The following is a 1153433-nucleotide window of genomic DNA, read 5'->3' as shown; positions in this document are numbered from 1 at the left end:
GGGTATTGTGCCACAATGTCAGTGATGATATATTTTGCATTGCAGACTACCTGTATGTTTAGCGAATTAAAGCATTTCCGATTCATAAATATATATTCATTGTCTGCCAGAGGACATATTGCTACATGTGTACAATCAATGCAACCTAATACATGTGGGAAGTGGGCTAGCAGATAGAATTTCTGTTAGGTCTTATTCAGTTCATGTGTGGTTGTGGGGACACTAATGTGGTAGTTGATCCTTGACATCATGGCATGGAGGAATTACGTGACAAAATGTGAAAGGGAACTTTGTGACACACCTTCGGCTACGGCTACTACCCCCTGAAAACTGCCTGACGCAAGTAGGTGCAGGCAACATAGAACCTGCACATGAGTGGGTATTGCATTGGTCCTAATAGTCTGACGCCGCAATATCAGATCCAATTCTTGTATTAAGTCAAGGATCATGGCACCATTAAGCCTATACTTGTCGTATATTTCCTCCTCTGTTTGTCCTAGCATTGTAATGCGGACTCTGAAGATGCACTCATGTATTCTCCTCCTTCTGTGTGCTGTTTCCTGGAGCATCCTCCTCCTCACCATCAGCTAAAGTGCTGCCATTGTGAATGGTTCTGAGGCATTCTGGGTGTGTTTAAGTAGTTTCCTGTTGAATTTCAGATGTATGGTATTTATTTTCTGTAAAAAAGGTATTTGCGATTTTTATTGCATATGATTGTGATTCTTTATTTGGGAATCGCTATTTGGGATTCGCTAGTAATGAAATCGCTAATAAGGATTCGCAAATTAATTCTCAGATATATTTGCGACTGCTTATTTTGTGATTCGCAATTTGTGCGTGCTGATTTTTGCTTGAGGCATGTGCCTGATTGAGATGGGCCCAATCTGGGAGCACCAAAGTCATATAGGCCTAGATGTATCAAGCCATTTGCGATTCGCAAAGGCAGGAATTCGCAGAATTCCGGCGTTTGCGTATCGCAAACGGTCTTTTTGCATGTTTTGGCATGCATCAAAAAATCGCAAAATAAGGAATCAAAAAAATGTGTGATTCCTTATTTTGCTCTAGCATTTACGGAATCGCAATTTTGCGATTCCTTAAATGCTATGTATGTAGCATTTTCTAATTGCGAATTTTGGTTAAGAAATCGTAAATTACCACCAACTTGTAGTTGATGGTAAGTTGCAAATTCTTTTAAAAATGCACAATTTGGCATTTTTGAAGATGGCATGTGACGCACATACATGCCCATAGGGCATATATGTGCGCCATATGCTCACACATGTTAATTTCAGGGGTGCAGCAGGGTGTCCTTGAGACACCCCTGCACCCTTGAAATTATTCTCATTTTGAGATTAGCAAATTGTGAATCGCAAATTGTGATGTATTTCACAATCATTCCTATGGGCCTCCTGGCCCATAGGAATGAATGGGAAATTATTCCTTATTTGCGAATTTGCAAATTGCGAATTCGCAAAAAAGGAATATTAAGAAATCGCTAAAAAATAGCGATTTTTTACATACATCCCATTTTGCGATTTCTAATTAGCATTCCTTAAAACTCCCTATTTGGAAATCGCAAAGGGGAATGTTGATACATCTACCCCATAGGGACTACACCACGCAAGGTTTGAGCCATTGGAGCACACAGTGTTAGTTAATTAGGTACAGATTTGGGCACCGACAGAACTCGGGACACTGCACAACCAATGCTAGAGTGCTATTCTTAGGAGGGCGTATATTGGTTGTGTGTGTGGTGTTTTACTTTGTGTTCATATATAAATACTACCTCTGTCTGGCCTAATATTTATTCATTAGCATTTCTGAATTTATTTTGAGTGCCAAACCTATGTTCACTTACACCTACCTCCCCGCAGGAAGCCATGGACTTTTCAAACTCATGCTACCACTTAGAGTCAAATGCTGAAGGGGTGGTATTGGACCAAGTTGGCCAGGACCCACAGTAGTTTGGGCCCTGGAGCATCAGTAGTAAAACACCTCAACCCCACGATCAGGGTCCAGTAGCTCCTGCTTCCCCCGTGGCACTCAGAACACGTTTCTGACATCGAGATAAAAACATTTACAGAGAAAAACAAAGTCAATTGTACGATGGATATATACCAAATGTCACATAGGGCATGATTTAGATTTGGACTAAGCTGTATCTCTGAGTGGGTTGCCACTCTGTCCAACCCAAAAAGTCCACACCTGGATGTAGTGAATGTATGAATATCGAGGTCAGTTTTACCAGCCACCAAAGGTACTCAGCAAAATAAATTGCCCATTAAGCAGAATTTGTGATCACTTAAACTGCCCCGCTTCCCACCTGCCCCTTCTGCCGCACGACGGTGGCTTGATAGCCTTCCCCTTGTCTTGCTCCAGCATCCTCTGCCCTAGAGACACCTTGCCCCACAAACCACAGCCATCAACTTTCTCCCATTTACCAGCAGATCTATGCAGGTAGTAAACAAGAACTTAAAAGTGCATGTTATTCCGCACCAAAAGGGATCAGATAGTAGACTATTCCCCTATAAAAAAGAGTTCGCATAACATTTCCTGTTCCAAGAAGAATATCTTGTAAGGTGCCAATTATTAACTCTGGCCCACGGTAATTTCAGCCCCCTGCACTGTCGAACTCGAATTCAGTCCCAGAGTGTCAGTAAAGACACATCACTCCTTGCCTTAACTAAAATGTCAGAAATCCAGCCTTTTGTTGGATATTCCTATAGCTAAATATAAAACCGAAGTGGCATTAAAAGGCTACCCTAATTTCACAAATAATGTAAAATTAGAACCGACGAAGTATCCCCCATGCAGAATACCTTCACTTTAATGTTCCTCATTATATGTTGGTGTCCTTGTTCAGCCTGCAGCATCCTTCTTTCATTTACATTTTTGCAGCGCGTGCAGTTTTCGTGTCACTAAGGCCAGTCGAAGAAGAGCAGAGCGTGCCAACAGAACAGACTCAGTTTCAGTAACTGCAAGACTAGAGACGCCATTTCCAGCTCAATGTCTTTTTTGTTCAAACGATTTCTATCTAACAAAGCATTTATGGAAAGCAGAGTCGAATAGCTTTCTCGAGGGATAATTAGACTTAATGACAGTTCGAAAGGTTAAAAGTTACTTTTAAATTAAATGGGTTTCATTACTCACCAGAAATTAATTCTTAATTAAATTTACTCTGCACTTAGAGAATGATTAAGGAAAAACGTGTAATAGTTTGTGAATTCGAGATTGCAGCTTTGTATTCTTCTAAATTTTGAGTTGTTTTTATGAAAGTCATATCTATGGTTTGATTGACAATGTCTGTACTATAGAAAAAGAAGACAAAAAAACAAGAATTGCGGCTAAAAGACCATGATTTTTTTCCTGGACAGGATGTATTCATCCAATCCGGTACACAGGACTGCTCAAAGGTATTTGGGCGCCTTATAGGTGGTGTGCGATTTGTGTAACTCTCCTCAGCTGCCCTCCAAATACATGTATTTTTGCATGTGCAAAGCTTAAGCAGTTAGCCGCCCTTCTCTTTGTTACACTCTATGTTGAGCTAGGTAATTGCAGCTGATGAGTAGATGAATGCATACATGAATGAAGAGTTTAAGAAGCGCCACGTGCCAAGTATTGAGATATTGTAAAATGAATAGCTTCATAGCATACGCAAATGTTTTGCTATGATCCACATAAGGTTGACAGACAGCAGGATGTGAATGGATAGATGAGATAGTATTAATTGATTTTGAAATTATTCATATTGATAAAATTGACCGAAAGCGTCTTGGCACCAAAATGTATCAGATATAAAGTGCCCAAAGGTTTAGACAGGAGAGGATAAAAGCCAGGACTGAGCAATTTTCTAAAATTGTAAGATTCTGTTGGTTCTTAAGTTCCCATGGGCGTCCGCAGGGGGGGGGGGGGGGGGGGGGGGGCAAGGAGGGGCGCTTGCCCCCCCTGGAGCGACCCTCCTTGCCCCCCTGCGGACGCCCATGAACACCGTGACTTCAAGACGGGGTTCTCATTCTCTTTCCTCTCCTTTCTTTTCTTTGCTTCCCTGTGAAATGGATCCAAAAAAGAAAGACGCTTTTGCTGGAAATGTCGTATTTTTCTGACATTTTAATTCCAAGTGCAGCATTGGGAATAAAAGGCTAAAAATATGAAAAATCGATAAATAACTAAATAAAGACAGAGTGGTAGCAAACTGGCCAAACTGATCTTATTCACACTGGAACACATTAGCACCACTTTTACAGAGTTTGCCAATGAAGCGCTATTTTTGTTTTCTTTTCTTTGTTTTCCCTGGACTTGGAACTAGTGCACCAATCCTGGAGGTACTGCAATGTGTGGATTGGAAAACAAAATGTGTGCTGCGGGTCTGCGTCCAGGGATGTGGTCTTTTTACTATACTGCTTACATTTTGTAAGGATATAAGAAATAGCCATTGAAATGGGTCCATTCAGGGCCCTGTAGTCATGTGCTTAACTTTTCAGGCAAAAGCACTCACTGATTTCTGAATAGTGAGTGTAAAAGCATTAAGGTAACCATGTTGTTCCTGCTTACATTTCCCATGGTTTGCTAAATTTTGCATTCCCTATAAGTGTTTGCTTTTTCCAGGATGTTGTTACTTTTTCTTTTTCTTTTGTAGGCCGCATATTGCTCTTGTCTAGTGTGTAATTTAAATAGAGCCGCATCCAGGTGTTTATAGCGGGCAACAATTGGGTTATAGTTGAAGACAGTGGGAGTTTTTCTCAGTGGGGCAGTACGGTGTTCAGTGGGGGAGAGGATGTGGCACTATGGACAGAGCTTCTAAATTTGGAACTGGGCACCAGGTTCAGACTTAATAACCAGTCCACCAGACCACTCTCCTGCGAGAGCACAATCACATGCTAGACCTTAGAAGGCTCTGCAAGACCTTAGAAGTCCTGGTGTCTTCGCACCAGCAGGTGGACCCTACATGACAAGTGTAGGTTAACCTTCAAGGCTTGTCCACCACTATCCATACTGAAGTTCACCTCCAGTCTTGCGGGCAGGCCTATGAAGCAGCACACCCTAGAACAACAGTCACTGAGGTCACAGGACCCTTGAGAAGGGCCAGCTATAGGGCGGTGCAACCAGTATGAATGCACTGGGTGCTGACTTTAGGTGAAGGCATCATGTTTGCTAGTATATTATGGTTTTAAAAACGCTGGCTGCCTCCTTTCTGGCCTCCAGCAATTTTCGGCAACAATAAAAATGTCATGATGACTCTGGTGATTAATGCTCTTCCGACAGAGAGATCAGAATTTTGTCCAGTGGAAGTTTTGACTCATGGAAAGGTAGCTCAGAGGGTTAATGTATTGGCTGCAAAGAACATGCGCCATGCAGATCACAAAGTGCACATAATGTAAATAGGGCAGTGGGCTGCTGCTTTTATTATTTATTTTTTATTTATTTTGGAGATTTATAGAGCGCATGGCTGCCCGAGAGCGTCCCAGCGCTGACAGAATCCACTAAGATCTCCAAGGGAGGGGCCGGAGGGAAAATCAGAGAGATCCTTTTGTTACTTTTATCAGAGAGATCCTTTTGTTACTTGCAGATACTTGCAGTTTATAAGTTAAAATCCTAACTTAGAACAGTGAGCTATTCACTGTCATCTAAGACCTGCATACAAACTGCAAGGTATAAATTAGAGCGTTATGTCCCCCCCCCTCCTCCAGTCTTTGTTGATTATCCTACCCAAAAAGTGTTCTTTTAGACAGAAATCAATTTTGACTATTAAGGAGAACCCCAACCATGGTATTACGTTTTAAATTCTGGGTATTGTGTTTCTCCAAACCAGTCAAAACTATATGGGCTACGAGTATGGTTGTCATGTGACTCTTACACCTTGTAGTCCTTAGTCTTATGTAACATTTTCTATACAGTGATTTACACACATATTGATTGTCTCTGTGTAATGTGTGTGATGTAAAGTGCTCTGACACCCTACAATGGTATGAGTGACGCTGTAAATCAATTTAAATGCATCTGAGAGAGAGTGGTTATGGAGACTTGGGGGGCACGGTTAAAAAGTGGTAGTGAGGGAATCCATGGCAGAGGTGGTCATTTGGGGGCACTAACAAACATTAATGCCCAGGATACCACCAGTGCTATGGCTGGCCCTGCCCTTGAGGCCAGTCTGCCTCACCCATAGGTACCTCCATTGGCCTTGTAGTAGCTGCAACTCACCAGGGATTGGCAATGCAGGATTTGCACGCACACCAAACTAACTTCGCAAACTTCACAGTCTCCCTGCTTCATTCACAAGCACTTTTAACATGTGCTGCCTGCTGTGGGGCAACTGGAATTAATTATGCTGCAAAGGATGACAACATTATGCCGTAGTGTTGACTAAATTATGCATTAAAAAAAAGGCTGCAGCGTAATGCAGTATATTTTCAGATATTTTATTATTTTGATGTGTGTACACATGCTAACAGTCTCTGGAAAGATTTTGCCTTATTAGTACCAGTGTAACATACAAACACAGCAGTGAGAAAGGTGACCAGTCAACCTTTGCAAAAGGCCATCCACTCCGCAGCAACACAAGTCACATTTTATATTACCTTTTGATATGTTTGAGCTACAAACAATTTATTAGTTTAAATGGTCAGATCATGCAGCAGATCCTGCATTATGAGGCAAATATGGCAGAGCCATAATTTTTGAGAAAACATTTGCAAACTAGGATATTTTGCCATTCATGTTTGAACTGCTGTTGTGGAAAAAGGGAGAAGTGCTGATGACAGAAACTCCATAGCTCGGAGACAAATGGCTTGTGTTTCCACATGTTATCGTATTTTGGTACATTCTGTGATTAGGAGCATATCCCACTTTGTGAATATATTTTAATGTCAATAACTCATTATAACCTTAAATAAACATGTGTATCCATTGATTGAATAAACTGGGCAGTGAAATGCCCAAAAAATACTAAAAATTGAGAAGTCTGCGCATTCTGGCCACACGTCTGACTACACCCACAGATCCAATCCTTAGGTTATTCCCGCCCACTTCGACCACTGTGTAAGACTCAGCGTCCCTGGACCTGTGATGTGCCACTTATTTACGGTGCCGGGTTTCCGCATAAGGGAGCTGGTCATTATTGTATCCCTAAACTTGCGCACGTTTTCAGTTTGACATTGACTATACGCAGAGGGACTTTAAGTTTCTTTTAAAAAATATAGCTAACATTTGGACCTATACATTTTATTTGTATAAAATAATTGAATGTGCGTAAAATTTAGCAATGCCTGGTGAATTCTAATAAAGGGAGCACCCATTGGTGAATCACTAGCGTGTGTGATTGCTGCATTATTTATTACTAACTTTGACGTTGTGCTTTAACTTTGGATAAAAGTTATCATGAATTCTAGCACCAAGAAGCCAATATTGGTAAATATGTGTGCTACAAATAATCCCTAACATACACTGTGCATACAGTATATTTAATCTGCACACCTAGCAGACAGAGATAAAGCAGCTTGTCAGAAAGTTTAGTGTTTTCCCTACAGGCGGTGTTTGTTGGCCTATGGCAGGGTCAGTCAAATGTCATGGATTCCTGTCATTCAATTGTGTCTATCCCAGTTCTGCGCCCCAGTGTTTCTTGTGCCCCACCTGGCACACATCATGTCGGAGGATGGTGATGACCTTAACATTTTGCCCGCCCGCCCCTGGAAAAATGTCTGCAGACGCCTGTTTTTTCCAGAATTTACATGTGGAGCAAATGAGTCCGGAGTGGAAAGAGGGCCAAAAGACTGACGCCACAAGGACGGTTTCCAAAATGTGAGGTCTTTTACAAAAAAAAAGAAGGACCTCCGTTTTCACAGAGTTCAGCTTCAAACTATTACATTTTATCTATTTCATTATTTCACGCAAGCAACTGTTGAAGCAGTAGAAAGCTTCCTCCACGTTGCTAGAAAAAGGACAAAATAATCTGAGTGTCGTCAGAATATGAAATTGATGAAAAAACAAACAATTGAATCAATTTGGCTACCAGGGCCACATAAACATTAAATAGTGTGGGGCTCAGTGACGTCCCTTTGCAGAACCACACAGGGCAGTGAGAAGGGTTTTGATCTAAATTCCCTAAGAGAGACTGGCTGCTCTCTATTCATGAGGAGGGATTAAAGGAGATTTATTGCAGAGTCACGTAACCCTTTATTGGCTCTCTAAAATGACCACATGACGCACAGTTTCAAAAGCTGCAGGCAGATCTAAAAGAATTACAGCAGCCTTCCATCCATTGTCCATAATTGATCTTATCTCCTCTGTGGCAACTACCAGCACAGTTTCAGTGCTGTGATTTGTTCTAAAGCCATGTTGGGCTTCATCAAGACATTCGTGTTTATTAAAAAATGTCAAAAAGGTTGATGCAGCGTAAGAGCTGATCATTCTTTCCACAACATAAAAATCGAATTCTGGCAACAATACTCTAATGTGCATTTTCCTCATGTCTAGAAAAACAACACTGAACCTGAAAAAAGTTGAAGTACCAATAATAAAAGTGAGCTTGGATTTGTAGAAATAGAAGAGTTATAAGACCAATGTGGTTGTCATGTTATTAACTGATTACCAATTTTTTTTTCTCAAGGTCGTTATGAAAGAATATTGATGAAAATGCTTTATATGATGCAAAAAATAACACAAATTATTAATATGAAATAGTATATCTAAGTATCAAATGATTGTTGCATACAATTGTGCAAATATTAATGATGAGACTTAGCATCTCTATTGTTTTCATTGTGATGCACCATAAAGATTGAAAGGTCGGTGCTATAAATTCATGCTCTATTTCATATGGCTGAAACTTTCAGCATAAATGCTTGACATTATTAGAGTCTTAGATTTCCTAGAACAATTTTATTATAATGATTTTTAAGAATCTTTGCATTTATGTACTTTTAAAATTGTGGCATTAGGCCATAATTAGAATTGAACATCTTTATGCAATAATCATTGACAAACGTTACAAGTCTTTCCAAATATGATATGTTTGTTTTATTTCATTATGCTTGAACTTAATTATGAGTTTGCTTTGCTAAATAGGAAGTGTTGACTTGAAATCCATTGAATTGCCTTTTTCCAGTAGGCTGCATTATTTCACAGTGTGGTGTAATGGACATTAGTTTTGTTTCCTTAAACGTTGTTATATCTGTTCTGTTTAAGCAACACTCATTAATCAATAGACACCTTTTCCAGTACTTTGTTCTGAGTGAATTGATGGGAACTTGAACCTTCGGCTTAATACATGAAGAGCAACAAATAGGCTCTTTGTCAACTAACCTGTGAGGACGGAAGGGACAGCTGTTCCTCATGAGCAACATGGGGAAATATGTTGGAGTATCAGTTCCTGGTGAGCCGTAGAATGATCACATGACGATCAGACCAATGTATGGTGACAACTGATGTCACAGGAGGACTATAAAAAGTGATTTTCCAAGGTGGAGGGAGGCTCCTTCCTCCATTGCCTCCAGCTTGCTAGAACACACAGCCTGTTGCCCTCTCATGCCCTTGAAGTGTGGGTGGTCATGTCCTTTCCTCAGGATCCATTGCAAAGCCCTTTGCCTTCTTCTTAAGCTGATTAACTTACCTACTGCACGATTTGGAGCAGAGTAGTAAGAGACCAGACCTGAACTTTCCTAATTATTGCTCCAATTCCTTTGCCCATGCCCATTGACTTCTCCTTAGTGGACTCTAACTTGACCTTCTGCACATGCTAAGGGAAATCTTTTGAACCATTCTCCTGCATTTGTGGTGTTAGGAAACCCTAACCTTAACCATTCCTCTTTATGGATTCTTTTATTTAGAAATAGAAATACTTTGACTAAATGTTTGGTTTTATACTACATGCTGTAAGACACATGACTGAACTGCTTAAAATGTTAAATATATGCATTGATTGTAGATATTTTATACAATAACCAAATAATATAAATGTTGTCTAAGTATTTTATTATTTGTGTCTTAAAGTTCTTTCCACAGAAACTGTGCTTACAAAAATATTTGATTTCTAATGCATGATGGAGAGAGTCATATATCCTTTTCCGAACATCAGTTGATTTTGGTCTTGTTCAGTATATCCACAGCAGAACTGCTGGGTTGTTTGATTCTTGTTAGATTGAACTTCTTTAGGAAGTTTTGATTTCCAATTGCAATGCTCTATATCTATAGCATGGTTCTGAGAGTAGTGTACTTAAACTTGATCACTAATTTGTGAGTTCTAAACCCATTATTGGTCCTCATTGGGTGGCCTAGAATTCAACACCATGATTTCTCACCCCTCTCTGCGACAAAGGTCCCTCGGAAGACCAGTGTCTGTGTGTAAAGTATAGAATGTGAGTGAAGTGATTAAGTTGTAAAGCCATTGTTGGGCCCAGAGTGGAAAAAAACAACTTCTGCTCCAATAGGGCAGTGTTAAGGTTTTTCCCAGAGAATGTTCACTGGCATTGGCAGATGACAGATGGGGCAATAATTATTTTCCTCTACGGGATTAAGAGATTTTTTTTAACAGTGGAAATATTGCAACTTTTTTCCATTTTGTCGGAAACTGTCCTGATGCAATGACATTATTTACTAGAGAAGTGAGAGGGGCTGATACCGTCTCAACTAACACATGTAGGATGTTTGGAGGGAAGGGGTCAGATGGAGCTCCAGATTTAGCATTGCTATTAAGCTCCAACACTCCTTTTTTAGTAAAAGAGGGAACTCATTGAGCTCTTGTTTACTTGATCCTACTACTTCTTTTCCTGCAACAGCAATGTTAGTAAAGTGTTTCAAGTCAAAGTCACTGTATTGCTTCGACCTTATCCCTGATAAAGTTGGCTAGATTGTCGTACAGTTACTGGCTAGGTGTCAATGTACTAATTGGTCTGAAACTAGAGAGCAAATTGATAGTTTTAAAAAGTTCTCTTGGATCTCATCATTAAAATACTTTGTTTTCTCAGAAACTATTAACTTTTTATAATCCTGATTCATTTATTTGTATTTAGGGTTTTCAGACAAATTATAGTTTCTTCTCCATATCTTTTCTTGCTGGCGTCATTTCTGTCAAAGTTCCCTAAGCTCCTGGAAAAACCAAACCTCCGTTGGCTTAGATCAATGGCTTTTGCTGGATCCTAATGGAGTCAACCTTGATACAGGTGAACTAATCTAACTAGTATGCTTAGGTGTATCTGTATTTGGGACATTGGGCAGAGTAGGTTGAGTGGCAGGCAGGATATCCTTGAGTTCTGGTATATACATTTTATACCATGTTCTTGTTTTTATGGCTTGAACTGTTTTATTTGATGAAACAATGGAGGCAACAATGTTTAAGCCAAAATAATGCAGCTTTATAGTCTGTCCGAATTAATGGTAATATGGCCTCAAGCTGAAGATCTAGGTGGCTTGAAAAAATACCATGTAAGTCATGGCCAGCATGGTGAGTGTCATACTTCACCACCTGGCTAAGATTAAAACAGCTAAGATTGCCCATAAGTTGTTCTGTATCTTTGTTAGTTAAACTTTCAAATGGAAGTTGAAGTCGCCTAAGATAGTATAATTTGCATATTGCTGGCTAGTTTTGGTGAATTCACTTAAAGACCTTAAAAAATGTAGTTTAGTTCCGGGGGACCTGAATATCAGGAGGCCAATGAAGGTTCAGTTATTTGACAGTTTACAACTAAAGGAGAGTGCTTCACTATCTGTGATGCTTATTGGTTGCTTGACATCTCTAAAAGATCACGGTAGATGACCGCTAAGCCGCCTCTGGTAATGGCATACCCCCATAGGGTGGCAGCAACTAACCGGATGTGATGCCTCATCCGCCCAAATCTCAGTTTAAAAAGCAACATCTGGGGCATAAGTATCTAAGTGATTAATACATTCATATTTGTGCTTAATAACAGATATAATATTAATCAGCACACATTTCAGCACTTGTATATCAGTGGCTTGGGGGGAGACTAGATGGTTTTCTGTGTTGCTGTCAGAGGCCAGCAATGGCCCAGTTTGACACATAAAATGACAGCGCACACAATGACAGCTCTCTGAGCCCTAACTAAAATTTGTAATGTTACATAGCATATGCCTGCCTTGGATATTTAGCTGTAATAATTGATCTTTAGAGTACTTCTTGGGAGAAAATTGACCAGGGGCTCCGGCACAGAGCACAATCAAGGCGTGGATGGGCGCAGACAGACACAGAAGGGCTTGCCTCTGGCATGCCTGTGGCATAGCCATGCATCAGCCCTGTTTTTATGGTGGGTTGGGCACACAGCAGGATCACCACTAAAACGCTAACCTGCTTTACTGGCCCGCTCAAAATGGCCCCCAGAAAAGAAGTCTTGTTCCCACCCTGCAACCATCTAGAATGTAGACGCTAGCTGGTAGGTATGATTTCTAACAGGCTCAAATCTCAATTCCCATAAAAACAAACTTAAAATTCCACTGTTAAAAACAAAGTCTAAAATCGCCAGTTTGCAACACAGTCTAAAATTCCCACATTAGCAGCAAGTTCTACATACAGTACAGTCAATTTCCTACGTTGCCTGCAAACAGCTCAAAATCATTAGAAACGATATAAAGTGCAATTAAAGAGCTTAACAGGCGCTCAGAAAGTGTTCATAATAATTGTCACTTCTTGTGTTTGCATGTTATACTACAAGTGAAAATTATTCTTTGCTTATGGTTGTTGCGAATGGTCCCATGTTATGGTTGAGTAGAACATGGCATGTTGTAAAATTGCCACATCCTCTATCGCCATGGTACATTGAAATGTTTGCATATTCTTACATGTTGTATCAGCTGAAGTATCTCAGCAGTCGAAAATGTCTTTCAGTTGCAGTTTTCAATTTTTATTGGTCTCAAAAAGTGGCCAATTCTCGTTTTTGTACTTCCAAACGTCACTTGGTTCAACACGTACCAAAAGAAACTTCAATGTGCATAAATGTTTCTATGTTATGGAATTCTCATTGAAACTTGTGTGGTAGTGAAGTGATCACCTTTTATAGTATCCTATTCTCAAATTTTAGTAAGGTGAGGAGTTTCCTGATGTGATCTTCTGAAATATTCAAGGAATGCAAATTAAATTTTAACAGCAAGCGTAGATCTCACCAATTTGTGTATACAGTCACAAACTTACGTAGGTCTGAAGTGACCTCACGTCCTCTTGTTTGTAATAAAATTGACAATTTCTTGACATTACCCCACAAAAATCTTACTCAAACTAAATGTAATTCAACTGTAAATTCAAGCAGGTTCAGGGATTCATTTTCAGTACTTAATTTACATTATCAGACTTGACCCAAAGCAAGAGAAAGCAACCCAAAAAAAGAGGAAAAAAGATGGAATATAAGGAGGGGAGAACAGTGTCAATGAGAGAAAGTAAAGATGAAATAGAACCTGCATGAGCAAGAGAATGAGAAAGAGAGTGTATGGCCGTGGAGGAAAGATGGTTTCAAGCATAGGCAGTTCCAGTATTCGGAAACTCCAACATTCGCAGTATTATCGGCAGGCCTCTTAGAAAAAACTTGGGCCGTAGCATGTATTCTCTTTTTACAAATTGGGCACTGGCAGTACTGCCAATTCAACTGCATGAGATGCTCATTAAGACTTTGATAGGAGGTGGCCTGTTACTTTGACAAGCTGGGAATGATGTAATATTCCCCGCACGTGCCAGCTACTCTTAAACACATCAGAGACAGCGGTGGAGCCAAGAAACACATCCACTTGCTTCCTTCAAGCTGCTACCAGTAGTTAATCGCACAAAGGGATTATTGGAGTTCACTCCATATCTTCCCTTGGTACTAACAATTTAATTATATTGGGGAGGGGCAACAGCTGTAGGCCTTCAGCATGTAGGGCAGAGGGGGTGGTGAGCTCTCCTCCTACTGCCATTAACATTATTCATCTCTGGCTGGGAAGGGGTCCTCATAGTACTACTGATCTAGGTGGCAGGTTCTCAGTGGGGTGAATAACCTGCCCCTACACCTTTATCCCTGAGGGTTCATATGCAGAAGTGTGGTTGGCCTGAGGAGTGTGAGTCCGTCTATGTTTGTCACACCTGGGCCACACCTCCAGGCCTCTGAAAAAGTAAGGTTTCTGACTTCTGGTGCAGAAGGCTTCTACACAGGAGTTGCAAGGAAGGATGACTCTGCAGCACGTGCATGCTGTTATGAGACTTTGAGTACCCGTTCGTTCAAATAACTTTTTTCGATTCATTAGACTAATAAAAGTTTACACAATATAACATCTACAAACAATTACAAAATTCACACATATTCCATTCCATAGATCTTAATAAACCAGCAAAGTTAATCCATTTTAAAATCATCATAGCTATCCTCACCTCATTTTGAACAATTGACTAAATAGACAATTCTTAGAAAAATTAATAAAATTAGATTCATTTTCCCGCTTCATAACGTTTCCTGATTATAATTGCAGTTCTAATAAAACGTAGTACTGCACTAGAAATTACGGCCGTCAATAGTGCCCTTAAATAGGCATAGCCCTCTTGATAAGAGCAAGGCCTAATAACTTTCAATATAGGCTTAATGAATCGTGCTCTAGGGTATTTGTACAGGGAAAAGAACAAAATAAATGCATTGTACTCTGTTTGGCCACATTATTACAAGGACAGGGGGTTAGTCTCTCACACCAGCCAGCCTGTTTGGAATAGGCCACTAAAAAATGCAGTGTTCCCAATTGAAATCTGGTCAACAGAAAACCTGATTGTACATGCAAAGTAAAAGACAAATAAAATTGCTGGGGACCTAATGCCCAAACATTTAACCTTCCCCTGCCCTGGTCAGACATCCTTAATTCAGTGCGGTATGTATTTTTTATAATCATTTTCATATTAGACTCAATAGTAATTGGGTTAATATAACATTCCTCTAGGCCAATCTTATAAAAAGTATCCCTAACATAACACAGCCAAGGGAGTGACATTGCATTATCCAGATTCATGCAATCTTTAAGGATACTCCTAGTGAATGTCAATGTCTCTGAAGACAAGACTTTCGACCATAGGATAAGGGGTGTAATGTTTATCCTATCTTTCACATATTCCAGGCCCACCTCTGAGTGACAAAATGAGGTTGAAGGACTACTCTGATTCATTAAAAGTTTTTTTTAATTTGTTCTCCAAAACCTGAATCTGATAACTCTTATGATAACCCCATACTCCGGCCCCAAAAGTAGCTACAGATAAGCATTTGGATTTATATAAAATTATCATTTCTGTAACCGGTTTATGTCCCAATTTACAGCCCCAGTGCTATTCTACTGGTCTGTTGGGCTCTTGTCATAATTAGTTTATCCCAACTTAATTTATTGTTAAAAACATTACCTTAATAGGTAAAATTGGACACCTACTCAATGATTTTTCCATTCACAATGACCTTCCTGGTCTTAGTTTTTTCCAGACCTCAAACCATAAATAAAGGTTTACCAAAATTTACTTTGAGGTCCAGACCTAACATAAAGTCAGTGAAGGCGGTCAGGGCCTTTTGTAAACTATTGGCCGTCAGGGTCATTAATACTGTATCATCAGCAAAGGACAACAGAGGGACCGGTCTACCTCCTACTCTTGGAAAATCTACTTGCTGTTTAGTCAAGAATGACTCTAGACAGGGTATATACAAGAAATAGGAAGGGGGCAAGGATACAACCCTGGCGTACCCCTTCTGTGGAGGCAATGGGACTGGTCTTCTCACCTCCTGGTCCAAAGCGCACAGCCACAGTGGTGGATTCATATAGCCTGCATTATAAGGTAATAAGGGGTTCTTCAAAGCCCATTTCCCTCATCATTGTCCATAGCTTTCCCCCTACAAACAGTGTCAAATGTGCTGGACAGGTCCATGAAGGCCATGTGAATTGAGACCCCCCTGGCCTTCATGTACTTGCCTATAATCAGGGACAGGTTAAGACGCTGTTCATTTGTGCGCATCCCCTTTCTAAAACCATATTGGGTATCGGCCAATAATCTGGAAGCATTAGCCCATGACTCCAAACGTGCTAGAATCACCCTCCTCAAAACCTTACATGTAGCATCTATTAAGGAAATTGGCCGGAAACATGTGGGGTCTAAGCATGGGCGAATTTTGTGAATCTGGCGTTTGCGAATTTGCGTATTTGCGAACTCGCAATCCGCAAAATCCGCGAAATTCTCGCGAATTTGCGGATTTTTTTTGTTTTTATAGTGTTCGCAAGGGTTTCTGCCAGTTCGCGAGGATTTTGTACCAGTTCGCAATTGCGAACTTACTTGTCGGCACGCAACTGTCGCGACTATGTTGTTTCTACGTCTGGTTCATCATCACAGGTTCACAGCACCCTCTGTTTCAACACTGCCACCCTCTGTTTCACCCCTGCCACCCTCTGGTACATCAATGCCACCCTCTGGTTCATCATCATCACTGTAGATTATGGGGGGGAAAAGCAAGCACACCTGCCCTGCTTCAACTGACATTAATTAATTTGGGGTTGATTTAATAATGTGTCACTGTTTTAAAATTCCAGTCTGGCACCTGCTTCCTTATCTGTCATTTGCTTTCTGTTGCAGTGCAATTTTTTTTTCCAGGACCTTTGTGGCCTACTTGTAGCTATTCTATGATCCGGCTGTGAGGGTCAGAGCAGGGTCATACAATTGTTGCAACTAGCAACTGAACTCTGGAGGGGCCCCAGTCAGGAAGCACTACAGGGAATGGTTACTAATGATGAATTTGAACTTTTGCACCTGCTGAGTGCTTTCATTTTAGCAAAACTCGTTTTTCTGCAGAACAGCTAATGTAATGCCCCAAACAAACTTACTTGTGAAAGTTGATTTCTAATCCAAAAGTGATCCAAAGAAAGTCAAAATGCCTCAAATCCAAAAAAGTGCAGGCAAATGTCAACCTGAGGAGTTATTCTGATAAAAATCATCATTTTCAGAAGGTCTATGCTGCTTGCTAGTGGATTTCTTGTGCAGAATTGCAGATTTTGTAATTTCGCGAGTGCGAGATTGTTGCTGCCCGCCGCACCTACATGTTCGCAATTGCGAACTTACGCCGTACGCCGCAAAATTGTATCACCAAGAAAAAAAAATCCGCTTCATGCGAATTTGCGGATTTTCTGTAAATTCTCGAGCGTTCGCGGATCGCGAATTTACCGAAAATCCGCAAAATCCGCAAGCGGTACGGATTTTCCGCCCATGCTTAGTGGGGTCATTCCTATTTCCTTTTTTCAAAATAGGTACCACAACTGCTTCCGTCCATGAAGATGGAATTTGACCGAGTATTGCCCCTTTAAAAACATTCAATAGCAAGGGTGCCCAAAGGTGAAGTTTACTTTTGATCAAATCTAAGGGTACCCAATCTAGACCGGGCACTTTCAGAGATATACCCTTATGTTTTGCATCTTCCACCTCACTCACGGAAATACTTTGGCTTAATTCATGAGCAGTTTTAAAATGAATAACTGTCTCATCCCTTCACTCTTGTATTGTTATTCCCCATGGATTAAATATTTTTAAGAAATGGGCTTCCCAAACCTCGCCTGTTCCTCGCCTGTTATGGTTTCTGACTCCTGGTGCAAAAGGCTTCTACACAGGAGTTGCAAGGAAGGATGACTCTGCAGCACGATCATGCTGTTCTGAGACTTTGAGTACTTATTCTTCTTCCTTGGTCTGCTATAGCTTTGGCGGGCACAGTTCCTCTTTCTATGTTTGAGAAAAATAAACTCTTGTGTTAAAATAACAAATGAAAGCTTAATTTTGTCCACTCTACCACTCTAGGCCAGATGCAGTGATGCCGCCTAAGGGCAGTCATAGGAATGACACTTCGGTGACACTCCTAAGATAGGTTCCTAATTAGGCAACTGCATGTACTGATCTCACAGATCCTCCTCTTGTTTATTGGTTACCAAAAACCTGAAGAACTCTTTTTATGGTCATTGTGGAAGGAAATATTATGATGATTGGGAATATTGGGACTCAAACAATGGGATGTACTTGCTAGGTGCAGTGGCATAACGAAAGCCAATCAGGCTCCTCTCTGAATAAAGTTGAGGGGCCCCCCTACAGGCAATATAAATAAAGTAAATGCAGCCATCGCAGAACGTAGACATAAGTCGGCTGCCCCTCTAGCCCTATCAAGGAGACTGAGCACCCCTGCACTGTGACAAATGCATTACAAGTGTTACACTCGTGTTATCACCTGTCTATCTTTATCTTTCTATCTCATTCAGTCTCCCACTTTCTTTCACTCCCTCTATACCTTTTCATCCCTCTCTTACATCTCTGTCCCTCTTGTTTTCTCTTTCCCTCTCTTTGTTTTCCGCATGTCTGTGTCGAGCCCTCCTCTTCTTCTCTCCCACCCTCGCTCGTTCCTTGTTCTCTATTTTCTTTTTCCTCTCCCCACTTAATCTTTCCCTTTCTCATTCTCTGTTTGCTCTGGTTCTCATACTATCCTCTATTTTGACTTACTCCTTCGTCCGGTCCCTTTTGTCAAGCCTCCATGCCTCCACCTCTGTCTCAACTCAGTAACTCAGTGATAGTGGGAGGCACTAAGGTACCTACTCAAAGAAAGTGGCCTCTCGGCAACAACTAAACTTTAATTTGCAAGCTTCTATATTTATTTGTTTTGTCTTTACCTGGTGGAAATGATAAGAGACTTCCCTGCCTTGAAAATTGTTTTCCAAGTCATGACATTGCACTAAATGCAGAGGCGGCTAGTATCCCTCTCCAGAGTAGGTAATCCTGGGGCCAGAGTCAGCTGCTTCTCAAGGGCTCAGGGACTCTGCCCTACCACTTGTGACTGACACTAATGAATAGACAACAAAACCTTCATGCACAGAAAAAACTCCTTTGCTATGCTGTGTGGGTTCCTGAACCCAACTTCATCGACTTCATTGGTTTCAATATTTTCTTACCTGATTGTGACAATGCGCATGTGCTGGGTGGCACACCACTGTTGACCACCCATCTTCACCTGCACAGAGCAGTGGCGACCCTTGCCGTCATTCACTGTAATAATGCTGCACCCAGTGCACCCATATTAATCATAAGGGCACAACTCCACACCCCAAGGATACAGCAAAAGCCCAATAATAAAAAACGGGTTTGTTTTACTCCTCCTCTAGTCCATTAATTTCCGTCTCGTCACGGATTGGGGTGGGATTAAAAAATCCCAGCAACCTCATCCACCCAGTGACAAGAGATGGAAGCAAACAATTTGAGAAATCTTTGGTAACTTAATTTTCCTTTCCTGTGGCTTAAGCTGTGCAAGTAGTGGAAAGTAAGGCAAACGTCAAGCCAGGCCAGTAGTGGGGCAACTTGTAAACGTTCCCTTCTCTAGCAATCTAGTTGTAATCTAATTGTTACCTGGCGAGAACCTATAGCAGGATAAGTGGTCTTTGTGGTACAGTTTAAGAACAATACCGAATATGACTTTTCCTTTTAAATTGTGTCGAATGAAATGCTAAGGGTTCCCTTTGCATCATTCATATAAGAGAATTAATTTGCGCAGTGGTATCGTGTAGTGTTCTTGAAAGATAACCTTAGCATTAGAAATAGGCAATCACCTTATAAACGTAGTATGATGAGACCCTCTGGGTGAGTAGTGCGCTATATAAATGCTCTGATTGATTGATTGATTGATTGATGAGGGGGTGAAAGAGACCTAAGAGGCCAAAATAAGGTATAGTTTACTCTAAGGGGAAGGCCAGTTGGAGGGCATGCCAGATCTTCAACATATAGCCCACAAAAGATCAGAAAAAATACATAACGAGTCCTTTAAACAGTCTCTTTAAACTCTGGACCCGTCTTCGGGGGAGGGGGGTGATCTTGATAAACATGTCTAAGGGTTGGATTTAAGAAAGCGTGGGGTGGGCTCGTTATACGCAACTCGAGTTTGCACTGTGCTGGTGGACTTTCATAACATTTGGAAAACTGCAGATACATTTTGCGTTGAGTTAAGCCACGTGAGAGCCCAGGCAGACCAGCTTAAGTCAATCTACACCGTAGATTTACATTACAGTTTCATGTTCGTTAATATTATTCTCGGTATTCATTTAGTGCACCTGACAACTGCCCTGCCTTGATAATGCGACTTTGGATTGCAGACGCATGACATCAACTGTTCCGCGAGTATTAAATGCGCCTTACATAAAAACAATAGGAACCATGGCATCAATTGCTCGTTTCTAATAGTTCGGCATCTCGGGCGCACTAAAAATAACTCATCGCTGTGACTTGTGTCCCAGATCTCAAATCGGTCACTGTGAAGACTGCTGCGCTGCCATCCCGCCAATCAACGGGGGTCCAAACACGAGAGCGATGGGAAGGTAGGCAGCGCTATTTGTAGATTAGGGGCTTTTACAAAAACAGGACAGCAAATGTGCGAAAATAAATCTAGGTAAAATCAGCCATTGTGGAATAAATGGTCATTTTTTCCTGCAACTATGAGGTTAAATGTTGGCACAGCCTGAAACTGTCACTCAAGCTCCAGGTTTGCAGCACAGTAGAGTACAGTATTTAGGACAACTAACAGTGTGCTAACGAGTAGATCTTCGCAGTACGGCCCTCATAAACCCCCACATGCATCAAGCACTTTTTCATTCGCAAACGGTGCGATTCCTTAAAATCGGCCGTTTGCGAATGCAAAAGTGCTTTTTGGGATGCATGAAGCAATTTTAGAATTCGCAACATTGTTGCGAGTTCTAAAATTGCGGGTGCTTTTAAGAAGTCGCAGATGTGCGACTTCTTAAAAGCAATGCATCATCACTTTGACAAGTGAAAATTCCCACTTAGGGTTCCAAATTTACCGAGTGGTTGAACCACTCGGTAAATTTGGAAAAAGTGTTTTAAATGCTTTAAATGTTTTTTTTTCAACATTCATGTTACGGACACACATGTCCTTAGGACATGTGTGTGTGCAACATGATGCGAAAAATACATTTCAGGGGTGCAGGGGGGGGTCCTTTGGACCCCCCCCCTGCACCCATGAAATTTTCTAAGTGCCACTCGCAATTTGCATTGACTCCTATGGGCCTTTTGGCCCATAGGAATCAATGGAAATTGCGAAAATTAACTTAAGAATTCGGTATTTCTTTGGGATTCGGTAAAAAATGCGATTTTTACCGAATCACAAAGAAATACCGAAAAAAATGATGCATAGCATTTTGCATTTCCTAAATAGCGATTCCTTAATTTTCGCTATTTAAGAAATGCAAAATCCTAGATTGATGCATGTGGGGGTATGAGTGGGCTGTTAATTCCAAAGTTACCGAGCCCATCAGATTTAAAAATTAACAGCTAGATTCATCAAAGTGAAATCGGCTCGCAACGGGCCAGATTCTGAGAATCTGGCCCTTTGCGACCGCAATTTTTGCATTTGGGATTAATCATCCCAAAAGCAAAAATCGCAATTAAAGAATTCGCAAATTTGCGAGGAATTGCATTTAAGGAATCTCTATTTGAGATTCCTTAATTGCAATTCATGAAACATTAAAAAATTGCGACTTCGCAATTTTGGCCCGCTATTTACCGGGAAGTCAAACCTCGTGGTAAATAGCGGAAACTTAGAAAAATGCACTTAAGTGCATTTTTCTAAGTTGTATGTTACACACACACATGTCCTTGGGACATGTATGCAGAATTGCGATTCCTACACAATCCTTATTTGCGATTAGCAAATTGCTAATCGCAAATAAGGAATAACTCCCCATTCATTCCTATGGGCCAAAAGGCCCATAGGAATGAATGGGGAGTATTCCTTATTTGCGATTAGCAATTAGCTAATCGCAAATAAGATAGCGATTTAAAGGGTGCAAGGGGTGTCCAAAGGACACCCTGTAGCACCCCTTAAATGCAAATTGAAACAGGTGTTGCGCACACACATGTCCAAAGGACATGTGTGTGTGCAACATGCAACTTAGAACAATGCTTTTAAAAGCATTTTTCTAAGTTTTCGCTATTTACCACGAGGTTTGACCTCGCGGTAAATAGCGGGCCGAAATTGCGAATTCGCAATTTTTAAATGGATGATGAATTGCATTTAAGGAATCTCAAATAGAGATTCCTTAAATGTAATTCCTCGCAAAATAGCGAAATCGCTATTACCGATTTTTGCATTTGGGATGATGAATCCCAAATGCAAAAATAGCGCTCGCAAAGGGCTAGATTCTCAGAATCTGGCCCTTTGCGAGCCGATTTCGGCTTGATGAATCAGGCTGTATATGTTAGATCTGTGTTATACATAGGACGCATCCAACGCTTATGCAGTGTCCCGCCTCTTCGAGATGTCGCAACAACCTAATATGATTACTATGAATCTAAGCATCCTTTCCCAAAATATTAAGTGGAACATAATTCTACACTATCCCAGGGCACCAAGCAGGGGGACATAGCCCTCCTCCTAGAACCTCATCTCTCTCGGACGCTGAAACGTGAGTGGGTGGGCACAGTTATTAGCAGGCCTATCATAGTACTGTTGAGGCTTCTCCATCAAAAGACTGTTACAGAAAATGTGGGGTGGCCACCCTCCTTGGGAAGAGACTACCATATAAGGTACTTCGGACTAACATTGACAGTGAGGGTCGTTATGCCATTTCCAAACTGTGCATAGTTGTAAAAAAAAAGTAACATTTTAAACTCTAAAAACCATAAAAATTCACCAGTTATAATTACAGTTATGTCAAGTAACTACAACTTGTGTCCTTAGGTAACTATAACTCGTTCCCCCGCCATTCACAGTTTTCTCATCAATAATTTAATTGCAAATGCTGCAGTGATATTATCACGGTACCAATGGACAGGAAACTTGTATTTCAGTTAAGATCAGGATCTATCCCCCTCAAGAAACTGACATCTGGCTGGCACAGACCCACCAATAACTTATGTCCAGCATGCGAAAATGCCGAGGAGAGCATAGGCCATTTTCTTTTCGTATGCCACGCTTATGCAAATCCGAGGAGAAAATGGCTCTCGCCGGTATGTAAAAACTTGGGGACACGAGACAGCGCAGTGGCTCTAAGAATCCTACGTACAACAACTCAGGATTCGATAGTCATAGGGGTAGCTAAATACCTGGGTTGGGCATGGGCAATTAGACGACGGTCCCTGGGGGGAAGCAGGTAATCTGGTATTCCTTTCAACAATGATTAATGTAATACTATTTGTTAATATGGTTTTTATATGCAAATATTGTATGAGCTGTACTCCATGTTTAATGACTTTTTAATCTGTAATAATGTATTATTGTATAACTGTTTTGATTTAATGTGCTTTTATGAGAATTGTCTCGAATAAAGCTTATACAAACTATTATCAATCAATCAATCAATCAATCAAAAAAATTTGTAGAGCGCGCTACTCACCCGCTACTCACCCGTTAGGGTCTCAAGGCGCTGGGAGATGATGTCATTGAACATGTCAAGAGTGATGTAATTTATGGTGTCATTATGAGTGTATGGCAAGGGTGCGAGTTAAGGTTAACTTAGGACACAAGTTATAGTTACTTGATATAGCTGTAACTATAACTGGTGAATTTCTGTGGTTGTTAGAGTTTAAAACATTACGTTGCTACTGAACATTTTACCTACCTGTAACTTTACTTTAACCTAGTTTTTTTTTTTTTTTTCGTGTTTTTTTATGTAAAGTAATATTTTTTTGCCACACATAAAGCCAACACTCTGCCACGCACCCTAAGGCCAGGCACTATGCCCAACCCACCCATCCACCTACCCAACACTCTTTATATAAAGCTGATCTATCATCTTTTTCCAAAAATAAGCAATCATTTTATTCAAATGTATTTTTCAATATTACACACAATACAATTCTAATGATTATTGATTACTTAAAAAATAATTAATTACGTTTTATTAAACTACATTTTTGTGACTCCTTTTTATATAGTTTTGATTATTTAATTTTTGGGGTGAAAATGTGAAAATAAATAGTCAGAGATATATTATTTTTTCCATGAGAAAAAACAAACAAACAACGTCTCTTACTTCTACTTTTTAACATATTTTCCCCTAAAAAATGCTATCATTAAAACAACTAACACATAAAGGACTGGTAGTTTATGGGATACACTGTGTCACATAAACTGCAACCATACAACCAGCCCTTGGATGGCACTGCAATCTTAGCAGTAGAGCAAAAGCTCGAGCCTCAGAACTGCCTTTTAACCCCTTCGCTGTGGGGGTTAATCCCCTGCTGTGCTGGGGGGGAGGGGGGCGCGCACAGCGCCCCCATGCTCATGACGAGCTCAGCTCGTCACAGGTGTATTGCCTCCCGTGGAACGCTCAGAACAGCGGGGGAATTCTCCCCGCACCTGAGCGTTCCACGGGCCATGACGAGCTCAGCTCGTCATGAGCACCGGAGTGCCGTGGCTCATGACGAGCTCAGCTCGTCATGAGGATCCAACGAGTTAAAAAGTATGGTAAGTTCTTCTTGGGTTAAAGTTTCAATGACCCAAGAGACTTATGTTTTTTATAGTGTTGTTTGGAGACTGTAATAATCTCTACAGCCCCTCACCAAAAAAAAATTGTTGATGTCCCTGCCCTTCTAGGGTCATCATCAACATAAAAATGTATCTAAATAGCCCTCCCATGGCATCATGGGGCATCTTGAAGAAGTAGTGAATGATGAATGAGCTGCTGTGGCCGCTCATACATTATTCTCTTTTTTTTATGTTCTTTGGGGTTGTCCCAGTCCCACCCGAGACACCCATTTATTTATTTTTCATAAGGGGCAGGGAGTGAACCCCCGGGCCCCTGTGGCCCCACTCGCTTTCTGCAGGAGGTGGTATATTTTTCTTTAAAGTGGCATGCTCCAGTGCCCTCCCTTTGTTTCTTTTTTTAAAAATGGGGCGTCCCAGTGCCCACTCGGGGCAACCGAGACCATTATTTATTTTGGGGGGACACGGAGGAGCTCCAGGACTCCCGCGGCCGAACTGGCATTTTCTTTAAAAACAAAAAAAAGTGTCATGCCCCAGTGCCCACCGGGGGGCACGTCACAATGTCCCATTTCTCTTTTTTTTAAAGTGGTGGGCCCCAGTGCCCACCCAAGGCACCCCACAGCTAGTCCATTATTGGGTGCTATTGGGTAGGCAAAGGGCCCCCGCAGTCCCACCCACTCTACTGTTTTCACACATCGTGAGTGCAGCAGAAGCTGTTATTTTCTTTTGCTCCCGCAGCCACTGTCAATGACCATGTTATGAGTGATGTAATATGTGAGGTCATAAGCAGTGCATTGCGGGACGCACGCCATATTTAGCTCAGCTAAGGATAACTGCTGAATTTTTCTGGTTTTGTATGCGTGAAACCTAAGCCTAACTATAACATCCATGTAACTTTAGTTTTTATCAGTGAATTTTGAAGTTTTTTAAATTCCATTTCCTAACTATAACGCCCCTGTAACCTTTGTTTTGTTTTCAGCGAATTTCATGTTTTTCTTATGAATAGTCAACATTGCAGAGTAGTGGAGCATGGCTTCCAAACCAGCTCTCAACAAACCTACTGTCTGGGACTTACTGGAGGTAACAGAAGGGTTTCTTGGCCCCCAAGGACCCTTAGCATCTAAGGGTACAACTTTATCGGAGTGCATTGGTGCCCATTCTGGCACTCCTTGGCTAATCCTACATTGGGGGCTGTGCAGGGAGGCCCTAGGCCCCCGCAGCTTTGCTGGCTTCCCTGCTTGCACCCATTGTGGGTGCAGTGGGGGCCAACATTGTTCCAACCCAGCGGAAGCAGTTTTCCTTTGCTCCTGCAAGGCTGGATCAATTCAAATCACTCACAGGTAGAGAAATGCTTTGTTGTTCCACTAGGCAGGAGCAGCCTTGTGCTCCCACCTGGAGGGACAGGAAACAGAAGGTGTGTCTGGGTTGAAGACTCAGGGTAACCTTCACTGATCTTGTCTCTGGGGATGAGTTTCCCAGGATCATTATTTGGCTCAGGGAGGGGAGCCCCCTTCTTCATTTTACCTACTGGTCCCGGGTCCTCTCCTAGCCCGGGAAGGGAGTCTGTGTGGCCCACCTCCTCTTCTTACTACCCAGCCCCATGGATTGGGTCTCTCGGCCCCCCTTTAATTTTACCCAATCAATCAGGGATTTCTATAGCTCGGCTACTCACCGTGAAGGTTTCAAGACACTGAAGGGGGAAAAGGGGGCTGGTAATCTGTCTGGGTGCTGGGGTTCAGTTGAAGAGCCAGGTCTTGAAATCCTTCCTGAATTGGGTCAGTGACAAGGATTGCCTGAGGTGGAGAGGCAGGGCGTTCGAGGTCTTGGTGGGTAGGTAGGAGAAGGATCTTCCTCTGGCTCTAGCGTTGTGGATCCATGGAATGGTGGCCAGGGCCAGTTGTGCATGGTGGAGGTGTCTGATGGGTAAGTGGAATGAGATGCGGTGGTTCAGATATGCTGATCCTGCATCGTGGAGGGCATTGTAGGCATCTGAGAGGAGCTTGACAGTGATCTTTTGTTGACGAGGAGCCAGTGGATTTCTTAAACGTGTTCAGTGGCTGCGGTGGGAGATGTTGAGGATCAGTCTGGCTGCGGCATTTTGAACATTCTGTAGTGTCCTGAGGAGTTTCTAGGTGACACCGGTGTAGAGTGTGTTGGCGTAGTCAAGTCTGCTGCTAAATAGTGTGTGAGTGACCGTCTTTCTGGATTCTGTGGGGATCCATCTGAATGCCTTTCAAAGCAGGCGGAGGATGTGATAGCATGATGAGTATACAGAGTTGATCTGGCAGTTAATTGTGAGTGAAGAGTCCAGTATGATGCCGAGGTTTTGTGTGTGGTCCGTGGGGGGTTCTTAATGGAGAGGTCCACCAGGAGTTGTCCCAAGCTGAGGGGGTGAGTCCCAGGATGAGGACTTCTTTCGTGTCTGAGTTAAGTTGGAGACAACTGTCTTTCATCCAGGTGGCAACGGCCTTCACCCGGCTATGGAAGTTGTTTCTGGTGGTTGTGGGCTCATTGGTGAGGGAGAGGATCAGCTGGGTGTCATTGGCATAGGAGACAATGTTGAGTCTGTGGTTCCTGATGATGGCTGTGAGTGGGGCCATTTATATGTTGAGGGTGGGACTTAGGGAGGAGCCCTGGGGCACTCCGCAGCTGATCTCTTTGGGTTCAGAGAGGAACAGAGGTAGTCTGTGTTCGACCAGTGAGGAAGGAGTGGATCTAGCCCAGGGCCTTGTCGTGGGTGCCAGTGTCAAGGAATCTTGTGATTAGGGTGCGGTGGGAGACGGTGTCAAAGGCAGCCGAGAGGTCCAGAAGGATGAGGGCTGTGATTTTGCCTCAGTCGAGGAGGTAGCGAATGTCATTGGTGGCTGTGAGGAGTGTGGTCTTAGTGCTGTGGTTGCTTCGGAAGCCGGATTGGGAGATGTTCAGGGCATGGTTTGCTTCGATGAATTCAAAGAGGTGGGCGATGTTGACCTTCTAGATGGCCTTGGCTAGAAAGGGGAGCAGGGAGATGGGTCTGAAGTTCGTGAGGTCTTTTGGGTCTGTCGGGTCGGTGGATGGCTTCTTAAGTAGGGAGTTGATCTCATTGTGTTTCCAGTCATCTGGGAAGGTGGCGGTCTCAATGGAGCAGTTTATGGTGTGGTGAAGCTCGCGGCAATGGAGGTGACTGTTGTATGAAAGATGTGTTGTGGGCATGGGTCCAAGGGGACTCAGGCGTGGATGCTCTTCATGGTCTTGAGTGTGTTGTCTCTGGTGAGCAGGGTCCAGTTGAGCAGGACCTGCTGAGGTGCAGCGTAGTTGGGTGTGGTGGTGTCAGGCATAGTAGGAGGATCTTGGGTGTCGAAGCTGTTGTAGATATGCCGATCTTCTGGTAGAGGAAGGTGCCAAGTTAGGTCTTGGGAGGGTGGTATGTCTGTGGTCTTGTTGTTGGGCTGGCAACCTCCTTGACAATGACAATGGTGAAGAGTTCTTTGCTGCTCTGTGCATTGGATTTTATTCTGTCAAGGAGGGCCATTTTCTCTGTGACTTTGAGGAGGAGGTGGTGAGGGGTGACGGCGGCTTTGGAGGTTGCATGGGTTTCCGTGGTTTTGTTGTTCCTCCTTCTCTTCTTGAGTCGTCTACAGGTGCGTCTGAACTAGTGGAGGGCGAGAATGAACCAGCTGGCTTTCTTTGAGTGTTGGTTGCTGTGTGCCTTTTTGAGGGGTGCCAGCTTGGGAGTAGTTGGAGATCCATTCTTGGAGGTTGCATGCTGTGGTATTAACATTGGCAGATGTCGGCGGTGTGGTAGTGCTGAGAGAGGCAGTGAGATGTTCTTCAGTGACCTTATTTCAGGTATGGTGGATGGTGGTGAGGGTGGTGGTGTATGGTGGGTTTGGTGAAGATGAATTGCATGCAGTGGTGATTGATCCAGAGAAGTACGGTGGTGTGGCTGTAGGTGATGTTTTCACTGGTAGAGAAGATGGTGTCAAGCGTGTGTCCTTTTGTGTGGGTTTGGGAGGTGATTATCTGCTTGAGTCTTACATTGGCGAGGTTCTACATAAAAAGATGCGTGTTCTGGTAATGGGGGTTGTCTAGGTGAGAATTGAGGTCGCCGAGTAGGAAGCAATTGGTGGATACGAGAGCCAGAGGTGCAGTGAAATCGATGATGGAGTTGGCGAAGGGCGGGTGGGGGCCAGGAAGTCTGTAGATGAGGGTGTCATGGAGGGTTGCATTGGGGTTGGTCTGGATCTGGATCTGGAAGTGGAGGAGTTCAGTGGTTGTTGGGTTATCTGAGTTGGTGCTCAGGTGAAGGGTGTTTTTGTGGACATTGGCGATGCCTCCTCCTGGTCTGTTGGGGCGGGCCTTGTGGGTGATCTTATAGCCATCGGAGATGGCGGTGGCAATGTCCAGGTCAGAGCAAGGATTTGTCCAGGTTTCCATGAGAAAGGCCATGTTAGATGGAGTCAAGGATCCCAGATTTCTGTGGTATGTTTGTGGAGGGAGAGCATGTTGAAGAGGATGCAGCTGAGCCAGTCAAGTGTGCTGTTGGTTGGCAGGGCAGCAGGAGGAGTTGGAATGTGGTGGTGAGCAAGGGTGCAGCTGCAGTTTAGGTAGGAGAAAGGTCCTTGGGTGTCCTTCTGTGACGTGAGGTGGGGTCCGGGGTTGAGGGCAAAAAGGATGCTGGCATCATATCGTTGAAAGGTCCGAGGACCAAGGTCCGTGGTGCTGGGTGCGGTCTGGCACAGACGGGCTTGCCATTGCTGCTCTTTCGGCTCACCCGCTGGTGCCGCATACAGCGGCTGCCATTAGGAATTGTGTGGGAGGGACTGGACATTTGGGAGGTAGGAAACACAGAGAGTGGGAAAGTGTCACTGGAGGGTGGTCGGGCAGCAGGGAATACAGCAGCAAGGGCAAAAAGCACCAAAAAAGCAAAAGGAAAAAAAAAATAAGTGCGAAAGGGTGAAAGAGACAGAAAAGAATCAAAGAAAAAGGCAGAAAAAGCAGAAAAAAGCAGAAAAAGAGAGACAGAGGACAGCCCAGTAGCAGAGCTGGGACACTTTATCACAAAACCACCAGGGATGAGGCACTGGCAGGTGCCTGCAGGTGGAGAAGGGCCTCATGCCACTGACCCGTGGGTCAGATGGTCAGTAGGAGGGAGCTCTGGGGCAGCACCTACCAGGTGGAGCTGTGCAAGCAAGGGAACAGTCCACTGATAAGGTCAGTGGCCTGCCACTTACAAACCCAAATTTTGGCCCCGGGGACACCATCTCCCCTGGCCCAGCCATATTGTACATGGGAAAGGGACATGCAGCCCCCTCCCTGGGGCCATTTCTGGCACCAGAAACCCCAACTCCTGGGCCTAGCCATATTCTAAAGGGAGAAGTGGGCATGCAGCCCCCCTCTCCAGGTCAATATCGGCCCAGGAACCCTTTCCCTGGGCCCATCGCTTAATTTATGGTGGATAGGGCATGCATCCCACCTGGGTGAATTTTGGCCCCAGGGACCCCCTCTCCCACATCCGCCCATATTGTACATGGGAAGGGGGACACGCACACCCTTCCCCGGCTCGAAATTGGCCCTACGGACCCCATTTCCCATGGCTTGGCCATACATAAAATAAAGGGAGAACGGGGCAAGTAATGTTCTTGTAATTTTTGGTTGTTTTTTGTGACTTTCTAAGTTTAAAAAAAATTCAATTTCCTAACTATAATTTCCCCCTAACCTTTATTTTTTTGTGAAGTTCTTCATTTTTAAATGCTTATCCTAATTATATTTTCCTTGTAACCTTCGGTTGCTACAGTGAATTTCTAGTTTTTTTTTCGTTTAAAGTTATATTTAATGACTGTACGTTAATCCAACTGCTGGCATGCATAGCTATTGGCCTTGTGCGGTGGAAGTTGGTTGGCCAGGCCCTGGTGCTGACAGCCTACATGCAATCAATGCCATGCTGTGTGAACCTTTGGTCATGCACAGTAGGGGGTTGATCACACAGCCCAAATGCGGTTGTGTGAGTGGGTGTGTGAGTACCTTTGTGGGTCTGTGAGTGGGTGTATGAGTAGTTCTCTGGGTCTCTGAGTGGATGTATTAGTGACCATATGGGTGTGTGAGAGGGTGTGCAAGTGATTTCATGGGTGTATGAGTGCGTGTTTGGATGTGTGAGTGGGTGTGTGAGTAGTTGTCGGGTGTGAGAAAGTGTAGTGCGTGATTGGTGGCTGTAAAGTTGTTTTAGTGGATGTGTCCATGGTTTTGCTGTATAAATGTGTGAGTGGGTATATAAGTAGCTGTGCTGGTCTATGAGTGGGTGTGTAAGTGGCTGTATGGGCGTGTATGCTGCTGTGTGAGAGAGTGTGTGAATGCTTGTGTGGTTCTGTGAGTGGGTATGTGAGTTGTTTTATAGGACTGTGAGTGGGTGTGTGAGTAGCTGTATGAGTGTGTGAGGGGATGGATGAGTGGTTGTGTGGGCGAGTAACTGGTGGTGTGAGTGAGTGAATAGGTATGTGAGTGCCTGTGTGGGTCTGTGAGTGGGTGTATGAGTGGTTCTCCAGGTCTCTGAGTGGGTATATCAGTAAATGTATGGGTGTGGGAGAGGGTGTGTGAGTGATTGCTGGGGAGTGTGAGCAGGTGCTTGAGTAGGTCTGTGGGGGTGTTAGAGAGTATATGAGTGGGTCTGTGAATGTCTGTACATTTTATTAAATTGGGGCCTGTGGATCTGTCACAGATTCCCACAGAGGTCTGTGCTGAAAGGTGCAGTGTATCTGCGGATTCTCATGTGTGCAAAATAAAATTTCCACAATTTTCTTCCCCATGTGTGGCCCCTCACAGACACCTCAATCAGTCCCATGGGGTCACGTTACCTCTATACTAACCTCATATGTACTATTTCAACTTTCCCCCCCCCCCTAAAATCCATGTCCTGATTGCAAAATGGCAGCTACAACTTTTCTCTCAAGTTACGGCCAACATTCGCGGCATTGCTGATGGCACTTTGATCTGTGGATTTACTGTGGTGGATCCATGTCTCTAAATATACATAAATACTTTTTCTTAAATAACTCCAAAACTATTGAGCAGGTGTACACCAACTTACAAAAAGCACTCTTTCTGGACCAAGATCTAGCTTTTTGCCAAATCTAGTGCAATTACTTTCAGTAGTTGTACTTGTGTCTAATATTTCCATAGGAAATTGCATGGGGAAAACGTGTCTTAAGAGCCCCTCTTTTACCGGCCCCTGCTTGACGAATCACCCTCAAACCTACTGAACAGCAGCTGAAGTGAGCAACTAACCACTTTGCAAATCATAGAGGTGCTAGGTGTAACACTTACTCTATTCATAACAAAGTTAAAGGATACCTATTCTGCTTACACTGATCTGTAAACGTAATGTATTTTCTAATTCAACTAAAGCTTTTGAACCATGTTAAGTATTCAAACATATTTGTTTTAAATTTCTTTGCAAATACTGAATTATTATTATTATGTTTCTTATATAGCGCCTGAATCAACCCCCGAAGGGGTATCTCCGCGCTTGCCTTGGGAACCCGTCCTGGCTTTTCCCTGTGAGATAGCCCCTACAGGGCATCCCCAAGGTGAAAGCCAGGCATCCCGCCATGGGGGGCCCTTGTGAAGATTAAGCAAGCTTAATGCCCAGAGTTGCAGAGTGTGAACCCATGATTAGGTCAGGCACCAAAGCGAGAATTATCGAGTCCATGGACATTTGAGCTCAAGACCCTGCCGCGTCAGGAATTGAACCCTGGTCCCGGGTCTGACCTCTGCTTCAGGGTCTGCCTGCTCTAACCAGTGAGCCACACTTCTCCACCTTCTGAATTTTTATTGCTATTCCAAATGTATATACATTACTAATATAATACAAAATAGTATCCCTTTTTATTATCTATCTTCCCTTTTATCTTTTTCTTCTTTTCTACTCAGTCATCATATATTCTATTTCCACTGCATTTATATGTTTAGCTCTTCTCTCTTTTTCTGAGAATTATATATTTTAATGCATATGTGTGAATGAGTGTGTTTGAGTTTTGCATATTTATAATTATTTGATTGTCAATCAATTTCAAGCTTTATTCGACTATTAAAAACAATCACAAAAGCGAACAATAAAACACAATACAAACATTGTAATAAAACAATAGCTCAGAAATGAAGAATTTAGGAAGATTTAAAACACCAGACTTTTCCTATGAGAAATGGCTTTAAGTAAAAAAGTAGCAGTAAAAAAACAGGTGTCTGCAGAGTCAAGTGCAAATAATAATTCCATGGCTTGGGTAATAGTATACACTGATAATCTTAAAAACATAGGTCTGAGATAGAGACTGCGAAGATGCATATAGAGTGGACAAATAAGCATAAAGTGCCGAGTACTTTGCCTAGTCTGGCCATCGCAAGGACAGGGGGAATGGCTAGGAACTTTCATCTCAGGGAAGGCAACTAAATTATGTACTATACCAAGTCTGAGACGTGTCAGAACAAACTGATGAGACATCTTGGTTATGAATTTTAAGTACATAGGCATGCCCCTTCCTTCAAGTTGAGTGGTGTGATAAAATACATAGGTAGACATGGTAGAGCACTTTAACCTACGCATATCAGACTTAGTTTGGATGAAGACATCTTTAAGTTCCTTTTTCGATACAGTAACGGCACAATAGGGGTCCTTAATGATGTCAAAATTAAATACCTTGTCATAAGTATAAGAGACATATCTTAGCCAGGGAATCTTAAGGACTTTGTCCAACTTCAAACAATCAGTGATAATCTTCCTAGAAAAAGTAGTCTCTGATTGTCATAAATATACAATATGTTAGGTTCCATGATGTTTATGATAACATTTATTCAAGTTTTATTTTACAAATAAATGCATGTACATGGATATGCATATATTTTTATATACATTCTCCTGGTGGTCACCTGTAGGAAGTTATAGTAAGAACCTAGATGCCATAGGAAAAGAGTTTGTTTCCTTGACTGACCCTGATGCATTTCAGCTCTCCCTCGAGCCTTGGTCACAGGTGTTGGTGACTGCTGGAATGCACAACCACCAAATTTAAATGGCGGCAACTGTTTGCCTCCATAGTCTGTGCAAACTGCAACATCCAGCATGCACTGCACATTTAATTAGTGTCACCGTCCACGCACAGTGTAGGTTGTCCAGGTTAAATATCACCATTGTACTGCTGTTGCTTTAAATTCATTATTAGCATTGCTGGAAAAATAAAGTGACTCAGTGCATTTAAAATGTCAATTCACTTCATCACACATGCCATATAAAATGCTTAGTGAAACAGAGGAATCCGAGGCCAGAATGAAGAAGTGCAAAACTCCACCTATCCCCCTTTCTCACCCTCGCAGATCATAATCCCAGGAAATCCTTTCTTTGAAAGTGAAGGTGACAGGATCTTGCTCCCCGATTAATGTCCACTGGACTCCATGTGAATCCTCCATTCGCTGGAGCCATAGACCCTTTAGGGTGGCTTCAAAAGGGAAATGGAGCACCCGTTGTAAATCCAAAAACAGAAAGAGTTCTTGTAGCCAGATCTCGTGATTTTCTGTTTTATTAAAAAAATAAAAGTGGAATGGTGCTGTCCTTGACTGACCCTGAAATGTTTCAGCTCTCCCTCGAGCCTTCTTCATATATATATACTACCTACTCCAGGTGGATTCGCAGATCCAGATTTCAATAGCAATGCCATGATTGGCTGGCAGCAACCTGAGCAGAAAGTTGCAGCCACCGTTTTGTGTATGGGGACATGGTTTCCAGCCGGGCAAATAAAATGTAAAAACAGTGGTCAGTATAGAGGTACTCTGACCCTATGGGACAGATGGAGGGGTCTGAGAGGGACCCCTTATGGTTCACAAAGTACCTGAAAATATTTTTTTAGCACACTAGTATCCGCAGTTTCACCCAGATCCACCTGGATCCTCACAGATTTGGGCAGATGTGCAGATACAGACCCCCAACTAAAAAAAAACATACACCCACTCCCCTAACACACACCTACTCACACACTCACTCACACACAGGCCCACTTACACATCCGTACACCCACTCACATACCCATACAGCCATTCACACACTCACTCACTAAGCCCTACAACCACTCACACACCTACCCGTGACCCACACAGCCACTTAAACACCCACTCACACACACCCACTTACACACTCACATGACCACTAACATACCCATACAGCCACTCACACATCCACTCACATACCCACAAAACCACTCACACATATACTCTCATATGCACACAGCCACTCCCACACACACTTACACATCTATAGGTGTGGGGTCTTATTTGTGGTGTTTTCACTGTTTTACTGTTTTTAGGTGTTGCACAAATGCTTTACACATTGCCTTCTGGTTAAGCCTGTCTGCTCTGTGCCAGGGTAGTAGAAAGTGAGCATAGGTTATGTTGGGGTTTGCTTGTACCTTACCCTGACTAGGATTGTGGTTGCTGCTTGACCAGCACTCACACCCTAGTTAACTAACAACCCAATTTCTAACACTGGTGATCAGCGGTAAGGATAGAACTTGTGTTTGTTCAAAGACGTACAGTAATTTGGTTAGAGCAATACGAGTAAATTCTCCATGATTCACCATTTTGTGTTTTCCCATATTTATTCACTCTCTCTACTTGGCTGTTGTGTCTGTAACCTCACCTATAAAGATGGAATTTGAGTTGGTCAAACTGGAAAGCAACTCTGTGGCCAAGCTCAAGGAGTTTTGTCAGTAGATGGGTGTTAGAAATAGCTCTCACTAGTTGGCAATGGTTGGCACCGTTGTCCAAGTAGGGACCCTTCTTTCTAGCCAGGGTGAGGGGGAAACACTTCTAAAATAACCCCTGATCATCCCCTTGGTAGCTTGGCACGAGCAGGCAGGCTTATCTCAGAGGCAGTGTGTTAAGCATTTGTGAACAAATACAGTAATACAGTGAAAACACTACAAATGGACACCACAAAGGTTTAGAAAAATAAATTGGGGCAGATTTATGTCGGACTTGCGCCACATTTACGCCGCCGTTGCGTCACGCAATGGTGCGGAAACGTGGCGCATCCCTGCGACCTATTTACAACGTGACGCATCTAGGCAGATGCGTCACGTTGTAAAGCCCTGCGCCACATGAAACCTGCGTCAGGTTTCATGTTGGCGTTCTGTCGCAGGGTGGGCGTTCCATCGTAGGAAAGCCCCGTAAAACTGAGGCAGTGAAATCTACAAGATTTCACGGAGTCAGTTTTACGACGCTGCTGGGTCAAATCCTTACGCCTGCTTGAAGCAGGCATAAGGAGTGACGCACCACGTTATGTATGGGTGGCCTCTGTACATTGCAGGAGTTGCGTCGTACTTGCGACGCTACTCCAGCAATGCGCCGCCCGTACACCACAAGATGCGTCACGCATCTGCTCTTCCTTGCACCATGGTGCGCCGCATTGTAAATGCGGCGCATCTGTGGTGCCGCAAGGAAGGAATTGCGTGACGCATCAGTTCTGGCGCATCCCTGCTGATTTGCAGAGATGCGCCAGAACTCATAAATCTGCCCGGTAATCTTTATTTAAACCAAACAAGACCAAAACAACAAAAATCCACAATACAGAAATCTAGATATGACTTTTAAATCATAAAATATTTCTCTTCAAACCAAATTGCAGATGTGACACTTTTTACACAAAGTACCTTGGATGCTTCTCACACATAAACATAAACTGTTGCAGGGAAGGTGACGCATTGGTTCCTTACTTCAGGGGAGGTGATATGTTGGTGCCTTACTGCCACGCAGGGGTGGTGATGCATCGGTTACTTACTGTGCGGGGAGGTGATGCAACAGTTTCTTACTACGACCCGAGTGTTCTTGCCAGCGAGTTGCCCAGATGCGATGCGCGAGGATCGGGGATGCATTGATTCTCGATGCAGCAAGCGACAATACTGCGTGGCTCTCTCCAGTTGTGGTCCCGCGATGCGTTGGTTCTTGTAGCCGCACAGCAGGGTCTGTGTCGAGATTGGTGCGGTGATCTCGGCATGCATCGATTTCTCGAGCTGTGGCAGGCATTGTGACGGTTCTTCTGCGATGCATCAGAAACAGGTACGGATGTGTCGCGCTTCTCAAAGTTGCGTTACTTTTCCAGCTTCCAGGGACAATCAGCCTCCAGAGGTCCAAAACAGCAGCAGGCACCTCTTAGCAGATCAGAACTCCCAGCAAGGAAGTTCAGGGGAGCTGGTAGTGAAGTATTTGTGTCCCTGAGACTTCAGAATAGGAGGTAAGCTCTTCTTTCAAGCCCTTGGAGATCTTCTTTAAGCAGGGGACACAGCAAACAGCAAAGTCCTTTCTACTTTCCTTGGCAGAAACAGCCACTGCAGGCCAACCCGAGACAGCAGAGAGCAAAGGGGCATTACTTATCTTCAGTTTCTCCAGCTCTTCTCCTTGGCAAAGGTTCCTCTTGATTCCCAGAATTATCTAAAAGTCTGGGGTCCTGGCACCACTTTTTTTTTACAGTAAATCTCTTAGTTCTCTTGTGTAGAGCAGCTCTTTGCCCAGCCAAAACCAGTTCTGTCCTCTCTGGTGCAGCTTTCTGGCACGAGGTGGAGACAGCATTGTCCATGGTAAACCAGGCCCATTCAGGTGTGAAAGAAATCTCCTCCCCCCTACTCTGAATGCAGCCCAGGTCTATTCGGCCCAGACCTGACTCACCCTAAAAAGGCAGGTCACACCTAACTCCCCCCCTCTGTGGCTGTCTGAACAGAATGCACATTCCCATCCCCTGTCACTCCAAAGCCAGGCAGTCAATACACAACCTAGCACAGGCACACTGGATTGTTGGGCAAGAAAATACCTACTTTCTAAGAGTGGTATTTTCAGACCCTGAGTGTAAAAATCACCCTCACTAAAAGATGCATATTTTATTTCTTTTAATGTTTTTATTGTCCTCATTAGTGCAACAATCAACCAGAAAGGGAGTAAAAGGGTTTTCACATTTCCCTCTGGTCTGTGGCTTGGTGAAGCACAAATTCTTAAGCTTCCTGGCCTTTGGAATCCAGATGGAGGGCAGACTGAGGGGGACTCTGAGGGCTTCAACCCCAAGCCCTGGTCCCAGGAATCATTACAATGTTGCTTTATCATTGGACATTTTTGGATCTGATCATATACAATTATATATCTTAACACACCCGTGGAAATTAACTAAACTGAAAAATTCTGATCACAAATGCCCCAAAAAACAAGCCTCTTTAATCCCTCCCTGTTTTTATCTAACATTCGCACCCTACGTATCGAGTCCAGCCATTCCCTCTTAGATGGAGGGTGCAAAGTTATCCACTTAATACAAATCTCACGCCTAGCTAATAATATCAACATAAACAACAAGTTTTTCTGTTTACTTTCCAAGCTGACCCCTACTTCCTCCTCCTCATTTAATACCCCAAAGATACATAAAGGCACGCTCAACTCCAGGTTTACACCCAAAGTTGTTGCAAGAACCAGACTTACATCGCGCCAGAATATCTGGAGGCCAGGGCAGCGGAAAAACATGTGGAGATCGTCTGCTTCTTCCCCCCACACCTAGGGCAACCCTTGACCGCCTGCCTGTTCATCTTTGTCAGATTTTTCGGCAACAAATAGGCCCTATGTGTCGTAAACAGATGCTTTTTTTTCTGAGAGAGGCAGCACTAACAACATACCACAACATAGCCATCAATACTTGCCAGAGATTCTGTATGTCTCCAGACGGTAGATCTTTCTTCCAGATTTCTGTGGGGAGAACAAACTCTCCCTCTCCGGCCTCTGTGAACAGCCAATACCACTCCAACACCTTCTTCTTTTGCCCAGCGTTCTTTAAAAATGTCCTCTCAAGGTCACCATTTCCTGCCTTATCCTTTGACAGCGATTTTGACCAGCTGACCAGCTGACCAGTTGATAGTACTTCAATCTAGAGATGTTCCCATTCGACAAGGATGATATTTGTCCTCAAACCACTACAGTCTGCCCTTAAAGTAGCTGGTTCCGTTTTGTTAACCCAGCTTCTACTAGAGAAGCTGAGAGCTTGTCCTTTAGACACTCAGGGGTACCTAGAGAAGCCCAGATTGGAGCGTAACTGCTATAGTACGGAATCTGTGCTGCCCTTCTAATTTGAAACCATAGCTTAAAGCTGTTTGTAGTATCTTTAGTTTTCGTTTTTTGAAGTATTTTGGGTGCCCGAATTTGAACAAGAACTCATCCCCCTCTGACTTAGTCATAGCTTGTAGGTACATAGGAAATTTCCAATGATCTTGCATTAAGATTATCATTGTTTTAAATTGGAAGGCCTTACAATACTGAAACATGTCAGGACTGGTGATTACTCCCTGGAGTTTCCCCCTGCGAAGCTTCTTCCATGCAATTCTGGGGGCCTTAGAGGCCCAGATAAAACTGGTCAACGCTTCCTGTAATTTGTCAAACCAGGCCTTCTTAAATTCTAGGGGTATTGACGTGAAACACAAGGTAAACTTAGGCAATATTGCCACCTTCAGGATGTTTGACCTATCTAAGAAGGAGACCGGAAGACCTGCCTAAGACCTTAGTTATGTCTTGGTCTCGCTTGCTGCCTTCTCAAAATTCAGACGTGTCACCTCCTCTAGGATTTTGTACACCATAATGCCTAGGTAATTAATTGAGTTTCTTACCAGGAGGGGTTATTATTCCAAGAGTTCCATTCCATCACCTCTGATTTCTGCCAGTTTATCTGGTAGCCGGAGATCTCTCTTAATTTACCCATATTGTCTGATATTGGTAAGGAAAGTGCCAAATTAGTTGTAAATATCATCAGGTCATCGGCAAATAGAGCTACCCTCTACACCCATCCCTGAAACACAAATGGGAAGATTGTTTAGCTAGCTCTAAGTGTTTTTGCAAGAGGCTCAATATAGATGTTGAAAAGCGGGGGGGAAAGGACACACCCCTGCATAGGTCCTCTTGATATAATTACCTTTTGGGTGAGGGTCCCGTTCACCAGTATCCTGACAGAAGGGTTTTTATGGATTGTTTCCAGGACCCTACAAAAGGCTGTTCCCAGGACTCACCTCTCTGTAGCTCTATGCAGGAAGGACCAACTCACCCTATCAAAGGCCTTTGCTGCGTCAAAGGTTATGATTTCCAGAGGGAGCATATTTTGTGTTGCGATATCAATGGTCCCAAATAGCCCATGCGTTAACTCGTGTATCTGCCTACCCCTGATAAACCCCTTCAGGTCATGATGTATTAAACCCCCTACGACTTCCCCTAATCTCGCTGCCAGAATCTGAGTAAAGATTTTATAGTCCGTGTTCATTAACTAGATAGGTTTATAGAATTCGCAGAGTTCGAGGTCCTTCCCTGCTTTATGTAAAAGGCAAATAGTGGCTTTCTCTCAGGATGTTGGTATATTCTCGCCTCCCCCCCAAAAAATCAGGTTGAACAGGCCTGTTAAGAAGTGGGACCATCTCCTCTTTAAGGGACAAATAGATCTCGTTTGGGATTGGATCCTTTGACACACCCTCCTCCTCTGTGTATAGGGTCTGAAAGAACTCCATAAAAGCTCCCTCTATATCCCCTTCCTCACACTTAGGCACCCCTTGTCCTTCCACCCTAATGGCTGGAATTGTATTATGGCTCTGCTCTGTTTTTAATTTCCAAGCCAAAAGCTTGCCACAACCCTCCCCATATTCATAGTGCACAAGCTTGCTTGACTACCACCGCCTTCTGACTATTCCCTCCAGCAGACAGGACAGCTCTTCCTTTTTCACCTTCATTTCCTCCTGCTTGAGAGCAAAATAGCCATCTGGGCCAAGATGCTGCTATCATTAGCCAGCAGAATTGCAATTGCAAAAATGGTAATACTGCCTAAGCTCCTGTACCTGTTCGTCCATATCCCCCTCCCTCTCACACAGGCTTTTTTCAGACAACTGCGCTCTCTCCTTATAACTCATGTCTGGGCGGGTAAACAACTGCGTATTTCCTGGGAAGTACTGACACTGCCGCTAGAGCAAGGAGGACTTGGGGCACCAGACCTCAAGCTTTATGCGCTAAGTGCACAGGCGAAATATCTATACATTTTTGGTTGCACCCCACTCTATCCCAACCCATGTTGCGGGGGAGATGGACATTGCTTCCTCAGCCCCACTACCTGCGGCACTTTACTATACCTATAAAAGGACGAAAGAAGAAATCAATACGGTGGAGACGTTGAGATGGCCATGGGAGGGTCTTGAACGCCGCGCACAGCTGCCACTGTTATATGCTCCATCGACACCTCTAGCACATCATCCTAGGTTCCCTTCCCTGCAAGACACTAGCTCTATCCAGCGTGCAAGCCAGATGGGACGGGTCACCTTCAACAACCTTTACCCATATAACAAATTCATAGGCCACACAGCCCTGACGGTGCCCAGACCCCCATCTTGGAACTTTTCCTATACTCCAGCTTAGAGCCACTCCACCTTCCCCTCAGTGCTAAAACTCCTAGCTGCACTAAAGAACATCTTAGCCAGCCCATCACCCAAGAAACTCATCACATGCATTTACAACACCACACAATGTACCTCACTGATTACGACAGCTACGGCACTAGAACAGTAGAGTGGTGACATCGCTCCACCCCCCACTGAGAAACAGTGGGCCTTTTGCTGGGCCCAGCTTGGACGTCTTTCACCTAACTATAAGTTGAGGCTCATTCACTTTAAATACCTGCACAGAATATATTGCACGCCTATACAATTACACAAAATGGGCCTGAGACCGGACGATACATGCTGGAGATTTGCTACCACGCAGGCATCCTTCCTCCATCTTGCATGGACATGCCAGCCCATAATACAATTCTGGGATAAAGTATTTGATATTATTCACGATGTGACAGGCTTCCAACCAGTTTGCACTCCACTCACAGCTGTATTGGGTCATGTGGCAGAGGCTCCTCCGGACACTGGCCGCCTGTCGGCCATGATGCATCTCCTGGCCATATGACGCATTGCGATACACTCGGGTTCAACGACGCACCCAGAGTAAACACGTGGATACAAGATATCACTTATTGCCAGGAGATGCTGACAGCGTACTGGGACTTAATGCCCAGGGCATCCAGGCCCAATGATATTTGGGCTCAGTTTGTAACATGGGCCAAGACATGCAACGAGCCAACAATCACTGCACCCCGCAAGTACAACTCTACACACCCTCGTACTTCCACGTCACCTATGCCGACGGCCTATTCCAACCTCACTAGTTAACTGTGAGACATGCACCGTTCCCCTATTGCAACACAGCACGGATGCTGGGATTAGGCTAAATGCACTATCTATGCAGAGTTGGGAGAGAGTAATCTTTTGTGAATGGGCAAGCCTACCTTTCTCCTGCTGTTCATTACGTATGGCCATGCTGAACTGTTCAAATGTTTTTACTGCCCAACTCGTATATTTAAAGATGATGTGTACTGCTGCCATCCACTGTATGTGAATATGCCTGCCTATTATCAATATTGGACCCTGTGTTGCTGAGAAGTAAGCCAATTTATTTTGAATGATGTTAATAAAATGCAAAATGAATAAATACATTTTTTTAAACAACGTATTCCTAGTCAGTGTAAGCAGAATAGGTCTCCATTAACTTTGTTAGTAATAGAGTAAGTGTTACACCTACCACCTCTATGATTTGCACATATACGATTCCACCAAGATGAAATATGACTTTCTTCATTGGGCTCAACCTCTACTACAAGCCTTCTTTGTACCCTCCAGGCCTGGCCTTATCCCTATATCTTGTCCCACTGAAGATTTCCATTCTAAAACGTGGATATTTTCTTTCATATTTATGACTACTTTAAACTTAAATAGTCCCCCATTGGACTCCGCTCTCTCTGAAGGGTCACCCCCAAACTTATTGCCTTCAACCCTTCTATTGTGCTGACTTTGTATTTGTTGCCTTTGGGACTCTGTGTACTTTATCACTGTACCTACTGATAAATGCTTGTGCTCTCTCCCTAACACTTGGTACAATTGGCTTACACCTGATTGGCACATTTAATTTTCCTGTAAGTCTCTAGTAAACTGGCACTACATGTACCCAGGACCTGTAAATTAAAAGCTACTAGTGGGCCTACAACACTTATTGTGGCATCAACTTAAGTAGTCTGTGCAGTTTCAAATTGCCATTTGACCTAGAAAATAACCCGTTGGCCAGGCCTCAGCCTTTCTTTTTAATACATATGTCACCCTCGAGGTAGGCCCTAAACAGCCCTAAGGGTATAGTGCAGTGTATTTAAAATGTAACATGTACGTTTAAGTTTTACATGTCCTGGTAGTGAAAAACTCTTAAATGTGTTTTTTACTACTGCTTTTTTACTAATCCCTCTCATAACATAGCATTGTATTACCCTATTACATTGAATACATCATAACTTTTGATTGGAAGTAGGTAGGAATGTAAAGTTTGGTCCTAAATTAATTGTAGATTAAAACCCTCTTTAATAGAAAGATTAGATTTTGAGTCAAAATTCAGAAAATGACTATCGGAAAGTTGCTATTTTCTTGTCATAACCATTTGGTGCCTGCAGCCTGTATCTTGGGTCACATGCCATGACTAGGTGTAGCTGGCACTTGGCATTTATGTATTCCTCCCAGACAGCATCACAAAAGGAGATTGGGTGTTGGCAGAATGGGCCATCCTGACCTCATGGGAGGGGCGGAGCTGTCACCTACCACACTTGCAGCTCAAAGGGACTGCCTCTGCATGTTCACTTAGGAATTCATTCTAATCTGTTGTCACCACTGATTGCTCCGAGCCAGGGCAGGAGAAGGAAACAAATTTCAGAACCAGATATGGGTGGGAGTCTAGACGTTTCTCCGACTTCAAAGCTGGAAACATTTTGGACCTCGTCAGTAAATTGCTTCCCTCATCACACAGCTCCTCCTGTTAGCTGTTGCCCCCTGATTCTAGGTCCTGTGTTTGAGCCCCCTGATACTTGATGGTCCCATGGGGGGCATCTCTACTCCGCTGCCCTGTTCTCTGCTTAATGCCTTTTTGTGCCTATGGTCTTTTTTCCTTTTTATCTTTTATTGCTTTTCCGATCAATGTTCTTTTTTTTCACTTCTCTTACTTCTCCTCTTTTTGTGCCTTTTCCCTTCCATCCTCTTGCAGCTGCTCATCACCCGCGTCCCTCCTCCCAGCTGTCTAGCCCTCCCAAAATACTAATTAATGGCAGCCACTGCATGGTGAAGGAGCAATCTTACTGACCTTGTCAGTAAAGTGCTTCCGTCCCTGCACAGCTCCGCCTGATAGCTGTTGCCCCAGACCATTCCAGGTGTCCTGTTTGAGTCCCCTGATTCCTTGTGGCCCAGTGGGGAGCATCTCTGCTATGCTGTTGCACTATTCCCTGTTCTCTGCTGTCTGCCTTTGTGTGCCTCTGCTATTTTTCCTTTTTATCTTTTATTGCTGTTCAAATCGATTTTTCATTTTTTTTCACTTCTCCTGTTCTTCCTCTTTTTGCACCTTTTCCCTTCCGTGCCCTTGCCGCTGCTCATCCCCCATAGCCCACCCCTCTCTAGCACTGTTTTCCCACCTCCCAGCTGTCCAGCCCTCCCCAAAACTCCTTAATGGTGGCCTCTGCGTGATAAAGGAGTGATCTTACTGACCTTGTCTGTAAATTGCTTCCCTTGCCACACAGCTCCGCTTGGTAGCTGTTGCCCCCGACCCTTCCAGGTCCTGTGTTCGCGCCCCCTGATCCCTGGTGGTCCGGTGGAAAGCTGCTGCTCCTCTCTACCCTGTTCTCTGCTTTCTGCCTTTTTGCTCCCTTGCTCTTTCTTCCGGTTTATCTTTTATTGTTTTTCTGATCTATTTTTCTTTTTCACTTCTCTTATTTCTCACCTTTTTATGCTTTTTCCCTTCCATGCCCTTACCACTGTTTGACCCCCACGGTACTGCCCCCCTCCAGTGCTGTTTTCCTGCTACCTGCCTTCCAGATGTCCAGCCCTCCCCAACAATGCTTAATGGTGACCGTGCCAAAGACAAGCCAATCTGCGCTTGGATCATGCCCAGTTCCAAGGACCCTTTTCCTCGGACCACCCATCGCTGACTCTGGTGCCCTCCACACCCTCAACACTGTCACCTCACGTCACTGAAGAAAACCCAAGGCCCATTCACCTGCTGCAACTGCACTTTTGCATGCCTCCGCACATCAGACCCACCAATCCCACGACCCTCCAGAACTGGACCCGATCACCTCAGATGCATCCTACTCAACACCTGTTCCCTCAAAAGACACACCCTGGATATATGTGACAAGCTCAACTCTATCTCCCCTGACACTGCTTTCTTTACGGAAACCTGGACGCACCCCACCTCAGCCCCGGACATTGCAACCACCATCCCCAACACCTACAAAATCATCCACAAGGACCACGTCCACTTCTCCTTCACCAAGCCCACTGTATGCCACACTTCCCACCTCCATCCTTGTAGAAGCTGGAACAAGGTCATCAAAGACTAGCTCACCACCGCCCTCAGCAAAACCCCACCACAGACATCCATGGATATCTATACCTTGGCTTGCAACCTCCACCGCTGAATCTCTGACTGTGCCAACACACTGGCTTCCTTCAGGCAACCCTCAAGCAAGCAGCCCCTCCACCACCCAGAGAGCCAGCTGATTCTTCCCACCCTCCAAGAGAACAGGCACACCTGCAGACAGCTCGAGAAAAGGTTGAGCAGCAGCAAGATTATGGCAGACCATGTAACCATCAAAACTGCTGTCACCGCACACCACCACCTCAACGCCAACGCACACAACAGCAAAGAACTCTTCATCGTGATCCAAGAATTAGCCATACTCGGCACAGAGACATCAGATATTCCCCACACTCAAGAGCTCTTCAAAAACCTTGCCACCTTCTTCCATTGCAAGATAAAGGAGCTCTATGACAGCTTCGCAACCCAAGACCCAGACCCCAGCAGCTCTTGCCCAACTGGACCACCCTCACTTCGGACGAAATTCTCAGCATCATGAAGAGCATCCACTTCGGTGCCTCTTCAGATCCCTGCCCTCGCCACATCTTAAACAGAGCCAGCACCTCCATCGCACCCAAACTCTGCCGCACCATCAACTGCTCCATCGAGTGCGCCACCTTCCCAGAAGATTGGAGGCACACAGAGCTTAACCCCTTGCTGAAGAAACCCTCTGCTGACCTGACGGATCTCAAGAACTAGAGACCCATCTCTTTGCTGTCTTTCCCAGCTAAAGTCATCAAGAAATCCATCAATGCCCAACTCTCCGAGTTCATCGAAATGAACCACATCCTGGACCTTTCCCAATCGGGCTTCAGAAGCAACCACAGTATTGAGACCACTCTCCTTGCCACTACAGACTACATCCATACTCTCCTCGACTAAGGCAAAATGATGCACTCATCCTCCTGGACCTCTTGGGTGCCTTCAACACCGTCTCCCACCACATCTTCTGCGCCAGTCTCTACAACTACAGCATATGTGACAAAGCCCTGGAATGGATCTGCTCCTTCCTCACCGGATGAACACAGAGTCAGACTCCCACCGTTCAACTCAGAATGTTATGTTATTTTATTTTTATATAGCGCAAATTACCACTGGTCTCTAAGCGCTTAAGAGAAGGATCAGGGCACTGCAAGACTGCAGGACGGCGGGCTAAACAGATGTCAGTGTTGCTCTGAACATGTGTTTTTAGCAGCTTTCTAAAGGGGAGCAAGGCTGGTTCCCTCCGTAAGGACTCTGGTAAATCATTCCAGATCCATGGCAGGAGAAACGAAACCGCTCTGCCCCCTTTGGTCTTGAGGTTGTATCTGGAAGAGGCTAATCTGCAGGTCTCTGAAGAATGCAGAGTCCGTCCCGGCACGTACTTTTGTACTCTGTCTTTTATATATTTTGGCGCATCTCCGTGTATAGCCTTGTGGGCTATACACAGGCTCTTAAAGTGCACCCGCTGTTCTATAGGCAGCAAGTGCAATTTATGCAACAGGGGGGTGGCTCTCGTGCGCCTAGGGAGGCTAAAGATTAACCTAGTTGCGTCATTTTGAACAACCTGCAGCCTCCTTAGTAGCTTCTGTGGGATGCCTAAATAAAGGGCATTCCCATAGTCTAGCTGGGAGATGACCGTAGCTGAAACAATTGATTGTAGGACAGAGGTGGAAAGGAGAGGGAAAAGTTTCTCTAGTTATCTGAGTAGGCCCATACATATATCCACCACTGTCAATACCTGACTAGACATCGACAGCTCAGAGTCGATCTTCAGACCCAGGCTCTTTACTACTGGTACTGGGGTTGGTGCCCCACCTAACTCTGAAGACCAGAACAGTTCGCACCAAGGGCTATTTTGAACTGGGATGATAAGCACCTCGGTTTTATCCGGGTTGATTTTTAGTGAGTTAGATGCCATCCAGTTAACAGTATACCTGAGAAGATTTCTCACAGATTCTTGAGCCTGGCTGGTGTGGTCAAGACGGACTAGGAATTGAGTGTCATCAGCGTAGTTAAAAACCTGGCAATCCCTGCCTGTGAGCGCCTCCACCAAGGGCTGCAGATAGATGTTAAAGAGGATTGGAGACAACGCAGCACCCTGGGGGACTCCACAGGTCAGGGAGCCCTCAGTCGACACCTGGTCCCCCATTTGGACTCTCTGGGTACGGTTAGTCAGGAAGGATCATAGCCACTGGAGTGCTTGTCCTTTTATGCCCAGATTTGACAACCGGCACAGCAAGATGTCATAGCTGACCGTGTCGAATGCCACTGACAGATCTAATAAAATCAGGGCACTCAGATGTTTGTTGTCGTCCCTACATTTGACAATACTCTATCATGTAAAACCTGTATCAAAAAAGTCACTGCAACCTGCTTCGGCAAACTTCGCATGATCAGGAAAATCTTTCCTTATCTTCCTCTTGATTCACGCAGGACCGTCATACGTGCATTAATCACCACGCATCTCGACTATTCAAATAGTCTGTTTGTCGAGGCCCCTGCCTACCTGATCAATCCACTGCAGATCGTGCAGAATGCGGCTGCTAGGCTGATTGGTAACATCCCTTACCGCCATTCGATCACTCCATACCTGAGGAAGCTGCACTGGCTGCCAGTGACTCGGCGTATTCAATTTAAAGCACTGGTCATTGCATTTAGGGCCCTTTAGGGCCTTGGCCCTGCCTATCTGAGAAATAGGCTTAAACCTGTCCGCTCCACTAGAGCTCTCAGATCTAATAACCTTTACCTCCTTGTCACTCCGCGTTTTCGCCGGTCCAGAATGGGGGGCAGAGCGTTTGCAGTAGGGACCGCTAAACTCTGGAACAGCCTCCCATTAGATCTTAGGCTCTCTCCATCAGAGTAACTGTTCCGGAGTATATTGAAAACCTGGTTGTTTTCCAGTCTCTAGCCGCTATCGTCCCTCTCTAGCCTGCTGTCTGTTGAGGGTAACCGTGCGCTTTATAAGCTTCAAAATAAATAATAAATAAATAAATACATCTAAGCTCATCCAGACCCGACACCATCACCAGCTCAGTGCTATGATGTGTCCTGAAACCCGCTTGTATAGAGTGGATCCACAGTAATCAGCTGCAGGGTACCTCAGGGATTCTCCCTGAGCCCCACCCTCTTCAACATCTACATGGCCTCACTGACAGCCATCGTCAGAAACCATGGACTAAACATTGTCTCCTATGCCGACAACACCCAGCTGATCCTCTCACTCACAGATAAACCCAAAGCTGCAGTCGCCTCCTGGATAAAGGACAGCTGTACCAAGCTCAACACAGACAAGACTGAAACTTTCATCCTGGGCTGCACCCCCTCTGCCTGGGACCACTTCTGGTGGCCCGCATCACTTTGAACCCCCCCCCCCCCCCCCACACCCACGGATCATGCAGGAAACCTCTGCATCATCCTGGACTCCTCGCTCTCAATTAACTGCCAAATCAGCATTGTTTCGTCCTCCTGCTTCCACATGCTCTGCCTGCTTTGTAAGATATTCAAGTGGATCCCCACCGAGTCCAGGAAAATGGTCACCGATGTGATCGTCAACAGCAGACTCGACTACAGGAGTGCACTCTATGCCAGCACAACCCAGAAGCTCCAAAAGAAACTGCTGAACATCCAGAACACCTCCGCCAGAGTCATCCTGAAAATCACACGCCACAGTCACCTCCCCCGCCACGTGAGAGACTTTCAATGGCTACCTATCAACCAAAGAACCTACCTAGCAACCAAAGAATTTCCTTCAAGCTCCTTGCACACACCTACATAGTTCTCCGCCACACCCAACCTGCATACCTCAACCACCGCCTCTCCTTCTACACTCCTACCAGACATCTCCACTCTGCCCAACTGGCCCTCGCTTCATAAGATCTTCAAGTGGATCCCCACTGAGTCCAGGAAAATGGTCACCCATGTGATCGTCAACAGCAGACTTGACTACAGGAGTGCACTCTATGCCAGCACCACCCAGAAGCTCCAAAAGAAACTGCAGGACATCCAGAACACCTCCGCCAGAGTTATCCTGAAAATCCCACACCACAGTCACCTCACCGGCCACGTGAGAGACCTTCAATGGCTGCCTATCAACCAAAGAACCTACCTAGCAACCAAGGAATATTTCCTTCATGCTCCTTACACACACCTACATAGCTCTCCACCACACCCAACCTGCATACCTCAACCACCGCCTCTCCTTCTACACTCCCACCAGACATCTCCACTCCGCCCAACTGGCCCTGGCTACCATCACACAGATCTGCAAGACCTCGCTGGAGGAAGATCCTTCTCCTACCACGCTGCAAAGACCTGGAACTCTCTGCCTCTGTGCATCAGGCAATCACCATCACTGCCACAATTCAGGAAGGACCTAAAGACCTAGATCTTCGACTGAACTGAAGATCCACCCCCCCACTCAGCACCTTGAGACCCTCATGGGTGAGTAGTTGCGCTTTATAAGAATCATAATTGATGGATTGACCCTCAGTTCACTTCTGAACTTGTGAAAGACAAAATAACGACTGCTCTGCTCCCTACCGCTAAAAGGACAGCCCTACTGCAAGAAGGTCTACCATTTTGCCTAAGGAAGACTAGGCCTACTCCTATAACCCAGAACCACCAGAGTTACTCCAAGGGCTAGCTGACTGGTGTCCTTTTCTGACCTGCAAGGACATACCAAAGCTCCAGAGACCTGTTCTGCATCTGTTTTGCTGCACAGACTCAACTGGACCTGCTTGTGCCCTGCTGCTGGTCTTTGCTGAAGTATGTGCTGATCGTCTAGAGGTGCCACGCAGGTCCTGGATCCTTGGCTGGCATCAGAGTGTGCCCCATTGTGGGCTCACTCAGAACGAACACACATTGATGCATCCTGATAAAGCATGACACTGAACCTCACATCCCAGTACCTCATAGCTTCTGATCGGCAGCCTCACAGGAACCTACACAGCACAACGGATGTTGACGCAGGACCTCACATCACAGCATCTCACAACTCCTGATTAGTGACCTCATCTGAACCGACACAGCGTGATGCAACTCAACACAGCAACTAGCAGCTTCTGATCGCCGGCTCCATTGGACCCGACCCAACTTGACTTAGCATGACCAGGACCTCACATCTCAGTCCATGCACAACTAGATAGATTGCTCAGTGGGCCAACCTCAGTCATGTACCCGGCCCGTGCTCCAAAGCAGTTTGCTTGAACTTGTGACTTTGACCCAGTCCAGCAAGATCAGCTAACTCAATTAGGTGCTTTGCATTTTTTGCGTGAGTTTAACCTATGACTTTGAAATTGACTATCTTGAGTTCTACTGATTGGATTTTTTTCATTCCGGTATCATTTTCTTTCTTTTTTTCCCCCCTCCCTGTTCATGGGAAGCTCCTTCTCTAGTGCTGCCAAGCGCTCCTCATGCTGGCGTAGGTCTCGCTCCAGTACTTTCTTAACCCCACCTCCGTGGACATACATACCCCCCCCGTATCACCACCTTCATTGTGTCCCATTTGATTGACTGTGTGCTGGCCATGCCACAGTTCACCTCAAAATAGGCATCAAACCCGTTTGTTATGGCGTCTTTGTAAGTTGGGTCCCCAAAGGCTTTGTTGTTGAGCATCCATAGCGGTATCTTAGATCTCGGCCGGCCTAGAGAGTATGTTATCAATAGCGGGGAGTGAGCGAACCAATAGCGGGCCAGATATTGTGTCTCCGCTATCTGATGCGACCTCGTCTGTTGGATAAAGAAATAGTCTAGTCTACTATAGGTATTGGCAGCAGGTATGTAGCATGAGTACAGTCAACGATCAGGGTTGCGGTGTCGCCAGATAGCCAGAAAGCCATAGTTTTGAAGCATCTGGCCCACAGCCTCTCTCATTTTAGGTTTGGCATCCAGCTTTGGGGGGTGTCTATCTAGCTCCCCATCTAAGGCACAATTAAAATCTCCTGCAACAATCAATTCCGTGTCTGGATCCAGATATAGTTGCCCCAAGACTCAGCTCACAAACCAACCATCATCACTATTAGGGGCATACATTCTTACCAAGCATAAACTGCGCCCATCCACCGTCCCCTCCACCGTCACAAACCTCCCATCAGGGTCACTTCTAGTGTGTAGAACCTTAAAGGGAACTCCTGGTGCCACCCATATATGCGCTCCCTAGCAAACCCCTAGTAGGATGTAGCAAGAAATTGACCCCTCCATCTGCGTTGGACGTGTTTAAGACAGTCTCCCCATAGGTACGTTTCTTGGAGTAGGGCTATACTTATCCCATACCTCCTAAGGTATGTTGCCACATGGATGAGTTTGACCATATTATTGAGCCCACGGACATTCCACGTGATGAGTTTATACTTCTGCGCGTCACCTGGCATCGGTCAGTATCTGTGAGCGCAGCTGCACCTGACTGTCGTGCGGGGTCCTCCAATAGTGTTATTGCATGACCCCTCTTGATATGATCTTCCCCAATCTCTAATAAAGCAGCAAGGACCCGACCCAGCAGTGAGCCAAACAAAACAACGTTGTGAAACGCCAGCTCCCCCCACCCACAAGCAGTAGTATTTCATTCTCACAACCCAACCTTGGTCTGAGGACTCAGAACCCCGCCCCAAAGCTCCACCCACCCTCTAAATCACCACCCCCCACCTTGGAATAATGACTATAAATGAACTTACTTTCCCAAGTCAGACCGCCCCCTCCTAAAGGCTGAAATTCAACCGACTGACTGGCACCGCGCGGCCCTGCCCGACTGGTGGTCTAGCCAGGCCGCCTCAGCACTCTACAGCCGGCGAGTCAAAAAGGGTTTATTGGCTAAGTAATGCAACCTACTTGAAAACGTTTCCCCCTGCCCCCCCTTCGTAAAGTCTCTGGGCCTGTGACCCTCTCTTATGAGCCCCTTATTCGAATTAGGTGCCCCTCGGGTCAAGGCAAATACTCACAGTGTCCATGACCCAGGACCCCAAGGTCTCAATGCAGGGTCTGCCCCTCTTGTGTCTCATGGACTCCATCCACCAGGCGGGTGGCCCCTCCCACCTCCGATTGTGTCGCCTGCACCAGGCAAAGTGAAGAGAACTGGTTCTGCATTGGGATTGTCTCTAGTTCCATCCGTAGAGTGCGGCCAGGTCCCACCATGGTGCGTCCGCCAGATCTCGTACCCTGTGTTGCTGCTCCTCAGTGCGACGTTGCTGGTTCCATTGCCGACTACTCTGTGACCTCCCTTCTGCGTCATCCGCCCTATCTTCCAGGCCGGGCTGTATGGTCCTGGAGGGCTGTTACCGTCTCCCGCAGTTGACGAACCTCAGTCTGTAAAGCATTTAGGCCTCCTTCAGTGGTGGTAACCCTATCAGCCACCTTCCTGAGATCCAGGTGCAAATGGTTGATGTCCATGGCCATCCCATCCATTTTGGGTTCCAGTGCCACTCGGGAGTCACGTATAGCTTCCAGAATGTCTGCTTTGTCACGGGCCGCCGAACCCTGGTGGGTCCCCTGTTCAGGTTCCACTATAAGGCGGTCAGCCGAAGTCGGGCCTGGAATTGTGTATTGCATAATTTTATTTGTTTGGCCGCCTCTGAGGGGTTTATCTTTCCCCATGGCCAGTGCAAATATCTTCGGTTGTTTCCTGGTGACCCCTCTGTCAGGTAAACAATGATGCAGGAGCCAGACCAGAGGGTATTCCCCATGTGTTCTGCTTTACTCCCAGACTGGAGCCACGGGCCCCAGTGTCGCTGGTATTGTGCACGTTACCCCTGCCGGAGTCAAGGGCAGCTATTTGGCACCACTGTCCGCTCATCCAGCGCTACCACTCTTTGCCATCACTGGTCCCCTTCCCAGGTCCACAGCCTGCCCGGCCCTCCGCCGAGTTGCGTAGCGTGTTTCCTGGGCCCACTCATGCGCCGCACAGCCTCTCCAGCACCAGGGAAGTCTTGTTGTATGTGGGGGGAGGTATCCTTACACCTCCAGCGGGAGCCTCATTCCCCAGCCACTGTTTATTACATCCTCCGCGCGGGCATCACATCGACCCCCGCGCTACATCTGGGCTCCACCCGCCGGAGGAAAAGCAAGCCAGTCGTGCCCGCCCCACCGCACCGGGCTCGCGTAGGTCTCTATCCATGTCTCTAGGGTCATGCCGGCCGGTCCTTCTGTGGCGGTCTCATTCTCCTTTCATCCCCTCCTGGGGGCTCACAACAGTCCCGCCTGGGCGGCGGGCCTCGCCAAGAACCAAGGGCTTCTACAGAGCCCATCAGTATGTCCGGCATCTTAGATAGCAGGATTCCGACAGGTCTCCGGAGGCCCGTTGCCACGTATTCCAGTCTATTTCAGTCTTGAGCTGACTTTCTTTGCAGCAACCGGGATCCTCGGAGGCAAGGGGTTGTCCGCTGCTAATCTGTGTTGTCGGCGATCACAATAACACCAGGATTGTGCAGGATTTCTCTTGTTGGGGCAGGTGCAGCGCAGATACGCATCTAGCCGGCCTTCTTGTCAGGCCACGCCCCTGGTATCATTTTCTTTATTAACATTTACTCTATTTTTTTAGATTGGTGTGGATTTAGCCAATGTTATTCACTTTGTTTGCTTTTGTGGGAAGCTACCAGAGGGCTACGCACAGGTTAATATAGTGACTTTTTGTGGTTCACCCTGACAAGAATTGTGGTTGTTGCTAGAGTAGGTCCACCTCCACCTCCCTCAACCAATAACCCAATTTCATGCATCCCTTAACCCTTTCGCTGCGGGGGTTTAGGATTTAGGCCCAGATCTCTGTACTGGGGTGAATGTATGACATTGTTCTGCATTCTGTCCATCAACTGTTGTTTTTGAATAAACACTGATGGCAAAACATCTGGCTGGTTGTATGGCATTAAAACACGGGCTTTTACCATGCGTGCCATTACTACGCTGTGATAGTTTAATTTTCTATTCCAACTTCAGCCCATGTTACAGTAGGGAAGGTGTTGGAATAGAAAATTAAACTATTCCCTATCCAACAGTGCCCTCCAGCGCAAGTGGTTGTAATGACTTGCGTTGTAATAGCACCGTTGTAATGGTAGCGCGTGGTAATACCCGCGTTGTAAAGGTTGTTCCTCCCCATCTGACTTATCAGTTCATATTCTATTTCAAATACGTTTTGAATCTTGAAAGTGTTTCACTGTCAACATTTCAAATCCAGGCAATGCTCCCAACCCGACTGAATGGTCTGCTAGCCCTTTTTTTCCAACTTGTTGATTTTTTTTGTTTTGCCTCTTGGACACACCTTATGCGGTTGTGCGGTGTGCAAGCATGAAATAATCTATTTCTAATGGACTGCATATTCCACTGATGGTATGCATGCATGTGCAGCCCCATTATTTTGCCACACTGCCAAATTCATATTTAGAGCAGGGGCGTAACAAAGGCCCCCGCAGCCCACGCGGTGCGGGGGGGCCCCAGGCTTACCCATCCTCGAGGGAGCCCCCCTCAGCCTCAACTGATGTGCAGGCCCCCTTCCGCACATCTTGCATTTTCCTCCAGTGTTTCTTAGAGATTGTAATGTCACCGTAGTAGGAACATGTTCACCCTCATTGCAGACGTGCCCATTGCTTTGTATGTGCAGGCAGTGATTGAGAATAAAAAGTGCCAGTCACAAGGATGCTTTTTATCTGAGCAGCGTTCGGGCCAGCAGCTATCTCAAAGGCTGCGCTGCCTGAAGAAATCCCAGGCTATGAATCCTGTTAGAGGATACTTCACACCGCCAACGATCCAAACCCTTCCTTCCACCCGGCAGAAGAGCGTCTGTGGAGGCATGTGTGCGCGCGAGAGAGCTCATAGAGATGCGAATTTGAATGCAGTTCTGAGAGGGCATGCTGTGAAAGCTGTGTGAAAGGCCAGGCTGTGAATGCAGTGTGAGGGGACTGGCCGTGAATGCAGTGTGGGGGGCCTGGCTGTGAATGCAGTGTGAGGGGTCTGGCTGTGAATGCAGTGCGAGAGGCCTGGCTGTGAATGCAGTGTGAGGGGTCTGGCTGTGAATGCAGTGCGAAGGGCCTGGCAGTGAATGCAGTGCGAGGGGTCTGGCTGTGAATGCAGTGCGAAGGGCCTGGCAGTGAATGCAGTGCAAGGGGCCTGGCTGTGAATGCAGTGCGAGGGGTCTGGCTGTAAATGCAGTGCGAGACAGTGCAAGGGGTCTGGCTGTGAATGCAGTGTGAGACGCCTGGCTGTGAATGCAGTGTGAGAGGTCTGGCTGTGAATGCAGTGCGAGAGGCCTGGCTGTGAATGCAGTGCGAGGGGCCTGGCTGTGAATGCAGTGTGAGGGGTCTGGCTGTGAATGCAGTGTGAGGGGTCTGGCTGTGAATGCAGTGCGAGAGGCATGACTGTGAATGCAGTGCGAGAGGCCTGGCTGTGAATGCAGTGCGAGAGGCCTGAATGTGAATGCAGTGTGAGGGGCCTGGCTGTGAATGCAGGGCGATGGGTCTGGCTGTAAATGCAGTGCGAGACAGTGCAAGGGGTCTGGCTGTGAATGCAGTGTGAGAGGTCTGGCTGTGAATGTAGTGTGAGAGGTCTGGCTGTGAATGCAGTGTGAGGGGTCTGGCTGTGAATGCAGTGTGAGAGGTCTGGCTGTGAATGCAGTATGAGAATTGTGACTGTGAATACAGTGTGAGAGGTGTGACTAAGAGTGCAGATTGAGATATGTGGCGCTGTGAGTGTACAGTGAGAGCTGAAGTTTTGACTCCAGCCTGAGAGGCGAGCCAGTCTGAGCGGAGGGTGAATGATGCACCCGTTTGAGTGCTGAGTGAAGTTGACCCCATGTGAGTGCAGAGTGACAGCTGATCCGTGTGAATGCAGTGTGAAAGGGGGGCCTCTGTGAATGCACTTCAGACCTTGTGAATGCCGGGTGTGCCTCTGTGAGTGCCGGTTGAGAGGTTTAGACGTGAGCTGATGTTCATGCAGGGTGAGTGGTATGCCTATGTGAGAGTGGAGTCTGTGTGGATGGAGGGTAAGAGGTGCACCTATGTTAGTGCATGGTGAAAGGTGAGTGTGCGACAGTGCATGGTGAGAGGTGAGCCTATGTGAGTGCATGGTGAGATCTGAGCTCTTGTAAATACATGGGAGTCAAGGAGAATGCAGGGGGATATTTGAGCCCTTGTAAATGCACAATGAGAGATAAACCGTGGTGAGTGCATCGGGGTGGCTGTCCCATGTGAGTGCACAAGGAGTGGTGAACCTCTATGAGTGAGTAGTGGTCTACCCATGTGAGTGCAGGGTGAGAGAGGTGCCTATGTGAGCAGACAGTGAGTGATACCAGTGGGTGTATGCAGGGTGAGTACTGGGTGAGTGGTGTGCCCACATGAGTGCAAAGTGGGAGGCATGCTCGCTCCCACTTTGCACTCATGTGGGCACACCACTCACCCAGTACTCACCCTGCATACACCCACTGGTATCACTTACTGTCTGCTCACATAGGCACCTCTCTCACCCTGCACTCACATGGGTAGACCGCTACTCACTCATAGAGGTACACCACTCCTTGTGCACTCACATGGGACAGCCACCCCGATGCACTCACCCCGGTTTATCTCTCATTGTGCATTTGCAAGGACTCAAGTTCAGAGGGAGTGTGTGACTGCTTGAATGCAGGGTGAAAGGCACGTCTGTCTGAATGCATGGGAAGAGGAGGGGATGGGTGAATGCAAAGTGAGAGACATTCCTGTGTGTAACAGAGTAGCCAGAAAATTAGAATATCCTACCACTTCGAACCAAAGCTCTGATGACACCAAGCAAGCGCAGCAAGTGAGTCCAAAACACCCTAGAAGTGCTCCTCTGTCTCTTCCATCCAAGCATCTATTCATTCATCCTTTCAACCTCCCATCCACTTTCTGCTATCAATCATTTCATGTTTACATTCTGTTATCCATTCATTATTTCATATAACTTTCAATCGTTCACCATTCCATCCATTGGCCATTTTATCCATCCATCCATCCTCTAATATTTTCATTTACTCTACCATCCTTTCACCCTTCCTCAGATTTCCATTTACTCTGTCATCCATCCATCCTCTGAAATTTCCCTTTACTCTGTCATCCTTTCATCCACCCATGTATCTATCCTCTCACCTACTTATCCTCTCACATAGCATAACATATGTATTTGTAAAGCACACATATCTTGGCGTTCAATAACAGATGTTTATTGTTGCCCAACTCAATGGTATTCATTTTATCGACCCCAGAATTATGAAAGGGTGAGTGGACCCGCCGGGATTTGAATCTGAGACTATGAGGTCAAACACAAGCCCCTACAGTTGACACATTAGTCCAATGAGCCACCAGACCCACTCATTCAACTATCCTTTCACCAGTGACATTACAATAGCCCTGGCACACCCAGCAGTGCAGGGAGGCCCAAGCTCCAGAGGGCCACCTCCAGCACGGTGCATGAGTGGCTGGCCCCTGCCCTGAGAGCTCCTGAATGGGTACAGAGCACAGAGGCCCCTCCATGTACTTTGCAGTTTCGTTACGCCACTAGTCAAACCTTTGATAGTGTTTGCACAATGGGCTTTATAGGGCTGGATATGGGAAAACACACATAGGAGTCAACACACATCCATACCTTCTGAAACCATGCAAAGTAGCACGACTTTTCAATGCTTGAAATGCTAAGGCCAAATGAAACAAGGAGGAAACAATAGAGGAAAGACTGACTGTGTGAACTGACTGTGTTACACTTCATGATTTATCAACCGGTATTATGTGGAAATCACAAAAGGTACATCTATTATGTCAAGTCAATAATCCCAGTTGTCTACAAAAAATTAATTGTATTCAAGATTAGAAAATTGGAATCACGAGAGCTCCACTGAAGCCAATGGAGTGGCTAAGGGCCAATAATGAATGTTTTAGGCCGTCTGCTGCAACATTCCAAGATGAGTATTTCTTTTTCTTCCTTTTTTAATTTAGAAAATGTTACACTCTGTGGGTAGAATGTTGTAATATCCTTATAGCCCTCCTTCCGAGGTCTATACCGGTTGATAAATGCCCGCTTCCTCCTTACAGACCCCCGCCTGCTGCTCGGGCACATAGCTCAGGTTCACGGACTTTAACAACGTTAATGGCTCTCCTCAGTGGGCTAAAACGCTATATGAATCCTCTAGCCCAATAGGCATGCAATTTAGTCCCTGTGTCCCGACATAATGCCAAGACATGTTTTGATTCATATTTGCCCGATTTAATTGCATCGCCGCCGGCAGGGTCCACATTCAGCATTGTACATTGTAAATATGAAACCGCGCTAAATTAGCCTGTTTGCACAACGTGATGCAGCTGTCTTTTACACAGGTTTACGGAAATCTTAGTAAATCTGCCTCTGAGTGTCCGGATCCATCCTTTCTGTGGCATTCTAAAGTACAAAGAACACTCGCGCAAACTGTAGTAAATGTCTTAGGGTCATATTTACAAGCCCCTTGCGCCCCATATTAAAAATTACGCAAAAGTGGCGCAAGTGCTTTTAAATAAGCCCCTTAGTACTTAGGTGCCTGGGGCCTCATTTATGAGAAATGACGCATCGCTGCGTGAAAGCAGCAATGCGTCACTTCTCAGTGCGCACTCCTTGCGACATTCCTGATGCGTCATATTTACAGTATGACGCATCATGTCGCAAGGAGTTACAGATACGTCAGTATTTCTGACGTACCGGTAAGCGCAAAAGTGACGCATTGCTGGAGTGTGTCACAAAAGTGACGCAACTCCAGCAATGCGTCCTTTCACATGGGGCAAGCCCCATGTGAAAGGGCCTGCGTCAGTCTTACACCTGCTGTGAGGCAGGCGCAAGGTTTTGACGCAACGGCATCCTAAAAGTGACGCAGTGAAATCTCATAGATTTCTCTGAGTCACTTCTACGACCCTTTCTTGCGTCAATACGCCCCCTTGCATACATTATACCTGGCGCAGGTATAATGTGGCGCAGGGGTTTACAAAGTGACGCATCTACCTAGATGCGTCACTTTGTAAATATGGTGCAACATGGCGCATTTTTTACGCCACTGATGCATCACAAAATGGCGTAAAAGTGACCCACAACCTCATAAATGAGGCCCCATGATTCGGCGATGCAGTGCGGAAAGAAAAGAGTGAAAAATAATTGCTTTATCTAATACCATCAAGGTTGGCTTCTTTCGCTTGGGTACCATTGTAGAACAGCTGTCCATTTAATTTTAATTTACAATATGATGAACTAGGACATCTCTGAAAATATTCTTAACTGAAGCTGACCCGGAAAGCCAAAAGCTTTCACCTTGTCTGACTCGCCTTCTGGTGCAGTGGAATATGTTTGCAGATGCCATCCCTACATTTTACAATTAAATATCGTCCTGCGGAGTTAACACACAGAGCAGCTGCAGGTTTATTCAGATGAAAACATTAATGAGCAGGAAGCCATGGTGAAGGAGTGTCTTGTGGTTCCACTGTAAATTGGAATTTGTTTGGTTGCATAGTACGCACGTGGCTCGAGAGCATCAGAGCAATTTACACGAAGGACTGATAATGTAACACACTTTCAACATATGAAGATTGAGTGATTTGACCAGGATCACAGGAGGTTGGGTCGAGATCGGGACTCGAAAGTTATTCGCCATTTCCTGACTTCAACAGCTGGCAGCTAGGCCGCATCTCGTCCCCGGACCGTGGGGCTTTGATACTTAATCGTGATCAGATTTCAACTAGATGCCAATTAGAGAATATGATGTGACAAACGAAAACACAATTGAATGTTCTACAGAGACAAAGTGGGTCATTGGCAGGAAGGTAAAAAATAAATTGCTCATAAGAATATCACTTCTGACGCATGTGATGTGTGTTCCTCTGAGGGAAAAACCCTTTCAACACGGTCGTTATCACACAATACCTTTACCACACATTCTATCCAATACCATGCATTTCCCTTTACAACACATATTTTTACCGCATGCCTTTACAAAGAAAATGTAAGTATTTTGCACTTAACTGTGTGCGTAGATATATATATCTCTATATTTACTGAAAAAAACATAGGTTTCAGGGACGTTATAGTTAGTTGGACATTTGACTCATATAAAACCAGAGAAATTCGCCAGTTATAGCTAGTTGAGCTAACTGTAACTTGCGCGCCCGCAATGAACTGCTGATGACGTCACATAATACATCACTCATCACATGGTCAGTATCATCACTGATGACATCACTGATGACATCTCAAATGACGTCACTAATGACATTACTGATAACATCATCCAGTGAATGTGTGTTTCTGTAAAGTTTAAATATTTTTCATATATATCTATGCCAAGGTGTATTGAAGAATGAGTGGATTTTCAAGTGCCTGAATGGATTATTTAGTAGGTGCATGACTGACTGTATAAGTGAGTGATTGAACGTGTCTTACTGAATGCATGGGTTAGTGACTAAACTGTGTGAAAGTCTGTATTAGTCTCTCAGTAGGTGTGTAAGCGGCTGCATGGGTTGGTGAGTAGCTACATGAGTGTCTATATAGGTTATTAATTTGTTGTCTGAGTATCTGTATGGGTGCCTGAGTCTCTGTGTGGGTGGGTGGGGGTGTGTGTGACTCTGTGCATAGATGTCTGAGTGGGTGATTCACTAGTTGTATGTATTCAAAAGTGCATCTGTAAAGGGCTGTATGGGTGAGTTAGTGTGTGTATGGGTGTGTTGGTGAATGAATGAAAGTCTCAGTGGAATATGTGTAAGTAACTACATATTTATAAGGCAGTATATGTCAGTGTTGGAGTATATAAATGAGTAAGCATGGGCAAAATTTGCGAATTCGTGTTCCGCGTATTCGCGTATTTCCCTGTGAAATCGCAAAAAATTTTGCGAATTTGCGAATTTTCCTATGAATTTGCGGATTTTTTTGCAATTTGCCCTGGAGTACTTTCTACTGGCTAATCCAGTAAGTGCTCCCTCATTGGGTAAATGTATAGTGTTTTTACTACACTGCAGCTGCATAAAGGGTCAGAAGATGTGTCTCCAGTAACAAAGGCACATGCACACATGGTCACTGGAGACACATCTTCTGGCCCTTTATGCAGCTACAGTGTAGTAAAAGCACTATGGGGCAGATTTACAAGCCGCTTGCGCCTCTTTAGCGCCGCAGTTGCTTTACTTTTGTAACGCAGCGGCAGCACAAAAGATGCGCCATGGTGCTGGGAATTAACAATGTGACGCATCTGAGAGATGCGTCATGTTGTAAAGCCCTGCGCCATCAGGAGGCGTTCGGGCGCAGGGGAGAGCGTTCATCCACAGGAACGCCTCCTAAAAGTGGCTGAGTGAAATCTACAAGATTTCACTCAGTCACTTTTAGGCCAATACTGCGTCAAAACCCTGCGCCTGCTTGAAGCAGGCGCAAGGCTTGACGCAGCATTGGGGAGATAGGGCGCCCCAGAGCATTGCTGGAGCTGCGTCGCGCTTGCAACGCAGCTCCAGCAAAGCGCTGCTTTAACGGCACAGATGCGTGATGCATCTGTGCCGTTTTTGCCACATGGTGCGCCGCATTGTAAATACAAATGCGGCGCACCATGGGTGGCGGAGCTGCGGCGCACGCGCCAGTTATTGTAAATCTGCCCCAATACATTTAGCCAACGAGGGAGCACTTACTGATTAGACAGTAGAAAGTACTCCAGTTGATCTTCGTGGACAAACACGCAGGGCGGGATTCATTTTGCCCCCTGTTAGACTCATTTTTTGCGCCCTACTGCCCTCTGTTAGACTCGTTTTTCCCTCGTTTTTCTGCGCTTCTGCCCTCTGTTAGACTCGTTTTTCCCTTATTTTTCTGCCCTTCTGCCCCCTGTTAGACTCGTTTTTTGTGCCCTTCTGCCCTCTGTTAGACTAATTTTTCATGCCCTTCTGCCCTCTGTTAGACTCGTTTTTCGTGCCCTTCTGCCCTCTGTTATTCCCTTGTTTTTGTGCCCTTCTGCCCTCTGTTAGACTAGTTTTTTGGGGCCTTCTGCCCTCTGTTAGACTTGTTTTTGTGCCTTTCTGCCCCCTATTAGACTCGTTTTTTGTGCCCTTCTGCCCTCTGTTGGACTCGTTTTTCTCTTGTTTTCCTGTCCTTCTGTCCTCTATTAGACTGTTTTTTGTGCCCTTCTGCCCTCTGTTAGACTCGTTTTTCCCTTGTTATTCTGCCCTTCTGCCCTTTGTTAGACTGCTTTTCGTGCCTTTCTGCCCTCTGCATCACCACATCATCACTCAGCGCTACCCCAGCATCACTCAGTACCACCACATTATCACTCAGCACCACCACATTATCACTCAGCACCACCACAGCACCACCCAGTACCACCACAGCTTCACTCAGCACCACAACAGCATCACTCAGCACCACCACATTATCACTCAGCACCACCACAGCACCACTCAGCAGCACCACAGCATCAATCAGCACCACCATCGCATCACTCAGCACCACCAGAGCACCACTCAGCACCACCACAGCATCACTCAGCACCACCACAGCACCACTCAGCACCAACACAGCACCACTCAGCACCATCACAGCACCACTCAGCGCCACCACATTATCACTCAGCACCACCACAGCACCACTCAGCACCACCACAGCATCACTCAGCATGGCCACAGCATCACTCAGCACCACCACAGCAACACTCAGCACCACCACAGCATCACTCTGCACCACTACAGCATCACTCAGCGCCACCACATTATCACTCAGCAGCACCACTCAGCACCACCACAGCATCACTCAGCACCACCTCAGCACCACTCAGCACCACCCCAGCATCACTCAGCACCATCCCAGTATCACTCAGCACCACCACAGCACCACTCAGCATCACCACAGCACCACTCAGCACCACCACAGCACCACTGAGCGCCACCCCAGCATCAATCTGCGCAACCATTCAACAACAACTGGTTCAAATATGTTCTCTCAATGTTTCAAGCTTTATTACAAATGTCACAAAAAGATGTTAATATTTCACTTCTGTTCTTGGATTTTCATCACAATAAAATACACTGAACATAATCTTAGCAAAAGTTATTTACAAAAGTTTAAGCTATTGCCATTATAAATTAAAAACACTTTTATTTAAGTATTAATTATTTAAAAAAATTAAAAGCCATTGTAATATGTAATATCAATACGTCTAAGTCACGTAAATACAAAACATGTTGCATTAAAAATGCTATAGGTGTCACATTTGCGAAAGTTATAACTATGGCATTGTAAATGACAAAGCTATTATTTTAGCTATTTTCAAAACCAACACATAAATTTAAAAAAAATTAATTAACAAGACCAATAGCTCAAACTTTCCTAATGCGAGACCTATTGCATTGCAAATGCTTGTTTTTATATCTGTCAGTGGTTCCTGTTGAGGTTTAATTTTCGTGACAGGCGCCTCATTGCCTACTTGTAACTATTCTCTGACCCTGCTTCAAGGGTCAGAGCAGGGTCAGAAAATAGTTGCAAGTAGGCAACGAGGCGCCAGGAAGCACTTACAGGCTTACAGCAGCAGGTGCCCAAGTTGGAGTTAATTTCTTTGTAACCCTTTTGTAAAAGGTTACAAAAAATTAGCATCATATAAAGTAAAGGAGGCCCCCTTTTATAGTAGGTCCGGGACAGGGGTATAATATTAAGGAAGAAAAGAGAGTCCCCTTAGCTAACCATAAAGATGGTAATTGTTAATCTGGTGGTGCCCCCAACCTGTTTTTAAGAATACCAATCTCACAATGGATCAAAACCTCACGGCTCAATATATGACCACACAGTAAAGCAATTAATACATATCACATAGAATTACTAAATATTACTAAAATTTAAGACACGACAGGCAGAAGTGTTATCAAAAAATACATATATCTGTTTATTCAAAAGAGGAATATTCTCACAATAATTTTGAAAACATTTTCAATGAATTAAAACCATATAAAATCAAAGCATATATACAAAAAAAGACAATTTTGGTTAAAATGTTCACAAGAACAGGGGTCGACGCAGCGTTTCGGTTTGGAAAGATTAATGAACAACCTTCTTCCGGACCAGTTCTAAAAGAAAACACACAATTACCATTTCATCACAGAATTGCATTAATCTACAGCTCATTTAAAAACAACTCTTCTTTGCTTTTTTAGTTCAGTATTAACCTGTCCACTTTAGTTACACTAGTGTCCTATCTACTCATAGGTGGGGTCTTTGGTGGGTTTTGTATATTGGTATCTTCAAAAACAAGCATTTATACTAAGGGGCACATATCGTGAATTCCAGATTAAGTAATTCTAATAATAAATCTCCATAGTGTTGTCACTCAGCTATATTGTGACGTATATCAGTTACATTTTTACCTGAGATTATATGTTTCCTCCACAAAAAATTAGCTTCACCTTTTGCACCTGCTGCTGTAACTCTGTAAGTGCTTGGCTGAAAATTCGTCCCTGCTGATTCGCTGATTTTACCGCGATTTCGCGGATCCCGAAATCGTGGAAAATCCGCAAATTCCGCAAGCAGGAACACATTTTCAGCCCATGCTTATAAATGAGTATATATGAGAGTAAGCTATTTGAAGAGTGGGTGTATAAATCACTGTCTGCTTGTACCAGTGATTGTATAAGACACTAATTATGACTTAGTATCTGCATAAATAAGTGATGTGGTGTGTGTATAAATAACTCAGTTGGTGCATATAACTGTATACATGAGTAAATGAGTATGTAATTCATTCTTTGCATGACTGACTAGGTATGTGACTAACTCTATGGATGAGTGGTAGAGTGTGACTGTATGTATAGGTGTATCAGTACATATTATAGTATTGTATTGATGAGTAACTGTGTGTATAAGACACTGGATGTGTGTATAGACCTAGGAAATAGTTGGTGGTATGTAGTATCTGGCATTCTTGTGTGTATGGTTTCAAAAATAGTAGTCTGTATTTTATGGTGGTTGTATCATAGTTTATATTAGAGCATCAGTATGTGCATCAGATTATCATGCAGATGATGTCATCAGTGATAACATCAGTGATGTCACTTGAGATGTCATCAGTGATGTCACTGACCATGTCATGAGTGATGTAATATGTGACGTCATCAGCAGTGCATTGCGGGCACAAGAGTTATAGTTAGCTCAACTAAATATAACTGGCAAATTTCTCTGGTTTTATATGAGTCAAATGTCCAACTAAATATAACGTCCCTGAAACCTATGTTTTTTTTAGTGAATTTCTAAGGTTTTTCAAATGCTAATTCCTAGCTAACGTCTGTAAAACCTATGGTTTTTTCAGTGAATTTCAATTTTTTTAAATGTTTATTTCATATTTTAATATTTATAAAACCTATATTTTTTCTAATTGTTTTTTATTATTTTGCAACTCTATTATCTTTTTTTCTAACGTTTAAAATGATGTACTGTTTTATATCTTCCCCAAAAAGTTTGCATATCAAACTTTTTTTTTTTTTAAACTACAGTCCCATACTGGTAGTCTACCAACCTCGATCAGCTAGTGAATCCTATCCACCACATTTAAATGATGCGCATTTCGTATCCAACGGGTTTGTGACACCGCGTCCCACGTAACAACATGTACGTATGAGGGCGCGCCTGCTGCTACTGTGGTATGTGACCGTAATGCACTACCAAGTGGCGCGTTACGTCATGTACGTAGGGAGTGGCACCCGCTGCGCGTTCCGAATGCGTTCAATGCATGCTGCCAAGCCCTGTGCTACGTCATAGATGTACGATATCACGCCGCATACGCCATTCCCTCTTTTTTTTGTCTCAAAACTATATCTAGACAACTTCAAAGTGTATGAGAGCAAGGGATAATATTTTAAACAGTTACATATTTCTAACTGTAATAAACCTATAGTATAGTAAATATATTTTTTCAAACACACATCGGGTGCGATCTCATTCCGCACTGGCTGCGCGATTGCCATGTGACCATAAAAAAAATGTAATTAGTTCATAACATTTACCATTGTAACAGTTCGAAAACGCCACCCATTTTAGTCAATATCTGTAACGCATTTCATGAGACACACCTCTTCTGCTTACAGAGCTTTGTTCTAAACGTTTTACAATATACACATATCTTACACTACACACAATTCATGAGATACACCTCTTCTGCTTAGAGAGCTTTGTTCTAAACATTTTGCAATATACACATATCTTACACTAAACACAACATGCAACCATCATTTTCATCAATATTTATGCTCTGTAAAGCAGCCTTCCACCTGTGATAGCCGTACATCTAAAAGTTACATTGCCAACATTTTCTTCAAAACCAGAGGTAACATGGTTGCATATGCTGTCCACAGGACAACTTAATATAGTACGGCCCAGAGACAGTATAATGCATAGATAATGAACAGACGGACACAGATAGATAGTGGAAGTGGGTATGGGCACATGTGCTCGACTCCTTTTTTTACCAGGGTGGCATATCCAGTGACGTCTGTGCTAGATGCGTGCAGGTTGAGTGTAAACCAGCCTTCAGGGAATGGTTGCTGCTAGCATCAACTAAAACTGTTATCATTGGATCACACACAGAGATTCAATATTAAAAGAATAAGTAATTTATGCTACAGTAAGGTAGGGACAGTAGATGTGAAATAATACAGAAATAATTCTATCGTAAAAGAACCACAACTTGTGGTATACTGACATACAATCAATAGATCTGAAATAATACACAAAAAAATTATATCATAAATGCTCCATCAGTTTTAGTGCACTCACATAGCCACATCAAAAGCATTCAGCATGTGCACAGCCAGCGATAATGCGTGCTGTAGACAGGCCGTACTAGGAGCAATATCTGTTGCCATCAACACTGCATCATTTGCCAGAGGGACTCAATCTGAAATGTGAACACTGCTATCTGCAGTGTTGGCCACAGAGAGTGGTCAGCAACGACCCACAGCCATGTGGCATTGACTTGAGCTCCACAGTTTGGAATATGCGAAGCAAAAAAAATGTGTGCAGAGCCTGCAATGATGCCTATGAGTGGTACAGATGGTACGCACTGGAGCAATGTATTTTCCTACAGTACTACCTCATCTACAAAAGAGACTCAATCTCAATTGTGAACACTGCTGTCTGCAGTGTAGGCCAGGGAGAACGTTCAGCAAGGGCCCACAGCCATGTGGCATTGACTTGAGCTCTACAGTTTGCAATACGCAAAGCAAAAAAAGTGTGCAGAGCCTGCAATGATCCATATGAGTGGTGCAGACAGTACGCACTGGAGCAATGTCTTTTCCTACAGGACAACCTCATCTACAATAGCAACTCGATCTCAATTGTGAACACTGCTATCTGCATTGTACGCCAGAGAGAGCAGTCAGCAAGGGTCCACATATGAGTGGTGCAGACAGTACACACTGGAGCAATGTCTTTTCCTACAGGACTACCTCATCTACAATAGCAAATCAATCTCATTTGTGAACACTGCTATCTGCAGTGTAGGCCAGAGAGAGCAGTCAGCAATGGCCCACTGCCACGTTGCATTGACTTGAGCTCTACAGTTTGCAATATGCAAAGCAAAACAAATGTGTGCAGAGCCTGCAATGATGTGTATGAGTGGTGCAGACAGAGCGCACTGGAGCAATGTTTTTTCCTACAGCACTTCATCATCTTCAATACAGACTCAATGTCAAATGTGAACACTGAAGTCTGCAGTATAGGCCAGAGAGAGCATTCAGCAAGGGCCCCCAGCCACATGGCATTGACTTGAGCTCTACAGTTTGCAATACGCAAATAAAATAAAAGTGTGCGGAGCCTGCAATGATGCGTATGAGTGGTGCAGACAGTAGACACCAGACCAATGTCTTTTCCTACAGGACTACGTAATCTACAATAGAAACTCGATCTCAATTGTGAACACTGCTATCTGCAGTGTAGGCCAGAGAGAGCATTCAGCAAGGGCCCAGAGCCACATTGCACTGACTTGAGCTCCACAGTTTTCAATAAACGAAGCAAAAAAAAGTGTGCAGAGCTTGCAATGATGCGTATGAGTGGTGCAGATAGTACGCACTGGAGCAATGTCTTTTCCTACAGGACTACCTCATCCACAATAGCAACGCGATCTCAATTGTGAACACTGCTATCTGCAGTGTAGGACAGAGAGAGCAGTCAGCAAGGGCCCATATGTGAGTGGTGCAGACAGTACGCACTGGAGTAATGTCTTTTCCTACAGGACTATCTCATCTACAATAGCAACTCAATCTCATTTGTGAACACTGCTATCTGCAGTGTAGGCCAGAGAGAGCAGTCAGCAAGGGCCCACAGCCACATTGCATTGACTTGAGCTCCACAGTTTGCAATGCGCGAAGCAAAAAAAAACATGTGCAGAACCTGCAATGATGCATATGAGTGGTACAGACTGTACTCACTGGAGCAATGTCTTTTCCTACAGTACTACCTCATCTACAATAGCGACTCAATCTCAATTGTGAACACTGCTGTCTGCAGTGTAGGCCAGAGAGAATGGTCAGCAAGAGCCCACAGCCACGTGGCATGGACTTGAGCTCTACAGTTTGCAATTAGCAATGCAAAAAAAATGTGTGCAGAGCCTGCAATGATGCGTATGAGTGGTGCAGACAGAGCGCACTGGAGCAATGTCTTTTCCTACAGGACTGCATAATCTACGATACTGACTCAATGTCAAATGTTAACACTGAAGTCTGCAGTGTAGGCCAGAGAGATCAGTCAGCAAGGGCCCACCGCCACGTGGCGTTGACTTGAGTTCTTCAGTTTGCAATACGCGAAGTAAAACAAATGTGTGCAGAGCCTGCAATGATGCGTATGAGTGGTGCAGACAGAGCGCACTGGAGCAATATTTTCTCCTACAGGACTGCATCACCTACAATACCGACTCAATGTCAAATGTTAACACTGAAGTCTGCAGTATAGGCCAGAGAGAGCATTCAGCAAGGGCCCACAGCCACGTGGCATTGACTTGAGCTCTACAGTTTGCAATACGCAAAGCAAAAAAAATTGTGCAGAGCCTGCAATGATGCGTAAGAGTGGTGCAGACAGTACGCACCGGAGCAATGTCTTTTCCTACAGGACTACGTCATCTACAATAGCAACTCGATCTCAATTGTGAACACTGCTATCTGCAGTGTAGGCCAGAGAGAGCAGTCAGCAGGGGCCCACAGCCACATGGCATTGACTTGAACTCTACAGTTTGCAGTACACGAAGCAAAGAAAACATGTGCAGAGCCTGCAATGATGCATATGAGTGGTGCAGACAGCAGGCACTGGAGCAATGTCTTTTCCTACAGCACTACCTCATCTACAATAACGACTCGATCTCAATTATGAACACTGCTGTCTGCAGTGCAGGACAGAGAGAACAGTCAGCAAGAGCCCACAGACACATGGCATTGACTTGAGCTCCACAGTTTGCAAGATGTGAAGCAAAAATATTGTGTGCAGAGCCTGCAATGATGAAAATGAGTGGTACAGATGGTACTCACTGGAGCAGTCTTTTCCTACCGTACTACCTCATCTACAGTAGCGACTCGATCTCAATTTGTGAAGACTGCTGTCTGCAGTGTAGGCCAGAGAGAGCATTCAGCAAGGGCCCACATCCACGTGGCATTGACTTGAGCTCTACAGTTTGCAATACGCAAAGCAAAAAAAAGTGTGCAGAGCCTGCAACGATGCGTATGAGTGGTGCAGACAGTACGCACTGGAGAAATGTCTTTTCCTACAGGACTACGTCATCTACAATAGGAACTCAATCTCAATTGTGAACACTGCTATCTGCAGTGTAGGCCAGAGAGAGCAGTCAGCAAGGGCTCACAGCCACATGGCATTGACTTGAACTCTACAGTTTGCAGTTCACGAAGCAAAAAAAACTCATGCTGAACCTGCAATGATGCATATGAGTGGTGCAGACAGTAGGCACTGGAGCAATGTCTTTTCCTACAGGACTACCTCATCTACAATAACGACTCGATGTCAATTTTGAACACTGCTGTCTGCAGTGTAGGCCAGAGAGAGCAGTCAGCGAGGGCACACAGCCAAGTGGCATTGACTTGAGCTCCACAGTTTGCAATACGCGAAGCAAAAAAAACGTGTGCAGAGCCTCTAATGATGCATATGAGTGGTACAGATGGTACTCATTGGAGCACTGTCTTTTCCTACGGTACTACCCCATCTACAATAGCGGCTCGATCTGAATTGTGAACACTGCTGTCTGCAGTGTAGGCCAGAGAGAGCGGTCAGCAAAAGCCCACAGCCATGTGGCATTGACTTGAGCTCTAGATTTTGCAATTAGTGACAAACAAAACGTGTGCAAAGCCTGCAATGATGCGTATGAGTGGTGCAGACAGAGCGCACTGGAGCAATGTTTTTTCCAACAGGACTGCAGCATCTACAATATCGATTCAATGTCAAATGTTAAAACTGAAGTCTGCAATACAGGCCAGAGAGAGCCTTCAGCAAGGGCCCACAGCCATGTGGCATTGACTTGAGCTCTACAGTTTGCAATACGCAAAGCAAAAAAAAGCGTGCAGAGCCTGCAATGATGCGTATGAATGGTGAAGACAGTACGCACTGGAGCAATGTCTTTTCCTACAGGACTACGTCACCTACAATAGCAACTCGATCTCAATTGTGAACACTGCTATCTGCTGTGTAGGCCAGAGGGAGCAGTCAGCAATGGCCCACAGACACATGGCATTGCCTTGAGCTCTACAGTTTGTAGTACACAAAGCAAAAAAAAACATGTGCAGAGCCTGCATTGATGCATATGAGTGGTGCAGACAGTATGCACTGGAGCAATGTATTTTTCTACAGGACTACCTCATCTACAATAACGACTCGATCTCAATTGTGAACACTGCTGTCTGCAGTGTAGGCCAGAGAGAACGTTCAGCAAGGGCCCACAGCCATGTGGCATTGACTTGAGCTCTACAGTTTGCAAAACGTGTAGCAAAAAAAAGTGTGCAAAGCCTGCATTGATGCATATGAGTGGTGCAGACAGAGCCCACTGGAGCAATGTTTTTTCCTACAGGACTGCATCATCTACAATACCGATTCAATGTAAAATGTAAAACTGAAGTCTGCAGTACAGGCCAGAGAGAGCCTTCAGCAGGGGCCCACAGCCACGTGGCATTGACTTGAGCTCTACAGTTTGGAATATGCGAAGCAAAGAAAATGTGTGCGGAGCCTGCAATGATGCGTATAAGTGGTGCAGATTGAGCACACTACAGCAATCTCTTCTCTTACAGGACTGCATCATCTACAATATCTCAATCTGAATTCTGAACACTACAGTCTGCATTGTTAAATGAAGGCAGTACTCACACACACAACCATCAATACTTTTCTCACTCCCTCTTCAAAAAATACAACAACATGAATTACATAAAACTCTACAATAAATAAATCAAAACAATTCGAATTGGGATTTCATCTGTCCACAGTCTACACTATTTACTGCTCCTTTGGACTTGCAAGATGAATTTGGTCATTTTACTAAACATATAACTCACCTAAAAAAACTTCTTCAAGCAAGTATACTGTAGTCTTATAGCCTGCGTAGAAGGCTTTACCGTCTTTTAAAAGCCCTCTTCAGCATTAAAGGCCCAAGCCGAAGGCGAGGGCATTTAACAACAGAGAGGGACTTTAATAGCCACTATAGCCCAGCTACGAAGGGCTATAAGGCTATTTGAACATTCTGCTACTAGAGCGTAGAATGTTCTAACAAATAAAGCAAAGCCTTAAGAGAGCGCAAGGGGATTGGAATCTCTTCATGCTCTGTGAAGCCTTTGTTCACAGCCAGAGCTGTGAACAAAAAAACTTTGCCATTTTGGAGCTCCAGGCTTATACAAGCCATTATAAGAACGGAGCTACTCCACTGTTTTCAATGGAGCTCCCAACATTCCAATGTTCTAATAAAACAATATTGTGTATTTTTCAATAGACGTTCTAATTAGTTAAGTACTGGATTCTGTAATCAAACAATCACCACTAAATCTAAATTGTGAACCCTGCGAACCCCAGTATAGACCAGATGCAGTGGTCATTAACACCTCACAGCCACCTACCTTTGAATTCTAAAGCACGGAGTTGGTTGCACCTGATCAGAGGGGGTACACAGAAACCATCACAGACTTTAACTTATGACATCCTCAATCATACAATAAAGACCCCATTTCACTGTTCGCACCTGCTGTACCACAGTATACTCCACCGTCTAGTGTCAACCAAGCCCAATAATCACGTGCAGCAGTTAGCTATGGAAGCACAGAGTGTGATGCACCTCAGCACATGAACTTCTGAGAAAAGCAAGCAGGAGGTAATATCGGACATCGTCCATTGTGGGATCAAGACACCGTTCTACTGTTGAGACCTAGAGTTGGTTGCACCTGATCGAAGAGAGTACCTTCATCTCCACTCTCAAATGCAGTTCTAACATCATCCATTGTGTAATCAACACACTGTTCCACTGTTGGGACCTAGAGTTGGTTGCAGCTGGCCAAAGGGAGTACCTCCAGCTCCACTCTCAGATACAGTTCTAACATAGTCCATTATGGGATCAAGACACCGTTCCACTGTTGGTACCTAAAGTTGCTTGCACCTCATCGGAGGTGGTACCCAGAAATCATCACAAACTTTAGCTTCTGACATCCTCAATCATAGAATTCAGAACCCATTTTAATGTTTGGACCTGCTGTACCGCGGTGTATTCCAGCGATAGCAGTAAACTAAGCACAACAACCATGTGCAGCAGTTAACTACAGAAGCACAGAGTCTGATGCACCTCAACAGAGGGAGTTCTGTGAAAAAAACAGCAACAGGTAATATCAGACATCGTCCATTGTGTGATCAACACACCGTTCCACTGTTGAGGCCTGGAGTTTCTTACACCTAGTTGAATGGAGTACCTTCATCTCCACTCTCAGATCCAGTTCTAACATCGTCCATTGAGGGATCAAAGCACTGTTCCACTATTGGTACCGAGAGTTGGTTGTGCCTTATCAGAGGGTGTACACAAAAATCATCACACACTTTAACTTCTGACATCCTCTATCATAGAATTAAGACCTAATTTCACTGTTCTGACCTGCTGTACCACTGTGTACTCCAGCAACTGCAGTAAACCATGCCTGAAAATCATTTGCAGCATTTAACTACGGAAGCACAGAGTCTAATGCACCTCAACGGAAGGAGTTCTGTAAAAACCAAGCAGAATGTAATATCAGACATCTTCCATTGTGGAATCAAGACACAGTTCCACTGTTGGAACTTAGAGTTGGTTGCACCTGGTTGAAAGGAGTACCTTCATCTCCACTCTCAGATACAGTTCTAGCATCGCCAACTATGGTATCCAAAACACCGTTCCACTGTTGGTACCTGTCAGACTACTGTGTTAGTAGTATACAGAGCACTCCACAGTGCTGGGCCTCAGGCTGGGTGCTGTGTGCCTGTGTCGCTGTACCCAGCGTTAATCTCAAGAGCCTTCCGAGCTCGCAGTCCTCGGTCCAGGAGCTTCCGCCGGCACGTGGTGGGCACTCTTTCACATAAGGCGGTGTCAAAAGGTGAACTGTGGAGCACATATGGGTCGCAGCGGCCATTACGCTTTCTATATACCAGCACGCTGAAAGCATCATTCACGCAGCCACCTTCATTCACGGCGTCAGGCTCGTGGCGGTGTAAGCTGTGCAGACCTGGCAGACACGTTCGCTAATCCGCAAGAGAACCACACCCAGAGAAACGTGCCTCTCCTTCAAACCCCTACGCTAGCCTTGCATACGCCGAGCCAGCCCACTACCCTTAAACTTTAGGGGGGGCACATACGCACTACCATTCGGTAATCTTCCTTAGTGACTGTACTATCATGGTTGCGTCCACTGTCCACTTCACTCAATAGACCATCATTGTATGTTGACATGTACATGTCTGTGCTCTGCATACTCAACTCTGTCCGGCACATCCCCTCAAGACTTTGCATTATATACTTTTATAATCGATAATTACTTACCACCTTCACACATACTTTGCTCCCATCTCTCCCCACATTCTGCATTGTGAGGTAGAGGTGCCATGCCATGTTTAGTTTGTGTACATGGCTAGTCAGGTTTCCCACAGTATGTAGTGTTGCTGTGTCTGCTAGGTGCACATGTTGTTTGTCATGTTGTATGTGATTATATAAGGTAGCGCATTTATTCACGAGCAGTGGTTTCGCCCATTTACACATTGTTGTCTTAAAGAGCATACAGAAGTTTTTCTCGCAGGTAAAAAGTGCTACCACAATGACAGTCATGCATTACTATCCAAAAATGTCCAACTACACGGCACTTCTAAGCTTACAGCCCCCAACCTTGCGTCCTTTCCTAAAAGAACGCCTACTCCCACTATCAGACCAACATTCACAGAGCTTTCTTAAGGCAGTTATCTGCTTCTCAATAACATGCACTCCTACGAAATGAGAGCTTGCACACTGCATGTCCTTACTGTTTAAAACACATTAAATTCCAGTGGCAATGTATATTCCCACCCACTCAAACTAACTCCCAAACTTCAACTTGGCCTTCAATTCCTAGTTTGAAAATAGATTTCAAGAAACAAACCAAACTAAAAGCACTTTTGTTCAGAACAGAAGTCTTCCTCACTTCTGCAAAATAAATTTATTAACTGCAGATACCACGAACTTCAAGTAAAATACACTCCCTTTTAAATACGAACCGCCAATTACACTTTGTGAATTGTTACACAATTTTCAACACATGTCATACTCAAGGTCTGGCACACTTTTTTTGTCAAACTTCTGTTTATTAGAAATTCTTTGCATGGTACAACAATCGTAGCATCACCATATTCGGATGTATGACGTTACAACCCGTTATTTTACAACGCAAACCGTTACATCGCAATTTTTACAACGCAGCAACATTTACAACGCATACCATTACAACGCAAGACATTACATAGCAGATGCTATTACAACGCATGCCATTACAACGTAAGTATAGGTAAGTATATTATTTTACTTAAAAATGAAATTTAGTTACATATAATTAATTAAATAAATTAAAATATTTAAAAATAATTAATTTGTACTTATACATATTTTTAAAACTAGTTTATTTTTAAAAGAACTATTATTATTATTATTATTAAAGAACTATAATAATAAATAAAATTAATCAATTTTTTTTAAATTTATTTTAAATTATTTATTTAAAAACTGAACCCTAAAAATACCCCTGTACCCCAAAACCCAACCCCAGCCCTGAACCCTAAAAATACCCCTGTACCCCAAAACCCAAACCCAGCCCTAAAACCTAAAAATACCCCTGTACCCCAAAACATATACCACAGTACCCCAAAACATATACTCCTATACTCATACTTATTTTTTAAAATTACTTAAATTAATATATTTGATTTTTAAAATAAAAAAAACATAAATTAATATATTTAATTATTAATATTATTATTTAAATTAATTAAATAATATTAAATGAAATTAAAAAAAATGATATACTTACCTATACTTACATTGTAATAACATGCGTTGTAATAGCATCTGCTATGTAATGTCATGCGTTGTAAAGGCATGCGATGTAATGGATCCAGCATTGTAAAAGTTGCGTTGTAATAGAAGTGCGTTGTAAAAGTTGCCATGTAACGGTGCAATACCCCATATTCATCACACATAAATGACTATGAAGAATAGAAGAACTGTACGGCACATCAAGTCATGAACTACACAGAGAACATGTCCCAGCCCGCACACAGCGGAATGCACATTTAGGGGGAACAGCTTTAAAAAAAAATTGGACTCAGGACTAGTCGTACAAAATGGTAAAGAATGCTGTGAGTGTCCCAACAAGCTATAAAGCAGCTATATTGTGTGATTGTCTACAACAATGGGGTATGCAAGACGTACCAAGGCAGTGAGTTAACGGCTCCCAACCATGGAGCACTGAACCAAAATAGAAACGGTCAACCCTCCCCCCCATACAAGGTGGCGGCCTAAAAGAAAAGAAGAAAAAGTAAAAATACAAAGGTGCAAGCTACAGGTCGTTTGAGGAGTCGCACTTCACAGATGGAATAGATGGAGTGCCCTGCTGAGGCCAGGAAAAAAGCGGACGGGAGACCTCGCGAGAGGAAGGTGACTAGTGACCCCAGGTGAATTCAAAATTATTAAAATCGTCCTTGAAAATATCCGACATCTGCTCCATACTAAGAAGCCTCAATAATCTGGCATAATTGGTAATTTCTTTACTGGGTGCATCGTATTTCAGCGCAAAGGTCAGGATGCGCCCTGATCTGTAGTCTTCTTCGTCCAGCTGGAATTTTGTTTGTTTGCGCCCACGTATTCCCTTTTCATATTCTTTAAGTCTAATGACCATGGCTGCTCTTAATTCATCACTGTGCTTAGTGTCCTTCTCTTTACCGATCTGCTCTTCCAGATTTTTGATATCTTCGAGCAATTTCTTTTGGTCGCTGGTCAAGTGTAATGAGCAACATGTCAGGCTCCCATTTCATTCCCTCAAGTAATCTTAAAAAATCTTGTATGTCCCCAACATAAAATTCGAGATTCCTCACCCATGGTGCAAAAAAGAAATTCAAATACCTAGAGCAGTTCTCAAATAGACTATTTATAGATGCTACAATTGTTCTACCAGGGGGCCATAGTGGATTTTTATGAACCCTGGGGAGGTGTTAAAATGTGGGTAAGGTGGGAAATTCACACATTAGGAAATCAAATTCATCAATGTCCAACGTTCCATCATCTCTCCATTCTCGAAGGCTCTGATTGAAAGTTTCCACACAGTCCGAGTATTCATTCCTGGTAGTGGGTATGTAACAATCGCGATACTCCAACTGATTGAGAGCCTCCTCGATGTATTGGTCTTTAGGAAAGATCACGATGTTACCCCCCTTGTCCGAAGGTTTTATCACGATTAAATCATCCTGTTTAGGATTCTGAATTGCTAGCCACTGTTTGGCAGTGATGTTAAAATGTCTCTTCTTGTTTTCTTTTTGTTGAAGTTTCTTCACATCTGCTATCACAGCATTGTTAAATACATCTATGGCATCCAGAGGTGTCAGTGGACACATTCTTGATTTCCGTTTGAGTCCACTTTTGCCGCTGGTCTGCTCTATTCTAGCGTATGGCGTCGCTGATTCCATACCCCCACAAGTCATAGACATCATATCCATGACTCAATATCGCAAGACTTTGGAGTACTTCTAGTGCCTCTAGGTCTTTGCCAGTGAGGGAATCCATTTGTGCTCCATGTGATGTGTCAGTGTCGTTAGGTTTCATTGGATGTAGTAGGTGGATTTTTTGAAGCTTCAATTTTCAAATAAACTTAAACAGGTCTATCCTGATGTCAACATAGTTAAAATCTGATGTCGGACAAAAAGAAAGTACCTTTGGGGCCATATGTATCAAGCAAATTAGCATTCGCAAAGGGCGAATGCTAATTTGCTAAATGGAATGTATGAAACATTTTGGCAGCAAAATAAGGAGTCGCAAAATTTGCAATTCCTTATTTTGTGATTGCACTTAAGGAATCGCAAATTGTGCGATTCCCTAAATGCAATGTATCAAAGGAAAATTGATTCAAAAATGCCCATAAGAATTGGCAAATTACCACCAACTTCTAGTTGGTGGTAAGTGGCAAATTCTTTTAAAAAAGCAATTTATTTAAAATCCAAAGGTGCCATATGACGCTCATACATGCCCTTAGGGCATGTATGCGCGCCATATGCCCACACATGTCATTTTCAGGGGTGCAGCAGGGTGTTCCTGTGACACCCCTGCACCCTTGAAAATATTCCTAAATTGCGATTAGCAAATTGCTAATCGCAAATTTCCCCTTCATTCCTATGGGCCTCCTGGCCCATAGAAATGAATGGGAAATTTGCGATTAGCAATTTGCTAATCGCAATTTAGGAATGTTTAGGAATCGCTAAAAAGAAGCGATTTTCTACATACATACCATTTTGCGATTTCTAAATAGCGATTCCTTAAAAATCACTATTTAGAAATCGCAAATTGGCATGATGATACATATGGCCCTTAGTTCTTCCATACTCAAAGGATGGTCTGATAGATTAATAACATTCTTCTCTATCATGTCCTATTTTTGTTGCCTTTGCTGCAGGTTACCCTGGAAGTTGGTACCTCCTCGCCCTTTTTTGCCGCGTCTTGTTTTGTGTTTTGTTTTGCTCTTGGAGGGTGTGTCCGTGGGGCCGGTCTTTGGCGGCTTTCACGAATCAGCTTGAATTCTTATAAAAAGGTAGTGGATTCCACTTCCACCTCCCTTGTTTCTTCATTATTTAGTTCTTCTGCTCCCGATGTTTCCAAGTCAGATTCAGAAGTTTCTCCGCTGAAAGACACGAGTGCCCTTTTCTTGGTAATTTCTTTCCTGGGTGCATCGTATTTGCGCGCAAAGGTCAGGATGCGCCCTGATCTGTAGTCTTCTTCGTCCAGCTGGAATTCTGTTTGTTTGCAACCACGTATTTCTTTTTAATATTCTTTAAGTCTAATGACCATGGATGCTCCTAATTCATCACTGTGCTTAGTGTCCTTCTCTTTACCAATCTGCTGTTCCAGATTTTTGATTTCTTCGAGCAATTTCTTTTGGTATTACATGCTAAGATGGCTGACTGAGTAACAATGTATTTAACACTCACTAGCCTTCTTCCATATTTGCTATTGTTTTTAACATTCACGAGCACTTTTTCGCTTGATAATGGTGTAACTTTATCAAAGTCATTGACATGACAAAGCCAGAGTGGTGAAACGCGTCTGTCATAAATAAAACACATTTTGTATGGACTTGCGGTATGCTCCTGTTTGTGTCAGCTGACTCGATCTCAGTGGACTGTATTGGGATATATATATATTGGGATATATATATATATATATATATATATATATATATATATATATATATATATATATATATATATATATATATATATATATCAATGAAAAAACCATAGGTTATAGACCATATATAGTTAGGGATTTGCATTTACAAAACCTTATTTTACTCGCATAAAACCATTGAAATTCCATATATAGTTAGTTGCGCTAACTATATATCGCGCACCCGCAATCCACTGCTGATGATGTCACATATTACATCATTCATGACATGGTCAGTGACATCACTGATGACATCACTGATGACAACTCAAATGACATCCCTGACAACATCACAGATGACATCATTCATGTGTTAATACGATGAACCTCTACAGACTCTGATATAACCTTAGATACACTCAGTGAAAACAGACACTCACAGATTGTCACTCATCCATGGAGTTACTCATACACCTAGACAGTCATGCAAAGAATCAATCACACCTCCAATTCCTCAACTATACAGTTATACACACCTTACTTATTCAAACATATACTAACACATATTTACTCTCTTATACAATCCCTGATACAAGTTCACAATGATCAATACAGCCACTCACACATTCACTGGCTCTTATGCACAGTTATTTATATATGTCAACTCTCACATGTACTGTGTTTTAAATATGTACTTACTTTGACATGTAGCACTGAGATATCCATTCACTCACCAATACACTCATGCACACAGTCAACCGCCCATACAGCTGTTTCCACATGCACTTTTGAACCCATACATCTAGTGTATCAACTGCTCACACATCTATGCACAGAGTCATACACCTCCCAGCCACCCACACACACACTCAGTCTCCCATACAAATACTTGGGCAACCAATCAATAATCCATATAGTTACTCATATAGCTACTGATCAACACATGCAGCAGTTTACAGAACAACAGACATAATGATGCACAAATTAAGACAGTTTAGTCACTAACCCATGCACTCAGTGAGACACATTTAATCACTCACTCATACAGTCAGTCATGCACCTACTAAATCCTTCATCCAGACACTTATACATCCACTCATTCTTCAATATGTAAGACATATTTTAACTTCACAGAAACATACAGTCACTGGATGTTGTCATCAGTGATGTTATCAGTGATGTCACTGACCATGTCATGAATGATGTAATATGTGACATCATCAGCAGTGGATTGCGGGTGCGCGATATATAGTTAGCGCAACTAACTATATATGGAATTTCAATGGTTTTATGCGAGTAAAATAAGGTTTTGTAAATGCAAATCCCTAACTATATATGGTCTATAACCTATGGTTTTTTCATTGAATTTCAATGGTTTTTTAAATGCAAATTTCTAACTATATATGGTCTATAACCTATGGTTTTTTCTGTGAATTTCATTGGTTTTTTAAAAGCTAACATCTGTAGCTGTAAAATGTATTCTTCTTTAAATCCCAAAATATATTTAGATGTTTATTGATAATTTTTTTTTTAATATTTTTTTTCTTCGCTTCTAGTTCGCGAACCGGGAAGCTTTCCGTTAGCTCATCTTGATGCCGCGATCTAGTCCGCGAACCGGTCAACGTTACGTTAGCGGAACTGTGACGCGTCGCGGAAGCGCGACGTATCACGTTATCGCGTAATGCGTCTAATGACGCGCCGCGTTAGCGCTCCCGGAAGTGCTCCGGACCGCGAACCGGAAGCGATCTGGGACGCGGCGCGCGCCGCGTAACGTAAGCGGAACAGGTCATGTGACTTGTTTATCAAACTTTTCATTGGTTCATTTCACTTTTGGTTTCCAAATGATGTATGACTAGGTCATGTGACCTAAAAATAACACTTTTCATTGGTTCAGAACTTTTGCTTTCCCCAAATCATGTAAACCCCTCCTTATTTCCTCACTCTGACTTTCATCTTGGTGAGAGAAAGACCATTTAGCTAGAATTGAACAATGGCTTCTGTACTTGCTGCAGCTGGTGGAACCCCACCACCACCTCCACCTCCTCATAAGAAGAGAGGACCACCTAGTCAATTTATCACTAACAGAGAGGAGGAAGAGGAGGAAGAAGAAGAAGAGGACAGAGAGGAACAACAATTTGTCCAAGAGTTGCCCCGGGTTTCAAAGCGAAAAACAAGTTTCATCTGGCAGTTTTTATCCATCCCTCCTGGATCAAAGAAGGTGAATGCTAAATATGCCACCTGCCTCATCTGTGATTACAGATTGTCGAGAGGCACAGAGAAGAAATACAGTATGGGCAACTATACGATGCATCGACACATGAGCAGGTGGCATCCCTTAAACTACAGCCGGGCTGAGTTAAGGGATCTTCAAGACAATCCCACGACAACTCCTGTGGCCAGATCTACCTCCACAATGTCTTTGACGGGAAGAGAGGCACAAGAAACTGTGCCAAACATTCAACCCAACTTCCAGCATATGAAGTTAACTTGTATATACTGTGGTGGTATGCTGTCGTATGGCAACATGAGCGTCAACCTGATGAACATGGCGTTCGAAAATCATAAATGCCCTAATGCACCCAAGAAGTAATTTTTTTTTTTGCTCCAGTTGAGCCGTTTTCAATGCCTGTTTTTTGTTGTCTCCCCTCCATAAAAAACACAAAAAAAACATAAAACAGTTCTAAAAATACAAAAAAATCAAAAAATGTTCAAAAAAAAAAAAAAAAAAAAAACAGTTCTTTTCAGAACTACCTCCCCTTTCAAACAAAATTGCTAGAATGTTTATCACTCTGGCAAGCTCTATTTCTTTTGGTTCGCTTCAAGTTCGCTGACCGGTTCGCGAACTTTAAGCGAACTAAAAAAATATTTTTTTTAAAAAAAGAAGAGTTAGTATAAGGGAAGTAAACAGAGAATAATGTAAAAAGAAAGACAGCTATAGAGAGTAAATGAGAGATACTGTCAATGACATCATCAGCAGTGCATTGCGGGTAAAAAGAGTAGAACACATTTACCTTATAATTCTTGTTACCTTTTTTAAATATTTTTTCATACTTTCAATCTGTAAAACAAAGAACAAACATTTCCAAAAATATTAAAACATGTATTTAAAAATTAGAAAAGACAAGGGAAAAGGTTCAAAAACAAACAGTTTTTCAACAACTTTGACATTTACAGAAGTCTCTGCTTCTCTACGTCCCCTACACAATCCTAAAGATATATATTCTAAAGAAACTGTATCTTGATGTTGATGAACTGAGGCCTATTTTGGAACATGATGTTTTTCTTGCACTGCTAATGTCTCACAATAGTGATGCAATAGCAGCGCAAAAAAGATGTAAAGCCATCATAAAATTGTGTCTAACATTGTAAATGCTTGATTTAGGATGCAAATAAGATGTGTGCTTTCAAGAGCTTTCTTTGAGGTGAGGCCTCTTTTCTTTTTTTAAAAAAAACACTACCCAGAAGTACAGCACTGAAAGCATTAAAATTGATATTTACAGAACTCAGCTTACCCATATGTACCTCACATTTCTAAATGTATATCATAAGGACAAAAAGCATAACATTAATTATACATGTTAAATGGTTTCTTTTTGCTGTTCTCAGAATGTATCAAATTTCACTTAAATCAGTGACTTGAAGGTATTCATCATGTAACAGCGGGGAAAAAAAAACACAATCAAAATGACTGTGTTTAAAAAACCCATACAACCTAAGAAATCTGATTTCAAAACTCCTTAAAATTAACTTACTTTCAATGACGTCGAACGATCTCCTATGAACAGCATCCACTCTGTTGTGCTACAAATATTTTCAGCCCGCCACTTTCTGAAAGAAAACCTCCATCGATACGTAAAATATGTTACATAGAAAAAAAGACTTCTCTCATTATATCACATGTTTCCACTAGGCCAAATCATGTTGCCGCGATTCGCAAGTCTTGTTATTCTTCCAATCAAATCCCGACATTTTCTATTTTCGCAACTTTCAAAAATAAAATATTTGAGATTATTTTCACAATCCTGGACTACTAATAACTTACTCTTCTTTGTCACTCATGTTCTCCTTTTCCTATGACACTGATACTGCTTACTATGAAGCAGACTTACTTGCATCAGGTTTATATAGTTGGATTTTTAATCTAGACAGCATTGCAGACTTACATTCCCTCTACTTAAAATTTTGGTTTTAAAAACACCAGGTAAGAATTTTTAAGGTCAAACGGCAATTTTTTTTTTAACGTTACAACGGAATCATTACAGAATGACCAGCCGTTTCCAGACTTTAAGTAAGCTGTATAATGTCCTGATGTTGTTGATGGACCATCGTGATAGATAATTGCTACAGTAACAAAAGTCCTCCCTGATATTGACAGCTGAGAAGCCACAAAATTTTTTATTAAAGTTGACAATTTTGATCCATCAGGCCTACAACGTTGGATCATTAAAATGACATACTGGCCATATCTACGTATAAATAATGTTGACATCATATCACATTTACATTGGCTACACTCCATGTTGTGATCCGCTGCATTTACTAGCTTATTAAAGGACACTGATTTACTGTCTGGCAAAGTTAAATATATAAATCTTTCTGAGTCTACACTAGTAGTACTTGATACCATACAGTTCTCGCAGTCATGCTGCCATTGATAAGAAAGCCCAAACAGGTGATCTACATCTACACCCTCATCTTGCAATACATCAAGCATATACATTAAAAACTCCTGACAATCTTGCTGATTATTTTCAGAGAAGTCTGTTTGACCTGAACATTCATCTAACAGATAACGAACTTCAGACACACTTTCTACTTTTGTTCGATCAGTGCTACATTTCTCTAACACAGAATTCAACAAGCAGCATAAACTTTGTTCTGAATTGAACACAATCTGTTCTTTTAAACTCTCTAGTGAAAAGAGAACATTAACAACTACATTTGCATAGCAGTTGACACCAGAACTGTTTTCAAATTGAAAACCAACAATATCTTCAACAGAATCCACTTTCTTTCTGCTAACAACTTTCGGTTCATTGACTTTTAGTCTTTTTGCAACAACCTCCCTACTGTTACTGATATTTCTACGTTTCTGGCCTACCACACGTTTCTCAAACAAAGGATATTGAGGCAAATGTGGCGCATACTCTCTTCTTAACCTATTGTATTCCTTAACACAATCTAGATCCGCACAAATGTTTGTGACATCACAGTCAATCAAGTACAATCCCGATAAAGTTCTAACTCGTGACAATGCCACATATGCCATACCCTCCTTGAACACAGAACTGCCAATATTCACCAATGCACAGTCTACACTTAAACCTTGCGATTTATGGATTGTCACCGCATATGCCAAGCAAACAGGAAACTGTTTACGGCGAACATATAAGTCTTTAACAAGCAAAAACCTAGCAGAACAACGACCAATTTGCTGTACTTCCTCAATGCCATCAAATTTAATTCTTAAAAATTCTATTCCATCTCTATTTTTGTATTTCTCAAAATCAACAACATTACCCATTGATCCATTTACCAGACCTCTTTCTACATGTAAATTCCTTCTCAAAATGATTCGGCAATTTAAACACACATTCAAAGTCTTTTCAAAACCCGCTGTCTTAGATATAGTCTTCTCTAATGAATCCAATTTTGATTTCAAATTGTCTGACAAAATAATTGTTGATCCCATATGCTCTAATTTGTCGATAGCTTCAAGTTTCACAATCTCTTGCTTTTCTAAATTCAACATTTTGTTGTTGAAGATGGCACATTCTGCAAGAGTTGGCATGAGACATATCCCAGATTTCTTCTCAGTAATTTTCTGAAAAATATTCTCAGGCTCAATCTCTTGTTTGGGATATAAATTTGACAGTAATCGTGCATTTAAAGCTTCTTTCCCATACTCGGTCACTTTTCCAATTCTAATATCTTGTAGAATATTCTTGTAATCTTCATCCTTTGCCTGACGCATATTTTGATGCAGTTCAGCATAATTGAAGTTTAACCATATATTGACGTTGCCAATGCTCCCTAGGCACTTCCTGGTATCTTCATGCGTGAGTATTTTGAACACAGGTTGACCTTTTACTGGTGTCAGCTGCAGAAGATCTCCGAAAACAATGATGTGTTTCCCACCAAATAACACATCATATTCAGTTTTAAGTACTTCTTGCATTCTCAAATGCACAAAGGCAAGCATGACATTTGAAACCATGCTTACTTCGTCAATGATAAGTAGTTTCATTTTCCTCAAGACTCTTGAAACTTCACAGCATGCATCTCCAGATAACTTGTTGTATTGTAATTTGTTGTCATGCTCCACCGGCAGCATCAGTAGACGATGCAAAGTAATACCTTTAATGTTATGTGCTGCCAGTCCAGTAGGAGCGGTGACAACACAAGACAGCGATGACTCAGTCCTTTCCTGCAAATAACAAGAGATTGCTTTAATGAGGAAACTTTTTCCAGTTCCCGCTTCTCCACTCACGTACAGTCGGACAGGCTTCAACGATGTACATGAGCACTTGTTCTTCTCATGACTTAATCCGTGCTCAATTTCCTTGGTAACTTCATCATATATTTTCCTCTGCTCAACGTTGAGTTGTTTTTCCAAGTCTTCTAAGTTAACTGAATCCTCCTGAGCATATGCCATGGCTCTTTCTACTTCATTCATAGCAGTGGCAGCTTCATTTTCGATAATAGGTCCTCCAAGTGGATCTTGACTCAATGAAACAGAACTCTGACTGTCCTGAGAACTGTCTCTGGCAATCTCGACTGCAATCGTTGCTTCCTGCTCAATTTCCAAAGTTAGCATTTCTTGATATTTAGAAAAAGCAGGACATTCTATGGACTCCTTGGCTGCATTGAAAGAGTCTTCGTAACAGAGGAAATCTCCAAGCAGTTCCTCTTCTGCACGCCAAGGCTTGAAAAGTTGCAAAAGTGCTAAATAGAAAAACTCCTTTTTTTCTGGAGATTCACCACTCAATTTTCGATGATTTACTAATTGGCATTTTCTTTGCTTGACCAGGCATCCTTCACTTCCAATTACAGCATACACTCCTTTCTCAATATCTTCTTTGATGTTCCTCTTGAATATATAATTTTGGAGAACCTCATATAAACAAACATTCTCAAGGTGACTGCTTCGATTTGGATAATATGTATCCAACATGTTGGTCTTCAAAATGTCGGTACTGTTTGGTTCCTTTTCTGCCAAATACTCAATTTCCCGGACAGGTTTTAGAACTCGATTTCGCGTTGCAGCAAGACCAAGACTCGCCCAAACGAGACTCCTGGATTTGGCATAGAGACTTGCTGAAGACAATCGATCAGAACATTCGTAAGCTCCGATTTCTCGATGCGACAACATCTTCAGACTGAAACTGTACAACTTCTTGCTGAGGCTCTTTTCATGGGAAATGTCCTCCCACATATCCTTCAGTTCGGTCTTTTCTTTTTTGGTGATGTAAGATGTCACATACCGAGCCACAGCCATACAGTTGTCAGCCACAAACTGTATATCCATGTTGGCATTCCACATGGACAAAATCACTGGGTTGTAGTCATTGATGTACTTGGACTCTTCATTCCTTTTCAAATTGTATGTATTCTTGGGTGATTTCCTCGTCACATTATGTCGCAGCGAAGACATCAAACTGTTCACTCTTCCTTTAGAAATCACCGGTTGTGGAAAGTTGAAACGACATTTGGTGTAGAACTTGTCCTTGTTTCTGAATTTACGACGACAGTACTTTCCACAACGATGGCTTTGGAAACGTAGAACTTGTTCTCTTAGACTTTTCTTCTCCGTTGCGTTTGGAACAGCACACGTAGAATACTGTTCTATGAAATTCATCACTAAGTCATCCGGATCTGTTCCAAATTTAGGTGCATCCTTGATCCACAACAACATATGTATATGAGGGGCACCTCTTGCTTGGTACTCCTTTCTCCAGAAGAAATCCAACACCTCTCCAAGAGGTGGATTCTTTTTATTTGTGATGAAAGACATCATAGCTTCAAATCTATGATTGAAGTACCTGCATACATTCACTGGATCCAAAGAACACAGTTCTCCAGGTGTCTTGAATTCAATGTTTTCAATATTTCCATTTGCCTCTCGTAGAAATTCAAGTAAGTCTTCCCAGCCATACTCGGCACAGCTCAGAGTGAGGAACCATGTTGGAGTTCCTAAGTTCCTCAGCATACATTTTAAATCACCATGACGACGGTACCAGTACTCATTAGTACCACGCTGACACGCCATGAGATTAATTAAGTGAGAATCCAAAATACTGTCTTGGACATTGACTTTATGCATAAAGTCACTTGCCGAGATGTTTCGCATCTGTATACCACTTTTTAAGATGTGGTTCACTGCATATGACAGTCCAGACAGATCGCTTTCAAACAGGAGATGAAACAAATAGGGAATGCATTGCCGAAACCTAGGATCTTCTGCATACAATCGTAAAGTCCGGTATTCAGACGCAGGAATTTGATGAGGTCGCTCATCATATCTTCCTCCTTGACCTGTGGGAAATAGCTGTGGGAAACACCGAGCTTCCAAACTTTCCTCCCAAACACTAATGGGACTCCCTTTGGCTTGTTTCATTTGAAACAACTCAATAGCATTCCCCATGACTTCCTTGGAATGCAAAGGATGAACACTATAATGTTCATATATTTCTTCACTTTTAGAGGCCTCTACTTTCTCAATTTGGCCAGCACACAAATCGCTATCCTCTTCATCACTTACTTCCTCTTCTGCAACATATACATTCTTATAGTACTTATTATTTTTCTTCAAATACACTGTTGCCTTTTTGACTTTCCTAACATCCACTAAATCTTGCCATATTTTCTTATTCTTTGTCGGAACCCCATTAACCAAGATAACCAGAGGTTCCTCTTCCACTTTTTCTATTCCAATTGTGTTAATGTTTTTCTTCAAATCTAGAGGCAAATAAACAACTCTTCCCTTTAATCCTCTCTGTAAATCTGTTGGAGGCAACTTCCCTGTCTTTGGCTCCATTCTTACAATAGCCTGAAAGGGATGGATACTTTGAATCAAAATATATTCATAAGTATTTAAATCCTTCAATTCAGAAGGAATCTCAACCAATTCCAGATTATTTTGAACTGCCCTAGCAGGCATCTGGTTTTGGTTTAATTTATTACAACAATAAGTACACACACGTTGATCCGATCCCAAATCAAAATAATTTTCTACCATCAAGTATGTGGCAAAATCCTTCCATTCACTATTATTTTCCCTTTCACTTTTTGCATATAAATCCACTACCTTAGTCTGATTCTTATAATAAGTGCGTCGACAACATACACAAGTGAAATTAGGCCTCTCACTTGATTTCATCTGAAACGTGGCAATTTCCTTCTGAAAATTATCTGTACTGGAAACCTGTACATTATCTTCCACATTACCCTCTACTTCAGGGTCAATTTGAACATTCTCATCTTTACTACCAAAGTAACAAAACTCAATTTCTTCACAAATATTTTTCACATCTATTTCAGAACCATGCAAAAGAGCAGCACATAATTGTTTAAGCATAATTGCTGGACTCTTAGCATAATACAACATTCTCACTAATTTTCTCACTTTATTATGATGCACTGCTAGCATCCTGAAATGATGAAAAACACTCTGGCATACTCTCCTGGAAAGACAAGCCAGTGAATGACCACGCAAACCTGTCATTTGTCTCACTCTGCAAGGATCTAAATCTTGCAACAACTTCATTTTCTGCTTCAAACTTTTCTTATTAAATGTCCGTATAAAATCACAAAACAAATTGATGGAAACCTGTCGCACACTGCAAATAGAACTACACTTCCAAATGTACACAGGACCCTTAGGACGTCTTCCTAAAACCTCATCACTTAGCGCCTCTTCTGTCTCTGTTGTCACAAGTTGTTCTTTTTCAACTGGACAACCATCCTTCACTTCATAAGCTCGACCACTGATGTCAACTGCATGCACCAAATCATTATCCTGAAAATAAGTCTCCTCATTAAAAAATGCCTCAGAACTTGAACTATGCATCCATTCTCCGGAAAAAACTTCACAAAAGTTAGTACGATTTACTACTCTCTTCCGTCTACTTTTTGTTTTGAAATCAGAAATTACCTTGCTTAGTTTCCTAATTCTATTGATTACCAAAATAAACAACTTTCGCTTAATTTCAAAAGCATGATCAATAATTTTCTCTACATTTTTCTTCTTCTTATAAAATGCCGCTTTCTGTTGGCCTTTCTTTTTAATACTTTTCAATAAATTAACTAATATCCTATTACGGAACATTCGATTTCGAATGTCCCTAAACTGTTGTTTCCCTCTACTATCATGCACAGAGTTATCTCTTCCTCTACCAGTAACATTTGTGATGGGTCTCTCCTTTCCATTTAAATTACTTTTCTTTTTGTGAACTGAAACATTTTTTTGAGCAAAACTTTTTTTACTACAAATATTTCTTAAGAATGATTTCGTGCTCTTACCCGGACCTTTCTTGGTGTTTTGACAAGTATTTGGGGAAGAGGACTGCTGCAATGAAACATCATCCTGCTGTCTTTGACGTTTTCTAGCCTTTCGTATTCGACTTTTGGAAGGCATTTTCCAAACTATGAAAGAATCTGCAGTTGAATCTGTGGAAAAATATAATATAAAATGTTATTAACCACTATTACCAAACAGTAAATAAATAACAGTCATCTAAAACTTAATGCCGTACTAATTATTTAACATAGCAAATGTTTTCCACCAGCACTGCATCACAAAAATGACACTCAATGGTACAAAAAAGGCATACAACACTCATAAATCACTCCCTAATATTTTAAATCATTAATTCAGGATGACGATAAGATGTAGCCTATCTAAAGATTTGTTTAGGCCCTGATCTTTAGACTGGGGTAAATGTGTGTCATTGATCCACATTCAGTCCATCACCTGTTTTGTTTATTTGAGGTGAGGCCAACACATGGTTGCAGATAAGATTTTCACTGAAAAATATCAAAATAAAAAAACATGTGAAGGCCTACCAATGAAGTAAATCATTAAATGAAAACCAATACATTTCTGGAAATATGCACTACTAGTGCTTCATAAGATGTTTTGGGTCATATTTATAAGGCATTTGAGTATCTAGTATGCTATTTTACGTTCTTCCTGGTGCAAATTTATTGTAAATATGCTCCCACCTGCGGTTGGCAAATTTAGATTTTGATTATGGGAGTTAGATAGGCATGTTACTAATTTCCCAAAAATGGTGTATAACCCCAAACAACCTTTGAAGCAAATGCTCTTAGCCATGTTATCCACCTCCCATTGGATAACATGGCTAAGAAGTGCTTGCAAATGTGAAAAAAAACGGCCGCAATGCATGAATATCGCAGAAAAATCAGCGATATTCATACATTTTCCAGCAAATGCTCTTAGCCATGTTATCCACTTCCTATTAAATAACATGGCTAAGAACTGCTCTGGGCCTCATGAGGAACGCTTTCCATTTAAAAAGGGAAAAATAACATCAAAAACACTAAAATGCCTTCTAAATATGACCCCAAACAACCTATGAAGCTCTAACAGTACATATCCTGAAATTTAATTGATTTCAAAATTCGTTTTTAAACACAGCATATAAATCAATTGTATACCTGCATTCATGAAGAAATGACAAAAAATGTCCTTGAGACACATGATTGTGTTTTCTGGAATGCCCTAGCACCATTTTTGAGACACTATTAACATGGCTAGGTAACTCCCATAATCAAAATTTAAATTTGCCAAGCGCAAGTGGGAGCGTATTTACAAGACACTTGCCCCAAGAGGAACGCTTTCCATTTAGAAAGGTAAACATAACATCAAAGACACTAAAATGCCTTCTAAATATAGCCCCAAACAACCTATAAAGCTCTAAAAGTACATATCAAGAAATGTAATTGTTTATCACAAATGCGATTAAAAACAGCCGCAATGCATGAATATCGCTGAAAAGTCAACGATATTCATGCATTATCCAGCAAATGCTCTTAGCCATGTTATCCACCTCCCATTGGATAACATAGCTAAGAACTGCTCGCAAATGTGAAAAAAAACGGCCGCAATGCATGAATATCGCAGAAAAGTCAGCGATATTCATGCATTTTCCAGCACATGCTCTTAGCCATGTTATCCACTTCCTATTAAATAACATGGCTAAGAACTGCTCAGGGCCCCATGAGGAACGCTTTCCATTTAAAAAGGGAAAAATAACATCAAAGACACTAAAATGCCTTCTAAATATGACCCAAAACAACCTATGAAGCTCTAACAGTACATATCCTGAAATGTAATTGATTTCAAAATTCGTTTTTAAACACAGCATATAAATCAATTGTATACCTGCATTCATGGAGAAATGACTAAAAATGTCCTTGAGACACATGAAAGTGTTTTCTGGAATGCCCTAGCACCATTTTTGGGACACTATTAACATGGCTACGTAACTCCCATAATCAAAATCTAAATTTGCCAAGCCCAAGTGGGAGCGTATTTACAAGACACTTGCCCCAAGAGGAACACTTTCCATTTAAAAAGGGAAAAATAACATCGCAGAAAAGTCAGCAATATTCATGCACTTTCCAGCAAATGCTCTTAGCCATGTTATCCACTTCCTATTAAATAACATGGCTAAGAACTGCTCAGGGCCCCATGAGGAACGCTTTCCATTTAAAAAGGGAAAAATAACATCAAAGACACTAAAATGCCTTCTAAATATGACCCCAAACAACCTATAAAGCTCTAACAGTACATATCCTGAAATGTAATTGATTTCAAAATTCGTTTTTAAACACAGCATATAAATCAATTGTATACCTGCATTCATGAAGAAATGACTAAAAATGTCCTTGAGACACATGAAAGTGTTTTCTGCAATTCCCTAGCACCATTTTTGGGACACTATTAACATGGCTAGGTAACTCCCATAATCAAAATCTAAATTTGCCAAGCACAAGTGGGAGCGTATTTACAAGACACTTGCCCCATGAGGAACACTTTACATTTTAAAAGGAAAACATAACATCTTAGACACTCAAATACCTTATAAATATGGCTCAAAACAACCTATGAAGCTCTAGCAGTACATATCCAGAAATGAAATTGATTTCTTAAATCGTTTTTAAAAGCAACATCTCTGTTTCAGCTTACATAACAGACCATAAAATGGGCTCCATGTACCACAATAACTTGTGTTACTGCATGCCAGAATGTTACACCAAATATGCAATTACAATTTCTCTATGAAACTAATTCTATTAGTATATCACTAGAGACAAAACCACATTTTAAAAACACAGCTTTCTTCATCATTTTCTCCTTAAATCATACTATTCTCTATCTAAATTAAATAAATCTTTTCTCACCTTAGCAAATATTTTTTGAGTTTTGAAAACAGTCTAAGAAATACACCAAATTGTCTTCAGCAGAAGAAAAAGGATGCACTCCAAAGGCTGCAGCTATTGAAAGCACAGAAATACAGATATTCTTTTCACATATCTCTCATATTAGCCAATCATACCTCTTCCCTCACTTTTTTCAAATCAAAACCCTTCCCCCCTCTGCCCTGTCTGCCTTGTTTCCATAGCAACCACCTCCTGGAAGACCTCTCATGTTTGCAAATTCACACAACAATGTTTCAATTGAACTCTGAACTCTCAGTGCACCTGCGTATCCAGTGCAATCTTTCATTAAATGTTTCTTCCTTGACCATTCAAATTACATCTTTCAAAGAACACATCCATGCACCCTAACTTTCTGTTTTCAGAAATGGAAATGCACCAATCACTGCTAATGAATCATTAGCATTGTAAATCCACAGTTTTTTTTCTTTAGAAACTCCTACTGTTTCAACTGCCCTTTCATTACCACACTTCATCTGACTGCAGAACAACCTTCTCCCACCATGTTTAAGGTCTGGATTGTTGGACATAGTTACATCCACTGGGCTCAAAGGTATGCTGAGAGCAGAAATTTACCTAACCTCAATTTACAAGATGTGGAAATTAAGTGGTTGGGCCAAAGAGGATTAAAATGTCACCAATTTATACCATTGGTGAAAACCTTTATGCATTTGCCAAAACCTGACCTGTTAATAGTGCACTGTGGAGGTAATGATTTGGGCACTTTGACAGGGGTAGGTCTGGAAATGCTTTTAAAGGACACCTTTGAGCAATTAATGGCACTTTTTCCTCAAACTGCCTTGGTATATTCCAATATATGCCAAAGACAGAAATGGAGGTGGTCCAACCAATTTTGTCCACAAATTGAGAAAGCGAGGAAGCATGTAAACAAATCTGTTTCAGCTTACATGAGAGACCATGGAATGGGCTCTCTGTACAACAATAACTTGCGTTACTACATGCAAGATATCTACAGAGGAGATGGAGTTCACTTCTCAGATGAGGGCAACAGAATTTTCATTCTGAATTTAAGACTGTGCATTGGTACCTACTTATAAGTACCTAAATGTACCATAAACCCAAAAGCTCTTCTCAGAGCTACCCTACATCTGATCACTCACAATTATTATTTTTCTCTAACTTTTTTCACTAATTTTCCACAAAATTCGCTCCCCGGAGCGCTACCCGGTTCGCTAACCGAAAGCTAACCTCGCGGAATTTTTTTTTTCCGCACATATAAGCCTCCTCAGCCACGCTCAGAAAACCTAGGGGGTCAAGATAAGTCTACCATGACCCCTTCTACCCATTCTAAACATTATTTGCCCTCCATCTTGTATCTTAATGCGACCGAAACACAAAATGGTGGACTCCCGTGACGCTTAAGGTTCGCTAACCGGGCCGCTTCCCGGAAAGCGGTCCTAAAAAAAGGCGGGAAAGTAATTTACAGAAAAACGACTAGAGACACTCTCACCAAATATAGATTAGCTCATACTACATAACAATCCCTTCCATTCTCACAAATTTCTTTGAAATTCCATTTAGCCATTTAGCCTGTAGACCTCTCCAAATACCGTGAGGTAAATTACTTCACAAAACACATCTGAATTGTTGGAATTGACAACCAATGAAAATTTTACTTTCATTTTCTACTTTTATTACCTGACATTTGATTGGTTATATACCTGTATATATATAAAGGGAGAGAAGGAAACACAGCCATTTTGACTACTACTTGTTGTTGTATATATCATTTAGAATATCACTAATAACATCAACTTGTTTCTAAAGGTAAGTTGTTATTTTTAAAACTGAAGTATATTGTGCACTATAAGTAAATATGGTAAACTTTTTTCAGATAGTTATATACTATCCCTCTGTAAGAGTTAGACATTGAGAAAGGCTTCTTTATTATAATTATGGACTGATTTAGGTTTCTGTGGTATAATTATGAATTTACTTAGGCTTCTTCACAGGCACTTTTTAATAGTACTACTTCACGCCTGAAACCATACAGTGCCCATAGATTACTTCTCTGTTATAAACTCACAAGTGCCTGTCTGAACTTAAACCCAACAGTGCCCTATCTCTACTGATATATTTATTTTTTATGCAAATTACAGCAATAAAATGGAAGGTGAGCAGAATGTTTCCTTCAAAATTGTTCTGGAGACCAACACAGAAAAAGTTATTGCGGACAATGATGACTCAGATTTCATGGATGAATCACGGGACCATGAATTAGTTCAATGTGTAGAATCAGTGGATCATTTACTTCATTATGATGACGGTCAAATGTTTGAACTTATGTTCACTGAACAAGAACACATATCAGACAGTGAAATGCTAGACGTTGTATTAAATTTCGAAAAACAATCCGAAAAATAAAATTGTATGTAATATTAAAAAATTGTTTGAGTCTTTAATCATTTTTATATGTAATTCATAAACTAGTTAAATGTTAGAAATGTTATTAAATTTTGAAACACAATCACAACAATAAAAAATTGCTTAAAAAATAAAAAAATTAAAAAATAATCAACAAAACCAACAAATAATTAACATACAGTATTAGAAAAGTCTTTCATTCTTTTATCCATAAAGTTTTTTTTTTTTTTGGACCCTCCTAGGCCCTTTTAAAACCTCCACATAAAACCTAGGGGGTCAACGAGGATCTACTATGCCCCCTTATGGTAATTTCCCCCTTTGTTTTGGCCTCCTCTTGTCTCTCGATCCTACCGAGAGACAAGATGGCGGCCGCTCCGGACTGTTTAGAATGTTGACAGACACCGGAGGGCCAATCAGCTTCGCATCGCAAAGTTCCGATACGCGAAAGGTTCGCTAACCGGATCGCTGCCCGGAGCGCTGTTACAGATATATATCTTGATTTAAACGTTAATTTCTCAAAATCCACTGAAGCACATATATTGAGACCTAGCAAAGGCACATCGGGCTAACAGTCCCTACAATTTTGCCAAGTTTCGTGAAAATCCATTCAGCCGTTCGGGCTAAAAGTGAGTCCAACCGCCCTATGGAAAACTCAATGCAAAAAACGCGTTTTGGGACCCCCCTTTTTTCTCAGCCCCCCCTTGACGAAACCCCACCAAATTTTCAGGGGCTGCTCAGAAACAAAATGTGCCATTTTCCTGAAAATTTCAGCCAATTCCGTCCACAAACGCAAAAGTTATTAGGCATAGAATTTTCAGAAATCCCATAGGGAAAAAATCCTAACTATATATACCTACTGGCGACCGCCAGTAGGTAATATATATATATATATATATATATATATATATATATATATATATATATATATATATATATATTCACAGAAAAAACCATAGGTTATAGACCATATATAGTTAGGAATTTGCATTTACAAAACCTTGAAAATTCACTGAAAAAACCATAGGTTATAGACCATATATAGTTAGGGATTAGCATTTAAAAAACCTTATTTTATTTGCACAAAACCATTGAAATTCCATATATAGTTAGTTGCACTAACTATATATCGCGGACCCGCAATCCACTGCTAATGATGTCACATATTACATCATTCATGACATGGTCAGTGACATCACTGATGACATCTCAAATGACATCACTGATGACATCACTGATGACAACACCCAGTGACTGTATGTTTCTGTAAAGTTAAAATATGTCTTACATATTGAAGAATGAGTGGATGTATAAGTGTCTGGATGAAGGATTTAGTAGGTGCATGACTGACTGTATGAGAGAATGATTAAATGTGTCTCACTGAGTGCATGGGTTAGTGATTAAAGTGTCTTAATTTGGCAATCATTATTTATGTTCTTCTGTAAACTGCTGCATGTTTAAATCAGTAGCTATATCAGTAACTATATGGGTTATTGAATGGTTGCCCAAGTATTTGTATGGGAGACTGAGTATGTGTGTGGGTGGCTGGGAGGTGTATAACTCTGTGCATAGATGTGTGAGCAGTTGATTCCCTAGGTGTATGGCTTCAAAAGTGCATGTAGAAACAGCTGTATGGACAGTTGACTGTGTGCATGAGTATATTGGTTAGTGAATGGATATCTCAGTTCTACATGTCAAAGTAAGTACATATGTAAAACACACTCCATGTGAGAGTTGACATATATAAATAACTGAACATAAGACCCAGTGAATGTGAGAGTGGCTGTATGAATCATTGTGAACTTGTATCAAGGATTGTATAAGAGAGTAAATATGTGTTAGTATATGTTTGAATAAGTAAGGTGTGTATAACTGTATAGTTGAGGAAATGGAGGTGTGATTGATTCTTTGCATGACTGACTAGGTGTGTGAGTAACTCCATGGATGTGTGACAGTCTGTGAGTGCCTGTTTACACTGAGTGTATCTAAGGTTATATTAGAGTCTGAAGATGTATTATCACATAAATGATATCATCAGTGATGTAATCAGTAATGTCAAATGAGATGTCAGTGATGTCATCAGTGATGTCATTTGAGATGTCATCAGTGATGTCATCAGTGATGTCATTTGAGATGTCATCAGTGATGTCATCAGTGATGTCACTGACCATGTCATGAATGATGTAATATGTGACATCATTAGCAGTGGATTGCGGGTCCGCGATATATAGTTAGTGCAACTAACTATATATGGAATTTCAATGGTTTTGTGCAAATAAAATAAGGTTTTTTAAATGCTAATCCCTAACTATATATGGTCTATAACCTATGGTTTTTTCAGTGAATTTTCAAGGTTTTGTAAATGCAAATTCCTAACTATATATGGTCTATAACCTATGGTTTTTTCTGTGAATTTCATTGGTTTTTTAAAAGCTAATATCTATAGCTGTAAAATATATTCTTTATTAAGTGACGTATCACGTAGCCCGTGAGACGCCTCATGATGCATCGCATAACCGTGACGTATCGTCTCTGCAGCGCAAACCAAACCCAAAACGTAAGCGCGCCAAAACACTCTTAAAGTTATATATATATTTTTTTAACCTTAATTAGACAAAATCCACACGTGCACATATCACAAACGTTCAAAAAACACAATATGTCGGACTCCCGTTACGCTGCCGGTTAGCTGCCCGGTTAACGTACCAGGAAGCACCTTTACCGCGAAAAATCACATTTTTTTTTTCACCCCCCAGGGAACTTTAATAGCCCCCTCATCAATCCTAGGGGTTCAGGAGGGGTCTGCCTTACCCCTTTCATTCATTTACACCTTTTTTCCACCTCTTGTCTCTCGATCCCACAGAGAGACAAGATGGCGGCCGCTCCAGACTGTTTACAATGATAACAGCCAATCAGCTTCTCCTCAGACTCCCGTTACACTGCCGGTTAGCTGCCCGGTTCGCGTACCAAGACGCGTCTCTACGGCGAAAAAATCAGATTTTTTTTTTTGGGCCCAGCGTGGCTCTATAATATCCCCTCATCAATCCTAGGGGGTCAGAAGGGGTCTACCTTGCCCCTTTCCTTCATTTCCCCCTTTGTTTTGGCCTCCTCTTGTCTCTCGATCCTACCAAGAGACAAGATGGCGGCCGCTCCGAACTGTTTACAATGTTGACAGCCAATCAGCTACTCGTCAGACTCCCGTTACACTGCCGGTTAGCTTCCCGGTTAGCTGCCCGGTTCGCGTACCAAGACGCGTCTCTACGGCGAAAAAAACGGATTTTTTTTTTTTGGGCCCAGCGTGGCTCTATAATATCCCCTCATCAATCCTAGGGGGTCAGAAGGGGTCTACCTTGCCCCCTTTCCTTCATTTCCTCCTTTGTTTTGGCCTCCTCTTGTCTCTCGATCCTACCGAGAGACAAGATGGCGGCCGCACCGGACTGTTTAGAATGTTGACAGACACCGGAGAGCCAATCAGCTTCGCTTCGCAAAGTTCCGATAAGCGAAAAGTACGCGAACCGGATCGCTGCCCGGAGCGCTGTTACAGATATATATCTTGATTTAAACGTTAATTTCTCAAAATCCACTGAAGCACATATATTGAGACCTAGCAAAGGCACATCGGGCTAACAGTCCCTACAATTTTGCCAAGTTTCGTGCAAATCCATTCAGCCGTTCGAGCTAAAAGTGAGTCCAACCGCCCTATGGAAAACTCAATGTTAAAAACGCGTTTTGGGACCCCCCTTTTTTCTCAGCCCCCCCTTGACGAACCCCCCCCAAATTTCCAGGAGCTGCTCAGAAACAAAATGTGCCATTTTCCTGAAAATTTCAGCCGATTCCGTCCAAAAACGCCAAAGTTATTAGACATAGAATTTTCAGAAATCCCATAGGGAAAAAATCCTAACTATATATACCTACTGGCGACCGCCAGTAGGTAATATATATATATACACCAACCTCCGTTCTCCTGTCGCAATCGCCTTAGCTCTCGATCGCGCTGGAAACAGACACGGACCCAACATGAGATGCTGGTTTTCAGAGTTTATTCAGCTGTCGCCATAACGTTTCGGCACAAAGCCTTGATCACATGACAGCGTAACCACATTTTCAAAGCGTATTTAAAGTGCACAGTGCTGTTTAGTGATTGGTTCATTTGAAATTACCAACATTAGACATTGACATAGTAGGCGGACTATACTTTTGAAATAGTACGATATTTACAACCATTCACAGCAACATTTGTAATTATTGCATTTTGCCGACCATTCTATATTATCGGGATAAATCCCTAAATATTAACATAAAATACTGGGTTAAATCCCTGTATGTAAACAATGAAGCATTGATACATCCCTTAATGTAAACATGAAATCCTGGGTTAAATCCCTGAATGTAAACATTGGACCATTTATCACATTGTCAGCAACAGTATATAATTTGTGAATGTGTCCTATTTAGTACTGCTTTATTTCCTACTGATTATACACCAACCCGTGTAAAGTGCTCCTGTGTGTAATAAAAAAGTGAATTAAAAACAATATGCAAGGACTGAGCTGTTTTTGCATAATTCCTTTTAAATTATTTCTTATTCATTATTTTCTAGGCTGTACCCAGTTTCTAAATTTTCTCCCTCGATTTAACACTGTATGGTTGTATCAATTCACTCAAAACCTGTTTTCTTGCTACGTCTTTTATGTACATAGATAAAAGGTTCTCCCATTCTCTTTCTTTTTACTCAGGTTATCAAAGAAGGTACTTAGTATACATGATGTATTCCTACTACATATACTCCTGTATGTGTTCCGATTTGTACCACCAACGATTAGGTCACATCTTACATGCCAAATTCCTTCTTTCTATTTACAATATTATACACCATTTTTATATACAAAAATATATATATATATGTATGTACATGTGTGTACAAAACAATCCTTAAAATTCTCATATGAGACCATTTTCTCATCACATTTCATATATATACATCCTATTTACACAGTATCCACTATTTTCAATTTAAAACAGCATTTACTCCATTCCTTTCTTGTTGGTTTTATTTATGTAAGCATGTGTACAAATCTTCAGTCACATTGAGCCCTATTGGCTGTTTGCTATTAAATTTGAGTATGTAGTTGGTCTCCATTTTACGCAGTTTATTTTCCCTATTGCCTCCCCTCCTACTTGCAGTCACAACATCTACCACATAGTATTTTAACTCTTTGTTGTTGCTTTGGTGGTGTCTTTTAAAATGCCTCGCCACGGGATAGGTATTATCCTGCGTGGTTACGGCCCTCAAATGTTGCAAGATTCTTGTATGAACGGGGAGCTTTGTGCTCCCCACTTATTGCAATTTACAAGGGCACTCCAGGACGTAAACGGCGTAATCCGTTTTGCATGTTAAGACCTTAGTGATACGATGTTCTTGTTCACTAAATCCGTCCTTGTAAGTTTTCTTATTGACAGCATGAACACAGGCCTTGCAGGTCTTACATTTGAAAAAAACATGATTATTTTGGTACCATGAGCTGCTGTCAAGAATTTCTGGACAAGTAACCACCACTCTTTGCCTCATGTTTGGTGCTTTGCTGAAAGTTAGGGAAGCTTTTTTAGGGAGACTCTGACCTATTATGGGATCACTACTGACTATGGGCCAGTTTTTGTTTATGATTTTACGCACTTCCTGGTGCTGGTTACAGTACCCCATTATTATTCGAAATGGTTCTGCTTGTTTGGTGCAGGTGGTGTTTGCAGTGGGTCGAGTATCTGATGCCTCAGCCGAGACATCTTTGATACCCAATAACTCCATACGGTCCTTGACCATGGATTTTTGGATCGCTTGTTTGATGGTCCCTTTACTATACCCTCGTTCCAGAAATCGCTGAGTGCAAGCATCTTGAGCTTTTTGTAGCTCATCCGGTTCACTACATAACCTGCGGATTCTTAGCATCTCACCATACGGAATACTCCGTATAAGATGGGCTGGGTGAGTGCTGCTGGCATGTAGGATTGTGTTTCCTGCAGTTGTTTTACGGAACAATCTGCTCGCTAACTTGTTCTCTTGGGTATATATTTCTATATCCAAAAAGGGGACATTTGTCTGGCTCATTGTACATGTGAACTTGATATTTAAGTCGTTCATGTTTAAGCTTTCAATAAATTTTTCAGCCTCCCCTTGTGACCCTCTCCACACCACAAACAAATCGTCAATGAAACGATACCATGCCACAACATTTTCTGTCATTTCTCTCTCAAAGTTGGCCCTGAGGACCAGTTCCTCCCAAGCCCCCATGTGTAAACATGCTACACTTGGTGAAAAACTGGCCCCCATCGCCACACCCTGACATTGACAATATATCAGATTGTTAAATATGAAAACATTGTGTTCCAAACAATAGGTCAACATTGTTATTAACATTTCAGTGTGTTCTTTAAACTCATCAGATCTCCTGGATAAATAGTACTTTACCGCATTTATACAATCCAAGTGTATTATACTTGTATATAAGGCACTTACATCTAGTGCTAACAACCAATCTCCCGGTTGCCAGTCAATGTCGCGCATTTTGCAAAGGAAATCACTCGAGTCCCGGACATAAGACCCCAAGTTCTTCACAAAGGTCTGTAGAAATTGGTCGATATAAACCGACGTATTCTCCAGCAACCCCCCTATTGCATTGATGATGCGTCTGCCCGGGGGATTTATTTGGTCTTTGTGCACCTTTGGGATGAAATATATACATGGCATTATGGGATGGTCCACCTTTAAGTACTGGTATTCAGCTTCAAATATAAGTTTTTTTCTCTTCCATCGTGTTAGCCAGCTGTGATATTCAGTCTGCCATCCCTTTACTGTTGTCATATTGACCCTCTCATAGTGTTCACGGTTGTTAAGTTGCATGAATGCCTCTTTTCATACATTTCCTTTGTAAGCAAGACCACATTGCCTCCCTTATCACTGGGTCGTACTACAATGTTTTTGTCTTTGTTCAATTTAGTTACAAGTTTCTCATAGTCCTTTGTTTGTTCGTTGTTTCTGTAATGGCCTTTGCTTATGCGCTTTTGTAATTCTTTCAGGTCATTAGTTACATTTTCATGAAAAATATCTATTCCATCACGAGGCAGAATAGGGCAAAAGGTCGATGACGGTTTCAACGTTGTCAATCCTGTAACCCCCTGTGTTTTGTTTGTTCCTCCAAATATGTTTGGCATGGGTGGTCGTGCTTCCTCACCCTCCGTGTCCCACAACTCAGCTAATTCCTGCGAGAGCGTACCTTGCTCCTCCTCCTGATCGGATTCCACAGCAGTTTTCTTTTGCTTGTGATATTTTTTAAGCTTGAGTTTTCTTACCGCTTTATAAATGTCCGTTCGTGCTTTAGCATAGTTAAGGTTTGTTCTCGGAGCAAAGGATAGCCCAAGTTGTAGAATTTTTTCCTCTTTCTGTGTCAGTTCCATTTTGGTCAGATTAATTATAGTATTACTTTGCGGGGTTACTGCTTTTTGGTCCATTTCCCCCGACCTTTCCATGATGTCTGATTTGAGTTTCCTCCGTTGCCTTGCCCTCCACCTTTTCCTTGCGTTGTAGTTCTTCCTCCTTCGTTGTAGTTTTTTCGCGTCCCAGGTCTTAGTGATTGCAGTCTGTCCTGGCATAAAAAAACAATTTCTTCTCCCAGGGAAGGTCTTTTCTTTTGTATTTCCCCGCTCACCTCTCTTTGTTCTGACTCTGACCCACTTCCACCTTCAGAACTGAAATCCGACATTGTTGAGTCCGTCTGATCTTTTCGCATTTTTGATTGAGGTGCCTTGTTTTGTTTAGTCGCCTGTGCTTTGCCTGATAACGCACTACGCAAGGAATCATACCATTTTGAAAATGTAAAAATTTGTTCTAACTCGTAGTCCCTACGGTCTCTTTGGAATTTGTAAGTTTTGCGGTCAATGATTTTTTCTTCCTCTTTCTTTAACCTGATTTTCATTTCCTTCAATAGTTTTTCTTTTTCCTCCTCCGGTCCCATTCCCTCTAGTTCATCGTATATGCTCGATATCTCCTCCAATAATTGCGCTCTGTCGATATCAGCATACTTAATTAGGACAAGGACCTGTTGCCTCGATGCTTCAAGATTTATTTCGGCCCACTCCTTCATTAGGTCCGGATTCGGATTTTCGTAGCTGGGAGCTGTTAATATGCGTAGTCCACGCAGTATTCTTTTAACCTCTATATATCTTTGTAAGGACTTCGACTCCCACCATTTACTTTGTTCCTGGCGGGATTTCTTTTCCAAGATTTTGATTTTATCATGCAGGGAGACTTTTTTAGATCCACTGGCAGCTTCTGACTGATTACGGGTAGTCGTTGTTACAGGCTGACTGTCCGAAAACATTGTGCTCGCCCTAGCAAAAAACCGTAGGTTTTACACACGTTATAGTTACATATTTAATTTTCAGAAAAACACCCATTCACTGGATGATTTCATCAGTGATGTCATTTGAGATGTCATCAGTGATGTCATGAGTGATGTCACTGACCATGTCATGAGTGATGTAATATGTGACGTCATCAGCAGTGCATTGCGGGAGCGCGAGTTATAGTTAGCTGAACTAACTATAACGGGGGAATTTCAATGGTTTTATATGAGTGAAATGTCCAGCTAACTATAACATGTGTGAAACCTATGTTTTTTTCAGTGAATATCAAAGGTTTTGTAAATGCTACTTCCTAACTATAACGTGTGTAAAACATACGTTTTTTTCAGTGAATTTGCAAGGTTTGTTAAATGCTAATTCCTAACTATAACATGAGTTAAACCTATGGTTTTTTTAGTAAATTTCAAAGGTTTTTTAAATGCTAATTCCTAACTATACCGTGTATTGTACAATTGTGGTCAAATGTGTGCATGGTTTCATCTCTCTTGATATACGATGGACGTCGACTGTTTGATGTACAACAATCCTTTAACCCCTCCCACGCTTATGACGGAACCGCTCCGTCATAGTCTCGAGTGGGCTGCGCTGATGACGGAGCGGTTCCGTAATGGCCCGCCCGGCACCCCTGCGCAGTGCTGATTTCGCGCCTGCGCTGATGTTCTGAAGAACGGGCGGGGCCATGACGGAACCAAATGCGTCACGTTGTAAATAGCCCGAACCATGGCGCATCTTTTGCACTGCCGCTGCGTCACAAAAGTGACGCAACGGAGGCGCAAAACAGGTGTAAGGGCTTGTAAATCTGCCCCAAGGTGTTTAAAGGTAGGGTAGTGAGTTAAGGGAAATTAAAAATTATGGGAAGAGCAGTATGGAAAAGAAAGTATAGGAGGAGGAGTGACAGAAGGGGAGTGAGGATGGACATTTGGAAGGAGTATAAGGGACAAAGAGATTTGCGCCTGTGCTGACGATCTGAAGAACGGGCGGGGCCCTGACGAAACCAGATGCAACATGTTGTAAATAGCCCGCACCATAGCACATCTTTTTAACCGCCGCTACGTCACAAAAGTGACGCAACGGCGGCGCAAAACAGGTGTAAGGGGCTTGTAAATCTGCCCCAAGGTGTCTAAAGGTAGGGTAGTGAGTTAAGGGAAATTAAAAATTATGGGATGAGCAGTATGGAAAAGAAAGTAAAGGAGGAGGAGTGACATAAGGAGAGTGAGGATGGACATATGTAAGGAGAGTAAGGGACAAAGAGAGATACATAGATTAGGGTAAGGAGAGTGAAGGTAAAAGAAATGGAAAGATGGTGAGGGAAGGGGATTTGAGGATGATAAAAGGGAGGTAAGTGACCTCCAAGGCAAAAACAAATTTCCACCAGATATGGTTTATTGTTAGGGAAAAGGTTTACCTGTTTACAGCTTTTACTGTATTTGCAAGCTTTGCATTTTTGACAGGTGAAAAATCCACAGACAGGATTAATCATTTTAGGTGTTTGTGGGATGGTACTCGGACACATGATTTTATTTAAATTACTGTTGACATACAGCCCGTTACTCGTGAACAAGGGAACTGTGTGTTTCCGAAAAGCGTAGAGGGTTGCCATCTCAATACATCTTTTTGAAAGCAGTTGTGGTGTCGTGGACCGTGGTTTTGTTCAAGGGAACGTGTGAAACTATGGAGTGTGTGGAATACTGTGCGTCGCTGACCTCCACAGCCCGCCGTCTCAAGTGGCTTGAGTTGAGGCGGAAATAATTTGGTGGAATATATATATATATATATATATATATATATATATATATATATATATATATATATATATATATTCACTGAAAAAACCATAGGTTTCACACCAGTTATAGTTAGCTGGAAATTTTACTGATATAAAACCATTGAAATTCCCACGTTATAGTTAGTCGGACTCACTATAACTTGCGCGTGCAATGCACTGCTGATGACATCACATATTACATCACTCATGACATGGTCAGTGACATCACTCATGACATCACTGATGACACCATCCTTGTGACACAGTGACAGACCTCCTTTCACTGTAAAGTAACCTTTGAAACACATATTCAAAAATAGAAACTAACATTAACAAAAAAGTGGATATACCCATACCAGTTACAACAACCAATTCAGTAATTTCACCATCTATATACAAATTCACACATTCACCAACAGTTTTATGTATTCACTCATACACATACTCACTCATCATATGTAGTGATACCCCTATTCATTCTGTTACACACCGACAGTCATCAAAAACTTACTCATACATATACTCACACATGCAAATAAACTAATAAACATCCATTTATTTGCATATACAACTATACACACATTAGCACATTACTTCTAAGGAAACTTACACATACTTACTCTCTTAAACAATCACTTATAGAAACACATACTTATTTAAACAGGAACTCTTTCAATCTCTCACTCTCACATATACTTACTTATATACATCAATGCTCATATATACAAGATTAAAACATATGTAGTTACTCATAAAGACACTAGTGAGAGAGGCATTCACTCTCTAACACACACATATACACACTCATCCACCCATACAATCCTACACAAATGCTGTCTTCAAAACACATACAAACAGTGAGTCAGTCATTGATGCATCTATGTGCTAAGTAACAGCCCCACCAAACCATACAGACACTCATACTGATACTAAAAAAACATCTAATAACCCATATACACACACATGTAGCTACTCACCAACCCATGCAGCCACTTATACACAAAGTAAAACACTGATACATATATTTAAATATTTAAACATTACTCGCTAATATATGTATTCACTAAGATACACTTAATAAGCCAGTTAACCAATCAATTTTTTTAAAAAAAACATCCATTTAGACACTTATTTAAACATTTATTCTTCCATCGACCTTAACATATACATATATAAAATATATTTATTTTTCAGAAAGACACACATTCACTGGACGATGTCATGAGTGATGTCACTGACCATGTCATGAGTGATGTAATATGTGATGTCATCAGCAGTGCATTGCACGCGCAAGTTATAGTGAGTCCGACTAACTATAACGTGGGAATTTCAATGGTTTTATATCAGTAAAATTTCCAGCTAACTATAACTGGTGTGAAACCTATGGTTTTTTCAGTGAATTTAATAGGTTTTTAAATGCTAATTCCTAACTATAACTGGTGTGAAACCTATGGTTTTTTCAGTGAATTTCATAGGTTTTTTAAATGCTAATTCCTTTCTATATCGAGTTTCTAACCTTTTTTTTTTTTTTACAATTTGCTGTTTTTTTGTAAGTATTCATTTTTTTTATATAATTTTTTTTTTTTTGCGCTCTGGGTGCGCGCTCAGGGAAGCTTTCAGCTAAGCTCTCCGGTAAGCTTTCCGGTGAGCTCACCTGAAAGCGCACCCAGAGCGCTACTGTCGTTCGTGAAAAAAAATATGAATGAAAAGTTAATAATAATGCAAAACATTTCGTACCATACAAATAAAATCAGTTTTTTTTATAAGGAAAATGATTATGCATTTCTGTAAAAGTTTGATGACGTCACTTCGGCGCGCAATGTAAGTGCCCTCGGAAGCGCCTACGTTCGCGCCGCGTAAAAGCACCCAGAAGCGCCTTCGATCGCGCCACGTTTGCGCCCCGGAAGCGCCTACGATCGCGCTGCGTAAACGCACCGGGAGGTGCTCCAGAGCGCGCAGCGTAAACGCGTCGGGTCATGTGACCCTAAAATAACACTTTTCATTGGTTGCTAACAGTTTTTTTTACAATGAATGAAATCCCCACCCATTTCCTTCACTTCTTCTTTCACTTTTGTGACTGAAAGACCTGTTTTTTGCACCTGGATCTTTCGTGATTTACCATGGCTGCCAGAGAATCCAGCAGTGAGGATGAACCTGAGTTCATCAATGAAGAGCCTCCTACCCCAAAGGTGAAGGAACATTTCATATGGAATTTTTTTAAGATTCCAGCTGACCAGAAGAAGGTGAATGCACCAAAAGTGGAGTGCAGGATCTGCAAACAGGTCCTGTCACGGGGTGACCCCAAAAAAAAGTACTCTTTTGGTAACTTTACGATGATCCGACATGTGGAGAGGAGGCACCCCCAGAATTTTGCCCGGGAAAGTGTCAGGGCTCTGGCACAAGAGGTTCCCAGAGATGGGGCCTCTACATCAACCGGAGGAGCAACTTCTTCTGGGAGAGGGCAATCGCAGGAGCAGGTGCCAAACATACAACCTGCTTTTAACCATGGTGTCCTCAGATGCAGATACTGCAATCAACTGCTTACCTTTGGAGAACAAAGTGTCCAGCTCATGGTTCGAGCATTAGAAAACCATCGCTGCCCTTTCCACCCCTAATTTTTTTTGTTCTTTTTGCTCCTGTTGAGCAGTTTCCATTCCCTGTTTTTGTTCCTGTTCAGTTAAAAGAAGAAAACCAAAAGTTCTTTTCAGAACTACCTCCAATTCTCATCAAAGAGCTATATTCTTAAAAAAATGAAGAGTAAGTGAAATATAGTGCATTGATAATTGAAAGGAGAATGAGTAAGAAAGAACAGAAAGGTATGAGAGGAAAAAAGAAGTGAAGTAGGAGGACTGAAAGAAGGTGAGTGTTAGAAAAGAAAGTTATGAGAAGAAGAATGAATATGGGGAATGTTGATATTCAAAGAAAATGTTGAAAAGGAGGGGTGTGGAAGGGTAAGAAAAGATGCATTGCTGGAGTTGAAAGTAGAAGGCCTCATTTATGAAGCCAAGCGTCACTTTAACGCCACCAAAGCATCACTTTTTGTGACACAACATTCCAATAAAAAATGCACCTTATTTATTCATATTTACAAAGTGGTGTTCCTTGGTAAATACATCTCTTTGTAAACCCCTGTGCCACATTATTCCTACGTCAGGTGTAATGTATGCAAAAGGGACGTATTGACGCAAGAAAGGGTCGTAGAGGTGACACAGTGAATAAACTGGAGGCCTCATTTCTGAAAAGTGACGCATCGCTACGTGAAAACAGCGATGCGTCACTTTTCTGGACGCACTCCTTATGACATTCCAGATATGTCATATTTAATATATGACTAATCAATTCGCAAGGAGTTACAGATATGTCAGTATTTCTGATATATCTGTAAACACAAAAGTAACGCATTGCTGGAGTGCGTCACAAAAGTGACGCAACTCCAGTAATGTGTCCTTTCACATGGAAAAAGCACCATGTGAAAGGTCTGCTGTGAAGCAGGCGCAAGATTTTGACGCAACAGCATCCTAAAAGTGACGCACTGAAATCTCAAAGATTTCACTGTGTCGCTATTACAAAGCTTTTTGCGGGGGAACACCCCCTCTGCATGCATTATACCTGACGAAGATATAATGTGGCGCAGGATTGAAATTTTCAGTGAATTTTCAAGGTTTTGTAAATGCAAATTCCTAACTATATATGGTCTATAACCTATGGTTTTTTCTGTGAATTTCATTGGTTTTTTAAAAGCTAATATCTATAGCTGTAAAATATATTCTTTATTAAGTGACGTATCACGTAGCCCGTGAGACGCCTCATGATGCATCGCATAACCGTGACGTATCGTCTCTGCAGCGCAAACCAAACCCAAAACGTAAGCGCGCCAAAACACGCTTAAAGATATATATATATTTTTTTAACCTTAATTAGACAAAATCCACACGTGCACATATCACAAACGTTTAAAAAACACAATATGTCGGACTCCCGTTACGCTGCCGGTTAGCTGCCCGGTTAACGTACCAGGAAGCACCTTTACCGCGAAAAATCGCATTTTTTTTGTTTCACCCCCCAGGGAACTTTAATAGCCCCCTCATCAATCCTAGGGGTTCAGGAGGGGTCTGCCTTACCCCTTTCATTCATTTACACCTTTTTTCCACCTCTTGTCTCTCGATCCCACAGAGAGACAAGATGGCGGCCGCTCCAGACTGTTTACAATGATAACAGCCAATCAGCTTCTCCTCAGACTCCCGTTACACTGCCGGTTAGCTGCCCGGTTCGCGTACCAAGACGCGTCTCTACGGCGAAAAAATTGGAATTTTTTTTTTGGGCCCAGCGTGGCTTTATAATATCCCCTCATCAATCCTAGGGGGTCAGAAGGGGTCTACCTTGCCCCTTTCCTTCATTTCCCCCTTTGTTTTGGCCTCCTCTTGTCTCTCGATCCTACCGAGAGACAAGATGGCGGCCGCTCCGAACTGTTTACAATGTTGACAGCCAATCAGCTACTCGTCAGACTCCCGTTACACTGCCGGTTAGCTTCCCGGTTAGCTGCCCGGTTCGCGTACCAAGACGCGTCTCTACGGCGAAAAAATCGGAAATATTTTTTTGGGGCCCAGCGTGGCTCTATAATATCCCCTCATCAATCCTAGGGGGTCAGAAGGGGTCTACCTTGCCCCTTTCCTTCATTTCCCCCTTTGTTTTGGCCTCCTCTTGTCTCTCGATCCTACCGAGAGACAAGATGGCGGCTGCTCCGAACTGTTTACAATGTTGACAGCCAATCAGCTACTCGTCAGACTCCCGTTACACTGCCGGTTAGCTTCCCGGTTAGCTGCCCGGTTCGCGTACCAAGACGCGTCTCTACGGCGAAAAAAACGGAATTTATATATTTTTTTTTGGGGGGCCCAGCATGGCTCTATAATATCCCCTCATCAATCCTAGGGGGTCAGAAGGGGTCTACCTTGCCCCCTTTCCTTCATTTCCTCCTTTGTTTTGGCCTCCTCTTGTCTCTCGATCCTACCGAGAGACAAGATGGCGGCCGCACCGGACTGTTTAGAATGTTGACAGACACCGGAGAGCCAATCAGCTTCGCTTCGCAAAGTTCCGATAAGCGAAAAGTACGCGAACCGGATCGCTGCCCGGAGCGCTGTTACAGATATATATCTTGATTTAAACGTTAATTTCTCAAAATCCACTGAAGCACATATATTGAGACCTAGCAAAGGCACATCGGGCTAACAGTCCCTACAATTTTGCCAAGTTTCGTGCAAATCCATTCAGCCGTTCGAGCTAAAAGTGAGTCCAACCGCCCTATGGAAAACTCAATGTTAAAAACGCGTTTTGGGACCCCCCTTTTTTCTCAGCCCCCCTTGACGAAACCCCCCCAAATTTCCAGGAGCTGCTCAGAAACAAAATGTGCCATTTTCCTGAAAATTTCAGCCGATTCCGTCCACAAACACCAAAGTTATTAGACATAGAATTTTCAGAAATCCCATAGGGAAAAAATCCTAACTATATATACCTACTGGCGACCGCCAGTAGGTAATATATATATATATATATATATATATATATATATATATATATATATATATATATATATATATATATATATATATATATATATATATACATATATAGCTGTAAGTCATATTTAGCTCAGGTAACTATAGTTTAGGTTATTATAACTGCTGGTAACTATAACTGATTTCAGTGGCTTTGTACAAATGAAATCTGAGCCTAACTATAACATCCCTGTAACCTTGAAATTCAGCAGTTATAGTTATATGAGATATACCTTACACCCCCGCAATGTACTGCTTATGACCTTACATATACATAACTCATGACATGGTCGTCAGTGACCTCACTGATGACATCACTCTCAAATGACATCACTGATGACATCATCCAGTGATTGTGTTTTTTAAGTGTTTCTGAGACTTAAAGATATATACTAAGCTACTACATAAGCTAAATCACTATTCTTTTTGTACTACTAATGAGTGATACAATTTCTAACATATGTCATTTCAGTGGTTGTGTGACTCTATCAGTGTGGGAGTGGGTTTTTGAGTGGCTGTAAGGATGTATAAGCAGGTGTGTAAGTGGCTGTACGTGTGAATAAATGTGTGTGTGTGTAGCTGTATGGGTGAGTAAGTGACTGCGTAAGTGGCTGTACCGGTGAGCGAGTGGGTGTTTGTGTGGATCTATTGGTAGGTGAGTGTGTATATGAGTGGTTCTATGAGTGGGTGAGTGTGTGTGTGAGTGGCTGTATTACCGACTGAGTGGCTGTTCGAGCGGCTCTATGGGTGGGTGAGTGTGTGTGTGAGTGGTTGTATGGATGACTGAGTGGCTTTGTGAAACACTATGGGTGAGTGACTGAGTGTGTATGTGGGTGCATGGTAAGTGAGTGGTTATTTTAGTTGGTGTATGGGTAAATGAGTGGATATGTGAGTGGCTGTTTTACACAGTTAGGGCCTCATTAGGATGGAGGATTTTCCGCATTCTCTGGGCCGGCGGAAGCCACCGCCGGCCTGGAAGATGCGGAAAATCCTCTGCGGACCCACCAAGACCCACCGCCACATTAGGATGGCTGGTGGGTCCTGGTTTCCGTCCGCAGCTTTTCCTCCGCGGTTGGCCTACAACCGCGGCGGAAAAGCACTAATATGGTGACGGTGTCTCTCAGACACCGTCAGCCAGATTAGGATGTGCATGGAAACATGCTTTTCCACGGCGGGTTTTCCGCCGTGGAAAAGCATGTGTAACTTCACTGCGGGGGCCCGTTGCGGGCCCCCTAGGTGAAGGGGGGGTGGGGGGTGCACATGGGAGGTACCTATGGTACCCCCCTGCATTTGTATGCAGTAAGCGGCAGGCACCGCGCGGTGCCTGCCACTTTCTACATACAAATGCAATGCGTGCGTTTTTAACATTGCTGCGGGTGCAGCTTGAAGCTCCACCCGCAGCAATGTTAAAAATAGAGGATGTGACCACAACCCTTGCGGTCACATCCTAATTGCACAGGAGGGAACTCTGCATGCCATGCAGAGGTTCCCTCCTGCTCTGGAGTCGCGGACGGACGCAAGTCCGTCCGCGATCCTAATGACCCCGTAAGTATTTGTGTGCAAGGCTGCATTGAAGATTGAATGGGCATGTGATTGTTTGTATCAATGTGTGAATGGCTATGTAAGTGGTTTTGTGAATGAGTGGATGGATGTGTGAGCGGCTGTATGGGTGAGTGAGTGGTTGTGTGAGTGGCCGTGTGAATGAGTGAGTGGGCGTGTGTCAGTTGTATTGATCTGTGAATGGATATGTGAGTGGTTGTGTGGGTATGTGAGTGGGTGTTTGAGAGGTTGTGTGGGGGTGTGAGTGGGTGTGTGAGTGGTTCTGTGGATGATGTCATCAGTTATGCCATCAGCGATGTCATCAGTGATGCCATAAACAATGTCATAAGTGATACAATATGTGAGCTCATAAGCAGTGCATTGCAGTGGTGAAAGTTATAGTTAGCTCAGGTAACTATAACTGCCACATGTCTCTGGTTTCATACAAGTGAAATGTAAACCTAACTATAATATCCCTGTAACCTTTGTTTTTTTTAGTGCATTTCGAAGGTTTTAAAAAATTCTATTTCCTAACTATAACGTCCCTGTAACCTTTGGTTTTTTCAGTGAAATTCATAGGTTTTTACATTTTATTACCTAAGTTTAACATCTTTTATTCTTATTTTATTTTCAGAAACTTTGAACGATTTCATATTTTTTACTGTCTGATTGTAACTAGTTAAAATTTAATGTATGCATAATGAGCATTGTATTTAAATGAATGCTGCTTCTGTATGTATTGAAGAACCGCCAACGCTTTTGTGCAACTCCTCCATCGAACTAGAGTAATTTTTAATGGCTAATTAGTACGTGCTACCCAGTTCACTTAATGGATAGTGTATCTTCTACAGTACAATGGTGTTGAGAACACTAATGAAATGTGTCCATTGACCTTGTGTGTCTGAAAGTGTGCGTTTGCGATTGCTTCTCAAGCGTGTTTAATTAATAGCTGTAGAAAATGGTAATGCAGTGGAATTACACATCATGATTTCTGATTTGCTGAAATGACTGCTTGTTTGTGTGGCACAGATGTGACTGTATTCCCAGGTATCAACAATCCCAAACAAACATTTTTAGAAATGTGATGGAGAAGTCTTTTTTAGAAAAGTATACATTTTTTTAAATTTCAGAAGTTTAATAATTGTGTTTAAAATATTTTTCGATTTGTGACGTCACAGCAAATAGATCGTGTTTTTCAGGAAGTCTGAAACACATACATATATATATTTTAATCTATGTTTGCCACTTGTTGTTTATTAATATACTCTTTAAAGTTGTCTCTCTGTAAAGATATTTCAATAAAATCCCTGTTACTTGGTGTTTTCCTCTGTTCGCTGCGACACCGGAAGTCTGGATGACATCAGTAATCGCTCCGATCAGGCCCTTTTCCTAAAGTGTAAAACATATATATATATATACACATTTTACAGTGTTTTAGACACTAATAGTTTATTACTGTACTGTTTAAACTCATTTTTTTTATGGCTTTCTAGAAAAAACATCTTCCAAATCTACTTTCCATTTTCGTGGTTACACCAGGTGTCGTAATGACGTCTGTGACTGCGACCATCACAACTACATTGCAAAAACACGAAGCAAAATCAGGACACCAATAGCCACCATCCCATTCCAAATGTTTAACTTTACAATTCATTCTAATCATTACACTAGATACATCAATATCTCAATTATTCTATACAAATGTCTCTGAAACAGTGTGTATGAACGATTGACTCTGTTATGTGACTGGCTATGTGATCCTGTCACTGAGTTTCTCAGCGGGTGTATAAGGGTCTAAGTGGTTCTGTAACTGGATGCATGAGTGTTTGAGTGGATCTGTCAGTGGAAGACCCAGCTTGCATGTGTTTAACCTTTTACACGGTCCCAAAGCAACCGCAAACTATTTGCCACAACTGTAAGGTATGTTTACCTAAGATTGATTATTTAGGAATCAAGCTCCATACTCCTACCAAATCTGTTAGTTGTGTTAAGCTAAATATCAAACCATTGCGATGCACCCTCTTAAACGCCAGATCCATAGTCCATAGTAAGACACAGTATGGAGTGCGCTGAATTTATTGAGAGCCATAAAATAAAGCTGGCTTTCGTTCCTGAATATTGGACTGATGGAGCAACGGGACCTGATCTGCGCAAAGACCTCAGGCCGGTTTCATTTGTCAGACTCTGAATAGGCCCATCAAGAGGGGGGCACTTGCAGTCATCTATCTTAGCTGGGTGTCTGTTGTATTTGAAACAATCTCTACTACCACTTGCAAAGCACTGTCTTTCTGTTTTCAACATTCCCACAATCATTCCTTTAATGGAATAGTACTTTACAGACCTCCAGGCCCACAAAATGCATTACTGGCAAGGCAAACATAGGCACCCTGCTAGAGGATGGTCTCTACACAGACAACTTCAACATACAAGATGATTTCACTTTTCACCTGGAATCCTCTAGGGATACAGACACAGCTGGCCTGCTGGATGTCATGAGCAGTACAGGATTAATACAATTAGGACAAGGCACTACCAACGATGCAGGCCACACTCTGGACGCCATATTTTCTAATCATCAGTACTTAGCCTATACAGGTTCACTGCCCCTTTCATGGACTGACCATTCTGCAATCCTATTTAAACTGTCTTTTCCAGATCAGCAGCATGACCATGATGCCCCTAAAAGTGCATTCATGTTGCAGGCCTACAAAAAAAAAATGAATGGGCCTCTACATGAGGACACATTCAACTTTTGTTTGTTAGGCACGGGGAGATTAAGTGATTTGCCCAGAATCACAGGATGTTCTACGTCATTGCTGAGACTCGAACCCAGTTCCCCAGATTCAAGGTTGACCACCCTAGTAGTTAAGCCAACTCCTCTCCCCATTATGACTTGAGCACCACCATAGACATTGTATTCAACTCAGTAGCCACACTACATCAACTATAACTCACCACATAGCATTTATAAAATCACTTATGACATCTGAAATAAAATAATTTCTGAGAACACTGGGGCATATTACCAAGGGGGGCGATAGGCAATTATCACAGATTTAGCGGCCGTTTTCGGCCGCTAAGCGGCAATAATTCAATCGCCCAATTAGCAAGCTGTCGCTAACTGATGTTAGCGACAGCTTTTAGGCTATAGCGAGCGGTTTGGGGCCCACTTTGCATGTCAGCGATGTTTATCGCTAATGACATGCAAAGTGGGCGTACCCAACCAGTTAGCGACTGAAAGCAGTCGCTAACGTCGCTATCGCCTATTAGCAAGGCAGGCGTAGCGTTGGAAATATTCGCGCTAAGCGCGAATATCTCCAAATACTAACACCTGCCCAGACCAGTTCTTAGCCATGTTATCCAATGGGAGATGGATAACATGGCTAAGGGCATTTTGTCTCTAATGCGTGAATATAGCTGTATTCACAGCGATATTCACGCATTTCGCCGCTTTCGCTGGATATTTTAGCACAATGGAGAAAAACGTTGCTAATAGCATGTTTTCTCCGCTAACATATCCAGTGATAGGCAGCGATAAAGAAATCATTGCTAGGCCTATTTAGCGATAAATATCACTACTTGTTGGTAATATGCCCCACAGTGTGAGGTAGAGAGGCAAGTTATAGTTAATATAGTGTGGCTACTGCGTATATATATATATTGTACCACAGTATACCAGGGTAACTTCGCTCTATACTGTGGTACATGCCAATGACCAGGCAGTTTATAATTGGCTAATGCCTGCCTTTACAAAATTAAAAAGCAGGCATATGTTTTAATACCCTTTGCCTGTGTTCTGGAATAGGGCCTTAATTATAGGTAAGCAGTAGGTTTTATTATTGTTCCCTACCTAGTACTTCTTTATCAAAGTGTCAATAGGAAGGGAAATCAATTTATATTTTTAAAAACATTTATAGACTACACGCTAGTACCAAGGAAGTGCCATTTTTTAAATTGAATACACCTTTTTTTATTTGTTTTCAATGACTGTGCTCATTTCTCGGTATTTCTGTGGTACTCTGTACATGTTTTTATAAAGAATTAAATATATAAAGAATACACTGTAGTGCACTATGAAATGTAGTGTATTAAAGTGCATTTTTTAATTTTTATGCATATTATTATTTTTTTAAGTACCACGGTACCTCCTTGGAAGTACTGCTGTACTCTGTGACATTTTTTTTAATACATAAAAACTATATATAATTTTTCCCTACCTAATTCCACCTTAATTAAGTTTTAATACGTAGGGCAAAATAATAAATCCTAATGCTTACCTTTATCTAAGCCCCTTTCCCAGAACACATAGAAAGTGGTCTTAAAACATCATGGCTGCCTTTAACGTAAAGGCACTTATTAGCCAATCCCACAATGCCTTCTTATTACTATGCAATGTAGCACTTCCTAAAATACCATGCAATTTCACAAACATACAGAAACAACAGAAATAACTAAGGGGCATATTATAAAATTATCTCCCTATTACCTAGCTATCGCTAACACCAGTTAGCGACAGCTAGTAGGAGATAGCGACCATCTTGGGCCCTGCTTTGCATGTCAGTGATATTTATCACTAATGACATGCAAAGTGGGCGTGCCAAGATGTTAGCGACTGGAAACAGTCGCTAACATCTCTATCTCCGATTACCAACTTTGGAGATATTTGCGCTAAGCGCGAATATCTCCAAAAGCTAACACCTGCCCCTGAGCAGTTCTTGTTATCCAATGGTAGTTGCATAACATGGCTAAGAGCATTAGCTCGGTAATGCATGAAAATTGCTGACTTTTCAGCGATATTCATGCATTTCGGCCGATTTTTATCACTTAGGAGATAAACCTTGATAATAGCAAGGTTCCTAAGCAATAAAAATTGCCGCAGCTCGGCGATAAAAATATCGCCGCTAAACCAACATAGCGATAATTATCACTAGTTGTTGGTAATATGTCCCTAAGTTAAAATGCCTTATAACTTACAACAAAACTTACCCTACTTCCCCAAAATGATCATCTGCACATCATAATGTGTAATCCTGCCAAATTTTATTAAAATCCGCCACGTTGTTTTGGTGCTTCCCCTTTACAAATCACAGGGACACTTTGCATTGTTCAGCAAAGCAGAAAGTGCAAAAGGTTCTGCAAGTTTCATGGTGATGCGTCAAATGGGTTACAAAGTTATTAGTGAGAAAAATCTGAGGAATTCCATTATTGACAAACATCACTTTGACTGCAAAGTGACTATGGCCACTCCGACATATATTTACTGTTTTTTTTTGCTAATAACTTTGACGCTTTTTGACAAATTTTCTCCAACTTTTCAAAACTAGAACGGAATTTCGTTGAGCTGCGGTCTGGAAAGTTTAGGGGTGATTCTTCAAGTGGGGGCCAAGAAAAAGAAAAAAGAGGGCACCAAAGGGCTTTTTCCTCATGCAATGTCTGTGGGGATTTTTTTCTTTTTAGACACGGCTATAGCTCAAAAAGTTGAAAGGAATTACATCAAATTTGGCAGAAAGGTTCATGGGTGCAGAAAGTGACTATTTTGTAATTTGTTGTAAATCAATTCAGTAGTTTGGGAGTTATTAAAGAAATGTATAGATATCTAGGAACGCTGATCCAGCCACGAGGATTTGCAGGTACCCACGGATCCAGAGGGGGTACCAAAGCTCTGATTGGCTTGTCGCAACCAGAAAAGAAAGTTGCAGGCACCATTTTGCTTGTCGCTTGGACCAGGGGAGGGAAAACTAAAGTGTAAAAATACATGAGGGGTCGAGATACAGGTATCCTGACCCCATGGGACACATGAAGGGAGCCCTGGGGGACCGCTTTTGGGCATAAAGTGCACTTTTTCTATTGACACAGATCGAGGATCTGCAGGTACCCAATCCAAAGTCCATTGGAAAAATAACACACTCACACACCAAACCCCTGGCCATGTACAGTTAAGGTTGTAATGCTCAAACTGATGACAACCGGAGCAAGGCAGGAGGCTGATTAGTCCCGGCATTTGGCTTCATGTCTAAGCAAAGTGGGTGCCACAATAAGGACTGTAAAAAACTCTTGGAAATTGTCCTCATTTATGTTTCAAGACTGATTCATCGTTACCTACATATCATTGGCCTAAACTAAGGACATCAGTGAGGTTTTCTCGCCTTTAATTCTCCACACATTGTGGGAGAAATGATAAAGAAGATTTCTCAGCTTGGAGGAGTTATTTTCCCCCCCCCCCCCCCCCCTCAGAGCCTACTAGAAGGATCTTTTCATCCTTATCTTTGATGAAAGTGTTGGGAGACACCGTATTATTAAGCCTGAAGAAGGTGGTTGGATCAGCCTAATCCACCGAAACGCGTCACTACTTTTTTTGACCAAATCTAATTGGTTCACATTTATAAAACATCAATAATATATTATGAAATATTGAACCTGTAATGACCATCAGTTTGGTACTTTGTGTGCTGTAAATTATAAATTGCATTTTTAACTGCTTTCTCCTGTGATTTTCTTTAAATATTTTGAGGATGATTTTATAAATGTTATGCTCATAATTGACTTATGCCTATTGTTGGACTTGGCCCTTTGTGGCTATAGTTCCTTAGACTTTTTGCCTTCCTCCTAGACATTTTTCTGACATGATGTTGCCAACTTAGATACTTTGGGCTCTTTACCACTGCTGATCAGTGTCAAAGTGCAAGTGCGCCCTGTATAAAGTGTTATGGTAATTGGTTGTCCATAATTGGTATGTTTGCCTTACTAGTGAAGTCCCTAGTAATGTGCACCTGTGTGCCAGGGCTGGTAATGCAAATGCTACTAGTGGGCCTGCAGCACTAATTGTGCCACCAGGACAAGTAGCCCTAAAGAGAGAACTCAGGCCTGCCACTTCAGTGCCTGCACGGAGTTTGCTAACTGCTATGTTGTCCTTACCCTTCCCTTTTCATGCACATCAGATACAACTTTTGGTAGGCGCAAGGTACCCCCCTGGGCAGGGTGCAGTGTCTGTGAAAGGTAGGACATGTACTGATGTGTGTACCATGTCCTAACAGTGAAATACTCGCCATTTCATTTTCACTGTTGCAAGTCCATCTTGCCCATAGCACAGAATAGGGAAGGCTGTGTAATATGTTTCCAGCCTATCTTCCCATAGGCTTAAGATGGATAGGTGAAGTTTAATTTGCCTGAACTCACAATTTAATAACATATCTTTTTGTGAAGGTGGTTTTTGAATTGTGTGTTTAGAAACCACGCTTTTAGAAGTGGCTGTTTTTATGTTCTAACAATTCTGTGCGTCTCTGCCTGGTTGTGGATTGACTGTCTGGATTTGAATGTGATAGGATCTTGGAAATGTCTTGACCCAGGGGAGGAGTATGGAAGACAGCTAAAGGCTGACCTCCATCGAGAGCAGGGGGGAGAAGTAGCCACCTGCATGTGAAGAGGCCTGGGCTGCTGCCATAAAAGAATGGCTCCGGCTCCTGCTGAGTGATTGAGGACCCAGACCCCCACTATCAAACGAAAAATATGTCACTGGCAGGGATACAGCAAGAACTGGTTTGGACAGGGGTCAGTGCGTCCTGAACACAAATACTTCAATGACATTTAGGGGTATAACTATGAGAGCTGAAACCCCTGAACAATGGACTGATCAAGACTGAAAAAGATTGAAATTACTTTGTGGTCAAGGGGAACCTCTGACAAGGAAGAAAAGCTGAAGAGACTGAAGAGAAGGACTGACCCTTGCTGTGTTTTCTGAGGCTGGCCAGCAGTGTGCTGATTTAACTAAGGAAGAGGTTAAGGGATGTTGTTGTGTGCTGTGTCCCCCTGCGTGAAAGGACTTTGCTGTGTGCTGTGTGCTGTGTCCCAAAGTAACTTGTCTCCAAGGGCCCGAGGAGAGCTGGCTCTTGTTGTGGACACTCAGGAACATCAAAGTTTCCAGGTGTGTCTCAGCGACGCTGTGTGCGCTTGCTTTTTGCAGCGTGAGGCCTTCGTAAGCATTGTCCCGGGACTGTGTGGCCCGAAACCCAACCGAGTCTTAGCAACGTTTTGTGTGTGTGCAGCCTGAGACTGCATGGGGTTTGTGGTGCTGATTGGAAAGTGCCCCATTACCACGGTGCCCCCACAGCGTAAATCATTGCCCACACTGCTGTGTAGCTGTTTGTGGCCCAAGTTGTTATCATAACGGAGGCTGCGGGTCAAGGTTGCAGCCACCAGCCTGAGCCGCAATGTACTGAAGGATTTCGTAAAGCTAAAGAAGTCTGAGGTTATCGTGATCGATATTTGCAAGAAGAATCTGCCCAAGATCATCAGCAATGGAGAAGGCAGCGCCGTAACCTGTCTGGCTACAGTGTTGCCTTGCATCAGAGCTGCGTCACCATCAGGAGCGCCCATCAGGACGTCCGACGAGTGGGGAGAGAGAGAGAGGGAGAAACAGCGCATCCCCCAGGTAAGGCTTGGACTCTGGTCAGAAACTGCAAGCGTGTGTGGCCTGGGGAGGCATGCTGGAGGAGTACTGGAGTGCTCCTGTCTCTCTCCCGCTGTATCAGGTTAGACGCGTTGAGTCCTTGAGCGGCCCGGACCTGCCTGGCAGAAGCAGGGCCACACTAGGAAGTCCAGGACTGTTGTCTCTGGTTGGGGCCTAGTGGTGCCCTTGCTAATCACGTCAATTGGCCTGGTATTATTTCTGCATTACGAACTGCCTTATTACTTGCAGTAGGGATTGTATTATTCCTGCATTACACACTGCCTGTTTATGTGTATTGAGGATTGAATTATTCTCGCATTGCGACCTGCCTTATTACTCACATTAAGGAGTGCATTATCCTTGCAGTACGAATGGCCTGATTACGTGCATTGAGGACTGCATTATTCTTGCATCACAAACTGCCTTATTATATACATTGAGTATTGAGTTATTCTCGCATTATGAACTGCCTTATTGCTTGCATTAAGAAGTGCCTTATATTTGCATTACGAACTGCCCGATTATGTGCATTGACGATTACCGCAAGGTGAAATATTACGAATACGCATATGTTGGATTCTTATCGTTTGATCTTACCGTATTTTTCTTCTTGATAAAGATACCACTATTTTCATACATGAGTGTGGTGTCTATGTGTGGTGTTATCACTGTGTCACTGGGAGTGTGGTTGCAAATACTTTACACATTTCCTTGAAGATAAGCCTGGCTGCTCGTGCCAAAGTACCAGGGGTGAGCAGGGGTTATCAAAGAGGGTGTCCCTCCTTTTCCTGACTGGAAGCAAGGGTCCCTATTTGGACTAAGGTAACTGCCTGAGCCAACTAGAGACCCCCAGTTCTATCATCTATATTGTACTTTTATCTTTTTATTCAAACAAAGGATCCATTTAATAAAACAATTCTTTATGTTAACTTTTTGGCTTCTGTTATACTCGTTGGTGATTTTTGGATGTGTATTAATGTGCACTGTATCCATGATGGTAAGCTCTTAAACAACCCAAAGGGAAGTTTTTTCTGACTTTGTGTACAGTTAAGGGCCATGCAGGGTAGAGTTGTAAAAATGTACCCTAATTATATATTACTTTATGTTAAAGAGACATATAAATTTGCTGAAAAAAATAAGTTACAGGGATGTTATAGTTAGGTTAACGTTGTACCTACTCAAAACCATAGAATTTCAGCAGTTATAGTTCTACTTATAGGTATACTTATCTGAAGAAATTATAACTTGTGCTGTTAAGTAACTTTGGGCCACGAGATTTAGGGGCATACGCACAAGGGCATTGCGCCACCGTAACATCACTGTTAGTGACATTCTGGTTGTGCAATGCCCTGCTCCATATTTACAAAGTGGCATCAAGCTACCTTTGTGGCTTAACACCGCTTTGTAAATATGGTATCCCTTCACGTAGGTATCTGCATGAAAGGGGGGTGCAATGGGTGTTGCTATGGGCGCTCCACTGCAACATCCATTGCTTTTCTGACGCTGCCCCAAGGCTGCCCCAAGGATCTGTAAATCTGAGACAGTGCTGAAAACTAACGCCATGCAAAAGCATACATTAGATTGGGGCAACGAGGAGAAATACTTTTATTTCTCCTGATGTTTTCTTTTTCTATGTGTGCTGCATTCTGCAACACACATAGAAAGAGCAAATAGCCATTATGTATTGTTTTTGTGCATGAAGGTGTCCCTTCATGTACAAAACAATCATTACATAATGCCTAATTGCTACTTCTATGTGAGGTGCAGAATGCAGCACACAGAGAAAAAGCAAATTGTCACTATTGATTGTGTATGTGCCGGAAGGGACACCTTCCTGCACATAATGGAGTGGAGAAGTGTGGCTCACGGTGTAGAGCAGGCAGACCCAGAAGCTGAGGTCGGACCCGGGACCAGGGTTCAATTCCCGACGCGGCAGGGTCTTGAGCTCAAATGTCCATGGACTCGATAATTCTCGCTTCGGTGCCTGCTCTAATCATGGGTTCTCACTCTGCAACTCTGGGCATTAAGCTTGCTTAATCTCCACAACGGCCCCCCTGCGGCGGGATGCCTGGCTTTCACCTTGGGGATGCCCTGTAGGGGCTATCTCACAGGGAAAAGCCAGGACGGGTTCCCAAGGCAAGCGCCGGGAAACCTCCGGGTAGCTGTGCGCTCAATAAATGCAATAATAATAATAATATTAATAATAATCAATCCTCCCCTCAGGCACCCTGAACTATGGCACAAGGGTGTCTGTATTGGCGCTAGGTAGGGGTGTTACCTGGCGCATGCCTGCATTTTGGAAATGGTGCAACGCGGCGCTGCAAAATTGGCCACAGCACCGCACTGCACCATTTCATTGTACATATGCCCTTTCGTTTCTTAACATAATTGCTTCCACTTAACTGTAAGGTCCCGTAACCTTTGTTTTTTTCAGTGAATATACATAGATTTAGATACATATCATAAAAGAGAAAACATTTAAAGATGTTTAGAATTAAAACTTTAATAGTGCTACTTGAAATATATCTCAACTCTTAATAAAAAGAACATGATTCAGACGAGTGAGATGTGCATCGTTTTTGTTTTCTTTGCTTCCAGGATTTATTGGGCACCATATATATTCATGCTAAAGTGGAAATATTTTGGCTGATGTCTGAGGAGAGGGCTTTGAAATTGAGGCACATGAGAGATAAATTGTAATTTCCATAAGGAACCATTGAAGCACTCGCAGTACTGAAATTATACTGTCATGTTTGTTTGGATTGAGCGATTTTTCTGGCAGCTGAATGAAGTTGGGGGTAGATGTATCAACATACCCTTTTGCGATTTTTAAGGAATCGCTATTTAGAAATCGCAAAATGGTATGTATGTAGAAAATTGCTATTTTTTAGCGATTTCTTAATCTTCCTTATTTGCGAATTCGCAATTTGCAAATTCTCAATTAAGGAATAATTTCCCATTCATTCCTATGGGCCCGGAGGCCCATAGGAATGATTGTGAAATAATTCTCAATTTGCGATTCGCAATTTGCTAATCGCAAATTGAGAATAATTTCAAAGGTGCAGGGGTGTCTCAAGGACACCCTGCTGCACCCTTGAAATTTACATGTTTGTGCATATGGCGCACATACATGCCCTATGGGCATGTATGTGCGTAACATGCCACCTTCACAAATGCCAAATTGTGCATTTTTAAAGGAATTTGCAAATTACCACCAACTACAAGTTGGTGGTAATTTGCGATTTCTTAACCTAAATTCGCAATTCCAAAATGCTACATACATAGCATTTAAGGAATCGCAAAATTGTGATTCCTTAAATGCTTAAGCAAAATAAGGAATCGCACATTTTTGCGATTCCTTATTTTAAGAATTTTTGTTACATGCCAAAACATGCAAAAAGACCGTTTGCGATTCGCCAACGGCTTGATACATCTAGCCCTTGACCTTTAATCAGCAAAAGTGAATTCTGAACATCTTCAGAGAGGAGCGCATTTTACTAGTCATTTTTTTAGTTCTTGAAAGCTTTAATCATAACGGGAAAATGCATTTGTTTTAGTAAACGTTTTAAATGTTTTATGGAATACGTCTCTGGTTGCATTACATGTGGGCTTGACTTATGTTTTTTATGCGCCCATCCTTATCTAAATGGAGAGGCCAGGGTTTTTTTCAGTTTTGTCCTTTTTAAGACAATTTCTTATTTCAAGCTTTATTTCTTATGTAATGAGTCACTCTACTCCTACCAAGTGACAGTAGGGCTGTATCGCGATACAGAGCACACTTTCCCTGTTTGCGTCACAGTGCACCTTAAGACAGGTGCGTCGAGCGCAAATAAGGACAGCGCACCGTATTGTGGTGAGTTTTATGCCCTCAGAACATGCTGTGAACTCGCATCGACCTGAGTGCCGTGTATTCAAGTAAATGGCTTCTCAAACCTGCTCCTTGTTTCACTGGTCAGGTAGAACCTGGCAGCACTTTTACAAGGGATTAGAGATTCCCTTGCATGTGGGTGCAGTGACTGAATGCACCTGCCTGCAAGGTGATGTCTGGGGGGGCCCATGGGACCCCCTTTCTCTCCAGCTGAGGGCTGACTTTAGGAAGCACACTAAAAGCGCACCACCTTATTGTGGCACACTTTCAATGCGCCTCCTAAAGGCACATTTCAATCTGCGCTCTCCCCCATGCAAATGAGGAAATGTCCTCTTGAGATAGTGCAGTCTCTACATGCGTTCCAGCGCTATTTGTATAACAATGGGGCCGCACAAGCATCTGTAGCCCCTTCTGTAATACCAAAGTGCCCCGGGGGTTACACTAAGCAGGCGACATGCCCATTACACCCTGGGACACGTTTTTGTAATATGGCCCCAACATGTTGCATGCAAGCCACTTCAGTGTGCCACAAATCAATGCGATAGATACATAGAAAAGCCAATAGGTCTGGCTTTAATGTGGCAATGCATGTATATAATGAGATTCACAAATGTTGTTTACCTGTCTTGTATGTTGAAAGTCTGTTTTTCAAATGAACGCTTGCCCTATTGGCTTTGCTAATGATGAGGAATAAGTAGCAAAAAAGAATTGTTTTTTCTATAGAGCGCTTAAAGGAGATGAAGACTTGCATGTGGTATTCAGTGTGATGATTGAATGTGCTTTTCAGATGTAAAATAGTTCCTGTGCATTCCTAAGAACTTTCTGAAAGGCTGAATAATAGATCAGATAGCATAAAATGAAAGAAAAATACTCGTCTGGGTGGGGTTAAAATCCAGTATGTGCCTATTTATTCGAAATGATAACAATAGGTATTGAGGCAGCTGTATTTTCAAGCCAAGCCTAAAAATGTGGAGGATAATAATGGGTAGTTTGTGACATTCTTTATATTTTATCGGTCCTTGACCTCTGTTGAGACTGGTGTTGCGTCGTTAATGATATTTTATATTCGTTTGATTACAATGGTTTCCTCACGGTACTTTGTAAGGAGCTGCCAAGTTGTCCTGATGTACAAGGCGCTAACACCTTCCCGCTAATGTGAAATAAGTAAACATGCAGAAGGTGGATACTGGTTAAAATTAGAAGGAAAAACACACACAGTTACTCCTTATAAACCAGTGATGAATGCATTAGAAGGAAGTTCTCTTAACCTAATAAATTGAAGCGGTCACAAAATAATTGACAGAAGTAACGGTTTTGCAAAAATCAGGCAGCTTTACGCTCTGAGCCAATAACCGCTGCAGAATTAAGTGTCAACAGAAGTATTATTTGTCTAACAGCAGCCCGGCGCTGAGAGCCAGCACGCGCATCCAGGTAAAGTCGAGTAATTGCATGCCTCCCTTCAGGGATGGCAGCTGCTCGGCAGGTGCGCTGTTTTCGGTCCCATCCCTGACAGTTAATTAGTCCTAAGAGAGTAGGAGCACGAGTCGTAGCTGCTCTAACGAGAGATATCATTTCAAACGGGTGGGAATGCCTTTTTGCTACGGCATGTCTAACACCTGATGTCAAGGGTGTGCTGGTACTTCGAGCTCTCCCGCCAAGCCCCGTATCATCACTGTAAAGAAGCATTTAATGAGGTGATAAACATGGAAGGCAGCTTTCCGTCGACGCCACACCTTCTCGAAGATACGCTTCAGATCTTTCGCTTCCTGTAATGCACTCTACTTTCTACCTATTTTAAAGGGACTCAAAGTGAACTCTGAGCAAGGAACTATTAGGCATTTTCCTGCAATTATAGAGGAAGCGTAGGTGTGAAACAGCTTGTACCATCGCATTCCCTATTTATTTATTTTTCTCTGCAGAAAATCAGTTCGGATTCCTAACACAATTAGATAAAGCCTTCTTTCTTTTATATCTTAATGTTTGTAAACGCATGCACAATTAGAGGCAAATGCAGCATCTAAGGACAGTTCTAGTTGCTGTGACATTTACCTAAGAATTATTTTTATGTACCAAGAGCTTTAAAAAGCTCTGATACCCGGATCTGCCCTATTCTTACATCCTCCTTATAGTGACACATATTGACAAGACTGGAAACTGCTTGTGTCGTGAGGTTTAACCAGGTCCATGCACAAATGCACAAAAGTTTTCATTTTACATGTTCACGTTTAAACTTGACATCTTTTTAGGGCATTACCTTTTTGCCGGCTTTCCTTGTACATGCCCTTGCATCTTGTTGTCTGTTCAGAGACAGCTCTGAGTCAGAAATACAAACAATGAATAGCTAAGGACTTCAGGCACAGTGTGAATGGGACCAGTTTTCTTATATACACAGCCATTTAGCTCATCAGAGGAGCACTTCCATGCCCTGCTGACTTCTATCACCATACGGCAAAGGACAGAGGCCTGCCACACACCAGGCTGGTTTCCTGGTACATCGCTCATACCGGTAAATGAGGAGTTAAGCTACTCCAAGAGATTTGGCAGAATGTGTACCATATTATGCACTCTAGCTTAGTTAGGGTTGGGTAGGATTAACAGTGTAATATATATTCATATATTCATATAATCATTGCAACGTCATAATGGTTGAACTATTTATCTTTTAACCATTCTTGTAACGATGGTGACAATGCTTTGTTTCTTTCTGTTAATATTTACAGCTCATGTTCTTTTCCACAAGAATCCAATTGCTTCAATGAAAATTTAAAATGCCGATTTGTATATTTCTTGTGTCTCTCTTTGGGCATGCCTATGGTAATAACAAAAAGGTAGATCTGTTTCCACGAGTACCCTGGGAGGGGGGATCAGAGTGGCCATGTTATGAGGTAGCAAATACCATCAGGTACCTTGTCAGATTTAGGGGTCCGGGTGGCACACTGTGGGCTAGCAAGGATTTGGGCAATGTATTCTGATGGTATGCGTAGACTCAGCCCCCTTACCCCATTGCATATGCTGCCAGAATACACAGTCTTACTTACTTAGTAGCAACCGTATGCCACTTGTGCCATTGATCATACACCATGCGCCAACATGACCCCATCTTCTGCCATAATGGGCTAAAATCAGACGGTGTCAAGCCATTTGCCCTTAGCAGCACCTCAACTACATACCGTTTATGTTTAGAGAATAGTCATCCAATGCACGACTGCATATTGTCTATTGACATCAGCAGAAGGTCATCTGACATACATATTGAGTAAATGCGACCCTACCTCAAAGAAGTAAGCATTAAGTGTCAAACTCCAGTTGAGGGATTAAGTATTCTTCCTGTTCCAGAATTGTGGTCACTATGACTGGAATCATGCAGAAGTTGCCAGTTACCCAAGTAAGGGTGAAAGCAACAAATATTGTGACCTTTTTTCCTTCATTAGCTGACACCGTTTTTCAGTCAAAGCCAGTTGTCAAGTTACACAGATGAGACGCCAAGCAGCTGGGAGGCGAGAGCCCTCTGGTAACCAAACCCACATCTGCTCTAGAAACTCAATTGTACTAGTGGTTCAAGTCCCACTATATTCCTGTGCGTAGAGGTCACAAGTTGCAGTCCCCTTTCAGATTTTATATTTTTTCCTTCTTGGTGCAGAGTTCGGACCAAATGCTTTTCAGTATTTTTATTATTTTTATGCTTTTTAATTGCTCACTTTTTATTTCTGTTTACTTTGCTTTACCAGTATGACCCAGGGAAGCCTGTCCTTTGAGTCGGAAGTTGCTGGATCCTGTTAAAAAGCCCATTTTTTTTGCCCAATTTGATTATTGCCTCGCTCTGTGGGACATGCCCACCTGGCCAGACTAGCCTCACAATGGGGCTTATTTAAATCATGCTAAAGTCTGTCTGCGCAACTTATATGGACAGAAGCAGTTTACTGAACTGCTTGTCATAGCATCTTTCTTTTCCTTGGACAGCACATTGTGCGCTTAGGAGGTGCCTGGCTACTACCACACTGATTAGAGCAGCAGACCCTGATGCAGAGGTCTGGCCCGGGACCATGGTTCAATTCCCGACGCGGCAGGGTCCTGAGCCCAATAATGTCCACGGACTCGATAATTCTCGCCTCGGTGCCTACTCTAATCATGGGGTCCCACGCTGCAACTCTGGGCAATAGCTTGCTTAATCTCCACTACGGCGGCCCACCCGCTGCGGGATGCCTGGCTTTCCCCTTGGGGATGCCCAGTAGGGGTTATCTCACACGGAAAAAGCCAGGACAGGTTCCCTAGGCAAGCGCCTTGATGCCTTCGGGTGATACGTGCGCTATATAAGTCGCAATACATTTACATTTACATTTACATATTGGAAAGGGTCACTTTCCAGTATATTTATTATTTTTATGTGTTTTAATTGCTCACTTTTTATTTCTGTTTACTTTGCTTTACCAGTATGACACAGGGAGCGGGAGCAGGGAAGCCTGTCCTCTGAGTCCGGGGTTGCTGGACCCTGGTTAGTATCCCGTTTGGTTTGCCCAATTCGATAATTGCCTCATGCTGTCAGCCCACTGAGGCTCGCCCACCCGGGCTGACTACCCTCGCATGGGGGTCTATTTAAAGATTGCTAGAGCACGTCAGTGGAGCGGGCGCGCTTCTGGCGTGCCAAAGGCAAGCCCATCGGGGTTCATCCGTGCTCGAACCATGCTCAGCACCAACCGCCCCTGCATCTTTTAAGATCAAAACAAGGCTCACTAGAAGCTACACTAGGCCCGAGCTACGCACCTTAAAAACAGGAGGTAAAGACCCAGCTTGCCTGTGTTTAACCTTCTACACCATCCCAAAGCAACTGCAAACTATTTGCCACAACTGTAAGATATGTTCACCTAAGATTGATCATTAAGAATCAAGCTTCATTCTCCTGCCAAATCTGTTAGTTGCGTTAAGCTGAATAACAAACCATCGGCATGCACACTCTTAAACGCCAGATCCCTAGTAACACACAGTATGGATTGTGCTGAATTTATTGAGAACCATAAAATAAAGCTGGCTTTGGTTACTGAATATTGGACTGATGAGGCAACATGACCTGACCTACGCAAAGCCACTCAGGCCAGTTTCATTTGTCAGACTCTGAATAGGCCTATCAGTGGGATGGGGGGGGGCTCGCAGCCATCTATCTTAGCTCGGTGTCTGTCGTATTTGAAACATTCTCTACTACCACCTGCAGAGCCCTGTCCTTCTGTTTTCAACATTCTCACAATCATTCCTTTAAAGGAATACTACTTTACTGACCTCCAGGCCCCAAAAATGCATTTCTCGCAAGGCAAACTCAGTCACCCTGCTAGAGGATGGTCTTTACATAGACAACTTCAACATAGTTGGTGATTTCAATTTTCACCTGGAATCCTCTAGGGATAAAGACACAGCTGGCCTGCTTGATGTCATAAGCGGTACCGGATTAATACAATTAGGACAAGGCACTGTCAACAATGCAGGCCACACTCTGGACGCCATATTTTCTAATCATCCATACTTAGCCTATACAGGTTCACTGCCCCTTTCATGGACTGACAATTCTGTGATCCTATTTGAACTATCTTTTCCAGATCGGCCGCGTGACCATGATGCCCCTAAAAGTGCATTCACGTTGCAGGCCTACAACAAAATGAATGACACTCAATGAGGAGACTATCTCTCTTCACAATGTCGCCTTTTCCCTTTGACTTAGAGGCAGCCACAACATGGTATACAGACTGGATCGAGGCAGCATGCAGGATTTTGGCACCTGAAAAAACAATGAATCCCAAACGCTCCCATCCCACGGCACCTTGGTACTCGAACTAACTCTGGGAACAACATCTCATTTGTAAGTGCCTACAACGTAATTAGAGAAAGAGCTTTAATTGCTCAGAAAAAGAGAAATATAAACAAAGCCTCATCTCATATAAGACTTTGTTAATCAAAACGAAAAAAGAGTTTTTTGCCAATCAGAACATGAATGGCCAAACACTCAGCTAAAGAACTTTTCCGAATGGTATCCAGACTAGCCTCCCCCTGCATGCCAAAGATTGTAAGCAGGTAGGTTTTATGCAATGAAATCGCATCTTTCTTTCTACATAAAGTTGAACAAATTCTACTTTCAACCTTTCCTCGCAGACCGAAAGAGAGGCCCTACCCTCCTGCTGTAATAAACATACTATCTCAGGTTCCTCACAACCTCTGGCTGTTTTAACACAATTTGCCCCGCTTTCTCAAAAACAAACAATGGATTTACTTCTAGTCGTTAGATCATGCTCTCCTTTTGATCCTTGTCCGGTTTCAGTGATCAAACTGGATCCTGAATCTATAGAAATTCTTACCTCACTATTCAGTGCCATGTTTAACTCTGGGCATTTCCCTAAAGCATGGAAGGAGGCGTTGATTCTCCCTCTGCTGAAAAAACTAAATCTTGACCCAAAAGATCCCAACAACTTTTGGCCTATCTCTTGGCTACCCCTCCCAGCAATACTGATAGAAATGGCCATGAACTTGCAACTTAACATGCAGGGAGACAGGAGCACTGATCACTGTCTCATGCAGGGAGACAGGGACACTGCTCAAGTGTTTTGTGCAGACCTGTACCCTTGTCGAATGTGTGTCTACAGAGACGGTCCATCCCTGAAACTCCTTATGATGTCAGTAAACTTACTTAGACATCTTTGACCATAAAGGGAAAAGGTCCTTCAAGTATGGTCTGTATTTGAATGTGCATGTCTTTTGGATTTTGAATATAATACAATTGAACAAAGCTAATAGGCTGCTCACTATAATTAGTAGGTTAAACTAAGGTCCTGGTGAAAGCCATATGACCTCTCAAGGCAGTCAAATTGGCTGAAACATGTCAACCGAATAGACACCTAGGATCAGTAAAATCTAGGAGTTTCGACATTAACATTTTTTAATGTAACCCCTCAACATATACCATTACAAAATATTTTAGGTTCAGTTGGTTATTTTAACACACCCTCACTTACTGCCTACACTCACAGTTACCATAGTACTCTGCTTACAAAAGCGTGGAGTCCATTCACACATTTTATATGTGTGCGTGAGGTTCCGATGGTGAAGCATGTAATGGGTGGTACCTGTGCGTGAGGACCCTAATAAAATATATATATATTCATAAAAACTATTTTCTATATCTAAAAACAGATAGGTCACATTAATAAGTCAGGGATAAAGGTAAGGTGAGCACCGATTTACCTGTGTGCCATTACTTTCTGGTCTCGAACACACTATAAAAAAGCACTTTCTAAAAAAACTCAGGGTATCTCCACTCTTAGTGTGTTGTAATAAAAAAAATACTATAAGTGTTACCCCAGGAAAGCCAACGAATAGTGATAACTTCCCTCATCTTATAAAAACTCGATGAAAACAACGGTTTATATCTGAATATCCAACAACAACATATCAACAAACTGCAATGATTGAAAAATTAGTCAGCTTGGTTGATAACCGGTACTCCTAAATTTACATCTGTACAAAAAGAAATCAGAAAGCCCCACTAGCTACCAATTAGGCAAAGGGTGAGGTTCAAATTGCTTTTTACGGCCTCCAAGGCTCTGCACGATTGTGGACCAGCCCATCTTAGGCAGTGCTTCCGTTGATACACCTTCAACAGAACCCTTCGCTCCATAGGAGCAAAAAAAGTAGTAGTGCCTACATTCCATCGAGCCAATTGGGGTGACAGAAGTTTCATTACCTGCACCGCTAGGGCATGGAATGAACTTCCTTTCCACATTAGGACCTCCCTCGACCTGCTGTCATTTGGAAATGTGCTGAAAACTTGGCTATTCAGCAATTCATTTTTACCTGGGTCTCCATGTTACTCTGCTATCACGGCTGTTTGAGCTAAGAAGCATTACACCTTTGGGTAACTGTTGCGCTTTATACATTTATATAACAAAACATTTATCATCACCACCTTCATCTAGCAGTTCAACTTCCTCACCAGCAGCTAGCATGGGCTTCTTCTACTATAAGTGTTGCCAGAAAATAGAATAAAATGATGAATATTCAGAAACATCCACTTGCTCAACAAAATGGTGATTGCTCACCACATGACATGGAGCAGCGAGGATGCAGGCATAGAAACAACATTAAAAAATGTCCCTTGCTGCATGGCCAGCAAAGAAGGAGTCAAGAAGAAAAAAGACCAAATGGCCATCTATGACACTCACAAACACACACTGGCTTCCCAAAATAGGACACACTGGGTCTACAAAATGGCCTTTACCACATGGAGCATGTAACATAAAGAGAACATGGCTTCAATGCCCTGTCAAAAGCCCTTCCTCTGCCGCCTTCATAAAAAAACTTGCAGGATTGCAGGGAAAAGAATTGCAACAGTATACACCCAAAATATGACTGACCCTTTCCGTTGAACTAGTAATCCATCAGTAAAGCGGCCACAATAAATTCAACAAAGACACAAATGATGGACTTAGGCCCACAGCTCTGCACTGGGGTGAATGTTTGACATTGTTCAACATTCTATCAATCAATTGTTATTTTGCATTTGTCATCCCAAGTGAGACGGGTATGCCCAGATATAGGTCCTGTGCTCTCCATGCCACTGGAGTCAAGCTAACCTGGCTGATGAGGGGTGACATCTCGATACCGGCCCCAGGATGCTTGTTTCTGGTCCAGGGAGCACCTGGCCTGGCAGTTCGGGCTGGACTGTTCCCATGGGGAGCAGGGTCTAGACTGATTTGCCTATGGCTGGGTTTAAACTGGAATGACTTGGTGAGTAGAAAAATAATGGATTTAGGCCCGGCTGGGGTGGATGTTTGACATTGTTTAGCATTCTCTCCATCAATTGTTATTTTTAGAACAAATTCAACAGTACAGCAAAATGGAAACAGTAAGAAAGTTAAAAAAAGTAAAAATTAACCAAACAGCTCAATGCATTAATTACCCCTCCAAAATACTTAAAAAATTAAAGAAAAACAATTAACCATCTCACTTAAACATACACACACAAATGCAGGGCAAACACATGGGAAAAAGCACATGAAAATGTCTGGATACATGGGCCTGGACTCCCGGAGCCATCCCGACCGTAGCCACGAGGACGCACATGCAGGCCAAAAAAACCTATACATTTTACATGAATACAGAGCAATCTATAAGACCCTAGAATAATAAAATATTTCTTGCACACTAGCAATGAGAGTGCAAAATAAAATGAAAAGTATATACAACAAAGGAGCAAAGAGTGGTGTCTGTCTACATAAACATTTTGCAAATAAATGAACATAATTTACTTGATTTTCCCAAAAAAAGTACAGATTCTAACTTCCAAGGGTGTATTATGTATAAAGATTTCAGACAAAAGAAGAGTGATGCTTACCCTCCAAAATCTAAATACAGAAGGACCAAGGACAGGACTAGGAAGTTGATACTGTCTTAACAGCTGCCTCACTATCTATGACACTGCCTCTATTTAACCCAAAATTGAAAAAAAATGCATTTCACCCGAATGGTCAGCTCAGGTAAAAAAGTTGCCTGTGTTTAAAAAAAATGCTTCCTGCTTTTGGGTTACCTGCCTTGTTGGCACACATTGTTTTCCATGTTCCTTTGAGAGTAAGTTTATTTTTGCACAGTTAATTTAAACCAATGCAGTACAATACAAAATATGATTTGGCATAAAAAAATGACATTTATTTTAAAACCAGCATGGCGTGGGCATTGCTGCTTTGTTCGTCCTAATTATAAAAATGTGTTGGCCTTTCATTTATTACACATGTATTTAGTCAGTAAACATACTTTCTGTTTTAAAACAGGATAAAATCAGATCAGTTCAAAAATCAAGTTTGGGCATTATTTTCTCCACTGCCTTTAAAAATTTTACAAGGCTGCAGCTCAGCTGCGGGTCCTGAGATGAAAAACAGGTAAGAACTGCGCTCCTTCATGTGCGTGTCCCATGTCGGATGAAATGGCGTCTCAAAAGAAGTTTCCGCTCCTCTAGCATTTTCTCACAGGAGCATAGCAGATGAAGCATATCTTCTTGCATGACACCACATAGCGTGCCTGCTTTCTCTTTTAGCCAGTGTTGGAGATGCTGAATGCACGGCAACAGACCTAGCCTGTACCTTAAGAAGCACATTTTGGTCTTTTTGGCATAGCCCAGACCATAATAGTTCTGAGGGGCTTTTGCCGAATATGAGTTCAGAATCATCCAAGGCGTGCGTTCTTTTTGAAAAATCTGCTTTGTCTTGGACCCACGACTGTTGTTTAATCGACTTCTTTACCAATTTGTTAAACGTTTTGTGATCTGAGGAGGAAGCCCAGAGCTGTTCCAGCCCGGTGTGTACAAGACTTTTTGCTAAGTATTTAGCTGCTGGTGAGGTCGGAGACTCCTCTAACTCCCTCCACAGATATTCGTTCAATGTTCCTTGTACCGATTTCCTCACTTTGTCCCATACACAGCTATAGGCCCCCTGTCGTGCCAGGAGCTGTTGTTGGATGCCAAACTCCAGCCTAATCTGTGGTGCGGAGGTTCACTTAGGAAGGCTAAAGATGATTCTATATGCGGCTATAATTGTGCTGTCGAGAATTGTTGCGTCTCTGCCTCGTAGGACCTTGCTTCCATAAGTTATTGTAGGCAGCAGTTTGGCACGGATAACTTGTACCAAAGGTGTTAAAGATGGGCCAGAGAGCTTGTTATTCAATGTTTTTAAGGCGATTGCCAATGCAAGTCCTTTGCCTCTGATGCTAGACCTTTGTGCACTGAATCGACCGCCGTTATCAATCTTCACGCCTAGATATTTATATGTCGACATGTTTTTGATAAGAGAGTTGTTCCAAAACCACGAAAAAATGTTCCTTTTTCTTTTGCTAATAGTCATAGTTTGGGTTTTCTCGAGGTTTACTGTTAGGTCGTTTGACTTGGAATAGCTCTGTGTGGTGTTCAAGAGGTTTTGGAGCCCTACTTTGGTGTGGCTTATTAGGACAATATCGTCCGCGTATAAGAGGCATGGTAGATTAAGCCCTCCTAATTTAGGAGCATGTGAGTTGCAGTTGTTCAGAGGATGTTTCCCTGAATTTACATCTCGTTTGCGCAAAGTGGCATATTTAGTGGTGGCCCCTCCATTAGGGCAGAGGAGCGCCACCCCTTGTTACCATCCTCAAATAAAACTTGTTTTAAACCCATTTTATTATCGTTTTTTGTTATCCCCCTGGACCCCAGAGGGCTCTGATCAGTCTTGGGGGCAGGTGAAGGGAGTGACACTGCTGGTGGGAGAGTGGTGGGCACACGGTTTGGCCGGCCATCTCAGGCAGGCCAAACCGTCATGCGCATTGAAGCTCTGTCAAGCCCCAGCTGTGTAGCTGGGTCTGGAGAGAGCAGGCACAGGCTCCCAGTTTACCTGATAGTGCTGAGGCCTAAGATTCCTGACACTGCTTTCATGTGGTGCCTGGATTGGCCTTGTTGCTGTCTGGGAGACTCTCCACAGAAGAAGAAGCCTGGAAGAGCGCGATGCGGCGGGTGGTAGCAGCATCCAGGTAAGTTATTTATTATTTTATTATTTTTGTCTCCGAACATGCCTCCTCCCCAGCTCCCTCTTCCCGCTCGCCCCAACACTTTGGCGGGGGGTGGGCCATTACTGGGCATACTGGCATAATCTCAGGGGTTAAATGTAATTTTTGAAATGCTAAATTCTCAAGATTTTGCCAAATTACGTTAGTGTAACGAAAATTACACCGGGCCCTACTTGAAACAGCATTTCAGTGAGAGGTTTTGAGAATTTAAAAGGACCTTTTTCTGGATAGGACACAGAAGGGTGTATTTACAAGCCCCTAGCGCTTTTTCCCATATTTCAAAAGTGAGCACCCACGGTGCAAGGGCCTTGTAAATAACCCCCAGAGTTAAGGATAGGCATGTTGTTGTGGCAGGCCTATCGCACGGAGTGTCAAGGGACATGCCATAACACATGTTATCTAAGGGAGGGATTGGCTGTGCTGCAAACCTCTTAGGAAAACAGAATCAGTAGTCTGTATTGTGCTCTACGTTTTGTTGACAGCCGTCTTAGAGATATAGATAGATGTGTGTGTCAATCACATTGGGTTAATATGATTAACCATTGCAACTTCAATTGCCAGGTGGAAGAAGGATTACCGCAGGGCAACGATTTGGAGGCTGTTGGTAGAATTACACTTCCTCGTGACCAGGTTGTAATTTGGAGGATTTGGCAAGTGTGGTCACGTGTGAAAAATGGCTCCAGTCACATGCCATGATTGAATTACAAGCCGCAGTTTGTGGGAGAGGGTTACAGTGCAACTAGAGGGAAAGTGATAGTGACAGACCTGACGGCAGACAAGGACGACGAAGAGAACTAAGGGGCACATTAACAAGGCAGACGATTTGAAATAATCGCAGTTTTTGCGGCCGTTTTCGCGTGTTTTGCTGATTTTGCGCCCTTGTCAATACCGCCCAGCTTTGCATCGCTAATGAGATGCAAAGTGGGCGTTCCAGGGCAAATTAATTTCTCCTATTAACAAGCTGCTCGCTAATAAGCAGAGCGTTAGGAAAAGTAGCGCTAACCACAGTTAGCGCTTCTTTCCTAACGCCTGCTTGTGACCTGTACTTAGCCATGTAATCCAATAGGAGGTGGATTACATGGCTAAGATTGTCGTGCCCTATCAGCAAGGGTATCGCCATTTTCAATGGAATATCGCTGGAAATCCAGCGATATTCCATTGAAAACGGCGATAATCCTCGCTATTGCTGGGATTTTTATCTCCATGGCGTTAAGCATTGTTAATATATGCTACCATGGAGATTATCGCCTGCGATAGCGGGTGATAGATTTCCTCACGCTAGCAGCGGTCAGGGATAATTATCACTGCCCGCCTGCTAATATGCCCCACAATTATTAAGATTTTGGAAAGAGTTAACACAAGAGAAATCTATTGCCTAAAAATGTATATGAAAGTCAAATATGATACTTTGGATGTCAGGGAGACAGATGGTAAGGAAAAGAACATTTGCCTGTCATCACTGATGATGTGATGAGAATAGCTAAAACGGAAGGTGAGGCTTCCTAAGAAGATATACAACATACTATATGACATATATGATTTATATTTAGATATTTGGATTGTACATTGTTATGCAGTGGCAAGGTCTTGCTCATAATTATTTTACCCATTTCTAACTATAGGGTTTCTTCGGCTATTTTCTGTTTTCACATATTTGCTTTTCCGAATATCACTCTTAGCAGCATACAATGTATTTCTGGATATGTAAAGGGCAAAACAATCCACAAAAACAAAAACAAGCACTTATAAATGATACATTTGGTAAGTAGCAGATTCTGAAACATAATTAGAATAAACAAATGTAATGTTTTCAGCTGCACTTTGTCTACGGGTTTCTCTAAAGTGATACTTTATATTTCAAACCACCGCATATGCCTAGAGGATGGAGTTTGAACGTCCAAATTCCCCCTGCTGATTTGCACAGTTCTGCTGTTGGCTGTGTGTCCTCGCTATATAGCGTTCAAAATATCATCCAATAAAAATATTGCATCCACTATACTAACTACCACTACCACATTGTCACGGTATGCACATACATTTCATTTATTTTTATTTTATAAAGTTTTGTATAGCGCGAACCTGACCCTAATGGGTATCAGAGCGTTTCACAATTTGGAGTGTCAAATAAGAAAGGGATGCAAACCAATGTCACTTTAGAATGCATGCAAGTAAACAGTGACAAGGGGGTATCAAAAGACATCACATTTACATATTACAAATCGTACTGGGAGAAGAACACACAGAACTTATGAGAGTATAACCAATCAACTCTGGACTTCACAAGTGATAGTCTAATAAAGTAGTTAGTCCGAGGGAGGTGAGTGACAGAAAAAACCATGTTCAATTAAGGCAAGAACTGGTTCATAAGAATTATTTTAACTTCCTTTTTAAAAGAAACCGCTGACGAGATTCTGCGGACTTCCGTAACAAGAGAGCTCCAGATCTTCGGGCCGCTCCTGAGAAAGCTCTGTGCCTCATTCTCTTTTTGCAGAAAATCTGTGGTTTCAAGAGGAGAGAGTTTGCACTTCTAGATGATCTACTCCCTCCTGATCATTCTAGTTTTTGCACCAAGTAACAAGGGGTGTTGAAATGCAAGCCTTGCTGAGTCATGCAGTTGTATTCTTGCTTCAAGTGGCAACCAATTTAGAGATCTGAGGGATGGGGAAATGTGAGCGTTTCTCTTTGTACCCATAACCAATCTAGCTGCGGCATTCAGGGAAGCCCTTATTGAGGCCATTGTATATTTGGGGAGGCCACAGAGCATAGCATTACCATAGTTTAGCCTCGGCAAAACAAGCACTTGAACCACCTGCTCGAAGTCATCTTGAGGAAGGAATGGTTTGAGATTCCTAAGTAACCTCATCTGGTGGTTAGCACCCTTGCAAGCCTTACTAATATGATTCTTCATGTTCAGGTACATGCCCAGGGTGATTCTGAGAGATTTGGCTGAATCAATAATGTGAGGAGAGTAGTTGAAGGCTGTGAGGAGGTTCATCCAGTGGTCTATCTTAGGGGTGTGATTAGGCGGAGATATGAGAAGGAATTCCATTGTAGAGGTGTTGAGCAGGTGGTGATTCTCCATTAGCCTGTTTCGAGTATTCGTCAGGGTGGAATTGAATGCAGAGAAATCTTCAGAAGAGGTGATTTTCAGGTAAAGTTGCAGGTCACCCACATACATGTGAAAAAGAGTGCTTGTGGAGTTTAGTGCATTTGTTAATGGTTCTATGAATATGTTAAAGAGTATGGTAGATAAGGCAACCCCTTGTGGGACCCCCATAAAAACTATGGAGGGCTGGGATAAGGAATGATTCACCTTGACTCTTTGGGATCTGTTGTGCATGAAGGACAAGAACCATTGCAATACCAGACCAGAAAGGCCCATCCTGTGCTCAAGAATGGATAAGAGGATGTTGTGATTAACAGTGTCAAATGCCAAAGAAAGGTCTAGGATGATTAAGAGGCAGGATATGTTTTAGTCTAGCATTCCGATTGCGTGCTGTGGCCACTCTGAAAACTCTGAAAACCAGATTGATGTTGATCGAGGAGTTGGAAATTCTCTCTGTGAGCGCTGAGTCAGATTGCATGCATTTATCTAGGAGCTTAGCCAGAGTGGGGATGTTGGAGATAGAGCAAAAATTGCTGAGATCAGTTCTATCTGTATTAGTTATTTTAGAATGGGTGTAACCTGAGCTGCTTTTAGGGATTCGGATATTGGGCCCGATGTAGGTCGGTCGGTAACGTCCGAAAATCGGTATTTTCGGCTGTTACCGATCGGTAAACAGGTGAATGGCATGTAGGGGGCATTATTTTACCGAATCGGTAAAATTACCGATTCGGTAATTTTACCGATTCGGTAAAATAAAAAAATCGGTAAAGTTACCGATTTGGAGCCACCCATATGTAGGTGGGACTCTTCAGAGCCCAGGAGCCTTAACGAATCGGTATTTTACCATCAAATCCAATTTGATGGTAAAATACCGATTTCGGTGTGCATGCACATGTGTGCATGCACACCTATGCCATGTGACAGGCAGACCTGCCCTTAGGGCAGGTATGCCTGCCACATGGCACCCATGCCTGTTTTGGGGGTGCCAGAGGGTGTCAAAGTGACACCCCCTGCACCATTGTGAAATTCGGCATTTACCGATTCGGTAAATACCGAATCGGTAATGCCCATTCATTCCTATGGGCTTCAAAGCCCATAGGAATGAATGGGCATTACCGATTCGGTATTTACCGAATCGGTAAATACCGAATTCATCCGATTCGGTATCCCAGCACATCTGGAATACCTACATGTCGGACCCATTGATTTACCGATTTTAAATTACCGAATCGGTAAAATTCGGTAATTTAAAATTGGTAAATCGTTCCTACCTACATCTAGCCCATTGTGCTTTGTGATAATGAAGCATTGATAATCCTTGTCCACAGGGGGATGAAGGCATCCTTAATTTCTTTGAATACCTTCAGTGGCAGCTGATCGCTGAAGTGTGATAGAAGGGTTGATGCTCTGAAGGGTTTTGTAGATGTACCATTTTACTGAGGGAAGTAAAAGTACCCCATAAGGCATTGTTCTTGGTGCTAAGATTGAGTGGTTCGATTCTCACAGAGAGAGCCAGAGGAGACATAATCTCATCGGCTGACATGAGGGCCTCCTACGTTTCAAGGTCAGAACTGATTAGATTTGTTTTCTCCTGAAAGAAAGCAGCCAGTTCGTCGCATGAAGGCAAGGCCTCTCCAGGGCATGGGAGGTTGGGTGCTTTCAACGATTTGAAGCTTTGTTAAGTTGGGATCCGAAATAGTCAGTCTTAGAACTCTTGATTCTTTTTATTATTGGGGCTCCTAACTGATCTGAGGTCTTTTAATTGATCTGAGGAGGGTTTGGATCTCCAGGATCATTCCACAACCCTTAAATTACTGTGGTCCAAGTTTAGATTGTTGTTGAACCAGGGTTTGGAGATTTAGGAGGAGGCATTTTTTGTTGGAGTAGAGCTATGGAATCCATGATATTAGAGACAGTAGAGTTATAGAGTTCAGTGAATTCAAGAACATCCGTTGTTTCGATTTGTGAAGACAAGGTGAATTTACAATGGGTTGTTAGATCTTCCGTGTTTATATTCCTGAAGTGCCTTTTCCATTCCTTAATTTTCCTCGGTGGATCACTCTTCAGTGGAACATCCCTGTTAATAAGAAAGATTATGTAATGGTCAGACCAATCACATCGGGTAATGAAGGTAGTTATGTATAGACTTATTTGACCATATAGTGGTAGCAGATCTCATATTATGTTTATATTGCAACTGTGATACCGTGATCTCCCCCACCCCTGCAAGTCTATGGATGAAATTGGCAAGCAAGGTAAATCAGCATAAGGAGGGCAACTGTGTGAGGTGCTGCTTCACTTACATTTGGGATGACCCTCACTAGCTGTGGCATTTGGGTTGGATAAGAGCCCTCATGCAAAAACAAATATGCAGTTTGTAACTTTCCTTATGGTGATGAAGTGGAGTTTTTGGCACAACCCTATCTATCACATCATAATAAATCATCTCTATGTTTTAAGTGAGTGCTAAATGAATCTTTTACCACGCTTGCCTTTCGTTTCAGAAAAATTACCATCATCACAAGGCATAGGGCAATGAATCCATAACCAGTACTCTGAAGGATAAGCTTGTACAGTTCCTCTTGAGATGCCCCATTAGCCTTGAGATTAGTACCAACACATGTGCCAGAGCACTGGATAAATATATGCATCAGATGAGAACTGCTCATTTTTTGTGTATTTCATAATTGAATCCATATGGAGTGCCCAGATTGTCTACCATACACCCAGAGGCATATTTCCAAGCCCCTGGTACCACAGGAGAGTCACTTTTTTTAACTCTCCAGTGGCGCTCTGCGGCAGCCCATATTTACAAGGCTGAGCAAAACTACTTTGCATGGCTTAATACAGCCTTATAAATATGTCCCTCTCCATTTTATTTTGCACTGTTGATTTATCTTGCATTGTTGAATCGTTTTATTAGAACTGTGGAACCGGTAATTCTATTACAAGTACATGTTTTGGAATCTCACTTGTTAAATAAGCGCATTATCATGTAACTGTATTATACTATTTCACGTGGAATACCTTCAGACAGTCTTTCCACACTTTATTTTCCGCAACGGCAATTCCGACGTGCCTGCTGGTATTTAAATATGGCTCAGACCGTCGTTCCTCCTCTGCCTCAGCGTGCACGATCGACACGGAGCGCTGCTAGAATTTACTTGAACTACAGAGCGACATTCAAATATAAGGTAACAAACTCGTTAAACTATTGTGGGCCCCAATCCTTAACCCTTTTTGTACACCAAAATCACCCGAGTCATTTGACCTTTTAAGCCCCGTTGCCACGCTCGTTTCTTAATGATTTTTTTTTTAAAACAGATTTTATTGACTGATCATCTAACAGTTGCAGAGCTCTGTATCCCAGAGGGATCTGCACTCCAAATGCATACATATACATCACCATATCCATCTTTTTAATAGTATTCATGTGTAGCCAGTAACAACCAAAATCATAGAAACACCCCATCTTCCTGCCCCCATCTCCCCATCTCCCCCCCCCCACACCCTCACCCCCCCCCCCCCGGACCCCTCCCCCGGCGCACAGTCAGGAATTTTTTCGCAATCAATGCGCACACTACCTTCACCCCAATGCACTCAAACATCTAGTATTGGATCCTGTTCTGGCGGAGGCTCGAGCCATAGGCCCCTGAAATCGGCCCAACGCGTTTCTTAATGAGTTTTGACCTTTATCCCCCACAGAACCACATATCTCTTGATTCGGTTTCTTACTCAAGGACAGCTTAAACTTGTAATTACAGACGCCGCACCTCCACATAGCAGGTGAGTCATCGCACTACTACGGGTCCCTGTAAACGCGTCTCTGCATTGTTTAAAGGCATTCCTGTGCGTCTCTCCACATTGCCTATTCGTTTTTTGTATATTTGGTTTTTAGTGTTGGGACACGTTCCCTTTTTCCTGATGGACCTACAGGACCCATTATTTACCATTCCTTGAGGCCATAGCCTTGGTACTCACCCAACTCAGAATCTTTGTGAGCATATTACTCACCTTACATGTTGAGGCACTTTTGTTTTCTATTTAGGCACCTGAGATTGTTATCCCGGTTATATTCAGATACCCCCCACATCCGTCCTGAAGAAGACCCGCTGCTGAGGGCTGCACCTAAAATTACGCAATAGGGTCGAAAAGTCAATGCACCTGTATAGGCCTGCACCCTACCTCTGCCCCTTACTCCTGACCTACAGATGAAGTTACACTGTGAATTGAAACAGTTCAACTAATGTTTTGTAAACAACTGTGCTTATAGGGGTAGACTGAAATACTCTAAGGGAGACTATTTTCAACCATTGTAGGTCCCTTTTAGTTTTCTCAAATATTTGAATCTCCTGATACAACTTCTCCCCCTTTCCTTCATTCTTTCACATGAGCATTACCTTTCCATGTACTTCTTTCTCGCTGATGGTAACCGCATAATATTGTACATTAAAGTAACTAATTTTGTTCAATTGAAAGTTTTCTTTGTGTGACTGAATAAACTTAAGTCATCAGTACTTTTGGAAGTGGTTTTTCTGTGTGTGCCTATGATCTTATGTGCCTTAATGACTATACACATTCATTGATAAAGTTTTTGAATTATAAATGACAATAGTCTAGGACCATTGTTTTTCTGTATCGTAAGATGATCCTTTGGTATTCTTTTGAAAATTCGCCATCAGGAAATAATCAGAGCCTATTTTGGAGGACCATGTTCCCTTTTATTGCTCTCTTGGTGGGTAGCTTGGCATATTGCAGTCAGGCTTAACTTAGAAGCAATGTGTAAATTATTTGTGCAATACTTAAAACGTTACTCAGTGAAAACACACCACAAAAAGGATCCCACACCAGTTAGAAAAATAGAGTAATTTTGAAGAAGTAAAACAAGACCAACATGACAAAAATCTGAGGTAATAGAAATTTTCAGGTAGCTAATGTGTCCCCAACTCGCACCCCATTCAAACACGTGTTCCATGTATGCCATGTAATTCCTTTCCCGTGCATGCTAGAAAGTCGCATATGCATTTGCGTCCAACGTTAACATGTCAGTTATACAGTTCCCCAAGAAAATCACGTTAATTAGGCTTCTAAGCCTATGGTGCCAACGTCTTTACATGGTACACTTTTGAGTAAAACACACATTTTCTCCATGTTTCCTGGCCCAGTCGAGCCAGGCCCTTAACGAGACTCCGAGTTCTTTTCTGCCTCTGAAGCTGAAGTTTAGGTATGCATCCCTGACCTCTACCTTACATCCTGCACAGACGAGCGGTGCCCGGCTCGGCCTGCTTGCCTGCCAAAACGTTATTTTGCCTACAGTTATCTGTTCAGCCTCCTCGAAAACACATTCCAGTCTAGTGAAATAGGTAAACATATTCCCGGCTGCAGAGCAAAGGGCCCTGCCTTCCTGTCTCCATGCAAGTAATTTACTGCTCCCGTTACCATGGTAGGCCCATGGCCCCCGCACTCTACATGAAGATTCATATGCACGCACTAGCATTCAGTGATGAACGGCCTTTGCCCGAGAGACCTTTTACTTCAGACACTACATCCTCCAAACATGAGATACCAGATATGCTATAGGTGCAGGTCGTTCTGACACCCCAGACATTAGTCTCCTCTACTCGTGCAAAAGTCAAAGTCCCCAGTTACACGTCATGCTCAGTTGCGCGCGCATCTAGGTCAAGAGTTTCTGCTGATTCTGCAAACTTTCTCTAAAGCATCCACCCACTTGTGACGTTTCATGTGACGTTTCTCTGACATGTCCAGTGCACGCCCATGTGTACGCCTTCTTACACGCCTCCTGTTACGCACATGTGTTCTTATCTCTCTCTTTTCACCTGTTACGCCTACTGTATTCGATTCAAGTATTCTGTTTTACTATATATAATGTGAAATGTTAATAAAGAATTGAATATCCCTTCCTGAGCCTTAGTGGTGATGGAACTCGATGTCCATACTTCGAGGTATTTCATTAAAGCCCGTATGACTCCGATTCCACGGACTCTGCCTCTCATTTAAATGAGCTATCCTTTTACTTTTTAATTGTATGGAAAAATGATACGGTAATTTTATTTACCACATAATTTGGCGCCTGAACAGGGACCCCCCCCTTCCCCACTCGCCGGCGATGTACCGCAGGCCTTGACCCCTTCTACAGCTGTGACGGAAACAGTGCACTCCTGCGGGTTTTCCTGCTAATCTCCCTCAAGCCTACGGAGGAGACGGCGACTGCGACCCAGCATTCAGACGAGGCGGTGAGGAATGCGGAGGATCCCGACCAGAGCCCCTAGTCGAGAGAGCAAGGTCCGAGGTATCCAGAGGCCCACCTGTTCCGAAGCGCATGCGTAGGAGAATCCGTAGCCTGACACAGTCCAGTCCAGTTTCCGAGGCCTTCAGTTTCTGCTTCCCGGTGAGTACCGTTATTGGGAACGCATCTAGACGGGTTCATTAATTTGTGCCCGGTCAAGACAGGTCTGGGTACACAGACCTGGTCCAGACGTGTTTACTTCAGTAAATACGGTAAGAACGTGTCTCTTTATGGGACCGGTATGTCTGTACTGTTCTAGCAGTGCATCTAGTAATTCAGTATTTTAGAATCTCGAGAACTTTTCCAGTATTGTGTTTTCATGTACCAGGTAGTAACTGTTCAGAAATGTTTTAATGTGTTTTTCATGTCGTGGTATGAATGATTGTTTGCTATTCATTACTGTGTTTATTGTGTTCAAGTTCAAATTAGTCTCAATATGCCACTGTTCTCGAAATTACGTCAGATAGGAACTAGGAAAGGGATACTCGAAGAAGCAGTTCCCGTCCCGCCTAGGGACACTCCTGGACATTTAATGTACAATAAGCATGGCTTAGATGCCATACTGTACCTAGATTTGTGGGTGGACTACACCAAGGGTCTGGAAGAGAAGTATAGATGGCCTGTCTCAGGGACATGGGATGCTGATTGCATCATGAGAGTAGAAGAAGCATTATGGAAAAAGAAAGCCAGACAATCCCAGAAAGATGCCATAGAATTATGGCGTAAAGAAGCGCATAGAAGAAATGAAAAAGAAATCAGAAAAGCAGAGAGAAGTAGAGAAGAATCCGAAAAAGCTAGAGAAAAAGAGTTACTAGAAGAAGGAGAACGAGCTAGAATAGAACAACAAGACAGACAAAGAAATGCCCTTATTACAGGACTGTATCCAGTTCTAGCCGAGGGCCTGCCCAAGGCGACCCCGGAAGTATCACGTAACTTGCCACCACCATTGGTTCCGACTAAACTTCGTCATAAACAAACCGCAGCAGACATTTTCCTTTCCTCCTATTTAATGATGTTGCTCCAGCATATACTAATGTACCCGTACCCCCCGTTAATAATGTACAGCAGCCTGCTCCATCTGTTCAACCCACTGTCCAAGCCACGACCCCTCCACGTTCCCAAGTCACGCTTCCCACACCTGTTGTCACTTCCCCTACTGCTACTGCTACCGTTACTGTCCCACCTGTCATTGGTCCTCACAATCCTTTTGCGACAGCGGCAACCCAAAGTCCACCTCCATTACATATGCCACCTTTACCCGCTATGACACCAGCAGCTACTGCCCAGTCAGTTCACGCCCTCGCTTCCGCTACAGGAGGCGCAGTAGGAGGTCATCTTCGCACCCCCCCACAAGTAAAACGAACGACGCTCAGAGAGTTAGCATTACAGCGTACACCCAAAGCAACGACTTTTCAATCCCTTAGACGGTACCTTACCGATTGTAGATATGACTTAGTACCTGGCGAAGAAGAGATGTTGTTATATTTGATACGTTTACGACGTGTTACGGACTATCTGACTCTTTTACCAGAAATGACTAACTATCTAGACAATATATATCATTTTATTAGAACAGGGGAGAGACCAGAATGCATACGCGAGGCCATGGCACACCAAAAGGTTGAGACACAAAAAATGATCTTACGGTTTCTGATAAATTGTTTGATAAGGGAACGAGATAGGCCAAGTACAAGCCAAGAAGAGATGGACATGCTGATAAATTGGAGTAACAGCATAGCTGACGGTAAACATGATAAACAAAATTGCATAGAAGCCATGTACAGAAAGATCCGCAAAGAAATAGTAATAATACACGAAAAAGAGAAAGAAACTAGGGGAGCCGAGAAAGAGAGTGAAACCGAGGAAGAGGACGAGTTAGAAGAGCCAGAGGAACGCCAAGAGATGATAGCGTACGTAGGTAGAGCAAGACCTTTTGACAGACCCATACGTCTAGAAAACAAGAAACGTTTTCTTTCTCCCATACCAGAACAATGTTCTCTTGAACATTTATTTCAAGCCACTGATAAAGTACTGAAACAACGAATAGGTTATAGTGAACTTAGTACCATGTGTGAACAAGAACTAGCACGGTCCGCAGTACAGTGGGCTGACAATAACAGCGTATATAAAGATGATTCAGTAGCGCAAACATTTTTGAGTCTTTCTCCAACTGAACAGCGTTTAGCTGGTATGTACATGATCCAGCATCTCATTATACTATATGAGAGTCAGCGTTCTGATCCAGGTCCCCTATATAATATTCTGGAAGAATGGAAAGGGGCGACCACTCGGTCCCCCCGAACGTATGGCAGAGTGCCTCGATCCCCCCGGGAAGCCATTTTGGGCGGGAGGCGCGTCTCGCTGGTATGCCCGAAGCGGCGTAGCCGGGGCGCGCTTTTTCCCGCCCTAGAGTGGGCTGGCCTAGACACTGACGCGGCGGGCCACGCCCTCGGGGCAGGCAGGGGCGGGTTTACGCCCGCCCTGAAGATGGATAAAAAGGGACGCAAGACCAGAAGACATCCTCTTGTTCCTGTGCTCTGAAGCTGCACCTCCTCGCTGCACGTGAGCTCGAGACGGAACGAAGAGCCAATTTGACTACTGACCAGATGCTGCGTGTTCTCATGAAGGAGATGTCCGAGCTAAAGAAGCGGGTGGACAAGAATGAGGAAGGGGGTCCAAAACGTCCTTTGGCGGGAGCAGCCCCGGAAGGGAAAAACAAGAGGCCCAGGAGGGGGGCAGCGGGTGAAGACATCCCGGGTCCCAGTGCCCCGCTCGAGGCTCCAACTCCCGTGCAGGAGGAGGGGAATCCAATTCCCGTTGTGGTCACCCCCGTGTCCGAGGATGATATGCCGCCCGAGCTGGCAGCACAATTGGCAGCGTGGTTGGGAAAAGGTAACGAGGGCGCCACGGCTGTCGATGCGCAGGCGCTGATAAAGCAATTGCGTGAGAAACGGGAAGCAGCCAAGGTGCCCGTGCCGGCTGCAGTAGGGGACAAGACACCAGGGACGATTGCGACCACAGAGGCAGCGTCAGGTGCAGGTAAGCGGCCATTGCCGATCGCGAGGGATGAGTCAACACCCTCTCGGAGAGAAAAGTTGGGGCAACATGTTCCTTTGGCAATTAAGGAAAAGATTTGGGCGGGGGAGTATGTGAACATTTTCTCACTGCTTGTTGATCATTATGAGGTAGAGCATGTAAAGAGTCAGAAGGATCTCATGCATCCGAGTGTTTGGCGCGCAAAAATGGCCGCCTTTAAAGTGAATGAGAATATCGGCAATTGGGGCAATGCTTGGGGAATCTTTACATCAATCTTGGGGGAACGTAGACCTGAGTTGCTTTCCGAGTTCCCAATCTATCAATCACGAATCATGGGGTACTCGACATCGCACCAGGGTAATCATTGGTTCTGTTACGATAATCTGTTCAGAAAGGAAAAAGAGCATAATAAAAGTTTAACCTGGGATTGTTATGATGCCTTGACTTGGGATAAAATGAAGGAGTCAGGAATGTTGAAAATGCCGTTGGTGGGAAGTAATGTTGGCGAATCCTCCCGACAATATGCGGGGACGCCCTTTCGATCAAGTACGGGTGCCGACGATTACTCGAAACCTGCCGGCAATACCGGGAAAAGGGGTTTCTGCTTTAATTACAACAGAGGTAAATGTACTAGACCCCAGGGATCGTGTAAATTCAAACATGAATGTAGTGGTTGTGGGTCGTCCCATCCTGAGTCCTCGTGCAGAGCCAGAACGGGTGATAATGGGGGGAGAGGAGGTGCCAAACAGGTCTAATATAGTCCGAGGGGCGCCTTTACCTACCCCAGTTGATACCCTGGCGATGATTCCCTGGCTCAGTGTCTACCCGGATCGTACTTCTGCTGGGGTGCTGCGGAACGGTTTTTCGTATGGTTTCCGCATCCCGGTGGGGGACTTTCATGGTGTGGAAAAGTGTAAAAATCAACTTTCCGTCTTGCAGCATACGACCGTAGTACAGGATAAGATCCGGAAAGAGGTGACTCGAGGTCGGGTCGCCGGCCCGTTTAGTGTTCCCCCGGTCCGGAATTTTGTTTGTTCTCCCTTAGGGGTAGTCCCCAAGAAAGACCCCGGTGAGTTCCGACTGATTCATAATTTATCAGCTCCACGAGGTCTTTCCGTAAATGATGCAATCGATCCAGCAGTGTGTTCGGTGCGGTACGCATCCTTCGATGAGGCCGTAGCCATTTTAAATCGCCTGGGGCCCGGGGCGCTGATGGCGAAGTCAGATATCGAGTCAGCGTTCCGATTGCTCCCGGTACACCCAGACGACCAGCGTCTCCTAGGATTCATGTTTCAGGGTTGTTATTACATGGATAGGTGTATGCCAATGGGGTGCTCTATATCCTGTGCTTATTTCGAGAAATTCAGTAGTTTTCTACAATGGGTCTTCACAAAGAAAACGGGTTTCCAAGATGTAATGCACTACCTTGATGATTTTCTGTTTCTTGGGGCAGCCGGGGATCTTGAATGTGGCCGGGCCTTGGCCGAATTTTGTGTGTTAATGAAACAGTTTGGTGTGCCATTGGCGCCGGGTAAAACAGTGGGTCCTACGACTTGCCTCGAGTTTCTGGGGATCGAGTTGGACTCCATTGAAGGGTGTTTCCGTTTGCCAGCTGAGAAAGTGTTGAAGTTCAGGGCTGCGCTGCAAGCGTGTATAAATGCATCAAAAGTTACGCTGCAACAATTACAGCAGTGGGTGGGACAGTTGAATTTTGCCCTGAGGGTAATGCCAATGGCCCGCCCCTTTTCCCGTTCAATTGCCCAAGCGATGGTCGGCCTTAAAGAGTGCCATCATCGCACGAGACTATCGGCCGAGATCCGCCAGGACATGCGTATTTGGTTAGCATTTCTGGCGGACTTCAATGGTAGAATCGTCTGGAATGAACCAGCCGTGTCTTCTGAGGAGCTGGGGCTGTGGACAGATTCAGCAGGAAGCATAGGTTTTGGTGCCATCTTCGGCACGAAATGGTCGGCACAAAGATGGCCGACATGGTGGCATGAGAATGGTCTAACTAGTAATATTGCTTTCCTGGAACTGTTCCCCATCTTGGTGGCCTTGAGAACATGGCCCGATGGGTTCAAGGATCACTCTGTCATATTTTGGTCTGACAATATGACCGTGGTCGAGTGCATCAATAGTCAGGCAGCACGTTGTAAACTGGTTTTAAGACTGCTTAAGGAAATTGTTTTACTATGTATGCAATTGAACGTGCTATTCAGAGCAAAACATGTTCCAGGGGTGATGAATCAGGCGGCTGACGCACTGTCTCGTTTTCAAATGCAGGCTTTTTCGGGTTTCCTCCCCTCAGCGGACCCAGAGCCGGCACCCTTTCCCGAAGCTCTCTGGTCTCTCGGTGCCCCGAACTTCGTCACCTCGTGGGAGAGAGTCTAGCACCAAGGACGAGGAAGGCATACGAAGGGGCGTTTCGGGCCTATTTAGCCTTTTTTGGGGAGTGATAGAGAGCGACTTTGGGGTCACGAGGAAGGGGTAGTGAATTTCCTGATGTCCTTACGTAGGGCTGGGAAATCGGTGGCCACGGCCCAGAGGCATCGTGCTGCCATTTCCTTTGTTGCCAGAGCACACGCTATCCAGGACCCAACAGCATCTTTCGTTGTACAGAAAGCGCTGCGTGGGTGGCAACGCCTTGAGGGTCGCAGAGTAGATGAAAGGCGCCCGATAGGTTTGGATAGATTGTCCCAGTTGTTGACCACACTCCCGGCCACATGTTCATCTCAGTTTGAGGCGGTGCTGTTCCGAGCCGCTTTTACGCTAGCATTTCACGGAGCAATGCGGGTAAGCGAACTAGTTGCAAGGAACAAACTGGATGTGGCAGGGGGTTTGTGCCAGGAACACGTTCAGATCAGGGGAGAAACAATGACTGTCTCCTTTGTAAAATCCAAGACTGATCAAGATGGGATGGGTGACTGCGTCATCATACGCAGGATTCCTGGGTCCTCCATGTGTCCGGTAAAGTGTTTAGAGGATTACCTAGCACGAAGGGTGGCATCATGGGGGGGGACTTTGTTAAGACACGCTGACGCCACCCCACTGACGAAATTTCAGTTTCAGCGGGTGCTTGCGATGTCAATTGCCGCTGCGGGCTTGAACCCGGGCGAATTTGGGACCCATTCCTTTCGGATAGGTGCTGCTACGGAAGCTACAGCCAGGGGTCTTAATGTTGAGCAAGTGAAACGAGTGGGGCGTTGGTCCTCCAATTGTTACAAAAGATACGTGCGGTTGCACATGTTGTGAAGCTGTAATAATGTACTCACGCTTCTTGTTTTTGTTTGGTTTTCAGTTACGCAAGCCTACGAGGCGGGCGGACTATGCAGTCGACCCTACACCGGGCCAGCGGTCAGACATCACCGGCTGTGAAAAAGGAGGTGTGGGTCGTGGGCCACTCATACGTGAGGCGTGCCGCAGACGTATTCAAAGCAGGTGACATGATTCACGTAGCTGGGGAATACGGGTACAGGATGTCCTTCTACGGAAGGGGCGGTCTCTGTATTGACCAGTTTCAAACATTTTTCGAGGGTTTGTTAGGGCGGACAAGGTCACCGCCGTCTATAGTTATAGTGCATGTTGGGGGTAATGATTTGGTCACCATCGGTAGACGACTACTCCTGGAGGCAATGCTTTCCACCGTAAGTTGGTTGGCGAGGAGAGTTCCGGGGTGCACGATTGCATGGTCCCATTTGATTCCACGAAAGGTGTGGCGGGGGGCTATCTCTATTCCTGCTTTGAACCATTCTGTTAGAAAGCTTAACAATAAAATGAGTAGGTTGTTCCGTTCCAGGGCATTGCATTCTATTTCTCATAGCTGTATTAATGATGACAGTATGTATTCGGGGGATGGTGTGCATTTGTCTTGGGTGGGGAATGAGTTACTCTTAGGAGACTTCTTAGCATGGTTAAAATCGTTGAAACATGACCTTTAGGTAGGAGTTGTGTGGGGGGTCCGGATAGCCGGTCAACTATCCGGCCTGTGGCGGTAAGGTCATGATCGGTGAGCACTAATTGGAAGATCCCTATGAGTGGGCGTCACCCAACACGGATGGGAGCGCTCGGGGGAGGTGGCCTTTGGCCCCTCAACGGGGAGGCGGTCCCTTCTAAGGATGGGTCGCCGAAAGAAGAGGAAAGGCGGTCAAGGCCCCTTCCTGTGTAGGAGGGGTTACAGCCCCCTCCTGGGGAATTTCCCGGGGCCAGTGACATCTGCGACGGCAGATGCGGTAAGTTGTGTGGGGTTGGGGGGAGGTCTACGATACCTTCTAGATACCTCACACGAGTCTTCGAACGACCTTTAACTGGCGTCGAGTTGATAAGTGCCCCCGTCAAGTCAAGGGAAATTGGTAGTAGTTGCACTTGAGTACGCCTCAGTGCTGTCGCCCCTCCAAGTGGGGGGGGTATGTCTGGTTAGGGATCTTGACACCGGTTACGACCTTGCCGTTGGCCCTTAAACGTTAGGATGTACAATTTCAATATTTCAAGTAAATGTTTTGTAGGATGATAGTTCGGCTAGGAGAACCTCTGTATTAGAGAATCTGTTAAGGTTAGCCAAACATCGCAATGTGGTATGAAATTGTACATTAATGTTTAAATGTTTATAATTTTTTGTTTTAATAAATACGGCCGGGAGGGTCACTCCCTCCCACTTCCAAAAACTTCAAGAACTGTTTCCGGTTTCCCTCCTTTGGGGATTGTGTTGAGAGGGGGTGGCGGGTATCTCAGCCATATGGAAAGGGGCGACCACTCGGTCCCCCCGAACGTATGGCAGAGTGCCTCGATCCCCCCGGGAAGCCATTTTGGGCGGGAGGCGCGTCTCGGCTGGTATGCCCGAAGCGGCGTAGCCGGGGCGCGCTTTTTCCCGCCCTAGAGTGGGCTGGCCTAGACACTGACGCGGCGGGCCACGCCCTCGGGGCAGGCAGGGGCGGGTTTACGCCCGCCCTGAAGATGGATAAAAAGGGACGCAAGACCAGAAGACATCCTCTTGTTCCTGTGCTCTGAAGCTGCACCTCCTCGCTGCACGTGAGCTCGAGACGGAACGAAGAGCCAATTTTGACCCACCCACCAGCCCCTGAGGACAGCCAGTGGTTTTAATAAATTTGATCAATTATTCTATTTCGTTTACAGGTTATTGTAGTGTTGTGTTGATGTTGAAATGCGTAATAAAGATTGGTCTAATTTTACAAGTTTGCGATTAAAGAACTTCGGATGTAAGGTCCATTTATAAACAGGTTTTTTCGGTCATAGTGGCCAATGTAGTTTCGTTTAGTTAGCATTTGTCGTATTTATTTTGGTCGGGCGGTAAGGTCATGATCGGTGAGCACTAATTGGAAGATCCCTATGAGTGGGCGTCACCCAACACGGATGGGAGCGCTCGGGGGAGGTGGCCTTTGGCCCCTCAACGGGGAGGCGGTCCCTTCTAAGGATGGGTCGCCGAAAGAAGAGGAAAGGCGGTCAAGGCCCCTTCCTGTGTAGGAGGGGTTACAGCCCCCTCCTGGGGAATTTCCCGGGGCCAGTGACATCTGCGACGGCAGATGCGGTAAGTTGTGTGGGGTTGGGGGGAGGTCTACGATACCTTCTAGATACCTCACACGAGTCTTCGAACGACCTTTAACTGGCGTCGAGTTGATAAGTGCCCCCGTCAAGTCAAGGGAAATTGGTAGTAGTTGCACTTGAGTACGCCTCAGTGCTGTCGCCCCTCCAAGTGGGGGGGGTATGTCTGGTTAGGGATCTTGACACCGGTTACGACCTTGCCGTTGGCCCTTAAACGTTAGGATGTACAATTTCAATATTTCAAGTAAATGTTTTGTAGGATGATAGTTCGGCTAGGAGAACCTCTGTATTAGAGAATCTGTTAAGGTTAGCCAAACATCGCAATGTGGTATGAAATTGTACATTAATGTTTAAATGTTTATAATTTTTTGTTTTAATAAATACGGCCGGGAGGGTCACTCCCTCCCACTTCCAAAAACTTCAAGAACTGTTTCCGGTTTCCCTCCTTTGGGGATTGTGTTGAGAGGGGGTGGCGGGTATCTCAGCCATATTGCTCCTGAAAAGATGGAGAGGCCTAGGTACTGATTTAATTAATGTGATCCTTGAACACCGTCATAAATACAGAACATTTCTGACTCCACATTTTGTTCCTGTTCCACCCCCAGTAAGGAAAACATTTTATATAGACAGACAGAATCCCTTACAAGAAGTTCATCCCGTCCAGACTCCAGGGGGTGCGCTTCAACGCGTATTCGTATACACACCCTTAAGTAAAATGGAATTATTGGAAATGAAGAAAATAGTGCCTTGTCATGATAAAGATCCAGCAGGGTTTCACCGTGAATTAAAAGACATGTTACTCATGGGAGATTATACATATCCCGATATTCTGAAAATGTTAAAAGTACTGTTGCCAGCCGGTATTTACGAGAAACTTAAAGAAAAAGAATGGGAGGTGGGAGATAAAAAGATTATATGGACTGAATTAGAAGACGAAGAAAATACACGAATTCCAGGTACTGGTCTCGGGACCAAAACTAAAGCGTTACCAGGATTATTAGTACAGGTTTTGCCGAGGTTATTGGCAACTAAAAAGGAAGACTGGGATGCAATCTCAGCCTGCAAACAGAAACAAGATGAAGACACTAGTGATTTTTATTCCAGATTCGAGAAATGTTTTATTATTAATAGCGGCCTGAAAACAAGTAGTGAATCATATCCACATCTTTTTGTGACCAAATTAGTCGAGAATTCCTAACCCCAAGTTAAGAATAGAGTCCTGAAAGTCGAGAGCACATGGCAAGCAAATACACCTTCTCAAATGTTGCAAATGTTACAGTACCACCAGAACCGAATTAGAGAGGAACATGATCATGAACAGAGACGTATGAAAGATATGAAAATGAAAGTACTCGTAGCTCAGTCTGTTCCAGCAGACGGTCAGAAAAAGGGTACAGCACCCCCAGGTCATTCTGCAGCTCCCGTTAAAGGGAATTGCAATTACTGTAAACAGCCAGGTCATTATATAAATGAATGTGCCATTCTGAAACACAATATTGCTACCGGCAAGACGAAAGAAAGACCGCGTCCTCCTAGACAGGAACATGTTCCACAGCATATTCCACAGAATACGCAACCACCACAGCAAGCACAACAGACAGTAGCTGTACCCCAACCCCAGCCTATTGCTGCCACGCAACATGTCACGCAACAAATGTACAAGTATGCACAGTCAGATTACCCCGACTACCAGCAGTACTCATGAAACAGCCTAGAGAGGGAGGTTGGCTTGCCTCTTATTGAGGTTCCTGTAGATCAAGAGGGTCCCTATGTACATAGTCAGGTATTAGAGAAAGACAGAAAATTTTTGATTGACACAGGGGCAAGTAGAACTACCATCAGTCATGACGAGGTTCCAGGGGCACCCCTCTCAGGCTCACAGAATGTTTCCCTGGGTTTTTCAGGAAAGCCTATTGTTAACGAAGTGTCAAAGCCAGTTTCTCTAGAAGTTGGTCCATTGTCCCGTACTACAGACTTGTTACTTACGAAAGCATGTCCTGAAAATCTGCTTGGTATTAAAACGTTGAAAGCTTTAGGAGCTGTAATATGTTGTTCTCCGGAAGGAGTGAGATTATTCTTACGTGACTTCAAAGGACATTATGTGTTACGTGATTTTGATCCAAGATTGCAAAATGTACCAGCGCATTTATGGGCACAAGGTCCAACTGATGACGGTTGTATGCATATTACACCTTATCGTGTCACTCCCAAGCAGGGAGTTGTACTACCCCGAATTCGACAATACAAATTGCCCCCCGAGGCTGTAGCAGCCTTACTGAAAATTATTGACGAACTGATTGCCCAAGGAGTAGTTGTAGAAACTGACTCCAATGTATGTAATTCTCCAATCATTCCGATTCTTAAACATACTGACCCAAATGCACCACCAGTCTACAGATTGGTGATCGATCTTCGAGAACTGAATAAATGCATCATTCCTCAGTACCCAGTAGTGCCTGACATATCCTCCTTATTAACGGCTATTGATTCCAAAGCAGCGTTCTTTACTGTAAATGACCTCAAGAACGCTTTCTTTAGTGTTCCCATTCATCCGGAAAGCCAGTATCTTTTCGGATTCTCTTTAAATGGCCGAAGCTTTAAATTTGCACGTGCACCTCAAGGGTTCACGGAAAGTCCCAGTATCTATAGTCAAGCCCTGAAACGACAACTAGACAGTACTCACATGCCTACTGACACTGCTCTGCTCCAATATGTTGATGACTTGTTAATTACTGCACGGACCGAACGTGACTGCGAGCTCGCGTCACTGACTGTCCTATATTTTTTGGCCGAAAAGGGGCATAAAGTGTCCCCTTCAAAGCTACAATTCTGTGCCCAGCAAGTGGTATACCTTGGGCACTTGCTGTCCAAATGGGGGAGACAACTGACACCAGACCGCATCCAGTTAATTGCACATCTGCCACAACCCAAGACACAAAAGTAGGTACGGGCCTTTATTGGCCTCACCTCGTACTGCAGACAATGGATCCCTCAGTATGCATATCTAGCCAAACCACTCATAAAGTTGACAACACAGGAGGCAGCGACTTCAACTGTCCTCCCTTGGACTCAGGAACACACACAAGCTTTTGACGAGTTAAAGAAAGCCTTATGTCAAGCACCTGTTTTAGCAACACCATGTTACAACAAACCTTTCACACTTTTTGTTACTGAACGTGACGGCACAGCATTGTCTGTGCTCACCCAAGATCAAGCAGGAAAGCACAAGCCTTGTGCTTATTTTTCGAGTACATTAGATCCAGTGGCCCAGGCTCTGCCTGCGTGCCTCAAATCAGTTGCAGCAACAGCTCTAGCAATCAGACAAAGCGACTCAATAGTGTTAGGACATCCCCTGACAGTTCAAGTTCCACACTCCATGGAAGTTCTTTTGAACCGAACCCAGACTCAACACCTGACTATAGCAAGACTGACTGGATACGAATGGACATTGTTTCAGCCACACATAGAAATCAGACGTTGCAATACATTAAATCCTGCCACATTGTTACCCTCGAGTACAATTGACCCGACACCACATGACTGCGTAGAAGTCATCAATACTGTAACGAAGCCCAGACAAGACTTGACAGACATTGCATTGCCCGATCCAGACCTGACACTTTACGTGGATGGTTCATGTATGAGAACAAGCACAGGAGAGTTAGTGGCCGCCTATGCAGTGACCACTGAAACTGAAGTTATAGAAACACATCGTATAGACACATTGTCTGCCCAAGCAGCAGAGCTCATCGCTCTGACTCAAGCCTGCATCCGAGCCAAGAACCTGAAAGTAAACATATATACAGATTCACAATATGCATTCGGAGTCGTTCACGACTTCAGTATCCTCTGGCAAGAAAGAGGTTTTTTAACTTCTCATGGCGCCAAGATACAGCATGGTCCCCTTATTCAAGCTCTGTTAGAAGCAATACACTTACCTGCATCCATTGCTATCATGAAGTGCAAGGCACATACGAAAGTCACTGATACTATTTCCTAGGGTAACGACCTGGCAGATCGAACAGCTAAACTCACAGCTCAGACTCAGACAGACATACCAACAGACCCGACGAAGACTGAAGTACCAACACAGACACATTGTATGACAGTGAAGGATCCCATTCTAGAAGTACTCGACATACAGACACATGCCACTCCAGACGAAATTAAGAAATGGACTGAACAAGGAGGGATCCAAACAGAACAGGGATGGATGACGAAGGGAAGAGCCACATGGTTCCTCCCCGACTCTATGGTTCAAGTTATCATTAACACAGCACATAGTCCAGCACACTTAGGAGAAAAAGCCATGTTAGACAGCATTCAGAATCTATGGTTCAACAAGCATTTACGAGCAGCAGCAAAACAGAAAGTGCGTACCTGCATGATCTGTTGTCAGTTCAATCCAGGCAAAGGTTTTCCCGTGGAACAAGGTGGTTTCCATCCTCCTGATTATCCTTTTGAAGTCCTCCAGATGGATTATATCCAGATGGACCGATGTAGAGGATTCAAATATGTCCTTGTAGTTGTATGTGCCCTTTCCAGATGGACAGAAGCCTATCCAGTCCCAGATTACACTGCCGCGACCACTGCCAAGCAGCTGGTTCGTGAATTTTTCCCACGATACAGCTTGCCCCGTGTCGTGTACTCAGATAATGGACAGCCATTCTCGTCCGAGCTTATGTAACAGGTATCGCTCCTGTTAGGTTACCAGTGGAAATTTCACTGTGTACGACATCCCGAAGCAGCTGGTTTGGTCGAAAGACACAACCAGACCCTGAAAACACGATTAGCTAAAGTATGTGCAGAAAAAGGTGTAGATTGGATCGTAGCACTGCCAGTTGCACTCTTCTATATGCGCATGGTAGCCCATTCCAGAACCGGACTATCTCCCTATGAGGTTGTTTTCGGGCGGCCTCCCAATATGTGGGGTACGCCTATGCCTCGTAAGATCACTGATGTTGAAAGTACTATGCTGACAGATTACCTAGCTTCCTTGATGTCTGCACTACAATCTTGTCGTTCACAGGTTGCGGCTGCCTTCCCAGACAACACCCAAGTGAAACCGCATGAAGTCGTCCCTGGAGAGCTGGTTTATGTCAGAAACTTCGACAGATCAAGTCCGCTGGAACCCAGATGGAAGCAGCCTAAACTGGTGTTGATGACAACGAGGACCGCGGTAAAGCTGGAAGGACGCAAGGGATGGTTGCACTCCAGCCACATAAAGAAATTTCACGGACTATGTCCAGAGACTTCGATTAAGGACTTCCCCCTTTCGGACACTGACTCTAAACTTCCCCTGATAGAAAAAACTCCCCAACAGGAGTATCGCGCCAAGTTGAGGTCTAGTAAGTCAGACAGCGGTTAATTGTTTAGGTCCCCCTCGGGTGAAGCGGTTAGACAGGTTTCTGACATGAATAAGATAGACCCAAGTAGTCAGAGAGATAGGCGTATTAAAAAGAGAGAACAATATCGTAAGAACTTGCATAGTCGATGCATTATAACATTAATTTTCATGTTTATTCTGAGCATTTCGATCATATGTATAAGCTTCTTGTTACATGATTTCTTTCCTCCTTTCAATTCACATGTACATACTTTTTCTAATGACTCTGTAGAGCACACTTTCAGCGACCTGCCCCCTCATGAGTTGTCTTATCGATTAGCAATGCGCAACAATACATTCATTCGCATGTTACACCATACTCACCAGACCAGCAATGCCACGAATTGCTGGGTGTGTGGCCGACTCCCCCCTTATCAGAAGTACAAGGGAGCTCTGCCTCTCTTTCCCTACCCGTTTACACATAATGGTTCGTGTGGAGCATGGTTTGCTTTAATGTCTTCCTTAGATAGTAAGTCCAAAGTTTCCCAAGGCAATTGGATATGGGGGAATCTAAATACAGTCATGAATAAAGCATGTTTCCCAGACGCAGATGGTCTCCCACAAAGGATAGGGACTGATCTAGAAAATGAAGTGTATGCATTAGGTAACTTTTCCCTCAATCTCATGATCCTGAATGTCCAGTCCGAGACTAATTCGGACTTGCCGTTTATAACAGTTTTACCAGTGAAAGGCGAATTATGTGTTAGAAAGAATGGTTCAGTACATCTAGGACACAGTGATTGTAATACTGTGGTCAAATTCAGCGATAAAGGAAAGTCTACTTTCAAAGCCTCACGCCATTCCTATTTTATTTGTGGTCAGACAGCTTATGTACATCTGCCCCCTAATTGGGATGGGACGTGTTATATTGCGTTCCTATTGCCACCTGTTTTCCTAGCCCCGCCTGATTATCATCGAAATTCACGCCTTGTGAATGTACGACATAGAAGGGAGATCAAGTCCCCAATTGTCGATCAGACTGAGACAACGTGGGAACAATATACAGATTTCAATAAAGGATTCTTTTTCTTTGTAGGTCCTGTCCAAAACAGTAAATTGATACGCAAATTAACTAGAACATTAGAAGCGGTAGTGAACGAAACTACTTCTCCTTTAGGTAACCTGACTGAAGAGCAATCCGCTATGAGACTTGTTGTTCTTCAAAATCGCCTTGTCCTTGAGGTCATCCTGGCCGATAGGGGCGGGGCTTGTAGAGTGATCGGATCCAGTTGTTGTGTTTTTTATTCCTAATAACGCGCCATCCGTGTATAAGGCCATAACAAGGCTACACAAAATTGCTCACCTGATTCACCAGAATCCAGGCACCTGGACTTGGTCCGGTTGGCTCTGGAGTGTGTTGTCCGCCTGGGGATTGAAATTGCTATCATTCCTAGGAATAATACTGCTTATTATATTCAGTTGTTGTCTCTGTCTGCAATGTGGGCCAGCGATTTGCGGCTTGTGCGCCACAGCTTGTATTCCCCGTCCAAGTTCACGTTCCCGTTCCCGAATGAAGAGAGATGAACAAATGATTTTATATGAACAGATAGATGGTCTCATGAATATGTAGTTTGGTTTGCCCTGTTCCCATCATGCACTGGGACAGGAACAGACTAATTTGCATACAGCCAGGTTCTGAAACTGGGATGGTGCAGTGAGCTAAAAAACGGTGTTGGATCTAGCCCTGATCTCTTGACTGGGTGAGAGCTTTCTGCTTAATTCAGAGACTCTGTCCCTCACCACCCCTTGTTGTAAATATTTTTGTCCACCCTAAGCGTGGAAGGGTATTCTCAGATGTGAGACCCTTGCTCATTGCACCATCAGGATTCAAGCAAACCGGGCCGAAGACGGCTGTAATGCCAGAAACCTGTCCCCGGGAGCTTGTTTCCTTCCCAGTGTAAGAATTGGCTTTTGTAGTTTGGTTTGCCCTGTTCCCATCATGCACTGGGACAGGAACAGACTAATTTGCATACAGCCAGGTTCTGAAACTGGGATGGTGCAGTGAGCTAAAAAACGGTGCTGGATCTAGCCCTGATCTCTTGACTGGGTGAGAGCTTTCTGCTTAATTCAGAGACTCTGTCCCTCACCACCCCTTGTTGTAAATATTTTTGTCCACCCTAAGCGTGGAAGGGTATTCTCAGATGTGAGACCCTTGCTCATTGCACCATCAGGATTCAAGCAAACCGGGCCGAAGACGGCTGTAATGCCAGAAACCGGTCCCCGGGAGCTTGTTTCCTTCCCAGTGTAAGAATTGGCTTTTGTAGTTTGGTTTGCCCTGTTCCCATCATGCACTGGGACAGGAACAGACTAATTTGCATACAGCCAGGTTCTGAAACTGGGATGGTGCAGTGAGCTAAAAAACGGTGTTGGATCTAGCCCTGATCTCTTGACTGGGTGAGAGCTTTCTGCTTAATTCAGAGACTCTGTCCCTCACCACCCCTTGTTGTAAATATTTTTGTCCACCCTAAGCGTGGAAGGGTATTCTCAGATGTGAGACCCTTGCTCATTGCACCATCAGGATTCAAGCAAACCGGGCTGAAGACGGCTGTAATGCCAGAAACCGGTCCCCGGGAGCTTGTTTCCTTCCCAGTGTAAGAATTGGCTTTTATAGTTTGGTTTGCCCTGTTCCCATCATGCACTGGGACAGGAACAGACTAATTTGCATACAGCCAGGTTCTGAAACTGGGATGGTGCAGTGAGCTAAAAAACGGTGTTGGATCTAGCCCTGATCTCTTGACTGGGTGAGAGCTTTCTGCTCAATTCAGAGACTCTGTCCCTCACCACCCCTTGTTGTAAATATTTTTGTCCACCCTAAGCGTGGAAGGGTATTCTCAGATGTGAGACCCTTGCTCATTGCACCATCAGGATTCAAGCAAACCGGGCCGAAGACGGCTGTAATGCCAGAAACCGGTCCCCGGGAGCTTGTTTCCTTCCCAGTGTAAGAATTGGCTTTTGTAGTTTGGTTTGCCCTGTTCCCATCATGCACTGGGACAGGAACAGACTAATTTGCATACAGCCAGGTTCTGAAACTGGGATGGTGCAGTGAGCTAAAAAACGGTGTTGGATCTAGCCCTGATCTCTTGACTGGGTGAGAGCTTTCTGCTTAATTCAGAGACTCTGTCCCTCACCACCCCTTGTTGTAAATATTTTTGTCCACCCTAAGCGTGGAAGGGTATTCTCAGATGTGAGACCCTTGCTCATTGCACCATCAGGATTCAAGCAAACCGGGCCGAAGACGGCTGTAATGCCAGAAACCGGTCCCCGGGAGCTTGTTTCCTTCCCAGTGTAAGAATTGGCTTTTGTAGTTTGGTTTGCCCTGTTCCCATCATGCACTGGGACAGGAACAGACTAATTTGCATACAGCCAGGTTCTGAAACTGGGATGTTGCAGTGAGCTAAAAAACGGTGTTGGATCTAGCCCTGATCTCTTGACTGGGTGAGAGCTTTCTGCTCAATTCAGAGACTCTGTCCCTCACCACCCCTTGTTGTAAATATTTTTGTCCACCCTAAGCGTGGAAGGGTATTCTCAGATGTGAGACCCTTGCTCATTGCACCATCAGGATTCAAGCAAACCGGGCCGAAGATGGCTGTAATGCCAGAAACCGGTCCCCGGGAGCTTGTTTCCTTCCCAGTGTAAGAATTGGCTTTTGTAGTTTGGTTTGCCCTGTTCCCATCATGCACTGGGACAGGAACAGACTAATTTGCATACAGCCAGGTTCTGAAACTGGGATGGTGCAGTGAGCTAAAAAACGGTTTTGGATCTAGCCCTGATCTCTTGACTGGGTGAGAGCTTTCTGCTTAATTCAGAGACTCTGTCCCTCACCACCCCTTGTTGTAAATATTTTTGTCCACCCTAAGAGTGGAAGGGTATTCTCAGATGTGAGACCCTTGCTCATTGCACCATCAGGATTCAAGCAAACCGGGCCGAAGACGGCTGTAATGCCAGAAACCGGTCCCCGGGAGCTTGTTTCCTTCCCAGTGTAAGAATTGGCTTTTGTAGTTTGGTTTGCCCTGTTCCCATCATGCACTGGGACAGGAACAGACTAATTTGCATACAGCCAGGTTCTGAAACTGGGATGGTGCAGTGAGCTAAAAAACGGTGTTGGATCTAGCCCTGATCTCTTGACTGGGTGAGAGCTTTCTGCTTAATTCAGAGACTCTGTCCCTCACCACCCCTTGTTGTAAATATTTTTGTCCACCCTAAGCGTGGAAGGGTATTCTCAGATGTGAGACCCTTGCTCATTGCACCATCAGGATTCAAGCAAACCGGGCCGAAGACGGCTGTAATGCCAGAAACCGGTCCCCGGGAGCTTGTTTCCTTCCCAGTGTAAGAATTGGCTTTTGTAGTTTGGTTTGCCCTGTTCCCATCATGCACTGGGACAGGAACAGACTAATTTGCATACAGCCAGGTTCTGAAACTGGGATGGTGCAGTGAGCTAAAAAACGGTGTTGGATCTAGCCCTGATCTCTTGACTGGGTGAGAGCTTTCTGCTTAATTCAGAGACTCTGTCCCTCACCACCCCTTGTTGTAAATATTTTTGTCCACCCTAAGCGTGGAAGGGTATTCTCAGATGTGAGACCCTTGCTCATTGCACCATCAGGATTCAAGCAAACCGGGCTGAAGACGGCTGTAATGCCAGAAACCGGTCCCCGGGAGCTTGTTTCCTTCCCAGTGTAAGAATTGGCTTTTGTAGTTTGGTTTGCCCTGTTCCCATCATGCACTGGGACAGGAACAGACTAATTTGCATACAGCCAGGTTCTGAAACTGGGATGGTGCAGTGAGCTAAAAAACGGTGTTGGATCTAGCCCTGATCTCTTGACTGGGTGAGAGCTTTCTGCTCAATTCAGAGACTCTGTCCCTCACCACCCCTTGTTGTAAATATTTTTGTCCACCCTAAGCGTGGAAGGGTATTCTCAGATGTGAGACCCTTGCTCATTGCACCATCAGGATTCAAGCAAACCGGGCCGAAGACGGCTGTAATGCCAGAAACCGGTCCCCGGGAGCTTGTTTCCTTCCCAGTGTAAGAATTGGCTTTTGTAGTTTGGTTTGCCCTGTTCCCATCATGCACTGGGACAGGAACAGACTAATTTGCATACAGCCAGGTTCTGAAACTGGGATGGTGCAGTGAGCTAAAAAACGGTGTTGGATCTAGCCCTGATCTCTTGACTGGGTGAGAGCTTTCTGCTTAATTCAGAGACTCTGTCCCTCACCACCCCTTGTTGTAAATATTTTTGTCCACCCTAAGCGTGGAAGGGTATTCTCAGATGTGAGACCCTTGCTCATTGCACCATCAGGATTCAAGCAAACCGGGCCGAAGACGGCTGTAATGCCAGAAACCGGTCCCCGGGAGCTTGTTTCCTTCCCAGTGTAAGAATTGGCTTTTGTAGTTTGGTTTGCCCTGTTCCCATCATGCACTGGGACAGGAACAGACTAATTTGCATACAGCCAGGTTCTGAAACTGGGATGGTGCAGTGAGCTAAAAAACGGTGTTGGATCTAGCCCTGATCTCTTGACTGGGTGAGAGCTTTCTGCTCAATTCAGAGACTCTGTCCCTCACCACCCCTTGTTGTAAATATTTTTGTCCACCCTAAGCGTGGAAGGGTATTCTCAGATGTGAGACCCTTGCTCATTGCACCATCAGGATTCAAGCAAACCGGGCCGAAGATGGCTGTAATGCCAGAAACCGGTCCCCGGGAGCTTGTTTCCTTCCCAGTGTAAGAATTGGCTTTTGTAGTTTGGTTTGCCCTGTTCCCATCATGCACTGGGACAGGAACAGACTAATTTGCATACAGCCAGGTTCTGAAACTGGGATGGTGCAGTGAGCTAAAAAACGGTGTTGGATCTAGCCCTGATCTCTTGACTGGGTGAGAGCTTTCTGCTTAATTCAGAGACTCTGTCCCTCACCACCCCTTGTTGTAAATATTTTTGTCCACCCTAAGAGTGGAAGGGTATTCTCAGATGTGAGACCCTTGCTCATTGCACCATCAGGATTCAAGCAAACCGGGCCGAAGACGGCTGTAATGCCAGAAACCGGTCCCCGGGAGCTTGTTTCCTTCCCAGTGTAAGAATTGGCTTTTGTAGTTTGGTTTGCCCTGTTCCCATCATGCACTGGGACAGGAACAGACTAATTTGCATACAGCCAGGTTCTGAAACTGGGATGGTGCAGTGAGCTAAAAAACGGTGTTGGATCTAGCCCTGATCTCTTGACTGGGTGAGAGCTTTCTGCTTAATTCAGAGACTCTGTCCCTCACCACCCCTTGTTGTAAATACTCATGAATATAGACATATCCTAAAGGGTGAAGTAGGGGCCAAGGAGGGAATGAGGTAATAGAAATTTTCAGGTAGCTAATGTGTCCCCAACTCGCACCCCATTCAAACACGTGTTCCATGTATGCCATGTAATTCCTTTTCCGTGCATGCTAGAAAGTCGCATATGCATTTGCGTCCAACGTTAACATGTCAGTTATACAGTTCCCCAAGAAAATCACGTTAATTAGGCTTCTAAGCCTATGGTGCCAACGTCTTTACATGGTACACTTTTGAGTAAAACACACGTTTTCACCATGTTTCCTGGCCCAGTCGAGCCAGGCCCTTAACGAGACTCCGAGTTCTTTTCTGCCTCTGAAGCTGCAGTTTAGGTATGCATCCCTGACCTCTACCTTACATCCTGCACAGACGAGCGGTGCCCGGCTCGGCCTGCTTGCCTGCCAAAACGTTATTTTGCCTACAGTTATCTGTTCAGCCTCCTCGAAAACACATTCCAGTCTAGTGAAATAGGTAAACATATTCCCGGCTGCAGAGCAAAGGGCCCTGCCTTCCTGTCTCCATGCAAGTAATTTACTGCTCCCGTTACCATGGTAGGCCCATGGCCCCCGCACTCTACATGAAGATTCATATGCACGCACTAGCATTCAGTGATGAACGGCCTCTGCCCGAGAGACCTTTTACTTCAGACACTACATCCTCCAAACATGAGATACCAGATATGCTATAGGTGCAGGTCGTTCTGACACCCCAGACATTAGTCTCCTCTACTCGTGCAAAAGTCAAAGTCCCCAGTTACACGTCATGCTCAGTTGCGCGCGCATCTAGGTCAAGAGTTTCTGCTGATTCTGCAAACTTTCTCTAAAGCATCCACCCACTTGTGACGTTTCATGTGACGTTTCTCTGACATGTCCAGTGCACGCCCATGTGTACGCCTTCTTACACGCCTCCTGTTACGCACATGTGTTCTTATCTCTCTCTTTTCACCTGTTACGCCTACTGTATTCGATTCAAGTATACTGTTTTACTATATATAATGTGAAATGTTAATAAAGAATTGAATATCCCTTCCTGAGCCTTAGTGGTGATGGAACTCGATGTCCATACCTCGAGGTATTTCATTAAAGCCCGTATGACTCAGATTCCACGGACTCTGCCTCTCATTTAAATGAGCTATCCTTTTACTTTTTAATTGTATGGAAAAATGATACGGTAATTTTATTTACCACAAATCCGACCAATAGATCCGGAGATATGTAATTATAATATTTTAGGGAAAACAGTGCCTAAAAATCCCAAAATGCCACTAGCAGCTATCTGGTTGTGTAAGACCAGGAGCAAGTCACAAGTTCAAGCTAACCGTGATGGAACGCAGATTGGATACCGGGACCAAGTTAGTCCAGCTTAAAAGTTATCTTTATTTATTGGAAGAGTTTTTTATAGCGCTGACCTGACTGGTGGGTATAGGAGCACTTTACATCAGTTACAGAGCATGTTAAACACAAATACAATTATGCGGACAATTCCGAAATACAAATACTGAATGGTCACAATGCCAGAGCGATCAGGTTAGAGGTCTAGCTGGCGTAGAGTCAAGGCGAAGTGAGTAGTCAATTACAGTGCTCCAACAGCTCCTATCGGTTCACTAGGGATCGATCGAGGAACAGGATTTTGAGCTGATTTTTGAAATTTGCAAAGGAGGGAATAGTTCTGATGTGGGGAGGAATCGAGTTCCATATTTTGGGCGCGTTTCCGGCAAAGGATCTGGCCACTGTTTTTTGTTTACAAGCTTTCAGTGGTATGAGTAGAAGGGTGTTTGAGCTTCTGAGGTTCCTGTTCTGTCCTGCTTTTTTGAGTTTGTCCGCCAGCTATTCGGGATTGCCGGTGTGTAAGGCTTTGTGTTTGAGGCAGGCTGTTCTGAAGTTAGCCCACATTTCTACTGGGAGCCATTTGAGTTCTCTGAGTGACGGAAAGATGTGCTCATTTCTCTTGAGTCCAGTGACCATTCTGGCAGCCGCGTTGAGAGTAGTTTTAAGGGGAGCAAGATGTGCTTTTCGAATTCCTGTGAGAACTCCATTACCGTAATCTAGTCTTGACAGCACCAATGATTGAGTGGGTTGTTTGAGATCTTTGGGTGGGGGAAAGGTTTTATTTTGTTCAATAACTTCAGGTTGAGGAAGGCGCTCTTAGCTGAGTTCTTAATATGTTTGGTCATGTCCAGTTTCCATTGAGAGCATCGATAGCTTTTAGCCAATCCACCATTTGGGGGTTCTCTACTTTGTTCGATATGAGGAGTAATTCAGTTTTGTCAGGATTACATTTTAAGTGATTGCTTGACAACCAGAGTTGTACTTCCTTCAGTATGCCGTTTAGTCTATGAATGTCCTTACCAGAGGAGATTTCCAAGTAGATCTGCGGCGTATCGTCCGCACACAGGTGCAAGGGTATGTCAGCTTTTTTGAGTAGGGTGCTGAGGGGTTGCATGTAGATGTTGAATAGTTGAGGAGAGAGCACTGACCCTTGAGGAACTCCCCTGTTGACTGAGTGAAGGTCAGACTCAAAGCTTTTGATTTTGATTCTCTGAGAGCGGCTGTGTAAGAAGGAGGAGAACCATTTGAGGACTACCTCATCAAGCCCGGCCCTTTCCTAAAGAGCCTTGATGAGGAGTTTGTGATCTACTGCGTGGAATGCTGCCGATAGGTCAGGGAGAATAAAGAGACAGCATTGATCTGAGTCCAGAGATTTGTGGATTTCACCGATGATGTTAAGGATCGCGGATTATCTACTAAGTCTAACACAAACAGCCACGTACACGGTGATACAGGAAACCATTGAGGACTGTCGTTGATGTAGAATGAAGAGCAGGCCAGGCTACGATGACAGGTGTCCCTGTGGCACAAAGATCCTGTTGTCATCATGAACTGTTGGGCCAGTATTTCGTAATGGCACTCTCTGCTACCAGTCAATGCTTTAGCACAAAGAGTTAGATTGATAGAACTTTGCATTGGCCGGCTGTGTCAGTGAAAATGTTTTGGCACCAGCAGGCCTGCTTGTAGTAGTAAAAATCCCTAAAACTTCCATTCAGGGTCTCTGAGGCCACAACAAAGGTCTAGGTCCTGAGGGCAACACTTGGGGATCAGGGGCTTGTCTGTCTGTATCTGGGTGCTGGTTCAAGTGGTTGTGAGCCTTTTATGCCCCTGTGGCTCTGAAAAAGAGGCCAGCAGACTAGTCCTTGGAGTTGTTCTGTGAGCCTTGAGTTCAGGTAGAGTTTTACTCCCTCTGACTTAGGCAGAAGGGCAGCTGGGCAGCAATCCAGCAAGGTAGCAGTCCAGCAAGGCAGAAGTCCAGCAGGACAGCAACCTAGCAGAGTGACAGTCCTTCAGAAGCACAGCAGTTCTTCTTACTGGCAGAGACAGGACACAGCCTATTCAAGTGTAAGAAGGGTTGTGCTCAGCTCCACCCTTGCATCCTGCAATTAATTGCCTGTCCCTGAACACCTAAGATCTATATTGTGTGTAGCTGTCTAGGAGGAATACACAAAGCCCAACTGTCAGTTACACCCAGTCATGTGACCCAGAGACTGTGAACAAGAAATAAATTGTTAAGGTAGGAAAACTTTCTAAAAGTACTACTCAAAAATTGGGTCACCCAATATACCCTTGAAGGCTTGGGTAAGACGTAATGTCAAGTAAAGGTGTCTACAAGGGATTTCTTTTACCAACAGTTCTGTTTAATTTTTATCAATTAGTTTGATAAAAATTCAACACAACTTTCTGAAATTGGCATTTTCAAAAGTTGTAATTTAAAATCTGACTTTATCGTGTTAGTATTTTCCTATACAGTTCCAAAGACATCAGACATTATCTGGCTACCTACTCCCATTTGGAAATTAAAGCTCATAGAGTTTAATGAAGTAACTTCCATGTGCAAATCTATGGGAGAGGTAGGCCTTGCAGTAGAGAAAATCTTTTTAAAGAGTTTTTTACTACCAGAACATGTAAACGTTAAAAGTACATGTCCTGCTTCTTAAATATATTGCACCCTGCCCAGTGCACTCTTTAGGGCCTACCCCAGTGGTTATCCATGTCTATTAAAAAGAAAGGTTTGCGCCTGGCAAAAGGTTTACTTTGCCAGGTCGACATGGCAATTTAAAACTGCACCTACATGCTGCAAAGGCAAGTCTGAAACATGTTTAAAGGACAATTTAAGAGGGTGGATCAACAAGTGCTGCAGGCCTACAAGTAATCATTTATTTTATGGACCCTTGGTACATATGGTACCACTTTATTAGAGACGTACTAGTAAATGAAATATGCCAGTTGGGTGCAAGCCAATTGTACCATGTTTAGAGGAGAGAGAACGAGCACTTTAGCACTGGTTAACAGTGGTAGTGCAGAGAGTCCTAACACAAACAAATACGAATTCAGCCAAAAGTGGATGGTAATGGCAAAATGCTTAGGGGTGACCCTGCAGAATGGGCAAGGTCCAACAATTATGGATCATAGGTAGTTTTTCAAACTTCGAAAATCCTACTTTCCTTTACTGTCTGAATGTTGACAAGTATGTATTTCAAGAGGAGTATATTCCTTCATCAATGAGGTAATAACATAATTTTAAAAGTAGAGAAAATAATAGAAGAGAAATTATATAATTTAAGGACCAGCATATTGAAATAAGTGCAATTCCCTTTAAGCACACAAGTACGAATTAGGAAAGATATGGCATGATTTTGAATGAGAGCAAATGATCAAATAAATGTGTATTACCAATACAGTGGAAAGAGAATATAGCACAGATAAAAAGGACATAGCATGCATACATTGACAGAAACCACTGAAAACGTGGGGAAAAAGGTCATTGCAATGAATGTATTTATTGCATTCAAAGACCATGGACAGAATTCAGATTAATATAATACTGACAATAAACAATGTACCTATATTACAGTTGGGTTGGTATTGCGTTACAGTAAAAGGCAAAATTGAAAACGAGTCACAGACGAATCTCACAGGAAGGGTAATCCATAGTTGGGGCGCCAGAAACGTAAATGACTGAAATCGAGCTGGAGCAAGTGCGGTGGGAAATGATAAAAGCCAAGAGAACCAGGGACAGGTTTACTAGAAAGTTAAAGGGGAAGTAGCAGAATACGAAGGCAGGTACGCAAGAGTAAACAAAAGACCAGAGAATACATTCGGAATCCCTAAACATAATCGAAAGTAAATGAAACTCAAAGTAAAATTAAACGAGTAGACAAACAAATCAAAAAAAGAAAAGGAGAAGTGTCTGAAAATCAATATCCGAAAGGGAAGAAGAATGACACCCTGCGAAAGACAACGACAATAATTTAAAACAAATAGAAACCAAGCTTTCAAGGAACAAAATCATCAGAACAAATAGAAGCAGAGAACAAATATTTTGATATTGGAGTTGGAAAGTGACAAATAGAAGTAGGATTTTGAATAATAAGGGGAGATCAAAAAAAGAATTGAAACTGCAACCAAAATTGCTAAGCAGAAGAAGAAGAGGCCATGAAAAAAAGAGGAAATAAAGTTGTTGCCAGAGTAGCAGGGAAGCAGAGTATTTGCGGCATGAGAGGTTAAGATAGAGGTAGTGGTCATCCAGTGATAACTTAATGCAGAAAGACAGGCACCTCTATGAAGAGAATCAGGAAGCGAAGGCAATGGAAAGAATATTTCTGTTTCAAACGAGTATTGATTAGCAAGGAGGAATAGAACGAACAAACATTGTGAAAGCCCAAGAATTGCACGTTTATTTAGTGCATGTACACATACACACATACATCATCCACAAATATATTGGTACAGATGGCACAGCCATGCATCAATGCAGACAGAGCAACACAATTACGAATGCTCGGTCCATCATACCGACAGTCACCCAGGCAATAGACTAGTCAGCCATCCGCACCCATATCACCTGACATGCAGTCACCCATATAAATAGACGAGGAGCCAAATGTGTTTGCATTCATAGCACTGTGTGTGCTCCGTGGTTATTACAGAGACCTAGAAGTGGCAGTCAGAAGTCGAACAGAGGTCTCTGGTTGAACGAGGAATCACATAAGGGTATTAGTCTAAAGGAGAGAGAAGGGAGAACAGTAGTGGCAAAGGTGCAAGGGGTAAACAGTGTGAGGAATCTGAAATGTAATGATAATCTACTAACAGATAGTGGTTGACACAAACATTGTTCAAGAGGAGAGGCCTACTGCCCTGTGTAAGGTGTTGCCAGTCTCCCTCTTCCTAGACTTCCACATGCCTATGTATTATAAGTGAAAGAAGTATGTACACTGTGTGAATAGTGCAGGATGAGTGCTGTGCCTGTGGCATTTTTGACTGGGTGTACCAAGCTATCCATTCCGATTCTTTATGTATGCATAGACACACAAACCGGAGAGCGGCTTTCTGTAAGGCTGTCCATGCCTTCACCAAATCAAGGAGACTGCACCTTAGCATCCCTTCTCTTCCCAGAGTGCCTTTGGAGGTTACAGTGTCCTGTAGGTGGTATGCCTGGTTCTTCCCTTTGTAGTTTACCTTCAGCTCCCCTCTGACGCACTCTCAGCTGAACTCACTCTTCCTGCCTGATCTGCCTCACATAAAAGTGGACCACTTTCTGAGCCTAGTGCACATCAGCAACTGAAAAGATAGGAACCACCACAGGAAGGTCTCCATGTTCTTAGACCTGGCATTGACTGACAGGCTGGAGACTGAGGGCCTCATTTATGAAAACTGTTGCATTGCTGCGACAAATCAGTATTGTATTGTATATTGGATTTATATAGCGCTTATCACCCAGGGGTCTCTAAGCGCTTGCCTTGGGAACCCGTCCTGGCTTTTCCCTGTGAGATAGCCCCTACAGGGCATCCCCAAGGTGAAAGCCAGGCATCCCACCGCAGGGGGCCGTTGTGGAAATTAAGCAAGCTTAATGCCCAGAGTTGCAGAGTGTGATCCCATGATTAGGTCAGGCACCGAAGCGAGAATTATCGAGTCCGTGGACATTTGAGCTCAAGACCCTGCCGCGTCGGGAATTGAACCCTGGTCCCGGGTCTGACCTCTGCTTCAGGGTCTGCCTGCTCTAACCAGTGAGCCACACTGATGAGACAGTTTTTAATGCACCCTCCTTGTGACATGATGGATGCGCCGTATTTAAACATTGGCGCTTCTTATTGCAAGGAAAGACAGATAAGTCAGGAATTTTGATGTATCTGTCGCGTAAAAGTCCGTTGTGCCCCAAGCATGATGCAATTCCAGCAATGGATGGTGGAGACCTATCCTTAATGCACTGCATCACCCTTACACCTGCCATGAGGCAGGCGTTTTGATGCAATGGCGTCCTAGAAGTGGCGCACTGAAAGCTTATAGATTTTAATGCACCACTTCTATTGGGCTTTCTTGTGGGGTAATGCGCACCCTTCATACAATATACCGGCCGCAGGTATAATGTGGCTCAGGGCTTTGCAAGGTGATGCATCTGCCTAGATGTGTCACTTTGTAAATATGGCGCAATGTGGCGCATTGTTTACGCTGCTGCTGCATCATGAAAAGTGACACAACGGTGGGGCAAAAGTGTTGCAAAGGTTCGTAAATAAGCCCCTGAGTTTGGGTCAAAATTCCTCTCTGAAGGTGCTGCTGAGCTGCCTGTGGAATAAGAAGTAGCATGCCTTCTTAGAAAAAGAGTTACTGAACTACCCTTTAAAGAGATCTTGCCTGAAAAGGGTTTATTGCTCCAACTCCCTAAGGACGCTTGAGAGCTGCCGTGAATTCTGTGTCATAATATTAAGTGACCAACTAATGTGCAGTGCACAAAGCATTGACAGCCATCTGCACTGTCTAGGGCCCAGTGGAAGGTTCGTCAACTACAGAATTTTATGTTGAGCCTCATTCTTCGCCCACCATGTCAGTGTGCGTTGAAACCTTCCTGTGCTACTTGTTTGCTTCATGAGACCTTAAGGCCCACTGCGGTTTCATGTGTGGCATGGAGTTTGTCAAAGAGACAAATAGGTGAAGCTTCAGTGATCTCAGCACCACAAACTGTATTTAAACCTGTTGCACATCTGCAAAACTTTCAGTGTTTGAATCCCCAGCTAATAAACTGTAATTGTGCTCAGACCACTGTGGTTTGTATTCCTTAGTGGAGGAAAACTCCAGCCTCAACAGATGGGTTCAAAGTTGCAGCACCATTTGTTAAAATCATACCAGGCTAGGGAAAATCTGACTGTGACCAGTAGTTCCAAAGTTACATCACTTCCTATTTCATTCACCAAAAGTGGAGGAATACTAGTGTATGGGCACCCGGCCCACCTTTAGTCCCCAAGCCTTCTGGGCTCATGTGAACTGTGAAATGAACGGCACTGGGGATGGCCATCCACCCGTCCCCTTTTGTGCTGTAATCTGCATTTTCAATTCTGGTTGAACTTTTTTGGTGAATCTGGAAGTTGACCTTTGTCTTAGGACTGAGCAGTTTTTGTATATCAGCAGAGACAACTCACACCCAATCACATGCTTTAAAATGGTGGCCACCTACCAGTGAAAATTACTCATGCAAACTCCCTTTGAATTGTAGTGAAGAACTGAGCTTGTGAGCAGTGCTTAATTTGTGCTGGTGCTGTCTGGTGCTTAGCACCGGCACATATTTATCAGGGCCGGGTCTACACTGCCACTGTAAACTCACAACAACAACATGACTGCACTGCCGTCTGTATGTCATGTGTCAAATATATTTGAGACTGACCTGCAGTGTTGTTCGCACTCTGTTGCAGTCTCCAGAGTACCTCAGTAAAGAAGAGTTTTGCTGTGCTGCTGAGAGAGCAAGCCAGATAATAGATTCATTATCCATGCATGCGATTCAATTTGCCTTCCATGATTGGGCTCTATTTGATTCTATGAGGGTAGGGGGCTGCGACAGCGTGCATAACTTTTTTTCATCCCAGGGACCACCCCCCGGCACTCACGCATCCAGGAGTCACCCCCAGTTAGCACTTAGAAGCAGCAGCAGGCCTCTTGATAGAGACAGTGTCACCAACAGTAACCAGTAATTAATTAAATAAACCAATGCTCCTTTTTCTTGCGCATGGTGACGGTCATGGAGTCAGAGGCCTGAGCAATCATGCCACCGGCGCAGCACGGGCACCCTGTGGAATGCACTGGCCCCCAGGCCAGGAGGCTGGAGGGCAGGGCCTTGCCCTTGGCTTAAACCCTGTCAAAAGTGATTATAAATACTGGTTTCACTTACTTTTACTTGTTCAAAACTGAAATTAAATACTGTTTTCTTCTCTTTTGGAATCCGGATATTTCTATTCTGATTCCTACGTCATCAAGGCCCGTGGCTCAGCCGCTCAGGTTGTTTGTGTGGTGTATGCAGTCGATTCAGTCTCTAACAAATAGAGAAGCGCTATTTCTTTAAGAATTTTATATATGTGATGAATTGTGGCTTTGTTTAAGACCGAGATTGCTTATATTCACCCTCCTCCAGGCATTCACCTGAGAAGTCTTATTAACCGAGATAAACACCCCCTGGGCTCTATTTTTAGAACATCAATTCACTTAACAGCCCTCATTATAGGAGCTAGGACCACCTTATGCACTTTTATAAATAAATAGTTGTTGATGGCTGTTGCACACTGTAGCATAGGTACTGCTTTGAGGCCACAGAACTATCCCAAGGAAAGGCTGTGAACCTTTCACAGAGTTTCTGTCTGTCCTAGGTGACTCCCCGGTGACTCTTTAACTTTATTTGGTCACAAATAGTTTGGAAGGAACAGAGAGAGCTCTCATTCACAACCTTTTCTCTTCTTCAGGCAGTGCATGCAAACAATCTCTCCAGTTCATAAGAGTTAACAAATCCCTTGCCTGCAGCACCTGCAATTCTTATCCCCAGTCGAGGAATTTTTTGAGATTTTATGTTTGATCCTTCCTATTGTGTTCTTCTCTCTGAGTCCTAATACAAAATGTCCCATTTCTTTGCTATTGCTGTGGGAAACAGATCTCATTCTAGACTAGGCTGCATCATGCTGGTTTTGGTGGCCTTCTTGTTTTATTGCTGATTTTTCATCCATGAACCCCAGCCTAAAACTTTGAAGAAATACTTCTGAATTTTTAAACATGACCTCTTAGCCTATTGCCCTCACGTCTTACTTTTTAAAGCAGTGTTTGCATGTTTCCTTTAGTAATTAGTTTAGCATGTGGCTTCCCTCACACAGGTGTGAAATCACTTCATAATTGTCAAAACTAAAACAACATCTCTATACACCAATAACAAGAGTAGTCAAAGACTTAATCAAATCCTGTACATCTCTGTCCTCCTTCTCTCGTTTTGTCACGATTCATCTCAGCCCAGGCTATATGTGACATTTCCACGCTTTATGGCCTGCTCTGTGTGACATTTTCAGAGTTTATGGCCTGGCCCTGGATGCTTATATGTGACATTTCCATGGATTATGGCATGGCCGCTTATGTGTGACATTTCCACGGCTTATGGCATGGGTGCTTATCTGTGACATTTCCATGCTTTTTGGTCTGAGGCCTAATGTGTGACATTTCCATTGCATTTTTCACTGTTTATGGCCTGGGTGCCAATATATGACATTTCCACAGTTTATGGCCAGGATGCCTATGTCTGACATTTCCACGTTTTTTTGCATGGGTGCTTATGTGTGACATTCCCATTCTTTCTGGCCTAGGTGCTTATGTGTGACATTTCCATGGATTATGGCATGGGCGCTTATGTGTGACATTTCCAAGGCTTATGGAATTGGTGCTTATGTGTGACATTTCCACGGCGTATTGAATTGATGCTTATGTGTGACATTTCCATGCTTTTTGGCCTGAGGCCTTATGTGTGACATTTCCATGCTTTTTGGCCTGAGGCCTTATGTGTGACATTTCCACTGTTTATGGCCTGGGTGCCAATATGTGACATTTCCACAGTTTATGGCCTGGGTGCCTATATTTGACATTTTTACGGTTTATGGCCTGGCTGTGAATGCTTATGTGTGACATTTCCACAGATTATGGCATGGGTGCTTATGTGTGACTTTTTCATGCTTTCTGGCCTAGGTGCTTATGTGTGACAGTTCCACGGTTTATGGCCTGAGTGCTTATGTGTGACAATTCCACGGTTTATGGAATGGGTGATTATGTGTGACATTACCTTGGTTTATGGCATAGGTGCTTATGAGTCACATTTCCATGCTTTCCGGCCTGGGTGCTTATTTCAAGTTATCATTTTACTATGCTCTGAAAGTTAATACAGTTAAATATGTAATGAAAAATGTGTTGTGCACCATTTTGGTCTTTCTTTTTACAAATTTTTCTTGAGCGGAGAATACCACCCAAACTCCTCTAGCAGTCGTTAGGCTTGCAGCTCTTGCTCTGCACCATATGGAGACTGGTCTAACAAAATCTGCCAGGGCTATTTTGGGTTCCCAGTCTGGCCCTTTAATGCAAGATTTTATTACATTTTGCAGTTTAGAGTGTTTTTGGAGTGTTTCGATTTATTTTGTCACATAAGATATGTAAAAGTTGTTTATTTGAACTCATGACACACAATTAGACTCTGTTTAAAATGGAATACCCCAGTATTGTTCTTTCCCCCAATCAACACAGAGCACTGGAATGTTTCACATGTCCCTTTTCAATGCATTAGTCATTTTAGCTAATTTGTTTCAAAATTGTGCTTTAAATGCACCTTTGATTTAATATTTTCAAAATTTTCACATGGCAGGGGAACCTCCTATCAAAACCTTACTTGAAGGAAGGCTCCCTTGCTGAAATTCTGATTGGGTGTCACATCTGACTTTCAGCAGTGCCAGTTGAGGATGTGGGCGGAGCCTATAGAGTAAGTGGGTGGAGCCAGTGACACCTGAACTTCATTTTTTACGAATGAAGCACTGCTTGTGCGTACGTCAGGGAATATGTTGCCGTGTTGAGTACCACTGTCCCTTTATTCGTGAGTACCTGTGGAAAATCAATGTAATTGATGTATCATTAAGAGAAATAAGGAGCTTTGGGCCATATGTATCAAGCACTAATGTGATCGCAAACGCCGAAATTCACAGAATTTCGACGTTTGCGATTGCATTTTTGCTAAATGGTATGTATAAAGCAAATCTGCGTTCAGAATAAGGAATCGCTAAATTTGCGATTCCTTATTTTGCGATTGCATTTAAGGAATCGCAAATTTTGCGATTCATTAAATGCAATGTAAGAAGCACCAAAAAAGTGCAATTTGTCCTTAAGGAATCGCAAATTACGATTTCTTTGAAAAATGCACTTTTGTGCATTTTTCAAAGTGCCCTGTGATGCACATACATGCCCTTAGGGCATGTATGTGTGCTACCTGTGCACCCATGCTTATTTCAGGGGTGCAACAGGGTATCCTTTTGACTCCCTTGCACCCTTGAAATTGCATTCTCAATTTGCGATTCGCTAATTGCGAATCGCAAATTGAGAATGTCTTCTGATGCAATCCTATAGGCCTCTAGGCCCATAGGAATGAATAGGGAGGTATTCCTTAATTGCGAATCGCAATTTAAGATTCGCAATTAAGGAATATGTAGGATTAGCAACATTTATTACAAATCCTACATACATAGCATTTTGCGATTCTCAAATAGCAATTCGCAAAAAATCGCTATTTGAGAGTCACAAAATGACTTTTTGATATATATTGTCCTTAGACCGTAAACCATACAAAAAGCAGCATTATGACTCAGATCTATGGCTAGGAAGGAGCTAGAATGGTCTGGCTTTCTTTGTTTATCATCCGTTTATGTGAAGTACTTTTTATTGTTTGTAATAAAGTGTTATTGATTTTACAAAGTAAAGCACAGGCTGATGTGGTAGCCTTTTTGAGTGATATAGCTATGTTTTCCTGTGCTTTTAGTCACCCACACCACTTTCTTGAGTGAGTCTTTGACTGCTCTGGCTTGCTATCTTGAGAGTCAAGTGCTAAAGGGATGTAGTTGATAATTCAATTTCAGGTAAAATAGCCCATTGACCCCAGGATACAGCGTTACACAACTCTAATTAAAATCACAATAAGAAAGCATGGTGCGTCTGTAACAGGAATAACATTATCTGCATAAAATGTGAATCAATGGTTTATTATCAGGGGGAAAAACATTCCACCAGTTGTTTTTTCTTTTTTACTGCTTTGACCACGAGGGAAACTGGTCGGCTCTGATTTTAATAGCATTTTATAGATTTTAGGTCACATATTTTTAAACGGATGTGGATGAACAAAGGTTAGCTTAAGTCACATAGAAAACATCTCAATTATATTCTATCTCCAGTCATATTTCCTGGGTAATATGTAACTGCACATATTGATAGATGTGTAAATAAAAAAGAAAGACAATGTGCTTTGGTCCTATTAGTCATGCCTCTTCAACTGGGGTAAACATAGATGGGGTTTTCATGGTGGCAGCTTTGGTATGTTTGTAAAGAGTATATGAACCACAGTTACAATCATCCATATGATTGTACATGTTATTTGTTAAACAGAATGTTAATAGTCCTCAGCATGTTATTACTCGTTTTATTCCCTCCTGGTTCCAATGCTAATAGCTTCCCCAGAGTCAGTCATGTGTACATCTCTTTCACCTGCACATCTCAGATTAATTAGGACGCATACTGTATTATCCATGCTGCTGCGGTGACTAGCTTGAAAATGCAGCAAAGTGGCCTGGCTGGGAGTGAGCCCTCCCAGACTGCGTGTTGTGGTGTAGTCAATAAAATGGACAGTACAAGTGCATCAAAAACACTCAAATAAAGTGCTTTCCTGTTCCTTTTTGACAGCATCTGCCCCTCCTTTCTCTGCTACCTTCTTTAGTTCAACACTTCCACTTCTTTCTTCATGAGCTCGGAATGTTTCACATTCCTGTATTTCTCCATTTACCCACTCTTTCAATTTACATGTGATTCCTACATCTATTCTTACATAATTTGTCTTCATTAGCTTCTTTATTGTTACACATACCATTCTAGTTTCACTACTTCTTCTTTAAATGTATCAGTCGTCCCTCCTACTCTAATCTTCTCCCATTTTCCTTTATGTTTATTTCCAACCACTTTGTTATTTTTCACAAATATTGCTGCTACACCCCTTGAACATCTTTTTTTATTTTGAAACCCTACACTTTAGACTCTCCGAGACCTTACCATTCATGCTTATTTTGCCTTGACTTTCCTTATACTTAATTATTGTCATCTCTCCCTTTCAAACTATGTTCAGTTTCATATGTAATGAAATCCAACCCATAAAAGTGTGACTAAGCCCCATGTATCTTCAATGAATATTATTTTTTTCATTTCTGAAAATATCAATGTCTTTGACAAGATATGTAGCTTCAGATGTACAAAGTTAATTAGTGGCCGCTAACCTTGCAATTCAACTCCACCATGGTTGGTCTCAAGCTGGGCTGCGCAAGGAAGAGGGATATGCATGGGGCTAGCTACCCCACCATTTAAAATATTCCAGCTACAGAAATGTCGATCAAAATACATGAAATACCAGCCTTGGGTAGAGAGGAGTCTCCTTCATGGAGCTCTATGACGTCTTCTGATGAAACCTCTATGTGTGCTGCAGAATGCAGCACAGATAAAAAAAGCAAAAAGGAAAAATACAAGTATTTCTCCTTGTTGCACCATTAAAATGCCTGCTATTGCATTGCTTTAGTTTTTGGTGCTTCCTCATATTTACAGATACTTGTAAATATGGGGCAGCGTCAAAAAGCAATGGGTGTTGTGGTGGAACACCCACAGCAACACCCCTTTCACACAGATACCTGCGTGAAAGGGTGCCATATTTACAAAGCAGCGTTAGGCCACACAAAAATGCCTTAGCACCACTTTGTAAAAGTGACGCTCCAGTGGTGCAATCCCTTCATAAATTTGCCCCATATTTTTTGGGTGAGATATCAGTTTTTTACTCCTGGTCCATTCAGTCAGCCCTCTCTTTCGAACCTTGTGGAATACCTGAAGATGAATCTGCACAGGGCGAGACCAGAATTACACCTTGTAATTTTACTGCAAGTCGTCAGCTCCCCACACTGAGTTCAATCGGTCAAAAAGAGGGGTTCCATGGTGCTTTGGTTTTACTATGGGGTTTCTCAAAATCGCAAGATGATAATCTCGAAATGGAAACCTTTCTTCCCCACTAAATATATTTTTGGGAACACCTTGAACAATTACAAGGTGAAATTAGTGCGTCGAAGCGACATTGCGCAGGACTTAGAATGCACAAACACCCATTTGATTCAAATTGACATTTTCCACAGTACCCAGAAAGATGATGTTGCCATTTTCTCCTTTGTTGCAATTTCATTCACCTAAGTGATCTACTACTAATGTGTTCCTACGTTTTTATGTAGACTTGCATGTCAGAGAAGTACAGTTCTCAAGACATGTTGTTGGCTTTGCTAAGGTCCACAGAGGACACTCCCTCTCTGCCTGGATTAGAAGGTTTTATACAGACATGTGGCCATAATAATACCTTTGCATTTGTGAATGATCAGGGATGTGCATATTCCTACATTAGTGTAACATGATTTTTAATTTCACAACTTTTCTCATGCTGAAGTCACGGCTTTCGAGTTGATTGCAATATTTTGTTTACAAACGTTTATTCGTCACTTATTTGCATTTTTTGAAAAGGATAAACTCTTTACCTTCCAGAACTTTGAGTGGCAGCATCTTTTTTTAAATTGTTTATGAATGGGTGGGTCCTGCAATACATGATGTAAATGAGGTGTGAGAACTTGGGCCCATATTTATGGGAGAGTAACGCAGCACAGCAGGTCACCTTGCTGTGCTGCGTTAGAGGGAAAGGGCAGGAATGCAACGTATTTAAAGCAATGTGGCGCATTTCTTTACTTTCGCCTGCGCTGGCGCACAATGAGCACCCTTGTGCCAGGTTGCAAGGGTGCCTGCAGTGAATGCAGTATTGCTTTTGTGCAGGAAGGGGCACCTTCCTTCACAAAAAAAATCCTGAGAGGCTTTTTCCTTTTTCTTTGTGTGCTGCAGAATGCAGCACATATAAAAAGAGTAAAACACTAGAAGAAATAAACATATTTCTCCTCGTTACACCTTTCCTGGGGAGGAATATCTTTTTGGCGCATTCACAGGTTTACCTGTTCTTGTAAATCTGGGAACGCGTCAAAATACATGGATGTTGCATGGGAACACCCAACCAACACCCATGGAAACACCTTCCTGGCGCAGACTAAGGCAACACAGCAATTTGCATTGCATTACATGACTCAAGATTTATGAAGCCACGCAGAGCCATGCACGGTGCCTTTGCTTGGCTTCATACATTTTTTTTTGTGTTGCGTCGCATGAGCGACACAATAAGGCTCGTAAATATGGCCCTTGGTTTAGATGTTAGTTAATCCTATATGTTTTTTTTTCTCCCTTTGCTCAACTGAAATGCTGAAGTGGGACCCACCAAATACGCAGTGTGCAAAGGTGGCGCCGTGCTTTTGGGGTCTCTGTACGCATGTCACAAAATAAATGATTAAAACACAGACCTGACATGCTACTTCGTGATGCAGTTAGTTTGGCAACAACTCTTGGTGGTGCCAAATATTGTGTTTTATCTTTCCCAGGTTTACAGGTTGCCTTAATTATGAGCTGCTCCTTGGTCCCAAACCAAAGAGGGCCCGCAAGAGTTCTAGCCAGTAGCCCAACAGTGGAAAAAAAACAAGTCGGGTAGTAGGAGAATGGAGGGGCTGTTTCTACAACGAATAAAGGGGCAGGGATGAGGAGGTTTGCCCATCTCTTCTTCCTCTTCCCTTTGTATGTAGGGCCGTCTTTTCAGCATAGCAATATAATCCCTGCTTACTGTAGCATACTGCTCTGAGTTCTTTCTTGTTAATTACAAAAATACATAGATGGTTAATACTAGTATTTGGACCACCTACGACACCTACAGGGCACAAATGCAAAATGTAGTGCTATCAAAAGATGCCACAGGTGGAAATCGGTAATTGGGGTGAATAAACTAGGGGGCATATTTACAGCGAAGTGACGGAGTGCGACGTTAGCCTTCCTGGCTTAATGCCCCACTCCGCCACTTTGGAAACGCAGGGCTGCACCATATTTCAAAAATATGGTGCAGCCCTGCGTTTCCACCTGCACTGGCACTAAACTTAGCACCCTAGCGCCTATGCGGGCACTCTTGCACCATAGTGCAAGGGTGTCTGCGTTGATGGGAAGATTGTTTATGTGCAGGAATGTCTCCCTTCCTGCACATAAACAATCTTTAAGTGACATTTTGTAAATTTTATGTGACCTGCTTAATGTAGCACACATAGAAGTTTCAAAATGTCATTTCTTTTTTTTGGATTGTTTATGTGCAGGAAGGTACACCTACGTGCACATAAATCTTTAAGTGACATTTTGTAACTTTTATGTGACGTGCTTAATGTAGCACACATAGAAGTTTCAAAATGTCATTTCTTTTTTTTGGGATTGTTTATGTACAGGAAGGTACACCTACGTGCACATAAACAATGAATGGCAATTTGCTGCTTCTATGGAAACAGCAAATTCGATGAGAAATAAAGCATTTCTCCTCGTTTCGCCTGTTTAAGACCAGGTTTCCCCTGTCCTTAATTTTGGTGATGCCTCCTTTTTACGCCACCCTTGTAAAAAGTGGGCAGCGTAAAAATCAATGGGTTATGTGGTGGAACGCCCAGTGCAACATCCATTGTTCTCCCCTTTTACTCTAATTATAGTGTGAAAGGGTGCCTTATTTACAAGGCAGCATTAATCCACGTTAAGTGGCTTAATACTGCCTTGTAAATAAGACGAAGCCCCTATCAATATCGCAGCGTCACTGAAAGTGACATTGTGGTGGTGATAGGGGCTTGTAAATATGCCTCTAGGTGTTAGGTCTCCTATCAGTGTTGATCCCTGGTTCTCACAAGGCCTTGTCCAAAAAGACACACGAGAAGGATTGATATCTGTGACATACAGACAAGAATGCAATGCTGTGTCTTTAGAAAAAAACTTTTTTTAAAGATTGCATTCAACAGGTTCAACTATAGGAAATGTATTGCAGAAGACTGTCAACAAAAGCCCCTGAAAAGTCCCGAACTGAAAGAGCAACGCAGCACCAACGTCCACAGAGTTGTTTGCTGTTGCAAATGCTGACAAGAACTCAGCAGACCTCTAAGGGAACAGCAGGAAGCTATATTGCAGGGTCAATTCTGGCAGTATCAGTTTGAGGCTGCAGGTAGAACTCTGCAGTAAAAACAACTGATATTGCAAGGCATTTTGTAAGACTGGAATCTTTCTGGATGTTGTGATGACCTGGATGCAATGGTCCATATTTAAGTTTCTGGTAACTTCTGATGCCTTTCTCTTTGGTGCTATGTTACAACTCCACATACTCAGGCAAAGATTTGCAAATATCCACGCAGAAGAGCACTGCATAAAAATCAACAGCCCTGCCTGACGAAGTAGAGAAAGTAGCACAACCTCAAATGTGCAATGCTCCTCACGGAAATGGCAACAGCATTCGTGTTTCATTAACAGCATAGAGCATGGTGAAACGTGAAAGATGCCATACATTAATACAAAAAGGGTGTCAAGGTGTAGCAGGACAGCTGGTTTGTTTTGTTTGCTAAACCATACATTGGCAGATTTCTGCATGTAGCAGGGGGGCAGAGCAAATAGGAAGAAAGTGCAAATTAAAACGCATGGAGGACGATAGGGACTTCCTAATAACAAAGGACACCAAACATGGGTACCAGTCGTTGTGCCTTCAAAGCAATCTTATGTGATGAAAGCAGTACTTTGGACATGTAGGGCAAAGAGAACACAGTTCCACCCACCACCTGGACAAGTGTGACTTTGAAAATAGGTGACATGACATGAAAAGGCACACCTAGGAAAATAATTGGTCCAAAACCACAGAACTGCCAGGGCAACAGGAGGTGGTCCTGAGAGCATGGAACAGCTCACTAAAGAAGAAAGGGGGTGCGATGATTGCTCTTAAGTTGGTCTGTGTCATGGAAGGCCAAGACGTGACAGAGTAAGGCCTGTCCACCTCAGGTAAATAATGTATTGCATCAGAAGTTGCAAGTAGGATTGTTCCAAGACACATGCTTAAAGAAGACCCCATGGCATGGTATAACTGCATGTCTTCACACATACATGACAGACCCATAACCTCTAAACTCCGAGTTCCATCCTCAACACTGTTACCATGACAGTGGGAGGAGGTGTAGGAGAGATGCCACAAACCCTTTATATAGTGGCTATTGGCACATGAAGTGTGACATACCCTCACATGTATGTCAGGAATAAAACTCCTGTGTATGCCGGGGAAGGCTCAGTTGTATGATTTGTCTCATATTGAAGGATGCTATTACAAATCAACATTATTAAGAGATGTAGAGCAAACCAACGGTGTCTTTGCCCATGCATGTTTCATGTAAATACTCGCTGTGGCGCATGACGAAATACTTTTTGAAACTGATGGTATAGCACACATCGCGTCCACTTGCCATTCAAATATCCACCTCAGTGCCTGTAGAAGTAGGACTCAACAATCATCCCCTAATTCAGAGAGAGGATCAGTGATTGCCACGTCTAGCTGTCAAAAGTAGTTAGGGATGACATAGAGCCCATCCACTTGAACCTTCAGCAAATCAGTGAACCAAATAACCAACAAATGGTTTGGGATAAAATGCCACCAACATGGACTTCTATCTACCACGGTCAGGTGACACCCTGATGGAGATTCAGGTAGTGCTCTCAAATAACATGTCCCTGAAGGCTGATGAGGAGACTTTATGTAAATGTCTTTCCAGCTGGCAGCTTCACTAAAGAATTTCCACAGGTACTTTCACATAAAATGAGGAGCTCCCTGTGTGTACTTGATGAAATGAATGCTGCTCTTATATGGGTTTTGCATGTTTTGGCTCGGCAGAACACATCCATTTGCAAATAGCAACACCTCAGGAGGACATAACCTCAGCCCTGCTCAGAATTGCAGATTTGCTTGAGTTGATGCAAACTCTGGGCCTTATTTACGAGCCCTTTACACCGCCATTGCATCACTTATTGTGACGCTGCTGTAGCATAAAATATACATATCTAGGCTGATGCTTACCTTTGTAAATATCTGCACTACATTGTACCTGCAACAGGTATATTGTATGTAGAGTGGGTGTTTCCCCGCAAAAAAGGCTCATAGTAGTGGCACAGGGAGATCTATGAGATTTCACTACGCCACACTTCTAGGACTCCACTGTCGCAAGTGTGATACAGGACCATTCTCAAGGGCTTTGCCCCATGTGAAGGGACACATTTCTGGAGTTGCATCTGTTTTCAGACACACCTCAGCAATGCACCATATTTGCGCCTACAGGTACATCAGGAATTTTGACGTACCTGTAAATCCTTGCGACACCAAGCGCTGTACTGTAAGTACTGCACATTCATGGTGTCACAAGGAGGGTGCACTGAAAAGTGTTGCATCGTTTTTTTTACGCAGCAATGCAACACTTTTCAAATATGAGGCCCTCTTGATCTCAGCGTTGGTGAGTTACAACTGTGTCAAGCTTTAACTTCATCCTTAGTTGCTGAGGAACATGCAACAGAGGAGCGCAAGACAGCTCCATGCCGCTGTGGACAGCACAAGTAATGGCCACAATCCTGTAAAGGAAAGTGCACAAGTCAAATGGAACTTTGTGACTGATGGTTTATTTAATTTTGTCTGACTTTACTTTTCATGCTTATGGACATGTCTTTATACCAGCATGTGACAAGAACATTCCTGCACTTTGATGCTTGAGAAGCTAAGCATAATACTGAATCTCTGTTTCAAGACTTTGTTACTGAACAAAGAGGATATCTTTCATGACCTCTCCTCCTGGAATATTTGCCCTTGTCTCTGCTTGGGAAACTACCAGCTGAAAGGATACCAGGAAGAAAGGAATAGATTTACCGCAGAGAAAGGTGAATCAAATGAGCAAGGCACTGAAAATCATGTCAAGGGTTTGAATCCACAGGTGTTCTTTGAGAGGAAAGAGCCCTGTTGTCTTGGAATGATTACCTGCTGATCTGTGGGGTAACTGGAAATGAAAAGCACATCAGAGTGTCTGGATGGTGCCTTAGACAAGTTTACCGAGAGGACTGAATGCTGTGTAGCGCACCATGAAGTGAGAATTATCCCTTATATCCTTGTTGCTCAGGTTGCATGGTGTCTCTTTGCCAGGCTTTGCATCGTCTAGCCTTGGTTTCGATGAAGCGATGCATCAAGGCTTTGCGAAGCATTGGACTAAGTGTCTGTTCTAATGAAGCTGGCAGCTGTGTGGTGAGGCTTTGTTGTGTCACTCGGAGTCTATTCTAATGAGAATGACAGCTGTGCGCATGGCTTTGCAGCAGTTTGCATTGCTAGGTGTTGGTTCCGATGATGATTGCAGCTGAGAGGCAAGGCTTTGAGGGCCCTTGCATTGATTCTCGCTGGTCTTGGTGAAACCTTCATTTAGGCCAAGAGGAGCTGTCTTTGATGCCGGTCAATGTTTCAGGACCTGCAGAGGCACCACTTGGGGATCAGGAACTCACTCCAGCAAAGGCCAGCAGGCAGGACAAATTTCAGGGCCAGACAGATCCAGTGCAGGAGGTCAGCTGGGCAGTTGCAAGGAGGCCTCTGGAGCTTGCTGTGTCCCGGTAACTCAGAACAGGAGGTCAGTCAGCTGACCTTTGGAGTCAATCAGCCTGGTATGAAGGGAGTAGGTTCAGTCTTCCTTCTCAGCAAGCAGGGCAGGCCTCAGGTGGCAGGGCAGTAGGATGTCCTTCTTCTGTAGCATCTACCGATCCAGGAGTGTACTGAAGAGTGGGTCTTATGGTTCTCTTTTTACACCTGGTGCCCACTTTGAAGTGGGAGAAACTTCTGGAGTTTTCCCCTACAGAAGTGTCTGAAATTTCCTGCTTCCCTGTCCCAGACTGTCTGGGGGAACAAAAGTCTAGTGTGAAGTCTTGTATTTTTAATTAAAAGCTGATTTGGAACTTTTGAGTTTTCATGTGATTACTGTAGTGATGTTTAGCTGTGCAGCTGCTTATTACACTTAAGCATTCGGTGTCTCTATAGACTGAAGGGTCGCTCTGGCCTAGCTACCAAAGGCAATCCAGAGAAGCCTAAAGGAACCTTATTTAGCTCTGTGGTCTGGACAGTGAGACTTTGCCCAACAAAAATTACTTTCTGAGGGTATAGCAAAGTAACTAGCTTAGAAATAGCACTGCCGTTAATATAAGTATGCACAGAAAATAAGTATCTAATGTAGGGCCAGATGTAGGAAGCCAAATAGCGATTGCAAACACTGAAATTCGCAGAATTTCAGTGTTTGCGATCACAATGTGGCTGTGAGCAATGTAGGTAGGCAAATACCCGCATGCAAAATAAGTAATCGCAAAAATTGTGATTCCTTATTTTGCTCACACATTTAGAGAATCACAATTTGCGATTCCCTAAATGCTATGCTGGTAGACATTGCAAATTGCGATTTGCCTTAAGGAATCACAAAATACCACCAACTTCAAGTTTGTGGTATTTTGCGGTTTCATTTCAAAAAGCACTTTTTGGCTTATTACAAAGTGCCATGTGGCACACATACATGCCCTTAGGGCATGTATGTGCACCACATGTGCACACATGCACATTTCAGTGGTGCAACAGAGTGTCCTTTTGGAACCCTTGCACCCTTAAAATTGCGCCCGCAATTTGCGAGTACCTATTGGTTACTCGCAAATTGCGGGCACAAATCCTATTCATTATTATGGGCCTCTTGGCCATAGGAATGAATGGGATGGTATTCCTTGATTGCGAATCTCAATTTTCAATTTGCAATTAAGGAATATTAAGGAATCGCAAATATTTTTGCGATAACTACCAACATTTATTTAGCGAATCCTTAATAGCAATTCTGTAAAAATCGCTATTAAGGACTCGCTAAATTGAATTTACCTACATCTGGCCCGAAGTAACAGATGTTTCAAATCAACCAAGTGTATCTGCATATAAGTCTACAACAGGGCAGTACAGACAATACAAAAACACTGCTAAATGTCGGTCGGTTTCTTTCAATAACCGCTTTTAGTTTTGATTTAACACTTCTTTTAGTAAAAAAAGATTACACTAATCACAAGAACATTTCTAAGTGATGTGGTGAGTTTGGTGTAAAACAGGAGTTATTGAACGTTCGTTTTAGATGTGCAAAACACTTCAGTCACTAAGGTACATGTAAGGTCAACAATGAGCACCCTCTCAATGAATGATGCTTCCCTGGGCTGCTTGTCTTGTCTATGGTTACAGTTAAATATTTTTTAGTATCTGACGTCCTGCATACTTTTGTGCTATTAATAGTCTTGCCTCTCTGTGTAGATTCTCTATAGTGAGAATGGCAGAGGGATTAAAGATAGTGCCTTGACAGCAGATGCCTCAGCATGACGTCAAAGTGTCACCCCAGCAGTGTGAAACGTTATGGTCGTACAAGTTATTTTTACTTCTCCCCTCTTCTTCATAGCGTAATTGCATCAATAAGTTGTTTTTCAATTGATTTTGTGGCTAGCATTGCTTTGTCTTACTCATTAGTGCGTTTCCAGTTGGCAGTTCTTTGAAACTCATACTGCTTCTGAGATTGTCGAAGATTATACTACATTTGTGTTTGCAGTGAGCAGCAGTGGTGACTTTGTAGATGGAGTTTGAACACTTTTTGTGTGGCTTAAGCAGAGAAGTTTAAGGCATGGACAAAGTGGGCTCTGGCCCAGGGCCCCAGCCTTTCAAGGGGGTCCCTGATAGAGCCAGTGCTGTTCTGCAGAGAGTCTTGCTCTCATGACCTTGAATACTTCTTTACCAGATTGTTGCAAGTAGCATTTTTCGTTATTTTATTGTTCATATGGTTAATGTGTGAGACTATTACAGACTTTTGCAGATAAATGTTCTGTTTATGTTCCATGCAGCATCCGTAAAAAAAGTTTTCTTTAGATCCAAACAGGATCTCACATATGAGAAATAGGATGGTGTCACAGAGATTATTTGTAGTAATATTAGTGAACACATATCACTATCCCTGAATATTAGATGTAAACACATTTAGAATCAGGACCAGTGTGCTTGTGCACTGTCAGTAACCTAGCTAAAAAGGGCATAAAAGCTGAAACTGGATCAGAAATTTAAAGCTGATCTGAACAGGGGCCCCCAAAATATGTTTGAGCCAAGGCCCCTAAAATCCTTAAGATTTCCCTGGGCTTAAGTATTTCTAAATTTCTGACTGTAGCTGTTTATTGTGTTTCTTTTGTACTAGATGGATTCATGTGACAATATTAAATAGTAAGGTCTGAGTTCTGTCATAATGAAGAATATGTACCATGAAAACATAATAAAATCACCTGCAAATGAGTTGATTGCAGGAAGAGAGTAATAGGGATCACTTAACAATGGCAAAATTGTTTGTGTAGGACACATTTTAACTGAGTTTTGTAAATGGCAGAATAGAGTAATAGTGTTATATGCTCAGATGACAAAGATAAAAACGTTTAAGTATAAAACAAACAAATAAAATCAGTAGATAATGGACACCAGTGACGCATATACAATTCACTATTAAAGGTCTTTCTGAATCATAAAATAACTCTTGCCACTCATTCTGGGTGGTAATTAGGAGGAAGCGTAAAAGGGACATCCTATCTATTTGCAATTTGCAATGACGTGTCAAAGGTTTGTGACTGTAGTTGCTGTTGCTAATCATTGAAAAGTTGCCAACACTTCAAAAGAGATGGAAACCCAGTCGTAAAGAAGGAACAGTCCTCATTGGACATCTTTCACTTTGGAAATTATGCCAGGTTGCCTTTGGTGGAACAGGCAGTGGTCCCAGGTAAGCATGGGCGGAAAATCCGTTTCGCTCGCGGATTTTGCGGATTTTCGGTAAATTCGCAATCCGCGAGATTTGCGAATCTCCCGCAAAATCCGCAAATCCGCGAGCAGCGGATTTTGCTCGCACTGTTCGCACTGTTCGCGTGAGTTCGCGCCCCGCGAATAAGTGCAAAATTGCAGAAATACGATCTTAGCAAAACTGAAACTACTTACCAGGTTCAAAAGTTCAGGCTCATCATTAGTAGCCATTTCCTGTAGTGCTTCCTGAGGGGCCCCTCCAGAGTTCAGTTGCCAGTTGCAACTATTATGTGACCCTGCTCTGAACCTCAGAATAGTTACACATATGCCACAAAGGTCCTGAATTACAGCTAAGGGAGACAAGCAGGAGCCAGGCTGGAAGTTCAAATCCATTAATCAGCCCCTAATTCATTATTGTCAGTTGGGGCAGGGCAGGTGTTGTAACTAATTTTGCAACAATGAAAGCACTTAGCAAGTGCAAAAGATCACTAATCAGGAAGCACTAAGGAAGCAGGTGCCAGCTAAAAAAATATTCTGTGACACATTAATCAGCCCCAAATTAATTCAGGTCACTTGAGGCAGGGAAGGTGTGCTTGCGTTGCCATAATAATGTACACTGACTGGACATCCAGAGGGTGCTGTGATGAAACAGAGGGTGGCATGGGTGGGCCAGAGGGTGGCATGAGTAGTCAGAGAGTGGCAGTGGTGACAGAGAGTGGCAGTGATGAAGAAGAGTGTCCCAAACAGGCTGGACACGTAGAAACAACAAGTTCGCGAAACTTGCGACCCGACAGGTAAGTTCGCAATTTGCGACATTGTACAAAATCCTCGCGAACTGGCAGAAACCCGCGCAAACACAAAAAAAAAAAATCCGCAAATTCGCGAGAATTCGCGGATTTTGCGGATTGCGAGTTCGCAAATCCGCAAAATTCGCGAACGCGAGATTCGCAAAATTCGCCCATGCTTAGTCCCAGGATCCACTGCGTGTTCCCAAGATCATGCTTCCAAATGGGAAACATTTCGTTTTGGAGCAGCACCTATTCCTGTAAGAAACATAGGCTGCACTACATAATAACATGTTTCCTGTTTATTAATGCAAACAGAAGGATGGTGGTCAGCTGTCCCTTGCAGGCCATTTTCCAGTTTTTCTTAGCCAACAACAGGGTGCCATAAATAGTAAGCTTCCTAAATTATATTTATTTGGCAGATTGTTCTGACATTCCTTGTAGCTAGAAATATTCCAACGTGACCTATTATTAGAAAAGTCCCGTCGCAAAACGAAAGATAGGTTGCAAAAAGTTGGTGCAAACACACTATTCTTGAACTGTCTGTTCGTACATAGTGGCTTAATGGTCCCTATAGCAGGCTGACTGTAGGCATGTCCTGCAACAGTATGCTGGGCTATTCTCCTTAACCCCTGGCCAGACACACTGGTGTACTCATGGTGTAGACACTGGGGACAGCTTGCCTGTCAAAACAAAGTTCTATTGGCAGTCTGACCTAGTTAAGGAGAGCATCAACGCTGAATTCAGCAAGATGCTGGAGTCAGGGGTTATTGAGCCCTCTGAAATGCCCTTGGCCAGCCCGGTGGACTTAGGGCCAGATGTAGGCAAATTCAATTTAGCTAGTCCATAATAGTGATTTTTACCGAATCGCTATTAAGGACTCGCTAAATTCAATGTAGGTAGGAATCGCTAAAATATTAGCGGTTCCTTAATATTCCTTAATAATGAATCGCTAATTGAGATTTGTTTATAAGGAATACCTAGCCATTCATTCCTATGGGCTAGGAAGCCCATAGGAATGAATGGGAAGACATTCACTATTTGTGATTCGGTATTAAAGAATCATAAATAACAGGATCTATTTCAAGGTTGCCAGGGAGTCAAAAGGACACCCTGTTGCCTGAAATGTGCATGCGTGCACATGTGGCGTAATACATGCCCTAAAGCAAAAAACTTGCTTTTTTACAGGAAATCGCTAATTACCACCAACTTGAAGTTGGTGGAAATTAGCGATTCCTTAAGGCTGAAGTGCACTTTTTTTAGTGCTATTTACATTGCATTTAAGGAATTGCAATTTCCGATTCCTTAAATGCAAGAGCAAAATAAGGAATCACAATTTTGCGATTCCTTATTTTGCTAGTAGGTTAAAACTCACCTACATTTCAGTCAGCCAGATACCGGTCGGTAACACAGAAATTCTGCGAATTTCTGCATTACCGCTCGGTATTTGGCCACCTACATCTGGCCCTTAGTCCCCAAACCTCACCCCAAGGGTGGAGAAAGAGAGATAAGGTTCTGTGTGGACTATAGAGGACTCAATGCTGTCACTAAGACAGCTGCTAACCCCATACCTAGTGCTGATGAGGTGATAGATATGTTAGGGGCAGCCACATTTCTCAGCCCCTTTGACTTGACTGCAGGGTATTGACTGATAGGCCTGGCATCAGGAGCCTAAGAGAAGATAGTATTCTCCACACCTGAAGGTCATTATCAATTTACTGTTATGTCCTTTGTTTTAAAGAATGCCCCTGCCTCCTTCCAAAGGTTGGTGAATCAAGTCCTTGCTGGGTTGCAGACCTTTGCAACATATCCTGATGATATTGCTGTCTTAATTTCTCCTGGGAGGATCACCTGGTCCATCTGGGTAAGGTCTTACAAGCCCTGCAATTTGCATGCCTAACTATTAAGGCATCCAAGTGCCAGATAGGGCAATGAACTGTTGTATACTTGGGCCACCTTGTAGGTGGGGACCAAGTGCAACACTTACAACCTAAGATTCAGACAATTCTGGACTGGGAAGTTCCAACAACCCAGACCCAAGTCAGTGCATTCCTTGGCTTGACTGGGTATTACAGGAGGTTTGCGAAGGGATATGAATCCATTGTGACCCCCTCAAAGAACATACCTCCAAGAAGATGCCAAAGAAAGTGAACTGGACAGTTAGCTGTCAAAAGGCTTTTGACAAACTGAAAGAGGCAATGTGCTCAGCACCTATTCTCAAACTTCCAGACTACTCTAAGCAGTTCATTGTGCAGACTGATGCCTCTGAGTCAGGGATAGGGGCAGTCCTATCCAGACCAATGATGATGGCCAAGACCAACCTATTCCTTTTATAGCAGGAGGCTACTCACCAGGGAACAGGGTTGGAGTACCATTGAGAGGGAGGCATTTGTTGTGGTTTGGTCCCTGAAAAAGCTGAGGCCCTACCTGTTTGGGACTCATTCCCAAATCCAAACAGACCACAGACCTCTCAGATGGCTAATGCAAATGAAATGTGACAATCCAAAACTGTTGAGGTGGTCCATCTCCCTACAGGGAATTTACTTTACAGAGGAACATAGAACTATGGCTGCTCATGCCAATGCAGCTGGACTTTCCAGGTTCTTCAACTTAGACAATGATGACTCTTTTATTTGGGGGGTTGTTTAGGAAAGTGCCAGTTCTTGCATGTTACCCCCTAACATTTTGCCAGATACATGATGCCAACTTGACTGTGTGTGTCCTGGGTCCCTGCCAATCAGGTTTCCAGAGCCTGTGTTCTTTCCCTAACCTGCACCATTGTTTCCACAAATGGCACAACTCTGGTCTACCTGTAAGTCCCTTGTAAGGGGTACCTATGGTAGCAAGGGAATGGCAGCCAGCGAAAGGCCTATGAGGTCTGCTGCATGTATCATGCCACATGCACCACTGCCTTTGCAACCTGCATGTTTTGGCACAAATGAAAAGTGAATAGTTGAAATGAAACTCCAAAGCCCTGCGAGACCATGAAGACTTACTTTTCGGACCTACCTCTGCACCCGACTCCGCGGCCCGAGCCCAGGAGACCCACTGGTCCTGGAAAGGTTCCCCAGCGGTTATGAGTCTGAATCAATTGAGGGGTGACATCTCCCAGCCTTCGTGTCGACGCCTGCAGCCTCTGCACCAAGACCCTCCCTTGACTGTGACCTGCCCAGTAAGAAGAAACCTGACATCCCAAGACGCCCTTGCATTCCCTGTCCCTATGTCCTGGTGACCAGAACCAACGTGGTCCCGACGTTGCCTTTCATTGCAACTTCGTCCCCTGACTGCTGGTTCTGCCAAAGAGACCTCTTGGACTGAGCCTGCTGCCTGAAATAGGAAGAGATAATCTTCGTAGGGTAACATTGGCTGCCTGATGCTATGTGAGCACCCTGCACCCTGCCTTCCCTTGCCTCGGGAGTTGTCGTATTGGTGCTGCGGTGGGCCCCACTCCGTTCTTACCTCAACTCATAAAGTTTGTCCTCCAAGGACAATTTACCTGCCCGTGAGCAGACCCCAACCAATGTGCACCTAATCCCCTTTGACTAGAATTGGCACGCCTGCACTCTGCACCCGGCTGCCCTAGTGCCCTCGGTGGTGCACCTTGAGGGCAGAATTGAACATGGGGAGCCTTGGTTCTGCTCCCAAAAGGACCACACCAAAAATAGTTGTACCTGCCTGCAAGTATTAACTTCGTTTTTCCCGTAGGATTGAATGCTGTGGCCATTTACTGAAAAATGTTCTAAGTGCTGACTCTGCCTTACCTTGCAACAAAGTAACTTAAGGCCAGATGGAGGTAAAAAAAAAATTCCGACTCTTAAATACCGACTCATACCGAATCGGTATTTCAGAATCGGAAAACGGGATGTAGGTAAAGAATCGGTAAAATTTACTGATTCAGTACCACTCGGAATTCAAAATCGGTATTTACCCAATCGGTATTTTCCGAATTGATAAATACCGATTCGGTAAAACACATTTATTCCTATGGTCCTCCTGGCCCATAGGAATGAATGGTTTTACCGAGTCGGTAATTACCGAATCGGTAAATACCGATTCTGTAAATACCGAATCGGAATTTTGAAAATAACAAACATGTGAGCCTGTGAACCAATCAGGAACTCTCACCACACCCCACAACAAAGGTACAGAGGAACCAACCAATCAGAATCAAGCATCCCTCCCCAGTACCTGGGAGTGGCCACACCCATGCAGGTGCAGACCAACTGAACAGTTTGGAGAGCAGGAGGAAAGACAGAGGAGCAGGCTTCCCTGAGCATACCTGAGCGCCATAATGGAGGCCCAGGATGGCCATGAGGATGCAGCAGAGTGCAGAAGGAAAATCAAATTCAACCCTGCAGAACTGCAGGTGTTGGTTGAGGAGGTGGTGAACACCACAGCAACATTTTTAGAAAACAGTCTCTGCATGTTGCAGAGTCTGTGAAACGGACTACCTAGCTTGACATCCAAGCCAAGGTCAATGCCATTGGGGTCACCCACAGGGAAATAGATGACCTCAAAAAAAGGTGGTACGATCTGCGTATCATTATGAAGAAAAAAATAGCTGCACACAGAAAAGAAGCTGCAGCAACAGGTTGACGAAAAAACAGAGCACCACGACTCACAGAGATTGAGGAGCTTGTGAAATCCACCCTGGAGCCGGAAAGCATCCATGGCATTGAGGACGCTGACAGCTCTGCCAGAGCTCCTCCAGAGCTGCAAAGAAACAAGGTAAGAAGCATGGACAATAATCCCTACCCATTTCCCTGTCCCCCTTCCCCACTGTGTGTGCCTGCATCACACTCCAGAACAGGTTTTACTAATGTCCAGCCATGCATCATGGGAGACATAGTCATAAGTAGATACATCAATGCAGTCACCATAGAATACAGCAAGGCATGCAACACACTACTTCCAGAAGCAGATGAGGACCAGGCAAATGTGTCATAGTAATGGGATTTAATAATGACACACAGGTGAACTACTCCACTGACACAATGTCCATGTCTGTCCACAGGAGAGTTATCGCACAGCACAGCACAGGAGAGGGAGGAGAGGGCACCGACAACAGAGAGGAGGGAGATGAGAAGAGAAGAAGTAGGTTCTTGTGCAGTTCAGCAAGGGAAAACCACAGCGCAGACAGCCAAGACACCTGAGCGAACAAGCACACCACAACCTCAGTTACCTCTGTTGTTTGGGACTCAAGACTCAGAAGCAGCAGCACTTTCCCCCACACCAACATCACCGTCACCTGTGCAGGGAAGGGCAAGGCGGCTTGATGTGCCCCTTCTCAGGATTCTTGAAACATCAGAGGAGGAAGATGGGGAGGGTGACATGCCAACCAATCCACCTGTGTCAGACAATGCTGTGCAGCAGCCCACTCCAAGAGATGTGCGGGTCAGTGTCCGAGGCCGAAGGGCTCAGGAGAGAGGTGAAGGCCAGGATGTTGAGGGGGTCGTCTGCGGTCTGGAGGCCACCATGGTGAAGGTGCAGCTCCTGCAGGCAAAGGCAATGATGGCAGTTCACAGGCAGGTGCACAGTATGAACAGCAAGATGGCAAAAATCGACCAGGGTATATGGAACATTTCGGACAGCATGCAGTCACTGGCAAATGGGAATAAGGGTGGGCGTAAAATCCGTTTTGCGGGCAAATTTGCGGATTTTCCGCGATATTGCGATCCGCGGGGACGAATTTTCAGCCAAGCAAGGGTTACAGCAGCAGGTGCAAAAGTTGAACCTAATTTCTTTGTAACCTTTTACAAAAGGGTTACAAACAAATTAACTTCAACTTGGACACCTGCTGCTAATTGCTTCCTGGCGCCTTGTTGCCTACTTGCAACTATTCTCTGACCCTGCTCTGACCCTTGAAGCAGGGTCAAAGAATAGTTACAAGTAGGCAATGAGGCACCTGTCCAAGGAATTAAACCTCATTAGGAAGCACTTACAGATATAAAAAACAGGAAGAAGGGAGAGGATGGCAAATACACCCATTTTGAGTTGTCAGGAGGGGTTAAACAAAAAGAGACCTTTACAGCACAATTTTCATATGCATTTTGCTAAAAATAAAAAGCTGTATGTTCTGTAGGGGCAACTCAGGAATCTGGCCCTTCAGAGATCCGGCCTCTCTTTCTTTCTCTCATTCTCTGTCTCCCTCTCTCTTTCCCTCTCTTTATCTATCTATCTATCTATCTATCTATCTATCTATCTATCTATCTATCTATCTATCTCTCTCTCCCTCTTCCATAAACGACTGCATGGGTAACTTCCCTATGCAAGTGGCTCGCGAAGACGCAAAAATCCCCGCGAACACGCAAATAACCCAGCAAACACGCAATAAAACAAAAATCCGCAAATTTGCACAAATTCGTGAATTTTGCGGATCGCGAATTCGCAAAATTCGCCCATGCTTAAATGGGATGACAGACATGACCCAGTGCATGACTGTCCTGGTCGACAAATTAGATAGGGACCACTTAGAGAGGCGCAGGGAACATCTGGGTATGCGGCAACAGACCAAAGCATTGAACCGCTTTGCCACTGCAACCTCCCTGCTGTGCTGACGTTCTGTTGCTATGCAGGATGCAATTGTGCACTGTTGCACCGATTTGTCTAGAGGGATGGGTAGGGTCACCTCTGCCATGGAGCTGATGCTCACGCAACAGGCAGCCACTGCTGGAGACACAGGTGTGGGGGAAATGGATGAATCCACCAGCAGGAGTGGCTGAGCACACCTGTTCCTGAAATGCGTAGGAGCAGCAGGCGACAAACTGCAGATCCAGGCACCACCGAAAGCCTTGACACCCAGCCTCGTCCATTCTGCACTATACTGCCTGGACGCAAACGTTAAAAATGCCCTCAACCCACAGGACAGGTCACGGAGGGGTTAACTGTGACCACCCAGTCATGATAATTGACATTGTAATACCATGGTGTGGTATGATTTGAATGCCGTAGTGACAATTAAACTACGTACTTCATATAGTAAGCTTGTCTGTGTCTCATTACTTACTTATAAATATTGGCGTGTGATCTCTACCCGTCTCAGTCTCCCATCTGTTGCTGGTGCTGCTCCTATTGCATAGGGCTCTGCGTGTTCTGTGTCATCATCAATGTCCTCATGATGTGTGATCTCCACCTCTGTGCCTTCCTTGGTGGCAAGATTGTGCAACATGGCGCAGGTCGCTATCATTTTGCAGCACAGGATTGGAGTATACTGGCGTGCGTCTCCACTCTTGTGAAGGCACCGAAACCTGCTCTTGAGGAGTCCAAATGTGCGCTCCACAACGTTGCGAGTAGATCTGTGAGCCACATTGTAACGCCTCTCACTCCTGGTGGATGGGTTGAGGTAGGGGGTGAGCACAAAGGACCGCAGGGCATATGCACTATCGCCTAGGGGGAAAAGAGAGTGCCATTAGTTGCATTATCCTGATACATTCATCTACTATGATTGTCAGGGTGTGTCAAAGTCATTTACCTAGCAGGTATCTGTCCCCAAAGTCTCCAGCGACTAGGCTTGTGTATATTCCACTATTCTGGAATATGTACGAGTCAAGGGTACTCCCAGGGAATTTAGTCGCAATGTCTGTAATGATGTTGGCAGCGTTGCATATCACCTGCACATTGATGGACTGCGTTGACTTCCGGTTCCTGTATATGTGTTCTGTGGCTGCAGGTGGGCAGAGTGGGATGTGGGTGCCATCTATGAAGCCTATCACGTGAGGGAAGTGTGCCAGTTGATACAAATCAGTCTTGGTCTTTGCAAGTTCCGCAGGTGTGTCAGGGAAAGAAATATAATGCTGCATACTCTGCATCATGGCCTCAAGGAACCTCCTAAAGAAACGGGACAGGCAGCTCTGAGACACACCACCCACTGCAGCAATCACACTTTGGTAACTCCCAGAGGCAAGCAGGTGTAGGCTACACAGCACCTGCACATGGGGTGGGATGGCGTGCGCCCTTGGTGTTGGGTGCTCCAGGAGTGGGTGCAGGTCCCTGATCAGGTTCAGGATGGTTTGGAGGTGTAGCCTGTACCTTTGCAGTATCTCTGGCTCAGTCAGTTGGAAAAGTGTTATCCTCTGCCTGTACACTTGCTCCTCCCTTATCCATTCCCTCTCTCCTGCTGCCTGTAGCCATTGCCGCCTTGCTATGACATAGAAAGACGCCATTCTGGTTACACTGTTCATTTTGGGGCCTTATTTTATTGCCTGCACCTGGTTACCACCTGCTTTCAATCCATGGTAAATACCGACTCCCAAATACCGAATTTCCTTGAATTCGGTATTTTCCTGGTTTCCTACATCTCCATAGGCATTTTTTACCATTTCTTATTTACCGATTCGGTAAATAAGAATTCGGTAACTATGGATTCGGTATATTCCGATTCGGGAAAATACGGACTCATATTTTCCGATTCTGTAAAATTTTCACTCCTAAATCTCATTTTCTAGACACCGGTCGGTAACGGCCTAAATTACCGAATTTCGACCATTACCGACCGGTATTGGGTGACCTACATCTGGCCCTTAGTGTCTACAAGTGAATTGTTCTGCTTACTAATGTACTGCAGTACCTAAACTGTGCTATTTGTTTGTTTTTTACTAAGTTAGAAAAGTAACCTAAGATAACTAGAAATTAATCTGAAGTAATTTCAAGCATTCCAAAGAGTTTACAATGTATTTCCTTTACTGCAAAGTAATTGTATGCTTATATAAAGACACTACATACTGTATTTTTGAAAAGTATTTCTGCTTTGAAAGTATCACTCACCTTCAACTAAGTAATTCTTGGTTCTAGTAATACAAATGACAAAGTAACAACTTTTTATACAAACAATTGGTCTTGAATTTGAGTGTGTGGCATCATTTCTTGCCTGATTGTGTACAACAAATGCTTAACACTACCGTCTGATAAGCCTAACTCCTCAGCCCAGCTGCCACTAACTTGACAGTAAGTTATTATCTTCTTTAACCTATGTCATACCTTTGGGGACTCACTTGACCCTGTGTACAATATACTTCTTTTTTTTATAGTATATACAGAGCCATCTTCCTACAACTTCCCAATTAAGTAGGCTAGGTTACATCACTTACAGCATTGTAATACAGTCAATCTCCGTTAGACCATCAGCCTGGTTATTACTTTGGTTAAAAATCTCCTTAAATTGCTCTATTAAAAGATGAGAAATACCATCTCCAGATATCCTAAGGATCTTCATCAAGGTCACTAATGGGTTCTCTGCCACTCTGTTTAATGTTTAGAGCTGCATCCTCCCCAAGAACACTTAAAATATTAGATGAACATATAGCTCTTGTGTCTGACGGGATGCCTATCATTCTCGCAGGCCATTTTATTGCCATGTACAAAGCTCTAGCCTGCATGAATGACAACGCAATAAGAAGACGACTCAATAGAGATTCCCTCTTTAGTGGCAGAACCAAGTAAATCTTGGTCTTCGGCAGCCTTGCAGTTAGCCTCTGTGATAGTGACACATGATCTAAGGGCATTTAATGGTGGATAGACATCTGACATGGATATAGCTTACAAGTTTTAAAAAGGTAACTACAAAAGTAGACTCAATTATGCTATAATTGTAACAGATCCTAGGGCAACTAAAGAATATGATCAAAACTCCCTAGATCTAACTGTAAATGCAGATATATTTGAGGATTTAGCCACCCAACACGTTTAAATATCCAGGGCCTAATATTAGTAATAATCAAAGATAAGTTGAGTGGCAAGGTATACATTCTAATCCTACCACACTTGCAAACATCTATCAATACTTTAACATCAGTTTTGCTCCTTTTAAACATCTACCCTCGAGGAACATCCCATTAATCAAGCTTTATAATTGTTTCTAACTCTTACTCAAAGGGCTAATTTCTAGACCTACAAAGAAAGCCCACTAGAGTAAGCCTAAAATGTGTCCATAGTTTTGTGACTGCTGTAAGGCCAAATTGCATCTTACCTCAGCCATAAAATCTCAAAATTGGAAAGCCATATCCTTACACAAATTCCCACTGGAGGCAAAGAAGCGGGAATGGAACAAGGATAACTAGCTGGATTGATTGGGACCTCCAAAAATAATAATCATGCTGCTTTCTGGCATATTGTAGTCCACGGTAGCCTAGCCACAAGCATGACAACATGCCATTATCTGCTACCATATTTGTGGGCAGAAAACGTTTCTAAACTTTACTCAAATAAGACCCGAATGAAACAGATCAATTTTACTTGGAACTTCTATAAAGGCAATTTGTGTGGAAAAGCATGCGATTTTTCCCTATCAGACTCCGTAAAACCTTTAAGGCTGTCCACTTGGGTAAGGCTCGAGGCCCTTATATCATCTCTGAGGACAGGTATCGGTCAGAGATTGGCGTTCGGGCCCCTCCACATTAACTTTACGTCAAGCGTGACCCATAAACCCCCTTGACAACCTGCAAACACTTTTTTGCAAACAACTATTGGACAAACTGCAGGCAGGGATGGTTAGTGCACAGATTCTATCGCCCTTCCAGGCTGGGTTCCATCATAAGGTTAACACCATTGACTAGGTTTTCTGCTTTTCCCTTATAACATGGAATTACATGACTTCCCTCAAAGACCATCGCTATGTAGTCTTTGTGGATCTAAAAGCAGCCTTCAATGTGGTCCCCAGAAACAAGCCCTGGGAGGTCCTTGAGTGTATGGGCATGCCATCTCACGTGCTGAACACAATAATCAGGCTCCATCCCTCAAACTATGCTCAGGTTAGTTGGGGCAAAGAGGTTGAGCTGACTGCTACTAGACCAGTTTACAAAAGGCTTTGCCAGGGCTGTTTCCTGACACCCACCATGCTTTCTCTGTGCATTAAAGGGGTCATAGGCTACTTGAAAAGCTGCATCGATGATTGCCCTAAACCAGATGGCTTAAAGGTTCAAGCTCTCTGTTTTGCTGATGACAAGTGTTTCTTAACTAGAACTTCCTCAGGCTTGCAAAATTTTATAAAACAGGTTTGAAGAACTTTGCAAGCTCAGAGAATCAGAAATTATCCCGCAAAGGTTGTAGGGTGAGCCTACAACTATAGAATAAGCCCCTTGATTACCCAAGTCTCAGTGTGGCCTCCTCATTATCGTGAAGATCACATATCCAAAAGAGCAGCCTTTTAATCCAGAATGGAGTAGGTGTGATACACAAAGTGAAAAACACCTCATAAGATGTAATATGAGTGTAAAATTGCTTGTAGTGAATCTGCACTCTTTGCCCTTGAGCCACATATGTGTGAGCAAAAATGCAGCAAAAAAAAAAGTTACAGGCTTTTCAGTTTTTAAAAAGGTACAAAAAAGAGTAGCTTTGCTCTACAAACAGGAGGAAAATAGAAAATGATCATAAAATGCAAAGGCATTATATCGGTGCAATCAGGTGAGCAAACTAGACATAGACTAGACACCAAGAGCCTCATTAACAAGCCCATTGAGCAGCTGGTGCATCACGGTTTTTAGATGCACTGGCAGTGCAGTGCGCCTGCCCATATCTACAAGGCCACGTAAAGTCACCCTATGTGACTTTTCATTGCCTTGTAAATATGGTACCATTTCATACATTGCTCCGCATGAAAGGGTTGTTCCATGGGTGTTGCTGTGGGTGTTCCCATGCAACACCATGGAACCTGACGTATTCCCAGATTTACAAAATCTCGTACTCCCGGAATGTGCCAGAATCCTACGCCTCCCAAGGGGAGCAATAAGAGTGGTGCAACGAAGCGAAATACTTTTATTTCTCCTCTTTTTTTGCTCTTTCTAGGTGTGCGGCACTTTTGCAGCACACATAGAGGGATCAATGATTGTTTTTGTGCAGGAAGGTGTCCCTTCCTGAAGAACAGACAACCTTGCTCCATAGTGCAAGGGCGCCTGCATTGGCACTAGGCTGCTTTTTTTGCACTAGTGCCACGGTGAGTAAAGGAATGCGCCCTATTGTTGTAAATATGGCACATTCCTGTACTTAGAAAATGATGCAGCTCGGCGTAGAAAAATCGCTTGCGGCAGCCTCTGCGCTATTTTCTTATAAATAAGCTCCTACGTTTTCTAGCAAATGATCTTGTGACCACCGTGTAAACCTCTATGGTCGGATCTGATATACTTTTTTTTATATAGGCTTTTGAGCTGCTATTCACTCTACCATCAAGCCCAAAGTAAGTTTGAGCACCAGATAGAGTACAAGAAAATAGTTCAAGCTGAAAGGACACCGTACCCAAAGTTGAGACGATGAATACGAAATTCCACAGACCTCCTGAGAGCACAGTAGGTACCAATAAGCTTCGTACCGATCCATTTGTGGCCTCTAGGCCACTATAAATTCTTTAACTGTTATGTGCTGGAAGGGGTAGAAAATTCGGAACGAAAATATAACAATAATAAATATCTATTTATAAGTCTAAACATGGGTATACTTTACCCTGACAACAAGTATAAACAACATCGCAAGACAGCATCTGAAAGTATGATCTGATCATGAAATGCAAATCCAATTGCATTTGTGACTTTCTTTTTTCCTTTTTACAACTGCCTTCACTTTACATGAGGAAGGAGAACCACTGAGCCTGCCCTTTATCACTCCGGTGTGGAACGAAGGAAACCTGAAGTACCCTGGAAGCATAACTTTTTACTATCTGCAGCCTTGTTGGAATTTCGAACACACACGCCAGTGGGGTGAGCCCGACATTCCTCCTTTAGGATAGCACTTAGACAGAGATGTTCACGCTGATGGAGACCTAGGCATTCATATGGCAGTGTAGAGGTCATTGATATTTCCTAGATAAAAGCTATGGCTCAGACACGTTTGCTTATATCACAGTGTAGAAACTGGGGTATAGTCACTAAAGAGACAACTAGTGATTGGTTTATGGGTAACCTCTGTACAATTCCAGCCCTTACCGCTCTTTTTTCTTTGCCGGGCCCACTTACATTTTTGCAAGCGGAGGAAGAAAAGGAGCAGAAGATTTGGCCCTAGCACTTCAGTGCATGAAGCACTATTTTCTCCCCCTCTCGCAATCTCTACATGTTCCCACCACCCTGCTCCCTTCATTAGTGAGGGCCATCTTTGGAAGACTTTCAAGCCATTCCGAGGTGGCCGCCAAATCATGTCTTTGCCTGTGCATGTGTGCATGCCAGTGGCCTTATTTGGATGCATTTTCAAAGAAAAAAAACATTCCAGAATGGTCACCATGCATGTGGATGGACTGTGAGGATCATAGCATGTTAATTCTTAAAGCAAAGAAAGTACAATATGACAACTGTGCAAGCACACAGATAACTTTGGATACTCAAGAAATATTTTCTAGTGATTATTTTTAAGCTGAAAACCCTTTATCAAGATGGACGGTGGTGTATGCACACACAAGGTGGCCAACTGGGGAAAATAAGTGTCAGAATCAAAAGTCTGTGCTCCAGTGTCATGGGCGAGACCTTCTAGTTTTGCTAATGCATGTTTAAGATGGCCGCTAGTCTAGTACAATTCACCAAAGTCACGCAAGACGTCATCAATTGTGTGGTTTTTTTTTGATGACTTGCTAGGGCGCCTAGTGCATATAATGATGCTCAATTTAAATGTGCTTAGGTCCAAAGTACAGAAGGAAGTCCTACCACCACACTTAGTGAAGGTGTTAGTTACAGGAGCATTCCTTTGATGATGAAGAAAGCAAGACTGCACATGACCGGTCCAAAGTGGGTCTATTATGAAATGAGCACTGTTGCAGTGTTGTGGGCTGTCATCAACGATCACCCATTATCAGAAAACAAACTTAAATATATTTATGGTATATAATCAACTGAGATGGATCAAGTCATGAAGATTTATCAAGAAAATTCCAGATAGCACTACTATCACCCAAGAACTGTTGAGTAGAAACTTTTACCACTCTAGAAACCCTTTAACCTTTTTTGGAGACAATAGAAGCCCTAAGGGGGCTAAGCAACATCTAGCCGAAAAAAGAAGCATAATTCCTGTGTTAGAATAAGTGTCTTGTACCACCAAAAAATGTATGTCTGCAGATTCTTCTCAGCTACATATCTCCATCATCATTCATTGAGCTGAAGGTTATGCTCTATTACTTACCGGTAATCTTCATTACTCTGGGTCCCTTATGTCCTCGTCCAATTCATTACTATGTGGCGATAAGAATCTCCCAACAGTAAAAAAGATCAGAAGAATGCTGGGTCACTAACCCCGCCCTTCCCACCGGGAGTACATAAGGGGTACTTACCCAGCATTCCGCTGGAAAACCAAGCCCACAACATGAAGGCCGGCCGTCTGGGAGGGAGGGAGGGAGGAGCGTATGAATGGGATGAGGACAACAGGACCCGGAGTAATGAAGATTACTGGTAAGTAATATAGCATTATCCCCTGGTCCCTTATGTCCTCGTCCCATTCATTACTATGTGGAGAATACCAAAGCAGAAAAGTCAGCCTTCCCAAACAAAATAGAAGCAAACCCAGGAAATCACACCAAGGCAGCAACCGCAGGAAGCAAAAGGCAGAACAGGCGAAACTCCAGGCAGAGCCCCTGACAAGAGGGAGCTCCACCAAACCTGGACGCACCCACCAAAACAATGGGAGAACATCCAGAAGACCAGCCACAGCAGGAACACCCCAGAGCCAACCAGGAAAGGAGAGAGCACGGAAGGCAAGAAGAAAACAACGGCCAGGAGGCCACCCAAAGAGAAAGGCCAAGAGCCACCAGACCAGCAAGCCAAAACCAGGCAACAGGAGCCAAAGCCAGGCACAGAAAACCCACGCCAGCCAAACCCAGGCCCAGGAATGAAAGAAAAACCCAGGGGACAAGAGGGCCAGAGAAAGGTGAAGCCCCAACCAACAAGAACCAAAACCGACCCGGGAAAAAAAGGGCGGAGAAGCCCACCAAGGGCAGGACCAAACCAGAAGAGAAGGGAAACAAATGGCCCAACCCCAGAGAGACCAGAAGACAAACCCCGGGTACCTCACAAAAGAGCAGTAGGCCCCAACAGAAAAGGGCCAGCAGTAGCCGACAGTCCATCAGCACCCAGCTCGGAAGGCGAGACAGAGCCCACGGACAGGTAAAGAGGGAAAACCAAGGCACCGGGGAAGGAAGAACAAATCCCGGAAGCCAACCCATCAGGCCCCGAGAGACGAGGAAACAATGTACCAAAGGAACCAGCACCTCCAGGAAACCTGAGCAGTAAGAGCCAACAAGGGCAACCAACCAGGACAAAGAGACCCGGAAAAACAAAGAAGAAAAGGGAACAGAAGGAACCACAGGAACCCCAGAACTCAGCCCCAGCAAAACACGCCAACCCCAAACTGGTGGGAAGCGGAGCCGGAAGCAACAGCCCAAAGAAGGCACACCCCGAACACCAGAGAAGGAGAGCAATCGGACCGACAAATGACCTAGAGAACCCAAGACCACAGCAAGGGAACTCCAAGGGAGCCAACCGCAACCACAGCCAAGCCCAACCAGAGACACGGCAGGCAGAGACGACCCCACATAGCCCAAGCAGAAGGCCGGGGCAAAAACTCAGAGGCCAGCGAGACCGAGGGCCAACAACCGCCAAAAGTCCCAAAGGAGCAGGACAGGCCCAAACATCACAGCAAGGAATCCCAACCCACCAGGGGAGAGAAAACACAAAAACAACCTGACCACAGAAGCAACAGCAGTCAGGGAGGAAAGCACAAGCAAACCAAAACCCCACAGCCCGCAATGACCCAAGGCAGGGCATGGGCAGGGGAGAAAAAAACAGGGCACAAAATGGCAACCGAGGACACAGCAGGGAATCCAAAGCCGAAGCCAAGCAACTCGCATGACCAGAAGGACCCGAAGGCCCAACCCAAAACCGGGGAAGGCCAAAGAAGGGAAGGCCCCAGCAGAGCACAGGCCAGAGAGCAAACAGCCCTTGTGCCGCCCAAACAAAACCCAAGAGGAGGCAAGCAGGGAAAACAGGAGTGGGTGACAGATCCAAACAGGCACAGCCAAAAGCAAGAGGCCACAACGTCAGGAACACACCACACCTGCGAGAACCAGAACCCGACAGTTGAGGGACCCGCCACCCCACTGGCAGAAAAGACACCCGCAAAGAAGTGCCAGGCCACCCAACCAAACTCCAACACCGCCCCATCAGAAAGGCCAGGACAGCAGCAAGAGTACGACCAGGCAACCCCGAGCAGGTCGTAACAAACAGAAACCAGCAGAACAGCCAAGAACAGGAGCAAACAGGGAGGAAGGTGGAAGGCAACAGGCAACCACACAAAGCTACCAACCGCAAGCCAGCAGACCAGGGGCAACCGAAACACGGCCCCCGGAACGACAGTAGTCCAGGGAAAGGCTGAGGCACAACACCGGCAAAAAGAACCACCAGAAAGGTAAGGGACAACACCCTCCCACCACAGTGAACCAAGCCGGAGAAGAACACCGCAGGCCAGAAGAGACTCAGCGGAGGCCAACAGTACTTGGGGAAACCATCCAGGCACCAAAGAACGTTCACCCAGCAGCACCACTGATATCAGATGAGACCAGATAAAGCAGGGAGGAAAAGGCCGAAGGAAGAAGCACAGCCAACAGTCAAGAGGCCAAACACAATACACCCCAGGGGAAGCCAAAACCCACCAAGGCAGCAGAGCAGAAGCGGCCATGGCAACCCAAGCATACTGGCAAGGGAGACAGACCCAAAAGGAGGCTAGACCGGCACCACAGCGCCCGCCAAGAACCAGCAGCCCTGGGAAGCAGCAAAAGAGGAATACAACCTCATCCAGAAAACCTAAGCCGGTGACTCCACCCAGGAGAGAAGCCATCCCCAGTGAGGAAAAGCCACAGGCAAAAACCACGGATGGCAGGACCGTAATACCAGGTCCAGGACACAACCAAGGAGCTCCAGCACCAAGCCAAAATGACAGGGCTAGGAAGAACCATGCAGAAGCGCAGGCAAGGCAACATGGAAAGGGACAATGAGAAGCAGAACTGCAGCAGGATGACTGAGACAAAAACCGGTACTGCAGCCACAGGGACATCATCCAGGACAAGCCACGGGCAGAGACCCATGGAGGCACCGGAGCCCAGAGCACCACTCCAGAGACACAGGAGAGGCTAAACCCAGGCCAGGGTCGAGGAATCCCCAAAGAGAAGGACCGCAGCATACAGGAGGAGAGGCAGCTACAAACATGCACCCCCCCCAAACCCGGAACGGGGAAAAATAGAGCATCCACTGGAATACGAAGGCCACAGCCCCTGCAAACCCAGAGGGGAGGCCAGGACACCAAGGAACAAGGCCCCGACCCCGACAGACAGCCCAAGGCAGCCACGAAGGCAATGCCAGAGCCGAGAAGAAAGAGCACAGTTCCGAAGACCAAGGAGAAGAACGCAGTGCAAATCCACCTAACGAGAAACACAACTGCAACAGCGTCTGTGCCAATGGCACAATGGCGGTAGAACACAGGACCCAGCAGAGCCCAACAACAGGCCCCAGCCCGGATGAGCCAGCCAAACGAGAGGAAAAGGCAGCAGCCCCAGGAACAGGAAGCAAAAAACCACTGCCTGTCCACGGCAACATCGACAGACACCCCGCCAGCAGAAGTGCAGGAGAAGCAAAGCATGCCACACAGAAAGAAAGGGGCACACTAAGGCCACCCGGGAGACCAAGTGAAGACCTGCAAAACACAATTGGAGAACCATGGGAGTACGCGCAAAAAGCGCATCCCACCGGGAGGCGGGAGTACATGCCTCCTGGCTGAATCCCTGTTTGTCACAAAAGCATGCACAAACATGAGGGAGCACACCAATCCAGTTCCCACCACACAGCAAATGCAGCACATAAACAAGGGACAGCAAGTGACATGCCCAGAAGCACACAATCCCAAAGCAAGAGCCCCGTCTGGGGCACAAACAAGGGACACCAGGCCCCAAGACCGACAGCACCAAGAAGCCCAATACTAAATGGAGCCACCGGAAAACTGCGTCCCCCAAGCAGTGCAGGAGGCAGTAAGCAAACCAGCCATGTTGCAGTCCCACACCAACAAGAACAAGGCGCAGCACAAGGGACTCAGCCCCTTACAGGAAGGATGAGAACACAACAACCTTGAGAAAGGGAACACAAGAGGACAGAAGCAGCCTTAACAGGCGTAGAGCGCAAGCCAAGCATGGATGAGGCCCCGGGTCCAAACCCCGACAACTCCATGAGCCACCGCTACTCACTGTGGCATACTCCAGAAGCCCAACCCGCCATTGTGTGGGAGAGAAAACTTACAATGCCTCACAGGCTAAACAGTGAATGAGGAGCCGTAATACACAGCACACAAGTGCATAAGCACCACCACATATGTCCATGTTAACGAGCTCCCACAGCTTACACAAGTCTGTCACATAGTGGAATCACCACATTGAAGAAGATACCACATTTCAGGAGCAATCCCCGGCATCTCCAGACATTTCGCCATGTGCAGTGAGGCCCCGGGCTCCCATACAGTGGCATAAAAAACAGTGAACAGCCCCGGAGTGGAAGCAAAACACCGCTATGCGAGACTTACCCCGGATTGGGGGCTGGAACAGGAACAAGACCCCCACTCCAACACCCAGCTCCGGAAATCCATAGGGACAGCAAGCGCAGCGCGTCCTCCACCCGGCCAGGCCACAGAAAGACGCTCTCAGCGACCCGGAAGTAACCGGGAGGCGGCACACCAGCCGGCAACCAGGATTTCCAGCCAGGAACAGCCCTGCCTCCCAGCAAGCCTGGCAGGCCGGGAGGCAGACCAACTGAACCCCCGCCAGCGAAGCCGGGCTGAGGGAGGAGAAAAGAAACTCACGTCGACCCAGCCCAGCAGAAGCAGGAGCAGCACCAGCATCCAGACCATTCTGTCGACAGACAGAAAAAAAGAACAGGCGGAATGCTGGGTAAGTACCCCTTATTTACTCCCGGTGGTAGGGGCGGGGTTAGTGTCCCAGCATTTTTCTGATCTTTTTTTCTATCGGGAGATGGTTATCTGCACATAGTAATGAATGGGACGAGGACATATGGGACAGGGGGTAATTACATCTAGAACACCTAGGGCTGATACAGCGGAGGAAAATACTGCATACTCTGTGAAAAATACAGTAGTCTCGACTGCACCTCTGATGGTACAACTGCAGCCTACCTTATATGGTAGTCCTACCACGTCTGGAGGCTACCCCCGGCTTTGCCATTGGTTCACTAGCGCTGAGGATGAATTCCTGTTAAACACTGAGTCATATCAGTTGCCCAATCTTGAGAGACTGTGTTGATGCCAGTCTGTTGAGAAGAGTATGTGAAAGACCATCACAGAAAAGGTAGCAGTGTTTTAGAGAAAAAGGAAAGGTTAAAAAAAGGAAGCCACTTATTCTAACATTTTTGTGACAGCACATCCAAATAAATAAAATGGCATGGGTTTCAACTGTCACATAATTCCATCTTAACGTTAATGTTCTCTAGAATGTATATTTTACAAATAAAAGGGAACGATAACAAGACAAATCAGAAAGGGCTGAGTACAATGCCCCAGTCCACCCTGCTCAGAAGAGGACCCCGTTTCCCACACATAAGGCCATTTTGACCCCATGCCTGGAACGAATATACTTCACACTACACGAGAGCTATTCAAAGTCATGTTGTAGAAGCTGCCAAAAGAACATTTTGTTTAGGTAGAAAATGCTAATTTCTAAAAGAGACATTTTCAGAATAGTAGCTTAAAATCCGACTTTATAATTAAAGAGGATGTTAAATTGCAATTTAAATGAGTACAATAAGTATTTATCGGCTCCAAAACTGAAGTTATAATTTATTAAGTTTAATAAGGTAAGTGTATGGGAGAGGTAGCCTTGCTACAGTGAACAGCGACTTTAGGAGTTTTTCACAGTCAGGCTATGTAAAGCTTAATTGCAAATGCCCTGTTTTTTATGAATACAATGCACCCTGCCGGATGAGCCTTGAGGGCCTACCTTTGGGGTGACTTATACCTATAAAAAAGGGAGGTTTAGGCCTGCTGGCAAAATGTTTATTTTGCCAGGGCAAAAGGGCAGCTTACAACTGCACTAGAGTCTGAGGCATGTTTTACAGTGCTATTTTAGTTGGTGGCACAGGGAGTACTGCAGCCCACTGTATACAGGCCCTGGGTGTATATAGTACCATTTACTAGGGACTTCTAAGTACAATCAATGAGCCAATTGGGTGTATACCAATGTTACTATGTTTAAGGAAGAGAGTACAAGCACTTTGGCATTGGTTATCAGGGGTAAAGTGCAGAGTCCTAAAAACGAGTTCAACAATATGACCCATTATTTATATACTATAAAGCCCTACTAAGGAGCGTGTTGAATACGTATGTTGACTTGGTTCAAATAAAATCACTGGAATACTCCTCTCTACAAAAGTAATTGACAAGACAAAGTATTCCAAATATACTTGCAATGATAACTTCTTAATCGGAACTGTTTACCACTTTTCCCCTTTTCCAAGTACTGCAACTAGCTGATGTTATTAGTTGTTAGTTTGAATTTTATATTTAATATACTAACCTTGGAAGGATGGAAAGCTGAATTTGCCTTGACGGGATGCAAACATATTACCTGCAAATTGTTTGTTGTCAATGGTGTGCATTTACCTTGTTGAGCCATCATCCCAACTAAATACTACTCATATTCACTAGCATCGTTGCAAATTCACTACTTGTTGCAGGTAATGTAACTAGAAAAACTGTATCGGTTTTGGCTTCTGAAGGCCAGTCTTTAAAGAGAGTGAGTAACCCTGCCTCTCAATGAATATCAGGAACATGTCATTATCTTGCTGCTGCCTAACTGCTAAATGCCTCAAAATGAGCATTCGGGTATTTGGTGCAGTTTGCAAAACCTGACAAATAATGATATCCTGTGGTTCGTTATTTACCAGGTGCGATAACAATCTCCAATAATTAGTTTACTGTAATAATATGGAATAACATGTAGCTTTGATACTTTCCAAGCAAAATCTGCATGTCTTCGTTATTACCAGCCATTTTTTCCCCAGTGAATTCTGTAAAGTTTTACCTGCCAAAAGTGACGGGGCGGATGCAAGAATGATTACTGCTTTCGTTTTTTACATTCTTTGCAATGTTGATATGTGTGGTGACAGGAATCACCACAAATATCCCAATGCATCGAAATGATGGCCTAAGGCCTGAACTGTATTTCGAAGGTTCGTCTTCATCATGCAAGATCACTTCCTTCATCGATGACAGATTACCTTTGTTCTACATGAGCATCCTTAGGCACAGGGCATTGCCAATCTCTTGTCAAATGTTGCAATTAAAAAATCGACAGTGTCTGCCTAAGAATTTCTTTCTGTTTTTTCAAGTCACTGGAATAGTCTCCTAACTCATGTGCATTCATTTAGTCAGCTTGCAAAGAGTCAAATTACTTGTATTGTTCAAAGCACAGCGTTTGTTTTATTTTCACTTTGATGCTTAGTTTTATTAACTACATTGATCTTTTCATTGCGTATCGCTTTGATGATGTGATATTAGTTCTCTTTTATCCCACCTTCAATTTTCAATTTTTAATTGACTGAATTCTACTGAGTTCCGTTGATCCAATTGTTGTGATCTGTACTTCAGTAAAACGTATGCATAAATAATAGTGTGGAAAGCACGGCAGAGACTCCTATAAATTAAGTATAAAGCAGCAGGCTTTTCATTGCAAAGCTGTTTAGTAGCCAACAGCATTTGGAAACAGCATCGTAAATATTGAGAAACACATACACACACATATATATAAACAAAACATGATAACTGCTTTTCCAGAAAGAATATTGCCGTTCTCCTGAGGAAGGGTTCTTCATAGAATTAACTGAATAAACTAAGCAGGACAATGCTTTCCAACACTGAAGCCATTAGATGAGTAATTAAAGATTAAATAGTGCACTTATAACTGGAGATTTTGCAAAGGAAATCTATTTTGGCGAAGTTTCTCCAATCCGGATATAAGATTAAAAAATGTGTATAAATAAAACTAGGCGTGATCGAAAATGTTTCCAAAGTGCACCAGTTGGGTGGGAAAACACAAAATCCGCTCCCTGGGTGAACTAGCAAACATGGTGGACTCTGTGCCCTAAAACAGGAAAGGGGCTCATGTTTCAGATTCAGCCCTTCAGCCCTTTCTCGTACCACAAGGGAACTGACTGAACATGAGTGTATACAATGGATGCTTCACAGTAAATCAGAGGCCGTTCTGATTGGTTGAGTCTGTATGAATGCATGTGATGTAGCAAAGGTTACTTACTGCCCTTAGCAAATCTGAAGGGGTCTAGAGTATTTTGAATTGTTCATGGGAAACCACTTGTCTTGGACCAGTTGTTGCCGGATAGCCAGGCCAGGGTCAGTAGACCTGCAATCTTAGCAACACAAAACGCTGATGGACGGAATGCTGAACATTGTCAAACATTCACCCCCAGTCACAGATCTGGGTAAAATCCATCAGTTTTTTTTTGCTCACCATCCCACCTCAGTTTGGATCTAGCCATGTGCAAATAAGTCTTGCCCCTGCTCCCCATGGGAAAAATCCAGCCCAAACTGCCAGGCTAGGTGCTTCTTGGACCCTAAAACAAGCATCCTGGGACCAATTTCAGGGTATGACCCCTCATCCAGTGGGACAAACGTTTTGTTATACCCTTCCCACTTCCCACTTAGTGCAACTATGCTGAACACATTCAAATATTCACTCCCAGTCACAGATCTGGGTTAAATACATCATTGTGCTCACCATTCCACCCCAGAACCACAGAGAACAGCTGTGTATGGGCTTGAAGTGAGCACAAATGAGAAATGTGAGGAACAGATTGAGGTCCCATTGGGTTTTCAGGCAAGGGGTAGGAGGGAAGAAGTATTGCAAACTTTCAGAAAACAAGTGGCAACAGGTTACTGCGACAGGGAAAGTTGAACTGGCAGCTGCAGGAAAGCCTATATGGTTGACAGGCAATCCTTAACAGTGCAGTGGGCATGGCCTTTCTGGGCTAAAGATAAAACAAACAATAACACATCAGACACAGTAGCAGTAGGGGTTCCACCTGGTGTGAGGAATACCAAGCCACAAACGTATCCCAACGAGAGGCATATACCATTTTAGTGGAGGGAAACCTGGCTGCCAAATTGACATCACAAGCCTTGGGATGAAGATAAATAACCCCTAACTGTAGCCACTCATTCTCCACACATGAAGGTGGAGAGTGCGCAGGTTCAAGTGCAACTACCTGCCCTGTTGCTGCAACAGGAGATCCTACAAGAGAGGCACAGCAAGTGGAGGACCATAGCTCATGGTTAGGAGTTCTGGATTCTAAACACTCTGTGCACAATCAGTAGCCTCCAGAATGACTTGGGCCCGGTTGGTTTTGACCTTCGTGAGAACTCGGGGCAGGAGTGGTATTGGCGGAAATGTGTACAGAAGTCCCAAGTTTCATTTGAGATAAAATGCATCTTCAAATTAGAACAGCTTTGGAAACTCCAACGTGCATAAGTGTTCTTGGCAGTAACAAACAGACCGAGCCAAGGTTCTCCCCATATGTGGAAAAGACCTAAGGTCTATCTCTGGGTGTAGTCACCATTCGTGATTCGCAAGAAATTAACAGATGAATTTGTCTAAACTAGTGTTCAGTGAGCCCACCAGGTGCTGCACAACCAGGGAACTGTCCTGGTGCTCCAGCCAAGCCAAGAGGCTCAAAGCCGCCTGGCACAGGGTACACAACCCATCCTCCCTGTTTGTAGTAATACCACATGGAGATGGTGTTGTCAGTGAACACCTGGAATAGACTTCACTTGATGGATTGGAGGAAGGCTATCAATGCCATCAATGCCAAACGTATAGCCCTGTACTTCAGCAGATGGATGTGGAGCCCAGTCTCTGCTGGATATCAGAGCCCTCTGATCTCCACCTCTACCAGGTGGCTGTTCCAACACAGAAGTGATTTATTGGTCACCGCTGTCAGCTCTTGGGTGGGGAAGGTAGAGAGGTCTGCCACTAGGACAATGACGGTTTGCAAGCCACCACTTGTTTAGTCCCATCCAATATCTGGACCGGGTTGGAGAGATTTCCCTGATGCTGCACCTACTGGGACTTCAAGCCCCTCTGCAGAACCTGCATGTGCCATTGGGCATGATTCATCAGCAGGATTCAGGAGCCATGAGGACCAGCAGCCTTAGAGTCAGTCTCACCGAAATTCATGATCAAGGCTTAAACTCAGAATGACAGCCTGGATATCCCAATCTCGTTATTCCGGAAGATAGGTGTCTGAGAGAGGTTCTGGTGTGACTTTGGCACGTTGCTGGTGAGCCCCAGTGAATGCAGGATGTTTACTGAAGTCTGGAGATGGTGACCACTGCATGACGCGTGTCCGCCTCTAGCAGTCAGTCATCGAGGTAAGGGCAGAATGGAGACCCCAACCTCCACATATGAGCTGCAACAACCACCATCACTTTTATAAACACCTAATGGGCACTGGAAAGCCCGAAAGGGAGCAAAGTGAACTGGAAATGCTTTGGCCCACTGTGAAACAGAGGTAACTCCTGTGGGTGGCAGGTTAGAGATGTACAAATATGTATCCTGCAGGTATAATGCTACCATCCAGTCTCCAGGATTCAGCGCAGACTGAATTTAGCTAATGTGAGAAATTTTAATTTCTCTTTTCTCAGAAAATAGTTGAGAGAGCACAGACCTAAAATAGGATAGAAGCCTCGATTCTTCTTGGGCAACACATAGCAACATGAATAACAACCATGCTCTACTTCCGGTGCGGGTTCCCTCTCACTGGCTCTTTTGTCCATAAGATCCTGAACTTCCTGATGGAGCAAGGAGAGATCCTCTGTCAGCTGTTCTTGGAATGATGGCATAGGTAGAGCGGTTTCCACATATGAAAGGGCATACCCCTTCTTCACAATCTGATGCCCCCACTTGTCAGAGGTAAACACAGACCTTTGGGGCAGGAGGTATCTGATCCTGCTGCCAACAGGATGACCGTGCTCGATAGAGGGTGTGCTAAAGGATCTTGGTGGCTACGGCTGAAGGAGGGGTGGAAGACTGGGCAGCATGTGTCTAGCTCATGCTTCCTCTGTGGGATCCCCAACCCGGCCCAAGAAAGAACTGGTTAGTCTACTAGATTGGCATGCACAGCTAGCACTGTGGGCTCACGTACATGCCCCAACCACATCCGTAGTAGGGGTAAAGAAGAACTGCTGATGGTGCCGGGCAGACAGGTAAAGTCCAAGGGACCTGTCAGTGACCCAGCTCTGGCAAACGTGCTCGAGAGCTGTGCAAGCCTTGTCACCAAATAAGCATGTAAATCAAGAATGCTTGAACATACCCTGAGAACCAAGTAGACAGCAACCAGGCATGGTGGAGCATTGTCACTGTAGAAGCCATGGCTCTACCCAGAGAGTCCATGGTATCCAGCCCGCACCTGCTGGCAAACTTAGCTGCATCCTGGCCGTCTGCCCTCCTTTTGAAGCATGGAGAGCAGTAGCGTAACTGAATCCCACAACACATGGGAATATCAGCTCAAGAGTCAGGCAGTGGAAGAGAAAATATGCTTCCCAAAGGTGTTCAATCTCTTGGATTCCCTGTTCGGTGGAGTGGAAGGAAATGCATTTGGGTTGACCTTGAACGTTGAGGTCTGAACAACCAGGCTCCCCAGGGAAGGGTACTGGGAGAAGAAGTCTGGGTCTCCTAGGGCTGGGCAGTTGTATCAGGAAATTATGGAATGCACCGTTTACCCAGGCCCCTAGGAGAACTTCGGTGAGGGTTTTGTTAAAGGGAAGCAGTGGTTCAACCAAACTGGCTCCTGGGTGAAGCACCTCCATGAAGATGTTGGTCTTGATCTGGACAGCAAGCAGCTGAAAATCAAGGACCTAGGCATCCCTGCACATCAAGTGGTGATGTGCAGGGCAGCAAGGGTGAGTCTTCCTTCAACACAGGGCCTGGAGGGGAAAGCATGCCAGCGTCTGAGGAAGTATCAAGCCTACTGGCATCACCCAGCTCTTCATATCAGTAACCTGCTGGCTCAGGGCCCTCCTCAAGAGGACTAAACCCTTCCTCTTCATCTCTAACTTCAGGAAGGAAGGGTTGATCTAGGGAAGGTGTTAAGTCCAGAGCAGATAGAGCCTGAACAGCACAAAACGACGTTGGTTCGGAGTCAGGAATATCAATGAACTCGTCGTTGAGCGGTGGCGTAAGGAAACAGTGCCGAAATGGAAGTTGGGGTGGAAGAGAGCATCTGTGAAGGTGTTGGTCTGGATCTGGGGGGATCCAGATGGCCAAGTTTGTGCTGGATGTGAACACACCAGCAATAACCCAGCAGGGGCACCTCTCAGCTCCACGGGGCCTGATGGTGTGTCAGAGGGTTTCGGTGGCCTACATACATTGTTCATGGTTTTGTAAAATTCTTTCATTTGAGCGGGATTTGCACTTGCTCCAGGGAACTCCGGGTAGTGAGGAGCAGGCCCAGATGCTGGCTTCACAGGTGGTGTGTGGGACAGGGCCTAGCAGCACAGCTTTTTGACATGGAAGCCAAAGAACACGTTATGTCTTTTTATTCTGCTTATTGGAGGAGATCTTGGACTATGAAGATGATCATCCACAGGACCAGCTCAGAGAAAGACCTTGGAATCTCTCACAAGAGTGGCATAGGTATGGTATGAAGCTTTCTTCTACTGCACCACCAGCAACATCAATGCTGGCTCGCAAATCGCCTTCAAATTTGTGGACTTGCAGACAAAGCAGACCTTGGGGCCATGGCTTGACCCCAGGCACCACAAGCAAACCATGTTTCAGAGGCTATCATATGTTGGTGACAGTCTCCACACAGTTTCAATAAAGTGAGCTATCTGGGGGACATATGCCTGGCACGGTACGAGCACAGATCAAATAAGACGTGACAAAATGTTGAAAGAAGAGGTAAAATGACTGAGGTAGCTCTCCAGATTGGCGCTGTTGGCACAGAAATAAAGGAACTGATGTCAGGATGCTGGGTTGGTGCTTATATGGATACCCGAACAATGCCACCAACCAACGTGCAGGGGGTTGCTTAATAATTTTCAGATCCAGCATAACACCTGGGGCATATTCTAAGCTGAGGAATCTGAAGTTAGAGGTCTCTTTAAGAAATAAAATGTTGATTAAAAGTAATATCCTCATAATGTTTTCGCCTCCTAAGACTTCATAAGAAACAATTATCAAGTAATTTCGTACAGTATTTTTGTTTTCATTTTCTTTATTAAAAAGTACCATAAAAACAGGTGCGGTAAGTCATTGCAAGGGGTTCCATTTAGCATCAGTGTAAGCAGAGTAATAATTTCTCTTTGAAAAAATATTTTAAAGTGCTTTTACGTGTTGAACATTGTTTTAGTTTTCTAAAAGTTGATTGCTTTCATAGAAAAACTGATTTTCAGTACATACATGAACTGTAATTGTGCATCTTACATGGGATTGCTTCTATGTATTTCAATGACAGTGTATAAACCGAAGCGCAATCCTGTGGGAACTATTTTCAGCATGCGAATACAGAGGAGATGAATACCTGAAGTTACACTTAATTATTCGTTACACAATCAAACAAGGCATGATATTGAAGTATGTCAAAATCACCAGTGCTTCAGAAGAACTGTCATATCCAGACAAGAGCAAGGGAAACGATTTGACCGCTGGGTCTCCAGGTGTATGCACATTCCTTCCATGCTATCCTTCCCCATCACAGTCTCAAGAGATTGAAATTAAGGTTTCCATCCACCAGGTGCTATGGGTTGAGTGTCTCCTTTCTATCACCAAAAAGATGCCTGCGCTTACACACATCCTGTATTTTATCCCTCCACTGCCAGCAGGGGACTTGTTCCTTTCCTGATCTTGGAAGAAAAAGGTAATTGATTCTTAGTAGTCAGGAATTCATTTAAAATGCATCCTGGCATTTTCCTTATTGAATGGTAGAAAGGGAGAACCTTAGTTTTTGAGCTAGCCATAACAGGTGGTCATTTGCAGCTTGCTAGCTAGTAGGAATTGGGCATAGGTTCAGCATAAGCCCTCCCACTTGCTCTTTGTGGTAGGTTAGAAATGTACAAATATGTATCCTGCAGGTCAAATGCTACCATCCAGTCTCCAGGATACAGCACAGACAGAATTTAGCTAATGTGAGAAATTTTAATTTTTCTTTTCTCAGAAAATAGTTGAGAGAGCACAGACCTAAAATAGGATAAAAGCCTCGATTCTTCTTGGGCGACACATAGCAACATGAATAACAACCATGCTCTACTTCTGGTGCGGGTTCCCTTGCGATGGCTCCTTTGTCCATAAGACCCTGTACTTCCTGATGGAGCAAGGAGAGATCCTCTGTCAGCTGTTCTTGGAATGGTGGCATAGGTAGAGGGGTTTCCACATATGAAAGGGCATACCCCTTCTGCATAATCTGAAGCCCCCACTTGTCAGAGGTAAACACAGATCTTTGGGGTAGGAGGTGCCTGATCCTGCTGCCAACAGGCTGACCATGCTGGATAGAGGGTGTGCTAAAGGATCTTGATGGCTATGGCTGAAGGAGGGGTGGGGGACTGGACAGCATGTGTCTAGCTCTAGCTTCCTCTGTGGGATCCCCAACCCGGCCCAGGAAAGAACTGGTTAGTCTACTAGATTGGCATGCACAGCTAGCACTGTGGGCTCACGTACATGCCCCAACCACCTCCGTAGTAGGGGTAAATAAGAACTGCTGTTGGTGCCGGGCAGACAGGTAAAGTCCAAGGGACCTGTCAGTGACCCAGCTCTGGCAAACGTGCTCGAGAGCTGTGCAAGCCATGTCACCAAATAGGCATGTAAATCAAGAATGCTTGGGCATACCCTGAGAACCAAGTAGACAGCAACCAGGCATGGTGGAGCATTGTCACTGTAGAAGCCATGGCTCTACCCAGAGAGTCCATGGTATCCAGCCCGCACCTGCTGGCAAACTTAGCTGCATCCTGGCCGTCTGCCCTCCTTTTGAAGCATGGAGAGCAGTAGCGTAACTGAATCCCACAACACATGGGAATATCAGCTCAAGAGTCAGGCAGTGGAAGAGAAAATATGCTTCCCAAAGGTGTCCATTCTCTTGGATTCCCTGTTCGGTGGAGTGGAAGGAAATGCATGTGGGTTGGCCTTGAACGTTGAGGTCTGAACAACCAGGCTCTCCAGGGAAGGGTACTGGGAGAAGTCTGGGTCTCCTAGGGCTGGGCAGTGGTATCAGGAAATTATGGAATGCACCGTTTACCCAGGCCCCTAGGAGAACTTTGGTGAGGGTTTCGTTAAAGGGAAGCAGTGGTTCAACCAAACTGGCTCCTGGGTGAAGCACCTCCATGAAGATGTTGGCCTTGATCTCGACAGCAGGCAGCTGAAAGTCAAGGACCTAGGCAACCCTGCTCATCAAGTGGTGATGTGCAGGGCAGCAAGGGTGAGTCTTCCTTCAACACAGGGCCTGGAGGGGAAAGCATGCCAGCGTCTGAGGAAGTATCAAGCCTACTGGCATCACCCAGCTCCTCATATCAGTAACCTGCTGGCTCAGGGCCCTCCTCGAGAGGAATAAACCCTTCCTCTTCATCTCTAACTTCAGGAAGGAAGGGTTGATCATGGAAGGTGTTAAGTCCAGAAGCAGATAGAGCCTGGACAGCATAAAAGGACGCTGGTTCGGAGTCAGGAATATCAATGAACTCGTCATTGAGCGGTGGCGTAAAGAAACAGTGCCGAAATGGAAGAAGTCGGGGTGAAAGAGAGCATAGGTGAAGGTGTTGGTCTGGATCTGGGGGGATCCAGATGGCCAAGTTTGTGCTGGATGTGAACACACCAGCAATAACCCAGCAGGGGCACCTCTCAGCTCCACGGGGCCTGGAGGTGTGTCAGAGGGTTTCGGTGGCTTACATACATTGTTCATGATGTTGTAAAATTCTTTCATTTGAGCGGGATTTGCACTGGCTCCAGGGAACTCGGGGTAGTGAGGAGCAGGCCCAGATGCTGGCTTCACAGGTGGTGTGTGGGACAGGGCCTAGAAGCACAGCTTTTTGACAGGGAAGCCAAAGAACGCGTTATGTCTTTTTATTCTGCTTATTGGAGGAGATCTTGGACTGTGAAGATGATCATCCACAGGACCAGCTCAGAGAAAGACCTTGAAATCTCTCACAAGAGTGGCATAGGTATGGTATGAAGCTTTCTTCTACTGCACCACCAGCAACATCAATGCTGGCTCGCGAATCGCCTTCTAATTTGTGGACTTGCAAACAAAGCAGACCTTGGGGCCATGGCTTGACCCCAGGCACCACAAGCAAACCATGTTTCAGAGGCTATCATCTGTTGATGACAGTCTCCACACAGTTTCAATAAAGTGAGCTTTCTCTGGGACATATGCCTAGCACGGTACGAGCACAGATCAATTAAGACGTGACAAAAAGTTGAAAGAAGAGGTAAAATGACTGAGGTAGCTCTCCGGATTGGCGCTGTTGGCACAGAAATAAAGGAACTGATGTCAGGATTCTGGGTTGGTGCTTATATGGGTACCTGGACAATGCCACCAACCAACGTGCAGGGGGTTGCTTAATAATTCTCAGATCCAGCATAAAACCTGGGGCATATTCTAAGCTGAGGAATCTGCGGTTAGAGGTCTCTTTAAGAAATAAAATGTTGATTAAGAGTAATATCCTCACAATGTTTTCGCCTCCTCAGACTTCATAGAAACAATTATCAAGTAGTTTCGTACAGTATTTTTGTTTTCATTTTCTTTATTAAAAAGTACCATAAAAACAGGTGCGGTAAGTCATTGCAAGGGGTTCCATTTAGCATCAGTGTAAGCAGAGTAATAATTTATCTTTGAAAAAATATTTTAAAGTGCTTTTACGTGTTGAACATTGTTTTAGTTTTCTAAAAGTTGATTGCTTTCATAGAAAAACTGATTTTCAGTACATACATGAACTGTAATTGTGCATCTTACATCGGATTGCTTCTATGTATTTCAATGACAGTGTATAAACGGAAGCACAATCCTGTGGGAACTATTTTCAGCATGCGAATACAGAGGAGATGAATACCTGAAGTTACACTTAATTATTCGTTACACAATCAAACAAGGCATGATATTGAAATATGTCAAAATCACCAGTGCTTCAGAAGAACTGTGATATCCAGACAAGAGCAAGGGGTATGATTGGACCGCATGGTCTCCGGATGTATGCACATTCCTTCCATGCTATCCTTCCCCATCACAGTCTCAAGAGATTGAAATTAAAGTTTCCATCCACCAGGTGCTATGGGTTGAGTGTCTCCTTTCTATCACCAAAAAGATGCCTGCGCTTACACACATCCTGTATTTTATCCCTCCATGGCCAGCAGGGGACTTGTTCCATTCCTGATCTTGGAAGGAAAAGGTAACTGATTCTTAGTAGTCAGGAATTCATTTAAAATGCATCCTGGCATTTTCCTTATTGAATGGTAGAAAGGAAGAACCTTAGTTTTTGAGCTAGCCATAACAGGTGGTCATTTGCAGCTTGCTAGCTAGTAGGAATTGGGCATAGGTTCAGCATAAGCCCTCCCACTTGCTCCTTGTGGTGTCCATCGAAACCCTTTCCAAGGTGCTTTAGGGCTAGGTGCATTGTGTATTTGCAGGTTGGGCTATTTAGTGCTGCATGCGCAGCCCGAACATGGGTCACTGTGTGCTTCATTTGGAGCCAAGAGTCAGGAACCCTACACCACACGCTAGCTTGTAAGGTACAAGATAAAATCACCCTGCAAACAGGAGTGCCCATTTGCTAACTTTTCAGAAAATGGCGGGTGCCAAAGGTGTTGCACAAAGGCTAGATACTGCTCCCTGACTCCAACACTGCAGCAGCCTTCTGAGAATATTGTGGCTGCAATTCGTAAAGTCAACAGCAACGATGGAAGCAGGAAGCTCACACCAATCAAATTAAAAGTGGTTTAAAGCTTCAGCAATACGTCTGTCTCTGGCACGAAAACATGTTTGAACCCAATAAGAAACATAATCTACAGAGAAGTCATCTATCTACCTTTTTCTGCCTTTCTCTTATCTTCTGTAGCTCAGGAGGCTTCCAATTGTGAAGGATTATCATATCTTCATTTATATAAGGAAAGAACACTGCTTTTAATTTTGTTTTTTTCAGAGATACCATCTCCCTAGGTTCTGGGATCTATGCCTAGTCCTACCTGTGCCCCCGGGCCTACTTTGCGCTTTCCTTTCTCCCTCTTATGACCAGGTTCTTACACAATATCTGGAAAAGGAAAGCATTAGTTGTTCAAGTAATTCCTTGCTAGTTCCACAGGTAATTGTACCTTTTTTTCAGCAGGATTGCCCTTGAACTTCTACATTTTGTGTTACTGCATCCATTCCTTCCTGGGTTATCCTCATCGACATCCACATTAGTCCTTCTTGCATTTCTACTTGGGGCATGGAGATAAAGCCTTCTTACCAGGCAAGAATATCTCCAGGAAAATCACCTGCAAGTTGGATAACATTTAGCTGCGGCCCCCTGCAGGTAAGAGCGGAGGGGCGGGGAGCGGTTAGGGGGATTTCAAAAGACGACGACGAGGGGAAATTCATTATTTATTTAATTTCCCCTCCCAGTTGTCTGTCGATGCCCTACCACTCTTACCTGCACGGGCCACGGCTGCTAACATTTTTCACCGCCCCGGATGCCAGAAAAACATGGATATACTGGACACCATAAATCCAGGTTCCACATATTATTCTCCATTTTTGGACTTAAAATAGTCATGGCCGATAAAAGGAATATTGATACTGTCCAGAATCAGTAACACATCAGTTACCATCTTGTTTTGTAGGCCATTTAGAAACGGGGGCCCTGAAGTTACTCTAGGTGAGTGAAACCTTTATTTGAGTAAGCATACCATCCAGCCAACGCATAGGTAAACTGGAGCCATTTTGACACCAACTGGACCTAGAAAGGTCTCTAGCTAAGGATTTATATTCCTTTCAAAATGCTTCATTTTTCAGGCAATTGTTATTGCAAGGATAGAGATTCTGCACTTTGCTATTAGTGACAAGGAACATAGGGAAGAAAGGAATCCCAAATGGACAATTAACCTTCTCACAATTTGTGGCATTCACAGAACACATTCCACATTGTTAGCTCTTTTCTGGTAAATTGATTTGGTCGATCTTTTCTAGCAGTCTTGATTAGTTTTGGTTCGAACTTCTTTCTTCTTACTGCATTTATATATGTGAATAGCGTTTAGTAACTTTGGGGACTGTTAGCTTCGAAACCTATCCTTCTTCAGGAGCTTAGGCCCCTGCTTTCTTCTTAAACAGGACGTAGGCATCCCAGTGTCCTTTCAAGACTCACTATTTCCTGAAGCGGTTGCTCAGCACATGCAGGGAGGTCATCACACCCTTTCTATATATTGTCTCAATCCGCTTCTTTTCACAAGGTAAGGATGCTCTCAGTGGCCTCACCTAACAGATGGATCCATGTGACAATTTCTTTTGCCGAAAGAAAGTCAGAAACTCCCTCGCATTCCAGGATGTGTGTATGAATTTGTATGGGTAAATGCTTATATGGTGATACAAAGTTGAGGGGAAACCCACAGAATCAGAAAAAGGGACATATATTTCTGTGTGTACTTTCAGCATTAGGTTAGGTTAATTAAATGTGCCTCTAGAATGGGGCTTTACCACAATCTGTGAGCTCTGTGATGAGGAAATCTGGATTTGTTCTAATGAATAATACTAGTTGGTAATCAGGACAGCTACAATTTAAACTGACCAAAGTTTAAAGTAACTCATGGAGTTTATACTACCTCCTGCTCTACATCAGGGTGCTATGTAGGGATTGTCATCAAAATGTAAAGATAACACCACAGTTCCCTTGTGCTGCACTACAGCTCCTGGCGGACTCTAAACGACGTTATGCCAAGTAATCATACATAGGTATAACTTGAGAGTTTCAGTCAATTTCATATTATCCAGCCCAAGAGTCAAGTAAATATCCCACATTGAGACCCTGGTAGATCTTAGTGACAGGGCATTAAATACAACTCAAAAAGGGTTTAACAGTTACCTTAATACAAAGTATAAAGTACACGTTCATCTCTTATTGCTTGAGTAAAATTCCAATTTAGAAAATGGGTATAATCTACCAACATATGCAGTCTGGCTATATTATATTGTAAGTGATACCAATGTATCTTAGGAAAGAAAAGGAAAGAAATATGTAAACTGTAGGTAAAGCAACGGGTTAAAGTCTAACAGTTCATTCCTGTTTCCAAGCATATTTTCTAAGAGTAAGTGAAAGGAGCCGAGTGAGAGCTCATTATATTAAGCTTAGGCATGCGTACAACTTGCTGTATTTTTTCTATTTCTACTGTGCCCTGCTTGAATAAGTATGCAAAGTGAATATGCGGATGTGTGAAGACCCAACTACAAAGCTTAGTTACAAAACGTAGCTAAATATTATATTGTGGTTAATGCTGTAGGCTTTGAAAATGAAGCTTAAATATATGGCTGGTTCTTACTGTCCCATTGTCGCTGTTTCTCATGGGGAGAATGGAGAAAACAAAAGCTTTAAAAACTCGCCTGAGATCATTACCCTTCATGGGAAGATTGCTGGGGTGGACCCTGATCATTTAAAATTTACGATAAGTTTAATAAACAAATATCATCATCTTATATAATATAATAACCTTATAAATGTAAAATGTGCATGCAGTCAACTGCATAATATACAAGCAAGATCTATAATAATTGTCATTTTCTTTGGCAGGCCAGAAACCAGCTGGACATGCAATATTTACAAATTAAGATCAGTTCTATGTTGCTGAACCATGGATTATATTAAAAATTAATTTCATCTTTTTCGGATTCAGGCGATACAGGTCTTGAGACGCTGAAAATATCCTGGCATGGTATTTGAGGTGGTATGTGAGATACCGGCGAAGAAGGGAGAGATGATTTATTTTCAGAAAGTATTTTTAAAATCTCTCCCACTTGCTTTTCCAGAACGGTCATTCTGCTGCTTAGGGACTGGATGTCCTCTTTCAGTTCCTTTTTGACCTCCTGTAGGGTGTTTTGTAAGGCCTGCTCAGGGATTGGGTAGAAGGGACGTTTTCCATCTAGTTGCAAGGTACTGTGTTCCATGGGGCTGCGAGCGTCGCCAACTTTGTCCAAAAGAAGGTCACTTTTTGTTATTCCATGGTCACAAGAGTCTGTTTTTCTTAAAGGGATTTTGGTTGCACTGGTCTCTGAGTCATTGGTTTTAGGGTCATCGGAGAGCAAACCCATTGACTCCGCCTTTGTGACATTATTCCAGTCTTCCTTTTTCTCATCCGGGGGTGCCATGTTGTTCTTCAGTCTAAGCCACCCTTTCCCATTTCCATTTTTCATGCGCATAGGACTGTTCACTTTGACACAATTTGGCTCACTATTGCTATTGGGTTTCAGCTCTATTGCGTCTCTGTTGTTCTGTTTAAATGATTCGGTGGCTCTGACGTAAGAGTGGGAAGTATGGATGGGTGTGATCTGGGACACTGTCAACACGCTTGTCCCAGTAATCGGAGCTCCATTGTAAAAGGAACGATTCTCAACTTGCAGCTGGTGGTTTCTTTCCAAGTCACCCTGATTCCGTAGTTCCTTTTGCTGCTTAAATTTCTGGAAGAGCTTTCTTACTGGGTGATCCACTGGGATAGTCAGAGTTACTTCATTCTTTTGACGCAGTCGCTCTTCCTCCTCCTTTTTCACATCACAGATTTTGCGGAAAATTATCTGGGGACAAGAAAGCAGACGTTTTCATTTGATGACAAATAATGACAGTTTCTAAATTACTTTCATGGAATGTTGATTACTTCACTCTCAATAACACACTAATCGTTTATTTTACTTATCAACATAATGAAATTAAAATGATTACCATTTCATATTAACACAAAGGAAATCCCTTTAGTGTGATCAGATTCCTGAAAACATTGTGCAACAAAGTTCCACTAGGTGCACAAAAATCAATTTGCAAGAAAACGATCCTAATCCTGAATAACACTTTTACTCATAGTCTTGGATGAACACTCACCCTGCTCTGAATGGGGTGTCATTTACGGATTTTCCAAGGTAGATCCATCTTTAAGGCATGGCTGACCAAGGCAAAGAAAATTAACAATGCACCAAATGCATAAGCAGAACAGTCCCGCACATTGGGCCAGGTATTTTGTGTTTTGCTCTAACAAATTCCTGCTTTCTAAGTTGTTTGAGGAAAAAAAATTAAAAATTGGAGAGAGCCAAAAGAAATCCAAACATAAGATGCCCTCTTAGCATTCAGCTGTGCCTAAAGGGCATCTGCCTCACCAGTGGATGCATATCAGTCACTGAGATCTACCCAGGCATGTAGGGATGTCTAAATATGGTGGCCAGCAGAGGCAGAGGACAAAGCCCATGCTGACCTGGCAGGTTGTAAGGTCAAATGTTTCGGTTCAAATTTTCCATCTTTTTGGGCCATTTAGAGTTTGCCGTGAGGGGAGTCCCACTGAACTAGTCGTGGTCCCACCATGCAAGCTTTCAGTTCCACTACCAAAATTACAGGTTGGGGAACAACTGGCTTCCAATGGCAGAGCGTCAGCTTACTCCAACGTTGGAAACCCTTCACCAGGCAGCCCATCAGTCACATGTTCTAGTGGCAGTAGTCCTGCCATGATTAAGATGAGCCTACCATCACCCAGTTTCCCTGCCAGGGTTTGCCATCCATTACCATGCAGACCAGGGAAGACAAAACAACAAATACCTCCCACAAGCAGGGAGACACCTCTATACACATCAGAGACATAGATTTTTTCCCAAAAAAAACTGCGAATTTTGTAGTTTGTAAAAAACAAAAAATTGTATAGCAGTCCAAAAATATGCATGGCCCTCACTTAGAACTCATTTGTAACTACAGTAAACCTGCCTCACCAGAAGATGCACTCTAGGCACTGACATCCATACCAGGCAGGTCGGAATCTGTTACCATGGTGCTCAGCACTCTGCCAGGGGTGCAGAGGGCAAGGAGCCGATTACAAGTACGGCGGTCATTGACCTCCGTACTCACAATGGCACAGCAGTGGGGGTCCTGTGACCGCCGCATTACTAGGTGAGTTTTAGGAACGGCCACTGCTGTGCAGACTGGCCAGGGAACTGCCATTCCCTGGCTGTGGCGCAGAGCAGAGGGCGTATATAATATGCAATGCTGGACTGCCATGGTTCGCCACGCATATTATGAGTTTCGCCTCCGCCAGCCTTTTCATGGTGTGCTCACCACCATGAAAAGGCTGGTGTAGGGGAAACAAAGAGGGCCATACAGACCCCCATGCCCTCCTACAATTGGGGTGCATTCAGGGGGGCACAACATGTGACACTTGTTTGCATGCACCCCAAATTCTCAGGCGGCAGGTACTTCCCAGCCCATGCTTTTCTGGAATTTCTTTTGCGTTTCATTGCAGTGCCCATTTTCAGTGCACCGCTGTGGGGACAGAAAAAGAAAGGTCCAAAAAAGCCCTCCAGAAATTAGTTGTACATGCAATCTGGTGGGTGGTCCCCGCACAGCTCAGCACCGCCAAAGTCATAATCGACCCCATAGTCACCAATGACATGGTGAACTTGTAGGCAAACCGCCAGGGTCTAAATTACAATGTTGCTGGATCATTTAAAATTTCGAGAGGAGGGTGTACCACCATAAACTAACATCTGTTGCCTTATTTAAAGGTGGAGAAACCACTGGTATTCTGATAGCTCAGCCCTCAGAAACATTGGTCGTCCACTCCCAAGATTTCTGGGTCCCCTTGGGGGAAGCCACACTATTTAGAGCATCGCTGTGGTTACTGATTTTCTCTGAGCATGTATGCTATCATGTGTGCTGTAGGCAGGGCAACTGGAATTAGGCAATTCTACGGCTGCAGCGATGTTTGCATCATTTTAAATTTGTCGCATTTGCCACATAATCCATCATCTGATGCATAATCTGCAAATTTTAACAAAAGTCTTTGGGGGCATATTTACAAGCCCCTATTGCCACCACAACGTCACTCTCCTCGACGTTGCGGTGTTGATAGGGGCTTCGCCTTGTTTACATGGCAGCGTTAAGCCACTACTTATCGTGAAAGGGGGGAGCAATGGGTGTTGCTGTGAGCGTTCCACCGCAACACCCATTGATTTTGACGCTGCCCCATATGTACAAGGGTGGTGTAAATATGGGGCAGCGCCAAAATAAGACCAGGGAAAACTTGGTCTTAACAGGGTGCAACGAGGAGAAATGTTTAATTTCTCCTTGTTTTTGCTGTTTCCATGTGTTGGGCAGCATATATTGAAACAGCAAAACGCCAATGATTGTTTATGTGCTGGAAGGTGTCCCTTCCTCCACATAAACAATAAATTAAAAAAATTACATGGAAGTTAAAAAACGTAATTTAAGGAATGTTTATGTGCAAAGCTGTATTCAAGTGCCACCAAATGGAACTAGGTCTGCAGTGAGAATACTCATTCTCTCAGTGGTGGCCTGGCCATTAGTGTCAAAACCAGAATTCTGATCATGTTGGACTGAGGATACACTAAGAAAAAGTCACCCTTCTATTAGCATCTTCAATGATTTTTCAGTTGTCATGATCAGAAAGCTTTTATAATGTCCCGGGGATTTGGAATTATTCTGGGTTGAAATGAGTCATTCAATTATACTAAAAGTGGATTAACTGAATTGTGTTTTTCTTCACTTATTTGCGCATAAATCTTTCACTGATAATGCAGCTCAAAGAGTTATGCTTTGAAATAATCATAAAAAGACCCTAGAGGGCAACTCTTTTTAAAACCCGGTGCCTGCATTACTACTGCCCCATCATCCCAGAATTTCTGCAATTTCCTAGCTTAACTTTTTACAAATAAAATAAATGTCAGATATAGGAGCTTTTGTGTAAGCCCAGAACCCCCAGATACGGCAATGGATCTGAGTTGACCTCATCCTGTTGCCGTAGCTATTCTGGAGAGATGTGAACCCTGTTCAGTGGAACAGGTTCAGCTCAAAATCAGGCTCCCCGCTAGACCTCTGCCCACCTCAAATAATGTCCAGTCTAGCTGGCTATCTGGCTCCTTTGGTAAAATCATTGTTTGATCTTTCATTAACTTCTGTCAAACTGCCATCAGATTGGAAGTGTGGACAAGTATCTCCACTTCTCATAATGGTCTCTGCCAATCCCGAAGATCTTGCTAACTATAGTCCCACTTCGCTACTACCCTTGCTCACTAAAATTCTGCAGGGGCCACATTAACAAACAGCTCCTATCCTACCTAGAAAAACATCGAATGTTAGACCCTTACCAATCTGGAAAAAGAGCACAGTACAGAGAGAGCATTGGTGGCAGTCACTGACATTATCTGACTCTCTCTTGATGTTGGAACCTCATTCATGTTGGTTCTCTTGGACCTGTCTGCACATTTGAAACTGTCTCATCCGCAGACTATATGAAGTACATATCCATGGTAGGGCACACTTCTGGCTCAGGAACTTCCTTGACAACCGTACCCACCAGGTTGGTTTAGGCCCGTTTTAATCAATAAAAATACTTTCTGACAAGGGAGTTCCTCAAGGCTCGTGCCTGACCTCAACTTTATTTAACATCTTTGTTGCACCTCTGGCAGACGTTGTGAGATCCTGAGGTACAGAGATCGTGTCATACGCAGATGACACTCAACTTCTCATCAGTTTTGGTCCTCACCCAGATATGGGGAAACAAAAATGTGTGCAATACATGAGGGATATCATTGACTGAATGATCAATAACTGTCTCCAACTAAATAGCGAGAATCCGAGATTGCGCTGTTTGGCAAAGCGCACGAGCTTTGGTCAGCTGACTGGAGGCCCTCGGATCTTGGACCAGCCCTCACTCATAAGTAAGTGGTGAGAAATGCAGGAGTGAAACTTGACGGGACACTGTCTTTGAGAGACCTGGTAAATGCCACATGTGGCACCTGTTATGCCACAATGAGGCTGTTGAAAAAAGAATTTCCCTGATTACCTTCCACCTATAGAAAAACCCTGGTCCAGGCACTTATAACTACTCGCCTGGACTATGGAAATGCATTGTTGGTTGCAGCAAATGACATTTTTCTGGCTAAACTACAAGTCATTCAGAACGCTGCTGCCCGTTTGATCTGTAACTTACCTGTGCGGTCATCTCCTGCTCCCATACTAAAAAACGTACATTGGCTGCCCCACAAAATGGGCAATTTTTAAGCTCTGTTGCTTGACGCACAAGGTCCTGTATCAGTCTCAGCCCGTGTACCTCTATTCAAAACTGAGTTACTATTTGCCAACTAGACAGTTAAGATCTTCTAATAAATCCTTTCTGCAGATTCCATGTATCCGTACTGCCAGATCTGGCAGTAGAGCTTTCTCATATCTGGCTACTCATCATTGGAACAATCTTTCTCTCTGTATCCACATTTGCCCCAATTTCATGAATTTTAAAAAGATGCTCAAAACATGGTTGTTCTAGATAGTCTTTCCTATGCCTGCTTAGCGCAGCACCGAGATACTCCTTCGAGAGTGAGTTATGCACATTATCAAGTACCTATAACTTGACATAATATAATTTATTGTGCTCTGGATATCTAATGCTGTACAGGATTTCCCTACCACTTAAGCACTCAGCTAACTTCTGACAATTTGTGTATGAATAATAATAATAGAGATTGCCATTACACACTTCTTGAATGAGATTACATATTTTGTTATTCTATGGTCTTTAAGTGGAGAAAAATTGAGTGTGCTTTTATCCATAAATACTGATTGATTGACTACACTTCAAATACCATTTGGAGCAGTTTAGCATAAATACTTGCCAGCTGAAGCATTTTTTTGACAATAATGATGTACCCAGCGTTACCTCTGGATTAGAAAGTAGCAGATACATATAATTTAGGATATTTGTGTTTCACATCCCCACTTCCATTTTAGGTCATACGTTGGACCTGGTCTTTTTCAACTCTGCAGTGATGACAGTCGAGAATCCTATCCCTGTTTTTGGTCTGATTATTACATAATTCCATTTTAGTTTCCACTGACTAGTTCCATTCCCACTTGTAAGGAAGGTGTGCAGTGTAAAACGTGGAAAAGGGCGAAGGTCACTGCGAAGACCTTCACTGTTGCACTCGCGATTAATGAATCTGCTATAAGCAAGGGTATTGACTCTGCTAATAAGCATCTAGAAGACTTGATAACTGGGGCACTTGGCAGAATTGCGCCAATGACATATAATCTTGCGACTTGCTCTAAGTAATCTGAAGAATGGTTCAACAAGGAACTTTTGCTACTTAAGAAGTTGTGTAAATGCCTGGAGTGTGTATGGCGACAGCAAAGCCAATTACAATCTGGCTCTTTGGAAATATGATGCAAATATGTATCACGAGCAGTCAATTTTATGCAAAGAAGATTAAGTCATCCTATACCTCGAGAGAACTTTTCTCAAGTGTTAAATCTCTGTCATCTTTGGAGCGTGCATCAGCACACATCACTTCGTCTCTTGAGAGCTGTAATGCAATTGCCCACTTTTTTTGTGACTAGTTTCCCAAATCTAGGACTCCTTTCCCGAGGCATCTAGGGACACTCTGTGTCAGGAGGCCTAGGTCAAAGTTCTAGACTCTAGCGATGGCCTTTTTAGTTTCACCGCTCCCTCCTTAGATGAGATTTGGACGCGTTTAACCACAGTAAAATCTGGGTCTCCAGCTGACCCGGTTCCACCCAGGATTTTTGTTCATGCAATGGAGGCTATCTTGACAAGCCTGGGCAACTTGGAGATCTCATTTGCTATGGGTCAATTACCTACAAGATTGAAGGATGTCATTGTCGTGCCTCTCTTAAAAAAAACATCAGTAGAACCGGCTCTACCTGAAAACTTTAGGCCAATTTCGTCGCTCCTTTTCATCTCGAAAGTCACTGAAAAGCATGTCATGCTCAATTGACAAGCTTCATAGAGACCAACAATCTGTTCCATGAGACTCAATCGGAATTCCGAGCTCAGTATATCACAGATCCTTTCCCTATTGTTAGCTTCTGAGTCTCTTAGACTCTTTGCTCTGACATAGTTTCCCACTGCCTTTTGTTATAACTCATATGGAATAGAGGTGTCGGGGCACAGCTTTAACGTGGCTGCCATTTTTCTTCTAAAACCACACCTTTCAGGTAGCTAAAAGACCTTTTCTCCATGACTATGGAAGTGCCTTCCCAGTGTGTTCTTGTGGTTTGAGAGTCTACCATTTTTTGCAGTATTACCCTTTTACCTGTGTTTGGTACTCTTTTGTAACCTGCAAACGTCACTTTTCTCTGTAACACACTGTTTGCTACCTCTTACATTTTATTTGCTTTTGATACTTGCACAAGTGTCACCATTGCCTATGTAACGTTTGTTCTTGTGTTTGAGTGTCCTCGATTTATTGCAGTATTGTACCTCTACTTGTACTTTGTACACTTTTGTAACCTGCACACATGTCACTTTTTCCTCCTGTAATGCACCGTTTGCTACCTCTTGTATTTTGTTTGCTCACGATTGTCACTTTTGCCTCATGTAATGTAACGTTTGCTTTTGTAATTTGTTCACTTGTAATGTTCTCATGTATCAGTTCTGTTCCAATTGTGAAGCGCTCTGACACCTTCAGTAAAGTCTGCGCTATATAAAAACGCATAAATAAATAAGTGTTGTTTCTGCCTCGGGGCGTGTCCCAGGGCTCTGCTCTGAGCCCCACTCTTTTCAATCTGTACATGCTCCCCCTGGTAGATGTCATTGAGTGACACAATGTTACCATTGTATCTTATGCTGTTGACATGCAGCTTATTGTCACTCTTTACCGGGATGAGGGAGGTGCTACAATTCAGTTTAGATCCTGCCTTGTGAAACTTGCAGACTGGAAGAACAGGAGCCACCTCAAGTGCAATGCTAACAAAACAGAGGTTCTTATTGTTGCCAAACTACCCTTTGTTTGGACCTCCTGGTGGCCGGATGCATTAGGTCCCATGCCAGCCCCCAAGCCAAAAGTGAAGAACCTAGGGACTTGGTTAGAGGCTAACCTAACATTTGACAGCCAAAATGCCTGTGCGGCTGAGAAATGTTTCAGCGCTCTCAAAACTCAGGCAATGATCACTCGTGGCTTTGTCCCCATAGCTACCAAGAAAACAATAGTCCAGGCCCTTGTCTGGTCTAGACTGGACTATTGTAATATACTCTATATTGGAGCCACACAGGGTAGATTACTAAATTTTTAAAGAGTGCAAAATGCAGCAGCATGTTTACTGCTACATCATCTGAGACATGCACCGTTTAGCACAGCCCTTGCACATTACTTTGGCTGCCGTTAAGCAAAATAATATCTTTTACAGCCATGTGCTTATACCACAAAATATTTATCCTCTGGTGAACCCTTATCAGCCCAGTTGAAGTCTAGATCAACAAGTGCTGCACTTGCTGTGGCCCCCTTTAGGAAACAACTCGTCTGGGCGGTTGGTCTTGTGGCTTTCGAGCTTCGAAGTTGTGGAATACCCTACCCTTCATCTAAGACAAGAACCTTCAGAAACAACCTTCCGGAAGAAACTCAAAATGTGGTTGTTTAAGCTGACCTAATCTGTACTGTTAGAGGCTGCTGCCTGGCTAGTTCTACGCGGGTTTTTAAGTTAGGTTGTTCTTTTTCTGTTAGTTAGATATTGTAGGGCAATTTTAGCGCAGTCCCGCTCCATCGGGATTGCCAAAGCTCTTTATAAAATCTATTATTATTATATTTTTAGGTATTGTACCCTATCGGAGATTTCTCTGCTCTTTGAACAGACAATCTAGTATGTTTGAGTCTTAGAAATCAAAGACTAATGCCTGTGAAATGTCTTGGGAAATGCCGGAGTCTGTTCCTGTAGCTAGATGTAAATCAAGCAGTATCTTAAATTCCAGAGGTTCATAAAGAAGTCTTCAGTGAATGTTAACCTCTCACACATATCTGTCAAGCTGAAAATTGTTGCACTTGTAACTCTATGTTTACTGCTGCCAATTTACAGATTACTTTAATCCACAATTACGATCTTGTTTTGACTCATTGCAATCTTGCAGGTACAGTTTGTTATTTATTAGGACATTGATTCAATTATTTGTTCCATGAGTTTTTTTCATGTACTCTTTCCATTATATAGGCAGCGTTCCCTCCCTGGCTGAAGGCACCGAGGCTTGAGGCTCACTGCTCCTTTGTGCCCCACTTCGGGGCTCACCATCCCCCTGGTCAACACCATGCTGCCCAGAATGAGGGTGTGCGGCACCAGCCTCATCACCCGGGTGATCATCCCGCAGCTGCAGGAGGGCTTGATGATGAAGGCGCTGTTGGGTCCCACGCCGGAGAAAGCCAAGGAGCTGGAATATTCATTCATATATACATAGGTGCAGCATTATAACCCGATGTAACCATATTTCATTTGGTTGATAAACCTATGTGTCTTAAAGCAGATGCAGATTGAAAAAAATACACACACTGACACTATCTTTGTTATCCCTATAAAGGCATATGTATCCTAATATAGACATAGTTGTCTTAATATTTGCTTAGCTCTAGAGGAAGTGTAAATGCAGGATTTGCCTCCATCCCCATGACTTACCAGATAGTGGGTTGTAAAGTGATGTAGACAAGGTTCCCCATTAAAATTCTAAGAGGGTCTCATTCGGAAGAAGCTGCTGATTACTTTTTCTTCCTGAGCACTGCAGGTTAGGGAGATGGGAAGTGTAAAAGGTGGGGTTGCAGCTTCTATTGATCAGGTGAGGACATTTCTAAGCCCGGCTGAACGACAGCCAGAAGCAGCATTTCACACTTCATTGTGCCTGGGCTGCAGGCAGTGCTTAATTTGTAAAATATGAAGTCCAGGTGCTCAAATGTTTGTCAGAGGCCACACCCACTTTCCCCAGCTCCACCCACTTGCTCCACTGGCTCCACCCACATTATCAACTGGCACTGCTGAAAGTCAGATGTAATACCCGATCTGAATTTCCGCAAGGGAGCCTTCTGACTCTGAAGCAAATAAGTGAACAACGTTTGTGCCTAAACAATTATCTAGACAATAGTGTTATATTATATGACTGGTTTAAATATTAGGACTAAAAAACGTGATATCTTGTTTATATAGTGCTTGCTAGCTGTGTTTTTTGTCACTTTAAAGCACTGTAAATACTAGGTGCTAATATTCAGTGGATCTACTTCAGAAGGATGAATGACAACGTGTGAAGCTGGCAGATTACACACACACATATATACACCCCATTTGAGAGCTAGAGCATATCTCAGTGAGCTATCTTCCCACGGAAAGGGTGTTCAATCACAGTTTAGGTGTGTCATTTATGCTTGACTTGTTATATACAGTATCACACCATGACATACTTTCCCTGAACGTGATGCTGTAGGAAAGGGAGGAGTTGGAAGAGGTGTTCGTTTAGAAAGAAAAAGAAGCAGTCTCAGGGGCAATTGTGTAGACAGTAGGAGTTTCTCACAATAAATTGACACTTGAAACTATGTTAACTTGGGTCATGTTGTATGGTCTTCTTTCAATGTGGTGAGGTTTTCTTCTGGGAGCTGGATCTACCTCCTTGTTTTGAGATTTAATATGAGTGCAAGTTGTCAGGGTTGTCAAAATACAATACTCAGCTTCATGACACAGGCGCATGTTACACTCGGGAAACACAGCTAACAAGGTCCTCTGCTTTAACCCAGGCAACACAAATATCTACCAAACAAATATCAGCACCAAAAATATCTACTAAAATAACCTCAATCTGCTCTTACAATGTCTACATACCGGTTTGGTTGATTTTGCTTGATATGCTTTATTTCGATACATAAAAATATCTTAAAAGCAGTACATACAATAAATATTTAAAAAAGGTATTCAGCAAATGTACATGATAATACATCTAAAGAGATAAAAAGGGCAATAAAACATTTGGATATGTACAGTTAAAAAAGAATTAAATTGGTATCTACATTTAAAAAAGAATTAAATTGATACAGAAAGCCTATTTGATCGGATCAACCAAGACCATTTTAAAACTTTTGAGATGCCACAAACTACAAGGGGGGAAGTGTCTGTTAGTAGAATGCGTAGGGTCACTGAATATTAACGGGTGCCAAACGATCTGCACACAGGTTTGAGCAAACGCTTTCTTGGGTTACAATAGTCTGGACATTCAAAAAGGATGTGGGCAACCGTCTCCACCCTCGAAGAACATAGGGCACAATAGGGGGAGTGGTGGGAGGTCAATTTCCATACCTTAAAAATTACCATTTTACCTTTTTCATTAACAATTTAGATATTCCCATTAAAAAAAGCACTTCCAGTAATGCTAACATTATGAATCAGGTTAATTTACTATTCCATTTCCATATCTCAGCACAAAAGAAGTGCTTGGTGATGTCTTGGTGGGTAGTAATGAAGGGCAGGTCACGCGGAGATTCAGATGGATTACATGGAAGACTAATCAAGCTGTGGATGTGGTGGACGGGGTAGGTTCTGTGGTAGTTCGGGGATTAGCATACGTTAAGCTGCAGTTGGTATGTAACTGTTACCACAGATTTTTTAGCACGCAGTACCGTTACCACGGATCCATTACCACGCAGGATCCATTACCACGGATACCTTTACCACGCATTATTCTACAACGCAGGTACTATTACAACGCATACCATTACATCGTAAGTTTAGGTACGTTTATAGGTAAGTATTGGGGTACAGGGGTATTTTTAGGTTTTAGGGCTGGGTTTGGGTTTTGGGGTACAGGGGGATTTTTAGGTATTAGGGCTGGATATGGGTTTTCGGGTACAGGGGTATTTTTAGGTTTTAGGGCTGGGTTAGCGTTTTGGGGTACAGGGGTATTTTTAAGTTTTAGGGCTGGGTTTGGGTTTTGGGGTACAGGGGTATTTTTAGGTTTTAGGGCTGGGTATGGGTTTTGGGGTACAGGGGTTTTTTTAGGTTTTAGGGCTGGGTTTGGGTTTTGGGGTACAGGGGTATTTTTAGGTTTTAGGGCTGGGTTTGGGTTTTGGGGTACAGGGGTATTTTTAGGTTTTAGGGCTGGGTTTGGGTTTTGGGGTACAGGGGTATTTTTAGGTTTTAGGGCTGGGTTTGGGTTTTGGGGTACAGGGGTATTTTTAGGTTTTAGGGCTGGGTATGGGTTTTGGGGTACAGGGGTATTTTTAGGTTTTAGGGCTGGGTTTGGGTTTTGGGGTACAGGAGTATTTTTAGGTTTTAGGGCTGGGTTTGGGTTTTGGGGTACAGGGGTATTTTTAGGTTTTAGGGCTGGGTTTGGGTTTTGGGGTACATGGGTATTTTTAGGTTTTAGGGCTGGGTTTGGGTTTTGGGGTACAGGGGTATTTTTAGGTTTTAGGGCTGGGTATGTGTTTTGGGGTACAGGGGTATTTTTAGGTTTTAGGGCTGGGTTTGGGTTTTGGGGTACAGGGGTATTTTTAGGTTTTAGGGCTGGGTTTGGGTTTTGGGGTACAGGGGTATTTTTAGGTTTTAGGGCTGGGTTTGGGTTTTGGGGTACAGGGGTATTTTTAATATATATTTAAAAAAAATACAATTAAAAATAATTTCATTAATATAATTATTTAATGATTAAATAATGAATAATTAAATTAAATATTAAAAAAATTATTTAAAATATAATAATGAATACTTACATTAAATATTATCTAAATAATTTTAAATAAAATATATATACTTACCTATACTTACGTTGTAATGGTATGCGTTGTAATAGTATGTGCGTTGTAGTGTATTGCGTTGTAAGGGTATCCGTTGTAACATGACCTGCGTTGTAAAAAATCCGTGGTAATGGTATGCGTGCTAAAAGTACGCGTGGTAACGTCATATATCTGCTGCAGTTACAAACATTTGATTTTGGCTGGAGATGCCTTCTCTCTCTAACCGCCCCGGGATTGTTGTCTTTCGAGAAAAAGTTGGGGAACTGTTTGTCTAAAATTTTAAAGGTATGGGCAAATCGTGCCCCTCAGATCCCCCAATTCGACCATTGCCCTACCCTGGTGGGCTATTTGGCGCTGGGGACAAGATATATTTTATTAGATTTTGACTTTCAAGTGCCTTGAGCGCCACCATCGGTGGCGAATTACATGCCTCTCTATCCTTTCTGTCTCTGCTTTTCCACCACCCAGTCTCCTGGACGTGTAGGCACTGATCAGCTTACTCTTTCATTTTCCTGTTATGAGTGGCGTCAGTGACACAAAGTTTGTCAGTTCTAACTGACCTATCTGCTGTCCATTGAGGTAGTTTTGTTCTGATGGCTCTCCCAAACAACAAGGTAGCTGGCTTTCACCCATTGTAGAGTGAGGAGTTGATCATTGGGCCCAGAGGGACTGACACATAGGAACTGCGTTACTTACCTGTAACAGCAGTTATCCAGTATTGGTGTCTTTCATAGATTCACATGCCTGAATCATTCCCCGTCGTCGAGACGGGAGCCTCCGGTACATAAAAAAGTAATGTCCTATAGACATACATAGAGAAAATAGGCCTAAGAGCCTCCCCTTAGTCGCCTATCCTTGTCCTTATGTAAAAAGGACCAAACTCTCAGAGTCAGCCAATGAGCTCCGACCTCCCTCTAGAACCTTCCTGGGAGGAGCCTCAGTCCCTCAGATTTTCGAACGCACCCAGCTAGGTTGGCGAAATATTGTCAGAGAGGGATGTGAGTCCTTCCAGGGGAGTTGGGAGGGTTGCATGTGAATCTATGAAAGACACCAATACTGGATAACTGCTGTTACAGGTAAGTAACGCAGTTCTTATCCAGTATTTGGGGTGTCTTTCATAGATTCACATGCCTGAATCAGAGTAGCTAGCAATCAGATATGCACATGCGTGATGTAAAATCGCTCTGTAAACATGTTAGACAATGCATATATTATCATATAACATGGGGACAGCATAGCTGGAACATCACAAGAGCAAAGAATGTGCATACCTGGATGGCGGGATGTAGGAAGGCTCACCTCACTGAAAGAGATTGCGAAGCACCGCCTGACCCACTGCCGCATCCTTCTGAAGTTCGATATCCAGGCAGTAGTGTCTGGAGAACGTATGCGGTGACTTCTAGGTCGCCGCTCTGCATATGTCCAAGATTGGCACTCCAGCGAACAGCGCTGCTGACGTGGACATCGCCCTGGTGGAATGAGCAGTAACATGATCAGTCAAAGGCCGTCCGGCCTTGTCGTGGCAGAATGCAATAGCCGAGGAGATCCATCTCGAGATGCTTTGCTTCGTAAGAGGCAGGCCCATTCTTGGACTGCTGTATCCCACGAACAGTTGTGAAGACTTTCGGAGAGTCTTAGTTTTATCCAGATAGAACTTTAGGCATCCCTTGAGATCCAAAGAATGTAGCGCCCTTTCTGCTGTCGTGGAAGGGTTCGCAAAGAAGGACCGAAGAACAATCGGTTCATTGAGATGAAAGTCCGAAGGCACTTTTGGTATGAATTTAGGGTTCGGTCTCAGCACCACCCTGTCCTGTCTGAACTGCAGATATGGTTCTTGAATGGACAAAGCCTGTAGCTCGCTCACCCTCCTGGCTGATGTTAAAGCGAGCAAGAGTGCCGTTTTCCAGGAGATGTATTTGATAGATGCTCGATGAATGGGTTCAAACGGATGTCTCATGAGTTGATTGAGCACCAGATTCAGTTGCCATGTCGGAGGGACTTTCCGAGGCCTCGGAAAGGATCTGTAGAGCCCCTTCAGGAATTGCTTGACTAGTCTACTTGACCACAGAGAAGGCCCTGTGAAAGTTCTGGTGAACCTAGAGATAGCTGCTAGGTGAACCTTAATGGATGCATGTGCCAGTCCTGACTGTGCCAAATGTAGGAGGTATGGTAATATCTGTTCAGGGGTGACAGCGAGCGGTCGTAGGCCCTGGCCTGAACACCAAATGCAGAACATTTTCCACTTGAGAGAGTAGGTTTTGTTTGTACTGTCCGCTTTCGCTTTTGCTAGGACATCTCTGCAGTCCTGTGGGATGTTTAGGTTACAGAATTCTCTGTGCTCAGGAGCCAGGCTGATAACTTGAGCGAGAGGAGGTTCGGGTGCTGCACCTGCCCGTTGGACATCGTTATGAGGTTCGGGTGCTGCCTCAGACGAATCGGTGACCTGATGGAAAGTCGAAGCAGATCCGAGAACCAGTGCTGCCTCGGCCAGGACGGGGCAATCAGGATCAATCAATCAATCAATCAATCAATCAAAGACATTTATAGAGCGCACTACCTACCCGTAGGGTCTTGAGGCGCTTGGGGGGGGGGGGGGTGCCGCTACTGCTCGAACAGCCAGGTCTTGAGCTTCTTCCTGAAGGAGAGGTGGTCTTGGGTCAGGCGCAGGTCGGCCGGGAGGGAGTTCCAGGTCTTGGCGGCCAGGTAGGAGAAGGACCTTCCTCCTGTGGTGGCTCTGCGGATGCGTGGGACGGCGGCGAGGGCATGGCTGGCAGATCGGAGGTGGTGTTTGGGAGCGTAGAAGTTGATGCGGTTGTTGAGGTAGCTCGGGCCTTGATCGTGGAGAGCTTTGTGTGCGTGGGTAAGGAGGCGGAAGGTGATTCTCTTGTTGACCGGGAGCCAGTGTAGGTCTCTTAGGTGTCCGGAGATGTGGCTGTGTCGTGGGATGTCGAGGATGAGTCTAGCTGAGGCGTTCTGGATGCGCTGGAGTCTCTTCTGGATTTTGGCGGTGGTTCCGGCGTAGAGTGCGTTGCCGTAGTCCAGTCGGCTGGTGACGAGGGCCTGGGTGACGGTCTTCCTGGTCTCTGTGGGGATCCACCAGAAGATCTTCCGCAGCATGCGCAGGATGTTGAAGCACGACGAGGAGACGGCGTTGACTTGCCTGGTCATGGAGAGGGAGGAGTCCAGGATGAAGCCCAGGTTGCGTGCGTGCGTGGTCCGTTGGTTTGGGTGCGGAGCCCAGGGCGGGGGGCCACCAGGAGTCGTCCCAGGCGGAGGGCGAGGAGCCCAGGATGAGGACCTCCGTCTTATCTGAGTTCAGTTTCAGGCGGCTCGTCGTCATCCACTCGGCTACCTCTTTCATCCCTTCGTGCAGGTTGGCTCTGGCGGCGGCGGAGTCGTTGGTCAGGGAGAGGATCAGCTGGGTGTCGTCGGCGTAGGAGATTATGTTGAGGTTGTGTTGGCGTGCGATGGCCGCGAGGGGGCTCATGTAGACGTTGAAGAGAGTAGGGCTCAGCGAGGATCCTTGCGGGACGCCGCAGATGACTTCGGTGGCCTCTGACTTGTACGGTGGTAGGCGGACTCTTTGTGTTCTTCCGTCGAGGAAGGAGACGATCCATTCCAGTGATTTCTCCTGGATTCCGACGTTGCTGAGGCGCTGCACTAGGGTGCGGTGGCAGACCGTGTCGAAAGCCGCGGAGAGGTCTAGGAGGATGATGGCCGCTGTTTCTCCGTTGTCCATCAGGGCTCGGATGTCGTCAGTGGCGGCGATGAGGGCGGTCTCGGTGCTGTGGTTGGATCAGGGTACAGGGCTCCGCCTTCCTTTTCCTGAGGATCCTCGGGATCATCGGAAACGAAGGAAAAGCGTACGCAAACACGCTGAACCAACCTATGGAAAAAGCATTTCCCAGTGACCCTTGTTGGAGACGCCAGCTTGCGTAGTTTGGGCATTTGGCGTTCTCCTTGGTGGCAAAGAGGTCAATCTTTGGGACTCCCCATTGAGAGAAGATGTGAGCCAGAGCGTTGTCGCTCAGTTCCCACTCATGGGAGAGGGATCTTTGTCTGCTCAGGGCTTCCGCGATGGTATTCTCTTTTCCGGGTACATAGTCTGCTTTGAGCTGGATACCGTGTATCACCAGCCAGTTCCAGATTTTCTGCGATTCGCGTGATTGAGAGAGCGAACGCGTTCCCCCCTGTTTGTTTAGATAGTGCATCGTCGTGGTGTTGTCTGTTTTGACGAGCACTGGGGAGGTCTGGATGCGTGGTAGGAAGGCCTGTAGAGCAAGATAGACAGCCCTTAGCTCCAAGAGGTTTATATGGAGCAGCTTTTCCTGTGCGTCCCACTTGCCGCTGATCCAAAGGTCCTGGAGAACAGCGCCCCATCCTTCCAGGGAGGCGTCCGTGGTGATCACCAGAGGCGTCGCCGGAAGGAGAAACGCTAATCCTATGGTTAGATTTTTTCGACGCCTCCACCATTCCAGACTTCTGGTCGTTTTTGGTGTTATCCTTACAATGTCCCCAAAAGAGCCAGTACTTTGAGTCCATTGGCTCGTGAGAGCTTCCTGCAACGGGCGCATCCTGAGTCTGCAGTGAGGGATGAGAAGTATGCAGGAAGACATCATTCCCAGGAGGGATGTGTAAGTCCGGACTTTGAGGTGTGTCTTTGTTGCCACAGCCGTGGCTAGGGACAATATCTTGTCTGTCCTTTCCTTCGAGGGGAAGGCTCTTGTGCACTCCGTGTCCAAGGTAGCCCCGAGGAAGGTAATTTTTGTCGTAGGGATAATGCAGGACTTCTTGAGATTGAGGGTTAATCCCAGCTTCTGAAAAAGATTGGTGCAGGCGCTGGAGGATTCGGCCGCGCCTTCTGGTGAGGGTGCTTTCACCAGCCAGTCGTCTAGGTAGGGGAAGACTTGGTGACCCAGCTGACGCAGAAAGGCCGCCACCGGTGCAAGGCACTTTGTGAAAATCCGCGGCGCGGATTTGAGGCCAAACGGCAGGACTTTGAACTGATAGTGTCGGCCTGCAACTTCGAACCTCAGGAATTTTCTGTGGCGTCTGAGGATGGGGATGTGGTAGTAGGCATCCTGGAGATCTAAGGATGTCATGAAATCTCCCTTTTCCAGAGTGCCCAGGATTTCTTGGATCGTCACCATCGTGAACGATTGGCTCCGCAGGAAAGCGTTGAGCGCCCTGAGGTCTAGAATGGGCCTCCACTTGTTCTCCTTCTGTCGTACAAGAAAGAAGTGGGAATAAAACCCCTTTCCTTTTAAAGATGCAGGAACCCGTTCGATGGCTCCTTTCTGCAGCATGACAGAAAGTTCCTGGAGAAGCAGGCGTAGGTGTTTGTGCGCCCGCCTTTGGGGAGGTGTATTGGGGGGGGATGGTGGTGAATTCGAGAGAATGGCCGAATCGTATCATTTGGAGAACCCACCGGTCCGTGGTGATGTGTTGCCAATTGGTGAGGAAATGGGTCAACTTTCCTCCAATTTGAAAGGATGGAGAGGGTGGTAGGACTGGCTGGAGTAATCGGTCACTGGCGGCCGCCAGTGCCCCTCTTGGGATTCTTGCCTCTGAAGTTAGATCTTCCGTATGAAGATTGACGACCTTGTTGTTGTTGCTTGTGTTGGTATTGGTTCTTGTTGTTGTATGAATACGAGGACCTGTTCTGATAGGAACCTCGATAAGAGGACTGACCTCTGGATCGGTTGCCTCGAAAGGACTGGTTTCGCGACTGCAAAGTGCCCAGTGCCCTGGCAGTATCGGTGTCCTTCTTTATGGTCTGCAGTGCCTCGTCGATCTTGTCCCCAAAAAGATGCTGGCCGTCGAAGGGCATGTCCAGCACCTTCGCTTGTACCTCCTGGCGGAACGACGTCGCTTTCAGCCATCCTTGACGGCGCAGAACAGCAGCTCCGGCAAGCTGACGGAAGCCAGTCATGGCTGCGTCAATAGCACAGTCAATTATTTCCGCAGCCGAAGTTTGACCTTCTACAAGGAGAGCCTTGACTTCACCCTGGACTGCGTCAGGCAGTTCCTTTACGTAAGGGGCTATGTCCTCCCAAAGTTGGCGATTGTAACGTCCCAACAAGGCGATGGATTTGGCCACCTTGATGGTCATGGCCGATGTTATCGTGAATCTCTTCCCAATCGTGTCAAGCTTCCTGCCTTCTTTATCAGGAGGGGCGGACAGCGTGGAGGAAGGGTTGCGGGAGTTCGTCTGGGCCGCCTGCGTAACCACTGAATCAGCTTTGGGGTGTCCGTTGAGGCAAGCCGCCGCAGTAAGTGGGGCTTTGTATTTCTTGTCCAGGCGTGGAACAACCGCGGGCACAGAGGCGGGTGTCAGCATCAATTTTTTGCCTTGCTCCCATAAGAACTCTATAATTGGAATAGATTTAGTCGACTTTTGCGGCTGCTCTTTAAAGTCGTGCAAGAAGCATTCCGTTTCAGTTGATTCCACGACCATATGGAATCTCTTCGCCGCCCGTTCCACAAGTTTGTGTAAGCCGCCAATGTCCACAGGCGGTGAGTCCGCTTGGCGTGGTTGCGGTGAAGCAGGGGATGACGCCACATACTCATCCTCCTCGTCGTGGTCCGAGTGGACAGAGTGGACCTCACCTTCCTCCAACTCCTCCTCCTCTTCATCTTCGTCTGAGGAGGCCACTACCTGAGGTTGGACCTTGTCCCGGTGAGTTTGAGGGAGAGGTTGAGACTGTCTTGGGGCGGACGCAGGTGTAGGTACCATAGGCGTCTGATTCCCACTGTCTGCATCCGGGAAGCGTTGCTTGTAATCTTGTACAAGGTACCGGAGGTCATTGACGAGAGCCGCCGGTAGGCATATCATGGGGGTGACCTCCGTGCGGACATTAGTTTGGACGGAGTGTTCCTGATAAGTGAACTCCTCCTGTTCCTCATCAGTGCTTTGGCATTTGACATTAAGGTCCGAGATAGAGGTAGCGGGACCCATGTGGTCATCCTCTTCAGACTCCTCACTTTGGAAGATTTCTTGAGGTGGCTGCGTTTCCACTTTGCTCGTAGACGTTGTTTCCGGGGTGATTTGTGGCTTTGTAGTCTTGCCAGACGTAGCATTTGATCCTGTCGTCGTCGAGGGTGTCGTTGACGGCGGTAGCGCGAGGGCCGACACCTCCACAAGTTTGGATTTTCTCCATGGCTCAGACAGTGCCATCTTCGACGACGAGTCTTCCGTCGACGGTGCCTTCGTCGACGACGAGTCCTTCGTCGACGGTGTCCTCGTCGACGAGTCCTTCGTCGACGGTGTCCTCGTCGACGGTGGGATGGTCGATGGTACCTTGGCCGTCGACGACGACTTCGATGTCGATGTTGTCGTCGTCGGTGCTCTCGTCGACGACGAGCCCGTCGTCGACGGTGTCTTCGTCGACGGCGTCTTCGTCGACGGTGTCTCCGTCGACGGTGTCTTCGTCGACGGTGTCTTCGTCGTTGACTCCCTCGTCGACGTCTTCGTCGTCGACGGTGGGTTCTTAAGTAACGTCTTCGACGATGATGGACTCGTCGACGACAGGGTCTTCGTCGTCGACGACGATGTCAGTAAAATAATAGAGGAGACAGGTCTACCTGATGACGAGGATGTAGTTGTCGTCGTCGACGCTGAAGGCGACGACGCTGACGTCGTCGACACCGTGGTAGTGACTGAGGTAGTCCTCTGGTCATGTCTGGTAGATGACGGAGCAGGCTTTTTGAAGGTTTGATCTTCCTGAACAGACCCTGAAGATGTCGTGGATCTTGCCTCTGAAGACTTCTTGTGTGCCTTCTTAGGAGGAGTGTCTGAGGGGCCAGGGGATGTTACCCTAGGCCTCTTTTTAGAGACTTCTGAGGACTGGAAACACTGCCTTCAGATGATTCCAGAGTGTCTCTGTCCTTAAGCCTGTCGAGCCAGATGAGAAGGCGACCTTCTCTGTCCCTCACAGTCTTTTTAGGGAAGGCTCTACATATTCTGCATTTGTCCGAGACGTGGTCCGGGTAAAGGCAATATAAGCACAGATCATGCTTATCATCCACATGGATCCTTTTCTTCCCACATGAAGAGCAGGCCCTGAACAGGGCTTTCTTCTGTGATTCAGACATGGAAGAAAGTAGTGGAAAGAAAACACTTACTGCAGAACAGTGTAGTGAAGTAATCCTTGAAGAGTTGAGATTGAAGAATCACTTTCATAAGAAAGTTAGATGAATTTAAGGAATCCTGAGGAGAGCTCAGGCTGGAGACTCCCTAGCACAACGTGCGGTAGAAAATCTGAGGGACTGAGGCTCCTCCCAGGAAGGTTCTAGAGGGAGGTCGGAGCTGATTGGCCGACTGTGAGAGTTTGGTCCTTTTTACATAAGGACAAGGATAGGCGACTAAGGGGAGGCCCTTAGGCCTATTTTCTCTATGTATGTCTATAGGACATTACTTTTTTATGTACCGGAGGCTCCTGTCTCGACGACGGGGAATGATTCAGGCATGTGAATCTATGAAAGACACCCCAAATACTGGATAACTTGGCTTATGTAGATTTCTTCCATGGACGTTCATTGAATTACCCTTTCAGGGTGCCCATGAATCTTTCGACTACACCATAGTCTTGGTGCCAGAGGGATGTACTCTTTTAGTGTTTGACATTGAGTAGTACAAGAAACTCTTTTAACCTTTTAATGTTGAAGAGTGGGCCCTAATTGGACATGAGGATCTCAGGGATACCCCAGGTTCCAAAGATGTCATCCAACCTTTCTATGGCATTATCATAAGTTGTCGAGGACAGTCTTTCCACCAAGGGGAAACATGAATACTCATCTATGTTTACCAGGAGATGCTGTCCCTTTCCTAAGGGCCTGAAGAAGTCAACTGAGTTTCTCTCCCATTGCATGGGCACGAAGGTTAGGCATTGTAACTTGGTGCTCAGTGGCGCAACCCAGAGCAGAACCGATGCATTGTTGTTGCTGCATGGATCACAACCATCTATAAGACTTGCATCGCAGCTCATCACCACATTAGAACTGCCACTGTGTGATGCATACTCGGTGCAGGCGCTTGCATCCATTGATGATGGCCACCTCAACAATGATGTCGGGCTCTGCATCGCTGCCTCAAAGGTCCTCAGAACCAATGCATCGCCCCAGCTATGTGACACATCCTCGACACCGGATTTCGCATCTCAAGCCCTCGTTGACTAGATCCTCGAGACAGGACCTCCCACCGCAGCCTTGCCGCATCTCAGAAAAGATGCATCGCTTCACGTGCGTGACAAAGTTTTGACGCAGATCTTTGCAACACTCAGCAAACCAGGACTTAAGGTACTTTGTTCAATGGGCCTAAATGGGTTTCTGTAATAGGCCCGCACTCCATCGAGTTCAGCTTAAACATGTGACTTTGGCCCGGTCCAGCACGCCCAGATATCCACAGGTGGCGTTTTGTGCTTTTTGATGCCATCTTTTATTAACATCTTTAAACATGTATTTCTCCTGTTCTACTAATTGGAGTTTTGTCAATTTGGTCTTGTTTTCAATATGAAAAAAAATACTAAATTTTTCTAAACGGGTGTGGGATCTTTTTGTGGTGTGTTTTCACTGTGTTGCTGTTTGAAGTGTTGCAAAAGTACTTTACATATTGCCTCTGAGTTAAGCCTCACTGCTCTGTGCCATGCTGCCTGAGGGTTGATATAGGTTAATGTAGGGCTACTTGCAACTTCACCCTCAGAAGAGTTATGATTGCTGCTTGAGAAGGGTTTCACTCCCCTTAACCAGCAACCCAATTTCTTACACCGACAACACGAGAGTTTGTGGTAGTTCACAACTATTATTGGGAGGAGTTCCTTACCTTGAATGTCCACAATGTGTCTCTTTGAGCACATTTACTCATATTTAAAACTTGCTAAACTAGAATAATTTTAAGCATAAGTGAATCTATTTACAAGGGCTACATACAACCCATCCTGGTTCTGTATAAGAGAGTTTTAATTGGAAATGAATCAATTTGTGACTGAAAAATAGCATCATCCCAAATTCTATGAGAAATGGGATTTTGGTCTTGTGGTAAGAAGTTTTAATGGGATCTATTAGTTTGCAAAAACTGGCACAAGAGTTTATTTTCAGGGAGGTACAAGGTAGAGCACATATATGTTTTTTCACAGTGAAGCAGTTTTATCCGATTAATCTTGTTCAACCACTTAATCTTCCCTCTGATAGTCTTAACATTGCTTTATAATTCATTGGTCATTTTTTATACAGTATTCCTTATCATTTGTTGTTATTGATATCAATTGTTATAACTTGTTTCTTAATCTCTAATAAACCTTTCTTAAACGTAAAAATGCATAGGCGACCTTGATAGGCATTCTAATATGTAAATACGCCTAACAGCACTTGTCAAATGAACAAATCTTGTTAGAGTCACATAACCTTTCAGTCAATGGAAAGATGTATGGCCTCATTGCTAGATCACTCAGTAATTCTGGGCTGTTAACACGAGTCAGAGAGTCACAGGCTACATTAGGATTATATGTTGTGGTGTTTCACCCGAACACTGGTAGTGACCAAACTTTCTGGGTAAAACACTCAGAAAAAACATTATGGAAATCAGTGCCAAAACACTTCATCCATATGTTATACCACAAAATACGTATTGGCGAGTTTTTACATAGCCTATTTTTCCCCCACAAGTGTTAACGATAACTTAGGATGCTTAACTCTGGGGGAACCAGTGGGTAAGTGATAGGCTGTATTACCACTCATAATCCTACCAGGCATGCAACGCCCATAGGGCTAAAATTACTTTAGCCTCCCCTGTTGCGTGTCTCAGACCGGGCTGCTTGTAGTGATGAAGCAGGCGCTGAATCCAGTTTGACGAGTTTAATCGTAATAGGCTACACAGCAGACAAGCGACCAAGGCAGTTCACCGTCCAACTCCAACCGCCGACCAAACCTTTTTGAACGAGGCAAAACCCCAAAACAAGGCAACTAGGCAACAGTGGAATATTCATTAGAAGATGACACAAGTAGTAGAACATTGGGCTGCAGCATAAGGCTAGATCATCGAATAATTACATGCAGAGAATACATCACTGCTGCACCTTGAGCTGCTGGGCAGTTTCTGGAGTCTTTTCTCTGCCAGACCCGAGTTTTTCATAGGTGTTTAAAAGCCCATTTGCATGCCTTTCTGAACTGGTTAATGAGGCTTTGTGTTTTTCCACTGGTTCCAGTACCCCTGGGTCGCACTCTGCCTATTTCTTACATTTGTATTTATTTTACTGCCACAGTGGGAGAATGCATTTCATGAAAGTCATCTCATGAGTAGGGATGCCTCCTTTCCTAGAGAAAAATACCTGCCATTTGTTGTTTATAGAATCTGCATTGGCCTCGCCTTGGTACTAAATTGAGCTGTAAATAAAATGGTACATATTCATTTGCAACATGACTTTTCTGTCTTTCTTTCTTTTAATTATTAGTAATAGGTAATTAATGTAGCCCTAGAAAATATTGAAAATTGTTATTTATATTTGCTGTTTGAAGTATGCATAAATAAGTGCTAGAAATACTGGCTTCAGGTGATTTCAGTTATTTTTGTACTGGCTGGGACATGAAAATACTGGTGGCCCCTGTATAAATGCAATCATCTGGCAAACCTATTCAGGAGACTGAAAGTTTGTTTCAGGATCAGGACATTCATTTTTTCCTCCATCCTTAATCCCAGCTTGATGGCTTATTAGCAATTGTTTAACTTATATCTAAAACCCCACAACAGCCTTCAATACAATGCTGAGTTACCCCAGGTGTGGAAATAAATCCTGCATTCAGACAATTCCCTCCTCATTCTCACTGCTCACCCTTCACTTTCATGTTCACCCTGCACTCACAGTAATCACACCGCACTCACACTGCTCACCATGCACTCATGCCATTCAGTCAGTGGTGTAGCAAAAGCCCCCACAGCCCTTACGGTGCGGGGGACCCACAAGATCTGGGTGCCTCCACTGGTAGCTCCCTGGCCTGACAGCTTCGGAGTGCATCCGTAGCGTGGGTGGCACACTGCATGTGCTTTACAGGGGGGCTCCTCTCAAGTTTCGATAGGCCATTGCATTTACCCTCCTCCTGCCTTGCACTCACACAAGCACATTGCTCCCCCTACACTCACAGCTATCACACTACAGTCATGCTGTTACCCTGAGCTCACAAAGTTTATCTTCATGAGTACACAACTCGCCCTGCACTCACAGCAACCACACTGCACTTATGCCTCTTGCCATGAACTCATGCAGTTCTCCCTCCACTTACCCAGTGGTCACATGAGCGCACCGCTCACCCTGCACTCACAGTGATCACACTGTACTCACACCACTCATCATGCACTGACGCTTTTCACCATGCACTTACACAAGCACACTACTCACCCTGCACTCATATGATACTTTATTTACCTGTTACTCTCAATGTTTCACCTCTAGAAACTCACTCAACCAAGCACATCACTCACCAAGCAGGTTATCCCCCCACTCTGCACTTTCACCCACACCAAAACTCATATGTCACATCACTCACCCGGCAGTCACTACTCTCACCCTACTCTTAAATTGTTACATTGCTCACTGGGCACTCCTGTCACTCACACAGCTCACAGTTCACTAACATGGGCACAGGACTCATCCTGCACGCACACCACAAAACAAGCACAGCATTCAACCTGAATAACACCACTCACCCTGCACTTTCTCCTCTCACCCTGAACACACATAGACAAACCTCTCAGCCTGAATTCATACAGGCACTCTGATCATCCTGCCTACACACGAAGACAATAGTCTGCCAGAACTCATAGGGACTCACTATTCACTCTGGATTAACTCCTCTCACCATGCACTGACCAGTCGTTCGTTTCAAAAACTTTATTCGATACATAAAATGAATCATAAAAGTATTGAACATACAATTCATCATGCCTCATAGGATTAAAAAGTTCTGATTTAAAAAGCACAATTTTTCCAGAATTTAAGAAAGACATTAGAAAGACATAATAATGACCATAAAAGAATATACAAGACATGATTTTCAACAGGAAAAATTCTATACATGTAATACTACCCATAAGTCTTCCTAATCTTTAGTGAGATTGTAATAAAATTTAACATGGAACAGCAAATTTCTACGGAGGATAATGATGACAGATATTCGTACCCTTCCTCATAAGTGCAAGGTTGCCTCCCCTTCAGGATTGGTTTGATAAACCGGAGTCTTGGCTCCTTATATAGGGAGCAAAAAAGAACCAGATGTAAAGTGCTTTGTCTATCCCTATTATTACAAGGGCAAGGGGGCAGCCTCTCACACCAACCCCCTTGTTTCGGGAATGCAAGCAAGAAGTGCAGAATCTCCAGCCTAAACCTTGTTAGAAGGAATCGCCATTGCACATTAACAGTAAATGTTAAATAAAACTGAGGTTGGGGTTTACAGGCATAGGCAATAGCATTATCAGTAACATTGACTATAGGCGGTGGGTTTAATGTTTCCCAATACTTTGCTTTTATATCCGCCTTATAGTTTCCCTCAATTCTTTCCGGATTGTCGTAATATGACCCCAGTCCAATCTTTTTCAACATATTATAGACATAAGACAACCAGGGAATCTGTTTTGAGTTTTCTAAAGCCATGCAATAGGTAATAATGTCTTTGGTAAGTTGCAGGTCTTCAGATTTCCAAATTTTACCCCATAACAGTAGAGGGGACAAGCGAATTATATCAGAAACACAGGCCATACCGATTTCTTTGTGGCAGAAAATATTTGAGGAACCTTTAGGAACTGATAGGACCCTTTTTATAAAGTTATTTTCCACCACCTGGATTACGGATGGTATTTCGGTCCCCCACACCCCTGCCCTATAAGTGGCTACTGATAAACATTTTGAGGTGTAAAGGGTTCTGAGGTGCATAATATGTTTTTGCCCTAGTTTACTACAGAAACGAAAAATACCCTCTATCGCCCTTGTCATGTTCTGGGCTCGAACCTTCATGACCGGTGTCCAACTTAGTTTGCTGTCAAACAGATTACTAAGGTAGTTAAAGTTTCCCACTTTTCCAATTATGCGATTGTTGACCACAAATTTCCTAATAGTTGACCCCTTAGGGCCACAAGACATTACAAAAGATTTCTCAAAATTCACCTTTAGGTCAAGATCAAGCATGAATGTATTGAAAGCATCTAGACACACTTGCATGCTATTTCCTGTCAATGTCATGAGGAAAGTATCATCTGCATAAGAAAGCATGGGAATACTTTTACCATTGATTTTTGGGAAGTCACAACCCTGGTTTAATAGGTACTGTTCTAATCCATTTGTGTAAACCAGAAAAAGAAAAGGCGCCAGGATGCACCCTTGACGCACACCTTCAGTTGAAGGTATTGGTTTTGTTATTTCCCCTCCAGAACCAAATCTAATAGATACAGTTGTTACTTCATGTAACCTGCGAAGCAATGTGACTGAAGGTTCCTCAAAGCCCATATCATCCATCATCCGCCACAACTTATGTCTGCAAACAGTGTCAAAAGCACTCGTCAAGTCCATGAAGGCAAGACTGACAGAGGATTTTTTTGCCTTCATGTACTTGCCTAAAATTAGTGCCAAATTAAAGCACTGCTCGTTTGTCCCCTTTCCACGTCTAAAACCATACTGAGAGTTAACTATGAAACCTGTGGAATCTGCCCAACTTTCTAATCTCGCCAGGATTACCCTACCCAGAATCTTACATGAGGCATCTATTAAGGAAATCGGGCGGTAGCAGCGTGGGTCAGACCTATTGCCTTTCTTAAAAATCGGCACTACAGTTGCCTCCTTCCATGTACCAGGAATACGCCCAACCACAACAGCCTTGAACACATTCAGTAAGATGGGTGCCCACAGACTGACATTGGACTTAAAAAGGTCCAAGGGGACAGCATCTGGGCCTGGGGCTTTTAGTGATGCTCCTTTCCCTAAGGCTTCCTCAATCTCAATCAGTGTAAGTGAAGAGCTGAGGGTCAAAGCCGAGGGAGGTGCCACCAGATCCCCTGTCCCTTCGGTACTTGCCATTATTGAGATAGAATTGGGGTTAAAAATCTTAGTAAAATGTTGAACCCATTGATCAGCGGTAACCTACACAACTATAGATTCTTTATTGTCGCTCTTGAAGAGAGGACGATTTATGACCTCCCAAAAGAGCCTACTATCTTTTAGTTCTGCAGCCTTTTCGAGATCATCCCAAGCACTGACTTTTAAGTCTTGCTTTCTTTTTGCAATAGCATCCCTGTAAACCTTTCTGCTAGTCCTTACAAGCTCTTTGTTTCTTGGCTTTTGGCGCAGGGCTAGTTTTAACGATCGGTGTGTAGCAGAACACACAGAGTCAAACCATCTAAAGGCCTTTTGGCCTCCCTTCCCCTTGGGTTTTCTAAGGTGCTTTGCTGCATGACCACACAACTTCTCGAAGCTTTCAATAACCTGATGGGGGTCAGATCCTGGGGCTAGACATAATTCTATTTCCGTTTCACAATTAACAACAATGTCTTCCTCCAGTTTTGTCACATTTACCTTCCCCCATTTCAATGTGACACCCTGATTCTTATTATACTTAATTGGCTGTTCCCAAATCCTTGGTGATTCTTTTGTTGGCACACACAATAACAGCATTAAAGGGTTATGATCACTTGCAGGATTTGCCACCACCTCCAACTTATCAACATACTTGAAAAAGGTACTAGATACCAAAACAAAATCAATTGTGCTCATCTCCCCCCTCGTACTCTGAAAGGTTGGTATATGCAGGGTATCTGGGGCAGACCAAGGGTCTACTGCACGCAAATCATTTGTGATAATAATATTATTCAAAGCATCCCCCTGAGGTGTATGTCTAAAGTGGGTCAGAGGCTGGGCATTCAAGTCCTCTAGTCCACACACATTTGAGCCTCCAAAACTGCACAAAGTACAGTTGAAGTCGCCGACCCAAATGAGAGACGATGTAGGGTGCCTGTTGCGTGCTTTACCCAATGCATCCTCCAAACTTTGGATTATCGAGATGTCGTGTTCGTTGAAGATGTTATATTACCAATTAATTAATAAAACGGGATCTGGGTAGAGATGTTCTAATAACAGCACTTGGTACCAGTTTGTCTCCACCAATTTCGAGGTTTTCAGTTCCTGTAGTTTTGTAGACAATGCTGTCATTATTCCACCTTTTGCCCTCCCCAATGTAGATGGAACAGCCGGAACAGTAAATGACTGAAAATCCTCGATGTCACAAGTGGTCCTAGACCACGTCTCCTGTAAACACAGGATTCCATGAGCTTCCACAAAGACCAGCCATGCCTCATCTTCCAGTCTACTCGCTAATCCGGAAATGTTCCAGGATAGTAAGGATAATAATAATGATGGTGATGATGGCCCTTGTATTCCATGGATGCTTCCCAAAGCATCTCTTGTGGCGGAGGTGCTTTGTTCAGGCAATAATGATCTATTCCTCTCATAGCCCATGGAGATGGAGATGTTTCCCACAGGCGTGACAGGAGTCCCTGGCTGACGAGGTCCAGTATTCACATTGTCACATTCAAGAGTCACCAACACTGAATCATCATTGATGCGTGTCCCTAAGTCTTCATTTTTTCCCACATTCAAGATACTTGGTGCAATGCCTTCAGTCCCGGATGGTAGTCAGTCTACCCCATCCATACCCATTAAAGGGTCAAAACGATTCCTCAGTGGGATATTATTGTTATTATTTGGGAACCAACCAGGATAATCTGCGCCCTGAAACCTTGGTCTTCGTGGGTTATAGGGGACTTGTGTGGAGGGGCCCATACTTGGTGGCCCCATAAAGCGAGCTGTTCATGCCAAGGGGTATAATAATTTTGCGGGCCTTGATTCATATTCATGTTGTGTGCCCAGCCCATGTGCTGTTTGCCATTTGTACTATAACCACGATGATAGGGATTTCGGTTTGGGGTAGTCTGGTAGAGGTTGGGATAAAAATATTCAAGACCCACACACTGAATATCCCCCACCCTACCAAACCTCGCCTTACTGCAAATGATATCATTAACCCAGTTGTCTCTGAAGTTAACCCTCCAGGTCTTTTTTACTTGGCCCAACCCAGGGGACCCTCCGTACACTTAAGATTTTCGTAGCAGTGTCCTCGGTTAAAGGCCTATTGGTATTTAGCCAGAATTTTGTTTTGTTTAAGAGGTCCTCGCTTTTCTCATATTTATTCTCTGGGATTAATGGAACACCTGTCAGGATTGCCATATATGGGGCAGACTCCGGGGGTATGTTTACATAAATCTGTTTACCTTGTAAGGGGGTTTTACTAGGAACCAGAGGTTTACTAGCTGGAGTTTCTTTCCCTTCAGTGTTAGGCAAGGTCGGGGCAGCTGTGTTAACCGGTGTAGTCACCGCCAAAGAGTTGCTAGACTTAGGGCCTGCTGTAGTCACCTGCTTAATTTTAATTAAAGGAGCTGGTGCTATACAAGGGGTGATACCGTTAGGATCTGTAGATTTTGCTGGTTTAGGTTGCTGTAAATGTATCTGGTTGTTCTTGGGGCCCTTTTTCCCTAAACTGCTGTTATTACTATTAGTGTGACCACCAGTAATAACGGATTGTTTGTTATTACCTACCAGACTCTCCAGTAGGGCGGTGTTCTTGGATGTTAAAAACTCCAATTGATCTAATTTTAGATTTATGATTTGGGTTTTTTCCATCAGGGGGTTCAGCAGACTTTTTGTAAGCTTCTCAAGACTGCCCATGAGATCCTTATCTTCCTTATGGGATGGTTTTTTCCCCAAATTTGAAAAGCTTTTTTCCATGTTCGAAAGCTGGGATCCTATCTGAGATAATCTATCTTCAAAGGGATTTAAAAGTTTTTTAAGTGTTTCCCATACCACGGTCAGAAATTCAACATCTTTCCCTTTTATAACGCAGAGTGGTACCCCACTAGTTTCATTCTCTATCACGAGATTATTATTATCGTGAGTTATCGTCAGCGAGTCTACATCAACTTCTGGTGGCAAATCAGAAGGCTGCGTATTAATCACTGGGGGCGGAGATGGTGGCTTAGTAGATAACTGAGCCTTCGCAATCTTTGCCTTTTTCCTAGCGTATGCTGTTTGGTTATTACGCTTCCTTTTCGTATGTGGCCCTTGCTGTTTAATGTCAGAGATTCCTCCAATCTGCTCTGTAGATGTTGATTTTAGCGCCATTTCCGGGGAGCCTCCGTTGCACTCCTTCATTTCCCCTATTGACCCAACCATAGTCGTTTTTAAAAAGTTAGAGGATACTGATGGTGAATCCTCCTTCGGTATAAATATAGTGGGTGCTGATGGCTGGTGAATATCTGCCATTGTTTCAATCAGGGTAAGCGGTGGGCCAATTAAACGGTCAGGGGTTTTAGCAAGAGCTATGGACCCTAGTGAGGATTTTTTGGCCGCAGCTAACTCCTGTGAGAGTCTCCTTGCAGCATCCAGTTCAATGGAAACTCGATGTTGCATTTTAGCAATCTCTGTATCTATGGCTGAGTGAGTCCTGGTAATAAAATCATCTAAGGTGCCATTTTTCAGTTTGGATTTAGCAGCCCTCTCTTTGTACTCACGTGATGACATGGTGAATAGTCACGAGAGAGTCCGAGGGTTAGGACCAAGAGGGATGGCCCAGTCCAGTCCTCTCAGACCTCGAACGGCCTCAAACGGCCCGCTCTTTGCCCGGTCTTCGCCCCGGTCGCTCCCGCTCGCTACCGCGCAGCGGTAGCTCCTAACTGTGATATAGAGCTAGGGAAGGGCAGTGGGCGTGGCCGGCAGGGAGAGCGGCCACAGGTGTGACACGCAGGGACTCCTGGGCAATGGAGTCCCTGCTAGGCTGCTCGCAGCCCTGCCGGGGTGCAGATGGTCCAGGAAGTTACCAGCTCCCCACACGAGCCTCTCGGTAGCTGGAGGCGCAGCGGGACCCGCGCAGCGGGTCCTGCAAGGTGTAGAATTTTCCGTGATGAAATCCAGCGACGAAGTCCAGAAGGGTAGAGCCTCCACACGGTGCTCTGGTCGTCCAAAAGGCAAGGTTTCCCACAGGCAAATGGGACTTGTGCTCTTTTATTCAGCCAGGGGGCGTGGCCGGCAGGGAGAGCGGCCACAGGTGTGACAAGCAGGGACTCCTGGGCAATGGAGTCCCTGCTAGGCTGCTCGCAGCCCTGCCGGGGTGCAGATGGTCCAGGAAGTTACCAGCTCCCCACACGAGCCTCTCGGTAGCTGGAGGCGCAGCGGGACCCGCGCAGCGGGTCCTGTAAGGTGTAGAATTTTCCGCGATGAAATCCAGCGACGAAGTCCAGAAGGGTAGAGCCTCCACACGGTGCTCTGGTCGTCCAAAAGGCAAGGTTTCCCACAGGCAAATGGGACTTGTGCTCTTTTATTCAGCCAGGGGGCGTGGCCGGCAGGGAGAGCGGCCACAGGTGTGACACGCAGGGACTCCTGGGCAATGGAGTCCCTGCTAGGCTGCTCACAGCCCTGCTGGGGTGCAGATGGTCCAGAAAGTTATCAGCTCCCCACACAAGCCTCTCGGTAGCTGGAGGCGCAGCGGGACCCGCGCAGCGGGTCCTGCAAGGTGTAGAATTTTCCGCGATGAAATCCAGCGACGAAGTCCAGAAGGGTAGAGCCTCCACACGGTGCTCTGGTCGTCCAAAAGGCAAGGTTTCCCACAGGCAAATGGGACTTGTGCTCTTTTATTCAGCCAGGGGGCGTGGCCGGCAGGGAGAGCGGCCACAGGTGTGACAAGCAGGGACTCCTGGGCAATGGAGTCCCTGCTAGGCTGCTCGCAGCCTGCCGGGGTGCAGATGGTCCAGGAAGTTACCAGCTCCCCACACGAGCCTCTCGGTAGCTGGAGGCGCAGCGGGACCCGCGCAGCGGGTCCTGCAAGGTGTAGAATTTTCCGCGATGAAATCCAGCGACGAAGTCCAGAAGGGTAGAGCCTCCACACGGTGCTCTGGTCGTCCAAAAGGCAAGGTTTCCCAGTCATTCTCACAGATCACCCTTCACTCTTGACGCTCACCCTGCCCCATACACAGGCACACCACTCACCCAGTATTCACACTGCTCAAACCACCCTGCGCCCACTACTCTCACTCTGCACACACTCCTCTCACCCAACACTCTTATGGGCCCTCTTCGCACATTGCAGTCATGCAGTTCAAATGATACTCACACCTGCACATTTTTCACCCTACACTCGCACCATTCAGGCTGCACTCACACACTAGTCACCATTACCCAGCACTTATAAGAGCACCCCTCTTGCTCTGCACATATACAAATTACACAACTCGCTAGAATATACACATAATTCTACAAAGTCACTAACAGAATACCCACTCTTTCCGTAGTTCTAGATGCTTACTTAATTCCATCTTCAACAATGGGGCTGGTGCAAGAGGGGAGAGTAGACTGAGAACGTGGGCTGGCTTGAGGAGGGAGACTAGGGTAGAGGCTTTGGTGCATGGTGATGGAATAAGGATGGTGTGACACCTTCAGCCATTCCTGGCTTTCCATTCACCAAAATGCGAAGTGTTAAAGGATAAAATCCATGGTTGCCACAGAAGTCAAGCATTTCATAGGGTCATTTGGAAGATGGGATATAGTTCAGTTCATATACTGTAACTGCTTCTACATGGGAAACCAAATATAAGCCCAAACAGCTACTTTAAGGATAGTGAATAGAGAATGTTTTTATTAGGCTTCACTAAAAGGCAAGGCAGGTATAACAGAAGAAGCAGGGTAAGCTTTTCTAAAACAATAAAAGCAGATTGACTAACGAAAGTGTGAGTGGCAGTGTGTCTGTGTGTGAGTGTGACAAAGTACAAACGTACAAAAGAGTGTAAGAGATATAGTGATACTGTGTGTGTGAGAGGATGTGTGTGTGTGTCACAGTATGTGTGTTATGCATGCAAGTGTGCTGCTGGTGTGGCATACTGGAGTTTATTATTGCCTTATGGACAAGGGCACTAACAGAATATGTCAAACTGCAGGCCCCAACATACTTCTATTAAGGCATCATCATTGGCTGTGGGGACATGAACTGACCAATTGAGAAAGCCGTTAGCTCAGTCATACCCAAAAGCAGAGACACAGAACACGCGCCACCACACCTGGCCGAAGGCCCTGACATGAAGTACGTAATTCTTAGCAACGGTGGTGGATCCATAGAAAAATATTGGAACTGATAATTGAGGTAACTCTTGTCATGGGATTTCCTGTACTCGTTTTGTAGGGGGTGTCAATGGTAAAATGCTGACCGCTGATTTTTTTTTAGCGGTAGCCATGGCTATGGCGAAAGTATCTAATGTTAAATTTCTTGCACTGTCATACTGAATGTACTTCTTGGCATACAGGGTTCACCCATGAAAAAAGGATGACCTTGGTATAGTGGAAGTAATTTCTAACTTTAGACATTTGAAAAACAATGAGATATACTGCTAGAAAGGCAAGGCTTCCCTGGTGCAGGATGAAAATACAGGAATATTTCATGAATGCTGTAAGGGTTTGCGGCGTTCTAGCAAATTTGATCCTAAAAGTTTCAAAATATTCTCAGGGGAGGAGTCTACTTTCCCTTAAATCATCAACAAGAAATCTGTTAACTTTTTTTGCTTTCTGGAATTTGGGGACAGTATCACACCTCACCTCTTACATAGATCTTTATCAACACATAATGAGTATGAGGCTAGCTCTCACCCCATTTCTGGAAATGCTTGTTCTGCCACATTGCTGAAGGGAGGCTGGCTTTAGGGCAGTGTGACTGGTGCAGCCCCACCTGGCATTGACTTTAGTATGGGGGCTCAGTTTTTAAAATAAGTTTGGGTTTTAAGGCACATGAACTTCCTTGTGCGTCAGGTAGTTGTTAGGCAACAATAAAAATATCACGAAAACTCTGGTGATTCATTTTCCTACTAGTGAGAGTTCAGAAGTTTGTCTAGTTGCAGTTTTGACTCTTTGTAAAGTAGCACAGAGGGTTAAGAATGCATACCATGCAGATCACAGAACTGAGTGTGAGTGAACTACGAGTAGCACTATAAAAAAATTAAACATACATCAGAGTGAGTCTATGGAGAGACGAGGTGCACTGTTGGAGAGTGGTAGTCAGGGAATTCATTAAGAAAAACGATATGGCAGGGGAGAGCGCCAAAAAAGACTGCTGTAACCAGCGCTCGAGCTGGCCATGACTAGGAGTTTTAGCCCCCCTTCTGAAGTTTGGGACTAGTTGTGACCCTGAATCCTACCCTTTATCGGAAGAAAATACATGTGTCTTTGAATGCAGGTCCTCCCAGGGGAAAAGCGCTCTTTTCTATGACTCAATTGCTTGTCTGTCTTCTCGGTGAGTGTCCGGTATGCATAACGCGCCAATACATGCATGCACACTCAGTCCGTTTGGAAGTCTGGAGCCATGTCTACTTGTGCTTGCAAAAGAAATAAAAAGCATGATTTAAAAGAAAGGCACGAAAAGAATGATGCAAAATGCTTACCCTCTTTCTTAGATTGCAGGTGAGTGTCAGATTCCTTGAAAATGAGTTTGCAAATGCTGTGTAAAAGTCCAGCACCTTTAGCAAGGCTTCTCGTTTAATGATGTGTAAATCACAGTAAGTCAGCGCTCGAACATTAGCGCATGCGTGAGCAAGGGTGGTTTCTTTCCAAAATACGTCTCCGAACACATCTCCTTTCCCTAGAAAAGTTTGAAAAATAATATGATGATTTACTTACCTCAATTACAGAATATTTATATTGTTTGTTAGAAACACACATGGAACAATCATTGCATTGTAAACAAAATATTTACAAAAATACATTGAATACAGTAACCAATATTATTCTAGTAAGATTTAAATCCTGCTGAAGTTTCAATATAATATATGCACATTTTAAACAGGTTAACGGGGATGTCTCTGCTGCAGCGTTTAGGATTATCAATAGATAACTTAAGCTGCAAGGAGGATTTGGGGGGCACCAACCAGAGGGAGGTCTGCCCCCCGGGTATTTTGAGGAAGTGGAGCAGTTGGATGATTGCTCAGGGATTTGGGCTTCTTTTGGGCTACTTGGTAGCCCAAGGTTATAAAACCAGGCATTTTGTGTGCCAGCCTCAATTTTGTCATATGACACTGTGGCTGGCAGGGTTGTTTATTCCAGTGAAGCGTGTTTAGTAGTCTGAGTAGTTTAATGACATCACTACGTCTGCAGGTTCCATTAATTAACAACAGCACTTACTAAAATGGCGTCGGTGGGAGCTTCCCCGGACGAGATGGTGGTGCAGGCGGTGCAGTTCCTGGTATCTGCAGGACGCCTAGCTCTGTTGGCAGGATGGGCGCCGCTTAATAGCAGTCGCTATAGTAGGGAGGAAGCGAATGGGGTGAGGGAGAGTGACCCCAAGAAAACGGCAGGCTAACAAGGGCGAGGCAGCTTCCCCGGTGCTCGTGTGGGGCGCAATGGTTCTCAGCATAGGCCCGTCCGTTAGACTGGGGCGGGTTCATCATCCGTCATCATGGGAGAGGCCGAGGCCGAATGGGAGGTGGCGTCACCCAGGCCATTAGTAAAGTTTGGACCCAACATACGGTACATCCTCGCGAGGCCTCCGGTGACACAAGGAAGGCCTTGCGCGGCCTGTTGTGCATGCCGAGGGCCCTGTGGCGGCAGAGAGGGAGAAGGACAGTAGAGTTTAGGGAGGTATTCAATGATCTCCTGTGTAAGTAGCATGTCCAGGCACCAGATAATGAGTATGAGCAAGGGATTGGGGCTCCACATTCTACCAGGTGGAACACCATTCAGTGGATTAGCTCACCATGGTTGGACATGGCCCTATTGGCTGTACAGGAGCTCAGGGCAGAGGGTTGGAGGGGGGACAGGGCCCCATCAGTGAAATATTGGTGGGCAGGGAGTCACGGGGGGTACAGAGAGGAACTGTTGTGGAAGCTTTGCCCTGCACTTGCAGAAAGTGGAGCAAGGATGATGAACAGGGGTTAGAGATAGTGGGGTCAGTACAAATGTAGCCCCTAGTAGAACGTTTGAGTGATGCCTGGGTGGTAAGACACCCCCATTTAAAGTATATTGTAAGATGGGCACCTCACAGGGGTACAGGACCACGTCCAGAGGACACCCCAGTTAAGCCAATGGTCCCACTTGTTACTGGAGCTGGGTGAGGGAGCGAGTGGGTTAGCAGCAGAATCAGAGGGTCAAGAGAAAGGAGTGCAGCGAGCATGTTATTTACACAGCACACAGGGCCTGTCTTCCTCTTTTTTACAGGTCGGCACAAGTCAAAATGAGCCTGACTTGGGCGAGCCTTGTGCGGCTTATCAAGCACAAGGAGAAAGGAAAGCGTGGTCCCGGGCTGCCAGTTGGAGGGCGGCAATGGACAGTGACACCACTGGCCCAAGAAGGTGTGGTGTAACCTCTGCAGTGCATCACCTGGAAGGGTTGAGTGCAGCTCCAGGGCAGGAGATCACAGGACAGTGTGCCCTGCATCTTTAGAACAGTGGGGAGGGTGAGGTGTGGCCCGCTCACGTAAGTTAAGTATGGATGTTTTTGGGCAACAAGGGTTATGATTACGGAACCCTGTGAAGGGGGATGCACATGATATGGATTTGCTATATGCAAGCCAGCAGACTTTGCTTTACTAAGAGGTTGAGGACAGTCAAATCTTGGAGGAAGTAGATTTGAGGGACAAAGATTAAGTTCGGGCAGAAATGGCTGTATAGTGGTAAAAGGGGATGGTGGGGGCCATTCTAATCACTCTGCCACTAGCTTTTTGCAGGAGCATAGCACCCAGTAAAATCAGGAAGGTCAGAGCGGAACCTGGTGTCTAGAGAGTGTAGTGAAGCAGTGGTTCCTGAGAGAGCACCAACCTTTGCACCAGGTAAGGTGTTGCATAGCAGTGCTTACCCCTCTTGCATGGTATCCATGGATATGGAGGTGAAGGAGCCTCAGGAGAGTGAGGAGGTCCTCCTCTGGAAGTGTCTCTACATAAAGGATGCTGGAGTGCACACAGATGACAGTTTAGTGGAACAAACACCTGCAGGGTAGGTCAGACAGGCAAAAAGGAAGGAACATCTGCACTGCAAACAGGCCAGGAGGCTAGTAAGGAGGAGATATGAGTTAGCTCGGGTCAGGGTTGAGAAGCGAGGGACAACAGGATTCCTCAAAGACATACAAGATGGAGAGTATAGAAGTGAAGCTTAAAAGTTGTCTTACATGGGGACATCTAAACTTCTAGGGGTGCACCTCATGCTCACAATGAAAAAGAAGGCTTTGATGGGTGAGTACGTAGAAATGTTGAAGTTCCTAAATAGGTGGCTGAGGTCTAAAGAGGGATCAAAAGAGGATGAGCTAGAGCTTTCCAAAAGACTAAGAGTACTGGTAACCATTGAAAATTGGACTGCTGCTTTCCTCATATGTATATTGTGAGCAGCATTTAGGAAAGGTCTGTTGCTCTTTTCAAATACATGGATGTGATAAGGAAGGCACAGTTCAATTATGGAGGGTGTGCCTAGGTACAATATGATGAGAAGTTCCGGGTACGCTTGGCGGTTGTCCCAGAAGCACAGTGGAGGGAACTCGACCCAGATCCCTGGCAGCATAAAATGGGCCCGACAAAGTTTGGAAAGTTGCTATTTACTGCCAGGGCTTTGCCAATCACATATCGGCCCTTTCAGGGTCACCCCACCCGGGCAGGAGTGAGAGTGCCAAGCAAGGGTCAAATTAACCATTTTGGTACATGTTGGGACTAAAATAAGGGAGTCTGTATGAGGGAAATCTGCAAATGCTACCACGAGTGTTCAAAATGTACTGGCAAGCATCCCCTGATTAACTAGTTTGGTGGAGATCCCAGATGCAGGGGGGTATGGAGAGCAGCAGGGTGTAGGGTAAGTCAACACCATGGGAGTAGCAATATGGGGAGGGTAACACATACAAAGAGGGACGAAGCGGACAAGAATCTGCAGGGAAGGCTTATACACCTATTAAATTGGACAGGCTAGCTGGTTGGCTCCCTCATTACGCTAAGCATGGTGATGCTGAGTTCTTGCTGGATGATTTTAGGTATGGTTTTAGGTTGGGATATGAGCATCCGAAACTGCTGTACTGGGCGACCAATTTGAAATCAGCATCAGAGCACAATCAAATTTTGATGGGAAAACTGAGAAAGGAGAGCAGAGAAGGGAGAATGGTGGGCCGTTTGATAAGTGGCAGATGGACCACTTAATCGGGTCACCAATCAGGGTGGTACTCAAAAAAGAGCAAGGTCCGTTCCATCTCATTCAACATCTCTCCTGGCAGGAGACAAGTCAGTGAATGACTATATACCCAGGGAACAAGTTTCAGTCACATATTACTCCACGGAAGTGGCATTAGCATTAATGACTTGAGCAGAACAGGGGATGCTTATGGCTAAGAGCTACATTAATTTGGTTTTCCGTTTGTTGCATGTACACCGTGCTAATTTTCACCTGCTGGGCATGCAGTTTGAGGGTAGTTGGAACGTTGATAAAGTTTTGCCAATAGGCGGCTTGATCTCCTGTTCTCTTTTCAAGTGCTCCAGTTCCTTTCTTAAGTAGATGTTCACATGGTACACCAGCAATGATGTGGGAACCCACTATATAGATGATTTCTGCTTCATAGGGAGGCCCAGTTCTGCTGACTGCCAATGTGCTCTGGACAGTATCAGGGTGCTCATGGATTACATAGACGTGCCTTTAGCACAAAAGAAGACAATAGGTCCCAGCACTGTCTTGTCTTTTTTGGGTATTGAGATCAATTCTCAGGCTTTGGTATCCAGACTGCCGGAATTAAAGAAACTGAAAATGCAGCACCTGCTGGACGGAATGTTAAGCAAGGCTAAAGTCCTGGAAAATGAGGTGCAGTTGCTAATGGGACACTTGAACTTTGCTTGCTGATTGGTCTGCGCAGAGAGGACACTATCAGGTTGCACACTCTCCCATCATCACATCAGGTTTTCAGCAGGTGTCAAAGAGAATGTATGCATGTGGGGTCATTCCTACACTCATTTAATGGGATCGCAATAGCAGCCTTAGAAGATGTAGAATGGGATGCTGAGCTCATTTCTGACGCAGCAGGGGGTGCAGGTTTTGGCATCTTTTGGCAAGGGCATTAGTGCACAGAAGAATGGCTGCAGCAGTGGAAATAAGGGGGCTGTAGTATAGCGTTTCTGGAATTCTTCCCCCTAGTTATAGCACTGGAGCTCTGAGGGGATCAGCTGTCTCACAAAAATGTACCTTTCAGGGTGTACAACATGTCTGTGGTACAGGTTGTCAATAGATAGTGAGTGAAGGATGCCCAGTTGTTGAAATTATTGAGGATTTTTGAATATTCAATGCCTACATTGTGACACAATATTTAGGATCCAACACATGCCAGGTGTGGACAATGACATATCAGATGCTTTGTTTAATTTTGCAGTGGAAGATATTCCATGGGCTGGCCAGACCCAGATGCCGTAGGAGCTCTGGTCTGTAGGAGAGAAAGGATGCTTCAGCTGGTATTAGGTTCTTTAGCACCATCGACATGAAGAGGTTAAACTCAGGCTTGGTCTGAATTTGTAGACAGAGGAGCTAGGCGGAGATAGGAGAGCTGGCTTAGGACAGAGGACATAGTGCAATTTATGATGTTTCCTATAAAACAAGGAGAGTCAAGGGTGACTATTGCAGAAAAATTAATGAACCCAGCTTTCATGGGTAAATTTCTTTGTGGGTACTCTCTATCAGCGTGCAAGCTAGGTGAACATATTTTAGAAGAATGGGTTAGAGGGAAAGGGTGCTGTGGTTCCAAGAGAATTCCGCTGACGTTAGACATTTTTGGTCAGGTGATGCATGCTCTTTCAGTAGTGTGTACATCGAAGAGTGAGTTGGCACTATTTTCAGCACTCAAGTCCTGGATGTTCTTGGGGACCTTACAGTGTTAGAAGTGTTTGGGGCTAATATTGGTAGAGGGGTCATATGAGAGGAAGTATTCAGATATCATGAATGTCTGCCTGTCACTCCGTTCTAATTGCTGTCCGTGAGGCTAAAGGTGCCAAGATTGGTCAGGGTAGATCCATTTGGATATGGTGCCCATTCCTTTCTTATAGGCATGGCTACCAAAGCAGGAAGGCGGGGTTGGGAGCCAGAATCTATCATGGATGTAGGCAAGTGGTCATCAAACTGCTTTAGGCACCATATCAGGGGGAGGGAAAGTTTTTAATAAATATCAGAACGGACTGTCATATTTTGTCCGGCCCCTAGGCAGCAGGGTTGTAGATATGGATCGTAGGAGATTCCTTTGTGTAATGGGTGGAATGGTACACAAGGTCATCAGGGCAGGGGACTCATTTGGGTTTTGGTGTGTCCTTACATGGTATTAAGTCGTATGGGGAAAGTGGAATGAGATGGCAAGAGCTTCTTACTTGTTTGCACAAACTCAGGACAGGAGTCGCATTGCCCAGACATTCTGTTGATTCATCTATGTGAAAACGACTTGGTGGTACAGAAAGGTTAGGCTCTGATAGAATGCATGAAGACAGACCTGGGTGAGATACTTGCTTTGTGGGCCGGATGCCATGTGATCTGGAGGGAGTTCGTACCTAGGAGAGGGTGGAGGGCAGCTATAGATAGGGCAACGAGGAAATTGATTAAGGAGATGTATTTTTTTCTGTAGGAACTTAGGGACAGGTAGGTTGGAACATTCAGACCTTCGGTATGCGGATCAGAAGTTCTTCTGCAGTGATGAGTCCATTTATCATTCATTGGAATGGAGCTTTACTTGTTGCAGATTAAGCTGGTCATGGAGAAGGTACTGAAGGTTAGTTAATCCTTGGACTTACCACCTGCATCAGGAGGAAGGCAGAAAAAGGTAAGAAGGAGCCCGGGGGAAAGTGGGGGTCAGCACCCACCTTTTTATAGGTGGCGGTTGGCTGAGAAGTTGCCATGGTTTACCGAAGTTTATTGTTATTGTCAGTGGCAGTTCAGGATGAAAGGGGGTTTTGTAGGCAAGTTCAAGACTACTCATGACAGGACCTTTAAGCTTAGATAGGCTAACAGGTTAATAGATGTAGGAAAGAGGGAAGGGATTTTGGAGTTATCACTTACATTTGAACAGCCATTGATCAGAAACAATGTTGATGTATTAGTTTGTTATGAAGGGGGGGGGATACATTAGGAGTGGTAGAGTACAATAGGCTGTATCTTTGGATAGTGAGGTTGTATTTTTGTAAGGCAAAGGCGTAGGTTAATTGTAATGTGCACCTGTTTCAATAAAGAGGCCTTTTCCACACAACCCTGATGTCAGTGGTCAGAGCTCTCATCTTCCCCAAGCAGAGCTCATGTAAATAATAAATAATAATACTTGAGAGATGGGGCCATTTGGTAATCACCCTTCAGTCATTGCTTACCATTGTTCAGCTCCATTCATCCATGGGTTGTTGGAAGTATTATTTTCAATTTGGCTCAGATCACCCCACAGCCATTGGGAGAAGGTTATGGCGTATGCCATTTTGGGGATTCTTACTTCAGTTGTGATTGGAAAGGGAAACAATCTCATGGATCTTAGCTAATGAGAGCCACCAGTCAGGCACTGCAGAGTGTCCACAGACAGAGCACAATGACCAGTACAAGAGTCCTCTAGCAGGATGGACAATATTATCTGACAAAAATATTGATTTCTTAATATAGTTTACAAATGTTTCACCCTACTGAAATGAGTAGAAGACAATCTACTCCCAATGGAAGGATAGTTGTGTAAACGATATTTAAGCCACACTATTTATTTCAGAAAATAGTTTTGCTATCAATATTCTGATATGCAACAGTTCTGAGTGTATGGATATAGCATGAATGGCTGGAAGGCCCCATATCCTCAAGCCACTGACAGATACTGAGGCTGGAGCTTTTTCACAAAGGACATTTGTAATGGATGAACAGACTGACCATGGTTATAATCTGATGGGTGCTAGGATATTTGAAAGCGTGAGAGAGCCTGGTAGTCTAAGAAATTTGGAAATAACATTTTGATCATCAAGACGAAAGGAAAAATGGCACCTTCATTACAAAGCTCAACATTGGCAAGCAAAGATAACATGCAAAAGTCAAATACTCTCTGAATAAATCTAAATAACTATTTCAAGTTATGAACCTCAGATTAAAAACCTCACTCTGAACCACCCCCAATTCATTATGTTTTTAAATGCAAGGAATTACAATGGTTTTTCATCAAAATATAACTTCAGCACTGAGGGAAACCATCACCGGGACAGTCTGTATACAGCACAACGTCTACCTTCAATCTCACACAAATTCGCCCTTTTTTCTGATAGCAATTGAAAAAAACTATAAACAACATAAAACTCTTCCACCTATTATGTTGCCATAACAGCCAAAACAGTCAAAATATTTTCCTGTCTGTAGAAAATGATAGTGTTAACTAATAAATAACTCCACACACAATAGCCATTTTACCTGATCTACAAATCAGTGAAATGATTCCGTACCTAAAAATACTTAGGTGGCCCTTTCATTTTATGGACTTTTTTTATAGTCCAATCCCAATCTTCCCATGGCTTGGGAAGTGATTATGAAATGTGTGGCTTAACAACTGAGCATGTTTATTTTCAATGGTAATATTCCAGTGCCTTAAAAGTCAGAATTAGAAAAGCAAACAGTCCTAAAAAATCATTGTTAACAATCTTTCATGGTAATCACTGCCTATTAGACAAATGAGGTGACCACCTTCTTGGCTTTTCTTGTTGTTGGCTATCAGTAAGTTGGACCCCAGTATGTTTGGGCAGGGGGGGATATTGGGCTATGTGTGTCCCGCTCCCTTCCCTGAGGTTTAGCTAGAGTGATTAGGTTTTGCCCTGTCAGGTGACTTCACCTACATAAGGGTGGTGTGTGCATTAGCAGGTATCTACATTGTAGGATAATAAAGTATAAGTGCCTTTTCCCCCATGTGAAAACCATCAATTCAAGGTTAAGGCCGCTCAATATAACGTCTGCCGATGATGGACAGGATGTGACATCCCATCCCAATAAGAGCGCCCTTGCTTTTGTTACCATCCAATGATAAGAACAAGGAGCCAAAGCACGCCAGGCAAAGGCAACTGCTGCTGCATGAAGTTAGGCCATGAGGCAGAGAAGAGAAAGCTGTGTGCATACTTGAATGCTGCCACTGGCTCAAGAAATCAAAACCCCAAGCCGGGACATGACACAATAGCAGTTCAGCCGGGAGACCAGCACACATCCCCTTGCAGCCTCCCTGAGGGTGAGCTCGCACCCAACTGTGACAACAGGGAATGCTAGGCTAAGACCAGTCCAGTGAGCACAGCCTGAGTGTCAATAGCAGGCATTAATTTTAGAAGGAAGGAGGGCTTGAGCCCACACATACACACTCACACCCATGCATTCCTAACACTCACTCACAACTACACATACAAACATTTATACAAACTCGCATGCACGCACCAAATATAAAAAAACGCAAAACTAACCTTCACTGCAGCTCTCCTGGATGGAAGTCTTAGAGGTTTAGGGAAGGTTGTAACTGCTGCTTTCCCTCATTGCCTGGCCTAAGGGAAGGCAGTAGTCCCTTGCTCGTCACAGAGTGGGACAGGGTCAGTGAGAATTAGCGGACCCATAACCACTCTGTCTCTGACTGACACTCAGCCCAGGGGACTTCAGGGCTTAAAACTGAAATGCCCAACCCTGAGTCAATCAGTGATGTTCTCCCTCATCACAAGGAAGAGGGCTTCGGGGCACTTATGCCAGACTGAGGTGGTCATGACAACAGGGCTATGAAATCCTTAGCCTGGCAAAGATTGCCTCAGGCAGCCAGAAGCCTGCACATTTAGAGCATGTCTACCTCCTGTCTGCCAGGCTACCTTTTGTTCAGCGAGACAGACGGTCTTCTTGTTGGGAAAAAGATGGGTGCATGGCCCCTCAGCCCATAAGGGGATGTCGTGGCTGCAGAGTGTCATAGCACAGTAATTTCAAACTTGCACCAGAGTGTGCTCCTGCATAAAAATATGGAATTGACATCGCCAGAATGATCACAGACTGTTGGGAGGTAAGGAGGGAGACTCACAGATAGTGACCCTGCTGCCAGATGGTGCTCATGGCAGCGGAATCAACCACCACACTGCATCACCATGACTTAAAGCAGCCAAAGTACCAACTACCAGTGCTATAAAGTCATGTGTACAAAGTATATAGAAATCAGCAGTGACACTGAACATGTACCAGGCCAATGGCAAACATTAGGGTCATAGACCAATTCCATTTTGAAGGCCCACATTAGGACAGGTTCCCAAATGGAAGATATGGGTCAAACACCTGGACCTACATTTTGTTGTCACCGGCATAGTAGACAACACAAAATGCCCACTTCTACTGCACATAGGAGGGGGAAAAATATATAAACGATCAATGACTCACCACGAAGTGTGGCCCTGCACACCTATGCCACATTAATAGCAGCCTTAGCAAATTCAAATTATGAACTGTTTGAGTTTTGCCAGGCAAAGCAAGAGACTAAAGAATCTATAGACATGGTCTACCCCTCCCTAAATGAGCTGGCTAGAACATTATGCACATTCAAGGATGAGCCCAAGGTTGTCTTGGCACAGATATTTCAGGGGTGCAACTCAACCAAGCTGCCTGAGCAGATCCTGCAGGAGCCAGTCAATTTAGTAGCTGAAATTATCACTATGGGATCCTACAAGGACCTGTTCTGAAACAAAGATTGTCACAGACAGAAGCAGTCCTGAATAATTCCATCAAAACAGAGCCAGTGAACTTCGTTGCAAAGGGTACTATTGAGAAAGGAAAAGGTGGCACCAACATCAAACCATCTTAGCGAGCATGTGCGTGTTGAGGCATTGTGACGCCTTACCAAGGAGGCTACCCGGCAATGAGGAAGAAGTACATAACCTGCCGGAAGGCCATCCTCACATGCCCTGCCAGACCCATCAAGCCAAACATAAGGCTCTGGTAGCTATTAATCCAGACCAAGAATCCCCAGACATGGATGATGACACTGAAGAAGTACTTCCCATTGTACACATCCTGCAATCCCCGAGCCCAAGGCAGATGTCTCCCCTAAAGTGCAGTATCCTGGCTGGCTTCAATCCGGGAAGCACAGTCATTGACACAGGAGTGTCAGCCAATGTAATGTCCAGACACATATTCAACAAGTTGAAAGATGTAAACCAAACTGAAACCCACCAAAGTTTGAGTATGTGCCTGTGAGTGTGTAGAGCCATTGCCACTGGATGGAGATTTTGTGACAACGCTGGAGCATCAAGGGCAAATAGTTCAAATATATGATGTTACAACGCAAGCAATTACCATGTATGCCTTTACAATGTGTTTTTTCCATCGCAACTACCATTACAATGCATTATTTTACAACGCATGCGATTACAATGCATTTGTAAAAACTACCATAACAACACATACGATTACAACGCATACCATCACAACTCATAATACTTTTAGGGTAACAGTGGTGAAAGTGTTGAATAGTGTAGGGGTAAACATTACTATTCCCACTCCAGTCAGTGCAACAGTAGGGTAAGTGTTGGATAGTGAAGGGGTAAAAATTACTACTTCTACTCCAGTGATTGCAACAGTAGGGAAAGTGTTAGATAGTGTAGGGGTGAAAATTATTATTCCTACGTACTCCAAAAGTCATACCCACCTTAAAGCAAAAAAATATCCATTACTTACCTTATAATGTGTTGTATTGGCATGCGTTGCAATGGTATGCATTGTCATGGCATGCATTTTAATGGTATGCATTGTAACGGTATGCATTGTAATGGCATGTGTTGTAATGTCTGCATTGTAATGGCATGCGATGTAAAGACAATTGTGTTGTAACAGCTGCGTTGTAAAGATAGTGCGTTGTAATGGCTGTGTTGTAATGGTTGTTTCCCAGATAGTGCAGACTAAAGTGTATGTCACTCATAGCGGACAGGCCAGCTGCTGAGCAGCCAAAAAGCTCAATAATTGTGCCTGGTACAATTTCAAATGCAAATCTACCACGCCAAACTCGAGGGGTGTTACACAATGTCCAGATTTGTTCGGTGGGATCGGATGCCTCAAAGGTCAACAAGTTTGACTCCACATTGATCACAATGTTCACCTCAAAGCATTAGGAAACCAAAGGGTGGCCTTTCAACTCCTCCACAAAATGGAAGAGGAGCTCAGGAAACTAGAGGAGGTGCCTCAGTCCCACGGTGGATGTCATAGGAGGTGAATTAAGCAGAGATTGCTGGTTCTTCCAGATTGATCTACATTCAGGATACCACCAAATCTTTGTAGGACCAGAGTCGGGATAAATCACCACTCTCTCAACACAAGTAGGACTGTACCGCTATAGAGTGCTAAACTTTGGCATCTCCAGAGCTGCTGAAGTTTTCTTAAGCATGAGCTGTGAGGTTCACACCAGTTAGGGGTACTTAATGGTTTGATCTATGCCATCACATTAGAGGAACACCACCGGAGGCTGAAGAAGGTAGTACAGAGGCTGCAAGACAGCAGTCCGACTTTACATAGGACCAAATGTGGGTTTATGAAATACCCTATTAGCTTTTTTGGGTTCCAGATTTCATCAGATGGAGTTAACCCTGATCCTGCCGAGATGACATACATTAAAGCAGTTAGTGCTCCCGCTCCTTCATCACTGAGATGCACAGGTTTCCCATGAATCATGGTTAATGATTGCAAGATGTTCATCTGGAACCTCACACACATTACTGCTCTCTCTGAGAACTACTCAAAGTGGCCAAAACATGTCTCTGGAGTAAGTCACAATAATAGATGTTCTGTCTGACGAAAGCAGCACTGTCAGCAGATACCATGCTAACCTGCTTTGACCTGGCAAAGCCAACTGATGTGGCAGTGGATGCCATTGTGAATTTGTGAATTTTGTGAATGATTAGTTCAGACAGGGGAAATCAGTTTTTCATGAATTAACTATGTGTAGCACTGGAGAATTAACAAATACATCACCTGGCATATTTTCCAGTTATCACAGAAGATTTGAAATTGAGTAAGAAGTTGAATTATTAAAACCCAACCCTAGATGAAGCCAGGAGGAGGTATTTAATGCCTATGAGTATCAGATGCAATGGTAAGTCTAAACAAAACCTAATTAAGCTCTGTAAATCACCACTGGATGAACCCACTTGTTATCAATTTTATACATTTTTAAAGAGCTTTCTAAAGTTGTTTTAAAATCCATGATGATAACGTTTTAAAAAGTATAAATATTTTAAGTTGATATTATGAACTATTACCTTTAAGTACAAACTGATTTTTCACATGACCTATTTAAGCTTTGGGAAACCTATCGAATGAAGTTACTGTTATCAACCAGATAAATATATAATGATTTTTATTTTAAATATGTTGCAAAAATTATGATGAAATGTTTTTACCTTTGAAATGCTTAAAGCTGATGCTAAGGCTGTCATTGTAAATGTTTAAAACTATGTTTGTGTATTTGTGGACCTCAGTTGAGGTCTGTATCAAATTTAAAATAAACTATGTATGTATGTATTTTGAATTATTAAAAAAGTGTATTAAATATTTTATAACATATGGTATTCTTTTTTTGTTGAAGCTTTTATTCGATATGCAAGATATCTTGAAAGCGTACACAAAATACAGCATTTACAAAACTAGAAAAAACATTTTTAAGGAGCAATATTGAATTTACATTTAAGAAAGATAAAAAGACATGTAATGCCAGAATAAGTTAGCTAAAAACGAATTTAACCGCTATTGACAATCTCTTGCAACGAATCAACCAGAAATGCTTTAAAAATTTGGCTACACCACAAACAATGGGAGGGGAAGTGTCCGTCATTAGGATGCGAAGGGCTACCAGATAACTGCGCGTACCCATATTGCAACAAAGGGGTTTGAGCCAAAAACTCCTGGGTTTAGCATAGTCCGGGCATTCTATAATCCCTATATAAACCGTAGTCTCTAATATCTTTATACGTGGTAAGTTGTGATGCACCCATTAACCATTTTGTAAAGAAAATACTTTAGAACTCGACTATTATAAGTTATTACAGTCGGGGCGTGGCTTAGGCTCCGGCGAGAGATCGCGCATCCCCTGTGAGCTCCGTGTCACGGCGAACCTTCGGCGATTTTAGCGGACCTCTGAGGGATTCGTGGAGGTTCCGGCTTATACCTGCGGCTGTGTGAAGATGTCGGGAGACCGGCGCAGCACTTGAAATCAACCGGCTGTGCCTCTGGATCCAAATATCCCAGCCGGTAACTTTCTTTCACTTTGGACGCGGGCGGCCACCATTTTGTGCCGGCGAGCCGGCGTCCTTTCTCCAGATTCCGCATCTTCGTTTTTTTGAGCTATGCTGCTGTTCTTGCTTTGGACATATCGCGTATCTGCTTCCTACATTTGATTAAATGTGGTGTAAATCGCGATTTTGATGCCTTTTTTTCGTCTATATAAGCATTTGCCTATTCTGTTGCCTTGATCTTTTACCTATGTGGTGATGATGGCCGCCATTTTGTTGCTATGGTGAGAATGCCCGTTTTTTTAACCTATTCTGGGGCTTCTGCAACAATGTTTTTGCAAGGTTTCTTCAAACGCTTGCTATGTTTAATGGCTAATGTTGGACTAAATTAATTTCTAGTTCACCCATCACACCACGTCTCCACTTGGTTCTCATTACCTGAATGGTGGTGTACATAGCGATGCACTGAAGCTCTGTTGAATGATAAATTCTGTCACCAACCACCTCTGCACCTAAATTGCGTTGTCACCAATATCTTGCTTGAATCTAGGCACTAATGCTTGCTCTTCACATTTTGTAGTGCCCATTGCTCAATATACTTCGCAATTTGGTTTTGAAATGTGCTTTGTCTGTTTCCTATATCTACCTACTGCTCCAAATCACCCTGGAAGAGACATGCCTATTCGTGACTCCTCTCTATTTCTTTAGTTAAGCAGTCGGAATATACTATTGGAAATCTCAACTGCCGGTTCCTGTTTTGCCTCCTGACCCTGCCTGACCTACTCTTTTTATTTTTAATTTTTCCATTTTTCTTTTTACGCGTGTTTGACTGTGCCTGTAATCTCAATTGAAGGCTTCACTATGTCTCTTGAGCATGGAAATTCGAAACACTCTGCCACTGGAACTAAAGTGAAAAGACTAAAAAATGATCCACCGTCTCCCAATGCTTCGCCAAATCCCGTACTGGACTCTATCTTAAAGGAGTCCGCAGTCTTCAACCATTCATGTCGGCTACCAATGTCAAACTTTCTCAGATTGAAGCAAAACTGGCGGTTATGGATGGCAAAGTCCTGGAGTTGGAGCAACGTGTAAATGATATACAAGATGTCTCCTCCAAGATCCCTTCTTTGGAACAAGAAATTCACAAATTGAAATTACGCACGGAGGACCTTGAAAATCATAACCGGAGGAATAACCTACGCCTGTACGGTCTTCCAGAAAATGTCGTGGGGACTGATATGGTGTCTTTTTTACAGAAGTTTCTGATGGATCTTCTAGAACTCTAACCTTCAGCACATCCTCTTAATATCCAAAGAGCCCATCGGTTAGGCCGTCTTCAACCTCATGCTTCTTAACCTCGTGGTATCATTATGCTTTTTCTAGAATTTACTGAATTAATGTCCATGTTGAAGGCTGCTAAAAGTAAAAGACGTCTTATATGGTCTGGTCACAATATTTTTATTTCTCAAGACCTTTCTAGTGCTACGAATGCTCGACGCAAAGAATTTTTGAATCTTCGCCCTCTGATGAGACAATTGAATATCCAGTATGGCATCTTTCATCCATGCTTCTGTAAAATCACGCACAATGGTCGCACTCGTTTATTTGATGAACCGCAGAAGCTCCACTCGTTCCTGCAGTCTGTGTCTCCTTCTGGCATGGACACTCATGATTAATATTCCTTTCTCTTTGTTTTTTTACCCCCTTTTTTTTTTTCTTTGTTTGACTTTGGCGGTTGAGTTCTGTGTTAGATGTTTTTCCTCTACACTCCTTTCTCCATTTGTGGTCTCTGTTCTCTCGAGGTTCTGATTCCCCTTTCATCTTCTATCTTGCTCGTAGGGGTTCGCTTCCTCTTCGGCGTATCCATGCTCCTGCTACTTCGGTTTTTCTTTTCTCCTCAGATCAGGCTCTCTTGCCTTGATCTGTTCATTTCTGTCTTGCTACTCCTCTATTTCTTTTCACTTCTTCGTCTTTTCTTTCTCCCTTTCTTCTGTGCCTCTTTTGTTATTCCTTCTATCTCTATTTGCACATTTCCTCATTTGGTGTTTCTCTTTATTGGTTCGTCTTTTCTTAAGTGTATTTTTTTTTCATGTCCTGCGCTATCAATCTTGCTTGGATTTCTCATGAACTTTTTGGAAGTTTTGGTACTGTTTTTCGTAGTCTTTGTCTACCTTTCCCTCACATGGTTTGCTTTTATTTTTCAGATGTTTGCCTGAAGTGTTTCACACCCTTTCGTGTACCACCTCCCTTACCCTCCATCATGTGTAAGCTTGTTTCGTGGAATGTAGATGGTATTGGAAACCCGGTTAAGCGTCAAAAGGTACTGTCTCATTTATCTAAAATTAGTTCCCGTATTGTTTTCCTTCAAGAAACACACTGTTCTGATACTGAATCTCTCAAGTTAAAGAGACAATGGGTTGGTCAGGTTGTTCATTCCTCCACTTCTGACAAAAAAGGTGGTGTTGCTATAATATTTCATTAAATCGTTGTCTGTACACATTTTATCTACTCAAGCTGATGAGAATGGTTGATGGGTGATGGCAAAAATTGTTTTACACAAACAAACCCTTGTTCTATTGAATATTTATGGCCCGGTCAAACCTGACCCTCATTTTTGGAACAGTATCAAAATTCTACTTTCCTCACTTGATTGTCCCAACATGATTGTTGCCTGTGATTTTAATCAATGGCTGGACCCCTTTTCTGACAGGCTATCTATGTCTCAATTTAACCCAGATAAAACTCACAAAGCCTTTCAGTCTGCCATCACCTCTAGACCTTTATATTATGTTTGGAAGACCTGTAATCCTGATTTACTTGAATATACCTTTTATTCTAATGTGCATCACACGAGGTCTCAAATTGATTATATTCTTGTCATCAAATCTTTGTTGCCCTCTATACAAGCCTCTGATATAGGCTCTATTTTGATTTCCGACCATGCCCCTCTTCATGGTGTATTTGATTTCTCCCTCACTTCCTCCCAATTTAGCCGGTGGAAATTAAACACTTCTTTATTATCTGATCCTGTTTTTGTTAAAAAGGCAACTGCACATGTAAATGAATTTTTTACCTTTAAAAACCCTATAGATACTAGTATTCCTAATAATTGGGACTCCTTCAAGGCTTCTTTTTGTGCTTTTGTCATTTCTTTTGTTTCCCATAAAAAGAAGGCAACACAGAAAAAATATGAGGATCAACTTTGTCATATAAAGGAGTTGGAACACTCTTACTTTACTTCTAAATCATCGTCTGCCCTACATCAATTGATCAAAGCTAAGTCGGATCTCAATAAACTGGCTACGACTGAAGCTTGCAACGTACTTCTCAAAATTAAGTCCAAATATCATGGGGGTCAAAACAAAGCTGGTCGTATGTTAGCCAACTATTTAAAGATCAAATCAGAACGTAAAATGATTGGACCTATTCTGAATGAATCCTCTAATAAGTTAGTTTCATCTGATGAGGATATTGCTGATGTTTTTCATACATATTACCAGTCCCTTTATTCGGATGATACCTTCCCCTCTTCTCAGAATTTACATAATTTTTTTTCTGGCCTTCCTTCTCCACCCTCCTTGCCTGATGAATTCAATGCTTTAGAAGTTGATATCTCCTCTCAAGAGATACTTAATGCAATAAACTCACTAAAAAAGTCCAAAGCTCCGGGCCCTGATGGCCTTTCCGCTGAGTTTTACACTACTTTTTCCTCCATTTTTGTCCCACAGCTCCTTAAGGTTTTTAATTCTTTCATTGCTGATGCCAAGGCCTCTGGCTCCTTTATGGACGCATTAATTGTTATCATCCCTAAACTAGATAAAGACCACTCATATTGTAAGAATTATCGTCCCATTTCCCTAATAAATTATGATTGTAAAATGTTTGCAAAAATTCTCGCCACTCGCCGTGAAAATATAATTCCCCTATTAATTAAGACTGATCAAGAAGGCTTTGTCAAGGGTAGACTGGCATCTGATAATGCTAGAATGTTCGTAAATGTTATTTCCTTTGCCAAAAAATATAAATCTCCCCTGGCTGTCCTCTCCTTAGATGCAGAGAAGGCCTTTGACAGTATTAATTGGCAATTTATGTTTGCAACACTCCAGTTGTTTGGCTTCGGCCCCTCCTTTATTTCTCTTGTTGAACTATTATACTCTTGTCCCAGAGCTAGTATTTTTGTTAATAACCACTTTTCCAAATCATTTCCTTTATCAAGAAGTACTTGACAGGGTTGCCCCCTTTCCCCTTTACTTTTTATTACTTTTTTATTCTATGCCTTGAACCCTTTTTAGAACGTATTCGTGTTAACACACAAATTATAGGTTTTCAGCATAATTCTGCTACTGCTTTTCTATTGTACTATTTCTTGTAAAACTTCAATAAAAATCTCTTAAACAAAAAAACAAAAAATAACGTATTACAGTTGAGTTCGGAAGTCACAATGCCTGTTGCAGAACCAGCAGCTTAGCTGAAAGGCAGGTCAGGTCACGGAGCATAATTGAAGTACCTGTTTAAAGCAACAAAGAATATGCTTATTTTTTTGCACTGTTTAGAGAACAGTTAGAAACTTTCATAAAAAAGAAACTGATTTGTATTAAACTGTTTCTACTATCAGTTTTCCAAAATTAGCTACCAGGTTTTTGATGTTTAATTTTGTAAAAGTGGTTTTATTTTTATTCTTCATCTTTGCAAACATGACAGGTCTTTCACATCAAAGAGCCATGCACCAAAGTTTTGTGTGGTTTGTGGGAAAGGTGATGGTGTGACCATATATTATATGGGATAAAATACACCCTGGCATACATGAAAATGATATTGCAAGTCACTGAGGAGTTCCATAACATTACAAAGGAACTCTGCCTTTAGCCTTGTCCCTCTAAATGGCTATGGAACACCTCGTTGACTTGCAATATCCTTATAATGTATGACAAAATATCTAAAATTTTGAATATTTTTATATTAATTTACATTTATTTTTATGTTTAACTATTTTACATAATTGACATTATTTTAACATTATTCCCTATGAGGTTTTATTTTAAGTCCCTGTGTATATTATTTTCTATGGGAGGGTGTTGCAGTACCAGTGAATGGACATGTGTAATGCTGGATTTCATTCAAAAGTGTAAGTTACTACAAAAGTTTACATTACTACAAAAGTGCCCTTTGTTTGTGAATACCAAAAATAGTAAGCTTACTTAAAAATGTACTCTTACTTAAAAGTGTAAGTTACCTTTGTGAATCCGACCGAGCAAATTAGGACTAATGTTTTCATCATACCCAGAGCAAGTACAAATCAGCTCAAAGAGCAAAAAAACAAATTAAATGCCTAATCTCGGATGTTATGTGACCAACTTGAAGCATAATAAACCACAAAAAAATTAATGTTGACCTTATTTAAAACATAATAACCAAACACAACCACACATTAGCAAACAAATATAAGGGGACTCCAATTAGCTACAAGCTCTATAAAAACAGTCTTCACTTATAGCCACATTTTCAACTTTCAGACTAACCATGCAACAAGCAAGGATTACAGTGTTCTTGCCCTGAATGACTTCCAACACCTCATTCTGCTGGCCCTCATCAAGGTTCAGGGGGATGAGTGGGACACATCACCAAAGAGGCATAACAAGACAACGGCACAGTAGAAGACCTTCAATATCTCGAACATCTCGTGGCCCCTTAAACATGACATGACACCATGTCTTAAAAATATGCAGGCTGGACATGAAGGCCATAAGCCTCATCCTTAGTATCATTTGGTAGGTATTAGAAAAAAAATATTGCTGTGCCTATTGTTGTGCGACTAGGGTGAACATCTGCACAAAAACATATGTGTATTAGGCCTGGGTGAAATTTTTACGCTGATGCAATTGGCACAATTTTGGTAATTTTGTGTATTGAAATTTATGTGAAATGACAGACATTAAACCATCATGCCACATCGCATGTTTTGGGGACAAATATTAAGACAAGATGTGCTGGTAAAGTAATTTTTTAATGTGATCGGCGTTTCAGGTAGATTTTTGCACCTGAGCGGATCGTTCGCGTAATGTCTGAGCACAGAAATACAAATTTAACTGCAAACTGCAGTGTTTTGAATACAAGTGGCACTTCCTCCTATGTGGAACAAATATTTCAGGTAGATTTTGTACCCAAGTGGACGGTGCAGGAAATTGTTTAGCACAAGACGACAAATTCAAACAGAAGCGGCAGTGTTTTGAGCTTGAGCAAGTCGAAATTACAATTGCGGTCTGTTCGGTTAATTATTTGATTGCAAGAAGCATTTCACGTAATTTTGCAATACTTTCACATAATAAGGCTTTTGCAATTTATGCAAGTTCACACACCCCGCATGTGCGCCAAGCAGTAGCAAGCTCAGTGAGTGGAACTACTTTATAATTCACCCCACTGTCTGTACACAGATGTACTCTTGCTAATTTGACCTTTAATAATTTGGCCTGTACATGCCCTATAACTTATTTGGTATCCAAAAAGAAAGTTATTCATTTATTTTTACCATGAAGTGCCTCTGTAATGTTTTACTGTAAGTCTGCAGTTCTTCAGTGGAAGTTAGGTCAGTGGCGCTTTACTGTATTCACACTGTAAGTGAAAGCGGCACCAAAATACAGACTTCACATTAGCTCAACCTACAGATAAGATTAACATCTCTTTCTCTAGGTGTAAACAGGCCAGAGTACAAATATATTTTACATTTTGGCCATATTTCCACTCTGTCAGTTACTTTGGGTGTTGCAGTATTTTTCTGACCCTAAATAGATATTGGCCTGTTGGACCAAGTAAATTACTATGCTGCCCAGAAGGTGAAATAAGGCCTCCCCCCATGAGAGAGGAAGAGGGTAGGGAGAATTATGTATTGGTTATCTAACCCACGCTTCCTAACCAACCAACCTGAACATGCCTTGCCAGTTAGAGGCAGAGCTAAAGGCTCTGGAGGTGCCATGACTGACTAAAGCTTGAATTTGCCATTTTGAAAAATCTATGCCAACATGACAGTAGCAGTGACAGCAGTCATGACAGTTATGACAACTCTGTGTGACCTCACAATCCCATCTAAGGACTTGCAAGAACAGTAGCATGATTTCATGTGTAATGAATGTCCATTCGTCTACATGTACACAATGTGCCATTCATTACAACCTTGCTATGGCATGCTCATACTTTCATAATAATGTTACCCGTAACCCTACATATTCTGTTTGTTATGGATGAAATCATGCAAGAAAGTATTTTGTTCTCACAAGGCCCTAACTATCATGCTGTTTGCAATTTACTATCATGGATACGAACTATACCAACTAAACCCCTGTGTGACATTGGTGCATGTCCACCTATAATATAGTATGTCCCTCACCAGATTCCTTGACTTTACCAGTTTTATCTCCTTCTTCAATTTCCTTAATACAGGGGAGGTTAGATATATCGACCTAATTGTCCCTGGTGGTCAATTTAAACACCGGTGAAGGTCCTCCACCACTTGCAAGGCTCTAAAATCTGTGCTCTGATAGTGATCCTGAACACAATGTTTAAAGTCCTCAAAATTTTTGTTTGCAGTCTTCGCCTTTCCAGGGCCTGCACAGTGGGCATTCTCCTCGTTTATTATTAGCTGCCACATCTTTGATCTAGTGTTAGCAGCAAATTAGAGAACCTTTCACCCATAAATCAAGCCTCATCTTTAACCACTTCCTATGCCAGTACTTTCTAATTACGCCCACTGAATCCGTACTCCCTGACTCATTCAGGGATGATTCTAAGTTGGCTGGTCAGATGCTATTGATGGTTTTCTCTTTTCAATGATAAAAGAGGATAGTGAAGACACAAGATGGATGTAGATGGCTGTCACAATCACCAGTTCTTCTGATCCAGCTGCCAGGAATGCAGTCAGTGGACTCTCGTCTGCAATGGCAATGACTTTGGTAACATAAAATGAAAATTTCGTTTTGTTTTGTGTGATTTCCTATTGATGCTCTGGTTCCGCTTGCACCAGCTTGAAAAATAGAAATATCTGGTGCATATTCGTAAAACCCGTGAAAAAGTTGTAATTGGGAGAATTTGTTGAACCCACTGTCTGATTTATGATATAGTATTGGTAGTTCCCGGAGCAACATTACTACATATGATTACCTTTTTACCCATAATCGGGGCATAAATGGCAAAGGGATGTTGCCCGTCAATGGACAAATCATACAAAATGCACTGTTTTAAACATAGGATTTAGGGGCCAGATGTATTACTGTGGTGATTACACAAACTGATCGCAATTGGAATGAGTCACAATCTGACCTATCTAATTAATATTCATAAGGTAGGATACAAATGGTGGCTCACTCCGTTTGAATACAGTCACAATGATAGTGACTTACAAGTCGTAAAAGACCACAATTTCTGCGATTGCATTCAAATAAAGAAAATGTTTAAAGCAGTCCAATTCCCTCAAATGAAACAAGTCAGATTTATAAAAAAGTTTTAGTTTTTTTAAATTTCACTGAGTCTCGAGAAACGTTTTCGTAATTTACAATGGAAAGGGGTTCAAGGGGACCTTTTGCAACTGAGATACAAATCCAATTTAGGAGTCAGTAAATTTTAAATGGTTTTCAACTGGACTTATGGTCGCAAATCTTTGATACATATGTTGCAGATTCACAACTTGAATGGGATGCACACAAAAAGTCACTTTAATATTGTGTTTTGAAAACCATTTAAAATGCCGATGTAGGAGTCAATAAATGTTTACACAGACTCCTAAAATGGGATCTGTGCATTTGTCTGCTCTAAGAATGTTTCCAAAGCATGAACCTGGGAGGCATTCTACTTGTACAACATTTGAATGGGATGGCTTCTGCTGACTTAAATAGGGCCAGCTAGCTCTTTGCCAGCCATGATATTTAAAGTGCACAGACTCCTGATCTGCACTAGGGCACGCTTTCATCCGGACCATGCTGCCACTATACACATCTTGACTCAGTCTTTACTCCCTATTCCTGTGTCCATGGGAGTGTTTTCTTGCTCTCTCAATGTGGGCTTCTTCCACTTTCATTTTCCCCCGCCACCGCTTTCCCCATGTTCCTGAATCACCGTTGCTTTCCTAATCCCTCCACATAAAATTAAAAAATAGCAAAATATTTGATGATGCTAAGCAATATTGGAGTATAAAACTCAAGTAAAGTCTGCTAAAAATAAATTAATGACTTCACAAGCATGGCGAGCATAAATGCAGGGTAAGAGAAAAACTGGTAAGAAAACTGCAGACAGTCAAAGAAGTTGACTGCCAAAGGCAGAGAACACAAGACGAGGAAAAATTAAGCACAGAAAATGTGTGTAGCGGGAATTAATGTATGGAAGCTTAACATATAAACAAAGTAAAAACTGTTTTCTTTTCTTCATCTGTTCAGTTGTTTATCCTATGTGCTCTGTGAGCTTGGTTTGGGTTTCTTTTGAATCACTATTGGTCTTTTATCCAGCTTTAGGCCTAGGAGGGTGTACAGTCTCAATCCAATGATAGTGGCGTATTGAAGGATGTGTGTGGGAATTGCCTTCTCCTTTCTAGACTTCTCTGGTGCTCCTTGCATACCTCTAGTGGCCTTAGAGTAAGTGGTTAAGCACTCAGAAGCAGTGGATGCTTTGCAGCCCTTGAGCTGCAGACTGAGCTTCGGCCGTGAGAAAGAGAAGCTGTCCAGCCTTGGGCTGGCAGCAGCGCTATGGTAGTGTGTGGAGGAGGGTTTGCAGTCAAGGACAAAACAGATATAGTAGAACTGGGCAAGTCAGCAAATTCAAAGACAGACCCAAGCAAAAGCAGGAACTGTGCAGTCAAAAGATTCTGCTAATAAACATAATTGATGTAAAAAATAAGGGAAAAGTTCAAAATGCTGACCCTACTCCAAGTTTCCTGGTGTAGGACTCCAGGCAATGCCAATTTGAAGTACTCCCACTATATGAACTATTTGCACAAAGCACTTTGCCCTATCTGTACCAACATGTGAGTTGGAGCACTTATGAGTCAGCTCAAATCTATGGTGCCCCACTTAAATCATTGTCTTCTGTAATATGTTAAACACTGTTTTTTTCAAATTTAACATGACCTACATCAAGCTGTGTTCTCTGAGAATAGCTGTTGGTGCAAATAAGTTACCTGTATGATAATTTAACTCAAGAACTAATTATTCAGTTACATGGGACTACCCCTAGTCAGGAGCCAACAAATATCTGTAGGGATTATTTTGTGCTTTTAGCTTCACCTGTATTTGCTTAATTATGTATTTGCCACTTTATGCATGTGATTGATGGGATTTTATACCTTCTTTTTGACATTTTATTCTCTTATTGTATGTCAGAAGAGCATAATTTCTATTTTTAAAGATGCACTATGCTTTTATTATGGATAATTATCTAATGGACACTTTTATGGTAGTCATTTTATCATGTTGAAATGACGATTGACAGTTTTGTCGTTGATTTATTTGTAAACGTTGATGGTCAAGAAACCAAATAAAGTATTCCTGGTTGATCAAAGTACTCCCCTTTGGTTTGACAGCTGCGTTTTGAGTCTTCACGAAGGTTGCAGCCCATCTCAGACTGACTTTCATCCCAATGTTTCTGTACCTGTAAGACTGGCTCATCAAAGCCATATCTTCAGAGATGGTGTCACATGACCTGAAGTCATCAGCATCCCTGCTGTTTAGCCTTGGCTTTTCAATCAACAAGCCCAAATCTCAGAGAGGCCCTCCCAATTACTCCAGTTCATAAAGTCAACACTGGATACCTCCCTTCTTGGTGCTTTCCCAGAGGATTTTGGACATTAAAGAAAATGGTCCCATCATTTAAAAAAAACATGAGAGTTCCAGCCCTAGTGGGTCCTGAGAGTTCTAGGTCTGATATATTCCTTCATTCTCCTAGTCACGCACACATGTTGGCACAAGGGCCCTGCAGTGGTTCCTTTGCAGGCAATGACAATACAGGAGAGATCTGTTGGACTCTATCATGATCTCTCTTGATGCTGCAGCTGAAGTGACTTGATGTGGGAACAAGGGGAACCTCAGCTGTAGGATGGCCTTCACTCACCCTCCACCTGTGGCAACGGTAGTGACAGATGCTTCCAACTTAGTGAGTGGAGCTCATTTGTTGGCTCTGGAGATAGAAGTCTCCCGTATCTGGAGAGACAGGCTCTTTACATGAGCCTGTTGGAACTACACTTAACGCCTTCTGTCCCTCTATCCAAGCCTTCATGCACAACACCACAGCAATGCGGTCCGTCAACAGGCAAGGAGGTTTGGAGACTTTGGCCTTGGGTGCATGGTTAACCACCAGCCACCTAGCGGGGTCTCTGAATGTCAGAGTTGGCTTCTTGAGATGTTGTTATCTTGCCGATCATGAGTGGCATCTTCTTCTGGAGGTAGTCTAAGGTATCTTCAGCCAGGGGGAAACTCCTTAGGTGGACTTGTTCGCCTAGGAGGACAATGTTCAACATCATTTGGCGACACCTTTCAGTTGAAATGGATATTTCCGCTGCACTACACGTTTCTCCCCAAACCTATGATTCCTCAGGGGTATTTAGACAAATTATAGAGCAAAAATATTAAGATGCAGAAACATCATGGGGTATATGTACAAGAACTGCGGCTAACTAACGCTAACGCTAGTTAGCAGCAGTTTTCTTATCACAGCCTATCACCAAAAACTATCGCTCTGTTAGCGATGTATTTACAATATGTTGCTACACAGCAATAGTTTCAGGTAGCCGTGGTGAAAACTGCCACTAACATTAGCGTGAAGGCGATACAAATTCTGACGTTAACCGGCGAAAACTGACAAAAGGCTCATTAGCAGCAAAAAAAACTCATGTTAGTCAGCCCAACGTGATTTTTTTTGCCTCAAAAGGCAAAAATAGCCTATAAGTCCACTTCCAATGAAAAATAGGAACCAAAACCAATGGAATGAAGAATGAAACAGCCAGGGCTAAGTGCAGCACAGATCAACGAAGCCCCAAGCCCCCCAATGATGACCAGCCAGAGTCTAATGGGAAGAGGACATTCAGGGCTACAATCATGAAAAGAGGCGCATCCTGGGCCAAACCTGTAATGCATCACTTATCATTGCACACTCCTTGCTACACCATGGCGTCCAAAACCTTGAAACGGCAGACAGTCCCTGGTGCCCGGAGGTCTCGCTGGGCCTACGTCTGGAACCTGGAGTGGGATGGGGGGGTGCTCTGGAGTTGCTGAGCCGTGGTGGTAGACATTGAGGCATCAGTGTTTGCCCTTACCTGGTGGTGAAGTCTTCCAGGTCGCATGGAGACACATTGCTGACCTGTGTGAGAAGACCGCCTGGTACACCTTGGAGCTGTGAATGGTAGAGGCGCTCCTGTGCACCAATGTAGGGAGGTCTGCATCGCATACCACATGCCACCACTACACCGGGTGCATGGAGGAGATTACTAATGGTGGGCCGTGCCTCTCTGCATCACAGGCCGGATGTTGCGCTGACTGGAAGCTGTAGAAGGTGAGGCCCCTGAACTGCGCCGAACTTGTGTGGCGGGAGCACTGCAACTTCACGTGAAAGGGGGCCCTGTTCCATCACCTGCATCAGGAGGTTCCCCAGCGGAATTGGCGGTGACTGCTGTGCCCAAGCTTGCGAATTCCCGACTGGCTCAGGCTCCTGTTGGCTGAGTCCCATATCTGGAGAGAGTGCAGCGAATTGCGCCACAGTGTCAATGTCCAGGTGAGGAGAATGTAGGACGCCTAGTGGAGGAGGCCCGGGGGTTGAGTCAGGCCCAGGCCTAGCACCTGTGAGGGACGCACCCCCAGTGGCGGCTCATCCACTATGGTGGAAGAGTGTTGCCCCACTGATTCTAAGCAGTGCAAGAAGAGGAAACATAACATGATGATAACTTCCTGATGTACTCATGCTATGTTTCGTTTGAGGGCGGGAGGTTAGGTGGTGCTGCTCCACTCACGGAGCAGGGCAGGGGCTGAGTGGTATGCCCACTCAAGTGCACAATCACTGTTTAGTTAGCCCTCTCAGGCCATCCAAAGCTTTCATGCACACTTCCCTGTTTGCAATGCAGGTTGCATTACAGCATGCATGTAGTACATGCCCAACCCTACAGCCCCTGGCTGAACGCCTTGTCACTGCGCTCAAGAGCAATCACAATGCTGCATTGCAGCTTTGTGATTAGCTTAGGGGAGGGAGCCTGGCTGCCTGCTTCCTGTTCATGGAAGCAGACTCAGGAGAGCAGGAGCACAGAAGACACGGGACCTGGCCTCGAGGTAAGCATTAAAAAAAATATATTTACAACCCCTGCTCCCCCTGCATCACTGCCTCCTCCAGTGTCCTTTCCAAGTCCCACTAACAGAAGTGGCGATCCTAAAAATTCACGTTTACACCAGAAAACTGCCGCTAACTGCGATTAGTGGCAACTTGTAAATACTGCGATAAAAAAAGCTGCTGTAACCTCCAAAAATTTAGGCTACGGAGGCGTTAACTCCTTGTACATATGCCCCCAAGTTTTTTATCTCGTGAGCCACAAATATCGCGAAGCAGGAATATGGTTGACAAAAATATGGATTTTGTAAGGTAAGTTATATCAATGTCAAAAATCTATGTTGTTAATAGCGTTTACAAAAATAACTATGGGCCTGATTATGATGTCAGGCGGAAAGCCATCCGACAGCTCTCCAAAGGCTTTCCGCCCAATATCATAGGTTTCTTCCGACTGCCTTATTATGATACTGGCGGTCGGAAGGAAACCCGCAGAGGAATTTCGTTGCGCTTCCGATGGGCTCAAGGAGCCCGACAGGGTTTTGGTGGGATAGATAATCCCCAAATGGGATTTTGATGTTCATTTCCCACAGCTTTTCCATATCAGCCTTTCCGACATGGAAAGGCTGTCGGAAAGTGAATTTGGGGGCACCTAGCAGGGACCCCATCCCCCACAGCCTCTGCAATGAGACCTGTGGTGCCCCCAAACATCCATGCAGCGTGTGATAGGTACAGCATGGTGCCTGCCACAGAGTGCCTGGGTGTTTTAAAAGAGCATTTTTACTATTGCAGCTTGACTGCAGCCCGCAGCACAAGTCGCAACAGTAAAAATACACTTTCTGACCGCCATGAAGGCGGCTGCATTGTAATAGTGGAAGTGGGACCGCTGACTCCTTATCCAACCGGTATCGTAATCAGGGCCTATGTTGTTAATGTCAATGTTAAAAATATCTATGTTGTTAATATCATTTACAAAAAGATTGCTGTTAATAATATTGTTTTTTAATTATCTTTATGTATTTTAGGATATGTTTTAATGGTATATGTTATAAATTGTTAATATTTTAATATAGTTTCTATGTTTTTACTTGTTTTAGAATTTAATTGAATTGTTTATTGTAATTTTTTGTCTTGCAGTGGTTTGTGGGATTTTTAGGGGTACAGGGTGGGAAGTAAATTAATTATAATTAATAAAAAAATTCATTTTTAATTATCATTAATTATTTAATTGATAATTAATTATGTAAATTGGTTAATTAATTAAATTTTTTTAGGTTATGTTTAGGTGTGGGTTGTGGAGTTTTTAGGGGTACAGAGTGAGAAATAAATACATTATAATTATTTATTTACTAATTTTAATTATTATCACTTATGTAATTGATAATTCCTTACGTACATTGTGCAATAAATGTATTTTCTAAGCTTTGTTTTTGGTGTGGATTGAGGGGTTTGTAGGGGCACAGAATGGGAAGAAAATGTATAATAATGACCTTATAATTTGTAATTCTTCATTATTTGATTATTAAATATGTGTATTGTGTAATAATATATTCTATGGATTACATTTAAGGTAAGAGTTTTTAGGTTGGTAGGGGTACAGGGTGGGAAATAAATAAATGAGAATTAATTAATAATTCATTTTAATTATTATTATTATGAATTGATAATTATGTAAAGTGTGTAATTCAGATGTTTTTCAAATAATATTTCAGATGTGCATTGTTGGGTTTGTAGAGGTAAAGGGTGAGATGCTAAATAGTTATAATTAATTAATTATTACTTATTTATTATGTATTGTTTAATTATTAAATAATTATGTACATTGTTTAATTAGTATAGTTTTTAATATACATTTTAGGTGCAGGTTGTTGTGTTTTTAGGGTTCCCTGGTGGGATGTTAATTAGGAAATAATGTATTGATTATTAATTATTACTTTATTATTAATTATTACATTGAGAATTATGTTAATTTTGAAATAATCATATTTTTTAAGACACATTTTAGGTGTGCGTTGTTTACTTTTTAGGGGAATAGAGTGGGAAATTACTTAAGTAATCATAAATACTAAAATATTTGTTAATTTATTAAAAATGTTTTTTGTTATTTAATACTTTGTTTATTTCAATTACATTTAATTTGCAAGCTGTTATGTTTTTGGGACTATAGGGGCTCATTATGATGGCGGGTGGACACATCACGGATGGTGACATTTGTGATGTCATCAATTATGCAATTTAACATGTCATGAATGATGTAATATATGAAGTCATACACAGGGCATGACTGGTGAGCAAGTTATAGTTAGTTGAGCAAACTACGATTGGCGCTATTTGTGTTTTTTTATTTTTAAATATTAGGTCTTATCTCATTTCAGCACTTAACTATAACATCCTATTAACCTTTAGTTTTTCATTGAATTGTTGTTGTTTTTACTTACATTTTATTATCATATCTAACTATACCATCACTTTCTCCTTTGTTTTTTACTGAATTTCTTGGTTTTTTGTGCATTGTCGCTGATGGCCTCTGCCCAAACCCCTCCCCATGGGCAGCCAAACCCCTGTACATGATCTATATGGAGGCCCTGCATTAAACTACACATGGATAGCCAATCCCCTGCTTCACACATTCTGTGGCCAGCATAATGGTGGATGGGTGCCGAGTCTAGCCAGACCTTTCTTACTGTTATAAAAAACATATTTGGTACTGTCATACTGGGTTGGACCTGTGATACTACATAGGAAAGCTTGCTGGGTGCTGTAGATCCAGGCACTGGAACTACAGTACATATGACAAAAAGTATTCTTTCATTTATTTTAATATTGGCGAGGGTCCCACAGGCCCGGGGATCAGAGTATGCTAGCCCTGCATACTTATATGGCATTTTAACAGGACAGAGTCCACAAATACTGTAATTGAGGCTGCAACATTTTCCCTTTGGCAGCCAGCCAATCACATTGTTCCATTTCCATAGATACTTCTTTGGATCCATGGTACTGAAATTGCCAAGAAAATAGGGGATCCTAAAACCCAATTTCCCCATACAATTACCAAAGGAAATTTTAAGAAGCGCTACGTACGCTTTTTTTGTATTTGGTGTAATACCCGTTCAGTAGTTTTTCTCATCTTAGGGTTGAAAATGTATGTATATATGTACCGTTGGGCTGAAATTCAAAACTTTAAGACTTGTGATTGGGTGAGGGAGCTTTTTCAGAGTGAGTGCTTTGATTATCTGGCTGCAACATTAATATAAATGTTGTAGTGGCCATTAGAGGACTTATGGACTTAGTCCTGTGTCCTGGAAATTTGCAGCAAAAAGAATAGTAGGCAGCAGGTTAAGGCTACCCTGCACCCCTAATCCAGAAGAACCATCAGGGTTAAAAGCTGATTTTTAAAATTTTATTTTTAACCACAATCTTGTGCACATTTCAATTATAGGTAATATTCCCCGGAGGGGACAGCATCACCAGGGTCGATTTACTCCTGGTGTCCCTGGGCTCCCACTCCCTGAGACACAGTGGGGCTGATGCAGCTTTGCTATTCATTTTTGTTTGGGGAGGGGGAATGAGGCACCCTCCCGTGCTAAAAAATACCCCGGGAACCCCACACCCTGCGAGTAATTTACTGCTGGTGTCACAGGTCCTCATTCCTGGGACTCAATGCAAACAGTTTGTTGTCTGATCAACCAGTCTGTGTCTGAGACAGGGAAGTGCACTGGCCACACAGCTCCTTGCCCGCCCTCTACAAAGGCAGAATGGGAATGAGAACACTGTTTAATTCCAGCCAGCCGGTACGCAGAGAAATAGGTGCTTCCATCCGACGGGAGCAGAAACAGTATGCCGGCTCCCACGCAGTCCAAGAAGACTGGGACTGCTGCAGGGAGCTGGTAGGGCCTTGGGTTTCTTCCTGTGGCCTCCAATTAATTTAAAAAAAGCTGTGGGGTGTCCTGGGTGAGACGGAACACCCCCCAAAAACATTTTAAAAAAACAAAGGTCCCCGGAGACGCTCATTTAGTATTCAATGTTCCCTGGAAGGCGTGCCCCATGAGGCCTTTTATTGGTGAGGTAGCAATTTTCAGTGATGCTATGTGATGCTCTGTGGTGAACATATTGATCCTTATTTCAAAGGGTTCTATCATCAAGGACCTGATGACCTTACTGACCTCTTTCCAGTCAGGATTGTCACTTATTCTAACACCACATCAAATTTAGACAGTGATCAAGGCAACCAAAGTAGCACAAGATTATGTTTTAGTAATCAGCCTTCTAGCTCCAATCAGTTTTTTAGACAGAAGCCCCAGAACGTAATGGTGCAGAGGGAGAGGCAACAAGAGAGGATGGTACATGAATCAATACATATTGAGCCAACGCCAAACCCAGAACCAATTCTACGGATGGTAGAACATAATCTGTATACAATTACTTTTCTTTTAGAATTTGGGAGGTTTCAATAGTAATGTGGACGTACTTCTTAAGTCTAGACCCGAGCCAGAAAGAACATGCTTGTGCACCAGCTAGGCCTGAGTGTTGTAATGCAAGGATTTATGCATGAGGCAAGCTATTTTAAAACGAATCTTCACTTCAATAGACAGCCAGTTAAGCTGCAAAAGGTAATGTGTAATGTGATTGTGTTGTTTGGAGTCTGTGATAAGCCTGGTTGATGCATTGAGAGTGGCTCTGAGAGGGGCCAAGCTCGCTTTGTACAAGTACGGTCCAATTATGACACAGATGGGGGAGGTTTTTGTTTTAGCTCAATCAGATTGAAGTAGTCTTTCTCAAAAAACTATTCAGAACCAAAATCATATAATACCATGCTTCATTGCCCTTGCACTTTTTAGCTACCCTCTAATAGCATGTCAAAAGAAATAATAATATTTGTAAATGTGTACTATCTGAATTCAATACATTATTTAATAAACATATATACCCTAGATACAACCTGTCTAAATCCCAAAACACTAGTATACCTCATCAATATTGTAATAAAACCAGTGGACAAAGGGGGGCAATATAGTGATACGAAACAAAACTTGATTATGACAATGAGATTTTACATCAACTTGCTAATCCTGCACATTACAAAAACCTCCCTAAAGATCCTATTTCAACAAAACACAGAGAAATTTATTCACTTTTACTTATTGGTCCTAATTAATGTTTGTTAAGCACCAAAGAGTTTGCATCCCTCCATAAGATTGTTACAACATTCCAACATTTTACACTCTTCCAAAATACACAAAAATAGTTCTAAACCACCAGGATGTCCTATTGTAGTGGGTATCAATCCATGATATACCCATTAGCAGAATATGTACACTTTTCCATCAAACCCTTTGCCACACTAACTAAATCAAACACTAGAGGTAGTATGCCTGTAATTATAAGTTGGGTGGTCGGACTGCCATGGGACAGCCATGGGACAGCCACAACCGCCAGGGATCACAGATCCCTGGTAGTGTTGTGGTAGTCTTGAGGCTGCAATAAGCTTGGCCGGACCACCACCATCCCACCAATCATTTTACCAGTTTACTCTCCACCAGTTTTCATGGCAGTTCCTCCTCCATGAAAATTGTGGTATAGAGGAAACAAAGATTACCTCTGGGCCATGGGATGCATGCAGGGGGCACATGGTGTGCCCCCCTGTGTGTATGCACCCCAAAACCTGCACGGCATGGACTGCACTGCTTTTGACATTCCCATTGCGATGCCTATTTTCATAAGCACCGCCGTGAGACCGCTAAAGAAATGCCTGCCAGACACGAGGAACAGTCATGATCTAGTGAGCAGTGCACACACAGCTGTGATGGTGCTGGAGCACGGGCGGTGGTGTACTACCAGAACCCACATCGTCAAAAGTCATAATAAGAAATGGATGTGAGTCATGCTTGCGCGGGTTGTGCCCTTGTGATTGTATGTTTGCTGCATATCTTTAAAATATACTTTCTGTTAGAAACTTGTTTTTACTGTGAAGCTGCCAGAAAGACTTCGCATTTTTATTTGCGCCGCACGCCTCCCGCTCCGACCCCGGTCCACCGCAGCTGAGACTGTTTGAGTGGAGGGTGGACCGGGCAGAGCTAGACACACCCCCCCCCGACACCATCTTCCAGAAACAAATACATAAGGTCATTAGCCTCACGACGCGTGATAGAAATGGATGTGAGTCGTGCTTGTGCGGGCTGTACCCTTGTGATTGTATGTTTGCTGCATATTTTTAAAATATACTTTCTGTTAGAAACTTGTTTTTACTGTGAAGCTGCCAGAAAGCCTTCGCCTTCTTATTTGCGCTGCACGCCTCCCGCTCCGACCCCGGTCCACCGCAGCTGAGGCTGTTTGAGTGGAGGGCGGACCGGGCAGAGCGAGACACACCCCCCTGACACCGCCTTCCAGAAACAAACACATAAGGTCATTAGCCTCACGACGCGCGATAGAAATGGATGTGAGTTGTGCTTGTGCGGGCTGTACCCTTGTGATTGTATGTTTGCTGCATATTTTTAAAATATACTTTCTGTTAGAAACTTGTTTTTACTGTGAAGTTGCCGGAAAGCCTTCGCATTCTTATTTGCGCCGCACGCCTCCCGCTCCGACCCTGGTCCACCGCAGCTGAGGCTGTTTGAGTGGAGGGCGGACCGGGCAGAGTGAGACCCCCCCCCTGACACCGCCTCTCTGGTATATTTCAGGTACATGTCAAGACAGCGCAGCGGACGTGCGCAGCGGGCGCGCCAAAGGCAAGCTCGTCTGCGTCCGTCCGCGCCGGGACCGGGACCAGGGCCATAACCACTGCAAAAAATGACCAAGACAAGGAGAGGGTAAGATACACCATTGACGAGCTAATTTCATCAAGACCCAGTCCCTGCTGTCGTCCGCTCTCGCCTTTATTAGAAACTAAACACGGCTCAAAGTGTCAGCTCAATTTTGAAATTACACATTGTAGCAGTATGTCATTACGATCTCTACCCGCCAGAGCGGAAATAAAACTTTTTAGAGCTGGACTTATCAACGCGCGCTCATTAGTTAAACATAATTCCGAAACAGCAGACCTCATAGATGCTCAAAAACTAGATCTAATTTTCATTACTGAGACCTGGGCAGATGAAGCCTCAGACACGGATTTATTACTAGCAATCCCAGAAGGATACGCAATTATCAGAGCAGACAGAAAAAGGAAACGGGGGGGGGGGATTAGCTATTATTGCCAGAAACGAGCTAAAGATGAAGGGCTGCGATTTAGGTAGCAACACAGATTGAAAAACCTTGTCGTTTCATATCAAATTACCACAGAACCATACCTTTAATGGCCTTATGGTATATAGACCGCTCAAAGCCAAAACCCCCCTGACACTACCTTTAAACTCATTTCTAGAATCCAGTGTGAGACACCCAGATTTTACCATCCTGGGGGATTTTAACCTCCATCTTGAAAATAACGACAATGCAGGAACAGCAGTGCTGACCGATACACTCACTAACCTGGCTCTGGAATAGTTAGTGCATAAGGACACACACAAAGCTCTTGACGGAATCTTTACCTCTAACAAAAATATAAAGGTAATTGACTGTCTCCCCGTCCCCTGGTCAGACCATAAAGCCATAATCTTTTCACTAAAATTAGATAATACAGAAGGGACATTGCCCCCTCCCACACCGGATATGGTAAACAGTCATAATATCGATTCCAAAATATAGAATGGACATAATATCGAAGTAAAAATATAGAATGGACAAAATATCGAATGGACACAATATAGTGGTTAAAAATATCGAATTTAAGGTAAGTAATATCAATTTTAAAAATATAGAAGTCAAAATATCGAAATATACAATATAGGCATTTAATATATCGATTTTTTAATAATATAATTTTTTTTAAAGTGTTTTATATGCTAGTAAATGTGTGAAAAGTGTATAATAATTTTTGTAATGTATGTTTAATGTATTTTAAGTAATACATTTTATGTTATTTAATTTTTGCGTAATTTAATTCTGTAGCGGGTTGTGGGTTTATAGGGGAATAGGGTGGGAAGTAATTTAATTGTAATTAATTAAATATTTTTATTTATTTATTGGTATTCATTTTGAATTTATTGTTATTTTGTAATTGGTAATTAATTTTTATTAATTGCCAATTAATTTGTATTAATTGATTATTTGTTAATTATGTTAATTTTCTAAATTTATTTTCTGTAGCGGGCTGTGGGTTTATAGGGGAATAGGGTGGGAAGTAATGTAATTGTAATAAAGTAAATATTATTTTTCATTTATTGGTATTGATTTTAAATTTATTGTTAATTAATTTTTAATTGGTAATTAATTTCTATTAATTGGCAATTCATTTTTATTAATTGGTAATTATTTTGTATTAATTAAATATTTTATAATTATGATAATTGTATTAATGTATTTTCTGTAGTGGGATGTGGGTTTATAGGGGAATAGGGTGGGAAGTTTTGTAATTGTAATTAATTACATATTAAAAATACTTTTTGTGTATTGATAATTAATTTACTGTTAATTTTTAATTGGTATTAATTTTTATTATTAATTAGTTTTTGTTATTTAAAATTAATTAGTTGTTGAATAATTATGAATAGGTTATTAATTTTTAATAACTAATATGTAGTTGTATTTCTAATTAATTATTACATAATATTACATTGGTTATTAATTTCTATTAATTTTTTACTGGTATTGATATTTAATTTATTTTTAATAATATATTAAATCATTACTTTCCCTACTGTTAAACTCACTGGAGTGGGAATAGTAATTTTCACCCTCCCGCTATCCAACGCTTTCCCTACTGTTGCACTCTCTGGAGTGGGAATAGTATTTTTTACCCCTACGCTATCCAACGCTTTCCCTACTGTTGCACTCTCTGGAATGGGAATAGTAATTTTTACCCCTACGCTATCCAAAGCTTTCCCTACTGTTGCACTATCTGGAGTGGGAATAGTAATTTTCACACTCCCGCTATCCAACGCTTTCCCTACTGTTGCACTCTCTGGAGTGGGAATAGTATTTTTTACCCCTACGCTATCTAACGCTTTCCCTACTGTAGCACTCTCTGGAGTGGGAATAGTAATTTTTACCCCTACACTATCCAATGCTTTCCCTACTGTTGTACTCTCTGGAGTGGAAATAGTAATCTATACCCTTCCAATATCCAACGCTTTCCCTGCTGTTGCACTCTCTGGAGTGGGAATAGTAATTCTTACCCCTACGCTATCCAACGCTTTCCCTACTGTTGCAGGCTCTGGAGTTGGAGTAGTAATGTTTACCCTCCCGCTATCCAACGCTTTCCCTACTGTTGCACTCTCTGGAGTGGGAATAGTAATTTTTACCCCTATGCTATCCAACGCCTTCCCTACTGTTGCACTCTCTGGAGTGGGAATAGTATTTTTTACCCCTACGCTATCCAACGCTTTCCCTACTGTTGCACTCACTGGAGTGGGAATAGTATTTTTTACCCTCCCGCTATCCAACGCTTTCCCTACTGTTGCACTCTCTGGAGTGGGAATAGTAATTTTTACCGTTACGCTATCCAACGCTTTCCCTACTGTTGCACTCACTGGAGTGGGAATAGTATTTTTTACTCCTATGCTATCCAACGCTTTCCCTACTGTTGCACTCACTGGAGTGGTAATATTAAATGTTACCCTCCTGCTATCCTACGGTAAAATATTGTACATTTTTTATTAATAACTTAAATTAATTATATCCTAATTTTAAGGTTATTTGAGTATTTTTAAGTACGTTTTAGTTAATTATATTTATTTTTTCATTAATTTTAAATTACTTTTAAGACATTTAAAAAAATTCGATATTTTGACTGACTATATTTTTTACAGACTATATTTTGGATTCGATATTTTTGTACTTACCTGTTTGTAGATAGGAATTCGATATTTTGGCATTCTATATTTTGGTGACTATATTTTGGTAAGTCTATATTTTGTCATTCTATATTATGTCAGTGATCCACCGGATATACCTACCTCATACTTAGATTGGTCTAGGATAGACACACACAAATTAAAAGAACGTCTTGCATCCACTGCACCAATGCTAAATCTGGAAAACAATATGGCTACTGACCAAATCTCTAAATGGATAACAGCGGCCATAAAAATAGCAGTACCATCAAAAAAATCCACCTTCAGGAAAAAACAGCCATCCCAACCTTGGTTTTCCGAACCTCTTAGGGCTCAGAAACGAAAATGCAGAAAACTTGAAAGGCTATGGAGAGTCAGCTACGACTTAGACAGTAAAATTGAATACAAAGCCTCCCTGAACATTTATAAAAAACTGATCTTTTCAGCCAAGAGCCACTACTTTATTCAGAAAATCAAGGAGGCACAAAATTCTAGCCGAGAACTTTTCTTCACCGTAAGAAAACAATCTAAAGTAAAAACTGACAACAATACGCCCATCAGCACAGATTTTTGTAACACTCTGGGTCAATTTTTTGTTGATAAAGTGACCTCTGTCTATGAATCCTTTAAATCGGCTAAACCACAAGCCCCCACTCTTGAAAACATCGACTAAAGTAAAGAACCGTGCCCTGGCACAGAATCCAAACTGCCATTCAATTTCTGCGCCCCAGGGTTAGAGCAGGTATATCAGGTAGTTATGTCAACGAAATCAGCAGCATTTGTGGACCCATGCCCATCAAAAATATTTCATCTTTTTCCGGAGCTTCTTAGTGAGCAACTGGTCAGGCTCATGGGTCACATAGTGAATTCAGGCCTCTACCCAGCCCTCTGGAAATCAACATCAGTTCTACCCCTTCTCAAAAAATCCAACTTAGATCCAGCGGAACCTGGAAACTATAGACCAATAGCTAGGATTCCTTTCGGTGCCAAGGTCCTTGAGAAATTGCTGAAAAACTGCTTGTCCAATTTATTGCTGAAACGGATATCCTTGACCCTTCTCAGTGCTGCTTCTGTGGGGGCACGGTACTGAAACAGCCTTACTGATGGCAGTGGAAGAACTCAGGAGTGTAATGGATGCCGGGGGGAAGGCCGCCTTGATCCTACTGGATCTCTCGGCGGCCTTCGATACGGTAAACCATGCTACACTCCTGGATCGACTGTCAAAAGCGGGGGTCCACCGAGATGCAAGAAAACTACTGGCATCATTTCTGAATAATAGGACATTCACAGTGGAACTGGGAGAGGTTAAATCTAAACCTTTCAGCTCCCCGTGTGGGGTCCCACAGGGGTCATCGCTGAGCCCAACTCTTTTTAATCTATATGTAGCGCCGCTAGCTGGAATCATTAGAGCATGTGGTTTCCTTCCTGTGTCATACGCAGATGACACACAAATTGTGGTCTCAATCACAGATGACACCTCAGATACCGCAGACAAGTTTAAGAACTGCATGAAGCAGGTCAGCCTGTGGATGTAGAGAAACTGCTTAAAACTTAATGGGGTTAAAAGCAAAGTTATGCTACTGGGAACAAATACTGAAATTAGGTCCCCAGATTGGTGGCCGGCCAATCTCAGTAACTGTCCATCACCGGTTGATAAAGTCAAAAATCTGGGTATCATGCTAGACAATAGACTCACTTCCGATGCCCAAGCCAACAAATTAGTAGCCACTATGTGGTTTATTCTAAAAACGATCAGGAAACTACTGCCTTACATCCCTTTGGATTCCCGTAAAATGGTGGTTACCACAATAGCTCTGTCAAGACTTGATTACGGGAATGCGTTATATGCTGGAATGCAGGCCCAACACCTGGCCAAACTACAACGTTTGCAAAACTCGGCAGCAAGGTTAATACTAAAAATCCCTAGATCAGAACATATATCTCATCATTTGGTCACTCTACACTGGCTCCCCTTGGCAAAACGAATCAAGTTCAAATTTTTGTGTCTAACATACAAGGCGCTCCAGGGCTCGGGATCACTGTTCCTAATAACTCATCTCAAGCCATACGTTCCCAAAAGAGAACTACGTTCCAGCCAGGCAAAATTGATACAGGTTCCTCGGTTCAAACAAGCCAGGTGGGGAGGTAGAAGCTTCCTACTGCATGCAGCCAAGGATTGGAACCGACTCCCTCTCGCTATCAAAAACAGCACCTCCCTGTTGTCGTTTAGGATATCAGTAAAAACCTGGCTGTTCAACTCCCGATAGACCTGCCTTCGCTAGCTGCACTTGATCACACGTCTTTTTTGCCAGCGCCAAGACGCCCATGGGCATATGTGCGCTTTATAAAACTGCAAATCAAATCAAATCAAATCAAATAATCAGGCCATAAATGTTTACCTGTGCTTTCTCTCTGGTAGCTAGGTAAAGAGCAGTCAGGCTAAACTAAAGAGGCAAAGTGTCAAGTATTTGGATACACTAAGTAACACAGTGAAAACATCACAAAAGTACCCCTCACCAGTTTAGAAAATAGGCGGTATTTATCTGGTATAATAACACCAAGAAGAGAAAAATCTAACATACACAAGTCAAGAAATTAATTTTGCAAGATGTAATCAAAATGCAGTGCTTAGAACTGAATAGCTCCAACTGGGGCTATCTGGTCGCACTAAACTGAGGCAAATCCAAAAGTTCGGTCCCACCATGATGGGGCACGGGCCAGATACAGGAGTCACTTAGATCCCGGCACTGACAGTACCTTGGATGTGTCATAGCTCAAGGACGATGTATTGATCAAAGGAGGGAATGAGTCGCTGTCGAAGGCGATGAGTCATTTCTGAAGTCAGGGCAACATCGCTGATGTGCCGATGTCAGAAAGCGATGTGCATCTGGCCGATGAGTTAATGTTGAACCCCTGGTTATGTCTGGGGATGGTGCTTGTCAGACATTGGAGATGGAATGTTGGGGGACTGGGCAACACCAGTAATGCTCCTGTGCTGGGTCGGCGAGGTTGGGGCTGTGTTGTAAGCCGTGGTCGTTGCACCGCTGTCGGCAAGCAGTGTCCACCGCTCAGGTGCAGGCAGTGGTGATGTGCCATTATTGCAGGGGAAATGTGCCAGTTCTGATCGATGCTTTGGTATAGATATCTTGATTTCTTGTGTTGCAGCACCAAACACTAACTTACAAGGGCCCAGGACTGGATTTGGCACCACTTGGTAGAGTAGGACTCACAGCAGAGGTGGCCAAGTGCTGGTAGAAGATGCAGGCAAAGTCTTTAGTATCACTGAGCCTTCAAGAACAGGAGTCAAGTCCTTGGAGAACCTTTAGAGATGCAGGGTGTAGAGAGTCAAGTCCAGGCCTCTCCCTCCCAGGCAAGAAGCAGCAGGCCAACATGGCAAAGCAAGCAGAAAAGTGGCAGTCCATCCTGGTAGCACATCAGCTTTTTTTCCTGGTAGAATATCCCCAGTTCGTGAAGTATTTTTAGCATATGGTGTCAGAGGTCCAGTACTTATACCCATTTTAGCCTTTAAAGTCGGGACATTTCAAAGAAAGGTCTTTGTAGTGCACAAGACCCTGCCTTGGCTCCAGACTAACTACGGGGTGTATGCAACCCTTTGTATGAGGACAGGCACATCGCTATTCAGGTGCATGTTTTAGCTCCTCACTCTATTTCAGGAAGACCGATCAACCTGAGGATGGACCATCAGGACATGCAGGGCACACCTCAGCTTCCTTGGTGTGTGACAGTGTAGAGAGAATGTACAAAGCTCAGCTGTCACCCAACCCAGACTTGTGTTCCAGAGACAGGCAGAGGCACAGAATGGTTAAAGTAAGAAAAAAGTCACCTTTCTAAATGTGGCATTTTCAGACCTGTAACTTTAAAACAAATTTCCCAATTGGAAGTCACACTTGTAAAGTGTTAAAAGGAAGCTCCATTACTAATTATATGGGAGAGATAAGCCTTTCTGTAGAGAAAAATGCATTTAGGAGTTTTTCACTACCAGGACATGTAAACCTCAAAACACAGCCTAACTTTTAAATATACTGTACTCTGCCCATGGGGTTACCTAGGCCTACATTAGGAGTGACATATGTAATAAAATGGAAGTAGGTTTTGGGCCTGGTAGAACGTGCCAGGTCGAAATGGCAGTTTAAAATTGAACACACAGGCTCTGCAGTAGCAGACCCTATACATGTTTTAAATGGTTACACACTTGGGTGGCACAATCAGTGCTGCAGGCCCACTAATAGCATTTCATTTACAGGCCCTGGGCACATATAGTTCACTTTACTAGGGACTTATCAGCAAATAAAATATGTCAATCATGGAGAAACCAAACGCCATTATATTTTAGACACAGAGCACATGCACTTTTGCACTGGTCAGCAGTGAAAACGTGCACGGAGTCCTAAAGCCAGCAAAAACGAGTTTAATCACACATTCAAAACAGGAGGTCAGAAAGCAAAAAAGTCAGTGGAAACCACACCAAAAGATGCCAGGTTTTACACCCCACCCCCCAGTGGAGAGCGGGAAGAAACTACCCAAACCATTGGGAGTTCTCTTCACTTAGGGGGAAGAATCTGGAAAGACCATCAGTGTTGGTGTGTTCTGTTCCATGACAATGTTCTACCCTGAAGTGCATTACCTGAAGGAAAATGAACCACCTGAGCAGTTTAGGATTCTCACCCCTCATCTGCATTAACCATCAGAGATGCCAGTGGTCTGTCTAATCCCGAAAGTGAGTCCCAAACAACTAGGGTTCTAGCTTCTTCAGTGCCCAGATGACCGCAATTGCACCCCTTTCTGTTGCGCTCGACCTCTGTTCATTCAGAGGTAACCTCTTACTATGAAGGTTACCAGTTGGTCTGGGCCTTATTCATTTAACTGTGAAAGCATGGCCCCCACGCCATGCTCTAAGGCATCAGTCTGCACCAAAAATTCTTCTGAGAAGTTAAGAGACTTGAGCACCGATCCGTGCTAATACCCTCCTTGAGGATGTTAAAATCAGTCTGGCACATGTCAGTCAAAATCACCTGACGTGGCTATTTCTTGGAAGTCAGCTCTGTCAAGGGCGCAACAATGTTATGTTATGTTGAGTTAAGAAGCTTATATAGTGCAGCAGCTACCCCCACTCCGGGTTTCCCTGCAATTTTGTAACACCAGTGGTGCTGTATCGCTTTACAAATCTCCTGTAATAGCCAATGATGCCCAAGAAGGCTCTCACTTCTATCTGAATGGTGTCACTATTAGTTTGTAGGAACTGCACTTTGCTGCCCTCTACTGAGTGTCTAGAGTAAGCCAGAGAACCCTGCTCTATTTGGCACATGCTTCTCTTAATAGCTAGGCCTACTCTCTCCTGGGCCCGCAGCACTTTCCTCGAGGTGGTGCAAATTTACTTCCCAACTGGAGCTGAAAACTGCAATGTCGTCAAGGTATGCAGCACTGAAGTTCTCCAACCCAGCCAGGACCTGGTTGCCAACGTCTGGAAGGTGGCAGGGGTGTTCTTCAACCCAAAAGGCATGACACAGAACTGGTAGTGCCCTTCTGGCACTGACAACACTGACCTCTCTTGTGGCTTCTCGGTCAAGTCAATCTGCCAGTCAGTAACCCAGATGTTAAATCAAACGTGCTGAAGAACTTGTCAGCTCCAAGCCAGCTAAAAACGAGGTTCAGCAAATAGCAAAAATAGGAGGCCAGAAAGCAAAAACTCAGGGGAAACCATGCCAAAAAACTCCAGGTCTAACAAGTACCAACAACTTTTATTGTAGATTGTGCAGCTATAGAGCTTGAACAAAATTGTTTCATATTTAATGGTGACTTTTCTGCCAAGATCTAAGGTGGTGCGATGGGAGCAAATTTTGCTCACAATTTAGAAAACTTGTGTGTGGAAGCTTTTTAGGAGAAAGCCACCTATAACTGACTCAAACCTCTAGAAAATCCTTTTTTTTAAAATGGATTCACTTTGTACATGATGGACTTCTAAGTTGGAATTTTGAATGATTTGATTGATTTTCATAAATGGTTAAATAACCAGAACATATACTTACAGTTTACTCTGGATTTCAACAACAGTAGATCAATTTTCGTGATCTTACCATATAATATGATGCAGGTGTACTATATACATGATCATATACTAAGACCACTGCATTGAACACTCTGTTGAAGTATAACATCCATCATCCTAGGAATCTCAGGGATACTTACTCTTTGGGCACTTTTTATGCAATAGATGAAATTGTACCATAAAGAATTTTAAGGAAGACAGAAATCTTGCATCTAAGTTGATATATATGGGTTATCCTTACAGATCAGTGAAAGAATCTCAGGCACTCGCCTATCTTGTATAAAACCATTTGGGACAGAGTCCAATAACATCACAAAAATAACTTCTAAGAATATGCATATTTTGATTTCAGGGGATTTCATAATTGAGAAACCTATGTTTACATATAAGAGAGGTGAGAATCTAAGAGACAGATTGGTTGAAGTATCAAGGAACCCATGAGTCTACCCCCATCCAATCATGGGGATTTAAGCTGGTGATTGGAATTTACTCATGGGGTGACTGTATGGCATGAAAAACCACCTGCAATGTTAAAACATGCTATATACTATTACATGCGAGCGATTCTGTGGTCCCTATTTGGACTCTCAACTGTAGACGATAATGCGTTAGATATGTTTATATGTACATCTGCTTTTGTTTCTTTTGACCATATACTGATGTACACAAGCTTTTGTTCCAAGTACAATCAATAAACAAATATAAAATAAAAAAAGCAGATTAATTGAAGCAGCTACAGGTAACTAAATGTAACAATAACAATCTATCAAACATTCAATATACGTCATATTACATAATGAAGAAAATGCAACATTTAATACTCACATAGTATAGGTAACAAAGGAGCACAAGTCTGTGTTTCATTGATTAAAAACAAATATAAAATAGTTGTTTAACAGCTGGTTGTATTTCACACAATATCTCAGTGTATTAGCTTCATACATATAGCCCTACATTGCTGTAGGTAGGTATTACTGTACCTAAAATGGCCACCACTTCTTCATCCTGAATAACTTCTAGGGATCCTGATACCACAAAGCAGAGAGCATCCACGCTTTCACCTGCATGATAGATGAGATCTCCAGGAGCGCAGTGAATAGTTTGAAACTCTACAGCAAGGGCTCGAAGACAACCATCACTAGCTAATCGAAATGCAGGATGTTCATTAAATACCTTCCTATTCAGATGTACACAGATGTCAGCTCTCATGTCCTTGGGACATATAGCTAGAACCTAAAAAAGATTAGAAAAAAAAACATTTTCAAGAAGAAATCATGGTAAGGTCCATAAAAAGGCAACAGATTAGGTTGAATTTACTTTTTAGAATATGATAATTCCAAGGTACCCTGTCAAAACACTCTCCTGACCTGTGGAAGAACATTGCATTGTACAATATTCATGAATAAAGCCTGCATTTAATTACCTTAATTGTATACATTCATAAATCGTAATCCTCAAACACCTTTAAACTGGTTTAATGCCCAACTGTTGCAGCCTATTTATTTAATCCAGATTTGTTTGCTTTTTTGATCACCTGTTGATGTACTTCTTACTGTGGGTGAATCTCACTACTTGTGTCTAACAAACAGTAATCACATGGTAATTGGATGGTGCATGTTTACCATCAGTGTCTGCCTTTGAATATAGGGCTGCTGAGGCACAACAAGGGTAAGGAGCATGTAAACATTGTGCATATATGTGGGGACTGCAAGTGTGAGACTACCGTTGTGCAAAGCCTGGTAAATGTGCACAGGTAGCCTGGCACAGAGGCAAATTTGCAGGGTTAGCTATTCACCTGGATTAGGCCTTTTAATGTTAGTGTGCACTCATAGATCAAGTCAGTATGGTTTACTGTTTTGTCAGCAAAGACATTGCAATCAACATTTGGGGTGAAATCTGTCTTAGAGTGCTGTTTCATGTCCCTTAGGCCTTCAAAGCCCTGTGAGTTATGACACTAGGGTGAAACACGTGTGCCCACTATGACTGCACAAGACCATATATGTACACTTTATGGGTCATCCAGAATTTCAATATTTCTCTGCTTAAGCGCAGGATCAAAGCCAGGCCATTTGTCACCCTGCTGGGCCAAGTAAATTGCTCTGCTCACCAGCAGGTGAAACAAAGGCCACCCTACACAAAAGGAGTATTTAACAGCGCTTCACTCAGTTCCTCAGCAGGAAGGTGTGGGGAAGAAAATCTGCATCTATTAATTAGCTGTCACACCGTACCAGGGCTGGGGGCAGCCCAGGCCTATGAACAAAGTAGGAAGCCAAGACAACTGAAGCCAATATAGGAGGGGGCTCCTCTTTGAAGTGTTGGTGGGAAAGGCCCAGGCAGGGATGTCAGTAAGGGGGCGGAGCCGAGGCAGCAGAGCAGAAGTGATCAGTGATTCCTGGATAACGCCATCTTGAATCATCCCAGCATGCTATGAAGGAAGGTTGAGACAGGGGTAGAGAGGTGATGTGGTACCCTAGGATTGGCCTGGTTTCCAGAGCGTTTCACCCCCATTTAACAACCTTTGTACAAGGGACTGTAAATTCTGCAACATCCATTGACTACTGGATGGACAAACCCTTGATGCCCTAAGGGACTAGGGACTCTGCCCCCAGTTGACCTCATGACCAGTGGGTCTCTCCAAGGGCCAGTGAGCATGCCCCACTTTGATCCCCTGAGAATGGACTCGTGTGCCCAAGTAAGAGGAAAGGAGCACAAGAGACAGAGGGAAGGAGGAAACCTGCTGCACGGAGTCAGTAAAACCATCTCTCTACAAAGAACACCACTTTTGAGGGCAGGAGGCCTGCTGGAACTACTCCCTGCGGCTAGAGATCACCACAAGCAATACAATAAGCCCAGGATTGTCCAAATTGGCCCACTGCGCTCTGAGTTATGGCTTTTTCAAGTCTAATGACCTTTGACCCTGCCGGGGACTGACTTTTAGTCTTTATTCTCCTTGGAGCTACCCCCCTTCTTGGACGCCCTATTTTCACCTGGGACCAGATCTGACTGTGATCTCCATCTCTCAAACTCTCGCGTTTGAATTCAAACTTTTTCTGAGTATTCGTGATCATTATACTGACCGTGGAGACCGAGCAATTATGGCTGATGCCCGGTGGATCTGTCCTATGCAGCTAGAGCGGAGTCTGGCTCTGGGTCAGACCATCCGCCGTCACCTACTCAGCCGGACATCGGACATTGTTTTTCACTGTTCTTCATGGTTTTATTTGTCTCTCTCTTCGACTACTTTGACTGCTTTATTCCCCCTGGAGTACTTTCCTCCTTCGGGTCTATCTGACTCTGTCTGCTTTCCTCTCCCCTGTTTATCTTTCCCTCATTACCTTCCATTTCCCATATGACGTGTGTCTTGGATATGCTACGCACTAATATATTATATTATTGTGTAAGCTAATGTTTTTCTCCCAAGCGTATACTGAGAACTGCAACTGCAACTGTAACTGATATAACTATGTAACAATGTTCTGATGCAATGTCTTATCTCATGTCAAGCGCTCTGATACCTCTGGTCTAGCCAGCACTATATAAAACTTTTCAAATGAATACTTGAGAAGGTGCATACATGAGGCCCTCTCTCCACCTCTTCAGTTGCCTCAAGGTTCCCCATCTCCCCAGGAGCTAATTCAAGATAAAGAGGAGCGCCATCACGTCCACACAGGAGAGAAACAAGGAGCCTGGCACTCCATCTCCGGGTCCCTGACAAGCACAGGAAAATGGGCGGGGGCAGTTTCACCCCCTCAATAACAATGGCCTCGTCTCTACTCGCTGTGCCTGTGTCTGGAGGGGAGCAGGGCAGCCACTACATACCAGACACCCTGCCCGCATGGAGGGTGCAGGGGAGAGGCATGCTACCAGCCCATGCACCAGCAACAAGAACTTATGTTATGTTATGTTATGCTATTGAGTTTTATGAAGCAAGCAGCTTCTCCTGGGAGTGTCCCGGCATGAGCCTGTGAGGTGCAGGTGGAGAAAGCGATTAAAACAGAAAAGTTTTGAGCTCTTTCTTAAACTGCTCCAGATCCCAGATGCTACGCAGAGAAAAGGGCAGAGAGTTCCAGGCCATGGCTGCCCTAACAACCAGGGACCTGCCCCCCATTCTTTGTAGGCACAAACAGGGAATCTGTGCAAGCAGCTGAGATGCCGACCTCAAGTGTCTGGCAGGTGTGTAAAAAGCAAAGTGCTTCCTGAGGTATTCAGGCCCACCAGCATGCAGAGCACGATGCGCTATGACCAGGGCCTTGAACTTAACACGTTTCGTGACAGGTAGCCAGTGCAGCATTTGCAGATGTTGCTTGATGCTCTTTCGAATGTGAATGTTGTACACAAGCCTAGCTGCCGCATTCTGGACCACCTGCAGTTTTCTGAGAGTATAATCAGGAAGGCCCATATACTAGCCATTGCACCAGCAACAAGAAGTGCTGGTCGGGCAGGGATCTAGCTGGGGCAGCAGAGGGTAGGCTACATAAGAAAAGGAAAAAGAGCATGCACTGAATGGCCACACACTGGTGACAATAAGTGACTGAGCCACTAATAAAATACTCATGCTCCCCGCTGGGATTACCACATAATGTTGTGCAGAGGTTATTTGTCTTCGTTGCTTTGATGCTTGTGGTGGCCCGAGGAGGGCAGTGGCACCACCAACAATGTAGTGGAGTCTACAGGAGGTGTATCAGCCCACCCCCTATTGAAATTCTAAAGTGACTATGTTTGTGGAGTCAGGGAAACTATGACCCCCTAGGATTTTCATTATCATTCCAATCACTCCTAACGTTGGAGCATTTGCTCAACAGCTGGGAGTGCAGCACCCTGAAGGAGCCGGTACTATGGCTGAATTTCATGAGGCCTGAAAGTGTATAAGAAAGACAGACACGTTATGCTTATTTGAAATTCTTTATTCATTTATGCTGACAATTATTGTTGAACCATGTTGAATTGCTTTACTGACAATAATCATTGCATTTATACATGGCTAATATTGATGACAGTAAAAATCTGAATTCTAAGGAATGGTTTTACTGTTTGAGATTCTGTGTAACCCTTCTCAAGCAGCAACCGAAATTATTCTCAGAGTGAAGTCACAAGCAAACCCCAAATTAACTTGTTATCAACACTCTGGTAGCTTGGCACAGATCAGTCAGACTTACCTCAGAGACAATGTGTAAAGTATTTGTGCAGAACTTCAGACAGTAACACTGTGCATTACATTGCATTTATCTTCATTTGATCTCCCGAAGGTAGATCATAAAAGATACATACAAGAGGATAGAATCATGGAATATAAACACATATGTTAAAAAGACTAAACATTATAGAATAATTTACAATATGTAAAGTCACAGTGCATACATTTTGAATCCACAGACATCAAAGTTAAAAACAACAACAAGATGGATACAATGTAAAATAGCCAGGGACAAACTTTCATTTTGCAATACAAGACCCACAATACTTTATAAAATGGAAAATTAAAACTATTTCATCAAAACAACATGCTCCTTATTTTGGCTAAAACACACTTCAAGAAGGTAACAACTGAGTGGTATACACAGTGGTCATTGAGATGTAGCAGGGAAAATATGGCGGATTTACATGTAGAAAATCTATGTCTACATATTAGTGGTAATAAAAATGTCCTTGTGTACGGCAAGTAAAATTGACAAAAGAAGACAAAGTGTAAAATGGTTTTGCTTGAATGCTCATCACATGGACAAATACAAATGGAATCTGAAGAATACTGGCCACAGCGGAAAAAAAATTAACCAATGGAAGGAGCCTAACCTAAACTAGGGTGGCAAAGTGAGCTAAAGAATGATGATGGATTCAACTCAGATCTGTGACTGGGGGTGAGTGTCTGAAAAGTTCCAGCTCTCTGTCCATCATCTCCTAGTGTCTGCTTTGTTTGCCCTTAGTTGGCAGGGTATGCCCAGACGTGGGTCCCTTGCTCACTTTGCCACTGTATTCAAGCTAGCATGGCTGATGAAGGGTGTTACCCAGAAACCGGTCCCAGGATGCTTGATTTCAGTCCAGTTAAGACATGGCTTGGCAGTTCGGGCTGGACTGTTCCTAGGCGGCCCAGGTTTAAGACTGATTTGCATATAGCTGTGTCTGAACTGGGGTGGTGAAGTGAGCTAAAAGATGATGATGAATTCAACCCAGATCTGTGACAGCGGGTGAGTGTCTGAAAAGTTTCAGCCCTCCGTCCATCATCTTCTTGTGTTTGTTTTATTTGCCCTTAGTTGGCAGGGTATGCCCAAACGAGGGCCCCTTACTCACGTTGCCACTGGATTCAAGCTAGCCTGGCTGATGAAAGATGTTACCCAGACACCGGTCCCAGGATGCTTGTTTCGGGTCCAGGGAAGACAGGGCTTGGCAGTTAGGCTAGACTGTTCCCATGATGCACAGGGTCGAGAATGATTTTAATATAGCTGTGTCTGAACTGGGGTGGCAAAGTGAGCCAAAGAATGATGATGGATTCAACCCAGATCTGGGACGGGGGGTGAGTGTCTGAAAAGTTTCAGCGCTCCGTCCATCATCTCCTTGTGTTTGCTTTGTTCGCCCTTAGTTGGCGAGGTATGCCCAGACGTGGGTCCCTTGCTCACTTTGGCACTGGATTCAAACTAGACTGGCTGATGAAGGGTGTTACCCAGAAACCGGTCCCAGGATGCTTGTTTCCGGTCCAGGGAAGACATGGCTTGGCAGTCTGGGTTCAACTGTTCCCAAGAGGAACAGGGTCAAGACTGATTTGCATATAGCTATGTCTGAACTGGTGTGGCAAAGTGAGCTAAAGAATGATGATGGATTCAACCCAGATCTGTGACTGGGGGTGAGTGGCTGAAAAGTTTCAGCGCTCCATCCATCATCTCCTTTTGTTTGCTTTGTTCGCCATTAGTTGCAGGGTATGCCCAGACGTGGATCCCTTGCTCACTTTCCCACTGGATTCAAGCTAGCCTGGCTGATCAAAGGTGTTACCCAGAAACCGGTCCCAGGAGGCTTGTTTCCGGACCAGCGAAGACATGACTTGGTAGTTTGGGCGGGACTATTTCCATAAAGCACAGGGTCAAGACTGATTTGCATATAGCTGTGTCTGAAATGGGGTGGTGAAGTAAGTTAAAAAGTGATGATGGATTCAACCCAGATCTGTGACTGGGAGTGTGTCTGAAAAGTTTCAGCGCTCCGTCCATCATCACCTTGTGTTTGCTTTATTCATCTTTAGTTGGCAGGGTATGCCCAGACGTAGGTCCCTTGCTCACTTAGCCACTGGATTCAAGGTACCCTGGCTGATGAAGGGTGTTACCCAGAAACCGGTCCCAGGATGCTTGTTTCCTGTCCAGGGAATATATGGCTTGGCATTTTGAGCTAGGCTGTTCCCATGAGGCACAGAGTTAAGATTGATTTGCATACAGCTGTGTCTGAACTAGGTTGGTGAAGTGAGCCAAAGAATGATGATGGATTCAACCCAGATCTGTGACTGGTGGTGTGTTTCTGAAAAGTTTCAGTGCTCTGTCCATCATCTCCTTGTATTTGCTTTGTTCGCCCTTAATTGGCAGAGTGTGCCCAGACATGGGTCCCTTGGTCACTTTGCCACTAGATTCAAGCTAGCCCGGCTGATGAAGGGTGTTACCCAGAAACCGGTCCGAAGATGCTTGTTTCCGGTCCAGGGTAAACATGGCTTGGCAGCTTGGGCTCGACTGTTCCCATGACGCACAGGGTCAATACTGATTTGCATATAGCTGTGTCTGAACTGGGGTGGCGAAGTGAGCTAAAGACTGATGATGGATTCAACCCAGATCTGTGACTGGTGGTGTGTTTCTGAAAAGTTTCAGCGCGCCGTCCATCATCTCCTTGTCTTTGCCTAAACTGAACCTTGCCAGCAGTCTTCTCTCATACAAATAAATCAAATATAATGAGTATGGGGCAGTAGTTTTCACAATTTCAATGATGCAATAATCTCAAACTGCTGGTTTAGCCACTTCAGTTCGTTCCCTAGTAGCATGTTTATTCTTTAAAAAACAGTCCTGGACCCAGTTTCTGTCCTTCTTCACAATTGTCAAAGGGTACTCAAACAAGTGGGCACATCCCAACACTGAGAACCTCTCATTGATATACTTTATCCACAGGATGGCCGAACCATCCTTACAATATAAACAATCTCTAATGATTGCCTGATTAAGTTTGGCTTCTTTCTTATACCAAATAGAACATCAAATAGCCCGACCTCAGAGTGAAGTCACAAGCAAACCCTAAATTAACTTGTGGTCAACACTCTTGTAGCTGGCACAGAGCAGTCAGACTTAACTCAGAGACAATGTGTAAAGTATTTGTGCAGAACTTCAGACCGTAACACAGTGAAAACACATCACAAAAGGATCCACACCAAACTGGAAAAATAGAGCAATTGTTAATAAATTAAACAAGACCAAAACAACAAGATTCCACTCAGTAAAATTGGAGATATTCAACATTAAAGATTATGATAAAAATAGCATGAACATAATAAAGTGCCAACTGTGGATAACAAAGTATCAACTGTGGATATCTGGTCACAGCAGACTGGAACAAAGTCACAGGATCAGGCCGATCATGATGGAGTGCTTGCTGGCTACATGTAGCCAGTTAGGCCCTTTGAACAAAATACCTTAAATCCTGGGTTGCAGAACATTGACAGTAGAGGTCTCTCGGGTGGCCGGTGATTTATCTAGAGTGGGGGATGTTGAGGATGAGTCTTGTGGATGCGTTCTGAATGTTTCTAGAGGAGTTTCTGGGGGATGCCGTTGTAGAGTCAGTTGCCATCGTCAATTCTGCTGCTGATGAGTGCATGGGTGACCGACTTTCTGGACTCAGTGGGGATCCACTTGAAGATATTTCGAAGTAGGTATAGCATGTGGAAGCAGGATTATGAGATGGCATTGATCTGGCAGGTCATGGTGCTTGAGGAGTCCAGGATAACTCCTAGGTTTTGTGAGTTGTCCGCGGATGTGGGGGGTTCCAAGTGCTGAGGGCCACCAGGAGTCATCCCGGGGAGGTGGAGCCTATGATTAGGACTTTGATATTCTCTGAGTTGAGCTTGAGGCAGCTGTTCTTCATCTAGGTGGTGACAGCCTTCATCCCACGCTGGAAGTTGATCTTGGCGACTGTAGGTTGAGTGGTGAAGGAGTGAATCAGCTGAGTGTTATCAGTGTAGGAGACAATGTTGAGTCTGTGGTTCCTGACTATGGCTGCAAGCTGGGCTATGTGGATGTTGAAGAGTGTGGGCCTCAGGGAGGAGCCCTGAGGCATACCGCTGCTGATCTCTGTGGGTTTGGAGTGGAACAGTGGTAGTCTTACTCTCTGTGTTTGGCCGGTGAGAAAGGAGCGGGCCCATTCCAGGGCTTCATTGCAGGTTCTGGAGTCGTGGAATCGTATGCATAGGGTGCGGTGAGAGACAGTATCAAAGGTGGGAAAAAGGCCCATGAGGATGAGGATTGCAGTTTTTCCTCAGTTGAGCAGGGTGCTGGACGTCATTAGTGGTGGTGAGAATGATGTCCTCAGTGCGGTGGTGTCTTCAGAAGTCGGATTGGGAAAGGTCCAGGATCTGGTTTCTTTCGATGAACTTGGAAAGTTGGGCAATGATGATAGCCTTCTTGAGGACCTTGGTTGGAAAGGGAAGTAGAGCAATGAGTCTGAAGTTCTTGAGGTCTTTTGGGTGGCAGAGAGTTTCTTCAGCATGGGTTGATCTATGCATGTTTCGAGTCTTCCGTGAAGGTGGCGTAGTTGATGGAGCAGTTGATGGTTTAGCAGAATTCAGGGTTGATGGGGTGATAGCTCAGTTGAAGATGTGGTGCAGACAGAGGTCAGAGGGGGCTCCGGAGTGGATGCTCTTCATGATCTTGAGGGTGTCATTCGCACTGAGGGGGAGTCCAGCTGAGGAAGGTCTACTGGGGTCCGGTGTCGTTGGGTGCAGTGATTGCGGATGGGAGAGTCTTGGGTATCAAAGCTGTCTAAGATAGCATATATCTTGTTAATCTTGTGGTGGAAGAAGGTGCCTAGTTTGTTGCAGAGGTCTTGGGAGGGTAAGATGTCTGCTGCCTCTGTGCCAGGTCTGGTGAATTCTTTGACCACGGCGAAGAGTACTTTACTGTTGAGAGCAGTGTCATTGATCCTTTCTTATAGGGCTGCATCCTTTGTTGTTCTAAGCGGTTTTGAAGGCTCAGGGGTCTTCCAGTGTCTTGCTGCTCCTCCATCTCTTCTCGAGCGTGTACAGGTGAGTCTGGACTCATGAAGGGCGGGAGAAAATCATCTGATTTTCTTGGGATGTCGAATGCCCGAGGCTTTCTTCAGGGGAGCTAGGGTGTTGGTACAGTTGGAGATCCATCAGTGGAGGCCCACTTCCAAGGGTCCAGGACTCTGGCTGTACCACTTGGCAGGGTAGACCTACAGATAGCAGAGTCCAGGTGCTTGGTTCAAGGTTGTTGGCACCTTCTGTCCCTGAGGCTCAAGTCAGGAGGCCAGCCAACTAGCCCTTGCAGCCATTTTGGGGTCCTACGTTCAACAAATGCAGGCCAAGACCTTCTCACCCAGGCAAGAAGGCGGCAGGCAGCAGGTAAGCAAAGCAGGGCAACAGTCCTTCAGAGCATCAGTTAAGCAGAGTGGCAGTCCTTTCAGCAGCACAGCAGTCCTTCTTCCTGGCTGAGTATCCACAGGCCAAGAAGTGTACTGAAGAGTTGGCGTCTGAGGTCCAGTATTTATACCCAGTTGTGCCTTTGAAGTGGGAGAAGCTTCTAGAGTAATGGTCCTTAACCTTTTGCCTTCTGTGGACCACCGTAGAAAACAACAAAATATCCATGAGTCTAGAAATACAGTGGCAATATCCCAGCATAGTTGGGAACAGGAAACTAATAATATGAACAAGTGAAGATCCTTTAAAAGGATGGAATCCCATCACTAACCAAGGTGACATGCTTCATCATCTGGGATCTCCTCTTGGTTGCAACCTAGTGCAACTAAGGGCTACAACCCCCTCTCTAAAAGGGAGGAGCTCAGGGATGTTTTCAAATCAGGCAAATATCACTAGGATTTGCTAAAATCCAACAGATGTGAAAAGGTTCAAGTGAGTGTGTTGTTACCCCGAAACCGGTCCCAGGATGCTTGTTTCTGGTCCAGGGACTACCTCGCCTGGCAGTTTGGGCTGGACTGGATTTATGGGCAACAGGGAAAAGCCTGATTTGCATATGGTTGGGACTAAACTGAAATGAAGTGGTGAGCAAAAAAACGATGGATTTAACCAGATCTGTGACTGGGGGTGCATGTTTGATTAACACAGCATTCTCTCCATGATCTGTTCTTTTACATTTGTCACCCTAAGTGGGAAAGGTATGTCCTGTGCTCGCTAAGCCACCAGATTCAAGCTAGCTTGCCTTATAAGGGGTGTTACCCCAAAACCGGTGCCAGGATGCTGGTTTCTGGTCCAGGAACTACCTGGCCTGGCAGTTTGGGCTCCACTGTTACTTTCGAGAACAGCGTCCAGACTGATTTGCATATGGCTTGGTTTAAACTGGAATGGCGTGGCGAGCAAAAAAATGATGGATTTAACCCAGATCTGTAACTGGGGGTGAATGTTAGATTAATTCAGCGTTCCGTCCATCATCTGTTCTATTAGCTTTCTAAAAGTGGCAATTTAGCAATTTTAATTTAAAATCTGACTTCACCATTAGCTAGGATTTCATATTGAAATTCCAAAGACCACAAACATAATCTGGTCACCTGTTGCCATTTGGAATTTGTAGATTATTAAATGTTATAAGGTAACTCCAATGTTATTCTATGAGAGAAGTAAGCCTTGCAGTAGTGAAAAACGAATTTAAGAGTTTTTCCCTACCAGAACATGTAAAGCTTAAAGGTACATATCCAACTTTTTGAATACACTGCACCCTGCCCTTTTAGCTGTGGAGGGCCTGCCCTAGAGGTGACATTTATGTATTAGAAAAGAAGTTTTAAGCCTGCCAAAATGTTTATTTCGCCAGTTCAAAATTGAAGTTAAAAACTGCACAAACAAGCTGCAATGGCAGGCCTGAGATATGTTTAAAGGGCTCCTTAAGTGTGTGGCACAACCAGTGCTGCAGGCCCACTTGTAGCAATTAATTTACCGTCCCTTGGTACATGTAGTACCACTTTAGAAGGGCGTTATAAGTAAATTAAATGTGCCAATTGGGGATAAGCCAGTATTGCCATGTTTTGAAGAGCGAGCACATGCACATTTGCACTGGTCAGCAGTGGTAAGGTGCGCAGAGTCCTTAGACCAGCAAAAACGAGATCAACAAAAATGAAGGCATAATGCATAATGTTTGGGGAGGACTACCCTTAGGCTGACAGGTCTAACATGGATTAATTGTCTTTTAATGATTAATCAATAGGCTGATTGTTTTTAAACTGATACTCCCTATATCCTGAAGTTACCGTATAGGTGGGAGTACTGTGAATTTGGAGCTCATGACCCTTTAGAGGTCAAATGGGATTTCATAATGTAATCCAAGGTATTTCTGAGCTGGCTGATGTTTAAAATTGTAAATTAATGCATAGCAGTTAGTAGTGTGTTTGTAATAAATGTATATTTCGTTTTCCAAAGAAAAAGTACTGTGCGGACAATCATTTATTGAGTGCTAATATTGTGTGCTAGCCCACACCCCCTCCTTGGAGTAGGCCTTGGAATGCTCTGATTTGCTACTCTGAGAGCGCTGCAACTGGGTGCTGTTTCCCAATAAGGGTAAATCGTTGACTTATTACCTGCTGGGGCCTCACATCCTGCACAACTAACCCAGTTTCCTACACCCACTTATCTAATCATATTAAATTACTCCTTCCTGTCAGTAGCAAATAAAATGATCCGAAAAGCCTTTTCTGACACTATGGAAGGTAAATAATCTAGACATATTGATAATATTACTATTGGGTGAATGAGGGAGTAAGAAATGTAGTCCATGAATTGTTTTTACGGTTTCCTATGCAGAGTCGAATAATGGTATTTCAAGTGAACTGTATTTTTCCATATTGGGTGCACTGATAGAATATTGATGGTAAAAACATTGATGGTGAAAAGATTGAGAAAAAATATAGATAGTAAAAATATCAACTCCCTATACTTGGTAACTACAAAAATATAGATGTAAAAAATATCGATTTAAAAATAAAAATAAAATAAAATAATATATATTAAAAATATAAAATATTCATATTATCTTTAAAAAAATCATTCAAATTTAATATACATGTTAACTAAATATAAAAATTAAACCCAATTAAAAAACCCATAAACACACAAACAATAATATATACATATATTTACTTAAAAATAATGTATTAACTATTATCTTTATTTAATGTTTAAACTTTTCAATTATATAAAAATAAAATATATACATATATAAATAGTTTGAAATAAAAAATAAAAACATTCTATAATTAATTAAAACATTAAACAATTACAACAAAATTAAAACGTACATTTCCCAACACAATAAATACAACAATAGGGAAAATGTTGGATAGCGAAACAATTACATTTACTATTCCAACTGCAATAAGTGCAACAGTAGGGAAAGTGTTGAATAGCGGAGGGGTAAAAATTACTATTCCCACTCCTAAGAGTGCAACAGTAGGAAAAGTGTTGGATAGTGGAAGGGTAAAATTAACTATTTCCACTCCATTGAGTGCAAAAGTAGGGTAAATGTTGGATAGTATAAGAATTAAATGTACTATTCCAACTCCAGTGATTGCAACAGTAGGGAAAATGTTGGATAGCGGAGGGGTAGAAATTACTATTCCCACTCCAGTGAGTGCACAGTAGGGAACGTATTGGATAGTGGAGGGGTAAAAATTACTATTCCCACTCCAGTGAGTGCAACAGTATGGAAAGTGCTGGATAGCGAAGGGGTAAAAGTCACTATTGCCACTCCAGTGAGCGCAACCGTAGGGAAAGTGCTGGATAGCGAAGCAGTAAAAATTACTATTCCCACTCTAGTGAGTGCAACAGTAGGGAAAGTGCTGGATAGCAGAAGTATAAAAAATACTATTCCCATTCTAGTGAGTGCAACAGTAGAAAAAGTGCTGGATGGTGGAGGGGTAAAAATTACTATTCCCACTCCAGTGAGTGCAACAGTAGGGAAAGTATTGGATAGTGGAGGGGTAAAAATTATTATTTCCACTGTGGTAGACTGTGCTTTTTTGGAATGTCACTGGTGCAGAACCTCACTGCGTGGGAGTTATGCACCAGGAGTTCCAGCTCAGGCAGTTGGTGTCTTCGTGGAATCTCTGTGGCTGCTCTGCTTGGTGGCTAAGCTGATAATTCAATAAATAACTGAGAGAAATTACCTGATGTTTCTGTGTTGTCTACCACATCTTTGTAGTGACGAGCGCTGGGTCACCTACATCACAGACCCGTGTCCATCGATCGGCCGGACTGCATACTCTGCAAATTTGTCAGCGGGAGAAGCAGTTTTCAGTTGGAAGAAGGCTGGTTGTGACAACGTTCATCTCCGACTGTCTTCTGGGTTGTCAACATTTTCTTAAAATGATTCCTGAGGCTTTAGAGGCAGAGCAGCGAAAATGAGGTCAGTGGCGGCAGGAGCGCACCTTAGAGATATACGTTCCAGCAACAAAAAAGAAATTTGAGCAGCGTGGAGGAGCGTTGTGACACATGCGCGCTAGAGTCAGTGTTTCATTGTTGAAATGCACAGAGGTTCAGACGCGCAGTGACATGTCAAGTGTCTGCGTTTCACTGTTGAAACGCACAGTGTTCTTTGTGCACTTCACAGTGCCTCTTTATTGGAAAATAAAGGAACGGAACAAAACTTCCTCTGTGCCTGCCGCACAACACAGTCCTACATAATATTTGAGCAAGAGGAGCGGCAGGGGGATTGAAGCCACTACGTCATATTAGAGCAAGAGGAACAGCAGGCAAATGTAATTTAAGACACTTAGGTACTGTCTTGAGATTTTTTTATTGACTTTTGTGCTGCATTCTGAATAGAGGAGAATTTTGATGAAGCATCGATCGAATTGTTTTCCTCACAAGTCTCTACAGCGAAGCACCATGTAAAAAAGATTACACAAGGGTTTTGTCATTTTCACGGAGGCTCTGAGATAACCCTGCACTTATCTTCTGTGTTTTCACTTGTTATTTTGTGAAGACTTTATTTCTTTTTGGCAAACATTGTCCACTTTCTGAATACTGTCACTGTTAACATTCTAAAATCCTGGGATCTTATTGTTGTGAAAATATGCAAGCTGTTTCACCGTCTCCCCCATTTTTAAAGACACCTGGTGAGCCACCCATCAAATGGAAGCAGTGGTTTGATGGGTTTGAAACGTACCTTGGTGCGATTGGTGTGAGCAGATATAGAGTTGAACGCAAGAAATACCTTCTACACTCGTTAGGTTTTGAAGGAAGGGCTATTTTAAAACATTTTCCTCCTCCAGTTGTTGATGGGGAATACATGCTTGATGAATACCAAGATGCAATTAAAAGGCTCTAAACTATACTTGATGTTCAACCTAGCATAGTTGTTCTTTACCTCAAATTCCTATTATGAAAACAAAACACAGGTTTTGAGGAGGCTTGTAGCGGAGTGTCAGTTTAAAAACTTTGCTGACCAACTAGTTCGTGATCAATTTATTTGTCACTGTACAGAAAAAAAACATCCAACACAAACTACTTTCCACGAGGATTCCTACTTTGGAGGAGACAATTAAGGTAGCAAAAAGTATAGAGACTTCACAGTTGTCAGCAAAGGAACTTGATAATAAAAACAGTGAAACTGTCTCTGCTGTGTAAATAAAGAAAAATAAAGACAAGGAGAATAAATCTTGAGACAGACCTGTCCAAGCTTTGCAAATGGCAGAACTCATTTTTTTCACAGAGTAACTTCTGTTTCAGATGTGGATATAAAACCTAAATGGGAGGTGGGAAATGTCCAGCTAGGTTTGTGACTTGTAGAATTTGCAATAGAACAGGTCACTTTGCTAAAGTGTGTCAGTCTACTAAAAGCAAATCAGTTTATCAACCTTCTTCAGTAAAATGTTCTGTTGATGGAGGTTTGCTTGGGATGATGAACAGTTAGTCACTAAAGACCTCAGTAACATGGTCAAGGTTTTACAAGACGATGGGGTCATTACGGTAATCCTGAAATTTGTGTTGATCCTTTTGTAGAGATATTGGTGGAAAATCAAGTTTTGAAACTTCTGGTTGACTCTGGTGCTCATATCTCCATGATCACGTTAAGCCTCTATGATGCGACCTGGCCAAATAGGCCCCTGCTACCACCTGACCATGAAGCTGTCTCATACGAGGGACATGAGATCAATCTGTCAGGCTACATTGAGGAGATTATGGAGTTCAAGGGGAGGAAGATTTCAGGAAAATTGTATGTTGCGCACAAAGGCTGAACATCTTGGGTTGGTTTCACCAGGGACTATTTGGTATGGTACTCAGACCTGGAGCAACAGAACACGTTCTTGCCATAAGAGACAATCCAGATCTTGAAGATCTCATCAATAAACTTCCCCATGTGAATTCTGGTGAATTAGGCAAGATTAGGGATTTCCAACACAAAATTGTTGTGAAAGAAGGCACCAGCTCTGTCAAACATAAGCTGAGACATGTAAATGTCCCCTTTAGTGTTAGGCAGGATCTTGTAAAAGAATTGAATTATTTGTGTACTAAGGGGATAGTGAAACAGTTGAATCCTCCCTATGGTTATCTCCACTGGTTGTAGCGCGCAAGCAGAATGGTGAGCTTAGGGTCTGTATCAACCTCCGCTGCTTCAACAAAGAAATCTTGGTGGATTCCCATCCTCTACCGAATATTAATGAACTGTTAGCAGATCTGAAGGATGGGAAGATATTCACTAAATTAGATTTAGCATCAGCCTACCATCCGGTAGAGTTAGCCCCTAAGTCAAGACACCTTACTGTATTCGTTTCCCCTTTAGCACCTTTCAATATGTCCTAATGCAGTTTGGACTTGCATCTGCTGCATCAGTTTTTCAGCGACTCATGTCCAATATGCTGAAGGGGATCGAAGAGCTATCTGTGTTCCAGGTAGGTGTCCTTGTCTTTGCACCTGATGGAGTTACACATGATACCATTTTAAAAGAAGTCTTGCCGAGGTTCCAGACTAATGGTGTTGTTTTACATAAGGACAAATGTGTTTTGATAACCAAAGAAGCTGAATATTTGGGGCATTTAGTTAATGAAAACGGGAATCTTCCCAAGTCTAGTTTGGTTGATTCGATTGTCAAGTCTAGACCACCTGCTGACAAGACCAGTCTCAAGTCTTTCCTTGGTCTTTGTGAATTTTATTCACGGTTCATTCAAGATTTTGCAAGCAAGTTGAGGCCTTTGTCACAAATGTTGATGAGAGGTGTTGCATTTGAATGGAGTGGTGAATGTCAAAGTGATTTTGAGTGGGTGAAGCAATAACTTGCCTCGCCTAAGGTGTTAAAACATTATGTTATGTTATGTTATGTTATAAAGGTATTTATATATCGCGCACTGCTTCTCGAGAGTGTCCTGGCACGTAGGGCCATTATGACCCTTCTCTTACTTGCACGCTCACTGTTGATGCCAGTAATGTCGGTGTGAGACCTGTGTTTTCTCAGAAGAAAGAAGGGGAGGTCAGGACTATTGGGTTTGCCTCCAGGGTTTTGTCTCCTTCAGAGAGTAAGTACTCAGTCATCAAGAAGGAGTTGGTAGCGTGTTGGTGGGCAATGATGAAGTTCAGAAACTTTATTTGGGGAAGGACATTCTGTCTCCAAACTGATCACAACCCTTTAGTCTTGATCCTCAGTGGGAAGAATATCAGGAGTTTTGGCTCTAGGATTGCAGGTTTGTCCTCAAAACTTCTACAGTTTCATTTTTGTGCTGAATATATTCCTTGATGTAAAAATGGGTGTGAGTATTTTCTCACTCGTTCCTCTGACACTGCAGAAAGTGAACAAGACATAAGTGAGGAGGACAAGGAGGATTTTATTGTGGCTGCAGTGGATCTGCCACAGTTGTGTGCAATTTGCGAATGTGAATGGCATCAGGCCCTCAGTTGTGATGCTTCTTTGGGTTTGGTTATAAAATATGTTGAAAAGGGTGGCCCAAGGAGAGGAACTTGAATTTTGATTTCAAAACCTTTTTGTAGGTGGCAGATGAGCTTACTATTGAAGATGGGGTATTACTGAGAGGAGACAAGCGTGTTCCCCCCTTACTTTGAGAGCTACCTTGATCAAGCATGTGCATGAAGGGCATTTAGGTGCCTGTTTGACAAAGAAAAGGGTGTGTCTTTCTTTCTGGTGGCCTTTAATGGACAGGGAAGTAGATGAGATTGTTAGGTCTTGTGTGATTTGTTCCAGCTGTGACAAGACTGCTAAATTGCGGACTCCTCCTCTTTCTCCTATAAATTGCCGGCTGCACCAAGGGTGAAGCTGGGACTTGACATTGTAGGTGGCCAGAGGTGAAGTTTGTGAGGGAGGTGAGATCTAGAGCTGTAGTTCAGGTCCTACATGATGTGTTTATAAAAGAGGGGTTTCCTGAGTTCTTAGTGACAGACAATGGTGCCCAGTTTGTTGCCTGTGAGGTTGAGGAGTTTCTTTGCACCTCTAGTACCAAGCACCTCAAAAGTTCTTTGTATCACCCACAGACAAATGGTCCGGTTGACAGATGAATAGGGTGTTGGTGAGTGCATACAGTGGGCCATTGCAAACAAATGTGTGGTTGCCAATTCTGTGAGAAGCATACTTTGGTTTTACCATACCAACCGTCACTCAACCACAGGGTTTTCAACCTTTGAGTTGTTACGTGGTCAGAAAGCTGCTACTGCTTTTTGTCCTAATTGGATGAGCAAATGGGTCAAAGGCAAACAATGGATGGATGAGAGTGTCAGGGGTCATGTCAGTTTAGCTCAAAATAAACAGAAAACTTACATTGACTCTAAGAAGTGTGTTCAAAACATCAGCGACGGCTCATGGAGGGAGTTTCGGTGGGGCAGGAGGGCGGGGAGGGGGAGGGGCAGGGCGGAGGTTGCTAAAAACCGGCATATGGATAATTGCAGGTAAGTAAACAATTTAATTAATAAAACGAATTTCGTAGCTCGCACTGCATTGCATTTTGCGATGCAAGGCGCACTACGAAATTCGTTTTATTAATTAAATTGTTTACTTACCTGCAATTATCCATATGCCGGTTTTTAGCAACCTCCGCCCTGCCCCTCCCCCTCCCCGCCCTCCTGCCCCACCGTAACTCCCTCCACGAGCCGTCGCTGCAAAACATGGAGATCAGTTTGGGTGATTACGTTTGTATTAAGAAACCTGTCCATGTGAGGAAGGGTTCTTCCAAGTTTAGTCTACCTATCAAAGTTGTGGATGTGAGAGAGAATTCTGTTAGACTTGTCAGTTGACAGTGGTGGACCAAGTGTTTTTTGGTGAAGAGTGGTTCGCGTTGCAAGGATGTTGGAAGTGAGAGTGGTGAAGGGAGTTTAGATTGTGCCGGCTTGCCGGCCTGAGGCACAGTGCTAGAGTTAGGAAAATTCCTTTTCGTTATAGGGTTTAATATTCTAATGCGTATGTGTGTTTTTCATTAAATGTTTTTTCTTTCCACAGGTGCTGCATTTCTTCCCTGTTTTGCTTCCATTTCATCTAGTTACTTTTCTTTTTCTTTTCTTCTGTTGTATGTGTTTCTTTTTGTCATTTTTGTTTTGAGGGAATACCCATGTAGTAGCCTGTGCTCGTTTAGAATTTCACCGGTGCAGAACCATTCTGCGTGAGGGTTCTACACCAGGAGTTCCAGCACAGGCAGTTGGTGTCTTTGTGGAATCTCTGTGGCGGCTCTGCTTGGTTTCTCAGCTGATAATTCAATAAATAACTTTGAAACGTACCTGATGTTCCTGTGTTGACTACCACACCCACTCCAGTGAGTGCAACAGTAGGGAAAGTGCTAGATAGCGGAGGGGAAAAAATGACTATTCCCACTCCGTTGAGTGCAACAGTAGGGAAAGTGCTGGATAGCGGAAGGTTAAAAATGACTATTCCCACTTCAAAGAGTGCAACAGTAGTGAAAGTGCTGGATAGCAGAAAAACAAAAAATTACTAATAACATTTAACCAATTAAAAAAAAAATAATCCTAAAAATAAATAAACAATATTTTAAAAATATACAAATAAATATATTAAACATATAAAAAGAACATATATTACAATGTTAAATACATATAACAAAAACCTACACATATGGTATAAAAACAATAAATACATTTATAAACAATGTTTATATAAAAGGAACTAATATTCACAAATTATTTAAAACATAAATGTATTTATTTTATTTCCTACCCTATGACAGCACACAATACAAAAAGTACACATACTTTAACACTATAATGTCCACAACACACATATAAAATTAATTGCACAGTTACAAATATTATTTACTAATTAATTAATTTACATTAATTAACAAATAATGAAGACGTCATCAATAAAAATAAATTACTTCCCACCCTTCAGACCATTTATACCTATAAACACCACAACACACACCTAACATTAAATACACAATTACCATAATGAATTACTAATTAATTAGTTTAAATTAATTAACAACTAATTATTAAACACTATTAATAAATTAATTTACACATTTAACAATATAACATCACAATTAAATAAATGTTAATAACTAAACATTATTCAATATATTTTATATAATTAAATTACTTCCCACCCTATTCCCCTATAAACCCACAACCCACTATGGACCTAAAACGCAAATTTCAAATAAAAAGAAATCAATACCTACTATACATATTCAATAAATGTTATATAATAAATGACTTCCCACCCTATTCCCCTATAATTCCACAAGCCGCTACGGAACCAAAATCACAAAATTGAATTAAAAGAAATTATTAACTACTAAAATTTTTATAAATATAATAAAAATACAAACAATTCTTATACATTTTTAAATCGATATTACTTACCGAAAATCGATATTCGTGACCAAGGGATTTTACTGTCGATATGCCTGATCCACAACATTTTTACCACAATATTTGTGCAATTCAATATTTTTACCACATTATTCTTTCTCTTCACCTCCATATTGCTGTGTGGACTGATACTTTTATTTTTGAGAGAAAGCTTTGAGTTTTACAAAGTTATAGCTAGGTATAAGACACTATCTAAGGAAATTAACTTGTTTTATGGTTTACCTATGTGTAAATATGGACATAATTAATAGTTTAGTGAGAATCTTTCTATTTTATTTGTGCATATAGAGATGAATTGTCTGCTGACATTCCTAAGTCCTCTTATTTTCTGATTTGTTTTCTCGTTGATAAGAGGTAGACAGTAGTTGAAAAGAGTTGCAATAAACAGAGAATAAAAGCAAGGGCTAGTTCACTATATGTTATGAAAATTAAATGGTTGATAATTTTCGAATAATTATAGCATTCTATTTTCCACTGATAGGAAGTAATATCATACTATGAATAATACACTTATACCTATTATACATAAGTTCAATATGACTCAAGTGAAATGAATAAGATTGGAACGTTTGGAGGGTTGATATGCGTGACCCAAGAATACGGGTTCCAGAAGTTAAAGTGTGGCATTACACAGAGTTTAAAAATGGAGAATGACAGAAGATTTAGGATAGTGTATCATTCTTGTAATTAGATTTAGCTTTAATCCCATACACAGGGTGCCATCAGAATATAATGATGAATAAAACACAGTCTCTGATTTGTTTCTATACCCAGCAATTGAGTCTTTTATACACGAGCATACATCATGAGTGATTTTAAGAAATAGAATAATCAAATATATTTTAGAAATTGGAAGCATTATATCTTATACCACCATATGCAAGTATTTATGTAAAGTTGCATGACCTGCCATTCTAATTAAAAGTGGAGTAAATCACCAGAAGTCACTGATATGAATATATACAAGTTGTTCATTTAAAAAAAAAAAACTTTAATGGCATTGTTGATGCTCCAAACGAACTTCTGGTAGCTCTCTATGTGGCCAAAGTCAATGGTGTAGGGAATTGGTACTGGTTGTTACATCACCAGGGTCAAGTACCCTTGATAGAGAGCCATCTGGCTAAACTTGTCTGTGAGACACAATGTATTTTTTCCCTTAATGATTGGGAAGCCTTATGCCACCTAGGAAGCAAATCCCTGTGCGCAGCTAATTTTAAAAGGACAGCCTTCTTATCATGACGGCTCCCCTACTTGACCCTGGAAGCTCTGGAGAAAAGATATCCGGAGGTTGAAAATAAGTGCTTTCACTGTCAGGGCCATGGAGAAGTTGGATGGCACCATATTTTTTTTTACATGTCCACGGTTGAGGCCCTTATGGGAGGCAATTTTTTTAGATATAGAGCAGGCAATTGGGAAGAGAGTTCCACTTGAGGCCGAGGCTGCTCTGTTTAGATTATATAGAGACAGAATGATGTTAACAGAGGACGAAAACGTTTCTCTATTTATTTCTTGTACTGTAGCCCACTCTTTAATTGTTCAGAATTGGAAATCTAGTGACATTCCCTCTCATTTGAAGTAGTTTAATAAAATGAAAAGGACACGAAATTTTAAAGAAGCTTATGCAAGACGGGTGGGAGCCACTAAGAAATTTGAAAAAAATTGAGGATTTTTAGTAATTTAGAAAAGCTAAAGGAGGGATATTAACACTCGATATTGATGTAGAAGTTGTAGCAGTTATTGTGATAAAAAGCACTAGCACTTTTCTTGCCATTGCACTTTAGAAGCAGTAGCACTTTCCTTGCTGTTGCACTTTATTAAATGTTTTGCACATTGCTATTTTTTGTAATTATTGTTGATGTTATTAGCTGCTACAGCCATATCTTTTTAAATGTTGGCATGGAAAGAAGAAGCTATCGTATTTTTGTAAAAAATGGTTTCAATAATTCTTTTACTCATAATATGTATATCATATACTTAATGCTCTGCTCAATATATATATAATAAGTCACTGATATGCAGCATCTGCAAAATATCACTGTTTTGTTCATGAAGAAAAGGTAAAATGAATTATAACGGTGCATGGTTTTTATAGATATTACAATGCAGGATGTGGATTATAATCTCTATATTTGTATATATGTCTTGAATGACAGACGTTAGTAATGGAACTGATGGATTTATTGCATAATCTTTTAAGAAACGTTTGTAGTTTATGTGTAACAATACATGAAATATTTTATGAATAATAATTGTTGTATTTAAGTGTTTGGTTTATGTACATTCATAAATCTTTAGATATATAGGTAGGTTTACATACATTTGAATTCCTAATAAGAGAAATTAGAAATGGCGAGCCTCTGCTATATTTACGATGTATTAACTCTTCTTGTGATTTAAGGGGTCGTTCTTTCTGAGTTAAACTTAAACAAAGGTCGCCGTTATCTAAAGTGTCTGATTTATGTTTGTCTTGAGTAAATCAGTGGGTCAAGGAGCGAACATCCACAGCAATCAAGAAGGATTAGAAACGTGTCCATCTTCTCCGCATGCCATGCTTGGGAATTCTGGTGCTGTAGATTGTCTATCGATGCTGCAATTTTAATCTGAATTGCAGACCTCATCTTGTGCCCAGGGAGTCATGTATAGGTTTCTCCATACCGCCCATAGTTTACTGCGCAGAGTCTGGAGACTGTCTTCGGTGACATTCCAAGCCAGCAAAAAAAGCCTAATGCTAAGCAAAAGTGAAATTTGTTGAAATACATTTTTCCTTAGAAACATGTTTTATGTGTGGGTGTTTCCTCCCTCAAAAAATGGTGTTGAGCGTTTACTCCATAAAGATTACCTTTTTATTGGGCTTGTCACTTCATTTGTCTATAACTTTCCCAGTTGTGAAAAATGACATAGCGGTGAAGTGGTATGTAAACTTTCCAAAGTATATGGAAGCAAAGTTTGCCCACTTCACACACTGGGCAACACCTGAGTGTTAGATGGATGCGAGCTTCCCCTGTCTCCGTCTGGGTCTGCGTCTTAAAGCATCTGTATTTGGTAGCTGAAATGCACAAAAGGATGTATTCATTCTGACTCAAAGAGATGTAATTAAAACAAAGATAAAGACCTTTCTTCCAACGAAGGTGCAAACAAGAGCACCACGCGAATGCTTTTAAGAAACAACAAATTCACATCACCTACTGAGGATGGCAAGTATACAATTTCGTGCCCATTCCAACTTGCTTTTAGAAATAAATCTGAAAATCCCTAAGTACATTTATATAAATATATAGAGGTATAATTGTGCTCAAATTGGGAAGTCGGAAAGAAGCTAACAGTTACACAGGGCAGAGCATTGTAATCACTGTTTTCTTTCGATCACCTACCTTTGTTCTTGTTTCTTATTTACATCTTCTCTATCCAATGCTCCCTTTGACTTCTGCTGCCTAAAATCCATTCCTGCACCGTATGAATGGCTTTTGTTTTGTATTTTTGACCTTTTTTTTTATTCTCCCCATTTTGTCATTATTCCCAACCCTCTAGACCTAGACACACATACCCCAGCCATGCTCCCTTTGCCCATAACTCCTTACACTTTTTGCCTGCTATCTCAATTGTCCCGTGTTCCTCTTTCTCCCTTGGATCATCTTTATGTTGTGTTCACAAAAAATGAATAAGAGATCATATTGGATTTTTTATTACTGTCTTTATGTTATCTAATTAACTTAACTTTCAAGTCTCTGTATTTTCCGAACTGTGAAATGTGCCACGTTTGTTTTTATTTACCTTTTTTCTCCATAGGACCAAACAGGGATTTTTGCCACATTTCGTCAACTGTAAAATTATGAATTTACCATTTACAATTAAACTATATGACAAATCAAACATTCAGTAGTTCTCTCTACATCTTGGTTTTCACCAAGCTGGTTTTTATCCAAATGGGGTAGTACCCATACTTAGGGGCATATTTTCAGCCTCGCCTTATTTACAAAGCAGCGTTAAGCCACTTTATGTGAATTATGCTGCCTTGTAAATAAGGCCCCCTTTCACGCTATGTTTAGCGTGAAAGGGGAGGGCAATGGGTGTTGTGGTGGGCGTTCCACCACAACACCCATTTTTCTGATGCTGTCTCCTATTTACAAGTGAGGGGTAAATAGGAGGTAGTGCCAGAATTAAGAACAGGGAAAGCCTGGTTTTACCCTGGCGCAAAAAGGATACATTTTTAATTTCTCCTCGTTTTTGCTGTTTTCGTGTGCAGCACACATGAAAACAGCAAAAGGAAAATGATTGTTTATGTGCAGGAATGTTCTCCCTTCCTGCACATAAACAAACATTTATTTAAAATGCTGTTTAGCAACTTCTGAGTGCGCTGCATTAAGCAGTACAATTAGAAGTTGCAAAGCGGCATTTAAAGATTGTTTATGTGCAAGAAGGGGGACCGTCCTGCACATAAACAATCTTCCCCTGCATGCAGACACCCTTGCACTATGGTGCAAGGGTGCCTGCATTGGCGCTAGGCTGTAAAGTGTAGCGCCAGCTCAGTGGGAAATGCAGGGCTGCACCACAGTCTTGTAAATATTGTGCAGTCCTGCGTTAATGAAGTGGCAGAGTGAGGCATTAAGCCAGGAAGGCTAACACTTCACTCCACCACGTCCCTTGTACATATGCCCCTCAGTTCCATCTGAAACTGCATAAAAGACTTTTGCACTAGAGAGCAAATTGTGCAACCCCTGAGTTGGATTGAAAATCGTCTGCACCTAAAGCAAGTATGCCTAAAAATTCCAAGAATGAGATTGTCCTATGACTAACCGACCAGAATGATCTTCGCTTCAATTGTGCTGCATGTACAACCCCACCACCCCATGCCAGAGTATATGGGACCCAAAGGTGATTATTTAAACCTAAAAGGAAGTTCACTCTCTAGTCAGCAGTGCATCATCCACCACTTATGTCTACTTCTGGGAATGCTTCCCCATGTTGACCCTGCCTCACAGGATCACACTGAATATCCATGATCACACAGCTTATTGCCGCTGCCTCTAAATCCTGAAGGGTTTCTTGTTATGTCATCAGCACCGGTCTTCTGGGAAACGTTATCATTCAAGTACAAATGGGTCATGACCACCCAGCAAGCATTTTCAAAGTGGGCCACTGATGCATAAACCTCTGTACTTGTTGCTGATTAAATAAAATGCCCACTTCAATGCTCTTTGCAACATCTACAATTCTTTCCATGCAATGAACCCATATAAGAAAATGCCTCTTTTGGCATGATCTCTCCTTTTTTGTTTTTAACTGATGCTGTTGTATTTTGGACTCTGTACAGTGGGGCCCTGCTAACCGAGCTACAGTACATGTGCTCTGACCCCTAAACAATTGTTTAAGTGGTTAAAATTCCTTATTAGAACATTTAGGTTATGGATAAGTAACACTTATTGTGCCACCACAAAAGTGACAAGGGAAAGTAAAATTCACTCTGTGCCAGATTACTGTGGTTCCATGCCCAGGTGACTTCAGGCATATGCTGCCCACCCTCTTCTGGGCAGGGAACTGCACTTTGCTAACCACCTGGTGGGAGCAGGTAAGAGTAGCTCTTTCTGCTGGGCAGGAGCATAGACAAAGTGTCGGCTCCTGCCTGCACTCTGTAGGGTGGTGACTGGGGAGTCGTCTGGGCCCGCAAGGGGCCCTGCGGCTCGTGCTGTTACCCCAACATAGTAGATTGTGGGTGCCACTGGCCCTGGGAGGTGGTGTCCCCTTGGCCGCAAAGGCGGGGAGGATTGCAGTGTTTCCCCTCCCCTTATTTTAATATGAGTGGTACTGGGGATAGGGTCCCAGGGGCCCCTGGAGACTCCAGAAAGGGGTCTTACTCTCCTTTCTCATAAAAAAGACCTCAGGGATGGTATTCCCAGGGCCGTAAAGGCTTGAGGAGGGGGATTGCATGCCCCCTCTAATTATATTTATAAACAAAGGCCATGGTGGATGGGGTTCCTGGGGACCTTGGTGGCTCGGGAAGGGAAAGCTTCATGTTAACATTATTTTTAAATACAGGCCCCCTGTGGATGGGATCCCCGAGGCCACCTGTGGCACACCCCCATGCCTTAATAAAACATATACAGCCACAGGGGACGAGGTCCCTGGGGCCTCAAAAGGATTGGGGAGGAGGCTATAGCCCCCCTCACCTTATAAGATGATATTATAATATACGTGTCAGCACCAGGACATTTACTGTAAATATTTGTTTTTAAAACTGAATAATGAATGACCGTCAGGAGCACCTCATTTGCTGCCCTATAATGCCCAGCAAGGACTTTATTTTGTATATTTTTCGAGTTTGGTGGTGCTCCTAGAATTGGGAGAGGCACCACCGAGCCCTTTTTTAAAGTTGTTGAGGGCTTCAGGGAATCCAGCAGCCACCTAGCACCGTTAAAAAAAAGTATGTCTACTGGGTCATTGAATCCATGACCACAGGACAGCATACCACATTTTTCTAAAGCACTCCTAGTTGGAGCGCTGTGCTCCTCAGCTGGAGTGCAAGGCCCTCTTATGGTTATTTTTAGGATTGCATTTTGTGGGCTGAAATTGTTAAAAGAAAGACGCAGAGACATGCTGGTTTTATTTAAAATATATACATATGTCTCTGTGAGAGAGGGCTTTATTTTTTACCACCAAGCCCTCTATAATGTTGTTGGGGGCTTCAGGGAATCCAGCCCCCCCCCAGCAGCATTAAAAAAACAGTAAGTCTCCTGGGTCATTAAATACATGACCCTAGAGGAGCTTACCATATTTTAAAGCACTCCTAGCTGGAGCTCTAAACTCTTCAGCTGAAGTGTAAGGCCCTCTTATGGCTGTTGTTATATTTGAATTTTGTTGGCTAAACAACTTTAAAAGAAAGACTAGGACATGTTGGTTTTATTTAAAAACATATATATTCAGTTCAATAACTTTATTTCGGCCACTAGGGCTATTAAAGTACAGGTAGCAATAAAACAAATGTTATATATTTATTGTTAAAAAAATTGATTTCCCAAATTCATATGTTAGAACAGTGATAATCCGCTGGACACACAGGAGTTAAAAATCTAACAAAGAAGTAAAAAGCTGCTTGACACAATCTTCAGCTCATTAAAAGTAATAAAAGCAGCTACCTGAAGAAGGGCTGCACTCTAAAAATATTACAATACTAGAAATATAAGACTAGAACAGGGAACCCAAAGCATGGATAGAGTTAATGAAGCTGTCTAATTTCAGTGCATTTCTACTTCCCCAAAGGTTCTACTTTAGGATAACTTGTCGGGTGTGCCACATACAATTTAAAAATCGGGATACAGCAAAGACTGTTGGAGGATGGGTGTCGTACTTTAAAACTCTGTAGGCCTCTGCACAGTGCACAAAGCCCAGGTTCTTATAAAGTTGGATTAGCCAACGCTTGCGCGTCAACCGTTAGGCTGGGCAGAGGAACAGGACGTGTACTTCAGACTCCACCTTATAATTACATGCCGGACAATCCGCCTTTTGGTCTTTAGCCCATTTACTGGTAATCGCTAGTAATGGGAGGGTCCTTAATCTAATTTGCACATACAATTTCCTGGCCAATGGAGGTTGAATAAAATCCAGAAAATGTTCCTTGCTGTTTGTGTTTTTAGCTAACAAAAACTCTGTTGTCAGATGAACACATGTGGCACTTTCTTCTAAAGACATTATGTTAAATTATCTGTAGCATTTAACTAGTTCTAGCCTAGAAATCATAGCACATGATAATTCGGGAGTTCTCCAGAGGCCCAGCTTGCCTAACTTAAAGGCAAGATCCCTTATATGGCAAAGACAAGGGATTTTCTTGGTGCAACAGATGGTCAGAAGCTCATTTAACTCAGCCCTATAGACAGACAACTCTGGGGTAACCCATAGCCTCCTCCAAAATGTTGAAGGTCTCAGGGCAATCTCTTCATCAAGGGGCCTGATACCCATGTCCATGCGTATGGGAATAAGGGGGGTACTATGAGCTAGGCCAACAAGCTGGCGCATAACATTGTTCTCGACCTTCGTCAGGTTGGTGGTAGAGCAATGCCCCCACTAACTCCACCCCATATAGCGTGCCACCCCTTGCTTGTGCTTTATAGATTTCCACCACAGGGGCGGCTAGTTTAAAGACTGAGCTTCTATACGTTTTCATTATACTGTCCACTGTCTGAGTTAGCCTAAGTCTTGCTTTGGCCAGCTGGGGACCCCATTCAAAGTGCTCAGACAGGGTAACTCCCAGGCAGTCAAATATTTTTACTCTTTCTAGAGGAGTGCCAATTAGGGATGGGCGTGGCCTAGTCATGCTGAGGGGATTGAAGACCATGTATTTAGTTTTAGTCAAGTTGATCTCCAGCCCTTGCGACTTGCAAAAATTGGCGAAGCCATCAAGAGTGCGCTGGATACCCATTGATGTTTTTGAAAGTAACAGAGTGTTGTCAGCAAACATCAGCGCAGGCACTCTCCCTGATACTAGCTTTGGAGCATCAATGTCCTTTATATTTATATGGTGGTCAACAAGGCTCTTAATAAAAATATAAAATAAAGTAGGAGCTAGAACACATCCCTGCCAGATCCCCTTTTGAACAGGGAAACAGGAAGTAAGTTCCCCATATTTTCCACATCGTACTTGGGCAAAATTTCCCAGGTGAAGCCTTTCTATAACGTAGAGAAGGTAGGGAGGAATCCCAAGATCACTCACCACCTTCCAGTTTCTCCCGGGGGACAAGATCAAAAGCCGACTTCAGATCAAGAAATGTAAGGTAGAGGCTTCTACCCTCAATAGTCACAGTTTTCCAGAAAAGTAGTTGTAGCCTGAATATCTGGTCTACGGTTGACATATTTAATCTGAAGCCGGCCTGGTAGGGAATAAGTATTTGTTCTTCTTCCAACCAACCCTGGAGACGGTCCAAAAGCACCCGGCCGAGTCGTTTTTGGGTGATGTCAATTAAACTAATCAGCCTGTAGTTAGAGGGTGAAAGAGGACACACTTTTTTGAATATGAGCACTATCTCCTCCCCACGCCAGGTATCAGGGGGATCCAATCCCTTCAGGACCGTATTAAATAGGGCACACAGGTATGGTACCCATATTTTGGGTTCTTCCCGGAAAAGGTCCCCCGGTATTTTATCTAGACCTGGTGCTTTGTTGTGGTGTAACTTATTAATGGCATTTCCCGCTTCAGTCATGGTAATCTCCAAGAACCCCACCAAGTGGACCTCCGCTGTCATACTGGAAGTAGTGGGGTTAATGGGGCCACCATCTCCAGTGGCTTACAAGGACCCAAAGTGGGTCTCCCAAGCTTCAGGCACTATTTTGGGCTCAATGGCCGATCTCCCTTCCCTGTCGCCCGAGCTTACTATTGCCCAACAGGTTTTCAGGTCTTTGTCGTTAAGGGCAATTCTGAGAGGGTCCCACCTTTCTAATTCCCAGGTTTTTTTTTCCTGGTTGGTAGTCCATTTATACCTAGTCCTTCACCTTCACTGCATCCAGGAGGTCCTTTTTGGCCTTGCGGCATTTGTCGTTAAACCAAGAGCATTTATTTCAGTTAGTTTTCCACCTGTGGTCAGCGGGGAAGAATACATCCGCAAGTTTCGTGGTTAGCTCGGTGTGTATTTTCCCTACCTTTTCGAGATCTGCAATGAGCCCCTCCGCCTGTATTGCCTCCCACATTTTGGATATCATTGGGCTTGCTAGCTGGTAAACTTTGGCCAGTTTAGAGGGAGACTGTTGCATATAGCCCCATCTAAGATTTTTTCTATTGTTTGTTAAGGTTAATAAACCTATCTCGTTTGTGGTGGTAGAATGCCAAGATCCCATGGTTTTAAGGTCAGATTCATGGCGTTGTGGTCGCTGTCCTGCCGCTGTGTAATATAAAAATCAAGGACCTTATCCCAAAATCTTGTTTCTACCATGATGTAATCAATTAAGGAGGATTGACCTGCTCTATTAAATGTATGCTGACTTGGCTCATTGGATTTAGTCCGTCCATTGAGTGCCCTGAGCGATAGAGCTAGGGTAAGTGAGTTGAGTTGCATTACAATGGTTACCATACTTTAGATGGGGTGGTCAGGGGATCGGGTATAGACCAATAAATATCTTCTTCAGTGGAAGCAGAATGATTAAGGTCAATAAGGGGTTCAAAATGACAATTAAAATCACACCTTAAAATCAACCATATCTCTGGGTCAAGCGTAGGAATAAAATGTCCCAGGTGTTCGATTGTGGCAGATTCTTGATATTGTTTGTGGGTGTTATCATCTGCTCTACCCTACAGACAAGGTGGGTACCTACCCAGATGGAAAGGCCACCTGAGTGTCTGCTCCTCATCCCCATGGTTGCCAGAATGTTAAATGGGGCAAAACCCATCTGCTGGAAGTCTTCCCTCGCTCATGTCTCCTGAAAGAAGCATATATCATGTTCATCAACAAAATCTACCTAATCAGGGCAGGGCAGTTTGTTTTTGATACCTGCCAGATTCCACAAAAGTAACCTCATCTCACTGACTTGCCCTCTTTCCCCACTTGCAACCTTGGAAACACCAGCACGGTGAGGTGGCGGGTCACCAGTGTAAACTACACACTGCATATCTGATGCCCTCCTCAATCGACCTTCTCTTCTTGCAGATCCCTGTAAAACAGGGGAAATAAGACCGTGGGTCCTACTTGAATCTATCCTACCTCCTGCCGGTTCAATCCAAAGAGGGAGGATTGAACTGTAACCTCTGTTAGGACATTTAGGGCCACAACCCTCTTTACCCATCTGGTCGAGACCTATCGGAACTAGATCCACACCCTTAGGAGGTCCCTCCACCAGTCAATCTACCTCCTCAAGGCAGCCATATCTGTTGTTCACCTGGATATTGAATTGGGGGAACCTAGTTTGGGCATTTCAGCTTCCCTCCTGAAAGAACCCTGAAACCTTTAGTGGGAGTAGAGGTGGTACACAACTTCTAGGGTATGATTGGTGTTGTCGATAGAAAAAATCCAGTGAGCGGAGACTCAAACCTGTTGGAGGATTATAGCAGTTAGAGGTGGTTTTGAGTAAATTGGTGACAGTGATAGGGTTATTAAAATTAATGACTACACAGTCGCCCAGTTCCCTTTTTCTGCAGTTACCTACCCACCCACCTCACCCTTCTAACCATTAATATCTCCACTGCTCTGGCATAATCGGGGATCATTGAGGGGAAAGATTTATGTTGGGAAGGTATGTGCTTGGGTAGGCATGTCTCCACTCACTGGATTCTTGTGCCTGTTACTCACTAACTCTCCTATTAATAACTTGGTTTGAAGTGCTGGGTTTATCTCGCTGCCTGGGAGGAGAAGACCTAGTTCTAGCTCTGGGCTTGAGGTTAACACCCCTGCCTCTCTGGTGCATAAGATCACTTTGATCCCCTGGATCTTGTCGTTTGAAGGACCCTCATGGGCATGCGTCTCCACCCTGGGCAGGGATGTTGGGCCCACGCTTTCAGCCTGACAGCCCATGTCAATCCCTCTCCCTGGCTTGCTGGAAGAATTATTTTGAGAGTCAGTTAGTCTAGCTGCCCCTATTGCCAGGGCTTTCTCCAATCTGTCTAGGCGCTTAATAAGGGGGGCCACTTCTTCTATGATAATGGCCTTCACGTTGTTCTGCAGATCTGTCATCAGATTCAAAGCCCACGCCGGATAGGTTGGGTCTCTAATGTCTGTCGGCCTTGTACCTAAGGACTGTTCTCGCACTTCTCCCCCCTCTGTACAGCCTGAATTGCCCTCGCTGCTTTTCTTTTTTTTGGGGGACCAACCTCTGATGGTAGCTTACGCTTACCGTTCTTGGGAATGCTTGTGGTAGTTTTACTCTTGTGTGCTACTTTCTTGTGAAGGACAGCCAGTGGAAGTGGCAGGGTTTGGACATCTAACTGGGTTTGAGCGGTGTCTGGTGTCATGGCCACATCAGGCAGTGAGATGAATAAATCAGATTAAAGTAATAACCGCCTTTCCGTTAACTCAATGTCAGAGTTCACCACCCCTATTGCCCTCAGCAACATTTTGTCTATAGCTGTTGGTGATGGCGGCAATGGGGGTGCACTTGTGGTTTTTACTTTGGCTGGCCCTGCCCTCCTCTCCATTTGGTAACCTCTAGCTGGTCTAACACCCCGGCTCTCTCTGCTCTGGGTCTAGATGACAAGTGACTGGTATATACACTTGCGATTAACTTAGGAACTTGAAAAAAACAGAATTACCAGATGAAACAAAATACTAACTACCTCGTTACCTCCCCCACACTGTCCTGCCCAACCCGTTTTTGTTCGATAAATGGGGTGACAGATCAGTCTACTGGTCCTATATATATATATATATATATATATATGCCTCTGTGTGAAACTGGGTTTTTGGTTGAAGAGGGGTGACCCCCATTCAAACAACAGTTGCAGTCCCTGTTAGGATGAACCACAAAAAGTCAGAAATTACCCAGTGGTTAACTCTCTGGTAACTTTGCACAAAAGTAGTCAGGCTTAACTTAGAGACAATGTCTAAAGTATTTATGCAACACAATAACGGTAATAAAGTGGAAACAAAACATAAGAAAAATCCTACACCAATTTGAAAAACTAGAGTGAATTTGAATAAATTATTTAACATCAAAACAACAACAATCCACTCAGTAGAATCGGAGTTATCACACACCCATTTCCTTGCTTATATAGTCATACACACACCACCACACTTATTTATGGAGATACTAACACATACTTACTCTCTTAAACAATAACTCATAGAAACACACACTCATCCATACAGATACTCTTGCAATCACTCATTCTCACATATAGTCATTTATTATACTCCAACACTCACATATACTGCTTTAAAACATATGTAGTTACTCACACATGCACCACTGAGACATCCTTTTACTCACCAACACATCCATACACACACTCACCCACCCATACACATGTTTCCATATGCACTCTTGAACCTATACACCCAGTGAAACAACCACTCACATATCTATGCACAGAGTCACACACATCCCCACCCACCCACAAAGACATTCAGGCACTCATACAGATACCCAGAAAACCAATAAATAACCCATATAGACACTCATGTAGCAACTCACCAAGCCATGCAGCCGCTTACACACTAAATAACAGACTAATAAAAACATTCACAGAGTTTAGTCTCTAACCCATGCATTCAGTAAGACACATTTAATCACTCACTTATACAGGCCTTTACACACCTACTAAATCATCCATTCAGACACTCATACACCCACTCATACTTCAATATATACAAAATATATTTTTATACTTTATAGAAATACACATTCAGTGGATGATGTCATCAGTGATGGTCCTTTGAGATGTCATCAGTGATGTCATGAGTGATGTCACTGAGCATGTCATGAGTGATGTAATATGTGAGGTCATCAGCAGTGCACTGCGGGGTGCGATTTATAGTTCGGTCTACTAACTATAACTGCCAAATTTCTATGGTTTTAAATGAGCGAAATCTCCAACTAACTATAACATCCCTGAAACCTATGGTTTTTTCAGTGCTATATATATATATATATATATATATATATATATATATATATATATATATATAATATATATATACACATATATGTATATATATATATAACTAATATATATATATATATATATATATATATATATATATATATATATATATATATATATATATATATATATATATATATATATATATATATATATATATATATATATATCCTACTGGCAGGAGGAATACTCCTGTGAGGAAGATTAGGAGCCTATTCTTCCTGATCACAGCACCACATCAGTTTAATTAGTTTCAGTATAACCTACTGGCAGACAACCTTGGGGGCCAACTTCCCCTCCTGTTACCTCTATTAAGTCCCACACAGCGGGTCTTCGGAGGCCAAGCCCCCTTTCTCCACCACTCTGCAAACGTGGCTTCTGGCACACTACTGGTTGGATGATGAAGTCCACTTTACTCCTGGGGGACCTTGGGTGCCAAGAAGGCCTCCTGGTACCTCCTGTAAGTTCTACAATGCAGGATTCCTGAGAGCTGGTCGGAGGCCCAACCCCCTTTCTCCACCACTGGTCAAACATGACTACTACTTAAAAAGAATATAAATTCACTGAAAAAAACAAATGCTACAGGGACGTTATAGTTAGGAATTAGCATTTAAAAAACCTTGGAAATTCATTGAAAAAAAAACAAAAGTTAGAGGAATGTTATAGTTAGGAATTAGCAATAAAAAGTAGACATTAAATGAAAAAAACAAAGGTTACAGGGGCATTATAGTTAGGCTTACATTTCACCTGTATAAAACCAGTGCAATTAAGCAGTTATAGTTACCAGAGCTAACTATAACTTATGCCCTTGCAATGCACTGCTTATGACCTCTCATATAACATCACTCATGACATGGTCAGTGACATCACTAGTGAATCTCAAATGACATAATCCACAGATCCACTCACACATCAACTGCTACACCTTACAGCATCGTATACACCCACTTCCACTCTCATACAACCAATGACATACTGATTCACTGATGCATACAATCACTCACACATGAACCCACTCATCCATACAGACATTCCCACATCAACTCAACCACACAGCCACTAATGCAACCAATTACTCACATCTGGAGCCTTTTATGCACATACTGACTGATCAATACATGCACTCGCACATCCTACAATAGACACTTATACACCCACTCACACATCCATACAGCCACTCACAAACTGAATCCATCACCCATACAGCTACTCACATACCTATTCTCTTCCCCAAATACTCACTCACACAACTACCCACTTACCCATGAAGTTCTCACACACCCACTCACTTACTCATATATATATATAATAACACATGCACTCACTCACCTTTACAGTTACTGACCCAAACACATACTCCTCAATACAACTCCTCTCTTAACCTCACTTACTCACCCATACAGTCACTCACACACCCATTCACTCACCCATACAACTCAAACGCCCACATAGTCCCCCATACAACCACTTCTACATACATTTGTGCACTCATACAGCCAGTCATGTACCTTTTCACTCTCTCACATATACACGTAAACACCTTCTCAGTCACCCATTCAGCAACTCATGTAACCTGTCATTCAACATTTACAGACACTGATACACCCACACACTCACCTATACAATTGCTCATTCAGCCTCTCGTTCAACATTACAGCCACTTATACACCCACTCACTCATGCAGATACTCACACAGCCATTCACATACTGATACACCCACTAGCACAACCACTCACTCAACCATGAAGAAACTCTCACACACACACACTCTCTCATGTTTGTCTCACATATGACTCACTCTTCTGCTCCCCACCTATAAACCTACTCACACACCCATACAGGCACTCCAACTGCCACTTACCCAAGTATATATGTTTAACAGTAAGTCACATTTAAAAAACACTCACATTCACTCGATCAAATCTAAGCACACCCCATACAACCTCTTTAATGCCAACTAACATACCCACACAAACACTGACATACCCATTCAACGAGTTATTCCAGTACTCATACACCTATTTACTCTTCTATAGAGCCGCTCTAACACCCACTCACTAAATGTCATTGGATGGAAGGTAGAGGTGTCAGGAGTGTTTTATGTGTGTTACAAACAGCCAACACCTGTATGTCCTAACTAGATTTAGACGTGGTATACTCCACCAATTGGTTGCTTTTCTGATATGTCCTAACTAGATTTAGATGTGGTATGGTCCACCAATTGGTTGCTTTTCCGAAGGTGAATGCCTATACCCATGACAAAAATCCTTGTTCCTGTGATGGGATGAGAAAGCAAAGCACACAGCACTTTATTTTATTCTGTAAGTTTTATAAGAAGCTGTGATGTCAATATTTGAAACCCTTCATATTATGCAGACAAGAAACTATAATGATGCACTGACATTTCTGCTTGCACTAGACAATCAATTGTGTGTTTTAGTGTTGCCACTTTTTTTTTAAAAGCTATTCACTTAAGGAAAAGTATTGCGCTAGATTCTGTCTAGAGTATATGACTGTTATGTGATGACAGTTTAAAGGATTTTAAAGTTTTATTGCTCTATGAATTATTTCGCTTGAATTGCTTTTTAATTGTATGTACTTTTATGGCAGTTTTTACTCACCAAATAAAGTTATTGAATTGAATTTTCTTTATATATATATCGGAAAAATTCGAGTCCAAATCAAAGACCACTTTACCTGCAAAACAGACTACGCGGTATATGTGTTACGCTGCACCTGTGATAAAATCTATGTAGGCAGTACACTACATCCTGTACATGTGAGGATTTTACAACACCTCAGGGCAATTACTAATGATGACCCAGCCTACCCAGTAGCGAGACACATAAACAGAGATCACCACGGCAGAGCAGGAGATTTGAGCTACTTTGTACTGGACAGTGTCCCAAAACCCCGGAGGGGGGGAAATAGGCTTTTAACACTAAGGAGACTGGAATCAAAATACATAATTTTACTGAACAGCAGAGCCCCACACGGGCTTAACGCAGATGAAGCTCTGAGTGTACATCTCTGAACATACCCACGTCATTGATATCTATAGTTTAAATTAACACCTACTGTCCCGCATCCTGACAGCCCCTCCACCGCCATAAGCATCTGAAACTCACCACTTTGTAAATACCCGCACAGCACGTAAAATAGCACAATCACCGCACACCTTACATCAGGCACCACACTTGATAGACAGAATGCTAAATTTCTGATGCATAGTCTAAGGATCAGTAGAAATCCGTCTGACAGGCTTCTATAGTTTCCCTTAACATGCGCAGCAACAAAGTTACAGGGGTCGCGCTAACACATTTGAATAAACCATCAGCTTAACCCGGATCCTGGTTTACTCAACGCGTGAATCCACTAGGAAGTCACATGCGGACAGTCTTAAACCAGGTCCGAAGCTAATCAACTACACGCCATACCATGTACTTACTGCTAATGAGCATGACTCAAACCGGAGTCTCACCCAACCCGGCAATAACTCGGGCAAAGCGCCCCGTACATCACTGCCGCTTCATCCCTCTCTGCTGTGATCTGTTGCAAGCCCGGAAAGAAGTTACAGAATGTGCGCGCAAGCCGACATATATCCCATGAGCTGACAATATGTTCTCACTTTCTATCATATGCGCCTCGCCTAAAACACCACGGTTTTCTATATAAAAATTAAACCCTTTATTTTCTTAGCAAATACAAATGGTAATTGCACATTTATGCAACATAAATAATATGTATAACACTGCGAAGCTGTTTTCTTCTTAATTTAAAATCACCATGACTTGCAGAATTAACCATTCTTAACTCCACCATGTCTATCATTTCAGTGCCTGTAACCATGACAATCAATGGTCTGTTTTCGAAATTTTCGTTCGTTACAATTGTTTTCACTTTCTTTTATTCTATGTCACATGGTGCTAGTGAAACACTATAAAACATGTATGTACTTGGGGAGTAGTACATGTAGTGACCAAGGCGGCTGGGTCCGTCAAAACGCGTCTACGGTATGGAATAAAGATTAATCCTTGAAATCTTACCTCAAGGAGTCGGTGCCTACTTTGTATGCTGGGGAGAAGGAGTGAAAGAATATATATATATATATTACCTACTGGCGATAGCCAGTAGGTATATATAGTTAGGATTTTTTTCCTATGGGACTTTTGAAAATTCTATGTCTAATAACTTTGGCGTTTGTGGACGGAATTGGCTGAAATTTTCAGGAAAATGGCACATTTTGTTTCTGAGCAGCCCCTGAAAATTTGGGGGGGTCGTCAAGGGGGGGGGCCGAGAAAAAAGGGGGGTCCCAAAACGCGTTTTTCCCATTCATTTTTCCATAGGGAGGTTGGCCTCACTTTTAGCTCGAACGGCTGAATGGATTAGCACGAAACTTGGCAAAATTGTAGGGACTGTTAGCCCGATGTGCCTTTGCTAGGTCTCAATATATGTGCTCCAGTGGATTTTGAGAAATTAACGTTCAAAAAAAGATATATATCTGTAACAGCGCTCCGGGCAGCGCTCCGGTTCGCGTACTTTTCTCGTAACGGAACTTTGCGATGCGAAGCTGATTGGCTCTCCGGTGTCTGTCAACATTCTAAACAGTCCGGAGCGGCCGCCATCTTGTCTCTCGGTAGGATCGAGAGACAAGAGGAGGCCAAAACAAAGGGGGAAATGAAGGAAAGGGGGCAAGGTAGACCCCTTCTGACCCCCTAGGATTGATGAGGGGGATATTATAGAGCCACGCGGGGCCCAAAAAAAAAAAAAATTCCGATTGTTTCGCCGTAGAGACGCGTGTTGGTACGCGAACCGGGCAGCTAACCGGGCAGCTAACCGGGAAGCTAACCGGCAGTGTAACGGGAGTCTGAGGAGAAGCTGATTGGCTGTTAACATTGTAAACAGTCTGGAGCGGCCGCCATCTTGTCTCTCTGTGGGATCGAGAGACAAGAGGTGGAAAAAAAAAAGGTGTAAATGAAGGAAAGGGGTAAGGTAGACCCCTCCTGAACCCCTAGGATTGATGAGGGGGCTATTAAAGTTCCTCGCGGGGCAAAAGAAAAAAAAATAGCGATTTTTCGCGGTAAAGGTGCTTCCCGGTACGTTAACCGGGCAGCTAACCGGCAGCGTAACGGGAGTCCGACAAATTGTGTTTTTTGAACATTTGTGATATGTGCACGTGTGGATTTTGTAAATTAAGGTAAAAAAATATATATATATCTTTAAGCGTGCTCTGGTGCGCTTACGTTACGGGTTTGGTTTGCGCTGCAGAGACGATACGTCACGGTTATGCGATGCATCATGAGGCGTCTCACGGGCTACGTGATACGTCACGTAATAAAGAATATATTTTACAGCTATAGATATTAGCTTTTAAAAAACCATTGAAATTCACTGAAAAAACCATAGGTTATAGACCATATATAGTTAGGAATTTGCATTTACAAAACCTTGAAAATTCACTGAAAAAACCATAGGTTATAGACCATATATAGTTAGGGATTAGCATTTACAAAACCTTATTTTACTCGCATAAAACCATTGAAATTCCATATATAGTTAGTTGCACTAACTATATATCGCGGACCCGCAATCCACTGCTAATGATGTCACATATTACATCATTCATGACATGGTCAGTGACATCACTGATGACATCACTGATGACATCTCAAATGACATCACTGATGACATCACTGATGACATCTCAAATGACATCACTGATGACATCACTGACATCTCATTTGACATTACTGATTACATCACTGATGATATCATTTATGTGATAATACAATGAACATCTTCAGACTCTAATATAACCTTAGATACACTCAGTGTAAACAGACACTCACAGACTGTCACACATCCATGGAGTTACTCACACACCTAGTCAGTCATGCAAAGAATCAATCACACCTCCATTTCCTCAACTATACAGTTATACACACCTTACTTATTCAAACATATACTAACACATATTTACTCTCTTATACAATCCCTGATACAAGTTCACAATGATCCATACAGCCACTCTCACATTCACTGGCTCTTATGTTCGGTTATTTATATATGTCAACTCTCACATGGACTGTGTTTTACATATGTACTTACTTTCACATGTAGCACTGAGATATCCATTCACTCACCAATACACTCATGCACACAGTCAACTGTCCATACAGCTGTTTCTACATGCACTTTTGAACCCATACACCTAGGGAATCAACTGCTCACACATCTATGCACAGAGTCATACACCTCCCAGCCACCCACACACATACTCAGTCTCACATACAAATACTTGGGCAACCATTCAATAACCATATAGTTACTGATATAGCTACTGATTTAAACATGCAGCAGTTTACAGAACAACATATATAATGATTGACAAATTAAAACACTTTAATCACTAACCCATGCACTCAGTGAGACACATTTAATCATTCTCTCATACAGTCAGTCATGCACCTACTAAATCCTTCATCCAGACACTTATACATCCACTCATTCTTCAATATGTAAGACATATTTTAACTTTACAGAAACATACAGTCACTGGGTGTTGTCATCAGTGATGTCATCGGTGATGTCATCAGTGATGTCATTTGAGATGTCATCAGTGATGTCATCAGTGATGTCACTGACCATGTCATGAATGATGTAATATGTGACATCATTAGCAGTGGATTGCGGGTCCGCGATATATAGTTAGTGCAACTAACTATATATGGAATTTCAATGGTTTTATGCGAGTAAAATAAGGTTTTGTAAATGCTAATCCCTAACTATATATGGTCTATAACCTATGGTTTTTTCAGTGAATATATATATATATATATATATATATATATATATATATATATATATATATATATATATACTTATATATATATATATATACTTATATATAAATATATATATATTCACAGAAAAAACCATAGGTTATACTCCATATATAGTTAGGAATTTGCATTTACAAAACCTTGAATATTCAATGAAAAAACCATTGGTTTTAGGCCATATATAGTTAGGGATTTGCATTTAGAAAACCTTATTTTACTCGCATAAAACCATTGAAATTCCATATATAGTTATAAGCGCTAACTATATATCGCGCACCCGCAATCCACTGCTGATGATGTCACATATTACATCATTCATGACATGGTTAGTGACATCACTGATGACATCACTGATGACATCTCAAATGACATCACTGATGACATCACTGATAACATCTCATTTGACATGACTGATCACATCACTGATGATATCATTCATGTGATAATACCATGAACCTCTTCAGACTCTAATATAACCTTAGATACAATCAGTGTAAACAGACAGTCACTCATCCATGGAGTTACTCACACACCTAGTCAGTTATGCCAAAAATCAATCACACCTCCATTTTCTCAACTATACAGTTATACACACCTTACTTATTCAAACATATACTAACACATATTTACTTTACTCTCTTATACAATCTCTGATACATGTTCACAATGATCCATACAGCCACTCACACATTCATTAGCTGTTCTGCACAGTTATTTATAGATGTCAACTCTCACATGTACTGTGTTTTACATATGTACTTAATTTGACATGTAGCACTGAGATATCCATTCACTCACTAATACACTCATGCACAGTCAACCGCCCATACAGCTGTTTCCACATGCAGTTTTGAATCTATACATATAGTGAATCAACTACTCACACATCTATGTACAGAGTCACACACCTTCCAGCCACCCATACACACACACTCAGTTTCCCATACAAATACTTGGACAACCAATCAACCCATACAGTTACTCATATAGCTACTGATCAACATATGCAGCAGTTTGTAGAACAACAGATATAATGATGCACAAATTAAAACAGTTTAGTCACTAACCCATGCACTCAGTGAGACACATTTAATCACTCACTCAATCAGTCAGTCATGCACCTAGTAAATCCTTCATCCAGACACTTATATATCCACACATTCATCAATATGTAAAACATATTTTAACTTTACAGAAACATACAGTCACTGGATGTTGTAATCAGTGATGTCATCAGTGATGTCATTTGAGATGTCATCAGTGATGTCATCAGTGATGTCACTAACCATGTCATGAATGATGTAATATGTGACATCATCAGCAGTGGATTGCGGGTGCGCGATATATAGTTAGCGCTTATAACTATATATGGAATTTCAATGGTTTTATGCGAGTAAAATAAGGTTTTCTAAATGCAAATCCCTAACTATATATGGCCTAAAACCAATGGTTTTTTCATTGAATATTCAAGGTTTTGTAAATGCAAATTCCTAACTATATATGGAGTATAACCTATGGTTTTTTCTGTGAATTTCAATGGTTTTTTAATAGCAAACATCAAAAGCTGTCAAATGTCAAGTACGTGATAGGTAAAAACGTTTTCGTGTTTATGCACGCTGATGTGCTTTGAACGCTGCCCCCCCCCCACTCCCCTCTTTTCTCTTAGTAGTACTCTCTCTTTGCAGATAGTGAACGGTAGTTAACGCAGACCTTTACCCCTGTTGTAATCCGTCGTACCTGCTTGTCTCTCCATTTGATTGATTATTATCCAAGCATTTACTGTTTTACAATTGGTTCTCTTTGGATCATTCTCTATTTACAAACAAGCACAAAGTCGCAATACTCTGTTTAGTCTTTGCAGATAGTGAAAAATCGTGTAAAAAAATAAAAGTAATCGAGCAAAATCAGTAGACCACTAATTCGATCTCTTTTTAACCTCGGTAAAATACAAACATTAGGAATAACCCTTCATGAGAAATACGAAAATAGTGAAATGAATTGAGCTCCACACCATGAGGGCTGCAAAACAGCTCGACTCCGCCACCCACACCGCCAAAAATAACGGCAAACCCTATGCAAATATTATAAATATACACAACACACCACCAAAGAAACAGAATAAAACATTTTATTAAATAACTATTTACATAACTATTTTATACTTTTTATTGCCCGATCCGGCTAGCTCAATCGATCGAGCATGAAAGTCATGCACTGATAACAAGCGTTGAGAGTTTGTAGAATGATGTCTTCAGATTTTCCACATACAGTGTAGTGGCGCGAACTGGCAGGGGGCGTTTGGATTCTACCCCTTCTCCAAATAAGATTTTCATACGTGAATGTTCGTTCATGCTTTTTGTCCCTGAGTTGCTTCCATGTCACTGCCTTACATAAATGGCATAAGTCCTGGTTATTGAGTGCCATACTTCAGAGTTCTAAGCAGTTCTTGTAACACTGTTTAAACCTTATTTGCACCTGCTGCAGCTTCACTATTCAAAGTAGTGGGGTCCATTTGTGGACCTGACTGCATTGGAAAACAATGTGATACGGTGCCTCCCTAAACCGCTTGACGGAGGCTCCCGAGGGGCGGTGAGATGGCGCGGACTGAGAGGGGGCGCTTGGCTCCTGCCCCCTCCCCAAGTCGTGTTGCCCTGGTGAGGCCTGAGATCGCCCCCGGCATAGGTGGCCGGCTCCCGGGGTCCGGCGGAATTTTTTCCCTTTTGAAGAATCTTTCATTCTGGACCTTGTCCCACAATCCGTTTCACCTGAAGACACGCTGTCGCAGGGCGCCCCTTTACCGTTTTAGTTGCCATTCCGCCCGCTTTTGGTACTCTGTGCCTCTTCCGCCATTCAGCTGTTTACTGCTCGCTCTTGCGACTACAACGTCTCGCTCACCATGTAGTTGAGTTGCTCCCGCTCTTAAGATTTGACCGAACTTTTTGGACTGCTGAAAGCGGTGGAATTCCGACCGCTGGTTGGTGGAGACATTTTGACTATATTCTGCACCTGCATTGTCGCGTAATGCGTCATATGACGCGACGCGTTAGCGCACCCGGAAGTGCTCCGGTGCGCAAGGCGCAGCTTCCCGGAAACGATCCAGAGCACGCCGCGCAGCGCGTAACGTAAGCATAACAGGTCATGTGACTTGTTAATAAAACTTTTCATTGGTTCATTTTACTTTTCTTTTCCTAATTATGTAAGACTAGGTCATGTGACCTAAAAATAACACTTTTCATTGGATTAAAACATTTTTTTTCCCCAAACGATAAAAGCCCCACCTTGTTTCTGGATGTTTCAGACTGAAGCTGGCGTCACCATGAGAGCACCACCATCTCGTAGCTCCGTCGTGGCCATTCCGCAAGCAATCATGGCAGCCGCTCCCCACCGGAAGCCTGCGGGAGTCGAGGGCCCCCAAGACTTTTGTACAATCTTCAAGGCTGAGGGGACGCTTTCGAGAATGGAACCCAAGCCCTGGCAGACAAGCGTCCGAGTTCCAAGGTGTCCCAGGGCCATTTTACTGGACCAGGCCCAAATCCGAAGAGCCGGCCGCCATTTTAAGAGTCCTGTGGAAGCCGCCTACCGCTGCACCGCAAGAGTGGGAGCAACTCAACTACATGGTGAGCGAGACGCTGTAGCCGTAAGAGCGGGCGGTAAACAGCTGAATGGCGGATGAGGCACAGTGTAGCAAAAGCGGGCGGAATGGCGACTGAAACGATAAAGGGGCGCCCCACTACAGCAGACAAGCCTCCGCCATGTGCTTCAAAACTGCATATGTATCTCGTGATATCAAGGTTGGGCAACCAGTACAGAACAAGCAGTTACGAGTCCCATTTACACCGGCGCCATTTTGGGCGCGGCCGGGCAGGTCCAGGATCTACTGAAACATAAAAAATGAGGCTGACGTCTCTGAAGCAGTTCACGAACAGCAGGACATAGCAAATAAACATGAACTCTCTAAAGCTGTTAACTCACTGCAGAACAAAACAAGTGAACCTGAAACCTCTGGAATAATTGTCGCTCAAAAGAACAACACACAAAACTCTGTAGAGCCTGAAGAAAAAAAACCAGAAGGGCACTGTAGTTTCAGACACACTTAACACTAATGACGAAACAAAGATATCGTCTGTTTATAAAGCAGTTATCATCTTGACAGAATTGACAAAGAAGTGTACAGACACCAATGCATCAGCATTCTCGGAGATAACATCTTAAGGAACAAAGAAAGACCTGTTCACTCTTGACACCCCAGGTGCTGTGTATATTGCACTATAGTGCTGCATCGACAAAACGGGCAACCCTATTGATGTGGATTTTTCATTATTGATTATTGTAAAGAAATGGCGACTCCCCCCTTTAGCAGATTAGCTAAATGTTTGCGTAATTTAGACATAAAAGTTATATTATTGTTGTTGTTGTTGTTATCGGTATAGTTCTGGTTAATTTAAAAAAATGGTTAAATATATTTACAGTTTTTGTTGCGTTCGTTATATTTAAATATTAATAAAGTTTTAAAATGTAACTGTCTTGGAGTACTATATTTTTTTAAAAAATCGGGTGAATGGGGCCTTGAATCGGGTTATTGTCATGTGTGGGCTTTGCAAGTGTACTGCTACAAGATCGGACATTTCAAACTCAAATGCACGTTCATTTTCTTACCTTTCCGAAACATGGAGCGCAATAGCAGGCAGAGAAAGGGTGATGCACGTGTTGAACACTGCCTGGCCTGCAAATTGTGCCAGTGCCCCCCCCGCCCCGAGTACTTCACAAATCTTTAAAAGACCATGCGCTTGTTCAATGGGAAGTGGATAACATGGCTAAGAGCATTTGCTGACTAATGCATGAATATCGCTGACTTCTCAGCGATATTCATGCATTGCGGCCGTTTTTTATCGCATTTGCGATAAACCTTGCTAATAGCAAGGTTTATGTGCGATAAAATTCGCCGAAGTGCGGCGATAATTATTGTCTCTAAACAAGTTAGAGACAAAAATTACCGCTAGTTGTTCGAAATATGCCCCCGGGTTTTTCCTTGCAGGAATCGAGAAGCGAAAGACTAGCACTGAAATCAGTAGTCTCACACCTGAATCGGGAGGGTTGGCATGTCTGGATACTCTACAGCTGGAGCCATACACTACATCCGCAGGGCTAGGTGATAGCCTAGGTCCGGCCTGGACAATCGGACACAGAGGAAGAGAAGTGTCAGAGGGTGCGGTAGTGAATAGGGTGAAAGGGAAGTGTCGAACGGGCACAGGGTGTGATTCTCAGAGAAGAGCAGCGCAGATGGGGGAAGTATATGGCCCATGCATGAGAGAGAGAGCGGGGGTGACCATTGCGTGGGGGAGATGCGTGCGAGGGTGGGGAGCCATGCTGAGAATCGACGGCGTGCAGAGAGTGGGTCTGGTCAAGGCATCTAAAATAGCTGCCGTGCACGACAAAATTGTGGCATTGGACAAAAACGCAAGATGGCGCAGACAATGTTTATCAATAAGGATTCATTTATAACAAAATATTTACTCGCAGTGACAAAATGGTGTTCAACACTTCCTGATTTCCATCGAATCGAACGTTAACAAACGTCACGCAGCAAAAAAAAAAAAAAAAAAAAAAAACCACGCACAGAGCGGTTTTTAGCCATGTTATCCAATGGAAGGTGGATAACATGGCTAAGAGCATTTGCTGGATAATGCATGAATATCGCTGACTTTTCAGCGATATTCATGCATTGTGGCCGATGTGCGGCGATAATTTTTGACTCTAAACAATTAAAACGAAGCACAAAATGGCAAATTCCCGTTTCGCTACCAGTTTGCGGCCCAGTTCGCGGCCCGTGAAGCGCTTCTACCGTGAAAAATAATTTTTTTTTTATTTTCCCCACGGGACCCTTTAATAACCCCAACAACATTCCTAGGGGGTCAAGAGGGGTATACCTTGCCCCCTTTCAATAAATTCCCCCTTCGTTTTTCACCTCTTCTTCTCTCTCGATCCTACCGACAGATAAGATGGCGGCCGCTCCGGACTATTTAGAATGTTGACAGACACCGGAGAGCCAATCAGCTTTCTGTTATCCAATGGAAGGTGGATAACATGGCTAAGAGCATTTGCTCGATAATGCATGAATATCGCTGACTTTTCAACGATATTCATGCATTGTGGCCGATGTGCGGCGATAATTTTTGTCTCTAAACAATTAAAACGAAGCACAAAATGGCGAATTCCCGTTTCGCTACCAGTTTGCGGCCCAGTTCGCGGCCCGGGAAACGCTTCTACCGTGAAAAATCATTCTTTTTTATTTTCCCCACGGGACCCTTTAATAACCCCAACAACAATCCTAGGGGGTCAAGAGGGGTATACCTTGCACCCTTTCAATAAATTCCCCCTTCGTTTTTCACCTCTTCTCTCTCGATCCTACCGAGAGATAAGATGGCGGCCGCTCCGGACTGTTTAGAATGTTGACAGACACCGGAGAGCCAATCAGCTTTCTGCGCGCAAAGTTCCGTTTCGCAAAAAGTAAGCGGACCGGATCGCTGCCCAGAGCGCTGTTACAGATATATATCTTGGTTTGAACGTTAATTTCTCAAAAACTACTGGAGCACATATATTGAGACCTAGCAAAGGCACATCGGGCTAACAGTCCCTACAATTTTGCCAAGTTTCGTGCAAATCCATTCAGCCGTTCGAGCTAAAAGTGAGTCCAACCGCCCTATGGAAAAATGAATGGAAAAAACGCGTTTTGGGACCCCCCTTTTTTCTCAGCCCCCCCTTGACGAAACTCCACCAAATTTTCAGGGGCTGCTCAGAAACAAAATGTGCCATTTTCCTGAAAATTTCAGCCGATTCCGTCCCCAAACGCCAAAGTTATTAGGCATAGAATTTTCAGAAATCCCATAGGGAATTAATCCTAACTATATATACCTACTGGCGAGACGCCAGTAGGTAATATATATATATATATATATATATATATATATATATATATATATATATATATATATATATATATATATATATATATATATATACTAGCAGCCCGCCCCAGCGTTGCCTGGGGCAGAAAGGGGCTGGGGGCAGTACACCCACTCCCGCCCGACCCCCTCCCGTCCCGTCCCAACTCCCTCCCGCCCCCACTCCTCCCGCCTGCCCCTCTGTGCACACCCGCTCCCCTCCCGTCCCGACTTCCACCGGTCCTGACTTCCTCCCGCTCCGACTCCCTCCCGCCCGGACTCCCTCCCGCCCTGATTTCAATGTTTGTTTACATTACCTGAGCTGCTGCGCCGCTCCGCTCCTCTTCGCCATGACGCGCCAAGGTGCAAGTTCTCTCTCAATGTTTACATTACCTGAGCTGCCGCTCCGCTCCTCTTCGCCATGACGCGCCCACGCTCCTCAGGCTCCATGTCCGCCGCAATTTCAATGTTTACATTATGCTCCTCAGCTCCATGTCCACCGCTCCAACACGTCGTCATCACGCACGTCATCGCGTCGCGTCACGGCCAGCGCTAGGTCCCGGCCAGCGCTACTTTCAGGGGACTACTTTGTTTACAATTTTATTTTTTTATTTACTTTTTTTTAAAATTTATATAGCCTATGTCCATCTACACACCCTGACATTTTCATAGATGTATCGGGTGTGTAGATTGGCGCTGTGGTTCCCGAGTTTACCTTGCCAAAAGGTGCAAGTTCTCTCTTTATAATAGTAGTATGGATATATATATATATATATATATATATATATATATATATATATATATATATATCCGTTCCAAACTCCTGCAGATCGGCTCTGGATTCCGACACAGCAAAGTGCAGCTACAGACCACACAACAGCGCTGAAGATGCTTTCAAAGGTGGTTTATTGCTCCCTTGTCGCCAGCATGACACGTTTCAGCTACGTCACGACGTCACGGTAGCCTTGATCACATGACAGTAGGAACCAATAACTCTGATTTAAATACTGTGCACTATCAGATTGAAAGGGCGTCAACAATAAAGAGACATAGGAAACATACTTTAAAATCACAATCCGAGGATAAAACTATTTGTAAGACCTGGTACAATAGAAAAATGTCATATTAATAAAATTAATGGACAACATGTCTAAATTCAATATACGTGTCCTACCATGGCTAATCACCTCGGATGGTGTATTAAAACTAAAGTGAGTCTGTTTAAAATAGTCTATATACATAATGTTGACAATAGATGTACTAACAATTCAATCTGGTGAAGAAAGTGCTAGTGCAAACAATTTATAAAGTGCAAAAAACGTGCAAAGTGCAAAATTCCTTGTTAACTTAAAAAGAAAAATATATCTATCGTTTTATCAGATAAATGATTTAAAATAGATTCATAATAGCAACGGAAGCAAGGGGGTAAAGCACGTTGGAACCCCTATTATGGAGGATTACATGTTATCTACTACCCTTAGTTAGTATACATGGCATTTGGATAATGACACAGGATGTAGTCGTGACAGCCTACTATATTCAGAACATTATGGCACAGTGCCCTTATCCCGTTAAAAAGATGCTGTCAACAGAGACAAATAAACAATCCCTTATAAACATTCAGCAAAAGTTGGCTTAAATAATGGTGAAATTGATGACACTCTCACCCTTATCTGATGGGAAATCATAACTCAGGAGGCAAAAAGATCTCTCAAAGACAATACAAAGTTACCAACGGTGCCCAGTACTGGATTACTAAAATAACCAGGCTAAAACAGTTGATTAATAAATGAATAATACACAGTCAGAGGAAGCTAATTACACTAGTATTCTTTTAAAGATTCATAAAAAACAGTGCAAGTCTTCCCCTATGTTCATCCCATTAGGGATCCTGGTGTCTAAAAGTAATATATATTTACTTTCCAATTGTCCTAGGGTCTTCTCCCTATTGCCCCCCTGATGTTTTTGGGTACTGCATCTATGATAAAGTACTTAAGGTCATTTAAGTACTTTTTGTGGACCAATTCAAAGTGGCGCGCTACTGGATAATTCACATCTGAATTGACAATTGCTCTGAGGTGTTGGAGGATACGATTAAAAGACTGCAATTTAGTGCTCCCAATGTACTTGAGTCCACAAGTACATTGGAGCACATAGACCACAAAATCAGTGCAGCTGGTGAAATGACCCCTAATCTGAATGGGTTTAGGATCAAATGCAGAGTGGTATTCACTGGTATTGATACCAAACTTACATGCTCTGCAAGAGATACATTTAAAAAAATCACATTTATCTGATAACCAGTTTGTCTTAATCACTACCTCAGGGCTAGATTTTACAAGAGCATCCCTCATTGAAGGCGCTCTTCTAAAGACAATAGATGGTTCATCTGGTAACAGTGGAGCCAAACTGATATCGGTTTAAAGTAGCGGCCAATGTTTCTTCAATATCCCCCTCACCTTCCTCTCTTCACCATTGAAAGTTGTTATCAGGCTGATTTTGTCACTAGATTCCTCTTTTTCATTCTTCGGTATTGTGTGGGTGGAATTCACATTTACAGAGGTAAGATGTTCCTCTCTATTAAATCTATTAGCCTTTTCTTTGGCTTCTTGTAACAGCGAGGCATCATAGCCCGAGCACAAAATCTCATGAAAGCTTCATTCTGGCACCTCTCCAATTCTGCCTCCGAGCTGCAGATCCTCCGCATCCTCAGAAACTCCCCATAGGGGATGCTTCTGACAAGATGATTAGGATGCGAACTACTGGCGTGCAATATCGCATTGCCCGCTGTAGGTTTTCTATGAAGTCGGGTCTGCAATGTGCATTCAGAGATGTACATTTCTACATCTAAGAATTGAATCTGATTAGTGCTAATTTGGGAGGTGAATTGTAAATTAAGTTGGTTCTCATTGATTTTGTTGACAAATGCAGTAGCCGATTCTACCGAACCCCTCCACACCATACAGATATCATCAATGAAGCGCCAGAAATACACTATACAATTGGGGACTAAACTGGCAAGTGCACCCATGATTACATGCTCCTCCCACCACCCTACATGTAAACAAGCATTGATGGGGGAGAAGCATGCCCCCATAGCCACTCCCCTCAACTGTTGATAAATCTCTCTGTTGAATAAAAAGTAGTTGTTATTCAAACACAGTTCTAGCATTCTAAGTAGCATAGTGCTATGTTGACTATATGCTATGCTACGTTTCCCAAAATAAAACTTGACGGCATTGAGTCCATCCACATGAGATATACTGGTATATTTAAAGCAATAAGCACAAATTCACTTTCCCATTTTATACCATTGATTTTAGAGAGGAAATTTCCAGTGTCTTTGATGAAGGATGGTAAGGCTTCCACATATTCATGCAAAAAATGATCCACATATCTAGAAATGGATTCCTATAAGCTTCCCTGAGCGGAGATGATTGGTCGCCCCGGTACAGGGGAAATTTGCTTATGGATCTTAGGAATCAGATAGAAGAAGGGTATAACCGGGAAGTCATTTTTAAAAAATGCATGTTCTTGTTCACTCAATAATCCTTTGCGCTTCCATTGATTTAATTCCTTGTGTATGGTGTCTTTAAGGCACTTGATATTATTAAAACTGCCTTTCCTGTAACACGTGGTGTCATTTAAATGATTTTCCGCCTCTTTCATATACAGATTCCGGGGCCAGATGACTGTACCCCCCTCATCCGCCTTGTTAATTATCAGGTTGGAGGTGCTTCTTAGTTTTTTAATTAGATTACTGTACTGTTTTTCCATGTATTTGATTTGTTTCCTTCTTCGTGTAATTGTATGTTGTAGTCCTTTCAAATCCTCCACCACAATGTCTCATATATATATATATATATATATATATATATATATATATATATATATATATATATATATATATATATATATATATATATATAATATATACAAATTGTCAAGATTTGTTTGGCCTACAGGTTTGACGTTGGCGCTGCTTTCTATAGGGGCGGTGCTTTTCTTTCCGGCAGAGCCAAGCCGGTATAAATGGAGCATATTTTGCAAGGTGAAGAACGCACTCACTCGTTCTCAGGAATTTGAGGCGGATTTATTAAGTATTTGCCATGCCCTACGCGTTTCGGTCAAGTAGCTTTGACGTTGTCCTTTTCTCTGATGTTAGGATCTATTGAGGACATTCCATTACACATAACACCTTCCCCAACCCCTTTTCACATCCCCCATGTACCCTTTACCCCTCTTCCCCACTTTCCCCCACCCCCCCCCATACCTCCCCCCCTGCACTAAATTCATCACCTATGTAGTGCTTGTGGGGTTTAGGACATGTAAATATGTATATATAGATAGAATCTGGTTTCAAGGGAAAGTGATTTTGCTTAGTAATTACCTTCATCATGGACGAAAAATGATGGTATCAGTTGATAAGCTTGATGAATTCTGAGAACCCTTGAGATTGCAGATAATTTCTATAATTTGAAAATGTATGATACATGTCATGACATATCTTTTTTGATGAACTGCTTTGTTACTCTTCTTTTTCCTTGTATTGGTTTGTTAATCATGTTTTGACTATTTGTACATAGGACTCTAGCCGATCCACGGCTTTATTGAAACGTTATAATTTACGGACTTAATATGATTTATACCCTTGCAATGGATAGAACACCATTCTAAAATGGTGCCCGAAGTGGTGCAAAGGGGTGAAGTCCTACGTCAGTGTCAATACTTGTTAACAACTTTATTTAACTTGCTGTTTGTATGTCACGAGTGGCACACTGACGAAGGCTTTCCGAATCACTCAACCCCACAACATTATCACACAGTGGCACATCCCTGAAGATATTACTTTCATCCACTTTTTAGGAAGCTGCTCTATACCAGTCAAACCAGCACAAAGGAACTCCTATAAACAGAAACCCTGCTCATATTCCACATTTTTCCACCTTGGACCTTCACGGCTCTATTATAAACCTCCATAACCTTGATGGTATCCAACCATTTGGATAACTCTTTTCCCAATACTTTCGGCTTTCTGACACATACCCAGTTGTCAGGACATATCTTAACACCAGAAGGTTTTCCACTGCTCTTATTCATAACTTTCCCCATTTTGTCTTGGTAGCTTCCATCTGCTCTCTGATTTTCTTATAATGAAGAAACACATCTGAATCTCCATCATAATCCTTAAACTACCAGAGAGCCAACTTGGTTCCTAGTTTCCTGCCAAGAAGAAATTCAAAAGACGAGCAAACTGTAATAGAATTATGCATTCTGTAATATGACAATAATGTGGCCTGGAAAGATACAAACTCTTCAATACTTTCTCCTTCTCTTTATGCTCTTGAATACACTTTGAATCTTTCCATTATAGTGTTAAATTAACCTTTTTACCATATCTATTGGTCAGTTGTTTTGCAGCATATTCAAAAACATTAAAATTTCATGAATTTTACACTGGTGGTAAAGTTTTGATTTCTTTGAGGTCCCATCCATTTAATATGTATTGTAGTAAAGTTAGTTTTCATTCAGGAGTACATCCTCCCATTCCAAAACCCCCACATGCGCCAAAAACATGGGATACCAGAGTTCCCACTCCATAGGAGGGTTAACCTTGGTTTGCAAGAACAAAGGTGGTGGCAAAATACTAGACATTTTTAAACATTAATTGTAATGATGGCTAAACTAAACTAACAGGTCGAAAGGAAAATTATTGATGCGAGTAATGTCAAAAGTTTCCACATGTGCAAAGTAATCAGTACCAGTCATATGTTGCTCACTAATATCAATTTTAATATTAGCCCATTTCAAAACGGCAGCTTCATCATACTAGATGCTATTAATCAACTCCTCAAGCGTGAGCGTACACTTGCTTCTGTATGCGGCCCAATTTAAAATGGAGAGCGTATCCCCATACAGTCTCTCCTGTTTACAGCCCAGCTGTGAGCGTATCAACCTGCGCATGGTCCAGTATGTGGCCCAATTTAAAATGGTGAGTGTATCACCATGCACACGCCTCTGTATGCAGCACCAATTAAAACGGTGAGTGTATCACAGAATGCTCGCTTTGCTCATGTTGTATGCAGCCCAATTTAAAATGGTGAGCCTTTCACTGTACACTTGTTATTCATTTTCTTTGTATGGACCAAATTTAAGATTGCTGCTGTGTGTCGTACTATGTTGCTGCATTCGTCACTCTCCCGAGCTTGATGTGTTCTTGGCAACTAATATCACACTTCCTGGCAAGATGTGCTTGAGGCAGTCTGCACAGCTTGACCTGAATAAGTGTTCGGGCAATCGCTTGCGATCCATCTCCCCTACATGGCTCTACTTGCAACCCAAACCCCCCTACGCCACTCAGTGCTCAATTTGTTGCCAGCCTAGTCAAAAGTCTACAATCACCTTCTATTTTTTTTAAGATAATAAAGGCACCGAAGAACTCTCAGTGTGGCGTTGGCACAAAACTGGTGATCTCTTGTTCTGGCGATTTCTTGTTTGTTGGTAATGGATAGCAAAGCTGGATGTAGCAAAGACCTTGTGACTGCTTCTGCTCCCAGTTGTAGCCAATATGTGGGAACAAAGTACTCCGGTACAATGATTCAGAGGTAATTTTATTAATGCAACCTTCTCTTCCACACCATCCCACCCACACAATTCCACCAACATCCTGCCCATCCTAAGTCCCAAGATGCAGAATATAACATATCTTCCCTGAACACAAAAACAGACCAAATCTCCATGCTAGCACAAATATTGCAAATGCTGCCAATACACATAGACCATTTAATGTGACACCCCTGTCTTCTGTCCAAATGTTTGTCTGAATGTTAACTCAAGCTTTGAAGTGATTAAGAACTCCAAACATCAAGAAGCTGGACAATCAAACTGACTGTATCTTTGCTGGTAAGAGAACACACCAACAAATTATGAAGTAAGTGAGAACAGTGGGACAAAAATCAAACAGTAAGATTGCCATTGATCTCATTGGTAGCAGGAACAAAAAATAGGATTGAAATCTTAACTTTTTCTCTCTCGTACCAGCAATCACCTGGAGTGTTGCTAATTGGTCCCGAAAGCTTCTGAAAACATCTGCATTGGAATTTGTTCAACTTGATTGTTCTTTCCTCCCCCCTTCCTTTATGTCCTTCATTACAGATGCCCACCTCACGTTTCTGTTAAATTATTATGCAATTAGGCTCTAGTCTATGCTTTTCTGTCTTTCCCTAAACTTTCTAGGAACAATAACTTCTTGTTTTTACTCCTCTCTTATATCCATTAATCTATGCCATTTGTCAGAATTCAGGTATTTGCTGGCCAGTTGAGCAGATCTTTCTTTTTTCCCACCTGTGTTTCCAGGCAATGATGTTGCCTGTATTCTCCACTTCTTTGTTTTACCGTAGACAGCACTTCTTACTGCTGTTGTTTTTCATTTACATCACGTCTTTTTATCTGTTACCAGTATCACCTCATTTCAGCAATCTACACACTTCACACAAATTCATTCAAGCCATTAAACTGGAGACTTGTATTTTTATTCCCCGAATCGCTTCTTTGTTGTGTGCCTGTCAAGCTCACTTTTGGTGTGTACAAACAAACTTGCTTAAGTGTGTTACATAATACTGAACTTTAGGCTTTAGGTGATCTAGCATAAAAGGCTGTATGATGTTTTATAGGGTGTGCAGGTGATAATGAAGGACAAGAATGCTCAAACTGGTAAAGAAAGCACCCACTCCCTTGGTCATACCCTTGATGGAGTCTGCACAAATTCCCCCCTCCTGATCACTCTATCCCCCTTACCTCAGATCTGGTCTGACCACTTCCTGATCCCATTTCACATTCCTAGCGAAAACCTATCCAGGCGAAATAAAGCTGTTTCAAACCTCGACAATCACATTAATTGGAAAAAGATTCAGGATAACATCACTCTTAATCCTACAATGCAAACTCAAGCCCCCATCCTTTCCGGCAACGTCAAGACCGACGCCGATCTTTTTCACAATTGGATTACTCAAGAAATCAAATCCAGAATTCCACCCTCACGTCCCCGCACTTCACGAGGCAAAACCAAAACCAATGCCCCCTGGTTCACTCCAGATCTTGCAAATGCGCATCGGCTATGTAAAAAGGCAGAAGGAAAATGGCGGAAGACCTATGAAGTCACTAATCGCACCTCCTATATCGCGACAAGGAAAAACTACCTTTCAATAATCAAACTGGCTAAAAAAAACTATTACGTCAATGCTATAAAAAATGCAGGCCAAAAACAGAAGGCCCTGTTCACGATTGTTAAATCATTTACGCATCCAAAAGCACTTCAGCCTGAAATCCCCCCTTCCCAGAATCTTTGCGATCAAATCTCTGATTACTTCGAGGAAAAAATTGCCTCGATCCAAAGTACTTTCCCTCCCCCCGCCACTTCCCCAGCGCCCCCCTCATTGGCCCCCCTAGACTGCACGCTCAGTTGCTTTTCCTCTGTCACTCTCGAGCAGTCGAAAAAAGCCATCCTGGCCTGCAGATCTGGCGCCCCTTCCGACCCTTGCCCCCCCAAGATCCTTCACCAATTAATCGATGAGGTTAACCCTACCATTAACCACTTGATCAATTCCTCGCTTAGGTCAGGTACAGTACCCAGCCGTTGGAAAAAAGGTATTGTCAAGCCCCTTATGAAGAAGGCAAATAAACCCCCGACGGATCTTACCAATCTCCGCCCTATTTCATTGCTCCCGGCTCTGGGAAAAATCACGGAACATCTAGTACACTGCGAGCTGAAACGCTATCTGGATGATTACAACCTTCTTCACCCTCAACAATCTGGTTTTCGCCCTAAACACTCGACAGAAACTGCCCTCATCGAACTCTCTGATACCATAAAAACTCTACAAGACCAGAGAAAAAACTCCATCCTAATCCTGCTCGACCTAACTGCGGCGTTTGACACCGTCTCCCACACCATCCTCATCAGTAGACTCAGGGACATTGGTTTCTCCGACTCCGCCCTTTCCTGGATTACGTCTTTCCTGTCCGACCGTTCCCAATCCATTACTCTGGGCCCATTCCACTCCAAAGACAAACCTGTCCCCTCAGGTGTCCCGCAGGGATCTATCCTGAGCCCTCTCCTTTTTAATATCTATCTCATTCCTCTCCTTAATCTGATAGAATCATTTGGCATACCTGTCACCTCGTATGCCGATGATACACAACTCATTGTACCCCTGGACAAACTATCTACCAAAGCTGAACTCAACCTGAAACTCTGTTTGACCGAAGTATTTTTATGGATGGAAAATAACCACTTGAAATGTAATTCAAGTAAAACGGAGATCCTCCCGATTGGCACCAATAATACCTTTTGTCCAGCACTTTGGTGGCCAGACAACTCTGCTGCCCCCCCCCAGACAGTGTCGTCAGCTAGGAATCTTGGTGTAATCTTTGACTCCGAACTCTCCTTCGATCAGCATGCCAGAACCGTCGCTGGCAAATGCTTTGGAACCATTAGATCCTTGAGAAAGTTCTTCGACTTTCTCCCCATCGATGCCAGAAAGACGGTGACAGTCGCACTCATAATCTCGCGACTGGATTACTGCAACGGCTTGCTCGCAGGAGTCAAGAAGAGCACCATCCTTAAACTGCAGAGCGTACTTCACACAGCCGCCCGTCTAGTCCTAGGTCTCCCCCGCAGGTCCTCTATTTCTGCAGCGCTTCGTTCGCTTCACTGGCTCCCCCTCCACAAAAGGATTCTTTTTAAAATCCTGATTATGGCATTTCGTGCCTACAATAAGACAGGCCCTAAATACCTCACAAGACGTTTTCCCCACTACTTGCCCAGCCGTCACCTTCGTTCAAGCGATGGCAATCTTATCATTCTTCCGAAATACAACCTGAAAACGAAGGGCGCGAAAACCCTCAGCTTCCTCGCGACCAAAGCTTGGAACAAACTGCCCAAAACCCTCAGACAACAAACCCAGGAAAAACCCTTCAGAAAGCTCTTGAAAACATGGATTTTTAAACTCCCGGATGACCACTCTAAGGCTTCCATCTAATTCCTCCTGGACCGGCTTTCCTAAGTTCACCAGCGCCAAGATGCTCCCTCCGGAGCGAACGTCGCGCTCTACAAATACCCCACAAATATACAAATATACCTAATTTCCGTTCTTAAACAGTGTTGAGAAAAAAATCCTGTAACACACTGCTGAGGTGAATGCAAATGACCCATTCGGGCATTTAATCAAAAAGGATCAGCAATGAAAATAACAGCAACTGTTAAGAATGTGTAGGCAATATCTTCAATCGGAAAGATGAAACATTTATAACATTCCTCAAATACCTGGCAAAATTCTTGAAAGAACTGGATGAACAAGCTGTACCCCTACATTTATTGCGAAATGATGTCACTTATCTAGTGTTTTGGTAATATGCAGAGTACGTTGACCAAATCAATACAATGACTGTTGAACATTAAGGGACAATACTAATATTGAATGAGAAATAAACAGTCTAACAGATGGAGTCCTTCCAATCTGGATTTGTTGCTATTCTATTGCAATAAGGTGCTGAGTGGTCTCTGTCTCCCACAGGCTTTTAGTATATAGGTTGCCAAGATGAACATTTTAACCAGTACATGACTAGGGTTTCATTTACAATAGATAAAGATCATAGGTCGTTGGGATACATAATACCAATAGCACTATCCTGATGTTGACTTCTTTGCAAAGTTCCACATTACATTGCAACATTATTGTAGTAATGACCATCTTTTGCATGATGTACCTCCATACTTTTACCTTGACTGTTGTTGCTGGCTGTAGAGCTCTGTGCCCTTTACCCTTGTTAACTCTTCCTACTCAGCTGTCTGCTGAATGAGGAGGCAAGAACCTGTGTGGGTCATGTGGAGAGGAGATCTTATTTTATTTACAGGGATGCATTTTAATCTCAAGCGTAGCGAACCTGCATATAATCATATGTTGTAGTAACATGAAGTGTTGGAAACGTGATGTATTTTAGGCAATTGAAAAGTAGCATGGAGAATCAACGTAGAAAATGAATGTAACTAGCAGAAAACATTAACGTGAAGAACTTGTGTTGAGCAACTGAGAAATATAGATGTAATCAAATGTGCATATTGATCATGTCATTTTGCACGTAGGTAAATGCATTAGAGAAAGCCCTTTAATATTATGTGAATTTGTAAAGTTTATATGATGCTTTCTTATGTTAGTTGAATTTCATAGGTCTGAATTGCAATTCCCTGAAAACTCTTGCTTTAGAATTAACAGTTTGAATTTCATGTAAGCTGAGGAATCAGTTTTCTGTTGTAGATAAAATAAGCACTCTTGTTAGTAAGAATAATGTCTTTGTTTTACTAGTTAGGCAAGGAGAGAAGTTACAATTGTGGGGCTTGAGTAGATAAGGGAGGGTTGCTTTGCTTCACACAGAAGAAGACCCGGGAACAAAGGACAAACTGTAACAGTAAACTGTCAACAACATGGAAAATCTCCTTCAGGATTGTATCCAGGGCAGATAGTGTGACTCGCACGGCACCATGGGAATGCTACCTGTGGATAACTGGTCTAGGAATTAGGGCTAGTGGGCCACCTCTTTCTTGCCTTCAGAGAGAGAACATCCTAGAACAAGCTCTGTCTTTGGTAGCTTTATGCTACTTGACACATTAATCGCGGAAAGACTTCTTAAGAAGACTCCGCGAACTGACACCTTGCATTCTTCTTTCTGAAAATGCTTATTTAGAGATATCACCTTAGTGTTAGAGTGGGGAATGATGTAATGCTTTTCACTCACCAACCCTTGATGCAGGGGGATTTGGACCCATGCTTCCTGATTTTCTGTATTTTACTTCTTGAACTAATTGTATTGCTTATGCTGCACCATCTAAACTTGATGCACCGATTTAGCTTCATGCTAAATCCTTTGTATTTGTACACTCTCATATTGAGGTGTCTTTATGTCCTTATTTTTTATCTTTGTAATAAACCTAGCTTTCCTTAAGCAGTTGTCTGTGGGTTATTATGTGTCAAAATGAGCTGTCAGTTAGTTGATTATTTTCTATCAACTTTTCTCCCCTTTGCACTTTCATGCTGCGAAAAAGAACCATGGATTGTGACTCTAAAACAGATCTAGAACTTATGGGCCCGGCCCTTTCATACTGAAACGGGAGGAGGCCACTTGTTAATCAGTTCATTTAGGAAAACGGATAAAGAACCAAAGACATGCACTTTGCTTTGCTGGAGTTCACATAATTGTTTAGAAATTTACTGCATTTACGCAAAAGGATAAAGAACAAAAGACATGCACTTTGCTTTGCTGGAGTTCACATAATTCATTAGAAGTTTACTGCAGAAGAGTGTCGAGATAAATTAAACCTCATATTCAGAAAGTCCACTGTCCTTGTTTTTCGATTTTGGAGCTTTATAGTCCAGTTATTGTTGCCACTAAGTCAAGCCTTAGCCTACCGTTGATTACAGTTTCATTTACTACCGTTTTTTTCTTCACACTTGTTTTGGTTTATCAACTCATATTTTAGTTCTTTTGAGTTATTTGGGGGCAGGCTTCGCAAATTCCTGAACTGCTCTGCTTTCAGAATCTGCACAGGTTATATAGGCTTTCGTCTTTTCAACTACTAAGTATATGTCTATTTAAAGCAGTGTCAAAGCGGATACCGCGCTGAAGCACTTTCAGTTTATCTTTTACCCTTTGTTTTATATTTCTGGTGTTTCGCTGTCTTGTTTTAAAAAGACCCTCGCAGGAAAATACAAGCATTTGCAATGCAATGGTCTCGGCATCATTAAAGGTAGAGCTATTGGCATTGCTCATGACATTTTTTTTTCTTTAAATCACAAATAATCGGCATTGTCATTAACATTGCCAATACACAGCACTCTGCACTCAACAGCACACAATGCTCTGCACACAATGCTCTGCACACTCACTCTGCACACTCACTCTGCACACTCACTCTGCACACTCACTCTGCACACTCACTCTGCACACTCACTCTGCACTCACTACTCTGCACTCACTACTCTGCACTCACTACTCTGCACTCACTACTCTGCACACTCACTCTGCACTCACTACTCTGCACTCACTACTCTGCACTCACTACTCTGCACTCACTACTCTGCACTCACTACTCTCCACTCACTACTCTGCACTCACTACTCTGCACCCACTACTCTGCACCCACTACTCTGCACTCACTACTCTGCACTCACTACTCTGCACACTCAACTCTGCACACTCACTACTCTGCACACTCACTACTCTGCACACTCACTACTCCGCACTCACTACTCTGCACTCACTACTCTGCACTCACTACTCTGCACTCACTACTCTGCAATCACTACTCTGCACTCACTACTCTGCACACTCAACTCTGCACACTCACTACTCTGCACACTCACTACTCTGCACACTCACTACTCTGCACTCACTACTCACTACTCTGCACTCACTACTCTGCACTCACTACTCACTACTCTGCACTCACTACTCTGCACTCACTACTCTGCACTCACTACTCTGCACTCACTACTCTGCGCTCACTACTCACTACTCTGCGCTCACTACTCTGCACTCACTACTCTGCACTCACTACTCTGCACTCACTACTCACTACTCTGCACTCACTACTCTGCACTCACTACTCACTGCTCTGCACTCACTACTCACTGCTCTGCACTCACTACTCTGCACTCACTACTCTGCACTCACCACTCTGCACTCACTACTCTGCACTCACTACTCTGCACTCACTACTCACTACTCTCCACTCACTACTCACTACTCTCCACTCACTACTCTGCGCTTCTGTGCAACACTGTAAGACCCCAATAATAGCAAAAGTTTTCGCTTGCACGAAAAACTGTTCCCGTTTTGTCAATGCTTGTTTATTTCTTTGTTTCCTTTTGTTTATGGCCCTCTGTCTGCTCACTGACACTTTCTTTCACAAAAGTAAGAGCGTGCCTGGTTCCATACACGAGGTAATGTCAAACAGCCGACAAATAGTGCCACAATTGTCCTTGACTATGCTCCTCAAAAAATTTAATTTCTTTTATAGTGTTCGCTATTACAACATGTAGCCGTGAGGCTAAAGGCGGTTCGATTTTATCTATAGAAGGGCTTGAGCGAGTCTTTAAGGGCCAAAAGTCTTGAAGATAGGATGTGAAAGTTGTCACTTGTGACTCCACACACGACATTTGCTGGTAGATAGCAGTGGGTGCTGCTAGCAGCCATGAAGCCCTCAGTCCCTTCCTTGCAGGGCTTTAGCGAGCGTATGTGGCCAGGAGTGCTGCTGCATCGACTCCGGCGTGCGTGTAGCGGTTCATAAATACTGGTAATAAAGGGGAGCATTTGAAGAGGTAAAGAAGCAGCCACCTCACCTATGTGCTTGAAACAGGCAGCATTGTGGTCGAAGCAAGCATTCCCACACAGCTAACACCCACGGATCAGAGCAAAGTGTTTCAGTTATTAAACTTGCATTTCAGTAAAACACAATCAAAAGGCTTTAATGTACATTGTACAATGTCAATAGGTGTGTCACAAAATAAAATAAGGTAGAAAAAACAATTACTATTACAATTTGGTGCATTACAATTAATAGACAGCTGTATTAAAAAATAAATTAGGCAAGCTGCCTTGTAAATACTGGCAATGTAACATGCATTAGTTAAATAGCAATGTTGTTAACATTTTCTGTAAAAAGTATGTGAACAGAATGTGAAACATATTATGCGACTGCTAAAAAAAAACAAGCCTACTCATTTCGCGGCCGCCCCGGAAGTCAGGCACGGTCGCCTGTGACGGGGGCGGGGCCACGTTCACACCGGAAGAGGAGGCAGGCGGAGTCGTAGCGTCTCGCGGCCCGGGGCTCCTGTGAGCGGTGTAAAGCCCCGGGGCCGCGCCAGCAGGAGGTTGGGCGCCGCGTGCTGAGGTAAGGTAAGTTCCAAAAGGCTGGAGCGCGATTGGTGCACTTGTGTGTGTGTATGCTCGTGTGTGCGTGTGTGTATGTATGTGTGCGACGGTGACGGCGGGGGAGGGGGAGGGGGGGCCTCGGTGCACTTGTGTGTGTGCGCGCGTGTGTGTATGAGTCAGGGGTGGTGTCTCTGTATGTATGTATGTGCGTGCGTGCATGGGCGCGTGTGTGTGTGTATGCGCATGCGTGTGTGGTGCTTGCGCTTCCCAGGAGACAGCGCCTGGCCACAGCGCGCGTTCCAGTTACAAATCGCCTGGAAGGATGCGCGTGGCCAGGACTGTCTCCTGGGAATGATAGTCGCTGACAAAAGATCTCGGCGGAGACGCGCTTACGCGCGTTGACGCCGAGACCTAAAAAACTGTGCTTCCCGTTCGAGTCATGAATAAACTTGCAGATCCTTTCTGTTCATATGACATTATAGGACCAATAAGTCGATAATTATTGTGTCCCAGGATGTTTAGCAACACAACAGTTGTAATTCCTGCAGACTCTGACCGGTTGTTGACTTGTGCATGACCTAGCAGCCCACGACCCTAATTCTGAGATGTCTAAATTCTTTTTATTAATATGTGTTAATGAGTGCCCGGTGCATGTGAGGGGTGTCTGTGGAGTGAATGAATAGAATGGACTGCTCTTTCCTGCACTTGGATTCCAGACCCTGGGCAAAAACACGCACTGGAGCTGCATTTCCAGACCTTCACTGTGCGCGGACCCACATATAAACCTGACCCTGACCCGTGGCCCTTCGTAACTGGTTTCCTGCTCTTGGATTCCACACCCTGGGCACAAACACACACTGGTGCTGCATTTCCCGACCTGAACTGTGGGCGGACCGGCATAAAAACCTGACGCCGACCCGTGGCCCTTCGTAACTGGTTTCCTGCTCTTGGATTCCAGACCCTGGGCACAAACACACACTGGTGCTGCATTTCTCAACCTGAACTGTGCCTGGACCCGCATAAAAACCTGACACCAACCTGTGACCCTTTGTAACTGGTTTCCTGCTCTTGGATTCCAGACCCTGGGCACAAACACACACTGGTGCTGCATTTCCAGAACTGAACTGCTCGTGGACGCACATAAAAACCTGATGCCGACCCACTGCCCTTCGTAGCCGCTTTCTTGCTTTCCTGCTCTTATATTCCGAACCCTGGCACAAACACACACTGGAGCTGCATTTCCCAACCTGTACTGTGCGTGAACGTGCATAAGAACCAGACGCCGACCCGCGGCCCTTCGTTGCCACTTTCCTGCTCTTGGATTCCAGACCCTGGGCTTAAACATGCACTGGAGCTGCATTTCCCGACCTGCACAGCGTGCGGCAGTGCATAAAACCAGAGGACGACCCACGGCGCAGGACGCCGCCCGGGAAGAGCCCGGGCTAAGGGTAGGCCTGTCCATGCCTGTCAGAGCCCGGAGGAGGCTGGGCTGGGCCCCCCTAACGTCCTGCATCTGACTTAAGGTACTGTTCCTAGTTTTGTTTTTGTCCTTTTAATATGATGAAGCAAAAAGGTCCTTTAGAGAGAGCGGGCGGAGGGACTGTAGCAAAGCTTGACAGAGCTGCGAACGTCCTTACTGATGAAATTGAAATAAATGAGAAGCGCTTATCCATGGCACCCTTTCTTTTCCCTGTGGGGTTGCCCATAGGAAATGCCCTTGAGGACGCTGTAATGGGGCTGCGGCACCGGTAATCAGCACGCTGCAGCAGCCGTCATTATGACTCAAGGCGGGTGGTTAGTTTCGCCGCGTGGTCCCAACTGCCGGAGCCGGGCCACGCCTCTTTATTTTATATACGTGCCTGGCGTCAAGCGCCAGCGCTCCTGCGTGACCCCATGGCGAGGGTAGATTGAACCGCAACCCAACCGGAGGACATTACAGACACTTCACATACTCAGTCGCCACAATTGATAATACCTGGCGACCTCCCACCTGGTCAACGGGAATCCTCGCCTGCTATTACAGCCCCACCAGTCACAACTAGGAGGGGACCGAGCCTTCATCCCACACTGACTCAGCCGCTCGCTGCTTGTTTGCTGCCAATCGGACCTTGGATTGTGCTGGGACATTGTTGCTCACTACTTGTGGAGGGCCAGTGGTGTCTGATGATACCGGGACTGTTTGTGCGCGGACACGGGCTCACAGGACTGCGAGGACCAGCATTCTCAGTTTGTTCCCAGCTGGTGCCTCTTCCCGTGATTAGCCCGCCACCTGCTCTATATACATAAGCCCCTCCCACGTAACACGGGACACGCGCAGGACGTGCCCGGGCAAAGCCCGGGTCAAGGGCGGGCCCGTCAGAGGCCGTCCGAGGTCGATCGAGGCCGGACCGGGCCACTCCCCTAAGTTTTGGGTTTGTGTAGAGAGTCCTTTTTGTTTTTGTTTGTATGGCAGGTTATTTTATCTTCCTCTAACGGTTTTTAATTTCCTGCGTACACTGACCATATTTTTCTTTGTGGTTGTGTCCTCCAGTATTTATCTCCAATGGCATTACATTCTGGGAAGGGAAGAAAAGTTACTCTTTCCACCACCGAGGGGGCGGTTTATGGTACTATCGATCAATTCATCAAAAGGGTTACAGTGGTATTGGAAACGCTCATCATTGGGCACGATTGGGTCAGCGGTCACCCCTGAACAACCTACATTAAAGGATCCTCTAGTTGCCCAGAGTTCAAGATCCAGTCCTTTGTTGGTGGGGTCTGACAACTCCGTGGTATGTTCCTCATTAAATTTAAATGGAGGCAGTACCGCCTCTAGTAGTTTGCGACGAAGGGACTCTAAATCCCCTCTGCCACACAGCCCCCCACCTAAAACTCAAAATCCGGTGATTCCAGAGAGTAAAAACACTAAGGTTAATTTCTTATCAGGTAAAAGGAAAAGAGGGTTGTGGTCCTCAGAAGGGTGGCTCTGCTAAAATTTTGAAAAAAATTAGTTTAAACCAGGTTTCACCTCACACAGTACAGCCCCCTTGTCCGACCACAGCCTTCCTCGATACAAATCAATTGTCTACTCAATGTAGTGCAAATGAGGGGCTTTTAGTAAAAATAGAAAAACTAGTTAAATCACTGATGCTTCCCCTTTTAGAGAGAACAAAAATGATTAATACCAAACTTGAGCAACTTGAAAAGCTAGTATCAGCTAATGCCAGCACGCTGGATATCCTAGCATAGGTATGAAGAGCCCAAGTGTAGAAGCCTCCGTCTACCAAGATCCAGGGGCTAGAAGCAGTGGAAGAGCAGCCCAGCAAGTTAATAATGATAGGGTTGATAGTCAGAATCCCCAACCCTGTGTTGAGAAGTGCCCAGTAGAGAGTAACTCATTGTGCACTACCAGGGTGCGGGGTACGGGAGCTGGTGAGGTGGTAAGATCCCAGCTCACACCGCTTGTGCAGATCGAGGAGAGACAGTCAAACGGCCCCCCATTACTGGGAAACGTAGGTACTAAACAGCCGCTGCCCTGTATTAACCTCCCCCCAGAGTCTGTACCGTATACGGTTATATTTGTGGGAGTCCCTGGGATTAGTGCTGAGAAACTGGAATCGCTCAGGGAGCTGAAAAACAAAGTTACGCATTGGCTCAACATGAATAAAACACTCCCACCCTCCTCAAATGCAGAGATTTTAAACATGAGACGGGTGAGTTGGGTGGGCCCTAGAGAAAAGGACATAGAGGACGATTGCGTAATTGTTAATTTTAGAGATCCGTGGGTGGTTGAGTACATTTGTAGCGAACCAAGGTTGGGTAGAGTGGGAGATATCCAATCCCTAGGTCTAAGCTACTTTTATGGTAGTGCGAACCGAGGTCCATGCCACCGCACTACATTCGTAGGGGGAGATCATATGGCATCAATCCGCTTGACAGGGCTGAGTACTATCTCCCCATGTCAAATCGATTTGAGTCACTAACAGGTCTAGAGGGGGTGGATTGACTCAAGAGCATTTCTAGTGGTATTATTGTGGCCCAGGCAACGGTTGAGGTACAAAAAGATAGTCAATATAGTAGGGCGGAGGTCCACTTAGTGGATGGTGATACCGCTGGTAGTGACTTCGCATGTTGTGCTCCTTCCAGGGTGAATTTAATACATCATGGGGTGACTGAAATGGTGAAGTCGGGGGGTGGCCAGGTGGCTGGTCAAGGTATGGAGGGCTCGAACTTAGACCTTTGTTATAAAGATGAAAGAACAAAAACGGTTGGAAAGAAATTGCCTTTATTCTCACTGCTCCGCTCTCCAGCAATTACTCTCCTCACATGAACATTCTAAGGTCAGCTCCATCATAGAAGCTACCAAGTGCCCTATCTACACTACATGGGGTGTTTGGAAAATAGCAAAGTGCACACATATAATATGATGCAACAAAAGAATGGAATATAAGATTGTAACACATCTTCCCCCCTTGGAACCAATGCAATAAAAAACTTCAATTGATACAGTATAAACTAATATGTCTTCCGGAGGAGATTCACCTGTACACAATAAAGTCTTTATGCCAACCAGGTGTCTTGCGTGATCTTTGGATAGGGATAAGGTTGGATGGGTGTTCAGAACTAGGATGGTTTTGGGTCTGTTTATCTTCCAATTGTTGAGCCTTGACTAGTCTGTCCATGCTCCACAATTGGTCATCATTTAAGATGACCATGTTTCTTTTGACTGCTGTTATACACATAGGTTTTGAAAATGTACTTTCAGAATTGCTACATCTGGGATTTTTTATGCAAACCCACTCCCCCACCTTCCATTTGGGGCTCTTAGTACCGTGTTTTGAGTCATAACGCTCTTTGTATTTGTTTTGATGGTTTTGAGCTCTGTCACTGCAACTACTCATGTCCCTGGTGATGAGAGATCCTCCCCCTAACCAATTGGGAAAGAACTTGGTACAGGGTTTTCTCCCTCTTAATGCTGAGAAAGGAGAGACTCCTGTGATTTGGTTGGGCGTGGTGTGATAAGCCCATAACATTTCTTGAAGGCCTTGCTCGATAGGAATGTTGTTGCTACTGGCTAATTGGATACCTCCTTTTATCATGCGGTTCATCCTTTCCACCAGCCCGTTTGCCCTGGGACAGTACAGTGGTGTAGTAATGTTTTTTATGTTCAGTATGCTTAGAAACTCCGTCATACTATGGGAAACAAACTGGACCCCATTGTCTGTGACCATGGATGCAGGTATGCCTTCTGTAGCAAAGGTGTCTCTTAGAAATTGAATCACTGTGGCGGTGGTTATTTGGTTAACCATTTTAACAACCGTCCAATGTGAGTGGTAATCTGTTAAGACTATTGCAAACTTCTTAAGCAATCTCAGTAGATTCAGTGGACCAATTATGTAGAGAGCGATCTTTTCCCATGGTTTGCTTGGTATGGGAAGCGGGAAAATTGGGACCTTCCTGGGTACTTTTGTCTTATCACTATTCCCGCATGCTTGGCAACTCTTAACTTTTCCCTCTACTACAGTATCCATATTGGGAAACCAGTAGCTCTCCCGTAACCTTGCCTTAGTTAAGCTTCTTCCCAAATGACCTTTGTGTACTAGGTCTATGATTTTGTTTCTTAACTTTTCAGTAGGGATTACCTTGTCTTTTCTAAAAAACAGTCCCTTATCTATGCAAAGTTCATTACGTACCTCCCAAAATTTCCTAATGTCATTGTTTAACTGTTCTTTAGACTCAGGCCATCCCTGTAACGTGTATGATTTGATTTGTGACATTGTGCTATCAGAGTTTTCAGAGTTAGATGATGACCAATTGTGGAGCTTGGACAGACTAGTCAAGGCTCAACAAGTGGAAGATAAACAGATCCAAAACCATCCTAGTTCTGAACACCCATCCAACCTTACCCCTATCCAAAGATAACGCAAAACACCTGGTTGGCTTAAAAACTTTATTGTGTACAGGTGAATCTCCCCCGGAAGACATATTAGTTGATACTGTATCAATGAAGTTGTTTATTGCATTGGTTCCAAGGGGGGAAGATGTGTTACAATCTAATATTCCATTCTTCTGTTGCATCATATTATATGTTCCAAACACCCCATGTAGATAGGGCACTTGGTAGCTTCTATGATGGAGCTGACCTTAGAATGTTCATGTGAGGAGAGTAATTGCTGGAGAGTGGAGCAGTGAGAATAAAGGCAATCTCTTTCCAGCCGTTCGTGTACTTTCATTTTTATAACAGTGGCGACGATCTGTGGAAGGGGACAGATGTCTCTGCTCCTCCCCTTTTGAATGAACTCTGGCAGCATGACATTAAAGGAAGGATAAAAAAACGAATTCCTGGCAGAAGGATAACGATCAGTCTTGAAGTACACCATCTTTGGTCTACGAACAACGTCCCTGGTGAGGTCTTGTTTGTTAAGTAAATGGGATATGCCTAATAAGTAGGGCTCCCGGTTTTCCGTTTAAACGGATATTTACATATAAATACAGACGGGAAACTATTTTTCCTTTGTCTGTATTTATATTTAGAAGCGGTAAAATACTAGCAAACTTAGCGTGCTACCGTGCTCCAGCTGAGTTGACTTGCCACACCCCTCACCTGCAGGGCCTTACAGTTTGTGTTTTGCTGGAGATATCTTCCAATTAGGGTCTTTTTTGACTTGCTGCTGAGCCCCTGAGCCAATCGTGGTTCGATCCAGGCGTCACTGTGTGGGCGTGTCATCATTTATTCGGCCACAGCCTCATACCTTTAGCCCTTTATTTTGGGTTCAACCCCTACTTCCTCCTCCTTTTACCTTCACAGGGACCACCCTGAGTGCAGAAAGAGCCTCCCTGTCGCCATTTTTGTCACTGCCCCAACCCTTCTCCCGCCATCTCCAGGGCTCCGCCACTCGAGTGAGCTCTGTGCCAGCCCATTGCCATTTCAAGGTAAAGGTAAGTTTATGCATCCGACGTATCGGGGACAGATAAATGGCGGTCCTTACATAATTGGTGCAGAAAGGTAAAGCGCTCCAATACCTCCGTGCCGATTTCGCGCTATAGTATTTAAATATACAACAACATGCGGCGGAAGAACAATCCAGCCCCAAACTTTGTAAACACTCCGGCCACTGCGTCTTTAAAGCCAAGTGAAGCTTAATGGCAGCTTCACAGTCAGGGCCGGAATGTTTGCCGAGTTTGTGGCAGGGTTGTTCTTTAAGTGCAGTACACGTGAAAACCAAAAATTCATGTGTCCTTATATAATTGGTGGGAAAATGTAAAGCGCTCCAATTCCTCAGTGCCGAGTTCGCGCTATATTATTTAAATCAGCAACATGTGGCTGCAAGAACAATCAGGTCACAAACACTCCAGCCACTGCGTCTTTAAAACCAAGCGAAGCTTAATGGCAGCTTCACAGTTAGGGCCGGAGTGTTGGCTGAGTTTGTGGCCAGGTTGTTGTTTCAGTGCAAGTACATTGTGTAAACTGTGTACATGTCACTGTATCTCCCCGTGCCTACCAAAAATGAATCTGTCCTTGTGTTACATATTTGGTGCACATGCTTGTTTATTTACTCGTGCAGGGCTTATCTCCGATCTCAAGCACCCTGAACGCATTCTGGTACGATGAACACACCACTGAAAGCATTTTGGATGAAGGTGGTCAGTTATACTGACAGATTTATGTGGTCTTAATTAGGATTCTGAGTTGTGTGAATACTGATTTGAAATTTCCTAATGCACGAGTTGACTGCGTGTGGATGACCAACTACAGTGTGGCCTCAGTAGTGATTCAGAATGTAGAGATTTCACAACATTATCAATCCAGACAAGTAAACTCCATACATGTTTTGCATAGCTGTGCTGGGTTGAGAAGTGTGGTACGTGAGCAGACAAAATTCACAATACTCATGAGGATAGGAAATGACGCTAATAGAGGTTTGAAGGGCTGAGCCTCCTTTCACTCATGCCCTTTTAAATACTTTGTGACAAATTCTTTAGGAGAATTACAAAATCTACATTGGCACATTTAGCAGAGTTAGGCTGAATTATGTGCATAAAATAAATAAGCAACAATTTAATTAAATGTGGAAAAATACTAGCTGTAGCTTCGTCTTTTGCTTGAGGCAAAAATAAATATGGATAAATACAGATAAAATGCTACAAAAATAAATATGGATAAATACAGACGGAAATGGCAAAAAAATAAATACCATAAAACCGGGAGCCCTACTAATAAGTGATCATCGAAGGGGCACTTGGCTGGTATAAACATTTATATAACGTTATGAGCGGCTCCTGCTGAGCAATAAGAAGAACTGTGCAGCGGACGCATAATGATTGACAAATGGTGTTTAACATAATGCCCTTCTTTTTTTTTTTTTTTTTTTTTTCCAAAAACCTTTATTGCACCATTAAGTTACACAGCGGAACGCCTACAACCCATCGGGCTGGCCGCTATAGCGATTAGTGAAGTAAGTAGCAGCATTGCAAATTCTGGAGGTGAACAGTCATTGTAATACATAAGTAAGGTGCTGCAGTGAAATCAGAGGTGCATCATACTTCGCAATGTTTCAGATCGTAAACGGTTTTTGATTTTTCATTTTGTAAACAAAACAACAATGGAATAAAATAAACTGTAGGAATAGTCATGTGGTCTCGTGTTGGGCAATACAATTCGAATGTCCAGTATTCTATGAGAGCATTCCACGGTGTTCCCTCACCCACCGATGCCAAGGAATTCTGGGGGCATGTGTGGACATGAATATCTACCCCTCGTAACTAGTGTACCCCACAACCCCCCCTCTGTTACGCCTACCTGTATCAAGGTGAAGTGTCATACAACCTGCCCCTGGCTGTCTCACCCCCCAACTCGTCAACAACAGTGTCAGCCCACTTCTTCTTCCTTATCTGACTCATCTTGGTCATCCTCCGGTAGGGGATCACATATCTCCCCTCTATACACGTTCCAATTGGTCCAGATCTTATTCCATTTCCCCGGGCAGGCACGGTTGGAATAGACCGCGCGTTCAGTTATCATTACTTTATCCATATTTAGACACCATTGTGTCTTGGTTGGCATATCGGCTACTCCCCAGTGTTGTGCGATATCCCGCTTGGCCACCATCAGACCCACCGTGGCCCAGAGTTGTCCATGTCTAGAGAGGTCTGTAGACTCCCAGACATTCAAGAGGCATCTTTTCGGTTCAGGTAACAGCGACTGTTCTAATGTTTGTGAGATTGTACGTAGTATTTGTCTCCAGTATTCCTGAATCCGGGGGCAGTCCCATATGGTGTGGAAAAATGTGCCCTCCTCCCCGCACCCACGAAGGCAGTAAGGATGTTGTACCCTGTTGATGCGATGTAGCATAGTCCTGGTGTAGTACACTCTCTGCAGTATTTTCAGTTGCACTAGCCTTAAACGTGCAGAGATGCCCACTTCCTTGGGCGACCCGAGTGCCTCATTCCACTCATGTTCATCCATTTCACTAGTGTCTCCCTCCCATTTTGCTTTTAAAGACAATGTTGGATCCGCTAAGTTGTTGAGTAATTTGCGATATGTGAGCGATGTTTCGCGCTCAATCATGAAATCGGTGAGGAGGCGGTCTTCCAGCGGGGAGGATTCGGGCAGGACTGTGTCAGGGGGGAGTGCCGAGAGCAAAGCGTGTTGTATCTGGATGTACCTATATAGCTCTCTCTCACTAAGGTCATATAGGTCTCTCAGGCGACCGAAGGGAATCACCCCGTTCCTCTCCCAGATACCCACCGTGGAGATCCCTATTGTGTCCCAGTGCGAGAAACCCTTACTATTCCTCAGGTTACCGAGTATTCGAGAGTCCCACAGTGGGGTCATTTTGGTGACCTTCCTCTTCCAACCCAGGGCTGCCGTCGCTGTATGCCAAAGCTGCACCGTGAGCCTGGTGGGCCCAAGTAGGGTGCGAAGTTTGCGTTGATCGTACAATGGGCGCAGTATGCTGTCAGTGCCCAGTTGCGCCCTGTCGGCTTGAAAAGCTGGCTCGGTCTGTGAGGCATGTAACCACTGATTGATGGGTTTAAGGTGTGCCGCCCAGTAGTACAGTTTTAAGTTAGGCAGGGCGATCCCACCATCGTACCACCCTCTGTGTAATTTGGACTGCGCTATACGCGCCGGGAGGTTCCCCCACATGAGGTTGGAGAGCAAGGCTGCGACTTTTTGAAAAAACCACGGGGCTACTGGATAAGGTGTGTTTTCAAGGACATATAGAAAACGGGGTAGTGCCATCATTTTGTAAAGCGCAGCTCTCCCCAGGAGCGTAAGTGGAAGTTCCGACCAGAATGCAATATTTTGTTTGAGTCTGTCTAGGTGGGGCTTCAGATTCTTGTCAATAAACTCCGTGGGGTCCCTTGTAACTTGAATGCCCAAGTATTTAAATGACGAACCCGCTAACCTCAAAGGACACCCCGCGTCGAGGGTCGGGACCTGTCCCGTCAGTACATCCAGTTCTGATTTACTCCAATTCAACGTATACCCGGACAGCCTGCTGTGCGCATCACAGAGGTGCAATAGGGCCGGTATTCCGCTTTCCGGGTTCGTTAAATAGATCAGCATGTCATCTGCGTACAGAGACAGTCTGTCCTCCCACCCATCCCTCCAGCATATGCCCCTGAGTAGGGGCGAGGTCCTTATAAGTGTGGCCAGGGGTTCCAAGGAAATCGCAAACAATAAGGGCGATAGAGGGCATCCCTGCCTCGTACCCCTCCCCAGTGGGAACACTCTTGATATATGCCCGTTAGTCACCACCTGAGCCACTGGGTCAGCGTATAACAGTTTGACCCAGGCAATAAAGCGGGGCCCGAATCCCAAGTGCGACAGTGCCTCAAATAGATATGCCCATTCCACTAGATCGAATGCCATCTTAGCGTCAAGGGCTAAGATCACTGCCTGCGTGTCGATCGAGTCTGCTCTGGCCAGCACTCCGTGCAATCTGCGCAGGTTCAATGCAGTGTTTCTGTGGGGCATAAATCCGGACTGATCCGGGTGTATGATTGACGATAGATAGGCAGGATTCTCATTGCAAGGAGTTTGGTCAGAATTTTGGCCTCTGCATTAAGCAAAGATATGGGTCGATAAGACAAGCATTCCTCAGGCGGTTTGCCTGGCTTAGCTATGGGTACTATAGTCGCCGCTCTCTGGTCAGGTGGAAGTGCGCCCCTTTCCAGACATTCCCTAAACATCCCCAATAGATGTTTACTGAGGGTCTCAGGAACTGTTTGATACCATTCTATAGGTATGCCATTGGGTCCCATCGCTTTACCCGGGTTCAAAGCCCGAATAGCCAGTTGGATTTCATCAGCGGTGATGTCCGCTTCCAACTCACTCGACACTTCCGGGGACAGTGTTTGGGACTCGATCGGTGCTATGACTTCTCTGGCCATCTCGGGTGTAATCACTCGTTCAGGGGTATACACCCGTTCAAAGTGGTTTGCGAGCAGTTCGGAGATACGACCCGGATTCGTTTGTATGTCCCCGTGCTCGTCCTTTAGACGTAGGATTCCCTTAGGGTTCCCTTCCTTTCTATCAAGCCACGCCAGCATTCTCCTGGCCTTGTCTCCCACCTCGTAGATCCTATTGTAGGTGTCAGTAAGGCGCCCTTTTACCTGGATACGCAAGTGATCGTTATATAGTTGTTGCTGAAGAGCAAGTGCATGTCGGGTGGACGGGGTGGGATGTTGTTCGTGTGCAGTGGTCAGGTTTTACAAAGCCAATTCTAAATTAACTAGTTCCTGAGTCTGTTCCCTTTTATGTCCCGTGATAGAGTGTATGGCTTGCCCTCTCAAGACCGTTTTATAAGCCTCCCAGAGTGTCTCAGAGGATCGCACTGAGTTGACATTTTCGTTAAAGTACTGTGTCGTCGCTTTCTTAAGGGCCTTGCGAACCTGGGGGACCTTGAGATAGGTAGCGTGTATGGGGTAGATGCGTTTACGTGCTCGTTCCTGGGAGGAAAGCGTCAAGGTAAGTGGGGAGTGGTCTGAAATCCCTCGGGGGTGAATTGCAATCTTATCTATATATCGGAGGCCGTCTCCTAGGGTCAGGAAGTGGTCGATTCTAGATAGACTGCCGTGTACTGCAGAGTGAAACGTGTATTGCTTCGCACCGGGGTGAACGTGTCTCCAAACATCGGTCAATCCCATGGCGGTCAGGAACCGTTGGAGGTGGGGGACTCCTCCCGTGGGAATCGGTGTGGGAAATCTGTCGAGTTGTGTATCTAGAATAGCATTGAAGTCCCCCCCAAGGATGATCTCCCCCTACGGGAGAGCCAGAATGAAGTCTCCTAGTTTCGGGAGGTGGACCGAGTGTAATGCCGGCGGGATGTAAACTGAAACCAGGTTGAGCAGCCGTCCCTCCCACTGTCCCTGTAGTGCCGCAAAGCAGCCTTGGTCATCGGTCTTAGTCTGTAGAGGGATAAACCGCGTTTGTTTTTGCATCAGGATGCCTGTCCCCCTGGAGCCGGACGTGAACTCAGAGTGGACAACCATTTTATAGCCTCGTCTATCCAAAGCCTTGGCGGCCCCCCCTGTCAGGTGCGTCTCCTGCAGTAATGCTATGGTGGGTTTCTGTCTCTTAAGTGCAGTGAGTACCAGACCCCGTTTGACCTTGTCCCCCAGGCCTCTCACGTTCCAAGTCAGTAGGCGTAAGGAGGGGCACTGTGTTACAGCGTCCTTTTCACCTCCTTCAGGAACTGGGACGTTAGCCATTAGGTACTATGGGGATCACAATAGAGCGGCTGGCATGCGCGCCAGTGGTGTAGTAGTGTAACACAATGCGGAGGGTCCCCGCGGGGGCTCTCAACCCAACTTCCTCTCTGCCCACCCCGTATTGACTCAAGTGAAAGCCTAGTGTGTGTCCTTGACCATAGATACATATTCCTAACTATAACAGTGTAACCCTTTCCCCAACCCCCCTCCCTGCTACCCTGCCTAACGGACCTTCAACTGTCCGCCCCCCCAACTGAGCAGAGCGCTTCACCCAACCCATAACCAGAGTACTTGCGTGTAGGGGGGAGAGTGTCTCCCCGAGTAGGCGGCATCCCTGCGTGCATCCGGGGTGTCCATGCCAGTGTCCACATGCAGCTGCTAAATTATGTAGGAACGGTCAGCGATCGCCTCGATCGTAGAGTCCAGTGTGGGGGGGGGTTCATTGATCTCCGCCCGCCCCTGCATGTCCACATGTCGGAGAGCCCTCCGCTCCTCCCCGGCCAGACGTCTGCGAGCCTGCTCTGCTGTCCCCTCGGCGGTCATGATTAGATCTGTGTGTTCTCCGCTGTCGGTCTACGGTGTGCCATCCGTCCAGCCAGTCCCGGGCGGTGTCCGGGGAATCGAAAAACCCCACCTTCTTATCTGCCACGACTCGCAGCCGCGCCGGGAAGATCATCGAGTACGGCAGTTCCTTCTCCCTTAAAGTCTTTTTCACCTCCAGAAACGTCTTCCTCCTCCTGGAGACCTCAGCCGTGTAGTCCGGGAAGAAGGCTATTCTCGAGTTCTGAATTTGGATGGCCGGTGCTACTCTTGCGGCCTGTAGAATGGCGTCGCGGTCCCTGAAATTGAACAGCCTTGCCAAGATTGGCCTAGGCGGTCCTCCTGTCTTTGGTTTGCCCCCTGGCACCCTGTGGGCCCGCTCCACCGAAAAGAAGTTCGAAAGGCCCTTGGGCTGGAGTTTGGTCTTGATGAGATCCTCCACATAGATGTCCATTGCTCTCCTGTCTTCCGATTCCGGCACCCCTAAAATTCGTACGTTGTTGCGCCGGGAGCGTCCTTCCTGATCGTCCAGCTTGTCTCTGAGTAGTTTGTTGTCAGTTTGTAGTCGCTCCATCGCCGTCTGCAACTCGGACACATCTTCAACCAGGGATTTAGTGACAACTTCAACTTGTTTGACCCTTTCGTTCATTTTCTGGAGGTCCGCCCGGATCAGGGTGACCTCCGTGGCCGTAGCACCCACCGTCGCTTGCACCTGGGCCAGAGCTGCCAGGACATCTTCGAGCGTGGCCTTCTTCGCCCCCTCAGTCTCTGTCTCTTTCCCGGCGGTCTTGCGTTGCTCGGGTGGAGGAGTATGCCTCTCATAGGCAAACTTATCTAGTTTAGCCTGGGTAGTGTTATGTTTGGGGCCTCTGTTGGACATGATTATGACCCTAGGGGTGTTACAGTGCGGTGTAGAGGGACACTGTCTGGGCCCAGGGCTACCCCTCGTCCTTCTGCGTCCGCCTGCGAGGTTACTGCGCAGTTAGTTATTCACGTCGTTTGAGTTGTGGCCTTTTCGCCGGACTTTAAGTGCAGGGCCTCTGCCCAATGGAAAGACGAGGTCCAGCAGGTCACTCACTGTGTTTCAGGCACAAGACGTGGTAATCCCCCCCACTGACGTCGCCGCTTATTGACTTGGCCCACTGAGCCCATATGCCTGCAGAGCGTCCATTATCAGGGAAGGTTGGGAACTGGGTGCCACGGCAGGCGCTAGGTCGCGTCCCCGCCTTTCGCTGCGGTATTGTGCCCCCTCAGCAGGTGTGCCAGCTCTGTCCCCTGTGCGATAGTGTGATGTACGTCCCCTGGGGAGGGGGGGAGGGGGGGCCCCAACTCACCGCCTCCGCCGCTCAGGATAGTCTTTTTGTCCGCACCTCCTACTCCCACAGGCGCAGCACAGCAAGGGCAGCAAGTCTCAGTATTGCTGCCCCGGAGAGCAGCCTGTCACAGCGGGAGCCCCGGGCGCGATGCGCCTCCGGCGCCCAGGACGGCGGCTACGGTCCTTGAACCGCCGGCGCCGTCCGCAACTCCTCTGGACGTGGCTTCACAATCGCGTCTGTGTCCGCTGGGTGCCGCTGGGTCCCGCCCGCTTCGCCGGGCTGCCAGAGGATGGTCAGAGACTCTTTGGGCAGTGCGTCCCAGAGACCGACACTTCCGGTCCACCACAGCCGCCCAGAGTGTATTTCCGGCCGGGTCCGACCAGCCCGCAGCTCCGCTGCTTCCCGGAGGGCGGCAGGCCCCTCCCCCCCTCCGCTCTGAGCCTCCCAATTTTGGGTTGCGCCGAGGTCGTCGCTGCCTTGAGGCTTTTCCGTCGGGTGCTGCAGGGACTCCGGGTCCGGTCCACCCCGTCAGACACCGTTCAATGCAGGATAAGTGAGCCGGATAGTAGTGGGAGGCCGCCTCTGCACGGGAGCCTCTCTACGCTGCGGCCGCCATCGTTGGCTGCTAGCCACGCCCCCAACATAATGCCTTTAAGCAATGCTCGGAAGTAACAATTTGACCCGGCTTACCTGGGGGGTTGTGAGGAAGGAATCACCCTGCGAGGCATACGCGTAAATGCGGTGCTGATCTTGTGGCCGTGGGGCAACTTCGGGGGTGTATCGCAATTCCGCCTTTGTCATCCGGCAGGGAAGATTTGACTTTGGTGATCGAGGCGCCCATCTGTCAGCGTGTGTGTGGTCGCAGCGCCCGGGCTGCAGTTTGGCTGGTGGCGCTGTGGAGACACGGAGACAGGGCTACAGGCACACAGCGAACTTGAGGCGGAGACTCTCGGTTGAGGCGTACAGCGAGCTTAGGCATTCCGAGGACTCTCAGTGTCATAGGCGTTGACCCATGACGGCATCAATTGAAATTCTATGAGAGAGGGCTTCAGATATGGCGTGGCGAGCAGCTACCACCGGAGAGATCGCTCAGCCGGCGGAATTCCTGTCAGGAACGCCCCCAGTGCACACCACAGCTGCCTCTTCCTACGCAGCAGCCTTTCAGGGCCGGTAGGGAACACGGCAGTGCCTCCTCAAACGACGGAGATACGCACTCCAGTATGTGTCAAACTGAGGGTGGTATTGAATCCTCTCACGGTGACACGCACACCAAAATAATCAATAAATAAACAACGGAGATACGCTCTCCTCTGTGTATCAAACTGAGAGTGGAAGTGAATCCCCTCACTGTGACACACACACCAAAGTAAACAGTAATTAAACAACGGAGATATACACACCTGTGTGTCTGTCAGAACTTCGGGTGGACTGGAGTTCCACCACGGTGACACACACACCATATTGTGCACCTTGTCTTACAGTGAACTGAGTTTAAATCACATTTAGAATACAACGAATTTCGTGTCATTATAGCATCACTAGCATAAATTTGAAGTCATCTGTGCTAGTCTGGAAACTAGTGTCTTACTGGACATTCTAATTTGAATAATTCTGCCACTTATAAGTTATATACATAAAGCATACTGTTTCTTCTGTCATAAATTGCTAAGTGTTATACAATAAGAACAATTAATATGTGAACTTTTTTTTTCCCCCCTAGTTTAGCTATCCTAACCTTGGGTTGGAAGAAAATAGGATATAGGTGTACCATTATATAGATACTTGATCATCAGTCATTGTGCTAAGTAACCAGGTTAGCTTTCTACTGTGCATTATTGGTCCATAACTTCTGTTAACAGTCCTAGTTGTAATTGGAGGTTCCTTTGTGAGTCCTAGTATAATTAAGAAATTGTGTATTTTCTTGATGGCAGCCGCGAGTATGACTCAACCTGCATCATTCTTGAATGAATGTGGGGAACCCAACATGCCTTGGGAAGAATGGGAAAACGTTTTTGAATCATATCTGGTGGCAATTGGGGGGGAGAAATTCAGTGAGTTTAGGAAACAACATATTTTGTTGCACAATTTGGGTCCCACAGGAAGAAAGGTGTTTGAGTCACTCCCAGAACAGGAGGAGGACGATGACGATGATGAGGATGAAGCAGTCTATAACATCGCACTAGTCAAATTACGAAATCATTTTGGCGATAAGATAAACATAGTCTTAGAGAGACATAAGTTCTTCAGTCGTGCTCAAGGAAAACAATAAGGTGTTTCAACCTATGTAGCTATACTGAGTGGTCTCAGTAAATTGTGTGATTTCAAGGACTTAAATGACTCATTAATTAGAGATCAACTCGTAGGTTGTACAAATAACAAAGAAATTCAGAAGAAACTCTTACAAACACAACCAGATCTGCAGGAAGCAGTAAAAATCACAAAATCCATTGAACACACCGCCATGTGCATCAAAGAAATGAATAACGTAGATAGCAAAGTTGCAGAAATAAAAGACATAGAGGAGGAAATTGAAGTATGCAAGATCAAAGGCGAAGCACACAGAAATCAGTATAAGAAGGATGTGGAAAAAAACCATGCGGGAAATCAAGATAATTATAAGTTAAAGTGCTTCCGCTGTGGAAGCAACAAGCACTTAGCGAATGACATCAATTGTCAAGCCAGATCGGCGTGGTGCAGGAAGTGTAATAAGAAAGGGCACCTAGCAAGGTTATGTGGATGCTTCCCAAAGAAAACATGGAGCAATAGACCGGGAGAAGACAAAACTCAAGTGAAGAAAATAATTCTACAAGTCAATGAAGTGGGTATGGAAAAACATGATTATCCGGAGTGAGAAGTCAACATTGATGGGAAGAGTTTTAAGATGTTTGCTGATTCCTGTTCCCCTTTCACCCTAGTGAACTATTCAGATTTCGTATCAGTTATGGGACAAGAGGAAATGAAATTGACTAAAGCAGCCATTAATCCGAGTGATTATAATAAAGACCCTATTCCTATGCAGAGAATGCTCAAGTCCATAATTGAATTCAAAGACCGCACTACAGTAGGCAAAGTATACATTGTGGAGAGGGGGTCTAACTTATTAGGGTGGCAACATCAGAGAGAACTGGGAATCAAATTGGATCCTAATCATCCGGAACAAGTACTGTGCACCTATCTAGGAAGTGACTATGAGCATTTTGTTAAAAAATTCAGAGAAGTCTTCTTGGAAAAGCTGAGATTGCTTAAGGACTATCAACATAAAATCAAATTGAAACACAACGCCAAACCAGTAGTGCACAAAACTAGACCTATTCCCCACTTGATGTGGGAACCACTAAAGAAAGAACTAAATAGGTTAGAAGATTTGAACATTATTGAACCGGTGGATTGCACTGAATGGGTAGCCCCCATCGTGATCGCAAGGAAGAATAATGGTCAAGACATTAGGATGTGCATCGACCTGCGGGATCTGAATTACAGCACCCTAGTTGAGAGACATCCCTTGCCACGCATCCACGAAATGCTAAGCACCATGGGGAAGGCCACTCGTTTCAGCGTTCTGGACCTATCCATGGCGTATCATCAGGTGGAGCTACATCAAGAATCTAGAAGACTCACAGCGTTCACCACCCGTTTGGGAACTTTCCAGTTCTCCTGCATGCAGTTTGGGCTAGCATCAGCGGCTGCTGTGTTTCAGAAAATTATGCAGCGCATTCTTGATGGGATACCGAAGACGCTTTGCTTCCAGGACGATGTCCTAATCTATGGTGCGAATGAAGAAGAACATGACCGTATCCTAAGACAGGTCCTGTCCAAATTCAAGGAGGCAGGACTCACCCTCAAACAAGAAAAAATGCTAATTGGGCGTGGAATCTGTTGAGTATCTGGAGCATTGCATTTCCAGAGATGGGTTCAAGCCTAAGCTCTGCCTAGTTGAGGCTGTAAAGGAAGCACCTGCACCGACCAACAAGGAAGAATACATGGCAAAGTATGGCGATCGTTTTGCAGAGATCTCCGCTAACCTAAGAGAATTGACTAAAAGGAATGATCGATTTCAATCAATGGCTGGAAGAACACCTACGCACCTTTTCAGAAATAAAGGAGTGCATTATTTCCGCCCCATATCTATGCAATTTTGAGCATAACAGGAAAACTATCCTCACCACAGATGCAAGCGAGAAAGGGCTTGGTGCAACTCTGTCACAAGTGATTGATGGCAAAGAAAGAATGATGGCGTTTGCCTCGCGCACCTTAAGCAAAGCTGAATTTAACTACTCAGTGGTGGAAAGAGAAGCTTTGGCTTGCTTTTGGGGGGTAAAACACTTTAAATTCTTCTTGTGGGGCATACAGTTTTGCATTCGTACTGATCATAAGCCCTTGGTTTTCATGTTCAATCCAAAGAACAATTCTTGTAACACCCCACGCATTGCTAAGTGGATTTTAGGGTTGGAAGGGTTTTGCTTTAGAATAGAATATGTGTCAGGTACACAAAATTCTGCAGCAGATTACCTTTCAAGGAGCCCAATCAGTAAAGAAGAACCATTTGATGGAAATGAGTACCCAATCTTTCAAATAGAACAATCGGCAATTTCTTCAAAGGATTGGTTGGAACACATGAACGGCTGCTCCGCTCTCCAGCATTTACTCTCCTCACATGAACATTCTAAGGTCAGCTCCATCATAGAAGCTACCAAGTGCCCTATCTACATGGGGTGTTTGGAAAATACCAAAGTGTACACATATAATATGATGCAACAGAAGAATGGAATATACGATTGTAACAGCCTTCCAGTTAGAGGGGCCCCCATAGCAGGAAGGAGGATACCAGGGTCAAACTTGATGGCGATTGAACAAACCCAGCCTACTAATCGGGACAATTTGTTAAAAATTGTCTTGTGGAGTATTGCAGGGTTGAAGAGTAAAATTGCTATAGCAGAATGGTCTGATTTTGTGGAGGACCACGACATTCTGATCTTCCAAGAAAGCTGGGCTCCCGACCCCATCCACCGCCTGGGGTATTTAAACTTTTATAAACCCACTAAGAGAGGCAAAAGAGGTAGATCTTCAGGCGGCCTAACCATTTGGGTAAGGCAGTCACTTAGCTGTAGGTCCACCGAACTAATAGTGGATAACCCTGATATTCTTGTGATCAAGATGACTCGGCCCAATCAATTGGAGATCATTATTATTAACATCTATGCTAGAGGTCAGCCAGGAGGGCGGAGCTCGGGAATTACAAATGAGCTAGATCTCATCTTTAACTCCTTAGGGTTGGAAGGCTTTGTGATTGTGGCAGGGGATTTGAATTGTACATTCAAACCCCTAATTCTTGAGGGGGAAGATATTCTAGCAGAAGAAAATGCACAATGGGATATCCCCCACCTCGACTTAAATCCAATAAAAAAGTGGACAGAGGCTGCCCTACAGTGGCTGGGTTTGTGCCTTGAGTGGGGTTTGAGAGCTGTTAATGGTCGTTCTAGCTCTGACAAAATTGGACGGGTAACTTTTGATAATGGGATCCATTCTAGTCGAATTGACTATATTCTAATAAAAGTTGAGTATTGGTCCCTTCTTGAGGACATGATAATATCTGCTCATCCAGAGAGTGACTACAACCCGCTCCTACTTAGCTTAAAAACTGAGGGCTGTTTGGAGAGCGTTAGAGCCATCGAGATTGTCACAGCAGAGGCCCTCCTTACCAACGATAGGCGTAGAGTGCGGTGGGATAGGGTAGTTGATGATCCCCAAATTCTAGTTAGGATCTCTCATGAGGTCTCTACTACTCTGAGTGCCTTACAGGCACCGGGCGAACACGAAGAACAGGTTGCGATCACTAGTGTACTTCATGAGCAGCTTTTAGGGTTTTGAAATCTCTTTTCTCCAAAAGTGGCAATTCCAGTAAACTCCCATCCAAAAAAACAGGGAATTCATGGTATAACAAATCGTGCCGTATGGCATATGGCTCCCTGGTTAAAGCTATAAAATCAAGAACTACCGAGAACATTAGGTTAGCAAGGTTTGTGTATAGAAAAACCCAAAGGCAGGCCAAGAAGGATTGGGACTATCAACACTGGCAGGATTTACTTGAGGCCAGTAGGTCGAGAAACCAGATCAAGTTCTGGCAGGTAGTTAAATGGGGAAACTCAGTGGATTTGCAAGTTCCGGCAAACCACGTGTCTGCCGCAGATAGGGTTGAACACTTTGGGTCCCAGTTTCGGGGCCTGGAAACAGAAATAGCTCTTGCTCCGGCTGATTCTTTATCACAGTCACTGACCCTGTGCCATCCGCTAGTGTTTGACAGTAAAGACGCTGAGAATGCACTTAGGTTGGTACAAGGCGGAAAAGCACCAGGTATGGATTGTATTCCGGCCGACCTATATGAATATGACTCTCATAATTGGGTGCCTTATATCACCTTCCTAGCCAATGCTATAGTGAAGGGTGCACCAATCCCGGATTCGTGGTGGGGTGCTGAGATATTGCCTATATTTAAAAAGGGGGATCGTTCTGCCCTGGGGAACTATCGTCCCATCAGTTTAATGGATGCCATATCCAGAAAATATTAGCCAGGATGGTGGTGGCCAAGATTCAGGTCTGGATGGATCAAGAGAATGTTCTGTCCCCGCTACAAGCAGGCTTTAGCTCCTGTGTCAGCACGTTCGATCAGGTGTTTAGATTTACATTAATTTATTGGAAGGTTGTCATCTTGTTTGGTGGATCTATTTATGCAGCATTTGTAGATCTAAAGTCTGCCTTTGATTTACTTTCTAGAGCTAAGTTATGGAATGCATTAGGAACTATGGGGATGCCACGTGAACTTCTTGAAATAGTAATTAGACTACACGAGTCAAACTTTGCACAGGTTAGATGGGGTAAACAGGGGCAGGTTACAGAGAGATTTCCCATCTCCCGTGGTGTACGTCAAGGGTGTGTACTCGCACCGACCCTGTTTTTGTTGTTCATCAATAGGATCTTGCAGTACTTTGCAGTATTCCCAACAGATGCCTCTGTCTTAGGAGGTACCAAGTTCCCACTTCTTATTTTCGCGGATGACGCCCTAATCTTATCCAAAACCCAGAAGGGTCTTCAGTCCGCCTTAAACAAGTTTGAGAAATTTTGTCAAAATAATGATCTACAGGTCAATGTAACAAAGACAAAATTTATGGTGTTAACCAAAAACAGGCCACTTCAGAGTCACGTTAGTATGAATGGATGTGAGTTAGAGCAGGTAAAAGTTATGTTGGAAAATAGACTTAGATGGAAACCCCAGCTCGATATACTCTCCCTGAAGTTTGCACAGCTGACAGGGTGTTTAATCATGGAACAGAGAACTGCTCTGACAAAAAGGATAGGTCCTGCTTTAAAAATCTACAATGCTAAAATAAGTTCAGCGATTTTGTACGGCGCAGAGTTATGGGCTTTTTCGGACCTATAATCGCTAGTTAGAGTCCAAAATAAATTTCTCCGAAACCTTGTAGGCCTTCCCCAATCCAGCCCCATGAAGCCCCTGCTACTTGACCTGGGATGTCACTCTATTGACGATGTAGCACGTTTTACAACAGTATCCTATGGTGGAGAATATGTACAACCCCTGAACTGGCACATTTTTGACCTAAGATCTGGTGTGGGCTCGGGTAATATTCCCTGATTTAGAAAATTAAGATCACTATTGGAAAGTATGGGACTAAGTCACCTGTGGTCAGCACCAAATATTAATGCTTTTCATTCGAAAAAGGAATTTAAAGCACTTTATTGGGCTACAGTAAGACAACAACTCATTGTCTAGACAGACACCACCTCTCTGTCTGGTAGGTTTTTGGAACATAAAATCGACCCTTTTTTAGAGGATTACTGGGATATCATCACTATTAGCGGTGATAGGAAGTTATATCACCAGTTTAGGGTTGGGTCGCTTCCGCTGAGATCATTTACCATTAAATGGCGAGGTCAGACAAACGAGTTCTGCCCATGGTGTAGGGACCAAAATGAGTCACTAGGCCATATCTTCTTTGTCTGCCCTGCATACTCAGCCCCCCGGAGTAAATGGTTAAAACCTATCTGTAATAATATGAGAACACGGGTGGGGTTGGAGGCCTTACGGATTATGAGGGTTGACACAACAGAACTGGTGGTCATAGCCGTAGCAAAGTTCTTGGGTTGGGCGTGGATAATTAGAGCTAAGCACCCAATAGATAGCTGATAATTGTTTTAAATCTGCTTTTATATATACCTTAGCACGTCTTTAATTTTATACATGTCTTACTTGTTGTAATATAATCCTACATGTATGATACTTTTTGTAGCTTTTTACAGATGTAAATCGTGTTGTAGGTTTTATTTTATTTAATTTTTCATGTTTAATACCTAATGTTATGCTGACGGATTTTATTAGATATGGCAATTAGTGCAAAAGCATGTTGACTGAGCTATTTTTATGATTGTCTTTTATGATGAAATATTTCGAAATAAAGACGTATGAATTGAATTGAATTGAAATTGACTCAGCAAATGTCCCTACACATTACCCCCCAGCAAAGCAGTGCAAGGCTGGCGGGGTCTCAAAGCCCAAGCTAACTAAACCCAAATGTGTCCACAAACCCAAGGGTGTTCATTCCAAGGCAGCCACATAGAGTCCATCAACACCAGCAATGTCACCAATTGCAAATATTTCACCCCCAATGTAGTTTTTGATGATCTACTGTGGGCAGAAATAAGCAAAATGATGTCCACCCTATTGGATCCTATTCTAACAAAACTAACAAAGATTGAACAGCGATTAGCAGGTCTAGAGATACAGAATGCACCTGTCCCATGCCCGACGGAGCCCCCAGGCATTCACCCTGCACATTTACCAGCAGAGAAAATTCGAGCTTATACCCGTGTTAACCGGGGTTTGCTTGCCCCATCGACTCTGGGCACTTCTCGGGCCTGTGGACAGTTCCTTATAACTCCCGGCCACTCCAACACACAGCTGGAGGCTCCAACTTCTCAATCTATGGGCGTAAGGAACATAGTACACCAGGTACCATCAGCGCTGGAGGAAATAAGAGGGGTCTTTCGAAAAACAGCAACACAAGATACCCTCATGGTGACCGCAACAAATCCTCCACTTTCCACTGGCAGCATCCCCCTTAGAACTGGTCGTGGCCAATGTTCCTTCTCTCCGGGACAAGCAGTTTGAATCAACATCGCAGTTAATGGACAAATGCTTGTATTGGCTTTCACATCATCTTAACGTCTCGGAAATTAGGCACAATCAGCTGGCTAATAAAATTATCATGGCCCGTGAGAGTGGGTTGGTTGGATAGCTTAACTAAATCTATTGCTGGAGAGTGTGTGGTGATACATTTAAATAATGAAAATATGGGTAACTTTCTCCTAAGTAACCTCCATAGAACTTCACTTAGGAGTACTCAGATTATTGCGTAATCACAGGAGCACTTCTACAAACAGGGTGCAGTGCCAGGTATTGGACAGAGGGTCAGGACAAGGTCAGGCCAACCAATTTTGAGATATGTGGAGGGCCACATCACTACTTTGGGGGTAAGGTAGCATAACAGATTTGCTGCACTCTCAGATCTGGAACCCTGCGACTGACTACCACCACCTATTCTTTCACTTGTCGGGAGAGCAGCCATATCAGTCAGCCCAGTGCCTGAAATGCAGGAGACCCCTATGATTCCCTTACCCTGGAGCATAGCTGACAAAAATAAGATTAGCCTAGCAATCTTAGAATGTGGCAGGAATTGCTTCCAAGATAGGCAATAATCAATGGCACAATCTTTGGCAATCGCTGGAGATTATTTGCTTCCAGGAAACATGGGCCAAGGAGCCAGTTTTTTCCCAGGGTTCCGCACTATACACACAGCTGTAGTGTCCTCAGCATCAGGTAGACTGAAGGTGGGACTAATAACTCTAACCTCCAATACCATAACCCTACAAGTAAGGCAGGTTAGCTCACCAAATAAACATGAGTCCCCAATTGATTTCATCCTAGCTTCCTCCACAATAAGTGGGACAGTGGCCCACATAGACAACCTATTCATATGTTATAGCGATCACGCCATTCTACTTATCCATCTAAGTATTCCCTGCAAGGCGACAAAACATCAACAAGCAACATATAATATATCGCTAACTAGGAAAAATGGTTATCAATTAAAGTGGGCAGAGGTAGAGAAGCTGAATCTGGCTCCTGAAATAATAGCACAAGTAAGGGATGACATCTTAAATTGCCTGGCCAAGGGGGGTCTTCCTCTTCGCTATAAGACATCCAGTTTAGAGCCCATCTAACGAAACTAAAAGTGGCCCTTACCCGCCCTAAGCCGATTCCCCATGTTCTATAGCTAGAAAAGCTCTTGTCAATGCTTTAAAAGCCCACCCCAGAGACCCAGCATTGATAAGATTGCTATGCAGTGACTACAAGCATGCTAGAAGAAGAAGAGAGAAGGACATCAGGGAGCAGGCCTGAGATGACCTTGAACAAGCTGCTAGCTCAGGCAACAGCAGTGAGTTCTGCAAAGTTATAAATGCCCCTTCCTTTACTCCAAGGACCCATGCCTGGATACACAAGTAGAGGAGGACAAAAGGGTGGGACACTTTGAAAGCATCTTTGTATCCAATATCTCCCCTGTGCTCCGCCTCCTGAGCTAGTCTCCTCACTCCAAGGTAGTACGACATTTTCATTACGCGAAGTCAGAAGAGGGCTAGAGGCTTGCGCCCCATGGAAGGCCAGTGCCCCAATAGGATGCTGATTGACCTCTTCCAGGATAACTTAGATATGTGGGAACCCCTATTAATAAATGTCCTTAATAGCATAGCGTTATAGACAGAAATTGGTCCTCGACATTGATTCAACATATACGATGTAAAAATATATTGCAATTATTCTTTTGGTCACCATCCGATTAAATCCGTTATGGTTGGTATAAAGCAGAACACAACAGATATATTAGCCCGAAATACCAATTGGTACAAGAAAACACACTTAGAGCAAAACAATTGTGTCTCTTCAAAGTCCAAGAGACTTACTTATTTAATATATGTTTAGAGAAATAACAGATATAAAATACAATTTATTTACAAATGGGGTTCACTGTCAATTCGTGTGCACAGAAAAGAGTGATAGTAAGTGCTCGTGTGAATAGAGTGACCAAGAAGGTCTATAAGGGAATATAAATTCTTAAAAAGGAAAAACTGAGATTTTTAATGTGAAACCATGGGTGAGCCTACCCAGGATCCTTAGGTCACAAAAAATGTTACTCTTTCTTGCTGGCACGTGATTGAATAGTCCTCCGTATTTTTAAATAGCACAAAGACAAGGGGGAGGGCCGGGAAAATACAGGTACAGGCTCAGGGGGAAAGGAAATTGTTGACGTTTCGACCCAAAACAAGCAAACAGGGTGACTGGTTTCCTCAGGGACGGGTCTTCATCAGGATGGGGGGAGGGTGGGGGCTCAATGCACACAAAGACAAAGTAACCCCAAAGTCAGTTGGGCACCCTTCACTGGTGTGCCTCCTGTGCGACTTTAATCTGCACCCAAAAAGGTTATAACTCAAGCTGTTCCAGTGTGCTTAGTTAGCAACACAAGATGTTCCATGTAATGAATCCAAACAGTAGATTTGAATTATAACTCAATTAACTTAGAAAAGACCGCGAATCGTCAGCCTGTCTCCGTTTCCACACCGCTGCAACTGAAGCCGTTACACCCGGGATGAAATATATTTTTACATTGTATATGTTGAATCAATGTCGAGGACCAATTTCTGACTAAAACACTTGATACCCAGGTCCTTTGACTCCAATTGGGTTCCCCCCTGTTTTATAACAATCTTAATAGCATAGCGGCAGGGGGTCCCCCACCATCCTGGAATCAGAGTGTAATAGTCCCAATTTACAAGGAAGGAAATAGGGGCAGTCCGAAGAACCACAGACCCATCTCCCTTCTGGACACCACTGCCAAGCTCATGGGCCGGCTTTTACTAGCCAGATTGGAGGAATGGGCCCTAGAACACAACATCTTGATGCAGGCGCAATATGGTTTCCAGAGGGGGAAGGGGACAGTGGATCAATACCTTAATCTCTCACTTTGTATAGACAAATACACTAACGTAAAAGGCGGGAATATCTATATGGCCTTCATGGACCTGTCAGTGGCCTTCGATTGTGTATCCCATCAACAGTTGTGGCCCATGATGGAGGGGATAGGGATTGACCCCTGATAATATGCTAACTAGTCAGCTATACACCAATGCCTCCTACTGCGTTCGGTATGGCATAAATGGGGAATGTACATGTTCATTTAAGACAGAGAAAGGAGTCAGGCAGGGATGCATCCTCGCCCCCTTCCTTTTTTCCATCTACACAAATGAGGTGGAGGTGGCCCGGACTGGCTCACCTCTGGACGTGCCCTAATTTTATAACATCCCCCTCCCAATACTGGTGTATGCTGATGATCCAGTCCTAATTGCTAGGGCAGGGGTAGCCCTACAAAGCCTTATAACATTGTATGACTCATTTATGGCTTCATTGGACCGGGGAGTAAATGAATCAACATTTTTCATCATCATAGCGGGAGCTGGCAGTGGAGGGAACCCCCCTTATTTCCACCTGACCTCAAAGAAAATCAAAGTGGTAGACTCCTTTTCATACTTTGGAGACTTATTCGACAAAAAAAAAAAAACTCTTGGGCAAACTTGGTGTTGGCAAGACCTGTAGGGATGGAAAGGAGTCTCTAAGCTATTGAGGGCTTTTCTGGGAAACTAGGAGCCAGCCCCCTGGACACAATTAAAAATATCTATTGTGCAAAAGCAAAGGCTGCTGCAACTTATCGGGCGGGCGTCTGGGGACCAACTCCAGAGATTGGAAGACAGCTTCTTCAAAAAACGAGTATTGTTACAACATTAATTCTCCAACTACATCTTACACCTTGAATTAGGGCTACCTTACTTGCTCGATTCCATCAGATTGGCTCCAATCTTATTATGGTTTTCAATTTGGCGTAAGACCACCGTCAATCTAACACAACGCATAACTGGCGACTGTCTGAAGCTGGATCACTAAAATAAGATTGGTTGGCTCAGATACATAGAGGCAGAATTCACTGCAATTAGGCAGGGAGACCTATTTAGGGATCACGTCTCTTATAGGAGGGTCTCTAACCAGAAAGTTACTGAGCTATATTTGCAGAGGGCTAACTTTTCCAGGAGGGAAAAGAATCAATGACAAAAAAGCATCCCTTGCATACGATCTCATTCCGACAAGACTAAAAGGATTCTCATTCCTCTCCCGTATTACCATTGCACAGCATAGATTTATTCTATTGCGTTTCCGTTTGAGCCTCATTCCACTGATGCTAGGGTGCCCAGAGAGGAAATTCAAACACTCAGATCTGTCTCCATGCCCGTGCGACAACCACTCCCCTCAGTCGGATTTACATTTAGTATCATTATGCAAGCTCTATCATACTGAAAGAAAAGCTTTCATTCTCCCAATTTTAAGGCATTATAATTTCATTCAATGTAGGGTGGCATTGTATTTTTAAAAGCCCACTCTGACCCCTTTGTTTGCTTCTCTGTAGCAACTTTTCTGTGGGCTTGCTTGAGAAAGAGGAATGGGTGGGGTTTGCTGTGTTAAACCGTTGCAATGATGACTATAATGTATACATATTAAGTGACCCTGGGTCAAGAGCCACCTAAAGCCCACTAAGATCTTACATGTTTTACTATGGTTTTATAACATTGCCTTTATTGATTATGGCTCGAATGTCTGACATAATATCGACAGACAGAATATCGACCTGCAAAAATATCGGAGCAAAAATATCGACAGCAAAAATATCGGAATCCTATCTTCATTAAGGTAAGTACAAAAATATCGAAAAAATAATATCATAGTACAAAAATATCGGAATCAAAAATATCGTTTTTTTAAATGTATTAATAATAATGTAAAAATAATATTTAAATACATATAATTTTACAACTATTAAATAAAAATATTAAAACAAAATTAAAACTAATACATATACATTTAAAATAAATAAAACACTTAAAAATGTAAAGTAATTGTAATTTTTTTCATCTAATTTATTTGATTTAATGTAATATTTTTTTGTTTTTACCCTGTACGCCTGTACCCCAAAAACCCAAAACTGACCCTGAACCCTAAAAATATCCCTGTACCCCAAAAACCCAAAACTGACCCAGAACCCTAAAAATACCCCTTTACCCAAATACTGAAAACTGACCCTGAACCCTAAAAATACACCTTTACCCAAAAACTGAAAACTGACCCTAAACCCTAAAAATACCCCTTTACCCAAAAACTGAAAACTGACCCTGAACCCGAACCCTAAAAATACCCCTTTACCCATGAACTGAAAACTGACCCAGAACCCTAAAAATACCCCTTTACCCAAAAACTGAAAACTGACTCAGAACCCTAAAAATACCCCTTTACCCAAAAACTGAAAACTGACCCTGAACCCTAAAAATACCCCTTTACCCAAAAACTGAAAACTGACCCTGAACCCTAAAAATACCCCTTTACCCAAAAACTGAAAACTGACCTAGAACCCTAAAAATACCCCTTTACCCAAAAACTGAAAACTGACCCTGAACCCTAAAAATTCCCCTTTACCCATGAACTAAAAACTGACCCTGAACCCTAAAAATACCCCTGTGCCCAAAATTAATTAATATTATTTAATTACCAATTAATTATTAATTAACAATAACAATAAAGTTAATATATTAGCACATTTGCTGTAATTAATGTAATTTAATAATTAATATTATTTTGCCCAATTAATTAATTAAAAATAACAATAAATTATATATAAAAAAATTACTATAATTAATGTAATTAAATAATTAATATTAATTAATTACCAACTAATTAATAATTATAAATATGTAAAAAATATAATAATTAATTAACTAATTAATAGAAATTAATTACCAATTAATTATTAATTAAAATATGTACAAACATATCAATTAATTAATTATTATTAAATTACTTCCCACCCTATTCCCCTATAAACCCATAACCCGCTACAGAACATATTTATCAATTAATCAATTAATTTAAAAAAAATTAAAATTAATTCTCAATTAATTAATTAATAATTCCTACTAATTAATAATTAATTTAACATAATAAAATTACTTCCCACTCTATTCCCCTATAAACCCACAACCCGCTACAGTAGTAAAAGACAATATTTAATTAATTTACATTAAAAATAGGTAATAAAACATAATAAATACAATATAATATACACTAAATTTATTTAAATATTGATATTAGTAACATCAAAGTTATTAATTTCGATATTATTGACATCGATATTTACAATTTCTATATTACTGATATCATACCAATATCGATATTTAGACTGTCGATATTACTTACCTTTGATATTTTTGTATATCGATATTTAAACTTCGATATTTTTGTATATCGATATTTAAAAATCGATATTTTGTCTGTGTACCTTATGGCTCATTTCATTAAACTGTGCTTTTATAATCTGTCTATAAAATTGATCGAATAAAGATTTATTAATTGGTTGATTGACTGCTCCAGTGCACAAACCTAATCCTTAAAACCGACAGTAACCAACAACACTAGACTAACCACTTGCCTTGGGTTCAGGAGCAGCATTCTGCCCTGTGTAAAGCACTTAAACTCCTCATCAAGATTCATAAGCGCTATATAAATGCAATAATAATTACAATGTGATACCACCTTTACATACCTTCTCATTGATATTAAGTGTACAAAAGACAGCTTGGCACCATAGTGCAAGGGTGTCTGCGTGCAGGGGAAGATTATTTATGTGTAGGAAGGAGCCCCTTCCTGCACGTAAACAATCCTAAAATGCCATTTTGTCACTTTTATGTGTGCTGCTTTATGCAGCGCACATGAAAGTCACAACATGGCATTTTTTTTACAGATTGTTTATGTACAGGACGGGGGACCTTACTGTACATAAACAATCCATGCAGATTGATTTTTCTATGTCTGCACAAGGCAGCACACATGGAAAAAGCAAAAACGAGCAGAAATAATGCATTTCTCCTCATTTCGCCAAGTTAATGATCAGGTTTTCCCTAGTCTTAATTTTGGCGCTGCCTCCTATGTACGCTGCCCTTGTACATAGGGGGCATCGGCAAAATCAATGGGTGTTGCAGTGTAACGCCCACCGCAACACCCAGTGCTTAGCGTGAAAGGGGGCCTTATTTACAAGGCAGAGTTAAGCCAGGTTAAGTGGCTTAACGCTGCCTTGTAAATAAGGCTAAGCCCCTATCGCCACTATAGCATCAGAAAAAGTGATGTTGTGGTGGTGATAGGGGCTTGTACCTATGCCCTCATGTGTTGAGGATAACGATAAGATATCTAATAAAAAATTACTAAAACATTTAAAGTTCCCAGCTTTTATTAAGACTAAAATTGAGAACTGCGTGGAGCACTCTTGCAGTAACTTTATCAGGATGACTGGTGTTTCTAAATCAATGCGAATTGAAAAGATGGAATACTTTCATAAAAAAACGCCTAATTAATTTTTTTGACTCAACAGTTTCTACTGTAATGAGTACACAAAGCCCTGCTGGCACATCCGGCTCCTGGTCAGGCTCCATGACATTTTATTGCAAGATTAGATAACGTTCTAGAAACTAGAAGACCGCAAGGAGCACAGGAGGCGCCAGAACATTGTTATTTTGGGATTTTATGAGGAGACTGGAGAAGGCCCGACACTTATGTGTCAGTGTTAAAAGAAATATGTTGCTACTTGACTTCAAATGTGCAATGATGTACCCTTCTGAGCTCTGAAAAGAACTTGATGAGAAATAAACATATATTTTTAACACTAGAAATTATTGCCAAATTCCTCCTTGAATCACACTGTAAATACAGACGTGCCAGTGTACAGAGAAGGGGTGTTGACAAGGCAGATAATATGAAAGCAACTGGCACCTTGTCCTGATTATTGATTCCTTGTCACTGGGACTTGCTGACATGTGGGTAAGGGGTACTTCCCAGCATCCTTTCTGATCACTCCCTTCTAACTCTCTTACTGACATTTCTGTTAATTATCCAAAGCAACATTTATTACACTTTTGTTCTGCCAACTTAAGTGAATTAGTTTTTACAACTGGTATGTGTAAACTTATAATTGACTTTCTTAAAATCAACTCTGGGGCAGGTAGTAGTGTAAGCGTAGTTCTGGAAGATTTCAAAGAACATATAGTGAGAAGCATTTGAAGTATATCTAGCAAGAAGGTGTACTACAAAAGACAAGTGCTCAAATCTTTGTATAAACATCTAGATACTTTTGAAGAGGGACTGGCTGGGCTGGAGGCTCAGTACAATCTCATGCATACAGAAGGTATACTAGGCCAGGTTTGTGAGAAGCTAGAACATTTTAGTGCGGCTGAAGAGATGAAATTGAACTTTAAAAATGAACAAATGCACAGTATTATATCGAGAATGATAGACATGGTCATGGCTATTTTAGGCCAAAGGGGCAAATCATTGTGATTTATCTATCATGGTGGTATACAAAGATGGAAAATTACTCTAATGGGAGGTTGCAAGAAATTGGATTATTATCTGGGATGGGTGACTACACACCTCTAAGAATAATCACAATCATTGTCACGGTAAATCCTCAAAGGCACTAAATTAACCTGAGCTCAATCCTATGGTAGCTATAGCACAGAGCAAGCAAGTTTAACTTAAGTCCCAATCCACCACAGTAGTACACCTTTAAATTCCCCCCGCTCTACCAGGATCTCAGGCGAGGCACTCGGAGACTCACAGGGTGCAGTCAGAGACCAAATACCAGGTTCCAGTTCAGATCTAGTTGCCAGTGATCATCTGGGCAGTTGATCAAAACGTCTTCTGTAGCTTGTTGTATCCCTGTAGCTTTAACAAGACATTAAACTTATGACCCTTGATGACCACTTCCTTTGCTCTGGGTCCAAGAGAGAGCAGGTCTAGTCCTCCATACCTCTTATACGGCCACAGTGAGCAGGTTCAGCCCTCTTCTGATTTTCCTCAGGTCCAGGAATATTCTGAAGTTGGTGGCTGGAGATGCCACATTTATACCTGGCACAAACTAGTGGGTGAGATTAACTCTGGGGCGTGCTCTAACCAATGGGATACAAGTTTCCTTGGCCAACCCTAACCACTTTGTGGATTTTCAAGAAGTCATTAACCACACTGACCTGGGCTCTGAGTGTTGGGTGTGCATGTTTGGGGGGTGTACTATGATAATCTTACTGTCCTCCCACATTCAACACTAAAATCCAGTTTGGAGCAGCCACTGTACCCACAATAGACCCCAAGAAGGAAGTCTGGTAGAACAAAGCAGAGTTTTCCAGCAGCCAGTCAGTAAATAAATACGAATTTTTTGTCATCCTGTTTCTGCTCTGAGATTCACCCAAAATGTTTTAGGTAATACCTCCAAAAGACCTGTCAAGCAGGATGTGTCACTCAAGCAGTATTTGCTGTAATGTCAAACAGAGGCCTGCTATAATTCAAGCCTGTTTGGCTGGGGTAAAAAGGAAATACCCTGCCCAGGTGTCAGCTAACATTTGCCTGTGACAGTTGAAGTACCTCTGAAGTTAATGCAGCTCCTGGGCCTAACTCAACTAGCCATGTTGTTAAGGGAACAACAACACCCCCCACACTCAAGCCTATGTTCTCTGCCCTGGGCGCAGTTTTCATACCTCTTGAAATACAAATGACTGGATGCCAGAAGTTTGGGAACAAACGGCCCTTCGGAAGCTTTAGGGAAAAGGTTATGTTTCTAAAAGTACAGTTTACTTAATACTTATCAAAAATATGACTTCACCTTTGAATGTGATTTTTAATAACATGTAAGCATAGTTGTTTTTTTCTTGCTATTTTCTGCCCTAAAGTGCCATTATTTATTGTAACGCTGTAATTCAGATTTTACCTATGGAACAGCCAATATTGCCACTATGAAACTAGCTGTTGGGGCTTTGTCACTGTAAGGGCATGCATTTTCAACATCATATTCCTACATTTCCTACTACATTTAAATACCATGCACACTGCACACAGGGCAATAAAGTCTCCATGGGTTACTGACAATTATTTAAAAGGAAGGTTTTTGACCTGCCAGAAAGAACGTTTTTATTACAGGTTGAATTTACAGTTTTTATTTACAACAGCCAGACTCCAAATTGTGAATCTGTAGCCATGTTTGCATTTTCACTGTAGTGGGTAGCACACTGGGTGCCACAATCTCCTAGTGGCATTTAAAATATAGGCCTTGGGTACACATTGTCCCATGTACAAGGGACCTACAGGAATATTAAATATGCCAAATGGAGGTATGTTAAATCCATCATGTTAAGATGGGCTGCACAGGCCCTTTATCACTGTTTAGTGCGATACAGTGCACAGCGGCCTATAGCTAGCAAAGGTTTACAGTCCAACAAAAGGTGAAAAATCCACGGTTACTCTGCAGAAAGGTAAGATTCCCCAAAGAGGTGTCTTTTTGAAAATTTCCCAATCTTGTAAAAGATAGAAAATGTCTTAACATTTAGTTCAGATAGCAATGGTATGGATCAACGAAGGCTGCCTCTTCATGCACCACTTGCTGAGGTGGAGATAAGAAATGCTATTAAACTGCTGAGTGGAATGACCCCGAGAACTAATGGCATATCAGCAGAATTATGTAAAGAGTACACAGACATTAGAAGACCATGGTTTATGGAAAGCTATGGGTACTTCCTTGCCCAGAGCCTATACTATGTTTCTACTAGGGAAGTAGTTATTACTACTATCTTGAAACATGGAAAAAAGTGGACACTGCTAATCGTGTGGTCCTGTTTACTTAACTGATTTAAACAACTAGCACCTCATAAAAATAGAACTAACTGAAAGATTCCCCTTATGACTTATTTGAAACACCTCAACCAATCTAGTTTTATTTTGGGTCAATCTACACCATATATGTTACGAGTTCTGATATCTTTTCCTCATCATATAGATGTTAGTCTCCCATTGCACTGTTTGTGGATGCTGAAAAATTGTTCAGTTCATTAGAATGAGATTTTCTGATCAAAACACTTATTAGATGTGTGGTTGGTCCATTTTCCGTAAAATTTGTATGACTGTTGCACTCTTCCTCAATTGCTTGTATGCATGGTAATGGAATACAGTTTGAGATGCTGCCAATCTCTCTGCCTGCTACCACCTTTGAGATTTGCTAACACTACGAAAATACTGGCTGCATAGCAAAGAATATCCCTCTAATAATGGGATTTACAGGAGGGGACATATGTTGATAATTTAATGCATATAGACAATGTATTTACTATACGTTCAACACCTTCAATATAACTTCCCACCACTTTTGTGCAAAATAACTAAGGGGTTTACGATTTAAAAGTAAATAGGAGCAGGTATGAAACACTACATGAGCATGATGCAGGAAACTCCCATTAAAACGGCACATTGAATCAGTGAAATTTCTAGGTAACCAGTACTTCTGAATATAGAATTTATGACAGATGGAGTTGCAAGAGCTGAATTTGATGTGCATGTCACCAGATGGATTAAACTGTCATTGCCAATGAATGTCAGATTTGCCTTGGTAGAAATGAAAGCCCTACCTAAGCTTTTGTACATTTTCCAAATTCTGATAATTATAACATTTAATACTTTTTGTGGCAAATTTAATTCCATGCTGCTTTTACTAATCTGAACAAGTAAACCAGAGCGAGTGAGCTGTAAGATATTGACAAGTCCTTTTGACTTACGCGACCTGAGAGTGCCAGAGTTTAGGCTATATATATTCTTTGGTTGCAAAGGAGCATTTTGTGGGTCAGTGTTATTTGGCAAATACAAGATACGGGCAATTGATAATGGCTTATGCTAACCGTAAGAAAATTCCTCATTTTGCATGATCATCCCCAACGTTTTGGACTGATGCTGCTGGTTTTTCTGCTCTGAGACTGCACAGAGGCCTGCTAAACAGACCTCAGTGCTAGTAGTCCAACCCCTTACAAAATGTATGTTGAATTAGCTACCCCCAAATGGCATAAGCCAACTTCCATATATATCCATTGTATATAGTACCAAGGGTACCCAGGGCATGTAAGACAGACTGCCTCCATGGCTGCAGCACTGGCTGTGCCACCTTGTATTTGGCAAAGTACAAAATGGCTCCCAGCCTGCCACTGCAGCCTGGAAGAGTAGTTTTAAACTTCTAATTCAGCTCTGCCATTTAAACTAATGGCAAAGCTCCCACTTCTCTTAACAATATATATATGTCTCTCCTTATGAAGGCCTATTGAGCCCTGAAGCAGGGAACCATATATCATTAAGTGATCCTTTCTGACAGCAAAACTGCCAAATTGTTGTTTTGCTGGAAAATGTTAGTAGCCCTATTGGCTAACACAGAGTGGCACCTCAGCCCGGCTAACTTGTAAATGGAACTACTAAAATGGGTACTTCAAGATATGAAATTAATTGTGGCGTTAAACCGGGCGTGATGACCAAGTCGACTTTAATGTCACTTTTATGGAAAACCAAGTTTAGAAAATTACCACTGCAGTCCAGTTTGTCCAGTGCCCTCACACGGTTGTTGGCCACCAGACAGCTTTCTGCTTTCCTGGGGATTAGTGTGATTCACTCCTAGACTTAGGAGCAATGGTAGCATGCTACAGAGGGAGGTGTTATCTCCCACTTGCAGGAAGCCACTCAGGGTTTTTGCCCAAAAGGCGAACTTCAAAGGCGAAGCTGCCTTTGGTGGGCAAACTGCGATCACACTCCTAAGAGGTTTTCCCTTTGTTAAGGTAGACAGGCAGATGTCAGAAGCAGAGAGCTGAGACCAGTACCTAAAAAGGATTTCCCGTGGGTGTGTAGCCCACAGGTAGCCACACCTCTAGGGTGGGCTACCAATCTCCAAACATCCAAGAAAGGGTGCAGATATCTTGAGCGTGAGCATAAGAGCTCACCATTGGATTGCTGGATTACACACATAGGAGGAAGTTGTCACAGGATGAGAGGGTTTGTGGTAGCCCATTGACTAGAGACCGTATCATCTCCTCAGGCCACTTCCTGGGCATAAATGTGACACCCATGGCACTCTGAACTTCAGATCACTATTGACCTGGAGGAAAAACCAAAGAAGGACTGCCCTGCTGACCCCTGGATCTTGCAAAGTGAGGCCCCACTGTCTGCTGGACTGCACCTGCCGCACCTTGGGCTAGCAAAGAGAGGACTGTGCCTGTCCCTCCTGGTTTGAGATAAAGTCCCTCCCAAGCCCCAGTCCAAAGAAGTGACTCCAAGGGTCAATGTTGCTTGATCACCTGGAGCCAGCAGAAGGGCCATCTATACTGAAGTAGCCCTAATCTGCAATTCAGGAGTCACTTTTGGAAAATTTCCACTGACCACCGTTCAGCGCCCCAAGAGACCGATCCCTGATGGCTGAAAGTTGTACCTGTGTCTGCCAGACCCAACAGTGTCATCTTAGTCCAGATTGGTTGCCCAAGAGGGATGCTAGCCTTAACCAAAGGATACCACTGGACCAGCTGTGGAGAGAAGACCAGAAGCCAAGTAGCAGCCGACCCTCTACTGGCTCAAAGAAGAATTTAGGGAACCTCAACTTCTGTGGCCAAAGTCACTCCACCTGACCCGTGCACCAAGAAGTAGCCACAAAGCCATACCTGTCGACCGTACATCCCCAGAGCATTTTTGAGTATCCTCCATCTCCTTCATCACCAGCATCAGGACCACTCTGTTGAAGTCTATGGCAGCTCTGATGTAAAGTTCAGAACATGACTGGAGAACACTTTGGTGACCACGTAACTGTCCAAATACTCCTTAGTGGTCCCATGAACCTCTCCCTATCGGAATTGATCATCCTAGATGGGCTGGCATAGCCAAACACAACTCTTTCAAAAGTTTATAGATTTTGCAGTTGCCAATGCTTGTTTGCAGCTGTGACTAAAAGAACTGAGATTACATTTACTTTTAAAATCTTTTGTTTTGCAAATGAGCTTGATTGGACTCCAGACAGTTTTTTCAAGTGCATTACAGGATAAGGTTGCAAGACCATATCATACAATACACCCAAGTCCTCACACTAACCCGGCTTCAGTTAGGCCTTAACCCCTTCGATGCGTGTGACAAGGTCAACTCGTCATGGGCGTTACCTGCGCTGTGCGTGTGACGAGTTGACCTTGTCACGTAACGCGGGATTTTTAAAATCGCAGCGCTCAGCGGGAAAACCGCTAGCGCGCATGCGGTTAATGTATCTTGTTCAAAATGGATGTCTTACAATGCATGTGCACTTTTTATTATTTATGCAGCACACAGTCATGCAAAGTCATGTTTGTTTATTTTCATTGAATTTGTTCTCGAAGAAAACATTTCAACATGGCTCAGTAATGATGCAACCACTCAAGGTCTCTTCCATTAGCTTGCTGTATTGCATGCATTCACAATAGTTTGTTGTTTTTGTAACTTGTTTGTTCCACCATCTCCGAATAACATAAAGGGACTGAATCAATCATATAGTGGGATAGTGCTTAGAAGGCAAGGCAATATGATGTTCAAGAATTAAGTGTTCTGATTTCCTAAAATTGTATTTGATTTGCTCACACCATGATGAATTTAAAGTTATACGAAGTTCTATGAGAACATTTCCCATATAAACACTCAGATTTAGTAGTGAATCAGAAGACAATCCAATATTACTTGGGATTCCTTCTGTTGTCTTGCTGATTTTGCTGCTAACTGTGTCTTATAACTACTCTTGGTTTCATTTATTATCCTATAATGCCCTATACAGGGAGCCTTCAAGGCAATTATCTTTTTGCATCTGTACTTTAATGTATTTTACTTTTGGTAACTTTGTAATTTCTCAAAATTTTCCAACTCCACCCTAGAAAGCACTCATTGATGCATTGAATAATATGACAATCAAAGATGTTTCTTTTACCCCATTGATTGCTTTGAATGGGGTTTGCAGCAGAAATGCCAAAAGGCTATAGGAGATGTATTGCTGTGGCACAGATGCTTATAAAGCAAAGGATGGATATACATTTGCTCTGAGTTCCTCAGCCTAGGGTTAGTGATGGATTACAAGATGTTAGCTACTGCAGTGATATAATGGATACATACTATGGAATGCTATATCCTGAGTCTAAACCTAAATATATTTGGGTTCCATTTAAAAATGATGTACTAACTGGGCAGGGTGGAATACCGGGCTGTCCAATTGAGGAATACTGCACAGATATAAATAGAGCCTGACATTGTAACTATATAATCTGTGTGGCTATCCCTAAATGACATAACCCGCTATGTAATGTGTTTTTATACTGGTAACTTTCTGTATAAATAAATTGGGATTTAATTAACATTATGATATATGACTGAACTTCTAAACCAGACCAGTGCCATCAGTATGTCCTGTTTTGTACTTGCTTTTTTATGTTTTGTATTGCAAATGAATAAATAAAGTGAAAAAAATAGCAAAACGTACCAGAGCTGACTGCTTTTCTTATAAACAATTAGGGGCTCAGTTAGAGTTTCGCGGATGCAGAACATCTGTCAAAAAGGTCCCTTCGCCCAATATGAGTGCACAGAGGCCCACACACTCTACAAAGGGTGGATGGGACATCCAACACGTTATGGCAGATATCTCAAATATGGTGACTGTAGTTTTGTTTTCTGTGTTTGTTTCATACAAGACATCATTTTTTTTTCTCTTGAGGCTGACTTGCTGCTGAGGTCAGAATGCCAGGGAAGAGCCAACGCTTCCCATTGTGAAAATGTGTTTGTCTTTTTGCGCACTTCGGTTTAGGCAGTGTGGGAAGCTCACTCACACCTCATACCAATAACATGACTTCTCTCTCCCACTGCTAACCAGTCACATCCCCTACCTGTCTAAACATAGATTTGGAGACCTCCTTATTTAAAATGTAAAACAGCAATTTACTCGGTTCAGGGGCTGATAACTGGTATAAAAGGAACGTATTGTGTAAGAATATACCGAAGTGATGTACTTTTATGGACGGTTCGTTAGTTCGATTTTAGCAAACACAATACAGGGCATATGGATACGTTATAGGTATTTAGCATGGATTAGCATTGATTCGAAGATTGTTAATCTTGTCAAAGTTTTATGAGTCTTCTTCATTAGCCATTGCTAATCAAAAGGGTGCATGTAGGAAATGACATTCATGTGCTATATACTTGCACTTCCAAAAGAGTTTAATACAGTGTGAACAATTTCTTTTTAAATCACATCAGATCGGAAATGGAGCATAAATGCACGCATGAATTGAACACTGTTCCGAGGCAGCCTTCGGAGAGTAATGATTAATTGTGCATCTTTTGCTGGATGTATTGTATGTAGGGCTGTTGTTCATGGACCTGGAAGGGACCCATTACTTTTTGACATTCATACATTATTTAGAATGGCATTTTAGGCGTCCAAATTTTCCATCAATGTTAAACAAAGAAAACTGAAAAGCACTCTAAGCTAAGTGGCCTGTGCCACGTGAAGTTCAATGGAGACAAGCGCACGGTAAAGCAATTACTGCCTGATTCATGTACGGGCCGTTTTGCGTGTCCCTAATAGCGAATCATAGCGATTCGCTATTGAGGACACGCAAAACGGCATTCATGTAGGAATTGCTACTTAAATAGCGATTCCTACATGTTCTTTATTTGCGAGTAGCAATTTGCTACTCGCAACTGAGATAGCGATTTTAAGGGTGACAGGGGTGTCCAAAGGACGCCCTGTAGCACCCCTAAAATGCACTTTTGGACAGGTGTTGCGCACACACATGTCCAAAGGACATGTGTGTGTGCTACATGCAACTTTGAAAAATGCTTTTAAAAGCATTTTTCTGAGTTTTTGCTATTTACCGACAGGTCTGACCTGTCGGTAAATAGCGGCCCCAAAGTCCAATATCGCTATTTTGTTGTGTGTCATGAATAGCATTTAAGGAATCTCTATTAGAGATTCCTTAAATGCCATTCCACGCAAATATGCGAATTCTTAAATAGCGATTTTTGCATTTGGTATCATGAATACCAAATGCAAAAATTGCGCTCGCAAAGGGCCAGATTCTGAGAATCTGGCCCTTTGCGAGTGCAATTTAGCTACATGAATCAGGCTGTTAGTCTGCATTTCTACCTAATAAAGCCCGACCGAGAGTGTGACACAGGAAAGCATAGGAACAGTAAAAGAGGTGGGAACTTATGGAGAATATTCTTCACAAGTGTACCACAATAAAAGCACTGAATTCAAATTTGAGCGCAACCAACGAAATTTTTTAGTAACTGAGAAATGTATACAGCTGACAACCAAACGAATCACCTGGGAATTGAATACTTAAGTTATGAGGCGAAATCGGTCCAATGTGGGTAGTTTGTTTGGAGTGGGGGGGTGGTAACAGACTGACTGAGATGCAAGTTCACTACATTTCGTAAGTATTTAAATTGAGTTTCTATTTTTCCCTGATCATCATAATGTATACCACCGTGCAGTAGACCAAGCTGCCGTTTAGACCCTTGCTGGTGGCTGCCAGATCTGCTGCAGTTATGACCCCTCTGGAGGAGGGCTGCCTGCCATAATTAGAGAGAGCTATAATTAGAGATCAGCAGCAGGCACGCTCTGATGGAGGCACTGGACATTTGCCAAGTTGGTGCCACTTTGGATATGTGCGGTCAGCAAAAATTTCAAGAAACAAACTCCCAAAAGAAGAGTCTGTTTTTTTTAATCAAAAAACTAAATAGTCCGATGTACGGGGATTTTCATTACCAATAATGGAGGCCATTGTATATTTCTCTACCTAGGACCACCATGCCTCGCCCTGCGCTAAATAGAGTGGGGTGACCACCACTTTGCCCTGATTGTCATGTGCCAGACAGGCAGCCAAATCAAGGCATTGAGGTGGTGGAGGCAGCAGACATTCTGCTAATGTAAACACAGTGCTTGCCACGACCCTAAATAGTGTCCTTGAGCTGCGAGCTTGGTGGGGCAGGAGCAATGCTAACTTATGGCAGTGTTTCCATTATGACTAATTTTAAATGAGGCCCTTTACCACATCTGGGTATCTTAAAAGAGAAAGGTCAAAAGCGTATGGCAGGCAAACTGTGAAGAATCAGAAAAATTGTAGATAAGTATGCAGTGGAAACAAAACATCAAGGAAATCTTGGGGCGAAGAACAACTAATCTTCTATTCTATCAGAAGCAGCCTCTTTGCCAGGAAGCTACATGCTAAATTTGTTCATGTGAGTGCATGGCTTGAAAAGACTTATACTAGTGAAATGCCCCTCCCCCGCACTGCCTCCCTGCCCCACCGAACTCCCTCCACGGGCGCGGCTGAACAAATCCCAAAAGAACACAAGATAGAGTTCTCTCTTGTCCCATTGGAACACATATAAGAGCTGCCTTCAATAATGGTTGTTTCCACTAAATACCACTGTGACTTAGGAGCACCTCACTGAGTAAAACAATATCTAGTCACCTAGTAATTGTAAAAGGAGGTTTAGGTATTCTGATGATAAATAATAATTATAGGGAATATGACCGCTGAATACATAGCTGTTGCATTCAAACAACAACAACTGCAGATCCTAAGTAACCATGGTGCTGAGGATACAAAATAGTATGTACATTCCACTATGCACACATCTTTACTTACAATTTATCAATGCATAGCATTTGTTAATGGTGAACAGATGAAGGTTATATTTTTAACAGAACAATGTTATTATAGTAAATGTGGATTTTTATAACTCCTTTGGGGAGTTATAATACATAGCAGAAATGTTATATGTTTATGATTAAGTGTGAACTATATGTAGGGATTAGGAAGGCTCATAAGAGAGAGTGTTGTGTTATAGATTTCTACCCCATCAGTTAACTTTTTTGTAGCTTTATTTGCAGTTAAAAATTGCATCGTTATAAAGACCCATTATGTAGTTACTCCTGTCCGCTTTTCCACTTTCAAGGTTTCACCTGAATCAATATATACTATGAGGTGTATCCCTTTTATGTATTATCACTGTGTTTTCCTGGTCAGAGACCAGACACCATCTGATTTCATGGGAGAAGAGCTCCTGTCTCCCACTGTTCATTGCTGTTGACAGATCAGATATTTCCAGCAATTGCCCTTCTTTGGTCATGTTCTAGGTGACGATTAGGTTGATAATGTTCTGCTTATTGCCTGGGTAGGCCATTCACCAGATTGTTTATTCCCCTAACACCTAAATTCATGAGATGTCAGTGGTCCCTTTATATTATGGGTCATAGTATATTGGTGCAGAACACGAACCCAGTGAAATACATTGAGACATTCACTGGTTGGCTAAGGGCCCATTACATCATTTGCCATCCTTTTATTGCTTATTTATCAATACATTCCATCTTGTTCCAGCCCAATGCCTTGATATGTAAGAGTATATTATATCATTTTACTTTATATTAACAGGTTCTATGAGGGCTTTTACACTACTGACAGGGTTGCTGGATACAAAGTGTCAAGCAACTCTGTCAGAAGTGTAAAAGCTTTCAAAAGGTAACTGAAATCACAGGAACAAAGGTTGGTTCATATGGATTGAAGACAATGGTTTCCAAAGCACTCTAAAAATGTTAAGATAGATGTGTATAGGTGCTGACATACAGATAGCTGTTGGCAGAATGTGAGCTGCTGCCTCAGAACTCGACCCACTAAAATTAGGAACCACAAGTAGCCTTTATACCTCAGATTTTAAGCTGTGCTGAGGAAGGTATTTTGCAAATGTTTGAAGCAGAAGTAGTAGCTGTAGAACAACACAAATTTTTTAAAGAAAGTGTTCTTGCATTAAATATGCATACACAATTTGGAGAATGCTTTATAGTAGCATGTTAATAATTATGAATCAAATGTAAATCTTGAGAAAAAACAATGTTTGCAGCTAAATAATCCTTCACAAAGTCGATAAACAAATGTTCATGCTGGCAAGGTGAACTCCAGATCGTGCATTTAGCTCCTATTTTTGAAGTATTCTTTAGGATTACATCTGACACATGTTGAAGACAGAATATTCCACTTTCTCAAATGTGTCTCAATTACATGTAATCTCAAACTTTCATAAAAACAAACAACAAACAAGAAAAAGCTATAAAACATAGAGGTATATTCACAAGAAAGCGTGATAACTATCGCAAGAGCAGCGTAACGCAACCTGCAACATCGCAGCCTATCGCGGGAAAATAACCCTGTGTCAATGTGGAATTCACAACGCGGCAGTAGCATGCGATAGACACCCATATACATTATATTGCATGGGCACACCAGACAGTAGACTACATAATCTGAATTACAGTTTAGTAATTTTATAATCTCTTTCTTGGAGTCCCTACTCAGGACTGTATAGTCTTTAACCTTAGTACATTTTTTGCAAGCTTTGCAGTTCAAGCACGGGTAAAAGCCCTTCAACTGCGTTGGATTCCTGTCTTTTTTTAAAAAAATGGCTATGTACTAATAGATCTTTTAATGATGTGTTCTACCTATAGGTGATGCTGGGATGTTGGGCCACTGTCTTACCAATATATATATATATCAAAAGAGAATCCAACTAGAGAGTGCACACTCAGGTAGTCAACTTTCAGTGAAGAACAAGTTTATTCAGTCATGTTACACATTTTGACTGTCACCAGTCTTGATCAAATGGAAAGGGGCGACCACTAGGTCCCCCCGAACGTATGGTTGGGGGCCCGGATCCTCCCGGGAAACCATTTTGGGCTGGGGGCGTGTCTCGGCTGGTATGCCCGAAGCGGCGTAGCCGGGGCGCGCTTTTTCCCGCCCAAGAGGGGTTGTCCTAGACACCTACATCGATGGCCACGCCCAGTAGGCGTACCGGCGGAGGGTTCACGCCCTCCCGAAGAGGAATAAAAGGAGCAGGAATCCGAGGAAGCATCCTCTTGTTCCTGTGCTTGGAAGCTGCACCCACTCGATGCACGTGAGCCCTCGACGGAACAAGGAGCAATTTTGAGAACTTGTAATTCTTGTGTTTCTCTTTCAGCGACTTCGAGGCTACGGATCCAGGACTGCGTTGGTCAACTTGGATCGAATACTCGAAAACAATGTCTGGCAAGAAGGCAGGAAAGAAGCTTGAGACTGACCAGGTGCTTCGCATGCTGGTAAGCAGAATGACGAAGATCGAACGAAACGTCGTTATGGTCCCGGCGCTTGGCCGAGATATGGCAAACATGAAGAAGCAGATGGCTGCGATGAACAATCCGGGTAAACCAAAGAAGGTGATAGGCCCGGCACTGCCGGGAGTTATCCCCGAGGGTAGGGGTAAACGGGTCAGGAATAGGGCAGCAGGAGGGGAGGTTCCGGTCCCCGAAGTACCTTCGGCGATCCCTGCCACTCCAGTCGAGACCCCGGTACCAATCCCAGACGCGGGTCAGCCGATTCCGGTTGTGGTTACAACCGCTAACGAGGAGGACATGCCTCCTGAATTAGCCACCCAGTTGGCCGCATGGCTCGGCAGAAAAGCAGGGGGTGCTACGGCACCTGGAGACACGGCCGAAGAGGCCAGGTTACTAATACAGCAGTTGCGGCAGTCGCGAGATGCCGCAAAGGCGATTCTCCCTCTTGTCCCCCCACAGGTGACCCCGGAAGGACCGGCAGCTGGCGTGGAAAAAACAGCGGGAACGACAACGATGCCGGGTAAGCAGGCATTGCCAATGGCGGGGGAGGGCTCTTTGCCCTCAAGACGGGAGCAAGTGGTTCAACATATCCCGTTGGCCACAAAAGAATTGATATGGGCTGACAAGTATGTAAATATGTTTTCCCTGCTGACTGACCATCGCGAGATGGAGTACGCTAAGAAGCAGAAAGATTTGTGGCAACCGAGTGTATGGCGAGCCAAGATGGCGGGATTCAGGGTTGATGAGACAATCACAAATTGGGCCAAGGCCTTTGCGATGTTTACTGCAATTATTGGGGAGCGTAAGCCTGAGGTTTTGCCTGAATTGTCTTGCTATCAGGCACGAATAATGGATTTTTATGAAACATATGAGGGCAATGAGTGGATGGGTTACGATATGAAATTCCGCAAGGCCAAAGAGTACGATTCATCTCTGACGTGAGATTGTCTCGACTCGATTTCTTGGCAGAAGCAGCTCCTGCCGGGAGCGACGAAGACGTCCTCGCCAGGCGGGAATGGGTCGGGGTTTTCCCGCCAACAGCCCGCAGTGCCCTTTCGAGCGGGCCCCGGTGGCGACCACCAAGCAAAGACTGGTGGGAATGGGGGAAAGAGAGGGGTCTGTTGGAGCTTTAACAGGGGCAACTGCACAAGACCACAGGGGACATGCAAGTTCAGACATGCGTGTGCGGGTTGCGGGAATTCCTCACACCCCGAGAGTTCGTGCAGATCCAAGAATGGCGGGTCGGGAGGTAGGAGAGGGTCCAAACAAGATTGAGTGGGACCACTGTGTACCGTTACCGACCCCCGTTGATATCATGGCAATGATCCCCTGGCTAAACAAATACCCTGATCATGTCTCTGCTGGGGTGTTGAGGAATGGATTCTTATATAGTTTCCACATCCCGGCGGGGGATTTTCGGGGGGAATCACTGTGTAGAAACCAACTATTGGCTCAGCAGAACCCAGCGGTGGTGGAGAGAAAGCTGGCAAAAGAGGTTACCCTGGGCCGGGTTGCGGGCCCATATGGGCACCCGCCAGTATCAAACTTTATTTGTTCCCCGTTAGGAGTGGTCCCCAAGAAAGACCCAGGGGAATTTAGGCTGATCCATAACTTGTCGGCTCCGAAGGGTCTCTCGGTGAACGATGCGATTGACCCGGAAGTATGTTCGGTGCGGTACGCATCCTTCGATGAAGCCGTCACCATGTTGAATCGCCTGGGGCCCGGAGCGCTGATGGCGAAGTCAGATATCGAGTCGGAGTTCCGGTTGCTCCCGGTACACCCACGGGATCAACGTCTCTTAGGTTTTGTTTTCCAAGGGCGTTACTACATGGATAGATGTATGCCAATGGGTTGCTCCATCTCTTGTGCTTATTTTGAGAAATTCAGCTGTTTTTTGGAATGGGCATTCACCGAAGCCACTGGGCATAGTCATGTGATGCATTACTTAGATGATTTTCTGTTCTTGGGGGCAGCTGGCGACACAGAGTGTGCGCAGGCGTTACAGGAATTTTGTATCCTCATGAAGGAATTCGGAGTGCCATTGGCACCAGGTAAGACGGTGGGACCAGCTACTTCACTGGAGTTTCTGGGAATTGAACTCGATTCTGTGGAGGGTTGTTTCCGTCTGCCAGTAGGGAAGGTAGCGAAATTCAGGGCTTCCCTGGAACTGTGCCTTGGTAAGGAGAAAGTGACTCTGCATCAGTTACAACAAGCAGTGGGTCAGCTTAACTTTGCCCTGAGAGTGATACCAATGGCCCGCCCCTTTTCCCGCTCTATCGCACAAGCTATGGTCGGTCTCAAGGAAGGACATCACCGCACAAGACTGTCTGCTGAGGTTCGCCAGGACATGCGCATCTGGTTGACATTTCTGGCGGACTTCAACGGTCGAGTAGTATGGAACAAGCCGCCAGCGTCTTCAGACGAGCTGGGTTTGTGGACTGACTCGGCAGGGAGCGTGGGATTTGGCACCATTTTTGGTAACCGATGGTCGGCGCAGACGTGGCCGACATGGTGGCACACCAGCGGTCTCACAGGTAACATTGGGTTCCTCGAGCTATTCCCAATTTTTGTGGCTCTGATGGCATGGCCGGACGAGTTCAGAGATCGCTCTGTGGTATTTTGGTCCGACAATATGACTGTTGTTGAATGTATTAACAATCAGGCAGCACGCTGCAAGTGGATCTTGAGATTGTTGAATTAAATTGTACTACTTTGCATGAGACTGAATGTACAGTTCAGGGCTAAACATGTGCCGGGTGTACTGAATCATGCGGCTGATGCCCTCTCTCGTTCACATATGCAGGCGTTCAGGGGTTATCAACCGACTGCGGACCTAGCGGCGGCACCGTTCCCCGAAGCACTCTGGCTACTCGGTGCCCCGGATTACAAGACCTCGTGGCAGCAAGCTTAGCCCCCAGGACGAGGAAGGCATACGAAGGAGCGTTTCGTTCCTATTGTGCATTTTTGGATCTGACTGGGGATCAGAAATGGGGGCAGGAGGATTGCTTCCTAAAGTTTATGGTAGCCTTGCACAGGGAAGGCTGATCGGTCGCAACGGCCAATAGGCACCGGGCGGCCATTTCATTCATGGCACAGGTGCATGGCATCAAAGACCCGACATCTTCCTTTTTGGTAAAGAAAGCTCTTCGCGGCTGGCAACGCCTTGAAGGTCGTAGAGTAGACGAGAGGTGCCCGATTGGCTTAGAAAGGTTGTCCCTGCTTATGTCGATACTACCCACGACATGTTCCTCCCATTTCGAAGCAATTCTGTTCCGGGCCGCTTTCGCATTAGCGTTTCATGGGGCTATGCGGATGAGCGAACTGGTTGCAAAAAATAAGAAGGATGTGGAGGGGGGTCTATGTCGGGATCACATCCTGATCAGGGGTGATTCCATGGTAATCACAATAGCTAAATCCAAGACTGATCAGAGAGCTATGGGAGACAGTGTTGTTGTCCAGCGCTTGCGAGGGACCCCATGTGCCCGATAATGTGCATTGAGGAATATTTGGCGCTGAGGGCGGATACATGGGGTGGGAGAATCCAACTAGAGAGAATCCAACTAGAGAGCGCACACTCAGGTAGTCAACTTTCAGTGAAGAACAAGTTTATTCAGTCCTGTTACACATTCTGACTGTCACCAGTCTTGATCAAACAATAAATTGTAATGTGAACAAACTATACATATACCATACATATTCTGTTTGACAGAGACAAAGGACTACTCATAAAATTCCCAAAGAAATTAATACTTTTTTGTGGCCATCTTAGAAGAAGCAATTGTATATACTAAGCAAGTGCCTAATTGGCCAATGTACATGTTACACACAGATAAGGAAATGATTTTTGGTCTGTTGCACATTTGAAAAAACAATTGTAACACCCTAAAGAAGCCATGAATTATTTGAATAGTAAGGTGATATAAAATGAATACAAGAGAGGATGTGATGCACAAAATAGGAAATCAGTGGAGAAGGCCAAAGTGGGGAATTGCTTGTCTGAGGTATCAAAATAAAGATGTCATTAGTCAGAGTGTAAATCACAAGTGTAACAAGACAAACATTATACAAACCCAGTGGCCACCTAAATGGATTTAATGGCTTATAAATAGAGCCTAATATCAAAGTAACACTGCTAATGTAATGATGACAATGACAAACTATAAGCCAAGTGGCTGTATAGAGCCTAATGACAATGCAGCAATGCAACTGCAAAAGTGACATGCGCAGACTACCAGCCAAGTGGCTATTTACGGCATCATTTCAATACTATGTTATGCTAACCCCTTCTTATCTCAAATAGAACACCTAAACACAATGCAAAAGCAATGATGGTATATGCAACATATAAATCCAAAAGTGGCTATTTGCAACATGTGGGAGTTCAGTGCATGAGGAATACTAGTGAAAGTGAAAGTGGCCCTAAATAGAAATGAGTTGTCGGCTACAATTGCCAGTGATCAAAAAGCTATAGACAATGGTGGCAATAAAGAAATACCCAATAACTTCCAAGAGGTCACAGAGGAGACAACATTGCTCCAGTATGTGGTATTTACCAACCCCTTAGGTAAGTTAAGTAGACACAGGTTCTTATGTATATGTTTTCTTTGGTTGGTTTTGCACGAATCCAGAAGGTCAAGGAGCACTGGGTAAAACAGAAGTTAAGAGTACAGCGGCTATTTACATTTGCATAATATATTTATCACAAGGTTATATTCTGTGTATTTGTTGTAAAGATTTTAAGCAATCAACAATAAACATATTCACTTTGGTATAGAGGCATAATAGTGTAAACAGATTAGTCCAAGTACCACTAGTGACATAGCAAAAGGAGGGGACGAGTGTGCAATCCTCTCCATTAGAAACACAAACTCCATGGCCCACTCAACCATCTGTGTATTGTTTTATAAAAGTGTTTAACCCTCATCTTGTGGTGACAATCAAATTGTGATTACATTAACAGTGAAGCTACTTCATTATGCATAATTGACAGTTCCATGACCACCCTCACAGTACTACACCACGGGCACAATAAGTATTAATTCAATTATAGAAGTATACTCCTTGAAAAATTGCAAGGCACATATTGAAGAGTCGGTATTTACAATATCTGAAGCAGCAGTTTACAATAATGTTAAGCTGGAAGTGTAAATGCTCTAACTACTCTATTTGTAATTTTATGCATAACGAGTGAATGCCTGCTAGCACTCTGACATTCACTAACGGTTTGTACGTTGCGCTACTAAATGCATCTTGTGTGTTTTATCACTGCCAGAGAGAGAGGCTAGGGTAGCAATACGTTAAAGGATGTCCCCACATAATCAACTACTGTAACGCCTGTGGAAAAAGGAACATTACTGAAGTCTTGCACTCATAAATCGATAACAATACACTTATTCAATGAAAATTACAAAGATAATCATTCAAAGTATGTGTCTACATGGCGAGTTCAATTTTCTCACATATTACTGAATTGAAAGCAGTTAATAGGTTAGATAAATACATTTCCTATTTTTAAATAAATTAAACATCATGCCTCCAATGTGAATATATTAGAAGAAGTTTGTTAAGGATTAGTACATTAGTAGGAATGGACTTGTTTGATATTAAGGATGAGTTTTTGTTTTACAATTAAACACCTTATACTTTTGTCATTTAAGATTTGGAAAATGTAGTGAATGGAAAATAAAATGTAAAAAATATTTCAGTTTGCACAAGAAGGTATAGTGGGGGTTATTTAGTTACTTGCATAATTAAATAGGAAAAGATCTAAAAAATCAATAAAGAAATATATATTCTTCAAAGTGTAGGAACATATACGCATATTTAAAATCGGTCAATTGTTTTTTTATTTCTATTTGATGTTTGAAGAGGTAATAAATGCATTTGCTTGTGATTAATTGTATTCTGCAGATGCTTAAAGAAATGGGTTAGTTCAAACAAACAACGGCATAACTCTTCCTAGAAAGAGCATGCAGATTAGTTAACATTTATGAGAAATGCTTTCATATTATACCATTCATAGAAGAAAACTGTCCATGTCCTAAACTCCCAACATTTCCATGTGAACCAGAAACATAAGTGATATCAGCCATCAAAACACGTAACTATTAAATAAGGGCAAAATGGCAAAGGAAGTTTCAGTGCTCAACAAGCATCAACCACAACCGGTGTCAATCATAATTCCTTCTTCTAAGAAGATTCCATAGCATTTTTATAGTTCTTCATTTTCCCCCACTTCGGTCAGTTTTTCACTTTGCCCCTCCAAGCAAAACAGGGAACTGTAACCTCGAGAGTGTATTTAGTAAATCAGGAGTTCCTAGATCTTGTGGCATTTCTTTTTCTCTCTCCTCTGTTATTGGAGAGAGGGTAAGAAAAGGAGATCTCTGGACCACTTTACATGTATCTGCATGTGCACATGATCTTGTGAAGTGAGTCTACAGAAAAAATACCACACCTTCTCTAGCTCTACAAAATCATAATCCATTAGGCTGAATTTAAATTACACCAAGGAAAGTATGAGGTGAGGCTGACATTTATCCACACATGCAGGTGGTTTTGGAAACCATACAGGACGATTGCTGTTAACTATACTTTATTAAGTATTATGAAATTCTAAATGTAGCATTTATAATGCAGGATATTTTATTCCATGTATACAGCACTTAACAACACTGATGAGGTACTGGAGAGCATTTACAGATGGTTATCAAGCTGGTCCTTAGAAGTGGTTAATTGAAGAATGAGTATCAGTCATGTGGTCAATATGGGTGGTTTTTCGAGGTTGTTGAGGCTTGTTTTTGATTCATTTATTGATGTAAAAATGAATGAGAGATACATGTTGGTAATACACTAGAGGCTTGCCTAAGGGCAGATCCAAAGTATGTGAGTGCAGGGTAGGTTGCATGGGAAATACTTTGATGCTGTGTGTGAATGAATTCATTTAATTTTTTTAACATGCGAATAATAACCGATGACGTTTTGGCACTAAGAATCTAAGACAAACTGAGCGGGGGCTTGAGGGGTTAAAATGATGAAGAAAAAGCCAGGGTTTCAGCTGTTTACCGAAGCTAGAAAGATTCAACTGACTTTTAAGATGTAATGGCAATTTGTTTCAAAGTGTACTGCAGAAAGGGCTCATATGGTCCTAGAGTAAATGTAACTATGATTAAGCGTTGGTGCTGGAGAAATGTGTGAGAATAGATATGGTTCTACATGGAGATATCTATCATCTGTTGGGGTGGGCTGTATCATACAGTTTGAACACAATAAATTGGGACAGATAAAAACTATCAAAGGATGAAAGGTGCTACCCTTGGCAGGTGGAATCTTCTATCAACTGCAGTATGTTCTCTGACAAGTCCATCTACCTGTGCCGGTTCTGCATGTAAAGCCAGCCTGACAAAATTTGTGCTGACAATCCATTATTGTCAACTATTTTTTGAGATGTTTTTCACCTAAAATGGAATTCACCGGACTGATTAAAACAAACTGGTGAATGCATTTTTAGAGGACAAATCATTTTTTCTAGAATCCCTTTTGCTCCTTCTTCCACTCTTCCACATCTTGATAAAGAAGGGCGTTCGCCTCCTTAAACCCTCCATCCCTGTACTTCCTCAGTTCCTCTCTCCTCCTAATTTCCTTGCATAAGGACCAGCCCCATCTCTTCACCTTCCTAACTCCTCTTGATCCCACGATTGGTGATGTGGCTCTGTCTTTTCTTCTGTCTACCTATTTACTTGCTCCTTCACTAGTCCCCACCTCATGATTTCATGTTTATCATTGTTTCTCTCCTTTTCTCCTCCCTGTTCTCCTCTGTTCCTTGTGCTGGTATTAGAAGAAAACCTACTGTGGCCTGCTTTCCCCCTGTTTGCTTCTCTAAATGCATTATAAGAATTGCTAATGTTTTAAGAATTGTGAAAATTTGTCTCTATAAAGAACTTGTTACAATTCCTAAACATTTGAGTAGTTAGAATAAATAAAAAAGAGAAACAAAGTAAAAAGATTTAGAAAATAAACAAAAAGACAGATGGATGGATAGATAGATAGATAGATAGATAGATAGATAGATAGATAGATAGATAGATAGATAGATAGATAGATAGATAGAATAGATAGATAGATAGATAGATAGATAGATAGATAGATAGATAGATAGATAGATAGATAGATAGATAGATAGATAGATAGATAGATAGATAGATAGATAGATAGACAAAAGTAATGGTACAGTAGGGTCCAATATTGTTATCAAGGGGTTTTGGTGAAATAAGCCCCAAGGCCGGAGGCGTAGTGGTTTGTAAATGTCACCAGAATGCTGAGCTGCCAATAAAGACGCATATTACACATTACTCATTATGTATTTTTATATTACATGTTTATTTTGAGCTACATTTCTTACAAAAACATTTTCTTACAATTTCAGCTAAAAATGGACATTGATTTCGATTAGAAAAAATCAATTTATATGAATTGGCATACAACCAGCCACAGTAAAAGTATGCTCTTAGGCCTCCATGCCTGAGCTGTTCTCCATGGTCTGGACAATGACTGACACATGAGAATGAGCATTATACAATAAGCCACAATATATGGCCTAACAAGTCCACACTGTAGTACTACGGAGCCCCCTTAGAATGGGTATTATACAACTAACCATAATGCTATGGTTTATAGTGTCTATCCGATACAATAGAGAAGCATTCCAAGGATAAATATAGCTTTGGAACTCACCGGAATCCGCCCAGGGTGGAGTGTGTGCAAACTCTAATTTATCCCTGCTGCACCCAGAAGGATAGATGTCAGTTAGGAGGAAAATGTTGCAGTAGGAATTAGTTTGGGTAGGATGAGGAGAAAGAGAGTAGAGCTAGGGGAGGAGACATTGAAGCATTTAGAATATGTTTATGAGTGCATAGGCATTGCCACTTGCCGCCTCAGCCTGAACTCCTTAACAATGATCCTAGCTGGCTAGTTTCATCGCGACCAATCAGGGATGTTGTGGCAAGAAAAGCAGAGGTCAGGTAGCCCAAAGCTTAGCCCAATCAGAGGACACCTGATACACAGCTGTCACATAAGTCTCAGTGCCAGAGTCTCAAAGTTTTTTGTCTCGGAGACCATCAACCACATGTTTACAGACTGCGTTGTATATAATCACTGCTTAGAGTAGTTCGGTCTCAACATTCGCTCAGGAAGAGTTGCATACAGGAGCACTGCACAGGATGGTTTAAAGCCAAGCTTAAACCCCTGTCCTACATTTCTCCACATAATGAAGCAAATTAAATGCATATTTAAGCTATAGGTCTAAAGACTGAACCTATGACCGTGTTCCATCTGGAGCAAAGTGTGCTCAATGACGTAGGTGCGGCACAGAGCAAGCTATAAAAACTGCGTCCCTCCAGACCACTTTCAACATTCGGTTGGAGAGAGATGCATACAGGATCACTGTGCAGGATAGTGTAAAGCCAAGCTTAAATCCCTTTCCTACATTTATCCACATGATGATGCAAATGAAATTCATATTTAAGTTACAGGCCTAAAGACTGTACCTATAACCTCATTCCTTCTTCAGCAAAGTGGTCTCACTGACAAAGATGGGTGAGTGCTTCCACTCACTTTTAACACACTATCCGGGAAGCCATGAAGTATAATGTCTATATATATTCCTTTGGTTCTGACAAAGGCTATAGACCCATAGGAGCTGTTCCAAGCCAACACATATCGACCTGACTACTAGGTGTCGTGGAGCAGTGGCTCATCCAATAAACACCCATTTGTTTTTAGACTTATCCCTATCCTCCTCTTTTCCCCCCAATAAAGATTCCCCTAAAGGTTAGGAGATAATTTCAATCCACTCAACACTGTCAACATCCAGACAGTCTTGCTCCTTGTGGAGGTTTTGATGTCACTTGTAGAACGGGACACTCAAGTGACAAGAACCGATGATGACAATGATTCACCAAACCACACTAACTGGAGATTACATACACCTTAGTCTGTGAATGTGTGGTTGAGGTTCTCCGGGAAAAAAACGTTTTGAAACTCTGTCACTGAGACTTATGTGGTTCACTCCCCCATTCCCTTTCTAATAGATCACAAGTACCTCTTGGACGCTGAATGAACCGTGGTTCAGTCGTCTGTCCTCCAGGAACCAGCACCAGGGCCATCAGATAAAGCTCACTTCTGCAAGTCTGTAGTCACATTTTTAAATCGTCATTGACTGCAGCTGGGCAACCCAACAGACCGATCCTCGATGGTCAAAAGTTGCAATCTAGTCTGCTAGACCTGGGTGTGTCATCTGAGTCCAGATTGGTAGCTAAAGAGGGACACCAGTATTCTCCAAAGGACACATCTGGGCCACTGTGTACAGAGGTGAGTAGTCTTGCTGCAGCTGGTCTTCTACTGGCTCAAAGAGGACTACAAGGGACACTGGCCCTTGTGGTCAAACTCACCCCACCCCACCTTACTCGTGGACTGAGGAATACCCACACTGCCCCAGAGCATCCCTTGCATCAGGACCAATCTACTGAAGTCTACGGTGGTCTTGATGTAAAGAGCGGAACTGGACTTGAGACTGCTTTGGTGACAAGGTAACTGTTCAAGTACTCCTTACTGGTCCCCCTGGCCTTCTCCCTGCTGGAATTGGTCTCCCCTCTTGTGCCGGAGTAGCCGGACACACATCTTTCAAACTTTTCAAACCTGTCTAAACTTTTCAGTTACCAATGCTTGTTTGAGCTTTGGACCAAAAAGCTGAGATTTACATTTTACATAAAATCTAAATCTGCAGAGCGCTCTGGTGAATTTTGCTCATCTTGGTGTCAAAATGTCATAAAAATATAATCTTTTTATAGAAACTGGTGTAGGATTTATTTTGTTTTGTTTGACTTTCTTTTTCCGATGTTTGATGCTTCTAAATGCTTTACACTACTTCCTTTGTTTATGCCTTGCCGTTTGAAGCCATAGATAGCCAGGCTTGAGCTAAAGGTTTTAAAGGTGCGCCTAACTGGACCCAAGACAATTTGGCAAGTGTATTACTCAGTAAGGTCTCACAAGCATACCATATAAAACACCACAATCCTTATAAGGGGTAAAACCTAAACACAATTTTAGCGAGTGCTTTCATATCGAGGTTTGGCAGTTGGAGAGATAAGAAGGCAATATCATCTGGATAAAAAATGATTTCATCCTTAAGGTCATATGCTCATGTACCAAGGAAGAGGCTGTGGAAAACACGGACATCATTGCTGAGTACCTTCAGATCGCAGGAGCACAGGTAGGGGTGCGCCATTTATTACAATCGCCACTCTTAAGAGCCTGTAGAAAGGGTCGGTAACGCATGGACTAAGTCCTGGCATGATCAAATCAATCTACAGCTTTGAAAAGCAAGACCCAACAAACCTTATCAAATAAGCAATCTATGCGAAGTAATGTAACAGCTCCATATCTAGTTTCAGAACATTGGGCCATATTATCAACATATAACAATGATATTGGCACTAGTCGCAGTCCTTGCTACAGAACCTCACCACAATACAAAACGAAACTGGGTTAATGATTTGCACTTTATGAAATCTATACACTGCTTGCAGAAAAATAACAGACAGCACTTCTCTGTCTAGGTTATCATCTATCCTATTCTAAATTCTTTTGAATCTTGGTAATGGGGAGTAGAGTAATAATGTGTTTCCTTTGTCAATTTTTGAACCTTTGATTGTATCAAAGAATTAGGTAATTGTAGAAACTGTAACAAAGCGGGGCTAGTATATAGCTTATAGTAGACATTCTAAAAGTGTTAAATTAAAAGTCGGCAGTCTTTTATAGCTGCACCATCAGTATCCTGAGAGACACTAATCCTGTTAACTGTTTTGTGATGTTTAGGATGTTTGCAAAGGCGTCACTGTCTTTGCTTTTGGAAAAACATTTGTCCAACTATTCTAGACCCACTGATTAGCTCGTTCAGTAACTAGTTTATCACACTCAAGTTATGTTTTTAAACTGATGTATATATATCAGGTTTGGTGATATGCCTTTATGTGTGTTTCAGTTTTTATTCTAAATGGATCACAGCAATGATGCTTTCTTATACAGAGCAATATGGCTCCTAAAGCTTACAACCAAACCTTTAGCATTGGATCACGTTAGGTGGCACCTTTAAGCAAATGATCTAGGTGAAAATGCTCCGAGATAAATCTTCTAGAATGCGGTTTTAGAAAAACCCACAAAACTAGATCAGGGTCCCTGTGGGGTGTGATTTTCAAAATAGTGACAAAAACAAAACACTAAGGGGTAATTAAAAGTTAGGCAAAATGGCAAAAGATTCTGCTTACTTTCCCATAAAAACTTGCTTTCCCTACCCCACCTCATTTAGAGAAGAAGTGTCACTAAATGGCTTGTCAATATTTTTAGCAAATGTGTCACTAATTGAACACTGTTGGAACAACTCATTGTTCAGGTATCAAAGTTGTCCACTCCTTTGGCCCTAGCCTCCATATCATCCAGGTAATTGATCGTGCTCATAACCCCCTTCTAAACTAAAGGAAATATCGGTAAAAGGAAGTCAATGCAACCTGTCAGGTAGTAGTAGAAACTTACATTTAACTCAATAGCCAAGTTATTATCTAATGCCATGGGGGTTGTTGAACATGAACTTGATGCAGGTACAATGCAGGTAAACAATGCCACAGGGGCCAATCTAGGAAAACCTGGGCCACTATACAAAATTACTTCACAGATTGAAGACCATCTCTTGCTTCGCTGCCAACTGAATCACATGCTGGTAGATCTGACTGCAGGGTGAAAGTAGGGCTAACCCTTGCGTCTCTGTTGTGCCGGCGATTGTTGAAGAGGCCTATATCCAGAGCTTTACTAAGAGTTCGGACTCACTGTGTATTTCACCCCAAGCAAAGAAAAAAAAGGGTATGGGAGATTCATCTAATGGTGATGCCAAAAAGGGTCAAGCTTATACTTGTTACAGCATATTTCTAGGAGCAAAAACCCCACTACAGCAGTTACGTCTCAAGTGGATCTCAACCCCGCTCATCTTCTGCTCAAAAAACTGGAGGAACGTCTGGTTAGCTTTATGGAAATCATATCAAGCCATCTTGGGACAATAGAAAACTTGCTGACAAAACTTCCCCTCAATGCGTATCACAGATTGGACCTGTCTAAAAAAGACAAATGCACTCTAAGAAGAAATTTTCATTTCCACATTGAAATTCTGCCCCGGTCATTGTTCCCATAAAAAGAAAGACTGTGCCCCCTAGCAGGAGCCTATGGCCAGCACCGTTCCCACACAGGGCAGCAAACTGCGAGTCACTCTCTGAGAGCTGAGAATCAGCACGTTTTGGACCTTCCACCTACTGCTACACCCTATATATATAATTTTGAAAGGTATTCATTCCCTGGCCCCCGGCAAAGTATCAATGCATAATCAACAATAAGGTCACTCATTGATTTAACCTATGGTTGAAAGAGGGTACTGCCTTACCCAGGGACATTAATATGGTGGAAAGAGTTGCATTGATGGACAATAGTCATAAATTGGATGACAGCGATTGTGTCATTGTTAAGTTTAGGAGTGAGTCTCTAGTTAGAAGAAACTTTTCGAGACTCCTCAATCACATGGAGACCCAAAGCGGAATAGTAGGCGTCTCTCTGGAATTTTTCTATAGACCAAAAACTATCTATGACTTGTAGGTTTATCCTAGGGCCCAAGGGCAGGGCAGCAGGGAGCTGCTACCTTAGTACATCATCTCCCACTCCATAATAGATTTGACACTCTCGTGGAATGACAAATAATAATTTGCACTGCTTCTTTTATGTTTGGGTCATGCAATGCCTTCAATAGCCGTGTTGATGGAAGCAATGATTAATGTGTCTAAACTTCTCCTGGGCACTCTTGTATAACCTCTGGCCATAATGTGAGTTTTGTATCAGATAGTCAGGAAAACAGGAATATGGAATATGTCTGGTTTGGGTTCCAAAATGTGAAATTCACAATGGCAAGATCTTATAAACAGCTACAACACATTCACACTTCAAGACACATGGTTAGTTAACCTCTTCAGTGCTCATGACAAGGTCAACTCGTCATGGGTTTTACCTGGGCTGTGCTTATGGCGAGTTGACCTTGTCACAAACAATGGCGAATCTGGAGTAACAGCACCCAGCCGGAATTGCCTTTAGCACCCAAGGTGTTAATCTGTGTCATATACAAGGCTGTTTGTCATACTTTACTCCAGCTTTAGAGGAGGGTGAAGGGTGGGCTATTAACCTTGATATCCAACTCATTTACCAGGTGTTTTACCACAGTGGACATGAGATTTTGTAACTTTCATTTCCTCTGGCTGACAAACTGCTCCAAAAAGCTTTAGCTTATAAAATATTATAACAAATGTTGTGATACCAACAAGTATAGTATCATCAATATTATAAGTAGAGTTAGAGAGTTTCTTGACCCACTTACAGGAGTGTTTTTCCATTTTATAGAAGGGCGATTTTAACATTCGTTGCTGTGACCAAGTAGGTGTGGTGATTATTGATCTAAGCGATATTCATGCTGAACCTTTAATGCACTTTAGCCACAACCCCTATGGGTAGACTCTTAATGAAGTTGTTGTTAAGCACCAACTGCATTTTGCTTTTGACTCACTTGATGATCCTCCTATTTTAAAGCCAACATCCACAGGCAGAGGCTGCTGTGGCATTATAGATTTTATTTTCTTTACAGAGGATATGTTAGGGCTCTTCTCTGGGTTTACATTTCTGGAAAATGTATTTAACGATCATAACCTACTTGCAACTCTCCTCTCATGTCACACACCATACCCACAATCCTGTAGGGCACCAGCTCCCTTGAGTATTGATTGATTAATGGAAGTTGTTTAATAGCACTGTTACATACAATAGGGAGGCACTGTTTATGTGTCTGGAGGTTGATAGAGGCCCTGCCAAGAATATAATATGGTTTGATACTCTGTGTACATCAATTGGGGAGATGGTTACCATTCAGGATGTGAACTGCCCTGAGTAACCCATCAGATGGTTTGATTTCAACTGCTTTAAAGCACATTCTACCTTATTACAATCTATGTAAGCGGTCCCATGAGATGCTGAACTTGTTAAGAAGTGTCATAACAATCTAAAGCCTCCCTATAACAATTTATTGTACTTTGGCCAGAAATCCAATAATGGTTCTTTTGTTATCAGAAGGTGATTTTTGGATGACGTGTGAACAAAAGATCATATAAACAAAACATACACTGGTGACCTTGGTGAAACATTTTAATCTAAGGGCCACAGTGAAAACATTAGCTATCTGTAATAAAATAACATAAAAAAAATTCATGAACAAATCCATTTTAGTTGCGGTATTAATAGCACTTTTATTAAGCTGTGAACCTTTTGCAACTACTATCATACACCACTCCTCCTCTTGCCGCATATCTTGAATAAAATACGTAGATAGCATTTCATTAAGAAAGCGTTCTAAGGACAGTTTTCTTCTAATAATTTCATGAATAAAGAATGAATTGAAATGTATAATGTCTGGATTTTTACCTCATGCACTCGTACCTTCTCTGTGTCAATGCCTTTGGACATGGACCAGGTAGAAACAATATAGTCCATAACTCGTTCACTTAGGCCTTTTGGGACTTGATATAGTTTGAGAAAGTCCCGCACATTGTTTAGCACCTCGTGGTACCTGTTGGTGTTGGCATACATTTGCTGGAAAATTGTGGTAACATTTCCAAAAATAGTTGCATAAAGAAGAGCTGAAAGGCAAGCGGTGAAAGAAAAAATTAGGATGTGTGCAGTACTCAGAAGTGATTGTTATACATTTGCTTGAAATAATAAATTAATACGCCAGATGTCCTTAGGTGCATAAAGAGAGTCATCGGGCAATTGAACATTTTTGCAGCAATTAAACATCTCTATTGAATATGATTTTATAGTAAAAGTAATACAGAATTTAAAGCATATTTTCCATGTTGTGCAATGATATTTATTGTAATAATCTTTTGTACATTACATTCATGGATGTCTTTATGCCAAGGCATTTTGAATTACAAAACAACATATTGCAGCAAATACTTCCAGCAGCAGTACAGAAAGGTTAGTGTTTACTTCGGTCCATGGTATGCTTCATAGGAGAACAGCAGCCACAAATGCATATCTTTTCTCACTCTTATATATTTAGTAAAAAGGAAATATTTGGGCACACCATCAAACACCATGTAGGTTCAATCTGTTAAATTAAAATGAGGCTGATGTCTTAACAATGATCTGCTGTTTTTTAAATAGAAGCTGCTAGAATGTTACTTATTTTTATTCATTGAAATGCACACAAGGTGGTCTATTTCGAAAGTAAAATATGACTCTTTGCATGTGTCACATTAGTGGATGTGGACCTGTGCATTTTAATGTCTGTTACTCATTTTACCTAAGAGAAAGGATAGGTTTGGGATGTTCTTATGCCTCTCAGCAGGTTGTAACGGTGTTAAGTGGTGTGAGGAAGCCACACTGGAGACACCAAATATTACAGTGTTGAATTGTGCAGATTTGCAAAAAGACACATTGAGAGGAGGGGTGGCGATGAATTAGCTCCATAGGCATCAGGATGGTACTAAATTATCAGGAATGTCCGCTAATTGGAGGAAAAGTCTGTTTGGGACAGTACATAAATTGGCATGCCAGACCTTAGTTGAATAATCTAGCAGTTAACCGGATTAAATACTGTTCGCCATCTCTACACAAAACCTAAATAAGCTTGCAGTTAACCGGATTTAATACTGTTCGCCATCTCTACACAAAACCTAAAAAAAGTACATCCACCTGAGCAGCTTCCTGGTGTGATTTCTGAAGTGGGAGCCAAGAAGAGGAGGAGTTCACAAAATGTTAATTTGCCATGTTCATTCCCACAGGAAATTTTGGGAAGCAATACAGAAAGAATGACTTGAGTGAATTCCACCAACTTTTGCAGAAAGCTACAACTCTTCTTAGACAGCATGCTTATCTGATGTACATCCATTCAGACATTTTTGAGGAATTTTCATTTAAAGAAGCTTGCTGGTTGTGTATGCAGGAGTTAAAATGTTAGGTATATCTGGACAATCGGTGTTCAGATGTGCTTTGATTGGCCACTTTATGGGGAACTAGTCAATCATGATTGGCTGTACATAACCAGCATAAGTTGTGTCAGTCATTAAAGGACTCAGGGACACCAGGAGCAGACAACTTACCTGCCACGCCAACGGGCAGGGCTGTGAGGTGAACGGCGGCACTTTGCCTTTCCGGTGGTGGAGCGCTGGGAGACTCGCTGAACCACAGCCCCCAGCAGCCTCAGGGGCGGCGCGCCTGTGACGCGCTTGAAGCGCCCGGAGGCGCTAGATAAACGCTGACCTCCCAGGAGCCCAGGGGGGAACACCAGGAGCAGACAACTTACCTGGCATGCCAACGGGCAGGGCTGTGAGGTGAACGGCGGCACTTTGCCTTTCCGACAGTGGAGCGCTGGGAGACTCGCTGAACCACAGCCCCCAGCAGCCTCAGGGGCGGCGCGCCTGTGACGCGCTTGGAGCGCTCGGAGGCGCTAGATAAACGCTGACCTCCCTCTCACCTCGCGAGTCGCGCGCGGGAGAAGCCCGGGACAAAGGCGGGGCCATCTGTGGCCGTCCGGGGACGACCAGGGACGGGACGGGCCACCCCCCTTGGCTTCACTTGTGAGTACGCGCCAGTGGCTAATTGTGTTTAAAACTTTGTTTGTGACCTCATAACTGTCTGTGACTTCTGACCTGCCCCCATTATGTCTATCCAGTCTACCCTACCGGACAACTATTTGTTGAAAGTAGTCACCAGAATTAATAGCGATAGAAGGAAATCGCTAGGTAAATGCACTTTACCAGACCTCCCTCTGACTTCATTTTCGGATCCCAATAATACTGATATAAATACTACCAACGATACTGTTACAGCAGTTCAGACTGATAATATCGGTATCAATGTTGAATCCACTGAGGCCCCTGATGACTTGACTGTGGTGGAAGATATATTGAACCCATCTGAGACCCTTGAAGGCACTCCTCAGCAGTCCACTAGGGCTACAAAATTTATGAGAGCATGCAGGAAAACAGCTCTTAAACGGGGAAACCATTCTGCAAGAAAAAATAAAAAAGACACCATACACAAAGAGAACATTGAGGAAAAAGGGGCTCCATCTAAAGACAGCTGTGTTTCCATTAATACCACCCAAATTGACTTGTTAGTGAGTACTATCGACAATAAATTGAAAACGGCTGTAGAACCTTTGTTAGTTAAAATTGATGATTTATGGGCAGAAGTATTAAGACTGAGGGCCGTGGTGGACCAGCATGCAGTTAATCTGGATAAATCCATATCAAATATTAAAGATACTACGTGCCCACACGCAGCACCTAAACAGGATAAGGCACAACCACGCCATACAAAAAGTGCTCTCCCTACAGCCAATGTAGGGAAACAACTACCTAAAGAGTTACCTGTATTGGCACGCCCATTAGTACAGAATACGGGCCGACCTTTGCAGGTACCGGCAGCTGGGTCAACAAGCGTAGTGTCGGGTGGTTCACATCCTGATGTAAGAACAATACCAGCACCAACTAGAGACAAGACTGTTTCGGTGCCAGTTGTGTCAGCTACGCCTGCTGCCACAGGAGGAAATGATGGGGTACCTGTAAGGATATGTAGGCGCCCAGTAGACCTTCCCCCTGAATGTGTACCCTATGTTGTGGTCTTAACTAATGTCCCGACTCTAACTCAGGTCCCATATACCCAGGAGTCGGCGGATTCCCTAAAAAACAAAACAACCTCATGGTTAAACGGCCACTGTGGTTACCCAGTTGGCTACTCTGATCAAATTATTTCTATCAGAAGAGTCAATTGGATTGGTAATACCAGGAAGACATGTGGGGGTGACTGTGTGATTATAAATGTTAAACATCCGCAACATGTTGCAACGGTTCTGCTTAGAGCAGCCGCACTCACGCAGTCAGAGACAGATGTTGTTGCAAGACCATTGGGCTATTTCTATAACCACCTAAACAGGTTGCCTTCTGCTAATTGTAGGGAGGGGGCAAAGAATAATATCAATTTCCCATCTATTGGAAATAGACCTGTGTCACCCACCTTCTGCCTGGTATTCCGGATGGCAGACCTATTCTGCCGATGCACATGCCGAACTCTGCCCCTGGCGGGAATAGATTTATAACATACACCCCCAACCTAGTACCCAGTTGTGACAGTATTTTTTCACCTGCTAATGGGATGGTCTACCAAGTCCCAATCCAGAATAGGTACCAGACATTGAGTTTTCTGGACCAAAATGATTGACATCAGATGGGTCCGGGAAACGGGAGGGATGTAAACAAAAATAATATCGGAGAGTTACCTACTCCGGAAATCGAACTGGTTAATAATGTGACTGTAGAATGTATGCCTGTTGGAGGAGATAATGAGAATTTTATGTACAATATAGAGCTTTTTAATTAAGATGAGAACATGTCCGTATTTAGTGATGGACCGCCTATTGTTAGCCATCCTAGGAAAAGGGAAACTTGTTATATTGCCAGCTGGAATATTGCAGGCCTGATGGCCACAGAGAACATGTTAGGATGGAATGATTTTATTAGTTTATTTGATATCATTTGCCTACAGGAAACCTGGTGCAAACATTTTAAGGGCAGTGATGGCTTTGTATCCTATGAACACCCTGCCTTGGCATCGCCCTTTGGCAGAGCAAAAGGAGGGCTGTTGGTTTTGATTTCAGTCAAGTTACCAATTTCTGTGAAAAAGCATGTAGTAGTGGGGGCTCACTCCCAAATTTTATGGCTAGCACAAGAAGCGGGTAGAAATATACTTCTGATTAATTTTTACAATAATATATTTGATGGTACAAGGCACACAGTAATTAATGACTTAGAAAATGCACTAAGTAATATTAACCTTTCTCGGACAAAACGCCAATCTCGGCGAGGACTGAGGCCACGCCCCCTGAAGGCCACGCCCCCCTGTCGCAGTACTTAAAGCGCTGACCACTAGCGCCTAAGTCAGACAATCGCGCACTCCTGAGGCGGAAGCCGGGAGCTTTTAGAACTGTTAAACTTCTTTTGTGTCACGAAAATAACCTGTTGATTTTAAAACTCACCACGCGCTAGCAAAGCGCCAGGGAACTCACCTTTTCTAAAATCACAGCGAGCAGCGGAACTAGCGCTGACTCGTAACCGAACCTTTCTCGGACAAAACGCCAATCTCGGCGAGGACTGAGGCCACGCCCCCTGAAGGCCACACCCCTCTACCCCCTACATCATGTGCTGTCACCGGAAGCGCAGCGGACGAGCGCAGCGGGAGCGCCGTTTGCGCGCCGAAGGCGCGCCTAAGGCAAGCCCGTCTGCGCCCGTCATCGCCAGACCATCGCCTCTCGCCAGTCCCCCTGGTCTAACCAGGCCCCACCCGCTCATACGATATGACGTAAGGAACTCCTTAGCATGAACCCTAACCAAAGATGCTCTGATGCTACTGGCATCCTGGGCCACTCGCCACTTTACTGCAATCGATACCATTTCTCCACCAGCATGCCCACTCGAGTGTGGGGTGGCCGTACCACAACCACAACCCCGCCTCTGACGATACTACAGCTCAATGTCAGATCCCTCTCTAAACACCACCTTGAGGTAAATTCACTCTTACAGGAAGAAAATCCTGACGTCCTGTTTCTGTGCGAAACATGGCTACAAGACGGCGTAACTACCATCCCTAACCTGACGCTCCCAGATGAGTTTCACCTGGTCACCATTAACCGTGAAACTCGGGGCGGCGGCATCGCAGTCATCTACAAAAAGCACCTCACCTGCTCTTTTATCAAAGAATCTCTCCCAGACTGTGAATGCGCCCAATTTAAAATCAGCATTAGTCCTCAGTCTACGCTATCCGGCCTATACATATATCGCCCACCAGGCCAGGCCTCAAGGTTCATTGACGCCCTCCTCGAAACGTCCACTGCGCTCATCACCAAATCCGCCAACTTCACCATACTAGGTGATCTCAACCTGCATTTTGACTTAACTAATGACCATACAATCACTAATCTTCTTGCAGATCTCTCGGCACTACAACTTAACTCTCTAGTCCATGCTCCTACCCACACAGCAGGCCATACCCTAGACCCGATTTTCACTAACATCCAAGAGGCAGTCACGGAGATCCCCACTCCAATGGGATGGACGGACCACTACCTCGTCAAACTTATGGTTCCTGCACCACATCGGCAGTATAAAACTGAATCCAACCAGCGCTTAAAAAGACCTTGGCACAAGCTCTCCACTCTCGCTCTTCAGGAAACCTTAGGAGACTTACACTGCGAAGCCAATCAGGAGATAGATAGGACCTACAACTCGTTCACTACCTGGATTACTAATGGCCTCGACACTCTCATCCCAGCTAAGCTGACTAAAGGACGCAACACACCCTCTAATCCGTGGTATGATGATACCCTTAAAGCGCTACGTAAGGATTGTAAAAAAGCCGAGTGCCAATGGAGGAAAAACTTTGACAACCAGGATAAGGCAAACTATTTATCAAGGCTTAAAATCTATCACAAAGCCATCAGATCTTCCCGCGCTTCTTTTTATGCTAACAAAATTAGCTCCAACCCTAACCCATCTAAAGTGATTTTTAAGCTAGTCAAAGAACTCCAAAACCCTAGGGCGCCATCTCCAAAAATCTCATCCAACGAACAATGTGAGCAGCTAGCTACATACTTCGTTGAAAAAGTCCAAAAAATGTATGCGACCTTTTTGCAGAACCCTCCTCACTCCGGAGAACCTAAGATCCCAGTTTCCACCCTTATCCCTCTTACCCAAATCCCTGCCATCACGGCCGCTGACCTGACCAAACTATGCAAGAAAGTGAAGTCTGGCTCTCCAGCTGATCCTATGAGCCCCTCTCATTTCCTGGACTCTATGGATTTTTTTCTACCCCCATGCTGAATATCCTCAATCTCTCCTTTACCTCTGGATCTGTACCTATCGCTTGGAAACAAGCGTGGGTTTCACCAATAATCAAAAAACCCACCTTCGACCCTTCCAAACCGGAAAACTTCCGGCCAATATCCCTCCTACCCTGGATATCCAAGATAGCAGAGGCCCATGTCAACGGCATCCTCTCGAAACATGTGGACCGTCACGGAATCCTGGATCCATCCCAAAATGGCTTTCGAGCGGGCCATAGTACTGAGTCTGCCTTACTGGCCACCACCGAACATCTCCGGACGATCTTAGACTCCGGTCAAAGTGCTGCGCTGATTCTCCTAGATCTCAGCGCAGCCTTTGACACGGTATCCCATGACATCCTTCTGAAACATCTGGAGATGGCCGGTGTGACTGGCCTCGCTCTTTCATGGTTCCAATCCTTTCTTAAGGACAGAACCTTCAAGGTGTCAGCCCCCCCATTTCTCTCTAATTCCCATCCCATAGCTCAAGGAGTCCCCCAGGGCTCAGCGTTGAGTCCCTCCCTCTTTAACTTATATGTCCAGCCGCTTGCGAATGTGGCCAAAGAGTGGGGACTCACGCTGGTCTCATACGCCGACGACACCCAGTTGGTCGTCACCCTCACGGAAAGCCCGTCCACCGCGGCATCCAAGTTTAGAGAGGGCATGGCAGCAGTGGCACAATGGATGACGGACAACTACCTCCAACTTAATGCCGGGAAAACCGAGGTGCTCCTCCTTGGCCGAAACACCAGCCTATGGAACGAGCACTGGTGGCCGTCATCCCTGGGTACCACTCCATCCCCTAAAAACTGTGTCAAAAATCTGGGAGTCTGGATGGATGCCAACCTCAGCTTCCAGTCACACACTAAAAAGGTGGCAGCCACCTGCATAGGTCTCCTAAGGAACCTCCGGCCTATACTTGGACTCTTTGACGCCAAAGCTCGCCAGCTAATTATCCAGGCAACCATCTTGTCTCGCCTGGACTATGCTAACGTCCTCCTACTGGGAGCAAACAAAGCGGAAACGGCTAGGTTCCAACGAATCCAGAATGCGGCGGCCAGAACGCTGGTCGGTCTCCCACGCAGATGCTCAGCCAGAGCTACCATCCGCAAACTGCACTGGCTGCCGGTGGAACACAGAGTTAAATTCAAAGCTCTTATTACGATCTTTAAGATCGTCAAACAGGGAAACCCCCCTCTGTTGCGAAACCTGGCCCGACCCTATGTTCCTGGCCGTGAACTTCGCTCCTCTAATCAACTTCTCCTGACAGTTCCCAGAATTAGACTTTGTCGCACTGGAGGTCGCTCCTTTAGCGTTCTGGGTCCCAAACTATGGAATGATCTCCCCCTCAGCATCCGCTCCATAGACTGTCTCCCAGTCTTTCGCAAAGCTATCAAGACCCACCTCTTTCCCGCTCTCTAGGGCCTTCATTCTCCCCCCCCCGTCTTGTAGGAGTTAGCTTGTCTCCCAGCACCGGGACACCCCATTGCTGGGGTAGCTGTTGCGCTTCACCAAACCTAGAAATTAGAAATATTGTGAATAATTTTAATGGTGTTTATGAATTTATTTTTGTGGAGGATTTTAATATCTCAGTTTGCCCCTTATCGTCTCAGAAGCTATGTGGTGTCTATAATCGTTCAGGGGATGCTGATGTTCATTTTCCCCATAACTTGTATGGAGAAACCCTGAATAACTTTCTGATAGATTATGACAAGGAAATCATGGAAAATGAAAAGACTGATCTGGGAGAAAGTTTACCGACTTTCAAAGGGAGGGGGGCTAATACTGTTATTGATTTTATGTGCATGTCCTCTAACCTAATCCCTCTGTGCTCAGAGCCCAAGGTGGTTGATGTTATGCTAAGTGACCATAACTGCTTAAATACTGAAGCCATGATCTGGAAACCTGTCCCCACTCTCGATCTGGGTACTATCGTTAATATCGAACCCTATAGACCAAATGGCTTTAGGTTGAGGTGGAAAGGAGATAACGCTGAAATAACATCTGATTCCATCATCAATAATTGTTTGACAGAAATTACGGCGATCCTCGAACAGGATGAAACCGTGGCTGTCATTATTGATCACTTTGTTAAAATTAACGCAATCATCAATAGGAAGTTCACTAGAGTAGCGGGGCACAAGAGCAGACAGAAAAGGGGATTGTTTGACCATGCTTGTTCTACCGCCCGGGGAGACCTCAAAGAGGCCTTAGCAGTTAAACCTAGGGATAAGAGTCTGGTGATTCAACTTAAGCAGGATTATAATTTGATCCTTAAACGCAGAAAGGCTGAACTCCAGCAGGAAGCGTGGGATAACCTTAGCCAAGCAGCATAATTGAAGAACTGCACTCTGTTTTGGACCACTGTGAATAGCCCATTCCTTAAGGACGAGAAGGTGCCAGAGTTTACATCAAATGTGAGCATGGAATCATGGACTCAACATTTTTCCATTATTTTTGACTCTGGTAATAGACCGGCCCCCTCTAAAGATGGCTGGCCCATCGTTGCTTTAAATATTACTACAGCTGAGGTCATGGACAGTATAAGAGCCACTAAGGAAGGGAAGGCCCAGGGACCTGATGGGGTACCCATAGATGTGTACAAGACTGCCCCGGAGATTTGAGGCCCATTGCTGGTCAAGATCTTCAATGCCGCAGTTAGTTGCAAGATACCGTCAACATGGGCAGATTCAATAATCGTCCCCATCTTTAAGAAAGGTGACCCGGGTGACGCAAAAAATTACCGGCCAATATCCTTACAGGACTCATCTGTAAAAGTTATGAGTCGGGTCCTTTTAGTCAGATTAGAGGAATGGGCAGAGACCAATGAGATCTTAACTAACAGTCAGTTTGGGTTCAGAAAAGGTCGTGGCACCATTGAGCAGTGCCTGAATTTAGAACTTCTGGTAGGGAAATATACCCAGGCCAAAAAAGGGTCAATTTACTTATGCTTTGCTGACCTAAGCAGCGCTTTTGATATGGTTATGGTAGACCACGCTATACTATGGGATAAACTGATCGAAATGGGAGCTCCCGAAGGTATAGTTTACTTTTTGGCCCGCCTGTACAAAAAACTTTGCACCAGTGTTCGGTATGGACCTAATGGGGAGTGTACGAGCAAGTTTAGGATTGGGAGGGGAATTAGGCAGGGGTGTGTTTTAGCACCCCTGCTCTTTACACACTTCATTAATGAGGTGGATTCTGTTCTGCAGACAGTTACGGCAGACGTCCCAAGAGTTAACAACCTTAACATCCCTGTGTTACTCTATGCGGACGATGCCGTGCTGCTGTCCAGGACCCCTCTGGGTCTCCAACGCTTGATGGACAGGTTTGTACAGTTCATCAAAAGTAGGAAACTGGTGATTAATAAGTCGAAAACTTATGTGATGGAGTGCGGGTCTGGACAAGCTAAAACAAAAGTCAATTCCCACTATTCCATAGAAGGCGAACCGGTTCAAAAAGTTGATAACTTTTGTTATCTAGGGATCACATTTTCTAAAAATGGCAGCTGGGATACTGAACATAAAGCTGTCAAAACAAAGATGATTAGGAGTGCCAATGGGGTATTTGTATTTGCCAAGAAGTTGGGGAATAGACGCATTAAGGACATGTTAAAAAAATTTCAATCTAGATGTCTTTCTACGGCCCTTTAAGGGGCTAGAGTTTGGGGTGTGTCACCAGCCGGGAGTCTTTTCTGAAAAGGCTCCTGTGCTTACCCAAATCTACCTCCAACAACTTGGTTCATAAGGAAACAGGGATTCAATTCCTGAATGATATGATTATGTTAAGACCCTTACTATTGTGGCGCTCGGTATGGCTGAATGAAGGTACCTCTCTGAACAGAGCCATTATCGAGGATTGCCTCACTATGGACCAGCACTTAAAGATCCCTTGGATCAAAAATATTATCGATTGCTTTCAAAAGGTTTTTGGGTTTAATATGACTAATGATCGATATTGTGCCTCTGACATTTCCAAGTCTAATTTGAAAATTACTTTTTTGAAGTATTGTGCAGAGAGGCGTGCTTTGGAGGAATCAAAACTTTCTACTTGTAAGCTGTACAATAGCATGAATGATTTTATCGGATTCCATCCATACTTGACACAAGTGACCAGAGCTTTGCACCAGTTTGTGCTGACTAGAATGAGGATGGGAACAGTACACCATCTGGTTGCGTGCCCCAATGTAAAAATACGCCCTACTGGACCCTGTGCCTGTGATAATAATGCAGAGCAGAGCACTACGCACTTTCTTTTATCATGCCAATTGTATAGTGAGTTACGGAAAATATGATGAACAATATTTGAGAGAAAACGGTTTTCTCTCATGATTTTCTACTAGAGGTTGTGGAATGTACTCCAGAAGTTAAAATAAGAGCACATATTATGTAAAATGTAATGTAATGTAATGTAAAAATTACTTTTAAAGCGCAGCTAACACCTAGCGGTTTCTTGGCGCTCGAGCAAACAGGGGGGAGACAACTCACCACACATAGGCATTAGCCGAAGGCATTACAAAACAAATAGGTTTTAAGAAGAGATCTAAAACGTGCATAGGGAGAAACGAGTCTAATGTTCAGAGGAAGTGAGTTCCAAAAAAAAGGAGTAAGAAAGGAGAATCTTGAACCTCCATGCTTCTTACGTTTAAAAACAGGGACCTTGAGTAAGGCAAGGTGGGAGGAACGTAGATTGCGGGCAGGAACATAGGGGTGCAATAGTGAAGAATGAAAGAAGGGCTCAGACCAGCAAGGGACTTAAAAATGATGCAACCTAGCTTGAATTTCGGACACGGGAAGCCAGTGAAGAGACTTTAACAAGGGGCTGACATGACAGTGTCTGGGCTGATGGTAAATGAGGCATGCAGCTTGGTTCTGAATAAGCTGAAGCCTCTTCATCAAATAGGACGGAATGCCTACATAAAGTGAATTGGCATAGTCAATTCTTGAAATGACTAACGCCAGCAGAACTAAAGTAAGTGCTTCAGTGGTCAAAAGCGGGCTATCTTCAGGATCTTCCGGAGCTGAAAAAAACTAGAAGAAACCACAGCATTAATCTGGGGCCGCATCGTGAGATCGCTACTGATGATAACACTCAGATTTTTTGCTGAGTCGACTGGATTAGGGGGAGAGCCCAGGCTCGCCGGCCAGAAGGTGGATTTCCACGGGTTGGCGGCACCCCCGATAAGGACCAATTCAGTCTTGTCGGGGTTGAGCTTCAGATGGTTAACCCCCATCCAATCGCTGATGCGGCAGAGGGTGGAATGGAAGGTGAGAATAGACTCCGCCGAACCATCGATGTTAAAAATCAATTGAATGTCATCCGCGTAATTAAACGCGGTGTCATGGTTGCCTCGTAAAGACCGGATGAGAGGGGTCAGATATAAATTATAAAGAAGAGGAGATAACGAAGAACCCTGCGGGACTCCACAAGTTAAACCTACCCTGTCAGCGGTGAACTGGGAGAGCCGAACAGCCTGCTGGCGATTGGACAAGAAGGAGCGAACCCAGTCCAGAGCGGTGCCCCGGATGCCAGCCTCCTTGACACGGTCGACCAAAATATTGTGGTCGACCGTGTCAAAGGCGGCCGACAGATCCAGGAGCACCAAAACCTGGCTGGTGTTAGAGTCCGCTCCTCTCCGCAGTTCTTCCATAACTGAGAGTATAACTGACTTCGTAGAATGGGCGGGTCTAAAACCGGCCTGTTGGGAGTCAACCAATTATGTAAGGTCATACTATCTTCCACAGCCACGTGAGAAAATATCTGATATTCTGAGTAAAATATGCACTTCCAACAGTAGCTGTCAGTTGATTCCCCACTGCTATACTGTTGCTTCTCATAGTATTCTAATGAACAACTAGAGCACTAACGTTCTGTATTTAAGACAAAACTGTGAAGCCATCTTAATAGAATGCAAGCTGGAAAACCTAAGGCGTTTGCTTTAGAAATTAACATAATAAGGAGGGTCTTGTTGTCACATAAATGCATCAATTTCTGCAAAACATGCTGACATGTAGAGCCCTGAATGCAATTTTTAAATTTAAAGAAAACTGAAGTAAATATGGATTCAGAAGTTAATACAGGTATGAAACAGAGGGTAAAAATATGAGGAGAGTTGCGGGTGTTTAGTAATCTGAGGGACAATGTATTTTTGAAGGGTCTAAGATTAAGACAGAGACATCTGTATACATACTGCACCCCTTTTCACATCTGTTTACTCAGTCAACCAATTGACATTTTACCAGACATATATATATAAGTGTTACACACACACACATATATATATTATCTACTGGCGGTCGCCAGTAGGTAGTTATTGTTAGGAACTAGTTTCCATAGGAAATCCACAACATTCTATTTGGAATAACTTTGGCACCAGTTGATGAATCTTCGCGAAATTCTCCAAGAAGATGGGGCGCTCCGCTCCGCTCCTATCCTGAAAGTTTTGGGGTAATTCGTAAAGCGGGGACCGAGAAAAAAGTGGGGTCCCAAAACATGTTTTCCTCATGCAATTTTCCATAGGGACATTTAGACATGGCTACAGCCCAAACTGCTGAACGGAATTACACCAAATTTGGAAGGTAGAGTTTGGTTTACAGATCACGCTTTTTGTTAAATGGTGTAAATCCATGCAGTAGTTCCTGAGAAAATTAAAAGTAAAATCATATATATATCTATGGACGAAGTAGGGTACGCGTATCCTCCGAGGATCATTTGCGCGCCTTTACGAGCACGAACTGCATGCTAATTGGCTGTCAACTGTCTGTCAACACTCCAAATCAGGATGTGTTGGCAGCCTTTTGTGTCTTGGTAGAACCGAGGCACATGAAAACTGAAAAACAAGAGCGCAAAAGACGCAAAGGGGGCAGGGTAGAAACACCCTGACCCCCTAGGCCTGCTCAGGGGGTCCCACAAGTACCCCCAAGGCCCCCAAAACAAATTTCTTTTTTTTAAATTGCGAGATACGCCTATCCCATGAAAAAAAAAGCCAAAGCCCGCTTTAGTCGTAACTAGGCCCCAGGGGCAATGTGATTTATTATAATGCCCCCAGACCCGGGGACCACCACGCCCTGGGGTTTTAACAATATGTATGGAGGGGGGCTCATGGCCCCCCACAGCCCTGTGGAATGCCACTCCCTGAGGCTTCCTTTTTTATAATAATGGGGGGGGGGGCAGAGGGACCCCCCAGCCCTGGGGACCGCCACCCCCGGGGCTTCTTTTTATTTTAATTATAAAAAAACCTGTGTGGGGGGCTCAAGCCCCCCCACATGCCTGGGGACCACCACCTCCCTGGGGCACTGCATTTTTAAATTGGGGGGTCCGTGACGAACCCCCCAGCCCTGGGGACCACCACCCCCGGAGCTTTTAAATGTTGGGAGGGGGGCGCGCTGCCCCCCTCCTGAAGCCTTGTGGTGGCCCTGGGGACTGCCACCCCCCCCCCGGGCCACCCCCAGCTCCTGCAGTGTCCCTGAGTTCCTACCCCCGGGACACTGTAGTTTGCTATGGTAGGGCGGTAGCCTCGAGGCTCCCGCCCTACCATAGCAAACTACTTTGGTTTTTGGAAGCGAGAGCAGAAAAGCTGCTCTCTCTTCCAAAACCCAAAGACTATTGCTTTTCTACATGGGGAGCAGCATGTTAGATGCTCCCCATGTAGAAAAGCATTGCCGGCTCCCGCAGGAAGAGGTGAGCCGGCAGGGATCGTGGGGGAATTGGGGACCCCCATAGTCCCCAACGGAGTGGGCCATTCCCGGGGTATGGGGTCCCCGGGGCTACAAGTGTCCTGGGACACTTGTAGCCTGCAATTCCCCCGGGGCCGGCAATTTCCTGGGGAAAATTGCCAGCCCCGGGGGATGGGGGCCCCGGGGCCAAAAGTGGCCAAAGCAGGGGGGCAAGGTAGCTCCCGTCATAATAAAAAAAATGGCGTCCCCAGAGTCCAAAAAATTAAAAAAGTAGGGGGGCTACACAGCCCCCTTCTTAAAAAAATACATAAAAAGAAGATCAAGCATCGCGCCGGAGACCACGCCCCCTCCTTGTACCACTCCGCAAACGCGCCCCATGGTGCGTTTGCAGAGGAGGAAAGAATTTCCTTTAAATACTGGGGGTCCCTGGGGGCCAACTAGCCCACAAGGAACCTCCAGTATGCGCCAAGGGGCTGCATTGCAGAGAGGTGTTCTGAGGCCACGCCCCTTTTTACACCTCTTTGCGAAGCAGCCTTGTGGCACTAACTGGAGGTTCCTGGTGGGCTAGTTGGACCCCAGGGACCCCCATAATTCAAAGGGACTTAATTCCCCAACTTAAAAGGTGCCACGGTGCGCGTTTGCACAGTGGTGAAGGGAGGGGGCGGGCCTGAGTTCACATGTGTGCAAACACGCCCTGTGGTGCAGTTTAAGTAGGGGAATTAATTCCTTGTCAATACTGAAGGTCCCTGAGGGCCAACTAGCCCACCAGGTACCTCTAGTAAGCTCCAGGGAGCTGCGTTGCAGAGTGTTGTATAAAGGGGTATGGCCTCTGAACACCTCTCTGCAACGCAGCCTCCTGGCGCATACTGGAGGGACCTGGTGGGCTAGTTGGCCTTGAAATGCCAACAAGTGTAAAGCGAGCAAAATTGAGGTTAATACAACTGAAATTAATGATTTGGAGGGAAATACCATCAAAATCAACCAAAAGATTACTTGCACAACTCATTTCGTAGTAAACGTCATTCAATGTGCCTGTGGTATGACGTACATTGGAAGCACGATTTGTATGCTTAAGAAACGTATTCCGGAGCACATCCGTGCTATTAAAAATAAAGATCCTAATTATGCAACAGCGAGACAAATAGCTACATGCCAAAAGAATGATTGGAGATGCAGGCAGTTTTTTGTTTGGACACCATTCCACCAAGTGAAAGAGCTCGCTATAGGAAGCAAAAGTTGAGACAATTGGAATCGTGGTACATTATAAAGCTATGCACCCTGAGAGGTCTTAATAAGGATGAAGAATTTTATGTGCACTTTTAAGACCTCTGAACTGTGATGGTTCATTGAGATATGTAAAATTCATGGAAGAAATGTGCTGTTGCCTTCTGAAATGAGTATTGTATATTTCTTATGGTTCTGATATTCTTATCCTCTATTTCCTTCTAGTTTTCACATAATGTGTTTCACTACAAAGTAATATGTGTATTTACTAGGTCTTTGACCTGTGATGACTCACTGAGGCATGTAAAATCTATGGAAGAAATGTCCCGTTGCCTCTTGAAATGACCTCTATGTTTTGATATTTTTATCCTTTCCTTCTCTTTAGTTTTTACGTAATTTGTTTTACTACAAAGTAATCAGCATCTATACAATTCGAGCATATGTTTTGGAAGGACCAATCTAATTAAGGTAGGTTGTATGCACTACTGTTGTCACTTATAAACCTGTATGCAGATATTTTTACTACAAAGTAACTATCACCTAGAAACCTCCATGCAGGTCCTTGTACTGAGCAGTAAAAGTATTTGATATGCACTCAAATGTACTATACAAAACATGCACATTATGGAAACTTTGGAAGTATGTCACTGAATATATGATCAAGAGGTTAAATTGGTTAGAGTGTAAAATGCAGCCCTTACAATGGTATTACTGTCCGTTTTGCTAAGGGGACTGATAATTGTTACAAACTACATCTCCCAAAAGGCTTCATTGTAGGCTGAGCCGGGAGCACAAAGTATATATATACTGAATTGTGAGTAATGTCTACCAATCGGGAGCAAGGCCTTGTGTGGCTGAAACGCGTCAGTATGATTAAGGACTGAGTCTGTTTGTATAAAATAAATGTGCATCAAAAAAACCTGAGTGTGGCGTATCTTTGGTTGCAAAAAAATAAAAAAATAAAAAAAAATATATATATATATATATAATATATATATATATATATATATATATATGAAAACAGCAATCTCCTCTCATAATAAAAAGAAGCAGAAACCTCAGCGGGGATGAAAGGCAGCTCCATTTAATTAACATTTTCAAAGGCGAATGCATTTCGGCCGGTGTGGCCTTCGTCTGCGCCAACAATAAAATGAATGAAGAGTCCCTCGCTTCTGCAGTGTAAATGAGCCCAACCGCACTACGATAGGTGCAGATAATAGCTCCGCCCCCAAGCATCAATAACCTCAGTTCAGCTGGTCAGTGCAACTCAAAGACTCAGTGTCCCAGAAAGCAGCAGTGGCTCCCAGGTGAGTAGTGCTTGGGGTCGTTCACGGATGAATCCACGAAAATAGCTGAGGGTTGGGCACTCTGCAGGAACGTTCCGGGACCCCTCAGATGATGGTGCTGCCTCGGGTCCCCATGGACTCTTCAGTCGGCAGTCCGGATTTTGGAGGTGAGCAGGGGCGGGAGGGCAATGCAACCCGTCCAAGTTGACGGAATGCCTCGATGAACTGCACCCAAATATTCCGGATCGCAGGCGGGCTCGGAGAGATTCCTTTACCAGAAAAAAAGCAAAATGCCGAAGCATAGTCCAGAGTCTCCAAGCCACTTTGGAAGAGGGGGCTTCTGAAACGCACTTCTAGGGAACGCGTGAAGTAATGAAAACAGCAATCTCCTCTCATAATAAAAAGAAGCAGAAACCTCAGCGGGGATGAAAGGCAGCTCCATTTAATTTATATATAAATATATATGTATATATATGCAGTGCAAATCCTCGAACCTCCACGCAGGCAGCGCGGCGAAAGAAGAAGGCAGACCCCACGTTTATCAGGCAGGATGTTATATTTATTTAGGACCCTTCAAATGACACGTTTCGAGTACGTTGTACTCTTGTTCACACACCGTTGAACCAGTCAGACTTTAGATTTATATGCTTTTTTCCCTGACCTTTCCCAAGGGCCACACCTCCTGTCGTGCATCACATGACTGTGTTAACAAACATAGAAATAGGTGCAAATCTCAGTAGCGGTCGGCAGTAGGTGTTTCTATAGGGCGGTGACGTGGGCAGGAGGAGGGGAAGGGTGGGGGGAAATAATGTATGGATTACGGAGTTTTACAGGTAAGTAAACATTTAAATACATAAAACGAATTTCGTTGCGCGCACTGCATCACATTTGGTGATGCAGTGTGCGCAACGAAATTCGTTTTATGTATTTAAATGTTTACTTACCTGTAAAACTCCGTAATCCATACATTATTTCCCCCCACCCTGCCCCTCCTCCTGCCCACGTCACCGCCCTATAGAAACACCTACTGCCGACCGCTACTGGCAAATCTTGAGATGGAAAATACAGACGACTGATTCTTAGTGTAATCACTAAATCACAACATTATATTACAAAGATAATGCATATGCATATAGTGTATAATACAGTATATACAATAATTCATATTATAAATTCATTTAATATCAGTCATAATGTTAAAAACCAAAAATGTACTTTATAACATTTTTGAACATTATCCTTTTCCTATCATAACGGTATCGCACTGATTTCTTAAAAGGCCTAAATGAATATTGTAACTGCTTGAATGCAGAAATGCCCGAACTGCGGGCTATTAAAGTGACTGGTGCTAGATGTTCCCTGCCTAAATGCAATAATCCAAAAGACAGATATAAAGTGCCTAATGCAAATTGTGCAAATTGCAATCCAGTATCAAAATTGAGCATAGAGGCCTAAAATCATGCGATGTTACATATGGGTGACAACTGTATTGTGTAATGCCCACGAGCTAATGTCTGTAATATTTATTAAAAATTCATAATTCATGAATTTACACATTTCATAAATATTAAGACCTATATACAAATATTTACAAGAAATATGTGACTAAATTTTTACACATGGTGTAACATAATCACCTCTAAATGTGTGCTCCTATGTGTTTGTGCCATTGTGAGTAACGAAAATAACAAATTGGGAAAAATGATATATGTAACATTATGTACAGTCCCCAAAAAGCAGACTAAAAAAGAGAGAAATTGCAGTGTTCATAAAACACACGTATTGTCAGTGTATATAAAATATACCAAAATTTCGAATATTCGACGTGTGTGGTAAATTCAATAGCTCAGTGGGCTGCCCGACCTTGGAATCATCAATGAATTCCGAAATCAATATAAGTAGCCAGAGTTGTCAGTAATCCAATAACCAGGAAAGCTCCGCCCACATAGGCTTCGCTAGGGGAGACATATATGAGAAAAAGGGGTTGTTTCCTTAACTAAAGGAACCTTTTCTTATAAGAAGTTGTGTAAGTCCTCAGTCGCGTTGAGTCCATTTGGTTGTTTACTATCCAACGCCACAATATACTGAGTCTCTAACCTTCTAAGGATTTTGTCCCTGTCCCCCCCCGTCTCAAGTTGGGCACTGCATCGATGACATAATATTTTAAACACGCCAGGTCCCTGGCGTGTACCATGTCGAAGTGTCGTGCCACGGGGTAAGCGGAGTCATGATTGCACGGAGATGCTGCAATATCCTCACATGCACCCGCGACCTGGTGCTACCTACATAGCTCAGGCCACAGGTGCAGGTCAGGACATACACAGCAAACTCCGTGCGGCAATTAAAGTTACCCTTAATTGCCACCTTGGTGCCTGAAAAAGGATTGTCATAGTGGGTGGTATTTTGCCCAAATTTGCATGCACAGCAAGAGCTGCACTTAAAGAAGCACTTTTTGGTGAGCCAGTCACTGCCACTGACTAGCTCCGGGCTGGATCTAACTAATTTGCTGTGCATGCTGTAGGCTCTTTTAAAGGTAACAACAGGTTTTTCAGATACTCTAGAATTTAAAACACCATCAGTTTTCAGAATAGGCCAATGCCTATTGATGATTGCTTTGATTTGTCTTTGCTGACGGCTGTATGAGATAATGAGCCTGGGCGATTGATCACTATTGTCAACCTCTGGAGATTTTGGTGACAGAAGAGACGATCTGGACCTTTCCTGAGCTTTTGTTAATGCTCTTGAAAGGATGGTTTCGTTGTAGCCTCTGGCCCTCAGACGTTCCAGCATAGCTAATGCTCCTTCTTTAAACTTTTCCTCACAGTTGCAAATTCGTTTTAATCTCAGAAGTTCCCCCAAGGGAATACTCTCAATTACATGCCGGGGATGGCCACTGCTGGCACGTAGAATACTGTTGCCAGCAGTGGGTTTTCGATGTAAAGAGGTTACAATGGTATTCCCCATGATATCAATCTGAACATCCAAAAATTGGGCTGAGTGTCTGCTTATGTTGGAAGTGAAGAAAAGATTGCTGGTGTTGGTGTTAAGAGCATCGACAAACTGCTGTGCACTGGTGGTGTCACCCTGATAAACACAGAAAACATCATCAATAAACCTCATCCAGTACAGGACATTATTATAGCCCGGTGTGGCCACAAGATCCCGCTCCTCCCACCAGCCCACGTGTAAACACGCGTAGCTGGGGGAGAAGCAGGAACTCATGGCAACACCTCTGGTCTGCCTCCAGATATCTTTGCCATACAGGAAAAAATTGTTATTTAGACACCAGCTCACTAGATCACTTAACATTTTGTTGTGTCCATAATACTCACATGTTCTCTGTCCTAAATAGTATTTGATCGCCTCAATACCCTTGCAGTGTTCAATGCATGTGTACAATGATTCAATGTCTAATGTAATAATACACGACTCAGTTTGGTGTGTACCACTTACAACGCAACTTTTACGTCGTAATGCTGTTACAACGCAGCTATTACAACGCAGGATCCATTACATCGGATGCCATTACAACGCATGGCATTACATAGCAGATGGTATTACAACGCATACCATTACATCGTAAGTATTGGTAAGTATATAATTTTTTTTATATTTGTTAATATTATATAATTGATTTAATTATTATTAATTATAAATAAAAATAAATACAAATATTTATTTATGTTTTTAAATATTATAAATTAAATTTATTAATTTAAGTAATTTTTTTAAATAAGTATGAGTATAGGAGTATATGTTTTGGGGTACTGAGGTATTTGTTTTGGGGTGTTTGGGTATTTTTAGGTTTTAGGGCAGGGTTTGGGTTTTGGGGTACAGGGGTGTTTTTAGGTTTTAGGGCAGGGTTTGGGTTTTGGGGTACAGGGGTGTTTTTAGGTTTTAGGGCAGGGTTTGGGTTTTGGGGTACAGGGGTGTTTTTAGGTTTTAGGGCAGGGTTTGGGTTTTGGGGTACAGGGGTGTTTTTAGGTTTTAGGGCAGGATTTGGGTTTTGGGGTACAGGGGTGTTTTTAGGTTTTAGGGCAGGGTTTGGGTTTTGGGGTACAGGGGTGTTTTTAGGTTTTAGGGCAAGGTTTGGGTTTTGGGGTACAGGGGTGTTTTTAGGTTTTAGGGCAGGGTTTGGGTTTTGGGGTACAGGGGTGTTTTTAGGTTTTAGGGCAGGGTTTGGGTTTTGGGGTACAGGGGTGTTTTTAGGTTTTAGGGCAAGGTTTGGGTTTTGGGGTACAGGGGTGTTTTTAGGTTTTAGGGCAGGGTTTGGGTTTTGGGGTACAGGGGTGTTTTTAGGTTTTAGGGCAGGGTTTGGGTTTTGGGGTACAGGGGTGTTTTTAGGTTTTAGGGCAAGGTTTGGGTTTTGGGGTACAGGGGTGTTTTTAGGTTTTAGGGCAGGGTTTGGGTTTTGGGGTACAGGGGTGTTTTTAGGTTTTAGGGCAAGGTTTGGGTTTTGGGGTACAGGGGTGTTTTTAGGTTTTAGGGCAGGGTTTGGGTTATGGGGTACAGGGGTGTTTTTAGGTTTTAGGGCAGGGTTTGGGTTTTGGGGTACAGGGGTGTTTTTAGGTTTTAGGGCAGGGTTTGGGTTTTGGGGTACAGGGGTGTTTTTAGGTTTTAGGGCAGGGTTTTGAGTTTTGGGGTACAGGGGTGTTTTTAGGTTTCAGGGCAGGGTTTGGGTTTTGGGGTACAGGGGTGTTTTTAGGTTTTAGGGCAGGGTTTGGGTTTTGGGGTACAGGGGTGTTTTTAGGGTTCAGGGGTAGGTTTGTGTTTTGGGTTAATTAAATTATATTTACCTTTTTTAAATTAATTAAAATATATTCAATAAATTAAAATTAATTTTATTACATTAATTACATTTTTTAATTAAATTAATTAAATTAAATAATTTATTTCATTTAATTTAATTTAATTTCAATTATAAAAATATGTACATTAAGTTAATTTTATTATTTTAATTAAATTAAATTATTTCCATTTTTTATTAAAATTACATTTATTAAATAGATATTATTTTATTAAATTAAATTAATGGCTATTTTAAAATGTATTTTAATTAAATTATTTATATTAAATTAATTAAATTAACTTAATAACATTTTTTTAAAAAAGGTATACTTACCTATATTTACGATGTAATGCCATGCGTTGTAATACCATCTGCTATGTAATGCCATGCGTTGTAATGGCATCCGATGTAATGGATCCTGCGTTGTAAAAATTCCGTTGTAACGGAATACGTTGTAAAAATCCGCGTTGTACTGACACCAATCCCTCAGTTTGCCATTGTATCGTATTGAGCTTGGACAGAAAGTCGCCGGTGTCTTTGATGTAACTGGCAAGACCTTTGACATGACTCTGCAAAAAATAATCAATATAACAGGAAACGTTCTCACCCATGCTTCCAATTGCAGAGATGATCGGTCTGCCTGGACTTGGGTGGCGCATTTTATGGATCTTTGGAATTAGGTATAAATGCGGCATCACCGGGTTTTCCTCATGTAGAAATGCAAATTCCTCAGAAGATATCAGTTGTTCCCGTTTATATGACAGTAGCATTCTTTTTAAAGTGTCCCGGGCTCGTTTATATTCGATCCCGCTGCTGATTGTATAGCATTCATTGTCACTTAATTGTCTGGCTGCCTCCGTTATATAATCTTTTCTAGGCCAAAGAACGATGTTTCCTCCCTTGTCCGAAGAATTGATCACTATGTCCTGGTTCTTGCTAAGTTTTGCCATTAGTCTGTTGTACTGAACTAGTTGGGAGCTATGTTTTTTCTCCTTTGCATTTTTCAGCCTGTGTATTTGCCGATTGAGTGTTTTTAAATCCTCCACCACACATTCGTGGAATATATCCACGGCATCCTTCGGCATGACTGGGACAAATTTGCTGGCTGCCTTGAAAGGACTTTCCCCTGCTCCCCTTTGTGCCACGTCAACAGCACAAAGCTGATCCTGGGTATTGGTTGCATCATCGTCATTTGTGTTAGGAATAGAACCTGATCCCAAGTCACATAAGGTTAAAAGAGTTCTTGCGTCACTTGCAGTAGTTAATGTGGCCTCGCCGGGCAAATGAATGGTCCCACTGCGGTTAGTTTCTTTGACTTGTGGTTTGATTGCAAAGAATTTTTTGAGTTTGAGTTTCCTGATGAAGAGGAAAACGTCCGCTCTGGTCCCAGTGTAGTTAAAAGAACTTTCCGGACAGTAATTTAGACCAAGGGACAACAGCTGTTGTTCTGCCGTTGATAAAGTTAGATTCGATAAATTAGTGATGGTGCCTGCCATGTCTATTGTTTTTTGTTGTTGTTCTTCTTTTGTACCAGGACTTCGTTTTGTTTTGCGGCTGATTTGGCGCGTTGCCGCCTTGCTTTGCGCCTGAGGTTGCGTCGCTTCCTGTGCCATTGTTGCGCGTTCTGGGTCGAAGGGTTCTGAGTCGGTCCTCGACTAAAAAATCGACCTCCTCCCCCCGGTCCAAAACTGCTTGTAAATCACTATCCTGGTTTAGACTGGCTGTTGAACCATTTGTACTGCAGGAGCTGGAAAGAGACACAGTGTCTTGGTCTGAGGCATTCGAAACTCCTTGTTCATTTCTAACACTGGATTGTTGCATCATTTTAGCTTGTTAGATAATTGGCACTGTTTTCTTGCCTGGTCGAATTTTCGTGAGAAAGTATAAATCCGACCTGTTTCATAGTCCTCAAGGTCTCTTTGGAATTTATTGATTTTCCGTAATTTTATTTTCTCCTCGTGTTTTGTTAATCTTTCACCAATTTCTTTACGACTTTTTTCAATCAAAGTTTTGATATCTGCTTCCTCGTTTCTGTCCAGTTCTTCATTGATTTTTTAAAGAGCCGGGAGCACAAAGTATATATATACTGAATTGTGAGTAATGTCTACCAATCAGGAGCAAGGCCTTGTGTGGCTGAAACGCGTCAGTATGATTAAGGACTGAGTCTGTTTGTATAAAATAAATGTGCACCAAAAAATCCTGAGTGTGGTGTATCTTTGGTTGCAAAAAAAAAAAAATATATATATATATATATATATATATATATATATACATATATATTACAGAAAGCAAAACATAGGTTAATTTGATGTTATAGCTATAGATGGGAAAACAGCTCACCTTACATTAAATATTTTTCCAGAATTTCACTGAAAAAAAAAACAAAGATTAAACTGATGTTATACTTAGGTATTAAAGAAAACTCCTTAACTTACACAAAAAGAAACAGAAATTCACTGACAAAAACAAAGGATATAACAACATTATGGTTTGGAATAGAAAAGAGGTCTTACCTTACGTAAAAAAAAAACAGAAATTCACTTCCAAAAGCCAATGTTTAAAGTGACGTTATCGTTGGTGAAAACGTCACACACAATCTAATTTTAATAATTGAAAAACAATTGCATTTCACCAGATTTAGTTCAGTGAGATAACTAGAACTTTAGCCCCCGTCATGCACTCCTCATGTTCTCACATATTAGCTCACATATTATATCTCATTACATCAGCCTGCCATACCACCCCTTCAGAGTTACATCATCTTTCTTTGGTCTGTCTTTCCTTTCTCGATTTTTATGTACTCTTTTTGTGTCTCTGTGTCTATTTTGCTCTCTTTTTCTTTTTAATTTTTGCTCTCTTTCCTCATTTGTGCTCTTTTGCTATGAGCATTTTATTCTTTTTTACTCTTTTTTCTTTTTTGCTTGTTTGTGCTCTTTTGCTATGTGCATTTTATTCTTTTTACTCTTTTTTCTTTTTTTGCCCTGCTGTGCTCTTTGCCCTCCCTTCGTGCTCCTCTCAAGGGATACTAGCCCTGTACACCACTCTCCGAATCTCTGGCCACTCCACGAGTGCTTCCTAATGGCAGCCACAGAGCGGACAGCCATTGAAGTATTGCCTGGCTCCTGCCTGACCCTCTGCCTGATGATGCTTTGTCACTCTCTGACCCCATGTCCCGATACTCTGATCTAGATGATCCAGCCCTTGAGAATGTGTAGTATTCTTCATCCCCATGGTCCTCAAGGAGGCAATCCCACTTCTCTGGTCAATCTTTATTTCAGACTTTGCTTGTCTTTTTGTTTGTGTCTCAGCTGCAAAACCTCCAATACCACCCTGCACAACATTCATCCCACTCTCAACTACTAGCTCTTCCTCTGTTGATCCCTCACTAAGCACACCTCAGAAGTCTGGGACCTCCTGCGTGACTTCTCTCTAGACCTAATATTCCTCACAGAAACCTGGCATAATACAGCATCTACCCTGACATAACAGCGTGCAAAATCCTGAGACAAGACAGAATAAATGGGCACAGAGGTGGTCTAGACATCAACTTCCTTGTGTAAATCAACTGCTCTATCACTTGGGCTAACACCACCAACTGATTGGAATACCTGCGATTCAAAATCAGGGCCACGCACACCTTAAACCTATGAGAAGCTCTATTTTACCACCCCAAGACCCAGACCCAAGTTCATCTCCTCTCTCCCAGACCTGATTGCCCCTTAACCCTAAAATCAAACTACACACTACCCGGCAACGTTAATTTAATTTTAGAGGATGAGACTGATCCTAACTTCACCACCCTCTTGGAAGACCTCAGCATTCTTGCATTCACCCAGTGGGTAAATCATCCCACAGATGGGGCCAGACACCTCCTCGACACCATCTTCAACAACTTCTCCAACCCACAATGTTCACCTGAACAGACCACTCCCCAATTTGCTTCAGCATGCACCCGGCCAACCAGCCCAGAATCGCCAACACCAAGACCACATTATTGTTTATACATTAATGTGTTTGAATTGATTTAGCATGCAACAAATCATAAACATTGGATAACATAACCAAAAAGTTGTAGGAGCTTTTTTTTAGCCCTTACTGGAGTTACATGTAAAAAATATTACTTGTACATACATGAAAAGCTTTTCATTACGCAACATATACAAAATAGGAGTTTGCTATTGTGTCTCCTGAATAATAGCATATAAAGTGGTTGTGGCAAATAGTTATTAAAGCCAAAAAACAAGGCACCTAACATTACTTTAAAGGTTGCCTTAATGTAGTTGCAATGAGTAAAGGGTGATGCGTTTCAAACCCCGTAGTTTTGGGGTATCCTCATGCCCAAGACTGGGTACAACTAAAAAGAAAGTGAATGAGAAAAATATTTCTTAGAATCATTAAATGCATGGGCCTGTAACTCTACTAGTGTCCCTCATATTTGATATGAAATTACCTCTCTTATGGTGTGTGTTCCATTTGTATCCAGTGTAGTTGAGAGTAACACTGTAGATAATGGTTGAAAAAAGCAAACCGAAGCTTTTGGCTTGAGCCAGTCTTGATTTCCAATGTATTTTGAAAAATGGACATGTAGTTAGTTATGCAACTTGCCGAATGTTTTGTATGTCAGCTCTAATTGCTGGTGTTTTCTGACAGAAGCATGTGATGTATACAGTACATTCAAAATGTATATTTATTGGTTTATAGCTGCCAAAAGAACATTCAATTAGTTCAGATTTTTCAATTTTAGTTTTTTGGGCATTTCACATATTAGAACTAAATGCAGGCACTTTGTTAGTATTGATTTATATCACATTTGAATAGAATCATAATTTTAGGAGACAACTATGTCTTGCCACTTACTACGCACTCCTCTGCTCATTAGATTTGAATGCTGACTTACTTCATCGATGTATGCGATGTGGTTAAACCCATCACAGCCTAATTGTTGCCTTGTTTTTCCATTAGGATTTCTATTGTATCTTTAAGAGGAAAAAGGCAGACACAGAACTAATGTCATCACCAGGAGAAGTCAAGAAACAATAGGGCTTTTGACTGGTGCTATTTGCACACGATTCAATGTTATCAATTTATCAAATTTAAGTTAAATATTGCTTATATCTAGACGCCTGATTCGCAAACTAGACTTACTTAGTCTTGGTTAAGTCCGCGGGTTCTCTTCAATCAGATTCTTTCAACCAAAGCTTAGGCCGCAGGCTCACCTGCGGTTGTATGATTGTAGGTCTGTAGTTTACTGATTTAAATAGCTTTTAGTTCAACTGTGCTGGTACCTTCATGCTTCGTGTAGATTGAAGCAAGGTCTTGAGCAATTGACTGAAATTAAACCAGCAGAATCCTGATCAATGTAGTTCTGTCCATCTTTGTTTTCTTCATGGGTATCCTATTTGAAATGCACATATTATATTGTATTTTTTGTTGGTTTGGACATACTCCACTGCAAGTATTTTGGAGTATGAAAGTGCCCTGCTGGGCATTGAGTCTAATCAATTTAGGTTGTAATGATTCTAGAATTACTATTGTATTTTTGCACGAGTGCAGATCTGCAATAGTCAAAGCTTGATTTGTTCACAGCCATATCGAACTGAGGTTTAAATATGGTGATCATTCTTTTGAACTTTACTTGATGTTAACTTGGTGGAGCTGATGTAAATTCTTCCTAAAAATTAGATCCTTTATAGTTCTTACATTTCATTCAAGGCTCTCATGGTCCTGCTGAAACGCAGAATTAGATAAGCTTCTTCGGAGAGTCATCTCCACCTCTCGGGTTGGGCTGGATGGCCGGTAAGACTTTCCACTTGAAATCATTTTCCATGTGTCTCATCTCTTCAAACTGATTGGCCAGCAGTGCTGAGGTAATCTTGCAACGAATGATGGATTTGTGCTGGATGATAATTTGTTGTATTGGCTGATTGTTTTTTTCATTGTATGGACAAATAATGCCTTAAACTACATTCCTCGATCTGCAGTTTGAGAATACGGCCAGGCCTGGGCAAAGTCGCAGAGTTTTGCTAAGTTGAACTTTGTTAAGTTACAAAAAAACTCAGTTTAGTTCTGCAAGTGGTGGAGTGCAGTGAGAACTGCCGTTTGCGCTGTTCTTCCTGCCGCTTGGGTAGGAATTCTACCCGAGCAGCAGCTCGTGCTCGGAAACTTACCATTCATAAGAGCGAGCAGGGAAAAAACTCTGCTGCAATACGCAAAGCAGGGTTTTCTGCAATCCGCGAGCTTCCACGGAGTGCAGAAAACTCTGCAAACTCCGCGAGCGGATCGGAGTTCACCGCCCAGGCCAAAATACGGCGTGTCTCATTTGATACTCTCCAATTGAAATTCAGTCACTTCCAGTGTTGGGTTGCATCCCATGTTTGTGGAGGCCTTCAATGGCAAATAGCTTCAAATGTTGCCTCAGATTACATTTAGGGGGCCTCGAAGGAGTGTAGGCTAGATCAAGATGTTTTCCTATTTTGACATTCTTCTTGAGTGCAAACTGCCAGCGCTCGAACATGCTGTACAATTTGGATATTAGACACCAATTTTTAAGAATGATTGTTTTGAAGTTGTTTGTTTGGGGGCATTATTTGAAGACACTCACCAATTGATCAAACATTTCTAGATATCTCTTTTCCAAGTTACATTCTCTTGCAGTGAGCCAAGCTCTCTTGTGCAAGTGTTTTAACCATCTTATGAGGATCTCTTTTTTCCATCAATTTGTCAAGGAGAATGGCTGTATTTTGGATATAGTCATTCTATCGTTACACATTGCCCGGAGGGTAGGTTTTCTTTAAGACTGCGCTGATGAAGGGCCTTTTTTTTATTTGTCATTTTCCTGTAAAGTGTTGTTATCAACTGGTCATTAACAGCCTTCAATTCTACATTTTAAAAAATGTACAGCTTTGATATTCTTGTTCTTGCTGAACTTAATGTCTGGTAATCTGTTGTTCAACCAGGTGTGGAATTGATTCAGGGCTTCTTATTTTCCAGTCCAGATACACAAAAAAATAATTTACAAACCTAAGCTACTTTGTCACATTGTCTTAAAGGGTTTATTATTGTACACAAATTTGTCTTCAAACAGGGCTGTGTACGGTATTGCCATCTCTGGAGCAAAGGAACATCCCATAGCAGTCCCTTTGATCTGAAAGAAGAAATCTTCCTTGAATTTGAAGTACTTAATTTTGAGTGCTAATTGTGCCAGTTGAAGTATAAATCATGTAGGGACTCTGTGTGGCATTTGGCTTGCCTCTAAGTAAAGTTCTATGGCCTCCAGGCCGTCATCTTGAGGGATTTGTGTGTAAAGGGAGACTACATCAAATGTGACTAGTCACTGTGTGTTGGAACCAACTATGCACGCCTCTATTTTATTAATATTGTGTCCTGAAGATATAATGGAACTTCATTGATGTAAGGTTTTAGAAAGGTGTCATCCTATTGTGAATAAGTTTCAAGAACCGAGTCAAACTCCAAGGGTTATTTTCATCTTTGTGTTCTTCCGAAGAAAGTACTTTGCTGGAATTCGAGGATTCGATTTTTCAAGGAGGTAAAATTATGTGGGATTGATGTAGCCATTGTCAAATGCCTCCTGAACAATTGGAAAGATTTCTCCTTCAATGTGTTTTGTCTGTTTGAAATTTAAAGTAGAATTCTTGATCCTGAAAAATCTGAAGTAATTGAATATACTTTCACCAGCTAAAAACATACTGTGTACATCGCATGCTTCAGTCAGAAAAAGCCCTCAGTTAGAGCAGACACACAAAACATTCTGTAAGTTGCATAACTAACTAAATGTCCATTTTTCAAAATACATTGGAAGACAAGACTGGCTCTAACCATGTGCTACTTATTGCTTTTTTGAATCATTATCTGCAGTTTTATTCTCAACCACACTGGACATAGATGGAACATAGACAGTAAGAGAGGCAGTTTTGCATCAAAAGTGAGGGGCACTAGTTGAATTATCAGCACATGCATATAATGATTCTCACAAATATTTTTCTCATTCACTTTCTTTTTAGTTGTACCCAGTCTTGGGTCTGAGGAGACCCCAAACCATGGGGTTCGAAAAATATTGACCTGTATAAATTAGGGAGTTGCTGGAATTTGAAACTACATTAAGGCAACCTTTTAAATAATATCATGTCCCTTGAATTTTTGGTTTCAATAAATAGTGGCTACAACTCCATTATATGCTATAATTTCAAGAGTTTGGACAAATGGGAAACAATAGAAAACTACTCTTGTTGAAAACTGGAGACTGGTACATTGTAGATGTTTTGCAATGAAAAACTGTTTATGTATGTACAAGTATCGTTTTTTATTTGCTATTCTAGTGTGGGCCAAATAAAGCTCATACACATTTTTGGTTATGTTATCAAATGTTTATGGTTTGTTGAATGCAAAATGAATTCAAACAAATAAATGTATAAGCTCTCATGTTGGCAAAAGCGAGGTCAAGCAAATTAAATTTCTGGATTATAAAAAATGTAATTACAGTGTTGGTCAAATAATTATATATCAAGGTATATTTTTGTTCTTTTGTGTTGAAAGTGGTTCAACCTTGCTGATTAGGCAGACCCAACCCCCAGTATAACTTTCTACAAGTGCGATATTCAAATTGTAACTTACATTTTAACTTTACCATAAAGAGGAATATAAATTATAATAAATTTGAGTGTAAACGTCACTTCTATATCTGTTCCCAAAATGAACTCAGCACTTATTCAGTGTAATAAGGTGACCCAGTGTTAACTCGTTTTACCACCGTTAAAAACAGTTTTAGGAGTTTTTCACTGTTACCACATGTAAAAGTTAAACACACATCCTATATTTTAAATACCATGCACCCTAGCCTATGAGCCTTTAGTGCTCATCTTATTGGTCACTTATAAGTTTTGCCAAGTTGAAATGGCAGTTTAAGACTGTACTAGAGGCTGCAGTGCAAGGCCTGAAACATGTGTTAAAAGCCTACTTTAGTGGGTGGAACACTGAGTGTTGCAGGCCCACTACTAGCATTTAATTTATAGCCCCTGGGAACAGGCAGTACCATTTACTAGGGGCTTACAGTCCCAACTAGGTTTAGGCCAATTTTACCTAGTGTTAAGGCAAGTGCTCAGGCACTTTAACACTTGTTAGCAGGGGTAAAGTACAGAGAGTCCAAATGGAGACTTAAAATGAGTTCAGTAAAGTATGGGAGTGAAGGCAAAGGTCTGGAGGAATATGCCAAGGATGTCAAGTGGTAAAACATACCATATGTATGCAAATCACACTAGTTGCACTCTGTTTATACCTTGTTTAAATGAAGTACTGTGTCCACTTACAACTTTACTAGTAGTTAAAGTTTGCATCATATAACTTTTACCATAGTGAATCAGACTTACCTCCATTACTACATTATTTCTAATTCATATATGCACACATGTGCACATAGTCATTGTACAGCAAACAAATGGTGGACGAAATGCTGACAATGCAAACATTTTCCCCCAGTCAAAAGATCTGGGTTAAACCCATCGTTCTTTTGCCCACTACATTACCCCAGGTTGGACCCGCCATATGCAAATCAGTCTTAACCCTGTGCCTCACGGGAACAGTCCAGACCTAACTGCCAAGCCAGGTCCTCCCTGGACACATAGTCATTCTATGCACTATATGTTTGTGAGCTCTTTACGACCTACTTAGTATTCTAAAATGGTCTTGAACTTAATTGAGTAATTTGAGGAGCAGTAGGTTGCATGAGGTCATTAGTACTGTTATTTGGTCTCCAGCCAATTCACACCTTTTCTCTCTCATTGGTTCTGTCCTAATATTAAGTTTTTGTTAAAGAACATCGATCACCACAAGCACAACATTTGTCTAAGACACCTAGGACTGTCACACCCCACTCCAGGTTGCCAATTGGTTGTAATGAAATGTGGGTTCCTCATCAATAGGTGTTCTTTATTCTGCTCTTCACCCCTCCAATCTCTTTCCAACTATCCTCTCTACCCCTCTCCACCTTTTCTTGTGTCTCCTCCATTTGCTGCTCAACACTCTCCTCTGTTCAATTCTCCACTGCGCATCTCTTCCTCACTTCTCTCTGCTGCTCTTGCCTTGTCCCTCTTCAGTTTGTTGCATGTTACTCCCCTGTTTTCCTCACTACCACTCTATGCTTCTCTGATGTCTAGTATTCCACTACGCATGCTTCTGCTCTTACTCCTCACCAGCAGAATGGACTTTGCAGGGTCATTGAGGTAGTGCTTCATCTAACATCTTCGTAACGCGCAGCCTGTTTCCATGGGTTGGCTTCCACATGCAACAGGAATAGGGTCACTGAAGGAGATCTATGCCTAGTATAGAGCATCACTGTATAGGAATGACAGGTATCCCATCACCACAACTAAAACAGCGCTCTGAGTTTGGCATGCATTAGCTGACAGGACCGAGTCACAATGATGACTTTACTTTTATGTTAATAGTGAAAGTAAGGGGAGTATGGAGAAAATGTCAAAGGGACTCTTCACTGGTTACAGAGAAAATAAAGATACGATTGGGTGGCTGAAAGTACAAAGAGAGGGAAATGGAGATTAAGAACAGAACAAAGCTCTATTGGAAGGTAAATATATTCAAATATTAACAAAAAGCAGCTGATTTATGAATGGTTAAAGGATCAAAATGATGACACATTTTCTCTGCAATTGACATAGGCTGTCAGGATGAAGGTACATAAGGGAGCTGGTGTGCTGACTTTTCATATCCTAACCAAAGTAAGTTCCATAACTGCAGCAATTTTAATGGCCTGGACTTCTGCAATTCAATTGCATTCTGTCCTTGAACAAATAGGATGAGAGCTTCTGTCTGAGACCACAATTACTGAAAGGAAGTTTTTATGGGTAGAGCTGTGCAATCCATATTTAAATGATAGTATGGTATTTGATGAATTTTCAGAACTGCCTTTTCTGAACGGCTATTTTAAAGTTCCCTTGGATAATCATTAAACCAGACAACAAACATTGCACAGAATTGATTAACCGAGGCAATGTGAAGCACTAGGAAATGCTGGTGCTCGGTGGTCTCAGAATGGAAAGGAGTGATCTCTACAAGGATTGGAAAGTACTCAGGTTTTTGTCACACAGTAATTTCCACCACTCACTCATTGATTACTTTCTTCTTAATGAGTATTTTATTGAATAAGTGTTACATATATCTTGCATACGTCAACTTCATGCTGCATCATGTTCCAGTTGACTGAGAAATCCATCTAAATAAATTAATCCTAGGGAAATTAGGTGGACAATGAGCAGATCTCAAAACCAAGACCAAGAAGTGTACATTTTCTTATGGAAAGACTGGTTAAATACCAATTAATAATAGGTTGACTGGAATATCTATTGAATCTAGCATGCACAAATCAGTAATTAGATAAGAGGACTTGCCTGCAAGCACGGCTTAAGGAAAGAAATAAAAATAAGGAAAAAAATGTTTTCTACATGAGAAATATTTATTATTTGTGTGAAGATTGGTCTGTTTGGCACTGAATGAGGAGAATTAATTTTATTTGAGGTACTTAAGCATAGGGCGCCAGAGAGAAACATGAATATGGTTACCTATCAGTATGAAGTCACAGAAAACATCTAGTGAACACTCAGCTAAGCAGAGAATCTTCAAGTATAAATTGGGGAAATTGTAACTAGTTAAGGAATCTTGGTATAAAGACAGTATGACTTCACGAACAAGTATGTGAAATTCTTGAATATGCTCTGTTCTGAACCGTCTAGAGAGTTGGGACAGGATGTGAGGAAGTCCCTTAGCTCCGTAACTCAACTGAAGAAAAAAGAGAAGAAAAGGCTGGACAGAGTAAACTCTGAAAAAAGTCAAAGTTGATAGTGGAAAAGACTAGAGGCAATGATATGATTATGACTGCCTATCTCAAAGCTGAGAGATAAAGGGCAAGTGAAAATGTGAGTTTTACATTTTTTCCTACACTATAGAAAATTATTTTAAGGCAGTGAGTTCTTTACGGGTGAATATTGAGCACCGAAGGTTTTTTTTTCACCAAGTTTTTTTAGTTTGTGAAGATAAACTGCAAGCAGTCTGAGGAAAGCCATTATCATGTACCTGCAAGAGTTGCGGGGATGGAAGAATTTAGTGATGTAGTTTGATGCCTTTCTTGGTCAATGCAAAGTCTGAAATTGTGGCCTCTTCTTCACCAGATGGCAGGGTGTAGCACTAATGCGGGGTGTGATGTGGTGATGTTGTGGTCCTTGCCCTTCAAGCACCAGCTTCGATTATATTCCTCAGTATTTAAAATGTGTGAAGGCTCCCCTGAGTTTTCATCATTTTGCCCACTTTTCAATTCTCTGAACTCCTGCTGTAACAATATTGACTGACTTAAGTGAATTTCTGCTCAACTAGGTGTCATATGATCTACTCCCTCGGAGCTGCACAAATTGGGATTCCCAACTCCATGAACTATTACATGGACACCTGTTGGTACCCTCTGACTGCAGGCCATGGAATTAAGGGGGGGGGGCTTTCAGAGTCTGTATGGGCAAACAGCTAGCACCAGAGACGCTTCAGATGTCATCTATACTAATATAATAAAGAGAGAGCCCAAACCTTTGAGGCAGGTAATCTCAGGAACCACAGCACCAATCACAACACCCAATACAGCGTTGGAAAGGGCAGTTGCAGCAAAAGGACATAGGTTATGCAGATGCCCACCATATACATTTAAAAGGTAAAAGAACCGTGCCAGCAAAGTAGTCCCTTGTGGGCATGTCTGCGTTGTGCTGTGGGCGTGTGCTGGGTGCGTGACAAACGCTGGGGGCGTGTGGTACGTTCCGCCCTTCATGCCATGTCTCATATCGTGTGCTGTGGGCCCTGTGCTGGGTAATGAAAGTATGCGGAGTGATGGTATGCGGAATAATGGGTGTTTACCCTCCCCGGGTAAGTACATTGGTGGCACGGCGCCCACATCTTCAGCAACATGCTCATATTTTTTCACCACTGATTTGAAAAATGCACAGGTCTCTCTCATTGATGGCCAGCACCGACATACACTTTTAGACACACCTCCCGCCACAAGTTCTAGAATTGCGAACTTTAGAGCTGGGGAGCTACGTTCGAATCTCGGCATCAGCTAAACATCATGTGATTCCAGGCAAATCGCTTTGTCTCCCCGTGCCTACCACAAATGAATGTGTTCTTCTGTAATGTAAATTGTGCTCATGCCATGTTGTCGAGTTCGCGCTATATAATATTGCAAGAAAAAATAAAGTAGGGAAACTCGAGTTCACACACTACTGAACGCGCACTCTTAAGTGCATCAGCAGTGCACTGTGAATCGGAGCATTTCACAGGCCTGTCACAGTTATGAAATGCTATCAAAACAAAATCCTACAAAACAATATACTACTGGCCGCCAGCAATTCGTACCCGGACAACGTCGGGATGGGCTGCTAGTTCCTTTCCTATACAGTGAGATATATTGGCTGAAAATCAGCTGCAGTCTACAAGCACCAGTTAGGGCCTTCCCACGAACAGATCTCCTAGAAAGCTTAAAACAAGCTCCAGACTGACGCACTGTTCCAGACCAGCCTCTGTTGCCTAATCTTCTACACTTCACAGGGCAATTTCACTAATACGTTTTGGAGTTATCCCACAAAAGTAATTCGGTTACATATGCAACGTCCATGCAGCTTGTCTGGACAGCCACAACCCACTCACACCAGATCACAACAAAGTCGAATGAGAACTGGAAGCATAAGGGGAGCACAATTGCTACTTAATTATGAAATATTCTTATGATGCTATTTGTGTGAAGCAAAAATAAATTTAATCTAAACGAATGTGGATTTCCCTGTGGCACTTGCATCCTGTCTGTTTAACAGCTCATGTGAGCAGAGAACATTTGTGAGCTGCAGCTTCCTGTGGTTGGAATGAATATACAGATCCTGAGGATTTGGGCAGCCTGATATGAAAGAAAACTTTACTGCCTAAACATAACAGAACCTCCTTTGTTGCTTACAAGAAATGTAAAATGTGCACAGTAAGGCGGGTGGCACTAGACATCCTTAAAGGCAACACCACATTCCTGTGCACCAACTCTTACGGATATACATTATCAAACAGTAAAAAATGTAACAGTGATTTAGATGAACAACTATGGCCAAACCTGGAGAACACAAACCCCAACAAGAGCAAAACAACCAGGCAAAAGGAAAAGATGGCCGTTTAACTTTTGCTTTATTACAAAAGCTAACACAGCACCCATGAAACCAAGGGTGTACTTGGGTTAGAAAGAACTCACACACAAGGCTCAATAAGGTCAGAGCAGGAAATCAGCTTCTATAAACCCATTCAGAAGAGACATTGGAAAATCGTCCACAGGAATATGAGCTGAACATATTCCAAATCAAGAGGTAGAACTGATCTTCATCAAACCAAAAACCCCAGCCCAAGCCAACCAGTGCCCAAATGGTACAACTCACCAGTCCAGGGTGGAAATGACAGAGAGGCTGATGTACCGTCCCATCTGCATATATTAATACTCTAAGGTCCAACTATAATGGAGCACATTGCAATTGCTCTTTAATCCAATACAAGAGTAGCAGCTGCCACACTTGCATAGAGGTCTCCTAGTAATATTGCCATCACCCATTCAAACAGCGTCCATAACAAATAAATGGAACGAGCCAATCAATAATAAACAGTAATACTGACAAAGTGATACACGAAAGCAACATTAGGACTATAAACCCCCAGGAAGAACACATGAATTCAATCCCAATCCACCTGCCCAGCAGCCTGTGTAGAAAGAGAGTCAGATGAGCATACAAGGAAGATAGCTTTGTAAAAAAAATAGCATGAAATATCACAATTCCCTGACCCAACGCACTGTAAGCTGGAACTAGCAAACATTCTGGAAAATAGCAGCACCTTATAACTATCCAACGGGGGGGGGGGGGGGTGGGGGGGGGTAATACTTTACTCTGGACTCAAATTCAACAAAGACACATGGCCTGTAAGGCTGCTACTGCAAGGCCCCAAGTAGTAGGATGCATTTTTTACGACTTCTTTTGCCCCACGTGATTGCTGCCAGAGTCGCAACTACAGCTCAGGAACTTATGGAGATAGTTAAATGACAGAGGAACATATTCATCTGCTGGGTAGCTACCTAGCCTCACTAATTGGCAAGAATAAAAAGTGATAAAATCAAGCATATGAAGCAACAAAAAATATAATCCAAGCTGGTGCTTGAAGTGCAGTGGCCACAGCATGACCACATCACACCCAGCATCAGTGCTGTACCTCAAATATATATTAACAGTTGAGACCAGTACATGCGGAGCATAAAGCAACCAAACACACAGCATGCAATAGGTAGACATAATCAGAGTTATGAAACTTGGCCCACAACCAAAGTCAAGGGAGCATGAGAAGCGGGGATTACTATAAATTTGCCTGTAGACCCAGTGAACTACCAGAGACCAGGGAAAGCAAATAGCACCTGAAACTAACTATGGCTGCAATAGCAAGACAACACCATCCAATAGTTGGTCCTGTAGAAGGGTACAAGAAATGGGAAGTTCATATATGATGACTAAGTCTGCTCTAGAACTGCATTCTGGGAAATCACGATCAGTGACTGGAACTTCAACGAAAAAATGATAGTCTTACATAGGACTGTCATTACAAGTTCAGATGAAAGGTGCCATGCTTCTAATCCTTAAAAACATACACATCAAAATTACCATCAGTGTCTGTAGTACCAATATCAGGGTTGTACAATCCTATTGGGGCTGGAATTAGTAAAACCAGGCGGTTTGATTGTTCCAATCTAAAATAATAGAATGACAAACCACTAACCTTTTCTGCTGCAGTTAGGTGTGCCAACTATCCCAACTGCATAAGAGCCTGCAATAACAAGGATAAGTATGGAGGTAGGGGGTTGGGATATCATAGGAGACCAGACATGATGCTTCAGATAGGTATTATTAAAACAACAGTGGTCCCATGCAAACAAATAAATACAGACACAATGGATTCTGTATTTGAATGACTTATCCAGCCGGATAGAGGTCAGAGTGTATTTACTTATATCAAAAGATAGAGGGAAAATATCCTTCAACAAACTCACGTTGTGGGGCACAAGCCTGTACCTCATTTAAACACAAAACACTTTAGTACAATCAAAGTGAAAAGAGAGGAAAAATGGCTTTTAGGAAATAAAGCTCAAGTTGTTCTACAAATCACAATGTGAACAAGTATTTTCAATTATGCCTTTACAGTCCATATTAGTACAATATATACACACACTGTATAAGGCACGTCAATTGGTCGACGGCGTTTCGATCCCACTTTTAATTCAAAAGGATCATCATCAGGACATTTAAGTACATGCCTAACAATTGTAAGCCTCTAAAACCATACAATTTCAGGGCAGGGTATTCAAGGGGATACGGTCACCCGAATCGGGGATCCGATCACATGCAGGTTGCAGGGGTACCGGTTTAGTCGGTATCGCTTCCCGCTCGATTGTGGGTTCTGCAGTTTGCTGGTCACCCTGCCCTGAAATGTTATGGTTTTAGAGGCTTACAACTAGAGAGTTACTTGTACTACGCCGCAACTAAAAATAAAAATATAAATAAAAAACGGACTGTGACAAAAAGAATAGACTCACCTAACTGCGCCGAAAAGTTAAAAAAATGGACTCACAGGTCCTGTTTAAAGACAGACACTCACTCGTTTTTAATAATTCCCTACTAATCTATTTAAGATCAGAACTAGGGAGAGTAGGAAGCGTAAAGAAGATGTAAGCTTACTGAGACTCAAAAAATGCATGGAGAAAATGTGTCCTGGAGCACAAAAGAAGGAAAAGCACCACTAAATGGAAAGGAAGAGAGGAACAGAACGTGATTTGTATTAAGAACTATAGACTTGAGGTGTTTAACTGAGAAAGTAAAGGTGTGTAGGTAGAAAACAAATAGGAAGTAAGTAAAAAAGATCCCAGCGTACTCCTGTACAGTCTATATCTTAATTCCACGTTAGTCTAGAAAACACAATAGTTCATAATGATCGTTAAGACCAGCTGGAATAACTGTGCCTAAAGTTTTTATCCAATGGGTTTCTCTTCTGGCTAAGAGTGTGTTAAAATCTATTCCAGATCTTTGTTTGATACATTCCAAAACTGTGTATCTGAGTTGGGGAATAGTGTGTTTTGCATCTGCCCCGTTTCTGGCTAATGACGAGTTGATGTTCTGATTTCTTATGCGGCTTTTGTGCTCAATTATACGTGTTTTTATTTTTCTGCTATTTCTCCCCACATACACTAGCCTGCATGGGCATTTAATGGCATATATTACTCCCTCGGTTGTACAATCCGCATTGTATCTCAATTTTATGTTTTTGCCTGTGTGTGGAGGTGTAAACTGATTTCCAGTGATGACATTGCCACATTGGCCACAATTAAAGCATTTCATCATGCCCCTTTCCTTGGATTTAATTGCGGATTTTGTTGGTTTAAAAAATTCTCTTAAGTTTTTGGTTCTTGTGTGTGCAAACAGTGGAGTACCATGGAATACTTGTTTGAAATCAGGTTCATTCTCTATTAGTTCCCATCGGTCTCTAATGATGGTTTTGATTTATGTTATGTTATGTTATGTTAAAAAGTTTATACCGCGCACGTACACCGAGACGGTTTCTTGGCGCTCATAACAGACATAACGAGCCAGGGCAAAGTTTATTATTCTGAGACTGCTTTGAAGAGGAATGTTTTTAAAGGTTTTTCTGAATGACTCATAAGAGAGGCAGTGGCGAAAAGAAGGAGGAAGGGAATTCCAGAAGGAAGGGCCTAAAAAAGAAAAACGCGTTCCGCCGTGTTTTTTGCGGCGGTTAGATGGGATGCAGAGAAGGTTATCAGCAGAAGATCTGAGATTACGGGTAGGAAGGTATCTCTTTAGCTTGGAGGAGATGAATTCAGGGGCGCGGTTATGGAGAGATTTGAATATGGTGCATCCAAGTTTGAAGGAGCACCGTTTGGCCACTGGAAGCCAATGGAGGCTCCTTAAAAGGGGAGAGACATGCTGGTGTTTAGGTTGGTGGAACACCAAGCGGGCGGCCTGGTTCTGAATTAGCTGGAGTTTTTGAAGCTGATAGGCAGGTATCCCCACATACAAGATGCTAGCAAAGTCAATCCTGGAGATGACCAAAGCCAGTATGACTAGTATGAGTGCCTCTCTGGTAAGAAATCGGCAGATCTTACGGATCCTACGCAGTTGAAAAAAGCAGAATGATGTAACAGCCGAGATCTGGGATTTCATAGATAGGTCCTCAGAGATGACCACTCCAAGGCTTTTCACAGAGCTGACCGGGCAAGGGGGGGTGCAGAGAGAAGGGGGCCAGTAATTGTCATCCCATGGATAGGTAGGACCACCCACCAGAACAAGTTCCGTCTTAGACGGGTTCAGCTTGAGCTGGCTGTGAGCCATCCAGTCAGAGATGAACAACATTGTTGTTTGAAAATTAGAACGGGATGATGGTGAAGTGTCTAGAGGGAAGACCAACTGCAGGTCATCTGCGTAATTATATATAGTGGCAGGGGAGTGACGAAGGGCGACCATAAGTGGTTGCATATATAAATTAAAAAGGAGCGGGGAAAGAGCTGAACCCTGGGGGACACCACAAGTGAGGGGGGAGAAAGAAGCAGAGAAGGTAGAAAGGTGGACTGCCTGGGAGCGGCCTTGCAGGAAGGATCGAACACAGTCAAGGGCAAAGCCCTGGATGCCGGCGTTCTTGACACGGTCGTTCAAGATAGTATGATCGACCGTGTCAAAAGCCGCCGAAAGATACAACAGTACAAGGGTTTGGGAGATGTTATTGTCAGCTCCGGCTCTAAGAGTGCCCATGACAGCCGCGATCACCATCTCTGTGGAGTGGAGGGGGCGTAAACCAGCCTGTAGGGGATCCAGGAAAAGGGAAGTCTCAACAAACGTGCTCAGACACCTAGTAACATAAGTTTCTAGGATCTTTCCAAGAAAAGGGAGAAGGGAGATGGGTCTGTAATTGCTCAGCACAAGTGGGTCTGCGTTGGGTTTTTTCAGAATGGGTAATACCACCGCTTGCTTAAAAGCTTCTGGAACAACTCCTGATGTTAGGGAGGAGTTGAGAAGAGCCAGGGCAGGCTCAGGACAGGCCATGAATATTTCTTTAAGAATATGTGGGGGGCAGCAGTCCTTAGGAGAACCGGAACAGACTTTATGAAGAAGACTGTAGAAGTCGGTAATGGTAATGGGAGGAAAAGTGTGAAATTTCTGAGAGTTTTCGGAGGGGAGGGGAAATGATTTGGAAGAGGAAGGTGGAAGGATGTTGTTTTTAATAGAGGAGATTTTATCTCGAAAGAAGGCATTAAGCTCATCACACAGTGCCTGGGTGGGCACGGGAGGGAGAGTGATGCGATCGGGAAGGGAGAGCTCATTGACTATCGAGAAGATGTCTTTAGCTTTAGAAGCCGACTCCAAGATTTTACAGGAAAAGTAGGAAGTCTTAGCCTCAAGTATCGAGGATTTATATTTGTTAAGTAGAGTGGTAAACTCTGTCTTGAGTAAAGGATCGTACTTGTGGTGCCAACGACGTTCAGCTTGGCGAAGGGCTAATTTGTCAAGTTTGAGCTGGTCATTAAACCATCGCTGGCCGTCATGGGGGCGCTGGACTTTTATAGTTTTTAGAGGAGCTACAGTGTCGGCTGCTGCCTTCAGCCAGTGCTCAAGAATAGCGGCTTGGTAAGAAACAGATTCAGAAACTGGGGGAACTGAGGCTGCCAATAGAGAGTGAAGTTTTGGCAAATCGGCATTTTTCCAATTACGGGCCGTGATGTTAGCCGGGCGAGGAGGGCGGTGGAAGCTGGGAAGATCAACAGAGAAGGAGATAAGGTAGTGGTCTGACCAGGTGCAAGGGGTGATCAGTGGAGGGTCGATGTCATGATTAGCCATCCAGACCTGATCAAGTATATGTCCCTTACAGTGGGTAGGGGTGGAAATCAATTGCTGGTAGTTCAGGCTGGTAAGGGTTTCTGAGAACAGCTCAGACAATCGGCTTTCTTGCGGGTCATTAGGCCAATAATTGAAATCGCCCAGGATAAGGATCCTGGAGTGATTAATAAAAAGCTGAGAGACCAACTCCCCAACTGATTGAGCGAAGGAAGGCATGTAGGAGGGAGGTCTGTACATAAGAACGCAGATAAGGGAGGTAGTGATGGAGCGGAACTGTATAACGAGGGTTTGAGTATTGGGGATGGGAGAGCAGTCCAAGATTGAAAAAACATATTCTTTACGGATGATGGCAGTGACTCCACCACCAACTTGCCCCATAGGGCGGTTAACGTGTAGAATATAGTAGCCGTTTGGGATAGCGGCTAGGATATCAGGCACGGAGTCCTCTGTTAGCCAGGTCTCGGACAGGAAGAGGATATCTATATTAGTGTCATCTAGTAGACGGAAAATCTCTAATTGGTCTTTCACCAAGGAGCGTGTATTTAGATAAAGAATAGTTAGGGCACGGGTGAGAGGAGTGGGAGGGGGGATATTGGAGGGTACGGAAGAGGAGGCAGGACCGGGCAGAAGAGGAGAAAACATGCTCGGTGGGCAAAAAATACCACACGCATGGGCCCTTCTAATAGCCTCAGGCGGCAAAGGGACAGCATGTTGGAGGGAACATAAATCCGCAGAAGAATACAGGAATGTTTGGGCAGGGTGTAAGGCCTGAGATGCTTGTACCAGGTTCTTCAAGACATATACTTCACGTTTCAAAGGAGTTTTAATAGTAGGTGTCAAAAGCTCCTTGCGTGTTTTTTGTGATGTTATGAGGGTTGCCTCCCCTAGTATGTCATCTGGATAAGCACGATCCTTGTATTCCTGAGTTTGCTTTAGAATCAGTTCTTGACAATGATGGGTATTTGATGTGATTTTCTTGGTGCGCATTATTTGAGAAATAGGCAAATGTCTTTTTAAGCTGTATGGGTGTGCGCTTGAAAACAGAAGAGCGTTGTTGACATCTGTGGGTTTTCTGTACACTGTTGTCTCCAGTCCCATGCTAGTTTTTTGTATCTCAATGTCCAAGAAATGAATCTTTTCCTTGTCAATCACGTGAGTGAACTTAATTCTGGGGTTGCAGATGTTCAATATGTTAATGCTCTCTTCTAATAACTCTCTGGTCCCTGTCCAGATGACCAGGATGTCATCAATGTAGCGTACAAATAACGCTGCATGTGCTTGCCATTGAGGGTTTGTTGTTATGAATTGTTCCTCAAAGTGGGACATAAAGGTGTTAGCATAGGAAGGCGCTCCCGGAAATCCCATCGCGGTTCCCGTGCGTTGAAGATGAAACTTATCCTGCCAAGAAAAATAAACGTGGTACAGTGCGAAATGCAGTAGTTCGAGAAGAAAAGTGACTTTATGTTGGTCAATTTCTGACTTCAGTAAACGCCATTCAGTGGCCTCCAATCCTTCATCATGTGCGATGGACGTATACAATGCCACCACGTCGATGGTGCATAGCCAGATCTCCTCTTGAAACAGATGACATTTGGTTTCAAGCTTTTTTAGACAATCAGTTGTGTCCTTAACATAGGTAACCCAAGATTGTACTAAAGGTTGTAGATAAAAATCCAAGTAGTAACCCAGTGGTTCGTGAATCGATCCGCACCCTGCCACTTTGGGACGGAATGGTGGTGCAGTTCTGTGTTTATGTACCTTTGGTAACATATACAAGGTAGGGACCTTAGGTGTAGGATTTAACAAAAATTTCTTGGTGTTTTCATCAATCACACCACATTCAAAGGCATTCTGTAATAGGTCTTCCAATGCTCCAATCAATTCTTTAGTGGGGTCCTGTTCCAAAAGTATATAAGTGTCCTCATTCTGAACATGTTCATTAACTCTTTGATTGTAAAAGTCAGTGTCAAGCACTACAAGGGCCCCTCCCTTGTCAGCCTGATGAAATATAATCAACTTGTCTTGTCTCAGTTTATTCAACGTGCGTCTTTCTTTGGTGGTGAGATTCGGGTGTTGTGGGGGACCATATTTAATGCTCTCCAGATCTTTTTTAACCAATGTTTCAAAAGTGTCCAGTGTCTTGTGTGAAATTGGTGATAGGAACTTACTTTTCGGTCTGAATTTTCGTTCTTCCTGTGTCGATTCTTCTGTACTGGGATTAATGGTGAAAAACCACCTTAATCTAAGTTTTCTCATGAACTTAAAAAGGGAAACCTCCGTCTCCAGAACATTCGAAGTGTAAGAGGGAACAAATGATATTCCTTTGTTGAGTATATGTTCTTCTTCATTGGTAAGTTGTCGGTTAGAGCTGTTAATCACCAGCGAGTTAATTTTTTCACATTTCTCTGTGGTCTTCCTTGCTCTTTTGTGACTTTTGGTTTTTCCACGCCTGACGCTTCGTCATAGTGACTTGTACAGAAGATGCCGCCGGCCTCTGTAATTATAGATCCTGGTCTTTACTGGGGGAACTGACGTTCGACATTAACAAACTAAAAGAATAAATCAGTCACTGTATGGAACAAGAAGACTGGAATCAAGTACTTGAGAAGATCAATAAGAACCTGGACGCTCATGCAAAAGAAGTACATTAAAGGAAAACCTCAAGTTCCGTCGGGACACGATTGATTAAAAACTAGACGAAGTTTATACGTGGGACGAGAAATATGCTCAGAGGAGAGTTTTTTAAAAAACTGGAACAACATCATCAGAGGAGAGCATTGTCACAGACCAGGATCTATCATTACAGAGGCCGGCGCCATCTTCTGTACAAGTCACTATGTCAGCAACGGAGGTAACAGCAACAACTTCAACTAGCAGTGTGTCTTTTTTAGTTGAAGGCCCCATGACCAAAATCCCACCGGACAAGAACGTAACAACCCCTGACGAAGCGTCAGGCGTGGAAAAACCAAAAGTCACAAAGGAGCAAGGAAGAGCGCAGAGAAATGTGAAAAAATGAACTCGCTGGTGATTCCAGCGCCGAGACGCCTACGGGTATTCACCGCGCTTTAAAAATGCCAATAAATAAATAAATAAATAAATGCCTTTTTTGAGTCTCAGTAAGCTTACATCTTCTTTATGCTTCCTACTCTCCCTAGTTCTGATCTTAAATAGATTAGTAGGGAATTATTAAAAATGAGTGAGTGTCTATCTTTAAACAGGACCTGTGAGTCCATTATTTTACGTTTCGGCGCAGTTAGGTGAGTCTATTCTTTTTGTTACAGTCCGTTTTTTTATTTTTATTTTTATTTTTAGTTGCGACGTAGTACAAGTAACTCTCTAGTTCCGCACCATGTGACACAATGGGCGGATTCGGATCGGGTTCACATCACGATTTGGCGACGTTCGAACATCCAGGTATGCCACGGAGGTTTAGTTTGTTGTATTATTAAACTCTCAGCACTGTCAGAACTTAGTCACCCATAGCCTGTGCTCACAAAATGATTTGATTCTTTGCAGCACTTTTTGAAGAGCGAGGATTGAACTACTGAGTTAATCCCCTTAGTTTCGGGTAAGCTGCATGCCTGTTTTAAGTTATCACTTCCTTATGCGAAAAGGACACGGGATCAAGTTTTCGATTCTTTTTTCTTTTATTTCAGGACACTAGGAACAGTTGCTTCTCAGAAGGTTAATTTTGCGCTCTGTGTAACGACCGGGACGCACAGCATTTTATACAGTGGTTAGTAAGCAGATAGTATTTTGGCTTTCTTTATTTAGTAACAAGCACTATTCACTTAAAGGGGTCTTTACTTTTAAATGCACTATGGTTTGATAGCCGTTAGCTGACATTTTTCGGTCTTATTTTCAGGGGTTTCACCCACTTCACAGTCAATCACTTTATGTGGTGAAGATATGTTTTTTTCTGTTATTCACGGTGTGCGGTGTAAGCACATACATTTATTTACATACCAGACGGTTGCATTTCTTAATACACCAGATCCACCACTCTATTTCTACGGGTCCTATTCTCCCAGCGACACTCCTCAGCTTCTTAATTAAAAACATATAATTCTCGATAGATGTGAAAAACAGACCCTTTTGTTGCTGTTTCTGTAGGTCCTGAAGATTCTACAATATTGAAAGTCTACATCTCAAGTTTACATATTTCATCTCTTCAACCTCTATATTCCCTGACGAAGGGTTGTGTTTAAACCCGAAATGCATTGGGATTTTTGACAGAAAGTTACGATTTTTTGTTATTAGCAGTAATGAAATAAGCTATGTAAATGGTTATCGTGACCTCATGAATAGCTTCTATTCACACAAGAATGTATGTGTAAGAAATTATGTAATGTAAATTTTGCACTTAACAATGTTATTTTCCTCTTAAAGAATATCTTATGTTACCAGAATAAATACAGAATACTTGAACAAACAAATGATAAGTATGTGTTTACACTTTTAAAAGGCTGATTGCCCTACAGCAGTGCCTCTAGTAGCTCAGGGTTTTCCTTGGGCTCATATTTACACAAATCATTAAATGTTGGCAGGACTTCATGTTTCCAGTTATCGCCTTTTTCAGAATATTTTATCAAGTAACTGACTACCTTATGTACTAAGCTCAATTTGAAAATAGAGGTGTACGCACAAGCAAGTTAACAGGTCGAGCTGAGCCAGAGTTTAGCCAAGGGCCTTGGCTTGGCTCTAAGAATATATGCATGAGTCGATCCATGAGAAAGTTTGGCCTCTACATCAGGCAAGCCGAATGCAAAAACATGGTGCAGTCTCTTCAATATTAAAAAAAAACGGAATTGCTTTTACTATACCATGCATGAGCGTTTCACTTTAGCGCATCTGAATATATAACTGCATAGACAAACATTTATTAAAAGTTTTTAAATCAGAACTTGGAAACAATATTGCCTCATCCCACAAATAGTAATGTAAACTGTAAACCATAAATGTGCCTGAATACTTAGAATAGACGAGTAAACATTATAGTCTTAAAACTCAGCCATGAGGTGCTCGTACATTACACATCCTGAACTCAAGCATTTAAAGGTGTTCTCATATGTTATATTAAAGAAAGGAGTCACTGTTAAAAAAACCTTATGCCCAGGATCACATAACTTGGACAAGCAGTGAAGCTGGTATTGATTCCAACAGAAGCGGCCCGTGCAGGTGAGATCGGTGGGGAGGGGTGTGGGGAGGAGACTCGACAGACGACGATAAGGGGAACAATATTTATTTAAATAATTTCCCCTTGTTGTCATCTGTGGAATCACCCCAAACCTGCCTCACCGTTATGGCTGAGATACCCGCCACCCCCTCTCAACACAATCCCCAAAGGAGGGAAACCGGAAACAGTTCTTGAAGTTTTTGGAAGAGGGAGGGAGTAACCCTCCCGGCCGTATTTATTAAAACAAAATTAAAACATTAAATCAACATTTTATATTATGTACAATTTCATTACCACATTGCGATGTTTGGCTAACCTTAACAGATTCTCTAATACAGAGGTTCTCCTAGCCGAACTAACATCCTACACACATTGACTTGAAATTATGAAATTGTACATCCTAACGTTTAAGGGCCAACGGCAAGGTCGTAACCGGTGTCAAGATCCCTAACCAGAAATACCCCCCCCACTTGTGAGGGGCGACAGCACTGAGGCGTACCTCAAGTGCAACTACCAATTTCCCTTTGACTTGACGGGGGCACCAATAAAACTCGACGCCACTTAAAGGTCGTTCGAGGACTCGTGTGAGGTATCTAGAAGGTAGCGTAGACCCCCCCCCCCAAAAACCCCGCACAACTTACCACATCTGCCGTCGCAGACGTCACTGGCCCCCGGGAAATTCCCCAGGAGGGGGCTGTAACCCCTCCTACACAGGAAGGGGCCTTGACCGCCTTTCCTTTTCTTTCGGCGACCCATCCTTAGAAGGGACCGCCTCCCCGTTGAGGGGCCAATGGCCACCTCTCCCGAGCGCTCCCATCCGTGTTGGGTGACGCCCACTCATAGGGATCTTCCAATTAGTGCTCACCGATCATGACCTTACCGCCCGACCAAAATAAATACGACAATGCTAACTAAATGACTAAACTAAAATCACAGTAGCAACTATACTTTCATTAAAAGCATGCTACCAATGAACACCAAAGCAGAATTTCTTTATTTGCAAAACGTACCACAAATCGACATTCTTTATTACATACTCAAAAACATCACGATAATACCACAACCTGTAAACGAAAATCAGAGTTATCCATCAACTTTATTCAAAACCACTTGCTGTCATCAGGGGCTGGTGGGTGGGTCAAAATTGGCTCTTCGTTCCGTCTCGAGCTCACGTGCAGCGAGGAGGTGCAGCTTCAGAGCACAGGAACAAGAGGATGCCTTCCGGTCTTGCGCCCCCTTTTATCCGTCTTCAGGGCGGGCGTAAACCCACCCCTGCCTGCCCCGAGGGCGTGGCCAGCCGCGTCAGTGTCTAGGCCAGCCCACTCTAGGGCGGGAAAAAGCGCGCCCCGGCTACGCCGCTTCGGGCATACCAGCCGAGACACGCCTCCCGCCCAAGATGGCTTCCCGGGGGGATCGTGGTACTCTGCCATACGTGCGGGGGGACCGAGTGGTCGCCCCTTTCCATATGGCTGAGATACCCGCCACCCCCTCTCAACACAATCCCCAAAGGAGGGAAACCGGAAACAGTTCTTGAAGTTTTTGGAAGAGGGAGGGAGTAACCCTATCGGCCGTATTTATTAAAACAAAATTAAAACATTAAATCAACATTTTATATTATGTACAATTTCATTACCACATTGCGATGTTTGGCTAACCTTAACAGATTCTCTAATACAGAGGTTCTCCTAGCCGAACTAACATCCTACACACATTGACTTGAAATTATGAAATTGTACATCCTAACGTTTAAGGGCCAACGGCAAGGTCGTAACCGGTGTCAAGATCCCTAACCAGAAATACCCCCCCCACTTGTGAGGGGCGACAGCACTGAGGCGTACCTCAAGTGCAACTACCAATTTCCCTTTGACTTGACGGGGGCACCAATAAAACTCGACGCCACTTAAAGGTCGTTCGAGGACTCGTGTGAGGTATCTAGAAGGTAGCGTAGACCCCCCCCCAAAAACCCCGCACAACTTACCACATCTGCCGTCGCAGACGTCACTGGCCCCGGGAAATTCCCCAGGAGGGGGCTGTAACCCCTCCTACACAGGAAGGGGCCTTGACCGCCTTTCCTTTTCTTTCGGCGACCCATCCTTAGAAGGGACCGCCTCCCCGTTGAGGGGCCAATGGCCACCTCTCCCGAGCGCTCCCATCCGTGTTGGGTGACGCCCACTCATAGGGATCTTCCAATTAGTGCTCACCGATCATGACCTTACCGCCACAGGCCGGATAGTTGACCGGCTATCCGGACCCCCCACAAAGCTCCTACCTAAAGGTCATGTTCTAACGTTTTTAACCATGCTAAGAAGTCTCCTATGAGTAACTCATTCCCCACCCGAGACAAATGCACACCATCCCCCAAATACATACTGTCATCATTAATACAGCCATGCGAAATAGAATGCAATGTCCTGGAACGGAACAACCTACTCACTTTGTTATTAAGCTTTCTAACAGAATGATTCAAAGCAGGAATAGAAATAGCCCCTCGCCATACCTTTCGTGGGATCATATGGGACCACGCAATTATGCACCCCGGAACTCTCCTCGCCAACCAACTTACAGTGGAAAGCATTGCCTCCAGGAGAAGTCGTCTACCGGTGGTGACTAAATCATTGCCCCCTAGATGTACTATGACTATAGACGGCGGTGACCTCGTCCGCCCTAACAAACCCTCGAAAAATGTTTGAAACTGGTCAATACAGAGACCGCCTCTTCCGTAGAAGGACACCCTGTACCCGTATTCCCCAGCTACGTGAATCATGTCACCTGCTTTGAATACGTCCGCGGCACGCCTCACGTATGAGTGGCCCACGACCCACACCTCCTTTTTCACAGCCGGTGATGTCTGACCGCTGGCCCGGTGTTGGGTCGACTGCATAGTCCGCCCCGCCTCGTAGGCTTGCGCAACTGAAAATCAAACAAAAACAAGAGGCGTGAGTACATCATTACAGCTTCACAACATGTGCAACCGCACATACCTCTTATAACAATTGGAGGACCAACGCCCCACTCTTTTTACTTGTTCAACATTAAGACCCCTAGCTGTAGCTTCTGTAGCAGCCCCTATCCGAAAGGAATGGGTCCCAAAGTCGCCCGGGTTCAAGCCCGCAGCGGCAATTGACATCGCAAGCACCCGCTGAAACTGAAATTTCGTCAGTGGGGTGGCGTCCGCGTGTCTCAACAAGGTCCCCCCCCATGATGCCACCCTTCGTGCTAGGTAGTCATCTAAACACTTTACCGGACACATGGAGGACCCGGGAATCCTGCGTATGATTATGCAGTCACCCATTCCACTCTGGTCGGTCTTGGACCTGACAAAGGAGACAGTCATTGTCTCTCCTCTGATCTGAACGTGTTCCTGGCACAAACCCCCTGTCACATCCTGTTTGTTCCTTGCCACTAGTTCGCTTACCCGCATCGCCCCATGAAATGCCAGCGTAAAAGCGGCTCGGAACAACACTGTCTCAAACTGAGATGAACATGTGGAAGGGAGTGTGGCCAACAACTGGGCCAACCTATCCAAACCTATCGGGCGCCTCTCATCTACTCTGCGACCCTCAAGGCGTTGCCACCCACGCAGCGCTTTCTGTACCACGAAAGACGCTGTCGGGTCCTGGATACCATGAGCCCTGGCAACAAAGGAAATGGCAGCACGATGCCTCTGGGCCGTAGCCACTGATTTCCCAGCCCTACGTAAGGACATCAGAAAATTCACTACCCATTCTTCGTGGCCCCAAAGCCCCTCTCTATCGGTCCCCAAAAAGGCTAAATAGGACCGAAACGCCCCTTCATATGCCTTCCTCGTCCTTGGTGCTAGACTCTCTCCCACGAGGTGACGAAGTTCGGGGCACCGAGAGACCAGAGAGCTTCGGGAAAGGGTGCCGGCTCTGGGTCCGCTGTGGGAAGGAAACCCGAGAAAGCCTGCATATGAAAACGAGACAGTGCATCAGCCGCCTGATTCATTACCCCCGGGACATGTTTTGCTCTGAATAGCACATTCAGTTGCATACACAGCAACACAATTTCTTTGAGCAGTCTTAAAATCAGTTTACATCGTGCAGCCTGGCTATTGATGCACTCGACCACGGTCATATTGTCAGACCAAAATATCACAGAGTGATCTTTGAACCCTTCTGGCCAGGTTCTCAGGGCCACCAAAATGGGGAAAAGTTCAAGGAAAGCAATATTACTTGTCAGACCATTGTCATGCCACCATGTCGGCCACCTTTGTGCCGACCATTTTGTGCCGAAGATGGCACCAAAACCTATGCTACCTGCTGAATCTGTCCATAGCCCCAGCTCTTCCGAGGACACGGCTGGTTTGTTCCAGACGACTCGACCATTAAAGTCCGCCAGGAATGCTAGCCAAATGCGCATGTCCTGGCGGACCTCAGCCGATAGTCTCGTGCGATGATGGCCCTCTTTTAAGCCGACCATAGCTTGGGCAATTGAACGGGAGAAGGGGCGGGCCATTGGTATAACCCTCAGGGCAACATTTAACTGTCCCACCAACTGCTGTAGTTGCTGCAGCGTAACTTTAGATCCATTTATACACACTCGCAGGGCTGCCCTGAACTTCAACACTTTGTCAGCTGGCAAACGAAAACAACCCTCACTGGAGTCTAACTCGATCCCCAGAAACTCGAGGCAAGTCGCAGGACCCACCGTCTTACCTGGTGCCAATGGCACACCAAACTGCTTCATTAACATACAAAATTCGGCCAAGGCCCGGCCACATTCAAGATCCCCGGCTGCCCCAAGGAACAGAAAATCATCAAGGTAATGCATTACATGTTGGAAACCCGTCTTCTTTGTGAAGACCCATTGTAGAAAACTACTGAATTTCTCGAAATAGGCACAAGATATAGAGCACCCCATCGGCATACACCTATCCATGTAATAATAACCCTGAAACATGAAACCCAGGAGACGCTGGTCGTCTGGGTGTACCGGGAGCAATCGGAACGCTGACTCGATATCTGACTTCGCCATCAGCGCCCCGGGCCCCAGGCGATTCAAAATGGCTACGGCCTCATCGAAGGATGCGTACCGCACCGAACATACATCCGGGTCTATTGCATCGTTTACAGAAAAACCACGTGGAGCTGATAAATTGTGAATCAATCGGAACTCACCCGGGTCCTTCTTGGGGACTACCCCTAAAGGAGAACAAACAAAATCCTGCACCGGGGGTACACTAAACGGGCCGGCGACCCGACCTCGAGTAACCTCTTTCCGGATCTTATCCTGTACCACGGTCGTATGCTGCAGGACCGACAGTTGATTTTTACACTTCTCCACACCCTGAAAGTCCCCTACCGGGATGCGGAAACCATACGAAAAACCGTTCCGCAGCACCCCAGCAGAAGTACGATCCGGGTATTCACTGAGCCAGGGAATCATCGCCAAGGTATCAATCGGGGTAGGTAAAGGCGCCCCTCGGACTATGTTAGACCTGTTTGGCGCCTCCTCTCCCCCCGTTATCACCCGTTTTGGCTCTGCACGTGGACTCAGGATGGGGCGACCCGCACCCACTACATTCATGTTTAAATTTACACGATCCCTGGGGCCTAGTACATTTACCTCTGTTGAAATTAAAGCATAACCCCTTTTTTCCTGTATTGCCGGCAGGTCTCGAGTAATCGTCGGTACCCGTACCTGAACGAAAGGGCGTCCCCCCATATTGGCGGGAGGATTCGCCAACATTACTTCCTACCAATGGCATTTTCAACATACCTGTCTCCTTCATTTTATCCCATGTCAAAGAATCGTAACAATCCCAGGTTAAGCTTTTATTATGCTCTTTAGCCTTTCTAAAAAGATTATCGTAGCAAAACCAATGGTTACCCTGGTATGATGTCGAGTACCCCATGATTCGCGACTGATAGGTCGGCAACTCGGCAAGCAACTCGGGCCTACGTTCCCCCAAGATCGACGTAAAGATTCCCCATGCATTGCCCCAATTGCCAATATTTTCATTCACTTTAAAGGCGGCCATTTTTACGCGCCAAACACTCGGATGCATGAGGTCCTTCTGACCCTTAACATGCTCCACCTCATAATGATCAACAAGCAAAGAGAAGATGTTCACATATTCCCCCGCCCAGATCTTCTCCTTAATTGCCAAAGGCACATGTTGACCTAACCTTTCTCTACGAGAGGGTGCTGACTCATCCCTCGCAATCGGCAATGGCCGCTTACCTGCACCGGACGCTGCCTCTGCGGTCGCAATCGTCCCTTGTGGCTTGTCAACTACTGCAACCGGTGTAGACACCTTGGCTGCATCCCGTTTCTCGCGCAATTGCTTCATCAGCGTCTGCGCCTCGGCAGCCGTGGCGCCCTCACTACTTTCGCCCAACCACGCTGCAAGTTGTGCTGCCAGCTCGGGCGGCATATCCTCATTGGACACCGGGGTGACCACCACGGGAATTGGGTTCCCCTCCGCCGGTACTGGGGTTGGCGCTTCAAGCGGGGTACAGGGAACCGGGACGTCTCCCCCAGCCGGTCCCCTCCTTGGCCTCTTGGCTCTCCCTCCTGGGGCTGCTCCAGCCGGCGGACGTTCCGGCCCCCCTTCCCCGTCTCTCTCCGCCACCCGCTTCTTCAGCTCGGTCATCTCCTTCATGAGGACCCGAACCATCTGTTCAGTCGTCATTCTCTTCCCACCTTTCTTGGGCATTTCTCCGACAGAGTATCTGTAAGACAAAAGAGAGATTACAACGCTCAAAATTGGCTCTTCGTTCCGTCTCGAGCTCACGTGCAGCGAGGAGGTGCAGCTTCAGAGCACAGGAACAAGAGGATGCCTTCCGGTCTTGCGCCCCCTTTTATCCGTCTTCAGGGCGGGCGTAAACCCGCCCCTGCCTGCCCCGAGGGCGTGGCCAGCCACGTCAGTGTCTAGGCCAGCCCACTCTAGGGCGGGAAAAAGCGCGCCCCGGCTACGCCGCTTCGGGCATACCAGCCGAGACACGCCTCCCGCCCAAGATGGCTTCCCGGGGGGATCGTGGTACTCTGCCATACGTGCGGGGGGACCGAGTGGTCGCCCCTTTCCATTTTACCTGCACAGGCCGCTCCAGGATTCCGGGTTATCTGGTTACACGTTTTACACTACTGCCAGCAGATGGGTATCTCTGTCTCTGCTTTCACTTCAGTTTTACACCACGGATCGCAGTTTGTCTTTTATTCTCAGGGCACAGTGAAAAACCAACACAGACACAGAAGATCCGACTCACGGCCCTCCACATCCAACTAATTAGTCAAGAATACATTTATTTGGAGGCTGTCCCACCCCAAACACCCACCTGAAGCTACGCCTCTGGTAAATTATTAGCTGCAAAACCCTTTGAAATCTAAAAATAATTTCGTGGAAGTCCACAATTCCAGCTCCCAAATAGAGGGAATACCTGGAAGTAAATACAATGATAAACAACTTGCCCAGAGGTTAATATTTCTGGTAGTACAAGCCATGAAGTGGGGGTGGAAGCTATCAATAGAAATAACCTTGAAACCCACACAACAATCCATGATATTGTCTGAATTCCAGCAGACTAATGAAAATGAGGAAAGGTGACCACAAAACCTGCAATCACCAGTTCTTTTTAAGAGCTCTCAACCAAATAAAAAAGAGAGTAATTAACATCATCGATCCAACCCGAAAGGTCATTAGTGCTGAATGTAAACTCATTTGCAAAGGGTAACGCACCAACCCCATTCCAGTAAAGGTTCAGCACTGCAATGCCACTTCCCTACACTCCTGTCCCCCTGTACTACCTGTTGTGGATAAGAGAACATCTTCGGGAAGAAAATAAAATGAAAACAGAAACTTGGGTAGTCATGATAGTCTAGCTTATAGCTGTGTAATACGGTCTTATTTTCAGGAACACAGACAGGCAGGCAACCTTTTTTCCTGAATAATAAATTCAGCATAGGTATTACAATGAACCAAAACGTTTCATTTTTTAAATGGTAAAAAGAGTTCCAGTCTTCCAGACATGGATTGAGCAATTAATGGGATGTAGAAGCCTAAAAGGGAGCAATATGTATTTCAATATAGCCTTCTATAGCATCTTTAGCTATACACCAGTGGCTCAAGCAGGTTGCATTAGTCAACCAGGAACGTGAGCTACCTACAATTATTGCAGATGTATATACTTCTACTGATTGCAAAATTATGGGAGCCAGACCCTATAAACCACAACTTGGCAAGCCTGGTTCCAATAAGGACAGTGTCAAGCAGATCCTGGGTTTGCTAAAAAACAATGGGACAAACCCAAACCTAAAGAAAAAGCTAGATTGCAAGGAGGTTCTCCGCTATCTCAGCCCACTAACCGACACTAGAACCTACTTGATCTCACACAGCTGAAACCACCTGATAGGTATCAGCATTCTGATACTCTTCCTTCTTGTACCTTTAAGGACTCATCTGAAAAACAATAAGAAAAGGAATGCATTATGGGTGCAGGCAGCAATAGTATGTAACACAGAACAAGGACTCACAAAGCTTGTCTGAAATGAAGATAAACCTCCACAATTTAAGCCCCAATTTCAGAAAAAAAGTTGAGGCTATTACTTCAAAATATGCCACAAACACTGAGAAACAGGAGGTAGGCGGTGACTCTCCTCGACAGCACTGCAGAAGTCACTATAGTGTGCCAGAATCTCCAGGAGTTTCTGGCAGTGAAAGTAAATGATCAATATGTTGCAGTTGAATCCCCAGACAAGCGCACAGCCCCTCCAGATTATATTATTTCTATATACAAATTGAGGATGGCGTGCAGTGCACCATTTGGGTAATATTCAGGGAAAGTGTAACATTGTTGTTAGATTTGGGGGTCTCTGGTTGGCACAGGTAGGTACTTCTGACAAACAGGGACCCTCTCCTCTAGTCAGGGAAAGTGGATTACACACCTAAAATAACCCCTGCTCACCCTCTAGGTTGCGTGGCGTGAGCAGTCAAGGCCTATTTTCAGAGACGTTGTAAGTTAAGCAGTTGTGACCACATACAGTAACCCAGTGACAACACTACAAATGTACACCACACAGGTTGTATATCAAAAATAGGTAGACTTTATATAGAGTTACCACAAGACCATCAACAACAAAAATACACACTATGATTACTTTAAGATGGTAGATTAAGCTTAGTTCAGTTCTTAGATGCGACACTCTGCGTCAATGTACCTTAAGTTGCGTTGCGCTTCCACGACAAGCAATGTCGCAGCAATGGGAAATGCGGCAAAGTTCAGATACAAAGAAATAAAGACGTGAAGATCTTCCAGATGCGGCACGCTTCTCTGGGATGCAAGAAGTTCTCGGTCCGATGGGTGGACTGCAGTGGGGACACCCTTACGATGCGACAGCAACAGCTCCAGCGGCGACACTCTTCTCCACGATGCGTGAAGCTTCCACTCGATGTGACAACTACAGCGGTGACATCCAAGATGCGACAGCAGCAGCTCCGACAGCGGCGCGCTTCTCGGGGTTGTGAGGTGCTCTTGGTCGATGTGGTGCAATGCGACAGTTCCAGCGGCGACACCCTCCTTCTCCGGAGTTGCGACGGCAGGCACAGCGACACGCTCCAACCTTGTTGCGAGACTCTTCTTCTGATGCGGTGCAGTGCGACAGCTCCAGCGGCGACACCCTCCTTCTTCTGAGTTGCGACGGCAGCAGCAGCGACGGCGACACGCTTCCTCTTCGTTGCGACATGCTTCCCTCTGATGCGGTGCAGTGCGACAGTTCCAGCGGCGACACCCTCCTTTCTCCGGAATTGCGATGGCAGGCACAACGACGGCGACACGCTTCTTCTCGTTGAGTCGTGCTTCCAGCTCCTTGAGACTGGCAGTTCCTCAGAAGGCCCAAAACAGCAGCAGGCGCTTCCAAAAGAACTCTGGGGAGCTGGGGGTGAAGTATGTTGTACCTGAGACTTCAGCAGGAGGCAAGCTCTTTTCCAAGCCCTTGGAGATCCTTCACAAGTTGAAAGCAAAGTACACAAAGTTCCTTTCTCCTTCCTTTGGCAGTAAGGCAACTAATGCAGGCCAATCCCCCAAGCAGCACTTCAGCTTGGGAATAGTCTCTCCTCAGTTTCTTCAGGTTCCTCTCCTCAGTAAAGGTTTCTTCTTGTAGTCCAAAGTGATCTAATTTCATGGGATCAGGGTCCCAATATTTATACCCAGAAATCCTTTGTTCTCTGAGGGGAGAAGGGCCTTTGCCCAGTCCAAACCAGTTCTGAAGCACTCTGTTTACCAGACTTCTCCTTTCCTTTCACAATGCAGGGCATGCACATCATACTCCCCACAGGAGGTGGAGCAAGCATTGTGGAAGGGAAGTACAGTTCTGGAGCACTCTGTCGACAGGACTCCTTCTTCTTCTTTCAATGTGCAGGGCACTGACATCAGCCGCTCCCCAGGGGGTGGTGTCAACATTGTGGAAGGCAGGCATAGCCCTATTCAGAGTTCAGGTGCACTCCTTCCTCCCATCTGAATGCAGATCTCTCTATTCACCACTGGGTGACTCAGCCTGTCTCCTGGAATTCCCCAGCCCTGTCACTCACAGAAACCAGACATAGGAATACACATCCTAGCAGAGGCAGGTTTGAATGGTTAGACAAGCAAATACCTACTTTCTAAAAGTGTTATTTGCAAAGACAGAATATAAAAATAAACTTTACTAAAAGATGTATTTTATTTTATTTCAGGCATACTAAACTCAAATTTCTACCATGTTCTCTGAGCCTGTTAGGATTATAAAAAGTAACAATTCTAACAGCCCATTCTGGCCTATGGAGAGCAGGTAGACTTGCAATAGTGAAAAACAAAAATGGCTGTAATTCACTATTAGGACATGCCACACACATCAGGGCTTGTCCTACCTTATACTTACAATGCACCCTGCCTTTGAGCCTACCAAAGTGGTGACTGATATGAAGAAAAGGGAAGGTTTAGGGACTGGCAAGTGGGTGCACTTGCCCAGTCAGCATGACCGTACCAGACTGCATGCAGGCTTTGAAATGGCAGACCTTAGACATATTTTACAAGGCTGCTTCTGTGGGTGGCACAACCAGTGCTGCAGGCCCACCAGCAGTATTTGGATTACACGCCCTGGCACACTCAGTGCACTAGACCAGGGTCTGACAAGTAAACCAAAGTAGCCAAACATGGAATCACTAATCCATACATCAATTTACAATAGGGAGCACTTGCACTGCAGCACTGGATAGCAGTGGCACAGTGCCCAAAGCATACAACACCAGCAAAAACACACGAGGCAACAGCAAAAAATGGAAGGGAGACCCATGCCAATGGTGTCAGGTCTAATAATTATCATGTGACATTCTCTTAGCAGTGGTAAATTGGCCTCAGAATTTGTACAAATATCCCCACAAGATGAGCATGTTCTAATACCATTATTTTCTGTGCTTATCACTGATGTAGTGAAACTAGCCTATGCTGCAGGAATAGGCTCTTTCACAATTCCCACCTTTATATTGCAATCATGTCGAGGTGAATAGGGACTCTCCTTATCATATAATAACCATACAGTCCGGCCCACAAGTGCATCCACAAAGCCCAATAAAACAGGATGCTAAGACACCTGCTATAGAAATTCTGTCACAATTCGAGTACCTGGTAGTAATTGAACCCTGTGTCTACCAAATGAATAACCCCCTTTTTCATGCTTAAAACCTGATCATTTGTATCATATAGTCTTGAACTACAGACATTTAAGTAGTCATACACGCACATTTTCAACAAAAAATAAACACCGTACAGTACTTGTAAAAAATATAGTCTATAAAAAATGTAACACAACCATGGATATTTTCAGTGGATTTTTCTTACAGAATATAGCACCAAAAAGCAGGATTGGACTACTTTCTCAGTGCTAGGCTTTCCATATTGCTTTACTCGACTCTTCATGGGGTATAAGAACAGTCCAGGACTGTTTGACGGCCGTATTGTGTCAATTCTACATGGTACTGACCCAGAAGAATTGGTCTATGTACATAAATCCGTATTTGTTAAGCGCAAACTACTCACCCTTACGGGTCTCAAGGCGCTGGGGGCCATTGTGGAAATTAAGTGAGCTATTGCCCGGAGTCACATGGTCCTGAGCTGAGCTGCCGCCAAAGCCAGGGATCGAAATGTGAACTCTGTGCTCCGAAGTCAGCGCCCTGTCCGCTGCACCACACCTCTCCACACATAGATGACATCTACCCGACCGAAAATTTGTTAAACCCACATTTGGAGAGGGTTGATTGCGTAATACTGTTTTTTCACAGAATCAGGCTACAAATTTAACTTGTGTCCTATTCTTAGGATACATACTTACCATGAGAGAAAAGCCTTGCGAGACACTTCTTAGAGATGTGTGCTCTGCTACAACCACCAAATACTACTAAGAAACCACAGTCTTTATTTGGATTCCTTAATTTTGGCAGAACGTACATACCTGATTACTAACAGCGCATTAAATCATAATAAGAATGAATTAATCCTGATTTTTCCAGTTTACATTTGCCATCAGACCATACGGAGTTACTCAGAACATCACAATCTGACTTGGGAAACATCCTTTACAACGCAACTTTTACAACGCACTACCATTACAATACAACTTTTACAACGCAAGTGCTTTTACAACGCATGTATTTACAATGCATGCCATTATAACGCAGATGTCATTACAACGCATGCCATTACAACGTAAGTATGTTTTTGGTACGTTTTTTAAAATAAAATTGTAATCTTTAAAATATTTATTTGATAATAATATTTAAGTAATAATTAAATTATGAGTAATGAGTAATTGCTTAATTTTTTTTTACATTAATAAATTTATAATTAAAAGATTAATGGTTTTATTAAAAAATATTTTAAAAAATAATACTTTAGTAATATTTAAATTAAGAGTAATGAGTAAATGTTAAAATATATATTTATTGAATGTTAGTTTTGAAATACAATTACTCAATTTCTTTAAAATTTTGATGGGAATGTTTATGGAATTTTTGAAAATAGTACTGTTTTATTAATTGAAAATGATGGATTAAATTTAATCATGAAGTAATTAAAAAAAAATTAAATAATGGGTCAAGATTATTACTTTTATTGGAGCCTATTAAAATATTAGAATAAATAATATTTTTGAATTTAAAATATATTTTAATATATTTTTCAAAAAATCATAATCAATAAATTTATATTTTATTTATTAATGTAATGTTTTTAAAAAATAATATCTTTAAATAATATTGAATAATATATGATAAAATATGAAAAATGTATAATATATTTCATAATCATTTTTAATTAGAGATTAGTGATTTTTTTATTTTTTTAAATTAGTTGAAAAAATATTATGGCAAAAATAAAACTTTTAAAAATATATATAAATGTAAATAAACATTTCTATATTGTTGTGTATTTTATAAATGTTACTAATATATGTGTAAATATTAAAGAATGACATTTTCCCACGCTTTTCCATTGAATTCAATGGAGAGTTTTGTCCTTTATTTATTTCCATAGTTGAAGTTAAGAGTCCCGCGGAACTACTTTGCAAGCTGTAAAAAAGGTACTTGTGACAAGTTTTGGATGGAAATGGCATCAGTATAGAGGTAAGTAGCATTTATCAATATTTTCTATGTCATTACATTTAATATAAAAACATATTTAAAATAATTACATTATTGAAAACAATGACAATAGGTCAGAGGGTCAGGTTTTGGCGTCTGGTCACTCTGGGAGTTGATAATCAACTGGTTTCAAAATGGTGTCTTGCTCGTATTTATAACTTTTTCTTAGTGTCATTATAATTTTGAGAAATACAGCATTTTTATGTGCTTTTTAAATCCTTTTATTTAATGTGGAAACTTACAATTTAAAATGTTGTTTTAACTTTCACGTTCCGTTTTTGCATCCATTTTGTAATTCGTGTTGTGGTTTTATTTTCATGAAAACAGTAGTAGGACAATTATTTCCTGTTGACTTTTCAAAATGGCGACTTTTCAAATGAAGATTGTTTGTTATTACCAATAGTAATTGTATTATTCTGCTACTTGTATTGGTTATGTTTTTTTTAATCAATATTAATTTGTTTATAAATGTATTTTTTTTTAAATCAGCGAGTACTTTTTTAAATGTAATTTTGTTTAAAAAGCTTTGCGTTTCGTTATATTTACGTTCAGTTTCTTCCCACATTTTAATACACTTCCCCACCCAAACCCCCTATTTTTCCTGCATCCCGTGCCAGGGTTTATTTTACAAAATTAAAAAAAAAAATCGTTTTTTTATGCGTTCAAAAGGTATGCGTTATATGTGATTTCGTTGTAATGGTACTTTTATATTACTTTTACTATTTCGCGTTGTAAAAGTATGCGTTGTAAAGTCAGGCGTTGTAAAGGTACTTGTGTTGTAAAAAATGTGTTGTAAAAGCATGTGTTGTAATAGTATGCGTTGTACCGTCATACATCCTCTGACTTGCTTGCTAGACGTCACTTACATGCACATGTAAATATAACAAACCTGGTCATCCGTATAGTTGCAGGTGCCATTGACTTTACTTGTCACCTTTACTGAAGGTGAACCAGAGCTGATTGCATATAATTCACATTTCTATTTCAATGTGTTTTGCATCCACTGAAAAAATACCAACTGTGGTGCAGATGGCTATAATTAAGGAAAGGCCACTTGCACAAGGGAAAAGCATTATTGTTGTTATTCCAATTCCGCCCTCACCAAACCCAGCATTGCAAATGCTTAATCCCTCCATCCCAGTTGGATACAATGGGAAACATCCTTAACAGCTATAGATATAGACTTCGTTTTTGACTTGTCTTTACATACACAAGAATTTCTACAATATGAGCATGTTTATCCCATGCCCAGAAATGTTTTGCCTCTTGAGAACTATATATACAATATTTATCCTGATGTTCTGCCCAGCCTGCTATAGAGACCAAACACCAATATTCAGCATAGGCCACCATTCTTGGTGTGATGATGGTCAACTCCAAATACAAAAACGTTGCACAAAGTCCATAGGTGGCTGTATTGTACACTTGGCTGAATTAAAAAACCTTGCTTCTTCCACTAGAATATACAAATCCTGAATTTCACTCACTGATAGTGTTTGCTTCATATTATTGTGTGCAGTCTTTTAATGAAAATTAGTGGCACCGGAATGGATTCAAAGATTCTAAAGGCAACAATATAAAGTATAAATCACTATGGGTGAAGGTGGCAGACCTACAAATAGGTTTCCACAGAGTCATGTTATGCATACATTGAGTAATCAGCATATGGGAGCACATGTTTTAGGGAATTTTTGGGCAAATGAACCGTCCAAATCTGCAGATTCGACTGCAACAGTTCCTATGATTATTTATACTCATACGATGGTAGATGACAATATACTGGCTGCCACTAATCCTACATGCAATGGCACTTCTTTACCTAGGGTCTTTCCAGAAAAGTATATTTTCCATTTAAGCTAACAGAATGTTCCCTTTGTACGATTACAGATGTTGGTGATCATTTGATTCTTAACCAAGACTGCAGGCTAGCAATAGTGAGGTGTTGCTTCTGCACATGCATGTGTGGCAGCCACAATTGTGTTACTACATCAACAAACGCTACTGGTGGCATCGCTTATATAAACAGGCCTAGAAATATGTTCTTTATTGTGACATTTGTCAACCAATTAATGACTCTACATTGGCAAGTCCAATGCAGACACACCGGTTGAATTCCAACAATCCTTTCAGCTGCTTTTTTTTGGACCATTCTAGACCTCTTAATTCAGATGGTGCATTTAAATGTATCCTATTTGCAGTTGATTCTTGCTCAAGATTTCTTTGGGTGTGGCCACAATGTTTGGCTGATGCTTGCACAGATTTGCAAGTCTTTATCAGAACATATGCATGCACTACATTCCTCTTGGGCCAGGGCCTGCTTTCATTTTGAAAGCATATAGGGGTTATAAGACAACCCTGGGTGTAGAGGTCCATTACTCTCCCCCTATCACTCTGAGCGAAATTCAGTAGTGGAGAGGCTGAACCATGACTTAAGGCAATCCTTAACAGATAGCGTATTAGGTTCGGGCATAGATTACTTCATCACCTATATGGCATACAACATGCACTTACAAATATCCCTAAATGATCCCTGAGTGGCCGGTCCTCACACAAGGTTCTTTTTTGCAACAAAATTTATGTTCAGGACCTTGGCCCAGACATCATGGCAGCAGCCACATCTTTTGACTTAAATGATCATTTGGTGTGTTACAGGCTCTGCAACACTTTCATGACGGCCAGGTTAACGAACAGTTGACTACGTAGTCTGCGTCTACCAGAATCAAGGATCAGCCAGCACATTGTGACTGGATTCCAAATTGGTGATCTCATTCAAGAAAAGGTTGCAGTCCTTGGCATTCAAGGTACAAGCACTGAAATATTGCCAGCACTTGCTGGTTGTAAAGACATCAGAGGGTTTTCCGTTATTTGATGGAGGTGTGGCTCTATGCAAATGAGGAAATACCTTTGCCTCTGCGCCTTTGCCTTATTACAGACATGGGCGCAGAGGCAAAGAAACTGCAGGGGGCACACTAACAGTGCGCCACCTAAAAGGTGTTGCACTGTAAATGCACTCACTAATAGCAGCCCTCTCGAGGGAGGAACCAGACATCCTCTTGCAGGTGGGTGGAATCACTGACTGCACCAGCCTGCAAGTGGATATTTAATCTCCTTTAAAAGTGCAGGCGGGTTGCCGCCTGCACTGTGAAACACAGAGTAGCTTCAATGCAGCAGCTCTGTTTTTTACCTGAATGCGATGCCCCCAGGACGCAGCTTCGCCGGGGGTAGCGCATTCACTATAATGGGGAACATTTTCCTGGTTAGAGCTGGGTGCACCCTTTGAAAGGTGCGCCCAGCGCTTACCAGGAAAATGTGCCACATATGCAATACAGTTCCAGATCTACTTAGTGGTACTGAAGATTTTTTTCACCATTGAACACTCTGCACATATATCAACATTAACCTGCTTCATGCAAATGTATTTTTTGCACATTTTACACATTTACACTGATTCTAGTTAGGTTTGTAATTTAAGAATTGCATTTTAAAATAGGTCATGTTAGTTGTTACTTTGATTTGTTAAACATAAGCACATTGTTTTAAGTAGGTAGGTAGGTATAAGGCTTTATTTCGATAAAAAACATATCTTGAAACATGACATTATACAGTAATTTGATATCAACAGATGATGCAATACTCAATTTACAATTTGGTAAAAAATACTATACAATTAGAGTGAAAAGACTACATAAAATTAGATATAAAATCACTAATTAAATAATTTCATTAAGCCTTTTAGATCTGATGGACCAAGCCCATCTTAAAAATTTTGAGAGTCCACATACATACAGTGACCGAGTATCTGACATCAGGATTCGCAATGCTACAGTATGATATCTAGTGCCCAGTTCTCTACATATTGGTTTTAACCAGCAGTTCCTCTGTGATTTGTATGCCGGGCATGCGAACACAATATGAGCAACAGACTCTACTCTGGTTTTACAGATTGGACAAAAGGGTAAGGTTTGGAACGGAACCTTCCAGCGTGCGGTTAATTCACATACTGGGAGGATTCCAACCCTGAATTTAAAATACAAAGCCCTGTCAGTGGGCTTCAAAATAATATCGAGGTAAGGTTCCAGAACTGCCACATCCTTGATCCTCAGAAAGTCAACAGTTGCTCTGCCATGTTTAGAGTCGGAACTGTTTTTACTGGATACTCAACTCCAATAAAGATTCTTCAAAACTGCTTTGAGGGGAGCGGACCTAGTTTCCCATGCATCCCCAAGGCCCAGCTCACCAAGCAAAAATTTGACATCTTTTAGCCACCGGATTTTGGACGAACCCAACATCGAAATTACTTTCATTAACCCATCCGCATATTTAGCTAATTCTGGAACTCGCCATAACCAAGCCCATAGTAGGAGCGGTTGGATTTGTGCCTGCTCTTTAATCGAGCGGCACCCCAAATCAAGTAGAAGAGGTATTGTAGGGGTACTCTGTGGAAGTGCCATTAAGTCCTTAAAGAATTTGTTCTAAGATCTAGAGAGCTGATCTATATTGCATGTACCCCACAGTTCTGCCCCATAAAGGGCTGAACTGACTCCTCTCGCCTTATAAATATCAATAACCGGAGCGATAGGTTTGATTGAAGAAGAACGCTGTTCCTTAAGGAGTGCCCCCACTACCCTTTTGTGGCTTAGTAACATCTTTTGTAAGTGTGGCTTCCACTGCATTGTATCTGATATGCGGATACCTAGATAGTCAAATTCCGCAACCCTTTCCAGGGGCACAAGGTTCAGAGCTGGCGGTCTTCCGGATTTTTTGGGGGGGTTCAACACCAGGTATTTGGTCATAACAGTATTAATTATGAGTCCTCTGCAAGTACAGAAGGACTGAAAGCTGTCCAGGAGGCTCTGTAAGGCCACAGGGGACTTAGGGATGAGGAGGGTGTCATCAGCGAATAGGAGGGTTGGAATTTGCCTTCCCGCCAGGGAAGGTGCATCAGATGAATTTTTCAGCAATTGCTCCACCACTCCATTCACATATAATGAGAACAGAGTGGGGGCAAGGACGCATCCCTGGCAGACACCCCTATTCACTGGAATTCTATTTGATTTCTGGCCCTGTGTACCCCACCTCACCTGTGCAAAATTCCCAACATGGAGCCTCACTAGTAATGACAAGATATACGCGGGGATCCCCATTTCGGACGAAACCCCCCAAAGTCGGTCCCGGGGGACAAGGTCAAAGGCAGTCTTTAGGTCGATAAACGCGAGGAAAGACCACCTTCCAATATATGAGCAGTAATCTAAATGCCTGTTCGATGGTCCCTGTGCCAGTCCTAAATCCAGCTTGGTAATCCGATAAGATTTTATTATCATCAACCCACTGCAACAGTCTCCCAAGTATCACCTTGCCAACGGCCTTCTGGTAGAGTCAATTAGACTTATTTGGCGGTAGTTGACACGGAAGCCCCTTCTTAAAAATTGGGACGTCCTCTGCCCCCTTCCATGAGTCTGGGATTTCAGCGCCATTACTGATGGCATTAAGTAAAGTTGAAATACGCCTCCCCCATTGGATGCAATCAAGACAGAGCAAATCCCCCAGGATCCCACCTGGGCCTGCTGCTTTATGTGGCACTATAGATTTAATCACGCTTTCCACTTCCTTTGCTGTAAAAGAGTGGCCTTCACACTCCCCTATGGGATCCATTGAGGTAGGTGTGGTCGGCCCCTGTCTTTCATCCAAATGATTCATGTATAAAGTTGAGAAGTGGTTAAACCACATTTGACCAGTGATATTGCACGTGATAAGGGTATTAACAGGCCTATTCCTAGCTCTTATAAGATTCCAGAAACCACTAGGATCCCTCCCAGAACTGGCCTACTTTAAAGCTTGCCAATACTGGTCGTCCCACTCTTTCTTTGCTTCCGCAATAGTCAGCTTATATTCTTTCCTAGCCACCTTGATCAGCTCGGGGGACTTGCATTTGACAGCTTTAATAATGCAGATTTCTTTTGGCGGCATATTTTTGAGTAACAACCCGGGTTACCTTTAGTCTTTTTGTGCTCCTTTTGTGCAGTACCTCTGTTTTGTACTAAGAATAAGCTTCTCAATGCCTTGATTGTGTCACAAAAAACTACAGGTACCTCCGAATAGTCCAAGGTAATAGTGTCCAACTTTGACTGGGCAGCTGCCAGAATGGCCCCTATGCGCTCTACTTTCCCCTCGTCCAGAACAACTTTACACCATTTAAGGCGTCTCCCGCAGTTTGATGGACAAACTTCTAGGGTTGACAATGTTTTAGTTGGTTCGACCGGTCCGGTTACACACGGCCACAAGGGGTGTAGGGTCAGAGAGAGCAGATTGTGATCACAGTCCACAGTGGCCAAGACTTCCATATCATGCATGAAGCTCCAAAACTTGAAGTCCAAGAGGATATAGTCAATCCGTGAGGAGTGATTTACCCTATTGAACGTATGGGCTCCAGATGGGTCCGAGATGGTTCTACCATTTGCCGCCCTTAGGCCAAATTCAATGGCTAGGGAGATCAGCTGTGTGGCCCGTTGTGACCACCTCCTTATCGGTTGGATTGTTAATGTTGGTATGCCCCTCCTAGTGTCCTCTTCGGAGATATCCAGGATGTCCTCTGCCGCGAGGGGCTCAAATGTACAGTTGAAGTCCCTCGTGACCAGGACATGCATGCTGTTGTGACACTGCCTGAGTTCGTTTTCAAGGATAGTAACTGTGGGAGATGGAGAACCACCTTTAGTGCCCCTGGCGTAAATATTGAATATTTCTAGGGTTCGCCCTCTCCATGGCCCCCTGACTGAGATTCGTAGTATATCTGGAGAATTAGTTTGCTTTTGAAAGGTCTGACAACCCAAAGAGATACTAACCCATATGAGAAGACCTCCTAGGGGACGGCCTTTCCCTGTGGTGCGGACACTGCTGGTACAAAGTGGGTGGTATAGCCGACCTTGTAGCAAGGCTCCATGCTCCAGGTCTCTTGGAAGACACAAATCGCAAAAGACTAGATCAGGGTATTCCATTCGAGTAGATCTAATTTCCTGGAAATACCCGCTATATTTCAGCTGAGGATCCTAAGAGCAATGTCAGTTACAGTTGGCTCCAGGAAAGGCTGAGTTGGTACTAAGGGAGGGCCGCCTCGATCCCCGATGGACTCTGTTGTCGAATACGACAAGTTGGCAGCATGAAGGCCCGGAATAACTACCAACCTCTTAGATTGCTCCATTGGGGCCAGGCTGGTCACTATGAGATTATTCTGGGTAGATGGAATATCAGACACTGGCCTGTTTCTGGAGCTAGAGACATTTGTGGAAAGAGCAGTGTCAAGGGTATGGGTGACCCTGGGTGATTTGCTAGACTTCCTCAATTCACTAAACCAAATCCTATCCACTACAATTGTTGGCGTTTTATCTAGGGGATGGTCACCATGTAAATAGGCACGGCCCATCCCATATACTTCTGGGCCTCCGATAGGAGCAAAGGCCATACTGGTGTAATATTTGTTAGGTTAAAAATCGCTTTGTCTCCCACCCCGAAATGGGTGGCAAGCATTCTGGGGATGTACAGAATGCAAATGGAAATAGCTTAGATCGTATGTACCAATTCCTCTGCTATCATGGTCATACTGTTGGTTACAAATGAACCTTGCGACCCGGGCGTCCCTGAAATTAACCAAATTGCAATCCCCTGGAACATCTTTAGTCCTATTGCCAACCCAACTGATCCTTCTTACATGGAGAACCTTGCCATCAAGTTGGTTTGGAAGGGGTCTATTCTCATTTAACCAATGTGTGGTTTTATTTTTGAGCTCATGGTATGATTCTAAATTGCCGGCCTTGAGCTGTGGGACTCCTGTAAGCACAACTATATAAGGCAGGCATTTGGGCGGTAGATTAATGTGTGGTAGGTTGGTATCATCATTCATAGCCATGGTGGAATTTTGGGCTAATACAGAGAAATTACTACTATGTCCCGCTGTTTTACTTGAGATGGTGTTAGTTTCCTGTCTCTGCATGGGTACACTATACCGGGGTCCTTTTGCCCCATTGGCCATGTTCGGATTGAAGATTGTTCTAGTTGCTGGGCACAGTGGGTTGGCGTAACTGATACTACTGTATTTATACCGGACGTGGGCCCAGAGGCTACCTCTGGCGTTTTGGGTACCCCCGCCTCTGTGGATGTAAGATTCACCAGTGGATTTTCCTTCGGTTCACACATATCCTGCCTGTTCTTGGAATTTAGTTTGATTAGTGTCTTGAGGGAAAAGAAATTATCGAGTGTGGCTTGCTCAAATCTATCCAGCCTCTACGTCAATACCTTCACCCTCTCAAGTACAGGGAGTATCAGGGATTTCACAATTTGCTCAATCTGGGCAATGGGGGAATCTGGGATGAGGTGCCTATTATGGGGGTTAACTTTGGGCTAAGATTTGCCAGCTCAGTTGGATTTCGCAAAGTCTGACTGCCGGTCAGGAATTCACCTCTTTCTCTTGTTGGCGTTAGTTTCTCAGTCCTCCCTAGACCCAATGATTTCTCGCTTCCTTTAAAGGTTTTTGTCTTAAACTTCTTAGAGGTCTTGAGGCATCCCCCCCTTCGTCCACTTGCAGCTCTTTTCCTTTTAATGGGTGCTATTCTAGTGCCTGCAACAGTTGCTGGATTTGATTGCACGGGAGTGCCCTCGGGGTTTATGGGGTTGCTAATACAGTTGTGTCCCTCGTTCGATGTGTCTGGCCCTAATACAGTTGGAAAATCCGACTGCTTGGGAGATTCAAGTGCATTAGGCCTCTCCAGGCTAGCCCTTATGGTGATTGAATTTAGCAATGCTTTACCAGACGTAGCACCTTCGGTTGGCTCGTCAGTGTTAGCAGGGGAGACGGCCAATGCTAGTGGCCCCAGAGAGGAACGCTTGCGATTGAGTGGCTCAAGCGAGAGGCGATGCTCTGTGATAGCAATTTCCTTTTAAAGGACCGAGTATGCTCGGGTGATAAACTGGTCAAGCGTGCCACTGACGCAACCTCCCCCCACCCGCCTTCCCTTTCCACAGCGGGTGGACATTGGGATGGGCAATACTTTTGTCAAGATAAGGCACAAAAGTCCTGATAATGCAGCAATATGATATAATGCAAGAGTCAATACAAATCGTCCAAATACCTTTCAGGAGTCCATAAGTTATACCAGTGGTTAGAGGGGTGGCCCAGCCCGGCCTACGCAAGCCTCCGACGGCCACGCCCTTGTCCTGGACTTAGCCCGGCGCATCCCGCGTGCGTCCCGCAACGTGGAGGGCTGGGTGACTATATGCGCCTCCTGGCGCTCCAGCCGCGCCAGTGGTGCCTGCCGCCACTGAGGCTGCCGGGATTCGTAGTCCCGGGGCGGCGGCGCAGATGGCAGTGGTGTCCGGCACTGTCTGTGGCACTTCTGCGCTTTAAATCAGGGCGATACGAGTCTTGGCGGTGGTGGCAAAGGAAGAGGTAGTCCCGCACTCCAAGTAGGTCTCCCTGCTCCACCGAGGGCTGGGCGACTATATGCGCCTCCTAGCGCTCCAGCCGTGTCAGTGGTGCGCGCCGCAGTTGAGGCTGCGGGGATTCGTAGTCCCGGGGCAGCGGCGCAGATGGCAGTGGCGTCCAGCAGTGTCTGTGGCACTTCTGCGCTTTAATTCAGGGCAATATGAGTCTTGGCGGTGGCGGCAAAGGAACAGGTACTCCCGCACTCCAAGTAGGTCTCCCCCGCTCCACCGAGGGCTGGACGACTATATGCGCCTCCTGGCGCTCCAGCTGCGTCGGTGGTGCGCGCCGCCGCAGAGGGTTGCGGGATTCGTAGTCCCGGGGCGGCGACGCAGATGGCAGTGGCGTCCAGCAGGGTCTGTGGCACTTCTGCACTTTAATTCAGGGCGATATGAGGCTTGGCGGAGGCGGCAAAGGAACAGGTACTCCCGCACTCCAAGTAGGTTTCCCTAGTAGAAAAGCTGAAGCAACATTGAAAACATGTAATGCTTATTTTTATAATATCTCATGTAGAAAAGAAAGTTTTGTTCTTTGAGATTGTGATGAAATTTCCTAATTGAATAGAGGCCTTTTAACTGCACCTGTGAGTACAAGCAGCCCATTTGTCTTACTTGTTAGTATGAAAACCACATTCGAAATTTGCTTGTGAGAAAGTTTTGTATATTTTAATGAGATAGAAACTGTCTCTTTTCTGTCTTCACTTGATGTTTTTTTTGTGGGGAGAAATGATGTGTTACCCGAAACATTGGAATTCTGTTGTTTTAAGAATGAATATTTAGCATGTTATATTGAGATATCCAATGTTATATTGAGACATCTTTCCAGCTCCCTTTACATCAGGTGCTATTTTCTCTATCCCGAAGGAGTTACACACTTGGGCAGACCTCTTCCTCACTTGCAAGTTGAATCTAGAGGGTTTTCATGCTGACTTCTTCTGCCTGACTTCTACCTAACTTTCCTGTCTTTTTCCCACCTTAGAAGGGTAGTCTTTTCCCTTCAATGGAAATTGAGTCTGATTCCTGTTAACTGAGTTAACTTTTAATAGATTGTCTTTGCATTTGTGATTAAAAATTGCTTTGAAATGTGTTGACTAATGTGTTCAAGCACTGACCATTGATTTGCCAATCTTTTAATAAACATTGATGATTTGCAAATTGAATACTCCATGCCGTCCTTGTGAGGACTGTGAGTTTGCACCACAAATGTACATGATGCAAAGTGATTGCAGCATCAGTAGATTGGTTCAAAGGGGTTCTTCAAAAGGTGCAACAGGACTATCTTAAATTCATACTGCAATGAAGGGTAGAGCACAGATGAAAACATTCTGAATAAACCTTTAATGCGGTGCTACCCTACTGCACAAATTATGGGCTTAATTTGTTTGAAAAGAGATTAAATATTCAGATAAGTGCTAAGTGAACTTTAAGGGACAAATGTTTGAGCCATGTTTTTGCCAATTCCAGAAAATATTAAAATCACTCTCAAGACCAAGTAGTGCAAAACCATTCGCAGAGGCTGCAGACATTGACATTGAAAATGCATTCCCTCCTTACCCTTTCTGGACAGATCTACTTATGTAGATTTCCTATTTGTTGTGGGTACAAGCCACAAATAGTTTTAGCTGGGATTTCCCTTAGGCTTCAATCACATTTTCAATATCATGTCATTGAGTTGCCACAATTGGCCTGCCATCATTATCCAACTGAAAGTGTCCCCCCATTTTTTGTGAACTCCTTGCACATGTTCTTCTTCTAAAGGTAGCTTAAAGTGGATTGCCCATTTCCATGACAAAATGGCCTACATTGATAATGCTTACAATTGTGTTCCTTCCTGCATCTTTACATAAGGCATTGAGGCTCTCATGTCTGTTGGGATGACTATGGTGAAGCCCTTGACTCTCAACAGGAAGAACTAAAGGCCTCACAGGATAGCCCTGACATCCAGAACTTGCAATGTAGATTTCACTGAAGACCAGCAACCAAGGGTGAGTTGGGCCAGATGTATCAAACGTTTTTACCCATTCTGTGTCTATGGGAAAATGCTTTAGTAAATAAGGCCCTTACCGGTAGATGCATCAAGCATTTTTGCGAGCGCAAACTGTGCGAATCGCAAAATTCGTCCATTTGCACCCGCAAAAATGGCCTTTGAGATGCATCAAGGGTTCATGCGCCCACAATTTAAGTATTCGCAAACAATAGCGAGTTCTCAAATTGCGATTCCATTTAAGGAATCGTAATTTATGATTCCTTAAATGCAATGCATGAACCATTCCAAGATTGTGAAATCGCAATCTGGGGTCGCTATTTACCGCGAATCCAAACTACGTGGTAAAAAGCAAAAACTTAGAAATATGCACTTTAGTGCATTTTTCTAAGTTGTATATTACACACACACACATGTCCTTGGGACATGTGTGCGCGCAACACCAGTGAACATTACCATTTCAGGGGCGCAACAGGGTGTTCTTTGGACACCCTGGCACCCTTGAAATTGTGGCACATTTGTGATTCGCTAATTAGCCCATGGGAATGAATGGGAAAGCCATTCCTTATTTGCGATTAGCAATTAGCGAATCGCAAATAATGAATCGGTAGGAATCGCAAATAACATTGCGATTCCTACATGCATCCCGTTTTGCGAGTCTTTAATAGCGATTCCTTCAAATTCGCTATTAAGGACTCGCAAAACATAACTTTGATGCATCTGGGGGTTAGTACTTGGAAATGCACTGCCCCCCTTCCAATAATGCATCTGTTGTAATAACCTAATCTACCATGACACAGAGACTTATAACTGCATAGTGACTTAAATTCTACGATGGCAGACTTTATCCCATTCTGAATGTGACCCTGATTATATTGTCGAATGAATATGTGACATGGAATCATTGCAAGTCTAACTCCTTCTGTAATGGGCACATTTGTAGGCAGCAAGATTAAATTAGTAATTGCAGATAACTTCATCCCCGTTAGTGATTTGAAAATATGCACCTAGAGAATGTGTAGTTTCTGGGTTTTGACTGCAAGCGCTGCTAGGCTGGTTAAATATTCTTGAGAAGGAAAACCTTTGGCTACTTTTGTATCCAATGATGTGCTTTGATAATTGGAGTAACAGGTGGTGTAAGGCAAGATTTTTGTAAACTAAAGTTAAGACACAGGTTTTAGAAAAGTCTTATACATACGAATGCTCGAAGACATCAAGTCCCTTAACTCAACACTCAAAGATACAAAGATCTGGCTAGCCAAGAACCATTTAAAACTGAACACACAAAAAACAAAATTCCTCTTGATCGCACCTCCCAACCAATCAACGATCATCCGCGAGTGGATGGAACACCTAACGGCACTAGACGGTCAACCCCTCATCATTGATTCCACTAAATCTCTGGGAATAACCCTAGATGGAAAACTAAATATGCTGAAACACATCAGCCCTGCAACAAAAGGTGCACATTTTCAGATTAACACACTAAGAAAACTGAAACCCTTCATTCCCACAAATAACTTCAAACAGGCAGTCCAATCTCTAGTAATTCCCAGAATTAACTATGGGAGTGGCGCACTCTGTGGTCTACACAAATCAACAACCGCTCCTCTCAGAGCCTCTATCAATACAGCCGCTAGACTCGTCACAGGCACCAAACGCAACTGCCACATCTCCCCTGACCTTCAGGCCCTCAACTGGCTACCGTTTTGAGGCCAGGATCCAGTTAAAAATCGCCTGTATGACACATAAGGCACTTCATCACAAAACCCTGAGATACCTAGTGGAGAAACTAGTTCTTTTCGGCGGCAACAGGTCTACCAGGAGCTCTAACAATCTTCTTCTGAAACCTCATCGCTTCTCCAAGAACAAAACATACAATCGTACCTTCTCAGGAATGGCACCCAGGATTTGGAACGCTCTACCCCCAGAAACGAGACTTAACCCATCTACGGCCTATTTAAAAAAAGAAGTGAAATCAATTCTCATGGCCAAATTCACTTGAACTTGTCCTATACATTACTGTAGCTATGTACTAATCTTTATTTGTTCCCATTGCTTACTGTATTCATATATGCCACTGTACCTATATTTATTTATATGTGTTTTTATACCATTACCTATACTTGATCTGTAAAGCGCTCTGATACCCACATGGGTCTTGTTCGCGCTATACAAAACTGCCAAAATAAATAAATAAATTAATTAATTTATTCAGAGGAACTTTGTGATGCTTGTAGTGAGTTGGTATAATTAGCATCTTGTAGATCCAATGATGGCCTAACCCCGACTCTCATGAAGTGCTCACAAACTTGTTCACCATGCAGAGAGATTGCTTTCCCATATAAATGTTCACATTCAAGATCATAGATCTGTTTCCAATTTTCTGTCTTCTTTCTCACCATGAGGAACCTGAAGTAAACTCCCACATTTCTCTGTGCCTTGTGGACAACCTTTATCATTCCTTTCCTTAGCATGGTTTCAGTCTTAGTATTTAGTACTTGGAGTTACGGGTGCTTGACTTTGGGTGGTGGTGTAATGGGGGGATTTTGAGTTCATTTGGAAGCATGGGCAAATATCAACAGGTCCAGGATCAATTGATATGAGTTCTGAGACTTTTTGGAACTGGTTTTGTTTAGACAAATATATCGATGAGTGCCAGTGAGGAGCCAGTGTCTTTATTCTATTTCTGGGACTTTATGTATAGCCCACCACTTCTTCATACAAGAGACCTACGGTAGGCAGCTGCTGGGATAGCTCTATACTGCTTTCTTTGTTAGTAGGACGGTTAATAGAATGTGCCTGCAGTAGATGATAAGGTTTGAATCCCTATGATAGATATCCTCCCTAGTGAGAGATCTTGCTTCTTACTCATGCTTTACACAAGGGTGATTGTCATTACTGCAGGAAAATAGAAAACTTGCTTGGCATGAGTTCACTATAATGTGCTGTAACAGCACATGTAATGCAAAGAGAGACTCACTATCAAAATGCATTTCCAAAATTTGATCGGAACTTCAAGTCTAAATGATGTACAGTCCAACCACTATTGTTGGTGCAACATTGTATCTCCAACCATTTTGTAAAATCTGACACTGCCAATGCCCATGGATGTATCTTAAACAGCAGATTATGCTCTCTCCATCTCTCCCATATTATAGCTTTAGCATCTTGATTTTATTATAATGGAAAATATTTATACATGGTGCATTATTGGATTACATTTGCCTGTCGTAGTGCAAGAGGAAGGTCAATGAATTTGCTTGTCTGATGGAAGGCGCAGCCATTGATGTGACACACTTTACTGTAGCTATTGTCTAGCAATCACCTTGTAGTAAAGCAAAATTAAAACCATCTACATTTGTTCTGCAGTTCTTGCAATGTTAAAAAAAACTTCCAAAACGTTAATGCTGGCGGTAAGGTCATGATCGGTGCGCAGTAATTTCAAGGTCCCTAGGGGGGGCGCCACCCGGAATGGATGGGAGCGCCCGGGGGAGGCGGCCATTGGCCCCTCCCACGGGTAGGCGGCACCCACTACGGATGGGTCGCCTAGGGGGAGACGGCCATAGGCCCCTCCCAGGGGGGAGACGGCTAGATGCCCCTCCTACGAATTTCCCGGTGGCCGGATATCCGCGACGGCGAAAGAGAGTGTGGGGAAGGGGGAGGAGTCCACGCTGTCCTTCTTACAGATACCTCACACGGGAACTCGGACGACCTTTAAGATGGCGTCGAGTGAGAGGGGGCCCCCACGACAAGGGAAGTTACAGTTGGCAACGAGGGTAAAGTCCTCTGCGCATGCGCCACTCACACCGTGAGGGCGGGAGTTTGGTAGTAGGGATCTGACACCGGTTAAGATCTTGCTGTTGGCCCTTAATGCTAGGATGTACAATTTTAATTTAGAATGTATACATTTTCAGGATGCTAGACTCGGCTAGGAAACCTTTGTATTAGAGAGCTGTTAAGGTTAGCCAAAGAACATGTCTTCATCAAAAATGTACCGAAAGTAACATTGTACATAATTCATGAAACGTTTTAATTTAATGTTTTAAATTTTGTTTCATATTTTAATAAATACGGCCAGGGGGGTAACTCCCCCCCGCCTTCCAAAAGCTCAAACCAGTGTCTGTCTCCTCCCCTTGGGGAATTGGTGTTGGGAGGGGGTGGCGGGCATCCCGGCCATATGGAAAGGGAAGACCACTCGGTCCCCCCGAACGTATGGATGGGTGCCCCGATCCCCCCGGGAAACCATTTTGGGCGGGGGGCGTGGTTCGGCTGGTATGCCCAAAGCGGCGTAGCTGGAGCACGCCCTTCCCGCCCAGAAGGGGTTGTCCTAGACACCCACCCGGAAGACCGCGCCCCGTGGGCGTACCTGAGGAGGGTCCCCGCCCTCCCGCAGACGGATAAAAGAGCGGGAATCCAAAGAAGCGTCCTCTTGTTCCAGTGCTCTGAAGGCTGCACCACTCGTTGCTCATGAGCCCTCCACGGAACAAGCGGCAATTTTGACCCACCCACCAGCCCCTATTGCAATGTTTTTGAATAAAGTGATTTGTTGATGATATCAGACTGTAATAAAGAGATGCAGTCAAGTTGTTTCAGCATTGAATAAATGTGTATAGGCATTTCTTTCTTTGTAGAAAAGTAAAGGAATGTATCAAGTAATGTAATTGTCTTGTGCTTAGGACCTTTTTCCCTTTGTAGAAATGAAAAGTTGATGAATCATCAAGCTGTTTCACGTTAGGTGAATTTTCTTCCCTTAGTAGGTAAAACAACTGTCGTATTTATTTTTTGGTCGGGCGGTAAGGTCATGATCGGTGAGCAGTAATTTCAAGGTCCCTAGGGGGGGCGCCACCCAGAATGGATGGGAGCGCCCGGGGGGAGGCAGCCATTGGCCCCTCCCACGGGTAGGCGGCACCCACTACGGATGGGTCGCCTAGGGGGAGATGGCCATAGGCCCCTCCCAGGGGGAGACGGCTAGATGCCCCTCCTACGAATTTCCCGGGGGCCGGATATCCGCGACAGCGGAAGAGATTGTGGGAAAGGGGGGGAGTCCACGCTGTCCTTCTTACAGATACCTCACACGGGGACTCGGACGACCTTTAAGATGGCGTCGAGTGAGAGGGGGCCCCCACGACAAGGGAAGTTACGGTTGGCAACGAGGGTAAAGTCCTCTGCGCATGCGCCACTCACACCGTGAGGGCGGGAGTTTGGTAGTAGGGATCTGACACCGGTTAAGACCTTGCCGTTGGCCCTTAATGCTAGGATGTACAATTTTAATTTAGAATGTATACATTTTCAGGATGCTAGACTCGGCTAGGAAACCTTTGTATTAGAGAGCTGTTAAGGTTAGCCAAAGAACATGTCTTCATCAAAAATGTAACGAAAGTACTTTTGTACATAATTCATGAAACGTTTTAATTTAATGTTTTAAATTTTGTTTCATATTTTAATAAATACGGCCGGGGGGGTAACTCCCCCCCGCCTTCCAATAGCTCAAACCAGTGTTTGTCTCCTCCCCTTGGGGAATTGGTGTTGGGAGGGGGTGGCGGGCATCCCGGCCATAGTGTGTCCTTCAATTTCCTTGTGAAACCATCAATACTATCGCAGTTTCCTTCACATAACTGCATCCAGGTACTGGCAGCCATTGACAATGTTTTATTGATTTTTATGAACGTAAAGGTAAATACTCATTCTATGTCATTCAAATGTCTGCTGCCCGCCACACACTTCATTTTAATAAAGCGATGATGAACACATTCTTTAACTTCCACAATTTACAATTTTACTCAGCAGCAGTTTCTTCTATTTCGGTATAAACCTTCAACATCACAAAACAACCTTAGAAATTGACTGAAAAAGCACTACAGTTTAAAAAACAAAAACACACTGCAATTCGCCAATTATATGTAACTTGCATGAATATATCTTCCCCTGCAATAGATTTCAGACGTCATCGGTAATGTACTATGTGAGGTCATAAGCAGTGCATCACTTCCACAGGGCGGCCAACACCCCCATGAGTGGCCTATCACCACATAGCCCCACCCCACACTTTTTAAAAAAGAATTTTTTGTGCCCTTTGGAGCTCATGGGAAAGCATGGGCGAATTTTGCGAATTCGCGATCCGTGAATTTGCGGATTTGTGAATTCGCAGTCCGCAAAATTCGCGAATTTGCGTTTTTTAAAATGTTTGCGTGTTCGCGGGGCACTTTGCGTGTTCGCGGGTGTTCGCGGGGCGCTCTGCGTGTTCGCGGGGTTTTTTTTTTTTGCCTGGTTAATCACTTCCACTCTCTCGTTTTTTATGCCTTTCTGCCCTCTGTACCACTCGTTTCTGTGCCCTTCTGCCCTCTGCCCCACTCATTTTTTATCCCCTTCTGCCCTCTGTCCCACTTTTGTGCCCTTCTGCCCTCAGCCCCGCTTAGAATGGCGACGGCAAGCTGCCAGCACCATTCTAACATAGCTACAAAGAGCTTCAACAGGAAGCTCTAATAGATAAAGTAAAGCAGGTGCTCGAGTTGAAGGTCAAATTAAGTTACAAAATCATTAATCACCCCAAGTTTGGGGTGATTAATGATTATGTAACTGAATTTGACCATCAACTCGAGCACCTGCTTTACTTTATCTAGTAGAGCTTCCTGTTGAAGCTGACTTTTTTAACTATTTTAGAATGGCTCTGGCAGCTTGTCGGCGCCATTCTAAAAGAGTTACAAAAGTCAGCTTGAACTTTTGACCCAATCCGTTCCGCTCGCGGATTTTGCGGGAAATTCGTGAATCTCGCGGATTGCGAATTTACCGAAAATCCGCAAAATCCACGAGCGGAACGGATTTTCCACCCATGCTTACTCATGGGAGCACATAGGCGACTGTGCTGGCTCCTGCAGGGTTGTGGCAGCTCCCAAAGTTTATTATTTTTTAATTCAACCCCAGGGGACTGCCCCCCACAAGGCCCAGGGAGGTCAGGGTACCCCTACAATGCCCTGTTATACTGTTATTTCTTTTTTTCGAGCCTAGGGTCATCTCTGAGACTTCTTGTTGTGGAGTAGGCAATAGAAGCCCTACCCACTCTCTGCCCATATTTGCCATTGGTTTGTGTCATTGTCCTTCCTAAATGCTGGCTTCTGATTCGTAAATAGGCGTGTTAGTCCCTCCTTAGTAACGCCTCGTATTCATTTGTCACCTCCCATGGCGACTGGACCTTTTACTTCAGCTGTTACACAGTACCTGTTGTTTAGTATTTAAGCACTATGGGCTAGATGTAGGTCGGTCGGTAACGGCCGAAAATCTGTATTTTCGGCCGTTACCGACCGGTATACATGATTTGGCATGTAGGGGCACAATTTTACAGAATCGGTAACTTTACCGATTCGGTAAAGTTACCGATTCTGTAAAATACCAAATCGGTATTTTTACCGATTCGGTAAATCTCAGATGTAGGTGGGACTCTTCTGAGTCCCAAAGGCCCTACAAAATCGGTATGTGTGGTAAAATACCAATTTCAGGTGTGCATGCACATGTGTGCATGCACACCTAGCCATGTGACAGACAGACATGCCCTTAGGGCATGTCTGTGTGCCACATGGCACACATGCCTATTTGTGGGGTGCCAGAGGGTGTCAAAGTGACACCCCCTGCACCCTTGCAAAATTCGGTATTTACTGATTCTGTAAATACAGAATCGGTATTTCCCATTGATTCCTATGGGCTTTGAAGCCCATAGGAATCAATGGGAAATACCGATTCTGTATTTACAGAATCGGTAAATACCGAATGTTACAGAATCGGTATTTCCACATCTGGAAATACCTACATGTCCACCACATTGATTTACTGATTTTCAATTACCGAATCGGTAAAATTCGGTAATTAAAAATCGGTAAATCAATTTTACCTACATCGGGCCCTATATTCTTTATCGAGTTTCCCTTACAGTAGGCACGACATGCTTTGGTGACTTCTTTTCAAACCTGCCCTCCCTCGTGTTGTTAGTGCTTTCTTTGCCCCTCCTTCCATGCCTTCTTTACGTCCCTCCGTCCCATTGTCTGTGCCTTCTTCCTCCCCCCTCCCGTTGCCCGTGATGCGTACCATTTGCAATGCAATAGGTCTCGCATTTACGTAAGTTTGAGGTATTGGCATTGTAAATCACAATGCCTTTTATTTATATTTTGGTTTTTAAAACATAAATAAAGCGCATTGTCATTTACAATGCCAATAGCTTAAATGCAAGCTCTATTGCATTGCAATTGCTGGTTAAATTTGCAGGTCACGAGGATTGAGTCCAAGAGTCCTGTAACAGCTGAGCAACATGGCCAGCTAGTCACAGTATGAGCTTTCTCTCGGCCAATCAGAATGCTATATTTTATGAATTTGCAAACCAATTGTCTGTATACCTATACATTTTTAGCCTATATTTTTCAAAAACTACTGTACAGATTTACACAAATTACAAAAAGCACACTTTCTGAGTAAAGATAATTTTTTCATTATTGTTGTCTATTATTTCCAATGGAAAATGCATAGCGAAAACATATTTTGGGATCCACCTTTTTCTCGCCCTCACTTTGCAGATGATATGAGGTGGAGAACTTACTTTTTTTAAAGTTTCATGAAGACTCATGAAATGGATCCAAGGTTTTTAGCAAAACAAAGAATATCCTAAGGAAACTGTGACCCACATCTAACTATATAGTGGCTACCACGACTGTATAAGATATTCTATATAAATAATATAAATATATATATAATTTTGTAATATTATTTATTAGTATATATGAAAATATATAATCACTGAAATAAACAAAGGTTAAAGTGACATTATAGTGACTAATGGACTGATTACCATGTCAGCGCGTACTTGCATCTGCCAGACATGGTGTCGGCAGTTATGATCGCACAATTAGGAGGGCAGTCGGAAACATCCATTCTACAATGGAAAGTTGTGTGGTGGGCAGAAAAGGCATGCAGCACAAGGTTAAATTGCAGAATGGATGTTTGGAAACAGCCATACACTGTGTGGCAGGCACCACACGGTTCAGGGATGTTTAAGGGGGTACAGTAGGTGCCCCCAAGACCCCATAGCAGAGGGCCAGGGGTAAGAGGGCCCTTCTAAGGGCCCCAAAAGACACCTTCTGATAGCTTTTCCATGTTGGAAAGTATGACATGAAAAGGCTGTCGGAAAGTGGCATCTTAATCCAGACACCAGAGCCAAGCCAGGTTCTGTCATCATTATGGAATTAAGGTATTTTCCAATGCGTTGCTGGGCTCATTGAAACCATTGGAAGCGCTGCGGACTGTCCCTCCTTCTAAAGTCTCCGCCCGCCATATTGTAATGCGGCGGGCAAGCAACGGACATAGATGTCAGTGAGAACTACACCGACAGCACATCGGTTTCGGTCCCACCAACATCGTAATTAGGCCCTTAATGTTTCAATAAAAAAACACTGAAATTCACCAGTTACAGTTATCTCTATGAACTAAGGAAACTATAATTTACGCCCCCACCACTCTGCTCCCACCTGGCGGAAGCATTTTCAAACCTATCGGCAAGTAAGAGCAGACATGCCCTTCCTACCCACTCCTACAAGCAGAGAAGGCATATGTGCTACCACCCAGTGGCAGATTTAATAATGCTCCGACTGGGTGGGAGCAAATATATGTTCTATTGCCTGCGCTGATGGAGGCGGAGAAACAACTGTGTTCTCAGGGATGATCTTCCCGTAATACAGTCTGCGAGCATCCCCCCTTTTAAGTTAATTTTGGCTCCTGGGGGATCAGGTCGCTGGAGCCATTTTTAGGCTCAGGGATTGGGCCACACAGTCCTTTCTCCTTTTTTTGCAAAAATTAGCCCGGGGGATGGGTTTCCCAGGACCTTTTAAGGCTGCGGTGTAGGGGCCATGCTGTCCTCACCCTCTAATAGGAAAATCAGCCTCTGGAATATGATCCCCGGTGCCTACAAAGGCTCAGGGAGAGGGATTCCACTCACACCCCACCTCAAATGTTTAAAGAAAAAAGGTGAGCTGACATTTTCTTTTTTTTTCAAACAATACTGCAGAATCCTGTGAGATCAGAGAAAAAATGCCACGATTTTTAATATTTTGAGCCCAGGAGGGTCCCTCTTAGGCCCCCTACCGACAAGGGATATGGAGGCAGCATATCTCTACCTTGCCTTTAATATATTTATTTTTAGGAAAAATTGCAGAACAGGGGACTACGTCCCCGAGTCCTGCAGTTGCTGCCAGTAATATTTTTCTTAATGTTTCTAGCAGCTGCCAGAGTGCTTGCTCCAGCGAGAGTCTGATTCCAAAGGCAGCAAGTTGGCCCAAGGGTAAAACTGCTCCATGGGCCAATCAGAAGGCTCTCGCAAGAGTCCTTTGAACCCAACCATCCAGGTATTCAATTTAATTTAGACTTAATATCTCAAAAACTACTGAACAGATAAATGCCAAATCATTTAAAGCATACTTTCTAGACCAAGCTCCAGCTTCCTGCCAAACTTGGTGTCATTCCATTCAGCGTTCTTTGCATGTTTGCTGTAGTGCTTCTTAAAATGGTCTATGGAAAATGTATGGGGATTTTGAGTTTTGGGGCCGCCCTTTTTTCTCAGCCCCTGATTGATGGCTGAACCCGGAACCTTCCATGCACAAAGTTGATGCCAGAGAAACTTTTGGGGGATAGTTTTGTGGTGATTCGTCCAACTGCTCCTAAGTATTTAGAAAAACAAAAAAGGCGTTTCCTAAGGAAACGCTGGGGGCATATTACCAACAACTAGCGATAATTATCGCTAGGTTGGCTTAGCGGCAATATTTTTACCGCTGAGCTGCGGCAATTTTTATCGCTTAGGAGCCTTGATATTATCAAGGTTTATCTCCTAAGCGATAAAAATCGGCCGAAATGCATGAATATCGCTGAAAAGTCAGCTATATTCATGCATTACCGAGTAAATGCTCTTATCCATGTTATCCACCTCCCATTGGGTAACATGGCTAAGAACTGCTCAGGGCAGGTGTTAGCTTTTGGAGATAATCGCGCTTAGCGCGAATATCTTCAAAAGTTGGTAATAGGAGATAGCGATGTTAGCGACTGTTTCCAGGCGCTAACATCTTGGCACGCCCACTTTGCATGTCATTAGTGATAAATATCACTGATATGCAAAGTGGGGCCAAAGATGGTCGCTATCTCCTACTAGCTGTCGCTAACTGGTGTTAGCGACAGCTAGGTAATAGGGAGATCATTTTATCTCCGCTTTCTTTGCTTTTAAAGCCAAAAAAGAGGAGATAAACCCCCTTGATAATATGCCCCGCTGACCGCACTATATATACAAACATTTCACACACTTTAGCAAGTAATATTCTTGTTTAATAGTCGAAGGTGTTTCTGGATATGGATACTTTCAATACTTTAAATATAATGTGCTTTATGCCTAGGTGCTTTTGTAACTATGTATACTTTTAAGCTGTTATAACTTGGAAAAAAATACACATTCTTTGACTTAACAATTAAGGGAATAATTAACGTGCTTAATACCTTCATTATGCGGTTTTACAGTTAGTAATAAGCACTGCAAATGGCTGGTGTCACTACTGTTCTCGTTTTGTTGGCACTCAGTATAACAAACACAAAAGATGAAAAGCTGAGTTGACCTTGGGTGAACCAAACGCGCAGGTCTCACACAAATATCAACATTAAGCATGTGACTCAATGAGCCATCTTCACTTCACTTGCCATTTTGCGATAATATTGCAAAAAATTAATTAGCTCACTCAAACTTAAATGTCAACTATAAAAGAAAATGCAGTTAGCTTGCCAATTAAGCGAGCATACATTTTATTTTAATATGTACTTATATTTCGGACAATTTATAAAATATTTTATGGAGAACCATTTACTTTTTCATGCATCTTTTTTTCATTATGCATTGTTGTAAAAAATTACGTCTTGATGTGCTTCAGCCGTACCTTACCATAGAGTGTAATGTGGATGTTTTAATAAGTATTACATGCTTCAACAAATGTTCCTCTCTCTTCGAGGGCTTTAGTTGTTAATAGATTTTTGTTTATAATCTGTCATTCATAAATGGAATATTGTTTTAATTTCCTTCTTTTCTGTCAATGAGAAAATTGCCACAAATTGTAAGCTACATTCCCAGGAATGTTTATACCTTATTTTCACCTCTGCTGAATCTCAGTAGTAGTGCTCTCCGCACTAAATTCTACACGTTTGTTAACATTGTGTTTTATTTTAACATTTATGTAGCGTTTTTCTGGTAGAAAAGCTATGCTCTTATAGACACTTCTATGCAGGCGTTTTATACTGACCAGACCAGTATATCTAAAAAATAAATATAAAACATACTGCAAATATATCCCTCAATTACCATAAGCATGAAACTTCTTCCAGCTAGAAGTTAGAACTCCTCCCTTCAATGTTGTCTTAATGAGGCTGCCCATAGCTTGAGGAGGACATAAAGGGCATACGAATCATCTGGAAACTGATTTCATCTGATAACATTTATAGAGTTTGCTTGTATTGCTCCAATAAAAAGTATCATCGCATTCCGAGACTGTACACAAATGGTGCACTGCAAATGTGGACAAATGTGTATAGCAGCTCCTAATTGCTTTTGGGACCCAGCACTCATCCTATGTTTGTATGTTTCAGACGTTAATTACTTTTTTTTTTAACTCGGGGAAAGCTTTAGCTACTTTTTAAACCTGATCAAAATGAGAGGGGAAGGGACACAATTTGTAGTTTTTGTTTGGTGTAGTACAAACATGGTCAACCATGAAAACTAGTACTATTTACTTCATTATCATTTGATCAACAAATATTTCTTGCAAATTACTTCAATAAAAATTATACCTGTATATACTTCTAAAACAATCTGAAAAAGTTGTGCGAATCATTCAAGTCCTCAAAAAATAGTTTTTGGGGAGAGGGGCCCAGAACAGACCACGGACCTTGTGTATAGTGTGAAAAGGGCAGCTTTATTAAAAAAGTGCACATTATAACTTAATCCTGGGCAAAATGAAAACCTTGCTAAACATCAAATAAACCATCCAATATCGTAACCCCCATTCCTACTATCCCATCCACATACCCCAGCCAACAGGTATTGTCTTGCTATTAAAGCACATTTCAAAATTTTCAACCTGATCTTTCCCTTAATGCCTATGACTGCAAGCATTACCTCTAAGCAACTAAACCTCCTATCCTTAACTGTGAATTTCCTGCTTTACCCGCCCTTTCCCTGTGTTTCACCAATGGCAACACCACTCAAACTTTTATAACCTCCTGTAAAACTAGCCAGGTCAAAAAGAGCCCCTATATAACCCATTAGGCTATATTGGGTTTCATAATACCCCACAGTCCCTGGGGGGCAGACCACCCTGTGGTGGCCTGCCCCCCAAACAACCAATCGAATCTATGAAAGTATTATACAGTTTGTTCACTGAGAGAATAGACAAACTTATAGTAAACCCCATAATGTGACTTGTTCATCTGGAGTTTTTGGTATGATCTCCAAAAAGAAATGGAAAGACAGACCCAAAAGAGGCATATGCAAAGAGACAAACAGTTTTCATTGCATTACTAAATTTGATCTACATTTGTTCAGCAGAAATGTTTTAACAATATGCAATAAGGTATTGAAGGGTATACCTTTACTTAGATTTGACCATTATCCATGCAAAATGTTCATGGTTGAAAAATCACAAAGTATGGCATCCAATCTCATTGGCGTTTCTGAGTTTTACACTTTACTCTGTGCGCCATTTTGAGAAGTTAAATGATGTTTGCAAATATTATTAGAGAATACGCACACTTTTTTCTAATCAAACTATGGTTGAAATAGCATAGAGTAGAGCTCTGTCCTTTAACCCGATACCTAACCCAGACCTTAAAGATAAATTTCAATCTAACCTTACAAGTAACCTTAGTAAAATCTCTATCCTGGTATCACTATGTGTTGTGCACATTGTCCAGCTCTGTCATCTTTACCAGATATTACTGAAACACATTGGCACTGCATGCAGCCAAAGTAAAAGCATTTTGCGGATTGTGTTCAAATTAGGCCCCTCATGGCTTATCTCAAGAAGAAGAAGAATCTTGATTGGCATTTGCAGTATACCATATTATTAACACGATGAATACAATTGATTAAAAATCACCTTTGGATAAAAATCGCAATTTAACCTTGAATTATTAAGACTTCTTAAACAAGCACAATGATTAGGCTGTCCTTGTTAGCCCAGGGAGCCCTGAACAAACTCTAAAACAATGGGTAATCACCACCAGATTAAATACACATTATGCACAGACTTTCACTTAAACATGTAGGCAGCTTAGCTCAGACACAAAATTCAAGAATGTTGAACAGAAGTGTGTGTCCAATGAGGAGCACTCCTCAGTGCAAAGGCTGAATTATACAAAAAGCTCACCACCTTTTTGCAAAGTAAGATTGTGTCTCCCCTTAAAACTTAATTGCTCATCATCCTGACATAAGCGTAAGCTGTTCCTTACAAAACAATTGATAGAGGAAACGTGTTATAAATGACTTGAAATTAGGACTCATTGTCAGAAAATTAAGGCAATATTCTTTATCACTGCTCCACAAATAACACTTAGCACCTGTGTATTGCTGTTCTGAGCAAAAGCTTCCAAACCAAGATGTATTTACTTAAGTTAGTATTGAAAAGTTCCATGCAGACTAGTCAAGGAGGGTGGGGAGTAAGTTAAAGGAGAGTAACAAATGTTGAATATGTGTATTCAATATAGTATAGGTAATTATTGATAAGGAATAATGTAAAAACGTTTTGTCTGAGGACTTTGCACAGTCAGTACTGGTGGTACTCATAGGTTGTGGCCAAAAGCCCTCCCTTATAGTCAGTATGCATTAGGTAAGGCTAATACCCATGCCCAGCTGTCCTTGGGGTGATGTGACTGAACACCATGCTTGGCCAAAAAAATTCACCTCCAGTCCAACTTGATTGAACAGGAGCCGCTGGTCGGCACATTCAATCAATCAATCAAGGCATTTATATAGCGCGCTACTCACCCGGGAGGGTCTCAAGGCGCTGGGGGAGGGGGTATGTTACTGCTCGAATAGCCAGGTCTTGAGCTGCTTTCTGAAGGAGAGATGGTCCTGGGTTCGCCGAAGGTGGGTGGGGAGGGAGTTCCAGGTCTTGGCAGCCAGGTAGGAGAAGTATCTTCCTCTGGCGGTGGTTCTGCGGATTCGTGGTACGGTGGCGAGGGCTTGGCTGGTCGATCGTAGCTGGCGGGTGGGCGTGTAGAAGGTCATGTGGTTGTTGAGGTACTTGGGGCCCAGGTCGTGGAGAGCCTTGTGTGCGTGGGTGAGGAGTCTGAACGTGATTCTCTTGTTGACGGGGAGCCACTGCAGGTCTCTCAGGTGTCCGGTGATGTGGCTGTGTCGGGGGATGTCCAGGATGAGTCGTGCGGAGGCGATCTGGATGCGCTGGAGTCTTTTTTGAACTTTGGCTGTGGTTCCGGCGTAGAGGGTGTTCCCGTGGTCCAGTCGGCTGGTGACGAGTGCCTGGGTAACGGTCTTCCTGGTTTCAGTGGGGATCCATCTGAAGATCTTGCGGAGCATGCGCAGGGTGTTGAAGCACGAAGATGAGACAGCGTTGACTTGTCTGGTCATCGACAGGGAGGAGTCCAGGATGAAGCCCAGGTTGCGTGCGTGGTCCGTTGGCTTGGGAGCGGTGCCCAGGGCCGGGGGCCACCAGGAGTCGTCCCAGGCGGAGGGTGATGATCCCAGGATGAGGACTTCCGTCTTGTCTGAGTTCAGTTTAAGGCGGCTGTTCCTCATCCAGTCGGAGACGTCTTTCATCCCTTCGTGCAGGTTGGCTCTGGCGGAGGTGGGGTCGTTGGTGAGGGAGAGGATCAGCTGGGTGTCGTCGGCGTAGGAGATGATGTTGAGGTTGTGCTGGCGTGCGATGGATGCGAGGGGGCTCATGTAGACATTAAGGAGGGTTGGGCTGAGTGAAGATCCTTGTGGTACGCCGCAGATGACTTCGGTGGCCTTGGATCTGAACGGGGGAGACGGACTCTCTGGGTTCTTCCGGCGAGGAACGAGATGATCCACTCCAGAGCTTTCTCTCGGATTCCGATGTTGCTGAGGCGCTTCACTAGGGTGCGGTGGCAGACGGTGTCGAACGCCGCAGAGAGGTCCAAGAGGATGAGGGCCGCTGTTTCACCGTTGTCGATCAGGGTTCTGATGTCGTCGGTGGCAGCGATTAGGGCGGTCTCGGTGCTGTGGTTGGCCCGAAACCCGGACTGCGAGGGGTCGAGGGATCCGTTCGTCTCGAGGAAGGAGGCAAGCTGTCTGTTGACAGTCTTCTCGATGACTTTGGCCGGAAAAGGGAGGAGCGAGATGGGACAGTAGTTCTTGAGGTCGGTGGGGTCCGCCGTTGGGCTCTTCAGGAGGGCGGTAAGCTCGGCGTGCTTCCAGCTCTCCGGGAAGGTGGCGGTGTGGAAGGAGGAGTTGATGATGTCCCGGAGATGGGGTGCGATGATGGCGTCGGCTTTGTTGAAAACGTGGTGCGGGCAGGGGTCGGTTGGTGATCCGGAGTGGATGGAGTTCATCGTGCGGGCGGTGTCTTCGGTGCTGATTGGGGTCCAGTTGCAGAGGGTGGTGGTGGCGGGCGTTGGTTCGGTGATGGGGTGCCTGGTCTGTGCATCGAAGCTGTTGTGTATGTCGGCGATCTTGCGGTGGAAGAACGCGGCGAGTGAGTTGCAGAGGTCTTGCGAGGGAGTGATGTTGTTGTTTCCGGCGCTGGGGTTGGAGAACTCTTTGACGATGCTGAAGAGTTCCTTGCTGTCGTGGGCGTTGTTGTCCAGTCGTTCTTTGAGTGCCGACTTCTTGGTGGCGCGGATCAGCTGATGGTGTTTGCGGGTGGCATGCTTGAGGGCAGTCATGTTGTCTGTGGTCTGGTCGAGCCGCCAGGCTTTCTCGAGGGTGCGGCAGTTCTTCTTGGATTCCTTGAGTTCATCAGTGAACCAGGGGGTTTTCTTGCTACCGGGTCTGCTGGGAGGGTTCTTTAGTGGTGCAAGGTCGTCGGCGCAGGCGGTCAGCCACTTTGTGAGGTTGCTGGCTGCTTCGTTGGGGTCCGTTGTGTTGGTGGGAGTGTTGTGGCTGATGGAGGCGGTGAGCTGCTCGGCGGTGATCTTGCTCCAGCTCCGGCGGGGAACCTGTTGCGGGTAGTGGTGGGTCGTAGTTTTTCTGAAGCTGAAGTGGACGCAGCTGTGGTTGGTCCAGTGGAGTCCAGTGGCGTGGCTGAAGGAGATGTGTTTGCTGGATGAGAAGACAGGGTCAAGCGTGTGGCTGGCGTAGTGGGTGGGAGTGTTCAACAGTTGCTTGAGTCCGAGGTTGGCGAGGTTGTCCAGCAGGGCGGTGGTTTTTCTGTTGTTGTTGTTCTCCAGGTGGAAGTTGAGGTCCCCTAGGAGGATGTAGTCGGCGGAGGGAAGGGCGTGCGGGCTGGTGAAGTCTGCGATGTCTTCGCTGAATTGTGTGCGTGGTCCCGGGGGTCTGTAGATGAGGGTGCCTCGGAGGGTGGTCTTGGGGTCAGTGTGTATCTGGAAGTGCAGGTGTTCAGCGGTGGTGAAGGTATCGTCGGAGTTAGTCGAGATGTGGATGGTGTTCTTGTGTACGATGGCGATGCCTCCTCCCGTCTGGTTGACGCGGTCCTTCCGGGTGATCTTGTATCCGTCCGGGATGGCTGTGGCGATGTGGGGCGCTGAGGAGACGTTCATCCAGGTTTCGGTGAGGAAGGCGTTGTCCGGTGCTGTCGCGTCGAGCAGGTCCCAGAGTTCCACGGCGTGCCTGTGGACGGAGCGGGTGTTCAGCAGGATGCACTCCAGGTGGTTGCTGCTGGTGCTCGACTTGACGGGGGTGGTGCAGGTGCAAAGGCAGGTGAATCGGCATGTTTGGAAGGTGAAGGGTCCGTGGGTAAGTTTCGGGGTGGCTCGATAGCAGGCAGGGTTCCGGACGTAATTGAGTGCGTTGAGGGTGGTGGGGTCGTAAGTCTGGCATGTGGGCTGGCGTTCTCGGGAGCCAGGGGTCCTGGCACTGGGCACGGTCCAGGCGCGGACGGGCGCAGACGGGCTTGCCTTTGGTGCGCCTTCGATGCACAATCGGCGCGCCCACTGCGTGAATCCGCTGCACGGTCGCTCTGGGGGCGTCATAAGAGGGGAGGAGGGGAGAAGGGGTCAGCTGGGAGGCGGGGGGAAGAAACCAATGGGTGTGGGGGGGCGGGTCCTCACGGGAGGCAGCAGCGGGAAAACGGGGCTGAGGAGCCCGGCGGGCGAAGAAACGCACACAGGGGTAAAAAAATAAAGATTGGGGCAGGCAGGCACACGGACACTCAGGCAGGGGTACAGAGTAGGAAAATCGGGCAGACAGGCACACAGGCACTCAGGCAGGGGTACAGAATAGGAAAATGGGGCAGGCAGGCACACAGGGCACTCAGTCCAGGCGCAGGCAGTCCAGGCGGCGCTCCTGCAGGGTAGGAGAACGTCGATCTGGAGGGGGGGGCAGGAGGCAGAAGACTGGCAGGCGGAGCAGCAACGGTGGGGAAGTGACCTACCCGAGGTACATACAGCATACCTGTAGGATATATTCTGTCTAGTTACTCGATTGTGAACTTTTTCCGCCGGATGTAACCCAGAGGCCAATCCCTAGGTCTTTTATCCAATAAGTAAGAAGTATAGATTAGGAGGTGTTGTACTTAGAGCACTCTTGAAAAAGCCTCATGCAGCCAAAGGATTGGGGGATAGGCTTGGCCAAAAGCAACATTCAGTCCCATGAGCCAATTGAACATGATTGATACCATGCACTGTGGGCTCTGTGGCCTGAAGACTGGGCATAGGGTTCAGCACAAGTCCTGTCCTGAGGGCTCATGAGATGGATTGATTAAGCGTGTGGTGTAGCTACAAGCAAGGCCCTGTTCTTAGAGCCCATTCAGCACCACCAAAGGATTCAGGCTGTACTCTTTGGGTATTTTGGGCAAAGGGGACGCATTTCCTGAGAAAATCAATCAAATGCATTCACTTATATGTATTTGTTGTGATACAAAAATAACTCCCCCTATTCTGACTGCCTGTGTCCTCACAGTCAACATTATAAATGATGTAATAGGTTATTTCATTTGTTTGTACATATCACATCACCTCATTGGTGTAACAAAACTTGAAGAAGTCTGTTGCAATGTATATGGAGGCCCCTCCCCCTGGACCCAGTCCAGAGCTCTCAGACAGGGGTCCACCAGTGGTGCACAGTGCCTTAAGGCCTACCTGGAGCTTGGGCCTCCCCCCACACCCGGGGACTGCTGGGGCTAATCTTACGCCACTGCACCAAAAGACAAATTCAATCAGATGATTGCTATATTGTTTCCTTAGAAACATTTGAATACATCCTGAGGAAGAGGGACAGTAAAAAGGGTAGCATCATCAAACATCATCAACTCAGCATGGGCAGTTGGTCACAGGTTCTGCAGGTATTTTGCCTTTGATAAAAGTTTGGCAGATTAATAGATCACACCTTGGAATTCCTTTACTTGCTTTGTCTTTATGGATGATTCTACAAGCTGGTGAGGTGTTTCTGTTTTCTCCCTTAGAAATAGACCACCCTAACCTTCTTAGGGCCTGATTGATTGGCCAGTACTCTTGCATCACGGTGGCAGAGCATATTTCCTCTGCTACTCTAATGAAATACTGTCCACCAAATTTAGAAATTACTGCTGGCCCAGCAACCATCTCTGAACATTTAAAACAACCGCCTCAATGGTGGTTGCTTTCAATGTACAAAAAAGTTAGTGGATGGCTGCTATGTGTTTTCATGGCCATTCACCAAACCTTTCCAAAGTTTGTGGCTGTCAGAAACAAACTCCTAAAGCAGGAGTTTGTTTCTGAAAAACAAATAAAATTAATGATCTCCCCATCCTGGGAGTTTTCTCTCTGAGCATGAGGGTCATTATTGTTTTTTCTGTTCCTCACCAGAAGGTTTTTCTTGGCAGTGATGGGCAGAAAGAAAGACATTAACCAGTCCACCCTAAATAGGGTGGGAGGTGTGATGTATTTCCTCTGACATCAACTACTCTGTTATGCCACCGAAGAAAACGTTCCATCAATAGAGAAAACATTGGCTCCATCAACAAAAAACATGGAGTCCACCAGTGTCTATTGAGGTAGACTAACTGAGAGTTGGGCTGACAGAATATTCATTCATGTTTGTAACAGAGTGCCCTGTCCATCAAACTTTTTAAAAATTATTTTTATTAACAAATGTTCATTACATCATAGCATGACTTATACATTCTTAATAATAACAGCAAATCAATACATATTTAATTTCGGTGGATGGTCATTCAATTACAAGGATCTTATTTCTATTCCTGGGCCATTCAACGAATGCCCACCAAACTTTAAATCAAGCCCTTAGTTTTATTACCCCTGCAGAGAGGTAGCAGGGATGTCTGGGAATTAAAATTAGATTTACCTTGTATAATTTCTTTGTTGACTTCAGTGAAAGATTAGAATTTTCTATACCCCTGCCAGGATATACTTAATTTTGTAGGGCTGAATATGTAAACAATTCCTTCTAATACACTATTCTTATAATTAAGGAGATTAAGACCAGAAAAGAGATGTTCATGCTTAAAGCAAAATGTATCCAGATACAAGAGAACAACAGCATGACAGAAAGCAGAAAACATTCCATGTGGGCCAACAACAGGTGGTCTGTGTTTGAAGATATTGATTTGGGAGACAAAATAAAGTAAAAGAATACCTTTTGTCTGGAAATTCACTCAGTCAAATGTAGATTTAGATTGAGAGGGAAGTGGGTAAAGGTTCAAAGGAGAGGTGCAAGCATCCACATTATAATGCATGGAAGCCTTTAACAAGTGTTAAAAAACATGAATTTAACTTAACTATAAAAGTTTGGTTCTTACATCACTACTTAACTTTAATCAGAATAGGATCTATAGTTGATATGTAATGCGACATCTCTTGCAAACACAAGAAGATGATGGACGGAGCGCTGAAACTTTTAAGACACTCATCCCAAGTACTATTAGATCTGGGTCTTATCCATCATCGTTCTTTAGCTCACTTCGCCACCCCAGTAGCTATGTTTGGCTTAAGTGCCAAAGGTATTGCTTGCTGTGCCACTGGATTCAAGCTAGCCTGGCAGATGAAGGGTAATACCCAGAAACCGGGCCCAGGAGGCTTGTTTCTGGCCCAGGGAGGACCTGGCCTGGCAGGTCGGCCTAGACTGTTCCCATGAGGAACAGAGTCAAGACTGATTTGCTTATGGCTGGGTCCAAACTGGCATGGCATATTGAGCAAAAGAACGATAGATTCAACCTAGATCTCTTGACTGGGGGTAAGTGGTTGAAAAGTTTCAGCACTCCGTCTATCATCTTGTTGTGTTTGACATATCTTGTTGCCATGGCCGGACTGGGAATGTAAACTAGCCCAGGCAATTAACTTGGACTGGCCCGGAGGGGGGGTGGGGGGCGGGGGCTGGTGGAAACACTGCTGCTGCTACACAGCTGCTTTTATAACAGAGGGGCTGATTTTGCAGCACTGCTGCAAAACCGGCCTGCAGTAACAAAACGGTCCCCACTGGTACAAACCTGGCCCCCACCCTTCTGGCCCACTGGGAAAACACCCACTGACCACTACGTCCAGTCTGACCCTGCTTGTTGCCAGCAGATGAAGAAGTTACGAGCAGGCCAGTGAACAGAATTAGAAATGCTCTTAAAACAACGAGAGGGAATGCTAGTTTTACAGTTCTTTCTTCTGAACTTACTTTTGCTGAAAATTTAGAATCATTATGGTATCATGTTTATCATTTGCCTCAGGAGAGACAAGAGCAATATCTATCACCTATTATAATTGAAACCACCCAGTAAAATTGACAAGTTTTAAATTGCTTGACATATATTTTGCAATTACAATCTCCCTTTTAATCTAGTTATTTTCTGACTACAAACTCCACAGTTATTATACATATCTACAACTGTACTATCACTGTCATATGAAGGACGAAGAAATCAAGAATGTAAAAAGAGTTGAAGTGGGGGAAAGATGGTGGTGTGACCAAGGTGTAAAAGAAATAATAAACCATGACATATGTTATAAGGTAAGTCACCTCGGAGTTCCATTTACTGATGAACAAACTTAGGGTCGTATTTGATGGATTGCAAACTCCAACAAAACATAATAGCTATCCCATCCACCATAAGTAGCATAGGCTATAATGCTATTGTAATATGATAAGCAGGACATCCATCGCCTTTGTGACAGAGTATCCAGTCGGTCAAACTCTAATTGAGGCCCAATGTTTTTTACCATGTCCCTCTATATGATAATGGAATTTGTAATATCCTTTCAGTGTACAAAAGTGGATTACTTATTACATATTTAGTCGTTGAGTGAAAACATGGCAAAGGTTATTTAAAACATGAATAAATCTAACTCTGTAAATGTACTTAAACTTTTTGTAGTAAATATACTACTTTGGCTATTCTCCATTTACAAGTGTAAATTTACTACAAAGTGTAGATTTACATGTCTCCATACCCTTAAATAGAGGGTGGAGCCAAATTTGCGAGTGTAAAGTTACTACTAGTAACTTTTCCAGCAGAGATCTACCTTTGGTAAACCATAAGGAAAATGTAATAAGTTTACTCAACTTTATAATATACTAGCAGCCCGTCCCGACCTTGTCCGGGAGTAATCAGGCTTCCCGGACCCCCGCCCGCCCTGACATTGTGCAGCAGCAGCCCGGCCCCCCGCCCGCCCCGACATTGTCAAGCAGCCCGGGCCCCCGCCCACCCCGTCCCATCCCCCGCCCGCCCCGTCCCGTCCCCCGCCTGCCCCGTCCCCCTCCGGCCCCGACATTGTCAAACAGCCTGGGCCCCTGCATGCCCCGTCCTGTCCCCCGCCCGCCCCCCGCCTGCCGCGATCCCCGCCTGCCCGGAGCCTTACCTCAGCCGCCACTCCTCCCCCTTGCTCCTCATTTTACCGCTCCGCCGCTTACCGCTCCTCCCACCTGTCCGCCGATCCTCACCGCCATTCCGCCGTTTGTCACCGCTCCTCCCCCGCGCCATGTCCGCCACTCCTCTTCGCGTTCCTGGACGCCGCTCCTCCCCGCGCTCCTGACATCAGCACGCAGGTCGCGGCCGGCGCTACTTTGAAAGGACTACTTTTTTTTTAATGTTAATTTTTTAAATAACGCATATTTTTGTACTTTATATAGCCTATGCCCATCTGCACACCCTGACAATTACAATGATGTATCGGGTGTGTGGATTGGCACTGTGGTTCCTGAGTTTACCCGCCTCAAAGGTGCAAAGTTCTTCCTTTATAATAGTAGTATAGATATATATATATATATATCTATACTACTATTATAAAGAAAGAACTTTGTGTATATATATATATATATATATATATAAAAAATCCACAATCCTGCAGCACAGGAGTCCCAGCGAACACCAGCACACCAGCACAAAAGCAGGTACAGACCACAACGAAGAGTGAAAAAGTGCTTTATTCCAAAATGGGCAGCAGCATGACGCGTTTCGTCCGGAAGATCCGGACTTGATCACATGACCTACCCAGAGACACAGGTGGTTTAAATACTATATGCTTCACGAATGAATTCAGTAAAAAGAGAAATGCATCATGACAACATTTGTCTTCATTAAAGTTTCTCTCTCTATATATATATATATATATATATATATATTACCTACTGTCGGTCGCCAGTAGGTAGATATAGTTAGGACCTATTATCCATAGGAAATCCGCAACATTCTATTGGCAATAACGTTGGAGCTGGTTGATGAATCTATGCAAAGTTTTCCAAACTTTTGGCCAGCTCAGTTCCGCTCCTTCCCTTGGGGATGATTGGTCCAGTGGGGGCCGAGAAAAAAGGGGGGTCCCAAAACGTGTTTTCCCCATGCAATTTTCCATAGGGCTGGGGGGCTCTCAGGCCCCCCAGCCCCGGAGACCACTAGGGCCTAAGAAAATCGGGTGGAGGGCTCTGAAGCCCCCCAGCCCCAGGAACCACCACCCCCGGGGCTTCTCAAAAATGTGGTAGGGGCCATGTGGGCCCCCCCCCCCTGGAGCCCTCGATGGGCCTGGGAACCGCCACCCTCCAAGGCCAGCTCCTGCAGTGTCCCGGGGTGCCCACTGCCGGGACACTGCTGTTTGCAATGGCAGGGCGGGAACCTCACGGCTCCCACCCTGCCATTGCAAACTGCTTTGCTTCATTGAAGCAAGAGCAGGGAAAATTGCTTTTCCATATGGGGAGCAGCATGTTAGATGATCCCCATATGGAAAAGCAAAGCCGGCTCCCGCAGGAGGTGGGAAGCAGGCGGGACGCTGGGGGATTGGGGACCCCACACGGTCCCCAACGAAGAGGGCCAGCCCCGGGGGATGGGGTCCCTGGGGCTAGCAGTGGCCCGGGAGGGGGGCCACGCAGCCCCCCTCTAAAAAAATAAAATAATAACATTTAAAAAAAAGAAACGGCCCGGGGGATGGGGTCCCCAGGCTAGAACTGGCTATAGGAGGAGGGCAAGGCAGCCCCCCTCAAAAATATATATATTTTTTTTAAAATGGCCATGCCCCGGGGGATGGGGTCCCCGGGGCAAATTATGGTAAGTGATTAGATGTGTGTATAGATCTAGGAATAACTGAGTGGGTTTTTAGAAACTTGTATGTGTCAATGGATTCAAATATGGTACTCTGTATTTTACAGTGAGTGATGAAGGGTTATACTAGTGTATGGTGAGGTGTATCTGATTGTCACATGGATGATGTCATCAGTGATGTCATTTGAGATGTCATCAGTGATGTCACTGACCAAGTCATGAATGATATAATATGTGACATCATCAGCAGTGGATTGCGGGCGAGCGAGATATAGTGAGTACAACTAATTTCAATGGTTTTGTACGAGTAAAAGGTCCAGCTAACTATAACACCCCTAAAACCTATGGTTTTTCAGTGAATTTCTAAGGTTTTTTTAAATGCTAATTCCTAACTATATCAGGCCTGAAACCTATGCTTTTTTCAGTGAATATATATATATATATATATGCAAATTATTAATGTACATTAATGTATGTATTATCTTTAATGCAGAACAAAATCTAAAAAATGCTACAGCATTATCAACTTAATTTAGAATTAACCAATTTAAATACATAAAATTCAAATTAAAATATTTTTCTTAACATTTACTATACAAAAATCGAACATAAAGAAAATGTTTACATTTTAGTAGAAAAAATTCTAATAGTTATCTATATATAGAATGATTCCCCCTGAAATGTGCACCGGTGGTTATTGACTGCTCAATGTTGCTGCTGGTCCGGTCCGCATTTTGCCACAGCCGCCAGGAGGCCAGGAGGTGCAGAGGAGAGTAAGCAGCAGCGCAGGGAGGCAGACGGAGGCCGAGTGGAGGAGGAGGTCAGCGGGTCGTGCAAACCAGCCGACTGGCTCACACGCCCTACCTGAGGGCCTCTCCTACTGGCTCCGGCCTCAGTGCCCAGCAAGGGAAAAATTAAACGAGGAGAAAACGAAGCACGAATGTGGCTGGAGCAGCGGGGGGGGGGTCGCGAAAGCTGTGCGGCAGCAGGCAAGAGCCGCGGGAGGCCGCACAGCCATGGGAGGCTGCAGGGAGTGTGAAAATCTTTCCTGAAAAAGCCCACCCGTCACAGCAGGAACTGCTTTTTCCTTCGTGGTTAACGTCCAGTGCTCCAGCACTCCAGTCCCCCTGCTGATCTTCGCTGACCCTTGTGGCTCCTTCCTTCATAAAAGGGGGCCCAGGGCCAATGACAATCTTAAGAAAAAGAAAGCAGCAAAGAAAGCAAGAAAGCAGTACAGTATCATCGGCACACTCAGCTCGGTGGGGGCCAGCTGCCAGTAGTACCCCGGCAGTGCATGGAGTGCACAGAGCACTGTGCATCACCCCAAAATTTTCACTGGACTGAGCCAGGATTAAACTATGCAGCAGTTTACAAAAGCCCATTTAAGCCCAAGATAAATATCTTATTAGATCCCTCAGACTTGGGAGTATGAGATCAGTGCGGGACCGCGGGGTGCTCAAATCTGCCAGCAGAGTAGGAAATGTCAGCAGCAACTCAAGCAATACAACTAAGCGGAAAAGGAAGATGAAATCACTGGATTGCACAGAGAGTGAGGTGTAGGTCAAGATCAGACTGGCAATGCAGGTAGAGGGCTCCATAATTGAAAAAACATCAGACACAAGGAGGCTTAGCAACTTGACGCCAGAGTCTAAAACGCCAAAACACCGCCTTCTTCAGCCGAAAATCGTCACTAAATTTTGTTTTAAAAAAAATGCAGGTGATAACCTGCTTTCACGCCCCACCGTTACCTGCAGGTCTTCAAACACCACTCCTACCCTCTTGCCTAGAGGACAAAGGAAAGGTGGAAGGGAACGAAGGGCCTAAATCCCAAGGAGGAAGGGAGCCAGCTCAACAACATCTTTATACGGGCCAGCACCCGCCGCAAGTTGGAATCGTAAAACCCCGGAGAAGACCCCGGAGATAAAGTTTAACGAACAATACCCAGAGGCGCCACGAAATTTGCCTCAAGTTAGGGGGGCTAGGATTGAGTTTAACAGCGCAAAGGCAACAATGGGCCAGAAATGCTGCTGTCTCAGGCAATTTCAACCCTGCATATACCCATAACATCCCTGTGGCAATATCGTCCAGGCCCCCCAACCAACACAAAAATTACGGAGGTATCTGCGTATCACTAGAGCCACTGTCCATCTACGAGTTAGATAATCCAACAGCTATCCTCCGGCTGGGAAGCAAAGCCGCCCCTCTAGAGGGCAACCTGGAAAATAATACAGAGGGGACAAAGTAAAAAGGGGGATCAACACCTGAAACCCTAAGGGACAAGCTGGATACAGAAAAAGAAGTACGCTCTGCCCCTACACGACCCCAATGCAAGCTAGTGTTGTCTCCATCCAGCTTGCTGCTGGATGATTCAGAAGAACTAGACCAACACTCATACCTAGATAAGGAGGAGTGGGAAGCACTCCTGGCAGCCTACGGGGGGGACACGCACAGGAGCGAATCAGCAGAAACCTAAAAACTGATGGATGCAAGGAGACCGTGGAGGGGTCGTTTGCGCTGCCCATTTGCAGAATCAGTGAAATTAGAGTACACCATGGGAAATTGCAAAAAAAAGATAATGGCAACAAAACCGGCAGTGAGGCTGGCAACCTTAAAGAGGACAGGCAAGGAACTGCTGAAGGGGATGCATGGGCAAGCCTGTTTAAAACTGTGCAGCTCCTGGTTGAGGCCTTGCAATTCCAGGCAGACAAAATGGACTTGCAATTATCCCTATTGAACACCCTGGCAGTCTATGTGGTATCGATCAAAGGCAAATTGGGAAATTTGAATACAATGCTGGAAAGTACTTAGGACCATACCCTAGCTAATCTTCGAACCTGCGGATGCAGCCCAATAGTGGACAAACTGGCAACCCTTCCAGCGATGCTGATGCATTTATGCGCACACGTAATAAAAAGGCATCAAATACAGAAAATTTGCAGCCTTCAAATGGGCAAACCATGCTTGGATATGGTGAAGACGTAGTAATCCACCAGCTTGGACAGGTCAATGAGGAGCAAATACCAATTTTAATTGAACAACCAGAAGATAATACCAACATCGACAACAGTAAGCAAACAATAGCATTGTTACCTAGCTACAGCCACACGCCAGAACAAGCGGAGGCAGCCAAAGAGGATTTGAAATTAAATGCAAAACTAGGACATGCACAAAAACGGAAAGTCCGGGACCCCAGACACAAAGCCTCACCAGGACTGGATTTCAACGACCCTTTGGGACACCATTAGTGCAAGAAAGGACAAAGCAACAGCCCATCAGGACACCACCAGTGTCCAATGGGAAAACGCAACAGAACATCCCTTCACCAGAAGGAATTGATAGCATTGCAAACATGTCTAGCTACGCCCAAGCTCTACAAAGCAGAAAGCAAGAAACTAGTGTACCTGAGGACGCACATGAGATAGCGGGAGTTGACCCCCCTCAACTGTGCCTGGTGGAAAATCACACTTCAAACAAAATCACAACCAGAATTGATGGAGATAAAAGGATGAGAACCCAAACCTCGGAGACCAACCAGGATTCTCGAAATTTCGACATCCCATGGGTATCAATTATAAACGACAATGTCAATGCTGGGAGGGAAACAAACCAAGGGAACCTGGATATTCCTCTCAGTGAACACATAGCTAAAAGGGAGTTAGAGTTGTTACAGAATAGCCAGCTCTTGCCCTTAGGTATATCAGCTACACAAACAATAAACAAAAACTGTACGATATCTCAAAAGCAAAACCGAACCAGCCTCAGCCCAATACGTCAAGAAAGTCTAGGCCGCACAGAAGTGACCCAAATTGCACTGGGATGCCCACAAAATGAGGCCAGTCGGCCCACCTTAAAAAATCATAATGACGTCTCTATCTGGGCAGGGGTGAGGGAAACAACTGCAACATGGTTCGGGCCTGAATACACCTCTAAAGGAAGGCACGGAATTCTGAACCGAGGCAACATACTACGTTTACTATCTCACCTAACCTCATTGGCAGACATAACAACAACAGAATTGGAGTCAATAGAATTTAATAATTGCGGGGACTTAAAGGCAGGCAAAAAAATAAGAGCAACATGAAATACTTAAAGAAAGTGACATCCTAAAGTCTTGGGGATAACCATCACCCTGTACTTTAAGCCAGGATATCCAGATCTGTTAATTCCAGAACCCCTGAGGGCCCCTGAGATGGCCGCCAGTAGACCAGCTACATCAGTGCTGAGAGGAGCCATAGAGCACTGTAATAGTGACAAGAGGCAGCAACATGAGGAATTAAGAAGCCGCAATGACCCCTTCCTACCGCAAGCTCAGGAAGAAGACACAAGATGGTTTGGGAGAATAATAAATAACCCAAGAGACTGACAAGACGATTGCCCGCTAAACACAGCAAACACAATAGGGACAGTACAGATCTGTTCCCGGAATGTAAATGGGCTTGCCAACAAACTAGCGGATTTGGATGTTGTCACCTATGTCAGGGCCTTCGACATAGTGGCACTACAAGAAACGTGGTTAACAGACCTGCCTCATCTCCAAGGATTTCTGTGCTTCTTTGTAAATGCCACGAGGGCAGCAAAAAACGGCCATATGCAAAGAGGCTTGGTCACATATGTTGCTAATACAGTCGCTTATTCTTCTCGCATATTTGGTTCCACAATACAGTCAACTCTAGCAGTCACTATTTCCTTTTCATCACCATCGCTAAATAAAAGGGATTCTAACATCAGGTTGCTAAATGTGTATAACCAACCTAAAAATAAAACCAAACAAGTCAAGGAAATGTGCAACTTTGTGGAAACATGTATAAGTGAGGGGCCCACAACTGATCTTGTCCTAACCGGGGACTTAAATCATAATCTAACGGGATCCTCCGTGGACAAAGAAGTGCTTTTGAAAAATGCAATCTGGAACATTCCGCAGCAAGGAAAACCTTATGCGTGCAAAAAAATAGGACAAACGACTGTGGAGGTTTTGGAACATCTTAAACTGAGGGCATTAAATGCAGATCACCAAAAGACAACACTCCGGTGACGACATATAGTTCCACAAAAACAAGCTCGATTCTGGACTATACCTTCATCTCCCTAGGTCTCTTTCAACAAAGTGCATCGTTCCAGCTGGGTAATAAAGGCAATAGTGATCATCAGCCCCAAGAAATAGAACTGAGAACAGTTACCCCAACATTTGAATGAATGAATGAATGAATGTGCAACTTTTAAAGCGCGAACGTAGCCCAAGGGCATCAAGGCGCTAAGAACAGACATCATGCAGGCAAGACCGATTCCCACTCAAACCGATCCTCGGGGGAACAGCCATGCCTTGAGGGCTTTACAAAAAAGTGAGTGTTCCTGTTGCCCGGAGAGAGAGTTCGGAAGAGAGTTCCAAGCACCTGCAGCAGCAAATGAAAAGGCCATCCCGCCCCATCTGATATTTTTAACCCGAGGAACAACAAGGAAATTCTTTGTTGAAGGCCACAAGTTTCTGGGGGGCACATAGGGGCAGATTTATGATGGACTTGCACCATGTTTACGCCACCGTTGCGTGACGCAACGGCGCGGAAACGTGGCGCAACCCTGCGCCCTATTTACAATGTGACGCATCTAGGCAGATGCTTCGCGTTGTAAAGCCCTGCGCCACATGAAACCTGCGTCAGGTTTCATGTGGGCGTACTGTCACAGGGTGGGCGTTCCCTTGTAGGAAAGCCCCGTAAAACTGACGTAGTTTTACGAGGCTGCTGTGTCAAATCCTTATGCCTGCTTGAAGCAGGCGTAAGGAGTGACGCACCACGTTATGTATGGGTGGCCTCTGTACATTGCAGGAGTTGCGTCGCACTTGCGACTCTACTCCAGCAATGCGCCGCCGGTACACCACAAGATGTCACGCATCTGCCCTTCCTTGCACCATGGTGCGCCGCATTGTAAATGCGGCGCATCTGTGGTGCCGCAAGGAGGGAATTGCGCGACGCATCAGTTCTGGCGCATCCCTGCTGATTTGCAGAGATGCGCCAGAACTCATAAATCTGCCCCATACTGTTTAAAAATGGTCTTTAAGCCCAAAAGGCCCCGGCCATAGTATGCGTTGTGGGTGAGGCAGAGAGTTTTGTACATGATTCTACGATCCACCGGGAGCCAGTGTAGCGCCCTAAGGGAGGACGAAACCGAATGATGTTTCGGAATTTCCATCACCAACCTGGCAGCAGCATTTTGCACCAGTTGTAGACGTCGCAGCTGGCCTTTATTGATGCCTAAATAAAGGGCGTTGCAATAGTCCAGTCTGGACCGTATTAAAGCAACCACCACTTTTTTCCGAGCTTCCAGTGAGAAGATTCGTGAGATTTTCCTTATGATCCGGATAAGCCCGAAGCAGGTGGACACTGTCCTGGAGACCTGCAGATTCATGGAGAGGGAGACATCAACCCCAACTCCCAGATTCTTCCAATGAGATACCGGGATAGGACAGGCACCCAGGACATCGGGCCACCACTCCCGCGACCAGACGTTAGGGCTGTCTCCAAAGACCAAGACTTCTGTCTTCTCCCCGTTCAGTTTAAGATAGTTTTGTACCATCCAGGAAGAGACAGCAAACATACAGTTTTTAAAGTTCTGCGCAGAATCCCTAACAATATACGTAATTAGCACCATAATTTGGGTGTCGTCCGTATAGGACAGAACTTCCAGCCCAAAGGACTTCACCACCCCTGCCAGTGGGGCCACATACATAGTAAATAAAGTGGGTCTCAGGGAAGAGCCCTGAGGAACCCCACAGACTAAGGGGCAGGACTCCGAGTGGAAGCTTCCCAATTTAACTATTTGGGACCGCTCCTCCAGAAAAGAGGTAAGGAGATCCAAAGCCAAACCCCCATCCCCTATCTCCCTGAGATGCTCCACCAGTCTTTGGGGAGACTGGGTATCAAATTCTGCAGTGAGGTCAACTAGAATCAGGAGGGTGGTATAACCTGCATCCACCTGCACTCGAATGTTATCCACCACCGCATTAAGGGCTGTCTCAGTGATATGGAACCTCCTAAAGCCATGTTGTGAACTTCGAAGATTTTTGCTGGGACCGGCAGAAGGGAGATGGGGCGGAAATTTTTCATGTTTGACGGGTCTAGGGAAGGCTTTTTCAAGAGAGGCCTAACCACTGTCCCCTTCCAACTCAAGGGGTACTGGCCCTGTGAAATGGCTAGGTTCAGGACCCCAGTAAGGTGGGGAATAAGAGCCGCCTTGGCTACTTTCAGGTTCTTGAGGGGGCAGGGGTCCAGGGACGACCCCAACTTAACTCCCTCAAGTAAATTCTCGACTAATTCTGATGTGAAAATTGGAAAGGCAGAGAGATTCGCTGAAATCACCTTTCTTGGGCCGTCACCAGCAGAGGTTACTAAAAAACATCCAGGTATAATAATAAGAATAATGTAGAATATAAGTTTTCCTTTTCATCAATGTTGGCTGCTCTTTAAGCTTTCAAAGAATGCTTGTGCGAATCTCTGCCCCGAGGTGTCAAATCCCTTCGCCAAAGCCTTTCCTTTCTTCTGCACTCTTGTCTCATCCTACGTAAATGGTCAGAGAACCAGGGTGCAGAAGGCTTCTTTCTTGCAGAGTAATATGTTTTTATAGGGGCCAGGGTGTCCATCACAGCTGATATCGTCTTAGAGAAGATATCAGCCGCCACAGTAGCACTTATATGATCCAAAGACTGAAAGTCAGCGAAAGCGGTGGGAACCTCTTCGTTAGAGACCAGATTAAACCTTCGTCTAACACCCACCTCCTTATTAGCAAAGCTGGAAGATAATGATCTAGTGCCCCTTAGCTGAAATGAGATAGCATAATGATCAGACCATGCTAATGGGAGGAGCACTCCCACCACTACCCGTTGATCATTGGAGAAAATCCCATCCAAGGTGTGACCCGCCGAGTGAGTAGGGAGTTCAACCATTTGTGTACATCGTCAACCATTCATGCAGTCCATGAACGTTTGCGTATCCGGGTTCACTTTATTTTCTAAATGAAAGTTAAAGTCCCCAAGAAGAGTAAAGTTAGGTCTCTCCAAGTTACGACATAGGTCTTGACTAAACAAGGACCTAAAAGTAAAAGTGTCCCTGAGCATGATCCCTAAGTCCCCTCCCCTGACTCACCCTCCCTATACAGTCTAGAAAATCGGAAGCCATCTGGAATAGCTTCTACAAGCTCCGGACCGGAGGACTGGTTAGTCCAGGTCTCAGTTAGGAATGCCCAATCAAAGGAATGTTGAAGAACAAAGTCTTTAAACACCACATTATTTTTAGTCAGGGACCTGGTGTTAATGAGAAAACCCTGTAGTGGCTTGCTACTTTTAATGGGGGTTTCTCTAGTTACTTTAACCAAATGGCTACTCACTTCTCCTCCTATGCAACATAAGCCACAATTCCTACAAGCAGAGGGCCCCTTTCTGTTCATCTTTTCGGTGTTAAAAATCCCACCACAGCACGGAAGGGTCCTCCTCCCCAGCTCCAAAAGTACCCCCCTCGAATACCTAAGCCTAGGGTAGGAGGCTGGTGGCACAGAGACAGCTGCAAGGGTTGAAGAAGGTGAAGTGGAGAAATGGAGAAACTTCCTTTCATCGATAGAAGCATATGCGACTAAGACCAAACCACCAAGCCTCCAAAGATTCACCGGCACTAAACCAATATCATATAGCGCAAAGCAAGAAATTAAGCTTGCAAAAAAAAGGATTCAACAATTACTGAGACACCTTTGACACTAGCCCAGTGATGAAACACATTTACAAGTATTACGGAAACAAAGGGCAGGCCTCAAAAAACTAAAAAGGGATGCGAACAGAGCTATGGAGGAGGATCTATGGGTTAAACTACATGTCGATGTCAAACATAACAATAGCACCAGATTCTGGGGAACCATAAACCAGTTCATTCACCACAATCACGACGGCGTTTCCACAAACATCACAGAGGAAGTCTGGGTAAAACACCTCAGGTCTCACTTTCAACAACTACTTTCAACACTTTCTTCTATTCTGGTCTCTCCCCAAAACCAGGCTGCAGTTTGACGCCTTTTTTTCTCGATTATCATTGTTCTTGTTTTGTCCAGATTGATCGTTAGATCATTTGCTTGGGAGAAGTCCTGCTTTGTTTTAGCTTTGCTTTGGTTGTAGCCCTACTTTTGTTCTGCTGATCAGGACTATGTCATCTGCATAAAGAAGACAGGGAGGTGCCGTAAGTGCAGTGCCTCCTAATTTTGGGGCGTGTGAATTACAGCCAATAAGTAGCGGAACTAAATTGGCTATGTACAGATTAAAGAGGGTGGGTGCTAAAACACAGCCCTGTTTCAGGCCTTTTTCCTAGGAATGTGTCTTGACAGGAAGGTTCCATTACCCAGCTTCACCTGAAGCCACGTATCCGTATGCAGGTTTATGATCAAGTTGAGTAGGGGCTGAGGAAGCCCCCAATGATGTAGTTTGGACCAAAGTCTGATGCGATTAACATGATCCAAAGCGGCCTTGTAGTCGATGAAGCAAAGGTGTAGAGACAATTGTGTAGCTGCAGCCTTGTCCATAAGCATAGCCATGATTAATATGTTAGTTGTTGTCCCAACTGATTTTGTGAAGCCGGTCTGTTGTAGAGGAATTGCAGATTTTTCTTTCACCCATGCCTGGAGGTCCTCCAATAAAAAGCCTGCAAAAAATGTTGCTTTGTTGTCTAGTAGAGCCACTAAACGATATTTTTGTGGTTCCAACTTGTCACCAGATTTATGGATTGGGGAAATGATTGAGCCTCTCCATGAGCTGGGCAAGATGTTCAACGTTCTAATTTCTATGAAGAGTGGGTCCAGTGCTTCTGCCCAGAAAGTTTCCTCCTGTTTGTAAAGTACTGGTGGAATTCCGTTTGGGCCAGGAGCACCTTTTCTCCCTGTTCCTATCTGCCTTTTGATGGCGTCAATTTGGATCGTTTGATGGCCAACAGTTGGTGGGTTTGGCCCTGATTTCCCAGAGTCGTTGAGATTGATTTCGACCCAGGCCTTGAGTCCCGTTTGGTAGCCGAGTTCATTTTGACAGGCTTGGCACTGCTCACTATATTCAACAGAATATAAATATCTTGGCGTGAAGCTTGATTCTGGCGGTCACTTCTCAGAACAGAAGAACAGTATAAGGTATAAAGGTTTAATAATAGCAATTTCCCTAAAAACCTTAAACACTAAATTATCTGACCCATTGAAACTGAGGTGGTTGGTGCAAAACTCTTACCAGCAATGACCTACGGTAGCGAGGTACAGAGAGGCAGGGATGAGGAAATACTTGATGCCACAGTAACAACAACATACAGGTTCACTTTTGGGCTGCCGAAATGCACCTCACCCACGCAAATCAGACTTGAGTTTGGCATCCTGAAACAAACAATTGCCAGACAAGAGGCCTTTGTCACTGCATGGGATAAAGTGTGAAAAACTCCACGGGGAACGTTAAACGAACAGCTGTGGAAGAGCTATAAACGCACACTACATCACCAGCTGCGAAATAACTTCACAGCAGCTTACATAAATTAGGGCTAAATCAACTTTGGGAAACAACAACCACCCTAATTTTTTTTTAAATAGTGTGGAAGATGGGGAAATTACTGTCATGGCTGGAGGACAAGGCCGCACTTCCAAAGAGAGCCAATGGATGGATGACTTTGAATACATACACGAAGCCGGGTGCTCAACCTCATTTCAACCTGGGATATGACAAAAATATAAAAATTGCATTCATGAAATATCGATTTGGCCTGCTCCCCTGCGTCCAGCATCTTCCACCTTGGCTACGCAATAAAGCAGTCTCTGTGTGCCGATTATGCAGAACAGCTCAGGAAGACCTGCTGCATTTACTATGCTCCTGGAAAGAACTCCTCAAAGAACGAAATAAATTGTTGAAACAATTGTTTAATCTACGAGGGATTCGAACAAGGAGGGAAGCCCTGTTGGCATGCTTTGCACCTAGCGATCCATAATTGAACTCCAGAGCAGTAAAGTTTCAAAGACTGTGCTGAAGCAAAATGCCAGAAATGGAGACATCAAGAACCTAGCCGGAAAAAGTATAAGCTAATGTGCAAGGTAGCTCTCAAAACATTTTTAACCTATAATTTAAGGAGATAAAATTGGTAAGTTATTATGCTGCTATAGTTGTTCAAAACTAGCAAGCTTTATTAGCATGGTTTTAAGACATAAGCATTATGAAGGAATATGTTTTATGCATGTGTATGACAATTATTTTTATTGAATATGTATATATTTTTCTGTATTGCAACGGTTTTAATGAAATATGCAAATAAAAATGTACTTATTTAATATAGAATGTAAACTAATGCAATTAAAAGTTGCATGCATTATTTTATAAAAGATTATTAAAATGTTGTACAATACAATAGTTAAATTAAATGTATATTACATTTAAAAAAATCTAAATTAATTAATTTTAACATTATTTACTATGGTTTGTTATTTTAAGTCAGCCTGTTGAAGTACCATTGGTTGGTCACGTGAGCTGCATTACATTTTCCACTTATGTGCGTCCTTTTTGGCTGTTGGAGCTACAGAAATGCAGTTTGTGAATAGCAATAGGCTTGCTCTTTTGTGAGTCGGTGTTTGCCTTCCCAACATTCTTTCTGAACACTCCTTTAACCCTGCCATACCCTACCCAAGCCCCTACGATTTAGTAAGCAATGTTCCCTCTAATCTGCGCACTTGAAAGCCTGCTCAGCATTTGTCTCAATGCTGCGCACAAAGACTCCGAAGGCTTGCACACATATGCCTGGAAAAACAAAGGCATCGATCACCTCCCTCCAGGGCTGGGATCAATAATACCCAAGCATCAAGTTAAGAAATTCGGGGGGATCCCAAATATTTTCGTGCCATTTTCATGCCCTGCAGGCCATCACATTTGAGGCATTAGCATCTCTAAAGAAAAACTGATGCCTAACTGTATGAGACCTTCGTACTGCAGCTGCTGCTCCCATGTATTTATTTATTTATTTATTTTTGACATTTGTACAGCGCTCTGTTACCCATAGGTGTCCTGGCGCTAAGTGTCACTCCTGAATTAGAGGCAGATCGGGAATCAGTTGGTAAACAGCCATGTCTTTAATGCTCTTCTAAAGGCCATAAGGTCCGTCATTTTTCTGAAGGTGTGGGGCAAGGCATTCCAAGCTTTGGCTGCGCCCAGCACAACGCTTCTGCCTCCCCAGCGTGCTCTCCTAATACGAGGCACAGTGATCAGCCCCAGGTCAGCTGATCTAAGATTTCTAGTCGGACGATACCAGTGAAAGTACTGCAGAAAGAATAAGGGTCCCTTGCCTTGTAAGGTCTTAAATACTAGGCATAGTGCTTTGAATAGTATCCTCTTTCGCATTGGGAGCCAATGGAGTTTAGCCAGCTCCTGGGACCCAGGGGCACATTTTGGGATCCCCAAAATGAGCCTGGTAGCCGCATTTTGTAATACCTGCAATTTATTAAGTACATCTGTTGGGCACCAAGAAATAAACTATTGCAGTAATCCATCCTTGCCATGACCAGCGTCGTGACCACTGTTTTTCTGTCACTGCCTGGATAAATGGATGGATTTGAGCAAATAGGCCACAGAAGAAGATAGTGCATTGACCTGGGGATGAAAGGTGAGTTGATCATCGATCAACAACCCCAGATTTTTCACCTTAGCCACTGGGGTAGGGACCTTGACCATCTGCTCTGGCCACCAGTTTGGGCTCCAAAAGTTAGTGTTTGACCCAAACACTATGACTTCAGTTTTAGCTGAATTTAATTTTAGGTAGTTAACTGCCATCCAGTTACCAACCGCCAGCATACAGTCCTGAAAATTCCTTGCTACTCCTTCTTCCATCCCTGGTAGTAAAGACACCACAATCTGGGTGTCATCAGCATATGATGTAAGATCAAAGGCAAAGGCCCGGATTACTGGTGCCAATGAGCTGACATAAACATTAAATAACGTGGGGCTCAGGGACGAGCCCTGAGAAGCTCCACAGGGCAGGATGAAAGGCTTTGATTCATAATCTCCTAAGGACACACTCTGGACTCTGCCGGAGAGGAAGGCTTTAAGTATGTCAAACGCCTTCCCTTGTACTCCGCAGTCCTTCAAACGGTCAAGTAAGATCCCATGGTGGACCGTATCGAAGGCCCCGGAGAGGTCCAACAGCACCAGGGTAGCCCTCCCTCCCGCATCAGTTACTGCTCTGATCTCCTCAGTTGTTTTAATGAGGGCGGATTCCGTGCTATGGTAAGGTCTAAAACCATGTTGGGAGGGGTCGAAAGTTTGCGTGGTCGTAAGGAAGGAGCTTAATTGAGTATTAAGGGCCTTTTCTATTAGTTTAGCTAGTAAAGGTAACCTTGCTATTGGGCGGTAGTTATTTGAGTCCCTGATATCCAAGTTGGGTTTTTTAAGTAAGGGCAAAATAGAGGCATGTTTCCAGCAAGCTGGAAAAACTCCTGTCGTAAGTGTGTTGTTAAAGACGGTCACCAACGATGTGACTATCGGTTCTGGGGCCATTTTTATCACAGCCACCAGGCAAGGGTCTGATGAAGCGCCTAATTTTGCCGCTAATAGTAGCTGCATAATTTCTTCGATATTTACTGGTGAAAAACAATCCAATTTTTGCCCTGAGGTAAGCTCCATTACATATTCTGGGGTAGTCGCCTGGCGATTCACCCTCTCCTGACTAGGGAAGGCTTTGAAAATGGTCTCCACCTTGCCTAGAAAGAATTTGGCCAGATCCAGTCCAGGTGACCGGTATAGATTTAGTAAAGACTAGAGTAGGGTGGTTTGAAAAAAGCCCGTCCAGGGTGTGACCAGCCTTATGCGTGGGACCCCTAACCAGTTGTTTAAGCTCGGCACCATCCATCAGATCGATAAGTGCGTTAGTGTCCGTGTCCAGGAGGTTTTCTAAATGGAAATTAAAATCCCCCAGGACCGTAAAGTTCCTAGAGCAGAGTCCCTCCTCCAGTATACTTCCCACCGAGCTCAGAAAGATATTTTTAGGACCAGGGGGTCTATAAACTAAACAGCCATTAAATGAGTGATGATTGTCCAGAGTAAAGTTAAATGCTACTGCTTCACATCCATCCACAATTAAAGGGTGAAAGAAGGCGTTGAGGGAATTATGATATATTACTGCCAACCCCCCCACCTTTTCTCAGTGGGCGATCTCTCATGAAACTAAGGTAACCGGGGGGAGTGGCATTAACTAAGTCTGGGCCTTAGGCCGCATCCCTCCATGATTCGGTCACAAAAGCGATTTTGATATTTTCTTCCTGTATTAGCATAGCGCATTCCAGGCTGTGCTTTACCAGTGACCTGGCATTCAAAAGGAGGCAATCAAAGTTGTGCACCTCTACTTATATTGTCCTCGATGTATTTATAGATAAGGCCTCAATGGGGGACATTAGCACGGCTGGGATCGCACTCATACAGTCTGAGCAGGCACACAAGCTTGATGATAGGTCCTTATCCAGATTTAAAACTATACAATTGGGTTTTCTCCCTGGCCCATTCAATTTTTTCAGTGTATCTGCGCTATATGCCACCTTATTTAGTTCCCCCCTAATGTGACCGGCAGGGTTCGTGGCACTAGGCGTGGGCCAGGCGCGGACAGGCGCAGATGGGCTTGCCTTTGGCGCGCCTGCTGCACACGTCCGCTGCGCATTCTCGCCAGCCCTGTTCAAATCTGACTCCAAGAACAAAGTCTAGAGCGCTAACCTTGGACCTCCCTTTGGAAATGCCACCCTTTGGTGTCTAATCACACCAGGGAGCCCTCGTCACTCTCTGCCCCAGGTAAGAGATCTGAGTGTCAAATAGAGGAAATAACACACACAATCAGTATTATTTAAAAAACGGTGCATAAAAAATATTTTCTCCAGCTTAATGGTGCTCCTGACTCGAGCTACGTGCTAGGTGAGGGTTTAAAAACAGGCTAAGTCACCAGCTGACTCTATCTCTCCCGGCTCATGCCTCAGGAGTTCTACAGGGTTGCGCGATCACGCCAGCCCTGTTTAAATCTGATTCCAAGAACAAAGTCTCGAGCACTAACCCTGGACCACCAAGATGACGTCCGTCCGGGTAGCTGCTCGGTTGGAAATGCCTCCCTTTGGTGTCTAATTACACCAGAGAGCCCTCGTCACGCTCTGCCCCAGGTAAGAGATCTAAGTGTCAAATAGAGGAAATAACACACACAATCAGTATTATTTAAAAAACGGCGCGTAAATATTTTCTCCAGCTTAATGGTGCTCTTGACTCGAGCGACGTGCTAGGTGAGGGTTTAAAAACAGGCTAAGTCACCAGCTGACTCTATCTCTCCCGGCTCACGCCTCAGGAGTTCTACAGGTATTCAAATATCAGCCAATGAAAAACGTTCTTCTTTTCTTCTATTTACTTAAATGTAATGAAACTGAACATATTTTTACAGCCACTTAAAACAGCAATGAAAAAAACATCAATATGAGTAAGTATTATAGACACCAGCGTCCTAATCTAAACTAGAAATACGTGTGTCTCGGCGCTGCAAGTCAATGACAAGCCGTGAGCGTGCACACTCCAAGAACTTCCGGTTTCGGGATGTGCACGGAGTGGATGGCCCAGAGGACCGGTGAGAGCAGAAGTCAGGAGTGGCGGCTGAGGCCGCTGATGCGGTAAGTGGGGCTTGGGGGGCTTGGCACGTGTGTGTGTGTGTGTCTGCGCGTGTGTGAGTGTGTGTGTGTGTGTGTCTGCGCGTGTGTGTGTCTGCGTGTGTGTGTGTCTGCGTGTGTGTGTGTGCCTGCCTTCGGCCGGCCTGCATAAGCACGTCCACAGACGCTGGTTGGCTCGTGCACCGCTCTATCTTCCCTTGAGAGCGATCTCGGCGACAATAGGTCTCCAGAGCGAGACCTAAAAAAATGACATCTAAACTTTATTCAAACACCTGGATCTACACATTTCAAAACAGATGAATCCCCTAAAAGTAAAGATGTAGCCCAAGAAAAACTTCAGTACAATCAGCAGGACCACAGTGCTACTTGGCACTGGTGTCTTAAAGTACATGCAAAATTACATGATGCAAAATATATCCTTCAATGAACTACATAGACTCTAACCTTTTACTTCAGGTTAAGAAAAAGCCTACTTTGTGTTAATTTACTTTAGGCAGACAGTAACAAAATGCATACAAGTAATCTTTTCTCTAAGTTTTAAATGCGTAAACGATGGCGCATGCCAAGAAATATGAACGCAAAGAGATGTGATTGGTGGAGCTTGTGCTAATTCTAAAAAAAAAATGTTCAGATAAATCTTTGCACAAATACTTGCACTATAGTATGTGCACTGCAAAGTCTGCATTACACTTTATACACATTATACATAAAAGACAATTGACAACGTGTGTGTAAAACATACACCATAAAGTCATGAGAGAAACTTTGTGAACCATTATGTGTAAGAACTTCTGCAAACAAATTGCAAGGTAATCTGGACAGGAGATTGTGCAAGAAAGTGTGTGCAATGACGATGCCTAAGCCGTTCCTATTAAGTGTGTGTGTTTGTGTGTGTAAGTAAAAAAAGTGTGAAGTGTAAATTGATACTATCTGTGATTTATCTTCTGTGCGTGAACTTTGCATCAATTTCTTGAATAAAGTTAGGCTTGGTCTTTTCACACCTATGCCTGTGTGCACGAGGGAAGCTTACACTGCTGCTGACAGTGCTTTCCTTTTTGTGTGTGCGAGTCTGACTTGCACTCGTGGTGCCTTCCCTGTACTTGTTTTGTAACACTTTGTGTATGTATGTGTGGGGAGGACCTTTTCCCATTGGTATTATATGTTGTTTGTGCCCAAGGTAGGCTTGCACTGTTGCGGCCTTTATAGTTACTATTGTATTCTGTGCATTTGTGCTTGTGTATGGCATGTGTTTATGTGTGAGTGTGAAGCTTGCCCTGACTTATAGGTAGAACGTATCTGCACATATTTGAGGTAGTGGGAACACTAAGGGCCCGATTACGACCTTATCGGTCCCATCGCTAGCATGCTGCATCAGCAGTCGGAAGAATGTAGCCAAGTCAGCAGCATCCCGACCGCTGCATTACAAGATGACCGACGGGCTAATGGTGGGACTGCGGCGGTCTTGTGGTAGCGGCATGCTTTGGGTCACAGGAGAGTGAAGGCAATGCTGATGTTCCGCAGCAGCAGCAGTGTCATGTGTGCACAGTTGCCATGCACTATATTGTGCATGGCACACAATGTGTGCATGATAGTGCAGGCGCAAAGGGGCACACATGAGCTCTCAGCAACAATGTTGAATGTGCTAAAATACCTGGGGCCCTGTTTTGGGCCCTTTCACTACCTTTCCGTCTACCTATTCAAGGTGGGGTCCTCGCCATGAAAGGCAGCTGGCAATTGCCACGGCCCTCCTTCCATGGGCCGACGCAGTTAGGACCTCCCCGGGATCGAAAATCTTGTCAGGGACGGCAGTCTTGGGAATGCTGTACTCATAATGAGGCCCAAACTCTTTTACAGTAAGACTTTGCCCAAATAATGACCCACATTGTACACCTGGATCACTGCAAGAAACAGCAGAGGACATGCTTGATTAGAAACAGTTTTTTTTTTTATAAATCTTTTTATTATTTTAAAAACATGGAAAAAGAATAGACATATCCGGTGCCATACATTCATACATAATAATAGGGTGGACAGGTTCAATGACAGGATAGACGTGGAACAACGAAAGAATCGCTGAGACGCCTGCGCTAGTGAGTACGAAGCAGGATTTGCAGCATTACAAACAACAAACAACTAAGCGCAGGCCCTCAGAGTCCGTCCACCCATGAAATCAGAATAGTAGAAGAAACATGGCAACCAGACACTGGAATTTAAACAAAATCAGGATATTTCACCAATATTACTAATAAGGGAGAGACTAAAGAAAAGATTGAGGAAAAAGAAAACCGTAAGAACAAAAAACAATAATAAAACAATAAACCCATCCCCCCACCCTGCACCCCTGCATATGGCTATCGCCTAACCCCAACTAGCAGTGTGCCTGTCACCCTAACTAACTAAGTTCTAAAAGTAGAAAAGAGAGAAAATGGGGGAGGGCATTTCCGTATGGGCTCCTGGTCCCCTTCCCCCGCCAGAGACAAGCACCCCCTATGATGAAAATACAACTTTATCTGAGATCACAGAAAAAGTAAATTAGGGGGAGCTGTGATACACCGCCGAGCCTCCCGTGAGTCCAACAGTTACAAATCCCACATCCATTAAGGCCATAGTACCAACTCCGGTCAATCGATCTCAGCCTTGGCCCTTCCGAAACATCATGCGAACCCTTCCCGGTAGGACCACTACGTCTACAGGAGAATCAAAGTGCAAAAAGAGTCCGAAAAAATTCAGTCCAAAACAAATCAAAGTCAGTAAGTACTCAAGAACCCCATCCGGACAGAAACGCTCCCTCATGGACGGATAGTCCCAATGTTGTTTTCTCCACAATCGTATAGTCACCAAAGAGGGAAAGGATGAAACTGAGGTCCAAGAACAATCACCAACAGGAGTCTCCGGGAAGGGAACGCCAATCGATTCTCCCAAAGTCCACAATGATGATAGGCGTAGCAATACGTTCGAAACACCGGGCTCATGATTCTCCAGAGTACTGACCTTCAGCGCCTCTTGTCACACGGGGTCCTCGTCCAGAATCAAAATGGTCATCATGTGAATCGTAGCTGGTTGCAGTTCCTTCAGTGGAGCAGGGTTTGGTTCCACACACCCCGTCTCAAATAGGCCTGTGATCATTTTGTGGACCAGGGCATCCATATGTGAATAAAATGCCCCGATGGCTGCCAATACGGTCTTCAGCGACGGCGCACGCTCCGTCTGGTCCATTCCTCCTCGCTCAGTACCAACCATATTCACTTCCCCCAGAGAGCCCGGTTTCTCCGGGGCAGCAGACAGGAGCAGAACGGACGGCGTCGGAGGGTGACTGATCAGTTTCAGCTACAGCAATCTGCACTCCGGTGCCGCGAGTGAAGACCCCGACACACCGAACCCCGGCGGCGGCAAACCGGGTCCACGGGACAGGGACCTCCACCCACAGCCACTGTCGTGCCACGTCACTACTCCCTCGACGTTACTCAATCAGAAAGACCGCAGTCAAATTCGGGCAAAAAAAAAGTCCGCTGTGATAGACCGGACCCTGTTTAATTCTCACGGCCGATGTTGTTCAACTGCAACCCGGCTGGGTTAAAACTCGAGGCCCCGGCTCTCCTGCTGGACTAGGCCGCAAACTTCAACTCGATTCAACGCCGTCTAGCAAGCCGATTAAGTTTTCGGGATTGCACCATCGGAGTGTGCATCAGTTCATCTACACGGAGGTCGGGCGTAAAATCAGGATTATCGACAGGATCATCTGGCAGGATGCGGAGGTCGGCGGAGCAGGGAGCCCAAGCAGCCATCTTGTTTGCTAGCGTAGCTCCTCCCCTAGAAACAGTTTTTAATAGGGATCTTGATCTTGACAGGCACTCTTTAGTCTCTCCCCTCTGAAACTCTAACAACCTTCAGACATGAGAGCTGATTCACCACCAATTCTCATATAATAGTTCCTCACTACTCTTGATTGCACAAACAGTTGAGAAGAGAATGGCCGCAAGCACACGGTTGATGAACACAGTCAAACATAAGCAGAGGAAATATTGGTAGTAAATATTCCCCATTTTACAAGCCATTCCTCCCATATTAAATAAGAAAAGTAGGCATAGATGTCTGCAACAGTGGCATTGAAAAACCATGTGAGGTGATGCACAGAACTATGCGAGCGGTTTTATGAATAGTGTTTTGCAGAACTTGAGTAGTATTTTTTTTAGAACTACTAAACGGACTAGAAATGCAGTTTGTAAATAGGCCTCAATGTGTCTAAAGTTATAGAAGTAAGGGTCCCTAAATGGGAAGGTGGATCCAGAGAAGCACCTAATGTAGATGTATTAAAAGCATTTACAAAAAATCACCAATGTATATTCTAGGGGCACGGAAATTTCTGCAAACCAAGACAATAATATTGAGATGTTGCAAAACCATAGCTTTCATTATGCTCAGTCAGGTATAGAATATTTAGAAATGGTTCTCCACACCAAATATGTTTCAGATTATGAATGCAACATCCTATCATTGATGGATGTCTTGTCCAAACAGATTATCTTTATAGCTGGGGTAAATTAAAAAATACATGGACTTGAAGAATCATCTAATTCCATGCCTCACTTGCTCTATATATATATTGCTAGACTGAGGCAGTAAGGGCCATCCCCCAAAAAACTCTGGATATTCTCATGGAACAATAACTCATTGTCAGTGGCCAAATCTGTAATACATATAAGGAGGGTGGTTTGAGGGGGTTGAAGAGGTTAGCAGATATATTCTATTGAGTCAACTTCTGCCTGCTGGCATGGTGCTCTCTGGTCTCCGATATGCCCTGTCACAGATCAGACTAGTAGATGTGGCCTTAAAACACTTAAACATCACAGCTCGCGATTCACATTGGAATATGGCAGTGTGGACTTGCCAAATAAACAGCTACCCATCTCCTCTAACACCAATCATGAAAAAATTGTATTTTCGGCTTCCCGTGACATATTACTTGAGATGGACTGAGTGCCTCCCCTCCCACAACAGCACTTCATGCGATAATGGCACCCTGAACAATAGCAAACAATGTGTCCTCAATTTTCAATTAGCCTGAGAGACATATGCAGGTTGGATTAACTGTTTCAAAGGGCATAAAGATATGGTGAACAAGATAGTAAGAAAACACCACAAACTTTGAATACTTATTTTCTGAGGGACGAGCCACATGTGCAGTATCCTATTTGTACTGCATACTGGAGGCTGGACGCTCCTATGAGACAATCACCTATGTTAGAAAATGTGCTAAAATGTTTCAGTTAGAGATTTCAGAGATTATTTGACAAGGAGCAGATAATTATGCTATCGGTATGCAGTGCATAGAAAACATGATTAAAGTAATGCCATGGTGGTTCCTAACCACATTGAGGCTGAAGGCATGGTTCAACAACTCCATTATCTGCTGGAGGGGATGTGAGAAAATAGGTTCATATTACCATTTGTGGTTGACATGCAAATGTGTAAGAAAAATGTGGTAGGAAGTTCTATACCTTTTTAAAGGCATCACAAACCCTCTAAAATTGAGCTGAGATTTAGATAAATCAAGACCTGACCCCTATTATCCAGCTAATGAAATGAGAATTTAAGTCCTGTGACCTCCTCCTGTGAGAAAAGGCATTAAATGCAGGTAGGCAGGGGAAACAGTAGTCAATAAAGTTACTGAGCAAGGCTTGTGAAATCCATGGGGTAAGTCATACTGGAGATGAAATGGGTGACATTCAACCGTGATATCGTCCTGACCCAAAGAGCACTGCATAATAAAAAGTCTTGAGGCACCATGGCAGCTGTAAGAAGTTGGGTTGTTGGATGACTGGGGTGTAAGTTTGTAAAGAGAAAGGAGGCCCCACTAAGCCAAGTGACTGGGTTAGTGGGTTGACTGGGGTGTAAGTCATGGTCAAGCAGCAACCATAATTCCTGTCACGTTAAGGTACAAGCAAACCCCAAATTAACCTGTGACCACCCACTTGGTAGCTAGGGACAAAGCAGTCAGAATTAACTTAGAAGCAATCTGTAGAGGATTTGTGCAACACTTCAAACAGACAGTGAAAACACAGCACAAATGGAGCCTACCACACATTTAGAAAAACAGAGTAAGTTTTTATAAATAAAACAAGATCAAAACCACAAAAATCCAATTAGTGAAACTGGAGATATTTCATATTATTAAAAATAGCACCAAAAAGCACAAAGCACTATTGTGGATACCTGGTTGTGCCGGATCTGAATAAAGTCACAAGTTCAAGCCCAACATGATGGAGTACGGGGTGGCTAAAGGTACCCAGTTAGGTTCACTGAACAGAGTACCTTAAATCCTGGTTGAGGAGCATTGCGTGGTTCTACAAAAAAATGCATCGCATAACCGAAGCAATGAGTTGAATCTGAGATGAGGCAAGTCTGTGGTGCGAGGTCCTTCTGCATCATCATCAAAGAGCCCTTTGACAGGGCTTGTGACGTAAGTACAGCATTAGAGATTCAGCACACAGCTGGCAATGCATCAGTTTCAAGGAGCTGCAAGGCTGCACTGTCGAGTCCGGCATCGTCATCCAGGCTGCTATCAACGAGATATGCAAGGACCTAATGCATTGTTTCCGAGGACTATGGTGGGTGATGCTGAACATGTCCCATAGGCTTCAGATCAGGAGGCCAGGCAACTAGCTTTTGGAGTTGGGTTCTGGGCTCAAGAGATGCAGGTCCAGTCTTTCTCACTCAAGTAAGAGAGCAGCAGACTGCGGATCAGCAAAGCAGGAGTCTAGGAGAGTGCAGTCCAGCAGAGTGGCAGTTCTTCAGCAGCACATCAGTCCTTCTTACTGGCAGAGTACCCACAGGTCCAGAAGTGTACTGATGGTGTCTGGGGTCTTTCTTAAACAGTTGTGCCTTTGATGTGAGTAGGTGCTTCTAGAGCTATGCCTTTGAGGTGCACAGATGGCCTACTTTCCTTGCCCTGGCTCCAGACTAGGATATTCAGCCCTTTGTGCGGGGGCAAGACACAGCCAATTCAGGTACAAGTGAGGCTGGGCCTAGCTCCTTCCTCCCATCCTGCCAGTGATGGCCCATTCAGTCACACCTAAGCTCCATTGTGTGTGGTTGCCTAGGAGGAATAAGGAAAGCCCGACAGCCAACTACACTCTTGTTATATAGTAAGTCACAATGGGGTAACCCAGTATCCCTCAGAACCTGGGCAATGATAATGTATAACAACAGTGGTCCTGTCGGGTTCGAACAAGCTTTTTATCACATTCTACTCAATAGTCAATACTCTATTTCTTTCCCAAAGTTTCAATCAGAGTCAAAAAGAGCCAAAAGCCAAAAGGTTAAACAAATTAAACAAATAAAACAAATCCAAACCATATTGGGTATTTGCAGTTATTTTATATGATTTATTTGCATTCATAAATAACCTATTTCCATTGAAAAAACAGTAGAAATAATTCAAACGGCGCATCAGTTGTGAGAAAAATGAAGTTCAAGTGCTCAGTGATGTATTGTGCAGTGATAGAATTGTAACTTATCCACATTAGGTAATTTATACTGTGGGCCACATCCGTTGGCTGTTCCACAGAGTCTATAAGGCTGATCCAAATCTCTTCCTCGACCTTTCAAACCAATTATGGCCCTAGTTATGGGTCACCGCGGGTCTTCATCAGGACTGTGGGGTAGGGAGGGTGGGGTCTTGTGGGCCACTTCTGGGTGCCCAGAGCGGGTCCTCCCAGCGTGTATGCCGTATCCCTCATCTGGTGAGGAGGTCAGGGATGCGAATTCCTTTGGTTCTAGTTCTGCTGTCACAATGTTTGTACAGCAAGCTTCAGATTCGAATCACAGGGTGGATTTCAGTGTGGATTAAATCTCTTCACAATGAAATGGTCGGAGGGGAAGCGTCGGGTATTTCTTCTCCATACGTCTCTGCCGGGTCTCCTACTGGAAGCTTGCTTAGGATCTGGTGGGGTCTGGCCCACCAGACCCCACCCTCCCTACCCCACAGTCCTGATGAAGACCCACGGTGACCCATGACTAGGGCCATAATTGGGTTGAAACGTCGACAAAGATATTTGGATCAGCCTTATAGACTCTGTGGAACAGCCAACGGATGTGGCCCACAGCATAAATTACCTAATGTGGATTTGACTGACCAAACACCTCCCCTTCCCTCCTCACTGTATATATCACAATTCTATCACTGCACTATACATCACTGAGCACTTGAACATCACTGTTCTCACAACTGATGCACCATATGAATTACTTCTACTGTTTTTACAATGCAAATAGGGTATTTATGAATGCAAATTATTCATATAAAATAACTGGAAATACCCAATATGGTTTGGATTTGTTTATTTGTTTAATTTGTTTAACCTCTTGGCTTTTGGCTCTTTTTGACTCTGATTGAACCTTTGGGAAAGAAGTACAGTATTGACTATTGAGTAGAATGTGATAAAAAGCTTGTTCGAAACTGACAGGACCACTGTTGTTATACAAATACACTCTTGTGACCAGAGAAAGGCCGCAGCCACCAAATGACTGCGGCAAGAAGAAAATGACAACTTTCTAAACGAAAAGCATTTTCATAATTGTAAATAAAAGTCTGATTCAACCATAAGTTAGAATGTTAAAATAAGATTCAAGAGACACCAAACATGAACCTGCAATACCTTCTCATTTGTCAAATACACAGCTAAAATGTAATAAGGTAATCCCTATGTTATTCTATGAGATATAAGAGCCTTGCAGTAGTGAAAAATGGATTTAAGAATTTTTCAGTACCAGGACATGTAAAACTTGAAAGAACTTGTGCTGCTTTTTAAATACATTGCACACTGCCCTATGGGCTGTCAAAGGCATACCTGAGGGGTGATGTGTATAAAAATGAAGGTCGGGGCCTGGTAAAAGTTGTATTTTGACAGGTCAAGATGGCAGTTTGAACTGAACACACAGTCTCTGCAATGGAAGGCCTGAGGCATGTTTAAAAGGCTACTTAAGTGGGTGGCACAAACAGTGCTGCAGGGCCACTAATAGCATTTAATTTACAGGCAAATTGGGTATAAAAAAAATTACCATGCTTAGAGGAGATAGCATGATCACTTTCCTACTGGTTAGCAGCGGTGAAGTGCATAAAGTCCTAAAACCAGCAACAATGAGGTCAGAAAAAGTGGAGGAGGAAGGCAAAATGTTGAAGGGAAGGTCACCCTAAGGCTGACAGGTACAACAGCCAACAAACATCAAAAAGAGACAAAATTATTACAAGATGCAAAGTGACAGCTGAACACCTCCAAAAGGTTAGTAAAGTGTCAATGCAAAACAGCATAGACGTGGAAGACACTGAAGATCTGAGAGATGACTTCTAGGTAATCACAGATGTAGGGAAGGAAGGACTAGTGCTCGGTAGATGGATCACCAGGGGGATCCATTACTCACTTGCATAGGAGAGAAAGACTGTGAATGAAAATGGACACCTGACAGAGGCATTTCCCCCAATATTCTTTTCTAATCTTTCGAACAGCTTTGCAGAAATTACAAATATCTGTGATACCAGCTGTGATAAATTGTTTGAGTATATTTTTGTTTATTTGTTGGTTGAAATGGATATTAGTGGGAGTTAAAGAAAAAACAGATTGGAGAGGGAGAGAAGGGGAAGGGGTTGAGGTCAAACATGGTAGGTAACAACAATTCTCTGAGCATTAATGCTCCATCTCAGAATGAAACTTGTAAAAACAGACATGGATAGGACGATTTTGTTAATCACACCACGTTTTTGGTCTGGACAGTCACAGAAAGTAGTAGGGCATACCACACTAAATAGGAATGTTAAACATAAATTAGGGCTCAATCAGGATACTCATCTAATGCAACAAGACCAGAAACACCCTGGGTCCAAATAGTTCCCCAAACTGTATCTTTCACTGGGGAACGAGAAAAAGAAAGCAGGAGTGGGAATCCAGATTTGCTACAACTTACCCTTTCAGGTAGAAGTGCAATTCACATATATGGAGGGCAGGTGGGTGGCAATAAAGGGCATTTGCAGTGAAGAGCCCCTTGCAATAGCATCTATATATGGCACTAATGAAAGCCAGGAACAGTTCCTATGATGAACAATACAAAGACTGATGGCATTGGGCTGCAGTTTCTATAATGATCGGGTGGGGCCCCAACATCGTTATGAATGGAAGAATAGATCAGACCCAGGATAGAAAGGGGGGGAAACCAGTCATCTCAGCATTGGGCAGTGACCAAATAGAAGAGCTGGGATTGGTAGAAGACTGAAGAACCAGGCACCCAATATGTGTTGGTCCTCTCATTACTTATCTGCACACAAGAGTTATGCATGAATATATTACACTCTGTTAGAAAAAAACAATTGCTCCCACATCTGCAGGACATGATTCAGGAACCTATTGTGGTTTCGGATCACGGACTGGTGACCTGTGTCTTGTATTGCCCTAGGGAGACCCAACACAAGGGGGAGAATTTTGGAACCTTTAGGATTTCTTATTAAAAAGTAAAATTGTCTAAATAATATAAGATAAAGCAATCCAGACTACATACCACACAGTGACATGGAAGACGTTAAGGCTGTGTCACTATGAGAGGCACTGAAAGTGGTCCTGAGGGTGAAATTCTTAGCTAAGGAAACCAGTCTTAAAAAGATTAAAGAAACCCTGATAACTCAACTTCAAAATGAGTTCCTGGAAATTGTGGATAAATACGCACAATCGTAAAAGCTTTGGAGAAAGATATGTACAGCGCAGGGTCAGATCAGAACCATATAAATTGATGGGGTAACCAGCTTGCTATCAAAACTAGACAGATGTTTTAAGACTGAGGTAACAAGGCAGGAAGGCTACTAGTGAATGGGCTGAGAACATATTAAACGAAAAGTAATATCATAGCGAAAAAGGAGTAGAGGGAAAACTACATACAAATAAGAGTGATAAGGTCAAATGCTTACAATATTTCTATAAACATCTTCATGCAAAGGAGATGTAAATTCCCAGGTGCGGAAAATATACCTACAAGAACCACATATACCAAAGGTACCATCAACTGAAAGGTATAAATTATAGGAACTGATCAGAAAAGAAGAGATTGTTAAAGCTATCGCCAGATTACACCTATCTGAGGCACTGGGTCTAGATGAGTTCTCAGATGCTTTTTAATCAGGTCTTTAGCACATCATTGCTGTCCATTTCATACATGGTATATAAAGAAATCAAATCATACAAATTGAGAGGTTGACCTCCACAATTTCTTTTCCCTAAATCCCCAAACTGGGCATGTGGCTTGATTGTTGCACCTCATATAGGCTGATTCTAATATTGAAGGTTGGTGTTAAAATATTCACAAAAAGTGCAGCACTGCACTTGTAAGCAGGATCCTGGTTGGTTTGGATTCATTCAGGAGTGAAAAGCCAGGGAGAACACTGAAAAAAGCACTCCATCTATTAGACATAGAGTAAGCATACATGCCAACATTTTAGAGCGGAAAGTCGGAAATCTTGAAAAACCATTGGGAAATGTATTTTCCCCATTGGCTTTTATTGAATAAATGGCACTTTTAAGTGGAAGACACCCTAAATAGAGCTTATTTTGTCTCCCACTTTAATCCAGACTATTGGCATGTATGAGTAACTGTAGTAGATGAGCAGTCATAGTCTCCCTGAACAATGAGAATGCACTTGGGTGGGTTGACTGGGACTTTTAGCAGACACCCTGTAAACAATGGGTTTTGGTGAAGGATACTGTGGTTAGGTGCTATCTGATTATTAATCCCCTAGGGCCAGAATCAGAGTTGATAGCTCTCTTTCCCACTGTGTGTGAATTCAGAGGTGCATGAGGCAGGATGTCCACTCCCACCGGTCTTACTCACACTAAACATGGAGGCGTCGATTCAAAGCATCCAACACAATAAACTGATCAAAAGTATTCTTTTGGGGGCCCAGAAATCTACACTCACAACAGACGATACTTTGCTGATAGAACACCTTAAGTCTCTAACCCATCTAATGAAAGAGCTTCAGAAAACTGATAAGTGTCTTGATTCAAGATACATTTGCACATGTCAGAAATGTCGAACATTTCAGTCCCCAAACATCAAATTCAAAGGCAATCAGATGTGACCCGTTTCTGGTTGGAAGACACCTATATTGTATACCTAGGATAGACTTGGCAAGTTCTCCAATAAAAATGAGGGACGTCAACCTTAAAAAGTCAAAAAGGGAAGTGAAGGTAGATTTAGAGATTTAGAAACATAAACTGCTATCTATTATAGAATAAATTGCTAACATTAAAATTAATAATCTCTCCAGTGTTTTATACATATTCCAAACACTGACAGTGCATGAACACAAAAACTACCTAATAGAAATTCAGGCTTGTGAGAACTTTATTTAGTGAGGAAAGAGAGAATTAGTAGATGATAACCCAGCTGGAATAGACATTCACATTTTCTACAACACTTCTGTGGTATCTCGTTAGCTGGACTAAAAGGGAAATTGAAAAAGTGTGGTGCATGATGGCCATACCTTTGGGGATGACAACTGTTAGAAGGCCTGTGGCAGCTAAAAGCCCAAAGATACATCATACTGTATATATCTTATATAACAAAGCCACTCAGAAAGTTTCAGTCAGCTTGGATCCAGGAGAGACCAAACCTTTTCACCTAACTATTCACATCTCTGTGGGATAAAAGTGGATTCACACCAGGAATAGAAAGGAATGGTAGTAGATATTTACGTAGTCACAAGTAAATGGTGAATTTACTCTGCTATGTGCAAGGCTGCTGGCTAGATACCAAAGATTATGCAGCATTTTACCAGTGACCCAGTAAATAGGTAGCAAATGTCATTATTTACCCGTCCGCCAACTAAATAGCAGCGATTGTGTACTATTTGGCCGGCGGCCATGCAAACAGCAGAGAAACTTTACTATTCACCCAGCCACTTACCAAATAGCAGATCTTAAGTACTATTTGGCCAGTAGCCATAAGAATACCACAAAAACCTCAACATTTACCCAGCTGTCAACTAAATAGCCGAGAACATGTACTATTTGAGCTGCTTTCTACACAGAAGTGATTATGTAGTATTTAGCCAATGACCATGCAAACAATTCAAGATTTGAAACAAGACTTCACTATTTATCTGGTTTCCAATTAAAATAGTGGAGACCATGCAGTATTTCATCAGCAAACATGTAAACGGTTCAGAACTTCACAATTTTCCTGTCTTCAGACTAAATATCAGAAATATTGTACTATTTGCCCACAGCCGTGCAAATAGGAAGGACATTTCACTATTTATCCTACTGCTGACTAAATAGCAGATATTATGTACAATCTGTCCAATGACTGAACAAATAGCAAAGATAATTGACAATTTATCTGACCACCGACTAATGTAAGAGATCATGTATTATTTAGCTATCAGACATGCAAATAGCAAATAAGCTTTACTATTTACCCATACATGGATAAAATAGCAGAGATTAGGTACCATTTGGTGAATTAACCTTAGAGTTTATGCTGCCACCCATTAAATAGCAGACAATCTGAACTAGTAAGCCTGTTGCCTGATAATGACCAAAGTTTCACTGTGATTAGATGCACTTGGTGATGACAATAAAATTAATTGGGGGGAGGAGAAATGTTGTGGAAGTCATACAGGGATGGTTCTTACCATGCTGAGTCATGATTCATATAACTGGCAGTCTTGGGCTGTTAGTTCCTGTTTGAGTACCTACTCTTCCTCTGGAGGCCTTTGTCAGCCTCTGTTCCCATCAGCCTCTTGACATCCCTGCACTGCTTCACAATGACTCAATCTATCTTTTGTTTCTGTTTCACCTACACTCCTATACAGACTGTTCCCCTAAATACATTTTCAGTGTTTGCTCACTGCAATACTACAGTAGTTTTGGACTTCTGTTGGCTCCTTACCATCCAAGACTGTCCCATGCCGTCTCTGCATATGATACCTTTTTTCACAAGCACAGGCCACCTCAGTTTTGTGACTGTTCCAAATTGCGTCTGCTACCAAACCTCATACTTGGACTAACGGTCTTTGTGGTGAGAGTGGGTGGGTGAAGTAGAATATGGCTATCACTGCAGGCCGGATGATGGCCAAGAAAACTGCATCAGCCATTCATTCATCCAGATTGTTCAACTGGGCTTGGTAGTAACACTAGCTATGTAAAATATTTAGTGGCAGCTATTTAGCTATCCACGGGGAAGTAGTGAATTTTCTATGTTAGTTACTTGGCTGCTGGCCAAACAGTAGAAATTATGTATCATGTAGCCAACAGCCTTGAAAATAGCAACAACACTTTGTCATTTAAACAGCGGCTGGTTTAATAGTAGAGATTCTGCTCTATTGGGCCATCAGCCTTGCAAATAACCAGGATACTTCACTATTTATGTGACCACTGGCTAATTAGCAGAGGTTATTAACTATCTGGCCAGCAGTCAAGCAAACAGCAGAGAAACTTCACTCATTACCTGGCTGCTGGCAAAACAGCAGACATTATTTGAAATGTGGCTGCAGTCATACAAATAGCAAATAAACATAATTTCCTGGCTGGTGGTTAAATACCAGATATTATATAATATTTCCCGGTAGCCTGGCAAATATACACAATCAAATACCTGGCTGCTGGCTAAATAGTAGAAAGTATGTACTTGTTTGGCCAGTGGCCTTGCAAATGGAAAAAGAAATACCAATATTCACCTGGTGGCTTGTAAAATATCAGATAGTATGCAGACCTTTGCCAGTAGACCTGGAGAAAGCATAAGAACCTTACCCCTTACCTGGCTGGTAAATATCTAAACAACTTAAATATCATATTCATATAGCTTTTGCAGATTTCAAGAGGTGCTTGCCACAAGGTAGAACTACAAACAAGGAGTGCATATAATTGGCATCCACCTTCTTATGAAAGTTAGGAGATACTGATATGCTGTTGTTTCATCCGCTAAATGTGGTTGCAAATTGCAAACATAGTGTTTGGAAATGGATACATTCTCCACAAACTGACCTATGAACTGTTAGGTGACAAAATGCTTAATTGCAGGGGGTTCCAGAATGCCATGCCTAATTAATTTATTTTTTAGGCAGGTGCCAATTTGCAACCTTTTGTGATTGGCTGTAATCACAGAGATGGCGGTCAGCAAGGGATGACTCACCATCATCCCTAAGATTGCATTCTAAAATGAAAAACTCTTTACAAGAAGCATGTGTTCGCTAAAGAAACAAGTGCTGCTTTAAAAAAAATAGGTTTTCAGTTTTGGAAAATGTCTTCCCCCTGAGGTTGCCAACATGATTCCCAAAGGAAAAAGGCTCCTAAGGGAAAACCTTTCCCTTTGCAAATTAGTTACCTTCCCTATTTAGGGGTTGTTATCTTCTCAATGATTTGTGACAGCAATTGCAGTCATAAACTACTATTAAATTCCTTTCTAAATTGAGGAGGGGTCATACCTTTAAAAAACCCTCCTATTTGCAATTCAAACACAATCATGAAAGTCCCTTTATGATTCGATCATATTGGTAAGCAATTTTGTGATAAAAACCCTGTAATTCTGTGACATGAGGGGGTGCATGATTTTAGCTAGGAAAATAGCTCAAAAGAGTGGGTTACGCTCACATAATTTCAAGTCATTTTGCTGTTATACCGTAAGATTAGAGTTTACATCCACCACCTATAAAGGTCCCAAATGTTTCTAAGTTGTTTTGAAAGACATGGAACAGAATGCAACTCTGTTGCAACATGGGTTAAAATACTCTGTTTCTCAGGGGGGGCCTTTATGGATCTGTCAAATTCTCCACACATGTTCCTTTTCCTTTAAGGTTATCCGTAGAGGTGGCTAATGATAAATATGATTAGAATTTTTGGAAGACTAGTTGAATTTGTTTACTCTCCTACAGCTATGTACTCATTCTTACTAACAAAGCCATGGGAATGTACCAGGGCCAGATAAAAGATTACCAAATTTCTACAAGTTCTTAGAACACCTCCTTTTCTCATAGCAGAGCGGTGCATTCTGTAATTATTTATTCTGGTTCATTTCATTGAAACAAATCACACTAAAACACCTGAAACAATGATTTGTAAATGGAAAGATTTGTAAAAGTAAAGGCCATATCTGACGATGTTGTATCCCAGTGACATAGTGCCATATAATATTTAGGGTGATCTTATCATAATAGAAACAGTTGCATATCGTCTCTTATGAAGTCATCAGCACAGTATAATTGAATAGCTTCATTACAATCTCCTGAAAGGAGGAAAATCCTGATTTTGAGTTTGAGGAACAGAGTTAACTCCATCAGGATGGCAGAGGAGAATACCACAACCATCCTGAGAGACCGTCACAATCCAAATTGAGATCATTCCACAGCCCTATGGACAACTCTCTACATTCATATAAATTGCAGTCATGGCAGGCAACATTTGATGGGCAATACTATCACACATGATGGCCAGCTGGCCAGCAAATATTTAATTGTTTTTGTTTTTTAAAAACAAACTCACAAGTTTGCTTTTGCAAAACAAAAAAACGAATGGACCCTACACTCTGAATGTTTTCTCATAAAGAGTAGGGGTCATTATTTTTTCCAGTACTTTACAGCCAGATTTTACCCTAAATAGGTTAGACGCTATAAAGTCCATCCTTGAATGACCCTAATTCAGTCAGGCCACTAGAGAAAGTATTTCATCGACGAGCCACGAGAGAAGGAATAGCACAATACCTAATTGTACCAAATGTCATTGGAATATGAATGAATATAATCAGTAAATCAGAGACAGACATGTATAGACGTCAATGACACAGAAGAAGAGAAACTTGCAGAGATTATTATTTATTGCCGATTACAAATATGTTAGTGTGGGAGCGCAGGTTTGATATACAGGCAAGGAGGCTGTATATAGGTGCGAATAAGTGATGGTTTATGTGCAACAGGTATAAAGTCAGGGGAAACAATTGTCCCAGGGTCACACTTTTCTTCTTCGGTTCTTTCCTCTTCTTCGGATCTTGTGGAGGGCGATGTTCCAGGCTCCTCGTCGTCGGAGTCCAAGGGTTTTCCCCGGAGGCTCATAAAAGAGGAAAAGAAGAGCTGTCAGTTCAAAGGGTTCCTTGGGGAAGTAGTAAGGCTAATCCGTCACCACACCGTGCAGTGTTCTAGAATTTCTGAGGTATCGGATAACTAGTTGTGGGAGTGGACAGTGATTGGGCAAGAAGTAATAGTAATAGTGTGGGAGAAAGTAAAGGAGTAGGATGGAATGTCTGCAGTTTAAAGAAGCACCTTCCGTTATTTCCAAACAAAACCAGGCACCTTACGACAGTAGTGGTTAAAGGGATAAAGTAAAAGATGCGCGCTCAGCTTAAGGGGTTGCTATACACAGCGCTCCATACGAGGGATTAAGTGTTCTGGTTTTCCTCTCCCCGTGCCCCGTTCTTACCCACCCCCTCCCCCCAAGACCCATGGCACAACCCACTCACCGGCTCTGCCATAACTCTCCTGAGTTACAACCGCTCTCCTGCCTCCTCCGGGGGACTCCACCTGTCCTCACACCACGGCTCGTCCGGTTCTTCTTCCGCGACGTCTCCGACCCTGGATTTCTTTGTGCTGGTCCTTTCTCCTCGATACTCCGTCACCGCTTCTCCTTCTGGCGTCCTCTCCTCGTGTTCATCTCCATCTGAGTGACCCCCGTCCGTCTCACAATCCGTTTCTTTTCATTGGCCTCTCGCAACTGCCTCCGGGGCTAGTCCCAAACCCTTCAGGGTTCTGGTCGCCGGCTCTCTGTGGTGACACAGAAAGATGGCATGGACATCGGTGTTTTGGATCGGGATTCCTTCCGATGTCCCGAATCCCATGATTAGCAGGCTGACCACAGGGAACCTCCGCCCATGGGGATTTTTTTTTTTTGTTATTTTTTTTAAATTTTTTATTTTTTTTGTCCTCATAACCACCGTGTAGACCAGTGCCAAGAAGGAATCAACGGAGAATAACTGTCTCAGTTTAAACTGGAGGGGACATATATCTTGAAGGCCGTCTATCCCACAGTCTTCCACCGTAATCCAAAGAGGCACTAAATCTTAATTTGCCATCCCGCAGCAAATCTCGGAGTAGTTTTAGCAGCCATATAGGAGCCGGGCATGAACCGGGTAGCAGCTGTTCCAATGGTGCTGAACACAAAGAGCACCTTAGGAGATCAATCATTGGACTCTGGAAAAAAAAAAAAACGAATACATCACTGAGGTCACTTTAGCAGGTGCCAAAATGCCCTTTTTCTGCGATATCCAGATCTAGCCAAATCCATGACTGAGGTCCGCAATACAGAGTCTTGCCAGTCTCTAAAGGTAGGAGGTGAGGAGTCTTTCCATTTCCTGCAGATCTCTCTTCTTGCGAGCAGGATGGAATAAAAAACTAGACATTTAGGTAGATGTTGTACTCCTTCCAACACTCCAAAAATAATCAGAGACAAATCCATTGTGACAGGTCTTCCTAGAGACTGAGGCAGTCGCTGATATCCTGCCAAAATGCTGTTAGTATCGGGCATTCCAAGAACATATGAGTATCCGAAGCAGCAATTAAACCACATTTTGCGCAAGACACTGTCTGACCTCCTGTAAATTTAGAGAGTCTTGAGGGGGAGTGATACGCCCTATAGAGGGTAAAGATGTGATTTCTGTGAAGCCATGATGGCTTGACGATACTCCACAAGAGCTCAAAAGAAGATTTCCAAAGCGTTTGTAAGTTCACATCCACCAGAACAGAACCCCATACTGACTCTGGTAAGACAAAGTCTCCATCTACCTCCTCCATAATAGAGTTGTACCATCTAGATATTTCTTTCTTTTCTGGCCCTCTGTTTAGTAGGTCGGAGATAAAGGGGCTATGTCCACCAAGTTTGAACTTATTTTTATTAGCAGGAGATGTTTTATAGGCTGCTGTCCAACTATAAATCTGGATATATTTGAAGCGTGAACAGTTAGGGCCAATCTTGGCTTGCAAATATTCCCATGAAAATAAATCTCCCTCGTAGAAAAGGTCCCCCCAAACCTCCATGCCCGCCTCCCTCAAAGGGACTGCCAGGATGTCATCAAGCCAACCGGACTTTCAGGCAGGTCCCACAACGGGGTTTTTTCGCAAAAGTAGTTTACTTTTATAGCTTTCATGATTTCTGCCCATGTTCGTTCAAAACCCTGTAGTAGCTTCAGTTTATTTTTTTTTAAAAACGTAGGATTTCCAAACTTAAAAAGAAAACTAGAATGATTGATATTTTCCCCCTCCAACATTGCTGCATACATCATACCCACCCCCAAGGAGTCAGGATTCTTCAACAACATCCTTGAGTGGGATAAATGAAAGGCCCAAGCATAGATTTTTAAATCTGGAGCCGCCAACCCACCCTTTTCACCTCGCCGTCTTATTTTTTTCCAGGCGATTCGTGGAAGATGGTTGTGCCAAATGAAAGATGAAACATTTGATTGAAATTTAGCTAAGATATTTTGATCAAAATATAGGGGAATGGTATTAAATAAAAAAGAGATCTTTGGGAGAATAGACATTTTGATAAGATTCACCCTACCTATTAATGAGAGGGGGAGATGTGACCAGGATTGAAGAAGCTTACGACAGTCTTTAAGTACTGTGGATAAATTAACTTGGACTATTTTATTTATGTCTTTTACAATTGTTAAACCTAAGTAACGCATAGAGGTGCTGGGATGAAGTTCTGTAGGTGGGTTCTCATCATTCCAGATAAGCATTTCAGTTTTGGCTGCGTTTATCTCATACTCCGACACCTGTCCAAAAGCGCTAGCGCTAGCCAGCTTCACTATGGCAGGGAGAGCCGTAACGGCCTCTGATGTTAAAATAAGTACATCGTCGGCATATAATGCCACCTTCCTCGTCCAGCCTTGATAATGAAAAGGTTTAATGGCGGGCTCCTCCCTTAAATATTGCGCAAAAGGCTTGATGTAAAAATCGAAAAGTAAGGGGGAGAGTGGACACCCCTGTCGAGTTCCCCTGGTGATAGAAAAAGGGCTTGATAATTCTCCATTAACGATAAGAGATGCAGAGGGATTCCTGTACAAGAGACTGATCACCCTACGAAAACCATCCCCTACACCAAACTTGGCCAGGGCCTCCGACAGGTAAACCCAATTAACCCTGTCGAAGGCCTTTGTTGCGTCCAGCGTTAGGGCTGCCAATGGGAGCTTATTAGATGTTGCTATATCTATGGCACCAATTAAATCAAAGGTCAGCTCATATAGTTGCCTGCCCTTTAAGAAGCCCTTTTGATCCAGATGAAGGACAGATGGTGCGATATTGGCCAATCTTGATGATAAAACCGTGGTAAAAATTTTACAGTCCACGTTCAGAATGGATATTGGCCTATACGACCCACATTCTTCCTTCGGTTTACCTGGTTTTAAGATAAGGGTAATAGAGGCACCATCCCAAGATGTTGGAGGAGACATACCTTCTAAGAGAATTTGGTTAAACAACTTTGTAAGAAAAGGAGCAATCTCTGAGTCTAAGAACTTATATACCTCAGCCGGAAGGCCATCGGGGCCCGATGCTTTCCCCTTCTTGGATTTCTTAATAGCTGATATCACCTCACTCTCTGTAATGGGGCTGTCCAAGTATTGGGATTGTTCTAGAGAGAGGGAAGGTAAGGTAATATTATCCGACCAGCTCTTGACAGACTCAGCCGATATCACTTGTCTTCTTTATAAATTACCTGAAAGAATTCCCTAAATGCCTCCCTGATATCATCATCTGAAGAGAGATTAGTGGTACCTATTTTTATGGTTGCAATGTTGTTCCGGACCTGATCTAATTTGGTCTTCCAAGCCAGAAGTTTGCCTGCACCTTCGCTATATTAGAAGTGGGCCAACTTGCTGGCTTCCCACCTCTGTTGGATTCTCAAACTCAGAGTCGATGCCAGGGTCCCCTTCAGGGTCGCCAGTTTGTTATGTAGGGGGTCTAATATTGACCTCGAAGATCTATTGCTTAGATCAATTTCCTGTTCAACACAAGCCATATCTGATTCTATAGAAGAAATCGTTTTGTTGTAACTCTTTCTCTGGAAGGCTACTTTGGCAACAATCAACCCTCTCAATGTTGCCTTGTATGAATCCCAGATAATTTTATCAGATGCAGTTCCTTCGTTAGATAGGAAGAAGTTACGTGTCTCTGTTTTTAAAAACAAAATGTCCTTTTCATTAGTGAGTAAGGAACGATCAAAGGACCAAACAATCGAGGTTTTTTTGCTGCGAAATCCCATCACGAATTTAACAGCAGAATGATCTGAGAGGTGTGACTGGAGATATTCTATTGTTCTAACTGAATCGACCAGTCTTTGGGTCTTTAAAATATAATCTATCCTTGACTTATGGTGATACTTATAATTCCTGTAAGAGACCCCCTGTTGCTTTCCTGATCTTTGTCGCCAGACGTCAACGAACCCTTGCTGTCTCATGGCATCTAGTAGAAAGGATCTGGTTTTAGACAAAACCCTGGAGCGATTGTTGGGGGACTTATCCAAGATGGGGTCCAAGACAATATTAAAATCACCGGCTAAGATAATAGGTCCTGATATTGATAGTAACTGCAAAAAATTGTTTCCAATGTCGTGGGGTCATCCTGATTCGGACCATAGTAGCCAACTATTGTAATTGAAACCCCAGCCATAAGAACTGTCGCTATAGCCCACCTGCCAGAAGAGTCCACAACCTTTGATATTAGCTTAGCTTTGGCTCCCTTTTTAAAAATGATTGCAACCCCTCTTGTATGGGATGTTTGTGTGGTAGTGACCATAAAATCAATCCATCTATTCTTTTTAATTATTACCAACATTTCAGTATGTGTAAGATGGGTTTCCTGCAACACCATGGGGATTTACCGGTAAGTACTTCCTCACAGTTAGAAAATAGGACACTGAATAAACAGAGACATTTTGTTACCTCCATTCTAGTGACCTACAGATCATTTCACAGTCCCACTTTTATACTCATTCAGATAGGGGATGTGTATCCAATATTGAGATTTCAGAACTGATTTGTGGTGATTCTCTTTTAAATGTCATGTTATGGCTGTAGTTCAGACACAGCATTTGTGCTTTGTGATGCTTATTACAGAAGTAGGAATAGTGTTGGCTGCAAGCAGGAGTATCTAAGACAAGGTTGTATGATGTTACAACGCGTGTTATTACAACGCGTGCTGTTACATCGCACTCGTTACAACGACTGCGATGTTCCCACGCTATGCCTTTACAACGAAAGTCTTTACATCGACTTGCGCTAGGTGGCATGCTAACATTAAAAAAGTGTCATTTACTATTCCAACTCCAGTCCACTTATCAGTAGGGAAGGTGTTGGGATAGTAAACTACACTATTTTTAATGTTAGCACGCCATCTAGCGCAAGTCGTCGTAAAGACTTGCGTTGTAATGGCATAGCGTGGTTACATCGCAGTCGTTGTAACGACCGCGATGTAACAGCATTGCGGTGTACTGACCGCGTTGTTAAGGATGTTTCCCCTAAGACAATGACACAATGTAGTGTGAGCTCTCAGCACCTGGGTTTCTTTAGCCTTCTTGAGTAGTCAGCAGGCACAGACAAAAGGCAGCCTTGCTTAGAAACTGTGTCACCTTTAAGAAGAGAAAACTCTAATTTACCCCTCACTCTAACGTCTACCATATGTCATCACTCAGGAAAAATTAATTAGCAGTTGTTTGCGAACAAGGACCTCACTGACTTTCTATGGGTAGCTTTTTATCCTTCCTCCTTCACTACAATGTCGGGTCTCCACCCTCCAGCCACAAAGATGCAGTGAGTACACTGCATCATGAAAAAGGCATCCAACTGGTCCACGCACATAGACTTTCACCGCAAATGGAGACTTATTACTACACACTTACTGGGTATCCATCACATATAAACTAACCCTGGGCAAAGCACTACGCTACACTCGCGTAGTTTGCAAAGTTTGCGCTACTTCGCAATACGCGAACTGCACGTAGCATTGTGCAACACACATAGCGTAGTGCAGCGGCCATGTTTTGCTTGCTTGCGGTCCTCAACGTCAAGATGGCAACCTTGAGCAAGCAAAATGACATCCCGGTGAGACTTTTTCCTCGTTTGCCATCAGCAACATCAAGTTGTTGATCGCGAGCAAAAATCTACTTGAGCGGCAGTAAAAGACAGTTCGCACTGTGCAAGATGCTGTTTTCAATGATTGCACAGTGCGGACAAGCTTCTGGCACTCTGCAATCATCGCAAACAGGGTACTACAGTTCGCGTAATACTATGCATTGCTCGCATAGTGCAAAGTGAACTTTGCGTAGCTACGCGTGGAGCTACACCTTTAGAATGTCAACTCAAAGGTTTGGGAGTTACACAGACTATTCTACTGGTCTTGACACTCATTGCCTCTTTGTTGGCCTAGCAATTACTTCTGACACATATGTATCTCCTGCAGCCTTCATATAGCCCATAGGGTTGCACATGCCACTAGTCTAGTTCTGAAGTAATCCCTCTTTAGGCCATCTTAGATCATCTATCTGGAGCTTCCTTCACCCCTCTTCTGCTCATCTGAGCTATATTATGATCCTATCCTAAGCCCCGCTTTGTTGATAGCCATAGCCCTGTGACCCTCTTTGTTAGCCAATAACCATTTCGAACAGCCCAGTCTTGTGGGTCATTCGGAATTTTGGAAAGGAGGTGATAGTCTGGAGGTGAGTGGGGAGGGTGTTCCAGGTCTTTGCTGCAATGTGGGAGATGGAGCATCCTCCACTTCTGCTTTGGGAGATGAAGGGAGTATGTGCAAGTTAAAAGGAGGCGGAGCATTATCTTCCGGATGGTTGGTGAAAGTTCAGGCAGTGGTAAGTGTAGACAGGTCCTTGGTTGTGTAGAGCCTTGTGTAGTCCTGGGTATGACATTCCAATTCCATTCCATTCACAGAGTTTGTGGAGATTTTCCACTCCGCGTAGAGTGTATAGCAGAGCAGAGGTTTTTCCTCACTGACCAATATTAAGTTTGCAAGCGCGAGCGAGGAAAATCTTATCCCAGACCTCCTCCCTGCGAAATTGCTCAAAACGGGCGGTCGCATATGGCCGCTACCACTAGTGTTGAGAAACCTTCCTCTCGCATTGAAGAGGCTGCCGATCAAGTTGAACATTTACTCTAGCAGCAGAAAGAAACAGCACCCTCCTGTATAGCACAAGGTGCCATTTGAACAATTTTTTTCAGCTCGGTACAAACACCTGCAGCTAAACATCTGTGCAAACGGGATGACCTAATGCACTCTGCCGCATGTAAAACTTAGCGTAGCTCATTGGAGTTTTGGTCACTTCACAGAGTACATGGAACTCTGTGAACTTTACCCAGGCCTAGGGTCAGTAGCTTGACAGGCCGATCACAAACTGGGGCAGCTGCAGACATGCACCAGACAATCACAACATTGGGCAGTTTCAGACACTAGTAGGCCAAATGAAACACTGGGCAGTTACAGCCTAGCCCAGGTTGATGGTGATGTTTGTCAGTAGTGACCATGTGGATGCCAATCAACATGAGCATATTTACAACAAGGGGTGGTGAGGGACAGAGTCTCTGAATTAAGCAGAAAGCTCTCACCCAGTCAAGAGATCAGGGCTAGATCCAACACCGTTTTTTAGCTCACTGCACCATCCCAGTTTCAGAACCTGGCTGTATGCAAATTAGTCTGTTCCTGTCCCAGTGCATGATGGGAACAGGGCAAACCAAACTGCAAAAGCCAATTCTTACACTGGGAAGGAAACAAGCTCCCAGGGACCGGTTTCTGGCATTACAGCCGTCTTCGGCCCGGTTTGCTTGAATCCTGATGGTGCAATGAGCATCAGGATTCAAGCAAGCCGGGCCGAAGAAGGCTGAAATGCCAGAAACCGGTCCCCGGTAGCTTGTCTCCTTTCTGGTGAAGAATTGGCTTGGTAGTTTAGTCTGCCCTGTTCCCATGATGCACTGGGCCAGGGACAGACTGATTTGCATATAGCCAGGTTCTGAGCTGGGATGGGGCAGTGAGATAAATAACGGTGATGGATCAAGCCCTGATCTTTGGACTGGGTAAGAGTGGTCTGCTTAACTCAGACACTCTGTTCATCACCACCCCCTTTTCTAAATCGATTTTGGCCACTATAGGTGTGGCAGGGAATACTCAGACATGAGTCCCTTTCTCACTGCTCCATCAGGATTCAAGCAAGCCGGGCCGAAGAAGGCTGAAATGCCAGAAACCGGTCCCCGGTAGCTTGTCTCCTTTCTGGTGAAGAATTGGCTTGGTAGTTTAGTCTGCCCTGTTCCAATGATGCACTGGGCCAGGGACAGACTGATTTGCATATAGCCAGGTTCTGAGCTGGGATGGGGCAGTGAGATAAATAACGGTGATGGATCAAGCCCTGATCTTTGGACTGGGTAAGAGTGGTCTGCTTAACTCAGACACTCTGTTCATCACCACCCCCTTTTCTAAATCGATTTTGGCCACTATAGGTGTGGCAGGGTATACTCAGACATGAGTCCCTTTCTCACTGCTCCATCAGGATTCAAGCAAGCCGGGCCGAAGAAGGCTGAAATGCCAGAAACCGGTCCCCGGTAGCTTGTCTCCTTTCTGGTGAAGAATTGGCTTGGTAGTTTAGGCGGCCCTGTTCCCATGATGCACTGGGCCAGGGACAGACTGATTTGCATATAGCCAGGTTCTGAGCTGGGATGGGGCAGTGAGATAAATAACGGTGATGGATCAAGCCCTGATCTTTGGACTGGGTAAGAGTGGTCTGCTTAACTCAGACACTCTGTTCATCACCACCCCCTTTTCTAAATCGATTTTGGCCACTATAGGTGTGGCAGGGTATACTCAGACATGAGTCCTTTTCTCACTGCTCCATCAGGATTCAAGCAAGCCGGGCCGAAGAGGGCTGAAATGCCAGAAACCGGTCCCCGGTAGCTTGTCTCCTTTCTGGTGAAGAATTGGCTTGGTAGTTTAGTCTGCCCTGTTCCCATGATGCACTGGGCCAGGGACAGACTGATTTGCATATAGCCAGGTTCTGAGCTGGGATGGGGCAGTGAGATAAATAACGGTGATGGATCAAGCCCTGATCTTTGGACTGGGTAAGAGTGGTCTGCTTAACTCAGACACTCTGTTCATCACCACCCCCTTTTCTAAATCGATTTTGGCCACTATAGGTGTGGCAGGGTATACTCAGACATGAGTCCCTTTCTCACTGCTCCATCAGGATTCAAGCAAGCCGGGCCGAAGAAGGCTGAAATGCCAGAAACCGGTCCCCGGTAGCTTGTCTCTTTTCTGGTGAAGAATTGGCTTGGTAGTTTAGTCTGCCCTGTTCCCATGATGCACTGGGCCAGGGACAGACTGACTTGCATATAGCCAGGTTCTGAGCTGGGATGGGGCAGTGAGATAAATAACGGTGATGGATCAAGCCCTGATCTTTGGACTGGGTAAGAGTGGTCTGCTTAACTCAGACACTCTGTTCATCACCACCTCCTTTTCTAAATCGATTTTGGCCACTATAGGTGTGGCAGGGTATACTCAGACATGAGTCCCTTTCTCACTGCTCCATCAGGATTCAAGCAAGCCGGGCCGAAGAAGGCTGAAATGCCAGAAACCGGTCCCCGGTAGCTTGTCTCTTTTCTGGTGAAGAATTGGCTTGGTAGTTTAGTCTGCCCTGTTCCCATGATGCACTGGGCCAGGGACAGACTGACTTGCATATAGCCAGGTTCTGAGCTGGGATGGGGCAGTGAGATAAATAACGGTGATGGATCAAGCCCTGATCTTTGGACTGGGTAAGAGTGGTCTGCTTAACTCAGACACTCTGTTCATCACCACCCCCTTTTCTAAATCGATTTTGGCCACTATAGGTGTGGCAGGGTATACTCAGACATGAGTCCCTTTCTCACTGCTCCATCAGGATTCAAGCAAGCCGGGCCGAAGAAGGCTGAAATGCCAGAAACCGGTCCGCGGTAGCTTGTCTCCTTTCTGGTGAAGAATTGGCTTGGTAGTTTAGTCTGCCCTGTTCCCATGATGCACTGGGCCAGGGACAGACTGATTTGCATATAGCCAGGTTCTGAGCTGGGATGGGGCAGTGAGATAAATAACGGTGATGGATCAAGCCCTGATCTTTGGACTGGGTAAGAGTGGTCTGCTTAACTCAGACACTCTGTTCATCACCACCCCCTTTTCTAAATCGATTTTGGCCACTATAGGTGTGGCAGGGTATACTCAGACATGAGTCCCTTTCTCACTGCTCCATCAGGATTCAAGCAAGCCGGGCCGAAGAAGGCTGAAATGCCAGAAACCGGTCCCCGGTAGCTTGTCTCCTTTCTGGTGAAGAATTGGCTTGGTAGTTTAGTCTGCCCTGTTCCCATGATGCACTGGGCCAGGGACAGACTGATTTGCATATAGCCAGGTTCTGAGCTGGGATGGGGCAGTGAGATAAATAACGGTGATGGATCAAGCCCTGATCTTTGGACTGGGTAAGAGTGGTCTGCTTAACTCAGACACTCTGTTCATCACCACCCCGTTTTCTAAATCGATTTTGGCCACTATAGGTGTGGCAGGGTATACTCAGACATGAGTCCCTTTCTCACTGCTCCATCAGGATTCAAGCAAGCCGGGCCAAAGAAGGCTGAAATGCCAGAAACCGGTCCCCGGTAGCTTGTCTCCTGTCTGGTGAAGAATTGGCTTGGTAGTTTAGTCTGCCCTGTTCCCATGATGCACTGGGCCAGGGACAGACTGATTTGCATATAGCCAGGTTCTGAGCTGGGATGGGGCAGTGAGATAAATAACGGTGATGGATCAAGCCCTGATCTTTGGACTGGGTAAGAGTGGTCTGCTTAACTCAGACACTCTGTTCATCACCACCCCCTTTTCTACATCGATTTTGGCCACTATAGGTGTGGCAGGGTATACTCAGACATGAGTCCCTTTCTCACTGCTCCATCAGGATTCAAGCAAGCCAGGCCGAAGAAGGCTGAAATGCCAGAAACCGGTCCCCGGTAGCTTGTCTCCTTTCTGGTGAAGAATTGGCTTGGTAGTTTAGTCTGCCCTGTTCCCATGATGCACTGGGCCAGGGACAGACTGATTTGCATATAGCTAGGTTCTGAGCTGGGATGGGACAGTGAGATAAATAACGGTGATGGATCAAGCCCTGATCTTTGGACTGGGTAAGAGTGGTCTGCTTAACTCAGACACTCTGTTCATCACCACCCCCTTTTCTAAATCGATTTTGGCCACTATAGGTGTGGCAGGGTATACTCAGACATGAGTCCCTTTCTCACTGCTCCATCAGGATTCAAGCAAGCCGGGCCGAAGAAGGCTGAAATGCCAGAAACCGGTCCCCGGTAGCTTGTCTCCTTTCTGGTGAAGAATTGGCTTGGTAGTTTAGTCTGCCCTGTTCCCATGATGCACTGGGCCAGGGACAGACTGATTTGCATATAGCCAGGTTCTGAGCTGGGATGGGGCAGTGAGATAAATAACGGTGATGGATCAAGCCCTGATCTTTGGACTGGGTAAGAGTGGTCTGCTTAACTCAGACACTCTGTTCATCACCACCCCCTTTTCTAAATCGATTTTGGCCACTATAGGTGTGGCAGGGTATACTCAGACATGAGTCCCTTTCTCACTGCTCCATCAGGATTCAAGCAAGCCGGGCCGAAGAAGGCTGAAATGCCAGAAACCGGTCCCCGGTAGCTTGTCTCCTTTCTGGTGAAGAATTGGCTTGGTAGTTTAGTCTGCCCTGTTCCCATGATGCACTGGGCCAGGGACAGACTGATTTGCATATAGCCAGGTTCTGAGCTGGGATGGGGCAGTGAGATAAATAACGGTGATGGATCAAGCCCTGATCTTTGGACTGGGTAAGAGTGGTCTGCTTAACTCAGACACTCTGTTCATCACCACCCCCTTTTCTAAATCGATTTTGGCCACTATAGGTGTGGCAGGGTATACTCAGACATGAGTCCCTTTCTCACTGCTCCATCAGGATTCAAGCAAGCCGGGCCGAAGAAGGCTGAAATGCCAGAGACCGGTCCCCGGTAGCTTGTCTCCTTTCTGGTGAAGAATTGGCTTGGTAGTTTAGTCTGCCCTGTTCCCATGATGCACTGGGCCAGGGACAGACTGATTTGCATATAGCCAGGTTCTGAGCTGGGATGGGGCAGTGAGATAAATAACGGTGATGGATCAAGCCCTGATCTTTGGACTGGGTAAGAGTGGTCTGCTTAACTCAGACACTCTGTTCATCACCACCCCCTTTTCTAAATCGATTTTGGCCACTATAGGTGTGGCAGGATATACTCAGACATGAGTCCCTTTCTCACTGCTCCATCAGGATTCAAGCAAGCCGGGCCGAAGAAGGCTGAAATGCCAGAAACCAGTCCCCGGTAGCTTGTCTCCTTTCTGGTGAAGAATTGGCTTGGTAGTTTAGTCTGCCCTGTTCCCATGATGCACTGGGCCAGGGACAGACTGATTTGCATATAGCCAGGTTCTGAGCTGGGATGGGGCAGTGAGATAAATAACGGTGATGGATCAAGCCCTGATCTTTGGACTGGGTAAGAGTGGTCTGCTTAACTCAGACACTCTGTTCATCACCACCCCCTTTTCTAAATCAATTTTGGCCACTATAGGTGTGGCAGGGTATACTCAGACATGAGTCCCTTTCTCACTGCTCCATCAGGATTCAAGCAAGCCGGGCCGAAGAAGGATGAAATGCCAGAAACTGGTCCCCGGTAGCTTGTCTCCTTTCTGGTGAAGAATTGGCTTGGTAGTTTAGTCTGCCCTGTTCCCATGATGCACTGGGCCAGGGACAGACTGATTTGCATATAGCCAGGTTCTGAGCTGGGATGGGGCAGTGAGATAAATAACGGTGATGGATCAAGCCCTGATCTTTGGACTGGGTAAGAGTGGTCTGCTTAACTCAGACACTCTGTTCATCACCACCCCCTTTTCTAAATCGATTTTGGCCACTATAGGTGTGGCAGGGTATACTCAGACATGAGTCCCTTTCTCACTGCTCCATCAGGATTCAAGCAAGCCGAGCCGAAGAAGGCTGAAATGCCAGAAACCGGTCCCCGGTAGCTTGTCTCCTTTCTGGTGAAGAATTGGCTTGGTAGTTTAGTCTGCCCTGTTCCCATGATGCACTGGGCCAGGGACAGACTGATTTGCATATAGCCAGGTTCTGAGCTGGGATGGGGCAGTGAGATAAATAACGGTGATGGATCAAGCCCTGATCTTTGGACTGGGTAAGAGTGGTCTGCTTAACTCAGACACTCTGTTCATCACCACCCCCTTTTCTAAATCGATTTTGGCCACTATAGGTGTGGCAGGGTATACTCAGACATGAGTCCCTTTCTCACTGCTCCATCAGGATTCAAGCAAGCCGGGCCGAAGAAGGCTGAAATGCCAGAAACCGGTCCCCGGTAGCTTGTCTCCTTTCTGGTGAAGAATTGGCTTGGTAGTTTAGTCTGCCCTGTTCCCATGATGCACTGGGCCAGGGACAGACTGATTTGCATATAGCCAGGTTCTGAGCTGGGATGGGGCAGTGAGATAAATAACGGTGATGGATCAAGCCCTGATCTTTGGACTGGGTAAGAGTGGTCTGCTTAACTCAGACACTCTGTTCATCACCACCCCATTTTCTAAATCGATTTTGGCCACTATAGGTGTGGCAGGGTATACTCAGACATGAGTCCCTTTCTCACTGCTCCATCAGGATTCAAGCAAGCCGGGCCGAAGAAGGCTGAAATGCCAGAAACCGGTCCCCGGTAGCTTGTCTCCTTTCTGGTGAAGAATTGGCTTGGTAGTTTAGTCTGCCCTGTTCCCATGATGCACTGGGCCAGGGACAGACTGATTTGCATATAGCCAGGTTCTGAGCTGGGATGGGGCAGTGAGATAAATAACGGTGATGGATCAAGCCCTGATCTTTGGACTGGGTAAGAGTGGTCTGCTTAACTCAGACACTCTGTTCATCACCACCCCTTTTCTAAATCGATTTTGGCCACTATAGGTGTGGCAGGGTATACTCAGACATGAGTCCCTTTCTCACTGCTCCATCAGGATTCAAGCAAGCCGGGCCGAAGAAGGCTGAAATGCCAGAAACCGGTCCCCGGTAGCTTGTCTCCTTTCTGGTGAAGAATTGGCTTGGTAGTTTAGTCTGCCCTGTTCCCATGATGCACTGGGCCAGGGACAGACTGATTTGCATATAGCCAGGTTCTGAGCTGGGATGGGGCAGTGAGATAAATAACGGTGATGGATCAAGCCCTGATCTTTGGACTGGGTAAGAGTGGTCTGCTTAACTCAGACACTCTGTTCATCACCACCCCCTTTTCTAAATCGATTTTGGCCACTATAGGTGTGGCAGGGTATACTCAGACATGAGTCCCTTTCTCACTGCTCCATCAGGATTCAAGCAAGCCGGGCCGAAGAAGGCTGAAATGCCAGAAACCGGTCCCCGGTAGCTTGTCTCCTTTCTGGTGAAGAATTGGCTTGGTAGTTTAGTCTGCCCTGTTCCCATGATGCACTGGGCCAGGGACAGACTGATTTGCATATAGCCAGGGTCTGAGCTGGGATGGGGCAGTGAGATAAATAACGGTGATGGATCAAGCCCTGATCTTTGGACTGGGTAAGAGTGGTCTGCTTAACTCAGACACTCTGTTCATCACCACCCCCTTTTCTAAATCGATTTTGGCCACTATAGGTGTGGCAGGGTATACTCAGACATGAGTCCCTTTCTCACTGCTCCATCAGGATTCAAGCAAGCCGGGCCGAAGAAGGCTGAAATGCCAGAAACCGGTCCCCGGTAGCTTGTCTCCTTTCTGGTGAAGAATTGGCTTGGTAGTTTAGTCTGCCCTGTTCCCATGATGCACTGGGCCAGGGACAGACTGATTTGCATATAGCCAGGTTCTGAGCTGGGATGGGGCAGTGAGATAAATAACGGTGATGGATCAAGCCCTGATCTTTGGACTGGGTAAGAGTGGTCTGCTTAACTCAGACACTCTGTTCATCACCACCCCCTTTTCTAAATCGATTTTGGCCACTATAGGTGTGGCAGGGTATACTCAGACATGAGTCCCTTTCTCACTGCTCCATCAGGATTCAAGCAAGCCGGGCCGAAGAAGGCTGAAATGCCAGAAACCGGTCCCCGGTAGCTTGTCTCCTTTCTGGTGAAGAATTGGCTTGGTAGTTTAGTCTGCCCTGTTCCCATGATGCACTGGGCCAGGGACAGACTGATTTGCATATAGCCGGTTCTGAGCTGGGATGGGGCAGTGAGATAAATAACGGTGATGGATCAAGCCCTGATCTTTGGACTGGGTAAGAGTGGTCTGCTTAACTCAGACACTCTGTTCATCACCACCCCCTTTTCTAAATCGATTTTGGCCACTATAGGTGTGGCAGGGTATACTCATACATGAGTCCCTTTCTCACTGCTCCATCAGGATTCAAGCAAGCCGGGCCGAAGAAGGCTGAAATGCCAGAAACCGGTCCCCGGTAGCTTGTCTCCTTTCTGGTGAAGAATTGGCTTGGTAGTTTAGTCTGCCCTGTTCCCATGATGCACTGGGCCAGGGACAGACTGATTTGCATATAGCCAGGTTCTGAGCTGGGATGGGGCAGTGAGATAAATAACGGTGATGGATCAAGCCCTGATCTTTGGACTGGGTAAGAGTGGTCTGCTTAACTCAGACACTCTGTTCATCACCACCCCCTTTTCTAAATCGATTTTGGCCACTATAGGTGTGGCAGGGTATACTCAGACATGAGTCGCTTTCTCACTGCTCCATCAGGATTCAAGCAAGCCGGGCCGAAGAAGGCTGAAATGCCAGAAACCGGTCCCCGGTAGCTTGTCTCCTTTCTGGTGAAGAATTGGCTTGGTAGTTTAGTCTGCCCTGTTCCCATGATGCACTGGGCCAGGGACAGACTGATTTGCATATAGCCAGGTTCTGAGCTGGGATGGGGCAGTGAGATAAATAACGGTGATGGATCAAGCCCTGATCTTTGGACTGGGTAAGAGTGGTCTGCTTAACTCAGACACTCTGTTCATCACCACCCCCTTTTCTAAATCGATTTTGGCCACTATAGGTGTGGCAGGGTATACTCAGACATGAGTCCCTTTCTCACTGCTCCATCAGGATTCAAGCAAGCCGGGCCGAAGAAGGCTGAAATGCCAGAAACCGGTCCCCGGTAGCTTGTCTCCTTTCTGGTGAAGAATTGGCTTGGTAGTTTAGTCTGCCCTGTTCCCATGATGCACTGGGCCAGGGACAGACTGATTTGCATATAGCCAGGGTCTGAGCTGGGATGGGGCAGTGAGATAAATAACGGTGATGGATCAAGCCCTGATCTTTGGACTGGGTAAGAGTGGTCTGCTTAACTCAGACACTCTGTTCATCACCACCCCCTTTTCTAAATCGATTTTGGCCACTATAGGTGTGGCAGGGTATACTCAGACATGAGTCCCTTTCTCACTGCTCCATCAGGATTCAAGCAAGCCGGGCCGAAGAAGGCTGAAATGCCAGAAACCGGTCCCCGGTAGCTTGTCTCCTTTCTGGTGAAGAATTGGCTTGGTAGTTTAGTCTGCCCTGTTCCCATGATGCACTGGGCCAGGGACAGACTGATTTGCATATAGCCAGGTTCTGAGCTGGGATGGGGCAGTGAGATAAATAACGGTGATGGATCAAGCCCTGATCTTTGTACTGGGTAAGAGTGGTCTGCTTAACTCAGACACTCTGTTCATCACCACCCCCTTTTCTAAATCGATTTTGGCCACTATAGGTGTGGCAGGGTATACTCAGACATGAGTCCCTTTCTCACTGCTCCATCAGGATTCAAGCAAGCCGGGCCGAAGAAGGCTGAAATGCCAGAAACCGGTCCCCGGTAGCTTGTCTCCTTTCTGGTGAAGAATTGGCTTGGTAGTTTAGTCTGCCCTGTTCCCATGATGCACTGGGCCAGGGACAGACTGATTTGCATATAGCCGGTTCTGAGCTGGGATGGGGCAGTGAGATAAATAACGGTGATGGATCAAGCCCTGATCTTTGGACTGGGTAAGAGTGGTCTGCTTAACTCAGACACTCTGTTCATCACCACCCCCTTTTCTAAATCGATTTTGGCCACTATAGGTGTGGCAGGGTATACTCATACATGAGTCCCTTTCTCACTGCTCCATCAGGATTCAAGCAAGCCGGGCCGAAGAAGGCTGAAATGCCAGAAACCGGTCCCCGGTAGCTTGTCTCCTTTCTGGTGAAGAATTGGCTTGGTAGTTTAGTCTGCCCTGTTCCCATGATGCACTGGGCCAGGGACAGACTGATTTGCATATAGCCAGGTTCTGAGCTGGGATGGGGCAGTGAGATAAATAACGGTGATGGATCAAGCCCTGATCTTTAGACTGGGTAAGAGTGGTCTGCTTAACTCAGACACTCTGTTCATCACCACCCCCTTTTCTAAATCGATTTTGGCCACTATAGGTGTGGCAGGGTATACTCAGACATGAGTCGCTTTCTCACTGCTCCATCAGGATTCAAGCAAGCCGGGCCGAAGAAGGCTGAAATGCCAGAAACCGGTCCCCGGTAGCTTGTCTCCTTTCTGGTGAAGAATTGGCTTGGTAGTTTAGTCTGCCCTGTTCCCATGATGCACTGGGCCAGGGACAGACTGATTTGCATATAGCCAGGTTCTGAGCTGGGATGGGGCAGTGAGATAAATAACGGTGATGGATCAAGCCCTGATCTTTGGACTGGGTAAGAGTGGTCTGCTTAACTCAGACACTCTGTTCATCACCACCCCCTTTTCTAAATCGATTTTGGCCACTATAGGTGTGGCAGGGTATACTCAGACATGAGTCCCTTTCTCACTGCTCCATCAGGATTCAAGCAAGCCGGGCCGAAGAAGGCTGAAATGCCAGAAACCGGTCCCCGGTAGCTTGTCTCCTTTCTGGTGAAGAATTGGCTTGGTAGTTTAGTCTGCCCTGTTCCCATGATGCACTGGGCCAGGGACAGACTGATTTGCATATAGCCAGGTTCTGAGCTGGGATGGGGCAGTGAGATAAATAACGGTGATGGATCAAGCCCTGATCTTTGGACTGGGTAAGAGTGGTCTGCTTAACTCAGACACTCTGTTCATCACCACCCCCTTTTCTAAATCGATTTTGGCCACTATAGGTGTGGCAGGGTATACTCAGACATGAGTCCCTTTCTCACTGCTCCATCAGGATTCAAGCAAGCCGGGCGGAAGAAGGCTGAAATGCCAGAAACCGGTCCCCGGTAGCTTGTCTCCTTTCTGGTGAAGAATTGGCTTGGTAGTTTAGTCTGCCCTGTTCCCATGATGCACTGGGCCAGGGACAGACTGATTTGCATATAGCCAGGTTCTGAGCTGGGATGGGGCAGTGAGATAAATAACGGTGATGGATCAAGCCCTGATCTTTGGACTGGGTAAGAGTGGTCTGCTTAACTCAGACACTCTGTTCATCACCACCCCCTTTTCTAAATCGATTTTGGCCACTATAGGTGTGGCAGGGTATACTCATACATGAGTCCCTTTCTCACTGCTCCATCAGGATTCAAGCAAGCCGGGCCGAAGAAGGCTGAAATGCCAGAAACCGGTCCCCGGTAGCTTGTCTCCTTTCTGGTGAAGAATTGGCTTGGTAGTTTAGTCTGCCCTGTTCCCATGATGCACTGGGCCAGGGACAGAGTGATTTGCATATAGCCAGGTTCTGAGCTGGGATGGGGCAGTGAGATAAATAACGGTGATGGATCAAGCCCTGATCTTTGGACTGGGTAAGAGTGGTCTGCTTAACTCAGACACTCTGTTCATCACCACCCCCTTTTCTAAATCGATTTTGGCCACTATAGGTGTGGCAGGGTATACTCAGACATGAGTCGCTTTCTCACTGCTCCATCAGGATTCAAGCAAGCCGGGCCGAAGAAGGCTGAAATGCCAGAAACCGGTCCCCGGTAGCTTGTCTCCTTTCTGGTGAAGAATTGGCTTGGTAGTTTAGTCTGCCCTGTTCCCATGATGCACTGGGCCAGGGACAGACTGATTTGCATATAGCCAGGTTCTGAGCTGGGATGGGGCAGTGAGATAAATAACGGTGATGGATCAAGCCCTGATCTTTGGACTGGGTAAGAGTGGTCTGCTTAACTCAGACACTCTGTTCATCACCACCCCCTTTTCTAAATCGATTTTGGCCACTATAGGTGTGGCAGGGTATACTCAGACATGAGTCCCTTTCTCACTGCTCCATCAGGATTCAAGCAAGCCGGGCCGAAGAAGGCTGAAATGCCAGAAACCGGTCCCCGGTAGCTTGTCTCCTTTCTGGTGAAGAATTGGCTTGGTAGTTTAGTCTGCCCTGTTCCCATGATGCACTGGGCCAGGGACAGACTGATTTGCATATAGCCAGGTTCTGAGCTGGGATGGGGCAGTGAGATAAATAACGGTGATGGATCAAGCCCTGATCTTTGGACTGGGTAAGAGTGGTCTGCTTAACTCAGACACTCTGTTCATCACCACCCCCTTTTCTAAATCGATTTTGGCCACTATAGGTGTGGCAGGGTATACTCAGACATGAGTCCCTTTCTCACTGCTCCATCAGGATTCAAGCAAGCCGGGCGGAAGAAGGCTGAAATGCCAGAAACCGGTCCCCGGTAGCTTGTCTCCTTTCTGGTGAAGAATTGGCTTGGTAGTTTAGTCTGCCCTGTTCCCATGATGCACTGGGCCAGGGACAGACTGATTTGCATATAGCCAGGTTCTGAGCTGGGATGGGGCAGTGAGATAAATAACGGTGATGGATCAAGCCCTGATCTTTGGACTGGGTAAGAGTGGTCTGCTTAACTCAGACACTCTGTTCATCACCACCCCCTTTTCTAAATCGATTTTGGCCACTAATGGTGTGGCAGGGTATACTCAGACATGAGTCCCTTTCTCACTGCTCCATCAGGATTCAAGCAAGCCGGGCCGAAGAAGGCTGAAATGCCAGAAACCGGTCCCCGGTAGCTTGTCTCCTTTCTGGTGAAGAATTGGCTTGGTAGTTTAGTCTGCCCTGTTCCCATGATGCACTGGGCCAGGGACAGACTGATTTGCATATAGCCAGGTTCTGAGCTGGGATGGGGCAGTGAGATAAATAACGGTGATGGATCAAGCCCTGATCTTTGGACTGGGTAAGAGTGGTCTGCTTAACTCAGACACTCTGTTCATCACCACCCCCTTTTCTAAATCGATTTTGGCCACTATAGGTGTGGCAGGGTATACTCAGACATGAGTCCCTTTCTCACTGCTCCATCAGGATTCAAGCAAGCCGGGCCGAAGAAGGCTGAAATGCCAGAAACCGGTCCCCGGTAGCTTGTCTCCTTTCTGGTGAAGAATTGGCTTGGTAGTTTAGTCTGCCCTGTTCCCATGATGCACTGGGCCAGGGACAGACTGATTTGCATATAGCCAGGTTCTGAGCTGGGATGGGGCAGTGAGATAAATAACGGTGATGGATCAAGCCCTGATCTTTGGACTGGGTAAGAGTGGTCTGCTTAACTCAGACACTCTGTTCATCACCACCCCCTTTTCTAAATCAATCAACATGAGCAGGCACAGTGATGCTAAGGCTGTATCTTCCAGTGGCAGTTTCTCCCTCGCATAGGATGGGTGTGGCACAGAATCACCACCCTGATTGGTCCTTGACAATTGTGGTCCAACCAGGAACAAGTGTGGACAGACTGTGCCTCTACAGTCACCAAGGACCTCATATTGCTCAACCCAGTCCTTCTCTGCTGGATGCCCCACAGACACCTGGGACTCACTGCACCTTTCTCCTCCTAAGGCAGATATTCCTCCTACAGGGTTAACAGTCTCCTTCCTCTCTCATCAGGCAGAGAGGAATCTAGGCTCTTTTGGACAGGTACACAATTCTTGAAGTAAGAGATCCAGACTCAGGTGATGTCTCCTCACCTCTGGGAGATTGCAGACACCAGCCCTGGTTGCATAGCGGTCCTCTGAAACTCTATGGAACACTCCATTCATTAAACATAGAGGGCCAGTAATTGTTTGAAACAAGAAGAGGGGCAATAAGGTTCCATTTGTGTGCATCAACATCAAAATGTAGATGTGCATTCACTGCCTGCGACCTTAGAACCAGTTTGAGGTGGTTCCCCTTCATATGTACATTCCAGGCTGATCTCCAGACATTGGTATTCTCCAACCTGAAGCAACCACAACAGAGGCACAAAAAGATGTGACTTCTGCACTTGCCTATCATCAGCCAACTGAAGGAAGAAAGACAAAGGGCCTAACCTAAAGGTTTCCTCACCACTGCACAACAGAGTATGGAGCCCCAGTTCTCCACCCCAATGTCTGCCCACCAAATAGCAGTATTCAGGAAGACTAATCAATAGCTTCCTGTGGGAAATTTCTAAAGATGCCCTGACTCAACTCTTATCACTTCACGATTTATGTCTCTTACCTTCAGCTTCAGGAACGTATAAAATACACTTCAATACAGGGGACACTCCCAACCCAACAATTTGTCACGATATTGATATTCCTTTCAGTCAATATTCTCAAGACCCAGCCTGAGTGGGTGAGGGTCAATTATTAACAATGTTTTTCAGGGCTTAATTCACAAAAAAGAAGGGACTGGGTTTTGTATTGCCTTTTAAAAGCCACTAGGGATTGTGCCCTAGTCCTTTCACGCAGCAACATTTTTAAATATTGTCTGATCTAAATGAGTGATTCATTTAACAACACTAACCATAAACTAACAACTCTCTTTAGATGCCACTACATGAACCCCAGAGGCCATTTTGATTTCCAAAAGCCTACCTTTTCCTATGCACCAGAAACATTTAAAAAGACGTGTCAGAATTCATTTAGTCTTTTGTCCATTCAAAAAAAGCCAATGACTTTCATTAATTTTAAACCAAACCTGACTAAAGCCAGAAAAAAAGATCTGGAAGTCCCAGATTTTGTGTTTGAAATATTGGAGCAGCAAGCATTAATCAAGCTTGAATCAAGAAGTTTCAAGTTCCTTTTTTACTAAAAAAGTGTGGTTTTGGTAGAACAGCTCTTGAGTTGAGGGTCAGGATGGAGGTGCATTGGCAAGCTGAACTGAGAGACAAAATTGAAAAAAGAGGCATAGTCATGCAGGGGTGAACTGGCCTTGTATGACACTGGTCAACAGAGGTGGATGAGGCACTGAAGGCTCAAGTCAGACTGAAGTCAGTTTATAAGGCACTAGCTTCTATGCGTCAAACTTTTATGGTTTCTGTCTGCCACCACGGTCTTATTTCATATTCCAAGAATTGAACAAAACACATGAACCTCTTGATGCAAAACTAGAGAAATAAACATATACTAATCTACTGTCTCAATAGCACAACCTGAAACTAGAAAACCTGGGATCAGTTCTGGATTTCCAGTATGAACAAACTGTGTGATTTTGTCATGTGTCCCCTGGAGGCCCATTGCCATTGTACCTATGTTAGCATGAGCACATTGCAGAATGCTCTCTGCTTTGGGCACTTTCTTATACAAACTTATTTTGCATTGTGCCACACTCTATTTTGACACAGAACCAACTGTTGTTTTTGCACCCTGTTTCTTCCTGGGATTTAGTATGAAAACCGTAGACAAGGTCAAACACAATGCCCCTCGGTATTTTGTTCTGGTCAGGCCCTAGCACCTAGACAAAACACACAAATGCAGCTGTTGCTTGGGAATACGTACTTTTGTCATATAGGTAACAAAACATTTGGAGAGGGATCTTTCCAGAGAAGAGATCCTGACACCACCTGAGATTAGAACGTTCATCTGTATATGCTAAGGTACAGGGGTCTGCTGCCAACACCCAGAGATCTTCTGATATTAAATTTGCTTCAGTAGAAGGGGAGGCGGGTTAGCCTTCCCTGTCTTATACTATGACAGATCCTTTTATTACTTAGGGACTATTTACTATGCTGACTGTATTTGTGTTAGGCATTTTCTTACTTATTGTGGCCCGTATACTGCATACTAGAGCACAGTAGTTAAAATAAACATTTTAAACTATTCTTGTGTCTCTGTCAGGTCTTATTATGGACTAGTACGAGTGTCAGAGCCAAAGGGTGTGTCCTGTAACTGCGATTCCTAAGAGGGTCGGGAGTGCTGTGTTCTGGGGTGTCTAAGCATTTGTTCCTCTGTAGGTGAGACACTATGGCTAGCCGGACCCAGGCACATTCCTACTAACGTAGTAGGATGACTCAGTCCGTGCCTACTAAGGTTCTGTGGTCCAAAGCATAGTTCTGTGGCTACGCAGAAACCCCTGCAACAATTTTAGGCCAATATGTTATTTCACAGTGCCTCCTTTTTCTTCAATATTGCACATGCGGGCATCTTGAAATGTGATATACATTATTCAGTGACCTTGCAATTTTTTGTACATAGGCCAAACAAGGCAAAAAGTGAAAGCTTGCATACTACAGCATTGTTGTAGAATCTGGTGCAAGGTTCAGAAAGCACCACCTGTTGAACATTTCAACACATTTTGACACCCAGCAGAAAGCTTAAAATGGTTTGTCATATAAAAGGTCAGTGCTAACTCAGTAGGAGGAAACTTCAATCACATTCTGAGCTTGAGAGAGTGCATATGAATACACAATCTGGATACAGTTACAAGGAGTTTGAATGCATATGAAGAGGTTTCCAGACAGGTTTCCACCCTGTGATATTAAAACACCTGCTATGTCTATGTATGTCAACATCCAACACGCCTCCATCCTTACCCATATTTAATCAATAATCAGGGATCACTCCTCTGACTTTATAACACCAGCTATGTCATTGAAAAAATGCACTAAACAAACCTTAATAATATATTTCCATAATTGTTTGATATTGTTCAATTGAAAAAGATTTATTACCCAGGTATTTGCATTTATTCCTTGTGTTTCCTCATTATGTTTCATATTCATGTCAGTGGGTAACTGGACTAAATTTATCATAATTATATTTCTCCATTTATTGATTGACACAGTCTAATTGAAAACTTTTTACCAATAGTTTAGAATTTTGTTGGTGTTTCCTTATTGTTCTTCATATTCATGTCTATATATAACTGTACTACACATATCTTAAAGATATTTCTCTGTAATTGATTGACCAATTTAAAAATAGTGATTACCCATATTTGTGGAATTCTGTTCTTGTGTTTTCTTATTGTGATATATATTTCTATTTACGTGAAAGGTTCATAGATGTAGCGTTTAGTCCAACCACCGGCTCTATGCATATTGCATGATTCAATTTTTTCACTTTTCATTATCTCTATGAGAATTAACCACTCCCTTTTATACATTAATGCCCACTTGATTTTTGTTACTCTGTTTGTATGCCAGTAATTTGGATTTTATGTTTAACAACCTGTCTGATTCGAAGAAAGACTTCCCTTGTGCTGACTCGTGTTTGAATCGACGTGCATGCGATTGTGTGCATGTTGACGCTCACATATCTCCTGGCATGCCCCGCATTTGGATTTCCGAACTCACAGTCAGGCCAGAGGAGCTTGAGATTTGAGCAGTGGAGCGAGTGTGCTCCTCTGCAGTCAATTGCAACTATGTTACCAGCCATCTCCATACTGACAGGTGCTTTAGTCTTCATTTTCACCGATACAAATTTAAACAATTTAATCACCTTCCCCCTGATATATTGTAATTTGTTTCCACATCATGGGGGTAACGGGGTGAGAACCCACTAGGGCACAACATTTTTTCAGTTTCCTTATAAATGTAGAACTACTGGGGTGTCTTTGTCATGTCTTTCTCATTTACAGCCTGCTCTTATCAGCTTTGCATCAATGGACTTTTTAACTTGGAAATTAAATACTGAGTAAGCTGAATCTTTCCAATAAGCTGCTTAGGGCGAGGTAGGTTTCTTCACATGCCTTTGACAATCGTTTTTTAACTTAAATCACATTAACGTTGATTAATTCCCATACTTTTGAAAATTCAGATTGAAACTGTATACACATTGGATCATAAGCCTGCGGCTATGCAAAGGTATATCTAGGTTGAATGCCTTTTTCCCACCAAAGGTGCGACTGCGCCTATTTAGGTCAGTTGTTTTCTTGAACATTTGGCATTGCGAGTAAGTATTTTTAAGCTGTCATTTCTGCTAACTTATTGGTGTGTTTTTGTAGGTTGCCCTATAATTCCTTCTTTGACTGTCCTGATGAAGACCTGCAAGGGCTTTACTCACCTCATGCAACAGTCGGATCGAAACGTCAACAATAATAATTTAGCCCGGATTGAATCTACCCGTCCCCATGAGTGGAACATTATGATTCAGTTACCATCACTCTCTGTATAAAGACTTTTGACATTTAACGAAGTAATACATTGCTTTAGATAGGACACTTACTTTGGTTATGTTGATCTTTTTCAGTCATTGGGGAAAATTATAAATACATTTATAGATTTTATGAATTTGTATTACTTCCTTTCCCTTTCTGATCACTTTGCACATGAGCACTTCTAAAACACTCTTATTTGCACTTTCATTGGAGCAACCACTATAAGAAAAATTTATATATTTGGAGAAAAAAAATGGTTTAAGAAAATATAAAATTACGTTTTATGATTTCAAACAGCTCTATGTGTGATTTGGTCACTGTGTTTCTCGCATGCATACATTACAAATACGAAGTTATAGATTGTATTTCATGTCTAAATCAATGCCAGTAGGACCACATTGTACTATGTACTAAACTTTCAAAAAGCGGTATTTTCAGAATCGTGATTAAGAATTTGACTTCACTATTAAAGAGGGCTTTTAATTACAATTCTTTAGACCCCAAACGGAACCTGTCTACCAGGTTCCAATTAAAAGTTATCACGTATTTAGTTTAATAAGAAAACCCAATGTTATCCTATGGGAGATGTAAGCCTCGTCCTGAAAAACAAATTTGTGAGTTTTTCACTACTAAGATATCTTAAACTTAAAAGTAGATGTCCAACTTTTTTATGTATTTAAATACACTGCATCCTGCCGTCTTGATGGTCAGGGCCTATCTTAGAGGTGACATATATATCAAAAAGGAAGGTTTAGGCTTGGCAAAAGTTTTTTTTTAGCAAAACACACATGGGGCCAAAGGAGGTTAAAAGACCTGCAGGTGTTGACTCCCTTACTCAGAAAGGTTTAAAAGGTTTATTTTGCCAGGTCAAATGGCAGTTTTAAAACTGCACACGCAGTCTGCTATGGCAGGCCTGAGATATTTTTAAAGGGCTACTTAAGTGGGTGCCGCAATCAGTGGTGCAGGCCTACCAGTAGCATTTAATTTACAGGCTGTGGGTACATGTAGTACAATTTTACTAGGGACTTAGTAGTAAATTAAATGTGCCACTTGGATGCAAGCCAATTCTACCAGGTTTAAAGGTGAGAGCACAATCACTTTAGCACTGGTTTGCAGTGGTAAAGTGCAAGGAAGTCAGGTCCAACATTACTGTTTGGCCAGCAGCAAAGCTAACAATAAAGACATTTTACCATTTACCTGGTCTGTGGTTAAATAATATTGATTATGTACTGTCTGGCTGGAGGTTGAGCAAATAATAAAAAAGAACTTCAGAATTTATCCAGCCCATGGCAAAATAGCAAAGAATATGCATTATTTGTCCAGTGACCAGGCAAATTGCCAAAAAACGTCACTCTTTACCTGGCTGCTGGCACAATATCAGACATAATGTACAACTTGGCCAGTTGCCATGCATATAGCAAGTACGTTTCATTATTGATCTGTCTGCTAGCTGAATAGCTGAAATGATATACTATTTGGTAAGTGACCTTTCAAATAGTAAAACAAAAAGTAAACATTTACACTGCTGCTGACTATTTAAAAGTAACAATGTACTGTTTGACCGGCAGCCATGCAAATAGCAAGTACTTTTTCATCTGGTGGGTGGCTACATAGTAGATAGTCTGCACAGTATGGTAGAGGAGGCTTAAGTTGGGGGATGGATAATACAGAAAGAAAGATATTTCCTCAAGAACAGAAAACCAATGACATTATATTTCTACACTTTCCCCAAAATCCATAATGAAAGGAGACCACCACATGGAGGACCAATTGTTTCAAGGGTAGGTTCTATTCTTGAACCCCCATTCACAATTCAGTGACACTTCTCTTAAACCCTTGGTACAAAAGACCCGCACATATCTGAGGAATACTAAGGACCTCCTGATACTACTGAAGAATGTACAATTTGATCCAGGGAATAACATCCTGGTAGGTCTTGATATAGAGAGCCTGTGTACTAGCCTACCCCAGGAGATGACATTAGAAGTTGTGGAGGACTTATTGTTCCAAGAACCTTTGACATACACTATACCGCAATATGTGTGAATAAGCCTGGGCTTCACTCACAGAACGTCTTTGAGTATGAGGGTAACCAATATAGACAAATGCATGTTACTTCTAAGGGTGGTACCTTTGCTCCTAGTGTGGTAGGCCTCTATGTGTATAACCGAGAAAGGAAATTCATCTTGAGCAAAGACAACCCCTCTCATGAAAGTTTCTAATATGAAGAAGACATATTGATGATATCCTCATTGTTAGAGAAGGGGATCAAGATTCAATCAGGCCCTTATTCCCATGGCTTAATAGCCTATATAAATTCCTGTAGTTTACGAATATGGTCAGCAATACAGAACTAACAATCTAGGATGTGAGCATAAGGGCAGAGGTAGAAGGCTTGTACATGAAGCAGTGACGGCTCTGCTGCTTGGTGGAGGGGCGTCAATCCACTGCTTTCTCGTACTGTGAGAAGCAAAAACATTAAATGATAATAACTTTCAGTTAGTACCATTTTATGTTTCAATTGCGGGTGGGAGGGTGGGGCTGCTCTGCTAACAGTGCAGGGCAGGGGAGGACTGGTTTGCCCACTCCTAAGTGCGTAATGACTGTTTGGTCGGCCCTCTTCGGCCACCCAAAAAAGTCATGTGCACTGCCCCATTCTCCATGCAGGCTGCATTTCAGCCTGCATGGAGAAAGTGCCCACCCCTGTAGCCACTGAATTTGAGTTGGGTGGTCCTCTTCTTCCGTGCCATCCCACATGATGAAAAGATCATCTATAAATCTTTTCCATGTGATGATCTTATTCAGGAATTCATCATTTTCAGCTCTCCACGCCACCTCCTTTTCCCAATATCCCATGGTCAAGCAGGCGTAGTTTGGACTAAAGGAAAAGCCCATCTCTGTGCATTGCGTTGCCGGTACACTTCTTCTCCGAAAAGGAAGACATTTTTGTTCAGGCAGATCTCAAACATCTGTCTTAGCATGTTGTTGTGTTCTTGGTACTTTATGTTTCTTTCCTGTAAGAAGAAGCTACATGCCTCTATGCCAAAGTCATTCCCTATTGTTGTATATAAGGATACAACATTTATTGTCACCAATAGGTAGGACTCTTGCCATGGTGAGTTTTGTAGCATCTTCAGTATGTCGGTGGTGTCCTGTATATAGGAGCTCAGCTGTTTTACATAGGGCTGTAAAAAGTAGTCTATGAAATTTACCACTGGCTCTAGCAGAGATCCTTTCGCCGATAATATTGGTCGCCCTGGAGGTTTCTTTTGGTCCTTATGCAACTTGGGCAGAAAATAAATTGTTGCCATCACAGGATGATTTACCGTTAGGTATTTTCGTTCCTCTTCGTTGATTTGTCCTTTCATTGTCCATTCATGGAGTTTTCCATCCAACATCTCTTTTATTTCATTTGTCGGGTTCTTTTTTAACCTTTCATAGTAGACACTATTCCAGAGTTGCCGATGAGCTTCCATGACATATGCAGTCTTGTCTTGAATCGTGATGTTCCTGCCTTTTTTTGCGATTTTAATTTCTATATTACTATCATTCAAGAGGTTTTTCAGGTCTTCTCTCTCCTCTTTGGTTAAGCTGTCTTTATTAGTTCGACCTTTTAATCTGTACACATCTTCAATTACGGCTATCCTTACAGTAGCGAGATTGAGGATATCACATATTTTAAGCTGAGCAATGTATAAAAAATAGGTTTCTCATGTTCTTGCCACATTACTTTCAGAGGGTGACTACAAGGCTGACCTCCCGAGTATGGCCTATTGAGCAAAAAAGCTGACACTTACAAAGTCTGTGTGCAAGAGATCAATGATGAAGTGGTGCCACAATTAAGCATGGATTACCTTTATATATAAAACTACAAGTAATTAAATATGAAGATCTTTGACACATTCAAGTAGAACTATTGGAAATGATTTTAACTTTAAACGTATAGATTTTCCCAGCATGTTTTCCAGAGAGTGTTAAGATGCTCTGAGGAAGTCCATTTATTTTTCTTCACAGAGTATGAATCAGGTGGAATTCACTTACAAATAGTAGTTCTGTTGCTAAAAATAATTGTTATAAACAATATGGATTGACTGAAATTTGTATTTTTCTTATCCACAAGAACCAGGCTGGGGAAATGCCTCAGAAGGTTTAGTAAGTATATGTAGCGTTTAAGGATGGATGGGTGAATGCAAAACCAAAATAGGCACATAAGAAAATTAATAGTTTAATATAACTCCTAGTAGGGTCTAATTTTTTCTTTGGTCCTGAAGACAACCGATGTTACCTGACCAGGGCACAATAAAGCTGATACAATCACTGGAGGGTAACTGTTCCTAAGAGAAAAAAGCAGGTCTATGAGGTCGCTGAAAGGACTGGTGAAAGGGACTCTTTCAAAAGATGGGTTGGATATGATAGCCTCAGAAAGGGGGAATGCCTCCTTGTTGAATAAGTGCCCTAACACACCAAAGCAGGTGTCATGCTTCATCATCAGGCATTGCTACTCGTGGGCTGGTGCTGCTGTCCCTCACGGGCCCAGCGAGAGGCCTCTTTATCGGAGATCTTTTGGAGGAACGCCGCAGCGGTGAGTGCAGGTATGTGGGGAGTGATGTGAGTGAATTAAAAATACTGCACTGGTACCCTTAGAAGGCTTTACTCAGGGGTCCATGTGGTATGGTTAGAAATTGGAGCCAAGAGTAATGCCCTGGATCTAGTAGTCAGAAGTGTGAGTATTTTCCTTCTGCTACTCTTGGCGCGAATGGTGATGAAATTTAATGATTCTAGGTCGACATGTTTCACACCTCTAGAGGTCTCTAGTGGATTCTATGGTGTTTTTCCAGGACCGTGCAAAGTGTAAGCAGAGACGTACAGGGGTCTGAGACAGCAACACTCAGTACACCCAGTTATACCTATATTCAGGTTTGGTCAGGGCGACTCTGCACCTGCAAGGATACGACAACGTAAATTTCTAAATCCAACCCGAAACGGTAGTTTAGGGAAGCCTCACTGGCATTGAGCGTGCCATGGGGAAGTGTCCATTTACTTCATCAAGGTTACAGCTTGATACCTGCCAGCATTTGAGCAGCAGAGGGCAGGTAATGAACTGTTATCTTGTTGAAGTCAGTGGACACTTCTCCATGTCGCGCTCAACGCCGATGAGGCTTACCTAAACTACCTGTTGGGGTTGGGGATTTTGAAATTTACTTAGTCGTATCCTTGCGGGTGTAGAGTCGCCTTGACCACACCTAAATATAGGTATTACAGGGTGTACCGAGTATCACCGTCTTAGACCTGGGTGCAGAGTCGCCCTGACCACACCTGAATAAATGCTGTAGGATCCACTAGGGACCTCTAGAGGCATGAAACATGTCAACCTAGAATCATTAACTTTCATCACCTCTAGAACCAAGATTAGCAGAAGGAAAATACCCACACTTTTGACTATTATATCAAGAGTATTACTCTTGGCTCCAGTTTTTCACCATACCACACAGAACCCTGAATAAAGCTTTCTAAGGGTACAAGTACAGTATTTTTAACTCACTCACACCAATCCCCACACACCCGCACTCACCACTGTGGCATTCCTCCAAAAGATCTCCAATAAAGAGCCCTCTTGTGGGGCCCGTGGAGGATAGCAGAGCTACCCCCATGAGGAGCAACACCTGATGATGAAGCATGACACCCGCTTGGGTGTGTAAGGGCAATTCTTCAACATGGAGGAATTCCCCCGCTGAGGCTATCATATCCGACCTATCCTTTGAAAGAGTCCCTTTCACCAGTCCTTTCAGTGACCTAGTAGGGCTGCTTTTTTCTCTTAGAAACAGTTACCCTCCAACGATTGTAACGTTAACTTTAGAAGCCCGGGTACTGGACCTTTCTTTCCATTTGCTCCTAATCCCCCTTCGTTTTATGTGTTTGACATAATAAAGCTGAAACCTATAGACATGAGCTGATGCATAGTACATTACAGAAGCTCCTAAGTGCATCAGCACCTCGTTTTTACTAGTCTAGGGGCCACGAAAAATGAAAGAATACTACAGGTAGACAGGGACAACCTGAGGTAATTTTAAAATGTTGATCTCATTCCCCTGAAAAGAAAAGGTGGCACTCAAAGATCTCCCTTGAACTTTCAAGGTCGAGCCTGCCCAGATGTAAGTTAAATATTTGTGGAATCAACTCAATGATGAAGCATGCCACTGGAGTGAGAACACAGTACGTGAGAGTCCTAATACAAAACCAATATGGTTGCTAGAGTGGCCCACACTGGGATGATGGGCTTTTCCAGTATGTAGGCATCCCCCCTTTTTTGTTTAAAGTGACGTTAATGTGGAAGCATGGTGATTCCACATGCAAGCTTCTATCTTCCTCCTTTGATTGGAACAGTCTGCACATTATGGCCAATAGACTTACATAGAGCAGCAAAACTTCACTATTTACCTGGCTGGTGCCTGAACAGCTGAGATTATTTAAACAGACAATTACCACCAGGTAGAACTGAAAACAAAGAGTGCAAACAATTTGCACCCCTCTCCTTATGCATGTTAGTGCTAAACTTGCTTTAAATATAATTTGCACCCTTAAAGCATTAGATCAAAGGTTCAAATGTCCTGCTAGCCATCAAAGAGAATGTTTGAATGTCTCTATTTCAATTTGAAAGACATAGCGCAGACTGACTCCATTATACCAAGGGCCTTAACACACCAACTTTGGGAGCCCATTATGGAGCTACTATCTCCTACACAACTACCCCTTTAAATCTGCTGACTAATGATACTGATAAAGATTATTAGGTCATTAGCAAGTCTAGCTACATCTGTTTACTCATCTACATCTATGTATTCACTCTTACTCAAAGTCATGGGAATGTACCAGGGCCAGATATATGACTACCAAAAGGCTACATGATATCAGAACATCTCAGTTTGTGCCTTGTGTTTCGTGTAACAAATAGGTGCATTCTGCAATTTATAATCCTAGTTCAGGTCAAATAAACAAATCCGACTAAAACACCTGAAAACAGCGATTTGCCAAAGCAAAGGCCAGAACTGGTAAAGCTGCACCTCAGTGACATGATGCCATCTGATAATTAAGGTGATCTTTCCAATTAGGGAGCCCTTATGCAAGACTGAGGCATCTTAATTGAAAGGGTTGATTCCAATCTCATGACGGTGACAAATGTGCTCCAATCATTCCATAGCAAGCGTGTCCTAGCACTCAGGTTAATTTTTTTCACGTGAAAGGTGAATTTAAAGAGAATGCATATCGAACTAGCAAAATTATGCATTTGGAAAGAAGTTGCATATGGAACAGGCTAAAAATAATGAACTGGACAAGTCAGTTCATTAAATACTATTTTAAAACAGTTCAAAATGCAGTTACTTTGGAAGCAGGAACAATAGGAGTTCTTATGCAATTTGCATGCCAAAGCACTATTATAGACTGGAAATACATCAACAAGTGAAGCACATTGTAATATACAGTACTCCTGTGTTTGTATCCCACACTTATTTTCTATACCTTGAGGCTCCTAGTCACCCCAGTCTTAGGAGCTCTATGCTCAGAGGCAAATAAAATGTTGTAAATCTTGGCCTGTATCTCACTGTGCCATCCGAATTGAAACGAAACGTGCCTCCCCGTATAAAAAGTTGGAACAGTTGTCTACCTGGTTGTTATGTTGTACTCCATAGATCTATCTGCTGCATATCATCAGATTGTGTTAGAGAGTAGATCAAGACATCTAACAGCTTTTGTCACACCTTTTGGGTGTTACCAATTTAGACGGATGCCTTTTGGGCTGGCATCAGCTGCGGCTGTATTTCAGAAGTTAATGTATAAACTTCTAGGGGAATTAAACATGATTGCTTTCTTCCAAGATGACATTTTGGTAGCTGCAAAAGACAAAGAAGAACATGATAAGAAGTTGAGACAGGTCTTAAAAGTATTGGATGATGCTGGACTTACGGTAGAGTTGTCAAAGTGCAAATTTTGCAAAAGAAGTGTGTCATATTTAGGACATATTATTAGCGAGGAGGGGGTAAAACCCAAACCAGCCTTGATAGAAAACATTGTAAATTCATGCACACCGAACACAAAAGAAGAGATAAGGACCTTTCTGGGAATGGCAGAGTATTGTGCCAAATTTATAAAAGATTTTGCATCAAAGGTGTTCCATATTCGGGGTCTTTTAAAAAAGAATGTCAAGTTTGTCTGGACGAAAGAGTGTCAGGATGAGTTTGATAGGATCAAAGTTGAGCTACAAAATGTCAATGCCTTATCTAGTTTTGACCCCAATGCTGAATGTTTGTTAACTATGGATGCTAGTGACAAAGGGATGGGGGCTGTGTTGTCCCAAGTAAGTGAAAGAGGTAAGGAGACTATAATCCTGTTTGCGTCCAGAGCACTTTTCCATCTGAAACTAGATACCCCATCATTGAAAGAGAGGCGTTGGCATGCGCATGGGCTCTTGAGCATTTTAGGGCTTTCATGTGGGGGAAACCTGTGACCATTAGAACAGATCATCGTCCTTTAGTTAAGATTTTGTCGTCAGAGGGCATTTCTGGGGCTTCAGCTAGAATGGCAAGGTTGTCGATGCGCATGTGTGAGTTCATTTATAAAATGGTTAATTTACCTGGAAGAGATAACATAATTGCTGATTGCCTGTCCAGATTACCGTCCCCTTTAGAAGAGTGTGATGACGATCCATGGGGCAACGTTAGCATTGCCTTGGTTCACGATTCTGGTGCCCCTACCATTAGCAATAAAGTATGGATGGAAGAACAAGACAAGGATATTGAACTCAAAAAAATTAAGGAGTACATCTGTTCTGGTTGGCCAAAACAAAGTTCCTTAGAAGGAAATTTTAGAGCGTTTTGGGAGGTAAGAATGGAGTTGTCACTAGAGAAAGATTTATTATTCAGAGGTGACAGGGTTATCCCTCCAAGTTCCTTAAGGAGGAAAATTTTAGAGCTTTGTCATGAAGGACATTTTGGTATTGGAAGAAACAAGATCATGGTGAAAGGTATGTTTTGGTGGCCTGGTGTGGACAAGGACACAGAAATTTTTGTAAGAAGTTGTAACGTTTGCAGTTCTGCGGACAAAACTCTTAAAACCCTAAAGCCTAGCATGAGTGAGGGGTTGATCCCTGAGCTTCCGTGGGAAACCATTGCAATGGACATCATTGGGCCTATTGGGGAGCATAAGGAATTTGGGTTGGTGACTATTGACTTATTCTCTAAATGGCCAATAGTGAAATTTGTGGACAAAGCGGATACTTCTAATGTCTTAAAGTTTTTGGACAAAATCTTTATTATGGAAGGTTTACCGGTATGTATACTCACTGACAATGGGGTACAGTTTTTATCACACATAGCCCGCTCGTATTTTGAGAAATGTGCCGTGAAACATAAGACAACCGCCTTGTACAACCCTAGCGGTAATGGTACCGTGGAAAGGTTCAACAGGGTAATTAAAGGCGTTATCCAAGCAGCTGTCAGTAAAAATCTAGATTGGAAAGTTAAAGTGCAGAAGGCAGTCTGGTCCTATAAAACCACGGTACAAACTAGCTCAGGGTTGTCCCCTTTTGTAATGATGCGAGGGAGGGTGCCAAGAAGTAAAATCAATCCTGGCTGGTTGATAGATGGTAAAGTTATGCAATGGTCACCCGTTGCAGTGAAGAATAATCTGGAATTAGTCCATTCCAAAAGTAAAAGGTTTTATGACACTCACCATGGAACAAAGGATGTGGAGGTTAAAGTGGGTGAATGGGTACGTGTGAAGAAGCCTTATGAAGTACCTAAGGGTGAGAGCCGTTTTGAACCACTAAAACAAGTAGTGGAAGTTTTGAGAAATGCGGTCAGACTAAGTGATGGAAAAGTCTGGAATTTAAAAAGTATAGCTATTAGTCATGACCAGCATGAAGAATCAAAAGAAAAAGCGCCTCCTTGTCAGAACATGTATGATTGGATGGAGGATAATTTTGAGGATAGCTTCTTGCAAGCACAACTTGCTGGGGTGGCTGAAGACAACAACGAGTTGCCGGTTGACCCGGTTATTACTGACCAGCTTGTTTGTGAGGAGGGGGGAAGTGTTGGGACTCACTGTACTGACGGTCTTTCAAATGTTGGTGGTCCTTCGAACATTGCCAGTGGTGAGTTATTGGGTAAGAGATCACGCACTTCTCCCACTTGGCTAAAGGATTACGTTACTGAGTTTTAATGTTGTTTATTGTATTCCTTGTGTGGTTCCTTTTGTTTTTTTTTTATTATTTCCTTTTGTTTCATTTCCTTCTTTCATTGAGGAGAGGGGGATGTGTTATGTTGTACTTTCCCCTTTAAGGCTCGTGTGTGTTAGTGGAATGTAGGATGTTTGGAATGTATGTTGTGGATCCTTGGTGACCTTGCCAGGGCAGTTGGAGAGCTGTGCTGTAGTTTGTGGATGCTCCCTGGCGCTCACCTGTATTTGTTATCTGCTTAATCAAAGTATCTTTTCCTTACAACCTGCCTGCACCCTTCTTTACACTGGTGGTTGAAATATTCTAGTGGCATAGCATGTAGCGTCATATTAAGAGGAATACTGAGCACCTACAATGGACTTAATCCTTCAATCAAGGAGCGTACCATAAGGAATGGTAAAATAATCTAACCATTGGAAAATCAGAAGCAATTTCACGCATTGTTTGTTTACAGTCGGTATCCAGCTGTACTTTTGTTCAGCAATGCCAAATGAGAAGAAAGCTGCCCAAACTCCTCATGAACCATCTGTTCCATGAGCAACACGGCCATCTGCTAGTGTTCTGTGTTGAATTTTGTAGGGCTTTTACAGTATACATTAAAACATCATGTTTTAAGGCATCCTGCTGTGAAGATTTCGAGCACAGTTCACAGAACATGGCCTTTTGGCAGCGCGCATACGATCAAAGTCAGGTAAATTACAAATTGAAAATGTAGCTAATCATGCAATCTGATCTCACAAACTGTAACACTAAAGTTTTATCATTTGGCTAGACGTTTTGTTAACAAAGTTAAAAAAAAGTAACACCAGAGTCTAGAGAGAGGGCTTTGTGTCAGCTCCTTCGTTGGTGAAATTCTTGATAGCAGGTCAGACTTTCATTGGCCAATAGTCATGATTAACCAACTAAGGAGGAGTGCTCCGGTTTTCATGCATAGGTAGTGAAGAGTTCACATACTGCAATAGAGGGATACTGTTATCATATGGTTCTTACCCACTGGCCTAGAAGAAAATACCCCTGCCCTGATACAGCCATAGATATAGCAGACACGGCTCAATTATCCGTCTCAAGGGCAACAATAGAAAGTCAGGGAGTTGTAAGCAACAATAAAATGTCAGGGAGGTAAGAGATGTCCGCGTCTCCTTTTTCTTTTTGTTCACTTGAGCCACTGGCAGAGTGGTCCACTCCTAACTCATTAGATCAACAGGCCCAGGCTCCATTGTGGTTATTTATTTGGAAAATCCACCAGGCACTGTAGTTTCACTGAATAGCATTGCCTTCATGTTGCCTCATCAGGTGTTTGTGTTTTTACTCATAGAAGGTTCTCCTCTGCTCACGAATCATGGACAGTGCTTTGCTTAGTCTAACCTACCCTCCTGCAGTAGGCCTCTTTCCTAATACCAGGTCCCATCCTTAGAGCCTAATACATTGTTTCCACGGCATTACCAGTGGCTTATCCTGAATGATTTGAGTACTAATGCAGCAAGAAAAATAGGCACGCCACCGGTTCAGTACTAAAAATACAAACATAAATGCGATGCAGTAGGACCCTGCCACCTTGAACTTCAGTGTCACTGCAGCAGTTGCAATAATGATGGCTATGCCCCTTCTAAGGGGTCTCCAAGTTCTTTTTTCCATCGGTCTGTCCTTCTCTCCTCCTACTCAGTCCATCTCTCTCAAAGCAAAGAAATGAGTTGTATGCATATCACTTAATCCTCACATGAACTTGCCCTGCAGGCCATAATCCAAATTCCAGGTGATCCAATATCTAACCAAAGTAAAATACAATCCAAAAAGATGAAAATATTTGTGTTGCCTGCCCTAACCTAAACATCAAATATTTTGCAAATACAAATTTGCATTTACAAAAAATAGAACAAATCCAGGCTATTCAATGATACTTCAAAGATAAAAGATAAAGAATGAATGATTCGATTTCAAAATCACTGGAAACAACAAAGAACAGGGAGGAGGTCTGAGGACCGGAAGAGGAAGTTGCTACTGTATGTACAGTAGCATCCATTCCTTGTAAAAAAAGACAATATTTTCTTCTAAAAATTCAATACAAAATTAAGGTTACTTAATAATCTGTTGACATACAAGTACACTCTTCTGTTCTGGAAGACAAAAAACACCCTTTAACCCAAAGAGAACCTGGGCAATTCAGTGATTACGGTCCTCCCTGGTCTCATATAGTGCATCTTTTACTAGATAAACAGCTCAATCCCTGGAAGCATTCAATAAAATTTAAGATAGGAGCACCATAAAGACAACATTCAAATTTTAAGGAAAAACAATTGAAAGCTTGTTTTAACCCCTTGGGTGCTATGGACATGCTGGACACGTTCTCAGTGCCAGTGCTGAGGTGCTAAGGATGTGCCCACCATACCCTAGCACCAACTTGCAGGAGAAGTGCTGGCACTTCCCCTGTGGGCTCCCTAGGCACCTGCCCCCACCAGTAATGGCAGCGTACGTGCTTCTGCAGCCATACGCAACTCCTCCCCCGGCAATCTGATGATGCAAGCAAGTGCATGGCGCATCAACATCATCAACAGGCACTGGGTGGTGCTAGAAGCCATTTGCTTCCAGCGGGTCCATGGAGGAGGTCCTGTTTCAGGTAAGTCCTCGCTACGGTAGGGCAACAAGTCACAAGGGCACAGGAACGTTTTTGTGGGATAACGGGTGGGACTGCGGTTGTGCAGCAGAAATGCACCACTAGACACCAGGGAAGTTGTTTTTGGGTGGTGGGAGCGGGCCCTTGAGCAGGGGTCACTCCCTGTTTGTAGAAGACAATTTATTGGCTGTTTTCCATCCGTCAATACCCCCCGGGGGCAGATAGGTCATTTTTTTAGGCTGATCTGCTCCCTGGGGTCCGGGGAGGGGGCTGGAAAGACGCAAGGCATCAGGGATTTGGTTATTTAAGTGTATGTGAAGAAACCCCTTGGGCAAGGGTCACACCCCTTGAAGAGCACAATTCTCCCCAGGACCAGATCAGCTGTTTTTTAGGCTGATCCTCCCCTCAGGGAGGTGGAAACCCACGAGACACAAGGGAAATAAAAATAAATTTCATGGGGCATGACCCCTTGGGCAAGGGTTGCTCCCCATTTCAGGGAAAGATGTTTTGGCTGGTTTCCGTCCCCCAGGGTGGTGGCAGATCTGCAATTTTTTAGGCTGATCTGCTTCCATGGGGGACGGTAAACCACTAGACACCAGGGAAATTTAATAAGGCAATTGGGGAGCCTTCCCTTGGGCACGGATCACTCTCCAAACAACAATAAAACACGATTTTGTTTTTTGGCCAATCTGCCACCAAGGGGGTGGGCACCACTAGACACAGGGATTCGTTTTATTTATGTATGTTTGGGAGTAGCCCCTTGCCCAAAATATTGGGACATGTTTTGGTCATTTCCACACCCCCTGGGGCAGAGTGGCGATTTTTAAGTCTGATCTGCCCCAGCGCCTAATTTGTAAATAAACAAGTGCCAGGGCCCTGGTCAGGAGGCAACTGCAGCTTACGACACCTATTTCACCTGCCAGTCCTGCTAATGACAGTATCGCCATAACTACAATCACACTCCTACAGTGTGCCAATTCACACTACCCCATGCCTCCAATGCTTAAAGAATGGCTTAGGCAGCAGGTGTTAGTCATTTTTACTGTATGTTGAATGAATAAACAACTGTTGTTGCTCTCGTATCTAAATTAGATATAGAGCGTCACCATGTGGCAGGCTGTCATAAGTCCCGGTGTTGACAATAAGGTGCCGGTGCAAAGCACCGGAAACCACTGGCTCAAATTAAGCTTTGATCTGCCCCCTAGGGGGGTGGAAAACCACTAGAAACCAAGGATTTTGTATTTATAGATGTTGGGGAGCGCCCCCTTGGTATAGGGCACTTCCCAGTATTGCCCCCACATTACCTTTTTAATTTCAATACCCAGCTTTGAGCAAATCCGATTTTTTGTAGGTCTATCTGCTCATGTGGGTGGCAGAAAACAACTAGACATCAGGGAGCGCATTTATTTGGTGAACTGGTTTTTGGCGGCAGTATGTGTGCACTGGCATGTGCCTGGCTGTTTGCTAGCGTTTAGCTGGTGGTGTGTGTAAACTGGTGTTTGTCTTGCATTTGCCTGGCGGCTGGAGTAAGGGTCACTCTGCACTGGGGTACCAATTTTCTACCTCTCTATTGTGCCCTCCTTCGGACATATCTGCCCCAGTGCCTAACTTGTAAATAAACAATGCCAGGGTCCTGGTCAGGAGGCAACTGCAGCTTACGGCACTTATTGCGCCTACCAGCGCTGCTAATGACAGTATCAACATAACTACTATCACACTCCTACAAGTGTGACAATTCACACTATTCCATGTCCCCAATGCTTTAAGAATGGCTGGGCAGCAGGTGTTAGTCATTTTTACTGTATATTGAACGAATAAACAACTGTTGTTGCTCACTCTCATATCTAAATTAGATATACAGCGTCATCATGTGGCAGACTGTCATAAGACAATTAAGTGCCAAGCACCGAAAACCACTGGCTCAAATTAAGCAATGATCTGCCCCTAGGGGGTGGAAAACATCTAGAAACCAAGGATTTTGTATTTATAGATGTTGGGGAGCAGCCCCCTGGGCACAGGGCAATTCCAAGTATTGCCCCCACATGACTTTTTTGATTTCAGTACCCAGCTTTGAGCATATCAGATTTATTTGTAGGCCTATCAGCTCATGGGGGTGGAAGAAAACCACTAGACATCAGGGAGCACATTTTATTGGTGAAATGGTGTTTGGCTGCAGTATGCATGCTCTGGCATGTGCCTGGCTGATTGGTTAGCATTTGGCTGGCGGCTGAAATAAGGGTCACTCTGCACTGGGGTACCAATTTTTTACCTTTCTATTATGGCCTCCTTGGGGCAGATTGTATGGTTGTGATGCTAGTCTGCAGGAGCAGACTTCATTGTGTTTTATGATGTTAACTGTTTTATTTCTTGTCATCATTTGCATTTGTCAACTTTATGTTTTATTTCTTTTTATTGTAGTTTAAAGCTTTTGATTTCCCTGGTGGTGACTCCTACTTGCTGTTTCAACATGGATAGACCTGCAGGTTATGTAATTGCATGTATTTCATAAAAAAAAAGAAATTGTACTGTTTACTCAATGAGAATCATTGCCCTGCACGAATGTGTTTCTTTCAAATTCACTTTGGATTTGTGCAAGATGTATATTTTGTTGTCTTGTGTTTAATTTCCTTCGATTTTCCGTTTTTGGTGGGATATCATTGGTGCTTGCGGTGTGTGTGCGGAGTTGGTTGAGTTGATCCTTAGTCTAGCTGGCTGTCTGTGGCAAGCGAGAGGTATTTTTGGAGTATAAAGCTTATTTTGTGGTTTGCCTTGATAGTTTTTTCTAGATCATTATATGTAAATAGTTATATTTACTGTTTGACACAGCCACAGTTGTTGAGTTCTAATCTGACACATTATTGTTTATTGTTGTTCTGTTGTTGTATTTCATTAGTAAGCATTATTGGTGCCCGTAAAATTACTGCCCAGCAGGCTGTTGGTTTGCTTTTTGAATCTGCCTCTGAACATGGCTCTGAGACCGACTCTGCATTTTCTGTCATCTGATGATGAATCCACTATTAGTGCTGATGAAGATCCAATTTTAGAGGAGTACACTTAAATTCCAGCAGGGCAGCAAGAGCAAGCTGGATTGTAGACAGCGGCAGGAAGACTTCCCATTGGAAGTGCTGAATCCTGGGTTGCCTGTTTTGCCTGCCTTTTGTGGTCTTGCAGGATGTAGAGTCAACATAATGAACTTTTTTTCCAACTGCTTATTGATGATGTGTTTTTGGATGATATTGTTGAGCAGGCTAATTTGTATGCTGAATAGTTTTTGAAGGACAACAGTGCCACATTTAACCCGTTCACTTTCCTTCCCAGTGCTGAGCCCTTTTTGGCTATTTGGTGTAGTGTGCGCTTAAGCCTTTATAACTCTTTTTCCACACAAGGAATATAAACCAAATTTCTTTCCTTTTTCTCAAACATTCTGGGGATTCCAAAGCTACTCAGGAAAAAAGTGCTCTGGATAGAAGCGTCTGGCTTTTTTCATAAAAACAGCACCAATGAACGGAATTCCATCTTTCCAGTTTTCAGGAACATGCAGAGCTGAATCAAAGAAATCATCTCCATTGTGGGAACAGGGCCGGTGCATTACACTTGGAACCAGTGCATCGCCATTGGAACTGATGCATCAGAACCAATACATCACCGCCCGGCAGAGAGACGATTGACACATCCCATCGATTGTGTGAAGAAACCCAGAGCATCAGCTTTTGAACCAACACATCTCGGAATCAGTGCTTTGTCTTCAGAAGTGGTGCATTGCCATCGTTGTGTGGATTAAATTGACGCATAATCTTGACTGCGAGATCAACTCTGATGTATTGCTAGGCAGCACAGAGCATCTTGCTATTGTGACCAGGACCAATGTACCTTTGTTCAGCAGGTCTTGTGTGGCTCTGGTATCCGGCCTGCGCTCCTTCTTGGTCAGGCTGAACCATTGACTTTGCCATGGTCCAGCGTGACCAGATAACCCCAGAGGCGCTTTTGCTTCCAACTGCTATTTTTCACTGTTGATCTTTAAAAATTCATATATTGACTTCTACTTATTGGATTTATGTTGTTTTGATCTTTTTTAATTTATAAAATCCTAAGCTGTTTTTCTACACTGGTGTTGAGTCTTTTTGTGGTGTTTTCACTCTGTTACTGTTTGAAGTATTGTGCAAATATGTTACAAATTTCCTCTTAAGTTAAGCATCCTTGCTCTGTGCCAAGCTACCATAGGGTGAGCACGGGTTAATTTCTGGTGGGTATCTGACTTACCCTGACTAGTATTGTGGTAGCTTACCTCTGCCAACCAGAAACCCAATTTCTAACAGTAATGCAGGAAAGATATATATTTCTGAAAAGTATACAAACTTCCAAAGTCAGCAAGGGGTTGTATGTGTATGTCCCTCAAGGTTTTCAAACTAAACTGTTATAATAAAAAATATACAAAACAAGTAGTAAAAAAACGGCCATTTGTGACAATGTTTTCATATGTAACTCTTTGTCACAATGGCTGATTTACAAAATCTATCTACCATTATGCATGGTCGACCCCTTTGGTTGAGGGAATATATAGGGTTTGCAGGTTCTCCAGGAACCTGGAGTTCCCAGAGCCAACAACTGAGCTGCACCACACAATGTGTTTTAATTGTGTCCTGAGTTTGGACCAATTCATATGGTCAAGTTTGTAAAGTGAAAAATGAGTATCAAGGTAACCTATGTATTTCAAAAATGGGAACAAGATATGGAGTTTGGGAGCAGTGGCTATTTGTAAATCTCTGAATTTGTGGGGAACCGTATGACCATATGATTTAGAGGGTATTTTTCAAAATGTCTCCTTTCTTGCACAGTGGCTTACATTTAGAAGGCACAAATGCAGTGAACCCCAATTGGTAATAATTAGGGCTCTCGGTTTTATTTTTTTTGGGCCATTTCCGTCTGTATTTATCCATATTTATTTTTTGGCCATTTTATCTGTATTTATCCGTATTTAGTTTGTGTTTGCGTATAAATAAAGTTGTAAAATTGTAATTTCCATATATATTTAACTGAAAGACGTGCACTCATGCTTTGATGTCTGTTGTGTTTTAGCTACTTAAGCTGCTAAATATTACACAATACATACACGGGTAGCTATTAGCACTATATCATAAATATATGTTAACATAATCCGTTATTTAAAGACATTTCATCCTGTTATTTAATTTCCCATGCTGTCCATCTGATCTGCTACTGGCCTATAATTCATGAAAGAAAGCACGGAAAGTCACTTAAGAAAGCCCAATTTCCTGTATTTATCCACTTTTACAGATAAATGCAGAACACATAGTTTTCTGTCTGTATTTATATGTAAAAATCCATAAAAACAGAAAACCGGGAGCCTTAGTAATAATACATATCCTACTATTGCATGCTCCCTTTTGATAAAAGCGGTACCTCACTTGTATGGGTAGGCTAGAACCACAACAGGAAATGGACCAAATTGCTACCTGGATACATAACATTCTTTCACTCAAAACTGACCCGTTGTTTGCAAAGTGGGTAGCTCTGGATTTTGGGACCTAGCTCAGCTGGTGTTCTTTGTGGTCCAGTTTTTTAAAATTTTCGGCAGATTTGCTTAAAGGCCAGCTGGCTCTGGTGTGGGTGTTGGGGGGCTTCTTGAGCTGGGCCAGGGTGTTGGCAGTTTCATTGATCCATTGTCTGAGGCTGCGGCGTCGGGTCGGTTGGGTCCGCGGGTAGGCTATGGGTGAGGGTGGCAGTTAGCTGGTCCTCGGTGATCATGCCCCAGCTGCAGTGGGGCATCTGCTGGGTTTGGGGTGTGTGGTGGGTTTCTGGAAGGTAAAGTGGATGGCCAGCGGAGTAAGTGGGTGTTGTGACGAGTTGTCTGAGTCTGAGGTTGCCGGGATTATCGATCAGGGTGGAGGAGTTGGCGTTGTTGTTGTTCTCGAGGTAGAAGTTACGTCCCCGAGGAGGATATAGTCTGTGGAGGTGAGGGCATGTGTGCTGATGAAGTCGCTGATGGAGTAGCTGAACTGCGGTCGGGGTCTGGGGGGGGTCTGTAGATGAGGGTGCCTCTGAGGGTGGTGTTGGGGTCAGTGTGGATCTGGAAGTGCAGGTGTTCAGCGGTGTTGAGGGTGTTGTCGGTGTGTGTCGAGATTTTGAGAGTGTTCCTGTGGACGATGGCAATTCCTTCTCCTATTCCGTTGGTGCGGTCCTTGTGGGTGATCTTGTGGCCTTCCGGGATGGCTATGGGGATGTCAGGTGCCGAGGCGGGGGTCAGCCAGGTTTCCGTCAGGAAGGTGATATCTGGGGCGTTGGTGTCGAGTAGGTCCCAGAGTTCGACGGCGTGTTTGCGGGCGGAGCGGGTGTTGAGCAGGATATACCTGAGGAAGTTGGGTCTTTCGGTGGGTGGGTTGGCAGGCGAGATGCTGGTGAAGCTGCAGTTCCGGCAGGCGAAGAGTCCTTGGGTGCACTTCGGGTGGCCCGGTAGCAGGTGTGTGATCTTCCGGTGTTGAGTGCGTGGAGGGTGCTGGAGTCGTAGCGGTGGCATCTTGGTGTGTGCGGGGGCCAGGGGTCCTGGAGCTGGGCACGGTCCAGGCAAGGATGGGCGTAGACAGGCGTGCCTTAGGGGCACCTTCGGCGCTCCAGCGGTGCGCCTGCTGCGCGCGTCCGCTGCGAGGCCTCCGTATGAGGGGATGAGGGAGGGAGGAGCAGCTGGAAGGCGGGAGCGGGGTGGCAAATGGAAATGCAGGGGGACGTGGCTACAGGGGACACAGCGGTGGGAACACAGTAATGGGGAGGGGAGGGGGTCAGAAGAGGCAAGGGGGCACAAGAAAAATAGGGGCTTAAGCGAAAATGGGCACAAGGGAGTAAGAGGAAAAAAAACCAGAAGAGGCACAGTACTTACAAGAGCAATGGGCTCTGTGAGGAAGAGGAGAGAATCTGGAGAACGTGAGGCCCAACATGGATCTTGTTGAATGGATCCTAGTGAGCAAATTGTGAGATGCCTGGTCTAGTCAGGACAATTGCAAGAGTTGGCAACCCCTGTTCACTAGGTGAGGGGCACCGTCAATTCCGAACTAACACACTAGAATTGCATGTCAAAAGGATCCAAGGAGGGGGATCATCCACAAGGTACCTGCCCTACAAGACTATTGGCATGGTACAATTTACCCACAACCAACGGAACCACAGAGAAGACATCTGGCACGGGCCATTCCGAGACTATGGCCGCCCTGATTTTTCATCAGGAAAAACCGGAAGAGGTCATGAAACTGAAGTATTGAGGGGCAGAGCCCGGGACAACACACCCTGATTATATTGCATTTACAGGCTGGCATCAGGTCAGGTAAGACACTTCTAAGCAGCCAGGCCTCCCTGGGACTTAACAGGATTAAGTGTGTAGTGCTGCTGAAGGTGACTCCTAAGGCTAAACTCTTTATCATGTGGTGACTTGATGGGACCTATCAAAAAGTTCACTCCATTGTTGAATGGAGAATAACCAGACCTACTAGAAAAGAAAGAGTGACTGAGGGATACTTTTCAGGGTTACACTAGGGTGACACTAACGAGACTGTGGATATCATTTAGTGTGTGGTTTTTATGTTCTGTGTATTTAAATTAGATACAACTTTTATTACAAAAGCCAGCATTTGACTGGACACTCTGTTATCGTGGTTACTATGTGCATTTTGAATCTCGTGCCTGTGTATGCCTTACACCTCCTACTTTCAAAGGACCTTTGACTGCTCGACCGGTGCTACCATGAAGATTCAAGTGCTAATGGGGTGGTACTTAGTACAGTGGTTTCAGAAACATAGTAGCAGACGTGGGACGTCACCCTTACTTGCCATGTGGCCATCTGAAAGGGGTTCAGAAAACTCCAAGCACAGTTATTCCAGATTTCCATGACAGCCACTCCAAACGCCATAGCAGTCAATCCTTGCTCCAGTCACAGATTTTGGGTCACTGTACTTGGAGTCAGGATCAGCTGCACTGGAAATAGTCCCACTAGCTGACTCATCAATAACATTTAAAATATGTATTTTCAGAAATATGCAAAGTGTAACTAACTGCAAGTCCCTGAATGGAATGAAAACCGGTGCTGCATCACTTAGGACTGGAACAAATAGTCTGAAATGTTATTTCATTTATGCTGTACTGTGATCCTGCCAAACACTGGTATATGTGTGACTACATGGAAACTGTGTCCCCTGCCTGGGTAGATTGCCTTTTAATAGCCACAATGGGTTGTCAGGGGTAAGGTACTCCATTCCCAGTGGTGATTTTACAGTGTTAATTGCAGCCATAGACAGGCTTCAAGAGTTTCTCTGATTGCTTTGTGATCCCTGGCCTGTTTGTGCTTCACAGCCTCTTCGAGACTGCTTTGATGCTACTCCACGTGGGCTCCCTTCTTGCTTGTCAATCCAATATATAAGCCAGGATAGGACTGCAGGGTGGCAAAGGAAAGGAAGGTGGAAGTGAGTGACGATTCTTCAGCCTCGTTCTATGCTGGAATCTTATAGGGCTTGGGGCAACTTTGCTAAAAATGCATCCTCCCCAGCAGGCTCCTATTTTTAGAAGTGCTGTTCTGCTTTGTGCATGTGCAATGTGTCTATAAATTGTGAATAGGTAAAGGACATGGAAAACAAAAGTTCCCATTGGACATTAACAGTCAATGGAGCCCAGTGCTCACTTTCTTGACCAATGACAAATGTGTGTATTTAAATACACACATTCAGCACTGTCAGCGCAAGTGGTGGCTGCCACTAACAAAGGTTGGTGAGGCGGGGGAGGAAGCAGGGTGGGAGAGCACATACAAAAGTTCAAAATTCTATGACAGAACGTTTCATTTGGTGGATCATAAAGAGAGCTATTGCTGAAGCTGAAAGAATATATAGAAGTAGACATATTGGTCTCATACATTTTCGTCGACACAATAGCAAAGCTGGGCAGATAAATAATACATGATTAACATCTAGTAGGCCATTATTGCACAAATTACAGATCCGTGATGAACCATACCATTTAGCCAATAAAGGATTTAAAGGGAGCATACCCTGCCTCAATAGTAACCACAAACGGTGCAATCCGTGAGGCAGGTTCCTAGAAATATAGGCCTGTACTTTATTTATCAAGCAGGAGTCAATAGCCGGATGGTTACCCATCTGTAAAATGCAAGCTTTCCTATCCATAGAGAAACTTGTTTCCCAAGAGCCTCTTCTGGGATAGGCCTTAATTGATATGGCGATAAAGTAAAGAACAAGGACTGGTCTAGTTGCAGAAAATCAATTGCATTCATAACATTTCTAATAATTAATGACTGTTCTTTTAGACATTCTACACTTTCTTTTTTAAGCAAAAACCTTAGTGTGCCTTAATTCCTCTTTGCCAAGCCTATGACCCAATGCACTACCCCCGCGAGACCCTGTGCTCAGGTACTTCTGAATCCAAATTTTAACCTGAGGGCAGCTGCGGAACAGGACGAATTAACTGAGGATAAAGTTCTTAGAATTCAGCCTTTAGAAAGCCCCATTTCCCCGCATCGATCAATTCTATACTATGCAGCAATAAGGCAGGGATTTTTACACCAAAGACCTCCAACAAAAGTGCAAAATGTGGTTTCCCTCTAGACCTATAATGGGAACCCAAGCTTTTTCCCTGAGAGGTGGCTTTTAAGCATGGGCGGAAAATCCGTTACGCTCGCGGATTTTGCAGATTTTTGGTAAATTCGCAATCCGCGAGATCCGCGAATTTCCCGCAAAATCCGCAAATTCGCATGCAGCGGATTTTTTGCTGCGTGCGGTGTAAGTTCGCAATTGCGAACTTACACAAAACCCTCGCGAACTGGCAGAAATCCTTGCGAACTGGCAGAAATCCTTGCGAAAACAAAAAAAGCATTCAGCAGGTTCAAAAGTTCAAACTCATCATTAGTAACCATTCCCTGTAGTGCTTCCTGACAAGGGCCCCTCCAGAGTTCAGTTGCTCGTTGCAACAATTATATGACCCTGCTCTGACCCTCACAGCAGGCTCATAGAATAGCTACAAGTAGGCCACAAAGGTCCTGGAAAAAAAATTGCACTGCAACAGAAAGCAAATTACAGATAAGGAAGCAGGTGCCAGACTGGAATTTTAAAACAGTGACACATTAATAAATCAACCCCAAATTAATTCATGTCAGTTGAAGCAGGCAGGTGTGCTTGCTTCCCCCCCCATAATCTACAGTGATGATGAACCAGAGGGTGGCATTGATGCACCAGAGGATGGCATGGGTAAAACAGAGGGTGGCAGGGGTGAAACAGAGGGTTCTGGGAACCTGTGATGATGAACCAGACGTAGAAACAACATAATCATGACCGCTGCGAGCCGACATGTAAGTTCGCAATTGCGAACTTACACAAAACCCTCGCGAACTGGCAGAAATCCTTGCGAACTGGCAGAAATCCTTGCAAACACAAAAAAAGCATTCAGCAGGTTCAAAAGTTCAAACTCATCATTAGTAACCATTCCCTGTAGTGCTTCCTGACAAGGGCCCCTCCAGAGTTCAGTTGCTAGTTGCAACAATTATATGACTCTGCTCTGACCCTCACAGCAGGCTCATAGAATAGCTACAAGTAGGCCACAAAGGTCCTGGAAAAAAAAATTGCACTGCAACAGAAAGCAAATTACAGATAAGGAAGCAGGTGCCAGACTGGAATTTTAAAACAGTGACACATTAATAAATCAACCCCAAATTAATTCATGTCAGTTGAAGCAGGCAGGTGTGCTTGCTTTTCCCCCCATAATCTACAGTGATGATGAACCAGAGGGTGGCATTGATGCACCAGAGGATGGCATGGGTAAAACAGAGGGTGGCAGGGGTGAAACAGAGGGTTCTGGGAACCTGTGATGATGAACCAGACGTAGAAACAACATAATCGTGACCGTTGCGAGCCGACATGTAAGTTCGCAATTGCCAACTTACACAAAACCCTCGCGAACTGGCAGAAATCCTTGCGAACTGGCAGAAATCCTTGCGAACACAAAAAAAGCATTCAGCAGGTTCAAAAGTTCAAACTCATCATTAGTAACCATTCCCTGTAGTGCTTCCTGACAAGGGCCCCTCCAGAGTTCAGTTGCTAGTTGCAACAATTATATGACCCTGCTCTGACCCTCACAGCAGGCTCATAGAATAGCTACAAGTAGGCCACAAACGTCCTGGAAAAAAAAATTGCACTGCAACAGAAAGCAAATTACAGATAAGGAAGCAGGTGCCAGACTGGAATTTTAAAACAGTGACACATTAATAAATCAACCCCAAATTAATTCATGTCAGTTGAAGCAGGCAGGTGTGCTTGCTTCCCCCCCCATAATCTACAGTGATGATGAACCAGAGGGTGTCATTGATGCACCAGAGGATGGCATGGGTAAAACAGAGGGTGGCAGGGGTGAAACAGAGGGTTCTGGGAACCTGTGATGATGAACCAGACGTAGAAACAACATAATCGTGACCGTTGCGAGCCGACATGTAAGTTCGCAATTGAGAACTTAAACAAAACCCTCGCGAACTGGCAGAAATCCTTGCGAACTGTCAGAAATCCTTGCGAACACACAAAAAAAATCCGCAAATTCGCGAGAATTCGCGGATTTTGCGGATTGCGAGTTCGCAAATTCGCAAAATTCGCGAACGCCAGATTCGCAAAATTCACCCATGCTTAGTGGCTTTAGAGATATTATTTTCTATATGGGCTTTATCGCTTGGGTTACCTCACAATATTATTCCTAAGAAGGTATACGGTTTGCCAAGAGCCTGTTTTGGGATGACCCTTAATTGATATGGCGATAAAGTAAAGAGCAAGGACTGGTCTAGTTGCAGCAAATCAATCGCATTCATAAAATTTCTAATAATTAATGAGTGTTCTTTTAGACATTCTACACTTTTTTTTCAAAGCAAAGACCTTACTTTGACAGACTGGCCCTTTTACAAAGCACAGGACAGAGAAGAGGGTTCTTCAATGAAGTTAACACAAGCAACACAAATTACATCCTGGTCTGGATATAGACTTTAAAGTTAAAAGTGTGAGTTGCACAAGTGGTTCAACATCGCTGATCACCAGAGTGGAAAAAAGAACACCAAGACTTCAAGTTACTGTAACCAGGCAAGGGACCAAAGTCTGTTAGTTTCCCTATTGGGCGTGGGGCCACCATCCAGGAGGTCAAGACCACTTCACTTGAGTGTGGAGCACCTGCCTTCTGCCTGCCAAGAGCAATGGGCTCTGTGAGGAAGAGGAGAGAACCTGGAGAAAGTGAGTCCCAGCATGGGTCTTGTTGAATAGATCCTAGTGAGAAAATAGTGAGATGCCTGGTCTAGTCGGGACAATTGCAAGAGTTGGCAACCCCTGTATACTAGGTGAGGGGCACGGTCAATTCCAAACTAACACCCTAGAATGCCATGTCAAAAGGATCCAAGGAGGGGATCAGCCACAAGGTCCCCGCCCTAGAAGACTATTGGCATGGTAACATTTACCCACAACCAACGGAACCACAGAGAAGACATCTGGCCCGGGCCATTCGGAGTCTGTGGCCGCCCTGATTTTTCATCAGGAAAACCGCAAGAGGTCATGGAACTGAAGTATTGAGGGGCAGAGCCCGCAACTACACACCCTGATCATTCTGCATTTACAGGCTGGCAACAGGTCAGGTAAGACAGTTCTAAGCAGCCAGGCCTCCCTGGGACTTTAAAGAATTAAGCGTGTAGTGATGCTGAAGGTGACTCCTAAGGCTAAACTCAGACTTTATCATGTGGGGACTTGCATGGGACATATAAAAAAGTCTCTTCCATTGTTGAATCGGGAATAACCAGACCCACTAGAAAGGAAAGAGTGACTGAGGGATACTTCTCAGGGTGACACTAGGGTGACACTAACGAGACTGTGGATATCATTTAGTGTGTGGTTTTTATGTTCTGTGTATTTAAATTAAATACAACTTTTATTACAAAAGCCAGCATTTGACTGGACACTCTGTTATCGCGGTTACTATGTGCATTTTGAATCTCGTGCCTGTGTATGCCTTACATCTCCTACTTTCGAAGGACCTTTGACTGCTCGACCTGTGCTACCATGAAGACTCAAGTTCTAATGGGGTGGTACTTAGTACAGTGGCTTCAGAAACATAGTAACAGACGTGGGACGTCACCCTTGCTTGCCATGTGGCCCTCTGAAAGGGATTCAGAAAACTCCAAGCACAGTTATTCCAGATTTCCATGACAGCCACTCCAAACGCCAGGGCAGCCAATACTTGCTCAATTCACATATTTTGGGTCACTGTGCTTGGAGTCAGGATTAGCTGCACTGGAAATAGCCGCACTAGCTGACTCATCAATAACATTCAAAATATGTATTTTCAGAAATATGCAAAGTATAACTGCAAGTCCCAGAATGGAATGAAAACTGGTGCTGCATCACTTAGGACTGGAACAAATGGTCTGAAATGTTATTTCATGTATGCTGTACTGTGATCCTGCCAAACACTGGTATACGTGTGACTGCATGGAGGCTGTGTCCCCTGCCTGGGTAGATTGCCTTTTAATAGCCACAATGGGTTGTCAGGGGTAAGGTACTCTATTCCCAGTGGTGAGTTTACAGTGTTCATTGCAGTCATAGACAGGCTTCCAGAGTTTCTCTGATTGCTTTGTGATGCCTGGCCTGTTTCTGCTTAACAGCCTCTTCGAGACTGCTTTGCTGCTACTTCACGTGGGCTCCCTTCTTGCTTGACAATCCAATATATAAGTCAGGATAGGACTGCAGGGTGGCAAAGGGAAAGTAGGTGGAAATGAGTGAAGATTCTTCAGCCTCGTTCTATGCTAGCTTCTTATAGGGCTTGGGGCAACTTTGCTAAAAATGCATCCTCCCCAGCAGGCTCCTATTTTTAGAAGTGCTGTTCTGCTTTGCGCATGTGCAATGTGTATATAAATTGTGAATAGGTAAAGGACATGGAAAACAAAAGTTCCCATTGGACATTAACAGTCAATGGAGCCCAGTGCTCACTTTCTTGACCAATGACGAATGTGTGTATTTATTAAATACACACATTCGGCACTGTCACCACATCAGTGGTGGCTGCCACTAACAAAGGGTGGTGGGGCGGGGGAGGAAGCGGGGTGGGAGAGCGAGCGTGTGGGAGAGGAGGACACGGAATCGGTTAAAATAATTTTTAAAATGTATCTGATGCCGCCGGCCGCCTCCCGTATTGCGTCACTCCTGCTGGTCTCTTCCTGGGTCCCAGCATTCCCTGGGACAGAGTCCCAGCCAATCCTTGTGCTGCAGAGCAGCACAGGGATTGGTCTGAGTGGGCAGAAAAGACACCCTGCTCGGACAAGGGAGTATGCAGGGGTTTCTACAGCCTGGCTGCTAAATGCAGCCAGGCTGGAGAAACCTAAATGTGCATGTGTGTTTTGGTCGGCCTGAGACAGCCGGCCAAACACACATTAGTACTAAGGGAGTACACATGCACTCCTCCTTCACCCGCCCATGCCCCGCCCCCCCCACGCCCAAGCTGGCAAACGAAAAATAAAATTATGCTAGAGCATCGTTTTGTTTTTGGCTTGATAACTCTGCATCAAGCAGTGGGGTGAGGCCCCTCCGCCATTGCAGAGCAGCCGACACTGGTCAGCACTCAGGCCATGAAAACTGATGTTTTTTGCAGGATTGCTTTGTTGCCTTTCGAAGCAACAATGAGCAACTTCACTCCCTATTCCTGCTTGTGTAGGTGGGGCAGCACTCTAAGGTACCCAGGCTCCAGCTACCACTGGTGTTCTGATAGAAGACAAACATCTTCGGTAGACAGAGCACATAGATGCTGGTTTTAATACCAGAATATACTGTTCAAATGTTGCTAGAATGCCAGACTGCTTCCATATACACTGAACAATATCTGATAACAGATGCACCCCACTTCCATAGACCCAACAGTCTTAAAGGCCATAATATCTGAATGTGTCAAGAGTATCCAGTGACAAAGCAACAATCTTCGCGGCGTCCTCTGGTATGCAGGCACGATTTATGCTGGAGCAGTCCTGCAGAACAGTTGTGTTCTTGGGAGCTCCACCTGCTGACGCCATTTCGAGCCCTTAGAATCAGTAGACTCGTAAAAATGATCCACTGGTGTGGAAGTACCCTCCACGTGGTTTCCTCTACCAATCACTGCATTGAGGTAAGAGGTGTAGAAGGACTGGGACAGTTAGACTGTCCTGACGAAGACCGGTGTGACCCATATAATTGAGGGCACGTAGTAACGGTCGAAACATGTTGACCACCGCAGTATAATGAGTAGTGTTTATGGACCTTGACTTTCTGCCTAAACACTTATACATCCTTCACTTTAATTTTAATCCTGACCTCGGGACCCATGAACGCAGTACCTGTGGGTACCCATGAGCCAGTTTTAACGAGCACTTTCTAACTGCACTTTAAGTCTATCACTCACCCAGTCCGGAAGGACAACACTAACTGTTGTGATCACTGAATGTCACTTATATGTTGTTCGTATACCTGTGTCTTTTGAGTAGTGTGTTTTTGTGTTCCCCCTCCTTATGCTCCACCCCCTGCATGGCTACGCGGGGGCGTATTGTAAGCAGACCCGATGATGAAGCATGTCACACACATTGTGTGTGAGTGAGGGCAGTGTTTTCAATAAAATTTATTTTTCCTTAATCTTGTCCTGGTGTCGCAGTGTTTGTAGTTCCCCAACCCCTTTGGTGTGTGTATACAAAGCAACAATTAGCAGCCTTCACTATAATGTGCATAATCTTCCAAAAAAAGATTCCATTAACTGGGTGAGAGGAACTGAGGTACTTTGTGCAAAGCATATACTGGGTGCTATAACCCGACATTACATAAGATGATATCAAAAGACCTACTTGTTTCAAGTTTATTTTCATTTATGATTACGAAACTCCGATGAGGTTCACGTAAACTAAGAAACCACCAACACAATAAGAAAGATTCTATTTTGATGATAAAATTAACACAGAAAGATATTCCTCCCCAACAAGAGATCAGGGACTCCTAAGCGGAGTCTTCAAATTAAAAACATAGCAATATAACGTACAGTGCAAAGTGATTAAAGTGCCCTTTGTGCCTTTAGTGCAAAAGTTTAGGAGGTAAATAACATAGGATAATATATAGACACTTAAAATGCCATCACAAGATAAAGAGTAAAATCACCCACAGAGAGCAAGTGTTAGCAGCTACTCCCTACATATCTAATGTACCTTAATATAAGTTTAAAAAACACATACAAAAGTTCAAAATTCTATGACAGAACGTTTCATTTGGTGGATCATAAAGAGAGCTATTGCTGAAGCTGAAAGAATATATAGAAGTAGACATATTGGTCTCATAAATTTTCGTCGACACAATAGCAAAGCTGGGCAGATAAATAATACATGATTAACATCTAGAAGGCCATTATTGCACAAATTACAGATCGGTGATGAACCATACCATTTTGCCAATAAAGAATTTAAAGGGAGCATACCCTGCCTCAATAGTAACCACAAACGGTGCACTCCGTGAGGCAGGTTCCAAGAAATATAGGCCTGTACTTTATTTAGCAAGCAGGAGTCAATAGCCGGATGGTTACCCATCTGTAAAATGCAAGCTTTCCTATCCATGGAGAAACTTGTTTCCCAAGAGCCTCTTCTGGGATAGGCCTTAATTGATATGGCGATAAAGTAAAGAGCAAGGACTGGTCTAGTTGCATAAAATCAATCGCATTCATGTAAATGTAAATGTAAATGTAGGTATACTTATATAGCGCAACCTGTCACCACAAAGGGCATCCTGGCGCTTGCCTAGGGAACCCGTCCTGGTATTCCCCTGTGAGAAGCCCCGACAGGGTGTCCACAGGGTGAAAGTCAGGCATCCCGCCGCGAGGGGCCTTTGTGGAGATTAAGCAAGCTATTGCCCAGAGTCACAGAGTGTGAACCCGTGAGTCGAGGAGGCACCGGGACGAGAATTATCGAGTCCGTGGATTTTTTAGCCCAAGACCCGCCGGGGCGGGGAATTGAACCCTGGTCCAGGACCGATCTCAGATTCCGGGTCTGCCGCCTCTAGCCCCTGAGCCACACTTCTCCACATTTCTAATAATTAATGACAGTTCTTTTAGACATTCTACACTTTCTTTTTGAAACAAAAACCTTAGTGTGCCTTAATTACTCTTTGCCAAGCCTATGACCCAATGCACTAGCCCCGCGAGACCCTGTGCTCAGGCACTTCTAAATCCAAATTCTAACCTGAGGGCAGCTGCGGAACAGGACGAATTAACTGAGGATAAAGTTCTTAGTGTTCAGCCTTTAAAAAGCCCCATTTCCCCACATCGATCAATTCTATACTATGCAGCAATAAGGCAGGGATTTTTACACCAAAGACCTCCAACAAAAGTGCAAAATTTGGTTTCCCTGTAGACTTATAAATGGAACCCAAGCTTTTTCCCTGAGAGGTGGCTTTAGAGCTATTATTTTCTATATGGGCTTTATCGCTTGGGTTACCACACAATATTATTCCTAGGAAGGTATATGGTTTTACAAGTTTCCATTTTTGGCCGCCTAAAGACCATACAAAATTCCATACTTCAGCTTCTTTCTTCCATGCATGCAGTTAATTTTTCTTTTTGATATGTTGAACTTTAGAGGGTGAGCCTAAGCGAATTTATGGAACACCTGCAGATGACTATTTAATCACCTAGGGGTTAAATTCAAGATTATTATGTCATCTGCATTAAGTAGACACACAATCGATTTTCCCCCATTAGCTGGGGCAATGCGCTCACTTTGGGGTCAGATAATGAGGGAGATCTGAGATGTATGAAGAAAAAAGCAGAGACGGTCGATAAGCATCCTTGTTCCAATCTATTTGTGGTGGGGATAGATTTAGAAAGACGTCTATCCCCTCCCATTGAGACTCTACACCAGGTATCCGTATGGAGGGCACAAACTAGCTCCAAAAGGTTGCCCAGCATACCCATTTTTAGACGCTTACTCCACAGCAAAGGATGATATACTTTGTCAAAAGCAGTGGAGAAGTCAATAAAAGCTGTTCCTCCTCTAATTTTAACATATTTTTCATTTATTACCTGGAGGGTGGTCTAATTATTAATTATTCCATGTTTCATCCTAAACCCAGTTTGCTCCAATGGTAAAATTTTATTGCATCTGCCCAATCGCTAATTTGGGTCAAAAGACATTTAGCAGAGACTTTACCCACTGCGTCAGGAAGCGCAATATGACAATAGTTTGGAGAAAGATCACAGTCTCCTTTCTTGAACAACAGAACTATGATACTTCCCTTCCAGGAGGGGAAACCCACTTTATTTTTCATAACAATGCTTACAAACTAGGCAAAGGATTTTGCTCCACAGTGTTCTATTTTGTTTTATGAAAATGGCTTTGCACTTTAGTACTATTTATAAAGATGTAAGGCAGAGATTATCTTCCATCCACTATAAACAAACATACCTGGAGCCCTAATATTAGCAACAGTGAATTATCCAGGATATCACTAAAGATATCACTACTATTGAAACAAGCATGAAATCACACGTCAAACTAGAACAGAAGAGGAACACCACTCACATGTGACATAAGGGACATTTAGTGGCATAGGATGACATAATCACCAAAGAAACAAGCCTGTGTATCATGTCCACAAGGTCAAATGCTGTTAGTGAATTAAACACACACCCAAATAAATAATGCATATCCATAGCAATGTATTTGATTTTGTAAATCTTGAGGTGATGTGATGTCGCCAATCAAATTTGTGATTTAATTTACACATATCTGAGATCTAAGGTCAGTACACTGGGGGATGAGTTACTGTTGCATGTGTCACCATGAGTGACAATATTAAGTGGCTGTGTATATCATAAAATGTAATCAACTTGTTCATATTTTTAAGGAAAGATATTTGTTTTTTTTACATTTATTTTGTCTGCTCAGTACTTTACCGTGGTTGTTTACTGACAAATGATGTAGGGAATGCTTAAATTATTTTGGGACCATTGACAGACACCCCATGTGTGCAAATAAGTCTTGGTCCTCATCTAATATAAAGATTTGAGTCTGAAGTGTCAGACTAAGCCATCACCAGATAGGAATACAATAATCCCCGGGCCTGTTTTGGCCTAGTTAGGCCTCATCATTGAGATATTGCTTGATTTACTAGAACAGTGGCCAGGGATCCACTTCTGGGGATACCAGTCACACTTAAGACATCTTATTGATTGACATCCCATTCAGGCAAGGGGAAACTATGAAAAACACATGAAAATCAATGGCTGAGGGGGGCTGACCTGCAGCCCATCTCTCTCCCTGTAGTTCTCATTGTACTTTAAAGACCTGATGAAAAGAGGTCTCCTGATAGGTAAAGCTACCTGTAGCTAAAACTAAAAACAACATTGAACTGTAATTTAAAAACATTGCTCAGACAACATGGCTGGGTCTAAACTGGGAGTTGCATGGTGAGCAAAAGAACAATGGCTTTAGCCTAGATATCTTTGGGGGGGGGGGGGGGGGTATTGTATTTGTTACACATTCCATCCATCATTTGTATGCCTTTTGCTGCCTCACCCTAAGTGCACCGGGTATGCCCAGACGTGGGTCCTGGGCTTTATGTGCCACTGGATTCAAGATATACTGGCTGATAATGGGTGATATACCAAAACAGGCCCAGGATGCTTGTTTCTGATCCAGGGAGTAACTGGCCTGGCAGTAAGGGCTAGACTGTTCCCATGAGTAGCAGGGTCAATACTGATTTGCATATGGCTTGGTCTAAACTGGGGTGGCATGGTGAGCTAAAGAACGATGGATCCAGATCTCTTGAGTGGGGGTGAATGTTTGATTTGTTCTGCATTCTGTCCATCGTTTGTGTGTCTTTTGCAGACAACACTCCTTGTCATCTGCACGTCAAATACAAAGAAAAATAGATATACTCATATCAGTAAAGAGCAAAAGAACAGAAAAAGAAAACAAATTAACTCAGTAAAAATTTTCTCTGATCTCAAGACCGGTTTCAAGACCAGCACCTTGAGACCCTTTTGGGTGAGTAGTTTTGCCTTACAAGCCACCTGATTGATTGATTGATCTGAGTGGTTCAATCTTCTGTACTACTGACCACGTTTATTCAAGTCACCCGGTTTGTCAATTCAATGTCTGCACCTTTCATGAACATCACTATGAGGTTTCCAGTTTCGATACGAAATTGTTGTTCTGTATGTTTAAAAATTACCAATGGGCATGTATGATAAGGGAATTGTCATCCTATTTTAAAACATCAGCAGTACAAATTCTCTTTGTTCTACTCATTATTACTTTTAAACCATGACATGAAGGTCAAGCATTCTACTTACAGCCAACCATCATCATCGCCACAGAAAATATCTTCTCTCCATCGGTGGTTGGAGCAATGTTTCCAAATCCTATGGTAGTAAGGCTTGTCATGGTAAAGTATAGGGAAGATATATACAAGGAGTCCTTATTGGGCCCTCCTTCCCAATGTCCTGAGCCGCTGGCATTGTACCGATATGGAGTTCCGATGCTCAGTCCCAGCTGGTAGAGCCAGCTGTCTGTTTTGATTGTATTAGTTGCTTCATCTATGACTTCATAGTCCCCGATGCTGTACCATATGCAGGCTAGCCAATGAGCCACGAGGCCGAAAACACAGACCAAAAGCACTAGCACAGCAGCGCCATACTCCAGGTAATGATCCAGCTTCCTAGCCACACGGCCCAGTCGCAGAAGTCGCACCACCTTTAAAGAACTGAAGAGACTGCTGATTCCCTAGAAAATAAAACGGGATTTTTACATTTAACAAACAGCTGTTTTCTCCGTAAAAATAGAAGTATACACTGATTAAAAACCTTCAAATTAGTTAGGAAAAGAATATACTGAGTTGATTTTGTACATATATTAACAGTTTCATAACATTGTACGTGACATTTGTTTTATCAAGCACAAGCTACATAAGAGTCATACTCCAGTTAGAAAACATAACTGCTGCTCTAGCCATTAAGAGTGCTACATAAACACAGCACTTTTCTTGTGATGCAGGGTGACTCCACTGGCAGGTATCTGCAATTTCTTTTATTTTTATCTTGGACAATGGATCAGCATGTCCACCCAACACTATTGCTATCTCTGTAACAGCTACTCTCTTCCTTTGTGTTTGTTCCCATTCCTCACCCTGGTTTCACCCTTTCTTCTCACATGTTAATGGGCATTTCCTGCACACAGCTTACCTTTAAACAGATGGGGGTCATTCACTTCTTTGTAAATGTAAATGTAAGGTGTTTTGTAGCGCGCTCAATTACTACCGGAGTATCCTGGCGCGAATGACCGCTGGGGAACCCGTCCTGGCTTTCCCTGTGAGATGGTCCCTTGCTGGGTATCTCCAAGGTGAAGCCAGGCATCCCCGGCGTCTGTGGGGGGCCGTTGTAGAGATGAGGCAAGCTTAATGCCCAGAGTTACCGAGTGTGATCACTGCCCAAAGTGGGCACCGAGGCGAGAATTATCAGTCCGCTGACCCTGGTCCGCGACCCTGCCGCGTCGGGAATCGAACCCTGGTCCCGGGCCGTTCTCAGCCTTCGGGTCTGCCGCCTCTAACCAGTGAGCCACACCTCTCTACCAGCATATTTTGTGGCTTTTAATTTGATTAATTCACAATTCAACACAATTCAATACAAGTACACATTGATTCAAAGTGACTAGCTCAGCCAGCACCAAGGGAAACCTACCAAACCCTGAAATGTTTTAAACTAGACATCCAGGGGAGTTCAGGATGGTGTGCCTTTTGTGGATGTGAGGACTTTTGTTTTAACCACAAGCCCTTGCAAAAATTTAACTTTCCTTACAAACACACATTTTGTTCATATATCTGTAAGGTAAAGTTTCATAGTCTGCAGAAATCCACACATTTTCCTACCACCAAGTGTTCTCACATGTCTTTTGATAAAAACAGCAAATTAAAAAAAGAGCAAGGCATTCAAAGATGAAGCAAATGGCCCAGTGGCACTTGGCACCAGTCGGGCCCTCAGAAATAAATGTAAAGAAAACAATAACGCAGAGTGGGGCGTGGAAGCACTCATAAAAAAGGCCAGGTGGGAGGCAGAATTCAAAAATCCAGAGGGAGTGCTGGAATGGGAGGTTATATCCATCCCCCCTACTAAAAAAATGTGAAAAGCAAGATAATAGTTCCAATGCATGTGTGTACTGCTTCTTTAAATAGTGCACATCCACACAATGTCATGGGTTGATACCAACACTGATGGACAACCCTGTCAGACAATGTCTAAACAAGTTTCACTACAGTAGCCATGGTTGAAAGGGGCTGTGCAAAAGAATCATTCTTTATCTGTGTATGTCTATTCGTATGAGTAGGTTCAGTGAGGCATACTGTGTGTCGTGTACGATCAGTAGGCGAGACCTAAAAATGGTTAGGGGACAGACAGCATTTGTCCAGGCAGACTTTATGCTAATAAGGGTGTAGAACTTGCTGGCTGAACACAATACCTTTGCTAGAAGATACTTCTACAGAGTAATGATTCTACAAGTAGGGAGTAGCCCTCATTGCTCCCGTGTGATTGGAACATGCTTGTGGAAGGCCATAAATAAGGTCTTTCATCTGGTGGAATGCGCATGACGTTTCTATGAAACCGAAATCTGATGTAAAACCAGAAATATAAAATGTTAATATAAATGACTATCCATCTAGCAAATGTGGATTTAGCAAATGTAAAACCTGTAGTAAGACCAATCTAAGCCAAAATAAGCTGCTCAGACAACTTCCCAAAGGACAATCTTAGCCATTTGAAGTCAACAAAAGACTCTTCTATTGACAAATATTGATGCTCATTTAACTTTCTGGCAGACATAGTCTCTGCCTTAAAAGCAATCTTCCAAAGTTAATATACTGATGTCACAGAAGGCAATTACTTAATATATTTATGCAAGAAATTGAGCAGAACAAACCAGATTCAAGAACCATTGAGGAGCAGGATTCTTAAAGCGAGGATGAAGACAAAAGAGACTAACAGCATTACATTTCACAACATCATTTATCAATGAAAGGATCTCCGAAACCCTATTCAAACACTCTGAGAGTCTCAAAAGTAATCCCTATGGGTATTACATTTTTATCACTGCCGAGGTCCGAACATCATGTGAAGAATGCTTTAGTTGTTTCAAATACCTCCTGTGAGCCAAGTGAAAAAATCTATGCATTCTGCACCTGTACTGTTTCCTAAACAATTTTTTCCTATGCCAAAATAAGTGTTTATTAAAATTTCACGATCTAGGCTCTCAAGTGCAATAATCGAAGGGATGGATGACAAGGCCTCCATTCCTGTCAATTTCCAGGGTCTAGGACCTGGGACTTTTTGTAGGGAGAAACATCTCTGACTTAGATTACAGCTGTGGAAGAAGTAGCTAAAGTCTTTGCTCTTGTGCCACAGTTCATGCACTATTAGTGAATACACCCTTCTTTGCCTTGATGGACTAGACAACACAAATTAGCACATATTGTACATTTTGTATAACTTTGCTGTATAAAATGATGGAATTGTAATATCAGTTTTATATGTGGTTGATTATTTTATCATTTGCAGTGACTAATTATTAGTTCTAGTTCTAGTTTATGTATTGAGATTAAAATGACATTTCAAAGTGATTTTTAAAGCTTTCTAATATATTGAATTGCAAAAAACATGATTTTAATGACTAAGGGCCCGATTCACAAAAGTAATCTGAGACAAAATCCTAACTTTACGACTTCCGGTATTCACAAAAGGCATTTAGAAGTACTAAAGTTAGGATTTTGGTTTAAGTTTGGCTTACGTTTTGGTCTTAAGACAAAATCTTAACTTAAATTAAACTTAAGTTAGGATTTTGTCTTGTTTGTCTTAAATTTTGGTCTTAAGACAAAATCCTAACCTAAGTTTAACTTAAGTTAGGATTTTGTCTTAAGACCAAATTTTAAGACAAAGTTAAGACACAATCCTAATTTACGTTTAACTTGTTTATCTTGTGTTTAACTTATGTTAGGATATTGTTTTAAGACCAAAACTTAAAACAAAATCCTAACTTTACTACTCCTCAATGCCTTTTGTGAATACCGAAAGTCGTAAAGTTAGCATTTTGTCTCAGATTACTTTTGTGAATCAGGCCCTTTGACTTGGTGACTCACCTAGATGTTTTCGAAGCAGACCAAATGGATAGACTGAACAAAGGCAACTCCAATTGGTTCAAGACAAGAGCATCTCCTAAGAATGTGTTCCCTAGTCCTGGATGGGAAGCAAGTTCTGATTATCTGTGTTAATTTCCACGGCAGACGTTCTCTCTGTGTGTGATTCAAATCTTGCAGAATGTTGGAACATTCTGATTTATTTCCCATTCAAGAGGAACATGTTGAAGTCTGCTGGGCACATCTGTAGCCACATTTAACTTACCCTTAAGATGGTACAATAAAGTGTGAATGTTGTATGTAAGCATGGGCGGAAAATCCGTTATGCTCGCGGATTTTGCGGATTTTTGGGAAATTCGCAATCCGCGAGATTTGCGAATTTCCCGCAAAATCCGCAAATTCGCACGCAGCGGATTTTTTTGGCGGCGCGCGGCGTTGGTGATACAATTTTTGCGGCGCGCGGCGTTTATCATCGTTTGCCGAGTTGTTTTTTTCGATAGTTTGCGAGTGCTGCGCCATTTTGGATCTTGCTGTGTGATCCCGCGGGAATTGGCGAGCGCGATTACGTCATCGCGGCTTGCCAGCGATAGTTTGTCAACGCGAGTATGGCGAGATCACGTCTCGCGGTACTTCGCAATTGCGAGATTTGAGATGCGGCGAGCGAAAATATAAATTTGCAATTCTGCACAAGAAATCCACCAGCAAGCAGCATAAACCTTCTAGAAATGATGATTTTTATCTGAATAACTCCTTAGTTTGACATTTGCCAGCACTTTTTTAGCGAGGAGTCCATTTTGGGGAGGGGGGCAGGGGGGTGGGAGGAAGGAAGTGCCCCACAGTCTTCAACTTCCTGTTCCTGTTCAGCAGGCTCCTCCCAGTGCTTTGTCCATCTCCTGGTCACTTTTCATTTGGGTCTGGAGCTGGAAGGATTACTTTTTGTGGATGCTGCTGGATATTTGGATTTGAGGCCTTTTTGACTTTCTTTGGATCACTGTTGGATTAGAAATTTTACAAGTAAGTTTGTTTGGGGCATTACAGTTGCTGCAATTAAAATTTTGGAATTTTCGATTTTTGGGCTGTTTTGGGGCCTTTTGCCCAGGGGTACTCAGTGGTGGGTGGACTGAGTCTTTCTGTGGGTTGTCTTGAACTTAAACATCATGGAGGCCATGGATGAATTGGGATTGTGCTGATTTTTCTGTGTTTTTCGATTTTTGACCTGTTGTTGGGGCCTTGACCAGGGGTAGTGAGTGGTGCATGGGCCTAGTCTTTCTGTGGGCTGTCTTGAACTTAAACATCATGGAGGGCATGGATGGAATGGGATTGTGCTGATTTTTCTGTGTTTTTCGATTTTTGACCTGTTGTTGGGGCCTTGACCAGGGGTAGTGAGTGGTGCATGGGCCTAGTCTTTCTGTGGGGTGTCTTGAATTTAAACATCATGGAGGGCATGGATGGAATGGGATTGTGCTGATTTTGCAGTGTTTTTCGATTTTTGGGGGTGTTCATGGGGACAGGCCATGTGGGTGGGGGCCATTTTGAGTGCTGGTACAGGCAGGCCCTGGCCATGTGCTAGGAGGCAAGTGGCCATTTTGAATGCAGGCTTTGTTGTTAGGCCTCCAACCATTTTGCCTACTTTTCAACCTTTATTTATGCCCAGGGGTAGTGAGTCTTGCATGGGCCTAGTCTTTCTGTGGGTTGTCTTGAATTTAAACATCATGGAGGCCATGGATGGAATGGGATTGTGCTGATTTTGCAGTGTTTTTCGATTTTTGGGGGTGTTCATGGGGAGGGACATGCCATGTGGCTGGTGGCCATTTTGAGTGCAGCTACAGGCACTGGCCATGTGCTGGCAGGCAAGTGGCCATTTTGAATGCAGGCTTTGTTGTTAGGCCTCCAACCATTTTGCCTACTTTTCAACCTTTATTTATGCCCAGGGGTAGTGAGTCTTGCATGGGCCTAGTCTTTCTGTGGGTTGTCTTGAATTTAAACATCATGGAGGCCATGGATGGAATGGGATTGTGCAGATTTTTCAGTGATTTTCGTTTTTTGGGCCTGTACTTGTGGCCTTTTCACCAGGGGTATTTGAGTCTAGCATGGGCCTAGTCTTTCTGTGGGCTGTCTTGAACTTAAACATCATGGAGGGCATGGATGGAATGGGATTGTGCTGATTTTTCTGTGTTTTTCGATTTTTGACCTGTTGTTGGGGCCTTGACCAGGGGTAGTGAGTGGTGCATGGGCCTAGTCTTTCTGTGGGGTGTCTTGAATTTAAACATCATGGAGGGCATGTATGGAATGGGATTGTGCTGATTTTGCAGTGTTTTTCGATTTTTGGGGGTGTTCATGGGGACAGGCCATGTGGGTGGGGGCCATTTTGAGTGCTGGTACAGGCAGGCCCTGGCCATGTGCTAGGAGGCAAGTGGCCATTTTGAATGCAGGCTTTGTTGTTAGGCCTCCAACCATTTTGCCTACTTTTCAACCTTTATTTATGCCCAGGGGTAGTGAGTCTTGCATGGGCCTAGTCTTTCTGTGGGTTGTCTTGAATTTAAACATCATGGAGGCCATGGATGGAATGGGATTGTGCTGATTTTGCAGTGTTTTTTGATTTTTGGGGGTGTTCATGGGGACAGGCCATGTGGGTGGGGGCCATTTTGAGTGCTGGTACAGGCAGGCCCTGGCCATGTGCTAGGAGGCAAGTGGCCATTTTGAATGCAGGCTTTGTTGTTAGGCCTCCAACCATTTTGCCTACTTTTCAACCTTTATTTATGCCCAGGGGTAGTGAGTCTTGCATGGGCCTAGTCTTTCTGTGGGTTGTCTTGAATTTAAACATTATGGAGGGCATGGATGGATTGGGATTGTGCTGATTTTGCAGTGTTTTTCGATTTTTTTGTGCTCTATAACTGAACTGATGTTCCTCTGTCTTCCATTTTTTTTAGGTGCACAAGACTCAAGAGAACCACCAGTGCCAGGAAGAAGTCCTGCAGCGGTGTGTGTGTGCAGCATAACGTCACGCGACGTCACGTCTGGCCTCAGACAACTCTACAATTCGTGCAACTGCGGCCTGCTGTCTGACCTGCTCTGAAGAATATGGCCCCAAAGAAAGTTATCCGTAGCTCCTCTAGCAAGAAAGTTGCTAGTAAGGAGCAGAAGAAGCAAGTTACCAAGGAGGCTGGTGTGCCACCCGCCACGTTTTTTGGGAGCAAAAAAAAAAGTACGCCTGCAGCAGCAGGATCTGCTGTGGACCAAGCTGGGAGCAGCACCCCTGCTCCATTGGGTTCAGTGCCTCCACCACCACGCCAACTTAAGTCAAAGCCCTTGAGTGCTTCAGAGGCAGTCAGTGTACTTCTCCAATCACCATCGACCAGTGATGTTGGCTCATCGCAAGAAAGTAGCAGCAATGTCCCTGAATCAACACAGGTTGTTGTAACTCATCTGACAAGTGTTGAACAACCACAGCCGCAACAACAACACCATGTGCAAGTACACGCCCAAGTACATGTGGAAGGAGAGGCAGCAAAAGGAGATGCGCAAGCAAAGGTGCATGGAGGTTCACAAGTGCCCACAATAGTTGTTCCTCCCGAAGTAGGGGCACATCAGGAAATCGACAATGAAGCCGAGGTATCATTGGAAGCCACTCCTCCTGATGATCATTCATTGTCTTCCACATCCCTAGCAAGGAAAAGATCAAGGGGGGTGTCTACATCTTCTTCAAGCCCACCTCGTTCTGATGCAAGTGATCTGTCTTGGGAATCACAACTGCGGTCTGACAGTGAGGCACACCATGATCTGACACCGGTACCTAAGCGTAAAAGGAAGGTCGTCCAAAAACTCAAACCTATGGAGTGTGATGAGGCTCAACAAGAAGTGACAGATACTACTGGTGATGAAGCCTCTCACGATGACGACGAGCCAGTCATCACAAAGGTCACTGCAGCCCCACCGGGCATGCAGCAAAGAGACATTTTGACCCTATCCCGAGAAGCTGCTGAGCGTGATGATGATGTCGGCGAGGAGGCAATGGAAATGGAATCATTAGATTTGGAGTTAAGTAGTACACCAAAACCTACCGCTTCCATATTTCTTCCTCGCAAGAAGGTACCCACCTCGTCCTCGACCTCAATTCGTGGTGGTGAAAGTGCAAAACGTACTGAAGTTCGGCAATCCACATCCTCCACTTCATCTGGCATTAGCAGCAGGACCACCACCACCAGTATCGCCGCCTCCTCCGGCCCCCGAAGACATTTCAAGTCTCCAGTTTGGGACTTCTTTAGTGTTTGCCCAAAAAAGGAAAACGTAGCCATTTGTAGCCTTTGTAAGCTTCGAGTTAGTCGTGGTAAGTTGGGTTCCAACTATGGTACCGGAGGCCAGAGAGGTCATCTTAGGAGAACGCACGATGTCCAATGGTTTGCGCACCTACACGCGATCAAGGAAGCCCGAATTGCACGCAATGAAAACGTTGATTTTTCATCTGATGATGACGCGGAGGTAGAAGACGATTCAAACACTTCACTTACACCCAGTTCCCCTGTCAGCAGCACACCCCATGGGAGCCACACTAAGAGTGTGGGAGAGAGTGAGACATCAATGCGGAAAAGTTCATCAGCGAGCGTAACTGGGTCGAAGAGATCATCATCATCCCGTAAATCCTTGGTCCAGGGCAACATTAAAAAGATGTTGTTTACAGAAGCGCAATATGAACGCAACCACCCAATGACCCGTCTGTATAACACTAAGCTGGCTAAAATGCTAGCTCTGGACCTTCTCCCTTTTTCTTTTGTAGAAGGGGTTGGTTTTCTAGAATTAGTGACAGCGCTCTGCCCTAAATGGAAGGTTCCTAGCCGGTTCTATTTTGCCCGAGTTGCGGTTCCAGCACTACATGAAGATGTTCTGAAGGTGATTGGGGCAGCTTTGCAGAAGAGTGCTGTTCACACTATACATCTGACAACAGACATGTGGACCAGTGGCGCAGGCGCTGATTACATGTGCATCACTGCACACTGGGTCTCTTTTTCAGGGGCTAAAGCAAAGCTAAACGCAGGTGTTGACACGAACATTGTTTTTAAAGGTGCTCGGAAACATGCAACACTAGCCATGTTTGGTTTGGAGAAACGTCACACAGCAGAAAACATTTTGGATGTCTTTAACACAAAGGTCCTTAACTGGCTGTCCCCACTAAAACGCAAGGTTGGTTATGTTTCCACGGACAATGGCGCCAATATAGTTAAGGCCATGAGGGACGGTTACTATTTCAGAGTGCCGTGTTTGGCGCACTGTATAAACCTGGTTGTCCAAAAATTCTTGGGTAATAAAGGCAGTGCAGCGTACAGTGTATTGGAGACCTGCCAAAAAATGTGCAAGCATTTCAGGCATTCTTTTAAGGCCCGGAAGCAGCTGAGGAGCCTGCTATATCAACGTCAAATGCCAGTGAAAGCATTCATCCAGGAGGTGGTAACACGTTGGAACTCAACCTTCTACATGCTTGAGCGTCTGTATGAGCAGTATACGGAACTCGATCAATATTTCCTTAAAGAGGGTACAGAGGAGCTGAGGATGGGTGGGCCGCAATGGAACATAGTTGAAAGCCTGACACGCATGCTTCGTCCTTTTGAGTTCTTCACACGTGCAGTCAGCAAGGAGGACTCTAATTTGGGAAAAGCTATCCCATTGTTGTACATGCTGGAGGACCAACTGAAGGAGGTGTGTTCTGTGTTTGGAAAAGATGACAAAAACCAAGACTCTTTGCTTCTGGCTGAGCAATTATTAGAGCTCCTACAAGGTGATGAACGTCTTAAAAAGATCCACTCAGAACAGCATTACATTTGTGCTACTATTCTGGATCCACGCTACAAAAAGGCGCTGGCAGGCCAAGCATTCTTTCCTTTTGATGATGAACATGTTCCAAAGTACAAACGTTGGCTAGCCTTGTCAGCCAAGAAGTTTGAAACAGAACGGCTGGAAATTGAAGGAAATGGCAGTACATCAGCAGGCCATCCCCAGTCAAAACAATCCACTTCTGCACCTGTGGCTGTGGCACAAGTGACCTCTCAGCCGTTAAAGACACCGGCAACCGGATCATCTGCACGAAAGACAACAGAAACATTGGAGGCTGAAGAGGATTGGCTAGCTCTGCGTGGGTTTGGTTCTCAAAAGGTCAGAGGCACAGCAAGAGCTAAGCAAAGTGGAGGAACCTTGGATGAGGACCTTGAGTCGATGGTGAAGGACTATCTGAATGACTCAACAGAGGTCTATGTTAATTCTGACCCATTGGCGTATTGGCATGGGAAAAAAGAATTGTGGCCACAGCTCACCAACCTGGCTTTAAACTACTTGTCTTGCCCACTCGCAAGCGTGTCTTCTGAACAGGTTTTCAGTGCGGCTGGTGGGATTGTAACTCCCAAACGGAGCCGCCTCTCGCCCAAAAATGTGGAGAGGTTAACAATGATCAAGATGAATCAGCACCTCATACCACCAGATTTCAGAGTACGAGAGAGCGTGCCGGATGAAGAGGAGGTGGCCAGCAACATAGATGAGGGAATTTCTACTCTGTCAGGTGACACTGAGCTCACCAGAGCTTCAATGGACGGACCACAGCTGCGTCCACTTCACCTTCAAGAGAACGACGACCCACCACCACCAGCATCAGGCCGCCCGCAGAAGCTGGAACAAGATCACAGCAGACCAGCTCGCCGCTTCCCTGAGCCAGCACCCTCCCGCCAGCTCAGCGAACCCCAACCAGGCCGCCGACAACCTCACGAGGTGGATCAGCAACTGCGCAGACGAACTCGCCCCGCTGAGAACCCCGCCCAACAGATCCGGCAGCAAGAAAGCCCCGTGGTTCACCGACGAACTCAAGAGCTCCAAGAAGAACTGCCGAGCCCTCGAGAAAGTCTGGAGAAGGGATCCTACACCAGACAACAGGACCACCTTCAAGCTGGCCACCCGGAAGCACCACCAGCTGATCCGCGCCGCCAAGAAAACTGCTTTCAAGGACCGGCTGGACAACAACGCACACAACTGCAAGGAACTCTTCAACATCGTGAAAGAGTTCTCCAACCCCAGCGCAGGAAACAACGACATCACCCCATCGCAAGACCTCTGCAACTCCCTCGCTTCATACTTCCACAACAAGATCGCGGACATACACAACAGCTTCAACAACCAACCAACGAACACCAAGACCGAACAACCACCCCCCACCACCACCCTCCACGCCTGGACCCCGGTCAGCACCGAAGACACCATCCGCACGATGAACTCCATCCACTCCGGATCACCGACCGACCCCTGCCCTCACCACATCTTCAACAAGGCCGACGCTGTCATCGCACCCCACCTGCGAGACATCATCAACACATCCTTCAACACCGCCACCTTCCCTGAGAGCTGGAAGCACGCCGAACTCAGCGCTCTTCTCAAGAAACCCACAGCGGACCCCACCGAACTCAAGAACTACCGCCCCATCTCGCTCCTCCCGTTTCCAGCCAAAGTCATCGAGAAGACCGTCAACAAGCAGATGGCCGCCTTCCTCGAGACGAATGGATCCCTCGACCCCTCACAGTCCGGCTTCCGAGCCAATCACAGCACCGAGACCGCCCTCATCGCCGCCACCGATGACATCCGAGCCCTGATGGACAACGGAGAAACAGCGGCCCTCATCCTCCTAGACCTCTCCGCGGCTTTCGACACTGTCTGCCACCGCACCCTAGTACAGCGCCTCAGCAATATCGGAATCCAGGACAAGGCACTGGAATGGATCATCTCCTTCCTCGACGGAAGAACACAGAGAGTCCGTCTATCACCGTACAAGTCAGAGGCCACCAAAGTCATCTGCGGCGTCCCTCAAGGATCCTCGCTGAGCCCCACTCTCTTCAACGTCTACATGAGCCCCCTCGCGGCCATCGCACGCCAGCACAACCTCAACATAATCTCCTACGCCGACGACACCCAGCTGATCCTTTCCCTGACCAACGACCCCGCCGCCGCCAGAGCTAACCTGCACGAAGGGATGAAAGAGGTAGCCGAGTGGATGACGACCAGCCGCCTGAAACTGAACTCGGACAAGACGGAGGTCCTCATCCTGGGCTCCTCACCCTCCGCCTGGGACGACTCCTGGTGGCCTCCCGCCCTGGGCACCGCACCCAAACCGACAGACCATGCACGCAACCTGGGCTTCATCCTGGACTCCTCCCTCTCCATGACCAGGCAAGTCAACAACGTCTCATCGGCATGCTTCAACATCCTCCGCATGCTACGGAAGATCTTCTGGTGGATCCCCACGGAGACCAGGAAGACCATCACCCAGGCCCTCGTCACCAGCCGACTGGACTACGGCAACGCCCTCTACGCCGGTACCACCGCCAAGCTCCAAAAGAGACTCCAGCGGATCCAGAACGCCTCAGCCAGACTCATCCTCGACATCCCACGAACCAGCCACATCTCCGGACATCTGAGAGACCTCCACTGGCTCCCCGTCAACAAAAGAATCACCTTCCGCCTCCTCACCCACGCACACAAAGCCCTACACGACCAAGGCCCGAGCTACCTCAACAGCCGAGTCAACTTCTACGCTCCCAAACGCCTCCTCCGATCACCCAACCACGCCCTCGCCGACGTCCCCCGCATCCGAAGAGCGACTACAGGAGGAAGGTCCTTCTCCTACCTGGCCGCCAAGACCTGGAACTCCCTCCCGACCGACCTGCGCCAGACCCAAGACCACCTCTCCTTCAGGAAGAAGCTGAAGACCTGGCTGTTCGAGCAGTAGCGGCACCCCCCCCCCCCCCCCCAGCGCCTTGAGACCCCACGGGTATGTAGCGCGCTCTATAAATGTCTTTGATTGATTGATTGACCCTGCCTGAATTCGCAGAGTATGATGACGAAGCCTTATTCTTATTCCTGGACCGTGATACCGAGCCCTGAAAATGAGACAACGAATCAATAACTTTCTTTTTCATCCTTATTCACTTTTATTCCTGTGTGTCTGTCTTTCTTTGTTGTGCACAGTTAATATAATTCAAACTTTAATCAGATAATCACAAAAACAAGCCCATCAGCAGAACTGTCTTCACTTGTTTGCTAATTGATTTGAAGGTGCCGCAGTCTGCATGCCTCAGGTTCACAAGTTCAGAAGAACATGCTCCTCTATCCTCCTCCTCCAGACTATTTCCATCAAAGCAGAGGGCTGGTTTACGCCCAATGAAGAAAGACTCAGCACTTGTGGGGGTGTTGTTCTACCTCTTTGCAGGTGAGTTGACGGGTCTGGGGCCATTGCTGGGAAGCACTAAAAGTGGTTTGGACCAAATCCGAGGCGGAATTTTTTTTGTGTTTTTGATGACTTGCTTGCCTTTGAGGTGCTCTTAGGGGGGGTTCCGTCTGTTTGTGGGTGAGTTTCGTGGTCTGGGAGCATTGCTGGGACACTCTAATCTTGATTGCATTTGCTTTTCAGGAAATCCGTCGTGCCAACCCCGACTTATGGCCTAGCTACGCAGCGCGTTTGGACCGAAGGCCCAGAAATATTGCAAGTATGAGATTTTGCTTTTGGCCTGTTTGGGGGTGTTATGCTTCTTGGCGGGTGGGTTGGCGGGTCTTGGGGCATTCCTGGGAAGGTCTAATACCGGGTAGAAGTGGTTGGGACAAAATCCAGGCCGATTTTTTTTTGGCTATTTCTGACATTTTGCTCTATGTAGCGTTTTCGGGGGCCTGTTTGGGGGGCTTCCTGGTGTTTGTGGGTGAGTTTCGTGGTCTGGGAGCACTGCTGGGACACTCTAATCTTGATTGCATTTGCTTTTCAGGAAATCCGTCGTGGCAACCCCGACTTATGGCCTAGCTACGCAGTGCGTTTGGACCGAAGGCCCAGAAATATTGCAAGTATGAGATTTTGCTTTTGGCCTGTTTGGGGGTGTTATGCTTCTTGGCGGGTGGGTTGGCGGGTCTTGGGGCATTCCTGGGAAGGTCTAATACCGGGTAGAAGTGGTTGGGACAAAATCCAGGCCGATTTTTTTTTGGCTATTTCTGACATTTTGCTCTATGTAGCGTTTTCGGGGGCCTGTTTGGGGGGCTTCCTGGTGTTTGTGGGTGAGTTTCGTGGTCTGGGAGCACTGCTGGGACACTCTAATCTTGATTGCATTTGCTTTTCAGGAAATCCGTCGTGGCAACCCCGACTTATGGCCTAGCTACGCAGTGCGTTTGGACCGAAGGCCCAGAAATATTGCAAGTATGAGATTTTGCTTTTGGCCTGTTTGGGGGTGTTATGCTTCTTGGCGGGTGGGTTGGCGGGTCTTGGGGCATTCCTGGGAAGGTCTAATACCGGGTAGAAGTGTTGGGACAAAATCCAGGCCGATTTTTTTTTTGGCTATTTCTGACATTTTGCTCTATGTAGCGTTTTCGGGGGCCTGTTTGGGGGGCTTCCTGGTGTTTGTGGGTGAGTTTCGTGGTCTGGGAGCACTGCTGGCTATATATACTTTACTTTGCAAGAGGTTTGAAGCAAATCCATGGTGGCAGAGGGGAGTTAGGGCCTAGCTCCAGAGCGCGCGCGGAGTGATTTGGGAAATTTGTGAAAAATTGACTAAGTCCCCATTTTTGTACTTTTGCTCTTTGGCTGTTTGGGGGTCTTCTACTCGTTTTCTCCTGGGTTGACGGCTCTGGGGCCATTGCTGGGAAGCTCTAATACCGGATAAAAGTGTTTTGGACCAAATCCCAGACGGAAAATTTTTTGTGTTTTTGATGACTTGCTTGCCTTTGAGGTGCTCTTAGTGGGGGTTCCGTCTGTTTGTGGGTGAGTTTCGTGGTCTGGGAGCACTGCTGGGACACTCTAATCTTGATTGCATTTGCTTTTCAGGAAATCCGTCGTGGCAACCCCGACTTATGGCCTAGCTACGCAGTGCGTTTGGACCGAAGGCCCAGAAATATTGCAAGTATGAGATTTTGCTTTTGGCCTGTTTGGGGGTGTTATGCTTCTTGGCGGGTGGGTTGGCGGGTCTTGGGGCATTCCTGGGAAGGTCTAATACCGGGTAGAAGTGGTTGGGACAAAATCCTGGCGGAAAAGCCTTTAGTTTTGGCACTTTTTGTAACTTAGGGTTCGTTAGGGTTAGCCCTAGCAGCAGGATTGCATGTGTTTCAGGGTGTTCTAGATTATTCCAACTGAGTTCTGGGGTCTTAGAGCACTCGTGAGAATGTGTAATTTTGGTTGCAAGTCATTTGAAGAAAATCCATGGTGGGAAAGGGGGGATTTGGCATAGTTAAAGAAAGCCTTTGCCACTATTCTTAACTTAGGGTTCGTTAGGGTTAGCAGTATTTCTATTGCATGTGTTTGAGTGGGGGGGATTTCGAGTCTTGGAGCGATGCTGGCTATGGCTACTTTTGCTTGGTTGCTTGCAAGTGGTTTCAATGCAATCCACGGTGGGTAATGGGTAATTAGGAAGGGGGTACTTCGGCCTACTTTTACTTTCAAAGTAAGTTTTGTCACCAGTTTTCTGCTAGGCCTCGTTTTTTGAGATTTGATTGGGGGTCTTCTACATTTTTGCGACTGGCTTTAGTAAGGGTCTGGGTGGGAGCACTGCTAGGAAGATCTAATTTTGTTCTAAAACACAGTTTACAGTACACCTAGCTTGAGGGGCAAGATCCGCTACATTAATTTGCCCATACTTATTTATCCTTCAAAAGGTGACTCAGAGTACGCACTTTCAAAAATATTGTACTGTCTACTAGGAAAATCAAATTGTGACTTTTTGCACTCCACAGCCTACATACCTTATATTTATTTATCAGTGGTGTTGTAATATTATATCACTTCCTGTTTTTCGTTGAATAATTACAGGCCGGGTTTCAGTCTCTGCAATGGGGAAAAAAGGATGGAGTCACGCTTCACAGTAGCGAGCCACAATTCAGCATCAGGCAGGCAGTGGACAGGGTGTCTTCTGGTGACCAACATCGATGGACGAAGCGTTGGCTGCAATGGAGGAGTGCCGCTAATAGGAGGATTTTTTTTCTGCAGGCAACTTACTTACCACTTCCAACAGGACCACTACAACCACATAGATACAGTATCCCTTGCCTTTTTCTCTGACTGTGACTGCATTTCTTGGCTCTCTCTCGGCTTCTAAATTGATCCCTTAACACATCACTTAGTCCACTCCACTATCACATCTGCACCACACATAGTCATTTGTAAGTGCTCCTACGTAATTCGCAAGTCGCAGCACGCCCCAGCCCGTAGAGGACTGGGATGGCCCCAATGATGAAGCATGTCACCAAGGGGCAACCCTGGTGAGTGAGGGGACACCTAGAAAACAAGCAATTTCTCCTTTTCTATCTACTATACCTTCCAGACCAACCCCACTGAGTGTTGTTGTGAATGGATTTATAGTGACCAGCAAGGCTCTCGGGTATCTGGCTAAGTACAGAGACCTTATGTTGAATATCGTTATCAATAATTCCACACAGGCCCTGTACTGTTGCATTCTTTCTTCCACAGTTGTCGAATGTACTACGTACTTTTCACTGACATGCATGCAGTAGTTCCTGCACTTTCAAAGATTGATGGATAGGTTTGTACCCAAAGAATTGTTTATGTTCCATTGTTTGTCTATGCTGTGCTTTTTTTTACAGGGTGTCTTCTGGTGACCAACATCGATGGACGAAGCGTCGGCTGCAATGGAGGAGTGCCGCTAAAAGGAGGATTTTTTTTCTGCAGGCAACTTACTTACCACTTCCAACAGGACCACTACAACCACATAGATACAGTATCCCTTGCCTTTTTCTCTGAGTGTGACTGCATTTCTTGGATCTCTCTCGGCTTCTAAATTGATCCCTTAACACATCACTTAGTCCACTCCACTATCACATCTGCACCACACATAGTCATTTGTAAGTGCTCCTACGTAATTCGCAAGTCGCAGCACGCCCCAGCCCGTAGAGGACTGGGATGGCCCCAATGATGAAGCATGTCACCAAGGGGCAACCCTGGTGAGTGAGGGGACACCTAGAAAACAAGCAATTTCTCCTTTTCTATCTACTATACCTTCCAGACCAACCCCACTGAGTGTTGTTGTGAATGGATTTATAGTGACCAGCAAGGCTCTCGGGTATCTGGCTAAGTACAGAGACCTTATGTTGAATATCGTTATCAATAATTCCACACAGGCCCTGTACTGTCGCATTCTTTCTTCCACAGTTGTCGAATGTACTACTTACTTTTCACTGACATGCATGCAGTAGTTCCTGCACTTTCAAAGATTGATGGATAGGTTTGTACCCAAAGAATTGTTTATGTTCCATTGTTTGTCTATGCTGTGCTTTTTTTTACAGGGTGTCTTCTGGTGACCAACATCGATGGACGAAGCGTCGGCTGCAATGGAGGAGTGCCGCTAAAAGGAGGATTTTTTTTCTGCAGGCAACTTACTTACCACTTCCAACAGGACCACTACAGCCACATAGATACAGTATCCCTTGCCTTTTTCTCTGAGTGTGACTGCATTTCTTGGATCTCTCTCGGCTTCTAAATTGATCCCTTAACACATCACTTAGTCCACTCCACTATCACATCTGCACCACACATAGTCATTTGTAAGTGCTCCTACGTAATTCGCAAGTCGCAGCACGCCCCAGCCCGTAGAGGACTGGGATGGCCCCAATGATGAAGCATGTCACCAAGGGGCAACCCTGGTGAGTGAGGGGACACCTAGAAAAAAAGCAATTTCTCCTTTTCTATCTACTATACCTTCCAGACCAACCCCATTGAGTGTTGTTGTGAATGGATTTATAGTGACCAGCAAGGCTCTCAGGTATCTGGCTACAGAGACCTTATGTTGAATATAGTTATCAATATTTCCACCCACGCCCTGTACTGTCGCATTCTTTCTTCCACAGTTGTCGAAAGTACTACTTACTTTTAACTGACATGCATGCAGTAGTGTATGCACTTTCAAAGATTGATGGATAGGTTTGTACCCAAAGATTTGTTTATGTTCACAATTGTGTGTCCATGCTGTGCTACTTTTTCTTGTCTCCCAAAACCTTTCCCAAAAACCCCCGTACCCATCCATTTTTCAAACCCTAACCCTCTTCCCCCGGGCTGTGTGGTTTTGATTGATGTTTGACTAAATTACAGCAATAAATCCACACACTTGCTGGGGAGGATAAGGTGATAGCAACAGGCTGGTGAAGAAATCCGAGGATATATTCTTACTCTGCTTGACAAAGACCCATGGCTAATGTAAAAGAACTTCAACCGAATTAGTTATACTTTAACATTTGTTAGGCTACAATGTGGCACTGTTCTAGTGTACTTCTGTCACCTGCTATATTCTGTATTGTACATTTGTATTGCTCAGGAGGACAAACCAGATTTCATTTTCTTTTTTTTCATAGACAAGCAACTGCCACTGTGTCACACCACTAGTACCACCGCTATGAGGACATTTTATCCGCCCAGGATTGCCAACCTTATTTGCTGTTTCCCGTGGAGCCAGCCCTGGGCCTAGCCCTACTTGAAAACAGAAATTACAGGTAAGATAGGCGTTTGGTTGGAGGTAGTATAATGGAGTATTAGGAGAGACGAGAGATTTGATTGACGGTAGTACTACTAAAGTCCTAGGACTATTCAGGAAAACAAACTTACTGTTATGTTAAACCCCCACCCACCAGACTCAAAAGCAGTAAAAAACAGGTATGGTCAGATAAAGTTTCAAAAAGTATATTTTTATAGCCCTAACAAAAGAATCTCCCGCAAGACCCTCCCTAACCCCAACGATTGTCCTTCAAAAGTCCCCAAAAATCACAACTCCCAATTCCCACCCCCCAAAAATCTCTAAAAAAGGGGCAAGGGACACTATGGCAGGGAGCTGTTGGAATTAGCAGCCAGGGCATCATGCTCCTTGCGGAGGGTGGCAAGTTCGAAGCGGAGGCCCTCCACCACGTTCTTATAATTATGGACCTCCTGCTCCAGGTAGGACAGTCTGAGGGATAAGCGGCGCCGGTGTGCCTTGCAAATCCTGTGAGGGGCAGCTGCTTTCTTTGCTGCTGGGCGGTGGCGTTTGGCTTTGGTAGCCCGGCTCCGTACCGCTGGAGCACTGCGCTGGCTGGCAGCACGCACGGAGGAGGATGCAGCTGTCCCAGTGGACGTTGTTGTTGTACCAGACTGCGTCTCCTCCTCCTCCAGGGCCACCAGCCGCCGATATTCAGCAACAGTGGCATCCAGCCTCCGTTGCCGGGCCATTCGAGCCAGCTCCTTCCTCCTTGATGGTGTCTTGGATTTGGAAGGAGCAACTACATGAAAAAAGAAAGACATAGTCTGTAACCAATGCTCCTTAAGATTAACACAAAATGATTGAGCAGAAAGTTGTCACAGTACAAGTAGCAAATTGAAAGCACAGTGCATAACTATTGAGGACAGTATCTATGTAACCTCCGACTTCTTCATCCTTGCTCTAACATTAGTGGGAGTTTAAGGAACAAATTCTACGAGCACTATGGACTTCTATTACAGTCGACTATGACAGTACACCACTCTTATTCTTCTTCTTCTCTCTTGTTTAGGAAAACTGGTACGTTATCTTATGCAAGCCGCCATAATGCCAGCGCAGTGAACTTGCACCCGAGAAAAACAGACGCACACCATGGTGAGTGAGACAGACTTGCGTTACTGTACCGGTCCAGTACATGCAGGTGGTGAAGCTCTTACTTTTCTATTACGGGTGGCACTGAGAATACTCTGTTAAAAGGGCTACTGCTTAATTAATTTAGCTTTCACCCTACAGTGCAAATGAGTATTAGAAAAGGAAAATGAAGAAGCTAAATTATCTGATTATCTATCACTTCACATGGGATGTATTTGATGACATATGGGATGACTTTAGATGCTTTGCTTATTATTGAGTGAACAGTGATACCCCCACACATGAATGACGTACTACTACTAAACTAAAGTTATTAAGGGAGGTAGGGAGTGTCCACCGTAATAACTGGATATATGCTGTGCTTGCAGTTGCTATACAAACTACTGCTACTATTCATGGTAGTCTTTGGACAACGTTACAACTTCTTTTCCTTGCCTTTCCTACACTGGAACGGACGTGCGGGTGCGGTGTTACATGCTCTTCAAAGTAACACTTAGTTCATCCAGTGACCGTCTACTCTCTCTAGATTCACATATGCTATCTAAGAGTCAGATAGTACCATGAATGATCCAGGCATCCATCCATTCAAAGTATATTGCACACATACAGTTTCTGTCTCACCCACCCAGGCTGTTCTCCTTCCACCCATCCTTGCTTCATCATTCACCCAGCCATGCACCATACCATTTTCTTACCTTCCCAGCCACCTCGGGGACCAAGCAAACACATATCATTCTTCTTTGCCAGTCATCATTACATTTCTCGTGCTTCCACACTTACTTACACCCTTCTTTCGCTTTTCGTTCATCCCATCCATCAAGTTCACCTCAGATCTGATTGGGATTCTTCTCGCCAAAAACTTCACAGCTAAGTCGAAGTACATTTAGAGGAGGCTACTACCTGCTTTTTTTATAATACACCCGTGCAGAAAGCACACTCTGCAGTCTTCAATCTCAATGACTAAGGAATGTATAGCTTACCTCTGCCCGCCACCACCGTGTGAACCCTCACAGGCATGCCCTTGTCCGGCACTTGCACCGCCTCCTCCCCAGAGTTGTCCTCCTCGTCCAATGCCACCACCACCTCCGCGCTGGCCCCGTCTCCAGATGTTCCACCTACAAAGTACATTTAATAATGTTAGAATTCACCACTAACTACTATATAATATTTGGTCTAGGAGGAAGAAAGAAATGTGAAAAAAAGTGTACAATTTAATAATTTTTGACTGTGTACTCTAGAGTAAAAATGTCCCTTTTTCCAGGGAAGGCTGTTGTCTTGCTGCACTTTTTGGCACAACTGATGAATGTTTGCTTTTTACTTTTTAACACGCACCACTTTTTCTCCTAACAGACAGAACCTTGACTTCTAAGAACACGAGCAGGATCAAGTTCAAACCAGGTGAGAGCTCGGCTCGACCACAAGAAATGTGTCCAATTAATCGTCAGCACTAAGCACTTTTCCATTTTCAGTTACACGTTCACTTTTATGACAAACTTGAATTTAATAAATGTGTTTACTTTTAATAAAGCTTTTAAACTTAAGTAGACTCTGTGGTTTTTGGTCCTCCAGACTAGAGTGGATGAGCTAAAGGTTTTCGAATTTTTGCAAGCATGAGTCCGTGCCTCTGCCATCGGTGACTTTGGGAGCTAAATGACTCTGCCACACTATCTAGTCAGTAAGGAGATTGGGGGTTCAACTACAAAGTCTGTTATCACTGAGGTATGTGGAAAGTCCTCCTATCCAAACCAAAAGTAAAGTAGTATCTTATTATTTCTTGGTGGTGGTCATTCACCTTTTTATTGTTGGCAATGGTCAAAGCATAAACATTTAGAATACTTGAAAAGACATTATGGACAATCCCAGAGGACTACACTCAGTGCATACAGCTATTGCTGACTAGAATGGGAGTCCAATGGAAATGCCAAATGTGCAATCTTAGTTAGCTACACAGACAGACTAATAAGAATAATCTAGTAATACCACACGGAGTCATAGTCGAGGCAGGATAAGAATTTAGATCCTGTCTACAAGAAGATCAAAGACGATTTAGAAAAAATCGAATGAGGAACGCTAGGAAAAAATAAGTACTCTATATTAAAATTAAAACTTACTGGGGCCAGCAAAGGAGCCCTCGACTGCCCGGTCCTGGCCTGCATCGACAACAGCACCCTCCTCCTCCTCCTCCTGTGTCCTCCTCTTGCCCCTGGGGGAAGCTGATGTACAACATGAAAGAAAGAAAAACAGAAAACATGGATGATATTTCTCAACCAAATCAAACATTTAAAAAAGAACTAACAAAGTAACAAAATATTTTTGCGAAATAGCAAATAGGGAATGACTCCACGGGATATATTATTGACCAATCTCATGTGGTCGACTACGTCATTACTTTAGTATTGCTTGATTTGCGGACCGTCGAATTGGAAACTACCCGATGTAACTCACTAAACAAAGTACTAAAAAGGTTTGCCTAGGATTGGCAGGCAGCAGTCCGCAGCACGCAAAGTGACAGCCAAAGTCCATCGTGATTGAAGATCAGCGACAACACTAAAGTTTCCTACTACATTCACCAGTCATTAAAATACTCAAACTATTAATCCACCACCACTATTTCTTCTTATCGCCATGTGTACAAAGGAAGGACTGGACTTGAGTCTGTAGGGGCTGATTTAGAAGGCCCTTGCGGCTCTTTTGCTCCATTGTTGCGTGACTTTTGTGACGCAGCGACAGCACAAAAGAGGCGCAATGGTGCGGCTTATATTAACAACGTGACGCATCTGGGAGATGCATCACGTTGTAAAGCCCTGCGCCAATAGGGGTGTTCCGGCGAAAGGGAGGGCGTTCCTGCGCAGGAACGCATCCTAAAAGTGGCTGAGGGAAATCTACAAGATTTCAATCAGTCACTTTGAGGACAATGATGCGTGACTCAAACCCTGCGCCTGCTTGAAGCAGACGTACGGCTTGACGCAGCATTGGGGAGATAGGGCACCCCAGAGCATTGATGGAGCTGCACCATCGTTGCGACGCAACTCCAGCAATGCGCCGCCTTTACGGCACAGATGCGTAACGCTTTGGTGACGTTTTGGGCCCATGGCGCGCCGCATTGTAAATACGGCGCACCATGGGTGATGGTGGCGTGACGCACAATTACTGGCGCATCCCTGCAACTTTGCAGGGATGCGCCGGTAATTAAAAATCTGAACCTTAGTGTGTAGCATTACGCAGTTCTTTCAACTACACTCATACATAATTTCACAGGCCAATGAAATGAACACAAAATCTAAAACAAATAAGCATAGTAGCAACACTACTGAGAAGAAGGAGAGCAGTGTACCTGAAATGCACAGAAGATTTTGAAATAAAATTTACCTACAATGTAATGAGCAGCATTATTGCTCTTGGTAAAAAACAAAAATTTGCAATATAATAACACAGCAGGAGAAAACATAGTAGTAAAGACATAGCTACTACTACTCACCAAGCCCGGGGATCTCAAGGCCAAGGAGGTCGAGCAGATCTCGCTCACGGGTCAGGACATCCGTCCAGCGGTGGGTGGCCTGGTTGTAGTTGCGCCAGACCCGAGAGTGGTGGTAAATGGCCTGGCACACCTTCTCCCACCGCTTCCGGCGCTCCCGGGCCCCGTACCCGGCACTGATCCTGCCGCCTCCCATGATGGTCCTGGGGAGGCGGCGCTGAACATAAAAAATGAGTTGGGCCACCTCCTCCGGGGTAAAGATCTCCTGTGGCATCACTAGCTCCCCCCTCAAACGCCCGCACGGGAGCCGGACACGGGGTGCGGGACCCTTCCCCTTCTCGGGATGCTTCCCGGCTCCCTTCACCATGGTCTGGGCGGAAAGGAATAAAGAAAATAGAATAGGGAAGAGAAGAAAAGAAAAGAGTTTACAAAAGTAGTTTAAAATTAACCAAAAGTAGCAGTAAACACAAAAATATAGGGCTAGAAAAATAGAGGGATAGATAATAAGTAAAATAGATCAAAAAAAACTTCAAACAAGCAAAGGATGGCAGAGATTGACAGAGGATACAAAGACCATGCCCAGAACCATAGCAATGAATGAGAAACAAGATGGCCGCGCCCGTTCACGACCGCGCGGGTAAGTTCGCACGAGATTTTCCTTGCGAACACGCGCGAGACTGTACTGGCAAGCCGCGGACTATGCGAGATTACACGTCGCGCCCGGAAACGGAAATACGTCAGGCAAACAAGATGGCTGCGCCCTTGAACGACCGCGAGGGTAACTTCGCGTCTTGCGCTACGAGCGGCTCGCAAAAACGCACAAAACCTTGCCAACTAACACGCCGCAAAAAAAACAAATTGCATATTCGCACGAATTTGCGGCTTCCGAATCCGATCTCGCGCGTGTTCGCACCCCGCGAACCCCGCAAAATTGCAGAAAAACGAGTTTTTCAAAACTGAAAGCACTCGGCAGGGGCAAGAGTTCAAACTCATCATTAGTAACAATTCCCGGTAGTGCTTCCTGACTGGGGCCCCTCCAGAATTCAGTTGCTAGTTGCAACAATTGTATGACCCTGCTCTGACCCTCACAGCAGGCTCATACAATAGCTACAAGTAGGCCACAAAGAAGGTCCTGACTCCTGGGGAAAAAAAATGCACTGCAACAGAAAGCAAAATTACAGATAAGGAAGCAGGTGCCAGACTGGAATTTTAAAACAGTGACACATTAATAAACTAACCCCAAATTAATTCATCTCAGTTGAAGCAGGGCTGGTGTGCTTGCTTTTCCCCCCCATAATCTACAGTAATGATGAACCAGGGGGTGGCATTGATGTAACAGAGGGTTGCAGTGGTGAAACAGAGGGTGCTGGGAACCTGTGATGATGAACCAGACGTAGAAACAACATAATTCGCGACCGTTGCGCGACGAAATGTAAGTTCACAATTGCGAACTGGTACGAAACCCTCGCGAACTGGCAGAAATCCTTGCGAACACAAAAAAAAAAAAAAATCCGCAAATTCGCAAGAATTCGCGGATTTTGCGGATTGCGAGTTCGCAAATCCGCAAAATTCGCGAACGCGAGATTCGCAAAATTCGCCCATACTTAGTTGTATGTAGACCTGTCCCATATTGGAATTGCTAGATTGAAGAGAATGAGAGACTAAGATTTCCCCCTTGCTTGTTCTGATAACAAGGCAGTGGTGTTGCTGTTGAGAACATAGCAACATTTCTCTGCAGTGGAAAATGAAATTACTTCAGCCTCATAAAATAATTTTTAGTTCCAGGTAGGTAATATGGATATGTCAGCCAGACAGACTTTAGAGTTCGAGTGTTGGATGGTCCCTATACAAAATGCCAAACAACCCCAGTAGGAGTCTGTGGTCTAGGCGTCCAAAGGCGAAGGAGTCTGAAATAAGAAACCCCTTTTTAAGGTTGCACCATGGTAGCAACAAAGGAAGAGACTCAGAAACCTGCCTTGGAATTGTAATATGTATAGACTGAGAATTGAGAAGCCAGTGCCAACTTCTGAACAAATGTATTTCTAGAATCCACAATGAAAGATGAGCTAATGGTATCATGTGAGTACAAAAGATCATTAGACCATAGAGCCTCTGGAACCACCACATGAAAGTTATAGGAAACACTGCACCACATGTTTCAAAGATTCCATTTGTTCCCACAGAGGAAATGTTAGACACACATATTTTATCATGCTTCTATGAAGTGAAGACTTTGAGATTGAAAAAGGGGAGGCATGTGTTTCTTGGATGGTACTTGCTATTTGATTTAAGCCTGTTGTCTAACCATTAAGGCTTGAAAGCCTAAGATGATGAGAAAAGCTTTGTCGTTAAGGTGCTTGCATGATTACACTTTAGAATTTAACTCTCACCACACCAGGTTTTCACTTCTAAAATATTTCAGAAAGTGAGGAAGAAAATGTTCCCAACAAAAAGTAATTGTGTCTTTATGAATAGACACAGAATTTCTGTGCCTACAGAGCTATTCATTAAACACTCTTCGTGTCATATGACTAAGATGTTTATTACTTAAAGTGCAATTTTGAGGGAGAAACTTCAGATTCCCTTAGTTTGCGAATGATATGTTGCAATAACTGCCACATAATTAATCTTTCTACTAGTAAGGAGAGATTTCTGGCAAGCTGGAAATCTTATTTGCCTTCACCCACCATGCCTTGGGACCCTTGTTTAACACATTGGAGTAGACTCAGGACCCTGTCCTTTTTTTACGGTAGTAATAAATGTAGATGATTGAATTGGAAATTTTTATATTATTGTTAATGGTTCAGCTGTACTATAGAATCCATAGTTCAGAATGTACTCAAGCAAAATAAAATGCTTGACTATTCCTCAAGAAAGTGTCCATTAAAAGGAAAACAGGAAATTGATTTGGAGAAGTCAATACAAAAAAAACAGAACTAGGTTTCTTTGATCTAGTATCCAATGTTCAGCTATTATGGCTTTTATCATAACAGTGTGATATTGTTGTTCACCCTCAGAATTTGAAGACTCCATGTAAGTATCAACTTTCCTTGTTTGCAGAAGCACGATTAGTGTCTTCTCCTCAAGAACACAACATCGATTTGCCAGAAAATATCCTACCCACTAATATCATGAACTAGAGAAAGCTCTAGTAAAGTGGCAAGTATTTTACTTTTCAAGTGAGATGCCAAGTCATACAGAAATCCATCTGAAAAAATATCTGCCTCACCGCTCAGTGATAGAACTAAGGCTGCTGGAAAACAGGACTGAAAAATATAACTCCTTATACAAGACACCAGAGAATACCTCAGAGCGAAAAGGCTGAATAATAGCTATAGATAGAAGTAAGGCCAGAGTATTTATATTACCCTAATAGGGTTTGTGAAAGTTATCATAGAACCATTGCGCTTTTGAGGATCATTGGGTATTCTATACTGTAGAATTCAAGATTCAGAATTAGTTTGAGGCCAAAAAATGGTCCTTAACTAATGACTTGATACCCAACAGAAAATGACATAGATTTGTGGATTTCAATCTGAATAAAAGAAGTGAAAACGATTCTTCTAATACAGAAGCAAATGCAGTGTCTTTATGGGTATAACAGTGTGATACTTCTAAAAAGGATGTAAACGTTATTGTTCACCATGAGAACTTAGGGCAGCAGTGTCAATATCAATCTTTTGCATGTTAGCAGAAGCACAGTTGGGACAGATTTATCAACACTTCGTGCCAGGGCAGTGTCACCAAAAGTGAAAAACCTGCTCTAATTGTTGATTTTGGATTTAATTTCCAGCACAAAACGCGATTTGCATTGTAACATAGCCCTACAGTAGCACTATATGCTGCTTTGTGCTGCTTTGTGTCAAGCATATGTCCCAAAGTTGGTGCATGGGAATTCCCATGCAACCACCCAGGGAAGTTAATACAAAGCCTGATCTACTTAAGTTTGTCGAAAGTATGCAAAACAAACACAACTCCTTGAGGCAGATGTAAAGCTGGAGAAAGGTTTTTCTTTCCTCCAAAGCTTTCAAATTTTGCAAGTGTTGCATAGTCCAGCACAAATACAAAATGGGAAAAACTTTAAAGTATATGTAAGCATAGTATTTTATACCCTTGCAGTACAAAAACTATGATAGACATTGCATAGACACACTTGATTTATGATGCAAGGGTCTGCACATGGAGAAAAGCAGCTTTAAGTTGATTACCGCTGGTGGAGAGAGCAACAGTGCCAAGTGTAAGTAAATGAAGTATAAGCTCTCTCCCTTTCATGCTATTGAACTCTAAACTGTAAGACTTCAAAGCAGATTTACTGTCTTCTTCACTTTGCTCAGGCTGTGGCATTACCAGGCTGAAAATTATCCTCCTTTAATCAATACTGGGAAAATAGTAGAAGAACCCCTAGGCATTGAAGTTTGGATTCTCAATAGTGCACTAAATGTTGTACTTTTTTTAATTTACAGTTGAAACATGACCAATATAGTGAAGAGGTTGATCAAAAGAAAGCTGTAATTCTTGCCTGTGAAAGATGGGAGTATTGAAATATGGTGAGGTGAACCATTAGAAACATTTAGGTAGGACAGGATGTTCCCTGGTTATTGCGGTACTAGACCATTAGTCCAGACATTACAGAGACGCTGCTTCAACCTTTGATCCAAGGGACTTGGCCAGGGACCTAGAAAATATTTTGAGGAATTTGACACTGGACGCCTCTTCAACCCCAAGATGCTATCCACATATTCCACTGAGATCTGTACCGAGAAATACCCACTTCCTATACCATGGGGCGATGGTCAGGAGTGGACAAGTCATCTGGAAGTCAGAATACCAATCTGTACAGATGAGTGCTTTCCCTCTAAGAGGTGCTTACAAGTGTGTGAACTCAGATGTCTCTAAGTCTAACAGTCACATTCATCAAAGTTTTTGCGATCGCAAACGGTGCGATTCGCAAAAATCGGCCGTTTGCGATTGCAAAATTAGCTTTTGCGATGCATCAAGGGTCTAGGCCCCCGCAATTTGAGAATTTGCAATTAATTGCGAGTTCTCAAATTGTGATTGCATTTAGGGAGTCGCAAATTGAGATTCCTTAAATGCAATGCATTAAAGTAAAATAATTAGTGATGTCGCTAATAGGGGATGCAATTACCATGAAGTTGAATTTCATTGTAATTTGCAAGACTTTGAAAAATGCACTAAAGTGCATTTTTCAAAGTTCCATTTTACACACACACACATGCCCTTGGGGCATGAGTGTGTGTAAGATGTACTCATATGCAGATTTCAGTGGTGCAACAGGGTGTCCTTTTGACACCCTGGCACCCTTGAAATTGCATTCTCAATTTGCGATTCTCTAATTGAGAATGTCTTCCCATTCATTCCTATGGTCCTCTATCCCCATAGGAAGGAATGGGGTAGTATTCCTTAATTGCGGCTCGCAATTTGCGAGTCGCAATTAAGGAATGTTTAGAAATCGCTTTTTTTAAGCCATTTCTACATGCATAGGCTTTTCCTTAAGAATCGCAATTAAGAAATCGCAAAAGCCAACATTGATGCATGTGCCTGATAGTCTCTCACCTGCACGAGAGGTAGAGTGTGTAAGAGTGGGGGAAAATTGCGGATCCTTATGCATTACTGGAAGAGACCTCCTCTTTCTCCTTTGGTTTGAGTTTATCCAGGGACATTGATAAGAAAATGTTTCTCAGTTACTGAAATCAAGCTCTTATAATCAAACGAGTTCACCAGATGTCAGTTTCTCACACATGCAGCAGAAATGTAGTGCAGGTCAACCACAGAGACCTGTATGCCTGTTTTGTTGAAGCCTGTTATAAACAGCAAGGTTGGAAAAGAGAGGCACATTCTAGATATCCAGACAAATTAAAAACCAATACAAAACAAGCCTTTGAGTCATAGCAGAATAAAAATATAGGTTTGCCCAAAAAGGATAGGCAGTGGAGAAGTTCATCCATGTAGTCTGTCTTGTAAATTGAAAATATAGGAACTAAGGCCCAGGGGTACTAAGATTATGTTCACAAAATTGGTAGTAAATTATGCATTGGCTTTTTGCAACCGTACACTGATTTTGTAAAATGGCTGATATACTAATAGGTCACTCTGCAAAATCACCATTCACTGGGGGTCCACAGAATGACCTGCCTAATGAATATTAATCAGGCAGGTCTCATTTTGTAACCCCCTGAGATTGGCTACAAAGACCCGGATGGTGGCCTGAAATGGACAACAAACCAATATCCTTGTGTTTGTGTTACCAAATGGAAAACAGTTTTTAAGGAACAGAGGGGCTGAATGCTGATTTAAAAAAATTATGTTTTGCACTTGGTAAAACATCAGTTAGAATAGGCAGTGTACCACTGCATACAACCCGCAAGGCTATCAACATTATTCCCAAAGGGTACTACCTCCTTAGAGGTGCTGATAACTTTTCAATTTTTTTTATCAGATTTACGGTTGCAAAACATTGACACATAGCATACGGATAAGGGAAAAGCACACTACACATTTACTATAAACACACCTACTGTCACAATTTGCTCTCTGTGCTCTCATACCCACCACCAGGGGGCCACATAGTGGTACTTTCCAGTCTTCTAATAAGCTTCCAGACCGTCCCCTGCATGCATATCCTGACTTCCAGCCATTTGGACGCTTATTGGGAACTGACATCTATTCCCAATCCATGCCGGGTTTTGTGAAAGCCAGCCTTCTTATACTTGAAGCCGGCCTACTCATGCCTGAAACTCCATTACCCAGAATTCCCTGCTCACTGCTTTTTCTCCACCCCCGCAGGCCAAGGATGGGTTGAGGAATTCAGCTCACCTGTGGCTGGCTGCTGCTAGCCTGCTCATACCTGATGCATATGATTACTGTGAGCATGTTTAAGCCCCAGCTACCATCAGGCCAAGGTTGATCATTGTAGCTGTTTAAAGGTGAGACCGATCCATGTTTCCAGTGCTCCCTGAGCTTTTGCTATTCTTGTTTCCAGTGTTTCCTGAGCTTTAGGTATGCCTTGTTGCTGACCTGCTTCTGTTTTCCTTGTTCCTGAATTAGCACTGCCTGCAGTGTTACCTTGACTCCTGAGCCTCAGTATTCCTTGTTCCTGATCTGCAGCAGTTTCCCTTCTCCTGAATTAGCACTGCTAGCAGTGCTACCTTGTTTTCTGAGTTCCTGAGCTATAGCTATTCCTTGTTGCTGGATTAGCACTGCCTGCAGTGCTACCTTGTTTCCTCAGTTCCTGGGCTGCTATAACTAATCCTTGTACCTAAATTAGCACTGCCTGGAGTGCTAGCTTGTTTCCTGAGTTCCTGAGCGATAGCTATTCTTAATTCTTTTCCTGGGCGTCAGCTATTTCTTTCTCCTGGTCCCATGATTCCTGAGCTGTAGTAATTCCCTGTTTCTGAACTCTGACCTAGTCTATGCTCTTGGTCTAACTTCTGTGACTGAAGCCAACCTCCTCACTGAGAAGGAACAAAATCCTGATCCCTTATTTGCTCTCTTGCCTTCAAGTACACCACATATTGAGAAGTCAGGAAATATTACTCTGTGCTCTGATGCATCTGTATCACCTTGTAATATAGAGAAAATTGGAAACATTTCCAAAGATCAAGTAATGACATGTTTCCTTGGACATGTTTCTTTGGACTTAGACATGTGAACTGCCAAATGGTAAAGGGAGTCTGGTCATCAGAGACTCTAAGATAAGCATTAATCTTAGCCATCCCAAAGAAAGTGTTTCAGTGTGTTTTAATGAGCCAAAGAACTGTGAAGATTTCAATATTTACAACAGGGAATCTACTGTTCACAGGCTATCACCGTTTCCAGAATTTAAAGTTTGTCATCCATGTGCCTCTCTGCCATCAGCTTGTCGTCTTGCAGAGTCTCCAGAATCCTCAGCCCGCATGCTGCTTTCAGAGTCTACAGAGTCCTCAGCTGGCCTGCTGCCACATGAGCACGAGCCTGCAGCCTGCCTGCCATTAGTAACGGAGCCTCCAGACTGCCTGCATTCAGAGCCCAAGCCCTCGGCTCACCTGCCTAGTAAGTCAGAGTCTCCAGCCTCTCTGACTTCCGAGCCAGAACTTCCTGCCTGTGTGCCTCCAGAACCAGAGCTTCCAGCCTGCCTGATTCCAGAACCAGAGCTTCGAGCCTGCCTGGCTCCAGAACCTGCAGGCCGCCTGCCTTCAGCACCAGAACCTGCAGGCCCCCTGCCTACAGCACCAGAGCTTCCAGGTCCCCTGCCTTCAGCACCAGAGCTTCCAGGCTCCCTGCCTTCAGCACCAGAGCTTCAAGGCTCCCTGCCTTCAGCACCAGAGCTTTAAGGCTCCCTGCCTTCTGGCCTTGAGCCTCTATCTTTCCAACTTTTTGACCCTGTGCTTCCAGTTTGCCAGCCTTCTGAGGTCTCAGTACGTATACCTTCAGAGACTGATTCTCCAGCATCAGAGACCAAACTCTTAACATGTAAGTTTCCAGGGCCTGAGTCTCCTGCATACCTGCTTCCAAAGACTCCTGCATGTGAGTCTTTTGTATGTTTTACTCCAGTTCCCGAACTTCAGGTCTGCTTCCTGTCACCTCATTCTTTTTCAGCCAGTTTGCCTTTGACCTCTGTGCCTCCTGCCAATCCGTGATCTGCTTTTGACACTACAGTCAATCTACCTTTGTTTTCAGAGTGCTACTCTAGCCTACCATCATCAGGACTTCAAACACTTTTAATTCAGGCTTGTAATCCCCTGTCACTGAATTTGGACTCTTCAAGTTCTACCTTCAATACTGCTGTTAATTCACAGACTATTATCCAACCCTCCAGAACATCACAATTTACCTTCAGCCCTCTGATAGCGTGCACTGCATCTATGATAGAAATGGACTTGATTCTTAGGAGCAAAGGTTTTGGATCCAGTTCCAGACTCTGGGAGATGGTCTTTGGAGGTGGGTACTGTCACAATTCGCTCCCTGTGCTCTCGTACCCACCACCAGGGGGCCACATAGTGGGACTTTCCAGTCTTCTAATAAGCTTCCAGACCCTCCCCTGCATGCATATCCTGACTTCCAGCCATTTGGACGCTTATTGGGAACTGACATCCATTCCCAAACCATGCCAGGTGTTGTGAAAGCCAGCCTGATTATACTTGAAGCCAGCCTACTCATGCCTGAAACTCCATTACCCAGAATTCCCTGCTCACTGCTTTTTCTCCACACCTGCAGGCCAAGGATGGGTGGAGGAATTTAGCTCACCTGTGTTGGCTGCTGCTAGCCTGCTCACACCTGATGTATATGATTACTGTGAGCTTGTTTAAGCCCCAGCTCCCTTCAGACCAAGGTTGGTCATTGTAGCTGTTTACCGATGAGAACGATCCATGTTTCCAGTGCTCCCTGAGCTTTTGCTATTCTTGTTTCCAGTGTTTCCTGAGCTCTAGGTATGCCTTGTTCCTGACCTGATTCTGTTTTCCTTGATCCTGAATTAGCACTGCCTGCAGTGCTACCTTGACCCCTGATTCTTAGTATTCTGTGTTCCTGATCTGCAGCAGTTTCCCTTCTCCTGAATTACCACTGCTTGCAGTGCTACCTTGTTTCCTGAGTTCCTTAGCTATAGCTATTCCTTGTGCCTGAATTAGCACTGCCGGCACTGCTACCTTGTTTCCTGAGTTCCTGAGCAATAGCTATTCCTTGTGCCTGAATTAGCACTGCCTGCAGTGCTACCTTGTTTTATGAGTTCCTGAGCTTCTATAGCTAATCCTTGTCCCAGAATTAGCACTGCCTGGAGTGCTATCTTGTTTCTTGGGTTCCTGAGCTATAGCTATTCTTAGTTCCTTTTCCTGGGCTTCAGCTATTTCTTATTCCTGGTCCCTTGATTCCTGAGCTGTAGTAATTCCCTGTTCCTGAACTAGCAGTTATCCCTTGACTCCTGAAGCTTTATTAATTCTCAGTTCCAGAACCAGCACTGTCTGCAGTGCTACCTTGACTCCTGAGCCTTAGCTCAATTCTTGTTCCTGCCCCAGTACTGCCTTCAATGCTACTTTGTTTTCTTGATTCCTGAACCTGCACTATTCTAATGTACCTTTGTAGCCTCCCCTTCTGTATATCCTTTTCCAGTCCCTGCCTATCTTCCCATTTCCTTGGTTCTAGTTCTAGTTTCCGGTGTGTCTAGTCTGCTGTCTTGCTTTTGTTACCTTGTATGTTTGTTACCTGCTTTCTGCCAAGTGTGCCCTGTGATTTCCTTCCTTTCCTATTAAGCACTCCTCCTTGCTAGCTCCTTGTCTGTTGTGCTTGTATTTAGTTCTACCCCCTTGCTGTTACTGCCTTGCGTGTTCCTGTTTGATCACCAGGATCCTTGGGCACAGCTGACTACCTAGCAGGGGGTGTTTCTTGTTCACTGTGAGTATTGTCTTTGAGTTGCATTGATAACATCACCATAGGTATAAGCTCCACAGACCCTACTTTTGCATGCATATCCTATATGTGGGTATTTGCAGTCAGTGTCTGTAACAGCAAGTGTGGGTGAGAAACTTACTGAGCTTACGTCTTACAGTGTGGAGCTCCTGAGTGCTTTACCCCACACTCCCCTTTATTGTTAATGTTGTATTATATATATGTCTTGCACGTCTGTCCTGGGTGTAGTTAGTCTGAATGCTAAATTGTCTCTTGAGTGCCCTTCCTTTCTGAGTATTACCCATCTTTTTCACTTGTAAAGGCTTCCACTTAGGATCTCTTTTCCTCCTGTAACTCTCTGTATGATCCTAGGCAGCACTGTACTCCTCTTTCTGTGTACGTTTTCTACCCAGTTCCCGGTCCTTGCCAAAGTCCCTGACTGTGTTCCCCACATAGTCCTGGACAGTCCCTGACACCTTATCCACACTTCAATGTCTCACCACCACTACAAAAGCCTTCAAAGCATATCTTTACACTCTTCTACCCAAAATATCACAAAATGGCACTTTCACTCTCACATAAAATACAACTCTGTTCCCTATACTACTATCAAGTCCAAACATCACCAACACAACACAAACCCACATTATACTTAACTTTAATCCCTACAAACAGACACTTCCTGTTAATACAAAACACTAGCTCTACCCTCTACTTTCTCTTAACACACCCTTTTCCATCACAATCAAACCTAAATTGAACTCTCCCTTATATCAACCACCAACACCCTCTCGTCTTTAAACCAAAAACACATTGCCAAACAATCCTAGCATGCCACTCCACAGCACAAATAAGCTCTTCCTACTGCCAAATCTAACAAAAACACTCATAACCCCTGTCTATTCCCTCTCACCTCCAATGCGCATCACCACCTCCTTTACCAGTCAGCTTCCACTCACCAACAGCACTTTACATTCAAAGCATTTTCAGAAATTCACTACATCAATATCTCAAGTCAAACCTCCACTAACACAAAACATATTACATAGACCAGCACATCACAAACTCACACGCACAACTTCAAACTATATTCTGTCACAAAATAAAAATAAACACCCACTCCAACCCTCATGAGTACACAAATAATACAGATCCTAAGTGATCTATACTCCCAAATATTCTGTCAACAAAAAACACTTATCACAAACATCCCAACACAACAAAACTCATTCACCCGCCTCTCATCGATTGCCCAATTTAGAGCCTTAAAACATGACTCAAATGCTCCACCAATACCCCTACCACATACACCTTCCACCTTAAACATATACAAAACAAAATAAACAACATGCCACTCTTCATAACATAGGATCTCCATGTCTATTACGTAAAGCTACTCCACAAATCAACACAGCTCATCAACTTACTCTCAACGACCATCTCCTCCACCTACACACTCAAATTCAAACGAATGCCTTCTAAACCTTCTGAACAAGTTTTAAGATACAGTCAAAAGTTATGGCTATCTTCATTCTGTTAATACCAACACTAATAATACACTTGCTACAAATTCAAAGAGTACTACTCACTCTTCTAGCAAAAAAATCACATCGCCACCAAAACACAATCTCTAGACTGCCTACTTATAAATGCCTTATCAATCTCTAAAAACCAGCACCATCTTTATTAACTACTCACTGACACCCAACATGACTTACTCTTCATAACTGAATCATGGTTGGGAGGTCACATGGCTCCGGTGTTGCATGAAGCTCTTGCTTCAGGCTATCAAACTGTCGGGCATAATTGCGTAGGCAAAAGAGGAGGTGGACTAGCTGTTATATTCACGGAAAATATTAATCCCACCATAGCTGAGCAAGTGAGGAACTCAGGACCAGATACAACTCTACATCACCTTCCTCCTTTAACTTTCTCCTTCCTAACCGACTACCACGCAGCAATGAAACATTCCCAGACACCTTTCTAGACAAAGTTTCAAACTTTATGACACTACACTTCAAGATATGATTCCTTGGTTGCCTCAACATATGGTTTGACAATCCCAATGTGCCCCATCCAAGAACTATCATCACTGGCCTAGACACAGCAAACCTGCATCAGGTCATCTACAAACATCACTGGACATATTCTAGATGTAATTTTTGCAAATCCATAACTAGTTACCTTCCAAACGATTACTCCAGTTCCATATATAGTCGGGAAAACTTGAGGATGCAATATAATTGTACCCTGGCAATCACTGTAGGTTAGGTATTTGTATCCTATCACTTGTTTCAAGTGATTTTAGCATCCTCTTACATATATACAAAACCATAATGATACCTTGGTAGAGTACATTAGAGGCAATTATAAAATGGCCTTTGATATGTTGCAGACTAGCATATATTTAATCACAGGAGCACCAGTAAGAGCTGTGAGTTCTACTGTACTGTGATATTGCTTTTCGTGAACCTGTTGTAGAGATAACAAGCCTTGAATTGTAAGCAAAACATTGCCAACCTGTCCATGTTACTTTTGTAGACTTGCCCTATATTGTTTTTTTTAAGTTGAAAACTGCAAATCCACAAGGTTTTTCATGTTCTGCTATTCAACCAGGAGAATGCAAGGCTGTGCTAGAAATTATGTGCACCCACAGCTGCTTCTTCACCTGTCACCAAGCTATAGAATAACAGTTGCTGATGGAAGACTTCATAAGGTAAGGAGGTCAAGCTTTGTTCCTGTACCACTGGGAGAAGAGTTGAACATTACACACAAGATGAATTATCATTTTGTTTTTGCTACTTCCTTATGCAGAGCTCACAAGCAGTTAGAACAAATATTCCAAACAATTGGAACATGAACATTGTATTTATCGAGACTAGATTATATTATATTACACATATTCTGTGCTGCTATAAGACTTTAGATAAAGAGAGGAGTTTTTGATTACATTATTTCTTCATAATAGTATTTGAACCTGCAAAGAAGCAGTAAATTATTGAGTGACATTCCACAAAAGTTCTGTAGCACAGCAAAATTAACGAATGCGGTCATGAAGAAATTGAAAGATGCTGGATGATTTTAATTTATGTAGTATTTAATTTGTTTTATTCAATCAATATTTCCTTTATACAAAAATATGAATTTACCGTTTCTATGTTATTAGTTAATTTGTTATATTTTGTATTTATCAGCATTAAATATGTTCTAACTAAATTAGGTGGGTGAGGGACTACAGACCATTTGGTCTGTACATATCATTTAGCAACATTTCAGTCCTCCGAAATCGAGCAGCTTGTGGTGGGTACTGACATGTCTCAGGTGTATGTTGCATATAGTGGTGTTATTTTTCAAGATTGGGCATTGATCTGGCTTCTAGATGCTGAATGCAGTAAAATTCATACTTGGCCTACATTTTATGTTGTAGAAATTTTTTTCTACAATGAACCCTGTTGAAAGGCCCTATGGCTAGTCCGCTGGCAGTGTTTAGATAATTCATAATTACATCATACAAAGCTACGATCAAAACAAATTGACTGCTGGCATTTCTAATCCCATATCTGGCAAGCAATAAGTAACACCTGGATGGTATGTCTACCCCATTAAGCTTGCACTACCTATCCATTAGACCGTATGGGGCCTCTTCCTTTAGCATGATGGTGCATTACCCCTCTAGGGTAGAATTCCTGATGAAAAGATGATATTCACAAGATTGGAACAAAGACATATGTTAATTGGTACTCTACTTTCGCTATTGCCACATTGAATTAGAAAAACAGCAATAAAACTCACATTATCTACTATTTCGCTATGCATGTTGCAAACATGATTATCTAAGGTCTAACAGAAAGCATAGATTCTAATAGAAGTTAATAATGTCTATTTAATTTCTAACCAGTATGGCAAGACCGTGGACCAACTAGTATTACTAAAAGAATCCATCTGAGGAGTAAAGGCTAAGGTGAATGCCGGTGTAAAGCATACCATGATAGTTTGTGGTCACTTTAATATAAAACCTCCAAAAGGCCTCCGGGATGACACCTTAAGTGACGAGGAGGGTAGTTGGGGCATCCCGTTGTTAGATATTGGAAGTTCCATTCCACTCAGCAGACACAGAAAAGGAAGACTATTTGCAAGTCTCCCATCAGATCTGCAACTAAGCATCCCAAATGGACAAACTACTTCATATAGCCTACGCCCCCTACCTAATGTAGCAGTAAGAGAGCTAGCTTGATTGATTATATTGTGTTTCCATATGATCTATGGGAATTGGTGATGGATATGGTGGCAGTATGAGAGTGGCCATGATCCTCTTTGTTTTAGATGGAGAATCTTGGCTTGAGCTCAAAACACAATCTGATGCATCGCCGGCATCATTCCAGGTAAACAACATTAAAGCAGTAGAATGAAATTTCGAAGCATACTTAAAAGGCAAGAATATACTGACCGACTCAGTAGAAGGCCTCTGCTCAATATTTGCACTGCTGAGAATAATGATATAGCACCATATTTGTTAAATATAAAGCATCAAGTAAGCTTACACAAGTCTAGTCCACCGTATGGGTGGTCAGGCATAATGGTGATGAAGAAGATGCTGGTTGGTTTGACAAGGATTGTAAAATCGCAAAGGCTGCTCTTACAAAGGTATATCATGACCATTACTTTTCACCATCAAATGAGACTGCAGTGAGTAAACACAAAGCCCTACAGTGTTACAAGAAACTAAGACGTCACAATGAGTCTGGAAAAATCTGATAAAGGCAGCTCAAAATAATAGCAGAACCTTGTGGAGCAAAATAGCAAGAGTGATCAAGGCTGGAGTAAATAGTTAAGATCATCACATCAGTGCCCAGACATGGGTGGATCATTTCAAGGTTGTGTATTCTAACAATAACATAACACATAATATGTGTATTTGTAAAGCGCACGTATCACCCAAGGGTATCAAGGCACTGAATATCAGATGTTTATTGTTACCCAACTCAGAGGCACTCATTTTCTTGACCTCAGAAGGATGATAGGCTGTGTGGACCCGCTCGGAATTGAACCTGTGACCAAGAGGTCAAACATGGGCCCTTAAAGTAGACAAATTAGTCCAATAAGCCACAAGACCCAGCTAACGATGATGACATGCCATGAGAAGTGCCTTCCAACCTTGCACTACCCAAGCAATTAAATATCATATGCCCCAAGTTAGAAAGAATATTTTTTAAAGCAGAAGTCCAATAAGGTCCATGACCCATCAAGTTCCAGATGATATGTTCCTCTCCCATCCTGAACTCGGTCCAGTGGTTTTAGCTAATATATTCAATGCAGCATTGGGTAACAATTATACTCCTCCCTCGTGGTGAACTGCCATAAAATTACCTCTTCACAAGAAAGGAAGCAAGTTACTACCCCGTAATTATAAGCCCATATCACGGGAAAACTTCTTAGCTGCATTCTTTTAAATAGGCGTCAAGCATGGGTGGGCCAAAACACAGTTCTTATTGAGGCATAGGCTCATTTTCACAAGGGCATTGATACCATCCTTAAAGCTGAAAAATTATTTATGGTGTATATCAAGTATGTCAGAATGGTTGTCTCCTTTATATTTATGTATAGATCTTAAATAAGATTTTGATCTGGTAAAAAGATCAAACCTATGGTAATTGTTAAAAAAAACTTGGGGTCGGATAATCCTCCTTCTAGCGATAAAGATCTTGCATGAAGAAACAAGTGACTGTGATTGATATTGCAGTACACGGAAATTTAACTCACCATTCTCAATTTCCCCCTATTGCTCTCCCTTTTCCTAAATGATGCTGAAGAATTATTTTGTAGGGGAAAGCCTGATGTCCTTATAATGTATAACAAAAAGATATTCACCCTAATTTTTGCAGATAAAGCAGCACTTAGTAAATGCCATCTAGAAATTTAGATATAAAAGCGTCTGCCATTCCCTGAGTGTAATCTTGCAACTGTATAGGCAAAAAGCGATGGCTGAAGCAATATATGAGTTTAGTTACGACAATATATCGACCATAAGCACCTGAAAAGAATTAAAAATTCCTTCTTAAGGTCTTTACTGAATCTATGCCCGGAACGCCCCATCTCTCACTATTTTTAGGTCTCGCTTAGCGTACTGCGCACATGCGCAGTCGAGCTCATGAGATTTTATGTTTAAGGAGAACTTCACTAGCGAGGGTTAAGCCCCGCCCCTCTTCTCCATTGGCTGGCCTCCTAAACGGTGGCCAGCAATTGGAGAAGAGGTCCTAGTGACGTTTTTCTTTCTCTTTAAGCCCCGTCCTTTTCAGACTGGGGGGGTGTGTCTTTTACTGTTGTTTACATTCTTTGATGTTTTTAGGTCAAAAACACGCCCCCCAGTCTGAATAGGACGGGGCTTACAGACAAAAGGCTGTGTGATCGCCCGGAGTTCACATGAAGGAGGAGAGAGAATAAAAAGAATCTTGTAAAACGACATTACACTCAAGAGGGGCATCACTGAGTCATGCAAATTTACATGTCAATACCTCACCAGCCCATCTGTGGGATTAGTTAACATTACAAACGGCAAAACAAGGACGCCCGAAATAGTCTTAAGTGGGCAAAACAGATCTAATCTGTGTTTTCAGGAAACGCTTTACGGCAGCGTGGATGTGTATGTCCCCTGTCTAAATCCAGTTCCCATTCTTTGCCCAGGGAAATCATCTGAGTAAACCAATTATTGTTGCACCTTCCGCGGGTGCCCAACCCGAATCTTTGCCGGTTCTTAATCATACGTAAGAAGCGGGTGCCTACCCAGCATATTTGTCATATTTTATATCCCTAGCAGGTGCCCACCCTGCCAGGGACCTTGCCGCATTTATTATCTAAATCTCGGGTGCCCAACCCACTGTTGTGGCCTTCGAGGAAACCCCCTGGCGTGGGGATCCCTCTGTGTGCCGAGAAGGAAGCAGGAGCCCACCCTGCATTGACACCGAGTTCCAGAGAGGGCCCGCCGCGGGCACGCGGAAGTGTTCCTGCCTGGGGGTGGAGCTATGCGCCCTCTGGGGCAGAAGCGGCACGAAGAGACCGGCAGGCTCCCATGCTTGGAGAGAGCCCCGCGCTGCACCGGCACCAGGAAGCGGACGGGAGCCTACCCCGCACTCCTAAGGAGCGGCGTTTGCACCTGGAGCCCCCGAGGGTGAGGGAGAGCCCTGTGGTGCAGAGGGAGTCACAGAGGAGTGCTGCAGGGGCTGGCGGGGCTCAAGTGTGGAGAAGATAGCCCCGCGTGCAGCTGCCAAAGACCCCCGAGCGCGAGTGGACCCCCAACGGAGGAGCAGCCAATACAGTCCGGTGAGTGGGGCTCCGGGGTTCATTACTGTTCGGGGGGTTGTTGGGGCACATTGCCAGTGCATGCCCCCCTCCTGCTGGTGCTAACTTCATTTTGGGCCACATTTTGGGGGCATATTTCATTTTAAAGGGCCCATGGCTCCAACGTTGGGACACATTTTGTTCAAGTGCCCCAGTGGGGGCTCCAACGGCAAATGGTGCCTATGCGAATTTGTTCTAGGGGGCATATCTGATTCCAGAGCTTGTGTGGCTCCACCGTTTTGGCATATTGTGTTCAGAGCCCGTGTGGCTCCTGCAGGGGCAATGCTTCAGCAAAAAGACAACTGCATGGCTCAGGAGAGAGTGCACCCCTGCGTCAAGTCAACCCTAGCAAGCTGTAGTATTTCTGACCCCTACCTCAGCACAGATGAGAATCATGAATGTGCACGGCAGCCTTTTGTAACATTGAGTGAGACACAGAGTTAAGCCCAGAGGTCAGAAGGGCACACTTATTTTGAATACGCTACAAGGAATAGACAGTGGTGGCACAGATACTGATTTTAGTCAGCATAGCAAGGATGTTTTTTCTGGACCTCTCATCTGGTTAGAAGCAGGCCTAATAGGCTGCTCTCCTGTTTTAAATTGTCATCCAGTTTCCCGCATATGTGGCCTTTGCTCATCTCTGCAGGCATGGATGCAGAGTGTTTGTTGTCTGTAGTTCCTGTGATCAGGCCCCCAATGGCTTCAATTTTGAGTGATAAAAATCGTACCTAAGATGGAGGGTTGGGGAGCACAGGCAGTAGATATCACTTACAGTTGTGTGTGGCTCTGTGTGTGTGTGTGTGTGTGTGTGGCTCTGTGTGTGTGGCTCTGTGTGTGTGTGTTGCTCTGTGTGTGTGTGTGGCTCTGTGTGTGTGTGTGGCTCTGTGTGTGTGTGTGGCTCTGTGTGTTTGTGGCTCTGTGTGTGTGTGGCTCAGTGTGTGGGGCTGTGTGTGTGGGGGGGCTTGTGTGTGTGTGTTGGGCTATGTGTGTTTGTGGGGCTATGTGTGTGTGAGGGCTCTCTATGTGGCTGTGTGTGTGGGGCTCTGTGTGTGTATGGGGGGGGGCTCTGTGTGTGTGTGACTCTGTGTGTGGGGCTCTGTGTGTGAGTGTGGCTCTGTGTGTGTGTGTGGGGCTCTTTGTGTGTGTGGGGCTCTGTGTGTGTGTGGCTCTGTGTGTGTGGGTGGGGGGCTGTATCTGTGTGTGCGGCTCTGTATCTGTGTGTGGGGCTCTGTGTGTGTGGGGGCCTCTGTGTGTGTGGCGGCATCTGTGTGTGTGGGTGTGGGTCTGTGTGTTTGTGTGTGGCATTTTCCACACACAAACACACAAAGCTATTGGCATTGTAAATGACAATGCCATTTATTTATCTGTTTTCAAAAGCAACACATAAATAAAAATGTTGTCATTTACAATGACAATAGCTCTACCTTTAACAAAGGCGAGACCGTTGCATTGCAAATGCTTGTTTTAGTTGGGATTGGCGCCTCTCTCTGACACTGTATTCTTGGCCCCTGTGAGGTACTGTCCGTGTTTAAATGGAAACTGCTATGGGATCACTTCTCTCAAAGCTCTGTGTGTGTGGGGGGCTCTGTGTATGGCTTTGTGTTTGTGGCTGTGGGTGTGTGTGTGTGTGTGGCTCTGTGTGTTTTTGTGGCTCTGTGTGTGTGTTTGGCTCTGTGTGTGTGTGGTAAGCATGGGCTGAAAATTCGTTCCGCTAGCGGAATTTGCGGATTTTCCGCGATTTCGCGATCCGGGAATCTCGCGAAATCGCGGTAAAATCCGCGAATCAGCGGGGACGTATTTTCAGCCAAGCACTTACAGGATTACAGCAGCAGGTGCAAAAGTTGAAGCTAATTTTTTGTAACCTTTTGCAAAAGGGTTACAAAGAAATTAACTTCAACTTGGGCACCTGCTGCTGTAAGCCTGTAAGTGCTTCCTGGCGCCTCGTTGCCTACTTGCAACTATTCTCTGACCCTGCTCTGACCCTTGAAGCAGGGTCAGAGAATAGTTACAAGTAGGCAATGAGGCGCCTGTCACGAAAATTAAACCTCAACAGGAAGCACTGACAGATATAAAAACAAGCATTTGCAATGCAATAGGTCTCACATTAGGAAAGTTGAGCTATTGGTCTTGTAAATGACAATTATTTTTATTTATGTGTTGGTTTTGAAAATAGCTAAATTAATAGCTTTGTCATTTACAATGCCAATAGTTATAACTTTCGCAAATGTGACACCTATAGCATTTGTAATGCAACATGTTTTGTATTTACGTGACTTAGATGTATTGATATTACAAATTACAATCGCTTTTAATTTTTTTAAATAATTATTACTTAAATAAAAGTGATTTTAATTTATAATGGCAATAGCTTAAACTTTTGTAAATAACTTTTGTGTAGATTATGTTCAGTGTATTTTATTGTGACGAAAATCCAAGAACAGAAGTGAAATATTAACATCTTTTTGTGACATTTGTAATAAAGCTTGAAACATTGAGAGGACATCTTTGAACCAGTTGTTGTTGAATAGTTGCGCAGATTCATGCTGGGGTGGCACTGAGTGGTGCTGTGGTGGTGCTGAGTGGTGCTGTGGTGATGCTGAGTGGTGCTGTGGTGGTGCTGAGTAATACTGGGATGGTACTGGGATGGTGCTGAGTGATGCTGGGGTGGTGCTGAGGCGTGCTGTGGTGGTGCTGAGTTATGCTGTGGTGGTGCTGAGGGATGTTGTGGTGTGGCTGAGTGGTGCTGTGGTGGTGGTGATTGGTGCTGTGGTGGTGCTGAGTGATGCTGTGGTGGTGCGGAGTGATGCTGTGGTGGTGCTGAGTGGTGCTGTGGTGGTGCTGAGTGATAATGTGGTGGCGCTGAGTGATGCTGCGGTGGCACTGAGTGATGCTGTGGTGGTGCTGAGTGGTGCTGTGGTGGTGCTGAGTGGTGCTGTGGTGGTGCTGAGTGATGCTGTGGTGGTGGTGAGTGATGCTGTGGTGGTGCTGAGTGATGCTGTGGTGGCAGTGAGTGGTACTGTGGTGGTGCAGAGTGGTGCTGTGGTAGTGCTGAGTGATGCTGTGGTGGTGCTGAGTGATGCTGTGGTGGTGCTGAGTGGTGCTGCGGTGGTGCTGAGTGATAATGTGATGGTGCTGAGTGATATTGTGGTGGTGCTGAGTGATGCTGGGGTAGCGCTGAGTGATGATGTGGTGATGCAGAGGGCAGAAAGGCACAAAAAGCAGTCTAACAAAGGGCAGAAAAACAAGGGAAAAACGAGCCTAACAGAGGGCAGAAGGGCACAAAAACCCAGTCTAACAGAGGACAGAAGGGCAGAAAAACAAGGGAAAAACGAGTCTAACAGAGGGCAGAAGGGCACAAAAAACGAGTCTAACAGGGGGCAGAAAGGCACAAAAACAAGTCTAACAGAGGGCAGAAGGGCACAAAAACGAGTCTAACAGAGGACAGAAGGGCACGAAAACAAGGGAATACAGAGGGCGGAAGGGCACAAAAATGAGTCTAACAGAGGGCAGAAGGGCAGAAAAACAAGGGAAAAATGAGTCTAACAGAGGGCAGAAGGGCACAAAAGAACGAGTCTAACAGGGGGCAGAAGGGCAGAAAAACAAGGGAAAAACGAGTCTAACAGAGGGCAAAAGGGCAGAAAAACAAGGGAAAAACAAGTCTAACAGAGGGCAGAAGGGCACGAAAAACAAGTCTAACAGGGGGCAGAATGAATCCCGCCCTGCGTGTCTGTCCACGAAGATGCCACCTTTTTGTGCAATATCTCTACTCAACTGGAGTACTTTCTACTGTCTAATCAGTAAGTGCTCCCTAATTGGCTAAATGTATAGGGACACATTTACAATAACTGGCGCATCCCCATGGATGCGCCAGTTACTGTGTGCCACAGCTCCGCCACCCATGGTGCGCCGCATTTACAATACGGCGCACCATGTGGCAAAAACAGCACAGCTGCGTCACATATCTGTGCAGTAAAAGCAGCGCATTGCTGGAGCTGCGTCGCAAGCGTGACGCAGCTCCAGCAATGCTCTGGGGGGCCCTATCTCCCCAATGCTGTGTCAAGCCTTGTGCCTGCTTCAAGCAGGCGCAGGGTTTTGACGCAGCATTGGCCTAAAAGTGACTGAGTGAAATCTTGTGGATTCACTTTTAGGAGGCGTTCCTGCACAGGAACGCCCTCCCCTGCGCCGGAACGCCTCCTGATGGCGCAGGGCTTTACAACGTGACGCATTTCTCAGATGCGTCATGTTGTTAATGCCCAGCACCATGGCGCATCTTTTGTGCTGCCGCTGCGTCACAAAACTGACGCAACTGCGGCGCAAGAGGCTTGAAAATCTGCCTCATAGTGCTTTTACTACACTGTAGCTGCGTAAAGGGCCAGAAGATGTGTCTCCAGTGACCATGTGTGCCTGTGCCTGTGTTACAGGCACACATGGTCACTGGAGACATATCTTCTGGCCCTTTACGCAGCTGTAGTGTAGTAAAAGCACTATACATTTACCCAATGAGGGAGCACTTACTGGATTAGCCAGTAGAAAGTACTCCAGGGCAAATCGCAAAAAAATACGTGATTTCGCTGTAAAATTCACGAATTTGCGGATTTTTTTGCGATTTCGCTGGAAAATCCGCTAATTCGCGGAACACGAATGCGCAAATTTCGCCCATGCTTAGTGTGTGGCTCTGTGTGTGGGGCTCTGTGTGTGTGGGGGGCTCTCTGTGTGTGTGTGGCTGTGTGTGTGTGTGGGGGGGGGCTGTGTCTGTGTGTGGGGTTGTGTGTGTGCCTCCTTGTGTGTGGGTGTGGGTCTGTGTGTTTGTGTGTGGGATTTGCAAGATATTAAGCTATTGGCATTGTAAATGACAATGTCATTTATTTATCTGTTTTCAAAAGCAACACATAAATAAAAATGTTGTCATTTACAATGGCAATAGTTCTAAGTTTTGAAAAGGCGAGATTGTTGCATTGTAAATGCTTGTTTTAGTTGGGATTGGCGCCTTTCTCCGACACTGTATCCTTGGCCCCTGTGAGGTACTGGCTGTGTTAAAATAGAAACTGCTATGGGATCACTTCTCTCAAAGCGGTCTTTAGGTATCACCCCAGGAAAATTACAGCACAATACTTGGTCAATCTATGTTAAAAATGTTTGAACAAACTTGGCCTTTGTCAATTCTGGTCTAATCCAGCCCATAATAATTGAGACACATCATGTATAACCCAAGAGGCTTTTTTGAGCTGAAAACTCAAATCTAGATTTGAATCTGCACCCTCTTGAACACTGTTAATTATTTTCAAATTAAACAATTTCTGGGTATGGACAAATATTTGAAATTCCAACTAGATATTTTTCCTACCAGACTTAATCTGGCAAAATTTGCAACCAATCAATCTATGACCAAACTCTGCGACGGCGAGTTTGGTGGTTGGAAGTCACTGTTACACTTTCTGCTGTTTTGCACAAAAACAGACACATACGATGTAAATGGCTTGCTCCACTATTCAAGCAGTTGTTGATGACAAATTGCCACAAAACACTTGTACTTTGCCTTAGATCCGATGCCAAATGATATACATGTCCGCGGCAAAGCTATTTTTGGTCTGCCTGAATTTTTATGTGTATTCGCGTGTGGATTTTAATTTTCTTTGCCACTTATGATAAACTACTACCAAAGCAAGCTTTGGATGCGTGTTCTACCTGTCTCAAGAATGTTTAGCATGCCAACTCTAGCACTTTTAAAATGTATTTGATTGTCTGCTCCCAAAAAATGAAAATGCAATGCTTGTTTAAATTCCATCCATGAATTTTAATGTAGAATTAGCTTACTAAATGTAGTAATTTGAAATATTAAAAATGATATTTGCTCTTAATGTGCGTGTATAACTATTGTATTGTTCTTCTAATTGTCATGACGTGCATAGCTCTGCGCACCTTGAAAAGCTTTCCAGCATTATCTAGGAGAGGTATATGTCTACAGGCAGCGCTTTGGAAGTTGCTGTTTGTGCTCCAGACTGAGATCGACTTGAGATATACTACCCAGCATAGGAGAGGAGCTGTATAATGGAAAGAACAAGATCAAAGCCCAATCGTATGATCTGCCTGGAGCATGGCTTATGCCACAGTGCCTAACCCGAATGCCCTGACAATCTGCGCCCACAGGTAATCATTATCAAAAACATGTGCTTCATCTGGGTGTTGAGGACCTGCTTGGGCATATGAGGACTGCACTCGTTGGTATGACTGCAGTCCCCCTGTTTCCCCAGGTTTCTTGAAACATAAGTGATGTTTGATATCTATTCTAGGTCCTTGAGTGTCAGAGTGCCCTGCGTGTGCTATATTGTGAATGAAGGATCTGTAAAGGATGTACAGATCCACAGATATTACAGTTTAAATATTCTATAGGACTGTAAGTCAAAGTGCTTTGTTACCAGTTTCATTTCAGAGCAGGTAGAACACATATCTTGAGTTGACCCATTCACCTGAAAATTTCAACTAAGACCCAAAACTTGCCTGATGCCAGTTCCTAAGATTGTTCCCTCCGGGGGATAGATTTTGGGTGACGCCCAATTTCCAGGAATAGCAACTCCCCCTCTTTAAACACTACATCTAATACCACTGAAGCTTTAATTATTGGTCCCCACTTAACGAAGTCCTGTGCACACTTGTCATTCACTCTTAGGCCAAAAAACGTCTCTAACGTTTTACTTTGCATTCATTTATTCAAGGCGCTAGAATGTTTGCTAAATGTGAATTTTTTATAATTTATAAATATATTTTAGGGACCATCTCAGCAGTGTAAGCTCAAAAGCATGGAGTTCCTATTCTTTGCATTTAGGCTATCAGAGAAAATAGGACAAAGAGCAGACACATCACAACATACAGCATACACTGGAAATACTCATGTACATTTCGTCACTGAAAAGGGTAATACATAGAGAAAATTTGAGATGCCCAAGACTCAAAGTACCACCTATAACATAACATTGCCAGTGCAATGTCTGTGCAGGGATTAAACTTTAAACATCTGGAAATCATGCAATTATTGATAATGGTGAGACACTAATTAAACATCTTATTATTTAGCACTCATGTACAATCAGGACTTCACAGTGAAAGTATGAGAAGAATCAAAGCAAGGAAGATCACTTGAGCATGTGATAAACGATGGATATATTCCAATTTATCAGAGATGAGTAGGGAGAATGACATTGAGGGTAACTAACAAATCCAAAGAGATGAGAGCCATGACAGCCACCAACAACCTCTTATTTCAAATCATCCAATATGACCACAACATCCAACTAGATGCTTGTGCAGGGCTGAAGTCTGCCTGTGCAGGATCAAAAAGGTTGTTGTACATTTTAGAGCGTGGAGTCGGAAGGCTGCAACAGCTTGTAGCAGATTCACAACAAGGTGAGATTAGAAATGGATTAGAAGTTGTTCATGCCTGCTAAAGAATCCTTTGAAGGTTTGCATTAAAAAAAGTTACAAAAACCAACTTTACCACTGTTAATATCATGGCTGAGTTTAAAAAGGTATTTGTGACAGTACTACAGGGGCTGACCAAGAGGTGGAAAATTATACCCTTAAAGATTCTTGCTGATAATAAACCCTGAGCGGTGAACTCCGCTCAGTTCACAGAGTTTTCTGCAATCGGGGCTCGCGGAGTTCGCAAAACCTCTGCTCCACGGAGAAGAGCATACTTTTTTCTCTCACGCTCGGCAACTAGACCTCGAGTTGGTGAGCGCGTGTGCGGGAAATCCACTTTTCGGTGAGATTTTTCCCCGCTTGCACCCGCCATGGTTTAGTTGCTTAGCACGAGAGAGGAAAATCAATCTCTTGCCCACATTTCTCAACGCAGACTTTTAGAGTTCTCAATGCGAGCACTTGCCCTGAGAAACCTTCCATTCGCGATGAGAAAGCTGCCACTCGAGTAGAAAATCTACTTAAGCAGCAGAAAAGAAGCTGCGCCTTCTTGCGCTGCGTATGGTGCCGTTCGTGTTGATTTTACAGCATTGCACAAACACCTGGCCCTTAAAATCACAGCGAATAGCATGACCCTAATACTCTGCCAATCGCGGGACTCCATGTCCGCGAACTCTGCCCAGGCGTACTGATATGTTTTCTGGTGAGTCTGAACCTCTACTGGATTTCATAAACATTTGAATCTGATGAACAGATATTGAACATCAATCTATCAGAGTATGGTAGTTGTACTGATTGCTACAAAGTGTTTTACCAGGCAGGAGAACAGATTGTAGCACTCGGTATGGAGTCTCTAGTGTTTTGGATAGTCATGTTTCCTAAATCAGCAATGATGGTATCCAGATAGCACAAGCAGCGAGAGGTTTCCCGAACTCATAAATTAGATTAAAAAACTCATTTTGTGAACTCTGAATGCAAGAAATATAATCTGCAAAAAGAAAACCTCCTTGAGGTTTGCAATCATAACTTTTTAGTAAATGCTTTATTTCAGATAATGAAGTGTATCTGCACCCCCACTTTATTTCAAGAATTTGTTTTTCTTCTTTGGTCTCATTTAATAGTGGGGTAAGTAATTTGTTTTGCAACTAATTCTTTATAGAAATGAAATCTTGACCTAGGAAATGGAAATCCATGATGGAACTCACCAAGAAAAGATAATTAGATTTTGTTAGTGTTTGGTCACTGTTAACTACTTAATTAGTACCTCCTTCACAAGGTATTTTCGTGCCAGTAATATTTTTTTGCTGTGGTCCAAGGGTGTCTTAAGGAGCATCCCTGTATAGTCTAGTGTAGAGAAATAGTGTGGAGACGTATGACAGAAGGAAGAGGAGTGCATGGATCTTGAGAGAATCTTTGTAGCAGAAAAGATGATCTAAAGTTTGTTCTATACTGTGTGCTTGCACATGTTTTCCCAGAGTGAGGTCTGAGTCTACCAGGTTGGGAAACAACTCACTTATTGGTGTTTGTTGAATTTGCTTTTGTCCGAATATTAAAACCAATACCAACTCTGGTGATGCTATATTTGCATTAACAATAGCCGCTATAATACAATAGTAACACAGTGGACAAACCTGTGCTACTTAGAATCTGGGTATCTTAACCTGTAAGAAAAACAATGCTTCATATGGACCTGCTAAAAAATCAGTGCAATTGAATACATAAAATCAAATAAGTTGCTCCAGAGAGAACGAAGTGAGGTGCATCTCAGGCTTAGGGCCTGATTTAGATCTTGGCGGATGAGTTACTCTGTCACAACATTGAAGGATATCCCGTCTGCCGAAGTATAAATCCCATGATATAATATGGGATTTATATTTTGGCGGCCAGGATATCAGTCACCACTGTGACGGAGTAACCGTTCACAAAGATCTAAATCAGGTCATTTATTTGGTGTTGGAGAGCTCCTGTGTCTCTGGGAATTAGTCAACTAAATATATTTGTATTGTAGAGTATAAAAGAGAACTTGTGGATCCTTTGAGCCCTGTTGCCTTTGATGTAGGATTCAAACTACTAGCATCTCAAATAACTCTAATTTGGTGTCATATATTTCCGCAACGATGGGTGCATCATAAATTTGCCATGATGAAGAGCCTGCTGAAATAAATTAATCTAGTCTACTTTCACTTTTGAACTTTTTCACATGTATATTGTGCGTTAAGGACAATTCAGGAGTAAAGCTATTGTCCCCCCGTTGCTATGAAATTTACTGGAGCCAAAAGAATGTTGTCATCTTGAGTTGTTACTTCTCACTCTTCGTCACGACTCCAAGCACTGCGCGGTCTCACATTTTCTCTGGAGCACTATGGGGCATATCAGCAAGGGTCGGCGATAATTATAGTTAAGCGCACTTAGCGCTAGGATAATTATCCCCGGCCAACTCTGAATTTTATCGCGGAGATAGCGTGCTATCAGCAACGCTTATCTCCAAAGCGATAAAATTCAGAGTGCAAGCTGCCAACTATGCGAATGTCGCTGGAAATCCAGCAATAATCGCACAATTTTTGGGGATAGCTTGCTGATAGGGCTACACATACTTAGCCATGATATCCACCTTCCATAGGATATCATGGCTAAGTCAGTTTCAAAGCAGGTGTAAGGAAAGTAGCGATAACAGAGGTTATCACTACTTTTCTTGTCGCTATGCTTCTTTGCGTGAGGCTTGATAATAGGAGAAATGTCAGTTAGCGACATTTCTCCAGTTATCCTGGGAGGAACGTCCACTTTGTATCTCATTAGAGATGTAAAGCTGGGCATTGAGGGAAAGGGTGTAGAAGCATGGATTCACGCGTTAGTGTGTGCTTGTTAATAGGGTGTTAAAATTATCGCAGAGTTTCATCCAAAAACGGACGCTAAAACAGCAATAATATTAACTTTGGCCTTTGCTGATATGCCCCCTACTGTTTTACATGATAATGCCAAAATGATACTTCTGATTCGTTATATGTTGGACTCTGAATTTGATATTGATGAGGTTTTTTTTTCTTTCAGAGGAAATACCTAGACTCTCTAAAGTAAGGTTAAAGTATTCTGAACAAATCTGTAAGTACCATTAGTGTAGTAAAGTAGCAGGAAGGAAGATGTCTATAAATCAAAACAGGAGTCAGTGTGCAGGACTCTATAATAATGCACTTTACAAATTAAATTTTGTATTTTGGTATGGATGGCAAAAGTAGTTTTGTAATATTCACAGAAGTGTGTAAGAGTATGTAAAAGAGAACTTCTGTAGTACTACTTTATGTACTCATATGTACTCATCTCTTGTGGCCCCTGCCGCGCTGGCAAGCACTCACGGCACAGCGTTCAGGGAATCTCTCCGCTACAAATCTCTCCAACGGTGCCGCTCACCCGCCTCACACGGGTGCTTCACCACACCGATAAGCCTGGAGGCCGGTTCACCCCACCGGCAAGCTGGTAGACAGGGAGGAAGGGAGAAAGGGAGGAAGGCAGGCAGCAGCAGCAGCGGCGATTTCCAGCGGGATTCAAGCGGCGCCAACGGACACCCCAACGGACCTTGGGACCGGGTCCAGAAAAGGCTGGTCAGATCATTGATTTGCAACATTCATCCACTTGTGCATCCCCTGATTCTACTCCATGACTTCACGGAATCCCCTGCATTGTCCCACCTTGACTGTCGGTTGCTCCAAATGGGGCGTGAAACTGCAAAAAACTGTGTTCTCTGGCATAAGTGCTCTCTCCCACGCATGAGGAATGGCTCTTGTGAATATACTGAACGGCCTTGTATGAGCGAATCATTTATCATCTCCAGAACCAGGTGGAAACCTTTCTTCATACTTGGGTGCCCTTTTTGCAGGACGGCAGGCTTGGACCACTGACCACCCGATAGACCGGCCCGCGGGGGTTCTGTGGTCCCCAGAGCACTAGTTTGGACCTTGCGGGCCAATTATTGAGTTGACTATGCCGCCTCTGGCTCAACATTGTTATGTTTTTGACTCTTGTCCCCACTCCCCCTTCTCCACGTTGAGAAGCTTTTGCCACTTGTCCCCACTCCCCCTTCTCCACTATACTTTTCCCTTCCTTCCTTCCCTCTTCTCATTTCTGTTCTTCGTCTCTTTCTCTCACTCTTTCCCGTTCCCTGACGTGCTACCGATCTCTTCTCTCCCCTGGGCTGGGCCTCTCCATGTCGCTCACCCCCTTTCTTCCTCCTGTAATCCCTGTTAGCTTGCTTGTCCTCGTGGTGTCCTGGCCCTGGTCCCAGCATGGCTGTGAGGTGCTGTGTCCATTTATATATCGTGTGTGCCCATGTCTCATCTGGTTCCTGCAGGCGTTCACTGTACTGTACTGTACTGTATGCATACACCATACAGTACAGATTTGTTTTTTTTATCTTGTGCATAAATAAATAAATGCAAAACCAGAAAAAAACGAGAGAGTCCATCGTTGTACCAAATTCACACTTCCTGGTCAGTGATGAAAATAACTGGGTAAAAGATTCCTTTTGAAATTTAGAATGTTGGGATTTACAGTGTGACTGACCGTTTGTGACTGTAACGAAAAAAAGTTTAAAATATTGAGATGCTACATAAAAGGTACTGTGTTGATGAAGAAGCAACTTGATACTGCCATTCTCTGAGATGTTTCATATAGGTACTGGCAGACATAAATTCACGAGTTTACGTGTTCACACTAGCTTATGGGAAATTTCCCAAACATTGAATGAGACCTTCAAGAGCATTGCCTACTTTGAAATAGAAAGAAAGGCGGATCATAGGCAAGCCGCTTTGTTTATAAACACTTCAGTTACTGGTTCCATCCTGTACAAAAGATCAGGTCGGCTTATTTTCAGATCAATAGCAGCATGTGAGGATCTTAAAAATATCTTAAAAGGGAGCTGAGGTGGTTTCTTATTGTATTGAAATGGAGGTAAATCGTTTAGGTGAGCCACTTAGACATAATGAAAGGGGTCCTGATAATAAAGTATTACATGCAATGATATGGACATGGTATAAGAATATCGCTCAGAAAGTGACCTTGATTTTGGGATGGTCACTATATAGTGTAAGAATGGGAAGAGAGTGTATTTATAAATCACTGTGAGTCTTCCCCCTCACTTTCACTGAGGCATATGTCTAGGTAGTAATTACTGGGCATCAGCTAGAAAGGTGCGGGTTTTGTGGTATAGTGGCACTATCATTCATGAGTAAAATAGATAATAAAAAGGCAATTAAGCAGTTTTACAATAAGATCATAGATGTGTGTTACCAACAAAGTTAGGTCATTATTCATTTGGAAAATACCTATTTACAGACAACATACTGGAGGCCCAGTAAGAGAACAGGACCCTATTGTCTATTTAATTAGGTTTCACACTCTTTAATGTCAGGGTTAACAAAAAAGCCACTTAACTATAAAATTCCTCTAACAAAAAAATGTAATATAGGCAGGATAGTTCATTTAGTTTATAAATGTGCATTCTTGATAAAGAAAATATTAATAAGAATCAGAAAAATAACACTGGGTTGTAGATCACAAAGAGAGTAGCAATCAAAGCTACCTTATACTGTTCATGAAGAAACCTCAATATTGTTGGAGTGCCACAACACGTGTGCAAAATCAGTAGTAACAAGCTCGATACAAAAAGTCAAATCATTATTACGTGTAGAAATAAGGTACATCTCCTTCCTGTTTGTTGTATTCTAAGTCTATGGCTGTTCATTCGGAACGTGTTTATGTACTGCATATCAATCTAACAGAACTGGCCATTAAAGCATACATCAAGAGCAAACTTTGACAGAACCAAAGCTGAATTCCTAATTACTATTTTAAAGTTTCAGCAATGTCTCGAAAAATATGATAATTTTAAGAAGAACAATCAAAGGATAAATACATATAGCAGATGACATTTCTCGACACAATATTGCTTACCTCGTCGACATTTTCGAAGGCATTGATGATGTCATATGGTAAACAGGACAGCAGGTCTATCACAAACCAAGTTTTCAGGTAGTTCATTCTTATTAGTTTGGGATCAGAGATGACCTCTCCTCCAGGGCCCACAAACGTTGTATGAAAATTTAAAACAATGTCAACCAGAAAGATGACATCCACGACGCTGTCCAGCACCAGCCAAGCAATGTTGTTCTGTTTGGTTTTGAATGAGACGTTATAGGGAACCATTATTGCGGTGTAGAATGTTAGGATTAAAATAACCCAATCCCATGTGGTTTTAAACGCACAATAATGCAAGATGATGTGCGGTGGAGTCTTTGGTGCTTCTTGTTTATATTGGGGAAGGATATCTGATCCCAGCTGGAGAACCTGCGAAAAAGTAAACATGACAATAACATGTAAGGCTGAATACTTTTCTCTATCCCACCTCAGTATAATTAAACAACTATGTACATGTCTGAACACATGGGCCAGCACATATGTTTCTAAATATGCAACATGAGGATGTCACGTTTCATTACTTTTTTCATTAAAAAACGAAATTTTGGCACACAATGGTCCAGCACACTAATTTTGTAAGTACATTCAGGTATTTCAACAAATAATGACAGAAAAACCTGTTTTTGTTCAGGCTAGATGTGGCAGGTGGATTCTAAGCTGCCCTGTACTGGCTGGACTTCCATTAAAAGTAATGGGGTAACCCAGGAACCCTCAGAACCTGGGTAAGTAAACTTAACAAGAACAATGGTTCTGTTGGTAGATTCAGTCCATGTATTGTTTGTTTTGGACAGCTTCTCAAATACATTTTGAAATAATCCGTCAAAAAGGTTAATACTAAAGATTTACCTGTATCTTCCATTGTGGTCAGTGTGTTTTTGTTTTTGTTTTGGTTTCAGTTGTGTTCTCTAATAAATCCTTCACCGGATATATTGTTCTACCTGTGTATTCAATACGTCTTTAATGTAATTGTGATTCCTAACAGAACCATTGTTCTTGTTCACTGTACTTGCTGGAGTCAGATTACTGGTCACACGCTATGAATGATTTACACTGAGCCATACTGGGGCCTACTACTGTCTTTACATTAGAGGGAGTGTTAGACCTGACATCATTGGCTTGAGTCTCTCCTCCATTTTTCTGTTTGCCTCTACTGTTTTACGATGTTTTGCTGGTATATGCTTTGGGCGCCGTGTCACTGCTGATCAGTGCCATAGCGCAAGTGCTCCATATGTTAAATTGATGTATCTATGGTATCCATGTTTGGCCTTATTTGGTTTACTGTCAGTCCCTAGTCTAGTGCACCAGGAGTGCCGGGGCTTGTAAACGCAAATGCCGCTCGTGGGCTTGCAGCACGTGTTGTGCCACCCACAGGAGCGGCCTTGAAAAAGAATGTCTACGGGTCGGTCATTGCGAGACCCACGTGCAGTCTTGCACTGTCACGTCGGCTGCGCAGGTATACCTACTTGCCAGCCCCTCCAACCTTCCCTTAACTTCATGTTAGTCACCCCTATGGTAGGCCCATGGGCAGGGTGCATTGTAAGTGTAAGGCAGGACAAGCCTGACCAAGTTGGTCTGTCCTGATAGTGAAGTGCCGCCATCTTAGGGCTTCACTATTGCGAGGTAGCCTGCTCTCCGTTGGATAGAATGGGCCGCCGGGATTGTTAACGCTATGATCCTAGCTGGCTCGGGGAGCATGGTGCAATGTCGAGTTTGGTATCCCTGAACTCGGGGTTTAATTACGCATCCGTTGGTGTGGATGGTTTTTGGACTCTGGGTTCGAAAATAGTACTTTTAGAAAGTGTCTATTTTCTTATCTAACCATATCTGGTCTCTGCTGGTCTTGCGTGTGTGTGACAGGAGCTGGGTGGCTCCAAGAGGTCTGGATGAGTCAGTGTGGGATGAGTGGGACATTACGTTGAGAGTAGGGGGAGAGTAGTTGTTGATAGCCTGCCTTACCTGATACAATGCTGGCTCCACCTCCTGCCAAGCGACTGATGGCTCTGTGCCTGCCCTGGACGATCCTGGCCCCACCTCCTGCCAGGAGGACGATAGCTCTGCTCCTGCCGGTGTCAATGCTGGCTCCACCTCCTGCGGGGCGTCTGAGGACCCGGCCCGGCGCAATGAATAGGCCAGGTGCCACTGCCTAGCTCCACCCACCACAGACCCAGGGTGTTGGGAAATCCCCGGCATAGACAAAGGGATCAAAGACGAAAAGGGGTATAAGAGGAGGACCCCTGAACCAAGAATTTAGATCACTTCTGACAAGGAACCCTGTAACCAAGGACAAGAAGCCTGCTGATCTAAAGGGCTGCTTACCCCTTCTGCCGGTGTGCTGTTGTTGGGGGAATCCTGCAGTGCTTCTTTATTTTTGCCAAGGAACCAGGAGAGAGGAACTGGGTGTGTACTCTCACGCTTGCTAAGAAAATCTCCAAGGACTGGAAGAGTGCCAGTCTCCTGCCGAAGTCACAGGGCCAAAAGACTTCACCTGCTAAAAAGTGCTATCCGCTGGAAGTTTGAATCCAGCACCTCTGAAAAGAACAGCATCACGACGACCGGACGCTGGGCCCAACCGACGCCAGCAGCAACGCCAGTGAGTAGGAGTACGGCTCTAACTCCAGAGGACCTCGTGTCTGCCCCGCTGCTGATCGCATCAACCGTATGCCCTTCGACGCCATGAGCGCTGCTCACTCTGTGCAACTGCATCATCGACAACGCCTGCTGAGGCCTGATCGACACCGAAGAAGCGACGCCGGATTGCTCGACGCCGCTGATCATCGTGTGCTTCATTTTCCTAAGGTACTGTGTTGTTGGGGGTCCGTGTGACTCCAGGCCCGACGCAGCGCTCCTCGCGGTCGACGCCGAACCTGTGGATTATCTCTGCCCAGCGTTGTGTAGCTCCCGTGTGAGTTACCCTGTTGCTAAAGAACTGTGTTTCCAAGAAGAAGATTTGCTTGATATAAAAGACTTTTGTGCTAAAGAAGAAACTACCTTTGAACTATCCTTTTTCCTTCCCGAACGTATTTATTCCGATTGTGTACAGTTTTGCCGTTATTTGGTCTTGTGCTAAGCCTTATATAAAAATACTTATTTTTATAATACTACGGTGTCGTGTCCATTTGTAGTGTATTCACTGTATTACTGTATGTGGTCATAATTGCTTAACACACAGCCTCTGAGATAAGCCTGTTCTGCTCTGCCAAGCTACCAAGGGGGTGAGCAGGGGTTATCGAAGGGTGTGATCCCCTTGCCCTGACTAGAAAAGGAGTGTCCCTATTTGTCAGAAGTGTATACCTCTGCCAACTAGAGACAGCCGGTTCTAACATTGGATGCAGCTGTAAGGATTTGGACCTTGCATTTATGACCCATGTACAGTGATTAGTGTGCACTACGTAGTGAAAGCAGACCGTAACGCAGTCACAATCTGATTCGGAAGGATCCTATTTTTGTTCTCCGCTTTCCTGAAACTTGATTTTCTGAACACTGCCAGTTTTAACCATGAGTGACAACGGAGTCACTGCCCCTGCTATCGTTGTTGTTGAAGAGTTCGAGAGGAGTAAGCTCAAAAGATACAAGAAAGATGAGCTGAAACACTTTTGCAACCAGTTTGAAGTTCCTACCACCGGCCTCTCGAGAAAAGATGATTTTTATAAAGCATTACAGGCCTGGTGGGAATCCAGAAATCCCTCTGATGTGGTGGTGGTACCCACAGAGGAAGGGGATGAGGAGGTGCCAGTGAATGGACCTGTGGCCTCTCCCGGAAGCAGTGTTTCCTCCAAAGGTCTTTCCCCTGAAGAAAGAGAAGAAAGGGCGAAAGAGCGAGCTTACAACATGGAGATGGCAAGGCTAAAGATAAATGGGCAGTTGGAGTTAGAAAATGCGAGAGGTAGAAGGGAAGCTGATTTAGAGATCAAAAAGTTGGAGTTTGAACGAGAGAAGTTAGCTTTGGAGCGTGAAGCCAGGTTGAGGGAACTGGATATCCAAGCTAAAAAGTTAGAGTTGAATCCCTCTGGTGGCAGCATTCCATCCGAGCCTGCAGAAAGTAAGTTTTACTTCCCGAAAGATGTGATCAAAGATTACAATAAGAATGAAGATATTGGCCAATGGTTTAAAGCATATGAGTTAGCATTGTTGGCCCACCAGGTCCCTGAGAAGAATTGGGGAGCGGGGTTGTGGGGTCGCTTTGTGAATGAGGGAAGAGATACCCTGTTAGACATGCCTGTTGCGGATAGGATGTCGTATGCTCATATGAAAGATGCTTTAATGTTGCGATATGGTTTAACCCCCGAGCAGTACAGACAAGCTTTTAGAGAATGTAAGAAGTTGCCTGGTACGACGTGGGTTGAATATGTGTCTTATTTTTGCAGAGCCATGGATGGTTGGGTAAAGGGCAGCAAAGTGGAAAGTTATGAAGCTCTTTATGATTTGTTTGCGTGGGAGCACTTGTCTAATAACTGTTTTCCAGAGCTGCGCCAGCACCTGATTGATAGCAAGATATCTAACCCTAGAAAACTTGCTGAGGAGGCGGACCGCTGGGTCAGTACCAGGGTCCACAAGGGTCCAGTGGGAGACTCAGCCAAAGGTGGGCAGGGTCCCCAGCAGAAGAGTGGGGGGGACAAGGGTAAACAAAAGGAGTCTCAGAAAGGGCCCCAAAGTAATCCCCAAGGGAACCAAGGGAAAGGTTCCCAGCCTCCCCCTGAGAAGAAGCCAGGGGCCCCGACGGGTAAACCTGTTCATAGGGGCCCCTAACCTGCTACGGTTGTGGGCAGGTGGGACACCGGTTTTATGACCCCCAGTGTCCCAAGAAGGATTCGAATGCACCGCCGCGTGCACCCCCTCATCAGTTGGCAAGTGTAGCCTTGGGAGGGGAGGAGATGGTTGTCCATGGTGGGAGGGGTCCCGCAGAAATGTCCCTGGTCTCGCTAGGAGACATGCAAATGGTCCCTCCACCCCCTCTGCCTAGTAACACTAGTAAATATAGGCAGTGGGTGACCATTAATGGCCATAGAGTGGAAGCCCTCAGAGACACCGGAGCGAGTGTGACAGCTGTCAAGTGTCACTTGGTGTCCAGAGAGCAGGTGGTTCCCCACGCATTCTACCCCGTGATAGCTGCCGATAACTCCCAGAAAGAGTGTGAGGTGGCTCAGGTTTCCTTTGAATGGGGGGAGTTTCAGGTACTCTTCAGGTTGCTGTGAGGCCAGCCATGCCTGTCGACTGTCTCCTGGGCAATGATTTGGAAGACTCCCCTTGGGCTAAGGTGGAGCGAGCGGCGCATTTGAAAATGTTGGGTGTGCCAGAGTGGGTGTGTGCAACCACTCGATCCATGACAGCGAGTAAGGGTGTTGATGGGGTCCCGGAGCCTGAAAGTACGGCCCAGGACCCAGCTGTGAAGAGAAGAGGCAGGAGGCGCGGGAAACCGGCCCCCGTTGTTCCCGTGGTCCAGAAGGAGGTAGACCCTGAGGGGGATGCCCTGGAGCCCACAGGGGAACAAATTGCCGAACTGGGAGATCTGCCCGAGCTGACCCATTGGCAGCAGGATGGTGGTCCCTCCAGGGAGGAATTCTGTGCGGAACAGAAAGTGTGCCCTTCTCTTGTGGGCATGAGGCAGCAGGCCTCAGCCCAATCCTCAGGTGATCAGTCAGGGTCACATTTTGTGTACTGGGAGAACGACCTCCTGTATAGCGAGCCTAAGGCTGCTGAGCCTGGGTCAGCCCGTGTGCTGGTGGTACCCCAGCGCTTCAGAGCCTTCCTACTGGGTTTGGCTCATGAGGTACCGTTAGCTAGACATCTGGGGCAGGACAAGACCTATGACAGGCTTGTCACCCATTTTTATTGGCCTCAGATGCGTAGGGATGTAGACATCCATTGTAAGACCTGTCGCACTTGCCAGGCAAGTGGGAAAAGCGGAAGGAAGCAAAAGGCTCCCCTCCAACCTTTTCCAGTGGTCAGCACCCCCTTTGACCGGGTGGGTATTGACATTGTTGGGCCCCTGGGCCCCAAGACAGCCCTAGGCAACAGGTTCATCCTGGTCTTGGTGGACCATGCCACAAGGTACCCGGAAGCCATCCCTCTCAGGACAGTGACGGCCCCCGTGGTGGGACGGGCACTGATGGGTGTTTTCTCCCGGATGGGGTTCCCCAGAGAGGTGGTGTCAGACCGAGGCACCAACTTCATTTCGAACTATATGAAGTCTCTGTGGAAGGAGTGTGGGGTAACCTACAAGTTCACCACTCCTTACCACCCCCAAGGAAATGGGCTGGTTGAGAGATTCAACCGGACCCTGAAAGGCATGATCATGGGTCTTGAAGAACCAATGAGGCGGAAATGGGACGTCCTCTTGCCATGCCTGTTGTTTGCTTACCGTGAGGTGCCGCAGAAGGCTCTAGGGTTCAGCCCCTTTGAGCTCTTATACGGTCACCCGGTAAGAGGGCCTTTGAGTCTGGTCAAGGAAGGCTGGGAGCAATCTCCCAGGAAACCTCCCCAGGATGTATACAGCTACATGCTGGCCTTTCGGAACCAGACTCGGCGCTTCAGAGAACTTGCTCAGGCAAATCTGGAGGCCAGCCAGGAGGAGATGAAGCGATGGTACGACCGGAATGCCACTCTGGTAGAGCTTCAGCCTGGTCAGGAAGTGTGGGTCATGTCCCCTGTGGAACCTTGTGCGCTCAAGGACAGGTGGACTGGACCGTTTAAGGTTGTGGAGAAGAAGAGCGATGTCACCTACTTGGTGGACTTGAAATCTCCCAGGAACCCCTTGCGGGTCCTGCATGTCAACCGTTTGAAGCCCCACTTAGAAAGGTCCGAAGTGGGCATGCTCCTAGCTACAGATGATGGAACGGAGGAGGAGAGTGAGCCTCTTCCTGACCTCCTGTATGCTAAAGAGCAAGACGGGTCAGTGGATGGTGTGGTCCTCTCTGACACACTGACCCTTGAGCAGAAACAGGATTGTCGCCACCTGTTGGGACAATTCCCGGATCTGTTTTCCTTGGTTCCGGGTGTCACGCATTGGTGTGTCCATGACGTCGACACCGGAGACAGCCCTCCTGTGAAGCACAAGGCTTACAGGGTGACTGACAAGGTCCGAGCGTACATTAAGGAGGAGGTCTCCAAAATGTTCGCGTTAGGGGTGATTGAGTCCTCTAGCAGTCCTTGGGCCAGCCCAGTGGTCTTGGTCCCGAAGGCTGCAGCGCCTGGTGCTTCACCGGAACTCCGGTTCTGCGTGGACTACCGAGGACTCAATTCGGTCACGAAGACTGACGCGCACCCCATCCCCAGAGCTGATGAGCTCATCGATCGGTTGGGGGCTGCCCGGTACCTTAGCACGTTTGACTTAACGTCTGGGTACTGGCAGATCGCCTTGACTGATGGGGCAAAAGAGAGGTCGGCGTTCTCCACACCAGATGGGCTATACCAGTTCCGGGTAATGCCCTTTGGGATGAAGAATGCCCCTGCCACCTTCCAGAGGTTGGTCAACCAGGTCTTGGCTGGACTGGAGGAATTCAGCGCCGCCTACTTGGACGACATCGCAGTGTTCAGCGCCAGCTGGGAGGAACACTTGCGCCACCTCCAGGAAGTGTTGTTGGCCCTGCGCGGAGCAGGCCTCACAATCAAGGCCAGTAAGTGCCAGATTGGGCAGGGTTCTGTGGTGTACTTGGGGCACCAAGTAGGGAGCGGCAAGGTTGCCCCCCTGCAACCCAAGATTGATACCATCCTGGCTTGGGCACCGCCCAAAACCCAAACACAGGTGAGAGCCTTCTTAGGACTCACGGGTTACTACAGGAGGTTTGTCAAGGATTACGGTAACATTGTGCACCCCTTGACTTCGCTGACTTCCAGGAAGCAGCCACGAAACGTGATCTGGACTGATGCCTGTCAAACGGCCTTTGACACCCTGAAAACTGCAATGTGCACAGCACCTATACTCCAGGCACCCGACTTTTCAAAAGAATTCATTGTTCAGACGGACGCTTCAGAGCATGGCGTGGGGGCTGTTCTAGCTCAGGTGAATGAAGAGGGCCGAGACTTGCCTGTAGCCTTCATCAGTAGGAGGTTACTTCCCAGGGAAACGAGGTGGAGTGCGATAGAAAGAGAAGCATTTGCTGTGGTCTGGGCGCTGAAGAAGTTAAGACCCTACCTGTTTGGGACTCACTTCCGGGTTCAGACAGACCACAGGCCCCTCAGATGATTGATGCAAATGAGGGGTGAGAATCCGAAACTGTTGAGGTGGTCCATTGCTCTACAGGGGATGGACTTTACGGTGGAACACCGCCCTGGTACAGATCACGCCAATGCTGATGGTCTGTCCAGATTTTTCCGCCTTAGTGATGAGGACTCCCTAGGTTAAGGGTAGTTCTCCCCACATTTCAGCTGGAGGGGACACGTGTTAGACCTGACATCATTGGCTTGAGTCTCTCCTCCATTTTTCTGTTTGCCTCTACTGTTTTACGATGTTTTGCTGGTATATGCTTTGGGCGCCGTGTCACTGCTGATCAGTGCCATAGCGCAAGTGCTCCATATGTTAAATTGATGTATCTATGGTATCCATGTTTGGCCTTATTTGGTTTACTGTCAGTCCCTAGTCTAGTGCACCAGGAGTGCCGGGGCTTGTAAACGCAAATGCCGCTCGTGGGCTTGCAGCACGTGTTGTGCCACCCACAGGAGCGGCCTTGAAAAAGAATGTCTACGGGTCGGTCATTGCGAGACCCACGTGCAGTCTTGCACTGTCACGTCGGCTGCGCAGGTATACCTACTTGCCAGCCCCTCCAACCTTCCCTTAACTTCATGTTAGTCACCCCTATGGTAGGCCCATGGGCAGGGTGCATTGTAAGTGTAAGGCAGGACAAGCCTGACCAAGTTGGTCTGTCCTGATAGTGAAGTGCCGCCATCTTAGGGCTTCACTATTGCGAGGTAGCCTGCTCTCCGTTGGATAGAATGGGCCGCCGGGATTGTTAACGCTATGATCCTAGCTGGCTCGGGGAGCATGGTGCAATGTCGAGTTTGGTATCCCTGAACTCGGGGTTTAATTACGCATCCGTTGGTGTGGATGGTTTTTGGACTCTGGGTTCGAAAATAGTACTTTTAGAAAGTGTCTATTTTCTTATCTAACCATATCTGGTCTCTGCTGGTCTTGCGTGTGTGTGACAGGAGCTGGGTGGCTCCAAGAGGTCTGGATGAGTCAGTGTGGGATGAGTGGGACATTACGTTGAGAGTAGGGGGAGAGTAGTTGTTGATAGCCTGCCTTACCTGATACAATGCTGGCTCCACCTCCTGCCAAGCGACTGATGGCTCTGTGCCTGCCCTGGACGATCCTGGCCCCACCTCCTGCCAGGAGGACGATAGCTCTGCTCCTGCCGGTGTCAATGCTGGCTCCACCTCCTGCGGGGCGTCTGAGGACCCAGCCCGGCGCAATGAATAGGCCAGGTGCCACTGCCTAGCTCCACCCACCACAGACCCAGGGTGTTGGGAAATCCCCGGCATAGACAAAGGGATCAAAGACGAAAAGGGGTATAAGAGGAGGACCCCTGAACCAAGAATTTAGATCACTTCTGACAAGGAACCCTGTAACCAAGGACAAGAAGCCTGCTGATCTAAAGGACTGCTTACCCCTTCTGCCGGTGTGCTGTTGTTGGAGAATCCTGCAGTGCTTCTTTATTTTTGCCAAGGAACCAGGAGAGAGGAACTGGGTGTGTACTCTCACGCTTGCTAAGAAAATCTCCAAGGACTGGAAGAGTGCCAGTCTCCTGCCGAAGTCACAGGGCCAAAAGACTTCACCTGCTAAAAAGTGCTATCCGCTGGAAGTTTGAATCCAGCACCTCTGAAAAGAACAGCATCACGACGACCGGACGCTGGGCCCAACCGACGCCAGCAGCAACGCCAGTGAGTAGGAGTACGGCTCTAACTCCAGAGGACCTCGTGTCTGCCCCGCTGCTGATCGCATCAACCGTATGCCCTTCGACGCCGTGAGCGCTGCTCACTCTGTGCAACTGCATCATCGACAACGCCTGCTGAGGCCTGATCGACACCGAAGAAGCGACGCCGGATTGCTCGACGCCGCTGATCATCGTGTGCTTCATTTTCCTAAGGTACTGTGTTGTTGGGGGTCCGTGTGACTCCAGGCCCGACGCAGCGCTCCTCGCGGTCGACGCCGAACCTGTGGATTATCTCTGCCCAGCGTTGTGTAGCTCCCGTGTGAGTTACCCTGTTGCTAAAGAACTGTGTTTCCAAGAAGAAGATTTGCTTGATATAAAAGACTTTTGTGCTAAAGAAGAAACTACCTTTGAACTATCCTTTTTCCTTCCCGAACGTATTTATTCCGATTGTGTACAGTTTTGCCGTTATTTGGTCTTGTGCTAAGCCTTATATAAAAATACTTATTTTTATAATACTACGGTGTCGTGTCCATTTGTAGTGTATTCACTGTATTACTGTATGTGGTCATAATTGCTTAACACACAGCCTCTGAGATAAGCCTGTTCTGCTCTGCCAAGCTACCAAGGGGGTGAGCAGGGGTTATCGAAGGGTGTGATCCCCTTGCCCTGACTAGAAAAGGAGTGTCCCTATTTGTCAGAAGTGTATACCTCTGCCAACTAGAGACAGCCGGTTCTAACAGGGAGAAACAGCACGGTGCAAGGATTATGCAGAAGAGAATAGAGCATAATAAAGGCATGAAAGAGGAAAAAAGAAAAGGCACTGGTGAACAGAGCTGAGAAGGGGATAAGAATGAGCAAAAGGGAACAGGGAAGAGGAGGTGAAAAGGGACAGAAATAAAGATCAAGGAAAGAGAAAGCAAAGAAGATAGAATGTAGGGAAGTGATGACAAGATATTGATGTGAGGAAACGGGAGAAAGAAGATAGAGAGGACAGATAAAATGAGGCTAGGGAGAGATGGGCAGGTTGCTGATAGAAGAGAGAGGATACAAGAGAACTGGAGGAGAGAGGAAAGGGAACAAGAGGAGCGAGTATAAGATGACCAAGCATAGAAAAGGAAGAAATAAGATAAGGATGAGTGAGAGTGGTAGGGAAGAAATAGAGGACAGGATAGGGCAAAGGAAGGGCAAATGTAGACAGGTCCTGATATTGCTTTCATTCTACCGGGCATTTCCCCACTGGGCCAGAGGCCTGGAGACTAGTTTTGAAAGCCTAGGTCCCACCTGGTGTCACTGGCACTTTCCCCAGATTCTAGAAGGTAACTTCAGCAGGCACAGGGAAGCTTCAAGAGAGAGGGAAGGTAGAGAGAAAGTGATCAGAGAAAGAAAAGAAAGAATGAAAGCTAGACAGTGGATGGAAAGAGAGAGATGGTGCTAGGAGACAAAGTGAGCAGTGTTGGTTTAAACATGTTTGCCTAGGCGGCTTTTGGTTTCCCACTTTAGCCCTGAAGGTAGGACAGAGATGAGAGAGGGATTGAGACATGGAGGAGAGAGGAAAAGTCAGATAGCAGGAGAAACTTGGAGAACTGAAACTACCATTAGTGCTGCATGTATATTGACACACAAATGGTGGTGCGCATTAGGCCTCTTGTACTACTGTTATGGCTGTCTTATTATTGACCCAGGATGTAGGGGCCACTTTAATTTCTTTTAACACCTTAACTGCGGCTGCAATTCTGCCGCGGTGCAGGCGTTCTAATAAGTGGGCGGGCTGTGACGGCCAACGGACGTGCGCAACACTACAAAGGAAGTGCTTGTGACGGCCGTTGGCCGACGGCAGCAACGAAAGGGTTAATAGATCCCACAGCACTCTTCTTACACCATTACATGTGTGGCATAAAAAACTAAATTTGGTACTTATCGCATCAATTTCGGGTACAAACTCCTGTTTTTAGTCAAACAGGGCTTACCAGCTATCTTGGAAAGATTACCCAAAAACTGTCATAAAAGATGTGATTAATGATGCCTTTCAGTGAGATTGAATGTCTATACATCACTATCATTTCTCTGCTTTACAATCTCCCCATCCTCTCTTACATACCGAGTTTAATTTGGCTGGGGGGGGGGAACATTTGATTATATAAATGAATATAGTTGGTTCATGGGTTGAAAACCTAGCACTTTAAGTCTTGGATTCGATGACCACTTTATCATACTGTGTAATTCACATTTGTATAATGACACGAAGTGCAAGAGTCTAGTGGACTTTGGGTAGAAACCATAGCACTTTAATTTCTTAAATGCAGAGACCACTGTTAGGATAAGTGTTGGAAATTAAAATATTTTGTGTGGAAATCCCCCAGATGTTTGCCTTATTTTGCTGAACCTGTTTGTGCTGGCTGCAGGCCTCTGCACACTATAGTCCTTGTAACCAACAGTACAGTGCTTGGACTCTTCACACTAAACATGTTAGAATTGTCAACACATATTTAATTTGCTTTCAAGCCCCCAGTAAATGGTACCACATACCACATGTACTCGTGGCCTGAAAATTAAAAGTAAAACATATCTTCATGGCTGCACTACAGCATTCATATGCAGTTTTAAACCGCCATTTCGATTTGGTAAAACAAACCTTTCACCAGTACTAATCCTTCCTTTTTACTATTTGAAAGTCATCCCTAAGGTAGGCTCTAAACACACATTGGGCGGGGTGCATGGTATTTAATAGTATGTCATGTATATTTAACCTTTTACATGTCTTGGCAGGCAAAAATATCAAAAGTAGTTTTTCATTGTGGAAAGGCTGGCTTTCCCATTGGAAAACACTGGGTTACACTATAACAACTGATAGTGCTTAATTTTAGTTTGACAGCAGCTAAAAAATGATTGAAGGACTCAGTCAGTCAAAGTACTTTAATTCAGCTGTTTAAGCATAAAAAGACAAACACATTTGATAAAATACAAGTTACAAAATATACAAAGGGATATCTATAAAGTGCTTATAGTAAATAAAGGTCTGGAATAGTTGCCAAAAAAATAATATAACATATACACAGAACTATTTTATCAAATGCAGTACATTAGAACAAAAATAAAAACATTATATAGATAAAGGTCCACTAAATCAAGAAAATGGAAGTTTCAGCTAAAAACTTCATAAGACAAGGAAATTATGTAACAGGAAAAGTCGAAACATTCAGTTCTCTCCGAAATCTCAATGCTTGCTGAACATAACTAAGGTTTGCGTGTCATAGAAATAAAGAGTTGAGCCGCTGTAAAGAAAAGAGGATAGGTCTACAAAATCTTTGATCATTTGAGTGTAAAATGGGCCTTAAAATCTAGACTGTAGGCATAGTATAAAAACCACCAAAATACATGAAATGAACATGGGATAGCCAACCAATATTACCATAGGGACAGCAGGTCAATTTAAAAAAATCAAGTGCCCTGCTGTGGGAAAGCTCTGGAAAGTGAACTTTGCACAATCTAAAATGTGTTAAATAAAGTCTATGTTCAGCAGTAGAAATCCATTGTAGATAAGGTGTGTTAGACTTGACCCCTATTTCTAACAAGGTGTAATCCCATTAGTGGTTGTAATCTCTATATGATGGCAGACCGTGTCCAGTGTCAGGGTGTTAATATTTCTTGTGATAGTTCTATAATCATAGAAAAGAGATTTTACCCTGGCCCTTGATTCATTGTCAATTTCATTTGGGCATAAATATATTTTGAACACCAAGTTTTGTAAATGTTTTTTTGATATATCTGAGCCAAGGGATAGAATTCCTGTGATATAAATTGACACAGTCTGCTAAAACTTAGTAAGCGAATTGGTGTAAGGCAAATGCCATTTCTTTAAACCAGTAGGAGAGGTGCAATTTGTATTTTTTATCTATATATGAAAGAACAGCTTTTGCATGAGTTATAAAGCTGGCCGTACTTTTTTGGACTGTTATGATCTGCCAAGAAATTTATTTTCAATGACTTGTAAGCACTGTAGGTCAGTGCAGCCCTAAACACCCGCTCCATAGGTTCCCAACAAGAGGCATTTGCATTGTAATGTGAAATGAATTGTTTGATAGGTTTTTGGCCAAGTTTTCTGACAAATTTAAAAATAACATCCACAGCCCCTGCAGTTTTAAAAGCTCTCAGTGATGAAAGATTATGCCACTTAATATTTGAGTCCATTATGATTCCAAGATAATTACAATTTGAGACCTTGGTAATAGGGGTCTCACAAATAGTAAAACTAAGTGAGTCGGTATTTTTTGGCCCACAGGCCATATTGTATGATTTTTGGTGGTTGATCTTTAATTTTGATTCACCCACGAATTCAATAAAACAATCAAGTAGTTGCTGTAGTCCATTAGTGGTGCTAAAAATGAGCACTGAACTGTCCGCATAGGTTAGATCAGTCACAGGTCGGTAACCCACCCTGGAAGAATTTGTCCCTTAGGCCATCAGTACATGATTGAGGGAATTGATATAGAATAAAAATGAAAATGGAGCGGGTAAGTAGCCCAGTTTAATCCCCCGTTTAGTCCCAAAAAGGAGAGTGCATTAATCATCCTGACCATACCTCACTTGAGCAGTAGCGTCCCAATAGAGGCGTTTTACCAGAGAGGCCTCGACCCCTGCCTCCGTCAACACGTTACAGAGCCTTCCCCTGTCCACCAAGTCAGAAGCACTGGAGAGGTCCATGAAAGCTAAGTGAAGAGAACCTCAGTTGGCTATGACGTACTTGCCCATGAGCAGGAGCATATTCAGGGACTGTTCGACTGTGACTGTGAACACTTTATTTAAAATTATTGTGAGTTGTTCCTCAAACATCTTGGGAGCTAGATGAATATTTTAGGGGGAAAGGGGTCTAGTGGGGACCCGGATTTGCAAGGTATGATGAGTTTCAAAACTTGCTCTCTGTCAAGGGGGGAGTACCTATCCAGGATTGTGAGAGAGTTGTTCACGGAGACACTAGATACTTCCTTATGGTTTTGATTGAACAAATCAAAAACGTCCTTGACTTTATCTTGGAAAAAACTAGTGGGGTGTTACAGAGGGTATAATTCAATGTGCTGACTTTTTTTGTTGCCATTTGTGATAATTTTGTTATTGTTTTTAAAAGTTCTTTGTCCGAATTTGTAGCCAACATAATCTTTTCAGTAAAGAATTTCGTTTCCTCCCTGTGTAGCGGAGATTTATGCTCCACAATGGCTTTTTTGTAGGTCTCTCTGTCACTCAAGTAGTAATTAGTTCTCCGCTTATGCTCAGTCTCCTACAGGTTTGTTTCTGAGAGATTAATGTCTTCGAGACAGGGTTCAGACGGGGTACTACACCGGAATTTCTGCTTTTTCTCAGGGGCTAGGAGGTCCATGACCTCCTTTATCCAGGTATTGTATTTATGAGCGGCGATGTCAACGTTGTCATCCCCTATATTCGTTAAAGGACAAGTGTCTAACCACATAGAATTTGGGTCCTGTGAATTTATCTTATTCCAAGATCTGGAATTAGGGGTCTCTGCTGGTGATACTCTATCCACATTTTGTGACTGGGGGGGGGGGGCTAATAGAAAAACATATATCCTTATGGTCAGACCATGCTGGGGGAATAATATCGGTGATAACTAGGAAGGGAATGTTCGAAAAAATACCATCCAATGTGTGGCCTGCTGAATGAGTAGGGGCTTCAATTGTTTGATCAAGGGCTATGGTCCACATAAGTTCTGCTAAATGGACAGTATCCTGGCCATTATCATTTTCTAGGTGAAAGTTAAAATCACCTAAAACTAGGTAATCCGATCTTGTGACAGAGTGCTTGATTAAGCTATTCAGATTAGTGAGAAATGTTTCTCTACGACTAGGAGGCCAATATAGAAGCATCCCATTGAGTGAATAATTTTTTGTCAACTCTAATTGAAAGAGGATATTTTAAAATGGGGAACCCAGATGTTGTCACCTCTGGTCTTTATAAGACTTTCCTACATCCTCTATTTTCGCAACCCCTTTCAAAAGCTCTTCAATTGAAATGGCAATCACGTTTATCTGTGACATGCTCAGATACTCAGTGGGATCTTATTTTAGAAGGCTTACATAAGGGTGTTCGAGAAGCTCGCCTTAAATTTTGTATTTTTAAAATTCTTCATGAATGGCACTGGTCCCCGGTCAAATTACATCATGCTAAGTTACTTTCGCATTCTTTGTGTTGCAGATGTTCGGCTTCCGGTTGTAATATAACGCACATTATTTGTGAGTGCCCACGTACTAGGTCATTTTGGCTTTTTGTACGAAAGACTCTGGCTCATTCTATGTCCTTGCCCTTACCCTTTACCTCAGCAAATATAATTTTACATGATTTTCGTGGCCTTTCAAAGTTTACTAAACCCCAGACCCGTCTTCTTCATACTGCTCTAGCCACGGAAAAAAATTGTATATTGCGTCATTGGAAGTCTTCATTACCTCCTTCTAAGGAGGAGTGGTTGGTGGCAATGATACAAACAGCTTCATATGAACGTATAATCTATAATTTACAGGATCAAGCTTTCATCTTTCTCCAAGTCTGGTCCCCATTCCTGGAAACCACAGTGGATAATGACTCTGTCCCTACTTCTTCTTCTTCTCTGGCTTCTCTTTCTTCCTAATTCCACCTTCTTCATAACATGCTCACTTTCTTTTACTCCTTTCTTTTGCACTCGTTCTCCTTCTTCTTTCCATCCCTCTTCCCAATTAATTTGCTACTCTGGGGATTCTTCTCTTTTTCTTTCTTTCTCTTTCTCTTTTTCCTTTCTTTTTTTCTTTTTCTTCTCTTTTCTTTCTTTTACCTCTATTTTTTGCCCTATGAATTCTAGAGGATGTGTTATTTTCTACCTCCTTTGTTATAATTTATGAATTGTTTCCTCGTTTATGATATGTTTCATTTTTTCCTCTGCATCTGTATCTGCATTTGTGATTTATATAAACTTTTCTTAATAAACAATTTCAACACAAAAGAAAGAGGATATTTTCACAGCTAGCAGTATTCATTCCTGCAGTAAACTTTATATTGATACTGTCTCTGGTGATAATAGCGAAACCACCTCCTCTTTGATTTCCTGTCCTCATGGACCATTTTATATCCGGACGGTACGGCTTCTATGAAGTCCGGGCCAGAGGCTTTCTGTGCCCATGTTTTGGTAATAAACATGATATCAATATTATGGGTATCAATATGAAGTGCTAATTCATGCCTGTTTTGAACCATTGATCTTCCATTGATTAAAAAACATTTAAATGACAAAGGGCCATATGTGGGTAATCCTTTTTTACCGATTGTAAAATACTGAATTTTACCAATTCGGTATTTTAGAATCAGTGAATGGGATGTAGATAAAAGTTCGGTAAATTATTCGGTAATTACCGATTCGGTATTTACCGATTCGGTAATTCCCATTCATTCCTATAGGCCTAGAGGCCCATAGGAATGAATGGGAATTACCGATTCGGTAATAGGGAGGAAGACTTACAAGGGTGGCAGGGTGTCACATTGACACCCTGTTGCACCCCTGAATAGTGCATGGGTGCACATGTGGCACACATACATGCCCTAAGGGCATGTATGTCTGCCACATGGCACTCTTGGAAAAGCACAAATTTGCTTTTTCAAAGGTTTTCGAAATTCACCACAAATTTTTAGTTAGTGGTAACTACTGAATCCTTAACTCAGAAATGCACTCACTTGAGTGCTCCCTACATTAAGAATTCAGTAATTTACAGAATCGTTATTTTAAGGAATCAGTAATTTACTGATTCCTTAAATTACGGATTCAGTAAATTACCGAATCTTTAAATTTAGCCCCTACATATCAAATGCCCAATACTGGTCGGTAACGGCCAAAATTCGGTAATTTATAAATACCTATTAAATAAACAGGTAAAGCTGCTATAAGTCATGTTGGACAGGAAATGATTTAGCCATAAATCTCACTCCAAATTGGCATGTGCACTTTACAATTCCACCTATATTGAATCATTCCTGAAGCAACCCTTGTCACTAGAGCTAACACTGCAGATTTGTTTAGATTATACTAAAAGCTCACTGGACGGTAAAAAGTGAAAAAATGCCCGGATAGATTCTGTTGGTTTTGTAGGGCAGTATTTGAATCATTAACTTACATAGAGGATGTGGCCTTACGCTAGAGGTGTCGACCTCAAATCTGGGGACCTTGTTTGAGTTTCGACAAGGACAGGCAACATCCTCTGGTCCTGGACAAGTCACTTAATCTCCCCGGCCCAATTCACAGAATGAATTTAAGACTAAATGCTAAACTTACTACTATTTGGTATTCACAGAATGCACTTAATACTTTTGGGATTCACAGAGTGAACTTACTACTTTCGGGATTCACAGAATGAACTTACTATGTTCGGTATTCACAGAATAGATTTAAGACTACTAACTTTACGTCCGCACTCGGTCTGGAAATTCCGGCCCGGAGGCGGAGCTTCCGGTTTGGGGGCGGATCTTGCAGCCCGGAGGTGGATCTTCTGGCCCAGAGGCGGAGCTTGCGGCTTGGAGGCAGAGCTTCCAGCCCAGAGGTGGGAATTTAGCCATGCTGCAAGCTCTGCCCCCAAGCTGGAAGCTCCGCCTCTGGGCCGGAATTTCCAGCCCGAGTGCGGACGTAAAGTTAGTAGTCTTAAATCTATTCTGTGAATACCGAAAGTGGTAAGTTCATTCTGTGAATTCCGAAAGTAGTAAGTACATTCTGTGAATACCAAATAGTAGTAAGTTTAGGATTTAGTCTTAAGTTCATTCTGTGAATCGGGACCCCCATGCATAACAAAAATTAAGTGTCCTCATGTAAGGCAACTGGTGCTTGTAAAAAGTGCTCCGATACCCAATACCTTCAGGTCAAGTTTGCTATATATAAAACTCCGTAATAAATTGTATGTATCTGCTCCAATCTTCAGGAGCAAATCAGATTTTGGTTAAAGTCAATATTTAGATTGCTAAACATTTTTAATGTGCTGTGGAACTTTGTTTGCTGTGTGATTTAGGCCACCCAACAGTGAGGTTCTTAAGGTTTATGAAGCATGCAATCAAAGTATTAAATGACAAAGCCCTAACTGAGCAGCACAGTGAAGTGAGCAATCCAAAGGGAAATCTGTGCTGCATATGACGCTGCAAGAAACTAGCCAAATTGCACTAATTAAATGATCATTTTAATGGGCTCTTTTATTAACATTGACCTAGTGCTTTTTTTTTAACTTATATTATTTAGTTTAATGTGCTTCTGCTATGGTTATTGTTGCAGATTTATAAAGACCTGACCAGCTTTTGCAAGATGAGATGTAGAATAAAGATGCCCATGATTGGTGCAGGGAGAGACGGGTGCAGTGGTGGTAAGCCAGGTCCAAAATAGAAATCAATACTCCCATCCAGCTGTGCTATTTAAAGAGATGTTTTTAATTAAATATTTGAATAGAGATAGTACTTTGGTGAGTATATGATATGTATCATGGGGTAAAGGATATATGATGGAGGACAAATGGGAAATGGGTGGGTTTAGTCAGGTAGCAGTCTATCCCTCTGTAATTATGTCAAAGCCGCAAGATAAAAATGCATTATAAATGAATGATCAATAGCGCTGCATTATGGCCATGGATTGGAGGGCCCTTGAGTATCGAGATCTATTGCTCGGTTTGTGGGTGTTTTTAGAATCTTTTGCAATGATTTTAAGTAGTTATACAATAAATGGATTCATTTATTCTTCCATGTTGGATTTAAGGAAAGAGGGATACTATGGAATAGTTTACAGTAACATACTCAGGAAATTCTTCAAAAGTGGGTATGGGTCACCTCTTGGAACTTTTACCCCATTGGCTAGGGATTGACCACGAATTTCCCACACAAACAGGCTGGCACTGGGCATAAATGTGGCATCCCCAGTACCCTACAAAGAACACTCTTGGACCTGTGATCAGAAAAAGGACTGCTCTGCTTTCTGAAGAACCTAAAGGAAAAATTGACTTTTTTGCCTTGCACCCAGGCCCGCAGAAGTGACTCCAAAGGTTGGTTGGCTGACCTCCTGTTTGAGCTGTAGTAACACAACACAACTTCTGAGGCCCATTCCCTGCAACTTCCCAACTGATCAGTATCAACTGGATCTGCCTGGGACCCTTCTGCTGGCCTCTGTCTGAGTTAGTTATAATCCCCAAGTGGCGCCCCAGGATCCTGGACTCTTGCCTGTTGATAGATTGTACTACTCCTGTCCCCAAACTGCAAGAAGGGGTACTTCTTTTGCCAACTTTCTGCCTAGATAACCAACAGAGACCGGAATTGCAGTCAAAGTCACAGCTATCAGCATTGATCACCGTTTGGCCTCTGCTTCCTGGGTTGTTCTGATGACGTAGACCTGACTTCCAGAAAACCTTCTAGTTCTAATTCGAGCATAGAGGGTTTCACCAGGACTGATGTGGAGCTGCCATCAAGGTAAGAAATACCTACAGGACCTGAGCAGTCGTCCATTCTTGCTGAAACAAGGGGCACTTGACGCTTCTTACGAGGTTGGGAAGGTGCAGCCCTATTTATACAAAAAAAGGTAGCCACTTGCACCCACAGCAAAATTTCATACATGCATCGCCTTGCCCTCCCAATCATGGACTTTAATCCTACTTGGGCAGGACAAAGGAAAGAAAGATCCTGCAGGCTGTGCAACTAACGCATTGATTCTTGGCCTCATCTCCTGTGTTGCTGTCCCAAACTTGTAAGTGACCACTGCTGCCTGCTAACTCCTATATTATTGGCTCAAGGATCTCACACCTGCAAAGCGGCTATGAACTTGTGCTTTTCTCAATCCGCCCCTGCAACCCTAGCAGGGTTTAAAAAATTTACCAATGCAATCCACACAACACTTCTTCTTTCTTGGGCCAGTTCCAATAATCAGGATTCCACCTGACCCCTGTGCCGCACTCCCAGCAGGCCAATGACTTGCACCTTACTAAATCTGCTCCTCAAAGTAACTATCTTTCTCCCGGAAGCCCTTTAATCCTGGGCACTGTCTGTCACCATAAAGCCATCTCGGATACCCGCAGTCCAGACGAACGTCTTGCTCTGACACAGCACTCAGTGACACACTATATTAAAAAAAATGTTAACAGTATGCATTTGCACTTTATATACAGTCACCTATTGTACCAAAAATACAAGCACTGTTGAAAGTTTGTAGACTTGTTCTGCTCTGTAGTTTTACACACCCTCCTACTGATTTTGCAAGAACCATTGATTTTAAACTTTCTGTTATGATTTTAGCAATACTTCTGTGTTTGGTTGTATCATGTAATGGTTTTGAGTAATTGAACATGAATAAAATCACATCATGTCAATGGGACTCTGCAACATCGTTGAGCTCTGCTACAGATTCAGCTTGTACTTCTTATGACTTATCTATGACCACTTTACCTCCATTAAAGTTTCTAAGGCAGAATTTAAACTTTCCACTGGGATGAACCTGGTTCTTGTATCCGCCCAACACTCCATGACGATCGGCCTTTACTTTTGACTGTGATTCCGTCTAGGGCGACCAGATAACTGTGATTGGCACTTTGTGTGTTTTGGAACCATTTTTACATCAAATTTTAAAAATTTGCATATCCGGTTCTACTTATTGGATTTTTTGTCATTATAGTGTCATTTTATTGATTATAAAATTCTCTATTAATCCAAATTTGTAATTTTACACCGAAACATCTGGTTATTCTCGATTTAGTAACAATACAACATTATAAGTGCAAGTGGTAATAGTAAAAGACAATGTTCTTCATTTTGAGCACACACGTCTGATAGTAGCTTTGTGAGAATAAGTAAGAGGCCACTGTGATGCATTTCATTTTTTAAATGGTTGCGAAAATTGTTTGATGCCAGAAAGTTTTAGATTTTTTATTTACTTTTGCGTTTTGATGTCTTTTTGTACTGTGTGGCAGTGAAGACAGCTGTCAAGTGAATAATGAAAACATTTGATTTGAAGTGGATATCAGAGATGAATATAGCAGAAAAAGATTTAAAACATAGACGTTCTTTGCTAGATACATGTCTCATATTGGGTGTAGACCACAATGAAGGAGCATTCATTTGTAATGTGCTGTTGTACTTGTGTTTTCCAGAGTAAAGTAACTGATAAAAGGAAGCTTTCTTGAGAGACTAAAGACAAACACGCACAAAATTAATGCGAGATACTAAAGAACTTGAGTAGTTTTAGGTAATGTTTCAATGCCCAAGCAACAACCAAATTATGCAAATCAGGTGAAGAATTCTGAGATATTAAATGAAAGATCAGAGAAAGAACCTCCTGCCACACATTAAGATCATGGATGTACAGCAGGCTCCATGACAGAAATCAAAAATAGAAAAAACAAAATTCCACAGAATAAATGTGTTTCAGTTCTTTTCAAAAGTAGTTTGAAACCTGATGCAGCTCAGCTGGGGAAGCTTTCTGAAGCTGAGGGGTCAAGCAGCCTGAAATTTCTCCGTCCAAAGCAAGCTCTTTTAAAGTGGAAGAACTTCAGCTTGTGTAGTTTTGGAACACAAGGGGGAAATGAGAGAAACCATGGAGTGGTTCTATAGAAGGTTCAGTGAAAAAAGGCCCTTCTTAATGGGTAACTAGTGTAAGGAAGGACACAGACTGGACACATGGTCAAAATCACACGTCAACTGATCATGTTCTGCGGGTTATTGCAATTTTCTGGATGATACGTCCAAGAGCTTAGGGCCTCAGAAAACACTGCTTTGTGCACCCATTTCCAGCCAAAGTGTTAGAAAAGCCATCAACTAACAACTCTTCTCAAATCTGGGACAGAACCTCCTACTTGACTACTACCAATCTGGATTCTGCAGCAGCTGCAGCTCCGAGACAGCCTTCATTGCAGCTACCGACATCATCCAAGCACTTCTTGACTGAGGAGAGACTGCAGATTTGATCCTTCTGGACCTCTCAGCAGCCTTTGATACAGTCTCCCACCACACACTCATCTCAACGCTGCACAACATAGGCATCCAAGGAGCAACTCTTAGATGGATCACCTCTTTCCTTACCGGGTGAATGCAAAAAGTCTGCCTCTCCCCTTCACCTCCGAACATAAGGAAGTAATCTGTGGGGTACCCCAAGGATCCTCGCTCTTCCCTCTCCCTCATCAACACTTATATGACAACTCCGGCCAGCATTGTCAAAACCCATGGACTCAACATCATATCCTAATCCGACAACACACTACTCATCCTCTCCCTCTCTGAAGAGACACTTAACATCAAGACCAAATTCCGCATCTTTATGACAGATGCCGTCAACTGGATGAAGGATAACTGCCTGAAGCTTAACTCGAACAAGACAGAGGTAGTGATATATTTTCAGAAACAAATGGATCAACTCTGTATCCTCCTTCTGCTTCTTCATCCTCTGCATGCTTTGTAAGATATTCAAATCAATACCCCTAAGTTCAAGACACACGCTACCCAGTCCTCCCTTCTAGCTGACTGGACTACGGCAAGCCTCTCTAAGCAGGGATCGCAGCTCACATTCTCCGACGACTACAAACCATACAGAATGACACACCCACACTCATCCTGGATCTTCCTAGACTAACCCATATAACCCCCTAGCTCAGGGAACTCCTCCAGCTCCTTATACAGAAAAGATGCCAGTTCAGGCTCCTGAGCCATGTGAAGAAGGCCCTACACAACTGCGGACCCACCTACTTGAACTACTGCCTAAACTTTCATCAGCCCAACAGACACCTTTGCTCTGGATCCCTTTCTCTAACCCTCACCCCCGCATCGGACATAGCAGATGTGGAGTCCGCTCCTTCTCCTTCCTAGCAGCAATGACATGGGCCGAGCTACCCTTTCATCTACGAACCACCCCATCTCTTTCAGTGTTCCTAAAGTACCTGAAGACCAGGCTATTCGGCTAATAAACTGGACCTTGCCAGCACCTGGATACCCTCATGGGTGGCGTGAAAGACACTCTACAAACCTACAGATTGATTGATTGACTGTTTACATGTAAAAAAAACAATTTAAGACTATGATCGATCACAAAGGTATGAACCTACCTACCCTCCTTTCGGAAGTAATGTGCAGGTTTTAGCAACTCCACTGTATTTAAATATTGCTGGCAATTATCATGTTACCACCCAACAGCTAGCATTAAAAAACTGAAAGAATATAGATCAATCTCTCGGTCATGGGTTATTTGCTGTCTTTTGTAGATCCTTTAATATTATGTAGTGATGTGTCACTGGTTGGCATTACCTATGCATCTAGGGCAGCTCCTCAATGAGACACATTAGGTGAATACATTTTCATAGGAGATATAATTGCTCAGGAATCAAGCTTTCACATTGTAAATGGGGTGTGTACTATCATTCATCACTTCTCAGAAAGCTAATTACAATTCTAAGAAATGTGTGACACCGTATTTGCAAAAAGGGTGCAACAGACTAGACTTGCACCTGGCGCATCAACAGGTTTCCAAGAGGACTTAATTCCAAAGTGTGTGGTGTACTATGGCCAATGAAATCGGTAAAACCTGAAGTTTCACAAACATATCCTTGCAGCTTAGCTCGACCTCACTCTTCTTCCTGTTCAAATACTTGTCACCCTCTTTATTTGTTCACATTTTCTTTTTTCTTCTTTTATCCTTCCTGCCTCGTTCTTCATAGTCTTGCCCCCTTCCCTGTTCACTTTGCCTCCTCACGCTCTCTTTCTTTAAGTTTTCTCCTCTGTTCTGCCTCTTTTTCCATTCTATTCTCTAACTCTTCCTTCTTCCTACAATATTTCCCCAGGCTTTTCTCCTTACCACTTATCTGCACCCTGCCTTACCTTTTCCTTTATTTCTCCCAATTAATCTCTTCTTTACCCCTTAGTAACCGGCATGAAGTTTAAGAACCTGCACAGCTGGGTCTTGCTCTTCCGTTACAACCCGGCCACTTTTGGAACATCTAGGTCAGTTCCAAAACTACGGACCTCCCTGCCCCTTGGTCACATGAGTCTACTGCCCAGCTCTCCTGTTCAGCTCACCTCGACAATTGAGCTTGCTCCAGTTTTGGACTGGTGCCCAATGCATTTGGAGATACCAGGGGATGGCAGAGAGTGCATCGTATCACATACTAAGGTCCCCGGATTATTTAAAACCTGCAGGTTGACCCAAAAATTGCAGGAGCTTCACAGCGCCACCCGGGTTCATGGTGCGTGCCATCTGACTTGTGTGTGGCTGTAAGGTGGAGCTGAACTATTTCTACTATTTTCTAGCAGATCTAACTGTGTGCATTTAAAAAAATCATTTTTGGTTGCCTTGTGTTTGTTACAGAACAAAGTATTGATGAGCTTTTCATCAGTTACATTCTCCCTTTACTAGCCCTCACTACTGTGTTCTTTTTCTGTCTTCATCTGACCATTTCCTTGATCTGATTGTTCTTTCTCCATCTTTTCTCACCCTTGCTGTTTTTTACCCTTGTCCCCACTATTCTTTCACATTATTGCTTCTATTCTGCCCTCCTTTTTTCCTTTCCATTCTTTGTTTTATTTCTTCTAACCCAGCTGTCAAGTGATAGCCCCCTCACAAGGATTTGCTTGCCATTGCCTGCCTTGCTACTTTCTTATCTACCAGGGGAAGTGTCAGCCCTCCGCTTTATCCCCATCCCATGGTCATATGACAAACATCAAAAAAGTCCTTCTCCTAAATCCTAGCCCTCCCTACATAATCATTCCTCCAAGCACTTCCACGCTTGTATATAGGTAAAGCATAGAGAGTTTATAAGTGTCTTTGCAAATGCAATAGAAGAAAAGAAATAAAGTATACAAAAATTGGAGGAGTATCCTGCTATTTATTAAAGATATTACTAAAATGTAGCTACAAACGAATCCTTGGTCAATTTACACGGACATGATGATGAAAAGGGATTGTCTTCCTGGTTGGTGCCCACTGAAAATCTTATAACACAATAGAGAGGTTAACAGAGAACCTTAACGATTCATTCAAATGTGGACAACTTTCCAAACATATGTCAAGAGAGATGTAATAGCTGGGAGGGTGCCCAAAACCTTCAAATTACTACGAGTTGCAGGGGTTGTTCCATCTCCATAGGTACTGTGGGACTGAAGCTTTGTGGTCCGTGATACCGATTAGAAAATTAGTAGTGATGATATTACCAATAAAAGGTTTATTTCATAGGATTGTAAAGGTTTTATTAATATGTTATTTTTGTTATGATGATATAGTGTGTTGCTTGAAGTCACTTCTTTATAAATTTCGACCATTAATGTCCAAATGATCAGGTCTATTCCTGCCAAACTTTAAATAACGTTGTTAAAAAAAGTGTCTTTCCTCTGGCAGTTGTACACAGGTGCATCTCAGTGCCATCATGTTCAGTTTTACATCGTATGTATTCTCAAAAGGCAGTGAATATTTCCTCAAGCTAGAAGGTTGCTTCTTCCAATGGGTTTGATCTATGCTGTTTACTGGTGGACTCATAATGTATTTGATACACTGTAATTTCAAGTGAAGGTAACTTAGGATGTGCTAGCTGGAGATGATAGTCTCCAAATATTTGGTTATTTCAGGTGCAGCAGTGCGAGAATCTCTAAAGATTCATAGGAATATCTGTTTTGGGAAGCTACAATGTCAGTGGGTTGCATCTTCATGACTCCTGGATGGACTACCTATTAAATTAATAATACCTTCACACTTGAAAGGCTGCTCTATTTTGAGAAAATATTCCTAGATTCATATCAATAGGTGCCTTTTTTGGAAGACGCATCATCCAGTAGTTTTTACCCCTCTGCAGAAGGTAAAGTCCTCAGACTTTTAATAAATATGTGGTTTTTGGAAACTGTGTCTTTCAGTGGATTGCACTTTTATATCTCTTAATAAATTGTTATTGCGAAGATAATTTTTTGCATATGGAGAAATCTTCGGCCTCATGCCTGTTATTCCCAGAGAACCACTCTATCAACGTTCAGACACACTTGTCTCTTGTCTGGCAATATCCCTCGACAGATGGAAATATATTTTCTCCAACCTTTGTTACATGCGTTCATGCTTCACAAAGAGGCCAACATTTCTTAAATTGGATTTCTAAAATGACACTCTCTAACAAAATGGAGAAGTGTGGCTCAATAGTTAGAGCGGCAGACCCTGATGGAGAGGTCTAGCCCGGGAACAGGGTTCAATTCCCGCCTCGGCGGGTCTTGGGCTCAATTTCCTCGGACCTGATAATTCTCGCCTTGGGCCTATTCTAATCATGGGTCCCACTCTTCAACTCTGGGCAATAGCTTGCTTAATCTCCACAAAGGCCCCAACAACGCTAGCATGCCTGGCTTCACCTTGGGGGTGCCCAGGAGTGGGCACTTCACAGGGAAAAGCCAGGAAGGGTTCCACAGTAGTATGCGTACAAGCGCTGAGATACCCTCATGGGTCGATTTGTGCGCTATACAAGTACTACTACATTTACATTTACAATCTGAGATCCAGTAACGCAAATCTTCTAAATCTGACAGATTGAACCGAAAGCCCCATGGCGGTAAGTCAATCTGCATTGTAGTAGCTCTGCCCAGTGCCCAAATCTCAAGAATCAACCGAGCATGCCAACTTCTAAACACTACCTGAAATAAAGTCTCTTCAAAGAGATCTGCCCAAGAATCGATTGACACTGCCCTTCCCCAAAAAGGGAAGGGGCTGCTCTGATCACAGTTTGACCTCAGTCGCAGATCACAGCTAAAAGTTATGCATTCATGACCACTGACATCTAGGATTGGCACCTACATTGTTATCAATGCTTTGAAATGCCAATCCATCGTAAGCCAGTGCTTCACAAAACAAGCACATACATAAATAATTAGATGAAAATGTCTGGATCAACTCAACCGCAATAGATCCTAAGTGCTCTCTGTATGCTCTCCACAATGATTTCAAAAGTTAGTACCATAATATAAACATGGAAAACTTGCAAATACAGTGCTGCCGGATACTCGGTGGCGGTCCATGTAATGTTCTGTTCCCCAATCCTATGCTTCTAGGATAAGACCCACATTTTTTATTTTGTTTCTTCAAACTAATGCTCAGCATCTTACTGTTAGGTGGCGAAGTATTTTCGAAACAGAAACATAAGAGGGTCACTTAAATACTGTATATAAGGAGAGGAAACCAGGGAACAAGTCAAAAATAGCAACAACGAACCTCTCCTTAACAATCAATTAATACAAAGGTAGTACATCCAAACTCAAAAATACATTTTCCCACTATAGCATTGATTATTCATATGTTATTTATCACAATATATTTTTTAAATATATTTACTTACAAAATGTAACTTGTACATAATTTCCAAAAAATGGAGCCCCATGAGCATGTTATTGAAACATCTCAAAACAGTCAGACACCACAAAGCATGATACAACCAACAGTCATACAAAACACACTCATACCCAATAACATAAACATACTAAACACATTATTATGTGACATAATTAATTTCATAGATAAGTTAGCGGGAGACAAAGCGCTTTGTTCCTACTAACTTATCTACGCTAACTATTCTTATATCTAGCTAACTTATGGTTGTATGCTTTGTGGTGTCTGACTGTGTTTTGAAATGTTTCAATAACATGCTCAGGGGGCTCCTTTTTTTTGAAACTATGTAACAGACACATTTTGTAAGTAAATAAAAATACATAAATAAATATATTTTTGACCAATAACATAAAAATAATCATTGCTATAGTGGGACAATGTATTGTTGAGTTTGGATGTACTACCTGTTAATTAATTGATTATTAAAGAGTAGTTCTTTGTTGCTATTTTTGAAGTATTTTCCAAAACATACAGAAGGTGCAGGCACGTAGTGTAGGAGACCATAATAATGTTTTATTGGTACAAAAAGAAAGCGAATACATCGTGCGTTTATCTACTTAATCTACTCCTCGTAAATAAAATATGCTACTCTGTAAAAGAATGTCAGAAATATTTTTACATGATTCATGTATTATATATATTTTTACATGATTATGAAAAGTTTTTGATTGGGGCTCTGTTAATTGTGATCTTTTGGTTCAGCAGTTCAGTTATTTTGAGTTAAAACGCATATAGTTTCAGGAAAATTCGTTCAAGCTTTAAAAGTAAACAAAAGCTAAAATGCCAGTGTACACTGCTCAGAGCTTTATGCTGATTGTGCGTTGCAGCGATTACTCATTCAAGTTATTGACGTATCTAAATGGGCCGCACCTCTATATTAATATTGTTAACTGTATAGCTTAGATTGCGCTTTGAACCCGCCAACAAGCAATTATCATGAATCAAATGCACTGAAGAGAAAAACATACTTACTTCTGCTAATCTGGAATGTTTATGCACAACTTCAGCTTTGTTCATAGGAGTCAGATGTTGCAGAACACCGCGGTTGTTTGTCAGAGCACGCGTTAATCTGGCCAACTTTGTCCATCCTTAAAAATAAAGGGGGAAACAGATACATTACATCCTCTGAAACTGACTTCAAATATTCTATTCTCTACTTCTTGAAATTACTCGGTGACTTAAATTCTCTTTCGGTGCATGATTTCTAAACACCTGTTCATGAATGTGCAGTTAACTGTTTTATCTTTCATTACGTTTTTTTTTTTTTTTATCCTTTTAATCAGGACAAAAACCACTGAAAAAGTAGCTTGCCGCATCATGAACAGACCAGGAAAATCTTCACGGTTTTCAAAATGCTGAGATTGGCTCAGACAGACAGGAAGCTGAGATAGTTTGCACTAACTACTGATGTTTGCCTGTATTCTAAGTTCACTGAGAAGTTGCAGAAGAGATATAGCGAATACATTATTAATTAATAGTTTTTCTACATACATTTGATAACATTAGAATAAAGGTAATGCATGATGTGTGGCCTACATGTGCACAACCCTGACAGATACTTGAAGCAAGAGCCGCTACTGATCCTCTTCCCATGGCAAAAGACTGTAAATTAGCTCATGGAGCAATCACTCTATGAGAATAATTTGCTCATTTCCACAGCAATGGGGGAAGGCATTTGATCTCTCTGGAGCTAACCATGGCTTACAGTCTTTCTCGTGGCTGGTAACAATAGAGTGGAGAGGCAACCCGAAATGATGGCTTGAACTAGACATGTGATGTTAGACAGGCTGACTACATGGCTGATTGCTTTTGGCTTGAGTTCTTACCGGCCAAGCTAAAATTCTTAAGAATCCTATGTAAGCAATCTGATTTTACTCTAAGGAATGGTGACTGAAGGCTTCCCTCGCAGCACAAGGTAACTTGATGAATCTCTTGACAACATTAAGCTGCACCAATATACTTTTTTCAGTGCATCAGAGGCAGCTTCTATTGGCTGCCTGCATGCATCATGAGATGAAGTGTGTCCAATGAGCTGATAACTCCTATTATATCTGTAAAACAGGTATTTTATGATATGGACCACAATGCAGAGTAAAGTGTAAGAGATTGTGCAATCTGGTATTTAAAATCAAAATTAAGGATTCAAATTGTCTTTAGACCATTATTATTCTGCTGAATATGTTCCAGTGCCTAGACCTTCATTAGAGGAATGAGTACTTCAGGCAAGGCTTGGATACTTCAGAACAAGATCAGATAACTTGGGAATATTGGGAGAAAAACAATTCAGAAATGGGAAGATGGTAGGAATTCAGAATGAAGTGGACCAATTCAGGGAAAGCGCTTTGCCAGAAACATTTCTTGAGTCAAAGAGTAGCTGCTACAAGATATGAAGGAGAATGGCCAAACATTTCTGGCCATGTTACTCTGCAAATAAAGGAAGTCTTGGGGGCTGAGGGAATTTAGAGATGTCGTTAGTGACTCGATCTGACTAATGGAAACACATAGGTCTGATGCTTACTTCTCTGTACTCTCGTTTTGAAACTCTGCTGTAATATGTCTTGCATTTTTTGTCCTAGTCATCTAGTGCTTCTTCGGCAAAGTATTACAACACCAAACCACTTACGTCTTAGAGGCACAAAGAGTATTGAGATTTTGATAAGTAAGCGTTATATTTTTATTAACTGCTTAGCTATTAATGGTTTATCAGTCAGATGTTAAGTCACATTGCTGACACTTGGCATGTTTACACTTTGCAAGTCCATTATTTCTCGCTGTATGGAGATTCTAAAACAGTCAAGCACTCTGATTTAAATGTAACCTGCTTTAGAAAAGTCATAAAGTGAGACTTGCTTTTTCCCAAAATTTCAGTCATATGCTAGTCAAATTAAGTGCCTTTAAAAAGAGTATATCATAAGTTTGCATTCCTAAAATCATCCTCCTGCAAGCATTCTAAAACATACCAAGTCGAAAGTGTTTTTTTCGCAATTATGTCACAAGTTCTGCAATTACTAGTTATTAGTTCATATTTGTAAGTTTTAGATGTCCACATTTGTGGTTGAAAAAAATAGGCGAACCCAGATAGCTAAATGTTACTGACATCTAGAGAGAAGAGAAAGAGGTGAACATTGCAATCATGCTGGGGTATATCTGAAGACTTTGGCCTGTACTAGGATTGTACTCAAGGAAACAAACCAACCTAATTCACTCTTAAAGCAGAGAGCTGGGGAATTCGACATGTGTTGAATCTAGAAGCTTTTTATACCCATAGTGGCAAACAAAAAACACGACCCTCTGGCATTTCAACACAACAAAACATTAAAATCACTGCCGCCTGTTAACTTCAACTCATTGTGGAACTCAATGCCTCAAATATGTTTAAAAATCTGAACCACAATATATACAGTGTGCGATAAATGTACCTTCTTTAAACATATTTGACAAAAGCTTCATCTGCGATTTTAGGCCCATTGTAGTTTAGCACCCAATATAACCGACTAACCCCCTCCATTTTTTTCTAATAGGAAACAGTGTTCCGATGATTTGCACATGGTTCCATAAAATAATACTAAGCTCAGCATCATGAACTTGCTCATATATGCAACAATTTTGACTACCAACACACTAATCATGTAAACATATATAGGGGGATATTTGCCCAACTGTCAAAGAGACATTTCCACATATATTTCTTCCTATGCCTGGATGCAGAGCTCAATCTACATGATATTCACAAATTCTAGGTAATCTTCTCTTAATAGCAGAATGGACACGTTTCCGCCCCTTTACATGAGGGCATGGAGAGTAGAGAATCATACACCAGAAATTATGACTGTAAAGTAACTACTAGTAAATTTGCACCTGGATTTTTGAGTCATAATGGTAGGCGGATATCTTCGTAGCAGAAGTGAAGTGATCCACTTCTGCTATGGAAATTCTAAATGGGAAGTATAGACAAACAGCATCCATCTGTTTTCAATGACTCACCTTATGAACATTAATCCACCAAGCACATAAATTCAGCCCACACTCTAGCTCTTCCCCTTGGGCTGGGTGCCTTTGCTACCCAAGTGAGACCCAGGCCACCAGCTACATCTACCAGGATGCATTCAGCCCCCATTGAAGAGGAATTCCACTGAGGAGCAAACAGGTGTTGTAGTTACCTTTTTTGTTGATGATCACATGAAACTAAATTTTCTGGCTCCAGATATTCTTAGTGGAATGGGGAAGGCAGCTCATTTTTCAGGTATTAATATACTTTTTTATTTCATTGTGGCGGAGCTAAGCACTGTGGGGACTCTAAAAACGATTTTGTAGGGTGAGAGAAGGTGGGAAAAGGAGAGGTTCTTCAGAATTAAGGGCCTCATTAGGATGGAGGATTTTCCGCATCCTCCGGGCCGGTGGAAGCCACCACCGGCCCGGAGGATGCGGAAAATCCTCTGCGGACCCACCAAAGACCCACCGCCACATTAGGATGGCTGGTGGGTCCTGGTTTCCGTCTGCTGCTTTTCCGCCGCGGTTGGCTTACAACTGCGGCGGAAAAGCACTAATATGGTGACGGTGTCTCTCAGACACCGTCAGCCAGATTAGGATGGGCTCTGAAACATGCTTTTCCGCGGCGGCTTTTCCGCCGTGGAAAAGCATGTGTAACTTGCCCTGTAACGGGAGACTTGGAGAGGGATCTAGAGTCTTTGCAATCATGGTTATTGGACAGGCTGAACGATCTAGCCCCTGAGACGGCCCCCCGATTAACATCTAAGCGGGTCTCGGCCCCTTGGTTCACTGAAGCACTGTCGGCCTCTCAACGGCAGTGCAAGGTGGCTGAAAGGGCATGGAGGTCTCAATATGATCCTATGGCCAGGCTTGCCTATAGGACAGTGGTTAAAGCCTACCACCGGGACATTCTCCTTGGAAAGAAAGACTACTTGGCAAGGAGGATAGAGGCCGCTTCAAACTCCTGCAAAGAGATCTTCACGATCGTCAGGGAGTTTACTGCCCCTCGATCCAATTCAACCCAGGTTATTCCTTCTGAGCCGTGGGTTTCTGCCCTTGCTGATTTCATTACCACCAAGATCCAACTGATTCAGGATTCATTTCCTCCGAAGGTGGCCGAAGTACCCCCTAGCTTTGAGGAGGGCTCTACTTTGGTGGCCCCGGTGAGTCCTGTTCTGGCGGATTTCCCGCCTATCTCAGCCATGTCCTCATTGGCACTTATGGCCAATCTTAAATCTGGGTTGCCTCTTGACCCTTGTCCGTCCAAATTTTTGGCTAAAATGGCTGAAGTGGTGAACCCGTTGGCTAACCCACTTCTGAATCTGTCTTTGAGTCGGGGGGTGGTACCACAGGTCTGGAAACAGGCGAATGTTGTCCCTCGCCTTAAGAAACCTGGTCTGGATCCTGAGGTTCTGGCCAACTACAGGCCGATATCTCTCCTTCCTGCGCTGGTCAAAATTTTGGAGAAGCATGTGCACACCGTGCTCTCCAATTTTCTGGAATCGTACAATCTGTTGCACCCTACTCAATCTGGCTTCCGCCCCAACTTAAGCACCGAGACGGCGCTCTTGGAGGTGTCTGAAGCCATTAAAGAGGTACTGGACTCGGGAGGCAAGGCTATGCTTGTCATGCTAGACCTGTCGGCGGCTTTTGACACCGTCCCCCATGAGGGTCTCCTCGCCAGACTTTATGAGATTGGTGTGAGGGGGACGGTGTTCAGCTGGTTTAAATCTTTTTTGGCTGACCGCCGACAAACGGTCTGGGTCCCACCCAGCTCTGCCTTGATGCCGCCTTTGGGAGTTGGAGTTCCGCAGGGCTCTGTGTTGAGCCCCACTCTTTTTAACATCTTTATGACCCCTCTGTCGGCACTGGCTGAGTCTTTTGGGGCCCAGATCGTTTCCTACGCCGATGATACCTAGCTCCTCTTTATGTGCAGAAAAGGAGAAGATTTTGACGGAGAGAGTATCCGTGAGTGCCTTGGGGCTGTTTTCCAATTGTTCCAGCGTAACTGCCTCAAGTGCAACTCAGATAAATCTGAGGTACTCTTCTTCGGTTGTGCATCCGATCCAGATTGGCAGGAATGGTGGCCAGGAGGCATGTTCCCTCCTGCAGGCTCGTCCCAGCTGGCAAAGAACTTAGGGATCAAGATTGACAATGGTCTGGCGTTAAAATCTCAGATCCTTGGTCTGACGGGCACATGCTTTGGCCTACTCAGGACGCTCCGGAAGTTCCTGCCACTGCTTTCTGAGGAGCACAGGAAGATGACGGTGCAGGCCTTAATAGGCTCAAGATTGGATTATTCCAATGTCCTCTATCTTGGCCTGCCAGAATATCTCTTACAGCGGCTGCAGGTGGTCCAGAACTCGGCCGCAAGGGCCATCTTCGGTCTGCACAGGCGAGCCAGAGTTTCTGGTCTTCTGCAGTCGTTGCACTGGCTGCCTATCCGTAAGCGGATAGTTTTTAAGGCTCTGACCCTGGCCCATAAGGCGCTTTACGCCTCGGGAGCCAAATATCTTCAGAAAAGGCTTGCTTTTTACCATCCCGCCAGATCTTTGAGATCTGAAGCACTCTTCCTTGCTGTGGTTCCACGAGTAAAAAGAGCTCGGATTGGAGGTCGCTCCTTCAGGCTGCTGGCGCCACAGCTTTGGAATACTCTACCCTTGGCTCTGCGTAGCACCTCTAATCTGTTGAACTTTAGAAAGGACCCTAAAACCTGGCTTTTTGCCCTTTAGGTTGCTTTCTCCTCCTTTGGCTTGGTCTGTTATTTTACTGTGTTGTGTTTTCTTTTTTGTTACTGGTTCGTTAATTAAAAGCGCCGGGACACTCTATGGAGTAGCCGTGCGCTATAGAAAAACCAATATAACATAACATAACATAACATAACATAACATAACATAACATAACATAACATAACATAACATAACATAACATAACATACCATACCATAACATAACATAACATAACATAACTTCACTGCGGGGGCCCGTTGCGGGACCCATAGGTGAAGGGGGGGGGGGTGGGGGGAGCACATGGGGGGGTACCTATGGTACCCCCCTGCATTTGTATGCAGAAAGCGGCAGGCCTGCCACTTTCTACATACAAATGCAATGCGTGCATTTTTAACATTGCTGCGGGTGCAGCTTGAAGCCGCACCCGCCGCAATGTTCCCTCCTGTGCAATTAGGATGTGACCGCCACCCTGGCGGTCACATCCTAATTGCACAGGAGGGAACTCCGCAGCCCATGCGGAAGTTCCCTCCTACTCTATGGTGGCGGACGGACTCAGGTCCGTCCGCCATCATAATGTGCCCTTAAGTTTGCAAAGTCACTTCCTGGAGGCAGAACTGGATCATTCTTTATGTATTAACCCTGTCAATTAACCTATCCTTTCCACCATGCACAATGGCATGTCACGTGGTCTGCATGTTCCATATATTACCAACTTAAAGCAAGGTAAGAAATCATGCTTCTCCATTTTACAACTAGATTTCTACTCCACAGCCCCACCCCAACAGTCAGACAACAGCACAAACTTCTCACTAACACACAGCTTTTACACCCCACATTTGAGAAACATTGGCTTGATTAGAGTTGAAAGAAATCGGAGTATTAGTTGAAGGGGTGAGAACCCACTTCAAATAATAATCACAATCCTTGTCAGTGAACTACACAAGTCACTAAATAACTCTGCGTTTAACACCCTGGTAGCTGTGGCACAAAGCAGTACTGAAACCGTTTTAAAGTAAAAGGACAAAACAAGGAAAATCCCAAAATAATTTAGAACAATAGAGAATATTTTAATGCATAAAATGACGCCAAAATTACAAAAATCTAACAGGTTGAACCAAAGATATGCGTTTTTAAAGCTTGAGTTAAAAATAAAAAAACAAAAAGTATAACCAATCCAAATTGTTAACTTCATAACTTTGTTCTACATCCCAGGCTCTCATGTAGGTTTGAGAAAGAGAATGGAAATTTAGGGAAAATGTTTGCCTCTAACACTGTTCCTAGGTCATGTACTGGAGAGAATTGGGAAGGTTTCCCTTGACAACTCTTCTCTACTGCCATAGCAGATTTAGAATCTGCGTTTCTCTTTTTTCTCAAGGAGATGAGGGCCGCTCAGTACAGGTGGATGATGTTTCAATAACCATTAGTTCTGTATGTGTTTGGAGCAATGGTCACATTGTTTTATTCCAAGTTGCCTTGCTTGTTGACTCTCTCCCTGGGTTCAGTGAATTTACTGTTTCCCCAAAGCACAATGGTTTTGCTCCCAGCATTGGACAGCAGTCTAAATAGAGGCTACTGTTGAAATTCAATTAACCTCTCCCTCATTACATTTGTGCCTATTTGTAATAAATGATGTGTTCATTATTTAGGAAACTTTGCTTCTAACTCTTCCCCCTAAAACATTCTCATTTTAATGAACCTAGATAATTGGCTTTTTTGGACGTCTGGGACGTTAGGGCCTGCTGAACACCTTTTTCCCCTAAAGAATGGTGACCGACTGTGAGACAGTGACTACTGCCATATCAAACTTTTATATATATCCACAATCAATGTGTGCAAGGACTGCACAGATGGCATAAAAGCCACATAACCAATAGAGACACAGCATAGTTGTATGCCACAAGTTGGGTTATGAACATGGCTATTCTCCCTTATTGCAGACCAAGCTGCTGAGTTATAATGTCAAGCCAACACATTTGGAAAGTTTTTGTCCCAACTGTGACATTGAGTAACACAAATATTAGTTTGACTTGATGCCTACAAGGTCCAGATGCATATTTATAAGATTCACAAAAATAATAAATCTTTGAAGGGGAGAAGGCTGTTCATGACTAGCACGTCCAATCTTGAAGGTGGGCTTAGGAGTCTAAAGAAGCAGAAAAACAAGTTACTTACCGGTAACTGTGGTTCTCCAGCATTTGTATCCATCATAGATTCACTTGCTTAAATATTTCCCTATCGATGAAATGAGAGTCCCTCTAACTTTGAAATAGCAGTACAGGGCACTGAGAAAGTAAAGGCTTCAGATAGTGGATACTTTATTAATATTCACACTTCATTATAAATAGGTCCAAAACTTTGCCCCATGAGGTGAGAGTGTTCTATGACTCACTCCCCTCACAGAGGAGTTCACACCTCAGAGTTCGTAGGACAAGTAGTGGAATCATAGCAGAAATGACTGAGGGGGGCGAGCCTTTCTCTGGGAAAAGGGTGGTCTGCATGTGAATCTAGGAAGGATCCCAATAATGGAGCACCAGAGTTACAGGTAACTCATTTTTTCTCTAGCATTTGATGTTTCATAGATTCACATGCTTGAATAACAATGTCAAGTAGTGTTAACATTTAAAATCTACGTATACAGTACATGAAGATGGTGGGATGTAAAACAAAAGAAAGGCTCACCTTATTTAAATAGTGCGGTCCCCCAACCTTCAATAAAGTAATTCATCTTCAGGAATGGAGTCCCCGGGGCTACAAATGCTCAGGGGGATGCTTTGCAGCCTCATTTCCAGTTTTTTTTAACGATTTCGGCCCCTGGGGTACATCAGCATTTTTAGGCCCTGGGGTGAGGTCCCCAGGGTCTATCAAGGCTTGAGGAGTAGGACCATGTGCCTCCCTCCCCTTGACATGACTGGCTCTGATGGATGGGGTCCCTGAGGCCCAAAAGGTGCTTTGGGAAGTATGCCCTACTCCCGCTGCTGGTTTGCGGCAAAAAATGGCAATTTTTGGGGGGCCCTAGGGGTGTCCCTCTGGCCACCCCCACAGGGCCTATGGGGTAGGGCATCCATACCCTACCCTCTTACATATTTTTTTATTTTTTTATTTCAGGACAGGGGACTTAGGGTCAGATGCATCAAAGGGTTTTGCCCATTCTGTGTCTATGGGAAAATGTGTTCATGCATATGGTCCTTAATCCCCAAGTCCTATGATAGCTGCCAGCAACATTCATCTCATGATGCTGCCAGCCAATCAGAGTGCTTGCTCCTGCGGGAGTCTGACTCCGATGGGACAACGACTGGTCTAAGGGAAAAAAAGCTCTCTGGCCCAATCAAAATGATCTAAATTTTAAAATTGGGTTAGAGCACCTCAAACCAAACCATCGAAATATGCAAAAAAAGTTAACCTTATTATTTTTCAAAACTACTAAACGGGTTTACACCAAATCACAAAAAGCACACCCTGGAGACAAACACCAAACTTCCTGCCAAATTTGATATAATTCCATTCAGCTGTTTTTGCAGTAGTGCTGCTTAAAGAAGTGTATGGAAAACACATGAGAAAATTTGCTCTTAGGACGCCCCATAGTTATTAGCAAACCAAAAAATGCACTTTCTATGGAAAAGCTGACATAACTATAACTACTCTGGGTGATCTATCTATCTATCTATCTATCTATCTATCTATCTATCTATCTATCTATCTATCTATCTATCTATATATCTATCTATCTATCTATTCACAGAAAAAGAAAAGGTTAAATTATTGTTCTAGTTGGGTAAAAATGTCAGTTTAGACCTTGGATATGAATCTTTAAAAAGCTGTGAAACATACCAGTTATTTCAAGTATTGCTTGTGACTCTGCCATGCATAGGTTTGTCATAAATTATATAATTTTAGATGTCATCACTGATGTTATCAATGATGTCATAGAACAAGTCATGAGTAAGGTAATATGTGAGGTCATAAGTGGTGCCTGGCGAGGGCGCAAGATGTAGGCACTTGAAATCATTATAAGGGGTCAATTCCACGGTGTTTTGTTTGTTTAAAATGTTACGTTTAAACTGATATTTTTATTTAAAGTTACTTTAACCATTGTTTTGTTCAGCAAATGTCTGTGTTTTTTAAATTCAAAGTAATATCATTTTACAATACCTAACTATAACATTACTTTAGTGAATTACTAGGAGTTTTTTTAAATGCAAAGTAATATTTTATTACCATATGTAACTATACCAACCTCCGCACTGCTCTGTGCAGCCAAAATCCGTGATGGGGCGTCCAGGTAAAAATCACTTAATACTCTCACTCGCACACCTATTTAGCTTCTACACAGATTCTTCAAAGCACTCTGTGATCATGACTCTTTTTTTAAAACTAAACCATAAAATAGAATGTATGCCAGGTGACACATCTTCGATCTTCATAAGTATTTCTTCATGTCACTTATCAGTTCTCCAGTATACACTTTGGATTGCTGGATCACCATTCTCCGTTCATGTGGTAGTGTATGCTGGGTTCCAGAGCTCAGCTGTTCATGCACAATTACTCTAAGTTCGGCCATTATACCATGCCCACAAATTAACATGTGCATCTTCTCATATGTTCAGTAACAGTGGTTTCTATCTTGTGCCATTGTATTAATAGTATACATTGTATTAAAGAATATTCTGCCAGACATGACTTCTCAACTATGCACTTTAAAGCTTTATGATATGCTATTGTTACTCCACTCACACAACTGGAGCATCTTTCATTAAGATAACCCATTCCTGTTATCAAATGAATAGGAGTTTCCAGTGAAGTTGGCTAGGGTTGTCTTGTCTGTTAACTCATCACCAACATTGTAATTATCAAACCCATCCACACCTTTATTCCTGCAATCCTATAAACCTTCAGCTGCTTCACATCACATGTATTCTCCCTTCAGCTTGAATTCCCCACCAAATTCTCAGAACACATGTTAAATAACATAATATCTGTTAATTGTGTACACCACAGACCACTCTGAAACCTATGCTTCAAATCATAAAAATCTAGTCATAGGAAAGTAAAGTGAGTGGCGCTGCTGCTGTTATACAGAATAAGGAAACGCATATCCAATGTTTTTTTTCTTTCAGTTTCAAAAGTTTGTTTATTTAGACCGTGATCTAAAAACATTACTTTAAATACACCCAAAAATCTATACGAATATAAAAAATATTAAAAAGGGGCCTCTCAATGTACAACAGCATTTAAAAGCAGCCCAATTAATAAGGGGTCTCATACCACCCCAGATCTCTTACACTTTATCTTGCAGCCTGTTTACAGCCAATCATATTGCATTTAAAAATTACCCTTCTGCACATACAATGTTTAGAAATCTCATATTTATCAACAGACTGAGGGCTTGATCCCATTTAGGAATCTTATAAGTAATACAAATAGGCTTTAACAACTCTTTCTGTTTATCTAGCATGCACAGAAAATTCAATAAAATATGTAGCCCGCTACATTTTACTGTCAGTACACATTTACACAAGCCCTGTTCATCTCTCATTGATGTTTTTATCTTCATGCCTGTATAACAGGGGTTTAGCCTGACTCTAAACTTTAGCTCAGCTTTCCTAAGAGTAGGGCTTGGCAGGGTCTCAATATAAGGGAACCCATCTTCATTGCTCCAGCTTTTAACCAAAAACTGGGTGGAATGTTTGCTCCCCAAATAGAGCAGGCCCTCCTCTGCCTTTGCTTACAATAGCAGATAACTCCTGCTTGGGGATGGATTGCCCTATCTTCCTCCTATCTGTCCCAAATGACAATTTAATGCAAGGCTTCTCTAGCATGCATTTAACTTGAAGAGCTCACTTCAGTTCACTTTTTCCTATCTCCCTTTTACAGAGGTGTAACATTTTAAGATTTCCCTCCCCATTCAATCTTTGCCAAACATTCAGCGTGTCTTGAAGCCCCTGATAATTCCAGGCTGTAAGATGGCATTCTGCCTTTATTGCCTTGATCTCGGTTGATGATGGAAATTAAAATCATAAAAATGCACATAAAAGAAAGGAGACACTATCACACTGGAAATACAGTGAAAACAGTACCATGCACACACTAACACACCAGACACAGCAGTAGTTTATTGTAATATATTTGTTATCACCAACACCTATACCGACAGTAGAGGTTTTGTGCACTTCAGCATTTCTCAAAAGACACACATCAACTGATAGTCTGGAACCCTCAGAGACACTCTAAAATCCATAGTCTAATGTCATATAGCATACATTACATTATGATATCTTCTTTAGACAGACCTCTATGTGGATGAATTAACTCCAAAACAAGAGGCCATTATGCCATATATAGGTTCATTGCTTTGTAATCAATTCTTGTGAATCAATAAGTTTCATTGTAGGAGACTTGAAATCCAAAGACCCTCCCCTTGAAGAAAAGATATATTAGCATTCGCTAACAGTCCATGATCCAAATTTGCCCACTTACCAAGTTAACTACATTATAATTCACTTCCACTATTTTCAGGGTATTGGAAAAATTTGAACCCTTTTTTGAAAACCTAGTTTCTTAATTAACACATAATCTCCTTTAATCCAGGCATTTGATTTAACACAAAGCATTCTGTCATTACGTTGTTTGTATTTTGCTTGGTGGACCTTCTTTGTATTGATAATGTAATCCCATTTCACATCCACACTCAAACCCACACTTTCCGAAAAGCATGTTGGAGCAAGTTTGGTACCTGGTAGCCTGCTGTTCAGGGAAACAAATCAGTCAACCCCTGTGACACTATTGAAGGGTAATGTGGTAAGACCATAACATTTCCTGTATGGCTTCTTCAATTTTTATTCCTGAAGTGCATGCTAATTGGATACATTCCTTGATCATACAGTTGACTCTTTCTACAAGTTCATTAGCACTGGGGCAATACTGTGCAGTTCTGCTATGTTCCACTGACCATTCTTGAAGAAATCTCTGCAGGATCTCTGAGGATAATTGTACCTGATTGTCAGGAAATAATGTTTTTGATGCTCCTGGTCGCAAGAGCACAATAAATTAATTATGACACTTGGGTTTTTTTGTTGGGAAGTACAGGCTTCTATTATGCCCGGGTGTAAAAACTCTGCTCCGCTTGCGGAGTTTGCAGAGTTTGGCAACTCTGTATTTCACGTAGAACACAGAGTTACCGATAAACTCTGCACTCCACAACATATCAGAGGTATTCTTTTGGCTAGTGTGATCAAATTTAAATTGTGTGCACACAGGAGCAACTTGCTGGTCACTTGCGATCACCCACAAAATTACAGAGACATTCTGGAGCGCCACGAGATTTTATAGCGAGCCGCATGCTCCCAAGAGCTTGTGTGGTCGCCAACATGTCATTTGGCCGTGCCAGCGACTTCCGGTGGATGTTTTGTGACATACGTGATCCCTAACGTGCAGGATCTACTGCAGCTGCAATCCGGGGAAGATTCTCTCCTTGAGAGGTGTCAAATTCGTCCTGAAGTGACGATTTGGAGTCAAAAAACCTTCTCAAATAGACCTATGGTGTAGTTTTTTTGTGCAAGGAGTCCTTTTTAAAAACTTTTTTTCCAACAGGATTGAAGTGCGCCGAAGTCTCCAACTTCCCAGTGCTTTGTCCATTTCCAGGTCACTGCATTTGGATTTGGTGCTAGAAGGATCACTCTTAGGCCCAATTACGACTTTTTGGCAGAGCTGTGGCGCAGCTGTGCAAACTGCTGTGCCACCACTCTGCCGAAGGTCGCCGTCTCCCGACTACCAGAGTACGGCTTTTCGGTAATGTGGCAGATGGGCAGCATGGGGGTCCCATGGCGGTGCCTCATTTAACACCACATTGCCTTTGAAAAAGACACCACAATGTGACTGCAGTACAAGGTTCTTGCACGGCATGGACTCGAAAGTCCATGCCATACAGGAACCTGTGACCTGTGTGACTGCACAACAGGGGGGCACATGTTATGCCCCCTGTGTGCATCCACATTCGGTTGAGGCACAGGGAGCACAGGTGGGCCTTGTAGGGCCCACTTTGTTCCTTCTCCTCCAAGGTTTACATGAAGGAAGAAGCTCCATGTAGACCCGGGGGTGAGGAAATTCGGAATATGCTTGGCATAACCGTTGTGCTCCTGCCAAGCATATTGAGATCTTTGATCGCTGCTCCAACTGCAGTTCCTTGGCAGAATCGGTGGTCCCAGGACAGAGTAACTTCCCACTCGTAATGGGGAGGTCAGACTGCTGGTCCAACCGTGGCATCACTGATGCTGCTGGACGACCGTTAGCGAGCTGCACCGCAACTTGGGGGCACTGCAAGCCACACCAATATGCTTCAAATCGCAAACGCGCCAGTTTTCACGACCGCCCCACACAGATGCGGTTGGCCAGAACCAAAGTGTATGGTGACACAGATTCCCTTTGAAAAGGGGGGTCTCAGGTCCCTTGAGGGTGGTTGAGAGCCCCATCATGCCTGTAGATTGTCCGCTAGGTAACAACCTGGAGCAGTCCTTGTGGAAGGATGTTGAGCTCAGGTCTCACTTGGAGATGCTTGGGTTGGCAGAGTAGGCATGCGTGACCACTCGGTAATGGCAGCCAATAAGGGTGATTAGAAGGACCTGGAGTCTGAAACAGTGGCCTAGGTTCCTACAATGGGAAAGGGCATGGGAAACCTACCCCTGAGGTTCCTATGGTCCGGGAGGAGGCTGAACTTGAGGGGGATGCACTGGTACCTACAGGGGAACATATAGCTGAACAGGGGGACTTATCTGAGCTGACACATTGACAGCATGTAGGTGGTCCTACCTGGGCAGAACTCTGCAGGAAGAAGAAAGAATGCCCTTTTCTCGAGTGTTTGTGACAGCAGGCTGCAAACCAGGCAGCTGGTGATCAGTCTTGATCACACTGGATTTACTAAGAGAATGGTCTCCTATACAGTGGGCCTAAGGTCGCTGAGCATGAGTAAGCCTGTGTACTGGTGGTAACCCTGCCCTTCAGGACTTTCCTACTGTGTCTGGGTAACGACATGCCTTTGACAGGACATTTGGGGCAGGACAATACCTTTAACAGGATTGTCCCCCACTTCTTTTGGCCCCAAATGCAAAGGCATTTAGATGCACATTGTAGTTCATGCCAGACTTGCCAGGCAAGTGGGAAGAGTGGAAGAAGTGTAAGGCTCCTCTCCAAACTTTTCCAGTGGTAGGGGCCCCTTTTGAAAGTGTTGGGATGGATATTGTGGGGCTACTGGATCCCTAGACAGCCATGGGCAACAGGTACATCATGGTCTTGGTGGACCATACCACCCGGTACACAGAGGCTATCCCTCTCAGGATAACAACGGCACCAGTTGTGAGCCTGGCATTAATGGGGATCTTTTCCAATGTGGGCTTCCCCAAAGAGGTGGTATCTGACTGTGATACCAATTTAATATCCAAGTTTATGACCCACAAGGTAATGGTTTGGTGGAGAGATTCAACCAAACCTTGAAGGTCATGATCAAGGATCTAAAAGAACCCATTAGGTGTAAGTGAGACATCCTCTAACCATGCCTTCTCTGTGAATACAGTGAGGTACCACACAAGTCTTTAGGGTTTAGTCCCTTTGAGCTTCTGTATGGGTACCCTGTGAGAGGACCTCTCAGTTTGGTCAAGGAAGGCTGGGAGACAGCTTCCAGGAAAACTCCCCAGGATGTATTTTGCTGCATGCTGACCTTCAGGAACCAAACTCGCCTGCTTCAGGAAACTCGCTCATGCGAATCTGGAAGCAAGCCAGGGGGATATGAAACATTGGAATGACCAGAATGCCACTCTGGTAGTTTCAGCCTGGCCAGAAAGTGTGGGTCATGGCCCCAGTTTAAGTGGACTGGGCCTTTCGAGGTTGTGGGGGCAAAAGTAATGTCACCTAAAAGTTGAATTTGAAGACTCCCAGGAACCCCCTTGAGGGTCCTCCATTTAAACCACCTCAAGCTTCACTTTGAAAGGTGAGCATACTGTTGGTGACAGATGTTGGGGTGGAATAGGAGAGGGAACCTCTCCCTGACCTCTTGTCTACCAAGGGGCATGATGGGTCAGTGGGAGGTGTGATCCTCTCCCCTACACTGATCCAAGAGCAGCAGAGTGACTGTCACCAATTTTCAGTGCAGTGTGCCACACTGTTCTCCCTAATCCCAGATGTTACTCAGTGTTGTACCCAGGATGTGGACACTGGTGACAGCTCTCCTGTGAAACACAAGATTTACAGGTTGACTGACAAGGTCAGAGCAAGCATCAAATAGGAGGTCTCAAAGATGTTGGCGTTAGGGGTGATCGAGCCCTCCAACAGCCCTTGGTCCCAAAGGCTGCTGCACCCGGTGCCACTCCTGAACTGTGGTTCTGTGTGGACTACCTAGGGCTCAATACCGTCACCAGGATTGACACCCACCCCGTACCCTAAGCTGATGAGCTCATTGATTGGTTCGGACCAGCCAAGTTCCTCAGCACATTTGACTTGGCATTCTGGGTACTGGCAAATTACCTTAGCTAAGGGGGCCAAGGAGAGGTCAGCATTTTCAACCCAAGAGGGGTACTGGCAGTTTCGGATGATGCCCTTTTGGTTGAAGAATGCCCCTGCCACCTTTCAAAGGTTCATCAACCAGGTGGCTGGGCTGGAGGATTTCAGTGCCGCTTACCTGGACGACACTGCAGTGTTCAGTTCCAGCCTCATGGTCAAGGCCAGTAAGTGCCAGATCAGACAGGGCTCTGTGATGTACCTAGAGCACCAGGTAGGAAGCGGCCAGGTGGCGTCCCTATAGCCTAAGATTGACACCATTCTGGCTTGGGAGCTCCCAAGACCCAGACAGAGATGAGAGCCTTTTTAGGCCTCCCCAGCTACTATATGACATTTGTCAAGGGCTATGACACATTCTTGCCCCCTTGACATAGCTGTCTTCCAGGAAACAGCCCAGGAAGGTGATCTGGACTGATGCCTGCCAGAAAGCTTTTGATACCCTAAAGGCTGCCATGTGCACGGCGCCCGTGCTAAAGGCACTTGACTCCTCCAAGGGATTCATAGTGCAGGCTGACGCTTTAGTGCATGGTGTGGGGGTGGCCACAACTGACCTAAGAGGGCCTAGACCAGCCTGTAGTCTTCCCTAGCAGGAAACTACTCTCCAGAGAACAGAGGTGGAGTGCCATAGAAAGATATGCCTTTGCTGTGGTCTGGGCACTGAAGAAGTTAAGATATCCAATGTTTGGGACTCACTTCTGAGTTCAGACAGACCACAGGCTCCTCAGATGGTTGATGCAAAAGAGGGGTGAGAACCTAAAACTGTTGACATTGCTGATGGTTTGTCCAGGTTCTTTGACCTTAGTGAAGAGAACTCCAAGAAGGTTGGGTAGTTTTCCCTACTTTCAGCTGGAGGGGATATGTCTTAGACCTGGCATCTTTTGGTGTGTTTCCCCTGTCTTTTTGCTTTCTGACCTCCCGGTTTTGACTTGTTGGTGCATGTTTAGTGTCTCTGTGCACTTTCTCACTGATATTCAGTGTTAAAGTGCAAGTGCTCCTATTGTAAATTGGATTATGGATTGGTATTTGCATGATTGGCATATTTGATTTACTGGCAAGTCCCTAGTAAAGTGCACTAAGAGTGCCAGGGCCTGTGAATCAAATGCCGCTAGTGGGCTTGCAGCACTGATTGCACCATCTACACCAGCAGCCTTTCAAAGGGTTCCCAGACCTGTCACTGCAGTGTCTGCGAGCAGTTGTTACTGCCATTACAACTTGGCGAGCGCACTCACTTGCCAAGCCCTAACCTTCCCTGTCATTACATGTGAGTCACTCCTAAGGAAGGCTCAAGGTACCCCTATGGGCAGGGTGCAGTGTTTGTGAAAGGTAGGAAATGTCCTGGTGTGTGCGGCATATCCTGATGGTGAACTACAGTGTAATTCATTTTTCACTGTGGAAATGCTATCTGTCTGATAGGACAGAATGGGGGATACTCTGTAACATGTTACGAGTATATCTTCCCATGGGGATAAGATAGAGAAATGTGGCTGGTGGACATTTTGTGCAGACAGTCAGTCTGCTTTTGCCATAGGTCTGCATGTGTTCCTAGTTTGATGCCATGCCTTCTTTATTGTTGTTGTGCCATGTAGCTGGCGTCCATTTTGTGTAGCCAGCCAGTGTGCTTTCCCCATAGGTCTACATGCATTCTTCTTAGTTTGTTCCCCATGCCTTCTTCCTTGTTGTTGTGACCATGTGGCTGGTGGTAATTTTGTGTAGCCATCCACTGTGCTTTCCCCATAGGACCGCATGTGTTCTTTGTTTTTCATGCCTCCTGCTTCTTGTTGTGACCATGTGGCTGGAGTCTATTTTGCTTAGACATCCAGTGTGCTAGCTTTTGCCATAGGTCGGCAGGTGTTGTCCTTCTATCAGATTCATTATTTTGTGGCCATACCTCCTTGCTTGCTATTTTACCATGTGGGCAGTGGGCACTTTCTGTAGGCAGCCAGTGTGCTTTTGCTATAGGCCTCCATGTCTTCTCTTTGTTCCTAATGCCTTCTTGCTTAATGTTGATGTTGTTAATGACCATGTGGCAATGGCTGGCACCCATTATTGCATCCAGCCAGTGTGGCACTTTGCCATATGCTTGCATGGATGGTTGAGCAATGAGTTAGCAGTTTCATTAAATTTTTGTAAGTTAATGGTTCTTTTAATTTTTTGATTTTCGTTAGCCATTTTCAAAACATCTGGCATCAACGAATGAACCCCATGTCTGGTACAGGTGCACAACATCATTCATTAAACTAATCTAAGGATTATTCCATTGTCATAAAAGCTAACAGTTACATCTATATGTTTTGATGTTGTTGCTCTTTCTCATCCTTCCTGGGTGTACAGTACACCATAACATTTTATGTTGGAGTGGTTTTACGAATGGATAACTGTATTGTTAATTATTTATAATATTATTAACTTAAGTAACAAGTGACTGCACTATAAGAAATTGTTTGTACTACTAATTGAACTGCAACAATGCCATGTTTCACTGATGTTCTTCTTGCTTGTTTGCTTTTAGGTGCACAAGAGAAGAGACAACATCACCCACAGTACTGCCAAACAGAAGGTCTCTGCACGACATGACGAGTGAGCACACATCACAGACATCCCTTCAACTTGTGAAGCTAAGTGCCACTTCCAACTGACAGCTTCAAGATGGCCTCAAAGAAAGGTGCTATCACGATAGTGGCCAGTGAGAAGAAGAAGGAGATTACTACCACTGGTATGTCGACCCAGATCTTATTCAGAAAAAAAACAGTGCTGCACCGGCCTCCAGGGAGCAAGCTGAGAGCAGAACCACCGCATCAGCGGACCCACCCCAACCTAGGCCCAAGCCCATGTCTGTCATAAAGGCAGCCAGTATAATCATGTCAACCCAGATGAGCAGTTGCATTGAAGATGACCTATCTATTTTGCAAAGTAGTACCCAGTCATTGCAGGAAACTCAGATAAGTGGATAACAGCAACCACCAATAGTAGTTCCTCTTAAATTAGAAGCAGTTCAGGAGATTGAGCTTCATGTTGAGGGAGTAGAGGAAGACACTCTTTCAGAAGATCCATTGTACTCCAGATCTCAGCAAGAAAAAGGAGGGTTACCCAATTATCTTCTCCATGCCCACTTCTGATGATCTAAACACTACTTGCATCCTGCCTCAGTCTGACAGTGAGAAATGCCATGAGACGCTGGGGAAAAGGAAGTTTCCTGAAAGCCTTATATTTATGGTGGATGTAGTAGAGGAGGAATACGATGAGCCAGTCATCATGGTTATTAGCCCAGCACCAGTGTAGACCAATGTTATCCCATTGCAAACTGCTGTGAAGGATGTGGCACCACCACCAGCAGCAGCAGCGACAGACATCCACAGCCACCTCAGTAGAAGTAGGTACTGCAGCGAGGCAAATGTCCAAACGCGTACTTCCACCAGTTGATCGGACATTGGCAGTGCCAACAGTGTCAGAAAATGAACATCCCCAGTTTAGGACTTCTTCACAGTTAGCAAGAAGGAACTGAACATTGCCTTATACTCCATTTGCAGGGCAAGTGTTTTTCGGGGTAGGCTTGGTACAAACTATGGTACCAGAGGCCAAACAACCCATTTGAGAAAATACCACACAATCCAGCGGGAGGCGCACCTTAGCAGGAAAAAAACTGCAACTGGTGTTGGTGAAAGGGGTTAAAGACTGAGCAGGAATCCAATCCGACCATGGTGGAAGGTGAAGAAGAGGAAGACATTTTCGTCACACAAAGCAGCCTTGTCCCCAGCAGTGCAGTAGTATTGCCCCGCACCAGCAACATCGCAATGCTTCAAAACTCCTGTTGAGCCACCAAAGCACGAGAGTAGAGTCACTGCCCCGCTGAAACGCACATTGAGACTACCACTGTCTCATCTCAAGACGTCATCTGCATCAGTGACACCAGAAAAAAATAAATCGAGGCTACGATTCTTGGCATGCAGGAGGGGCAGCACAAATTGAACTACCCAACGGCATGTTTGTGCAACACGAAGCCTGCTAAACTGTTAGCACTGAACCTCCTCCCTGTTTCTTTTGTGGAAGCGTTGGGTTTTCTGGAGTTTGTGGTAGTCATCTGCCTGAAATGGAAGGTTCTCAGCCAGTCCAATTTCGCCAGAGTTGCTGTTCAAGTCCTGCATCACGATGTTGGAATCGCTTGGACAAGCTTTGCAGCAGAGTTCTGTTCACACTATCTACCTGATGACCGATATGTGGACCAGATGCCAAGCCATCGATTACAGATGCATCACTGCACAACTGGCTCTCTTTTGTGGGGGTTAGAGAAAAGATTTCTGCAGGTGTTGACACTGCTGAGATATTCACTGGAGCTTTGAAACATGCAACAGGAGCCATGTTAGCCATAGAGAAATCTGATACTGCTGCAAGCATTTTGGAAGACTTTAACAACAAGGTCTTTGAAAAGCTACAGCCAAGAGTGCTTAACATTGGATTTTTTTATTTATATGTAACTATTAACATTAAATGTGTTTGTGCTGATTCAAATTGTTGGTGGCCTGAAGGAGATTTCTTTTCCTTTACCCTTTGAGAGTTATCAAGATTATTTTGCTGGGTCCACTCCACACTGTTTTGTTTTCTGCAAAGGGTCATACCCGACCAGTCCCCTTTAGATAATACAAACACAAATCTAGTCTACACAAAAAATGACTCAATGTTTCTCCTGTTGTGCATCAACAGCATTGTACAACAGGTCGATCTATTGCATTTGAGTTGGGACACTGTCAGTACAGAGTTGGACATCCTACTTGGGGTCAGGAGGATCAGGATGATGGAAGGACTCAGGGCATAAGCAGGACTACTTTGAAAAATGCCACTAGAAGAAGGACGTTTTCAACTTTACTGAAACCAACTGATTTGTTTAAAGTGGCCTACTCAACTCTGTGGAGTGACGGTGAGTGGTGACAGCGGTGCATTGATTTTACTTAATTTGAAAAATGCAATGTTGCTGGGTTTTTGTGCTCAGTGCGGTCTGCCTCAAATTTGAAGCTAAGTTGTGGTTGTGTGGGTGGCCTGTTGTAGGTAACTGGAGACAGACATGTGGTCATGAATGATCATCACATAATGCAAGTGCTGTTAGGTTACATATTATTGTTATGATGTATGATGATGAATTGATGATCATGACAGTTGCAAGTTTGATCAGCCCATACCCATAGTTAAATGTGGCCTCTTTTGTGTGATTGCAATATAGACAATGGAAAATCATCCCCACTCATTAGGGGTAAATATAGTTGCAGACTACAGATACTAGGAGGAGGATAGTAGTAGGACAAGGGTACAGCATAACTAATTTGTTATACACTATCAGCAGATTTTAAAAATAGGCTGCAGCAAAGGCAGCAGTGCGAAGTAAAACACCCCAAAAAAGTTTTATATCATCATAATGTAAAATTAATACATATTTATTTCCCTAACAATATGAACTAAACCCACAACTGGCCCACCCCTCTCCGCAAACCAATTTCCTTGTCCCCAACCAATGTCCCAAAAGAAAGTTGCATCCATAGTAAACTGAAGTATGTCCCAAAATGAAATTGTCCATAAAAACATCGAAATGCCCCAACTCTCACATTCCCACCCTCTCGCTTCAACAAGTCCCACTGACCAAAAAAAGAATTAAAAAGGGGGCAGAAGAGGGAACTAATGGTGGGCTGGGAGCTTCTTCAGGTGCCTATCCATCCATTAATGCCTGGCTTCCATGTGCACCAACCTCTGCATGGCGCAATGCTGAAATGCGTGGAAAGGAAATATATGGGGCAGCAGTGATGGAATAGCGGCAGGTGGCGGCCATTGCACTGCAGTGCTGGTGGACTGGAGGCACTCAGATCTGGCTGGGGTCCTCAAGGCATCTGCAGCTGCTGCCACCTTCTCCACTTCCTCCTCCTTGACCACCAGCCGCTGGTATTGTTCCCTGATGACCTCCAGTTTCCTCTGTCTCATCAGGGCTGCTATCTCCTGCCTTTTAGGACCAGCAGGATTAGCTACTTCAAGAAAGAAAAAATACAAATTGTAAACAATGCTCTTAGCAAAACCCATAATGTAGTGGCCTCAAAAAAAGGGAAAAAACTGGTAGAACATAACTTGAGACCAAGACTCAACGCTGTAAACACTATAAATGCGACAAACCCGGGCAGCTTGGAAGAGAGCAGTGAGTGTTTGGAATTAACACCGAAAACTAAAAAGAAAGGAGCCAAAAGAACAAAGGTGACAGCCAAAACCCCGGGTAGTGCAGCGTCAAACTCAATAAAGGAGTTTATGGGGAAGCACTTTAAAAAGGTGTTTTCACCTGCAAAAGACAAAGATATTACAACTAGTAAAGTGGCATCCCTGAATGCAAGCCAAGAGGGGAAGAAGAACGCAGGGGCCTCCCTACCCCTGGAGATACATGGGTCCAACTCCCTCAATTTGGCTAATCAATCGCTACAGCTTTTACTAGACCAGGGGGGCCTGATCCCGCCACGGCTGTCATCATCACCTCGTCTATCCTTCTCCTATGAAGTGGAGGGAGGATCCTTGGACAGCCCAATCCCATTGGACAGCCCAATACTTCGGGTAGGAACGGAGAAAGAAACCTCCCTGAATAAAAGGACAAGCCAGAACAGGAGCCAAAATAAATGTCCATCGGAAACCGGAAACACCAGCTCAAAACACTGTGCCGAACTGGATAAAACATCTGAATTAAACCTCGAACCTAATCGCGATCTTTCATCATTGTCAGCCACATCAATGCTGGACCTAATGTTAATGCTACAAAGGACCCTGCAAGGCCTCTTAGAGGTCACCCTGTCTAATAACTCTATTTTAAAAACTCAGAAAACATATCTTGCAAATATAGAGGGGGAGCTGCGGGGGATTAAATCACATATGCCAAACATGATAAGACAAATTCCCGATCCGGAGCCCCAAATTCAGGCACAGGGTGAAACCGTAATAAATCCAAAGGGAAATGAGCACAAACCAAGTACGGCAGGCAAAATCCCTAACCCTGATCCAGCCCCGCAGAGGGAGGCCCTGCCCCAATCTGACAATCAATCCAATGAGGGCCACCAGATATATATTTCGAAGTGGCCAATGAGGATAATAAGAAGGGCAGAGCAGACAAGACGTGGGCCAATAAATAGAGTAAGAGGAGCAGGAACTAAACCAGTAAGGAAGGTGTGCCCCTCCTTGGAGGAAGTAGTCACGACGCAAGAGGAAGATAGGATTACTGGAAAGGAAATAAAGGGTCCCCACCTGCAGATGAGCATCCCAAAATCGAACAACACAAAGCCTCAGGGAAAAGGTGTAGGCCCACACAAACCCCTGAAGAAGACAGTCGATAACAAACACATAGGCCAGCCGAAGGGGGGGGGGAAGAAACTGGGAGGAAACTTAGAGGCTTGGGTAACACGGGAGGTGAGAGTAAACAGACCCTATATCCAGTCAGAAAAGGTAGATACGAATGAACATCCTATACCCAGCAGGTCAAGGAAAGATGAAAACGATAATATGAGGCTATACCTTGAACAAATCCCGCTAAGGCTAGGGGGAAAAAAGCTAGGTAAGAGGCGGCCTCTGAATAGGTCTCAACTCTTGCAAGGCTTTTCCAAATGCCAGAAGCTGAAAGCGATAAGAACGAGCGATATTAGGGAAGTGGGTTTTAGACAAAATAGAGAAGGAAAAGAGATTACCAGAATCACGTTGTACTCAAACCTGGTAAAAGACACGATTGAAAAGGCAGTAAACGAGTTACAAAAAGAAGGTATCCGCCTACTAAATGAGAACGAAGTTTTAGTAGAAGTAGAAGGAAAGGGATGGCAGGGAAACAACTTTCTAAAATGCCACGCAGGGCTAGGAAAGAGACAGGTTAAGTTATGTGACCTGGAGGACGAGGAGGTATTGCCCCTAGGAAACATAAAAATAGTTGCAAACAATTCAGAGATGGCACATGGGTGGGGAAACTGGAGTAAGGAGGCTGACCAGGCAGGACCCTCATCGAGACACACAAATGACTGCGGGGAGGAAGGTTGGCTAGATGATATTGAATAGGGAAAAGGTATGCCACATAGCATAAGGATAATCTCCTGGAATATAAATGGCCTAGGAAATGACTTGAAACAAAATAATATAAGGGAATTGGGGGAAAATACAGACATTATGTGTATCCAGGAGACTTGGCTATGTGGCAAGACCCCAATTTTTGATGGCTTCTACCAGCTAAACCGACCTGCAAAGAAATGTAGATTTGGGCACGCTGCTGGTGGAATTATGACTCTGGTATCGACTAAGATCATGGAGAAAGTAATTGAAATAAATGTGAAATGCAAATGGTTGTTGGCATGTAGAATAATACTATCAGGGTGTATAAAAATGGATACAATTTTAATGTTAAATGTGTACATGCAATGGGCCACCACAGAGCAATATGAAAAGGAAATGGCTCTCTTTAAGGAGGATATAGATTACCTTAGTGAAAAATACGGCAGGGATATGCTTATTCTCGTGGGCGACTTTAATCACAAACTTCACCCAGAGAAGGTAGATTGCTGGTTTCTAGACATATTGGAGGCCTATGAAATACCTCAAGCAACTTTCCCTGAAAGTATATCTAGTGCTAAAGATTTGCAGTTGGGAAACCTCCTGGGAACAAAAAACCTGTTCTGTTTAAATGGAAGATGCGAGCTAGACTGCCCCGCTAAAAAAACATTTAAACCAGGCTCTCAAATCTGCCCCATAGATTATGCCTTTACCACACCATGGAATTTTAGATTAATCACAGGGTTCAGAATTGTGAATAGAGATGGAAGTGACCATAACATGGTAGCCTTGGAGATCCCGGGTGTGCACTTCGAATCTGGCCCAAAGGTTATGGAACAAGAGGTGGATTATCCCAGACGCCGTACAACTAGGCTTACAGAAGAATATGTTGCCAGATTAATAAAATTACAACAGAACCTAGACCTGAATGTAGCAAGGGGTCGAAACCTCGATTGGTATGTACGAAAAATCGAGGAGGTGGTTCAAACTCTTAGTATAGGTCTAAAAAATATAAATAGAGGCAAAAACAAAAATAAAGCGAAAAGTGAGAAGATAGAGAAACTTACCGGCTGGTTTACTAAAGAATGCCTGGAGAAAAAAAGGGAAGTCAGGAGAATGACCCGCCGCATTCAGCAAAAGAGTGACCAAGATAATGTAAACACCCTAGTGGGCCTAAAAAGAGAATATAACATGCTTATCAGAAGGACAAAAAGGGAATTTAAAGAGGGATGCTGGCAAAAATTACTCGAGGCAATTGAAACTAAGAACTTACGAAACTTCTGGAAGTTAGTCCACCCAGCAGCAGATCACCAACCAGGGAAAATGAACTGCATTGTAAAAGAGTCCGCATGGGAGGAGTATTTACACGATCTGTACAGCCCAGGGAAAGACCGGGAAGAAAATCTGTACACAGACTGGAGCGGTCTGGTAGCAGAAATAAAACCTTTTTTTTCCGCCCCAGAGGTTAAAAAGACGATAAAAGGTTTGAATCTCACAGGAGCAGCAGGCCCAGATAACCTCCCGGCTCAAATAATCAAAACTCAAGTAGATTGGTGGGCGGAATTTTTTGCAAATATGTTTGAAGTCATCTTAGATACTAGCAAACTCCCCGATAACTGGAATGGGGCCATAATAAGGCCAATACATAAGAAAGGGGAGATGAACAACCCGAAAAATTATAGATTAATTAATCTATTGGACATCGGGGAGAAAATATTTGCAAAAATAGTTCTTGGCAAATTAAAGGACTGGGTGGAAGAGAACTCAATTATCCCGGTGGAACAGGGAGGCTTTAAAGAAGGGCACTCCACCGTGGATCACTGTTATGCCCTGTGGGCCCTTGCCCGGAAGTCGATAGAACAAAAGGGGAACCTGTTCTGCTGTTTCGTCGACTTCCGGGCAGCCTTTGATTCAGTGGACCGGGGGAAACTATGGGAGTGCCTGATTAAATATGAAATCCCTGTGTGCTTACTTGAAATCTTGAAAGAATTACACAGAGGGAACTGGGCCCAAGTCATTAAAGATATACAAGGGGCGCTGACAAAGAAAATTGAAATAGGGAATGGACTGAGACAAGGCTGCGTCCTAGCTCCGCTCCTTTTTTCAATATTTCTAGCGGATCTCCCAGCAGCACTAGAGGTGGAAAGAAGCGCGAGCCCGAGAATGAATAGTAGAAAGGTCTCTTGCTTGCTGTATGCAGACGATCTTGTGATTACTGACCAGACAGAGCTCGGGCTACAAAGAAAACTAAATGTATTCCATGATTACTGTAAGGATAAATTGCTGACAGTGAACATGGAAAAAACAAAGATCATGTGCTTCGGTAAAGGGACCAAGAATTTTAGCTGGTATCTAGATAAAATAAAATTAGAAACGGTAAAAGAATATAAATATCTTGGTCTTTGGTTTGAACCCTCCTTAAAATGGGACATACATTTGGCACACCAAAACGCAAAAGCATCTGCCTCAATTTGTGGCCTGAAAAAATTCAATGAAAACTATGGGGATATGTCACACAAACCGTTATTAAAAGCATACGAGTCCATGATACCGCCCCAAGTACTGTATGGTGCAGAAGTACTCCTTCTAAGCGGAAAGGGAGGCTGGGATCGGGAGGAAGGTAAGGCCCTGAAAACATTATTGTCACTACCTAAGTCATCTATGATACAGGCAATTAGACTGGAAACAGATATGATTGGATGGACTACTCAGGCCAAAATGGCGATGGTAAGATTCTGGAAACGCCAATCCCAGGGGGTAGGGGAAAAGGTCTCACATTGGTGTAGTGAAGAAATCCGCCACAGTAACCTAAGGTGGGCACTAGACGCAAAAAGAAAAATAAAGGAAATAATCGGGAATCTAAAAGTGGGAGTAAACCAAAATTCTCTAGATGTAGAGTTCACGAAGAGTGCACTCAGAGTACAAGGAAGGGAGTACTCCAGAAGGCAGGATATAGGATATCTAAGAAACAAAAAATCAGTGGTAAATATGATAGAATCATGGGAAAACGAGACTGGGTACCCATACTTAGAAACCCTGCCAAATTATGCATTTAGGTGGGAGATACTGAAAATCCGAATTGGCACCATCCCTTGGCTAATGGAAGGGAGAGTTAAGGCAGAAATGTTATATCCAGATGGTACATGTAAATGTGGCCTGGGGGCCAAGTGTGAAATGCTGCACATACTACTTGACTGCTTGACATGTCTAGAAGTGAGAAAACGGTTCTTACGACCTTTATTTATAAAATATGGCATAAGACAACGAGTACAAGCGACAAACTTATTGATAGGAATGGAAAATCTGGAAATAGCAATTGCACTTGGTAACTTTCTGAAAAAGGTGAATCGCATAGCACAGGAACAACAAAATAAATCAAATTGAGGAACCTATATCGATAGACACAAGTAAAAGCTAAGTTACGAGGGATTGCAAGCCTATAAGATTCGGATAGTACTGTAATGAGAAACATATCGAAATTGCCTATTTTTAATGTAATATCTTCCAGTTTTATTATGTATAGCATGTGTTTTAAAATTCCTCTTAACATTTTTTATGTCTGTGCTACCCATAGAATGCCTTTTCTTTTTAAATTTGTATAACATATAGAAAGCGGCATGGAGAGTAACAGCCTGATTTTATAAATTTTGTATGGTTTTGATATTGATGTGAAGCATTTCGATCTCATTGTTTAAAGACCACGGTCTAAATAAACAGAGTTTCTCTCTCCCATAATGTAGTGGCACAGTAGCAGTACATTTGATGGTATCCTCGGGCCATTTGATTTTGATGTGATTAGAGTTTGAGAGATTATGCACTATGGACAGCAAAAGTATTCTCTCTCTTTTCGTGGAAAATTAATGGAGGCATGCTAGCTCAGCTAGCACCCTGGTCTTGTTATTTTGCTACTGTCTGCAGGCGGGGCAGCTGTGATAGACCATTACCTTATTCCTATGGCCATGTTCTGACCAAAATGCCTTTCAATTTTACCCTGACTACAAGGTAGATGTATACTAGGAATGATATACGTCACGTAAGGTACTATAAAATCAATCATCATGCAGACATCCTCCTGTCTGCCGTAAGTAGACAGTGGGAAAAGCTATGCACTGCGGCACAGAGAAAGGATTAAGGAACAGGAAATTGTATTTGGCATGCTCTTCACAGACTAACCCATCTGCAGAAGTTAAGGCACTAACTCTTAGTCCCACTTTACTCCCTGGACTCGAACTCCGTCACCACACTTTCAAATTACTTTTTTCTAACAAAATAGATTTCCTTGGCAGAAAAGAAATGCATTATTAACGTACTCTACTGCAGGTAAGTTATCGGGATTAGACTGGGTAGGTAGACATTTTACTGATCATCATCATAATGTGCATAAGCTTTAGCTAGTAGTAAGACACTGGTTGGCAAATGTTGAATGGAAACATTTTAACAGACGTAATCTGTTATTGAACTAATAATAAAAAAACATCACTTGGACAGAAGAATGTGGTTTATGCATTGCTTGGACAGAACCTAGGAAAGGAGTTATGTACTAGGAAGTGACTAAGTGGGCACTGGGAGGGGAGGGTAGAACACCTTGGTTTTGCATTGCCATGAACATTGTAAATGGCATATTAACTGAAGCAGTTGCACAATGCACAGCCAACAATGCAGTGCCGCTAAATTAAACCATGCTGACAATGCAAAGCTTACCTATGTAACCACATATCATACATTACTAGTACCTCAGTAGTCCTTTTTATTAACTCTGGGCTTCATTCATTTGTATACTTTGCTTTTTGTAAACTAGGTTTTTTTCCCATATAGTGAATTAAAACATACACCTCTAGGTTCTTTGCAGTATTCGAGAAAACAGTATTTACATGACACGCAAACATTTATTCAATTACTAAGACTATGTTCACAAACGTAAAAACAAAATCAAACATTACTATGCATTTAGTAATATTTTAAACATTAAAACATTTCCACAAAGACTTAATGTCCTACAGACTTGTGTCTAGTATCATGACATCTATTGGCACCCGGGGGTTTCAGTTTGCCATGAGGCTATCTTAATCGGACTATGGAGGTGGCGTGGGCGGGTAGGGTACTGTGAGTTCACTGGTTTGGTTAGCTGTTAATGTGCTGTATTTGATTCCAGCTTCTGTATTCTTGAATTGAATCACTTCCCTGTTTTTGTACTTGGAATCAAACCATGCAGCAGTTAGGTCACCATAGGTGTCACTGGTGAAATGCCATTGGCAGGTAGGGAGGAAGGTGATTGATGATGGGTGGGTAGGGAGCAGATACATAATTATATGTTGTTCTAGAAAACGACTGTGAGTCAAGTGAGTAGTCAGAAATACTACCTCAACCTTTTGAATCAAAGCATTGATAAAACCATTCCAAGCTCCAAAGGAGCTTCCTAGTTCCTTGCTTCTTCTTCATTCCAAGCATTTAGCAATTCAACTTCTAATATTATTATTCTCCACCATTGGCTTTTCTACTCACCATTTAAGTTTTACATTCTCTCATCGACTCTTCACCATTAAAAACCATTCATTCATAAATCCGTCCATCCAACCATGGCTCTCAGTCTCACCATGCCTTTCAACAACATAGACTTAACCTCCCATGCATTCTTTTACCAATCAAACCACCCGTGGATTCCTTTCACCCACCTAGGCAGGCATCCTTTGACCCATACCCTTTCACCCACCTAGGCAGGCATTCTTTCACCTGTATACCCTTTAGTCCATCATTCACTCACCTGTGCAAATATGCATCATTTAGCACACGTATTACATTTCACTCCTTTCTCCTTCCATCCCTTTTCCATCAACCCATCATAGTTATAGTTCATTATGAAACTTTGTCTGTTTACTTGCAGATAGAAGAGGCCATTAAATACTCAACTCCCACTTTATCTGCTAAAGAGGTGTGTTCATAAGTCAACAGTATACCCTTGCAGTGAGTATATTATTAATTGTCAATAAGCTTATGTCTTCCCACCACCCGCCACTGCCGCTTGCTCACTCCCTTGGACTGCTGCTGCATCTGCTTGGCTGGTGCCGTCACTGCCGGCCCAGGCACTGGTGGTTGGTGCGGCTAGAAAAAACATTACATATTTTTAAGATGCCGGATACACCTCCCCTATTAATTTTTTTATAGCAAAATACAACCACAATACATCACTACAATTCAGTTACAAAATCTTCTATCAAAAATATCAGTTGGGTATTTTGTTGGTGGTAATTTTGAAAAGCCAGGTAGTCAAGAAAAACATTAATTTGTTGGTAAGGCGTGGCAGAGCTATTGACAAATCTGAGTTTTTGAAAATAAATAAAAGGGTGAACAGCTGGACATATGTTCTTGGGTGGCAAATGCAATGGGGCAGACCTCCTCATACTTCCTTCCAGCCATGGTGCACGCACTGCATGGGCATTCACTGCTAGTATACTATGGTAAATAATACATACACAACATTGGAGCCTCCAACATGACCATGGCCACTCTCTTGTTTTACTGAATTCGCAAGAGCAATTAAAAAAAAGCCTTCTCATCTCAACAAACCTGCGTAGAATACCTTAATTGGGCTTGCTATCTTCCACGACAGAGTACAAGTACTTGACCAATAGGTTCTCTGAGTCTTACAGTACCACCACTAGGCAGTGCACAAGATATATAAGGAGTTAAGGAAAGCTGATTGTCAAAGCAGAAGAAAGGAAGCTACAGACAGACTAGTACAGAGACAGTTTGAAGTGAAGTACAAAAACTTGAAATATAGAAAATAAGTAAAAAGGATAATACATATATAACAAGAATTTAGAAATGGATAGATCGAATAGGATTTGGAAAACAATTAGCAGATGGGCAAAAATATTTCAAAATAAGGAGCGGTAAAAGTTAAGGGAATAAATATTAACAATAAAAACAGGAGGACTTTCTGGGGCCGGCAGAGCATTCAGCAGCCAAACTTTGGGAGGGACATCCAGCTCCCTCACCGGCCTCATCACCCCTCTTCTTTCTCCTGGATGTTGATGTAAGACATAAGAAAAAGAAAATAAAAAAAGATTGGTGGTAAATAAAGTTCCTCTCCAAAAATATTTTTAGCAGGAAAAGGCAATCACAGTAACAGTGAACTTTTCTAAACCAGATCGCCTTGTAGTATCCCGGACCGTCCTATTCCAAATTTCCTAAACCTACCTAATCCTATTCCAAACTTACTGAACTACATTTTAGAATTACTAATAAATTGCAATGGATGATGTTATGCTTCTCATCGCACTTGCAATCTTTTAACCCCCTTTGAAGGGCCAATTCACTAAGTTCGAATTTTTCAATGCATTGATGGACACATGCATACACATCACTTGGAAATTGATCAACACTGTATGAGCTGCACAAAAATAAAGGCTCTAAGAAGTGAGAGAACATCCTAACTCCCTAATACTAACTACCACTATCTTAGTGACAGGACAATGGACTGGAGTCTCTGTATTACTTTTTTTAAAATCAGCCCAAGCCATTGCCAACAAGTACTATAAGATAGAGCCGAGCACCTGTCTAGAAAACAATTACTTAATATTTGTAAACTTAACTTACCTGCCTGTAAGTATCATGCTTGCTATTTGGGAAAAATTATTAGGACCAAGCACAAGTAATAATATTAATAATAAGTACTCACCGAGCCCTGCGACCTCAACACCTAGCAGGTCCTGTCTCGGTCCAGGACATCGGACCACCAGTGGGACATCGGCTACAGGGTGTGCCGCACCCCAGAACAGCAGTGCACAGCCTGGCGCACTGTCTCCCACTGATGCCTACTGCTCCTGTAGTCCATAACCACTGCCAGACCTGCTGCCTGCTGCCAGGGTGGCGGGGAGGTGGCAATGGAAATAAAATACCAGTGCTGCCACCTCTACCTCTGAAAATAGGGCAGGGGCTGCACCCCTTCCTCGTAGAAGGCATCTGCTTTTCACCTTGCTAGTTTTGGTGCCCTGTTCTGCCATGGTGCTGGGGGGTAGAGAGAAAAAAAGAAACAGGAAATAGAACGAAGGAAGTTAAAAAAAGGAAGTAACCAAAAGAATTAAAATCATAAAAAACACACACAAATAGAAAAAAGGTAGGATAATGAATTAAAATGCAGGAAAAATGAGTTTTTGAAGGATTTGGTAGGATGTGGCCTAGCGGATAGAGCTGCCAACTTTGGAGCTAGGGAACCAGGTTCAAGTCTCCGTGATGGTTCACCATCCTGTGATTCTGGGCAAATCACCTAATCTCCCCTTGCCTACCAAAAAATGAATATGTCCTTGTGTAATGTAACTGGTGCTCATGTAAAGCGCTCCAATATCTTTGGGTCGAGTTTGCTCTATATAAATCTGAAGAAAGAAAGTAGGCCTCAGCACCATAAACAGACTGAAAACAAGATGGCCGTGGCCATGCAAACCGTGTGGTGCCATTCACATGCGATTTCTGGTGCAACAATGCACGTCGCATTACGTTTGACTGAAAACGTAATGCTAACAGGCGCTGCAAGCAACTCCGCCTGCTCTCGGGAACTCTGCATTCTTCGCAGAAGTTTTTTACCACTTCGCTTCGCGAACTCTGCCCAGGCTTTGCTTCTATCCACTTACAGCAGTAATCAACCAAAGTAACAATATACTTCTCCCTAAATTCATGTTGCTGAATGGGGCACATTTTAGCCTCATTTTGTTAGGTAGTTCAATAAGAGAACATTCCATTTGCCCTTAGATTTGTCACAAGAGGCAAATTCAATACAATCTCTGACTTTTTGCTATCCATCCTGGGCCACCAATTATCTTCTACCCCTTAATTCCTTGTCCCCTACAAGACATAGTTTGTTCTTGGTTTCTCAGAACCATTTGATATTTTCTGGTATGTCCTTACAGTCTCTAGGCCACCCACCAAAAATGAATTATTATTTTACCTTCTTCAGTTATTCCTCTTCTTGAATAGCACATTTCCATTCTCCTTCACTGAGTGCCTCTGCTGAAATGGATAACATATTTTCCTGCAGCTGGTTATCTAAATATTAAATTCTTTTGACTGCTAGTCTAAATTGGCAATCTACAGCTAGAGTATGCGCACCTGGGAGATACTCCAGATTGAGATTGTACCCTTTCAACCCAAGTAACAAACCACAAATGCTGGATTAGATAAGTTCAGCTCCTTTTAACGAAAAACAAAAATTAGGGGTTTATGATCCATTCTTACAGTAAATGGAATTCCTCAAATGAAGAAACTAAAATGTTTAATAGCCCAATAGCAAGTGAGTGCCTCTTTCTCTACTGTAGAGTAATTACACTCTGAACATTTCAGGGACCTAGAGGCAAAGACTATAATTTTTCCTTTGCCATCAACAAACCATGCTAAGATCAGGGACACAAAAGCCTGAAGAACTGCTCTATGCTGCGTGGGAGAACCAGTTGCTCAGTTGGGAGAGAGCTGCACTGTGCCCTGTCCGATTCCTGGTTAAACAAGCTAGCAGTGAATTTTTGCAGCATCTTCAAGAAATTCACTCTTGGTTGCAGCAAGAAGCAGCGACAGCAAAGCTTGTTTCACCATTGGCGATGTAATTGGAGTCTCCCATGAGACCAACAGGAATATTGAACGCATTAGAGTTTACCAACATGGATAGTAAGTGGCTCTGGAAATGAGTTTGAGTTCAGCAGACAGATTACTCCATTACAGATATCCGATCTGCCTTAATGCAAGTGGATTAAATCCTATGGCACCTGTAATAAGGTGGGTGAGATATCGGTTACATTTGTGACAGCTAACCCATTCACACAATTCTAAATTAGGCTCACTGCCTATGTCCTCAGGGACTCTGTGAGGCAGAACAGTTTGCTCAAAGCCTTTTCTTTTTTTGTTTTTTTTATGCAAGAGAAGCTCATGTGGATGCTTTTGAATAATGCACACAATATAATTTAACACCACCAACATTTTTGTGTCATTTTGCTTGTAGCACCTTGATTCATATTTCTAAATGGTTTGGGGAATTTTATTATGTTGTTTGCTTATCTTTAATGGTGTTTAGTATTACTCCTATTATCTCTCCATGTCCCTAGTCCGATCACTCCTTTATTTCCTTTGTCATCACTCAGACCCCTTATGTCCCTCCCACTCCTGTCAATAATTTCTTAGCCCGAAACTGGACACGAGTTGACCAGAGCGAATTTCACAGTCTTTTGATCTCCTCTGCCCCTAAGGAACTGTCTTCCACCTCCGCCCAAGCTTCTAGTATTGTTAACTGGTTGGAATCAGCATGTGATAAAGTCGCTCCAATGAAAAGAAATAAAACTAAGCGTCCTCATGACGCTCAGCGCTGGTTTTCCGAGGATCTAAAAAAGGCAAAACTAGCCCTGCGGCAGGCTGAACGCCGCTGGCGGCGCTACTACACTCCTGAGGAGAAAACTATCTACATCACCCTATTAAAACAATATAAAAATTCTATCTTACAAACTAAATGTACATATTGCTCTCAAAAAATCATTAATTCCTCGTCCAAATCCAAAGACGTTTTCTCCATCGTTAATGAGCTCAATCTACCAGACCAGGTACTAGCCAAGCCAGTCCCCTCTCAGGTATTGTGTGACTCATTAAACGCCTTTTTCATTGAAAAAATTGCTCTCATCAAAAACAATATTCCGCCCTCTATCCCTTGTCTGGTCCCCGCTAGCACTTGTGGGAATCCACTGGTGCTAGACCATATCCCCCCAGTTTCCAAGCCAGAGATTTTGGCCCTCCTAAATAGAGTAAACTCTGGCTCCCCAAATGACTGCTGCCCCCCCCTGAGGTCTTAAAAGAAGCCTTTTGAGTCAGCCCCGACCCTCCACTTTCATTACTCAACAGCTCTCTGACTACAGGCACTGCTCCTGATTTTTTTAAATGTGCCGCAGTGGTGCCCATTCTTAAAAAGCCCAATGCTGATCCCCTACGACTGAGTAACTTCCGCCCCATTTCCCTACTCCCTTTTCTTAGTAAAATTCTAGAGGCCCATGTGACCAACTGTCTCAGTTCCTTCCTTGAGTCTTCCCAATTTCTGGATCCCCAGCAGGCGGGTTTTTGGCCGGGACACTCCACTGAGGCTGTTATTGTGGCTGAGATGGACGAGCTCAGGAAGGGAGCTGATAACAACATCCCCCAGGCCCTTGTGCTTCTGGATTTGTCAGCCGCTTTCAACACGGTCGATCACACTCTTTTGATCGACCGTGTCGACAGTGCCGGCATCCGGGGCACATCGTTAGAGTGGATCAGATCCTTCTTACACCATCGCTCCCAGTCTGGTTCACCTATCCTCCTTCTCAGCCACCCCTGAGAAACTTACCTGTGGGGTTCCACAAGGGTCAGCCTTATCACCACTTTTATTCAACCTATATATGCAACCCCTGATTCAATCTCTACACAACTATCCTGCCACCATCTTCAATTACGCTGACGACATTCAAATGGTCTTTAATCTTAACTCCACACCCACATCCATCGCCGACTTTCAGTCTAATATGACTTTTATTGGTGAATGGATGTGCCAAAGCCAACTGAAATTGAATCCCAACAAAATGGAGCTGGTCTTAACAGGAGGCTCCCTTAATCCCTCAAACCCCAACTTTTGGCCACCGTCTTGGGGCTCCGCTCCCTCCCCTTCTGATTCTGTAAAGAGTTTAGGGGTTACCATCAGCAAAGATCTTTCTCTCACACCCCAGATCAAGGCAGTTACTTCGTCATGTTTCTTCCACCTACGGCGAATCCGAAAAATGTCCAGGTTTCTGACCACTGAGGCCCTTGTACTAGTCATTATGGCATTGGTCATCTCCCGCCTTGATTATGCCAACGTTCTCTATGTTGGCATCCCAGCCTACCAACTTCGCCAATTACAACTGGTGCAGAATCAAGCAGCGAGACTTGTTTTCCGTCAACCTAGGTATCAACACGTCTCCCCCCTATTGAAAAAGCTTCATTGGCTGCCAGTGGCAAAACGTGGTATTTTTAAACTTGGCTGCACCATATTCAAATCATTGACTAGCCATGGCCCTGCCTTTGTAACATCTAGGATCCATAGCTATGTCCCCTCCCGTAACCTGCGCTCCTTGCACCACAATCTTCTTTCCGTCCCTTCCTTTAAGCGGAAGAAACACTGCGGCCTTGGGTTCTCCTTTTTTGCACCCAAGACTTGGAATTCTCTCCCCTACGAACTCCGGTTAACCTCCTGTTACATATCCTTCAGGAAACTATTAAAAACCCACCTGTTCCGACAAGCATGTGATGACTGAATACCTGCTCCCTGCCTCCACCTCGTGCTTATCTGTTCTAAAGCGCCATGAAACCAGTGGTGTCTGAGCGCTCTACAAATAATTTTTACATTACATTACATTACTTGAGCTGTCAGATATTGCTCTGAGGAATAGCCTGATGTTTTTGTCAAAGCTGCAGAGGATTGGGCAGAGGTTGTTAAATTGGGAGGGTCAGCCCCTCCCAAATTAGTAACCAGCTGTCTGACAATGTACTCTCATGCTCGCCCAGGCAAACACCTTTCAGTTACCTCCCTTATTTTGTATGTAATACACCTTGGCACCTACATGAGATCCAAAAACCAGAACACTACCTCTGGAAGGAAGACCCATCATATTCTGCTGTGCATCAGAGTTCAAGTTATTTAATCTCCACATTCCAGAGATTATAGAGAGATACAGTGAGATAGCCATAAAGATTATTGAGAGATGTTGGCTACAGCAGTGATCCCTTAACTTGATTATAGTAGTCCTTTGCTAATGTGTGCTTGTATTGTTAGCCAGTGGAGGTATTCCATTATATCTCCCACAGGATCCTGCAAAGAACATTTGTATATGTCCAGGAGTGCAGAAAAAGTAGTATCTCTCATAGATATGGAAGATGATCCTAAATTTGCGACAAGCCTTTTCACACACCTTCTTTCTTTTAAAAAAAATTAGGGTTGAATTTTACATTGTGTGTGTTGTATATTTCTTCCTCATATCATTAACAATACATTCTTCTATTTAAAAATCCGGCCGCAAAAAAAAATGCTTCAAGTCCTACCTTAATTTCTTTTTTGGTAGTCAAATGCACAATTAAAATACAAACAGCTCAATTTCCTACACCACAATAATACAATAATAGGGGACATTTTAGCAGTAGATTGTCCAACTCTTGTAGTTTTTCCTTCAGACATCCAAGGATCTTTTTTTTCTCACAAAATCATTGACATGCAGAAATGTTGCAACCAGGAGCATCACAGCTTTTACGTTTGTGGAGTTATTAGCACTGCCAATCCAAATAGAAGGCATGGTAAAGTTCCTCAATAGGGGGCCAGCGTAACCTAAGATTGTGGGTGTTGATGTTACTATCCCTTTCCAAGTCACTGTAAGGTCTGCAGTATGTAAAGCACACATGAAATTCAGTCTTCGGCTACTAAGGTACATGGTTAGTGGGTTGTTTTCACTTTCACCTAGTTTGTATTCGGCCTTTCACCGCTTGTCACCTTTTTGTTCTCTTGCTCCTCTCTCGGGTCCCATTAATCCTAGATTGTGTGCATTGCTCCTGCTTATCAAATTCCCGTTCTGTACTGGAGCCTGCTGCTCCCCTCACCTATTCTTGACTAGTTGTCTGCAGTATCTAGATGTGGTTTCCCTATGCCCTAGTAGTGGAGAGCAAATTGCGTTGTTCTCATTGCCAAAGTATCATATGCCTGGATTATGCATAGGGGTAAATATAGCATATGTGGATAATAAGAATGGGTTCAAGTCAGTCGGACACCTGATAAGAAGCTTAAAATAGTAATTGAACAGGGCAGGGGATTTGTAGCCCAAGTTATGAAGTTAGGACCTACTAACACATTTCTATGAAAACATTTAAAAAGGATGGCAATCTTTTTCAAAGAAAAGTTGCAGCTAAGCAGTGGCATAAAACATTATCGTTAAACAAACCTATCCATTAATGAAAACATTTTCATCTTGAGGTGTATGGGCTCCACACAGATTGATCCTACCGGAATGGAAAATCCTGCTGCAGTGATTATTGGCAAACTAAGTTAGAACATGCATATACAAGTTTCAATTCAGCAGTAAGAAGGGAACAGCTAATGTTTAGTATCGACTTTAGAAATGTAATCACAGGTCTATTGCATTGAGTCAAAGTCTTGTTAGGTGTCAGGGGTCTAATTTACAAGTCCTTGCATGAACTGTATTCCTACATTGATTTTGTTATTGCTTTACATGTGCTGGTGTGATACAATGAACAGTTAATATTAATTTTACTAAGTGATTACATTTTATGTAAACAAATTAACTTTCTAAGTTGTACATGCGTCTGGGTTTATAACACTTGTGCATGTATAGAGTAAATAGTTCAGTAAATAAAATTGATAAATCGTTGTAAATTGAAATGATTGAAGAGTAAAGATGCCAGTACTAAAAATTAAACTATGTATGGTTGATGTATCAACCTATTTTCGACGGGTAGTGTATAACTCTACAAAAGCAAACTAGTACTTGTGTTAAGGCTTTCTCAGCATGCTGGGTTCTTGAGAGTATGTTTTATTGGAGTTTCTTTAGATGTACATTGTATTCTCTTGAGCTAATTTGGGGGAATTCTAAAAATAGGTGGCATGGAGCATAAGTGGTCATTAGGTCTGGCGTTAGTCAAGACCTTTTGATTTTACTAAAATGTATGTGTACCGTACTTACTTAAAGGGGCTTTCTGCCAGCTCACTTCATTTATTAATTTGTTTTGTCATTCAAGTTCTGCTTCCGTCCACTGCAGCAAGCATCATGGGCAGTGGGACAGCCAACTTAAACCACTCGCTAGCTTAACTTTGAGTGACTGCATTTGTTCTCTTTTTCATGGCGCACATCCGCACACAAATGAGTTTTCTGCAGTGTCAGAGTTTTTGTTTTTACTTGATTATTACTTATTCCAGAGCGGTATGTGTACAGCGCCTAGAGGCCTCAGGGTATAAGTGTGATATACAAGTACGAAGTTTACAGTTTTTTTCTTTACTTTAGTGTTACCCTTGTCTTTAATCCTGATGTGATATAAGGATGCTTTCTACCAGCTGCTTTTCTTTTGAACACAGTGCACATTCCAGCTTTATCAGCTCATCTCTCTTGCTAATGTTGTTGTAAATTTGTTTGGAGTGACGTTCGTTATCTGATGCTGTTGTTACACATCATACCGCATTGTGTCCTTTTTAAACTGTTCTTGATGTAGTTATCTTCTTACTAGTATGCACACAATGAATAGCATTTATAACTTCACTCTTGTATGTCATGCTGGTATGTATTATAATTGAGGACTACAGTTATACTTATAAACAAGTTTAGTTTATATGTCCTGATTGTATGGTTTCCTGGATTCCTTTCAGTGCCCTTTTATTTAGTGCTTTTAGAGACATTTAAATAATATATCCCTATTGAAGCTGTGATATTTTTTCCAAAATGTATAGTCTGTCTATCTATTATCTATATGTTGACCTGTCTGTCTACTTAGCCCACTTTTCCGCATATCTATCAAACAGTCTTTCTGTTTTTCAATCCATCTACCTGTCTATCAACCTGTCTATCCATCTACTTATCTATCAACCCATCCGACTCCCTGTCTGTTTATCTCTCTCTATATTTCTCTCTCTATCTATCGTTGTCTTTGCAACCCCGTCTATGAATCTATCTATCTATCTTTGCATCTCTTTCTCTCTCTGCAAATCTTTCTATTTATCCATCCATCATTCTATCGCTATCTTTCGTTTCATCTATTTTTGCAACTCTATCTATCTATCTATCTATCTATCTATCTATCTATCTATCTATCTATCTATCTATCTATCTATCTATCTATCTATCTATCTATCTATCTATCTATCTATCTAATTATTTGTTTTTGTCTTTGTCACTCTACGCAGCCCCCTCTATCTATGCAATATTCTCCATGTATGCAAATGATTTTGGGGTATTGCATACAGAGTGTCTTTACAAGAGAGAGTCATGGTCTCTCTTTATATTTTATAGAAAGGGAGGGGGGTGGCCAACATCAATGGCCCAATTTGAACCCTGGAGACCCCATCCCCTAAGGCCCAAGCAAAAAGCTTTTGCCGTGGACTCCCATGTGACTCCAAGAATCTGCTGCAATTTCTTTTTAAAAAGACGCATGGGCTCCTGCGCATCTTTTTTTCAAACTCCTCGGGTTGACCAAATCCAGAGGGCATTTGGGTATTGAAGGATGGGGGCTCATGGGACCCCCCTTCTAGGTTCTTCTTAAGCCTAGAGGACACCCACCTTCCCAGGGAAATGAATAGTGTAAATGCTGGGGATGGCTCAGCGCCCCTGCTACCCAGGTGAACACCATCCTCTCTGGGGCACATTCATTATTTAATAAAAAACAATGTGGGTGAGACCCTATGGCCTCCCATGCAGCCCTAGGGCCCGCCACTGCCCCAGCACAGTAATAATATGCAGGGGAGCCAGGCGTCTCCTCTGCTGCCCCAGAGACCACCACCTCCCCGGGACACATACACATTTTATTACATAGAATTCCAGGGAGGCCCTAAAGCTTCCCCTGCAGCCCCAATGAACGCCTTCTGCGTGAGGCTCAGATAACAAAGTTTCAATGACCCCGCCCTGCTCCCCCACTGCCCTGAGGACTACCACCTTCCCGGGGTGACCATGAAATAAGGAATTTGGGGGACAATTGTTCAGCTGTCCATCAACATGGGAAAAGATGGCAACCCCTTTGCCTACTACTAAGGATAAAGAGGCAGGGTTAAATGAGTGGAGCTTGCAGATACTTTGGGGCATGTGCATACGCAGGGTAATTACAAGAGAATGTCATGGTCGCTCTTTTTATATTTTTGGAAAGGGAGGAGGCAGTGCTGCCCACCTCCCTGGGCTGATTTCAGCTCTAAGACACCACCCCCCTTTGGGACCCGGCCCCAAAAATTGTGGGGGAGTGTTGCCTTGTGGCCCCCCCTCCATAGGCTGATTTCAGCTCTAGGGACCCCATCTCAGGGTCCAGCCTTGTCACACTTGGTGCCCTGCAGTCCACCCAGGGCACCCAGTCTGCACTGTTGGGGACTGCAGGGAGAGTCTGTATCCCCCTGTGGACCCTGCTGGCTTCCAGTATTCCGCAGGAGCCGGCATTTCTCCCCTACACAGTGAGCTGCTAAACATGAAGCTCCCTGTGTGTGCAAGTGTAGTGCCAGAGGCACTATTATGGGCTGAAACCCTGTGATGACCTTTGACTACCATTATTTTAAAAGACTTTGGTGTGTTATTTTACCCTAGCCTGCATGTACAACGTCCTGCATATGCCTTGCTTCTATTAAAGGTTTATTTCTTGTAATCTTGCAGTCTTTCAGTGGCTGCTGTCACGGAGTAGAACAGCCTTGCCAATAACAGAATGTGTGGGATGTGCATTTGAAAGTATGAGAGGGAGAGAGAGGTGTGGAATTTACTTTTTGATCTTAAAGTGCAATGTTGTGAGCAGTGGTCACAAATGTGCACTGTGCTGTACATTGAAAAATGAAATATGTGATGCTATAAGCAGTGGTGCACAAATGTGCATTTTGTTGTACATTGGAAGTATTATTAAGTTCTTACTATTTGCTTTGACATGGCCTCATTTCATCCTGAATTCTGACTCTGCCTAGCTTGAGCTTTATCTTTGTGCACAGCCACGCTTGCAAGTTCTTTGGATTAATCACGTTCAAGGATTGTTTTTGTGAGAGATTGTTTAATGTACCCTTAAAGGCTTTTGTGAGCTTCATCAAGATAAAGGCTGGAATATGTGAGACTGTAGAGAGAACGTGGGAACTCCTTCCTGCCATGGAATGCTTGCTTGGAAGCTGGCCAGTCCCGGTAGGATGCCTTTGACGCAGGGGGAAGGTTCCTCGAATCTTCTAGTGTGAGTTTTGAGACTTTAAAGCTGGGTTTTGTTGACAGTTGAGTTTGGGTGCTCACTTACAGAGTAGACCTACTGCTGTAAGACAAACGGAACTTGAGTCCCAATCGAGAATCCAAGCCAGCTGTGAATGCCCCCCCCCCAGCGAGAATTGGCAAGGATGTCGACTGAACGATTGGGCTAGGTGATTTGTTTCTGCTTAGTTTCATTGTGATGCATGGTTCCAGTGGCTGTGGTCATTTGAGGTGTTTGAGTTTTGATTATTGCCATTGTGAAATAATTTGAGGTGTTTTTTTATGATGTGTGACTGAGTGAGGTGCTGATCCAAAGTAATGATTTGATGTATCTAGTGTATATATATGTCTTTCTGATCTCTTGCAGGATGTCCAGCATATTATTTTAGCTTGAGTCTTATCTCATAATATTTGCTGCTTGTTTATTCATAGTATTATTCATGCATTGAACTGCTGCATTTACCAAGGGCTCGATGTAGGGAATCCCAGATTACCGATTCTTAAATACCGAATCATACCGATTCGGTTTTTAAGAATAGGCAAATGGAATGTAGGTATTTTTACCGAAAAAATTACCGAATCGGTAAGTTTCGGTAATTACAGAATCGGTATTTACCGATTCAGTAATTGACGGTCATTCTTATGGGCCTGGAGGCCCATAGGAATGAATGTCAATTACCGAATCGGTAAATACTAATTCAGTAATTGGGGGAAACATTGAAGGTTGGCAGGGTGTCACTTTGACACCCTGTTGCACCCCTCAATTGTGTATGGGTGCACGTGTTGCAGACATACATGCCCTAAGGGCATGTATGTCTGCAACATGGCACTGTTGGAAAAGCAAAAGAAATGCTTTTTCAAAGGTTTTCATTATTTACCACCAACTTCTAGTTGGTGGTAAATAACAAATCCTAGGATGGGAAAAGCACTCATTTGAGTGCTCCCTACATTTCAGATTCGGTAATTTACCGATTTGGTATTTTTAAGAATCGGTAATTTACCGAATTCTTAAATACCGATTCTGTAAATTACCGAATCTGATATGAAGCCACTTACATATGAAAAGCCTAATTCCGGTCGGTAACGGCTAAAATTCGGTAATTTCGGCCAATACCGACCGGAATTAGGCTTCCTACATCTGCCCCAAGTGTGTTATTATTGCTTATATATATATATATATATAGCAAACAGGCTCCCAACCGCTCTAGATGCGGCTCAAACGGGCGCAGACCTCCAAAGCTCCCGCTCGAAATACAATGGTGAATTACCAGCCAGCACAGAAATTCAGTATCAGCAGTGCATTTTATTTTGCAGAAAGTGCAAGAGCAAGTGCCCTCCTTGACGCGTTTCGCTCCGCGGACGGAGCTTGGTCACATGACGCGTCAGGAGTAGGCGGTGAGTTAAATCTTAATTAAAAGCCCAAGCGCCTAAAGAAACAGGTCGCAAGGGTAATATAACAATGTAAACAAGCAATCAATTAAATATGGCGACAAAACATCAAAGTATATCATGTGAATACATATACCAGAAAACAAATCAGAGCATAGTGCTCAAACAGGCCAAGTGTCACATATTGCAAAATACAAAAGCGAGTTCATAGTAAACCAAATAAACCCTCTTTGTATATCTAATTGGAGGCAATGGTGATGTAACAATACGTTCCCCCATCACATCACAGAGAAAAAGTGATATAAACCCCCCCAAAAAAGGGAAAGAAAGTCAATTGCAAGTGCACAATGAGGTTCCTAAAAATAACATAATGGCCTGGTAAAAGGATGATCATCACGATATTGCTTGTGTATACAAATACAGAATAGTAGACCAAAAAATCAACTGTTCAATACATGGCATGAACATAGCAGCAGAAACTCTCCTAAAGAAAACTACCAAAAAATCTTTAAATGTTGGAAATATATGCAAGCTGTAAACTCATCCAAGGTGCATATAAAATCATCCATGATTTTAAAGAATCAAGTTCATCATAGTTCATCAACAATTCTTTCATTTAGAATTTCTCAATCAGAAAAAATGAATCACAAAAAAACCCTCAAACATTTAAAGACAAAAACGCACAAATGTAAAAAACATGATTCATTTCAATAATGACTCTGACAAAAACCCCACAAATTTCATAGATAGTGATGTAATTCATCAAAAGCATTAAGACCATTGGGGGATCTGGTGTCGAGCAAAGGAATAAAAAAAGCTTCTCTTTGAGGGAGGAGTTTTTCTCGATAACCACCCCTGCCAGGGTTAGCCACAGAACACAACAAACTATATTTAAGGTCTTTCAATTTTTTGTCGTGTACTGATTTGAAATGGCGTGCGACTGGGTAATTCATATCCGAGTTAACTATGGGCCGTATCTGTTGCAGAATACGTTGGTAAGCTTGCAACTTAGTGCTCCCAATATATGATAAAGAACATGTGCAGGTTAATTTATAGACTACAAAGTCACTGCGACATGTCAGATGTTCCCTGATCGGTATAACACGGTCACTAAATGCAGATGTATAATGGGTACCGTTGACTGCAAAAGTGCAGGCACGGCACGAGGTACATCTGTAAAAGCCCGGTTTATTAAGCCAAGTGGTTTTAGATTGAAGTTCTGGCTGTGTGCGGTCTAGAGAATCTTTCATAGAGGGTGCTCTCCTAAAAGTAATAGCCGAAGATTTGGGCAAAAATGGGGCTAGAATTACATCTGTCAGTATAATCGGCCATTCAGATCTAATGATTTGGCTAAGTCTGGAGCTTTGGGCGCAATATGTAGTGATAAATCTTGCTGATGTCCCACTGGTCATATTAGTGTCTAGTTTGATTTTGGGGGTCAATAAAGTTTCACGTGAACGTGCTGATACTTTACTTAAAGCCCGATCTAATACGGCTCTTTTATAGCCCCTTTGGAGAAATCTGTCTCTAGATTCTAATAGACACTGTTGAGTGACATCTTGATTACTACATATGCGTTTAATTCTGATGAATTCCCCCAGTGGAATGCTGTTGATAGTATGAGGGGGGTGAGCACTGTGGGCATGCAAGATGGAATTGCCCTCAGTGCTTTTCCTGAAAAGTTTGGTCTGTATGGTGTTGTTTTCAATGTAAATCAAAACATCCAAAAATTCAGCGGAAGTAGCTGAAATATTTGCAGTGAACTTCAGGTTCCTATTGTTCACATTGATTTCATTGACAAAATCAGCTGCCAGAGCTTGTGATCCCTTCCAGACGATAAAAATATCGTCAATGAATCTCCAGTAGGCTACTAAGTGGGGGAGCCAGTGAGCATGAGTGACGCCAAGAACATGCTTCTCCCACCAGCCAACATGCAAGCATGAATAGCTGGGGGAGAAGCATGAACCCATTGCCACCCCGCGTTCCTGGTGATAGAATCCCCAGCCAAACTGGAAAAAGTTATTAAAGAGGCAGATGCGTATCATGTCCAATAACATGAAATTGTGGTCCCTCATAGTTGCCTCCCGGGAATCAAGAAAGAACTGAACAGCGTCCAAACCCTGGAGATGGTTGATGCTGGTATAAAGTGCTTCAATATCCATCACCAGGAAACATAACTCAGGACCCCACGTGATGCAATTAATCTTTCCCATATATATATAAATATATATATATATATATATAAATATATATATATATATAAATAAATAAATAAATAAATACATAAATAAATATAGAAGCACCATCGTCAGCTGGAGGAGAAATGTTTAACCAGCTGAGTGAGGCTGCAGGTTTGAACTGTCTGAACTTGCGTGGCACAACGCTCTATATGCTAAAATAAGCCTGTCTGAATGAACCATATCCTACTATGGAAATAATGAAGTTTAAATTGAGCAAATGAACATTTGAATTTACAAAAATGAACACTAATTCTCGCATTTAAGGACTCAGGGCCCGATTCACAGAATGAACTTAAGACTCAATCCTAAACTTACTACTATTTTGGTATTCACAGAATGCACTTACTCATTTCGGTATTCACAGAAGACACTTACTCATTTCGGTATTCACAGAAGTTAGTAGTCCTAACTTTAGGACTCTTAAATGCCTTCTGTGAATACCAAAAGTCTTAAAATTAGGATTTTTCTCAATTAAGTAGTAGTAAAGTGAGGACTCACAGAAGGCATTTAGGAGTCCTAAAGTTAGGACTACTAACTTCTGTGAATACCGAAATGAGTAAGTGCCTTCTGTGAATACCAAAATAGTAGTATGTCAAGACTTTCTATGTATCTGCCTTTGCATGGCACTCTGTAATGAGGAGTTACAAAAAGATTATTAACAAAAGCATTAGCAAAGGTAAGAGTTTATCCGTTGATGCCAGATCGGTTGGGTTTTTATTTTTGTGGTCTAGTTTTTGCCACAACCTTTTGATTATACTAAAAGTATGTGTATAACACAGAAGTTATAGGTATTTTAGCCAGACATCATCCATTAATCTGTTGTTGTGTCAATCATATTTGTCTTACAAACACTCCAGCATGCATCGGGGCAGAGATCAGGCCACTTTAGCCATTTGCTTTCTTCCCTGTGAGTTATGGCAGGTTGCCCATTCACACAGAACACATACAAGGACAAGGTTGTTCCTTGCAGTGCAAGGGACTACTATGGTAATGTGTGCTTTTATGAAACCAACATTTCTTTTTGCCTTCAGACAATATTTTTTCTTTTCTTTTTTTAGATTGAAGATGATCTGACAGATTCCCCAACAATAATGTTTTGCAAAGCCATGACAGAACAAAACAAGAATTGTCAAAGTCAAGAGGCTGGGGGCCAACGTCAAACCTACTGGTTTTGCCAATTCTTGTTTTTGTTGTTGGGAGCAATTAATTGCCTATGGTAGAACATGTTTTTTTTAATAAGGTGGAAAACATTTGTAAAAATGATTAATACATTATTTTCAACAGAGGTCAATATGTATTGAACAATGTCATGACTTTCATACTAAGCATTTTGAGAATAATAATTTACTGATGCATATGAAAAAAGATAATGAAAAGCTGTGAAACTAATTTTCAGAAACATTCTTCATAAAACCAGAAATCTACAATTTCATTTGTTAACATTTCAAAAAATAGGACGACTTAAAATTATTCTGTTTCCATTGATATACTTGTGGCACCATATATATTGTAAAATAGAGAAGCTGTAAGGGCTTTATGAGCTTTGTTAAGGCATTTAGTATGACTAAAGAACTTGCTGGTAATCAATGTGCCAATGTGCAAAAATGTGAGCAGTCTGTATATTGAACTATTTGCCAGATATGCAGCATATAATTCTAATCTGCTTTACTGCATTACAGAAAATGCTAATCCATATTTACACTACAAATCAAAATACATTATACTAAAGCCTGTATTGGCAATTGTATACACACAGTAGTTATTTATCAAACCTATGTTTCAGAAGTGCATTCCAATTGTAGTCACATCCACTTACTTTGAGCACTTTTAAGCTGAGTTGTCCCAACGTTAGCTGTATAGAAAAGAAATGTATTTTTGTTTTTAAAGTAACTTGATTTACAGGAAAAGCGCTTCGCTGCCTTCTGGCTAGGGTTGCGCCATAGCAAAAACGTATACATACATACAAACTGTCAAAACATATAGCCATGTTTACATCAATTTTGTGTAATATTTTGAAATGCAACAAGAACATTATTACATAAATCTAAAAATGTTCATCTAGAAATTTCAGAAAGATAAAACAAATTAAAAGGAAAAAGAACTTATCTGTAACCATGGTTCCTCTGGTTAAGTATTCACAATAGACACAATGGGATAATGATTCTTTAAAACATTTCTTCAAAGATTTTTAAGGTAGATACATAGAATTTGAAGATGGAGACTACCTCGTGAATAATAATGTTAGTCCATTTAATAATAATACTAAATAAGAGAAAATTGATGAACAGGTGTGCAACGGCTTTCCTCATGTGCATTACTCATAACATTTTCAACATGTATTCCAATGCTAGTCTGTGTTAGTCAGTGCAATTGTTCCCCTATTACATTATTTAAATATCACTGGTATATTTTCAAGCTCTTCTTTTGGGAGGGGTTTGCGTTATTTTACTATCCTTTTGGGAACAAATAAAACTCATATGCCTATCCAAACTACACCCACTACTAACGTAATTGTAAGAGCGATATGAGCACAATACATTTTTTCCCTTTGTACTCAGTTTATCCAAATTAGGAATTTAAATACTTCTGTCATGTCCAGGCTGTGAATATGTGGTAAATCCAAGGACCTAACATCATTTGACAGTTTATGTCTGAACTGTTTGTAAACTGCCTTTATCCTTTTATCCTTCTAAAGATTCATTCCTAAGAAACAGTTCCAATTCTCTAGGTAAAGCATGACTAGTGATGTGATATAGCACCCTTACCCTTTCTGCTGGTTACTCAATCATGTACATCATAAAATATTATGTTGTGGTCATTATGACTCAAGAGGTAGTGCAAAGAGACAAGTGCAAACTGTTTTGTGTCACTTTTGCAGTGCGAATTGTGTTTATGAAAATGTTGCTGTTGGTAACATAAATGGCTGTACAGAATCTAACAAATGAAGAAATAACATGAACAAAGCTGTCTAGCACGTGGTACCATTTTATTTCTGAAGGTGTTGTTTACACCCAGCTGAAACACTAGGATCTAATAACTACTCCAGTCTTGTGTTGGCCTTGTTAAAGCATGTAGACACTTTTTTCACAGCAAACTGTAGTATTATTTTACCATCCTTTTTGTGTGGTGACTGAATCTCTCATTATGTATTCTTTGACACTTCTTGAAATTACTGTGTGTGCGCTAAGTGAATAAATGACCATTTGGCTCTTTTTAGATGATAGTGTCATCTTATAGATTACATTTTGGAGCTTTCCTACATCCTGATTATGCTTTTACCATCCATTTGGTGTTTCTCAGCTTTCACATATTTTTGTATCCTTTGGTACTACAGGTCTTTATGAAGCTTTATAGTGCTTGATCATCCAGAACTACACTAACAGGTCTCCTGAAGGTTTGGTTTGAATATCAATTCTAACATCTGAAGAACTAGGGGCCCCATGCATCAAACCAAAAACCGGTCGCAAACGAGCAGATTCACAGAATCTGCCCCTTTGCGGCCAGTATTTTTGCATTTGGGCTGCATCATCCCAAATGCAAAAATCACAACTTAAGGAATCGCTAAAATGTGATTACTTAAATTGTGATTGCATTTTAAGAATCACATATTGTGATTCCTTAAATGCAATGCATTAGGCAAAATAATTGTGATTTCGCTATTAGGAATCACAAATTACAATCAAACTAAAGTTCATGGTAATTTGCAATTGCTTTGAAAAATGCATTAAAGTACATTTTTCTAAGTCACTTTTTACAGACACACATGCCCTTGGGGCATGTGTGTGCGCAACATGTGGAAAAAGGGGAATTGCAGGGGTGCAACAGGGTATCCTCTTTGAACCCTTAAAATTGCATGCGCAATTTGCTAGTACCTATGGAGTACTCACAAATTGCAATTGCAATTCCCAGTAATTCCTATGAGCCTCTAGGCCCATAAGAATGAATGGGAATCAATTCCTTAATTGCAACTCACAATTTGCGAGTAAAATTCGCTATTTAGAAATCGCAAAATACATGCTTGATGCATGTGCCCCTATAATTCTGTGGCATGAAGGGAGAGTAAGGGGTTCATTTAAGGCCTGATGGTGGGCGTCAGAATACGCGGGTGTGGCGAAGGGAACCAATGTCTAATGCTTTCAGATGAACTTGCTACAGTGTCAGGGTTTTTAAACCTCAAGGTGGCCCCCACCATCAGACACCTATGGGAAAAAATGCCCCTCATGGCAATTTCACAAAGACAGTCCAGGATGGGAAAAGTGCCATCAGGAATGTTGCTGCTTAATACATTCCCCAAAAGCGGGTTTTAAAAAGTCTCCAAATCAAAAGTGTCCTTGGCATGTAGAGAGCTACCTCCGTGTACATCAGGGGCATTTTGTGTGGTTTCAGGACAGTCTCCATTGGTAATGAAGTTGTACTTTAATGTGGAGGAACCATTGAAATGGTGGTGGACCACAACCCATAAACTGGGCAGATGACTGGTATCCATCCTTGACGATGTCTCCATTGTTAATATGATGTTCCTGATGGCTGAGCAAGCAACAGCTCGGCAATATGGAAGTCAATCTTCCCATCCCTTTTAAATGAAAGGGTGGGGAGGAAGGGGTATTTGTGCTTTTGGTGGATATATTGTGGTAGTGTGACATGTATTTGTTCCAGCTTGGAATGTTGATTGTAGAAGTGGGGTGCATTCTATTGTCAGCAGTTGACTAAAGCTGTGTCTATCAAGGGGGAAATTATTTTAGGGTAGTCCAATCTGGGGGCAATGGAAATTAAGTTATACTTTACAAGTGAAAATCAGGTTTGTGTTGTCATGCCAAAAAGTATGTCCTAATACAGTAGAGCAAAAGGAAAGAACAAATTGTATCGTTCATAGGACTGCCTGAATTCTACTCAAAATGTGTAGAAGTTTATGATAAAACATTCAGTTGTGTGGCTCTTATATCAAGATGTCTTGCTGTTGCACCAGCAAAAAGGAAAGAGGCACCGGCCAGTTGGCCTTCTTGTGCAGTCTGTTCACTGGTACGGAGTTAGGGAGACTGATGACGGGGCTGTCAATGTAAAGATTCTCCAGCCTACCTAGATATGTCACACTTCCCTACTAAAGGCATGTATCTACTTGGCCATCACCTCAAAAAACAAAGAAGAATCTCAGGATGGTAGGCAGAATGATGGGAGCCCAATATGCATATGCTACTCAAGAATAGGCAGGTCTTACCAGCTCAATTTGTTATAATTAGTGGCCTACACTCTTTGAATCATCCCATGAAAGCTAAAGGACTCCCCATTACACTATTTCCTCTAGCATCTAAATCATAAGGAGGAAGGAGCTTTTTTACTTGTTGAGGAGTCTGAAACCCTACTCAAGCCACAGTTATTGTCCGTATCAAACACAGGCAACCCCTAAATCAATAAATGTTTTACACTCTGGTAGCTTGGCACAAAGCAGTCAGGGTTAACTTAGTGTCAATGCGTAAAGTATTTGTAAAGCACCAAATGCAGTAATAAAGTGAAAACACAGCACAAGAAAAATCCCACACCATTTTAGAACAATAGAATAAAAATAAATACATAATTTGACACCAAAATTACAGAAACTCCAATTAAGTAGAACCAGAGATATTACATTTTTAAAATGTTGGGTAAAGGGTGCGTAGTTTGGAGCTGGAAGAGATGGCGGCCGCCTAGTGTTCCGTGCCATGGCAGGTGGCAGGACCGCATTGCTAGTCCTCAACTTGCAGGGACTTTCTTCCTAAAGATGCCTGGACTCTAATAGTGGTTTTCTGCAGTCGCAGTAAGCTCGATATTAACAAATTTTACTATAAATGTGTGACGAGTCTCCATGACTGGACTCTCGGCTGCCATTTTGTAACTGTAATGCACTCAGCGTGATATCGGCACCGCTGCATATCCTTGTTTAACTGCATCATGCTGCAACTATAACTACTTCTTTTATTGATTTTATTGAAGTTCTCCCCGTTCTCGTGCAATTTTATTGTCATTCCTGTCAGAACAGCATGAGTTCCCATGGAATTTTCTTCAGTTATTGAACATTTCTTCATAGCCTGATATGTGAAGAACAGCCTACCAATGTGTAAGCTATTATAACTGATACGTTCTTGAATAGCACTCTTTTCTATAAAAGTGGGTGGCACAATATAATTTTGCTTCATCATTTTGCATTTTTTGATGCACCTTGTGCATTATCTCCTGACGTTACTCGATAATCTTGTCACAAACTTATTTCACTGACCAGAAGTCTGATGCTCTTATGAACATCGTTTGGATCTTTTTTATTTTTGCCTTTTCTCCTCTGCAAGTGACATTTTACTTCTGACTTCCATAATGTTAAAGTTCTTCTCGAAAAAACAATGCTTCTATTACTATGCCATATATGTCTATGGGGAAACTTAAACTTGGTAGAGGTGCAACTTCATTGTGCATTCCTTCTACACGTCCTAAATCCACCTCAGTTTTCTCTTCAAATCCCTTTTCTGTCTTACAGTCCAATATGTAGGAACCTGGTCAAGTCACATCTACCCAACTCATAGATAATACGTCTTCATCACTTCCATCTACACCAATCAGGAGGAACACCTCTAAAATGCCATCTTCTTCTACCTCCTCATGGAAAAGGGTAAAGCAGGATCCCCCTACGCCAACCATATCTCCACCACCAGCTTCCTTGGAACACTTGTTTACAAGCTATTGAGGATAAATGGACAGCCTTGGACACTGAAGTAAACACAATGGAACATCATATTTTGTCTCTACATATATCCTCTCAGCAAATCCCCCCATGAAAAAAGATATATTGCATCTACAAAAAAAATAGAAAACCTTGAAAATCGGAGCAGACATAACAATCTACACATATATTGTCTGCCTGAGGGAATGAAAGGCTCCAACTCTATCACTTTTTTCCAATATTTCCTACCTCAGGTCCTTCAACTTCCACAGTCTCCATCACTTAACATACAGCAAGCCCATAGACTTGGTCGACCTCCAACAAATACGTCTACCCAACGCATTCCAAGAGGTGTAATTGTATATTTCTTGGAATACATAGATTTGTTAAAGGTTTTACAGGCCGCTAAAACAAAACATCATATTTCTTGGCAAGGATCTCAACTATTCTTTTTCCAGAACTATGCAAAAACCACTGCTGAAAAATGAAAGAGTTTTCTAAGCATGCGTCCAGCTCTACGTAACCTAAATGCTAGATTTGGTCTAAGGCACCCTTGCCTTTTCAAAGTGACTTACAAAAACAAAACAATGACGTATGAAGACCCGGCTGTGCTTCAACAATTTCTTGATGGCTGCAGAGAGGATTCCATGGAATTTGCAGGAACATCTTCTTCCTGAACACTTATATCTTCTTGCTGAAGTTAAATATGACTGTAATTTTACAATGTCCTTATGATATTTCTTACTAATTGTTATCCTTCCCTCGTGTTTTTTCCCATCAGGTAATGGTTTCTTTTCCTGGTCCCTCCATTGTCATAAAGTCTGTTTAAATCGATATTTTCCTTGAGGTCTCATCCCATGGAGTATCGTGGTTGGCTGTTTAGTTCCCTCCCATGTGGCTCCAACTCCCTCCATCCATATTTGAGTATTTGGTATGTTTTATTGTTTTGTTTGTTCTTTATTACTGTCTTTTCTTCTTATTTCTCTTTCTTTCTTCTTCTCCCTCTCTTTCCCTGTTCTCTTTTCTTCTCATTTCTCTTCTATATTCTAATATCTTCTGCCTTATATCTCACTCTATTATGATTGGAGTGCTTATTTTTTGTTTTTCTGTTTATTACACATTTTTCACTATTTTCCTGTTTGCTGTAATATTCTTCAAGAATTATTATTAATCTTTATAGTTAATCAATGACATTACGTATTGTTACATGGAATGTTAAAGATTTGGTATACCTATAAAACGGCAGAGATTTTTCTCCCATTTATCTCATCTTAGAGCAGATGTTATATTTTTACAAGAATCACATTTAGTCACTTCAGAAGTACTTAAGCTTAAACGTCAGTGGCTGGAAATGTTTTTTCTTCCCCTGGTCCTTGTAAATGAAATGGAGTTCTGATTTCATGTCATAAGAATCTTAAAGTGACCCTTCTTTCTCAAGATTCAGAGGATGAAGGATGTTGGTTAATTGTTCACCTCAAAATTAATGATATTTCTATTACTTTGTTCAATGTATATGCTCCCACGAAACCTGATAACAATTTTTGGCCCCACATTTCTACTCTTTCGATGTCTATTTCTTTCCCATATGTTGTTTTTGGAAGCAATTGCAATTTAGTTTTTGATCCATATATTGACAGTACATCCAAAACACCTTTTGTCTCCTCCACAATGCATCATCAATTCACTAATCTGATTTCTCATAGATTTTGTAACCCACAACTCACTGAATATACTTTTTTCTCACCTACTCATATTTCACAGTCATGTATTGACCATTTGTTTGTCTCCAAAGCACTAACACAATCTAAACTACATGCTGATATTGGTTCTATATTAATTTCAGACCACGCCCCTGTAATATTGGACTTATAGTTACTTTCAATTAATATTACCAGTAATGAATGGCGTTTGAATACATCCTTATTAACCAACCACATCTTTACTTCCTCTTTTGAAGATTTAATTTCAAATGTCCTTAAATATAACTTATCTTCCATCTCATCTTTTCCAATTGTTTGGGACATTTTTCAAGCTTTATCTTGGGACTTTATTATTTCTTATGTTGATACCAAAAAATGTCTCAATGTCTGGAAAACAGATGAAATCCTTAAAACCATTAAATCATTGGAGTCACTTTATACAGTTACAAATTCCAAAACTGATCTTAATAACCTTGTAAAAGAAAAATGTAAATACAAAAATCTATCTAGCTATCTATCTGATAAGATCTTTCGGATTCACTCCGGTGTCATACGCTGATGACACCCAGCTTCTGTTTCCTTTTCAAACTCTCACACCAGCAATTCTATCATCATTTGCTAACGGGATGAGAGCAGTAGCACATTGGATGGCTACAAATTTTCTTCAATGCAATGTGTCCAAAACCGAGGTCATGCTGTTTGGAGGGGCGACTCTTCTTTGGTCCCCAGAATGGTGGCCCCCGGAGCTAGGCCCTGTCCCTAACCCTAAACCAATAGCGAAAAACCTTGGCGTCAAGCTAGATCAGGCGCTCCTGCTCAAAGAGCACACCACACAAGTGGCAGGTGCTTGCCTCCATGTGGTGGGGCTTCTGAGACGTGTCTTTCCATTTCTGCCAGATAACCACAGAAAAACTCTCATCCAAACTCTTATAATAAGCAGAATGGACTATTGCAACGGACTATACTTATCGGCAAATGAAGAACAGCTAGATAAACTTCAGGTTGTCCGAAATACAGCAGCTAGACTAGCCCTCAATGCCCCCCCAGAACGCCTTCCCGCCCTTTACTTCGCCAACTTCACTGGCTACCTGTAAAGCAGCGCATCAAATTTAAAATCTGTAACATGATACACAGATGCTTGTTTGGTACTAGTCCCAAATATCTAAAAGAAAAATTTGTACCATACACCCCTGGACGTACACTACATTCTAGCAACCATCTACTGCTACAGGTCCCAAAGATAAGAAGAGCCAGACAGGGAGGCCGAGCCCGGTCTTATAAAGGACCTATCCTCTGGAACTCCCTACCCACCGAACTGAAACAGATCAGGAATCCAGAACCATTTAGGAAAAAACTGAAAACCTACCTCTTTACCTTGCCATAAATTCTATCCAATCTCCCTCTTCAGCTTCAATTCATACAGTAAACTGCCTAAATGCAAGCAACAGCGCAGAGATATCCCTTCAGGAATTGACTCAGGCGCTTTACAAGCAAATAAATAAATAAATAATAAATCTACGGAAAACTAATCTGCATATCTCCTCCGAGGTAGTGCCCGGTATTATGGTGGCCCAATAAAGCAGGAAAATTACTAGCATCATACCTCAAAATTAAAAAAGATAGTAATACTATTGGTGCTAAATTAACATTCCTCCCCAGTAACTAAAAATTTAGAAATACTAGAAGACTACTAGAAATACTATATTTCTCTTTATACCCCTGAAACTATTGCAGACACTAAGGACATTCAATCCTATCTTGCACTCATACCACAATAATCACCCATAGATACTGGCTTTTCATCATTAGAAAAGGATATTTCCATTAAAGATATCTCTCACGCATTGAAACTTCTCAAACCTGGGAAAGATACTGGCCCAGATGGTTTCCATATGGAATTTTAATCTTTTTTCTCCAAATCCCTTCTTCCTTATTTCTTTTCCTTATACTCACATTTTATTTATTCTAAAACTTCTAGTGGCACATTTCAAATGCTCCCATTTGTCGAATCCCTAAAGAAGGAACAGATCTTCACCTCTGTATAAATTACAGACCAATCTCGTTATTCAACTCTGATTACAACATATTTGCCAAAATTCTTGCTCTCCATCTTGAACCCTTTCGCCAATCCATTATTTGTAAGGAACAATCTGGTTTCATCAAAGGGCCACACATTTCAGATAACACTAGAATTTTCTTTAATCTATTACATAAAGCAAATAAAAACCATCATTCATTGGCAGCTATCTCTCTAAATATGGAGAAAGCTTTTGACCGCATGGATTGGTCATTTATTTTTCATACATTATCTTGGTTTGGTTTTGGACCCAAATTAATCCCTTATATTTCGTTACTTTATGCATCACCCAAGGTTTCTATTTTTGCTAAAGGCTCCATTTCTTATTCTTTTATCTTACTGAGAGGAGTCCGTCAAGGTTGCCCTCTTTCCCCACTTTTATTTATCCTTGTTCCAGAACATTTTCTTGCAAAAATTAAACAAAACCCCAGCATACATGATTTTCAACATGATAATTTCCATGTTAAAATGAGCGTTTATGCAGACAACAATTTATTATATATCTCTAACCCTGAAAGGTCTATTTCTGCTTTTATTACAGAAGTTAAGGCCTTCTCTGCCATCTGTGGTTATAAATGAATCCCTTATATTTCCTTACTTTATGCATCACCCAAGGTTTCTATTTTTGCTAATAGCTCCATTTCTTATTCTTTTATCTTACTGAGAGGAGTCCGTCAAGGTTGCCCTCTTTCCCCACTTTTATTTATCCTTGTTCCAGAACATTTTCTTGCAAAAATTAAACAAAACCCCAGCATACATGATTTTCAACATGATAATTTCCATGTTAAAATGAGCGTTTATGCAGACAACAATTTATTATATATCTCTAACCCTGAACAGTCTTTTTCTGCTTTTATTACAGAAGTTAAGGCCTTCTCTGCCATCTGTGGTTATAAATTAAATCACGACAAATGCGAAATCCTTCCTATTAATATTTTATGTTTTAAACAAGATTTTGTTACCACTAATTTCTCAAGGAATCCCAAGAAGATTAGGGGGCCCATTAGGATGTCGGACGGATCGCCACCGCCATGGTGGCGGTGGTGATCCGCCCGACATTATTGCCCGCCTGCCACCCATTTCCCCCCGCCATATTACTATGGTGGGGGGGGACCACAGCGGACGTAAACACCTTCCGACGCTTTTCCGCCCCCGGTCGCCTTGCGGCTGGGGCAGAAAATGTTTAATATGGTGGCGGTGTCTATGAGACACCGCCAGCCATATTATGATGGGCTTGCTGACATGCTTTTCTGTGGCGGCAATGCCACCACGGAAAGGCATGCGGAGACTCCCTGCGGACCCCCCCGCATTTCAAAGTGCAACAAGGCAGGCACCGCGCAGTGCCTGTCATGTTGTGCTTTGAAATGCACAACGTGCATTTTTACCATTGCGACGGGCAGCGCTTTCAGCACCGCCCACCGCAATGGTAAAAATACAGGATGCACCGCGAGTGTGGTGGGCGCATCCTAATGCCCAAGGCGGGACCGCCGCTCCTATGGCGGGCGGTCCCATTTTGCACGAGGATGGCGGGAGGGCAAAGTCCGCCCGCCATCCTAATGGGGGGCCTAAGTGTTTAGGTCTTTAGTTTGCCTCTTCTACTAAACAAACATTATCTCTGAACATGCCTCAAATTCTATCTACTTTATCTACATTCATATCTAAATGGCATCCCCTACATCTTTCCTGGTGGGGAAGACTTGACACAATCAAAATGATGCTAGCCTCCATTATTTTTTAGATGATTTCTGCTACTCCTCTCAGTTTTCCAGTTTCTTTTTTCAAAAAGATCAATTCTCTTTTATCTACATTCCTATGGAACAAAAAGAAAGCCTGCCTGTCCTTAAACATGCTTCAACGCCCCAAATCACAAGGTGGGGTTAATTTTCCTAATTTTCAATATTATCATAATGCTTTTTTTCTTAAGCAATTAGCTAAATCATTGAATCAAACCTCTTCCACCTTTCTTCCATTATGGACAGCCATGGAATGCTCTTTCCTATCCCCTTTCTCTATCACAGACTCTCTTACATTTACTCACAAGAACCACTTTTTTATCTTCCCCTACATACAAAACAATTCATAGACTCTATCATTCTTTTCTGACTTCTCATCTTTCCTCTAAAGATCAATTTCTTAATTCCTCCATCTGGCATATTCTGTTTCTTAAAATTAATAATAAATCCATATTCTGGAAAACTAGGTGAGATAAAGGGTTACTTTGTATCCATCAGTTTTACTCTAATGATAGTCTGATTGCTTTTCCTGAAGCACAAACTCTTTATAAATAAACCAACATTTTTTTTCTGCCAAATTTCATTTATTGACACAGAGCATCTCATCCTCTCTATCATCATTAGCCTCTGTTCCATCTTCCTTGCCTCTTTATTGTAACATACTTCCAATTTTAAGTGTTCAATCTAAAGCCTCATCCATATATAAATCTCTTGCTACATCCCCTAGTCCTAGGTCTAAAACTAAGATAGAACTCCAAGGGGAACATGAGTTCCATTCATCGTGGTCTACCACCTTTTGGGATAAAATATGCTCAAAACTTTGTAAAACATCAAGATCTGCTAGCACAACTCAAACACTCTTTTTTTTATCTATAATAGACTTCTGATTACTCCAATGTCCTTACATAAATTTAACTTTACTTCTTCCCCAAACTGTTGGTTATGTAACATTCCCCAAGCTATTCGTATTATTATTATTATTATTTTGGTATTTGTAAAGCGCGACACTCATCCCATGGGATATCACGGCGCTGTAAGAAAAGAAGACTACTGAAACTGTGCTGGGGGGTTTGTTTTTGGGAAAGAGGTGAGTTTTTAATTTTTGACGGAATTGGAGGTAGTTGGTGGTGTGTCTGAGGTCCACAGGTAACTCATTCCATCTTTTAGCCGCCAAGTATGAGAAGGCGCGTCCACCAGTCCTTGCTTTGTAAATGCGCTTGGATTTCGCCAGAGCTGAGTTGTTGGATCTTATATTCCTGTTGGGGATATAGAATTCAATTTTCCCTTGAAGGTTAGTGGGGCCCGTTTTATGAAGGGCTCTGTGCGCATGGCAAAGTAGTTAGAAGGTGGCCCTCTGACGCATTGGTAGCCAGTGAAGTTTTTTTAGGCATGCAGAGGCCGAATCTCGCTTGCCTTTGTTACAGACCAGTTTAGCCGCCTGGTTTTGTAGGACCTGTAGGCGGGAGAACAGTTGCTCGTTCATCCCTTCGAACAGGGCATTGCCGTAATCTAGGCGGCTGACCAGGAGGGCCTGGGTGATTGTGCGTCGACAGTCCAAAGGTATCCAGGAGAAAATTTTTGCCAAGAGTTTGAGAATTGCAAAACCTTTGCCCCAGAGTATGCGGATGTGGTCTTTCATGGACAGGGCGTCGTCCATCATGATGCCAAGGTTTCTGGCGTACTGTTTCGGGACGGGGGCTGATCCCAGAGACGGTGGCCACCACGTGTCGTTCCATGAGAGTTTGGCTCCTCCGAACAGTAGTATCTCCGATTTTCCGGCATTTAGTTTTAGGCAGTGGTTGCGCATCCATTCTGCCATTTCGGAGAGACAGCTGTGTAGTTTTTTCTTAGTTGTTTCCGACCCTTCCATTGTCACCATCAGCTGAGTGTCATCGGCATAGGAACATATGCCGATGCCCCACTTTCTTCCAATGTCAGCCAGAGATGAAACGTAAAGAGAGTGGGGCTTAGTGAGGCCCCTTGTGGGACCCCACAGCCGATGGGACAGGGTTTTGAGTGAAATTGGCCCATGCGCACGGCTTGGGTGCGATTGCTAAGGAATGATTTAATCCATCTTAACGCTGTGGATTGCACTCCTTTGCTCAGGAGGATGTTTATTAGGCAGTCGTGTGATACCGTGTCAAACGCCGCTGACAGGTCTAGCAGTATCAGAGCCACAGATCCCCCTTGATCTGTGATGCATCTGACACTGTCCGACACTGCCAGCAACGTTGCCTCGGTGCTGTCGTTGGCTCTAAAGCCGGTCTGGGTGAAGTCCAGAAGTGAATTGTCTTCCAGGTATTTGGATAGTTGTATATTAACCATTTTTTCCAAAGCCTTGGAAAGGTAAGGGAGCTGGGAAATTGGCCTGTAATTCTCCGGGTTGAGGATGTCGGATCCGGCTTTCTTCAGGAGGGGGGTTACAGATGCGTGCTTCCAGGTTTCTGGAAAGGACGCGGTGGTGAGGGACTGGTTAAAAAGTTTGGTGATGAAAGGGCAGAGTGTCGGTGCAATTTCAGAAAACACAAAATGAGGACATGGGTCTGCAGGAGAGCCTGATTTAATTGTCTTTAGAACCGATAGTACCTCGTTTTCAGAAAGTGGTTGAAAATTGGTTAGACGTGGGGAATTGCCTGCGTCTGGATGGACATTATCTTTGTCTGATGTTGGCGAATTTTCGTCTGGGTTATCGGGCAGGGAAGAGGAATGTGAAGGGGTGAAGGTGGAGTAAATTTTATTAATCTTCTCGACAAAGAAGGTGCTAATACGTTCGCAGGCCTCGGTTGAGGGGGTGAGGGTTTGTGAGGTGCTGGATGGATTTACAATTTTGAACAGTTCTTTTGCGGAGTTGTGGTTTTCATGGATTCGTTGCGTGAAGAATGCTTTTTTCGCATCTCGAATGGCAAGAATATATTTTTTCCGCTTGGTGACATAGTTTGCTCTGGTTTCTGAGTCTTTGGTTTGTCTCCATCGATGTTCAGTTTTCTGGCATTCCTTTTTGAGGCTTTTAAGGAGGGGGGTGTACCATTTTTCCCTGGTAGTTGTTTTTTTTCTTAGTTCCCGCATGGGTGCTAGTTTGTCTAAAGTTTGGCGAATTCTGGTTTCCAGCAACGTGAGGTTATTACAGACGGAGGAGTCATCCTGCAATATGACATCTATCTCAAGAAAGTGATTTTGAAAGTTGGAGTCATTGATTAGTCTCCAAGCTCTGTTGGTGGTGGGAGGGGTGGATCTGGACTTCGCGGATTTACCGAGAAGTTTAAAGGAGAAGGATAGCATGGAATGATTAGACCAGGACAGGGGGAGGATTTCCTTCATGGTAGTCGACTCAATATTAGTAAAAAGGAGATCCAGGGTGTGTCCTGCTGAGTGTGTGGGGCCCTCAACCAACTGCTTAAGTTGCAGTATTTCCATGTCATACTTCAACTGTGACGATCCAGGGGCATTAGTATTTTCATAGTGGACATTGAAGTCACCAATGACCATGTAATTTTTGTGTTTCAGGCAGGATGGAAGCAATTGATTCAGTAGTTTGGTGCCTATGCTGGTTTGTTGTCCTGGAGGGTTATAGACAACTGCACCGGCTAGTATGATGAGGTTTTCCACGAGGATTTTAAATGGAAGAATCTCATGTTCGGGGTAGGCAGATGTCGTTTCCGTGAGACATGTTAGGTGGTCTCTGAAGATCACAGCAACTCCACCTCCTTTTTTTTGGCTTTGTCTATTATGTGTGATTATTTTGTATTCGGGGGGAAGGGCGTTGGCCAGGTCTGGAGGGCTGGCGTCAGATAACCATGTTTCGGTAATAAAGACCGGGTCAGGGGTCCTAGATGTCAATATGTCCCAGATGTCTAATGCATGTTTAGGAAGAGATCTGGCATTAAAGTATAGCATTTCAGTTCCAGCTGATTACTGGTGGGGAGTGTGTGATGATCAGTTGGAAGGTGATCCAGACTTGACCATCGACATGAGCGGCAAGAGATAGGTCCATAAGATAGGCCAGGGCCAGTTTGGATGCATGGAGGCGATCCAGCAACCGTGGTGGTTTTGTTAAGAGCTAGTAAATCTTTGCGAGTGTAGCGGATGGGTTTGGCCGTGGATGAGCTGGAGCCTGTAGGGGGTATAGTCCCTAGTCCCGGTCGGTCGCGGACGGGCGCAGACGGGCTTGCCTTAGGCGCTCCCGCTGCGCTCGTCCGCTGCGCTTGCGAGGGAGGCACATTTAGAGGGCAAAGAGGTGGGCGTGGCCTCACGGGTGGGCGTGGCCTCGCGCTGAGCAGCGAGGGCGGCCGTGTAATCTTACTTTCCTACGGTGCAGCGTTAGATCCGCTGTTTGGTATGGAGCCTGCAAGGCGGTGAACACAGAGAGGAGCTCTGTTTAGAGGTACAGAAGTTTTTAAAAAGTGAATTCTAACACAAAATACAATTTTAAAATGCGAGTCACAGCACCTCCGGCTTCCGCCTCAGAGGTCTTCAGTTTCTGGCACACGCGCTGTCAGCTAGCGCTATTCATAGGCTGGGAGGTGGGAGGTGGGCGTGGCCTCACGGGTGGGCGTGGCCTCGCGCTGAGCAGCGAGGGCGGCCGTGTAATCTTACTTTCCTACGGTGCAGCGTTAGATCCGCTGTTTGGTATGGAGCCTGCAAGGCGGTGAATACAGAGAGGAGCTCTGTTTAGAGGTACAGAAGTTTTTAAAAAGTGAATTCTAACACAAAATACAATTTTAAAATGCGAGTCACAGCACCTCCGGCTTCCGCCTCAGAGGTCTTCAGTTTCTGGCACACGCGCTGTCAGCTAGCGCTATTCATATGTCCTTCCTCTCACAAATTCTGGTTGAAGGTCTTGTCTCAAGTCAATACAATTTTTCATACACATTTCCCTTACTCACCTGTTGATATTTCTGGGTTCCTTGTCTGATCATTGGCATGATTTTCCCTCTAACAGTAATGTTGAGGATTTATTGATTGTGATCGCCTTCCAACAAATACCAAAACATTGGAAACAAACTGTGCAGCTCTCCTTCCAAGCTTGGTGGTATAGTGTTTGTTCTAATCCCCGTACCGAATATGCAAATATTTCCCCTTTAGCTTTACATCTGAAACAACAACTAATATGGTTCCCTGTAACTGATTTCATAGATGTATTAGCACAAAAATCTGCTCAACACCAACCTCCCTGGAAAAGTTCCCAAACCACCCTGAATTGTTTTTATCAACCTCTGTGTATATATCATTGTTTATTTATCCATATAATCCATTCCCCCCTTTTTCTTTCATTACACCATTACAGCTATTACTCTATACATTTGTTATATCTTTATAGTGTATTAGGTCCTCCTACCTTTATATTCTATATTTCATTATGATTACTGTTGGTTTTCCCACTTTTTTTCCCTCCCTCCTCCCTCTCCCTACTTTCCTATAATTATAGTATGATTTTCCCATATACAACTGCATATATTTCATCATTTTACCTCACTATATAATATTGATTTATTTATTGATTTAGACTTTTTTTTAGTTCATTCAAAGGTTTATACTTGGTTGTATCTCTTCCAAAATAAAGTTTCTTTTTTTAAACTAAAACAAATATAGGTAAAAATAGCACCTAAAAACACACGGAGCCAACTGTGGTCAACTGGTCGTGTCAGACCAGGACAGACTCACAAGTTCAGGCTGACTGTGATGGAGCATGGGCCAGTTATGGGGATCAAGTTAGTTCCTTAAATATGAGTTGCAGAGCATTACGAGATCCCATTGAAGGATGTGTCACACAGCTGCGGTTCTGGTGGGCTATGGGCTGCGAAGTGAGTTCTTGCACCAGGGATCTGTTGAACACAACGATTCCCAAGAGCTGCAAGGCTGCAATGTGAGGTTTTGTGTCGAGGATGCATCGCAGAGCAGCATTTCTGGTGAGTTGCGGGCTGCGATGTGATTTCCAGGGGACCTGGCCTGGCAGTTCGGGCTGGACTGTTCCCATTGAGTGCAGGGTAAGAACTGATTTGCAAATGGCTGGGTCCAAACTAGAATGGCATGGTGAGCAAAAAACGATGGATTTAGGCCCGGATGTCTGAACTGGTGTGAATGTATGACATTGTTCTGCATTCTGTCCATCAATTTTTCTTTTTGCATTAGTCACCCCAAGGGGGATGGGTATGCCCAGATGTGGGTCCTGTGTTCTCCATACCACTAGAGTCAAGCTATCCTGGCTGATGAGGGCTGAAAGCCCGAAACCGGTCCTAGGATGCTTGTTTCCAGTCCAGGGGGGACCTGGCCTGGCATGTTAGGCTGGACTAATCCCATTGGGTGTAGGGTCAAGACTGATTTGCATATGGCTTGTCCAAACTGGAATGGCATGGTGAGCAAAAAAACACAAAGGATTTAGGCCCAGATATCTGTACTGGTGTGAATGTATCACATTGTTCTGCATTCTGTCCATCAATTGTTCTTTTTGCATTTTATCACCTCTAGTGGGGCTGGTATGCCCAGACGTGGGTCCTGTGCTCTCCATGCCACTGGAGTCGAGCTATCCTGGCTGATTAGGGCTGAAAGCCCGAAACCGGTCCTAGGATGCTTGTTTCCAGTCCAGGGAGGACCTGGCCGGGCAGTTTGGGCTGGACTGTTCCCATGGGGTGCAGAGTGAAGACTGATTTGCATATGGCTGGGTCCAAACTGGATTGTCATGCTGAGCAAAAAAACAATGGATTTAGGCCCAGATCTCTGTACTGGGGTGAATGCATGACATTGTTCTGCATTCTGTCCATCAATTGTTCCTTTGCATTTGTCACCCCGAGTGGGACGGGTATGCCCAGATGTGGGTCCCCTGCTCTCCATGCCACTGGAGTCAAGCTATCCTGGCTGAAAGCCTGAAACCGGTCCTAGGATGCTTGTTTCCATTCCATGGAGGACCTGGCCTGGCAGTTCGGGCTGGGCTGTTCGCATTGGGTGCAGGGCCAAGACTGATTTGCATATGGCTGGGTCCAAACTGGAAAGGCATGGTGAGCAAAAAAAACTAAGGATTTAGGCCCAGATATCTGTACTGGTGTGAATGTATGACATTTTCTGCATTCTGTCCATCAATTGCTCTTTTTGCATTTGTCGCCCCCAGCGGGACGGGTGTGCCCAGATGTGGGTCTTGTGCTCTCCATGCCACTGGAGTCAAGCTATCCTGCCTGATGAGGACTGAAAGCCCAAAACCGGCCCTAGGATGCTTGTTTCCAGTTCAGGAAGTACCTGGCCCTGCAGTTCTGGCTGGAATGTTCCCCTTGGGCACAGGGTCAAGACTGATTTGCATAGGCTGTGTCCAAACTTGAATGACATGATGAACAAAAAAATGATGGATTTAGGCCCAGATCTCTGTACAGGGGTGAATGTATGACATTGTTCTGCAATCTGTCCATCAATTGTTCTTTTTGCGTGTGTCACCCCGAGTGGGATGAGTATGCCCAGAAGCCGAAGCCAGTCCTAGGATGCTTGTTTCCAATCCAGGGATGACCTGGCCTGGCAGTTCGGGCTGGACTGTTCCCACTGAACGCAGGGTCAAGACTGATTTGCATATGGTTAGGTCCAAACTGGAATGGCGAGCAAAAAAGTGATGGATTCAGGCCCAGATCTCCTTACTGGGGTAAATGTATGACATTGTTCTGCATACTGTCCATCAATTGCTCTTTTTGTGTTCTGCATCAAGGAAGCACTGCGCAGCAGCGGTTCTGAAGAGGTCCTGCATCTGTGATGCGTCATGCAGCAATGTTTCTTATGTGGAGCTGTGAAGCCATGCGATGCGCTCTTTCAGTTCTGCTTTGACTACAGCTGGGTTGGTTGAGCACCTTCAGATCCACTTATCAGGGTCCAAGACTGGGGTGTCACCACTTGAGGGATAAGACTCACAGCAGACAGAGTCCATGTGCAGGGCTAAAGGTGGTTGGATCGTTTACTGTCCTTTACTGAGGCTCTGGTCAGGAGGCCAGTCAACTAGCCCTTGGAATCACTCTGGTGGTGCTAGGTTCAAGATGCAGATCCAGTCCTTTCACTGAGGCAGCAGTGTATCAGTTTTCTTTTAGCAGAGTAGCACCCCATTCCTTCTGAGTTTTGCACAGGTACAGAGGTGTACTGATGAGTTGGGTCTGAGGGTCCAATATTTATACTTGGTCCCAGTTTTGAAATAGAACACGTTTCAAGAGGTTCCACCTCAAGAGGTATTTGGAATTGTCTTCCTCCCTGCCCTGGCCCCACCTTGTACGGGGCACAACCAACTAGTGTGAAAACCTTTGCAAGGGTGGTAAGGCACAGTCTTTGTGATGCGTAAGTATGGAAGGTGACAGCTGTGCCTGCTATCAAGCCAGATATGGCTCATCATGCCAACACCTATTACCCTTTTGTCACAATGTGTGGGTCAATACAAACCAACTACCAACTACACCTAGTCATGTATCTCATGAAAGAGGCTGTAGTACACCAAATGGTTTGGACAAGAACATGCCAACGTTCTAAAAGTGTAAATTTTAGAATTGCAACTTAAAAATACAACTTTACTATTAAATTAAATTATAATTCTTTAGACACCAAATTCAATACTTCTACTTTCTCCTAACTGAAAGGTATATTTTATTATATGTAATAAGGTAACCTAATATTATCCTTTGGGAGAGTAGACCTTGCAGTAGTGAAAAATAAATGTAAGAGTTATTCACTGCTAGGACATGTAAAACTTACAAGTACATGTCCAGCTATTTAAATACACTGCACCCTGCTTCACGGTCTGTTTAGGGCCTAGACTAGGGGTGACTAATATATAACAAAAAGGAAGATTTAGGCCTGGTCGAAATGGCAGTTTAAAATGCACCCATAGGCTGCAGTAGCAGGACTGAGGAATTTTTAAAGGACTACGTAAGGGGATGGCACAATGAGTGCTGCAGGCCCACTAGTAGTATTTAATTTAGAGGCACTAGATACTTATAGTAACACTTTACTAGGGACTTACAAGTAAATTAAATGTGCCATTTGAGTATAAGCCAATTTTACTATGTCTAATGGAAAGTGCACAAGCACTTTAACACAAGCAGTAGTAAAGTGTGCAGACTCCTTTGGACAGGAAAAACATAGTCAGCAAATATAGGTGAATGGAAGGCAAACACGTTAGGGGAAAACCATGCCAAGATGTCAGGTCCAACATTTGTTCTTTCCAAGCTGTAAGCAGGGAGAACTACGCACCTTCATGGAAGTTCTTGTTGCTAAGGTAGAAGAACCTAGAGAAACCATCAGCATTGGTGTGGTCAGTTACAGGATGAAGCTCCACCATAAAACCCATTCCCTGTAGGGATGGACCAATTTAACAGTTTGGGATTCTTACCCCCTCATCTGTATTAGCCATCTGAAGGGTCTAGGGTCTGTCTGAACCAGGTAGTGAGCCCCAAACAGGCATGGTCTCAACTTCTTCTGTGCCCATACCACTGCAAAAATGCCATCTCTTTTGCAATCCACCTCTGTTTCCTGTGAAGTAAAATTCTGTTTATGAAGGCAACTGATTGATCTATGTCCTCTTAGTTTAGCTGTGAGAGCATGGTATGAGGCACTTGTCTGCACAATGACCTCTTGGGACAAATGATGGAGCTTAAGCACAGGTGGGTGCACGTGTCATTCTTCAGGGTGCCAAAAGCATTCTGACACACCTCTGTCCAGATCAACTGTCTGGGCTGCTTCTTAGAAGTCTTCTCTGTCAACGGAGCAATACCCATTCCCATTCTGTTGCAATATCTCAATATGTTAGATATTGGTCTTTACAATACATCATATATCGAGCTTGGTGGTTTTGGTGGATTGGTATTTTCTAAATAGACTCCCCTTTCTTCCCTTTCCCTTTTTATTAATTTTTACATAATTTACATTTATTTTTTGGGTCACGTTTTGCACTTCATTGAAGAAGTTTCATTTTATAGCAATGTTTTTAAGTTGTATGATAGTTATCTCATCAGAATCAGAATCAGAAAGTACTTTATTCGGCTAAAATCATTATCCATGAAAGTAACAACATCGTAAACAGCATACTACATAAAGAAACTGACTTAAAAAAGAAATAGACATACTGTTATATTTCATTTTCACTAATAGTTTTCCTTAATTTCAAGACATGTTTAAAATAGTTTAAAAGAACCACAACAGTAAAAACAGTATCCATTCTCTGACATTCAAGGAATGCTAAACAACATCTTTTTAAATTCATATCTTTGATAAAGGGGATTCAAATTTTTCGACGGGGAATAGAATAAAATGTACAGAAAAATAAAATGTGAATGTCGGATTGGGAGGAGGAATCGTCACAGGGGCAGGTAAATAAAGTCTGTGACCATAAATTCATCTTTGGGAAAGATAAAAGTCTAAAAGCAAGATTCAGTTTAAAGCGGGTTAAAAGAAATCTATCATAATTTGACATTAACAGGGTCAAATAGGGCTGTACTTTTACTCCAGTCAGTATCTGGTTATGCCAAGCAACTGTCTTTTTACTGGCCTCTGCTCTTCTTATTTTATCCATGAGGTATTCCAGACTCAGTTTTTTCAAAGATCTTCTGGGTATAGTTCCCATGGATAATGGATCCTCGTAGTATTCGTAGTGACCAATATCAAACATAAATTGTTTAATATATGCTAACCATTCGACCCTAGCCGAATTTTCCATATTCAAAATATCCTGTATCACAGCCCGGTTAACTACACATTCATTAGTAGTCCACACCCTGTGCCACACAAGAATGGGCTGTATTCTAATTAAATCTGATAAGTAAGATTGTCCCAACTCCACATGGCAAATGTAAGTAGAAACACTCTGTGGTACAGATAAAACATCCCGTAGAAAGTTGTTTTCTGCAATTTGCAGTGGATCAATATTACAAAAGCCCCAAAGTCCCGCACCATAGAGGGCTACGGATATACATGTGGCATTGTAAATGGTCAAGATTTCTTTTATTGTTTTTTTCCCCAGCTTTTTCATGAAAGTCCTAACGGCCATTAAAGTTTTTTGGAACAGAAGAGTTCTGACCTTTATGGCAGTTAACCATCCTCCCCGTTCATGAAACAGAATACCCAATTAGGAAAAAAACGAAATATTTTCCAAGGGAACGTTATTTAAAAACATAGTTTTCGATTTTTTACCAGATTTTGTGCCGCAGTTCATAGAATATGTTTTACCACAGTTAATTTTCAAATCTAAACTTAACATAAACTTTTCAAAGGATACTAACAGTTTCTGTAAGGCCAAGGGGGCTCGAGCCATTAGGACAGCATCGTCCGCATACATGAGCGCAGGGATCGACCTCTTCCCCACTCTAGGCATGTCCCTGCACTCTTGCAGAAGACGATGTTCAAGTCCATTAATATAAAGAAGAAATAGGAACGGGGCCAGAACACAGCCCTGGCGTACTCCGCGCCCCACTCCAAATCTTCTAGTACATTCTCCCCCACGGCCATAGCGGACTGATGCTGTAGCACCTGAGTATAAATCTCTCAGGAAGCAAATTATGGCATCGTCAACGCCCAACCCTTGCAAAATATCCCACAGTTTGGTATGCGATACACAATCAAATGCTGAAGACAAATCCACAAATGTAAAATATAACCATTCCCCTTTAACACTAATATATTTTTGTTGGATGATCATTAAATTTAGGCATTGTTCCACGGTTCCTAAACCTTTCCGGAAGCCGTACTGTAGGTCACTCAAAATTTCATTATCATCAGCCCAATTTTGAAGTCTTGCCAGAATAATTCTCCCAAAAATTTTTACAGATGAATCAAGAAGGGAAATTGGCCTATAACAAGCACAATTTTGTCTCTCTCCCTTCTTGAAAATTGGCACGATTATCGAAGTAAACCAGGAAGAATGCATACCATTGGCTAGCGCGGCATTAAAAAGCTGTGCCAACATGGGACCCCAAATCTCCACGTTTGCTTTATATAAATCTGCAGGGATCCCGTCTGGGCCAGCGGCCTTTCCACCCTTAGTTGCATTTAATCCGATTAAAACTTCCTCCAGAGATATCACTAACTTTTCCTCGCCCATTACACCATTCACAGATTTAAGAACATTAGTCGAACATGGGACATCCTGCGAGCTATATAAAATTGAGAAATGTTCCACCCATTCCTCTTCGGTAATCGACGTCTCAATACGAGCCTCATGACTGTCGAAGAGAAAAGGGGCATTAACTGCCTTCCAGAATGCAGATGCATCTTTAGACTGTGCAGCCTCGCAGAGTTCTTCAAGGGCCTCCTTTTTTATAACGTTTTTCCTATCTTTCAGGGTCTTATTATAGGAATTCCTTAACCCTCTTATTACTAAGTGATCCCGGGTTGATCTATGAATGGCATTTTTCAAGTCACTTAGTGCCCTGGTACAGGCGGTATCAAACCAGCTTTTAGTACGCCTAGTTTTATTTCCTAGCTCCACCCACAAACTTTTCTTAATTTCTAGGGCTATTTTATCAAAATGCTCTAAGATCTGTCTGGCGCAGGCCGATCCCCCTAGGCAAATAGAAAAACTATCTGAACAGGTATTTAACAATTTTGCCAGAACCTTTTCTGGCATAACCTTACCCCATTTTAGAGTATACCCATTTTGTCTACCTAAAATCAAATCAGAGGCTATGTCTCGAGTGAGGGTATATTCAGGACATTCATAAAAAAGGTTCTCGACCTCTAGTGATAAGGGCAGATGATCACTTAGGGGCAACTCTAAAATCGTTAAGCTATTGATTTTGTTACCACAACTATTTGATACGAGAACAAAATCAATAGTGGACGTTGCTCCTCTGCCAACAAATGTCGGTTTAAATGAAGTGGGGTTCTGAGCTATTTCATTCGCAAACCCCAAATCATACATAAATACTAGTTCATTAAGTAGGTCCCCAATCAGGGAATGTTCAAAATGTGTTAGATATGTATCTTGTTCTAACATAAGGCCGCAAATCCCCTTTTTCCCCCTTGTACAAAGTGAACAGTTAAAATCACCCCCCCATAAAATTACCGTTTCCTTATTTGATTTTTCTGTTTCATGTTGTATGTTTTCTCTTAGTGTTTTTAAGGTAATCCGTATTTCAGTTTTCGGGATATTATTGTAAAAGTTAATCACAATTACAATAAGTCCCTTGGTACATATGGTTATAAGTTGGAAGTAATTTGAATTAGATTTAAAAGTTACTTTCTCATATTTAAGCTTGTTCGAGAGGAATGTTGTTAAACCTCCCTTCGCACGGCCATGTAGGCCGCCCTCAGCTGAGGTAAAGAAAGTTCTATACCCACTCAAATGGAAGTTATCTCATCACTATTTGACTGCGCACATTGAGGCTGAAATTACCTGCAACTCTACATGCTGTATTTCAAATATATTATTAAAAAATATATTTGGAGCTTCTTGCTGTGGTACTAGTTTAATTGAAGGTTCCTTTTTTATATGTGAGTTATTTGAAGAAGTGTGCTGAGTGCATGGAGTGAATGCACTTAGTGAAAAAGAAGTTTTCCCAAGGGAAGATTTGATTTTATTGCTACATTATTTGACACCAAAATGACAAAAATCCAATTAGTAGAACCGGATATATGCAATTTTAAATAGTTAGGTAAAACAACCGTGCTTAAAAAATAAAAGCGCTAACTGTGGTAATCTGGTCATGCCAAATCTGGACAAAGTCAAAAGTTCAAGACAACCGTGATGGAACGTGGGCCAGATACAGGAGCTAAATTAGGCCAGCTGAACAAAGTACTTTAAATTCAGGTTGCAGAGCATTGTGAGATTTTGCATGGAGTGTGCAGTGCACAGTGGCAGTTCCGAAGGGCTAGGGCCTGTGATGTGCGGTCCTGCAATGAGGCTGCATCACTTTACATCGTTTATAGGGAACTGTGGGGCTGCAATGCAAGGTCTTGCTTCAAGAGTCTGTCATAGAGAGGCATTCTGAGGACTTACTGGGAGTGGATGCAAGGTCCTGTATCGAGGATGCATCGTACAGTGGCAGTTCCAAAGAGCTGTGGGGTCCTGAGTCAGAGATGCATTGTGAGTGACAGTTTCGATGCAGACCTGCAAGGTGATGCATCATGCTGCGTTTGTTCTGCTTGGACCACAGCTAGGCTGATAGAACACATTCAGGACCACTACCAAGGGTGCTGGACTAGGAAGGCACTACCTGGGGGCAAAACGTGTAGCAGACAGAGTCCTTGTGCAGGGTTCAAGGTGGTTGGAGATTTTACTGACCCTGAGGCTCTAATCAGGAGGCCAGCCAACTAGCGCTTGGATTCACTCTGGGGGTTCTGGGTTCAAGATGCAAATACAGTCCTTTCCACTCGGGCAGCAGAGCAGCAAAGTAACAATCCATCTTGTAGCAGAGCAACACCCCAGTCCTTCTGACTCTTGCACAGGTCCAGAGGTGTACTGAAGAGTTGGGTCCGAGGGTTCAATCTTTATACTTAGAGCCAGCTGTGAAGTACGATAGGTTTCTAGAGAATTCCACCTCCGGAGGTGATTGGAATTTCCTTGCTCCTTGCCCCCAGCTTGACTGGGGGCCCAAAAGACTAGTGTGAAACACTTTGCGAGCAGGCTGAGACAGATTCTTTGTTGTCTGCATGTGTGGAAGGTGACAGCTTCCCCTATCAAGTCAGAGATGGCCCATCCTGCCTATTCCCCCTTTGTTTCACTGTCTAGGAACAGTACACAAAGACCAACTACCAGCTCCACCTACTCATGTGATCCAGGATACAGGCACCAGATGGTTGGGACAAGAAACCTTCTAAATTGTGACTTAAAATCTAATTTTACCATTAAAGGACATTTTAAATTACAATTTTCAAGGCAGCAAACTCACCATTCCTACTTGCTCCCAATTGAAAGTTATAACTTATAAATGTAATTAGGTAACCCAGTGTTATCTTTTGGGATAAGTGGGCCTTGCAGTAGTGATGAATAAATCTGAATGTTTTTCACTATCAGGACATGTAAACCTTAAAAGGACATGTCCACATTTTTACATACACTGCAACCTGCTCTATCCGCTCTTTAGGCCCTACCTTTGGGGTGGATTATATGAACAAAAAAGGAAGGTTTAGGACTGGCAAAAGGTTTATTTTTCCAGGTAATAATGGCATATTATACTGCACACATAGACCACAATGAAAGTCCTGAGACATTTTGAAGGACTACTTAAGAGGGTTGCACAATCAGTGCTGCAGGCCCACTAGTAGTATTTAACATATTGATCTTGGGTACAGGTAAAAACACTTTACTAGGGGTTCAAAGGTGAATTAAATGTGCCAATTTGGAGTATGCCACTTGCACCATGTTTCAGGGAGAGAGTACAAAACCCTTAGACTGGTTAGCAGTGGAAAAGTGTACAGAGCCCTAAGACCAGCAAAAACAAAGTCAGCAAAAACAGGAGGATGAAAGGCAAAAAAGTTGATGGAACCACACTAAGGATGTCAGGTCCACCATGCCCTTTCCCTTGTGCCTACGTCTGCACCTACAGTCACTTGGATCTACTAGTCTGCAAAGCCCCATAACATTTACAAGCTGCCTGCTGCTGGTAATCTTCTGTGCTCAGCCACTGAAATGTGCGCCCCAGGCAAAACATGTCCTGCACAGTATTAAACAAACATGTCCACCATGATAGGATAAACTAAAATGTGACTCAATGATGACCAGGACTGGATGATCGTACCCCCAAAAACATAATACGTTTTTTGGATTCAGCCTTTGTATTGATATGCTGCTAGGTTTGTTCTTTTTCCTTCTTCTCTTTTTCCCTTATTCCCCATGATTATTAGGGCAATTTACGCCAAACCGACTATCAGTAACAAACCTGACATGCACCTATATGCAGTGGCACCGCTGTGGGTGTTGTTTATTGTTGTGTGTGCTAAAGCAAACTTTTTGATACCCAATTAAAGGTAATATCTGAGCTGTATTGGATGCATTTAAAGGCAACATATAATGTGGAGCTCAATAAAGTCTGCTCATCCTCACAACGGATGGAACTGGGCAGTGGGTGATATGGTCCTCACGTCCTCTGTTGAGCAGCTCCTTATTCCAGGACAGACGAGTTGTCTTACTCTCTATTGGCACCCAGCCCTTTCCGTGGTGTAGCCCGCACTGCACCATTCTAATTGTTGCTATTCTGGCTACTTTAAGTACTCTGTTACATGGGGAGAGGTTCCATCGTCACTGACCTGAAACAGTTTCTTCATTTTCTGTTACCAGATGACATCGCTACCATTAAACATATGCAGTATGTATTTTTATTGAGCCCCTATTATTGCACATTGCAGAATAGTATTTGTATCTAGGATGGCTGTTGGACACCACCTTTATTGATTTCTCAGTGCCCTGATGAAGGAATTGGCTAAAAAAATTCTCACCTCCGAAAAGCGCGTCGGCGCATTTCCTGTGTTTTTGTAAACATTTGCACTGTATATTTTGTGTATAGTTCAAGTTCAGAGATTTGTATAGCGCACTACTCACCCAGAGGGTCTCAAGGCGCTTGGGGGAGGGGAGGTATTTTACATATCGAATATCCAAGTTTTGAGTTGCTTTCTGAAGGAGAGGTGGTTCTGTACGAGGCGAAGGTGGGTGGGGAGCAAATTCCAGGTTTTGGCCGCTAAGTAGGAGAAGGTTCTTCCTCCCATGGTGAAATGAAATGAAATGAAATGAAAAAGAAATTTATAAAGCGCTCTGTGGCCAAGCGGCTTCCTGGTGGATCTATGGATGCGGGGAATTGCGGCGAGGGCTTGGTTGGATGATCGAAGTAGATGGGTGGGGGTGTAGAAGGACATTCGCGTGTTGAGGCATTCGGGTCCTAAGTTGTAGAGGGCTTTGTGTGCGTGGGTGAGGAGACAGAACGTTATTCTCTTGTTGATGGGGAGCCAGTGGAGGTCTTTCAGGTGACCGGAAATGTGAGCTTGACGGGGGATGTCCAATATGAGTCTAGCTGAGGCGTTTTGGATGCGTTGGAGTTTTTTCTGTAATTTGACTGTGGTTCCGGCGTAAAGGGTGTTTCCGTAATCCAGACGGCTTGTGATCAGTGCGAGGGTGACCGTCTTTCTTGTTTCGGAGGGGATCCATCGGAAGATATTTTTGAGCATGCGTAGGATGTTGAAGCAAGATGATGAGACGGCATTGACTTGTCTGGTCATCGAGAGGGAGGAGTCCAGAATGAAGCCTAGGTTACGTGCGTGGTCCGTCGGTATAGGTGCGGTTCCCAGGGCCGGGGGCCACCATGAGTCGTCCCAGGCGGAGGGGGATGATCCTAAGATGAGGACTTCCGTTTTTGTCCGAGTTCAGTTTTAGCCGGCTGTTCTTCATCCACTCGGCGACTTCTTTCATTCCTTCGTGTAAGTTGGTTTTGGCTGTGTTTGGGTCTTTGGTTAGGGAGAGGATCAGCTGGGTGTCGTCTGCGTATGAGATGATGTTAAGGTTGTGTTGGCGTGCGATGGATGCGAGGGGACTCTGTATACGTTGAAGAGGGTGGGACTGAGCGATGATCCTTGTGGAACGCCGCAGATGACTTTGGTGGCCTCTGATCTAAAAGGGGGGAGGCCGACTCTCTGAGTTCTTCCGGCGAGGAATGAGATGATCCAGTCCAATGCTTTTCCTTGTATTCCGACGTTGCTGAGTCGTTGTATGAGGGTGCTATGACAGACTGTGCCGAAGGCTGCGGAGAGGTCAAGTAGGATGAGGGCAGCTGTTTCTCCGTTGTCCAGTAGCGTTTGAATGTCGTCTGTTGCTGCGATGAGGGCAGTTTCGGTGCTGTGTTTGGCTCGGAAGCCGGACTGTGAGGGATCGAGGGATTTGTTGTCTTCGAGGAAGGCGGCGAGCTGATTGTTGACTGCTTTCTCTATTACTTTGGCAGGGAATGGGAGGAGCGATATGAGGCGGTAGTTCTTAAGTTCAGTGGGGTCTGCTGTGGGTTTCTTCAGAAGGGCGCTGAGTTCGGCATGTTTCCAGCTTTCTGGGAAGGTAGCGGAGTTGAGGGAGCAGTTGATGACGTCTCGGAGATGGGGTGCGATGATGGAGTCTGCTTTGTTGAAAATGTGGTGGGGACATGGGTCGGTTGGCGATCCTGAGTGGATGGAGTTCATCAGACGGATGGTGTCTTCAGTGGTGATTGGGTTCCAGGCGCAGAGGTTGTTAGAGGGGGGTGTTGGTTCGGGGTGGGTGCAGTGGACTGGTCTCCGGACTGGTTTTCAAAGCTGTTATGTATGTCTGCGATTTTGTTGTAGAAGAAAGAGGCTAGGGAATCGCAGAGGTCTTGGGAGGGAGTGATGTTGTTGGTGGCGGCGGTGAGGTTGGTAAAATCTTTGACAATGTTGAATAGTTCCTTGCTGTTGTGGGCGTTGTTGTCAAGTTTGTCCTTGATTGCTGATTTCTTGGTGGATCGGATCAGTTGGTGGTGTTTGTGGGTGGCGTCCTTGAAGGTGGTCAGGTTGTCATTGGAAGGGTTTTTCCTCTAGGCTTTCTCGAGGGTGCGACATACCTACTTGGATTTCTTAAGGTCATCGCTGAACCAGGGGGCTTTTTTGTTACCTTGCTTGATTTGATGGTTCTTCAAGGGTGCTAGTTCGTCTGCGCTATGGGTGATCCATTGTGTGAGGTTGGTGGCTGCTTGGTTTGGGTCCGATGATTTGGCAGGAGGGTTTTTGTGTAGCGATTTGAAAGGCTGGTCGGTGGAAATTTTGTTCCAGTTTCTTCGGGGAATAGGTTGTGGGGAGTTATGGGTCATGGTCTTTTTGAAGTTGAGGTGAACGCAGCTGTGGTCAGTCCAGTGGAGAGCTGTGGTGTGATTGAAGGAGATGTGTTTGCTGGAGGTGAAGATTGGGTCGAGCGTGTGTCCGGCATAGTGGGTGGGGGTATTGACAAGTTGTTCGAGTCCGAGGTTGGCCAGGTTGTCCAGAAGGGTGGTGGTGTTGGGGTCGCTATTTTTTTCAAGGTGGTAGTTGAGGTCTCCCAATAGAATGTAGACCTCGGAGGGGAGGGCGTGTGGGCTGATGAAGTCAGTGATGTCATCGCTGAATTGTGTGCGGGGTCCTGGTGGTCTGTAGATGAGGGTGCCTCTGAGTGTGGTCTTAAGGTCGGTGTGGATCTGGAAGTGAAGGTGTTCGGCGTTTGTGAGGTAGTCGTCGGAACTGGTCGTGATGCAGATGGTGTTCTTGTGGACGATGGCGATGCCTCCTCCTGTTTGGTTGGTGCGGTCCTTTTGGATGATTTTGTAGCTGTCCGGGATGGCTATGGCGATGTCGGGAGCTGATGAGGCGTTCATCCAGGTTTCTGTAAGGAAGGCGACATCCGGTGAAGTAGTGTCGAGTAGGTTCCAGAGTTCAATGGCGTGGCTGTGGACCGAGCGGGTGTTGAGCAGGATGCACTTTAGTTGGTTAGTGTCGGAGCTCTGTTTGGAGTTTGTGGATTTGGTGTGGGTCCTGATGCAGTTGAACTTGCAGGAATGGCAGGTGAAGGGTCCATGGGTGTGTCCTGGGGCGGCTTGGTAGCAGGTAGGTGGGCGGCCGTGGTTAAGGGCTGAGAGGGTTGCGGCGACGTATGTTATGCGAGCGGAGTGGATTTTGCGGGGGCCAGGGGGTCTGGCGCTGGGCGCGGTCCAGGCGTGGACGGGCGTAGACGGGCTTACCTTTGGCGCACATGGGGTGCTTCCACTGCGCGTGAACGCTGCACGCAAAATCATCTGTCATAAGTGGATAGTGGAAGGGGGGTGGGGCGAGGGAGGCACAGCTGGGAGGCGGGAGCGGGGTGGAGGGCAGGGCTGGGAGGCAAAATCAACAACAACAAAATGGCAGCGAGCCAACAGCAAAACACGGCTATACAGTGACCCCAAATCGCTATGCAACGGCACAAATTAGGCACACAGGCACAAATTAAACACGCAGGTAAGGCAGCAATGCACAATCGAGTAAACAGTGAAAGCGCAGATCAATAGTAAAGCGCTACAATACAATTACATTCAGGCACATATAATAATTGCAGGAGCAGTGTGAGCAGAAGCGCAGTTGTTTCCAAAAGGTGAAGAGCAGTTTGCCAGAATAGCGCTACGATACGAGTATCGTGGCAGGGCAGGGAGCAGCGTGAGGAGCGGCCGCTTCCGTGGAGCACCGGGCGGTCACAGCGCTAGCTCTGTAGAGTAGAGCCTGATCTATCTGTGGGAGGGAGGGGCAGCTGGGAGGCGGGAGCGGGGTGGAGGGCCGGGCGGCACAATCAACAACAACAAAATGGCAGCGAACCAACAGCCAAACACGGCTATACAGTGACCCCAAATTGCTATGCAAAGGCACAAATTAGGCACACAGGCACAAATTAAACACGCAGGTAAGGCAGCAATGCACAATCGAGTAAACAGTGAAAGCGCAGCTCAATAGTAAAGCGCTACGATACAATTACATTCAGGCACATATAATAATTGCAGGAGCAGTGTGAGCAGAAGCGCAGTTGTTTCCATATGGCTGAGATACCCGCCACCCCCTCTCAACACAATCCCCAAAAGGAGGGAAACCGGAAACAGTTCTTAAAGTTTTTGGATGTGGGATGGAGTGACCATCCCGGCCGTATTTATTAAAACAAAATTAAAACATTAAACGTTTTCATGTTATGTACAATTTCATTATCACATTACGATGTTTGGCTAACCTTAACATAATCTCTAATACAGAGGTTCTCCTAGCCGAACTAGCATCCTACAAAACATTCTCTAAGAACACTGAAATTGTACATCCTAACGTTTAAGGGCCAACGGCAAGGTCATAACCGGTGTCAAGATCCCTAACCAGACTTACCCCTCCCACTTGGGAGGGGCGACAGCACAGAGGCTTACCTCAAGTGCAACTACTAACAATTTCCCTTGACTTGACGGGGGCCCTTAAGACTCGACGCCATTTAAAGGTCGTTCGAACACTTGTGTGTGGTATCTAGAAGGTATCGTTGACCTCTCCCCACCCCACACAACTTACCGCATCTGCCGTCGCAGATGACCCTGGCCCCGGGAAATTCCCCAGGAGGGGGCTGTAACCCCTCCTACAAAGGAAGGGGCCTTGACCGCCTTTCCTTTACTTCCGGCGACCCGCCCTTAGACGGGACCGCCTCCCCACTGAGGGGCCAATGGCCACCTCTCCCGAGCGCTCCCATCCGTGTTGGGTGACGCCCACTCATAGGGATCTACCAATTAGTGCTCACCGATCATGACCTTACCGCCTACCAAAAATAAATACGACAATTCTGAAACCTATGAAAACATTGGTCACTACGACCGAAAGAGCCTGCTAGAAATGCAACACTACATCAACTCATTTTAATCGTAACAACCTAGACTGTATTCACCATACTTTATTATGATTAACCACAAACTGATACTGTCACAGCCTGTAAACGAAATGGAAAAACCAACTTATAACTTCACTTTATTGCACAACAACTTGCTGTCCTCAGGGGCTGGTGGGTGGGTCAAAATTGGCTCTTCGTTCCGTCCCGAGCTCACGTGTAGCGAGGGGGTGCAGCTTCGGAGCACAAGAACAAGAGGACGTCTTCTGGTCTTGCGCCTTCTTTTATCCGTCTTCAGGGTGGGCGAAAAACCCGCCCCTGCCCGCCCCGAGGGCGTGGCCGGCTGCGTCGGTGTCTAGGCCAGCCCATTCTAGGGCGGGAAAAAGCGCGCCCCGGCTACGCCGCTTCGGGCATACCAGCCGAGACGCGCCTCCCGCCCAAAAATGGCTTCCCGGGGGGATCGAGGCACTCAGCCATACGTTCGGGGGGACCGAGTGGTCGCCCCTTTCCATATGGCTGAGATACCCGCCACCCCCTCTCAACACAATCCCCAAAAGGAGGGAAACCGGAAACAGTTCTTAAAGTTTTTGGATGTGGGATGGAGTGACCATCCCGGCCGTATTTATTAAAACAAAATTAAAACATTAAACGTTTTCATGTTATGTACAATTTCATTATCACATTACGATGTTTGGCTAACCTTAACATAATCTCTAATACAGAGGTTCTCCTAGCCGAACTAGCATCCTACAAAACATTCTCTAAGAACACTGAAATTGTACATCCTAACGTTTAAGGGCCAACGGCAAGGTCATAACCGGTGTCAAGATCCCTAACCAGACTTACCCCTCCCACTTGGGAGGGGCGACAGCACAGAGGCTTACCTCAAGTGCAACTACTAACAATTTCCCTTGACTTGACGGGGGCCCTTAAGACTCGACGCCATTTAAAGGTCGTTCGAACACTTGTGTGTGGTATCTAGAAGGTATCGTTGACCTCTCCCCACCCCACACAACTTACCGCATCTGCCGTCGCAGATGACCCTGGCCCCGGGAAATTCCCCAGGAGGGGGCTGTAACCCCTCCTACAAAGGAAGGGGCCTTGACCGCCTTTCCTTTACTTCCGGCGACCCGCCCTTAGACGGGACCGCCTCCCCACTGAGGGGCCAATGGCCACCTCTCCCGAGCGCTCCCATCCGTGTTGGGTGACGCCCACTCATAGGGATCTACCAATTAGTGCTCACCGATCATGACCTTACCGCCACAGGTCCGGATAGTTGACCGGCTATCCGGACCCCCCACAAAACTCCTACCTAAAGGTCATGTTCCAAAGATTTTAACCAGGCTAGGAAGTCTCCTATGAGTAACTCATTCCCCGCCCTCGACAAATGCACACCATCCCCCAGATACATACTGTCATCATTAATACCATTATGCGAGATCGAATGCAATGCCTTGGAACGGAACAACCTACTCACTTTGTTATTCAATTTTCTAACAGAATGATTCAAAGCAGGGATCGAGATAGCCCCCCGCCACACTTTTCGTGGGATCATATGAGACCATGCGATTAGGCACCCCGGAACTCTCCTCGCTAACCAACTTACCGTGGAAAGCATAGCCTCCAGGAGAAGTCGTCTACCGGTGGTGACCAGATCATTGCCCCCCAAATGCACTATGACTATGGACGGCGGTGACCTCATCCGCTCTAACAAGCCCTCAAAAAATTCCTGAAACTGGTCAATACAGAGACCGCCCCTTCCGTAGAAGGACACTCTGTACCCGTATTCCTCAGGTACGTGAACCATGTCACCTGCTTTGAATACGTCTGCAGCCCGTCTCACGTATGAGTGGCCCACGACCCAAACCTCCTTCCTCACAGCCGGTGACGTGCGACCGCTGACCTGGTGTTGGGTCGACTGCTCAGTCTGCCCTGCCGCGTAGGCTTGCGCAACTGAAAACAAACAAAGACAAGAGGCGTGAGTACAAGATTACAGTTTCACAACATGTGCAATCGCACGTACCTCTTATAACAATTGGAGGACCAGCGCCCCACACGTTTCACTTGTTCTACATTAAGACCTCTGGCTGTAGCTTCAGTGGCAGCCCCTATACGAAAGGAGTGGGTCCCAAATTCGCCCGGGTCCAAGCCCGCTGCGGCAATGGCCATTGCAAGCACCCGTTGAAACTGAAACCTCGTCAGCGGGGTGGCGTCTGCATGCCTCAACAATGTCCCTCCCCATGATGCCACCCTTCGTGCTAGGTAATCTTCTAAGCACTGTACCGGACACATGGATGAGTCGGGGTTCCTGCGGATGATCGTGCAGTCCCCTCTCCCATCTTGGTCAGTCTTGGACCTGAGAAAGGAGACAATCATCGCGTCACCCCTGATCTGGACATGCTCCCTGCACAAGCCCCCCGTCACGTCCCGTTTGTTCCTTGCAACCAGCTCACTAACTCTCATAGCCCCGTGAAATGCCAGCGTAAATGCAGTCCGGAACAAACAGGTCTCGAACGGGGACGAGCATGTGTTCGGGAGCGTGACCAGTAACTGGGACAACCTGTCTAGACCTATCGGTCGTCGTACATCTACTCTGCGACCCTCTAGACGTTGCCACCCACGTAGCGCTTTTTGTACCGTGAAAGACGCTGTTGGGTCCAGGATGCCATGGGCCCTGGCAACAAAGGAAATGGCGGCACGATGCCTTTGGGCCGTAGCCACCGATTTCCCAGCCCTACGTAAGGACATCAGAAAAAGTACTACCAACTCCTCCTGACCCCAAAGTCCTCCTCTCTCTGCCCCCAAAAAGGCTAAATAGGCCTGGAACGCCCCTTCATATGCCTTCCTTGTCCTGGGTGCTAGACTCTCTCCCACGAGGTGACGAAGTTCGGGGCACCGAGAGACCAGAGAGCTTCGGGGAAGGGTGCCGGCTCCGGGTCCGCTGAAGGAAGGAAACCCGAGAAAGCCTGCATGTGAAAACGAGACAGTGCATCAGCAGCCTGATTCATCACCCCTGGGACATGTTTTGCTCTGAATACTACGTTCAGTTGCATACACAGTAAGACAATTTCTTTGAGGAGCCTCAAAATCAACTTACAACGAGCTGCCTGACTATTGATGCATTCTACCACGGTCATATTATCGGACCAGAACACAACAGAATGATCTCTGAACCCTTCTGGCCAGGTTCTCAGGGCCACCAGAATGGGAAATAGTTCGAGGAAAGCGATGTTACTTGTCAGCCCCTTCTCGTGCCACCATAGGGGCCACTTTTGTGCCGACCATTTCGTGCCGAAGATGGCGCCAAAACCTACGCTTCCTGCTGAATCTGTCCATAGCCCAAGCTCTTCAGAGGAGACGGCTGGCTTGTTCCAGACGACCCGGCCATTGAAGTCCGCCAAGAATGCTAACCAAATCCGCATGTCCTGGCGGACCTCGGCCGATAACCTTGTGCGATGATGACCCTCCTTTAAGCCAACCATTGCTTGGGCAATTGAGCGGGAAAAGGGGCGAGCCATTGGTATCACCCTCAAGGCAAAGTTCAACTTTCCCACTAACTGTTGCAACTGATGCAGTGTAACTTTGGATGCCTTTAAACATACTTGGAGGGCTGCCCTGAATTTCGACACTTTGCTAGCTGGTAAACGGAAGCACCCCTCCCTTGAGTCCAACTCGATCCCCAAAAACTCGAGGCAAGTCGTGGGACCCATAGTTTTACCTGGTGCCAACGGCACGCCAAGATGATCCATTAACACACAGAATTCAGCTAAGGCCCGGGCACATTCGGGAGTACCGGCGGGGCCAAGGAACAGAAAATCGTCAAGGTAGTGCATTACATTTCGGAAACCCGTTTTCTTAGTGAACACCCATTGCAGGAAAGTACTGAATTTCTCAAAGTAAGCACATGATATAGAGCATCCCATTGGCATACACCTATCCATGTAAAATGACCCCTGGAACCCGAATCCCAGAAGACGCTGATCGTCTGGGTGTACCGGAAGCAACCGGAACGCTGACTCGATATCAGATTTCGCCATCAACGTCCCGTGCCCCAGGCGATTCAAGATGGCTACCGCCTCATCAAAAGATGCGTATCGCACCGAACAAACTTCTGGCTCAATTGCGTCGTTCACCGAAAGACCATATGGAGCAGATAGATTATGAATCAAACGAAACTCACCCGGGTCTTTCTTGGGGACCACCCCTAACGGAGAACAAACGAAATCCGGTACCGGGGGCTCACTAAACGGGCCGGCGACCCGTCCCCGGCTAACCTCTTTCTGAATTTTTTCTTGCACTACAGATGCATGTTGTAAAACGGAAAGTTGATTTTTGCACATCCCTACACCCTGAAAGTCCCCTACCGGGATGCGGAAACCATGTGTAAAACCGTTCCGCAGCACCCCGGCAGAAGTACGATCCGGGTATTCGCTGAGCCAGGGAATCATTGCCAAGGTATCAATCGGGGTTGGTAAAGGCGCCCCTCGGCCTAGTTTAGACCTGTTTGGCGCCTCCCTTACCCCCATTCTCACTCGTTCTGGCTCTGCACGATGACTCAGGATGGGACGACCCACACGTACTACACTCATGTTTGAATTTACACGATCCCGGAGGCCTGGTACACTTCCCCTTGTTAAAATTAAAACAGAAACCCTTTCTACCTGTATTGCCTGCGGGCCTCGACTGGTCGTCGGTGCTCGTACTTGGTCGAAAGGGCGTCCCCACATTTTGGCGGGAGTAATCAACAACAGTGCTCCCGACCAATGGCATTCTTAACATTCCCGATTCTTTCATTTTATCCCATGTTAAAGAATCGTAACAATCCCAAGTCAAACTCTTGTTATGTTCCTTTTCTTTCCTGAACAAATTGTCATAACAAAACCAATGGTTACCTTGATACGCTGTCGAGTAACCCATAATTCGTGATTGATAAACGGGAAACTCAGGAAGCAACTCGGGCCTACGTTCCCCCAAAATTGATGTGAAAATACCCCATGCATTGCCCCAGTTGCCAATGTTCTCATTGACCTTAAAGGCGGCCATCTTTGCGCGCCAAACACTCGGATGCATTAAGTCCTTCTGACTTTTTACATGCTCCACATCATAATGATCAACAAGCAGGGAAAAAATATTCACGTACTCCCCCGCCCAGATCTTTTCTTTTATAGCTAAAGGCACATGTTGTCCTAATCTCTCTCTACGAGAGGGTGCTGACTCGTCCCTTGCAATCGGCAATGGCCGCTTACCTGCACCGGACGCAGCTTCTGCCGATTGCGACTTGTCTATCCCCGCCAACGGCGTAGCCACTCTAGCTGCCTCTTTCTTCTCACGAAGCCCTTTTATCAGCGCCTGTGCTTCGGCAGCCGTGGCGCCATCACTACTATCCCCCAACCATGCTGCTAGCTGTGCTGCCAGCTCGGGGGGCATGTCTTCCTTGGATGTCGGGGTGACGACAACGGGGATTGGATTCCCCTCCATCGGTACTGGGGTCGGCGCCTCGAGCGGGGCAGAGGGAACCGGGACGGCCCCACCGGCTGGAACCTTTCTCGGCCTCTTAGGTCTCCCTCCAGCCGGCGGGGTGCCCGAACCCTCCTCCCCATCTCGCTCCGCCAACCGTTTCTTTATGTCGGACACTTCTTTGCAAAGGGCCCGCACCATCTGTTCGGTCGTCATTCTTTTTGCGCCTTTCTTGGGCATCTCTCCGAGGAAGTATCTAGAAGACAAAGAAAAAGATCAAAACGCTCAAAATTGGCTCTTCGTTCCGTCCCGAGCTCACGTGTAGCGAGGGGGTGCAGCTTCGGAGCACAAGAACAAGAGGACGTCTTCTGGTCTTGCGCCTTCTTTTATCCGTCTTCAGGGTGGGCGAAAAACCCGCCCCTGCCCGCCCCGAGGGCGTGGCCGGCTGCGTCGGTGTCTAGGCCAGCCCATTCTAGGGCGGGAAAAAGCGCGCCCCGGCTACGCCGCTTCGGGCATACCAGCCGAGACGCGCCTCCCGCCCAAAAATGGCTTCCCGGGGGGATCGAGGCACTCAGCCATACGTTCGGGGGGACCGAGTGGTCGCCCCTTTCCAAAAGGTGAAGAGCAGTTTGCCAGAATAGCGCTACGATACCAGTATCGGGGCAGGGCAGGGAGCAGCGTGAGGAGCAGCCGCTTCTGTGGAGCACATGGCGGTCACAGTGCTAGCTCTGTAGAGTAGAGCCTGATCTATCTGTGGGAGGGAGGGGCAGCTGGGAGGCGGGAGCGGGGTGGAGGGCCGGGCTGGGAGGCACAATCAACACCAACAAAATGGCAGCGATCCAACAGCCAAACACGGCTATACAGTGACCCCAAATCGCTATGCAAAGGCACAAATTAGGCACACAGGCACAAATTAAACACGCAAGTAAGGCAGCAATGCACAATCGAGTAAACAGTGAAAGTGCAGCTCAATAGTAAAGCGCTATGATACAATTACATTCAGGCACATATAATATTTGCAGGAGCAGTGTGAGCAGAAGCGCAGTTGTTTCCAAAAGGTGAAGAGCAGTTTGCCAGAATAGCGCTACGATACCAGTATCGGGGCAGGGCAGGGGGCAGCGTGAGGAGCGGCCGCTTCTGTGGAGCACAGGGCGGTCTTAGAGCTAGCTCTGTAGTGTAGAGCCTGATCTATCTGTGGGAGGGAGGGGCAGCTGGGAGGCGGGAGCGGGGTGGAGGGCCGGGCTGGGAGGCACAATCAACAACAACAAAATGGCAGCGAGCCAACAGCCAAACACGGCTATACAGTGACCCCAAATCGCTATGCAAAGACACAAATTAGGCACACAGGCATAAATTAAACACGCAGGTAAGGCAGCAATGCACAATCAAGTAAACAGTGAAAGCGCAGCTCAATAGTAAAGCGCTACGATACAATTACATTCAGGCACATATAATAATTGCAGGATCAGTGTGAGCAGAAGCGCAGTTGTTTCCAAAAGGTGAAGAGCAGTTTGCCAGAATAGCGCTACGATACCAGTATCGGGGCAGGGCAGGTAGCAGCGTGAGGAGCGGCCGCTTCTGTGGAGCACAGGGCAGTCACAGTGCTAGCTGTGTAGAGTAGAGCCTGATCTATCCGTTGGAGGGAGGGGCAGCTGGGAGGCGGGAGCGGGGTGGAGGGCCGGGCTGGGAGGCACAATCAACAACAACAAAATGGCAGCGAGCCAACAGCCAAACACGGCTATACAGTGACCCCAAATCGCTATGCAAAGGCACAAATTAGGCACACAGGCACAAATTAAATACGCAGGTAAGGCAGCAATGCACAATCGAGTAAACAGTGAAAGCGCAGCTCAATAGTAAAGCGCTACAATACAATTACATTCAGGCACATATAATAATTGCAGGAGCAGTGTGAGCAGAAGCGCAGTTGTTTCCAAAAGGTGAGGAGCAGTTTGCCAGAATAGCGCTACGATACCAGTATCGGGGCAGGGCAGGGAGCAGCGTGAGGAGCGGACGCTTCTGTGGAGCACAGGGCGGTCACAGCGCTAGCTCTGTAGAGTAGAGCCTGATCTATCTGTGGGAGGGAGGGGCAGCTGGGAGGCGGGAGCGGGGTGGAGGGCAGGGCGGGGAGGCACAATTAACAACAACAAAATGGCAGCGAGCCAACAGCCAAACACTGCTATACAGTGACCCCAAATCGCTATGCAAAGGCACAAATTAGGCACACATGCACAAATTAAACACGCAGGTAAGGCAGCAATGCACAATCGAGTAAACAGTGAAAGCGCAGCTCAATAGTAAAGCGCTACGATACAATTACATTTAGGCACATATAATAATTGCAGGAGCAGTGTGAGCAGAAGCGCAGTTGTTTCCAAAAGGTGAAGAGCAGTTTGCCAGAATAGCGCTACGATACCAATATCGGGGCAGGGCAGGGAGCAGCGTGAGGAGCGGCCGCTTCTGTGGAGCACAGGGCCACAGGCCCATAGGAATGAATGTCAATTACCGAATCGGTAAATACTGATTCGGTAATTGGGGGAAACATTGAAGGGTGGCAGGGTGTCACCCCTCAATTGTGTATAGGTGCACATGTTGCAGACACACATGCCCTAAGGGCATGTATGTCTGCACAATGGCACTGAAGCAATTTGCATAAAATTGCTTTTTGTTTTTTTTTCTTTATGTACCACCAACTTGTAGTTGGTGGTAAATAATGAATCCCAAAAAGGGGAAAGCACTCATTTGAGTGCTCCCAACATTTCTAATTCGGTAATTTACCGATTCAGTATTTTAAGGAATCAGTAATTTACAGATTCCTTAAAATACTGAATCGGTAAATTAGTGAATTAGCAATTTGGGCACCTACATCTCAGTAGCCTAATTCCGGTCAGTAACGGCCCAAATTCGGTAATTTCGGCCATTACAGACCGGAATTACGCTTCCTACATCAGGCCCATCTTGTTTAAAACTTTGACACTGACCCGTCAAGCTCTCCTCAACAATGGTCCCAACAATAGTCCCACTTATTTGAATGAGAGAATCAAGGAAAACAAACCAGGGAGGTCATTACACTCCAGTAACGCTACCTTACTCACAGTCCTCCATTTTAAACAACAACAGAGAGGGAAAGGACAGCAAGCATGTGGATTCAGATACCTGTTCATCTAAGATCTATCACTGAGGAAACTAGAATGAGTTAAAAGTCTATCTATTCAAACTATAGAGCTCAAATGACAGCTGATGAACTATGCCACTATTTTCCATCTCTGAATGCCAAGCAACAGAACACTCTGAGTAGCTGAGCGCTATACAAGAACCATTCTTTTATATGACACTCTCCTCCACTCTACTGTATGAAACTCCTCTCTCTGACACTTCACTCAATGACACCAGATACCACGATTTAAAATACATTAATTTTAAAAAAACATTACAATTCAATTAGAAAAACAATGGTTAAACCTTAGATATAGTTATGAAAACATTATGCCTTCTTTCTATGGAAACCAAACTTAAACTACACAAATATTAGACGTTCTAAAATTATAATTATACCTTAAATGTACTTTTTTACGTGCCATGTGCATAATCAGGGTATGAGTATAAAATTATAATATTTAATGTCTGTGTAATTTAAGCTTGGTTGGTATAAACAAAAATTGAGGTATAGTAATTTAAAGGTGATGCTCAAATAATAAATGTAAGGTATAAGTATAACTTTAGGATTTCTAATGTTTGTGTAGTTTAAATTTGAGGTTTATATATAAATAAAAATAAATAAAGGTTTCCCAACTGTAACTAATGTTAAACCTTTGCTTTGTCCATTGAACAAAGAAAAATAATATATATAGAATATATACAAACACACACTCATAAACACGTATATAGTTATATATTTATATGAGTATCGGTTGTTAACATGAACAATGCATGGTAAACTACATTGTAATACAATGTTGTAAAGGTCAACACATTGTATTACATCCATTGTAAAGGCTTGTGTGGTAAAGGCATGCAATGTGAATGCATGCACGGTAGCAACTGATAATCCTGGAAAACCTTATTTTGCCAATAAACGTTTGGTCTCCACGTGTGTGTTTCTCAGTTTGAAAATTGAATTGTGCTGCGATCTTCATTGGGATAGCCTCTTTGCGACATATGCTGAAATGTTTGCTGCATTGCTGCTATAAGTGTTTCTGTGTACTTTGACATTTCTTCAACAGCAGTTAATATTTCATGATGAATTGTATTGAACTAAAGTAATGTTTTGGTCTGTGGAGTGACATTCTCCCTTTTTTTCTAAAGATTTTGAATCACATAGATGAGGTGGTTTTGGTAATGTTTTATGAACAGTATTCAAGTTGGCTAAGAGATTATTTTGCATACATATATCATTACACCACAGAAGAGCTATACTCTAGACAAAAATGTCATATTATATGTTGCAGATCAATCGTTTATGTTCACAAAAACGCATAGCTGTAGATTGCTACATAAGTCTAAAGGTATAATATACACAGTATGTGAGACAGTGTGAGATAGCTCAGCTCAGAAGACTACATAGTAAATGTTTTATTTTCAGGACTTAAATGCATGAGACAAATCCATGCATTGTCCAAGAAAGGGTGCTGCACAGTGACGTGTGTCTTCCTCAATTCACCTTTCCTTCTTTTTTCTTGGCATTGGCTTTTTAGTCTCCTCGAGGAAAAAGGGGGTGAGATGGAGCAGCATCAATGTCCTGACATCTTCGCAGTGGATTTCCAAGTCTGACAGTACTTTATCATTGTCTGGTTTTAGTACTGTGGTTATTACTGGGCTTTGGGTTGTGGGTGGGAGGAAGTCCTTCACTAGAGCTTTATTATGTGCATTAGTGGGACCAGAAAGACTTTCTTTGCTTTATAGAATTCGACTGCTAGGCCCTCTGAACTGGAAGCTTTACTTGAAGACAATCCATCTATAGTCGATATAATGTTTTCAGTTGTGATTTCTTCAGCTACAGTAGCCTGTTGTGATCATCAAACCATAGCAGTAATGCACCTTCTAGATAGTATTTAAGTGAGTCTGGTGATATTGACCTTTTAGAAGAACAATGCCCAGTATAGAAATGTATAATTTATCAAGGTTTTCTTGACCTGCTATAGGTCAGTGTTATTTGACAAGCTTATTGATGTGATATTTGTGGATTTCTCCTGGACAAGGTTTGAGGTAATTGCATGTTTTTCTCAGGTTTGAGATTTTGGTGTCTATTTGCTGCAGTGTCATTCACTTGGATTTGGTTACCCGAGAAGCCTTTGAGACAGCAATCCCTCTAATGTATACTTTAAACATTTGTCAAAATGTATGTTGACTTGTGACATACCCTGTTTATGAACTACATAATTCAGAAAGGAGTGTACCTTTCACCTCTTCTACACTAAATATTTTATTTCTTACTACTGCTCGGAGAAGAATGTGGCATGATAAACACCAATGTGAGACTACTACTCTCCTAATGCATGGCTCTTCCTCAGACTCAACAATGGTAACAAATAGCATATCCCAGGCTATACACCACAGGAAGTTAGTCCAAGCACAGTGGCTGAAATTGGAAATTCGTGCCCTCCTGTATTCTCAATCAAATTTTTTTCAACTTTGCTTTCTCGCCCTAAGTGCATCGGGTATGCCTAGACATGGGTCCTGGGCTCACTGTGCCACTGGACTCAAGCTAGCCTGGCTGATGAGAGGTGATGCTCCGAAGCTGGTCCCAGGATGCTTGATTTCGGTCCAGGGAGAACCTGGCCTGGCAGTTCGAGCTGGACTCTTCCAATGAGGAACAGGGTCAAGACTAATCTGCATATGGCGGGGTCTAAACTGGGGTGGCATGGTGAGCAAAAGAACAATGGATTTAACCCAGATCTCTCGACTGGGGGTGAGGGTTTGATTTGCTCAGCATTCCATCCAACATCTGTGCATCTTGAACACATAATGAGAGATGAAGTAATCCAACAATACCAGTAAACACATGTTCACATATTTGTTAATATAGTACAAAGGTCAGATTCCAAGTTCTTTCATCAGACAGCGAACCTAACAAGCAGAAAGCAATGTTTACTGCCTCACAGGTTACAGGTTAACATGATTTTATATAGGGAAACAACTCTCTTAATAGGAATGAGGAAACTGTGTGACTTTACCCCACTACATGAATTTTAAAAATTGCATTCTGGTTTTAGGTATATGCTTATTTTTAAAAAAACAATTCACATCGAAAAACACTATAGTATAAATAACAAATGAAACTGTATAGTGTGCAATATTGTGGGAATCAGGCCCTACTCAAAGCTTCCCCTCTTAAGTTACAGTTTCTCCCTGTGCTCCACAAAGGTAATAAATAACATAGTATACTCTGTACAACCGCATATATACTATATAGAATACGTTTGGGTCCTTTATTGTGGAAAACACCATTGCATAAAAATCCAAAATTCACAGGGAACCATGAATTAGTTTTCATATTTCTATATGTAATTACAGCCTCTTCAGGGTTTTGCCCTTTGCCCACTATTAAATTATTAACCTCTGCTCTAAAGCAAAAACAATACCAGAACATTCAAGTTGCATCATGGCCTATTGTTAGTTGAATATTGCAGTATAAGCTGCAAACATTTCTAAGTTCAGTCACTGCTTATTCTTTAAATCGGGTATCAATAGGGGGTTTACCCAGAGAAAGTCACTGGGACCTGGGTCATATTAGTACTGAGAGAGAAGGGGTCCCAGTGAAAGATTGCTAATTGCCACAAATTAAAAAATAATAGTAGTACACTGAATGAATCTACAATGTTTTATTCACAATGTAGATATAACCAGGATATAGTATCCAACAATAATCATTTCAAAAAGGTTGAGTAGTGCCCCTAGGAACAAGGGAGAAGTGATAAAGTGAGGATGGTGCAGGTAGGGATTGGTGACAATAAAATCAGGCAGTATTGTGACACATTTATAAGTCAGTTGAAATGTACAGACGACCATGAATGTAAATATATCACTGGATCAACCACATGCCCCACGTAGTACATTAATGTTACAATTTCAGATGGGGGGCTGGTAGGTGGTATTGTGAATAAAACATTGTAGATTCATTCAGTGTACTACTATTATTTTTTAATTTGTGGTAATTAGCAATCTTTCACTGGGACCCCTTCTATTCTTTAAATCAGCAGTCTACTTGTGAAACCCAAGCCTCAAACGAACATTCTCAATGCACTTAGGACTCAATTCAATTCAATTCAAATTGACTTTATTTCGGATATATTGCAATCCATAAAAGTACAGTACATTATACATTTCATTTAAAAACATCACAGAGTTACAAAGTCAATAAAAAATAAGTACATAAGACATATGAATTTCTTAACAGAGTGAGTAGACAAGATCGATACGAAGAAAGTGCAAGTGCAAGTCGAGCCCATATACAAAAATGCAAAAAAGTACTTCAGGCAGAAAATCACAGTTATTCATCTAGGCATTTTCTTACTCTCACAGATAATTTTAGATATTCTAACACCTGGAGAACACAATCAGAGTGCAGTAGCTGTAAATATACAAGGGCGGGTCTAATTTGTTTAAAATTTAATTTCCTTAAAAGAGTAACATGATACCGCCTACGGGGGTACTCATAAAATGTACATAAAAATATAAAATGCAGCATGTCCTGTGGAGACTTCCCGTCGCAGCCACAGGGTGCTGCAGATTTTTTAAAAATGTCCAGCTTTGGTCTGATTAAAATGTGATGAAAGATGTTGAATCTAAATCGAGTCAGCAAAAACTTGTCATGGGAAGTAAAGGAGCCTGTTAGGTACAATTCCATAGTGTCACATGTTCTCAACATGATATACTTTCTAACATTTGGTTTCAAAAGCTCAACTTCATCTCTAAGGGCACTACGGTTCATAAAAAAGGCCCTCTTAATTGCTGCAACATCACCCTTGACTATATCCCCCGGATTTTCAAACATGTTTGGGCGCCCAAGCTTCAAAAATTGGGACTTCAAATATTTGAGCCAGGGTACACACATGGCATAATCCATTGAAACAAGATCTTCCAATATCTGGTGGGTTAAGGGAATATCCTGGCTTAGCCATAATTTTGTCCAGCATAACAGTGGTTTCAAGCCAACAATATCTGAAATATACTGACAGCCAAGCTCTTCATGTGCAGCTAAATTCGGAGTACTACCTGGGACACACAACAGGCGCTTTAAGAAATTATTTTCGGTTATTTGTATTTGCTCACCATTTGTGTAACCCCATATCTCGCTGCCATATACTGCGGTGGATATGGATTTAGCGCTATATAGTTGCATCATGGCCACCATCGGCTTTTTCCCCAATTTACTGGCAAAATTAAAAATCGAGGCATTCACTCTGGTCATTTCACCCTTCTTTCTGGCCAGATGCGGAGCCCAACTGAGCTTAGTATCAAATAAAACACCCAAATATGAGAATGTATTAGTAACAGGGATCACAACATCATTTAATTTAAAAACGAACTTCTTTTTTGGTTGACGGCCAACATGCATAATGTAAGATTTCGAATTATTGACCATAAGGTCCCTGTCAAACATAAAATTATTAAAAGCATTCAGCAGTGCTTGGAGACCCTTCTCTGTTCGTGATATTAAAACCGCGTCATCCGCGTATAAAAGTAAAGGAATGCCCCTCGCTCCAGCTCTAGGACAATCTGATTTTATCTTTTGCAATTCAGACTCTAGGTCATTTATATAAAAGTTAAAAAGAAGTGGGGCCAAGATACACCCCTGCCGTACTCCTTTATTAGTACTAAACTTGCCTGTGGTTTCCCCATTCGCTGAGAACCTCACATTGGCTCTTGTGTCATTATGTAGGTCCGCAAGGAAATCCACAATCCCCCTGTCAACGCCTTTATCCCTCATGGTCTGCCACAGCCTCCCCCTGTTGACACAGTCGAAGGCTGACGACAGATCCATGAAGGCTAGGTGAATTGCTCCTTTTTGTACAACAGTATATTTATTCAAATTAAGAAACAAATGAAGGCATTGGGTTATGGTAGAGCGGCCTTCACAGAAACCATATTGGCAAGTCGACATAATATTATTAGTGCAGTAGTGTGGCTCACTGGTTAGAGGCGGCAGACCCGAGAGCAGAGGACGGCCCGGGACCAGGGTTCGATTCCCGACGCGGCAGGTTTCTGGACCAGGGTCAGCGGACTCGATAATTCTCTCGACTCGGTGCCCACTCTGATCAGCGATCACACTCGGCAACTCTGGGCATAAGCTTGCCTCATCTGCACTAATGGCCCCACCAGACCGCCGGGGATGCCTGGTCTCACCCTGGAGATACCCATTAAGGGACCATCTCTCAGGGAAGCCAGGAAGGGTTTCGCAGCGGTCGAAGCGCGGAGATACTCCTCCGGGAGTCGATCCTAGCGCTATATAAACTTGCAATTAATTAACTTGCAATTAATTATTATCAGTCGCCCAGCTTACTAAACGTTGAAGTAAAACACTCCCCATAATTTTAACCATTGAATCGATCAGGGATATTGGTCGATAACAAAGAGGACTTCCCCTGTCACCTTTCTTAAAAACAGGGACTATGGTTGATAATCCCCACGTTCCCGGACAACCTACTCTGGCCGCAGCATTAAATACGGTAGCCAGAATTGGAGCCCAGAAAACTGGATCATATTTGTAAAGGTCCGGCGGAATTCCATCAGGACCGGGCGCTTTATTTGCTGTAAGGCCAATAATGGCAACCCGAACCTCGCTTATTTCAAATGTTATATTACTGCTTACCACAAGGGGGGCAGCAGCACTAGTTCCAACACCCTCTAAAAAATACAAGCTTTTAAAGTGACTTTCCCATTCATCTTTTGTTATACAACAAGCGAGTCCATCACACGGGTCATCGGTCAAAAAAGGTTTTTTAACCAGTGCCCAGAACTTAGTGCTGCTCTTCAGGGTGGAGGGATCAAGTAATTCCTGCCAAGCCTCCTTCCTAAGGAGCTCCTTTCGGGCGACAGTAATAGCCTTATATTCTTTCCTACAGGCTTTTACCTCCTCCTGATTCCTCGGTGAGGCTGCCAAAGCGATCCTTAAATTGCGAGCAGCTTTGGTACAGTCATGGCTGAACCATTTCGGGCCTATTTTAGCCTGATTTTTATTAGGGACAGTAAGAAGCGCTGACACCTTCTCCGACACATTTTGATAGGATTCTAACACTAGCCTGGGGTCGCCCCCCTCAATCATGCAGACTTTGAGGTCCTCTGTACAGCTTTCAACAATATTTTTATAGAGGATATCTGCAGATTCCAATGACCATTTTAACCTCCTCCTCCCGTCAGTTGTTCCCAAACTGCCTTGACTAATGGTCTTATTTCCCTTCTTTGCCCAAGGGCATTTCAAGCAGATTGTTAAGGGATTATGGTCACTGAATTCGCTCGAGACAATGCAAAAAGAGTCTAAATAAATTTGCATCGTCTGAGAGGCCAGTATATGGTCTATAAAGGTACCCCTACCATGTCCCTTAAAAGTTGGGATATCAAAACAATACAAAGGGTCTTTAAAAGACATCGCCAATGAAAGGTCAAGATCGTCCATTAGATTGTTGCACAATTCCCCCTCCTTAGTGTGTTCCATATGGAGATAACATGCACGTTCACAAGACATTCCTGGTAAGCATTTGTATAAAGGATCTATACAGGGATGCAAATTAAAATCCCCCATAATCAACAAATTATGACCTAGGTCCTTCATATTATTGGTAACAAAGGAATGTAGAATAAAAATGTCATTCCTGGCCTCACTGTCATAAGTAGCATTGTAGAAATTCACCAAACCCACACTGATATTTCCTCCAGATAAGACCAAGCCCAATACACCTGTGTGCTTGGCTTCAACTCTACGTACTCCGCAAGGTATTAATATGGAGATAAAAGTTACAAGGCCCCCCTTCGGCCTACCCCTTAAAGATGGCAAAGCGGGTACATAAAAAGCCTTGTATCCTTCCAGGAAAAGGTTACAGCCCACCTCCCAGGTTTCTTGTAAACAGATGATCGAAAACTGTTTGATATAAGTCACCCAATTTTCATCACACATTTTCACCGCAAGACCTGCAATATTCCAAGAAACAGCCTGGCATCCTGGGTTAGTAGCCTCCGGGATATCTGAATTTATATTTGTAAGTTCACCTGTAGCCACAGTATCCTGAGCCGCAGGTGCCATCCGTCAGTCGCACATCTCAAGGCCAGATAATGCTTCATACCTGTTCTGTGTAATTAGATCCGTGCCATAACGATAAGGACCAACACTATTACTCCTGTTATAAACATCAATGGGTCCGTCTGACCTACAAGGATTCATGATGTTATAGAAGAATTGAGAATCTTGAACAGGGGTATATGGTTCAAACGCCCGCCTGGTTAAGCTCTGTTGTGGTGTACGTTTACAGAGATGCGCATAAAAGTAGCCTAGCGGGCGTACACAGATACTATTTTCATTATAGACCAGTGAAGAAGCTCTCAAGAGAACAGTTGCCACATGCTGAGGGTGTTTGAAATTAATGACTATACAGTCTCCAGAGCTAGATTTTTTAGAAGGTCCCACCCAATTTACGCGTCTAACTACCATTATCTGGTCTGAATATGCTATGGGAAAACCACAATTTTTGTTAAGCCACGCTACAGTCTTGTTTTTCAGTGAATTGTGGGATTCATCATAAGGAGATGCAGGATGTGTGCCGCAAGGAGGGACATTAGTTAACACTGCCACATATGGAGCACAGTCAGGTGGTAAGTTTAAATAGCGATTATGCCTTGGGTGACTAAGGGTTCTACTGTTTTGAGATGTTATAGATGGTTGTGACTGCGGGCTGATACCACTGGGGCATCCAATATATTAGGTCTATCAGGCTCTACTGGTGCCACTATAACAGTATTCCCCCTAACTTTATTCTGTGTGTCTTTGACTTCAACAGATTCTTTCCCTTTCCCCCCACAGTGAGCTGTACCACCAGGTGTTGCAGTCTTCTGTAATGATAACAGACCACCCAGCCTTGTAGCTTCCTTTGCTAAGTTATCAATCTTTTTAGTTAGAGGTTTGATAAGCTCTTCAATTTTTGATGTTAATGAAACTTCAAGATTTTTTATTAAAGAGGCAAGCAAATCAGAGTTTAGATGACCCCCATTACCATTAATGCCCGTAAAGACAAAAGGGGTTATAGCAGCAGGGCCACTAGTCGTCTTACCACCCTTTTTTTTAGCCTTGGAGTTATTAGGTTTACCATTATCTTTTTGAGATACTGTTCTACAGGTTCTCATGGGCCTAATTTCAGGTTGGGTTGTAGGTTGGGTCTCATTCAATACTTCGGTATCGTCAATTAGCTGCACTAGTGGGTCAGAATAGACCTCAGCACTCACTGTAATGGGCACTGGGGGGTCAATAGAGATGATATCGTTGGTATTAGCAACAAAGTCTATGGGCGAGGTAATATCAGGGGGTATTTCTAGTAAGTCCCCTGTCACAGTGGCCTTCCCCAACGATACACGTCTATTATTGTTAATCTGGTTTACTTTCCTAACCAAGAAATTATCCATAGACGCTAGGCCTACCATAACCTTATCAGATTTGGGTTTAGACATCATAAGCAATGAGGCTATCAACTTACAAACTAATACGCACTAGTGTACTCACTCACAGTTAAGTATTAAAACATCAATACTAACAAATAATGATAAATAAGTCTTACGTGCACAGAGCACGATGACAGTCAGGTTGAGGCGCTACAGGGTCCCTGGCCCAGTCCAGTCTCCTCAGGCCTCTGAGGGCCACAGAGGGCCCGCCCTTGTCCCGGGCTTCTCCCGCGCGCGACTCGCGTGGCGAGTGGGGTGTCAGCCATTTTCTGGCGCTCCTGGCGCGTCACGGGCGCGCTGTCCCTGGGGCTGCTGGGGAGTGTGGTCCGGTAAGCTGTTCTGCCGGTCCGCTCCCGCCTCCGCCTCCGAGTTTGTCAAGCCGTTCCCGTCACGGCACCGCCCGATGGCGTCTCGTGCTACTATGAAGGCTCCTGGTGTTCCCCCTGAGCTTCGCGGGGGTCAGCCGTTTTCTAGCGCCTCCAGGCGCTCCTGGCGCGTCACGGGCGCGCAGTCCCTGGGGCTGCTGGGGAGTGTGGTCCGGTAAGCTGTTCTGCCGGTCCGCTCCCGCCTCCGCGTTTGTCAAGCCGTTCCCGTCACGGCACCGCCCGATGGCGTCTCGTGCTACTATGAAGGCTCCTGGTGTTCCCCCTGAGCTTCGCGGGGGTCAGCCGTTTTCTAGCGCCTCCTGGCGCTCCTGGCGCGTCACTTAGGACTCAATTTCAGCTGAACATTGCAGTAGTAGCTTACCAACACTTCTTTTTTTTAATCAACAATCTAATCATGAAAGCTAAACATTTTAATTAAAAGCAGGACCCACTGTTAGCACCTACATTCCGGCAGTGGCTTTAACTTACTTTGATTTCAATATTGACAGTGGGACGGATTTACTACTTCTGGCGCATCTCTTCTAATCAGCAGGGATTCGCCAGAAGAGTTGCAATGCATCTGCCCACCCATGCTCCATCACTGATGCGCCGCATTTACAATGCGGCAAAATGTGGCGCATGGATGGGCAGATGCATGTCGCATCCCCCATTGGAAAGGTGTCGCATTGCTGGAGTTGCGTCGCAAGGGTGACGCAGCTCCAGCAAGGTTAGGGGGTGCTCTATCCCTAACATGCTGCGTCAATCCCAACGCCAGCTTCAAGCAGGCGCAGGGTTTTGACGCAGCATGCCCCCCCGCGCCGGAACGCCTACATGTGGCGCAGGGCTTTACAACATGACGGATCTCCCAGCTGCATCACATTGTAAATATCCCGCAGCATGGCGCTGGCTTTGCACCACGCTGCGTCACAAAAGTGATGCAACGGCGGCATAAAAGAGGCACAAGAGGCTTGTAAATCTGCCCTAGTGTGTTTTGTTCACTAGAATCAAACAAAAACATCAGCATTGTTTTACTTACTGCATTCATTAAACCTTTTCCAATTTAAAGAAATAACATTATATTCATCCGACTTAAGCCAAAATAACTATGTAATATGAAAAATGCATCTGTAACATGTTCCAATATCGACTAAGGCAGTTCACAGCTGGGTCAATGGCACAACGGCTAATGCAAGTACTACACCTGGAGGCTGCTACAAACGTCTCACACAATCATCTGTTATGTTATGTTATGCTATGTTAATTTCGATTTATATAGCGCCAAATCACCGACAGGTTTCTTAGCGCTTGCTTTGGGAACCCGTCCTGGCTTTCCTTGCAAGATAACCCCTACTGTGCATCCCCAAGGTAAAGACCAGGCATCCCATCGCGGTGGGGCCGTAGTGGAGATTAAGCAAGCTATTGCCCAGAGTTGCAGAGTGTGAACCCATGATTCGAGTAGGCACCGAGGCGAGAATTATCGAGTCCGTGGACATTTTGAGCTCAAGACCCTGCCGCGTCAGGAATTGAACCCTGGTCCCGGGTCTGACCTCTGCATCAGGGTCTGCCTCCTCTAACCAGTGAGCCACACATCTCTGTTAGATGGTGCATTGGGAGATCAGGTGCATTAGAGGTTGGGAGTACAGCCTGCAGTCAAGCCCTATTGCAGCCACCCAAAGCCGTGTGCAGCAAGGTTGGACAATCAGGTGTTTGGAAAAAGGGCTTCGCTGAAGGCCACACTTTAAGATGGAACCATGCTGTGCAAGGTAAAAGTCAGTCAAGAGAGGCAGTTGCTTGTGTGTAAGGTTGGGCACAGGCCTTGTACCCTAACTTCACTGTTTGTCAATGAAATTCATGCATAATCATTCGGGTGCATCGAAGGTTGGGTTATAGGGTCTTGACAATCCTAGTGTATGGCCAGTGTTGGTTGCACAGAAGTTGCGTGGAGCATGTAGGTGCAGACAAAGCCATACATTCAACTCAACTATGCTATTCAATTTCAAGTCAATTCTTCCTAAAATTCAAGAAATAAACACACTTATTCTTCTATTTATGAAAACTGCTCAGATTTTATTCTCCGGACATTAGGTTTTGAACCTACCAGGTTACTGGCATGACAGGAAGTCTATTTGCTAGGTTTTTCCCTTTGTCTATATCCTTAGACTAAGTAAACATAGAAGACATACAAAAGCCTAGAATGTACCATTCTACATACTCTTTGTTTCTCATCCCCAGTGTTTTGGGAAGGCAGAAATATATCTATACAATATCAGCTTAGCTGCTTATTTAATAACACCTCAAGTTCTCGACAATATAGTGTATTGCATACCAATATGGTTGCTAAGTTATGCACTAGGGTTAACTAAAATAATCAAAACAATTACTAGATATGAAAGAGGAATGCATATGTCACCCCAAAAGCAATGTAGACATTAAGTTCATAGACATCAAATTGCAGATGGGTATTGCAGTATGTAACTGCATCACAAAAATACCTTAACCAGGGCAACGTTTAATTTATAACTGAAGGTAAGGATTGATAATTATTGCCCAGTCACGATAGGTGTTGGATTTCATACAGTGAAACAAAATGTTGAGTAGTGCAGCAAATATGAAGAAAACATTTTTTCAAATAGATCAATTCCACATGAGTTAGATCATTTGGCAAGGAGACCACAGTGCAATGGATTTAGCAGCGACAACCTATCAGATCTTAAAATAGGTAAAGAAATTGTATGTTTGAATTCAAAGGCGAAACTATGCACCAATGTTAGTAAGTGTATGACATTAAAAAGCTAATTCAACCCTGATGTGATTGAAATATGTTTATAAATCTAGTGAGATTCCCTGAGTATTATTATGAGGTTGTCAATGCTACCACCTCTACTTGTGACCTTAGCTTCCTTAATAGCTTGCCATCTCGGGTCATCAGATGTATGTACTTTTCTTTGAAATGTTCCAGTAAGTGGCTAATTCAGTGCTGCCCCTGATCCTCTTGTTTTGCTGGCCTATGATAAGCACTTTGAGTTTCTTGTCAGTTTGTCATTGCTATGGAAATGTGCATGGACTACTTATGGCACAGACCACAATAGAGAATTGCAGTTTGGGAATGATGGGCTATAATACAGAAAAAACTGTATTGTACTATTTTTGTATTGAATATGAGATCACTGGCTCCACAGATTCAATACTTGTAATTGCCTTTAGAACCCAAGCACTGTTGGTCCACAGATGGCAAATTGATGTATGTCATTGTGTTGACATTTATCCAACTAAGCAAAGCCATAGAAAACTGCGCTCAAGTACTGACACATCATTTCAGCCTTAGAGGTCAAAATTGAGAAACTACTTGTCACCTTAAAGGAACAAAAACATATGAGATGTTGTAATTACATCATGACAATATCAAAAAGATCAAACATCTGTCATCGGTGCATAAGGATTTTATTTGATCTTCCATATAAATCCTGTAACAGAAACTGGTACACTTCTACCATCTGTCACCTCTACAGCACCTACTTCAATGATTAAAATAATTCCCAGTTCTGGAAGATGTATTGAGATTGCTCTCTTTTTCCAGGATTATTACATTGTTTTTCCTTGCCTATCTGTCATTGCCATTTGATCCCTGTCAAATATCCAATAGAGTTGCTTCTTTTGCCTGCATAATTGAGAAAGCTCTGCAGGATCAATAAAGTCCAGGGCATGGTCATCCTTTGTAATCAAGATCTGGACTCTGCAGCCCAATTTACTAAACAGTCCAAACAAGAGGTGCAATTTATGCAACCACAGTCTAATGTCCATTAGTCTCTATCTTTTTATATTTCCTCCTTCGGATTAGTCTGCTAAGGTATACCTTCTGAGTGTATTGTATTGCCATTGTTGCTATGTGTCGGAAATTGGGGTATTATTATGGGGTGGGGTCTCCTATCAGCCTACTGAAAACAATATGGTTAGACTAAAACACAATGCTGCTCAGCCCTTGGTAACTATGGCACAAGCATAAGGTAACTTCCTAACGAATTATGCAAAATGAACTTGCAATTTTAAGGACTAATAACCATCACAATAAAATTCCTAAATAAATTAAGAAGTATAAAAAGTACAGAGATACCAAAACAATTGGCATTGGCTAGAACGAATCACGGATATTGATTTGTAAAGGTTTAATGCAACTCTCGCAAATGAAAAAATATTAGTTTGCATTTGATCGAGACCAAGTCAAAAATGTCAGGCTATCTCATAATGGAGAGAAGGTTGCTTACACAAAACAGGCCACCATGGTTGAAGTTTTTATCTTGCAATTTAGTTACTTTTTTAGAGCTCCATGACTACCAGTGAGGCTAGGTTTAAGGTTGAAGCTAGCAAGTGTCTCTCTATATCTGATACACCATTGTCAAGCCCCTGTTCAAGCTGTTGGTTTTGGTTCACAAAGCTTTGTGTGGGAGAAAAGCTGAATTCTGTAGTTTCAGTGGATAAGTAGCTACTGTGATAAATGTATCATCTCGCCCTGGTTCAAGGTTTTACCTGCAGACTTAAACACTATTTTGGGTCTCAAAACAAACCAGTGGGGCAAGGGTTGAAGCAGTTGATGGACTGAGCACCATGAGGATGGATACCTTTATCACAATGTCTTCCATCTCGATGGGCTCTAGCTCTGCTTTAGCTACTTCCCTATTTAGATGAGATAGCATCTGTTTCTCTCAAGGTAAAACTTGTCTCTCCCTCTAGCTGATGGTAGAGCTGGATGCTCTAAGAGGGCCCTGAGAATGAATGAGAACAGATACCGTCATCCGCATCTGAAGACAAAAGAGGAAGCCCTAAGCCTGTCCTTTATTTTTCCAACTGTTCCTGTCACCTAACCCAAATAGAAAATCCCTGTTAAGTAGCCAGTAGCTGATAACCCCCATGCCTTTCTGGCCCAGAGAACCTCTGAGAGTTGTGTTGGTAACTGTCACTAAGGAATGTGTATTGAGCCTCCGGTGGGATGGAGTGACACACTGGTTCTAAACTAATTTTGTCTCAGGCACCTCATAGTGCACACACTAAAGTTACAGCTAAATTCACTAAAGCAGCCGCAGCCATCACGGGTTAGAGTGGTGGATGGTGGGGCGGGTGCAGGGGATACAAGTTGACTGAAGATGGGATAGGTAAAATTAAGGTAAAAAGTAAATAAAACCATTTACCTTGCACTCGCCACATCGGGCCGGTCGGAGTTGTAGGCACACTTAAAACAACATGCAACTGGGGAATTTAATGGGGATTAGGTTAGAAGGCTGGGTGGTTCGTAAGACATGGCTGACAGCATGCTTAAACTATTGGCTCCCCAGATATCTCAGTGTAGGTGCATTTCCAGTGGCATTTTGAGATTGGAGCACAAAGGAGAAAGGTCAATCCAGAACAGGGAGTTGGAACTCTTATCATGGTGAGGTGTTTTGGAACACGGTGTTTGTGTCATTTTATTCTTTTGAAGGTAGTAAGTTCAGTGACGGTTTAGGAATATTTAGGTCACAAGGACTTGGGCTCTGATTTTTTATATATAATTTCCCTTGTCCAAATTGAATTATTAAAGAGGGGACTATGAATAAAGTAAATAGGTGTTGGAACATGTGAGGACGTATTTGAAGGTTTAGATATCAGGGGATTGCTAATTATAACATATGTTTCTTAGGATTGTATGTTGGAACAACGAGTTCCACAACCACGACTTCCCGAACAACGTGGTTGCAAACACGACCTCATCTAAACCACAACTTTTTTTTCCACGCATTCCTTTACCACGATTTTTTGTTGTGAAGGAATGCGTGTTTATAAAAATGCTTTACATCTAATACCCCAACCCCCCACCCGTTAAAAACAAATTACACCCACCCTAAACTACCCTCACATACCGGGGGCTACGCTGGTGCTAAATTCTACTTTGACCTCCAAGAAAGTGCGTCTCATGCTTTGAGCGCTATCTTGAGTCCCTTTCGTGTGGTGCGGTTCACCCGGGTTCACTTTTGTGTGCAAACCGCAGAATCACGTCTCCGCTACTGCTTTTGTGGGAGCGGGTCACTACTGTGAGATACACCAAACTCACCTAAATGGCGTAGTCTCCCCTTGATGTAACTGGGCTCACAGAATATTCAGACCAGGGGTCCCTGCTGGTGCCCGGCACTGCTGCTGTGTCATCCGTTCCCATGGTGGGCAGGGTGTGTGCTTCTGTGAGTGTGCGATAGCACCTCCTTCCTCCTCCACCAGAGGACCATTAAAGCACGATTTTCCACCCTTGCCTTCCGACACCGCCCTCAGAACAAATGCTGGTGCTTTCAAAATCCAGCACAACAGAGGGCAACACCAGCGGGCACAGGCGCTGCCACACTCACCCTCTCTGGCGAACCACGGCAGGGGCTGAGAACATTGGCTTGCCTTAACAGCAAGTCCGGGGGGCGGAGATTAATGTTAGTCTTTAGCAGCAGTCCGGGGTGACTAAACCTTTTTTTAACGCTTTTAAAAAAACATTTCTTATGAATGTCCTACCTCAGAATGTCATGTTGCCCGCCAATATGATTGCACAAATTCCTTTCCAAAGGTATGGCTGGCGAAAAAGACTGAATTGTAATTGGGCAGAGCGGAGTGACGTAACACTCCAGCAATGCCCAATCGAAGTGAATATGTTGGGAATGTAGGCGGAGAGGGGTGACTTGCAACACATACTGCTGTTCTGAAAAGTCGTGGGTCCGACTTTCGTCGTTCCGACCATCATGGTTCAGACCTACGTTATAACATCACTTAGTTGAATGTGAGTCTTCGTTGTTTAAACTTCGTTGTTCCGGTTAGTTGTTGTTCTGACTTCGTTGTTAAGGATGTTTCCTGTTTCTTAGGAGGTCTATAAGTAGAAAGACATGTAGTTTGGAGAAGAACTCCTTGGTACTGAACATGTGTTTCTAAATCTTTTAGACAGAACATGGGGTATTTGAATTTGTGTACATCAGTGGATTAGAACTATTTTAATGAGACAAAAAGTTCTTTTGAGATTGTATATAGGTAGGGAGTATTGTATTTATCTGTTTTGTAAGCAACTGTGTAAATAATATATGTATGTAAATATATATTTATATATGTTACACATTTGTGATGCATGTTTTTTAATTTACAGCTCTGATGAAGTCCTAAGGGACGAAACTTGTTGACTGGGCTGAATGGAAAAACCTCTTTTGAAATAATGAATAAAGTTGGAATCTGAACTCATATGCAAGACTCCTGAATAACTGAATTGCATCGAATTATTGATATTAGATATGTTTTGGACAGTACAATGTTTAAATGATGTTGATTAATCAAACAGATTGGGCATCTTTTCATCTCTCTTATCTATCTTCTGTCCATTACATAAAGCATGTCAAGATCACCAACTGATCCTAATATTGTTTTGTGCCCTATCATGTTTTAATTGTGCTGTAATGTTATTCTGTGCATGTTATTGTGTAATTTTCCTTTCTTTATTTTAGCGATGCTAACAAATGCAACTGCAGTTCCAGCTAGCAGACGTCTTGAAAATTCCTGTTAGAAGCAACCATTTACCAATATCTGAAAAGGAAAAATAGCACTGCTCCAACTGTTTAACATGCGGGTTTGCTCAAAATTGAGGCCGAGAGTGAGGGTCATATCATATAACTCAAACAAAGAGTGCACTAAGTTAAGACCAAGTCTCTGTTATAGTTTTGGGGTGATTGGTGTCTTAAGTAGCTGAAAAGCTGGAGCACTGCTATTGTACCACTTTATACAGTGGTAAATGGAGGCTTGTCCCAGGAGCATTCGAGGCATCAGCTTTTTTTGACTGGAAATATAACAGCATTTGTTGACATGACTAAAGTAAGCAACTGAAAATAATGTAATAAAACAAAAACAAACTTAACAACGCAATTAAAACGTAATAGGTACATCGAAACAGACAAACAAAATGGAATACAAAACAACAACCACAACGAAATCCAACAGAATCATGTTACAATGTGGTACAAAAACACAGCAACACAAAAAATACAACTAGACACATCACCACAGCAGCAAAATGTTCACAAAACTAATGTGCACTAACGTTCTTGTCACGCATCATTACCAAAAAGATGTTTGGTGCAAGTACTGCTTTAACGTACCACAAAGAACCTGAAACACCACCAGTCAAAATGTTTTATGATGTGGCCTAATTTCTGAAGTTGGTGCTCTCAGTATTCCCTTTGTGTCCTAAGCTTCTGTTTAGGAAAACTTTCAAGACCTGGCTCTTTTCATGACCTCCCCCTCCGTTTTTGACCCAGTCTTTAACCAGTGTCAAAAACACGATGTTGTAAATAAGCTATAACAAATGCAAGGCAAGCATTTCAAACCAGATGCATTCCGCTTTTTCTTCCTCACATAGCCCACTTCCATTTGATTTTGGGAGTAGAAATAAAAACATTTACCGCACATAAAATCTAACTCAGCAACGAGTATTTAATTGATGGATCCTGGATGACATTCTATTGCGGAAAGTGACCAATTATTTTTCATTTTTTCCAATCTAATAATCCCATAATTACATACATCTGGCATTACTGTTTTTTCTAGTAAGGAGATTACTGGTTTATGCATTAACAATTGTATTTTTACAAATGCATAGTATTAAGCAAATACCTCTTGTTGATTCGTCTTCAATTGGTTGCTTGAAAAGAGTAATGTCTTTAAAGGTGCACAAGAATAAAACCACTTTCTCGTGCTCATTCCTAATTGGTGCGATTTGCATGTAAAACCAAACTGGAGTTCCTGGAAAACATAAGAGCATGTAATGTCATACAGGCTGGTTGTCCTCATAATGTGATCAAATTAAAAAAAAAAGAAATCAGAAATGTATTTGCTAAAACACATGCAACATCACAGAAATACTGACACTAACGTTTAATGTCACTTCATTCATGACATTTCCAACCTTCTAAACCTCATAACTCAACTCACCAAACGAAACATCCATTTCGAAAGGCTGAAGATCAACAGTAAGACTTTAAGAATCTGTCAGTATGTCTGCACCAATCCTCATGCATCCTGATCTTATATTATTAGAGCAATGTTATACCAAAGACACCCTCAAACTGAAGCCCTTAATCTTGTATTCTTCTCCAGAACATAGGTTTTCTAGCACCAATAGAATTTGCCCCGTTAATGCTGTCAAGAACGCATATGCACCCTGGTGAATTGAATAAGAGCAAAGTCATAAATTTATAGTGTGGACCAATGATGAGAATTAATTCTACCTCCCATGAATGAGGTATGCCAGAGCGTGCATGCTCGGTGGTCTCCTGTTTCAAGTACAAGATCACTTATAGCCCTGGAAATTGTAACGAGAAGACTGGTGCCCAGACCAATGAAAGAGGATTGTGAAACCTCAACTCCACCTAGCAATCTGACTATCGCACTATAACAGAATAGGTCCTGGACGCATTCCTCAATAAACCTAATCAGTGCCTTCAAGAAATAGTTACATGGATAAAGAAAGACCTGGCAAAACAGCACAGAAAAGCTTCTCTTCGTTTTCCATAAGAACACACTATATCGTCCAGATGAGTATCTGCAACACGTTATAGGCTGGTGACATCATATCTGAGTAGCAGTGTATCTTGCACAGAGGAAAATGAAAGATGTGCTGGACTATTATTTTTGGTGGTCAAACTTTCCCAAAATACCATCCGTGCTCAGACCAAGAGTTCCCATACCATACCAACATTATAACTTTGGTTTTCTAGACACCACAACAGCCATTGGCAATGATTCCCATTGAGTTCATAGTAGAACTTCCTGTTTCATATGACTTCAATACCCTATTGATGGTAGTAGATTATTTCAGAAAGGTGGGACATTCTATTTCGGTGAGAAAGTGGACTATTAATTGGGGTAAATGGTAGTCCACCCCAAGTAATAGCAATAGTGGAACTTATCTTGTTAGGTCCAGTAAAGGTATAACTTAAGAAAATGTGTTAAGCATTTAGAATGACCAACCTGTTAAAAAGTAAAAAACACAATAAAGATGGCCGCCGGGGAGGCAAGATGGCCGCCGTGGAGGCAAGATGGCCGCCGTGAGGTTGTGGTGAGAGGTCGCTCCAGACACCCTCTCCCTGAAAACACCCAGATGGTTGGCGAGTAAGGATTAGATATACACCCCTATGGATTTGAACAACTGGATACAGAGAGGACTGAACAGACTCCGTCCTAAGAATTCTGGTTTCAAAGAGCATTTCAGTCGATTTTTTCAAAAAGCACAGGCGCTGAGAATAGTGCTCCGTGATCATCTAGCAAAGATGTCTACACGCCTGCTTAAAGATAAAGAAAAGGAGAAGGCGAAGATGCAGCAAGATGCTACAGCAAAGGCACAGCACGGTAAAGACTCCCAAGGCTCCGCGAAGGGAACCGGCAGTGATCTAACCCCAGGTTCACAGCACCACCGAGGGCCAGGCGCCATAAGGAAGATAATCCCCATGACACAGAAAGGGAAGAAAGCGGAGAAAGCCGGGACAGCAGAAGCGCGGGTGAAACGCGATGTGACAATGCCGGCGGCAAAGAAAGATCGGCTTCAAAATGAAGAGAGTACAATACTGGCAAAACAAGGCTTGAACAGAGGGAAAGACGCGACACTAAGGCAGCCTACCTTGGAGGAAGCGTTTACCTCGAGGAGAGGTTCGCAGACAGACACGGAGATCAGCGCTAGCAGAGACGCTAGCAGAGACGCCCTCGAGGACGCAGCGGCCGAGTCAGCAACAGAGACCGGCGCTTCCAGCGCGAACACAGCGGTTGCTAGGCAACCTAGAGACCTGGCAGCAGCAAGCATCGGCAGTAGGAGTGAAGGCGGAGAGGAAACGGGAGCTGCAACACTGAAGGTAATTCAACCTCCAGCTTCATGTGTCAGTCAGCAAAAATTGCTCAAAGAGGCTAGTAATGATGATGGCACTCCATCGACAATAACTATAGAGGAGGGCTCACATAAGTCTAGCGCAGCAGGAAATTCAGACATGCTGGAAGCATTAATTCAGCTGGAAGCAGAAATTAAGGATAAAGAGATGAAACAGAGTAACAATGGGGCTAATTCTCTATCAGGAGCTGGAAAAAGTATAAAATCAGGTGCTGGAAATAAAAACACTGAACTGGAGAAAAAAGAGGGAGCTTCACTGGAGGGAGAGTGCTTCTTTTCAGTGAATGAGGATGCTGACACGACCCAATCAAGTGGTGAGGTTACAGAAGAATCAGAAGAATCAGAGGAAGATTTGAGTTCTGATTCAAGCTCATCTGTAAAAGATACCACGCAGAGGAGGAGAAAGTCAAAGGGTAAAAGATATGGCGGAGTGTTGGATTCACCAGTAATGGGGGGGAAGAAGCTAGACTGGGATTACTCGGCAACATCCCAGACTTATACAGAAGAAAGTAACCCACAAGCCTTAGGCAATACCCCCATACCAGCGCAGTATATGGCCCCCTTTGACATGATATGTTCTACCCTTAAGCAGATGCAAGGGGAAGCAAGGTCAGAAAGCCGTAGGGCTAGACAAGCCACGAAGAAAATTCAAAATACCCTTAGAAAAGTTAATAAACTATATGAAGGCCTTAGCGAAAGAGTGACTGAGGTGGAGACTCGGACTGGAAAACTGGAGGATGATGTTGCGGGGTGGCAGGACTTTAAAATGGAGCAGGAAAAGTTGTCAACTGATTTACAATGGAAGCTGGAGGACTTTGAAAACGGCCAGAGACGGAACAACGTACGCATTTTGGGAGTAGAGGAAGGGAAAGAGGGGGACGACATTATGTGCTTTGTGGTTAACTTGTTGAGAGGTGCTTTTCCTGAATCACAATGGGAGTGGGAAAGAGAGATACAACGAGCACACAGGTTTCCTTTTACTATCAGGAAAAATCATGGGGGAAAGAGTCAGGCAACTCAGCAGGCTCTGCCCAGAGCCATTTTGATTTATGTCGGAAATTACCTGCTCAGGGAGGAGATAATGGACAAGGCTAGGCCGGACAAGAAGAGAACTTTTGATGGGGTTACTTTTTTCGCCAGGCCAGATTTCTGCCACACAACGGTGGAGAGAAGATGGAGGCTGAGGCAGCTCATCAAACCCTTTCAGTCTTTGGGCTCTGAGGCCTTTCTCTTATTTCCAGCGAGATTGAAAGTGGTTACAAGGGGTAGAACAAACATATTTCTATCCGAGATAAAGGCCCAGCAATACCTAGAGGAGATTAAGTCACAGAAAGGGGGTTGAATAGTTAAAGATGATGAACCTGGATATGTTAGACTTTGATACTCAGCTGTTTGGTGGGCTGGTTAAAATGTAATGGACAGTGTCAGTAAAGAGCGAAGTCACATAGAGGTGTATATAATATTCAGGGTGTTTGGTATAGGGGTATAGGGGAGGGGGAGGAGCGATATCCACAGGCTACTGCGGCTGCACATAGGTCCTATGGACCTATTTGCCTGTAAAAGGGGGGAGGGGGTGGTAATCAGAAGGGAGGGGGGGCGGGAGCAGGGGTAGAGGGGGTTGTAGGGAGGGCTAAAAAAAATGTACAAATAGAGAATATTTTAATGAACAAAATGACATTGAAGTGAGAAAATTCCTATCAGGGGAACCAGAGATATGATTTAAATTTTAGCACCAAATAGCGCAAAGTACCAACCACTTGCAACTGGTTGCGAAACACCGGAATAAAGTTATAGTCCAAGGATGACGTTGATGGGGTGGTGGTTCTATGCAAGGCCCTGACAGGTCCTGGTCAAAACGTTACCTTCAGACTTGAAATCTTTCTGTGACGGTATAGGTGTCAGTGGGGCACAGCAGCAGGTTGGATCTCAAGAGAAGGTCGTCGACCACAAGTTGGTGAAGAACAAAGTCTCAATGATTTGGTCGACGAAGGTCGGAAACATTCATAGAGAGAAACCATCAACATCAATTTAATATTGCTCTAGGTCAAGTGAAGATTTCTGTCTTTGGACTGGGTCTCCTTTCTGAAAATCTGAATCTTTCAGCAGGGCAAGGCTGTGGGCTGTAGAGGGTTTGACTTCATCCGATGTCACCCGGCATTGGCCAATTGTATTGGATGTGCCGCAGCCAAGAAGAATGTAGTGAGAGCTACATTAGAGTCTGGCCAACTGGTGATACACTCTCTGCAGATTGGCTTGTAGATAGGTCCTACTGTTCTATTAGCTCTTCAGGCAGAAATATTCAAAAAGAGTTTCTAAGTCCCAGCATTTTGGGTCAGAAAGGAGGAGTCCAGTCTGACAATTATCTAATGGTTCCAGGACCATAAGAACAGCAAAGGAAGGTCAGGACTAATTTAAAGAGAAAACACTCTCAAGGTCCAAGGCAGGTCCAGGTGGATCTGGTGAGCTGGGCTCTTCAGGAAAGCGGGTCTCTTGCAGCTTCTGTGTCCCTATAGCTTAACAGGAGGCCAACAACTGACCCTTAGAGTACACTTCTTGGGCCTGGGTACAAGTGTCAGCAGCTCCATAGCCTGGGGATCTCCTCACAGGTCCAAAGGTCACAGCAGCAGGTGCAGTCCTTCTTCTGACTTCTACAGGTCCTGGTGTTCTGAAGAGGGTCTTGGGGGTGCCACATTTATGCCCAGTGAAGGCAAATGGGCAGGGAAAACACCTAGCCATTCCCTAACTAATGAGTTAAAAGTTCTCAAGGGTGACCCTATCCACTTTTGCAGCACTCCCTGTGTTTTTTACTCTAAACTATCCTACAGTGCCCCTCTGTACTTGAAGCCAACATGGTGGATACTTTGTGTACCCTGTGCAGATGTCCCTGCTTTGTGCTCCTAGGGGTGAGGCTATGACAATGGTAACCCCCTTCTGGCCAGTCAAACCCAATTGTAGGGACCACCCCTTCTCCACTGGAAATTGTGTCTGGCTGGCTAGCAGCACAATAGAGGGGGCAGGGACAGGTGTGAGCTAGATCTACCTGTGTCAATGTAGAAACCTTTTGAATTTCAATGAGTTACTGGGCACAGTAAAGATGTCATCCTGTTAGGGGAAACAAACATCACCCCACACCCAAGCCTTTTGCCTATTGTCAGGAAGCAATCCACATTTCACCACAGAGGAGCCATCAACAACCATGTAGCATTTAACATTGGCAGAAAAAACACATGGCACAGGCAGGAAATTGACATCTTTCTAAATGTGTCATGTTCAAGATAGCAGTATGAAATCTGACTTTACCATTAAGTTGGACTTTAAAGTACTATTAAAATGAGAAATTGAATCATGTTTCTACTTATTTTCCAATCGCAGCTAAGCATTATGGGGTGTTATAATGTAACCCTGCACTTTCCTACAGGAGAGCCAGTCTTACCACAGGGAAAAAAGACTTTGGCGAGTATTCACTGCCAGGCCATATAAAAGAAAAGTACACATGCCCTAACTTTTAGATAACATTCACCCTGCCTTATGGGGACGTAAGGCCTATTCAGGGGTGATTTGTAAGTATTAAAAAGTAAGCTTTAGGTCTTGCAAAGGTTTTTTTTGCCAGGTCGAATTGCCAGTTTTTAAACTTCATACACATTTCCAGGGGCAGACCGCAGCCATGCTTTGCACTATCACTTTAGTGGTAGCAGCACACTTTGCTGCTGAAATTCACTAGTGGCATTCAACTTAAAGGTCCTGGATACACTATCTCCAGAATACTAGGAATGTATAGGTAAGTAAAATATGCCATTCAAGAGGGCAGCCATTTTTGAAACATTGTAGGGGCAATAGCATATCCACTGGGGGTGGTTAACAGTGCTTCAGTGCACGAACTAAAAAAAACAGCAGCATCAGTCCAGAAAAAAATGGAAGTGGTCCTACAAAAAGAGTTATTTTCTCGCAAGTCACACTGAGAAATTACCCCCAGCTTTAGAATTGGTTAACACTGTTTTTGAAACATCCTTCGATTATATGGTCTAGTTTTGAATATCACAGATGTTGGCTCTCGTTTTGTGGCTCATTTTTTTTATTGAATTGATGAAACAAATTAGGACAGTTCATTTTAAAGCAATCTGCAACCTACCGCAAACAGGGAGCCATATTCACAAAGGTAAATATATACATGCAGATGTATTTCTATACTTTTGAGTAACTTTACTACTTTTGACTATTCACCATTTACAAATGGAAAGTTACTCAAAAATGTAGACCTATATGTTCCTACAGCTTAAATTCAGGGAGTGGAGCCTAATTTACCATTGTAAAGTTACTACTTGTAAATTTTCCCATGTAGGGGAAGGTTTCACCTCTAGGGCTGGTATATCCTTACAGTAAAGATAGTTTTTTTTTAAAGATTATGAACCTTTAAAAAAAATAGTAACATATTTTTATTTAAATTCCAATGCAAATGAATGTAAACAATTTTTACAGACAAAAATGTTAAAAATGCTAGCGCCTTAATACCTTTTTAAAATTTGAAATGAATAATTATATGGTCTATAATAAATTAAAATTACTTTTCTTAAGATTTAACTGAAAAAGAATTCCCATAGATTTAAATTTTTAAAATTCACACATAAAGAATAAAATATTAATAAATGTATGTATATAATTAAATCGTTTTAAAATTAAAAGTTACATTAATGTTATAATAACTCATTTGTAAATTGTAAAAAATGTATTCCATATTGTATAATAGACCTAATGTTTTAAAATAAATTTAACATTAAAAAAATGTATTCATAGTTTTATAAAGTTAACATAAGCTAATTTATTTTAAGATTAGTTCCCATGGGATTTTTTTTAAGCCTCTCCCGCTATAATTTTCAATGAGAAGGTGTTGCATTAACAGTGGTTGGCCATGCTATGTTACGCATATTTACGCCTCCCAGTATTATGGCATTAGTTTTTTTGACATTTCCATCTTTAATTATCCATACTAATGTTGTGATTCTTTTTTCTGTATATATCAACATTTATTTGGTGAGGAATGAGCACCGACATACACTGCAAGCATAGAACATCCCCGCAGCTCGAGGTGTTGTGTAGTAAAATCTCCATAAGGGAACAGTGATTATGCCTAATAGAGAAGTTGGTAGTTGCATGCTATCCTAAAAAATAACGAGGAGATGGGGACAAGACATGGAGAGTTTTAATTACCCAGGATATAAACCACGGGCATAGAACACACTGAGGAATGCGGTGTAGATCTGAGAAATGGGGTAGTTCAATAGCCGGAACCACTGGGAGACAATTGGGGAACAACAGCATGTGATAACCAAAGAATTAATAATAGGTATAATGTTAAGAGAAAAATACCCAATAATTTAGTGAATACGGCCATGCATAGATGAGTCCCGCTAAAAGCTCGCAATGGAGCACATAAAGCGAGGCGAGAGTAAGAAAAGAAGGGTATTTGACTATGATATGAGGAGGTATATGATTGCCCTTCATTTTCTCCTATAATATTCACAGATTTAAAATTTACGGTTATCCTGGGATAGATGCATCAAGGGTCTAGCCAGGGAAAGGGAAACCATATGGGTGGATTAACGGCTCCCGAAATATACCTTGGGGGTGAGACCCACGTTTTAATGAAAGGTAAGCTACAGATAACTAGCGAAATCTAACTATAATCTTTGAGTGGATTAATTAAATGATAAAGGAGTCAGATAGGAAGGTGACTCCTGGGAGTCTTTGTCCCTCTGATTATATTTCCATAACAGATAGATGTACGTTTTTAATAATATACGGTCGAGTGATGGATCCCTTTGGAAGAAGCTACATCTCAATTAAAAGGAAAAGCAAAGAATGAATAAAAATCTTTGTCAGTAAATATCAAAGTAAATAAATAGATCAAATAGAAATATATAAAATAAAGTGAGTGAAGGTAAAGCCACATGGATATAAATTTATGTTTTTGTTTTCCAGAAAGGGAATCTAAACTCTATTAAAGGATCAAAGTTATGATCACATTGAGCCATATTCTACAGCGTAACTGTCAGCCTCAACGGTCAGTATAAGCAATGCAAGTGTATGAATGGAGTAGTAATGGAAGGTGAATGATAGTTGAGATGGAATGATTTGGACACACTAAAGAAATATGGCAGATAAAAACTAGGATATTCTTCTAACCTCATATTGAAATGTAATGCACTTTGTCTCTCTTTTTTTGTTTTGTCTCCTTTCTTTCTTTTAAAAATATCTATACAGTATATTCGGAGGATACATAGAATAATATCATAGATGGGTAGCAGAAATGTTTTTCAACTAATACTTAACACCAGATGTGACCTATGTCAGCTTAAAGTGGATGATTAGGAAATGAAATGTTCTTTGATAAATGCAAAGATGTGCAGCCCAGACTATAGCTGATTTCCTTTTCTCTTGTATTTGTATAGTTATAAAATTGTCCATTGAGAAGAGTGACCGCATATTGAATTTGTCCTGAAGAAGGTGGCTCTATATATATTGATTTTAAACCACTAAAACGCGTTGACGCCTGTGTATACTAAGAAATCCAAAAAAAGTCAAGAGACATTTGGATATAAAGGAAATCCTTGTACAAATGGTCCCACACAAATCTTGTATGACTATTGGATCATATTGATGTTTAAACAGACATTTATGCCAGTTTTTTTTAACTGGGGTTTCTATTTGTTTCTGATGACTGTTTTTTGATTACCGTTTTTTTTATTTTTGTTTTGCATTCTTGGACCAACTACAGTGGAATGTATAAATTGTGAAAAATGTTTTAATATAATGATTGTTTGTATATTCGCGGGATGTTTCCGAGATTTTAATCCAGAGAAAAAAGAGAATTTTTATTAATAAACAGTGTAAGCATTAAATTTCAGTTTGAGAGTATATTTGGGATCTGTTTCTGCCATTCTGGTGCAGTGATATAAATTAGATGTATGGTGAAGACCCTGAGTGTATCAATTGAAATCAATCAATCAATCAATCAGTGACACTTATAAAGCGCGCTACATACCCATAGGGTCTCAAGGCGCTGGGGGGGGGGGGGGTGCCGCTACTGCTCGAACAGCCAGGTCTTCAGCTTCTTCCTGAAGGAGAGGTGGTCTTGGGTCAAGCGCAGGTCGGACGGGAGGGAGTTCCAGGTCTTGGCGGCCAGGTAGGAGAAGGACCTTCCTCCTGTAGTCGCTCTTCGGATGCGGGGGACGGCGGCGAGGGCGTGGTTGGCTGATCGGAGGTGGCGTTTGGGAGCGTGAAAGGATGGTATGAAAGCACGTAAGATTTTCCTCCAGGGATTTTCCTATCGGCTTAAGTACAAAATCCTCCCCCTCCTCCTCCACCCATGATACTTGGGCCACTGAAATAAGAGGTGCAGTCCCTTCTGGATATCAGGGTATAACATGTGCAACTTGAGTATTTTGCTGTGTGGAAAGTTTATGAGATTTCAGAACGTTCTTAGGAGCCAGGCTGATTAGGGAATTTCATGCTAGATACCTGAATAAATAAAAACCCTTTACAGAATCACAGAGGGGGGTCTTCGGGCAGAGGGTATTGCCATGAATTTAGAAGAGAGGTAAGTCAACAGCATGGGGAGTTAGAATGAGTCGCTGATAGGAAGTTCACTGAATTGGGTGAGGAGAAAGAGCAAACTACATTTCCCCCATAATACGAGATCTGGAAATATTGTGTATTAGAAACTATGTTAGACTGGGGTTTAGAACCTGAGATCAAGAACTAGACCACAAACCCAAAACTGTACCCACTTCTTCATTAGAAAGCCCATACCCGAGGAAGCACAGGCAATATGACTATTTAAGCCAGAGGAAAATATGCAGTAATTGCTTGGTAACTGTCTCTGTCTCTTTGCACCATATTCTAGTTTCCTTCACTGTTGTGATTTTCTCCCTTTCCAGTAATTTCTAACTACTCTCTAAGTCTGGACTTGCCTCGGAATCCAGGGGCTTCATCCCTGTATTCAAGTTGTCCTGGGGCTCATAACAGCTGAGTCCACCAAGGAGTTCTGTAGACAATGAGGATTATTGTGTATATGTTTGCTTCCTTTCTACACTATACTTTCTGAGTGTTCTGTTGTTTTTCTATCAAGACACCTTTACCTGTTGAGCCGGTCTACATTCTGAATGATCTAAAGAAGCAAATGAGTGGCACCTACAGTGCTATCTCCCTATCGCCATTTTTCCCCTCTTCATCTCTGTTTTGTGTGTATGTGACTCACTATCAACAGACTGAGTAGCAGTTTTGGGATTCTCGACTGCATTGTAGCTCTCCAAAGCAAGTTTGGCAATTATCAGGTTATCCGGTGTGGCACTCAAGTTTTAAGACTGGGTGCTTATTTAACAAAGAGTCTTTCTAAAGTGTGTGTGCCCGGATAGTTTCCTCCAGATTAAGTGGGTGGGGTAAATTGGGCCTATGCAATCTTTGGAACAACTCCTCTACAATCATCCAGCGTTCCAAAGGGGTTGCTAAAGCAGCATGTTTGGAAAACATCCATTTTGAATTGCACAGGTGCATTACTATGGATTCCTTTGCTAATAGATTCATTCTTCATAAGCCATTTTCTAGGTATAAAGTATATCTAGACTCTATTTAACCAACATTGGCTAGGTCCCTGTTCATCAAGTTCTGTTTTGGAGTCCTAAAATTAATATGCACACATCTAAGTGGGATAATGTCTCAAACAATGCGGCTTTATAAGAGCTGTGAACCAATATTGCTGTCCAAAACATTGACCAAGACCTATTTTTCTGTCTAATTTTAGTAAAACCCCAATGCAAATCTATAAGACATTTATGCCTCACCCTGGCTTTTTAGCACTTCGATTATTTTTAACTGATACCTCGCCTCTTATTGACTTCAGACTGAGCAGAGTTTTGCACGTTGTGCATTTAATTAGAAAAAGGAAAGGCAAAAAGCTTTAATTCATTTTAGCACATGCAGTGGTCTTTGAAAATATTTTTTACTGATATAGTATACAGTAGCTGCATTATTACTGATTGATCATCACACATGTATGCTTGGGCACAAGGGGGGGGGGGGGGTTCTCCATTACACCAGGTCCACTAGTTCTAGAGGAGGATTGCTAGCTTAGTCGAATGGCATAGCGTACCGTTTTCACATTTTTTGTCACTGGTCTGTGCTTGATGCAAATTATCCATTGAACCTCTCTTCCCTTCTGTTCGTCCTATGCTATTTTGTACACCATTGATAATATGACAACGAATTGTGTAATACTGCATGTTTTATTGGGCGTTTGCATAAACATGTTTTATTTATGTACAACTTTTTAAGGTTTTTCACCAAAATAAAGTACTTGTAGAGTGAGAGAAGTGGGGGGTGACTCCAGAAAGAGGGCCACAGCTTTAATACAAGTAAGAGAGACACAGACAAGAACTTAGCATGATCAATAATAAAATAACATAAACAAAAAACGTATTTTGAGGTACACACTTTTATAAATCAAACAATGCTAATTAAAAAAGTGTTTTTTATTGTTTGAGGACTGAACAAGTTAGTCAACTTGGGCACGATTTGTTGATGTTTGTTGTAACACCCGTATAAAATAGATGTTATTATGTTTTGAATATGTTTTACTTTTTAAACAATATATCTTTTGAAAAAACTGTGAGTCCTTAAATTGAAAACTTTACCCAATATTATTATTGTTTATCCATGGCAAATTATTTTCCTGTTTCAATCAAACCGGTGCACTCCTTGATCACAGTTTGAGTGATAAAAGAGTACTATTTATAAGTCATTGTTCTCAAGGGAATCTTCTTACATGTTTATAATACAGCGAGGGTCCCATAATGGAGTAATGTTTCACCATTAACAGGAATGCTGCAAGACAATGAAAACTCTCAAACAATAAAAACAATGGCCGAAAATTGCTGCCCTGCACATCTAGCATGCTGTACCTTAATTGAAAAGCACAACTAGAATAAAATCACTTGCAAAGGAAAAACACAAGGGATAGCTTATAGACCACAAAATAATTGACCAGCATCCTACCTATAATATCTAACAACACATAAATCTGGGTAGTATTCCATGCTGGAGAAAATTAAGGTGGATAGGACACTATTGCACAGATACATGCTGATACAAATTGTCTTTGTAATTGATAATATGAAAGAAAGACAATCAGAATCAGCCTTTGCATAAACCTGTGTGATAAATGTTTAAAAATAATGGATGTGAAGAAATGCAATGCAAAGCTAGTGATATATTAAGTAAAACATTATCTTATATCATTTATATATCGATTGTGTGATTTAATATACATACTGTTTTTCTTGTACAGAAGAACTTCAAAGCAGTTAGACTCGTAGTTATCAAACGTCTGCCTAACTTTCTGAATGGTCTTCTTATCCGTCAATTCTCCATACATAAAACTAGAAAACAAAAATCACTGAATATTTTAACAGAAATACAACTATGTTGAACTACTATGCTCTTTCAAATTGCATGCTTAAGTTGTACTATGTTGACTATCTTCCGTCATCATCCAGTGCAACATCCCTTATGTCACTTCTAGATACAAGAAGAGTTGTATAGATTACTGCAATTGCAATACAATTTTGCACCATACATATAATAAAAAAAGTAAAGGAAAGATGCATCATCTCAATAAAGCAAATATCAAAGATAAATATAAATTATTCATAAGCATTTTCTGCTGCATTTGGTTTTGTCCATACTTTGAGTTACAGTTCTGATGCATCTTCGGGCTATTCACAATCCATTAAGTGAAAATTACAGACTGGTTGTGTCCCGCCCAGCATTTTTTAATGCATCTGACATACAAATCTGTCACATCACAAATGTATGTTCACAGGAGGTCACACCACCTCCTTCATCATGAATATTAAAGAGGGAGCAGACTTTTTTTCACCTCTCTGAGAAAGCATGTGAATGCAAAGATGAAGGAACATGCGACCTCTAACCCTGCATTTACAGTCCTGCAATGCAAACTTATTTTAAGTGGCCCATCTCCAAGTGTCTCTGGACTCCTAGCAGTATCTATATTCTTTGCTAGCATATTAAATGCCTAACAAGTTTGAGACTATCTAAGGTATAGTTGTTACAGATAAGGACACTTGATTGATTAATAGATTGGGTTCTCTTAGTATAAAATGCATATCTCTGCAAGAATGTAATATCACTAATTACTGCTTTTAACCACATCCCATATTTAATTGGTATTATTTCATTCATAAACCACAAAAGAATATGTAACAAAAAACAAAAACCTTTCTCCAAGTAGCAACAAAATCGATATCTCATGCTTAGTCTTTCTCTGGTCTCCTTAACCACCTCTTAAAAATATGCAAAGCTAAAGCAACTTATATCAAACATTTTATGTGGTTAGACGATTCCTTTTGTAGAAAAAAATCCCATGCTATCAGCACAAACATCTTGATTTATCTACAAAAAAGCTTCTTCCCTTTCTCCTCTTAAAAACTGTTTAAAAAAATACCAGATTCAATGGGTTCCATTGGAATGGAGTCCTGAATTTTTATCTTTTTAAACGGACCATAATGGGTTTGAATCAGTTAACAGTGAAGTAATATTCCAGCACCTAACATTTTAAAAACCTCCTAATGCACTAATAGCGGATCCAACTAGTTAATACTGGAAATTTTATTTATGAATAGTATTATGAATTTATGAGCATCAACCTTCTCAAACATCCCAGAGAATTCAATTCCTCCCCCCTCTTATCTTTAAGCATGTGCTAAGATTTGGTAGGAAATAAAAGTGGAAGGGTGGGAGAGTTTAGGTACTCCAATTCCCAACATCCCTCCCAAAACATCCTATTAAAATGTTGTTTTTAAATCTACAATAATTGTGATCACAAAGATGAATCCAATACAAAATCAGAATATTGTTTTAATAAATAAACACATATTCGGTTAAGAGTGTATTCTCAACTGCCTCCAATACTTGTAGCCTTTTTCACAGGGGATATTCCCATCTAGATTATTAACAATGAAAGTGAATGGTGTTTGCATTTTCACTAACTTTCATTCCTTTCACTTCATTACAAATTTGGAATTGCAAACGACCCTTTTAGAATGTGATGGATCTGTATTTAGCAATAGGAACACAAATCACATTTATTCCGGACACAACTAGTCTTGTCTTGTGATGAAAAGAATATTCTGATCTTGATAGATTCTAATATATATCATACCTACTTTATATTCAAAGATAAATTATATTTAAAAATCTTAGGGTAAAAAAATACATCGTAATCTTGTTCCATCATAAGTGACCATGTACATGGACCTGATTGAAAACAGGCTGAGTTTAGTTCTGTGGAAGCCAAACATCCCATTGGCCATTTGTCCAAACATCACTGAATATTTTAACAGAAATACAACTATCTTGAACTACTATGCTCTTTCAAATGGCATGCTTAAGTTGTACTATGTTGACTATCGTCCGTCATCATCCAGTGCAACATCCCTTATGTCACTGCTAGATACAATAAGAGTTGTATAGATTACTGCAATTGCAATACAAATTTGCACCATACATGTAATAAAAAAAGTAAAGGAAAGATGCACCATCTCAATAAAGCAAATATCAAAGATAAATATAAATTGTTCATAAGCATTTTCTGCTGCATTTGGTTTTGTCCATACTTTGAGTTACAGTTCTGATGCATCTTCGGGCTATTCACAATCCATTAAGTGAAAATTACAGACTGGTTGTGTCCCGACCAGCATTTTTTAATGCATCTATCATACAAATCTGTCACATCACAAATGTATGTTCACAGGAGGTTACACCACCTCCTTCATCATGAATATTAAAGAGGGAGCAGGAATTTTTTTCACCTCTCTGAGAAAGCATGTGAATGCAAAGAAGAAGGAACAGGCGACCTCTAACCCTGCATTTACAGTCCTGCAATGCAAATTTATTTTAAGTGGCCCATCTCCAAGTGTCTCTGGACTCCTAGCAGTATCTATATTCTTTGCTAGCATAATAAATGCCTAACAAGTTTGAGACTATCTAAGGTATAGGTGTTACAGATAAGGACACTTGATTGATTAATAGATTGGGTACTCTTAGTATAAAATGCATATCTCTTCAAGAATGTAATATCACTAATTGCTGCTTTTAACCACATTCCATATTTAATTGGTATTATTTCATTCATAAACCACAAAAGAATATGTAACAAAAAACAAAAACCTTTCTCCAATTAGCAACAAAATCGATATCTCATGCTTAGTCTTTCTCTGGTCTCCTTAACCACCTCTTAAAAATATGCAAAGCTAAAGCAACTTATATCAAACATTTGATGTGGTTAGACGATTCCTTTTGTAGAAAAAAATCCCATGCTATCAGCACAAACATCTTGATTTATCTACAAAAAAGCTTCTTCCCTTTCTCCTCTTAAAAACTGTTAAAAAAAATACCAGATTCAATGGGTTCCATTGGAATGGAGTCCTGAATTTTTATCTTTTTAAAAGGACCATAATGGGTTTGAATCAGTTAACAATGAAGTAATATTCCAGCACCTAACATTTTAAAAACCTCCTAATGCACTAATAGCAGATCCAACTAGTTAATACTGGAAATTTTATTTATGAATAGTATTATGAATTTATGAGCATCAACCTTCTCAAACATCCCAGAGAATTCAATTCCTCCCCCCTCTTATCTTTAAGCATGTGCTAAGATTTGGTAGGAAATAAAAGTGGAAGGGTGGGACAGTTTAGGTAATCCCATTTCCAACAGCCCTCCCAAAACATCCTAATAAAATGTTGTTTTTAAATCTACAATAATTGTGATCACAAAGATTAATCCATTACAAAATCATAATATTGTTTTAATACCTAAACACATATTCGGTTAAGAGTGCATTCTCAACTGCCTCCAATCCTTGTAGCCTTTTTCACAGGGGATATTGCCATCTAGATTATTAACAATGAAAGTGAATGGTGTTTGCATTTTCACTAACTTTCATTCCTTTCACTTCACTACAAAGTTGGAATTGCAAACAACCCTTTTAGAATGTGATGGCTCTGTATTTATCAATAGGAACACAAATCACATTTATTCCGAACACAGCTGGTCTTGTCTTGTGATGAAAAGAATATTCAGATCTTGATAGATTTTAATATATATCATAACTACTTTATATTCAAAGATAAATTATATTTAAAAATCTTAGGATAAATGATACATCGTAATCTTGCTCCATCATAAGTGACCATGTACATGGACCTGATTGAAAACAGGCTGAGTTTAGTTCTGTGGAAGCCAAACATCCCATTGGCCATTTGTCCACAATCAATATTTCCCAAATCTATAGAACACTCATAATACACTCACCCGATTAATTGGCAGTGTTAGGGGAGGAAGCTAGTGGAGTCAGGGAAGACACTCAATGCCTTAAGTCTTAAAGGCCCACCATGAGATTGCCATTTTTCAGGCCCATAAAATTTAACTTTATGCACTGTGTGCACTGCACTAGAAAGTTCCACCAATTTGCCTAATATGCTTGGTAAGGTAATATAACACACTGCAAAGTAATTGGGATAAGACTATGTGCACAATTACCAAAATTACCCAGGTGAAGATTAGCCTCACATCTTGTTGGGCCCTTCTGAATCTCACAGAAGAGCTGCAGAGCAACCACTATACGAAACTGTTCAACAGACTTGATCAAATTATTGCCAAGAGGACATAGTCCAAATGTGGAGAGCTTCATTTGCTCTGAGCTTTGCTAAATGGAATGCTGGACTATAGTGCTGCAGGGCTGGAGTAAAGTGGATGTATGAATATCGTGCCTGACACCAGAACAACATGCAGTGAGGGTCAAATGACAAGAATATTGAGGAATCTGAGGAGAATTCTAGCCTGAGTACTATATAATGATTATTTTTATACCTGTTTTGTTTCCTATTGCAGACATGTATTACACAAATAAATTCTGGTTGGTTGCAAATGTGCTACCACCTGACAATATGCACTGGCATGTTGTTTTTACTCTTGAGAAATGTGCTCTGAATTGGAATTGGAAAATCTATCAAATGAATTAATAGAAATGTATCATATTATTAAACCAATGGGCCTATTAGGATGGCGGACCGACCTGCGTCCGTCCGCCACCCCAGAGGAGGAGGGACCGTCCGCAAGAGGCAGCGGCGGTCCCTCCGTGCTGATTAGGATGTGACCGCCACCCTGGTGGTCACATCCTGTATATTTAACATTGCGGCGGGTGCTGCTTGACGCAGCACACGCCGCAATGTTAAAAAACCATGTTTTCCTTTGCGTGCACGAAGCTGCAGGCACCGCGTAGTGCCTGCCGCTTCGTGCACACAAAGGCAGGGGGGAGGAAATGCCACTGTGGAAAGGCATAGGACCCCCGACATCCTAATATGGCTGGCAGTGTCTGATAGACACCGCCAGCCATGTTAGAGCTTTCCCGTCACGGTCAGAAGCCGACCGCGGCGGAAAAGCGGCAGACGGAAAAAAGATCCCCCAGCCATCCTAATCTGCGGGGGGTCTTTTTTCTGTCCGCAGCAGTTAATCCGCATCCTCCGGGCCAGCGGTGACTTCCGCCGGTCCGGAGGATGCGGATTAACCGCAATCTTAATGAGCCCCTAAGTCTGGGAATAGGAAAAACAAGACTGACATTTTTGAATGAGTTTGTGGAAATTTAGAACAATGGGTTTGAAAGAGATGTTTTTACAAAGGAAACAGAAAAAATTAATATAGCAATGGTGCCTACAGATTTTCATCCAGAAATACAAACGAGTTTTAACCATCAGCTAATTACTATGTGTGAGTAGACTAGTTTCAAACGCAGAAACTTTTAAAGCATGTTAAAAAATAAATGTATTGAAATGACTTGTTGACATGCAGTATTTAAGAGGGGTTTTACTGAATGCCTCCCAAACAATTAGCACAATAATACCCCAGGAAACATCTAATTCTCGCAGGTAAAAAGCACAGAAAATCAATACAAAATATTTTTCTACTGACTTTGTTTTATATTTTATATTTTACCATTTTTAATTGTATTTTTAAAACTTTGATATTCAATTGGTTGTGTCTTTTTATTCAGCAATGCTTTTAATATTTTGAAATGTATGTTTCTAGAATACTTTTTATGGCAATATAGTATTATGAAATAAAGTTAATTTGACTGACACTACAATAATCATAATCGAAAAATAATAAGGCAACAATGGAAAATTATACGCATCATGCGTACACCAGTTCAAAACAACTTTATTTCGATTCATAACGAATCATAAAAAGCACATAAACACAGAATGCATAATTAGGGGTGCAGTTACAAAAAATTGATGTCACAGTTAAGATAGAACAATTAAAATATTTACAAATTTTAAAAAATGCAGCAATTTTCCAATAGTACCATACGGTGTCGCCAATACTGTTATATTGTCAATTTCCAGAAAGTTTTTTGAGGCGAAAAGCAGCTACCAAAAAGTTTGCGACACTGAACATTGTTACTGGTGAATCTAACTTTTTTAAATAGAATAGAGCAGGCTTGGCTTGGACAAACCCCTTGTCTTTAAGCAACGGAACAATGTACTTTTTCCTGGGCAGGGCATATGTATTACAAAAGAACATAAAGTGAATGGTGTCCTGCAGAGAGTAACTATCACATTTACAGACCGCTAAATCCTCGGGTTTAGCCCACACCTTACACTGCGTACACCAGAAAACATAACTTCAGAAATAGTCAAGATATTGCACCTCAAAAATTGGGAAACAAATGCTGATTAGACACTTCAGAATGTGTGATTTGTATCACACCCAGATACATTATTGAATTGTGCTTTTTGGATTGTTTTGTAGAGTATCCCCTGAAGAAGGGCGTGGCCCGAAATGCTTCGGGATTTGTGATAATCTGCTTTGAAAAGACTTATCTAATGATGGAAATTTACTTTTGGATATCTTACGTTGATTGAATCATGAAGCAGTAATTTCAACAACTGTTGAATAAACAGTGAATACCGAATGAACAATTTGTCGTTTAATCATCATCACCCTCTTATGTTTTGAATGAACTAGACCCATGGGTCCTTCTTGTTGTGCACAGAGGTGCTCTCTCTCAACAGAGTGAGCTTTGTATGATGTCTTCCAAGATGACAACCATAATCCGGTTTCCATAAGTGAATATACATTCTAAGGGTCAAAAGCCTTCTGCCACCCAGAAGGACCTTAAAATATGTTTAAAGAAACATGCTGTTATAAACTTTTGAGGACACAGTTCCAATGCTGCTGAACCTGCTGAAGGTGAATGTTTGATTTATGATCAAGTAAGGAGGATATATGATTCTAAAAACTACATGAAATGTAAATTGTGGTATGAGCAGAGCATGGACACATACCTTGCTGATTTACATGTTTATTTCCAGATTTATTATAAATTATCCCTTGGGGGAGGGCCTTCAATTACACGGAATGCGTTTAGTATTGTGAGATCTTATGTATAATGAGAGTAATGTTTTGGATGCAACATTAAAAATATTGTGTATTATTTATGAGGAAAAGACTGATGGAAACACCATATGAATTTTATTAGAGTATTATATGCCTTTAATGCGGGATGGAACACAATAATGGTTCCAAAGTGCATTTCTAACCTGTAGAAATAGTGAAAATAACTGTTGTATGTGGTGGTTTCACATTCCTTGATATCCCAGGATATACCACAGATCAGTGGAGATGGAGAAGCTGACGTGAATACCTTACGAAAGGAGCAAAATGATTCACTAAAGAATAACTAGAGAGTAAGCCAATTTTATTGCTTACCATCATTTCTCTTTGAGATCCCTGGCTGGAAATAGAACAGTGATTTGAGAAGAGGTATGAATTAGTAGACCCCTCTTCTCAAACGTGAAAATCCCAATTATTCACCTAAACTAGCACATAAAAAACAATTAAAACAAATAACTTTTACATTTGTTTTCAGATATTATTTTTCCAGACCATGAGACCTCCAGACACAACTGCCACTAAAATTCTTGAAATCTAAATTAAACATCCATTCAGTTTTTATTCCTATGAAATATGAGTTCTGAAGCAAAGCTGCCATAGGCCAGTGCATCTTTCTAGCTTTCTTGATGTTTCATTTTAATTGTGGGTAAATAATCTAGCCTTACAATTCCACAGGTAACCCAAATGGAAAGGGCAGTGTGGGCTATTCTTGTGGGCTAGGTATTATTGTATTTTAATTCTTGATTATCAGCCTGAGTTCCTGGTAGGCAGTTGGGCCAATCCCATAACAGCAAGTGATACATTGGGGTAGCAAAGATGCACCATTTTTGTAAAGCCTGTATGGCTAATGTGGAAAGGGGCGACCACTCGGTCCCCCCGAACGTATGGTGGAGTACCCCGATCCCCCCGGGAGGCCATCTTGGGCGGGGGGCGAGTCTCGGCTGGTATGCCCGAAGCGGCGTAGCCGGGGCGCGCCTTTTCCCGCCCTGGAGTGGGTTGTCCTAGACGCTGACGCCACCGGCCACGCCCCCGGGGGGCAGGCGGAGGCGGGTTTACGCCCGCCCGAAGACGGATAAAAGGAGCAACAAGCCAAGAAAGCATCCTTTTGTTCCTGTGCTCTGAAGCTGCACCTCCCCGCTGCACGTGAGCTCGAGACGGAACGAAGAGCCAATTTTGAGCGTTGTAATTTTGTTCTTGTTTTACAGATATCTGCGTTGGAGAATGCCGGGCAAGAAGGTCGGAAAGCGGGTCGGTACCGATCAGATGCTCCGCATGCTCATAAAAGAGGTTGCTGATTTGAAGAAACAGATGGCGGAAAAGAACGGGGAGGGAGGCCCGAAGCGAATCGTCGGACCAGCTTTGCCGGGAGTAGTCCCTAGCGGGAGAGGCAAGAGGTCCAAGAGGGGGGCACCTGGGGGGGAGACCCCGGTTCCTGATACACCGATAGAGGAGCCAATCCTGGTTCCGAAGGAGGGGCACCCGATTCCCGTGGTAGTCACCCCCGTGAACGGAGAAGATATGCCTCCAGAGTTGGCTGCACAACTGGCAGCATGGTTGGGAAAGGATAGCGAGGGCGTGATGAGGCAATTGCAGGAATCTAGACAGGCTGCGAAGGCACCATCTTTTGTTCCCCCGCAGGCTCCGGTGGCTGAGATCGCGGTAGACGCAGGTTCGGCAGCAAGTACGGCACCTAGTTCAGGTAAGCGGCTACTGCCGATTGCGGGGGAGGGGTCTGTACCCTCGCGAAGGGAGAAAGTGGCCCAGCATGTTCCACTTGAGATTAAGGAAAAGATTTGGGCTAATAAGTATGTGAACATGTTTTCTTTGCTTACTGACCATTACGAGATTGAGCATGTGAAGGCCCAAAAAGAGCTTATGCATCCGAGTGTTTGGCGCGCAAAAATGGCCGCCTTTAAAGTCGATGAGAACATAGGTACTTGGGGCAGAGCATTTGGCATTTTCACCTCCATTATGGGTGAGCGAAGGCCTGAGTTGTTGACAGAACTGCCTATTTATCAGACACGTATTATGGAGTTTTCTCAGGCTTATGAGGGCAATCATTGGTTTTGTTATGACAATATTTTTAGGAAGGCTAAGGAGCACGATCCTGCTCTAACTTGGGACAGTTATGACTCCATTTCGTGACAAAAAATGGAGAACTCGGGCATGTTAAAGGTACCATTGGTGGGGGGTAGCGGGGGGGAGTCTTCCCGCCAAACCTCTGGGACACCCTTTCGGACGGGTGCAGGTAACGAGCACCACTCGAAGTCGAGTGGCAACGCAGGGAAAAAGGGGATTTGTTGGAGTTTTAACAGGGGAAAATGTACAAGGCCTCAGGGGTCATGCAAATTTAGACACGAGTGTGGGGGTTGTGGACAGTCCTCTCACCCTGAGACCATGTGCAGAGCCAAAACGGGTGATAACGGAGGTAGGGGAAGCGCCAAACAGGTCTGAAATAGTCCGAGGGGCGCCTTTACCTACCCCGGTTGATACCATGGCAATGATTCCTTGGCTCAATGAATATCCGGATCATGTCTCAGCAGGGGTGTTGCGAGATGGGTTTTCGTATGGTTTCCGCATTCCAGTGGGGGACTTTCGGGGTAAATCAAGTTGTAAGAACCAACTGTCGGTCCTGCAGCATACGGCGGTGGTACAGGTAAAGATTGGGAAAGAGGTGACTCGAGGGCGGGTTGCCGGTCCATTCGATCTACCGCCGGTTGCTAACTTTGTTTGTTCTCCCTTAGGGGTGGTCCCCAAGAAGGACCCGGGTGAGTTTAGGCTAATACATAATTTGTCAGCTCCACGAGGTCTTTCCGTGAATGATGCGATAGACCCGGAAGTGTGTTCGGTGCGGTACGCATCTTTCGATGAAGCCGTCGCCATGTTGAATCGCCTGGGGCCCGGAGCGCTGATGGCCAAATCAGACATCGAGTCAGCGTTCCGGTTGCTCCCGGTACACCCAGACGATCAGCGTCTCCTTGGTTTCACGTTTCAGGGTCGCTATTACATGGATAAATGTATGCCAATGGGTTGCTCCATATCTTGTGCTTATTTTGAGAAGTTCAGTTGTTTTCTGCAATGGGTATTCACAAGAAAGACGGGTTTTCAGCATGTGATGCATTATCTCGATGATTTTCTGTTCCTGGGGGCAGCCGGGGATCCAGAATGTGGGCAGGCTTTATCAGAGTTTTGTGTCTTAATGAATCACTTCGGCGTGCCATTGGCACCAGGTAAGACTGTGGGTCCCTCGACTTCACTCGAGTTCCTCGGGATCGAGCTCGACTCGGAGGAGGGTTGTTTTCGGTTGCCCAAAGAGAAGGTGTTGAAATTCAGGGCATCCCTTGAAACATGTATTCGTGAGACTAAGGTGAACCTGCATCAATTGCAACAAACGGTGGGCCAGTTGAATTTTGCCCTTAGAGTAATCCCAATGGCCCGCCCCTTTTCCCGCTCGATTGCTCAAGCCATGGTCGGCCTTAAAGAGGGACATCACCGCACAAGGCTCTCGGCAGAGATTCACCAGACATGCGCATTTGGTTGGCATTTCTGGCGGATTTCAATGGTCGAATTGTCTGGAACAAGCCGGCGGTGTCATCCGAGGAGCTGGGGCTATGGACAGATTCGGCTGGGAGTATAGGTTTTGGCGCCATATTCGGTAATCAATGGTCGGCTCAAAAATGGCCGTCATGGTGGCACGAGAGCGGGCTGACGAGTAACATTGCTTTTCTCGAACTTTTCCTTATTTTGGTGGCCCTGAAAACATGGCCTGAGGGGTTCCGAGATCATTCTGTCGTGTTCTGGTCTGACAACATGACCGTGGTAGAGTGTATCGATAGTCAGGCAGCACGTTGCAAATGGATTCTGAGATTGCTCAAAGAAATTGTATTGTTGTGTATGCAGTTGAATGTGATCTTTAGGGCGCAACATGTCCCAGGGGTGCTGAACCAAGCGGCTGATGCGCTTTCTCGTTTCCGTATGCAGGCCTTCTGGGGTTTTCTGCCCACAGCGGACCCGGTGGCGGCACCCTTTCCCGAAGCTCTCTGGTCTCTCGGTGCCCCGAACTACAAAACCTCGTGGGAGAGAGTTTAGCACCCAGGACAAGGAAGGCATATGAAGGGGCGTTCCGTTCCTATTGGTCCTTTTTGGGTTCTGCTAGGGGGGAGCTTTGGGGTCAAGAAGAGCTTGTTGTAAAATTCTTGCTGTCTTTACATCGGGCAGGCAAGTCAGTAGCTACGGCCCAGAGGCATCGGGCCGCCATTTCATTTATGGCAAGGGCTCATGGGATCCAGGACCCAACAGTGTCCTTTGTGGTACAGAAAGCGCTACGGGGGTGGCAACGCCTTGAGGGTCGCAGAGTAGATGAAAGGCACCCGATAGGTCTGGATAGGTTGGCCCTGTTATTATCCGTACTCCCTTCGACATGTTCATCCCAGTATGAAACAGTGTTATTCCGGGCCGCCTTTGCGTTAGCATTCCATGGGGCAATGCGGGTAAGCGAACTGGTGGCGAAGAACAAGCGGGATACGGTGGGGGGACTGTGCTGAGAGCACATTCAGGTAAAGAGGGAGACGATGACTGTCTCGTTTGTCAGGTCCAAGGCCGATCAGGGTGCGATTGGGGATTGTGTAGTCATACATCGGATTCCCGGATCTCCCAGGTGCCCTGTGGTCTGCGTAGAGGAATATTTAGCGCAGAGGGCGTCATCATGGGGGGGGGGACCCTGTTGAGGCACGCTGATGCCACCCCACTGACGAGGTTTCAATTCCAGCGGGTGCTTACAATGGCAATTTCGGCCGCGGGCTTGAACCCCGGCGAGTTTGGGACCCATTCCTTTCGGATAGGGGCTGCTACTGAGGCTACAGCCAGGGGTCTGAGTGTGGAAAAAGTGAAACGTTTGGGGCGTTGGTCCTCGAATTGTTACAAAAGGTATGTGCGGTTGCACATGTTGTGAAGCTGCTATCATGTACTCACGCTTCTTGTTTTTGTTTGGTTTACAGTTTCGCAAGCTTACGAGGCGGGGCGGACTGTGCAGTCGACCCGACACCTGGGAACCAGCGGTCAAACATCGCCGGCTGCGGAAAAAGTGGTGTGGGTCGTGGGCCACTCATAACTGAGGCGCGCCGCGGACGTATTCAAGGCAGGTGACATGATTCACGTGGCTGGGGAATACGGGTACAGGGTGACCTTCTACGGAAGGGGCGGGCTCTGTATTGACCAGTTTCAAAGTTTTATGGAGGGTTTGTTAGGGCGGACAAGGTCACCGCCGTCTATAATCATAGTCCATCTTGGGGGTAATGATTTGGTAACCACTGGTAGACGACTGCTTCTCGAGGCAATGCTTTCCACTGTAAGTTGGTTGACGAGAAGAGTTCCAGGGTGCACAATTGCATGGTCCCATATGATTCCACGAAAAGTGTGGCGGGGGGCGATTTCGGTTTCTGCTCTGAATCACTCAGTGAAGAAGATTAATAATAAGTTGGGTAGATTGTTTCGTTCAAGTACACTGCATTCTATCCCGCATGGTTGTATCAAGGGGGACAGTATGTATTTGGGAGACGGGGTCCATTTGTCCCGGGTGGGGAACGAGTTACTCATAGGAGACCTCATAGCCTGGCTAAGGAGTTTAAAACATGACCTTTAGGCAGGAGTTGTTGTGGGGGGTCCGGATAGCCGGTCAACTATCCGGCCTGTGGCGGTAAGGTCATGATCAGTGAGCAGTAATTGGAAGATCCCTATGGGGGGGCGTCACCCATTACGGATTGGAGCGCCCGGGGGAGGTGGCCATTGGCCCCTCAACGGGGAGGCGGTCCCTTCTAAGGATGGGCCGCCGAAAGTAAAGGAAAGGCGGTCAAGGCCCCTTCCTTGATAGGAGGGGCTACGGGCCCCTCCTGGGGAATTTCCCGGGGCGAGGACACCTGCGACGGCAGATGTGGTAAGTTGTGTGGGGTGGGGAGGGGGTTTACGCTACCTTCTAGACACCTCACACGAGTCCTCGGACGACCTTTAAATGGCGTCGAGTTCATTGGGGCCCCCGTCAAGTCAAGGGAAATTGTAGATGCATTTGAGGTACAGCCTCTGTGCGGTCGCCCCTCCCAAGTGGGGGGGGTAATTCTGGTGTAGGGATCTGACACCGGTTACGACCTTGCCATTGGCCCTTAACGTTTGGATGTACAATTTCAAGTTAAATGTTTTGTAGGATGTTAGTTCGGCTAGGAGAACCTTTGTATTAGAAATATGTTAAGGTTAGCCAAACATCGTAATGTGGAAATGAAATTGTACATAATATGAAACTGTTATTTTAATGTTTTGATTTTGTTTCATATTTTAATAAATACGGCCGGGAGGGTCACTCCCTCCCGCCTTCCAAAAGTTCAGAACCGTTTCCAGTTTCCCATCCTTGGGGATTGCGTCGAGAGGGGGTGGCGGGTATCTCAGCCATATTGTTTAGCTATGCTCATAACTGCTAATGTACAAAATGGACAAATGAAGAAGATATTATGCAAATGGACCTTCCTGTAAATAGTACTGCCAGCTAACCATACATGAAAATCTAACCATACTTATTAGCACTTTCAACATTTAGGTGGAAGAAGCAAGACAGTCAATATTCACTGATTTGTTCTGTGCAAGGCGTGCTTTTCACCATTACGTCAAATTTGATTAGGAAATGGACTACTTCACCACTTTGGGATTTAAACCTCTCATTTGCATGCACCATCTCTCAGATTTGTGGTTGCTTTGAATTGTGACATAAATATCAAGTAGGCAAGATCTAAATTTCCTTAAAGACCAGGCAGCATTATTTTAATAGTTTCTTTTAAAATTATGTTTATTAAAATTTTTAGAAAATGTTGCACAATCAAAGAGTCTAATCATACATAATTATCACATCATCATCTTGCCCTCATGGCAGAGTCGTATATCATAGAATTCACCATAGGACTCCACGGTAGTATATGCGAGTTAGTGAGTACAGACCACTCAGTATCTTGCCCAGCTCTCCCATGTCTGCAGGATATACAAAGCAATGAGATTCAGCACACAGTTCTGCAATATGCAAGTAAAAATTCGAAAAACAAGGACACAAAACAAGCTGTTCAAACAATGGGCTCTAGGTGGCCTAGCTACGAGCAGGTCTAAAAAGCGGGGATCTAGGTGACCAGGGCCAAGGGAGCTCCCTGCAGTGTGCAATTATGCAAATTAGGGCCTACTCGCGACAACTGTACCAGGAAACAGCAAGACCTAGGCACAACCAATCACAACTCCAGGCAGCCAAGCCCAGAGGCACTGGTAGGGTTCGTGTAGATGCATCCTCTCTGCGGTTGCGTTTGCCGGTAACGTGTTTTCGCAGGTTTGAAAGGTCAATAGTTTCGGAACCGATCGCCATCTTGGAGCAGGAAAGGAAGAACGTTACAGAGACATGGCCAAGCATCACCCCGATTTGATTTTCTGCAGAAAGCAGGCTGCCGTGGGTGAGCGACTGAAGTCTGCAACTAGCTTACAGTTCAATTTCTGTTCAAGCCATTTGCCTGGAGTTGGCCTTTTGCTTTGCTAAAACGAGTGTTCACCAATTGTTGTGATTCTTTGGGCACACAGCAGGCAGCGTTCCTATCCCGTGAGGGAAACGGGTTCATCTTCCGCCGTGAGGGAAACGGCACCGGACGACTCGCAGACCCACGCCGGACCCACCAGCAGCAGCGGGAGGAACCACATCTCCCAGCTGCCCCGGCTCACCAGGCACACCTGTGGCTCCAGAGACGCGCCTGGAGGCGCTACAAATCAGCAGAGCACCGAGCGCTCAGTGGGGCACACAGCAGGCAGCATTCCTATCCCGTGAGGGAAACAGGTTCATCTTCCGCCGTGAGGGAAACGATATTCGACAAATAATACCCCTCCCCTTCCTAAGCGCCTTGAGACCCTCTGGGTATGTAGTACGCTATATAAATTATCTGACTTGACTTGACTTGACCAGATGACTCGCAGACCCACGCCGGACCCACCAGCAGCAGCGGGAGGAACTACATCTCCCAGCTGCCCCGGCTCACCAGGCACACCTGTGACTCCAGAGACGCGCCCGGAGGCGCTACAAATCAGCAGAGCGACGAGCGCTCAGTGGGGTACACAGCAGCGAGCATTCCTATCCCGTGAGGGAAACGGGTTCATCTTCCGCCGCGACCGGAGGCGCTACAAATCAGCAGAACGCCTCTCGCCCCGCGAGTCGCACGCGAGAGCGCCCGGGAGAAGCCTGGGACAAGGGCGGGTTGTCTGTGGCCGTCAGAGGCCAGAAGAGGCAGGGCAGGGCCCCCCCCCCTAACCTTCACCATGGGCAAAAGGAAAAAGGTATGTACCAAAGACGATGCCGGGACAAAAGCGAAACACCCTAGAAAATCCGAATCTATTATTTCGTACTTAACCTCAGCGGTGGGGGTTTTGACTAAAGAAATTGCAAATGTTGAGAAAGAACTGGGCCTGAATGCAGAGAAGATTGACCCAGCCCTGAGACATGACCACATTAGGGAGATGCCATTAGACCCAATTGTCGAGATTACCAATCGGGAATCAAACCTAACTCATACTGCACCATTAACTCCCACAGATGCATCGACCCACCATATACTCACACCCCCACGCCTATTGCCACCTCAAATAGGACGCACAAGAAGAGAAAGCCACTAAGTAGGGCAAAAAAAGATTTGGCACATACTAATAGACTGGATTCTCGCCTGAAGGGCCAAATTGGGAAACTCATTGAGGACCTATTTATTACACGCCTGGAACCTGTATTGGTATCGGTAGCTAAAGACATTGTGGACACCCTAAATACTTGTGTAGCGGGGCTTCTCTCTAAATGTGAAAAGATTGATCTGTTGTTGAGACAACATAGTGGGGTTAAGGGAGGTCTGACCCAGCCAGATGTACCAGCTAACAATCTGCCTACAGCTGATAACTCTAATCCCATACCCTGTCGGGCCCCTAGCTTGGAAAGGAATGCTAATACAGTAGGGAAGCCAAGCTTAAGGGTCGGGTCAGCAAACCCAATACTTGAAGCAAATGCATGGCAAAGTCAGGATAAGGCCAATAGTAGACACCCTCGTCAGCCTGGCTACACCCTGGAGCTCCCACCGGAAGCTGCACCTTTGGTGGCTGTATTCACAGGAGTTCCCCCGGTTAAAGGGGGTGCTTGGGAGACTACCGCTGACTTGATGAATCTAGCTAGTCAGTGGTGTGACCAGTTTAGCTCAGGCGAAGCTAATGTGGCTAGCCCAATCACTATGGTAAGGGGGGTGCGATAGGTGGGGCATCGACCAAAGAACATTCCAGGGGATTGCGTGGTGGTGAATTTTAATAACAGGAACTGTGCGGAAAGATTATTTTGGGATGGCTCAGAGCTTGTAAATAAAGGCATTAGACCCCTTCCTTTGGGGTTCTTCTACCCACCACCCAATGTCCGTAGACACCCAGCCCCACATTTCCGATTATACACAAGACCGAGCAATATAAGCACTTTAACATACCAGGCCAGGATGAGCGCCCAGTGGCACCCTGCTCAGAGGCCATCCAGGGGAGGGGTCACTGAGCACATGACTATACCTCCAGCTTCCCCGATAAATATGCAACCAAGGGGAGAGGTACAGCTTAGTAACAGGTTCTCACCCCTATCCCAGATGGAATGCAATGGTTGACTGGGCCATGTAACCTTAAGTAAGGGGAATGAGAGAGATGGCCCTATTATTCAAGCAGACCCACATTTAGTCCCATGCAAAATTTTAAGTTGGAATGTGGCGGGCATCAGATCCAAAAGCACTGACCCCATCTGGTTGCAATTTATAAAACACTTTGATATCTTGGCATTGCAGGAAACCTGGGATGTAGACTCTAGTTTCAATCTAGATGGTTTTCAAAGCTTTACCACCCCTGCGATCCGAGGGACTGTGGGGAGGTCTAAGGGTGGCTTACTCTTCCTTGTCTCCTTAGATCTTGCTGGGTCATTTAGAAAATGTAATGTGGAGTCAGATAACTTTCTTATCCTAGAATGGTCCATGCCTAATAAGCAATACCTTTTGATAAAGTTGTATAATTCTATGGATGGTCTTGAACATTTTAACATGTTAGAACAATTTTTGTCAGTCCACAAGGTTAATAATTCTTTTTCGGTAGAGATGTTTCTTATGGGAGATTTTAATATACACCCTTGCAAATGGGACTGCTATGGGGACGACTTAGATGGGTACCCAAATAGTAGGGTACCCCATTTTGAACATGGTAAACAGGGGGAGGATTTGGAGGCAATGCTTTCCAATTTGAATTTATTAGAACCAGCCAGGGAAAGTGGTAACGAGAATGTACCTACCTTTACAGGGAGGGGGTTGATTCTGTCATCAACTACATTTTTGTATCCCCCCTACTCCTGACTAAGAAGATATGTCACCATTTAGCGACCATAACCCGCTTGTACTAGAAGTCGATATGGGTGCAAAGATTGTCATCAGGGACCCAGGAAGGGAAGCACCACAAGCCATTTCCACAAAAGATCAAGGCAGACGGATAAAGTGGGACAAAATAGTCCCAGAGGCCTTTTTTGACGAACTGGTGGTCAAGACTGAGTCCAATATTGGTATCTGCCTGGATGGCAACGACGTGGGCAATGGAACAATAACCTCCTTTTCAGCAATCTGTAAACAAATTGCTGATAACCTACACAAGGGGAGTGGGACACACCGCAAGAAAGCCCAGAGATGGTTTGATACCTCTTGTACAAAAGCTCATGAGGCCCTCCTGGAGGCCCTTAAGAGTAGCCCAAGGGATAGAATCTTGGTTTCCTCTCTCCGCAAGGAGTACAAATTGGCAATCTCTGTGCGGAAACAGAAAATCAAAGAGGAGGCATGGGATAATTTACAGGCTGTTGACGTATTAAGGGATAGCAGAAAGTTCTGGGCCATAATAAACCAGCCATTCTTCACGGAAAGCGACAATCTAGATAAGGATTGCGTAATTCCGGATGATGTATGGCTCCAGCATTTTTTTTTTTTTTTTAATTTTTGAAAACCTTTATTGTGCACAGAAACAGTACAAATACGGGCCCACAACCATCCGGCCGGCCACAAACTCTCGTGTAGCACCAGTGCATGCAATACGGCGACAAGGCACTGCGGCCTGGCAATGATTACGGTATTAGAGCAAACTGGAAAACGCCGCGGTACCCAGGCACAGGAGCAATGTAGGTTAATTTAAAATTTTTGTGCGAGCATTAAGGTCAGGTCATAATATTCCGTACTTAATCAATGAAAAAAGGAGAGCAAGGTCCATGCAGGTGGGACTTGACAAGAAACATCATCATCAGGCAATTCGATTCATAACATGTAAGTCCCGACCAGAGGATGGCAACAAAATAGTCAGTCCACAGGAAGCTGCCTCAACAACCCATCTGTATACACACCGCCACCCATCCCCCAGCACGCCTAGCACGGGCCAAAGAAAGAAGGGAAAAATCATAAAAAAGCAAAAAAAAGGCACCATAGAAAAGAACCTCGAACTAAAAGTTAACCCCCCACCCTACACACATGCAGAGGCTATGGCCTACCCCCCCCCACCAGAGTGTCTGTCGCCCCATAAACCCGAAATATAGTGAGAGAAAAGAAAGGGTAGAAGAGAAAGCGAAAGAGAAAATAAAAATAAAAAGTACAATCCACTGATTTAGGGAGTAGGAACAGAAATCCGTCCCTGAACTCCCATAAGGGAAGATCTGGGAGGAGGATACATTATACACACTTACGAACTCCGCCGGTCCAATAAACATTCCCCGCCCCATTAGCAACATTAGATTGAGCATCAATAAGCAAGCAATTGGGGAGAGTCAATGTACAGTTCGCGGCAAAACAGGCCAAATCCGAGGTCCACCCCACCTCCACCCACCCGCCCGGTCACCAAACAAAGAGAGTCACCTAGCCCTGGCCAGATCTGGAACTCCGGAGAACAGGAGAAAATGGCCGCTCGAAGGAGGGGGGAGGTGCATACACGAAGAAAGAATGGCGTCCGGTCCCAGGAAAGAAATCCCCCTCGGTCTCAGTCGTATCTAGCATAGTCCCTCCGTGAAAGTCACGAGGCAAGGCGGTCAAAATCCAGAACAAGTATGCTGGTACTGAAGCAGGAGGACAGGACACTAGCAGCCAATTCCCCGACATCTCGAAGGATCTCACACAGTCAAGCACTGGGCAGGGGGGAAACACTGTATCGGTGACAGTACTAGGAAGTGGCAACACTCCGCCACCAGCCGCAGCAATAGTTACTGTATCAGCCACTGCTTCTCTCTGAGACAATGTTGCGGTAGTATGCTGCGAGAGCTCCTGGCCGGGGTTTTGAAGGAGACAGTCCCCTCGCTTCTGGCTGGAAGTTTGAGTGCATACATCGAGTCGTGACCCCAGCGCGCTATAGCCATTATTCATCGCTGCTCGTAACTCACCCAGGGCCGCCATCACGTCTGCGAGGGTGGGTTCAGGCTGTGGAGCACCCATGTCGGCAGTTCTGTTGGAAAGTTATACACCGACCCCTCTCCCGTCGGGGAGCTAGCTGCTTGCAAGGGGGATGCGTGGGTTCACTTTTAGCAGCAAACCGCCATCTTGTCCGCTTCCCAGTGAGATAGTGCGGGGGGAGATCCAGTGAGGCAGCGGGGCGCGATCAGGCAGCTATCAGCCGTCCCCTGGCTAGCGTTCCGCGGTCCAGTCGAAAACAGTGCTGGGAGGTCTGCAATTGCGTGGCGAGGTGCTCGGAGCCGGGCAGGGCGTACCATCATCAGCCAGAGTGACTTGGGGAACGGTGCATGGCGGCCGAGAACAAAGGACCCGCTGGTCCGGCACCTCCGTCCTCCGTCACCGTGTCAGCCCAGGACGTGCACAGTGGTGGCTGTCGGCAGGCAACGTACAGACCGCGGCACCACAGGGAAGAGCTGTTCTGTCGCACCACCCCCGCAGCAGAGCAATCACGGAAGGGGACGTGAGGTCCGCGACTCGTTGCGATGCAAGCTGGGTCCCGGGCCGGGGCTCATCCGTCCACTGCTGCGGATCCCGGGCGGGTGGAGGGGCCGGCGGAACACCGGTAGCTTCAGCTACGTTGCCCGCACCTTTCAGGACAAGAACTGGAAAGCAAGGTAGTCAGGATCGTGGTGCGGGAATCCGGGGCCGGCGGAGCCGAAGGCTGCACGTCCGCTCAGGTCGCCATCTTGGCTCCTCCTCCGGCTCCAGCATTTTAAGAATATTTATGGGGACAATGACACGCTTGAGGTAACACCTGTACTTCCTACCATTAGCTGTCCCAGAACCCCCATTAAATTCGAACTAGCGGAAGTAGAAAGGCCTATTCGTGCTACTTCTAAAAACAAGGCCCCAGGCCCCGATGGGGTGCCTGCTGATCTTTATATCATGTACCCCAATTTTTGGGCAAAAATCTTAACAAATGTATTTAATGCTGCAGCACTGGTGGGTTTTCCCTCTTCCTGGGGTTCTTCCATTATCGTGCCCATCTTCAAAAAGGGGAGTTGAGTGGCCCCCGCCTGCTACAGGCCAATCTCCTTGTTAGACTCTGCCATTAAGATCATGGGCAGAGTTACTCTTCAGAAACTGGGAGATTGGCTGAATGGCAGGGGGGTGCTCTTGAATCTTCAGTACGGCTTTAGGGAGCATAGGGGCACCATGGACCAATGCTTAATTTATACCTCTTGATTAATAAATACACGGTGGCAAAAGAGGGCTTTCTATATCTTGGGTTCATGGATTTATCATCAGCCTTCGATATGGTGAACCGCTCCAAATTATGGCGTATTTTGTTGGATATGGGCATAGATGCTTCCTTCGCTTATTTTCTTAGCTACCTCCATCAGGACTTAGCAGCAGCTGTTAGGGTTACACAGGACGGTAGGTGCACGGGCCAATTCAGTTCTAGAAGGGGAGTCAGACAAGGCTGCATCCTGGCCCCCCTTCTTTTCACGATCTATATAAATAGCCTGGAAAATTCTCTGGCCGGGGCCGGGCGGACATCCCACGTGCAGGAGGAATGGGTATGTTAAAACTTTCAAATGCCTGGGTGCGGAAGTCTCCCTTTGCAGTCCTAAGCGCAGTTTCCCAGGCACTGGCACGGTAGAGGGAGCCAGGACTGTATCTGCCATACAGTAAAGTCCCCTCCAATGTTCATGCCTCTTCCAGTCAGTTGGCCTAGCTGCGCTGCGAAATTGGTAAGTAATGATGACTGGCCCTTGTTCGGAGCATAAACACTAGTGGCATGAAAATCAAAGCAAGTCCTAACACATCTGTGAGGTTACTTGTGGCATACTTAATTTGCTGAGAGTGGTGTCATCCGAAGCGTACGTCTCAGGACGCCCATCCGAGTGGGTCCCATTGTCTGTAGGCTTGCTGGGAGTGATCCCAGCCACTGCCAGCAGCGCTGCATCTTGTCTTTGTCTGCCTGAGCTTTCATCCATTTCATGACACTGTTCATGTGGGCCAGATCAAGCTGCCCCCTTTACAGCCACTGTTGTAGATGAGGCCTCGCCCCAGAAGCCCCGCCACTAATGCTCTCCACATGGTAACGATCCAGCCACTACTAAGCGTCTGGTGGGTTCATGAAGATGTGGGTATTTCCATCTAACAAGACCCGCAACTTAGCAGGGAACAAGAGGGAATAACCCAATCCTGCCTCCAATAACTGCCATTTAACCTCCAAGAAGGATGCTTTATTAGCCTCCATTGCCACAGTGAAGTCTGGGAAAATTGTCACTGCTGCATTATCAACTTGAAAGGAGCTGCCTCCATGTGCTTTCTGAAGCAGGGTATCTCATTCACGGAAATGCAACAATATGGCTACCACTGGTCTCGGTAGCCTCCCCAGAGCCTGAGGCTTGACAGGGACTCTATGGGCATGTTCAAGGGCAAAGAAAGAAGAAAGTTCAGTAAGGGTCAACTGGGTCTGCATCCAGTTCTCCAAATAGGCAATCTTATCACTGCCCTCTGTACCCTCAGGCAACCTCACGCATAACCCCACAATCTGAACATTGTTGCACCGATTGCAACCCTCTGCTTTCTCCCCTCAAATCTACAAGTTCCTCACCCAGTCAGTGAGAACCACCATTTGCTCCTACAGACACTGCTGTGCCAGCTGGTGCTCCCAAACCAGTACATCTGTTCCCTTGACCTTGTGTGCAAGTTTGTGGTAATCCACACTAAAAAACCTCTAACTCAGTTGTCACATGGCTTATCTGTTTCTGCAAAGCATCTTTGGAGTTAGCAATGGTCTCCAAAATCCTGTCTAAATTCAAATGCAGTGCAGGCAAAATCTGTTCATAACCAGTCTCAGGTGGTGATCCCTCACACCATGAACTCTTTCATTCTAGGTGTGTCCCTCATTTGAATCACCTCCGGTTTTCTCATAGGGTAGCCACTAGCAAATGCACTCCACAGAAGCTCAGGGACAGACTTCAGCCTAAGTGAGATCCCCACCGTCTGTAGTTCCCAGTCGATCAGGCCCCAAGTCGTCTATGTCACCTACAAGGCACCCAAAGCTTACCATGTGTCCGTTGCATTGAGCTGCAGGCTAGGTGCCAATCTGTGCCCGAGTCACCCTAGACGACCCCTTAAAGCACCATCTGGGTCCAGGAGAGTGGACAAACGTATTCAAAGCTGCACTCCTGGCACCACCAGGTACAGGCCTTCTCCCAGTCTGAAGGCCCCGTAGCAACCCTGGCAGGCCCCTGGGTCCTAAACTGCACCAGAAAATACTTAGGTTGTGCCTGCCTCACCCCGTAGAAGGGAAATGGGGCTTCACAGCATCCTGAAATGGATCAGGACCCAAACAATGCCATCTAAGTCATCATTAGGCCCGGCTTGTCCTCTGGGTGTCCTGCCTGGCGTGGTGCAGGAAATGGTGCCCAATATTCTGTCAAGGCCCCCACAGCATGGGCCCCACCATGCCAAACTTGTGCACTCCATGTGTCAGATGCCTGACACAAATCTCATCAGCTTGGGCACCCTGTGTATAGAGAGCCCATCTGGTGGCCTTGCTGAGAGCCGCTTCTCACCCCTGCAGCCTACCCAAGTCGAGTCAGAGCAGGAATATGTCACGGGCAGCTGGAGAAAAATTAAAATGCTGGAGAATTGCCAGAGCATGTATGCCTCACATGTCTTCTATCATCTCCAGGCAGGCTACACCCTGACAGCATTCTTTTAAACATGGTGCCATGTTGTTATGTAGGTAGTGAGCAACTATTAATCAATACCTAAGGTTGGTCTTCACCATCCTCAGTATGCAGAGATAAAACTATTACTAGGTTATGATCTGTAGCATTTGTCTTCACAAAAAACTCTTGTGTTATGATGCTTTTAGCCCTACAGCTGAGCACAGGAGGACTAAGTCATGAAACCTTCTCCATGAAGAGATTTTTTACTACTGTCTTAAATTTGAATCACTCCTAACTGATTGTCCAGAGCAAACTATCAAAATATTTCTTGCAAGTAGTTTTCTCTTACTCCAGGTTTAGATGTGTCTTACTCATGGACCTTCAGGAATAAGGAATGCTTGGTCAAAGGGAAGAAAAGTTTTGTGATTCACAAAACATTAATCTGTAAGTAACATGTGTAACTGCTGGCAGTCCATGAGTAAGTCACACATAACATTGGCTTGAGACCCATTTAGACATAGGAACAGCTTCATGAATCTAGCCTGGAAATTCAAATATCACACACCTAGTTACAGGAGTAAGGGACAACTACCCATAGAAAATGTTTTTTGGTTCAAGTCTAAGGTGCAAAATGAGGTTGACATCTGGAGTTAAACTTGCAAGTTTTGGCTGCTTCCAATAAAACACAATATAACTGGGTGCCTGGGAAGGCACTTTTCTTTGTCTGAGTCTTCAAAGGTTGCATATTTAATTTGGGATAGCCTGGAATTTGAATTGGTGCCACTGTACACTTACTCATCTTGATGCTCAGGCTTGCAGTCTGCAATGCATGGAACAATTTTTGAGGTGTTACAGGTGATTCTGTCAACAAAGCCTGTAGATAGCAGTATCAATTTGGCCCTTTTTGGTAGTGCTATCAAATGTGACTGTGGTATGCTTCTACCATTGAATTGAAATTGACTCTTGAGTATAAACTGATTAGTCTCCTGTGCATCCTCAGGTACACAGCCTGCCATTGCCCTGAAGGTAATTAAAATATATTTAAGAACTTGGAAGCCTCTAACATGAACTTATCAGATCCAGTCAAAGTTTAGGGTGTGCCTCTGACTTGGTGACAGAGTTAAGGCATCTTCAGTCCACAAAGAACTGGACCATGGAATGCTTGAAGGTCCAGCATCTTAATCATTTTCGGATTTTTAGATCAGAATGCAAATGCTGAGCAGCTACTGTTCACCAAACAAATTGTTATTAATTGAGCTGATCGCAGTGCTCAATAAATGGACAGTCAGCAGACTGGGAAAGTGATAATTTTCTCCTGACCTGCCTGATGCATCACATACTCATTCGTGCCTCCTGACTCATCCCATGGACCTGGCCTCCCCATCTGTAAGCTGCAGGTTGTAGTTTGTCTGAACCAGGAGGAGAGAGAAGACTGTCTGGAGACCAGAACACTGAGCTCAATATAGGTCATACGTGCCCGGCCTCCTCTAATTTCTCTGCCTAACACATGCCATTGCCATCTTCATTGGCCCACTTGTAATGTGGCACTGCTTCTCCCAGTCACCAATCCCCTACTCTGGGCCACCCCAAAAAATCAAATCAGTCCTGCAAACCATAGGGAATGCAGTGGGGCTCAAGACACCAAAGTACAATTGAAAATTTGACCCGCTACTCGTGGGCCATGAGATGGGCCGAGGTCAACCAAATGACATAAAAAAATAGGGCCTGCTGCCCAAGAGCAAGTTTCCCTGGTCAGGATCTTTACCTTTACATTGAAAATGTAGTCACAAGTAGTTCAGACATCATGTTTGAGGATGATTCACAGTGATTTCTTCTGAAATTGAATGGTTGACCATATGCCAGTTCCACAAGTAGAAGTTGTGTACAAGGACAGTGTGACTAGTTTTGCAGTTGCTGAAAGGAGGAACAGCTTCTATACAATTACTTTATCAATAAGAGGCTATTCCCTGCACAGAGAAATCCATTCTTGATTTAGTGTAGTTAAGCTACAAACAGCTGCAGGATATTGGACTAAAACTGGTCTGTTCAGAAAAACAACATGGCAATAAAGGAGACATTGACACTGCATAGATTGGTTACAGCATGTTGTCTTTGATGACTATTTGACTACAGGGCCATGCCCATATGCTCACATCACAAAAGGTATCCCATACCTAACCTATTTACTCAGTTAGGGCCATATTTATGATCCTTTTTTGCAGCCGCAAACGGGAAATATTGTTCAGGCTAAGTAAACCAGTATGTTATGAAATTACCTTTTTTCTATTCAGACTATAGACTATTAGGAAAATGACAGATAACATACACTCACAGGGGTCATTATCAGCCACGGCCTGTGCAGGTAAGAGCGGTGGGGTGGTGGGGCCGGGTGGGAGGGGGATATTGACAGACGACACCGAGGGGAAATTCATTATTTATTTAATTTCCCCTCATGCTTGTCTGTTGAATCCCCCAACCCGGCCCTTCCGGCCAACCACACTTATCTACATGGGCTGCGGCTGGTCATTATTAAGTCCTGATTAAATCTGTGTACCCTTAGTTGCCTTGAACTGAATGGCTGAAACAAGCCTATATGAAGGATGTTTGGATAATTACATCCAAAGGCATTCATTATAATATATTTTTAACCGTAGTGTAACATTCAAAATAAAGGACTACCGAGTTAGCCACCAGGTATTTTTAATTTCTACAAAACAAATAGTTCCTCCACTGAGGTCAAGTTCATTCTGGTATTTAGTATACCAGGAGGAGACCGAATTGTGAAGCATGCCACTAATAGAGTGGGTGAGGGTCCTTACACACAAAAAGTGTGAGTTTGACCATGTTATCTATCAACGCCTAACCAAGTCTATACAGCACAGGTTGGGAACACCTTTGTGTTGTGAAGGATAGGACTAGGTGCAGTTTGCGAAGTAGCGCTTTGCGAAGCTTCACAAAGTGCACTTCGCACTATGCGAGCTACGCGTAGCACTAAGCGAACTGTGTAGTAGCATGTTTGCACTGTGCAAGATGACGTTTTCAATGATTGCACAGTGTGGACAAGCATCTGGCACTGTGCAATCATTGAAAACAGCTCTTGCACAGGGCGCGCTGTAGTTTTCTGCCGCTCAAGGAGATTTTTCCTCAAGCGGCAGCTTTCTCAACGCGGACCGGTAGTTTCTCATCGCGAGCGGTCGCGAGCATACGCGACCACTCGCAATGAGAAACCAGACCTCCCCGCATTGAGAATCTCGCAGGGAGGTTTATTTTCCACGCTCGCAATTGGCAACTCGATGTTGCTGATGGCGAACGAGGAAAAAGTCTTGCCAGGATGCCATTTTGCTTGCTCCCCGTCGTCAACTTGACGTTGAGGACCGCGAGCAAGCAAAAAATTACCGCTGCACTACTCTACACTACGCGTGTTCACACTGTGCTATGTGCAGTTTGCGAAGTTGCACAAACTTCGCAAACTACGCAAGCATAGCGTAGTGCTTTGCCCAGGCCTAATGTAGATATTAAGCATATGAAGGAGAACATGAGTCTAATTGATACTTGTAGGTTTGTACCAGAGTTGTGCTGCATTTACAGAAGTCAGTGGCCCAGTGCCGTTAGTTTTGTAAAGCAAAGGGAATGACATGCCAGTTTTTCTCCTAGGAAAAGAAGCCCCTGAGATAGGTGACATTTGATAATATGTTACCATTTGTTATTGTTACTGAGCACCTTCCTCTCTTTAGAAGTTGGTCACTGATTGAGTGTTTCAGACGAAGATGTTTTTTTGTTCATTGGTGGCGTAGCTTGTGTAAGATTCTGACCAGGTGGTCAAAAGCTACTATTTGGAGCACCAATACTTTTTTTAGTTCTAAATAAAATTTAATATCTTTCCCCCTCAAAGATGGGGAGGTAATGGTAGCTGTCAGTGTTGGACAGTCAGGCTCAGTTCTTACTGCCCTGAAAGTGAGACTGTGATGCTCCCTATTTCCTGAAATCGTGATGGTCAAAGGATTGATTTTCTATGTGACAGTGCTTGTAAAAATCCATGAAAAATAGTTGGCCATCAGTAGTGGCCAAGATCTAAGGATTATGTATTGTCCATTTCAGTCTTGATCATCTCATATGCTTAGCAAACAGGGATTTACTGTCAAATGGCACGTCCAGATTTTGCACTGGACCTTAGGTCAGAAAGTTGTACAACAAAGTTGCTCCTATAAATTCTGTCCACAATTAAAACTGCATTAGACACATCCTAATTTCTAGTGTTACATAAACAATTGTGGCTGATGCAATAGCTCCTTCTCAGAGAATTGCTTTTGCCTCTGATGACCTTCCTTAGCATCCGGTCAATGCATTGCAAAAAGTGTTACCACATCTGACACACTTACTCCCCAAACCTGGCAAGTGTGTTACCCACTATGATAGAAGTAGCTGCATTAGATCTTGCACTTTTCCATAGTATGCCTATGCATGTATATCTTTATCCGATGTAACTGAGCTGGGATCAATATGCTTACCAGAAATTCTTTGAGCTGCTGCTGCCACAATAATAGATACAAGCTTCAGGGAACCACTGAGGGACAGCAAGGCAGTGTACAGACCTCTGCACTTCCTACACAGGAGGCAGGGCTGTTAATGACTTAGACTAATGACAGAGTCTTCATGCGCCTTGGACCGTCTTCCTGTGCACTGGCCAGAATGAAATAGACTTTAGAGATTGTCTTTACAGCTCCTTATATTCAGAGAGAAAGCTCTGCTTCTTGATAGATATCAAGGGTAAATCAAAGTGTCTGGGCCCCCTTAAGAAATTCATGGATTCAGGCGAGATTATTCAGAGAAGATCAGGATTGAGGTGTAGTCATTTGACCCTCCTGGAGCAGTAATGAGTCCCTCCATTCCTCTGCCTGATCATTCTATTTAACCTCCTCTTCTGTCCCAACCTCTTCAAATTCCTCACCCATGTTCTCTTCCACTTTCTATTCTTGTGTATCTCTAGGAATTAGTGACACCTAATCATAGGACGTGGCAGCTGTGGGGGCTAGTAGAGTGGGGCAATGGCAAAGGTGGAACCAGAAGCACCAGTAACAGAGGCTAGAATGATTGATGAGAAAAAAACAGGAATGGGTACCTAGCATAAAAATATTCCAACATGTGCTAAACAGACTGAATAATGTTCTCTCACATCTGAGTCATCAGAGGTTTCCAACATACCTCCTAGGTTAATAGTATTGTGCTGACTTTTTGGGGAATCACTTTTGAAGTGTCTCATACTTTGACATGCCACTCTGAAATGGTAGAAGGTTTTCATTATGAACCCTACAATATTGTCTCGCTCGCTGACCTCTGCCTCCTCTTCTATAGAACATTTCAACAGGTAGTGTGTCTTTTCGAGGAGCAGATGTTGAGCGGTGAAAAGATTCTATTAACTCAATAAACTGTTTTTAAATAACAGTGCTTTCATAATAGGCCTATCTATCTGTTACCAGGTCTCCATCACAGACTAGACAGGTCGATTTCCTTCATTTTCAGCAAACAATTACAATAAATAATAAAACATTGTGAAACTTCGAAGTTGACAAGGACTATGTAGGACTAAAACATAAAAACATTTATTCATAAAGAATTAGCACTACAGGCGTACTCTTTCACTTGAGCTGCCCAAGTGACCAAGGATCTTACCACCTCCTCTTTTGCTCCTTTATCGCTCATGAATGCACCTGATTGACTGTGTATTAGCTCACACTTACACCCTTGCTCTCACTTGGGACATAGTATTTGCACATTAGTAATAGGCATCCTTAAAATGAACAAAACATGCACATCAGAGAGAACTTTGGCAAAGGAAACTTTAGAGTGTATTCCTAGCACTGTTTCAACAAGTGGTGCAACTCTCTCCACAAGCATTAGTAACAACAGGGACAATCAGGATGAAGGGATTTGAAGTAATGACGAACCACATAATATGTAGGACAGTAATTACATAACAATCCCTGACGAGCATCGCTGTTTGAATGATTGACCAGGGTTTAAACCTAAATCTGTTGCCAGTTTTTCTACTTCACCCAGTCTAAACGTTTTATCCTAGAATGTAGCTGGTCTAAATGGAAAATATGTGATCTTGACTGGTGACTGTATATAAAGAAATATAATGTCTGCATGTTTCAAAAAACATGGGCTAAAGAGAAAGCTTATATAGATGGGTTCACCTCGCTCAGTGTAGAAGACAAACCTGCTTAGCACAATGGTAGAGCAAGTGGAGGGCTTTTAACCTTGGTTAAGAATGGTCGTTTTAGTACCCTAACTCCCATGGCAATTGAATGCCCAGATTTATTTGGGACTATAGCTACCTTACCCTCTGGACTTTCTATGGCCTTATTTAATATGTATTTTAGAACGGTAAAGCGAATGATAAATCCCCTATCATAGAAGTGCTAAATACCTTACATCCTGATACAAAAGTAATAGTGGTGGGGGATTTTTACACCTTCCTTGAACCCTACACTTTTTTTTAAAGATATTACCATATAGGAGGATGCACACTGGGGCATTCTTACACTGTCAGTACCATCGAGGAAAAATCTTTTTTCTAGTGCATTACAGGTAGCCTTGTTGATGCCTAGCAGAGGACTTGGAGCTTTAAATGGATCCTAATAGAGCACCAACATTCAAAAGGGGAACAAGTACCAGTGTAATTGACTATGTATTGATTGATTTGAGATTGTGGCCACTGGTGGCTGATACGAAAGTTAATGTAAGGTCTGATAGTGACCACAATTCTCTTGAGGTGACTTTTCTTGACAAGCCAATGGAACAAGGGAGTAACGCTTTGCTTACGGTTGTTCCTGCCCCAGTTGTAACCAACAGCCAACACTCTGTTAAATGGCCCAAAGCCTTGGCAAACCAAAAACTACATTCATAGCTATACAAACAGTCTGTTGCTTCCTTATATCAATATGAGGGGCTAGAAGCAGTTAATATTCCAATTTTATCTGTGCCAAACCAACTGTTTATAGGGTTGCAAAAAGTCTTTTACAAAGAGGTGACTGTCATAAACACCTAGCATTCCAAAGAAAATATACGGTTTAATCCAGCATGAAAACTTGAAATTCCAGAACAGTGAAAGTCAAGGATTCACAATCAAAAAAGAGTTCTTAATTCCCAACTATAGTAGGAAAAATATACAGGGGATTCTCATGGGTAGCTGTAACAATGTTTGAAAAATAAAAGAATTCACTGACACCACCAGTTGTCAAATGTTAGCTGCATATAGGGCACATGACTGCATCTAGCTTGAAACATCTCAAGGGCAGATAAAAATGTGCAAAAGTTAAGATTTCTAGCAAATCTCATTGTAGTGTTGCCTCTGTGCATCAAAGTAAGAGCGCTGTTATCAATCTGTTTGCAACAGGATGCATTTGCAGTCAATAGATGCTGGGAAATTGCCTTCTCTGGAGGATTACCCCAAAAGTTTTGCCTCCCTCTTCCTATTTTTGCTGAATTCTTTTTGTTGGCATTATGATTTTGAGCACTTTACCACTACAGACCAGTGGTAAAGTGCTTGTACTTCTGCCACTAAAGATGGAAACATTGGTGTATATTCAATTGGCATATTTAGTTTACATGTAGGTCCCTTGCAAAGTGGGACACCATACACCCAGGACCTGTAACCTATCTGCTACTAGGGGGCCTGCAGCACTGTTTGAGACAACCATACAAGTAGCCTTTCAGACCCTTTTGGGTCTGCCATTGCAGGGCCTGTGTGTGAAGTTTACTGCCACTTTGACTTGGCCTTTAAAACTATTTGCCAAGCCTTAGGTAGGCCCTAGGTAGCTCAAAGGGAAGGGAAGGGGACTGTGTAAGTAGAAAGTAGGATATGTATTGTTATGTTTTGCATGTACTAATAGTGACAACCCCCCAAGTTTGTTTTTAACTATTGTGAGGCCTACTTCTCTCCTAGGTTAGCATTGGGAATTCCTTAAAACATTTTAAAGCTGTATTTCCTGATCAGAAAGGAGTAGCTATATCTTTGGAATGGAAATGATAAATCCTCTTTAATGGTAAATTTAGATTTAACATTGCTATTTTAGAAATTTCTTTTTTAGAAAGTGGGCATTTCTCTGCTCTTGCTGTTCTGTGTGCCTGTAGCCTGTCGCAAATACGCATTCAGGGGTGGGTGACAACTGCACTTTGGGAATTCCCTCTAGACAGCCACAAACACACGGAGGGTAGGTGTGACAAAGAACATATCTGCATTCTGACAGGAAGGAGCTGACACTTGAACCTGAATAGGCAGTGTCCTGTTTCCCACACAAAGGACTGATTGCCCCCTACTGACAGTCTGCAGTCAAAGCTGGGGAGAAACTACCTGTTCTCACTTCAAATTCCCTTCTTTGAAGTCACTCCTACTTCAAAGGCTCAACTGGGTATAAGTACTGGGGTTCTAACCCTATCAGGACAGTACACTACTGGATCTGTGACAAACTCTGCCAGGATTAAAGATTGCTGTGTTGCAAGGATTGCCACTCTGCCTAACTGCTGCCCTGCTTTGCTGTGCTGCACTACTGCCTGCTAATCTCTGCCCTGCTGAGGACGAGGCCTGGACCCCTCTCACTTGAACTCAGAGTGACTCCAAGGGCTTGCTGGCTGAACACCTAATCTGAAGTTTTGGAGCCATCATGACTTCCTTCAACCCTGCAAAAGCACCTAGAATTTGTCATCTCTGAGTCTGGCCCTGCAAATTGGTGCTAGTCCAGTCCTGAGCTCTTGAAAGTCAGCTTTTGCTGTGCAGAATCATCATAATCGACACAGTGATGACTATGCATCGATTGGAACCAATGCATTTCCCTTCTACACTGATGTAGGAGCTAATTGACGATATTGCTTTGACAGACTGTGTGGTCCGATGGACTGCGTGGCTCGACAATGAGACATGATCTCCTTCATAAAGCGGTTCATCAACAAAGCTTTCATTGCCTGCACAGATCGGAACCAACGCATTAAGTCTTCGATGTCAACACTTCCTCCAATTAAGGTACTTTTTCAGTGGGACCTGTGTGAGTCCTGTAGCCAGCCTGCCCTCCATCGAGGCAACGCCTGAACTTTGGATTTACTGTGTTCAGCATGACCTCAAGTAACCCCTCAGCAGTATTTGCTTATAAGCACTACATTTCGATGTATTATTTAAAATTTCATAACTCTGGTTCTACTTTTTGTATTACTATCTCTGTTATCATATTGGAGGCATTGCATACCACTTGAATGTTCAAATAATGGGTATTCTTACGATTTCTGAAGACACATTAATTCTCTGATGGTAGACAACCAATGGTATGTGGGAATTGGGTTAACTCGTAAAATTTAAATTTCGTAAGCTCCCTTTCCTATGCTGTGTTTGGAAATCTGATATAAACATTTTTTTTCCTGAGAATTGCATCCAGAAATGCATGAAAAATACATGAAAGTGCACTTTGAGGAACCACCTCCTGCTGCAGCTTTCACACCCCGGTAGCTTCCTGAAACTAAGAGTTGCAGATAACATACCACCTGCAGTTGTAGATGCAGTTGTAGATGAAGTTCAGAGATTACATCTAAAATTAGGGCAGAATTTAATCTGAACTTCTCAAATATTTTCTCCTCTGTCTGCTCAAACAAGGTAATGCCAATTCTAAAAATGTGCACCTGACTCCTCCCACAATATATAATTCTAACACTGTGTAGAGTATGTTTATGGTGTTTTCATTGTGTTACTATGTGTGTGTGTTGTAGAAATACTTTGCAAGTTGCCTCTTTAGATAAGCCTGACTGTTCTGTAACAAGCCTCCAGAGGTTGAGCACAGGTTATCTTTTAGTTTGTATCTAGCTTTCCTTAAGTAGAGTGGTGGTCTGGTAGTTCATTTCATAAATTTGTTCAAACACGGTTTCTTTCTTATAAATCTTGCCTCAAAAAGATCACTAGAGGATAAAGCTAGAAACCTCATTTTTTCTGCTTTAATATGACACCACAAAATTCGCTGAACTTCTTCATAAGGGTTTGCAGACCAGGGGGCGGGGGGGGGGTCTTCAAAATCAAGGTAGTATAATCTTCAAACAATACAGTACATATCTTTTCACCTACCAGTGTTAGAGCATCTTTTATTCAGTCTGTGGGACAATCAGTAACACCACTTATGTAGAGAGTGAAAAGAGTAGCTGCCAAGATGCCCCTTTGACACACACCAATTGAGTATGTTACATTACAATTTGAGCCGCTCTTACCTTTGCATATTTTGTGTGGTCAATCAATTTGTGTTAACCAGCAGTCCAGAACATTCATACCTGGAATACCTTTCCATAGAATGAAAAGTGGGACTGTATTGAAGGCCAATTTAGAGATAACAAACATTGCCAATGAAGCCTTCCCTTTCAGGAGCACAGTTTTCCAGCAAAATAATGCAAACCAAAATACTTGAGCAATAATTCAACCATTATCTTTGAACCATGCTTGGAGGTAGGAAAGTGTATTTTTGTTGTTAATCCACATCTTTGACTTGGTCATAATCATAATTTGTTTCATAGCTCTTTAATAGATTTTCAATTCAATCAATATAACCTTTATCAACACATTACAGATATCGTACATTCAGCATGGACATGGTTTGAAATGTTACAAACTTCATGTGTGTGAGCTGTTAATTATTTTGTCTTTTTCATTGCAGACATATAACCATACTTTGATCAACAGATATATACTTTCTCTTCAAGGTATACATTTCCACACCTCAGCCTCTTTGTGTCACATTTCTCCATTATCAACACTTAACAGAATTGCTTACCGCAATCCAGCTCCATCCTTTTCCCCATGTTGTCCCCACACTCTACCACCCATCTGTCAGCAACTCCCTCAGCTATCCATTGTGGGTTCACAATTAAACATCCAAATATTATTGTGGCTCATAGTTACCATATCACATAGTCTAAACAAATATCTTTTCTTTATGGGGCCATTTCATCTGTCTTGGCCTGCAGCGCCAGCAGAATGGTTTCCCACTGAATGGTAGCCAAGTCAGCATGTGTATCAATGTATGATTGTCATAACACTTATTACTGTGGTGGTCCATTTTTAATAATTCTCATAGTCACAGTAAGAGAGAAGGCTCTGCAGGCGCCTTCCACTGCTTTGCTATGCTGCTGTTTCCCAGAAGCAATGCCACATCTATACATTTGGCTATATTCTTGGTGGTCACAGCTCTACCAAACCTGTGTACAAGCATGTTGCAATATTATAGACTTGATGCCTGCCAGATAGCTCAGTCAGTATGGAAACAAGGACACCCAGTATGGTTGGCTGAGACGGCATTCACATAACGCGTGTAAAAAGTCTTCATGGCCTGCCTGTCATCAGGTCCATTATTTGTCAGTCCTGGGTACATTCTAGCTAGGTTATCCGGATTTAAATGTAAGCCTATAATAACTGATGAAACCCCACTGAAAAGGAAACAATCCTTATCAGTGTAAGCATACACTGATAAGTCCAGGCACAACCACAAATTGAAATACCATTCACAGAAAGGAAAGTGAGAAACAATGAGTCATTTTTATTTCTTCCTGAAAGGTCAAACATAATGTAACTTTGCTATACAATATAGCAGCAAGAAAGACCAGTCTAGGATTTTTCAGCTTGAGTTTTAGTATTTAGGGATGTCACTAAATGTTTCCTTTTGTTTTCTCTATTTTTGGGTGCTTGGATTAAATGTGCAGTGTTCAGAAGCATGTTTTAGGTCTGGTCTAATTATTTCATACACTGTAGATAATATGGGAATATTAAATCACATTTGATCATTTGGCAGCATTTAATTATTTGACTGATTGGTAAACTGGCTTGCTCATACAAATCTTGGCCAATATGTTCTATCATGTTTAACAACAGACAAAGAATGGGTAAACCCTTTAACATATCAGCCACTTTTCAAACAGGACAGTATAAATAGCAGGACAGCTGCCAAACACACCAAGCTTTAAACATTCAATGCAAGATAAAAGCGGTATCTGTGAAAAAGGTGTTGTCACCATGCACATGGGATAGTGATGAAATAATGACACACAAGACTGTCCACAGATCAACAAAATTCACAGCGACAAAGTGTTCCATTCTCATATGTGATACCTTCAGCTAATCCTCTTTTTAACCTAACTGCATTTCACTGCTAGAGTTTTGAGACCATAGTTGTAATGCAAATACCTTAATTTCAAGTCACCCCCAGTATTAAGTCTGGTTCCCACAAACTTCAAGTGTTGAAAGCGAAATAACACTTGCCCGCGAAGTCTAATGCCGAGCTGTCTGCGAGGACGATAATGTCTGTGCGATTACAGCTTATACTTCACTGTTGACTTTGCCGCCAACATACTTGACTCTCTGGCGTCAATTCCGATCCGGGAAAAGAGTGTCCGTCCGAATCGTATCCGTAGCCCTCTCCGTACGAATCGTACACGTCCGTCTGAATCGCGTAGTACGATCCGTATCTCGTCAATCCGTCCGAATAGTCACAACTCGTCCGAATTGCATAGGTGAAACCGTACGACAAGGACCCTTTACAGTGAACCGTACCATTCGTAAACATGCTGTACGACCCGACGAGTACTATCCGGACCGGGGTATGAGGACACGATTCGTACGGTCCACCTCAGATAAGGTGGTACATACAGAAAAGCACATAATCACAGACACACCGTACCGTCCGTACACCCCATGATCGTGGGATACGGTGTGTACCCCTGCGATCATGGGGTGTACGGACCGTACCCCTGCGATCATGGGGTGTACAGACCGTACGGTTGCGATCGCAGGGTGTACAAACCGTACACCCAGCGAACATGGGGTACGGTGCGTACACCCCATGATCGCAGGGTTACGCACCGTACCCCGCGATCATGGGGTGTATGCACCGTACCTGGGGGGGTGTTCCGTACCTGTTTCAGGGCAAACTCTGCTTTTACGGCTGTTTTCAGCTCCCGTAGAAAAAGGGTCGTACGGTGCATCCCGAACACAAACCGTAGTTGCTGGGTCGGAAAAACCAGCTACGAACTGTACAGATGTCGCGTACAGCGGGTTCCGAGGGTGATTCATACGGGGATTTGATTCGTACGGTCTCTGTACGATTCGTACGGAGTTCAGCTCCTGGTATGAATCGTACTTCGTCGTTCGTACGGGGGACGTTGCAGGGTACGATTCGTACGGGAAAAATACTCCGAACGGCTATTCAGAGTGGTTTTTCCCGAATCGGAATCAACCCCTTAGTGTCCCTAGGAGGGGAGGATTATCCCCTGGAGATTCCACAGGCGGGACTTCAAATCCCATCACCCCCTGCGACGAGTGAAGCACTCTTAAGCGCAATCCTGGCCCGCAAGACACATGCAGGAGTGCTCCCGGGCAAAGCCCGGCCAAAGGACGGCCAGTCCACACCTATCTGAGCCCAGAAGGGGCTGGCTGCCCCCCTAACATCTGCTAGGAGAGAAGCTCAAAGATGGTGAAAAAGACATTTGAAAGTATGGGGAGGAAGAAGACAGCCTCCCACCAGTGGAAGAGCTAACCCTTACATGTTTAGATACCTTTTAAGCAAAAGCCTCATCAGCCATAGCTATCCAGATTGCCCATGCAAAGAGGAGATTATCAATCTTCATGGATGACGATACAAACATGGATATGACACAAGCAATGCTCCACGAGGGTCAGACACTAAGTATGCAAACAAGCGTAACCAGCCCCCCACTTCTACTAGGACTACAACTGCAAATCACATACCAGAGGGATTAATACCACCTGCTGTAGCACCTGTCCATAAAAGAAAGAGGGGTCTCTGTAAAACACTTTGCATTAATAACTCTAAAAGACCAAGAAAATGTGAACCAGCTCCAGTAAATCCACTAGTTGGTAATATGGAGACCCCACAACCCCAGTCGATTGTCAAGCCACCAAGGGTCTTGAATTTGGATAACCTCTTTGAAAAATGTATTGAGCTCCTATCTCCAATAGACGTACACCTAGAATCGATGGAAAAGGCAATGAAGGAGCAATCAGTAATGACACATGTTCCTCCCCGAGATGTTCGGGGTAGAGGGAGTCTCACAGAGCCAATGCAACACCCCTCAGTGGGCGACAATAACGGCATGGCTAATAACAGGGTAAACCTCCCATGCCTGATGAAACCACTACCTCATATCATGGCACCAGTATCTCAGTCTCCACCCTGTCCAATGCCGCCAATTTATCTTTTTTTTTTGACGAATCAACAAGCTAATACTAGGATTACGCAGCCCAGATCGCGGATTAAAAAGAAGGTCGTGACTGCCCCAATGGTAGAACACTTTATTGAGAGAGCACATGGGGAGAATTACTTCAAATGGACAATTCTAGCTACTATTAATGCAGCAAAACGTCCATTGGATATTGAAAAAGCACTGCTCCAGAAGGAGGCATATTTAATGTTGAAGTTTAATAGTGCCCAAACTGGATTTAATAATATGTCAGAAGTAGCAAGAACATAATGAAACCTCGGAGGTGACCTCCTGAATATAGATTGTTGTAATAGACTGATTATAATTCCCTGGGAAACAATACGACAGAGCTGATATGCTTTGATTAACTCTGTGTCCCATAATGCACCATGGTTAATTGAACTGCCGCCATGAATCAGACTACGTGTCCCAGGATTCATGATTAAGTTATATAAGAGCGAAGCTACTCCCTAAAGATGTCTGCCACGACATTGAGTAGCAGGGAGTTGGATACAAAGTGCAGCCTAAGCACAACAATACATCAAGGTATGGACTAGATTGAAATGTAAGTGAACTAAAGCTGCTGCAGAAATAAATGTGACTCGCTTATAGTAATGCTTCTTCGTTGTTGTAGGAACCGCGATTAAAGAAAAGTTAATCGGAAGCAGCGCGACCCATCATTAAGGCCTAACGAGGTACGCGCTTTGTTTGTCTTTAACCAGAAGCCTTTTTGAAACAATGTTGCAAGGCAGTATTCAGTAAACAAAGTTCTTTCTTATTTAATTTGAGAAGAATGCTGTGATGGAAACGGTCTAGGAGTGAAGGGGACACGTTTGGAAAAGAAAAAAAAGACGTGAGGTATGCGCTCTCCTCATTTTTTTTAAAGTGAGAATTTGAAACACTGCTGCAAAGTGGTTCTAAATTTAAAAAAATCATCTTCATATAATAAACACGCTGGGCCACAATCTTTTGATAGAATTGGATGAGCAAAGACATCATTGTTCCATATATAAAGCTCCACAAAATTATAATTGAATATATGGCTACATATTTACTGCTTCCAAGCAACTGGAAAAAGGTAGGACACAGTCGAATAATGTGCCTATAAAGACCAATGGTCCTATATGAATATCACTGATATAATTCTCTGTTTGCCAACAGAGAATCCGTGATTATAAGAAAATACAGAATGCAGCCTGGGATATAACCTATAAGGAAGAAACAATTGCGCCTCCTCAGGTATAAGAGAGAGTAGTTTGTTGAGTTAGTGGAAATGTACTGAAAATAATGAAGCCCCCCTCCTAAAAATGTTTTTTTATTTTTATACATCTTGTACAGAAAATCACTAAGGCCAGATGAGAATCCAGGAATTTTTTTCCTATGATTCAAAATGCGTCAGCACAATAAAGGAGCACAGAAGAATAAGCAATTAAAATCTTGCATTTTACTAACTTAGAATTAATTTCAATGTGATGTATCATGTGATTAATGGTCTTGTGCTCCTATGGATATTTAGATATGTTGTTATAAAAAGTCTAGGATGCTGATTTATTCACTGTAACCTGGGAACAAGGTTAGGAGTATTTGACTATTTAGTCTTTTGTGTAAAGTTGTGAACTGTGATGTAGTATGTACAGTGTGTCCTAATGGATATGTGGACTTTAAATGTTTTGTGTACATTTTTTGGAAATTGTTCATATATGTATTGTTTAAAAAGTGTGGACCTTTTTCCCTTTTCATACAGAAAAAATGTAATGAAGATATAAACGTATGAAGTAAAAGGTATAAATGAAATACCGGTACAAACAAAAAGAAATGTGTTTGGCCATGAAGCATAAAGTATAAGAGCTTATAAATAAATTGAGATTCAGGAAATCTTTTTTCACTTATGCCAATTTATCTTTGGCACCAGTAGCAAGCCAAATAGCTGACCCACTCGAACCTACCTGGACCCACGGGCTACAGAACAGGGCATATCGGCCATAAGGTATGGGTCCCTTGTCCCACCACTTACATGTCCCTACGTGATTATTTTGGCAAATACGTCTGCTTTCAAAAGAGTTCAAATAGAAACCACCACAAAACGAATCCATTAAGCCTAACATTGGATTAAAAAAATACCAACGATCGGTCGGAGGGACATTTTAAAATTTGAATGGCCTGCAGAGTTTCCTGGCTGTGTAAACAAGTCAAATCTATTGTGTGGTTTTAACCTTTAAATCTCCAGCCATGGCAGAATTTTTTTTTCACTCATTACCTAAAATGCCTAGAGCATCTACACAAATATTTGCCCTACCTCTTGGCTTTTTTACAACATATTGTTGACGCATCAGCCAGGTTCAAATGGAAACAGGGCCCACAACTTTACTCCAACCGTAATGGATGCCCAGTCACGTATGCAGTGCAGATAAAATACTGCACCATGTTTATCAACTTCTAATCGATTTTTAGTGCTGTCAGATTTGGATGCCTGCGATTGATGGCGAATTAAGGAGGCTTCGCACAACATAGTAGCCAATGGTGTCCTGAAGTGCTAGGACCTAAGCCCTCCTCCAAAAGGATATGGACATTTTTACAGCTATTATGTGGAACATTGCAGGCTTGGGACTCAAATTCTTGGATCCAGACTGCCTCAAGTATATTTCCACCTTTGATCTAGTTCCACCTTTGATCTAGGCTGACTTGGGCAGTCAGCCTAGTTCACATAAATGGTTATAGATCGTATTATAGCCCTGCAATTGCTTAAAACTCTGGCCGGGCGAGGGGTGAGATTTGCTGTACTTTCCTCCCACAGTGATTATCAATATTTTAATATACTGCACATTAAAGGTCCTGATGGCAACATCATTTCTCTGTTTAATTTCTATAATAATCTATTTGGTGCCGAGATATATAAGGTTGTATATGTAGTGGAGGAAAATATGAAAAGGTTAATTAGATTGTGCAAAAAAAGGTCCAGTAGTGTGTGGATGGGCGATTTTAATATACATCCTTGCCCCTTTGCACTAACCTCAATTTGTGGCTTAACAGATGAGGACAGAGGGGGTAGTTTACATTTTTGCCACAACCATTATGGAAATTATTAAATATGCTCATTATCACAAAGGATCTGGAGATAATTAACCCTCTGTCAGAATCCACTGGCCATCATCCTCCTTGAGTGGGGCGTTTAGTAATGTTAAAGGTAAAAGAGAGCAGTGACCATGCGACCCAATCGTGTCATATGTACTGGGTAGGTATCCATGGTTGCAACATCTCACATATAAAAACTTATGTTGCAAGGAAGAATGAGATGACACTTAAGTGGGAAAGCATTGACAGGGCAGTCCTTATCACCCGGGTTGTGTCTAGTAGGTTTAAGGAAATAACAACATGCCTGGATTAAAACCCGGACTCGGAGAGAATTATCGTGGCCCTCGAAACAAATCTGCTAGAAGTTCAAAATAGTCTTTTAAAGAGTGGTGGTTCCCTAAAAAGTAAGGGACAGAAATGGTTTGACCAGAATTGCACTAAAGCTCTTTCTCATTTACATCAAGCTCTTAAACACATCCTATCTTGGTCAAAAAGGCTTGCCTATGGTACTCCATGACTAGGAAGAATAGGCTAAAGATTCTGAAGGGAGAAGCATGGAAAAAACTACTCCAACATCTGCTACAAATAATGCGAGGGATTTCTGAGCAACGATTAATGCCCCTTTTTTAAAATCAAATACAGATCCCAACCTTGAGTATCTTGAGGGCCCATTACAGGGTTAGGGGACACTATCCTATCTGGAGTTTGTAACAAACCCTTGTCACGGATTCATTTTGTTCCGGTTTCTCCTCAACCTCATTACGTGCATGTTGGGCTTTCCTGCTGGAACATATTCTATAAATGATTCTTTTTCTCCAATTTTTATTGTGATCATCGTGTGCGATTTTTAATTCCAGTTATGTGTAAGAAGAAAATTCATGAAGAGGGAGGATGCTGTGCAGATCATCTACCACAAACAATTGGCAGTAGATTGATAATACTCCAAAATAGTGGTCCCTGATTTCATATTTAACAAAAGAAAAAGAGGTCAACTCATCAGCAGACCGTTACTTAATAAATGAGAGAAGAACGATTAAAGAGCAGCAAGTGGTAGCTCCCAGAGGCGTCCCCCAAACTTCCCATGACACCATAAGGAAAGATCGGATTGAATATAGTTTCCATTAATCAACTTTGAATGAAACATAGTGAATCAAACGTCAAAGTATACAGAAGAGTAAACAACGAACATCTTCTGCCTATACAACTGGAGACTACTTGCTCCTAAAGACTGAGAAGGGTGTACCAGGAAGGAAATAGAAACCTGGATATCATTGTAATGAACAAGTCCTGAAGAAGGTGCAAGATTGTCTTTGGCACTGAAACGCCACGGCAACAGTTTGTTTGTTCTCTGTTTTTATATAAAAAACACTAGAGTGAGATTTTTTGAACTATGCTGATTAGCAAAGTCTAGATATTCAAGTTTTTAAACTAAGTCAAATATTATTTGGAATTGATTTGTGTACAACAAGATGTATGATGTAAATGAGAAAATGTATTGTTGTTGTTTTTTTGAAATATTTTTAATAAATGAATGAGAACTTTTTAAAATTTGTGTTTGTAAATACATTCATGTTGAACCCAGTCTGACACTCAAAAAGTTTGTACATTTGGTAACCTGCGCATAGACGAGATCCCTTCTCCTGCTTGTGGAATGTCTCTTATGGGACAAAGTAATAGAAATTGGTTGTAAAGTTCAGGAAAAGGAGTTTTTGCTTTTTATGATTGTTGACCCAATCCTTTTTCCTGAAAAAAAAGGGTAACTCCCTCCCTATCACAGATAAGCTTAATATTAGGCAATGCCGCCCAGCCTTATACTTTTATGAGTGCTGACCGACCCTTCAACATGCTTTTGTGTCGCCGCTTTTCTATGTTTGTCTTTGAAAACCAGGAAACGGCACATTTGCTGAGATAAACTGTTTTTTAACTGTTTCTTTTAAAAAAAAACAAAAAAAACATTTAAACTGTTTTTTAACGATTTCTTCATAGTTTATATTTGTGATGTATATATGAACTTTCATGAATAATAGTGTAATAATCAAATAAAGTAATCAGATTCAATCGAAATACCTCAGACAAAGAGTGCAGAAATGAAAGTGATGGACATGCTTAAAGCACCATGTTTCAGGTGCCTTAGACTGCAAGGCTACAAATCAAGCTGGTGTAATTCAAATTTCTAAAGGTTTCACAAGATACTAAGATTTTGGCAGGGTTGACTACCTCTATGTCATAATATTCAGTAAGAATTAGGTGAATGAACCCCAACTGCTTCCATTAATTGTTTATTAACACAAGTCATTATAGCACTCTTAATTTTGTTTTATCTATTGATAGTCTTAAATACCAACAGAGTCCTGACAGAGTGAAAATGAGAGGTAATAGAAAGTGAGAGAGGTTAATGAGATGTGAGTTACAGTGCAATAATACTCAGATGTTCTATGCCAGGGGTCTTCAAACTGTGGTGCACGACCCCCAGGGGGGCCGTGGAACGATGGAAAGGGGGTCGCACCTTCACAGTCACTCTGCTCAGGCCCAAGGGCTTCAGCCCCCCTCCTCCCCGTCTGTGTCTCAGTACGGGCTTCTTCAGTGCAGCTCGAGCTGCTGTGGGATCGGCTGGTCAGTGTCTGGAGTCTTATCTCCAGCACACCCGAGTTTTTGACAGGTCGTTAAAGACCATTTGCATATTTAAATGACTTTGTAAACAGGTTACCAAGCCTTACATTTAAACAGTTCTATCAAGCGCAGCTGTGAATAAAACCCCAGGAAGGGAAGAATGTCATAGTTCAACAACAAATGAAATAAACTAAGAACAGAAAAAACACATTCATACATCTTAAAAGGTTTTTTTCTGTATACCAAGGGGCGGATTTACAAGCCACTTGCGCCACTTTTTTCATAACTTTTCCCATGTTAAAAGTGACTTAAAGTGGCGCAAGGGGCTTGTAAATCTACCCCAAAATGTTTTTCACTTTTGCCAATTTCTATTATAAGAATAATTTACCTTATAAAAACATTATATAGAAATCCCATTGCATCTCAGCACTCCAACTCGTGATAATTTGGTCCTGTGGATGTGCTGGAGATGTAACAAAAATTAAAGCACTGAGAGGCAGATTTACAAGCACCTTACGCCACTTTTGCGCCGCCATTGCGTCACTTCTGTGACGCAGTGGCAGCGTAAAGCAAGCTCCATGCTGCGGGGGATTTACAACGTGACACATCTAGGGAGCTACGTCACATTGTGAAGCCCTGTGCCACATGTAACCTGCGCCAGGTTTCATGTGGGCGTACCGCTGCAGGGTGGGCGTTCCAGTGCAGGAATGCCTCGGAAAAGTGCCTGAGTGAAATCTACAAGATGTCACTCAGTCACATTTTTGACCCGGCTGCATCAAAACCTTGGGCCTGCTTGAAGCAGGCATAAGGGGTGATGCACAATGTGAAAGATAGGCCGGGTTGGCACAGTGCTGGAGTTGCATCGTGCCCACGACACAACTCAGGCACTGCTCCAACCTGAAGCCGCCAGATGCGACACGCATCTGCCTATCCTTGCGCCATGGCATGCCGCATTGTAAATGCGACACATCCGTTGTGGCCCAACAATGGCATTGCGTGTCACACGTTTCTTGGCGCATCCCTGCTGATTTCCAGGGATGCACCAGGTAACGTAAATCTGCCTTTAAATGTGTAGGCTTAGTAAACCGTTTGTGATCCTGCGGCACTGGCAGAGCCATGAATCCAGGCATTTTTGCCCACTCCTGCTCTGGGACCAAAACTTGTTGTGCTGCCTGGACCAGAGCTGGAGTTTGATAAATATGCAGATTCTGCCAACAGGTTTGGAATTTTTTGTCATGAGGGGGTCCTTACACCTGAAAATGTTGACAGGGGGGTCTTGGCATCCAAAAGTTTGAAGACCTCTGTTCTATGCTTAACAGTCCAACATACTGCCAATGGTAATATACTACATCCTTGCATTATTACTCCATTAAATTACATGTGCACTTTAGAACAATCACTACAGAAAACAAAATATTCTATAAACAATGGAAAAACACAGTATTGTCTATTTTGGAGGTCAAGCAGGTGAATAAACACTGGTAAGAACTGATTTAAAAAGATTTGGAACACACTGAGAAAACACCACCAAAAACCCACAACATTGGAAACAGGACAAACTCATTTTAGACAATCAAGCTGGGGATAGATAAGTGCAGTCTAAGTAGTTAAGTTGTGTAAATGTAAACTGTGGATTTCTATTCACTGCTTTGGTACATTCTAAGATTCACATATTTTCTTTATCAGTGATGTCTTCCACAACTTTCGCTTTGTGTTTCCGGTTGTGGGTAGGTAAATTGTAGGTGTTAGTGAGTTGCACATAAATGTCAACTCCCTATATTGTACTCTATGTGTCAAAAAAGCGGTTAGCAACATAGACTTGGAAGGCTCATCATTGCTTGTGTCTGTGATCGCAACCACCAGGGCTAAATATGTCAGAAATTGACCAGTGGGTAACCTATAGCCATCATTGAGTTCCCCAAATGTAAGGAGTGTGTCAGCATTACACAGATCACCCAAATTAGTAATACTTGCCTGTTGCCAGGGTAGTGTGGCGTGGCTGTCTGCCATGATCACCAATCTTGCTTGCGACCAGAGTGGTAGGTCTAGTGAGTGAGGTACAGTCATCCCCAGCTTCCTTGTGTACTTAGCCCAGCAAACCCTAACTACTTATAGCATCAAGAGGAAGGGTCTTTCTGTTTTGCTTTAGTGCCAAACTTTCATATGCGATTTCCCAATCTTATTAGGGTTTATTGCGTTCAGCCTCTCAGGATCCATCTCCACAGGCTGCCACCTCTCCAAACACACCAGCTGTACAACTAAGTAGTAGATCTCAAGGTCATGGATGACCATTCCACGCCCCTGCACCGGGCACATGGCCTTACTAATAAATATGCATTATCTCTGATGTTCCTGTAACAAGTCAGGATTTGAAAAGAAACAGAGGAGGGCCATAAATTACTAAAGGAATGTGGGTAGGATAATTATCTTGATCCTAGCTCATGGACAAACCCTCCACCATGCAGCAACTTCCCTCTGGCCAATAGGTTGACAGCAACTTATGTACCTAATTTATATTTAGTGGATGGATTACTCCATCACAAACATGACAGATATCCTGTCCATTATATTAGATGTACCATAGAATATAACGGGCTTTCAATACAGAGTATAAGATATACAGCACATTTGTGATGTAGTAACACATCTGCCAAACCCATCATATTAGGTCTAATTATTGCACATCCTGTTTATGCTCATTATGACATGGTTAACAGGCTGGAGTCCATCTTCACAGCACAGATAGGCTTCTAGGAAGTGTTCCATCAATGTGTGGTAAGTCTTGGCCAGGTCTAGAAGTTTCGGCCTATCATTTGGGGTCCCTAGTTCATAGGTTTTTAGTATGCAGATCTGTCTTCTGCCTCAGCGACTTTCCAAGTCAAAGGTTTTTTAATACATTAGGACATATGGATACAAAGGCCTCTAATGACTCATTTAAAGACACCCCATTTCATTTTGGACAGGGAGGCCGGCCCCTTGTAAATATAAGTGAATTGCTTCTCCTATTGTGGTTCAAAAGTGAGGGTCTAAAAATGCATCTGGTTGCAATCACCAAGTTGGAACTGCAGAAAGTGTGCTCCTGAAGTTCATTGTTAACAGTAAGTCATTATGGTCAGCACCAGTACAGCAGGAGTAGTCTGCATTACATAATTAATGAGCTCAGTAGATCTCATATACATATTGAGTCTTGTATGCTGTCCATGGATGCTTGAATTGTAGCAGTGCGCTCAGTTCCTCAAAGAAGTTGCCTCCACAGGTCTAGCAAGCCCTATTTGGCACCCCCCTGGTGGAATCTGCTGTCGACTGTCTACTTGAGGTTGCCTGAACATTCAATAATCGTATATCTAGCCTCTGGGTATATGATCTAGCATTTAATTATGAAGGGGACCCCAGAAGCTCTTCATATTAGGGTGTCCCTTGAAAAGGTAGAGTATGTATTGCCTATCCCTTGGCCTCTCAGTCCCTTCTCTAGCTTGCTTAGTTCCAAGAATGTTATGTGAGTCATTTGTGGACAGGCTTTGTGTGCCTTCCCATGACAAAGGAAGAGGAGCTTGTCTTATAACATTTCAAAGTTTCACAGGAGAGCCCAGACCTCCAAGTAAACTAGTTGTACCTATTGCTCATGTAGTATTGAAGATATAAACTACAAACCCAGACCATGTTTCGCACACTTTGCAGCTGATTCCGCATTGGAATGTGCCAGCTGGGTTCCTTTCCAACCGAGCCATTCCGATGGGCTCGGTCGGACTGGAATACGACTCAGATTTCGGGATGGCTTACGATGGGCTCGGAGAGCCCGTCTGTCGTCCGGAAATCCGTCAGTACTCCCCCGGTTGCCTCTTTATGACCAAGGGAGTACGATGGCAGCTTTTCACTGCCTTTTTTTCGTGACGGTGTTTCCAGAATGAAAAGGCAGTTGGAAACTGTCTCTAGGGGCCCCCAGGAGGGCTCCCATGGGTGTAAGGCCACGGAATGGCGGCCTGGGGGCACCTATTGTGCCCCTCTGTTGATCCCTGCACCCGGTGGCAGGCACCTTGGGGTTCCGGCCACAGGGTGCAGGGATGAACTGCACCCCTGCATTTCACAATGGAGGCATGCATTCCGCTCAGAATGCATGCCTCCATTGTGAAGTGTACAAGTGCGTCGTACTTGCAGGGCCGAAACTGACGACAGCAGGTCGGTCGGTTACGGCTTCTGACCGATGTCGGATGGACCTGAGACCGTCCGACAACGGAATCGGCCCCTAAGTGTCAGCTGCCCCAAAGGCAACAGGACTCGTTTGGGAAACCGGTGCCATGGACCAAGGGTGTTGAGCAACACTAATTAACATGGTAAGCCACCTGGGGTGTTGAAAGCATTCACCCTGACCGGAATATATCAGGTGAGAAATATGTGCATTAAGTGCCTAGAGTGTGTGGTGTATTAGCAATGTGAGTGTGCCAATGAAAGACCTGATTGAAGATTATCCAGATCAACGCATAATGTGATCTGCTCACCCTAACTAGAACAAACAATAACAAAAGCAGCAAATTAACTATGGTAGATACATATGTGCCACATTACAAAATCGTGTGGGGGTGACAACAAAACTCAAGCCTGAGGCTCCATGCCTCCACCTAGGGTGTCGACAAAGATATACACCTGGCATGTATTGAATCAACCATTCTCACAGCTCCCACAGCAGTTCCCTAATGCTCAGTCGGACATAGGCCGATCACTTAGATCACATTCTGCTCCAGCAGTATCAGATAATGTCATCAGCAAACACAGCAATAATGACGGAGTTCCTTGAATCTGTCAACTGTCTCCACATCCCTACTTCCCAACTGTGACAGCAGTTTCCTTTGTACCGATTAACGGAGACCAATGAGACCCACTAAGCCACCACCTGCTCTTTGGTATGGGTTTGGGTACATGCTGAGTGCTCCATTGCCAGCTCTTCCTCTCCTAGGGGGTGCAGTTTAAAATTTCCTCATACTTGAAACATCATGGCCCTTGCTCTCTTACTTCCCAATGCCTCATACAAGGGTGATGTCAAAAATAGATTTACTGCCTCTAACAACCAGTTTTGCCTGATAGATCAGGTAATATGCCATATCTAAGTTTTTCAATGTCTGTGTAACCTCCTTGAAGATCTGTTGCCTGTGCTGTACCAGTGTTGTATAATCAGGGAAAATGTATACTTTGTGCCCCTCTACTTCCTAGGGGCTGTGGTTCTGAGCTGTGAGATGTCATCTCTATCCTGGTAATGCAACATTCTAGCCACTACTGGCTGTGGAGGGGCACCCAGAGGCAAAGGATGGGACAGGACCCTGTGTGTCCCATCAACAGAAAATAATTTAGATTGTGTGGCTGGAGCACTGTCTGGAGTAACCATTCCTCCATGAAAAGTGAATCAGCCCTCAATCAATTGAGGATGGCCAACCACCCAAATATTATTCTGGCAGGACAGCACTTATGCAGCCTCCGCCCGGTTATAGCGAATAACCCCGGGCGTCGTACTCTGCTCCTCCAGCAGAGTTTGCAGAGATTTACCAACTCTGTGCTCCGCTGGGAACACGAAGTTGGGCAAATATCCGCCTCCATGGTGGAGCATAGTACGAGGCTAGCCACCCTTACCTTGTTCTCTGCCTTCCCTCCTCCTTGCTGCGGTGTCTCCCTTCTTTGAGCGTCCTCCTCCTCGCCCCCCTGTAGGTGTGACATCATGCATGAACTGGGAGCAGTTCATGCAGTTCACGGAAGACATAATACATACAGGGACGCGAGGAGGAGGATGCAGGAAGAAGGGGGACGCCGTGGCGAAGAGCAGGGCAGGTAGAAGACAAGGTAAGTGGTGTTTTTTTAAAAACAATATTATGTTGCTTTGTGTGGTGATGGTCTTAGGGCGAAGCGGAGCTCTGTGTAGTTCCACATAGGTTTTTTATTACTCCGTGGAACTACGCGGAGCTCCACTACACATACTCTGCCCAGGGTTAGCTGAAGCTTCATAGTTCAATCATTTGGCGCTGTAGGCGTGAGACTGATAATGTCATAGTGGTAAGAGTAGATGTATTTTCTGCTACCCTGTCTGAAAGTTTTCTATGATCTACATGAAGCAGACTGACATCTGTGGCCATTGCGTCGATTTTCTATTAAAAAAGGATGGTTATGGGTTTTAAGGGTGGCAAGGGAATTTTTCTGGTTTTGGGTGGGTATGTGTTTTTGTGTTTTAAGGTATTTTTTCAGTTTAGGATGGGTATGGGTTTCTGGGTGACAAGGGAATTTTCTGGGTTTTAGTGGTTATGGGTTTTTTGGGTTGGAAGGTATTTTTTAGGGTTTACGGTGGGTAGGAGTTTTTGGGAGGCAGTGAATTTTTATGGGTTTAGGGTTGGTATGGGCTTTTAGGTGGCAAGGGATTTATTAAGGTTCGGATGGGTAATGGTTTTTGGGGACAAGGGACTTTTTTTGGTTTCAGGTGGGTCTGGTTTTTTGGGTGATAATGGAATTATTAGGATTTAGAGTGGGTGACGATGTGTGTTTTTGGGTGGTAAAGTATTTTTTTCGGTTTAGAGTGGGTATGGGTTTTTGGACTGCAAGGGAATTTTCCAGGTTTTTGTGGGCTATGGGTTTTTGGGTGGAATGGTATTTTTTTCAGGGTTAAGGGTGGGTATGGGTTTTTGGGTGGCAAGTGAATGTTTTGGGTGAGGATAGGTATGTGTTTTTGTGTGGTGACGTTTTTTTAGGGTTTTAGGTGGGTATGCGTTATGGGTAGAAAGGGAAATATTTGGGTTAAGTGTGGGTATGGATTTTTAGGTGGCAAATAATGTATTTTTTAGGGTTTAGGGTTCGTATGGATGGTTAGGTGGCAATGGATTTTTTACATTTTAGGGTGGGTATGGTTTTGTGGGTGGGTGTGGGTATTTGGGTGCTATAGTATTTTTTACGGTTTAGGGTGGGTATGTTTTTTTGGTTACACACACCAAAGGGGGTGGGGAACTACAAACACTGCGACACCAGGACAGGATTAAAGAAAAATAAATTTTATTGAAAATACTGCCCTCACTCACACACGAAGGAGTAGTGTTTATGGACCTTGACTTTCTGCCTAAACACTTATACATCCTTCACTTTAATTTTAACCCTGACCTCGGGACCCATGAACGCAGTACTTGCGGGTACCCATGAGCCAGTTTTAACGAGCACTTTCTAACTGCACTTTAAGTCTATCACTTACCCAGTCCGGAAGGACAACACTAATTGTTGTGATCACTGTATGTCACTTATATGTTGTTCGTATACCTGTGTGTTTTGAGTAGTGTGTTTTTGTGTTCCCCCTCCCTATGCTCCGCCCCCTGCGTGGCTATGCGGGGGCGTATTGTAAGCAGACCCGATGATGAAGCATGTCACACACATTGTGTGTGAGTGAGGGCAGTATTTTCAATAAAATTTATTTTTCTTTAATCCTGTCCTGGTGTCGCAGTGTTTGTAGTTCCCCACCCCCTTTGGTGTGTGTATACTGACTTGGGGGTTTGGGGTGGTGGGACTTACTTTTGAACCCTCTCCCCTTCTTTGTGATGGATATGTTTTTTTGGGTGGCAGTGAATTTTTATGGGTTTAGGGTGGGTATTGTCTTTTGGGTGCCAAGGGATTTTATAAGGTTAGGATGGGTATGGGTTTTTGGGGACAAGAGAAATTTTTGGTTTCAGGTGGGTCTGGATTTTGGGGTAATAAGGGAATTATTAGCGTTTAGAGGGGGTGGGTGTTTCTGGATGGTAAAGTATTTGTTAGTTTAAGGGCAGGTATGGGGTTTTGGGTGGCAAGGGAAATGTTTCTGCGTTTTGTTGACATGGGTTTTTGGGTGGTAAGGGATTTTTTAGGGTTTAGGGTGGGTATGGGTTTTTGGGTGGCAAGTGAATGTTTTGGGGTTAGGATGGGTATGGGTTGTTGTGTGGTGAGGGTTTTTTTTAGGATTGTAGGTGAGAATGAGTTATGGGTAGCAAGGGACATTTTATGGTTGAGTAGGTGTGGGTTTATGGGGGTAATGACTTTTTAAGAGTTTAGAGTTGATATGCGTTTTTGAGTTGCAAGGCATTTTTTTAGGTTTTAGGGTGGGTATGGATTTTTGGGTGGCAATGGACTTTTAGGGTTTAGGGTTGGTATGGATGCTTAGGCGACAATGAATTTCTTTTAGGGTTTAGGGTGAGTATGGGTTTGTTGGTGGCAAGGGAATATTTAGGGTTTAGGGTGGGTGTGGGTATTTGGGTGGTATGGTATGTTTCATGGTTTAGGATAGATAGGGTTTTTATGTGGCAAGGACATTTTTAGGGTTTAGGGTTGTGTGAGTTTTTGGGTGGTAAGGATTTTTTGGGGGTTCATCACCTTCAGTCCGCAACTTTTAGTCTGCATACCTTCATTCCGCATACCATTATCCCGCAAGTACTTTTATTCCGCAGAATATTACAACGCATGACATTATATCTTATATGCTTTTATCACGCATGCTTTTACAACGAAATTCGTTGTAATAGCATGAATGGTAAAAGCATATGTTTTTAAAATTTAAGTGTAAGGTTAGTATATGGTTTAAGTTTGGGGGTGCTGGGGTATATGTTTTAGGGGTTCAGGGGTATTTTAAGCGTGGGTTTGGGTTATGGGGTACAGGGGTAATTAAGGGTTATGGGGCATGTTTGTGTTTTGGGGTACAGGGTTATTTTTAGGGTTCGGGGTAGCTTTGGATTTTGGGGTACAGGGTTATTTTAAGGGTTCAGGGGTAGGTTTGGGTTTTGGGGTACAGGGGTATTTTTAGGGTTCAGGGCTTGGTTTGGGTTTTGGGGTACAGGGGTAATTTTGGGGTCAGAGCTAGGTTTGGGTTTTAGGGTTCAGGGCTAGGTTTGGGTTTTGGGGTATAGGGTTATTTTTAGGGTTCAGGGCTAGGTTTGGGTTTTGGGGTAAAGGGGTATTTTTAGGGTTCAGGGCTAGGTATGGGTTTTGGGGTACAGGGGTATTTTTAGGGTTCAGGTCTAGGTTTGGGTTTTAGGGTACAGGTGTATTTTTAGGGTTCAGTACTAGGTTTGGGTTTTGGGGTACAGGGGTATTTTTAGGGTTCAGGGATAGGTATGAGTTTTGGGGTACAGGGGTAATTTAGGGTTCAGGGGTAGCTTTGGGTTTTGGGGTACAGGGGTAATTTAGGGTTCAGGGCTAGGTTTGGGTTTTGGGGTACAGGGGTATTTTTAGGGTTCAGGGCTAGGTTTGGGGTTTGGAGTACAGGGGTATTTTTAGGGTTCAGGGCTAGGGTTCAGGGCTAGGTTTGGAGAATTTTAGGGTTTGGAGTGGGTGTGTGTTTTTAGATGGTAAGGTATTCTTTCGGTTTAGGGTGGGTATGGGATTTTGGGTGGCAAGGGCATTTTTCTGGGTTATGGTGGTTATGGGTTTTGGGTGGTAAGGTATTTTTTCAGTTTAGGATGAGTTTTTGGTGGCAGTGAATTTTTATGGATTTTGGGTGGGTATGGGCTTGTGGGTGGCAAGGGATTTTTAGCGTTAGGATGGGTATGGGGTTTTAGGTAAGCATGGGCGAATTTTGCGAATCTGCGAATCTGCGAATTCTCGCGAATTTGCGGATGTTTTTTTTGTGTGTTCGCGCGGGTTTCTGCCAGTTCGCGAGGGTTTTGTACAATTTCGCAAACGCGAACTTACCTGTCGGGTCGCAAGTTTTGCGAACTTGTTGTTTCTACGTGTCCAGCCTGTTTGGGACACTCTTCTTCATCACTGCCACTCTCTGTCACCACTGCCACTCTCTGACTACTCATGCCACCCTCTGGCCCACCCATGCCACCCTCTGTTTCATCACAGCACCCTCTGGTTGTCCAGTCAGTGTACATTATTGTGGCAAAGCAAAGCACACCTTCCCTGCCTCAAGTGACCTGAATTAATTTGGGGCTGATTAATGTGTCACAGAATATTTTTTTAGCTGGCACCTGCTTCCTTAGTGCTTCCTGATTAGTGATCTTTTGCACTTGCTAAGTGCTTTCATTGTTGCAAAATTAGTTACAACACCTGCCCTGCCCCAACTGACAATAATGAATTAGGGGCTGATTAATGGATTTGAACTTCCAGCCTGGCTCCTGCTTGTCTCCCTTAGCTGTAATTCAGGACCTTTGTGGCATATGTGTAACTATTCTGAGGTTCAGAGCAGGGTCATATAATAGTTGCAAGTAGGCAACTGAACTCTGGAGGGGCCCCTCAGGAAGCACTACAGGAAATGGCTACTAATGAAGAGCCTGAACTTTTGAACCTGGTAAGTAGTTTCAGTTTTGCTAAGATCGTATTTCTGCAATTTAGCGCTTATTCGCGGGGCGCGAAGTTGTACTGGGAAGCCGCGAACTCACGCGAACAGTGCGAGCAAAATCTGCTGCTCGCGGATTTGCGGATTTTGCGGGAGATTCGCGAATCTCGCGGATTGCGAATTTACCGAAAATCCGCAAAATCCGCGAGCGAAACGGATTTTCCGCCCATGCTTAGTTTTAGGGGACAAGCAAAATAATTTGGTTTCAGGTGGGTTTTTGGGTGGTAAGGTATTTTTTAGGGTTTAGGGTGGGTATGAGTTTTTGGGTGGAAAGTGAATTTTTGGGGATTTAGGATGGGTATGGATTTTTGTGTGGTAAGGTTTTTTTAGGGTTTTAGGTGGATATGGATTATGGGTGGCAAGAGAAATTTTAGTGTTAAGAGTGGGTATGGATTTTATGGGTGGTAATGATTTTTTAGGGTTTAGGGATGGTATGGGTTTTTAGTTGGTAATGGTTTTCTTGGGGTTTAGGTTGGGTATGGGTTTTTGGGTGACAAAGGAATATTTAGTGTTTAGGGTGGGTATGGGAATTTGGGTGGTAAGTGATATTTTAGGGTTTAGGGTGCGTATGGGTTTTGGGTGGCAAGGGAATTTCTAGGTGGGATTGAATTTCTTGGCAGGCAAGGCAGTTTTTAGGGCTTAGTGTGAGTTTTTGGGCATCAAATGATTTTCTGGGTTTAGAGTGGGCATAGGTTTTTAGGTGGTGAGGGAATTTTTGGGGTTCAGATTGGTTATGTTTTTTTGTTGTCAAGGAAATTTTTTGCATTTAGGGCGGGTGTGGATTTTATGGTGGCAAGGGATTTTTTTAGGATTTAGGGTAGGTATGGGTTTTGGGTGGCAAGGGAATTTTTAAGGTTTGTGGTGAATGTGGAATTTTAGGGGGGAAAGGGAATTTTTGAGTATGGATTTTTGGGTGATGAGGGCATTTTTAGGGTTTAGAGTGGGAGTGTATTTTTTAGTGGAAAGGCATTTTTGGGGGGTTTGGGTGGGTATAGGTTTTTGGGTGGTAAGGTATTTTTTAGGGTTTAGGGTGGGTATGGGTTTTATGGGTAGCAAGTTAATTTTTTTGGGCTTAGAGTGAGTATGGGTTTTAGGCCAGCAAGGGATTTTTTAAGGTTAGGGTGGGTATCGGTTTTTGGGCGTTGAGGGATTTTTTTGGGGTTATGGTGACAAAGAAACTCTTCCTTTTGAGCGTGGTTGTGGATTTTTGGGTGGGACAGGAATTTTTAGGGTTTAGGGTAGGTATGGGTCTTGGTTTACAAGGGATTATAACCTTTGTCAGAGACAACGTAGTATCCGAAATATTGTGAAATTTTTTCTAAAGGGTTTTTCTTTCCTTAGTGTTTTGTGATCTTCGCAAAGATGTTGCGATGCCTGTGGACACGTCGTGAAAATGGAAAACAAAAGCAGACATTCGAAGACCAACAACACATCAAAAATAATATGTAAAAAAATCCCTTCTGAACTTTACCCTACTCTTTTTACTACATACTTCTTTAAAAACATGTTTAGCCCCAGGTTTTTGTACTAAGAGTCTTTAAAAATCTAGTTTCAGACCTATTTTCAGTTTTGTGGTTATTCGGGACGTCACGATGACGTTGTTAACCGTGATGATTGAGCCTTTGCCGTAAAGTCTAAAACACATATATCCACACATAATACAGTATTTTACACACTTAGGGGTCCATAAGGATGGCGGGGGCAATACGCCCACCATCCTTCCCTGTATTCCCCCCCGCCATATTAGAATGGCGGGGGGACCACGGCAGAGCAAAACACTGCCCGCCAATTTTCCGCCCCGGTCGCATTGCGGCCGAGGCAGAAAATGAATAATATGGTGGCGGTGTCTATGAGACACCGCCAGCCATATTACAATGGCAAGAGTGCAATGCCTTTCCGCGGCAGCAATGCCGCCACGGAAAGGCAGGCGGTGTTCACTCTGGGGGCCCCCTGTGAGCCCCCAGAGTGAAGGCCAAAGGGGGGTGGCACACCGCACGGTGCCTGCCGCTTTGATTATGCAAATGATGCAAAACATTTTAAGTATTATGGCGGGCGGAGCGGAGAGCTCCGCCCGCCACAATACTATAAATACAGGATGTGCCCGCCACTGTGGCGGGCACATCCTAATGGTGCGTGCGGGACCCCCGCCCCTAGGGCGGGCGGTCCCGATTTACTATAGGATGACGGGCGGGCTTTCCTAATGAGCCCCTAGGGGTTTCTTATAGTATTCTCTAAGGTCAGGTTTTTCTACAGAGTTTATATAAAAACCATCTCTAAAATCTATTTTATGCTTTCACGGTGACGCCGGAGATCGTGAGTTGGCCCGGACGGTAAATTCTGTTCTGCTCGCGGAATTTGGGTAATTTTGCGTTCTGCGGAGAACGCGAAATTGCCTAAAATTCTGCGTTCCGCAACTTGGCAAAATGTTTTGCTCTTTCGCAATCTCAAAATGCGTGTTCTTGAGATATTTCCACCGAGCACGCTAACAGCTATTGTGAACAGGAAAAAACGCATCGCAAACATGCAATTGCGCGTGTTCACGAAACTTCTGCATGTTCGCAGAGATTTTTTACCGTTTTGTGGAGATTTGCTTAACGCGATTATGCAAATTCCGCCCACTCCTAGTCGTTAGGCCAGTGGACACGTCACGAAATCGGAAAACAAAAGCAGACATTGAATGGCCACCAACACATCCAAAAATATTATGTAAAAAAATCTATTCTGTACCTTGTCCTACACATATTACTAAATACATACTTCTTTCAAAGCATGTTTAAACTAATATTTTTGTACTAAGTTTCTTCAAAAACGATCTTTCCGACCTATTTTTTGTTTTTGCGGTTATTCAGGATGTCCACATCACGTTATTAACCGTGAAGATCATGACTTTTCCATAAAGTGTAAAGCACATATACCCACACATATTACAGTATTTTACATACTAAGAGTTTCTTACAGTATTCTCTAAAGCCATGTTTTTCTACAGAGTTGATATAAAAACCATCTCTAAAACCTCTTCTCAGTTTTCACAGTGATGACGAAGATCATGATGACGTCAGTAATTGTGATCCCCGTGGACACGTCGTGAAAGCGGAAAACAAAATCAGGCATTCAAAGGCCACCAACACATCCTAAAAAAATGTGTAAACAAATCTATTCTGAACATTGCCCTACACATGTTACTATATGCATACTTCTTTCAAAGCATTTTTAAACGTATATTTTTTTTCTAAGTTTCTTTAAAAATCTTCTCTCAGACCTATTTTCTGTTTTCGCGTTTATTAGGGACATCAGTATTTTGTACTTAACCGCGACCATTGCGCATTTTCCATTAAGTGAAAACACATAGATGCACACATACTACAGTACTTTACACACTAGGGATCCGATTCTGATCTCGCTCAGAAGGGCTCTGAACTTGATCCGGCCGAAAAATTATAAGCCGTACGCGTGTTTTCCAACCGACTCGCTGTACGAGCGATCAAGTACGATGCGAGAAACACAAATTTGCTGACCGAATTGTTTCCGGATCCGAACCGCTCCGTACGTCTCATCCGTAAGTAAACCGTGCCATGCAATGGAGGCAGTTTCCAGACAAGCCAGTACGATGCATGATTTTGACAACCGGATTGAGTCGGAGCCTATGACACATAAATGCTCAGGGAAGCAGACTTCGGGGGTCCGTGCTGGATCCCCTTCAGGGCCATGCATGCATGGTGCGGGTTGCACAGACGCGTCCCGACTACAGGGGCACCCTTCTGCGCAACGTAGCTTTATCGTCAATGAGAGCCTATGTACGCATCATACAACAGGCTCCCTTTGACTTCAATGGGGCTCTGTCCATCATTGCTTGTTCGCATCGTACTCAGGCGCTCAGAGCCCCGGAGCACGAGTCAGTCAGAAAGCCCTCTGGACCTTAGTAAGACAGAGCCTTCTCCCAGCGAGATCGGAATCGGTCCCATTGTGTTTATTACTGTGCACTTCAAACTCATGATTTTCTAGTGTATTTTATCAACCATCTCTAAAACCTATTTTCCGTTTTCGCAGTGAAGCCAGAGATTGCAATGACATTGGTAATCACGATCCCCACGGATATGGCGTTAAGGCAGAAAGCACAACCAGGAATTTAAAAGCCACTACCACATAAAAAAATTATAACTGTATATTTAATTCTAACCATCACAGTAGATAACTCAGTATATAAATAACTCTACGAAAACATGTATCAAAAATCTCAATATCTCTGAAACAATGCATATTAATGATTCACTGTTTTTTTAAAATATTTTCATAAATTTTCATGATGACATTGGTAGTTGCGATGTCCCCACAATGGTACAAGGGGCGTGTTGGTAGTCACGGCGGCATCACGAATTTTGTGCATGATCAAAACAATCAATTTTGGACATATAACTTGTGTCACTAACACCCTCGTTTATCGACGATGGGACTAGAGTATCCCCACCCTGACCCCTTATGTGGGCTTTCACACACATTTTCAGCCCCAGGAACCGTTCCCGATAGAAAAATGATGGGCGCAACTGTCTATTCAGATTGCGTCCAGCAAATCAGAGCAGTCCCTTTGGCATGTACATTCACGATTCATCGTAAAACCACTGCGAAATATCTGCGGCCACAGATATCACTATAATTTTAAACTTACATTTCTCAACAACTACTGAACCGATGTACACCAAATAGACAAAAGGCACTTCCTTGAACCAACATCAACCGCCTTGCCAAATTTGGTGTGAGTCTGTTCAGCGTTTCGGGTTGCAGGTGTGGCTAAAGGTTCCTATGGGAATTAACATTACAAACGCAACCTTATTTCTCGCCACAAGTTCTTGTTCCCCATTGAATGGAAAATTTAAAAATCAATGCAAAACAATCAGCAGCAACCTGAAAAAAGTATATTAGCCAGAATTTAGGTCTCATGTCTGCTGTGACCTTTTCTCTAAGTAATCTCAGCTGAATGCCTCTTTTTTCTACCTTTGACCAATTATACTATCTGACCTAATGAACGTATGGTATAGGTAGTGTTTTGTGACTAATATATATGTTTTTCAGGTTGCTGTTGATTGCTTTGCATTATTATCAGGGAATCTTCCGGGCACTTAGAATCAGTATGAGAATTCAGTACCTTTCACGCTCCTATGTGGCTCACTCGACTAGTAACACTTATGTGGAATTTAGAGTTGATGGGGGTTCGAGACCACTGATAACCCTAATTACTTTTCTGTTATCTATATTAGCATCTTTTGGACTACAATGGTGTGGTATATTTTTGACAAGTAAATAGAAAGATTCTCTTTGGACTGGACAATTTCAGTATACTCCAGTCACACACAAGGCTATCACTCAGATATGTTTCATGCTTGGAACACCTCCATAAGGAATATAAAGAAACAGTAATTAAAAAATATAGTATGCATTTAATAAGACATAACGACAAAAAATCACAGTATCAAATCATTAAAAAAATGTACATCATAAAATCATTTCACTACATTCACTCTAGTTGTGAACGACAAACAAATTCTTCAATACAAATATCAATACATACAAATAGTGAGACTATGATGTTACATGGAAGGATCATGAAGAAGGCAAAGCAAATATGCCTTTACACAGTTATTTCGGGATAATGGTAAACAAGGCACGGGGCAGTGAAATCTTGGCCTCTGTGTAACCTGTCCCAATACAAATTTAACAAGAATCTTAAGCGTCGACGCGTTTCGGTGGTGCCAACTTGATAATGCCACCTTCTTCAGGACATAGGCAGATAATGTTCCTTCCTTAAATTCAATGTATATATCTTGATTATACTCCTGTCATTTGTTGAGATCAAAAAGGTCTGAAGCATCAGAGCCGACTGTACATTAAAATGGGCGCATACCTCAAAATTGATGCATAGAGGGATTCAAATGCCTTAATGTTGAATAGGACCTCTATTTTCCAGATGAACAATGAGATTTCCTTATTCTGTAAACCTTAGTAATTGCTCAATAATCTTAGATCTTTGGCGCTGTCAGAATTATCAGTCTCGTTTAAAACATTCAAGTTGGTTGTAGTTGGCTCTCCTCTTTAAAGGAAGAGCCTGGGCTTTTCAGACTCCCGCACCTCTGAACTAGAACTTCGTACACTGCATATGTCTACAAAGGTCTAGTTCAGCGGTGCAGGAGTCTCACAAGCCCAGTCTCTTCCTTTAAACATCCTAGTCTCACTCTTCCTTTAAACATCCTAGTCTCGCTATTTTTATGTATTGATATTTGTATTCACTAGAGTGAATGTAGTGAAATGTTTTTATGATAATTACTGTTTCTTTGTATTCCTTATGGAGGTGTTCCAAGCATGAAAAATATCTGAGTGACAGTCTTGTGTGTGAATAGAGTATACAGAAATTGGTCAGTCCAAAGGGAATCTTTCTATTTACTTGTCAGTATAGGTGCTCTGTCTCTTTGGTCTTTTTGAGCCCCTCTCCTTGTTTTCAAGGTATTTTGCACATTGTCATTTATTCAATTTTGAACTGATTTGATGCATAAGTTTAGTTTCTTTGTATCTTGCAGAGGAGCGTAAATTTGCACGAGTGATTTTTAGTGGGGGGTTTTCTTGCTATATACTCTCTGTAATAGGATCAACATATTAGCCCATTTGTTTAGAAACACATATTATGAATTAGATAACCAGGGGTTTGAGACCCCTTGAAACTGCTTGATAATATTTTTTTGTACTTCTCCTTTATATTTATTATTTGTGGTTGGCCGTATGGATGTATTTATTAGGGTTGCTGAGGTATTATCAGAAAATATTTTCTTTATTTAAATCCGGCATCTTATCTTAGTAATGACTACCGTAATGTTCTCTCTAAAGTACACCGAGAACAGTAGCTAATGAAACTATGGAGGCGCACTTGTTCTCTTGTTGTTACTTTAATTTTTTCGTTAAGCTGCTGGAGAGGTATTTGGAAAACTATTAAGGAGAATTATTGTTGGTATTGTCCAAAATTCTATTATTACTCTTTTATGTAGCCTTTTGTTGCAAGGAACTCAAATTTGTGCCTCGCTTTAAGGCTTTCGATTTTTTTATTAATTGGTAATCAGGAGTAACAGACCTTTCAATTTTTTAATTCATTGGTAATTAGGAGTAACAGACCGGGGAAGTTTATTTAAAGATCGAGTAGTGCACCACGCTCAATTCGTTATGACACCCTGACTGATGGGAGGGTATAGCCATGAGTGCGGTGAGTACGATGAAGAGGGAAGGCTGGCCTGTTGTGGCATCTTTTTTCATGATGTGATTCTTTATTTGCTGCTTTCAACCTTGGGGCGATGATTCATAACCAATAATGTCCCCTTTCACTTTAAGATTCGATCTTGGGCGTGTTGTAGAGGGTGCTTTCTCTGTGCTGGGGGTATTTTAATATATTGATTTTGTTTGTTTTTCAGTTTTATTAATCGATGTTGCCTATGTCTATTGGCCTCTTTAATGTAGGAATGAGTCGATGTAGGTTTTATAAAGGCCAAGTATTAGATTTTTGCTTGGATTTAGAAGTCCTTTTGTAATTGTATTTAATGTGATGTACAGGTAGCACTTTCTCCCAATAAAAGCCTGGAATGAGATACTCTATTAGTATAGCTGTATCAGTATGTAATGTGAGTAGGCAAGCAACTTATTAAATAAATATCTTCATCTCTAGTGTTTTAACTACAGAGTGTGTTGATTTATTTGGATTTTGATCTAATTTACATATTCTTGTACACATTCACATGTTTATAGCCTTTGAAAGAACATTTTGAATGAAGCACTAGATACCGAAGGATTGTAGGAACTGGATACCATAAACTTAAATATAATATTGCTTGGAATCTTTGTACAATAGAACATTCTCCATCTGAGATAGTAGTGAGGGGTAACTGGGGGCAAACTGCTTCATTAGTCATCTTTGTTAATTTCTGAACAATTGTAAGTTCCTATAACTTAGGCGGGGTCACAGGCAATGGCTTAGTTCATATTTTCCAGTGAAGGTTATCTGTCTCTAGCTAAGCAAGTGATCTGTTTGTCAAGAACTTACATGGGAACAGACCAATATTTGGAAATGTTTGTACATTGGTCTGTTCATTAATGTACTCTTCATTTGCTATTGAACATTGTATTCCTTTTCCCCATGTTTGGTTAATACCAACATTATGAATGTTGTATCTATGAAAAACTTTTTGTACATGTGATCTCAGGTATTAATAGTGGTATATATATATTTTTTGATCAACAGCCCTGAAGAAGGAAAACCTTTTTTGTGAAACATGTGCTGGTTGTGTTATGTATATGAAGACTTTCATCAAGGCTGTGTTCTATTACCACATGTATATGGAGAAGCTCTGTTGGATTGTAATACATGTGCTCCTAATTAACTGAAGAAGAATTTTGCACGAGTCCTAGAAAAGGACAGAAAATAAAAAAGGATTTATATGGATATTTATATTTCTATTGTGTGTTTTTCTCAGTACATGACTTAAAAAAAAGAAATATATATATATATATATATATATATATATATATATATATATATATATATATATATATATATATTCACTGAAAAAAACATAGGTTATAGACCATGTATAGTTAGGAATTAGCATTTACAAAACCTTGAAAATTCACTGAAAAAACCATAGGTTATAGACCATATATAGTTAGGAATTCGCATTTACAAAACCTTATTTTACTCACACAAAACCATTGAAATTCCATATATAGTTAGTTGCACTAACTATATATCGCGCACCCGCAATCCACTGCTGATGATGTCACATATTACATCATTCATGACATGGTCAGTGACATCACTGATGACATCACTGATGACATCTCAAATGACATCACTGATGACATCACTGATGACAACATCCAGTGACTGTATGTTTCTGTAAAGTTAAAATATGTCTTACATATTGAAGAATGAGTGGATGTATAAGTGTCTGGATGAAGGATTTAGTAGGTGCATGACTGACTGTATGAGTGAGTGATTAAATGTGTCTCACTGAGTGCATGGGTTAGTGACTAAACTGTCTTAATGTGTGCATCATTATGTCTGTTGTTCTGTAAACTGTTGCATGTGTTGATAAGTAGCTATATGAGTAACTATATGGGGTATTGATTGGTTGCCCAAGTCTTTGTATGGGAGACTGAGTGTGTGTGTGAGCAGTTGATTCACTAGATGTATGGTTTCAAAAGTGCATGTGGAAACAGCTGTATGGGTGGTTGACTGTGTGCATGAGTGTATTGGTGAGTGAATTGATATCTCAGTGCTACATGTCAAAGTAAGTACATATGTAAAACACAGTACATGTGAGAGTTGACATATATAAATAACTGTGCATAAGAGCCAGTGAATGTGTGAGTAGCTGTATGGATCATTGTGAACTTGTATCAGGGATTGCATAAGAGAGTAAATATGTGTTAGTATATGTTTGAATAAGTAAAGTTTGTATAACTGTATAGTTGAGGAAATGGAGGTGTGATTGATTCTTTGCATGACTGACTAGGTGTGTGAGTAACTCCATGGATGAGTGACAGTCTGTGAGTGTCTGTTTACACTGATTGTATCTAAGGTTATATTAGAGTCTGAAGAGGTTCATCGTATTATCACATGAATGATATCATCAGTGATGTGATCAGTAATGTCAAATGAGATGTCATCAGTGATGTCATCAGTGATGTCATTTGAGATGTCATCAGTGATGTCATTTGAGATGTCATCAGTGATGTCATCAGTGATGTCACTGACCATGTCATGAATGATGTAATATGTGACATCATCAGCAGTGGATTGCGGGTGCGCGATATATAGTTAGTGCAACTAACTATATATGGAATTTCAATGGTTTTGTGTGAGTAAAATAAGGTTTTGTAAATGCGAATTCCTAACTATATATGGTCTATAACCTATGGTTTTTTCAGTGAATATATATATATATATATATATATATATATATTACCTACTGGCGTATATATATATTACCTACTGCCAGTAGGTAGTTATAGTTAGGATTTTTTTCAATGTTAAATCTCAAAATTCTATTTGGAATAACTTGGGCACCGGTTGACAAATCTGACTGAAAATTTCCTCAAAATGGCCTTGCGGCGTTCCGTTCCTTCCTCGAAAGTTTGGGGGAGATTCGTCAAGCGGGGGCTGAGATAAAAGGGGGGTCCCAAAACGCGTTTTCCCCATGTTAATTTCCATAGGGTGGTCGATTTCACTTTTAGCCCGAACGGCTGAATGGATTTCCACCAAACTTGGCAAAATTGTAGGGACTGGTAGCCCGATGTGCCTTTGCTATGTCTCAAGATATGTGCTCCAGTGGATTTTGAGTAATTTAGGTTCAAAAAAATATATATATCTATAGGCGCGCTCCGGTACGCGCACCGGGGAGCGCACCGGGCGCGCCACACGACTTGCGCGCAGAAAGCTGATTGGCTCTGGGGTGTAAAAAATTAGGGGTGGGAAGGGCTGTGATGGTTCTCCAATGCTCGAACCATGAGCTGGACACTTTGCTCCCCATAGGTGAGGAGTTGATTGCAGTATCTGCATCTGAGGACACCATGGTTAAATGCAGGTTGAATGTTTGGCACCTGCTCCTGCGATTGCCCCCTCCCAGAAGAAGTTGCTCCTCCGGTTGATGTAGAGGCCCCATCACTGGGAACCTCTTGTGCCAGAGCCCTGACACTTTCCCGGGCAAAATTCTGGGGGTGCTTCCTCTCCACATGCCGGATCATTGTGAAGTTCCCAAAAGAGTACTTTTTCAAAGGGTTTCCTCGTGACAGCTCTTCTTTGCAGATCCTGCACTGCACTTTTGGAGCATTTACCTTTTTTAGTCCAGGTGGGATTATAAAAAAATTCCAAATGAAATGTTCCTTAACTTTTCGTTGAGGAGGTTCTTCATTGATGAATTCTGGTTCATCCTCACTGATGGATTGTCTGGCAGCCATGGTAAAACCAACAAATATCCAGGAGCAAAAAGGCAGGTCTTGCAGTCACAAAAGTGAAAGAAGAAGTGAAGGAAATGGGTGGGGATTTCATTCTTTGTAAAAAAAACTGTTAGCAACCAATGAAAAGTGTTATTTTAAGGTCACATGACCCGACGCGCTTACGCTACGCGCTCCGGAGCGCTTCCGGGTGCGCACACGCGGTGCGAACGTAGGCGCTTCCGGGGCGCATACGTGGCGCGAACGTAGGCGCTTCCGGGTGCGTTTACGCGGCGCGAACGTAGGAGCTTCCGAGGGCGCTTACGTTGCGCGCCGAAGTGACGTCATCAAACTTTTACGGAAATGCATAATCATTTTCCTTATAAAAAAAAATGATTTTATTTGTATGGTACAAAACGTTTTGCATTATTATTAACTTTTCATTCATATTTTTTTTCACGAACGAAAGTAGCGCTCTGGGTGCGCTTTCCGTGAGCTTACCGGTGAGCTTACCGGAAAGCTTACCGGAGAGCTTACCGGAGAGCTTACCGGAGAGCTTACTGGAGCGCGCACCCAGAGCGCAAAAGAAAAAAAATTATATAAAAAAAAATCAAAAATGAATACTTACACAAAACAGCAAATTGTAAAAAAAAACAAAAAGGTTAGAAACTCGATATAGAAAGGATTTAGCATTTAAACAACCTTTGAAATTCACTGAAAAAACCATATGTTTCACACCAGTTATAGTTAGGAATTAGCATTTAAAAAACCTATTAAATTCACTGAAAAAACCATAGGTTTTACACCAGTTATAGTTACCTGGAAATGTTACTGACATAAAACCATTGAAATTCCCACGTTATAGTTAGTTGGACTCACTATAACTTGCGCGCCTGCAATGCACTGCTGATGACGTCACATATTACATCACTCATGACATGGTCAGTGACATCACTCATGACATCACTGATGACACCATCCTTGTGACAGAGTGACGGACCTCCTTTCAGTGTAATATAAGCCTTGAAACACATGTTCAAAAATAGTATTTAACATTTTCAAAAAAGTTGAGATACCCATACCAGTTACAATAAACAATTCAGTAATTCCACCATCTATATACACATCCATTAATTCACAACCAGTTCTATATAGTCACTCATATATATACTCACTCATCATATGTAGTGATACACCTATACATCCTGTTACACACCGACAGTCATCCAAAAGTTACTCACACACATACTCACACATGCAAATAAACTATTGAACATCCATTTATTTGCATATACAAGTATACACACACTACCACCTTACTTCTAAGGGAACTTACACATACTTACTCTCTTAAACAATCACTTATAGAAACACATACTTAATTAAACAGGAACTCTTACAATCTCTCACTCTCACATATACTCACTTATATACATCAATACTCACATATACTAGATTAAAACATATGTCGTTACTGATAAAGACACTAGTGACACAGTCATTCACTCACTAACACACACATATACACACTCATCCACCCATACAGTCCTGCACATATGCTGTCTTCAAAACACATACAAACAGTGAGTCAGTCATTGATGCATCTATGTGCTAAGTAATACCCCACCAAACCATTCAGACACTCATACTGATACTAAAAAAAACATCTAATAACCCCTATACACACACATATAGCTACTCACCAACCCATGCAGCCACTTATACACAAAGTGAAACACTGATACATATATTTAAATATTTAAAATGTATTCGATAATATATGTATTCACTAAGATACATTTGATAAGCCAGTTAACCAATCAACTTTTTTTTTAAAACATCCATTTACACACTTATTAAAACATTTATTCTTCCATCGACCTTTACATATACATATATAAAACATATTTATTTTTCAGAAAGACACACATTCACTGGATGGTGTCATCAGTGATGTCATGAGTGTTGTCACTGACCATGTCATGAGTGATGTAATATGTGACGTCATCAGCAGTGCATTGCAGGCGCGCAAGTTATAGTGAGTCCAACTAACTATAACGTGGGAATTTCAATGGTTTTATGTCAGTAAAATTTCCAGGTAACTATAACTGGTGTAAAACCTATGGTTTTTTCAGTGAATTTAATAGTTTTTTTAAATGCTAATTCCTAACTATAAATGGTGTGAAACCTATGGTTTTTTCAGTGAATATATATATATATATATATATACATATATATATATATATATATAATATAAGGCGCGAAGAGGCAGGGATTGCTGGATGCCTACGTGGGAGTGAAAACAAGAGGCAGCACAGCCAAAAAATGAAGAACACCCACACAGTGGTAAATGTATCCAACCTAACTTTAACATTAGATCAAATTGAAGTTTTATCGTTGGGATTAACTTTTTGTCCTTCCAGTCATTTTAATTATACAGAAGGAAGGATTGATCTCTTTCATTTTGTATGGAAACTAACATTGAAGAAATGGTTTCACAACAGAAAATGTAGGGCTAAGAGGAATGTGTAGACAACACAGGGGTAACCATTGGTGATGTCAACCTCTTACAAACAATGAGGCAGTTACAAGACAGTAATGATAAAGAGATTAGTACTATCGACTGTCTAATGGAGGAGGAATTGAGTTTTGATGCAAGGAGTGGCAGTGGATTTAAACCTACGTCGAGGTTTTTACCTCAAATCCACAGTGAAGTTAATGATGTTTTTGAACGTGGGGTGATCAAAGAGTTTAAGAGATTGGAAAAATCTAATAGCCCCATCCATCACAATTTAACAGTAAGCCAACGGCAGGCCCTAAGTGAATTGAAAAATAACTGTGATGTGGTTATTAAAATGTCTGATAAGGGCGGTAATGTGGTGGTGTGGCCGGTTGAAATGTGTTTAAATGAAGGCATGAGACAGCTGGATGATGAGGAAAGTTATTCCAAGAGTAACAAAAGCTGTTATGAGCAAAGCAATCAGAACTATCAGGTACAACTGGCAAATTGGAAACAAGAGGTTTATTGTCGGATGATGAATATAAATTTCTAACATGTGATCACCCAAAACTTGCGGTACTATATTTATTACCCAAGATACATAAGAACTATGAGAATCCCCCAGGACAACCTATTGTGTCCTCTATGGGCAGTACATATGTAAATACTTTTAAATACATAGACCACTTCTTGCGTCCATATGTTCAAAAGTTACCATTGTATCTTTAAGATACACAAGATTTTTTACGAATCATTGAACCCATCCAGTGGGAGGAAGATATGTGGCTGATGACGCTAGACGTCAATAGTCTCTACACGTGTATACCACACAAGTTGGGAATAGAGGCTAACCAACACTTTTTGGCACAGTGGGACGTCAAATATCCACTCCATACCCAGATGCTAGTTAGCATGATGCGAACTTGCTTCTCCAACAATTATTTTCTGTTAAATCATGTCGTCTATTGCCAGGTCTGGGGGACCGCGATGGGAACCTGCTTCACCCCCAGTTACGCGGGTTGTTCCTGGGCTGGTGGGAGGAGAAGGTGGCCAATAGCATCTTGGCCTTTACCCAGAACGTGGTCCTCTGGGCAAGGTGCATTGACAACGTGTTCTGTGTGTGGAAAGGGAGTAGAGAGGATGCAATGGAATTTGTCACTGACCTAAATGTAAATGACTGTAACTTAAAATTCACATGTACAATAGACAATTTTAGATGTGGAGGTCAATGTCGAGGGAGGAAGACTTAGGAGCAAGTTGTTCCGAAAGCCCACAGGAGGCAATAGCCTGCTCCATGCGGCAAGCTGCCACCCCAAAAATGTAATCTGTAGCATACCTTTCGTGAACTTTTGCGTGCCAAGAGAAATTGTGGTACGAACATAGATTTTGAAAGAGAAATGGTGAACATGAAAGAGAGATTTGAGGAGAGAGAGTACTCTAAGAAAGTGGTAGCACAAGCTTGTGCCAAGGTTAAAAGTATTGCTAGGGAAGATCTCTTAAACTCGCAATCTCCAACCAAAGAGGAGGAAGAATCAGTCAGGTTCATTACAGCATACTTTGACCAATCCTGGCAGGTGAGGAGAAGTCTCAAAAAATATTGGCATGTGCTAAGTTTGGATCCAATATTGAAGGAAGTGGTAGGCAACCAACCCAAGATCACTTTTTAAAAATGCATGGCCTTGAATGATTTGCTCTGCAAGAATACTTTAAAAGTGAAGAATGATCTGAAAGCAATAAAAGGTTTCTTTACATGCAGGGCATGTAAAGCCTGCAAGAACAGTGTTAACAGGAAGGAATTGGTCTTATCTAACACTCAGAAACCATTTGTGATACAGAAACACTTAACATGCAAATCAGACTTCAGTGTCTATGCATTATGTTGTTCCTGTCCACTTGTGTATATTGGGAGTACAATCCACCAGGTAAAGAAACGAGTCCTGGAGCACACTAGGGCAATTGTGAATGAAGACAAAAATTACCCGATAGCCAAACATTTTAAAGATTTCCACCAAAAAAATGTGAATATAACACAATTCTGTGCCTTGGATAGGAACCCTATTTCAGAAAGAGGAGGAAATAGAATGAGAGACTTACATCAGTTAGAATCTATACTCATAATTAAATAGAACACAGTCCAACCGTTGGGATTGAACAAGGATGAGGAGATGTCTGTACATCTAGGTTAAACCATTGGACACACCCACTGTGTACAGCGAATGCATGAGAATTCTGTAATTGATTTCAAGCTTCTGTCTGGTTTTTAACTTGCACATATATTATAGTGATTTCACATTTTTATTTTGTAGGAGACAAATAGTCTGCACACAACATGGATAAGAAAACGACAGCTGCGTAAAAAGAATTATAGAGCAGATTGGTGTAATGAACTGTGCACTGAGTAACCAAGTATCAGAAGGAATTTTTTGCAATCTTTAGTGTTAACACAATTTCTTTAACTAATCAGGCTATGACATCAGTGTATATATATTTGAGTTTTTCACAGAGTACAAGCCCACTTGGGCAGAATTGCAAAGAGTTCTGTAAATACAGATTTGGGTTAATTATGTGTGAGTTCCCAGAGGGGAATATAATTTGACTGTCTGTTGAAGCAGTAGCAAGCCCACAGGGGCTGAATTGATTGGCTATATCAAACGCAAAGTGCCCACATGTATAGAAATGTATAAACGATACCGCGTTATACAAAACATGAAAAGGAATCATGCAAATAACTTGTGAAATGTTGGTTTGATCAAACAATGTCATATGGCATGATCAAATTGTTAATTTAAAGCTCACTAAAGGTGAACACATTGATACCCATAATTTTGTGACATTCAGATTTGGTACAAAAGGGGGCGGTGATGGACTGAGCATCTGAATCAATCAAACACTCACACCCAGTCAAAAGATCTGGGTTTAATCCATTACTGTTCTTTAGCCCACTCTGCCACCCCAGTTCAGACATGGCTATATGCAAATCAGTCTGACCCTGTGCCACATGGGAACAGTCTGCCAAGCCATGTCGTCCCAGGACCGGAAATAAGCTTCCGAGGACCAGTTTCTGTCATTCCAGCCGTCTTCAGCCCGGCTTGCTTGAATCCAGTGGCAAAGTGAGCAAGGGACTCACGTCTGAGCATACCCTGCCACACTTATGGCGGCCAAAAGCGGTACAAAAGGGGGTGGTGATGGATAATTGTGGCGAATTTTGCACTGATTATTTTTCTGATAAAATTCTTAAGGCTCAAAATAAGTCAAAAGAGCTGTTCAACATTGTGGAAAATCTCAGCTCTAGCGACAGAACTTCTCTTCCTATTGTACCTACCCAAGAGCTCTGCAACACACTTAACTCCTTTTTCTTTGATAAAATTTGTAAGATCAAACAAAGTATTCTCACTACTCAACCCCCTCTTTTGTTTGCTGACACTTCTTACAATCCTGTCACTTTAGATTCCTACCCCCTCATAGATAATATCAAGCTACTCAAATTATTAACCAAAGTTAAAACTGGCTCCCCTGATGACATTTGCCCCCCTCACATCCTGAAAGAAGTGGGCACCAATCTTCCTGGATGCTTACTTTCTTTTTTGAATGGATCACTTGTACAGGGCAAAGTCCCATGCAATCTGAAAAAAGCTCTTCTCGTTCCCCTCATAAAAAAGGCAGGAGCTAACCCGCTAGATCCCATCAACTACAGACCTATATCGCTGTTGCCATACTGTGCCAAACTGCTGGAGTCACATGTCTGTGAAACTATCTCCAGCTTCCTGGAAAAATCTGAGTATCTGGCACCGAATCAAGCAGGGTTCCGTCCTTGCCATTCCACCGAGGCGGTTATCCTCTCGGTGTTAAATACTTTGAGGCGCAATGCAGATGCAGGAATCCATCAGGCGCTCGTTCTACTGGACCTCTCTGCTGCGTTCGACACGGTCGACCACACCATCTTGGTCGACCGTGTCGAGCAGGCAGGTCTCAGGGGCCCCGCATTGAGCTGGATCCGCTCTTTCATCTCGGGCCGCACACAATCGGTCAGACTAGGTTCATTTTCTGCTCCCACTATACCTACCACCTGCGGGGTGCCACAGGGTTCCTCATTATCTCCCCTCCTTTTTAATGTCTACCTTCGCCCTCTCCTGCACTCCCTGCGGAACGCTAATGTCACCATCTTTAACTACGCGGATGATTTGCAGCTCATCTTCCCTCTCAACACCATGGACTCAGTGGGCGAATTCCAAAGAACTATGTCCCACATACTGAGTTGGATGAGCTGCAATCATCTGAAGCTTAACCCGGGCAAGACTGAGCTGGTCCTGCCCGGACAGAGCCCACTTAGTTGGAATTCCAACTTCTGGCCCACTAACATGGGAGCGCCTCCTACTAAGTCCCCCGTGGTTAAAAGCCTAGGCATTCTCATCAGCGAGGATCTCTCGCTAAAAAGACAGGTTGGAGCGGTGGTATCTTCCAGCATCTTTCAATTGAAGAAAATAAGAAAAATTGCTCGTTTCTTTTCTTCAACAGCGCTCACTCAGATTGTCCTCTCCTTGGTTCTGTCCAGGCTGGATTTCTCTAACAGCCTTTACCTTGGTCTCCAAATCGGTGAGCTGAAACGTCTCCAGCTTGTCCAGAACCAAGCCGCTAGGCTCCTCCTGAACATATCCAGGAGGCAATCAATCAGACCTGGCCTCAAGCAGCTACACTGGTTGCCAGTTGAGCAACGTGTGGCCTTCAAGGCTGGGTGCATTCTGTTCAGGTCCCTGAATGACTCTGGCCCTTCTTTTGTCAGAGATCTATTCAAAAAATACTGCCCCTCGCGTCACCTTCGATCCACCTATAAATCACTTCTGACTGTACCCTCATTCAAAAGGAAACGCCTCGGAGGCAGCTGCTTCGACCATCAAGCTGCTGCTCTTTGGAATTCTTTTCCTCTTCATATAAAGCAGAATGATAACATCCTCAGCTTTAGACGATCTCTGAAAACCTGGCTGTTTTCTCAAGCTTACTACTGACAGCACCATTCTGTTTCTTGACTGCCCTGCCTGGTTCTTCCTATAGCGCCATGAAGCCTTCGGGCGTACGAGCGCTCAATAAATCCCAACTAACATTAACATTAACATTAACAAAAAAACTTGCATAAAATGATGTACTGTATTGCGTGATTTGAACATATTAATGCGAAATTGCGCAAAGTAACAAACAAAAAGTCTAATGTATAATACTTGCAAAGAGAAGAATTGAAATATGGTATTTTACGGATATCAAGAGTGAGATGTCAAAATGTAGCTTTATCTGCACTATAATAAGAGCACTGTCACTTTAAGATTGCATCACGAAAAAAAGAAAAAAAGTGAGAAATGTTGGCATTTAAAGAATCAGGTGACCTTTCCCTGGGTCATGTAATCAAGGTACGTTGAGTACCGAAACGCGTAATGGCCGACGGAACAACAGCTAAATAAACAGTAATTGTGGCACTAACCTGGGTCTGTGCTTCACGTTTTTTTCCAGGTGAGAAAACGCAAGCAACCTGCTCGAGGGAGTGGAGTGGATATATAATAGCTCCTACTGCCTTCCCCCGCCCTCTGGAGAGGATCGCTGCTAGTTGTCGGAGCACGCCAAACTTAGGAATTCCTTTCAATGCACAAATAAAGCCATCACTCGGAGGTCTGAAAACACCAGTGGTTGATTTTATTCCAGGTAAAATCAACCACTGGTGTTTGCAGACTTCAGAGTGACCGCTTTATTTGTGCATTGAAAGAAATATATATATATATATATTTATATATATATATATATATATATTTATATATATATATATATATATATATATATATATATATTCACTGAAAAAAACATAGGTTTTACACACGTTATAGTTAGGATGTAGCATTTGAAAAACCTATGAAATTCACTGAAAAAACCATAGGTTTGACACCAGTTATAGTTAGCTGGAAATTTTACTGACATAAAACCAATGAAATTCCACGTTATAGTTAGTTGGACTCACTATAACTTGCGCGTGTAATGCACTGCTGATGACATTACATATTACATCACTCATGACATGGTCAGTGACATCACTTATGACATCACTGATGACAGACCTCCTTTAAGTGTAATGTAACCCTTAAAACACATATTGAAAAATAGAAATTAACATTTTCAAAAAAATGGACATACCCATACCAGTTACAACAACCAATTCAGTAATTCCACCATCTATATACACATTCTCTCATTCACCAACAGTTCTATATAGTCACTCATACATATACTCACTCATCATATGTAGTGATACACCTATACATCCTGTTACACACCGACAATCATCCAAAAGTTACTCACACACATACTCACACATGCAAATAAACTATTGAACATCCATTTATTTGCATATAAAACTATACACACACTCAACCACCCATACAGTCCTGCACATATGGTGTCTTCTAAACACATACAAAGAGAGAGTTAGTCATTCATGCATCTATGTGATTAGTAATACCCCCATGAAACCATAGAAACACTCATACTGATACTAAAAAAACATCTAAGAACCCAAATACCTACACATGTAGGTACTCATCAACTCATGCAGCCAGTTATTCACAAAGTGAAACACTGATACATATATTTAAATATTTAAACATTACTCGCTAATATATGTATTCACTAAGGTACACTTAATAAGCCAGTTATCCAATCATTTCTTTTTGAAAAAAACATTCATTAAGACAATAATTTAAACAATTATTCTTTCCTCGACCTTTACATATACATATATAAAACATATTTATTTTTTAGAAAGACACACATTCACTGGATGGTGTCATAAGTGATGTCACTGACCATGTCATGAGTGATGTAATATGTAATGTCATCAGCAGTGCATTACACGCGCAAGTTATAGTGAGTCCAACTAACTATAACGTGGAATTTCATTGGTTTTATGTCAGTAAAATTTTCAGCTAACTATAACTGGTGTCAAACCTATGGTTTTTTCAGTGAATTTCATAGGTTTTTCAAATGCTACATCCTAACTATAACGTGTGTAAAACCTATGGTTTTTTCAGTGAATTTCATAGTTTTTTTGAATGCTAGTTCCTAAGTATGTAATCACGTTCGTAACTACATAGTGTCACCGCCTACACGTCCTGAGAAGCGCATGTAAAGTCACGTGACTTGAAAACAAAACTTCCAATTGGTTATTAGTAGTTTCTGTTCTGGAATATACACGAAGCACTCCACCCACTTTCCTCACAATCTTTTCTACTCTCAAGAGACAACAACGTCGAGCATCTTCCGGAAGTCTTTGCTGAAATGGCTTCCCTACCAGATTCATCTTCTGAATCTGAAGGAAATGAGCGACCACCGTTAAGAAGAAAAAAGGAATCTTTCATTTGGCAATTTTTCACTTATCCTGAAGATCAAAAGAAAGTGAATGCGCCAAAAGTAACCTGCACGATATGCAATTCGGAGGTCTCAAGGGGAAATCCAAATAAAAAATATTCCTTTTCTGCACACACCATGCAGCGGCATGTTAAACAAAGGCATCCTGAGCATTATGCAAAAGCATCGACAAGAGCCCTGGCCACGCTATTACCATCAGAGGTGGCCAGCACATCTTCTGGTGGACGACCTGTATCTCCATCGAGTGCTGAGATGGACTTGAGACCATATCTTGCGAAGGTGCATATGAAATGCAACGAGTGTGGAGAAATTCTTTTGTATGGAGAGCAGAGCCTCGTTCTTATTAAACTGAAAATTGAAAGTCACAAATGCCCCAAGAAAAGATAAATTTCTTCACTTCATTTTCAAACTATTACATACTGAAAAATGTAGTAGCAACTTTAAGAAATCGAAAGCATTATAACACTTCTTTCCCCCCCCAAAAAAAAGTTCTTTTCAGAACTAACTCTTTCCACCAAAACATGCTCGAAGAGCATATTATAAGATGTTTTTTTGCCGCTTTATTTTAGTGCGAGACCGGGTGCGCGCACCCTTCTATCGCGTACAGGACCTGACACTCCCATGTGAAGTCATGTGACTTCTAAACAACACTTCTAATTGGTTCTTGGTAGTTTCTATTCTGCAATTTACACGCAGCACTCCACCCACTACCATCACTTTCTTTTCTACTCTCAAGAGACAACAACGTCGAACATCTTCCCGAAGACTTCGATACAATGGCTACCGTTCCGCATTCATCTTCCGAATCTGATGAAAATGAGCGACCACTTTTCACAAGAAAAACGGAGGCCACGCTATTACCATCAGAAGTAATCAATACATCTTCCGGTGGACGACCTGTATCTCCATCGAGTGCTGAGATGGACTTGAGACCATATCTGGTGAACGTGCACATGAAATGCACGAACTGTGGAGAACTTCTTGTATACGGAGAGCAAAGCTTTACTCTAATTAAACAAATAATTGAGAGTCATAAATGCTCCAAGAAAAGTTAAATTTCTTCACTTTATTTGGATAGTATGACATACTGAAAAATGTCGTCGCAACTTTAAGAAATAAAAAGCATCATAACACTTGTTTCCAAAAAAAAAAAAAAAAAAAAAAAGTTCTTTTCAGAACCAACTCTTTGTACCAAAACAAGCTTGAAGAGCATATTAGCTGATATTTTCTCGCCGCTTTCTTATAGTGCGCGACCGGTTGCGCACACCCACCTATCGCGTACAGGCGTCGAGACACGCATGTGCAGTCATGTGACTTTAAAACAACACTTCCAATTGGTTCTTACTAGTTTCTATTCTGCAATTTACACGGAACACTCCACCCACTTCCCTAGAAAACCAGTTTATCGTAAATCTTTTAAAGCCTCCTCTTATGAAATATTCGACATCAATCACATAGCAGAGTACTAAATAGCACTATATACACTCCGTCCCTTAATTATAAGAGACTTATTGCTATGTAAAATCAACTTTTGCTCTCCAAGATAATGTAAAATGCTGAGCCTATTACATAATTTTATTACACATATATGTTACTAGTCTCCTTCGAGTACTAACACCGTAGAAAATACCACCAATAGCGGTGATATTTTTTACACCGAGAACGGGCGATTTCTATCGCTTACAGCCCTTACAATTATAAAGTTTTATTTCCTAAGTCTCTGATCGCCAACTGTGCAACGTAAATCCCCTGTGTGTCGCAATAAGGTCCATAAACAAAAACTACAGAACCAGCATTATAAACATACACAAAACAACAAAACGACAAGAGCCACCATGCTAATATATATCCTTAATATAATAAACCTCTGAGAATAAATACATATTTCCGTGGCAGCCCATAACACAAATGTGGCGTCCTCTGACTCTGCTCCATTACCAAACACCGTAACTCCCCGCCCCCCTCACTTTTCACTAAACTCCGCACTCCACCCCAGCCAAACCCCCTATTACAAACCCCCAACCTACCCTCCCTGCCCAAACCCACCATGAACCTCAAACCGCCCCTAGAAAACTTATAAGACACAGGATTACTAAAACTCAAAGAATACGCAACAGGCACATAATGTAAATAGTACATAAAGACACATATTTTTTCCAAAATACTATTTAAAAACATGTTCTATTTTTAATAAATCTATCATGCATCTGACCCTCTAGAACTGCTTTCAAAACGTGAACTATAAACCTCTACTTTTCATTTTCAAACCATACACTTTCTTCTGACCCTCTAGAACTGCTTTCAAAACATGAACTATAAACCTCTACTTTTCATTTTCAAACCATACACTTTCAATTAAATTTTTTTTCCACAATTCATGTAATGTTACAAACCTTTTCTAAAATACACCAGTCCGTATCATTTATAAGGATTTATTTTCAGTCTTCATCAGTGACACTTTCTTCACATACAATAGAAATCACTATAACTTTTTAAACGACAATGCTAACGCGGTAAAAATAACCCTTCATTTACTTTCCTTTAAAAATGCACACTATGTACCCCACGCATGCGTTTCTTAATCTTTGTATTTGGCAGCGAATACCGACCTTGAATCGGAAGACATGAACAAGAGCGCCATTGTCACATTTAAAACTGAACGTTGCATCTGCTCACACACATATCTTTCACTAAGCTAACATTCACAGAAAACAGCATTGATGTAAAAAAAAATTGACCTTGCTTTACAACTCCCTCAAATCACTCCCTTATTTTTTAACGCATCCTCCAGTTCAAAAAAAGCTACTTTTTTAATAACCACTAAGCAATATATAAGTGACTAGACTCCTAGAAAATGTATCAAGACATTCTGCTCCTCTCCACTGCATAGCCGGCGACCTAATTCTGTGGAGTTGCTATACAACCAGCGGTGCTGCGCCGTTTCCTGTACCATCTTGGGAAATTCAAAATGGATGTCCCTCCTGCCTTCGCAAACGAGCCGGGCCACTTAGAACTATTTCGCCAGAGGATGCTTGACTACTACGGCATCTTACCACTCTCGACTTTGAATACTTCATATCGATTATCATTTCGATATTCGCATTTCACCTGTGTGCAGCCTGTATTTCATTGCCTGAGCTGTGATTTCACGTGGGCCCTGGATTTATGTCTCTGCAATTTGGTACCTCCTGAACCGAATTACAATCACCTCATGAATCCGTTACTTGATCATGAACAGCTTTGTTACAACGGAGGGTTTATGGCCTTTGCAGCGATACAAGGAGTTCTGGGTCATTGGAATATATTCGCAGCGGCGCAAGATTTCCTAACTAAGAGCTACATCGAAAACCCACCGAGCTGCCCAATGATGGTAAAAGACACTCCAATAATGACAGATCATGAATGCTCCTTTCATCTTCTCAATTGGATGGCTGACATGTTTTCAGATGATAACAATGATTTCATGTTAGAGGCACTTGCTGCATACTTTGCCTACACAATGGACACTTAACTCTTTCCTAACAGCGAGCTACATCGAAAACCCACCGAGCTCCCTCTGATGGTAAAAGACGCTCCGATTATAACAGATCATCAGTACTGCTTTACTCTTTTCCATTGGATAGCTGACATACTTTCCGGAGGGTTTATGGCCTTTGCAGCGATACAAGGAGTTCTGGGTCATTGGAATATATTCGCAGCGGCGCAAGATTTCCTAACAGAGAGCTACATCGAAAACCCACTGAGCTGCCCTATCATGGTAAAAGACGCTCCAATAATGACAGATCATGAATGCTCCTTTCATCTTCTCAATTGGATGGCTGACATGTTTTCAAATAATAAAACTGATTTCCTGTTACAAGCAGAAGCTACCTGTTTTCCCTAAACAATGCTTCAATAACTCTCAAACAAGCCATTGACGTCCTCATTTCCTTTTGGTTTTCTATATTCTTCACGTTCTTTTCCATATTTTCTTTTGAAGAACAGACCTATTTGCTTTACTAACAGTGGACATTATAATTTCGTGTTGTTTGACAGCTGATTCATAAAGTAATGATGTATAACCACTTGCATTTTCATATATCGTTCCCAAACTGAAAGGCCAGAGACCTTCTTCCATTTATTAAAATATAATATACTTCCTTATAAGAGTGTACAATGTTTTTTTCCAACTATATTCATTTTTCTTCAACTATAGCGTTTGTATTCCATGTACTACTGACAATACCAATTACTGTGTTTTTTGCAATTTCTGTACTCATATTACATAATGATTTGCCTTTAAAACAGTACATTTCTAAATAAACATTTCAAATATTCATGGTTTCTCTTTTAATCCATAATCTCAACTGAAATGATTTCATATTGAAAAACTGGAAAGGGGCGACCACTCGGTCCCCCCGAACGTATGGTGGAGTACCCCGATCCCCCCGGGAGGCCATCTTGGGCGGGAGGTGAGTCTCGGCTGGTATGCCCGAAGCGGCGTAGCCGGGGCGCACTTTTTCCCCGCCCTGGAGTGGGTTGTCCTAGACACTGAAGCCGCCAGCCACGCCCCCGGAGGCGGGCGGAGGCGGGTTTACGCCCGCCCGAAGACGGATAAAAGGAGCAACAAGCCAAGGAAGCATCCTCTTGTTCCTGTGCTCTGAAGCTGCACCTCCCCGCTGCACGTGAGCTCGAGACGGAACGAAGAGCCAATTTTGAGCGTTTTAATTTTGTTCTTGTTCTTTCAGATATCTTCGTTGGAGAATGCCGGGCAAGAAAGTCGGAAAACGGGTCGGTACCGATCAGATGCTCCGCATGCTTGTAAAGGACATGGCCGAGATGAAAAAGCAGATGGCGGCAATGAACGGGGTTGGAGGCCCGAAGCGAGTCGTCGGACCAGCATTGCCGGGAGTAGTCCCCAGCGGGAGGGGCAAGAGGTCCAAGAGGGGGGCACCTGGGGGGGAGGCCCCGGTTCCCGATACACCGATAGAGGAGCCAATCCCGGTTCCGAAGGAGGGGCGACCGATCCCCGTCGTAGTCACCCCCGTGAACGGGGAAGATATGCCTCCCGAGTTGGCTGCACAACTGGCAGCGTGGTTGGGAAAAGATAGTGAGGGCACCACGGCAGACGACGCCAGGGCAGTAATGAGGCAATTGCGAGAATCTAGAGAGGCTGCGAAGGCACCATCTTCTGTTCCCCCACAGGTTCCGGTGGGTGAGACCGCAGCGGGCACGAGTTCGGCAGCAAGTACAGCTCCTAGTTCAGGTAAGCGGCTATTGCCGATTGCGGGGGAGGGGTCTGTACCCTCACGAAGGGAGAAAGTGGCTCAGCATGTTCCACTCGAAGTTAAGGAAAAGATTTGGGCTGATAAGTATGTGAACATGTTTTCTTTGCTTACCGACCATTACGAGATCGAACATGTGAAGGGCCAAAAAGAGCTTCTGCATCCGAGTGTTTGGCGCGCCAAAATGGCCGCCTTTAAGGTTGATGAGAACATAGGTACCTGGGGCAGGGCGTTTGGCATATTCACCTCAATTATGGGGGAACGAAGGTCTGAGTTGTTGCCCGAGTTGCCCATATATCAGACACGTATCATGGAGTATTCTCAATCATATGAGGGCAATCAGTGGTTTTGCTATGACAATGTTTTTAGGAAGGCCAAAGAGCACGACCCAGCTCTGACCTGGGATTGTTATGACTCCATTTCTTGGCAAAAAATGGAGAATTCAAGCATGTTAAAGGTACCATTGTCGGGGGGTAACGGGGGTGAGTCGTCCCGCCAATCCTCTGGGACACCCTTTCGGACGGGTGCAGGTAACGAGCACCACTCAAAGTCGAGTGGCAACGCAGGTAAAAAGGGGATTTGTTGGAATTTTAACAGGGGAAAATGTACAAGGCCCCAAGGGTCATGCAAGTTTAGACACGAATGTGGGGGGTGTGGACAGTCCTCCCATCCCGAGACCATGTGCAGAGCCAAGACGGGTGATAACGGTGGTAGGGGAAGCGCCAAGCAGGTCTGAAATAGTCCGAGGGGCGCCTTTACCTACCCCGGTTGACACCATGGCAATGATTCCTTGGCTCAATGAATACCCGGATCATGTCTCCGCTGGGGTGTTGTGAGACGGGTTTTCGTATGGTTTCCGCATTCCAGTGGGGGGTTTTCAGGGTAAAACAAGTTGTAAGAACCAACTGTCGGTCCTGCAGCATACGGCGGTGGTACAAGTAAAAATCGGGAAAGAGGTGACTCGAGGGCGGGTTGCCGGTCCATTCGATTTACCACTGGTTGCTAACTTTGTTTGTTCCCCCTTAGGGGTGGTCCCCAAGAGGGACCCGGGTGAGTTTAGGCTAATACATAATTTGTCAGCCCCACGAGGTCTTTCCGTGAATGATGCGATAGACCCGGAAGTGTGTTCGGTGCGGTATGCATCCTTCGATGAGGCCGTCGCCATGTTGAATCGCCTGGGGCCCGGGACGCTGATGGCAAAATCAGACATGGTGTCAGCGTTCCGGTTGCTCCCGGTACACCCAGACGATCAGCGTCTCCTTGGTTTCATGTTTCAGGGTCGCTATTACATGGATAAATGTATGCCAATGGGATGCTCTATATCTTGTGCTTATTTTGAAAAGTTCAGTTGTTTTCTGCAATGGGTATTCACAAGAAAGACGGGTTTTCAGCATGTTATGCATTATCTCGATGACTTTCTGTTCCTGGGGGCAGCCGGGGATCCAGAATGTGGACAGGCTTTAAAAGAATTTTGTGGCTTAATGAATCATTTTGGTGTGCCATTGGCACCAGGTAAGACTGTGGGTCCCTCGACTTCACTCGAGTTTCTTGGGATAGAGCTCGACTCGGAGGAGGGTTGTTTTCGGTTACCCAAAGAAAAGGTGGTAAAATTCAGGGCCTCCCTTGAAACATGTATTCTAGAGACTAAGGTAAACTTGCATCAATTGCAGCAAACGGTGGGCCAGTTGAATTTTGCCCTTAGAGTAATGCCAATGGCCCGCCCCTTTTCCCGCTCGATTGCACAAGCCATGGTCGGTCTTAAAGAGGGACACCACCGCACGAGGCTCTCGGCAGAGATTCGCCAGGACATGCGCATTTGGTTGGCATTCCTGGCGGATTTCAATGGTCGAATTGTCTGGAACAAGCCGGCGGTGTCCTCCGAGGAGCTGGGGCTGTGGACAGATTCGGCGGGGAGTATAGGTTTTGGCGCCATATTCGGTACACAATGGTCGGCTCAAAAATGGCCGTCATGGTGGCACGAGTGCGGGCTGACGAGTAACATTGCTTTTCTGGAACTCTTCCCTATTTTGGTGGCCCTGAAAACATGGCCTGAGGGGTTCCGGGATCACTCTGTGGTGCTCTGGTCTGATAACATGACCGTGGTTGAGTGTATCAATAGTCAGGCAGCACGTTGCAAATGGATTCTGAGACTGCTCAAAGAAATTGTGTTATTGTGTATGCAGTTGAATGTGCTCTTTAGGGCAAGACATGTCCCGGGGGTGCTGAACCAAGCGGCTGACGCGCTTTCTCGTTTCCGTATGCAGGCCTTCTGGGGTTTTCTGCCCACAGCGGACCCGGTGGCGGCACCCTTTCCCGAAGCTCTCTGGTCTCTCGGTGCCCCGAACTACAAAACCTCGTGGGAGAGAGTTTAGCGCCCAGGACAAGGAAGGCATATGAAGGGGCGTTCCGTTCCTATTGGTCCTTTTTGGGTTCTGCTAGGGGGGAGCTTTGGGGCCAGGAAGAGCTTGTCGTAAAATTTTTGCTGTCTTTACATCAGGCAGGCAAATCAGTAGCTACGGCCCAGAGGCATCGGGCCGCCATTTCCTTTATGGCAAGGGCTCATGGGATCCAGGACCCGACAGCGTCTTTCGTAGTGCAGAAAGCGCTACGTGGGTGGCAACGCCTGGAGGGTCGCAGAGTAGATGAGAGGCACCCGATAGGTCTGGATAGGTTGGCCCTGTTATTATCCGTACTCCCTGCGACATGTTCATCCCAGTATGAAACCGTGTTATTCCGGGCCGCTTTTGCGTAAGCATTCCATGGGGCGATGCGGGTAAGCGAACTGGTGGCAAAGAACAAGCAGGATACGGTGGGGGGACTGTGCCGAGAGCACATTCAGGTTAAGGGGGAGACGATGATTGTCTCGTTTGTCAGGTCCAAGGCCGATCAGGGTGCGATCGGGGATTGCGTAGTCATACATCGGATTCCCGGATCTCCCATGTGCCCTGTTGTTTGTGTAAAGGAGTATCTAGCGCAGCGGGCGGCATCATGGGGGGGGGACCTTGTTGAGACACGCTGATGCCACCCCACTGACGAGGTTTCAGTTCCAGCGGGTGCTTACAATGGCAATTTCGGCCGCGGGCTTGAACCCCGGCGAGTTTGGGACCCATTCCTTTCGGATAGGGGCTGCTACTGAGGCTACAGCCAGGGGTCTGAGTGTAGAAAAAGTGAAACGTTTGGGGCGTTGGTCCTCGAATTGTTACAAAAGGTATGTGCGGTTGCACATGTTGTGAAGCTGCTATCATGTACTCACGCTTCTTGTTTTTGTTTGGTTTACAGTTTCGCAAGCTTACGAGGCGGGGCGGACTGTGCAGTCGACCCGACACCTGGGAACCAGCGGTCAAACATCACCGGCTGCGGAAAAAGTGGTGTGGGTCGTGGGCCACTCATACGTGAGGCGTGCCGCGGACGTATTCAAAGCAGGTGACATGATTCACATGGCTGGGGAATACGGGTACAGGGTGACCTTCTACGGAAGGGGCGGGCTCTGTATTGACCAGTTTCAATCCTTTTGCGAGGGTTTGTTAGGGCGGACAAGGTCACCGCCATCTATAATCATAGTCCATCTTGGGGGCAACGATTTGGTGACCACTGGTAGACGACTTCTTCTCGAGGCGATACTTTCCACAGTAAGTTGGTTGGCGAGAAGGGTTCCAGGGTGCACAATTGCATGGTCCCATATGATTCCACGTAAAGTGTGGCGGGGGGCGAATTCGGTGTCTGCTATAAATCATTCGGTGAAGAAAGTGAATAACAAATTGGGTAGATTGTTTTGTTCAAGTGCACTGCATTCTATTCCTCATGGTTGTATCAAGGGAGACAGTATGTATTTGGGGGATGGGGTCCATTTGTCCCGGGTGGGGAATGAGTTACTCATAGGAGATCTCATAGCTTGGCTGAAGAGTTTAAACCATGACCTTTAGGCAGGAGTTTTTTGTGGGGGGTCCGGATAGCCGGTCAACTATCCGGCCTGTGGCGGTAAGGTCATGATCGGTGAGCAGTAATTGGAAGATCCCTATGGGGGGGCGTCACCCATTACGGATGGGAGCGCCCGGGGGAGGTGGCCATTGGCCCCTCAACGGGGAGGCGGTCCCTTCTAAGGATGGGCCGCCGAAAGGAAAGGGAAGGCGGTCAAGGCCCCTTCCTGGGTAGGAGGGGCTACGGGCCCCTCCTGGGATTTTCCCGGGGCCAGGACACCTGCGACGGCAGATGTGGTAAGTTGTGTGGGGTGGGGAGGGGGGTTTACGCTACCTTCTAGACACCTCACACGAGTCCTCGGACGACCATTAAATGGCGTCGAGTTCATTGGGGCCCCCGTCAAGTCAAGGGAAATTGGTAGATGCACATGAGGTACAGCCTCTGTGCGGTCGCCCCTCGCAAGTGGGGGGGGTAATTCTGGTTTAGGGATCTGACACCGGTTACGACCTTGCCGTTGGCCCTTAACGTTAGGATGTACAATTTCAAGTTAAAATGTTTTGTAGGATGTTAGTTTCGGCTAGGAGAACCTTTGTATTAGAAATATGTTAAGGTTAGCCAAACATCGTAATGTGGAAAAGAAATTGTACATAATATGAAACTGTTATTTTAATGTTTTCATTTTGTTTCATATTTTAATAAATACGGCCGGGAGGGTCACTCCCTCCCGCCTTCCAAAAGTTCAGAACCGTTTCCGGTTTCCCATCCTTTGGGATTGTGTCGAGAGGGGGTGGCGGGTATCTCAGCCATATGGAAAGGGGCGACCACTCGGTCCCCCCGAACGTATGGTGGAGTACCCCGATCCCCCCGGGAGGCCATCTTGGGCGGGAGGCGAGTCTCGGCTGGTATGCCCGAAGCGGCGTAGCCGGGGCGCGCTTTTTTCCCGCCCTGGAGTGGGTTGTCCTAGACACTGAAGCCGCCAGCCACGCCCCCGGAGGCGGGCGGAGGCGGGTTTACGCCCGCCCGAAGACGGATAAAAGGAGCAACAAGCCAAGGAAGCATCCTCTTGTTCCTGTGCTCTGAAGCTGCACCTCCCTGCTGCACGTGAGCTCGAGACGGAACGAAGAGCCAATTTTGACCCACCCACCAGCCCCTGAAGACAGCAAGTGGTTTTGAAATGAAGTTTTTTGATGTGGTAACTCTATTTCTTACAGGTTGTGATGATTAAAGTGTTATTTGAGTATGCAATAAAGCGAAGGATTCTTTACAGTATGTTTTTAATTTTGAATAAAGTATTATTGCACGAGTGTTGATCAGTAATCATACGTGAAGCAGTTATGGTTGTTTTAATTTAGTGATTTCAGTTAATTGTCGTATTTATTTTGGTCGGGCGGTAAGGTCATGATCGGTGAGCAGTAATTGGAAGATCCCTATGGGGGGGGCGTCACCCATTTATTTATTTATTTATTTATTGGGACATTTGTAGAGCGCTGCGATTACGCACACCGGCGTGTCCACGCGCTAAAAAGTGGGAGAGGCAGCTAACAGAGGGCACAGAGACTGAGCGGACACTTATTTAGGGTAGAGAAATGTTTTAAGTTTCGCTCGGAACCTAGTCTCCTCCGGTTCCAGGCGCAAGTCCGCTGGCAGTTTGTTCCAATTTGTAGCCGCTAGGCATCTGAAAGACCTACCTCCCATGCGGGCTTTTTTAATTCTCGGGATCCTCAGTAGGCCCCATTACGGATGGGAGCGCCCGGGGGAGGTGGCCATTGGCCCCTCAACGGGGAGGCGGTCCCTTCTAAGGATGGGCCGCCGAAAGGAAAGGGAAGGCGGTCAAGGCCCCTTCCTGGGTAGGAGGGGCTACGGGCCCCTCCTGGGAATTTCCCGGGGCCAGGACACCTGCGACGGCAGATGTGGTAAGTTGTGTGGGGTGGGGAGGGGGGTTTACGCTACCTTCTAGACACCTCACACGAGTCCTCGGACGACCATTAAATGGCGTCGAGTTCATTGGGGCCCCCGTCAAGTCAAGGGAAATTGGTAGATGCACATGAGGTACAGCCTCTGTGCGGTCGCCCCTCGCAAGTGGGGGGGGTAATTCTGGTTTAGGGATCTGACACCGGTTACGACCTTGCCGTTGGCCCTTAACGTTAGGATGTACAATTTCAAGTTAAAATGTTCTGTAGGATGTTAGTTTCGGCTAGGAGAACCTTTGTATTAGAAATATGTTAAGGTTAGCCAAACATCGTAATGTGGAAAAGAAATTGTACATAATATGAAACTGTTATTTTAATGTTTTCATTTTGTTTCATATTTAAATAAATACGGCCGGGAGGGTCACTCCCTCCCGCCTTCCAAAAGTTCAGAACCGTTTCCGGTTTCCCATCCTTTGGGATTGTGTTGAGAGGGGGTGGCGGGTATCTCAGCCATATATTCATGGGTTCCACATAACCTTAACTGTAGTCACTGAGGACCTTATTTATGAAGACCTTCCGCCGCCGGTGCCTCATTTCTTAAATGGGAAAAAGTAACGCACCGGTGGCGCAAGGCCTTCATAAATAAAGTCCTGAATGTTTTCTTTTCTCAACCTCACTTACTGATACTAGAACCTGCAAACCAAATACGGCCCGTGAACTCTTTCTTAGTAGGTCGCGCACCGTAAAGACAGTTATACCACTGTTAACATTTTTTTTTATTGTTACTAAGCACCGACACAGTTCCGCTTCACTCAGAGTTAATCACTGCTCCCACGCTTCTACAGGCCAGACGCTATGTCGTATTTCTCTCCTTATCACCCTTTCATCTCCACAATAACAAACAGTTGTCCGCCAGCCACCAGAGAACAGACTCAGATGCAGAGGCACCAAAGAGTGAACCCATCACCAACTGCCATCTCCGGCTGTTTCCATGGTTACACCTCATTCTGCACCTTCCTGAAGGCACAGGTCAAAAGTTCATGTCTCAACGTTCTACAACAAACTAAGAACACTATTTTCCCTCCAGAAACACCTGCCAATCCACAACTCTGTTACATGTCTTGTTTTTTCACACCCAATAGTACTTTTCGTTTAACATAAACATTGACCTGTTCACTCTCCACTTGTTACAATCAACCAATCATTTTTATTTTTTTAACCACACCCAGCCTCTTCCTTTTTCTTTATTTAATATTTCAACTTCTAACTACCATTCCACTTCCAGAACCGATCGGAGGACGACTACAAATCCCTTGAAAATGAACGTCTGGCTAATAGGACACAGTTATATTCACTGGAGTGAAAAATATGCAGTAAGCAGACGAATTTCCAACCTCAGCTTACCAAATGTACACATAACATGGATTTCCAAAAGAGGATTGAAATGTCACCAATTGATTCCATTGGTGAAAACTTTTATGCATCTCCCAGAACCAGACCGTATAATTGTGCACTGTGGTGGGAACGATCTAGGCACAATCACTGGGGTAGGTCTGGAAATGCTTCTAAAAGACACCTTTCGACAATTGATGACACTTTTTCCTCGATCTGCCTTGGTATATTCCAATATATGCCAAAGACAGAAATGGAATTGGTCCAATCACCATTGTGCACAATTTGAGAAAGCAAGGAGACATGTAAATAAATCTGTTTCTGCATTCCTCAGAGATTATAGCATGGGTTCTATTTACCACAACAACTTGCGCTATCACATGCAAGACATCTATAGGAGAGACGGTGTTCATTTCACGAATGAGGGAAACAGAATCTTCCTCTGCAACATCAGGCTCTGCATCGGTACTTACTTATAAATGCAGAAAACACTCAATTAACACAAGGGCTCTTTTCAGAGCCACCTTATATCAAAGCACTCAAACTTCTGATTTACCTCCTTTTCCACACTCTTGTAAATAGGTGTGCGCGACCGAGTGCGCGCACCCCGTATTTTTTTTTCGGGGAAAAATTATATCTTTTTGCGTTTAAGGGCCTTACTGCACACCCCGAGAAAACCTACGCAGGAAGACAATCTCTACCTTCTCCCCTTTCCATGTTTCAACGCTTTGAAATGAACAATATATTTACTCGCAGTGACAAAATGGCGGACAAAACTTCCTGATTTCCTTCGAATCGAACGTTAACAGACGTCACGCAGCAAAATTCCGCTCGCGCGCGCAGCCGCTTGGGTGCGCGCACGTGTGCGCGCCTATAGATATATAATTGACTTTAACTTTAATTTTCTCAACAACTACTGAACGGATTTACACCATTCCAAAAAAAGCGTAATCTGCGAACAAGACTCTACAGTTTTGGCAAATTTCTTATAAATTCATTCATCCGTTCGAACTGTAGCCGAGTCTAAAGGTCCTATGGAAAATAACATTGAGAAAACACGTTTTGGGACCCCCCTTATATCTCAGCCCCCACTTGACCAATCCCCCCCAAACTTTCAGGGAAGGAGTGCAGCGAACCTAGCCATCTTCTTTGAGAAATTCGCAAAGACTCATCCACCAGGGCCAAAGTTATTCCAAATAGAATGTTGAGGATTTCCTATGGAAAACAATCCTAACTATAACTACCTACTGGCGACCGCCAGTAGGTAATATATATATATATATATATATATATATATATATATATATATATATATATATATATATATATATATATATATATATATATTATATATATATATATATATTGTACGCTCAAAATCCTCTCCCATCAAGAAAGGAAACAGCACTCCGGTGGCAGCAGACAGCAACGGTTTATTTTAGCAACAAAACAAACGTTTCGGTGTTAGCCTTCGTCAGTGTTACTAACCAACAGCACACAGTTCCGGTTAAATAAAGTTTTGTTTGCAAGGGTAGACATCAAGAAGGGACCAGCCCAACGAACACCAAGGTGGGCGCCATCTTAGAACGAATTCCTATGATGGGGACTAATGTGAAATATCACCGTACATCGGGATACTCACAAGAAGGAAGGGCATTAACACAATCGAGCCGTGGATCGGCATATGTCCCTTTACAGATGCATACCATGCCACAGATATATAAACAGTATACTACTCGGAACTATGCAAAGATGTTCAGCACATATCATATTAGCATTGATTAACTGTAATGGATGATTGTAATAATAAAGGCAGACAATTGCAAATAATGAAATAACCATCATAGAGCAAAAACAGCCAAGCCTCTGCCACTTGGAAAAGAGAAATACTTAATCTAAAAAGTGAATAAAGAATAAATACATTTCATAATCAGAATTTCATAGGCAATTCCTGAAAAGCAATAATTCATTATCAATAAATGATATATCGGGTCATCAGATAAATCGAAGTGATACTTATTAAAGACCTCAAAGTAGTATGAATGATTTCAGCAGATCACAACTTCATAACATAGTCATAGGCAAAGATACAAAGTTAGATTCATCACCGATATCAGTGGCAGTGGGGGGGGGGCGCCCGAGCCAAACAAGATAGGCAGTCATCCTTGCCTGGTTCGGTAAATGGAGATTACAAATGTTTGCCAATATTTACCAAGATGTACTGCCATTTCCTCCCCGCTATTCATGCCTTTCGGGTACTTAGTGGACAGATCGATGATATATCTTGATTCGAGGCGTTGCAGCCTTCTCAGTCTGTCCCCACCCCGTGGATTATGCCGAACATGATCTAACCCAAAAAAGCGTAATTTGTTTCTATCTTTATTGTGGTATTCCTAAAAGTGCCGGGCTACTGGATAGGAGGGGTCTACTCTGTCTATTGCCCTAAGGTGCTCCAGCACTCTCAGCTTAATTTGGTTAATGGTACTGCTGGTGTAACGTAAGCCACATGGGCATATTAGACAGTACACGGTGTAGACAGTGCTACATGTGATGTATTTATGGATCTTGTTGGTTCTGCCTGCCTCCGGGATATCATAATGAAGCACCCTCCGGCTGTTGGCGCATGCTTTGCACTTTCCACAGGGAAAGAACCCACTCATTTCCTTAAGGGTACTGGGCTGGGTAGTGGGAGCTTCCAAATGGCTATGTACCAACATATCCCCCAGGGACCTAGCCTTGCTAAAGGTCACTAGCAGATATGGTGGCAGATCTTCTCTTAGCACTTCATCAGTAAGCAAGATGTGCCAATTCTTGCGCATCATTGCTTTGAGGCTATCGGCCCCTGTGGAGTATGGTGTTATCATCCTAAATATACCCTTCTCATTGGTGTTCAGCCTACCCAGTTTCTTTTTGAGCAGGTCCTCCCTGGGGATCATCTTGACTTTCTCCAGTGTGTTCTGCAATAGTGGTTCATCATACCCTCTTAGGCAAAAGCGGGCCAAGCAATCCGAGGCAGCTGCCTAAAATTCCCGGTCTTTGGTGCTCTTCCTCTTGATTCTCAAGAGTTCCCCATAGGGGAAACTCTTGATGAGTTTAGGTGGATGTCCGCTTTTAGCGAAGAGGATAGAATTCCCCGCTGTCTCCTTACGGTACAGCGAGGTGTGGACATGGCCATTCTCAATGTATACCCGTAGGTCCAAGTAGTTGGCTGCCACCCCACTAATTGTCCCAGACAGGTGCACGTTGTAGATGTTATCATTAAGAGATTCGATGTATTTCTCTGCCGTGTCCCTGGTCCCCTGCCACACGATGAACAAGTCATCGATGTAGCGGTACCAGTGTACCACCTTACCGCTTTCCTGGCCTTCTTTCCAGCTTCTGGGCACCCGCTCCTCCCACCAGCCAACGAATAAGTTTGCATAGCTGGGGCGAAGCAGGTGCCCATCGTTGTACCAGAGATTTGCCTGTAAAGCCTATCCTCAAACAAAAATATGTTATGAGTTAAGCAAAACTGCACGAATTCAATCAGCATAGTATTATGTTATGCAAAACGGATTTGGCGTTTGCCTAGATAGTGTTCAATAGCAGCCAATCCGTGAGTATGATCAATGATGGTATAAAGGCTGGTGATGTCCATCACCAGGAATAGATAGTCTGGTTTCCAGTCCATAACAGCCACTTTGCTTAAAAAGTCTTTGGTATCTTGAATGTAAGATTCCAAGTTTAAGACAAGGGGGAAGATGTAATTATCCACAAATCTTGACATATTCTTTGTCAACCCATCAATAGAGGCCACAATGGGACGGCCCGGAGGAGAGATATTGTTTTTGTGCAGCTTGGGCAGATGATAGAAAGTCGGCGTCATGGGGTGTTGCTGCGCATACATATATTAGTGGGTTTCACTTACATTATATATGCTTACATTTTCATGATAAAGACATATTTGTGGTAAAGACTTGTGTGGGAAAGACTGGGCAGTAAATGTAGCTTCCCAAGTTAATGCAGATGAGCATGAGTGAATGGGATTGTGAGAGTGTTACACTTGTGAGTCTGCCGTACATGATCCGCCTACCTCTTCCACCACCTGGGCCATTCTGGAATGGAACTAGCTCATTGGATGGAATTGCGAGCAAATAATCCACCTTCACAAATTGCAAATGTATTTATATAGCGCTTACTACCCCTTTCTAGGCGCTGAAGTGCTTAAGTCAAAGATCACCCGCCAAAAGAACAATTGATAAACAGAATGCACAACAATGTCATACATTCACCGGAGTATAGAGATCTGGGCCTAAATACATTGTTTTTGTGCTCACCACGCCATACCAGTTTCAACCCAGCCATATGCAAATCAGTCTTGACCCTGTACCTCATGGGAACAGTCCAGCCAGAACTGCCAGGCTAGGTCCTTCCTTGACTGGAAACAGGCATCCTACGACCGGTTTCGGGGTTTCACCCCTCATCAGCGAAGATAGCTTGACTCCAGTGGCATGGAGAGCAAGGCACCCACGTCTGGGCATACCCGTCCCTCTCGGGTGGCAAATGCAAAAACTACAACACTGGATTCAAGGTAGCCTGGCTGATGAAGGGTGATGCCTAGAAACGGTCCCAGGATGATTGTTTCCAGTCCAGGGAGGACCTAGCCTGGCAGTTCTGGCTGGACTGTCCCATGAGGTACAGGATCAAGACTGATTTGCATATGGCTGGGTCCAAACTAGGGTAGTGTGGTGAGCAAAATAATGATGGATTTAACCCAGATCCTCGTGGCTGGGGGTGAACGTTCGCATTGTCCAGCATTCCGTCCATCAATTGTTTCTTTTGCAAAGCTCACCAGATGCCACAGGAAATTGATGCAATTTAACAAGGACATGACCTAAGTGAGCCTAAAGATATCTTTCTATCACTACAATGGTTTTTGCATTTACAAATGAACACTGTTTGTATCAGTATACTTGCTTCTGTGACACTTTTTGCATACCTGCATGTGCTGCTTTTCTGCATGACGTCTGCTCGATGAAAACCAGAAAGCTTGCAAAATCCGTCATTGCTATAAACGATAGGCCAGTCGACAATCTGAGCATTGCCTAACAAGAAGCTTGATTCTGAAAATCAAAGATATAAGTTTCAAAAATAAGAATGACGTGTCAGGGTAAAATAATTATTTCTGGTGAAGCAATATATTAAACCTTATTTTGTATTTTTTAGAAAAATATCAAACTTATGCAGAACTATGTATATTTTAGATTGTCTCCTGTTACAGATGGAAATAAAACAAATACATGTTTAAACAGCATACAAAAAGCATTTTAGTATGCAGCTGATGGTTCCCACAAGCCGGTTCTTTTCTTAACTAGCATTAGAGGACAACTTGAGCTGGAAGCTAACTACAATTTTGCTAAATACCCCACAGTTTAGTTGGTTAGATGCCGGTGTTGTGTAGTATCTGGTATCCCAGGCATTATCAATTATGAGAATATCTATCTCCTCCCAAACTCTGGACATTGCAATTTTTATTCCCCAGGTAGTAAAGTAGACCCTGGATTACTGGGTCCTCCTCCGAGGTAATCCCGATTATGGAGAGTTTTCAGGTTAGGTTTACCCGCTAATTTAGTAGGTGGTAAACCTGAGCAGCAGTCCCCATTGGGCATGAGCTGCACTCACAGGGTGCAGATGGGAAGAGCAGTTGATGTTGAGAATTGGGGGATGCTTACATTATGTCCCCAGAATCCTAATAAAATTAGTATCAGTAAATAAAGTTCACAATGCACACATATACACAACACCATATGGATAGAAGCTGCAGTTAAATATATAAAATACCTGCATTAGCTGATCCTTGACTAATAAAATCACCCCAGAAAATATGACACATTTAGTAAAGCCCGCTACTTAACAGTAATTTCCATTGCTCCGAGTCCAGGCCTTCCCGTTCCATTCCTTACACATGAGCAGTTTGCCTGCTTCACAGAACCTATCACCTAGCTGAGGTCAAAATACTTCCCCCAATATGGCGCTGCCTGCCCAGCATGCAATAAAGGGGGAAGCACGTCACTAGGACAGCCTGAGAATAGCAAAGAAATTCATAAGGGAGAAAAAAATAAAACGATCACCAGAAACAGAAATCTGGATGGGTGGAACGGACTCAGTATGGAACAGGAAGACCTGGACTAGGAGTGATGAAGATTACCGGTAAGTAATCAGGCAATACCTTCTTGTTTGTCTTCCTGTCCCAGTCCTTACACATGAGCCCATACCTAAGCACATGGTGATCACACAGAAACTAAGGATGATGCAACATATTTGATGTATTTAATGCAAAAACAAAGCACAAATCACAGATTATGTGCAGCTGAAAAAACATGGGTGCCAAACTCCAAGGATGTGGCCATCCCCACCAGAAGACAGTTGTGGGAAAACAAATGTGGTGGGAGAAGCCCATGTAGCAGCATTACAAATGTCATGCAGTGATGCAATCTTAAACATTACCCAGGATGTGGAAACACCCTGAGTTGACCGCTCCTGGATAGAAAAGGGAAAACAAGACAATAACACACTTCAACCATCGAGTCAGAGTGAACAAAGAAGGCTTGAGACATTTGCCTGAGAGACTAAGGGTGATAAACAATGAATCCACTTGCATAAATGCACTGGTACGGTCCAGATAAATGAGAAGGCATCTCAACACATCCAGAGAATAGGGAGCCTCTTCCTGCTCCAGAGAAGACGGGTCAGAACAAAAAATCGGCAGGATAATGTCTTCCTGACAGTGGAAGTCAGAAAAGGTTTGGACCTGACTAGGATGCAAAATTACCTTGTCTGGACAGAACATACAAATGGAGGGCAGCCATGAAAGCCCTAACCCTGCACCCAGAAGAAATTGCCACCAAAAAGAACCTTAGCAGAAAGATAATTAAGGTCAACTAAAAAAGGGGCGCAAATGGAGGACCAGCCAATGCCTGAGCAACAACCGCACAATGCCAGGGGGGGAATCAAAAATCGGGAGACAGGACGCTGAAGCAAAATGCTCCGCAAGAGACGCGCCACCAAGAGAGGGACTGAGGACATATCTGAGCTTCTGAAGTTGAGCGGGAGACTCGATGCTGAAGCAAAAAAGCCCGCAAGAGGCATGCCACTGAGGAAAGACAGGGGACATAGCTAAACCTCTTAAAGCCAGAATACCGACCCATTCGATATGAAGAGTCGAGACCGCAAGACCTGATAAAAAGTCTTATGCCCTGACAGGATCACAAGAAACTGAAAACAGTTTCCCACCAAGAGTTAAAACTTTTCCAATGATGACTGTGAGACTTCAGGGTGAAAGGCCTGAGAGACAACTGAATGTTCTGAGCCACCTCAAGTGAAAAACCCTGAGCCACCATAGTCAACCTCTCAAGTGCCATGCCCCCAGCCGGAGAACCTGGGGAGATGGCGTGCTGAGAGGAAGAACATGGAGTGCACATGGGTGAATGAGAAACCCCTAAAGGGGTCATACTGCCAAAACCTGAAGAAGGGGAATCCAAGGTCTCTGAGACAATTCTGGAACAACCAGAAGAACCTCCACCCAATCCAACCCAATTTTCCTGAGTACTATGGAATTCAAGGGAAATGGGAGAAAGGCAAACAGAAGACCCTGGGACCATGGGATGGAGAAATTACCTATCGCACAGGTCAACCTCAAGGGAATCAGGCTGCAAAACTGAGGGAGAGTGGTCGTCTCCTCAGGGACAAACAGGTCCAGCCAGGAAAGGCCAAACCTGGAGAGAATCTGCTGAAAAAGAAGGAGTGACAGACACATGGTCAGAGAAGAGGGAACACCTTGCGTAAAGAATCCACAAGCCCATTCTTCTTCCCTGGAAGAAAGACTACAGAGCGAGAGAAAAGATTATTCAGGCCCACAGGCAAATCTTCTGAGGAAGGGGAAACAAGGACTGTGCACCCCCCTTTCCAGCTGATATAGTCATGAACAATCTGGTTGTCCATCTGAAGACAGACAGCATTGTGCCGAAGGAGAGGAGAGAACCAAAGAAGTGCCTCCAAAACTGCCATCAATTCCCTGCAGTTGGAGGTCTGAGAAGACTTAAAAATGGACCACCTGCCCTGGGCCTTGCACTCCCTAGAGCCACCCCTCACCCCTTTGGTGCTTGCATCAGTCATTAAGACTACCAAGGGAGGAGGATTGAAGCCCTTGGAGAGATTGAGAAGTAACAACCACCACCGAAGGGAATGACTTATGTCTGGGCTAACAGGAATGAGAGACTCATATTCTTGGGAGGATGGATTCCAGTTATGATGCACAAGGGGATACAAATGCAGATGGGCCCAGGGAAGTACTTGCAGTTTGCAGGCCATCTCCCCCTGACTCCGTAGCCAGAGATGAGCAGACAGCTGAGGTTGGGACAGAACCCAGGAGAAACAGAGTCAATTGTCTTTTGGGAGACAGAAACTCCATCCCCAGATCCATTTGGAAGAGGGTTCCTATAAACTTCAGAGGACAGAGGGGGGCACAGGCATGGCTTCCTGTGGTTGACGAGAAACCCAAAAGTTTCCAGAAGATGACAGACTTGACACACATCCTCTGTTTTCTTAGAGAAAGAAGGAGAGACAATTAGACAATCTTCAAGGTAAGGGTAGATTTAAATACCTCGAGAATACCTACAAGAGGGTCCAGGAGTTTTGTAAAAACACTTGACATTGATTAAATGTCGAAAGGAAACCCCTGGAATTGGTAGTGCCTTGAGCCCAATGGGAAGTGAAGAAACTGCTGATCCACCATATGGATGGGAAAATGCAGGTACATGTCCATCAGATCTAGCAATACGAAGAAACACTGCTGATGAATCCGCTGAAGGATCCACTGCAAGGTCACCATGTTGAAGTGACGATGAGGAATGTGCAAATTCACCCCTTTCAGGTCCAAGAGTGGATGGTATTCACAGGTACACTTCTGCACAAGAAACTGGATGGAATAATATCACAGCCCCCTCATCTGGGGTGGAACCTAGATGATGGCTACCTTCTCCAAAACAAACCGAACACCTTTCAGAAATGCCACCTGGTTCACGGGATTCAACAACAGACAAGTTTCCTTGAATACCTGGGCTAGGTGAGATGACATGTCTATCAGGTAACAGGAGATCACCCTCTGAACTGCCCGAGCATCCAATATCCCCCCCCCCCCCCCACTAGTTACAAAAGATGTGAAGCCTTCCACCAACCAGAAAGGAGTTTATAGTCACTACTTTTGAGAAGGACTGGAGAAGGTATCATCAGACGGAGAACAGGATTTATCACCTCCAGCCCCCATGCCCCCCCCAGCCACAACCTCTGCCTGAAATGGGCTGGCTAGCTGCTCTAGCTTGAGAAGAAGCGTTCTGATATCCAAAACCTGTCTGGGAGGGAGGGTGAATGGGTTCCACCAGCTTCCTATTCTCGGCCAACCGCTTCACCATCTCATTAAGTTGTTGACCAAACACCTTTGAACTTTCAAATGGCAACTTTAAGATGACAGACTTCTGTAAGGCATCTGCCTTCCATGCCTGCATCCATATATGGCAATGTGTCATAGGGGGTGCCCCCGATGTTGTAACTGCTGAACATAAGTTATCGAATGAGATGTTAGACAAGTAGCGGACCTGGAGTCCCATCAGAGCCAGCAGAGAGAAAGTATCCCCTCTCTCACTCATCTGTAAGGCAGAGTCTGGTAAGGCTTCAATTGGGACTGAACCATATCATTTTTATAGATCGTTGCCATAATGGAAAAATTGGAAGCGGTTTAAGACCTCTTCACTGCCCCTTCCACCTTCTTATCCACTGAGTCAGAAGGAAGGGCGTCATCCGAAAGCACCATGCTCTGCGAAGACAGGCCAGCAATCAGGGTATCCACCTTGAATTGATTGTGGGAATTCCTTGGAAGAACCCTCCAAAGCATTCCGCTTGCATAGAAAACAAGGGAACACAATCTCCTTCCACTCATGAGAAAGCACCTTGCGAACCGCACTGTGCAATAGCAAAAAGGCTGGGTCAGGGTGCTGGCATTAAATAAAAAAATCATCTTCCAACTCCTGCTCCACAGGTGTAGATTGTCCTAGACATGAGGAAAAAAGGCCAGAGAACTCAGCTCACTCCACGAAGCCACCCTGCCACCCGTCCTCCTTATCAATGTCTTCAATGTCCATAATGGGATTTGGCTATGGAACTTTTGCAGGAGGCCCCTGTGATCCTCTAACCAGAAAAGCAGCCTCAACCGACTCCTTAAAGTGCAGGCGAAGCGCTGCCAAAGTGGGCACCCCCGCAGATTTATCTGATGTAGACTCAATCACCGGCCTGGAACCCCACAATACCGGTGCTCCTGTTACTCACCCATTTCTAGGCAACCAAAAGAAGCTGAACACGTTCTAGCAATGCTGCCAGCTTCAAGGGATTCTGGGCCAGGGGAGTCTCCTTGATCCTGGAACGTCGCAGGAGCTGTGAGGGGCAGGTGACAGCTCGAACATAAAAACAGAACCTCCGGACATGTGGCTGCAACAGTGGATTTTTCCGGGGGGAGAAATACAAGAAGCCAAAGAGGAAGCTCAGCACCTCTGAGGAGCCCTTATGTAATCGCGGACTGCCCAATGCAAAGTGGAAGCCCTGCTGGGGAATAAAACATGGGAGAGAGGATGCTAGGTGCTGCAACCCATGACTGGACAAGCATCCACTGAGCAGGTTAGTGTGATCCCAAAAAGAAAATAAGACTGGTCGTGCACGTCCAATAAGAAAACAGTAGTACAACATAAAGCATGCACAAACTTACCTCTGCCTCCGCTAGACATCGATCTGCAGTGCAAGAAGAAAAGAACCGGCTATCCTAGTGCTGTGCTTACCCCTTTATGCATGCTAGGTAGTCAACACCATATTGGCGGAAGTATTCTGACCTCATCTAGTTGATAGGTTCTGTGAAGCAGGCGAACTGCTCATGTGTAATGAATGGGACTGGAAGACGGACACGTCGGTAATGCAACTGAGGGAGCGTCTTCGTCTCATTTCTCGGTTTGAGTGTACTTAATAAAAGCCCTAACGGAGATAATTGATATGTCTGCAGAACCGATTTTATTATTGATGCATTGCATTTTAAAAGCATACGGGAAAAAAGTATGGATGACAAAACAAGCACAGTCATAAGTTGGTAAAACATGATATAACATCTAATTAGACAATGTGTTACTGCAGAGACTGGTTCAATATAAGATTAGCATGATTGAATCACCGTGGTTTGATAAACTTCAGCCTTTAAATGTACATAACATGAGAACAATTTAGTTAGGCAATAGTAACTCTTGCTATTAGCACAAATAATATAATTCAGAGTGCTTTAGTTCGGTGCTACAGCTGTGCAAGGATAGTCTGGAACGAAAATGATGTTGCACAGATTTTAGTTTTCAATCGTAACATGCAAGAAGCAATAAGGAATGCCCTTCAACAGTGCTCCCCACAATCTCGAAAACGAAACAATGATAGCTTGAATTACACAGCGCCCCTCAATAGCTCATCATCCAAATTGTCTGTCTGCGAAGTTTTGTGTCATGTAATCCATTTAGGGCCTCTCTACATGTGTCCCAGAGCAGGGGGTGTTAATTCGGCACCTGTGGGGTAAATGATACCGTGAGTTTTGTATACTCTGGGGTGAGGGGGTGGGGAGGGGCGGAACTAACATGGATTAGGTATTCCACAAGAAACGAGGAATTATAGGGAATTATAATAACTGGTAGGTGGCTTTTCCACTGGCCTTGCAATTTGGATGAGACTGGTAACCAGGCTTCCACTCACGTCAGGAATTCCTGATTACTTGTAATAAGGCCCTCACTGCCTGTGCTGTGATACAGCATTACTCTCTTCTAAGTGCTTTTCCTAATCTTCCTGTCATCAAAGTCTTCCTTCTCCACCAGTGGCAGTTAGGGATCTTTGAAGGTGGTGGGGTGTAATACCGTGCAGGAGTTCACCTGATCTGTTTTCGAAATTTGCCTCATTCATACCAACTCCCTCTCACATTTCCTCTCTTTCTGCTACTTACTCTAACTCATATTCTCTCACTTGCTCATTCTCACTCAAACGTACTCTCACTCACACACAAATATACTCATTCACTGCTTCTCTATCTCATTTACTAATTTACCTACACACACTCACTGGCTCTGGGCCCTGATCAACTGCACCTGTGCACCATTATTAGCTACACCCCTGACTCACATCCACTTCCTATCACAACCTCCAAAAAATCAGTGATCATAACACATTCATAATACTTACCTCATTCCCTCGAACTCACTTCCTATATTCATACACACTCTCAAACTCACATTCTCACTCACTTTTATTCTCATTGACACTCTCAAACACAGTCACACACACACACTTTCACTCAATCTTATTTAGTCTCAATCATTCAAACGCACTTAAACACATACAAAATAGGTAATACATACACTTGCATAGACAAATCATGTTTTTTTTACTTGCCTTGCTTTCTTAGCTGGCAACTTGGCTCCATGGCAGCAGCAGAGCAGGAATCTGGTGCTGGGTATTGGAACCAGCAAGCCATGATTCCTAAAGAGGAGCCAGGGGGAGCTGCTAGGGCAGGATTGAACAGGGGAAGACACACCTCAATCCCTCTCCCAACTTCTTGAAGGGACTAGAAGAACACCCCAATAAAAATCTGGAACAGCAATAGGGGCGGCATCCGAGCACTATGTGTGGCATTACTTCGGCTTCAGCAATGCACTGATGTACACCCTGGCAGCCACATTTGAGCAGATATACCGTGCTCCCTGAGGCATGCACACTATCGGCCCATTAGGATGTCGGTTGAATCGCCACCGCCATGCGGGCAGTGGCGATCCGCCTGACATCCAGGTCCAACCGCCACCCATTTCCCCCCGCCATATCAGCATGGCGGGGGGGACCGCGGCAGACGGATAGACTGTCCGCCGCTTTTCCGCGACAGTCGCCTTGCGACCTGGGCAGAAAAGGTTTAATATGGTGGCGTTGTCTATCAGATACCGCAGCCACATTACAATGGGCTTAAACAGATCCCTTTCAGTGGCGGCAATGCTGCCACGGAAAGGCATGCAGTCTTCACTTCCGGGGCCCCCTGCGGGCCCCCATGGTGAAGGGGGGTGGGGAGTGCCCATGGGGGGTACCTGTGGTACCCCCTGCATTTGCATACACAATGCGGCAGGCACCGCGCGGTGCCTGCCGCTTTGTGTATGCAAATGCATACATGCATTTTTAGCAATGTGGAGGGCGGTGCTGAGAGCACCGCCCGCCACATTGTTAAAAATGCATGATGCTCCGGCCACTGTGGCGGGCGCATCCTAATATGCAGTGCGGGACTGCCGCTCAGCTCACGGGGGGTCCCGTTTTCCGCGAGGGTGGCCCGCCCGCCATCCTAATGAGCCCCTATGTCTTCTAAATACAATGGATTATGCCTGTGTGAGGGGATCGTAGTTGACCTATGCCCTTCAGACTTGTGCAATCCCAGCTACAGAGTGTTTTATTTTGGATCATTCCTCTGCCCCTCCACCTCCAGTCATCCCGAGCCTGGAGACGAGGCAGAGAGGGCGGACCTGCACACTGGCAGTGTTAATGAGTACACAAAACTTGTGTTTTCATGAACAATGCTAAATTGAAAATACACAGAGGCCTCACAATAGGCAGGTGGCTGTGCCCTGTAGGCCGTGATAAGAAGCCACTTCTGTTCTCCACTTCTATTCTCCACTAACCCAGATTATAATAAATGACGACATTTTTATTCTATGGTGAAATTAAATCATCTGCTTGGACACTTGAAGAAAGTGATTAGCCCTATATTAAAAAATCTGAGCTACATTTGTGTAATATTTAGTTTGTCACCCCTTGTAATTGCTTGAAATGGACTTTAAGTTTGAAAGCAATACCTTTTTTCTTTCAAATGACATATCAAGGAATATATATGTATACTACTATTATAAAGAGAGAACTTGCACCTTTTGGCCAGGTAAACTCGGGAACCACAGCGCCAATCTACACACCCGAAACATCTATGAAAATGTCAGGGTGTGTAGATGGACATAGGCTATATAAATTTAAAAAAAAAGTAAATTAAAAAAATTAAGTTTGAAAACAAAGTAGTGCCCTGAAAGTAGCGCCGGCCGGGACCTAGCGCTAGCCGCGACGCGACGTGCATGATGACCGCGAAGCGACGTGCATGATGATGACGAAGGAGGAGAGGCGGTGCAGTGACGAGCGGCTTTGCAGTGAGGAGCGGCGGCACAGGTAAGGAAAAGGAAAGTTAAACTCTCAGTGCGAAACTGTGTGATGCAGGGGGAGGCGAATGTCGGAGCGGGAGTGAGTCGGGCGGGAGGGGGGCAGGAGTGAGTTGTGGCGGGAGGGGGGGCTGGTCCGTGTGCATGGGGAGGCGAATGTCGGAGCGGGAGTGAGTCGGGGCGGGAGGGGGGCCTGGTCCGTGTCCGTGCATGGGCATGCACAGACAATGTCGAGGCGGGCGGGGGCCTGGGCGGGCAGTTGGCCCTGAAGCCTCATTGCCCCCAGGCAATGCTGGGGCGGGCTGCTAGTATATAGCCGAAACGTCATACGATGTGCTTGCACTAAATTAAAACGATGTGCACTGAATTGGACCGTGTCTGCGTCTGTCTATGGAGCGGGAGGGACGCCTCGCCCTGTGGGGTTCTATCGCTGATTCTTTGGATATATATATATATATATATATATATATATATATATATATATATATATATATATATATATATATATATATATATATATATATTTATTTATATATATATATATATATATATATATCTATGTATATATATATGTATATATATATATATATATATATATATATATATATAGTTTTATATATATAGTATGGGGTTACTGAGTATGGATGAACTGAAATTTCTAAAAAATGAGCATCCTATTATGTCAGTTTTTTATCTCATACCAAAGATCCATAAAAATGCCACCATGCCTCCCGGCAGGCCCATCATCTCTGCTTGTGGAGGGTTACCGGAAAATACCACTATCTATGTTGATTCGTTTTTACAAGACTTTGTGAGTGCATTACCCTCCTATATTCAAGACTCTGGAGACTTCCTGAGAAAAATAAGCAACTTAAATTGGGACCCTGAGTGCTGGTTAATAACGCTGAACGTGACATCATTATATACCAGTATTCACCATCAGGATGGTATGAGAGCGATCCAGCATTTCCTTGATTTTAGACCGGCTGTTATGTCCACTCACAATAAGATGTTACTAGCCATGATCAACCACTGAACAATAACTTTTTCATGTTCAATAAGCAATATTACCAACAGGTCAGGGGGGTTGCTATGGGGGCCTGCTTCTCTCCCAGTTATGCCTGTCTGCACATGGGCTACTGGGAGAGGCAGGTCCTCCGTGGTGACTACCGCAACATTTGCTGCAATAACATTTTACAGTGGTTTCGATATATCGATGATATATTTTTAATCTGGCGTGGTTCCCGGGAAGAGGCTGAATCATTTGTAGAAAGTATTAACATTAATGCTTACAATTTGGCTTTTATGGCAAATATCAGTCGACTGTAGCTTACTTTCTAGACGTAGAAATCATGATTGTAGATGGCCATATTCACACAGAGCTGTACAGAAAACCCACGTCTGGCAATACTTTGTTGCACGCCTCAAGCCATCACCCACCACACCTCATACGCAGCATTCCCTACGGGGAAATGCTGTGGATTATTCGTATCTGCAGCACAGAACAGGAGTATGTTGCTGCTCAGAAAGCCAGTCAGATTAGATTTCTGGCTAGAGGCTATAAAGAAAAAGATATTAAAACTGCAATTTGTAAAGCCAATGCATTAACTAGATAGGTGGTGCTTACTCATAAAAAGGACAAGGCTAAGGTTCAAGGTGAGCCTCATCAGCCAACTAGATTAATCTGGTCTTTTAACAAACAACATGGGGCGCTGAGGAAAATTGTTAACAAACATTAGAGCCTCATGAGCAATGATCTAACCATGGGGGAAAATATGCCAATGAAACCTCAGATCACCTTCAGGAAAGCTCGCTCAATGAGCGATGCTTTGGTGAAGTCTAGCCCTGAGATCATCACCCCTGTTAATTGGTTATCCACCAGCAGAGGCTTTCGAAAATGCTCTAGTTGCAAAGCCTGTAAACATGGAATCAACAAAACTGAAGTAATAACTCCTTTCTCTGAGACCCCTCTCAAAATCACCAAGCAACTCACATGTGAGACCGAGTTTGCGATCTATGTGCTGGAGTGTCCCTGTGGCCTGCGTTATGTTGGGAGTACCAAACTGCATGTTCACTAGCGGATACTCCAGCACATCAGGGCCATTAATACCAGTGATGTTTCATATCCGGGCGCACAACATTTTAAAGAAGTTCACGATAATAAGAGTGATCTCCTTCAATATTATGTAATGATGCGATTGGCCCATTAAGTGGAGGTGGCAACAGAGAGGCACTCCTACGTTCGACAGAGACAAAGTACATTCTGAAATTAGATAGTAAGACCCCTGTCGGCCTGAATGCTACAGAAGATTTTTATACTTGCCTTTAAATGACTAATATGGGTTGGAATTTTCTCGACTTTATGAAATAATACGGCTTTGCCTGCTGTTAGGCAGTCGAGACAGGTGATACATCCATTTTATCAGGTGTGTTTTTGGCCTAGTGTCCATAATGGGGTTTACTTTTTGTGCCATTTTGTACTACCGCAGTCGTGTACCTAATTCCATTCTTTTATATAAAAAAAAATGGGGAAAAAATAGTGTTTGCCCCCTTTTTTTAAGAAAAAGATCACACTCACTTTACACGTTTGCTGCACCGGCAGGGCAATTGAAAATAGGTTTTACAGAAGAGATGAGCCTTGTGCGGCATGAATCCATCTATAAGGTTAAGCCACTGAACATTTGTACTATAGATTAATACCAAATGCTTGTCAGCATAGCACTTGACAGTACACAAAAAAACGATTTGCATTAGCACTTTATTAATGTTGCATATTTGCAAAGTATTGAAGTTGCATTTAAGCTTGATAAATTGAGAAATGTCAATATTCTATGTAAGGCAACATCATGTATACAAAATTGATCCTAGGAATCTGACTGTATTTTAAACAAACAGAATTTCCATTTTTCAATAGTAATTTCTGTGTTGACATGCCGTTTTTCAAATCATTATTTTGGCTGTTATTATGGGGATGTTTTTTACATTTTACATCTACATTTATATATTTCATAGTCCTCTTTTTGTGGCATTGATGCTTGAATTGCAAATTAACCTATGACAATCCCTGTTTTATGATAACTTGAACTTTAAATAGAACTCCCTCCCAAGCTGGCGTCATGTGACCAAGGCCTCTGGGCAGGCTGAAACGTTATGCTGGCGGGCGAGCTTCACAAAATAAATCTTGAAATAGCTCACTGCAATCTGGGTCGGCTCCTCTTTCCTTACCGTGCTTGAGCTCCAAGCTGATTGGGAGCTTGTGGTGTTGGACTGGGAGTGCGGATATACATATATATATATATATATATATATATATATATATATATATATATATATATATATATTACCTACTGGCGGTCGCCAGTAGGTATATATAGTTAGGATTTTTTCTCTATGGCACTTTTGAAAATTCTATGTCTAATAACTTTGGCGTTTGTGGACGGAATCGGCTGAAATTTTCAGGAAAATGGCACATTTTGTTTCTGATCAGCCCCTAAAAATTTGGGGGGGTTTCGTCAAGGGGGGGCCGAGAAAAAAAGGGGGTCCCAAAACGCGTTTTTCCCATTCATTTTTCCATAGGGCGTTTGGCCTCACTTTTAGCTCGAACGGCTGAATGGATTTGCACGAAACTTGGCAACATTGTAGGGACTGTTAGCCCGATGTGCCTTTGCTGGGTCTCAATATATGTGCTCCAGTGGATTTTGAGAAATTAAAGTTTAAAAAAATTTATATATCTGTGACAGCGTCCTGGATAGCGCACCAGTTCGCGTACTTTTCGCGTAACGGAGCTTTGCGAAGCGAAGCTGATTGGCTCTCCGGTGTCTGTCAACATTCTAAACAGTCCGGAGCGGCCGCCATCTTGTCTCTCGGTAGGATCGAGAGACAAGAGGAGGCCAAAACGAAGGGGGAAATGAAGGAAAGGGGGCAAGGTAGACCTCTTCTGACCCCCTAGGATTGATGAGGGGGATATTAAAGTGGCCCGCGGGAAAAAAAAAATAATAAATTGCGATTTTTTGTCGTAGAGGCGCAAATCGGTACGTGAAGCGGGCAGCTAACCGGGCAGCTAACCGGCAGCGTAACGGGAGTCTGAGGAGAAGCTGATTGGCTGTCAACATTGTAAACAGTCTGGAGCGGCCGCCATCTTGTCTCTCGGTAGGATCGAGAGACAAGAGGTGGTGAAAAACAAAGGGGGAAATGAAGGAAAGGGGGCAAGGTAGACCCCTCCTGACCCTCTAGGATTGATGAGGGGGATATTAAAGTGGTCCGCGGGGCAAAAAAAAAAAAATTTGCGATTTTTCGCCATGGAGGCGCGTCCCGGTACGCGAACCGGGCAGCTAACTGGGCAGCTAACCGGCAGCGTAACGGGAGTCTGAGGAGAAGCTGATTGGCTGTCAACATTGTAAACAGTCCGGAGCGGCCGCCATCTTGTCTCTCGGTAGGATCGAGAGACAAGAGGTGGTGAAAAACGAAGGGGGAAATGAAGGAAAGGGGGCAAGGTAGACCCCTCCTGACCCCCTAGGATTGATGAGGGGGATATTAAAGTGCCCCGCGGGGCAATAGAAAAAAAAAGAAAATTACGATTTTTCGCGGTAGAGGCGCTTCCCGGTACACCAACCGGGCAGCTAACCGGCAGCGTAACGGGAGTCCGACATCTTGTGTTTTTGGAGCGTCCGGTTTGAGTACCGGGTAGCGTTCCGGTAAGCGTAACAAGGGGAAAACCAAGAGAAACAGTAAAATAAAATTTAAAGGAATAGATTTCCACCAAACTTGGCAAAATTGTAGGGACTGTTTGTTTGATGTGCCTTTGCAAGGCCTCAAGATATGTGCACGTGTGGATTTTGTCTAATTAAGGTTAAAAAAATATATATATATCTGTAAGCGTGCTCTGGCGCGCTTACGTTACGAGTTTTGTTTGCGCTGCAGAGACGATACGTCACGTTTATGCGACGCGTCATGAGGCGTCTCACGTGGCTACGTGATACGTCACGTAATAAAGAATATATTTTACAGCTATAGATATTAGCTTTTAAAAAACCAATGAAATTCACTGAAAAAACCATAGGTTATAGACCATATATAGTTAGGAATTTGCATTTACAAAACCATGAAAATTCACTGAAAAAACCATTGGTTATAGACCATATATAGTTAGGGATTAGCATTTACAAAACCTTAATTTACTCGCACAAAACCATAGAAATTCGCATATATAGTTAGTTGCAATAACTATATATCGCGCACCCGCAATCCACTGCTGATGATGTCACATATTACATCATTCATGACATGGTCAGTGACATCACTGATGACATCACTGATTACATCTCAAATGACATCACTGATGACATCTCAAATGACATCACTGATGACATCTCAAATGACACCACTGATGAAATCACTGATAACATCTCATTTGACATTACTGATCACATCACTGATGATATCATTCATGTGATAATACGATGAACCTCTTCAGACTCTAATATAACCTTAGATACAATCAGTGTAAACAGACACTCACAGACTGTCACTCATCCATGGAGTTACTCACACACCTAGTCAGTCATGCAAAGAATCAATCACACCTCCATTTCCTCAACTATACAGTTATACACACCTTACTTAATCAAACATATACTAACACATATTTACTCTCTTATACAATCACTGATACAAGTTCACAATGATCCATACAGCCACTCACACATTCACTGGCTCTTATGCACAGTTATTTATATATGTCAACTCTTACATGTACTGTGTTTTACATATGTACTTACTTTGACATGTAGCACTGAGAAACCCAATCACTCACCAATACACTCATGCACAGTCAACCGCCCATACAGCTGTTTACACATGCACTTTTGAACCCATACATCTACTGAATCAACTGCTCATACATCTATGCACAGAGTCACATACCTCCCAGCCACCCCCACACACACACTCACTCTCCCATACAAATATTTGGGCAACCAATCAATAACCCATATAGTTACTCATATTGCTACTGATCAACACATGCAGCAGTTTACAGAACTACAGAAATAATGATGCACAAATTAAGACAGTTTAGTCACTAACCCATGCACTCAGTGAGACACATTTAATCATTCTCTCATACAGTCAGTCATGCACCTACTAAATCCTTCATCCAGACACTTATACATCCACTCATTCTTCAATATGTAAGACATATTTTAACTTTACAGAAACATACAGTCACTGGATGTTGTCATCAGTGATGTCATCAGTGATGTCATTTGAGATGTCATCAGTGATGTCATTTGAGATGTCATCAGTGATGTCATCAGTGATGTCACTGACCATGTCATGAATGATGTAATATGTGACATCATCAGCAGTGGATTGCGGGTGCGCGATATATAGTTATTGCAACTAACTATATATGCGAATTTCTATGGTTTTGTGCGAGTAAATTAAGGTTTTGTAAATGCTAATCCCTAACTATATATGGTCTATAACCAATGGTTTTTTCAGTGAATTTATAGATATAGATAGATATTGCTTTGATACTTTAAGCCAATATAAACTGCATATGTCAGCAACTTGGTGCCAAGGAATTCTGAGCTCCAGGCAAGGAACATTTTGCTATTTGTGCGCTTCCATTCCAAACTGAGAAGGCTATTTTAAGGTAAATATTTGCAGTCTGCACCGCCGTTATTGCGTCTTGGAATAGTGTTACAAGGTAGATGCTTACAGCGTGCCTGATTCACAAACTGCGTTTTGTGGTATATAGATAGCACTACAGTAGTAATACTTACTACAACATGCAATTCATAAACCTATGAATGGAAATCTCCACTTCTATTTCTACTTTGGTTTAGAGAGACTGATATAGCCCTCAATTATTAACGCTTTGGAGGAGAATACTGTATTGATTGCATCCATTTCAATTCAATTCATAAACTTTATTCGGTTTATAGACATAAAACCTTAAAAGTACACAATAAAAACATTACATATGGATCATCAATGGATAGTAAAAAAAAAGAGATAATACCGAGTTTGTGTGTGGATACTCTTTCCCCAAGCAGACACCTCATAACAATTGTGGTGTGACAACATGGGAACCATCTATTAGGGGCTAGCCAGGGCCTATATAGCACTCGAAGAAATACTTCTAATCACACGCCTTCAGGTCCCCTGATAGTCATTTAATAGGATGTAATCAATCAGAAAAATTTATGGTATATGATCAAAACAGGGGTAATAAGTTTACTCTGTGGTCTCACAAGTTAGGGCTTCCATGTGTTCTAGGTCTTTCCTTCTTCATAGGGCTGATGTAATAAACGGTATAACAGATAAACAAATATCCTTGTTATCCAGAGCACATATATAATTAAAAGCATCCTGGTAGTAATTATATTTAGCAGTTTTAAAAATCGGGGCTAAAAAAAGTTTTCTATGGTCCTTATAAAAACTGCTAAATAAAATAAAGTGCATTGTGCTTCTATGGTACTGCAATCGCATTGACATTTTGGGAGATTATCAGTCCATGTCCCGTCTTTTGGGAATGTAAATCTTAAGTGCAGTGTTCCTAGTTGTAGTGTGGTAAGAGAGAACCTATGTTGGCTATTCTTGACAATCGTAGTACACTCAAAGAAGTAGGAAAGTATATAAAAAGTGGTGGTATGTGCTCAGTGTGAAAAAACTGCTCTCACTTACAAGACTGTGACATGCTTCATCATATGGCGTGTGTTAGAAATGGGATTTCTGCTTGGCTAAGGCTTGTGCCAAAGCCAGGCAGAAAGCACAACTCTACGTCAGGGCAAGGAAGTTACACGCCAAAGATAACCCCTGCTCACCCCCTTGGTAGCTTGGCACGAGCAGTCAGGCTTATCCCGGAGGCAATGTGTAAAACGTTTACGCGCGCACCCAGCAACAACACCCAAGGCCCACCACAAAGGAAACTCCACACAAGGTTATATATAAAAATAGCCTTTGCATTATTCCAAACACATTAGATAATAAACACTCAATTTACACTGTGCCAACTGGCACTGGGCAGTATTTACAGGGGATTATATACACAGGACAGGGACACATGGACCACTGTCAGAATCAGCACTTAGTAGAACTAGCACTTTGTAGAAATTGTAGAAATAGCACTTTGTAGGAATAGCACTTCTAGAACATAGAATAATTGGAGCATAACATAACCATTGTGGATCACAACCAGTAACCACTGGTAAAAGGTAGGTACACACTACGCAATCCTAACCACCTTAGGCATATATCACGCAGGGAACCATGAACTCACTAGCATGACCTATACTAGGCAAAACAACCTCCTAAGCATACAAACACATTTAGAGGTATCACAAGCATAAAGGCATTGCACCTTACGCATAAATCACATTAGGCATAGACAGTGTGAACACATTAGGTAATCACTTTGCGCAAGAATCACATTTACTGACCCCAAGCCAACTTGGCCTCTCAGGGGCTCAAACGCCCTTTGTCCAGCAGAGTCATGGCTACAAGCTGCAAATGCAGCAATGCGCAGGGGCACCACCTAAACGTTGCAGCTGCCCACTAAGTGCTGGGCAGATGGGGAAACTGAGCCTGGCACCAGCATGCCTCCTGGCTCTCCTCTGGGGCTCTTAAAGCAACAACAGTGCCCCCAAAACAACGCAGGAGCCTCACTGGCTCTAAGCCCCAAAAATACGCAATACTTTGGAGCCTCCTGTGCTCTAAAAGGAAATATGCCCCCAAGCGTTGGAGTCCCGCTCTGAGGATTCTGAAAACAATGGCCCCTAGACGAAGTTAGTACTAGTAGGAGGGGGGCGGGCACTGGCCTTGTGCATGTGAGCCCCACGGGGCTTGGTCACCAAATGTAGGGGCAAGATCACCAAATGTAGGCTCCCGCCCCACCTCACTCACCGCAGCTCTGGCTGAATGCTCTGTCTCCTTGGCGGCTGGGTGGCAGACATGGAGCATGCACCGCTCCGGCTTCTCTGGGGCTGCAGGGCTCTCTCAGCTCATGAGAGAACCGGGCAGACTTGCTGGCTTCTTCCCTTGGCTCGGCCTCTCTCCCTAGCCGCGGGGTGGGCCCCGCCAGGCTCTGACGCTTGGGATCACACGTGGGGCTCCCTCCGGTACACGGGGGCCCCGCCTGCCTCAGTCCAGGCTTCCTTCTTACAACGGAGTGCAGGGTGGGCTCCCGTTGGCTTCCGGTTTTCCTCTTGTGCGGGCAGCCAATCGTAGCGCGGCCCTGGGCGTCGAGCCTCCAGGCTCAGGGGACACCTCCTCCAATGCTGTCTTGGTCGAGCCCATGGGTTGCTAGGGGATGCCCAACGCTGCGGCCAATCCCAGTGCTGCGATCCCCTGACATCAGCAACCAAGGGGAAAATGGTACTCACGGAGCTCCTGGGCTGCTGGTGGTGAGTACCTCGCAATCCGGGTAGGCTCCTGGTTCAAAACTAAATCCCTGGCGGGGTGGGCACTCGCTAGAGATATAATAATAAATGAACTATAGCAATGAGCGAGGTGGGCACCCGCACATATATTCAAAGTCCTGCTATTTGCAGGGGGGAGGCCAGCGCTTCCCAGGCGCTGGCAAGCGAAAGTCACAAGGCCAAAAAAGGAAAATGAAGAAAGGCAGGGGCAAAGGCTGGGCCCAGGGGCCAGCTCACAGGGCCCTCCAGCAGGGAGGCAGTCCCCAGTGGCGGTTTCTCCTGGTGCCCAGCAAAAGCAGGCCCCCCTCCTAGGTCAGGAACAAGAGAACAACTTGCATGGTGTCACAGACCCTTTTTTTATACACCTATTTCCTTTGTCTCAGGCTGCAGGGCAGGGGGAGAACCAGTCGCAGCTGGTTCTGGAGCACTTTGCTTTGCTCAGCCCCTCTCCCTATTCACAGGACAGGCTAGGGACATCAGTCGCACCACAGGGGGTGGAGCCAGCATGTGTAGGGAAGGCCCAGCCCTATTCAGGTCCCAGGTGCACTCCCCCCTCCATCAACATTCAGATCTCTCCATTCACCACCGGGGCAGACCCATCCTGACTCCTGGAGCCAGGCACACCAGTCAGCTCCAGCCAATCACAAGCCAGACAGTCAATTCACATTTACTACACAGACATGCCAACTTCTAGAAGTAGCACTTCCACACTAGACACATTAAATCCATGCAGCATTTACGCTCACAAGTTCGCACATCCCAAACTAGACCCTGCACTCCCCACGCATCAGGAACTACCATGGACACACAAATTCCCCATGCATTCCTATGGGAGGGCAGGCCAATCTCACCACATGCACTCAGAGTGCGCACACACTTTACACTGGGACACAGTGTTAAAGTGCGCAGAAGCCAAAAACAACTACCACCAAGTCACATTAAAAAGCGAAAAGTTTAGGGGTGAACCTGCCAAAAGAGCCAAGTCCAACAGCTTGCTACTATCACCCCTGCGCAGACCAACGCCTGGGGTGGAGCAAGAGGGAGGGGAAGACAATACAAACAATGACATTTTGGGATCACCGAGGAAAAGTGCAGCCAGTGAAAATTAAAACTAGCTCAAATGTATACCCGCTCATGGCAGGGCCCCCACACCCCCATGGCCACCATTTGGCAGCCTGGGGGGCACCTAGGATGCCCCCCTTTAAATCGTCATTAGAAAAGTGGGGTTACCCAATCACGGTCATGGACCTGGGTTCAGTATGATACAGAATACAATGGTCCTAGACCTTTATTTTCAAACTGATATATATCAAATTCACAGTAATGAGTACAAAAATGGATTAAAGAGCCTGAATGCGTAAGCTCGCAGTAATCAATACTTTACAGAAATTGGTTTAAAGGAGAAGAAAGAGCAACAACCACAATGCTTTATCACACTCCCGGTATTTATTTGGATTTATATCACAGGGTGAACAGTTGAATATTCACTGTATCTTGTTTGAGGCAGGATGGGGAAAAAAATAGGTTGATCCAGTGGGAACGTGCAAAGAAGGGAGGGGAGGGGTGCTCAAGAAGTGAAATTAGAATCACAAAAGGGTGAGGGAGAGAACTTTAAAAGCATTTACTATTGGACTGGTTATACATCACAGTCTTCTGAAAACCTGGTCACATCAAAAGTAATCAACACTTTTACAGTACAGTTTATAGACACAAAAATGTATGAATTGAGTGGCACGTCTTAAAGTAGAGCTAGTGATCCATGCCACTTATGGAGTGTTGACCTTTTGACCCGACTTGGGGCTATGAGTGAGATTCGTGGCCTAAGCCTTGCTGGTTTTCTTCAGGACTAGATGGGCAACCTAGAAAGGTGTAATTGATGAGACCTACACCAACAGTGTATGTACGAAATGGGCAGCCATCATATGGAGTAAATCACAAGTGGACATGTCCTCCTGTGAGTGAAGGTCGTGGCGTGGCATTAGATGCACTATGCTGATGGTGGTAAAACGGCATCCAAAACATGTAGTGTGAAACTTAGTAGTCGATCAGATCGTTATGGCGACTCCTTCTGTGAGTCCCATTATTGTGGAGCCAAGGCAGTGAATGCAGGAAAGTTTTCTTTGATCCGCGCTCGGCAACCGTCTTCCGCGCTCGGCAACTGTCTTAAGCTCGTGTCGGCTGGAGGCAGTCTCCACTCATTCACTGCCTTGGCTCCGCAATATTGAGAATCATGGACTACTAAGTTTCAAACATCTTCTGCCATGGCTTGGCAGTCGGCTTAGACTGTTCCCATGAGGCACAGGGTCAAGGCTGATTTGCATATGGCCATGTCTGAACTGGGGTGGTGTGGTGAGCAAAAAAATGATGGATTTAGGCCCAGATCTCTGTACTGGAGTGAAAGTATGACATTGTTCTGCATTCTGTCCATCAACTGTTGTTTTTGCATGTGATACCAAGTTAGTCACAATTTGCGACCTACCTCATTAATATTCAAGAGGTAGGTCAAATTGCAACCCACTAGAAGTTGGTATTTTGAGAACTGTCCTTTTGGTACATAGGTCGGTTGGCAAATTACTATACTGGCCGCGAAATACTGGTTGCAAATTGCAATCAGTATTTTAGGACCACTTCTTAGTACATCTGGCTCTTAGTCTCTGGAATGGAGCTTGGATATCTGCAGCAGGACAGGGATGCTCAACCGTAACTGATGTGGGTTTCATAGGTGTCCGATACCTTCCTATGGAAGATTTGCTGTTACAGAAAAGTTCCAAGCAGGGCAAACCTGTTTCTTCTGCCCAGCGAAGTAGTGCTGTCCTTTGGATCAACTCTAGTGGTTGGTATCGGGCTCTACCGTAAGTCAGAATTTTTTTTAATACCAAAACTTGTTAATGGTAAGCTTTTTTCCCCCAACTTTTAACCTACAGCTCCCAGGTTTCAGGGGGGACCTAAGGGCCTAGGGCCAGATGTAGGTAAATCTATTTTACCGATTCATAAATACCGGATTTTACCGATTCGGTATTTATGAATCGGTAAAATAGAAGGGGGGAGATGTAGGTAAAATCGGTAATTGAATTACCGATTCTGTAAAAATCGATATTTACCGAATCGGTAAATACCGATTCGGTAATGCCCATTGATTCCTATGGGCATTGAAGCCCATAGGAATCAATGGGCATTACCGAATCGGTATTTACCGATTCGGTAAATACCGATTCTAGCAAGGGTGCAGGGGGTGTCACTTTGACACCCTCTACCACCCCAAATACTGGCATGTGTGCCATGTGGCACACAGACATGCCCTAAGGGCATGTCTGTCTGTCATATGGCATAGGTGTGCATGCACACATGTGCATGCACACCTGGATTCGGTATTTTACCACCCAATTGGATTGGGTGGTAAAATACCGAATCTGTAAGGCCTTTGGGACTCAGAAGAGTCCCACCTACATCAGGAAGTTACAGAATCAGTAAAAACACCGATTTGGTAACTTTACCGATTCGGTAAATTTACCGAATCGGTAAAATAGGGCCCCTACATGCCAATTACTTAATACCGGTCGGTAACGGCCGAAATCGGCCGTTACCGACTGGTGTTTTGGCTCCTACATCTGGCCCTTAGTTCTTGGTTCAACACAGGCCTTGTGCAGGGTGCAGGGCAGGTCTAGTTGTGACTGGGCAAATAGTCATCAAGAAAAAACAGTTTTTTCAGCTTATTGTGTCCCTGTAAATACATAAGACATCAGCCCACTACCCCTTGGAGTCCATTTATTTGTCCCAGGTACATGAGGGAACAGATGCAATCCTTCAAGGCTCCTCTCATAATAGAGACAGCAGCGCCCAGTTCTCTTCTGTTCTTGGTCAGGTCCTGGAAGTGTTTGGAAGTTCTTTGGGATGTCATATTTATGGTTTCTACCAGCTTCAGACTGGGAGGGACTCCTACCTCCATAACCAATGGTGTAAAAGTTCCCAGGCGTTACGTTACGTTACCCTTATGTCCCTTGTGAAGAGCCTTTTTGTCATCTGGCAGGCGTGTCCAGGAAAATGAGTAGTCCCCTTCACTGTGCCCACTCTGAACTGGTTTTGAAGGCAGCTTCGCTCACACTTGGCTTGTATTCAGCCTGACTGGAATGGGCACTGGCAGATAAAGGCTGGCCTCTCCCCAGGTTTATTTTGCATGTACTTGTGAAAGGGAAGGCCTCACCTTGGCCCTTTACAAGTCAATGAAGAACCTGGGCACAGCCAAACTATCCTCCTTTCTTCAAGGATAGAAATACACCTTCACTCAACAAGGCTAATATTCCGTCTCTGGGAGTTGCCTTCATGCAGCATTAAGGTCAAGCATTGGCAGAAAAGCTGCTAGTAAGTAGGCTATGCTAATTAGCCCCCTGAAGGTTCAGGCAGGTTAACGTTCACTTTCTCAAATATGTTTTGTAATGTAATGTAATGTAATGTACAAATTACTTATAAAGCACGGCATACACCGGACGGTTTCTTGGCGCTTATAAATATTGGCGCTTATAAATATTCCGACTTTACCATAAAATTGGATATTTGAAAGTCTTTGAATGACTTTTGTAGCAGTTTTCTGTCAAAAGTTACAGATTATGTATATAATCTGTGCCTTGACATTTTCTAGGATTCCCCTACAGCCCTATTAGTGAAAATAGCTTTTTGGGAATAGTCACTGGAGGAACATGCCAATTTTAATTTCACACATTCCATTCTTAAACATCAGGCACACTACCTTGAGGGTGACAATGTGTACTTATGGGTTACTTACTAATGTTTAAAAGCAGGGTTTTATTCCTGTTAAAATACGTATTCTGATAGATTGGACAGTAGGTTTGAAGACTCCTGTAGTAAGGCTACAAATGGTAGGCCAGATGTGTTTTACAGGCCAGCCCTGTGGATGTTAGGTGCTGCAGGCCATAGGTGGAATTTAACTTCCAGGCACTGAGTGTATTTGTTACGCCATATGCTAGGGATTTATAGGCACATTTAGTATGCCACTCACGGTAAACCAATTTAACCATATTTACACCTCCAGCATGCTCCTGTTTAGCTGGGGCAAAGTGCACAAAATTCTCATGCCAGCAAAAGTAGGATCTGGAAAAGGTGAAATATTTCAGTTGACTTGCAGAAAATGTAGATTTGCTACATGCATGATGAAAGATGGTACGAGAATATGGTCCCATTGCGTATGGGCACTGAACCTTAAGATGGAATAGAGGCAATGCGCTATCAACAAGACATTTAGCTGCCTCATTGTGTAAATAATATTGCATCTAGATGGTTGACTGTACTAGATTAGACACGTGCCAGTATATCCTTAATAGATTCTGCAAATGATTAATCTGTGTAAACAATTGCCAAAACTATACATTTGAGTCATATAACTGTCTAAACCCTCAATAGAGATAATTTTGCAGCATCACATTTGATTTCTAGAGCCGGTCCTAAACAAGTAAACTAACTCTGCAGTCACTCAGCTTTTAGGTTCCACAGCATAACAGATGAATGCATCATGACTGCATTATTCTGCTGTCTTGTTGACGAACCAAACCTGAATCCGAAGAGATCAAACCAATCTGATTGAAAAGATAGGGAGGTGGTGCAGGACAAAGAAACTATGTTACTAGCTAGTGACTTCTGCAAAGTATTGCAAAGCATTCAACCTATAGAAGTCGCATGGAAAACGTCCGTGCCAATTATAAACGCTCCTCAGAAATAATCTAGGCATTTGGCAATTATAAATTACAAATCTAGAACACAGGGCATAGTGACAAATGCTTGGTTTCACACCAACCTGAAGGTTCTTCATCTGAGCTACAATTGAGTAAATGAAATATTTCCTAATGTGCAGGACCACTAGTTTCCACTGCCTTGCTTCTATAATAGTGTACTTCCATGACAACAATTAATAGCTTATTTTCTGATGCATCAGTTAGTTCATACTAGAACTTTACAGCTGCTAATAAAAAGATGCTCCAGACAGAACGGAAGCTGACCTCATGTTGTATGGCATCTATTGAGATTGAAGGACCGTATATATAATGTCTTCATATTACAACAATAGTTCAAAGTGTAAACTTGAATTTGGCAACCAGAAAAAAACTCACTGGAATACACAGGAAATTCATTATTAAGAGAAACTGTGTTATTAAAGTATGCACTTCATGATGATCTTTATCTCGACCAGTAGAGATAATGCATGCAGAACAATAACTAATAAACTCACCAAGCCACTAAATACCCAAATGTCAAAGATTTTTGGCAGATCTTCTAACAAATGAGCAATGATGTAACCGGCTGGGGACCTAAATGAAGCATGTTAGAGATGCGCAATAAGCCTACTCTTCCAGAATTGCAGATCACAATGACATGTGAGGAATACAACTGACTGCCTGCAAATTCTGATGAGTTGGAAACAACAGTTAAGTGGGCACCATCAAATTAACAGAGGTATATTGGAAATAAAATTGATTCCATGTCAAAAACTCCTCCCCAACAATAAGACCAGTTGGGGAAAGTACTCAATTATTCATCATTACTGTTACCACGTCGGGGGGAAAAATGGTAATACAAAAACATTAACCAGAAAGGGTAAATCACCATCCTCTAGCATTTTAGACCACGACAGTGACCCTTCACCTGCATTATAGGCGATTATGAATTAATACACAATGCAGCAGTGGAGCCCCACTGTACAGTGCAGTCTGCCAGAGTAGACCTCATCACCAATACATTGTACATCTCTGACCCTGCCATCCCAACTTTGACTTGTGTAAATGACAAAATAGCACTGCCATTAGTTTAGATGTAGGGTTGTTCCCATTAACTATTATCAAAAATGTTGGGCTATGGCCCGACAGCCTGACAAGTTGGCAGCGTGTTGTAAGAGCTCTGGCAGCCGCATGCAGTAACATCTGCTAAATATGCCCTGTGTCCAAGAAAATACTGCTCCTGTATTAAGTGGATACATATAGCACCTGGCGGGTGACGGGGAACCTGCTGCAGAGACGGCATAGACAGTACGGCCAAGATGAGCACAGAGGAATGCCCTAGATACACCCCCTGGACTGTGAAGGTCTACTGGGTGGTCATAGGCAGGGCCGGCGCTAGGCATGGGCAGTGTGGGCAGCTGCCCGGGGCCCCGGGGTCAGCCATCCAACTTGAGGTCCCGCACCAATGCGACAGTCAGATAACGGCATGAAAGGTGCCACCATTCAAGTGTGCCACCTTAGGAGGCCCTCTCCCCTGGCCTCACTGCTATGGTGTAGCAAGGGGAATCTAAGGGGAGTGGGGCCCCCATTCCCAGTTGCAAGAAGACACACTCCCCAGGTTTGTCCAGTAATTAGGCCTACAAACCCCCAACCCACGCAGAGGCACAGCGGGATGGCTATTGCCCTGCTGTTTAACTCCCCGGCAGTATTAACCCTCTCTGGAGATAAGCAACCCTCACACCTTCAGCTCTTGTTAAGCTGTTAAGAGGTGCTTATAGGTGACTGAGAGGGGGGGCTGAAGCTTCAGGAGCAGGGGCATCTATCCAGATGCAAACAGCCCTGAATGTGTCACATTCATGCAATTTAGAGGGGCCTCAGTCATCCCCTTTCTGCCCAGAGCCCCAAAATTCCTAGACCGGTCCTTGTCGCAGGTGAAAGTAAGTGGGCACAGTCATGCAGGCTAGCAATGCACCAGGAGGGGGCAGTTGTCAGGGAGCTCCCACTGGCACACTGATCTGATTGTGCAAGGTACTGCGGCACAAAGGCCATGAGTAGGAGTACAGCTAGACACGGCTGCGATATGAGAGGTGACGTTGGATAGAAATGGCATAGCAGGTTTTACAGAGGCATCCTGCATGGCCTGCTCACACTCTATGAGGTCCTGAAAGCCTGCGGGCTCGACTGATCCACAGGTTGCACACAGCACGAAGGAGAGGCACTTACATAAGGGTATCTACCAGAGTACCCGCTGAACTCACTGTAACAACACCACGGTGCACTGCATGAGTGGACTGGTCAAGGTCTTCAAATGCAGGCCTCTGAACCAGGTGAACTGAAATATGCCTGGGACAAAGACATGGAACAGGGTAATCTAGCCTTTGAATCCAGGCTCACTGATGTGGTCAAAACAGAAAAGGCAGTGGCATCCAACCTCGAAAGGTGAAACGGAAAAATTAGGACTTTGAAGCCCACTAAGGCAGGAGTAGAGGGCGCATAGAGAGAGTGCCTGAATTCACAGCTATGGGAAGAATCGACACCTATGTGAAAAATCTGCTTGCTGAGGTTTTCAGCTGTGCCAATCTATCCCAAATGTTAGTGGTCAAAAGAGCACACTGCACTTTGGCTCTTCAGCTGATCCCCACACACCACCATAAACCCATACTGGCCAAATTACTGAACTACAGGGATCGGGATACCATACTGACACTGGCCAGGAACATGAAGGACATCAAACACGGGGAACTCAATTAGCATTTTATCTTGGCCATACACAGACTGTGCAAAAGATACGCCAGAAATGTGCATCCAGAAAGAAACCACTACACGAGACAGATGCTGGATATGCTATGTTATATCTGGTGTGGGTGCGTTTTACTCTGGATGGAAAGGTGCACCTGTTTTCACATCACCAGATGGCGTTTTTTTTTTAAATAAGCATTCCAAACAATGCAACAAGTATCACAGGGGTGCGGGCTGTAGCCCTACCCAGATCCTAAGTAATGTGGAGTAATTCTGAGTGCTGTATGTTACGAGACTCTAACTGCAGCAGGGCTCTACCCTAGAGCAAGAGTGCAGTACTTGAGGTGAGGCTGGGTCCACCCGTTTGGGCGTTACATGTTTGCTAGGAACGACACTGAAGGGGAGCATGTGCGAGCTGCCAGGTGGCTTGGCTGGAAAGGTGAGGTTGCGATAGGCCCTCCATGCTGTATGTGTAGATGGTGTGGGTACTGCTGTGAGCTTAAACTAGAACAGACATATCCTAGCAATTCAGTCTGTGCAGGATATAGGATTTATTCGCGGATGCCTCCAAAGCGAAATTGCTTGGGAGAGGGAAGTAGTAAATTGGGTAAGTTATCATGTTGAAGTTGGGTGTAGGGAGACCAAAGGGGTGTTTTCTGGGAAGCTGGGATCCAGCATGGGTTGGAGGAGGGGATGGGGGCAAAAAGGAAAAAATGTAAATGTTAATGTTCTATTCAGACACGAAGACATGATCAGAAAGGGATGGAACCCCAACGCCCCACACGTCACAACACACTGCAATGGGTAGAGGGGGCAAGCAACAAATTAGACTGATGACATGGAATGTGGGGAGTCTTAGCAGCTCAAGAAAGACACTTCATGGACTAGCGTATGCCACCAGACACCGAATGGATGTGCTCCTACTCTAAGAGATGCACCTAGTTAATCATTGGAGCAATAGAATTGCTGGAAAATGGGTGTCACATAACTACTTAGCAGGGTACTCCAATTACTCCAGAGGAGTAGCAATTCTTCTGTGGAGAGGTGTTTTCTAGAGGGATGTCTCCTACAATCACATCGTAACAGTCACGGACCCGGAGAGATGCTATTTCCCAATAGAAGGAATACTGAACCTGACACCTGTCACCATTGAGAACACATAGTGGCAGAATCACGATAACCCACAATTTTTTCCTCCATGGTATTTGCACACACTGCAAAACGTGGAAACCCAAACAATACTATGGGGAGGGGACCATGATATCACTCCAGACAGCACGCTAGACAGAACGAACACTCACACTGGACAACAGGTGGTGATGAGAGTGGCTGACTGTGATTATGCAAAATCGAGATCGTTTAGATGTCTGTGGAGCCATATATTATGACAAAGGTGAACAAACAATATATTCACTAGTTCATGGCTCATCCTTCAGGTTACATTGTTTATTGGAATCAAGAGATGCGATGGATTGGATCAAGTCGATAAGCACATCTCACGCATGCACGCCAACCATTCCCCGGTGGTTTTGAGATGGTTTTCCAGACATACCACAGAAATATAAGGACTGGATGTTTTAATCCCATATGTTGCAGGACAACATTTGCAGGACAGAGATTAGCCAAGATATAACCAACTACGTTGAGACTAACATAAATTCAGTGCAGGACAAAGTGGTGGTCTGCAAGGCTTTCAAAGCGGTAGTGAGGAGAGAATCCATTACCATTGGATTGAAACTAGAAAGTGAGCTCCAGACATTAGAAGAGACTCATAGCACCAAACCTGACCCTGCCACGCAAAGATGGGCACAACACATACTCATGGAATATAGAGAAGAAGGTAAGCGTGACGAACACTACCTGAGGTGATTGCTGCAATTAGGGTCTATGGAGAGGGTGAGCGTCCTGGGTACACACTGGCAAGCCTTTTTAGACCTACCTGGGAAGCAGAATACATTGTCAAAATTGACATAGAGGAAGGGAACGCTCTACATCGCTCATCTGCGATCATCTCAGCATTCCCTGAATAATACACCAGACCCTTTGAGTCACATTACATGAAACAAAAAGAAGGTATACAATACAACGCTGCCTGGAGAGAGCTACCTTAACATAGACTAAATCAGCAGAAAGGGAGGTGCAGAGTTTCCCGATACCAAAAGATGATATTAAAACAGCTATTGTAGACTTGAAAAATTGTAAAGCCCCAAGTAGTGACAGTCTGGCTAGAACATTTTATAAGGAATACAGGGACTTTCTCACCTGTTGTATGCTGGATATCCATGGGGAGGCAATTCAGAGAGGTCAGCTACAAACAATGCTTAGAAAGGCTATATTGATTATGCTACTGAAGCCTGGTACAGAAATGTGATTCATATAGGCCGCTGTCGCTCATAAATACTGATAGAAATCACTAACAAAGGTATGAGCGTCCAGATTACTCTCTTGAATGCACAGACTGGTGCTGCAGAACCAGTCGGGTTTTATTCCTAGCCACTCGATTGGAGATAACCTGAGGACTCTTTTCACAGTAGCACCCCAACTGGAACCCGAGAACAAAGTGGTGGCAGTTTTCTTAGATGCCACCAATTCATCTGATTCCATTGAGTGGCCATTTATACTAACATCACTCAGTAGACTTTTCCTGTGGAGGATGATGCTATGCTGCATAGGACTAAATTAATGAGCACCCAATATCAAGGGTATGGGTAAATGGACAAATCCCGGACCCTATTGAAATTCAGTGAGGCACACGACCAGGCTGCCACTTGTCATCTTTGATTTTTGCACTGGCAGTTGGGCCCCTTGCTTGCATTCTGTGAGAATCCCATGGGCATGAAGGCATGCAGTTTGGTACACATCTGTTCATAATCTACCTATATTCTGAAGATCATTTAGTAATAATACAAAATCCAGATGTAGATCTTCATACTATAATTGCTGAAATAGTGAAGTTTGGAGCATGGTCTGGTCGAACCCTATCAGGATGCCACTTACAGCCACAGCACTATGGAACCAATGCTAGCATATCTGCTGCCATGGCAGGACACTGCAGTAAGATATGTGGGAGTGCAGTTCCACCTTGAGGTATCAGTGATCATTAGCAAGAAGTATGGCAGAACCGTGAACAAAATTGCTACCAACATAGATAAATGGATGAAGCTGCCACTAACTATGGTGGGTAGAATTGGGCTATTGAAAATGCTGATACTCCCCAACTGCTATATCTGTTTAGGAATATCCCAATATCCCTTCACAGGAAGTACTTTGACCACCACCAGTCGCTAATGGTAAATAGCCCCATATTAGCTGGAACATATTTAAAGGTGTATACTACGGTGGATTCGGTGCAGCGATCTTTGAAGTATACTATTTGATAGTGCAAGCGCAATCTGCTTCACATCTGTTTCATAATTCCTGAGAGTCTCCACATAGTGGTGTGTAGAGGGCCCTCCCCAGCCCTATTGAGCTAAATACAGTGATCTTTCAAGACCCGATTAGACCCAAAGGCAAAATACACACAGTCAATTGCACAGTGTGGGCATGGCATAGACTTGTAAAATTATGCACAATAGGTGATATATTGTCCCCACATGGGCCATTGTCCAAGACCTTAAGCTCGAGATTACATTTAAACCACTAAGAGAAAGGGGACTTCGCACACTGGGAGATCTATACACAGATAATCACTTCGTCTCACTAGCAAAGTATATAGAAAGAGGTGGAGCAATACTACTGGATAGGTTTCTATATTACAGACTGTGAGAGAAGATGAAGCAGGAATTCCTCACGTTCTCTAGGGAGCCATAGAATTGGTAGCTTTTATTGTTGATTGCTTCTGGGCCCATTTAGAGGAAGCTAGTCACACTAATGTACAGGGCAGTGATGAGTGTGATGACATTCAACCCCAGCTGGACATGGGTGCAATGGCCAAGTGACCTGGGTGTAGCTGTAGCATATGAACACTGGATATACTGCTGTGAGCACACTAAAGAAGTGTCAGTGAATGCTAAGCATAGATTAGCTCATTACAAATACCTTCACAAAATATATCATCACCAATTGCTGTGGTATAATTTGATGGGCATGACAACACACCCAATGTATCACTGCTGGAGCAGGGTTTTTCCACATCTTATGGGTTTGCCCACAGATTATTGAATACTGTTGATGTTTATTCCAAGTGCTGAATGACATGACTGCTCTAACCCTGAAGGGAGATCCACTGATGGAACTGTTGTGATATGTGAAGAAGGTCCCTTAGAGTGACTATTATTAAGTAAACGCAGAGTGAACATGCACTAGGGAAGAAGCAAAGCACCTGTGATAGAAGAATGGATAAGAAACCTGGTCACGAGTCACACCCAAGTATACACGTATGGTGAGCTTTTGTCCAAAGTCTCCTGGCCTAAAGACATTTGGGTGCCTTTGAGACAATATCTAGCAAGCAAGGTGAAGGATGAACAAGAAGAAGGGGTATCCCAGAACATATATGTAACAAGAAATTCTATTGCTGCCCTGTTGTTCCAAGATGGGTCATTTTCCTCATCCTGGGCATTATGAGTTCCTCCCTATGTCCACCTGTGTGTGGGCTGAGGTATCCAGGTACCTGGACAGGTAATGTAATGTCTGTAGAATGTTGGGTGTGTGGCATCCTTGTTAGGCCTGGGCGGTGAACTTCACTCTGTTCACAGAATATGCATAGTTTTCTGCATTCCTTACTCTGCGGAGCTCGCGGAGTGCAGAAAACTCCGCTTTGCAATGTGCAGTGGAGTTTTTTCCCTGCTCGCGATTGCGAACGATAAGTTCGCGATCGCGAATGGTAAGTTTGCGAACGCGATGGTGCTCAGGTAGAATTTATACCCGAGCTGCAGGAACACCAGCACAAACTGCAGTTTGCACTGCACTCCGCCACTTTCGTGACTTCGTGGAGTTTTTTTGTAGCATTGCGGAGTTTGGCGGAGCAAAACCCCGCAAACTACGCCCAGGCCTAATCCTTATGCACTCTACCGGCTATTGCCATTCCTTCACTGAATGATTAATAAAGTTTTTAAAAAATCATTACCAACAATGTTGCCTCAGAGAGGGAAACTAGAGTATCATGCCCCAAGTTCTCCCATTCTCCATTTTAGTTGCTCGTGGCAAAAATGCACACTTCCACTCATTCTGACCTACAACTTTCACCGGCATCTCAGGCAAAGCATTACTAAAAAGCAAGCTCACTATATTAACTGAGCACATACTACTCTATTGGATAGGCAATGTGGACCTAATACCACATTGTTTCCTAAGCCATAAACAACTCCTTCAGCTTTGGAACACTAAATAAATTAAATGGAGGTTTAAGCTCACTATTTAAGAGGGTTTGACAGACCATGACTTTATAAAGTTTTCATGAAATTATACTAGTAAGGATTGCCTTCGCCTCACACGAGTTATAAGGATATTCACTGATTTTATTTCTAGTTTTGCTATTTCTCAACCTTTCTATTACATTTTAGTGTACCCATCACACATTTCTGTTAATCTAGTTCCCCAATTAAGTAGCCTCCCCATTAACCATCAAGGTAATTTTGGGGCTGAAACTGTTGTTCTGGAAAATACTTAGGGACCGATTACGATGTTGTGCGGAACTTTCCGCCTGTCTCGGAATCGGATCCGGCTGACTTGCGATCGGCGGTTCCGCCCAACTGATTACGATGTGACTTAACACTGTTCGGTCGGACTCCGAATGACTTCTATGGGAGCCTCTGTTTTGCATGACAACACTGGCTCCCATGGTTAAATGGGGTGTTTGTGGAAAATCCTACTGCCTGTCGCAGGCACCCCATGTTGCCTGCCACACAGTGCATGGTTTTACAGAGGGTGGGTCCCTTGTGTATCCCATCACCCCCCAACCAGTCGGCTGCAGGACGAAGGGGGCATGCTAGGGTCCCCCAAAGTCAGTTTCTGTCTTTTTGTGTCAGACAGGCCAATTCAGAAAGGCTGTTGGAAATCAACATGGTAATAGCTCGGTCGGAAACGCTGTCCTTAGAGCTGTACGATGTGGCTCTGACTGACAAGGGTACTCCGAGATCCGGTCGGGATTGATTCGGAAAGACCATGTAGTTTGAAACCGAATCGGTCGGGCGGATTGGAATATGACAGAGTCTGGCGGAAGGGTTCTGACACTGTCTTGGAGAATCATACACTCTGAACAAGTAACATCAATGTCACATCCCACCCCTTATCTGGAAAAACACAGGCTTCAAAGGTTTTGCATAGTAGATGAAACACTCATTGGGGAAGGTGGGCACTTCTTATTCTCTCAGTATTTGTATAATGAAATAAATTCTTACATTTGTACAGTTCAATTCACACCCCTTAACTATGTCCTGTTTACACTGAACAATGTTACCTTCTGTTATCTTCTCGTGATCAGACATGATGTAAACTGATATTCCTGAAATCCGATTAAACCTTGTTGTACCTCACAAGAGTTATCCCCTTACGCACAAAATTTGCAATAACCTGACAGATATCAAAACACTTGGTCGCATCCTGCTGCATCAAAAGAAATTAATATAGATCATGCAAGCACTTGGTAAAAATATTGTCAGGAAAAGGGTACTTTTAAACTTCCACAGAACTCTATTAGAACATAAAAAATTTAGACAGTTTTTGACATTATTCACAAGGAATTCAGCCTTTATTTCATTGTTTATGGCTGAATTGGAATGGCTTCCTAGTCCTTCTCCATGACATTTCGCCTGATGAATGGAGGCCAACAGGGATAGGAAAAACGGCACATATATAATAAATAACAGAAGTTGGTGAGGAAACATGTCTCAGGGGCATACTCATAATGGGACTGCATAGAGACGTTTTCAAGGATGGGCAAAGATTATCAAGAGTCCCCAACTTGCAGGGCAGCCCCACACCACCCACAATTCTTAATTTTCTCTCAATTTTACTTATTTCTTCATCTTAACCTCTCTCCCTTTTCTCAGCCTACCTCGACATGTCTTGGTGTACCCACTGTCATTGAAAGGATTTTTAAGCCCTGAGCAAGACAGATTATCGGTTTTGTGCGACTTACTGAGAATTTAGCATACCACTAAATATTGTTTGGTGCTTAAATTCGCAGAAAATAGATAATAAATTCAAAGTTATTCCGAAAAGGGGACCCCAAAATATGCCTTCACCAGGACCTCTGAAATTGTATAGACAACACTGGACCTGTAGTATTGGCCTTCTTGATGTGGGAATACCAGTGCTGGTTAGCCGTTCAACATGTGATGGAGATCTTAGTTTGCTTTGTTCTACTTGCAAGTAAGACGTCAAGGCTGGCATGATCAGATTAGCCACCGATCAAGTCTTATGTTATAGGACACTCTTGATCAGGTGTAATCAATTAATGATATCTAATTTGCAACATGCATTTAAAACCCAAGAATGTTTTCAGTATACTAGCCAGATATCGGTTTGGCAACTTTATTAGTGTAACAGACTTTTAGTAATACATATTGCTGAAAACAGGTCCCAATGCTGTGAGTCCTATTCACTTTCCTCAGGGACTACTGACCACTGTCATAATCATTACTTTGAAAACAGTATTCAAAATGAAGTTGAGCCTGCAAGGAATAAAAGGCTGGTCCATTACCTGGCCCATAGGGTGTAGATCTTTTAGAAGAAAAGATGCCGTACGTTCCCTCAAAATAATGACTCTCTTAAAAGTAAAACTATTCTAACAATATATTCAATATATTCACCCAAAGTCGTGGTAAAACTTGACACCCTACGTTTGTCATTAATGACTTTGATGATGTCATGGGTCCTCTGGGCTTGACAGCACAACCTCCCCAGGGGAATTGTCTGAAACATTTGGGGCTTTGGTACCTTAGAGTCACTGCACTTATCAAATAATCTCTTTTGATGAGGAAAACATTTATATATTTAGGCTTTTGTATAAAAGGGCCATTCCCTTATGGAACCAAACACCCCGAATAATGTCTTAGTTGATTTGGTGATCAGCAGGTCCTTCCCCTGAGGGAACTAGCCAGATTACTCAGCCTCCTCTCCTTCTCCATTCAAGCGATCTTTCCTGGACCCCTAAATTATCGGGCCCTGCAAAGCATAAAAGCGAGAGCCCTAGGTCTGGTCTCTGGTACGAAGATTGGATTACCCTGGATCAGGAGGCCAAATCGGAACTAACATGGTGGCTAGACAACCTAGATACTTGAAATGGCAAATTGATCTTTGGCTCAAAACCAGATTTTGTTTTAGAGTCAGATGCGTCCCTCCACGGATGGGGTGTTTGCCTTCTCCATCAGAACACGGGTGGCATCTGGTTGCAAGAGGAGTCCTCTCACCATGTAAATTTCTTAGAGTTAACAGCTGGCCTTTATGCTTTGATGAGCTTCAAACATTCCCTCCAGGGCAGATCAGTTATCCTGAAGATTGACAACATGTACGCGGTTGCCTACATCAACCGCCTGGGAGGTACCAAATCTGCAGACCTTTCCAATTTAGCAAAGAGACTTTGGATGTTCTGTCTGAAGCACAAAATCGCCCTCAAAGCAGAATATCTACAAGGGAAGATGAAAATCTCTGTAAATTGGAACTCCAGATTCCCGTTAGATCACAGCGATTGGAAACTCAACGTTTCTGTTTTCAGGACCCTGAACAGGATCTGGGGTCCTCTAGAGATAGATCTTTTTGTGAGCAGACTGACATTTCAACTGGAAAACTATTTCAGCTGGATGCCCGATCCAGGAGCCCTGGCTGTGAATGCATTTCTCCCACCCTGGTCAGGAGTAAAAGGTTATGCCTTTCCCCCCTTTGCCATGACCCACAGAGTCTCACAGAAAGTGAGACAGGAACAGTGCTACCTTGTACTAATAACTCCTTTCTGGCCATCTCAGACATGGTTCCTCACCACTCCAGAACTAGCATACCACCCTCCTTTCCTGATTCCTTCCCTAGAATATCTTCTAACAGACGTAGACGGAGAAACTCACCCCCTAATTCTGACAGGGAATTTGAACCTTCTTGCTTGGAGAGTGTCAGGAGATCCAATGAAGTCCCAGGTCTTTCGTCAACAGTTGCTATTCTCCTCAGAGAGTCCTGGACTCCATGAACTCACTAACAAATATAACTACATTTGCAACTGCTGGGCTCGTTGGTGCCTGGAAAGGAACTTGGATTCCTTACAGGCACCTATTGTTGATATAGTAAACTTTCTTGTAGAACAATTTGATAAAGGCCTCGTCTATAAAGCTATCAATTCCTATAGACCTGCCATCTCCGCTGGCCATTCTCTTGTCAACGGGAAAAGGGTAGGTAAAAATGTCATTGTCTGCAGAGTGATGAAAAGCATTCGCTTAAGAAGGCCTCCTAAACCCAAATATGAGTCTCTGGGACATTAACCTAAATCCGGACCTTTTTATTAGATGGCCAGATAATTCCCTTTTAAATTGGAAAAATCAAGCTTACAACTTTACTATGCCTTATCTCCTACCGTACAGTTTCTGATGTTTTAGCCTTAAAGGTTTCAAATAGATCATATAACATCTTTGGTGTGAAATTCAAAATTTATAGATGTACCTAAACCATGTCTGATTTTATCTTCTATCCTCATCTTGATCCTTGCCCAAAACGTTGTGTAGTTGATTGCATGAGAGAGTATGATCAGAGAATGTCTGTTTTTCGCCCCCCTGGTGTGAAACAATTACTCATATCCTTTGTCAAACCTGATAGAGCTATTTCCTCTATATCCATTGCTAGATGGGTTAACATCGTCATGAACTTAGCAGGCATTGATTTAAAAAAGTTTCAGGCTCACTCTCTTAGAGGTGCTATGGCTAGTAAATCTCTTTGGTCTGGAGATAAGTTGGACGACATCCTTAAAGTGGCAGATTGGTTGAATGCTAGCACCTTTGCTCGCCACTATTGCAAAGCTATCAAATATATGTCAAATGCAGTCTTACAAAGCTACCAACATGCATAATGTAGCCTCCGTTCTTGTAATGAAATTGCAATTCTCCTATTTTCATGACTAAGGAATCTAGATTTCATTAAAGACACGGAGGCTGACATTATCCCACACATCCCATTCCTTGGGTGATACCTTGACAATGTTTGCTTGCTTATATTTTTAAGCAATTTGAATTTCGAAGTAAAATTTCTTTGTCTTTGCTTATTTGAAGTAGTTTATCTTGTACTTCCTTTTTGGTAACATTTATCTTTACCTCTCTTTCTTTTTTCCCTCATCTTAACTACTTGTTGTCTTGGTTCATCCCTTGTTTGGCTTTTTCCTTCTTCAGACCTTTCAGAGGATCAGAGGAAGTTTTATAGTGGCCTTCAAGTTGGAAATGTTGAAGTTTATTATATTTCATGGACTTACTTTTCTTCTTCTCTACATGTAAAAGAGGCAGATTGTTGTCAGCTCATGCCTTTTATGAATTCTTTATGTTCTATTCTGGAACCTTTGGTATTGTGATATATGCAGCTGCTTGGAAACTGCATTTAAAGATTATGCATAATGTCAGCCTCCGTGTCTTTAATGAAATCCAGATTCTCTAGTCATGAAAATAGGAGAATTGCAATCTTGATCAAATAACCCTTTGAAATCTGGCTCATTTTTCAACAGCTCCCATCATGTTTTAATGATCTTTTTAATGGCCACCGATCTAGTAGAAGATTTAGAGACAAAGACCATACAATTTTGTTGTAGCTTAGGTTTGGATAAGAGTAAGTTGTCCTTGCTCAAGGTATTTATTTGTGTCACAGCTTGAGTTAAAGTTGCTGCTGTATAACCTTCCTGTTGAAAATCCAGACAATCTATCAATTAATCAGGCATTTGTTAAGCCCGGCTACTCACCCGTAAGAGTTGTAAGGTGCCAGGGGTAGGGGGTGCAGGTTCCAGTCCATCAAGGAGAGGGTCTTTCGAAGAGCCAGGTTTTGAGGTTTCTTGCAAAGATGGGGAGCAATGTTTTCTGTCTGAGGTGAAGAAGAAGGGCGTTCCAGGCTTTTGCCGAGAGGAAGGAGAAGTAGCGGCCTCCTGAAGGCATTGACTTTCTATAGTTGATAACAAAGCATTGTCATCAAACGTGATTCGCTTGGTTCTCAGCATCTGTGAAAAGGGCAAGTTCTGTAGCAATGAGGGTGGATGGAAGCTGGAGAACAGCAGCAAATTATTCCTAGCTGTAGGTTTTTTTAAAACAGTAGTGTGCAACTTGTTGAAGCCCTCAATCCTGAATTCTAGATTCCAACTGAGTGACTAAGTTGTTCCAAATTAAAAAGATGTCATCAATGAGTCTAGCATAAAAAATGAGATTGGAGTGCCACTGTTCATCTGAGAAAATGTTGTTGTGTTCGAAGTTAGCGTAGGCCAGAGACCCAGAAAACCCCATTGATGTTCCGCTTATTTGTAAAAATAATTCATCCTTCCATTCTAGGTAGCTGTGTTGGAGGCAAAAAATGAGAAGTTCCAAGATGAAGATTTTATTAGCCCCTATTTCAGGCAACTGAAGAAGGGCCCATTCACAGGCTTCACGGCCTTCCTGTAAAGGTATTAATGTGTACAATGCTGTGACGTCAATCGAGCACATGAATAAGTGTGGCGCAGCGGCCAGGGTGCCTGACACTGGACCACAGGGTTCACGGTTCGATTCCCAGCTCCGTCGGCAGGTTAGCCAGGCACCATGTGACTCTGGGCAATAGCTTGCTTAATCTTCCCAACGGCCCCCTGCACCGGGATACCTCCGTCAGAGGTACCTGTGTGCTTTACAAATACTGGCATTTACAAGAGTCAACTAGTATTGAGCTGAGATCTGACTGTGTTCAGTAATTGGAGAAAGTGTGTGGTTTCTTTAATGTAACTTTTCCATATTTGTGCAAAAGATTGTAAAAAAAAAACATATTGACCTGCCTGTGCAAAAATAGAGTCACACCCGGATACAATAGGTCGAAAGAGAGGGTTTTCCAAACTTTTGTGCACTTTGGGTAGCATGTAAAATCGTGGTTGCCTGGAATGTGTAACACTGAGAAATTTGTAAGTGTTGTTGAAAATCAACTGCATATCCACAGCATTCTCTAGAATCCTGTTTAAAGGTGCTAAAATTTCTTGTGTGGGATTCCGATCGAGTTTGATATAAGTGTTAGAATCTTAGATGTTCAGACACCTTGTTCTCATAAAATACAGTGTCCATAACGACTAAGGTGCCGCCCTTGTCAGCCATCTGAAACATTAATATAGAGTCATTGGCCAGATGGTTGATGTGTGCCTCAAATTTCGTGAAGTTAGATTTCACTTGGGCAGTAGGTTGAGTTTGGCTAAATCATTTTTAATCAACGTTTCAAATGTTACAAGTAGTTTGTGTGACACTGGTGCCATGTATGTGCTCTTAAGTTTAATTTCCTTGATCTGTATTTCTTGGTCAGTACTCAGAGAATGAGATGAGTCCAATGTGGGTAATACATTGGTGAAGAAATTACGTAAGCGTATATTCCTCATGAATCTAAACGTGGATACATCAATTTCCAAAGCATTAGTATAGTATACAGGTACAAAGGATGTGCCTTTATTTAAAGATTGTTGCTGAGCTTCTGTCAATTGAACCCAAGATATGTTTATGATAAGGTCTTGGCTTTGCTTCTTAGATTGTGTGCATCTATTTCTTTTACTTCTCCTAGTTTTTTTTTGGGAAACTGCTTGGATCTGGTGGGCGACCTGAACTTGGGCAGCTGGCTAAAAAAAGCATTGACCGGGATGCTGTTGATGATTCAGAAGAAAAGGATCCCCCTGAAAACATACTTGGACCAGCTGTTTTTTGTTGAACCTCCAAGGGAGTCTGTGTTGCTTCCATTTCTTGATCAGAAACCATTGATTCCTGTGAGGATGAAGTAGGTTTTTGAGCAGGTCTCCTACGGGCATGCACCTCTGCCCAGGTGTATACCTCGTTTGATTTGTAATCTATTGTATCATGGCAAAATTTCCTCAATTGTGTCTTGAATCTGTTTGCTATTTTTCCATAAAACATTTATTACATTGAAATTTTTACAAAAGTGGTTTGATAGGTAACCATAGTCCGCGTGGTATACACTGAACTTTATGATACTGTATTAATGCTGATGCATGTAAGCGCTGACTGAGCGCTCTCCTAGTTATGAACTCAAGTTTTTTTACTTGTTGAGATATTGAGCCTCCCTGTACATTGAAAACAGTTAGCGCACACCTGATCTACACAATAATTCCAAGAATCAAAATGTACACTCATATGCATGCCAACCAGCGAAAGGGTGACAACCTCTCTATAAACACAGAATGCAAATGAAATGTCCACTTGTCCGCTGGATGCACAGCGTGTGAATACACTAATTCACTTAATCCAATGTGATGAAAAAAAATAAGGATAAATTTGTCACAATGAAGTATTAAACGCATATAAACCATGGATTATGCATTATTTGTATTAGCCTTTAATGTTAAACATGCCCTTACAGTGACAAGGCCACAAAGTCAAATTTCCCTGTTAACCATTCTGTGGAAAGCATTGGGATACAATGTTACACTTAAATATTATCTCCACCTACAAAGCATCTATATTATTCATTCTTAAACTTTTTAAAATATTCATTACATGTTCAAGTCACTGGTAAATTGAGATTCGTAATACATATTTTTGAAAAGGTACTTTTAGAAAGTTACAGTTTCCCTGCCTAAAGTCTCTAGAAGACCATCAGCATGACTTTCAACTGTTACCCATGAGCTGAATAATCAATTCCTTGATGAGATGGGAACTTAGCCCTAGAGCTGAGATAAATGATTTGGGTGTGGTGAGGTTTTCTGTTCCTCTGTAAGGAGGAACACCTGGGTTTTGTCCATGACCTTGATTAACTTCAAAAGGCATTACCTGTAATGGACAATGCTAGCTGACACCTGTGCAAGGCCCTCTTTTGTCTCCCTCATTAAGCAGGCACCAATCCCCATGGGAGAGGAGCTACCTCATAACTGGCTAGAAGTGACCATAGGGTATGGGTTGCTCATTTCACTTGCCACACTTCTGGGGAGGGCACTGGAGCTTTACATAGGGGAAGAAGGGTTCTGCCATCTTACATTTAAGTATACAGGGTCACTGTGTGATTGCCTGCTGTAGGGCACACAGAATCCTATGCACAAGAAGGTCAGTTTACACCTGGCAACTCTTCCATTTTGATTTTGGAGACGGCAGGAGTCACCCCCATCCACAGGCTAGTACTAGGCTTTAATTTGGCGATCTTGGGCACCCTTATCAAAACACTACTGGACCTATGGAAGGCAGAAGAAGGACTGTACTTGTTTTGAGACCAATTAGGTCACCTGAAAGGTTGGACCTGTTCCTACTGGTTTCCAGGACAAATAAGTGGACTCCAAAGGTCAATTGGTTAACCTCCTGTTAAGCTACTCGAACACAACAAACTTCTAGAAGCCTTTTCCCAGAAGAGCCCAGATGACCAGTTCTAACTGGACCTGCCTTGGACAATGCTGGTGGATTCTTACATAAGAAATCTTGACACTCTAGTGCTGTTCATTAAGTCCTGGTACCCCTAGCAGTATCAAAGTCCACTTAACATCCTGAAAACCTGAGACTTATAAGCTTTTTTCCTTCAAAGACCTCCAGAGGAACAGATCAAACCCGTCAAGTCAATCCGGCAAAGGTGTGTAGCAGCTGGGTTAACCGCATCCGCGCTCAGAGAATTCTGCTTGCATGCTCAGATTTTCAAAATCCCATGCTTCATGACGAGCTGGGCTCGGCATCAGCGTGCGAGGAGGCTACGCCATGACGAGCCCAGCTCGTCATGAGCGTGGAAGGGGTTAAAGATTTAGGTTGCTATTGCTTTTATGCAGCAGCAAATCAGTTTACTGTAATGTTGCAGAAAGTTTGTCAGGCCTCGTGGACCCCTGTTCAGCTATAGCTTGCAGCCGAGCTCTCCTGAAGGTATCAGAGTTCAAAGAAGTGACTAAGGGCCTGATTTAGAATCTGGCGGATGGGTTACTCTGTCACAACTGTGTATCCCATTCGCTGACATATAAATCACATAGGGCATATCTAAATCAAGCCCTAAATCTGAACATAGATATATTTACCAGACAAAGGCACCAAAAATATCCAGATGGTGAGGGACTGTCCTTAGACTTGAATTATTTAGTTCTTTAACTCAGAGATTTCCCGCTAAAGGTCAGTGTTTGCACCTGGACCTCAACTGATGGTAATCTAGCATCGTGAAGCCCTTTTTAGCCAGAGCCTACTGGCTTGCCCTGCTGGGGATTTTTAACTTCCCTTTCTGAAACTAAATCAGAAGTTAAAACTTCTCACAGGGACAAACTTGGTTTCTGTATCCGACTTGGGCACTATAACAGTTGTATTTAAACTGTACCTAGGTACCAGTCAAGTGCAACCAGCTGACCGCAGTTGACGCTTAATTTCAAGGACTTTTTTTTATCTCTAGTTCCCCTGATTGGGATTTTGTTGTTTTGGTGTCATTTTGTCCATTAACTTATTTTCGATTTTAATACATTAGAGAGTGTGAGGAAAGTGCTTTATTACAAGGACTGGTTGTGAGACCTCATTGTGTAATACAGTCACAATTCTGTAACAGTTCCAGGTAAGTTAGTTTGTAAAACCTTAGCTCAGTTCTTAGTACCTGTGGTTCAGAACAGTTAGGTTATATCAAAGGAAAAAGTGGAAAGAATTTAGAATACCAAAACAGTTCAATAAGAAGAAAATGCAACACAATCAAAATCTGACAGCAATTTATAAAAAAAGATCGTATTTTTCATTTTAAATCAACACCTCAACAACAAAAGTCCACCAAAGGGTTTAGGAGATTGAATTTTTCAAAGCGGCAATAAACTATAGCATCTCACTAGAAGCAATACATCTACAGCAACTACCAGCTTAGGGTTAGCCAGAACAAGTGAATTTAAAAGTGCTATGTTTGCACTCTTAAGGGGAACCAACTCTGACAGGGAGTCCTTCACAGGGAACAGTCCAGGCCAGCAAAACAGTTACCTCACAGTTTAAGCAGTCCCTCAGGATAGCTCCAGGTCCTTTGGACGAACTGCAATAGAAGTCAATGAAGCGGTTCTGAATCAATGGATGCAGGATGCTGAAGATACTCAAGGATGCTGAGCCAATGAGGGGGGCGGGTTCTTCCTGTGGCTACTGCTTAGTCTACTAACACAGAGGGGCATCTTTGGCCAAACGGCTCAATGTTCCATGAAGTCTGGATGAGGTCCAGCACAAAACCAGATGCCACCCATCTGCCGGTCTCCGGATCCATCAAAGCAAGTGGTTCCCTTTAACAAGAAGTAACCTCTGTGTTGGGCAACTAAACTGCACTGTGATGACGCTCCTGGGTTGAGGTGTGGAGTGTGGTCTCCCAGGCCACGCCTTTGCATCCAGCTGCATTCAAGCTTCTTGGTGCAGGACTCTCAAAGGGCAAGGCTTCTCAGATTTTATGGCCCCATGGTTGTAACAGGGAATCAGTCAACTGACTTTTGGAGTCACCTTCTCTGTTGCTTGGAGACGATATTGCCTCAAGCCGGACACCACAGGCACAGTCCTTTCTTTGCTAGCCCAAGATTCAAGAGGCACACTCCAGCCTTTGGTGATTCCACGGAACAGCAGTGAAGTCCTTTTTGGTCCTCTCTTGAGTCCAGACGTTATCTATTGTCCGGGTGACAGGGGTGCCACTTTTATGCCCACTACGAGCCAAGGGGAATGTTGCGACTGTCAATGGGGTAACAGGTCCCTTCCTGCCTAATGACAGCTTCTTGGGGAGTGTGGCATCTAGGTAACCCAGATTGCATTATTTTACCCAATTCCGATATGGGAGAACCCTTCTCTTGGTGTGTGGAGCTCCTAGCCTAACACAGAGGTATTGCTAACTGGGGGCTATGCTCCCTCCAAAAAAACGGTTTCACAATGACGAGTCCTTCTCCGCCGGAGATGGCAGCCTGGCTGCTAAAATAAAAGAGCAGCCCCTTCTGTGTGTGACTACCATTTGCCCTTCAAAGGTGGCTTTCTTTTTAAAGCTCGCCTTTAGGGCTCACACCTTTGCTTAGGGGCTCAGTAGGTATGCCTTAGGGGTAATCTATAAATATTCAAATGGAAAGTTTGGGCTTTGGCATTGGTTTAAATGGCAAAGTCGAGTTAGCAGTTTAAAAACTGCTCTGCCAGTTGGAAGTGGAAGGCTTAGAGTATTGCTTGGCTGTGTCACACTTGTTGTGGCACAATAAGTGCTGTAGCCCAGAAGGGACATTTAACGTATGCCAATTGGGGGTAAAGCAATAGAACATATAACTTTTAATGGTTGAAGCACTGGCACAAGTTCCTGTTTAACAAGACTCTGTGTATTCTCAGAGTCAAAATACCAACAGCCTCAGTCCAAAATCTTGGGGGTGATCATGCAAAAAGAGACATTTCTTTACAGAGTGGGATTTTTGTTATGATTTAAACTTTGTAACTGTTTGGTACTTCTAGATGCTTTACACGTTTTCATAAGTAAAGCCTGCCTGCTCTGACCCATTCCTACCATGGCTGGAGCTTGGGTTTAAATTGCTGAAACCTTTACTGGACCTAACATGAATAGTGACATTATTACCTATGGTGGTCAGCCATCCAATCCGAAAAAACAACTTTTCACCATAGTCTTCCATGATTTTAGCATAGATGCGAAATACTGGACTTTCAAATCTCATAAAGTTCTTAGGCCCTCATTTATGAAAAGTGACGCATCGCTGCGTGAAAACAGCGATGCGTCACTTTTCATTTCGCCCTCCTTGCGATACCACTGATGCGTCATATTTACAGTATGATGCATCATTGTGCAAGGAGTTACAGATACGTCAGTATTTCTGACGTATCTGTAGGCGCAAAAGTGACGCACTGCTGGAGTGTGTCACAAAAGTGACGCAACTCCAGCAATGTGTCCTTTCACAAAGGGCCTGCGTCAGTCTTACGCCTGCTGTCAGGCAGGCGTAAGAATTTGATGCATTTGTGTCCTAGAAGTGGTGCAGTGAAATCTTATAGATTTCACTGCGTCACTTCCATGACCCTTTCTTGCGTCAAAATGCCCCCTTTGCATACATTATACCTGGCGCTGGTATAAGTGGCGCAGGGGTTTACAAAGTGACACATCTATCTAGATGCGTCACTTTGTAAATATGGCGCAACCAGGTGCTTTTTTTACGCCACTGGTGCGTCACAAAAAGTGATGCACCGGCAGCGTAAAAGTGACGCACAGCCTCATAAATGAGGCCCCAAGTCTCCAAATTACTGGGACAATATCATCAGGTCTTTTCTTTTTTAGCCTTCGTTAGTTCACAATATAATAATTATTGTCAGCTAATTCTCTATCTAGCAATAATCCTATATGATCTCAGTCAGGATCTTTACGTTATTGGACATTGTAAAACAACTAGTAGCTTGGCTAAGGTGTAGATTTTACTTTTGCTGGAATTTGACTTTGACTGGGCCTATCAGTATTTCTTTCCCATGCCTTTTTTGTGGAGTACAGAGTGCTGCAAATTTCATGAAACACATTTTTCTTTCTATCATTCAGTTAGCTTACTTTTAAAAAGCAGTTTAACACCTTTTGGAATTTCCTTTTTTAATTTTACCACAACAGCATTTACAGCAAAAAATCTTTCTTGAAAAGGCCAACAGTTTCCTACATTTTATTACCCATGAGTGTGCTCTAAACGTAAATGGTTTTAAGACTTAGAAAACAAGAGTGCTTTTTATATTTTATTATGTATTTATTTGATATGCATTTTGAAATTGTTTTATTTTTTATATTTAATTTATTTTTAATTAATCCTCTGACAATGGTAGCTGATGATGTTTGAAACAGTTGCTGTGCAAATCTTGCGCAGAATTGTAGCAAGCAAACTGAATACCTTTAAATGAGTGCAGAGAAGCAAAGGCTTCTATTTCCTGTCTTTGCCACAGTGCAACATGCAGAGAAGGCTGTTCTTCTCAGCTGCTGGGGACAGTGCATGCATTTAAGAGGGAGACCAATTTTCATTAAGATGGGTTCATATTTCTTTTTTTAGTGTATCCAAGTAATGTAACTGAATCAGTCATTTTCGCTTTGTTCAGTTATTGCAATGATTTTAGATATACACATTTACATTTTGTTCTTTTAGTCGCCCAGCCAATTCCACCTCAAGTGCTTACCACGTGATTAATGAAGTTAATGGGCCCAGCAGCTTCATACATCATAGTGAATGTCTCAATACATTCTTAAAACAAAACCAGCTGGCTCCTGAAACTCTGATAAATTGTTTATGCTACTCTGCAGTTCCTGAGCTTTACAAATTTAGGCGATGGCACTGATGAGCCAGCACAACTAAAAATTAGGGATCGTCAGCGGTGTGTCACCTTGCATTGACTCCTTACATTCTGCATGATAGATTGTGAGAGTGATCTGACCAACATCAAATGGAAGCCCAAAGTTAATATTTTAGCATCAAGTTTGGAATCACTTCGCCTAGAACAATTTAAATCATACACTAGTTTATTACAGGAAGGCTAGATCCTTTTTTAGTGAAAGCAAAAGTTACAGGAACGTTATAGTTACGAAATAGAGTTTTAAAAAACTTACAAATGAACTGAAAAAACAAAGGTTAAAGGGACGTTTTAGTTAGGCTCAGATTTCACTCGTACACAATCAGTGAATTTCAGCAGTTATAGTTACCCGAGCTAACTATAACTTATGCCCTTGCAATGCACTTCTTATGACCTCACACATTACATCACTCATGACATGGTGAGTGACATCACTGATGACATCACTGATAACATCTCAAATGACATCACCGATGACATCATCAATTATTTATGAGTGGTTTCCAAACGTTTATGAATATTAAACATATATACTAAGGTACCACAAAAGTTAAATTAATATAGTATAGTATAGTAAAGTATAGATTCACTCATTAGTGTATTACTAAAAACATAGATTATGTTAGTGTCAGTGTAACTGTGTATATCCATGTGAGTGTGTGTGTGTGTGTGTGTGTGTGTGTGACTGTATGTGTGAATTCATGGGGCTGTGAGTAGCTGTATGTGTGAGTAAGTAGCTGTGTGGGTGAGTAGAATATGGATGAATAAGTGGATATGTGAGAGACTGGTAGGTGAGTGAGAGGGTGTTTTGGTACCTGTATGAGTAAGTGAGTGGCTGTACGGGTGAGTGAGTGACTGTCTGGGTGAATGAGTGGGTGTGTAAGTGGTGTATGGATGAGTGAGTGGGTATGTGAAAGACTAAATAGGTGGCTGTATGGTTGAGCAAGTGCATGAGTGGTATAGAGGTGAGTGAGTGGGTAGGTGAGTGGCTATATGCACAAGTTAGTTTGTGAGTGGTTGTATGGGTGAGTATGTACTTGCCTCAGTGACTGTTTAGGTGACTGAGTACATATGTTAGTATCTGTATAAGTAAGTGATTGGGTGTGTGAGTATCTATTTTGGTGAGTGAGTGGGTGCATGAGTGCATTTATGAGTGAGTGAGTGGCTCAGTCAATGGCTAAACAGGAGAATGGAAAGGGGCGACCATTCGGTCCCCCCGAACGTATGGCGGAGTACCACGATCCCCCGGGAAGCCATCTTGGGCGGGAGGCGAGGCTCGGCTGGTATGCCCGTAGCGGCGTAGCCGGGGCGCGCCTTTTTCCCGCCCTAGAGTGGGCTGGCCTAGACACTGACGCGGCCGGCCACGCCCTTGGGGCAGGCAGGGGCGGGTTTACGCCCGCCCTGAAGATGGATAAAAGGAGCAACAAGCCAAGAAAGCATCCTCTTGTTCCTGTGCTCTGAAGCTGCACCTCCTCGCTGCACGTGAGCTCAAGACGGAACGAAGAGCCAATTTTGAGCGTGGTAATCTTTCTTTTTGTCTTACAGATACCCTGTCGGAGAATGCCTAAGAAAGTCGGAAAGCGAGTTACTACCGACCAGATGCTCCGTATGCTCATGAAAGAAGTAACCGATCTGAAGAAGCAGATGGCGGCTAAAGACGGGGAAGGGGGACCGAAACGACCTTTGTCGGGAGCAGCTCCCGGAGGGAAAGGCAAGAGGTCCAGAAGGGGGGCATCTGGGGGGGACACCCCGGTTCCCGATACCCCACTTGAAGAGCCAACTCCAGTGCCGAGGGAGGGGAATCCGATTCCCGTGGTGGTCACTCCTGTGTCCGGGGAGGATATGCCTCCTGAGTTAGCAGCACAATTGGCAGCGTGGTTGGGGAAAGATAGCGAGGGCGCCACGGCTGACGACGCACGGGTGTTAATGAAACAACTGCGTGAAACTAGGGAGGCGGTGAAGGCACCAGCGCCAGTTATCCCGCTGTCTCCGGCGGTGGGAAAAGCAACAGGATCAGGTCCAGCGGCAGATGCAGCTTCTGGTTCAGGTAAGCGGCCATTGCCGATTGCGAGGGAGGGGTCTGCACCTTCACGAAGGGAAAAGGTGGGTCAGCATGTTCCTCTGGCAATTAAGGAAAAGATGTGGGCAGATGAGTATGTAAACATTTTCTCTTTGCTTACCGACCATTATGAGATGGAGCATGTTAAGAGCCAAAAGGAGCTCATGCATCCGAGTGTTTGGCGCGCAAAAATGGCCGCCTTTAAGGTTGACGAAAACATTGGAACTTGGGGCAGAGCATGGGGAATCTTTACCTCCATCATGGGCGAACGTAGGCCCGAGTTACTGACCGAATTGCCTATTTATCAGTCACGGATCATGGAGTATTATGGATCATATGGGGGCAATCAGTGGTTCTGTTACGATAATATTTTTAGAAAAGCGAAAGAACACGACAAGAACTTGACTTGGGATTGTTACGACTCTGTTTCATGGTCAAAAATGGAGAGTACAGGTATGTTGAAGGTACCATTGGTAGGGAGTAGCGGGGGTGAATCCTCCCGCCGATATGCTGGGACACCCTTTCGATCGGGTACAGGTAACGACTACCACTCGAAGCCAAACGGCAACACGGGTAAAAGGGGGATTTGTTGGAATTTTAACAGGGGTAAATGTACGAGGCCCCAGGGGTCATGCAAGTTTAGACACGAATGTGGAGGGTGTGGGCAGCCATCCCATCCTGAGTCCATGTGCAGAGCCAAGACGGGTGATAACGGTGGTAGGGGAAGCGCCAAACAGGTCTGAAATAGTCCGAGGGGCGCCTTTACCTACTCCGATTGATACCATGGCAATGATTCCTTGGCTCAACGAATACCCGGATCATGCTTCCGCTGGGGTGTTGCGGAACGGGTTTTCATATGGTTTCCGCATCCCAGTGGGGGATTTTCAGGGTGTAGAAAAATGTAAGAACCAACTGTCGGTCTTGCAACATACGACCGTAGTACAGGAAAAGATTGGGAAGGAGGTTACTCGAGGTCGAGTCGCCGGTCCATTTGATGTGCCACCATGTGCTAACTTTGTTTGTTCCCCTTTGGGGGTGGTCCCCAAGAAGGACCCGGGTGAGTTTCGGCTGATACATAATTTATCAGCCCCACGTGGTCTGTCCGTGAATGATGCGATAGACCCGGAAGTGTGTTCGGTGCGGTACGCATCTTTCGATGAGGCCGTTGCCATGTTGAATCGCCTAGGGCCCGGTGCGCTGATGGCCAAATCTGATATTGAGTCAGCGTTCCGGTTGCTCCCGGTACACCCAGACGATCAGCGTCTCCTTGGTTTCATGTTTCAGGGTCACTATTACATGGATAGATGTATGCCGATGGGTTGCTCTATATCTTGTGCCTATTTTGAAAAGTTCAGTTGTTTTCTGCAATGGGTCTTCACAAAGATGACGGGTTTTCAACATGTTATGCATTATCTCGATGACTTTTTGTTTCTGGGGGCAGCCGGGGATCCAGAATGTGGACAGGCTTTGATTGAATTTTGTGTCTTAATGAAGCATTTTGGTGTGCCATTGGCACCAGGTAAGACTGTGGGTCCCTCGACTTGCCTCGAGTTCCTGGGGATCGAGCTCGACTCAGAGGAAGGTTGTTTTCGATTACCGAGAGAAAAGGTGTTAAGATTCAGGGCATCCCTGGAAACGTGTATTAGTGAGTCTAAGGTTAAACTGCATCAATTACAACAATTGGTGGGCCAGCTGAATTTTGCCCTGAGAGTAATGCCGATGGCCCGCCCCTTTTCCCGCTCGATCGCTCAGGCCATGGTCGGCCTGAAGGAGGGTCATCATCGCACGAGGCTATCGGCAGAGGTTCGCCAGGACATGCGCATTTGGTTGGCATTTCTGGCGGATTTCAATGGTCGAATCGTCTGGAATAAACCGGCGGTGTCCTCCGAGGAGCTGGGGCTGTGGACAGATTCGGCTGGGAGCATTGGTTTTGGCGCCATATTCGGCACACAATGGTCGGCTCAAAAATGGCCGTTATGGTGGCATGAGTGTGGGCTGACAAGTAACATAGCCTTTCTTGAACTTTTTCCCATTCTGGTGGCCCTGAAAACTTGGCCTGAGGGTTTCAGAGATCACTCTGTGATATTTTGGTCTGATAACATGACCGTGGTTGAGTGCATCAATAGCCAGGCAGCACGATGCAAATGGATTCTGAGATTGCTCAAAGAAATTGTGTTATTGTGTATGCAATTGAACGTGCTATTTAAGGCAAGACATGTCCCGGGGGTAATGAATCAAGCGGCTGATGTGCTTTCTCGTTTTCGTATGCAGGCCTTCTGGGGTTTTCTGCCCACAGCGGACCCGGTGGCGGCACCCTTTCCCGAAGCTCTCTGGTCTCTCGGTGCCCCGAACTACAGAACCTCGTGGGAGAGAGTTTAGCACCCAGGACAAGGAAGGCATATGAAGGGGCGTTCCGATCCTATTGGGCCTTTTTGGGGGCGGCTAGGGGAGAGCTTTGGGGCCAGGAAGAGCTAGTAGTAAAATTGCTGCTGTCTTTACATCAGGCAGGCAGATCAGTGGCTACGGCCCAGAGGCATCGGGCCGCCATTTCCTTTATGGCAAGGGCTCATGGGATCCAGGACCCGACTGCGTCTTTCGTTGTGCAAAAAGCGCTACGTGGGTGGCAACGCCTTGAGGGTCGCAGAGTAGATAAAAGGCGCCCGATAGGTCTGGATAGGTTGGCTCTGTTGTTATCTGTACTTCCTGCAACGTGTTCATCCCAGTATGAAACAGTGTTATTCCGAGCCGCTTTTGTGCTAGCATTCCATGGGGCTATGCGGGTAAGCGAACTAGTGGCGAAGAACAAGCAGGATGCCATGGGGGGACTGTGCCGAGAGCACGTTCGGGTCAGGGGGGAGACAATGACTGTCGCGTGTGTCAGGTCCAAGACCGATCAGGGTGCGATTGGGGACTGCATAATCATACAAAGGATTCCCGGGTCTTCCATGTGCCCTGTGGTGTGCGTAGAGGAATATTTAGCGCAAAGGGTGGCATCATGGGGGGGGACCTTGTTGAGACACGCTGACGCCACCCCACTGACGAGGTTTCAGTTTCAGCGGGTGCTTGCGATGTCGATTTCGGCCGCGGGCTTGAACCCCGGCGAGTTTGGGACCCATTCCTTTCGGATAGGGGCTGCTACAGAGGCTACAGCCAGGGGTCTGAGTGTTGAACAAGTAAAACGTGTGGGGCGTTGGTCCTCGAACTGTTATAAGAGGTATGTGCGGTTGCACATGTTGTGAAGCTGTAATGATGTACTCACGCTTCTTGTTTTTGTTTGGTTTTCAGTTGCGCGAGCCTACGAGGCGGGGCGAACTGTGCAGTCGACCCGACACCGGGGGGCCAGCGGTCAGACATCACCGGCTGTGAAAAAGGAGGTGTGGGTCGTGGGCCACTCATACGTGAGGCGTGCCGCGGACGTATTCAAAGCAGGTGACACGATTCACGTGGCTGGGGAATACGGGTACAGTGTGTCCTTCTACGGAAAGGGCGGGCTCTGTATTGACCATTTTCAATCATATTTCGAGGGCTTGTTAGGGCGGACGAGGTCACCGCCATCTGTAGTTATAGTACATCTCGGGGGCAACGATTTGGTGACCACTGGTAGACGACTTCTTCTTGAGGGGATGCTTTCCACTGTAAGTTGGTTAGCGAGAAGAGTTCCAGGGTGCACAATTGCATGGTCCCATATGATTCCACGGAAAGTGTGGCGGGGGGCTATTTCGGTTTCTGCTCTGAATCATTCAGTAAGGAAAATTAATAATAAAGTGAGTAGATTGTTCCGTTCAAGTACACTGCATTCTGTTTCGCATGGTTGTATTAAAGGGGACAGTATGTATTTGGGGGATGGTGTTCATTTGTCCCGGATGGGGAACGAGTTACTCATAGGAGACCTGATAGCTTGGCTGAAGACTTTATGACATGACCTTTAGGCAGGAGTGCTGTGGGGGGTCCGGATAGCCGGTCAACTATCCGGCCTGTGGCGGTAAGGTCATGATCGGTGAGCAGTAATTGGAAGATCCCTATGGGGGGGCGTCACCCATTACGGATGGGAGCGCTCGAGGGAGGTGGCCATTGGCCCCTCAACGGGGAGGCGGTCCCTTCTAAGGATGGGCCGCCGAAAGGAAAGGCGGTCAAGGCCCCTTCCTGGGTAGGAGGGGCTACAGCCCCCTCCTGGGGAATTTCCCGGGGCCAGGACATCTGCGACGGCAGATGTGGTAAGTTGTGTGGGGTTTGGGAGGGGGTTTACGCTACCTTCTAGATACCTCACACGAGTCCTCAGACGACCTTTAAATGGCGTCGAGTTTATTGGGGCCCCCGTCAAGTCAAGGGAAATTGGTAGATGCACGTGAGGTACGCCTCTGTGCGGTCGCCCCTCACAAGTGAGGGGGATATTTCTGGTTTAGGGATCTGACACCGGTTACGACCTTGCCGTTGGCCCTTAAACGTCAGGATGTACAATTTCAAGTTAAATGTTTGGTAGGATGTTAGTTCGGCTAGGTGAACCTTTGTATTAGAGAATATGTTAAGGTTAGCCAAACATCGCAATGTGGAAATGAAATTGTACATAATATGAAACTGTTATTTTAATGTTTTAATTTTGTTTCATATTTTAATAAATACGGCCGGGAGGGTCACTCCCTCCCGTCTTCCAAAAGTTCAGAACCGTTTCCGGTTTCCCATTCCTTGGGGATTGTGTTGAGAGGGGGTGGCGGGTATCTCAGCCATATGGAAAGGGGCGACCATTCGGTCCCCCCGAACGTATGGCGGAGTACCACGATCCCCCGGGAAGCCATCTTGGGCGGGAGGCGAGGCTCGGCTGGTATGCCCGTAGCGGCGTAGCCGGGGCGCGCCTTTTTCCCGCCCTAGAGTGGGCTGGCCTAGACACTGACGCGGCCGGCCACGCCCTTGGGGCAGGCAGGGGCGGGTTTACGCCCGCCCTGAAGATGGATAAAAGGAGCAACAAGCCAAGAAAGCATCCTCTTGTTCCTGTGCTCTGAAGCTGCACCTCCTCGCTGCACGTGAGCTCGAGACGGAACGAAGAGCCAATTTTGACCCACCCACCAGCCCCTGAGGACAGCAAGTGGTTTTTGAATAAAGTTTGATGTGGTAACTCTATTTCTTGCAGGTTGTGATGATTATCGTGATAACTTTGAATATGCAATAAAGAATGGTCAATGTGTAGTATGTTTTGCAAATAAAGGAATTCTGCACTAGTGTTGATCAGTAATCATGCTTTTAATAAGTGGTAATTATTACTGTCATTTAGTAATTTAGTCATTTAGTAATTTAGTTAGAATTGTCGTATTTATTTTGGTCGGGCGGTAAGGTCATGATCGGTGAGCAGTAATTGGAAGATCCCTATGGGGGGGCGTCACCCATTACGGATGGGAGCGCTCGAGGGAGGTGGCCATTGGCCCCTCAACGGGGAGGCGGTCCCTTCTAAGGATGGGCCGCCGAAAGGAAAGGAAAGGCGGTCAAGGCCCCTTCCTGGGTAGGAGGGGCTACAGCCCCCTCCTGGGGAATTTCCCGGGGCCAGGACATCTGCGACGGCAGATGTGGTAAGTTGTGTGGGGTTTGGGAGGGGGTTTACGCTACCTTCTAGATACCTCACACGAGTCCTCGGACGACCTTTAAATGGCGTCGAGTTTATTGGGGCCCCCGTCAAGTCAAGGGAAATTGGTAGATGCACGTGAGGTACGCCTCTGTGCGGTCGCCCCTCACAAGTGAGGGGGATATTTCTGGTTTAGGGATCTGACACCGGTTACGACCTTGCCGTTGGCCCTTAAACGTCAGGATGTACAATTTCAAGTTAAATGTTTGGTAGGCTGTTAGTTCGGCTAGGTGAACCTTTGTATTAGAGAATATGTTAAGGTTAGCCAAACATCGCAATGTGGAAATGAAATTGTACATAATATGAAACTGTTATTTTAATGTTTTAATTTTGTTTCATATTTTAATAAATACGGCCGGGAGGGTAACTCCCTCCCGTCTTCCAAAAGTTCAGAACCGTTTCCGGTTTCCCATTCCTTGGGGATTGTGTTGAGAGGGGGTGGCGGGTATCTCAGCCATATAAGTGAGGGTATGAGTAGCTTTATAGGTAAGTGAGTGATTGTGTGAGTGACTCTATGGGTGTATATGTGGTTGTGTGAGTAGTATGGGTAAGTGAGTGGTTGTGTGAGTGGCTGCATGAACAAATGAAAAGGTGTGTGAGGGTTTCTATACAGGAGTGAGTGGGTGTGTGAGTAGTTATATGGGTCTGTGAATGGGTATGTGTATAGGAAAGTGAGTGGGTGGGTGTGTGAATGGTTCTGTGGATGATGTCATCAGTGATTTAATCAGTGATGTCATTTGAGATATAATCTGTAATGTCATCAGTGATGTTACTGACCATGTCATGAGTAATATAGTATGTGAGGTCCTAAGCAGTGCATTACAGTGGCATAAGTTATAGCTAGCTCAGGTAACAATAACTTCAGAATTTCACTGGTTTTTTTTGCTAGTGAAATCTGAGGCTATTTATACCATACTTGTAACCTTTGTTCTTGTCAGTGAATTCTGAAAGCTTTTTAAATGATTTTTCCTAACTACAACATCCCTGTAAACTTTGGCTCTTCAGAGAATTTAAAAGGGGGTTTTCAATTCTATTTCTTAACTATAATGTCCCTGTAACCTTTGTTTTCTTCAGTGAATTTCTGTGGTTTATTTAACTAAATTTCAAAGCAATAAGATGCCTGTAACTTTTGTTTTTTCAGTGAATTTCTAAGGTTTTTTTTCATTCTATTTCTAATTTTTGACATCCCTATATCATTTTTAAGTGCTTTAAATATCTAAGATAGAAGTGATGGATTTGATTTCAAAGAGAAAGGCCGAAGGGTGTTCCTCAACAACTTGAAACTCTGCATCCAGTTTTATGTGTAATTATCACCTAAACACAATAAACACAAAGGTTGTTCTCAGAGCCACTCTGCTTCCCAAACACTGTTTCATTTTCTTTTAAAATCTCTTATTTTAAGAATTCATTTTCAAATTTGTGAATACGTTATAAATTCACATAACAAAAGCAGACATTCAATAGAAACCAGCATATCTAAAATTCACAACTATCTAAGTTACTCTGTGTATCTGACTAGGTGTGTGTACAGTGTTTGTGACTGAGTGCATGAGTTTGAGAAGATCTGTGAGTGTCTGTGTGTATCTGTGAGAGGGTATGTAAGTGTATGAGTGGGTCTGTGAGTGGGTGCATAAGTCCCTGAGTGGGTCTGTCAGTCGCTGCTTGAGTTTTTGGGTTTGTGATTGGGTTCATTAGTCTCTGATTAAGTCTGAGAGTAGGTGCACGAGTCTCTGATTAAGTCTGAGAGTGGGTGCATAAGATTCTAAGTTGGTCTGTGAGTGGGTTCATGAGTCTCTGAGTGGGTATGTGAGTGGGCATGTGCGTGTGCAGGTGGGTCTGTGAGTAGGGGCATGAATCTCTGAGCGGGTTTGTGAGTGGGTGTGTGAGTGTCTGAGTGGGTGCATGAGTAGGTCTGTGACTGGGTCTTTTAGTAAGTATGTGAGTGTCCGAGTAGGTCTGTGAGTGTATGTGTGGGTCTCTTAGAGGGTCTTTGAGTAGGTGCATGAGTATCTCTGTGTGTCTGTGAGTGGGTGCATACGTCTCTTAGTAGGTCAGTGAGTGGGTGCGTGGGTTTCTGAGAGAGTATGTGTGTGTGTCCATGAGTGTGTGGGAGGGTCTGTGAGTGGCTATGTGTGTGACTGAGAAGGTCTGCAAGTGGGTGAGTCAGTGTTTGAGTCGGTCTGTGAGTGGGTATGCTAGTATATGAGTGATCCTGTGAGTGGGTGTGTGAGTTTCTGAGTGGGCCTGTGATTGTGAGTAGGAGTCTCTGAGTGGGTTTGTAAGTGAGTGCACAAGTCCCTGTGTAGATTTGTGAGTAAGTGTAAGAGTGTGTGCGTCTGTGAATGAGTGCCTTAGTGAGTGTGAGTGTTTCTGAATGAGTGTGTGAATGCACTTTTTTTATTTTCTGCAATATTTGTGAATATGTTGCAACTGTACATGGGAGTGCTGCGCTAAGTGTCGTGATGAATTTGCGAATATCGGATGTAGAAAAAAACGTTTTCTGATGCGTTATACACATAAAGGGTCCAACAAACACTCTGACCCCTTCGATCTTTCTCAGTCTTCTTTTTCAGCCCTGGAGACTATGTTCAGTTACATAAAATGGCAGTCGCAAGGTTCTACACAGGTTGTGGCCAGTCAATCACGCCATTCCTGTTGGCACAGGTTTTCACTACATGTTCAGTATTCGTAACCATAGATATACAAATTTGGATTTTCTTTAATATCTCAAAAACTACCAAACTGATGAACACCAAATCAGAAAAACAGCTCTTTCTGAAAAAAGAGCTATCTTTCTGCCAAATATTTTATCATTCATCCAGTAGTTTGGGCTGTAAGTGTGTTCAAAAACCCCATGGGAATTAGCATTGAAAATGCACTTTTATTGGCTACCCTTTTTCTCTGCACCCACTTAGAGGACTACCTTGAAACTTTTCAGGCACGAGACCCAACTTGAGACTTTTTATGGAAAATGTTGTTAAGATTTGTCAAATGGCACTAAAGTTATAGGAAGTCAAAAAACGCTTTTCCACAGGAAACTAAGACCTACGTTCAATAACAACATAATTTTTTAAACTCTAAAAACCACAGAAATTCGCCAGTTATATTTATAGTTATCTATAGTAACTTGTGCCCCAAGATAACTATAACCTGTGCCTCTTCAATGCTGAGTTTTCTCAATAATAAGTTAATTACAAATGTTATATTGTAAATGATGTCTTAGAAGATGTCATGATTGATGAAATATGTGGGGTAAATAGCAGTGCATGGTGAGAGTGCGAGTATAGTTAACTTAGAGTTTAAAATGTTACATTGTTACTGAACATTTCACCTAGCTATAAAGTTACTTTAATGTTTGTTTTTTTGGTAAATTCCTAGGTTTTTTAACATAAGTAATAATGCATACCATACATAAATTCAACCACTTAGTGCAACTAACTCAATGCTGTGTCTAGCCTTTGACTTTGTGTGGTGGGGGTTGGCTGCAGTCCCGGGCCTACAGCCAAGCCCTCTAGTCAACTTTTTTTTCTGAAGCACTAACCATATATTCTAAGACAAAATGAAATCCCTCATTTTTGTCTTCTTAAATTAAATGTTTTACATTTTACCAGTTTATTTAAATCAAGATGGCTAAAGGTGTGCCATATGTTTGTCATAAGAAAGACTGTTAGCGCTCTAGTTGTTCTTTAGAACACTCTGGGAGGCTGCAGTAGAAGACAAGGGAATCAACTGACAGGATGCTCCTATTGAGGTAACTGTAACTTGCGCCCCTGCGATGCACTGCTTATGACCTCACATATTGCATCAATCATGACATGGTCAAAGACATCACTGATGACATCTCAAATGACGTCACTGCTGACATCATCCAGTCTATCTGAGTGTTTATTAGTGTTATATATATATGTCCAAGGGCTGTATACCAGCATTAGACACAAAGATGGACTAAATGCCATAAAACATTTTTTGGGAAAAAGACCTATGAACCAGTACAAGCATACTGCAATGATTTTGGAAATGACTGAGTGGTGTCTCACAAATAATACTTTTATCTTTGATAAGTTGTTTTATAAACAGATCCAGGGTTCAGCCATGGGTACATGCTTCTCCCCCAGCTATGCGAATCTGCATATGGGCTGGTGGGAGGAGCAGGTACTTAAGAACCTACACAAGGAGACATTGGAGAATAATGTAATTGTTTATAAACGATTTATAGACGACATATTTATTTTGTGGGAGGGGAGTGTGGAAAGTGCCAATATCTTCACAGAACAGTTGAATGAGAACTCACTAAATCTAAAATTTACGTGCAATGCCAGCAAAGAAAGCATTCAGTTTTTAGATGTGGAGCTATTTGTAGAGAATGGGAAAATACAAACACGCACATACCGTAAGCCCACTGCGGGCAATACAATCCTCCATGCGAACAGCTTCCACCCAACACCACTAATACAGTCGATCCCATACGCAGAATGCCTTAGGATGACTCGCAATTGCAGCACAAAAGAGGGGTTAACTGATGCAAAAACTAATCTCTTTACAAGACTGAAAAAAAGAGGGTACACAGATGAGACATGCAAGGCTGCAGAAACAAAATGTAATTCCAAAACCCGCCTGGATTTATTATTCACAAAAGAAGTGGAGTCTGTGACATCCACACCGGACAGACAACCACCCAGGCTAATCACAGGCTATAATCGTCACCAAGCCAATCTTCGTAAAATACTTCGAAGACATTGGCCATTGGTTAAAAATGACGCAACCATAGGCAAAACAGTGGGTGAAAGGCCACTAATGTCTTTTAGAAAGGCAAAATCCATGCGACAACAATTGGTTTGTAATGCCCCAGAAATACCCAAACAAAAAGCCTGGTACCAATCCCAAAAAGGTTTTAAAAAATGCATGAAATGCAAAGCCTGCATTCATGGCAAAAACACAGTCAGCATCACAGTACCCTTCCGCAAACAACCCTACACTCTGAGGGATCACTATACATGTAAAACAGACCATGCGGTATACCTCCTAACATGCATATGTGGTAAAATGTACGTGGGATCAACCATTCACCCAGTGCATGTCAGAGTGCTGCAACATCTTAGGGCAATAACCAACAAGGACCCAGCATACCCTGTTGCGAGACATATCCACGAAGTACATGGTGGTGATGCAAAAGGCTTGACATATTGCGTACTGGATAGTGTCCCAAAAAATCTGAGGGGAGGCAATCGCAAACTTGCATTGCGTCGTTTGGAATCACGTTATATAATTTTACTCAATTCCAAAATCCCTGTAGGGCTTAATGCGGATGAAGCTTTAAGCGTCCATATATAGAAGCAGCGTCCGCTCTCTCTTTCCCAAGTACCTTTAACGTTGTTAAACAGCACACGTAAATATGTGAGAATCATCACATATTTTATCACATAGTCATAGGAACTTCCTTTTGACTAATTGGCAATAACTCACCCCTAATGGCACAGCTAGCACGCAGGCATTTCACTTCCCGAGATGAATCACTTTTAGAGGGAGATTTAACGCGCACTAACGCAAAACGACAATATTTCTCTCTAAAGCGGGAAAACTATATGTTGGTTTTTATTAAATAAACACTCGAGACGCTGTGATCACAATTCGTATGAAACAGCGGTCTTGGTCCCAGAGAACGAAGGCTTAATAGTTCAATGGGAAGTTCCTCGTAGCACAGGCTAAATAAACCCCGAGCAGACTGAAACGGAACAAACAGGTCATTACTCACTAGAATCACGAACGATCGTCTGTTACCGGGGAAAGTGCTCTGCCCCTGCCAACCAGACTAACAAACCGATGCCTGAATAGGCAGAACCCTTTTGAGAAATGACAGTATCCGGGTAACCAATCAGGGGCCGTAGGGGAACACACCTCCTCAACTGATAGGCCAGCAAAATCATGACACCATTAACATGTAAACAAACACCGAAAACGGAGGTTTTCTCCCGCCAAGAACATTCAAACAGTGATAAAGGGATAAACAAGAAACAGAATGTTAGAAATGCACCTTTCTTTACTATTTGTATATATTTAATACGTGCCTATTTTTTACAATATTAGAAACAACGTTATGTATTCTAAAACGCCATAGAAGTGTGAAACACATACAAATTGATGGGGTGTAACATATGATTGCCATGGAAACTAATGAGTGCCAATTAAGTATGACCATATTGACACATGTGATTGGTTAAAAACATGTATATAAGTGTCATTTTGTTTAGTCAGACGTTAGTGAGCAAGGCGGAGGTTGCCGCCGAAACGCGTCTGAGCAGAAGTTGATATGCAATAAAAATCTTGAACTGAGATACACGGAGTCAGCGCCTTCTTGGATGGTGAAGTTTGGTGTGGTATTAATATATATATATATATATATATATATCTACCATATGGCTCTCTCCTTTCCCGTGTAGGCGCTGCTGAATGTGGTCGCGTCGCTCCCGCAGTTGAGCCCAACTGTTATTTATTTCAACAAGATTCCCCGCCTCGAGGGAAACAGTGGAGTCGCAATTCAAGCAGAGCCCAGCACCACGCTACAATTGAATTTCTTCAAGTGATTTATTCATCCATGGGGTCAAAACAAAATAACCAACCCGTTTCGACAGCGTCCGCTGTCTTGATCACGGTCAGTTTGTGTGTGTGCACTCACATGTTTTGAAACATTTCCTGGAACCTAAGTCACGCCCCTTACTGGGTGTGTACTAACAGTTGTCATTTGTTTTTACATAGGTTGCATTATGGGACTTGTAGTTGGTTTCAAACATTTCAAAATTAATTGGTTTTCAAACATTTTAGACTTTTCAAAAGTAGTGATTCAACCGATTTTTTATACATGCAGTTCCCATAATACTATAATATGTGGTTTGACAGGAATAATTAGATTTATATATTTCTATAACGTAATTAACAAATACTGCCCTCCAGTGGGCCAATTTTGTATTAAGGCATATGGTACATGTGAGTATGATGTATCCAAAGGTGGGGAAAGGTGAACTGAGTGGAAATTAATTGCTAAAAAATGGCTAAAAAATGATAATTACATGATAAGCGAGATGACCAGTAGAGACACAATATTTACATTTGACTGTACATTAGACTTCCTTAAAGATGTATGTATAGTTCTTCCGATTGGTTGAGGCCCAATGGATTCATTGTTCTAAAGGCCAGTATGTGCCTGGACTCCTTACGTCGTAAGAGTTTTTCATTGTTGCCCCCCCTGTCAGATAGGGCCATCGTTTCCAGTCCCCAGAAACGTAGTTGTTTCCAGTCTCCATCATGATTGGCCTCCATGTGCTTGGCAACAGCGTTACTCCTGTCCTTGTGAACCGTTGCACGCACATGTTCCAGAATGCGTTTTTTTAACTCACAAATAGTGCTGCCGATGTATCTCAATTTACATGGGCATTCAATCATATATATTGTGTATTTACTATTGCAAGTATGCATTCTCTGATTTTCCAAATCTTCTTATTGGGCATTGTTAGTTCATTCGTGGGTTTTGCGATGTCACATACTTTGCAATTGTAGCACTTGATGAAACCTCTAGTTTGTAGCCATTGTTTCTTTTTGATGGTCTTTTGAAAATGGCCGTGGACCAGCTGATCCTGTAGATTTTTTGCCCTTCTGTATGTGATTACCGGATGGTTACCCATTTTATGGCCTACTGTTTGGTCAAGTTGTAGAATTTTCCAATTCTTTCTCAGTATTTGATTTATTTGTTTGGATTCCAGGCTGTAGTCCAGAATTAATCTGATTGGTTCCTCTTCCGTGGTGGTTTTGTCCTGTTTCTTTTTTAAACAGTCCATTCTTGTTGACTGATTTGCCCTCTCCCAGCACTTTTGTATAGTGTTTTTATTGTATTTTCTCCTCTGGAAGCGTTGAGTGGAGTTGGTACTCTGATTTTGCCACTCCGTTTCTTCACTACAGATTCTCCTTAATCGGAGGAATTCCCCGTAGGGGATACTTGATATCAATGACTGTTGATGGAAGCTGGTTGCTTCAAGCGTCGCGTTGGTTGCTGTACATTTGCGGTGGAGTGTAGTTTCCAGGTGGTTGTTGTTTACATACACTTCTGTGTCCAAGAAAACAGCTCTGGTGTGATTTATGGTGTGGGTGAATTTTATGCATGATGTACTGTTGGTTAGTATGTTGAAGTATTCCGAGAACTTTTCCTCTCCTCCATCCCACACTATAAACAAATCGTCAATAAACCTTTTCCAGGTGATGATGTGTTTAGTGAATGTTTGGTATTTTTCATTCCATGCTGTTGTTTCCTCCCACCATCCCATAGCTGTACAAGCGTAATTTGGATTGAAAGAAAAGCCCATTGCGGCCCCATTTTTTTGCCGGTATAGTAAGTCACCAAACATGAATATGTTGTTTGTGAGTAGGCTTCCTATCATTGTCATTAACATGTCATTGTGTTTTTGATAGTGGATGTTCCGTTCCCTGAGGAAGTATTTACATGCATTTAAGCCCATTTCATTGTCAATGTTCGTATATAAGGAGATCACATCCATGGTGATCATGATGAAGTTGGGTTGCCAGGTTAGTTGTTCCAAAGTGCCGAGAAAGTCTGTTGTGTCTCTTATATATGATTTCAGCAGTTTCACTTGGGGACTCAAATAGAAATCAATAAAGTTTGACCAGGGTTCGAGTAAGGATCCATTGGCTGACACGATGGGTCTCCCCGGTGGTTTAGTGGCATTCTTATGTATTTTCGGCAGAAAATACAATGTTGCCATTTTGGGAAAATCCACTGTCAAGTATTTCCTTTCGTCTGAGTCTATTAGTCCCTCCTTTTCCCATAGGACTAAATTTTGATCTAATTCTCTTTTTATTTTATCCTGCGAATTTGTTTTGATATTCTCATAGTATGAGGGGTTGTTTAGTTGTCCCATGGCCTCTGCCATGTATAGATTCTTGTTCCATAGCACTATGTTTCCCCCTTTGTCTGCTGTTTTTATTTCAAAGGTTTGATCATTCTTTAAGGAGGTTAAGGCTTCCCTTTCTTGCTTTGACAGATTATCTTTTCCATTAATTTTAGTCATTTTGTACAGATCATGGATAACCGCTTCCTGAAATATGTCTATCTTATTTCCTGGTGTCAATTGCGGGTAAAATTTGGATTTTGCTTTTAAGTAGCTCATTCCGGCCCCAAGTTGGGGTATTGCAGTATTGATACTGATTTCTTGACCCTCCTCTGCATTTAGGTTTAACACCGTCATGTATGCCTCCGATTCCTTCACTTGTAAACGTGGATGTTGGTTTCGATTGTATCTTTGGTATTTTTGGTTTATTTTTTCGTTCCTCGAAAAATTTGGCCAATTTGATTTTTCGAATATATAAGTACAAATCAATTCGTGTTTGTGCCATGTCCATTCGTTGAGTCGGACAGTAGTTTATTCCTTTCTTTAGGAGTGAGGTCTCTGCAACAGAAATTTGTCTTCCAGAAAGATTGATTATTTGTAAATCCTCATTTATTTCCCCTTCTTTTGTTTCATTAGTCTTGTCTCCGTGCCCATTTTTTCTGACGTATTTCCGCCTTCGGCTCCTTCTTGTTGTGGGTTTGTAAATCTGGGTCTGGGTTGCCATGCTCTTCCTCTTCCTCTTGCTGTGCCACGTGTATTTCTTTGCACCCCATGGTTTTGTTCCCACTGCCTTTGTGTTAGAACTAGGCGCATATCCCCTAAAAAAACCTTTTGTTGTGGGTCTAGGGTTGAATCATCTTCACTATATTCCAGTGATGTTAGGGACGTCATACTTGATGAGGAGCTTGCTATGTTGGTTTTTGGCGGCTTAAAGGGGTCGTATTTTCGAGCAAATGTGAAAATGCGTCCTTGTGCATAGTCATCTGCATCTCTTTCAAACGTTGTTTGTTTTCTAACTCTCACCTCCTCCTCATGTTTTTTAATTTGCTTGTTTAAATCATCCTTAAATTTAGTCATTTCCGGATTAAGTTTCAGACTTTCCAATTCCTTTTCCAATATTCGTAGTTGGTCTTTTATTTTTTCAAGGGCGATTTCAATGTGTTTTACCAATATTTTTATCAGCCCCAAAGAAGAGTTCAGAGTATGTTCGCCCCATTCCTGAAGTAGATCATTTGTTACATCAACCTGGCTGGGCATTAGAAGGATACGTAGTCCTCGTGGGACCCTTTCCACTTCTAGGTATTGCTGTAAAGAAATTAGCTCCCATGATTTGTTTATTTCCTTTTTATTTAATTTTTCCCATAATCTGAGTTTCTCCTTCGTGTCATTTTTTGCTTGTTCCTTGTTGCTTTCCATGGGTTTGTTAGTGTCCCTTTTCTCGAACATTGTGGCTATGTGTTCTTTTCTTTTTGCATCTCGCTTGTCCATGTTTATTCCTCTTTGGATTGATACCCCTTTTTTTGGATATTTATTGTTTTTGTAGCAATGTTTTGAGGCTGGAATTCATTTGTACAATCTCTTTTATGCCGGTAATATCGAAAAAATCTGTTTGCTGACTCCTTACTTGGATTCCTATTGCAATTTTAATTGTACGTTACTCTGCATTTAAAAAGATTGTTTGTACCACCTTAACCGGTTTCACAATGTTGTGCTCAGTCTGTTCGTGAATTTCAACAGTTTCACCCATAAACATTTAACAGACGTACTTTTCGGTCTTTCACTCTTACCTTGGAGTCTTCCCTCCGTGGCAGGTGAATAACCGCTCCCTTCTGTCTGCTGTTTGTCTCCGGATCGCTCGTATCACAGCATGGTTAGATCACCGGTGAGCGCCTTGGGAAATCAGTATCTCTACCATATGGCTCTCTCCTTTCCCATGTAGGCGCTGCTGAATGTGGTCGTGTCGCTCCCGCAGTTGAATTGCGATTCCACTGTTTCCCTCGAGGCGGGGAATCTTGTTGAAATATATATATATATATATATATATATATATATATATATATATATATATATATATATATATATATATATATATATATATACGTTTTTTCAAACAAAAACATGCATTAATCCAATGATTTGAAGCAAGCCCTCCGTCCGATCATTTTGCATTGCAAGCATTTATTATTTGGAATTCAGTGCCATAACATGTTTCAACCCCTCTTGAGTCTTAATCATATGGCGATATGCAGAACCACTGGATTAGCTCTGCATCACAATTTGTCAACAATAAAGTCAGTAAATAAATTTATTTACGGACTTTATATATATATTTTTTCTTTTTATCCTTATTGTGCGATTTTATGTGTAAGGAGTTGCTGGAAGCCCGTCGCTACAACGTCTGTACCTTCACTGCCCCATGGGGGACCTCCTGGGTGGGGACTTTCCCTTTAGCTGTTGTTTTAGTTTGAGGTCTCCTTGGGCCTTTACCATAATCAATAATTCCCTTTGCTCGTGGGGGAGATAGCCCTCCCAGATACTCAGCGGGAATGCTTCCCATCTGAATTATTGTCACCGCTTCATCATTGGATTTTGATTTTGATTGTCTGGAATCGCCCTAGTGCATTAAGTGCCTGATTGATAGTGGTCTTCCCAAATTTCCCAAAAACTATATTTTTTGCTGGGTTTTCCTTTCCTTTCAAGTTTGTTTATTTTTACAATGGAATTCAGCCAGTCCCTACGTAATGGTGGAACTGGTTTAACCCAGTTTATGCATATTTCCCTCCTTGCTAGTAGTATTAAAACAAAACAGTAGACTTTCCGGTTTTTTTGTTCACTTACCCAAATCATTTGTGGTGTTAATCCCAACGATGCTAAGGTTTATACTCAGGACCAGTTGTTTTTTCAATACCAGGCTTATCGTCTTACCGACTGCCCGCCAGAAGCAGTCGAGGAGGGGGCATTCCTGGAACATGTGTAGATCATTTGCCTTCTCCATTCCGCATTTAGGGCAGCTCTTTATATTGGCTCCCTTGAATTTGGATAGCCTTTTGGGTGTCCAGTAGGCCCTATGCTTTGTGAATAGGCGATTCCTCTTTAAGGCGGCCAGTTTTATGGTAGACCAGCACTTTTCCAGGGATCTTTGCCATATGTTTTGTAAGTCTAGCTCTGGTATATCTTTCCTCCATATTGTTTCTGGGATCAAAAAGTCTTCTTCCCCAGCTGTTATGAGGGCCTAATACCACTTAGATATTTCTTTTTTTATGGGAGAAACTTTCGCCATCTCTTTCTCTAGATCTTCATTTCCTCTTTTTTTCTCGGTGAGTGATTTAGCCCAGCTCGTAAGTTGGTAGTATTTGAATTTAGATAGTGATGAGTTAGTAATTATGATTAGTCAATCCCAAGAAGTTATGGAATTTTCTATCATCAGTTGGCCTCATTCTTTAATTCCTGCTACTTTCAGCGGGGAGACCATGCAGTCTTTTAGGCAGTCTGGTGTGCCCAGAGATTCCCATATAGGGGCCAAGGCGCTGTAGTATGGTATGTTTAGCGTGCTTCTTATTTGATACCACAATTTTGCTGCATTGATTAGGATCTTTAGTTTTATCTTTTTAAAGAATTGGGGTGTCCAGATTTATATAGGAAATGATCTGTTCTTCCTGTCATATTTTGTAAAAATGTACGGACTTCATTGTTGACAAATTCTGGTGCAGAGTCAATCCGATGGTGCTTTGTCTTGTATCCCCTTCAGTGGGGAGGTGTTCAGGGACTGTGAGTAAATTTGGCTTTCAGCACACAAAATTGCCTTCAGTTTATATTATATGGGTGATTGATGGTATGGGTGCTGCACTTCGTATATGGTCCATTGTTCATTATCTGTTTGTTTAATCATATGGCGCTATGCAACAAGTGAGTTACTTCTCTTTTAAATGGTGACATGTATAAACAGTTAAGAGAGACAGTGGGTGAGATGACTTTGACACAAATCTGTTTTTGTGCACTGTAGTGACATTTGTATATTGAGATTCAGTGAAAATACACAAATGTACAAAAGATTGTTCTGAAAATCGCTGGTCTGTATTTTTCTGCTTTCTTATGCAGAAAATACACAAATGTACAAAATATTGTTCTTAAAATTGCTGGTTTGTAACCTTCTGCTTTCTTTATGAAGTTCACAAAAAACAAATCTTCACTGATAATTCATTTCTTCCTTCTTTTGCTTTTTTGAGGACTACAATATGCTTGTGCATATTTGTCCCATTATACTGTTCACTTAAACATTCAAACACATGAGGATCCATGCAATGCCTTGAAGGAGTAAATTCTGTGTAGGGCACAATATCACATATACTCTAAATACTTTAAAAGCCTTCAAAACGTTGTTCCATATCGTATATTGTTGTTTCAATTACGCTTTTTACTTGGTGTCAAATTTGTATATATATATATATATATTCTCTGAACAAAACATAGGTTTCAGCCACGTTATAGTTAGGAATTAGCATTTACAAATTCACTGAAAAAACCATAGGTTTCATACATGTTATAGTTAGCTGGCCGTTATAGTTAGTTCAGCTAACTATAACTCGCGCGCCCGCAATCCACTGCTGATGACGTCACATATTACATCACTCATTACATGGTCAGTGACATCATCCATGAAATCACTGATGATATCTCAAATGACATCACTGATGACATCACTGATTACATCATCCAGTGAATGTGTGTCTTTCTGGAAAATAAATATTTCTCATATATGTATATCTAAAGGTCGATGGAATAATAAATGGGTAAATAAATATCTAAATGGATGTTTTTTTGTAAAATTGATTGTATAACTGACTTATTAAGTGCATCTTAGTGAATACATATATTAGCGAGTAATGTTTAAATATGTAAATACTTGTATCAGTGCCTCACTTTGTGTATAAGTGGATGCATGGGTTGGTGAGTAACTACATGAGTGTCTATATGGGTTATTAGTTCGTTTTTTGAGTATCATCTGAGTGTCTGTATGGTTTGGTGGGGGTATTACTTAGCGCATAGAAGCATGAATGACTGACTAACTGTTTGTCTGTGTATTGAAGACAGCTTGTGTGCAGGACTGTATGGGTGGATGAGTGTGTGTATGGGTGTGCTAGTGAGTTAATGACTGTCTCAATAGTATCTTTATGAGTAACTACATATGTCTTAAACTAGTATATGTGAGTATTGATGTATATAAGTGAGTTTATATGAGAGTGAGAGATTGGAGGAGTTCCTGTATAAATAAGTATGTGTTTCTATAACTGATTGTTTAAGAGAGTAAGTATGTGTACGTTTCTGTAGAAGTAAGTGTGGTGGTGTGTGTCGAGCTGTATATGCAAGTAAATGGATGTTTGATACTTTCTTTGCAAGTGTGAGTAACTCTATGTATGAGTGTAGGTGTGTAACAGGATCTATAGGTGTATGAGTACATATGATAAGTGAGTACATGTATTAGTGACTATATAGAACTGATGGTGAATGAGTGGATGTGTATGTAGATTTTAGAATTACTGAATAGGTTGTTCTAACTGGTATTGGTATCTCCATTGTTTTGAAAATGTTAGTTTCTATTTTTAAATGTGTGTATCAAAGGTTATATTAGGGTGAGTGGAAGTCTGCCACTCTTTCACAAGGATGATGTCATCAGTGATGTCATGAGTGATGTCACTGACCATGTAATGAGTGATGTAATATGTGACGTCACCAGTAGTGTAATGCGGGCGCGCGAGTTATAGTTAGCTGAACTAACTATAACAGGGGAATTTCAATGGTTTTTGTATGAGTAAAATGTCCAGCTAACTATAACATGTGTGAAACCTATGGTTTTTTCAGTGAATTTCTTAGGTTTTTTAAATGCTAATTCCCAAGTTTAACGTGCCTAAAACCTATGTTTTTTTCAGTGAATTTTATAGGTTTTGTAAACGTCAATTTTTAAAAGTATTAATTGTTTATTTATTTTTTATATTAATTTACTACATTTTTTATAATAATTATTTTAAGCTATTTTATTTTTTAAATTACAATCCATATTTTTAATGTAAAATAATTTAAAAAAATCAAAACGTTTTTTTAAATTTTATATATTTTTTCAATATATGAAAATTAATTTATATATTTGTTTGCATTTTTTGTGGTAAACGTAGGGTACGCGTACCGTCCTTGCACACTGCTGTGCAATTGTAATCGTACTGTACGCGTACCCGTGCATACGTCACAGATACTTTAAAGCACTCTATTCCCTTAAGCCTGCCTCACTACATGAGTACATGCTAATGATTACATTAATATAAGTAAAGACACTGATTGAATTCTTAATTGGTTCACTTTTACTTTACTGAATGAATTACAAAAAAAGGGAAGTTACTAGAAAAATAAGTCGAAAAAAAAGGGGAATGAATGTTAATACTTGTATTAAAAAAAAGTAAACTATAGAAATGCTTTAATAAGAAAAACGAGTTTAAATAAAGCATTTTAGAAATTAAATGAAAGTTAAAAAGTATGGAAAGAAGCGCGTTTACATAAACACGTGACACACTAAAACAGTGGAAATGAGAACACCTGTCAACTGAAAAACATTACTTAAAAGTGGGAGGAGCAATACATTGATCCCATAGACTATTAAGTAACAAAAAAGTATATAAACCATACCAGTGGGATAATTAGATTTGTTTCAGAGAATCAATATGGGAGAAGAAACTACAAGCAAGATAATGATTCGGGACTGCAGAAGCATCTAGACAATATCTTTCATTTCCTCAGAGGGAACATATTGTTAATGTATATTTAAAAATACATAAAACATTATGTCTCCTCTAGAGGAGTTGAATGAATTTCGATGGAAGAAGGAAAGAATACCAAAGAGAGGAAAAATATCTTAATGGGATATGTTTTATATATTTAAGAAGAAAGCAAAATATTTAAATGATTATAGAATATGGTATTATTAAGTTTAAATAGAATACAATAACGAGTTTAGTAAAAAACCATTACAAGAAATATAGGTTATTTAAGGAATTACTACGTGCAAAGTAATAATTAGAAGCAATGTCATAATCTTCAATTTATCTTTCATTTCCACAGAGGGTCAATATTGTTAATGTATATTTTAATTTATATTAAACTTTATGATCCTTTGACTGGAGTTGGATGACTTACAACTGAGAATTGTTTTTTTTGTATGCAAGTATTTCTTAATGATTGAAAAATATTGTATAAATAAGCTTTTGAGAAAATACTTAGCAATAAAGGAGAATACTCTTTAACTTCTGGAGTGAAAATGGGCTAAAGGTTTTTATATTGAGTAGTGCTTTTAGTCATTTTCACTTGTGAAGAACAAGAGGATTATCTTCGCAAGCAATTTTTTTCAACAAAATAATATAATCGTGCCTTCAAATGTTAATGTGAATATTAATTCTTTCAATTTTTAAAAATGATTGTAACATGTAATAATGACATGAAATGTACATTAAAAAAAAGATGAAGTAGTGAGGGAGTGTTTGTCGTAGCACTTCTATTCTACTTTATCTGAAAGTAAAAAAAGCCCAAGCATTTAAAAAAAGATGATGGGGCAACACTTATATAATGTAAACTTAAGAAATGAATGCTTATGATAAAATAAAATAAATGTGGTCCAACGGTCGATACCAATGAATGAAAAAAGAAATGTTGCAGTTCACCCATATGAAGAATATAAAAGACTCAATAAAAATATTTTGAAAACTTGTGTATACTTTTAAATAGCTTTACAGTCAACAAACTCATAAGCAGAGTACACAGTTTAAGTTAAAAACACCCTACCACAACTAGTTTTTGAAACGCATTGAAAAATAAGGTGCGTCACAAAATGGACTGCATACATGGTGAGTGTATTGCAACGTCACATAGAAAAAAAAAGCCGATCAAAATTAGGACCAGGAAGGTAGATGTAACCACGCAACAGCCAATCAATTGTTTTTCAAAATCTGCGCAAGGAAAGGGATTGGTACCTAATACGTCTTCTTACAATGCTTCACAACCAATCAAAAAGAGGTGTTGAAAGTTTGTGTTTTTAACATACGAGCAAATCAGATAACCTTGAAAGTACACGATTGCGAGAGGCAATTATTAAAGATGACTTCCTTTCGCAAGACTCTGAAAGACTTCTTCCAGAATAAGTACACACTTCACTGCCAGACCCCATTTAATGAGTATCCATGCTCTCAAGCCTAAACACGTCACAAATCATCTCTCATCACTTACTCTTCTTTTTTAGTGTATTGTGTGAGGCAGACTGCGTGACCCTATGCCTAGAGCCCTCAAAGGCCCTGGAGACCGCCACGACCTATCAGCTCCTGCAGTCTCCCGGAGCCGCGCGGGCCCCCTCCCAACATGTAAAAGCCCTGGGGGGTGGTTGAAAATTAATCGAGGCTGAATAAATTAGTACAGCCCACTCCACTTACGCTACCAGGAAAACACAACAACACTACATGGCGCAGATTTTGATTGTACTGATTTCTTAGTTCCAGGTCTGGTTGTCAGAACGGCACACACACTCCCTCATGGCTATACACCCACACCACACCCATCCAGCGCATCCGTCACTACACACGTCATTCTACCTATAAAAAAGACGGGGCACAAGTGCTGTACGCCATTTTAGAGTTGCTCCCATCGCAAGCGCTGTGAAGGCCCATCCTGGTGGTTCGCACGCTTCATGGAGGCCCAAATACCTGAACAAGGGGGCCCACTACCACATGCATGGCCTCTTTGGTCACTGAGTTAGCGGTACCCAAAGCACTGAGCGGGTGAAGAACCTGCGATGATGATGGGAGCACGAGTATGTCGTTAGCCATAGAGATATCAAGACTGGGCACCATATAGGAGACTTCTTTGCGGCAGATTGGGACTACATGATGCAGAAGGTGTCCTGTCCACAAAAAAGTGAGCAGTGAGGCCTGGGTACACATCGGAGGGAGTCGAAGGGCTGTAGCAGACTGGATACAAAAAAGAGACGCAGCGATTTAGAAAAACGCAGTCCTATATAGTGTATCAAATTACATGTATATATTATTTTCACAATAGCAGGAATGTTTTTAAAATCGCTCAAACGTCCGGAATATAAACTATACAAAAAGTTATTTTAAATGTGAGAAAGAACGTGTGTGAAAATGCGAAGTTATTCAACTCCACATTAAGATAGTAACAATTACCAATCATAACATCTTTCTTTTACTATCTTTTAGATATAGAGCTTCAGGGTGCATTATGTCCTGGCACGTAGTGAAAAACACACTGGTGACAGAAATTTGAGCTGCGGATATTCTTTCCAGTCACTCTCTCATTTCCTCAATCCTTTGATAAAAAAATTACACACAATGTTAACTTCCTTTTTATCTAACAGGTTGTGTTTCACAAATTGGCGTCCCCTCCCCAACACCTCTAAAACTCAATGTTCGAGGATTCTGCGATGATGCGTGGCCATCGTAACAACTTCTGAGAAAGCTGCTTCAACACATAGTGCACCCTCTTTGAATCAGGCCAATGGCACAAGGTGAGCAAAGAAGCTTGTTTCGGAAACAACGACAAGTCATCAGTGAAAGGAGAAAGTGGGACTATACTATTACTAACTCTTTATACTATCTTTAAGATCACTTAACTGGAGGGTGCATCATGAACCAGCACGTGCTTGGACACACAACGGAGGCAAAAGGTGAGCTACGAGTATTTCCTCCAGTATTAATTTGCGCCATCTATACCTTTCTATCTCCCTCGTTTTAATGTTGTTTTTCTCTCTTTCTCTTTCTCACTTTCTCTCACATTGTTTCTTTTTTTTAAAGTTATGGATGCTTCTGTCCACTCTGCAGTGCACAACCTTTGCTAAGTACAAGTTGTGAACTCTGTTGGCCACAGTGAAGCCTGCTTCGACACGTAGTGCACCCTATTTGGATCAAGCCAATGGCACTAGGTGAGCAAAGAAGCTTGTTTCCGAAACAATAACAAGTTATCTGTGAAAGGAGAGAGTGGGTAGTGTCCAGCACATTCACTGCGTAGAAATATACAATTACCTCCGAGCAGTGGGAATAGATAGGTTACAACAGTCTGACGAACAGATCTACAAGCTTCTTGCAACACTTTTGTGTCACTTTTAACATGGGAGCTTGTAAATCTGCCTCTGACTTCTCAAGAAAAACACTCACCTCCAGTCTCTGTGAGTCAATGAGGTGCAACAGTCTAGGTACGCAGGGGCAGGTCTACTAGAAAGTGCTGCAGCGTGGCACCGTAAGCCCTTTGGCTGCAACACGCTGCAGCACTTTCAGAGCACAGGAATGCAACATATTTACAAGAATATGACACATTCCTGTGCTCTCCCCTCCGCTGGCACACAAACAGCCACCATGCACCGGCACAGGCACCCTTGCACCATAGTGCAAGGATGCCTGCGCCAAGGGGAGATTGTTTTTGTGCAGGAAGGGGCACCTTCCTGCACAAAACAATCACTAAATGCGTTTTCCTCTTTCAATGCGTGCGTAGAATGCAGCACGCATTGAAAGAGAAAAAAAATGAGAATAAATGAAAACATTTCTCCTCTTTGTGCCTTGCTACACCACCTCTAGGGGGGTGTACAATTCAGACGCATCTCCTGATTTACGATTTCTTGTAAATATGGAGATGTGTCTTGGTCCATGGGTGTTGCGTTGGAACACCCACAGAAACACCCATGAAATGCCCCTTCACTGCAAAGTGCTGCGTGTGAAGGGGCCATATTTACAAGGTGAGGAAAAGTCACGCAGGGTGGCTTTTCCTCTCCTTGTAAATATGGAGGAGTCACCTGAGCCACCAGTACATCACAAAAAGTGATGTACTGGTGGCGCAGGGGGCTTGCAAATCTGCTCTGCAATATTGAGAACTCACCGCTATGCAGTGGGAGTGTATGTGATATACTACTTTGGAAGAAAAACAACGCACAGACACCTCCTTACAGTGGAAGTTGAAAAAATACATTATCCTGAGTATACAAATAAATAAATCTAAAATATACGTGTGCAGTTGTATGTACTATGCTATTACTAACTCTATATACTATCTTTCAGATCACTAAACTGGAGGGTGCACTATGAACCAGCACGTGCTTGGACACACAACGGAGGCAAAAGGTGAACTACGAGTATTTTCTCCAGTATTAACTGCTCCATCTATAATTTTCTCTCTCCCATGTTTTAATGTTGTTTTTTTCTCTCTTTCTCTTTCTTGCTCTCTCTCACATTGTTCCTCTGTCTCTTTTAAAGTTTAGGACGCTGCTGTCCACTCTGCCGTGTACAACCTTAGCTGAGTACAAGTTGTGAACTCTGTTGGCCACAATGAAGCCTGCTTCGACACGTAGTGCACCCTCTATGAATCACGCCAATGGCACTAGGTGAGCAAAGAAGCTTGTTTCTGAAACAGCAACAAGTTATCTGGGAAAGGAGAGAGTGGATAGTGTGCAGCACCTTCACTGCGTAGAAATATACAATTACTTCCAAGCACTGAGAATAGATAGGTTACAACAGTCTGAGGAACAGATCTACAAGCTTCTTGCGCCACTTTTGCGTCAATTTTAACATGCGAAAAGTGGCACAAGGAGCTTGTAAATCTGCCTCTAACTTGCAAACAAAAACACTCACCTCCGGACTCTGTGAGTCAATGGGGTGCAACAGTGTAGATACGCAATATTGAGAACTCACCGCTATGCAGTGGGAGTGCATGGGATATACTACTTTGGAAGAAAAACAGCACACAGAATACTCCTTACAGTGGAACTTGTTGTAATATAGTATCCTGTGTGTACAAAAAAATAAAGCAAAAATATATATGTGCAGTTGTATGGACTATGCTATTGCTAACTCTTTATACTATATTTTAGATCACTAAACTGGAGGGTGCAGTATGAAGCAGCACATCTGTGGACACACAACGGAGGCAAAAGGTGAACTACGAGTATTTTCTCCAGTATTAACTGCTCCATCAATAACTTTCTCTCTCCCACATTTTAATGTCGTTTTTTCTCTCTTTCTCTTTCTCACTCTCTTTCACATCTTTTCTCTTTCTCTTTTAAAATAATGGACGCTGCTGTCCACTCTGCCGTGTCGAACCAAAGCTGAATTTAAGTGGTGAATTATGCTGGTCACACTGTTTACACAAAGTAAGCAGAGCGGCCTAGATATACAATGTCTCCAATTAAATGCATTAGAAATAAAAGCTTATTTACAAACCCTTGCGCCACTTTTGCGTCACTTTCAACATGGGAAAAGTAACACAAAACTGTTCCAAGCGTCTTTTAAATAAGCCCTATAGAATACTGTCCTTCATAATGACTTAATCTCTCACCTAATTCTGTATTATCTCTGAATCATTTTAAAGACCTGTTGATCTGTAATGTAAACCTGATGCAGTAAGCACTTCCATACAGACACCGCTTGAACGCAGGCCTAGAACACAAGTGAAATGTACCAGGCACACTGCACACGTAAAAATAAGGAAATATCGTATAAAGTGTTAACTTGACTTGGAATGTTTGACCTCATTTAGTCACATCGATCTAATTTTAAACACTAATTTTCTTTTTTGTTTTGCAGATTATCTACCGTACGTCTATTGGAGTCCACATCACATTTAGTTTATTATATTATTTTATTAAAGTTATGTTTCTAGGGGCTAGATGTATCAAGAGTGATGTTTGCGAATCTTTATTTGCAATATTTTGCGAATCGCAAATGCCGATTCGCAAAACGCAATGTATGTAGGTTTTTGCGAATATTATGCGATTTCTTAAAAATCGCAAAATATTCGCAGAATAATTTGCGATTTCTTAAATTGTGAAATTCGCAAATTAAGAAATCGCAAAAAACGTGAATCTGCTAATGCAGGAACAGAGTGATGACATCACAGTCAGGAAGTGGGAGTGATTACCTGCACCTGCTTGCCTGAGCCACACCCAGTGGCAGTTGGAAGACTGTTTGGGAGCTGAGCAGACCTGTTTGCCTTGTCATGGAGTCTCAAAACCCACAGGAGGGAACGGCAGGAGAGAAAAGTAAGAGGAAGCACAAGTTCACAGAAAAAGAACAGGAAATTTTGATAGAAGAGATGGCTTGCAGCCATGAGTTGCTTTTTGGGAAAAAAGCACTGAAAGTGCCAGAAGCACGTAAAGGAAAATTTGTCTGGACATACAGCAGAAGGTAAATTCAGTTGGTGTGACCATCCGTACCATCGATGAGTTGCGCAAAAGATAGTACGACATGCGCCAGAGGTCAAAGGAAAGGGTTGCAGAAAGACTGAAGGGGGCCAACAAGACAGGAGGTGGGACAGCTACTGCTGAGCAGCCTACTCCACATGAGGAGCTGGTGGAGGCCACTCTCTTGCCTGAGAGTGTGAGTGGTGTGGCTGAGATTGACAGCTCTGACCCTTCACTAACAGCACAAGGTAAGATGCATGTTTGTATGTTATTGAACTGTTGGGATAACGCATGTGTTTTAAAGTAGTACAAGTACACAGTGGTATGAATGTTTAAGACCAGGTACACAGATTCACATACAGTGAGCAATGCATCATGGGAGTTGTAGTTACCCTATTACATGTCAATCTTCACATTAATGAAATACAGATTAACATTGTGCTTTTGAAAGGAAGACTGAAATGCACTACCAAAGATGTTTTTTTAAAGTAGAAACACTTTAATAATTTCATAAAGCACTCCATACAACAAACTCATATGTCTCACTCTACATCCACAGCACAGGAAAGTCTTTCCAGGGATGAAAGTGATGGAAATCAATCACCTCAGCAAGATGTTTGTGCTGCAGAAGTCATTAGCAGTGATGACACTGTGTCAACTCCCATTGTCAGGAAAAAGCGCAGATATGTGGCCCCTCTGCCTCCTTTATAGGATGATGGAATTGAAGAAGGTGGTGAGGGAGAGAGTGTTCAGGAGACAGTTGTCCCTCGAGTTCCTGAAGAGCAAGCACATGCACAAAGAAGGTCACGTGTATATATTTTGGAGAGATCTAGGAGCAGCAGTAGTGGAGATGTGGATAATCCTACTGTCTTTGCAGGGTTGGAGCAAGACATGCTAAATGTGCAGTGCCAACAACACAAGTTCCTCCGTTCCATCATTAGGCAGCTGTGCAAATTGAATAATAAACAAGATAGAATGGGAGATGGGACGCGTCAGGGGTGCCCACTTTCACCTCTTTTATTTGCTCTTGCTATGGAGCCCTTTATTAATGCTATACAATCCCTGGAACGTATAAAACCATTTAACTTTGGCACTAATTCACTTAAAATTACAGCATACGCTGACGACCTGGCGATATATACAACGGATGTCACATTAGCCATGGACGGAATTATTAAAGAAGTTGACGCCTTTGGTGCAGTATCGGGCTACAAATTAAACCTAAACAAAACACAAATCATAGTTAATTAAAAACCACGGATCCCAGTCTCTGGCATATGCCACACAGCTACCTACTTAGGTATTAAAATCACATCCAACATAAAGGGTATTCTGGCACTGAATTATGATGTTTTATTAAAAAACACTAACATACTTCTTAAAAAATGGCATAAGGTTCCTCTAAACCTTATTGGGCAAATAAATCTTATCAAAATGAACATTCTCGCAAAGTTTTTGTATTTATTTAGGTGTATCCCTTTAAAAATTACCAAATTATTCTTTAGAAAACTTGATGGCATTTTCGGCAGCTTTATATGGGGATTTAAAAAAAAAGTAGATCATTGTCTACTTTAAAGCTACCGTTTAGGAAGGGCGGTCTTAACTTTCCAGACTTTAGAACCTATTTTTTGCATCCTTTTTGGGACGTCTACAGAGTCTTTTTAACTCCAATAATCCTTATTACTTTCACCAATTTATGCTTGGTACCGATTCTATTCAATTCCTTGCCAGAACCAATGACCCAAACTATTTTAAAAGAGTCAGGTTTAAGACCGTCAAAGATATATTATATATATAGAATATAATACTGGTACTGAACAAAACGTCATTCTTTCATCCTGATTTAACTCTGTGGAACAATCCGGGTTTACCAGGTATTTTTAGTGATTTGGGGTGCAGGATTTGGTCCAATTTAGGCATAACAAAACTGGGTGACTTATACGGCTCCTCAGGGTTGTTAGAGTTTGAAACACTTAGGTTACTATGTAAAACTTCCGGGGCATGCGTACTTTAAATACATACTAATCCGAGATTTCCTTATTGGGAAACTAAAGCTTAAAAAGATCTCAGATTCAGATTTTTGGATTTGTATGTATGGAGGAGGGGGGAAGAACAAAGCTAAGATCAGCCTAGGGTATAAATGTTTCAGCCAATATAAGATAGATAATTGCCCTAAATTGGCTCAGAAATGGACCTTAAAATTTATGACTGGTATCTCATCAAACATTATTTCCTCATTTTTAAATAATATTGATACTTTAGTTCATTCATCCAGTTTAAAACTCCAAGCCTATAAGACCGTTTGCCCGCTTTTTTACACCCCGCAACAATTTTTTAAGTGGTCTTCTAATAATGTTCACAATGATCGTATGAAATGCCCAAAATGCCAACTACAGGCTGCTGATCTAGAACATATGATTGTTTCATGTCCGGTTTTGTTTTCATTTTAGGACAGTGTAGAAAACATTCTGAAACAGAAACTATTAATTAACACATCACTACGACCCGAAATGATTCTTCTTGGTATGCAACCTACTATTTCCCCATTTCGGGATGTTGTTTTTATTTTGTTATCATGTGCAAGATTGGTTATTGCAAGGGCATGGATCTCGGACCAACCACCTCATGTGAACGAATGGTGGTTTTTGGGGAAGGAGATATATGATATAGAACTATCTTTAGCTAGGAAAAGGGGTGATAAAGCACTTATGAAAATAGACAGAATTTGGGGATGTCTTTTTACTTGCTCAAATATGAATTGATTTAATTGAGGGTTGTGCCTACCTTGATATCTTATTATTTGTGTCTTAGCTGATATATGCATTTGCATTGATTACTTGATGTTCTATTTTTCTTTTCTTTTTATGTATTACTCTTTGTATTTATTACTAAGAAGTCCAAGATACGGTATTTACTGATCAAATGCATTCTTGTTTATATTTTTCATTTTGCTTTTCTTTGCCATAAACAGATTGTGCACTGTGACATGCAATTTTACAAGACGTAGCATTACTATGCAGACAGAGGTTAGTGACTGCACAAAGAACATGGCCAAAGGCCTAGACAAGGTCACATCTGCTGTGGAACTACTCCAGTCAGCAAACACTGGCGCAAGTGCACTATTTGAAGTAGCAGACAGCGAGGAAACCTCCAGTAGGAGTAGTAGCAACCCCACTACTACATCACAGCTAACACAGCACAGGAATGGTAGGAATGCCGGACATTCTGCAGCCATGGGGAGCATGGAATCTGTGCAGCGCTCTTCTCAAAGCCACCTGCGCAAAAAATCACATTTTGCAGATTCTAAATTTGTTCTTACACATTTACCATTTTGTTTGCATAGTAATAAGAATTTAATTTTGCCTGTGCATTAAAAGGTCATGTTGCCCTACAATACTATCCTCAATGTTTTCAAATTAAAACATTAACTGCAAAATCAAATACATGTTTTGGAAATCATTATTTTACCTAAAAGTAATTGTGTGTTATCTCAGTACGTCTCTGAAGGCCAGCAGCAACTCGTACTCCTGCAGTAGCTCTTCTAGGTGGAGGTATGTCATCATCATCAGATGTGTCTAAGTCACTCACTTCAATTTCAGTCCCTTTTCTCATAGCCATGTTATGTAGCATAGCACAGCTACTTACACTTTTACAGCATGTTCGAGGATTGTATTGTAAAGCACCACCACTTTTGTGTATGCAACGAAAACGGCTTTTTAAAATTCCAAATGTCCGTTCAATGACACCACGGGTTGACCGGTGTGCCTTATTATATCTTCTTTCATGGACATTTGATCTATTCAAATATGGCGTCAGAATGAAATCAGAAACAGCATAGGCACTGTCACCTGCATGATGAGACAGAAAGAATGAGTTTGTGACATCAAAGAATAATTGTTGTGTGTATGACTGTAAAATTGTGGTACATTTACCTAGTAGATATCCCTCTCCTAACTGTCCAGCACTCAGACGTCTATGTATTCCACTATGCCAAAAGATAAAGGAATCATGAGTGCTCCCTGGGTACTTAGCCACAATATCAGTGATAATGTACTTTGCATTGCACACCATTTGAATGTTCAGGGAATGAAAACTTTTCCTATTTCTGTACACATATTCTGTGGCTGCTGGTGGAGTGATGGCAATATGGCTGCCATCTATCCAACCAATCACATGTGAAAAACGTGCAATTCGATAAAAAATCCAGTTTAGTCTCTTGTATGGCTTGTTGGGTGTTGGATAAGTAGGTGTGGTGTTGTAGCCTGTTCATCATTGCATCCAGAAAGACATGAAAGAAGTGTGACAGGGCACTCTGAGACACCCCACCATCCTCTGCAATGACCCTTTGAAAAGAACTAGAAGCCAAAAGGTGCAGTGAGCACAATACCTGCACATGAGTAGGAATGATTGTGTCCTGCCTGTTTGATGCTCCAAGAAAGGTTTCAATTCAGCAATGAGATCCAAAATAGTGTGTGGGTCAAGTCTGTATTTTTCAAAGATGTCCTCTTCTGTCTGATGGAACAGCGTGATGCACAGTCTGAAGATTCTCTCCTGTCTCTGTCTCCTCTGTGCAAAGGCCTGGATACGCAGAATCCTAGCTATCAGGTAAAGTCCTGCCATTTTCAAAGTTAACATTGCATTGTGGATTTCATTTTATACTTTCAAACTGGTTACCACCTGCATGTAGTTGGTGGTAATTGCGATTTCTTAATTTGCGATTATCATGTTTTCGCAATTTGTGATTTTTTCATACATCTATTTGCGATTTCTTGTTTTGCGATTTCTAGATTGCGAAATTCGCTAAATTTTAACCATGCAAAATAAGAAATTGCAAGAAAATTCGCAGAATATGTACTTTTGCAAAATAAGTAATCGCAAAAATAGCGATTACTTAATTTGCAATGCGAATTCTTACATACATCCCATTTTCCTATTTTTTAGTCGCAAACGCTGTTTAGCGATTCGCAGCGTTTGCGACTAAAAAATAGCTTGATACATCTAGCCCTAGTTCTTTATTGTATTGTTATCTTTAAGTTATTTATTGTTGTTTTAATAAAAGTTAATTGAAAAAAAGTGTATACGTCTTTTTTCAGGGGGGCTAGCAATCGCCGAGACGCCCTTGGGCCATTGTATGCGCTCTACAAATATCATAAATAAATAAATAAATAAATAAATAAATCCCCAATAGAAATGATATGTATAATTCTGAGACTAACTATTTACCAGATCTGTACCAGAGTCTATAGCTACGACTAACGCTTCCAATTAGAAAAGTTTTAAAACTCCACAACAGTAACTTTTTACAATTACCAACATAGTGTGGTGAACTTCTAACCTCTGTGCTCACGTAAGTGTTCCATAAACTGTTACTATGGTAAGCCGTTTGGGAGTAGAGCTGAAAGGTACTAGCTGTACAAAAACCGTTATATTTATCCTGGATCCTCTACAAGACAAAAAGGAAAGCAAAGTAAAACAAAACACTGTGTACCAGATTTACAACCCCCTTGCGCCACTTTCTCGTCCAAGGCCCTCCCCCTACAAAATTAAACGTGTGTGGGCCTCAATGACGCCCCTCAAACCCCGGGAACAACCACCCCGAGGCTTTCTGTATTGTGTGACGGGGGCTGCGTGGCCCTCCGCCTGGTGCCCTTGAGATCCCTGGAGTCCACCACGCCCAGAGCTGAATCCTCTAGTGTCCCGGGGTGCCTACCCCTGGGACTCTTCTGTTTGCTATGAAAAGGCAGAAGCCTTCCACCTCCCGCCCTCCCATAGCAAACTTGGGGCCATGTTATCAAGAAAGGGTGATACAATATCGCCACTTTTCTCGGCAGGAAACTGCTGCTAAAGCTGCAATAATGGGCTTGATAATATGCCCTTGTGAATTCCCATAGCAGCCCAGGTTCTGATGTAAACCTGGGCTTCTATGGAAATTCTCAAGGGCATATTATCAAGCCCTTTATCGCCGCTTTAGCAGCAGTTTCCTGCCGATAAAAGCGGGGATAATGTATTGCCCTTTCTTGATAAAATGGCCCTTAGTTTGCATTTTTATAGACAAGGCAGTGAAATATGTTCTTACTTTCAAAATCCAAACAAGATTGAATTTCCACATGCAAGTTAGCATCTCCCCATGTGTAAAAGCAATGCCGACTCCCGAAGAAGGTGGAAAGCCGGCCGGACCGTGGGGGGCATAGTGGCTCCCCTCACGGTCCCCAACATTGTTTTATAAGACCCGGGGGATACGATCCCCAGGAATATTAGAAAGTTCTTATAGGGGCTATTTTTTAAACGCAAAAAGTAAATGTTTCGCACCCAGCTCAGTGCGGCTCCCTGTTGTGCCCGCCCTGGATGCACGATTTATAATCTGAGGGTGCGCAACTGCAGCACCTTTGTTGCACAGTTTCTAAATGTTTGGGAGCCGCCATTACTTTTCCACAGCAGGAACTACTAACATGCAGCTCACCATCTGCAAAAGCAATCTGATTTACATTTTAAAAGAGAAAACATATTTCCTTGCTATGGGACGTCGGGATAGGCACCCCGGGACACTGCAAAATCCGGCCCTCCCACAATAAAAAAAGCCCCGGGCAGTGGTGGTCCCCTGGGCTTTGGAGAGTGTACCATTTTACCATAAAAAAAAATAGCCTCAATCGCTAATTTTTATTATCCCCGGAGACCCCATCCCCCGGGGCTTACATAAAACAATGGGGACTGTAGGGGTAGCCCCAATGCCCCCACGGTTACACCAGGCTCCCCGCGTCCTTCGGGATCCGGCATTGCTTTGCCTCAGGGAGAGCAGCTAATCTGCTTTCCTATTTGGAAGGGAGAGCAGTTTAACCTGCTCTCTCTTCCTAATAGGAAAGCAGTTTGCAAAGACAGGGTGGGAGCCGCAAGGCTCCCATCTTATCATAGCAAACAGCAGTGTCCCGGGGGTAGGCACCCCGGGACACTGCAGGAGCCGTCTCTTGGGGGTGGCGGTCTCCAGGGCCATCTTGAGCTCCAGGAGGGGGGCCACTGTGGCCCCCCTCCAACACTTTCAAGAAGCTCCGGGGGGTGGTGGTCCCCGGGACTGGGGGGCCTCAGAGCCCCCCTCAATTAATATTTTAAAGCCCTGGGAGAGAGTGCTGAATCCTGGGGCTGGAAGGGCCTCAGAGCCCCCCTCAATTAATATTTTAAAGCCCCGGGGGTGGTGGTCCCCGGGGCTCAGGGAGTCTAAGAGCCCCACCACACATATACATTTACATTTACTGCGGGGGCCATGACCCCCACCCACACATATATTTTTTTAAAAGCCCCCAGACACTAACTAGCACTAAAGCGGACTTCGTTTTTTTTTTCACACGATATGCGTATCCTACGCTCATCCCTCGATTTAAAAAAATAATAATAATTTTTGTTTGGCCTTGGGTGTCCTTGTGGGATCCCCTGAGCAGGCCTAGGGGGTCAGGGTGTACCTACCCTGCCCCTTTTGCGTCTTTTGCGCACTTGCTTTTCAGTTTTCTTGTGCCTCGGTTCACTCGTACACTGCCACGTTTTGCCTTGCGGCTTGTTCACGGTAAGCAGGTGGAAGAATTAGCGAGTGGATTTGTATGGGCGACCGGTCCCAATACAGGACAGCCACGTTCGTAAGGTCCTCTTCTCTTCCGGGCAGCTGTGAGAGAAATATATATATATATATTCACTGAAAAAACCATAGGTTTCAGGGCTGTTATAGTTAGCTGGACATTTCACTCATACAAAACCATTGAAATTTCTCCGTTATAGTTAGTTCTGCTAACTATAACTCACGCGCCGCAGTCCACTGCTGATGATGTCACATATTACACCATTCATGACATGATCAGTGACTTCACTGATGACATCTCAAATGGCATTACTGATGACATCATTGATGACATCATCCAGTGAATGTAGTTTGGCTCGTTATTTAAATAAGTATTATATAAATAGCAATGTGCATTGAAAAATGAGTGGATATCTAAATATAAATATCTAGGTCTAGGATTTAGTAGCAGTGTGATTGACTGTTTACTTGACTAATTTATTGTGTCTCACTAAATAATTGGATAGTGACTAAACTGTGAATATCTTTATCACTTTGTCAGTTGTTGTGTAAACTGCTGCACCAGTTGGTTACTAGCGATGTGAAAGTCTATATTAGTTATTGAGTAGTTAACTGACTTTTGTATGGGAGAGTGAATGTGTGTGTGGTTCGGAGGGGGGTTTGAGACTGCCCAAAGATGTGTGAATAGTTGATTCAGTAGGTATATGAGGTTAAGCCTATATGTTATAACAGTTGTTTGGGTGAGTGAATATCTTTATGGGTGTGGTGATGATAAATATATCTCCTATTGGTACATGTCCAACAAACAAGAAAAATAAAAGTCAGTGTATGTGACAGTTGTTGTATATAAATAAGTATAAATAAGACTCAGTAATGTAGGAGTGACTGTATGGATAACTGTATACTTGTATTAGTGATTTTATAACACACTAAGTATCAGTTACTATCTAAATGAATACATTAAGTGTTGTTTGTATAAGTGTGTAGCTGAGTAAATGTAAGTATGATCCATTGTTTGCATAAGTGAGTATCACAACTGCATAAGTGAATAGGATGTGTGCTGGTGTGTAATGTTGATATAGGTGTATAAGTATATTTGATAGTGTTCTATTGATTATTGACAGCATGTATGAGTGAATCTATAGGTAAGTGATTAGATGTGTGTGTAGATCTAGGAATCACTGAGTGGGTTTTTAGAAACTTGTATTGGTATGTCAATGGATTCAAATATGGTGCTCTGTATTTTACAGTGAGTGATGAAAGGTTATGCTACTGTATGATGATGTGTATCTGATAGTCACGTGGATGATATCATCCTTGATGTAATTTGAGATGTCATCAGTGATGTCACTGACCATGTCATGAATGATGTAATATGTGACATCATCAGCAGTGGATTGCGGGCGCGCAAGTTATAGCATAACTAACTATAACAGAGGAATTTCAATGGTTTTGTATGAGTGAAATGTCCAGCTAATTCTAAAAGCCCTGAAACCTATGTTTTTTTCCGTGAATTTCTAAGGTTTTTTAAATGCTAATTGCTAACTATAACATGTCTGAAACCTATGTTTTTTTCACTGAATTTCAAAGGTTTTTTAAATGATAATTTTTAACTGTAATAGTTATATGTATTTTTTATATTGATTTTCTAAAATTTTTAACTTTCTTTTTACATATTTTATTTTTTAAATTACATTATATATTTTAATATAAATGGAAAAAAATGTTTTTCAAAATATCGAAACTGAATTTTTTTGTTTTATATTTTTATTTTAATATATTTATATTATTTTTTTATTTTTTTTTCAGTTAGAATTACCAATGTTATCCTATGAAAGGAAATTCAATTTGCAGGTAAAGTATGGTTATGTTGTAATCCAGTGCTGGACTCCTAGATTCAGCACTGGGACCTCTATCTAAAACAGGGAAGTAATTAAGTTTTTATTGTTGCCACGATTTTTAGAGAATATTTGTAAGTTTCAAAAATCAACACTTAGAAACATTTTCAGCAAAAAACAGGCAATGATATCCTATGGAAGGAAATTCAAGTTACTGGTAAGTATGGTTAGAATGACTTTTCAGGATCATTACTGGGCTCAAAGATTCAGCACTGAGGTCTCTCCTGAGTACAGGTGAGTAAATCGGAATTCATAGTTCGGCTGATTTTAGAGGAATATTTGTAAGTTCCAAAACTCCACACTTAGAAGAATTTCCAAGTGAAACCAGTCAATGTTAGCCTATGGAAGGAAATTCCATTGACTGGTAAATACGGTTAGAATTACGTTTAAGGATCAGTACTGGGCTGAAAGATTCAGCACTGAGGTCTGTCCTGTTAACATGTGAGAAAATTGGAATTCGTAGTTCGGCTGATTTTAGAGGAATATTTGTAAGTTCCAAAACTCCACACTTAGAAGAATTTTCAAGTGAATTCAGTCAATGTTAGCCTGTCGAAGGAAATGCAAATTACTAGTAAATACGGTTAGAATTACTTTTAAGGATCAGTACTGGGCTCAAAGATGCAGCACTGAGGTCTCTCCTGATAACAGGTGAGTAAATCGGAGCTCGTAGTTCAGCTGGTTTTAGAGGAATATTTGACCAATGGTGACGGAAGGGGAAGAGGTCTGAGCTGACATGTCTGCAAACACGCCCTGTGGCATGTTTTAGGTTGGAGAAATTATTCCTCCTCAATCCTGAGGGTCCCTAGGGGCCAACTAGCCCACCAGGTACCTCCAGTATGCACCAGAGAGCTGTGTTGCAGAGAGGTGTTCAGATGCCACGCCCCTTTTTACAACACTCTGCAACGCAGCTCTGTGGCACTTACTGGAGGTACCTGGTGGGATAGTTGGCCCCCAGGGACACTTAGGATCAAAGAAGAATTAATTCCTGAACTTAAACTTAAAACGCGCCACAGGGCGTGTTTGCACACATATCACCTCAGGCCCCACCCCCTCCCTTCACCACTGTGCAAACACGCCCCTTGGTGCGTTTTAAGTTGGGGGATTACCTCCCTTTGAATCCTGAGGGTCCCTGGTGTGCAACTAGCCCACCAGCTACCTCCAGTAAACTCCATAGAGCTGCATTGCAGAGAGGTATATACAGGGGCGTGGCCTCAGAACACCTCTCTGCAACGCAGCCCCCTGGCACATCCTGGAGGTTCCTGGTGGGCTAGTTCGCCCCCAGGGACCCCCAGTATTCAAGGGGAATGTGTTCCCCCTCTGCAAACACGCCAGGCGATGAGTTTGCAGAGTGATGAAAGGAGGGGGCGTGGCCTCCGGCGCGATGCCAGTCTTTTTAATTTTTTTAAGAAGGGGGGCTGTGTAGCCTCCCTTCTTTTTCTATTGTTGGCCCTGGGAACCCGATCCCACAGGGCCTGCCCCCTAATTTTTTTTATGTTAAAGATGTGGAAGGGGGCCGCAAGGCCTCCATTCACAGGACTTATTCTTCCCTGGGGACCCAATACCCGGGGCATGGCCTTTTTCTTTTTTTTCAAATGTTGGAGAGGGTGGATGCGTGCCCCCCCCCTCCTGGGCCACTTATAGCTCCGGGGACCCCATCCCCCGGGGCTGGCCTTTCTATTTTATTTTTTCAATTTTGTTTTCACTTTTGGGGAGGGGGGCCATGTGGCCCCCCTCCCGGGCCACTTGTAGCTCCAGGGATCCCATCCCCTGGGGCTGGCACTCTCCGATTGGGACCGTGGGGGGTCCCCAATCACCCCACAGTCACAGCCGGCATTGCTTTTCAACAAGGGGAGCAGCTAACATGCTGCTCCCCATGTGGAAAAGCAATCTGCTTTGCTTCATTGACCATGTCATGAGTGAATTAATATGTGAGGTAATCAGCAGTGTATTGTAGGGCATGACTTATAGATAGCGCAGCTAACTATAACTATGGAATTTCTCAGGTTTTGTACGTATGAAATGTCAACCTAACTATAACGTCCCTGTAACCTTTTTTTCAGTAAATTTCTAAGGTTTTTCAAACTTGTACTTCCTAAACCATAACATCCCTGTAACCTTTGTTTTTTTCAGTGAATTTCGAAGGTTTTGTAAATGCTAATTCTCAACTATAATGTCACCATAACCTTTAGTTTTATTAAGTGAATTTCTTTGGTTTTTAAAGTAGTAGTCATGTTTTCAAAGGGGTGTGAGAAAGGTGGCAGGACTTACGACCAACTCTTGGGAATCCCGCTATGTAGGACTCACAGGAAGTACAGGAGGGCTTCTTGGTCCCCAAGGTCCCTCAGGAGTAAAGTAGACTTCATACCCCAACCAGAAGTACGCCAGGAGACGCGTTTGTGGAGAGGTGAGAAAGGGGTTGAGGCCTCTCAACACCTTGTAGCAATCCTGCTGTGTGGGATTTACTGGAGGGAACAGGTGGGGTAGTTGCAGAAGCCAGCCCTGAGGGTGTCCCGAGGGCCATCTTGGGCTCCCGGAAGGGGGCTGAGCAGCCCCTTCCTTCAATCACATTTGCCCTGGGGCAGGGGGTCCACGAGGCCCCCAAAAAGTTTTTATTAGCCCCGGGGAGGTGGTGGGCCCTGGGGCAGGGGGGTCCATGAGGCCACCCCATGTTGTTTGAACGAGCCCTGTGGAAGTGGCAGTCCCCTGGGCAGGGTGATCTGTGAGGCCCCCCTCCACAATTCAAAATAGCCCCGGGGAGGTGATGGTCCCTAGGGCTGCGTGTGGGTCCAGTGGACGCTCTCGAATTTATTATCAGAAGTGCCCCGGGTGCCCCCCTTCTACAACTAGTATATGCCCCTGGGACCTGCCCCACCCGGCGGTTATTTTAAAGCAAGCACGGAAGTTGTGCTCAAATTCGCGATTATTGCGAATTAGCAGCAATTTTGTTTTATGATTTTATGCCATGGCAGGGTCCTAGGGGGACCGCAAGACAATGGTTTGGGAGTCAGGGCATTCCTACCATGCCCCCTTTTCTTTATTTCCAATTATTTGGAGGGACTTGGCTTGAAGCCGAGTCCCAAGATAGCTTCCTGGTTTAAGTGTTGGGAGTCAATCAGAGCAGTGCATTTCCCTGCATGTGCTCTCTTTGTTCATGAATATTCAGTGGCCAGTGATATCACTATTATTTTAAACTTAAATTTCTCAAAAACTACTGAACAGACGTACACCAAATCAGCACAAAGCACTTCCATGAACCAACGATTCCCTTCATGCCAAATTTGGTGTAATTCCATTCAGCAGGTTGGGCTGTAGCTGTGGCTAAAAGTTCTTATGGTAATTAACATTACAAACACAACCTTATTTCACACCTGCAATTCTACTCAATAGTACCCACTGTGACCCTTTATTGGCACAATTTCATGCAGATTGGTCAAACAATGCCCAAGTAATAGCCAAGTCAATAAATGCTTTTCCTATGGAAAGGAGGTCCTAACTATACCGACTGGAGACAGTGAATGGCATGCTTTCACCCTTTTATCAAAAGCTGCATTATTTACGCACTGAACTTATCTGAATTTTGAAAGTGTGCATTGTTTTTTAAGAACTGAGTTATTTAAACGCTGCACGGAGGACTTATTACTCTGTTTAATTGACTTTCAGTGTGCATGCTTGAGTACAAATGACCGGATTACTACGCTAATCAGCAATAAAGTGGTCGAAAAAAGCCATGGTTATTCAAGAAGGAGCTGTTAACTTCGATTCCTGTGAACAAGGCTTGTGAGTGGAGCTGAAACATGTTGGGACTGGCAGCATTGCACTTCGCTAAATGATTGATGTTGAATAAAATGCCTTTGAGCCCCTGGTTCCTGGCCCCAGTACATTTCTTTGAGGAGGAGTATTGTTCGGGTATGATGGGGGATACTCTGAACCCACTACATCGCAGCCGCCCTGCGAGGGTCTCGTGCTTCCTAAATGGAGTCAATTGTGTTGGATGTTTAAGAAGGATATGCTTCTGAATCTGTGCAGTAAACTACACCTGCTGTACTTCATTTGGAAGTAGCATGGCCCTTCTAGAATGTGCTTTGAACATGAGACCTACTGATTCAAGTAGGTTGCCACACACAGTCAGCTAAGTGCATTGGGGAGGAAGGGTGTGTTAAAGAGGTAGAAAATATTTTTTAAAGGACAAGAGTTCAGACAACATTTAACCAATTATACATTTTAGTTTCCAATTCAGTAGTATGTAGTAAACTGGTATGCAGTATTTAAATAACAAAATAAAGTAAATATAGGTTTTGGCTCCCATTTTTTTCGTGACTACTCCACAATGACCACAAATATTTTGCGAACATATATGGACAAGAATCTCTTTTTGAAAGACAGGGAAAGGCTAAAGAGATACTAAGAATTCACAAGTGGAGATAGAGTATTCTAAATTGAAAGATATGATTTGATTTGCTGGTTTTTACATGATTACAGATTGGAAAGTTGAAAAGGTTGCAATTTTATGATTGTTTTGTATGAGAGTGGTGTACCATTCTTGTGCATAGTTTTTACAAATCCTAACGGTGGCAAAACTATTTAAAAAGAGCTGAAACAACAGTATAATCTACTAACCCAATCCACTGGTATGTACATAACATTTTAGTTATTAAAAAAAAATGACATTAGAAATGAAGATGTACATGAGTTTGATAAAAATAAAAAATAAAGTATCACGGTGATATGGGAAAATATTTGAGATGAACTGTATCTATCAGAGGGTATGTGTTTAAGATGGTAGTACAAAATGTTTTGGGTAGTAAGTGAAAAATCTGTTAGCGCCCATTTATTCCATTGTGTAGTTTATAGAAAAATAACAGTATAGTATTGTTCAAAGTTGTAATGAGGAATGTATTTAAAACTGAGAATTTTTTAAATGTCTAAGCATCATGTGCATAATAGATACATCTATGTTATTTGCATTCTGGGAGTTGTAGTACTTTTAGTTACATTATTAAACAGGAGTAGTGTAGTCACAAGTAAAAGATAAGAAAATGTTTTGCACCTGTATATGTATTATAAAGTTGTAATATTTATAAGGTATGTATTAGAAAGTGTTTGGCAATGTGTTTCTTTTCTTATATGACTGGTTTGCATATGCTTAGATGGTGGGACTTTTTTATGGTTACAGATTTTTATATGTACGATGGGACTCTTGAGTTTTTTTAAAGATGCAGAGCACTATATATTTTTGGAAAGATGACTTGAAAATGTATATCTATTATGGAATTACATATATGTTTACATGGCGATCTATGTTCTTTAAGGCTAATGAAAAATTAATGTATATGGTGAGGGTGGTGTATTTCTTAAGACATGCTCTGCTTAAAAATGAGGAGAGTTTATAGTGCAGAATGTCTGTTAAGAGTTCTGGTGCTACCTTCATTTGGTGTGTAACATTTCTTTGAGAAATGTTTAATATATGTTTTAAACACACAAGATTAATTTCAGAAATTATGTAGGTATGCCAATAAGAAAGGGTTTTGTGCTTTGAAAAAGTGAGATTTGTTGTTTTCAGTTTTAGAAACATACTAATGCATGTGCATGCTGAGTAACAGAGCAATGTATGATTTAGAGAGGCATATGATATATCCAATTATATATGAAGAGTGATATCTAGAGTTTTCTGACACATAGGTCATTAGAAAAGGATAGGTACACTACAACAGGTGGTTTGATACTGACAGAAGGAGTTAAACAATGATTTACAGATATAGTTACAACTGGTATGTATCTAACAGCAATGGAGACATTTTATATTCACAATTCCAAGCACTACTCAGGTAGTCATCCAATCACTCAGTTATCAAATCACTCATGCACTATCTACACACTTATTCAATCACACAGGAACTACACAGGCACTCTTCTGATCATGCAGGCACTAATTATAAACTCATTGAACTACGCAGGCAACACCCATATATTCATCCAATCACCCAGGCAATAACCATTACACATATATAGTCACCGAAGCTCAACCTATGTAGTTATTCAAACACTCAGTCGCAACCCATGCACTCAATAATGGAAAGAAGGTACTCCCTAATTATTTTCAGGTTTATGAGGATGGGGAAGCAAAACAACTAACAATAGAAACCTGTGGACAGACCTATATTTCTTTCTAGATGGCCAAGATTGGCTCAGGAGTATCACTACACCAATGTCACTGACATGCAACACAATTATACACAAAAATATGTTTTTATTTAGTTTTTCTTTATCCAGACTTTTTTATATGCTCTTTTTATTATTCAAATTTTTACCATAGTACAGTTGTATAAAAAGACAAGTATAAAATTATCTACACTCACATGTATACAAAGTAATGAATGAATGCAACAAACAGTTACTCAGAAAATAATATATTCACAAACATTAGAGTGTGCTATACTCACATATCTTTATATCTCCAAAATTGTCAATTGTTATTAAAGTTCTTTTATATATTTTTTTGGGACATTAACTATGTACTTACAAAGACATTTCTCAAATCAGCATATAATAGCTATAAAACGTAAGTTAATACATGAATGAATAACCCCACAAACACGATCTACAAGTCTCTCACACCATTCAAACGTCTTCATTCGTACCTGCATTCACACACAAGCGAGATTCAAACATAGTGGGGATCCCATAACTGTCTAAGGAAGACAGGCTCTTTTGTTGTTAGTAATGTAAGTTACACCCATCAGATACCTTTTGGTATGTCTGTTTTTAAGGGAATGCTCCACATATGAAAAATGGTCATTGCACATAAATGCCTAGATTCATCAAGGGATTTTGCATTCGCAAACGGTGCGAATCGCAAAATTCGGCCGTTTGCGAATGCAAATCCCGTTTCTGGGATGCATGAAGCATTTTGCCTTTTTCACAATTTAAGAAATCGCAATTTCATTGCGATTTCTTAATTTGCGATTGCATTTAAGAAATCGCAATTTTGCGATGCACTCATCCAACCATCCACATATAGCTCATGCACTCAAACAAATATTGAGACCCAATCCAAGCACTCATCCAAACACTCAGGTACTAGTCATGCACTCATCCAATTACACAGGAAGTACCATTGCAGTGAACCTTCCACCCATCTAGTATCTATGCTCTCATCCAATTACTGAGGCAATACTCTTGCACTAATCTAATCACGACAGCTGTATAGTAGCTTTCATCCTATATCTCAAGCTTTAACAATGGACTTACATAATTACTCAGACTTTAGTCATGGACTCATGTAATCAGCCAGGCACTACTGATGCAGTCATTCAATTATCCAGTCAATACCCATGTAGTTATGTAATCACCCAGGCACTACCTGTTCAATTACCTAAAAACATGTGGGCATCACTCATGCACTCATTCAATCACTGAAACACTACTCCTGCCCTCATGTAATCTGCCAGGTGCTATGTATGCACTTAAACAATCAGGTACGCACTATGCATGCACTGAAAAAATCATGTATATACTACGAAAGTAGTCCTGTTATCAAACAAGGACAGGAGTAGCACTCATTTAATCATCCAACCACTATCTATGCATGCATTTGGATTGGTGTCGTTACAACGCAGGCTATTACAACGCCTGCTGTTACAACGCGCTTTTTACATCGCATACCACTACAACGCATAGTGCTTTTAAGCGCTGGATAGTGATTTATTTAATTTACTATTCCAACTCCAGTCCCCGTGGATAGTAGGGAAGGTGTTGGATAGTAAATTAAATATATTCCCTATCCCAGAGCGCCCCCCAGCGCAATGCGTTGTAATGGTTTGCGTTGTAATGGTTGCGTTGTAATGGTAGTGCGTTGTAATAAATGCGTTGTAAGTGATGTTTCCCATGCATTTAAATATTGAGGCTTTAGTTATGAACTTATCTAATCATTCAGGCAGTACCTATCCAAACACCCAGATGGTAGCAATATAGTCATACAAACACACAAGCAGTAACTACGCAGATATGGAAGTACCAATGTAGTTTCTGCATAATCACTGAGACATCCATGCACTACCTATATGCTGAGCGAATCGCCTAGGCACTATCCATGCACTCATCCAATCATGCAGGGAGTTTTGTTCTACTCAACCACAAACACATGTATTTACAAGTTTTACAGAGGTATATGTACTCTTTTAGAACCATCTGGTGAATTATATATGTAACCTTTCACACACTGGTTGCATGTACTTGGAGGAATTGGTGAGCTATATACTGTGATACATATTAATGTGCAGATTTGTATTTGTAGTGTTTTTCAAAATTAAAATTTGACACATCTAAGTAAAAATGTACTGAAACACTGAATATACCAATGACAGAGTGGTAGAGAGGGACAGAAATAACTCTTATGCTGTGTTTTCAGATTTACAGTATTGAGACACTGTATGTTCTTTTGCACTTTGGTTGATGTTTATTTTAACATTTTATACAAAAGGGATAAGTAACTTTTTTACTCTGTATAAGTGAGAACTAAGATATGGTGCAGCTGCATTGTAGCAGAGGGTACTATAATATTAAAAGGTAAGTAATAAATTAAATTTTGTTGTATGGTTTGGGTTTGATACATTAAGTGCCTGTAGTTACGTAGCTAAGTTCATCTGCAGCTTTAAAACTGTAACCAAACATAAAAACTGTTTTTGTATTATGTATAGTATGTGTAAGCCAGTAGTAAAGTAGTTGGTACATTGGCTAGAATAAAACTTAAAGTATTAACAGAACAATATCTACATCACTTCAGACAGAATGACTATGAAGGTTTGGGGGAAATGGAACAGAAGCAACTACAGTATCTATGCAGAACTGAAGACACAAAAGGAGCAAAATGCTGAAAAAGTGGTGAAAGAAAAAAGAGCTCCTGTTAAGAGGACAAAGTAATTTCTTTAAAAGATATGTGGACATTTGCAAACATTACAAAATAATGAACAAATAAAATTCAAACTATGAGAATAAATAACATCTTTATAACAAGAACAGGAAAGAATGTAACAGAGATGGACACATCGTCACCAGGAGACAGAAGCAGCTTAAGGAAATCAGAGCCAGGATGTTTCGTAGAAGAGTGGTTATAAATCTACTAAGAACTATGAAAAACTATAGAAGGAGAGAGACACTGAAACAGAAAGAACGAGTTGAGAGAGTAGTTGATAAGGCCTTTGCTTTTAAGAAGCTTTTCATTTTGACTATAAATAGAATTAAGACTCCTGGCAAAATGGTGTTGTGCATGAGGAGACAAAACCAGTAGAGAATAGAATTACATTTTGTACAGTTCTATTGGATAATGGATACATACTTCTAGTCCAGAGCCTTTCTTTAATGAAGAAAGCTACCTCCAGGATAATAGATTAGTTCATGCTATTGATTGCTACTGCTGAAAAAAGATGTTTTGAAATGAAGATTGGTACTTATATAGCAAAAGAGGTAATGGTACCTAGAAATGTACAACAAGTTACTGTCGAAAAGGTACAAGGAAGGTATAGTCAGGCGCCTGTATACAAATGGAATTGTAGTAGTGTTTTTAGCATTCAACAGCAATCTATTGATACATTAAGGGCATTTCTACAATTCTTTCCAAGGCAAAGTTTCAAACACAAAAAAGTACTTTACAAGGATTTGATCCTTGCAAGACTAGAAAACATACAAATTTGCAGGGACACTCAGTAGCTTGTTTATCAAAGACAGTGTGCAAAAGCACCTTTCATTATTTCAGGATTTAGCTGTTCACTCAACAATGCGAACTTTAGTTAGGAGGCTGTACTATGTGAAAACTCCTGCTTTATATTTAGGAGAAATGAATACAGCACTTTTGCATGGGACTGTTGCAGATATAGAAAAGGTTTGTGATAATGTGCAGTTTTGTTTCTTTGCTCCTGAGCCGGACTCTAGAGAAAATGAAGAGTTTTTAATAGGAGGAGTTGCAGAACAGGACACAAATATTACAGTTGATAGTTTTTAAGAATAGATTACAAAATTAAACACAGTGTGCTCTGAAAAAACAGAGTATGTTTTTATATGTTGTTGATGCACTCACTACAAGATTCAAATATGGACTGTTAACTTGTATTTAGAAAGTATAAAATAAAATATTAACTCGCAAGAGTTAGCTGTGTATTTATTTGAAGACAAATGCTTTGACTTGTCCATACAGCAAGTTATATGCCAGTAGTGTTACAATAATTTAAAAGATAATAAAATGTCTGCTAGAGCTGTGAATAACAGGCTAGAACTGGTCCCTATCCCAGAAGCACTTCAAGGTTAAAATATTCATGAGTCAATTCTTATCCAAACTTTACATCTATTTCAGACTATAGTCCGTATGGAACCAAAGACAGGCAAGTTATCACAACAGAGCTGCAGAAAGGTCTAAAGGGTAGAGTAGTGTATTTTCCATTAGATTTCAAGAAGAATATTGAAATTGTAGTGGTAGACAGAGATTTAGAAGAAGGACTTGTAATTCTTGTAAATGGTGTGCCAACTAAGAACAGGAAAATTTGGCAGGAGTTAGTAGATGTTGCCAAAGTTTGAAAAAACAACTTTATATCTGATACAAAATAATGTTTACTATAGAGATGTAGAGATATCACAAATATGGAGGATCAGATATTTCCATCAGCAGGTCAGATTGAGAAGCTGGATCAGTCCAGAACAGAAGAAATCTATAAAAATTATAGTAGCCACGCTTTGTATTCTTAAATAGGCTATTGGTGATGCCATTGATCTGTTTCAAATGAAGGAGGCAAAAGGAGCTCCATTAAATGTGTAGGAGAAAAGTTTAGAAACTCAGTTTTTCCCACATCTTTTTCCAACTGAGTAGGTGGCAGGTATGGCAGCCGGCCTTTGTAAATACCTGCAGCTGGATGAAGATCTACTAGACTTTATTCAGAAGACCCTTGATTTTGTCAGTGTATGCCGTATATATTTCACTTTCTATTAGAGAGTGACTTATCTGGCCTCTTATATGCTGTGGATCTTTTAAAAACAGGAGTTAATTTGCAGAAAATATCAGCAAAAGAATTTCTGGAGTAAGGTCACGAAAAAGATGACCACTTGGAATAAAATGTAATAAACATAATGTCATGCAATGTGGGAAAAATTAATATTGGTATTAGTGTCATGGGGAGCTCAAGTGCATGTTGTGGAACCCTGGAGCACCTACTTGGTTTCTGACTCTCATTTCTGCTGAGTATACATGGCATGACCAGCTAGAAGTTTTGCAGGAAATAAATTCATACGTAAAAGACATTTAACTGAAGACGCCAGGAGAACTGTGCTCACTAGGCCCTGAAATGTTCGCAGATATGTGAATAACTGATTTCAAGCAATGATGGCTTTCATCTTGAACAAAACAAAACCTCCTCTTGGTGATGTTACTGATTTCTTTTGGCGCAAAAAGTTCAAATCCAGAGGTTTTCCTCATATTCAAATGCTGTTGTGGGTAAAAGATGCCCCAAAGTTTGGAACAGACAGTGATGAGTGTGTGTTGTTTTTTATTGAGAAGTATGTAACTTGCTCTATGCAAAAGGAGAGTGGTGACAAAATATAAAGACAGCAAGTTCTAGGATTCCAAAAACATAGATGCAGAAAATACTGTCAGCGAAAATACAGTGCAAAAGGGAACATTTATACAAAATGTTGTTTTGGATCCTGAAAATTCTGACTGTATGAAGACTCATTCAACGCTGTGAAAGACAGCATTGAGTTCTCTGTGTTTCCAGTGTATCTTCAAATGTTGAGAGAGATGACATTGAACAAGAAGAAACAATTGATGCTGACATAGTAAGAGAGAGTTCTCAGAGCAGTCAAAGTTCAGGACCTGGAAGTCAAGATCCTCTTGAACAGCCAATCATTCAAACTTAAGCTGTGATAGCCATGAATGAGGTGGAGAATGTAACAGCACGTAAGACAGTAAATTTTGGATCTAGAACAACCAATACAGCAATTGAATACAGATCAGAAAGACATTTTTGAAGACGGAAAAGGTCACGTAGAACATGGATTTCTCCATGAGAAAAAAGTGTGCATTTTCTACATATAAACCGGTTCTATTGTACATAATTGGTCAAGCTGGAACTGGAAAAAGTGTCTCGATAAAGTACTGAAAAGTCAACAGATTCAAATGTGTTGTGTGTAGTTACTGTACCAGCAGGCTTAGCTGCACATAATAGTAATGGAGTTACACTTCATCAATTATTAATACTGCCTGTTTAACATGACAACAAATTAGAATATAACAAATTTTCTGGTAATTCTTGTAATGAAGTGGCAAGAGTATTAAAGAAATTTAAGCTACTAGTTATTGATGAAGTCAGCATGGTGTCTAACCTAATGGTAGCTTCTATACATTTTAGAATGCAGCAAATATTAAAAAGTGACTACGACATGCTCTTTTGAGGAAAACACTTAGGCCATATTTATCAAGCCTTTTTTGATTGGCAAAGGCCAAAATTCGCCGAATTTTGGACTTTGCGAATTGCAAAAGGCTATTTTGCATGAATTGATATGTATCAACAATCGCATCTTAAGGAATCGCAAATACTTGCGATTCCTTAATTTGCCATAGCATTTAAGGAATCGCAATTTTGCATTTTACTGTTGCGAATTTAGCTTAGGAAATCGCAATTTACCACCAACTTCCAGTTGGAATTCGCAAAACGGAACTATGATACATATGGCCCATTATTCCTTATTTTCGAATTCGCAACTTGCGAATTCGCAAATAAGGAAGATTAGGAATCGCCAAAAAATTGCGATTTTTATCATACATGCCGTTTTGCAATTTCTAAATAGCGATTCCTTAAAAATCGCTATTTGGAATTCGCAAAACAGAACTATGATACATATGGCCCTTAATAGTCTTCGGAGACCTGCTACAACTAACTCCAGTAAGAGAACAAGCTATATTCAAGAAACTACTACGTAATAAAACAAGGAATTCACCAAGAAGTATTGGAAATGTAAAATTTGAGAAAACTTTCAACACAAAAAGTTAATCAAAAATATGCGCCAAGCATCAAATATATATATATATATTATGGAGATACACTAAAGGACATAAGAGTGGGAGTCCTCACAAAAGAGGGAACAAGAGTATTAGAAGCCTGTCTCATCAAAAATCTGTTTCCAAGTATTGTTTCAGCTTCAGAAGTAATATATAATTTTGTTAAGGAAGAAAAGTTTATTGTTTGTTTGATGCCAACTCTTGAGAAGTGTAGTAAATTCAATGAACAATTATTGCAACTGAAAAAAGAAGAGATCATAGAAATTAGAGCAAATGATGAAATGGAACATCAGTTACAGTGTTACTAACTGAAAAAATGCAATCACAATTGGATAGTTTAGAAAAGTCTGTATCAAAAACTACAGGATTAGAAAAACAGTAATTTAAATGTTGAAGAAGGGCTAGTGAATGGAACAATGGGTAAAGTTATGAAATGTATTAATTATTCATACAGAAATGATGTGGAATACTAAGCCATAAAATGTGATGATGTTTGTGAAGTTAAGCAGATTAGTAGATGGGTTGTACATTTCCTACTTGTATGTACAGTGAAAGCTGTTTCCAGTGTCTTTAGCATATGCAGTAACTATCTACAAATTGCACGGTGTAAGTGTAGATACAGCACTTGTTAATTTTGGTAGTAGTGTGTTCAAAGAAGGAATGTCATATGTAGTTTTGTCATGAATTAGAACATTCTCTGCTTGATTTCTGATTGACTTTGATGAGAAGAAAGTAAGTGCTGATGTGAAATGTGTAAGCGAGCATAATCGGTTAAGAGGTCAATATCCTCCTCATTTAAGCCAGTATCCTGTGTTTTTAAAACCGATAATTTGTCCAAAGCGGAAAATATCAAAGAAGTCTATCAGAACTGAACAGAAAGATGAACAAGAAGGAAAACGACAGGGACCTAAGTAAGGGAAACTACAGCACAATGAGAAAATGTAAGGCTATCACTTTGATAATAAATCTAGAGTGAACTGTCATGCAAATGTAGTATTAAATTGACTGTACCATTTGCCTAATTTTACAAATTATATCAAAGAAAAGGTAGATAAAATAATGTCTTCACAACTATGTAGTTTACTTGAAGAATTAAGAAGTGACAGAAGTATTATACAATCTGCTACTAGAATAAGAAAACTTAGATGACTGTACTGGATCAGTTGTGTTTTCTCAAAATCTTCAGCAGGATGCTCAAACATTTTTAAAGGTAATGCTAGGACTATTAGAGGAAGAAGATGTGAATATCAATGAATTATTTGGTTTATCTTATAAATAGAACCATAATGGTGAAGATTATGAATTCGAGTCTAACACTGAAATCAATTCAGAAGGATTCCTCTACTTGACATTACTAGATTGTAAAGCTGTGCCCCTTGAAAATGTACCTAAAACCCCCCATCAAGATTTGACCCATCCAAACCGCAGATCAGAACTTAGGTCAAAGTTTTTACCGGAGCAAGAAATTACTACAAAGCTATGGAAACTATGTCATAGTCTTTGCTAAACTGATACAGAGTGGATGGTACTAAATTAGAAACTTTGCAGCTAGACAAATTTCCATTTCAAAAAGAATATCACAACTATAGCAATCACATTTCATGAAGGAGTTAATATAACCTCTGGACACTACATAATATATATAAGATGTCAAACTGGATGGATAGAGTGCAATGACATACAAATGACATTCAAATCAAGACTACCAAAAAGTTACCAAACTCATATCTGCTATTTCTAGAACCGAAGTTCTAAGTCGAATTTAGGATTACAAAATGTAGTATTGTGTTGAAATATATATGGATTATGTGTTTCTGAGACATTACTAGTCCTATTAGAGGTATTGTCTAAAGCAAGCTGTTAGAAATTAAAGAGTCTTTTTAATTGATGGAAATGTATTTATAAAACATTTGAGAACTTCATTCTGTTACTACAGATAAAAACTAAATTGAGGTAGTATAATACCAGTAGCCCTAAGTTGCATCTAAGAAGTCTCTTCACCACTAAAAAGAAAGCCCCCTTTTCTTTTCTCTCCAGCAACGTCTGTGTAGTACTGGGTGTTATGTTTTTCGTACATGGACATAGAACATTTTAGATATCAATTGGCATAACAAGGATAATGTTTACAAAAGGATAATAAAAAAATGAAAACTTCTTCATAACAGTTATACCATATAATTGCTTTCATTAAGGTAGCAACCCTTCAGCAAGCCAGTATTAACACACTTGCAGTGAGTGGAATGCACAGTATGGCATATTTGTAATGATCTACTGTGTACATTTTTTTCTTACAATCTATTGATTGTTTTTCCCCACTGTTTGATGATGATGCTTAATATAGACCACTGTTAAAAGTGAAGAAGTATGAAAGCTGAAACCAGTAAAAAGCAGTAAAACATTTGACTATGTTGAATTCAACATTTGGAGAAAACTAGTGTGTGTTTTGGTTGCGTAGTGTTCAAAATGAAATCGTAATTGTTAGATCTGGGGGTCTCTAGTTGGCAGAGGCAGTCACCAGTGTCTAAATAGGGACCCTTGCTTATAGTCAGGGTAAGGGGGATACACTCTTTAGATAACCCCTGCTCACCCCCTTGGTAGCTTGCCACGAGCAGACAGACTTATCAAAGGCAATGTCTAAAGTATTTGTACCAACACTCACAGTAACACAGTGAAAACACCACAAATGAACTCCACACCAGTTTAGAAAAATAAAGTATCTTTATCTAAGCTACACAAGACCAAAACGACAAAAATCCAACATACACAGATCAAGATTATAAGTTTAAAGGAGTTCTAGGGTTTGCGTCAAAATAATCCAGTTGCGTTGCTTTTAGTCCAAAGTAACAGTAGATGCGACAAAAGTTCCAAGTGCAAGCTGCAGCATTGAAAAACAGGCGATGTGACAACCCAGCTGCACGCAGCGGTCGTGTTGCGACAAATCCAGTCTGTTTGATGAGGGATGCGATACCTTGTATGGATTCCGGTGCGCAGGTTCGGTAGGAAGCGTCTCGCACAGGCACGATGTGGCGATCTTCGGGACGGCGACGATCTCCGGTGCAGCGACGATGAGCAGCGCAGCGTTGATCTTCTCTTCTCGCGGCCCCCTGATGCGTTGACAGGATGCCATCCGCAAGCAAGCAATGCGACGGTTCCTCCCCGCGACAACAGGCTCTGTGACGATACTCGCAGCGACAGGAATCTTCCCGCACCGGGGCGATGTGCTCCGCAAGTGAACGATGCATCGGTTCTTGCAGCGGCAACAGGCGCTGCGACGATCTTCGCGGCAACAGGAATTTTCTAGCTCTGTCGACGATGCGCTCAGCAAGCGAGCGATGCATGCAAATTGTAGATCTTCTGTTCTTCTTTTCCAGCTCCCCAAACAGCAGGCAACAACCTCCAGAGGCCCCACAAATGGATTAAGCACTCTAGGAAGGCCAGAACTCACTCAGCAGAGTTCAGGGGGGAAGCTGTAGGTGAAGTCCTTTTGTGCCTGGGACTTCTTAACAGGAGGCCAGCTCTTCTCAGGCCCTTGGGGATCTCTTGAAGCAAGGGGACACAGCAACAGCAAAGTCCTTCCCCTCTCCTTGGCGGAATAGCAACTGCAGGTCAGCCCACAAGCATACAGCAGGACAGTCCTTCCTCTTCAGTCTTCCAGCTTTTCCCCTTGCCAGAGGTTCCTTCTTGATTCTAGGATGATCTAATCGTCTGAGGTCTGGGTAGCCCTTTTTATACCAATATTCCCTTTGTTCTCTGAGGGCAGAGAGGCCTTGGCCTAGTAAGTACCAGTTCTGGTCAGTCCTGGAGCACTTTGTTTACTTGACTTCTTTCTTTTGAGGGAGAGGGGCAGGGTTGTCAGCCTTCCAGCAGAAGGTGGAGCCAGCATTGTGGGAGGCAGGCACAGCCCTATTCAGGCCCAGGTCCTATCCCATCCCACCATTCAAGATGCAGTTGGAGCTATTCAGGCTAGAGATGACTCATTCAGACTCTGGGAGCCACCCCAGCCCCTATCACTCACAAACCAAACAGTCAATTCACAAACAGCCCAAGGCACACAGAAAGGTCAGACAAGAAAACAGCCACTTTCTAAAAGTGCTGTTTTCAAACACAGGATTTAAAAATCATCCTTCCTAAAAGATGTGTTATCAAAATTCTGAGTTCAAGGATACCAGACTTTAATTTGCTAGTTTGCTCCTATGGGAAGATATGCAGGTAATCATTGTACACACCATTCCTCATAGTAGCCTATGGGCAAGATAGCCTTTCAGTAGTGAAAAACTCAAATGGCTGTAATTCGCTACCAGAGCATGTCACCCACACTAGTACATGCTCTACCTTTCACATACACTGCACCCTGCCCAGGGGGGTACCTAGGGCATTCCATAGGGGTTTCCAATGTGTATAGAAAGGGAAGGGTTAGACCTGGCCCGCGTGGACACTGGTGAGGTGAGCATGCCAGTTAGCAACTGTACACAGGCACTGCAGTGGCAGGCCTGAGATACCATTTTAGGGCTACTCCTGTGGGTTGCACAATCAGTGCTGCAGGCCGACTAGTAGCATTTGAATCACCAACCCTGCTACACTCAGTACACTATACTAGGGACCTACTGGTAAAACAAATATGCCAATCATGGATAACCAATCACAATAACAATTTACCTAGTGAGCACTTGCAGTTTGACACTGATCAGCAGTGGCAAAGTGCCCAAAGCAACTTAACCAGCAAAAAAGAAATCCAGCACAGCGTCAAAAATGCAGAAGGTAGAGGCAAAAAGTCAGGGGAAACCCAGACAAAGATGCCATGTTTAACACTAATATATTTTTCTCTGTTTATATTTTTTCACAGTGGATGTAGAACTGAATATATTAGGTATATCAAATCACTAATCTAGGGATGGACTCATGGAGTCACTACTCATATACTCATTCCTTCACCCGGGCACTACAGTGTCACTCATCAAATCACCCAGCCACTACCTAATCAGTCATCCACTCACTCAGGTACTACACTTGCATTAATTCAATCTCCCAGCCACTACTCAGACATTCATCCAATCACCCAGGCGGTACACATGGAGTCATGCCGTCACTCGGGCACTACTGATGCTGTTATGGAATCACATAGGCACTACGCATACAGTCTTTCACTCATCCAGGCACTACACTTGCACTACTCCATTCACCTACAGTCATCCAATCACCCAGGTGATACCCATGGAGTGATTCATTCACCCAGGTATCACCCTTGCAGTCATGCAATCACCCAGGCAGTGCACTTGCACTTATCCATTTGCCTTTGCACTACATTGTATTTATCCATCCACACTGGCTCTGCAATTGCACTGATCAAATCATCCAGGGATTGCACTTGCACTCATACAATCACCCAGGCACTGCTCATGCACTCATCCATTCACTCAGGAACAATCCATACAGTCATGAATCACCCAGGTACTGGACTTGCACTCATCCATTCACCCAGGCATTGCACTTGCACTCATTCAATCACCCAGGCAGTGCATTTGCACTCATCCCATCATCCAGGCACTGCATTTGTACTAATGCTCTTATCCAAGCACTGCACTTACATTCATACAATCACTCAGGCATTACCCAGACAGTCATGTAATTACCCAGGCACTGCACTTGCACTCATCTATTCACCCAGGTATTGCACTTCGACTCATTTCATCACCCCAGCACTACACTTTTACTCAGTCATGAATCACCCAGGCACTACATTTGCAGGTATCTGTTCACCAAGGAACTGCACTTGCACACATTCAGTCAGTCAGGCATTACTCATGCAGTTATGCAATCACTCATACAGCACACTTGCACTCATGCAATCACTCAGGCAATACTCTTGTACTCATCCATCAACCCAGGCACTACTCTTGCACTTATTTATTATTCTCCCAGGCACTGAATTTGCACTCATCCAGTGATCCAGGCACTTCACTTGTACTCATCCATTCACCCAGGCACTACACTGGAACTCACCCATTCACGCAGGCACTCCAGTTGGACTAATCCATCCATTCTGTCACTGCACTTGGACTCATCTAATCATCCAGGCACTACACTTACCCGCATGCAACCATACAGGCTGTGTACTTGCACTCATAAAATCAGTCATGCGTTGCCTACACAGTCATGCAATCATTCTGTCAGTGCACTTGCACTTATTCATCCACCCAGGCACTAGACTTGCACTTATCAACTCATCCAGGCATTGCTGTTGATGTGTGGATTCACATCTCTAGTTATACATACTTTTTTTCTTTACAACTTCAAAACTACTTAACAGACGTACACCAATTTTCAATAACCACTGTTTCTGGACCAAGACTAGCTTTCTACCAAATTTGGTGTAATTCTGTTCAGCGGTTCGGGCAGTAGTCGTGTCTAAAATCCCTACGGGAAAAGGCGCGGGAAAATGCTATTTGGTACACCCCTCTGACGTCTTCCCCCATTTGACGAATCACCTCAAAACTTTCTAGACAGCAGCTGAAGAGAGTGGCAAACTGGTTTTGAAATTTTTGTGAAGATTCATCAAAGAGCGCCAAAGTTGTTATCCAAACAAAAAATGTTTTTCGTATGGACACTAGGTCCCTAACTACTGGTGACCGCTAGTAGGTAATAAATAGATAATATATCACATTATAGTTAGGTGTTGAAATGGGTTAAAAACGTATAAATCTGAAAAAAACTCTGAAATTCACCAGGAATAGTTCAGTGAAATTACTATAACATGTGCTCCGCCATGCACAGCTTATGATCTTACATATTACATAGCTCATGACATTAAACGAGCGATATTCATGTTGTCACAGATGACTATCAAATTACATCCCTGATGACATGAGCTGATCATTTTTTGAAAACAAAGTAGGTAGTAAATTGCCCACAACATCTACAGCATAGATTAATCTGATTCACTATGATAAAAGTTATATGGTGCACAGTTTAACTACCAATAAACCATCAAGTGCAAACAGTGCTTTTTTAAACACAACAGAAACCGAGTGCACCAGTGTGAGTTGCAGATGCATGTTACACATAGGTTGTGTTTTTTTTTATCAAAGTCATGTTGCCAAAATATGTGAGAAAAATGTAAGCTTATCTTTACAATACATTATTCTATTGTGGATTTCTGTGCACATGCTGAGGTTAAGGAGTTGTCATTCAGTGCTGCTATATAAACTGGAGAGTTCTAAAATGGGGGATATATATTGCCAGAAGTTCAGTGAAAATTTTGAGACATTATGGGCCCTATTTATGAGAAACTAATGCAGCGCAGGGCCTCAAGTCATTTTGCTGCACCGCACTGCGTTAGTTTCAAGGCACAGAGATGCAGAATATTGGTGCAAGGATGCCTGTGTCATAGGGAGGTTGGTTTTGAGCAGGAAGGGGCATCTTCCTGCACAAAAACAAATCAATGAAGGTGATTTCCTCTTCCAATGAGTGCTCTAGAATGCAGCATGCATTGATAGAGGGAAAGCACGAGGAGACCTGACAACATTTCTCCTCGTTGTGACTCGCTACGCCACCCTGGGGGTGGTGCAGCATTCTGACGCATTCCAGGTTTACGATTCCTCATAAATCTAGAAATGCATAATTGGACATGGGTGTTGCATGGGAACATCCACAGCAACACCCATGTCACACCGCTAACACGCAAAGTGTTGTGTGAAAAGGGGCAATATATATACAAGTACATGTAAATCCATGCAGGGTGGCTGTACGTGTGCTTGTAAATATCACGCAGCAGGTTGTGCCGCTGGCTCATCACGCAACATGAACCACCGATGGGGCAAGGGGCTCATAAATAAGCCCCTAAGTATGGTGGAAGAATGTGTAATGTTTGTCTGACTCACAAACAATTCAAGTCACAGCATGTCTTTCAGGGTTGCCCCAATGGTGTACACCATTCTGCTCATTTCAGGAATATGTGTGATGTTTTTTAGAACTAGAGAGGGTTGTGCACAGGACCTGGTTGTGAATGCCTTTGCAGTGGCTATTGCATGGATGTGAAGCAGTTGACCTAAAATGTTAGATCAGAGGAGGTATTTAACAAGTACATGTTATTAAAATACATAATCATCAAACACTCTTTTGAATGGCATTCAAGGTTTAATAATTTGCTGATTGCATTGGTGTCTACTGAAATATTACTGAAGCAATTCACAAAAGTAACTTAGACTTGTGAGTAATTTACTTGCGTAGGGTTATTCTTGCACAGAGCATGAGATAGAAGCTAAAAGAGCATAGTGGCAGCCTCCCTATGCAACACCTAGGATATGGAGGGATTCTGAATGGTAGTGAAATGGGATGTTAGCCCACCTAACTTGAGGAAGTGGCAAGGGGTATTTTGGCTTCTCTTATGAGGCTCTGTCAAATTATATCCAGAAACGTAGTGGACATAATTAATAATGCCATTTTAATTTCGACCACTGTATACCTTCAAGAGTTTGCACTCTTTGGCACACAAAACTCACATAAATCTGAGGGGTGTGGCCAAAACCACAATAAACTCCAACACGTTTGTCTGAGCACCGATAGTATGGCCCATACTGTCATAAAATCATGGCCAGCAGAGGCCACCCCTGCAATATCAGTGGTCCTAGGGGGCTTGTCGGTAGCCTGAGGGGGCTTGGTGTTGTGGGCTGCTCTCCTGATGCCGAGTGGAGCGGGTGATCAGAGGTGGTCATGGTGGCCTGAGGAGCAGGAAAACAAACGTATGCCGATACCGCCCCTAGTGAAGGGGTGACTTTAATTAGTGGAAACCTATAGACACATTCTCTTCCCTACCAAGGGGAAACACCCTGACCATCATGAGAAAGCCTGGGCTGGGGCGACCACATGCTGAGAGGAGAACTGAAAGCAGTCGCTGCAACTGGTTTGTACTATCATGGTGACCTCTGCTGGTGGCCCACGGGACACGTGAGATCCAGTGGTTTAAGTGGGGATACATATACTCCCCATCCCTTTAATCGTGTTAAAAACCCCTGCAGTATTGTCTCTGCAATAATACTTCATTCATTATCACAGTTCCATTGACACCAAATATACAAAAGTACTGCCTGCATGTGCCAGTTTTACTCCCAAGATGGAACCAATGTATAAGTTGAGAACTCTCCCCCTAACGGGCACTGATGACTTACCAGAGTGGAGAGCGGCCTTCTTCCTTGTGCTTCCCACCTCACTGACCCAGACAAAGCTGTGGGGAGCCTAAGGACATAACGATAGTGTGCAGCCAAGCCCCACCACTGAGGGGCACTGGAAGAATCCTGAGGCGAGCAAGGTGCTCCAGAAGGACAATATTCAAAGTGACACTGAGGGAACATAATCCTGGTACTGCATTCAGTCGAGGCTATGGGGCACAGCCAAATAGCACAAGTGGACTTATTTAGGCACCCCTGGAGACATGCACAGCCAGGTTAGGCCTGAAAGCTAGACCCCATCACGACCCGTGCATGGAGAGGAGGGTTGGAGGCACAGGCAGTGTATGTAAGGTTTTTGGCAAGCATGGTGCACTTGCCAAATATCTTACATATATGTCCACTTATTGAACCAGCTGTATGACATTGACCCTTACGGTTGGGTAATCTCAAAACCAGGCGCATCCACTAACAAGGGCAACTCCGGGAGACCCGATGGGGCCATGGATGTGATTGCCAGCTTTTCTGGCACATCCCACTGCCGGCCCATTTGCGCACTCTCTGTGAGCCACCACGTGGTGGACCTGCCCCCTTTAACACCCTCATTCAGTCAGTCTCATATTGTTTCTATTAAAGCACCACAATTTGCACTACCTAGATGTACACTATTGAGGCATATCTCATTGCCTCTCTCTGGTTGCCTGATGTATGTCTTGAAGTTTTCTTTATCTCCTAGATCACATCAGGAGGGTTCCAACTATTAAGTTGCTGCCAGTCTGTATGGCTCACAGGTCTGGCCCACCCTGATTTCACGAGGAGCCTTCACCCTCCCAAATTCTCCCGTGCACTATTCATATTTATATTTCACTTACCTTTTTGGTCCTGATGAAGCACAACGGATCACTATGACCACGTGGGCGCGAAACATGTCAGCCTCTTAGTTACCCAGGCACATTGTGCCAAGGCGAGTAACTGTTAACCTTCGGGTTTTTTATTCTGACAAGGGCACCGCCATAAATAAACACAGTCTTTTTGGTAACCCTTAGCCAGTTTTAACCTTGCACGCAACAACACACCCTCCACATAGGACTCATCCCCCCACACCTGCATGCATCATATGGCATTTGCAGAAGATCTCCGCTAAAGCGACCTGTCGGGCATTGCAGCGCCAGCCCGACGAGGAGCAAACGCCTGATGATGAAGCATGACATCCTTCGGGGTGTGTGAGGGCAACAAGAGGCAAGACATGTTCTTCCCTCTTACAAGTGGGTTCTAGGCCTAGAACACAACCTCTCCAAACTCTTCTTACACTCTTTAGTACCCATTCAAGGGAGTGGGTAACACTCTGCACCCACCACTTGGAACAGTATCTCTCCCGCTTTGAAGTACTGTTTGATTTTAGGAGCACAGACACTGGACCACAAACCACTCCTGCCCCCCCCTTTTTTCTTTGTTGAAACATCCAAAGAGACAAACCAGCCTGGGCACCTGGAAGACACCCCCACTGAGCCTACTCTCAGATCACTGGAGGCCACCCTCCATGGGCAGACAGAGCAGTTCAGCATTACTCTATGGGCAAACTCGAAAATGAAAGGGAGTCTTGTAGCCAGGATCGATGAAGTGGCTGCCGACATGAGTATCCTCAGGATGGACAATAGAAAACTTGCAGATAAGGAGACAACAGGGGAGGCGAGAGTGGCATGGATTGACCCAGACTTCGATGACCAGATGCTATGCCTCAAAGAGCTGACAGAGGCCCACCTTCAGGAGCATTGGAGGCCACAGAAGGCTGCCTCACCAGAGTAATACCCAGATTTCAGGTCTTCCAGAACATGTTGAAGGGCAAAGTGCAGAGCTGTTTCTGGAAAAATCACTCATTCAACACATTTATGATGGTAGCCCCTCAACTTTCTTCGTGGTGGAGAGGGTGCATTGAATTCCAGAATCCCCCGGCACAATAGGCCCCACCTAGACCTGCAGTTGCTAGATTACTGAATGATAGGGAAAGACACTGCATTTTCCAAGTTGCACAAGCACACCGCCCATGGACAATAGAGGGCCACAAGATAAACCTGTTCCCGGACTTCACAGTATTCGTCCAAAGGCAGAGAAAGAGAATTTCTTTTCTCCAAGTCAAGGCAAAGCTCCACCAGCTCGGCCTCTGCTGCGCACTCCTCTACCCCATGAAACTCTGTATGGAAAAGGACAATGCCTCCTTCTGTAGGTCTGGTAGTGGCTGGAACAGGATGGGAGACCTAGAATGGTGGCAGATGACTGGCAAACAGCACAATCAAGGAGGTGAAGGAGGGCAGTAAGATGTAGGAACAGGATGCATGGGAAACCCACAAGGCACCATGTGAAAACAGAAAAGGCACAGCTGGTGGCAGAGATGGCAAACCACTGGAATGTGCAAGTGACAGAGTCGCGAAGCAGCCCGCAACACTCCAAAAGATGAACTGAACTCACTAGAACAATGACACACAATTACTCCTCCGTGAAGTCCCTAAGGTAACCCTGATTACAGCTGACATGTTGGGCTCAGATGGTGTTGGGTCGCTGGATCCACCTATCCCAAAGATGTGGGATAGCAGGGATGCTGGCTAGCATGGGATGACCAGAAGCTGCACCTCTGCAGTTGGGGGTTGGAGTCTCCCCGCGTAAAACTTTTTCTCCAATTAAGAAAACACTTAGGTCCTTGCACTTAGACCTTCACACCGCAGACTCATAACACAAGCAGTTGTTGCATTGATGATTTAGACCTGTAGTTAAGTGACAATGTGGGGGTGGGCGACAGACATTTTCTATGTTGGGGGTAGGCACAGTTTGGCTTATGTTCAGGAAAAGTGAGGTGGGGTGGAGGAGTTACAGAATGAGTTTTTCAGTTAAAAAGCAGATGAAGGCAGAATTAGGTTTATGCTCAGGAGGTTGGGTAGGGGCAGGAACCAGAGAAATTGTCCCAGGATGGAAGGGGAACTGCACCTGACCAATGCTGAACAAGGGATGGGATGTCTCAGAATCTTTACCTGAGACGTAATGGCTTGAGGAACAAAATTAAAGAGGGAGTAGTGACACCATACATTAAATGGGTGTCACCTGATATTGTCTTCCTGCAGGAGACTCACCTGCTGGGGACATAATGTAAGTTCCTGGGAGAGACCAATATATGACTTCTTTGTTTTGTTAATTTCATTCAGACAGGCAATCTCTGTCACTGTCTTTGAGCTTCAGTGACTGTAGAAAGATTCCATACAGAAAAGCTCTACTGAATCATCTGACTTCTTACACGTATTATAGAGTCAGTTTGATTTAAGGTGTGATACGTGTATTTAGTGACCATAAACTACTGATAAGTTGTTGAAGACAATGAAGGAGGCAGGAACATGATGAGGTAAGGTGAAATCTTTATATTAAAAGAAAGAGTAGACAACCAGCAGGGCAGAAGGGATACCAGTAACTACCACCCTCCAGAACCTAGGCACAGTGCAGAACTAGAATGATCGATCAATGTTCCAATGATCATTCTAGTTCTCTCAGCATCTTAAGACCCAACACATCTTTCCCCTTTTTCTTTTACAGAAACATGACAAAATGAAAGAACAACAGAAACACAAACATTTGGTAAGCAGAATATGGCAAGCTAAATATAGTATAAATATAAAATGAAAAAGATCAATGAAATATAAGGATTCACAAAAAGAGGCCAGAAAAAGCGAAACTATTCAGTAAGATTCTGATGCTATAGTGACACAGATTCTGATAATATTTTGAGACATAATCACGTAACCATTGCGGTTGCGTCTTAACCCTACAGGACCTAACAGTCCCCTGTTCAGAAGAAGAAGAAACTCTTGTCATGCGATCATTACCACACACATCTTTAATCTCTTTTGTATGCCAACTTCTCCTTATTCTACCATTTGCCATCCTCCAACTGAACCACACATCTCTTTACACACAAAACTCTTTTGGGCACAGACAATTTCGAATGACCTTTGGCAATGATCCCAGGTAATCTCACCCGCACCACATCTCCAACTTTAACTTGCAAGAGTTTACTGCACTCTTCGCACACATACATACTTACTCTGTGCACATAAATACTTACTCCATGCACTCTTTGCACACATACATACTTACTCTGTGCAGACGACTTCTTATGCCCATCCATGCTATAACACATCCAGGGACGCACTAACCTATTGGCAGCCACCCTCCCTTTTAATACAACAAAAGGAGACAGACCAGTGGAAGTACACGGAGTGGTGCGTAAAGCCTAAATGAGATCATCCAATTCTTTACGCCACTCCAAACTACCGGCAAAGGACAATAGTATATTATCCTTGATCACACGGTTACACCTTCCCACTAGGCCATTGCTTCTGAGATGATAGAGAGAAGTAGTAACATGTACCACACCCCACTTCTTCATGAACCTACCAAATTCATCCGATTTGAACTGAACATCCATTGTCTGTGATCATTTCCATAGGGGCTCCTTCACGCATGAATAACTCATGTAAGAATTTGATCACCTCCACAGTATTGGCATTCCGCACGAACTTCACCTCGGGCCAACGGGAAGAATAATCCACAAGGACAATACCATACCTCTGACCCTCACTAAGCATATTCATGGCCCAATGATTTCCATACCCAGCTTGACCCAGGGCTTCTCAGGAATGGGCACAGCCTCAATGGAATTGGGAACAGTGACTTGTGACTTGTCACTGAGGGCACAAGCAAAACAGCCCCTTACCCAATGTTCCACATCTTTGTCTAAGGCAGGCCACCAAAATGTGTCCCTAATCCTACTCTTCATGGCCCTCACACCTACATGGCCCTCATGGGATAACTCCCAGAACTTTCTACGAATGGCATGAGGAACCAGTAATACATCTGCCCTCCTAACAATGCCTTCAGACACACTCCACTCCTCAAAAACATCTTTATTTGGCTTGCAGGCATCAGTCACCTTATCTTTCGGCCATCCTACCTCCAGATATGATATTAACTCTTTGAATACGTCATCTTTTTTGACAGCTTCCCTCCATTCTTCTTCATCAATGCAACACTCAATATTATCTTTCATAGTACAAGTTACAATTTTTCCATCATCATCTTGATCAAGAGTCTCATCAGTTGTTATAGGCAAACAAGACAAACAGTCTGCAAAAATATTTTTTACACCCGCAACATACTCAAGCTTGAATTGACAGTCTTGCATACGATAAGACAATTTTTCAATCCTTGGGGTAGCTTTACCAGCACCCCTGGAGGTGAACAAATTAAGTAATGGCTTGTCATCCATAGGCAGAGTGAACTCCGTACCCCACAAGTACTGTCTAAAATGGTCAATACCCCACCAAAATGCCAACGCCTCTAATTCAATGACAGAGTAGGTGCTTTCTGCTCCATGCAAAGTATGTGACGCAAAAGCCACAATTTCATCTTTACCATTCCTGGTTTGCAGGAGCACTGCCCCAAACCATGTTGACTGGCTTCAGTAACAACCACGCATGGATGACAAATATGAAATGGCTTAATGTGTATAGCACTTGCAACAGCATACAGCATATCTTCAAATTCTTTACTAACTTAATCAGACCATTAAAATCTGACATTATTTTTTAGAAGTAATCTCAAATTTTTGGTTCACTCAGCACATCTGGGTACAAAACGAGCATAAAACTCTAACATACCAAAAAACAACCTTAATTGCTCTTAACTCTTAGGAGCAGGAAAGTTTTCAATGTCTTTAACTAGTGACTCCTTAGGCTCAACACCTTATGCAGATACTTTGTGCCATAAATAATTCACACTGGATACACCAGACCTGCACTTGGAAGATTTAAGAGTCGCCCCTTTTTCTTTGAGAATAGTTAATACACGTGCTAATGTTTCATCATGCGCTCTTTCATTTGCACCATAAACTAAAATGCCATCCTGAAAACATCTGACATTCTCTACACCATGAAACATAGTCTCAATAACTCGTTGAAATACAGATGAAGCTGAGGATAAATCAAATGGCATGCGCTTAAACCTGTAAGCTCCACGCGGCGTGACAAATTATTTCAAGTGGCATGAGTCTTTATGCAAAGATATCTGATGATATGCTGACGACATATTCAGTGTAGAAAATATCTTTGCATCTTGGACCATTGACAGCATCTCTGTAATGTTCGGCAAGGGATGCCTGTCCACCCAAATTCTCTCATTCAAATCTCTTAGATAAATAATACACATCCTCAAAGATCTGTTAGGTTTCCTGGCTAAAACAATAGGTGAAAGCCATTCTGAGCTATCAATTGGCTCAATTATATTCTCAAAACATAGTTTTTCTAACTCCCTTTTTAGTTCATCTATCACAGAAATAGAAACATGTCTCACCTTATGAACCTTTGATTTGCCCAAGCTTGTCCTCAAACACCTCAGGAAATGCTTGAGTCCACATGCAATTTTCCACAGACATGACAAGTGCCACATCTTTACGAGAAGAACCTGTTCATGACTGTTAGGGTCAAGCACAATTGATAAATTGAACTGATCTAACCACCCTAGCAAATTTGATCCATCAACTGCCACATACAAGGTGCTATTGGTCACATTCCCTTTGAAATCAATGGATGCTTCAAGTTCGCCTAAAACCTCAATGGGTTTACCACCATACGCTACTGGCTTGACCTTTGATTTCTTTAATTCAACACTACCCAGTTTCCTCCATTTTTCTACACCTATTAAGGTGAAGAGAGAACCAGAATCTGCCATCACATCGATTGCAGCACCATTAACCAGAATGATACAGTGAGGTTTCTTTATAACCAATTCAGATAGAGAGGTAACTTCGTTATCAACCTATATACTTGAGATATCCTCATTAAATTTTAAGGCACCCACCATGCATATGATGTTTCCCTCATCAGAATCAGAATGTTGCAACTTTACAGATTCCTGTATAGCATTTAAAGACTTATACATTTTTGCTCCTTTAGAGAACTTTGCTTTACACACTTTCGTAAAGTTTCCTTTTTTCTGCAATTTCCACACCACTTGTCTATAGCAGGACATGAAGGAGAATTCCCTAAATGATATTTGCTACCACATTGATAACATTCAAAGGTTTTTTTTCTCCTCAGTTTTAGTCCACACCTTCTTAGCTCTGACATTCTCTTGTGTTCGCACAGACTGAACTTGAGAATTGATGTTCATTTGCTCCATGAATTTTGCAGTAGACTCAATGCTACTAGCCAATTCAATAGCCTTTTCCAAAGTCAAATTATCAACAGTAGGAAGTTTTTCTTGAACTTTTTTACTGCTTCATTTTTCCACAACTTGGTCACAAATAACTTCATCTTCAAAAGTTTTAAATTTGCATGTTGTGGCTAATACTCTCAAATCGCTGACAAAATTCTCAACTGTTTCCCCAGGCATTTGGTGCCTTTTTTTAAAACTGGTGGTGTTCCATAACAACATTTCTTTATTTTTGAAACGTAGATCCAAGACTTTAATAGCTGATGCATACACATCAATAACGTCACCCTCTCCCAAAACAGGTACAGGTGGTAGATGTTTTAACATTTTTCTACCCTCAGTGCCAAGAGAATGACGTAAAATAGCATACTTTTTCCTTAGAGTAAAAACTTCACCTTCAATGGCTTCAAGGTAAGCCTCAAAACATTCTTTCCATGGTTCCCAGTCAACCGGGGGTAAACCAGGAGTTGCTGAAAATGGAGCAGGAGGATTTAAAGAGTGTTGCATTGTTAAAATATACAATAGATGTCAATGAGGCGAAATACATTTAAATATATATATATATATATATATATATATATATATATATATATATATATATATATATATATATATATATATATATATATATATATATATATATATATATATATATATATATATTTTCATTGACTATCACTAACTTGTTCCGAGATTTGATGTGCACCCAAAATGTAAATAATTATGTAAATAGTCTTGAACAAAGAAATAAATAGCGTGCCTATTGCTGAAATAATTGCAAAAGATAGGCAATTAGTGTAGAAAGGCGTTATGAAGAATGTACCAGCAGTAATAACTAGCTGTGTAATTTTCCAATACAAGCGTATAAAGGTGTGTGTTACAATATGTGAGGCACTGCAATCATTTGCTGTTGAAAGCGTGCCTATCGCTGGGCATCTACGAGAAGATAAGTAATTAGTAATTAGGCTCTCATTCAAACTGACCTGGGTGATGCGGAGGGTGCCGCTGGTCAGAACACGCCATTTCTGAGGCTCTCCACTGCCGCCGCAGCCGCCGGACAGCATGGCGCGGCGACCTGGGACTGCAATTCCCATCGGCCCCTGCCACAGGAAGTCGCGCACACCTTGCTCCACGCCCGGAGGCGCTTAAAGTGCAGCAAGAGCCACGGTGGAGCGGGGCTCTCATTCAAACTGACCTGGGTGATGTGGAGGGTGCCGCTGGTCAGAACACGCCATTTCTGAGGCTCTCCACTGGCGCCGCAGCCGCCGGACAGCACGACGCGGCCGCGGTGACCTGGGACTGCAATTCCCATTGGCCCCTGCCACAGGAAGTCGCACACGCCTTGCCCCGCGCCCGGAGGCGCTTAAAGTGCAGCAAGAGCCCCCGTGTTGCGGGACGCGCGCGGGCGTGCGCCGGGCTAAGCCCCGGCAAAGGGCGGGCCGTCTGAGGCCGTCCGAGGTCGACAGAGGCTGGGCTGGGCCACTCCATTGTCACCTACCATGGGTAAGAGAAAGCAGTTATTTCCGGTAGTACATGAAGGTAAAAATGCAAAGATACCTAGGAAATTCGAATCAATAATATCATACTTGACTTCAGCTGTGGGGGTTTTAACCAAGGAAATCACGTGTGCTGAGAAAGAACTGGGGTTGGGTCCAGTAGACATTAAGCCAGCAATAGAAAGAGACCACAGCCCGAGTGTCCTGTTGGAACCAACAATCATGATTCTAAAACCCTCCTCTATAGCGGAGTCTTCGAATGTCCCCCCAAGATCTCCACAACCGCCCCCCTCCACAAGAGGACATATCCCTATTGGTCTCACCACCAAACCATGAGCGCAAGCGCAGGACAATGATAAAACCATCTAAGAGGAAAAATGCAACGGAGAAGGCTTTAAATCCGGATGCCAGCATAAGGGACCACGTTTGCAAAATTGTCGAGGACTTATTTACATCAAGACTTGAACCCGCACTGGTGGCCATCGCGAAAGACATTGTGGACACATTGAACGTATATGTAGCGGGTCTATTGAGCAAATGTGAAAAAAAATTATGCTTTTTTTAAACAATAATCAGGTCAAAAGGGAATTCTGGTCCACTCTCAAAACTTAATAACTAATGAGCCCACAGTCAATACGATGAATAAGGCTCCAGAAGCCTTGAGGGATAGAGGTCGGGTAACAGTGGGCCCCCGGGGTGGGCAGGGACCCATGAGGGTTGGCACAGTGAATATTAACCTCGGAGATAGTAATTGGAGAAATAATAGTTTAGATGGTCTCAGGCCGGTTCCCCATAGGGACAGTTATCTGGAGTTGCCTCCGGAGGCTGCCCCTTAAGTGGCTGTTTTTACAGGAGTCCCCCTAGTAAGGGCATGCATAAATGAAACAACACATGACCTCATGTTATTGGCTAAAAAATTGTGTTCTCAGTTTAGTAGCGGAGGCACAGACATTATGAGTACTGCCATCATGGCTAATAGGGTTAGTTGGGTTGGGCGATGCTCAAAATCTATTCCAGGGGACTGCGTTGTGGTAAATTTTAACAACCAAGCCAGTGCTGAGAGATTGTTCTGGGATGCCTCAGTCCTGACGAACAAGGGCATCAGACAGTGAGGAGAAACAGAATATGATACAAGCCAAACATATAGTGGAAGAGAATAAGCCCAGTAAACCCTGTGGCAAATAGCCAATCTGATAGTTGTACCCTCCGCCTAATTTCGTTGAATGTAGCAGGCATATCTTGTAGGTTATCGGATGAGGTATGGAGAGAGTATATTAAATGCTTTGACATTATCTGTTTTCAAGAAACCTGGAGCAGAAAGGATCTCTTTTTAGATGGCTATAATTCACTGGTCATCCGGGCAGAACCATCCCTCTCTGGGAGGGCAAAGGGTGGTTTAATGACCTCAATTTCAATATGGAATATGTCTTTAAAGATAAAAAAATATTTGCTTCTCCCTGGTATCAACTGACTTTGTGTACTAATTTGATTGCTGTACCCTTGCTTCTAATTAATTGGTACTATAATATTTTTGATACCCATACATCTGTTATTATCGACTCCTTGCAGGTGGAAATTACTAAAGTGACTTAGAAAATTTCACCTTTGTGTATTATTTGGCTAGGGGATTTCAATTGCACTTTATGTCAGTATAGTGGGAGTTATGCTTGTAGGCTATCTGACCCTAATGAACAACCCCTGGCACATTTTAAGCATACCATACAGGGTGACGCACTAAATAACATCATTGTGGTTAATGATCTTTGTATACTTGACACTCTGACCAATATACCAACGGTACCCATTCCAACATTTTAGGGGGCCGGGGGGAGTATGAGTGTAATAGATTTCATGTTAATTTCCAGCAGATATGTTCATCTTGTCGATGATTTCAGGGTAGAACCTAATCCTGCCAGTGATCATAACCCCCTTATCCTATCTCTGAGTACTGCGGTATCAAGGACAAGGCCCCTAGAATAACCAATAACATATAATCATAATCAAGGGATTAGAATAAAATGGGATAAGATTGATCCTAAAAAAATGGAGGAAAGGATTCTCAAAGCCAACCCATTGCAAATGATGACTTGTCTAATGGTCAACTCTGACGTAGAGCTGATATTGCAGAATTTTGAAGCTCTCTTTAAGAGTGTGGCCATAAATTTGCTTAAACCTGCCAGGGAAGGTTTAATGTTGAATGCTCCGCAGCGCAAACAGCGTTGAGGAAGGCACTTCACGTGGTCCCTCAAGATAAATAAATGGTCAGGAATGCAAGATAAACCTACAAAAAGTCTATTGACAAAAGGAAAATAGATTTGAAGAAGCAGGCTTGGGATGACCTTGAGAAAGCTAGTGATTTTTGGGAGATAGCATGTTATTTTGGGAGGTCATGAATCGTCCACTTTTTATTATTGAAGATAGGTCTATGGTCTCGCATATAACCGGGGAGGTTTGGGAGGCCCATTATTCAAAGATATTTAACCCAAAGGGCATCTTATTATCAAATTAATGTGAAGATGATGTCCTTTTTAATATCAAGACTGCACAGCAGCTTAGTGTATTGCTCTCTTTGGAGGAAGTGGAAGAGGCTCTGAGAAAAGGTATTACTCTCAAGGCTCCTGGGCCCGCTGCGGTACCCCTGGATATGTTTAAAAATAATCCCCAAGTTTGGGCACCCCTCCTTCTAAATGTTTTCAAAGCGACTATTGTGGGACGTATACCATCATCTTGGAAAGAGACGGTAATCATGCCCATTTTCAAAAAGGGAAATAAAAGCGATCTCTGTTGTTACAGACCAATCTCCCTAATAGATGCCTCTTACAAACTATTGGGGAGAGTAATATTAGCACTCTCTGGCATTATCGTGGACTCTGAATATGGTTTCAGGAGAGGCAGGGGAACTGCAGAACAGTGCCTCAACTTGGCCATGATTATGGGTAAGTACATAAAGGCCAAGGGTGTTTCAATTCACCTGGCCTTTATGGACTTATCCAGTGCATTTGATACTGTATGCAGGGGAAAGCTCTGGTTGTTAATGGAGTCTATGGGATTCAAGGAGCCACTTGTTACCCTGCTGCGTAGACTGCATACTGCGACTTCCGTAGCTGTACGATATGGCCCAGGTGGTGAAAAAAATGGGAAAATTGCCTCATCTGAAGGTGTCCGCCAGGGCTGTATCTTGGCACCCTTTTTGTTTTTAGTATACACAAATGGTTTAGAACAGTTTTTATTGCAAAAAGGTTTAGATTTTCCAAAAATAAATGGCAATTATGTACCTCTATTGTCATATGCGGACGATACCGTGCTGATGACATTAACAACAAATAGTATGCAAAAATGTCTGAATGCTTTTAATGAATTTATGTTGGGACTAGATCTTAGGGTGAGCTTCACTGAATCATTTGCAATGGTCTGTGGTTCAAGTAGAACTAAAGCTTGTAAATATATTGTGGACAACATGGTTATTGAGAAAGTTACAAATTTTAACTATTTAGGAAATCTTTTTAATAAAACATTAAATTGGGACTACTTGATAACCACCTGGCTTCAAAAAACAAATAGATCAGTAGAGGCCCTTTTTCGCATCGCTAGTAAACTGGGTCAAAAACCAATTGCAGAATTGATGACCTTGTATAAATCTAAATGTTTGCCAGTGGTGACTTATGGGGCAGGGGTATGGGGATACCGCAAAAGTGAACAAACACAAAGTATGGAGAACACATTTTTAAAACGACTTTTATCTATTCCTAATAGTTCTCCAAATATTTTCTGTCATTCGGAAGTGGGTTTGTATTTCGTGAGTGACAGAATTCATGTGTCCCCTTTCCTCCTCTGGGGAAAAATATGGACCTCCGAGGGTTTGTTGTTCTCAAAAGAAATTTTAGAGGATTGTATGAATCTCGACAAGGCCATGATGATACCTTGGTTACGTTATGTGAAGGAAACCTTTTATAGAATATTCCTAGAAAATGTTTATGAAAATCCTGACTCTATTAATCCGGACATGAAGTTGATCATTAAGAATGCCTATTATACTGCTTCAGGATTGTTTAGACAAGATAAACACACATCTAACCAAATGGTTACATTACAGCAACAGCTTTACTTGTCCTTCTCAACACATATACAATGGCGTTTTTATCTGACCAGATTCCGGTTAAAAGCACTGCACTTTTTGGCTGCTTTCCCTAAGCAAAGGGGTTGGTGTGAGAGGCTGTCCCTTGCCCATTTAATAATGCAGCCCAACAATGCACAGTGCACTTTGTACTCTTTTGTTCGCTTTATAAAGCCCCCAGAGATTGTTTTATTAAACCTCTCTTGAGGGATATTAGACCTTGCACATACATGGAAGGCTTTGAGTACTTGAGATCATTATCAACTGCTGCTATTTGTAGCTCTAGGCTTAGCTTGATTAGATCTGCTCTCTTAATTAGGAATCGTTATGAATTATGAACCTATTTTTATTGATTTTATGTATGTTTTAGATATTATATATTGCGTATTGTGTATTTGTCCATGATTTCTTCTTGTGAATATGAAATAATATTAGTGATTTGTTTATGTGAAATTTACCTCAATGCACTGCACCTTGTCGTTTTTCACAATAGGCATGGGGTTTGGTGTGAAAGGCTAAACCCCGGCTTATTTAATAATTTAGCCCAACAATGCATAGTGATATGATTATTTGTATATTGTTAGTCGTCCGTGAATTTTGGAAATTGAAATACCATTTGTGATTTGCATGTATAATATTCAATATATTTTTTCTTTTAATAGTATACTTTTATGATTCTCTTTGAATCGAATAAAGTTATTTGAACTGATCTGAGTTGACCATGACCTTCAGCGAGTATGCTGATGCGAGGCACAGGCACTGGTTCACCTTTGTTCCAGAAGTGGCCTGCCTGTTAACTGTCATTGGAACGCTGCAGTTTTAGGATCGTCAGTGCTCCGGTACTCTACGGCGGAACCGCTGCTCAACTTACTGCACAGGCACTTTCCTTTCAGGATCACCATCTTTTCGGTTTTCCTGCTTTCGAATACCCACTATTAGTTTGATTTTTCATTTCCGAATTTAGACCAGCCGCTTGGATTTTTTCACCGTCGAGTCGGTTACCTTGAACAGCTTTACGTGTTGCGATACAGGCATACCCGCCGCGCAACCCCCTATACAGACATTTTCCTCGCAGGATCTTCGTTGCTCCGGTTCATTTGCTCCTGTAACCATTGATTTTTTTTACTTTCCATTACCGAACACAGATTAGACGGTTTGGAATTATCACCGGCTAGACGGTTGTTTAGAAGGTTCCACGTTTTGCATTACAGCCCTGAAGAAGTCACTGGATACTTCCCACTGTGACGAAACAAGTGTTGACTGGTTGTGCTTGTCGATAACAATGAAGAATACTAATTGAACATTTTCCACAAACCTTGAATGGACTTATTAACCCCTTCGATGCTGTTGACGGAGCGGTTCCGTCATGCACGTCGGGTGAGCTGTGCGGATGACGGAACCGTTCCGTCATGACTCCGCCCACGCAAGGCGGAGTCAGCATGGGCGGGGAATTCGCGCCGCACGGAAGCGGTTAAGGAAATATTTGTGATATCAGAGACTCTGCTCTTAGGCATATCTACCTAATAACGTGTGCCCGGGGTTTTGTTTGTATCACAAAGTCAGATAGGGAGGACAGTCCCTCTCGGCTGCTGCAGCAAAGCTTTAGAAATCTGTGCCTGCTCATATTTCGGAGTCACTCTGTTTAGGAAACATCTTAAAATGTAGTTCTTCTCCTTGTACACTTCGCCCTTAGTGCTTTTCTGGTTCTGTTGGGGTTGTTACCTTTTTCACTCAGCACTTTGACACCTTTGGGTTGAGTGCACTTCATAAATTTATTTTCATTGTATTTCATTTAAAAACAAATATTACTTTAAATAATTGTCACTTAATTCAGTGATATTACATGCACTTAATTGAGACAAATACATTTGGAAAAGTACATACTGTTCATTTTAAAATCTTTATCATATTTTTGGAGACATTTGATGCCTAAATTACATATTTTGATAGCTCGTGTCTGTGTTTTGGCTCTTGGAGACAAACCTGACTGCAGTGGTGCTGTGAACCCACCACTATTACAGCTTAAGGGGGGTGTTGACACAAAGTTATTTATGAGCCTTTCCTGTCTGCAGCTCTGTAGACAAAAGCTCTTGAAAATAAAAAAATATGGGACATGATAACAGAAGTCAAGAAAGGAAAGTTATTTACAAGGAAGAAATGTACAGGAAAAGAGAAGGAAAGGGAGTGAGGGCGCAGGAAGGAAGAATTAAATGAAGCTAATATGAAAATAAGGAAGAAAGTATGATGAGAAGGAAGGGAAAAAATGATGAAAGGATGGATGCAGGAACAATTGGACTGATGAATGTATGGATAAAACAATATTTACATGAGTGAATGAAAGAAAGTGTTTGGAATGATTAAAGTCTGGATGAAAGGGTGAATGGATGAATGGCCCTTAGGAAAGATGTGGAAGACTGGAATAACGGAATGATAAAAGGATGGTGAATTGGTGGATGGATGAACAAGAATTAATAGGTAAAAGGATGTATAAATGTTTAGAAGTGTGAGTGGAAAGGTGGATGGATGGAAAACTAATAATAAATGGGTGGATGGATGGAAGAATGAAAGGATGGATGAAAGTATGAAAAGACGGATAAATGGATGTATACATGAAAGGTTTAAAGATGAACACAAAGCGTTAATAAAGGACCTCATCTTGAGTGGGTAGGGCTTACTCGCTTTGCTCACCCAATGGCATTCAAGATATGGACCAAAGTGGGGGAGTTTTCATTTGCTGGCTACTCCCTTGCCAGACTGCCTGGTTCGACTCACTCCAATAATTTCTGCCTACCCCAAAGAAATGCAATTTCTCCTACACACCTGCTTACATACTAGGCAAAGGTGTAGTATGAGAAACAGAAATTAAACTGGTCAGTAAAGAGAAACCTTTTGTGGTGTTCTAAGTAACTAAAAGAATAAAAGTTAGAAATATAGCTGTTTGTTGTAAAAAAAATCCTTTCAAACTTGCATTATCATTATCAAATCCACAAGTGAATACAAATGTTACTAAATTTAATATAGAATGGAATATAATAATATCGTTTATGATTTTCAAGAATATAGAATATTAACTAAATGCATTAGATTTGCATGCTACAAATAGTTTATGCAAAAAGAACAAATGATGGACAGAAGACAGAACATTGTCATACATTCACCCCAGTACAAGGATCTGGGCCTAAATCCATCGTTTTTCTGCTTAGTTTATGAAAAAAATACATCTTGATAAATGGACTGTTTGTAAAAATTAAACACGTCCAAGCATACATTGGGTCTGAATTGTCTAATACGAGGTATTTTCCTCAAGTCCTCAAATTGCCTTTTAGGTTTGCATTTCCACCATCAGTAAAGATAACGACTCAAGGGGGTAACCTGATGTAAATGTAATAAAACATAACCCTAGCGCTTTAGCGCGAGGCTTCGACCTTATCGCATGGAAAGAGCAGGTCGTTCCACCAACGCTCTCCTGGTTGTAGTTCCTCGATGTCAACGATCAAAGAGAGGCGCTTCCTCTTTCACCTTCCTGGCTGCGCGAGCTTTGAATCGCATTCTGTTCAAGCTCCGGGACACTCGGGATGAACTCAATTTTCGAAAAGCTTTGATTTTTTTGTTTGTTTACGCTACATGACGAACGAGAGGTCATTCTTTGTGGCCAGACTATTCAGTGCGGGACACGCTTTGAGTAGCTATTCTCTACACAAGTCCTATCATTCATTCATTCATTGATTCATTCATTCATTCATTCATTCATTCATTCATTCAATTCAGTATGCGAACTCCACTGCTCAAACCAATAACAAGGACAACATTTAATAAGTGCTTGAGAAACTGACTATGTTTTCATTGGCAGGGTCCTTATGGGATCCAGAGAACAACAGTAATGTTCTGTAAACACTCGTTCTCCAGAGCAGGGAGTTGTGTTGGACGACATCAGGGCACGAATCCTTGGTACACGCGGGCAGACTGCATTCACCCACTTTTTTCACAGGGTGAACCCCGTCCACCCTGAATAATGTGCTAAACTCATCCACACCAGGACACTTTCTGCAGAGCCTGCACATTGTCTGCTTTCCATCTGCAACAATGTGCAGGCAGGAAGGGGGCTTTCTTATTTAGGGCTCCTGCTGGGTCCATAACAAAGGCCGAATTTGAGACCTCCATTTGTTCCAGTCTCCTGGCTTGGAGCAGTCAGGGGCCTCACACCTGATGCACATGAAGCGGAGGGGAAACAAAGGCTCACACCTTGTTAGCACTTCACACATAATTAAGAGAGACAGCTTTTCAATTTGTTCAGTCCCTTTTTAGGATATGTGCATGTACTGTAAGAATGTCAGATGTGTTGGTCTTTCCCAGTATTTACACAAAGCAAATTGCATTTTTTTAGAGTTTACTACACCTGAGGAGGCGTTGAAATAATTTAAGTACCACTATTTTTTCTTGTATAGCCCTACCCATTCCAGTGCAGGGTGTCAGAGCGCTTTACATCAACACATGCATATTACATGTATAATAAATGATATATATTTGTAAATAAATGTACAGAATGTGTTACATAAAAGTAGGGGATTGCAAGGTGTAGAAGTCACATATCATCTTTCATAGCTCACTGTGCTATTGTCTTCGCAAGGCGCTCAAACGTACACATGATAGACCTGCTGAACATTTATGTGAAGGCTTTAGATCTGCTGCCGCTGCTTGGGATGCCACCTCCTGTAAAGTCGTGGCCTGTGATGCCACTTTCCATGATGCCAATTCCTGTGATGCCATTTGTGATGTTGTGCACCGTATGTCACGTGCAGTGATGTCACTTGCATGCTGCCAAACTAGGTCAGTTACCCACAATTCTTCTTTTAGGACTTGTGCCCTGGACGACATGGACATAAGATGGATGTAATGTGCATGCTGTGTATCCTCGGAAGCGACGTCTGTGGTTCCTAAATTCGACTAAGTTCGAACTTTTCTCGTGAAAGAAACGTACACCATAAGACAGTTTGGGGCACAGCGCCCAATCAACGAACGCCACCTCAACATAGCGCCTTATCAACAAGTAAAAACGCAAGGCGCGCTCTCTGAACGCCCAGTGGCACCGGCAGCGCTGAAAGAGCACACAGCATGAGACAACCTGGGGCAGGGGGCCACACTGCTTCAGCGCCTCGCTACTCTTCATTGGACCTCAAGTGAAAGCGGCAGCAGGCGCCTGCCGTGAGAGTCATGGTACTGTTTGTAAACACTCACTGGCGCACAGGGTGATGCAAGCACCGGTAACATCTACCCAGGGCAGGGGCTGTCTTCCCTGTGACTACCCCCGCCGCTCATACGTCCATAAAGGGGTCCCGTGCTCTCGCAGTGACGGGCATCCCTTTAAAAACAGAGGCAGGCACTGGTAGTAGCATAGGCAACTCGCCATGTCCACTGTGTGGTGCAATAAAAACAACGGGCAGGTGCAGCAGGCACACAGACGCTGGGGGAGGGCAGCCCAGAGCCTGGCACACAGGCGCAGCATACACACCACCAGCCAAGCATTGCAGCCTGCACGCTGACAAAGTATCATTTCCAGGAGACGCACACTTCTGCCTCACAGTGTCACCTGAACACAGCACCTTGGCATTATTTAGTGCACGTATCTCTTCAAAAGTCTCATTCTTTACTTAAAAATGTTCATAGATTATATGTTTTAACAAAAGAGCAGCACCGCCAAAACAGTCTATTTATAGTTTCAGGGGTGAACCTCCCTAATTCTCAGTCATAGTATAACTGTGCGCATAAATTCATGACCGCTGCACATAAAAATGAAAGCACGTTTTATAGAGCCTGTTCTCTGTTATCTTAAAGGTTACGTATTAATATATCCCCCAGAAGGAAACTGCGAACTGCACAGAACTGGATAAAACGGTATAACCTGTGAGCTATGGCCTGGAAGGGGACAGAGTCCTAAAAAGCCGAGCCGCCCTACAGGCTCTGCTGACCATCCCAACACGATTTGGTAAGAGAGACAGTCACATTTAATCACGTAGGCGGCCTGGATTGGCCTGCTTCGTTTGTATAAAGTATAATTTTGCAGAACCTCCTGCTGAAGATGCTGAAGCTGTAGTTACTTGAAATGTTCGCAACAATCAGCAAAAAAGGGACTCCGCGTCCAGACGCTCGGCTCTGCCTCGGACTGCCTGTTGTAGTTAAACATTGCTACTGCAGCGACAGGGCGAAGGCAGTCCTTCACAGTCCGTGTTATGGATAACCCGGGAAGCTGACAGGTGATATCCGCCATCCGGATCCCAGAAAGACGCGCAGCCGATGTATGGGCCCATTAAGAGTCACGGCCCGATCGATGCACGCTTGAGATGCATTCAACTAATCAGGCTTTGGCTACGAGTGCTGACTGGCCCGGTTTGGAAATGATAGTCCTGGGCGATAAACGAACACATTGACTAACATCGCGCGTTTAATAGGCAGGGGAAGCGCTATAGCAGGCAGCATGTTGGGGGAGTGCGCACACCGTCTCCGGAGAAAGCCCAGCAGTTAATGGCATCGCCGTGACTCCGTTCGTTGCCCCGAGGAAAGACCGGGACATGATGTGCCCCAGGGCTCCCCGAAGCCTCCTGGAGACTCTGGGAGCGCGGTGTTTTCCAGCAGGCATCCCTCCCACTGCTTGTCACCACGAGGATTTGACGATCTTCCCTATTCCCCTGGCACACTGCCATTCTAGCTGCCCGCATCAGAGAGTTACTATCAAAGCACATGTAAGCAGTGTAAAGACGGTCCAACCTCCAACCGCACAGAGGGATAGCTCAGGGGGTTGGGCAGTGAGCAACAGTGACAAGGCCAAGCTATAAAGCTGCCAGCCAAGATATAAACCAGACAGGCCAGGTTTAACCTGAGATGTCTGGCAGAGTACGTGTTCGTGCAAACTTGGGGCCCTGCTGAATGTCGTTTCCAAGCAGGCTGTTCAAGACACTGTCTATAATATAATAAAGGACCATGGGGAGGGGGTCTTCTCCTTTCCCTCGGGCAGTGAGGATGTGTTGACAAACTTTTTATCAGCCCTTCTCGCCTTTTCATACCCAGCTAACAGCTTTAATAAATACACCCCTGAATGGAAAGAAGTCTAGATACTTTCTTAGTTGCCGTTCTGAGGACCTTACCGAGGAATGTGGAAAGTTCATTTTACATTTTCAATTGTCCTTATAAGAAAGGCACCATGTTTCAAGCACGTTGTTTGAAATGTGAGGTTCTCACGTTATAAAGCTCCTAGAGGCACGTTAACAGATGTAAGCACTTGGGAACAGCACCATGGACAGCACCAGCGTGCACCAAATACCCCAAAGTACACAGTGCACGGTAGTGTAGGCGCGGTACTGACAGGTCACTATTAGAGTAATTAAAGAATCTATGCTACCTCTCGGCGTGGATACAAACCCTCGAGTTCTTGAGCGCCATGAGAGCAGTGCGTCCTCAATGTGTGCTGTGAAAATTCCCCAATTATTCCAGTCTGGCATAGGTTTGGGCTATGATTTAGCTGCAATGGGCGCCTCTCATCCCTGGATCCCGGGGTCACTGCACCTGAAGCGCTAAGGACAGCTCCGTCCCTGCTTATTGTGGTTGGGGGCTGGGGACTGGGCGCCATTGAAATGGCCTGGATGAACGAAGCGGATGTATCATCTACTGTTCCCAATGCATGTTAAGTTACATCGGAGAAAATGCAGTTTCTAACAAAACATCCGAAGTTCGGGCATACAGTTATTTTGCAACATCGTATAACAGGTGACAATCGCAAAAAATGAATATTTGACTGCAACGAATTACATTCCAGGTGCATTGCAAAACATGTTGGGTTTTGTAAGCAAATAATAACTGCTGGAAATATCCTGAGAATATGCCATGGGAGTGTTCAGGTGTGATCTGGAAACTTGCTGAGGGACAGGACCTAGCCTCTCTGGGATCAGGTGAACCATGCCTTTGAACCTCGGACCTGCTTACACTTTGTCGTACGTAGAGCCCCGGTAAAGGGCTCCCAGCCTTGGATCTGCTCTCAGGATGTGTCCAACCACACTGGGGTCATATGTGTAAAGAGAGCCTAGTGAAGGGTTCCCAGCCTCTGATCTACTCTCGAGGGGTATTTGACCCCACATAAGTGATGTGAGGCCTGAAAAGCCCAGGTGAGGGTCTCCCAGCCTTGGATACGCGCGAAAGAGGTATTTAAGCCCACTGGGTCATGCCTATGAGGTGAGGCCTGTGGATCCCCAGGGATGGGCTCCCAGCCTTGGATTTGCTCTTAGGAGATCTGTACCGCACTGGGTCATACATGTGATGTGAACCCTGCAAAGGGTCTCCCATCCTTGGAATTGCTTATCGGGAGGTATCTAATTCCCAGTAGGTCATTGAGAGCCAAAGTTGATGCTCCCCAGCCAGCATCTGTCCACAGGGTGTCAAGAACTTGTCACGCCCTCTGTCTGAAGTTTCGACCCCTTCTTACCGGTGGAACGCCGGACGATGTTCTCCAGGAAGGTGTTCTGCGGTGCCACCAGCCCACGCTTTCCCCCCGGCATCCTGTGCGCCCAGGCGCGGCTCTGGCTGGAAGGGCGACTCGGGCTCCGATGTTCGGTGTCTCTGGGAGGCGGTGCGTGGCTGCTGCCGGGGGGACGAGGCAGTTCATGGTAACGGCGCTCCCCCGGCGGCCGTGGCTGCTGCTGAGGCTGGCTCTACTGGGACTCTGCGGGCAGCGGCGGTGCCACGCCGAGCCTGCAGCGCCCAGCGCGCCTGCGCGGCCGGGACGACACCCTGCTCCTCACCCATCGCTTGGACCCTCGCGCGCAACTAGGAACAGCTCCTGCCGAGGCTACGCGCGAGCCGAGACGCTGGCGCCGCCGCGTTCAGGCGCGGGCAGGGGGCGGAGATCCTGCAAAATCCAGTCAACCCAATCCCGCCAGTGAAAGATCCGGCTGCAGCTGCCACCTGTGCGCCCCACCCTGACAGTCCACAGCAAGCCTCGCGCAGACCACCTGCGCAGCGTGTCACCTGGCGGGGGCGGAGACCCTGTAGAGGCAAATCAGTCCGAGTCTAGAGGCAAATAATTCCTCACTAGAGGAACACGTAGAACGCTTCTTCGGGGCAGTCCCCACCACTGTATAACTTGCCACACGCACCCCTGATTTATAGATTAATTGATGCTATGATTCAAGTTTCCTTCAGTTGGGAGGGTCAGCTCTTACACAGAGTTAAAGGGGACCAGTTTTCCGGTGTGACGCTCCAAAATCTCTTTGTTATGCATTCCTTTGACAAATCTCTGTCGTTACAGTTTTGACAATTTGACGCTGCCGTTGAGGTGGATTATTGCGCATAGACATTTCCAGTCACGCGAATCCGATTTTCATCCTGGGGTCTATGACACGCACTATAGTTATGCTAGGATATTCGTGCACTCTGTGCAGTAATTAACTCTCTCATATACCGGTTTCGAAGTGGACGCGCTCGTCGCTCTTACAAGCAGTGTAGTAATTAATTGCCTCATACAGATTTCAAAGTGTTTATGCTCGCCCGCCACATGTTATTAATATTGTTGGTTCTGTGTAATGCAGAAGGCGACCCACTCGGAGTAGATGTGAAGTAAATGCACGCACTACAGATTAGCCCAAAATCTGACAGCGTAAACATGGAGTTGAGAACAAACGGCCACGGAGGGCCGCAAACACACCCCCAGCATTTTGTGCCACACGACTGACAATGCACAGGAACACAAGTCCAAATTTAAAATATGTTTACATCTAATATGCAGGGATAGACGTGTTTTTAATATTGTAACACAGCAACAGCTCACTAACATTACTGCAAAAAATCTCTATGGCACCCTCACATTTCTCATATGTGAGGTCCTGTTTGGATTTTTTTATGGATGTTGCATGAAACAGAAACATATTTTCCTGAAAAATGTCTGTAATAGATTCTCACACATTATCCACAGTAAAAATAAATCTAAGGAAAAACGGTCTGTTAAAGAAATTTTGAAGGTCATCAGGGCAAGACTGCAGAACAAGCTGGGGGCCCCGTGAGAAGCTGGAGCCCTGGGCTAGAGGCCACTTCGCCAATGCCTTAAAACGTCTCTGCGTGTGCTTAGATGTGGGCTGGAACCTGCCACTCAACTGCGAATACCCAGCCTTTTACAGCTCTACTAAATCCCATGGAGAAATATGCAGAAACAAAAGCTTTTGAGGACAAATGCTAAAAGACTGGTGCCTCTACACACCAAAAAGTCACTTAATTTTTACATCCATAACTCTGTTTAGCATGGTTACTCCACTGCAAGGGTTCCCCTTTTGTAACACATCAGTGTTTATGGGGGAAGGGAGAATTTAGTTTTTCCTTCTTGCCACATAATTTTCTACTTGAGTTTTCGCTGTCCAACCTCTGTAATTTATGAATAATGTATGTTTTGAGAGGTTGCTGTTAATTACAAGTCACCAATTCATGGCACATATCTTTACCTTGGTGAAATGCTGTCGAATATGTGGAAGTTTGTAATCTGGGAGACTAGCATTCGTAACCTGTGGCCCATGGGCCCCTTTGGGTCTGTGACGATGACTCAGAGGGTCTGTGAGTTTTTTGACTATTACATTTTAGAAGATTAATAAAGTACATATCCGTTGAAGAACCAGGCCTTATGGGCCTGGCGGCGCAGGGCATGCCTTAAATCTCTGAGTTCACCTGCCTTGTCGGACAGAGTCACAAGACACTCTGTTAGGCGTAGAAAACCAGGTTTATTAGCTGCAGCTAAGCACAGTTGTCCCAGAAGTACAGAGTAGGTTCTCAGGAGACTGCCACTTTATTCCGTGGCGCACAATCTTTTATAGCACACATATTTACAACGTATACTCCCAATACATACAAGGCTAGCCAATAGGAAAAGTTGGAAAACAAGCTATCAAGTGTCCCAAATACGCCCTTCTTTCAGACCCTGTGTGTTACCCCTCCCCACAAGTTAATCAGTGCTCGTGCCTGCAATTCAATTTACAGGTGACAGGACGTATTTGTGTGCCTCAAAGGATAGTTGTGTAACAAGAGAATACAAGGAGAGAATAGCGAAGGCCAGTCGGATAAGATAAACTAAGGAAAGAATAGGGAGAGCCAAACAGTCAGTCGAGACAGGGATCAATCACCCTGACATCGGTTTCGTAAACAAGGGCAGGGTGTTACTTTTTAACAGAAGAGACACGTAGCAGCTGGAAAATGCAAAAACACTCCGTTCGCCGTGCTGCCTGAGTGAGGGCAACACAAAATGGCGACAGGACACAAAATGGCGGCCGAATACAGGACGAAGTCGAAAATCGAAGAACAAATAAGCTCTCGCAACTACAGGTGTGTATAACAAGACAGGGTTCAATGACCAACAGTAAAAGGAAACGCAGACGCAGGTTCTTTGGTGTGAAGTTTCTTATTACAGCAAGACGTAGATTTTTCTCCAGACTTAAGAATGATATCAAAACGCCGACACGTGTTTCGTCGTGTACGGGTGAGTCAAACACGACTCTTCAGGGCTGACAATACAAAACAATGTAGGCAAATTTTAGTCTAGGTATGCACAGATTAGATACTGCATATGGTGACAAAGGTGTAGCCAACATGCAGTTTGACGTGCGTTTGTGTCGCACATGATAGGTGAAAATCTGTGACAGTACTTGCATATTCAGTCAAGTGCTCGGTCTATAGTGCTAATGTGTACGAGTAAGTGAGAGATAAAACTTAAAGACCTTGGTGTGGTCATGAGTCACTCGTACACAGTGGTCCTAAAATTATGAGGGTGTCCGTCGTGATGGTGAGAGAAAACGTGAGATGCACTGCTTCTATTGTTACTAAAACATCAGTGAAGAGGTGTTGTGTGACCTCATAGCGTGGTAGTGACAAATTGTATATACTGACTAAAGATCCAGAAAGCACAAGTTCATGCAAAGTCTGATGGTCTAGGGATAATATTTATTACCTTATACTCCCAATCCACAGTGTGGTTGGAGTAAGTCTGGGTCTTTAAAAGCTCAGTTATAGGCTAAATGGTGAGAGAAAAAAGAAAGAGAAGCAAAAAATTCATGAGGGGGCTTCTAAAGGAAAAAATGGGGTGTCTGTCTGTATAGAGTTTAGGCCAGCACAAAATACTGTTCCTTACCAAAGGGTATTTGGTGTGTTCATATATAGACGAAACTGGTTGATAAGGTGATTAATTGCGGTAAGAGAATGGAGTTGTCCAATCCCATAGGTAGTCTTGTATAGATTGTAAAAGCGCTATATATGGGAAAAAGGAAAGATGTGGACATCATGTGTCAACATTATATAGCGCTAAGAATTTTATAAAAAACAACTGTTTCTGACTGTGGATGTATCATGCAGTGCCAGCCAGCCGTTCTATACAAAAAATAATAGTTTGCGGATAAAAGACAGGTGGGGGATTTTATGGAAATTGGTTCGTTTTACCTGTATCCTGTTGTGTCATCAGGCGGTAAGCCGGGAGGGGATTCTTAAAAAAATGCAGGCTTAAGGAAACGAGTCTGTCTCCTCTGAGGCGGTGCGCTGTCAAGTAAAGACAATACAACGTAAGGGTAGTGGTCCAAAAGGACCCTATGTTGGGAGCGAGTATGCTCCTAAAGTGCCAAGCAAAAGACGGGTTCGCGTCAAGTAGTGGAGCAGAAAAGTCGCTCTTACCCGCTTCGTGTAATCCCTCCTCTGTTTGTTCCCGGCGGTCGTCTCTCGTGTACGAACACGTGACCCCGGGAGAGGAGGGATTAAATAGGTAGAAAAACGACATAGAGAACGTCTTAACGGCGAGGCAGAAACCAGCGCCATTGTTAAGAGGTGAAAAGGAGTATTGTTTCGTGAGAGAAGGGCATCTATGTTTATGTCTATAGTTAGATTTACGGCGATTAGTGAGAAAACACTAGCGTTTCTTCGGTTAGAACAAAGGTCCCGATTAAGCCAGAAAAAGCAGTAACTTATCCAGATAATTGCTATTACCAGCAATTATACATAGCTTATACATAGGGGTCACGTGTTCGTACACGAGAGACGACCGCCGGGAACAAACAGAGGAGGGATTACACGAAGCGGGTAAGAGCGACTTTTCTGCTCCACTACTTGACGCGAACCCGTCTTTTGCTTGGCACTTTAGGAGCATACTCGCTCCCAACATAGGGTCCTTTTGGACCACTACCCTTACGTTGTATTGTCTTTACTTGACAGCGCACCGCCTCAGAGGAGACAGACTCGTTTCCTTAAGCCTGCATTTTTTTAAGAATCCCCTCCCGGCTTACCGCCTGATGACACAACAGGATACAGGTAAAACGAACCAATTTCCATAAAATCCCCCACCTGTCTTTTATCCGCAAACTATTATTTTTTGTATAGAACGGCTGGCTGGCACTGCATGATACATCCACAGTCAGAAACAGTTGTTTTTTATAAAATTCTTAGCGCTATATAATGTTGACACATGATGTCCACATCTTTCCTTTTTCCCATATATAGCGCTTTTACAATCTATACAAGACTACCTATGGGATTGGACAACTCCATTCTCTTACCGCAATTAATCACCTTATCAACCAGTTTCGTCTATATATGAACACACCAAATACCCTTTGGTAAGGAACAGTATTTTGTGCTGGCCTAAACTCTATACAGACAGACACCCCATTTTTTCCTTTAGAAGCCCCCTCATGAATTTTTTGCTTCTCTTTCTTTTTTCTCTCACCATTTAGCCTATAACTGAGCTTTTAAAGACCCAGACTTACTCCAACCACACTGTGGATTGGGAGTATAAGGTAATAAATATTATCCCTAGACCATCAGACTTTGCATGAACTTGTGCTTTCTGGATCTTTAGTCAGTATATACAATTTGTCACTACCACGCTATGAGGTCACACAACACCTCTTCACTGATGTTTTAGTAACAATAGAAGCAGTGCATCTCACGTTTTCTCTCACCATCACGACGGACACCCTCATAATTTTAGGACCACTGTGTACGAGTGACTCATGACCACACCAAGGTCTTTAAGTTTTATCTCTCACTTACTCGTACACATTAGCACTATAGACCGAGCACTTGACTGAATATGCAAGTACTGTCACAGATTTTCACCTATCATGTGCGACACAAACGCACGTCAAACTGCATGTTGGCTACACCTTTGTCACCATATGCAGTATCTAATCTGTGCATACCTAGACTAAAATTTGCCTACATTGTTTTGTATTGTCAGCCCTGAAGAGTCGTGTTTGACTCACCCGTACACGACGAAACACATGTCGGCGTTTTGATATCATTCTTAAGTCTGGAGAAAAATCTACGTCTTGCTGTAATAAGAAACTTCACACCAAAGAACCTGCGTCTGCGTTTCCTTTTACTGTTGGTCATTGAACCCTGTCTTGTTATACACACCTGTAGTTGCGAGAGCTTATTTGTTGTACTATTGTCTTGTCTTTTGACTTGTTGAGACGGTTAAGGGCGTTTTGCCGTCTGCTCTTCACGCACTACACAACGATACGTTTGTTCTTTACACACCTTGTAACGTTTAACCCAGGCAGTGCGCCCCTGTAGTCCTACTTTTCTAAAAAACCCCTTGCACAGTTATCTCTGATTGGCTCTAGGACTGGGTGCCTCCACGTTTCCATTCTAATTTTCAGCTACTTACACATATTTGTTTTTTGTCCACTACAGAATGGACAGAGATAAGGCAGCAGCAGATCTCTTTGAAAACCTAGCCAAAGGCATGCCCACACACCAGGCATCGGCCACAGCGGGTCCTGCACGAGTTGAGGGTCTTAGAGACAAATTCCTAAAACTAGAGAAACTAAAAAAACTAGAAAATTCCAGATGGTGGGATGGGGCCACCCATAAACACTATTTGAGACTTAGGATAGTTCCGAGGGGTCTGCGGTCCCATATCTTCCCCACCTATGATGATCTCGACCGGGATCTCATGGTCAAGTGGGAGGATTCTCTTAACCAGAACTCTACCACACTTATGGACATCCTTATTGAAAGTGCTGACCGGAAAACCGCCAAGCTACAGACAGAAATCTCTAACATAGAACAAGAGATCAAAGATCTAAATAAACCCGAGGCCACCGTAAAAAATTACACCACATTGGACGAAATTCTGCTCAAACACCAGACAGAAATAAAAAATAGAAAGGCACGTCAAATCAAGAGGGATGAGGCGGACTACAAAAATGGGAGGGTATATACCTTTGACCGCAAATATGATTCACTGATTCCCAGACCTAAAAATAGTTCCCAACCTGTCAGACCTGACACCTCCAATTCCGCCCACTCCAGTACCACTTCTCTGAGTTCTACCGGACTCAGTGACATTGAAAACGAGATTCTTGCCAATGCACAAGCGAGTAACTCAACCTTTTTTTTAGAAGTGGAGCGAGTGAGGAAGGGCAACAGAACCCAACCTCCAAAGGCCGCAGCAGACCCAAACCCCATAGGGGCAAACGCGGCAACAAGCGAGGATTATCGCAGGAAACTAAGATCGGGGACACAGAGAAACTAGCTACTACTGCTGATGGTGTCCAAGTCATTAATCTCTCCTCAATCTCATTGACACCAGACATGATTTCTTTATTAAGCAAAGGCCTTAATTTCAATCCATATGCCACAGGTGATTTGTGTCAAACCAAAATTGATCTTTTTAAGTTTACACAAAATCTGAAACTAAAGAAACACTTTGTGGGAGCCAAACAGGCACAAAGACAACCTACCCTTGTTCCAAATGTATTTGATGATGTACCGCTAACTATTAAAGATGTACAAGCAACACACCTGCTTCTTTCTCTAACTGACAGGGAAGAAAGTCCATTGGAAATGGAACAGTTATTGGAAGAACTCGATGTAGAGACAGACTATAGCATAACGAGTGGTCTTAAGAGCAAATCCAGATGGATACCCACTTTATCAGGGGGCAATAACATTGATAACTTTCACAAACGTGTATTGGATGACCTAGACAGAATAAATACCAGAAACTTAAACACAAAATTCAAATATAAGGACAACTTAACCAGAGGTGAACGATCGGCACTCTCAATTCTAAGTAAGAACCCTAGTATTATCATTAGGGAGGCTGACAAGGGGGGTAATGTGGTGGTCATGGATCTTGTTGACTACAATAACGAGATCCTTGGCCAGTTGAGTGATTTTCTTTGCTATGAGTCACTCAACTACAACCCTACAGGTCCTCTTACCAAGCTGATAAATGAGCAACTACTACAATGGAAACAATCAGGCCTTTTAGATGACAATGAATATCTGTATCTTAAGGTTCTCAAACCCACACATCCATGGCTCTACACTTTGCCCAAAATACACAAGGACAAACCATTCCCACCTGGCAGACCAATTGTGTCAGGGATAGGGGGTCCCACTGAAAGGATCGCTGAGTACGTAGATCTCTTTCTGGGACCGCTAGTGAGAAACCTTCCTTCATATATCCAGGACTCAAAGCATATATTGAACATCATGGCAGACATTGACTGGCAGAAGGACACTATACTAGTCACCATGGACGTAGTGTCCTTATACACCAGCATCAACTTAGACTTAGGAATTGCAGCCATTACCAAGGTTCTTTCTAATAGACCGGCTTCACTATGGGCACACACCAATATGTTGATTCAAATGATGAAAATCATCTTGGAGAACAATTTCTTCATATTTGATCGAAAATGGTACAGACAAAAGAAAGGAGTAGCTATGGGCTCCAAATTTTCACCCTCTTTTGCAAATCTCTTTATGGGAGCATTAGAGGCTGATCTTATATGGGGCTCCAAAGGGAGACAATACACTGACTCCATAGTCTTCTGGGGCCGATACATAGATGACTGTTTTCTCCTTTGGTCCGGGACCGAGGAACTTCTTCGGTCCTTTCTTGAACACCTCAACACCAACACTTGGGAAATAAGTTTCACTATGCAGTATAGCTTAACCAATATCGAGTTTTTAGATCTAGAGTTTTATGTCAAGGACAATCATCTGCACTCAAAACTTTATAGAAAACCCACAGCATGTAATTCTGTACTACATGCTTCCAGCTTTCATCCCGAGCATCAAATACGTTCAATCCCTTATGGGGAATTTCTCAGGGCCAAACGAAATTGTAGTGAAGCCTGTGAACTAGACTATTGTATCACTAGCATGAATAACAGATTTCTCAATAGAGGCTACTCTAAAACCACCCTCAAAAAAGCTGAGACAAAAACAAAGGCCATCACAAGACCTGATTGTCTGAAAACACGTACTGAGGTGAGAACCTCTAACCAACACGTCAGATTTATAACTGAATTTAATGCATTGAACCAACAAACTAGGAAGAGTTTTAACAGACATTGGAAACTTCTATTAGAGGACGCCACGCTAAAAGAATTTTTATCTGACAGACCCTCCATCACTTACCGGAAAGGTTTCACCTTGAGGAATAAACTGAGTCCCACCGTTCCCCGTAACACCACAACACAGAACTGGCTATCTACACGTGGCCTTGGCTTCTACAGATGTGGATTCTGTACTATGTGCAGATGGGGTAAACACGGTACAATAAACTTTGCTAGTCATGATGGATTGGTCTACCAGATAAAACACAACATCACTTGCCTTAGCAAGTTCGTAGTGTATATCATTGAATGTAAATGTGGCAAGATATATGTAGGGAGCACCATTAGGGCCCTAAAAGAGAGGATAGCTGAACATATGAGAGCTATACAAAAGAGGGACGCTAGGTACCCAGTAGCCCTCCATATCGCAGAGTGTCAACCTAATGAGGATGACATCAAAGTACGTGTTTTTGGAATCGATCTAATTCCCCTCAACATTAGGGGGGGTAACCAGGAACTAATGCTCAGGCGTAGGGAGGCGACATGGATCATGCGCTTACGCAGCGTAGAACATGGGCTTAACTACGACTCTGAGCTGCAATATTTCCTGGGGGACTAGATTCTCACCGGGGGGATCCTTGGTGCACACTGCTTACAGTCTGGGTGAAAACATCTTTTTCCCACTCCGTAATTCTGAATTCCAAAAGCATAACAATTGAAGAGAACAATGAGATTTTTTCTCTCTCTAGGAGTGATATGTTTTCGACCACTGTATTTTAATGTTTTAAGACAACCTTGTTTTGTAAATTGTATTGTTTATTAATACATAGGGCTATATGTCTCTTTTTTTTGTGACAAAGTCGTTTGACTTGCAGACCATCGTTTTCAGACTTGCTGACCATCTGTCAGACAATTTTCAGATTTCACATGTTGAAGTAATTTGTATAGACACACTTGTATACATTCAAATGTACGAGGGTATGACGTGTCCTCATCATTATGTCACCTTGAACACGAACCTATACACTATCTCCTAAACATGCACCTTATGTACGAATGATCCGGCCACATTTGGGGTGATTCTGCATGCTCTATGCCATACCTTGTCTTCTCTAAGATTTTTCACTAAACTTAAACAGCTAACAAGGGACTCATGGAACCGACACACATTATTAGTGTCGTTCTAATAACTTTATTCCCAAACAAGAAATGAAGCTATGTATAATTGCTGGTAATAGCAATTATCTGGATAAGTTACTGCTTTTTCTGGCTTAATCGGGACCTTTGTTCTAACCGAAGAAACGCTAGTGTTTTCTCACTAATCGCCGTAAATCTAACTATAGACATAAACATAGATGCCCTTCTCTCACGAAACAATACTCCTTTTCACCTCTTAACAATGGCGCTGGTTTCTGCCTCGCCGTTAAGACGTTCTCTATGTCGTTTTTCTACCTATTTAATCCCTCCTCTCCCGGGGTCACGTGTTCGTACACGAGAGACGACCGCCGGGAACAAACAGAGGAGGGATTACACGAAGCGGGTAAGAGCGACTTTTCTGCTCCACTACTTGACGCGAACCCGTCTTTTGCTTGGCACTTTAGGAGCATACTCGCTCCCAACATAGGGTCCTTTTGGACCACTACCCTTACGTTGTATTGTCTTTACTTGACAGCGCACCGCCTCAGAGGAGACAGACTCGTTTCCTTAAGCCTGCATTTTTTTAAGAATCCCCTCCCGGCTTACCGCCTGATGACACAACAGGATACAGGTAAAACGAACCAATTTCCATAAAATCCCCCACCTGTCTTTTATCCGCAAACTATTATTTTTTGTATAGAACGGCTGGCTGGCACTGCATGATACATCCACAGTCAGAAACAGTTGTTTTTTATAAAATTCTTAGCGCTATATAATGTTGACACATGATGTCCACATCTTTCCTTTTTCCCATATATAGCGCTTTTACAATCTATACAAGACTACCTATGGGATTGGACAACTCCATTCTCTTACCGCAATTAATCACCTTATCAACCAGTTTCGTCTATATATGAACACACCAAATACCCTTTGGTAAGGAACAGTATTTTGTGCTGGCCTAAACTCTATACAGACAGACACCCCATTTTTTCCTTTAGAAGCCCCCTCATGAATTTTTTGCTTCTCTTTCTTTTTTCTCTCACCATTTAGCCTATAACTGAGCTTTTAAAGACCCAGACTTACTCCAACCACACTGTGGATTGGGAGTATAAGGTAATAAATATTATCCCTAGACCATCAGACTTTGCATGAACTTGTGCTTTCTGGATCTTTAGTCAGTATATACAATTTGTCACTACCACGCTATGAGGTCACACAACACCTCTTCACTGATGTTTTAGTAACAATAGAAGCAGTGCATCTCACGTTTTCTCTCACCATCACGACGGACACCCTCATAATTTTAGGACCACTGTGTACGAGTGACTCATGACCACACCAAGGTCTTTAAGTTTTATCTCTCACTTACTCGTACACATTAGCACTATAGACCGAGCACTTGACTGAATATGCAAGTACTGTCACAGATTTTCACCTATCATGTGCGACACAAACGCACGTCAAACTGCATGTTGGCTACACCTTTGTCACCATATGCAGTATCTAATCTGTGCATACCTAGACTAAAATTTGCCTACATTGTTTTGTATTGTCAGCCCTGAAGAGTCGTGTTTGACTCACCCGTACACGACGAAACACGTGTCGGCGTTTTGATATCATTCTTAAGTCTGGAGAAAAATCTACGTCTTGCTGTAATAAGAAACTTCACACCAAAGAACCTGCGTCTGCGTTTCCTTTTACTGTTGGTCATTGAACCCTGTCTTGTTATACACACCTGTAGTTGCGAGAGCTTATTTGTTGTACTATTGTCTTGTCTTTTGACTTGTTGAGACGGTTAAGGGCGTTTTGCCGTCTGCTCTTCACGCACTACACAACGATACGTTTGTTCTTTACACACCTTGTAACGTTTAACCCAGGCAGTGCGCCCCTGTAGTCCTACTTTTCTAAAAAACCCCTTGCACAGTTATCTCGAAAATCGAAGAACCTCAGACCCTCCTTTTGCCATTACTCAGGCAAAACACAAACAACTCAAGTTAGTCTGAGTCGATGCCAATGGCCATGAGGTCGTCGAGCTGTTGCTGCAACATCATTTTAATGTTCTCTGTTTTCTGTGACTCAGGCCTTGAGACACACATGGTGGCACAAAGACCGCAGATTGCAGGGCCGCACTACAAACAAAGACAACAAGAGAAAATGATGGCCAAAACCATTCCAAGAAAGGTTAATACCTTCCATCCCCATGTGAACAGTAGTCCCCAAAACATCCCATCACAGACCAATCTCCTGTGTCCTGGTGAATCGACTCGGAAATTACGTACAATTTAGAGATTGCTTGGTATACCGTAGGGGCATTATCAGGAATATAAATGCAGCAACTAGACCCAATCAATTTACAGACTCCTCCACGATCTGCAAGAACAATGTCTAGAACCATCCTGTTCTGCAAAGTCATAAGGCGGTCCGCCTGAAGTTCGGCTGTTAGATTACTCAAGGCTCCAGAAGTCACATTTATGGTAGCCTCAACAACACAAACTAACTGTCTAATGTTTCTGCTATTGGAACCCAAAAAGGAAGGAACCCTTTGAAAAAGTCCCCTCCCTCTCGTCCTGCCGTGTCTTTGGAATCGATAACCCCTCTGCCATATCTATTTCTGTGATGACCTGAAGGAGCAGTGTATGTCGGAGGGAGAAGAAAAGCCGCATAACACATTCCTGAAAAGTAGGTGGGGAGCCACGTGTAAGCTCTGTCGTAGCAGACAAAGTATGTGCCCTGAGATGGCACTAACAGTGAAGAAACCTGGGGTGAATAGATGTATGTATGGGAACAAACACTCTTTTCCTGTTGGTTTTTAATATTTTGACAATTTATCTGTAAACACAAATTGCCTTGATGAGGTATGGTCCAAATTTTTGGGGATCTCCTTCGTCTAGACAAAAACCAAAACAGGGTGGTGGAGGGTCCAAGGGGAAATATTTTTATAGACCGGCTAGTACCTAGTCCCCCAACTCGACAGTAAAACACACGAGAGGTACTACAAAGAACACAGGAGAAAAAGAGAAGATACTTTTTCCGCATACTCCGTATCTTCTCTTTTTCTCCTGTGTTCTTTGGTATAACAATGTTATTTCTCTGGATCAACTTTGTGGTCTGGTCATAAAATGGGACACTTTTAGGTTCCAGCTATCTATCTCTTTTTTGTCAGACTTGTAGTACCGATCTCCTTCGTCTAGCCTTATCTGTGAGGCTTGTAACGTAACGAGTCACGTTCCAACCATCATACGCTCGTTTCTCATCAACAGGGATCTTACCACTTTCGGCAATTCTAGCCATAGCCACTATTCCCTTTATCAAAGAACTATGACTAAAATCTGCTCCACCACCATATGGACCAACAGGAGGATGTCGAAGTTGATTCTGGTATGCATTGGAAAACATGGCCAAATAGGCCCAAGCGGATCCTTCGTAAGAAAACGGAAGGACTAAATATGGCATTCCTCTCTCTGTATTATGGGGCATGAGTCCACAAAGCCAACAGTCAGTAGTATTGACTGCCAGTTGATGCTGATGCAACAGCTGGATGAATGAATTGTTAAAGTATTCTGTTCTCCTAATTTGCTCGTGCTCTGAGAGTGTATGGAACTGATGCAGGGAGGCAGTAGTGGAAAAAGGCAAAGAAACAGAAGTAGGGACAGGTGTTTGCTGCATAGTGTGAACAACCCAACACACACAAGCCAATAAAATACATGAACATATTAAAATGGGGATAACCTGCTGTAACCCATAACCTGAGTGGAGAAGGGATAACCTGCTGTAACCCATAACCTGAGTGGAGAATCCTTACTCGAGTCATCCCTGTTGCCTGTGAACCGGACCCATTCTCTCGACACCGGCTGTGCAGCTCACCCCCCGCCGCCGCTTACAACATCCTATGGCGGCCACCTAGTGGGGGCGAGCACCTGGAGGCTGCGAACTACACCTTCCAGCAGCCTCCTTGACCGGAAGTGCTTCACCCGGGAAGCGTGCCAGGAGGCGCTTAAGAACAAGCGTCACTCCCCGCCTCGTGGGACGTGCGCGGGCAGAGCCGGGCTAAGCCCGGGCAAAGGGCGGGCCCTCTTAGGCCCTCAGAGTCCTGAGGAGACTGGACTGGGCCGGACCCCCTGGCCGAGTGACTTCACACCCCTACTGTTTCTGAGTAAGTTGCTCCATATATCCTTCTGTCCGGCAATCATCTGTTAAAATATTGCAATGTCCACCATCGTGTCGAGTCCGGACATTGCTTTGTCTGAAAGAGCTGGGGGTATGTTGAATGGAACCTTGGACAATTATTTTATCAAAACTCTTGCCGAAGGCTCTAAAGAACAATCCTTAGCAGAACGGAGGGCTGAGCGCCGCCGCTCGATTGAAAGTATCAAGAATAGGACTTTGACAGAGCCAACCCCTGCCGTCAATTCTAATAATGAGTTTTGGTCTGATACTATTAATGATATTTCATCTATGGATAGTGTGCCCCTTTTTCTTAGAGAATGTTTTGCACCCTCTACCTGTCCCAATCAAACTGGTGTTGGTATCTCACCTCATAACTCTACTAGTACACCCAGTGCATCTAAGTTGATGATTACACCAACACCCATGCCTGGTAAGATAGTACGAGGTAAGATCAAGAGGGCCATGCAACACAAAATCTATGGCCCACCACCAACCAAAAAGAGACGTAAGAGGGTGGAACTATCCAAACAAAAGCTGAGTCATTCCGATTTTGGGGAGAAGCTTAAGCCCACTAGTACCAATGTCACGGGTATCACAGCTGTCATGGACGAAGTAGGAACAGCGACAGCTCCTTCACCATTGCCACCATCTCCACATCCAGACAGAGAGGCTAACATCGAACATGCCCGATTGTTCGATGGGTCACAACTAGCTCACACTAGTGACCTATTGGATAGTATCAAACTTATAATGAGAAGGTATACACTAGCAATAGTAGAAAGACTAAAAAGTATGGAGGATAGATTAGGGAAAATAGAGGCAGACTTGGGAAGAAAGGGAAATCCCATCAGGATAGTAGAAAATAAAGAGTTAACAACTGTACCAATCCCCTCTCAAGCCACTACATCCGCCCATAATCCTCAATCAGAAGTCACTAAAGTAGTATCTTCTACCACCATCTCACTCACTAATACGATACCAGCTGCACCATCTGCCACTAACCATCCATCTACTAGGACAACACCTGCACCCAAACACCCCCACAATTCAAATATAAATCAGCCCAAAGTACCTATAACAAAGCCAAAAATAAAACCCAACTGCATTCCCACCATCCCTGTTAACATGCCTTCAAGGGACATGGGTATTCCACCAACTGGGCTATCGAGAATGGAGGAGGAAGGTTCTAGGCACTCCAGGGGGGTACAAAGCAGGAGACCACCAACAGAACTTCTGCCGGAAGCTGTACCATATGTGGTGGTTCGCACCGGGGTACCAGAGTTGTCCGAGAATAAGCGGGAAGGTTTTTACCAACTGAAGAATAAGATAATGCATTGGCTGTCCTCATACAGACCAATTGCAAGCAACATCAATGGCGAAATAGTTCATGTTCGCCGCCTTCAGTGGTTAGGTGGAAGACCTAAGGATATCGGGGGAGATGTGGTTGTAGTTAACTTTAGGGACCAAAATGCAGTTCAATACATATTAAACTGGCCACAGGGCAATGCCAACAACTGTATCACCCCCCGCCCTCTAACATATTTCTACCCGAGATCTGTAGTATTCCCATCTCAAACAACACACTGTCATGCTTTCTCCACCAATCACTTTCTAAATATGGAGAACATTAGGAATCCTGCTTATATGTATCATCCAGTACCAGCTCCTGACACACCTGGGTGGAACACCATACCCCCCAGATTTAATACAACTGCACATAGAAGAATGGACTATCTCATGCCATTCACGCCACTGGAGACAATAAACAGGTACGACGTATTTAGCGGTCTGGATGAATGCGATTGAAGACTACAGAACAGAGGGGAAGGGAGTGGAGGTGCAATTATTCCTAGTTCAGATGGACTCGAGGTGGATGAAGGGAAAGGAGTTCCAAGGTAGATATTTTAACTACAGCAACCAGTCCATTAGAGGAAGTGTTAAATTCAGCCCACTACCCCCGGCACGAACCTGGAATCCCTGACCCGAAAAACGACCCCAATAGAGTGGGAGAGATAGTGAATGTCACACCCAACTATTGTATAGAAAATGACAATCAGTCTAGCTGTTTAGTCGAGAAAACAATGCATGATTTAACTAACTTCGCTGTCAGTATCAGGGAAACAGAGTTTGTTATACCCAATTTCTGTACAGGTAATGTCAATTCAATTAGCAGTCTGGTTGAGGAAACAGAAATAGTGACAGAGGGATCGCAGGATAATAGCCAGAACCAGCCGGGGCATAATGCTCTCCATGGGGAAGCTTGCCTGTGGGGCAATAAGGTCCACAATGTATAACAGACACACACGGGGGGGTCACTTCCTGGCATCCTGGAATGTGGCAGACCTTAAGAATAAGATGGCTTCCTGGGATTGGGCTATCTTTATTGATAATTATATGATAGTCTCTATGCAGGAAACCTGGGCAGTTGAACCACAATATAGACCAGGGTATCTTCATTTTGCGATAGCGGCAACCCATTCTAGTAAGGGAAGACCAATGGGGGGCCTGACCATATGGGTCAAGCAGGATGATAGATACATAACAACCCAACTTATAACCAATTCCAAGGACATATTGGTGGTTAAGTTAAAATCCTCCATTTTCGGTGAATTAATTATCTTTAATGTATATGCTAGGGGGAAACCAGGGGGGAAAACGTCAGAGGTAGTTGAGGCACTGGGACACTATGTCAGAACCTGGAGGGGAGGTGCCAATGTATTAATATGTGGAGATTTTAACTGCTCCTTCGAGCCCCTGGATCACAGTGACCTAGAGCTCACTGAGGATGAAGACACTTGCTGGCAAATTCCCCCATTAAAAATACCCCCAATAAAAAGGTGGACCCAAGCAGCCCTTCAACTCAAGACCTTTAGTCTTGAATGTGGGCTTAGAGCAGTAAACGGGAGAACGCAAGGGGACAAGCAGGGTCATCCAACATTTAATAATGGCTTGAGTACAAGCAGAATTGATTATATATTAGTGAATCTCAAATTTTGGTCCTCTGTCTGTGAGATGACTATAATTCAACGAATAGAGAGTGATCACAACCCGCTCAGCCTTGAGATACTGCTCCTTAAGGGACAAGGAACACCGAAAGACGATATAGTAGATGATATTGTCATGACAAATGATACAAGGCGGTTAAGATGGGCCGAGTGTCTGGGTAATCCCCATTCTATTAATGAAATGGATGTTTTGGTTAAAGAAGCAATTGCAGAAATACAGGGTCAGGTATCCTATGAAGATTACGACAGCAGAGTAGTCCATATTCACTCGACCCTTTTTCTTAAACTCGGCAAATTTTTTAGTATTCAAAAGAAGAACCCCTCTGGCAAAGGAAGACGGAAACCCGAGTCATGGTATGATAAAAATTGCAGGTCAGCATACAAATCCTTAGCTCTAGCAGTGCGATCTACTGATAGGGAGGTCATACAGGGCGCTAGGAAACATTATAAAAGGACGCAACACGCTGCAAAAAAAGCCTGGGACAATAAATATTGGGATGAGCTATATGAAGCAAGCAAGTCCAGAGATATGACGGGCTTTTGGCACCTTGTGAGGTGGGGCAAGGGGAATCAAAAACCACAGCCAGAAAACCACGTCCCTCCAGAAAGCTGGATAATGTATTTTAAGTCCCAGTTTGCTAACGTAAACAGCGCACCTATAACGGTTCTGGACTCTATCAGCTGTTCCATACCTACAAGCCCACTAGTGTTCACAAGGAAAGACGTCGAATATGCCCTCAACTTAATACCTTAAGGCATAGCCCCGGCCTAGACAAAATTCCATCAGATCTTTTTTTATATAATAAAGAAGTCTGGGTCCCGTACATAGCATTGTTGGCAAATGCCATTGCGAGAGGCACTGCCTTGCTGGACACATGGCGGGGAGCTGAAATCATACCTATTTTTAAAAAGGGGGACCGCGCAGATCCAGCTAACTATAGGCCGATTAGCCTAATAGCTTGTATTCAAAAGGTTGTGGCTAGGATGATACTTCTCAGGATCCAGAACTGGATAGAGGAATCGGGGGTCATGTCTACTTTACAGGCTCCTCGAGGTTCCCCAGAGAGACGCCGAATCGCTCACGCCTGGATACGGCTCCTGATTGAATCGGACACTATCCTCCTAATTATTGGGGTTAGCAAGAACCTCCACGCTACTCGATTCGTTGAGTGTCTCTCCCCATCCAGTGCTCGGATCTTCTTCCCTTGGAAACCGGACTTTACTTAAGAAGATAGAATATCCGTCATCGACTCTTTCTCCTGATTACTAACCTCCAAGACTGATTTAATCAGGTTGTCTGCCCCACTACCCCTCCCCGTCCTGATGAAGACCCACGCGCAAGGAGTTCAACTATTCCTGCTCCAATAGGGTCGAAACGTCGACACACGTCCTTGTCCTCAAACACAGCCTCCTCCTACCCACAATGCTTGTATAATATGGACATTGGGGCATGTGTACCTTGAACTTTTGTATTTATTAATTATTTGCTTCACTTAATACTTGGCATTGAACTCATACTATTGTTTGATAGATATCGTGTTTTTACTGTCACGAATTCCCCCCCACTCTACCCTCACAACTTCACGTCCCTCCTACCCCCAGGGGCACTAATACAACTACAGTTTTTGTATTTGCTTATCACTGCCTTTTTTCCTATAATGTGAATTAAACATTATAGATGTATTCTTTGTTTACTAGATTTATTTCAATTGCTTTTAAATAATGTGTTCCTTTCTCTCACTGGGACCCCTTTATTTTTAATTTTAATACTTTACAGGCTGGCATCCGACCCTCTACCAGCACCGTTGACCAAGTTTTTAGGTTCTCCACAATATACTGGAAATGGGTGATCTTAGGGGGCGGTACACTCTATGCAGCCTTTGTTGACCTGAAGGCTGCATGTGACCTTGTCCCACGAGACAGGTTGTGGCGAGCGCTCCATGAACAAGGCATGCCTCCTGAACTGCTCGCAGTTTTGATTAAATTTCAAGATAACAACTACGCGCAGGTGAGATGGGGTAACCAGGGTCAGGTGACCGATAGATTACCGACAGCAAGAGGTGTCCGACAAGGATGTGTATTGGCACCCACATTATTTACTCTATATATTAACCGGGTCACAGATTATTATAGGGACTCTTACACAGATGCACCTAAACAGAACAGTATCTCGGTCACCCTGTTAATGTTTGCCGATGACACCCTTTTAATATCTAAAACTCAGGAAGGGCTACAGAAAGCAATCGGCTGTTTTGAAAAATTCTGCAACGACTATGGCCTACCTGTTAATGTATCAAAGACAAAATTCATGGTAATGCATAAGCATAGGAACATTAGGGGTAGAGTTTTCATGAACAGGGAACTCTTAGAACAGACGGACAGCTTTAGTTACCTGGGCATAACACTAGGCTCCAGGCTTCAGTGGAAGCCACACATGTCATACTTAACTTCCATTGTTCACTTGGTGCTACGCACCTTTTAATTTTAAATTTTTATACACACTATTTAAACCAACAGTTTATCTTGTTTTTTCACTTTGGTTTTTAATTTATACTCATGTTTACCTCTTCATGTAAACTTTAGTTTTGTTATTCACAATTTTCATAACAACTTGCTTTTGAAAACATTATTTCAACACATATTGCATTTCTTCAAATTGTTCAACATTTACAACATTGTACATGACTCATATAATCAACGTTCCATGGTTGAGCCCAATGCATTTCGGCACCATTGGGGCGCCTTCATCAGGGGAAATTCTGCAGAAAATAAAGTAAAAAACATGGTGTAAGTGTGATGACTATATTAGTTGTTGGGGGTTCTCGTGTATTGTAATGTATTAGCTGGCGTACCTTAATGTTGCTGTTATGTGACGTATGAATGCGGTGCTCCGCCTTGAACACAATGCTTCTGTTAAAACAAAAATCAAACTCCTCTTTAACTGACTGGGTCTTATGTTTTAAACTTATTTTAAATAACCACCACTCAATGGGCAACGTACCTTCTGCTATTATGCCAATAATCTCTGAAACAACAAATGGAACATGCCTTGGCATCTTATTGCTATAAACTGTAAGGATTACTCAAAACTTGGCAAAAAAACGACTTTACCTTATCTTCCATTTCCTACTCGTATCTGAGGACACCAGAGCAAAAAATAATAACCGTCAGTTACCACTTTACTTCTAGTTGCTTTCAAGTTAATCACTCTGAAAACCCGCGTTACGCATGCTGCTCATACCTGTGTTATTAAGTTCTTCCGTCCGTAACAAAACCCGCAACCTAGTTAGCTGGTGCCGAAATGCATTGGGCTCAACCATGGAACGTTGATTATATGAGTCATGTACAATGTTGTAAATGTTGAAAAATTTGAAGAAATGCAATATGTGTTGAAATAATGTTTTCAAAAGCAAGTTGTTATGAAAATTGTGAATAACAAAACTAAAGTTTACATGAAGAGGTAAACATGAGTATAAATTAAAAACCAAAGTGAAAAAACAAGATAAACTGTTGGTTTAAATAGTGTGTATAAAAACGTAAAATTAAAAGGTGCGTAGCACCAAGTGAACAGTGCGCGATTGGGTGGGTATCAATATCCATCATAACAAATCATTAGTCCAGGACCGACAATCCTCAACAATCGCAGCACCATTTGTTTAAATTCCTAAGATTCAGTTGATAACGGAGTGCTCCTTACAAACCCAATTTTTTCATACTTAACTTCCAAGCACGCACAGTTGGCTGGTGTTCTACTAAGAGAGTTTAAGTCCTCAGCTACCAAATCAATGGCCCCAGTACTTAAAATTTATGACACTAAAGTGGGATCTTCCATGTTGTATGGAGCAGAATTGTGGGGGGTTTCTGATATAACGGGCTTAAAAAATGCATATAACAAATTTCTCCGCTGTATAATAGGGCTCCCACATTCAACACCACTTGTACCATTACGCTTGGATTTGGGGAGTCATAGCATACAGGACATTTGTAGGTTTAGACCAATTGCATACTGGAGGAGATTGTGGGTGACGCCTGAACTCTCTCATTACGCCTTAGCACTCTTGGAAACGCGAAACATGGACTCTGGGGGTAAAATTTTATGGTTCAGGAAGGTTAAAACCCTACTTAAGGCCTTAGGTATGGGGGATCATTGGGAAAATCCCCAGGAGAGCATCTTCCCCTCAAAACAAAAGTTAAAAGAAGCCTACTGGGCACTGATATCCCAAGAGGAGTTTCAGTCACATACTGCTCCATCGTTTACTAAGGCTTTTTTGGAGCTGAAACATACTCCCTCGTACGAGAGGTATTGGGATCTCATTACATCGCCATATGATAGGAAACTGTTTCATCAGTTCAGGGTAGGAACCCTCCCACTTAACACGGTTACTTGCAAATGGACAACTAGCAAAAATGACCACATGTGCCCTTTCTGTATAACACACTCGGAAAGTATAGCTCATGTCCTGTTTGCATGTCCAGAGTACAAAGCTCCACGCCACAAATGGATTAGGTCGATCTGTATCCAAAAGGGGATTCAGACTGGGACAGTAGCATTGAGGATACTTCAAACCGATTGTTCTGACACTATGGTCATTGCGCTTGCAAAATTTTTAAAATGGATGTGGACAATCCGAAGTGGTAAACTGAAAGTATTGCAGCCCCTATAAATGTACTGTGGTATATTTGTGGAACATCAATTTTATCAAATTTTAAATGTTTTTTACCAAAACATAGTATTTTTTTTTTTTAACTGGTCGAGTTGGAATACCATGCTCATGGTAATCTTAATTTGAAGATCTTATGATGTACTTCCCTGTTAATATCAAAAGAATGTAATATTAATGAAATGTGATTTTTAATATGTTAATGTGTGTCTTTTATGACTAAAAGTCGAAATAAAGACTAATTTGACTTGACTTGACTATTAAAATGCACAAGGTTATGCCACATGGACTAAAGAACAGTTTCTCATATTTACTTTTCATTTCTTGCTTTTTATCATTCTTTCCCAATTTAATATCCATCCTCTAAAGCGTTGCTCACGGTAATCTTCCTAGATCACTTAGTTGTGATTATTAGCCTTCCTATGACACCGCAAGTCCGGCAGACCTACTGTCACTACTCAGGTCACAGCCTAAGACTCCTACAGTGACCCTGCAACTTGATGGATCGTGAAAAAGAATGTCTCTTAAAAGTGTAACCAGAAAAAGGAAAAGAAAAAAAAGTTTAATTGTTCTTCATCAGTCTAGGTCTCATGTTGTATCGAGTCTTGTCAGGTACCGTTTGCTCTTGAAACAAAGTCTCTGAATTTGTTGTGTTCAATCGCAGATGTGATGGTACAGCTTCTTGCAACACGTCGTCGTCTTCTTTTTCAGACGTCGTTCGATCCAGACGTGTAATACTGAAAGGTACCAACCGAGGGACCCTTTTGCCCTCACTATCACCTACACCCTTGCAGACCCACTGGTCAAAAGGCAAAGGTACCCTTTTGCAGTGCACGCCATGGATACAGTTCTTCTTTCCGACGACCTTTACTGCTGTACGTGTCACCAAAAGAACTTGCAAAGGCGGCCCCCAACGAGGTTCCAGATTCTTTTTTCACTGAAAATTCTTCAGGCAGACCCAATCTCCGGGTTGGATGGAGTGACCTGGGTCTGCGGAGGCCTCCGGCAAAGCGTTTTGAACCTGTTGGTGAAGAACACTCAATTTAGTGGTGAGGTCATGTAAGTAGTCAATCAACATAGGATAAGGAATATCGGAGTACTTTTTAGGTCGAGGGACTCCCCAGACGTTAGCTGGGTGCCCAAAAACAACCTCGTATGGGCTGAGTCCTAAACAAGAGTGTACAGCTGTTCTCATAGATAGGAGTGCCAAAGGTAAAGCATTGGGCCATGCAAGACCCGTGCTGGCCTGAATCTTTGCCAGTTTGAGCTTGAGAGTGCCATTATAGCACTCTACCAAACCTGCTGACTGAGGGTGGTTTGGCGCATGGAATTTCTGTCTAATACCAAGACCCGCACACACCTTTTGCATAATTTGGGCTACAAATTCACTTCCATTGTCACTCCAGACAATTCGCGGCAAACCAAACCTCGGGAAGAATTCCTTCAAGAGGGCTTTGGCAGTGGATAAAGCAGTATTGTCATTTAGGGGGTAGGCCTCTATCCATCTGGAAAAGGCACACACCACCACCAAAACATACTTAAGATTGTTACAACGCTCCATATGAATGTAATCGATTTGTAATACCTCAAAAGGATGCGTAGGGAGAGCAAAATGACCTGCCGGAGTTTGGCTTACCCTTTCTGGATTATGCATCAAACAAACAATACAATGTTTCACCACATTTTCCACACATGTAGGGATTCCTTCATTCTGCCATACTGGAGCCAGAAGTTTGCATATCCCTTTTGCACTGATGTGGGCTGGACCATGCGCCATAGTAACTACAGGCAGTACATAGGCATCTGGTAACAGCCAACGCTGGTGTTCTGACAATTCCGTCCAACACCTTGTCGCGTCCAACATTCCTGTACTTTCTCTCCACTTACTCAATTTCTTCTCTGTAGCCTCTTCTTGAATCATTCTCACACTTTCTATTGTGTCCTTACACATTCCTCCTTCTCTGACCCATCTTGCAGGGCCTGCAACATACATGCGACTTGTAGCATCTCTCGCTGTTTCTTTTGCTACCTCGTCTGCAAAAGCATTCCCGCGACCCACATCATCAGTGATCCTTTTATGTGCACTACACTTTACAATTGCTATCTGGGTAGGCAAAGCAAGTGATTCGAGAAGGTCAGTTACCAACTGACCATGCTGTATCTTAGTCCCATGGGAAGTAAAGAATCCTCTTTCCTTCCACAAACAACCAAAACTATGAGCAACGCCAAAGGCGTATTGGCTATCGGTGTAAACATTCACTCTCTTTCCCTTAGCCAACACACACGCTCTCGTCAGGGTAATCAGCTCAGCTGCTTGGGCTAAATTCTGTCTAATGTGTGCTGTCTCTACTACTGTATACAAGGTGGTAACAGCATAGGCTGAAGTCGTCTCGCCATTGGGAAGTTTGAAACAAGACCCATCCACCCATAAGATCCAATCCGGGTCCATGAGTGGTGTATCTTTTAAGTCTATTCTGCCTTTCGTTTCCTCCTCTGTACGGAGAAAACAATCATGTTGTTCTTGGGTGTCTTTCTCTTCTGGAATAGGTAACAATGTTGCTGGATTCAAAGTATTACATCGCTTGATGTGTATATGACTAGCCAAGAGCGTCAGCTCGTACCCAGACATGCGGGCACTCGTCAGATGTTGTGTTTTTGTTTTGTTCAAAATAGAATCCACTGCATGTGGTACCATAACAACGAGAGTGTTATCCAGTACCAATCCAGCAGAATGATGAATGGAGATTGCTGCTGTTGCTGTAGCTTTGAGACAACTAGGCAATGCCTTGGCTACTGGATCCAATGTAGCCGAAAAATAGGCACATGGCCGCTGTTTGTCTCCAAATTGTTGCGTTAAAACTGACAACGCACAACCTTCTCTTTCATGAACGTAGAGTGTGAAAGGCTTACTGTAATCCGGAGTACCTAGCACAGGGGCAGAACACAAGGCAGTACGTAAGTTAGAAAAACTCTTTTGACATTCGTCAGTCCAAGGAAGTGGTTGGGGTGTGTCTTTCAGAGTAAGTGCCACTAGAGGTTTAGCTAGCAAAGAACAATTTGGAATCCACTGTCTACAATAAGAGGTAATGCCCAGAAAGGCACACACCTCCCTTTGTGTGGATTGTACAGACATTTGTGCGATTGCTTGAATACGTTCTGGGGTCAATCGCCTTCCCTCCTTTGAAAAGAGATGACCTAAGTAGGTAACATCTTGGCGGCAATATTGTAGTTTAGAGGGTGACACCTTGTGATGCAGGTCAGACAAATGATGCAACAGCGAAACAGTCACATTCTTACAAACATCCTCTTAATCAGCAGCGACCAACAAATCATGCACATACTGAATAAGAGTGGCACCTGAGGGCAAAGTGAAAGCATCATGCTGAGATTTCAAAGCTGACTATAAATGGAGGGACTCTCACAATAGCCTTGAGGTGCACGTTTGAATCGGAAACTTCGGCCTCCAAGAGAGAAGCCAAAAATATCCCTACTCTCCTCAGCAATAGGAAGGCTTAAGAAAGCATTTTTGAGGTCAATAACTGAGAACCAGGCAGCTGAAGCAGGTATCATTGTGAGCAAGGCAGTGATATCTGGGAGGACAGGAAACTGAGGTACAACAATCTTATTGACCTCCCGAAGATCAATCACAAGACGATATACAGGAGGCTGAGAAGAATCAGTACGTTTAAGAACAGGTAGAACAGGACTATTGCAAACATTTCCTCTTGTTTCTTCAACCACACCCTTCTGAACTAAATCGTAGATGATAGCCAACAAAGCTCTTTGACCATCGTTGGAAATTTTATACTGAGGAATGCGTGGTAATTTAACATTAGGCTTGACAGTAACCAGGTAGGGTGGAATTTGGAGCAGACCAACATCATTCGAACCCGTAGCCCAAAGCGTAGCAGGAAGGGAATGCAATTCGGGTGGGAATTGGTCCTTAGACAAATACATAGGAGAAACCAATTTCATACCTAAAGTAAGATGTACACCAGAGGGGGGAACAATACAATTTTGCATGAAGACGTTTCAATAAGTCCAAACCCAGCAAATTCTCGCCGCAACCAGTCGTTAAAATGAGCGTGGCCTCCAAATCATAAGGACCAATTGAGATAGGCAAAGGGCAAGAAACCGGGTTACGAACTGGGGCGCCAGAGAATCCTACAGAAACGTTTGTTAAGCCAGACAAAGGTGCCCCAGTGAGTTTGGAGTGAATGATATAACTTCTCATTGCACCAGTATTCAAAAGAAATGGCTCTGAAACACCCAATGCAACAACTTCAACATAAGGCCCATTCTGATCCACTGGAACTGATACGACTCCCTTGCTTTGTCCATGGCTGTCCTAGCTAGTGTGAAAATCCTGATTCTCACTTTCAACACAATAGTCGTCATTGTAATATTGTGCAGACTGAGTATTCTGCTGGTCGAAATAATTCATAGAATTCTGAGGGGGAAAGGAACGCTGTCCCTGAGACAAGGCACCTCGCCCCCAACCCCTGGGTGCTGATTGAAAACCACCACGGCCTCACGGCCCTGGCAATCCAGCATTACGCTGCAATAAAACCGGACAGCTATTCTTAAAATGACCTTCCTCTTTACAATAGGCACATTGATTAGGACCTAGCAAAGGTCGCAGAACAAAGGGTTCAGGTTTCTGTAACAACCTCTGAAATGGGGAGGCTGTTAAAATTGGCGCTGAGCAGAACGAGGGGGATAAGCCTGTTGCAAAAGAACCTTTGTTTTTAATTCTTTAGTCTTTTTCTCGAGTTTATCCTTTTCCTCCTTATCCCTATTCTCATAATACTGAGCAGCGGCTAATATATGGGCAGACGAAGAAACAGCCCACAAACTTTCAGAGTCCTTCAATTTATGCGATAATTCTGGAAGTAAATTAAATACAAATTTATCCACGAATAATCGCTGTCCACCCTCAGTACCCATATCTTGACCACTGTGGTCGATGAACGTCTCCTTGAAACGGGTAAAGAAATCGGAGACACTCTCATCTTTCTTCTGTTTACACACAGCCAACTTATCCCAATTAGCACGTAAGGCAGGCATCATCGTTTTCATTAAAGTGATGATCCTACCGGGTAATTGTGCAATCAAATCATCGGGTTTAGCGCCACCTACCTGTGCTGCATCCGCAGCAGTTATAGCAGCCCAATTACCACCAAAAGCTTGGTTGTGGTCCTCCCTATGAATCCGAGCCCATACCGCTTGTGGGACTGCATTTCCGATCAACAAATCAATATCGGCCAAATTCATAATACACGCATCAACAGTCTGGGACAGCTCTTTATAATACCCAGCAGGATTTTTACGAGGGTCCGGTAAAGACTGTTTAAATGTCAAAACTTCAGATCGTTTCCAAGGGACATGTACCCATATACGCTGGAAATGAGCAGGGACACACGGAATATTGCCTGCCTGTGGAACCTCTTCTCTCTATACTGGAGGAACTTCTCTCATAGGATAATGTTTCACTTTCTGTCTAACTTGCAGGATCAGGTTCAAGAAAAGCCTGAGAAGAAAATAAAGACCTGAAAGTGACAAGTGTCCTTACGGCGTCCTTAACCTCAGAACCCAATATAAGTCCTTTATCAAATTTAGCCTGTACATCTAACAGACCCAGGGGAGCTAAACCCAAATCCATATCCTCCCATCCTTTGACAAGAGTGTCACACATAACATGAAAAACATATCTCTGCATGGGCGCATTCCACTGGTGAAAGGTGCTCATAATATCGTGCACGCTATACTGTGGACCACTCATGATCCATTTGTGTGCAAGAGAGTCCAACACAATTCGCTCGTCGGGGCCTGGGAGTTGACTACGGGATTGCCTTTGAGAAAGAGCAGGAGTCAGGTTAAAAGACCCAAAGAGGGGGGGAAAGGCCAGATACAGAATCAACCAATCTACGAGCTGTGGGAGAATCTGACAGTAAAACGGGAGACAAGGTATTAAACAAAGGAGGAGAGGGGCTGACAGTTACAAGAGGAACCGAGGGTAAAGGAGACTGAGTCTGAGGAACAGGAGTCCGTGGCAAAGGAGGCGTGTGTGGCAATACTGGAAGGGGCAATTGTGGAATGACAGGTGGCTGGAAAAGTTGTAACAATGGGGGTGAATTAGCACCTTGTACATAGGGCAGAGGCAATCTCAACAAATGGGACATTAAGGGATCTTTGTCAAGATCCTTACTCTGTGGAGAAGTAGGCAACACTGGGTAACATCTATCTATTGCCATACGATGCTGTCTTTCTGAGACTTCAATCGCCTGATCAATCTCTTTATCTTTAAACTGCTGGGCAGCCTGTATATTCGTCATACCTTTCTCTTTCTTATCTCTTTTTGCCTGCTTAATTTCTCTCTGTTTGGGTTCCTTACGCCAGAGGCAGAAAGAGTCAAACATTGCCGGCTGGGCTTTTCTTTTGAACAAAATTGCTTCTAGATTGTCTAATATCTCAGGCTCAAAACTACCATTTTGTGGCCACTGCAGAACACCATCTTTCTTTGTGTATCGGATCCATACCTCGTTAAAGGCAATGGGGCCAACACCATGTTTCGAATAGAGCTCTTAAGTGGGAGTTCCAACCGGAGGAATTGGACAAGAGTCCTCCAGCCGGGAATCCCTATTTCAACCAAGACAACAAAACTTCCTAAACTTGCTAAAACCAGGCATCTTTAATTCACTGGTCTGCTCACAAACTTCAAGGGGTTTAGAGCAAATAACACAGCACAAACGTACCCACCCCTTGGCTTCGGCTATTGCGATGGTCGAATAACAAACCCAAAAAACAAAACAAAGAAGTGGGCGCTACCCACGAATACTTAACTAAGTGTTTTTTCACGCCAACAGAGGTCCGTCTAACGCCTCGCAATACCAGTCGTCACCAAAAGGGGCCAAGGCAGGGCGGCAGTCAGGGCGGCAGTCAGGGCAGCAGTCGTCAGCAGCCGTCAGAAAGGAGTAGCCGCGCTGCAAAAGACCTTCAGTCCACTTCGACATGCAGGGGTCGCTTGACGTGATTCGCGAATCCTCCGGAATTTTCTTGCGAGGCTCCTCACGACCCTCGGGCTGAACCGCTACCGCTGAAGCATTCCCACGTTGGGCGCCTGTTGAAGAACCGGGCCTTATGGGCCTGGCGGTGCAGGGCACGCCTTAAATCTCCGAGTTCACCTGCCTTGTCGGACAGAGACACGAGACACTCTGTTAGGTGTAGAAAACCAGGTTTATTAGCTGCAGCTAGGCACAGTTGTCCCAGAAGTACAGGTTAGGTTCTCAGGAGACTGCCACTTTATTCCATGGTGCACAATCTTTTATAGCACACATTTTTACAATGTATACTCCCAATACATACAAGGCTAGCCAATAGGAAAAGTTGGAAAACAAGCTATCAAGTGTAATGCGCATGTGCGGCCGCCCGCGCATGCGCATTACTATCCAAGACGGCGAATCGCGCAATGACGAGAGGGAGCCCCGGGGACGCGGCGGACAAGGTAAGTGGTTTTTAATCATTTCTAAAATGTAATTTAAGTATTTAGGGAGGGCGGAGGGAGGCGGGTGGCGGGCAACTGGCGGGCAACTTCGCTACGCCCGCGGGGTGGGCGTAGTGTTGCCTGCTACGCCTACTTCGCAAATGGCGAAGTAGGCAACACTACGCCCACTCCGTGGGCGTAGAGAAGTGCTACGCCCAGGGTTAATCACCACTCCTGATTAGGTGTTGGACTGATCTATTCCCTACCTTGAGAGAGTCAAGTGCTGCAACTGGGCAATTGGTGCCCATTAAAAAGGCAATTGTGGACTTATTACTTAAAGAACTCACATTTCTGAGCAATATTTTACAGTGACAAAAATGTACACATACGTATTGATAATATTTTATTATCGATTTTTCAACCAGTGGTAAGCAGTGTCAATGCATCATTAGGAGCGTAATTCTGTTGCTATTTTATCAGGTTTCATTATGTTATCATTATTTCTTTACTGTAAGAAGATGGAGTGCTACCTCCTTAAAGTGCATATTTTTTTGATAACCAATTTTATTAATTTTATTAGGTTACAAAACATTAACTGTACCATTCACAGAATCAGTCCTGCCCGCCCATATATTTCATACATGTTACATATCTAGTCCGTAGTATCGGTAAGCCACAGCCCATAGTAGTGCAGCCATTTCCCCATATTTGTTCATGTTTGTTGGGGCACCCATGTGCCTAGAAGCTGGGCACCTTCAATGTTGCACACCAGTCCATTCCGGACGACCATTCCGGACCACCAGTCAGCAAGCGTGGGTGCAGCAGCCGCTCTGCATTTACGGGCAATGTCCCTTTTGGGGACTACTGTGGCCATCCCAATGTGGTATCATTCTCAGCTAGTGTGCTCAAGATAGCCCAGAATGCCTAGTAACATTGCTTTGGGTGACCATGTGATTGTGTAACCCAGGATTTGGGATAGGGATGACATAATCTTCTGCCATTGGTCAACAATAAGAGTGCAGGCCCAGGTCACAGAGAAAAAATCTGCATCCCTGGCGGGGCAGAGATATAGGTTGGGGTAGGCCAGAGCTAGAGGTGCTAAGGTAGGTGCAGTGGAGATATTTTAGTTGGATCAGACAATATAGCAATTTTGTGGGGATCCATGTCGGCAAGTTGCCATTCTTCATCCTCTAAGGGTCCAAACCAGGTATCCCACTGTCATCTCGGGGGTGAAAGCATCTCGTGCGTTGTTTATCAGAATAAAATAGACACCAGATACCCCAACCTCCACTCTCTATCAATCGGCCCTGGAGGAAGCCCAACTGTGCTTGAGGGTCACCAAACTGTGGGTGTACGAACATGATGACAAGACTAGCAAACTTCTTTTATCTTTTAAGATATTTCCTAGAATCCTCTACCACATGGTCCTCCTCTTGACCTCAGTAAATATTGCTGTGACTTTTAAATCTCTGTCTAGTGGCAATCACCTTTGTGAATATCTTCACTTGAGTATTGATGAGGGACATGGGCCAATAGGAGGCACCACGCAGCAACAGTAGTCCCCCCTTTGTGAACACCACAATCGTAGCTGTGTTGACTTCTCGGTGGAAGTGGTCGGTCTGCGCCACTTCTCTGTATAGGTTAAGGAGTTGAGGGGAGAGGATGCCTGGAACCAATGATAATATTCTAGGGGACAGCCATCCAGGCCGGGAGCCTTCCCTGTCTTTAATCCCAATAAGACCTCATGGATCTCTTCCATGGAAATAGGTTCATCAAGGGCTGTGCGTTCTACAGGGAAGAGTTGTGGAGGTGGTATATCTGCTAATTGGGGTTGCTATTGTTCACAAAGGGGGTGTGGCCGTGCCACCTGCAGGGTCCAGAAAATACATGGCAAAATCCACAGCGATACCCACCAAGGCCAAGCGGAGGATGGCCGTGTGGTAGAGGATCCTAGGAATTATCTTAAAGGGAGTATGCTAGTCTTGTCACCTTGTTCATACAACCATAGTGTGGAGACCCTCCAGGACAGTCATGCTTCCTCCAGGCTAATTGACAGGGAGCAGAGCTCACAAGCCTCAATTGCGTTGCACGGCTTCAGTGGGGTTCAGAGTGTGGTGACGTACAAGGCCAGCAATGCTGATTTCCAGACTTGGCATCTTGTGTCCTCTGTCTCTTTCAGGGCGATGGATCTAGCCATTGGCGATGCCATGCCTAGAAGCTTTGCTAGCAGCACAGACCGTGCTTGCATAGGGAGCCATCCCAATGTTGGTCTCAAAGTAGGCCTCAAGAAGGTTGGAGCAATGGCCATCTTGAAAGAACCAAGTGTTGAGGCACCATATAGGTCTTATTGCATGCCTGAATCTTCTGAAACAAATTTCAATAGGTGAGTGGACAGGGATATCCAAGGGAGGATCTACCCCTGGTGACTCATAAGGTGTCAGTGGCAGGCAACAGGAGAAAGTCTATTTGTGAGAGCATCTCATGTGCCACTGCATTGTGGGTATACATCTGATCTTCTGGGTGCCATGCCCTCCAGACTTCCCAAAGACCAAGATTGTCCAACCACCCACAAACTGCTTCACCCGGTTGATCACAGCATTTAAATTGCCTTCAATTATAGTGTTTCCTGTGGGAAAGATATAAGTACCTAAGTGATGGTTGCATATGTCTGGTTGTTTGGTTGGGCAAATGAGGGAGATGTATAGGCTGAATAGGTTGCATGGGTGTCCCTTAAGTAGGGCCTCCACTCCCACGTATCTATCCAGGCGGTCTATGGCTGTGTGGCTGACCCTGTCATATCCAAACTGTTTAAAGAATGGGCAGGACAAACCCAAGAGATACGTCTAATGGAGCATGAGAATGAATGGATGGAGCCGCTGGACATCCTGGAGGACGCCTGTCATTTGATGCGGCCTAGAAGGTGTCATATTCTCTTTGTAGTGACCCAACCTTCACGGGAGAAGAATGGTGCCTATTCCCAATGTTTTCCCCAGACCCCCCTAAACTCCTAAACTGAATCCTGAGATTATGGATGCTCCAAGTGGGGAAAGGGGTTGGAGAGATATAAGGAGATAAGTATCTGTTTTCAAAAAAAGAGAAAAAAATGATTCAATGAATGACAAAAAGACTTTAAAAATAAAAACGAAGAAAACAAACAAAAAAAGACAATTATGTGGTTTATGTATGCCTTTTATATTAGAGGTTGTTCCTAGTAGTAAAGTGGTTTAGGTCAAGAGGGAGTTCTTCTTTTTTTGTTTCTATTTGTCTTTCCCCTTCACTCTCTGACCTTAAAGTATATTTGTGAGGGGGTCCCTACTCATATTCATTTAGTCACTATCTATATACAGTTCTACCCATCCACCTCAATCCCAATATACATGTACCATGTGCGCGCACAGCTCTTCCGCTGCGCCTCTTCTCTAATTTGTAGGTACCCTACCCATAGAAAGCTCTGTGAATGCACCTAAATCTTGGTATATTCATACCCTCTGTACACTCAACTATGACTGTGCACTTAATTCCTCACCTAATAATGCCAGTGCACCTCTGTCTTGTACCTGTGGATATGCTGCATACACACTCCTCTGCCAGTGCACCTTATTCTTGACTTGCCCATATTCTGTTCACATATAGCTCAGCCAATAGGCCTTCCTATGGACCTACAAATAAATGTGCAAACACAGCTCTGCCAATAGTTTTAGTCCTGATTTGAGGGCACTCTTTGCACACCTGGCTTAATGAGTATGCATCAAACCCTACAAGCATGCGCAATGTGCATATACAGTCTCAGCTCTGATCTGCGGATAATCTTATGCATGCACTCATAATATGCATGCTATTACTTGTAATTAATATTACTTGTAATTAATATCACTTGCAGTACACTTCTCCGTATGTCTCCTCTGAACAGGCAACTGAAGTGAAAACTCCCCCCTCCACTGGTGTTCTACACATTTTTGTAGAGGCTGCTCTCCAGCAGAGTACTTAATTCTTCTGGTGATTGTGTTCACCCACGTAAAGCTCATTTTATCACGTTCTGCTATCTCCTTGAACGGGCAAAAACACAACTAATGGTTGGTGGCACCTGATCCACAGTTATTGGGTTCTGGCGTATTTAACAGTACCCCAGGTTAGAGATGGAGCCTTTTGTCCCACCCTGTAAATATGCGTTATTTGCCACTACATCCCCAGAACAAGGTGTGTGTTGTAAGTGTGCGAATGACTGCACAAGGAGTTGAGATCCTCCATATATACGTTAAGTTCCAAGATGGTTGATTGCTGTTGTAAATATTTGCAGACCTTGACAGTCGATCTCTCTATTGAGCCCCAACATGGCCTTGTACTGCCCGCCCACCACCTACACAATCCAGTATAGCCTGGATCATCACAATCTAGAAAGGATCCAGGAAGAGTCCCTTATGTGTACCCCACGGTTGTGAACAAGATTCTATAGGTGAAAATGTGGCCTACACAAAGTTAATCAAAAGAAAAGGGTGAAGATATGGCCACTCTCTCTCACCTTTGATATGTGCATTTGCAATGTGTCTGACCCACATGTCCTCGTTTCGCCCTTGCAAGAGAGGTGGAGCCCCAGCTGATTCCCAAAAGCTTATTTGAAGTTAATGTCACCTTAGTAAGTATTTTGGAATGCCTAATGGACTCTACCATTCCAGAGTTATTAAGAGATGCTATTTAAACTGGGATTTTTGGTTGTCAGAGTACACACCCTGTGCAAGCAGGAACCCCCACTCTAGTCAGGGTAGGTTAGATGCACACTAAAAGATAACCTGTGCTCTCCCGCTGGTAGCTTGGCATGGAGCAGTCATGCTTATCTAAAGAGGCATTTGTAGAGGATTTGTGCAACACACACACATGCACAAGCACACACACACAATAACATAACAAAAACACTGCAAAAGTACTCCACACAGGGTTAGAAAATAGCTCATATGTTCATAAGGAAAACTCAACCAAAACAACAAAAATCCAATAAGTAGAGCCAGAGTTATGAATTTGTGAACAAATTATTCATAAAGTAGTAGATAGCAAATATCGCTGAGGGATCTTTTGAGGTAGCGCTGTGCCAGGGTAAATCCAAAATTCAGGGTGATTGCGATGGAGGGCTGGCCAGCAGTAGGACTCATGAAGGTCCGACTAAAAACATACCTTGGGTGGATCAACTGTCAATGCCAAAGACTTGATTTGTCGGTTATGATCCACGCAGGCAATGAAGGCTTCATCGATTAATTCCTTTACGATGCAGGTGATGCATCATCTTCTAGCCACACTGTCCATTGTCGTTGAGTCGCACAGGTCGTCAAAGTGATGTCATCGATCAGGTCCTGCATCGATGTCGCAGGGCAATGCATCGGTTCTGATTGGTGCATCGATTTTTATGGTTCTGCACAGCAGAAGTTTAGTCCTTGTCCTCAACAGGGCAGAGATCAGCAGGTATCTGGCAGCACACCAATTCAGAAAATCAGTTCTTCTAGAGCAGCAGTCAAGTAGAATGGCAATCCTTGTAGCATAGCAGTCTTTACTCTTCACAAGTCTACTATTGTACTGTCTTGGTAGGGTCAGAGCCCTAGTGCTTACACCCAGTAGTGCCTTTGAAGTGGGGGTGGCTTCATAGAAGGGTCTTTGAAGTGCGCACAGGTCCTGACTTCCCAGCCTTGCTCCGGACTATAAGTAGGGGGTAACCAGCCCTTTATGTGGGAAACAGGAAACTGTCTATTCAGGTGTGTCAGCTCCTCCTCTCTCTTGCTGCCCAGGAAGAGCTATCAGAATGCAGATGAGCTTTCTGCCACACCCACCCTTCCTGAGTTTGTGGCTGTCTAGAGGTAATGCACAAAGTGTATCTGTCACCCACCCCAGATGTGTATTGGAGACAGGCTGAAGGCACACAGAGCAGTAAGAGCAGAGAAATCCCCAATTTCAAAAAGTGTTTGCACAACAGTGATTGATCCTGCGGTGGAGGTAGGGGGCTGGGTTCAAGTATCATTTTAAAAATATATGAATATCTCCTATTCCATAGATCCTGATTTATTTCGTATCCAGATGCGTCACTTGTTCGTTTCTGTAATTTTTATATTTGGTCAATCGGCTACCTCTCATCTACTGTTAATGTAAATCTTTGCACCTATCACATTGCATGAAATAAAGCAAATACATTTCATGTATACAGTGCTCAGATTTACATTAATAGCTGGTGTTTGGTAAAAATAGCTTTTTTGGTTTACTAATAACTTTGGGAGCTGTTTGATGACTTTTCATGAAACGTTCCTAAAAAGAGCTCTTGTTAGCTCAGTTAATTCCTCGAAAGCATCAGGGTGCTCAGTCAAATGGGAGCCAAGAAAAAGGGGTGTTCCAAAACACAATTTGCCCACTTAAATTCCATAAGGATTTTTGGAAATTGATACAGCCAAAATGGCTGAACAAAATGGCACCACATTTGGCAAAGATCTTGGTTCAGAAAGAGTGTAAATCCCTTCAGTAATTGTTGAGAAATAAGTGTTTTAAAACTTTTTATATGTCCCGCTCCACTTTTAATAAGTATTTAACCATGGGGTTTTGGGATCCCAGAATCTTTTCGAGGTTGGGAAAGGGGGCGCCCTCGCCCATAAATAAATTATTCATTCGGGGGGTGGGCACCTGCACCAGCAATGGCTTGAGAAGTATGGGGCCTCACAACGATTTTATAATATAAAAAAAGGCAAAACATGAATAATAAATGAGTGGCAAGATCCATGTATTTATTATTCACTGCTCCTAGTAATATGGCCGGGATGCCTATCACCCCCTCCCAACACAATCCCCAAGGATGGGAAGACGGACGCAGTTCTGAACTTTTGGAAGGCGGGAGGGAGTTACCCTCCCGGCCGTATTTATTAAAATATGAAACAAAATTAAAACATTAAAATAACAGTTTCATATCATGTACAATTTTCATTTATACATTTCACTGCAGTCACGTTTATTGGCTAACCTTAACAAATCTCTAATACAAAGGTTCTCCTAGCCGAGTCTAAACATCCTGCAAATGCATACTTTCTAAAAATTGTACATCCTAACATTACGGGCCAACGGCAAGGTCGTAACCGGTGTCAGATCCCTACTACCAGAACTCCCCCCTCACCGTGTGAGGGGCGGTCGCACAGAGGACTGTACCTCTGTGCCAACTTCCAATTTCCCTTGTCTTAGCGGGGGCCCCTTATTTAACTCGACGCCATCCTAGTGGTCATCCGAGGACTCGTGTGAGGTGTCTAGAAGGTAGCGTGGACCCCCCTCCCACCCCACACTGTTCACCACATCCGCCGTCGCGGATAGCCTGGCCCCGGGAAATTCAAAGGAGGGGCATCGAGCCGCCTCCTCCCCTGGGAGGGGCCTATGACCGCCTTCCCTTCGGCGACCCCATACTTAGTGGGTGCCGCCTCCCCTTGTGAGGGGCCAATGGCCACCTCCCCCCGGGCGCTCCCATCCATAATGGGTGGCGCCCCCTCTAGGGATCTTGAAATTACTGCTCACCGATCATGACCTTACCGCCCGACCAAAATAAATACGACGTTTTTGAACCTAATGAAGAGAGCGATAAAGCGGTTAACTGGACACATGCTACACATTCAATTAGACTGTGATACTCCGCTCAACTGGATGAGAAAAATTGTTATGAAGCGAATCACTTTATTGCAGTTCAAACATTTGACATCTTTATTACACGCTAAAAGACCTTGGAAAAAAGATACTATCAACGCAAATCCACTTCATTGCATTACTAACGTTGCCATAAGGGGCTGGTGGGTGGGTCAAAATTGCTCCTTGTTCCGTCTAGGGCTCACGTGCAACGAGAGGGTGCAGCTTCCAAGCACAGGAACAAGAGGATGCTTCTCTGGATTGTTGCTCCTTTTATTCCTCTTCGGGAGGGCGTGTACCCTCCTCTGGTACGCCTACGGGGCGTGACCAACGGTGTAGGTGTCTAGGACAACCCCTTCTTGGGCGGGAAAAGGCGCGCCCCGGCTACGCCGCTTCGGGCATACCAGCCGAGACACGCTCCCCGCCCAAAACGGTTTCCCGGGGGGATCCGGGCACCCTGCCATACGTTCGGGGGGACCGAGTGGTCGCCCCTTTCCATATGGCCGGGATGCCTATCACCCCCTCCCAACACAATCCCCAAGGATGGGAAGACGGACGCAGTTCTGAACTTTTGGAAGGCGGGAGGGAGTTACCCTCCCGGCCGTATTTATTAAAATATGAAACAAAATTAAAACATTAAAATAACAGTTTCATATCATGTACAATTTTCATTTATACATTTCACTGCAGTCACGTTTATTGGCTAACCTTAACAAATCTCTAATACAAAGGTTCTCCTAGCCGAGTCTAAACATCCTGCAAATGCATACTAACTAAAAATTGTACATCCTAACATTACGGGCCAACGGCAAGGTCGTAACCGGTGTCAGATCCCTACTACCAGAACTCCCCCCTCATGGTGTGAGGGGCGGTCGCACAGAGGACTGTACCTCTGTGCCAACTTCCAATTTCCCTTGTCTTAGCGGGGGCCCCTTATTTAACTCGACGCCATCTTAGTGGTCGTCCGAGGACTCGTGTGAGGTGTCTAGAAGGTAGCGTGGACCCCCCTCCCACCCCACACTGTTCACCACATCCGCCGTCGCGGATATCCTGGCCCCGGGAAATTCCTAGGAGGGGCATCGAGCCGCCTCCTCCCCTGGGAGGGGCCTATGACCGCCTTCCCTTCGGCGACCCCATACTTAGTGGGTGCCGCCTCCCCTTGTGAGGGGCCAATGGCCACCTCCCCCCGGGCGCTCCCATCCATAATGGGTGGCGCCCCCTCTAGGGATCTTGAAATTACTGCTCACCGATCATGACCTTACCGCCACAGGCCCGATAGTTGACCGGCTATCCGGACCCCCCACACTCCTACTAAAGGTCATGACTATACAAACCCCGTAACCAGGCTATGAAGTCTCCTATGAGTAAGACATTCCCCTCCCGGGACAAATGAACCCCGTCTTCGAGATACATGTTATCCCCCCGGATACATCCATGTGGAATACAGTGCAACTGTCCTGAACGAAACAATCTACCCAGCTTGTTATTAACTTTCTTTACTGAATGATTCAAAGCTGACACAGAGAGGGCCCCCCGCCACACCTTCCTTGGAATCATGTGTGACCATGCTATCGTGCACCCCGGGATCCTCTTTGCCAACCAGCTAACAGTGGATAGAACCCGCTCGAGGAGTACTCGCCGACCGAGCGCCACCAAGTCATTGCCCCCCAGATGCACTATGATTATAGACGGCGGTGACCTTGCCCGCCCTAACACTTCCTCGACAAAACACTGAAACCGGTCAATACAGAGCCCGCCCCTTCCATGGAAGGTCACCCTGTACCCGTATTCCCCAGCTGCGTGAATCATGTCACCTGCTTTGAATACGTCCGCGGCACGCCTCACGTATGAGTGGCCCACGACCCACACCACTCTTTCCTCAGCCGGTGATCTTTGACCGCTGGTTTACAGGTGTCGGGTCGACTGCACAGTCCGCCCCGCCTCGCAAGCTCGCGAAACTGTAAACCAAACAAAAGACAAGAAGCGTTAGTGCATGACATTAGCTTCACAACATGTGCAACCGCACATACCTTTTATAACAGTTCGAGGACCATCGTCCCAATTGTTTCACCATTTCCACACTTTGACCCCTGGCTGTAGCTTCTGTAGCAGCCCCTATCCTGAAGGAATGGGTCCCAAAATCGCTCGGGTCCAAGCCCGCTGCCGCGATTGCCAAAGTTAACACCCGCTGAAACTGAAACCTTGTCAGTGGGGTGGCGTCGGTGTGTCTCAGCAAGCTTCCCCCCCATGCTACCGCCCTTTGCGCCAGGTATTCCTCAACGCACTGCACCGGGCACATGGGGGACCCTCGCATGCGCTGGACCACAATACTGTCCCCCATCACACCCTGGTCGGTTTTAGACCTGGCTATTTTGATTACCATTGAATCACCCTTGATCTGAACGTGTTCCCGACATAGACCTCCCCGCACATCCTTCTTATTTCTTGCCACCAGCTCGCTCACCCGCATAGCCCCATGGAATGCTAATGCGAAAGCGGCCCGGAACAGCACTACTTCAGACTGGGAGGAACATGTCGCGGGGAGCACTGACATCAACAGGGACAATCTTTCTAACCCAATCGGGCGCCTCTCGTCTACTCTATGACCCTCGAGGCGTTGCCACCCTCGTAGTGCCTTCTTAACCAAAAAGGACGATGTAGGGTCCTTGATGCCGTAAGCCTGCGCCATGAATGCAATGGCGGCCCGGTGCCTATTGGCCGTCGCTGCTGATCGGCCTGCCTTGTGGAGTGCTACTAAAAACCTCAATACATACTCCTCCTGTCCCCACTTATCCCCTCCTGCTGGACCCAAAAATGCACAATAGGAACGAAACGCTCCTTCGTACGCCTTCCATGTCCTGGGGGCTAAGCTGGCTCCCACGAGGTCCTGTAATCCAGGGCACCGAGTGACCAGAGAGCTTCGGGAAATGGTGCCGCCACTAGATCCGCAGAAGGTAGATAACCCCTGAAGGCCTGCATGTGGGAACGAGAGAGTGCATCAGCCGCCTGGTTCAGTACACCCAGCACATGCCTTGCCCTAAACTGAACGTTCAGTCTCATGCACAGTAGTACAATTTCCTTTAATAATCTCAGAATCAACTTGCAGCGCGCTGCCTGGTTATTTATGCATTCAACCACGGTCATGTTATCGGACCAAAATACCACAGAGCGATCACGGAAATTGTCCGGCCATGCCTTCAGGGCCACAAAAATGGGGAACAATTCAAGAAACCCAATGTTACCTGTTAGCCCACTGGTGTGCCACCACGCCGGCCATGTTTGCGCCGACCATCGATTACCAAAGATGGCGCCAAATCCCACGCTCCCTGCCTAGTCGGTCCACAAACCCAGCTCGTCCGAGGATGCTGGTGGTTTGCTCCATACCACTCGACCGTTGAAATCCGCCAGAAATGCCAACCATATGCGCATATCCTGGCGAACCTCTGCAGACAGTCTTGTGCGGTGGTGTCCTTCTTTGAGACCGACCATGGCTTGTGCAATAGAGCGGGAAAAGGGGCGGGCCATTGGCATCACTCTGAGGGCAAAGTTAAGCTGGCCCACCGCTTTCTGCAACTGATGGAGAGTTACCTTCTCCTTGCTAATGCACAATTCTAGCGAGGCCCTAAATTTCACAACTTTGTCCCTGGGCAAACGGAAGCATCCCTCCACTGAATCGAGCTCGATTCCAAGAAACTCGAGTGAAGTAGATGGCCCCACAGTTTTCTCTGGTGCCAATGGCACGCCGAACCGTTTCATGAGGTTGCAGAATTCCTGTAAAGCCTGTGCACATTCCGTGTCCCCGGCTGGCCCCAAGAACAAAAAATCATCTAGGTAGTGCATAACCTGCATATAGCCCGAAGCTCTGGTGAACGCCCATTGCAGAAAACAGCTGAATTTCTCAAAATAAGCACAAGAGATGGAGCAGCCCATTGGCATACATCTGTCCATGTAATAGCGTCCTTGAAACACAAAACCTAACAGACGCTGATCTTGAGGATGTACCGGGAGCAACCGGAATGCTGATTCAATATCTGATTTAGCCATCAGCGCTCCGGGCCCCAGGCAATTCAACATGGCGACGGCCTCATCAAAGGATGCGTACCGCACCGAACAGACTCCAGGATCAATCGCATCGTTTACCGAAAGACCCCTAGGAGCCGACAAGTTATGAATTAACCGAAACTCACCTGGGTCCTTCTTGGGGACTACTCCCAACGGTGAACAAATGAAATTAGGAACAGGCGGGTGCCTATATGGGCCGGCGACCCGGCCCCGGGCAACTTCCTTCGCAATCTTGTTTTCTACCACCATCGGGTGCTGCTGAACGGACAGTTGATTTCTGCACAGTGAGTCCACCCGAAAATCCCCCGCCGGGATGTGGAAGCCATACGAAAAGCCGTCTCGTAACACCCCAGGGGAGACATGATCAGGGAATTCGTTTAGCCAGGGGATCATTGCCATGATATCTACGGGGTAGGTAGTGGTACCCCTTGGCCGATATTAGACCTGTTTGGTACCTCCTCTACCCCCGGTATCCCCATTCTTGGCTCTGCACGAACTCTCCGGGTGTGAAGAATGTCCGCAACCTGCACACTCATGCCTGAACTTACATGTCCCATGTGGCCTCGTGCACTTGCCTCTGTTAAAATTCCAGCAAACCCCTTTTCTACCCCCATTCCCACCACTCCTGGGTTGGTGATCACCTGCGGGGTTTGCTCGAAAGGGCGCCGCCGATTGATGGCAGGAAGGCGCCAACCCATACTCGCCAAGCGCGGACGACTTCGTCGTGCCCGGCAAGAGCTGCTTCTGCCAAGAGACGGAGTCGAGACAGTCCCACGTCAGAGACGAATCGTGCTCCTTGGCCTTACGAAACTTACTATCATAACCCCTCCATAGATCGCCCTCATATGTTTCATAGAAATCCATTATACGTGTCTGATAACAGGCTAATTCAGTCATAATCTCTGGCTTACGTTCACCCATAATAGCAGTAAACATCCCAAAGGCCTTGGCCCAATTCGAGATCGTCTCATCCACCCTGAAGCCCGCCATTTTTGCGCGCCACACACTCGGATGCAACAAATCCTTCTGAGCCTTAACATACTCAATCTCGTGATGATCAGTCAGGAGCGAAAACATATTGACATATTTATCAGCCCAAATCATCTCTTTCGTGGCCAGAGGAATATGCTGAACTACTTTCTCCCTCCTTGAGGGCAAAGACCCCCCATTTGCCATTGGCAATGGCTGCTTACCAGACTCCATAGCCGGTCCTGCTGATTTTCCACCGCCAGCCGCTGGTTCTTCCGAGGGAATCTGTGAGGGGACAAGAGAGACATTCGCCTTCGCAGCATCTCGCGATTGCCGCAACTGCTTCATTAGCAACCTAGCCTCTTTGGCCGTGTCTCCGGGCGCCGTTGCACCCTCGGTATTCTTTCCAAGCCATGCGGCCAACTGGGCGGCCAACTCAGGAGGCATTTCCTCCTCGCTGGTGGGCGTAACTACTACCGGAATCGGCTGGCCCGCATCCGGGATCGGTACAGGTACCGGGGCCTCGACTGGACTAACCGGGCTTACCGGGGGTGACTCGGGAACTGGGGACTCCCCCCCTACTGCCCTATTCCTGGCCCTTTTACCTCTCCCTGCGGGGACTACTCCCGGCAATGCTGGTCCGATGACCTTCTTCGGTCTGCCCGTATTATTCATTGCTGCCACTTTCTTTTTCATGTCCGCCATGTCTTTCATCAGCATGCGGAGCATCTGCTCCGTCCCTGCCTTCTTTCCGACCTTCTTGCCAGGCATCGTTGTCAGAGACTCGACCCTCGCTGCTTAGCTGCTCGACGAGGTCCTGGATCCGGTGGTCCGCCGATGCTGGGAGGGAAGGCACCTGGAAGAGAAACACAAAAATTACAAGTTCTCAAAATTGCTCCTTGTTCCGTCTAGGGCTCACGTGCAACGAGAGGGTGCAGCTTCCAAGCACAGGAACAAGAGGATGCTTCTCTGGATTGTTGCTCCTTTTATTCCTCTTCGGGAGGGCGTGTACCCTCCTCTGGTACGCCTACGGGGCGTGACCAACGGTGTAGGTGTCTAGGACAACCCCTTCTTGGGCGGGAAAAGGCGCGCCCTGGCTACGCCGCTTCGGGCATACCAGCCGAGACACGCCCCCCCGCCCAAAACGGTTTCCCGGGGGGATCCGGGCACCCTGCCATACGTTCGGGGGGACCGAGTGGTCGCCCCTTTCCATGAGATCCCCATAACGCCCTTGGGTTTTTTCACACAGCATGTTTTCTTTCTGGTGGTGCCCCTTGAAGAAACTAAGGCACCAACAAACATTTGTCTAATTTTATGGGGGTCTGCAGGGAGTGGACGCAAATCTCAGAAACATTAAAGAAAAACAGTAGGTCTACTGGGTCTTTAAATGCATGACCTCAGGAGAGCTTACCAAATGTTTTAACAGCACTGTGAGCAGTAGCTATTTGCTCTTCAGTTTGACTGCAGGGATCACTAGTGGTTTATTTTATGGTTGCACTTTGTGCCTTGAAGAATGTTAAAAGAAAGATTCAGACATGTTAATGTTTTTTTAAAGGCTTTATTCATAGTATTTTATGATAATAACTTTTATTACACATTAGAATGTGTGAATTTATGAAAAATACTTAATAGTCATTGGTAACTTTTTGGCAAAGTCATTATTTCTGCCTTACAAAAAAGTGCACCCTTTATATTGTCACACATAGTCAGTGCTGTGGCCAGGCCCTGCTTCCCAGCGGAGGATAGAGCTGAGGGCTTGACCGTAGGCTGCCCCGACAAAATGGCTGAATGATTTTACATGCAATTTGGCAGTAATAAAGATTACAGTGTGGAAATTGTCCTTTTTGTTATTTGATCTGAATTTGTTACATTTTTTTAAAATAATATGGAACAAGAACTTGGTAATATTTTGCGCTACGGTATTCCGCTGTACCATCACGCATGCTGCAGTCCATGGTAATAACGAAACACTACAATATTAGTTGATCAAAGCTCTTGGAAAATAAAATTCAGCCATATTATTTAGACCCCACCATGTCTTTCTTCTGTGTTGTAACATCAAGTATAGCGTATTACTCTTTTTGTAATGTATAGGAAGATATGAGGCAGTTTGGGAAAGTCAGTAGTATTTATATTGATGTATATATATTTTTAAAACATGTACGATGGACTGCAGTATAAACCAGTCTGCAGCAATGACATTTAACAAGTATTAAAAAGGCATTTGAACACACATTTCGGGTGACATGACAATGAAAATGAATAGAAGAGTAGATTAGAAATAAAATTTAGAAGTAAAGCATAATGTGAATGGCTAAGAACAAACATTAGTGTAAAAACACAGCCCAATACTACTTAATACCACTAACAACCATTGAAACTCTGTTGACTGTTGGAAAGCAATGGAGCTGTATTTCTACTTCAAACACATAACAGAGAACTTGAAAATGATACCTCCTTGCCTCCATCGTTATAGTTCTACATCAAACAGGTAAATTTCGTTTTTAATTTTTTTTTTTATTCAGCTTGAATATTGCATCATATTACAAAGCATTTAAGTGTATCATAACAACCTACCACATAATTTTAGTATGAATTTAAATGTTTAAAAAGTAGACTAACAGAGACAGAGGGAGAGAGTTACAGACAAAAGAGATTGGGGAGCTCCAACAGCGCACCCGGCAGTGAAGCTCTTAGGCAATACAGTGAACCAAGTCAGTAAATCAATTGTTCTGCCACTGAACAAAAGGTGCCCAAATTCGCAGCCCCCTCTCCCGCCTCCTCTTGCCTCCCCGCATAAACACTGCAGATTCTAGATTGGGCAGGGCAAGGATCCTGGCTCTCCAGTTATCAAAAGTAGGAGGAGCTGGGCTGATCCACTCAGTTGTGATGCATAAACGCATTACTGACATTGCTATGAATATTAGTGCTGAGGTGTGACTAGGTCTATGGTCCGCCGTATTTGATTCACAACCCAATACTACCACTTCAGGGGATAGGATCACTGATATTTTAAGGCTGAGGTTAATAAATGTTTGGACTTCTGGAATAAATACATCAAGTTTAGGGCAGCTGAAAAACATATGTATATCGCTAGCAGCGGCTAAGCCACATCTAGGACAACTATGCCCACCATTCCCCCCCCCCCCATTTGGAGATTTTAGCTGGGGTATAATAGAGGTCCATTGTAACCATGAATGATTGAGAGCGAAGGCTCTCCGATGTTAAAACCAAATTAGCTAACCCTAGTGACTGCGTAATGTCTGTTCCTGACTGTCCCAGTTTGATATCCCATTTAGCATTTTGAAGGGAGAGGTCATCCGGCAGGCCTAGGAGGAGGTTTTGATAAATGAGCCCAATTTTTGCTTTCTTCAAAATCAACTCTATGAGTTGGTTTTTAACAAATAAAATTGAATTCTCCAGATAGCTACGAATCTGAAGATGTTTGAAGAATTTGTGTGTATCCAGAGTGAACTTCTCCTTAAGAAACGAGAAGGGGGCAAGAGTCTCCTGTTGGGCTAGGTCTCCCAAGACAATAATACCTTGCATCCTCCACCTAATTATAATGTGATCTTTGAAGATATGTGGTAAAAGTCTAGCTGCTGCGAGAGGTGTATAATAGTTAATATTGGGGATTAGCCATATACGCCGTACTTTCCTCCACACCGAGGACATTGCCATGATGACTCTAAATTTGGTTTTCTTATAATAACTAGGTTCTAAGACTTTTAATAGAATACCTTTCACATCCTCCCCTAAACCGATTACAAAAATAGAGGGGTAGCAGCATGCTGGAATTACTGCTCTGTCACCAAATAGTGGATTGGTCAGATGTTGTAGTAATGCTGCCCAATTATAGAGCAGCAGATTGGGAACTGACCACCCTCCCCTGTCCACCGGCAACTGCATCCATCTCGAGACCCTACGTGGTTGATGGTAGCTCTATAAAAACCTGTTGCAACATCTCTCTACCTTGGCCATACTTGACTGGGCGAAACAGGTACAGAAGTTTCGGTAGGATCAGCATCTTTAAGACGATCCTCCTTCCGAACAAGGATAGATGCAAGTTGCCTAATCTACGCAGGGTGGTACTAACGGTGCCTATAATGGGTAAAACGTTCATCTCTGGCAATTTTTCCACTGCTGTTGTAATAGTAATTCCTAGGTACACTGCGCTAGGAACCACTGGTGCATCGGATAGCCCCATAGCTGAGGATTGAACCACCTGGGTCTTTTGAGTATTAAGTTTATATCCAGAACATAAACTGAATTGCGCTGCCAGAATCTTTAACGCTGGAAATGAGGTTGCCACATTACTAGTCAGTATTACAATGTCGTCAGCGTAAGCTAGCGCTTTAAACTAGAAATTATTAACCCTTACTGGTGGTATGGACATGGTGTTCTCGATTCTGCTTAAAAAAGGATTGATATATAAAGCAAATAGCAGGTAAATTTCGATATGCATCTGTATTGCTATTTCAGAAAATTGTACTTTTGAGTTTTAGTAATTCAGATAATTCACAAGATATGTAATTAGCAGCTAGATTCATCATAGTGCCGTTTTGCGAGTCCTTAATAGCGATTATTAAGGAATCGCTATTAAGGACTTGCAAAACGGGATTCATGAAGGAATCGTTAAATAAATTGCGATTCCTACACATTCCTTATTTGCAATTAGCAATTTGCTTATCACAAATAAGGAATAACTCCCCATTCAATCCTATGGGCCTAAAGGCCCATAGGAATGAATGGGGAGTTATTCCTTATTTGCGATTAGCAATTTGCTAATCGCAAATAAGGATGCGATTTCAAGGGTGCCAGGGGTGTCCAAAGGACACCCTGTAGCACCCTTGAAATGTAAACTAAATTTGTGTTGCGCACACACATGTCCAAAGGACATGTGTGTGTGTAACATGCAACTTAGAAAAATGCATTTAAATGCATTTTTCTAAGTTTTCGCTATTTACCTCGTGGTAAATAGCGGCTCAAAATAGCGATTTCTCAATTTTTAAATGCTTCTTGAATTGCATTTAAGGAATCTCTAATTGAGATTCCTTAAATGCAATTATTCGCGAATATGCGATTTCTAAAAATACGATTTTGGGATGATGAATCCCAAATGCAAAAATAGCGCTCGTAAAGGGCCAGATTCTCAGAATCTGGCTCTTTGCGAGCCCTTTTCGGCTTGATGAATCTGGCCGTAGGTGCCTTGGCATGGGCGATGGCACTTGTAAGAATCTGCTCTAATTAATATTATCTTCTATGCTTTCACATATAACAAATTACTTAGTTAGATATATTAACAGTTCAACATACAGAACATCTATGGGTTTTTAAAAAATTCAATTAACTTATTTTTCCCAGTGTTTCATAATGACTACTACCATATGACCATTTTGAGCTATAAATGTTCTAAATGATGACATAGTAGTGTAACTGAAATTTCAACTTTGTCTAAAATCGCATAAAAAGGGAAAGAATGATAGATTGACTTTGTCTTATGTTTATTAAATACAATCAAATATCACGGTTAGTCGTCTATTCTTAACTTACCACTTACCATGAAGCCAGCATAATGTACATGTTTAACTTACCTTGTTCTTGCCATTTATATCTATAGTAAATAAACGGGTCGATTTGCAGAATCATCCCATTTGCAACCAGCAAAATGCCTTTTACGATGCATCAGAAGCATTGCATTCGCAAGATAGGTAATCGCAATTTTTTGAGATTACCTAATTTGCAAATGCATTTAGGGAATCGCAATTTGCGATTCCCTAAATGCGATGCATATATCATTTTCAAAATGCAACTTTGCATTTTGGAATCGCAAAATACCATCAACTTTAAGTTCATGGCAATGTGAGAATCCTTCGAAAAATAAACAAAAGTGCATTTTTCAAAGTGCCATGTAATGCACACACATGTATGCACCACATGTGCACACTTACCATTTTTGGGGGTGCATCAGGTGGCCCTTAGGCCCCCTGACTCCCCTGCAATTACATTAGCTGTTTGCGATGACCAATTTGATAATCACAAATTGTGAATGCATTCCCATGCATTCCTATGGGCCTATATGTCTATAGGCCCATAGGAATGCATGGGAATGCATTGCCTAATAACGAATCACAGTTTGCGATTTGCTATTAGGGAATGTTAAGAATTTGCAAAAATATTTGGGGATCCCTCATGCATAGGCATGTGCGATTACTAAATAGCAAATACTTAAAAATCATTATTTGCTAATAGAAAATGATTACCTTGATGCACGTGCCCCAAAATGTATTATTTCTGATACCTGAATAAATATGATTAATATTGGCAGAAGCTCTTAATTTTTGAGACATTTGGTTTCTTTTTCCAGATTTTGTTTGTGGGAGTTTCTTTTTTTTTTAAAGTCGACACAGCCAACCAAAACACTGGTATCAAAAGGAAACAGGAGGATAACAAGGGTAAAAAACAAACAGCTGTTGGCGAGGCTACTGGTGAGCCATGAAAAGCTCATGATGGATGGTCATATTTCTCTCTCCTGCAACAATAACAATATGACAGAGGAAAGAGTATGTCCCTTTACTGAAATATTGCTCAATTATATCTCAGTTCAGCTTGAAAAGGTGTATTGGCAAAGCAGGAGCAGGTACTTGTGGAAGGACAGATCCACTGGGTGATGGTGGAGGTCCTGATGGAGCAGAAGTATTAGTAGGTGCTACTGGAAGAACATATGCAGGGGGTGGTGGTTGAGGTGTGGATGAACCAGAAGAAGTCAAAGCTGGTGCATTAATCAAAGAAGTGGCCACTGCCAATCTTCCTGCTTCTGCCTTTTCTATCTTCTTTCCACATGCTCCACCCTTGTGTAATAAATTGTCTGTAGGTGTTTTCCATTTCCATGGTGCAGAAGGAGTATTTTTTAATGTTCCCATTGGAAATTCCTTTACTACATAGCTGCATATAACACGTTTGGAATTAACTTTTTTCCCTGTAGGTGGTAAAGAAAATAATTCCCACGCAATGGAGTTCTTCAATTACTTTCTATGTGCCACCTCTTTTTATCAACATTTAAAAAAAACATATAAATTCAATGAAAAAAAGAAAGGGTTAAGAATAATTAAAGTTAGGAAAACTTAATTTATTAATTATATACAAAAACAACTACACAAACATTAGAAAATTCAAATGTTATAATTTTATATTTATAATTAAAGTTACAATTTACCTCCTGCCCAAAACTTACTGTAACTCACACACCTTTGTACATAGTGTTGTGAACTTGCAACCCAGACTAAATTAAACTATAATTCAGACCTTCCCCATGCACTGATTGTAATCTTTGATATTACATCACTTGTAGCATGTTAAATCATAGTATTCATAACAACACTCCTGATATCATTCATGAGAACAGTTTGCATAACAGAGTCCTGAGTTATTTATTGTGAGAGTTGAACTCAAGCAGCTGTAACAAATGCAGGGCTCATGGCTGGGATTTTAAAAGATGCATCACATGTAAATACCTTTTATAAACGTCATCCTGCCATGCACAGCCTTCTCATCAATAATTTTATAGCAAATGTTGCAGTGATATTATCAATGATGTCATAGCATACATATTGAGTGATGTAATATGTGGGGTACTTAGCAGTGCATGGCTAGGCGGGAGTTATAGTTACATTAGAGCACGAGTGTCAGGACTGTCAGCAGCATCAAGTATGTTATGCCACTAACCTTTAGTACGGCCAACAGGAACGATGCCTTGAAGAGTAGTTCCCAACCTCCCATAAACACTGGTCTCGCCACAATGAAATAACACATTATGGGAAGAGAAGTATCCAGGGGAAAAGGGAAGGGAAGAAAATAACATAAGATGTCATGTTTCTGCACAGGATTGGTGACAATCTCCTGGCACCCTCAGGGACCCCTGCATATAATAAAAAGCAAGAAGAGTATGAGAAGAACCACACACACACTCAGTACACAGATAATACTGATAGCACTTGCAAAGTACACTTACAGAAGTTATGACTGGAAATAGTCTCCGTCTCTAAACAAGTATTCCCCTGACTAGGATGCGAAGGTAAGTAATTCTCCGCTGGTAATGGATCACGCACACCATATGAAAGCACAACTCAAAAGTATATGAAGCTGTTTACAAGATAGTGTGGTTTCCTTTTGAAACAGAGTAAAGAAAGAGTAAAACCACGCCACCAGAGGAGAGCGCCTTTATGTGCAGTCTCCGACTCTCATGCGCGTTATGTCATACCTGAATATCTCGGCAGCTTAGATCTACAGATGGTGAAGGAGGCGAGCTGGGGGATAGATGGTATCTTTCGTCAAAGAGGAGAGCGCCTTTATGCGCAATCTCCCACTCTCTGACTTGTCTCTCCGATTTATTTGTAGATATTTCCCCCATAGTATGCTCTGGCTCCTTGGTCGTATGGACGTGAAGAAGTTTTGAAGGAACGCGCGTCCTGCGCTACCTCCAAACGTGCAAACAAAGTATAAGTTTCTAGCATGTGCCTGACACCAGCTGCACACGCCGACGTGAGAATCACACAAAGCGTATCACCGTCTTTCCTGTACAAAAATGGGCTAGTAGAGCGAGAGCCTCCTTGCTCCTGCTCCGGTATCAGATTAAAGCACCCTCCGACCCGGAGGTGCCTTGTGGACAAATCCGGAAGGGAACTCTCGGACGATTTCGAAACAGCGCTAACTCGCGCTACTCTTGAAGAAAGTGCCGCGGATTCTCCCAATAGCGTCTCACGGCAGGAAAAGTAAGAGCGAGGCAAGACGAGTCCGAAGAAGGCTCCGAAGGCCGATTGCCAAGCCCCGTTGTAGGCGGATGCAGGGTTTAAGAAGGATCCAGGCATACGCCTATTTCCTGTTGCCTAGCCCCTACGCTTCTTGGGACTTGTAGTTCCCAGATAACGTCTATCTCTGGCATTCGTGCCATTCAAAACCCGGAAAAGTGGTGTGCGCCTGCAGTGTCTACCTGAGCACTTCCTGCTATGGGGACCCGTTATCGCTACAACAAGTCATAGTTACTTGAGAAAACTATACCTGCTTAATTTCTATGATTTTGTGTGTTTAAAATCTGAACCTAACTATAACATCCCTGTTAACTTTGTTTTTTTTTAAGTCAATTTCTAAGGTTTTTAAAATTTTATTTCCGAACTATAATGTCCCTGTGACCTTTTATTTCAGAGATCTTTATATATATATATCTGTGTGCAATCAATCACATTTCTATGTGAATGAATACCCATGCATTGCTTTTCATTGCAGTGACTCTATACACAGGAGTGAAAGGGATGCCAGATTATATTTGCATACAAATTATTGGAAATATCAGAAAATGGTGATTTTTCTTTTGGTGATGTCCTGGTCACTGAGAACTTCGGGACCTTTATGTATATTTTACTAGAAAAGCACAAAGACTTTACAGAAATGCATAACCCTAATTAAAAACCTTACATTTAATTTTGTTTATGTTTTCAACACATCTGCCGATTGCAAAATAATTCACTTAGTCTACCTCAGCCCTTATGGCTAAACTGCGATCTTCTGGTTAGTTCCATACCTCGAAGACAAAGATCATACCTTGCACCTGTGGGCAGCTGGTACTCCAGTTCCAGTATGAACACTGTTCAACACATTCCTCCACTGTCCAGCTCACCTTTGACCCCCAATATATATAGATTCTGGGAATCAGGAGAACTGCATCAGTGCCCGGATCTCACATCCTCATGCTGTAACCCTGGGCATTGTTTTAGCTTTAACTTTATACAAACCAGGCAAAGTCCTAACTCAACACAAAGCTACATACACCATAACTTCCTTAAACAGTGTATTACCAATATTAATATTAGCTGCATCTAAACTTAAATCTTATGATTTATGAATAGTTGCAGCATATGCTAGACAAACTGGAAACTGTTTCAGTCTAACTTATAAATATTTCTCAATCAAAAAACGTGCAGTATCTTGTCCAATTTGCTTTGGGTTGTCCATCTGATCAAATTTAATCACAAGGTATTCACCTCATTCTTATTAGGAAAATGAATAAAATCAATAACTTTACCAATAGCCCGATTAACCAAAGCTTCTTTAACATTTACAATTTGGTGCAAAAGTCTTTTACAGTTTGTGCATATCCTTACACATTTATCCAACCCTTTAGTTTTTTAAACCGATTTTTCTAATGAATTCAGTTTTGCTTGTAGCTTTTCATTTAGAAATACAGTGACACCCTGATGTTTCATTTTATTTATTTCCTTCAGTTGGAAAATTTCTTATTTCTTCAATTCCAGCAATTCATTGTTGAAACATGTACACTTCTCTAATGTAGCAATTACAGTAGGTTTACCATCTTGTATAATAGTGAACAATATTTCTGCTGCTGTCTTCATTGTTAGATGCAGTATTTTTTAACACCTTGGCTGCTAGAGCAATTCCCACTGGGTGCTGAAATATTTAGATCCTCGTACTTCATGACGAGCTCAGCTCGTCATCAGCACACGACCAGTGTACTGCATGACGAGCTGAGCTCGTCATGAGCATCGAAGGGGTTAACAAGACAACACTCTAAAACACATCTCCCCTTTTTAGGAAGAACGCCTACTCTAGTATCTTCCAAAATATTACCACATTCAATATGTTATGCTTTTCAAATATTATTGATTAATTCTGTGGATTCAAAATGTAAACAAATATTTTCAGTTCCAATGCTTCCAAAATAATTCCTAGTTTCGCAACACAGGCTGACCCAAATGTTTCCCTCCAAATAAGATATCAAAATTTGTTCTCATAACATCTTGCATTCTCAAATGCACAAAGGCAAGCATTAAGCTTGGTACTGTGCTCACCTCACCAATGATTAAAGGTTGTACCCTTTTTAACACTCTTGACAGTTCATGACAAGCTTTACCAGATAACTTTTTGCATTCCAGTTGGTTGTCATGCTCACTGCCAGCATCAAAATTTGATGCACAGTAATAACTTCAATATTGTGTGTAGCTAAACCAGTCGGTACTGTAGCCACACATGATAAATTACACTCTCTATTCTTTTGTAGAAAAGCAGTAAGAACTTTCATTAGGAAACTTTTACCAGTGTCAGCTTGACTACCGACATACAACAGCAAAGGTTTAAATGTGGTGCATCTACATTCTTTCTTGTCATGAAGCAATCCATTCTCGTACTCATTTATTCCAATAGCAGCCTCATTTTCAATTATTGTTTGCCAGGTGGATCTCTGGGACATAGCATGTGAACTGACCCATGGGGATTGGGTCCTTGGAGGATTAATGGCTTGGTTAGGAATCAGTGCAATCCCCCTCCTCATATAAACGAATTGTGGCACTGTAGGTAGGCTACACGGGCCTCTGGAGGTGCTTACATGCAAATTTCATCCCAGGGAGGGTCTCCCCGTTGCCTTTAATGGGTTGGTGAGGGGAACGCATGGCTCCTCTCCCCTTTTTTCATCATTATGGCTCCTGGAGTTGGCTCCCTGGGGTCCCTTAATGACTGGGGAATGGGGGCCATGCAGCCACCTCACCAATATGAATAAAGCCCAGAGGTTGGATTCCCAATGGCATAAACATCATAAATGCAGCCCGAATACCATTTGTTTTTGATCTCGCAGGAGTCCAGCGAGAACACTGTATTTTTTGCAGATTTATTTTGGCCACAGGGGGGTCCCTCTGGGTCCTACCCATGGGGCTTAAGGGCTCAGGGTATAACTATACTATTTTTCCTTTTTTACTTTAAGACTAAGTCCCTGAGTCGTGGAATGGCTGCTAACAACATTTTTCTCATTTTTCGATCCTCCAGGACACACTAATATCACCATACAGAATTGTATTCACGTAATATAAATAAATAATATAATTTCAAAATTTCTTGTTGTTCTTGTATTCTTTAATTGGTTCTTAGGCCTCTGGTCTTTAGTCAACACTTTTTTTGTCGCCAAGGGAATGGACCCGCGGCTTCCTCAGGGCTAAAAAACATAGAAATGAACAGCGCTTTAATACATATTTAAATCATTATGTCACTTTAAACCCAAATAAAGTGACTGTCCTGCCTATTTAGGTAGAGCCAATTGTATTGGAGGCATAAGTAGAATTGACAACCCAGAGCGCAAGGCGGGACTAAGAGAAAAATTTACAAGACTTGTGAAACTCAAAAGGAGTGGACTTGCTAACAGCCTGGGAAAAAGATGTGACATCTAACTCTAACAATCTACTGAACTTCTTAATAGAAAACCCAGAGAGAAAGGTCACACAACTACAAGCAGAAATAGAGACATTGGAATTGGAGGTAAAAAATCTCAATCTCACCGAAGCAACAGAGAATTCTTTTTTGAATGACATTCTAAGTAGACATTAGACCGACATTAAACAACGTAAGGCAAAAAAAAAACTAAAGAGTGACGAGATAGACTATGAAAGCGGGAGGGTCTTTAAATTTGAAAAGAAATATGGCCATCTCATGCCAAACAACACATATAGCAAAACATTGGACAACACAGCAGTGAGCTCAAGTTCCACCTTACTCAAAGCAAGAGAGCCGTACTATCCCCCTACCCGAGCAACCCCGGGGGCTGACACCTTCCCAGGGCTTCAATTTTAATTACTGTGGGGGCTGTGTGGACTCCCACACACTGGGGGCTACCAACTTCTATAAAAAGGAGCGGGCTGCACAGCCCCCCTCCTGGGGCCATACAGGGCCCTGGGGACAGCCAACCCACAGGGCAGGCTCCTGCTATGCCCACGAGTGCCCACCTCTGGGACATAGCTGTTTGCTATAGCTTGGCGAGAGCATTATCGTTCCCACCAAGCCACAGCAAACTGAGCTCCGCTTTGAGCAAGTGAGAGCATTTTGCTCTTGCCTGTTCAAAGCGGAACACAATTTGCTTTTACACACAGTGAGCTGCATGTTAGCAGCTCCCTATCTGTAAAAACAATGCCAGCCCCCACAAGAGGTGGAGATCCGGCAGGGAGTGTGGGAGCCTTGAAGCTCCCCCCACGGTCCTCACCATTGGCAGTGGGTATCCTGGGTTGGTACCAGGGCACCCACACTACAGGCTGGGCCAGGGAGTCCAAAATGAGTCCGGGAGGGTGCTCACATGGCTACCCTCTCCTTAGTATTTAAAAAGAAATTGCAAACGCCGAACCCCAGGGAATGGGGTCCTTGGGCCCAAATCAGCCCCGGGAGGGGGCCACTTGGCCCTCCTCCCATAAAAACAAAAAGTGGGACTGGCAAGTTGCCGGACGCCCGCCCCCTTTCTCCACTACACTGCAAATACGCCTACTGGTGCAGTGCTGGTTGGTGAAAGAAGTCTCCTTGGATGCCCAGGGTCCTTGGGGCAAAAGAAACCACTTCTGTTTCCTCCAGTATGTTCCAGACAAAGGGTATGAGAGATGACATGGAGGTCATGCCCCCTTTCTCCGTCACTCTGCTAATGCACTACTTGGTGCACTGCTGGTTGGTGAATAAAGTCCCCTTGATTTCAGAGGGTCCTCGGGGGCCAACAAGAACTCCTGTAACCTTCAAAGTAGGGTGGCTTAGTGAGCAGAAGCACGATGATGGAGTAAACCCAGATCTGAGACTGAGGATGAGTGTCTGAAGAGTTTCAGCACTCCGTCCATCTTCTTGTTGTGTTTGCTATGTTCGCTAAATGATGCTCCTTGCCACTGGATTCAACCTAGCCTGGCTAAAGAGGGGTGAAACCTGGAATCAGTCCCAGATTGCTTGTCTCCGTACAGGTGTAGGGTAGTTCCTATATTCCCAATAGGCTCTGCGCATTAGAATAATATATCCTATAGATTAGACGTAGTAGGACTGAGGTCTACTAGGTCTCTATCAAATATACTAGACTTAATTGTGAGTGCCAGCTAGCTCAGAGGTCACTAGAAACTTTCTCGAATTCACAAGAAGGGATTAGTTACTACAACGCATAAACATGACAACTTTGTTTTCCCTAGATAAAGCTGATCTTCAGAGTCGTGGAAACAATAGATATATATTTCACTCAGTCAATCGTGCATGCTTCGTTTCATCAGAGGTGCAGAGAAATAGATAGAAGGGTGTTTTCAATAAAACGATTTATTGATCAGTCTTCTTCCTCAAGCATAAGAATTGAACTGCTACAACTGTAAAACTGGTTGTAAAATATAACGCATATAGTATAAATAAAATAATACTGTAAGAGCATTGTATGGTTCCTAAACCATAGATAAATACATGCATAAATAACAGAGGCTAAAAGTGCTCAACTGGTGATTCTAAAATACACCTACCCCGGTGTACCTAACCTAAGCTTAGTATGGAAGAAGTAAGTGAGGTGTAGTATAAATGTAGTATTCTTTTGTCAAGAATCTGTCCAAGATTTCTCTTAGGGTCTAATCAGTTCCGTACCTTAGTTTAGAATGAAGAAGGTCAGTCTCGGGACTCGATTTCCCAACAACCCGCAAGGGTAGCTTGGAAACACTGGAGCTGGATTTGTCAGCAGGAGAAAAGACAGCGTCTCTCTCAGTGTGTCTGCTGGAGGGTCGGCTTCCTTCGGCACTTGCAGTAGCAGGATGCGTCGGGCAAGTAGATAGTCAAACTGCTCCAAACCACTGTGTGTTTGCTAAGGCAAGTGTGAGCATATATATACCTTGAAGTAGCCGAGTTTGACATAAAGGTGTACATAATAACATCATCAAAGAGTCTAAGGGGCATATTACCAACAACTAGCGATAATTATCGATATGTTGGCTTAGCGGCAATATTTTTATCGCCGAGCTGCGGCGATTTTTATCGCTTAGGAACCTTGCTATTATCAAGGTTTATCTCCTAAGCGATAAAAATCGGCCGAAATGCATGAATATTGCTGAAAAGTCAGCGATATTTATGCATTACCGAGCTAATTCTCTTAGCCATGTTATCCACCTACCATTGGATAATATGGCTAAGAACTGCTCAGGGGCAGGTGTTAGCTTTTGGAGATATTTGTGCTTAGTGCGAATATCTCCAAAAGTTGGTAATAGGAGATAGGGATGTTAGCGACTGTTTCCAGACGCTAACATCTTGGCACACCCACTTTGCATGTCATTAGTGATAAATATCACTGACATGCAAAGTGGGGCCCAAGATGGTCGCTATCTCCTACTAGCTGTCTCTAACTGGTGTTAGCGACAGCTAGGTAATAGGGAGATCATTTTATCTCCGCTTTCTTGGCTTTTAAAGCCAAAAAAGCAGACATAAACCCCCTTGATAATATGCCCCTAAGTTCTTTGAAAACTCCATGAGTTCTTGGACAAGTCACTTCTCGAGCAAGAGTGCCAAGCTGCTGAAGCCGAGTATTCCAAGAAATCGTTGTAGATTTTCAGAACTGGTGGAAGTAGGCCTGCCGTATTTGGACTGCATGAGCTATGTCTAAATATGGTTATGATTCTTATGCCTATATAAGGACATAGTGATTTATACCTGTATAAGTGCATGAATCGGGAAAATTACAATAGTGTCCTAAAATGCTTTACAACACTCACCCCACGCTATTATGTTCATCTAAGAGTAAATACTAAAACAAAGAAGCCAGAGTGTGTGTTTTTACACTCCCACCCAAAAAATACATGAAATGTATTTTTAAAAAATGGTCGTACACAAAATGAGCATTTGTACAGTATGCATCTAAAAGCAATGATTTCATTGTAAGCATATGATATGATATAATGCTAATCAAATGAATCACGAAAATGACATTTATGAAATGGCTCTAGATACAGAATACCAAGTCGAGGCCATCCCATAGCAGAATATACAAGCTAGCTTGACTTGTGCATAAGGTCAATATTGTTTCTAGGAAGTAGTCAAATAATTCTTGTTCTCTAAGAATAGTTCTACTTTAAGCAGATTACTTTGTGACAAAGTTCAGTCTGTTTTGGAAAAAAGTCAAATTAAATTGTAGCAAAATAGAGTTCCAAACTTGGAAACTTTTATTTTGAAAAAAGTGAAGGTCAAATTTCAGAGTTCGAAAAGAACGCTGTGTGATAAAAAGTTATTCTTGGTGTCAAGAAAAAACATTAAGTCATCAAGGCTGGCAAAGTAATTGTCTACCACAGTAGGTGAAAGTTTGACCACTTCATTAAGAAGGTCAATTGTGCACAGATGTGAAGCATCGCCATCAGCCGCGTCAGCAATGTTCATAGCAGATGGCACCTGTGTGCCTGTTGGTCCCCGTATCTCACCTCCAGTCGGATTTGCCAGTGAGATCTCAATGAATGCCGTCATCAGGATTGGTAGCCGTTGGGGGCAACACAACACATGAGCCGTTACCGGACCCAGTAATGCATCAGCATCCGTTGGCATAATCGATGATAGTGTTAGACAGATATCCAACAGGCATTCCTCTCCACAAAGCAGCCATCGTAGAACAGGTAAGATGCAATCTTGCCAGATTGGTCTGAATGACAGGAACCATGTGGTATTCAGATCTCTCAAACGAGCCAAGCCAAGGATCTGTGTTATGCGTTCACGACATGGCCTGGAGCGCATTCTCCATGCTGACTTGGGCACTGCTGGTGGCCGGATTTGCCATAACGGAGCAGGAGGAATACATATAACATCCCTGCTATGAGTCCCAAAATGAGAGGCAGACCGCTGAACGCAGAGTGTACGAAATTAGGAAAGACTCCCCGTCTGTCTTAGTTTTAGGAAACAATACTTGCATACAACAAGTGACCCTGGCTCACACATTAACAAGATAGCCTATTCCTGGCGCATTCCACAACAGCTGTGATCAATTAAGATAATGTAGCTACCACTGGAAAGCTGCCTGAAAATTGGATCTATCACCACTCTGGGCGAACCTTGCAGGTGGCAAGAATGGTTATTAGAAGATCCTTTGCAGGCTCCATGTAAATTATTACCTTGACATAGCAATGTGCCGCTTGGTGAGTTTTCACAATTTTTACCACTAAGAAATACCCTCTTTCCCCCACTCCAACATTTGTGTGTGTATGGTAAATCCCAGGTCGACTTAATGTATTCTTTACCCAACCTTTCATACATGCCTGCGTGCGTTTTAAGCAATATTGAAACTTGAAAGTCGTCATTGGTATTATGATGGTGCCATGTATTATCCATTAAACTGATGGTTTCTCAGAAACGGTCAAAGGCAATCTCTCCAGTTTTTCTATGCTCAGCACTGTATAGTCTGCTCCCCTCTGTGCCAACGAGATTTGTTTATCTGTAAGGTTAAACACAGTAAACAATGACGTAGTGTTGATTAAACGCCAAGGCACATATCCAGAACGAAGGTTTTGTAACGTCCAGGATAACAGCATTATAGAACCTAATTGAGACTGGCCATGTTGTAACATTAGCAAGTCCTGTTCCATTATGTCTATGGCAGAGGATACAATGCTGTCCAAAGAATATATTCTATATGACAGAGTTGTTAACCCATTGTCAACTACAGAGAGTGATTTCTCTAAGTTTAAACAATCAATTTCTAGTATTCTTTCAGCTATTTTAATTTGCATGACTTTCCATGCTTCATTGTATGCCGCGTATATACCAGCAAATATGAAACGTTTATGACGTGGATTGCAAGGTCCCAGTAAGAATTCTTGTAAATCAACGCCAGCTTTAAGCAAAGATAAGTGTTGTTTTATTTCTGGAAGTGTAGATTTCTTCAGCCACTTAAGGCATAGTTTACCTACACTATACGTTGTTATTATCCCTGGATGTTGTATTTGGATATATCTTGGATCTGGCCGAGTTACTGTGAACTCTTGTGTCTTGTTCAGGAATCTATCTTCAGGACAGTTATTTGTGTCTGTGGGCCAGATTAACCATGTTTTCCAAAAAGGGGTTTTTCTGTTCTGTTGTAAAATATAGTTTACGTCTACCTCCTCACTTGAAGTTAAATTACTATCAGGTGTGGGCTTAGGTATGGATGGTTTGTTTAAATCTTTTATCTTAGCAATGCCAAGACAAGATGTCTGTTGAACAGTGTCATTTAAAAACATAATTTGTTCTGGGATGATGCAGGTTCTGAACAATGCTTCTAAACCATGTACCTGCCAGTCCTTTGTGCCCCAAACAGTTTTTGTCTCAATGTTGTCTTTCCAAAAGTCAAAGCATAAGGTGGACAATTGAGCATAAAAGGTTGCAGGATAAATTTGTTTAGTATTTGTCAACATACTTTTCATGCCTGTCTTATTAACATTTTTTAAGTGAAAACTTTCTGGGTTTGTAACATTAAAACCTGTGAAATATGGAAATTTTCCAATAAAAGTTTTAGAACTACCTTTTGGTGGTGTTGGACAATATTCCCATTGATCATAAGTTAAAACATTTCTAGGGTTTGCAGATTTATGCAAGTAATGATGACCAAATTGACTAAAACAATACATTTCTTCATAATTTGATGAACCTTCTAAGTATTCATGTTTTGTAAAATTAGCTGACATTTCTAAGTTTGCCGTCATGTTATTAACAGTTTCAAAGTCCCAATCATCAGAAAACGTGCTGGGTGAAACAAAGTCACTCAAGGAAACCTTAAATTGGTGAGAATTTTCAGCAGCTCGACAGGGCCATAAATGTCATAATCAATTGTATCCCAAGCTATTCCACCAGGTAGAGGAACTGTTGTGATATTCACTGATGAAAGGTCTCGTTGTTCACGTTAAGATGATTTGTGTGGCTTCAGAAGCAAGTTGATGTTCTTACTTGCTGTGTCCATTTTAATGTGATTTCCATCTATCAGCTTTCCTAGACTTAAAACAAGAATGAGCCATAGCAGGAGAAAAAATACACCTAACCCAATCCAAAATTCAACCCATGGTGAAACCAGATATGTTTTAGCAAGCTCTTGACCAATTTCCGTTAATTTTTCCTTGAAAGTTTTATTTGCTGGCGTAGTTTCAGGTTCACTGGGATCCTCAGAAAAGTTATCAAAGTTGATAAAATAGCCAGAGGCAGTTCTCTTAATAGTTGATTCTTTGAAATCGCTGGAGTTGCTTGTTCCCTTGACATGTTTGTATAGTCAGATGCTACATCATTGTAGACGGGAGTTTCTTGACGAACTGTTATTTGGGTTTCAAGAGGCACAAGTTCCATGGCTTTGTTGCATAGTCCTTCCTTTTTCACTTTAGAATCTTCAAACGTGATGAGTCTTTCATATTGAACCTCTTGGATGGTAGAAAGATTTGGTCGCCTGCTACATCTTGGGAGCCCACTGGGCCTACTACTTATTGTCGGCCACATAGTGGGGTTTTACCAGGTCAATTGATGCAGACCGGTTCTCCTTTCTTCCAGCAAGGGGCAGCAGTAGCAGTGTTCTTGATCCGTGGATTGCTAGTACAGGTACTGGTTTTCTGTAAGAAGGCCCAAATTCCTTCTTGTCCGCTATTTTCTCCCTGACTAGATCCCCAACCTTTGGAATCCAGACAGGTCTTGCTGGGACAGGTGGTTTTTCTTCAGTGGTCGTTGGCTTTTCACTCGTGTTGCTTAGACTTCTTCTTGTTTCATTTAAGTCCTGTAAAACAGCCAAACGATCTTTGATATCAAATGGTTTTTGTTCCACCACTGAAGTGTGACGATCGAGGTCTTCAACCAACATTCTAGTACCAAAATGGAGTTCATATGGAGTGATTCCACCCAGAGAATTTCTTGGCAGGTTATTATGACTACGTTGGACATTTATTAGATGTTTGACCCACCCATCACCTGAACCTAATACCCTAGCTGTTATAGATTGCTTTATGTCACATTATTTTCTCTCCACATCCGAATTTCCCTCAGGATGGAATGGACTCGAAAATCGCAATGCAATGCCCAAGCTGGCCATGGCCTCCTTGTAAGCCCTAGAGCTAAATGCAGGACCCTGGTCAGAATGTAGTGTGCTGATTGTGTATGTGCCAATAAAGACTGGCAAATCTTTTATAACACTTCGGGCGTCAGCCGAGCGCTAATGCCACATCCAAATGAATCTTGTCTTAATATTTGTGGGACTGCAACAGTCCATTCGGACGTCTGCATGTAGCTAGCCTTATGCTGTATAACAGTGGTATCTGTACTGGGGTGGCTACCCTGTAGTCAGGAATCTGGTGGTGTTCAAAGCGATGGCATTTGTAACAGTCATTGCAATTAATTCTGAATTCGTATAGGTGAGCTTTCATCCCTGGCCACCAGGACATCTCTTCTAATTCTAACAGAGATTTAGAGATCCCCTGATGTATCAGACCCTCTTCCATATGTGCTTCGTGAATCAGAGCACCTCTCCGGTTCCTGTTTGGAATTACCCTATCCCCCATTCAATTATGTATTTAAATTTGAGTGGATAATTTAGAGGTAACGCAGCTCCGCAGCCTTTGCTCGTGGCATTGACAGCAAGCATGGTTTCTATTGTTGTTTTTGAACGATTGATTGTAGCTGCGGAAGCCGTTTGCACAGCTGATTTTGCGGCTTCATCAGCCAATGAATTCCCTTCAACGTGAACGTCATCACACTGATGACTCAGTGTATGGATCACGTGAGTCTTTTGTAGTTCTTTCTGTAATTGAACTTCTTGCTCCCAAAGCATTTTATGCTTGATTGTGCCACCTTTTGCGTCTTTAAAACCATTTTGAACAAGGTTATGCAGATATTCATTGTAAACTGGAGACAGTATTACAAACCGCACACTATAAGTGTGGGGAATTCGTAATTGGTATTTTCAAGCGCCATCTTGAAAGCTTGGAGTTCAGATCGCTGAGCTGTACAGTCTCCTAGAGATAGTGTTTTTGTGACCATAGGTCGGAATTTACCTTTGCACCAGCGACTTTTAACAAGTGCGCCCGCTGCACTATAAGCTTGTTTACCCCCAATTACAGGCTGTGCTGATCCGTCTGTATATATTATACAGCCATAATGTTCTAGAGGTAGAATTTCAGTAGGCATTGGACATTCTTGTTCGTATTGGAGAAATTCTTGTACCTTGAAGTAAGGGTCAAAAACGTATTCAATGTCTGGTGCAGCAAGAGAATTAACCCATTGAATCCATCTTAGATGTAGAGCTTTTGCATTTGGAATGCTTGCCTTTGTCACTGCCTTACCCTGTGCTAGGGCTCTCTCCTTTGCTACAGCAGTCTGAACCGCTGTCAGAATTTTTTCTCTTGAAGTGAATTTCATTTCAGCTTTTGTGTACAAGTGTGATTTGTAAGCTATTGGTACCTTTTCACCTTCATTAAAGGTTAGGCATGTGAATCTGCATCTCCCTGGGATGATTAGGATTATAAGGTTGTCGCGTGTTTGTAAGTGTGTTCTTGACAACATGTCTGTTTGTACTGAACGCAAAATTTCTGTGTGTTTTTGAGTCCAATTAGTTGGTTTGAAATCAGGTTTGATTTGTAGAGAGGTTTAACCCTTTCTGCGTAATTCAGAATGTAAGTTCTTCCGAAGATTAGGAATCCTAGAATTTACTGTAAGTTTTTCAGCGATTTTCTGAAAAGTTGGCTGCTAGGCTTTTGCCTTCACTTGAAAGGTCGTATCCTAAGAATAGGATGTTGAGGTGGCCAATATGGTTGGGATACCCGACACCCCCTCTCAACACAATCCCCAAGAATGGGAAGACGGAAACGGTTCTGAACTTTTGGAAGGCGGGAGGGAGTTACCCTCCCGGCCGTATTTATTAAAATATGAAACAAAAATTAAAACATTAAAATAACAGTTTCATATCATGTACAATTTCATTTACACATTACGATGTTCATGGCTAACCTTAACACATCTCTAACAAAGGTTCTCCTAGCCGATACTAAAACATCCTGTAAATACATTTCTCAAAATTGAAATTGTACATCCTAACATTACGGGCCAACGGCAAGGTCGTAACCGGTGTCAGATCCCTAATACCAGAACTCCCCCCTCACTTGTGAGTGGTGGGCCACAGAGGACTGTACCTCTGTGCCAACTTCCAATTTCCCTTGTCTTAACGGGGGCCCCTGTTTACTCGACGCCATCTTAATGGTCGTCCGAGGACTCGTGTGAGGTGTCTAGAAGGTAGCGTAGACCCCCCTCCCACCCCACACTGCTTACCACATCTGCCGTCGCAGATATCCTGGCCCCGGGAAATTCCCAGGAGGGGCCCATAGCCCCTCCTCCCCAGGGAGGGGCCTTGACCGCCTTCCCTTTCGGCGTCCCCATCCTTAGAAGGGGACCGCCTCCCCGTTTGAGGGGCCACTGGCCGCCTCCCCCCGGGCGCTCCCATCCATAATGGGTGACGCCCCACCTCTAGGGATCTTCCAATTACTGCTCACCAATCATGACCTTACCGCCACAGGCCGGATAGTTGACCGGCTATCCGGCCCCCCACAAAACTCCTACCTAAAGGTCATGGCTGCACAAACTCTTTAACCAGGCTACGAAGTCTCCTATGAGTAAAGCATTCCCCTCCCGGGACAAATGGACCCCATCCTCCAGGTAAATATGGTCCCCCCTGATACATCCATGAGGAATAGAATGCAATGTACATGTACGAAACAATCTACCAAGTTTGTTATTCACCTTCTTCACTGAGTGATTCAAAGCTGACACAGAAATAACCCCCGCCACACCTTCCGTGGAATCATGTGGGACCATGCAATCGTGCACCCTGGAACGCTTCTCGCCAACCAACTTACTGTGGATAGTATTAATTCGAGAAGTACTCGTCGACCCGTGGTCACCAAATCATTGCCCCCAAGATGCACTATGATTACAGATGGCGGTGACCTTGTCCGCCCTAACAAACCCCCCATAAAAGTTTGAAACTGGTCAATACAGAGCCCGCCCCTTCCGTAGAAGGTCACCCTGTACCCGTATTCCCCAGCCATGTGAATCATGTCACCTGCTTTGAATACGTCTGCGGCGCGCCTCACGTATGAGTGGCCGACGACCCACACCACTCTTGCCTCAGCCGGTGATCTTTGACCGCTGGTCCCCAGGTGTCGGGTCACTTGCACAGTCCGCCCCGCAAAGCCTGCTCGTGAAACTGAAAACCAAACAGAAAACAAGAAGCGTGAGTGCATGACATTAGCTTCACAACATGTGCAACCGCACATACCTCTTATAACAATTCGAGGACCAGCGCCCCAACTGTTTCACTTTATCTACACTCAAACCCCTGGCTGTAGCCTCTGTAGCAGCACCTATCCGGAATGAGTGTGTCCCAAAATCGCTTGGGTTCAAGCCCGCTGCCGTGATTGCCATCGTTAACACCCGCTGGAACTGAAACCTGGTCAGTGGGGTGGCGTCGGTGTGCCTCAGCAAGGTTTCCCCCCCATGATGCAGCCTTCTGCGCTAAATACTCCTCCACGCATTTTACCGGGCACATGGGAGACCCTGGAATCCGCTGGACTACCACACTGTCGCCGATCGCTCCCTGATCGGTCTTGGAACTGACAATTGAAACCACCATTGTCTCCCCCTTAATTTGGATGTGCTCTCGACACAGACCTCCCCCTGTATCCTGCTTGTTCCGCGCTACCAGTTCGCTTACCCGCATAGCCCCATGGAATGCTAATGCAAAAGCGGCCCGGAATAGCACCGTCTCTGTTTGAGATGAACATGTCGCCGGAAGTACGGACAGCAACAAGGACAACCTTTCTAAACCTATCGGGTGCCTCTCATCCACTCTGCGACCCTCAAGGCGTTGCCACCCTCGCAGCGCCTTTTGTACCAAAAAGGACGATGTGGGGTCCTGAATGTCATGAGCCCTTGCCATAAAAGAAATGGCGGCCCGGTGCCTATTGGCCGTAGCCACTGACTTGCCTGCCTGATGTAAAGATACCAGAAATTTCAGGACATACTCCTCCTGCCCCCAGTGCTCCCCCCTAGCTGAACCCAAAAAGGACCAATAAGAATGGAACGCCCCTTCATATGCCTTCCTTGTCCTGGGTGCTAGACTCTCTCCCACGAGGTTTTGTAATCCGGGGCACCGAGAGACCAGAGAGCTTCGGGAAATGGTGCCGCCACCGAGTCCGCTGAGGGCAGAAAACCCCGGAAGGCCTGCATATGGGAACGAGAGAGCGCATCAGCTGCCTGATTTAGTACCCCTGGCACGTGTCTTGCCCTAAAGTGGACATTTAGTCTCATACATAGCAGGACAATTTCCTTCAGTAATCTCAAAATCCATTTGCAGCGTGCTGCCTGACTATTGATACACTCAACCACGGTCATATTATCAGACCAGAACACCACAGAGCGATCACGAAACCCCTCTGGCCAGGTTTCCAAGGCCACCAGAATGGGGAACAGCTTCAGAAACCCAATGTTACTAGTGAGTCCATTATCGTGCCACCACTCCGGCCAGGTTCGTGCCGACCATTGATTGCTGAATATGGCGCCAAAACCTACACTCCCCGCCGAGTCGGTCCACAACCCCAGTTCTTCCGAGGACACTGGCGGGTCGGTCCATACCACACGACCGTTGAAATCCGCCAGAAATGCCAACCATATGCGCATATCCTGGCGAACCTCTGTTGACAGTCTTGTGCGGTGGTGCCCTTCCCTAAGGCCCACCATGGCCTGTGCGATAGAACGGGAGAAGGGGCGAGCCATTGGTATTACTCTCAGGGCAAAGTTAAGCTGACCCACAGCCTGTTGTAACTGATGGAGAGATGCCTTTCTCTCGCCGAGACATGTTTTTAGCGAGGCCCTGAACTTCCTAACCTTCTCTTCGGGCAAACGGAAGCACCCCTCTACCGAATCGAGCTCAATTCCGAGAAACTCGAGTGTAGTAGATGGCCCCACCGTCTTACCGGGTGCCAGCGGCACGCCAAATTCCTCCATCAGATTACAGAATTCCCCCAAAGCCTGTGCACATTCCATGTCCCCGGCTGCCCCCAGAAATAGAAAATCATCAAGATAATGCATAACATGTGTAAAGCCCGTGACTCTTGTGAACGCCCATTGCAAAAAAGTACTGAATTTCTCAAAATACGCACAAGAGATGGAGCAACCCATTGGCATACATTTATCCATGTAATAGCATCCCTGAAACATAAAACCTAGAAGACGCTGATCATCGGGATGTACCGGGAGCAACCGGAACGCTGACTCGATATCTGATTTAGCCATCAGCGCTCCGGGCCCCAAGCGATTCAACATGGCGACGGCCTCATCAAAGGATGCGTACCGCACCGAACAAACTCCTGGGTCAATCGCATCGTTCACCGAAAGGCCCCTAGGAGCTGACAAATTATGTATTAACCTGAACTCCCCTGGGTCCTTTTTGGGAACCACTCCCAAAGGTGAACAAACAAAATTGCCAACTGGTGGTATGTCATATGGTCCAGCAACCCGACCTCGGGCCACTTCCTTACCAATCTTTGCCTGTACCACCGCCGTATTCTGTTGAACCGATAGTTGGTTCTTACATTGTGCTTCCCCCCGAAAATCCCCCGCCGGGATGCGGAAACCATATGAGAAGCCGTCTTGCAACACCCCGGCGGAGATATGATCAGGGTAGTCGTTCAGCCAAAGAATCAGTGCCATGATATCAACCGGGGTAGGTAATGGCGCCCCTCGGTCTATTTTAGACCTGTTTGGCGCCCCCTCTACCTCCCGTATCACCATTCTTGGCTCTGCACGTACTCTCGGGGTGTGAGGACTGTCCGCACCCTGCACACTCATGCCTGAACCTGCACGATCCCTGTGGCCTCGAACACTTGCCTCTGTTGAAGCTCCAGCAGACCCCTTTCTTACCTGAGTTGCCATTATTCTTCGTGTACTGATCGCTGCTTGAACCCGCCCGAAAGGGGGCCCCCACAGAATGGCGGGAAGGCTCCCCCCCCGTTCCCGCCTAAAAATGGCGCTTTCGTTGTGCTTGATTTCTCAATTTTTTGCCAGGAAATGGAGTCGAAACAATCCCACGTCAGGGATGAGTCGTACTCTTTGGACTTACGAAACATGCTATCGTAACAACACCATTGATTACCCCCGTATGATTCATAAAAGTCCATGATACGTGTCTGATAAACTGCTAATTCCACCACTAATTCAGGCCTACGTTCCCCCATAATTGCAGTGAACATTCCAAACGCTCTGGCCCAATTAGAGATCGTTTCATCTACTCTGAAACCCGCCATCTTTGCGCGCCATACACTAGGGTGCAAAAACTCCTTCTGATTTTTAACATGCTCAATCTCATAGTTATCGGTCAACAAGGAAAACATGTTCACATATTTATCCGCCCAAATCCTCTCTTTCACATCGATCGGGATATGTTGAACGACTTTTTCCCTTCTTGAGGGTACCGATCCCTCCCCCGCCATCGGCAATGGCTGCTTACCTGAACCGTTAGCTGTGACCGTTGTCGCTGTCGAACCAACGCCCCGATCCTGGTTGTTCCACTGGAGCCTGCGGGGAAACAAGAGGACACGGTGCCTTCGCAGCATCTTTCGATTGCCGCAACTGCTTCATTAACGACCTGGCTTCTTCAGCCGTGGCCCCCTCATTCCCTCTGCTCAACCATGCCGCCAACTGGGCAGCCAGCTCTGGAGGCATATCCTCCTCGTTTACAGGAGTGACCACCACAGGGATTGGTTATCCTGCGTTCGGGACCGGAACTGGGGCCTCGATCGGAGTGACCGGGTCCACTGGAGGTGATTCGGGAACCGGAGCCTCCCTACCCGATGCCCCCTTCTTGGCCCTTCTACCTCTCCCGTTAGGGACCACTCCCGGCAATGCTGGTCCGATGACTTTCTTCGGCCCACCCGCACCGTTCATTGCCGCCATCTGCTTCTTCATGTCCGCCATGTCCTTCACCAGCATACGAAGCATCTGGTCGGTTCCGACCCTCTTTCCGACCTTCTTGCCAGGCATCGTCCAAGGGTAATCCTCAAGGTCCTAGGTCAGAAAGCTTCGAACTCGCTGAAAGAAGAAACACAAAGATTAAATTCTCAAAATTGGCTCTTCGTTCCGTCTCGAGCTCACGTGCAATGGGGAGGTGCAGCTTCAGAGCACAGGAACAAGAGGATGCTTCCTTGGCTTGTTGCTCCTTTTATCCTTCTTCGGGCGGGCGTGGACCCTCCTCCAATCCGCCTCCGGGGCGTGGCCATCGGCGTAGGTGTCTAGGACAGCCCCCTCTTGGGCGGGAAAAGGCGCGCCCCGGCTACGCCGCTTCGGGCATACCAGCCGAGACTCGCCTCCCGCCCAAAATGGCTTCCCGGGGGGATCGGGGTACTCCACCATACGTTCGGGGGGACCGAGCGGTCGCCCCTTTCCATTCTTTACTTTTTTAAAGTTGAATTTATACCCTTCAGAGGCGAATCCAAGTATTATGGTGTTCACCCTGGTCAAGTGCCTGTCCAAATCATCATCTGTAATATAGATGTCATCGACATAAGATAATGCCTCATCATCATACGTTTGTAGTAACTCTTTTACTCTGGCTGAAAATAATCCAGGACTGTTCTTGAATCTCTGGGGGAGACGACAAAAGTGTTATTGTGTCCCCATTATTGAGAAAGCGGTCAAATACCTGCTTTCTGCTGCAATGTTTTTACAGAAGAAACAGTTTGAAATAACTAATGTAGTTATATATACTTTGTGACCAATGTTTTTCATCAGTGCTGCACTCTGTGCATTTTGTACTGCAAAAGTTTTTCAACAAGAGTTTAAATGTCTGTAATCCAAAACTAGACAATATGTTTCATATGGTTTGGAGACAGGAAACAAAGGATTGTTCATTGACGAGGTGCATGTTTCAATCACCCCTTGGTATTCAAGTTGATCTAAGATCTCCCTGGCTTGCTTTTTAGCTTCCTGTTTTACTGGATATTGCCTCTGAGCAGTAGGTTGATTTTTTTAACTGGATTTTATGGTGAGGAGAGTCCTAATCCTATCCCATGTGATGTTTATATAATGCTGGAGCCTAGGCCACAGCCCATTTCCTGGCATAGGTATATTTTTTTAGGGAAACATCCTTTATGACGCAACTTTTACCACGCAGTGCCTTTACAACGCAGGTTTTTCAATGCAAGTCATTACAATGAATTGCGCTGGGGGGCGCTGTAGGATAGGTAATAGTTTAATTTACTATCCAACACCTTCCCTACTATCCACGGGACTGGAGTTGGAAAAGTAAATTAAACTATTCACTATCCAGCACCTCCCAACGCAAGTCGTTGTAATGACTTGCGTTGAAAAACCAGCATTGTAAAGGCATGCGTGGTAAAAGCATGTGTTGTAACAAGGTACATCCTATTTTTTAGGAATAGGAATATGAATAGAGAAGGCTGGCATAATTATTTCTTCGCCATGTGGGCACTCCCTGACAAATTCAGGTGGGCAGTCTTTTTCAGCCAGAAGATGTCATAAACGTTGGATAGTTTTTCCCAAAAGAGTGCTTTTATTTTTCTAGTTATGTCCCCCTCTATCCGGAATGTTACTTCATATAACTTATGGGGTACACTAACCCTGGTGTCGGCAGTTTCAACCTGAATGCATTCATTCAGATCCACTGTCTCCAGGTGATCTTTCAGGATCCTGCGAGCTATGGTGACCTCTGCTGCGCTGTCCAGCATTGTCTGGGCCCACTCCTCGTTTTTGAGTTGTGTCCTCAAGATCCTCTGCATGTCTGATTTTAATACTTGCTACCTTCTTATTGGAGAATTGAGTTTTCTTATTTTTTGGAACGTGTTGATCGGCTTTGGACTTCACTCGTTATTCTTTGTGTTCTGATCGTCCTCTTCTTTCGGATTTCTGCGAGGAAGTCTGAAAGGTATGAGAGGAGCGTGTATCAGTATCTTAATATCTATCAGGTTTTCTTAAATTATCCCTATTTCTAAGGTTATGCCTCTTTTCAGAGTGCTCCTTTTGAGGAGATCTACCTCTGGACTGAGAGCGCTTCTCTTTAGGAAGTGGCTGTCTACTATTTTCCCTTTTACTTTTAGGAGTAGTTAGATTATGTTTGATAAAAACTTTTTCAGGATTTTCTGTTAGTTCAGTGCTCCTTTTGAGGAGATCTACCTCTGGACTGAGAGCGCTACTCTTTAGGAAGTGGCTGTCTACTATTTTCCCTTTTACTTTTAGGAGTAGTTAGATTATGTTTGATAAAAACTTTTTCAGGATTTTCTGTTAGTTCAGGTTTTACAGGTTTCCCTCCCAAACTATCTCTTCCTAGTTCTTCATAGGATTTTTTAATAATTCTGGCAAGTTCATACGGTTGCTCAGTAATATTCTTTTAATTTTTGGCGGATTGCCCCCGATGCTGCTTCACCTTTAATGTTAGCTAATAAGATAGCTGACACCTGTTTGAAATCTTTCAGTAATTTCATTCCAAGGTTTAAGGCTGGTTCTGGACCGTATTCATTTTGGATCTGTCTCAGAACGTCTGGTATTACCACCATAGACGGGACACCATGTGTTTTGTGTAGATTGAAGCAAAGACTGTACCCCAAGTGTCACAGTCCTCCACGTGTGGTGCAATCCCCATTGGTAAACAGATTGTTAGAATCCTGTGTGCTTCATAAGGTGTCTTATTGGGAAATACTGCCTCTATTCGAGTAATTTTCAGGGCTAACCAGAATGGAATTTGTTCCCTTTTTGCTGGCAATTTACCAATGACTGATTGTATAGTCTGTGGTGTGATTTTGTTTGTGTTCCCCTGATGAGGGGTGTGTTGTGGAACTTCTAATAGAAGGTTGGACCCTTAAGGTCTGCATGACATATTGTACCAATTGTCTATGTATTTTAAATAATTGTTTTAGCTGAGATCATGACCTTTGGTAAACTTGAGCCCTGTTGGTCCCCTCAGTGGTGGCCAAATGATTTAGGCACTCCTCCCACACCTGTCACTAAAGTGAGAAACCTCGGAGTCATCTTTGATGATCGGCTTCTTTTTAACCATCATGGTAATAATGTTGTCTCAGCCTCTTTCTTCACTCTGAGGAAAATTAAAAAGCTCCTACCCTTCATCCCAACCTCAACTGCAAAGACCCTAATAACTTCCCTGGTATTTTCAAAAACCGACTACTGAAACTCCCTACTCCTCAACGCCCAGGAAAAGGTACTCAAAAAACTTCAGTTGGTACAGAACGCCTCAGCCAGGCTTCTGCTTAACATCCCTAAACACAATTCCATCTCCCACTCCATTCGCAAACTCCACTGGCTCCCTGTGAGGTGCCGCATTAAGTTCAAGGCCCTCTGCATAGCATACAAGGCCATTAACAACTCTGGTCCTCTGTTCCTGAAACACACCTTTAGACCTTTAGAAGCATCTAGAACACTCCGTTCCTCATAAGCCCCCCTCCTCAACGTGCCACGAACAAAAAAGGTCACTTGGGGTGACAGAAGCTTCCCAGTTGCCACTGTCAAACTGTGGAACTCACTCCCCCTCAGTATCAAGACATGCCCTACACTGCTCAGCTTCAGAAAACAACTCAAAACGTGGCTGTTTGCACAATAATTGCCTTGCCTGTTCAGTTTGATCATCAAAGCGCCGAGACACCCCTGGGTATTTGCGCGCTGTAAAAAATCGCAAAAAAAAATAAATACATCTGACATTCTTTCAATGTTAGGATGTGGTGTATAGCTGGCTAGTACTGGCCATGTTGCTCCTGGTCTACCTAGTGGACCAAGCCTGGTAATGTGATTTTGATGTTGTAGGGCGCCTTTAAAATCAAGCTGATGCTCTTGGCAAGTTAGCGGAATTTCAAGGTCCTCAAAAGGAACGTATTGCAGTGGATGTTCCTCTATCTTATAGTAGTGGAACACATGTGTTGTTGGAGTTGCTTGTGGAAAGAGAATCCGTGAATAGAATACCTCTGTCTGCCGATATTGGTGTGCCTCTATGACGAATATAACCGTACCACCTCTCGGTGATAGGCCATTTTCTATAACCTTGCTAGCTGTTGTTTTCCCTCTGAGGCGGAAGCCGGAGGTACTCTACGCTCTCTTGCACTTTTGTTTAGTACTGAAATGTGATTGATGTGATAATCGCGTTTTAAAACTTGTATTATATTTTAACTGTGCTCTTTTAAATCCCCGCCCCCACCTCAAGGCGAGATTAATTCGCCGAGGCTCATTCACTCTGCCTCCCACAACGCCGCTGTTACCAGGCGCTGGGAAGCCTTCAGCACAACTTTAGGCGCCATCTTGGACAGGGAAGGCTGGCCGGATAGCTCTGCGCCCCTCCCGCCCTCCCAGGATATAGAAGGGCGTTGCCCTTCACTCCCCCGAGGTTCTGTTGTTTTCCCTCTGAGGCGGAAGCCGGAGGTACTCTACGCTCTCTTGCACTTTTGTTTAGTACTGGAATGTGATTGATGTGATAATCGCGTTTTAAAACTTGTATTATATTTTAACTGTGCTCTTTTAAATCCCCGCCCCGACCTCAAGGCGAGATTATTTCGCCGAGGCTCATTCACTCTGCCTCCCACAACGCCTCTGTTACCAGGCGCTGGGAAGCCTTCAGCACAACTTTAGGCGCCATCTTGGACAGGGAAGGCTGGCCGGATAGCTCTGTGCCCCTCCCGCCCTCCCAGGATATATAAGGGCATTGCCCTTCACTCCCCCGAGGTTCTGTTGTTTTCCCTCTGAGGCGGAAGCCGGAGGTAATCTACGCTCTCTTGCACTTTTGTTTAGTACTGGAATGTGATTGATGTGATAATCCCGTTTTAAAACTTGTATTATATTTTAACTGTGCTCTTTTAAATCCCCGCCCCCACCTCAAGGCGAGATTAATTCGCCGAGGCTCATTCACTCTGCCTCCCATAACGCCGCTGTTACCAGGCGCTGGGAAGCCTTCAGCACAACTTTAGGCGCCATCTTGGACAGGGAAGGCTGGCCGGATAGCTCTGCGCTCCTCCCACCCTCCTCCCGCCCCCACTAATCATGAATATAAACAACAGACCCGCCCGACCGCGCAACGGGCGTGCGCAGCGGGCGCGCCAAAGGCAAGCCCGTCTGCGCCCGTCCGCGCCTGTCCCGGGCCCAGGGCCACCCCCCTGGTGCCCATCCTCTGCCCCCACGAGTCTACTATTCCGCCACCCAGCTCCGGCAGTTACGCCCTCCGACCCATCAGGTTCGCCTTACATCTAACCCTTACTCCCTGCTTACAAGCCCGGTCACACACTGCCCAGGTTGTAAAGCCTTGATACCCTCTATCCACAAACTACCCCCCAGTAAAAAGCACAACCCAATGAAAACCTATATAATCGCTCTTACGAATGTCCGCTCGCTCGGCAAACACAGCCAGGCCATCCATGAGCTGATCAACGATCACAAAATAGACCTACTGTTTATGACAGAAACTTGGATGGATCAAGCGTCCGACCCAGATCTAGTGACCGCTGTTCCCAATGGGTTTGCCACATACAGACTGGATAGACAACTAAAGAAAAAAGGCGGTGGCATTGCCATTATTGCCCGTGATACTTTCTCGGTAAGGACCAAAACTATCACTCGAGCTTCCTGCGAAGCCCTAGAATTTGCGATTAAGCTATCCCCATCCCACACGTTCAAGGGGATCCTCCTTTACCGTCCTCCGGGGCCCAGGAACGATTTTATCGTAGATCTCAGGTCCACATTGGAAGCATCTGCTCTCGATAACTCCCTCACGATATTAGGTGATTTTAACTTTCATTTTGACATATCAGACAACCCTGACACTGCCACTCTCCTAGCAGACATGTCCACCTTTGGTCTCCACCCCCTGGTTCATTCCCCCACGCATGAAGGAGGTCACACTTTGGATGGCATCTTCACCAATGCAGCGGGTTTACAAGTCACCCAAATACTTCCCCTTACTTGGTCTGATCACCATCTAATCCTGGCATCCCTGTCAGCGCAGGATTCTCTGGCCGGCAAACCTTGCCCTAATCCCCGCCAACCTTACTTGGCTTGGGATGATATAGATGAAACAAGGCTGGAAACACTTCTTGTGGACACTACTCCTATACTATCTACCGATCCCAATATTTCTACCTCCCAATTTTACAACTGGGTGAGCTCCGCGGCCACAGAATTGGTCCAAGTCAAACAACGGTCCCGCAATAGATCTGCCCCGTCGGCCCCATGGTACTCAGAGGCACTACGTACACAAAAGCAACAGTGTAGGAACAGAGAGAGGCACTGGCGGAAAGATTATGCAGACGAAGCCAAATCTAAGTACAAAGAATCAGTGGCTAAATATAAAACTTTAATCTCCGAGGCAAAGAAGAAGTATTATTGTGATAGAATAGAATCAGCAAAAAACTCCAATAAATCACTATACGAGACCACTAAACAGCTAGCTGGTTTCTCTGTCGATCTGACACCTCCTCCCTCCCAAGCCCTCTGTGACGCTTTGTCTAACTTCTTCTTCAGTAAAGTTGAAGACATTTACCGGGTTTTTGCCAACAACGCCATTACCTCCCCGAGACCCTCAACCTCCCACCATGGTCCTACCTTTCTGCAGTTCGAAGAGGTGACCTGCTTGCAGGTACAGAACATCTTGTCTTCCATTAAATCGGGCTCGGCCCTAGACCCATGTCCTTTGAAGGTTCTACGTCCAATTATGGAAGCAGTTCTCCCGGCCATGACAGTAATCTGTAACTCCATGTTTTGCACAGGCATTTATCCAGAGATTCTAAAAAAGACCCTCATAAAACCTCTCCTCAAAAAACCCAACCTCGATAAGGAAGAACTTAAAAGTTATCGCCCAATTGCCAGTCTCCCACTTTTGGCGAAAATAGTTGAGAAAATCATGAATTCTCAACTATCATCCTTTATCGAGGAACACAAACTCCTGGATGAATCGCAGTTTGGCTTCCGCCAATTCCACGGAACAGAGACCGCCCTGGTTAAAGCGGCGAATGATATCAGATCCATCCGGGATGCGGGAGGAACAGCTGTTCTGATCCTGTAGGACCTATCGGCGGCCTTCGACACGGTCGACCATGTCACCCTGGTCGACCGTGTCGAAAGCTTGGGCATCCGATGTAATGCTAAGAATCTTCTTGCTTCTTTCCTTGCAAACAGGTCCCAGGTCGTCACTGTTGGGCCATTTGAATCATCCCCCTTGTCACTGCCATGCGGAGTTCCTCAAGGCTCATCCCTGAGTCCGACACTATTTAACATTTATGTGTCGGACCTTGCCAAAGTCATCCGGGCACATGGGATGAGCCTCACGTCCTACGCAGATGACACTCAGCTGGTCTTCGCCATCAAGAATGATGGGCCCAAAATAGCCAGTAATTTCAATCAAGGCATGTTGGCAATTGGGAGCTGGATGGCTTCTAACTGCCTGAAATTGAACACCAATAAATCGGAAGTTGTCATTTTTGGCAACTTATCCCCGGAGTGGTCACCCCTTTGGTGGCCGTCATCTATAGGCCAGCCCCCGGATCCGATCAGCAAGGTGAGGAATTTAGGGGTCATATTTGACAATCGCCTGAACTTTCTACCACACGCAAATCAGATTTCATCCTCAGCCTTCCACAAATTACGGCTCATCAAGAAAATCCTGCCTTTCCTACCCGAGAGTGCCGGCAAAACTTTGGTGAGCTCTCTGGTTTTGTCTACTCTAGACTATTGTAATGCCCTGTTTTTAGGTGCCCAGGAGAGAGTGCTACATAAAATGCAGGCTATTCAGAATGCAGCCGCTAGGCTTCTAGGGCGCATTCCCAAACACCAATCGGTGTCACCCATCATAAGACAGCTTCACTGGTTACCGGTAAGAAAGAGAATCAAATTCAAGTCTCTCTGCCTGGTATATAAGGCTCTACATAATGTTGGACCTGCATTTTTCACCCAAAACCTCATTCCCTACTGTCCCTCCAGAACGTTATGCTCATCCAGCTCACATGAACTGGTGGTACCCCGTACCAAATCTGTCACATGGGGAGACAGAAGATTCCTTGTAGCTGCACCGAAACTCTGGAACACCTTGCCACACTCAATCAAAACCAGCACCTCCCTATGGTCGTTCTGTAAGCAACTTAAGACCTGGCTTTTTAATCAATGAACTCCAGCCCCCCTTGTTGGATAAACACTGCAGTAACTTCAGCGCCTAGATGCCCAAGGGCCTTCGTTCGCGCTTTATAAGTGTTTTTATAAATAAAAATAAATAAAATGGTTTTTCTTACGTTTTACGGGATGACTATAGCATCCTGGTCATTTTCATTAAACCCTGTGGTGTTTAAACCTGGTTGATGAGTTCCAGATCCACCAGCTTCGGTGTGGTCGTTATTCGACATTGTTTAATGTAAATGTATAGGCATTTATATAGCGCACTACTTACCCGTAGGGTCCCAAGGCGCTTCGACCGCTGCGAAACCCTTCCTGGCTTCCCTGAGAGATGGTCCCTTAATGGGTATCTCCAGGGTGAAACCAGGCATCCCCAGCGGTCTGGTGGGGCCGTTAGTGAAGATGAGGCAAGCTGATGCCCAGAGTTGCCGAGTGTGATCGCTGATCAGAGTGGGCACCGAGGCGAGAGAATTATCGAGTCCGCTGACCCTGGTCCAGAAACCTGCCGCGCCGGGAATCGAACCCTGGTCCCGGGCCGTCCTCTGCTCTCGGGTCTGCCGCCTCTAACCAGTGAGCCACACTACTTCACTTCATTAATAAAAGTTTGCAGCGCAAGTTTCAAGGAAACAAAGATAAGGTGCACAATATTTTGGAACACTGTATCCTTCAACGTTGAACAAACCAAAAACTAATACATAGGATTTTTGTCCTACTCAGTTAGGGAAGATATTTTATCCTTTGACCCACTCCAGACGTCTATTGAAGTATTTACGGGAAAAAGGGGTCATTGTGAAAACCACGACTAAGTAACTCTAGTGTCTAGCGTTAAATTAGTGCCTTACCAAACGTTGGGCGCCATGTAGTGTAGTTCCTATATTCCCAATAGGCTCAGTGCATTAGAATAATATATTCTATAGATTAGACGTAGGGCTGAGGCCTACTAGGTCTCTATCGAATATACTAGACTTAATTGTGAGTGCCAGCTAGCTCAGAGGTCACTAGAAACTTTCTCGAATTCACAAGAAGGGATTAGTTTCAGACAACCGCATAAACATGACAACTTTGTTTCCCCAAGATAAAACTGATCTTCAGAGTCGTGGAAACAATAGATATATATTTCACTCAGTCATTCGTGCATGCTTCGTTTCACCAGAGTTGCAGAGAAATAGATAGACGGGCGTTTTCAATAAAAGGATGTATTGAACAGTCTTCTTTCTCAAGCATAAGAAATGAACTGCTACAATCGTAAAACTGGTTGTAAAATATAACGCACACAGTATAAAAAGTAGAATAAAAAAATGCTGTAAGAGCATTGTATGGTTCCTAAACCATAGATAAATACATACATAAATAACAGAGGCTAAAAGTACTCAACTGGTGGTTCTAAAATACGCCTACCCCGGTGTACCTAACATAAGCTTAATACGAGGGAAGAAGTAAGAGAGGTGTAGCATAGATGTAGTATTCTTTTGCCAAGAATCTGTCCAAGATTTCTCTTAGGGTCTAATCAGCTCCGTACCTTAGGTTAGAATGAAGAAGGTCAGTCTCGGGACTCGATTTCCCAACAACCCGCAAGGGTAGCTTGGAAACACTGGAGCTGGATTTCTCGGCAGGAGAAAATACAGCGTCTCTCTCAGAGCGTCTGCTGGAGGGTCGGCTTCCTTCAGCACTTGGCGTAGCAGGATGCGTCAGCCAAGTAGATAGTCGAACTGCTCCAAACCACTGTGTGTTTGCTAAGGCAAGTGTGGGCATATTTATACCTTGAAGTTGCCGAGTTTGAAGTAAAGGTGGACATAATAACGTCATCAAAGTGTCTCAGTTCTTTGAAAACTCCATGAGTTCTTGGACAAGTCAGTTCTCGAGCAAGGGAAAGTCCCTAGCTGCTGAAGTCGAGTTTTCCAAGAAATCGTTGTAGATTTTCGGACCTAGTGGAAGTAACTCTGCCGTAATTGGACTGCATGAGGTACGTCTAAATATGGTTATGATTCTTATGCCTATATAAGGACATAGTGATTAATACCTATATAAGGGCATGAATCGGGAAAATTACAATAGTTTCCTAAAATAGTTTACAACACAGGGAGGACCTGGCCCAGCATTTCGGACTGGACTGTTCCCATGAGGAACAGGGTCAAGACTTATTTGCATATGGCTGAGTCCAAACTGGGGTGGCTTAGTGAGCAGGAAAGCAATGATGGATTAAGCCCATTTCAGTGACCGCAGATGAGTGCCAGAAAAGGTTCAGCACTCAATCTATTATCTTGTTGTGTTTGCTAACTTCAGCAAATCCCACACAGTGGGATTGCTGAGAGGTATTTGGAGGCCATGCCCCCTTTCTTCACCACTCTGCAAACATGCCTCCTGGCACACTACTTGTTGGGGGATGATGTCCCCTTGCCTTTTGAGGGTCCGTGGGGGCCAGAAAGGCCTCCTGTTACCTTCTGTAAGTCCTACACAGCAGACTTGCTGATAGGTGGTGAGAGGTCAGACCCCTTTTTGTCACCACTCTGCAAATGCGCCTACAGATTCACTACTAGTTGGGCGATGACTATCCCTTGAATGCAGTGGGTCCTTGTGGGGCAACAAGTTCTCCTGTTACCTCCAATAAGTCCCAAACAGCGGGATTACTGAAAGGTCTTCGGAGGCTATGCCCCCTTTTGCCACTATTCTATAAATGCGCCTCCTGGTGCACTAATGGTTGGAGGAATAAAATCCTCTTTGAAGCTGCCAGTGCTTAAGGGCCAAGAAGCCCTCCTGTTACCTCTAGTACAGGGGTCTCCAACCTTTTGTGTAGTGAGAGCTACTTCTGGTCAGTGAAAATCATCGTGAGCTACTAAACCCTAAGCAACTCGCGCATTTTTCAGAGAGACCTCCCACGCCCAGTTTCATTGAGGTTAAGGCTAATTAAGCCTATCAATCAATCAATCAATCAATCATTTGTAAAGCTCACTACATACACGCATGGGTCTCAAGGTGCTGGGGGGGTGGGGGGGGGGGCTACTGATCGAACAGCCAGGTCTTGAGTATCCTCCTGAAGGTCAGCAGGTCTTGGGTCTGTCTTAGGCTCATTGGGAGGGTGTTCCATGTCTTGACGGCGAGGTGGGAGAAGGATCTCCCACCGGTGGTTGTTCTTCGGATGCGCGGGACGGTGGCGAGTGAAAAGTCAGCAGAGCATAGCCAGCAGTTGGGAATGTAGAAGGAGAGCCGTCTGTTGAGGTAGGCTGGTCCGGTGTTGTGGAGTGCCTTGTGTGCGTGGGTGAGGAGCTTAAAGGAGATCCTCTTGTTGACGGGGAGCCAGTACAGGTTTCTCAGGTGGGGGGTGATGTGGCCATGGCGTGGCATGTCAAGGATCAGTCGTGCCGAGGCGTTTTGGATGTGTTGTAGTCGTTTGATGTAACTTTACCGCTACATGGCATATTTGCATTCTAAGTGATTTGACATAGTAGTAGTTTTTCAAATAGTTCACCGTTCTAAAACCTAATTCCTATTAATTGCATGAAAGGCAATTATGTGTATTTTGCATACACCTACCATTGATATTCCAAACCAGACAATGCAAGATATCGAGTGTAGCAGCCATTTTAGAGATAACTGACTGTTCCCCTGAAAAGTACATTACCCCAGCCCAGCCTGAAGATTAGAACATCATCACTCTGCTGTTCAGGGCCAGCCAAGCTGTGTAGGGCTGTAGGCATTCTTTTTGTAGATACCAAAGGACAGGTGTTTCCTGAACTTTCACAATGGCACGGATGTGTTCCGATCTGCCTTCAGAAATGGAGTGCTGCATGGAATACCTAATCACCAAGGAAGGGGACCACAGCAAAACGTCATCCGACGAGTTTGAACGTTTTTATGACCAGAGCTTAAAAGAAAATGATGGCATCTTTGGAAGGTGGGGTTGATGTGAAGAAAGATAATCAGATTCACTTCCAGGAGTTTTTGAGCCTGATTTGGGGCGTTGCCTGCCATGAGGTAATATTGTGAATAAGACAAAGCCAGAACTCTCACACCCAAGCCAGATCTCAAGTATGCACAGATGTACATCGCACTTTTGCTCACACAGTTATATTCCATCTATGGCAAAAGATTATCATTACACATTTGTCATAACATAAACCGGCATAAATGATTAAAAATGGGGGCCATTTCTCACAGAGCGCACACAGTCATTGTTTTTTTGTATTGACTGGACCCCACACGCTTCAGATCACCTCGAGGGGGTCATGTCAGACTCAGTCCAGTTACCAACATAAATAAAAGTATGACTAACAGCTATTATTACACAGTGCTTTAATCACTGGGCAAGCCAGCAGCTACTCAGAAGCCAAAGGGGCGAGTCTGCAATGATTTAATAATTATCAATCCCGTCATCCATCACTAAGCAGGGGACCACCAGGCAAGAGATTCTTTCACACAAGGAGCAGACATAGCCAGCCAGTTGCAGTGAAAGCTTCACTCACTCACCGAAGAGGCATTACACAGAAAGGATTGGATACAAACGTGGCTACCACGTGGGCCCACTGTCATGCCTGATACATTATTAGCCTGTTGGGATTTGAATGCCCATACCTGTGATAGAAAGTGCAAAATAACAAGTCCCAGAAAGGAAAGTGATGCGGATTACAAAGTCAGGAAGGACTGAACATGTCTCACATGAAACTGTGTCTCTCCCTCGATGTGAATTGATGATACATTTCAGACGTCTGATGCTGTGACTCCGAGAGCCAGTCCGAGCAAAGTTGTTCGCCAGCATTGAATCCGTTTTCAATTGTGCGTGCAGTACAGTCTATCCGGGTTTTTAATTTGAATTGCGGGACCAGTAGTCCTATTTAAAACATGAAATCGTGGCTACAAATTCCATCCAGAATGCACAGTGAAAACCTGAACTCGATGAGTTACTTGTGCATGAACCCAGGAAACTTCAGAGCTTTTTTATGCACAGTTAGTCAAGCAAGGGGTGTTGCCGAGATCTGCAAATGGTGGTGTGGGAGGGGGAGCTGGGTCCGCTGTAATAACCGTACATATTCTGTAGGTGACGGGTAGTCGATACACTGGCAACACATTCCCCTTCCACCATTGTAAGGGGTGATTAGGCACCAATGCGAACCCATAGATTTCCTTTATACTAGTAACTAGTTTGTTACTTAAATTCTTTATTTTTTCCTGTATTTTATGTCGCAAACTTCCTGGAATGCGCTGGAGTCTGGACGAATCTAGACTAGTAAAAAAAATAATTCTTATGGTTGCTGACATGAAATAGCATACGCGGTTCATTATACATAAAACACTTAACACATGGGAATCTTCAAAGTGCGGAAAATCCGATCGTATTAAGATTGCCCGCCTGCCTTCTGTGATTTGTGTAAGATTCCCGTCCAAACCTCTAATTCTCTGTGACCTGAGTGACAGGATTGAGGCAAGAATGTGCGCCATTAATGCCTCTTAGTCTTTTCTCTCCCAGAGGTTAGTCAAATTTCATGAACCCTGGGCCTCGACCCTTTTTTATGGGATTTAAAGTTGGATTTAAAAACGCACTGGCTGCCGCTGTAATGTGGTTGATTACTTCTACTCTAGGGCCCCAGATTGATAACATGGGAGTTTTAATTCAGGAGTGCAAATACCAGTTTACTATGGAAGGCGCTGACTCATTGATAACCAAGTTGGTGCCCCGATAATAACACGGATCAGGTTAAGACCTCCGAGAGGCCTCTCACACGGCTTGCTTTACCTGCTGCTCAGTTGATAGAAGAAGGCGGCAGGCTGTATTGTTGAAGAGGGCCAATGGTGCGGGTCCCAGCAGTTCTATACCGCTTGCGCGACCAGATGCTCTGCGCTGTCACGCCCGCTGCAGCTCCGCACTTGCCACTCGTGACTGGAAAAGCACGGGGCCTGTGAGGAAAAGGCAGGGGGCACTTAGAGTGGGTCACGAGACTCTGCCCACGTAGGAAGGAGAGATGAACATCATCCTCTTCACCCCGCCCCGCCCCAGCTAAGCTGAAGGCCAATGTTAGCAGCTGCTTTGGGTGAGGGCGGGTTCTGTGGACGTGCAGGGACTGTTCGGCGGTCGGGGGCTTATAAACAATGTTCATGCATGCACATTAATCGCTCAGACCTGCGCAAATGTAATATTTCACGGGTGGGAATGCCTGCTTTCGGTCCGTGCATGTAATACATTATTGCTGGGTATTTACAATGGTATAATTTTAAAGATGCCACCTAGGCAAGGCACATTGAGCACAATGCAGCGCGAGCTACCGGCAGGGTCTCGGCGAGCTACCGGTAGCTCGCGATCGACTGGTTGGAGACCCCTGCTCTAGTAAGTGTGACACAGCTGGATTCATTAGATCTGGCGAGGCTCCACCATTCTACAAATACAACTACTAGTTAAAAAACAATAGAAATTCACTGAAAAAAACAAACGTTTCAGGGATGTTATAGTTAAGAAATAGAAATTAAAACAACTTCAGAATTTTACTGAAAAAAACAAAGGTTACAGGTACTTTATAGTTAGAATGACATTTCACTCCTACAAAGCAAGAGAAATTCAGCAACTGAACTATTACTTATGCATAGCGCTGCTTATGACCTCACATATTACATCACTCATGACATGGTCAGTGACATCACTATTTACATCACTGGTGACATCTCATATGATATTACTGATGAAATCTCAAATTACATCACCGTCTATGGGAATTTTTCATTTTTTAACACAACTACAGCATCTGTTTTTTTCAAAACTTTTATCTTTGGTCACTGGACTACCTCACACCTGCTGTTAATGTAAATCTTTGCATCTATCACATTGCATGAAATAAAGCAAAGACATGGCATGTACAAAGTGTTTAGATTTACATCAAAAGCAGGTGTTAGGTAAAAATTGCTTTTTTGGCTTACTAATAACTTTGGTGCTGTTCGATGACTTTTCATTAAATCCTTCCTGGAAAGCTTCAGGGTGATCTGTCACGTGTCCCTTCATTGAGCACAGTTTTTCCCGAAATCGCTATTTTGGCTTAGCGGCAATATTTTTATCGCCGAGCTGCGGCCATTTTTATTGCTTAGGAACCTTGCTATTAACAAGGTTTATCTCCTAAGAGAAAAAAATTGGCCGAAATGCATGAATATCGCTGAAAAGTCAGCGATATTCATGCATTACCGAGCTAAATCTCTTAGCCATGTTATCCTCCTACCATTGGATAACATGGCTAAGAACTGCTCAGGGGCAGGTGTTCGCTTTTGGAGATATTCGCGCTTAGCGCGAATATCTCCAAAAGTTGGCAATAGGAGATAGCGATGTTAGCGACTGTTTCCAGTCGCTAACATCTTGGCACGCCCACTTTGCATGTCATTAGTGATAAAGATGGTCGCTATCTCCTACTAGCTGTCGCTAACTGGTGTTAGCGACAGCTAGGTAATAGGGAGATAACTTTATCTCCACTTTCTTGGCTTTTAAAGCCAAAAAAGCGGAGATAAACCCCCTTGATAATATGCCCCAAGGTACCCTGATACGAGCAAAACTTTGCGCAAAGTTGCTATCTATGAAAGCAAGTCACTGTTTTTAGGGTGCCCAGTTGATTTTTGCCCCAATTCGGCTCTGGTCATGAAAGTGAAAGAAGCGGTACTGAAAAAAGGGAAGACAGGAAATCGTGCCTCAAGCTTAAAGAAGGATAAAAGTGGCGGTGTGTAAGGCCTATGAATGTTTTCGGTTGCATCCGTATATTAGGACATTGAGCATTGATTGGGTTATATTAGCTTGCCTTGTGATGGTGCTGAAATTGTTGTTTGCAAGCCTATATTCCTCCAATATACACAACCTTTGTTCACATCCCAGAGTCTGTCTTCAGTGCACTGCTCCAAATAGCTATTATTTTGTACAGCAGAGAGTTGTCTCGCGCTGTATTATCAAATGATCTGTGGTTTCCTTCCCTCAGTACTGTGTATCCAGATTGCTTCTTCTAGGCAATTGATCACGGTGCAGAGTGCTTCAAGCGTGTAGCACGTTTATGAGCCCTCGGGGGACATGGGAACATTTAATCTCTCTCACCTTTTTTCCACATCCTCTCTTTTTTTCCAGTGTGAAGTATATTAAACGCTACGATTCATGCTTGACGATTTAAATCTTGCGAGTAAAATTTAGGATACCGTGCAGCAAGGACCCTTTGCCTTCATTTCAAAGACAACCAGCGCATATGTGATGTAATTCATATTGAAGTCCCCAGAGCGCAGGCACATCTCGAAATCTTACATAATGTATGGTAGCCACAGCGAGACGCTTGTGTGCTGCGCAGCCATTCATCTCTCATAGTCAGTCCATGCAAGACCTGTTCGCACGAGCTCGTGTCCCAAACCTCTGTGCTGTTTGCTGCTTTCAAACATGCATAGAGTTATATGTTTTGATGAGCATACATCTTCAGTCCTAGGAACTAGGGGCCTCTTCCTACCGGCACATTTGCACCGCCTTAACGTTCCTTTTAGGCCGTTCCGGTGGCGCAAAATGCCACTGCCATATTTACACTGATAGTAAAGAAACCATTTCATGGCCTTATAAATATGTGCAAGAAGCAAAATAACATAAAGGGGCAGATTTATGAGGCCGTTGCGCCGCAATTGCGTCACTTTATTTGACGCAACTGCGGCGCAAACAATGCACACTATTTACAACGTGACGCATCTAGGAGATGCGTCACGTTGTAAAGCACTGCGCCATAAGGAGGCGTTCCTGCGCAGGGGGGGCGTACCTGCGCAGGAACGCCTCCTGAAAGTGGCTGAGTGAAATCTATGAGATTTCACTCAGTCACTTTCAGGGCAATGCTGCGTCAAAACCCTGCGCCTGCTTGAAGCAGGCGTAGGTCTTGATGCAGCATTAGTAGAATGGGGCACCCCCGAGCCTTGCTGGAGCTGCGTCGCGCTTGCGATGCAACTCCAGCAATGCGCCACATTTCCGGCACAGATGTGTCACGCATCTGTGCCGTTTTTGCACCATGGTGCGCCGCATTATAAATGCGGCGCACCATGGGTGGCGTAGCTGTGGCGCACTGTGGCGCATGTTAACTAGCGCATCCCTCGGGATGCGCCAGTTAACATAAATCTGCCCCTATGTCTTCTACAACATATGCATATAGAAATAATGCGTTTATGATATGAAAATACCATATATCAGACCGGTAGAATTAATAATTTATCTATCTTAAATACAAATGTTTCTTATTTTGTTTTTTCATATATCAAACAAAGATTTTCAATCTACATAACTACATAAAATTTGTGAGCACTACATACATTAACAAACAAAAAATCCATGTAGATACAATACTAGCAGAAACCTAAATGAATAACTACAATGCAATTAAAGAAATTAAGGAAAAGAACGATCACATGCAAGGGAACTTACAAAAACATATACATGAAAAAAACATCAACAGCAAAAACATCCACAAATTTCAAGAATTGATATATATTAATGACAATTGTAGTACAATAAGGAAAATGAGAAATACTATTATAATTAAACAGAGGTACGCAGACGCTGTTTCAGAAGTTACAGATAGTTGAACATGTGTAACACAAGATTCATCAGGGCGCTGTCTGGATTTTTTATTTTTAAAATCGGTTTCAACTGCCATCCAAGCGAACCTTATTCAATGGAAAATTGCAATCTGAAAAGGGGCTCACAACAGTCTTCGAAGAGCTGGTCTAAAGGAGCAGTCCACTGAGAGTGGAGGAGCAAGAGATAGCCAAAGTTTCAATGTCAGCTGCCCACCTTAAAAGGACTCGGGCGTGATCAAGGATAGCAAAGCCATAAAGTTCTAGAAAAAAAATTCGGGACAGCATCTCATCGATGGCATGAATGTGCCCCTTTCAGGCAGAAAACTTTGTGAAAGGGGCTTTCCATGGGTGTTGCTGGGGGTGTTCCCTGTGATAGCATAAGTAGAATACAACAGCTAGAGTGCCTTGGAATGTCACCCAAATGTGCAGGACCGAAAACCGTGTCTGTAATCACCTGGAAGGAGGTGAGCCCTCAAGTCTGGGTAGCTTGCACACTTTAGGGACAGCAACCCTTAGGAATGCGATGGTCCCTCCCCCTCAGAGTGCAGTGTGAAAGGATCTGTCACCGTTCTTTTGTTTGCAGAGAATGCTAAGGGACTCTCTACCGCCCCACCACTAGCCATCGTCTATGCCGTGCCATGCTAAAATCCAGTGATGTGTACCTGCTCCATATTCTAAAACTTTTAAAATAGTCACCCAGTAGTATTTCAGTGGCCACGAAGGACGAGCCTTAGGTTTAAAGGTGAAACATATCTTTGCTTCACACACCTTAGATGCACGACAACAGCAAAACTACCATTCCCAATTTAATAGAGCATTTGCATTGGTTTACATTATGGGCCAGACTTACAACCATGTTATTTTGCGAGTTGCAAATTGTGCTCAATGGCGAGTCGCAATTTGCAACTCGTAAAATGATATAAGCAACAGTGTCAGAGACACTGTTTGCGATTCTCAATGGGGTCGTAAATTGCATGCCTCATCAATGATCATGAGGCATTCGCAAATTTGTGACCACATTGAGAATGGCTGGCCCTCCCAGGTATGGTGGCCTGCTGGGCTAAGTAGACCTCCATATCTGGGACTGCTTTGAAATAAAGCAGTTATTAAAAAAATAAAAAGCAGCCTCTTTTCTTTAAAAAAAAATGGAATGCATTTAAAAAATAGTAACACTGCCCAGCCCTAAAAAAAAATGTCCCCTACATTTGCAAAGGACCCCATCCCATTTGCGAGTGCATTACCACCTTCTTGAAGAGGGCGGTAAATTGCGAGTGTTTTACTACCGCACTTGTGGTCACAAAACATTCTTACATAGGGTAGCGAGTCGCAATAGGGAAGGGACGCCCTTGGAATGCCCCTTCCTAATTACGAGCCGCAAATCCTATTTAGAGAGTCGCAAATAAATTGCAACTCCCTAAATAGTGTTTGTACATGGCCCTTTAGGTTTTTGAATGCGCAAACAGGTCACGAACACTTTTGCGCATGCAAAAACTGGTCATACATCTCGCACTATATTTGTCTTATTTTAGTTCACGTTGCACAAAGAACCCAAAAATACCAAAATGACTGACCCAAACTTCCATCTCACATACCAGTTCAGTCAAAAATCACTTTCCCCTTCAAACTACCATAGTCTATATTTTCCTTACGGGCTGAAAGTGCAGTATTCTAGTAGTATTCTAGGACAGCTCCTGAATGGATTTGTACTCAACATGCTGTAGATATTTTAGACTCTTGAGAAAGTATGGTTCCTTGATTCGACAGATATTCTCACAATTACCACCACAAAAATGTTGATACGAGATCTCTAAATGTTTATTGAAGCAATTATATGAACTTCCATCAAAATAGATAATTTTATAGTCACCGTAAGGACAGGCAAAGTTATAAGCCCAAAAGAGCACACCATGGTACTCATGTTTCTATGACGGTCAAATGGATATGCCCAGAGATGGGTCCCCTACTCACTACCCCATAGAGGTTTAAGCTGCAGCATATCGAGGAAGTAAAGATGAAATGCATCTGGGCTAGCTTGGGAGTGCTTTGTGAAGGAATGTAGCTTTGTAGTTATGGCTACTCTGATCCTTTTATTGCAGGCCCAAGGCTGATTTGCCAGTGGATTGGCCTCTTTCATAATGGCACAGAAGGGTTGTATGGCAGAACAATACATGCCTTAACAACGCATGCCTAAACAACGCAATCTCAACCACAACTGCGTCTTTACCATACAATGAATTTCATTTTAAAGGCAAGATTGGTAAAGGCATACGTGTGGCAGCTCGTCTGCCCTGAGCCCTAAAACCCATACCCCAGCCCTGCAATCCACCCCAACCCAGTCTTAAAAACGACACTGACCCCCCACACTGAGTCCTAAAACCCAGCCCAAAATAATACCCTGACCACTGTCCCCCCACCCTGAGCCCTAAAACTGCCACTATACCTAAAACTGCCCCCTTCCTGTCCTCCCTGAACTCTAAAACTCCGCCTCGAGTCCTAATAACTACCCTGACCCCCACTGCCCTGAATCCTAAAACCCCGCCCCAGTCCTACTTGCCAAGCAGCGTCCTGGTCGTTCCTCTCCCGATCCTTCCTGTCTGTTCCTCCACTTGTCAATCCGCTCTGCAACTAGAGCACTGAGGGTTGTGACCCTTTTGCGTATGCTAAATATGATAGGGCCATGTACAAACACGATTTTGCGAGTCACAAATAATTTGCGACTAGGAAAATAGTGTTTTGCAACTTGCTATTAGGAAGGGGCGTTCCCTTCCTAATAGCGACTCACAAGCCATCTACAAATGTTTTGCAACCGCACTTGCGGTCGAAAGACACTCGCAATTTACCGCACTCTTCAAGAGGGTAGTAATGCAGCCAAGGGGACCCCTTCCCCTTTGCAAATCCAGGGACCACTCCATGCAATTAAAATATGAAACAAAAACGTTTATTTTTTTCTTTTATTAATGCATCCTGTTTTCCTTTAGGGAAAAAGGGCTGCATTTAACAAAAAACAAAAAAAAACTGCTTTATTTATAAGCAGTCTCAGACATGGAGGTATGCTGAGCCCATCATGCCACCATCCCTGGGAGGGCCAGCCATTCCCAATGGGGTCGCAAATTGTGAGTGCCTCATGAATATTGATGAGGCTCATATTTTGTGACCCCATTGGAAACAACAATCAGTGTCTCAGACACTGTTGTACATTGAAATTGTGACTCGCAAATAGCGACTCGCAATCAAGTGCAATTTGCGAGTCGCAATTTCAAATGGTTGAACATCTGGTCCTGCCTGCCTTAACCATGCATATGTGTGGTTAAGGCATATGTGTGGTTAAGGCAAATGTTGTTCCGCTTGCGTTGTAATTGCATGCCTGGTTTAGCCCGAGTTGTTAATGCCATGTCCCGCACAGAAGAGCTACAAAATTATGGGTTGGTGTGCTATGCAGAAAAACTTCCTGCGGTTATGATCAATAAAAGTAACTAGTTTTTATGTAGCGGTTCACACCACTGCCATTTCTAAACACTGCACATAACTGGTGTAACTATGATCAATTTACTCAGACACAGAAGAATGTAAGGCTTAGACGCATCACGTGGATTCAAACTTGTGCGTGACCTGCAGATCACTACTTGTTTTAGTGGTAATTGTTTAACTCTCTGAGCCATCCTACTAGGTAAATAAAATTAATATATATATCCATCACATTTTTGTTTTTAAAGTTTTCTCTCTTTATAAAAGGGGTTTGCCCAGACATCTTCCTTACCGATAAGGACTCCGGCTGAATCCTTCTGGTGAAGCTCAAGAGGACAAGGTACATCTGGAGTTCCAGGTGGGTGTGCCCCATTCATATTTGAAATGCCTTAGCAGTTTAGGCATGTTTGCCCCTCTTATGAAGTGTTCAAATGGTAAAAAGAAGTGCAGGGGTCCAAAGTGCTTTTTAAAAGCTCCCATCTGTGCTGCAAAATACCAAAGCTGACAGATACCAAGCCTGCCTAGACTTTATTCCACCTCATATCTCTTTCTCCCACTAACCTACATTGCCTTTTTATCTCACTCTTACAAACTCTTTCTCATCTCTGCTTTCTCCCTTTGCCGCCATTTTCCTATGCCTCTCTTCCTCCTTCGTCCTGGCTTCTCTGCCTTTCTCTTAGCTGCTCGGAATCAAAGTGTGATAATCAAAAACAATTCCTGATCGCCAAAAACAAGTGCAGTTGCCCATCACCTGCAATAACAAGCACAAACTGGATACTGTTTTCATGACAAAATACAGACTGATTTGCCTATTTTTGCTCCCCATTTTGAATGCAGACGACACGTGAAAAACAAGTACTGTCCAGTAATATTCCTAGAAGGTATGTTAATTTAAAGCATTTCCGTTGATTAATATAGCTTTCACCAGCAGCTGAGTATTTGATCTCCTCGACTTGTATCTGCAAATCAGAGGTACCCACTGTGCTGCCCAACCTCAATGTAGTCCTGCAATGGTGATTTAGGTGGCAATTATTTACTAATTTTCCATGCAACGCATCTTTCAAATTAGCTTTCTTGCTCAAAAAGAGAATACACACCATACATTCATACTGGCCTGCATCTGCTGTCATACCCTGTATTGGGGCACAAGTTAGGCTGACATGCATGGCGCACACCCTCCCGCCATGGTGCAGAAGTAAGTGCAAAAAGAAAAGTTGAAGAATCGAATTCTGAACAATGTCAAACATTGACCCCCAGTACAGAGATCTGGGTCTAAAACCATAATTTGTTGCTCTCCATGCCATTCCACTCTGGACTCAACCATATGCAATTCAGTCTTGACCCTGCCTCCATTGTAACAGTCCAACCCGAACTGCCTGGCAACTGGGGTGGCACAGTAGGCAAAAACTAGGGATTTAACCTGGATCGGGGGTGAATGTTTGACAATTTTCAGCATTCCGTCCACCATCTTTTTGTGCTTCCTATGGTTACCTTAAGTGGGAAGGGTATGCCCAGGCTTGGAGCTCGTGCTCGCTTTGCCACTGGATTCAAGCTATCCTCGCTTATGAGGGGTGATACCCCAAAATCAGTCCCTGGATAATTGTTTTCCAGTCCAGAGAGGACCTGTCATGGCTATTCGGGCTGAGCTTTTCCCGTGGGGAGTAGAATGAAGACTGATTTGCATAAGGTTGTGTCCTAACTGGGGTGACATGGTGAGCAAAAACATGTTGGATTTAATTCAGGACTGTGCCTGAGAGTGAGTGTTTGGCAATGTTTAGCATTTCGTCCATCATCTTTTCTGTGTTGCTATAGTTGCCCTAAGTGGGAAGGGTATCCCCAGATGTGGGTCCCTTGCTGGCTTTGCCACTAGTTTCAAGCTAGCCTGGCTGATGAGGGGTAATACCACAAAACCGGTCCCAGGATGCTTGTTTTCGGTCCAAGGAGGACCTGGCCTGGCAGTTCGGGCTGGACTGTACTCATGGGGAGCAGGGTCAAAATTGATGTGTGTATGGCTGGTTGCAAAATTGTGGTGGCATAGTGAGAAAAACAATTATGGCGTTAAGCCAAATCAGTGCCTGGGGATAAGTGTTTGACATTGTTTAACATTCCGTCCATCATCTCTTTATGTTGCTATTGCTGTTCGTGTTGATATTCAATAATAAAGCCCCTTTGATGCCTTCTTGATTTAAAGTCATTCAGAGCATCAAAAAGCTTAGTTTGCACTGAGAAAAGGACACTTTTTTTTTTTTAGCAAAATCCCTTTTGCATTTGATCGCAAATAGCATGTACTACTTCGTGTAACTTTATGCCTGTGCAATGGTATACTACATCGCAGTCTTTATGTTAGCAATGTTGAATTCACATTTTGTTACTGCAAACTAGACTACGGCTTCACACATTAAGGCTTTGGCCAGTTGCGCTTCTGGTGCAATTTTGGATACACACATTGTAAAAGGTGAAATGCAAGCATGATATTGATGTCAGAGTGAATTGATGTAGACTACTGGTCTGCCCTCCTGAGGTCCTTTTAATTAGATATATATTTTTAGGCAATGATGTATCATTTAGGTATCACCTTGCATCCATGATATGAAGCGCAGATTTACTACGACACATTGCGTCGACGCAAAGCCATGTGATGTAGCACAAAGTTTCACAAAGTCTTGGAAGGGAATTTACTTTCCAGTGCAGAAGGCATTTTGCACCGGAAAGGTGCCTTTTTCAGTAAAAATAATGCTTTGTGCTGCTTGGCACCAACATTTTGGACGTAACGCTAGATCTACTAAGTTAGTCGAGCTAGCTTGCTTATAAATAGCCCTCACTGCAGCAAAGGCACAAAGTTATAGATATGTTTTTATTCCTCCAAACATTTCACACATTTCATGCGTGCTGCATAATACAACACATATCCAATGTGTGGAATGTTAAAATAATTGTCTAGGCATGGGATTGTGGACTGAAAGGCTACTTTTCCAATATAAAACCTATCCTAGACAACGCACACGCTCCTGTGCATCAAGGTGCAAATGTGTGTTTGTGGCACTAGGCAGTCTGTTTGTGCACTAGCGTGAGGGAAGAGAGCTAAAGCAGGCTGTTTTTTTATGAGTAAATATGGCTCCTCACTCCTTTCCCCCTTGTGAAATGCAGCACAGCTTTTTTGGTCACTGGGGATCATCCTTACTGGGGTCTTCACGTCCTTAGATGCTCTGCTGCCGTTTTTGCCCCAGGAGGCACCCACACAGGTGGAGGGGGAGGAGACCACCCCCTTGGATTGACAGAGGGGCACACCCCGGACATTCTTGACACATCTGGCAGGGCATTATTTCAAGGTATGTGGATAACTTCTGACGCTGATTGTGCCTGTGTCCCCACCTTTTTTGTTATTTTCATCTGGATGGACCGCTGCCCTTTTTTGCTATTTTCATCTGGATGGACCCCTGCCCTGGGGGACACCTTTGAATGATTCTGCCCTGTATCAGCACTTATGGTCGCAGTTATGTTATGTTATGTTATGTTATAAGAGACTTATAACTTTCACAATTATTCAAGAGTATCCTGGCGCGATAAGGACTGCAGACGTGCTAAAGGAGAAAGATTTAAAAAGCCTGAATAAAAAGGTGAGTTTTGAGAAATCTCTTAAAGGCACGGAAGTCCTGGATGTGGCGCAAAGCCACGGGGAGACTGTTCCATAGCGGGTGCGCAGCGAGGCCAGGAGGAACTGTGATGTATTGAGTAAAGGCTTTAGGCTTGAATACTGGACATTCTTCACCAGGCCTTGGTACTTCTGTACAGTCAAATACTTACTTTGGGTCAGCACGGTCACCTAAAGGATTCGTTTGCAAGGTCACCCCAGGGTGTTCCTTGAGTTACTACCTTTGAGGGATTTTGGCCCCAGGCAGTGTGTGTGGTATCAAAAGAGATTGACCTGGCTGAGAAAAGGTTATCTCTGACAAGGAATGGCTCGCCCTCAGGTGTGCCTTGTGCTCTCAGTTCCCCTGAGGGGCCTACTACATCTTTTGATACTTGTGTCCTGCTAGTAGCTTGTCCTCGGTGTGAAGTCCAGGATGGAGTCCACAAGGCTTTTTCCCGTCATTGCGGGGGGCCACTATGGACCGCAATGTCCAGTAGGAAAATATACAACCAAGTCCCACTGTTAGGCCAAGGAGTAAGCGTAGGGTAAACATGGCCGTCCATAAGCAGAAAAGCATCTCAGTTAACATGGGTGTTCTGACTGACCCACTGCTGCATTGTTTCCCGTTGACTGGCCAGTCTGATCATTCAATGGATGTTTGCCCTTGGGAGCTTACTGGTATCATAAACATCAAGTTATATCCAATCATCTCAATGCTAGTATTGATTAAAGCACATGTCTTGCAGATCATGGACCAGTTGAAAACCTTTGTTGCCCCACTTAAGGAGCAGAGTCTCTTCCGTGGGGGTAGGGCTATCAACATCGGCTACCCCTGGCCACAGTGTTTAGTGTACTCCATTGAGTTAGTCCTTTACCGCCTCAGTCATCCAGATTCTCCCCCACTGTTTCACATGCTACCCAAGTCCCATAATCCCCCCTGTCTGGTCCATGTCCTCCTATATATAGGCATCCTATATCTCCTTGGCCCGGGGTGGTGATTAAACTGCTCCCAGAAGCAAACCTGTATGTGGTAGTCTTAGGGAACGTCCCTCCACATAATAATTCCACACCAGAAACTTTTGGGGAGCTGAAGAACAAGGTGGTGCACTGGTTTAGATCTAATTCTACCATAGGTACGGTGATTTATGACTCAATCATCTTGGTCAGGAGGGTGGGCTGGTTGGGCCCTGATGCCAAGAGATGGGCAGGGGACTCCGCTTAACTTTAATAAACCCACCATTGCGGTGCGTGTCCTGACCACTCTAGGCTCACACAAATCTCCTAGATCGACCAACATACTGGTGCTTCCACTGGGCTTCTTCCACAAACCTGAGACTGTGTGTCAGCCTTCAAGGATCTTGATATGGGGTGAGCTTGCTTCTTGTGATTGCCCTGCACTGGCTCCATTGATGTCCTGAACCCTACCCCTATGTAACAGATATGCACCCCTGAGTCTAGAGGTCTGTCTTGCTGCTCCTGGGACAGTCCCACTGTTAGTCCTGCCTATAACTCCCTCCTTGAATACTCCATCTGGTAACCAGGATGAGTTGAGGCTGTTTTCCTGGAATATTGCAGGCCTGTCTGCTACGTTTAGTGACAGTAACTAGGTGCAGTTTGTTATTACGTATTTTAGGGGACCATTGAGGGGCTTTGGCCCCAGGCAGTGTGTGTGGTATCAAAAGAGATTGACCTGGCTGTGAAAAGGTTATCTCTAACAAGGAATGGCTCCCCCTCAGTTGTGCCTTGTGCTCTCAATCCCCCTGAGGGTCCTACTACATCTTTTGATACTTGTGTCCTGCCAGCAGCTTATCCACGGTGTGAAGTCCAGGATGTAGTCCAGGAGGCTTTTACCCCGTCGTTGAGGGGGGGTACTATGGACAGCAATATCCAGTATGAAAATGTACAACCAAGTCCCAATGTTAGGCCTAGGAGAAAGCATAGGGGAAACTTGGCCATCCATAAGCAGAAAAGCATCTCAGTTAACATGGGTGTACTGACTGACCCACTGCTGCATTGTTTCCCGTTTACTGGCCAGTCTGATTATTCAATGGATGTTTGCCCTTGGGAGCTTAATGGTATCATGAACATCAAGTTGTATCCAATCATCTCCAGGCTAGCATTGATTAAAGCACATGTCGTGCAGATCATAGACCAGTTGAAAACCTTTGTTGTCCCAAATAAGGAGCAGAGTCTCTTCCGTGGGGGTAGGGCTATCAACATCGGCTACCCCTGGCCACAGTGTTTTAGTGACCTCCATTGAGTTAGTCCTTTACCGCCTCAGTCATCCAGTTTCTCCCCCACTGTTTCACATGCTACCCGAAGACCCATAATCCCCCCTATCTGGTCTATGTCCACCTATATGTAGGCATCCTCTATCTCCTTGGCCAGGGGTGGTGATTAAACTGCCCCCAGAAGCAAACCTGTATGTGGTTGTCTTAGGGAACGTCCCTCCACATAATAATTCCACACCAGTAACTTTTGGGGAGTAATTGATCTTTGTCTTTCCAGAAGGATACAAAATGTATTTTTCTCCTGCAGTGGTGTCAGTGTTGGGGAGGGCTAAAGGGGGTTTGGTCATTTTTGTGACATTGGAGCTATGTGGTTATTATCATAGACCTCCAGTGGGATTCACTTTTGTTCAGGCCCTGAAGCTGCATGTCCCTGACTCCACATATATGGCAATGATTAATTTTTACAATGCAAAATCAGTGTAGCAGGGGGCCTCCAGTCCCCAGTCTATGCTCCGCTATTGACCCTTTGGTGGGTTAGGGTGTTGGTCGGGACCAGCGTATATAAGTAGGTGACCTTAACAGCTCTCTGCCTTGCCTTCCCCTTAGCTTCAGATAACCTTAAGTCTACATTTATGATAGCCGAGGGGCTCCACATGGTTCATACATTGGAGGGTATAGAGTTAAACATATTCTTTAACACCTATAATCTGGTTTCTGCCCTAGAGAAGTTAGTAAATTCAGTCAAGCCACATATTTCCACGTGTTTAAAGGGAGGGGATGTGTGTCCATAATACATTTTATCTTTGTCTATGCCCCTCTGTTTTTGATTATTTAGAACTTTATAATCCATAGCCCATTTAGTGACCATAATCCTTTGTCCCTAGACATTGGTGGAATAAGAGGTGGGATCAGAGCATTGGTGGAGACACAGGGCAGGCCCACTCTCTTTGACCAAGGTAGACAACTGAAACGGTAGCAAGTAGATCCAAAGGAATTAAATCTGTCGCTGTTTTCTGAGTGCTGGCAGGAGATATCTACCTGCCTGGATCCGAATTCCTCGGGGGGGGGGGGTAATCTTGACTGCATCTGCGCATAATTTTCAGGAGGTGTCGGTACTACTATCAGTTCCAGTGACAATATCCAGATGAGATTAGCCAAACTGGTTGGATCTGGCCTACTCCAAGTCCCTTCATCTTCTGAAGGTTGCCCTAAAGCAGGTTCCAAGACAGGGAGTATGTCGCCCACTGCCAGAGGAAATATAAAAAGGAAGTATCTAATTACAAGCTTACATTATGTATGACTTAGCCCAACAAGTGAAAGCAGATATAGGGCCCTCTTCTGGAGGGTGATAAATGATCCTTGGTTTGCTTTACTGTCAGGGTCCGCTCTATTTCACCCAATCTCAGAGCAGCAATGGGTGTATACTTTTGGATTTGCTGATGGTGTGTCGGAGCAGGGTGGTTTAGAAAGGTCCCACGATCCAACAGTATACCTCCTGCCTTGATTCGGGATAACTGAGGTCTGGGGTACAGTTCTCATGCTGGTCCTAAATGCTGGAATGAGGGATGGAACTCAACTTTCATGGTCTACTGCTGTCATTGTCACGATATTCAAGAAGGGGACAAGCATAACCCCCAGTGCTATCTACCAATCTCGCTTATTGATACAGCAGTGAATGTCATTGGGAAGGTCCCTCTAAAAAGGTTGATGCTGTGGGCAGATGTAAACTATATATTCTCAGAGATTCAATATAGTTTTAGGCCAGGCAAATCAACAACTGATCAATGCCTGAATCTCTATTTAATCATAAATAAGTACACTGTTGCCAGGACCATCCACCTGGTGCTTATGGACCTCACGTCCACATTCAATAGGGTGAACCGTAAGAAGCTGTGAGGTCTGCTCCTGGTGATGGATGTGAATCCAGAAATAGTACACCTCTTATTGAACCTACAGGCCAAAACCTCGCTTGCGGTGAAGTATTCATAGGGGGTGTATCTCACTGGGGATTTTAGCACCTCAAGGTGTGTGTATCAGGAATGTATACTCGCCCCTTTTTTGTTCACCTTTTACATCAATGGGTTGGGACAGGTCCTCCTCAGTGCAGGCTGATTGCCCCAGGGTGGGAGCGAGATTGTTACTGATCTTGTTATCAGCCGATGATACAGTGCTCATGATGCAAACCTCTGTGGCACTGCAGTCACTATTGGATAAGTTTGTCTCTTTAATGGATAGGTTGGATCTAGTGTTTAACTTCACAAAATCATATGTCATGCTAGTTGGACATTGATTCACCAAATTCTAAACCTTTAAGGTGGGAAGTCACACCTTGGCAAAAGTTCCAGCTTTTTCCTATCTTGGGGTGTTATTTGATGGCAATATTAGTTGGAAACCCCCATTTGAGGGAAGGCGATGTGATCTGGTCAAAGCCAAGAGGGCAGTATGTAGCTTTGCGCAGAAATTGGGCTCATGGTCACTAGACACCTTAGTTAAACTTTACAAGGCTAGTTCTGTTTCCAAGGCTTTATGTGGCAGTGAGGTATGGGGTTGCAAAATGGTTGATAGAATCCAACTTTCAGAAAACATGTTTTTAAGTTGCATTCTGCAGGTCCCGCAAAGTACCCCAACATTTTCTGTTCATGAGGAGCTTGACGTAAGGTTCAATGGAGACCTTGTTGTTCTCAGGCCCATGCTGTGCTGGATTAAGATTTGGACTGGGAAGGGGCCCCAGCTGAATAGGCTGGTCCTGTCTGACTGTTTGTCTCTTGATTAGGCACAGAAAATCCCCTGAATTGCCCACGTTAAGGCATCTTTTACCAGCATGGGCATGGCTGATATACTTCATAACCATCATTCCCTGCTCCCTGGAGCTTAAAAGGATGAGGGACATGTTTTTTGAACGTATCATACTGCAACATGAACACATAGGGGGATATTAGCAACAACTTGAGATAATTATCGCAAAGCGCGCTTAGCGTGTTTTTTTTTATCGCCGGATATTATCGCGGAGATAACACGCTATTAGCAACGTTTATCTCCAATGTGATAAAATATATAGTGATAGCAGCTAAATGAGTGAATATCGCTGGAAATCCAGCAATATTCACGCATTAACGCCATGGTGGACTTAGCCAGACAATCCACCTCCCATTGAAGAAACAGGTAAGTCATGTTTTAGCAGGTGTTAAATTCTAGCTCTAATCACGCTTAGCGCGACTTTTTTCAGTGCTTCGCCTGCGTTGCTAATAGGAGGAAGTTGTGTTAGCGACTGTTTTCAGTCCCTTTTAGTTGGGAATGCCTTCCTTGCATGTCATTAGCTATAATTATCGCTGGCATGCAAGGTGACAGGAAAACCGTCCGCTATCACCAGAAAGCTGTTGCTAACGCCTGTCAGCGACAGCTTGCTGATAGGGCAATAAAAAAATCATCACTTTAGTGGCAAAAAGTGCAGCTAAAGCGGCGATAAGGCCCTTAGTAAAATGCCCCTTAGAGTTGGCGAAACTCTTGCTATTAAAAACTGTACAGGTTAGGGAACCCTAGCTATCTCTTTTACCTAACGCGAGAGATACATTTGTGGTGGTGAGATTCAGATTTAATTTGCTGCACCATCTTTTGACCTCCCCTAATGAATGGTCTTGCCCGAAAACTTTGGGGCCTTTGACTGCGATAATATATTTCCACAGGATACCCTACATTTTGTGCTGCTTTTTAAATATTTTAGAAAGTCCAGAAAGCAATTTCTTCTCTCGTTACTGAATCCTGCATTTCTCGCAAGCGCGCCTGGCGCTTATGTATGAGCAATAAACCATCTTTAAACTACATGATCACTTGTGGACTTGATCATTACAAACTCCTGCCAAAAGAACATGCTCTATTTGCTGTTTCTTGTTTTTTAAGTGCACTTTTGAGATCGAGGAGACCTAGACCTGATTAACCATGTTGTTGTACATGAGGATTCTCAATGTAGTGTAACACAATTTAATCTTTTACATTTTTATGGTGTTATAAGAATGTATGCTTACTTGATTTTACAGTTTTATGTAGTTTATGTTTTATTCATGCTCTTTTATGGTTATATTTACAACCGAATATAGATTTATATAATGGTGCTGTGCTAGGTTGAATAACATTTTGCAAATTTGCCCCCCAAGTATTTGAAATGATAAACAAAAAGGCTATTCATCTATGCTAAGAACATCTTTTTCTCTGATTCCTCACACGTCTGAAACCTTCGAACCAATAGTGTGTTCAGGCTAATAAATTTACCATATCTATTTTTGCTTGCCATACTGAGAATTTGCACTACTTTTGGCGATTACTCAATTTATCGTGCTTTACATGACAGTGTTTTATTGTGTAGTGGGAGAGTACTCTGAATTTACAGTTCAGATACTATTCATAGTAACTCATCTATATTCATCACCAGGACTATCAGACAGGAAATTATTCATTTGTTCAGAAGCAGCAAACTCAGTCAAGCTTTTGGGGATGCAATAAGTTTGATGCGTTACAAATTGAAATAATTTGAAAACCCAAAAAACATGTGTGAATAAGTCCAACAGTTGTAAAGAATGAAAAACTGTATAATTACTCTTTTAACTCTTAGAAAAATTACAAATAATTGATAAAGCAAAACACAGGCTGCACAAATCACGTTGTTAATATAATGGCTATTTTACAATTCACGTTCCTTTGGGTCTAAAATTTGATTTCGTTTTGAGCTTTGACATCTCAAACTCTTTTGACACTTAAAAAAGTTTTTATGCAGTGATCAGGAATTATTAACCTATCATTGTTCATGGTTTATGTCTTTAGCACTAGCGTTAAGATAGGAACTATGGGGCTTATTTACAAGCGCCTTGCGCCGTTGGTGTGCCACTCTTAACATGGGAAAAACTAACATATCGGGGGTGCAAGGGTCTTTTAAATAAGCCCCATGGGGCAGATTTACAAGCCCCTTGAGCTGCCAGTACGTCCCTTTTTGTGACGTACTGGCAACGCATTACCCAGCCCAATATTTACAAGGACTTTTTATGTCCTTGTAAATATGGCCCCTTGCCATGCAGCACTCCATGGGTGTTGCTGTGAGTGTTCCCATGCAGCACCCATGGAACCAGACACATTTTCAGATTTACGAGGATTCGTAAACCTGGAAATGTGTCAGTCTGCAATGCCACCCTAGGGGTGCCGTAGCGAGGCGCAACAAGGAGAAATGTTGTAATTTCTCCTTGTTTTTTTCCTCTTTCAGTGTGTACTACATTCTACAGCACACATTGAAAGATGAAAATCCCTGTAGTGATTGTCTTTGTGCAGGAAGGTGCAGCAAGGCCTGGCTGTAGTATGACAACAAATTTAGGCAAATGAAGCAGTAGGGCCAAATATGGCATGGGATCAGAGAGAGATCAACATATGGCATGCTGAATTCTACTCTGCACCGCCTGTTCACAAGACCGTTCACTCCTTTTGTGGGGACAAAGTGGTAGGGGACAAGAAACAAGCTTGCTGACAGTTTAATAAAAAGGAATGCAGTATGAGATCTACAAGCAAATTCAAGCATATATGTTCCTTCTGTGGAATCCAAGGTCAGCCAGAGAGCAAGTGCTACAAGAAAGTGGATAAACCTAAAGAACAACATACCCCCTCCCACGCAAAGAACAGGGGCCGCAATGCTCATCATAAGAAACTACCCACTCCCATACACCTGCTTGTCCTGGGCCACCTCCTCAATAGATACGAACCAAGGCAAGAGGATCATCTGTTATATCAGGGTTTCAAATTTGGCTTTCACATTCCATCTAACGCTTGGCCTTCCACGCTTGCCCCATGCAATCAGCTCTCAATCTTGTGCAACCCGGAGGTGGCCTGGGAAAAAATTATGAAAGAGGTAACACTGAAGAGGGTGGCTGGATCTTTTCAGCAAGCGCCAAGACCAGACTTAGGGGGTCATTAGGATGGTGGGCGGACTTTGCCCGCCCGCCATCCTTGTGGTAATAGGGACCACCAGCCATAAGGGCGGGGGTCCTGTGGGAGGTATTAGGATGTGCCCGCCACAGTGGCAGTCACACCCTGCATGTTAAGCATTGTGGCGGTCGGTGCTCTCAGCACCGCCCACCACAATGCTTAAAAAGCACTTTTGCATTTGCATAATCAAAGCGGCAGGCACCGCGCAGTGCCTGCTGCTTTGATCATGCAAATGCAGGGTCCTCGGTAGCTTGTTTCCGATCCAGGGAAGGCATGGCTTGGCAGTTCGGGCTGGACAGTTCCCATGAGGCACAGGGTCAGACTGATTTGTATATGGCAATGTCTGAACTGGGGTGGCAGAGTGGGCTAAAGAACGGTGATGGATTAATCCCAGATCAATTGACTGGGGGTGAGTGTTTGATTGATTCAGATGCTCTGTCCATCACCACCCCCTTTTGTACCGCTGTAGGCTTGGTTGGGCAGTGTCTCGAGTCTTTTCTCCACCACACCCGTGTTTTTCACAGGTCTTTAAAAGACCAATTACATCACTTTGGATCTTGTTAATGGGGCTTTCTTAGTTTTCTTTTCTGGCCCCAGAACCCTCTGTGTGCCCACTCTGCCTATTTGCTATCCCTTACATCTATATATTATTTTTACAGGCACAGTGGGAGAAGGCATGTAGTAAAAAAGCATTTCACAATTAGGGTTGACACCTTTCCAAAAGGAAAATATCGGCCATTTGCTATTGTTTAAAGAGTTTGCAAAGGCCTCGCCTTGAAACTAAAAAGGGTTGTAAATAAAATAGTATGAATTCATGTGTAACATGGCTTTTCTCTCTTTGTTTTCTTTTATTAGTCATGGATCACTAATGCAGCACTAGAACACATTTAAAAGTGCTTTCTATTTGTATTTCTATTTGTAATATACACAGATAAAAGCTTAAAATACCAGCTTTATGTGATTTTGCTTATTTGTGTACTGGCTCAGACATCTAAATACCAGTGGTGCCAGTAGAAATCCGATCAGCTGGAACCCCTAATCAGGAGACTGAAAGTTTGTTGCTGGATCAGCATATTATTTATTTCTTCCACCCTCCACCCCTGCTTGTTGCCATAACAGCAATAGTTTAACATATTGCACCACTCACGCTATACTCGCTCACACTATTCACCATTACCAGGCACTTAAATGAACACACCAAATAATACTTGCCCTTTCCGTGGCACTAGATGCCTACTTAATTCCATCTTCAAAACAATGGGGCTGGTGAAAGAAGGGAGAGTGGACTGAGAGTGTGGGATGGCACAAGCAGGGAGAGTAGGGCTGAGGCTGTGGGGTATGGTGCTGGAATGAGGATTGTGTGACACCTTTAGCAATTCCTGGCTTTCCTTTCACAACAATGCTTTATTCCGGAACACATAGCTTTTTTTACATTGTTCTACAGTTTTTTAACTGTTTCTTTATAAATAATTTATTCAATAAATAACATTATATATTTTTCTGAAAATTGCAAAAAAACATTTTTTCTTAATTCAAACTGAAATATTGTTTAATTTTTTTGTTCTATTTTTTATTTAAATATTTTATATTATTTTCTTTTCTTTCTTTCCAAAATGTTTTCGGAGTCGCGCACCCAAAGAGTACACATCACAGTGGGTGCGTGGATTCTAGCCCCCCATTTTAGAAAAGTCATGAAGGATCTGCATACAGTGTGGGATAGCTGCGTGTTTTTCAGTTACATCATATACATTATATACTACGTGCGCCATTGTTATGTGACCAGTCCGCGACTCCTGCTCCTGCACATTCGTGACACATGCGAATTACAGTACGCGACACTTGCCCAGTGGCGGGTCCCGCGTGATGTCATAAACGTGCTGGGGTGCGCTGGGTGTGCGACTCCCGCACAAAAAAATGTATGTTCTAAAATGATATGCATGTGTCTTTAATATACGTATTAGGGCAAGAGATTATCTAAGATATTCATAAAAATAATATATTTGTACTTATAATAAACGTATTTTATGTTAAATATATTTTCGCGAAGTCGCATCAGGTGCGTGCTTCGTGAGCGCAGAGTGTGCGGATCCCATGTGACCTAACAAAAAAAGATTTTATTCGTTCACAACATCTCCCACCATTGAAGGACCACACTCATTTTAATCATTCTTTTTGGAGCATCTTTAGAGAGACATCTGTTTTCCTACAAAAACCCTTTTTGCTTGTTTTTTGTTGGTGTTTTTCAAAAAATATCAAACAAAATGACATCTGGACAGCAGCAGTAGCACGAGGAAGTATCTTCTGAAGAAGAATTCTTGCAGGAGGCACCACGTCCACAGAGACCTAAATCTGTTGTGTAGAAATTCTTCACTTTTCCACCTGGAGAGAAGAAAGTAAATGCGAGGAAGGTGACACGCAAAATTTGTGACTGAGTCCTGTCAAGAGGCAGTGAAAAAAATACTCTTGTGGCACTGCTTCTATGTACAGGGACCTCCAGGCCACACATCCTCTCAATCTTGCTTGGGAGGAAATGAGGCGAGCTGCTTTGAACCTCTCACCTACTGTGGCGAATACGTCTGGACTGTCCTCAGGAACACCTTCAATGGACATTAGGCCAGAATTCGTTTTTCTCGAGCAACACTGTGTGAAGTGTAAGAAACTTATATGCTTCGGAGAGCAGTCGGTGGATGCAGTTTGTGCTGCGCAACGTAACCATTGTTGTTAATTTTTGTTGTTGTTGTTTTTGGAATGATAAGTAGTTCCAAAAGTTTCCTGTTTTATAGGTTCTTTTTTTGTTCATTTTTTGAAAAAGCACCAAAAAAATACAAAATTGTTAAAAAACAATTAAAAAAAACCAAAATAAAAAAAGTTCTTATCAGAACTACCTTATCTGGTTAAAGAAAGAACTATAATTGCAAGGCAATGTGTGAAAGTTTGGTTGAATATATGTATACAGTATGATTGACTGAAAGAATGCATTAGTAGTGTATGGTGAATTTATAGGTGAAGATTTATGAGGAACTTCTGCAGCGTGACACTGCAAGCTCATTAGCTGCACTGCAGTGCAGCACTTCCGAAGCACAGGGATGTGACATATGTACATGAATATGTTGCAACTCTGTGCTTCCCTCTGCACTGCTGCACAAACTGCAGCCATGCGGTAACACAAGCACCCTTGCACCATGGAGATTGTTTTTGTGCAAGAAGGGACACCTTCCTGCACAAAAACAATCAGTAAAGGCATTTTCGTCTTTCAATGTATGCTATGGAATGCTGCATGCATTGAATGAGGAAAAAATTAAGAGAAATGAAAACAATTCTCCTCGTTGCACCTTGCTACACCAACTCTAGGATGGCGTAGCATTCACACACGCCTCCAGATTTATGATTTCTTATAAATCTGGAGATGTGTCTGTTCTATGGGTGTTGCGTGGGGACACCCACAGCAACACCTATGGAGCGTCCCTTTAGCGCAAAGTTCTGTGTCTGGAGGGGTCGTATTTACAAGGAGAAGAAAAACCATCCAGGGTGGCTTTTCCTCTCCTTGTAAATATGAAGGAGTGCCTGGCACCATCACTACGTTACAAAAAGTGATGTACTGGTGGCACAGGGTGCTTGTAAATCTGCCCCATAAGTGCTTAGGAATTGGCAGACTGATACAATAAGAACACATTGCTGGATGGGTGATTGAAGAATTACATGAGACTGACAGGAGGTATCCTACCCTGCATGGGTCCTACTTCAGTATTTAATGGAGTGGACCAATAGTATGTATCTGCTTGGAGATTTGTAGGGATTATGCACAGAATATTTTATGTGTACTTGTGTTGGTGTCTAGGTCATTTTATATGAATACCAGTAGTAACTGTAATGATGACAGTGCTGCAAACAGAGTGAACCAGTGCTTACGTATTGGTGGAGTGGATAGTGGTAGATCCGTGATTAAAGAAGCACATTGGACAGACTGGACGATTCCTACACTGCATGAGTACTAACTGGGTATTTAGAAGAGTGTTTCAATAGTATGTAGCTGATTAGAAGTCTGCATGCATAGTGCACAGCATATTGTAGCTGTACTAGTATTGGTGTGTCTATGGTTTCAAGAATAGAAGTCTGTTTTTTAGGGTGTGAGGAGGTGCATCAGATGATCACGTGGATGATGTAATCAGTTATGTCATTTGAGATGTCATCAGTGATGTCACTGACCATGTCAAGAGTGATGTAATATGTGACGTCATCAGCATTTCATTGCGGGGGCGTGAGTTATAGACCAACTAACTATAACGGCTGAATTTCTCTTGTTTTGTATAAGTGAACTGTCCAGCTAACTATGACGTCCATGAAACCTGTGGTTTTTTCAGTGAATTGCTGAGGTTTTTTAAATGCTAATTTCTTACTATAATGTACCTGAACTTATGTTTTTTTCTGTGAGTTTTATATATATGTATTTAATCTCCTCTCACTCTTACAAGGAAGGAATCAGCACTTAAGTTGTAGTTTGGAAGCATTTAATCTGCAACGGACGTGATCCACTCATTTTGGCTTGTCCAAACCTTGATAACGATACAAGACGTCATTGTAGCATCCTTATTTATATGTACAAATGCCTTAAGTTGCCAACATTAACAAAGGACTACATATTACTTTAATCTAAAAAGCTGGCTGCCATGTTGGCCTGGTCACGATGTGAAAATTCAGGAATTAATGCAATAAAGAAAAGAAAACACGTGTTAATATGCACACAATGTCATTTCAGCGTATCTTTCCCCGTGACCGCCATACCTGTATGTTCGTCAATGTGACTTATTCATAATAAACATACTTAGGACTGCAAAGATCAACATAAACAATGGACTACACATTACTTTAAAGTGTATGGCTATCGGCCATATTAATCTGGGCATGTTGCGTATTATAATGGTTCTTACACGAAAGAAAAGAAAAAAAGGGGGAGTTAATATACACACACTATCCAAAAATAAAGTTCTAGCGATTATAGTTCCAGTCCATTCACAGCTCATTTGAGATGTCATGAGTGATGTCATGAGTGATGTCATGAGTGATGTAACTGACCATGTCATGAATTATGTAATGTCTCATGTCATTAGCAGTACATTGGGGGGCGTACGTTATAGTTAGCTCGGGTAACTATACCTGCTGAATTTCACTGGTTGTGTATGAGTGAAATCTCAGTCTAACTATACCTTCCCTGCAATATTTGTTTTTTTCAGCAAATGTCTAGTTTTTTTTAACGTTAAGTAAGATGCATATCACAATCAATGGGGGGGGGTTGGAAGCAGGGCCTGGCATTGTGCTGCCTCCACCCAAGTTTGCTGCTCCGGCCTTCCCTCCTCCTAGCCATCCATTGTCCAAGTCCATGTCCCTGCTCCCATATTATAGCCCTGTGTGGACGTTGTTCTGCCACTGGCCTTCCCACCTTTGCTGAACAGTTAGCTTGCAGCCCCATCCACCTCCTCCCTATCCTCTGTTGTCTGAATCCATAGACTAGCCTCCTCCCTCCTGCCATGCATGGTCTGATGTGCTGCCACTGCCCTCCATTTAGCATGATGTACCAGTCCACTCCACCTGTCCTCCATTGCCCAATTCTATGCCCCATCATTGACCTCCTGCTTAGCCTCTGTGCTTAGCTTGCTGCCCCTATCCTCCTTCCTCCTGCTCTCTGAAGTCTGTGTTTGCATGCCACTGCTCCATCCTTTTTGCCAACCATGTTCCATGGACCTGCCACTCCTATCTACTCTGAGTGTTCTGTTGAGCTGCCACTACCCTCTCACCTGCCTTGGATTGTCAGATCACTGTAACCTGTCCCTTCTACCTCCAACCTGCTTGTCCACATTCCATGCCCCTATCTCCTTCCTCCTGTCCCCCATGGTCCATTTTACTGCCACACCCTTCTGCCCTCCCTGCTCTGTTGTGCTGCAACCACTCCTCCTGCCTGCCCTGTGTGGTCTGTTATTAGGCCCCTTCTCATGAACTCTCTTGTCTGTGCCCAGGTCCTGCCCTCCCTTCTATCCTCCATGGTACTTTGTGCATGCCCTTGCACCCTCCTTCTTGCCCATCATAGCCATTGTGCTGCCACTAACCCTCCTGCTTGCCATGCATGGTGTTCTGTGCTGCCACTGCCCCTCCCACCTTCCCTGTGTGGTCAGCTAGCTACCCCTGACCCCCTCCCACCTTCCCTCCATGGTCTGTGTGTATCCCATTATAGTCTCACTGTTGCTCTCCATGTTATGTTATGTTATATGAATTTATTATGCACACAGCTACTCGTGAGTGTCCCGGCGCGGAACCATTGGGGTATAGCAGTTTGAATCAGATGAATAAGTATGTTTTTACTTTTTTTGAAAGCCGCTAGATCCTGGATGGAATGCAGGACCAAAGGAAGGGCATTCCATGCAGCCGTTGCTTTAACTGAGAAATAGTTGCCCCCCCCATCCTCTTACGCTTAAAGCGAGGTACTTGAGCAAGGTGGAGGGATGAGGAGCGCAAAGGATGCACAGGAACATAAGAGACAATACTCCTCTGCAGATAGAGCTGGCCATCTCCATGCAGCACGCAGTGTGCAATGATCAATATTTTAAATTTGTCTCTGGCGGCTACAGGCAGCCAGTGATATAAACGCAGCTGGTTATGAACACTGTCTCTGCCAGATAGTCCTAATAACAGTCTTGCTGCAGTGTTCTGGACTACCTGTAACTTCTTTGACAGGTAGCCCGGGATGCCAGCAAAGAGGGCATTAACATAATCCAGTCATGACAAAATCAGCGCACATATGATGGTTTGTCTAGCCGCAGCTGGGAGAAGGAGAAGGAATCTTTGAAATGATTTAAGGAGGCCAAAGCAGCCGCCGGCCAACTTCTTAATATGTACTGCAAAGGATAGATCTTCGTCAAACCAGACACCAAGATTTTTTGCTGGTTTCCCAATGGAGGTCGGGCAGGTGTACTCGAGGAGGCCAACGCTGCTCTCTGAAGTTTAAGGGAAATGTACCAAACAACATACTCTCTGATTTCCCTTTATTGCACTTAAGTTGTGAAACCGCCAACCATTTAAAAGTGACTTGCTTCTAGTGCCCATCCTGCCTTACCTACATGGTCATTTTGCTGCTCCTGCCCTGCCCCCTTGCCTCCAGCCCTCTGTTTCCATGGGCCGACCCCTGTTCCCTCCCTCCTGGCTTGTCTGTTCCATTGTAATGCCCCTGATCCGTCCCTCCTGCCCTTTATGGTCCGTTATGCTGCAGCTTTCTCTCCAGTCTGTCGATTATGGTCAGCTAGCTACCATTGCTTCTTCCCCTCTGTTCTCTGTTGTCCATGTTCATGGTCCTGTCCTCTACCTATTGCTTTGAATTGCTGTGCTGCACTCCCGTTCCGCATGTCCTGTGTATTGTATTGTGCTGCTGCAAGCTCTTATGCCTGCCCTTTTGGGTCAGTTTGGTGCACCTCACCATGTCCCTCTTGTCCTCTGTTATCCGAGTCCATGTCCCTACTCCAATTCCTACTGCCTTCCATGTTAGAATGTACCATACTTGCTGACATTTTGAACTTGGTAAGAGGGAGATTTTGAAAAAATCCGGGGTATTGATTTTCCCCTTTGACCTACATTGAAAAAGAGGAGATTGTAGACTGGAGACAGATCAAATAAAGATCATTTGGCCTTAAATACATTGGACGTTTCCTGGCTGAATCGGGTCTGTTGGCATGTATGGTTGTACTACCACTTCCTCTTGTTTCTACCCACAATAGTCTATTATATTGCCACAGCCTTTCTTGCCAGTCCTGTTTTGTTGGTTTGTTGCCCCTGCCCCCTTTCCACTGCCCTCCATAGTCTGTTGCGATGCCACTGCCCTTCTTGTCTGCCCAGTGTAGTCAAATTGTTGCCTCTGCACCCTCCTACCTGCCTTCAATTTTCAGAGTTCATGCCCCTGGCCTCTGCCTCTCAACAGTATCCTAATGAACAACTAGATTGCTAACATTCTATATTTATTACAAAAGTGTGGAACGCCTGACGTCATCTTGATGTAATCAAAACTGTAATACCTAGAGCATTTCCTTTAGAAATTACATATATGAGAGGGACTTATTTGCATCAAAATTATGGTTAGTGCTCTAAAAAAACTAAAATAAGGACATATTTTCTGAGTTTTCCAATAGCGACAAAGCACTTTAAAATTATTTGTTATCTTTATGTTTATTTATCCAGTTGACCACTTGATTAAATGTTGCACTAAGGGGAGAGGATGTGGTGTTACTTCCAGTGCTGCAGACTTTGCAACTGGGGAACCAGGTTGGAGTTTCTGCTTCTGCTCGACATTCTGTGATTCTGGTCAAAGAACTTAATCTCCCCATGTCTAAAACCAAAATGAATTTGTTCTTGTGTGATGCTCATGTAAAGCACTTCAATACCTGACAAGTTTGCACTATATAAAACTGCAAAAACACAAAAAATAAAAAGTGTTTTGCACACTTCTGTCATTGCGCTACATGCGGGCTGCATCTGGGTGATATTTGTGCTACATTTGGGCTCTTTTTTCTCTGGTGGCCATTTTGGGAGATTTATTTGTTGTGAAGTTTCCTAATTTCCTCATTTACTGCAGTCTCCTTAGTAGGAAATGCTTTCAGTTTTTTTACTTTGAATCTATCAAGAAGGAATTAAGATATGTCACACATTTGCCATACATTCTGAATGTTAGCAATCTAGTTGCTCATTAGATCACTGTAATAAAGCTACTGCTCACCATGGAAGTCTGCTGCTGGTACTAAAAGTTCATGTTGCAGTCTGCATGTCGGAATTTTTTAATGAAATAGAAGAGGATTTGAGAAGTTACTCAAAATGTGCCCTCATTTTTCTTTCTGCTGCACTAATCATACTTTCAATGGGAAAATGAACTCCTTCATTTTGTTCCTTTTTTAAATTAAATGTTTTAAGAGTTACCAATGTATTCCAATCAAGATGGGTTCAGGTGTGCAATACATTTGTCATAAGTAGGACTGTTAGTGCTCTCGTTTTTCTTTAGAACACTCTGAGAAGCTGCAGTAGAACACAAATGGATAAACTGACAGTCTCTACCCTTGTTGGATGTACATGTTTTACTGAGAATGTCAGACTTCATTTTCACATGACTGAGAAAGATAATGTGAATTTACAGAAAATATGCTCCCAGTTTAGCTTATAGATCACCTTCCAAACCTCTGTGGGAAAAGCATGAGATATTAGTTTTCTCTCAAACATGGTTCATGATATCACAGCAGGAGGCTTTTTCACATGGTAAAATCACCTTAGAACACACCACATTTCCTAAAATGAGTATGGTACCATCAACAAATGATTTATAATGTAACTAAAGTCTTAAAATCTTCTATGAACTGCAATGCTTTTTAATGATCTGCTATCATGTATATTGGTCCCAAGATGGCTGCCAACACTTCTTGGATGAAGTGCTGACAGCCAATCAGATCTCACGATGAGATGTGTGGTTAGACTCTGCCCAGATATATAAAGATATATTTCTTTTTCCATCAATGTTAAAAAAACTACTGAACAGATTTACACCATTTAACAAAAAGGGCTCTTTTTGAACCAAGGGCTATCTTTTTGCCAAATTTGGTGTAATTCAGCACAACCTCAACATCATCTCCTATGCGGACGACACCCAGCTCATCCTCTCCCTTACCAAGGACCCGCACATCACCAAAACCAATCTCCACGAGGGAATGAAGGCTGTCGCCGACTGGATGCAGAACAGTTGTCTGAAGCTGAACTCGGACAAGATGGAAGTACTCATCCTCGGACCTACCCCCTCAGCCTGGGACGACTCCTGGTGGCCGTCCTCACTGGGAACAGCACTGACACCCACCGACCATGCACGCAAACTAGGATTCAACCTCAACTCCTCCCTCTCCATGTCTAAACAGGTCAACGCCGTCTCCTCCTCCTGCTACAACACCCTCCGCATGCTCCGCAGGATCTACAAGTGGATCCCGACCGAAACAAGAAGAACAGTGACACAGGCCCTCGTCTGCAGCAGACTGGACTACGGCAATGCACTCTACGCAGGAATCCCATCCAAACACCTACGACAACTACAACGCATCAAAAACGCCTCCGCCCGACTGATCCTCAACGTCCCCCGCCACAGCCACATCACCTCCCACCTGAGAGACCTATACTGGCTCCCCTTCGACAAGAGGATCACCTTCAAGCTCCTCACCCACGCACACAAGGCACTCCACAACGCTGGACCAGCCTACCTGAACAGCAGACTCAACTTCTACACCCCGATCCGCCAGCTCCGCTCTGCCAGCCTCGCTCTCGCCATGTCCCCCGCACCCAACAAACAACCTCCGGCGGCAGATCCTTCTCCTACCTCCAAGCCAAGACCTGGAACACCCTCCCTACCCACCTACAGCAGACCCAAGACCTACTTGCCTTCAGGAGACTCCTCAAGACCTTGCTCTTCGAGCAGTAGCGGCACCCCCTCCCCTCAGCACCTTGAGACCCTCACGGGTAAATGGCGCGCTTTACAAGTACTCTGATTGATTGATATATATATATATATATATATATATCTATATATATATATATATATATATATATATATACATATATATATATATATATATATATATATATATATATATATATATATATATATATATATATATATACACTGTGTAAAACACTGTTATATGTGTGAATATATGTGTTTTACACTTTATGGAAAAAGTGCGATCGTCGTGGTTAGCGGCGTCATCAATACATCATGAATAACCACGAAAATGGAAAATAGGTCTGAAAGATGGTTTTTAACGATGCTTTGAAAGCAGTATGTATATGGTAATATGTGTAAAGCAATGTTCAGAATGGATTATTTTACATATTATTTTTGGATGTGTTGGTGGTCATATGTCTGCTTTTGTTTTTTTCTTTTGCAACGTGTCCAGAAAAATCGTGATTTTTGACATCATTTCGATCTCCGGAGTCACCGCAAAAAGATAAAATAGGTCTTAGAGATGGTTTTTATAGAAACTCTTAGGAAAAACAAGACTTTAGAAACTAGTGTGTAAAATACTGTAATATGTGTGAATAAATGTGTTTTAGACTTTCTGGAAAAAGCGCGTTCATCTCGGTTAATGATGTCATTGCGATATTCTGAATAACTGTGAAAACTGAAAATAGGTCTGCAAGATGGTTTTTAAAGAAACTTAGTACAAAAATATGAGTTTAAACATGCTTTGAAAGAAGTATGTATAGAGTAATATGTGTAGGGCAATGTTCAGAATGGATTATTATTATTATTTTTTTTTAATTTCAAATGATTTTATTAGATTCTTTTTACATAATTAGTACAGAGAACAAGAAGTCAATACTGGTCTTGTTCTAGCGTCATACCTCGCCGTTAGTATACAATAGCTGTGATGGGACGCTTATATTTTGAGCATGCATAATTGGCATGTGACATTTGCAACATATAAAGTTCTTGTGCGCTGCCTTCGTGAGCAGGAGAAGAAAAGTGTGAAATGAGAGAAAAGTGGGAGAGAAGGGAAGAGGAGGGGACGGACGAGGTGATTGGCATTTTAGTTAGCGGCCAACCTTCCAGAGCTTGCAATGGGAGACAGCTGGGTGAAGGGGTGTCAGGACGCGAGGGCTGTTTACGGAGGTTTGTGCGAACCCAGGTAGTTGTCCAGGGTGTGCCACATCTCGCCCCATTAGCGGCCATGGGGTGAGTGTTTCTGTGTTATGTTATCCGCTCCCCTTAGAAAAGTGATCCAGTTGAACCAGCTTTTGAAGGAAGCTTTCCCTGTGTCTTTCCAGTTGGAGAGGATAGTTTTGGTTGCGGCTGTGAGCAGGAGGTCAATCAGGCTGCTATCATTTTTAGACTGGATTTCTGGAGCCATGAACGCCGTGACTACATTGTGGATGTCTGGTTGTGGGTTGTATCCCATTACATTAAATATGAACTCCCTTACCCTTCTCCAGAATGTCTTTACTTTGGGGCAGTGAATGATAATGTGTGCTAAGTCTCCTTTTTGCTTATGGCAGTTCCAACAAAGGTCGTTGTTGCTGAGCCCGACAACCGCCAGGCGAGCTGCGGTCCAGTCAGCTCTATGAAGGAGCCAATATTTGGTTTGTGCGAGGATTGGGGTGATTTTATTTCTAGCTGCTGATGTCCATAGTTGTGCCTTTTCTTTCCTCGCTAAGATGTCTGGTGTGCAGGTTTTCCCAATAATTTATGGTTTTGGCATTTAATCTTGTTGTCTTTGGGCTTAGGAGCTTATATAGGTGTGATGATTGGTGGCCAATTTTGTTTAGGTTAGCCATATATTGGTGGATTGATGAGGTTTCTTTGGTTAGGTCTGCTCTAGTGATAGCTGCCTTGATTTTCAGAAAACTGTAGAGTTCTATGTCCGGTAAGTCGTGTTCTTGATTTAGGCAGGCAAAGGTGGTCGGGTGTTGTGTGTCTCTAGTTGGCTTGGGTGGAGATACCCCGTTCAGTCCATGGGTCCAAGCTAAGTACCTTGTCCTTGTATTTTATCTTAGTGTTGAACCAGATAGACTCCCATTTAGTGTTTCTAATGCTCTTTTCCATTCTTTTGTCCACTTTGAGGAGGGCATTCTTGGTGTTTTT

The 1153433-nt window shown here is 43.5% G+C and overlaps 1 protein-coding gene and 1 pseudogene across 1 annotated transcript; one reads left to right on the top strand and one right to left on the bottom strand.

Annotated features, from left to right (window-relative positions):
* Window positions 1-223854: 223854 nt before the first annotated feature.
* On the bottom strand, window positions 223855-1039303 carry KCNH5 (potassium voltage-gated channel subfamily H member 5). Its single transcript, XM_086937941.1, has 12 exons — window positions 1038995-1039303; window positions 909667-909790; window positions 817730-817836; window positions 805144-805272; window positions 746369-746404; window positions 698662-698777; window positions 669427-669819; window positions 615452-615881; window positions 427932-428131; window positions 305280-305532; window positions 261311-261507; window positions 223855-226848 (listed from the first exon to the last, which is right to left on the bottom strand). Exons 1-12 carry the CDS (start codon window positions 1039065-1039067, stop codon window positions 225922-225924), a joined length of 2985 nt encoding a protein of 994 aa, XP_086794067.1. The 5' UTR covers window positions 1039068-1039303; the 3' UTR covers window positions 223855-225921.
* Window positions 1039304-1119693: 80390 nt separating this feature from the next.
* On the top strand, window positions 1119694-1119937 carry LOC147690305 (protein S100-A11-like; annotated as a pseudogene).
* Window positions 1119938-1153433: the final 33496 nt, after the last annotated feature.

The sequence above is a fragment of the Lissotriton vulgaris genome, chromosome 9 (assembly GCF_964263255.1).
Source record: "Lissotriton vulgaris chromosome 9, aLisVul1.2, whole genome shotgun sequence".
NCBI classification, from domain to species: Eukaryota; Metazoa; Chordata; class Amphibia; order Caudata; family Salamandridae; genus Lissotriton; species Lissotriton vulgaris.
The sequence above is the reverse complement of the archived record's forward strand: the minus strand, read 5'-3'. Positions and strand labels throughout refer to the sequence as shown.

Excerpts from the sequence above, each read along its gene's own strand:
- KCNH5 (XM_086937941.1), bottom strand. The coding sequence starts at position 1,039,067 with ATGCCGGGGGGAAAGCGTGGGCTGGTGGCACCGCAGAACACCTTCCTG. Across the intron at positions 669,820-698,661 it reads AACATTCCAGATTAGCAGAA|GTTCTCCAGCTGGGATCAGA; the intron begins GTAAGTATGTTT and ends ACTTTTTCGCAG. Across the intron at positions 261,508-305,279 it reads AGAAGTGGTGGCCATTTTAG|GGAAAGGAGATGTGTTCGGA; the intron begins GTACAGTAATAC and ends AAACTTTTCTAG.